The sequence below is a fragment of the Emydura macquarii genome, unplaced genomic scaffold, assembly GCF_026122565.2.
Source record: "Emydura macquarii macquarii isolate MOO-44397 ecotype Brisbane River unplaced genomic scaffold, CSIRO-AGI_Emac_v2 contig_2890, whole genome shotgun sequence".
Taxonomy (NCBI): Eukaryota; Metazoa; Chordata; order Testudines; family Chelidae; genus Emydura; species Emydura macquarii.
In genome coordinates this window covers 4,459,984-5,613,416 of record NW_027133027.1, presented here as the reverse complement: position 1 = coordinate 5,613,416, position 1,153,433 = coordinate 4,459,984, and the positions used below count along the sequence as shown (strand labels likewise).

The 1,153,433-nt window shown below is 41.2% G+C and overlaps 3 protein-coding genes and 1 long non-coding RNA gene across 7 annotated transcripts; 3 read left to right on the top strand and 1 right to left on the bottom strand.

Annotated features, from left to right (window-relative positions):
• Positions 1–391,136: 391,136 nt before the first annotated feature.
• Positions 391,137–691,550, top strand: JARID2 (jumonji and AT-rich interaction domain containing 2). Its single transcript, XM_067568345.1, is given in 18 exon segments — positions 391,137–392,270; positions 529,236–529,371; positions 574,893–575,034; positions 617,837–618,006; positions 637,013–637,189; positions 648,247–648,476; positions 654,924–655,941; positions 660,338–660,843; positions 666,070–666,162; positions 666,692–666,810; positions 667,003–667,073; positions 669,467–669,581; positions 676,487–676,592; positions 679,664–679,846; positions 683,630–683,760; positions 686,037–686,220; positions 688,226–688,333; positions 689,657–691,550. Coding segments are annotated over 18 exon segments (3,708 nt in total). The 5' UTR covers positions 391,137–392,225; the 3' UTR covers positions 689,831–691,550.
• On the bottom strand, positions 672,571–857,027 carry DTNBP1 (dystrobrevin binding protein 1). Of its 3 annotated transcripts, XM_067568344.1 has the most exons (11): positions 856,172–856,249; positions 854,203–854,253; positions 850,189–850,239; positions 847,367–847,427; positions 842,041–842,173; positions 820,418–820,550; positions 798,928–798,950; positions 696,595–696,750; positions 695,067–695,210; positions 692,777–692,983; positions 672,571–673,826 (listed from the first exon to the last, which is right to left on the bottom strand). In XM_067568344.1, exons 1-11 carry the CDS (start codon positions 856,228–856,230, stop codon positions 673,816–673,818), a joined length of 1,029 nt encoding a protein of 342 aa, XP_067424445.1. In that variant the 5' UTR covers positions 856,231–856,249; the 3' UTR covers positions 672,571–673,815. The 3 variants fall into 3 exon arrangements, with proteins under 3 accessions (XP_067424445.1, XP_067424444.1, XP_067424443.1); XM_067568343.1 differs by lacking the exons at positions 672,571–673,826; positions 856,172–856,249 and adding an exon at positions 856,821–857,027 and having other exon boundaries at positions 691,646–692,983; XM_067568342.1 differs by lacking the exon at positions 672,571–673,826 and having other exon boundaries at positions 691,646–692,983; positions 856,172–856,247.
• A 66-nt stretch (positions 857,028–857,093) lies between these two features.
• Positions 857,094–865,941, top strand: LOC137166572 (uncharacterized). Of its 2 annotated transcripts, none has more exons than XR_010923733.1 (5): positions 857,094–857,197; positions 857,608–857,747; positions 857,866–858,063; positions 858,358–858,420; positions 865,024–865,941. It is a non-coding gene; the product is annotated as an uncharacterized lncRNA (long non-coding RNA). The 2 variants fall into 2 exon arrangements; XR_010923732.1 differs by lacking the exon at positions 857,094–857,197 and adding an exon at positions 857,261–857,453.
• Positions 865,942–1,076,499: 210,558 nt separating this feature from the next.
• On the top strand, positions 1,076,500–1,096,494 carry MYLIP (myosin regulatory light chain interacting protein). Its single transcript, XM_067568379.1, has 7 exons — positions 1,076,500–1,076,780; positions 1,078,293–1,078,483; positions 1,091,198–1,091,383; positions 1,092,473–1,092,670; positions 1,093,175–1,093,339; positions 1,093,998–1,094,418; positions 1,095,012–1,096,494. Exons 1-7 carry the CDS (start codon positions 1,076,679–1,076,681, stop codon positions 1,095,099–1,095,101), a joined length of 1,353 nt encoding a protein of 450 aa, XP_067424480.1. The 5' UTR covers positions 1,076,500–1,076,678; the 3' UTR covers positions 1,095,102–1,096,494.
• Positions 1,096,495–1,153,433: the final 56,939 nt, after the last annotated feature.

Here is a 1,153,433-nt window from a genome sequence, read left to right as displayed (position 1 = left end):
GCTGCTACAGGGAGGACGGTGATCAATTGTTCTCTATGTCCACTGAAGGTAGGACAATAAATAATGGGCTTAATCTGCAGCAAAGGACATTTAGGTTAGATATTAGGAAAAACTCTCTAACTATAATGATAGTTAAAGACTAGAATAAGCTTCCAAGAGAGGTTGTAGAATCCCCATCAATGGAGGTTTTAAAGAACATGTTAGACAAACAATTGCCAGGGATGGCTTACGTTTATTTGAGTCCAGCTTTAGTGCAGAGGGATGGGCTAGATGCTCTCTTCAGGTCCCTTCCATATGTGCATTTCTATTATTCTATAATTTGGAAAGAAGTTTGAAGCTAGAAAACAATATAAAAATGCTAAATATTTTTATTAAAACTCTATGAAACAGAATGAACTATAGGGATAAAAAAAAGGAGCATGGAGACAAAATATTCCTTCTTCAGAACTTTTCCTGTTTAATTAACCAGTGTATCACATAGGTCAGTGGAATTAATGCATTCCTTATCTATTAGGCTGTTTGAGATTGCTATCTTTGAATGCATAAAGAGGAGAATCTTGAGTAGGAGAAGAGAGGTTATTTTACACCTCTATATTTGGCACTGCTATGACCAACTGCTGGAATATAGGGTCCAATTCTGGTGTTCACAATTCAAGAAAGATGTTGATAAATTGAAGAGAGAGGTCAGAGAACAGTCATGAGCATGCTGGTGCTAGCCCACTGGGGGTCGTAAGCAGGAATATCCCCCACCCATACTGAAAAAGGCAAGTTATAATAAAAAATGAATAGAGGACCCCCTTGATCTGCTCAGGTCCCTAGGCAATTGCTTAGTCTGCTTATACCTAGCACTAGCTCTGGCCATGAGAATGATTGAAAGATTGGAAAACGTGCCTTATAGCGATAGACTCAAAAAGTGCAATCTGTGTAACTTAATAAAAGATGGTTAAGGCGTGACTTGATCACAGTCTATAAATACCTACATAAGTCACATATTTGATAATAGAGGGCTCTTCAATCTAGTGAGTAAAGATCTAACAAGATCCAATGGCTGAAATGTGAAGCTAGACAAATTCAGACTGGAAATAAGGTGTGTATTTTTAACAGTGAAGATAATTAACTATTGGAACAATTTACCAAGGGTTGTGGCTGATTCTCCATCACTGTCAATTTTAAAAATCAAGATTGGATTTAAAAAAATTTTTTTTAAGATATGTGCTAGTGCAAGGTGAATTATTTTGGGGAGTTCTAGTGCCCTGTGTTATATAGGAGATCACAGGTTATCACAGTGGTCCCTTCTCGCCTTGGAATCATAGACTGTGGATAAATTTAGAAATGAGATAATCCCAATGCAAAGTTCATCCTACTGTGCATATTAACTGTCATACTACAGTGGTACATCCTATGTCTGACTTCTTCAAGACATCAGTCTTTACCCCTGAACCCAAGCACACAATATTCACTGCTTGCCATTGTCAATGCAACTAAACAGAGAGTAAATCATACACTGTGAGCAAGCCATGTGCTTAAGTACAAGTGAATCAAGAAGATTGGAAGACACATTTACACCAGAGTGGACCTAGTGTTTGTACTACATACACAACCGCATTAACTCATTAGAAATACTTGAAATCTATGCTTTTTAATCATAGACATATTGCCTCATCCTTTATTCAGCTAAATTCAATCAGATTCAACTACAAGCAAATTAGGGAGGCAAAATTGAGAAATCTTTCTGAAAAAGTGCAAAAAATTGTCATCTCTAACAACAATTACAGGCCTTTTAGAACAAAAAGCTACTCTGTGTTCCAAGAAAAAGAAACACAATGAAAAGTGGATGCCTTTATCTGTATAAAATACTCCATCTTACATTGGTCAGGAGAGCTTGCTAGAAAAGTAAGCCTCAATCAATAACTACTTATTAGTCAATGAAATGAATCTTACCAGTGAACCATGATACATGAAAATTGGTAGAGGGCTCCTTAAGCACTAATCTCTCATATTTATTACATACAATTTTATTAGACATTTCTTTATAACATTCCTGAAAAGAAAATCTGATTTCTGTGCATATATATGCAGACCTTATACATTTCCCCTATGGCCACATCATGAAAACAAGACACAAGACATTTTTAGTGTCTTGTGCAGTAACACTACATGTTTACAGAATATTTTAGAAATTTCCTGCACAATTTCCAAATCCTTGACGACCTTAAGCCCTCTGGCAAAGTTGGAGATTTGTGCTTTGAAAAGTGCCTCAAATACTGGCAACTATGTTTATGCTTAGACTAGAATAAAAGATTTTTTAAAACCCCAAACACGTTAGCTAACATTTTAAAACTCTATTGTAGACATGGTAAATTGTATTTTAACATTAGCTGATTGAAGGCAACCTTAGGAACTATGATGTACGTGTATGTACACACACACACACACACACACACACACACACACACACACACACACACACACACACACACACACACACACACACACACACACACACACACACACACACAGAGTTAAAAAAAAAACAGAACAAAAGTCTGTAACAATTTGCTGTATGACACTAAAAGCATCCTGTGTTCCATGCATTGCTCAAACTTTCCAGAACTCTAGCACTGTGGTTTGGCTCAGGAAAAAGCTGATACTCCCAAATCAATATGTCTTGATTGGTCATAACTACTATAATTATTCTCCTCTCCACCAACTCCCATCAGTGTTCCATACAGTCCCAAGACGGCCCTGTCTCTATTCCCCATTTTTTCCCCCAAAACCTTGATTTATTGTTACCTTTCTTTGCCTATTCACACACTGCCGTATTCTACTCCTGATTTGTCCACACAAGTCCCATTGATACCTATGAGTATTCCATTGACAATTGAGGACAGTGTATACACACAGTATGTTTCTTCCTAAAATTAATTCATTGGTCCAGTGACTGAAATAATAGTAAAGAGATCCATTCTTACATTACAAATTTCAGTTTCTTATTTCAAGCATAGATACATAGGAATTGCCATACCGGATCAAACCCCTGGTCCATCTAGTGCAGGATCCTATCTCTGACAATGGACAGTACCAGATACTTCAGAGAAACATTCAAGGACCCCCTCAATAGGATGAAAAGGCATAATTAGGTGGCACCTTAATCTCTCACAAAACCTGAGATTAAGGTTTTATACTCCTTCCAAAATTTTTGTTTGTATTAACTATAATTACTCTAGATATTTTTATTATCCAGACAAATGGCCAATCCCTCTTTGAATCTTGCTAAATTCTTGGCATTAGCAACCTCCTGTGACAATGAGTTCCACGGTCTAATTACACATGTTTTGACAAAAGTATTTCCTTTTGTCCATTTTTAATTTGCCACCTTTCAATTTCATTGAACATCCTCTTTTTCTTGTATTATGAGACAGGGAGAACAGAAGCTATAGTAGCTACCTTCTCTACACCATTCATTATTTTACATGCTTGTATCAAGTGCTCTCTTATTCATCTGCTTTCTAAGGTAAACAATCCCAGTCTTTTCAATTTCAAGCACAGATCGCTATGGTATACCATTTATGACTGGCATCCAGCTACACGAGAGACAAGTGGGTGAGGTAATATCTTTTTTTGGACCAACTTTTGTTGGTGAGAGAGACAAGCTTTCAAGCTTATACACAGTAAAGTCCTGGGACCGACACAGCTACAACAACACTGCATCCAGATACTTAGCAGACAGAAAATATGAAAAACAACCCTGAATTTGAGCTCACAGCCTGCATCATCTGCCATAAATTGTAAAAAGTCAATTGAAAAGTTCTTTAGCCAGTATCAGTAATGGGAGCATTTACTTGATTGCTAATGACCAGGATTACATGATGTCTCAAAGCATCAGTTGTAAGCACTGGCAGCAACTCAACATGAGGACTGTGATTATTACTATAAATTAAGTTTATGTTGATATAATTAGCAGTTATGAGCTAACATAATATTTATATTGATACTAGTAAAATCAATGCCATACCAATGAAAACATACTCCCAATGTGTATGCAATGTGACTCCAGATGCTTCACTGTCCCCAAACAGTTCTCCTCTTTACTGTAAAAACAAACAAACAAAACTTCAAAACACCCAATAGTTTAGACTAGACTAAGGGCTTTTAGAGGAATGAAATCTGTTCTCTTGTAATAAAGTACCTTTCTGTGTTTCTGATGAAGATTTTGGGAAGAAATGAAGAAGAGAAATCCCCACAAAGAATCCATCCTGGTTTTATACAACAAAAGTGTAAGTACTGGGGCATAATATTTGTGTATGTGCAGTTCTTTTCTGATGTGTGCTTTTAGTCCTAAGTCATTATCTCTGAGTCTATTGCACATGGATTAATTAGAATACCAGGAGCCTGTTGTGTTCCTACTGACTGGAAGTGCTTGGGAATAGGAAAAGTTGGTACACGGTTGCAGCTAGCTTGCACCTGTGCTTAATTAATTTGGTCAACAGACAGCTGTTTCTTGAAGCAGGATAGTTTGCTGTTTTTATTCTTGTAACTGCTGGAAAACATTTTCTTTAACAAAGCGTAAGCATTTTTAAGGAAATTCAAATGGGTGCTTTGTGATCTCTAAAACACAGTGATTCTTATTAAACATCCACTTACTTTGGAGGCATTTACTAATGTTGGTGGAGCTTTACGTTGTCTTGGTTTAATTGTTGAATGATTATTAAGATTTATATTGTGAAACTACCTCGAGGCCTCTGCCAAATCAGGGTCCCAGGCCCTGTACAACCATAGAGCAAATGACAATCCCTGTATCAAAGAGCTTACCATCTAATATGCTAGTTACTTGGGCTACAAAACTTTACGGACCTTCACTAGTGATCGTAATGGTCTCAAGTTAAATTTTTATCAGTCTCTGCCCACTCCAAGTCTGGTGCCTGATGAATAGCTGCTGTGCTCCCAGAACTTCCAACAGAGTGTAAAGATGGCTTCTTGCAAGAAGCAGCTATAGAGTTATGCTCTTGGCCCACATCCTCAAAGGTATTTAGGTGCCCAGCTCCCACTGAAATCCCTTTTGGTCCTCATATCGCTGATAGGCAGAGCGCAGCCATTGCTGCATTACACAATATGCCTGAACAGATCATTCAAATCACCTGAGCATCAGTACTAATTCCATCTTTTGGAGGAGAGAACAAACAATCATTCACAGCTGCCTAACCTACATGGAGGTTTTGCAGCAATATAAGTTTTGTTGTTTCCTTGCTATAAACAGCATGACACAATAAACCTTCCTCCCACCAATCCTCCACGCTCGCTATATTTTATATTAAAATATAATATATTAATACTTTAAAGCAATCACAAAGGGGGTGGAGGGGGAAAGGCCTGAGCAACACCCACAAACAGGGAGCTAAATTCTCTGCTCGTGTAACTCCATATGAGTCAATTGTTGTTCAAACAGAGAATTTGGCTCAGGATCTCCAAACAGCAATAATAAAACAATAATTTATTGCCTAAGTGAAAGAGCAGATGTTGCATTTACGCACACCAATATTCTAGCTCCAGATCCTTTTTTTAGGTGAGCCCAAGTGCTCACAAGAATTCATGGCAACACTAAAAATCTGTTTCTCATCACTGATTCCTTAAGCAGTGGTCAAATTAACAAGGCCAGCAGAGTATATGGCATGTAACTCACTAAACAAGTGCCTAATCCCAGCAATATACATATATATGTGTGTGTGTGTGTGTGAACACTGACATCAGAGGACCAATCAACCGTTCCATCTATCACTATTATGTGTCACTGTCTGGCATATGAGTGACTACTTATAACATTACTGATACCAATATTACAGAATTGCAATAAATAGCTTACAAAATATGCCCTGCATGGAAAAGTCATGATTTGCTAAGATCAATAAGCACGTTTATATATATGAATCAGTTTTGTATTATGAGTCTAAATATGCATGGTATATTGTATTTCAAACTCGTGCTGTGTTTCTGGGTGACACGCCCAGACAGGATGGCAGCAGCACTAAGCCTGCTTAATGGCCCATAAAGGGAACTCAAATGTACAATGAATCCAGTGAAAGATCCCAGGGGCTACACCTTATGAGTCACCAGGACATGTAAGAACATGTCTATGGATTCTGAAATTTTTCCATGCGATGTGCTGTGTTTGGGACAAGCCACAGGGCGAAGGGACATAAAATACAGCTATGCCATCCCCATCTTGTCTACATTCCTGTTTCCTACCTCTGGATCAACTCATCTACAACTGAAGCTGTGAAACAAAAGACTGAGACCCATCCAGGTACTGGATGTACTCCAGAGGAAATGTACAGGCCTGCAAACGTTACAATTCTGCTGAGAATCTGATATATATGGACTTTGAAGTCATTTGTATGTATCTGATTGCTTTGACCATTTAACATCTCTCTTCTTGTTTGTTTCTTTCCTTTTATAATAAACCTTTAGTTTTAGTTACTAAAGGACTGGCTGACAGTGTGGTATTTGGGATAATATCCAAATTTTTATTGATCTGGTAATGTGGCTGACCACTGGGGAATCAGGAGAACTTTTTGGTAAAGGGAATAGAGTTTTAAATAACTTATCTCTTTACTAGACCTCATTGCTGATTGGGAGCCAGAGACTGGAATGAAATAAAGGGGACTCTGTATTTCTTGTTGTAGCTTCTTGATAACCAATGTTGGAAATCAGAAGTACTGTTTGTGACTGGTTGGAGAATCTAACTTCAGTGTTAGCCACCAGTTTGGGAGAATTTGCTCTCCTTTTGTAGCCTGCCCTGACCTTGGCATTTTCAGGGGGCTACCCAAGGCACAGACAGGTCACAAAAGGCAATTATCTGGATTTAAGCAAATCCTCCACATTTAATTACATCCAAAATAATCATATTTTCCATTAGAATACAAGCTTTTTTAAAAAGTGTAATGAAAATAGCGTATAATGTACATGTTGTAAATTGCATTACACAATCTATATGATGAAGGATTTTTGCATGCATCTGCTCTTCCTCTTGGGTAATAAATCTCGTTTTACTGTCACATTGCTTTATGGAGAGTTCTGGTTTTGTTTTTGGTGTTTAGGGGGTCGGGTAGGGTTTCAGCATAGCCTAACTGTCTTATGGATTGGATTTATTGCTGTTAATGGATATGACCATTAAAAACATGCCTGGTCTGTTCAGCACCCTTTAGATCAGGCTTTCTCAACCTGTGGTTCAGGGCCCAAAAGTGGGTTGCCAGAATGTTTCAAAGAGTTGCATGGCAGCTCCTATGTCTCCTGTCCCACCAGGCTTGCTGGACTACCCGGCCTGCTCCAGGCACTCTAGCCTTGGAGGTCCCGGTGCTACTCAGGTTTGGCTCAGCCATCATGACGACGGGAGCCCGGGTAGGCCAAATGTGAGTGAGGGGCACTGCAACCCTGAGCCAGGTCACAACTCCACTCACACAAAGTTGGTCCAATTGGGCGGGGCGGGGCGGGGCGGGGCGGGGCGGGGGGGGGCAGGCAAACCAAGCCATGCTGCAAGCCCAGAGATTGCAACACCTGGCATGGAGAGCCATGCCCAGCCAGCCCCACAGCATAGGAGTTGCAGGAACCGTGATTGTGGGGTGTGTGCTGGGCAGGATCCAACTGAAACCACCCCAGAGCCTTCCCCCCCCCCCCCCCCGACCCCGACTATTTACTGAGTTGTGACAGGCCATACACATTTACAAATGGGTCCTGAGTCCAAAAAAGTTGAGAACCATGGCTTCAGATGGTATTTTGCTAATTTAAGATGATAGAAAGCAGTAATGTCTAGTAGTCAGAACATAGAACTGGGAGCCAGGTTCTATTCCCCATTGTACCAACAAGTAGCTATGTGACGTTAACAAAATTAACCTATCCTGGGGCAGACTGTGAGTGGGGGGGGGAGGGGAAATGGAGTATCCAAGAACCTTCTCCCGGCCTTGTGTGACTCATGCAAGGGCCTATCACAGTTCAGCCCCTGAGCCCAGGCAAGGGTAGGGATTGCTCTCTTAGGGATTGTCTACACTGCAATCAGAGGTATAACTGCAACTCAGGTAGGCATATCCACACTAACTTTAATCTAGCTAGCATGGCTAAAAATAGCAGTGAAGGCACAGCAGCCTGAGCCCCGGCAGAGGCTAGCAATGTGCGTATGTGTTGGGGTCCAGGCCACCACAGCCTCATTGCTATTTTAGCTGCACAAGCTAGATTAAAACCCAGACGGGGATGCCTGCCTGAGTTGCCATCACACCTCTGACTGCAGTGCAACATACACGGAGTGGCCGAGAATCTGGCTCTAGCCCCGCCCCCTCCACCACCTCATGGAGCAGGCCAGCGATCACACTGTGAAGTGAGTCCCAATAGGAAGCCAGTTGTATTTGTTCTCAGCGCCCAATCATATTCCCAGATTTTTCAAAACAACTAGTGTGCTGATACTTTGAGGAAATTCTGAGCTCAGCTGTTTCAAGATCCATAACAGTTTATTCTCTCTCTCAAAATGTAATTAGGGAGCAATTCAGAGCCTTGTTAATCAGAAAGGGCCCTTTAACGTGTCATACGGTCATTATGCAGTGTTGTGCCAGCGTCACGTGATCAGTATAAAACAGGGGTCTCCGAACTTTCAGCTGCCAGGGCCACATCACTCAGTCTTGCTCTTATGGTGGGCGGGAGCGGCTCCTCCTGGCCAGGGGCTGGTCCCATGTCACGTGGGAGAGGGGCTGGGGGAAGGGGCGGGCATGGGAGGGGGAATGGCCACTGCACAGAGCTGAGAACAGCTCCTGGCCAGGGCGCTGGGCCCACATCGCGTGGGAGGGGGCGGGGCCAGGGGAAGGGGCGGAGCAGGGAGGGGGGAAAGAAGACTTGGCACACCGCTTGTGAAAGGTTCCTGACCCCTGCGTTATGTTATGAAGGGTCACACATACTTATAATGCCAATGGACTCAGTGGGCCTGTCAAAATATGTCGGTGGGCCGGATGCAGGCCATGGGCCATAGTATGGGGACCCTTGATATAAATCTTTACAATGCCACAATCTAAATGCCAGATTCAGCCAACTAACACACTGAACAATATTTTTAAGTGCAGTTTTGATTTTATCCTCACTAGTGCACATGAGATAAATAACTCATGACAGCCAAAGCCCAGGGGTGTCATTTCAGACGAATTGGGAGGTGGGGAGGAGGAGGGAGAGGGAGAGGGCAAAGTTGTGTCAGCATATAGAACATTATATGTGATTATATTATACCCTGCAAAGTCAGGGATAAGTGGAGAGGGAGAAGACATAATGGAGCATATAGACCTATGAAAAGTCTGGTGGGGGAGGAAATTGACTCCATTGCCCCAGAGCAAATTACTCCCCTGCCAAATCCATGAAATAGGTGGGAAGATTGTACTGTCACATATGGGGATAAACAAGTTCGTTTCATTCCAATCCCAGGCCCCTCTAGTCAGGGGAGCTGATTCTCAGTTGCCTGGAACAAAACAAAACTGTTTAAATCCCCTTATGCAGCTGTATTGTAATAAGGCACATAATACTTAATGGAAGAGGCCCTCTCCCCAGTTCTGTTGGGCTGGTTCTCCATCTTGAATTGCGGGAGGGGAGCAGGGGGGTCTCCTGTATCTCTGGCACTATCTCTGCCTCAGGACCTATCTGAGGGTTTTGAGAGGTGCTGGTAATCTGCATCAATCTCCTCCTGCGTAAGGTCCTGGTTGGCGTCTGCTGGGGTGTTTTGTCCGGTGTCCACAACACGCCATGGTTCGGTGGTGCCCCACTCAGCAAAAATCTGGTCCGTCTCTTCAGAGTAGATGCAGATCTTGCAAATTTTGCTTGTTATTGTTCCTGGTGTTTTTTTAACTTTGCTGGAACTCCTTTCCTTTGCTGGGTCCCAGGAGTACCCCCCCTTTCATCTGGTTTGATATCCTCTTGTATATGTTGGCATTCTGGTGACTGCTGTTAAGATAAGACTGAAGCTGCTCTCTGCAGAAAGCAAGGAAACCTATGACCTCAGCATGGGGCTGTGGAGAAGCACAGGGCATGGCTGCTAGATAATTGGTATGTGATCCGGATGTTTGAACTCGCCATGAGCTGCAACTGCAAGGGGTTAACCAACATTTAAACAGAAGGGACATCCAGTCAAGATGGTCCTGGAGCAGGAGAAGGCACACAGGTGTGCAGCAATGCAGTGGGAGATAGCGGGAGGATTGTGAGAAGCATAACAGCTAATCTGAAATGGGAATATATCAACACCTACTTTATTGTGGAATATTTATTCCAAATTTGAGTGAATTTGCCTCCAAAGTCGATTAATTCATGCAGATTGAGATGCCAGATAGTACAAAGAAAAACAACCCCTTGTGTATGTGGATGGAAGGCACTTTATTCCCCAAAATGCAAGTTAATCCAAAAAAGTTTCAAGCACAGACAAGCCCTTAGAGACTTTCATGAAAGGTATTTGTATAGTGATGCACACTGCTGCTGATTCAGGGAATCAGCCACCAGGTGACTCAGTAGGTGATCAGTCTTTGCTCTGGGCTGTGGTCTGCAGCACTCCCTGTTCCCCACTTTTAAACAACACCTTAGACAGCTTTTTCCCCAACCCATATTTACAGCCATGTTTACTCCCATATTTGGAAGGAGAGGTGAGCCTGAACTGCAAAGTTTGGATCTAGAACAGAACTTTCTGAAAGCTGGGAGGGTGTGGATCAGTGATTTTAGTTTGGCTCAATACAGAGAAATGGGAACCAGCTGCAAAGATAAAAGTCCAATAATCTCCAAAGTCTGGGGATGATCATATATAGGGATCAGACCTCTAGAGGGGTCCCATTGCTATCCTATACATTTGATGTCCTCTCACTTTTATTGTTGAAAATGATATACATGAGACAGAGAGGCTCGTGAGACTGAGAAAGTACACACTGAAACAGCTATGATCCTGAATCATTTCAAGTTTCCTCCTTAAGTAATCTAACTGTCTCCCTCTCATTTTGGGTCTTTGTCACACACAGCACCCCACATTTGGCCCCTGGCAATATGGAGAGGATAAGGGGTACTGGAGTCATGCCCATCTCTATTTAAGGCCTTCCTCTTTAACTGTTTCTTAAGTAAAAACTCCTTTTTGTGTCTTGTCTCTTTGAAGGTGGTTTCTTTTCTGTTTCCTAATGTATTATTATAATGCTTTGATTGTTTATTTTTTGGGCATGAAATAATTGACCAAGCAAAGCAAGGGCGAACATTCAAAATGACGACCCATCTCTTATTCCCTGTAATTCAATACATTTGGAATGCTGCATCCAATCAATTCCTTATTTGGGGTGAGAGGGGAAGGGGGGGCGTATAGAGACCTTGACATTTGGGGAAACAATACAGGACTCTGGTACAGGAAAAATGGGAAGAAGGGGTACACAGACCCCCAGCCTGGAGAAGAATGGGGGGAAGGGGAACCACACACAGCCCCTACCCAGATGCGGGGATGAGATAGGAGGACAATGAAGGGGGGAGAGGGATATGGGAGACACACAAAGCCTCTGGCATGTAACAAAGGGATCATGGGGGACACAAAGTGCCCCTCGCATGAGAGAGGGGATGGGAGAAACTGCAGATGGTCCCTAAAATAGAGGGACATAGGGGGCAAGGTTGAGGCATATAAGGAGCTTGTGGGTGGGTGGCGATGGAAGGATGCAAGTCCCAAGTGGGTGCAATGTGCTTGGCCTACACCAGCTATGCAGTGTGCCTCCACTATGCATACAACACACACTCTGTGTGCCTAAATGGGTGAAAGTGCATTTTGTAAATAAAATTATTGTATGTGGCAATATTGTTAGGATCAGTCCTGGCAGGCAGATCAGACCTGGCTCAACAGCAATAGATAAACTGGGTGGCCAGCAGATAAAATAGATGAGCCAAATGGATAACAGACCCACCACGAGATAAGAAAGCAATAAACACCAACAGCAAACTCAAGGCTTTCCCACATTCTCAGTTTCAGAGCACTGGCTTTCAGCCTGGAGCCTTTCTTGACAGTTTTAAAGTGTTGGTCACAACTTTAACACAGACAAGAGGAACAATGAAGGAGGCAGTAGCTGCAACTTTGAAACTGAGAAAAAAAAGAAAAGAAAAGAAAAGAAAAGAAAAGAAGATGCCTGCCTCTGGAATGTTCTGATGAAATAAATGGAATATACATTGCTATTTTAAACCATTTATGTACTAGAGGCAAATGAACAATCCTATGAACCCTACTTCAAATGGGGCAAATGAGTAACTCTTAAATAACAGTGTGACTGTGTGTTATATACATATATCACACAGACTCAGTGGCCTTCTGAACTGCCATGAACATTTACCATCCTAGGCATGATTGCTAAGATTGAAAAATCTAATGGTTTTTGTAAATAATCCAAAAACAAATTGGTCACACTGGAAAACAAGAGAAAATATTCCATATGCAATACATGGCCAAGTTAGCACTGGAGAAGAAATCTTAACTTTTAGAATTTCTTAACTTTTGGGTGGTCAGTTTCATAATCTTAATGGATTTCTATTTCCCTAAGGTGTCTTTTTTGTTTGTTTGTTTTAAGGAAAACAGGGCGGAAAATGAAAAGCCCAAAGTATACTGTTTATATAACCTCTAGTTCCATCAGCTTCTAAACATCTTGAACTTTGGCTATTTGGTTTGGACAGTTTACAGACTCTGCAGACTACACACAGTTCACTTGAGATGAGAACAAATATGGTACTTTCCAGTCCAGCACTGTCTCCCACATGCATCTACTGACACTCATCAGCATTCAAGAATAGGTGGATGGTTACCTGGTGAACACATGGGGTAATGAACAAAGATGTGCCTTGCTGCATACCCTGAAGGATCAAACCCTTAATGAGGTACTCACATACATGTCTAACTTTAAGCCTTAAGAGGTGTAAGGGTGTTGCTCCCAACAACTTATAAAGCTGGGGCCCTGATCTCTCAATGAAATCTGTGCAGACAGACCACTATGTCTGTGTAAAGTAGAGCTGGTCAGAAAATGGCCTCCCTCTACCCCTGAAAATTTCTATGAAAATGGGAAAAGGTTTCAATTTCATCAGCATTTTCCATGGAAAGTTCAATTTTTAGGCAAAAAATTGAAAACTGAAAATATTGCATTTTGAAAATGCTGCCATTTTGCCTCATGGGAATTGTAGATCAGGTGCCTCATGCTGCCTTTCACATTTTATGGGTCAGGCTCTTTGTCCATAATGCATTACATTGGCCATAATCCACCAGTCTCTCTTCATGGTGAAGAGGAAGCAGTTGCATCATGGGAAATGTAGTCTGTCTGGCGTGCCTGGTTTATAAAGGAGAATGAGGACTCAAGGAAACCAAACTACAGCTCCCATGAGGCACTGCTGCAGGCTATCCACATCAAAATATTTCTGCCTTTGGGCCTGAATAATTTAGTTTTATTGAAAAAAAAAATTCTGAAGAAAGCAGACCCTTTTTGTGAAAAATTTAGTTTAGTTGAACATCCAATTTTGCATCAGAAACTAGTTTTGATGACAAATTTTTGATCAGGACACATGTAGGTCCCCTACTGAAGTCAATCAGATTCTTTGTAGACAGCGGGGTGCACTCAGAGATTTCATTGCAAGATCAGGGCTAAATCCATGCTCTAAAGACAAAAGGAAGGAGGAAACAAGTTTATTTTTTTTTATTATTTCCTCTCTCTCCAATTTTTCCTTGTTTTTTTATCAACTCCTGACTGATTGATTAAATGTGAGCATTAGTTGGCACTTTGTCATCACCCTTTTAAAAATAAATGTATTTTTAACCCATGATCTATCCATTGTATATTTCCCCACAGTCCTCCCACTTTCAGTCACTGTTTCCTCACTCAGAAACAGGGGAAAAGAAAAAAAAAAGTGAACCTAGGCCCTGTGCTTGTAGTTTGCCATTCTGCCCTTAGATTCAACTGGAACATCTATGGCATACCTAACTTGTGAGTTGCATAATTAATGGGGCACTCTCTAGATATCCAGAGTTACAGGGAAAAAATCCCATGGCAGTGTCTTTAAGGCAAGGCGGAGCCTGAGGCACCCACAATACAATGCACGTATTTCATGTAATACACATCTCTGACTATATATTGAGCACTACCAATAATAGGGTTGGGTGAACTTTTCCAGCTAGAAGCAGCTCACTCATCAGCCCTGTATAGGTGGGGATGAAGACAGGGGTGCTAGAACAATTTGGGGTGTTAAGAGCCAATTAACGAAACTGCAAACCCTGTATATAATGGAAACCACTTCAAGCCAGGGGGTGTGGTAGCATCCCCCGCAACTTTAGTTCTAGCACCTATGGATGAAGAGATAAGAGGGCCTGGCACAGTGAGAGAGAATATTGCAGTTAGTGTAAATGGTAGTGATAAGACCATACTGTGCACACACTTCAGGAGGGCTCCATGACTATGGATCATCTTTCGGAATATGGAACAGACCCATTCACTATTATATCATGTACAACTCTCCTCCTGTCTCTCAAATTTAATAGCTGTGCTATTTATGGGTAAATACAGAGACAAGTCTGTGAATTGTGCATCTTATTTTCCTGGATGAAGCAGCAAGTAATAAAATTAATATGATTTTCATGGCACGCCTCATATAAGTTGGTATAAATTAGTAAGAAAGGCTTTAATGAACACTGTTGCTCTTACATAACACCTGGAATACACTTTCAATAGATTTCCATCACATTTATGGAACAGTCCAAGCTCTCTCTTGTGGCTAATTCAATACTGAGCATTTCCATTACTGGTTTACCTTATCATCCAGTAGTCTAGAAGATCAGGAAAGTGACGGTAGTACAGCAGGCCTTGACACTACCTCTATTCTACAGGTATCATGTCGCACTATATTCAGTGGGCCAGTTTCTCAGCTGGAGTAAATCTGCATAGCTCCACTGAAGTCACTGGATTTACATCAGCTGAAAATCTGGCCCAGTATATTCAAATATATTATTAATATCTATTTATGTCATAAATTTTAGCCATTTAATTTTTTTTTTCCTAAATAAATCTAGAGGCATCTAACCCAGAACATTTAACACACAGAAAAAGCTAAATTAGGAGGGGAAAGACTAGTCAGCGGTTCACAGGTGTGATATACACAACAAGAGACAAGTCAGAACAATTAAAGTGTGAACAATTAAAAAGGCCAAATTAAATATGACACAATTAAAGCAACAGTTTCCCTATAATCTTCCCGGGAATTCCAAGAAATCTGAGGGGACCAAGTTAGCCCTAATTATATTTTGTTGAACTTGGCCAATTAAACAACAAACTCTTCTGTAAACAGGCTCTTTTAGCAGAGATCACACCCTGTATGCTGCTGACTGTTTTATTCACCTTTTGGAGCACATACAGCATATCTTTTCATTAGACCTAGCGAAATTTTTTAAAAATCCATTGGTTGATATTGATAACCCTCACATGAATAGTTTTTTATGCTTTCCCCATGCTTTCCCCCTGCAACAGCAGTAACTAGCACATGGAGTGGTGATACCCTCATGCATGGACTTTTTGAGGAGATGGCATTGACTGTTTTGGCAAGAGGAGAGAGTAACACCTCCTAAAAGGAGCCAGCATCTGCAACAGCAGCTAGAACTGGCTGGGGCAGAGGAGAGATATTGGAAAGGGATGGGAAGAGAGACAGAGCAGGTGCTACAGAGCTGAAAGGGCTAGCACCAGACGGGGAGAGGCTAGAGCTTCCCTGAATAAGGTGCCTCTGGGCGTGGGAGGGGGGGCAATAAGGAAAGTGATACAGCCTTTTAGCCTGACAGATCAACTGGAGAGTCCAAGGGAGGGGAATTGGGGAAAACCTTGGGTTGTTTGTTTTTTTAAATGATCAAAGTTAACTTGGAATTTTATATAAAAATCCCCCAGGCTAGCAAAACAAAGACAGAAGGGTTTTCAAGAATACAACGTTCCCCCTCAAGGGAAAAACAGGAATATTTTTTGTTCTGATTTGTTTGAAGAGGAGAGGAACTTTTCTCCTTGCTTATGGAGTGCTGTTCTCAGACTTCCACTTTGGATAATGTACTAAAATCTCAGAAACTAGTTTTTTCTTTGATGCTAAAACTTTACTACTGTTTCCCTCCTGCTAATCAACCTTGGATATTCTGCACGCATATATATAGGCTCAGATATTCAACTGTACCAGAAAGCTACTTGGCAAAGCTGGGCAGGAGGCAAAAGATGACATTAAGACACATTTGTGCTCCCTCGATCCTTAGAGCAGCTGGACGCACATTCAGCCCTGGGATCATTCGATTTCAAGGAGGCTAAAAGTCAGAGATGAAGAGCTGTTCATGTCAGATCTGTGCTAGCAAAGGATTCTTCCATGCCAGGGGAAATCCTTAGCTGCCTATTTAATAAAACAATAATACCTATCTCCTACAAGGGAGTTAAGTATCATTATCCCCATTTTACGGATGAGAAAACTGAGTCACACAAAGCCAGCTGACTTGCCTAAATCACCCAGAAGATTAGTGGCAGAGCCAGAAATAGAACCCAGCTCTTCTGAGTCCTAATCCATTGCCTTCTCCACTGGACAACACTTCCATTTCATGACCTGTTTCTGCCACCAAAGCAATAGTAACATATATACACAGTGCACATATAATGCAGTGCTGTCTGATTAAATGAGCACAGAAACGGGAATCAGGGAACCTCAAGTTCTAATCCCAGTTCTGCTACAGATTTAGTACAGGTCTACACTACAAACTTACAACGGTATAACTACATCACCCAGGGGTGAGAAAAGTCCACACCCTTGAGCGAAGCAGTTATTCCGACCTAACCCCTGGTGCAGACTGCACTTTGTCGATGAGAGGGCTTCCCCTGTCGACACAGCTACTGCCCTCACAGAGTGAATTAACTACACCAGCGGGAGAAGCTCTCCCATTGGCATAGTAGCATCTTCACTGAAATGCTACAGCTGTGCCAGGGCAGCTGTACTTCTGCTGCTTTTTAAGTGAATACCTGCCATTACTGACAAGCGACTTCACTTCTGTGTGTCAGCTCTCCATCAGTAAAATGGGGATAACAACATTTCCTTAACTCCTCGGGGAACATTAGGTGATGCATGTGTAGTACTTTGAACAAGTCAGGTGCTATGTAAGTTTTATGAGTTATTATTGGACAATAAAAGCAGACTAGACAGTTAGTTCTCATGCATCGATGAATGCCCTCAACCCAGTGCACAGCACTGGCAGGATCAGGCCCATAACAAAATATGAAGGATTAAGAAGCTCCTCTGTTAGTAATGGTTTGTTCTCCATTTCCTAAAAATCCAACAACAGTGGTTTGTGAGAATATTTAGAAAATGCTTTGATTGCTGTTTGTTAAAATCTTCCTGTGCACTAAAGTGCTAAAGAGTTAAAATACCAAACACCCCAAGATACATAAAGTAAATAGTTTAAGAAATCAAAAATGATAAGCAGTCTAACACAATGCAGGGTAGAAATAATAATTTGTACTTCTCTAGTTCCTGAATAAAGAGCTATATTTTCTAGGGGGACTCACCATTGTCGTTTTCAATCCCTCGATTTGAGGATGATCTCTACCACAGATTTACATGTAGGTCCTGAGATGGAGTCCAATCCTGGAACCACAGATCCGCCTGTAATAGGTACAGACATTTCCTAATGGGTCAGCTGTCTGCTGGAAGAAAGTTTTCTTTTTCCTTCCTTCTCTCTCTCTTTTCAGCTTCGAGGGGAAGATGCTTCTCCTCGAAACATACCATGGCCTGATAGAGGATATGGCACCATTGAGGTTAGTTGGTGGCTTTATGATGTCCACATCAGTTTTCTTAAGATATTTTTGTAGCGTTTCCTCTGACCACCACCAGATCTCTGAAGATAGACAAGCTGAGAGTAGAGAGCTTGCTTTGGGAGGCAAAAATCTAGCATCTGCAGACAACGTCCAACCCAGTGTAGTTGGTGGATAAGGATTATTGCTTCAATGCTGGTGACATTAGCTTCAGTGAGGATGCTGGCATTAGTGCGGCGATCTTCGCACTTGATGCGAAGGATCTTCTGGAGGCATCATTGGTGATACCTCTCCAACCTCTTAAGGTGCTGTCGGTAGATCACCCAGGTTTCACATCCATAAAGGAGTGTAGGGATGACAACTGTCTTATAGACCTGAATCTTGGCGTCCTTCCATAGGTCATGATTAATGAAAACACATTGAAGCAATTTCTCAAAGGAAGCATTTGTGCACTGGATCCTATGCTGAATCTCACTGTCAGTTTTTGCATTTGAGACAGGCAGCTACCGAGGTACCAGAAATGCTCAACTGTCCCCAAAGTCTGTCCCTCAATGGTAATTAGTGGTGGATCATGTGCAAGACCTGAGGCAGGCTGATAGAGCACTTTAGTTTTCTCAATATTAAGTGAAAGTCCTAGGCTTTGGTAGACTTGTGCAAAAAAAATCCAGTGTGGATTGAAGGTCATTCTCAGGATAGCACAATTCTCAAGGATTCTCATTCTCAAGGATAGCACAATCATCAGCATACTGAAGCTCAATAATGGATGTCCTGAGGATCTTAGACTTCGAGCAGAGACATCAAAGATTATAAAGCCATCCATCCATTCTATATTGTTTGTGCTGTTACACATAGTTTTTCAATGTTTTTCTTAGTGTGAAAGCACTGTTCACAGCAGCATTGTTAGTTTTGTGAAACAGTTGCTTTTTGGTGGAGCTGTTGCAAGCAGCTGGAGAGTTTGCACTCTGCCTTAATCTAACTAGAATCAATTCTTGTGGCTGAATTATTCCCTGGAAACCAGACATGGATGTTTTGGTAGAGGCTGTTTTGAATGAGGGAACTGTCTGTGTGCTGATTGACCATCTCTATACAAACTACATTAAATATGTACTCAGACTCCATGTCACTGATTTCTCCTGCAACAGGAAACTGATTTACAAGGCCCCAATATCTGCTATTTAGGGTTGCTAACTCCATTTGGATCTATCCTGTGAGGTTTCATCATATGAAGTAATGGCATTAATGACTGACCTACTCTAAAACTCATTCACTATCGAGCCATCATTTTGCCTTTGGTGGAAATGAGGAGCGTCATATGAATCATCATGTCACATTTTAAGCATATTGCATAAACAAACAATATTATAAAATCTCCAGATGTAATGTGAATCTTATTTTTAAATATTGAGATTGGGTTTAGGTTACTTTGCTGGTTAATGCATGTTTAAATGTTTGTGTGTATGTGTGCAATAGATAATTCCATTATTTAAAAATACAGAAAATAAAATAGCATATCATTAGAAAAGGACAGATACAGCAAAACTCACTGGTTAGACTTATTTAACGGAAAACACTTGACACAAAATGTATTCTGCTGTAAATTCATCGAAATTTGCGAAGCCAGTTTTTATAGTCGGGGGTCCTTACACCAGTCATCATTGTAACAATAGCACTTTTTCTTTTTTTACAGTACAGTACAGAACTGTTATGTTTTGAAGAGCCCTCACCATCATCCATTTCTGTTCCCTGTTTTTGAAACTGCAAAGCAGTTGCAGTGTAGCGTAGACAAAGAAACAATGTGAACATCTCTGTGTGTGCGCGTATATCAGTTATGGTGAACAGACTTTATGTCATGACAAAGTCGCAGCCACACAAGGTAAAGAAATGTATGCACGGTGCAACTGTTAGGCAGGAAAATGCACATTACCGTGGCATTTTAAACACCAGCTGGACTACTGTATAAACCGAATTCAGCATTCAATATTAAGTTTCAAAATGCCCTGTGATTTATCTCCCAGGTTGCTCAGCAGTCTTCTGGAGATTTAATTCCTGGAGACTCAAGGGCAATCCTGGAGGGTTGGCAGCCCTGCACAGGGATGACATATCTATTTATCTATCTGTAATAAAAATTGGATGAATTGAGGTACAGAGACTTTCCCAAAGTCACACAGTGAATCAATTGCAGAGCAAAGGCAGAGTAAGGAATAGAAACCAGGAGACTCTCTAAACAAACAATTATAACAGAAGAACCTTATTCATGTCTGAGCCGCTAACACATACATATTCTGATAAGAAATAATTCATTTTTGGGAAGAGAGAGAGATATCTAACTATGATTTATAATCATAGTTCCAATAAATATGAAAGAGCTGCCAAATCTGCCTATATAAATGGCAGTTATCTCATATTTTTAATCAGATGTTTTAGAAAAAAATTGGATAGAAATCTCTTTTTACCTTGTTAATATGGCATATTAGCAAAATGTTCTATTTTGAATTGTGCTGGAAGAGCTAGCATTTCAGAGTCATATGTCTGACAGAATATAATTAATATCAGCGAGGAATTAAAGGAGATTTAGAGAAATATATTGTACACATCTGGAGTTAAATAACAATTTGGCCTCATTAAAATGGGTTTCACTTACTGCTAATTTTATTCTTGGTTGCAAAGGCCAGCGTTTGTTTGAACAAAGATGAAAAAGTAGCTGTTAACATAGTGCAAATTGGAAGGGACAAGCATTTGAATGTTGCCCAACTGCAAGGGAAAAAAAATTCTCTTTGATATTATTGAAGACTTAATGATTATTTGGCAAGGAAATTAAGGCCCTGATTCTGCCAGCTGCCTTACGTGGGTGTAGCATTGTTTGCCTGATTGGGGCCTCCTTGAGACCACTTTGGGGGCAATACTAATTCCTTAATAGACAATTTATTATTCATTTACATCTCTGAAAACTTAAAATTATTTCCTCACAGGGGTTTGGCAAGAGATTGCCCTAACTGTGCACTTAAAACATTTTCTGAAAGCATGGCTTCTAAAGTCTTCATGCTGCCACATGCTCAGCTAAATGCAAGTTGTTGAATTTTTTTTTCCCTGTGATGTATTCACAGGTCAAGAGGTACACTATGCAGCTGACATAACGGGCCAAATTTCACGCTGATATATACTGCACACAATTTCATTGAAGCTGAAGGGACTGAGAGTTTGACCCAGAAAACTAACATTAAACCCATATCATATTGTTCCATATCCTGGACCTCCACAATTTGGATTGACAATCCATTTTAATGAAGGAAATTAGAAGAAATATTACTATAATTTTTTAAATATAACAAATACTTTAAAAATAGAATGTCACACCCCTTCTCCTCCCCCCCCCCCCAAAAATCTGGGCAGTTCTAAAATCAAAGTGATCTCTGAAAATCTTTTTCAAATCCCCGATATTCAGCCAAAGAAGCTTAAAGTACCCTACTTTCCAGTACGCAAATACTTCTCAAAAGAGAAGAGCAATGTTTTGTCTCCCTGACAGTGAGTTAAAGAGCAAAAGAACTTATTTCTTCTGGGACCTATCCTTTTGGAATGAAAAACACATAATTGGCACAAGCAGCATTAAGACGAGTATAAAGCGCTACACACAGAAAGCCATTGCCTGCACAGCAACAAACGTTATTGGTCCTATAAGAAGCAGGAACTATGCTACATGTTCTTGAGCACCATCTACTGGCACGTTCTCTATTAATTGTTTTCATATATACAGCTATAGAGCAATCTCAACAGGGAGCAGCTCAGTCATCAGTGGTTCAAGACAAAGAAAGTGGCTATCAATAACGAAAGTATGAAAGATCAATTTGCAGATAATGGATTAAATTCACAAAACTGGTGAAGAAAGAGGTGTATACAAATCTTAAAAATTGCCTATGCAGAGCCCTAGGCACCTCTACCACATAATAAAATTAAAGTTAACTAATACAAACAAAGAACCCTCACCCACCCCTCATCAGCCTCCATAAAACAAAGAAGGGGGAAATAAGGGCACAGGGAAAAACCAGTGGTGCAATTGGCCCAATTTACGTGAAACAAATGAGGGGGAATGGGAGTGTCCATCAGACAAAATAGAGACACACGTCTGAAATACCTGATTTGTCTGGGTGCAATGAGCGGTGGCCAAAATACTTATTCGATCAGAATGGGAAACTCAAATGATCTGGTACCCATGAAAGTTTGGTTTACCTACACACCTCAGATGCAGGCCTTAGCTAAACTTGGGCTTTTTACACTGCGAATCTAGCAAGGGTACAGCTTTGTGGGTAGTAGCAATGGTGGAAGCTGTAGCGTAAACAAAGGCCAAAATTTTCAAAGGTCCCTCAGCTTTGGGGTGTCTCAATTTGGGCACCCAAAAAATGAGGCATGCCCAAATCAGAGACCTTATGAAAATTTAGGTCACGATGTCTTGTAAGCCATTTAAGTCCATGTAGGGCAAGTCTACATTTTGAGCTGGAGGTTTAAATTCCAGGTTAGGACAAAATTCTCATGCTAGCTCTAATTGAAGTAGTGCGTTAAAATAGAGTGTAGCCATGATGGTGCGAGCAATGGCAGGGGCTAGCCATCCCTATCTGAGATGCGAGGTGTGTAATCAGTGTGGCTAGGTCTGGGAAGTAAATCATACTAAGTACGTTTCCCAGACCTGAAGAAGAGCTCTGTGTAAGTTCGAAAGCTTGTCTTTCTCACCAACAGAAGTTGGTCCAATAAAAGATATTACTTCACCCCTCTTTTCTCCCCCATCCAACTTTATCCATGCAACTCAGATCTTTCCTATTACATACAATTCAAGTATGCTAAAGAATGTGAGGGGATTTTATGAGGACGACAAATATTCACAAGAAACCAAGTTAAGACTTGTACTTCCTTTACATTTATGGGCTAAGACACATTGTTATGTTGAGGCAAAAAGCTTTTACATCTCACCCGTTCTGTCCTCCTTCTATCCCCCTTTTCCCTCCCCCTGTCACGGGTACCTCCTTTATGTTCACAGGTATAGTTTTTCAAACCATTTTATTCCCTCGCTAATATGAACTTAAACCCTTCAGTCAGTATAGTAGGATGGCTGGTTATGCTCTTTTATTGCATTTAATCTTTTTCATTCAAGTTGTGTCTTTTTTCTATATATTCTTTACCACTTCCATTTTTTTCTAGTTTCTTTTGCTGCTTTTTGTTGTTGTTTTGTTTTTTGTCACATGGGTTATATACCCTGAATTAGTCATATCTTCTTTGATTCCTTTCAGGTTATGTATTTCTATGTTAGAGGCAATAAGCAATTAAAGACCTATGCTCTTCATATGTCTCCATTCAAGTGCCTAATAAGACAAACAGAAGCCCAGATATAAAGAATTTAAAGAGATTAAGCCCTGCTGACTGCATTTCTTCCTATCAATTATTTTACTTTGATTGAAAATCTTGTACCCTGTGTCCATGTTTGACTCATCCTTCACAACTACTCTGCTTTTGTCATCAGAACTGAAAAGTGAGAGGGAAATGCTGGGTTTGTTTCCTGTTTTAAAACACAATGTTTTCACAGAACTTGATGTTCATTTGTTGCAGTACTCTGGAGAAGGGGAAAACTAAGACATTGGTTTCTCATTAGTTACGTCCATGTAGCATGAAGAGTACAGACTTTTCAAGTGATCTTCAAAGCAAAAAGCGTAGCCATATCACTGCACCATGTACCATGTATAAAGCAGGATGTGTAGGACTTTCAGTTGAGAAGCAAGTTGTTTTCACCACCTTTTAAAACACCCTTTTCTTCTCTCTTCGATATTATGATTTGTGCAGTGCAGAGAGGCCCCCGACAGGATCGAAAGCACACTCTGCTCAGTTTTGTACAAAGCTTTAGAAGACATGGGCCCTGCCCTGAAGAGCCTGCAGTCTAAAAACACCCAAGAAGGAGCAAAATGTCAGAAAGGAGTGGAATGGATATCAGAATGATACTAGGATTGCCAGTTTTGGTTGGATGTATTCCTGGAGGTTTCATCACCATGGCAATCTTTAATTCCTGGAGACTCCAGGACCATCCTGGAGGGTTGACAACTCTAGGCAAGCATCTTATTTGTTCCTTTTTTTGTAGCAAACAAACTGTCCCAGCTTCTGCTCAGCCAAGGTAGTTTTATTATATTTCCCCTCAACATTAACTGTTACCCCATCTTAATTTTTATGTATGTAAACTTGCAATGAGAAATTTGTGATATTTGTGTTGTCAGAGTTTGGGATACTGCCACTGAACTACGAAGTACCAAGGGGATTCCACAGAAGAGTGTAAATAAAATAAAATAAAATAAAAATAAATAAAAAAGTTTTCCAAAGGCCAATACAAATTTATTTCTGTGCTGAATATTCTCTCTCAAACAGCCCCACATGCACAGAGTTGGAACAGTGAGGACATGCATAATAGAAATCTAGGTTTAACTCCAGTTTTGCTTTGCAATTCATCTTTGACTGTCATTAGATATCAACATATGAAGCGTTGTTCTTAAAGCTGGATCAGTACGAACGTTTCGCAAGCAGAACATAAGCCCCACGTTAGGCTCATTGGGAAGTCAGTGGTGTCAGTTGTGCAATTTTAGAAAAGGGCAAGTCAGGCTACTTATGACGTTTACATGAAGTTGTCAAGGAAGTAAGCAAAAGACAAGAGGACTGATAACATTTTCTTTAGAAAGTGCTTTCTCAGCAAAACCTCAGGGCGATGCCCTGAACACACATTTATTTACTTATTTGACTTAAAATGGTTGTACATTTTCACAAATAATTTAGCAGCAGATGAGACCCTCTCCTTAACATGTGCACAAGTCAGACCGGTTTTAGCTTTATTACCAGATGACAGGATTGGTCTGGCCAGAGACCAAGGCAGAAGTAATGCAACGTTGTTATTGTTACTAAATTGTCCCAAGGAAAGTCGAGTAGGTTTATCTTTAAAGTATTCATTACTAATAACTTGGCAACAAATCTTATTTGTGTCCTTGACTGCCTGTTCCCCCTGCTTCCTTTTGCCCTCACTTGTTACAGGCTCCCTGTTGATTTACAACAGAACTTTGACATTTGATCTGTTACTTAATAAGGGTTTAGGACATTGCTCATGTAAGAAAAAGGGGAATAAAATTAAGTGGACTAAAATGACTTCGCTCTGTGAGAGTGGAGACAGCAGAAACAGATTTCAAAGTCCAAAGAGAAAAATGACACCTTCAGAAGGCTCTTTGTATTCCAGTGGCATAAATCTCCCTTCTGTGGTTCCTTACCCCAGTTCCAATTATTGGAAGCTCATATATCATATGAACTTCAAATCATTAGAACTAAAGCAAAGAAATACAGAAGAGGTAAGGAAGAAAAGGAAGGGTTTATCACAATAATAGAACAGAAGCACACACACTGCAAGTCATTCTGCTGATACTTTTGAAGCAGAGTGCCTGTATTTAGTGTATGTACTTTGTGTTGGTATATTTGCCCTACAAAAATCCTGTAGTTCATGGTACAGCAAATCCTTTAGCTTTATCATGTGTGTTACAATAGCAGCCATGTCCTTGAACAGTGAATCAAAAATGTGATGCTTAAAAATAAACCAAAAAACATTCAAGAAAGGGAATCCAAAATGAAATAAATAATTCTCCCCCTCAGACTTGTGATTACTCCTTGAGGCCCCAAGTGAGAAAATCCCGATTCAGGAAGTGTGCTTAACATTAAGCATGTGTTTAAGCAATGGTGTAGTAATAAAAAAAAGAAGAGGGTAAACTAACCTAAACTCCATTTTCCCCAAATGAGAAATGGGTAAATTCCATTTACCCATGTTTGCCCTCAACTACACTGCTGTGTTCAAGTATCTGTGAAGTCAATGGGGCTAAGCATGTGCTTAAGCATTTTCCTGAATTATGATGGTCTTAAATACATACTTCAGTGCATTTCTGAACTGGGGCCTCAGGAATGTAATGATCAAAAACACATGTAGCAAATTTCCTAAGGGGTCAAATTCTGCCCTGATGTACAGTTTGAGCAAAACCATTGACTTCAGTGGGATGACTGGTGTTTACAAGTATAGGCAGAATATGGCCCTTGGTTTTCATTTTGGGTTATATTCTATCCACCTAGGTTTCAACCTAAGTAATTTATATAGCAGGAATCAACATAACCACCAGGCTGTCATTCTTTCACTCCCTTTATTCTTTATTACTTTCATTCTTTCCCTGCATTCCTCCACAATATATTAATATGGAGTGCAGCTAAGCAGCTTGTGGAATTATGAACTACCCTGATAACCATGGTATGACAGGGACAAATCACAATGCCTTCTGTAGAGGAAAAGTGTGCCTCTCTAATCTAGCAGAGTTCTTTGACTGTGTCAAAAAAAAAAAAAAAAAAAAAAAGGCTAAAGAAGGATAGGCTGACAATTTATTTGGACTTTCAAAATTCTTTTGACAAAGTTCCTCCCAAAAGGCTGTTAAGGAAAATAACTCATCATGACTGCGGGGAAAGAACTGTCATAGATTAGAAAGTGACTGAGAAACTGAAAACATAGAGTAGGAATAAATGGCCAGTTTCCTACATGGCAAAAAGTTAACAAGGGGTTAACTAGGACCAGTTTTATCTAATAAACTAATTAATGATCTGGAAAAGGGGATGAACAGTGAGTTGGTGAAATCAGCAGATGACAAGAAGTTATTTAGGTCTAATCAAGACTAGAGAAGATAGTACAGAACTTGCGGGGGGCCTACCAAAGTGAGGTGAATGGGCAGCATGAATGGGCAGAGGAAATTCCATGTTGACAAATGCAAGGTGCATACTGGGAAGAATAGTTTAAACTATTCATACATTTGATAGGTTTTCCACGAGGTGTCACCACTCAGGAAAAAGACCTAAGTATCACTGTACATAGCTCCAGGTATGTCTACGCTTAAACCACTAGATGACACAGATGCAGCTATACCTCTGTAACACTTCTGCGTAGACACTACCTATGCTGACAGGATGGATTCTCCCATAGGCCTAGGTAATCCACTTCCCTGATCAATAGAAAATCAAGAGATCAGTAGAAGAATTATTCCACCAGCCTAGTTCTGTCTACACCGGAGATTATGTCAGGATAGCTATGTCTCTCAGCAGGTGTGGATTTTTCATACCCCTGAGAAAGGTAGCTATGCCAGTGTAATTTTCCCGTGTAGACCAACCCCCAGTGGAAACCTCTCCTTAATGGCCAGTAGCAGAAAGAAAGAAATATTCAGTTGTGTAAGGAATGGGATAGTGAAGCATATAGAAAAATACTATAACTCCATTATATGAATCAATGATACGTTCTCATCTAGAATGTTGTGTTCAGTTTTTCTCCTTATCCCAGACTCTGCACTTCCTCTTGGCCCTACCAGCACTTTGACCTCCCATTCCTAAGGTTCCCGGTCCCACTATTTTTCCTCAGCTTCTTTCCCACTTAGGCTTCTGTTTCCATCTTCAGCTTCTACCTCCACCCCACACTGAGCTTTCTTTTTCCCTTTCCACCCTAGCACCATGAAAAGACCTCTGAGTTAAAAATAATACTGTGTAATATTTCATAGGATAGACAACTCTGCATAGGCTCTTGTAGGAGACACTGTGGTACTACATCTCTGGATTAAAAATATCACATTTTATAAAAAGTTTCTAATGACTAATTTCAACAGCAAGCAATACTGTTTCTTCACTTCTACACTCATCATTAAATGGCTAATTTCCCCGCTTAAACTACCCTTGGTCCCAACAAAAGAAACAAAGGAAATCACAGCTCTTCAGCTACAAAAAAAGCTTGTTAAAGCAAAGCAAAGAGTTATGCAATTAACCCCACAAAACCTGGAATTTCACAGTTATGTCTAACACTCCTGGTTGACAAGGACAGGCTTTAAATCGCACTTCTGTTTATTGGCACAGCAGTCGCAGTTAAGATCAGAGTGTCACACCAGATTTAAGCCATAACTGTCTATTTCCTTGTTTTTGTGAGCTGAAGTCAGCTCCTTATTGTGATTTAAATTGGTCCATTGGGTACTCTGGGATGCGAGTTCCATTAAGCTGTGAAACAAAGAATATGATTGCTTTCAAGCACAAATGCCTGCATATTTCCCTATGTATTGTAAGTAATTCAGCAAGAGCTTTCGATAATGTTCTGCTGAATGTGCTATTGACACAAGCATTTTATAGCTTCATTTGGAGTTCTTTCATATGCCTGTGGCTCTTTTACGTTGCAAATGGTAGCTGCATGTTCGCTCAAGACTGTATTCTCACATGGTTCTCTTACTCTGCTTTTCTTGGATACACGTTTGCCTTGCATATGTACTAGAAATATTTGCCCGTTTTATGGAATTTTGCAATGTAATTCCAGCAAGTCCAGCAAACAAAACAAAATATTTCTTAAAGTGAATGTCGTGCTAGCCAGGGCCAGAGATAACTTGAATTATTTTTTTCCCCAGGGAGTGGAGGGAGCTCTTCTCCAAGTCCTTGATTCACCAAGGTTCTTTGGCATGTGCCTAAATTCAAGCACAAGTAGTCCCATTTAAGTAAATGTCACATAAAAGTGTAATTAAGAGGGGTCCAGAAAGAGGGCATCTTCAGGCCCTGATTGAGGAACATACCTATGCATGTGCCTACTCCCAGAGAAGTCAACATGGGTATGTGTTCACTGCAGAGTCAACTTGAGTTATTTAGGCCAGGTCTACACTATAAATGTACATCGGTATAACTACGTCACTCAGGAGTATGATAAATCCACAGTTATACTGACCCTGTGTAGACTTCTCCCATTGACATAGCTATTGCCTCTTGTTGGTGCAGGTAGTGTCTTCACTGAAGCACTACAGTGGCACAACTGTACCAGTGCAGTGTTGAAGTATAGACCTGCCCTTACACTCAAGTTACTCCTCTCAAGTTCGCCTAGCTCAATTGAGAGAGGCCAAACTGTCAGATAACTCTCAAGCAGCTGTTTACACTGGCATTGGCACTTGTGAGTGGCACCAAGACTCCGTGTACCACATCCGAGGGTTCTTTGTGCTGCGGTCAGCTGAGACACCCTAAGAATTCTTTCCCAGTAAGTTTTGGAAAACTTATCTGTCCTTTTTGGGCATGCAATAGGAACTGTGGGAAAGCATTGAAGGATTAGTGGCACTTAAGTGATACTAACCTATGTCTACACTACAACATGGCTGTGTTAGTAGCTGAAAAGTTGTATTCACTTGAGTTGTAGCCTATAGCCCGTGATGGGACAACCACTCAAGTTACAATACCACCGCACTCAAGTGAAGGATTTTGAGTGACAATGGGACTCAAGATAAGGGCAACACCCCAGTTATAACTCAAGTTAACTTTGCAATGAAGACAAACCCTGAGATTTCCTCTCTAGCTCCCTTCCTTTTCTGCTCTTGCCTGGCTGGCAGTGTCCCTGATGCTTTCTGTGGGCAGCCTACCGGTGGGGCTCTCCACACAGCAATGGGATCCCCTTCAGATAGCTGGGAAAGCCACTCATACAAGGAGGGATAGGGTGGCATGGAAATTTAATAGTAGGATTTGCTCCCCAGTGCATGTCTAAGTAATAAATTCCATGCATTAAGTGGGTTCTCTGAAGTAGCAGATGTTTCACAGGCAAAATGATATTTCGACAGCCCTAATTCTGGCATGGAATCTGACAAAACTGTAATGTAATTGCACTAAATGACACAGAACAAAATTTTTAAACTTGATCACCTATGTGAGGGTGCCCATTTATGTATCTTAGTGCTCAGATTGGCATTTAGGTGCTTAAAATGGGTATATTTGAGTGGCTAAATGCCTATATGAGCATTCAAATTTAGAACTGGGTGCCTTACTTTAGGCAATCAAGTTTGAAAACTGGACTGAGAAATGTCACATAGGTGTGAATAATTTAGAGTACAGGTTCATTAGGAATATTTCTGTTGCTGTACAAATTGCTTTACAATAGAAATCTAGGCAGCGACCAAGATTTTAAAGGTGGAAGAAAACTGCAATGATGAATAAAGATTTTCCTGATAAAATGAGCCACTAGGTGATAGTTTGCATAATAATATTTTGGATTGAACATTTGCATGCTGTGTTTTAATTTTCTGTCTTTGGACTGGCTAATATTTATCTGTAGCTTTGGGCTGATGCCAGTAAGCCCGTCATCCATAAAGCTAAGTAGGGGCTTCCTAAAGTGCCCATCAGCTCTGTGGAGGCAGGGGGCCTTTGGCTAGGTCTTATAAACATGAATAACAGAAGGAAGAGGGGAAAAAAGCAGAAAAGGTCAAAGAGAAAGGAAGGAGGGATACAGAATGGGAACTAGAAGAAGAGAAAGAAGCAGACTGGGATGGGGAAGGTAAGGCAGAGGTGAGGAGTAGTCAGAGAAAGTGATACTGCAAGTTAAAAGTGGACAGGTATAAAGAAGGGAAAGAAGCAACTGTGGGATCTGTAAGAGGGAAGGGGAAAGAAGACAGCAGAGAAAAGATGGAGAAGATAGAATAGAAGAGTAGAAAGAAAAGAAGAGGAACACCACTTGGGAAGAAAAAGGAGCTAATTATCCCCTCATAAATTCATAGCAATATAAAACATCAATATTTCAGTCAATAAGATTGTCCCAAGTGTTTTCACAAGTAACAGCTAATCAGAGATGAGAGAGAGGAGAAAACAGGAGAGGCAACAACGTGGCTATGTCTTTCAGGTCTAGTTCCCTGGTTTTTAAAAGTTGATTTTATTTATGTCTCTAGACTTAAATATAACATAAAACAATGCCTTTTCTGTGCACTAGGTACCCTTACCACTGATAAAAGGATTTACTTTAGACAGACGTAGATCGCTCTACATATGGCAAATGGCCAATTTAGATTCTTTACATTACATTTATCTACAGCTGCTTAAGAAAACAAATTTCACGTTTGCTGGAATTTTCTCTATAATTTCTAAGCATTTCTCTGTAAGACAGTTCGAAAGCCTACATTTCCCCCACATTTTCCTTACCTATACCCCATCTGGGAATCAACCAAGAATCAAAGATTTATCACATGCTGTGCTGTGCAACAGTTATTTGGATCAGTATGATTTTACTCATTCTCTGGATGACTAGCTGGTTTCTAACAGAAACATATAATTCCAGTTAATATTGGCCATTGAGAAATGTTTGCATGAAATTGCATGTCAGCCATGCCCAAGACCTCTGTAACGGATATCGACTGTCACAGGAAGTTTCTATCCATCTAGCAAGCTACCTAGCCAATTATTCTATCACCAAGGTGTTTAAATAGTGCCAATTGCTGTAGTATCCAAATACTGCAATGCAACAGGCTTCATTTAGCAAAACATGTGTAATGCACCTCATTTTAATGCACATTTATGGTATGTCAATATAGACTGCTTCATTACTTTTACATGGCAGCAAAGTGTGGATGTGTCCCACCAAAGAGGGAAATTGGAGTTTCTCTCAGTCATCCAAAATAGTGAAGTAGATATTTTAGACCAATACTCTCAAAAACCACGGGAACATCCTTCTGGTAGAGAAAAAGCAATAAGGAATCTCTGTGGCTTTCAAATCATGAAGGGACAGCCAGCCTATTTTCCATAAAATGGAGTTGTGGCAATGTGAAGGGAAGAAGTAGATGTGTGTTATGGCATTACGAACCGCTAACAACTGTAGAAACCGGGTAGCTACAGCGCTTTTGCTCCCAACTGTGTGGGATCTCAGTGTAGCCATGAGGGGGGGAAAGCTACTATTAGCATCATTCACTTCCTTCCACGCAAAATGGCTGTTCCCTGACTCTGCCACTCTTTTCCACTTTCTCCCAGCTTCATGGAGCTCCAAATCACGTGGTAGGTGTATGAAGATACTAATTGATTGTCAGGGACATGCCACACTGGCTTTGCTTTTCTCTTACTTCCAAATAGGCAGGAACCTTTCTGTCCTGGTTTGCTCTCTTTTGATGCCATCCATACGTCATGTATAGAGAGAGGCCTAACTTAATTATTAAATAGGAGACAATGGCCAGCGAGATACTGTAGGTATCCCATATTGATTACTTCTGGCCAATAACAGAAGCAGTGTTTTTTTCACGAATCTCATGATAATTATTGTTCTCCTTAAATCCCCAGCTCCTGGAGTCAAGTGAATATATGATGATTTCAGCCTTCATTCTTAAAGAAAAAGTAAGTTTCTACCCCTTGAGCCTGTGGAGAAAGCTTCAAAATGTGATCCCAGTATACCCTAAAGGCTCAAAAAGGAGACAGAAAATAAAAAGAACACCTAATCTATTATTTTTACATAATCTCATGATTTTAAAGATAATCTCATGATTTTTGGTGAGCCTGTCTCATGAATTTTGAGCATCTGAGGCTGGTAATATAGCAGAAGTGATCAGCCAAAGGGCAGGATGTGTACTTTAGTCTTTACCTGCCTGCTGAGCTGCTGCTGTCGCTCCTCTGAACATCCAATTCACTAGACTCTACTTCAGGGACACATAATGGTACCAGACACAACGAGCGCCTGCCGCACAATGTGAACGGCAGTACTTCCAGGAGTATTTATCTGAATATCACAGTATGGCAGCTATATAACATCTCAGTGGGGTCTCAGGCTAATGGATACCTACTGGTTGAAAGCATCTCTCTAATTTTAGCCTGTCCATGCCACCACAGTCAATATGGTGCCAGCATTTCCTTTGTAATGGTTCCTGTTTGCAGGAATGTGTAATTCGGTTCTGAAAATACTTGGCTGAAATCTGGAATACAGGAAAGTCACAGCAACAGAACTGAAACTGTTACAAAAATTGGTTTGGTTATTTTTTCAAAGATATACAGCAGAATCAGTTTATAGTATCCATATGTGCCCATAGAGCTCAAACCACATTTGCTTTAAACAGCTACATCTGACAATAATAGTCCATAATATAAAGGATTATAACATCATTTCGGTGCACCATGATGAAAATGTACTAAAAAATACAGCCAAGCATGCACACAGTTTTCAAGTGTAGGTGCTTAAAGTTAGGTGATATTGCTTTAGCAAGTAGACTTGTAAATGGGCCCCGATGCACCTGAATATCTATTTACACATCTAAACATGATTTTAGGAACTGGGATCCCAGCTTTGAAAACTGGGCTTTCCCGTTTAGTTGAGAACTAGAAAACAATGTGTTAATACATTCATCTTTCTACTCTGAAGATCTGTGTTGAATTCTGACCTAGGTCATACACAGAAAGAAAGGAGTCACCTTATCCTACTTTCTTGTGGCCAACAACCTCAGGCAAAAGCACCATTCATTTTAGAACAACTGGAAGCTTTCAGAAGAAAGAGATCTACAGCCATCAGAAGGGAATTGCAGGTCAGGAATGAGATGCATTGGCAGAGCCGTGCAGGGGAAGCATACATAAAGCCTGACACCAGCCAGTACTATTACTCTTTCACTTTCACCAGCTCTCAAATTTGCACAAAAATAATAGAAATTAGTGGCTAGTGGAAAGACAAATCAGGCACATCCAACTCATCTCCTATGTAAATCTCCACCAGAAAATCATGAAATATCTATGTAATTTTTTTCATTGAATCAAGACTAACACTTTTATCTTTATATTGATTGTCTGCTGCATCCTCGGGTCCTTCTATGAAGGACACTTTATAAATGTAAATTTGATTGATGGACTGATACATTTATATTCATGAGAACTTAGCAGGAGCTCAGCAGGTTAGAGTTAGTTTACACACCAATTTTGTCAATAACAATCAGTAAGAGGAGGGATTAATCAGAAACAGGCAAATGGCTGCAGCCTTATAATCTTATCATATCAATGCTGTCCACTAACCCAGACAATGAGAAAAATATATACTTTAAGATAGGCCCACATCTGTAATGTTTTTTCAAGTTCACAGTTAGCATTTTGGTGATGTTTCCTGTCCATTCTTCATCTAGATTTTGCTACACACATCTTGAAGTAAAACAGCATACATGGCAATTAAGGGGACAATGGAACTATAAATGTGCCCTGATCTTGGTCATTCGAACACAAAACCTGTGCTACAATTGCCCCTGATGTTGCACAACAGCAGAGCGTTTCTCATACCATGGATGACTTCCTTACAATAGATGCAAGTAAAATCAGAGAACTGTAATGAATCAGGGCTTGTCTACACTGTGCATGATGCAGCAGCACAGCTACAGCACTGCAGCTGTGCCGCTGTAGCACCATAGTGTAAACTCTTGTTACAGCAATAGAAGAGAGTTTTCCATCACTGTAGTTAATTCACCCCCACCTCCACCCCCGAGAGTGGTAGCTAAATCAATGGAAGAATTCTTCTGTCTCAGCTGGGGCCTAGGTCAGATTAACTACATTTCTCATGATGTAGTCCAACCTAAGTTTTAGGCATAGATCAGGCCTCAGTGTTTACACCAAGTTAGATTCTCTGAGTAAGGGTTGTACAGAAAGAACAGCAGATTGAACAGTTTCATTTATTTTGCATGCTAACCACAATGATCGGTGCTTTTGGAATGACAAGTATCACAGTGGCTGGATCTACCCTAAACTTTGCTGGGGAATCTTCCACAATGCATGGCAACTAACTAGTGTTGCTCCGCTGGCAATCCCAACCTTAGGAGTATAGCGTAGGCAGTGTACTGATGTTTTCACCACCTAGTTATCTAGCCTTACTTAGAACAAGGCTAAAGAACATGGTGACAATTATATGTGCAGTTGCCAGGATCATGCCTATACCTTATTGCTGAATATTTATATTGTGGTAGCATGTAGAAATACTAGTGCTCCCAAACTTGGCTACTACTGGTAGTAGTGCAACAGTGGGAGAGTTCTCAAGTAAGTCCAATCTAGGTAAAAGTTATTAGAGCATTGCAAATTACTATTCAGTTTTCAGTCAGTTCAGTCTCTCAGCACAGGTGTTTATCCATCCAATACATTTATTTTCAAAATTAATTTGGGGCCTAATTCTACCCCATGACTTCAGTTATTAAGTGGTGGTGGGATTGGTCCCTTTGTTTTAAAAATAGCTTTAGCACTGTTCTTGCTTGAGGTAAGATGCTGATCTCTGCATGGAAATTCAATCGAGTTCTTGCTGTCTGAAACCAGCAAATTGATTCCTAAGAGCCCCTCCAAAGACTGGACATTAACTTTCTGCTTTGGTTTAGCCAGTTTCTTTTACTTCCAAAGAAATATTACAACCACTGCAAAGAGAATTGTGGGTTCATTTTGTGATGCTTCCTGACTGAGTCGCTACACTCCCCAATTGCTGAGTCAGATGCTTCCTGACTGAGTCGCTACACTCCTTTTGCTTCTGAGCAAAAGGCAAAAATGGTAATGCCCTGTCTTCATTAGTGCTCCCACAGTTACTATCACCCATGGGGATGGACCAGAGGTAGTGAAATGGAGGGTAAATTAAAAATAGTTCTAAGAACAGGCACAGCCTAAATGACCTTAGCAAGCACTGTCTGTGACTAGAACATCCTTGTACAGTTGCAGCTGTTTTGACCTATTATATGCTGCTAAGACAGACATAATTTTCCAGCAATGCTCCTGCTAAATGAGTGGCTGCGTACTACATTAGCATTCCCAGATGCCCTGCCTTAGCTCAAGGAGCCTGGGGGTAAAAAGACAAGAAGCTCTGGGATGCTCTTAGGTTTCTGAGAAACACAGTGCAAATCACTCTAATTGTTTATTAGATGAGCAATGATCACTCTAGCCTTCTAATTAACATTGTTAAAATTTGTTAAAGGAAATTTAGCAATATCTTAATTAGGAAGGATTTCTAATTTGTGAGGTAGAGCATGTGAGATAAACAAGGCACAATTCTCCCTTTGTTTTTCAGCTCTGCAGCAGGAGAGATTACATGATATGACAACATATTCTGCATTTGCCATTTATCATTCTATATCCTTTACTCACTTGTGCTGTATAATTAGTGCCTTGGCTAATTTTACCTGTGTTATTGTTTGCCCTGTAATTTGGAGAGAATAGGCAGTGTTGATGCTACGTGATTTAGTCTGGGGCAATCAGTTGGCTCTTTGCCACAGGACTGCTGCTCACATGTGACTGCAATGAAGTAGGTACACTGCAAAATAAAGAGAACCATTCAGTGCGTTAATGTAGTTAATTATATGGTATGAAATTAGCAGCGTTCTTCAATTTTTTTTCTAAATACAATACATAGGCATCTAACCCTTTTAGAGCTCTGTTCTACTTCAAAGCCATTGTATATCATTGGGAAAAAAACCACCCTCCTATTATCTATTACTTAATTATTAAAAAGTGTCTACTCTGTTTTTATAAATTATCTATGCATCAGAGTTGTTGGCATATGAGCAAGAGAGAGAAAGACAGACTTGGGGAGGTTACAAAGCCAATTATTCCAGACTTGGGGGAAAAAATCAAGAATATAAAGGGACTTAAAATATATAGTCTATAAGACAGTCATTACAAAAAAAATTGTTATTGAGATTTTCATTATGAAAGGTCTTTAAAAGTAGTGCCGTGAAATCAGCACACTGTCATTGCTGGCATTCTGCCTGGCAGAAAACTCCAAGCAATTTACACAGCCCTTGAATAGAGCATATTTATGTCATATTGCAAAAGCATATTTACTAGACAGCAACATGGGATACTGACTGCAAGACTATAAGAAACTTTACTAACCTAATTGTTTCAGTGGAACTGACTTCTGTGCAATGATGGTTCCGCACCAGACCACATGCGCTGGTTGTAATGAAATATACCATATTCCAGTTTAGGCTCTGCTTATTTTATGTATATGAGTTTAAAGATCACCTGCTTTGGTCCAGTCAGCATAAAACTGGTCAAGAATCACATTCTAAGTCTTATATAGAGATTGCCCTAGTCTGGATGATGAATGACCTGCTCCTTTCCTCTGATTACAAGACCCTCTCAGACCTTTTCATCATACACCACCTTGGGGCAGCATTTAATGCTGATCATTTAGTCTTCTATAGAATCCCAAGGAAGAAGTCAGTGTCTTTTCAATAGTCTCCTCTGTTTGTCTGAACATTATTTCTAACTTTTCCTTTTTTATTTCTGGTGGAGGCTTCAAATCCTCTCTCTTTCCACCCTATAGGAACTAACTCAGTTTTGTCTCTGTTTTTCTCTCCATTTGTCTTCTTCTGCGATGCCCCATTGTTTGACTTCAGTCATGAATGCTGCTGCTAGGTAGATGTTACCAAGCGCTACATCTCTTTCAGCCTCGTATACATCATCTCCTTTCCTGGGCTATTGCAAGGGATTGGAGAATAAACCAATATTCAGATTTGCACGTTATTCATATTCAGGGTCATAAAGTCAGACCCCTTTCCCCCATATTGCATACAGCAACATTTTTGTCCATTCCTGTAATTCACCAGAGAAACCATCTTGAGTAGTGGTGGCGGGATGGGGTGGGGGGAAGAGACTACCACTCCATTACCCTGCATGGAGGCTCCCTCCTACATCCTGCTTCATGAGGGGCTTGGCAAGATGGGGGTTGACTCCTTCACAAAAGCCCAAGAAAGTTTTTCAGAGAAACAGATGGCCTGACATTTACTCCCCTCCCCCGCCACCATGCACACACTTGCAGCAGCATGACTAAATATGCCTGGCTGGGGACCCCTGTAGTCTTTAACTCAACCTTCTAACTCCTTAGAAAGCTATGCACTATGAGCTTTGTGTTCACGACGATTTCACCAGCAGTTAGTTAAAAATAGCAGGCTGTGGTTTAATGAATATAGCCATTATTTGTTGCTATTTGACAAGTTAGGCATTTCATTCATTGATTCCTTTGAATGTTTTTAGCTATACATAACTTCACAGTGCAGAACACTTCAAAGGCTTGACAAACTGACAAAAAAAGGTGTGTTAGGTATGCTGCTGTAAAATACTAGTGGAGACAAAGCATCTGTTATTTTTACCATGAAGTGAAGATCAACACTATATCCCCACCCACGGCTGACCTCACCTGTTTATCTCACAGTATGTCTGTCCTAGAATTTCACAGTGGGATAGTTAGTGCGTGTTAGTTTAGCCACTGTCAACCCTCACATCTTTTTTGCAGTGAAGACATAGCTAAAGACATGAAAGGTATATTACAAAGAATTATTTTAAAAGACCATTCAAAGAAATTTAGAAATAAGTGCTGAATGATTCAGAGAATCTGAGTCTGAGCAGCAAACTAATAACTTAAAATTTTCCATTATGTTTCCTTTTTCAGACCCTGTGAAGACCAGATTTTCTTGGGGGACAGTCAAAGACTGTGGAACAAATTCCAGCATGATCTAAGAAAACCGCAAACATCACGACCTTGTGTTTCAAGCGCAAAGCACATGTATTTGATCTTGTCTTAGCTAACAGACATAACATAGTACACATCTAATATATTTATTTTACAAAAATCCCACAGAGTTTCCCCAGGGAGGGGGAAGAGAGGTAGAAGGGAAAAAGAAAGAACTACATGTGATAGATGTTAGTCACGCCACTTAAACTTCCAGAAGCTGCTCAGATCCTGTGGAGATGGGGGTTGGAGAAAAACCTGAACAGAAAAATCTCACCTCTCAATGTGTTTTTGCATAGATTTTTTATATAAAATAATAATACTTTAAACACTTTACAAAATACCATCTTTGTTGGAAAATACAAGAATCCTTTAGAACTGTTCCATGAACTAGTAGGGTTCTGTAATGGGTGAAACAGTCCCAGCATAGTAGACACTGGAGAGCTACATGGAGTGTGATCTAGAGACCTCTCATTGGGTTAAAGATTTCACAGAACCTGAAGAAGAAAGTAAGATTTAAGTTTTTCATTTGGAGTCTGATTCAAAGCCCAGTGAAGTCAGTAGAAAGACTCCCACTGACATCAGTGAGTTTTGAATCAGTGAGTTTGTTAAATGCCACCCATACATGGACTGTATGCAGTGTAGTTGTAGCCAGTCGGTCCCAGGACCTATCAGTCCTCATCCTCAAAGGAAACCTGCACTACACTTTCAAAAGACAAACCTGGAAGCTTAAATTCATAACTCTGTTAGACACTAAAAATCATGGACTGATCAGACACACTGGATTTATGGCTTATTACAATAACCGGTAACCCACTAACCTCCTCTTTTTGTCCTGTGACTGCAGAGGTGTTAACAGGCCACTCTAACTTGAACGGTCCCTGAAAATACGTACTAACTACTTATGCTAAACAATCCGTCCCATCTTGCATTTTGCTGTGACACTGGGAGTACCTTTCCCAGACCTTAACAGTTCTGTGTCTCTTGAAGGCTTGTTTCTCACACCAATAGAAGTTGGTCCAATAAAAAATATTACCTCACCCACCTTGGCATTCATACTTGGGGCACATGGCACTTATTTCTAGCGCTATACTGGATTTTATTAAATTTCATTTCCTTTAACACAGACCGCAACTCCGTACCAGTTTCCTAGGCTAGAAACCTTCAGTCATCCTGGATCCTGAATGTTCTTTTTCCTCCCACCATTTCCATGCCTAGAAGGCTGCCTCTCTGACATGGGAGTTGCTAGACATTCTAAAAGTCACCAGCCTTCATTTAGTCCCATAGTCATGTTGATACCATTATACCTTCCTTTTCCGCTTCAAGTAGACTCCTCCCTCGCTCCTGCCTTCACAAACTGTTGTTGGAAACCTTTGTGAGGTTAGGCATTACATTACTTGTCCCTACTTAGATGCTCCACTGTTCACATTTATTGCAATCTTATCAAAAGTATCCCCTTGGTGCTGAGCTGAGCTGTTGAGCTTCTCAGTTGGAAGCTTTTCCAAAACCTTTCTTTTTATTTTGGATTGTTCTCAAAATGGTAGCCTTATATACTTGTGTCATTTAGCCTGGCCTCCATTATAACAGCTACCTTTGTATTTATCAATTTGTTCTTTATTCTCGTACAACCAAATAAAAATGTTTTTTGAAAGTCTGTCTTGTCTTTGACTCTACGTCTGATTAGCTCCTTTCAGAAATTAATCACTTTGTCTCTACTATTGCAATTCTCTCTTTTAGGGTCTCCTTTAAATCACTCTTCTATAAGCTTTGGGAATACTGTTTTTAAATTGCTCCTCTGCACAAAAAAGCAGGATTATATCACCTTTACCCCTTTCTCTGTCACCTTTACTATCCAATTCACCTTTGTATCTCATTCAAAATAGCTCATCTGGTTTTCAAAGTTCTCCTTTGATTCACTTTATCTTGCGTATTAGATCTCTTATACATCTCCTATTTTGGTCTTCTCCTTATGGCTCTCTTTCAATTCATCTACAGTTTCTGGTAAGGTGACCAGATACAAGTGTGAAAAATCGGGATGGGGGTGAGGGTTAATAGGGGCCTATATAAGCCAAAAGTCCTGTATATATCAGGACTGTCCCTATAAAACCAGGACATCTGGTCACCCTAGTTTTTGTGATCCCTCCTTCCAGTTTAATCAACTGAAACTGATTTCTAAATGATGGGAAGAAGTGAGCCTTGAAAAATGTCAGTAACTGTTGTTTGGGGGAATATTTACATCCTACACGAACCCTCAAGAGCACTTCCAAAAATGATCATTTTCTGATGATGCAGCAACGTTTTCATGGGGAATAACTTTTAGGTGTTGTTTCAGAAAAGACCACAACACCACAGACATGTAGAAGAAATATTACTTAGAAAAATAAAACGTATCCGACAGTTTATATGTTGAAAAGGTTTGACTGTAAATTCCATTTTTGACATTCATCCCAGAGCTACTTTAAAGGCAACACACAGACTCAACAGGGAGACAGTAAATGCTAAAATCATAATGACCTCGTAAAAAGGGAGCCTGTTTCTCCGACTGCCTGAGACCTGGGTTTGTTGCTCAAAAATATCATAAATCTATTAGGTCCCCTCTTGTTTTATTTACAGCCAATTAGTGCTTATATGTTAAAAAAAATTAAATCAAGAAAAAGCCCTTCCAAAGTTTGTCTTTAGTATAGTTATGAAACACTGATTTCAATACTCTCATTAAAGAGCTGTTCGTTAGAGGACAGAGTGTTCTGTGAAGCCAAAGTCTTACATTAACAGTGAACTATGGAAAATCTCTCCCATTTGGCAGCTTGCATTAACATTTCTTCAGCAACGGGATTTCTTTTGATGCTATCTAGTGCTCCACGCGTTACTGTACAGAAAAAGAAAATATTTTTCAACACCATCTCTACTTGGTTTTAATATCCCACAGGGTGACATCTGACACTGCGCTGAGAGGAATAACACCTCTCTGGGTAGTCTTTCCAACAGAGCCTGAAAATGAACAGTCTGTGCCATTAATATGGCCAGCGTAATTAGCAGGAACAATATGACTGACATTAAAAAAAAACAACCCCAACATTTCCTGAAGCTATTTCTGCAACTAAAGTTACTCTAACCATTGCAGTTTGCAAAAGCTATACTCACTAGCGAGTCTAAACGGGTCACAGATTTGAAACGCAGGTTGACAGCATCAAAGGCATAACAGAGAGACAAAGTGGGTGAGGTAATATCTTTTTCCGGACCAACTTTTGCGGGTGAAAGAGACAAGCTTTTGAGCTACACAGAACTCTTCTTTAGGTCTGGGTCCAACATGGATACAACACTGCAAACATCAAAGGTATAACAACATCTGTCTGCCTCAAACACTGTTTCTGATTAAAGATGACTATTCAATTATAATAGAGATTTTAAATATACTATTTATGTTAAATAGAGGCTTCCTAGAGATATCACAGTTAAGGTTGCATTGAATTTTAAAATTTCCCATAGTAGAGCAAGTTAAAATTATTTGTTACAAAATATTTTTCAAGGAAAAATGGCCTTTTTGGATCAAAACCAAAAAATAAAAAGTTTTTGCTTTAAAAAAAAAAAAAAAAAAAAAAAAAAAAAAAAAAAAAGAGCATATTCTAGGACAAAATGAAAACATTTTGTTATTTTCTACATTCATATAAAACATTTACCATTTTCTGAGCAGCTCCCCCCCCAAATATATAAAATCCCACATGTATATTTTATATATTTGTCCTACTTGAACATAGGTGACCATTGTCCCGTAAGTCAGTGACTTTAGTTGTGAATTTAAAATGTTAATTGGAAAGTCTGGGGGCACGTCACTTTGCATTGAAAACGTAGCCAATTTCTGCTGCTGAAATAGCTGAACTTTCCATTGTAAGGCATAAGTGGAAAGTTCACGAAAAAGGAATTTTGCCAAATTAATTGTCCTCTATTAGAACAATAGCCCCAGATGCACATAAACACCTACAGAAACAAAAAGGAGTGCCAGAAGTTAAGATGGAGGGCTCACATGGGAATGTGTGCAAAGTTTATGTGGACATATCTAGGCTATGACAGGATTTCTTGGCAACACCACAGTCAGGTCATTATCCAGTGCTGAAATTCTGATGCTGAGTGCCAGAACGCGATGAGGAATATGTGCATGCTGCCTAATCTAGCTTATCAGGAGCAAGGAGAAAAAGTTCACTCTGCTCTGAATCAAGCAGAGCTGGCATATGAACATGGGTCTTCCCTATCCCAGACCAGTGCCCTAACCACCTGAAGACACACCCAGGTTTTGATCCAAAAATGGACATTATGATACAATTCTGTTTTGGGGGGAAATATGGAAAGGTTTTGCCTTTTTTCCAGTGCAGGGAAAAAAACAAATTCTGAAACCTTGAAAGTTGCCACAAAACAGAATTGTTGTCCTCCAGTCTGCTCTAATGTTTACTTGTCTGTGGGTTTCAGTTGGGCATTTCATAGTATTGTCAAATAGTCCAAGCGTACTTTTTTCTAATGACAGCATAGAAAAACAAAAACGGAAAAAACCCTCCAACTGACATAGTACTGGGTCTGAGAGCTCTGTGTACTTGATACCAAGTGTATGGAAACACAATAGACATCCCACTGATGGAATGGAAGCTGTATCCCATAGCTAAATACACACAACACAACACTGGCATGCTCTTTCACTCACTCACATTTGGCACATTAATCCAGTAGCACAGGAAATTCAGGTTTTCTGGCAGGGTGCCCACTGATAGCTATGAACAGATTAAATCATTTGGCCCCAAGGAGTTAAAAATCAATAGGATGTTATAGTCTTAGTAATAGGGAGATGTTTGCATTCTATAAGGTTCTAGGTGGTGAGTTGTTAGCTGAACAGCAGAAAAGTTTGCTCTCTGCTTGGGTCTTTGATTAGAGTCATTTCTTGAGGCAGAGTGGCTCCCTGGGAACAGAGTACTGGACTGAGATTCCCTAAACAAGGGATTACGTAAAGAAGGGTGTGCTATTTATTGGAGTGTTGTGTTTCAGGAATGGTGCATATGTGTAAATATAGCCGATTACACTTGGAATATATCAGACCCCACATCACTGATTTCTCCATCAGAAACTACCCAGCAATGCCTAAGAATTCTGCTACCACTCGCCATCAGAGAAGGGGCAACATTACATACTTTCCTCGCAGTTATAAATCATCATTTAATGTTTGTAACATATTTTGAACATGAAAAGTTCAGCTACATACTCAAAGCACTAAGCAATAATATGTAAAATCCTCAAACTGAATAACGTTCATCTCTACGATTTCTGAAAAACAATATTAGTATATTAGCAAGCACTATTAATATATATTTTATATACGGAAAAAGAGCAATGCACAAATAATTATTCTGCGCTTGGCTGGAAAAATTCATCAAACAAATTATTTTCTCTGTTCTTCTCATTGATCTATGGAGATGGTTGAATAATGAAAAATGTGTTAGCAAATAATGCATTCAATAAAAATACCAAAATTCATAACAAATATTATTCACAGTTAATTTGACCTGCTCTACCCACTAAGATGTAATTGTCAGCAATCCAAGACTGAGTACATGCAGGCATCCAATACCTACTACAGAATGAAATGCATAAGGGAAAAAACTGCACAATATTAGCTAACGTGCATAGTGCAGTAGCTGTTTTCAAACTATGAAATACAGGTAGCTTAAGGCTGATTACTTAGATTGTAAACCCTTGGGGCAGGAACCATCTGGGTTTGTACAGCGTCTAGCACAGCAAGGTCCTGATCCATGATGAAGGCTCCCGGGCATAACTGCACTACAAATAAATTAATAACATAATTAATCAAGTCCTTACCCTGTTAGCAGAGGATTCTTGAAATCACCATTTTCATTCTTATCTGATTGTGAGTTTTGACAGTGAGAATCGGGGCTTGTAGGCCAGAAAACTGGTTCCAGTATTTCTCTGATGTTTCCATTGTTTTCTGGAGGATGTAAACCTTGAAGAGTTTCGCCTTCCAAATGTAACGTACCTGCCATGCTGCTTTCCTGTATCTTAATTAAAGCCTGAAACAACAGCTCTAACCATCTGAACTACCTTCAGTTGATTTCACTGTGGCATTAACTCTGAAGCCTAATTATAATTCAGTTGCCCAAATTGTTAATTATTTCACAGCTGATCATTTCAGCATAAACATCCAGCTAATGTGCTTATCCACTATGGCTGAATATCATAGGAACTAGAGCTGGAAAAGGAGCTACTAGTTCATTTTCCCATCCCATTCAGGATTGCTTTCCAACATCACATTTTCCAGAGTTTTGTCTAGTCCGGTTGTAAATCATTTCAGTGATTGAACTTTACACAGGAGACTATTCCAGAGTCTAACTGATTATTATGTATATTGTGTCAGTATTATGTATATTGTGTCAGTGTCTCAGTCAGGACTGTGGCATCACTGAGCTAGGCACTGCACAAATAGAGAAGCAGGTACACAGTCTCTGCCCCGCATAATGACATCACACTCTTCCAAGTTTTGTCCTGTTTTTAATAATCTACATTTTTCCATTTAAGACTGCTCCTGATGACCGTGTCAGAGGATCATGTTGTAGCATAGCAGTTCCCCAACCGTGCTATAACACAGGTTTGGTTTGTCTTTCTTTTATAGATGCAACCAAATCTGCTTTGGCCAAACACAGGTTGGTCTCATCCACCAAGGCCAGACCAGCTTGCGTTATAACAAGACAAAGGTGTTAGCATGTTATGACATGTTCCTCCAAAGTAATCAGCTTGCATGTAACTAGGCTCTTAACTTCATCCCACTGCGGCTAGTTATATACAAAAACTGCAAACAGATCCACCAGTGAATGGAAACAGGGAAGAATAGAAACAACCACCAAGGAAGAGTCCAGCACATCTTTCCCCTCAGAGAGGCTGACATCTTGAGATCTCAGACATCTTGCCAGTGACCAAGAAATGATTGTGGTCACATAATGCTGAAAATTGAGAGAAAGTGTATGTGGATTTTATTTTATTTTAGGGGACTATGGGCAGAGAGAGCAAGACTTTTAAGTAGTCGAGGACTGTCAAAACAGAACCAAAAGCTTTACACCATTTTTCATGTAATCCACAGCTGGACAGCATGCCTGTTATCAGATTTCAAAAATAATTGTGCACAGCATTTCCCCATCCCCAGTGAGCCTTTCTGGCTAGAAAGACAAGGGAACAGCTGGTACCAAGCCAAAGTAGTTTAGGATTTTTTTCTGAAGGAGGAAGGATAAAGGAAGATAGAATAATCATGAGCAAGGTTAGTGGGGACTCTCCATTGATGGCACTACTTGGCCACACTCTAGTGTGTCTTAAAATTTTGAGCGTCTTCCCCTCCAAACTATTTATCTTGAATCCTCCTCCACCCTTCCTCCCATCCAACAACAATTAACATTACAGCAACATCAAAGACTACAAGCTAGAGGTGTGGTTCACAGCTTGCATACACATACACTAGCTCTCATGGAGCTAGTGAGAGTATAAATAGTGCGTAGCTGTGGCAGCACAAGCGGCAGAGGCAGCTGTGTACAAACCCATCTGAAATCAGTGGGTACGTGCTCAGCACAGCTAAGATGTACTTCTGCTGCTACCTGTGCTACCGCAGCCACACTGCTATTTATACGCACACTAGCTCAATGAGAGCGAGCACAAGTATGCATGCACAAGCAAAGAAATTGCACTCCTAGCTCATACTGCAGGCATAGCCTAAGACAGTGTGATTCTTTTACAACATAGCACCGAGCTGCTATCCTGTAGGGACAGATATTGTACAACTACAGGAAAGTGGTAGTCAGGGGATAGTCTGACAAATACCAAGCGTCCTTTCAAATCAGGAGAAAGCCATTACCATAGTTTTGACAGATGTCTTAAACTCATCTCTGGAGCTCAAGGGGGGAGTGAGGGAGAGGGAGCAAGAGGCAGCTGAAGGCATGTCATACCTATTCAACAGAGGACCTCTTGCTCTAAAAAAAGAGTCAAGAAATTCAGGTGGGGAAAATATTTTAAACTAAAATAGCATTTATCAATGCATACCATCATGTCAACCACTGCTTTATTTCCCTCTCTGCCTCACACTATGTTTCCATTATTGTTGGTAGAATGAACAAGCATGCATGCCAATCAGGTCATTCACAAACATAGAACAAACGTCTGTCACTACAGATTTACCACTCTGACTACAGCATACCACTTCTGTCTGCAAAAATCCTGATCCATTAGCTGGGTGAGCTCTAAGAGCATGAGCCCTTTAACTCTCACTTACCTTAGCAGACTGGAGATTCAACCTTCTCCTAATGCGCAAATCTTTGTGTTTGTTTGAAAGTGCAGGATTTGTCAGTCAGTTCTACTATAAAACTCCATTGTCTTAGGTAAAAATCTGAAGCCAAATGAATACTTGGTGAACCTCTACTATAATTCTGTGTAAGTAGAATAACTGTACCCAGGAGCAGGCCTCACGTTCCTTCCCCTCCCCACACACTTTCCTTTGGAGATTCAAAAGGAATGTCTACTCAGCCACTAGAAGGCTGCAAAATAAATTGATACATAATATTTTGCACTTCTATGGCACCTTTTTGCTGAGAATAGTAAAGTGCTTATACAAACGTTAATGAATGAAGCCTTACAACACCGTTGTGATGCAAGTAAGTTTCACGTTCCCTGTTTTAAACATGGACAAGCCAACACATAGAGAAAATAAGTGCCTTGCCCAAGGTCACAAAATCTGTTGCAGGCCAAGGATAGAACCCCAGATCTCCTGACTCTCAATCTTGTGCGTTAGCCACTGGATCACCCCTCACCTCAAAGCTGTAAGACTCTCAGCTTATTATTTTAGATCCTTCTTTACTCTCACTGAACTTCAAAACGGTTTCATTTGTTTATATGCAATTTTGCAGGCTGTTGTTCCATAATGCAGAATTGTAAAACATCAGCATTATTGGATTCTTCAATTTAAAACATAACCTCAGTGCAATCATTGATTTTTATACAACATTAAGGTGACAATCAATCATGACTTGAATCCCAGTTAGAAAGAGAACACTGCCATTATTCTCTATACTGTGCAGGACCTGAACTTCACCGGCCAAGGACAGTGTTGCCCTGAGCACAGGGGCTTAATTCAGTGTGTGTGAAATTCAGCACTCCCCAGTGCCAGAGTAAACTGTACGTTTGGGTGGAACCAGCATACAGCTCACCTGCCCAGTGTACAGAAAACCTTTTGCATATCTGTCTACCTTAGATACTTATATGGTGCCCTGACTTCCCGCTTACCATACTATCTGAACACCTCACAATCTTTAAAAGGTATTTTAGCTTTACAACAGCCCTCTGATGTAAACGTTATCCATCCCCATTTACACACAGGGAACGGAAGCACAGAGAGATTAAGTGACTGGCCCCAGTTCACACAGGAAGTCTGTGGCAGACCAGATGGCCTCACCTAGTACCCTAACCACTAGACCATCGTCCTATTCTGCACGCACCTCCCCTTGCAGTGGTTCTATGGTGTGGAATGCCTGCTTCATGTTTTTGTGAACAACTGATTACTTTATTATCACATGCAAAATCATTATTTCAACAGGTGCCCTAATTAGTGAGAAATGTCTGGCTAAAGTGTAGGAGAAAAATCTTATCTTGTCAAAGGAAAAAGAACATACAAAAATAAAGTCTGATTTGCATAAAAATCTGCACTCATGCACTAGGGAACACACTTTGTTTGAGGTCCACATTTTAACTTGCAATTCCCAATAGGCTTGTTTGTAGCCATGGAGAGCAATGTGGGCTCTCGCCAGTGAATAAAACCAACACTATTAGATTGTCACAAATGCAGTTAACCGCAGTGTGTACAGCACAGTGGATAAAGCATCTGGGTTATATGTTTAAGGTACCAAGGTAAAACCCTTGTGGGGTTTTACTTATTTTAGTTCTTCAAGGTTTTTTCATTTACAAACTATAAAAAGCCCAGTTAAACTGTGGGTTAAGTGATGACACTAAGGGCTGATGATACACAAGATACAAACCCAGGACAAGCCCTGCCACAGATCATTCATAATCGAATAGGCAGTGGTTGAGAAGACACCATTCTGAGGAACCCAGAGGACTCTATAACTTAGGAAGATCTGGTTACTTTCTTGTAGAAATCCTAGAAGTAGACGACTCTTTAATAGGGCCTCAAAAGAGGGAAGGATAGTAGTTGGCAAAGTGAGAGGGGGAAAATAATCTATGTGGAGAGGGTGGTATGGAAATAGGCATGGAGACAGAGGACAGTCACTCTAATGACTTGATTGCAGCACCAGATATTGTGATGTATGACACAAACTGAAGAACAGACTTGAATTTCTGACTTCCCTCTAGTTCTTGGATGTTAGGAATTGCAGACTGGGTTGCTCTGTAGACAGTGGGGAGACATCTGGCCCCCAGGCAATAACATCTCCTGTCAGCAAATTTACAAAGCAGCAACAATTAGTTTCATGATGGCAAATCATTAGTAAGTATCACAGATGGAGGTGCAACCTGGTTATGGCCATCAGAAGGGTGGAGCTTTAGATGGGGTTCTCTTCTTCTTGTGTCCTTCCCACCATAATCATAGGTTTTTCCATTGTTGGGCACATAATATGGCCTAGTCTGTAGCCTTGACCAGTTCTTCTCTGGTGCATGGCTCTTCCAGGAGCTGGCAGACCAACAGATGCTCAATGGTTTGTGTTTCACTGCAGTCATACGTATCCGGGTTGTTGGAATAGCCCCACTTCAGCATATTGAATTTTGACCTGCCAACTCTTGTTCAGAGGCAATATAAATATCTCCAGGTTGACCATGACTTTTCTGCTCTGTAGCAGGAGCATTCATGTCATGGCCTCCGTCAGATTTTCTGAGTCTGTTAATCCGGCTGCACACCTACCACTACAATATAACAATTTAAATGGGATAAAATGCATGGTCTTCTGGGGGGAAGGGAGGGAATGGTGAGAGCACACCTCATTTGGATGTATTGGCCTCAAGGTGAACCAGCATCCTGATTGCCAGGGAAGGAGGAGGGAGTAAGAAACACCACCACAACAAAAAAGGCCTCAAGGAAATAAAACACTAAATAATTGTTTAAAAATAGCAAGGACATGCAATAAATCAACCAAATCTGAGGAATTCATAGGATGTTCTCAATGTTTCAAAAGAAAAAAAGAAAAAACCAAGATAAGGGTAGGAGTGAAGGACAGAGAATCAGCTGTATCTTTCAGTGCCGTAATGTTATTTGCGAATGTTTTGAAAATCATGTAACCATTTTAAGTTTGTTTCTTAACAGCATTCCTGCAGTGAAGTACACTAAACAACACACAGAAGATATTTTAATTAAATCAGCTCATTTTTACCTTTCTAGGACTGGTATCTTTAGGATACTGAATGGATGCGATAGGGCAGTGGATTGACTACAGGATCTGTTCCATCAAGAGAGAACTGGAAACTGTCATGAATTGATGGCACAGGGAGGTGTGCTGGCTCAGCTAGTTCTGGAGCAGTCAAGGTCCATCTCATGCTTATGTCACCCAATTTACTAGATAGCATCTGGAATCTTATGGAAGGAAGATCCTTACAAATATAGTCTGATTCAGCTGTATCCATTGGTCCCAAATCACCACAATATCTAACTTGTCTTTGGATTTACAGGGATTTCAGGGCTACATTTCCTTCTGATTCAAGATAAGTGGAAAATCCTTCCTAAGATCTATGCCTAAGAAATAAGAAAACAAAATGTGAAAGTCACTCAAAAGCCTTATTTTGAACAGCTGTTTTATTTAACGGCAGACAATTATGCCTATGTACAACCTTTCCAGTCTAGCTAAATCTTCCATCCTTTGTTGTATCCTTTAGGAACGTCATACTCCGGTTTTTTTTCATGTTTTAAACGTTATGAAAGTAAATTTGGTGCTAGCAAAAGGTGATGAAGTGAGATGGGGGCAGGCTTCTGAAAACACCAGGTCTCCATGTATCCACACTGTCCCACCAATGTGCCTTACTGCTGCATCCAGAGGGACCACGCCCAGGGTAGAGAAGGAAGTTTCTCTGCCTGTTAAGTGCTCCACTGGGGTGCCATTTAAAGTCACCTGAGATCATTTTTATGATATGGGAACACTTGCCCACAAGGAATTGGAATGAGAATCGCCAACTCATTTCAGATGCTAATGACTTTCAGCCAGCCTCAGCCACTATTAGCCTAGGTCAGAGATGAACCTCTGACCTTGAGGTAAAAGACTATTACCCATTTTCAGTCCCCTGAGCCTTTTAATCTCCTCTCATTTCTGAAACAGCTCCGATGGAGCATAAAAAGCAGTAGAATAGACAGAAGTTATCAAACGCTAATGGTTCTGCAGCCAGCTGGCCTCTCCACTCCTTAGCAGAGGTAAGGGTGTAACAACTGTGTTTTACAGGCACCCAACCTCTGCATCCTAAAAGGACATATGTTGGAGACAACAATGGGCTGCATGAATGTACTTCAGTGGATGTGCGAATATGCATGTGTACACGTGTCTATACAGTATATGGAAGTATGTGAGAAAAGGCTTGATGTTCTCAGGATTTCTGAGACACATTATACCTTTGTTTCAAGATGCTGCTAACTAATGGGTTGGTTTGAACTTGACTCTAGCAGGAATTAAACACAAGAAAAAGAAAATCGTGGTAAACGGCCGGATAAGGCTCCACTAGAGAATTCATGCCTGACAGATTTATGGAAACCTTGTTTCCATATGGATCGGTTCTGCTGTCTCCAGAGCACTCGTGGCAGCAATCAGTGAAAACAATGCTAGATCCAGCGGATGTCTGGATGTTTTTAAAAAATGTTTTTATAGAGAGACGAAATAAATATCAGAACAGAACTGTGGATTCTTTGCTCGCCTGAAAACTTTGCTGGCCTAAAAACCTACAAGCTTCTCACTCTAGAGTATAAAATACTCAGATGTACCGCCACATTGGTGGATGGTATCAAAAGAATTATCTGATTTACTGTGTTATGAAACAGTGACATACTCAGCATGAAAATAGAAGGAAATGCATCCTGGGGGGAAAAAAGATAACATCATTAAATCTACAATCCTTTAGTTTCATAGTAAACTGGAATTACATTGAGGGCTGGGGGAACTCGTGTCATCCCATTATATAACTATGTAACAGCCTGTAACCATATCCTACTCAAACACCTGGGAGTAATTGGAGTCATTAAAACACATTGCTGTCTCTGTTGCAGTCACTCATTTTGTGTGTGTGTATGTATAGTGACTGTTGATTATTGATCTTCAGCAAATGTTAACCATAATGGAGCTAAATTCAGCCATGGTATAAACTCTACCAAAGTCAATGGCATTACACTATGAATGAAGCCTATTAGAAAAGGAGTGCTGTTTTGTTCTTCTGTACTGTGCATGTGTGCGTGTGGACAAATCACAGACAAAAATAGACATGGCCACATCCCTCACTCTGTTAAACATTTGACCTCATCTGAATCCAGCCACTGCAAGCTTCAGAGAGGAAGGAAATTGCATTTCTATTTGCTAGGCCGCCAAGTAGGAAGGGAAATCTGGAACAGAAGCAGAATATTAAAAAAAGGACAGACGTGATCATTACCAAGTCATAGCTGAGTATAAGGAAATCAAGTTTTAGGAAAATGTACAACTTTTATTGGGAACAGATCTCAGCTGACAGAGAGGGAGGCACCCTTCCTCCTATATTTAGCTCTGTGTTCCCTTTCCCCACCCCTGGCATGTGCTCATGTCTGATTCTGTATAAACAGAAGTGCTGTGTCTTCCAAGAACACTTCCTCCTTCTGATTAATTTAGTAAATTACAAGAATGGGTGCACCACTTTCCTTTGAGAGTGTCTCACCTGGGAGCCGTTGAGCCAGACTCTTTTTGGTACAAATAGTGACCCTAAGCTTTTCCACAAAATTTGGAGATGGAACACTCATAGACTGAATTTGGCAAGCAGGCAAATCTCTAAATAAGCAAACCAAAAGGAACAATGTTCATAATATATTCTATTATTCCATACACATAATATATACACATACACACACCTTCATGTTATGTAGTGCTTTGAAGATGTAAAGAATTATAGACTGCAAATACTAACTAGTATTATTGCAGCTGGTCAGGAAATGATTTTTGCTTCTACAACCATTAAGATAAAAAAAAAAAAATTATTTTCCTTGAAATTTTTCAGGTTTTTGCTCAAAAAAACCTCCCAAACTGAAAAGTTTTTGGTTATCAAGTTTGAATTTTTCAAGGAACCCCTTCCACCCCACCAAAAAAATTAGTTAAAAATGGGCATTCCAAGAAAGAGATTGGTTGGTTTTTTGTTTGGTTTTTTTTTTTGAACAAATGAGCAAAAATTTCCAATCACATAATTATATTATCCTGATCTTCACACTCTGTGTTTTTACTCAAACGGGGGAAAAGTGGGAACCCATGACTGATTCCTGGTGCCATACCAATGTCATGTACTTCATATGTTAGCTGAGGTGAGCTGGGCATGCTAAAAGAATGATGGAAACTGGCAGCCTGCCCTGCAGCCTTATTCTCTCACTACAGGAGACAAATAACTTCCATTATCTACAATGGGAGTTACTTGTATCCTACAGAGGGAGGACATAGCCTAAAGATCATCCAGAGTATGATCCGCTGCAATGGAACTATACCATTTGACACAAGTATCTGGCCCCAATCTCCTTGGCTGTGAGAGTAAGGATAGTTCAGTGGTTTGGGGCACTGGCCTGGAGACACCTGGGTTCAGTTTTTTGGACCTGGGCAAGCCACTTTGTCTTAGTTCTCCATCTGCAAAATGGTGATTACACTACTTCCGTACCTCATACCATTGTAGTGAGGATAAATTCATTAAAGATTGTCAGGTGCTCAGATACTACAGTAATGGGGGCCAGATAGTACCAAAGATAGACAGACATCATGCATCCCAAGGTTATCTCTTTAGCTTGTATAAAATTGATCCCTGAAGGCTATGAACATGAATAACTTATGAACTCTCCACACGTTACATGGAAAGAAGATCATACAGTATGCTTTTCCCATTGTAATTTACCTGAACTCAGTATTTATGTGCAACACATGCTGCTCAGCCTGTAATGGGGCCAATGCCTTTTCCATTGTCATATACATACATGACAGCTAAGAGTGTGAGCAGGGGAAACAAGCTCCCAACTTTAGTTCAGATAGGAGAAAACCTTTGATTCGCTGTTCTGGGATCGATCTCTCACACTCACAGAGTGTATGTGTGCATATGCATGCCTGCAGGAGTGAAAGAACTAACCTACAGGATAATTTGTGTATTTGAACTATTGCACCCCCCAAAAAATGTTTATGTTTGCATGATGGCATTGCATCCAACTAAATCAAATACTTGAAAATGGGGTAGGGCCTTACGGCTCCAAAAGAACCCATGTGGAACAAAAAGGTGTGAACATGCAGGCACATGCTATGTAAGTAGCATATATTTTACTTAACTCAAAGATCAGCTGTTAATATGAACTAACCACTGCCCTTTTTATACATATATAAAAACATGACATGGTTTAAATCTAAATGAAACACATCCTTTCCATATGGGAAATCTCCCCAGAAGAGGAAAGGTTAGAAAGGGAACATAGAGGGAAACATTGCCACAGAATGGCTCGCTCTCACTTTCTCTTGAATTGACAGCAAATCAGTTATTGCCACGTGTGAAGGGTTGCAGTTGTTTTTGTTTATGTAAAGTTAACTACAGAGATATCCTATCTCCACTTGTGGTCCTGGCAGAAGCAAAAGACTAGGGCAAAACACAGGATTATTAATGTATAAATTATTATTATTACTATTTTTAACCAAGACAGGTGGACCTATAAATGGATATTAAATAAGGGGTAAAACATACAACATGACAGAAGCAGCATCTTTTCCTCACACATAAGGCTTAAACCTGCTTGTGTTACTGACACAAGTAGCCTCAGTGAAATCAATGGAACTACCTGCCTAACACCAGCAAACAGGATCTTTGTTAAAAGAAAGATTTGTTCTCTATTTTGGAGAATATCACCAAAGTGACCTAAGTCAGCCACATTACAGTAAGAGAATGGATGAGACCAAAATCTCAGCTCCAGACTTTGGGGAAGTTTGAAACCAGCTCCAAATCTTACAAATCAATGCCCACTCTAATCAGAATATTATTGGCTCTGTAAGAGAAATCAAATAGAGCTGGTTGGGGAAACGTCAATAGAATCAGATTCCATCAGAATATGCAGTTCCATTGAACCTGAAATACTTTGTGAAATTTGTTAATTTTACTGGAATTTCATTTCAGTGAAAAATGGTTCCACATTTTGCAGCTGGTTCCATATTTAGATTGACACATTCCATATTTTTGTTTTGAAATGACTTTTCATTTTGAAATTTTGTTATATAATGTAATACACAAAATTAAAAAGTCAAAATTGAAATCAAATTTTTTGACTGACAAAGGACATTTTTTTCAGAATATTTTGTCTCAGAGAATTTCAAAATTGTCAGGTTTTGTTCTGATTTGGAAGGAGGTCAATTTTTAAACTTCAACATTCTTTGTGAAATTAAACTTCTGTCCTCTACATAGCTCTAAAATCACAATAAAAAAGCCCTACAAAACAATATGTACACACATCTTGTCTGAGTGTGCATGTATGTATAAAATTCAAAACCATTTTTCAAAAGTTTCTGGAATTCGAACAAAGAAAAAGATAAGATCAGCTTACAATAAAATCTTGTTAGATTTCAATGAAGAATCTTTTTATTGTTCTGAAGTAAGAAATTTCATGTAGTTTTGAATGAAGATTGAATTACACGCAGAGTTGTACTCAAATATTATATCAAATGCTCATCGCTCAGTACAAATGTTTCATTTAAGACAGAGGTACTTGGACTTCTCAAAGCAATACTCAGAATACCAGAGTATTATGCTCAGGGCATTCCAGTTATTTTACAAATATCCCTTTACTATTTACTCTTCATAACCTGGTCTGATTAAAGGTAGTGTATCACAGCACTTCAGGATACTTTCAGCACCTGTCACAGAATTCTGCACATGCAGAATTTTGAATCTAACTGTGCTGGCCCCATTCAACATGCCTCCACATGAGAAATAGTAATTTCTGAATGAACAAAGAAACTCTAGGCCATATCCTCAGCTGATGTAAAACAGAGTCACTGTATTTGACTTTACTGAAGCTACACCAGGTTAAAAGACGTGGATATTTTAAGGCAGACCAATGGGATCAAAGTTTAGATCAGCAAATGTGAGTTGTAGCCCTTAGGACAATGAAGATAATCTCCAAAACACAAACCAAGCCTAACAGACCTTGCAACTGCTGCCTGGGTAACATGAGAGCAGCTGAGGCTGCAACATTGGCTGGCTTGTAAGGGGAGAGCCACTCAGAGCTCAGCCCCAGAGCACCTGATGAACTCTCTCTGGGTGTTTAGCTCTTGGATACCTCCCACACTCAGGTCCATGGGTAGGAGTAGTGAAGATCAGCATCTCCCCCTCTCCTAGAGGCCAGCTCTGTTCCATCCTCAGCCCCCTGCTGGCTGAGGTTATATTTAGAACACTACTGTTCCTGCAAACCTGAAGCCTCCTCCCATGGCCAGTCCCCACAGTCTCCTCTCCAGGATTATGGAGGAGGATCACAGCTCCTCAGGGGAGGGACCAAAGAGTCCAGCAGGTTTGAATGTCATAAGCCAGGAAGCAGGTAGAGCAGAATGACAGGAACTGGAGAAGCAGAGCTGCAGCTGGAGAAACCTGTAGGAAGACTGAGGCACCTTCCAGGAAGGGAACCACTGAGGCCTTACTGTGGGATAGGTACTGAGGTGGCCCACAGCTGCTGGGATGAGAACAGCTGTGGCTGGTGTAGCCTTGAAAACTTGCTTTTTTCCTCACACTAATAGATTTGATTGGGCATGGAAAAGAAACGATATATTTGGTGAGTGGGAGAGAATAAAGAGAATGGAGAAATTTGGGGCAGCACTGAGAGAATTGATGAGTTAGGGATGTGACCAGTGAGTACATGCAAGCGTGATGAGATAGAAGGCTGAATGGGGTGGGGACTAAGTAGCAAGTTGATGGTTGGGGTGGGGGTGAGGTAGGTGAGAAAGAGGGGAGGGTATGCAGGAAAAGAGCATGTGCCAAAGTGTCTGCCTGGGAGGAAATGGGGACCAGTGTGTGAGTATCTGTGGAGAGAAGTTGTGTGTGTTGGTGTTTACGGTAAAGGAGAGCTAATAACCTTCTTGACAATTTTGCAAGATTGCTTCAGCCATATTATGTGTGGTGGAATTTCCCAGATAGAAACAGTTCTGGAGACAAATACCTCACCATTATTCTAACATATTTCACACCCAAGTGCATCAATGGCACTAGCACTGCTGGAAAATGACAATAGCATGGATTTTCACTTTTAGATTCCTCTACTACATCGTTTACCTTCAGCTCACCTATCCATCTTCTTGTCGCCTGAGTGGTGATTATTTCAGAGTGGAAATCACCTAACATCAGTCTGACTGATAAATTGTTTATGAAGGACAAGGAGGAAAAATCCTGGTGCACTGTACCCACCCCTCTGAAATGGTCTGCACCCACTCTTCCATTAATCCTCTCTGTACATACATAAATCAAGGAAGCCATTCTTCAGGTGTCATGGATCAGTTCTGGGTGTGGCTACAGTGAATTACCTACAAGCTTTGGTGAAAATCATGGTGACAAACATTTCACCATAGCTATTAGTTTATATTCTCAAGGCTGTATGCACAAGGGAAAAGGCTGAAAATGTGTTTGTGTAAAATGAAAGCTAAGAAGAGCCTTGACATTTGAGGTGCTCAAAATAAGGAGGGGGACATGACTGTATGCTTCATGGACATTAAAGGCAAGTTGTGGCTGAGCAGAGAGTCCAGTGACATACTGAGGGGGTGGGTCAGGATGAGGCTGCCCTGCCAGTGCCGGGCTGTGGGACTGGAACAAGACAGGTGGGTGCCACACAGTGGATAAGTGCGGTGGGATGGAGCCCCTCCTGCTGGGCTCCACCGCTGCAATGAGCTGCAGAAAGTCCCCCAAGCAGGAGAAGGTAAGTGGCATTTGACTTCCTCCCCTTCCCCCCTGCAGGTACAACTCCCCCCTCCTCCCCCGAGACAGCTGTGGGGTGACATCATCTGGGACCCCTGCTACCCTACACTGGGGGCAGGGGGGCACAAATGCAGGTTTGGCCCCTGGGTGCCGGAGACCCACAGTATGCCACTGATAGAATCACAGGAGTGAGGAAGAGTAAAGAAGTTTTTAGTCCTTTTCTCTGCCAATACAGGAGTGAGCATTGTGGCTCTCTGTCTCCTTTCTTAACTCTGTATTTCATGATCAGGTGCTGGTGTGTGGACAAAAAAACCAGAGCAAAATATTTTTTGTTATCTTCACATTCCAGGACAAATCCCACAACAGCTGTGGAATCTGTGAGTATTCACATCCATCAATGATCTGCTACTCAGAATTTCACTCACCCGGTCATTGTGCAGAGTGACATTTGTCACTGCCTTGCAATGAGCCCACATTGAATTCTTGTTGACAGCAGTTATCTTCACTTGGTATGCAGCTTGGCTGAAGCTGTCCTTTTTATATTTAAAAAGTTTTTCCTCCATTTTGTTAATGCAGATCAGGAAAAAAATCATCTTAAATAGAGATTTTTCCAAGACAGTGCACAGAATAAGTGATACAAGTGATTATTGAACAATGTAACAGGTTTTATGTGTCAGAGATACTACTATGGAAAGAAATGGACTAACATTGCTGGTTTGTACATATTTTCCATGTACTTAATTAAGCATAGGCACATTTCAATGCATATAAATTTCCATTTATGAGTTAATGAATTTTTTCATAGACTGAAGGCCAAATTCTGATCTCATTTACACTTTTGTAAATCTGGACTAATTACACTGAAGTCTGTCAAGTTAATCTATCTATTCTCAAGTGTGCCAGTCACTATGGTATCTAGGCACCAATGGTTATACTCTGGACTTAACACCAGTGTAACTGAGTTAAAAGTCTTAGGTGCTCCTAGGAGTTATGCTAGTCTCCACTAAACAGTCAGAGTGACCTCTGACCACACCAGAGCAGAGTTCCTCAATAGTGTGATAGGCAGCCTCATCTAGTGAACTAAGCAGAAGAGTGAGAGCAAGGGACTCCTGTATTCTAATTCCAGCTCTGACACAGACTCCTCCTTTGGCCTTAGTTAAGTCACTCCTGTTGAAATTCAATGCACCTTGGGGTACCTAATTCACTTAGGCTCTTGTAAAATCTCACCTTTTACTATACCGTCTTAGTTTCCCTGTCTGTGAAATGAGGATAAACAGAACTCTTGTGAGGTAGACATTAATTATGGCAGTTAATTAGTTAATCTTTGTAAAGTGCGCTGCCAGCTAAAATTCACTAGAATGCACACACAGATCTGAATCATTTGTCCCGCTGTCCTCAGAAATAACTATAATGACATTAACTAATATCTAGTAATTAACAATAAACCATAAGATACAGTATGGATAAATAAGTAAGCAAGTATAAATACTGAATACTAGTGACATTTTGTGTTGCAATAATACGCTGTAGATCTCATCTATTCTGCAATACAATGGGTTTCCATTCTGCTACAAGGCTTTCTGGATTCTGCAAGGTTATAGGTTTCAAAGTTAACCCACTGAAAAAAATGGGGACAGATCACATCTCAGAGCTATTGTTCCAGGCTGCCTAAAGACTCAGACAGATATTTCTGCATACATATACACTCAGCCCAGGTTTGGGAAGTTCTAATTGAAAATTTTTTAAAAAGCTTTGATTCTGCAGCCGTTGGAGGTGGCAATGGGTGGATTTTGTGGCTCCGTCTGCAGCTACAGAATCATGGAATGCAGATGATCTCTGACTGAAAATGGATAGAGGGCAGACCTCTGTGCTCATCTTCCTGCACCTCTCTACATCCCTTGCTACTGCTGACCATTAGATACTGCTGTCTCATCTAAGAGAGGTGGTAGGAGTCCAGGAGAACATGTTAAAATGGTGTAAGTTCTTCTTAGAGGGATGTACCCAAAGAGTACTAATGGGAAACTGCACATCTGCCATTAGGCCCCTTACTTGTGGTGTCCCACAAGATTCAGTTCTCTCTCCAGTTCTATTCAGTTTCCACATGCAGCCACTAAGTGAACTGGTCAGACCACACAGATTTAAGTGCTAGCAATATGCAGATGATACCCTGTTCTATTTATCCTTCACCTCATACAACCACACCACTACCACCAAGATGGCCTGAGCGCTTGGATGAGATCAGTTCTTGGCTGAAGAACGGCTGGCTGACATTGCACCCAAGCAAGACAAAGGTTATGTTGGTGGGGAGAAGAAAGCACTTGCAGCCATAGTGCAGTCTCCTTTGATTGAAGACACACCTACAATTGGTCAATTCAGTTCATACTTCAGAAGTGCTCTTGGATTCTCCACTGATGCTAAGCTCTCACCTAGCAGCATCTTCAGGTCATGCTTTCTATCATCACCAGTTGGCTAGGTGATTCCGTCACATCCTGGTGAACAATGACCTGGCCATACTTTTGTCACCTCCCATCTGGTGGTGCAGATATCAAAGCAATGCATTAGCTCTTAGGAAACTTCAACTTCAACAAGCAAAGAATGTTACAGCATGTCTCCTAATCAGAACAGGATATTATGAGCACAACAGATCTGACCTCCTTTCTATACTGGCTTCCTATAAAATACCAAGTCAAGTTCAATATCACTCAATGGCTCACAAACAGCATAAGGCCCATCATCTGCAGTTCTTGGATGAAGACCATGGTCAACAACTCTGCTCCTCAGGGCACAATAGTTCTGTCTGCCACAAGGGTAAAGTTTGTCTGTAGGAGACAAAGCTATTTCAGGGGCCAGCCCAAGCCTGTGGAACACACTACCACAGATGGAAAGATCATCACAAACCTCACCACCCGCCCCTCTATGTGCTAAGTGTGTCTTTGACCTTACCTTCTCTGATATAAACACAGCAGCATGTACATTTAGCAAACAAAACAAAAACAAAGCCCTACCCATACCAAAACAAAACAAAAACCACCATCTACAATGCACATACAATTCTCTCCCTGGGGAGAGGATGAGAGCAATAACACATGGTAGCTGTTAGTCACATCACTGAGCGCATTACTGAAAGGTGCTCAGATGCTCCAGCGATGAGGGTAGTAGTATAAGAACTTATATGGAAAAGTCCTGAATATACTGAACAAGAGCAAGCAGGGCTTTGGGGGACATAACTGGAAAACGTTGGAAGCTTAAAATTAGAACAATTGTTCAAAACATTCTATTCCTCAGAACTAGTGAGATGAACCAAAAGGGGTCACTGAAAGAATAATCCCTTCACCCCCGGAGTGCTTGCCTTCTGATATTAAACCTTTCTTAGAGGGGAAACAACACACATACTTCAACATATTTTGTGTATACTGGGAGTCCATTTTGTACTGCCCCATGAACTCAAGAGGATGCTTTGTGTGTCTAATCATTTGAGAGAGATCTATTCCCAGTTTTGAAGTGCTTCAGTTCGGAATTTGCTTCTATGACATATGCTGGGTACATGACAGCATTTCAATGAAAACCCCCTTCCACGCCCTACTTGTGTAATTTCCAAAACAACTGTAAATGAATAATAAATAAAATTAAGTTCATCTCCCCCCACCTTTTGTATATTATTAGCCTTAGTGAAATGCTGAAATTAAAAATATATGATAATGATTTCCATCTGAACATCAGAATCATTTCTTTGAACAAACTGAAAACACTGAGTCTCTCAAAATATTCAAAGTAAGTCTAGCATATTTAAAATTTTGCAATAGGAGGAAATTCTCATTAATTTTTTAAAAAATTTAAAACCTCACATGGTTCTATTCTTTCTGCTGATAAGAAATTGGAGCCAGCTGTTTAAGCTTCAAATCCAAATCAAATAAATCATCAATTGTTTAAGACTTGAATTACCAAATAATTCTGTCCTTAGCAAAAATTTTACATAAGAACAAAAGAACGGTCATACTGGGTCAGACCAATGGTCATAGTATCCTGTTTTCCGACAGTGGCCAATGCTTCAGAGGGACTGAACAGAACAGGAAATCACCGAGTGGTCCATTCCCTCTCATCCACTCCCAGTTTCTGGCAGTCAGAGGCTAGGGACACCCACAACATGGGGTTACATCACTGACCATCTTGGCTAATAACCATTGATAGACCTATCATCCATGAACCAATCTAATTCTTTTTTGATCCCGTTATAGTTTTGGCCTTTACAACATCCCCTGGCAACGAGTCCCACATATTGACTGTGTGTTGTGTAAAGAAATACTTCCTTTCGTTTGTTTTCAGCTTACCAAAGCAAATCTAAAAACACTGTATTGGATGAGATGAGTCAAGTTGTTCATTTTGGAGGAAAATTCTGCTCTTTCATTGAAGAGTAGTAAAACAAAAACAAAAACAAAAATAGACCTAATCACAAAATCCCAAAGGTAGTCAACCCTGTTTGGGTTGGGAAATTTTCTAAGGTTGGGGGGTGAGGTCGAACACAGGGTTCGGTGGGAGTGGCGGATTAAATTAAATAAAATATTTGGATCCAACAGAGATAGGATAGAGATCTCTGAACTAGCTTCCCTCACCTTATTTGGTTGTTATTATGTGTGGGCCCTTCAAAAGCCGCCAATTAATGATGAGAAGATTGCTGTTAATTGTGGTTACAGAGTGCCAGTGGGAGGTATTGGTTATGGGAGCTTGGCCTACCTGATTTCTAATGTGATGTGTAGCAGGATGCTTGGCAGAAGAGCCCTCAGGCATACATAAGCACCCCTCTATCTATTGAGGTTTATATAAGGTAACCCATTGTATCTGAGTACATTCCACAAGACATAAATCCAAACATTTCACTCTCTTGCAGCCCCTGGCTGACAGGAAGAAACTTATTTGGGATATTCTTTTTTAAACTAAGTGTGAGGATGCTGATGTGATTTGGGAGGGTTGTTGCAGGAAAGCGAATGCAAAGAGGTGGGTTTTTCACTAAGCTCTGGCTGTGGCAAGGGTGAGGATCATTTTATGATGTCTGGCTTTGTGTTCTATAGTCTTGGTCTGGTTCCTGTGAAAGTTTTGTCCCCTGCAGATGCAAGTACTCTGTCAACTGCTTAATTTTTCCAGTGGAGTGAAGCTGTAATGTGAGGTCATCTTGCAGAAGGAGAGGCGATCTCTCAGATGGTTAGGGTCAACACCACGCAGGGTTAGACAGACAATTGTCTGTTTCTCTAATCTCATCTAGGATCTACTCTCAGGAGTGGAAAGCATTGAGTTAGCATAGACCTTGTCTTTCAGTTCATGTTGCTTACTGCAAGGTCAGTGAGGCTTAAAGTTTCTATCATCCATGTTTTAATAATAGATGAACCTCCCCAGCTTTGCATATAAGCAAGCCGTGGCTGAATGATGCAGCTGGTCCTTTGTTTGTTCAGCTTTCTCCAGATGGGTATTTGGTGCAGCATACGCCAAGAAAGGGCAGAAAACTTCACTGTTTGCATATGATTTTAAATGTAGGAAGCTCCCATCTCCAAGTTCAGATTTAAGGGTCCATTCATCTTGCGTTTGAGTTAATTGTGGGAATAGCTGGGGTGTACAAGTTGCATCCCTGAATACAAGTTGACTGAGGTGTTGTCTGTCCAGGCATTGAGGTTGCCAGTGTTTATTTTTCTGACTGTCTAATGTCCACGAGACAAGTTTCTTCTGGGGCAGCTTTGGAGCTCCAAAATTGTCTTGTTCCAAATAGGTATGGCCATACGAGATCTGGTTCTGAGTGGAATTGGTGATTGAGGCATGGGTATAAGTACCTTTATGATGGTCAAATCATTTCCTCCTCTGATTTGACAGCACTCTTGCTTTGGCATTGGACCTGCTCTAATGGTTCACCAACGGAGACTGATGGATCTAAGTGGGCTTCAGAATTCTCTCAGGGAAAATATGCTGCATCCCATCAGTGGCCCAATAGGACATTATCTTTTGCCCACACCTTTGATGCATTAACTGCTAAGAACTTGTCAAAGTGCACTGTCCTCACAGCTCTCCTTAGGATAGAGATAACCTCTGAAAAAAATTATTGCTCCTATTGACACTATAAAAGGCTACCGTGTTAAATGACCATATCAAAATACTATAATCCACTGACATGATTAACGCACAGTTTATTCTTTCTGCGCACATTGAACTAAACCATGTTTTAACCATAAATCCAAACCACTTGGACTTTGGCAAGTCTCTGCGATGGTCCAGGAACACATTTAAATCCTGGTTTGGTCTTGTTCTACTGGGCAACATCAAACTACACTTTAACTTTATAATGGAAGTACCATGTTTTAGCTTGGTCAGCAGATCTGATCATTTTTTGTATGGTTATTTATACAGTGTTGATGGAAACTCAGAACAGGATGTTGAGAATGGGCTATTACTCAATCAATCCCATAGTTGTATTATTTCATCCAAAAGACCAACATTTCAAATAATTCCTTAAGATCTGCCTCATTAATTACATGGTACCAACTACCATAATTAGGTCAGATGTCAGGGACATGCAGCACAATGAAGATTGGGGAAAAATGTAAAGTAATATACTGTTACATCACAAAGATATATTTAAAGAAGAAAAAAGGTGGCAGTCTCAAGTCAAATAATTTAAAACTAGAATGGGGAGAAAAACCTGGATACTACACCTCAGTAACAGAGGAATAGACAAGATGATTTTATACAATATGTTTCTTGCAACAATTTAAAGACAATTTAAATCTGTAAAGCACATGTGGACAGTTTTAGTTTTAGTTTTGAATGCACAGGCCATCTCAGAGGGGGAAACCAAATAAGAGGTAGTATCTATTACTACAGTATATCTAATCCCAATGTAGTTGCCATTCTGACATCCCATTGGGAAACATCAGATGCATGGTTTCATGTGATGCTATCATACATCTTGTTCTCAGATCAATGAGAAGACTTTAACATTTATTCTTGATTGATTTTTGATGGGCCTGAGCCACAAAGTTTAAATCTAGATTTCCCAAATTTGGAAGCCATATGTAATTTAAACAAAGCACTCTAATTCCCATTTGAATAGGTTTTGTTCCTAGCTAGCTAGGAATTTCTAATTCTTTGGACTGGAAAAAAAAATCAAGGACGTTTTCTGCTTACCACCTGACCCCAAAACATAAACAAACTAATTTGTTTGACTCAGAAAACAGGCCAAGAAAGAATTGTAGATGGGTCTGTTTTTAAAATATGATCTGCATGACAGAGGATTGATCAACAAACTATAGTTCCTAAAAGGCATTGCAGAATTCATGTCCAATTGTGATCTATTAAAAGGGGAAAAAAAGACCCTTATGCCGTCAATTTTTATAGTGCCTGTTTGTTTCCCTCACTGATGACTGCAAAATAGCTGTACTTATCTCCTCCAAACACCACTTTGGTTAAGCCTGCCCTGCCTCCTCTGTTGTAAGAGGAACTTGTGGACAAGCCAGCAACCCCCTTTGTCCCAGGTTCTAGCCCTGTAGGTTCTTACCAGTTGCTACACATAAGAGAAACTAAGGAAAGGCAGAATTTCTGCTTCTTTCAGGTAAAGAAAGACAGAAGGGAATGGCATGAAGCCAAAAGTAGAAGTCAGAATCCCATTTCATTTGCACTTAAGAAAGTGAACTTCTTCCACAGAATGTTGACCATCCCCCAAAGAGATTGTCATCCATAAGATCTAGACAAAAATCCTGTTTGAGAACCTCTTCTTCCTAATCCCCAGAGCTTCAGCAATGAAGCAAACGTGACAACGATTGGATAAATAGTAAAATGGCTATAGTACAAAGGGCAAACTCAGGTTGGCCACCCGCTGCTTCTGCTGGAAAATCTTAAGCTTCTGTTCAGAGGGAATTAACCACTTCTGTCCTCTGATATAAAAGGGATAGTTCTTTACATTCCTGGCATACGGCAATCCTTACAGTTCATTGCACTTGAAGGAGTCAGGTTCAGTCTGCATCTCTAGAAGCAAAATTAACCACACAATAGTGAAAGTATACTGAACCATGTTAATAAAAGGATGTTTACAATAATAAAATACAATAAAAATCCCCATTTGCACAGGAAACCACTAATTGTACACAGGAAAATAACCATCCAGTCTGGTTCTCAATGGAAATAAATGGCAGATACATTTAGAACAAATAAGAGGAAATAGTATTTTAGTACAGCGTGCGGTTAATCTGTGAAATTCACCAGCACAGGAGAAAAGTGCAGGCACTATTTCATTTATGGTGAGTTACTTGTAAATTTGAATGGGCTTTTGTTTGTTTGTTTTAAAGAGACAGGCCTGAGCTGTGAATTTTGGATCTGTATCTGGATTTAATCAAGCTCTTCACCCAACCAAAGTTTGGGGCTGTCTAGACCGAGGGTTTCAATTTGTCTCATTAAGAAATGAGGCCAGGTGTAAAATTCAGAACTGTCTCTAGATTCTGAATGGTCCTCAAGTTTTGGTGAGGGGATTCAGTTCAGGGGGCATAGCTGTTATTACTTATTACTTGTATAGCAGTAATGCCTAAGAGCCCTGCTCATGGACCAAGGTTCCATCGTGCTCGGTGCTGTACAGACTACAAAAAGAACACTCAGCTCTAGTTTTATTTTGTGACTGTTTTTCTTACAACTGAAAATGACCTATTGGAAAAAAGTTCATTTTGTATTTCTTTCTTTATGTGGTAGATTGATTAAATTCAAAGCAAAAGATGGGATTCTTTTTTAAAGGCCCTAATTTAGGAAAATACTAATTGATTTTCCTCAATGGCAGTTTTCCTGATTACATAGTGATGAATTACAGCTTTAATACACAAGTGTATATATTGCTTTTATTTATATTTTGTATTACATGAAAAGTCTTTCACTCTAGCATTGTAGAACTAAGTATTTACAAAAAGCAAACCATGAAAATATCATACTTGGAACTGAGTCTAAACAAGCTTCTATATGGGACAATGACTGTCAAAACTGAACAATTTTTAAACCTATCAACTTTGATGGGTTTCCTTTCAGACACCAAAATGTTCATTCATGGTTCAGTCCTGCAGGCCTTCCCAGCCTCTTCTGGTTAATCTGTGTGCTTAGCCAACAACAGGCATAATGAACCAAACTTCAGCTGAAGTAAATCAGCATGCTCAATTGACTTCAGTGGAATAATGCCAATTTACACCAGCTGTGAATCTGACCATGTAACACATTCTCTCTCTCAAACACACACACACACGCAGGGCTGATACAGGAACCTGGATTCTTTAGGTCCAAAATACAGGTGTCTTCTGCTTGAGTGAAAAGGGATCTTCTCCTGACTGGCAGTAGTAGTAGGTGCTCTATCTTCTCTGTAGGCCTGCACATAGAGGACAAGTTATGCCCACACACGGAGCCAGCACATTACAATGTAACTTCCACTGAAATCACTTGGAGTATTGAATATGCAATGATTGCAAGACTGGGTCCTTAAAAAGAACAAGAGAGTTAGAAAACAGCACAGCTAATTCACCGTTTGTTTTTTTTAAAGTCAGCTCTTTCCCACCTCTCCTTTTCTAAGAGCTGTGGAATTTCAACACTGGAGGAGAAGCTGATTACGGTGCTCACTGGCACCAAGCTGTCCAGGCTACACACAAAGGATCATGAAAAGGCAGGTGCACGCTTGTTCCAAATATAGTTCATATAGTACTCAGGCATTTAGAATAAAAGATCTGTTGCTAGCAACAGGACCTTCAAAAGTGTGTGATTTGGCATGCCTGGAGCTGTGAAGTAGACGCAATGCAGGCAAAAAAGGCTGCAGAAGTAATGGGGAAGGAATATGAAGGGTGCTAATTGCCATCTGCCAGTGCCTGGAAAAAGTCTTTGTGATAGACTTTCAGTATGGGAAAATATAATAACAGCAACAAAGTATTTGCAGGAGAACACATTTAACAAAGCAAGGAACATGGAGGTTTAAGAGACACCTGGCAGTGGAAAAAAATGTTTCTCTACTTAAATCCCACATCCAGGCTTCTGTTCTAATATACTGTTATTTTTTATTCTTGAGAATCTGGTAGTTCCCTTTCTGGAACAAGAGCTGGTGATATAATAAAAGGTTAGGTTTTATATAGCATATTTCCATTCTATCATACACATTTTATAACTGCATTTTCAGCAAGTAAACAGATCTGAATATAGTGACATACTCAACATGCACAATTCCAGCTCTGACACTGTACTGCAATGAACAGGCGAGCATGCATGTGTACCACTGACTTTATTGGATGGAATCAGAACTGCTTAGCTGTGTGTCATAAGCCCCTATGCTTCTGCTAAAAATGATTAGCCTTTAATCCAAGTGGTAGGGGTTTGTGCTTTCGGAGCAGAAAGTTCTGAGTGGTACCCTTGTGCTACAAACCTGCAGCTATATAGTTGCAGATATACTGGTGTGTTGTTGCGATTGGAACCATGAACCTTCAATGCCAAAAGTACAAGGGCCCTGCTTTGAGTAATAGATTCTTATAATTGCTGGGGCCAAATACTAGAGGAAGACATAACCAGAGGCACTAACCCAGTGTTTTACATATAATCATCTTGTTTTACAAGTACTTCTGAATATCTGAGGTCCACAGGAGTTCAAGCCCTTTCAGAATTGCCATTCGCTAAGAAAAATCTACGGCTATGCACATGTAAGACTCACACAGGATCAAACTCGTGACTCACAAACCCCTACCAATGGAGCTAAAGAAGTAAGCAGCATTCTCATCATCTTTTCAGGCCACTCACTAGAGGGAGACATGATCACACACATGCTGTCAATGTGAAGTTACAAGAGGCCACAGTACATAGCATCGTGGAAATCATAAAGTCCTAGCTGGCCACAAATTTGTTACTGGACATATCAGAAATTGCCATTGTAGCAGCCCCAACAGGAATATACAGTCTAGTCTACTACCATACACAGGGATAACTTGTGTTATGTAAGAACTTCTCCAAATGAACTGTGTGACACAAACAGATATCCTTTTTCCTGGACCCAGTCTTGAGAATATCTTTCAGCTGCAGGACAGGCTGATTACATTGGAATTATCTGGCAAAGCTGAATTTGTCTGTTTTATCTGATGTTCATTCCAGGTTTTTCTTGACTGAGGGAGAGGGACACAGAGGGCAAAAAAGGAAAGAAGTCTGTTGAGATGCTCAGATGTGCATAGTATAAGAGCTTAAATAGATCAGATTAGATAAAACGGGCTAGATCACAGAGCGACTGAGGAAGAGAGAGGAGCTGAATCAGGACTGGGAAATTAAATTCCTGTCTAGCTTAAAGGAAAACAGCAATGTAATGTATCTACACAAAAGAGTAAATCACTAAGAAGAAAAATTTTTCAAGTGTTTTAAATATATGAAAGAAGTAATATACAGTCAAACAGGAACACGCCTTCTTGACAGACAAAGACAAAGCCCAGGGAAATACAGCTCAGCATCTGAATGCATAAGACTTTAAAATCTGATGTTAATAGAAACAGGTCCAAACTAAAGTTTGGCATTCAAACATCCCCCCCATCCTCAACACTAACTTTGAGTGAATTCAAATATGGATCCAACTTTCATGGTTGGTATATGGGATCTACACTTATAACGGGATGCACTGGTGATTCTCCCCAGGATGATACAGGCAACTGCCTCTGTGATAACTGTGCCCCTGAAAGTTGGGAAAATTCATATCAGGATCCACACTCTGTGATTTTGGCCCATCCCTACTTGTAAGGTCAATTCTAGATTTTAAAATATCAGAGAGAGGCCAAGGATTAAATAGCTAAGAGACTGAACTGCCTTCTCTCCCTTCTTGTCAGAAACAACCCAATTGTGCTAGTCAATCTACTCCTCATGACAAAACAAAACACACACATAATTGCAGATTCTTTTAAATCTGTTAGTGGTCTTTGATACTATTGACCATAATGTTTTGGTGACACAGCTATAGCCCCTACAAGGTCCAAGTTGCTTTGGAGTAGCTTAGCTCATTTTTTTCTGACAAAGTTAGATTTTGAGGTGAGAGGAAACAGTTAGATCCTCTAGTCTGATGTCCTCAGGCCATAGAATTTCACCCAGTTACCCCTATATTGAGCTCAGTAACGTGTTTGACTAAAGCATATCTTCCAGAAAGTCATCCAGGCTTGATCTGAAGATCAGAGGGAATAATTAAGCAATTACTTATCTAACCCAAGGGCTCTCTGATATGGGGTGCTCAAGATTTTTGTCATCCTTCCTGTTTAGTACGAGGCTATTAAGTGGGATTAGTAAGAGGACTTTCACTCCCTCAGTCAAGAGGGACTTGGAACAAACATCAGATAAAGTAGTGATCAATTGTTCTCAATATCCACTGAAGGCAGGACACAAAGTAATCACCTTAGTTTGCAGCAAAGGAGATTTGGCTTGGATATTAGGGAAAATTTTCTACCTACAAGGGTAGTTAAGCAATGGGATAGGTTTCCAAGGGAAATTGGGGAGTCCCTGTCATTGGAGGTTTTAAGAACAGGTTGGACCTCTTGAGGTCTCTTGCAGCCCTACATTTCCATATTCTATTTCCTGAACTTACAAACTAACCTAGGAATGACAGACAAAAGAAAGGATGGACAGATGCACTATTATCCTAATTTTAGAGATGAGAAACTAAAGCAGAGAGAGAAAATAAATGACTTGCCCAGAGTCACACAGGAAGTTTTAAGCAAAGCTGGGACTTGAACCCACATTCCTCTAAGTCCTACTCCAGTGCCTTAATGACAAGACCAACCCTACTCTGTGCTGCTCAGGCTGTCCTTGTGTTGTAGATTGATGGAGTACTTCGCTCTTCTCATTGGCCACCTGACTGCTTTCACAAGCACAAGGCTGCTTTTTTATTTTTTATTTTGCTCTGGCACAAACATGTTTTGTAAAATTCCAGAGATTGGCACTGCTGTCATCACCACATAAATTTGCAAAGCACAAACTGGAGCTTTCCCTCCTCTGCCATTCTGAACATCCATTTGGAACCTTTTCCACAATCAATTTGAGGCTGAACTTATTGCTGCTTTGTTAACTTGAATAATGCAGAAACAAATTTCTTTTCCACTTGATCTGCTTTTTCTGTGCATTTGTTACACTTAAACCGTTAAGCATATTTGTTAACTTGAGTGGCATTTTTAAAATCACAATCCCATTAACACAATGAGTTATCCCATACATGAGTTACTCATCAATCATTTAATTGAGATGTCTTGGTCCCCGCCCAGATGTTCCCTTTTAGTTGATACTATAGTGTTTTAAAACTTTGGATAATTATAGTCCTGTAAATGCAAAGTGCAAGATTTGTTGGCTGCTGCCAGCTCCTCTCTCCTTCTGTAATGGCTTCATTGTCTAGTAATCATCTTATTCACAATGGGAAGGAATCCATGTCAAACAGGGACATCCATTCAGAGTCACCCTCCCCCCTCTGCTGGGTAAACAGTAATGGAAGCATTGCTGATAACAGGGCCAAGCAAGGTTACAGAACACTGCAGATAAATTTCACTTTGCTTTCCGTTCTTCCCCCCAAGCCCAAAAGGGCTACATGAAACAGGAAGAAAGATACCTTTGCTGTAACATTGTTCTCTAAATTGATTTATAGCATGGTTAAATCCTGTCTACACTGGACAGGAATACCTTGTCAGCAGCCTTTTAACAAAAACATCATAATCTAGGGCTCTTGCCTATGCTGACAAAAATAGAACCTATAATTTCACCTCTGTTACATTCCACATGTGGTAGCACTGGCGAAAAATGTAGTTTAGATGGAAATTGGACAATTTAACACCATAATGTCTAAGCCTGCTCAGATCAGCTGGCTTCTCCTCTCCACTGACCCATCATCACTAAATCCCTCCCTGCTGTGTCCACCTCTTCAGCACACCCTTTGCTCAGATGAACTAGAGCAGTTCTGTTGTGTTTAGGCCTTTCTATTCTTACCAGTTGGTCAGCAGGGATCCGCTCCTTGTCCTTAGAGCTGTGTTTCACTTGTAAGCCTACAGATTCTTCATCAGTTCATAAGTAGCATAACTGTACAACTCTGAAATATAAAAACCTAATGTTGTTAAATTGAAAAATTAATCTCTGTAGAATTTGATGGAGCCATTAGAAAAGTGTTGATACATCACGTGAACACTTAACGTCAGAGAGTTCATGCACACAAACTAAACTATTTCTATTTAGATTTTGTAGTGTCCTAAACTTAGAGTGCTTTAGAATTGTGGAAGTGTCCCGATCACATTAGCTTTAAAGTTCCTTTAATTGCTTAAGGACATCTCAGTTAAAGGGAACCTATAAAGAAAAAAATTGTCTTGCTCACTGCATTTTTTAAAAATACATATTTTTTTTTGAAAAATTATGACTTTTTAAAAAAATACCTGGGCTTGGTGTTTCTTTATTGCTTCTTTTATATTTCTTAAGAATTCTAAACAGATTTTTTATTTATTACATTAGAAATTCACAGGTTGTATCCTGATTTCCTGGAAGAGTCTATGGATCACTGGAGAACTGGTAGGATCATGACATCAGTTATACCATGCAGTTGAGTTGGGAGGTGATTTTTATTCAGACTCTTTGTTTTGTTAACTATTTAACTCAAACACTTAAACTCTTAGGAGAAAAGATATCCAGGTTTAAGATTTAACACCACTCTTTTGCTTTCAATTATGGGGTGAGAAAGATCACAATCAACCTTTAAGACCTCCAAGTAAGCATCAAGGAAAACCAGACTTGAGATTCCTGATATTTCTAGAGTTTAAAAGAAAAAAGAAAAAAAGGAGAAACAACCTTTAAGCCATCTCCGTTTTATTTTGCCTTTTGGAAAGTATAAAACTTATGTCATGTTCATATGTTATAAAGAATGTTAAAAAAGCACAGCTCCATTTTTTCCTTTGCTTCTTAAAAGAAGGATGCGTCAGTTAAGGGCTGGCTAACGTAGGTGCTTTGGCTAATCTAAAATGTTTTATATCACTGCTGAAGCACTTTCAGAAAAAATTAGCAGCACTTTCCTCTCTTTTTTCTTTAACAAAATTAAGTGCAAAATTAAGAAAACTAAGTGCAAAAATTACTGTTAAGGAAATTTTCAGTTTTAGAGATTAGGCACAAGTCATGAAATTCAAAAGTTAGGCCCCAGTTTCACAAAGATATAAGCATGTAAATTTACATATGTTAGTAGCCCCATTAAAGTCAATAGGACTACTTATGCATGTAAAGTTATGTAGGTGCTTAAGGTTTTGTAGAATCAAAGCTTTTAAACGGTCTTCAACCTAACCTGCATTTATATATGCACCAACATGCTTTGTTTAACTTGTGCTCACAACTTATGGCATTAGGTCATTCTGGCTATCCTGCCCTGGATCAATTAAAACACTGAGCAGAAACCTTAATTTCTGAATTTGTGGATTTTGAGTGCTCTGTTCTATTCAGGTTCATATATCACATTCATCAGCAAAGTAACTAAGCACCATCCAGTAGTGCATTAAGCAAGATGACTAACATCTGTCATGTTTGTTCTCTCATCCTCTCCCCAGGGGGAGAAGTGTGCGCAGTGGAGTGTTTTGTTTTGGATTATATATATGTATTTATATACACATATACACTGCTATATGTTTATTTTAGAGAAGGCAAAGTCAAAGAAATACGTCTCGACTCAGGGCAAAACATGGTGAGGTTTCCAATTTCTCAACTTTAATGACATGTTAATGCAAGTTTTTGCCTTTAGTATGCATATATAGTCTATCTGAATTTGTTTGATATATTTTGTATTATATTTTTATTCTGGATCTGTATCAATTATTTATACCTACAGTAGAAAGAGAGAAAATAAGAGCAAGAGATCTTCATTTATTGTTCCCAATTAAATCATTTGTTTGCATAATATGGAAGAACTGTAACAAAGTCACTTACAGGGAAAATCCAAGCTGCTCCAAACTGGAATAATTACCTTTCAACTTAATCTCAGGAATTGCATTTAATTTAGTTGATTTAAATGGATTTACTTTGCCAGGAGTAATGTAGTGGATCATGTTCATGGCACATTTAGATAAAAGCACAAATGGGTTCCCTGTGGAAGGAATAAAAAAAATTGTTTATATAAAAAACAGTGCTTTATTATTGTTGCTTGATTGGTTCAAACAGCAACATAAATGAATTAAACAGTGGTAACCTAACAACATTACACATCACTTGTTACTTATAAAAATGTCACCATTTGTATTAAAAGCGAACTAATAAAATCAAAAGCTCCATATTCTCTCAATAAGCACTAATATACATAGTGCATTCTCTTTTAATGACTGAATTGTTCTATAACTAATTTAAATGTTGTTATATTTTGAACATAGTAATGCTAGAATAATAATGTCAGTAATTAACAGCAGCAATCCAGGGCATTGGATGATGCTACAACATTATAAATACACGTTTTTAATACATCAGATTTTTTTTAAAATCAAAATACATCTTATGTTTTATTTAACTTAATTTTTGACTAGGTTATGTTTCTCATAGAAAGCGCAAAAAATTAATTGATGTCATATACCATCATTTTTAGGTTTTAAAGTACATTCACAGACTACCATTTCACACCCACTCACTAAAACATGTCGCTCATTTCTTGCAGGATGTAATGTTTCTTTTTGGTTAGAATTGTTTGTAAGTGATCTAGTTCTCACACTCTGCGTGTGATTGGGAAGCAAAGCAAAATGAAAAGATCCCAAGATACTAGTGCAGGAAATATCCCTGAAATAAAAGAGAAGATAATTTGCAGCCTCTAGCAAACATTAGTGATTTTCCAGAGCAAACAAACAAACTAGAATATCCTTAAGTAACTAATCAGTCTAGATAACTCCTCGCAGAAGGAGGGGGTGGTGGCGATTGCTGTTTCTTATCACCATTCCTAATGTGACAAGCTCACCATCAGAAAAATTAATCACTTCATTTGCAGAGGTGGGTCAGCATTGAAAACTGTCCTCTGAATGCCTCCAAGCTTGTGTGGGATTCAAATCTGAATTCTTAAATGCACCCTTATCCTGCAACCCAATCAGGCAGGGGCAAACATAATTTACCCTTAGTTTCAGAAATCCGTTTGCTTGTTTTAAAAAAAGAGTTTGAGTGAATTGTAGTTTCTTTAAGTTTTTTATTCAAAAGAACTCTTAATTTACAATCAGGGTAATCCCCAGGCCAGGGTGGTCACCGAGTTTACATCTACACTGCAACAACCAACCAACCTGGGCAGTAGAACCAGACACTCTAAGCAACTGTTTAGTCTAAATTATGCCTAGAGTCCTGAGCAGCTCAAGGGGGCCCTTATTCACTTTTGTTGTTGTTGTTGTTGGGGGGAAGGGTCACACAAAAATTATTCCTACTTAGGGCCCCCAATGGGCTAGCTTCGCCTCCACTCAGAACCAGGTCAACTGACTTAGGCTCATGCCATGAGGCTAAATAGAGCAGCGTAGATATTCCTGCTCAGGTTCTGAGACCCATCCCTCTCGCCTGAGCTCCAACCTGAGGGAGACATCTACAATGTTATTTTTAGCCTTGTAGCACCAGCGCCACAAGCCTGAGTGAGTTGCCCTGACTCAGTGCAGAGGGTTTTGTTTTGTGTTTTTGTAGTGTTGCTGTACTCTCTCACTCCAAGTGGGTATATATAGTCAGACAACTGTATAAGTGATGCACACCTGCGACCCGATGCTACCATCCTGATCTATAATACAGAGACAGGGCCTCCTGGTTGCATTGCTCAGGTGCTTCTTCACTATTGCTTCCATCTGCCCCAAGGCAGTTCATCCTCACAGAAGACATAATTTGGCCCTAATAATCGAATCCATAGAAAAGAGCAAACTTCAGAAAGTCTAGATTCCATTTAGATAAGTCCCCAAGAGTTCACAAACTGGCCCAGAAATACTTTGAAGAACAGATTTTCTTGGGTGGTTTCCTCCAATGCATCTTGAGTAGGGCTGGGTTGTAAACAATTCAAAAATAGCCCCCCCCCCGCACCAGTGCTGTGTTTCCCATCCACTCTGAAATGGAGTGTGTCACAAAAATGAAAACAACCAAAAGAATAACTAGACAGGCCTGTCTCTCTGCTCTCTCACACTTCATGCAGTCATTTACACCTGGGCAAAGTGGGTGTAAAACACTACCACATGAGAATTCTCCACTCATACTGATGGCAATGTGTTACGCCCATTGCACACGGGGTAAATGTTTACGCAAGATACAAAACACGAAGAATCAAGTCCAATATTTTTTGCAGTTCTGATTTTGAATTTAAGGTTCTTTTAGATTGATTCTTGTCTTATCCAAACTGGCCCATGTAGATCTGCACTTGGAATACCCACTTCTCCTACTGTTCAGTGGTATCTGGAGTGCTGAACCCTGGCACCTCTGGGCTTGCCACACCAGTTATGAAAGTAAAAAAATGTCTTGAGCCCTGGGTCCCTAATTGCTTGAGCCCCTGCATCTATTTCATTACAAATTAAGCACTGGGTAGCTGTGTGATGGTCCCTCAGCAGGCTACCCCTTCTGGGATCCTTTTCCAATACCTCAAGTGCACCTTTTTTGAGGGGCAGGCCTGTGCCACCACACCTCTTTGGGGTGGGATCCAACCTTTCTCCAAAACTTTCTCCAAAACTCCAGAAACTGCTGTTTCTCTATTGCTGTAAATCTAGTTTTAACATTGCTAAATCTAGCCCTCAAGAGGAAGTAACTAGGTTTACTGAAGAATTTTTCCATCAACCTTATAGTGTCTATACTGGGCTTAGGTTGGCTTTAGCAGTATGAATTTTTCACACCCCTGAGCAACGCAGTTGGGTCGACCTAAATTTTAGGTATAGACCAGGCCTGATTGGGTGTCTGGGTTACACTTCTCTGGTTGTCAACCATGTTCCCTATCAGGTCCAATAAGGTTTTGACCATACCACCATCCACCTTGGGAGCCTGCGGTCAGCAATAGCATGCAGTGACACAGAAGCAGCTTTTCCAAAACATAGTATGATGTATTTTCCCAAACAGCCCACAGAGTTTAGAAAAGTATATTTAAAATCACGAAGACCAGTACTCAGATTGTCTTATCTATACTTGGCATTCCCCTCAAGCCCTTAGGAAGACATGAGTTAGCCTTGGTGTCCACCATTCTCCCTGGACACCAAGTTACGGCCAGCTTGCTGTAGACCCTGATTTCAAGTCAATCTGTTCATCAGCATCGCTGCATGATGGCCCTGTGTCCCTGTCAACTTCCAGCTGAGCTGACCATGTCACCCTTCCCTTTCTACCAGGGTACCTCTTTCTCTCCTCAGAGTGTTTTGATCTCAGCCCTAGTCTTGGAAAGAGAAATACTTCATAATTTGAATGGTGTCAACCAGGTAGATTCTTCCCCCAGCGGGTGGCCCAGCTCAGTGTCTTAACTTCTTTGAAGCAGATAGGTACCTGAGAGGCTATTTGATCTATGGCATTGTTTAATCCTTCCTGGGTTCTTTAACAAGCCCTCTTTACAGATTGCTTTGGAAATGGAACAGGGAAACCAAGTCATACATAATATTCCTAAGAGACATTTTCCCAATTTGTCACAGTCTTGATCCAGGGTTTTAGTTCAGACTCATCTCTAATATTTACTAATTATGTTCTGCCTGAGACATCATGCTTCTTTCTTAGGGCAGGTCTATGCTTAAAACGCTGCATAGGCGCAGCTGCACCAATGCAGCTGTGTCACTGTAGCGCTAAAGTGAAGACGTTCCTGTACTGACAGAAAAGCTTCTCCTGACGGCTTAGTTGAGCCACTTCCAGGAGAGGCTGTAGCTATGTTGATGGCTATACCATCCAAATAGCGCTGTCTATACCAGGTGTTAGGTCGGTATAACTGTCTATCAGGGAGGTGGATTTTTCACACCCCGTAGCAACATAGTTATACTGATATAATGTAGTGTAGTGTAGACTTGGCTTTACACTCTTAAGGGTAGATTTCCAACTCTCTCATATCATCCCTATGAAGTATAAGGTCTTTATTTGCGATGTGTGAAATTAAAGCCTACCGGATATCAGATTTCATTACAACCCCCACATTCTAGAGTCATTGAGGGCTGTGAACCACAGTGTGATCTTGGGCCATGTTGCAAGCAAACGCCAGCATAATTTATGGTTTTGGGTGGAAATCATGTAAAACTCAGTGCATTTGGGAGAGTTGTGCTCTAAATTTCAAGTTCACTTGAACACAAAGCTCAGGGGGTGCAAACACACATGAACTGATAACAGAATGAACAATCATGATCCCATGTTAATGGAAACCAGTGCAGTTTTCATAGCCATAGCCACTATTCAAGTTGTGCAATAATAAATATAAAGGAATGGGGAAAACTCCCAAAAGACTGAGGTTTCAGGGAAACCTGGATCAGAACCTTGCCCTGATATAAATTGCCATAGCTCTAGTGACTTCAGTGTTGCTGTGCTGATTTATGCCAGCCAAAGATATGTACCCCTTTCCCATCTCTATTTTTGTTGTCTATTTTGCAAAATATCTAGAACTTTTAGGCCCTGTTTACACTGTGACCTGTTTATAACATAGACTCAAACATAGATTCCCAAAGCATGCTAAAATCTCCAGACCGAATTCAGGAATCCAGTTATCACAGTTTGGTTCTGACCACACGGCAAGAAAGAACTGTGTTTTAAGCATGTTGGGATTTCCCTATTATAATCACATCCCCCATCTTGCTAGTGTTGATCTTAGAAATGTTTTTATTCAATTAATTTACTATCTCCCTGTCCGAACTTAAAACCACAAACCTTGAAACGGTCTAATAAACTATATGTGCAATAACAAAATATTCTTAGTTATGGGGTTTGGTTTTTCTTATCTAGGAAGACTCTCTCTCTTTCTGATCTATTACACCCCTTCCACAGAGGAAATCAGTTAGCATCTACGCTTCATAGTTTTACGGTGCTATTCTCAAGCTCACATAAGAAGCAACCACAAACAAGTTTTCAGTTGGTATGTTCATTCTCAGCTCTCCTTGTACTATTGAATTGAAAGACTTGGGCTAAAGGCTGTTAGCTTTCTCTTTTGTTCGGTGAGTCATTTTATTTGTTTCCTCCATGTGACATTTGAGTGGTTTGCATGTTCACATGTGCATGTGCCTGTGCTGCTTTTGTCAGGAAACAGAGGTGATGCTCACACTTACAAGGTGTGAGTTCCTCTAGGGCTGCTTGCTCCCCACAAGGAGTGGCCTGACTACTTTCATCAGCAGACGCATCAGCAGAAACCTCCTTTGTAAGAGCAGTCAGAGATCCTAATCTCATTTCACAAGCAGTCTCTAAGGCTATTTCTCTGAAAGTGAGCACTCAGGTTTAGAGATGTCAAGAAGAACTGGTGGTGAAGTTATTTATAGTTGCAGTAGCTTTTGTTATAGTAAGTAAATAGTAGAAGGGCAACATGAAACCGAGCTAAGCAAAATTATTTTTCATTGACAAGTACACGGCAGCTCGTTTACATTATAGTGAGGGAAGGAGTTTGAAAAGGAGCTTGAGAAGTGGAAGGTTTTCAAACCAGAATGTCTCAGCCTGGGATGCCTAAATCTACTTTTGGCACTTAAATAAAAGTGGCCCAATTTCTAGAGATACTGAATATCTGTATTCCCACACTCCTGTGAGAATGTGGACATCCCAGAATTTTGACATGGTTGAGTCAAAATCCAGATCTAGATTCAAATATTGCAATTTGACCCTCTCGTTAAAATGTATAAAATTACAGCCCCAAACATGATCATCCCTGGATGATGGGGATTTCAAAATCCAGACCAGACCACAGAACTAAATTTTGTGACTTAGATCTCACTCTGATATTGCAGTGTTCAGGCTGGTGTGTACATATGCGATTGCCTTCCAATGGGTGCAATTAGAATTCTCAATGGCATATCATAGGTGCTGGAGTGCTAACGAGTAAGGGAGATTCTCCTTTATCTCATGCAGCAGTGGTCTGTTTTTTTGGAGCAGACTGACTGGCATTCTAACCCAGTTGCACCGCAGTATCATCAAAGAGCAACAAACAAACAATTGAAAATGCTCAGCTTTTTATCTATGGAGTTTGAGTTGTTTTACTTTCTGCCACATGCAAATGTCAGCTAATGACACCAAAACATGGAACATGTTGCTATATTTTGCAAAGATGACTGACAAATTCACAAAATAACCATATATTTGTTCAAACTGACTAAGTTAGTGGGGCTACAAACATAAGCTTGCAGGCCTTAGCACCAGCTAACACATTATTAAACATCATTGTCCTTGTCTACACTTGTTGTTTAATGTGTTGAAAAACCTGTTAATTTTAATGCATTAACTCATATGTTTTAAAGCAATACACATTTTCCCAGCCTAGACAAACCTTTGGAAAGTTTTCTTTGCAACTATAAGGGATAGAAATACACTTTTATTTCAAATGGAAGCTTCGATTCTGCACAATCTAAATACGCCATAGCCATGCAGACCACACATATACATCATGAAAACCAGATAAACTATGGTTAACACACTTGTTCTACAGGGTTTTTTAGTGTCATTCACTGAGAGAAAGATAAGAAAGAAATTAGCTTGGCATTTAGTTCTGAAAATGGTGAAGTACATAATCATTTTTCTCTCTCATGAGTTAGTTCCGTAGTCTAAAAAGCCAGGTCTACATTAAAAGAGGTTTACCAGGATAGTGCTTTTGCTGGGATAAGTTATACCAGTTCCCTGAACGAAATAAACTACACCTGCAAAAGGACAGGATAACTGCATCTACACCAGGACTTTTGCCAGTACAAAGCTGTATAAAAAACCACCACCACACCCTAACCAACATCATTGCACTGGCAAAAGTTTCTAGTGTAGAACCGTCCCAAGTCCAGAACCTGGAATAGTTCTGTCTCCCATACTTGTAAGGCTACCCCGGGTGTTCAACAGTCATTGAAGCAATACACCTCATGTCAGAGAGGGTGGGGAGGAAGTGCCTCAGGTAACAACAAGCAACCCTTCTTGATGACTAAGGAGTGGCATTGACTCTCCCATTCCCGCCCGAGAGATAGTGGGTATTATGTAATTATGGGAATTCCAAGATGAGAAAGCTTAGAAAAGTAGAGAACTCTACAGGAATCCGATATGGAACTCTGATTTGGGATGGGATGGGGTCAATGCTCTTAAATAATGGATACTCAATAACTCCCTTTTGCAGTGGGAGGAAGGGTGTTTGAGGCAGAGGGAGGTTTCAGAGTGGTAGTACAAAGTGGGGCAAGGTAATCCAGTCTAGTGCTCTCTTCACTGGGTTCTATTCCAGGCTCTGTCATTGGCCTCTTGTGTGACCTTGACCAATCAACTCTACATTTTTAGCCTCTAGCTCCTCATCCAAAAGATAGGGCTAGTGACATTTGGAAAGTTCTTTGACATCTATGATTGAGTTATACTTGAATTGGTTCACTGTGCCTTCATGTGAGGGATATAACATTTAGGACCAAATCACATTTTTTCCTCCCCCTATGTCAAGACCATTTTAGAGGAAACTAAATTCTTCACTCACACTATTCACTGAATTAAGTATAATCCACCCCAGCACTTGCCATCTTCTCAGCCTCACTCACACACTCCTTCAACCCTGAGAACATTCTTTCACACCTAATGGAAGGAAAAGGCGGCTGACAGCTTGCCCAATAAGAGGAAAAGTTAGGAGTAGAATTTAACAAGTCATCTGGGATGTTCAGTTAATATATTTTCTATCATGTCTGAGGAAAAAAATATACACTTTTTTTGCTGTTGACAATAACCCCAGGAACTTTGTCCATCTCCCTGGCAATTCTCATCAGTAGTGGTCATGATCATGTAAGAGCTTCTCACAAATGCATTAATTCCCCTTTCTGCTCTCTGTCCTCACCTTTCCCCTGGGTATATCTTCACTGCATAGTGAATTAGTCTGGGTGATTGGCAACCAGGTCTGAGCACCAGGATCAGCCTAGCCAGGTTATGAACAGCCACACTGTAAAGCGATATCCAAGTGACTGTGCTCTCACTGGTGCTGCACTCAGCTGTGCGTACTTCTGGGGGCATATCCCATGGTTCTTTGTGCTGCAGTAAGCTGAGCTGCTGTATGACTGATTCCCAGTGAATTGTGGGGAAACACATCTGTCTTTCTGGGCACACAAGGGAATCATGGGAAGGCACTGAAAGACTATCTGCACTCGAGTGGTTTAGACTGCATCACCACTGCAAAGTGGGTGAGTTACCAGCCTCAGTGAAAGTAGAACCAGGGCTCTAATCCACACCCTTCAGCCAAGCTGGCTAGCCCTGCCTAAAAGCATGGAACGTGAGTCGGGGCACCACTTGAGGGAGAGCCCAGGCTAACTCTGCAGTGGAGACAATCTCCAAAGGGGAGACAGCATTTTTTTTTTTTTAAATAAAGAGACATTTCTATGACACTCATCACATTACTCTGAGTGCCTTTCAAACAGTGATAGATTTAGCCTCACAATTCCCCATAAAGTAGGGAAGGATTTATTATGCCCAGTTTTCAGATAGGACATCAGGAAATGAAAAGATTTCAGTTCAGATTTTTGGAAGTGACCAGTGATTGTGGAAGTGTCTGGTTCTGGATGCTTTAAGTGGGACCTGATTTGCAAGAAGTGCTATCTTCACTAATCAGGCTTCTTTTAGGGGCCTCAAGTTGGGCAGCCAAAAATTGAAGCGCCCAGAATGACTTGGCATTTTTTATACTTTGTTTTGTAAAACAAGGTTTTAATCCATCCTTCCTCCATAAGGTCCCAACAAGATAACAAGGACATGGACCAGGCCTTGGACAGAACCAAACACGAGCAAATCCTCAGCTAATCAGCAATAATCATCTACAGCAATCCATCAGCTAAGTAGTAGGAGGGCATAGGGAATAACATTCAGAATAGTGAATGTGCTCCTTCACAAATACAGGCAGCTAAGTACAGGAGAATCTCTCTTAGTTGTAACTTCTTTTCAAGATTTTTATAAACTTTTCAAATCACCTGCCAGACGTTCATAAATGTTTAAGCAGTTTGATTTCATCTAGTGGAAGTCAGTGATGCAGAGCCAGTCACCAGTGCATTACAGTGTCCCGGATGCCATCACCCATTTTGAAGTTGAGAACTTTATCATGTGATCTATTGACATTCTAGGGCAAAGGTTTCCCAGATCCATGGACCTCTGGTAGTCTATGGCAAGCTGGCTGATCACATTATGCAGTCTTCTCCTCCCTACTTCCAGATGCTGAACTGCATTAAAAGATTACAATAGTTTTCTAAGATTTCTTTTCCTTGAAAGCAATTGTTGTAGTTGATATAGGGATATTATGTAACAGGATGAGAGGCAATACACAGTCCTGAACAGAAGGAGAGGTAGTTTGGGAAACAATCTCTATATTAAAAGGTGGTTTAAAAAGTATTTAAAAGTTTGAGAATCTCTTATCTACAGCATTTATTATCCATCACATGTCCTCTGACACTGATCAATTTCTTATTAATTCCGATGGGTGAAACAACCTTGGGTATAAAATGCATCTATTTCTTGGATGGATACCTACAAAACAACAACTTATCCTGCTGCAAAATTGTCCTCTCTTTTCGCAGTCTTAATAGCTTTCATTTCTGACATCACATTTGCCCTCCAAACAGCTGCATTTTCAGGGCAGGTAAGAAGTTTATTTGAATTACTGATTTACACATCTATAAAGCATCTAGAATAGTGAGTACAGTTAATGACCTCGTGAACTGATCTTTAGTCCTTGGTGGAGTATCCCCAGTTGGAAGCATGTTGGAGAACATTCTATGTCTTTGCTGCCTGATGAGTCGCAATGGATCACAGATAATGTAAAATAAGACCAAAGGGGGTTAAGCAGTATAGAAACTGTTGAATCTCTTGACTAGAAGAAATATTATACATCACAAATAAACCTACTGTTATGAAATTGCCAAATCCCTTAATACTTTTCTTGAGGCTATTGGCTGTCCCATGAATCTTGCAAGTTTGTGTTCTTCACAGGCACATGAGACCCGTGGGATCAGTTTACAAACCCCAGTTTCTTCTTTCTTGGGTTATCACAGATGAGGAGAACTGTAGTGGCAACTCCCTGACTTGGGCCTCTGCACTGGCCGCTTTGGCTGATGTATGAGTAGCTTAAATGACCTCTGAACAGGGCTGGGTGGAAAATGGTTTTCGTGTCTTATGAGACTTATTGAGATTTTGACTCGGGTTCCTGTCCTGAAGCAGGACAAAAAGTCAATCCTGAATATTATTTCAAACTGAAAATCCCCTCAAAAATTTCAGATCAGGTCAACGAAAAGTTTCCTTTAAATAATTTCAAAATGTTTTGTTTCAATTTTTTACTATAAACTTAAATTTCAAAATGAAAACTGGTTCCAAACCAACAAATGGAACTTTTTGGTTCTGAAAATGTTGAAACAGTGTTTCAACAATTCTGAAACTTTATTCAAAATTTTTTTTAATACAGGAAATTTGTTGAAACCAACTCTTTCCTGAAAGCAGTTTCCGTTTCAATGAACAGCATTTTCCGATAAACATTTAGTCAAAACATTTCCAACCAGCTCTATCTCTGAATGGAGCCATTGTAATGTAATGGCTGTAGATGCATGTGAAGTTGCCTTGTAATGGCTGGCCTACAGAGAGTCTATGGCAATCTATTACTATTAGCTAAAGTTCTGTTCGCTTCCTTGACAGAGCTCTATGTTTTTGGAAATGAAGGACCAGAGTTCCAATCTCAGTGTCCCAGCTGCAGGCATGTGTGATTTATACAGAAATTTACAGTCAGTTTGGCCACTTCCTACACATTTTAGTTAGTGAAGAATTCCTGTGGTCACTTGTATGAGTAAGGAAAGCAGGACTGGACCAATTATCTCTGTTGTCTGTCCATGAATTCATTACACTATATCCAGTTCACCTCTGTGTAGGATGGTTTCCACGATGTGGTGGGGGCATTATAAGAGGACAGCATAAAATGAGGAAAGGATATTTTGGCTATGGAATCCCTTATCCCCAGACAAAAGGTCTTTTTATTATTATTGGTATAATGGTAGCACACAAAGGCCGCAGCCTTTTGCTGTAGTCCTCTGCCCTAAAAATTGCTATAATCATGTGGGAAATGTTCTTTAGATTGTGCATATCAGTTTAAATCAATACAATTGATATTTTTATGGAACCCTCCCAAATCCTGCTAGCTTTCACATTAGAAGCAGCAGCAAATTTACAAGTACTAATCCCAAAGCCATGAATATTTTGCTTGTTAACACCATTGATGATTTACAAGGGATTAAACAAAAAGCAGCCCCCGTGAGCCCAAGCTGGGTGGCCTTGGATGCAGGAACACAAGATAAAACACGTCCATGTTTGCTCACCATGGGAGGGGGAAGCAGGGAGGGAAGAGAAAGACAAAACAGCATGACCATGTGAAACTTTAAATTTTACATGGATTTTCATGCAAACCCATAAATCAGCCCATGCTCACTCAAAAGGTTCATAGTCATTCTTAGCAAACCTTTCAGTGAACCATGATTGAATTCTGAGTTTGTAAAGAAATCTGAAACCAAGCAAGTTTCAAGTAATTTCATGTTTGCTGTGAACATTTTGCTTAGCTTCTAGTTAGTTTGCTCAGAAGTTTAGGCAAGTATTACCCTGGCTTAGGGGAGAAAAAAATCTTTTACAAATCAAATATACTGCACAAGAACATAATTACAAATAGACCTAACCTGAATCTGTGCTGTCCTCCTGCTTTGTGTTCATTACATTATATTATTTGCAGTAGCAAGAGCTATAGTTAAGGTTGTAATTCAATGTTCATTTCAATTATTTTTATCTACTCATGATTTTCTCACTCTCAGAACTTTCCATGCTTGCTCTCAGTCCAAAGATGAATTTGAAGTGAGCACAATGATTTCAGCCATTTTTGAGGCAGACAAGCTGAGGGAAAATATACATTTCCCCATTACAAAAAATAATTATTAAGAATTTCTTAGCATATGGAAAACTGGAACTGTGTCATTGTTTCTTTGTGCTTCCCAATCTGTCGGTCTGTCTGTACCCACCTATTCTTTTTTGGTTTATACATAGATTGTCATTTCCTTGAGGCAGGGATGGTATGTTTGTTCTGTGTTTGTACAGCACCTAGCACCTTAGCACTATGATAATACTTATATAACAAAACAAAGCAAAACAAAAAACAACGACCCACATTTGAACTTTCAACGTTTGGACACTGCCAAGTCAATTTAGGCTAAAATCTTAGGCCTGAATTTTCACAATTTTCACACAACCCCTATGTTAATGCAGCATTAAGATTAGAAATTTGAACAACAGAGTAAGGGGGATTCCAAATTTATGGTTTCAATAGCAATACTCCAAGCCCAGATTTCAATGACCACATTGTATATACTACATATAAATTCTAACAGCATATGAAAATATTTACGGTGTGAATTAGGTGGCTGAGTTAATGTAGCTGCTGAAATTTAAACTTTGCCATTTCCTGAATTTTTGTTTTATTTATGTATCAACCACGTTAATGTTGCATTAGTGTACAATATGTTTTTGCATATATTATTGGCAAGTGACCCCCTTCAATGCTTCTTTCTGGAATTTTAATGTGCTCTCATGAGCTACTGGGGTGACACCAACCACATCAAGCCTCAGTGTTTCTTGGAATGCCTGGGTGACACCAAACAGTTAGTGAAAACACTTCATAATTCCAGAAAGAGGAAGGCAGGGAAGACCTTACCAACACACTGTATCAATAAAGAAGTGTAACAGTGTGACACTTTGGGATTTAACTCAGACCAGTAAGGGGTTGTGTCACCACCTGCCCTACAACTCTGGGTGCCTTAAATGCTATGCTGCTGTGGCTCACACCAGCCCTGACACCAAGAGCCCTCATACAAACATGAAGTTCTCACCTTGGCTGCCACTGCCCAGTTACCTTTTACAGAGCGACCCCAATACCCTCCCAGTCCCAAATTTCCCCAAACCATCTGCCAGTGTGACAATCCCGAGGTTCCCAGAATTGTGAGTTACTGTTACCCCTCTCAGCCTCAGCGAGAATTTTACTCCTGCTAAGCTGTGTGACAGCTCCCTGACACACCATCTTGTTTGCCTTGCCAGCAAACTTTCAGGACTCTGCCAGTCCAAACCCTGCCTTGCAGGTAACCAACAGTGTAGTCTACCTCCTGAGTTCCCCAGAGACATCTCCCTGCAGTGTCCAGCCATCTCCAGGAACACTCACAGAAGTTATTGTTTGTTGCTTCATTAAAGAGACAATACACTAAAGCTCATTAATTTAACTGAGGTTTGACAAACTCACATTTCAGTCAGAGCACTGAATTGGTTTATAGTGAAAGTAAACAAGTTTATTAAACAAAAAGTCACAGGCTTAAGTGATACCAAGTATAAGGAATAAAGACAGAAATGGATTAAAAGCAAACAAAAATAAAAATACGCTTCTAAGACTAAAACTTAATTTCAGGAAGTTATGGTCTTTGCCTAAGCAGGTTTCCAGTTTCCAGAGACTTTAGCCCCTTTGGCTGAAGGACTCAATATTCTGTGATTTCAAGAGCTCCGGCCCCTTGAACACCCAAGTAATGGACAACTATGGGGTGTTCTCCCCTTTCTTTTTATATTCCAGTAAATCTTTGGAAGGTATTCTTTGAAAAGTAACCCCAAAGCTTCTGTCTCTTGGGGGTTGTAGATGCCAAGCTGCCTTCCCAAAGTTTATTGACCCTGCTTCAAAAGGCAGAGTTGTTCTCCCTGCCCGTTGACTTCCCATCCTCCTGCTGATTCATATGTAAATGGGATTTCCATTGTCTGATTGAAAAATGCTTAATTTACACTGGAGACAGGTAGATAGCTACCTTCTCTCCTGTCTGGAAGAAAACCTGTTTCTCCTTGTGTTTGGTAACAGATTTTAAAGCATAATATCAATAAGTATCCATAATTCCTCATATCGTGTAAATGCATACATTTACTAGTAATCACTGGGTTGCCAGATGTCCAGTTGTCAAGCAGAAAAAAAAGGGGACTTGGCAGTGGTCCGTCAGATGTACTGACTGAACACCAAAAGTCCAGCTACTGCAGGTGTGGGAGGAGGAGAGGCGCTGGGTCATCAACCCATGCCAGCCCCTGCTCAGCCAGGGCCGCTTTCTACCTGCATTGTGGACAGGCAGGTAGCGGGCTCCATGTCAGGCTGCAGCTCCCATCCCAGCCCCAAAGCAGAGGGAGCCCAGCGGAGAGGGGAGGGAAGGAGGTGGAGAGACTCAAGCAATGAAGAAGTGGGTGGGGGAGAGCAGGAATGCAGGGAGTTTGGGGGAAAGAGGCAGAGCCAAAGATGGGGCTTTGGGAGGAAGAGGTGGGCCGGCGGTGGGTGGGTCCGGTTTTCAGACATTAGAAAGTTGGCAACCTTATGTCACAGACTTTCATAAAAAACCTTACTTAATACACTTGTATAATACAGCAACATTATGCACAATCAGTTTATTCAATTAGTTATCATTTGAGCTTCAGATCTTGTCTTTAAAATTAAGAGGCTTTCTTTCCCACTTGCTAATTTGATGGCTTTGTTTACGTTGCATGTAAATGTACCTTCATTGCTTCTGCCTGATGACCAAACTGGTCAGACAAGAAAATACATATTCCTTTGTCTAGGGTAGCCTGGGCTTATGCATTGCTTGCCAAGCATGTTTGAAGACCATCATTTGAGGACATGTTTATAACTCTTGGTACACACCCTGTACATACACCACACGGTAATTTTCAGAACCAGAGTGTTAGCAGCCATGTGATACCTTACATGACATCTTTTAGATACAGATCGTGACAACAGTGTGTTAGGTGAAGTGAGTATGTCAGGCCTGACAAGAGTTGCTGATGCCAAGCAGTGAATCACCAAAGGGCCTCTGTGTCGCAAACACACTATAACTACTAGTCTTTTTTTGTTATACAGCTAAGAACCACCCTCCCCCCCATTTTTAGCAATCTTCTTACACCCTGACATCAGCAATTTGTGCAGCTAGATGGAAAATATCTGATGCTCTCTGTTTCTCCATGTGCCTCTTCTTAATGCTTTTTCTGCTGAGACCTATAGCAGGAGCCAGTGGATAGAATCAAGAGTAGATATAAACCAACTTGCTGTTAGGTGATACTATTGGGGGGGGCAGTATCTTGGGAACCTCTTGCTCAAACAACCTGAAATGTGGACCACTAAACCCTACCCTGCTCCTGGATGAGGCACAGCAATGGAGAAGACAATCTGAGTAAGCATGTGGATTGAAGAACACTTAGAAGAATTGTCTGTTAAACAGTGAGCAAGTCACAAGTTAGCAAAGCTGTTGGTCTACAAACAAAATCAGGCATCCTTAATGCATAAGAGGTTGTACAGTATTGGCTATACAAAATCAAGGATATGCTATATAGTCTTGAGTGCCACCTACTGGCACCGTATCTATTTAACTACACATATACAGACAGAGCACTTCTGTAATAAATACTGAGGCCCGGGTCTACACTGCCACCAGCGGTCGATGGGACATACATTATGTAGCTTGCATATCTCCCATCGACATACTTACGTTTACATATGGCAGCGTCTTCACGGTGCTGCATCCATGGGAGACGCCCTCCCGTTGATGAAGCCTTACTCCTTTCAGGGAGGTGGATTACCAGCATCAACCGAAAGGTCATCTGGGATCGATCGCCACAGAGCCTGCAACTCCTGTTATGTAACAGAGATATAAACTTTTATAACCCTGCCCCATTTCATGTGCCTGGGTCCAGAAAATAAAACAGGCTCTTACCAGCATTTCTGTGTGTGCCACCACATCTGTATTACACTACTAGAATTAGAATATGAAAATTCAACAGCAAATGGTAATTTATCTATTGCAATAAAATAAAATAAATAGTAGAGGGGGATTTTGAGGAGAGAAAGACATGTTTACATTATTTGTGTGCCCTCTGCTGCGATCCACGCATTAGGGTTCATGAATGCTTTTACTACAGTGAGGAGGAATTTTGTAATAAAATACTGTAATAACTGCAAAATGTTTCTCCTTTGGCAGAGCACAGACACCTTTTTTGAGGTAAATATCAAATTCCAGCACTTGGGGACCCTATGGAATGGAGACCTGGAAGACGTGTGCCAAGGAAGACGCTGTTTCATTTGTTAAAGTGAAATAATAGTAAGTATTATAGAAATGGGGGGAGACGCATGGAAAGAGTTCTTCTATTAGTCATTCACTGGTTAAAACCTACCAGCACTAATTAATTTTCTTTTCCTTTCCCTTCCTCTCCCCATAACAATCCTCCCACACACATCACCTCCCTTCAGATTAGAAACCACTCCCTAAATTCTGTTGCCAGAAAAGTAACAGCTACCAGTTCAGCCTCTTTGTCTGCTCGCCCATGATTCAAATGACACCACTTCACATTCCTCTGCTGATTTATTACCAGTCAGCAATAAACTTTTAGCAGGATTCTGCTCCTCTAGTGGCTGAGGTGGTAGTGATTGCACAATATCAAACTGTAGTAGCTTTAGATGACCTCATCTCTTGATATAATTAAGGTTCTTCAACATTTATTTTACAAAGAACAGAGAATTTCAGAGGATTTGAATAGGCTGCCACAGGTGCTACAACCGTAATGGAGGGGAGAAAAGGAGGAGAAATCTTCTGAAAAAAATCTTTTGACTACACTAAAAAGGATCCTCTGTCCATCCTCCCATCTCTTAATATCTCTGTTCAGATAACACTTTAAGATGATGGGTGGGTTTTCCCCCACATCTCTGCAAATGTTAATTTTGCAGAATTGCTTTTCAGAATTTAAAAGCAGAAGTTATCTGTGCATAAATCACCTTGTGCTTATTTGTGAAGTCTGCAAGGTGAGATAGAGGCAAGACAGTTTGACAAACTTGGGGAGAATGGAGAAGAGGAAAAGGGTGGGAGGGGAAAGGAAAGAAGCACACAGATGACCTTCTTTTGCTGTTACAGGTCATAAAAAAAGGTGCAAATAAGATCAAGAAACTGTTTCCAAATTTTTTAAGACTGGCTATTACTCCAGGCACCAACTGCAGAACAGAGTGTAATAAATATCACACTCACAACGAGCATTACATCACATGGAGAGAAAAGCCAGTGGATGAACTCAGACTATAAAATATTTACTTGATATCTAGCCAAGACCAAGTGGAAGACCTTGTTGTTAAAGAATTTAAAGCTCTCCACAATTTGCCATATTTTCTATCCTCTGTTCCCTACACTGTCACTTTTGCCTGCATAGATAGTGCAGCTATTCTACCATCATCCACACTCCTATAGCCCTGCCAACTGCCATTCTTGGTCCTGTCACCCAGTATATTAGGAAGTGCTGCAAAATAACAAGCCAAACACCTGGCAGATTTTGAAAGCCTGGGTCTCTCTCCCCCCCATCATTAAAAATAAACTTTCCACAAAGCAGCCTAGTTTGCTTTTCTAATTTTTTATTTTTGATCATTAAAGGCACTGAAGTGACAAGCCTGAAGACTGAAAACTTTAATTTATCCATACATTCTCATGTATACCAAGACCCATTTACACTACTAAAGGAGCATTGAAGTAGGTGAAAACTTAGTGCCCATTTATTGCTAGAGATGGGATGGAAATTCAGTCTCCATGCCCAGTCAATCCTTGGCCTCTCTGCTGAGACTCCAGATAAGGATACCAATTGGTATCAATGATGGTGGTAGTTTTTGTGATGTTGACAGCTGGTCCACTATGAACAGAAATGAGACCTCCAGATTATAACAACTAATTCTCTACCATCATGGGCTCTGATTTGAACACACAACCTAGACACCCAAAAGCCCCACTCACTAGCTAGCCAGCTAAGGTGGGAGGTTTGTTGCTGGCACATCTAATCACCTCTGTAAAATAGCAGGTATGGATTAACCCTGACATTTTACAATACTGTGTCAGCTTTCTCCAGGGATCTGCTGAAAGCAGATGAAATATTGGGTCTGGGATGAGGCAAACTGGCCCATCGGGGCTTTTTCTTTCTAATATCTTCATTCTATCAAAATTACACTTAATCATGTTTTGTTACCATTGTTGTTTCCAAATAACCTTACATCACTTCTCCCTTAGCAGCTCCATCTGGTAGGTCACATTCTTCAAACTGATTGCTTTTTGGATAAAAACATGCTCACTGGGGCCTGTTTTGAATTATTTTTCTTTTTATTTCCCCCATGCCCAACTCAGCTCCATAGCTTCCCCGACTTAGCACTGAATGAGGGAACATAGGTCAATCCACATTTGCCTTTTTAGCACCTCTGTCTGAGAACACTTCCCAAGGAGATGCACTAAAATAGCTCCCATTACATTTTTGACAATCTCCAATGGATAGTCACTTATAGAGAGTTAAACTGAAATTTTATACAACCAGTGTTTAATACTCTACCACACTGAACCAATGGTTTTGGATTACTCTTAACATCTCATGGACTCAAAGTTTAAGGTCATGAGATGTTAAGAGCAAGTCTTGTATAATTCTGTTGAACGTGTGTGCATATACTGCATTTGCAATGATGGAAAGAAATATTTTCTTGGTTAATCCCCAGGACATTCTTGGAAGATATAATATACATATCTCCTATCTATTGGGGATCTGAAATAACTTAAGACCCCATCACCTACCCTTCTACTAATTTCACTGAATTATCTAGAGATATTTGTTTATTTAGATTTTGAAACCTACATTTTAGGAGCACCCAACCCCAAACTCTCAACAGCCCTTCCAATAAAACAACTTGATTATTAAATTGCAGTGAACCATTAAAATCCACTAACAACCCCCCATATAATGATTGTTCCTTCCTACTCTAACTCGTATGACACAGTAAGTCATAAATGAACACATCTCCTCATTCCACCCCATCCTCAAATGGTTGCCAAAAAAAAAATAAAGGAGAGCCACGCAGTGTGCCCTGAAGGCTAAATCACCAGATCCCAAGAGGAGTGGGAGCATGTTTAGGATTGAGGGGCTCTCAGAAAAACTCTAGGCCCTTCCCTTCTATGTCAAAAGAGCTCCAGCTCGAGCACCTCTATTGGCCACAACTGTGGCAGTAAGGCTTCAGGAAAGAGACACACTCTCAGACAATATGGACCCAAACCATTTTATTAGATAAACCATCCAAAATTCTGGAGTGAACAAATACTAGCCCCAAATCACCTTCTGGGTTCTCCCATTAAAAAAAAAACAAAAACAGTGAAGTCACTTCAAAGTGGTTCCCCTATTCATTTCTGCTAGATACACAGGTGAGTTAATGGCACCTTCTGGTTAAATGCAGCTGAGGAATGTTCTCATCAATATCCAGGAACGACCATCAAGCAATGCTACCAGCACAGTTTTAGTCCCATACCAGATACTAATGTAAAGGTTGAGGCCAGTTAAAAGTACCTGCAGCTGTCTGAGGCACACAGATGTTGGCTCCACAGTGAGGAGTAAAGCAGTCTGCATGTTTAGGGTCTAAAATGAAAAACCTCCTATTCTGGGGAACTTGACAGAAGGTGTATTCATGCATTCCTCACCTCCCATGTTCTCTTTCCCTGTAATCTGTCCCCTTTTCTTTCCTTGGCCATCGCTAGTGGAAGTTCCTAGGTCCCCAAGCGGGGGAAGGTACCATTCCTGAGTGTCTCTAATCCCAAAGAGAGGGAAGTAGGATTGCCTCATAACTACAGATATTGACCTCCAGGGAAACGGCTACAACAATATTCAAATTCAAAATTTTTTTAAAAATCAGTTTTACTTAAAAAAAAAAATTCAACCCCTGTGCTCCCTCCCTTAAGCCACAAAAGTCGGGTAAATGTAGTTAAACAATATTTAAATATCCTGGGAAATTGCAGTTCTTAAACCACTTTTGCTTTGCCCAGCTTGTGTTTCTTTGCTTGTACATGTCAATATTTACAGACTCCACCATTTCTTGGGTTATTTCTTTTCCCTGGTCTATTTCACTGACTGATAATCTCTCTGGCATGGGAGCTGACAGTTTGTTGCTGATATCAGTCTTCACTAAGTTCACTGATGAAAATACAGAGGATGATGTTTGAATAGAGGGAGAAAATGCTCCCAGAATAGCCTGCTGTTTTCAGTGACACTTTCTTTATGGATTTTACTGACAGTCACTTTTCACAATTTTTTTTAAAAACACTAACAGTCAGTAAATTCACTGACAGTTGGCAACAGAGCATCATGTCCCTGACACCAGGGAGGCAGCCTTTTCCCCTTTCCTTCCTGTTCACTCTTCTGTTTAGGACAACGACAGGGAGGCCTTTGGCCTGATGGGTTCCCTCTTCTTGTCCCTGGCTGAGCTCCAAAACAGAGCTGTCTGCCAGGCATCAGCAACGTCTCTGGGCCTCTTTTAAAGGTGACCAGCAAAAGGAAAACACTGTATTTGGTTTTGTTTTTTTAAAGTATTCTTTATGATGAAGATAAAAGGCCTGAATGGACCTTTTCCTCCTACAGCAACAACAAAAAGAAGATGGAGAGGGTGGTCTTTTTACTTTGGAAATTCAGATCTTTACTGTTTTTTCTGACTCAACTTACAGCTGGAGCCAGGGGCAAATTGGTCCATCTTGCAGCTACTGCTTTATTTGGCTCTTTTAACCTTGCAGTCCAGAGTCTAACCTTTCATTTTAAATTAACAGAAGTCTCTAGGCCTTGTGGAGGTAAAGAGAGTTCACATTTTGAAGATTATCTGTAAACCAGTAGAGTGATATTTGTGGCCTTGTGGCCTTGCCCTAACTAGGATTTGAAGATGTGAAGTAAGACCATGTTGGCAAGCTCAGCCTAACCAACATGTTCTAAAATTCTAGTCAAGATGAGGTAAGTAACTTTAGCATGTGCTAAGGTCAAAGCTTAGACTCCCCAGTAGGCTTTAAACTCAACTAGCTTAGTACATGGCAAAATAAAACTTGCCTTGTCTTGACTAGAGTTTTTGGTCCTGTCTACACTGGGGAAAGAGACCACCAGATTTACAATGAGATAGCTCATCAACAAGAGAGCTAAACACACTGTAAAATCCTGATATAGACAGGTCAAGTTGTAGTTTTACCTCAAAGTAGCTGGTGGAGGTGAACCACAGGGTTGCAAAAGACACCTATTTTTCTTAGCCTTAGAGGACATGGCCTTGGAAGTAGTTAGTTAGATCAAGTTAGCTAACATGATCCATCATCATACCTTTAAATCCTAATCAATATTCAAACTATCTGAGCATACTGAAATCCTGAAACAGCAGCTCTCGCAGGTATGAATGGCTCCATTCATCTTAATGAGCAGTGGACATGAAAGCTACTGATAATTTATATTTTCAATATTGTTAACTTTTGTGTACACAAAAAAGAGGGATGATCATATTAGAAAGGGCTACACATGCTAGGTTAAACAAGGTGACATTTTGATGTCACGTGTGAGTGGATTTTGGGAGAGTCCCAACATTTCCTTTAAAATAAAATAAAATAAAAATCTGATCCCTGGACTGGTGAACTAGGTCACCAGGCATGTGAAACCTGATTAATCAACAGGGGAACTGATTGCTGTTCACTGTTTCAGGCAGTGATGTACTGCTAACATTTTAACAAAGGACATCCTCAAAACTTTGGCACCTCAGTCAGTGACTCATGCAACACAACCTGAGAAAAATACTCTTTCCCTGCGTAAGCTGGTGGCACGGTTCGGCTGGGGCATCGCGACCATTCCTCAGGCCTGGGCTCCGAGGAAGGCCACCATGCCTTCCTTTAGCGGAATAAATGGTGTCAGTTACAAGTCGTTAGCCCCGGCCCCCAGCGGGGCGGGCTTCCTTCCCAGTCTGTAGCCCTCTTGCCCTCCCATAGGGCAGGGCTGATACGGGGTCTGTAGTCCCGGCCTTTCAACAGGTGGGCTAGCAAGCAGTCTGGTACCCCTGGCCCTCAGGCAGGGCAGGCAAGCAAGCTACAGCCCCTAGCCTTCCCACAGGCGGGGCTAGTACAGCAGTCTGGGGCCCCAGCCCTCAGGCAGGGCGGAGCAGGCAAGCAGTTTACAGTCCCTGGCCCACAAGCTGGGCGGGGCTGATTGGGCAGTCAACAGCCCCTGGCCTTCCCACAGGTGGAGCTAGTAAAATAGTCTGGAGCACCCGGCCTTGCAGGCAGGCGGGGCAGGTAGAGCTTGGTATCCTCTGTCTCCCAAATGCAAAAGGTAGCACTGCCTTCCGGGGTGGTTAGGGAAGGAGGAAGGGGGACGCAGGCCCACCCGACTCCACTGCGTCCCAGCCCAGGGCCCTGTCAGTGGCAAAGCCATTTGCCACTAAGTCAGCAGGGATCCAACCGTAACACGCTGATGGGGCGGGGTTAGCCCCTGACTCAGCCACTTGCTAGTCGGCTGTCCCTGGGCCACTTCCCCCCACCTGTCCCCAGGTACCCGCAGGTAGCAATCTCCTTCTGGGTCGCTGGGGCAGAAGGCGAGTGGCAGTCCCACAAGTCCCTCACCGTCGACCGGCTGCAGGTCTGGGAACTCCTCTGGCTCGTCAGCAGAGGGCAGCTCCTCCAGGTCACAGGGTCCCAGGGGTTCCTCCGATCCATTCGGTTCAGTCAGATCTAGCGGGTCCCCGGCATCAGGCAGCTCCTCCAGGTCAGGGCCAGCCTCAGGGGGTATTTCCCATCCAGTAGTGCCGGGTGGCTCATCCCAGCTACTAGGGCTTGGCGGCCCTCTCCAATCACTCAGGCCCAGCAGTCTGGGCAGGCTTCGGAGGCCCCAGTCTGTGGGGCCATGGCGCAAAACAGCCACTGGGCTGGGGTCAGGCGTAGGCCGCCACCAGGAAGACACATCTGCCTCCAGCGACAGCTTCCTCCCTAGTGAGCTGCTAGGCCGGCCTCTTATCATTCCCTTCCCTGCCTTGGCTCCGCCCCTCTGTTTCCAGGCAGTTTGGCCTGTAGGGCCCTGTTCTGCCCAGCAGGGGCGTCGCGACCCTTCCTCAGGCTCTGAGGAAGGCCACAGCACCTTCCTACACCCTACTCCCCAAAAGTATTCATGAATTCTGTGTTCCTTTGCTCCCCCCAAACTCATCAGGCCTTCCACTTCTACACCTCGATACACACCATGCTTCATGCTCCTCAAGACTTTCATGAGGCTCTCCCAGCTGGCTCACAAACCACATCTCTGTGACCTCCAAGGAGAGTGCCAGCAAAATTAAAGAAGGTCAGAATTCTCATTCCTAATATTTCTAAGATAAGAAAGCAAGCTAAAACTTGCCTTTAAAAACACCATTCAGCCCTCATTTATATATCATTGAGAAGGAAAAAGGACATTTTCCCTTCTTCTCCCCACTCCCTTTTGCAGGTCAGGTCACCTTTAAGTTCTTTCTCTGTTGAACAATGTTTGATCCTGTGATCACAAACCCCCATTTGCCAGCTGCAACTCCAGTTATTGTATACATTAGAGAATATATTTTCATAGTCTGTCTACTGTTCACCTAAGTCTGTTTGTTTACAGGTTGCCATATATCTGGTTGGCAAAGTATTCTCTATCAGTTCATATGTTATTCCTTCTTAGCAGTATCAGCGTGTACTAGGAGAGACTGAAAGCAGATGGGCCTACCCTGTTGTCTTTTGTTAAGTCCTGTAGTCATAATGATTGTTTGTTTCCAGTTTGGCAGACTCACTCCAAAGTGGTTTCCAAATTTCCTCCCTAGTCACCTGTGACATCCTTAGATTAATTTTGTCTGGAGTAGAAGATTTGTTGCCTTTGAGTCACTCTAGGTCACTTATCTTCTCTGCTTATTGTACTCAAGTTCAGATGGCATTTAGCTAACACCCTACTTATCAATACATCCTGAGAGCATTCAGTGAGGTCTTTAATTTGTCCTGCTGACTTTCCATCATTATCCCTTATCTTTCTAACTTTCTCCTTGAGTAATCTTCTATTCTCACATTACTAGTACTACTTGGGAGGCTTTTGAAATTGTAGTTAGCTTCATTAGCTACAGTACATGTACAATATCATTAGTGATGTTTACAGTACTTCAGAAGCTTTCTATGTTCATTTCACATGTGCCAAAACTGAAACATCAAATCAGAAAACCTTCAAGTCTCACATCAATGGGTATGAATCTGCCCCTATAGTTTTCATTCTGGGTCAAAGCCAAAACCAACAAAGGCCTGTTTTCCAGTTCCAGTTTAATTGCAGCTGAACTCTCTTAAGAATGGTTCCTCTTGTGAAAAGATCAGATACATGGAAGCTGGATCAAGCCCAGATTGCAGAAGTCTTGAGGGATCAATTGATCTTGTGAGATTTTTACCACTTTGGGTTAAACATAGTGCACAAGTTGTGGAATCGTCAAAACAAATCCCAAGGCCCAGTTCTGATTTGACCTGGAATTGAAACCATATCCAAACCTAATTTGAATCCAAATACAAACTGCTCTGCACATCTCTAGTGAGCACTAAAGCCTCTTGCTTTATCCCTTCTGATTTTTCCTGCATCAGAATGCCTATTACAAACATTGTTTTATTCTGTAGAGAGTTTACTTACTTCCTTACCAATTTACTTATTTACTTGCCAATGAATGAATTGATTGTCACTTTTAGCCTCAGTGACAGTTCTTACCAATTGGCATTATTATTCAAGATTATCCTTAAACTGTTCTATGTGGCGTGAGACTGAGGGAAAGAGGGAGAGAATGGTAACGTTTTATGACTCTTCACACGTTGTTTGTTGGTGAAGCAATACAATTGCTGATTAATTTTAAGCTTTGTTTGAACTGAAAAGTGCAAACTGAATTTCAGCTCGGAGTCATTTTAGCAGCATGCAATACTGAAGAAAAGGGATAACTGATTCATTTGTATAGATTTGAGTAACTGTGTGTTTTGTGTACTTTGTGTGCATACATGGAGGTGAAAATATCATGCATGACTTTGTCTGGTGTGACAGTAGCTCACACTCATGTCATTCTGCAAGATAAAACCACGCATGAGTTTCCCAAAAGTGAAATGCTCAAAGTGGCTATGCACACTGCTGGTTATATTAATATATTTATTATGCTTTTAAGTTATATACTTATTTTTTTTAGAGAAGTTCATGAACTTTGCTTTATTTTCCACATTTTGTGACTCATTACATTTAGATGAAGTCACTCGCTAAACACGTCATCATTTATAAAATTTACTTTTGAGTTAAATTTCAAGAACAAATCATAACTTGTCATTTATCAGCTGAGCATCTTCTGAGGCCAAATTCTATCTAATTATTTATACTGGGTTTATCACCGTGTTATCGGGGTGCCCCCAAATCGAGTCGGTTGTACCAGTATAAGAGTTTCTTCAACTATCTCTATATCTTTTCTATCTTATATTTATCATTAGTTACTGGGGAAAGAAAAAAGAAAATTACAGCCAAATATTTAGATCAGAATTTTTTGAAAGAGAGAGAGAGAGAGGGAACCAATAGATTTTAAATACTTCCATGAGCACTGGGAGAAGAAATGCTTCATGTGGCAAGAGGATTTCTTGACAGTGTTGGAAGAGTTGACAAAACATGGAAAACAAATAAGAAAAAGAGACCACAACAACGAGGAAACCCTGACCTCTTTTCAACTTTTCTATTTCCTTTCCACAAAATCATCTGGAGTTACAGAGACAATAGGAAAAGAAAAAAGAAAAGAAAAAGAAAAGCAAGCACTTAATCCGAGATTTTACAAACCACTAAATCAAAAGAGACTGTGAAATTCCAGCTGGACAAGCTAACAGTGAGATTAAGTGGATTAGTCTACTGTACAGGAATCCAAGGAATGCAGTCCGCATGTGCTTTTGTTGTGGATTACTCAGCAGCAACATTATGGTTTAACATCTCCCAGAAACATATGGGCATCTGCACTTATGCAAACCAACAAGAAACAGCAGTTCCCTGGCATGTCTCTTCACTGCACTGGGCTTACTGATTTCAGCAGATACAGAATACTGTGTTTTCAGAGACAGCGCATACATATCTAAATGTTTTGCCACATCTGTTGAAAACAAAATGGCAAACAAGCTATTCATACATGTTTGCGTGTGTATTCCTCATATGTGTTTAATTCACAGAGAAATTTCCACATGATCATTAACTATCTAGCTTGGGTTGAGGACCCCAAACGAAATCTTTTGATTCAGACAGTCCAAAACTGTGGGAAAGTTTGGATCCTGGTCTGAATTTTCCAGATCAGACCCATAACTAACTAGTGTTTTTTTAAGTTGTGTGTGTGTCAACTTACAGACTACGCACAAAATAATCAATCTGTGGAGGAAAAATAACCAAAACCACCCAAGAAAAAGAAGCAGTAATTGGTAGATAAATGAAAAAACTATTACTAGCTAGCGTTAACAGTTTGTATTAGCAGTCAGTAATAAATAATTAATATAGCATAGGAGATATAAAGCCACGGACATGGCATGTCTCGTTTGGCTCTAAATGGAATTCTAGATAACCTACTTTGAACAGTAATGTGTTCACAGTATGTGGGAATTAACTGCTCAATATAATAAGTACTATTGAATTTCACATCTCTGTACAGATAAAGGGCAACTGCCACCAAAACAAGTAGTAATAATAGTAACTGAATGGTAAAAAAAAGCAAACAAACCTGCTTTTCATTACATCTTTAAAATATTACAGGTTAAAATAATCTTAAAGGGCTTAAAAACCAGCAATTAAGTCTTTCCATTTCTGTTTTCCAAGACTGCAGCTGAGAAAACGAAAGGGCCTAAGTGCCATACCGTGCTAGCCTTGCTAATAACTCTCTGTGAAAAATCTCATTAATTCAGTCTGGCTCTTCAGATCAGCCGCTAAGACCTTGTATTGTCAGTCATCCTCTGGCCTTTTCAGGATTTCCATAGCCTAACTAGCAGTGTCTCCATGGAAACCAAGCAGTCATGCTTTGCACATCCCCCGAACTTTTTGTTCCTGACAGAGCTTGAAAAATCACATGCAGCAAGGAGAGTTTAACATAGTGAACTAAATCCTGACCCACGTTTATAAACGATAAACCCCAGCATACCAGATTTATTATAAATTATTTCCTTACAAGATACTTAACCAAGCCGCAAAATGCTGAACCAGACAACATATCAAGAGCACAGTTCTAGAAAGGGAAAATAAATAAATCAAGTAAAGCACAGACCCAGAGTTTCAGACTAGCTCTGCATCCTTCAAAAGGACTAAACATAGGGGAACAAATACACGTGAGCAGGCATATGTTTTAAAGTCATATTTCCCTGAAAACATCACCCTTTGCACTTCTAAAGAGAGTTTAGTCATCTCTCTTGGACCATACATTATGCTGTCGCTAACTCAGTTGTCTGGAACATAGACTGCTAACAAGTTGCCAGGAATGGCAGGAGAGAAGATAAAATGAGCACAGGATTGGGAGCTAGGATCTCCAGAGTTACTGGAGGTCTTGTCTGGTTTTACAAAAGGTGTGATTTTAAGCTGGCTGCAAAAGGCTGCATGGACACTTATTTCAGTTTAAAAACAAAGTTTATTTCCATTTAGCTTACGTCTATTTAAGCTAAACCAAAATCAGCCATTCTTAAACCAAACTACGAGCAGCCACACAGACTGTTATACTGGTTTAACTACGCCAGTGCCAATCAGCGTGCTGACGCGCACGCTGGTGATTTGGACACATGCTGGCCCAACTCTCTGACTCAAAGTTTCTCCACCTTTAGAAGGCTGACAAGCAATACTTAACCCATCTCACACAGCTCTTTGGAGAAATAGTTGTTAGCAAATGGTTTTAAAAATGGGAAACACTGTTTGAGTCGGAGGCCTTGTCTACACTAGCGTTTAGGCTGCCAAAATGTTTGTCGCCCAGGGGTGTGAAAAAAACCACCCTCCTGAGCGTTATAAGTTTTGCTGGCATCAGCGCTCGTGGAGCCGCGTTATGTTGATGGGAGAGATCTCTCCTGTTGGATTATATAACCACCTAAATGATGGGGGTAGCTATGTTGGCAGGAGACGCACTGATGCTGGTAAAACGTCTGTCGTTCAGGGGTGTGTTTGTTTTACATCCCTGAGTGATAAAAATTTTGCCAGCATAAGTGCTAGTGTAGACAAGGCCTGAGACGAGGTGCTGAGCATGCACATCTTCTCCTTGAAGTCAATGGAAAGAGCTCATACAATTCAGGATCAGGGTCTATGATAGCAAAATATTATTCTAAATGTGGAACTCTACTCACTGGCTGTTAAACACATGTGGATGATAGGGTATTAGTCATGTGTAGTCTGTAGTGGAAGAAAAGAACCATGGAGTTCACCTACAGCTTGCAATGAGTTCTGAATGGAACCTGTCCCTCCTGGAGATTGTACTAGGTCTAGTATATTGATTGATGTTACCAAACTCTATAGCCAGTGCTACTGCTACAAGAAATCAAACCTCTGGATAAGTCACTAAGCACCATTGCCCAACTCAACCCTTGAAGGCTAGTGATCAGCTCTGAATAGATACATATTAAAGAGAGCGAACAGCCTTTATTGTTCTAGGTGGTTAACATGCACACTACAGACATATTGATTTGTGGATCTCTTTCAGATCTGTGGGAAACTAGAGAAATAGTTTTTGGAGGTGGGCCAAATGAATACCCTAGCACTGAACATCTTGACCTTTGGGAACTGCTCAGTTCTCCCCTGCCTGCTTACCCACAGCTTTCACTTTCATTGCGATGTCTGTGAATGAGCTCCAAACTGCTACACACATTCTGCAGCAAAATTGACATTACTGGAATACTACCCAGGACCTGGCAAACATCCAAATGGCAATTTCCACATGGAGGAGCAGGCTTGCACATTCTACACACAAGCTAAAGCACAGTAACTCAAGCACTCAGGGACATGATCAAGTCATTTAAAAACTGCTCTCCTGATTCTGAAAAATCTATTGATCTCTCCCTATGTCACGTAAGGACTGCTGCTTTGTTAAAACTCCATCTCCTTTGGCGGGTTAGCCTATAACCGTAACCCCGTGGTCTGAATGCCTCCCCGTTATGCGTCCCTCCTCACTAACATGCTGGGAGTTAAGAAAGAAGAGACCAGTGTGACCATCTATCAGTAGCATGAGCATGGGTCCAAGTTTGAGATTAGACTGATTATATACTCACAGGCCAGCAGCTCCTGGGAGTGCTATGAAGTCAGCATGTTCGGCCCATCATTGGAAGAGAGGGCCTCATAGCATTCATCTCTTACCCCTCTGGCTAACCAGGTGTTGCATTGACACTGCTTGGAGAGATCCACACCTAGCCTTCAGCCAGAAGGATGGTCATCACAAAGTGGATTGAGAGAATTGAGAAAAAAAATGAGGCGAGGGTGGGGAGGAATTCATTCCTCAGGGCTGGGATGGGGGAGAAATATAAAAAATGTGTTTTCATAGTACATCAGAGAGCAGGTTTCCTGTGTATTTCAACACTCAGCTGTTTCTAACAGTGGAACAGACATGCAGGTGCCTGCAAACCAAAACACAGCTGGAAGATCTAACTTTAGGAATCTCAGTCTTGGCAGTGTCCCTTTAACAAATAAAGGGTGTATGAGTTTCAACCATACATGCAAACAGTGATATTCTAGTTATCGTAGACAGTTGCTCCTGTAATTTGGGCATGGTGCCACCAGTGTGCCTGGCATCCTAAAATAGGGTACTCACACCAATACAATGGCACAGTGCTGAACTTAGGGTATGTCTACACTACAAAATTATGTCAACCTAAGTTACGTCGACATGCAGCCATCACAGTAATTAAATCGCTTCTGCACGTCCACATGACGCTCCTTCTGTCGGCACTGTGTGTCCCCACTAGGAGCACTTGCACTGATTGAACTGTCAGTGTGGGGCATTGTGGGATGGTTTCTGAAAGCCAGCAACAGTCGATGTCAGCAAAGCAGCGTCTTTACTACAGCGTCTACATCAACCTATCTATGTCAACCTAAGCTCTATGCCTCTCATGGAGATGGAGTTATTATGTTGGCATAGTGGGCGAGATACATCGGCGGGAGTGACATTTTAGTGTAGACACTTACAGAGTTAGATTGATGTATGCTGCCTTGCATCGACTTAACTCTGTGGTGTAGACCAGGCCTTAGTTGCGACAAAGTTCCCATGTTTCTAAAATCTCATGACAAATCTCGCAGACAGTAACTATTCCTCAGCAGCGCCTCAAGGAGGAAATATCAGTGTGCAGCTGCTGAGTTTGACAAGATTTTTATGGATTACTTACAGCAACATTATAACAACATATCTCAAGTTTTCCAGAATGATTTAAAATCTTTCCTCTAACTGGAGGAAAACTCTTCTCTCACCTGTGGAAAAATGCAAAGATTAGGGCTGATCAAGAGTTTGATTAAATGTTTTCTCATAAAAAAAATGCCAATTCATAAAAAAAGTATCAGTCTCAATGGAAGTTCAATGAGATTTCTTGGGTCCAGGATGGAATTTTTTTTTTTTTTTTGGGGGGAGAGGTGTTAGAGGGACAGTAGACGGCAAATAGAGCAACAGGGACACCCATCTTGAATAACCAATAGCCCAGTGGAAAGGTCTTGGTTTCGTTCTGCTGTGGAATGATAATAAATGTCGAAACCTCAACGTTTTTCACAAAATGGAATTCTTGTTTTCTGGCTAGCCGTAGCTAAGATTTAGGGAAACAAAGAATTGACTGTGTGCCTATACCTAGGGCTTGAATTCAGAAAGAAGAAGGAGTGCACCACCCTGTTAAAAAAATGTGTTTAAGATACATGAGAAGAGTTAGGCCTGGTCTACATTAGAGTTTTGTCGACAAAAGTCACCTTTTGTCGACAAAACAATCCTGTGTACACACTGCAATGTCCCTTTTGTCGACAAAACAGGGCAGTTTTGTTGACAAAATAAAACCACCCCAATGAGAGGCATAGAGCTTTTTGCTTGTCTCATGTGCCCAGAAGTGGTGGTTCACCGTGTGCAGATGCTCCGTGAATGACAGTGCTGTTTGTCTACATGTCACTCAGCAGGTCAGGTTCCTTGGATTCCTGTTCCGATTCGAAGCTCATGATGTACTGTATGACCAGCTGTGTGATGTGTTCAGAATGCTGAAAGCAACAGTGGAGAGTAGTACAGGATCCATCTTTTCAGATAGAGATGACAGGTGTGCAGTAAATGGTAGGGAGCCATTGAAAAAAATGACGCGACTTGCTGCCAGAAACGCAATGAATGATGGCACGAAAACACAAAGTACCATGGGACATTAAGCCAGCACCCATGCTGCTCCACACTCCTCTCCCCCATCCCAGAATTCGTAGCAGCAGATGCTGCTGAGTTGCATGGTGGGATAGTTGTGCACGATGCACTGCTCTCACTGTCGATACTATAGCACCAGGTGTGAATGCGTTTTTGCAACAAAATGAGTGCTGTGTGAACAGGTACGAGCACTGTAATTATAGTGCTTTTTTTAATCACCAAAAAAACTACCATCAACAAAACTTTCTAGTACAGACAAGACCTTAGAAGGGGAAGATGTTTTTCTTGCTACAATAAAAATTTACCATTCAAATTCCATTTGAACTACAGATGGGCAGAGGTGGTGAGGATTTGATTTTGGTTTTGCAAATCTAAAAGCAGGAATGGTTTGGATTTGGGTTTCATGTTAACTGAACCTGAAAAAATTGAGCAAGTCAGGGTGGGGCTCTGCTGAAGCTACTGCTTTGGTCTTATGTTTATAATGAGCAAACCGGGCTGGGTTCTCTTGTTCTGGATTTGCAAAATCTCCTGGTGACTAGAATCACCTTGTGGTGATTGGAATCAAAACTCTATTTCACATGACCCACCACAGTTCAGATGGTGGGGGAAGGGGATTTAGATAAAAGGCTCCAGTTTTTGCCACTCTCTAATTTGTACATTTAAGAAGTTTCCTGTCCTTGTCAATCTTTTCCTCTATTTTCCATTTGTGGTCCCAATTCTGAATTGTGGCTCCTGAGTGTTGAAGCTCTCTGAATTCCAGGTCCTTTCAGGGGCCCATCCAGCCCTTGGCATAATTTAGACCTGCTTTAAAAGCAGTTTTAGCCCAGAGATGATCACCGAACGACCCTGTAACTTACAGTAACCAGAATGCAGTGCATTCTAGCGAGAACCGCTCCTACTCTGAGTCACCACTTTATACTGGGGCTATGCAAGAAGATGGCATAGGGGCTGCTCTCTACCAACAGAGGAAATCCTCTATATCATGGGGAAGATCTGCTTCGGCTCCAGTCCCTTCATGACCCTAGAACAGAAACAGGGCCTAAATTTTCTATACTGCAATTTTTAGCCTTATATAAAGGCAGTGAGCCAGATTCTGCTCCTGCTGGTGTACGTCAGAGTCACTCCACTAAAGTTAATGGAATTAAATTGATGTTACATTGCTGAGAGATAAGAATCAGACCCAACAATACACCAACCAATAGTAATCAAGGACACTAAACATTATACAGTCCAGGTGGATAAAACACTGTTCCAGGATCATCTTTGCCCAACACATATTAGAGAGAAAGACTGCAAAGGATTTATTTTTATACTGAATGATACATCTGCATTTTGTGGAAATAGGAAAAATAGAAGGCTTGATGTATAACTCTGCTGGCTACATCACTAGGTCCAGCTTAGGCTTGTTATAAAATGCATATATCAGACACTTCTCTAGTCTGTTCTCAGTCTGCTAGGTAATAACTTGCATGACACTAAAGATATATTTGAGATTATCCTTCCTTCTCTTTTTATTTTCCAGAGCACCAGAGGCATCTATCCCATCATTTACATAAAGAAACCAACTGGATAATTTATGGAAACAAAAATAGTCCACAACATTGACATAAAAGACTTCAATATATGGCAATAAGAATGAAATAAATTCTATCATAACACAGACATTTTTTAGAATTTTACGAAGCTTGTGTGTACATTCAGAGCGAATGAAAACATGAGTTCCACAATATAAAAACTAACAATAAAAACACATACCCTCGTTTTTCCATGTATTCCTGAGAGGGTGCAAGATCAAGTAATGTCTTCATCCTGTGCAATGTAATGGTTTCCTAATTCAGTTCTAAAAAAACAGGAGCCTTTCATATACCAGAGTGTGTCAGCAGGTAAAACTATACTTAAAATAGTTTGCAGGGTGTGTTTTGATAAAAGTTGTCTTCCAGCTCTGTTTTTGGCAAACATTTTTTTTAAATTGAGGAATGATTTAATGCTGCTTTTTAGCAGCTGGGACCATCAATCTCACAAGTTTCCAGATACTTTTCAATATTTGCTGTATCTTGTCCTTTCCATCTCCCCTGAGAAGCAATCTTCCAAACTTGATCCAGCTTGCAAGTTAAGAAACAGGGGTTCAAAGGGAGTGGCAAGGTAGGCATGTGTGAGGATCTTTTCTATTAATGAGTTCAAATTGGATTTAAGACTCCATCCAAAAGTCTTACAAATATGTGATTGCTGAATCATTTTAAATTAAGAATTTAAATCAGTCCAGGCTAACGTGGCCTTTCTGAGCAGTGTTGACTAGTCATAATAGAATCACAAAACAGATTTTTAACAAACCCTCTGAAATAGGTAAATCTGAATCAGTTTAAAAAAGAGCCAGGCCACAAATTCAAATCCAGATTTTGATCGCCCAAAGTCTGGGTGTTTTGATGAAGCCTATTGTTAAAATAAGGATCACATGTGAAATTCAGATATGGAGCCACGTTTTGATTTTGGCCAAACCCCAATAAGGATACTGAGTATAATAATAAAAGTATGTCAGCTCTATCTAAAAGACATACATCCCAGACAGATATAGTCACTAAAGAGAACTGTCCCCACTCCAGAAATACTCCTTCAAAATGCCTGCCCTGGGCAAGAATGTTCATTTCAGCGCACAGGTAAAGTCTACCCTTATTCATGCCGCTGAGCACTTAAGTAAATTTTCTCATTGACTTCAATGGAACTATTCACCTGAGTAAATGTGTAGCAACATAAATAAGATTTAAAAACGGGCTCTGAATGAGTAACTTTCAGAACACTGTATTGATGCTAATATTTTAACATCACTGGCTAACAGACCAATATCTCTTGTAGCATGAGGACAGCCAGGACCTCATGCATTCCACGATTTTGACACAAAAAAAATCCATCCTTAACAGCAAAATCATGCTCCAGATTTCATTAAAACATTACAAGCTGTTATGCTTATAAAGTAAACCTTCCAAATATGAACCAAGTGTAAACCCGTGAAATGTCTGCCTGAATCTTCAAACAGCCTGAAACATTAGATGTGAAACATTAGATGTGTGACCTGCTCCATTCATGTCAATGGGTTTTCAACTTTGGAATCTGGTGACGATAAATTAAATTTCAACATTGTAAAATACTTCTTCTAGGTACTAGACATTTCAGGTGTAGCTTTTCCAGCTGCAAAAATCTCAGACTTCCCCATGGCCTTCCTACAAGACAGTTATCCATTTGCAATAAAAAAAATCTGCAGCACATTGAAAATTAAAAGCAGAAAATTAATAATATCAAATAAACCAACCAAGAAAACCTATATTGATTGTATTATTCACTTTAATGTTAATTCAATAAAACCTCCCTTTTAAGAGAGCCATAGAATTTACAGTCTGCTCAGCTAGAAATGTAACAGAATCCAGGAATCTTGTTGCAGAATGCAGGCTGCCGCAGAGTATGCAGTCTTTTAGCCTAAAGAGATAGGCGTGAATTTTAGTCATGTCAATAGGGATTTCTTTCCTGAATCAATATTATCTCTGTGTGTAATTCTCCCCATTCCTTTCCTGTAGAATGATTCTACCCTTATATTTTTATAATCCACAGGAAGGATACTTCAAAATATTTATTAGCTTATTAAATGAAACTACCTTTGCTCTTGCTGGACCAAGTTTTATAGAATGCCCATGAAACCATGGAACCTGCACTGTGGCAACAATTTGCAGCTGATGGCAATATAAACACTATACCATAATTTTTGTAAAGTGTCATAGCAAATATGTCAGCTTACTAATAAAAAAAATTGGATAGAATTACTGAGTATTGTTATGTTCAAATTTTGCAGTCTTATACCTATCACCCAAGAATGGAACATCAAGCAGGTTCAGGTAAACCAAGCCACAATGGATAAGCACATTTTATGTTCTTAGTACAATGATCACCAATGAAATGGTTAACAGTGTTGGCAAATAAACGTTCACAGTTAGATTTTAAAGTTAAAAGCCCATTACCACAAATGGAGGAAGTTCACAGTTCTCTTGGTGCTGTTTCTTGTACACCTATGGACTCAAAGGGGAAAAAGTGCTCTCTCAAATACAAGTTAGCTAATTTGATTTAGCTAACACAATTTGACACACTCCATAATACCTAGCACAACAGATTACAATTATGTTAACTGGTCGTATGCCCTGCTAACACAATAGTAAAATTGTTAAACTGTGTTTATACTAGGTGTTTAAGAGATGTTTCAGTCATGTGAGCTACCCCACTTTTAAAAAGCTCCTTTTTTCCAAGTCTTGATAAGGCCAGAAAGACAACACTGTTTTAGGTATAAAGTATAATCCTAAAAGAGAAAAGTTTATTTTCAGTATCAAAGTTTATATTCTGGAGAATATAGACAAATCTGCAGGAAGTCTGTGAGAAGACCTTAAATCCCCAGGATATTGGTCATACATATATATGAAATGAAAGGAATTCTGGGAGTCTAATATTGTAGATATCGTAGATACAGGCCATAAAGCAGCAGGAAGAAGGCAGCTCTCAGTGGAAACTCAGATGGGGATTTGAGGATTCATTTGGAGATGAGAGTAGACAAATGTATCAGAAGCCAAGAAAAGAAGGTTGAAAGTGGAGGCAAATCAGCTCCCTGGAATAGAATGGGATGTCAGATTGCTCTCCCTTTGTTATGGGAAGGACTTTAGGCTCGCTTGTTCAAAGAAAAGGGGACACCAGTGGGGTGGAAGTCTGGAGGGGTGTCTCTCGGGAAAGCAGAACGGAGAGAAGTTTGCCTAGAGTTCCTGAGGACAGAGGAAGACAGAGGACATGTATACCTCTTGTAACCGTTAATATAGCTATCAAAAAGACAAGCTTCAGGCTGTAAAAGCTACAGTGAACAAAACATCCAGAATACACAGTGGTGTTGGCATGAACTCCAAAGAACAGGAAGAATAATATATTTTAAAGCATTAAATGATTAGGGTTGATGATGTACAGCTTCCACATTTTTCATACACTTAAGTAGTTTACGTAACAGGCTATTCCTGAGAGACAACTGGTGTGTCTCTCTGACACACAGGGAGATTTCCTCCAATTCAAGGGGCTGAAGGCAGTGGATGAAACCAGAGCAGGAAGTGAAATTAGAGCAGATACTAGGCAGTCTACGGTTATAACTGTCTGCATTCCTATTGATCTGAAGGCTTAGTCTGCATTCTGGCTTTATCAGCAAGCAGTATCATAACTGCCATCTATTCTCTCTCATCCTCCTAACCTGGAAAGCACTTCTGAAGGTACTGAGAGACAGTTATCAAAAGATCCAGTGCCTAAAAAAAAGAACAACATGCCTCAGATGAAACAGTTGCCTGGCACCTTTGAGAAGTTTCCTGACACTTTTTCTATTTAATTAAAAAACTCCAAACCTCAGTATATACACATGATGTTTCCCCTTACAGAGCATTTCAGAACTGCTTCTGACTGTGGTGGATTATAATGAATCTCTAATCAAGATGTTGGCAGCTCAAGACAGACAACGTGTGTGAGTATATGTGCAGACTCCAGTCTTGTTATCATCAGAGACTGAAAGGGACGTAGGAGGATTTATTGCAGGGAATTATCCTCAAATACAAAACAAAACAGTCTGAATCCTTTGCATGGTGGCTTGTAAGCCGGTGGCACGGTCCGGCCAGGGTGTCGCGATCCTTCCTCGGGCCCAGGCTCCGAGGAAGGCCACAGTGCCTTCCTTTAGGGGAATAACCAGTGCCTGTTTACAAGTCTTTAGTCCCGGCCCCCAGTGGGTTGGGCTAGCAAGCGGTCTGGTGCCCCTGGCCCTCAGGCAGGGCGGGGCAGGCAAAGCAGTCTATTGCCCCCGGCCTTCCCACAGGTGGGGCTGGTAAAGCAGTTGGGTGCCCCCGGCCCTCAGGCAGGGCAGGGCAGACAAGCAGTCTGCAGTCTGCAGTCCCTGGCCCACAAGACGGGCAGGACTGGTTGGGCAGTCAGCAGCCCCCGGCCTTCCCACAGGCAGGGCTAGTAAAATAGTTTGGGACCCCCGGCCTTGCAGGCAGGCGGGGCCAGTAGAGCTCGGGATCCTCTGTCTCCCAAATGCAAAAGGTAGCACTGCCTCCCGGGGTGGTTAGGGAAGGAGGAAGTCGGACGCAAGCCCACCCAACTCCACTGCGTCCCAGCCCAGGGCCCTATCAGTGGCAAAGCCATTTGCCACTGAGTCAGCGGGGCTCCAGTCACAACACGCTGATGGGGTTTCGCCCCTGACTCAGCCACTTGCTAGTCGGCTGTCCCTGGACCACTTCCTCCCACCCTGTCCCCAGGTACCTGCAGGTAGCAATCTCCTTCCGGGTTGCTGGGGCAGAAGGCGAGTGGCAATCCCACAAGTCCCTCACCGTCAACCAGCGGCAGGTCTGGGAACTCCTCTGCGTCGTCAGCGGAGGGCAGCTCCTCCAGGTCACAGTGTCCCTCCGGTCCACAGGGTTCAGTCACCTCCAGGGGTCCCCAATTTTAGGCAGCTCCTCCAGGTCAGGGCCGGCCTCAGGAGTCTCAGGTGGCTTGTTCCAGCTCCTAGGGCCTGTCTAGTCACTAGGGCCTGGTGGCCCTATCCAGTCGCTTGGGCCTAGCAATCTGGGCAGGTTTTGGAGGCTCCGCTCGGTGGGGTGGTTGCTCCAAACAGCTGCTGGGTTTGGGTTTGGGTCAGGCCAAGGCCGCAGCTTATGGGAAGACACGTCTGCCTCCGGTGGCAGCTTCCTCCCTACTGAGCTGCTAGACTGGCCTTTTATAGTTCCTCTTTCTGCCTTGGCTCCGCCCCTCTGTTGCCATGCAGTTTGGTCTGTAGGGCCCTGCTCTGCCCAGCAGGGGCGTCGCAATCCTTCCTCGGGCCCAGGCTCCAAGGAGGCCACAGTGCCTTGCTAAATGGCTATTTCCAGACTGGTTTGTAAACCAGAAGTGTTTACCTAATGAGGCGGATGAAGGCAATAACACCAGCAAAGATCTCTTTAGCTTTTGCGCCTTTTTAATTAATTATTCCTCTTTTATCATCATGGCACAGCGACAACAACAAAAAGGCACCATGGAAAGTGCAACAGAATTAAAAACAAATGAGTATGCCAAAACAGTCCAAAGAAAGGCTTTCACTTTATGAATTGTTGTTTTAGTTTTAATTCAATACGGATCAATCATCATACAGGGGAAAGGCTTTTAAAATAATGATGTTATTTAAGAGCAAGATTGTAATTCACCCCATACATCTGCTGTCATAGGGCATTGCTATACCATAGTGCTCCTTTGATGGCCAAACATGGCACTATCAGCGCTCCCTGCCTCAGTTTCCTTCCTCAAGGTGGGTTTTCCTGGTGCTCCACACACTCTGGTCTATGCTGGAGATGTGGCTTAGCCCTCTGGCCAAGTCACAACAAGCATAACCCCTTCCAGGGTAGCAAAAATCCAAGCTATAAAGTCCCAACCACCAAAACACTCTTCTACCCTTCAGGGTCTCTCTCTTTAGCCCATCCTCTGGGACCTGTTCCTAGCCCCTGGCTTAAAAACCTTCCACAGAAGCCTGCCCATTCTCTGTGGTTCCTCTCCCCTCTGATATAGAGCACTGGGTCCCCAGGCTGATTCCCCTAGAGTAACCAGTCTCCTCAGACACTAGCTCAAGACCTTCCACAAGAACCTTCCTGATCCGTGTGGTTCCAACACCAGACTGAACTCTCTCCCTCAACCCTTTTATAAGGCCCAGTTGTCCTCATCTATCACCTGATTCTCCTTATTCCCACCACGTCAGGCTAGGAAGTAGCTAATTAATTATGGCTTCAGTGTGGCTGGCTCGATCTCTCCCCTAAACCAGCAAGTCATCCTGTGACACCTCTGCATGGGAGTAAAGGGTGAAAGGTGCCCCACCCCCCACTCTCTTGGGCTGGTCTAGCGACCTGTTTTGCAGGTAGCAGCATAGGAGAACAGCCTCCGCGGGGTTGCTACTACTCTCTTTTATATAAGTGACTGGGCAGTAGGTGAGCAAGGAGCACTGGCACAGATTACTGGGGTTAAGCAAAGAAACCAAGGACCAGATTGTGATTCGGAGGTGTGCTCCTGAGGCAGTGCAGCTGCTCACTGCTCCTTAACTGGGGCTGGTAGAGCAGCCATAGTTGAGCCCTAAATCACTAAGTAAAATTATTTATTTGCTCTTGAATATTAACCCTTAAATTCCAGGGCCATAGGGCTCAATTCTGATCCCACTGATGTCAATGGGAGGTGTGCCATTGGCATCTAATGGTGGAAAGAGCAGGTCTATAATTAACAGATTTTATTTTTTCTCTTATGCCCTGTATTTATTAGAAATAGGCAAATCCTGAATATTTAATCTGAACTTCAAACACACTGACTAAACTTGGTCTGTTCAGACAAATTGGAAAACAAAAAACAAAACAAAGACATAGATGAATGAGATTTGACCTAAACAAACCTAAGTCCCTTAACTCAAGTCTAATATGTATTGCAGGTTCTAATCCTGCAAACTGATGAGCTTATGCAGGCCCTTACCAACTTTGTGTAGGCAGCAAGGACCACACAAGTGAATCTGTTTGCAACACCAGAGGCAAAGAAAATCGAGGATGTGCCAAATCCTTTCTGCTGTTTCTCTGAATAAACAAATAGTGGAGAGGCAAGGAAGGTGAGATAATATCTTTTATTGGACCAACTTCTGTTGGTGACAGACAAGCTTTCACGCGTACACAAAGCTTCTTTAGAGGGCTTCTTTTCTGTGTAAGCTCGAAAGCTTGTCTCTCTCACCAACAGAAGTTGGTCCAATAAAAGATATTACCTCACCCACCTCGTCTCTCTAATATCCTGGGGCTGATACGGCTACAACAACATTGCATAAACAAATAGCGATCATTAATGTTGAACAGTGGTTATGAAATCAAATACATAGTCAAACCAACTGAACAGAAGCTTACAAAATTTATTTTAGCATTGCTTCCATGTCAATTTCATGTTCAAATGATGGGTGAAATCCTGTCTCCACTGCAGTTAGTAGACACTTTGCCATTGACTTCAATGGGACCAGGATTTCACCCTGTGATTCGCATCACATATCAATAGCAACTCTTGCTATCCATATATACATATATTTTAAAACAGGATAAATAACTATCAAAATAGGAAAAACACAGAAACTGAATTGAAAAAAACAAATTTGCATTAGATATATGAACTCTTTAAAAATGTATTACTCCAAGCAAAGTTTGAATCATTGCAGGAGATCTAGAAAGGTCATGGAAATGTTTAGGGGTTTTTCAAGCATTCATAAATACAGCCCAAATCACGCTCAGTTGAGTGACTCCTGTAAACTTGAATGGCATGACTTACTTGACTAAGTCAAGCAGGATTTGGTGCACAGTATATGAAAAATGCCTTTATTTGTGTACAAATACTGGAATATTTCACATCGCTAACACTCATTTAAGGTTCTTCTGTTCAGATGTATGTAGCATGAGAGCAACTCAGCATTTACACAGAGCTTTATATGTTCAAAATGCTTTATAAACATTATTGCATTCATTCTTACAACATGAGAAGTATCATTATCCCCATATTTCCTGCTGGGGAAACTGAAGCAGAGAAGTTGTTTCCCAAGGCCACAGAGGGAGCCAGAGCTGGGATTAGAACTCAGGAGTTACAGGCTTGGTCTACACTACCAATTTATGTCAGTATAACTATGTTGCTCAGAGTGTGAGTTTACACTTATACCGACCAAACCCCCACTGTACACACTGCTATGTCAACAGGAGGGCTTCTCCCATCAATATAGCTACCGCCTCTCTTGGAGATGGAATATCTACGCCAACAGGAAAAGCTCTACTGTTGGCATAGGTAGCATCTTCATTAAGTGCTATAGCGGCACAGCTCACCATTGCAGCACTGTAAGTGTAGACAAGCCCTCCGATTCTTATTCCTATGCCCATAAGAATTGCCCATTTCTCTCTCTCTCAAACAGAAATTTGGCCCATACTGTACATAGGTAACAGCATAATTCAATATATATTATTCAGATTTATGATAGACAAAAAAGGGACTTATCCTAAATCCCAAGGTGCCTTTGACAATTGTTTAAAAGCCCAACTAAGAAAAGAAACCCAGCAGCAATTGCCACCATATACAACAGCATCTAATTATGGGCTACAGAATCTGGTTCCAAAGTTTTACTAAAAGTAATGGCCTCCGCTTTGGAAACTGAGTAGTGATTTTGGGTACATCCAACCTGAGATACTTAAAGGGGACTGATTTGCAGAGGACAGGTGCTCACCCTTTTGATATTAATTCAAACCCCTTAAGTTCTCCAGATAGGAGCCCCAAACTACTGGTCACTTTTGACAAAGTTTCTCCATTATTATATAAATTTGCAAGTTATCATTAGAACTACCCTGTTAAAATTCAGAGAAAGATCATAAGTAATGAATAGGAAAGCTGAGACATTTATGGTAAAAACACTAATACTACTAATAATTTGCACTTCCAAAGTGCCTTCCATAGTCCTGCCAACCCTCATGATTTTGTCATGAGTCTTATGATATTTGGGGTGTTTAAGAAGGGTCCTTATGCATTTCTTATTTCTGCCTTCAGTCTCGTGAAGTTTTGCCCTTACCCCAAATGGCTGTCATCTCCCAATGCAGTCAATGGGACTGAAGCCACAAGCTTCCCTCAGGGAGATGGCCACCCATCAGGGAGATGTCCCAGTAATCATTGCAATGAAAATGAGGCTGCCCCAAGTAAATATGATATATTATTTGTATTGCATTAATGCCTTTAGGTCCCAATTATCGATCAGGGCTCCATTGTGCTAGGTGCTATACACACACATAAAAAGACGATGGTTCCTGTTTACAATCAATGTATATGATGAGAGACAACAGGTGGATACAACAAAGAGACAGTGGGAACAGAAGATAACAATGAGACAATACTAGTCAGTGAGATAAGCACCAGTCACTGCACACCAGCTGCCTAGCCATTGTCAAACAGTTATAGGCATCATGGGAGAAGAGTTTTAAGGAGTGATTTGATGGAGGACAATGAGGTGGTTTTACATGTTTATGGGCAGCTCTTCATATGCATGAGGGGTCAACATGGGAGAAAGCAAGAAGGTGCTTGTTTGATGGGCGGCACAGCACCGATGCTTGGACCGTGGCCCCACCCCCTGCCTTACTCCCTCCCCTGCTTCGACTCAGGCCCCACACCTGCTTGGTCCCCTACCCCAAAGTCGCCCCTGCCCACCTCTCACACCTCTTCGCCTCCTCCTGCCCGCCACACATGCCTCTGGGGGGAGCCTCAGGGGAGGGTGCCAAGTGGGAGGGGATGGATCGTGGGTGGAGCAATGGCAGGGTGGAGAGGTGGAGTGGAGAGGCAGAGTGGGAACTATTATACTCTCCGCCTATGCTTTTTTGAAAGTTAATAACTGGGTGATGAAGGCTGGCATCATGAGCCGAGCCAGATAAGTCTGAGACTGCAATGTGAAAAGGGGGATAAGAAGAGAGGAAAGGGAGGGTAGGGGACAAGTAGCAAACAAGAGACTGTGGAGGAGCATGCCGGGAGGATATGAACGGGGCAGCTTCCTATACTGTCTAGGTAGGGATGAGGAGAGAGAGGGACAGAATGGCAGCTCACCATACCCAGGAGACTCAGATTCACAGACTTTAAGGTCAGAAGAGACTATCAGGATCATCTAGTCTGACCTCCAGGCCACAAAACTTCACCCACTCACTCCTGTAATAGTCCCTTAACCTCTGGCTGAGTTATTGAAATCCTCAAATCATGATTTAAAGCCTTCAAGTTACAGAGAATCCACCATTTACACCAATTTAAACCTGCAAGTGACACGTGACCCATGCTTCAGAGGAAGGTGAAACCCCGCCAGGGTCTCTGCCAATCTGATCCAGGCGAAAATTCCTTCCTGATCCCAAATATGGTGATCAGTTAGACCCTGAGGGCAAGACCCTCCATCCAGACATCTGGGAAACAATTCTCTGTAGTAACTCAGAGCTCTCCCAGTCTAGTGTCCTCATCATCAGCCACTGGAGATATTTGCTGCTAGCAGTCACAGATCAGCTACATGCCATTGTAAGGCAGTCTCATCGTACCATCCCCTCCATAAACTTATTAAGCTCAGTCACGAAGCCAGCTAGGTTTTTTGCCCTCATTGCTCCCCTTGAAAGGCTGTTCCAGAACTTCACTCCTCAGATGGTTAGAAACCTTCAGCTAATTTCAAGCCTAAACTTGTTGATAGCCAGTTTATATCCATTTATTCTTGTGCCCACACTGACGCTTAGCTTAAATAACTCCTCTCCCTCCCTGGTATTTATCTTTTTGTTGTATTTATAGAGAGCAATCATATCTCCCCCCTCAGACTTCTTTTGGTTAGGCTAAACAAGCCATGCTTTTTTGAGTCTCCTCTCATAAGGTAGGTTTTCTATTCCTAGGATCAGCCTAGTAGCTCTTCTCTTCACCTGTTCCAGTTTGAATTCATTTTTCTTAAACACGAAAGACCAGAATTGCACACAGTATTCCAGATGAGGTTTCACCAATGCCTTGTATTATGGTACTAACACTTTCCTGTGGCTACTGGAAATACCTCGCCTGATGCATCCGGCTCATAGTCATCCTGTAATCAACCAATACACACAGATCTTTCTCCTGCTCTGTCACTTCCAACTGATACGTCCTCAGCTTATAGAAAAAATTCTTATTGTTAGTCCCTAAGTGCATGATCTTGCACTTTGCACTATTAAATTTCATCGCATTTCTATTATTCCAGTTTACAAGTTCGCCCAGATCCCCTTGTATGATATTTCGGTCCTCCTCCATATTGGCAATACCTTCCAGTTTTGTGTCTTCCACAAATTTTATTAGCACACACTCCCTTTTTGTGCTAAGGTGAGTAATAAAAATGTTAAGATAGGTCCCAAGACTAGTCCCTGAGGAATTCCACTAGTAACCTCCCTCCAGCTTGACAGTTCACTTTTCAGTATGACCTATTGTAGTCTCCCCTTTAACCAGTTCCTTAGCCACCTTACAATTCTCATATTAATCCCCATCTTCTCCAATTTAACTAATAATTTCCCCTGGGGAACTGTATCAAATGCCTTACTGAAATCCAGGTAGATTAGATCTACTGCATTTCCTTTGTCTAAAAAATCAGATATTTTCTCAAAGAAGGAAATCAGATATTTTCTCAAAAAAGGTTGGTCTGGCACGATCTACCTTTTATAAAACCATGTTCTATTTTATCCCAATTACTATTCACCTCTCTGTCCTTATCTATTTTCTCTTTCAAAGTTTGTTTCAAGTCCTTGCATACAACTGAGATCTAACTAACAGACCTATAATTTCCCAGATCACTTTTTTCCCTCTCTTAAAAATAGGAATTATATTAGCAATGTTCCAGTCATAGAGTACAACCCCTGAGTTTACAGATTCATTAAAAATCCTTGCTATTGGGCTTGCAATTTCATGTGCCAGTTCCTTTAATATTCTTGAATGAAGATTATCAGAGCCCCCTGATTTAGTCCCATTAAGATGTTTGAGTTTGACTGCCACCTCCATATCCTTGTTCCCATTAGGCACCCTGCCACTACCCCTAAGCTCTTCATTAGCCTTATTAAAAACTGAGGCAAAGTATTTGTTTAGATGTTGGGCCATGCTTAGATGATCTTTAATCTCCACCCCATCCTCAGTACTTAGCAGTCCCACTTCTTCTTTCCTTGTTTTCTTGATATGGTTATAGAACCTTTTACTATTGGTTTTAATTTCCTTTGCAAGGTCCAATTCTGCTTGGCTTTTGGCAGTTCTCACTTGTTGCATACACTTTCTGACCTCCAAGTGGTAGCTTTCCTTGCTGATCCACCCCATCTTCCCTTTCTCCGCTTTCTCTTAATCACCTGTTTGAGATGCTTGCTCATCCAGCTTGGGTCTGCAACCCTTCCCTATGATTTTTTATCCCTTGCTTGAGATGCAGGTTTCAGATAGTTTCTGCAACTTTGACTTAAAGTAATTCCAAGCCTCCTCTACATTCAGTTCTTTGGTCCAATCCACTTCCCTAATTAATTCCTTTAATTTTTTTAAGTTAGCCCTTTTGAAATCAAGGATCCTACTTGCTGACCTATTTTTGTTTATCCTTCCATTTACTTTAAACTGAATTAACTCACGTTCACTCTAACCAAGATTGTTCCTTACAAACAGTTCTGTGATGTCCTCGCTACTCACAATACCAAATCTAAAATGACATCACCGCTTGTTGCTTCAGCAATTTTTTGGTGAAGAAATCTGTCAGCTATCACATCCAGGAAAATCTGGGTCCTACTATTGTTCGTAGCACTTGTCCTCCAATCTATATCTGGGAAGTTAAAGTCTTGCATAATCACACAGTTCCCAGTAGTATTTATTTCATTAAAAACATTAAAGAGGTCTTTATCCATGTCCAAATCAGATTCTGGGAGTCTGTAACATACCCCGAACACTATATGAGGGTAATCTCTAGTAGTTTTCTAACCCACAGTGATTTTGGCCCAGGCAGACTCTGTCTTATCCATTCCATCACTTCTAATTTCTTTATAGTCCACTTCCTCATTAATATACAATGCTATTCCACCACCTTTGCCTTTATTTCTCTTTCCTGAACAGCACATACCCTTCAATACCTGTACTCCAGTCAGGACTATTATTTCACCATGTTTCTGTTATCTCTATAATATCTGGTTTTAGTTCCTGCACAGATAGTTGTTGCAGATTGGCTTTGCCCACATTCCTCGCCTGATTGGGCACAGTCATTCTTCTGCCAGTATTACCTACCTGACTGTTAGTGCCAATATCATTGAACCTATCTTCTTTCTTAATGTCTGTTCTCCTATCCACTGCTGTTCCTTTCTCCCTTGCTATGTCTTTTCTTACTTGATTTTCCTCCATTTCAATGTTAAAATCAGATGTGGAGGTACATGAGCATCTCCCACTTGCCTTCTCCAAGCAAGCACCTAGTTTAAAGCTCTTTAAATGGGTTATGCCAAATCTCCATCCCAGAAGCCTATTTCCCTCCCTACTCAGAGTAGAGGGTAAATGGGTCTCCTCTCATCAGTGAGCATGGAGTCTGCATTTTTGTGTGCATTGAATATGGATGCTGAGATAATTACATAAGTGGGTGGCTTCCCCTTCAGGTGGGGGAAAAATCACAAGGCAGGCCAAAAACAATGTGATTTAATTATTCATTTAAAATCTCATGATTTTTGGTGTCTGATTCATGATTTTTTAACATTTGAGGTTGGCGATATTGCTTCTATCCAAGGATCTCAAAATGCTTTACAAAGGTTAATGGAATTATAGCATCACAACATCTCCGTGAGGTAGAAAATATTACCTCCACATTACACTTGGGGAAATGGAGGCAGAGAGAACTTAAGCATCTTGCTCAAGATTACACTGGATTTATGTACAAAAGATCATTAATATTTGAACAATATCTCCCACAATAGAGATCTCTATTTTGAATCCGGATTCCTGCTCAGTGAGGGCCAGTCTGTTAGTGTCTGCCTTCTCTCTCCTCCCCAAACTTCCCCCCTTCTCCCCCATTCAGTTTTGGCTCTCAATTAAGCATAAGAGATACCTGGGCTTGAAAGAGTCCCTGAGAAACAAATCACTGACGGTCTTTTAACACTGTGGGGGAGAGGGCGTGAGTATTGTGGCAGATTCAAAGGAACAGCTTGAAAGCAGCTGGAGAGCTTTGCGGAAAAAAAACCCCAGAGCAGCTGCATCGAGAATGCTATGCACAGTATTAATTATACTCGTGTTATGAAGGAAAATATTAAACATTGCTAATGCAAAGAGTACAGTGTGGGGAGAGCCCAGGACACTATTTCACGCTCTCCAACGTACCTCCACTAGGATGGGATTTCATAGAAAATTCCAGGGCTGTCAAGCTGTGACAATTTGAATAAGTGAGATTTGAAATGTTTCTTTGAAACACAGATTGCAAAATCCTTCATCACAAACAGCGGAGACCTTAAAAGCAGCCTTAGAAAATGAATAATAAAACTAAGGGAGGGTCCCTAAAATGAATGAAACTTGGGAGGGCTCAGCTTCCCCGTGAAAATCATTTTTCCCACCTCTCCCCAGTGAGGCACCTCCAACATCTCCTCACTCTGTGCACTCCTAATGATCTTGGTGAGCAGATAACCCATCTCTGCTTGACTTACATGGCCCTTTCTAGTCTCTGAACTGTCTATACTTTTTTAAATACAGTTTCAGTTGATATTTCCGTAAAAAAAAAAGATTCATTTTACATATTAAATGAAAAAAGCAAAAATAAGATAGTAAAGCTAGCAAGGGTCTACTAATTTGCTACATGGTTCCACACATGCTCTGACCATTCTTACTTGCCAGATTTCTGAATTCTGTTTTTTAGATCTTAAAAAAAATGTGTAGATACCTAAGTAGAACATCTAATACCCATTTTTTTTGTAGGTTGTTTATAGTTTTTCCCCTAAACTACACCAGTTTGAATTAGAAGCAGTACATAGCATGTACCTTTTTGATGGGAGGTACCCATCGCTTAGCTTCAGGTTGTGTTGGTCAATATCTCCTATGTATTCTTGAGAAGGGGACTGAGTCCTGTTTGCGATCTGTCATTGTTCTCCTGTGTGACTTTTGGTCAGTTACTCAACATTTCTGTGCCTCGGTTTATTCGTCTATAAAACATATATTTATAAATAGAGATGAGATTAAGCTTCATTGAATATATCTAGGATTTCAAACATACCAAAGTGTTAGGAGGACTGGATCTGGGCATTTGATTCAGCTGATTATAGAAACAAGGTATTTCTATGAAAGTTCAAATCTGATGTGCGTTCAGATTTCAAACACAAATTTTTGTACGAATTCAAATCTGGTATTTTCATTTGAGCCCATCTCTATTTATAAGTAAATAATATATACATACCTTACAAGGACAGTCTGAAGATTTTTAATGAACTGTTTGTAATATACTTAGAGATCCTTAGATAACAAGTAAAAAGTCTTGTTTGTTTCAATGTATCCTGTTATAATTCAAGGCAACTCACATCAGACCGGGGAGGGATGGACTGAGAGCTGGATATTTTAAATGATTGATTTCACTGTACAAACATAAATAAAGCAAGTGTACAGAGCGCATGGGGCATTCACAGTTATAACTGAGTTCAGCTAGTACAAAATAAAAAGCATGAGTTCATATGCATGAAGACAAGCCATATATTTGTTATACAGACCAACACACTGCACCCGAAAAGTCATCACTGAAAAAAATTTAAAATCATAGTTTCCTGTTTGTCCACTGCCTTGCCCTACGTTTAGTCATTTACCCATCTGAAGTGGGTGCAGAATGCTGCCATTCTGATCTGGTAGCATTTTACATTCACTTTGCAAAAGTATAAGTGACTAGAGATGACATGAGATTTTAGAGAATAGAGCCTTAGATAAATATAAGCCTGTGCAATCAAAAAATGCACTCAGACGTGCCTGCCAGTCATCAGCACTTAGCAGGGACTCCAAGATTCACACGTCCTGCCCAATTTCCATGCAGACTTTCTAGCATACCTTTAATATCAATAGTGCATTAAATTCCATACACCAATTAGATACTGGACTCTAGGCAGCTCGATAAGATAAGTTTCTGCTCATAAAAGCACAGTACAGCTTTTAGCATGTGCATCAGTAAAGCTTTCACAACAGTACACTTGCAGCTAGCTTTTCTCCCTGTCACCATTTCTTTCTTTTTTTTAAGCCCATACAAATTGTTGTTGCCTTATGGTGATTATTTTTGCTGCCAGCAGAGCCCTTTACATATTAGGAGCCATTAATCCCATTGCATCAGCTGGCTTAATTGGGCTGGGCTGCTCTGATTCCCAACCTCTGTTTCTTTTTCCCTACTCCCCCTCTCCATGATGTCTAAAGGATGTACCAAATCTATAGTGTTTCTACATTTGAATGGAGCACATAAAAGCTACTTGGTCAGGTTTGGTTAATTGGGGGGACTCATGATTTAGAGGTAAGGAATAGGCCTAATCAGGGATACAGAAAGGAGCGGGGGAGAGACAGACCTTTTTTTTATGAAAATGTGGACCTCCCCACAGTAATTCCCCTTCAGCTGCTGCCTCACAGATGGACCTTTTAATTGAATTTTCTTACAGGCCTGAGGGAGGGAGTTCATTTCAGGTCAGGTGAGGCAATTGAAGTGAATCTAATGGATGTCATTTCTTTTCACTGCAAGCACAGAGAAGTGTGGTTTTGTTTTTTTCTCTTTCGGCTCCGCTAAAAAGTTTCAATTAAAAACTGAAACACACATGGTGATTTCCAAGGTTTTGTTGTCTTTATTTCACCAGCAGCAGCAGCGAGGTCAGCAGAGGGAGAGATTTGAATCAATTTGCATCCTGTCTTGTTGTTCCTGTAGTAAGAAGGATGTAGCGTGTGTATGTTCACAAACACCATGTGCGATTATAATGCTACTTTGTGTAAGTGGATGTAGGTAGAGCAGGAGCCTAGGAAACTCTTTCTTATAGGTCTACAGATCTGTTCATCTTGGATTACTGAGTTCTACATCCCTATAGTAATCTACTTACTATTTTTACAGCATTATAGGCATGCATGGCACTTCACAGGCATGGAAACAAGTCCTTCTCCTGAGAAGCTGACAGGCTAAGGTCTATATCTAGACTAGGAAAACAGGAAGGAACCTAGGGTTACTAATTACCATATACCATGATTTTAAATATGATTTTCCCTGTCTACACTAAATATGGTTTAAAATGTGTCTGTTAGACCACATCTATGCGCTATGAATAGTTGTTGGTATAGCGATGCCAGTACAGCTATACCAGTAAAAAGTCCTAGTATAGACACAGCTTATAGTGCTACAGTAACACAAATAATAAAGAATATTAGCCAAAAAAGTGCTTTTGCCTGCATAACGTACACCAGTTCCCTGAGCTACACTAGCAATAGCACTTCTGTGTGTCTATGCTAGGACATTTGCAGGCTTAAACATGTCAAAAAAAATACCAACCAAAGTTATTCTAGGTCTGCAAGAGTTTCTAGTGTATATGTGACTTTAAAAACATGTTTGCTAACATATTCTGCAACATAGTCTGTTTTCTCCATTTAGACATGGCCTCTGTTAGATGCAACATAACAAGAAGGGAGATAAGAGCAACGACAGTAAGAGATTGTGAGCTAAGCTTTAAAGGCTTGATCCTGTTCCCAGTGAAGTCAACAAGAGCTTTGCTGTTCACCTAATTGGAAGAAGGATGGTGTCATGACCCATGGGTTTCGAATGTGGGTCCACAGGGGTCATCATACTCCAACCATACACCCAATGGCTTAGTGGCATCAGTGAGAACTGGGACTGCTTGAAGCCCAGCTCAGATAGGAGGCTCCATGTCTGCACCCCAATTGGTAGAACACCCAAGTTCCTGATTGGCCTGCTTCCCCCACTTAAGCCAGAAGGAGGAACATGAAGTTGTTTGTACAACTGGGCTCGATCCTGCTTTGGACTGTTCACCCAGCACTACCCACCTGGTTTTGTCTCCTGATCCTGCCTGATTCCTGGCATCTGACTCTTGGTTTCTGATCTTCTGGTTCTGAACACAGCCAGAGTAGGAACCAGCCCCTGCCACGCGAACCATCAGGACCAGCACCCTGCATCTCAGCCCTGACAGATGGAGCTCCAGCCAGTTGTATGCTCCTGTTGGTAAGTTTGATTTTGTGTACATCGTTTGTAGATCTTGTCATTTTTCACACTTGGGCAGTCATAACTTTGTCCCTAACTGCCACTAAACATGCAGAACTGGAGATCAGCAATTGCAAGCTAGTCAAAAGAAGTGAGCTTGGAGGAGGTATTTGAAGGAGAGTGAGGTTTCATGATGCACAGCAGCAGAGAGGATGTTCCAGGCACAGTGTGAGAAAAGGAGACAATGGTTTTTGCAGCTAAGATGCCATATGACTGTTGCTCTGTTCTGTGCCTCACCTTTAAATCTAAGGTCTCACTGCCTGCAGAGACTAGCAGCCATTTTTTCCAGACAAAGAGGAGACACACACTGTGCTCTCATGGAGGTTTTGCTTGCTTTTGTCCTGTTTTGTAGCTCTCAGTCTAAAACAAGCCAATCAGACTGAAAGTTCCCATTTGCTCTTGTGCCTGAAAAAACAGACTAGGCAAGTGTCAAGACACACTGGGTCAGCAGATTATAAGGCGTATATGGGGGAACAGTTGTCTTGTGTCTTGGTGCCTCACACAATATCTGAAAAGTGTACAGTGTAAAGCTATTAAAAAACAACAGCTTACACAGTGCGGGAGGGAGGAGAGAAAAGAGACACAGGAGTTTATTTCTGAAAGTTCCTGCAAATTTGAATTGTGTTGTTGCTGAATTGTGTTGGTTTTCACGGCTGTTGCTCCTGGAATGAAGCACAATGGATGAGGGAAATCCTGCATGGATTTGAAAGCACAGATAGCAAACATCGATATCCCATGAGCAGGGGCTGAGATAACCACAGATTAAAGCTACATTGCTCAAAGTGGATACGCTCACTTCCATCCTTCTCCGCATACATTTATTAAGGACCATTTCAAGTTTTCTAGCTTCTTTTAAGGGAATGATCCTGGCATTTTGCTGTTTCACTGGTCCATCCAGCACCACTCCCTTCAAGTGCAATGTTATTTTTAAGCGCCATCCATACATCAGCACAGCAATAAAACATATTTTTGGCAAAATGGTTCTGTGTTAGAGTTTGGGGACAGCACCTGACGGAATCATACAACAGAAGCCTTATTTCTATTAACTTTATACAGCCCTATTTCAGGGTCCCAAATGGAAACAAAGAGAGTAAAGCCACTGGCAACCTGCTGTGAGCAAAGAGAAAAGGGTCGTGAGGGGTGGATGCAACCAGCCAGGTCACACCAGAGCATCAGGGGCAAAACAGCACAGATTTAGGACCAGATGCTCTCCCTTGGGAAGAAAAGGAGATAGAAGTGCATGTGCTGACAATTTCAGCTGAACTCTGTGTTATAAGCACAGCAGAATTTAGGCCAGATCCTAGCCTTTCAAAAGCACATAGCGGGGTGTGAGAGTCTGACTCTGGGTCTGTAGAGCCACAGTTTAGAAACAGGCAGGCAGAGTGCAACTTTAAAGCCCTCTCTCTGGGACTAGCTTTAAGTGTTTCTTTTGTTCGTATGCAATGCCTCATTCTGATTTCAAAACATACAATGAGTTCCCTGGTAATTTCGTTGTCTGCAGGTACGCTGATTGTGGCCCTAAGTGGGAGTGCTGTTGTATAAAACATATTTATTTGCAACCTGAAAGACACAGATTTGAAGGGATAACCAGAAAGATTCTCACCACAAAGTAGTTTATGCTGAAAAGCCTTCAGTAAATATATCACATACTGCAGTGCAGGTGCAGGATGTATATACAATAAGCACCTAGTACTGTTTATGCCACACAGCAGTATAGTATCCCTTCAAAGTTAATAGCAATATGTTTTTAGAATGCTTTAACACACCACATTTGATATGCCAGAGTATATGCAACTAGTATATTCATTTCTACAGTATTTATTTAAATGTTTTAAGGGCACAATTCATGAAAGATCATGGTACTTAGTCACAGTTTAAAGGATACAAACATAATTCAAATGCAACACCCTGGTCCTTAAACACATTTTTCCCCAGTGTCCACTCTGGGATTAAACATCTGTACATCATCATACATTTACCTGGTACTTTACTAGGCAGGGTTGATTTATTATAGATGACACATCCCTACTGCTAACATCCACAGCTTGATCCTAATACATAGGCCTTGTCTACAGTACAGAGTTTTGTCGATGCAGACGATCAGAAAGCATTAGAATTACATCATTTGTGCACGTTCACACAACGCTCCTTTTATCGGTGCAGCGCGTCCACAGTTGGTGCTCTGGCATCGACAGTGAGAGCAGTGCATTGTAAGTAGTTATCCCACTATGCAACTCGCCACCTTCTGCAGCTAGGAGTTGTGGGAAGGCAGACTGGATTGCAGTGCATCATGGTTGTGGGTTCAATGTCCCATGATGCACTTTTTTCCTTTGCATTATTCCATGGGTTTCCAAGGGCTTTTTGTGGCATTTTTCAATGGCCCCTGTTTACTGTGTGCCCGACATCTTCATCTGAAAGGATGGATCCTGCACTGCTCTGCACTGTTGTGATCAATGTTATGAATACATCGCAAATGATCGTGCAGTATATCATGAGCTCCCAATCTGAATAGCAACCAGGAGTGCCTGGCCTGCTGTGTTCCATGGAAAGAAATAACACCAGATTACTTTTGGCATTCACGGAGAAGCTCCACACAGTGGATCATCACTTCTGAGTTCAGGAAACAAGCACTGAGTGGCGGGATCGCATCATTATGTAGGTCTGGGATGACGAACCGTGCCTGCAGACTTTTCAGATGCAGAAAGCCACCTTCCTGGAACTATGTGCAGCGCTCACCCCAGCACTGCGGCGCAAGGACACCAGAATGAGAGCTGCCCTCTCGGTGGAGAAGTGTGTGGCGATCGTTGTGTGGAAGCTGGCAACTCCAGACTGCGACCGGTTGGTTGTAAATCAGTTTGGAGTCAAGAAGTCCACCGTTGGTGCTGTGTTATCACAATTGTGTAGGCCCATTAATCGCATTCTGCTACAAAGGATTGTGACTCTTGGAAATGTGTGTGAAATAGTGGATGGCTTTGTGGCAATTTGATTCCCTAGCTGTGGTGGGGAGATAGATGGCATGCATATTTCAATTTTGGCCCTGGACCATCTTGCAACAGAGTATAGATGCATCAATAGAAAGAGGTACTTCTCTGTGGTATTGCAGGCTCTTATGGCTCATTGTGGGCGTTTCACTGACATTAACATGGGGTGGTCAGGGAAGGTCCATGACGCGCCCATCTCCAGGAACACTCACCTGTACAGAAAGCTGCAAGCGGGGACTTTCTTTCCAAACCAGAAGATTCCAATGGTGGATGTTGAAATGCGCATAGTAATCCTGGGAGGCCCAGCCTACCCCTTACTCCGGTGGCTCATGAAGCCTTATATGGGAAATGTGGACAGCAGCAAGGAGAGCCTCAACAATAGGCTGAACAGGTGCAGAAGATGGTAAAATGTGCATTTGACAGATTAAAAGATCGCTGGTGCTGCCTTTATGGCAGGTTAGACCTAAATGAGGAAAATATTCCCATGGTCATAGCAACCTGCTGTCCACTCCATATTATTTGTGAGGCAAAGGGTGAAAAGTTTCCCCCCAGGGTGTAGCACAGACACTTTGTTGATATAACTTTACCACAAAAAAGTTCTACGCCTCTCATTAAGGTGGTTTTATTTTGTCGGCAAAGCAGGAGAGTTTTGTTGGCAGTCTGAGCATTGTAGTGTGCACATGTTCACTGTTTTGTCAACGAAAGCTGACTTCTGTAGATAAAACTATGTAGTCTAGGTGTTAGGCATGCAAATAACTTTGCTCAAGTGAACAGTCAGTGTGGCCACTCAAATACCTTTGTATTCAGTGGTACTGCTCACATGAGTAAAGTTAGATATGAAAGCATTTGAAGGATCTGGTCCTAGATACATAAATGAAAGCACATGATGGGATATATAAACTTCAGAGAATAATATACTCATTTTGTTCATTTCAGAAGTTTTAAAAGCTAATACCAAATTTACTGTCATAGTCTCTTTTCCTTATAGCAATTTTATTTATAGATAGAAGGAATTATAGGAAACATCTAATGGTGACAATCAGGCTCCAGACACCCGAAGACAGAGGGTCTGAACCCCAAAGAATAAGCAATTGAATCAACTGGTTGCATACAATGTTATGTATATAAATATGTCAAGTAAGGTCTTTTATGAAAGCTTGAAATGATCTGAACTTGATGGTCATTAGAAGATATGTATACAGGTTATGGTTATGAATGTATAGAAATTGTAACTGTACCTGCGCTGCAACTACAGCATCAACTCACAAGTGTGGTGAAACAATCAGGCAAGGAGGGGCATCTCCCAGGCTAGTTGTTCACACAAAACCAACTTCAAATGCATATCCATAGTCGAGCCAAGGAAAGACAATGGTGGATCATTAAAGTTATTGGGAAAACACAAACAATTTGAAACTGAAAAGAAAACCTAGCTTTGGAAAACTAAGAAAGGAGGAAATTCTCCCCACCCTGAATAAATGAGTCACCACAAGAGAAAAAACCTTTTTAAAACAGGCTTGGTCTGAGAGAGATTACCCAGAAACTGAGAGCTAATATCTAAGCTGGGTGCTATTTGTGAAACACTGGATCACCTTTCTGACAGAGGACATACTGGGAAACTGTTCAGAGGCAATAGGTAACTTGTATTAGAAGAAGAGACTTTAGTTTATATAGGAGTTTAAAGTCTGAGGTTGCATCTTTTATTTTCTGTGTAACTTGTATGTTTGCTGCTCCTTATTATTTCATCTTTGAATCTAATTTGTCTATTAAATACATTTAGTTTATTTTTACCCAAGCAGGTCTTGTTGTGCAAACTGTGTGGAGTGTGACCCAAAGTGAACTCCTTTGGGGTTATGAACCAAAAGTCTAAGTGTCTAGTAGTTAAGGATTCAGGGTAGGTAGATTTGAGGAGTAATAGGCTAGTGAAAGCCAAGGAGAGACCTTCATGCTTTTAGGCAGGTTACTGGTGTTAGGGCTATGAGCCATAGCAGCATAGCATTAAGGTACCCAAGGATGCTGAGGAGACAGTGACAGAACCCCTCACTGGCCTGAGTGATCCCAAAACCATTGCATTAACAAAATCACTTAAAATACAATTCAAAATTATTAATAAAGTAAAAAACAGGAATCTACAAGACAAATTTCAGAAGAAAGAATCACCTGATGAAAAAGATTCAGAGGTGCTGGGTTAAGAAAAATGGGTACCAGTTTCCCTTTACATGACAAGAACAATAATAGAGCAGGACTATGTGTCATCCAGGAAAAGTCTATTGTAATCCATTCACTGGTGTATGGATCTGAAGTCTTCCAGGCAATGTCACAAATCCACATAGTGTCACTGACTGCTGGATTTTGCATTTGGATCTCTGATGTAGCTGACAGAGGTATAAAATCACATGAAGCCAGATAACTGCCTAGACTACACATCTGTGGATGCTAAAGAGAGAAAGTTATTCCTCAGTTCAGGTGAGAAGAGTTACACCCAAATTTTGTCTTCCATAATCTCTACCAATTTCTGGTGGTATAAATACTGCTTAATAGTGTTCTGCTGACTACATGTGCTTTTAGGCAAAACATCTTATTTTGGAACCACTTCTAGTGCAAAAGGGATGAAATATATATCCAAAAGGCCACCCCGTTTAACGGATAGGAGCTGATGTTTATCTGGGAAGACCTGCAAAATTCACTCATGTCTCTCCGCTACTTGCTGGTAAAGCAATCACACAAAATTAAATAGTAATTTTAAATGGCATACAATGTTTATTTACAGCCTGATATTCACGTGCCTGTATCTACATGTACGTATGTACTTTGGGGGATTTCCTTGAAATCTCTTTATAGTTAATGCTCAGTTAGCTAATCATCTATCTTAGGTATTTATGTAGCCCCATTACTGTAGTATCTGAGCTCCCTGAAAACTTTAGCGTCTTTATCCTTAACAACCCTGTGAGGTAGAGAAGTGCAATTATCCCCATTTCTCAGATGGAGAACTGAGATATAGAGAGACTAAGTGACACAACAAGTCTGGCAGAGCAGGAGATTGAATTTGGCTCTTAAAAGTCCCAAACTAGCACCTTAACCACTGGACCATCCCTCTTCTTCGTCTTCAAGCACAGATGTGCATCACGGCTTACATAAACATGCAATGGCCAATTGTATGATGCCTTATGTTCTATTCATCATCAGTGACACCCTAGATAGCCAATGGGAGCTGGAAGCTCAACAGCACTAAGCACCAGTATTATATGTTAAGTGACAAGGCATGCTGTTGAGCACAAGATAGAAAGAAAGACACTGACCCTGTCCTGAAGATCTTACAATCTAAACAGGCAGACAGTACAAATTAGACACAAAGTGCATCTCAAGAGATGGACAGAAGAATGCACTACAGCATAGCACTTTTCTTCAACTGACACTGCTCCTGATAAAGGCCCTGCACCTGGGCCTGCCCTTTCAAAGGCAGTTCTTGCCAAAGTTAAGGTGGAGGAAATCCTATAAAGTCTGATTCCTCTGTCTAAAGACCACTTCTGGCTAGAAGTGTTCAGTTTAAGTGGGGGATTAAGGAAGGAAATAACTAGGTACATGGGAGGGCTGAGGGGGGGGAGGAGAATGTCCTCAAAGTTTAATAGAACAATATAAAGTTCCCAAGGAGGAATTGCCAATAAGATAAATAGCAATTACATTACGTAACTAGCCTCCTATAAAAGTATTTTCTGAGGCTGTGATGTAGAACCAGAAATTTTTGAGTAATGTAGCTTAGGAACTGTTTTTATCCAAATACATATTTGACTGCTATTGCCCTTGGATATAGTCAACATTGCATCCAGGTGCTGTAAAACCCAATGAGACTTCTATACGGCATCTCAACGACAATCCATGCTCCATTTTAGTTTGGAGTAATCAGCAACAAAAAGATGCTTTGTTGCTTCTGATACGTTGTGTGGAGTTTGGAGCTGGAAATCACACCTGGAGGGTGTTTGATTGTTCTGACTAATGGGGTTGAATTTGGATTTATGAAGTACAATATTCTCTTAAACAGGGTTTGCTGTTTATTGTTACAATCTGAGGAAGAATACATTAAAGAGAGAAGGAAGCAGGACAGCACGACTGACCTCACAATTAGGGAGATAACCTTCAGCCCTGATCACTGCATGTCAGAAGAAAAAGGTTATTTGATTTCAATGTAGCTTATTACATTTTCCCCTCATAGTGAAACCACATATTTCCTAGTAACAGTCAACTTTAGGGTGTGCAAAAGCCAGCAATATTATTATATAATCATTTAGTCTCTTAAAACCTAAAGAAAGCAGACGCCGAAGCGCAAATTTATCTGTGACTAGTCACTATCCGGATTATCCAAACAGATGTCACAAAGCTTAAGCCTGCCATCACATTTGCCTTCACCAATGAAGAGCTAGTCTACAAGTGGCATAGCCATGTGTACATTAGTAGTCTTCTTCCCTGTGAAATAGTCCTATCAGACCTACACCATCACATTTCCATAAAAGATGAAGGGTAGTGGGGTTAAGGCACCAGACAAAGTCAAGAGAGTTCAACTCCTGACCCTGCCACAGACTTCCTCTGTGGTCTCAGACAAGTCACAATCACACATTGGCTGAGTCCCCCATCTGCAAAATGGGGATAGCACTTCCTTCCTCTCCCACTGCTTTTCCTATCTAGTCTATTAGTTTGTAAGCAATCTGTGGCTGGGATTTCCTTTCTCTTTGTACCTAGTGCAATAGGGGCCCCCAGTTCTACTATAACTAACACCATTTTTTCCATCTGTAAAATGGGAATAATAATGCTGAGCTCTTTTGTAGAGGCGTTAAGATCTACTGATGGAAAGGAGCTGGTAATAATAAAAAATAATGTACAAGCGTTCATCATCATCAGTGTATACGGAACACACACATCTGACAGCTGTTTGCAGGAGCACAGCATTTTGTGACAAACACATTACATGAGGGCTTTGTAAAAAGGTTGCCCCAATAAATGATTGACTAGGGTAATAAAAACATCAAGGAAATTGTTCAGGAAATTGCCCGAGCCTCTAATCCTCAGTAGTTTACGGGAGTCTAAACCCCCCAGGTTCCTATACTTTCAAAATAATTTGTCATATATTATGTTATCTAAAAGATGCAATTGGAGCAAAGTTGTTGGCTACTGATCTCCTATGGACAATTGTGGTAAAGTAATGAAATACTCCATTCACTGTGTGTTCTGATACTTGATTAGTCAATATAAACACAGTACTGGGCAGTAACAAACACTATTAGCTGTAATTTATTATACTGCCAGTAGCCTGAGCCTCTCATGTTAAAAATTGTATTACCTTTATTGTGCTACAACTGAGTGGACTCAAATGAAAAAGAACAAGACAAAGCCATCCATGTATTTGTGTCAAAGTAAAACACCCTCTCTATTATGGTAAGGTGAAGCACCCAATATAATTATTGCTATTTCTACCACCCATTTATGTCCAGAACAGAAAGAGCAAGCCTCTGACTATGACTGACTCTGCAGCCAAACTAGGAACAAGTAGCTGAGTGGTTTGGTAGATAAAGCATTTGACGTTTACTTTGGGATTAGGATTCAAGTCTGCTATCTTATCCCAAAGGTCCAAAGTGTACTGGGGTTTCAGCTCAGTGTCCAGTGATTTACATCACAAAATCAGCATAGTTCCAGAACTGAGCGGAAGTGCAGAATCAGCTATCTGCCATAGACAGAGAGGGTGTTACCTCCACCTGACTTGATAAATCCTTTCATGGGTGGTTGTGTAGCAGCTGTACCCAACACCTGGGGATTGAAGCTAAAGGTCTTCAGCTTCCGTAATTGCCAGGAGCTTCTTAATGACATGTTACTCCACAGCATGTTAATAAGACTAGTGCTCTTTTCGGAGTAGTACCAATGCTTAATATTTAATGAAAGAGATGCCGGGGCTCAAACAATATTTTTTACTTTTATAACTGATGTAGCAAGTCATAGGTGCTGGGGCTATGAACTGCCAAGCCTAGAGATGCTGGGGCTCAACCCTGGCAAGCCCTGGCACAAATGAAGCACTGAGTAGAACTACTTTGTAAAATTGACTCTATTCTTAACTTGTGGGAAGAAAAGGAGGGGCAACAACAAGAGTCTGTTTGAATTTCCCAGCTTCGTTGTTTTATTTGTTCTCAAACCTATGTATTTTAAAGTGTATTTAGTGCTTGTAAGGATGGTGGACTGGCAACCCAGTCCACATCACAAAACAGGCCACCACAGTTGGTACTGTGTGTGTTGACAGTCTTCCCGGAGAGGCAGAGGACTGAGTGGGCATAAGAAACAAACGATCTAGTCATCCATGGAGATGGTCCTTCCAGGAAAGAATGAAGCATTGTAGGGAACTTTTGTGCTGATGCTAACAAAGCTACAGCTGCCACACAAATCAACAGAAGATTTCAGTCACCAAGGTGTCAGCCCAGCACCCTTCACAGTAACGAAACTCACTAATAAAAACAATGGGACAAATCCTGCCATCTGTCCTGGACTGGATTTAAACTGTCATTTTAGAGAAAGGCCTTATATCCTGTTATTGATGGCCTGTGCCATGCAGTGTCCTTTGTTAAAACCTCAGTGCCAGTTCAAAAAGTTTTTAAACATTTAACTTGGAAAAAAGTGAGAACACAGTTAAAAAATATGAAGTATATGCCTGAGAAACCAAAAAGGGCCCTTTTCAAATCCTTCCAGTATCTTGGGAAGGGATTTAGACTCAAATACAATAAATGCTTATTTATCATAGAATCATAGGACTGGAAGGGACCTCAGGAGGTCATCTAGTCCAGTCCCCTGCACTTATGGCAGGACTAAATATTATCTAAGCCATCCTTAACTGGTGTTTGTCTAACCCGCTTTTAAAAATCTCCAATGATGGAGATTCCACAACCTCCTTAGGCAATTTATTCAAGTGCTTAACTACCCTGACAGGTAGGAAGTTTTTCCTACTGTCCTCCCTAAACCACTCTGGCTGCAATTTAAGCCCATTGCTTCTTGTCCCTCTTCAGAGGCTAAGGAGAATATTTTTTCTCTCTCCTCCTTGTAACAACCTTTTATGTATTTGAAAATTGTTATATCCCCTCTCCGTCTTCTCTTCTCCAGAGTAAACAAATCCAGTTTTTTCAATCTTCCCTCATATGTCATGTTTTCTTTAATAATTTTTGTTGCTCTTCTCTGGACTTTCTCCAACTTCTCCACATCTTTCCTAAAACGTGGCATCCAGAACTGGACACGATATTCCAGTTGAGGCCTAATCAGCATGGAGTAGAGCGGAAGAATTACTTCTTGTGTCTTGCTTATAACACTCCTGCTGATACATCCCAGAATGAGGATTGGTTTTTTGCAAGCGTTATACAGTTGACTCATATTTAGCTTGTGATTTAGCTTATGACCCTCCCAGATCCCTTTCTGCAGTATTCTTTCCTAGCAAGTCATTTCCCATTTTGTATGAGTGCAACTGATTGTTCCTGCCTAAGTGGAGTACTTTGCATTTGTCCTTATTTAATTTCATCCTATTTACTTCAGACCATTTCTCCAGTTTGTCCAGATCATTTTGAATTTTAATCCTATCCTCCAAAACACTTGCACTTGCAACCCTTCCCAGCTATCTATGCCATTATCTAAATCATTGATGAAGATATTGAACAGAACCAAACCCAGAACTGATTCCTGTGGGACCCCACTCAATATGCCCTTCCAGATTGACTGTAAACCACTGATAACTACTCTTTGGGAATGGTTTTCCAAACATTTAAGTACCCGCTTTATAGTAGCTCCATCTAGGTTGTATTTCCCTAGATTGTTTATGAGAAGGTCACGTGAGACAGTATCAAAAGCCTTACTAAAGTCAAGATATACCACATCTACTGCTTCTCCCTTATCCCCAAGGCTTGTTACCCTCTCAAAGAAAGCTATCAGGTAGGTTTGACATGATTTGTTCTTGACAAATCAATGCTGCTGTTACTTATCACCTATTATCTTCTAGGTGTCTGCAAATTAATTGCTTAATTATTAGTTCCATTATCTTTCTGGTTCCTGAAGTTAAACTGACTAGTCTATAATTCCCCAGATTGACTTTATTTCTCCTTTTATAGATTGATACTATATTTTCCCTTTTCCAATCCTCTGGAATTTCTCCCGTCTTCCATGACTTTTCAAAGATAATCGCAAATGGTTCAGATATCTCCTCAGTTACCTCCTTGAGTATTCTACATTGTATTTCATCAGGCCCTGGTGACCTGAAGACATCTAACTTGTCTAAGTAATGTTTAACTTGTTCTTTCCCTAATTTAGCCTCTGATCCTACCTTATTTTTACTGGTATTTACTATGTTAGACATTCAATCACTACTAACCCTTTTGGTGAAAACTGAAACAAAAAAAAGGCATTTAGCATTTTTGCCATCTCCACATTTTCTATTATTGTTTTTCCCCCTTCATTGAGTAATGATCCTACTCTGTCCTTGGTCTTCCTCCGCTTCTAATGTATTTGTCGAATGTAAGAATGTAGAATTATGCCTTAATTGAGCCATACAGAACCATCGCAGTGGTCATATAAACCACTCATTTTGGAACAGAGATGTAAACTGCTCTGAGCACTTGAAGAGAAGAACTATATACTCATCCATACAGTGGCCCTTTCACAACAACCTGATCTGAACCCAACCCTCTTGCCACCCTCTGGTAACTACCTGACCTTTCCTGATCTCCTTTCCTCCTTGCTAATGAATCCACAAACTCCTTCCCCCTAACATCCTCAGACCTCTGACTCCTCCTCAACTCCAACACTTCACCCAAACCTCTAACATGCAACTGTCAAATCAGAACAAGTCCTGAACCCCCTTGCTGCTGAAAACACCACATCAAGAACCCATGATCCAGCTTCTCTCCTGTTATTCTCCTCTTGGTGGCCACTCACACCTGAACCGCAGTACAGCTTCCCTCCCAGTTAACACACACTCCTTCACCACTGACCACACATGCACATCATAAATGACTTTTTTTTAAACCTCTCTCAATTGGTAGCCCCCCAAAAGCACCCTCAACCATGAATTGTGGAACACTCTTTGCTCCTGACCTCAGTGATGAGTGTCTGGTGTCCCTCTTCCTCCCAGCACTCCCAGTGTCTACATGTGATCCACCTAGAAATTAGACAGCATTTTAAGGGATAAAGAGTGGACATTTCCACCCAAAAGGCTGTACTCAGCATACTGGTTCCTTTGAAGCTATTAGTCTATTGTATAAATCCCTCCTAGTTTTGGGGATTACAGATCAAATACATGGCAACGGCTCCATAGGAACCTGACCCATGGGGTCACTTTGACTGCTCTACCTTTTGCAATGTGTCGTAAGTGACAAAAATCCAAGCACATTAAATGCTTTTTGAAAATATGCTGTATGCATGTGAAAGGTCCAGAGTTTCAATCTCAGGATCTTAAATGTTGCACAGTTTATTTCTAGAATACCCCAAAGCACTAAAATCACATTTTAGGTTAAAAACTGAGCTGAGCTGAAGTTCAGTTAACGTATTTGGAACAAAAAAAGTTGGCAGTTTCAGATTTGGATAAGAACTCAGTTCAATCTGCAGAGCAAAGCCTCATTTAGCTGTATCACTTCCATTAAAGACATACCTTTTGGTTATATAATTTGTGTAGATGAAACTTAGTTAAGAGAAATGCATGTACTATCTTATTGGTATATAACTGCAAGCACACTAGTGATGTTGGCAGGGAACATACGCTGGACTATGAGCTGGCAGGATTCTTGTAATCAGACACCCTTTCAGGGCTGTCAGTATAACAATGGCGTGTACTTGAGGCAAGATTTAATAAGTATTTCTGTTTTGTTTGTGAAATGTTTAAGATAGATATTAAAATTACACAGTCTAGCCTCCCCAAAAACAAAATAAAGCACCACACCTGAGTTAGTTCCGACTGCTAAGGAACTTCCTGAAATTCTCCCTGAGCTCTGATTGGCTCTGTTTCTTATGTTTTTAAGCAGAGCTGTACAGATATATGAAGATTGCAGAATCTTTCTAATTAATTTCATCCACAACTCAACATGCTCCACCTTACTTGTACTGACTGTTGTATTAATTTAGATAGAATAAATGGGCTAAAGGTGTCAACATAACCCAGTCACTATCCAACATTGAACAGAGTTAAACAAGGTTCAGGGTTTGGTATACAGAGACAGCCTTTTATTACCATGGCGAACACACCATTAAAAATCCTTTTAACCTTTTATTAAAGAAGGAAAAACACTTGAAACATTTCAAATATAAAGTATTAAGTAAGGCTTTCATTTTAACAATATTCCTTGTTCCCTCCCCTGGAGCCGAAGAGAATTTTAAAAATAAAAATCCCCTAGTTTGGCACTCTCTTAGCCTGTATTATGGATGGTAATAACTATCCTTTTGGGGGGGGAAAAAACAAATTAGTTGAACGGGACTGGAGCTGTTGTTGCTGTTACAAGTCTGATCCTGTTTTGCTTCAGGTGATGTTTAGCGTAGTAGGGATGATGCTATTATCTCTGTCCCTCTTTGGCCTGGCCAGGCCATCTCTCAGGATTAGGATGACTAACAGTGTGACATGGTGCTAAACTGCAGCGTCTCCCCACCAGTCTGGCCTTCTATCTCTGTCCCTAACTCCCACGCTGTGGTGGTTGGGACCCAGTGGTGTAGTGGAGCCAGAATGCCATTTTGGCACAGATTGTCTCAGAAGGCATAGAGGCATGACAACATTTGTGTGGGAATCTGACAAAGAGACAGATGAGGCTGGCATGGAGGGTGGAGCAGAAACAAAGCAAAGATAGACAAGTATGGTGCGCTGAATTACTGAGTTATGCGGGACCTTGCAAGAATGAACAAAATGAGGAGCTTGAATTTGATGTGGTAGAGAAGGGATTCAAGGAAGAGGGTGACATGATCAGATTGACAGGCATAGAAGGTGATCTTTGCAGCAGTATTGTGCATGGGCTGGAGGAGGAACATTGGGAGTCCAGGAAGCCAAAGCACAGAAGGTAACTAACAACAGTAATCAAGATGGGAGTTTACAAGGGCCTGAATGAGAATTTTACTTGTAGGGAGAAAGAGAAACGGACAGATCTTGGAGGAAGAAACAACATAATTTGGATATGGCTTAGATGTGTGGGGAGTGGGAGGAATAAAATAAAATGACTCCTAGTTTGTTGGCCTGGATGACAGGAAAGATGGTGAACCCACTGTGTCAACTAAAAATGTGAAGGAGAATGTTTATGCTTTTTTTTTTTTTTAAATCAAATTCTAGCACCTTTCCTTCCAAAGGGAGTCTTGGAAATGTAGGGGAAAAGTAGAGAAGCTCCACTTCTGCAACAGGAGGCTTTGGATGCCTAGAAATCTCCACTCCATACACAAGTTGCATGGAAAATGAGCCAGGAAAATGAGTCAGTTAAGTCTGGTATCCCAAAGCACCATCTCTCATTGACCCTTCCCCCAAAATCTTTAGATTAGCCATGTGTATAGTGATGTGATAAAGGTGGACGGGACTAGGTCACATTTTGGGGAAGATACTGTAAAAAATAATTTATGGACTGCCCAAAAATGCTAAAGCTGGCTACGTATAGCCCTAGGCACGGCAGCACTACAAATAATTATCAATAGTAATATGATGGGAGTTGCAGGTGCTCAGTGTCATGTTCCAAGTGCCTTTCTCTTGAGAACTATTATTATTTCTTTCTATCATGGAAGCACCCAGAGACCTTGCTCTGATTCAGGAGTTCTCTTGTACAAACACAGGGGTAGACCCAGTTCCTGTCCTGGAGGAGCTTACAGTCTAAGAAGGACACACGTGAAAATGTACAAATATTTGATGCAATCTGGGTTGCATTTCTTGTGACTAAGAACTAAACTGACTACACTGCTCAACTTACTTCTTATATAGTCTGCTTGCGTACAGTAAACAAAAGCCCTAACAGTCCACACAAGGAAACAATATGGTTATCAGTAACACATTTATTAGCTAACAGGGAGGAAGGGGGGGAATAAATAGACTTCTTTTCAGGATTTCCCTTTCCACACACCCTCTTTATTGGCTGTGCTATTCTTATATAGCTATATGCCTTGCAAAGGTCTACTTTATTTAGAGCAGCCTTTCATAGGAAAATCCCACTTCCTCCAGCTAACTGCAGCTCCCATCACACTCCAGCCAAAGTAAGGCAGGAAATGCATGTTCAGAATAGGTCATAACAATACCCATGATGCCGAATTTACCTTCATTGGTTGAGGTCACCTCGTCACTCTTAACTGCCGGATCCAAGAGAAGACAAGAGGGTAGGGAATGTAGCCACCCACACCAAATGCAACTACATTCCATTTCCTCTGCATTGTTATTACATATTTGCCTCATAGAGTTCTTACGTTTCATTCATTCCTCTCACCAGCTGCCCCTTTTACGTTCTCCAGCCTCATCTTTCTTTGCCTCTCTCCAGCCCACTCTTCTAGACCTGGTTCTTTCTGCACCTATGCCTCTGTCTCTGCCTCCTCTGGCCCCAATTCTTTTTCCTGGTCCCCAATCTCTCCCCCTTCACCTCAGCAGTGGCCTCTTTCTGTTCTCTGACACAGTGCCACAGAGCAAGTTAGTTTGAACACTAAACTAGTTAAAGCTTTTAAACTAAAGCTGAATGACATGCGTGCATCAAGAACAGTCTGGCATTCTCTCTGTGTGTATGTCTGCTGCCTGCCTATCTCCAGATATCCTGGGTGACCTAAGGATTTTTCTGTTGTATATTTTTCCTTTTGCCACAGTGCATTCACAGCAAGTGGCACCTCAATGTCCAGCACAGCTGCCACTGCCAACACGTCAGTTTCATGATTTTCACATTTTTTGACTTGTGCATGTTTTAAAATCCAAGCAAAATCCCTAATCTCCTCAGCTCCCTGCCAAAGGCCACTAGTCTGGAACGAAGTAGCCTCCAAAATGTCAAACTTGATGAAAACAGTGGGGAGAAAAACTGCCAAAGAGACAACTGACCACGTTCACTGCTCTGGGTAACACCAAACATGACAAACTCTGCTGCTCTTAATATTTCCCTTCCTTTTGAAAGATTTTACCAGTCAGAGATCATCCCTAAAATCAGAACAGGAGATACCAGTAGAACCAGCACTCTCTTTCTAACTGGTAGAAGTGTTTAAGAGCACCACTGTAAAAGGGCCTGCTTCTATCACTGTTTGTGGGAGATTCCCCTGTGGCTCCAACCAGGTCTTTTGCTCCTTTCATTTTACACACTGTTTCTGTGCAATCACACCTGCTCATATAGATTCAGGTAGCATGTGTATGCTGATGACTCACAAATCCAGCTGTTCACCAGTGACCTGCCTGTGTCCACCCTCCCTCTCATTCTCAGCCTCATTCTCTGACATCTCCTCTTGGATGTCTTGTCTCCAGCTTAAAATGAAGGCTAGAAGGAAACACCTAATCCTAATTTTCATCACTTTCCATTCTGTATCACTGTCCCCACCACCACCACATCCATCGTCTTCACAGCTCACTATAACTCTGCCCCTCCTACTTATCTTCCCTTATTAAGTGACATATTCCCCTATCCTTGTTTCTCCACCAGTGTTGCTGTCCGTGACCACTCATTTGACAGCTTCTTGCACATGTGCTTCCATGCCTCCTCTTACCCAACCCTCTATGTATGGTACAACCTCCCTGAACTCCTTCACAAGTCCCCTATCCTGTCCACATTTAAGTCTCTCTTCATGACTCGCTTCTGTCCTGCTGCCCACAGTTGATCTAGTTGATTTGTGTAATACATCTCTATTTGTCATTCCTCTTCCCTAAATTTCTGTTTGTGGGTCTGCCCATAGATTGCTAGCTCCTTCAGGCAAGGACTGTCTTTTCTTTAATGTCCAGAAAGTATCCAGCACATAATGGCTGCTGCTATAAATAAATTAATACCACCCCTAATGGTACACATTAGCTGGCATATTGCCCATCAAAAGAAAGCCTCTAAAAAGCAAGTACCAGCTTTTCAAACTATTGTACGTATATGCTCAAACTAATCTAACTACTCATTCAAGTGAGTCCATGGAGCAGTGAATATTTTGGGCGTTTATGACACAGCCGATGGAGTTCCCATATAATCACTTGAAGAATTCCATGGCTTTGTGCTGTTTGTCAACCTGAGAAAAACAATCATACTACTGAATACCATCCATAGTGTCAGGGTGTGTGTCTACTGACGGCAGCAAAGTCACTGCCGTCAGATCGACTTATCTGGATCGATTGAGCAGTCAGTGAAGACCCGCTCAATCGATCCAGAAGTCGACGCTGGTAAACCACCCCCTCAAGTGGCATAGCGCTGCATCGATGGGAACGCAGTTCCCATAGGCACAGTGCAGTGAAGATGCCATGCAGAAGGGAAGTGCAGCAGTTGACGGGAGTTACGCAAGCTACTCTGCATAGCTTGCGTAACTCCCGTCGACTGCCACTATATCGCCACGTAATTGTAAACCAGAGTTCATTCTTTCTCTGCCGCCGAGCAAACTGCTACAAGGTGTAGAGGAGCTGTTATGATAAACAAGAGTAAAAGTGTTTGCAGTATGTGCTACACTTAATGGTTGCAACAGTTCCTAGAGACATTTCGGGGACATGCTGAGAATCTGCAGAATTGAGCCACAAATTGCTCGGTTTTTCTGTATGTTCAATTATTTGTCTCTGTTTCAGAGAAAAATGAAAAAGCAGAAGGATCCCACATCCCACTACTCAGGTGAGTAGTCATTAGAACTGGTCATGTAAGTAAGAGTTTGCAGGATCAGGCTACATGATTGCTAAAATAAACAGCTACCACAGAAACTGTTAGAGAAGAATAAGAGAATTAAGAGAAATTGAATGAGTCATTGCCTGTAACAAATAAACTAAAGTATTGGAGAAAAATTGGTTGATCTAGTTAAGAGTAAAATATTGGTATAACTTTTAGAGCAGTAAATAGACTTACCATGCATACTTCATCATTTCTGTGGCATTCCCTTATCTTTTGTATTTGACACCCACACATCTATTGCTTACGTGAGAAACTAACCTGTAATGTCAACGATTTAGTTGATCTTTAATAAAATCAGGAGGTAACATGCCTTTTGCAATTGTCAATGAAAAGAAACACTATAACTCACTCACTGACATTCTTTTATGCAAAACAGCAGAAGTCCACATTATTGACTAATCACTTCCAAAATGTGGCTTTAAAAATTAAAGCATTTCTGACCTAGTGGAAGGCAAAATAAATCAGCTTGAACTGCTCATTTCTGATGTTTTTATATGTGCTTAACTCAAAAATAAGGGGCCTTCAAATTTTATTAAAGAAAATAACTTGCTTCTAATTGGAGGTGGATTTTTTTTGTTTGTTTGTCTGCTTGTTTTGTTTTTTATAGCTAAGTTTCAACCTACCACAAATTTTATAGCCAATTCCAAACCCTTTGAAAACAGAGTGTTATTAGGGGTGGTATTGCACCATCAGGGGAGGCAGAAACAGTTTCCATAAGTGAATAGCTGCTGACCAAATTTTCCTTTCCCCTCCCCTATACCAGCAGCTTAGTTAAGAAACATACTTTTCTTCTCATGTCTCTCCTATTTTAATTTCCTCTCCTCTTCTTTTGCAGCAGCGGTGGACATTCTCTTTCCTTAAGCAGGCAAGCAATTCTGGTGCAATAGGATTTAGCTCAATTCCCTACCTGGTTGGTTTTGGTGGTAATTCCTCTATTTACTCAACTCCATGGCCCCGTTTTTTTCACGTACCTGACAGACAGCAGTATCCTATAATTCACTGGCATTTTGATGGTAACCATGGGTGCATGAACAAGTTGGTTATTTCAATACCCACCCAACCTCTGATAAGGAAGGCAATTAGATTAGTTTACTGGAGGCAAAATCAATAGCAAACATCTGTGGGGCAGATTAGCCATTGCTAATTAGAGCTTTTAGACATTAATCAAATAAAATGTATGAGGCTAATCAACCAATGTGGAAAAAAATCCATAATGTCCTAAATCTATCCTTGGTTTTCCAACCTGATTCACCTTGAGGTTGGAAATGGAATTATAAGACCTCCGAAGGAGAAGCAAAGTTTACTAGATTGGGGAATGTTGGGAATTCCTTTAGTAGCTCAAAGGGTTTTCAGTATTAGCCAGTGTTATTTTTATTATTATTAGAGCTGAGCAATACTAGGTCCTAAAATATGGAATCGGGCCTTGAAAGTACTTAGGAATGTATTTGAGTAAGGATGATAGAATCAGGCCCTTATAACAACTATATTTACAGACTAATGAATTATATTAACAGTTACAGGTACTAATTTTATATGTATATATACTGTTACATAAATTTTGTAAAATTTTCTTTTTAATTAACAACTGTATGTATATGAAAATATTACTCATATTAGTCATTTATTTATATCTGCTTAAATAGTTCTTTAAAAATGCTACAGTAATTGAAATAATATATTAGAATGTTTGCTTCTATAAATACATACAGTAGTTCACATATTAACTCTCAGACTGTATAGTTTGATCACTTTAACCTAATCCTTTCAGAATAGGCTTGAGCATATTATTAAATTATAATATTAGCAGCATTTTTTCTAAATTAATTCCCTTTCCTGGGTAGGTCCTGATTTTACCTAAAGTATGTGGGGGTTTTTTTGTTTTCTTTTCTTTTTCGCTTAGTAGGAATGTTCCAGTCATTCCTACGTTCCCATTATCCTAGGCAGAAGTATAAGAATGCTCATGCAGGCTGGCATTACTGGGAACCTATGTACAGTATCAATCTTAGATACTCATATGGCCACCATTACGATAGTGTCTAATGTGTTTACCCTCACAACACCCCTGTGAGATAGATGGGGAACTGAGACACAGAGGGTGGGATCTATGAAGGAACTTTGGTGTTGCAACTCTGAGCATCACAGCACCTAACTTTTAGGCACTTAGAAGATTGCAGGAACAACATTGCAATCCACAAAACCTGAGTTAGGCTCCTAGTTATATAATGAACGGGAGAGAGAGGTGCCTTGAGAATGCAACCCAGAAAAGCCAGCATGCTCAGCAAGGAGCCACCTAAGATAGCCAGTGGGAGATGACAACAACAGGGGAATGAGCTCAGCCCTAACCCTATCCACCCCTCTCAGCGATAGTGCTTAAATCTGGACTGCAGGGAGCTGCCTTTCTCTGTTTAGCAATCCACAAACAGGAACCTGTCACCTGGAGTGAGGCAGCTTAGGAGCCTAATGTGTTTCTTGTGGGAATGAGGTAGGCACCTGCCTTGCTCCACACAGGTGTGTATGGGGCAGGAGGGTTAAATGAGGAGGAGTTAGTGGTGCCCACCCTATAACTTTTAGCCCAGTAGTTAAAGCACTTTCCTGAGATGTGGGAAACCCAGATCCATTCTCCCCTGTCTGGCAGAGGGGGAGAAAGGATTTGACTGTTCCACTGTGGATAAATAATTACAAAGTCATTGGTCAGAGAGAGAGAGAATGACTCTGTAGCCTGGTGGTTAGTGCACCCCCTGCGTTGATGGGAGACCTAGGATCCAGTCCCTCTGCTCCATTCACTCTAATCATATATCCACAGTGGAAAAGCGAATGAGGGAAACCCACAGCAGAATATCCCATAGCCCAGTGGTTACAGCCCTCTCCTCAGAGATGGGAGCCCTGTTCAGATCCTCTCCCCTTCTGGCAGACAGGGGGAAATTGAACCTGAGTCTCCCACTTCCCAGGTGAGCACTCCACCCACTGGGCTAAAAGTTATAACGTAGGTGGTCACCACCTTCTCCAGCGGAATTCTGAATAGGACCCGATCTGGGAGGCGGCCTCTGAACATGTCTAAGGTATCAGGCCCCGCATACAACGTAGGCAGCCAAACGCCTGTCTTCCCCGTTCGTGAATCACTCTGGGGCTGAGGCAGGAGACAGGCATCCTGACACTTAGAGCAAGGGAGCTGTGTGCACGCTCAGAGGCAGAAACATAGGCGCTTAGGGAACTTTTACCCAGGCTGAAAACATCTGCACAGAGTGAGTTTAAGTGTCTATTGAATTCAGCAGGAAATTTGTGGATTGTAGTAGAGCCAGAACTGGAATTTAGGTTTCTAAACACAAGATTTAGGGACCTAAATAGTTTCTGTCCCAGATCCACAAAGGTAAGTGACTAAATAGGCCAAGGTCATACTGGACATCTGTGGTGCATCAGGAATTGAGCCCCAGATCCGCAAGTGCGAGGTTAGCACTGTAAGCACTGGACTATTGTTTATGTCTATATTTATGTATACACACTGCATATGTTTTTTCATTACAATTTCTTTCCCCACTCTTCATTCTTTTTTTTTTTCCAGTGACCCTGTCAGTGGCGTACTGTAGCTCTCTGGCACCCAGGGGCCAATGCTTGCAGTTGTGCGCCCCCCGCCCCCATCTCCATCCTTCTAGTAGCAATACTTAAAGTCACAGAAAATCACAATGATACAAAGACTAGAAAAAAAAAACTGAACTGACTGTATTGCTCGTAATTAAAAAACAACTTTTCGTGCTTTGATTTCAGCGGGGGCACAGGGGCCGGGACAATGCTTGTTCCCCCCGCATTGGGAGCCCTTGGCTGCGGCAAGCCTGAACTGGGGTTGTTGTGGCCACCAGAGATCTCAAAGCCCGGCGGCACCTGGCGCCTGTGACAGCGGGGGGCAGCTCCTCTGAGGATGCATGTCTGGCACACCAGGGCTTGGGGAAATCCACTTCCTTCCCTCCCGGCGCGGGGCAGGTGCAGGGGAGACGGTCCGGGGAGTGGCAGCACAGTGCTGTGTGATGCACCTGGCCCATTCACCCGTGAGCCTCCCCCACACTGAGGGCTCGCTGCCCCCTCAGTGGGGCAGGTGGTGTTAGTGCCCTCCATCCCCTGGGGCTGCTGCAGTGGCTCAGTGAGACACGCACCATCGCACATGACCATCCCATCACTTAAATCTCCCTCATTTAGACTCCTGCAGCATGGGAGTCCCTCATGTACCCATCAGCAGCCAGTGAACCCCTTTTAGGGGAGGCTAGCCCATTGCCCCATCCCTTCTGCCTGAGGCCACTCCCCTCCCCCCCCCAGCCAAGCCCCCTACCACAGCTGGTGGGGAGGAGGACCCCGTTCCAGCTGGCCCAAGCTGCCAGCTCCCAGCTCCACGCAACCCGGGCCCTGGGTGGGCATGGCCTCAGCTGCCCCGAGTCCCAGCGGGGTGGCTCCAGAACCGGATAGCATGGGCGGCCCCGAGTACCAGCCACACATGTTCCCAGCCACCCCTGAGTCCCAGCCAGGCCGCACACGGCCCCAGCGCTGGACGACCCTGGAGCACAAGCAGGGTGTGACCCCAGCTGCCCTGGAGCGCCAGCTGCCCTGAGTCCCCACTGGGTGGGCCCAGCGCCACATGGCCCCAGCTGCCCCAAGTCCTGGCAGGCAGTCCCAGCACTGGGCAGCCCTGGAGCACCAGCTGGCTGGGGCCCCAGCTGCCCCAGAGCACCGGCCGCCCTGACTTCCAGATAGTTGGCCCAGGCACTGGGTGGCCCCACCACGCTGAGTCCCATCTTCCCACCCACTTTGGGGGACGCTGAACAAGAAGGGTGGGAAGAGCTACTGCAGTGCTAAAACAGTGCCCACCTACCTGGTGGTCACAGCAGGAGAGGATGGGGCCCCAGGGTGGAGCATGGGTAGGGCCACGCCTGGCTGTTTGGGAAGGCTAAGCCTTCCCCTGCCTATTATACCAACTGCCCATGCATACACCACTGCTGATTTGCCACTTCACTTCTCCCATGTTGCACAATACAACTCTGAAGGGCCCAGTCGGCATGTGCCCCGCCCCTCCCCTCCCTTGCCAGCCTGCACCTGGGGGCCATGGCCCTTCCCCCCCGCCCAACGATCCATCACTGGACCCTGTTTGCTTTTCCCTCTTTGCCTTTTAAGTCGACTTCCTGATCGATTGAGCAGGTCTACACTGACCACTCAATTGATTCAGAAAGATTGATCCGACAGTGGTGACTTTGCTGCCGTCAGTATAGACATACCTGGAGAATCAGCAGCCCCCAAAACAAACTATTGAACATGAAAGAATATTTCAATTTTTCATCATCATTATATTTAATACTGAAATATTAGAAAAGTTATCTTGGCTTCTGTCTTATTTGCTATTTACATTTGTGGGTATATTTCTGGCTCCAAAAACAGAGGGATTGATAGCTCTCACTTTTTTCTAGACATACTATGGATAGGTGCTGTAAAAGTTTCCCCAAACTATGTCAGGGCACCTTCTGCTTCTGATTCTCAACCTCTCAGAAGCAGACATTGAATACATAAACTTGAAATTCCAGGTGGAACTTGGGAGCCATGAACTCCAGTGAACTGAATCTTCTTGCTTTGGATCACTGAAACTTTGTGAACCAAATTCAGCGGGTCTCACACAACATTAAAAAGCATGTCCACAGATAAACAAACTTGTCCTCTACTACTGGCAATACAGCAAGATGGCATTAGAAAGTAATTGCATAAAAATATCACCTTCTTATTCAACAGGTCATATGTATTCAGAGAACTTATTTGACAGTGATAAGAAAACACGATTATATAGTAGCTACAAGCACAGTTTTGAGTAATTCAAATAAATGATAATGTATGAATAACTAAATATATAAAATAGATATCACAAGTGCCCCCTGGTATGGCGGGGTGAGAAATGGTTTTGCCATCCTATGAAACTGAGATTTTGAAAATGTTTTTTTACCCAAATCAGGATAAAAAAAAAATCTAAAATCTGTGAACCAAAATCTAAGAATTACTTTGGATCAGGTCAATCAAAATGCTTCAGTCTAATTTCAAAACAATTCTTTTGCTTTTGTCCTTTCTTTTAGTTACATTTTTATTATAAATTAAATTTAAAAAGAAAAAGCAATATTGAACAAAAAACAAGTTCTCATTTCAAAAATGTCAAAATAGGACATTTTGACAATAGAGAATTTTTTCTCCAAATTTTTTTCTGAACAGGAAGTTTGTTGAAACCAACCATTACTTATGAACAGTTTGGGTTTTGATGAATCTTCCTTTTCTGAGGCAAAAATGTTTCACTGAAAAATTCCTAGGCAACTCTACCTATTGGCTCTCTAGGTAGGGTGACCAGATAGCAAGTGTGGGTCACTCTCTCTCTAGACAACCATTAGGTGTAGAGCTGAGTGAAAGTTTTCAGGTGAAAATCTTTTCAGAGAAATGCAGATTCTACAACATCAAAACATTTTGTGCACTTGTGTAAGTTTCACTGAATTGCTAGTGTCAAAACACCCCTATTCAAAAAAAAAAATAGAAATGTTTCATTCTGACATGTTCAGAATTAAATTTTTTGATTTTTCAGAGTTCACAGTGACTGTTTTGAAATTTCATTGAAATTTGTTTTAAAAGTACTTGATATCAAAATGAAAAAATTCATTTTGGGTCAAACTAAGCATTTTGTTTGACCCAGATTTTCTTTTTTTCCCAAATCTTCAATTTATCAAAAAGTTTTAAAAATGTTATTCTGATTCAACCCAAAATAATTTATTTTTAATTTATGGAATTGCCAGCAAACCAAAATTTCTGTTTTTCACACAGCTTTTATAAGCAGTCTTCTGTGAGTATTACAGTAAGTGTGGGAACACGGAAAATTAAACATAGGCATATCTGGGCCCACCTGCCCCTGTTAACTCCCTTAATTTTTCAGACAGAAGCATCCAAAGAAAATTTTGTGGTTAGAGACCCAATAATGTAAATTGTGTTTTACATACATTTGACTTTGTGGTGGGATTTTTTTATATTTTTATTTTGGGGCGGGTGGCGGGAGGTTTGAGACACTTGCATCAAAATGGCACTTATGCATTGACTCTGCTTTGGAAACACTAATCTCTAAGCATTCATTTGACTGGCAGATGCAAAGGGTTAATGCTCCATTAAAACTGCCAGATTTCTAGGTGAAAAGGATCTTTTGGTCCTCGTTTCTCTCATCCATTGATCGAGATGATGATGAGTCTCTACTGTAATTTAAACTACTACTACTATTATTATTAACTAATTATGAATGAAGCAACCACTGACCACCAGACCATTGTTAAGTAAGGCTAAAATATAGTACTTCCTGGGGTGACTTAGATCATGTAGTTCAATCAGTTCCTATCATCCTTTTGTCCCTCATATGTCTGACATGTGGATGAAACCCCCTCCATTGTGCCTTTCCTTTCTATGAGAACAAAGAGAAATTGACAATGAAGTGGCTGCCAGCCCATTGCCACAGTCCATATATTCACACAGCTGTCATTACGTAATCAAAGCAGCCTTACTCACAGAAAAGAATAAATGGCCTATCTGAGACACAAATGATTTAACTGGAAAAGTTATATTATATGTAGGGTACATGTTAAAAAGCCCCTATAGGTGCACTTTGTTACTAAAGAGTCCAGGTCTGAAGAGATTCCCTTATGTTTCTTTTCCAAGAACGGTTCTGAACAGACACTTAACCCCTCACCTGAAGGGAAAAAAAATGCAGCTCTTCCACTGAGTAGATTTATTGATTTATTAAATTAGAAAAGATTCTGCCTGCTGAGGGCCATCAAATCGCTGCAGTGGAATTCTTGTTCGCAGAAGTGGCAGGTTGTTAGAGATATTGAAAGTTCAAATTTAATGGAAAGGCAAATACGGTGATACAATGAAATCATAGGACAAAATCCAGTCACTGGAAATATGGAGTGAGACAGCCAGCTCCCTGCTGTGGGAATGCTGCATAGGGCTAAGTAACAACCTGAGCTCAAGACCAAAAAACACCACTAAGGCCCCTCTTAACCCAACCCTTCCCCTAATCGGGGCCAGTAAAGAGTGCCCAAGTTGTAGATTCATTGTTTCTGGTCTCCTGGGAGGTGACGAGCGATGGAAACACATGTGACAATAGTACAGGCTTTATATCAGTTACTGATAACCAGTACAGGAAGAAACCCCAGACTATGCTCGTGATGAAATTGGTCACATGACCTACCAGGGAGGTTATGGTGACTCAGCCAAAGAGATGTAGGTTGCATTGTTAAATTCTGTTGTGAGAGAGGAAGAAGTATTGTGGTATAAGCACTGGACAAGGACTCTGGAGATTTGGCATATACTGCCTGTGCGACCTTGGGCAAGTCACTTAATCTCTGTGCCTCAGTTTCTCATCTTTAAAATGTGGATAGTATTCCTTTGTCTGTCTTGTCTCTTCTAAGCTCTTTGTGGCAGGGACTGCCTCTTAGAATACATATGTACAGTCCCTAGCACCTTGGGGTCCTGTGGCAGAGTAGAGGGTGACAAGCCCCTTGGTGCCTCTGCAACCCCCAACCCAGCTGCCTAGGCTGGGGCAAAGTGGGCCAGTGGGACCCTAGACTGCAAAGGAGAAAGCAATAACTTTGCTCTAATGAGGCAAGAGAGAACAGCTGTCTCCCTAGCTGGAGGGTATATATAAACCAGTTAGCGAGGAACCAGACAGAGGCATGGCCAGGGAGAAAGATAGGAGCCCTGATACTCAATTTGCCTCCTGGCCAGAAAGGGTGAGCAGCTCAAAGCCTCAGGCCCAGAAGGTCCTGGTTCAAGAGTGGAGATGGTACACATATACTGTAAATAAACAAGAACAGATGGTTGCATCGGGTTACGCCTGCAAGTCCTTTTGTTCCGGAGGGGGAGAGACCATCCAGAGGACCCAGAAGGGCAGGGGGCCTGTGGCAACCTGCCACAGGTCCCAATCTCTGTTGGCCCTCCAGATACTATTAAAATACAAACAATCAACGATGATAAAAATAAGGGACTGGGTTATTTTATGACCATTAATGACATTTGTAGCTAGGTACAAAGGTAATAAAGTCTTTACAACATAAAATCAATTCACATGATGTTCAGGAAGGATTTTCTCCATGTAGAGGCTTATGCAAATAATTAGGTAGATTAAGAGCGAGGGTATGGGAGATGTTTTCTTTTGAAGCATCTGATATGTAGTGTTGATCACTGGCAGAAACATGGTAACAGATTAGATTTATAGAGTGTAAGGGCAGAAAGGATTATTAGATCATCTAGTCTGACCATCTTTTAGATCACAGGCCATTAAATTTCACCCAGTTATCCCTGTACTGAGCCCCATAACTTTTGTCTTGCATTTGGGGTCTCCTCCTAGATGGGCCAGTTTTTTGATCCATTTTGCGGGATAAAAAACATACTTTCAATTGCAATAGAGACCATATGAAGCAGCCATCTGGGTTAAAATAAATTAGGCTAGAATAAGAATCACCCTTACCTTTAACCCACCACTTGAATTTGCAGCTAAGCATGAACTTTGATTCAACATTTTCTTTTTGTTTTTATTTGCATCTCTCTGCACTCCCTACTTTCAGCTAGGACAGGAAGGACTAAACTACTGCAAATAGACGTTTAAATATACCCTGATACAGGTATTTCCAGCCTGATCCACGTGAAGGTGTACAGTACATTTCCTAAGCAAGACTTCTAGCAAACAAACAAAAATTAGAGTAACCTCTGCATGTTAGGATGCTTATTCTAACTTCACTGAACCTCCAGACCTCTTGAGGTACACCCATCACTACAATTAGGGAGTAAGGATGAGGAAGCTAGCATCCACTTTAATTAATTTAACATGACTCTTCTAAATGCAAACATCTAGTTAAACAGGCTGAGAAGCACTGCTCTCTGACTGGCAACCCACTTCCATAGCTATGCACACATCTCTGCTCCTTCCTACCAAACCACTCACTTTCTCTGTATCTAGCAGTGGCTTCACCTTTGTCCTGAGACCCATCTCTGGTGTTTCACAAGGTACAGGACTTGGCCCTCTGTTTTCCCTTCCATCCTCCTTTTTTGGCACCTTGGCAATCAACCGACACCAGCTGAGGATCTGGCCCCTTATCCCTATCTGCAACCTTTACTACCCCTTCTACCATGATATAGTGATAATTTAACAGCGTACGCCTTTTGACACCTCGAACGTCACTTCCATGTCTACCCTACGTTTGCCTCAAATACCCTCTCAACGTCATGATCACATCAACAATTACGCTAGCTCTGCATTCCAGGATTCAGTCCAAAACTGACCCTCACAACCTCTCTTTCTCCCTTTTAAAAACAAATGCTCCAGGGATTCACTCCTGCCTCTCTCCTAGGCTTTGTCTCTCCCTGATCCCTTTTGCATTTCCACCACCTCAACTTCTCTCCATCCCTTTTTCAGGCTTATCTGAAAACAACTCTTCCATTTTACCTATTATGCCTCTTAATTGCACTCTATTACAGTATATTTTCTTAACTTCTTCAGTGGTATAATTTACATTGGATCCCAAAATACTTTAGAGTTAATCTTGATGCAATATGCTATATAACAGCGTATTAGTCTTGTAACATGCAAGCTATCGCTTACACAATGGAAGGGGCCCTTTTGTTGGAAAGTCACTTGTTTCCAAGTTTTCAAAGGAGGTATAAAGTCACCCCCAAATGTGAGATTCAGCTTTGTTCTGAAGGGATTAGCATCCCAGATGAGTTTCAAGCCAATTTATCAAGTTAAGTCCATCTTTGGCTGTGAGCTTCATTTTCAAACTAAGCTTTTTTTTTCTCTCCCCCTCAACCCCTCACTTGCCCAGGGTGGTAGCCAATTTTATGACAGTGCCGTAGTCTCACTAAAGTATTTTGTGAGATGCCTGTTCGAGGGTGGGGGGAGAGAGGGAATCACTTAGCAGTATGGATTTTAATTAGGGTTATACACCTCTGTTCTAAAACTTTAAAAGCCACACTTCTAAATACATATTGACATTGTTGGTTGTGAGATTGCTTCCAAAGAACCTAGCAGGCCACCAGGTAAATAATGTGCTGATTGGAGCTGTGCCAATTTACACCAGCAGAGAATTTGAACCACATTTATGAAGTCTATTTATAAAATGGACAGAACTATTATGATTTACTGGATCAAATCATTTGTACGATGCTTTTACAGTACAATGCTCCAGCACAAGTGGGTGAGTTCAGAATGGTGCTTCCTTTGTAGCTTTACTCTGAATCCCTGGGCTTCTGTCAGTTCATTATATTACACCAGTGGGTATGTTTTCAGCAAAATGCATGACAGACGTGACTCTCAGCTTGCATTGCAAATAATAAATGTTGTTGCCCTTCCAGTGAAATTAGCATCATACAGCTTTTAAAGGACAAAGTCAGAAAAATAAAACATTTGGGGTTCTTTGATTTTCACATATCATCTACACCAAAAATATCTGGAAAATGCAGTACAATATACCAAAACATCTCTGAGTTATACCACTGTAGGATGGGAAAATCCAAAGATGTTCAAGCTTGCTTTTGCTTGCAGAGAGCTAGTTATCAGGAAATTTTATTATGTCTAAACAGTTTTTAACAATTGAGCTAGCTGTCATGGTTCATAGATCTGAAGGGACCATTATGATCACGTAGTCAGATCTCAAGTATTATCATTCCTGTTTTACACATGGGGAACTGAAGCACAGAGATTAAGTGACTTGCTGAAAGTCAGACAGAAAGTCTATAGTAGACCCAAGATTTGAACTCAAATCTCTTGAGTCCCATCCAGTGCCTTCAACATAAGATCATCCTTCTCATATGATGCTGACCATGAATTCGTGGTCAGGATATAGGAGGACAAGTCATGTTTATCATCACGCCTGCTCATCCTGCTTAAACTCCGCTAGGGGTGGTTTAAAACTGTGTTTTAATGAGGCAAAGTTTTCTAACATAGATAAGCTAAAAGTCTGTCCTTGCTCAGTGGATGTGCAAAATGAGTGTACTCTTATGAAGTTGGCATTCCATGTGTGCTTAGTTCAATGCCTATGGAAAGCAGGTACAGCTCTCACCGAAGTCAGCGCAGCCACTTGCCCCAGGATTCTGGAGATGTTTGCAGTGTAAATCAAAGTAGAGGGGGCCCAATTTATATTACACCCTCCTGTAATTTGCTTCCCTGCTACTACCCCAATGGAAAGTCCTACAGAGAATTTAGTGGAGAATGACTACCATTCTACAGAAATTTGAAAACAACCAATAGAAAATTTGATGCTTGCAACAGTACTCCATTCTCTATTAAACTCTGCAGAGTGGTTTAAAAATACTATAAGAAATTATCTTCTTCCCTGTTCTATAGGATTAATAGCAATGTCCATAGTACCCTGTTTAATTTCTCTACAACTTCTCATTAGTTTGATCCCTGTTACATCCTACAAGTACCGGAAAGCCCAGGCTGCTGCACAGGTGTGGCAGCTGAGCCAACTAATCCACCATCTGTGCAGTCAGTGAAATTCTTGCATTCAAATTAGCTGTAGAGTAAGAAAAAGCGAGGATAGTGCACTCACAGGGCAGGTTTCCTTTTTCTTGTGTGTGGTGGGTGCCAGATACCTCATGGGAAGCTCTCTGGAGTCTGATGTTCTCTATCCATAGAGCAATTGCTACATGGGTAGCAGCCATACAAGCTTCCCTATTCTGCCCCACCAAGATGTCTCAGTCCTGTCCTGAAGGGACCACTACTAAGGATGAAACAGTTCCATGGCCCTTTCAATCTTTGAACTGTCTGCTGAGCTGGCCAAGGATGCTAGGGAGTGCCAGCTGTTGTGATGTTTTTTGTGATATAGACATATCCGCTGGGAATGGAACTAAGGTAACTGCTTAGATCAAGTGGCAAGAGGCAACATTTTATCTTCTCCATGTGTGAGATAAGGGTCTGAAAATCAATTGACTCTGGAAGGCAAGAGGAAAAAGCTATTAAAGAGCTAAAAAATATGTATTTTATGTACTGTATTCTGTGCCATACTGGATAATATACTTGAATCTGATGCAATAAATATATATGTTATACACCTATGCATGTGTTCGTGCACCTGTATGTTACATTTCTTCATCTAATATACCTTGAAATTTTGTTTACTTCACCTTTCTCACATCTGTTTCACCACCAGAGACTTAATTTGGGGATCTCAGGCACTACTAGCAATCTCTTTTCAGAGGAACATCTTTCCTATTCTTTTTCCTCTGTTGGTCAGAGATCTATGCCAATTTGTGCATTGATCACTGGCACAGGGTAGTTTTTGTTGTTTGGTATTGTGAAACTAAGCACAGCCTGTGCCTCATAAAAAAGTACAAGAATTAGTAACAGAGAGGATGCTGTCTTTAACACAATATGCTTGGTTTTCTATCATCCAACCTTCCTCCTTTTTCACAATACCTTTCTATACTGTTCCTTCTTATAGCTGGCTAAATAATGCAAATGCATTTAATTGAATAGCTTACTTGATAAATCAGGGTAAATTTTGTCAAATATATTATATATGAGATAACATGAAACCAGCTCTGTTCTTCCTTTAGAAACAAACAAATGTCTCAAGCTCATTTATATTTTTTGCTTAAACTGCTTCCCCTAGTAAGTTATTAATATGACAGTAATACTTAGAGGCCCCATTGTGCTAGGTTCTGTACAAACAGAGGGAGGACACTACAGTTCTTCCCATAAAAAGAGCTTACACTCTAAGGCCTTGTCTACATTTAAAAAGATCTGTCGGTATAGAAATACTGATAGAGCTGTACTCGCAAACTCCCTAATGGAGATGTAACTTATAGCAGCAAAAGAGTAAATCAGCGTATTTTAAACCATTTCCCTGAATGGAATAAGCTAAACCAGCAAAAGTTCTTTTGCCAATATAACCATCTTCAGCGGTGCTTTGGCCAGCAGATTATGTTCTTTAGGGCAGTGGTTCTCAACCAGGGGTAACGTACCCCTGGGGGTACGCAGAGATCTTCCAGGGGGTACATCAACTCATCTAGATATTTGCCTAGTTTTACAACAGGCTACAAAAAAAGCACTAGTGAAGTCAGTACAAACTAAAATTTCAGACAGACAATGACTTGTTTATACTGCTTTATATACCATACACTGAAATGTTAGTACAATATTTATATTCCAATCGATTTCTTTTATAATTATATGGTACAAATGAGAAAGTAAGCAATTTTTCAGTAGCAGTGTGCTGTGACACTTTTGTATTTTTATGGCTAATTTTGTAAGCAAGTAGTTTCAAAGTGAGGTGAAACTGAAAGGGGTACAGTAGTCTGGGAAAGTTGAGAGCCATTGGTTTAGGGGTATGATTTTTTTCACACCGGGGACCAATGTAATTATGCAGGGAAAACTTTTAAGTGTAGACCAGCCCTAAGATAGGCAGGGGAAATGGAGTGACTGCCCAGTGTAACACAACTGATGGGAGGCAGTGCTGGGAACAGAAAACAGATCTTCTGGGTCCCAGTGCAGTGCCCTATCCACTGCCTCTACAATTATTCCATACCTTTATCATCTCTTCGGCTTTTTTCTATGCTGTGACCGAGGGGTGTGAGTCCCCTGCTCACGTACACGTACTCATGCTGTCAGCAAGTTTGCATGTGTATCAATAACACAGCCACAACAGTAGCACAGGCAGTGGCGATGGCAGCACAGCTGAGCCATGCCAAGTACGGACCCATCAGTTTCAGGGGAGTTTGTACTGTAATAGCAGTATGGCTAAGCTGTGCTTCCACTGCCACTGTCCATGCTGGCGTGGCTACAGCGATATTTATACTCATGCTCGCTCTACGAGGGCTAGCATGAGTACGGGTATATGAGCAGAGGTATCGCATCCCTACCTCATAGTGCAGACGCAGCCTTAGATTCAACTGTGCTGTCCCTACGTGGATACCCAACAAGGGAGAGGTCATAGGAAGCTTCATTTTCTGGGGCATAGCTGTGCTCATGTTGCACGTTTACACCTAGTTTCCTAATTTTTACGTTATGTCTGACTTATACAAGTACGGCATCTATCAGTCTTCATGAACCAGTTACGTACAATGGCAATAACTCATTCCACAGAGCTTATGCCTCACTCATCTGCTCCAGCCATCCTCCTCAACCCCAAGCACCAAAACATTCATAAACACCTAGGATGGGCCTGTTTACCTGACAACTGTGAAAACATGGCCCAAGCTTAGTGAGACTCTTCTGGTCCTTGCCAGACCATTGGAATTGAGGAAGTCCCCTTCCCCAGTACACACTTATCTGAGTTTCTCATATAAACAGCCAGAAAGTGACTTTACTCACTTCAGAGTCCCTGAAGGAATGCTCATAAATCCCTGTGCAATGCAATGAACGCTGTCTAAGAACACTACTTCCCACCCTTTTTGAGCGCCAAGTGATGCATATGCTGAGATGACAGAAAATATTCACTGCTAGAAATTCTCCTAGATGTTGCACTATAGGGATCTTAATTATATTATGTGTAGAGTCTGGTATAATGCTCTTAGATGCATCAAAATGAAAAAATGAATAGGAAGTAGACCTTGTCGCTAAAAGGCATGTGTCAAAAAAAATCATGAAGAGCATTAAATTATGGTGATAAAGGAGACCAGACTTAACTTTACAGATTAAGGCCTAATAAATGTCTGGTTTCATACATTACTGTGTTTTCAACAAAAATAACTGAAGAAAAGAGAATAAGAGCTTATACACTTGAATTAACCAGAGAAATGAAATGATACCACAATATAAATATTAAATAGTATTTTAGAAATATGGAAGAAAACTGCCATAAGTAGTCACAAAACTCTTAGGAGTCACAGTTCTTATGGAATAACTGTTACTTACAAAAATATATTTGAAATGTCAGTCAGCCAAAGTAAACTCTACCTTCCAAGCTGACTTACTATCTATTTTCTGGGAGGAGGGAGAGAAATAAAAAATGTATTGATTCTGCATGGTGCAGTGGCCAGGTCACTGGCCTGGGAGTCAGAAACCTGAGTTTCTACTCCTTGCTCTGCCACTGATTCACCATATGACCTTGGGAAAATCTCCATCTCTATCTGCACTTCAACTTCCCCATCTGTAAAACAGAGATATTGATAGTTACTCACCTGACATGCTTCAGGATCTGGGATCAAACACGCTGTCTGTCCTGTATCAAGTAGGTAATTATATAATAAATTTATCTGCTGCAAAAAAAACCCACAGTCTAAGGCTATGTCTATACTATGAGACAGATAGGGGATCCCCCGCTTGCGTACACATACTCATGCTAGCTCTCATTGAGCTAGCATGAATTTTAGTGGCAGGGTAGCCCAGCTAAGTTGTGCTGAGTACAAACCTGCCAGAAACCGGTGGGGAGGCACTCAGCACAGCTAAGCTGTGCCTTTGCTGCAGCTGCCGGTGCTACCCTGGTCACCTTCTTATTTATACTTGCGCTGACTTCTTGAGCACTATCCAAGGCTAGCATTACTAAAAATAGCAGGTAGATGTGAGTAGGCACCCACAATTCCAGGGGGACTTGTACAACCCAAGCTGAAGCCTGTGCCGCCACAACTACACTGCTATTTTTAACCATGGCAGCATGGGTTAAGCTAGCACAGGTACGGTGACCTGAGCTGCAATCACACCTTGTATTGCAACATAGACATGTCCTAAAACACACACTCGTCTACATAGAAGCAATTCAGGATTGGGAGAGGGAGACTGAAAGAATGATAAAATCAGCACAAGAAAGATTAATAGAAATTTTAAGGACAGATTTGAACGAGAGAGATTGACATGCAAAAGGTGGGTGGGTTTTCTTGACATAGGAGGCAGCAGGTAAAAAAGGTAAAAAAGAGTCAACAACAAAAAAATAGACAAAGACAAAGGGCCTGTTCCTGTTAAGCCAAAAAAGCATAACTGAGAGCTACATTTTCAAATATAGGTGTCTACGTTGCACCCATAAAATATGTACACGTATTTTGCAACATCTGTTCTCAAAATATATACGTCAACAAAAATGAGCTACTGCCCACATCAGTAGGTGCTCACAGATACAAGTACCCAATATGCACTATTTCATGTTTCACACATGCACATTTTGTTGCTGCATCCTTGATGCTGATGTTTGAAAATTTGGCACAAAGTATGTTATACCAGACATTCAGGGCAAGCATTCTTGCATAGCTTTTCATGTATTTGAATGTGCATTTATTTTTATGACATGTCAAACTCTAGCTTTAGTGAACCAGCAACAATAGTGTCACAGCAAAGTTTATTATGGTAATGTGACTAATAAAGCTATTTAAAAACAGTGAACCTTGGCTTTTATTGTAAATAATTTAGATTAGAGAGCTGTAAATAGCCATGTTAATATATATGATCAAAGATCAGAATACTGGACAGGGATGGTAGCACATGTTTTTAAGGTAGCCTGACATCTCCCATTTTCAGTTGCTTATAACTTTGCCAAACTTTAATCATTCTGATTCATTTATTCATTTACCATGCTGGGTGTTCTGCTTCAGGCTGGATTTTATCTGGAAAATCTCAGCCAAAATGGTTCAGTTATTTCAGAAAATGAGGTTAGGGGAAAATACATTGTTTTTCCCCCACACTAAATTCAGACAACCTTTCCTTCAAGAAGCTCCAGCGTGCCCCTGTGCTTTGGAGCAGGTTTTTGAAATTTGGCAAGAGTGTGGCCTTTGTGCCTTTTGCTCCTCCTGTGAAAATCCACCCATATTTGACCTAGTTATAAGTTTTTGAAAAATCCCCAATTGCACATGCTCAGTAGGTACTTGCTAGAGCTTCACAGCTTAATTCCCCCTTGAAGATTCAATTTGCACTGAGCATGGTCCAGCCTGGGGCTGAGAAAAAATTTCCCTGCAACTGCAATTCCTGACCACTCTGGCTTGTGCTGGCTCTAGATACCAAAACCGAGAGCAAGGAAACTCTCTCTCCTATGTGCTCAGTAACCCCCATCTGGGCCCAAGCAGGACAGAGAACGAAACTCCTGATTCAAATGCAGAGGGGACAAGAGCCAGACTGAAGAGGATGGGGAGGAAGACTGGAACTGGAGGCTGGCAATGGGGATGGGAGAGAGGGAAACTCGGAGTTGAGGTAACAGGGACACTGGGGCTCAAGGGGGCTTGGGGAAGGAGGTGCGGTGAGGGACGAGAGAACTGCAACTGGGGGTGGTAAAGAGAATGGGACAAGAAGTCAGGTGGAGGGGGGATAGACACTGAGTTTGGATGAGGAGCCTGGGGAGAGAGAGACTAGGATCAGGAGCCAATGATCACATCTTTTTTCCATGGGATACCTACTTCATTCAGTGCACAAAATGGACCTGCTCTGAGGGTGAATCAGGGCTGCGCAGCAAAGGAAGCTGTTGCCTTTAAGAAATCTGCTTCATTTATTGCAGAAACTGAAAGGTGTGTAGTGAATCAGGCAGGGGACTACAGAAAAGGAAAGGAGGGTCTCACAGTTAAGACATGTGAATGCAGCCCTGGAAAACTGGATTCTATCCCTGCCTCTGCCACTGAGTTCCTATGTGATGCTAAGTCACTTAACCCAACTTTTCACAGGTGGTCATTGATTGTGTTCCTCATTTCCCAACTTCTTATCTTAGGAGTCTGATTAGCAAAAGTGCTGAGCAATCTCAAATGCAACTGAAGTCATTGGGTTCAGTGCTTTGAAGATAGAAATGCAAGAATGGCCACACCGGGTCAGGCCAATGGTCCATCTCATCCAGTATCCTGTTTTCCGACAGTGGCCAGCGCCAGATGCTTCAAAAGGAAAGAACAGAATGGGGCAATTATCAAGTGATCAATCCCCTGTTGTCCAGTCCCAACTTCTGGCAGTCAGAGGCTTAGGGATAGCCAGAGCATAGGGTTGTGTCCCTAACCATCTTGGCTAATAGCCATTGATGGACCTATCCTCCATGAACTTATCTAATATAAAATATTATAGAATGCTAAGTTCTCTGAAAAATCAGGTCCTAGTTGTCTCAAACTAGGTACCCAAAATTAGTGTACACTTTTGACCTTAGTGTGTGTGTGCCTTAGTTACCCAACTGTAAAATGGGGATAATAAAAAACCCCTTCTTTCTCAGGGATGTTGGGAAAATAAATTCATTAATGTTCATGACGCTGTCAGATACTGTAGTGATGAATGCCATAGAAAGTCCCATGAGGAAATTATAATTCTGTCTGCAGAACAGGATTTGACCAGTGTGCAGTAAATAAGGCACTGGGACACACACTGAACAATGGAGAAAACAAAATATTGAATAGCTGCTCAGTAAGTGCACACCGCATGCACTGTCAGAAGCAGGAGTCCTGTGGGAAAAAATAGTATGGGATCAGGAAATAAAAGACTGTCTTTATGCATATGCACAAGGGGCTGAATTAAGGTTAAACAGGAATATTTAGTTATACACTTCATAAAACTACTTCTACTGTGTGTGTGGCTATGAGATAAGAATGAGACACTCAGGGTCAAATTCTCCTCCCAGATATACCAGTGCAAGTCCAGTGACTTAAAATGATCATTGAGGTAACCACAGTGTGTTTTCTAAAGGGCTTTCTTTTCTCCCCTAAAGTAAGGACACAAGATTACGGGCCATTTCAAAAGGCAGGAGACCATTTTTCACACATTCCTTAATCCAATCATTCAATACAGCTATTTCCCCCCACACACACACACACACACCCAGCCCCCAACACATACACCTGAAATAATTGAGCCATTCTTACCCCAAACCTGCAGGTGGTCAAGTGTATTACAACCAATAATCACTCATATAACATGAATGATGAAACCTTAGCTTCATTTACATCAATGGCAAAACTCCCACTGACTTCAGTGATCCAGGATTTCATCCTACAGGTTTATTTACACCTATTGAAAGAGATTTTCATTGCCCTGGCAAACTTCTGGTCTAAGTAAGACAAAACACACACAAGATAAGACACAGGGCAACAGAGTTCAGGAGGGGGCAGGTGAAGAAGTGAGACAGGATTGCTTAAAGAAGTGGGCTCTAAGGTGGGATTTCAAGGAGGAAAGAGGATACCTGGCAGGTGAAGATGGATGGAGAGGAGCACAGTGAGAAAAAGTACCGTAAGATGGAAGGACACAAGAGCTAGGCAGGGGGATAGAAGGAAATGAGATCCAAGCTATAGGTGGGGGCAAAACTGTGTAGGGCTTGCAGGATAGGAAAGGGATCATGAATTTGAAGCAGTCCATGTCAGACAGGACTCAAAGTGGGAGCATCCATGTCGGAGCACAATGTCAGGAAGATGAATATCGGTACCACTTTGGACATGCTGGAGAGGTGAGGGGCCGGGAGATCAGAGAGGAAAAGGTGATATTTAATGGGAAATAGATTCCATATAAAATTTAATAGGAGTGAAAGCTAGACATTCCTAAGAAAATGGCTTTAAAAGCCTACTGAGTTTGAGAGAGAATTATATCCCTGCTATTAAATGTCATAGGCTGGTTTTAAAATCTTATAGAAAGGTTATTAGTAAGGACTTCTTCATAAGGTACGGTAATCAAAGCGAGAGAGAACCAGTGCATGAACAAAGATTGTATTAGGCCAGATCCTTCCCTCAGATGCCATTCACAGCAGTCTCAGCTCCTCCCTGAGTTGTCCCAAAAGGCAGCAAGGTTTCTCCCAAGACTGAACCTCTTACATGATTGTGCAAAGCACTGTTATCCGACCCAGCTGGTGTGGGACACTGAATTAACATTAGAGGAGGAGGAAGTAAAACACTAGAAATTAGCACCAGTCAAACAAACCATCCCAAAGCAAACAAACCCCACGCCCTCACCCCACCACAACCTAAAAGAGATAGCTATTGCCATGGAAAGAGTTGGTTTTGTATCCTATTGTTAACATGTTAAAATTTTATATGTAGATGTCACTTTCAATAAATGCTTAGGCTTTCCAGGGCCTGCACTTTAATTGAAGTGATTGTTGCTATTTGTGAATGACGAGGGAATTAATTAATGTAAAACCAAGTTTATAAATGGTTAGCATTATGAGCAGCAGAGAGCGGTTCATGTTCAGATGAACCATATTCAGAGCCATATTCAGTGTTATATGTCAAGGAGGAATATTTATTATCACAGCTGGTCCCTTTCCTAAAGTTTGAAAGTTCTGTAATAGAATTGAGGGGCACCATTCACACCACAATAGATAAAGTCACTACCCTATTTTTTCCAGGGATTTATTCTAAATCCTAAATTAAGGAGAAAAATCCAAAACTGGCTGGAGTTTGTAGGATGAGATGCCAATACAGGAGCAAGTTTTCATCCAAAAAATAGGACTTACCCCCCCAAAAAAGTTTTTTTTAATGACATCAAATTTTTTGAATGTTTCTTCCGTGATCTCAAGCGCTTAATTTCCACATTACAGCTAATTAAAGCAAATGGGAGCTCCATGGGCCTATCAAACAAGATTATACCCTATGAATATTTTTGATTGTTTGCCTCCTCTGAAACCCAGTGAGACTATTAGCTTCTAATAAGCTAGTCACATCAGTGCCTAAATAATAAATAAATCCTAGTTTTGGCTCCACACAATCTACAAAACTCCTGCCAAAGCCAGTAGGCTCCTAAATTCACTTGGTGCTTAAGTTTTCAGGGTAAAAGTTCCCTAGGTGCTAATGTTTCTGCCTTTGAGAACCTGCATTGCTGCCTCCCTCTAGGTGTCTGAACAGCCATTTCCTGCCTTAGCCCCACAGCGACTCATGAACCAGAGGAAGATAGGCGTTCTGCAGCACAAGTCGCATGTGTTGCCTGATCTGGTGGGTGGCCTCAGAGCACGCCTACCAGATTGGGTCCCGTTCAAATCCAGCCGCAACTTCTAACTTTAAGCCCAGTGGTTACAGCACTCACGTGGGTATGGGAGACTCATGTTCCATTCCCAGAGGGAGAGAGAGGATTTACTCAAGGATCTCCCAGCTCTCAAGCAAGTGCTCTAAGCACTGAGCAGTGGGATATCCTGATGTGGGGCTCCCTCAGTCTCTCCTGTTGATGCTGTTCCACTGTGGATAAATAAAAAGAGTCATTGCAGCAGGGGGGCTGGAGTCTGGGTCTCCTAGTTCCCAGGTGGGTGGCCTAACCACTGGACTGAAGAGTTATTCACATTCTCTCTCTCACACAAAGAGTGTTCCACTGTGGATAAATACTTCAATAGTCATTGGGCCAGAGAGAGAGACTGTACTGCCAGGGTCCTGAGTCATGAACTGACTTCACCCAGCAACTCTTCCCCTGTCCCTTAGTTGTCCACCCTCAGTCCTGTCTAGCTCCGGTTCCAATGGGGAGACAATCACACAGCTGCATGTCTCTCCAGGTGGTAAGATGCATTTCATATTCATACCCTGTTACTGGCTGGGGCAGAGGGGAGAAGCATCATGGCACCACAGAGCTGCACAAATGGGTGAATGTCATGCATCCATCTTAGGTACTTCTATGGTCCCCATTACTATAGTATCTGGGCACCTCACAATCTTGAATGGATTTATCCTCACGACACCCATGTTAGCATTATCATCCCCATTTTCAGATGGAAACTGAGACCCAGAGAGAGAGTTAAGCGACTTGTATACAAGAAGTCTGTGGCAGAGCTAAGAATTGAACCGGTATCTCCTAAGTGCCAGGTCGGAGCCCTAGCCACCGGACAATCTTTTCTCATGGATATGCAAAGGAGGAAGGAAGAATGCAGTCACTGGTGGGTAGGGTTGTCAGATAAAGACCTGCACAGATTACTTTGAATAGGGCTCTACAAAACCATAGGGGCCAGCCCTCAAAATCAACAAACTCCTTTGGAGCAAAGGTTTCTCACATTACTCATAAGCAGAAGCCTTTGCTTCAGGCTGGTAAATGGGGACAAAGTCCAACCAGCGCTTTTAAAACAAATAAAAAAGATATTTAACTAGAGCATTAGCAGCGATTTGGGAGTATTAGCAGCCAGCTCAGCTGTGCCCTTGCTAACAGGTGTCCACAGCAGTGAAATACAATCAAGATGGAAGGGTTACTAGAACATGGGGACAGAGAGGTCAGCCAAAAAAAGCACATTAAAACTAGTGGCTCATTTATGGCTAGTAGCCTGAGGAAATTCTGATTTAAATAGGAACATTCAGGAGCTGGCCACGCTTGCTAAATGGCTAAATAACGGAATTAAGTTTCTCACGTTGTAGTGGCATTGATATTTTAGTGAAATCCTGCCTAGGAGCCAGTTAAACAAAAAATAAAACAAAAGAAAAAAGCTCCAAACCAATGTGTGACATTCTGGAAATCATTTTTCTCTTCCTTATTCTTAACTTTGTCACTATCTGAGTGTTCTGGTCTTCTCTCTCCTCCCCTTTCTTTTGATCTAGTTCTCAAGAAGATGATGATCCAATTCTACTAATCTCAAAAGAGCAACAGCAGTGGGAGGCCCATTAAACTTCATTTTCAGCTTGTCCTGAGAAACTGAGAGAAAGAAGCGGGCAAATGAGAATAGTCAGCATGACAGTTGCCATAAATAAAACTGAGGACAGATCAAAAAGTGAAGAGGTTATCAAAGAAGCAGTGGTCCAAAGAGAGAGATTATTAAAAGGGCAGGGGTGGAAGGGGAGGAGAGAGAGCACAATTGGTTTTCTGTGTGTAGCTAATGTTTGTGATGATGGAAGAATGAATTAAATGCCAAAAGCTACGCTCATGTAACATCAAGGTTGTAAATATGACTGCAAAGAGTCAGGAAATGCAAAATTAAGATCCCTATACAATAGTAATTCACTTTATTGCACATCCTCTATATTAAGATTGAAGTTGGACCAAAATGGCAATCTTGAATCCAAACCCCTCCAATTTTTCTGGTGACTCAGAGGTTCACTTCTGAACCCAGTCCTAGAACAGTTTTAGTTAGTTCTCCAAAACTGAAAACTCAAAGCTGCCTTTTCTCTGGTTTGGATTCAAATATGGCCAATCTGTCAGGAAGAATTTTTTTTTTTTTTTTTTTTTTTTTTTTTTTGCAAGATTTACCCCATAATGTTTTTTGAATGAGCAATAAAATAACTGCCAGTTTCATTGGTGCTGAATAACTGCATACATGTAAGATATTAAATAAATTAATCCCTATATAATAAAATACACCATGTTCCAGGTCTGTAACGTTATTACAGGTCAAAAAGAAAATGTCACTATAAACTCATTGAACTCCATATGGCAGTGAAAGGGAAAAATGTGAAAGTGTTTTGCAGATTAAAAAGACTATGCAGGTTACTTCTGGTCTTCAAGGCAAGTCTGGAGCACGAATGACCTACATATCTGTGGATGAACAATCCTAAGAGGGAATGTGACTCTTCACAGAAACATGGCGCAAGTCCTGAAAAGAAGCATGATTCCGACCAGATCAGCACTTCCTGTTCTCTCAAAACTTCAAAGGCAGGTGATAGAAAATTCTAGTAATTAAAGAATTAGTTGAAACAACATAATATTGTGGAACAACAATAGGTGGAACAACATAACATTGTCACTCTGGAACTTAGCAGGTTTATTGTCCGGTGGGTCCTTCTAGACTGATACTCGCACACTTTCTCTTTCATTTTCCCAGTATAAAATTCATTTTCTGCTACTGGAACTAAGAGTTTGAGATGGTAAAAATATCACCCAAATGTACTAATTTGTGAAAGAAAAAGCCCAGTTGGTAAATGTAAGAGATTAATCAAGTTCACGGGAACACATTAACTGAATAAGACAGACGTAAACAAGACATACAATTGGAAGATTAAAGTAACTAATAGAAAACACACAAATAAAATAACAATACTGAAATATTAGTAGGGAGAGGGTATACAAACCAGATATAACCTGCCTTGCTTCCAGTTAACTACCTCTGAAAAATAGATATTTCTAAGCCTCAGAATGTGGTCAATATTGGCTTTGATCAAAGGGGCAAGAGAGAGAAACATTTTTTCCACACATTTGTCTGTGCAACTTTTTTCTCTCACTGCTGCCTTTTAAAATTTGACCTTCAGATAAACAGCACTGAGACAGGTGCTTAAACTAACCAACTGTGTTTAATTAAAGTGATTGGCTGTTACTTATATGCCTATACGAACTTCAGTTCTGAAGTCACAAGTCTTTTACTTTGTCCTATCCAACAGAAAATTACTTCCACTCAATCCCCATTTCCTTTCTAGTTCACAGAAATGATATAAAAGGATTAGGATAAATAGAGGACTTCATTCTCCAGGGTCGAAAGATAGGGTGATCTTGAAGTTCTAACACTGGTCTCAGACTTAGGAGACTGGTGTTCAATTGCTAGCTCTGTCATCAACTTCCTGTGTTACCTTAAGCAAATCATTTAGTATCTCTGTGCCTCAATTCCCCACTGGTCAAATGGGGATGATATCTTTTTCATGCTTTATCTGTTTAGACTGTAAGTTCTTCAAGACAGGAGCTATGTGTTTCTACACCACCCAGCCCCAATCTCTTTTGGGACCTCTACGTACTATTCTGGAACAAATAAAATGATAAAAGTTGGTTTATTTTGTTGTAGAGGTCCAAGATGCATTGTGTATTTCACAGATGTATACTAGCCTGTTTGTATGTTTGTACTTTTAAGAGCAATGGTGCATGTCGCTTTTCCAGGGTGTGAACTTGAACACAAATGCTTGGTCTTATTCAGTTGTTATTCTGTGCTTCATAAGACTACAACTTCAGGTGGTGTGTCTTAGCAGCAGGGATAATATTAGCTTCCCATTGTGGGGTTAAATCAGTAAGCAAGGTGGAGTGGGCCCGGTGTCCAACCTACTGACAGTGGGAAGATACCCTTTCCTGCACAAGACGTCAATACACCTTCTCTCATTTATATTATTCCTATGCCAATAAAAGTTTAATAAGTCAAAGCAATCACGCTCTTGGAACAATGTTTGAAGGCTCTGAGGCTATTCAGACTCAAGCAGCACTGGAAGTAGGGGAGGCCAGCAATGGTACCATTAGCTACTGTTGCTTCCCCTCAAACCCCGGTCAATATTACCAGTACCTCATTGCCTTTAGGTTCTATCTTGTTAAAGTACATTTAATAAAGTTGTGGCCTCTTGGTCCCACAAATTGAAACCCTCTTCTCCCCTCTTGGTGTCTGATGTCTCTGCTCACTGTTTAGTTTAGAATGCGATTTATTGTTTAATTAATTGTGATCAGTCCTTGATTCATATTAATCTGGTTTATAATCACTTAAAATCTTGCTATAATCAATACACTTATTTGTTTGTTTTATCTAAAGCAGTGCATGTGAATTGAGTGTGCATAGAGACTTCGCTTAGAGTGACAGAGCTGCTGCCTATCAATTTCTTCGATAAATTGATGGACTAATGTAATGAGTTTGCCGGGTGCGGTGTACAGCACTGAACCCTGTAAAATGGCAGTTCCTGGGATTACATATGGGACTGGCGGTGTTTGCTGGGGGTCAATCCCATGAGTGGCTGGCCAGAAATGCTCCTTCACTGGGCCACGGACCAGTTACTCGCAGGAGGTTGGGTGAGGGCCAGCCCAGGAGTGAATGGTTCACACAGCAAAGCAGAGTAAGTCAGGGCCCAGGAGTGAGAGATTGGGGTGACACAGCTGCACACCAGTCCAGATTGCAGGGTGAAAGTCACAGGGCCAATTCTGTTTTAAGCCTCTATTGTTCAGATCCTGCTCATGCACCACACACACACACACGAATTCTGGTTATTGTAGTATACTGGAAGTACTTGCATTTAGCAGGCCAAGCACAGTTGAAAACACATCCACAAAAGAGCAGCATTGATTGGAAGCTCCATCCAACAAAGAAACTCTGGTAGCCAATTACAGTGTAGAGAACAAACAGACTTATTGGCTGTTGCGGCTCTTCAGTTTTCCCTCTCTTGTTTCTATTGGCCACTAGAGGAGCAGGACTACCCCAATGGCCCTAACAGGACATGCACCCTGACAGGACTGCTTTCAATGTCTTTTTGATGTGTCGGGTTTTTATCAAAACCACATAAATTATAGCTCCTTTAAAAACCCTATGATTGGTTACTAAAACTGCCCAATGTTAAGAACTTAACATGGCAAGGCCCAAAGAGTAATTGGCAGAAGAAAACTTAAAAATATCTACTTAAATATGGATCTTTAAGAGAGAAACCAGATGTTAAATGAGCATAAACTGTTGTCATAAATATTTGAGTAAGATACAGAGTGGAACAAAAGTCTCTTAGTCTGTTGGCTATAAAGATGTCTGTTAAACTTCCAAACCCTTCTCTTTCTCTACTAGTTCTTTGTTCCCTGTGGCTTTTTCCACAATCCCTTTACATACAGTCTATGATAGCTGGATGTAAACCTGCCTGCATTTTAAGCTCTTTCTAATTTGCAAGAAAAATAAATGTAAATCAAGCCTCATATTTTTAGTACCTGGAAAGAAAATTTTACATTTCAAGCTCACTTACATACAGCAGCAAAGTCAAAATGCCCCGTAAACTACTAGAGATCATGTTTTATGCCAATGATTTGTTGAGAATTGTTCAAAAAGAGAGGCTTGAATGAGAAATCATTTCCCCCAGATTTGCTCAAGATTGTTTTGCATCCACAACAAATTTAAAAAAAAAAAGTGCTCCATGGTGCAAAGTACATAGCATATGTGAGATATGTAAATATATTAGAACAATGGGCTAAGCAGATCAATTTATTTATCAACATTTTTATACAAGATGAAACTCAATTCAGTTGATGTCCGCTAGTTTCCAGTGAAGCCCTGTTTTCGGGAAAGGGCTGCTTTTGTGCCTTCTTAAATCAGCTTGACAAAAGTATGTAAATATACAGAAATATAAATATTATTACAACAATGAAAAACACCACAGACAAATGGAGCATGTACATGTTGAAAAGGTCTTATCTGTCCAAAGATACATCTGCATTTTGCTATTTCTGATACAGAAAGGAAGGAGAGTTTGAAAGTGTGAATTCGTTCAATTAAGTTGGAAACTAACTCCAAAAATTTTCACCGTTTTCCCCAAACCAAAACCAGAAACATTCAAAAACATACCTCAGCCTAACTGTTTTCTAATCCCACTAATTATGTTCATATCAGCTAACCTTCAACGCTAATCTTACGGCAGAGACCGCCAAATCAAAGAACCTCAAACACAGTGGTACAAACATCAGCAAAAGTAGATGTAAGGAAGAGTATCATTACCAGGATGGGGAGTGACTATGTTAATGCCTGTGTCAAGTCTCTGAGCATGCCCAATATGAATAGATGTTTCCAGAAGCCTAAGCAGATTCAGTCTCAGCTGAATGTTTGTACAACTAACAAAGGCACTGTGCCTTCTCTCCTAACCCAAGGAGCCAGATCCCAAACCACTTACAGCTTTATAGATTAACTCCAATACCCATCCAGAAGTTTACTGGAAGCTAGTGCAGATCTGGCACATTAATGTAACATGCTTTCAGTAGAAACCTGTTAATAGGTTAGCCACTGTATTCTGCACAGGCTTCAGAGTGGTCTCAAAAGCATAGCCCTATGTAGAGTATATCATGGTAATGTAATCTCAGAGTGACAAAGGCATGGGTAATTGCAGCAAGTTATGTATTGAAAAGAAAAGTAACCTTCCTCTCACCAGGGAGAGAGGAGTTTAAAAAAATGCTGTGGGCCACAGTCACTATCTGAGCATACTGGAACAGCCTAGGACCTAACACCACACTGAAACGGTCCACCTATGTTACAAACAGTGATGATGCTCTTTCAGTTAGTTGTGCCAATATGAATTCCCCAATATTTCCAGCTGCTTCCACCAGCATAATCTCTGTCTTGTCTAGATTCAATTACAGCCAGCTAGCCCTGAACCAAGTCCCAAACACATCTAAAAATCATACTACTTCCTTGGAGGAAAAGACTAAGATTTATAGGCCTTACTGAAGTGGAGGGATTTGGAGGAGGAAAGGATGAAGGTGTGATGAAAATGGGTCAGGAAAAAAGGGTTCCAGGCATGGTGGTGCTTGGAAAAGGAACTGAAAAGAGTGGGAGGATGGGAGGAAGGAAACCGCTAATCATGATCACATGATTGTGGGTATTGTCACATACTAGTTAGTAAACATATTATGATGTAGTAGATAGAATATAATTCCTGGCTATATTAGAAGGATGGGCAGTTGTTTTGAGGTGGGATCTTCTCTTGCCCACATCAGGACAGTGGTGGTGTCCTCCAGTCTGTAAGTGAAGTGTGGGTCTGTTTTTTCTGGACCCATATCAAAGTATGGATATCTCCAGCCTGTGCTAGAGTGGTGGACAGTAGTTTGGGGTTAAGAAGTGGAGAAGAATTAAATGTTGCAATATGAAGGGTCTTTGGCCCAAATGCAGAAAGTTGGCATGGATGATACGGAGGAACATTGTGCTCAAAAACTTAACTGAGACTTACCTGACTTTAGTATTTAAATTCTCAACCATAATGTTGTAATAAAGGGTCTTTTGTAAAGAACATTAATTCTCAACCTTAACTTTGAATCAATAATTGACTGTTAACCTGCTCTGTAATACGACACACTGGCTTTCAAAACTTTAACGGCTTTCTATTTTATCCCCTAAATAACAAACAACCTTAGCCCAAATTGAAACTTTAATGTTTTTCTTTGCAATTTTCCTCCCATTGTTGCTTCCTCATCTTGAGCAATGTGACTTCGTATAGGCCTTCAATATGTTGAACTAAGCCACTGTACTAAGTTTATGAAAAAAATAAAGCTTTCAGGGAGGATTTTCTTCTTTCCCCTCTTTGAGTTTGCTTTACTACATAACTGTGTTGGATAAGCACAGCGGTCACTATTGAAAAGATAATTTACCAACAGTTATCATACAAGGTTGTCTGAATTATCATAGCATTCTCCTATTGTAAGCTTAACTTAGAGCGCAGGGTAACTGGGTAAAATTCTATAGCTTGTGTTATGCAGAAGGTTAGACTGGATGATATAATGGTCCCTTTTGGCCTTAAAAACCATGAAAATAACCGGCCTCCCAGATAGCAGTGTGTGGCTTTTGCTGGTAATATTGACTTTTTACTGGGTATCACACTAAATTAAAAACTTACTGCACATCTTATTACAAAGGTGTTTAATTTAAAATATATGGGGATGGAGTGATATAATAAAATCAAAACAGATTTTTAAAAGGACTAGTACATTTTAAACTATTGTATAACTCAAAGATTACTTACTTGCTTTCATTTAAAAATCTGGCTTTGTCTGCAGAATGAACAACAAACTGGTAACTTGGTCTCTGTGATAATTAGTATTGTACATACATGACAGATATTCATTCATGGACTTTTAATCATTTAGTTTGCCTCATGGTGCAAATTATCATTACCAATTTAGTTCACTATGGTCAAGTTTTCTGTCTCAGATACTGTTAAAAGGTAAAGAAATGATCCATTGTATATGTACTGCATTAGGCTCTTCATTAACATCACGGCTAACCAATTTATGGAACTCATGAATCATTAAAGTTATTACTATAACGATTAATGGTGAATTAACATACAAGAGTGCACTGACCCCTTATTCATCTCCACTAGCTGTAACGTATGCATACCTATACATTTACCAAGGTGGAGGAGGACACTGGCCTCTAGCTATTCACTGCATTTCTAGTCAACTCAAATATAGTGACTAGTTCAATTGACTATAGAACATAAATTACCTTTGTAAGGAGAAACTACTGTACTGTCAACTCAAAGATTCCCCCTTCTGTGATAATACATCTAGTATGTGCACATAAAGTAATTAACCTGTTTAAAAATACAGATGAAAACAAGATGCAAAATTTGGATATGATTTCTGAGAACACAAAGGTGTTTTGCAGTCCAGGCGTGTAGATCCACGTGTATGGTTTGGTCCATTAGAAAGAAATGGGTCAATTGCCAAATTTTTATTCTGATCTGTTTGAGATTTCAAATGCCCTCAAAATTTGAAGGCGCTGGGATCCAAGGTTTTCATTTGGACCCAAGTTCGGTTCAATCAAGACAAGAACCCATAGAGTGAATGATGAAGTGTGGTATCATTAAAGCTCTAGTGATAGACTGTGCATAAATATTAGCCCACTGGTTCTGTGGACTAAATCCATGTGAATTATATACAAGTTTGAATATTTTTTATTTATTTAACAGTTCCTTATTGTGACCCTGCAACCATAAAACCAGAGGACTTGGGCTTAAAAATTCTAAAACAAAGATCATCATTCTCTATGTAATTCTCTAGGACTTTTCCACAAGGGCTCTTTACCATCTAATATGCGTCTCTCTTATCATTACTGTACTCCTGGCCTTAAAACCGTATGACAAGAGAAAGGAAGTGGAAAAATAGGTTACAATCCAAAAGAACATAAAACATTGCACTTCTGAAAATAAGTTAACTCTACTTCAAAGGTTAACTTCATGTGTTTTATTACAGGAAAATATCAAAACACTGTTCACTTAGCATAGTGATCTCCTGCCTGCTGCTTTTGTTTCTAGGTCATGTAAGTGTCACAAAGGATCAGCTCCACATTACTTACAAGACAGACTTGCTTAACAAAGTAATCTACAATCTCTCTAACATTTATATAGCTGTTAAGCATTGTTACACAGAATGTCCTTGAAATTAACAAAGTACACATAGGTTAGTTATAAGCACCAAGACAAAGGATCTCACTCTCTCACCATGCTGTATAGCAATTGAGAAAGTAACAATGGACTTTTATTACATATACAGGCCAATACTCAGCTGGTGGAAATAGGCGTGCCTCCATTCAAATCAATGGAGGAATGCTGATTTACACTAACTGGGGATCTGGCTCATAGTATCTTCTTGACTGCATTAGGATTTAATCAAAATCTGAGTTGCTTTGTACATTCATTATAGACTTTTTATCCTCAAAATATTAAAACATTCCCACTGATACAAATTAACTATCACAGACAGGAAGGATGGTCCAATGTTTAAGGACACTAGCCTAGGACTTGGGAACTTCCCTGCCCTGCCATAGACTTCCTGTGTGACCTTGGGCAAGTCACTTAGTCCATCTATGCCTCAGTTCCCCATCTGCAAAATAAGGATAACAGTACTGTCCTACCTCACAGGGGTTTGTGAGGATAAATACACTAGGGATTATGCGGCATTCAAATACTGTGTTAACGGGAACCACAGAAGTGCCTTATATAGTTTATTTTTAAGGCTTTCCTTGTTTACTAATGTGACATTACTAGAGAGTGATAGGTGCTATACAGAAAACTAAGACTGACAGAATACAGTATTCTACCTGTTTCTTTCCTTCTGGATCTCACTGCCTCAACTGTGAGAGAGATCGTGTCATAAACCCACTATACTACCACCTTTGCTCTCCAGCTCCCTCTAGTGGCAGGATGCTTCATCTCCTACACACAGATATTAACAGTAAGAAACCCAAAATCCTTAACCATCATCTTAAACAGAACCTACAAAACCATCAGCTGAAGTTTAGATGTAATATTTATATTTCTGGGATGAAAGCTCCTTTGGGGAATCCTTTTTCTTTTCTGAGCACTCCAGGCAATGATATTCCTAATGGTGAATTTATGGTATTTCATCTTGTTCTGTATACAGGTCACTAGATTCGAGATGACACTAAAAGAACAACTCAGTTAAAGCAAAGCTAGAGAAATGGATGGCCAAATATTTGTCCTGTCAAACGCCAACATTGCATCACCCTTGAGGGCATTGTTAAACATGCCAACCCTTTTGCTCTTCTTATGAGTAAGACATTTTCTGAGGAAGGAATGAGGGAAGAGGGCATTAAGATATTCTTGCTCTACAAAAAGTTATACATTTGTCCATTAGATGGTTTTTCATTCATTCTCTGTCCTCTCTGTTCTTGCTATTATTCTTCCCTGTTCTTCTCCTGTTGATGCCATCCCCTTGTTACCTTCCTAAATTAGTCAGGATGAAGTCCTTCAAGCTGTATCTGAACTCCTTGTTTTTTAGGCTCTCATTTCGATGGGATCCTCTCCCTCCTCCCCCAAACCTTTTTCTAATCTGTCTTTCATTTGCTTCCTTCCTCCTATTATGCAAAGATCAATGGCTGGGCTACTTTCAAAATAATTACATTACTACTGGGACTCACTAAGAATTAGCAGGTGTATATTTGATATTGCTAAGGGTCTGGAACATGAACTGTTTGAAATTTCCACACACAATAAAAGGATAAGTGGAGAGGAAAAGATGGCATGAAAAATCCCTGGAAAAGGCACTTGTAATTTCTGGCACGTGCAAATGAGTACAAGGGACATTCATAGCCATAAAACCACTGGCCTGCAGATCATGTGACTGTACTACAACAGCCTGTCTGATCCAACGATCACTTGAATAAATTGGTGTTTGGTTTTATATAGTGCCTTTCCTAATCCTGGTATTGCACAGTACTTTACAGAATAATAAATTAGCACACTGCAGTTATAATACACTTAACAGCAGCATACGCACAACCTTGGACAGCTAGATACAGTTTTATTGAGAGAATTGTTGGGCTGGGTACCAAGGTATCTCCCTGCCTCTGTTTTGAAGAGTGCCGTTAGATCTTTAGCTTACCTGTGGGCACCATTAGGGGACAGGTTGTGTCTTCACTGGAAAAAAAAAAAAAGCGGGTTTTAACATTGAGATAACTAACTTGAGATAACTCCCTCAGGCCATGTCTACACTATAATAGCTATGCCGGAGCTAGGAAGAAATAAACCTGTAGGACAGACACAGCCTACAGCAATGGAAGGGTTTTTCGTTGCTGTAGGAACACTACCTCCGTGAGCAACAGTAGCTAGGCTGACTAAAGCAGTCTTCTATAGACGTAGCTGCATCTACACTGGGGGTTAGGTCACCATAGCCACAGCACTCAGTGGTGTGGATTTTTCATGCTCCTGAGTGCAGTAGCTATGTTAACCTAAAATTTAAGTGTGGATGAGGCTTCTTTGTAAAATCTCAGTGGGGCTGACGAGTTACATTGAGCTAAAAGCTACCTGTGCCTTGCCCCTACAAAGATTTTAAACTGAGAACATTATCTCCAATTAGCTGTGTAAAAAGACACCTTTGTTACAGTGAAGATGTAGTCTCAAGGGACCTTGGCTTAACATTTTAGTCAAAGGATTGCACCTCCCACTATGAAGCCTCTGCCAAGTCACCATGGAGCATGAGCCCAAATCCTGAGCTAAGATTTGATCTTATAACCCTGTGCCAGAAATGAGAGTGCTACTAACTAAAAAAATCTGGTTAGCAAGGAGAGCTTGGATCTGATCGCACCTTGAGATCTTGGGTGTTTCACCTCCAGCAGCATCTTTCTGGTCAATGGCCTGTGCAGGATGTTGTTTTTGTGCACCAGAAAATAACTTGAAAATTGTTTAATTGAGATTAATTCACAACCCACTAATGCACTAGGGAGTCTACAGCCTCCACCAGTGCAAGGTAGGAGCAGAGTCTTTAAATTTTATTATATTTCCTCAAAGTCTTGTGGTTTTCTGATGGTTTGGTTTAGTTGGTTGGTTTGGTTTTTTTCCAGGAGTCCAGAGAGGCCCAACTAATGCAACGTTTATGAGTTTTCATTAGAATTGATTCCTCCTGCAATCTAAACGGAGAGACAGCATTTCATTCAGCTCCACTCTTAGATGGCTTTGAAACTCTCCTCGGTGTTATGGCAGACTAGTTACTCTGGTAAGAATGATTGTCAGCCATTTGCTTTCATACATGAAATTGGAAATGACCACAATTTTTAATAGCAGACATTACCATGAATTTAAAATGTGTACGGAAATGAGAGGGCAGCATGGTCCAGTAGACTGGGACATAGGAGATCTGGTTTTTAATCTTGGCCTGTTCGGTCACCTTGGGTAAGTCACTTCACTTCTCTGCCTCGGTTTCCCATCCTTCTCTCTGTTTCGTCCATTTAGATTGTAAGGTTTATGGGAAAGGTACTGTCTCATATTCTGAGTATATGCCTAGCACAGTGGGGCCCTGATCTTGCTTGGGGCCACTATAATACAAAATAGCATCTACAACAATGAACAATGTATAAATCAGGGCCCCTGTGTATAATGCAGTTACCAGGCCATGTTAATTTTTAAACTGCTCCATAATTGTACTCCTCAGTCTCAGCTTTCATTTAACAAAGTTAAGTTTCCAGTTCTTATGGTTACAAAGGAAACCTATAAAATGTGAATCTAGTGTAAACTGATGCAGTGACATCTACTAGGGTCTGCAGACAATCAGTAACAATAGCTTCAAGAGATGTGAATGTTAAAGTCATTCAGTATTTCACTCACTACTTCAACAGAAACATCAAGATAATTGCTCATTTGTTATTGCTGGATGTAGAAGCAGTTCTTGAGACAAATGCAGTATGGAAAGTAGCTGCTGTTATGGGTTGCTGGGGTGGCATCTTTTGGCCCAAAATTTCAAGTCACCTGCCCCAAAGGAAAGGAAAGAAGAAAGGCATCCTCTTCTCTCCATTATCTTCTAAAGCCTCAACAGACATGAGACTACCAAAACCACCTTCCTGGGTATCAAAAGCTTCCATAGTCCCTTGCTCATCTGCCAAAACCTCCAGCTTTCTGCTGACAATGACTAAAGTGCAGTTGCTTGTTTTAAATTCAGAAATCTGTAGAACAATGAAAATTTTAAAACTGGGGCAACTTATAATAGTAAAATAAGGTTACTTACCAGTAACTGATGTTCTTCGAGATGTTTTGATCATGTCCATTCCACTATAGGTGTGTGCATGCCTCTGTGCACTGTTATCTGGAACTTTTTTCCCTTTAGCAGATCCCATAGGGCTGGCTCCAGTGCCCCCTGGAGCCCCACACACATGCCGTGGTATATGAGGCGCTGCTGGCCCTGTGCCCCTTCACTCTCTTCTTTTGCCAACTCCAGCAGCGGCGATAGGGGGGTGGGTTGTGGAATGGACTTGAGCAACACATCTCAAAGAATAGCAGTTACTGGTAAGTAACCTTGTTTTCTTCTTCCAGTGATTGCTCATGTCCATTCCATTATAGGTGACTAACAAGCAATACCTTGGAGGTGGGTCGGAGTTACTGGTGAGCTGCCCTCAGCACCGCTCTGCTGAATCCTGCGTCCTCTCTAGCCTGCTGGACGATGGCGTAGTGGGACATGAAGGTGTGCACCAATGACCAGGTGGCAGCTTTTCAGATGTCTTACAGGGGCACTCTCTCCAGGAAGGCTGTAGATGAGGCTTGAGCTCTGGTTGAGTGCACTCATATGGTTCCCGGAAGTGGCACCTTCGCCTGCTCGTAGCAGAACTTGATGCATGATGTAATCCATGAGGAGATGCCCTGGGTGAAGACAGGTGAGCCTTTCATCCTGTCGGCCACTGCGACAAAGCTGCGTCGATTTCCGGAACGGCTTTGTGCGCTCGATGTAGAAGGCCAGGGCTCATCTCACATCCAGCTAGTGCCATCTCCTCTCCTCGTCTGAACCGTGCGGTTTAGGAAAAAACACTGGGAGAAAAATATCTTGGTTACAATGAAATTGGGAAACCACCTTGGGTAGGAAGGCCGGATGCAGCCTCAACTGTACCTTGTCCTTATAGAACACTGTATAGAGGGGCTCAGACGTCAAAACTCTAATCTCAGAGACCCTCCTGGCTGAGGTAATGGCCACCAGGAAGGCTACCTTCCATGAAAGGATGAGCAGAGGGCATGAAGCCAGGGGTTCAAAAAGGGGCCCCGTGAGTCTCAAGATCCCAGGGAGGCACCGGGTCATGGACCCGTGGATAAAGCCTCTCCACCCGCTTGAGGAACCTGACCAACATGGGATGGGAGCACAGCGATCTCCCTTCTAGCGGCTGATGGAAGGCTGAAATGGCCACCAGGTGAACCTTCAACGAGGCCAGCGCCAGACCCTGGAGCTTTAGCTGGAGCAGGTACTCCAGGATTGCCTGTATAGGTGAGAGGCTGGGCAGAATACCCCGGGACTCCGCCCAACAGGTAAACCGCCCCCACTTAGCCTGATACACGACCTGTGTGGAAGGCTTCCTGCTGCCAAGCAGGACTTGGTGAACCTGCACCGAGTAGGCTCTCTTCCCCTCCGTCAGTCACAGAGCCTCCAGGCCGTGAGGTGCAGGGAGTCCAGGTCTGGGTGCAACAGGCAACCGTGGTCCGGGGATAGGAGGGCATGGTGCCTCGGGAGCTTCAAGGGTGGGGCGATTGAAAGGTCCAGCAGCGTGCTGAACCAGTGCTGTCTCGGCCAGGCCGGAGCAATGAGTATAACGTTCGCCCTGTCCCTCTTTATTTTCAGCAGGGCCTTGGGCAGGAGCGGAATGGGCGGAAACACTTACATGAGGGTCCCCGTCCAGTCGATGACGAACGCATCGGAAATCGACACAGTCTCGCAACCCCGGAGCAAGCAGAACCTCAGACACTTCGTGTTCCAGGCTGATGCGAATAGGTCCAGTTGGGGAACTCCCCACTTCTGGAAGATCATAGCCACCACCTCTGGGTGCAATGACCCGTTGTGGGGGGTAGAAACGACCTGCCGAGGCAATCCGCCTCGTTCTTCCTCACTCCTGTGGGGTGAGAGGCAGTTAGGTGGAAGTCATGCCTCACGGCAAAGTCCCACAGGTGGGTGGCTTCCTCGCAGAGGACCGAGGAGCGCACTCCCCCCTGCGTGGTTATATAGAACATGGCTGCGGTGTTGTCCATCAGCACCTGCACCACTCTGCCTGTCAGGAATCAGAGGAACACTTTGCACGCTAGGCGAATGGCCCTCAGCTCCTTCACATTGATGTGCAAGTGCCTCTCCTCCCCTGACCAGAGCCCCTGAGTGCCTAGGCTGGTGCTGATGTGGGCTCCCCATCCTACGTCCAAGACACTGGAAATTAGGGTGACCGACGGGACCAGTTCCCTGAACAGAACGCCCTTCATCACCGCCCTGGGAGTCTGCCACCAATTTAGTGAGGCTAAGACGGGTGGGGCAACTGTGACCACCCAGTCCAGTGGGTGTCTGCTCGGAACATATACCAAGGCCAACCATGCCTGAAGCAGGCGAGATAATCTCACTACATATGTGCAGGCCACCATGTGGCCTAACAGCTGTAGCAGTGCCTGGCTGTTGTTGTGGGGCATCGGTGCAGCTGGGAGATGATAGAGACCATTGCCTCAAAACATGGCTGAGGCAGGAAGGTTCTGGCCTGGGAAGCGTCCAGGGTGGCCCCAATGAATTTTATTAATTGCACTGGTGTTAGTGTGGACTTCTCTTCATTTGTGAGTAGTCCCAGCCTGCTGCACGTGGAGCAAGTGAGGGTCACGCTTTCCTGCACTTGGGACCTGGACCTGACCCTAATCAGCCAATTGTCCAAGTAAGGAAAAATTTGCACACCCTTTCATCTCAGGTGGGCCAACCACTACCACCATGCACTTGGTAAACACCCCTGGAGCCAAAGATAGGCCAAAGGGAAGGGCTGTAAACTGGTAGTGGGAGCCAGCCACCGAGAAACGGAGAAAACGCCTGTGGCTGGGGAGGACAGACATATGGAAGTATGCATCCTTGAGATCGAGGGCAGCATACCAGTGTCCTGGATCCAAGGAAGGAATTATGGAGGCTAGGGAGACCATGCGAAACCTGAGTCATTTGACATATTTGTTTAGATGACGCAGGTGTAATATGGGTCTCAGACCACCCTTTGCCTTGGGGATGAGGAAGTACCTTGAATAAAACCCCTTTCCCCTTCTGCCTTGACGGGTCATTTCCACCGCTCCCAGGTTGAGGGGCGTGTCCGCCTCCTGCAAGAGGAGTTGCTCGTGAGAGGGGTCCCTGAAAAGGGACGGAGGGGGAGGGTGGTTGGGGGGTGCGTAGATGTAAACTGTAGGGCATAGCCCCTGAGACTATCCCAAGGACCCAATGGTCCAAAGAGATTTTTCCCCATTCGGGATAGAAGGGCCTTAACCTGTTTAGGAAGGGGCAGGGCGGATCCAGGAGAGCAGTCGGGGCTCCACCCTCGAGCGCACCATCAAAATTGCTTCCTCTGGTTGCCCAATCTCCTGGGGGGCCCCTGCTGGGGAGCTGAGGATGAGCTAGGGGGCTGATTCCCTCTTCTAAACCCCCTATTCCTATCCCCATTCCTATAGGGTTGGAAAGGCCTGGGCGGAGGCCGTGGCTGCTGCTGCGCCTGGGGCCGTGACTGACGCCTGGAAAACCAGGGCATGTAAAGGCCCAGGAGCAAAGCGTGGCTCTGGAGTCCTTCAGACCGTGCAGCTTCGCATCGGTCTGGTCAGAGAATAGGGCTGACCCATCAAAAGGGAGGTCCTGAAATGATTGCTGCACCTCCTGGGACGGGCCCGAGGATTGCAGCCACGAGCACCTTCTCACATAGATGGCGGAGGCTATGGCACTGCCCGCCGAGTCAGCAGCATTACAGGATGTGTGGAGCGCTGCCCTAGCTACCAGGGCTCTTTCCTCCATGATAGTGCTAAAGTCTGCAGCCAGGTCCTGAGGCAGGGCTTCAGCGAACTGCCTGAGGGAGTCTCCCAGGTTGAAATTATATCTGCCCAGGAGGGCCTGATGGTTGGCAATCCTGAACTGCAGGCTTACCGTGGAATAAACCTTTCTCCCAAACAAGTCCAGCTTCTTATTGTCCCTGTTCTTGAGAGTGGATCCTGGCTGACCTTGCCTGTCTCGCTGGTTAGCCGTGTCTACTACCAGAGTTACCAGGGTAGGGTAAGTGAACAAATACTCAAATCCCTCGGCTGGGACGTAATATTTTTTCTCGGCCACCTTTGACGTAGGGGCGACCAAGGAAGGGGTTTGCCACAGGGCCTTTACAATCTTAAGGACCCTTTCGTGGACTGGGAGGGCCACTCTCGCTGGGGCAGCCACTGCCAGCACATTAAAGAGGCTATCTTCGGCCTCTTTTAACTCCTTCACTTCCAACCCCAAGTTGGAGGCCACCCTCTTGAGCAGCTCCTGGTGTGCCCTGAAATCCTCCAGTGGTGAGGAGGAAGAAGACTGACGAGGTGTGTCTTGAGGGTGCACCCCCTCCTGGCGAAGGGTTACACCCACTGAGGGTCCCTCCATGCGGTCCGACTCCTCATCCAAGGAGTGGTGCCTATGGACCTTCTCCTGTGCCGGAGGCACGGACTGCACCCCCGATGACATAATGGATTGGGGACCCGGCCTCACCTGAATGCCCCATGGGGCCCAATAAGGCCATTGTTGTGGCCATTGTCCCTGGGGTCAACTTGGGGCTGACTGTGCCACAGGCTGTGACGCTTTGTGGGGGCGTCAGTTTTCCCGACGACTGTCCCCTCGGGAGACTCCAAGTCATCCTCATAGTCAGAGGCCCTGGACCGGCAGTGCTGTGTATGTCCTCGGTCCCAGGCACCCTTCCGTGCTGGGGACTGCCCTCTCAACGCCTCCGACCTGGAGGACGATGAGGACTGCCTCCATCACCGCGAGCGGTGCCGATGAGTGGGGGTGCACTCCGAAGAGTTAGAGGTACTGGAATGTCATCTTGGTACCGATGATTTCCGCTGTCGCTTGCCTTGTGGCCCTGCAGACATCTTTGGTGACCGAGGTCGGCACCGCTCCGAACTCCTCGGTGCCGAGCCGGACTCCGGCAACCTGGTTCCACATCATGAACTGTGTGGTGCCGGGTCTTCCTCCGGCTACCGGGTTCGGCACCGTCTCAGTGCAGGTGAACTCCTTGGTGCTGGGTGCGACCAGGTTCTGCGCCGTCTAGGTACGGTCGAACTTCTCATTGTCAGGGATCTGGAACGGGAGCTGTCCGAGCACTGCCTGGCAGACCTCGACCAGTGTCGCCTCCTGGCATGCACTGTCTCCGGTGCCGGGGATCGATGTTGGTGCTGAGAGGGAGACTCCACATCCCAGGTCGGAGCAGGTTGGCTCAACGACGCTGACCTGGAGCGACTACTGGGGGAGCGGCTCTGCTCTATCCTCCGAGACCATCCGGCGGGACATCTTCCTCCCCTTACCGGGGATCTCCACCGCCATTCAGGGGGACCCAACACTGGTTTCCCCCGTGACACCAGCCCCTTCTCCGTTGGCGGAGGGGTAGACAGAGGTGGCGTAGGCAAGACCAACAAGGCTCTTGCCACCTGAAAAGCCTCCGGTGTCGACGGCATCGGCAGGGGCACTCCACCACTCCCAGGAGTCAGGGGAGGCTCCCTGACCGGAGATGCAGGCACCGGAGAAGACTCGATGGGCTGGGTCCAGTGCATCTCCGTACTCGACCCTGCCCGTACCGACGGCACAGGGGAGTGTCCGCGCTCCGCACGCTGCTTCTTCCTCTTCGGTGCCGGCGATGTTGCATGGTGCCGAGTCAAGTCCGGTACCGGCAGTGCACTCTGTACTGAACTCATGCTCAGTGCCAAGGTGGAGCGGGCCAGCTCGGACACCGGGCGGAGCGCTGCCTCCATCAACAGGGCTTTCAACCGGATCTCTCGGTCTTTTTGAGTCCTCAGTTTGAAAGCCCTGCAGATCTTACACTTCTCTTTTCTGTGGGCTTCCCCCAAGCACTTAAGGCAGCAGTCGTGGGGGTCGCTGAGCAGGAAGGCCTTCCCGCAGGAGGCACACGGTTTGAATCCCGGTGACCGGGGCATAACCCGGCCGCTCAAAGTCCCCGCAGGGACTTGCTTTATCTCTAACTACTCTTAACAACACTTAACAGCTACTTAACTAACTAAAACTAACTTAGATATCAAACAAGTCCAAACAAGGGGAATAGTACTTACTGAGAGCAAGGCTAGTTCCAGCAATGGTCACAGGCGGAAAGAAGGAACTGAGGGGGCATAGGGCCAGCAGCACCTCATATACCGCAGCATGTGCACGGGGCTCCAGGGGAGGCCAGAGCCGGCCCTATGGAATCTGCTAAGGGGGAAAAAGTTCCGAATAACCATGCACAGAGGCATGCACACACCTATAGTGGAATGGACATGAGCAAGCACTCGAGGAAGAATAATACGTAGCTCTTACATAGCACTTTTCAGGCATATGTCTCAACACCCTTTACAAAGATCAGTGTAATTGTCACAGTTTTACAGATAGGGAAACCAAGAAACAGAGAGATCAAATGGCTTCCACAAGTTCACTCAGCAAAATATGGCAGATCCTGGAATAACAAAATAAATAGTTCCAGGAATACTCTACTGACTGGACTGAATGGGAGAGACAGGGTCATGCACAAATGGGGGCAAGCAGTGGCATCTCTCCCTGCCCCATCCCCAGTAATTGTCAGGGGCACAGAACTCCAACCCCAGGGGCCACAGCAGTGGGTGTTGGGGGGGGGGAGAAAACTCCTCCTGGTCCGGCCCTGGGGGAGAAGAGTGAAGTGGTAGTGGGCGAGAGGAGAGTGAGCTCCTCCCTGCCTAGGAGGGCACAGACTGTGCCCCTCCAAAAAGGGTTAAATATAAATTCATAGGCATACCCCTGGGGAAAGGGACAAAGAGGAGCCATAGCCACAAAAACCTTGACTCCCTGCCATACAAATCTGGTATCCCTGCTGCATAACCTGAGTCCTATGTGCAGTCAAGGACGCGGAGCCTTTCTTATAATAGAAGTTTGTGAGGAGGGAGAATACTGAGCTTGAAACTCAGTAGGGTACCCAGTACCTGTTTCTGAGGGAGGATGAAGCATGTAGCCTTGTGTCACATCCATGCAGAGGATGTCAATTGGTGTTCAAGAGTTCCTTCCCTCTCACACCCGCAATCATGGCTCATCATAGAAGTATCCAACAGAATGACATTGAACCCTACCTATAATCCACTGAGAAGTCATGGGGTGGGATGTTCATGAATTGTCTTTTCTATAGTACCTGAAGAGATCAGGTCAATTCCCAATTTCTGCCTAGCACCAATCCAGACAAAAGGAAAATAATGTTCTCAAATGAAAGCAAAATGGCATTCAAGAGGCAACTAAAGTTGCATTAAGTGGTTCTAATCTTGTTAGCTCGTCTCTTTGGTTTGGAAATTGGACTAGAAATCTCATGAGATGAGGCATTTAACCAGGCTCAAAGTACCATACACAGCCTCTTATGCAGTGTTCTGGTATCTGCTTTTAAACTATTATTTATTAGAACTAGTACCACAGCTGACAAAATACTGTAAGGAAAGCCATTCCAGGGCTTTCTCAATTGGCCAATCTCAAAAAATACTAGAAATCTTGTGAGAAAATTAATCTTATGAAATTTTCAGCCCCATTTTCAGACCAAAGAGCTCTTTATACGCCTCTGAACTTCTACAACCACAGTTTGTGTCTTGCCCCTGACTGGAACAAGGTACTATACGGGCAAATAAAAACTCATTGTTGAAAAGTTAGCCAAAGTTCTTCAAACTTCAAAAATGTCTGATTCAATCTGAGTTTGGAGTGAAGGGCCAAGTCAGGTCTTATTTTATTTAAACTGTTCATACATATCTAATTGTGGAGTTTTACACTTTCTGCTGATGCACTCAGAGAGAGCAGACAAATTGGCCCACTGATCTTTTCTGGTCTGGCCATTCCTATGCCCTTGTAGCAGAACCACAAGCTAGAGATTCAACCACATTCCCAAAGTCAAGCATTTGTTCTCTGAAATCTTCCTATATTTCTGTCTAAGCATCTATACTGTTTGATGGAAGGCTTCGGTACCCAGCAACAAAATATTTCAGAGCTTGTGTGTTAACGGTCAGAGAGAAATAGATCTAATGAAAAAAAGCAAGAAAGTATATTTGCATTTGACATATTGATAGGAGCAGACACAAAACCCAAGAAGACCCCATGGACTGGAATAGCCAGTTTCTCTAAGATTCTAAATACATTTTTTTTTGAAGTCTCAAATTAAATTGCACATCATTACTGGTAACACTACCCAACTAGTCATAACATGCCTTATAGAATAACAGCTGTTATTAACATTTTATTGTTTTTATAGGAGATACATGAACACACACTAGGAAAGAAAAAATGCAACAGAAAGCAATTCATCTGGGCGGTAGCTAAAAGAACCTATTCAAATGACTATATTGAAAGCTATTCATGTACAGTATTTACATCTAACCTTCTTGATAAACATTATCAACTGTAAAACTAATCTTCACCATCCATTTTTTTAACAACTGACTCCATAATCAAATGCTAATAAATGAAGCATTAAATAGGTTGAGCAGCAATATCCACCCATTTGATAAACCAGGAGTAATACATGAAAAGCTATACATTCTTGCTGCAGGACAAACAGGTGCTATTTAAGGCCATTTTCATCCCCCTCTTCTTCCACACTCTTTGATCTGTCAAGGTTATTAAAAACACAAGCAGAGCTGTATTTTTAAAATAAAATTTAGCAATAATTAGCTCTCTTTATCTCTTCTATTTTCAAAGCTGTCCCTTTTCCTGTTTAAATTTGCCTCCATCCCACTCAAACTAGTGCATTGTTATACATTATATCAGAAATTATAATTGTACTGGTATGTAAATATAGTTTAAAAAAGAACTATTGACTTTTAACATAGTAAAGGCTCAGTCCTGTGAGGTGCAGAGTCCTCATTGAAATGAATGGGAGTTTTGGTCTCTCAGCACATCTAGTTGACAGCTCTGAGCTGTAACTCCACACCTCATTGTAGTAATACCAAAAACTGTGCAATGGTTAAATGCGTCTGCTGCTTCATACTGACAGTAGATAGTAAATCTGAAGGGAGGCATCAGTTCTAGGAGAACAGATATTTGTGAAGTACTCCATACTGAGGTTAGTTTAATTAATAATAGTTACACTCTAAAGAATAATGTTTATTAGGATAGAAACTTCATTATGGGGGAGTATATTTAGACGGGAAATGAATGCTTGTTCGTTACTTCTCAGATAAAATAGGTTCTGAGAGTTCGAGCAAGGAATTTGGAGTCAGAATTCTATTTCAAGATTTCTTAGGGTTTTACCACCGTAGTATCTTAGCACCTTCCACACAAAATCAGTAGCAATAGTGAAGTTCCTAGCAGACTTCATGGAGTTTCTGGCATCCTCTGAGGTCTTGAACTGACTCCGCTTGATCTCAGACACATCCCTTAACCAATCTGTGCCTCATTTTCCCCCACCTGTAAAATGAGGCTAACACTTCCCTATGTCAAAACAACGGGTGAGAGTCAAAATTCCTCTCGGTACGAGGTTCTCAGACAAGAGGCACTGCATAAAAGTCAAAGTAATCATACAACGAAGAGGAGACCTACTCACATTAGGCTTTTTTCCTAAGAAATAAACCTCTGCAGCTGTACTGTGCTAGAGCTCGTGTAGACAGCACAAAAGGTGGCTACCAGCATTTTAAACCCTGCACTTAGACCAGCTCTGAGCAGGGTTAGACACCACTGTCTGTACCCAATCTGCACTAACATTTCCACCTCTGCTACGCCCTGTGAAACTGGAGGGTGCACAGAGCTCTTGACTGGTCCTGCAAGGTAGATCAGAGGAATTTATTCTTCAGAGAGTTTACTGACACCAAAAGAATAGAGTCCTCTTAGCCAAAGGTTCCAAGCAGTGATCTTGTTGGATCTCACGTATAATCAGGGCCAGGCTTTGTTTTGGATGAGCTACCTCTATGCTGAAGGAAGAGGGGCTGGTGATTGAGGAAGTGACGCTGTTGCCTAAGGTATGGCTACCTAAAATCAGACAAAACAAAACAAACCTTGCGGGAGCATGTCTCAGAGCCCAGGTCTACAGACTCGGACTCGCGCTACAGCGCTAACAATAGCAGCGTAGCTGTTCCTGCCTGGGCACCAGGATCTGAAATTCAGTGACGGGGAAGAGTCTCAGAGCCCAAGCTGTCTGAGCGGGAACCTCTACACTACTGTTTTTAGCCTCATAGCACGAGCCTGGGTCTGTAGACTCGAGCTCTGAGACATGCTCCCGTAAAGTTTGGTTAGTTTTGTCTGATTTTTGCAGCGTAGGCCAGGCCTTAGCCAATACTGAACCAGTGGCCCAGCATGGGGTTAGAGAATACTGCACTTCCATCTTTCAGCTGAGCGTTAAAAGTGTGGTCTTGGCCATTTCATATATATGATCCTAAGATACTTTTTGCAGGAATATAGGTGCAAACCCCAGTGTCCTCTTGGCTCAATTCCTTCTCGGGTAATTATGTTCTGCTGACTTAAATTCCCCAGTCAATTCTATTTCAAAACAGTGTTCCTCATTATTAGTACTGTGTGTTGGTTCAAGGCTCTCATCCACTACCCTAGCATTGGCTGCACTTCAGTGATCAATGAAGTAAACTCCCTTTTGTAAAGTCTGAGTTGCCCTTGGGAATCTTTGGATAAAATGTGATATACAGCTATCAATTGAGTCTTTTTTATATATTATTATTATTATTATTAATTATTGAATATCAAAGGTGAATGAACCAAGCCCTGGAAACAGAGAACTAGATATTAAAATGAAAAAGGAGTGGTATTTACGAAGCCCAACTGTGGCTGCGATGTACCTCTCCACCATTGTTTAGTCTGACCAGTAATTCCACTTCATAGAATTCCTCCCCATCCCACATGGGACTGACATTCCCTCACTTTTTTGTGGAAGTAAAGCATTCATCTAATCTCTACAAATTAAACTCTAAACCTAGAGCTTTAAAAAAACATAACCTTGAACATAAGAAGCGGTTACTGCTGTTTGATTTTTTTTGCAATACCTACCTTTTCCTCATTTTGGCATTTTTATTCTCTCAGTCTGAAGGTGAGTAAATCATATTTTTCCCTGGGTAATCTATTGAGAGATGTAAAGTGATTACAGAAATTGCTAAAATGGAAAAGGTGGCAGTCAAAGGCAATGACACGAAGGCACAAATCCCCTACAGATAGGACATAACTACCAGAGAAAGGAAAAGTGAGATTAAAATAGACTTTGAAATGGATACAAACAATGAAAGAGATATAGGCAGGTTTTCTTGTAAAATTGGAACTAGGATTTTAGAATTTATAGAGATACACACTTTTCCAAATCCATCTCAAAATTGTTCTACATTGCAGGCTGTCTACCAAGTATGTTTCTCTGAATTTGCTCTTTACTGCCAATATTTTACATAAACAGTCCAGAAAAATCAAGTAAAAGGGATGAATGCTGCTCAGTCCCTTAGGTTTTTGGTTTTAGGGATTTTTCTGTAGCTGATAGAAAAAAAAAAAAGACCAAAAATGTTTTCATTCAAGCAATCAACTAGCACTCACATCTGCTACGGTGGACTGCCAGCATTACCCTGTGGCAACAACAAAGTACTGAAATCATACATAAGCATAAGAACATATTGTCTTAGCATTTTCTCTTATCGTCTTATTTCCCACAGGCTCATATGCACTGACAAAGGTTACAGTACTCCTTTACATGCTAGCCCTACCAAGCTTTTATTGTTTCCTGTGCCCATGAAAACCTGAACTGAAATGCACTAGCATTCAACCACTTCCTTGCTATATAGCACAAACTTGCATGGAACTGATTATTCCTGCCTCTTTTATGCTCTTTCTCTGCAGACATGCTTTACAGGGCCATGCTGAGAGTTCTCATTTTTCTTTGCCCAACGGGTCATCAAAACAGCTTTTCAGCTTGTCAGCCGATGCTGTGCATGTTTCATAACCAATGGACTGTACCTGTCAGGCAGGGGGAAACACTGAAAAGATAAGATCAGTTTTCCTAGTAAAAAATGACCTTATCATAGAAAACTATCATATTGATTATCTTAGAGGCTTGGGCCAGCAAACTATATAACACAGATTCCCCCATCTTACTATTTGCAAATTCTCTTTGTTCTTCTATCAAAATATCTCAGTAATCATAATCAGGTACAATGGAAACCCCATTAAGGACCTACATTCAACATAAAGTGGCTACTTTTTGTAAAGGCAACCCATTTATTGACCTAATTTTTTTTACATCGCCCTCCCAATTTTAAGTTTTGTATGTAATTTGTTTCCATAAGCATAAGTTAAGTTTTTGGCAAATCTCGAGATAACTAGAAGGGCTACATGAGATAGGAAGCTTTGAACAATTAAGTATATTTCATTTTTTGAAGAATTACTCTTTTTGCAAAGCCACAGTGGCTTGGTTGAGAAATGTCAGGTTTGTTTTATTTAGGAGTCCTGGACAAGATCCAGTGGACAGCACTATCTCTGGTAATGCTGGATAATATTTAGGGAACATTTGAAAGGTCCGTCAGGAAGACAGTGGCCTTTATAAAGATTGCCAAAAACCTGACTGACTTTATAACCTCTATTGGTGGTCAACCTCACTAGCAGAATTTTTAAGCACTGCCGGTCAAACCGCTCACATTCAATGGGCTTCAGTCTTGTTGCAGCAGGTCTGAGATATTTCAGTACGGAGTGTTAGAATGATTAAGGATGTGCAAAGACTCCAAAGAATAATGTGTCCGTACTCACAGCAATGTTCTGAGTCCCCACCCCAGTTTGTTCCTGTACAGATATGCTCTTTTCCAAAACTAGCTTTGAGTATATCATGATGCTCTATTTTAATGAAAATGCACAAAGCATACAGATGATTCATAAGGACATTTTCCCAACAATAACAAATATCCAAGAGACTTCACTTGGGCCAGTTGTCAATCTCTAATACTTTTTTTTTTTTTTTTTTTTTTTTTTTGGGGGGGGGGGGGCGGGGGAAGAGGGAGAGGCAGAAGACATATTGGGATTATCAGGCAGGAATGCATGTAATCTCCAAAAGTTCTCTTAGAATTCACCCTTTCCTTCATTCTGCTCTGGGCCCACCAGCCCCACTGCTTTTTACAGCACTGTGACCCTTTTTTGACCTGAGCAGTTAGCCAATGTTTGGGGTCTAGGAGGTTGTTTCCACCTGGAGGAGAAATTGTTGGAATCGGGTATTTGTTTGATGCAATCCTGTTTATTTACAAACACTGTACATAAAGTCGTGTGTCCCTGAACACAGCAGAAATCAAACAGCAGAAAACAGTGTCTTTCCTCTCCATTCCAAGCCTCTTTCAGTCATCACTCTACCCAAAATCTCTCTCTCTCTCAGGGCCACACATCCAGTGTTTTTATACACCCCACAGTAAAACCCCTCTGTCCACATACCTTGGATTCCTGACTAGCATTTCATGTGGCCCGTATTTTGGGTGGTTGCTTCTATTGTTTCAGCTATCTCATTCCATAAAGAAGCTTAATTGCTTTTTACATTTAACCTGAACGAATAGCAGCTGTTACACCCATCTGCTTCAAGGAGATTTCACCCAATCCCCACCATAACAGTATTATTATTATTACAGACTATGTAGAGATCCTATATCTGTACCTATATTTTAAGATAAAATGCAAGTTTTAAAAGTATTTGAAAGACCTCTCCATGGGCATTATCATTTGGCTACTGATCAGTGTGTTTTCTACACGTATAACCCGAATAAGATATTTCCCAATGAAAAGTAGCTCAGTCAAAAAACCAGAAAAAATAACTCACACAAGAAACTGTTTTGACCAAGCCCCTTTCCCCTACACAGGCGTCTGGTATTAGATAGCCAAAGGCAGAATCAGACTTGCTGGAGGAAAAAAATAATGGTCCATGTACTTCTGGAACTTCTTGTTTCCTGCTTGAAGTCATGTAACTATCACAGGTATATTTTACAGATGTGCAAGTTATGTTTGGATCCAGGCTCCAGTGTCTCCCAGCTGTCAGTCATACACAGATCTCCAATGCCAGAGCAAAATAGTTCTTGTAATTTCCCACAGCATCAATGTCGTTCACCCTAGCTCTTGGGGTCAGATTTTCCCAATTCCCAAGTACCAAAGGGGCTCGGAAGTTGGTGCACAATATTCCATGTGATTAGGCGGCATATGGAAGAAGAATTTTCCAAAAATCCTGTAAATTTAGGGGATTGTCCAGCCTCTCCAAATACACCCCATGGTAGAGTTAAATTCCATTGTCTTTCCTTATAACTCCATATAAACAGCTTGCATTCTATGAGGCATTATCGTAACTTCATTCAGAATGCTGGCTTCTTTTCTGCTGCCACAGTTTATCCCCATTAACAAAGGATAAGGCATATATTTACCAGCATCTCCTACAATACATTTATGCACAAGAAACACCTTGAACCAACAACATAAAACAAGGGGAGGCTAAACAGAAATGGATCTAGTGTTTTAAAATCCAATTTTGTTAGGATCTACATAGGCAATGAGCAGGTTTATCAACAACTGGCAGATCTGGGGTTAGGAGCAATGGGATGGGAGGATTTAAAAAATCCCTCATTTCCAATGTCTCCCTTCTTTTTGGTGCCTTTTTTCACAAATCGGTTACAATGGCTGCTGCTGATTTCCTTCACGCAGTGAATCAAATCTCCAAAGAGCTCCCCAAAACCTTGGCCTCTCCCAGTGCTGCCTCCTATTACAGCATTGACCCTTTACACAGCCAGAGCTGCAAACCAAAAAATGCCTTTTTGAACCCAAAAGCAGGAGCACAAAGGCAGACTTTGGGTTTGAGAAGGGCAAAGCAGAAGGGTTATTCCTCCTTGACACAAGGTCCCCTCTCAGTCGTGCTGCAGCTGCACGGGAGGAAAAGAAGAGAATTTGGCCCCTGGAGTGAATGCAATTATTTGTTTCCCTATAAGAGAAGAGAAGGGGGGAAATGCATTCTATATAGCAGGTTTTCTGAAGCAGCCTTCACATATACAATACAATCTCCTTCAGGTGACATAAGACTGATTTTAGACACAAAGCTTTCAGAGATATGCCTTAAAATTAACATGGGGGATACCATTAACTCCAGTAATAGCTCTATAGTTGAATGAACTTTTTAAGTTTGCCTGCTATAGTTGTTTGAGAATGCAACTCCCTCCTTCAAGTCATCACAGACTTTGAAGGGTTGGTATATATCTCCATATACTCAATCTTTGCCACTAAGGATGGGCTTGAAAGGGCTGAAGTGGTGAATGAAGAGGAGCCACTGGAGACATGGTAGGTTATCTCAAAGGAATATTTCAAAAGGCTTATACTTAATATTCTTCTTCAAATGGTCTCATACACTGCCTGTGTCTAAAATACTGCATGTCCTCTTCTTACGATTGCAATGCAGAGCCAAAAGAACCTTTGTTTCCTATACTTTAAGGTTGCTAGGTTTTATTACCCTTGAATGAAAATCCTTATAATTTAGGACATACAAAGTTAAGGATATTATTTATGCACTTCCTCCAGTATCCCAGTATCAACTCTCTCTACTATTTCCTCCTATTCTCCAAGCAAGGAGAGTAAGCAGTGTTGCTAACTCCTGCAATTTTATCATGGGTCTCATGATATTTGGTGTTTTTCTTAAAGTCCTACTTCCTGGAGTCAAATTACAATAAATTCAGCTTTCATTTTAAAAATTACCAAAACACACATTTGTTATCCTCATGGATGTGGTGAAAAACTAGAAAACGTGACACAAAGTTTCTAACACTGAAGGCAAAGAAAACCCAACATTTATTATTTTTAAAGTCTCGTGATTTTTGAGCCAACCCATGGTTTTTGGAGGGCCTGATTCAAGATTTGTAAATGCTTAAGTTTGGCAGTACTATATAAGTTTAATCAACCCATTTTTCAAATGGTAATACTGAGGTGGGAATCATACAGAGAAGGGCTGAACACTTCAATAGTCTACTCATTAGGCCATCCACAGTCAATTGGTGTGTCCTTGATCAATCTCCCAAGAAACCCATCAAAAAGGATCATGGATCTCCCTCTATCAGTTGAAGAAGTCATGAAAGCCATCAAACAATTGAACTATGGCAAAGCATCCGGAAAGGATGGTATTCCAGCAGAACTGTACAAAGCAGGAGGCCCAAAGGCTACCGAGATGTTTCACAACATCCTAAGTAGCATTTGGAAGGAAGAAGACATGCCACAAGACTTCAAAAATGCTTTTATTGTAATACTAGCTCACGTTCTATTGAACTAATTCATTGCAAACATATCTGAGGAGAAGCTGCCAGAAATCCATTGTGGTTTCAAACCAGGTCATAGTTCTAAGAACATGTAGTTCCCCAGATCCTCCTTCCAGTTTTTAAAGATGGGCACCATATTTGCCTTTTTCCAATCGTCCAGGACCTCCCCTGATTGCCACAAGTTTTCAAAGATAATGGCCAATGGCTCCACAATCACATCAGCCAACTCCCTCAGCACCCTCGTATGCATTGCATACAGCCCCATGGACTTGTGCATGTCCAGCTTTTCTAAATCACCCTGAACCTGTTCTTTCACCACTGAGGGCAACTCACCTCCTTCCATACTGTGCAGGAGATGCAGGATTTTAGTCAGACAACCACAGCCATAGCTAACAGAGCTAGCAACCTGTGCAGTTCTATAAAAACTTTCCACATTATGTCCATTTACTAGCTTTACTTTTTTATTGTGTATAGAATTACTGTCATTTCAAGAAAGTGTTGCTTTTTCTGCAACATCACTAGATCTTACAGAAATAGGTCTCTGATGTGCAATAAAACATGGGGTGCTGCAATCCTGGAAGAGATGCAGTCTGAAATAGGTAGAAGAAGAAAGGTATTTTCAGTCTCCTTTTTCTTTTGAGTTTTGCTTCCAACATCAGCCAGCCTTTAACCTTTAATGCAATACGTGACATTCCCCCATTTAACCTTTAATACAATACGTGACATTCCCTTTCGGCACTTTTTATGAAGTAGATTGTCAGCTAAAATCTCACGAAGCAAGAAAATGGACTCAAAGTATTGATTTAAACTGGAAGAACCCCTGCTGATGGAATGGAGGCTGAACAAGAGCAGTACACTATAAAGATCAAGGCAATCAATGGTGTCCACACACAATTCAATCCAGCGAAGGTACTCATATCTGGTTACACCAGTTATCTTGAAAACCAGAGTAATTATGCTGTACTTCCACAATGAAGGGTGCACAGCCCATGCAAAGCACTACTTTAATGAAAGTATCAGTGTTTCTATAACTGATTCTGTATGCAAGCCCTAAATTTGGTTAGTGGTTCCCCTTTCTAGTCTGATCCACTTTAACCACTGCCTCAGCGGAGTCAAGATAAACCAGAATTTGCAGGAACCTTAAGAAATCTAAAAAGTGTGCAAATCAAATCAGCCAATAGTGTTAGCTAAAACTCATGTGCACTGAGACAACCTATCACATGGTTCTGATATTAAATTAGTTGAACTTAATTTATATTAAGCTGTATCTGTTTTCTGCCTTGGTCTCATTACAATTTAGAGAAAAGGAGAGAGAACACAAGAAGAAGCCATAGTGAAACTGACAAAAAGTGATCGTCAGTGATCAATGCGGTTGACTGGGATGAGATTGAGATAAAACTAAAGTGATAAAATCTCAGAGTTTGCTGCTGCATTCAGAAGTGCACCCTTCTATCAATTGCACTGTAAGAGGCCTCATCTCTGACCCTTTTCCTGATGAATATCCCACACTTAGCTCTCATCAAATGGGTTGTGTTAGGGGCTCCAGACTCAGTCACCATCTTTGCTATTTACATCTCATGACTCTTTCTGAGGACAAGATGACATGGCGTAAGTAAAAAATTGCTTTCTCATCTTATTTCCACAAAATTCATGAGCACTGTAATGAATGAAGACGTTCTGATGAAGCTGCTTTATAAAAGAACACTTTAGATTTAACTATTTTAATTACCACTAAAGAGGATAAGAGAAACATTATTAAAATGTCTTTAAAATAAAAAAATTTAAAAGTCACAATCCAATTGTTTACCACCCACAGCTTGCATACCTATAATACATATTCATAAGATTTGGACGGGAAAAATAAAGAATTTTGGTCTTTATTCCCTTCAATTTCTGAACTATGGCCCCAGCAAAGCATGAGTTTAAATCCATCTCTATTCAGCACAGCACTTAAGCATGTGTTTAGCTATAAGTGCATGCTTAAATTCCACTGATCTTAATGGAAATTAAGCAGGTGCTTAAAGTTAATAAGCACGTGATTAAGTACTTTGCTGAATAAAAATTGTCTGCTCAACCAGGGCCCATACTGGAAAATAAAAAAAGCAAGGAAGAGATAAACTGACAGGGCAGGGGAGATGCCTGGTATCTGATGAACAAGGGGTTAATTATAGCTCAGCTTCCCTCTCTCTCTTGCTCAGGTGATCAGCGGATGAGCCATTTAGGCTGTCTATTTAGGAGAGATGGGGGAGAAAGCCTTTGGTGAGGTGAGGATCCATGCTCAGTTATAGGACTCAGCTGAACCCCAAACTGGAGGCACGTTCAGTGTTTTCATTTTTACTTATGTAATTTATTTTGATTTCATATTTCAAACTGTCTTGTCCATTTGTTTGTTTTTAAGATAAAGACCTTGCTGATGGCATTTATTTTTTTGGTTCTGAATCACTCTACCAGTTTACATAAATGCCTGTGTGTCCTGAAGACTCCCTTGCCACAAAAAGTAAATAGGGGTAAGCTTCCTTAGATTAGCCATCTCTCCTGACCCTACTGATATTTCTGTCTGATACCAATATCATAGTCAACAAACCAGCAGTGGAATAAGATACAACCACTGCAAATGAAGAAATCTCTCGAGCAAACCATGCAGGTCCACAGGGAATGTGACATTGGTTTGCAGGAATACTATAGTCTGAGGGCTATCCACAAGGATAGAACAGTTAAATCAATTACGACCTCTGAGGGCAGCAGTTCCACTGAGACCTCCTGGGAAGTTCTTCATTTTAATTCTCCATGGCACTACAAATGTCCAGACAGAAGAAAATATTTGTACTTGTCCTGCATTAGGTACATAGGAATGGAAGGAGACTAGCAGAAATGTATGGAGACTGGTTTTACAGTAGCTTATAATTTAACACCAGGGATAAATTTTGCAGAGCTTTGCATGCAGTGGCTGCTTTGACATTTATTGTAAGTCAGGATCAGAGCGTGACAGAGACTGTTCTAAGTTCCAGTAGCATTCATTTACACATGCATAAAGCTGTTCCTAAAGCAAAGCACCCTGCCTGAACATTGCATTTGTGCATTCATGAGACAGCCCAATGGAATGCAGCAGGTGTACATATGTTTGATATGTCCAGAAACACTATAATACCCCTTACATTTTCCTGGACATTTTCCTAAGTAACATAATGTTTGTTTTCCTGGCTGAGCTCAGATCTCATAGACCTACTGAAGTCTGAAAGATGAAGAGGAACGGGACAGGAGTACTTTCAGCATCAGTGAAAAGAAATACTCAGAAGAAACAGGCAAATAATGTATTCTCAGGACCAAACAGTTCATATAAGAAAACAAAGCAATCACTAAATCTGACACACACGAAGATAGGTTTTTGTACTGTGTTCTGGCTTTTTTTACCTGCTCTTTTTACCTGTTCCTACAAACATACACATTGACCTGAGTCAACCATCTGATGAGGCAGCTGTCATTGCCTATGTTCCCAAAAGTGGAAGGGAGAATTCCAGCCTGTGATTTGCATCAGTCTAGCCAGAAGTAAGAGAAATGCCATTTTCATATTAATTGAAAAATCTGCATCATAAGCCAGTGGGAGGCAAGTGCAGCACAGATACTCATCATGTGACGTGGCATCAGCATACAGAAGTTTGAGGCAGGAACCTAAGCCTGGGAGCAGCTTGAGTCTGTAGAGAGGAAGGGTCCGGTCTTGCTCCTATTGAGGTCAAAGGGGTTTTGCAACTGCCTCTGTTGGGAGTAGAATTGGATCCAAGATATACAGCAGAGCTGATGGGCTCAGTGTCCAGCTCTGGGGAGATGTGCATAAAAGAGGGAACAAAGGTAGAGATCACAGAGGAAAGTGAGGGGCCACCTTCAACAGGTTCATATTTGGAGGGTCAGTTAAGCATCTGAAAGATGAGATCCTTATCCAAATGATTCACACTGTGAGAACTACACAAGTTTGAACAATTGGACTGGAACTCTCAGGAGAAAGCCCTTTCTCATGAAACCTCCAGCATTTCTGGTTCCAGTTTGGCAAGAAGTAATGTGAGAGCAGCCTTCCTCCTGGAATTTTGTTTCTGGTTCCAATCTCAGCCAGCAAAACAAAGTGGGAAATGGATTTGAGTAGCGACCCTTTGAATTATTTTCATTTTTCTGACAACGTGGCTTCCAGTATTTCTGACCCACAGAGGCAGTAGGTTTGATCAATGTGAGTAGACTCACATACTGTATGTTTTAAATCTAGCAGCTAAGCATTGAGATTCCACTGCAATATGTATTTTATAAGTCATGGGATAAATACATCAACTGGGCAAAAGGTTTTTGTTTTGTTTTTCAAGACAGGTTAGCCATTCCCTGGGTTAGCCAGGAACCCTGCTGCAGAAAACCCTTCCTGCTGGGTGGTTGATGGGGATATATTATTGGGAGATACAACTGACTTCTTTAGGAAATCCCTCACCCTTATACTACCACCAGCATAGCTCCACTAACAGTAGGAAGATCTCTAGTACAGACATGGAGGGAACAATGGTATTTTAAACATAAGAATGGGTCTAGACAACAGTGGTTTTAAAAAAAAAAAAAAAAAAAAACATGGGTGACTTGTCTATGGTAGCCCGCCCAACCATTTCTGCCACCAGTGGTGCTGCTATAGTGGGAGATTTCCAAAAAATGTCTAGTGTAGACACACCCCGAGAGGAGGTTAACACATTCCACCTGACTGGCTAGGAGGAAAAAAGCTATTATTGGGATCAGGAATGAGGGGGAGAGAATAAACAAAGTAAATCAGCACCTCCTGGAATGCAAGGTAGGGTTTTACTGGAGTCTTATTCCTGAAGAGATCTATAGTGGCAAAAATAGGATAATTTTATGATAGCTCATATTGTACTCACATTTTTTCCATGTTGCTAAAAGAAATTCGTTGCATCAGCAGTTGGCTATCGTGAAATTTCCTTCCTTCATGTCTATTTTCCTCTTGGGGAGTAGCAAATAAAGGGCACGCAGCTCATAACTTTTATTTTTTTTAAACCAATGACATTCTTATAAAAAGGAAATAAAACCTCTAATTTAATAGCCATTAACTGTTCCCAGCACAGCTATTGTGATCAAGAGACCTAAAATAAAATCCCTCCACAACCATAGGGCTGATTTTTCAGTATTAAATGCCTCTGGCATGATTCCAGATGCAGCAAGAATTTCTTTAGGTTGGTTCTTTCTTGTTTTTAACTAATCCTCTTGTGCTATAAAATCTGCCACTATGCGTCATGCCAGCAAAGGAACTCCAAATAGGATGCCCATCTACCCAAACCCAGAATCTGAACCCTCCTGTGCAAAGTGGCCTGGCTCCATACATGTAAATGACACAGAAGCGCACTAACTACCATGTCGCCTTCGCTAGGGACATTCCAAGAAAACAGATACTAAAAACGGTGGTTTGACTATCACCGCTGTGATTTTCTGCCACTCCTCATGGCCAAATGGCTTTTTCTGTGCTCCTACTGACAACATTCAGCATCTAGGTGGGACCTTATAGGTGATTACTTCAACCAGACATTCCAGGGTACGTTTCATTTCCTCCCCACTTCCTGTTCACAAGAGGTCCTCCCTTCAAGGACATACCACAGGGATCTTGCCTCAAAACAATTTAAGACCCAACAGTTTAATTAAAATCCATATTTGTTAAGAATAGAGTGAGAACATTGGATTAAAGCTAAATAAATGGACTGCATAACACATCTAGTGGGGGAATGTGCCAAAGGTTAGCTAGGGAAGTACAATTTGCATTAATACTGTAGAACACTCTCTTACATTTAAAGAATGCATCCTGCATGGTCAACAGGTCCTTGTCCCTCCCTCCCCCCGAGCATCCTGTCGGTGAGACACTCTCCCCCCTCTAGGTAGCCGTTATATTTCTTATTAGAATAATTATATTTTCCCCACTTACACCCCCTCAGAGATTCAATGGACTATATACTTTTCATTCTCTCTCAAACTGTTATGTAATATTATTGTTCAATAGCCACTTGCTGTATTAAGCAGCTACTGTGTTCCACTACACAAAGGTAGCTGCATTTCTCTGTTGGGTGAAGTGATTACAAACTATAGAGAGTATTCAGGACAGAACTTTAGGGTCTTTTAGGATTAGAGGGGTGATGAAAACTTAAAACATTTGTTACTTTAACTAGGTAAGATGCCTATTAACAGAAAGCATGAAGTTTAAAACTGTCCACCTAAGGACTCTGAAATAGGGTTCTACCAAATATCTGTTACAGGCTGCCTGTCTTTAGTCACATACCAGAGATATATGAGGAGACTAACTACAGCGGGGGAGTGTGTGTCTGTGTGTATGGAGGGGGGAGGGGGGGACCTTCAACCATAAGGTAGACATATTAAAGTGAAAAAGACAAAATGCCCTTTTCAAAACTAGCATAATGGTTTTATAAATCGTAATATTTTGATTTCTCAACATATTGCCTCATTCTGAAGCAGCCAAGATGTGAAATCTCTATGAAACTGGAGGTGAAGAGAGCAGTGTGTTTTTCCCACGAACAATCCAAACATGACCAGTGATATACCGAGACTGTTGTTTATTTATTTACCTTTTTGTCCAGGATGTCCTATCAAAAAAGTGCTATTTCTGGAAATGACACTGAACCACTGTGCCAAGAGAATGAAAGTCCTGACTTGTTCACAGTCCCTGAAATACCACCTGACCAAATTGACAAGGACTTCACTTGAGCAAGGTTCTAACTTTACTCGTAATCTGCAAAAATTCTCAAATAATTAAACAATAACTACTCAGAAGTGATAATTGCTATATTACATTACCATCTAAAAAACAGCATCATAAAGCAGCTACTTGCTACATCTATGACTGTTTTGTGGATAATATGCACAAATAAAAGACAACTATTTTCTGTGAGTACCAGCCATTTATTAACAAGTAATGAAGGCTGAAGAAGCCTAGATGGAAGATTGATCCATTCACCCGTCAACTCTTATGACCTATGTTCATATCTGCCAGATGCCCAAATGAAAGCTGTATGCCATGCTCCTTCTGACAATTAACTTTGGTTCAAATCACAAAATCAGTCCTCCACAATTTGACACAGTTGGGACCTATTCCCCAGAGGAGGCCCAGAGCTAGAATAGCATGAGATGTCGCAAATCAGCACTCAGCAGCTTCCGCAGAGCTGTGTATCAAAAGTGTGCACAGCTACTGGCTGCACTAGCCCTGGCTGTAGCTGGAGTTGTTAATCCCCTAACCACTTGGGAAAATAAAATTTAGACACCCAACCAATACGGCTCTAATGCAAATTTACAGAAACAGCAAATCTTGAGATTATTTGAAGGAGTCACTCAGCAGCAACTGAATCAATTTAATACTTCAGAGAGAAGGCAATCAGTTAATTTAGCACAAGTTTCTCCCTTCTCATCCTTTTTGTATATGTCTGATTTTCCTATCAGTTGTTTTTCTGACTCTTTGCAGAATGAAATATATAAGGTTTGCACATTATATAATCATGTGACCTATGTCTCTCTTTTTTAGGTAAACTGTTTTATCTCCGTGGTGATTTTTTTTATTGGATACGCTTTCTGATACTTTTCCAAACACCAAAAATGCACGTATAGACCTGGATGAAAGTGGATTTTCATTTTTTAATAAAAAATATTTCCCTTTTAATCATGAGGCCTTGAGCATCCACTTCAACTGCCTTTTCTCCATTTCACTCTCCCCTTTTCATCCAATTCCCTATAGACACACGCATACAGCCACTGCTGTATCCTCCTGCCTTTGCCCATATGCTTAGGCAGCCATTAATGTCACTTAGGGGACCAGCAAGTAAGGAAGTGCTCCAAAAACAGTGCAGGCAGACCCTCCCCTTTCTCCTGAGCCAAGTGTATCATTCTGCCAACACATCTGTTTCCCCACCAAGCCAGCAGAGTGTCAAGGTCATCCTTGAACCTGCATATATATTAAATGGCAGTGCACAATGCCAGGAGAGGGAACAGCAATGAGGACAAAGCTCCCCAAACCCCCATCCCATTTGATTGAAAAATGAGATCATGCTGCCCCAGAGACATTCCATGCCAGGAGGCAAAATTCCCCCAAAGATGGAGGCAAATTTCCTATCCTCCAAAGAGATCCCTGTTTTCAAAGATATATGAGGTCTTACTGCATATGAACTCTTGACCTGCTAAAATGCAGCATACATATACCATGCAGATTTATGAATAGAAAATGCTCTTTTTCCCCCACTGTCATTTGTAATCAGCCATCTTTGTTACTGTACTATGTCAACAGAACCTTTCCCTGGGAGATTTAATAAAGGGGTTACATGAACAACAGGATGGGGGAACTCTCAAAATCGGTTCTCAAAAAATGTTAGGTACACTCATATATGAGGTTCCATTGGTTCTTTTTGGGGGTAACCTCAATAATCTAAAGTCACTTTACGGGTGAAATTGGGCTCTTTAAAGTTCATAAGACATGTCCTGAGGTCCTTAATTTGTTTTTATTCTGTCTTTACTCAGGCAAAATCCCAATGAAAAAATAAGTAAGTGACATTTTAGAAACGAAAAGGAAATAGGCATTCAGGGGTCAGATTTATGGCAATATGACCAGTGTCAGCTAAAGATGGTTAGGGTGGGTTAACAGAGTATAATTACAATTTCCTATAATGGGGCGAGTTAAGTAGACAAGCTCCCCTACCCTGAGGAGACAGACACAGAGGTTAGTACTGAGGGCTTTGAACATAAATGGCTCTTCCCATCCCACCCCTTTTCACGTGTGGCACCATAACAGTAGCAGACAGATGCTACACAAAGACAGACAAACCTGATTAACCATGAATACCACAGCTGTCGTTTCCCCCCTGCCGCCACTGCTCTCACACTCTGGTCATTTCCATTTTGGTTTTCCTTTTCATTCTGCTTTCATGAGGAAAGCAAACATACCACTAAAATCCAAGTTAGTGGAGGGGTATCAGCATCCTAGGCCTTTGTTTCTTTCCTCTCAGACATGTATGTAATAGGTACCTTTTGATTTGTCCTTTCATCTGAGGAAGGGGAGGCCTGCTGCTGAGAGCTCAGTCAACGCATAACCTGAAGCATGAAAAAGGAGAGCAGTGGGTGAATGCGGGTGTTTAGTCAAGTGAGAAGGAAAAATAAAGTTCACAAAGAACAGCATATTTCTTGGGCACGGAGGAGCACCTGGATTTCATAACACTGTCTCTCCCCCCATTTACAGCCAGAAAAGCCCGTTTTAAAATCCCCACACTTTTCTTTTATTATTACTACTATAATTTATTTTCCCAGGGAAAGCTCAGTTCAGACGCAACATCTGATTTTCTGTGAGGTCCTGCTAGTTACTCAATTTTCCAGCTGGAACAAAAGAGCTCTCGAATTGTTCTGCCATGGTGGTGGTAGTGGGGGGTGGGGAATGCACTCCTCTAACAGGTGTTTGGCCTATATTATTGCAAGGAGAAAAGTTTCCCATCTGTATGAACAATGGGTGAGTAACGTGGTTATACTTAACTTTGGTTTGCACACTCTTTTAGTGAAATTCCTCCAATTCACCAGCGTATGTGAAAAAAACAGGACTACAAGTTGGTAGACCCCAAATGCTTAAACTAAGAACTGATGACTAACAATGGCCCCAATCATGCAACTGTACTTGACAAGGCTCCACATGAGGACGGCAGTCACCCACAAAGAGCTGATTGCAAGATCAGGGCCTAAACATGCAGGGTTCACTTTAGCACTGAAATGCAGCCCGCACTCTGGGGTGGAAGGCAGCTATCTTTAACAAACAGTGTATAACACTACACAACTTTTCCAAACAGGAGGTAAGGACTATCAAATCCAGTTAAAACTACAGAAGACTCTTTTACTTTATTTTTAAAGGGAGGCAGAATAGAATTAGTTTCCCAGCCTGAACTAAAATCTGAAATCTAGACACCCCCAACATTAGGAAAATTCATGGCTCAGGCCCATCTCTACAATTTAGCCTAACACACTGGGGAAAGTGACTGAGGAAGAGGGAGGGTAAAGAGTGCAATTCTATGCTTAAACATTGAAAACAGCATGATGCCTCATGGGAGTTGTAATTCAGGTGCCTCATTCTCCTCCCTAGACTTGGTTCTATAACCAGATTTTTATTCTGGATTTTGGAATTGGATTAAGATAATTCAGAATAAGGGACTCCTCTTTTGGAATAAGAGCATTCACACATGGAACTAATCAGGAATAGTTCATCTGTTTTAGATTCGCACCCTATTTTATTCTGGATTAATTTTCACGTTTAGACAATCTCTAAATTATCGTGAGGCTTTTGAATTGGATTAAGATCATTCAGAATAAGGCAGTTAATCAGTAACGACTATTCCAGAATAACTCCCCCTGTAGACAAGCTCTTACCAGTTAGCCTAGTAGGTGATTACTGAATTGTGCACCAACTAGTGTTCTACAACCTCAAAAGTAACCTCTGACCCCTGCCTATTTGTTGATCTCATCCACGTGTTGTTTTGTTTATTTGAATTGTAAATTGTTTGGGAAGAGATTATTATGCATCTGTACAGTGCCATGCCCAATAGGGCCCACACTGGTTGGGGCCTCTGGGAACTACCTCAGTATAAATATTTAACAACAATATTTGCCACTTCCATTTTCCACTAGCAAAAGCATATTTTTCGCATTAAAAATGATGACACTCTCATGCTGGAATGAATCCTGGATTTATTTTTACACTTCACACAAAATAGTTTTTCACTAGAGAAAATTTGCTATTAAAATATTTTTTTGAGAAAGAGCCAAATAAGAGACACTGAAATCATTTTGGCTTTCAGTGAAATCAGCAACACGTAACAGGAAAAATTACAACTGTCTGAAACGGGCTAAGTATGGGAAGCTCTCTCATTAGGGAGTAGACGAGCAGCACAATCCCCACATATGGAAAAAAATGAGTCAGGCAACTAGACAAGACTTGAGTCTCCTCCTGCATTGAGTTCTGCTGAATAACTACCACAAGGGAAGCCGGGTCACTCCACCTCAGATAATATGCAATACACTAGACCCTCTGGAAATTTAGGTTGGTTCAAGTTATTTAAAATGCCAGCTCATTTCAGTGGAAGATTCAACACCCAGAAAAATGTTTCCTTTGGTTACTGTTTTCCAGTCACAGATAGTTTTCTGAAGTACAAAGATGGGGATGAGGGAGGAAGAGAGAGACAGACATTTGGGTGAATAATGCTCTGTGACTAATAGCTGTGGTTTGACCTGTCTGAAATAGTTTCATGTATCCATGACCCTTTGAAGAGCCATGAGCTAGAAACTAACATAAATGTTAATGTGTAATGTGAATTCTCACACTCCATCTTATCAAATAGGCATTAGAATGAATAAAATGGTAAAATAAATAAATAGATAATTTGAGGCGCAATTCCACTAATATTCAGCAGTGGATTGGCTGTGTGTTTAAAGTACACTGACACAGATTTACAAAGTAACTATGCTGACTTCATTTTAAATGACAACTCCTCATTAATCACACACAAATACTACATGTTGTTCCACTGCTCACACAAATGGAAACAGCACTTAAGTCATTAACAAATTGCCAGGCCCTCCTGTATATCTTATTACATGATTTCACTGAGAGGAAGTGAAAGTTCTCACCCAGCCACTCCAAGCATCATGCCCCTTGTTATCAACCTACATAACTTCACACAGAACACTCCCGCAGCGTACTTTAAACATCTTTAAATATGTTCTGTTTTCTGGAAACTACACTGCAGTTAACTGCGTTTAAAAAAAAAAATTTACACCCCTTCTGTGAATAAATACAACCCCTGCCTACCCTCTCAGGCTGAGATCTCATCAGATCTGACAAGCATAGCAAAAGCAGATTATTAATAATAATATATAGCTCTCATATAGTGCTGTTCCATGTTAACAGAGGTCAGTATCATTAGCTCCACTTTACAGATGGGGAAACAGAGCAATGATGCGACTTCTCCAAATTCACCCAGCAGGCCAGTGGCAGAGCTGAGAATAGAACCCGATCTCCCAAGGTCCAGTCCAGTGCTCTAACCACTAGGATATGCTGCTTCCCAGATTTAATAAGTATTTAGATGAGAGGACCCCAACCCAAGGGAAAAACACAATAATGCAGGGGGATGTGATGGTGATTTGGTACAGATGTTAATCCTGATGTCTTGACCATTCTGCAACAAACTACCTGTTCATGGGTCCCTGAGTACTTGCTATCTATTTAAATTCCACCACAGTTTCAACTGGATACAGTATTCTCCTTCTTCTCTTAGGATCCACACCTGCAAGGAGGGTATTTAGCACCTTGCATGTCTGATATCAAATTGTTAGTAATTATGACATATTCCTTTAAATCCACACACCAAATTCCAAATCATTGAGGGATGCAAGATTTCTGTGTTTATAGTTTGTAAAGTACTTTGGGACAAAAGGCATTATGACAATTACATTATTGTTGTTATTGAAACTGGGTGAATAATTCACAGGACACAGTTTATTCAGTGAATCAATGCTCTTTCAACTCATGGAATAGCCACATGCAGTTCACTCTTTCCTACATTTGATTGTTATTTGATTAAGATCTTTTAAAATTTTTTTACTGTGAATGAATTGTGAACATTCTGCATTTGAACTTTGTCATTTTGTTGTAACTGGTCATATAGTCACATGGTATATTGTTTTTATTCCCTGACTAGACAAATGTACATGCATTTCTGGTGCAAATATTGAAATTCACTTAAACGTTTGTTGTCTCCAATTTGTTGATTCAGCAATCTGTGATTAGTTCTATGCATAAAACAAAACTCCCCCTGGCTAAGTTTTGGGTATGTGCAGCCTATATTTTAAAAAGTAAATTATTACATGGCTGTCAAAATACTCCAAGTTCCCACAAACTAGTTTGTAAAGGACACTTCAACTCAGTGGAAAGTGCTCAAATCACACTCCAAGTCACCTGGAACCTCTGAAAAATCAAGGCACTTTTATTTAGATGCCTAAATATTATTTAACTAGCACTCCAGTTACAAAATTTTGGTCTAGATTAAAAAAAAAGTTTGGTCTGAACTAGGGATGTAAAAATTAGTTTAATTAAGAATCAATTTAAACGTTTGAAAAATAAAAATAGAACGTTTAAATGGCTAAACACTGGGGAGGGGGAAGCCGTGCTGTGCTCAGCTCCTCCCTGCCAAGTGAGAGCTGCCTTCCCACAAGCAAGAGCTGCCCAGCTGCTCTCCCTTGCAGGGGGCGGAGCTTAGCTGCAGCTTGCCCCCTCATCCCTCATTGCCGGGCCCCGCATCTCCCTGCCATGGCTTGCCCCTCCTCTGTCCCTGCGCTGGGCTCTGTACCTCCCTGCCAACTGGTTATCATTTAAACGGTTAACCTTTTACATCCCTACTCTGAACTAAAACTCACTGTGTGACCACCACACAGAACTATGGAAAAGTCTGCATCTGAATAAAAAATTTGTGGCTAGCCTCTGTGTCTGTAAAGCGGAACTCTTAAACCTTGATACAAACAACCTGAATTTAGGGGAAATTCCAAGCTAGATTCAGACCATTTCTGCTAAACCCAAACTTTTTTACATTTGTGATCAAAACTCACATTCATACAATAGAATAGGGCAACACAATGGAAAGCTAGAGTATAACACCAATAGATGAATCATATGGCAATGAATGAGAACTTGTAGTTATGGCTTGAGGTCCAATACCAAAATCAACGTCCTAAGAAAGGTTTAATCACTTAAAATTTGAATAAAACATAAGATAATACAGTTATGGTACTATAAAGTGGAAATCCTTCTCCTCAGTGGAGACCTGCAAACTGGAGACTAGAAACTGTGGATGAGAACAGAAAAAGTGTAATGCAAAAAAAAAAAAAAAAAAAAGGCTTAAGGAAAGGCACTCAAATCCAAGGATGAGAGATGACAAGGAAGAAGGAGAGAAGGAGAGAAACTGAGTAAACAGAGGAGCAGTCCCAAATAAGAAAGCTGACAGCCAGAAACTTTGGATTTTAAATAAGCCCAGTGGACATAGAAGGGGAAAGATCATTGAACTGTTACCCATGAATGACAATGATGAGAGCGGAGCACTGTGAGAAAGAAAACATCCAGTGTATTTGGCAGCAGTAGCTTTAGAAAGGTCTTGAACAGGGACATAGTAGCAACTGATGCTGCATCGTCCATGACATATATCAAAGAAGAGGGAAAGGATAAATGGGAAAGGATCTGACCCAGGAAGAGAGATTGAGAAGCAAGAAGTGCCAGAAAAGTCAGCAAAGGCAGAAAAGAACTGCCGGGAAAGCCCTTGGGCCTGTGCGGAATTGCTAATGAAGTGTTTAATGATGAAGTGGTAAAGGAATCGCATCATGTAATTTCAACAGACTAGAGAGGCAGGGAAAAGCACCTCAGGACTGGAAAGTGACAGAAACAATCCCTGGGACAGTAAGACTGCATAAGGCACTTGTTGTACTGTTACAATGCTCTTAAGCAGAACATAGGAAAGCGTGGATGGAAAGCTATGGCAAACTCTGTGGGATCTGCAGAACCAACCCTTTTTGTGTGTGTCCCCCCCCTAAGTATAAGTTTGAGCTTGTAAATATTTCTCTTCATGGTGAGCGACAAGGAAAACTGGGAAGATAAAAGGAATCATAAGACAACCTACTCTATTGCTCAGAAACTCTGCTACTCCACTGAGGGATGAGGGAGGGATTTTTCAAACCTGGAGCACCAGCAAATGAAAGTCCATCTACACTTAGTGAGCAGAACTGTATTCAGTGTTCCAGGTTAGGATGTGCCGCAGAGCAGCACATGCTTGAGTAATACATGTTCTAATCCCTTGGATAGCACATTTTAATGGTTTTCACATCCTTTATTCATCTCCTCAAAGTAAAATAAAGAAAATCCCGGACACTAGGAGGTCTTGCATCCTATTCAGATTGTATTTCACGGCCTTGACTAGTGGGGCAAAGAGACTAACAATGGGGCCTCTCCTTTCACTGCAGGTGCCTTCTCACCCTTGGTAGAAGCAGAGCAAGGAGTAGTGTTCTGGCTGCCATAAAGGCTTTAGCTATGATCTGAGAGTTGGACTGAAAACCTTGCCAGATTTACTTAAGATAGACAAACACAATTACCCTCCAGTACCAGCAGCATTCCCTGTGCTTCCCTATATTTAATATAGACAATACCTTCCATTATACAGATATTATCTGTATATGATAACACCTAGGAGCCCCAGTCATGAAGCAGGACCACATTGTGCTAGGCATCATACTGGGATTAGTTTATTACAAATCTTATTTACCTAAGACAACAGACAAGGTTTGCAATACCACCAGTAAGTCTAGAGAGAGGGAGGAAGAATCATATTCTCAAGGTAAAGTACCTTTGTGGGGTCCTAGAAACCTATCTCTGGCAGAGGGTTTTTCACTGGTTTCTGCTCCTCACAAGCTGCTATTGAGGCATTTAAAGGCTAGGGATTTTCAACACCTCACTTAACAACTGAAAGGTTTGGCATGAGAGGCAAAGACCTTTGTTCAGAGGACTGCAGAACTTCGCTGCAAGAGGAGAACTGATCTGTTTTTCCCTCTAGTCGTTTTCAGCTTATTAGACATTTTACACTCCCTGTGAGGAAGCCGAGGAAAATTCTAAAAGCCATCACAACAGCCAAACATGTGTTGTTGACTGTATGAGGCAACACATGTTAAAAGGAACATGACAGCCTATGTAAGCTCTCAGAAACTCTAACGTCCCACTGTTTGCTCCCGTTTAAATGGGATGTAAGCAAATCCTTTCCCTCAAACTGTAGAGAAAATTCTTCAAACTTCTTTCTGAATTTTGAGTTGCTTTTCAATTCGGCCATATTCACACCCCTTTTTTGTTTTGTCTGTCTGCCTGAGTTACCCATTTACTGCTAACTCCCTGATTTTAAGATGATCGCTAATAGTTTTTGAGCTCATTATTCAGAACAAAAGCTACATTTTCATCAATGGTATCAGTCTCTTTCATTATTTTCACCAATGAACTACCTCTTAAGTCAGCTGAGAGTCTTCTTTTCCAAAGGGGGTGAAACCCAAGCTACTGAACCTTTCCTTTATAAATATATTGTATAATTTTAGATTCTTAAAGACTGGTATCTTTGATCTTCCTACTCCCATCTCATCGCAACCATCTCATGCCCCATGTCATAACCATCAACCCGCAAAGATAGATATTGAGGCCAAGTTAGTTATTGTCTATATTTAAGTGACTAAACATGCAACTAGAAGCCTAAATTTAGGCACCCAATTTTGAAAAATCTGGCCTAAACTACTATAGGAATGTCCAAGCAAACAGAATGACCTAACGTTTTTGTAATCATGGCATGCTAATTCCAGTTTCAAACCTCTGAACATGCCCTTTGAGCTAGCACTTTTCAGAAGCATGGGGAGATGCTGTCTGAGCAGAGTGCAGTTAATATGGGTGCCGAACAAACTTGACCTCTTACTTTTTACTACATTATACTTTCCTTCGGACAAGAGAATTGGACATCACTCTCCAGAGGCAGTCCAGAAGCTTTGCTATACACAATGTGCTTCCTTCCCCCTCCAAGGAGCTAAGCCACAGTCAGCATGGGAGTGAAGACACCTTTTTCCCTTTTAATAGAATCTCTTAGCTTTATACAGATTAAGCACCCTGTATGAAGAGCACTGGAAAAATGCAAGATGGTATTGTATTGTATTAATGTCACTTAATGGTAACTGTCAATGCTAGTGATGGAATAAATATGGAAAAGGAAATTATTGTAATTGATTGACAGTCTGGAAGCTTCCACATACAATCTAATGAGAGAGACCTGTAAGAGGCTGCTGCTATGAAGGCTATTAATGCAAATCGTATGCACCATCCCTGCTCCCTGAATTATGCAATGCCATGTGAATGTCTAATCTGTTTCACCAGGCTTGTCTTTATCCAGAAAAAATATTCCACTGACATGCTGATTAATATATTAAGAGAGTTTTAGAAGTTTGGTGCTAAAGTGGGTGCCATCGCAGTGTTATTAATTTAGTTCAGAACAAGACAAACAGCTCTGTGCAGCCATCAAAAATCACTACGTAGTCTACAAGATAACTTTGTCAAGGCTGATGGGAATTTACAGGAAAGCCTTGTGATATGTGGTAGGAATTAGCAAATAGATAAGGAGGATATCATTTTTCGAGGCAACAGTTGTTGAGGACTCAGTAACTGTATAGAAAGAAAGACCTGCTAAGACTCTTGGAATCTCTGTGTGATGATATTTTACATGGATTTTCAGAAAGAATATTGTGAGAACCTATAACAGAAACAGAAAGGAAGCTTGAGGGAGCAGTTGGGACATTTATATTGTAGTAATGCCTTAAACATGGTAGGCCCTGTATAAACACATAGGAAGACTGTGCCTGTCCCAAAGAGCTTACAGAGTTAACGCAACTGTCTTTCAACTCTAAAAACTTAGGGTCAAATCCTATTTAGGTTACTGATGACAGTAATTGTGATGGGTTAATCCTAGTCTCTGGTGGGCATTTGCCCTCATCACACTATTAGCATCACAGTATCAGCTAAATGGAAGCACAGAACTGGAATAAGCATGGGCTGTTGCGGCTCAGGATTAAACTCAGGTATGTGAATGAAGTTGGCATAAAACCTGCTTGTGCTGTGTCTGGCTCAAACCAAGCCATTGCTGTCACTCCCTCATTTTCACAAAGATAAAAGCCGCTCATAGTTTTAAAATAAAACAATAATAGGAGACAGTGGCATTTGCAGGCTTCCTGCCAGATTTCTAAAATAGCCCTTTAACATGCATGAAACCTGGTATCAAATACACAAACACCTAAAGGCTAAACAATTGTCATTTATCCAGTCTTGAATGAATGCCTAGAAACAGGGCAATCATTTTGTCAAGGTTTGAGTGGTTTGGGGTTTCCTTCTTTTTTTTTTAAGTCATAGTTTGGCCACGGCAAAAAGAGACATATAGCTCAAATATATAAAGTAGCAAAAATGAAAAATGTCTTGAATACTGCTTTATGACCAATATTTGTTTGCGCTGTTGTTGTAGCCATGTTGGTCAAAGGAGGTTAGAGAGATAAGGTGGGTGAGGTAATATATTTTATTGGACCAATTTCTCTTGGTGAAAGACAAACTTTTGATCTACACAGAGCCCTCCTTCAGGACCTGAAACATGTTAGTTCCACAATTTTGGGGCCAGGGGCTAGAAGGGGGTAAGCTAAATGGAAAGATAAGGCAGGGAAAGAAGGTAAAGGGAACAGAGCAGGAAGAAGTGAGCAAGAGGAACTGGTGTGGAGTGAAGTGGAGATGAAGAGACTGAGGGAGAGGAAAGGTTGGAGTAAACTGCCAATTAACTCAGGGCAGAGGAAGTCCAGTCAAAACCGTAGAAAGTTCTCTAAATGTTCAGAAGTCAAAGATCCCTGTTTTGGCTGCTTCTGCTCCTCTTGTCTGGAGTCTCTGCAGTTTTCTCCCAAGGCCACACCACATAGGGGATGGGAGGCACTACCTGGTTTCTAAGCACTCCCAAAGTATGGAGGGGGGAACTCCCTGATGGGCCCCATTTTACCCCACAGTGCACTATCTCTGCTTCTGTCCTTCTCAAAGTCAATGCCACTTTTAAAGGTGGGCCTGTGGTCAAGTAAAGCATCACACAGTATACAGCAAGGGTTAACTTTTGAAAAGCATATTGTACATTCCCACATTTAATGGACTAATCTCATCATCCCCCAAGACATCTTGACACCTTGAGAGTGAATAGCTTTGCAAAACATACAGGAATGGAGCATTCCAAGGACCCATATTTGATCAGTGTTGTCCATCATTTTGCTTGAAGATTCTTTTCTCACTTTGACATCAAAGTCTTAATTTTTTTTTTTTTTTTTTTGGGGGGGGGGGGGTATTTGTATAATGATAGTGCCAATCAGGGCCCCATTGTAGTAGATACTGTACACACATAACATACAGACATAGCAATTTCCCCCATGGGGCAGGGACTAAGTCAGAGTTTGCCATTTTAACACACCTTTAGCCTTTTTTACTGTACAGGTAATCATATCTTTCTGTGTCTTTATAATTGAGTTACCTGGAGATGGGACTAGCTGCATTATCTCAACAGCCCCTAACTAGGCTTCTGTGACTCCTATTATGATTAATGTAGACTCCTGCACTAACTGTCTAACCTGGGCCTTGTAAATACCTTCCTTGGTCGATAAGGTGTGAGGAGGTCTTGAATCTCACCTCAGTCATTTTAGAGAAGGGAGAAATGTAGGACTGTACGCCTTAGATACTGCAATTGTTAAACAAATTCCAAGGATACAGCTACACAGGGATCTGCAGATCCCAAAGGGTTAAATGGCAGGATACTAGTACAGTACATTCACTTGCTTACTCTCTCTCCTCCGCCTCCCCAAGGTTGGTCTGAGAAGTCAATGACTTTTGATGTTACAAGGAGACTCCTGTGGTTAATAGAGGAATGAACCTTCAGTGGTTTGGTTTTTAAATGTTTTGAATTCACACCACAGAAGTTTATTACATTTTCATGGGGGGGTTGGAGTTCATTTGGAGTGGATGTGAGAACAGTGCATTTGGGAGGGCTCTGGGGGGCTCATCACAAACTAAGAAGTATTCTTTGGCCTTGGAGGATTGGTTTCAAAATTATGTTTGTTTGTTTGCAGTATGGGGGGGGGAAGGGGTCAGCACTTGGAGATTTGAGAAGATTGATGTTTTCAACATTTAGAAACACTACTGGTCTCTAATCTAGAGAGAAATGTTTCTCATGTGTTCAGCTTCCAGGATTTAGATTCTTTCCCTGTAAAGCAGACTAATTCTACCCAGGTTTACTTAACAGGAAGTTTACTTTGTAACAGAACAAACCAGAAGCACAAAATTTGGATCCAGATTTCAAATGCTTCCAAAGTTCAGGCACATTCAGATCCAGATTGGGATTCAAACTCTTATATAGACACGTCTTCTCCAAAGATTCGCAGTGTTCAAACTTCAGTGTTTTTGCTCTTCATCTGTAACTGAATTCCAGGGACCTGGATGATATACGGTAACTGTACTTAGTATCCATGTGTAACTTTACAACACAGGGCCTTTTAATGAGGGTGCACTCTATTAACATTCCAATCAAAACAATCAGGAAGAGGAAAACGACTAGTATTTCTGGTGTCAACTCCATTTAGGGAGAAAAGAAGCCACAAATGAGAAATAAGAAGCATCTGTATGTGAAAGCATATTTTGCTTTGAAGCTGGTGTGGGAATATTGCCTTAGTCCTTATTTTCCCCACGTGTTATGTCATCTCATGTGTAATGTTGACACTTACAAGGATTACTTGTTAAATAATTCCTTTGCAAACAACAGGGAATAATTCTGGCCTTTGATATAGACAGATTATGATCTTGGAAAGCTACTATATTTTATATTCATATGAACAAGCTAAGCACATTATAAAACACAGAAGAAAAGATACTAATGCAAATTATAGAAAATGAGCCCAAAAACCCATGACATACCACAATTTTTCACCATGAAAACAGAAGATACCACAGAATAAATCATGCTGCATCAGTCTCAGATTTGGTGAAATCTGAATCTTATGCCACTCTAAACTTCAAATGCCTGATTTTTTTTTTAAAACCAATATCCTATTTGGGGCCTCCAAAATAAGCAAAGGGTGCAAATATGGCCTGCAGATATTTAATTACCTGACTATACACGTAAATCAGGTAGCTGCCCACTACACAGGCAAATTGCACGCATGATTGATTATGTCCACAAAACTGCAGGACAGATTTGAGGCCACTTTAAAAATCAAGTTCCTAGCCAACATGATCTACTAACATTTGCCCCACCCTTAAAAATAAAAGGAAAGAAAAACAAAATCCAAGTCCCTTGACATTCATGTTACATTAGCTGATGACCAACAGCGCATCACCACATAACGTTAAAGAGAATGCACTCATCTGTTTAAATCCAAGACCTGCTCTTCATGTATACGCAGGGTGTATAGGGCCCTGCTGTTTGGAGGGTCCTATTGCTCTGAATATGTGCCTAGGATCATCTGACCTGAAGACATCTGCACTCCAGGGAATGCCTAGCAAAAGATGGCCTAGCTGGATCCTCATTTGGTTGACAAGCTGCAGCTGGTGCCACAACCAATGCTCAGAAAGCTAGCATCACCAACTGCAAACTCCCTTAAAGGGTTGTCCAGGGAAGTCCTAGAGGAGTCCTTAGGCAGCAGATGGCCCACCAGTGGAGCTGCACCGTTGGAGAATTAAGTGATTGAAATTCCCAGTCCTGCTTGTACTTGCACCTTCCTTGAGGAAAACTAACACCCTGGGGACCAAGTGGCCAGCAATAACAAACCTAGAGCTGATCAGCTTTAGCCTCACCCTGAAGTCCTTGGGAGAAAGCATGCAGGCTACAAGCTACATTTTAGGAGCCTGCGGGTTCTTTTTGCCCCTGAGGTCATGCTTAGGATTCATTCCCAGTCCACTGATTATAACAATGAGCACTATAGGGCAGTAATGCAATAAAATGGGACACACCACTTCTTGAAAGTGCTTATATAGACATGAGCCTGAGCTGCAGAAGTCAGATCCAAACCTCTGTCTGGATTCGGTGTCCACTTCAGGATCTGAAGCCAAACTTACCCAGGGTTCGAGGAGTTCAGTCCCAGTGTTGTGGTTTTAGCCTCTCTCTGTGCTTTCATAGACAGCTTTGTGGTGAGACAAGGACATTAAGCGCTTGTAATATTTTGCAGCACATTTGGGGATTTTTCCTCCTGTGGTTCTGAGTGTGCAAACATACGGGGACAAATGCATCCCTGGTGTATATTCTCTTGACGATAGTGAAGTTACACCAGGAATTAATTTGGCACCAGCATTTTACTTTACTGTCCCTTTCACTGAGACATGTTTTCAATCTGTCTCAATCTGAGCATCTGGTATAAATGGATTCAGGGTGAATGACTTCTTTAAAAAAAATTGCACAAAAAAGGAAACAGCGTTAATTTAATTTGTTTTCAAAAACTGCAAATCCTGTATATGCTTAGAGCAAATGAGGCATTAAAGCTGTGGAAATGCACATTGAGGCCCTTCTACAGTACTTCCTTAAGTAGAAGGAGAATGGAAAAGGCCCCTTTCATACTGTCACATTGTCTTTTAAACCTGTTCGGTTTCTGGCCCTGGAGTTCTAACTCTTGGCACAGTATGGGGTTACCGAGGGCACTCAGCGACAAACAATTTAAAACTTTTACATAAATCTGAAAAACAAAGAGGCTTTTTATCTGGTTGCTGAAAAGAGTAAACTGGCAGCGCCTCTCTTCTCCCCACTCCCAAAGCCTGCTGCATGGCTATGAGCGAGGTAATCAAGCTGATGGTCTGATGACAGCACTGAATCGGACAGACACAGGCAGGAAGAAAAAGATTTCCCTTCCTATCTTGCCATATGCAAATGGTGGCACTGCTCCCTTCACAATAACACCATGCTTTTTATCCACCCCATCCCCCCCACACACACGTGCGTGGCTGCTGTTACACCAGAGTCACTCGACAACGCCAGATTTACACTGCTGTAACTATAAGCAGTATTTGGCCCATTGTTAGCTCACTGACTGAGCTCTGAACCTCACTCTATGCATTTAAAATAAAGCAAGCTGATCAAAAATATTCAGAAAGAATCAACTGGAAAAGCAAAGAGAAGAAATTTTCCAAACTAGGGGAGAAAGACTTAAATAACTGGAAGTCTGTAGAACATTTTAAACAACAGTTATTTTTTCCCCCAACAATGCTACTCTGTCCCTGACATGAATAAAAAATGTCACAAGGCAGTTCGATGTAGCTGTATGTGAATGCTGGGGATTGAGCTGCAGCAGCTGCAGGCAGACTTTGTGGTTAACCCTGTGAGACTTTCACTGCTACAGCTGGCTGAGATTCTGTCACTGCATCCGTGCAGCCTCTCATTCTGACTGCTTGCTGCTGCTAAATTTAATCATGGCCTTATCTATAGTGTCTTCACTTCCTCCCACCCAAGCACTGGAGGACTGGTTAAAAGGTGAACCAGAATGGATTTTAAATAAAGAAATACAAGAAACAAATCTGTCCAAGGTCCTAACTATTAACTGCTGCAGAAGCATATTTACATTGTATATATTTAAAAGCTTATTGTCCAAGTGAACTGAGTTCAGGTTTTTGCCTCTCTCCAGCAAGAGTCAATTCACATCACAGACTTAAATGCTGTATGAAACATAGCTCCCTGCTCCACTTTCAGGACTTCTCTCCACCAAAAATTTGAAAGATATTGCCATCATTGCCCTTTCACCTCAAACATTAAAATAGACCAACCAGTGCCATTTTTACCATTGTGTTGTCTAGTTCTGCACTGGCACCATAGCAGTAGCAGGCAGTTTCCCTACAACGGTCAGTGTAAATGAAGCCACAGACTGTGCAATACCCTCAACAGAGCTGGGCAAAACCCAGACGGTATGTCGAACAAAAAGCATTCTAAACTATTTTTGTTTTTTTCAAAATTTTTCATTCCAAGTTTTGACCTAACCCCTGAATATTTGCAGTTTTTAAGAGCTTTTTCACCTTCTCTCTTCCTTCTCCACCTCCCCTTTTTCAGTGGATAAAAAGAGGGGGGGGGGATTGGGGAAAGAGTCAGAGAAAGGGGAAAAAACCAGAACTTGGAAAAATTAAAACCAAACATTTGCCACAATTTTTTTTTTATTTTTGAAAAAAAGTCTTTTTATTGAAAAGAGTTTCGACCAACATTTTTAACCTGCCATATCCACCAGCTCTTTCATGAGAAACATGGAACTCTGAATGGAGGCCTTATCTATAATGGAAAACTTGCACCGGTGTCACTAAATTGATTCAAAATCAATATAGTGACACTGGAGTAAACTTCTAATATAGTTACACTTAACGCAGTTTAAATCAGGCTTGAAAAAATTTAACAATAGAGTTAGTTGCGTGACAGGACTTAAGGGGTTTGCACCAGTGTAACGATATCCATTTTTACTTATTTTAGTTACACTGGCCACTGGTACCAATCAATGCCAGAGCCTCAGAATAATGGATTAGATGGACATTGGGACTGACCTGACATGGCATTTCCTATGTATACTGGTACAAATTTTCTAACTTAAACCGTGTCTTGGCTTGTGGCAGGTAAATAAAAGCCTTTCAGTTGGTTTTTTAAAAGTATTTATTTGTATATACATATGGATTCTTATATTTGGCCAAATTCTACTCAGCTGCATCAGTATAAACCCAGAGTAACACTCCAGCAAAACAGAGTAGAATTTTTTCAATTTTCTATTTATGATTTAAGATCAAGCACTGTATTGTCCCTCATATAAGCTATTTCTAAGAAATTCTACAAAGGCCCCCTTGCTGTATTTCTCACAGTCTTATGTAGGGGACAAGTGTTTGCTTCCCGTGGAAGAAGTAGACTCAACCCCCAAAACTTTTTGCTGCTACAAACGTGTAAACACCCTTTTTAGGCCCCTTTAGCTTGTGCAGGAGCCATGATGACAGGGGATCCCCAAAAAGCTACAGATTTACATCAACATAAAACAAAGGGCACCTTGAATGGGCCCTCTCAGTCACTGAGGCACTTGGGATATGTGCTAGCAGCAACCATCCTTTTTGTTCTTAAAGTAGAACCTCAGAGTTACAAAGACCAGAATTACAAACTGACCGATCAGCTACACATCTCATTTGGAACCAGAAGCACGCAATCAGACAGCAGCAGAAACAACCCACCCTCCCCCCCCCCAAAAAAAAAAAGCAAATACAGCACAGTATGTGTTAAATGTAAACTACTAAAAAAATAAAATTAAAAAAAAAAGGTTTGACAAGGTAAGGAAACTGGTTTTGTGCTTGTTTCATTTAAGGGGTTTAAAAGCAGCATTTTTCTTCTGCATAGCAAAGTTTCAAAACTGTATTAAGTTACTGTTCACTTGTAAACTTTTGAAAGAAAACCCATAACGGTTTGTTCCAAGTTACGAACAACCTCCATTCCCCAGGTGTTTGTACCTCTGAGGTTCTGCTATATATTTAAAAGACAGAGGCATGAAGAATATACAGTCCACCTGCACTTAAATTGCTTGCAAGAAAGCTCTGTGTGAGTTGGCATGACAGGCAGGAATGCAATAAAGGGCAAGATATGATTTTCCTCCCCACCATCACCCCCAATCCACTGCTCCACCTGACAGTGTGTTAGCCTGGAGCATACCTAAGGGCTGCAGCACAAACTGCCCAAGAGGGAAAAAGCAACATGAAAGGCATTATTGCATCATTAGGCCACAATTTGTGCTAATCTCCCCAAACTTTGTGGGAGAATATGAGTGTCTAGAAAAGAGGCTGCCTTTGAAGAGGAAAAATCAGGGTTGGAGCAAGACCACCTGTCAACATCTTTCTCCCCTGACTCCTCCACCCCCCTCTCCTGACACACACACACTGGCAAAAATAAAGCTCCTTCCCTGATTCTAATGCCAGCCTCTGAAGGACAGCAGCAGGCATGTTTTAATGAGACCTGGCAAAAAGTGCCAATTTTTGTTCACATACAAAACCAAATAAAATAAAATAAAGAGAGGGAAAGAAGGAAAGAAAAAGGAACTCTGGCTTGTGTGTGAATGGGCTGAATGTGAAGGTGGAACGTGGTACCATTGTAAAGCGCGTGGATCTGTCCTGTCAAAACAAACACAAAGTGCCCGCCACGTGGGTCTTCATGCAGTCGGCCAGGAATCGGCAAACACCACTAGGCCCCAAGGGAGAGGGGGACGTCCCTTTGTGGGCAGAATGATGGGAAGAGAGTGACAAAAAAAGAGAACAACATGCTTTGCTGGAGGGATTTGAAGTCTAAAAGAAAGCTTACCAACCTGCTTCAGGGAAGGCTGGAGAGCCTGGCACTCTTAGTGGCACAGTCCTTCCCCTACGGTTCACAATGAAAAAGTAAGCCAGGATATCTGGCCGCATGCCATGCCAAACCCATATCTGCCAAGTGAGTGTTTGGAGCAGAATGCATAGGGAATACCAAGCAATGACACAGAAACCAATTTTGTTTTTTTTTTCCGTTCCTAATGACGGCCTGGCAAAAGCCACTTCACAGTTTATAAACAGTTCCAGGGACATGCTTTTGTACTGTAGGGAACTGGCAGCCTTCAGATAAGGGGTAAAGCCGAGGTTCTGGCCACTTGTGGTCTTAAAATATCCCACAGCATTTTCAAAAAGAGCACGGTTGTTACTCTGTTACCATGGCCGAATTCCAATCTGGGTAATTGCATTCTGCCACCTAAATCCCCCCTGCCATTTTCAATGAAATACATTATTCTACTTTGCTTTCTCTCCAGCTCTTCTGTATAGTGTTTCTGTGCACTGTAAAGCAGCTGCCACATCCCACTGCAAAGAGGTAAAGTAGGAAGGGAGGGAGGAAGTGAAGGGGAGGGAATCCTGTGGCAGAATTCCACACTTCAGTCACCCTGAGTGTGCAGAACACACACACTTATCCTCACAAGGATTATGGATTTTTATTAATATATTATTAATCATTGAGCACAGCAGGGATACTATGTTATCAGCAGAGCAATGAAAGAGCTTCCTGCTGAGAGTGAAAAAGTGAACATGACAATTAAGTGGTACTGTTTGGTCCAATTGTTAACATCTACTCTGTGTCTCAGCATAAGACTTTCTTGTCAGCTGCGAATGAAATAATTTTAAAATAATGCATGTTTAGAAATGTTGTTTTGTTTTATTTGTCAGCGAGACAAGCTCTTCAGACAGGAGAAAGATGCTTGCAGACATGAAAAGATCATCTGTTTTGATCAGCAATGTTTTATCATCACTATTCTTTATGCCTATTCTATGCTACAAAAGGTTTGCCATTATAGCAGTACTAGCGAACCCCCTAGCATAACGCTCTTTCCAGTAAAATTTACACTGGATGGGCAAGCAAAACAAGCTATACTGACAAAAGGACTTTTATGCAGGTATAACTACATCGACAGTAGGGCTTTTGCTGGTATAGAAATGTTGTTAAAAATTCACCTCCCTAATCAATATTACTATACCAGCAAAAGTTTCTAGTACAGATGTGACCTAACTTCCTCCCTAAGGCCCCAGTTCTGCTAACATTTACCCGTGTTTGACTTTTTTACCCAGAGGAGCCCCACTGAAATCAAAGGGACTACTCAAAGCAGTAAAGTTAAGCGTGCACTTAAATTTTTGCAGGATCAGGGCCTTCAGTTGTGCAGCATTATGTACAACAGCAAACACATCTGTAGAAACATGGTAAAAACAGGCAGCATTTCCCCCCCAAAATGTGGCTGTATATCAGTGATGGATGAAATGATCTCAATAGATATACACAAATTCTATAAAGAATCTTTGGGTCTTGTTCTTCTGGATGAACGTGCTATATATAAATATTATTCATATTATATGGATGCTATATTTTGTCCATATTCTGTAAATATTATGCCTTGCATGTTGACGAGTTCCAGAGAGGTAGCCGTGCTAGTCTGTTTTCAGCAAAACAATGAGAATTCTGTGGCACCTTAAAAACTAACACATTTATTTGGGCATAAGCTTTTGTGGGCAGAAACCCACTTCGGCAGATGCATGAAGATGAATGCATCTGACAAAGTGGGTTTCTGCCCACAAAAGCTTATGTCCAAATAAATGTGTTAGTCTTTAAGGTATCACAGAACTCTCATTGTTTTGCTGTAAATATTATGCACCTTTAACTATAAAGTTAACATGGTGTCTAACAGACTTACAAGGTATCCTTCGGTTTTAAAAACTTTTTCTAGTGCAGGGTAATATTTAAAACACAAAAACCCCCAAAACAACTCTTATCGTATAAAACTCATACACAAACTAACATGTACAGCTGCATGTTATCCATAACCATAACTTTGTTTCTCTGTAGAGCTACCAAAGAGTGGTGATGGGAGGGAGTTAGTAAGTAAAAGACCTGTGCAAAATATTTGAAAACGTCAACATTTCCGATTTTTATTTTTCACTTCATTTTTTACAAATCTGTCTGAATCAAAATTTATTTAATTTTCATTAGAACATATTAAACCCTATTTAAAAGTTCATTTCAACAAAGGTCCATTTTTGGCATCACACCATATAACATTTTGAAATCTCCTGTGTTTTGACACAGAAACTACCATTTCATGAAGACACATTCTGGTTTGTGAATATTTTTCATTATATCTCAGTTGAAAAAACAGGCTTTTCTCACCCAGCCCTAGTTCATAGCTCTGGGACTGACCCTGGGAGGTAATGAGATCAGGCACAACCCAGTGAAACAAATGAAATGGAAGCCACAGGTGTTTAGACACAAACCATCAAGGGTAGTGAAGGCACCTTACTCCCATTGAAATTAATAGGAGACAGGCACCTGATTACCTTGGAGGGTCGGGGCTTTAGTTCTACGGAGATCAGTTTCCAAACTACTTGTGCTGAGTGTGACCCTGATCCTGCAATCCAGCTCCACTGTCATCTGATTTTGTGCCTACTGTCATCTGATTTTGTAGAACAAACAACAAAACTTAAACTCATGTCTTGGCAAATAAAAAGTTTTTCACAGTTTGCCTTTAAGGGCAAGTATATTGTACATAACCAGGATACTGCTTGTGAGAGTGGACATAACTGTAAGCTCTCTAGAGCAGCTGTTCCCAGACATTTTCCCTGCATTACCCCATTTTCAGAGGTGTTGTTTTCTACTACCCCAGACAGCATGGAAGTTGCCATTTAAAAATGGGGTCCTCTCTGCACTCACTATACATCAGTGGTTCCCAACCTTTTTGGCTCCAGAGCCCAGATATAACTTTTACTACCTTGAAGGGCCACCAGTCTCCACCAGCAGTTCCCCTCCCCACAGCCGGATGGAAGGAGTTCAGCAAGGAGGCTCTCCCGTTCCCCTGGCTGCTGCAGGTAAACCGCACACATCCTGTAGCCCCGTACACTCCACCTGGGTCCCTAGATTGGTGCTCCCCTCCTTCTGGCTCCAGCAGGGACCCCAGCGCCTAGGGACCCAGGCTGAGCTCTTTGCCATGCTCCCTGCTACAGCCAGGGGGAGAGGAGCGCTGATCTCCCATCCCCTTGGCTGCAGCAAGGAGCCTGCACTGGTCTTTTAGCTCCGTGGCAACGCACTCCGCCTGGGTCCTTAGGTAGCGGCTCCCTTCTGCAGCCAGTGGGATGGGAGCAGCGGGTCACTTTGAAAGCTCCCACAGGCCAAAGGTTGGGAACCACTGCTGTACCTGCAAGGTCACACCACAAGGAGGATGCCATTTTGCTTTACAAAACGTCGTCCTCTGGACTGCATGACCTCACGCACATACGGTGCGTGCAAAGTCACGCAGCACAGACGGCACCATTTTGTAGAGCAAAATAGCTCTCAGGCATACGGTATGCGTGAGGTCACGCTGTGCAGAGGTGGCCATGTTGTAAAACAGCATCCTCTGAATGCTTGGGATTGCCATGACCCCCCATCTGCTGATGAAGCGACCCCACTTGAGGTTACGATCCAGAGTGTGGGAACTGCTGCTCTAGAACAAGGGCTATCTTTCTGGTCCTGATCTATGACTAGGGCTCCTAGACGCTGCCACCATACAAATAATAATAATAAGTCAAAACTGTAGCCCCATTGAAGTCAATGACAAAACTCCCATTGATTTCAAGGTCCGGATTTCACTCAAAGAATTTGTCAGAATTCTAATAAATTACTTCTTTTTAATTAAAAAGCTTGCTGAATTCTAGGGATAATACAACAGGCAACCTTTCCTTACACTGAAGGTGACCACCAAAGCATTTTTTAAAGATTGGGTTTGTCCCCTTTTTTGTTATGTATAAATAAAGCCTAAAAGATTTTTTCATAGGAAAAAACAATCAGGTTCTGCTCAGTTTTTACCTTAGGGGTGTCAAGTTTTGGCTTCCCCAGACTTTCTGGGAAACTGAAAGGGTCTCACAGATGAGCATTATAGACTTTCATACCTTAACTGAAGGGACAGGAGGATTGAATCTTCTGTTTCTCTGTCAAAAACTATGCTTGTTTGGAGAGATGAGATTCAAAATGGAGGATGAGGTTTTTATAGAGTATCATCCTCTCTCAGATAGGCTTAAACTAATAGGCCCCACTCCTGCAAACAGTTAAGCTTGGGTGTAATTTTAAACACAAGTCATTTTGTGATAATTGGCCTACAAATTTATCCTAATTGTGAGCTCACTTTTGAAAAGTGAGTGAAAGTTCATAAAGTGCCACTATAACTTATAGCAATAAGTGTTGATGGGAAAAGTGCAAAAGGAAGTCAGAAAGACTGAATTAGTACAAATGAAAAAGGTCTAGTAAAATAATTCAGACCATCTTAAGATAATGCCTGGTGAACAAGGAAAGGCTGGGACTGGAAATCAGTGAACCAGAACTAGTGATGGAAATTAGACCTAATTGGGGACAAAAAAAAAAAAAAAAAAAGGAGATGGGCTATTCCATCTATGACTCCTTTTTGGTATTCTTAAAAAAAAGAGATGTTTAGGGGGAAATTAGCAGAGATGAAGCACAGGGGGACAATTTCTGGATGAAAAAAGAGGGAAGGAATAAGTTTCACTATCATGGCTACCACCTCCACAGTTTCCTGGACTGTAATATTGTTGGGCCTTTGCTGTTTTGATCCTAAGAGATGTCCTGACTGGGCCAGAAAGAGAGAGACTCAGATGACATTGCCACCTCTACTGGCTCTGGCTAAATCCCAAATGCCATCTGGGATGTGAGACTTTGTCACACACACACACACACACACACTTGTGTGTCCTTTTCCTTTCCCACCTTATTTCTTATCTCTCATATCCCCCTCTCTCTTTCCTCCTATCTAATAAGAGCCTGGCTTAGCTAGCCAAGACTGTACGCTTTGCAATACTGCTGTAAGCCTGTGACTAGAGAGACAACTAAAAGCAATTCCCTATATAGCACAATGCTGGTCTGAGTTTGCCAGGTGTTGGAGCAGCTAATAAGATCATATACAGGTTTTTTCAGCAGTGAGGTTGCAAGTGAAAGTCAACATCAGAAGCTGCATTTTCTAGCTGTGCTATTCCTTTTCTTTCCCCTCTTCTGTATTTGTCTTGCTGTGTTTTCTAGACAGCAGACTGGGCTTTAATAAAAATAACAATTCCTGCCCACTTTCAAATACAGAGCTAGCAGAGGGACTCTTCCTCCACTGTCTCTCACTGCTAGCACAGTACGAGAAACAAGCATGACTGGAACAGGAATAAAGGGGATGTAGCAAAGAGGCCCTTGTGCTGCATCAGTCCTCATCTGCATTTTTGGCCCTATGGGGTTATTGCAGCTTAATATAAGCTAGAGCAGCCTGAGTCTGCACTAATCTAATACAGCTCAAAGAGCTTGGCCTGCACAGAGTAGCACCAGGACAGAGTTTTATGCCACTTTATTATTTTACCCACACACATCTTGAGCTCTGTGCGTTTCTGCCAAACACCAGAAGCTAGCTCTATATTTCAAAGCATCTTACAAACATTTAACAAGTGTAAAACTTCACAACACAGCAGCGAGATAGAGAACCATTATTATCCCCATTTTATAAATGGTGGCGTGGGGCTGAGACACACAGAATTACAATGATCTGCCCAAAGGTGGTCAGTGGTAGAGCTGGAAACAGGACCCAGATGTCGTGCCATCTCAGGCTAGATTAATCAAAGTACCATCTTCCCTTTCCCATATTGTATCATAGCCCCCAGAGGCCCCAGTCAGAATCAGAGCTCCATTGTGCTAGGCGCTGTGCTAGTGCATGCTAAGACGTTGCCTCTGCCTCAAATAGTTTACACTGTTGTATGTTCACACTAAAAAAACCAAAACCAAACAAACCTGGCTGTAGGATCTTCACTTCCAAAACTCCAGCACTGCTGGCTGAACTGTAGAGCATGCCAGCTGGTGGCGAGACCTGAACAAAAGTATCAACATTCTGAACGGTGTTCAGAACAGCAGAAAAAGTTACCTTATTCTCAGTATTATTGATGTATCAATCATGTCAGGGAAGTCACAGAATTCTGGGCTCTGGTAAGTAAAGGAGGAATTGACTTGCAAGCATTTTGATTTCATTGTACGTATTTGTAAATGTGGGGTTTATACATGCAATATTGCTTCTCAAAGGTTGCTATGTGCATTGATTCCAATGGGAGATGAGGGTGCTCAGCACCTGGCAGGACGGAGACCTTACTGGCTTGGAGTCTGTCAAGTTTTATTATTAATTACTTACATCATGGTAGCATCCAAAGGTCTCAGTCAGAACTGAGGCCCCATTTTACCAGCTCTCACGCAAACAGAGATGAAGAGAAGCATGGAACAACTTACGATCTAAATAGACACAGATGAACCCAGGATGGCATTAAGGGGGGAAATAGGTTAGCAAGGTGAGGCATGGCATATTCTTATTGTTAGTTTCAGCATTTTTGTGTGAGTCAGGTTCTGACAGAGGGAAGGGATGTCAGCATCCAGGAGGGGATGGGAGAGTCTCAGTTTCTGCCAGTGGATGGGATGGTGGATGGGCCATTGTCACCCTCCTCCTCTAGTCCAGACAGCTCCCCCCACTTCTCTCTTTCTATTTTTAAAGAATGTTGGTTCATTTTAAGACGTGTACTTCCTGCATCACTTCCATTTCCCTACCCAACAGCTCTGTGTTCTGTCTTCATCACCCCTTTCATTTTGCTGTGCTCTGATTTAGATGGCAGGGTGAATGATGCCTCCCGCTAGGTTTCAGCATGTTTCTTCCATGTGCTACATTCCCAGAACTTTTTCTGTTTCATTCACCACGCACAACAGTATTTATTGCAGGGTCTCAGCAGCAGCAGAAGCGCATCCCTCTGAACCACCATGACCAGCCCAGTCGCCACACGTTTTACAACTCATTGTCCTGCTGTCATTGTCCTGGCTTTATTTCTGCTGAATGGTCACAACAGCACTTTTCATCCTTTAAATGCTCCACACAAATGTGAGCACAAGTCAAACAAAAGCTACAACTGCTCTGTTTACTAGAAAGAAAGATCAATGGGCTTAAATGAAAGGACAGGAAGCCGATGTTTTCACTGTAATTTGCTAGTAAGATGGTGAATAGTTCAATCGAAACTGACAAAAGCTTTTTTTTTTTTTTTAAATGAACCTGATGTAGGGGGAAGAGTAAAGTTATCAACAGGCCAGGAAATGGGGGACCTCAGCAAGTTTTATTCACTTCCTTTGGTTTTTGACAGAGAGTTAAGCTGAAACCTATCTAATGTGTGAAAATTCATCCATGGAAACAGATAAACCACTAGGAAAAACAGGTGGGAGTGCAAGTCCAATAGATTCCCAGTGAGATTTATTCAGCATCCTTATCGTTATTTATTTTGGGTTAGAGTTTAGGCTTATGACATCTCAGTGGACCAGTGGATTGAAAAGGATGAGTTGTGCAGCTAACTTGCACCTTTTGTTCTGAGGAAGCAGCTGAGCAGCAGCGTGTAGCAGACCAGAGAGCCATCTGCAACTCAGAGCTCCCCACCCAGCTCCCCACCTGCGCTGTGGGGGATGGAAAGGAAGTTACTTCACCCCTTTTCCGGTATGTTGACGCTGCAGCTGGGAAGTGGGATTCCCAGAACAGGTAGACAGACTGGTGCTAGCTCAGCTCAAGCTAGTGCACTAAAAATAGCAGTGTGGACCTTGCTGCCTAGGCCACCCGAGCTTGAACCCAGAGGGTCAGGCAGGCTTGGACTCAGATGGCTAACCTCAGTGGCTGCCTATATAGCAACATCCCCACCACTAGCATGAGTTAGCAAGAGTCTGTCCACACCCACTGGGAATCACTCCATACACTTCTAGAGACACTGAGGCCTGACTTCCACCTAAAAATTAGATCCACTCAGCTACTTCACTCAGGGCTGTACAAAATGTTATGTCCTGTGCAACATAGTTAGGCCAACCTAAGCCCCACTGTAGAATTCTTCCATTGACCTAGCTATCTTCTCTGGAGGGAGTGGATTACTACAGCAAGGGACTAGGCCTTTCCATTACTGTAGCAAGTGTTTGCACTCTATAGTGCTTGTAGCGTAGACATAGACTTTCTGTGCTTGGAGGCCTAACAAATGAGTAGGGGGAGCGTAGCCAAGACTCTTCCCTTCCCTCCCCAGGCCCACAGGTTTAACAGCAGAGAGTATCAGGTGAGCAGCCCCTGCTCATCTTGACACAGATGCAGCTGCAATCTGAGCAGCCTTCAATTGGCTCATCAGGGAAATAAGTGGGGCATTACGCCCCTTTACATCCCTGCATGGCTGAGTAAGAGCTGTGACAATCTAGCTCTTAGGGCACCATTAGAAACACTACACCAGCCAGTAAGAGTTTGCAATGGTGAGGCCCTTACTCATAGATGCTTGGAGCATTTTCTGATACAATGTATATAAAGAAGCAATGTACAAATAATGTTTTACACCTTAGTATTTACACAGCACCATAAAATGTGCATGGGGCTTTGCAGAACACAGAATAAGACCCAGCCATTGCTCAAAAGATCTAGTGCTCTAACTAGGAACGTGCTTACTCGTCTGCTCTCCCTCTCCATATATATCCCGCTCTTACACACAGCTGTTGGGGGGAGTAATTAGCAGCAACATTTTTTGAACAATTTATCATTTTAAAGTACTATTAATACCATATCAATGGGAGTTTTGCCATTGACTTCAATAGGAATAAGCCATGTATTATGTAATATTTCCCAACTGCTTTGAGTTACATGAACCCAAAGCATATGCTATATTTGTATATTTGGCTTGAGCATTATGTACAGTACACCTGCATATATAAATATATTGCATACTGTATGTACATTATGTATTATATAGCTCTGCTGGCCTGGTAAAAATTAAAACACAGTCATACAAATAAAGCCTCGGGTTTTGCAAGAAGCTAAAAATCTTTTGGTCTCCCACACAATGTCCTATGCATAACATTTCAGATTTCACATCTCAAGTGATGTTTAACACAGAGGAAATTGTGATATTCCTAGGAGGCTCAAAGGAAAATTCAGGATTATACGATAGACATGAGGTGACTTATTAGTAAAACTGTTCTTCAAAGGAACATAGGAACTGGGAGGACTGATGTCATGGGAAAGCCCAGTAATTGGTAAAAATGTTTTTAAAAGTTATCCTTTTCTTTTTCTGCTGTTCAAGAGGAATAAAAGTGTTGTAATAAAGGCTTCCTTTCTGTCTGCTTTGTGATTTAAACATGGCTTCTAATTTTTAGCATTTGCAGTGATTCCGATTTTGCTCCTTATTGGTGGTTTTTCAGCCCCCTTTCCAATGCTGATATAAAAATATTGAAAATAACAGCATGCTCAGCTTCCTGAAGCCAATGCAAGACTTGATGGAATACGTTGCTATGCCAACTAACTGAATATTACATATGGTATACAGACTAAAATCTTTGTATCTCTTGCTACCCTCTATAAAGTTAACTTTCTTAATTTCCACGTCAGAGGGCTTGTTTGTTTGTTGATATTTTTTCCAGAGGAGAGCTATTGGCTAAAGTTTCTGGTATTAGCTTAAATTCTATGGGCAAAATGTGGGTACTATTCCCTTTGGCCGTAATATGAGCACACGTCAATGCTGGAAAGGCAGTTTTGCTATACGCTGGACTTGTGACTGGCTACTGCCTCATGCCCTGCATCTTTGCATGAATTATTCCTGCTAGCAGTAGAATACCAGGCACTGAGCTGTACTGTTATGGGCTGTAAACATACAAACATGAGGTCCTCATGCCCACACTCAGCATGTCCTTCTCTGGCTCCTGTTTCAGAGGCCTATCGAATGCCTTTTGCAAAGACGAGAGGTGAGCCAGAAATAAGGTATAAAAATCCTGCCACATGCTCCCACACTGACTTTGTGGCATCTGCCAATACCCATGATCAGCCAGAATTTGGGCCTATGCCTAGTCATCCTTTTAATAAGAACTGACAGGCCACTGCCTCATTCCAATAGAGTGACTTGTACCAGTAATAGAGTTTATGTAAATAACTCACACCAAATAAGACACACAGGATCCTTTTATGCGACTTGTAAAAAAAAGTGTTGCTTCTGCAAGTTATTAATTGCAAATTCCGTGGTTACTGGATGTCATACAACATTTGAGGTTTTCACTAAATACTTTCATAAACCAAAACAATTACTTTGAATTATTTCATTGGGGATATACTTTAGTCTAATTTTTATTAGGGCTGGTCTACACATGGAGTGATCCAGGAACAACTCTGTGTATAGACAGACACTCTTATTTAATTTCACACCCTACCTTAATCCAAATTAACTTTCAAGTGTAGACAAGACCTCAGTCCTCAATAAGAACCTGATCCTGATGCAAGTAAAGGTGAAGAACTTCATAAATGACATTCATGCTGGTGCAGAGGGGCTTTAGATGGTTTGTGTACCACTCAAGTCTCACTCAAGCCTTATTTTGAAGGCATAAGTGGTGAACAGGCCTTCTACACATTTCATCCTGTGGCCCTAATTAAAAAGAGCATCCCTGTTTAGGACAGCACTTAAGTACATGCTTACAATTACCCATGTGCTTAAATGCAGCTCTGAACCTGAGCCCATGCAAGTAAATGTGAAGTCAGTGAGTCTACTCACATAAGTAAGAATTATTCATGTGAGTGAGAGTTACAGAATCTGGCTCTAATAGGTTGTTGAATTGGTAACAAATGTGTCATTCCTGTAAGTAATCACTTTTCTTAAACCAAACTAATGGTGAGGTTGTTTAGTTTAGAGTGTATACCTAGATTAATTTGGAGCAAAGACTTAGAATGTCAATAGCAATCCAAGAACGACTGCAAATTTGCAACAGTATAGGAGAACTATCACTGACTTTAAAATAATGTGTATACAACCAAGTATGTTCAGAATCGAATGAACTCCAGCCAATGTTAGGACTAGTGTGTGAATTTACAATCCTTGAATAAGGAGCAGAGCAGACCAGGGAAATAACTGGCTCAAAAGAAACTAAAGAGCATATGTAAAATTTTCTAATCTCTTCCCAAATTATTTTTATGGCAGCCCTTTATAAATTATGACTCAGAAATGTCAACAGAGCTTAAGGGAATTAAGCACCCAACTGCCACTGAAATTCAGGCTCCTCTAAAAATCCAAGCCTACATGCTGACTGACAAGTCCACATGAGACCTTTTTTTGGATGGTTTTAGAATAACTTCTTGGTGAGAGTAAAGTTTGGTATTGACCATATAAAATCAAATCTTCTACATTCACAGGATAGTTTACTGGAAGCATTTCTTAGTCCTCCTCCTTCACAGGCAAAATTAATTCACATGGTGGATGTTTGGGTTGACGTCATGTATTATTTGTATGAGAATAGCTGGTGCTTCAGCATTCGAGGCAGAGGTCTGCACACTGGATTGTAACAGCTGACACTACCAAGCTGAATCATTTCCATGGTTAGCTTATCATTGAAAAAAATCATTAACAAGTTAATGATTTTAAAAGAGCTTCAGACCAAAAGAATTTTTGTCAATGTCAGCGATGTTTTATTAACAAATAATTAAAACTATTAATAATTCATTGAAAGCGAGTCTACTTCCTGAAGTGGTTTAAGCACTTCTCGGTTCCTTGCAGTACAAGAATGGTTTTAGATGCCTAAGGGTACGTCTACACTGCAATTAAAAACCCACAGGTGTCCCATGCCAGCCGACTCAGGCTGTGGGGCAGTTTAATGGCAATGTAGACTTCCGGGCTTGGGTTGGAGAGAATCCGAGCTCTAGGACCCTGTGAGGTGGGAAGTCCCAGAGCTCAGGTGGTTGCAACCAGAGCCCAGACATCTACACTGCAATTCAACAGCCCTGCGGCCCAAGCCGGCTGGCACTGGCCAGCCACGCATGTCTAATTGCAGTGTACACAGACCCTAAATCCCACTTAAAGCTAGTGGAACCTAAATCAATGGTGAAAATGTGACTTTAGGTGCATTTGAAAATTCTATCCAGGCACCATGGCCCCAGTAAGTGATATTGCTCACTGATCATGCCACACCACATCTCTTTGGGTTATTTTACTCAGTGGTTGAATTTACTCAGTGGGATTTTCCTTCTCACCCCCTTCTCATGCGGCTGTGACAGAGAGTAGTCACAACTGGCCAAGAGCTTCTTGTTCATTACAAGCAAATCCTGTCTCAGACCTGACAAACTTACTACCCCTAATAAACCACTGTCATGGTATTTATCCATATAATCTCTACTGAAAGCTTGTGACTTACCCATATTCATAATCAGTGCGAGATGTGTGTACTGGTAATATTTAAGGAATAATGTAGCCATAGTGAAAATTATGCTTTTATGGGTTTGGAGTGAAAATGAGCCACCAGAGAATACCTCAGTGATGGCCCATTCAAGTGGGAGGGAGTTGTCACACCCTCCTGGCTAGCTGATCATGTAATGTATTGCTCCATTGTCCCCTGTTGCAACTACACAGAAAAGTCAATAGAAAACCATCAAAGATAAACTACAAACATTGAAGCCAGTTGGAAGTGAAAAGGAACAACATGACGGCAAGGGATCGCCCCCATCTGTGAACAAAGACAGATGCAGTATGTCAGAGGGTGGAGAAAGACTCTCAGTCTATCTCCGTTCCTGAAGAGGCTGGCTCCTTGATGATGAGCGGAGGTGCTTCGTGAGGTGCTCCTGGCTCCTTGAGGCTAGCAAATGCCACAAAGACTGAACTTTGGGGTGAGAATCTACTTTATGAGATAGTAAAGATAACTATTAACAAGCTTAGGCCCTCGCTCGTGGCTTTTTATAGGTAACCATTTGTTTCCATTACTCTGACCTGTTTCTATTTGAATGTCCTCTTTCTTCAAATAGTGCTGTGTATGATACAGGACCAGTGGTCTAAGGTAAAACTGGTAAACTGGGGTGCCCTGCTCCTTTGGGACGAGAGGATTTGGAATTTCTGTGGGTATCCAATGATCAGGTTGGGATACCACAAAGAGACACTATGAAGGGACTCGGAAGCTGGAGTGCATCTGTTGTCAGCCAGCAGGGCTGGCATAGCCCAGAAGGGAGCTCTTGAGTGGCTGACCGGCTGGTTGTGCTAAGGAATTAACACACAGCTGGCACAGGCAAGACTCCCTCAAGCTGGAAGTAGGTGGCAACAAAGTGACCCACAGCCCTGGGTGCCCCAAGAAGTGTCATGAAGGACAAGGGTGGAATGGCCATGTTAGGAATCATCTGTGACACAGTGGGTGGGAGGGAAGGGGGAGAGGCACCATGCTTGACCCCAGAGGTTTGTAGTGTGGGGCCTACTGAGATGGGGCAGAGGAGGAGTTACTACATCTGTGATTACAATGATCTCCTGCCTCAAAACCCTCCCACACTGGGGACACAGACTGGAACAATGTCTGCAACTCTGCAGACTGCCCAGGGGCTACGACAATTAAATTCAATGCCCAGCAAAGTTACATGACTCAGGCTTTGGGTGGTTAAGGGTGAATATAAATATAGTGCAGATCTATCTTATCAGGGATCACACAAAATGGGGCCTTTCAAATTAATTTTCTATTGGTGTATAGTCCTTCCACTACTTCTCAACTTCCCCCCTCCTTTTCACTGCCCCTAGTACAACCCTGAGGTATTTATACCAAAGAACTGTAAAAAAAAGGGTTTTTCTTCCTTTTCTAATATGATTTTATTTTTAGGACTACAATAAGCCAGGGTTAATGTCAATAAAGTGGCATTGTGCACATTTCCCCTACCTATTCCAGTCCTGAGCCTCCTATGTGCACAGACGATTGTCAACTTGGGTATTGATTCTGGGAGGTAGACGGGCATCCATCTTGAAGCAGAGTGAAAAACTCATTTCTGTTGTGCCCTGAAAAGAATTTGAACCCACGTCCCCAAAAGTTCTCTTTCCTCTAATCTCCCATTAACTACTAATGTGTTAACTTCTTGGGACATTCATCAATATGAAGTTGGCACACACTCACCTAAAAAGGGATTTTTTTGTAAACTGCTGTGGAGTAACCAAGTCTAATTTCTGTGCACAGAAATTACTCTCTCCCTCATTTACAAAACATGATACTACAGTCTTTGTGCACAAACACCAATGGCTTCCTGTTCCCAGTGCCTGTCCCAAGCCCAGATAAAGTGGGAGGGTTGGATGATGGCCTGTCAAGCCATCCCTGTAAAACATCTCCAACTTTGACATCTGGAAGAAAAAGAAGTAACGTTTTCTGCAATTTCATCTGATTTGGCAGTTTCATCTGCTACTCACAATAGAAACAAGTTTCAGGATTCATCTAAATCTTCTACTACATTCAGGGGAGTCAGACCGTATGTTCTTCCATAAACCAGAGATGGGGGAAACATCTGATACAAGGACAGCACGTCCATTTCTGCACTGATGTCAGTCTCTGAGGATGAGCTCATGGAATGTTCGATCATTAAAAGCTGTTGGAAAAAACAACTCTCCTGACCGAAGCATTGGAAAGACTGAATGTTGATATATGCAGCACATAGGAGACATGGTGGAATTTGAACACCAAGAGTACAGCTCTGATTCACAGTGGTCTGACCTTTTACTGTTGCATGCCTGTGTACATCTGATGGGCACACTGGTGTTCCTCTGGTTTGTCCCTGAGAACACAAGCCACCCTACTGACTTGGTAGGCTTATTCTCCATGCTTGATAGCTGACATTTTCAATTTGAAGGTAGGACATGTGGTAATTAATAGTGCATGTGCTCCACGTGATGAAAGACCTAATGCTGAAAATGATGCATTTTCTTCATCAAATGATGGTCCTTATTGTATTCTATTGAGGGTTATGCGCATGTGCCCGGAGCCAGAGTTTTTGTAAGTAGTATTGTTCGGCAATCTGCACATGTGCCCTGTGTCACCTTATGGTCTGGTCTGAGGCAATAAAGGGCGTGGCGGGCCACCAGTGTCACCAGTTCCTTCTCTACCACACAGCTGTTGACTCCTGGCACGTGGTGCATGAACATAACCCTCAGTGGAATACAGCTAGGGACCACACATCTCAAAGAACCTTCAGTTACAGGTAAGTAACCTCATTTTGTGCCTCATTTGTAGAGGAACTTGAGTATGTGGATGATATTGTCTTGCTTGGAGAGAGGCTATTCTGGGAGAGCTGCAAAACACTGCACAATCTGTGCAACTTAATATCAACAGTCACAAAACCTAAGCTATGCACGCCTCCAATAAAACGTAAATGAATGACCAACGCTGCATGTAGATGGTAAGGACATTGAATGGGTGAATAGCTTTAGCTATCTAGGTAGTCAGTTGTCAGCAGGAGGTTCCATGACCAAAATCACACATGGGCTTCGTCCTATGTCAATAGCATTTCAGCATCTTCAAAGGCCTCTTTGGGCAGTGGGATGTCTGTGTGACAACTAAGAAAAGAGTGTTCAATACAGTAGTAATGAGAACTCTGCTATATGGAACAGAAACATGGCCATTAAAAATAGCTGAGGAGAAGAAACTAAATAGTTTTCAGTATCAAAAGTTATGGTGTATTCTTAACATGCATTGATTTGATTTTTGTCACAAACAAGGCGATAGTTAGATGATCCCAGCAAGTTGCAGTGTTGCACAAGTTGAATAAGACAACTGCAATGGCAGGGTCATGTCCAATGTGCAAAAGGAGATACGCTTTTACAGAAAGTTTATATAGCTGAGGTTGAAGGAAGTAAAGCACAAGGCCGACTACAAAAGAGGTTGGAAGATGCAATGTTGAGGGACTTAAGAAACCTAAATCCTCCCATGCTGAATTTTGCTGAAGGAAGAAGACTCAAAGGGAAGCATTCAAGATGGAAGTCTATTCTACACGCCACCACAGCTACATTATCAACATGTGAATCTGCTGCTGCACACAGAGCTGCATGAACATATAATGGTTTTATCTGGACAGCCTACTCTGGTGTCTGCTAATGTCCTGAAAGTTGCTAATTAATTCACCACAGCTGCTCTCTCCTTTCAGAGGCCTATCTTGTAAATATGTGGGCTGTAGGGGGTGGGGATCTCAGCGCAATGAAGCATAAGGCATGATACATTATTTTGTCAAATTTTCCTCTGCTGAACTCAACAAATAACTCTAAGAGGAGTCAATGCATAAAAATTGTTTTTCCATGTGTGCACAAGTTCCTTTGTACATAAGGCAGAGTATGTTTATGAGAAATGATGGTGTCAGCACCATTGAAGTGATTCAGTGGTTAGGAATACCTAAGGATTGTCTGCTGTGACATAGAACAGAAAGGTATCCCACACCAGGGATTCTCTTTATTGACCTGGGGAAGTGCTATGGGACAATCACGTGTTTTAGGATTCTTCTCTGCACCAGTGTCAGTCCCAGGACCAGGTACTGGAGCTGTAGTGGTTTTCTCTGCTAATATTTTAGCATAGTAAGTTCACCAATTAGGGTCACAGTGCTAGGAGGACCCAGGAGTTAGTGCAGAATCTCACTGACTTTAATGGCAGTCTGCACAGATGCAAAGGATCTGCCTGCATGGAGCTCCTTGCAGGACTGGGGCCTAGGAATATACACTGTAATATTTGCCTTAGGGCTGGATCTGTTGCCTTTTAAAGGATTGGGGCCATAAATGGTGCCTCTCAAAGGATATCCAAGCACAGGTAGGGAAGCTGGGACGCAAAAGGTTGAATGACTTACCCAAGGTCACACAGTGTGTCTGAGGCACAGGCAGCATGGTGATCAGATACCATGGTGATGAGCACGGTATAAATATCACAGAATAGACCCACATCTCCCGATTCACAGTCCCCTGTTCTACTTACTAAACAACACTGTCTCTCTTGTGGCCATAAAGGACTCTCCCGTAAGTCATGACCTCTCACCATCCTTGTAAGCAGGGACCCCAATTTCCAAAAACTCAGTATCGTCATCAAACAGGGCCCTGTCCTTTTTATCTCCTGGAACCCGGCAAAATCTTCTGAGCTGAAATGAAAAGCTCTGCTCACTCCACTGTAACAGAAGCTGTTGCAATTAATTCTGTCTGTCACTCTGCATGAACGGCAAACAACAGAGGAATTGCAATAAGCATAAGGAGAAACAAAGCAGGAATGGAGCAATATAGCAACTCTATATAAGACTGTTCTTGGAAGCCAAACTTTTTTCTTTTGCAAGTGTTCAAGGTGTGATGTTCAAAATCTGCTCAAATGTGGTTTGGAAGCAGCAAAAAGAGTGTGTACATCAAAGGAGGGGTTTGGACAGCCAAGCTAGTTGATTGCAATGGTTTTTTAAAAAGTAAACGGACTTAATGACATATCGGATAAAGTGTTTTTCATGGATCGCCCACCTTCCGGCCAACCGACCCCAAAGCATATTGCCTGCCAATGGCCGGTGTTCTAACACATGAGCACACATGCAGAAGGAGCATATGGCTCCCATACCTACTATGGTTCAATAGAATACAACGTTACAGATTCTGAGCTCCTGTCTGACATCTGTGCACGTTGCATGCACAAAGCAATGCTATACTCTTTTTGGCCAGAAGACAGAAATGGCTCCTTGCTATTTTACATTTATGTAACCCCCTAAACATAGCACACAGGGGCCTTTAATGCCGACAATACTGGTCGGTGATTCTGGGGAATACAGCTGTAGCTGACGTAGGGCTCATACCGTGCTATGAGTCTGAATTCCAGTGCAGGATGCTGAATTCTTTCAGGCTACTGAATGATGTGCACTGTGCTGATTCACTGGCAGCAGCCCAGGAAAACTATGCTGACATTACCCATTGGAGCCTTATGTAACTGCCAGCATCATCTGGCTGTGCGCTGAGCTGCAGTGCCTTGAAGGGACTGTGCAGAGACAAGATATAAACTTCACTAATGTATCAAAGAATGGAATTCATTAACTCTGGCTAAATTGCATCGGTGGGGTTAGTGGTGTGCAAACAGCACTCCCAGAATTGAATACCCACCGAGGAGGTTGCTCCAACGGCTCAGCACGTGATAGGATTCTCTCCCTATGACATGCTCAAAAGGAAAGGGATTAAGGGGTAGGGTAAATCCTTACAGACTGAACTGTGCTATCTATAGATCAACAGCTGGCTTGGATCATTTTACAGTACACGTGGATGGGGAATATTAGAATCAACACAAATTAGCCATCAAAAAGGATGTGCAGACTTATGATATCAAGATTTTATTGTGGCTTATAATAGCGGGCAGATCTCTGCCCTGACTTACACCCTGGACACTATAAATCAGGGCAGAATTGGTTCCCCTGCCTTTACAACAGCTGATGATATTCAGTAAATAACTCTAAATTATAAAAGCTGGGGCTGGCCTTTAAAGAATTCACAAGGAGACTCCAAAGCCTCCATTGCCCCCCGTGCAGGGACAAAGTGCAGTCTTTGTTTGCTCCTGAGCAAGGGGCTGCTCCCTGCTAGTAGTGTCTGGAGTGCAATGGGAAAGGGAAAAGGCAGGGGTATGGCCCCACTCTCCCTCAGTAGGATGGCTGCAGAAAGAGAACGGTGCCCTTCTAACAGATTGAGGCAGTGATCATGTTCTTCTTGCCCATTAGGGAGGCATCGGACCTACTGGAGTACAGAATTCCTTTACCCTACAGAGATCTCCAGCAGACAACCCTTAGGCAGGCACAATGCTTCCCAAAGATCCCCTGGAGTGAGGCAACTGCACCATCTCTAAAGTGAGACTGGGACATACTGGCACAATCTGGCCCAATGCCTTTTGTTCCAATCCCCATGTTAACTGACAAGCGCAGGCCTGTGTTCTAAAGAACAACACTCAGAGTCATACCGCGTTTCAGAGCTCTGGAGTCCTTTGGAGTCGTTTCTACTGAAATTTTATCTGAACGCTAAAGTCCGCAGCAGTTCTGCAAGGTGGATCCTCAGCTAACGTGCATTGGCCTTTTTCCAGCGCGAGTCACGGCCTTTCACAGCAGCTAAGGAGCTGGTGGTACGTTTTTATTAATAGCCGGAGTTCTTCAGATCATTTTTGGATAAGTAAATAAAAAGGGTGAGAAGGTGGCAGAAGTGGAGGGGAAAGAACTTACTGTATTCAAAGGCCTAGAAAAGAAGGTTGTCTGCAGTGTTCTTGTCGTTGTGCTGCTCCCGTGCCCCAGAGCTGAGGAAGAGCTTTATGTCAGCTCAAAAACTTGTCCCTCTCACCAACAGAAGTTGGTCCAGCAAAAGATATCGCCTCCCCCACTTTGTGTCTAGAAAAGAAGGCATATTCAGAGTGAATTAACTGTTTATCCTAATCGTATCTTTCTGTGTTGTTCCTTGCAAAATCAATGCGAACCCTTGGGGTACGGTGCTTCCCTTTTGGGCTGCAGTGGCACTGGATTCTGATCCTCAAGCTGGCTCTGGGGGAATTACCCAAGGGGAGGGGAGATCGTCCTGCAGCAAATAGACAAGTCACTGGCTCCCACACTGCCCTCCTCCTTGCTGCTGGTATGGATGCACAGCCAAGATGAAAGGTTGTGGGTGAAGGCATGGTCAATGCTTCCCCATATCTCACTGATTCCAGACTGCTGTATTGGGCCCTTGGGCCTCTGGCAACCAGGGTAGCTTAGCAGGTTGCCCCAAGTTACACCATGGAACTGGTCCAGAACCCAGTCAACCCACGATCAGGGGAAGTGCAAAGGCATCTTTTGCATACGCTCTACTGCACAGTCAGCCCCTTGACTATAGACAGGGATCTAGGTCTTCCATCTTATTTGTTTGGAGTTTCTATTTCTCCTGCAGATTATTGTGTTACTGTGCTATGAGCAAGTTTATCACTAATGAACCACAGCTCACACAATTTAAGTAGTTTTTGTGCTAATTGGTGCATGCTTTGCAAACAGAAAATAAAGACTTGAGACATTAAAGAGCCAAGCTGAGGGCCCAATCCTGAACTTTGAACTAAATCTGTGTGCAAAAGAAAAAAAAAAGAATGTGGCTGTGCAGTTTGTGTCTGATCCAAAGAATGATGAGTCACTTCAGTTCTAAATGAACGCGCCAGGACTCAAAGTTTAGCACCCAGCAGGACCAGGCACTTTTTGGGCCTGAAGGTTCAGATCATAGTCAGGATTATTTTATTAGGTGGACTCAGCTCAAATCTAAGGAACAAGCTTATCTCCATTACCACTCATGCTGGCAGTCTTAGCAGACAGCCAAGGACTGAAAGGCCCATGGAGAATGGACTTACTTCTCACCCCTAGAGACAAGTCGATCAAGTCAAGGTTGGAGACACATTAACAGGGCAGTATGGGAAGCTTTTCTGTGCAGTACCCATAAACTGTACGAAGCATAAATAGCAGATTTCAGTCTGGTGGGCTGTCAGTCTGGCACAATGTTCTTTTTTTAAAATATTTGGGTTTTTTAATGGCCTGTCCCACAGTTAAACAGGATTGTCTCATTAGTCAGCTGCAGCAACACAAAGACTGGAAACAGAGTGTTCCCACACTGATGATTGTCCATTACATCACAGAACTATTGATACAAAACCCGCCCTGCAGCTGCCACACTCCACTCCACCCTCCAAATGCACACACATCAAAAATAATTGTAACAGCAATGGAACCATGATATCACGTGCTCTGTCAAAACCATATTGCCGCAATCTAAGATTATTTCATACAGATGTATATCACCTACTGTAATAGTCAGGAAGCCCAGTAACAAGCTGGATGGCTCAGGGGAAAGGAACTGGTTTATGAAGCCTTTTGTCACGAGGTCATTGGCTTGAATCTGGCCCATGCCACAATCCCAAATGTTACCACCACATGATAGCTGTTTGATGGCCGTGAGTCTCAGTCCAGTTCCTTGTTAACAATTGTCCACATAAATAAAACCACTTTTGGTCATCTTAACAGCCAGGCTAAGGATTAAATATGCCAGGAGATTCAAGTATCCTTTTGCCGACATAGGTGGTTCGTGCAGAACAGGACTGCGGCATATTAATGGAAAAGCTTGTGCTGTTGTTGCCCCGTTCTGGATCTAGATGATTCCGTCTCCTGAGCCATCAGTCTGGCACTTGTCATTGAGCAGTCTCAGTAAAATAATCCTTGAATATGAAAAAAAAAAAGAATGAAGTGTAACATCTGCTGAATAGCCAGAGATAGGATGTCATTCGGTTTATCTGGCTATTCAGAAAATTACAGAGTTCAAAAAAAGATCAATCAGTACATGTGAAAAATACTTGACTAAAGGCTTTGGACTTCTATTTAGAGAGAGCAAAGCAGCAACGCTGCAAGTTTTCCTCAACACTGACAGGGAGAGAGCACCTTTAAGCATGTGTCCACACAGCCCACAGCAGCAAGCCCCCAGGCCAGGTCGACGGACTCAGGTTAGAGGGGCTCCCACCAGCGCTCTGAAAATAGGTGTGTAGACAGTGCTCTGAAGTTCTATCTCAGGCTCTAAAGCGTATGTGTATGAGGGTGGGGGGGAGGAGATGGACTTCAGAACCTAAGCTCTAGCCTGAGCCACAACCTTATAGCACTGTCTACGCACCTGTTTTTAGAGTGCTGGTGGGAGCCCTGCTACCCCAAGTATGTTGACCCAGGCTGGAACACTCACTGCCATGGGCTGTGTAAACATATCCTAAAGGAGTCCAATCTCACACCCACTGAAGTCAATGGGCATTCCTTCATTTACTTCAATGGGTATCGAATAAGGCCCAAGGTGAGACAGGCTTCAGTCTCCATGCCTACTCAATGCTTTGCCTTTCCTACAACAGAGGTGCCAGTTGTGGGGCTAGTTTTCTCTTCTGAAGAAAAACCAAGATGCATCATGTTCTGAGCAGAGCAAGCCATTTCTACGCTTTGGAATGCCATCCTCCATGGACCATCAGAAATCAACATGCTATTCACAAAATGCCACATCACCAGGGACTTATGGTAGAATCTGCAGCCAGACAGTTGCTCCTACAAGTTTACTTCAGCAAGTAAATATATAGATAATAAAAAGGATGGTAGGGTTATATCCTTCCTGATATACATATATATAAATATATATAAAGTTAATATACGTAATATATATATATAAGCCACGTATATTAACTTTATTTAGCTAATAAGAATGGGCCTAATCCTCAGCATCTGCTTCTCTCATAGGCTCAGCTGTCAGAACCAGGCCCTGTGTCTCACAAATGAAAATACTGTAGAATTGATTGATCTGACTTTTGCTTTGCTGCTTTAACCTGCACCAGACTGTCCATTTTTCTTCACCTCTCCAAGATTTAATAGCAGCAGTGCTGTAGCCATGTCCCATGCAGCTAAACCTTCATTATTTTTACAAGATATACCACACGACATTTATTACTTCAGTATTATCAGTCATAATTGTAACTCTATTTTGATAAGTAAATAAAACTAAGGAACAGAGTCCATTTAGTGATACATTATCCTCCTTTATTGTTTGCTCTCCAAGTCACAGATTGAGTAAAATGCAATGCGCCTCCAGCCATTAGTGTGAATCAACAAAGTTCTACTGTTTATATTAACTTCCATTCATGCCCATATTGTTCCATTGTCTCACCAAGAGCATTCAAAGATTAGAAGAAAGTTGACAGCATTCTTCTCACTGCACATAAGGTTTCACATATCAGCAGAGAATCTACAATAGTTGTATGTCATGGACAATAGATCATCCTGACTACATAAAACGCACTAGCGAAGTCAGTACAAACTAAAATTTCAAACAGACAATGGCTTGTTTATACTGCTCTATATAGCATACACTGAAATGTAAGTAAAATATTTATATTCCAATTGATTTATTTAATAATTATATGGTAAAAATGAGAAAGTACGCAATTTTTCAGTAGCAGTGGGCTGAGACACTTTTTGTATTTTTATGTCTGATTTTGTAAGCAAGTAGTTTTTAAGTGAGGTGAAACTTGGGGGGTACGCAGACAAATCAGACTCCTGAAAGGGGTACAGTAGTCTGGAAAGTTGAGAGCCACTGATATACAGAACCATCCAAAATACTGCACACAGAGCTGTGGTTTGGCTGTTGTGTATCTTTCCTGTGTGGCTACGTTTCTCTCACTATTAGTTAACACACACACATGCGTACTTGGGCTCAGCTAATCAGGCTTTAAAGAAAGGTATTATATTTTCCTTTGAGGAGCATTTTGTAGTAAGACTAAGTTTTGGTCTATGTTGATTTAAGAAGGTTGATTATTACCAAGTTTTCAGTTCAATTCAATGAAGCTCTCTTGGCATGGCAAGATGCACAAATGTTGGCAAAGTGCAAAATAAAGAGATGGACCCCCTTGGGTATCTATTGAAGCAGAAATAGGTAAGCCCTGTCCAGGAAAGGGCTACAGTCTTTGTTGAGGGGTTTATCCTGGGTGTCCATTTGTCATTACTGTCCATTCCTGATTTGGTGCCAGGATGCTACACTTAAATCCAGTCACAAATAATTGTGACTATATGAGACTTTCCTATCAGCAGTTTCTGGAACATTAAGGTCTGAATCCAACTCCCATGAAAATCAATAGCAAAAGCCCCATTGACTTAATTTGGGCCCTATGTTGCAGTCCACATACAATTCTTTCTAATTCAGCTCAGTCACTAGCCAATTGTAATATCTATGAGAATTTTTAAATGGAGCATATCAGCTTTCCTTCTTACACTGGCACTGCCTCAGACACTTGCCACCATTTTTATTTAATTAGCACCACAATTGTATTAACACCACATTTTTATATTTAATTATGCTTAGGCACTATCCCAGCTACAACATCTTGTTTTGTGTAATTAGCTCTCCACTTTAATACAAATTAATCTCACCAGAGAATGGCACCAGAAATAGAGAAAAAGAAGAGACCTAATTTAATGGAATATCATCAAATAATGACACATATCTATCCTTAAGATGTTGTTAGACAACAAAGTTAAGTAATAAGTGGGTAAAGTAATATCTTTCATGCATCAACTTCTGTTGGTGAAAGAGAGACGCTTTCGAGCTACACTGAGCTCTTCTTCAATAAAAGATATGACTTCACTCACCTTGTCTCTCTCACATCTTGGGACCAATGCAGCTACAACAACACCAGGAACACCATGTTTTTAAACATGCAATTTTGGGGTCTAGTTATCTCTAAAGGGACATCTTATTCAGCTAAGATGTCCCATCAATTTACTCACACAAGGAAGGCCTGCAGAGTTGGAATTTTTTAAACAACTTTATAATATTATTATTATTTCTTATTGATACAGTGCAAAGAGTTAACTTTGCCTCCTGCTGTATCAGTCAATTTAATCTGAGGAGAATGGGAAAAAGACTGGTTGCTGTATCTGGTAAACATTCTCTTTACCAGGGAGCTTCAGAGTACCTCTAATAGCCCTTTCTCACTTTAACTGCAGTCACAGGGAGTTTAAGGAGCATTTAGATTATTTGAAGTGACTGGGTATGCAATCTTTATGATGTTCATTTCAACCCCAAGGTTTGTTTAGTGTTTGTCTCTCCTCCAAATAAAAAGCAATGAACCTGAACCACTAACTTTTTTCTCCAATTTGATCATGGGAAATACAGCAAGACACAGCTAATTCCTGCAGGAAAAAAGTAAACTTTGCTTATCATCTTTGTTTGCACCATGTACTTAGAATTGAGCAAATAATACAAAAGAAGAAGTGGTTTTGAATGAATATTTGCTTCAGTTATGTTTGCACTCCCTCCATTTTGCATATATATTTGAATTAACGAGTTCTACCAGCAAAAACATTTGTGGATAGAGAATGTGAAAGTTAGACACAAGCGTATGTACATGAAGTGGTTGCACATTCACCCAATCATAGAACAGAGACAATGTGGAATGACTCATCTGACCATTCATTATTAAATAACACATCTTGATTTTTGAATATTGGGCAATCCAGAATGCAAACATTCTGACAAGGTATGTGTTGAATAAATTTGAAGATATTATGATCTGCCTGTCTATATCCCATAAGAGTTCTCGTCGACGCAGCGCTACGCCACTTGAAGGAGTGGTTTTACAGCGTTGACTTCTGGATCAGAGTGGGTCTTCACTGACTGCTCAATCGAACCAGAAAGGTCGATCTGACGGCGGCGACTTTGCCGCTGTCAGTGTAGATATACCCTCTTAGTAGTAGTCCACTAGCGTTACCCTCAACCGGCCAATCTCAGTTTTGATCCACTGACCTTTTCCTGGTTGCCCTCAGAATGCAGCATTTGAGGAACCACATACTGGGAGTATTAGGCATTTAGGAGAGGAGGAGGCAGTGACGAACCCTAGGTGTCCGGCGCCCAGGGGCCAATGCTTGCATTTGCGCCCACCCGCTCCAGCGGCGGCAGTGGTGACACAATGCCCTGCGGGTGGGGCGGAGTCTGTGGGCCTGTTTCCCGCTCTTCCCCACTTCTCCCCCCCTCTGCTGCAGGGGGCAGCAGGTGCAGCTGGGAGTGGGAGTGACAGGAGCAGATGGCCCTGGACTGCCCGGCAGAAGTGGGGGTGGGAGCATGATGGGCTCTGATCCCCGTGGCTCCTTCGTTGCACCCAGTATGGGGCAGAGGGGCCAGGAGTACGCTTGCTTCCCCCATAGCAGGAACCCTCAGCCACCGGCAGGCCTGAGCTGGGATCGGCACGGCCACCAGACCCTGGCCACCTGTGACAGCAGGGGGTGACTCCTCTGAGGAGTGCCCAGCCAGCACCTCCCCCAGGCCGGGCTCAAGGGCATGACTCCCTGCCCCCCTCCTCGGTACACCACTGGGAGGAGGTTTTTGGAGACATCTATCTTGTTCGAAGTTGTCCACCTACTGAAAGAGCTGGAAAATCACTGCTGTAAATAACTTGTGGGGGACAAACCTCAGAAGTTCAGCTCAGATATTAATCCAAACCTCTTCGTTCTGCCAAATCATACTAGAAATTTCATAACAACAAGATTTGTGGTGCTTCCTGACTGATCAGAAATACAGCAGGAACAGTTTCTCTCCCACTATTATTTTGTCATTTCTGTTTCTGGTTCCAGCCACAGCCTGGAACTCAGAGGAAAACAAAAATGGAAAATAAAGGGAAATAAATGGAACATATTAATCTACATTTTCAAACAAACATCAAAACAGTTCTATAGCAGTAAAGTTGGGCAAATATTGATTTTTGTTGGTTTGGTGGCCGAAACCAAAACAATTTCATTTCAGGTCCAATGAAAGGTAACTTTTTTGTTTTTGTTAAATCTAGCTAAATTTCTACACAAAACATCATTTTAGAAAAAAACATCAAAATAGTTCATTTAGAAAATATAATAAGAAAAAATTTCCACTTTTTGGGAAATTTTTCTCCCTTTTTTCCCCAACCAAAACTATTAATTCACAAATTCACATTTAATTTGGCAGTTTCTGTTGACCTGAAAATGCATGTTTTCAGCAAATAAACTATTCACCAAAAATCTTTCACTCGTCTTTATATAGCAGATAACAGTGCCCAGACTGATGACAAACAGGGATGGAGGAGATTACAAAAAATCAGCTGGACCAACAAAACAATATAGGTGAATAAATATTGGGCCATAATCTCACAACCTTTTGGAGAATTCTTCTGGGTAAAAAAAACCCCCAAGATTAATTTACTTATGCAAATTATAATGTTTACACTTTAGCTGGTAACGAAATTATCTTTAATCCTCTGTTCACAAGCCAATCAGATTGAATTTACTGGGCATTTAACAACATACTTACCTTGCACAGACATAAGTCAAAGGAAATGTCAAAGAACTAACAAAAGTAGCGTTTTCCCTGACATTTTTCAGGTTTTTGAGATAGCTGAACATAGAAAACAAGACTAGGGAGAAATCTGGTCATACCATGCAGGCACCATGATATCCCCTATATAGTCATCTTTTGGGTTTACCTGTTAAAGACAGCAGCTCTAGAGGAAAAATTGACAATCTGCAGTTTAATTAGTGATATGTGAGCCTCAAAAGTTTCGGAGAGTCAGTTCAGTTTGGAAAAGTACCCCATATGTTCCAAGCAGGGATTCTGCCACCCATTCTGCCGCCATATGCCTCTCTGAAGGCACATAAGATCTGTGAACAGCTGCAAAGGACCAATGGTGAATTCCCCAGCACAGGCACTTCACTGGGCCACCACAAGTGCCCATGTGCCAAGTCCTGGTGTGGGAAGCCAGAAAGGTGCAGGGTTGTCACACACTCCAAAATGTCCATTTAACTTGTGCCACAAGCCATTGGCAGTAGTAGGGAGGCTTCTGTAATTCAGTGCATCCCCAATGGGCTGCAGAAGTAATACTGTAGGCAGAAGGAGCGTTTCTTCCTCCAGAGTAGCCTACAATCAGGAAAGACTTAAACCCACCTTTGTCCTCCCCCACCTCCTGGGTCTGTGCCAGAATTTGACCTCAAGTGCATATCTGCAGGCCTGCCAATAGGGAGGGGCAAGGGGGGGGCAATTGTCCAGAGGCCTGGGCTGAGGGAAGGATAGATACGTATCGTCCTCTCCTCCAAACACCCCTGAGGCCCCTGATGCTTGCACTCTCCACCCCTCCCCTGAGCCAAGTTTATTTATTATGCGCCATGCAGGTTCCCAGGCAGGCTGAGGAGGTGGTATCTGTTACTCAGCTTCCCAGGTTCATCAGTAAGCTGCCTGGAGAATCCAAGGGACCCAGGAAGCTGAGTAGCAGACACTGCCTTCTCAGCAGCCCAGGAACCTGCATAGCACATAATAAATAAGTAAAATCCTCTGGCGGAAGCACACTCGGACCTCAGCTGTCCCTTTCTAGGGGGGCCATGGACTGTTCTGCCCTGCCCGGAATTGCTGTAGGTGGGCCTGCTTATCTGAACCTCTTAGGTCTGCACAACTTTCCCGGGAAATCTTACAGGAATAGCATTTTTCTGTCTCTTCTCTTCCAAATTGGAACCAGGGATTGCTGAAGTGCATGAAGATGGACACTATAGGGAGAGTAAAGGTTTTTTTGTGGTTTGGTTCAAGATACACTTGAGGGCCGAATTTTATTGGATCAGATTACCTCTAGTATGAAATGCACACTAACTGTATTTTGCACTGTAATTGTGCTATGTACCTAGACATTTATTTGCACTGTATGCGTTTACATGAGCATATCTGCTCAGGACAATATTGTTACACTGATGGACTAAATTACAAATATAGTTCAACAAAGAGCTAAAATGCCAAAGTTACACAATGTTTACAGTGGAGCTGGTGTCCCTACAGGCCAGATTGACCCAGCACCTGCACAGGTCCACATGACTGGAAGAGCACAAAGGGTTTCTCCCCACTTGTGCTGCCATTCTGGAGCCCGTGACAGTTTCAGTCCCAGTGGCCTGTGAGCATAAGACTGATCCAGGCTAGTGCTGCTACTATCCAAAAGGGGTGGGAGGAGATGAGGATCTAACTCTCCTTCTCCGCTACCTGGGCACAATGAGGAGCACATACTGCATCATATTTACGTGTAGAAGAGCTTTTCTGCACTGGTGATTTGCTCTCTTTACAACCATTGATGGTCTAGCCAAAGGGGTAGCTGCACCAATGTACACTCCTAGCACAGACAAGCAAAATCACTATAAAAACACCACAATTTGCATCTGTGTGGATAACCAGCATTGCAAGAAGGAGCACTGTGCAAAACATGACTGATAGCAGTTTACCCTATCTACACTAGGGGTTTGCTGCTGCACCTGTGGCTGGCCCACAGTAAAAGAAATCTCCAGGGTCGGGAAGGTGTCTGTATACTAAGCACCAGTTCTTCCCTGCTGTGCGTGTGCATTTCTAAGGATAAAACATTAAGAACCAACTTTTAGATCAGAAGCCTGCCAGCAAAGGGAGCATCTGCTAACTTCATATATTTGTCATCCCAAAATTGACACATATGTTTCCAAAGATGCCTCCATCTTAAAGATTTCTTTTTAACACATTAAAAGCTGTCCCAGTTAAAATCCCATGTTAGCACTCTCTGCAGAGAATGGTTGATCACTTCAGTAATAGCCTGAGTTACTCTCAAGATTAATGACACAGTCGTTCAGTATTGTCCACTCTATTTGTTAACGAGTTTGTTTTGGAACTAATAAATATGGGGAAGAAACCTATTCTCCAGAACAGTGTTTCTCAACCTTTTAAGTAGCAGGTACCCCCTAACTTCTGAAAATTTTAATAAGTACCCCAACACTCAATTTTCCACTCTGAGAAATACAATCTTTTTCCTCTTTACCAGTGGACGACTGTATTTCTCATAAAGCAGGAGAGTTCTGCAGTGCTGTGTGGCTGTGACAGATCACAAAACCCCGTGTTGTTTCTCCCTCCTTATAGGAGCAAAGGTCAATGCCAGCCTATCACTATGGTCTGATGGCAGGGTGAGGTGCTGTTCTCTTCACACAGGCGGGAACTCGTGAGGTCTGAGCAGGCACTAGCAGCCCACCAGAGTGGATAGCAGCGCTCCCTATGGCTGTCCCTAGGGGGGTGTGGGCCTGGGGCAAATCACACTGTGTGGGCCCCCCCCTAAGATTTTTATACTGGTAAAATCTGGGGCTGTCATAGTTGTCAATTTCACTGCTCAGCTAGAGCAGGTGTCTAGTGTACCCCCAGAGGTACGCGTACCATAGGTTGAGAAACTATGCTCCAGAACACCACTGTAGGAGATAGAATTAGAATGACATCAAGTGGCTTTCAGCAAGACTTTGTGCAGAATCTGTGTAAACATTCATACTGCAACACAAATTATGCAGTCCCGCTCTCCATGAAATCAATGGACGCTTTGTCACTGAGTTCAAAGGAAGCAGGATTGGGCCCTGTCTGAACTGAGCTATGCAAGAATTTCCATTATACAGGAAATGCTGCAATTCCAACATTTGCAAATCAGAATAAAAACATTTTAAATTTTCTCCAAAACAAAGTTAAAAAAACAACAACATCCTTTTCAGCCAGTCAAAATGTTGCATTCTATAAAACCAAAGTATTTTATTTCAATTGCAACTTTTTTATTTAATGTCATAATTTGGAATATAAAATAAATTTCAAAATGAAAATCAGTTTCAAAATGACCAAAATGTTCCATTCCAACAAAAGTTAAGACCTTATCAGAACTCTTCATTTTGATTTTTTTTTCCTAAACAAAATTATATCAAAATTCTCACAAATCATTTTGATTTTGACAAATCAGTATTTTCTGATGGAAAAATGTTGCACTGGAAAATTTTCAACCAGCTCTAATTATGACTTATTAGGTCACACTTTATATTAAAGGGTACATTTATAAATAAAGAGTTAATAAATGATCAATAGATGTTATAAGCATGTTACAGTATACATGAGTAGTATATTTTATAGATGGTTATACACATATAAGTAGAAGGTGTTATGAATATTATAGGCAGCCTCTTGATCGCTCAGACTCTACAGCAATTAACCATTTATTAAAACATCATTTATTAACTATTTAAACTTAGTTTATTTATAAATGAACCTAAATATAAAGTATGACCACTTATATTAGATTTCCACAGCACCACGTTTGCATAGCATGTAACAGAAAAATAAAAGCTATGGGGCCTAATGCTATTGTGTCACTCTAGTTTCACACTAGTGTAAAACCAATGTTGTCACACTAATCAGACCCCTAGTCCCTGCCTAGAAGCTTTTGCAATCTCACTTATATAAGACAGGACATGACACAGGACGAGATGACAAGCAGCAAGGGGGTGGTAACGGGAGGGAGATTAATGCACTAGAAGGTCAGGAGGTTGCTTGTTTTCACATTGTCCAACTTAATGTACTGTTTAACAGCCAAGGCAGCAAAAACAAATAACCTGTCAGGCTGACTTTTTAGTTGTCAAGACCTGGCTAAAGCGGTGTGACGTGGTCTGTCCCCAAGCGGTGACCGATATGGCAATTTCCTGTAATATCTTTGGGCAGGCTTACTGTATTAAGTGTATGGATCATTGTGGGCCAGGGACTGTAAGTAATTCCTTTGCAAAAAATGACCACAGCTCCTCCAGTAGGAAGTAAGAACAGAAGCGGGTGATTAGGCAAATTCACTGAGGCTGTAACACCTCCAGAGAAGTACCACCACCTGGAAAGGCTAGCATATACTAGTTCATACTGGATTCTCCAGAGACCAGCAGACAAAGAAAGGACTTTTGGATACACAGTCTGGGTTTAAATTGATTCAGGGGCTACTTTCTGATCCAGCAAACGGACAGGACCTTCAGTCTAAGGGGAGCCCCTATCTTTCCTGGGAAGGATTGGAAGGATTTTGGCCGACAGAGGCCCCATAAAACTGAAGGGTGATCTCTGGTAAGCTTTTAGCACCTATATAGTTTTTTATTGTTTTTAATATGTTTTCTCTGTAATGCTTTCATTGTAAGAATAAATGTGCTTGCTTATAAAGGGCTGTGCAGTAACTTGTGACTGCTGGCAATTATGCTGTTCATAAGCCTTTGAAGGAAAAGCACAGCACTGGCCTATTTAAGCATTCTGGCTTCCTGGGAATATAACAGTGTAGGCAGGGAGCTCTGCAGCCTGGAAAAACCCCGGTCAGAAGGGCGAGAGAGAGATGAGTCTCCGCCCCAGAGAGGAGATGGCTGAGAGCACAGCATGGGTGCCCTTGGTGGACCACAAGAGGAAAATAGAGGTGCAGTTGCTCTGCACTGTTGGGACACTTCTTAGGGGTACCCAGGTGTGATGGGTTATACAAACCACACAATGGGGAACAGAGGCTTAAGGAGAAAGTCTGGGCCCCGGAGGCTCCACCCAGCTGCATCTGTTAGGCGACCTGGAAATGGAGGTGATGCTTACAAGGGCACAGCACAACTCAGTCAAGGTGGTCGGTGCATGGAAGCTGACCTGCACTGGTAGCTTCTGTAGGGATACAGCGGGACTCCCATGCTGTCCAGAGCAGACCTTAATATGGAGCTGCAGGCTGCTGCTGGAAAGACAGCAGAGTGCCTGCCTGTGAGTGGAAGGTGAAGATGCTCTGGACCCCTTTCAGCTGAATACGCGTTTGCAAGTCAATAGCCAGGCCCCCAAAGGGCCACTGGAGAGGCCGGGGGTGTGGTAGGAAGTGGGTCAGGGAGCAGGGTTGGTGAGACCCTTGCCTCCTAGGTGAAAGATCCAGGGTGTCTGTTTGCACCCCGAGATATATCAGAACAATCCATTGTCCTTATTCATAAACAGGCTGCCCCCCACTGATGGTTTTTTCCCTGTATACTCCTTTCTTTTACATTTCACAATCTCTTAATAAGCATGAGGTGCAGTATGCAAATAAGCATACACTGTGAGGCACAAAATACACAGTGATCAGACAGGGAGATAAGTGTCTGTTACCCCCTTCCTGAGGGGAATCTCTCTGAGACATGTCACCTCCACGTTACCCACCTTAAGAACATAATTTTCAGTACAGATACAGAGGGGTAGCCGTGTTAGTCTGTATACAGCAAAAACAACGAGAGTCCTGTAGCACCTTAAAGACTAACAAATTTCTGCGGGCAGAAGCTTTTGTGGGCTGCATCTGATGAAGTGGGTTGCAGCCCATGAAAGCTTCTGCCCGCAGAAATTTGTTAGTATAGATACATAATTTCTTAAATATTATCTGTACACACATTTTGCAGTGATTATGATGACTAGTGGGAGAGACCTCACATGTATCCCTATAGTGAATTATTATGCATATCTCCAACACAGGGGATCCCTGTAAAACCCCTGTGCCTCTACTAGTTGGCACCAGGGGATCCCTAGATCACAACTGTGGCACAAGTAAATTTAAAAAAAAACATTTGTTTTTTAAAGATAGAGGAAAATTCCAGACTGTCTGTCCTGGAGTCTAAGTTCATCCACACAACAAGAAGAGTAAGTGCAGTGAGCATGCAAGCTTACACACATCACCTTGATTCAGATGGACCATCACTAAGAGAGAAAGGGCAATCCGGTCTCTGTGGTTATTTCAGTCTCTGGATGCTTCTTTGCTGCCAACCAGGGTGTCAATTAGTGCTTGTGATGATGACATTTTTTGTGATGTGGATACTGACAATTAGAACTGAGACTACCAAATTTCACGTAGGTCACTCAACAGCCAGGAGACAGCTATGATTTGAATTTCTACCAAAATCGGGCCGATCATGAAAACCCCACACATGTGGTTCTTGCTGACCCATTGATTTCTGTTGGACTGCTCATGTGAACTGCAGGATTGGGCTCAAGAATTAGATTTCAATCAAAGCCTTTACGGGTGAAATGCTCTGTTTCCCATTAACAGTCCCCTCAGCCATCCAGACTCCTTTTTGAACACCGTCTTTGTTAACAGATTTCAGAATGTGAAAGAATGCTGTGTCCAATGTATAACGTAACATCCAGCACTGCATATACTGCTTTAACTTCTTTTATTAGATTTAAAGCTCCAATAATATCCTCAAACATTTAGATATTTCTAATATGGAGAGCAAGCTCCTCTCAATCCCCCTTTCAAATTTTCGGTCACAAAAGTGAAAACAAAATATTACTCTCTGCATAGCAGACGCTGTGACTTGAGCCGTGAAGCCTTAGAGACTGCTGAAGTTCAGCTGTTAAGAACACCAATTTCCTACTCAGGAATACCATGCAGAAAGAGGCAAAGATAATCTACAGCACAATTTATTGCCCCAGCACAACCTTCTCAACTCCAGGCACAACCATAATTATTGGTGAGAAAGGCACTGTCTGTTTGCAGCATAATAATGATTTACGGTGCAGTCCCCTTCACGATACAAAGCCTCTTAGCAGTCATAAATACAGGGTGCATATGTTCTGAAGTAAAGCTTGTAAGAACACAAGCCAGTTAAAGGGATATTTTACATGAAGAAGTGGTTTTTCTTCCATTACATGTACACTGTCCAGTCACAGCACTCAGAGATCTCGACACACATCCAGTTAAAAAACAGCCATGATTATGAGACAGAAAAGATTACATCAAAGTAGAAGATTTATCGTTTAAGATATCCCAGTAGGTGTTTCTGGTTTGCAGAACAAGAGAGGACTTTTCTGTATTAGAAATGTTGGACTGATTTAACTAAATCAATTTAAAGTAGGTCTTGTTACTTAAAGTAGGGGCAAATCCCAAAAGTAGACACACTTAAGTTGATTCATACCTTGCTTAAAATGGTTTAGGTTAGTATTTGTAAGTTAACAAATGTAGCTAAACAAATGTAAGCAACGGTTATAGCAGTTTAAGCGCATCTACATTACAGGTTTGCTCCAATCTGAAATTGCTTTAGATAAACTGGTGTATTATTTCCAATATAATCAAGATCAGATGTTATAAAAGCGACTAATGTGAACACCATTTTCAAACTGCTGGAAGCCCGGAGACATTTGGAACTCAGAGTTCTATCTATTGCTAAAGATGGATAGATTGTAAAAGTCACTGTCACACTTTAAAACAAGAATACTGCTGTATTAAAAGTAGGTATAATAAATAGGGATACTGATGCATTTCATGAGATGCAAAGCTTAAAGTAAGAGGTATAATTAAATTGTGTAGGGGGAGGGATACTGTGATGTGATGGAGCATCTACAAGGATTTAAAAGACAGTGGGACAAATTCAGCCTTGCTCTGAGCGCAAGTCCATTAGTTTCAATAGAGTTGCATCCATTTATACCACGGCTGAATATGGCCCATCGTGGCTTTTGCAGGTGAGCAATGGAGTAAACTGCACCTTCCCTTCACGTAGGGAAGATTGAGCTTCTAGCGCCGCAAGTGAAATTGGATTCTATATTCCCATGTCTTGTCATGTCTACCGTAGCCCCCGTCCTACAACTTGATCCATATGGATGGACCCCTGCATCTGTACTGAGCCCCACTTACCTTAATGTGCCTTTGCACTGGTGCCAGGATCTGCCCACACTGATCCAGTTGCAGGATCAGGGCCATAGTTTGAAACATAGCTCTTAGGGGCAATGAAGACGTCTCTCTTTTTCTTTAAAGCACAGTGTACATTTAAAGCACCATAATCATCGTTTCAAATAGTGGTGTTCTGTATGGGGTCAGGGATAATTAGAGGAACGTTTAGGTAGGATTTTTGTAAGTAGAGCCAATAGATTAAAGAAGGGGACAGACGGAGGATACAAGTGGTCAAAACATATTTCTGTAAGCCAGCTGGGAAAATGCCTGTCAGGAATACTGCCCAGCTCTTCCCCAGAAGCCACCACAACCCTGAAACTCTTCTTTTGCAGAAGAGCCCAATCCAGGCTCATCCTCCAACCCAGAGTAATCTCAAAGGGCAAGACTGCCACAATCCCTTTCTGACCTCCCATTTTCTCCCTAGCTTGGCCAAGAAAGGGCTGCTCAGATTGCACTCCAGCCTTAGGAGAGATCAGAGGCAAAGTCGCTCTCTGTGAAAAAGTGGACAGGGGGGTGGTAAAGAGTGAAAGAAGTAGTTTTGAAAGCAAATCTCTCATCAAGACACACTATTATTTGTATTGTGATAGACCCAAAAGTCCCAGCATAGACTAGGACCCACAGTAGCGTACAAACACATCTAAAGCTCTCACAAACACAGCTTCCATTTCTACCAGATCTTTCTAAATGGTGTAGGAATAGGAGAGACCATCGCCCGTTTAGGAGTCTGATGAAACATAATAATCCTAAACTGTCTCATTTGCTACAACCATCATTCTGTTATGAATCTTTTATAGCTCCTAAGAAATGCAAAGTTCTTAATAAATACTAATACATTAGATTTCCAGCAAGGCAAGTATTATTATTCTCATTTTATGGGAGGGGAAACTGAGGCACAGAGAGAAAAAATGACTGACCCTAAGTTAAACAAGGAGTCCCTGGAAAAGCCAGCACTAGAACCCACACTTCCTGACTCCCAGTTCTCTGAGACTCACATTTAAAATTTTTTTATCCTGATAAATTACTAAAAGTTTGTAATTATTGGACTCTGTTATTATTAAAACATTTTATTCTCATGGGGAAACAGCAGTGGTGTTACCAGCAAGGCGCAGCAGGGACAATGGACAAAACTCTACTGAAATAAATTGAACATCTATTTACACAAGCAAAGTTGTTTGGTCCAATATCTCCCATTCAATTTGTTGCCTCTCTCTAGTTACCTTTTATAAATAAAGTGTCATGTCATTCACCCCAGGAACTATTATCCTTCTCACCCATAACTGCTCCAGATCTAAACTCTGATAACGAATCACAAACACACACTGCTTTTAAACTAGTAGTTAACTATGAGGTTTTTTTTTGCTTCCAGCAGATATCAGCTCATTTGATAATTTGCAGTTACTTTCAGAAACAGGTAATTGTCCAGTAAATAAAGCAGAGATGGTTTGATAAAAGATTGCTGAGGGGCAAAGGAATTCATTGCACAAATTAATGGTTTGCTAGATCTCAATAAATCATCAGCTATTTCTTCTTGACTGTTGTGGGAAAAACTTAAAAGATGCCTAAGGGGCCAAGTTCTCTCACTGGTGGCCAACACCACAAAGAAAACTAGTTAAGGTGTGTCAGCTGTGGGAGGCAGAGGAGGAAATTGTAAGGTCAGAGAAACTGCATATGGCCGACTGCATTGAAAGCATTAGAAAAACCAAGGGGGTGTTTGTGAGGTTGTATTTCAGATCGCCAAGGGTAGGAGGAAGCAACCTGTAAAGTTGCTGGAGCAAAGGGTTCAGAATCAGTGAGCCAAGTAACAAAAAAAATAAGCGTGCAGCCTAGAGGTTAATTGCAGCTGTCAGAGATGAGTGGTTATATGGAGGTGCTCATTTAAAATTAATGAGGTGTTTGTTAGATTTTATAGATCTTTACTGGTGGCAGGATCATAAGTACAAGGAGTGGGAATAGATGGAAACTCCTTGTCTCACTTGTGGTACCTGATGAAGCCAGTGAAAATGTGCATAGGTTTTGGATCCAGCAAGTAATCCTGGTGTGCACTTGAGTTCACTATGGGTGCAAGAGGACAAAAGAGGTCAACAAAGCACTCATCAACCAATGGAGAGTAGGGCTGCAGAGCACTGCCATGAATTGTCTTCATTTGGAGAACTGCTCAGCACCTCTCAGGATCAGAAGCTAGGTAGGAAAAACAAACAAGAGAACTGCAATCACAGCTGTTAAAATATATCATTTGATGATTTTTTGGGTGGATTGAAATGAATTGGTAATCTCATTCCATCTCCTAGTGCAGTAATGACAATTGTAAAAATGCCTTTGTCCATCTACTTTAGAGTTTATGTTAATGGCAGCACGGATGTAGTTGGACAGCAGCTGAAAAGTGAGTAGATGCATTTTTTGAGATGTGTACTCTGAAGTGGTACTGAAATCAGTTTAACCCAGTTCACATCATCTCTAAACATTTTCAAGTCAGGTTCAGGGGCTAACAACTGTTCAATTTCTTAGTGTAGGGCTTGAGAAACTCCCTAGAGCACACTCTTTTTATAATCCTTTTGGGATTAAGTAACTCCCGACATATTTCCCTTAAGGCTGGGTTCCCTTTCTGTCAGTTTGGCACTGAGGACAGGCAGCTGTGTTATTTTTCTACTAAGGGAAAGAATGTTAACTATCTACCTGGCACAAACTGCATGGGGTCCAGACATAATTTGACAACTCCGTTGTGGTCTACACTTAAAAATTAGATCAATTTAGCTATATTGCTGTGAAAAATGTCACACCCACTTGGTGGGGATACAGCTCAGTCAACAGAAGGATTATTCTATTAACCTAGCTACTGCTTCTCAGAAAGATTGGATTAGCTACATTGATGGGAAAAGCCCCTTCCTTCAGTGTAGGAAGGGTCTACACTAGATATACAGTGGAATAGCTTCAGCACTGTGCTTTTGCTGCTGTTTTGTAGACTTATCCTTAATCTGACAATGAACTTGAATTTCACTCCTCAGGCCAGCTAGAATAGGAATGGCAATGGGGGGTTCTGGTCATCTTCTTGATAAATGTGAGCCACACAACAGCTTTGGCACCTCCAAGCACATAAGGTATGGGACTGGCAATCTAATGGAAGACCAAGCATGCCTTTCCACCCACAGAGTGAATGATGCAACTGTAGATGTAGGATATAGCTTTACACTCTAGCTGGAAAGATGGCCCAGAATAGCCCGGATGGGTGAAAATCTTAGGTATGACTACAGTGTAGTCAGGGGTGGTGGATGTTTGCAGCACACGTAGGCATACTCGAGAAGGCTAGGTATGCCACCATTTTGCAATCATGGCTCTGACTGCAGTGTAGACACACTGAGTGTGGGTGAAACCTGTCATTACACACATCCCCAGGAGGTATATAAAGCCACATCATGGCTTTATAGAATTTTACTCCAAATTCTGACTGGTCCATTCAGTACACTGTGTCGAATGAAACAGATGAGAGCTGTTCTCATGGCATTCACAGCGTAAACAAAGAAGCAATAGGCTCACACCATAGGAATTAGATCGAGATTTGAATATGAGCTTCAAAATTCAGGGATCTTCAGTTTTATTCCTGGGCTAGGAATCTACTATTTGCCTTAATGAGGACACAATCTATTTAAAATAAAACTCTTCCCCTATTTATTTTTTAAGGTTTCCTATTGTTTTATCTGACTCCTACTTTGAAAAAGCTCTAGGCGATCTTTCATTCCTTGAGTCTGGCAAGTAGGTCTCACAGTAAAAAGCTAAGCTACAAAGTTCTGCCATCACAGCTATGTCAGCTAGGAACATGAAAAACTCCACCTCCCTCCCCCCAAGACATAGCTATGCCGGCAGAACTCCTAGCGTAGATGCAACTAAACTGACAGAAAAGTACTTCTGTCAGCATAGCTAATATCTTTCAAGGAGCTGGTGTAGCTATGCCAAGGAGTTTTTCTGCTCTGTCAGCATATGTAGTATCTAGACTAGGGGACTATATGGACAAATATGCTGACATAGCTTTCTTTGGCTGTGTCTACATTACAGAGCCTATCTTGCATCTGCGAAGCTAGCTTTAGTGTAGAAAAGCTTACATTAGTGGCACATCTTTTTGCAGTTATGTAAAGGGTACCCTGGTGTGATGTTCCCCTCTGCAATCTGGATTGGTATATTACTGTGTCACCCCCATCCTCCACTCCTGGACAGCTCATGCACAGCCACCAGCAAGCAAGTTGTTTTGGTGTCCCCATGGATACACCGTACCTCTATCCTGGCACTACCCATCTTGACTTCACCAGCCCTTGCCGGATCAGCAATCGGGTGGAGGCGGGGTCCACCAAACCCCACTGGGGTTTTCTCCTCACCCTGACAGGTATAGTGACCAACAGCTGCCCCCTCAGCCTTCCCTGGCTGCCAGCCCACCCACTAAAGTCCATTAATCAGCATCCCATACTGGGATAGTCCTGCTTCTTGTGACCAGGGCAGCCACACTGCCAACACGTCAGTTCTTGGCCCCAGCCACTCCCTGGCTCAGGTCCTTTCTTGAGCGTAGGCCACAGGGTCCTGCCCCCTGGTTCCAAGTCCTTGGTGGGTTTCGCCACCTTCTGAGGCTTCTCCGCCTCCACATACTCTTCCGTTAGCCTAATGACCTCTGCCACTCGGCCCAGCTGATGCCATCAGACCTAGACCTGGATAGTCTCTGGTAGGCTTTGTAGAGACTGCTCCAGAATTACAGTGACTAAAACTTCTTCCACCATCTAGGTGGCCGGTTGCAGCCACCAGGTAGCCCAGTCCGTCAGCCTGAGGGCAAACACCCGGGCCATAGGCTCCCAGTCCACTTAACCATTCAGAATTTTTGGCAGTACCATTCAGCCAAGAGTCCAACCCAGTCTAGTATGGTGGCTTTCACATCATCATAGTCCCTGACCTGGGCCTCTCCCAAAGCTATATAGGTAGCTTATGCCTCGCACCCTAAATACAGAGCAAGGCGCGAGGCCTAAGTCACCCTCTCCCAACTGGCTGCCATCGCCTCCCTCTCAAAAGTCCAATGGAATGTGTCAGGGTCATCACTCAGGCCCATTTTACAGAGTCCCCAGCCTGCTGTCCGGACATCTTCTCCGCTCAATGGACTCACCACTCGCTGGACCAGCTGCTGTTGGGTGGGGAGGCGACCTGCTCCTTTATTAAGTCCCGGAGGCTCCTCTGCTGGTCAGCCTGCCAGGACATCAACGCCTGCCATTCCACATGGGGGGACTGCTGCATCTCCTGCACTGTTTTCACCAGCCACTGAAGGGTCTCCTCCATCTTGGCCACCACTATTAGCAATGGCTATGGGTCCCAGACAAGCCCCCACTGTAGCGGGCCACAGGGCGGGCCCTCCTGGTCCTCAGGGTTCCCTCCTTGTATAAAGGACTCACAGCCATCTGCATTACAGTCACCCACCCCACATGCATTTATTTACAGTGCACACAGTCAGTTCCTGCCTCAGGTACTCTAGGAGCTTGGGGTTGCCCACCCCGGCTGGCTGTCCTCTCCACCCTGCTTGGCCCCACCTTTTCCTGGTCTCCTGAGCTGGCCTATATACCCTCCCTGGCAAGGTAGCCAGCTGTTCCCCCTTTGCTTCATTAGTCAGGGCTCTGGCTTAGCCTAATCAGTGCAGTCAGTTGTTGCCTGCTTCCTTTTTAGTTCTTGGCTCCATGGATGCTGCACTGCCTCAGGCCAGCCCACTGGGTTAGGGGCAACAGAGGCAGCTGAGGGGATTATCTCCCTCCGTTCTGTCACACATACTTTGCATTAAACACTACACAATTACGCTCTAAGGGTGAACATGACACACAAGCACACCATAAGAGTGTACATGGGGGTGCAGTGTGTCACACCTGGCAACAAGGCACCTTCAGGAACAACAAGAGAAACAAACATTGAGAAAACATCCCTGTGGTCTGGGAAACTGACATCACAAGCTTGGGCAGGGGGTGAGGGTAACAAATTGTATAGCTCTACTTTCCTTCAGTACTGGAAGTTCCAGTAGACTCCATTGCAATCCTCCAGTTGGCCTCTATTAGTTCCTACTAGTCTCTGCTGGTTTCATCTGGAGAACCACTAACTCTAGGAAACAGCAGACCAATAAACCTGTTTCTTGGTTCTGAGTTGAAACCCGCTGACCTTTTTCTAGTGGAATTTCTACCATAGAATAGGAGGACTTTTCTAACAGATATTTATCTACATTAACACCAGAGTTATTGCTGTTTGTCCTATAGAATATAGTGAATATTCTTACGATTCCCTTTGTGCTACCACTGAGGTCTTTATTATAGGACAGCTGAGATCTTAAGGCCTTTTATGTAAACCTCAATCCATAATCTTCTTCTTTCTTGGTACCACTCCTACGGATTTAGGTATGAGTTCTGGATATCAACGAATAGAGCTTTAAAGCCCCATTGAGTTATATCAGCAGCCAGCTTGCTCTCCTCCTCAACTCTTTGGTAACTAGCCATCATCCAAGCCAGGCTGCATGTTTTATGAGAAAAAGCAGGAAGAAGCAAATGCAGCATGTAAAGGAGATCTGAGAGAACCATTCTCTTATGGTCAGTGTCCAAAGCAAAAGCCTTGTATATGCTTTATAGCACTCACATGACAGCTTGTCTCTGGCATATTCTGGGGCAATTGTGAGAGACGCATCTGTAACCATTTGAGCAACAGGATCTCATCTGATCATAGCCATCATAATGAGCATCTGAAGGATGTGGCATTGAGATATTCCAGGAATAGTATATTCTGTTGCTAATAAAAAGCGAGGACTGGTGTTTTCAGCTGCTGTGTTTAGCTTCTGTAGGTTAAACCAGATTTGAGTATTTGCTATAATGAACAAACCTGGTAGCATTCTCAACATTCACTTTACTACAAGTGGTATGCAATGTATGTCTTTTTAAACTCATGATTAACAAATGTTGACTCAGTCTGTGAATTATTTTTGCATTATGAGTAAGAGGAGATATACCACATATATATACACACACACACACACACACACATATACATACATATGGAGCCTATAAGATTCCAGGATTGTCATTCTGTAGCCTAGAACGCCTGTTGAGTCAGTATGAAGTGTTGGAAACAGCTACAAACATGTCTGCTACGTTTTTGTTCTGAATATCACATGGTTCAATCATCAAAGGGACGTGCAGTCTGTGGCCATCCAGTTTTTAAATTCTCAGCCATTTTTGGCTTTTTTTTTCTTTTTTAAACACACGAGTTTATGAACTACACCCATGCAATAGCACAAGCATTCAGCTACTAGTTGTATACAAGTTCTTCTCTCTATCATCATTTTGGTATCTGAGCACTTTCCAGTAGTGCCTTAACTGACATGACTAACATTTGTCACATGAGGTTCATTCTTTCTCTCGTCTTCTCCCTCGGGAGAGAATTGTGTGCAATGTAATATTCTGGTATGTTTTTTTTTTTATATGTGCATGCTGCTCAATGTTTATTATACTTCACACAAGGTAATCAAGGATGAATCATACATATGAATATCAAATTCTTGTTGACTAGCATTAGGCTGGTGGGGATGCATATTTCTGTTGTGATAGATGTGGGATTGAAAATCTGGAAGCGAAAATGGTATCTTGTGTACTTCAACTTTATAGAAAAAATGGAATCATCCAATTTAGAAAAAGCACAACTCAACTCCCCTTTCCTTCATCTTTTATAAACGTGTGACATGATTGGTTCATTACAAGAAAATAAGTCTCCTTAGTGCCAGGTGAAAGAAAACCTTTCATCCAGCTACATTTATTATTTGTATTGCAGAAGCATTTAGGAGCCACAGTCGTGGACCTGTCCTTTATTGTGCTAGGTCCTGTACAAACTTCTAATGTTCTCACAGTTGCCCCCTCAATTTCTACCCACTCTTCCAAAACTGTGTGGGAATAGGAAAAAGTATTGTTAGGCATTTTAGAAGTGCAGTGGAAAGACAAATCTCTGTGTTGAGCCAGTAATTCCTTCTTCCAAAAGATGGCTCTAGGACCAGAGTTTGACAGGGTCTGATGCAGCAGATGAGGAATCAGGGGTCAAATACAACTTTTGTGTAGTGGATGCACCTTCATTAGCCCCCAGTAAATTGTGTCTGCTTATACCAGGGCTGAATTTAGCCAAAAGTCAGTGGCATACTGTGGGTCTCCAGTGCCCGGGGCCAAGTCTGCATTTGCGCACACCCCAGGTCTCACATGCCCCCCCACACACAGGGCAAGAGGGGTCCCTGGCTCCCACCAGACAGCGCCACCCCCCACCTACCCCGAGGACGGGGGGGCCTGTACCTGGGGGGAGGGGGACACGCAGCTTACGTACTCCTGCGTGGGGGCATTCCTGGCGCTCATTGCAGCGGCCTCCCCACTTACCCGCCGAGCAGCACCCACCTCTCCCACTCCAGTCACGCAGCCTGGCGCTGGCTCGGGCGGGGTAGCCTCACCCCCCAGCCAGGGAGTCGCAGAGAGGGGAGCTCCTCCTGGTCATCCACAGCTGCCCGCCCCTCTGCCTGCTCCAGGCTCCGTCCAGCCACCCCTCGGTGCTTCTTGTGCCTCCCACCCATTGTGAAGGGCTGGCCCTGTGCTCCCCCCACTCCTCCCTCAGTAGACCACTGCCAAAAGTCTATCTGGAGAGAAAGACAGGAAGCCCATTGTAGGGGAATGGGTCTGAGAGGGAGAAGAGTCTATTTGGGTAATGGTGTGGAAAAGGATAAAGAAGTCTGCATGGAGGGAATCCGGAAAGGCAGAGTCTGTTTGGGAAGCGGATGTTTTACAGGGAACCTGGAATTTGGTTGATCTAGGCCCATTTAGTCTTAATCGGCCCTTCGGCTTCTAGTTGGGACAAAATACACCACAAGGACAGGCTCTCCAGTAATACTTCATCTCTCCTCCCTCTTTCCCTCCCAGTTTCTTCTGTTTTCCTCAGATGTTTTCACTCTAAACATATTGAACTGGATCAGAGACTAAAATATATGCTACTGGTATGGGCTGAACCTCATTAGCTCAAAAAGTTGAGACACTCCATTCTACTTTCTGCAGAACAGTGCAGAACCAGAGTGGAGACCTCCTTAGATGCACACTCTTTTAGAAGCTTTTGGCCAGAGGCATACCAACAGGGGGAGAGTGGGAGGGGGCCAGGTCCCCCAGGTGCCAGCCTTGTGGGGGCGCCGGCTGGGCCCTTCATGATGTGCAGGGGGTGGGGGGTGCAAAAGGCTATGAGGGGCGGCTGGATGGAGCCCAAGGGCAGGTGGGAGCGGGAAGCTGTAGGTAACCAGGAGGAGGAACTCCCCTCCCCCCACTACCCACTGGTTGGAGGCGAGTGAGGTGAGGCCACCCCACCCTGTCGGGGAAGCCAGCACCGGACTGATTGTGCTGCGGGGCACCGCCACCATGAGCACCAAAAAGTCCCCAGGGCACAGGAGGAGGAAAGCAGCATGTTCCCCCTCACAGACACACACACAGCCCCTCCCCCCAGAGCAGCTGGGAGGCGGCGCCGTCTGGTAGGAGCCAGGGACCCTCCTGCCCTGCGCTGGGGGCGTGAGAGGCCTGAGGTGGGCACAAATGCAAACATTGGCCCCCAGGTACGGGAAACGCAAGGAACGCCACTGCTTTTGGCCCACTGCATTGTGCTTCTGAGGCACCCAGACTGGTAGGTATGCAGAAGGTGTGGATGGAGCACAGCATGCAAATCTCATATTGAGCTGTGTGAGAGTTGCCAAGGAAGATCTTACAGATTTCAGGCAAAGTGTCAAAGATTCCTCCTTTATTCTTTTCAAGCTGCTTCAGCCCTCTTACCCAACCTGCCATGCAGCCACTGGCTGAAAGCCACAAAAGAAGACTTTCTGCTGTTCAGGGCATCACTATCTTAATGTGCTTTTTGTATCTTAAGTTAGCGCCTTGAGAGAGGAGTGTGCCATATTAAACAGGTGTTCCACGGAGTCTCATCCACTGGCTTTGCCCGTCGCAGCCACCTAGATCTCAGCTGGAGAAGGGAAAGGATTACAAAACAGCAACAACTTACTGCATAGCTGCCTTTCCCCCTCAAGATGGCAGGACTTGGGACTTCTGGTCCAGTTCCTTTTCACACTGTGCAAAACAAGGAGGTGATCTTAACCATAGATATTTACCAAATCCCATATCAGAGACTGGTAATGGGATACAGAGCTTTTCATTTCTGTTCACCAGTTCAACTGCAGCCATTACTCTCTGATGGTTAAATGAGTCATATGACATCAATTGTTGGTCTCAATGCAGTTCCTAGTAAAAGAAGGTATCACCTCAATCACCTCAACAGCTCAAAACCCAGCACACTTCTCATATTCAAAAGAGAGCAAGAATTAAATGGCTGTAGAGACCAACGTGCTCTTTCATCCTTACAAATATTCCCTTCCTACCAGGGTCGAAGCACAGTAGAGGAAAAGTGTGGAGAAGCTTCCATTGGGTGCTTTACCAGTCTGCAGATGAATGTGAAGAAATTCTGCGGCAAAGTTAATGAATAATAGTTGGGAGGGGGTGTTTTTATTTTTTTTAAATCCCAATTCATCAGTAATAGACAGATGGAATCCTTGCATTTCAGGTCAATTTAACACTCCCAGCATTCAAAGGTCCAAGGCAGTGTTGCAGAATTTAATGAGCACCAGTAACAATGTCTCAGCATTATTGAACTAATTACTAGTTTCCCAAAAGAAAAGAAAAGAAAGAAAATTCTCTGAACAGATAAAACCTTAATTAAGAAGTTACTTATTATGGAACAAATGCCACTACAGAATGGAAAATAGCCTCTAGGTAGAGAATAGATCCAATGAAAGGAACAGTAGTCAATTTTAAATATTAACTTGCTTCACATATACAGCTTTAAGTCTTTAGAATAATCAGACTTCACAGCAACAGCCAACACTCTCTAATCCTCATGTTACAAAGTTTCTGTTTTTACAGCCTAGATGGTTGAGAAGGTTCATACCACTGCATTGTTCTGTAGCAGGTGGATATGGTAACACAGTAATACACATTTTCATTTCAGGCTTGTGCAGAGTGAGCACTTCTGACTGCACAACTACAGCTTTACAGTTAAAATGATTATAAATTTGGTTGGCTTCTTAGCTGCAAGAATCAGATGTTACCTGGTCTGGAAAAAAAAAATTAAAGGGACAGATTCTGTGCTGCGTTACAGGATGCAACTCTACTGAAACCAACAGAATTGTTTCATGTTTGAACCTGTGTAATTAATGACAGAATTCATCCCCAAACAAATGAACTAAATGTAAAACTCGTATCTGCAAATTAGGTCTCTCTCAATAAACTTCTCTCTCCCACAAACACACACACGCACATAAAGAGATATAGAAGAAGCTCTTAACCTTCAGAGTATTTTTCCTATAAGCTGAGAAGGAAGAGATTTATTGCTATTTCTATTTTTAAATGCTTGGAAACCTCTGAATTATGGAACAGTGATGCAGGCGGGCATGTAAATTCCTACATAAACTGGATTGGATAACAATGGGCTGTGAACATGCTTCCCCAGCCTGTATATGCCTTCATTAAATTTTTTAGCCCTGTCTACATTAAGGAAATTCATACTGGTGTAACTACACTGATTGCACTGGTCTGACTAAGTCCTAATGCTGCACCAGCACAAAGCAGCATTTACACCAGTGCTGTTTAATCTGGCAACCCACTGAAGTAAACTGCACTGGTATAAGACAACTGGGGCATTGTAACACATCCATATTAGGTGTTTGCACGGGTATATCCATATCAATGTAGGAATATTTGTGTGAATCTCCTTACTGTAGACAGGGCCATACCAGGCTAAACTCAGTGCTAATGTACACCCTGTTCAATCTCGCTGAAGTCAACGGGCCAAATTCTGCACTCACCTATTCACCACATGATGGACATAGGTGGGGTAAAGGTCAGCCGAATGCGATTTCTTGGGAGTGTAAGTCAGCTGTGAATCTGGCCTGTTATAGACATGTTTCTTGAAGGAAGGAACCCTTAAAAGTCATGAGTCATAGTCTTTGCCAATAAAATATCATTGGCATAAAGATGGGGGTTGGAGGAAGCTACAGCCTCCCCATTGAACAGCTTTCTATCTCAATGCACCCCTTTCTAATTACAGTAGTTTGTCCTGGGAACAAAATATAAAGCTTTGTGCTGCCAGTGCAGAAACACAGGGGCTTCATGAATCAGTGCTACCCAGAATGCTGCTAAGTATGAACTCCAAATAAGAAGCAGTAACTGGGAGCCTGTAGCAGCAAACTCTCCAAGGCATATTCACAGCCTGAGTTGAAAATTGTTTCTGGGGGATGAGGTTCATGCTGAAATAGCCACTGGACAATGAGGTGGTTGTTGCAGAGGGGAGCCAAAGGGTAACTGTAGATGTCATGTCCAAAAAAACAGGTGAGCTAGGCTAGGAAGGGGCATGGGATGGAATTCAGTGCATTTCCTCGCCTGCCTCTATCAATCAGTGAGAAGCCGGGTCAGAAACTACAGTTGCTATCATAATGGAAAACCTTGAGGATGGTGGCACCAACATTGCCTGCTCTTTTTTGGAGTGAATCACACATGTGGAGCAGGAAGACAAGCTGGTACAAGGAACAGCAATGCACACCTCTTTGCACTGGCTTTATTGTAGCTGCCTCTCCGTGTGCATCTGCCATTCAAAGGTAACCCATGCTACTTCCCAACTAAAAGCGCAGATTATGATTTCAGAAACTCCCGGAGGGCTGATTTAGCAATTTACCTGGTCAGAGTCTAGGTAATTACAGCCTAACATAAAAAGTTCAGTTAGCAGCCCCTTCCCCTTTCCTACGTCAATATATTTTAAAACCATTAAAACAATATAACAAGCTCGTATGGTTAGCACACAAAGGACTTCCATGCTTCCTTGGGACAGCCCTGGCCTCAGAGCATCCAGCTGATGCAATCTGAATACATTCCCCAGAAGAAATATCCTTCTCTTGATCAAAAAAAAAATCTTGGCATCATTCCACAAGCAGCCATTCAACAGCACCTTCAGCTAATGGGAAGCAGACAACAGGACAGGTAAAAGGAAAGAGACTATACTACACTGAGTTGCAACTTCCATTCTCATACCCTTTTCTCTTTTCATAATATACACATGAACACTTTTTATAGGCTATAGTGTGTCTGTATATTTTATATATACATATGTAGCACAAACAGCAAAATATCTGACTAGCCTTCTTGTAAATTAACATTTTATTCCCAGGATTAAAGCACAATAAAAAAAATAATTAATCAGAGGCAGATTCAAGATATAAAATGCTGATCCAAACTTCTGTAGCCCCAGATCTCAGTGGGGCTTGGTTTTGGAGTTTGGGTTTGAGCCATAGCAGCCATTTGCAAAATTTGGACCTGGATCCAGGCTCACCTTTCAAACATCTCCAAAGGTCAGGGATGTTAGGATCTGGGATTGTTTGGAACTATTTCTAGTATGTATTTCCTATGTATTTATTTCAATATACATCTGCCCTATTTCTCAGTATACAGAGAGAGGAAGAGGAGATAGAAAAGCCATCTGAAGTAGATCAGAGAGATTTCTGCACCTTGATTTACTTCAAATCCCTGAAATTGTTTTACTGAAGTTACAAGATCAGTAACAACAATAAAAACAGCTAACTGTGGTCAAGAACAAAAGCGTTAGAGGGCAGGCTTTTTAAACAGCCTATCACTCCTTGTGTGTTATTTGAGGTTCCCTTGTAAACTGGGACCTGGGGTCTGTTTTACCATCTGTCCTCTCCCCTCCTGCCTAGGAATCCTGAAAGGATATTGTATATGCAGGTTCAATGAGGCCCACTTCTGTAAACAAATACTGCATAAAATATGGTGGGGCCTGCTCTTTACAGAATGCCTGGATTTATCGTAAAAACCTATCAAAACAAATATGTAATCTGGGAATAAAGCTGGTAAATGAACAAAAAGTCCCATGGTGTAAAGCATAATGATTAGCAGAGCCATTCAGCGAAAACAAACATCTGCTATCCTCCAGTTTGCATCACTGCTGTTCTCCATAACAATCCTTCTTCAAGCAGACATCAGTAAAGTTGGGGGGGGGATATACAGCCCAAAAGGTGAGAGGATTCCTGCTGCACCATCACTAGTTTTTGAAACACCTCAAGCCCTACATCCTGCGGCCTGTCAAATATGAACTGTTATTTACAGCATATATTGGTGACAGATTATAGTCACTCAGTTAAAAATTTAAAAAATTGTCCAAAAAAAATCAACAAAGCAATTGAAGCCCAGCATGGCACACTGAAGCAAAGGTTAGAGTGAGGAACTTAATAAACCCAACACGTGTGCACACATGCACAGAGAAACATGTTTTGCTTTAAGCCAATTGTTCAAGGCATAGAAGTGGAATGTATATAAAAGTAATGAGATACACATCTGGTACAGAAACAATCATGATGTATAATTTACAGTATTTTTTAGTGTGCAATATAACCTCTAAAATGTAGGGATTACTATTCTATTTACCTGCTCTTATTAACCATATGGTCTCTTTCTAATCTAATATAAAACTATAACCAACTACACACATCTCTGAAGATCTGGAAAGTAATCTGATTTTTTTTTCACCTTCTCCCCCTATTAGTATTCCCCCCATATCTTCCACTGTGGGTTGCCCAACCTTCCCTGTGGAGCTGCTTATTAAAACTTCAGTCCCTACAGAAAGCGCAACTGATGCAACTTTGAAAAGTATTGTACCAAGCACTGATGTAACCCCCTTGAGAGACCCACAGTTACTCCCAGAGAGTATGTGGTATGAAGAGAGGCTATCTTCTTTCAATCTGACTCCTGACTTCTTTTAGTAAAAGGGCCTAAATCTTATCAGGTCTTGTCTTCGCAGCTAAAAAACCCTGAGGTTAAAAAAAAATTCACATAACTAATGTGCATGAGCAATCCCGAGATAAAAAACACAGTGAAGCCCAGGCACTTTAGGTTTACCAGAAAGGTAAACTTGCTGACGTCAACCCTACCCTTGCCTGGGACTAACCTGGCGGTAAAACTGAAGTGCCTGGTCTTTATTGTGCTTTTACCACAAAATAGTTCAACTGTGTTAGTTATCCCCAGGGCCTTAGTGTCCACTAGAGAACTGAAAAGATAGGCATCCCCCATTGCTCCACATCCCCAATCAAAGCATAAAATAATGCACAGTTCTGCACTATTTGTGCACTAATTGGCAAAACATGCACAGTAATTTGCTTGAACGTGTGCAGTGATACTGATATGTATCTTTTGCAAATTATTACCAGCAGAGACTTGCTGACTTGTATGTGTATGACACGTGCATAAAAGTTTAATGGATTCATATCGCTGTACTTACCGATGCTGCCTGATGACATTTTAGTATTTTTATTGCTTTTTCATAGTTGACATGACTCTGATGGTACATAATTAACTATTAGACAAAGAGAGGGTCTAATGCAACATCCTTTACTCACAGGGCTAATCCCATCAGATTCAATGGCACTACTCACATGAATGAAGGGGACAGGATTGGGCCTTGTATTTTCCACAAAAGTCATTTTTTCCAATTTTTCTATTTGGGATTTTGATGGATTTGCCATAAAAACGTGAAATAATCCTTCATGATTATTTTATGCACTCACATCCCCTCATCTAGTACAAAAATGCAAGTACATTGGTGTGGCGGTTATATTCTGGCCAGGAGCGGAAAGAAGTAGCAGTTTGTGTTTGTCAGGGACTGAAAGACATACAGCATTTTTGCCAGTCTATATCTTAGTGTGGTTTCCTGAAATGATTACGGGTTTGAAAGGGGGAAATTTTTCAAGAGTTTATGACTCACTTAAAATGTTGTTTCAGATACAGAAAATATTTCTCTTATGCAATTCCCCTAGTTACACGCAAAAAGGGGTCACTATCATATGCGGTCTTCAAGCTGTTATGTATGCAAGGTTCTAACACACTAAAGTAACCCTCCCCATACTAGTTTACATGTATTCCTATTTCCAGTGAATTGACACATTTACATTTTCACAGGGATCTTTTCTTCAACAGACAGTGGAGATGCAATTACAGATCTGGATCAGGAAGTGACATTCTCCAGTGGATGAGACTGTTTTGAGCTGAACCCATTATGAAGTTCAGATTCAGGTGCAGACCTGCATCTGCATTTCCCCAAAACATGTTGCAATCCTCACTTTTGATTTGGCCCATTACAGACAATCCAGAGTTGGAGTTACCCAAAGCACAGGGGGCTTTGGATGTGGGTGTGGAACCCATTGTAAATAAAAATGTATTCAATCCATTATGATTTCTTTCTCCAAAACAAAACTGAAAAAGCAGAGGGAAGGGTTGGGCCATTTTCAAGACTAGCCCCACTCCTCAAAACTCCAGTCATATCCCATGCATGGCACCTTCCTTTCCTTGGATTCCTCCATCTCTGCTCCCACTCCTTCACTTTCTAATGTAGCATTGCTCCCTACTCTCCCTAGCTAGGGATGGATTAACTCACTGAACTCAGCCAATGAGACTTTGTGCTCAGGCTACACACAGCCCCTTTTGCACTTTATTCCCTTCAAAGCCAGGGAAAATTCCATCCCCCATATTAGGACAACAGAGGACATAACTTGCTCATTGACCCCTGACACCACTCTCATGAGCCCAACTGCAATGTCTAGGGAGGTGAATTTGGGGCAACTAGAGCTTAGAAAAACAGCCTTTAAAATGGCAAGCCATTAGCAAACTATAAAAAACGAGATACTGCGAGAATGCACCTAACCCAAAATTGTGAAAAATTATATCCGTTCATGACATTCCACCACCGTAAAGGAAGTGATTTCCACCACCACCCACTTTCTACCTTTTGATTTTCAGGGAACTCTACTCAACTATTAACTTTAAGAGTCACTAAATCAACACAAACTATAACATGAGATGAAACCTTTCCAGCAGACAAAGTGCAGAACAATTTTGGTACCCCTGACAACGACACAAAGCCTTCTCCCTGTCCTGTTTACTCAGCAGGGGTCACAACAGGGTAATCCCATTACATTTCAGCAGCCTCATGTTTGCAGTGATTTACTGTTGCTCTGCAGTGGTTTTAAAACGAATTAAATTCAAATCTAAACTCCACTCGTGGCAGAATCGCAATTTGTGTGGCCCACATTGAAAGTAAAAGAAAAACAATTGCTGAAAAATGATCTGGTTAATTTGTGATCTAAGGCAAAGAGTCTTGATCTGTTAGCCTTACTGTAAAGAAGGGCAGGAATCTGCTTGTTATGTTGGACCTCTCTGGATGCTAATGCTTAAGCAGGCTCAGAAGTGCAACCTTGGAAATGGGATGTGCCTTTCAAGACACATCAGCACAGTGCAGCTATGTTCTCTTGTCCTGGCAGACAAAAAAGGGGGGAGGTTAGGATCCATTTAGAACAGATTTGTTACAGGGTAACAGTGAAACAAGGCAATACAAGTGTTGCCTCTTTGATCTTTTCCTTCAGTCAACTGAATTAATTAGTCTGAGAGGATGTGTTTAAAAAAAAAAAAAAAAAATCAACCCCCCATTTTCCTCTCCCCTCACCAAACTTTAGTCATTTTTTAGAATGGAACCTGATATTTATTTTTTAAAGGTTCTGGAAAGTTTGCATAATTTCTTTGTTTAGCACAGTGCTGTCAAGTTGTATTCAAGCCTGAGACCAGAAGTGCTAAAACATCAGAAGGAAGATAGCTCTCATGGTATATCAGGTAAGGATAACATATACACCAAGATCTCTTGAAAACAAACTCCATCCTGAAATTTCCAGCCTGAAGACTTAAGAGGTTTGAATAAAGTTCACCTAAGCATCCAAACTTGCAGGTGTTTATCTGTAACAAACCCAAACCCTGAACTTTTGAATTTTGCCCAGCACTGATTTTGAATCTGCATCATGACAGTATCAGAAGTTAGAATGCAGATTTAGATTTTTCACTTTATAACCAACCTGTAGGTATTCATTTAGTTACAGCTGTTATCCAGTGTCCCTATCTCATCCTTTATAATGTCTGCATTGCCGCACAATAGCACATCTATTATCATACACAAAGATCTAAAGCACATCTGCTTTTTTAATTCACGTGTGTTTAAATATTAACTGTACTGGTTTTTGTTTTGTTTTAAACAGAGAAGAACTTAACCTTAAAGACTTTTGTGTGTGTGGAAACAGATTAAGACTGCAACTTCACTGATCTTTTTTAGGTATATTCAAACCAGCCACTGAGACTCAGCCCAAAATAATTTTCCAAATCCAGAACACTACCCTGCCATGAAGGGTTTACAATCTAAATAAGACTGAGAAAGGAAGTATTATTATTATTATTCCTGTTTTACAGAGGAGGAACTGTCACAGAGAGATTAAGTGAGAAGGCCAATGTCCCAAAGAAGGCAATGTCTCAAGAGACATAGCAGAGAATTGAACTCAGATCTCCTGAATCCCCATCCAAGTGCACTAACCAACATACCAACTACTTCTAAAAACCAAAACCAAAACATCAGTTAGTGTTGCTAAGTGACAACAATGTACCTTCGTTTCATACTGTATTTACAAATCCAGGCACCTACAAGCAAGGAAATGAATAGATATGGATATCATAAATCTTACCACATACACATATTGAACATGAACAAAGGGATTCCGTCACATCTTGATGCTTGAGAAGTGGCAGAGAACTTAAAAAATAAATAAATAAATAAAAGTATTGCTACTGAGATTATTTTCCCATTTAAGGATTACAGATTCCACAAAAATTAAACTTTTATTTTTTGTATGGGTTTCTGTTCCTTTCTGTGGCAACTATAAAGCTTGACCCTATAAGATGCTGTACACCTTCAAATTCCACCCACTATAGCATCTCACAGGATCAAAGCTGTAGCTTTCAAAATGTAAACTGATGTATTTCTGTCCTGCCCCCTCACCTTGCAGGAGATCTCTCTAGTCACACAGCTGCAGTCGCAAAAGGTGAACATTGCTCCTACCTCCCTATTCACCTCAATGAGATGAGAAACTCAAAGCCTAGGTGGGACCATATAATTTCTAGTACTAGCTAGAATGTCAGAAATGGGTCTGAATCAAATCTTTTATGTGAATACATCAGAACTTTGGGGAAAGTGGGGGCAGTTCTAGATACATACACAGATCTTATAGTGAAGGCCCATGTCGGTGACCTCAATATCAATTCATCTAGGAACTTGTCTTCTCTTGGCTTTTTATCTCTGGATGTAGCTACACCAATGGAGATGCACCAGTACAAGCCACTAGTATAGAAATGCTACACCAGGTTAAGCCGCACCATTTGAGTCACTTTGTACACCAGTGTAGCATGTTTACATCCAGGGTTTGCCTCAGTGCACTTAGTAGTTACACCAGTGCAAATACCACAGTGAAGACAAGGCCTAAGACATGAACACCCAGTTGGAAATGATGCATTGATGAGGCTTGTGGTGGGGGCCAGGAGGGAATCAGAGACTGGAAGGCCAAGAGAGGGAGAGGAGCCTTTCTTCAACCAATTGCTGAGAGGAGGGATGGGCAAGAGAGAAAGATTGGAAGAAAGGGATGTGATGAGCCTCGCCATGGGACGGGCTACACTATAGGCTATGGTCCAAGAATTCAGTCTTGCTAATTGTGGCCTGTGTGCTCAAGGGGCCATAAGGTTCTTTCCCACTGCTTGCCTTCTCTCCCTCAGTTTTCAATGACTGCTCACTGGAAGGGGTTCAGTAAAAGACAGGAACAGTATCTGCTGCTTTTTTGTCATGCTAGGGAACAAGTTTTTAAACAGTTTTATAGAGAGGTGTTAGCCATTGTAGAGGTCCCAGCAGCGAGGACATGATGGAGTTAAAGTGATTTTAAAAATTCATTCAAGACTTGGTCCTCACCAAGTAAGTGACTATTTACTTGTCTTCAGACTTTTCTCTTCATAAAAATCAATCAATCCAAAAGCACCTACGAGATAATAGGATTATAAAGGAATAGCCCGCATTGATTTGTCAAGAACAAATCATGCCAAACCAACTTAATGTCCTTCTATGACAGGGATACTGGCCTACCAAATAGGGAAGAAATAGTTGATGTGATGTACTTTGATTTTAATAAAGCTTTTGACACTCTCCCATATGACATTCTCATAAGGAAATGTGGTCTAGATGAAATTACTATAAAGTGGGTGCACAACCAGTTGAAAGACTGTACACAAAGAGTAGTTACCAATGGTTTGCTATCAAACTGGGGAGGGCATATCCAGTGGGGTCCTGCAGGGGTCAGTCCTGGGTCCAGTATTATTCAATATTTTCATTAATGACTCAGATAATGGAGCGGAATGTATGCTTATAAAATTTGCAGATTACACCAAACTGGGAGGATTGCAAGCACTTTGGAGGACAGGATTATAATTCAAAAGGACCGTGATGCATTAAAGGGTTGGTCTGAAATCAATAAGATGAAATTCTATAGAGACAAGTGAGAAGTACTATACTTAGAAAGAAAAAAAATTCCAAATGCACAACTACAAAATGGGGAATAACTAGCTAGGTGGTAGTACTGCTGAAAAGGAGCTGGGAGTTAAAGAGGACCACAAATGGAATGTGACTTTGTGCGATGCAGCTGCAAAAAAGACTAATATTCTGGGGTGTATTACCTCCCATGTTTTACATATGGCACTCCTGTTAATTGCCCTGCTCAGCTGGAGTATTGTGTCCAATTCCGGATGTCACACTCTAGGAAAGATGTGGATAGATTGGACAGAGTCCCAAGGAGTGCAACAAAGTTATAAGAGGTTTAGAAAACCTGACCTCTGGAGGAAAAGTTTTTAATAATCGGGAATGTTTAGTCTTGTGAAAAGAAGACTGAGGGCAGGGGGACCTGAAAACAGTCTTTGTAATAGCTCTTAACATGTTTGAAAAGGACGGTAATCAATTGTTCTCCATGTCCATTGAAGGAAGGAAGAAGTAATGGGCTTAATCTGCATCAAGGGAGATTTATTTTAGATATGAAAAAAAGCTTTCTAACTATAAGAGTAGTTAACTTCTGGAACAGGTTCTCAAGGGAGGTTGTGGAATCCCCATTGTTGGAGTTTTTAAGAACAGGTTGGACAACCATCTGTCAGGGATGGCATATGTGATCCTGCCTCAGTTCACGGGGCTGGACATGATGGCTTCTTGAGGTCCCTCCCAACCCTACATTTCTGTTTCTCCCTGTTCTTGCCTTTCTTTTGTGCCATCTTCATTCTCCCCTGCCTCATTTGTTTCAGATCCCTCTATTTTTCTTCCAAATTAGGAAATGTTTAAACATGGTTTCAGTACTGTATTTATTGTATGATTCATATATTTTATAATTTTACATTTTAAAAGATTGTTTAAATTGTTAAATTAAAAAAAGGCACCACCAGTATCACTGAGCTCCCTTAGGCATGGTCAACTGTTTTCTTTTAGACCCAGCACAGAGCAGGGTATCAGGAAAACCTGGGTTTCACTTGCTTACTCTTGGATGTTAGGCAAGTGACTTGAACTTGCTGTGCCTCATAATGCTCTTCGTTAATTAACTGCTTTGTGAGCTGTGAGTTACTCATCATTAACTGTGGAGGCAGTGTGGTCTAGAGTGGACAAAGCACTGACTGGGACCTAGGAGACTTGATTCTAATCCCTGTTGCATGACCTTGGGCAATTCTCTTCTATGTCCCACCTATCTTGTCTATTTAGACTGTGAGCAGTTAGGGGAAGGAACCATTTCTCAGTGTGGTTGTACAGAGCCTAGCACAATGTGGCCTTTATCTTGGTTGGGGTCCCTAGGAGCTACTGTAATACAAATAAGTAATAATTAGTAGTAGTAGCAGCAGCAGCAGCAGCATTAACACAGTCTAGGCATTGATTCAGCAATGACTCAGGAAAATACCATCTTACGAAGGTCCCAGTTCTGCAAGCAACTCTGCTCAGGTGCAGTCGCTCATCTCACTTGCAGAATTGGGACCTAAATCACAACCCAGCTTGCTGTGGACTCTGTTTTCCAACCAAATACTGATTAGGTACAATGCTGCTAAGCTTGTGATATCTGACAAGATCACAACTGAAGGTGAAAACTTCCAGACAGGTGTTAAGGAACTTGTTAAATCCTTCCTCAGTGTTTTCACTCATGAATTAAGGAAACAGACACTATTTCCATTGAATTCAGTGGAATTAGGAGTTAGACCTAAACCACCAGGCTCCATAGGGATCCCAACTACAAGACTCAGAAAATCAAAATAAGATGTGTTCTGAGGATTCCCTTCTCCCTCTCCCCCCCCCTCCCCCCACCTACTTTTCATCAAAGTTTCATTTTCATGGACATTTTCTGACCAGCTCTACTGAAAAGAAGAAAAAGTTCAAGGAATGTAATTAAAAGGGAAACAAGTAGAAAACAAAGAGAAGAGAATAAATGGGCATGGATCCTGGGGTCAGGAAAGAGAGGAGCAGGTGGTGGAACTGATGAGGGATATTTAATGAACTGAGATGGACATGATATAACGAAAGAGGAGGTACCTAATCCTAATGCTGGATCAGTACACATATGGCCTTACAATAACAAATAGGTGCCAGCATGGTAATCAATCTGTCAGCACTATATTACAGATAACGTGGTAGGAAGGAAGGAAGGAAGGAAGGAACCAGGTTTTATTTTCCCCCAAGTCAAACTAAATCTATTTGCATGTATCCATTTCAGCATTGTTTGAGTTAGTGTCTGTCATCTTTCCCTTCTCAGTCTAACTGGTTGCCTTCTCATGCCTTACTGATACCATCATTAGAAAGTCTCTTTGGACACTAGCTCTGGAATTTAAGGTACTGATTATATCGATTCTATGGCATACCTTACACAGCATATCCCAAGCTCAGTAACTTCCAGGTTGTGATTTTAAGTATCAGCATTTAAAATGCATGTTGTTTTAATCAAAATGCACATCACAGATAGTTCAGTGCTTCTGCATAACAGAAACCAGAATGTTCAATCTGCAAAGCCGCCAAAAAGAGCATCACAATGGATACCCATTGTATCATTTTGTCCCTCACTTTCTCATCCTAGGAGCAAACTGCAATGTTATTCGAATGTTTAAACTGAGGCAAAAGTCAACTTAATTTTCTAAGTCTCTGCTAAGGAGGGATGATTTTATAATCGCTCATTAAATCTTCCTTGATATGCTTGCAATGCTAGGGCCCTGATTCTGCAAACAGACCCACATGGGTTGTACGCTTCTCGTGCAAATTCCCTCAAGAGTCTGCCCACAGAGCAATCTTTGCAGGGTCAGGGCAACATTTGGGAGAAATTTACTCCTAGTTGCAAACATGAGTTTCTATCCAGGGGAGCAATGTGCTTAGATTCTAATTTCTTTGGGGCAGGGAAAGCCAGCATTTACGTCTGGTATAAAATCAAGCACATTGGTAATAAAAATACTGTAACAATACATTTTAAATGATAGGCTTGTGGATAATACACAAGACTGTGAATCAGGAGATGTGGTTTCTCTTCCCAGTTCTGCCGCAGACTTCTTGTGTGATCTCAAACAAGATTCTTGAGGGATCTATGCCTCAGTTTCTCCCATCTGTAAAACAGCTTAATAAGTCTGGCTTACCTTACAGGGGTGTCCAGAGGGTAAATTCAAGCACTTTACAAAATGTGATGGTGATCCTTGCATGAAAGGTGGATATGCAAAAAAGATCCATATGCAAAATGTTATTACTATTTATTGGTATTGCAGTAACACATGACACAAAAACACATATTTGTAGCACCAGCATCATGTCTGTCCTCTTCCATGGAGCAGACTCACGGAAATCCACAACAACTACTGATAAGAAAATCAACTCATTCCAAAGTAAATGTCTGCAGAAGATTTTCAGAGTACATTAGGAAGAGTTCATTACGCCATTACACATGGTCAGAGGCCAACAATGGATACAGTTAGGACACGCTTTCAAGATGCCACTAACACAAGTTCTACATCAAGTGATAAAAGGGACAACAACTAAAAAGAGAAAAAATGGGTGACCTAGAGAAACATGACACAGAGCAATAGAGAAAGATGCTAAATCCACCCACATGATGGTTGGAAGCCTGAACAGACCAGCACAAGACCAAAATAAGTGGAAGAAACTGGTGGATGTCCTGTGCACCTGAGAGCGCAGGAGGATTAACCTCCCCTCCCCTCCCCATCACAAACACACACCCCTTGAGGCACCATCCTGGACCCCATTGGGCTAGGCATTGTACTGATACAGAACAAAGAACATTAGCTCTTTGAGGGAGGTACTAAGTACCTCAGCTCTGAAAAACAGCATTAGAACTGGCTGTTGAGTCTACTAGCTGGTGATAGCAGCTGTCCCTGATAAATCAAAACAGAACCTCTGGCCCACCCCAGAAAGAACCATGTTAAACCTGTCTCATTTGGAAATCACCACTGGCATGTCACACAGCCCATTTCAGAGCTGGGTTAATCCTGAATCAGTACAGAGGCGTCTGGCAGCAGCTACTCCAATGAAAGGGAACTGGCTACTGGAAGAAAAGTATTTCTGCCACAGCTACTATTTAAATAATGCATTTGCCAATTCAAACAAATCTCTTGTATCTTGAGGAAAGGGCAAAGCAAAAGCAGACAGAAAAGAACAGTGTGTAGGCTCTACCACATCAAATCAAACCAGGGAGAACAAAGGAAAAAATTAAAACCTGTAATTGCAGCAGAAGTTAAATTACTCTTGCTATTTATAGTTCTGCTAGAGGAGCACAAGAGGCATCCAGCACATATGTGAGTTTAAATGTACATTTTCCTGTTTGCTTTGGGTTTTGTGCACTTGCAGAATGATAGCTTGAATTTCAATGTGCAGTATCAGAATGTCTGGAGTACCCATCTGCACCAAGTTAGATGTCACCTGAACAGTTCTGTGCCTGCCCTGAACCCTTTGGAAAGTCCACCTTGCGCTCCCACAGTGACTCTTTCACCAGAGATTTGACTCCTCCTTCGGGACTGGGACCAGCAAAGGGAAAGTGAGCAATGGCCAGTCAGATTGATACTGCTGGCCCTAATAGGATCACATCCAAAAACTTAGGCTACAGTTCTTTTTAGAACATTGGCTCAATGAAAGCTAGCATGGGTACATCTATTTGAGCCGGAAATTACACCACCAGCTCCAGTCCCCTCAGAGAAATAGCATGGAAATAGCACCAGCGTGGGCTGCAGGAGAGCTGGGTTCTATTCTTGACCTACCCTTCACCTGCAGAATGACCTTAGGCAAGTCTCTTAACCAGTTTCCCTCCCATCTGTCTTGTCTATTTAAACTGTAAGATCTTTGGGTATGGGGCTGTCACTAGGTTTTTTTTTACCGTGCCACACACAATGCAGTAATCAATCTCACTGGGTGCTTCTAGATACTACTATCATTATCATGCAAAACCAGCAACAACCCACTGAGTCCCACAGGCAAGGAGGCAGAGAATTTGCACTGCTGCTGATCATGCATATTTGTTCTTTGGAAAAGAACAGGCTGGCACCTTTCATGAGCCCTAAATTTACACTGGGGAAAAAATGTTATATACAAATGGAATGAATTGCTGCCACAGTCCCACTCTTGCTCCACTTGTCTTTGGCTTTGCACCTTTAGGCCATTTCATCCTCTGTCATGTGTAGTCACTGTAGTGCCTGATTCAAAAGAAGTACAAAGAGATGATTGGGTTGGACCTTTCTTCTTCCCTTTGATGATTTGAAATGAGACATAGGGATGGCAGTGTAGTAAGCGCATAGTAAGAGGAAATACTGTGATGTTCCTGTGGCTACAGGTCCCGTCTATTGGACTTGTACAGATGCAACCAGCTGTATATTGTTGGTAGGGGTAGTTTATAATTTGCATACATATGCACACAAACTTAACAGGTTTATCATCATCATCCCGTTTCTTCTCCATTGTGTAGGATTTAGCCTTTAAATACATCTCTCTCTCACAATCCACAGACAGCCCTCCCCTGCACTCTCTCATGATCCCCCTAGCTTAAATGTCCTGTCATGATTCCCAAGGATCACAATTCCCTTGCCAGGACTTCCTCACCCCTCCACTAATCACCCCCAAAACCTCAAGGAGAGCAAACAACAAAAGGAACAGTCAACAAATTTTTACAATATTTAACAGAAGAAATAAGCATTTTTAAAGTTTGTTTTTATAAGGTTGATCTTACTATCTCTCATTCTTAGTTCTTTGTAATGGACCACACAACAGACTGTTCGATTGAACCTGGGTCCTCCAGCACCAGAAGGACAGGTTTCTACCATTCAAGCTAAAGGAATAGCTCCTTAGCTGCTAACATTAATGGGCTCTCTTCTTCTATGTGGACCAGCCGCTGTAAGTGGTCTTGAAATACTTAAGATGTGATGCTGCCCCACTTAAGTCAAGAGTTTTAAGGACTTCTACAGCAGCAGCACCTGTGCCTTAGCCAACATGTTACACTTTTCTATACTGCATACCTCTGTGGTATCTCAGCTGATGGATGCTTCTCCCCCAGCTCTTGAGTCACAGTGAAACGTCAGCGTGACTGCATTCAGTAGTTCCATAGGACCCAGAAAGACTGGTTGTAGTGTTTTCTACTCACTCTTTGGAGTTGGACTCACCATAAAGAGCAAGTCCACTAGAAGGGCACATCAAATTTCCCTGCCTCCCGCAGGGCTTGGTTTGTGTTATCTGCCTGGCCACTGGAGTAGATGGAGCCAGGCTCACAATTTCATAGGTTACGGTCCACTGTAACCACATGCTGTTACACTACCGTCAAAGGGGACAGTTCCCTCCAGCTCACTGAAACATGATCACACTGGTCTCCTGCGTCCCCACCACCAACCAGATTGGAATTTTACAGACAGACCGACCCGAGTGCTGTATTACCTACCTGCTCCTGCTGCTTGGGGAGGCAAAGAGCAGAGTTCATGGAAGGCCAATCAGGGTGTTTTATTGAATATGCATCAGTCTCTAACCACTCCAGAATCCTCCACTTCTTCCTGCTGGTAGACAGTATGTGTAAAATTAAACTTGCCAAGCAAATCTCTTTCATACTTACTTTTCAATAGAGTCCTGAGGTGGAGCATATCAACAGCAAACGGGGGTGGGGGGGAGGAGGGGGAGGGACGATGGGGACGACTACACTGCAAAAAGTGGCAGCAAGTCTCAGAGCCCAGCTCAACAGACTTGGCCATGCAGGGTTCACGCTGCAGGGCTAAAAATACCAATGTAGATGTTCCTACTTGGGTGGAAGCCCAGGCTCTGACACTTGGCGGGTATCTGAGCCAGGCTCCAGCGCAAGTGGGAACACTGACATTGCTATTTATTGCCCTGTAGCACAAGCCCAAGTCACTTGACTCAGGCTCTGAGACTGGCTGTCACAGGTTTTTTGTTTGTTTGTTTTTAAAACTGGAATAGATGTTCCCTGTGAAACCAGGATAAGACTCATGATCAGTTATTGGCATTAAATATTCAGGCCTTCCTCCTCTTCTTTTCACCTATAAAAATCCAGCTCCTGGACACAGTATTAGATATAGTAGTGGGGGGGAGAAAGGCTTAACTTTTATTTATTTTAGTGCGATCCTTAGGACTATGTCAGGGGGGAAAGTGTGGATGCATAATCTCTTCCCTGTGCTACACAACACTAGCTGCTTTTAATTTGGAATTAAATTGAAACACTCATTTGGAGCAGCTTTGAACAGCAGCCAAGACCCTTTTTGCATTGTGTAAGCAGCTGGGTAGTCTTTCCAGCCTTTTTTTCCCATCCGTGGTGCCTTTTTCAGACCACTGGTAGAGGTTGGTCACTGAACTGAATGCACTTGTCACACTTCCAGAACGTCAAGCCTCTCCTTGTCATCGAGCTGATGCACCAATGGACTCAGAACACAGGTGAACTGGAAGGCCGGCCTGCGGAAACATGTCAGCTAGTTGTACCATTGCCAAACCACACCCCAGCTAATAAAACTCCAAAATCACAAGCACTTCTGCTCTAATGGGAATACTGGCAGGAGAAGCACAAACTTTTACATTTTAAAAATAGAGCAGGAACATATTAAAAAGCATATGAAAGTACAGTTTTTTAAAACCTAGATAGCACCTTTGTTGACAGTGTAAGTTATTTTATATGGTTTGTTGCAAATGCTCAAACAAGTTCAGACACGGGAAATACAGTCTGGAGAGAAGTACAAACAGGCCAATCTAGGTTGGGTGGGGCAAAGCCTAATCCAGTGAAGTGAACTGATCCTGCTGCTTTGATCATGTTATAAACCTGTTTCATGGGGTGCTTACAAAACAGATGAAGATACCTTGGTCTCTCTCTCTTCATTTTACTCCATGTGATCACTGAATTTTGTAAGGCAAAAGAATCCACTGCAGCCTCATGTCTTTTTCTTAATTATTGGCATTCCCTAAAAGAAAGGGTGAGGGGGAATTGCGATCTTTTCAATTTGATTGTGAAGGGAGCTCCGTTTATCACAACAGGTGCAGAGGCCTCTCACAAAAACAGAAGCAGCACTGAAAAGCTAAGAAATTACTTGTTCTCTGTCAGCTGCTCACAGAAGCAGTGTTAAGACTACTTGGGAGGAGATAGTGTGGACTTGTAAAGGCAAAGGGTGGAATAAAAGGCTGGGGGTGGCACTAAAGGTGCTGGAACTAGGGGTATGGGGGATTCTGCTGAACCTCCTGGCTTTAAGTGGTTTCCATTATACACAGGGTTTACAATTTGCACCCCCACTATAAAAATTGTTCCAGAACCCAGGGGAGGGAGAGAAGGCACAACAGACGGAGGCTGCATGTTTCCAGAAAGATTTGGAAGCTATGTGCCAGAAAAATTAGACAAAAATACATCCCCTTGAAGCATAGCAGTGACCGATACCAATAGGTTAAGTAAACTTTAATGATCCAGCACTTAATTTGAATGGTCAACAACACAATAAATGATGAAAGCAAACCATTCCTGTTACAGTAACCTTGTAAAGAGGGGCCCTATTGAGGTCTTTCTGATGTCTCCCTCTAATTACACTTTTTTGTGTATGGCAGTTCACAACCCATTCCTAGGGTGTACTTGTTCCCTGTCAGACAACCAATCTGTACAACACACTTATGCAGTGAACAAAGCCTTTTGTTATGGTTCCTTCTCTCCCCTCCCCCACTCCTTTTTTTTTTTTTTTTTTTTTAAATAAAGAGAAGGCAGTGGTGAAGAGCCTGGGGCTTGCAAGATTGTGTGTTTAGTTTTGTTTGGGTTTTTCCCACTCTCTTCCCCTTTCAAGATAAAATATCAGAGTGATTGAAACTAGGATCTCACTTATAACACCGCTCTGCTAATCCCTAGATCTTTCTCAAGTGCTGCATACATTTCACTCTGTCTTCACCAAGCTTGAAATTGCTTTACATCTGGTGCATTTTATTTTCTGGAGAATGATGGTCTGTTTATTTTAACCAGGCACAGAACGATGTGCAAACCAGTTGTGCCTGTTAGACTCTGATTACTCCCAGAACCAGATGGTCAAACCCTCCTCTTTAAAGATGGCTGACTGCAAGCCATAAAAGAAAAACACCAGAAATGAAAACAATCAACAACGTCATCATCAACAACACACCCTATGGCGTGAACTAAAAAAAAAAGTTGTTCTGCTGGCACTGGCAGAAAGGAAAACCTTGGAATAAAGATTGCTCTTGATCTCCAAGCAGAAGAGGCCCACAATGTGGTAGAAGAATTCTCTCATGAGGGTTTTCACCAGTATCAAACTAACTGAAGGAATCGCCTCGCTTAAATAAGGCAGAAGTTTGTCAGCCTACAATTAAACTGTGTTTACTCTTGATATCTCTGTTATCCAGAATCAGTAATCTCCTCTGTGGTTCCTCCCAGGGCCCTAAGAAATGAATGTCAAGTAAGAGTACTAATAAAATATAGCTATGGGAGTTGTTGCCATCAGTTTTAGGCTTTCTATTACCTACCAGTCTCTCTTCTAATGATTTAGGTCCCCATCCAAAATGCTTAAAACTAACTTTAATCACATGAGTAATCACCTTGCGTAAAACTAAGCACATGCTTAAGTGCTTTGCTGAATTAGGACCTTTCTTAGTAGCAATCTTCCTTCTAAGGCCTTTTCTTCACACTGGTTTAAACAAATCACTTCAATCCCAATAGATTTAGGCATGATCTCCACATGTAGATGCACCAATATGACTAAAGGTGTGACTAACAGGTTGCATCTGTTGCGTGGAGGGGACTGCTAAACTGCTATAAGGCAGGTTTAAATCAAGAAAGGGTCCACCCTCATAGATGCACAGGTTTAACTCAACAGGTGCAACAACACATCTATAGTTAAATTACTCCAATATCTGGGTGGAGACAAGCCTGTTTTAGATTTAAGAGTCACTTATTAGGGTTGAGCTTAAACCTGTTCCTAGATAGCAATCTAAACCAAAATAAGAGTGGCCACAGAGCCTTTTACACCAGTTTAATGAAATTGGTTTAACAATCACACCTTAAATTAAACTGGTGCAATTCAAGTCTTAAGATAACACCAAGCCAATGCCCAACATTATGCTGTACTGCTGGATGTGGTCTTTCAAATAAAATGTACACCCAAGATTGTGACCACTTTAGAAGATTGCTGAGCAAGTTTAAGAGTGTTAGCCTCACTAGTCTGTATAAATTCCAAACTGGGAAAAGAGCATCTACCTACAATTCCTCCTGCAATTGCAGTAGCCACTTCCTGGTCTGTAGTATTGCTGTGGACTGTTAAACAGCTGTCATGTCCTTCCATTCTAGAAGGGACTGCATTTCAGTAGTTGGTGAAGTGATAAGTTTGCAAATCAATTTGTAAAATGCTTTGAGACCTTGGGACAGAAGTCACTATGTAAAATGTTATTTAGTAATATTACACAGCAAATTCCTTCATTCACCTCACAGTACAGAATCCCCCTCTCCAGCCCATGGCTTCTTTTCAGAATACTGGAGCAACTGAGTCATTTTCTCTCTCTCTCTCTCTCTCTCTCTCTCTGCTCCAGGTCAGCTTCCTTTCACCTTGGCTGGTCCCACAGTTAAACAGGACCTCCCTGATATGAAAGCATGCCCAAAGCTTCCTGTTCCCTGCTTTGTGAGTCCCTCACATTTCTGTCTCACCACAAACAGCTGGTTCCTTTGTTCTACTGCTGGGGATTTTCCACTCGCTAAACACCAAGCCCGTGCACAGAAGTTGGAGAGAACTCTTTTCCCTTAGGATGCAGTTACTCTTTTGTTTTTCCCGGATAAGTTCTATTCAGGTGCTGTAGATCGTCCTCCTTACTGATCAGCCTAGTCAGGGATAAATACATCTATGCTACCCATCACCTTAGTATAACGAGCACGGGGGCAGTAAACAGTAAAAGACAGTGACTCATAAATCGTAAGAATACAGATATAGTAGTTCATAAAATCAAACTGAAATTCATAAGTTGTACATAAATTCCTCAACCATCACAGGGAGTCTTTCCATCTACTTCAATAATTAGACTGTTAGGACCCCCTTCTACGCACAGTGAGGGCACTAGAAACAGTCAGGAACCACCTCAGCTCTGCACATAAACATATACGGATGACAATGAGAATAATTATGCATCCTGATTAGTTACTTCCATGTGTAATAGTCATTTAAAAATAATGAACATTAATATGTATAAAATACACAATCACAGCATGCAAACATGAGTTAAGCATGTCATGACGTTGAGTAATTTTTTATAAACGTGGAGCGAAAACAATGTATTTTACATGCTGTTTGGAGCAGGGAATTCGTTTACAATATGTTTGCACAATACCTAGGACAATGGGGCCCCGGCCTGGTTGAGGGGAGGCCTGTGCACAATATAGAGGTTAGAGAATAACTACATGCTCAGTACACACAGTACTTAAACTTCATTGTGTTGGATGCTGTTAAATATTTTCCCTTCTAATTAGCAAAAGCAGCAGTTACCCAATGTAGAAAAGCTCTTTTACAAACTTCATTAAAAACCACTTGGCCATGTTTGTGTCAGATGAACTCCAAAAAGCATTTGTCCCCTTAGCCTTTAGACAACAAAACTTGCTGGAGATTTAGAGTGGCTTCAGTAAAATAAAAAAATGTAAAACAAAGATGTGAAAGGGGCCCAGGACTCCATCCTGAGCAGAGACACTGCGTGCCAAACTTCACCCCTTCACCTTCACTTCTGAGCCATTCCCCTGAAAACAAGGGAGTTGTAACCAAAGCCTTGATTTAGCAGGTGCTTAAGCATGTGCCTAACTCGAAGCATGATTGAAGTTAGGCACACACTTAAATATGTCACTGAATATGGTCCTAAAGGATTAAAACATATTTAATGATTGTGCCACTGTAAAGCTGTAGCAAAATACATAGTAAGGTACAGGTCCTGAGAAGCATATTTTGAGAAACAAAAGAATGTTCACAATTACTAATACATACCACATTGTATTTGCATCTTTAACATTATGGCATTTTTCCTTTCTTCAGTCACCAATGATTGTTTCCAATGACTCTCTCCCATTCATTATGACGGGCAGAGTCTACTGCTCACGTCTACCTATCTGTTTTTATCAGGTTGCCCATCACATGGTATTTGAGCCCCTTTCATGAACAGCGACTGCCATAAGAATGTCATGGAACAAGGACACACCAATTGTCTCCCTCCCTGCTGCCAGAGTCTGGGTATGGAAGCCTGAAGTCTACTGTGGCACGCACCAGGATAGAAGAGGCTTGTTTTAACTCTGTTCACAGTGTTATTTGTATTTTGTAATCACATGTGTTTTGATGATAATATGTTGTTGTTGAATTGTTGCCTTTTCTCTTACTTTCCCAGCTAGGGACAAGAGTGGTCCAGGCCCCTCTATGACACACACCCAGCTCCCCCAATCTCTCTGTCCTTACCCAATATTGTTTATCCACTGATAGAAGTACAGCTCCTTAAGAGAAAAAGGGAGTGACCATCAGTTCTTGAAGAGCTATGAGGAGGTAAACAGAGCTAAGATTTGCATAGGGAGGTGAAGCGGCCTTGTTGTGCATCTGTTCACAGTTTCAGATCTCAGGAGTCCGGGAAATACAGCTGGAGCAGCTGCTTCCCTGCCAACCCTGGCTCCAGGAATGTATGTGCATTCAAATATTGCTTTAAAGTGTAACATTGGATCTTCACATGTGCACATAGCATATATGCTCATCAACATCTCATTCTCCTGTGTTCTTCAGGAGCTGGATATCTACTGGTCCATAAAGATGCTTTTTATGAATAGTTGTTGTCATTAAAACATTTTATTAGATTTTGTTGAAGATTTATATTTTTGTCCTCTACGAATGGTTTTGTACTCTGTGTTCCTCCTTGGGAGGTCAGGACAGAGAAGGAGGGCAAGATGCTGGGTTGAACAGAGAATAGCCCTGTCCCACCTTGACTTCACTTAGGTCTACCTAAGTGGGTCGTGTGGGGAAGGCTGAAAGGTGACAGAGCCAATGGGGCAGTCAACAGGAGCACTGTGGAGTTGTGGTGGGCAGGCCAATCAAACCACTGCCACACTAACAGGGAACATGTGTGAAATGGTAGGAGCACGCTTATGTGTGGATGCAAAGAGAGAGCACTCATATCTGGAGATAGATTTTCAAAGAAGCTCAATGTGTTTGGTGCTGATCACTTCTGAAAACTTGGCCTTTATTTCAGTGTCCATTTGGGGGCTGAGTTCTTTTGTAAATCTGACTCTATACCATCATAAGAAAAATAGGAAATAGCATACTTCTTTTTCTTTTCAGCACCATATGATCTTTAATGTAGGGTACATTTTTTGTCAGTATTTCTTTTGTATTTTGTTGTTTTACTCTTTCCTCTCTCCCTCTTTGATGCAACTTTCATTCAGAACAGTACCACAAACTTTTAGCACTTGCTGCATGAGATATTGGGCTCAGCCAGTGCATATGAGGTGCTTATGATTTTCTCATTTCTTTATAAGTTGGTAGCATGAGAACCAAGCGATATATACTGTTCTGGAAGATGTGAAAATGTGCTGAGTACCATGAAATGCAACTGGCTGAACATTCACTACGAGCTGAATTTTGCTGTCATTATACTGGTGTTACATCCACAGTATCTCTACTGAAGTCAGTGCAGTCAATGCTGATTTACACCCATGCAAATGAGTGCAGACTTTGGTTATTTATTAAGCCTTTCAGCATCAGACTTACCTCCCAGCCCACTGCGCCACATTGCATACAGTAGTGCAGTGCAGCCCTGTTACTCCCGTTGCACGAGCAACCATGAGTCCACCCATCCTAGGACTACACAAGCAATGCTTCACTAACAACATATGCCATCTTTCCTGGAACACAGACAAAGTTAAGGGGGAAAAACAAAAGACAAAGTCCTGGTGAGTTCCCAGAGCTCTGTACTTAAAGGTGAAGATAAAAATTTAACCCCCCAGAAGCCATTGAGAATTCTTTGATTTTTGTTGATTTTTCTAGGGTTTTTTTTAAATTTCTTTATGGAGGAAATATTAGAATCCCTGTCACTGAAACCTAATGCTTGCATGATACCAGATGTCTGATGAGACGAAGGAGATAAAATAAACCAGTTAGTCCACATAAAAAGGCCAAATTCTCTGCGGGTGTTAAAATGTGCAGCTTCATTGTGTTTAGTGGAATTATGCCAGCAGAGAATTTGACCTAATATCTATATCTAGACAGACAGACACATAAATAGTTTGGCAGCAGAAGCTGTTTTAATAATAAGACATTCCTCCTTTGCAAAGAGATTTTGTGAGGAAAGGCTAATGACTTCTCCTTTGAAAGATGGTGCTGCAGCTGCAGATGACATAAGATTTTCTGCCATACTGGGTTGTATCAACACACAAGCAGTGTCAAGGGAAGCCCAAGCACCCTTTGGAGCTATCATGAAAGGGATGAACAGAGATATTAAAATAAATGACATCATGAGAGATTTCCCCATCATATGGATGTATTTAAAAGTATGAGTATCTTCAGAGACTATTATAGGAGTGTAACAAGAGGACATGCCTTACAACAGATTGAAAGAACAAACAATCCAAGGGCCCATTTGTAACCTCAATTACATATATGTAACTCTCTTAACTTCAACTGAGGGTATAATCTGGGACTTCAGTTGTAAGTAACTGAGGGCCCTCTACCTTTATATTTTATCCTACAAAGCAAATGCAAGGAGAAATGGGTTAATTAAAAGAGAATCCACGTGTACTTTTTCATTTTCCATTGTATGTATACAAGACTATTTAGTCTTACCGAATGTTATAATTAATTATTATAGTAAGAATGACAAATAGCAATATATGAAAATTTGGCTGCCCTTTCTCTGTGAACACAGAAATCCTGTGCTAATTTAAATCAGCCTCCTGAGTTGCAACTTGAACAAGATGAATTGGTTTTCAACTCAGCATAACAATAAAAGATTACTAGAGTGCATTTTAAGCCAAAACACTAGAGAGAGCAGAAACTGAAAACACTGAAAAGTTATTTTTCCAGGCAGAGAGTTTATAAGAATACTTTTCAGTTAGCAATAATTCCCTTTTGATCTCATCCAATTAATTACCTGCAAGCCTGGTTTATTAATTCTCAAGGGGCTTGGGTGATGCAAACTCTACCTTGCTTGCAACATCTGCTAGCAAAACCCATACCTGTTGCAGAGTCAGCACAGCAGTAAGAATTTGGCTTCAGTCCTAATTAAATATTGTCACTCAAGGCAAAAGCTAGACCGATTAAGCAGCAACAATTCCTATGAAAGTCTCTGACTGGGCCAACAGTGAAATAAAGGGAGTGAAATTTGATCAAAAACCAGATGAAAGTGGTAAAGTAATATCTCTTGGGTCATTTTGGCAGTTAGGGGCTTATCCTTCTACTCTTCAGCTTCTACCACTTGGGCATGTACGTTTATATTCATTTTGTAAAGATATGCCCAAGGGGCGGAAGGTGGAGAATAGCAGGATAAGATACAACACCCCACCCCCCCTCATGCCTATTTATTTTAGGGTTTGTCTTCACTGCTTAAAAAGCTGTGTTTTTCCACCTCAGGGTAACAAACATGCAGGAGCAATTCTGAGGTAAAAACACAGTAAAGACCAGGCACTTTAGTTTTACCACCAAGGTCAGTCCAATATTCCTGCTCCTGTTGCTTTTCCTAATACCTGACCCCTCCCTTTCATGTTTTCTGGCACGGCCATCATTTGCTATGAGTCAAGAGAGGGCAGTTGCTCCCCCAGACTTTGATTTGCCTCCCCCCTCAATTTTTCATAGGTCTATAGGCTCATATGCTCCATTATGTCTTCCACTCCCTGCCACCCCCGCAAATTTTTCTGAAATGACACATCTACCTTCTGATAATGCAAACTATCTGCATTTTGCATAATCCCTGAATGCTGAATTGGTGCAAATGACACTACTTTACCAGTTATACCTGTTTTCTCACTTACACTAAACATTTATCTTACACCACCTCTACTTCACTACCAAACTTGGCCCTCATGGGGAGGGGGCGGGAGGAAATGCAGCTTTGCACCTGTTCCTACTCCAAAGGAAATCACCTATTTTGCCATTGACTTCAGTGGCAGCAGGATCAAGCCCTTATGCAGGAAATAAAGTCTGTTCGTTGTACTTTTGACATATGTATCTCCATTAAACAGATGTTGAAATTTACTGTTATTTTTCATTTTATATATATATTTTACAGCCAGGCCAGATCTGCCAGCCTGAATAATTGGAGAGATAAAATGGGTGAGGTAATATCGTTCAGTGGATCAACTTCTGATGGTGAAAGAGACAAGCTTTTAAGCTCACACAGGTCTGAAGAAGAGCTCTGTGTAGTTCGAAAGCTCGTCTCTCTCACCAAGAGAAGTTGGTCCAATAAAAGATATTACCTCACCCACCTTGTTTCTCTAATATCCTGGGACCAACATGGCTACAACAACACTGCATGAAACAATTGTCTGAAGAATGAGAACTTTAAAAAATCCTGATTTTTAAGTAAAGCACATCAATGATTCACTAAGCATAATGCTGACCCTCCTGAAAAACGTTATCGCCATTATGGAAGTATGCCATGGATTTGTGGACTTCCCCTCCCTCTATAAAACCACAAGAGTCCACCTTTTGGCCACCTAAAGATTCCTTAATGGATTTAATAATCCATTCTTTGGCATTCCTTCTTCTGACAGATCTAGTGGACTAAGCACAGACCAGGAACTTCTGAATTCTAAGCCCAGATTTGCCACCAATGACTAGGGCAAGTACCTCAAAGACATTGCCTCAGTTCTCCATTTGTAAAATAGGGAAAATACATCCCCCCTCACAAGTGTCAGAGAGGATTATGCAGTGTCATTGTAGCCATGATGGGACCAGGATATTAGACAGACAAAGTGGGTGAGGCAGTATCTTTTATTGGACAAATTTCTTATGAAGATTAGTTACCTAATGTTTATAAAGCATTTTGAAGGTGTGATATGCAAGGATCATTGGTATCATCATCTCAAAACAGTAGTTTCCAGCTGTCTTCAGCTTGTTTTTAATTTTTCTAATAAAAGAACAAACCACACCCACTACCAAAAAGAACGGTTACTTATCTGCAACTGTTGTTCTTCGAGATGTGTTGCTCATGTCCATTCCTAAATTAGGTGTATGTGTGCACGCCACATGCACCGGTGCCGGACAACATTTTCCCCTAGCGCCTCCTGCAGCGGCGCACACATGCACCCACACATAGGCACCATCGGCTCCCACTCCCTCTCAGTTCCTTCTTGCTGAAACTCCAACTGAGGCAAAGGAGTGTTGGTGTGGAATGGACATGAGCAACACATCTCGAAGAACAACAGTTACAGGTAAGTAACCGTTCTTTCTTCTTCGAGTACTTGCTCATGTCCATTCCCGAATTAGGTGACTCACCAGCACTGTCTCTGGTGGCGGGCAAGACTTCATGGACATAACATTTGAAGCACTGCTCTACAGAAGCCAGCATCGTCCCGAGCTTGCTGTGTTAAGGCATAGTGGGATGCAAAGGTATGTACCGTGGACCAAGTAGCTGCCCTGAAGATATCCTGTATGGGGACATGAGCTTGAAAGACTGCAGATGAGGCTTGTGCTCTTGTTGAATGGGCTGTCAAGGGCCCCGAAGGTGGAACTCCGGCCTACTCATAACAGGCTCGGATGCAGGCCGTAATCCACTTCAAGATACGCTGCGAGGAAACTGACAGCCCCTTCATCCAGTCCGCAATAGCCATGAAGAGTTGCATCAAATGACAAAAAGGTTTGGTCCTGTTAATGTAAAAGGCCAGGGCCCGTCTCAAATTGAGAGAGTGCACATGTCTCTCTTCACTGGAGCTGTGAGGTTTGGGACAAAAAACAGGTAGGAAGATGTCCTGGTTAAGGTGAAAATGAAAGACCACCTTAGGCAAAAAAGCCGGGTGTGGGCATAGCTGGACCTTGTCCTTATAAAACACTGTTAATGCCCTGATCTCCGAAACTCGTCTGGCGAATGTAATAGCCACCAGGAAGGTGACCTTCCAGGACAGGTATGTAAGGGAGCATGAGGCCATGGGCTTGAAGGGTGGTCCAGTGAGTCTGGAAAGGATCAAGTTCAAGTCCCACTGAGGAGAAGGCTCCCTTATTGGTGGGAAAAGCCTTTCTAATCCCTTAAGGAACGTGGCTGTCATCTCGTGTGAAAAGATTGTTCTACCTTCCACCAAAGAATGGAAAGTAGAGATGGCCACTACATGGACCTGGATGGATAAGAAGGCCGATCCCCCTTGTTTCAGATGGAGCAGATACTCCAAAATTGTTGGGATCGCTGCCTCTGTCAGGGACACGCCACGTTCGGTTGCCCAGCTGGTGAAGTGCTTCCACTTAGCCCTATAGGCCGATCTGGTCGATGGCTTCCTGCTTTCCAAGAGCACATGCTAAACTTAGGTGCAGCAGGCCTGACTCAGCCATGGAGCATCCATGCTGGGGCTCTGCTCCAGGTGGAGCAAGTGACCTTGATTTTGAGACAGGAGATCTGGTTGCAGTGGTAGGGTCCAATGCCTGGGTCCTGCCAGCTCTAAAACCATCCCAAACCAATGTTGTCGGGGCCACCCTGGTGCTACAAGGATGACCAGTGCCTTGTCCCTCGTTGTGGATTAGAGATATTGGTGGGAAGGGGTACAAGAGGCTCCCCAACAGGAGAGGAGAAAGACGAGTGATATAGCCCACACTGAGTCCTTGATGGGAGCAGAAGCAATGGCACTGCCTGTGATCCCTCGTGGCAAAGAGGTCCACTTCGGGCTTGCGCCACCTTTGGGAGATGCAGTTCGCTACCTCCAGATGGAGGGACCACTCGTGGAGTAAGCAGAAGGACCTGCTGAGACAGTCCACCAAAGAGATGTTGACTCCCAGGAGATGTACTGCTATTGGGTGAATGTTGTGAGTGATGCAAAAGTCCCAGAAACTGATGGCCTTCTTGCACAGGGCCGGGGATCAGGCTCCCCCCGTCTGTTGATATAGCACACAGAGGCCATATTTTTCATGAGTATCTGCACACTTTGTTGGTAAGATGTGGCAGGAAGACCGTACAGGCTAGATGAATTGCCCTGATCTCCTTGATATTGATGTGCAGCCACAGTTCCTCTGAGGTCCACAGGCCCACATCTGGAGGAATATGAGGTACAGTCTGGCATAGGGAACCACATAGGTGCAGGTTATAACCTCTATCGTTGCTAGGAACCTTTCCTCTGGAGAGAATGCTCTGGCTCTGGATGAGTCCAGCATCACCCCAATTAACTCTATCTTCTGCACAAGGACTAATGTTGATTTTTGCTCATTTATTAGGAGACCTAGTGTCTGGCAAACATCTCGGGTCATTGTGACCTTGACCTGCCCCTGATGAGCCAATTGTCCAGGTAAGGGAACACCTGCACCCCTCTCCTTTGGTGGTATGCTGCCACTACCAACATGCACTTGGTGAAGACCCTTGGTGCAGTTGAAAGGCCGAAGGAGAGCACCGCAAATTGGTAATGAAGTCTCCCTCCGTAAACCATAGGAATCTCCTGTGGCCAGGGAAGATTGAGATGTGAAAGTAAATGTCCTTTAAATCTAGAGCGGTGTACAAGTCGCCTGGATCCAGAGAGGAAATGATGGTGGCTAGGGAAACCATATGAAACTTTAGCCTCCTGAAGTACTTGTTGAGGTGCCTTAAGTCCAGGATAGGCCTCAGTCCTTCCTTTGCCTTTGGAATCAAAAAATAATAGGAGTAAAAACCTCAACCCTATAGGTCCTGGAGAACCTCTTCCACTGCCCACACCTGCAGGAGTGCTCGCACCTCCTGCTCGAGAAGTTGCTCATGAGAGGGGTCCCTGAAGAGGGACGGGGAGAGACAGTGGGAAGGTGGGAGTGTGGCAAATTGGAGGGTATAGTCAATGGCCACCATGCTGAGTACCCATCAGTCCAAGGTTATGGTGGCCCAGGCCAGGAGGAAGTGGGCTAGGCAAGAAGAAAATAAAAGGGTGGCTGGATCCACGGGCAGAACTGGGAGGTTGCTCCCAGGCACATCTTCAAAAGACCTGCTTTCCACCCCAATTATAGCGGCTAGAGCCTGGTTGTGGGCCGGCGAATGACAAGCAGCCCTGATGTCTTTTATATCCTTTGCCCTTCCTCTTATAGGAGTCCCTGCAGGAGTATTCCCCAGACCGCTGTTGATACAGAAGTGCCTCCTAGAGAAAGATAGGGTATAGAGGCCAAGTAATTTCAGTGTTGCCCTCAAGTCTTTCATGCCATGCAGTCTGGAGTCCATCTGCTCAGCAAAGAGGGCCATGCCGTCGAAAGGGATACCCTGAATTGACTGCTGGACCTCTGATGGGAGACCCAAGGATTGAAGCCATGATGCCCGTCTCATTGACACCATCGAGGCCATTGTTCTGGCTGCCGAGTCTGCCGCATCAGAAGCCGCCTGCAGAGATGCCCTGGCTACTGATCTCCCCTCTTCCATGATGGCCTCAAACTCCTGTTTGGAGGAGGGGGACAACGAGTCTGCAAACTTTTCTAGCGATGGCCAGATGTTGAAATGATATCTTCCCAGCAGTGCCTCTTGATTTGCCACTCATAGTTTTAAGATAGCCGTGGAATAAATTTTTTGACTGAACAAGTCCAGTCTTTTCGCCTCTTTATTCTTGGGGGTTGAGCTCACTTTCCCCTGTCTGTCCATCTCGTTGGTGGCAGTGACCACCAGGGTTCCTGGTGCAGGGTGGGTGTAGGGGTATGCAAACCCCTTCACCGATACATAGTATTTCCTCTCTGCCCTTTTCGACATGGGGGGCAGGCAGGCTTGGATTTGCCACAGAGCCTTAGCTAATTTAACTACCCCATCAGGAACCGGAAGGGCCACTCTACTGGGAGTCACCGAGGACAGTATCCCAAAGAGCTCATCCACTGGCTCATTCAGCTCCTCTATTTTAAGGCTCAGGTTGGAGGCAACCCTTTTCAGCAGGTCCTGGTGTGCTCTAAAATCATCTAGCAGTACCACTGATGAAGGACCTACGACTGCCTTGTCGGGTGACGATGAGAAGGAGGCCGGTAGCTGAGGTGGGGGAGGGGCCTCTGCTCTGGGAGGGGTGGATTCCTCCAGGCTTGAGGCCCATGAACCCTCATGGTCAGTCTCCGTGTCCAGGTGCAGCACTGAATTTCGAGGAACGGAGGACTGTGGAACCAATATTCCTCTCCCAGAACCGGACTGCAGAATCCCTGAGGGAAACCCCCATCAGTAAGGGCCACGATCTGGGCCATTGACCCTGTGGCCATGCTCCCATTGGCAGCGCTGTAAGGAAGCCAGGCATCGGTGCCGCGGTCTGCCTTGTATGAATAACTTCCTCACTGTCCAAGGAGGAGGTGTCGCTGTCCGATGGCCAAGGCACCAAGTCCAAATATTTCACGGTGTTGTGCAGAGCACGCTGATGCTCTGGCACTGGTGAGTGGTACGGAAAGCCCGAGAAATGGGCATGCTGGGACCTGTTCTTGTCCTTTGGCTTTTTATACGAACTAGGCGAGTGAGGCCACGGTGCCAGGGAGACGTGCTGTGAATCCAGCGACCTGCGCCGCTCTGTAGCTCTAAGGCAGTGTTCTGCTCGGTGCCGGTCCTCTGGAGACCAATGGCAGGAACCTGGTCTAACATTGTCTTGACCCAGAGCTTGGTCTTGACTCCGGGGACTGCCTGCTCACTGGTTAACAGTGCCTCGAAGATGGGGCCTGTCGGGCAGATCTGTCCCTCGATACATTGCCCATTGGTGCCAGTGCCAAATCTCGGTGCGGCGGACTGCTGTCCCTCAGCATCAGTGGGATGGGCAATGCCAGGAGGTCTTTCATTGCCTGGAAAGCCTCCGGGGTTGATGGCACCACCAGGCGGTGAGGGAATCTACCATTATCCAGAGTCGGTGGAGGGCCTGGTGCCAGGGTTGACGCTCACAGCAGCAAGGGACCCTTCTGAGGCAGGGAGGATTGGTGGCCCGACATGGGTCTCACCTGGTCCCCTTTAGTCTTCTCCACAGAGGAGCATCACCATTCCGTGTGAGTCTTCTTTGGCCTCTTCTTCAGTACCAGAGACAGTGAACAGTGCCGAGATGAGGAAGAGGGTGCCGGAGGAGCACAGCATGCCGAGCCCATTGTGCTAGGTGCCAAGTCCAATCTGCTGGGCTCCGACACCGGTCTAAGTGCCTACTCCATCAGGATGGCCTTGAGACAAATTTGGGAATGGACATGAGCAAGCACTCAAAGAAGAACTTTCTTTTCAGGGGTGAAATTCAGTCGTGTAGAAATGGCCCATGGAGCCATGAGCACAAGCACGTATGTGACACAGTTCGTGAACCCCTGACACCTGTTCTTTTTGCGGCAAGAGGGAGACCCTGGCATATACCTGGGTAGGGTGCATCAGGTTTCAGACCTTCTTTCAGCTTTTCCAGAATCTTACTGAGGTTCTGACTGCACTTCTTCCCACATCTCGTCATTTATACATACTCCATCCATGGTCCTACAAAGTCACCTTGTCAACTTCCTCCAGGCACTGGCCAAGATGGCCATCCTTGATACCAGGAAGAGAAAGCAGGATGGGAGGTGCTCTGAGACTGTGGGGCATATCTCTGATCCGTTGTTCAGGCACACCTCTGAGTGGAGTTCCTCTGGGCAGTGCCCACTGACTCTTTAGGCGCCTTTGAGGAGCAGTGGGCACTGTTGGGAGTTCTCTGCTGAGTGTCCCCTTCTGGTTCCCTGATTTTTAACATTTGATCTTCACTCCCATCCTTATATTTACTTGTGGCCTGTGTTCAGTGGCCCCTCCTCCTTGATTGAGGGGAAGGGTCTGTAGCCATGGGTGGACCTATGTCCACAGTCTCCTGGCAACCACAATAAGTACAGAGGGCCCACACAAGGCAATCTGCACTCCTTAAGCCCTTAAAGAGCACAAAGGGCCTTCAGCAGCCCTCATTTCTCCTTAAAGTGAAGACTCCCAGTCCCAACCCATGTGTCACACATACAGCTGCTCACATACATTACTCTTTGCTCATCTCCACCATCCACTGAGCCATTGAGCCAATTACATTTTAATGCCAGAGGACTTATTTTCTCCAGAGCGCTGACAGGATTCTTGTGAGAAGGAGAAGGAGCTGTAACACTCTTTCTGTGAAACCCAAGCTTTCAAATTTCATATCCAGTGCAATTATTTTAGCTCAAAACTTGTCCAGCCTCATTTTGTTTCTTTTTTTTTTTTTTGTATGTCACATTTTCCACACAGGAAAGCTGCAGTAAAAAATGTTTTTGTTTTCATACAGGTCCCGTGTCAGGGAAACATGCAGTCAAACCTTCCATATAGTATCATCTACCCATAAGATATGCAAGTAGCAGAAACTCAGCTAAACCTCTCTCAGTTTGAGTTGTTCATAATGCTCTCAGTGAACTACAGTAACAGCATTAATGACCAAGTCATACCCAACTTTACAACAGCTTTTCAAGTGCTGTCTTCATTCTTGTGAATAAAAAAGTATTACCCTTTTATCTGTAAAGAATCATCTTTCAAAACTGTGTATCACTTAACTATTCAGATTATCCTGCAAGACTCCTGAGAATGAAAATCCCCTTGACTTTAGTGACCCTGCATGGGAGACTTTCAGGGTAAAGTCTGATCTGAAAGGAATTTCTTCACCTACTTGTCCTTACAACAGGAAAAATTGAGTTGTAAAAATGTTATTTTGTTTATATTCAAAACCACAGTATTTTGTTTAAACCTGTTTTCAATAGCAATAAAATCAGAATAACTTTTGCTTAAAATAAAATCAGAGCCTTTTGCACTGTCTCATCTAAATGATAACATCTACCATGTAGTTTGGAGAGACATTATGTATGAAGAGTAGAGGAAAAGAAAGGAACTCAAGAACGACTTCTACATATCTTCCACTGCAGTCTGGATGCAGAGCAGACACTTCTCTGTGAATGGGCTGCATCCTATTTAATGTTTCATCTATGAACTACTTCAGAATCTCAGTTCCATATGTAAAGCCACATTAGAGTGTGTATTTCATAGTCAATATGATGGTGAATCAGGGACCTGTTCTGAGGTATATAACATTGACACCTACTTTCATTAAATTGACTTGAAAACCAAAATATGCTTGGATTTGATGGAATCCTTTCATTACTGAAATGATACTAGAACAATCTGATTTGGCTTCAGGGGAAATCTCTCAGTGTAAGCACCACTGACAGACATAGGGGCATAAGATCTCCTCCCTAATATAGTACAGAGTAGGCTAACCACAGAAATCGCACTCCAAATGGCCCCACAATTATTGGAAGAAGGAGAGCAGATCCAAAGCAACATCAACTCCCTTCTCTCTAAGATGAAAGCAACAAATACCTTGTGGCTGGGCCCAGCGCCGGCCCTAAACAAAATGGCATCCCAAATGAGGATCATCGTTGGCACTCCCTCCACTTGTTAAACTTTTGAATACCTTATTTTTTAATCGCATTTGTAGCCCATTTCATGATTTTGATGCATGATTTGCATGCATGATTTATCCCTGTCACATAAGATGATAAATTTGCACACTAGGATCTGTGAATCTGTATTTAGTCATGCCATATGTAAGCAAATAAAAAAAAATTAGTTTCCTCTACACTTATAGAAACGTTTTAATTTTAAAAATAATTGAAATGTACTAACATCAAGAAACTGAACATTGCACCAACATTGGATGGATCAGTATTAAATAGTGTTACAGTAGATGACAGCCTTATATCACAGTGACTGACTGGTAACGCCCCGCCCCTTATATACCCGTGAGGGCATGGCTGATGACATTCTAGGAGGTTCGAGGAAAATGTAGTTCTCAGAAAGCCTGGAAGGTTCCACGAGACTCTACGAAGGTCCGGAACATTCTAGGAGGTTAGCGAAAAATGAATCCACATATGGAATACCTGAAAAATTTTACTTCAAACATTCTATTTCCCTTTTTGTTGCTAACAACAAAAACAGCACGCTGAGACCTGCACCCTCCAAGCATGGCACCCCAGGCAGTCACCTGGGTCTCCTGCCCCTAAATCCAGCTCTGACTGGGCTCTAAAGGTCACTAGAGGTTGGGGCATAGCCAAATGAAGGGGATGTAGATGCTCTCTACATGACATTATCTCCCAGCAAACCCATGAGGAAACTCCTGCCGGGATTAGTCCTGACCCTGTCAACATTAACTTTTGCAGAATTCCACTCTGTACCTTTCACATCCTCTCAAGAAAAGGAAGCTAGTGCACAGGGCTCATCAGGGAAGCAACAGCAGCACAGCTCTGAGCTGCCAGAATCCCCATGGAGCAGTGCAGAAAAACCAGCCTTCCCTGAAGACGTTCCAAGATCCGCAGCATTTCCTTGTGGACATCAGGACATCCATACGGCCACATTCCTACCCTATCCACCAGCTGTCCTTCCATCCTGAAGGGGAATGACAGCTCATGAGTATGAAATCAAAGAGCTCCCCATGCTCCTTTTTTCTTACCCCACTTTTTTTCCATGAAAGGTAATGATCTGTAGTTAGTATACTTTATAGCAGGCAGTAAGGTTTTGAACTTGGCCTTGCACCTTCTGAGGTGAATGGGAGTTGTGCCACTGACTTTAATGGGAGCAGAATGAAGGCCACTGTTTGGTTTTTAAGTACTCTCTGCAGAATCATAGACCTAGCCTGCAATTAGTGCTGATTTACAGTTCAACACAGACCAGTATTGGATGGGCTGCCACAAATCATCCTTGAGATTTGCCATTAAAGGCAACAATTTCTTTGATCTTCTTAATAAAGAGAATGGGAGAGATATAATTAGCCTTTTTTTAATGGTTCTGATAAGTCTGAAAGAGGAATGATTGCACGGGGGCGTTGGGAAGAGAAGCTCTATGCTTTGAACAGAAGGGTCCTCAAAATATCAAAGTATTTAAACCCTCCTGGTTCTGCTCCTAAACATGTCAAACATACATCGAGATGGGCAGACCTTGACATAAGGCTGGACGAGTTCCTTCTTCAGAATGGATGGAGCAAAAGGATGAATTGTTTGACTGAGAAACAGCTTGTCTTTCCACAGGATGGTTACAAAGAGACAAGGTGGTTGAGGTAATATCTTTTATCAGACTGAAGGTGGTCCAATAAAAGACATCACCTCACTCACCCTGTGCCTCCAATATCTTGAGACCGACACGGCTACAATAACACAGTGTACGTAGGATGTTTGTTATTATTTATGCAGATGATAAAAAAAAGTTGCAAGCAAAGGGGAGCTCCTGGCTAAATCATGAAAGGCCGTGTCTACTCTGTTCCTGTCTGATCTATAATTCCTCCTGTGTCTACAACACAGTAGCTCCCCAACATGGTTAAAACAGAGTTTGGTCTTGTGGTGATTCAAAAATGGCCCGAATCATTGGCTACAACCCAAAAGCATACAAAGTAGCTAGGGATGGAGAGTGCAAAGGTGACCTTTGTGCTGTCTTGATCATGGGCCAGCTGTGTGCTGATCTGGTCCTGAAGTGTAACTCAGAATAGCACAAGAGCTGATTAAAAGTTGCTAGCTGCCATAGCCTCATGGGACTGATACGGCAGCCATGGATCAGCAGGGTGTAAAGAAGCTACAAAACATACTAGTTTCTTGGCTTCCAGCAGCAGGACTTGTATGCTGGTATCTCCAGATAGTGATTTTTCCATAGCTCACTAGACTATTGTTAAGCAGGAAGAAATTAATGTTTGCCATCAGGCCGGTCATTGATTTATAGACAATCACAGAACTGGTTAAAGCTGATGGGTGTGCTAAGCACTTGTCTTGCAGGTTCAGTGAAAGGAGCAATGAACTCCCATTATGGAGTGAGATAGCTGGTAAACAATAGAAGCCACCCTGCAACTCAGTAGGCCTCTGAGCAAGGAAACTTCCTGCTGTTGTTTGTTCGTGTGTTCAGGGAAACAGGATTTTGTGCATATTCTTGGTAAATACATGCCTGAACCAAAGAAATACCTGACTCATATCATCCATTTCTTCTCCTAGGGGAAACAATCCTGCAAAGCCCTGAATATTGGCGAACTGCTTGGACTAACAGGACAACACTAGCTTTCAGGCCAGTATCTCTTAGTTTTCCAATGCAAAATTGCTGCACTGCAGCTGAGTCCCCCAACTTGGCAGTAATTGCTTAAAACAAGGACTTACTGACCACTGTATCCATAAAATATGCAACATGAAACCAAACTACAAAGGTATTATTGATCAAGTTAAGAACCACATTATTTGCTCATCCAGTTTCCTGGTCTGTGTTTTTAGGCATTAATAATCAAAACCAAATGTTCCTTAAACTACAAAGTTCATCATTGATTGCATGTAATGGAGTGGCACCCACCTCTCACGAGTGCCCCTTTCTGGTCGGGTATGTCTGCATGTCTGTTTACCAGTTCAAATAGTTCCTTGACCCTGATATGAGGTTCCCTGGGGACTCTTCACCCACTCTGGTCTGTTCTGGCCCCAGCTGTTCTATCTTCAGTCCCAGCAGCCAGCCAGGAGCTCTCCCTTGCTTTCCTGGTCCCTGCCAGCAGCTGAACTGTCTGTGGTCCTGCTGCTCCTTCAGTCTGCCAGGAACATTGCCCATGGTCCTTCAGCTCTGGACAGCAACTGACTGACTCTGGCCTTGCAGCTCCTTTTATGTGAGTCTGCTGGGCCCCGACTGGCTGGTCCCTGTAGCCTCTCTCATTGCCTGATTCCCTGCAACCACTCTAGGCCACTTGGAGGACTTCTCTTCTGCTTTTTCCTGGGATGGGGTGTGGTAGGACCCGAAGCCTTCATCAGGGGGCCTCTAGGCCTAGTCAAGCCCATCACACTACAACTGACATTGAGGTAAACACAAAAGAACATTCCCTGGTCTATTTTACAGGTGAATAGGGCATGTTGGGAGAAGGACAGATCTTACTGGAAAAGAATTCCCTATGTATTTCAAGAACAAGATGTGGACCATTGTGGACAAAGGTCTGGTCAGTTAAATCAACTCAAAAAGAGAAAGGTGGAATATCCAGTTGCACTATCATTTAAATTTCCTCTATACCTTATAGTTTGTCTTGACATTCTCCTGAAGTTATATCCATGTCAGTAAGATGTTCAAATGTTCTCTCTCTCTCTCTCACCTGCTGACTGATCTCATTGAAAGCATTCAGGAATCTGAAGCACTAGGTGTGACCCTTCCATGCTTAGGGCAGCCACCTGAGAATGCCAAGGTCAGGGCAGGCTGTAAAAGGAGAGCAGATTCTCCCTGCACTGGTGGGTGGTACTGAAGCCAGACTTCCCAACCAGCCACAAACTGTGCTTTTGATTTCCCACACCGGTTATCAAGAAGCCAGTATACCAATACACACAGACCCCTTTACTGCATTCCAGTCTCCGGCTTCCCAGTCAGCCACTGGGTCCAGTAAAGAGACCAGTTATTTAAACTCTATGCTTTTTATTAAAAAGGTTCCCTCTGACTCCAAAGGGTCAGCCACAGTACCAGATCAATATAAGTTTGGATCTTACCCAAAATACCATGCTGCTAGCCAATCCTTTAGTAACTAAAACTAAAGGTTTATTGCAAAAAGAAAGAAATAAACCATAAGAGAAATGTTAAAGGGTCAAAGCAAATCAGATACATACAAATGATTGAAAGTCCATATACATCAAGTTTCTGGGGGAATTGTGGAGTTACAGGCTTGTACAGTTCCTCTAGCATACATCCAGTATCTGGATGGGTCTTAGTCCTTCGGTTCAGTTGCAAGTGAATTGATCCAGAGGTAGGTATGTGTCCGTAGCTGAACAGGAACAAAAGACAAAATGGTTTCCCGGGCCACCACCTTATATACCCCCTGGCCCTGGCCATGCTGTCTTGTGGAATTTTACAGGAACTAAGATGGAATCCAGAGTAACATGGGCAAGTAATCCAGTCACATGGGCAAGTCCTGGTGACTTATCAGGTATATCCCTGGCTTCTCCCCCTGGGCCCCTTGCACCTGGAAATGTCTTAATGGGCCATTAAGCAGGCTACTGTTTTGCAGCCATCCTGTCTGAGTCATTACCTAGATAGCACAATTTGAAATGCTGATATATCAAACATATCCATAATTTCCATCTCACATATAACATATGAACATAAACATCATCATCTTACTTAGCACATTATAGTCTTCCTAACAGTACCTGACATGGCATATCTCACATGAATTATTATGAATTTGACATACCAATGTCAAACAATATACTAAATGTCCCCCCCCACACACACACCACCACCACCACCAATCCAGCCAGCATGACACTAGGCACTACTCATTGCTCCTCAGGTATCCAGAGAGTAAAAGTAGATACACCATGCAATTTATCCACAAAAGGAAGAGCTTTTTAAAATATATATATATAATAATTATAAACTATTCACAAAGCATTTCTTTAATGAATGGTGTCTGAATGAAGCAATGCACAACATCTATATATATTTAGAAAGGGCTTTTGGAACACTTTGTGTATTCTGTGTCACATCAAGCATTCATTAGTTCCCACTTTGAACTTCAGATGCCGGTTAAATATCACAGCCCTTTCTAGACTACTACTTAGTGAACTGTGAGCACTAGCACAGTTCTAAAAAATATGTGCATACCTGAAAGAAATATACTTAAGCAAACTCCAAAGCAGTCCACCTCCAAAAACAGCCAACATAGTCAGTTTCAGAGGACACTGGCAGGAGACTTCACTGTACAGTTCAAGTGTCTTCAAGTCATTTATAAGCTAACACACAAGAATATAGGTGTGTCTGAGAATGACAATTTGTGAGCAATTTTAAGATTTGATTCTGGTACTTACAGTGCATAAGTGCCTTCCAGATCATGCCATCCAGCATAAAGAAAAAACACAGAGGAAGGCCAAAATTAAATAGAAAACTTAAAGCTTGACAAATGCTCACCACATCATCTGCTCTTTGGAATAGAGATTTGGCCTTCCAGTGTCACAGATATCCCTGGGGAAATGCTACTGATCTTGAGCCATCCATGCAGAAAGCCCCTCTTTTTTACTCTAGGAATGTATAGAGTACCAAGCATCAATTTATCTAGGCACCAAATACAGTGATACACTTAGCAAAAAAGTGCTACAACTGAAAGTTTCTGCCTGAAGGCCCCAAGTCAGTTAATCACGTAAGCAAATGCCTAATAACAAGCTGAAATCAACAGGACTTAAGTGCTTTGCTGAACTGGGCCTCAATTCTAAAGTTGCAACTTCTATTTTCAAATAGTTGTCTCCAGGTACAGAGGACTCAAGCAGTACAGGTAAACCTCAAATGCCTTTTTTGCTGCCTCTTGTGGCAGGGAGAGAATTTGCATACTCATTAACTATCTCAACTCCTCTTTAATTATTAACACACAGCAGAGAGTAGGACAAATTCACACAGCAGAGAGTAGGTTTACATTACAACATACAAAGCCTATTTAATCATGTTGAGAACTAAAAAGATACACAGAAAATGTAAACATAATGAACCTGTTCTCTTATTTTGCTCTAGTTATAATAATCCAGGCATAACATTTATATGAGAACATAAAATACAACACAGAGATATAAGTAAAACAATATGTGTGTTCTTGAATAATAGGGAAATAGCTTGCCAACAAGGATATATTTTGACCTAATGAAAGATGACCTGAAATTGACTTTGTAGTTACAACCCAATTACTTATAAAAATAGGAGGGACGGGGGAGCGAAAGAGAGAGTAAGCAATGATTGGGAAGAGCCTATATTATGTGGCATATTGATGTATTTACTTTGAAAAGTTTTCCTTTTGATGAATAATAAAAACAATGCAGTAACAATTACTTTCGTGCCAGGAAAGAAGATTGTCTAGAGATTTTGCATCTCATGTTCCTTTATTCCCCAAGCCTCTCAGTGTTAGAAAGCCACATTGTAAACTGGTGAAACTAAAACAAATACACTGAAAAAAGAATCGCTTTTAATTAGAAAGGCACCTCTGAAAAGAAGTTCAGTTATAACAGAACATTTGTCATGCAGAAGGCAGGTTTCTTCTGTGCTCAGATTCAGAACTACAGCACCTCTGAATAGACGCATCATTTTAAGCAGCTTCTTAGCCATTTTGTTCTTTTAATTTTTAAACTGGGTTCAATGTTTGTGAAGGTAGTGGACTGAGAGCCTTGTAAGCTGAAGTGATCTATTTGTTACTTTGAGCAAGTCAAAACCTCTGTGCCGCCGTTTCCCCTTCTGTGAAAACAGAGGGGACAACACCGACCTGCCTCACTCCATTGTGGTGAGAATTTGTTCTGAATGTTTGCCAAATACTTTGAGGTGCATTAAACGGGCAACAGGGAAGTGGCAGTGCATGTTTTTGCCACACTACCATGTCAACTTGTGCGAACCCCTCCCCTGGAGAGGTTAGCTCTAAGATTGAGGATCTATGGCTCACTGAGTTCTTGCCTCTCTGCTGAGACTGCCAATTGATGCTGAACATGATGGCGTTTTCTGTGTGAGTACATTCGTCTAGTCGGAAATAGACTGAGACCAACAACTCATTTCACATCAGCTTCAAATCCACTTCAAAGTTATCCTTCTGATTCACAAATCTCTCCTTGGATTCCGACTTCCTATTCCCCATCTAATCACCATCCTAATTTTGGCCTCTTCTTTGCTCTCGCCCCAAGAAATTTCCACATGTGTATGGAAGAAGAAAGATTACTCTTTCCATAGTTCTCTCATCCGCTGTAACTCTCCTATCCCTCCTTCCCACTAATTTCCCTCTTTTTAAATCTCCACTTAAAATATTTTTTCTTATTAGTGTATGACTGACTGACTATCTCTTTCTCTCAAGGATGCTGCATTTCTGCCTCATCCATATGCTAGGGCACTTCCTTGAAAAAATACCCCAGCCAAATACTTTCATAATTACGAGGCAGCCAGGCTCATGGGATGTCCTGATTTTCCAGCTAATCTTGAGACTTTCGTGAAAGCTCCCCATGATATACAATGAAATGTTTATTATATGAATTTGAGCAACCTTTCACGCCTTGAAAAAACAATGTTAATGTTTAAGCTGTGTTTTCTATCCAGTATTCTTCTGACATACAGTGTTTGTAATGGCATCCTGACAGCATAGACCCAGGTTCCTGCTTAGCTTTCTCAGCTGGACCAGTTCACAGGAAACATGAGGACCAAGATTTACAGAACTCAAAGCAGCGCTTTGTTGCTTTTCCTGACTAACTCAACAAGGTCAAGCAGTGAGAAGGAGAGAAAAGAGGAACACATACAAAGACAATACATGGAATCAAGCCTGATTATATTTTAGCTGGGAAATATTAAAGAGGACTCTTTTATAGCTATTACTTTTCTTGGAGAAAATTAGGTTTAAAAACTAAGATGAGGCTGCCAACACAAAGGTGGCTAAAATGTGGAATGCAACCATCCTTAACTTTAACAGAGAGGACAGTGTGCACAGAGAATACTGTTCTCTCAATGCAATGAGCCATGCAGAAGGCCAATCTTATCAAGATGGAGCATTGCATCACTGTTCTTTAGATTCATGTATTAGCCTCCCATATGACTGCCTAAATATAGTCCTCTCCTGTGTCCTCCCCTTCTCATGTCCCTCCCTGTTCTTCTTGTCTTCACCTAGACTAAACTTGTGGGGGCAAGGAATTCCTCTTCAATTTTATTATAAAGCACTATGCACACTATATGGAACTATGAATAATATGTGGTACACACAATGTGAGTAATAACTAGCAATAATAATCACATGCTGGGACCTCATTCTCCTATTAAAGATGAAGGCAGCTGCAATTTGTTCCATTCTGTAAACTTGGTATGGACCTCATGGTGGCCCTTCAATTGGGAAAAGAATTAATTCCTATCTCATGGCAATATGAGAAAGAAATACTGAAGACACACCTGTTGGCTCCATGACTGATAGGAGAACCATATCTTTGACAATGATTTTCACTGGTAGTGATATGATTTGTTTTTAAAAACCTATTTGTTTTAAAATCAGACCACATCTATTCACTCCATTTAATTGTATGCTATTTTTTTACTGTATTTTTTTCTTTTATAAGGGATGCTTGACTTCCTTATAATCTATTCCAGAAGACCAGTTCAGGCCTTCTAGGAGCGAAAGAGATCATGGAACTCAACTTTTCATGCAGCATTGCTTTCTTTGGGCTATGTGCAGTTGTAACAGAACAAACCACTTCAGATTAAAAACAAAATTTTCTTTGTTTTACTTCATGGTGCATCTCATTTAGGAAATCTGGTTTAGGGGAGAATGCCAAAGATTCCAGTGCTATGATCTAGTCAACGCTATGAGTTGACACGTTAGTATCTGAGTGGAAGCAGATGCTCTTGGTAAATTTCCTCCTGGATAGAAGATCTCTGAGCAGACTGAAAGCCCTATAATCTCAAGTGAAGAAAATTGATGGCTGGGCAACAATACATACTGGGTATCATTGGTGCTAGGCTTGTTATCTCTTTATAAGGGATGGCATATGGTTAATTAAAGCATTTCTGTCATGATGCAAAGTAATTAGCAAGGTGACCGACTAGAGGTTCCTTTCAACTCAAATGATTCTGCAATAAGGACTGTAGAAGTGATGGTCGCTGCAAGGGACATAGAGTGTTACGTAGAAGAGAAGAAGGTGAAAGATGGTGGCTCTGGAATGAAGAGATGAGTAATAGCCAACCCTTCGATGTGCTGGGAGGGGACTGACATAAAAAGAGGAATTGATCTTTTTATAGCAACTCTAATTTGATATAATTTTCTTCCTTCAAGTAGTCTCTCTTGCCTATTTTACAAATACACACCACCATGAATGTCCTTTCTTTCATAATTTCTGGCATTCCTGTTAAAACATTTTTTTCACTGTTATACCTTTTGCCTTCCAATGATGTCACAAAGCAACCACCCACTTTTCTCTGCTCTATTTAAGTCTATAAGGTTTTGGCCAACATTCTTCTTTTCCTTAGTCAGCATCTGTTTAAACTGGATGCTTTAAGCAGATTTGCTCTTTGGGTTGCAAATCTTTCTCTGTCCATTCCTCATGCCTGTCAACAACCTCAGGAACTGGGCACTAATGGGAGCTACACGTAATGTCAAAAGAGATCTGAGTTCATTAGAGCAACTTGTTCCCTATTCACTAAATTTCTTTAACCGTCTACAGATTTGGGAACACACGAGTTCTACAGAGATAGCAAAGGTAAGTGATCTTAAATACACCATGCAGCACATTGCTCACTCATTGTTTAGTAATATTTTTCCTTTTAAAAATACATCTGTCTTGTAGTACACACATCATTGCTTCATTGTGACAGATTTATACCCATAAGAAGGAACCATTTACAACTCCTGTTATGAAAAGACTCCAATCCATTTCTCATGAAGATCCTTGGGATAAAAGGAGGATTAATGTTCAAAAGTAAGTTAAATGAAAAACTGAGTCTGCCCAGAGGGAGATGTTAAAGACTGACTGGCACAAAAAAGTTCTTTCTGGCAAACCTTTGGAAATACTAAAAGAAAAGGGTCAAAAGTCATCCGCTTAAGTAATGGTCTCCAAGGTAAAGTATTGGCTGGCCAATCTTATTATTACAGTGGCCTATTATAAGTATGTTTCATAGGCTGAATGCATCAATTATACTGATCATATGGCTTCTTAAAAATGCTTAATTTGCTTTTTTCATGTATTCAACATGATAAGACATAAATTAACACAAAGGCATACATGAACATGTTTTATACCTTCCCACCACCCTTATCTGAAGCTTCAAGGTTTAATGATTTAATTAAGAATGATTTAGAGTGTAACCCATTCAGATCTGAGGGAGCCTCTCTCTCAGAGAAGTTCTATCCAAACACAGTTACATAAAACTGAAAAAAAGGGCGTTGTCAGTCAATAAAAAATAATAATTCATCTCATACCAGGAACTGAGAATCTTAATACAATGTTAGTTTTACTAGTAATTTTTTTTTAAATCATCAAAGTTTATTGCATGGTGTAAATCAGAAAGGTGAAAATGTATTAGATTCTAATACTATTATCATGCTATTGCCCAGGAATGCTTTGCTGATAAAATCATTAGAAGCAATGTTCTGTTATTGTGAATAACTTTTAATTGTAGTTCACGTGAATGTTCTGACAGGCCAAAGGATTCATCCCCAGTCTTATTATTTCCGGACAGCCAGACTGAGAGGAGGAGAATTGCTAGGACCTCATTTCAGGGTGACCTCGCCACAGAATCCCATGTCTTCACCTGTATTTACAACTGGATATAACATTATTGTTAATACTGTTTGAATAATAACCAAGAGTCCTCTTTCCATTTCCAAGTCTAAGATCTACATCCTTCCCTCAGATACATACTGTCCCATCGCTTTTACAAGATCAAGCTCTAACACATGCATACACAAGTGCAATAACGACGGAGCTTAACTGGAGGCTAGGGTTGAAGCCCTAATGTTTTTGAACACCACTGCTATACTAGTGGCACTGCTCTGCACTCACCACTTCTCACTCTTCTTAGGCTGCTTCTCTTCCTCGTCTCTTGCACAGCTACATGAAGGATGTGGGAGAAGAAGTTCCCTCTCCCCTGCACTGCACGTTGCATGCCCAACTGGAATGGAGCTAATAATAATTTAAGAACCTATTGTAGTGATGCTATAAGATTTAAAAAAGAATATCATTACATTGTTTTCTCAGCAATATTCAGGTTCCTTTCTGAGGGGACAAAGTACCCAGCTTCCCAATTTGTAGTTTGTCTATGTAGATTATTTGAGGCATGGGCGGGGTGGTGGTGGCCCTCCTCAGTGCCTCTCTCCGAGGGAGGCCACACCTCCCCGCTACTACGTTCTGCGGGGAGACTTTGGCAAAAGGTGAGATTAGCAGTTCTTGGACTCCTTGGTCAAGCAGGGCAGTCCCAAAATCATGAGCCCCCGACCCTCAGGCGGAGGGGTGGGGCTAAAAAGCAGTCTATAGCCCCCTGCCCCTCAAGCAGGCCAGGGCAAGCCAGAAGTCTAGTGCCTCTAGCACAGGGGATGAGCAGATAACCAGGTCTCCTGACCCAGTGGGAATATCTGCTGCTCCAGGAGTGTCGTGGCAGAGGGGCATGAGTAGGAGGACGCAGGCCCACCCAACTCCACTGCATTCCAGCCCAGGGCCCTAACGGTGGTGGAGTGCTTCCCCATTGGGTCAGCAGTGCTCCAGTGCGAGCACAGCCAGACGGTGGTCGGCTATCCCTGGGCTACTTCCTACCCCGTCCCAAGATCCACCAGAGATCCAGGGTCATCCTTCGCCTCGTCAGGGTACTAAGCTAGCAGTAAGCCCAGCAGTTCCTCAGCGTAGGGCATCTCTGGCGCCTCTGGTAACTCAGGATCGTTGCTAGACTGGCAGGTGTCTCTGGCAATCTCAGGGGCTGGCCACAGGCGGGAGGGGTCTGTCTCCCTCAGCATCTATTTCCCAACTGAGGTACCAGGCTCGCCTCTTATATTTCCGGTTCCGTCCCACCCCTCTGCCTCCGGTCTTGTGGGTGTGAACTTCTGGGTTCCACCCATCAGGGGATGGTTGGCCCACCCTCCCTCCTTCCCTCCCTCCCACACTTCCCTGCTACTACAGTCCACTCCAGAAGATGGTTTGTGTTTGGAAGCGACTGCAACACTACCATTAGGGGGAAATTGTTGCGGGTTTTTAACTCCAATATTTTGTCAAAATTAAGATAAGAATTTTTGACTATTGAAAGGAAGGGCAGACCTGTGATTAGGGTATTAGCCCAGGGCTCAGAAGATATGGATTCAATTTCCAGCTCTGCCCCAGACTTCCTAAGTGACCCTGGGCAAGACACCCAGGCTACTGTGGCGTGTACAGAACAGATACTGCAAATGCCTCTAGCACAGGTATAAACAGCAGTGTAGATGGTGAGACACTGCTTAGTCAAGGACACTAAAGACACACCAGAACCTTAGGTATACACCTAGATGGCTCTCTGTATGCTGAAGCAGTGCCTCCCATACCTACACTGCTATTTTTAGCAGTGTAGTGTCCCCCCTACCTCCCCGCTGCTGTAGCCTTTCCTTGACACAATGAAAGACTCCCACAGCAGGAGAAGGCTGAGGCATCAGAGAAAAGCTCCAGCAGCTCCCAACTGCTGGAGTCTTTCCCTGCCAAAGGTAGCTACACACCATTTGGGTACACACCGCAGTGTAGGCACAGCCTACTTTTCACTGCGGCGTGTGGCTACGCATACCCTCCACGGTACCACCAAGGCCTTAGGATATGTCTACACTGCTGCTGTGAGTGAGCCTCCCAGCCCAGGTAGACAGACTCATGCTAGCTTGAGCTAGTGGGCTGAAATTAGCAGTGTGGACATTGCGGCATAGTTGGCGGCTCAGGCCAGCTGCCCAAGTTTGGACCCATGGCCTCTGGCTGGCTTGGACTTGGGTAGCTAGCCTGAACGTCAACATACATATTGCAGGGAGGCTCATTTGCAGCCGTAACGTAGACATACTGTGACGGGCTCCTCGGGGTACAACCTGGAACTGTGGGATCGCTGTGCCCCCTTAACTCACCAGCCGGGGCTGTCTCTCAGAAGGCTTCGCTAGTGACAAGCAGGGGATTATCATTGGAGATGTTGAAATGTCAATAGTGATTCTGGGGGATCCATCCTATCCTTTGCTCTGCTGGTTCATGAAGCCGTACACTCGACTGACTCTTGCAGGTACAGAACAACTGTTGAATGTGCATCTTGTAGATTGAAGGGATGCTGGAGTTATTTACTGTCTAGACTGGATCTGCACGAGAAAAATATCCCAATGGTTATAGCTTCCTGTTTTGTCTTGCCTAACATCTGTGAGACAGAGAAAGAAAAGCTGCTGCATCTGTCTGCTGATTATGAACAGACAGACTCAAGGTCATTACAAGAGCTCAATATGAAGCTATGAGGTTGAGGGAGGCTTTGAACAATCACTTTAATAGACAGCCACCGTAGTGTTCTGTGTGGAGTGGTCCTGGAGCTAAGAATTGTGTAGTGCTTGCAGTACCTTTATAAATAGGACTGGGTGTTTTCCTGAAACTATGACTTATGTGGTGGTTGCTGTACATTTACAAGTACTGTTTGATTTGAGTACTGCTATTCATTCTGCAGTGTGTTGTGAACTAATAAAGCTAAAGAACATTATTGAGGGGGGAAATTAGTGCAGAAAAACAATGTGCAAAAAATACAGGCAATGTAATACAATTTTTTAACATACAATAATGGAGTGGAACTTTAAAATTGGAAAGGCAGCAATCATTTCTTTCCATGCCCATGCACAAATGTAGTCCATGGTGGCGACACGTACTCTGACCTGGGAGACTCTTGATTGGTGTATGTGAAGATATGATTTTCCTTGCTGCTCTCTGGCATGGAGTGGTAGGGGTAAGGATGTGGTCCATGATCCTATGGGCAATGTAGGAAGCAGTGGCCATCAAGTTCTCCAAGGATAGTAAAGGGTGCGGTGTTCAGGATTTTTTGGCCAGTAGGTCAACTAGGGTCTGCAGCATTGGGGTTTGCAGACTCAGAAGACCCATTATGTCCTGGTGAATTTCCCTCCCCTTGTCCTGCTGGGCCTTTCTCCTGTCTTCTCTTTTCTTCTCCCTGCCATCTGCTATGTTGGGCCTCCAGGCCCTTTGTTCACAGTCCAATGCAGCACTGACTAGCAGAATCTGGCTGAACATGTCCTCCCTAATCATTGTCTTTCTCCTTCACATCAAGATCAGGCATTCTGTTGGTGTGGAAGGGTTACCCCTCAAGGCTGCCACACCTGATAAAACTGACGGATATACCACTGGATTTAGTCACCAAGAAGAGGGAAAGAAAAGTTTCAAAACCCCCTTCCCTTATTACCATAAACACTTTTAATAAGAAATGCTTATTGATGTTTCAGGTTTTGAATGATTAGGCACATCATCTCTCTCCATCCCCAGCCATGGTGAGTAAAGCCCACCAGGGACAAGAAGGAGTAGGGAGGATTTTCTGTTACATGAAGCAATAAAATGTCAGTTCCTGTTCCATGGGTATGAGTATAGGGCGATAGCACTGAATATTGGCACTATTTCCCACAGGCAGGGGTGATTTTACCTGATATCTCACTCCTGAGCACACAGCTGCTACTGACGTCCTACGGCTGCCTGGGCCTGTAGGCCACTAGCCTGTTTACTGTAATGCTGCCAGCTGAATCATCAGAGAGGCATGGGAAAATGTCCTAGCAGAGAGGTAGAAATAAGTCAGCCCTCCCTATAAACCTTTGGGAGAAGATTGCTGACTATTTCCATATGAATATCAGGTCAGACTCAGAAAATAAGGCAGATGCCAAATTGTTGGTATATTCTATAATTATATTTCACCAAGCTAGTAACAAATGTACGCTCCTGGATTACTATACCAGAATTACCATGGAGTCACACCCACATGGAGTTATACCCTCCAGGCTATCCTGCCACCCAGACAAACTGAACTTAGTGATAAAAGATTATTAAAACCAAATATCACACCACTTCACGTTACTCCCAACCCCAAAGTGTCAGTCACTTACCCCAGGTCAATGGATACTCTTGATCTCACACCAAAGACAATGCTGGCTGCTAATTTATTTAATAAACTAGCAAAAGGTTTATAAGCTAAGAAAAAGAAATGGAAGTTATTGAGAGATTAAAGTAGATAAAATACATTAACAGGTGAATATAAATTTGTAAATCCAAAATGATAGCAGAGATGTAGTAATCTGCCAGTCTCCAAAAGTTTTTCAGGGTTACACAGGATAATTCTGGGGATCTCTGCCTTCTTGTTTAGTTATTCCACCCTGTTAGTATTCAAACAGTCCAGAGATGAAGGATCTTTCCTTGAATCCATCTTTTATATCTTCTTCACGCAAAAAACTAGCTGACAGTTTCTGTACCCTTTGTTAGCTGTGGTGAGGAATGCAGATGGAATCTGTGAATTCCCATTGTGAACTCAATGGCCCTTGCTTTGAATTTAGCACTCTTTTTTGATTTACCTACAGAGATATACATAATGCAAATGCCTGCCATTTCATAGAAATAGATAAGTGAGAACAATACAGGAAACATTCCATTAGTTTTCATGAAGTTCTAACACCTGAATACACTCTTCATTAACACACCTTTGATCTAGGGTTATTTAATTACAGGGCATACATAATGTAGAAGTAATTAATAGCAAACAATACAATCAACATCTCCTTTGATATTCATATACAAATGAATTGTCTTGAGAATCTAGCATTTGGTGGCACCAGCCTTGTCAGTGTCGTAGAGAGTTCTCAGGAGGATAAAAGAGACATAAACAAAGTGCTCCACATGCCAACCCTCCCCCATATAATACTACAGGAAAATGAAAAGCAGATATCAACTCTACCTCTGTTTGTTGTACCTCTACCTCATCTCATATGAGTAAAACAATTTATAGTCAATACCTGTTTCTTGTTAACATGAAGCTGGGCTGAGCGCCACCCTTGAATTTAAACATTGTAAGGCAAAACGTATGCACACACTTACCCGAGGTCCCTCCCATTCTTCAGGCTCATCTGTGCTTGCCTGGTGGGACTGGCCAGATTGTGGCAGAGTCTCAAACAGGTCCTGGCTCCTGGGATGGCAGGACACCTCCCCGCCACATCCTCAGTGCAATCTGTTTATAGAAGTCCACATTTCTACGACTGGGCCATAGATGTGCTTTCACAGCCTCTTCGCCCCACAAGCCCAGGAGACCCATTACGTCTTGTCTACTCCAGGCAGGACTACATCTAATGCATTAAGCCAGCATGGTTAGCTGGGCAGTTGTACACAAGAAAGGTGAGCTAATAGGTCTGCTCACCACGGTGGGCAATCAGGAGAAGGCACTTCAAAAATACATGAAGAGTTTTAAAGAGGGAGACACTTCCAGTTTCTGTGGCAATGGAGTTTATAGTTGCAACCAGAGCGGTCATGGTAGCAGGGCCTGGGGCACTGCGGGACCTTTGCTAGAGGACTGTTAGGGTTGACACGGGTCACACAAGATCTACCCTTGCAGTGCATTGACCTCAGTAAGTTAACCATGGCTGTTCAGGGAGATAATTTTACTGCTTTGCTGTAATGGGGAACTTAGATCATCCAGAGACAAATCTGAGTATAGAAACCTGCAGAAATAGGTCAGTGCAAGGTGACTTACATCGACCTAACTTTTTAGTGTGGAGCAGGCCCAAGTCACCACCCAGCTTCCAACTGTTAGGAAGAAGAGTTGGGAGGGGTGTCTGAGACTGTTTTCGGTAAGGATCTCAACATTCTGATAGCAAACCTAATTTTACTTTTAGCTACTCCTAGTTGTCACATTTACACTGCAAGGGAAGACACCACCCAAAAAAGGCACAGCTGATGTCTTTGAGGAGTAAGCTAGGTGTGACCCTAAGAGCACAAAGCCAGTTGGCACAGTGTTGTCATGATAGATACCCAAAAGCTGACATGTAATGTATCACTGGAAAAATATTAACTCACTGATCACATTCTTGCATGATGTATGTACCAGTCAGCCCACGAAGGACTTCATAACTATGTGCTGGAGATTCATTCTTCAAATGTATTTGGCAAGCAGTACTTAACCAACACCTGTTCCAGACAAAGGAATGTGGTCCCGCCTGCTTGAATGTGTTTCCAATGTAAATAAAGCAAGGTTTGACCAAAGACAAAGAAAAGCACATTTATATGCAAGGCAAACAAAGCCATCAAGAGAGCAAGTGGGGAAAGGTGATCACTTAATCTTGACAGGGCTGGAAATTGCACCAGGAAGCTCTCCTGCCTCTTGACACAGGATAACTGAATTTTGGGAAGACAGGATGGCATCTATACCCCAGCAAGAGAGGGAAGCTTTGTCTGGGCTTACTTCTCAAAAAATACATTTCAAAGGTTTACTGGACTATAAAGAGAAAGGGGAGAGAACCCCAAGCTTATCCATCTCTTGAGGGAACAAAGAAACCAGCACTTTGATTCTGTAAGGGTGGATCCTGGCTGGAACAGCCAACTACGTCACAGAAGTTGCTGAGACAAGGGAAACCATCTTGAACAAGAACTATAGCTGATTAAGTTAAATGTTAGTCTTAGAAGCATATTTTTTCCTTCATTCTTTGTACTTAATATCATTTAAATCTGTCCTTTTGTTAATACACTTGTTTTGCTTTTACCATAAGCCAACTCAGTGCTTTGACTGAAGTGGAGCGTCTGTCAACCCCCGTTAAGTTAATGAGCTGCAGTGTACTGTCTCTTTAAAGGAGCAGCGAACTTAACTTTTGCAAGCACTGGCCAAATGTGGAGATTTGCAGACAGCTTGCTCAGATGAAGATGGAGCATTGTAAAACTGCTTGAACTTCTGATAGAGGTTGCAAAAAGACAGCTACAGCCATGATGGTCATTTCTAAACAATGCCAGAATTAGAGTTAACTGGAAAATTTTTGTTTAAAGTTTTGTCTGAAAATGCCATTCTGACAAAATCAAAGTTTTTCACAATATCGTATTAATTTTGACAAAAATTCAGGTAGAAAAATAGTGGGGGAAGTTTTGAAAGTGTCAAAACATCCCGTTTCAACATTTTTGGAAGTACATTTCAGTTTTTCATTTCAAAATAACCTTGTTTTGAAATATACTTTATTTTATATACTAACAAATAAAAAGGTTGAAACTGAAATGAAATATTTTGATTGACCCGACATTAATTTTTTCCCCCATTTCTTCTTGTGAAAAATCTCCAAATTTTTGCTTTTCATCCTGATTTGGAATGAAAAATATTCTGAAATTTCAAAATTATTTGCAGTGCAGAAAATCTGTTTTCCATCCTATTTTAGCTGTGATGTCTTTCACGAATTCAGTCAAACATCCGTAGAAGAAAAGTGTCAATAGTTAGACTTCATGTTGAAGATAAACACATATGCAAATACCTTCAATTTCCATAAACTAGTAAATATCATCAAAAAATTTGTGTCTGTGTACACCCTTATTTGTTCCCTGGCCTTTAAGCTACTCTTTAATTGCACACCGCTTTAATGGCACCTAAGGAGTTAGCAAACTCCACTTCAGTAGTTCTACATATAGTGCTGTAAGAGAACAGCACAATTGTTACTCATTATTTGTATTATGGCTCCAGCCAGGGATGAGGTTCCCATTGTTCTGAGCACAGTACAAATGTATAACAAAAAGATGGTTCCTGCCCACAGAACCTGGCAGTCTAAGATGAAAGACAGCAGATGGGTGAAACAAACAGAAAGGAGCACAAAATAGCAGTGAGACAACTATGAATAGTGTAATATACTGCAGACAAAACATACCAGCTGCCTAACCATTGTTTTGAGCTGGATTTTTTTTTTTTTTTTTTTTTTGGGGTAGGCATAATGGCAGAGAAGAATTTTAAAAAGGGATATAAAGGAGCACACAATTTGGTGGTTTTGCCGATTTCTGAAAGGATCTCGTTTCAGACATGAGGGGCAGCATGTCAGAAATATAAAGATGCTTGTTAGAAAAGTTGACCAATGGGCAATCAAGACTGGCATCATTGCTGGAATAGAGGCAGGAGTCAATATCTCAATAGCATGAGAGAAATCATCAGTCGGGTGGGGTTAGACCATGAAGTGCCTTGAAAGTGGAAACAAGAAGTGTGGGTTTGATGTGATGGGAAAGGGGGAGCCAGCAGAGGGATGCAAAGAGAGCGCTGATGTGGTTGAAGTGGTAAGCCAGGAAAATGATCTTTGAAGCAACTTTCTGAATGGATATAAGTGGGGCAATATGGCATTTGTCAAACGGCAAGAGAGGTGGAAGCTGCAGTCATTAAAATATGAATGATGGACTAGAGATGTAGTTGTGTGAACAGAGAGGAAAAAGACAGATATTAGATGTTTTACAGGAAGAAGCAGAAAGATTTAGAAATTTAGACATGGTCTGGATTGTCTGCTTCTAGAGAAACACAAATCAAAAGATGAGGCCCAGTTAGGAACCTGAACGACAAGGATGATGGTTGTGTTATTTCACAGTGAAAAATGAGAGAGGAGGATAATCTTGGGGTTCAAGAGAGCAATCCATTGCATTTTACTTTTTGTAATCAAAGTTGCTTAAATATAAAAAAATTAAGATGGAAGGTCTGACACCTACCAATGTTTCTGGGTTGTTATTTTTTGTTTGTTTGTTTGTTAATGTATGCGTGTACTGTAATTGTGGAAATGTTTTACTTTTTCCTCAAATATTTAGACACAGTTCTCAATCAGCTTACTAAAATAGGCATTGCAGAGTCCACAGTGGTGAAAGACATATTGCCAATTCTGTGATAATTACAAGAAAACAAGAAAACCAGAACATATGTCCAAAATATGCTATGCAGTGATCAGAGTTGTATCACTCAACATGCTACTAATGATACCTCTTTTTTTATCTCCCTCTTCCTTGGCAGCTGTATTTAATATCTGCCCCTTTTTGTCTGGAAGAAAAATCAAGTGTAATAGTAGGATCCATTATTAACTGCTTCTTATTGTAATTAATATTAATACAGTATGTGACTTAAACAGGAGAATTTGATCTGGCTGTATTTTAGAACCAGAAAGTTTACTTCAAAATACCCTATCTTTCCTCTTAGCTCTTTATTAGTCTCTCCTAGTTCTTTATTAGGCTGATGGGATTCCATGGGGAATGACAAGTTTCAGCGGGCACAAGACGATAGACCAAATGCATATCTGCTCTGAGCAGATGCAGTCCCACTGAAATCCATGAAGTAACACTTACTAACAAGTAGGTCTTAATCTGGGGCCCGATCCTGTCAAGACTTATGCACATGCTTAACTTCCAGTCTGAGCAGCCCCACTGAGATCAGTGCACAGTCACGCCCTAGATCCTACAACCTGAGTTGTGTCACATTTCCACTATGAAACCTGAAACCACCACATGCAACTCACCTGATGAAACTCAGCCCAGGTTCTCTGGAAGTTTCCCTAAAGTTGACAAAACTCTTGAGAGAACCTGATTGCTTCATTGTTTCATGTCACAGCATAGGAAACTTGTACTGCTCCATGATTTTGACTCAAAACCAGGACTCAGTTTGGGGTTCATTTATACTGGAAAATGAAAATGCAGCTTAAGACATACCCACCCATCTGAGTAGAGACCCAATAAAAGCTTTACAAAGCCTCTGAAAACACCAAATTGCAAATAAAACTAAAAAATTTAAGATTTAAGTCTACAGTTTTGATGTGGATCCCTTAACACCCCTTAACTTTTGAGGGCAATGCCACTTTCAGAATGGGGGGAAATGGGGCTTACATCAAAAATAGGTCATCATCTGGTGTAAAGTGACTAAAATGCAAAACAGCTATGGACGTCTGGTGTCCTGAGCATGATTAGTATTGAGAAATCCTGGGTCCCATATATTGGCTCTGTCACTGACTCACCATGTGGGATATGGAAAAATTACTCAAATTCCATACCTTAGTTTATTTATCTGTACAACAGACAGATTATTTGTATAAAAGTGCCTTACATGCGTGTGGGAAGTATTAATGAACATTACTAAAGTTCTTTGAGATCCTGGGATGAAAAATCTCCAGTAAGGGAAATTTATACTTTTCATACAGTACAAAACATTCCCATTTGGCATGCATTACAACTGCTGTCTCAACAATTAAATATCCAAATACCAATGCTTCTTATTTCAAATCCAGAGACTTCCTCCTTTTTGTGTCACACAATGTAGAACCAATTGAGAATGTCACATTGTGAATCCATTCATAGGACACTGAGGGTCTGATTATACTGAAGTGTAAGCCCAGGGTTTGCAGAACCCCAGTTTGTTAACCTGGGTTTCAGCATCTACAATAATTTGTATCCCCTGGTTAGGAAGTGTTGAACCTGGGTCCCAAACTGGGGATCCAGCATCTATATTGCATTATGCCCATATCCCAGACTTCCTTGCACTCTCCCAAAATGTGGCCATTCTAGCCCTTTGTTTGTGGTGCCATGCGGAGAACCTGACTGTACAGAGAACACAGAAAGTCAACCGTGGAATTGTGGGATACTTTTTGGTGGACTCCCAGACCATAAGTCCAGTGCAGCTATGGGTATACTTCAAAGCAATCGCGATTTGAACACTGGGAACTAGCTTGACTCACACTTGAACCCTCCACCCCGTGGGGTCCTGGGACACTGAGTCTGAGCCCTGGCTTAGTTCGATCTTTGTGTAGACAGAAGGGGGGTGAAACTTGTGCCTGAGTTCAAATCCTGGGCTTACACAGCGGTGTAGATCTACCCTTATAACCACATGTCTACATTCGACTAAAACACCCGCAGCTGGCCCAGGTCAGCTGACTCTGGCTCATATGGTTCAGGCTGCAGGTCTTTAAAATTGCAGTATAGATGTTCAGGATTGGGCTGACACCCAGGCTCTGGGATCTGCCCCCTTTGCAGAGTCTCCCCCCCCAATTGAGGTCTCTAGGCACTACTATAATATATATGATTAATAATAATATCATCATCTTTATCAGCCCTGGAAAAAGCAAATAAATCAAATGCATCTTGTTCAGCGTGCATCTCACAAAATCCCAAACACAGCTGGGGCTAAGTGGAACCCTGCTTGGCGGTCTCAGCACAGAAATTAAAGATGGGTATTGAATTTTCTTCTTACCCCTACTGGTGGTTGCTTCAGATCAGACTTGAGGATTACTGTCAAAGTGACATGGAAAAGTTGGCACTACTACTGCCCAAGCTGTTCCTGTTCTGAGGACAGATAAATATATTCTTTAGAGCAGTAAAACATTCTTTAGCCCTGCACAGTCCAATATGATTGCACTTTGATCATGTGATGTAACACCTAAAAACTGACAGCTTAAAGCCTATGGCGAAGAACAGAAAGGGACTCCTGCCAGCCAAACCCAACAGGATGTGGGGCTGGGAGAGGAATGAGGACTGATTGTCAAAGGGACTTTCTTAAAGTGAAACAAACAACATTTTATTTAAAGTTCAGAGGCCTGATACTGCAGTCACACTGTACACTGAAAATTCACTGTCATTTTAAGGTCAGAGCAGCTGTAGAACTGCTTCTCCTACCCAAGTATCCATGTGCGGAAATCCTATTACGATCATGAGCGTTAGTGTGCATTGCTATGAAGGCTGAAGAGTGGATTAATTAATGCAATTGGATTTGGAAGGACAAAGAAAACTCACATGCCACTATGATCAATATTCATTGATCTGAGTCTAATTAGTAATTTTTAAAAACATCTCTCTTAAAACATTTAAGTACTTATTTTCTCTTGGCTATTCATTCTACCTCAGCACCAGTTGCCTGTACACATGAACATATTTGATGCAGGATCTGCAGCGCTGCCTTGACAAAATTAAACAGTGGAATTTTCTTTTGTAAAATTACACTAGCAATAATGTTGCATTGGTGATTTCTGAAAGGCATTCTGTGCCCCTAATGCACCTTTTCAAAGCAGGTATTCCTAGGAAAAAATAATTACATTTTTCTTGCTTTTTTGAACTTGTCTGCTCTGAATTGGATTCTGGCATAGAGTCCATGATAGATCTCTGATTATTTTGATTCCCATAAGTGATAAAATGAAAATATGAAGCTTAGTTAGTCATGAGACCACATCTCTGAGGTATATACAGGGTACACCTAACCTGTTTCCTGTGGTTTAGAATAGGATGAAAGAAGGTTGATGCAGCTCAAGAGCAAGATGGAGACGAGCCAAGGATAAATATGGATTATACAATTAAACTTTGTAATACTATGTGTTTTGTTAAGCTTAGAGTAGCATATGATGAACTTCAATATTTTTCGTACACTTAAAAGGCTACCTTTCTAAGGTGGCTTTAATTTTTTTTAAATTATCTTTTATTTATTCCCCCCTTTTCAAATAAATGTTTAAAATCTGGTAGTACTGAATTTTTCCCCTTAAAAGCTGAAGTGAGTGAATTACATTAATACTATGCTCAGTAGACGGGAAATGCAATGACTTTGCACTGTGATGTTACTGATGATCTGTAGCGAAATTTGCCAGTTGGCTGACACGGAATTTATGTCACTGACCTGAGATGAGTTTTGGAGATCTTAACTTGACAGTCCTGCCTCAAACTTTTGTGGAGTAGAGATTCATGGTTTTTTTAACTGTATTTAACGACTCCTGCTTTTACCATACAAAACTTGATCATTTCACCGCTACTTCATCCTTCACTCTCCCCACTCAAATCTGTTGGAAGAACATCTGTCATAATTCAGGACTGTAATAACCTCTCTGGGATGTATACTGACTTTGTCAATAAGGTCCAGACAGTACCTAAAACAATGGGGACCTGACTGTGGCCTCCTTGGCTTCATTGTAACATAAATTTTACCAATGTCTCCTTGGGCCAACATTAAAGATACCTTTAGTTACATGTTGCGGTATGACGTATACTGTGTCTGGTACATGCCAAGTGTATGGTACATGCCAAGTGTATGGTACATGCCAAGGAGAAGGAAATGCAAGGCTGTAGAAGGAAGAGCTACAGGAAAATGATTACAGTGCAAGATACAGCAAGTCCCTTATTTTTCAGACTTCTGTAGGTTGCTTTTCCTGCAATACCCATGCCATTCCCCCTCTCAGGTTGTGAGGCCCCTCTTGAACATCAGAGTATTTTTCAAGAGTTTCCTACCTATTTCCAGCCCCGCTCAGAGCAAATGTGGCTAACACTTGTGGTGATGAACTGGTATTAGCAACAGCAGAAAATTTTGTGACAGTATCCTTTGTGCAAACAAGGCTTGTGCTGCACTTACTTAGCCTTAATTGTGTTTTCCTAAACAGGGCCACTTAAAATTTCCACCAGGCTGTTTTAATACAATAAACATCCCAGCTCTTTATGGGTAACCTATTCTTTTTCTAATTTAGCTTTTTGCATGTCCAACACATTGTGTAGCCAATTAAAATATATACTAAAGACCAGTGTTGGTGCTCAGGCTTCAGATTTAGACTCATTGTTATAGTAGATTGTGCAATTTCCCATCAGAAAAGGACAGATTATACAAATGTCTGAGAGTTAAATCCTTTAATGGAAGGGGAATCAAGTCTTTTATGGTTATAAGACTCAAAACTATTCTAGAATGAGAGAACATCTGATAATGTAAATTACTCTAGGCAAAGTGCTAAATAAAATAGAACAGAAATTCCCTACTCCTTCCTCCCAAAAGAACTCCTAGTTTCACACTTCTAGTGGTGGGAGATTGGAATCAATAAACTATGAATTCTTCTGAGATATTGATCAGTCCAGAAAGCTGGGGGACAGCCTTAATTTTTAGGACATTACAAATATGACTCCCCAGTTGTTGCAAATCATAAACTGTAACTGGTGCAAATATACTTTTGAGGACTAGGCTTCATATCACAAATTTGTCTTACAGGAACTATTGCTAACATGTTGTTGGGTTGTGGTTAAACACAAGTTCTTCTAACCAGTGAGAGATTGTCACATCATGGTGTATGTGAATTTCTTCAGCCTCGCATAACTGAGAGATAGTAGACAAGACGATGGAGGGAGTATATTTTTTATTTTCTCTAAACTTCAGCCCCGTTTCTCTTCCCTGTATATAAATATTATTTCATGATAGTGTTTATAAGGGCTGTGATCTCACTGTAGGCTTCAACATCAGCGAATTCCTGCATCATCTAGGAGGAATTTACCAAATCAACAGTGTTTATAGGTGTAAGAGGACCCTCTGGCCTTTCTATGGCTGCTTCCCTTCAGGAGGTGGCAGCTCCATGCAGCTAAGTCCCTTTGCCCTGCTAATCAGGACTCACCAATGATAAAAGCCCCACTGAAAATGAAACATGTATGTCATACATAACAAGGAAAGGATCAACTGATGGAAATACAAAACAGCGTAAGTAAGAAAGAAAGAAATTACCGCGTAAGTGTGTGTGAGAGAGATGAGGCTTAGTTTCCCAGGAGATCATTTGAAAATGCATGAATATTTCCATTCACAAACTGCAGTCAACATAGGTGTGACATTGGGCCAGAAAAAACTAAGCGACTTTGCAAGTTGCATGGCCCAAATCTGACCTTTAAAGACATATTATAGGAAAATACAGTAGTAATGAGAGTCATTCCTTACAAGCAGACTAGAGCTTTGATATGCAAGTATAGGTTGGTAGTTATTTTATTATGTTTACATATATCTTGTTAGAGGTTAACTATGCACATAAACTGCTTTCCTGTCTACTACTGTTCTATTGATTAGGAATTCAAAAGGACCCTATTAACATTTAGAAATGTAACAATACTATTGTTTTTATTTCTCTTTGAAGTATAAGTAGTAAATACCTCTGAATGGTTGTAAATGGCCAATTACCTTGTGCTAATGTAACTAGTTACCTTGTGCACAGAACATAGGAGATGATACTTCAGAGCCACAAGTAATCACCTATTAATTGTTCAAGGAAGTATCTGCTATCAAGAAGATATCAGTAAGCCTGAATGGATCTATAAAAACACTAGTGGACTGCTCCTTTTTATCTCAGATCTGTCCAAGCTTGTCAGGGAAAGTTTGGATTGCAAGGTTGGGATCTCAGCACCAGCCTGGAATCACCCTGCTCTCTCATGGGAGAATTTGAATGAACTCTGCACATGGACCATTTAGTCTTCATTTCTCTGGACTGGATTTCTAACTAAGAAGCTCTAAACAGCGACTGATGACCCCCAAGCTGTTTGGGTAATTTCAGAGATTTTGCAATTTAAGAACTTTGCAACTCGGTTATCATCTCTTCTTTGAAACTGACCTAAGAGCTTTATTTTCATCTGTGTATGCATGCTGACCTTTTAACCATTAATCTTTCCTTTTTTTAAATAAATATTAGTTTAGCTAATAAGCATGGGTTTTAAGCGTGTATTTGGGCAAGATCTGAACTATTCATTGACCTGTTTGGTAATGTGTCTGATCCTTTGGGATTGGTAGAACTTTTTTACATATGATAGGTAAAGATTTTCAGTAATCCCCATCATATTTGACTTGGCTGTCTGGGTGCTAGCCAAAGGGCTGGATAGTTTTAAGGAAACTGTGTTTTTGTCTACTGAATGGCCAATGAGGTCATCAGAAGCTGTTTGTTGCTGGCTTGGTATATTTTATGGAAGACAAACCACCAGGATTTAAGGGTTTGCCTGCCCCACTCTTTGCCGTTTGCCCTGTTTAAGCTATCTCACAGTAGAGTTTTTTGAGGGGTGGGCAGGAAGACAGACAGGCAGGCAGGCAGGAAACTAGAGGGAATATAGAGCTATTACAAATGAAACGAATATTGCTGGCACTAAAAAAAAAGCTTCAGGGTATAGATGGGGCAGTAGATCAGCCCTGGCATAAGCAAATGCTGTTCTGGATGGAGTAAATGTGAGTTGTGCCTGCTTAAACCTTGGCTGACTCTCATTCCTAGTCTTTCCTTTCTGAATTCAACCTGCTTGAGTCACAAACAAAAATGAGTGGGGAGTGGTTTTTCATTTCAGAAGTCCCTCGTGTCCATCTCAAGATCATGGAACAATTTAGGGCAGTCGCACGAAGAAGAGAATGCCTGTGTCACGTCTGGCTGTTGTAGATGACCTCAGTTTCTCACTCTCAAGAGAACCTAATTTATTTTTAAAGAGCATTTTAGTATAGCATAACAATATTACCACACATCTTGCTCAAGCAAAGAATTTTTCCAATCTATATTCCGTGCCAGATAGAGTGACTGCAAAATGAGTTAGCTACTGTACCTTAACTCTCTGCCTTGGCTGTAGTGACAGGAAGTTAATTAGACGAAATCCAACAGTATCTTTCAGACCTCAATTCACATTACTTGAAAGCAAGAGAATTATCTGCTTCATAGGAGTTCATGCTTTTGGAACTTACTGGATGAAAAAAAACTAATGGGTAAAGTAGCAAAGACAATGGCCAGTTGGAGTTAAAGGTAAGGAACAGTGTTTAACTCTGTTCCAGCTACACCTATTTCCAACAGCCAGGAAAAATGCAGACAAATCATGTGTGGCAGGGTGGGCCTATTCTGCCCTGTGAGTCCTGTGCTTTTCTGGCCACGCCAGTGGTGTGGCTGGGAGGGAAGCAGGGGAGGTCCCGGTCCCACCTTCTACCCCAGACCCTGACCCAGGGACCCTGCGAGAAGTGGTCTCACACTGCTTAGTCCCTGAGACCGACTACCTTCCCTGAGTAACCTGTCCGTGGCCCCACTGCTTGTGGCCCACTCCTCAGTACCAGTGTGAAGGATTGTACTGCCTTCCCTGGCTGGAACCTCTCTGTCTCTGGTATAGTGGCAGCAACGGATGATAGTCCCAAGCTCTGCGGCTGCGGCAGGGCAGCTCCAGCTGGCAACTCCTTTTCAGCTGCCCCAGCCTGCCTGAAATGGAGGCTTTTAACTTCTGGGGCAGTTTCTTTGATAGGCCCCAGGTGGCCTAATTGGCCCAATTGCCTTGAAATAGCCCCAGCTGGATTACCCAGGGAATAGGGCTTTATGGAGTCTGGGGCTAATATACATGCCTTCCAGCACCCTTCCATAGACATCTGGTCTGGCCCTGTCACACATGTTAGAAATATGTTCAAAACACATGCTAGACTAGAACCATGTTTAAAACAGCATTTCTAACACAGTTTGAGTCATCCATAATATTCCTAAATTCCTCAAGCTAGAATCGTCATCTAGCCACCAGAACTGACGACACTTTTCAATAGCGCACACAGCTAGCACCCTATTCACATGTGTCAAACTTCGTTGAGAAGTAACAAATCGTATTGCAATCTGAACCCATGTACGTATCAGGTTTCACCACGACACAAAGCAAGATTCTGAAGCCTGGGCTTTCCATTTTTATGTATTAATATTTATTTTTGTTGCTCACAAACCTTATCACACACTACTAGTCAGTGACATTTATGTCTGTAGGAAAATGGATTTGAGAACTATGTTCCTTTTAAATGTTATCTGTCCCACCCAAGTAGTGTTAACATAGGTTAGACTCACTGAACAATACTCAGATGTATGAATCTAACATCTGGACTACATGTCACATAGCCCTCTACTCTTCAGTCCACAACTATATGTAACCCTTCTGCTAGGTGGAGTCTGCAGCAACAAGGGCTACGTTCAATATCTAAGGATTCCTCCTAACAATACAAAACAGAATCAGCCTCAGCCCCCACCCAGTAACCTGAGAAAACTAAATACCACCTGGAGTCCTTTCAGAGGCAATACTTTCCCACTTGCAAGCATTGAGTCTGTGTATAACAAAAGAAACTTTTATTAAAGGGAAAAAGGGAACCCAGCATTAATTTGGGAAAACACCACAATCACATTCAAAAGCATGTAACCATAAGCAAACACCCACTCTACAGTATGCTGGGCAATGTCCTTTGCTTCCCTTTCCCACCTTGCAATGTGAAAGTCTGACAAACGAATGTCCCTTTAACATGTCACTCCCCTTTCCTTCTGCTGCACCACACTCACAGCTGTCCTTAGTCAGCAAAGAGCTAGAATTCAGAGGTGCATCCATATAGGTCCATCTCCCACCCCTGGAAGATGGGGGCGTTGAGCAATGCCTCCAATGCCACTATTCGCAGCAGCCTGTACCATTGCTTGCGACTCACTGCCACTTCTACGATGTTCTGAGTTTCCCCCACTTTTAGTGATTTCATTGGGTAGCAGGGAAGCTCTGTGCTACTGTCTCTTTGTTGTCTTTCACTGACCCCATGCCAGGTCTCAAGTAAGGCCTAGCCCCTAGACCTGCTCATCAGTGATTTCAACTGTAGAAATCACTGCACAGAAACAAGGAGTCAGCTGACTGCCATCAGCTCTGTCTTTAAACACTGGAGAGGGGAGGGACAAATAGTGTCTGGGACTCTTAAGGTAGAAACAACTATTCCCATCATTTTCACTGAGATTCGCTATCCCTACTCCCTGCTTAGCAAGTAAGGTTCAGTTTATGGTGACATCCTCAGACAGAACAGGCTAAGTACAGTTCTGCTGCCTTTTACTCATTCAATAAGCATAACAACATTTCATAGCCTGTGTACGCAAGTGAATAGTAACCCAAAACCAACCAAAAATTATCACTTTGACAAAGCACGTCTGTCTGCCAAACACTTAGGCAGAGTAGGTGTGTCTATGCAAATACTGTCTGTCTCTGAAGTCTCTTCTCCCCAGTGCATCACTAGACGTCAGGGGAGAGCTCATTCAGACCCTGCTTATATCCATGATACTACCAGACCAAGAAGTTTTCGACATTGGCATGCAGCAAAAGTAAGAAGGGACAGGGTTGTTATACCAAGTTCAAACAGTGTCATGATGAGATAGCTCTGCTGTAATACATGATGAACAAATTTCAAAAGGTTAGGGTAAGTACCCAAAGTTTGGATGCATCCTTACACAGATCTTCTTTTTGTCCAGAGTAGGCTCAACTAAAGAAATTATGTTAACCTCAGGAAGTCAGGTACATAGACTCATGGCTCCAGAGGAAAAGATTACTTTGCGACTTCTGATACCTTTGCAAGGAGCCAAGTCAGTGTCTACCTGACACACAGAGACTGCGCATTCAGAGAAGAATTCGGCTGAGGGATATTATTAGTATTATGCTTTATGTATTATTTGTACTCTGGTAGTGTTTAGGGACTGCAAACGGGGATTAGAGTCCCATTATACTAAACACTGTAAAAACAAACCCCACAAAGACTGTCTCTGCCCTGAGAGCTAATCTTTGGCCTCCCACATGCAGTCTCTGGCTGCAGTAGGGAATGGGAAAGTATTAGCGAACAGTGCATATGCCTAGACTGAGTAACCACATAATCCTATTGCTGTAACCCTTGTCCTTCCTTACCCTATCATTCCACTTCTATTTGTAATCCTCACTCATCACATCATCTCTAAATTTAGACTGTAAACTCCTCAGACCATAGACCTTGCCTTTTTATTTGTTCTGTGACTTGCTCAGGATGGTTTGGGGCCATGCACGACTGTAATGATCATAATAAAATATTAAACAAGGTAAATATCTTTTAACAAAACAAACCCAAAAATCCATGGTGCTAAATTCTGAATCTCACAATAATCAGATTATCAAGATGACCCTAGCTGACACACACACAGGCTACTCCAGAACATATTGCTGATTGAATATGAAAGAAGTTGCAATATATCGTGCTGTGATTATCTGGATCTGCAGGTCACCAAAGAAAGAGAGACACACTAACCTAACAGGCTTCTTGTATCCATCTGACCCTGAATCTTGCATAAGCCCTTTCTACTCTAAAAGAAAAAAAATGTTATTTGTTTAAAACACTCTATTAAAGATTTATAAACAATACAGCACTTTAGTTTATACAGACTGAGTAGCAAGAATATATACAGCTTAATGGGACTATTCACTTCTGTTTCCCTTCTGGGCTAAATGGACCTGCCTGCCTGTCAGTTTCAAATGCTAAGCAACTCTTCCTTGTAGGCTTGTAAACTTCAAGCTTAAAACGAGGAAGCTGGAGAACATAATAAGGAAAGAATCCAAAGCCCTCTACACATGGCTCTGCTTCTCCTCTTCTTTAGAAAGAAAGCAGTTGCCGGGACAAAGTCTATCAAGGCATACTCCCAAAAATAAAAGTATGCAGCCGAACATTCAGTAGGCACTGAATACCACAGCCATACTGCACACTTCTGTGTCTATAAGTGAAGTTGGGGGAGGGAGCTTGTTCACAGTTCAGCAGTCAAGGCTCTGAGCTATTTGGATTTGATGAGGAATTTCAAGTGGAAACCATCTGAGTGCATGTGCATCTGTGTGAAGCTAAACTATATTTAAAGAGAACAAATGACTTATTATAGTGCTTCCACAAGGTCTTATTCAAAAGGGGCATAAGTAAGCCTCATTTTTCTCACCATTATAACCTTAAAAGGGATACAAGCTTTTTTTTTTTTTTTTAAATCCTCTTCTAAAAAGTGGTTTGTGCTAATCAGTGGCCAAACCCATGAAAGCAACAAAATGAATAAACTCGCAGGGTACGTTGTAAATAGCTTTGATGTTAAACAAAAAGCACATTATGTTGAAACTGTTCTCATATCTCAGTCCCCTTCTTCCTCACACCCTGCTGCCAAGCAGACTTTCTTAACATATTACAGGAAAGATTCAGATGGAGATCAACACAGTTAGCAGTTGTCAAGTCTCTTCTGACTGAAAACTTAGAGGTAGCCTCCACCTGCAGTGTGGGTCTCTCATTACATTCCACTCACCTTCCAACTCACTAAGACAACATGGTCACTTAAACCAAGAATTGGACAAATATTAATAGCAATTCCTGGGTTGAAATTTTCACAACAAGAGATTATTGGTCAGAACATAACGGTTGGCAAGACTCGTTACCTCACTGAATTTTGCTCAGGAAGAGAGGGCTAACACAAGGCCTTTTGCATCACCTAAACCCTGATTTGGAGCAGGGGTGGAGAGTCAGAATGCAGTGGCTGCTCAAGGGTGTCTCAGTGCTCACCATGCATTATGAAAGCTCCTCCATTGGCCTCACATAGGCTATTATGCAGAACAATTAGAAAAAGGCAGGGGAAGGACCATCCATGCTTATGCAAATACTGCACAAGTGCATGGGTTGGGGGAGAAGCTGTATAAAGGCAAGGGAGGGGACCCCGGGATATGAGTTGGAGGATGCATTTAATAGCTTATAACCTTCCTCCTCAGTATTTTACCCACAGAGACCAATTACTTGGTATGTATGGTGGTGGAGTAAAATGTGTAGCTTACAACAGAAAGGAATAGAATCTTGTGTCACTATGCCAAAAATAACTTTCTTTCCTATAGAACTGAAATCCAGATATTGTTCTATATCTATAATGTTCTTCCATGTAAATGTTTGCTTGGAAACACACTTGAGGTCTGTAAAAATATGCATGTGGTGTCCAGTCAAATACCAGTCCCCAAAACTTACCATCACCTAGGACATTAACATGCTGTATTTAAAATGCTCATCTTTGGCAAACCATGCTCTCTTTTGGGAATCCATTAGCCCCAACATGAGTCTGGTCTAAAAAGCTATTTGGAGTATGGGAAAATTCTATGGATTCCCAACTAGGCATTTCAGCCCCTAAAATGTTTGTGCTAAACTGCTTGTCTGAGTTCTGCTCTGCAAGATTGATGGTAGAAATTTACCCCTTAATATTGAATATAATCACTGATTATTTTATCTTTTTTTACAAAAGAAGCATTGTGGATCCATTTGTCAGGTACCTCAATATAGTGTTCCATTCAGTATTTGCCCATATAATGCAGGATGAAGTTGAAGAATATATCAATGGTTACCATCTGGTAGTACAGTCTCCCGGGTTCATCTTGGATGAGAAGAGAGTTCTTTTATGTTCTTGAGTTTGTTTTTCACATGTTCTTCTGTCTGTCCAGCTAATGGGGTCCAAACAACTCTCTTCATACAGGAATGGTTTTATGTTGGGTAACACACCTCCAAGAGGATCAACCCTTAAATATGAAGTTAGAGATAGTGTCAGTGAATTCAGTAGCAACTATGACGTAGCATACTATAGGAAACATGGAAAGGGAAAAATTACTAACAACTATCTATTAGTTTTGATCATTCTTTTGGCAAGTTTTGTACAGAGGAAGAATAAACAAACCACTATTCTTATAAGAGACAAGGTGGGTGAGGTAATATCTTTTATTGGACCAATTTCTATTGCTGAGAGACAAGCTTTCTTGCTTACACAGAGCTCTTCTTCTGAGAAGTGAAATTTCCATTTCCACTTCTGAGGAGAGCTCTATGTAAGCTCAAAAGCTTGTCTCTCTCATCAACAGAAGTTGTTCCAATAAAAGACATCACCTCACCCACCTTGTCTCTCTAATATCCTGGAACCAACATGGCTACAACAATACTGAAAACATTTTTAGAAGTCACAGTCCAACTGCTTTGTCAACCAGTATGAGACCAAGGAGCTATCCATTTGGCTCTGTCTTTTGGTCTCAGGTGTATTTATCTCTTTAAGTTCAGTTATCCTTTCCCTTCTCTAAAGAACTGAAAGGAAAGTTTGGTCCAATCATCCCAACTGGTTCATTTTATTTTTAAAATCTCACACTTTAGCATAGACTAGTCTAGATTAACCATTTTAACTGTCAAGTCATGTCCTCAAGCTATTTGCATTCTAGTTCCCACTTATCAAGTGTCAGTTCTTCTACCTTTCTTAGACAATCAAAGGATATGTATTTTAATACCCAACCCCAACCCTCCAAACAGCTTTTTCAATAGAAGCTAGATTTGAGCAATTAAGACCTGTAGACGCTCCCCTCACTTCCTTGTTCAAAGCCATTGTGGAGATGCAGCTGAAACCTATTAAATTCAATTGAGCCCAAATGACCCATAAGTCATATGAAAACTTGTGGGGAAGTTAACTAATGAGCCTTCCTTTAAATTCTGGAATCCAAGTAGATTCAATCTGTTTAGTTATCATACAAAAATTTAAAATGAAAGAAAATGTGGAGGGGAAAAATGCATTAAGTCATAGAGAGGAATATAAAAGAGCACAGCCTGTTACTTGCATTGTGAAGAATATCATTTATATTACATTCTTACATTAATGTATCAGATTCAGTCATGGCAACCTTTTCTTAAGTCTTGATAAGAAAACAAGATTTATCCAATATTATCATCATACAATATTATAACAAAGACAGAAACTGCTAGTGCCTCCCCATTGACAAAAATGCAGAATTGATTGTTGTTATCTGGATAACATACAGGTCTAAAGATATAAAATAACTAAGACTTGACTTATTGCTTTACTGTTCATTTGCTCTGATTTTTTTTTCAAGCTATTTGTAAATGTAATTTCATCAGAACGGCCATACTGGGTCAGACCAATGGTCCATCTAGCCCAGTATCCTGTCAATGCCAGCTACATCAGAAGGAATGAATAGAACAGGTAATCATCAAGTGATCCATCCTGTCAGCCATTTCCAACCTCTGGCAAACAGCAATCCCTGCCTATCCTGGCTAATAGATATTGATGGACCTATCCTCCATGAACTTATCTAGCGCTTCTTTTAACCCCATTATAGTCTTAGTCTTCACAACATCTTCTGGCACTGGTTGACGGTGCGTTGTGTGAAGAAATACTTCATTTTGTTCACTTTAAACCTGCTGCCTATTAATTTCATTTGGTGACACCTAGTTTCTTGTGGTTTGAGAAGGAGTAAATAACACTTCCTTATTTACATTCTCCACACCAGTCATGATTTGTAGACCTCTATCATATCTCCTTTTAGTTGTCTTTTTCCAAGATGAAAACCCAGTCTTATTAAACTCTCCTTATATGGGAGCATTTCCATATCCCTAATCATTTTAATTGCGCTTTTCTGTACCTTTTCCAATTCCAATATATCTTTTTTGAGATGGGGCAACCAGATCTGCACACAATATTCAAGAAGTGGGCGTACCATGGATTTATAAAGATGCAAAATGATATTTTCAGTCTTATTATCCACCCTTTTCCAAATGATTCCCAACATTCTGTTAGCTTTTTTGACTGCCACTGCACATTGAGTGGATGTTTTCAGAGAATTATCCACAATGACTCTAAGATCTCTTTCTTGAGTGGAAACAGCTAATTTAGATCCCATCATTTTGTATATATAGTTAGGATTATATTTTCCAGTGTGCATTACTTTGCATTTATCAACACCGAATTTCATCGGCCATTTTGTTGCTCAGTCACCCAGTTTTGTCAGATCCCTTTGTAACTCTTCACAGTCTGCTTTGGACTTAACAATATTTAGTCGTTTTTTATCACCTGCAAATTTTGCCACCTCACCATTTACACCTTTTTCCAGATTATTTATGAATATGTTGAACAGTACTGATTCCAGTACAGACCCCTGGGGAACATCGCTATTCACCTCTCTCCATTCTGAAAACTGACCATTTATTCCTGTCCTTTGTTTCCTATCTTTTAACCAGTTACTGATCCTGGAAAGGATCTTCCTTCTTATCCCATGACAGTTTACTTTGCTTAAGTGCCTTTGCTGAGGGACCTTGTCAAAGGCTTTCTGAAAATCTAAGTACACTATATCCACTGAATCACCCTTCTCCAAATGCCTGTTGACCCCCTCAAAGAATTCTAGTAGATTTGTGAGGCAAAATTTCCCTTTAAAAAACCCATGTTAACTCTTACCCAACATATTGTATTCATCTATATGTTGGATAATTCTGTACTTTATTACAGTTTCAGTCAATTTGCCTGGTACTGAAGTTAGCCTGTAATTGCTGGGATCACTTTTGGAGCCTTTTTTAAAAATTGGCATCACATTAGCTATCCTCCAGTCATCTGGTACAGAAGCTGATTTACATGATAGTTTATATATTACAGTTAGCAGTTCTTCTATTTCACATTTGAGTTCCTTCAGAACTCTGGGGTGAACACCATCTGGTCCTGGTGACTTATTACGGTTTAATTTATCAATTTGTTCCAAAACCTTCTCTAATGACACCTCAGTCTGGGACAGTCTCTCAGATTTGTCACCTAAAAAGAATGGCTCAGATTTGGGAATCTTCCTCACAGCCTCAGCTGTGAACACTGATACAAATAATTCATTTAGTTTCTCTGCAATAGCTTTATCTTCCTTGAGTGCTCCATTAGCATCTCAATTGTCCAGTGGCCCCACTAGTTATTTAGCAGGCTTCCTGCTTCTGATGTACTTTAAAAAATTTTTGCTGTTACTTTTTGAGTCTTTGGCTAGCTGTTTTTCAAATTCTGTTTTGGCCTTCCTAATTATATTTTTACACTTCACTTGTCAGAGTTTATGCTCCTTTCTATTTTCCTCAATAGTGGAAATAGAAATAGTGGAATAGCAGTGCTGAAGAAACAGGTCCAAGACTATTTAGAAGGATTAGACATACACAAGTACATGGGGCCAGATGCAATGCACCCGAGGGTGCTGAGGGAGTTGGCTGATGTGATTTCAGAGCCATTGGCTATTATCTTTGAAAGCTCGTGGCAACAGGGGAGGTCCCTGAGGACTGGAAAAAAGCAAATATAGTGCCCATCTTCAAAAAAGGGAGGAAAGAGGATCCAGGGAATTACAGACCGGTCAGCCTCACTTCAATCCCTGGAAAAATCATGGAGCAGGTCCTTAAGTAATCCATTTTAAGGCACTTGGAAGAGAGGAAGGTGATCAGGAACAGTCAACATGGATTCACCAAGGGAAAGTCATGCCTGACCAACCTGATTGCTTTCTATGATGAGGTAACGGGCTCTGTGGATGTAGGGAAGGCGGTGGATGTGATATACCTTGACTTTAGCAAAGCTTTTGATACTGTCTCTCACAGTATTCTTATCAGCAAGTTAAAGAAGTATGGGTTGGATGAATGGACTATAAAATGGATAGAGAACTGGCTAGAGCATAGGGCTCAACGAGTAGTGATCAATGGCTCCATGTCTAGCTGGCAACCGGTCACAAGCGGAGTTCCCCAGGGGTTGGTCCTGGGGCCGGTTTTATTCAACATCTTTATTAATGATCTGGAGGATGGGGTAGATTGCACCCTCAGCAAGTTTGCAGATGACACTAAGCTGGGGGGAGTGGTAGATACCCTGGAAGGTAGGAATAGGATACAGAGTGACCTAAATAAACTGGAGGATTGGGCCAAAAAAAATCTAATGAGGTTCAACAAAGAAAAGTGCAGAGTCCTCCACTTAGGAAGGAAGAATCCCATGCACAGCTATAGACTGGGGACCGACGAGCTAGGCAGCAGCTCTGCAGAAAAGGACTTGGGGGTAACAGTGGATAAAAAGCTGGATATGAGTCAGCAGTGTGCCCTGGTTGTCAAGAAGGCTAATAGCATATTGGGCTGCAGTAGGAGGGGCATTGCCAGCAGGTCACGGGAAGTGATTATTCCCCTCTATTTGGCATTGGTGAGGCCGCATTTAGAATATTGTGTCCAGTTTTGGGCCCCCCACTACAAAAAGGATGTGGACAAGTTGGAGAGAGTACAGTGGAAGGCAACAAAAATGATTAGGGGGCTGGAGCACAGGACTTATGAGGAGAGGCTGAGGGAACTGGGCTTGTTTAGTCTGCAAAAGAGAAGAATGAGGGGGGATTTGACAGCGGCCTTTAACTACCTGAAAGGGAGTTCCAGGGAGGATGGGGCTAGGCTGTTCTCGGTGGTGGCAGATGACAGAACAAGGAGCAACGGTCTCAAGTTGCAGGGCAGGAGGTCTAGGTTGGACATTAGGAAAAAGTTTTTTACTAGGAGGGTGGTGAAGCACTGGAATGGGCTACCTAGAGAGGTGGTGGAATCTCCATCTTTGGAGGTTTTTAAGCTGAGGCTTGACAAAGCCCTGGCTGGGATGATATAGCTGAAGTTAGTCTTGCTTGGAGCAGGGGGTTGGACTAGATGACCTCCTGAGGTCCCTTCCAACTCTAATATTCTATGATTTAACTTCCACTTTTTAAAGGAAGCCTTTTTGCCTCTAGCTGCTTCTTTTACTTTGTTATTTAGCCTCAGTGACACTTTTTTGGTCCTCTCACTATATTATAACTTTTAATTTATGCTGCATTTAGGATCACTGTTTTCACTGTATGATCACAAGTCGTAAGACTCAAAACACTGGAAAATAAGACTGGAATGGAATAATCATTAAGATAATCTATCCCATAATACATCTTTATGCAGGCTTTATACTCTTTACTGATTATATTCACCCCAATGAGCAAAATGTCAGCTCAAGCACTGTGCCACACTTAAGTTCCATCTACCCCTTATTATGAGGTTTTAAATGGGACTTATGTGCTGCACAGGCTATGTGCTGAGCCTCTGCACAGGAATGAATTTCACCCTACGGGCTTTGAGAATGACTGACGGCCAAGAACTTTGGGGCTGCAGGTTTATTTTTTTGACTTTATGATTTTGTATCCATTACTTTTTTCATTTCCTTTTTTAAATAAGAACTTTGATTAAAAATATCCTGCATGACCTTGCATCTTTGGCATCACAGTAAGGACCCCTGAGCATTATTTGAATCTCTTTTGACAATAAAATATACTTTGCAATTACCAGCTAATTCTTGATAAAAAGCCAACTGTGGAATAATTGCAAAAATTAAACATCAATTGCATTTTAAAAAGGTCTCTTCAGAGAACTCACACTTAACGTGATTCCACTCTGAAAAGTGACTCTGTAAAGATGGCATTCTGCACGGGGCTCCATATTTCTCTCTCAACCACATTCATTTCAAGTCTGCTCACTTCACACGGCAAAAGGTTTCTTTTTGTTCGTGTTATTTTCCCCCTAAATGTAAGCTCTGTAAATTCATCTTGGGATCTGTGAACCAAATTGGAATCAGCCCCAGGAATAAAGGTTCTGCAGGCCCAAATTCAACACTTGGGGACACTTGTGTTACCCTACTCCCAATGCTGCACTTCTTCCAGCCTCTGCTTCTTGAGTTGACGGAGGCTGGGAAAAGTGCAACAGTGATTTTTCCATTCTGGAGAGGTATAGGTTAAATGTGTGCAGGGAGGTACTGACTAATGGCTGCCCCAGGTCTGCACCAGCTGCCATTATAGGGAGAGACACTGCCCCCCCCCCCCGACCTCAAGTGAAGTGCCAGGTTCCTGCAGCAGGTACTCCTCCTAGTACACACACACCCCTCCAGCAACCCCCAAATACTCCCTTCCAGTACACACACACCCCAACTGCACCTTCCCCCATCTCCTCCTCCCTCTCTCCCAGCAGTGTCCTCTTTGGGAACCTGAAACATGTTAACCTTAATGCCAGGAGGATATTAAACTGAAAAAAGTAACAACTACCCATCCTCCTAAGACCACCTCATCTTCAAGAGAGTCCTTTTCCCATTTTTGTTGGTCAGACGGATAGAGCCCTCTCACACTGGATTTGTCAAGACTAGGAGCTTCTCTGCACTGCCTCGCAGTTTGGACCACAGTGAGCACCAAGAAGTTGATCTGTAATTCACCTGTGGGGATGCTGCGGGGCCGAATTTGAAACAGGATTATGTTACTGCAAACTTGGAACTTTTAAATTCACGCCCGCAGTGTCCATATGGGGAGTTACAGTGCAGCACTTTGGTGCACATCTCTGTTTACACCACCGTAGCCCAAACTGCAGGGCAGCATAGACATAGTCTAGGAAAATTGGTCAAGGCTAAAGTAAAGCGGTGTGAATCTGTATGTAGGCCAGTGTTTCTCAATTAAATTTGGCCACGGAACCCTTTTGAACTCCATAAATAATTGCGGAACCCCCCAAACTCTTAACACCAAACGTCAGCATTTCTCAATTAAATTTCACTTAAATTACACTTGCACTAGATACCCTCCACTGACAAATCCGGGACATCTTCTCTTTTTTGGCGGCGCGGAGAACAGCTGCTCGCGGAACCCTAACAGTGTTCTCGCGGAACCCCAGGGTTCCACGGAACACCAATTGAGAAACACTGATCTAGGCTAATGAGGAGGAAGTTAATTTGGGATTATATAAAATTTGTTAGCTAACCCCAGTCTAACTTTGACCATTTTTCCTAGTCTAGACATACCTACTGATATATAGGATCTCACTCCAGAGAAGGTTGAAACTGAAGTTTTAAAATCCTTAAGATTGTGCAGAACTGAAGATTTTAAATAGACAATAAGAGTCATAATTGTCAAGGGAGTTTGACAACACTTATCAAAATTGTTAACCATTATTTTAGAGAGTCTCCTTTAGTCTCCTGTTTCTAATTCAAAAGGAGAGAAATTTCTTGGACTATTTTAGTCATCTTGGGAGACGAACTAAAATTGACGAGGAAAGATGCTGAAACGTTTATCTGGCAAAGGCATGTATCTGTTTATAAAAATATCAGTATTGCATTAAAACAGGTACTAGAATATAATAGGCCTGTAAAAGTATATATCGGATACACTGCAACTCAAATAATGGGAGGGGGAGAAATCATTTTCTCTACTCTGATTCCCCACTACCAAGCAGCACAGAAAGTAAAATTGTCTGAGAAATCAAGCGTGCTGTAATCACCTTACTGGTAGATAAAAGTTATTTGAGGCCAGATTCATTCCTACAATTGTTACACTGACTCCCTCAGCTTCACAGCACTGAAAGTGGCAAGAATTAAACTCAAAATAACAGCAGACCATATTTTTGCTCTCTAAAAGAAAATGCTTCACCATTATTTAGTCATTGCCATTTAAATGGTAAGAAGTGCAACATATCATTAAAGCTGCAAGATATAGCTATTGTCCATGGAGCTGGCCAACATCAATCTCAAGTCTGCCTAGATCCGTTTTGTCATGGGAGGTGAGGTGTGTGACCACTGCAGCAATAATTTTGAGATGCTGGCCTCAGGCACTGGTTCTCTGCAAGTGCTGCCAGAATGCCCTCTGTCATCCATTGCAGCTGCTTCATTCAAAAGCACATGGTTGCTGAGCAAGAGCCATAGCCTCCATTTTCAGAAGAGGACTTGGAAATGGAGCTGATTTCAGGGATTCATAGGCGTTTCCTGAAAATTTAAATTCTTTTCCTACAATTCCCCTGAGATTCCAGAACATGCTACTGCTTCAGCATACTGTGCCAGGAACTGTGAAATAAGTACCCAGAATGCAATGCCACTACATTGGTGACGCACAGTGCCAGTATGGATGCAGAGCAAATCTGCATTCAAAATAGCATGGCTAATGCGGACAGACTGATACTTACCACTGATGCTGTCCAACTAGTTCAGTTACTAATTGTTCAATCCTCTTTGTGCAGACAATGTCACCTTAAGAAAGAATTAAACCTAATACTGCTAACTCAGAAGTAAGGAAATTATGCATAGGTAAGGAGGAAAATGGAACAAAGGGGAATATTCCCTTTGGAAGAGAATGTTAGGAAAGTTTTTAAGGTAAAATGTCTTGAGGGCACAAAGTTCTTGTTTTAAACTCAAACCAGTCTTGTATTAATTCTGGTTTAGTCTGTGAAGTTATCACTGCTGATTGGTTACCGAAAATGATATTTTCAAAAATAAAATGGGGTTTTCTCCATCAGAGAAGATGCTGTTATGGGGAGTAACCTCCAAATATTGTTTTAGTATTGGCCCTGAAGCAGTGGGGACAAGAGAAGGTAGCAGTCATCCTTGTGCAATTTGGAAGGTGCAACAGAAGCTACAGCTACTTTTTGCTTTCTAATCACTTTACTGTGTAATTCATCCTAACACAGCAATTAGTGATAATGCTCAAAATACTTATGCGTTATCCGGACAACATTTAATTATGACATTAAATACAGTACACTTCATGAGATATGCAGCTTAGTGAGTAACAAGATATTTGCACACAAGAGCTGTATAGTGTTAATGACAGTGCAATAAAAGTAAAGGAATACCATGAATTTCTCAGACTGCCATAAAAATGGTGCAACTGATGCATTTTTATGTGATTTTTTTTTTTTTATATCCAGATGCTGAAAGACTACAATACTGGCTCCTCCAATGCTGGAAAACTGAGAAGTCAAAAAATTAGGGCCTGAAGGTCTGTTATTACACATTGGTTTCCTGATTTTAAAATATTTAGATAAAGTTCAGTTCCTTGGCAGGTACTCATGTGCGTTTCACTCATAATTTAAGGATATTTCAATTCTGATTTCTTTGTGTGTAATTGTACTGTTTCCAATTCTAGATATTCTATCAGAATATGACAAAATAGGAAAATGACATTTTTGCCATGATTATCCATGAAATGTGTCTCCGCTCTCTCATTTACATGGACCCTATTCATAAGAAATTATTAATAGTCAACTAGCACTGCCAAAAACACATAAATCTGGACATCTATGCAAGTGACACACTGCTCTTCTCACTGACACATGCAGCTCCGTCTTATATGTCTTATCCCAAATGGGCATATGCTAGAGCTGATTATGCGATACAGCTGCTGACTAGGACAATCTGGAGGTTATGTTACTGATGGCACACAATTAGATGGTGCAGGAAGCAGTGTCCTTACCAACCTGTACAAGACAAGCATGATTAAGTGTTAAATACCTTCTAAATCAATGGTCCCCAAACTTTTGGGGTCACCCATTTCTAATCTAGTCCACGCCCCCCCCAGGAGATGCCAGGGCTGGGAGTGAGGCCAAAGCCATGATCAGGGGTCATGAGCAGGACGGTGAGCCAGGGCCCAAGCTGTGACTGGGACCAAGGTGGGGGCTGGAGCTGCAGCCGCGTGGCCTGGGGCTGGGAGCTGAAGCCCAGGGCCAGCCAGGTGCAGAGAACGGGATGTGGCCAGGAGAAAGGCGAGGGGCCCAGGGCCACAGCCAGGAGCCTAGACTGGGGCTGGAGCTGGGAGGGCAGGGCTGGAGTGGAGCGGGGCTGGGTGGTGCTACTCTCTGCCCCTATGGGGGCTGGTCCAGGCCCTGCTGTGCCCCACCAAAGGTTCCTCTATGCCCCTTCGGGGGGCCCACCCCACAGTTTGGGCACCTCTGTTCTAAATGAACACACCCCACCATAGATGAGTAACTCTAGTAACTTACCAGGATAGGAAACCAGCTTCACTACCTAGTTTACTGTATTTTCATTTACAACTACCCTCTCAAACAGAGCTGGGAAGCCTCTTAAAAGCAACAGCATAGACATGTTTATTCACTATGGCCTGATGCAGCAAAGAAGTTTAAGCACACACTTAAGTCAATGGGGTTTAACTTACTTGAAATGTATACATTGTGCCACATGGAAGCCTTCTCCACTTTCTTCATTTACAAGAGGCATGTGTTTTTACCTCAAACACAGAACATGGGTGCATGTGCCCATTACTCCACTTGGAATATTCAAATGGTATTGAATTAAATGGCCAAAAAAAAAAAAAAAAAAAGTTTGTTACAGCAGTTAAGATTGCCTGGTGACAGTTCATACCCTTCCAGAACATCAAGTTCAACAAAACTCAATTTTCTGAAAACCAAGACATAAAGAATTAGATACCCACACAACTTTAACTCTGCCCTCCTGGAGCTGGTAACAGCCTCAGGGATTTATCTGCATGCCCTCCAGGTTTATTCATTGTTAGGTGTAGCTGTATTGAATGGTGGAAGAATAAGCTGGAGCAATTTGGAAGAGCTGTGATTACTATATAAGGAGATCTGAGATGAGTGTGCCTATGTGTGCTAAAGGAAAGAAGTGTATATGTACCTAGAGGTTCCAATCTGTATCATTTCAATAGAGAATTGTGTAGATTTTGTCAATAGAAAGGCCTGTGGGTTTCTGTGTCAGTATGAGCTGGGTTCTGAGAGCAGTCTGTGGATTTAATTATAGACAGGGGAAAGTGTAAGTTTAGGTGGTATCCACCGCACAAGTGTGAAGGGAAAGACTTCTGAGTCCAGGGACTTTAGTTATGTAGGCTAATAATGTTTTGCAACATCCGAGTGTGTTGCCTGAGCAAACTCATGATGTCCTGGTGCTCTTCCTAATGCACCTCTCAGTCCTTTTGCCTCTCCTGCAGTAACTGCTCTCTCCATTCTTCATCCTTCCCCATACGATCACACGCCTCCTCTGATCCCTGTGTTCATGGTCAGCAGCTGTAGAGGACTGGAGGATCTCAGAGAACAAATGTTCCCTGGTTTTCTTCTTTCCCTTTCTGATCAGGGGTCAGACATTCAGAAGAGTGGAGAAGGCACTTCTCAGAACCATTCCTGCCAGACGCTGCTGATTAAAACAGACAGCTACACCATTCAATTTACAGTCTCAGTGGAAAGGGAAAGATAAGTCTCAAACTCTGTTACATTATTCCCATAAATACCTTTAATAAGAAATGCTTACTGACACTTTAACTTTAGAGTACTTCATTACAGCACTGCTCTGCAGCCCAAGCCATGGTGAGTACAGACTAGTGGGGCTGTGGGAAGTGGTCTGTTCCATAGAAAATTTAGTCACTGGGTATGGGTGTAGGGAAAGTGTAGTGAATATTGAACAGTTATGGTTTTGACTGATATCTTACTCCTGAGGATGACAAAGGCACAAAGAACCCAGAGGCTACTGACACCCCAAAGCCATCGGGGCCTGTATGCTACTAGCTTGTTTACTGCAATGGTGCCAGCAGAACTCATCACAGAGTGGCGTGGGAAAGTGTTGCAGGGGAAGAAATAAGGTTGCCATCCCTAAAAATGTTCAGGAGAGGATTGTAGAGTATCTCCAAGAGTTTCATCAACATTGTTCAAGAGGATAAAAGGGATATCTCTATCCAGAAAAACATAGTACTCTACATGGCCCACCTGACTAGACCAACAAGCCAAAGAATGGAAAAGCAGACACTGCTTCTACCTCCGTCTTCTACCTTTAACCGAGCACAGGACTCTGAGCGGATATGGACTGTGTATTCAGATGCCATACTCATTTTTTGAATCTATTATCTAACATTTTATTTGTTAACATTTTACAAGCAAGCAATCAAAAGTCAATGCTTTTGCTCTCTAAGCTTGTGGATGGGATGGCCGACATTTTTAAATGGGGAAGAAGGGAGATGAGGTTTCGGAAAATGAAAAAGTGAGAGATGATTATAAGGAATAATGCACATATAGCTTACCCAGATTTCTTTCCCTTTCCACCTTGGGTTCATCCGCATTCACTGGTGGGACTGGCCTGACTCCACCAGGGTTTCAAACAGCTCCTGGCTCACTGCTGGGTTTGAGTCCCCCTCTGTGTCACCTCTTTGCCCGTAGGCTCTTCGCTATGCATGACAGAGGTCACCACCTCGGGCTCATATGAAGTGTCCACAGTTTTCTGTGGGGGTACCGGTGGGGTCCCACCAAGTATGGCATGCAGTTCATTGTAGAAGCAGCAGGTCTGCGAGGTGGCCCCACATTTCCTGTTGCCCTCTTAATGGGGTGCACTCACCTCTTGTGAGCATCTCCTCGGTTGGGTGTGAACCTGCACTGTCTCTACTCCTGGCACCCCTGTCAGCTCTTAAACTTGTCAAGTGGATCTTCAGTGGCTCAGCCCTCCGGCCCAGTTGCACATAATCAATATGCATGAACAAACCCTTTCCAGGGTAAAAGGTCCAACGGGGCCTGTCCCTGTGCCCTTTTTATAGTCTTTAGCCCTGTCTCTGGGCTCAGTCCTCAGCCCCTTCTGGGCTAGCTTAAGTCCATGCCTGCCCGGGTATAGAGTAGTGCCCCCAGAGCTTTCTCCCTGGAGACTCTTTGTCATATTGGTTTACTGCCCCAACTCTCCAGCCAGGCCACTCCTTCAGTCCCCTCCTGGGACAACACAGTTAAACAAAGGGCTGGACCTCTGCAGGGTCTTCAGCCCCATCCTTGAGCCCTTTAAATTCCAGTCATGTGCTTGGGCTTCTAAACAAAGTGTGTCCCCTTCTCGGGGCTTTGGCCACTTCTCCAGCAGCTGGTTGAGGGGGACCCAGGCCTGCCCACTACTCCGGGTCCCAACCCAGGGACCCTACAAATAGCAGTCACATGCTGCTTCCTTTAGTAGTTACTGCTGCTATTCCTTGGGCTGCTTCCCACACAGCCCCTTTCTCTTCACCCTTACCTCACACTCAGGGCTGAAGCTCTCCACTCTTCTCCTTCCTCATCGAATGCCAATGCCACCAGAACCCACCTTCTGGTTCTCTTTTGAGCTTCAGCCACCAGCAAGGAGCATCCTTTCTTACTCCTCTGGTCCCTGCCAGAAACTGAACTGCACAGCAGCTCCTTTTATGTGAGTCTGCTGTGCTCTGATTGGCTGCTACCCTGCTGCCTTTCTAGGCAGGCCTGGAGGACCCACCTTCACTGCTCCTTTTCTGAGTTGGGGTGTAGTAGGACAGCAAGGTCTCCAGCACGGGGCTTCAAAGGGCCTGGTATATGCCATCACACCCTGGCTTGCCTTCTGGTATGGGGAATGTAGTTCCTTCACCTTCATGTGGCACTGCTGCTCATTCCCCTTTTTTGCCCCAGTTTCAGCATCCTATCTGCAATCTGCATATATGTCTATCTATTTCTTCAGCAGTTCCTTAGCTGTGCTTGCACAGTCTTACCTCCCCACAGGCCAAAGAGATCCAGGACTTCTTACTTGCAGGAGATATACTTCAAAACTTTGAAGGAGATGTTAAAAAACAATTGTGGTTGCCAACCCTTATTGTTGGGACCAGCTCCTACCTGTCCAGGAAGTTCCCCAAGCCTCTATGGAATTTTCTCCATTTGAGTTACTGTATGGAAAACTACCCCAAGGGATATTAGACCTCATCTACAAAACATAGGAAGAACAACATTCAAGAACCATGAACTTGATGCAGTTCATGCTGGTACTAAGGGACAAGCTAAAGATCCTGGGCAAAAAGAAAACTTGTTGAAGGAGCATCAAGATCAACAGCTGAACTATAATAGAGGGTCCCATATCCGAGAATTCCAGCAAGGGAACCACATCTTCCTATAGTACCTCCAAATCCAAGCAGTCAGCTCAGTGGCAAGGCCCCTTCGAAGTAGTAAGACAGGTCGGGACTGCAGCTGACGAAGTTTGCCAGCTGCGGAAGAGAAGGATACTCAAATATATCATGTGAACATCCTGAAATCATGGAAAGAAATGGAGGGACTCTTCACCACTCTCTTCTCTACAGAGCCTGAGCTCAGCCCCCACCCTATGACAGTTCCCTACCTGGAGACAGTGACAGTCAGAGAAGTATTACGACCTGAGCAGGACTGCAGACGCACAAACACATCACTTTTCTGTCCATATTTTTGGCAAACCCAGGTCAAACTCACTTGGTCTCCTCCCATATAGAAACCAAACCCAGACCAAAACATGCAGGAGAACGTGTGACCACTACCCAGGAAAATGAGGGAGTCAGTGCGGCAGGAGCCAAATAATATGTCGACACTGTGTGTCATTGAAGATTCACAAGGCATGTGGCAAAGTCTGATTGTACTTGTGCCCAAACTAGATGGTTCAACAAGGTTCTACATTGACTTTTAAAAAGAAAACATAATATCCAAGTTCAACACTTATCCCAAGCCTTGGGTCGACGAGTTGCTGTAGAGGTTGGGAGCAGCCAGCTATATATCCATCCTTCATCTGAGCAAGGAATTCTAGCAGAACCCCCCTCAACTCCTGAATCCCAGGAGAAGACGGCCTTCTATAATCCATGGTCTTATTCCAGTTTAAAGCTATGCCCTTTGGTCTGCATGGGGCCACCACTACATATCAGAGATTAATAGACAAAGAGTTATGACCACATGGGCAGTAAGTGGCTGCTTATATTGATGACATTGCATTAAAAACAATTGATCCAGGAACCCGTTTTGTTTTTAATTTGCAAGCAGATGCATCTGATATCGGCCTTGGAGCCATACTGTCACAAGAAGTGGGAGGAGAGGAACATCCTGTCCTTTATCTTAGCAGGAAGTTGTTCTCCCAGGAAGTTGCCTATTCAGTGATTGAGGAGGAGATCCTAGTGGTAAAGTGAGCTGTAGATACATTACACTACTACCTATGGGGTCAGTCATTCTGGCTGGTGACTGACCATGCACCCTTCGATGGCTACAGTACATGAAAAACCACAACTCCTGAATCATATGGTGGTACTTGTCTCTGCAACTGTACTGCTTCAAAGTATTACTTCAAACCAGCAGAGATCATAAAAATGCAGACTTCTTTTCACAAGACAGGGGGAGAGAAATGTCAACACAACTCTGCCCATGACTTTGGAGCTGAGAGGGAGGTGTATGTGATTGGGTTTACCAAACTCCGAACCAGGGCAAGGCACAGAGCAGTACTGGGCCAGAGAGACTCCAACCCTCAATAGCTGCAGGGCATGCTCCACGTCAAGGGACAGTTTAAAAAGGGCAGTTTAAAAAGCAGCTGAGTGAGAGGGGAAAAGGAGTTACAGGCTGCACCAGGAAGGGAGGTGGATGCCTGGAGCTGTGGGCAGTAAGGCCACTCCAAGAGCAGTCCCCTGCCTCCCATCCACTTTGAAGCTGAGAACTTACAAAAGGCCCTGAAGAATGGTATGTCGTCTCCTGGCAGACAAAGCAGATATGACTAAAACTGTGACCACGCCCCAAATGGAGGAGCCACAGCTCAACAGGAAGTGAACTGGGGGAAGTGAAAATTGGGGTGGATCAATGAGCTATTTGGACATTTCAATACCCCTTTAGGGACCTGAATCAGGACCTGGTGGAGTGGGTGGGCCTGTGTCCCCCTCCTGTAATTCCTCTTCCATCTGTTGTGACGGAATCCCATGGAGAGAAGAGGGGATGCCATATACAATCCAGCTGGGGTCCTTCCAGCACAAGCGGACTGAAAAAAACTGTGAAGCCACTGCCTGACCACCAGGCCAGCTAGCTATTGGACTAACCTGCTACAAAATGTTTGAGACCTGGTGCAATGATCTGAGCCCTCATTTGAGTTCTATCCGTGTGCAGAAAAAAAAATGTTGCCAGAACTTAAAGAAAAGCCTTCCCCCCCCCGGGGCTGGAACTCTGGAACACCTTGGTCAAACAGCTCCACATTTGGATCATTGACCATACCCCATGCCCCCATGAGGCACAACAAATTTCAAGGCAACCTGAGTAGCCATATGGATTTTAGAGCACTTAGAACAACTGAGCTTTAAACAAAGCTTGTCTTCACTATAGCAAAAGACATCTCAATGTGCTTTCCAAGAACCATATCTCTAAATACTTTGCATTCATTATCTTGTCCACCATGCAGCTTACTGAAAAGCTATTTCTAATTAGTTTATTTTTCAAAGTTGAAAGAGCAAGGTTCAACAATAGTGAATTCCATGAGCCTAACAAACACCTATTTCTACTATTACATAAAAACAAATTGATCTTTATAATGAACTTAATACTAATTAAGAAAGCTTGAAAAGTAAGTTATGTATGTTCTTCCACCAATGGAATCAAGGCACATTCCATTATTTATTTAGTATGAACAGTTTTATTATAAAGAAATGGACATAGCGCTGTTCTGTATATTTTTGAAATACCTGGGGGTTTATCTTTTAGTGTTTATGAGACTGACAGTACTCACAGCATCCTGCATGGATAGAAGCTGTTCTCATTTCCTCATGCAGCATTGCCAATTCACCTCTGTTCTGTCCAGCATTCCCTGATATGTAATCTTAAACTTCTCCTGATTAAAAATTGTGAATTGTGTAAAAATTGCTGAGTTTTTTTATGAAGACTAGGCTGACACCCAATTTGTGCTACTTGTGACCTAGAGTCATATTTAAATCCTGACTTCTAGCTTTGTCTAGTTTTTAAACCATTTTTCCACATAGGTTTTGATCTTAAAAAGTTTCTCTTCCAAAAAATAATACAAACCAAAACCCTGTTACAGAAATTTATTAGTTGTGTAAAGCCAATCTGCTATGCTCTGTTTGATACATACAATTAATACAACATGTAAGTAAACGTAATTCAAATCTGATAATTGGATAGGGCACCAGACTGGGAGGCAGGAGATCTAGGTTCTAATCCCAGCTTTGTCATCAACTTGCGGTGATGCCCTGGGCAAGTTACTTCATCTCGCTGTATGTCACTTTCCCAATCTACAAAATGTCAATAATAATCCTTACTCACCTTTGTAAAGTTCTTTGAGATCTATGGGTGAAAAGTACAATGTAAACGCTAATTATTATTGTTTTTAATAATATAAATACACTATCCTTTGGCATAAAACAGATATGGAGAAAACCTATTAGACAAATATTTCCATCAACTAATAATAACAACATGAATGGTGTTTATTTTAGAGCAGTAGAAAGTGTATTTTCTCTTCCTTTTTAAAATAACATGTATATAAAAATAGATTAGAGCAAGTCCCCCATTAAGCAATGCATTGAATTTATTACTATTTTACAAGATAGTGTGCGTCTCCTGGCAGGATATTGATTGAGCTGCCTAAAATGTCATTTACAGCAGGCTATTTATGTGATGTTTCTATCACACTGAAATTCCTATCTCTAGAGACCTTTTCCTTCTGCAAGGAGAAAAATTATTTTTCAGACAAGACAGGAAGTTCCCAGTGATTTACAGAAAGGGATTTGGCATTCCTTTTCTTTAGTGTAAAATTATTTCATTTTTGAACATTTGATTGCCTATGCTACCATTAGAGAGAGATTTAACTAATTCTACATAGTATATGACATGAAAAAAAGTTACACTGAAAACATTAAAGTTGCAAAGTCAAGCATTCAAAAATTAGGATTGCCTAAAGTTGCCCATGCAATCTTAATTCAGTCTCCTTGTGCATATGCATTATGATACAGTCTTTAATTACATGATCACACACTTTTTCCACAGGACCCCTGCCTCATTCAATACAGGATGGACGGTGCTAACCTAATGAGCAGCTCTTCAATATTTTATCTTCATTGTTCAATGTGCGACCCCATAATTTATTACTGCACACTATTCAAACTCTGCTCTGAGATATAATTATTAATTTCCTCATGGGCTTTTTTATGGTACTCATTACTATAGTATCCGAGAGCTTCACAAACATCGATTAATTAATCTTCACATCACCTGTGAGATTTGGGGGGTGATATCCCCACATTAAAGATGGAGAACAGAGGCACACAGAGATTAGGTTAAAAGTATCCATTAATGTCGAGAGCACAATTTTAGGTTTAGGTTTAGGACCTGATTTTTCAGAGTACTTAGCATTAAAGAGTCTTTGTTCAAGACACAGCTCCCAATGACTTCAAGGGCAGCTGTGAGGGCTCAGAACTTCTGCAAACACTAGGGTCTCAAATTGAGCACCTAAAAAAGGAGGAACACACAACTAGTGAAAAGTTTGGATTGGCACAGGAACTCTGTTGCAGAGGCAGGTATAGAATTCAGTTCTCCAGAGCAACATTAAACTGCCTTAACACAGAGACTGTCCCTTCTCTTCCTACAATCCTTTGCTTTGTTCACTACATGCCTGACAACTTCTGCAAAAATTTAAACAGGGGTCCTACAGGCAACCTTCACTACATAATCCTGATTCATTCTCAGCGTAAAGTCCATCTTTGGCACCAAAAGTGGCATGGGCCCTCTGGAAAAACACAGTATGTGATCATGCAATTAAAAACTGCATCATAATGCATATACTCATGGAGACTGAATTAAAATTGCACAGGTAGCCACTGGGAAGAGACATATACTTTGACAGTGGGTTTTAAAGATATTTGCTGACAGCAGAGGAATGGTGAAACTCAGACGTCTTGCTTCTCATTCCAGGCTCTGAAGGGGAGTGTGCTCTAATGGGCACGGACACTTCTGCCCCTGTCCCTCCAGCCTGTGCCCGGCCAGTCTCTCCACCAATCACCAGCCCCTCATTCCAGTCTATCCATCTGCCCCACCCTTACTCCTGGTCCCAGTCTCTGTCCCCCTCAGCTCCTCATTCCATTTCCAGTCTCCTCACCCAGCCAGTCCCAGTCTCTCTGCTCTCCTCTCCCTTGCTTCTCATCCAGTCGCCGTCATCCCCCCTAGACAGTGGCTCCTAGTTCTCTCCCTCTCAGGAGGCCCTCTCTCCTGGCCTAATGAGTCCCAGTCTCTTCCCCCGCCAATTCTGATCCCCCACAGGCTTCTTGTCCCAACCTACTCACTCTACTTCCCCCGCCCCACTTCAAGCTCTTGTTCCCTCTGCATTCGAGTCAAACAGTTTCCTCCTCCATGCTGCTGGGAGCTAGCATGGGGAGCACTGAGAATATAAGAGAGACAGACAATGTCCCTACTCTCAGTTCCAGTAGTCCTCAGCATCCAGAAGGAGCAATTGCTGTGCAAGACCTGCTCCGCCTCTGCATCCCTGGGATGGAGCATGCTCAGTACAGACAGAACCTTTGGACAATTTAGCTGCTAAATTCCAACAAGTCTCTACTGCACATGTGTGAACTGAGACTTTTCAAAGGCTCATAACTTACTCGTATGTGTAAACTAATGTGTACATGTGTAAATTTGGGTAATTTTTCACAGAAATGGCAAAGGCACATCCCTGACACCAGGGCAATCACCCTGCCAATTTCAAGTTTCAGTTCCAACGCACAAAGCTGATAAAGCTTCTCAGTGAAACAGCTGTAAAAAAATTCTTAAACGCAGCAAAAATGTATTTTTTCATAATCTTGTTCTCAAAAATGGCTGAACCATTTTAGCTGAAACTTTGCCAAAAAATTCAGCCTGAGGCAGACACCCAGCATGAAAACTTTTAATCCAAATAGTATACATTTGGCAAAGTTATAAGCAACTGAAAACAGAGTCCTATCATGAGAAATGTCGGTTGACCTTAACTATAGGTGGCACCACCAGCTTCGCCCATAATTAATACCTCCTGTGACAGGACTGTCTATTGCTCAGGATGAGGGCAGCCAGTGGAACAATTCTGTGGATACTTACCACAAAGTAGCCAGTCTGCGCAGCATTAAGAGGCCCCATTCAAGTCCAAGGCCTTTGATGACATGAAACAAACAGGTATCAAATTATTTAAACCATATAATCAGTGTTCAAAACCAAACAGCATGCCTAATGCAGCACAGAAACAAACATAAAACATCTAACAACTAAAGGAAATAAAACAGATTAATAACATCTTTCTTTCCACAATCCTACATATGAACAATCAAGCCAAAGTGAATGTGTATAGGGAAGACAAAAATGGGAACCTCGCTTGTAAATGATTCCTTCCTTTTATCTGGCTTGCTAGCCCAAATGAACCATGTGACCATAATCATAACTGTTGCCTTAGCAAATGGTTGCCAGATATATCCCTATATGATTGCCATCAGAAACTCCCAAACACTTCTTCCAGTGGCTGCCATTGGTTGGGTGGCCACACAACAATCTCTCCTTCACAAGAGGACCATGGAGTTGTCTATGGCAATGTAACACATAAAGAGCATGACTGCTATCTGCATATTCTTCTTACCCCAAACCACACCCCCATTTTACAGTGTTGACATTACTGACAGCTGACCTCCCTCAACATCAGCCATATATGCATTTGTCTTTGAACTAAATGTGTAAATTAATGTTCCACCCTAGTGCATTTATTCAATAAATCAGAATGTGATACAGTGTCACAAAGTTCTAAAAAATATAGAGGCTTTGAAAGACTGTAATACATTTTTGCACTTTGCAGGACCATAAAGAATACATTAGTTAATAATTACTTTATTTTCCCTGGTGGTAAATGGTGGAAGCACATAAACAGTTAAGTATTTTTATGGAAATTAAAACCAAAACACAACTTGTCAGGGTTTTTCCCTCCTCCTTTTTAAACCAGAAAAATATTTTTCAGCACTCATTTATGACAACATCCTGACATCTGTTCTTAAAAAAGCACAGTGAAAGGGATGCTTTTAATTACAAACAAATACTATTTTTTTGTACTAGGGAACTGCTAAGTAATAAGAATTTGCATGACTATGTTCTGTTATGCTGACACATGCAAAACTTAAGAACAATCATTCTTTCTAGTTTGACAACACTTAAAAGAGAAACACTGCCTCCACCTTCCTCTAGTCTAGGACACTTTAGGTCTCATACAAGATGAATACGACCACTCAACTGTATCAATTTTAAAACAGGTATTTAATGTTGGGTTCTCTTAAACATAGACATTTGGGTAGCAGCTTTAGTAAGTGAACAAAAGGTCACTGAGGCCTTGACTAAGGGTTTCAAACATATTTCACTTGAGATGCCTCTACCAGGAAGTTGTCATAAGATTTTGAATCTAATTTACAAGAGTCCTGAATCCCAGACGAATATATCTCATTGAAAATACCATCTAACTTGGGTGTCTAAGGTTAGGCTTGTAAACCATTAAGTAGTAGTGGCCTAATTTTCACAGATGCTGAACACCTGTAAGTAAAGTAAATGGTGGGTTCTCAGCCTCAACTTAGAATCAGGCCACATTTGTTTAAGTGCCTTAAGGGATTTAAGTATCTAATTTTAGGCACCCAAGTTTCAAAATGTCATTTCTCTTTATACTTTCCTTAAAACATAATAAAAGGAAATTTCCCTGTGCTCATTTCATATAATATATTCCATTTTTTACACAGCATTGTACCTTCAATCTGGATTTCCCAGTAAAATAGAAATAAAATATTACCAGTTTAGTGCTAAGAATAGAATGAGCTGTCAGGAGGTTTGAGTTCTAGAGTCAGCTCTTCCGTAAACTTTGTGAACGCCAGCAAGCCACTTACTGTCTCTATACCTCGTTTCCCCATCTGCAAAATGATTGTTACAAGGCTTAATTCATATTTGAAATGTTTATCAAGTGCTTTGAGATCCTTTCATTAAGGTTACATAAAGCTACAAAATATTATTAACAAAATTACTTTGATTGTAAGCTTTTTGGAGCAGAGATTGTCTTTCTGTTCTTTGTATAGCACCTAGCACAAGGAGCTGGGTCCACGACTGAGGTGCTTAGACACTATAATACAAATAAATAATAAACAAAGAAAGAAACAGATAAATAATAATAATTCAGAAATACTCCAAACATTTATTTCCAACATTCACTTAATAAAAAACGCTGTCTGACTAGCCCAGGTGGACTATATTTTTTAAAAGAATCTTGAATTAAATGAGTATAAAAGTTCTATATGAATAATCTTGTACCAGATATAATGCCAAACAGTGCAAATTTCTCACACGGGTTGGCTAATGAACTTTTCAGACCTGCCTTGCAACATCCTACCATATTAGGGCTAAATTTTGGCCTGGATGGAAGTGTAGAAGTTCTGAGCTACTCTTGAACAGAGATAGATACCTATACCAATATTTGGTGGTAATTTGAAAAAGTTCATAATTGTGTGGTAATTTCAAGAAGAGGAGATAAACTCGTTTTCACAATGTAACCCAATTCTGAAGTTGAACCTACGGCTCCATTTTTAAAAGCCAATGCACTAAAGCTCTGAGCAACTTCCCACCCAACCTTAGCCACTACAGCTGTTCTAGATTAGTTTACATAGTGCACTTCAACCTTCCTCAGCTGTTTATCTGCTCCTTCTTTACAGTGTAAATCTACTGTGGAAAGTGTCTATGTAAAAAGAGCACCTTGTAACTCAATAGGCCTGATTCCCTGCCTGTATTTGGAGTTTATACTGGCTTATTTTACTGCTGACTACTATGAGCACTGCACAACTAATTACAACTAACCAAACTAGATTCTCTTCTGCCTCAACCATTGTCAGCAGAATTGTTAGCTAAGTTATGATTGTAGAACCTTTATTGCTGATGATGTGTAAACAAGAAAAACACCAGTTTGATTTCAAGTTTCCAGGTGGAGTGTGCAGAGCTAGTGGTTAGGGAAAAAAAGCTTTTTACTTGTCATTTGAGTAGATTTGTTCTTGAAGTCATTAAGACACAGAGTCCAACAATGCCATTTACACAAAATCACTTTTTAGAATAGAACAACACATCTGAAAGTGTCTATCAGTCCTCTGTGTCCAACACCACATGGATACCCGCCCTGAAGTTATGAAGATGCTTTGGAGTTCCTTTGTGGAACGTGCAGTCTGGGGCATAAGAGCAGCTTGCCCTTGCATGGATACATTATCTGGAAGATTAAAGTGCAAGGCTGTGCACTGACAGCTGATAGTACTCCATACAACCGAAATTAAGGTAGATTTTATTTTATTTTGATTTCATTTTCTCTATGTTCTGAATGCAGCATTGCTTCAGGTCCCTCACTGCCAGAAGCACCACCAGTTTTTTAGTAAAATAGCATCAAATCACTATAATAAGAGATGAAAAAGACCTATAAAATTATCCTGGCTACTGTTTGCCAATGCAGATCATTCCTTATAGCGAAGGATAAGATTTTGTCACAGAAGTCACGGATTCCATGACTTTCAGAGACCTCCATAAAATTATCCTCTTAAGCTTCAATCTTGTGCCCTGCGGCTGTGGGCCCAAAACTGTGAGCTGCTGAGGGAGCCCTGGAGCTCTCCTCTGCCATGGGCAGCGGGGGCCCCGCAGTCCCCAGGCTCTAAAAGAGTTTGCACCCCGAATATGAACATGCTTGTAAGGTTATGAAGAGCATGCAGTTCATGCTTGACATATGTGATCTTGCACTGTGGGCAGAGCTACTCTGAAACATGCCAACACCTGTGGACACCAAACGCCATTTTTCATTTTATAAACATGAGCTTGGGGACAACAGACGGTGCAAAAAAAAAAAAAAAACCAACTACTCTGTCTATGTATAAGTTGTTATATCAAAATTGCAACAGTTTGCAAAAGGGATTTTATTAAAAAGAATCAGTTACTTTTGTTCTATAGTTTTTCATTATTTTTGTTTGAAAAATGATTGCATAATATGCCTAGATAATTTCAAAATAGTTTACTTTGTCAAGGAAGGGCAAACAATTGCATTAATTTTGTTTGTTTCATGTAAATGTTATACTGTAATATTTTCTTGTTAAATATTACACATTTTTTGTTGCCATGACCTTACCGTCATTTTGTGCATTTTTACCATAACTGTTCCATGAACGTTGCCTAATTTTACCATGAAAAAAATGTATCCATACTTATAGCACATTTCCTGTCTTTGTCCAGTCTAGTTTTAAATTACTCAAGTGATGGCACTTCCTCCACACCCGTTGGGTGATCGTTCCAGTTTAACAGCTCTCTCCTGATATTCTGTTTAAATTTTCTTAAGTTCATGTTTGTATTGCGTTGGCTGCTGATTTAAATGCTGCCATACACATATGGCTCACAAATTAACACTTCTAGCAATAAAAGGATTATATTGTCTCAGAGTGAAGAGATGTTGGAAAATACTGTGTCGTAATTCACAGATTTAGATTTGTTACCAAACAGTGCATCAACAGAGCAGCTTACTTTTCTGCTTTGTCTAGTTGGGTTGCACCATCATTGTCTCGGGCTGGTATGCAATGTTTTATGCTTCTCAGCTGTAGACAACAAACCCTGGGGAGGAGAGGTAAGAAAGGTAATAGATACCTTGCTATCCAGTGTTGTGTAAAACTGGATTGACAGAACTGTTTTAATGTCTGACTTTCAGAAAGAGTGGAAGAAGAAACTGACTGTAGCAAATTGATAGCTATGACATTAGCAATGAAAGTTTCCGGTTTTTAGGACTTAACAGTTTAGAGGTTTCCTCAAAGAGATAATGGGTATCTTTCATTTGAGAAATGAAAAAAAAAAAAAATTAACAGTCACAATGCTGTATTTCCCATTTTCTATTTCTACAGTATTTGGAGGCAGGTAGTTATTACACTGAGATGTCAAATGATTGTTACAATTCCTCAGACAAAAAGAGATATGGCCATGAATTTGGCCCCACATATCTCTTATCAATATAAAACTTGTATTATTATAGTATCCAGGCTCTACAATAAGAAATTAACAAACACATGTATCCTAAGAGTTAATAATAAAACAAATATTTCTCACTGATAATATTTATACTTAACTGCAAAAAGTTGGGCAACATGCTGTCAGCATGCAACTAGCATGCCAGCGTCTATCATCACTGTGTAATACCACAGATAAGGTGGACAATGGATGGTAATATATAAGGAGCATTTGCAGTTCTACGTAAAGCCTATCTCTGTAGCTTTGTAATAAAGGGAATTCATATTTATTCCTGGGGTAACTCTGCTGAAGTCAGCAGTACCCCAGAAATTAATATGGGCAAATAAGAGACAGTATTTAGCAGGTTACCCAGGTAACAAGCAATCATGACAACATCACCCAACTACATGAGAACGACTCAGAAAATTAATTCATCTCTTTATCTGTTAAAAAAAAATATAAGTGTATCATCTTTATTTTCCTACTATAACCATAAATATGCAAGTCAAACTCGATCTATTATTGAAGTTAATTAATGGGTTAATGCAAGCTGGTGTGGTTTTGTTGTTAATAAAGCATGTGGAGTGTCAGAAAACAAGGTTACTTACCAGTAACTGATGTTCTTTGAGATGTGTTGCTCGTGTCCGTTCCACTATAGGTGAGTGCACGCCACCGTGCACGGCTACCGGAACTTTTTTCCCCTTAGCAGATCCCGTAGGGCCGGCTCTGGTGCCCCCTGGAGTCCCACGCACGCCATGGTATATGAGGCACTGCCGGCCCTACGCCCCCTTTCTGTCAACTCTAGTAGAAAGGAGGGGGGAGGGGTGGGTTGTGGAATGGACATAAGCAACACATCTCAAAGAACATCAGTTACTGGTAAGTAACCTTGTTTTCTTCTTTGAGTGATTGCACATGTCCATTCCACTATAGGTGACTAACAAGCAATACCTTGGTGGTGGGCCGGAGTTATTGGTGAGCTGCCCTCAGCACCACTCTGCCAAATCCCGTGTCCTCTCTCACCTGCTGGACAACGGCGTAATGGGACATGAAGGTATGCACCGACGACCAGGTGGCAACTCTGCAGATATCGTGCAGGGGCACTCTCTCCAGGAAGGCTGTAGATGAGGCTTGAGCTCTGGTTGAGTACGCTGCAATGATTCCTGGAAGCAGCACCCTCGACTGCTCGTAGCAGAAACTGATGCATGATGTAATCCACAAGGAGATGCATTGGGTGGAGACAGGTGAGCCTTTCATCCGGTCAGCCACTGCGACAAAGAGCTGCGTAGATTTCCGGAACGGCTTTGTACTTTCAATGTAGAAGGCCATGGCTCGTCTCACATCCAGCGAATGCCACCTCTCCTCCTCCTCTGAACCATGAGGTTTGGGAAAAAACACGGGGAGAAAAATGTCTTGATTACAATTAAATTGGGAAACCACTTTGAGAAGGAAGTCCGGATGTGGCCTCAGCTGAACCTTGTCCTTATAGAACACTGTATAAGGGGGCTCCGACGTCAAGGCCCTAATCTCAGGGACCCTTCTAGCTGAGGTAATGGGCACCAGGAAGGCTACCTTCCATGAAAGCATGAGCAGAAGGCATGAAGCCATGGGTTCAAAGGGAGGCCCCGTGAGTCTTGAGAGGACCAGGTTGAGATCCCAGGGAGGCACCAGATCACGGACCTGCGGATAAAGCCTCTCCACCCCCTAGAGAAACCTGACCGACATGGAATGGGAGAACAGCAATCTCCCCTCTAGCGGCTGATGGAAGGCCGAAATGGCCGCCAAGTGAACCCTCAACAAGGCCAGCGCCAGACCCTGGAGCTTTAGCTGGAGCAGGTACTCCAGGATCGCCTGTATAGGGGAGAGGCTGGGCGGAATACCCCGGCACTCCGCCCAACAGGTAAACCGCCTCCACTTAGCCTGATACACGACCTGTGTAGAAGGCTTCCTGCTGCTTGCTTGTTAGATCTGCGCTGAGCAGGCTCTCTCTCCCTCCATCAGCCACAGAGCCTCCAGGCCATGAGGTGCAGGGAGCCCAGGTCCGGGTGCAACAGGCGACCATGGTCCTGGGAGAGAAGGTAGTGCCGTCTCGGGAGCTCCAGGGGCAGGGCGATCGAAAGGCCCAACAGCATGCTGAACCAGTGCTGTCTCGGCCAGGCTGGAGTGATGAGTATAACACCCGCCCTGTCCCTCTTTATTTTCAGCAAGACCTTGGGTAGGAGCGGAATGGGTGGAAATGCGTACCTGAGAGTCTCCGTCCAATCAATGAGGAATGCGTCAGAAATCGATGCAGTCTCGCGACACCAGAACGAGCAGAACCTCGGACACTTCGTGTTCCAGGCTGGCACGAATAGGTTCAGTTGGGGAACACCCCACTTCTGGAAGATCGTAGTACCACCTCTGGATACGACCAGTTGTGGCAGGGTAGAAACGACCTGCTGAGGCAATCCGCCTCATCGTTCCTCACTCCCGGGAGGTGAGAGGCAGTCAAGTGGATATTGTGCCTCATGGCAAAGTCCCACAGGTGGATGGCTTCCTCGCAGAGGGCCAAGGAGCGCGCTCCCCCCTGCCTGTTAATATAAAACATGGCTGCGGTGTTGTCCGTCAGCACCTGCACCACCCTGCCCGTCAGGAATCGGAGGAACACCTTGCACGCCTGTAAACACCCTTGGAACCGAAGATGGGCCAAAGGGCAGGGCTGTAAATTGGTAGTGAGAGCCAGCCACCATGAAATGGAGGAAACGCCTGTGGCTGGGGAGGATAGACACATGAAAGTATACGTCCTTGAGGTCAAGGGTTGCATACCAGTCTCCTAGATCCAGGGAAAGGATTATGGAGGCTACGGAAACCATGCAAAACCTGAGTCATTTGACATATTTGTTTAGACAACGCAGGTCTAATACGGGTCTCAGACCCCCCCTTCGCCTTGGCGATGAGGAAGTACCTTGAATAAAACCCCTTCCCCCTTCTGCCTTGAGGGACCATTTCCAATGCTCCCAGGTTGAGGAGGGTGTCCACCTCCTGCAAGACGAGTTGCTCATGAGAGGGGTCCCTGAAGAGGGATGGAGGGGGAGGGTTGTTGGGGGGTGGGGCGCGTAGATGTAAACTGTAGGGCATAGCCCCGGAGACTATCCCAAGGACCCAACGGTCCGACATGATCTTTGCCCATTCGTGATAGAAGGGCCTTAATCTGTTTAGGAAGGGGCGGGGCGGATCGAGGAGAGCAGTAGGGGTGCCACCCTCAGGCACACCATCAAAACTGCCTCCTCTGGTTGCCCAACCCCCTTGTGGGCCCCTGCTGGGGTGCTGAGGATGAGCTGGGGGGCTGATTTAATCTTCTAAACCCCCTATTTCTGTCCCTATTTCTGTAGGGTTGAAAGGACCTAGGCAGAGGCCTCGGTTGCTGCTGTGCCTGGGGCCATGGCTGACACCTGGAAGCCTGGGGCGTGTACAGGCCCAGGGAACGAAGCATGGCCCTGGAGTCCTTCAGACCGTGCAGCTTTGCATCGGTCTGATAGGAGAATAGGGCCAACCCATGAAAGGAGAGGTCCTGAATCGATAGCTGCACCTCCTGGGACAGGCCCAAGGATTGCAGCAATAAGCATCTTCTCATGGAAATGGCGGAGGCTATGGCCCTACCCACCGAGTCAGCAGCGTCACTGGACGTCTGGAGCGCTGCCCTAGCCACCATAATTCCCTCATCCAGGATGGTTGTAAAGTCTGCAGCCTGGTCCTGGGGCAGGGCCTCAGCAAACCGCCTGAGGGAGTCCCACAAGTTAAAATTATATCTACCCAGGAGGGCCTGATGGTTGGCAATCCTGAACTGCAGGGCTGCTGTGGAATAAATCTTTCTCCCAAACAAATCCATCTTTTTGTTTTCTCTGTTCTTGGGAGTGGAACCTGGCTGACCTTGCCTGTTCCGCTGGTTGGCTGCGTCTACCACCTGGGTTCCTGGGGCCAGGTGAGTGAACAAATACTAGAACCCTTTGGCCGAGACATAATACTTTTTCTCGGCCACCTTTGACATAGGGGCGACCGAGGAAGGGATTTGCCACAGAGCCTTTACAATATTGAGGACCCTATCGTGGACTGGTAAGGCCACTCTTGCTGGGGCAGCTATCGCTAGCACATTGAAGAGGGTATCATCGGCCTCCTCTAACTCCTTCACCTCCAGCCCCAAGTTAGAGGCCACCCTCTTGAGGAGCTCCTGGTGCGCCCTGAAATCCTCCAATGGCACCATGTGGTCCCGGGAGGCTGCCTTGTCTGGTGAGGAGGAAGAGGACTGCCAGGGCACGTACTGCAGGTGCTCCACCACCTGACTAAGGGATGCACCCTTAGAGGGTTCCTCCATGGGGTCCGACTCCTCATCCGAGGAGTGGTGTCTATGGGCCTTCTCCTGTGCCGGGGGCATGGACTGAATTCCTGATGACAGGGTGGATTGGGGTCTCGGCCCCATCTGGATGCCCCATGGGGACCAATAAAGCCATTGTTGCGGCCATTGTCCCTGGGGCCAATCTGGGGCTGACTGCGCCACCAGCTGTGATGCCTTGTGGGGGCGTTGGCTGTCCCGACGACTGTCTCCCCTGTGGGACCCCAAGCCACTGGACCGGCAGTGCTATGTACGTCCTTGGTCCTGGGTGCCATTCCATGCCGGGGACCGTCCTCTCGATGCCTCCGACCTGGAGGACGACGAGGACCGCCTCTGTCGCCGCGAGCAGTGCTGGCGAGCGGAGGTGTGCTCCAAAGAGCTCGAGGTATTGAAGCGTTGTCTCAGTACCAATGACTTGCAGTGCCACCTGCCCTTAGGTGACTGAGACCGGCGCTGCTCCAACCTCCGCGGTGCCGAGGCAGACTCCAGCGACTGGGTTCCGTGTCAGGGGCTGTGCAGTGCCGGGTCCTCCGACAGTGACCAGGTTCTGCGCCACCTAGGTGCGGGTGAACTCTTCGGTGCCAGAGATCTGGAATGGGAGCTGTCCGCGCGCCACCTGGCAGACCTCAACCGGTGTCGCCTCTTGGCCTGCGCTGCCTCCGGTGCTGGGGACTGACGTCGGCGCTGAGAGGGAGACTCCTCGTCCTGAGTCGAAGCAGGCAAGCTCAACGACTCCAACCTGGAGCGACTGTTGGGGGAGCATCCTCGCTCTACCCTCGGTGGCCATGTGGTGGGAGATCTTCCTACCCGTACTGGGGATGTCCACCGCCCTTTGGGGGGACCCAACGCGGGTTTGCCCTGGGACACCGACCCCATCTCCCCCAGCATGGGGGGGGGACGTAGGAAAGGCCAACAAGGCTCTTGCCGCCTGAAAAGCCTCTGGTGTCGATGGCATCGGCAGGGGCACTCTCCCACTCCCAGAAGTCAGGGGAGGCTCCCTACACGGAGATGCAGGGACTGGAGAAGACTTGACAGGCCGAGTTCGGTGCATCTCCGCACTCGACCCTGCCTGTACCAACAGTGCAGGGGAGTGTCTGCGCTCCGTGCGCTCTCTCTTCTTCTTCGGCACCGGGGATGTTGCTCGGTGCCAAGGTGGAGCAGGATGGCTCGGACGCCGGGCAGAGCACTGCCTCCATGAGCAGGGCTTTTAATCGGATCTCTCAGTCCTTCTGAGTTTGTGGTTTAAAAGCCCTGCAGATCTTGCACTTATCTTTTCTGTGCTCTTCCCCCAAGCACTTAAGGCATCGATCGTGGGGGTTGCTGAGTGGGAAGGCCTTCCCGCAGGAGGCACATGGCTTAAAACCCAGCAACTGGGGCATAGCCCGGCCGCTCTAAGTCCCCGGAGGGACTTACTTATCTAACTACACTTAACTACACTTAACAAACTACTTAAAGCTAACTAAACTACTTTGAAAAACAAACAGTTCAAAGAGGGGGAATAGAACTTGCAGAGCGCAAGGCTAGTTCCAGCAACCATTACGGGCGGAAAGAAGGAACTGGAGGGGACGTAGGGCCGGCAGTGCCTCATCTACTGCGGCATGTGCACGGGACTCCAGGAGCACCACAGCTGGCCCTATGGGACCTGCTAAGGGGAAAAGTTCCAGGAACCGTGCATGATGGTGTGCACTCACCTATAGTGGAATGAACATGAGCAATCACTTGAAGAAGAACCTGCTGTTGTTGAGATCAGACAGCAGAGAACTTGATGTCTCTCCTATTTAGAAAGGCCTGTGACATTGTAAACAGCAGGTATGCCAGATCTGCTACTCATATGTTATTACTCTTATCTGTTAAATTCATTATATTTGCTGGTATCAAGTTATGTGCTTATGGTCAGCCTGGATGCATGGCAGTCATGCATTACCACTTCATGTAGGAGTAGGAGACTTGACTTTGGGAACATCTTCAGGATGCCTGTTCTCACAATTTGAAATATAGGAGAGCTAACAACATTACTGCTCCTCGAGTTAAGTGAAATTCAGAAGGAAAAATCCAATATTTCAACATTTGTTTTTGTCCCAAATTGAGAGCTGGTTCAACATTAAACTACATTAATACAGTGCATTACCTCTTCAGAGTTGCATTTTGGGAGCCTGATGCCCTGTTCTCACCTGTGAGCAGAGCTCCCTGGCCCTACTATATCTCCCATGATGCACCTGTGGCCATGAGGCTCCCATGATGCACTGCGCAGGTTGATCAGAGGGGTGTCGGCACTGCATCTAAGATGCAGTTACCCAGAGAGCCCAATCTGTAGGAAAGAATGGAGGCCAGAATTATAATTCCCAAAAGGGAATGTGACATCATAGGGAAATACAGTTTAATGTTGAACAGTTCAACAAAATGAAATATTCTGAATATGAAATTCTTAATTTAGATTTTCCCAAAATCAAATTTTTTTGGCAAAATTTAAGATTTCCTAGGGATTTTGCAGAAATAGTTGGAAAGTCATTCTGACAAAAATTCTTGACTAGCTCTAGCTCCTACAAAAATACTTGCAGGAAAAATCCATGGAAGAAAATTGGTAATTGTGATCTTGATGAAGGCTCTAGGTTGTGTCTACACTAGCTCTTTTTGGGAAATCTCCACTGATTGCCATATCCCTGTCCCCTGGTGCAGCTCCAGCACTGGAGAAGGAGGGATTTTTAGATGACGTATTGGTAACTCCCCGCCCCCCCAAACATACACACTGTTCTATCTATATTAATATAGCCCCTTTTATTACCATTGGGGGAGTTTCACTGGTGATAGTATAATGAAGGGGAGTTTCCTGACAAAAGGGAGCATAAAAAAGGGCCAGACATAGAACAAATGGTTAGCAGAGGGCTAAAAGGTTAAAAGTGAAGGTAAAAAGTCACCAGAATGAGGTAAACTCATAGATGACGCCTCAAAAAAAATTACTATTGTATATGCCCATCCAGGATCAATTTTTAAGCTGCTCTTTTTTGTAGCTCATTGAATGTTACCCTGGGATCTGAGAAGAATTTTTCTTAAACCTTATCAACAACCAGAAAAAGTGATCATCCACTATTGAGATGGTTCCTTCCCTCAAGAAAGGCATAAATGGCAAGGCAATAAGTAATCCAGGTATCAGTGTAGTTTGTATTGGCCCTTAGTCCCGAGAAATTCAGACTCATGCCCAAGAGGAAATCAAATGCATAAGAACCTGCCTATGGCTTACTGGTTTGGTAACATTCTCTCTTACAAATTAACATCTTATGATCATTTATGAGTGTTGCAGTGTAGCATTCTTTTGATCCTCCTACTGGAATACTGGAAGGGTGATGGTGGTGAAGGTACTTTATGCTCAAGATGTCATTATCTTATTCATACTGGGGAGTCTAAACTCAAGTAGCTCCTTCCAAAGCTACATACTGTGGAGATGCCAGTATGAAGCTGTTTAGCATGTTTAAATTTGATGTGTATTCTCATACTCTTGCAACACTTGACATATAGCGAATGAACCCTGGCTTGTAAAGCACCGTGACTCATTGTTAATCATTTAAGAAATTGTCTTGCCAGTTCAGAAATTCAAGGTAGAACAGTATTTCTGGAAAAGTGCATGTATGCCCTATTTTTTTCTGCTTTATCATATTTCTATTGCAGAAGGGCTTGAGCCACAAAGTCTGGATTATGATTCTGTCTCCAAAAGTTTGGGGTGCACAGTCGGAATTAATCTTTAAGTTGTATATGCATTGTGTGTGTGTGAACTTGTGCGTACTATCAAAGTGTCAGCAGAGACTCCTTAGTTAGGCTGCATTGAGATTTTCACAAAAAAAACAAAAAACAAAACCCCACAAACCTGACATTCCTCTCTCTCTCATTTTAATGACGGAATTTAATCTCCAAATTTGGCACAATAACTTTTCAAGGTTCCAATAAGTTAAGGAATAGCATATGGGCCAGGTATAAATTGGATCCACTCCAACATCAGCTCTGGCAATCCTGAATAACATGCAGTATCCTTGACAAAGAATCCTTGCAAGATGATGACTGTAGTTCTTTTGACTCCATCCACACTGAATTTTCTGTTTAAACGCATTTCTTAAAGAAAGTACTAATAATTGAAAAATCTAGTGTAGATAGGAGCCTTAAATAATAGGTTATGACACAGCAGACCATGGAGACTATGCTTATAAGAGGTGCCATGTTTATAGTTAGACCAATTACTCCCACTGGAGTGCCTGATCATTCAGGAAATGTAACCGACAGGAAAAGATAGTATGTTGTGTAAGACTAATTGTATGGCTACGCTGCAATAAAACACCTGTGGCTGGCCTGTGTCAGCTGACTCGGGCTCCAGGGTCCTCAGGCTGCAGGGCTGTAAAACTGCTGTGTGGACATTCGAGGTGGAGTCTGGGCTCTGGGACCCTACCCCCTTGCAGGGTCCCTGAGCCCTAACGTCTACCCTGTCATTTTACAGCCCCTTAGCCCAAGTCAGCTGACACGGAGCCAGCTGCATGTGTTTCATAGCAGTGTAGACATACTCTCAGTGACACTTAGATAGGTTTGTTGAGAAGTGCTCTCTCAGAGGCAAACAGCAATAGGAATCTACAAACCACACATTCTACCTCTACTTCTAAATCTGTATGCTTTTGTGTCTCTGATGAAAGTTCAATTCTTCCTAAAAGGATTTTCTCCTGAGTTGAGTAAAGAAAAGACTATTGATAAATCTAATGCATCTTTTAGAATATTTTCAAACTAAGGCAATTCCACCGAAACGCTAAAGCTCCCCTTCACAAATCAGCACTTTCTAACCTTAGACACAACAGACTGTTTAGAGCACTATCTGGGTCTCTAGGCTAGGTTTGGTTTGGTTTTTGGATTTTTGACAGGGTTCCTAGTCATCCTAGGTATATGGTTTCTATTTTCTACTTGGCTCTAACCAGCACTTAGGCTAAGAGAGTTCTTCACCTCCCTGAGGATTTAAACAAGGTTAGACAGCACTGTGGTAAACATGTCCATGCCAGGACAAAACAAGCATTCCAGCTGTTGCTAGCACAAGTGGAGCTGCAGTGCACTGGTGTTACAGCAAAAGTGGGAGAATTCCTTAAAATCCTCAGGGGGAAGGCAACTCTGGAAGAATGGTATTTTTTACACTGAGGAAAAATGGCATCCCAGACCCTATTCAGACTCTTCTCTTATCTGATTTACTATGAAGCAAGATTGAAGTGAGTACTCCTTTTGACATGTTCCCCAACAGAAAGCAGTATACAAGGAAGAATCTTAATTAATAAAATGCCATTTAGTGGCTCTTTCACATAAAAATACAAAAGAACTCTTCACAGCTAATTACTTTATATGTGAAGTGCCCCCTAGATGGACAACTGATGTGGCAATCTCAATCCTATCTACATACCAGCTCTTTCTCCAGCTGCATAGGCTGAAATCCTGCCCCCCACGGGAGCAGGATTACACCCCTTGTGTTTATATGCAGACAAGAGCACTGAGGCCTCACTTACCACCAGCCCTATCTCTTCTGGGCCATACCACTGGTACAGCTCACCAATGCTCAGGGGCAATCCCCCAGTTCACTTATTCTCCACCCTCTGCCTTCAGTGCCCATTTCATTTATCCATTTTTAAGGAATTCTACTAATAATGTTACACATTATTCAAAAGGGACTTTTTTGTCTAATTTTTGAACTGTGTCATTTGCTCTGAGTGATAACAGGCTAATTCTGCTCCCACTGAAATCCATGTAAATTTTTCTCCTACCCTCAATGGGAGAACTAGTGAACACAATGCATTTGAAAGTGGGTCCTGACAGATGCCAGGTTTTCATAATTACTTTCTTGTATATGCCATACTTAGTACATTGCCTAGATTATGCTACGCAGCATACCTTTCATAGAAATAATTTTCATGGTCTGTTTGTCTGCTGTACATAGGTTAATACACAGCATTACTACATGCTCCATGTTTCTAGGCCTGTTGAAAAATTTTGCTGTAGAAAAATAGTACTTGATCATCTAATAGAACAGTATCATAATGCGTATATAGAAAGGTATTTAAATGTCACATAGAAACATCCCTCCATCAGACATAGAGCAGGAAAAAAAAATTAACTGCCCAAGCCAACGTGTCTTCACTACCATTTTTAGCAACTAGATTAAAGCTAGCGTGGTATGCTTACCTGAGCTGCAAATGTAGCATAGACATACCCATAGTGAATACCTCAGGCAAGGGGAATGGGGTTAAAGAAGGGATGAAGTTTACATAAAATAAGGTTGTGAGGTTACACATTTTTGAAGGGTAAATAACATGTTCAATTACTATCATGCATCCTAACCCTCACACTTTCCCTTTCTATGCCTTTTCCCCTGCCCCAGCTTACACCTCTTTTCTTCCACCTTCCTTTAGCTCTTTCTCTTTCCCTTTCCAGTTCCCCTTCCCTTCCAGTAGAAAGACTGAAGAAATATCTGGAGCCAGATTCACCTCTGCAAGCGCAGAAAGATGCAGTGTGTCTCTCTCTGCATACATACTGAATCTCCCTGCGCCAAAATCTGAAAAGAAAAATAACACCTTTCCTGCTCACCTGTTTCATCCATTCCTGTGGTTCTTATACCACCACATGCAAAGTTTCTGCTATGTCAGAATGAAACATGGAGGAAAAACTCCAGGATATAGCATTCTCTGTGTTCCAACAACAAAGTAAAACTTTGTCAAGTGGCTACAAAAGCTCATATAAACTGCCTTCCAACACAGTACTGATAGATTGAAAATACTGGGCCAAAAATCAGTGCTAGCATGAGCATATTCAACTCCACTGAAGTCAAAGGAATTGTATCCATTTAATGCCAGGTCTGAATTTGACTCTGTTTTTTTAAAGAAGATACTTTCAGTTAACTTATATCATGTGCACTCCTGAAAGCTCTCCCTGGGTCCTCCTTACATTTTAAAGTAATTTACTTCCAGTTTAGTTGTAAGTCCTGTCTACATTAAGGAAATACACACTAACGTATCCACACAGATGCAGTTTCAGCAACACAGACCTTTAATGAGATGCGCTGCACTAGTTTAAAGTGGAGTTTATATCAATGCAGTATATTTCAGTCAGATTAAGCTGCACCTATAGGAGACGTGCTTTGGGCCAATGCAGTACATCTACATTACAGGTTTGCATTCATGTTTGCTTTGCCTTCACATCCCAAAAAGTTGTTTTTACTGTGAAATAATTAACACATTAGTTATCCTGCTGTAAAGTCTTAGTGAAAACACATCACTGTAGTTTTTTCCTAACTACCCTATGGTAATTCAGCTACTGGCAGAGGGTATAGACCTCACCTAGCTAAAAACTCCAGGTACTTTGTCTTCATTAGGATTTTAAAGTGAGATTGCTAATATGCATTATTCCGCTGTAAAAAGAAACCAAATTTCTGCAACGAAGACAAAGCCACTGATGTAGCTACACTGGTGATAATTTCCTTAACATAGTTTCTTATCTGAACACCTGAGAAGGTGAACTTCTAGCTCTGGAGGGGGAAAAAAAGCATTGGGACTACATAATCCACCAAATGATCCTTATTTAGACAGCAATATTAGGTGCTAATAGCGCTAATAAAGGGGCTACTTAACCTGACTGCTAACACAAAGATGTCTGCCACAACTACTATTTGAACTATACATATGCCAATTACATTAATTAAAACTAATCCCTTGTAGACCAACGAAAACACAGTGCAAATCCATGTAGAAAGCCAAGTGTCTAGATTCCACCACCCAGAATCACATTAAAGAAGGGGGTAGGAGGAGTAAAATTATCCTAAACCAGTGACTTTGTGTCAGAAAGTAAACTCTCCTGAAAATTATGGAACTTCAAAATCTTGAATTTGTTGGTTGTATACATTTGGATCTAATTGATTCTGCCACTACATTCTAAATAGTATAATGTTATAATAAAACAGATGCAAACACAAAATACTAGGGCTACTGAGCCTTATAAAAGACACTGGATGTGACAATTATTCATTTAGATGACACTCAGACTACTGTCCAAGATTAGAGTGTTTTAACTGCAAGCAGAATAGTTGGTAAATCTCCTAGATAGATTAGAGGGATTTCGCTCTCTCTCTAAAAGAGTTTAAAGAAATCTCATCTACACATTTTTTTAGGCTGTAAAGGGGTAAATTTTTAATGAGCAGCATAAAGTTTTCAGCCCACAACTCCTACCTAGTTCAACTGGAGGAGACTGGTTAAAATCAGATACTCCAATTTGAAAGTATAACCTTTCAAGTTCTAGAATTAACTATAGAATTTTTAGCTATTGCCTTGCAAATGGTCCATAAAAATAAAATAAAATAAAATAAAAAAGCTACACAATTTGTATCTATTTTAAGTACAGAATGGAACACCCCTATGTATTAACAGATTCACTATTTCCAGATTAACTCCCCACTACACTCCTTCTGGATGTCACTTACCAGAAACATTACCAGGGTAATGAATTTAGGCCCTCCTGTACGCAGATCTGACAGCACAGATCTGTGCCAACCTCTATTGAGGTCAAACCTTACAGGCATGCCTACATGGCAGTCAGCTGATGTAAGCTCATAGGGCTTGATCTGCAGAGCTATAAAATTGCAGTGAAGCTGTCTGGACTCTGGGCTGGAGCCCAGGCTCTGAGACCTGCCCCACCTTGCAGCGTGTTTTTATTGCAGTGTAGACACACTCTATAGGCCTCAGTCCCTTGGTTTGTGGAATAGAAAGATATAGCAATGTTGAGATGTGACCATGTTCAGCCTGAGGGGAGGGAGCAACTTGTACAACCCCCAATTATTCTTCCATGGAGGGAAGGCCATTAAAACAAGAAGCTTCAAAGGTTGCTATGTTAAAGCCTGCTTGCCAGAGAGTTACAGTGTCTCTCTTAAGGAGGGGAAGAATCAAATGGAAGGTATTTCAGATGTTCATCTCCCTTGCTCCCCATAAACACACACGCACAAATACCTTGTAGGGATCCCACGAACTCACCAAAGGAAATACACGCAACACTTAAGGTTTAAACCTATGTTTAACTGCATGGAGCCCTTTCCCTCAAGCTAAATACCATAGCCTGGTTGTGTCTAGATATATAGTAAAAACTCTGTAGCTAAACTGGTGAAACTGATCTAAGTATAAATGATATTGGAGTTGGATCCACTTACACAAAGTCGGAATCTGACCCATAAATGTAGTTAGGAATGTGGGAAATCTTTCTTTGGTGGGTTTAATGCAGACCTTTAACATTCTCTTAATGTAGTTTTTGTTAGGGGAATTATTTATTAACCAGAGATACTCCCATTGATCAACACAGAAACTCCCACTGAAGTTTATGGGACTTTTGAGTGCAAATCAATAGCAGCATTTAAAGGCATATTCTTCCTTTGATGCGTGTATGTAACTCCCATTAAGGAGTTACACATAAGCAATATTCTAGAAAACAGATGGAATAATTTGGGGGGAGAAGGGAGAGGATTTAAAATAGGGTAGGAAATTGAAAACTGTTTTTTTCTTGTAGTTAAACCAGCTCCTTTGTGTTTGCATTGGATAACAAAAAGGAGACGCTTTGAATTTAAGCCTCTGCATCCTTTAACGAATCATGACATTTCATGAAGAAACTATTGGGGGGAAAAAACTGCTTCTTCGTAAGACTGATAAAAAATAATAGAATTTTCCTTACTAATTTCCTAACATTTCCCATCTGCTTGGTGTGTCACAACATTCAATTTATGCACTGGAAATTAATTAGATAGGGTTAGAAATAAAAGCATGGGTTCTTTCATAGGTACTTTTATAAATGAAAAAGAGACTAAGGCCTGGTCTACACTACTAAGTTAGGTCAACATAAACTGCCTTGCATTGATCCAGTTGTGCATGTGTCTACACTTAAGTATGTCTCCCACTGATGTAAATGCCTCATTACAGCAAAAAAGTAACACCTCAATGAATGGCGCAGAGTCATGGCCAATGTACAAAAGTAAACGCAGCGTGAGCATAGACGCTGAATTACCTATGTTAGCCCTAACAGTTCTCCAGCAGCTGTCCCACAATGCCTAACACTGAACAATGTGGTCACATTCGTGAGATCCACTGCCCAGGGGCTATGGAGACCAGAACTGCCCTCACCATTTAAAATCCTGCGAATTTTTAAAATGACTTTTCCTGATTGCAAGCTTGGCAAACACACCTAGCAGCTCTCCATTGTTGTGTGCAACTGTCCTGCTGACCATGCGAATTACATGCTCCAGATGCACTTCGGCTTGAAGTAGACCAGAGATATTAGATCTTCTTGGCCTGAGGGGAAAAGAGACTGTGCAGGTACAGCTACGGCCCAGCCACAGAAATGTGAATAGCTATGAGCAGATGGCATGAGGGTTGCAAGAGAGGGGGTATGACAGGGGACAGCAACAGTTAGGCATGAAAGCGACGGAACTGTGGCAGGAATACCAGACGGCCAGGAAGGTCAACAGCCAACCAGGTGCTGAGACACAGAAAGAGACCAAAGAGACACCACCACCACCATGGATATCTCTGAGGAGACGGAGACACAGACCCCTGCCATGAACAGTGAGGAGGAAGGAGGACATGCAACCGGGTGGTCAGGTTATGCCACAAGCCAGGACCTATTTGAGACTCCACTGCAGTCCAGGCAATTGTGGCAGAGGAGCACAATCAAGCCTGATGCAGAGGAAGAAACCTTGGGCAAACGTGTAAATACATTTCCCCTTACAATGATGCACACGGCTCTTGACTTTTCATTGTTTTACTCGTACTAGAAGAGGTAGTGGCACAAGAAAGAAGATACTTGTTGCCTGCTTTTCATTCCCCTGTAGATTTAGGGAAAGGGAAGTCACACAGAGCAGTTTGTTTGTGTACACAAGGATGTCCCTTGAATCTTCCTGAGAGATCCTGATGAGACTTTCATGGAGGTACTCTGCAATCCTCTCCTGAAGGTTTCTAGAAATAGCAGCCTTATTTCTTCCTCCACAATAGGACACTTTCCCACATCAGTCCGTGACAACTTCAGCAGGCACCATTGCAGTACACAGGCTAGAAGCATACGGGCATGGACGGCTTGAAAATGCCAGCAGTAGCTGTGCTCTCTTGTGCCTTTGTTACCTTCAGGAATGAGATATTAACTAAAATCACCACAGTATTCAGTGCCATTGCCCTATATTTGTAGTTTCACGCAACCAAGCAATTTCCTCCTCATTTGGGGACAGGGGCAGAGTGAGCAAAGCTCCTTGCTCGGCCCCTGTCCCTGGCAGCTGAGCCTGGACAGGGAGTGATGCCGCCTCCCTAGCCAGGCTCTCTCACAGGCAGCTGTGGCACTGTAGAACAGCAGCCAGGAGGGGCCGGCATTAGAAGCTGCTCCCTCCTGCTCCATGCCTCAGCCCAACTGCCAGGGAGAGCAGTCGAACATGCGGGGGGGGAGGGGTGTGAGAGGGCACAGCGGGTGAAGGACGGAGGGTCCCCCACACACAGGTAACGTGGGGCAGGGAGAAGGTGGTGGCCATGGGCTGGGCGCAGGGTGGGGGGTGTCCCTGTGCAGAGGAGACATGACCGGTCACGTGTCCTCCCCCCACCTCTTCCTGCCCCTGCCCCACCCACCGGCAAAAACAAGAGTCAGTGCTTATCCCTGCAAGCCAGTGCTGCATCAGATTGTGAGCACAGGGCCTGGAGAGTGAATACTTCAGACTATATGGGAAAGGAAACAGCGGACAGGAGAAAGGCCCAGGAGTCCCAGCAGGAAAAGGAGAGGGAAATGCACCCTCTTGTTGTTAAAGTGCTCTTTCAAAGCCTCTCTTGGCTGTACAGCTCTGCTTTGAGTACTTCTGCTAGTCCTTGAGTCTGTCTGTTCGAACTTAGCAGACAGCTGCTCCACTTCTGCCCTTCACCTGGGTGGCAACTTTTCCATATAGACATTATGCAGGACACAGCAAGCAACTATAACCATTACGATATTTTCCTCACAGAGATCCTGTCTTGTGAACAAACCAATGCCATTTTCCCTTCAGTCTACCAAAGCACATTAGAGAGTCATTCTGCACCTACTGAGCCAGTAGTTGAATCTTTCCTTGGTGCTGTTGCAGTGGCCAGGGTACAGCTTCATGAGCCAGGGGAACAAGGGTAGATTGGATCCCCTGGGATCACTATTGGCATTTCAACATCATGAGTGATAATTTGCTGGTTGGGAAAGGAAGTCCCTGCTTGTAGCTTTCTGAACAGTCCAGGTTTCTTAAAAGATATGAGCGTCATGCACTATCCCTGATCAGCCAACACTGATCTTGGTGAAGCATCCCCAAGAGCTGCCATGACTCACCCTTCCAACACAGACTGCAGTGAGTCAGCATCCGATCCCTGAGCAAAGCCCAGGTTAGATGACCACCATGTACAGGTATTTCACTGACCCCATCACAGCAGAACTGCACATTAGTCTGTGCAATAGCACGACTTTGGCCAGGAACTCTCCAGCTGCCTCATGGTGTCACAAACTCCCTAGGCTTCCAGCCTGCCCTTGATCTGGTTTCCTGTCCCAGCTTTTCCAGAACCTTGCTCCAGCCCACTCTGGCCTCGTCCATTTCCTGCCCTGCTCCAGTCCTGCATCCACCTCCTGACCCCCAGACTCTTGGACTGATTCCAGCGTGGCTTCAAACCTTGGCCTGCACCTGGACTCTGACTATGACAGTGATTTGGCTTGCCTACGGACTCTGATCTTGCTTCTTACCCACAGCTTGTCCCTGGACCCCAGTGTCAGTACTGCCCTCAGCCCAGTCCCAACCCCACGTCCAGCTTCGACCATTGTTCCAACCACCAGGCCTGACTGCCTGGAACCAGAGCCTGACAGCTGGTGCTAAAATAGGGATATGCGTGCCATCTATCACTCCACTGCTGTTTGGGAACCACATTGCTGCAAATCCATCCATCATGTCTTGCACATTGCCGAGAATCACAGTCCCGTGTAGCAGGAGACCATGAACTGCCCTGCACACTTGCATGACAATGGCCCCCACAGCAGATTTTCAACTCCAAACTGATTTCCTGCTGACTTTTAGCAATTTTTGCACCTGACAGTTCTGCAGCCATTGTTCCTTGTCCCTGACCTACATTACAATGTGATCCCACCAGTCAATGCTCATTTCTCAGGCCCAGATATGGTGCTCCACAGTCTGTAGTTGCCACTGACAACCTTGAATTGGTTTTCAACATGTCCCACAGCAATCTGTCCATGAAACTGTCATGTTCCCTGCTGATTCTGTCCTCCTTATAGCTCTGCAAATAGTGGAGGCTCGTGCTTCCTGTGCTTGCATTGCTCATGAGTACCATAAAGAGCTGTGCAGGTTCCATGCTTCTGTCAGAGAGGAAGATGGGCTGTGTGTGTTCGTGAGATTTTTAAACAAAGTGAAAAATTAGGGGTCAGGAATGACATTATGGGATGGAGCATGTGGGAACTTGACCCTTTGCTCCCACTCATTCCGAAATTTCCCAAAAGATAGTGCACTGAATGGTGGCAAGATGCACACTGGGATACTTGCCCATGGTGCACTGCACTGTGCATCAATACAAGCACTCCTGGTGAGTATGCACAATGGAGTTGGTTAAGAAGAATGTTTCAGCTTTTAATACTGAACTGTCTTGCTTTTGTAGGCTAACGTCTGACCCCTACAGTTATAGGACATGAAGGTAAAGACTGCATGATCTAAGCATTGGGTATGAAGTATCTAAACTCCTTGGAATCATAAGTTCAAACATGAAATGGCTAATTTAGCCACTTAAGATTTCTGAGATAAAATGTATTGCAGTTCATGCAGTTTGAGTCCTTGGGCCTTTTAGATCTTAACAACTGAGGTTTTACCTGCTCTGCTTGGATGCTAAAGACTTGATTTTCATAAAGTTGAAATCTTAAATATATGCACAATGGCAATATTTACATAAGAAAGTCATTCTCATAAAGCTCTTTTGATACTTTTTGTAAGGTTGACGCAGTGACCTGGGCCAAAAATTTCCCCTCGTCAACATGAGAAGTACCAAGAAGTAGCTGCATTTTAGTGGGGTTGAATGTATGTTATTTGTGAAATGTTTTGGAACCCTAACTGTGTTGTGTCACGCTTTGATTATTACATTTCTTCAGTGAAAGAGAGGGTTTTATAACTACTTGGCAAAGAAAAAGTAATCTAAAGCATTAAAGCAAAAATTATATATTTCCTGACATTGTATGGGTAAGATAATCATATAAGAAGAAACTTCTGATTTTGAATCTGAATTTTAATCTATTTGGTATCACTTCATGTGTTATTTCCAACTAAGAGTTGTGTTGCTGCTGATAGGAATATATATTTTAGGAATGTGCTGACAAAACTTTATTATAATTTATAACAAAATGTACTTTATTGTAAGAGCAACAAAAATTTTTAGAAGAAAAATATGGATACTTGAAATGTAAATTTAAATTTATTCATATTCAGGACTAACTTTATTTTAGCATTTTTCCTTCTTTCTGAGATATTGGATTTTCACAAGTGCTTTGCAAGATTTTTATTACTGTATAATTGTTTTCACACAAAGTGATATTTTTATGCTCACAGGTAGTATGTTTATGGAAAATTCATCCTAACTTGACAAGTACTGTAGTATATTTCTCTTGAAAATTGTCCACTGGGGGTTTTTTTGGTCAAGGATAATTTTGCTTTGACAAATTGTAATCACTTCCTGCTATACTATGGTATCTACCTTTGGTTTGTCAGATTGCTTGTATTTTACTACTGATTATGTTTTTAAATCTAAATATTTTTAAAAAAATCTTGTTTTTCAAAACAAAACCTCAGACCTCTGATACTGTGGTTAAACTATGTATGCAAAATTTTAGCCCTCAGTGAATTTTTATAGCTGTGTTTAATCCCTCTGAGAAAGTGGACACATTCATTACACAGGTGCTACCAGACCACACTACATAATGGACACAAATTGTGTGATGGATTTGCATCAAGGCAGTTCTCGGCTAACCTGACTCCTGCTTAGATGTTAGGCAGAGAAAACAAGGACACTGCAGAACAGAATTGAAAATCATGCAAATAATCCTAACAACCACCAGGGCAGTGGCAATTTATAACATCAGCCTGGTCTGGCAAGATGCCCATGATGCCATGACCCTATTGAGCCACCGCAATAGGAGTATTTTATGGCCTGCAGTTAAGGAGAGAACAAGGTGGAAGCAGAAGACTGGCTGGTTATTTTCTGAATATTCATTGTTTAAATCTGTGATTAAATTATTGTATTGTACAGTGCCACTACGTTTAAGTAAACTAAATTTTCAACTGTTCAGAGAGTTTCTCTATCATGTATTTAAGAAGGGTCTAGGAACCTCTTAGGAGATTAAAACTTCCCTCTTCTGCCATGCTGTGGTCATGGCACCATGAGACCTATGGAGACTATTGGGAACCTCTTGGTGTGACTAACAAGAGAGGCCACCCATAGGAGCATCTCTATGTCCAGCAGTTAGGGCAAATGGGGTAGTTTTCAGATAGAACACCAGAGCCCCAAAAGTTTCATGGCAGTTGGAGGGGTCTGGAAAGCTGTGCAATGAAGTGTTGAGGTCCAAACACTTAGTGGCTGTTGAGTTCAACAAGGAGAGGAAAAGGTGGGGGAGGCAATATCTTTTATTGGACCAACTTGCGTTGGTGAGAGACACAATCTTCTGACCTTCCACAGCTCAAGACCAGTCACTTGAAAATAGAGTAGGGAAGCATAGTCAACCACAGGACGGGATGCCACTCAGCGTCCCATCACAACCAAAGAGGTTTTTGCTGCCTGTCAATGTGTGCCACCTTCCACTGACTCTCACAAAGTTCAGACCCAAGAATCTAAAGAGAAAAGCTCAGGATACCCAAGTGTGCCACTATAAAGGAAGAATGGTCCAGTAGCTAGGGCACAAGTCTAGGACATAGGAGATGTGGATTCAATTCCCTGCTCTGCTACAGACTTCCTCTGTGAGGTTGGTCACACAGGTGCTTAGTGTCTCAGTTACCCAGCTGTAAACCCTTGCAGGGTGTTGTGAGGCTAAACACTGTGAAGAACATGAGGTGCTCAGATACATTATATAGCTTCCATTATTCTAGTATCTAAGCCAGACACTAACAGACCTGATCACAGCTGCCAGGAGTAGATGGGACAGACCAGATCCACCTGGAGAGGCATTTGAGTTTGTGGGGGAAAAAGGGAGACCCCTCTTTAAGAGATCAATTTTGAGCTGTTTTATAAAATAACGGTTGGGCAGGAAGGTAAGTTGAGTCTATACCCATATGGGCTGGCTACCTGTGTCATCTAGAGTGACAACAATATCCTTCTGAAAAGCCTGCAGGCTCTGATTAGGGGATTCTGCAAAACCTGATAGGGAACAGTGGTGATGAAGACATTTAAAATTCTGAAGCTGCACAAGGCAGGGGAATATTTAAGTGATCAGAAATTATAGCAAGAGATGCTACAAAAAACCCGAACAGACATATGATAGGGAGTATAAAGAAGACATGCATTTCTTGGTGGAGAATGGTGGAGGAGAGGTGTATATTAGGAAAAAATATATATTTTCCAATTCTGAAGCATGGGGTCATGAGAGGTTTTTGGAGTCACATTAAGGTATCAGTTGTAAGAGTATCAGGTCAAAAGGTTTATGATAGGTCTGGAGAATTACTGACTGCAATAAGAGCATTAGTGCTGCAATCTATTATGTTTTCCTTTTAAATAAAACTGTTTGGCTTATTGCCAAACAGCCAATTGTTTATTACCAATTATTTTATTTTATTGCCAGACATCCGTGTTTATATCTAAAGTGGCTGTAGGGTTAACACCAATCGTTCTGTGCAGGGGGTAATCAAGTGGCCAACACAAAGTCCCTTCATTTATAACGTGCAGAAAAATCATGTGATGCATTATAAAAGTGATGTTCTATGCTGTACATGCAGTTCTCCCAAGAGCATTATCTGACTGTTTTGAGGAAGCTAGAGCCCTTTCCCATACTACACTTCATTCATTTCTGCTTTTACACTGATTCTCAACAATTATAAAGACAGCCTCCCTTTGCAGTTTCAAAGGGGTTAAGTTTTCAGAAGTATTTTTTTTAAAAATTGAATCATGATTAATAATAGCCACAGGCTAGTCATACCCAAAAGGCAAGTTCTCACACTCTGTGATGATAAAGCATTTCATCAGTCTGGAAAAAAAAAAACACCTACTACCCACAGAGTTGCAACATCACATCATCTGTGCGTTGCTGAACATTCAAAATCCCACAGCATCCCCAGCAGTGATGTGTTACACAAAACAACATTAGAAGTCATTGAAGTGTCAGATAGTGATTTCATCGTGTGTCAGGCCTCCTACTTAAAAATGATTAATCTTTTCAGTACTGACACCTCAAAGAGTTAGTCAGGAAGAAAAGAAATTCATAAACTTTACATTGAGAAGTATTGTACTGATATTTTACTCCCAGATAAAGAAAGGTTTATGCAGTTACTGAATGCAGTGGATTCCTCATAGTATTAACCCTTCGTTCTTTTAAAGTGTAGTGCTAACTTTGAAAAGTGACTCTATAAAAGCAGTAACATGGAGTTTCATGTTTATTACATCTCAGTGGCCTCCAGATCAATTGTGCTCAATTTACAAGTAAAGACATGGTTTTTCTGACCACCAGCCTTGAAACTTAAATTGGAATTGGAGAGCCAGGCTGTATTTTCTGGTTTGTGCACCACCACCAGTAATAAAGATTATGTAGGTCAAAATAAACCAGCCCTTACAATCTGTTCATTGATTACAATCCAACCTCCCCCCCACCCTGAAGGCAATGGGAGCCTTGCCACTGATTTTAATGGAAACTGGTTTGGGAGAGAATTTGACCTCCTAATACAAATTACATAATCTTCCTTTGATGTTGCATGAGCCAAAACAGACTGCATCTCACTTCCATTTCCCATAAATAATACCCGCTCTGCAGGGTTAACAGGACTAAAATGTAAACTAAATTTATTTTTGTCACTAGAAAGTAGCCTGGATACACACAGAGGAAAGATGCATATAACCAGATTTTTTCTTACCATAACTGCACTTTATAGCTAACATTGATCACTCACGTATAAAATACTTTTAAAATTTAAATTAGGTCAAGCTATAATGTTATACTTTACCATCTTTGGGGCATAAGAGTGACACATATCAAGACAAGAATTTTATCCCAACTATTCCTTTTGCTGGAGGGAGAAAAATCAGGTTAGGATAGTGGATTTTCTCCAGCACTGGGTTGTGCTATCAGTAAAAATAATTGGGCTGGTCTGAAAACTTCTATAGCAAATGCAAGTCCCAAACCCACAGGGTCCAAAGCAGGTATATATCTTGCTTGTGTCATGCTCTGAATAAGAATTCCAAAGATAATACTGTGTTGAATTTAATGGTCGAAGTATAAAAGCAAATGATCTAAACTCATATCATAAAGCGATCTGTTCATTTTTCATTCGTCCACACACTTTCTATAGTATTAATTGGGGCATCTGGAGTATAAATGAGGTCCAGTCTCTCCATCATTTTTGATTTAGCATGACCTCTTCACTGACAGCAGAGGAATGGAAGCTGTAATATAAGCCAATAAGCATTTGTACTTAGGAATATCTGCATGGCTTTAGGGTAGAATGACAGGATGATCAAAAAGAAAATAAAATATCTAACGCTTAAAACACCTTACCATGAAATCATATTCTCTTTTCCCTATATTAAATCAGGTAGAAAGTATGATAACATTAAAGCCTGATCTAATTTAAATAAATTATTTTTCTTGTAAATGTTACAACAATCATTACATGCATCATTTGCCCCCTCCGCTGCCCAGTCTTAAATTATACTCCATTAGATCTAGGTAAGAAAAATATGCATAAAATGTTCATTAAATATGGAAATTTTTGTTTTTAAAACTACATTAAAAGGTAAAACGCTATTTTGCAACACTTGGTAAATATTTCTCTGAAATCATTATGGGAGTTTGCACACAAACACAATTCTCAGGAAGATACTTCTTTACAGGACTACCTACAATATTTTTATGTAAATCTAGGAGTTAGAATACCATAAATTTCTACAATGGTACAGACAGCAAAGAAATTGACACGTTCATAGTATGACATTGTTCTGGCAATTATTTACAAACATACAAACCAATTAGGTATCAGACCTCCTCTACATAGTACAACGATACTTTCATAATTAGTTCATGTCACTTTCATCTGAGCCAATTACAAAAAATATGGCTGATTTGTATCCACACAAACATGGATAACTATCACCGCCATATTTATTAATGTTTATTCATACAAATCTACCATGTAGCCAGAAACATGTTTGTATCAGTAAAATCTGAGTTAGCTAACCCACAGTGGCTCAGCAGGGAATAAAGGGGCTGGAAGACATGCACACACACCTGTATCATATGGGACTATGTACCCTGAAATGCCCCTCATGAAAAGATCTGAGAAGGAAAAGGAGAAGATAATGTGGGTACAGAGACATGAATAACGGGTTCCATCTACACTGCCAAAAACCTGCCCCCAAAGACCACAATGCACCAAATGAGTACCATGTACTAGCCTGCCTGGTGCTCTAGCAAGGATGAAACATAGACAGCTGCCAAAGTAACTAACTAAGTATTAATCACATTGTGTGTGGATAGAAGCTGCTTTTAGAATCAACCATGAAATTAACTGGTTACGAACCCAGTTAAATGTTTCTGTAGAAACAGGGCTCTAATGTTCAGTTCCTACTATATGTACATCCATTCCATTTACAAGATTTCAAAGTCACCACTCTTCTTTGCTACTCCATTTGTGGGACAACATCAGATAGCATGCACTTTCTCCTCCCCCACAATCAATGTTTCTTTCCAGAAAAGAATGACTTCTTGAAGCAGCGAAAGCTAATTCTGCTATGAAGGTTGACTGGTCTCCCGTCTCAGGATTTTAACAAATAAAGGAAAAGCAGTGATGGTACTTTAGGTTCTTTGCCAGACTGTGTTGAGGATTCCAACATTTAACATGTCTCCACATCCACACAATTCCCTACAAGAGTACTGGACTCTTTTGGAGGGGATAGTTCAAGTTTAAGATTAATATTTATTATTTGTATTGTAGTGGTGCAAAGAAAGCAGGGCTTCACTATGCTAGACGCTGTACAGAACAAAGAGATGGCCCCTGCCCTGAAAGCCTTATAATCTAAGTTAGCTGATCTCAATTTTAAAATCTGTTCTGCATGGTATGCAAGCTGAGTCATTTCATGGCACAGATAGGTAAATTGACATATTACTGTTGCAACTACATACATTACTGGACATATAACTAGGTTACAAGGACAGGGTATTTTTAAAATTTACAGGTCATACTGGAAAGTAGGGTTTTTTTCTTTTAATGTCAAGATTTCTTTTTTTTTTTTTTTTAAATTAAAAAGAACACAAATACTAGTTTTGTAAAATAACAGCTATGGAGCAAATGCTGAGGGCTGTGACTACAGCACAGAACTGATGCAGTTCTACTGAACTGGGGACGAGGCAGAATGCCAGGAGGCTGCCCATGGGGCCTGTGGAACTGTACATATAGTAACCCCAAATGAATAATCTGATCAGCATGCTACACCCATCTCTTCATACTATTGTGAACTGTTATTCCTCCATAGACTTTAACAAAACAAACAATTTTAAAAGGGACTGCGCTTCTGCTGCCCTCCCCATAAGACAAGAGTAGAGAACCATTGTCCCAGGCCTCACAGAAAGAGCCAGCAATCTAGTCTAGTGGCCAAAGTAAGGAGGAGGAATGGTGTTTGCTGGCGTATTGGGCTTTCATTGCTACTCACTGGTGCCCAATATCCTATTCTCCACCATTTGATACTGAATATTCATTTTTATTTTAAAGAGAATTCTCTCTGTGCCAGTCTGTATTTTACAATCAATCAATGAACAAGCTCAAGGAAGCAAGGCTACTAAAATATCCAGACTTTTATATTTTTACCATGTCAGTAACGCTTTTCAGAAAATAAATCCTACTGATTCTCATAAAACTTGCAACTGCTAACCTGAATAACTTGATAGCAGCAGACAATGTCCTCAGAAGCAGCTGTTCTCTCACCTGAGCCTCTAACACTGAGGCACTGCATCAGCATCAACTGGGTTTAAATACCTTACAGTGACAGAAGAAATAACATGAGCGGAACAAAAGTTATAGCGTGATTTCTAACAAAATAAATGTGAGTACATTATCAACAGACATCTTAGAAACCATACATACTGGTGGGTAGCATTCGCAAAGCCAGTACATTTAAGGGTTTGGTTAATGTAATGTAATGGAAGCTGCCATTGGTATGTTATGATCAGGTATCACATGCAAAAGTTAAACTTACACCCAAGTTCATGGACCACACAAGGTAAGTGTATATTAACAAGACCAACTGCTTTCCTTACATTATTTACATGTAGATCCCTGCCTACCAATTCTCAGCTTAATGTCTTGAGCCTGTTAGGTGTTGAACTCCGTCAATTCCCAATGAAATTAATGAGAGCTGACGGTCTCCAGCATCTGGCAGCATCCGGCCTTAAATTTGCAGCTGACACAGACAGTTATCTGGCAAACCTCACGATGACTAAAACAACCATTTGCTCATTTTGGTCTTTTCAACAGAAGCTCCCACAATCTGAGTGTACAGGCTTAGGTTTGTTTATAGAATTGATCGTTTATTAAAAAACTTCACACAGCCTTCTGTGCACTAAGTATTAATTACAGCCTATTGCGCATAAGATGTCCTTCAAATTTCTCAACTTTATCTTTAGATATAACATAAGGGCATTATGGAGGCTAACCTTAGGCTAGCATCTGGTGGGACACAGTGCTAGTAGAAGTACCAGCAGCAGTTCCAAGTAGACTTTATTTCAGCGAAGAAGTCTCCCTCATTTTAAAGTGAACAATTATTATTCTGTTGCATTTGACCTAATATCCCTAGATGAATTCTCTGATCATAAGGGAGAAAATTAAAGACGGAGGGCTTCATTGCATAGCATGCACTACCGTATCTCGGAAAACATGACTACTGCTATAAACCCCTTAGGCGTGAGGGAAGTAGTACTTCCTTGCATCAGTTCTAATAAGGAAGTCAGATATATGAATAGCCAGTTGCAGACAGTTTATCAGCTTTCCCCAGAACTTTTTTTGCTTTATAGTTTGTGAAATTTTTCTAGGTAGTACAATACAGATAACGATCATGTAACAAACTTTACATGTATACATATTACACACAGAAAACCATCTTAAAAGAATGGTAAGGTTGCAGAGTCAGGCACTCGCAAGTTAGGAAATGTCAGAATTTAGATTGCCTGTGCAACTTTAATTTGCTCCCGTTGTGCATATGCATTATGAGAAAGTCTTTAATAGCATGATCACATAGTAGACCTACTACTTTTTCCCCTCAGGACCCCTGCTCATTCATTGCACAAAAAAGCCCGGTTCCGGAGAGGAATCAGGGCTGTGCCGTGAAAGAGACTGTTGTCTCTAGGGCAACATTTAGCTGCTTTAACTAGGAGACCATCCCTTTCTTTTTGTAGTTCCCAGCCTCATTCGTGACACACCTTCCAGCTTCTGCAACAAGTGAGACAGGTTTTAGATTAGATGCTCCTATGCCTGGTGACCCATTACCCAAAAATCAATCAGTGTCAACACAGAGATTTAAATAATGAGAGGTGTAAACTAAAACCAATGTGGTTATTTTGGTGCAAGTTTGCATGCGGATAAAGCCCATATGGAGAATTTCACGTCCACAAAGATCCTTCATTCTCCCCTTTTGAAGTCTGAACAGTTAGTTGCCACTTTGAAAATACAGTTCTACCTTATCCCTTCTTGATTTCTCAACACAAAAAGACATCAGGGACAAAACATACAGTCAGGTTATGCCCATGGTCTAGACAACAAAAATCAAATAAGGTCTTAAAGTAACTGAAGACAATTTTGAAGTTATAGAAGCCTGCACACAAAGATGACTGCCTAAAGGGGTGTTACGTTATTGGTCTCCAAGAAGAAATTGTCTGTCTGCTGCATAGCAAAGTCCTGTCCTCCCAAACACAAAACAAAAATGTATTATTCATGGGTGGAGTGGTATAAAGGTTTTACCAGCGTGAGTTTGGAATATTAGTGTTACTCACAGGTGAGTTATGCTGGCCACCCCCACACCAATGCTATTAAAACACTTATCCCACACTATGCCATCACGTACTCTGTATGTCACATTACAGAAGAACCACTATAGGAATATTTTAGAGTTTAAAACAAGTTGGGGCTGTATTTCTTAATCCCTCTACCTGTAAACCCAGCTGCCTTAGTTATAATGAATCCAACTATACAGAATGGAGACGAAGCCATTAAAACCTCTAAAAATGACAGAATAGTTTTCCTATGCATAAAAAAGGTCTCAATTTTCATATCTGATGTTTTGAGACCTCCTAGGGTTAGAAGTGAAAGCCGTACCCCAGTGGGAATCGGGAAAGCCACCTTTTCCAACTGTATATCTAGCCTTACAGGAGCCTGAAATGTCAGACTTTAAAAAGTTGTATCTATTCTAGGTATAGAAAACCCATTCATTTTGGAGGAAATACGCTACACTTGGGGAGAGGTATCCAGAAGTCATTTGTATGAAGTGGTAATCGCCCATCTGTTCACAATCACAGATTGCCCTGGATACAAGGTTCCTTTTATGGCTAGGAAAATCTGGCATCAAGTCCTTTGTTTGCAGGCTGGTGAGTTATCACATAAATTCAGCCCATGTTCTTTCTGCCTCTCCTGTACTGGTTATACCAGTTTTATGTTGTAGGAGAAATCAGAAAATGACTGCTTGGGCTTGTAGCTCATCTCACTGTGTTGATATATCTAGCATGACCCTATCCGTTGGCTCACTGAAAATCTTGCTCCAAGAGAACCTTAAGGCCACCAGTATATATTTCACCTGTACATCTGCCTTCCAAGTTGAAAGACACATCAGAGTACATGACCCTGGGTGAAAAATGAAATGAAGCACATCCAAAGATGTCAGTTATGAATACTGCTCTTTTGTAAAGGAGGCACCAGTTCATGGATCTTTTTCTAGAGCCTCTGAAATAGATATGTCCACACCAGGGCTGCCTTCATACAGCAAGAAGCGCTACAGATGCCACTGAAGTTCCTGCTTAGTGAAGAATCCACTCACCCCTCAATAGGATCCTTGGATAAAAAAAAATTGTCCTATGTGGGAATGATCATATTTCACTAGGGAAGAAAGAGCTATGTCTGCGTTAAGGGTAACCAGACTAGATTTGTTTTGCTTTACTTTATAAAAATGTGTTGCCTACCTACTCAAGCACTTAGATTTTGTGGGAAATTCCCATTTAGATCTGGTTGCATTCTCTAGTACTGAGTAGAGAGGAGAAGCTGGATCCAGTTTTGACCCAGAGAGAAAATATTTTCTTGTTTTCCTCTCTCTCTGGGTACTTGTCAAGTAGAATGGCAAGATTGAAAGCATCATGTAAACATTGTCTCAAGACAGCCTAGAGCAAATAGTTCATCTTGCGCCTGTCTTCCTCGGGCCTCTGGCTCCAGTTCAGAAAGCTGTCCTTTCCACAAAGACTCACATTGCTTACTGTATTTGGCATGCTCTCTTTTTTTCTCTTGGAGTTACTGTGCCTGGATTGATTAGGTACAGAGGGATCCAAAGAGCAAAAGGGTCTTCTCCTTTTGGATCTTGTCTTTCCAAAGACTCGTGCCATTTAAAGGTCACATCCTTCAGAAAGTGGAGCTTATGCCCTGCCAGTGATTGACAAATGTGATTCTGCCACCGAGGTTGCAAGCAACAGTTGAAACCCAGTGTAGAACACACTGATCTTGCTGAAGAAATCCAACTTCACTTTCAGATCGACATGTATCTGCGTAACTGGAAGACAGAAAAATATCTTATGATAAAGTAAACATATTTGATCTAGAAATCAATGAGACACAAACACGGGACTCCATGATGCCATTTTTAGTCACTTTTCAAACACCTCCAAGGCAGAATAATCTGATTAAGCTCACTATCAAGTTAAGGCATCCATGGGAACTCCTGGTCATATTCAGTGGCAGCCACTGATGTCAATAGCAGCTGGTTTAACTGCATGATATTGACTACATAGTCACAGCATCAGTGTTTAATAAATCATTTATGTAAAACAATCTACCTTAAGTATTTACAGCAAGTCAGTTAACACAGCACCGAGGTGGCGAGACAGTGGGCTAAGAAGGGCAGGATTCCAGAACCACAGTGGGTGCCCTCTTACATAGCTTCCACCACAAATGATTGTGAGAACAGAACCAAGGATCTTCACCAACAACAGCCCAAATCTCTACCGAGCTAAAGGAGAAACAGCGATAGCATGCTCTTATCTACTATGTGGAACAGCCACAAGCAGGAAACATGACACCTTGAGCCAAAGTGAAACCCTTGCCTAAAAAGCAGGTGAGGTGACCTGCAAAAAGGGGGGTAAATGGGTTTAGGGCCTTTTTTGTTAATTTATGTTGTACAAAAAGGCCTGATCGGTTTGTTTTAAAAAAATGTTTTGCTTCTTGTTAAATTAGAAATATCAGGAATGTCTGGCCTGATTTTGTTGGAGGTCTCTTTGGAGGATGCAGAGATCTGGAATAGGCGCTTTTACAGTCCTTAACTGAAGAGGCAGAATACTGGATTTTTGACAAAAGTTTTTTCTTAAGTATTTCTTAGGCACTTGAGTTGAATAAAAACATTAATAAAAACAAAAATTAAAGTCTAGATAGAAATCACTTTATCAGTTAATCAGATTTCACTTGTTTGTCACTGGTAATGCAGTAATTCTACTATTTTTCCAGTCATCAACAAAGCCTTCCAAGACAAACAGTAGGTGAGACCTGCATTTGTGAAGTAAAGCACAAGCAGAAAACAAAAAAACCCCAAACAACTTGCAGGCCTGCTGGGTACATCATGAAGAACCAAAAGCAGCAGTTTTTAGCCCACCTCTAACATAAAAACAAATTCTATTCAAATGATGAGTAGCTAGCCAGCTGATGAATGTATTTCCAATTTAGGATGAAACGTGCTAAAATAAAGCTATCAATCCATTTGTGTATATGAATACTGTAAATAATTCTATGTGGTTTTCTACAGCTATTCACAGTGTGACTTTAAAATGTAATTTTATTATGATTACAGCCCTTACCAAAGTTTATGTTTCATAAAGAAATATACAGGTAGTCACTTGCAGTAATTTTATAAAGTTGAGATGCAAAATCTTTTTAAAAAAGTTTAAAACATGTCAGATTAGAGAAACCCTGAAATAAACAGTAACAAATATGGAAAAATATGAAGGGAACATTAGGATATTAAAAAGTAACTTTTTCATGTAATGGTTTAAGTGCAGTTTGTGTACTAATTCTACAGGATGTGAGCATAATGTTCTCTCTTTAAGGGAGGAAGGATGGTTTTGTGGTTAAGGCATACGACTAGAAGTCAGGAGCTCTGCATTCTATTCCTAGCTCTCCCACAGACCTTATGTGACATTGAAAAAAGTCACTTAACCTCTTTGTACTCAAGTTTCCACATCTGGAAGGTGAGAATAATATTACCTGACAGGTAAAACTAAATTACTGTTTGGGAAATGTGCTACGAGCCTCATTGGGAAGATGTTAGAAATGCAAAGTATTACCATAAAAGTGTATTATTGGGTTCCATGGAAAAAAAGAAATGGCCAATGGTTTGAATATAGAATTAGTATGTAACTAGAAACATCATCCAAAGTCTTCCTCAGACTTATTGTATGACATCAGGAAAATTCACTGAAATTTCTCTATCCCTCTGTTTGTCTCTCATCTGAAAAGAGAAATACTTCTCTACCTCACAGGATTGTTGTGTTATCTTTGAAAATGTAAGTTTTCTTACTACTGTTTTCCTCCCCCTTCCCTTTTATAAGGAAATTAAGCTATTCAAGCAACCCCCAACCAAACACACATTTAAAAATATGGTTTTAGTAATTTCCTAACTTTTATATATTACTGCATCCATTTATTTATATAATTTATATAATTTATATAAATAAATAATTTATATAATTAAAGCAGCTGATCATTTGATTCTTGTGTATAAAAAAGGGGGAAAACATTCGGGTAAAAGCTAAAGGGACAATAATTTAGTGCAGACTGAGAAGATTAAACATCCCATACAATAAACTACAGTAAATGGTGCATTTACAAGAGAATGTTTATTTTCATTCCTGGGAAATATTTTATCTCATTTTACAAATTCTCATGGTAAGCAAATCCTCCTCTTTGCAGCATGCCTTGGAACCAGCAAGTTCCAAAGGAGTTTTCAAAAATCTATCAAGCTATAGGATTATTGTGTGTGTTTTTCTACCAGTCCTGCTGTTGCTGTCTATGAGCTTCAACTCTTCAGATTAATCCACTGCAGCAGCAGGGATTTTGCAGCATTACAGGAGCGGGCAGGGAGGGAGGAGTGACCTTAGAATACCTTGGAGATATATTGAGTAAATTGTATATAAGCCAGGCATGCTGTCCTGAGGTGACACTCACTGAAAAGCAAAATGCAGGCTCCCCAATAACCTGCTGGAAAGCAAGAGGTCCCTTTAGGACACAGTATAATTTAGGTAAATGTCATTTCTTACAGCTGTTTCCAAACCCATTCCAGGCACATTAATCCTCAATCTCCCCACAAAATGCCTCCCATCCCCACCCCCATTTTTAGAGCCTCCCAGTAAAGTACCATTTTCCTCAGTAGCATATGGCTCCCCTGTCAGCCACAGGCTACCCAAGGCAAGGTAGGTGGTACCTGCCCCCCCAGCCTTCTTTCCCTCCGCCCATCTCCATTAACGATATCCCCCTCCCTCTAAATCAAACACATTCCCCATCCGTTTCCTTCTCCCTCCCAAGGTCTCCCAATTAAAGGGGACTATGGAGTCTGTCCTGCGCTCCATCCCAGCTTTCCAATGATAAGCGCCCGCCCACCCTGCCCTACCCTAGAAGAGCTTTATTGCAACCTTTCCTCAGCGGGTCCCTGCACCACCGCAATATCCCTGTAAAAGCTGCCCCGCACCGTCTCCCCACACAGCCTCCCATTAAGAAGGGTCCTGACTCCTGCTCCTTTGCTTCTCCCAACCTATTTCGCCCCTTCCCCTGCACGCAGGCGCCTCAGTCAGAAAACACACGCGCTCTGATTATCGCAGCGTCGTTCCCTCCCCATAAACAGAACAAGTCGGGACCCCGCCCTCTCGCCAGCCCCAGCCACTGAAGCCTCCCAGGCCGTGCATCCTTCCCTCCCCCGCCGGCAAGCCGCCTGCGAGCTGCCCCAGCTCCTCCTCTGCTGCGAGCTCCGCGCGCCTCCAGCTGAGGCTCCCGCGCCGGCCAACGTTCGACAGCCCGCACCCCGGCCTCGTCCAGCGTCTGCCGAACCTCTCCACCGTCCGCGGCGAGCAGCGCAGGCGCAGTTTGGGCAGGGTTTAGGGATAAGGGAGGAGGGAGGATCCTCACGGACAATCTCTTCCCTCCCACCCCCAAGGCAACCAATCAAACAGCCCCGGCGTCCAAGGGGCGGGGCGCCCGGTTCATAGAACGCGACGGCGGCGTCTCATTCGTGCCGCGCGAGGCAGGCTGGGAATTGTAGTTTCTCCTCTCCCAGCCGTAGCCATTTTGTGGTGAAGGGAACTACAACTTTCCTAGAGACCAAGGACCATTACGAGGGAGGCACGCGGAGTTCCCGCGGCGCGTTGGCCGGCGACGCTCGGTGCTGATAGCCCGGCGGGGCCCGGCGCGTGCAGCGTGGGGCATGTGACGAGACGAGCGGCTCGCGCGGGGCAAGAGGATAATTCAAGAGCTTTGCAGACAGGGCGGGGGGGAGGGGGCGAGCGAGCCAGCCAGCCGCGCGCTAGGGATCGTCGCCCAATTCCCCGCTCTTCGCTCTGCTCCGCTCCGTCGCAGGGGCTCGGCCGAGGCGGCGGCTCGCCAGAGGCCAGTCTTGAATGCGAAAAGGAGGCGCAGGTGTCTGACGTTACTTTGCGCTGCACGAGGCGCTCTGCTGGGCCGGCTTCGGCTGCTGAATGCAGCTCGGCGGGGGCTTGCGGCCGGGGGCCTGGGTGAGAATTGAGGCCAAGCCCTAACCGAGAGATTAAAAAAAAAAAAAAAAAAAAAACCCAGGTCCATTTAAAGTTGCTGCTGGATCGCGGCTCTCATTGGTTAGGGGAGCGCTAGAGGAGCAGGGACACACACAGTGCATGCAGCCTTCACTGCTGCTGCTGCGCTGCTGCTGCTGGAGTTGTCTACTGCTGCTTTCCCTTGCTGCAGCAGCACAAACGTGACTTCCAACCTTTTTATTTTATCTTCTCCCTTCAATCCCTTTTCTCTTGCAAGATGTAACTACAGCTCAGACACTAAGGACCTACGGATCGCTTAGGTGGCTTGGGAAAGAGAAAAGGGGAGATCAAGGGCGTCGTTTTTTTTCTGTTAGGGGGAAAAATTCCATTATGAATGTTTCTCTAAAGTGATTTTTTGTTTGTTTGCTTCGCATTCGTCTCTCTCTCTCTTTTTCCCCCCATTCCCCATATCTCGGATTTATCGCAAAGAAAATCACGCTGTGAGGAAAGAAAGTCGGATTACAAGATACTACTAAAAACAAAAACTGGATTTTTTGGGGGTATTTAAAAAAAAAATTGGTGCGTCTTAAATTCATGAAGGAATTGTTCCCTTTTGCAATCAGAATTTGGATACCAGAATGAGTAAAGAAAGACCCAAGAGGAATATAATTCAAAAGAAATACGTAAGTGATCATAACATATATCATTTGACTCCCAGTTTTAGGAAATGGCAGTGAATGTCAAGTTTATACCTAATCCTGCAGCTATAAAGGTTTGAAACAAATGTCTAGTAGTACTGATTTTTATTTTCCTTAGGTGTGGGGAAGTTTCATACACCCTTTTTAATTGCAAAACCGGTTTGGTTCTAAAGCCAGATTTGTGTACCGATACCTCAAGTGAATAAATGTATTGACCTCAAATGACACAATCATAATCTAGTTTTAGATGAAAGGCAGGGAGCTCAGGGGGGCTGCTACGATAATGTAACTAAACTGCATTTTCAAGTAGCTTTATTAATAATGCACTTTACATGCAAAAGAACATTTTATATATGTGTGTTTATAGTCCTATTTAGTAATGGTTGTTGAAAGCCCTTTAAATTGAAATCGAATGTCTGGTTATGGCGAGCTTGTTTCTTGCACTACCACATCAAATATAATATATATGATCGTTTGCTTATCTGCCTTGTAATAGAAACCAAACCAGTTGGGGATCATGTTACAGAGAATGCGTTTGTTAGTATTGACTTTAATAATGGGGAAATGGCTTGATTTAGTTTAAAAATGCATGATGGTGTCTCGAAATGCTAGAAGAATATGGTATAGTTCAGGCTGTACACCTATCTCTGTTCTTATAAAATCGCTTAACCAGACCCTTGTAATTGTCTAATCCTTTAAACATATAAATTTGTAGGGATAGTTGGATTTTGGTCCTGCTTCAGCTGCGTTTTGATTAGCATAGAGGAGTCTTTAAGTTTGGAAAAACCGAGGGGATTCGTCAGATATGCAGCAGAACTATAATGATTTTTATCTGCATATTAAAAATTAAATATTTCATTTTGGTCAGAAAATGCTTGCTTCAAGCTAGATTAGATGCAACACTTTTTTTAAAAAAAAGTTGTATATACTATATTATCATTTATGGCTTTTTTTCCCCCCCTGTGGGGACGTTTCTTTGGGGGAATGACCTTCGGGACTCTTTACCTTGTTTTTAAATAGATTTAATAAAAGCTACGATTTACTGAAGATGCGTATTTCTATCGTTGTTTGTCTCTTTAAAATATAATTTAGAGAAATGAGAGGTTAGACAAAAATTAAAAAACTTAAAGCTATTCTGCACTGAATTTACGAATTAAAAATACATCCGCATTGCAGAGGAATTGGGAGTCTGAACCGGACTAGTTTAAAGTATTGCATCGAAAGAGGAACATTGTCTAGAAAGTCTAATGAAACATATAAGACGTGCACGTTTCCCAGGCAGTGAAACAAAGCGGAATGGGGGAAGAATTTGTAGTGTTTAATTAAAATAAAATAACCTATTATTTTTAAAGCCACTCCACGTCTGTACGAGTGCACAATGGAACCTTCCTCTGGTTTTGCCTGTAGTGCTTCTTAAAAAATTAATAAAACTACTGTCACCCCTTCTAGCCCCAGAGGAAAGGTAGGAGAGACACGTGAGCATGGTAGGGAGACAATGTATCCTGTGTTCACAAGTTTAACTCTGTGGAATGGAGGGAAATCGCTTGGGTGGGGGGCAAGGGAGTGCAGGTTACTGTGTTCCTCAGTGTGTGGGGACGTGTGTGTGTGGGGGGGGGGGGGGACGTGTGGGTTGCTGCACTAGTGCAGTGAGTAGCAGGCACAGACAGCAAGCATGGCTGCTGCTGCTCTGGGCCGGCCTGGTGTGTTTCCCATGCATCCTCTAGAGCAGCGGCAACAGGTTAAGCGGAATGTCAGTACAAGCCCCTGGGTTCCCGGCCACTCAGCCCAGTCGGGGCCAGGTTCTTGTTGTTCTTGTGACGTCACAAAGGGACGGACCAGGGCTCGGTGGAATCTTCGTCTCATCAATGTTCTGATTTCCTCCTCCCCCTCCTCTGTGACGTCAAACGTGCGTGAGGCGGGCCGCTTAGGCTGGGGAAGAGGGGGAGTCGCTAGGGCACTGGCTGCTGCTACTGGGGAGGATGCGGCTCTGGCACCCAGCACTGTTCTGTCCTCTTACCAGGTGAGCAGGTGTAGCAAGCATTGCATACACAGCAACTTCTCTCAGCCTCTTCCTCCCTTCCCATTAGGTGGAGTCTGAGCCTATTTAATTTGGTCTAGTTCAGATCGGGGAGCTAATCTACTTCATCTTTGGGTAGGAGGCACACTTTCCTCATGCCCTTTAAAAAGAAAGGGTTAGTCATTCTGTTTTTCCTGCGTGGTATATCTTGACATGGTAAGGCAGAGGCACTCCTGTGTGTGTTGGTGGCACAGTTGTATTGGTGGTGAAGTTGTACCGTTAGAGCACGGCACCTTTCTTTTTCCTGCAGCTTTTTAAGTATTGCAGTGTCACAGTAGAGTATCCTGGGCAGCATCTTTCCTTTAACACACACAGATGTGCACCCACTCAAGTCTTTTGTCTGCATGTTTCAGTCCCAGGCAGGATCACTCACACCCCAGGTTTCAACCACAGCTCTCAAAGGGCCTCCATTTCCCAGCCTCTTGATTTAAGACTTGATTTAAAAATATGAAAAAGGTCGTTTGCCTTTGATTGTGTACACTAACTTTTTTCCCTGAGCTAATCTCTTTCACATAGCATGTCCACCTGAACTCCCTCCCTCAGAGGGATGCTGTTGGTTTTATTTCACACAAAATCTTTCAAGCACTTCACAAATTGTGAGTCTGATTCCCCACTCCAATTGCTTTCAGGGTTTTGCTAGAAACTGGAAAATTTTGCTAGAGAATTTGTTTTACAGCTCATAGTCACTCAAAAAAGCAATCACTAATGTATTTTACTGTACTAAGCATTCTCCTGATCTCTGTCTATAGAAGAACTGGCTTGTAAAGGATTATGTTGTGTTCCTGTACTGGAGCAGAACAATGGTCCTCCTAGTGTCATAGATTGCCAAATATTACTGGCTGCATATGATGCTTTACTGCAAGTATGGATTTGAAGTAAGATATGATGTTTCTATAGCTATCGGTGACACAAGAAGGCAAATGTCAACTAATTGTCCAGTCAACGAAAAAAGGTATTGACTACCTGGCTCTGATTTTCGAATAACTGCAAGGACTGTCATGATGCAACCAGAGCCTTTTGATGGGTGCTGAAAAGTAGTAGTCTAAAATGTACCCTAAAAACAGAAAGACCCTGAGAACAATAAAATATAGCACAGTGTGTTAAGTCTGTTGCCTTGAGGCGTAACTTGCTGTTATGCAAATAATCATCATAACCAAAAGTTTATTTTAACTTCTAATGTATTACACTGGTAGTTGCTAATCCCAGAAAAAGGAAATTGATGTGTCTTATGATTTTTAAAATGTTTTCACTTCATTTAAAAAAAACAAGATAGATAGATAGATTTGTATGAGTCACTCGTTTCTTTTCACCCTCCTCCCTTTCACACATCTTTAAATATCAAATATTACCTTTTGGCTCAAACCTTGGAAAACTGACAGCATTGTAAAGCATCAGCTGTGAAGCCAGGCTGTGTTCAGTATGCACTTAGAATTAATAGTTCTTAAATAAAAATATTTGAAGTCTTAAATATAATTTCATAGGTGCATTTTTCTCTCCCTTTCTGTGATGTCTAATAGCAAATCCAATGTTCATTCTGATTTAGTTTATGAAGTAACAAACCTTTTTTTTACTGTAACAAAGTACCTGTGTAGTACTGCCATGGTAACAGATGGTGAAATATAATTAAGTAGTAATGACACCACTGTCTCCATGTGTGATTTGTTTCTCTGTCCTTGCAGGGGTAAAAGTGCTGTAGCTTGCCTTAAGGTGACATCTCCACATAAGGACAGACTGGGTTTGTCAAATCAGGGGTTCAAGGCCTAAAGAAAATTAGTACATTATAGAGGTCTGAAAAGACATTCATGTTGCAGTTTATGAATAACGCTTTTTACTGTGTAATCATACAATAGCCCTGTGACATCAATAGGAAAAAAAATTGCTTCATGTATCATTGAAATGTAGCCTTCTCTGGGATGGAACATTGGCAATGGCATCATAATGCACAAACAACAGCATGCAGTAGTTTGGGAAGCATGCTATACCAGAGCCAAGTGACACTGCAGAGGTAATTTATTTAGGTAAATGTAACTGTGCTGGATATTGGCAAGGCAGTTGGTGTTACCATCTTTGCACTCAAGTGCTATGAGATTTCTAACTCACAATTGGGTAGGGCCTCTGTGTTGTGTCGTCTTGGATGAGATGCAGTACTTGGTTTGGCACTGATATGGAGGACAGTGCTACTTACTGATTTACTGGCACCCTATTCTTCCTATGAAAGGAGGGGTGGAGCTACTCTATCCTGGATCAGCTTGTAGTCTTGGGGGATAGTTTTCCCAAATAAGGGGAGTTCAGTCCTTCTGTTGCCTTAGCCCAATTTAAGGGTGTGGAATAGGCTTTTCCAACAGTCCATTTACAGATAGTGCTTTCTCATGTCTGGCTGGGATTCTGTTTTGTGTTTTTGTTTTGTTTTGTGGTTTTTTTTGGTTTTTTTTTTTTAATAGTTTTTACAAGAATATATCTAGCCCTGGAAAGGACTCTGTAATCAGCCCTGAGTAGGGCCCTTGGTTAACATTATGGAGAAACTGCTGTTAAGTACCCAGTACTACAGCTATTCCACTCTCACTGAATTAAGACTATAGCTAATGGTTCATAATTGTTTTTGTGTTCATTGGGCACTTTCATTGCCTATAGTGAGGCTTGACAGGCCTACTAAGCTAGTATTAAAGATATAACTCCTCTTTCTTGAAGGAATAGAATAATCCTTAGCACTGTGTATGTTAAAGTGCGTTACAAACATTAACTGATCCTTGCAATGAGAGAGGTAAGATTTTTCCCCATTTTATTATTGAGAGACATAGATCTAAATGACTCAACTAGACACAGCATGTCAAGAGAACAGACATAACTAATATCCAGTGTTCCTGGATTCTGGTACCATACTCAGTCATCTAGATTACAGTCCTTCACTATGGTACACAACATCAGCTGTAAAAGCATTACTTTACATGGTTCAGCATTGCAGCCCCATTGCACTGTATGCTAAAAGTGTTCCTCTAACATAATGTAAAGAAATACTGAGGTGAGCCATTGTAAGTTTGTATTTAAGCATTTACGCTGTTTTTCTGTGTTTTATTTTAATGGAAATCTGATGTCCTGCAGGTGATAGAGATAATTTCTTATTATGATGACTTGGTGGAGGGAGTATTTAATTAAGCAGATCCTTCTCATACGCTGAAGCAAAAGGGACTTCGCAGGTTTAAAGTTCAGGTTTTGAAGTTTTTGTTTGTACATATTATTAATAGCCCAATTAATATAAATCTGAAACTACTGAGGGAAATCTATTCAGCATTTAAAAAGTTGAATAGCTACTTTTTATTTCATTCGGCTTGGACACTGAAAAATACTAGTCCCTTTCAGCTCTTCTTGTGCAGAACAATATTGCAGTATTTGGTTTGCAAGAATGCAGAGGAGGCTCAAAGGTGGAACTGCAAAGGGGGAAAGAAACATATTTTGCTTCTTTATTATCAGGAAGTCAGTGTTTTGTGATTCTGCAGATGTGGAATTTTCAAGAGAATAAATGCATTGCAGTAGAATCTAATTTTGCATTTAAAACTAGTACTAATTTTTTTTTCTAGGCCTTGTGGTTGTGAAAAAAGAATCCAAATGTAAACTAACTTGAACTGATGCACTGTCTGCCTGAGGGCACAGACAGCCTGAAACAATAGCTCTGATGGATTTTATTACCTTTCTTAATCTAAATGGGATGTCAGCTTTCAAGTCTAATATTGTAAATTTCAGTGTTGTCAAACCTGAACTGCTTACATATATTCCTAGGCATTAAGAGCCCCAAATATTCCTAGCCAATTTTTTCAGCTTTTCTGAACATTTTTATGATTCACCTATTAATTTTCAATACACAATTCTGCAGCACATAAAAATTTAGAAAGAGTGTAAAATTGAATTTAATATCAGATGATGAAATAACAGGAAACACTGTATTTATCACTCACTTTCATATTTAATTTGATCAAAAATCACAATTTAAAGAGGGGAAAAAATGAAGCTGCCACAGAATCTTTGAAGTGTTCAAAATATTTTCTATAACATTTAGGTCCAGTTTGCTGTGGAGAACATGGTGTTTAATTTAAGTTGCATATAAAGAGGGTACATAAAATATCTGCAGTTCCCCTAGCTCTTTTCTGAGGTGTGTGCTGGTTTGTCACTTTTAGGGATATTGAGTATAGTGTTCACTGTTTTTGCTACAGGACTTCATAGAGAACTAGAGAATTTTATTGGGAGCTTTCTTGGCTCTCATTTGAGAAGGCAGATGTATTTCAATCTTTCATAAAAAATACTCTGTTCTGAAGCATTTGTAGATGCAAACAAAAGTTTTAAGCTAATTGATTGAAAAGCTCTTCTTTCAGTTGCTCAGGTTTCACTCTTTCCTCTCTTGTAATGACGTTCTGCTAGTTCATGTTCAGAGTTTTCCTGTAAAAATAGAGCAAATGACACCTGGTATTTCCTGGTGTAGGGGTGACAGTGGGGGAGGGGAATAGAATAAAACTCTTTGAGGAGTGAACATTCAGGCCATACTTAAGCATCCTGAAGATATTCAACTTTTCCCTCTTGTTCTTCACTTTAATATTCAGATAAAGAGTCTGATCCTGTATGAGTCCTGATGCTTGTGCTCACAGTTCCTTATGTATGTAGCCCTGTTGATGTAAATGGGGCTATTCACAAGTAAAATGAAGCATGCACATAAGTGTTGGCAGGATGGGAGCCAAACATGTTCTGAACCAATCACATTTTACATTGACTGCAGTGGGGATCTTGGGTGCTCAGAAGCTCTTTAATATCAGGCCTAATTATGTTTTTGAATAATTTTAAATAGCTCATGGAAAAAATTCTAACTGGTATTAGGAGCTTAGCTTTTCAAAAACTAAATGTAGTACCTAAATACACTGCTTGCATGCACATAGTTTACATCTGTGTTTCTTATTTAGCCAAGAACTTTTTAGCTAGAAAAGCTCTGCTATTCTCTCCGCTCTAAAAATAAGGAATTCGCTCCTGCAGTTTTGACTTCTCTCTGGCCATCCTTCCCTTTCCCCTTCTGGAATTGCATTGATTTACTTTCTTTCCTTTTCTCTCTTAATCCTATATTCAATCTTTCTTTCAAGTCTCCACTAGAGATCAGGCCGGTAGAATGAAACCAATATCTAGTCAGTTTCAGTTTAGTGCCTGCAGGATCACAAATCGGGTGTGCAGTCAAATTAAGTGAAGTGGTGGTATGGTGGTTTAGCTGTGTTGGTCTCAGAATACCAGACAGACAGGTTCGGTGAGATAATACCTTTTGTTGGACCAACTTCTGTTGGTGAGAGGACAAGCTTTCAAGCGTATACAGCTGTGTAAGCTCAAAAACTTGTCTCTGTCACCAAGAGAAGTTGGTCCAGTAAATGATATTACCTCACTCACATCTATTTCTCAGCCCCTTAATGGGTCACCTCTACTTTCTAATGGCTGGGGGCAACTCAGATAATATAAGTCTCTTTGGAAAGTTGTCATGTTGCAAAGCCCTAACAATGCTTGTCCTCCTTCACCATGCCCTTTATTTTTCTGCTTTTCAATCTTCAAATCTGCTTTGCTAGTCTGACATCTTTTGGATGATGTAATGGTTACAGAAGATAGAATACTTGAAGTTCAAATGAATCAATGGTAAACTTATTTTTGTATACAGCACTGTGTTGACTGTCTAAAGATTATAAAATGCAAGAATAAAACTATGGGAGTTCACCCTGCAATAATATACTAAACTTAGTTTTACACTTGGATGCTGTGATATTTTAGAATTTAGAATACCTATAGAATCAATTCATTTTTATCTTCTGTTGCAGATTAGTTTGTAAGCCTGTATTCTCAAATTAAGAGAGAATGATGGAATTGAAAAAATTATCAGCAGTTTTAACTGATCTCTAGAAAGATGTATCTATGCATAAGCATTGTTTTACTGTACAGTTTTGCAATGAAAATAATCTAACTTCATTCTTTTACACAAGTTGATGTATGTGTAAATAAATATGCACTTTCCAGTATTTCTGTTTACACCAGAACAGAGTGGTATGTATACTTTTGTTTATTTACTCTCCTGACCAAGAGCAGGTAGAGGACAGGGACACAGAGAGGTACAAGAATCCCCCAAATTGAGAACCCCAGAGCGAATCCAATACCCTGTAGATACTGAGATGGCATGATGTTCTGCCCCTGGATTTTGCTGAGGAGTCGATGGTTTTGTATTGGTATTTGACCTGGTTTTTCTCCCCTAAATTTGACTGAGAAGGGAAGGGCTGTCTTCTCTCCCTTTCCCTATTTTCCTGCTTGTATGTGTCTGGTTGGTTTTGTTTTTGTTTTTTCCCCTTCTTCCACCTCCCCACAGGATCATGCCTTGCTCTGGTATCAGTAAATACTGGATAAATTCTACTCCTGTGCTGGGTGAACTTGACAGTCAGCAGGAATCTTTCCAGTCCCACTGCCGTGTTAGGAGCTCTATTGGAAGGGTATGCTCGCTATTTGCAGGCATTAAATTACCCTCTTCCCCTTTTCACAGAATAAAGATATGTGACAACATAAAATCAGAGGTCCAAGGCCAATCTATGGCCATGTCTACACTACAAAATGTCAGCCTAATTTATGTCAACATGCAATCACCACAGTTATTAAATCACTTGTGCATGTGCACGCTTGGCTCCTTGTGTTGGCGGTGCATGTCCTCACCAGGAGCACTTACATCGATTGTATTGTCCGTGTGGGACATTGTGGGATGGCTCCTGAAGCCAGTAACAGTCAACGTAAGCAACGCAGCGTCAATGCTGCCACTGCGTTACTCTACTTACATCATCCATGATTCTACACCACTTGGGGAGGTGGTGTTATTAAATCGGTGCAGAGGCACTTATGGTTGGCTGGAGCCAAATTTATGTGAAAACACCTCCACAGCTAGGTCAATGCAAGGCAGTTTACGTGGACCTAGACCAGGCCTGAATAACTAAGGCTATGTCTACACTACCCCTTTTGTCGGTATAACTTACCTTGCTCAGGGGTGTGAAAAAAAACACACACCCCAAGCAACATAAGTTACACCAACAGAAGAGCTGGTGTGGACAGTGGTATGTCAACAGGAGAGCTCTCCCCTGTCTCCACAGACCGGCTATATGAGAGATCTTACAGCAGCTCAGCTGCATCAGTACAGCTGTGGCAGTGTAAATTCTGTAGTATAGACATGGCCTAAGAGTTTGTAGCTGGGTGTGGTGGCAGCCTATCTTTTAAGAACACAAAAGGGAAGCGGAGAGAGTTGAAGTGCAGCACTGCCATAAACCTCACACAGCATTCAATTATTTTTGACGACAACACTGCTAAAATTTAACAGATGTCTGTGAATCTTGGACATGAGTTTGCTCAGCATTTAACCCTATTAAATGTTTGCAGTCATTTTTCATAGTTTTCATACTTGCGGTCTTAACTCTTAATGTGTTTTTGTTTATAAACTAGTCACCTGCATGCCCAAGAAGCTCTTATTCTAGAAGTTGCATTTGGGTTTCAAAAATTGCTGTGGCTCAAACCAGTTCATATTTTAGGATCTTTTTATAAGAGGGGTGGGGGTGTGTGTGTGTGTGTGTGTGTGTGTGTGTGTGTGTGTGTGTGTGTGTGTGTGTGTGTGTGTGTGTGTGTGTGTGTGTGTGTCCCAGTCCCAACATCTCCCTCTTTCCCCCCCCTCTTGACACATCAAAGTTGTAAGCCAAATCTCTCAGCTGTGGAGAGCCAAGAATGCACAAAAAAATCATAATACAAGTTTCTAGGCTGGATTGTATGCCAGATCATTTAACTCTTCTTAGCACAACTAGAAGTGGAATAGAATTGCATATGCTTCTGTTTCAAAGATACAAAGCTTAGGCCAATCTTTGAGTTTGCAAAACTGCAAGCCAAATGAAAAAAAAGAGCATTTTCTTTTCTGGTTGCAAAGCTGTCCAGTGGCCTGGCACATACTTCTTAACTGCAGTTCCTTTTTGGTAGAGGAATTACACTAAACTAAGGGACTTGAAGTGAATTTTCACCAGATAAGGATGGTGTAGATGTGAGTTGAAGATGTGGGGGTAGGGTGAGCGAGAGATGTGTGGGAGTGGCGCTCTCCTCTCCTCCCCCAGGTATAATGATGGTGATGGAGCTCATGGCTCCCTACAGACATCTGGAATTCCTATTGGATGACTAAGGAACATCCATTTCATTTTAAAAATATGAAGCAGAAGTTAATGTGTTTGGTTAGTAGTGATTTTAAATGTCTGTCTACTACTGAGGCCACTATCTTAGATTTGAAAAGCTCTTATCACTGTATTGTTTGCTTATAGTTATTTAAAATAATAGGTATGTCATCTATTTATAAGAAATGATCCCTATAGGCAAGATGTCCCCTAATCTGATTGTAACACTTATTTCTTCCATGTAAAAAATCACATATTGATTGTTTATAGCTGACAAGTAATTCTGAACTTGGCTTTTCTCTCTTTCAAATATTTACCTATAATGCCATGTCCTAATTAAACCACAGCTACATAAATGAAAAGTTGGAGAGGGAGACTTTGTTTGAACATTTAAAAAGGAATTTTAAATAGGTGGAGAAAGACGATGTCAGAGTGTGTGGCTCTAGGAATTCTCCTGCTCAGGATGGGTTTCAGTATGTGAGACTCAGCCTATGACAGTGATTCCCAACTTGCTTGTGGGCCACAAATATCATTTTTACAACCAGTTTATCAACTCATAAAAAATGTATTGACATGTACACCATTAAGGACTACAAATCACGACATATTTAAAGTAAACATTTTGATGCTACTGTGCTCATTTTTCCAATCACTATTTTACACCTACAAATTATTCACAGTATGTCACACATACACGGACAAAGCACTAGTGTAGATGAGTGACTGTCACTACACACTGAAGCACATGGCCTGGCAGCTAAGTCACGGAAGACACTGATTTTTAGAATCCTGCCCCTCTCCTCAAGCATGGTGGATCCTGGCTGCTCTGCTCCAAATTGTAAGGTGGTAATATAATTTTCCCCACTGATTTTTATCCTTGAATGGTACCATGTAAAATTAGGCAAATAATGCTAAGTTTTTTTTGTTTGTTTGTTTTTTTGTCAATCCTTGTTCACTTTATTTAAAAACATGGACTTGCTGTGGCCACGCTCACCTTTTTCACGTTCATTGTATGAACATTCATGCAATCCAGTCTCTTTGATATGAATGTTCAGGGAAAGTGAATTTCATAGTCCCATAACTAAGGATTCACAAAAATCACATTTTAGAGACTCATGTCCAAGTATTAACTTACGCACTCATCTAGCCAGGAAACAAAAAACAAAAAAATCATGTGAATTACATGTCCGACTGCATGAATAGTTATAATTAATGGACATTGAATACTCAGTCAATCCGCAGAGGAGATTAAAATTCACAAAAAATTGAACACTTCTTTTTTTTTCTTCTTCTTTTAAGGACAAACTTAAGGAAACTGAAGTCTGCTCATGGATATTCCACAAGCAGAAGGAGGCTAAATTATTTGTGACAAATATAGCTCCAGAGCTGAATGAACACTTTTTTTTTAATGAGATATGTTAATATTTGATGCATGCATTCTATGTACTTTTTCCTTGTTGTATTTTGTCTGTGTATTCGTGTTCGAACCACCTATCTATTCAGGCAGAAGTCTCCATTTAGATGCTTTTTCTGTTGAAAGAAGTCTCTTGGCTAAAGGAGATATTCAGTCTTCTGGCAAACTGCCACAAACAGCTATTTGTAAGAGAAAAGGTACAGTTGTCAGAGGGTCTGTTAGTGGGTTTTTTGTTTATGCTTTAGACAAAAGAACATACTACAGCATATGTATTAAATTTAACCTTTCTTTCATTTTAATGAAATTTTAAACTGAAACTAGCAAATATATAATGTAACAAACTTAAGTCCAGTTTTATCCGTATTAAACCCATGATGGGGTCCTTGTGTTGTGTTTTATCAGTGTCAGATAGTTTCTATACAATTACTGTTTACTGATCTAATTGTGATACGCACGGAACAAACATATAGCATAAAGAGCTTACATTCTAAATAGAAAAAACAGAGGCTGGATGGAGAAACCTAGATACAGAAAGCTGATACCCAGTGTGACCCTGGACAAGGTCAATGTCTATGCTGCATTTAAAAGGCTGTGACAGCAAGTCTGAGACTGGGTCTTCGGACTTGGGCTTCCACAATGGCACTAAAAATAGCTGTGTAGATGTTCAATCTCGAGCTCTGAAACCCACCCGTCTCACTGGGGCTTCAAAGCCTGAACCCAAATGTGTACACAGCTATTTTGATTGCTGTAGCATGAACCCGAGTCTGTAGACCAGGGCTCTGAGGCCATGTCTATACTGACGGCGGCAAATTCGCTGCTGCCAGATCGATCTTTCTGGATCGATTGAGCGGGTCTACACTGACCGCTCAATCGATCAGGAAGTCGACACTGGTAAACCACCCCCTCAAGTAGCGTAGTGCTGCGTCGATGGGAACGCTGTTCCCGTCGGCACAGCGCAGTGTAAACAGCACACAGAACTGAAGCAGAGCAGTCGACGTGAGTTACGCAAACTACTCTGCGTTGTTTGTGTAACTCCCATCGACTGCTGCCGAATCTCCAGGTAAGTGTAGACCAGGCCTGAGACTTGCTCTTGTGGTTTTAAAATATCGTGTAGGTATACCCTTGGAAGATCCTTAGCAGAGATGTGAATAAAACCACAGCACCCAGTCCAATGTCCTATCGAGTAGATCGTGCTGGCTGTCAACTTGTTGATATTTTTCTTACAGATAATTTCCTTTTGTTTAATATATAACAAATAAAGGAAATATTACCCGTAGTCAGTGAACTGAATTGTTTCTGTTCATCACGTCCTTTAAGATTTTAGAGATAGTAGAGCTCATCCTCTCATGCCTAGCTTTTATTCATAGGTTGGAAGAAGAACAATCTTTCTTGCTTTTTTGACTCCCGATTGGCTTATTAACTTTGAATGAACTAGTCATTGAACTGAATTTGTTGAATGCATTGAGATATTTTCTTTGCACCTGCAGAAGAAGCTACTTCTGTCAAAAGATGGCTTAGCACTTCAACAAACTCTGGTTCCAGATTCTTAGTCAGTGACTTTCACCAGTGCAGTGGTTTGACTTCATTTAAAATATAGCAGCAAATAAGTACTACCGAATATTATTTTTGTTTTACTTTAAATGATTTTAATAGATTAACCCTTAATATAAATTGTCAATTTGAAATTAATTTTAAATTGGTATATATTTTAAATAAATCTGTTTATTTTAATTTAAATTAAAATAAAATCAGATTTTTTTCTTTTATTTAAAAAAAAAATTTTTTTTTTTTTAGTCGACCATGTTGTTGGGATCTGCTTGCCCATTTCATCTGAGCCTCCCAGCAGCTTTGTTGAATTCCTCTATTTTTGTGTCCTGCTCCCCTTTCTGGAATATTGTAGAATTGACTGTGTGGACCACAAGTTCCGTGCCTCTGCTGTAGGGATCAGAAGCTTGCTTTCTTTGGAGCTTTTTCCTCCTATGATAATGTTCCTTTCTCGTGTCTGTCCAGCTGCGTGTACTTGTGCAATATCGTCAGGGCATTTTAATGGATTAAAATATAGCTTGGGAATGAGGTCTGCGGAATGTGCCTCCTTTCCAGTGATTTCTTTCAGTGGTACTTCAAAGGGCAGGCATTTGACCACTCCTGTGCTGCAAGTGTGACTGCAGTTACAGTTGCTTTGCTGTCTTCCACTTGCTGCAGCTACTCATTCATACACCTTTAAACTTCAGGGAAGTAGTCGTGCTGCCCAGCTCCATCTTCCAGCATGATTCTGAAGTGAAGGTTAGTACAAATGGGGAGAAAATGCCTAGAGTGTAGTACAATGCTGGAGTATTGCTGATACATGGCTGGCTCTTTGCCATGTGTTCCAAATTAAGCTCCAGTACCACCACCCATCTCTTTCTTCTTCTCCCTGTCACTATTCTGTCCCCTTGCTATGTTCTTCCTTTCCACCCTCTGTCTCCCGGAGCTATGGGCCATGTTTCCAGAAGGTTACCTGATGTGCAGCTGGGTTAGTGGAGGTGGGGGAAATGTGTTACAGTTATGATGTTTTGGAAGCATAGAATATACGGAGATTAGTATACTGAGATGCTGTTGATATATGGGATATTCAAAGACTGTTGTATTAATGCTCTATGTATCTTTATGGGCTGGTTAATGATTGTATCGTGGTGAACTAAAGGGTCTCTAAAGTCCCTTTTGGGGTAATTAAAGCAGAACACCAGTGCTGGTAATAGGTCTGTGGAAGTTCCACCCCCTGGGGAAATAGCATATAGTGATTTAAGCTGGTTCAAGAGACCTGGCAAGTAAAGAACTTGAAAGCGTATCAAGTGACTGCCCTGAAATAGGGAGAGAAATCGATCACACTCAATCCAAGAACTGACATGAAACTGTGATCGAGAGGGGCCCTGTGTGAAGGTCCTGAAGTACTTTAATCCTATCAAGGTCTCTATATGGACCCTGTGTGACAGCTGGTAAGTTACACCTGCATGTAAGTTGCTTATTGCTTTGATGTTTTGTCTGTTTATGCTTTGGTCTGAATAAATAGTTCTTCCTTTATGAAAGTTGACTGATCACTAGTTAGCCCTGTCACTGTCCTTGAGAGATCAGGACTGCAGGTATTAAACTAAAGCCAGACTTGCTGAGATAATCATTGAATTGCAGGAGTCTGCAACCTTAGTTTCTGGTCTGGAGGGAGAGGATTATGGGATCCTGCCCTCAGAAAAGGTGACTGCTAAGAGGCCTGATACCTAAGTGGGGCGCCCTTGAGACGTCAACAGATGGGTCAGAGGTGTAGTTACCTCCAAAAATGAGGAAAGAACCTTCTTTCAATCTCTTAAAACAGAAGTTACCCTTATATATACATGTTAGAAGTCTAAATAGTAAGCTAGTTGACCTTGAGTACCTGGTATTAAATAAGGATGTTGATATAACAGGCATCACAGACACTTGGTGGAACGATGATAATCAATGGGGCATGGTAATACTAGGGTACAAAATATATAGGAATGACAGAGTAGGTTGCACTGGTAGGTGAGTGGCACTATACATGAAAGAGAGCATAGAGTCAAATATAGTAAAAATCTTAAATGAGTCAAACTGTACCACAGAATCTCTCGGGATAGAAATTCCATGCTTGACTACTGGTATATTCCTACTGTTATAATCTTATCAAACACCTGACCAGGAAAGTGGTGGTGATGGTGAAGTGTTCAAGAAAATTAGAGAGGCTACAAAAACAGAAAACCCAATAATAATGGGGGATTTCAACTATCCCCATATTGACTAGGTGTATGTCCTCTCAGGATGGGATGCAGAGATAAAAGGTCTACACTCCATTAATGACTGCTTCTTGGATCAGGTAGTCCTGGAACCCACAAGGGAGAAGCAATTCTTGATTTTTAGTCCTAAGTAGAGCACATGGTCTGGTCCAAGAGGTGAATATAGCCGAACCGCTCAGTAGTAGCAACTATAATGTAATTAAACTTAATATACCTGGGGGAGAAGGGGAAATACACACCATGGTAGCATTTAACTTCAAAAGTGGAACTACACAAATATAAGGAGGCTATTAAATGGAAATTAAAAGGAACAATCACAACAGAAATGCCTGCAAGCTTCATGGAAACTATTTAAAAACATCATTATAGAAGCTCAAACTATACGTGTAACCCCCACTTGCGCTCCAGTGGAGCAAGAGAGGCGATTAGAGGAAAAAAGACATCCATTGCAAATTGGAAGTCAAATCCTGTTGAGGAAAATAAAAAGGAGCATAAACTCTGGCAAGTTAGTAAAAAATATAATTAGGTAGTTCAAAAAAGAATTTGAACAGCAACTAGCAAAAGACACACAAACTAACAGCAACATTTTAAAAAGTACATCAGAAGCAGGAAGCCTGCCAAACAGTGGGGCCACTGAATGATCAAGGTGCTAAAGAAGCACTCAAGGAAGACACTGCTATTGTGGAGAGCAAAATGAATTATTTGCATCAGTCTACACTGCAGAGGATGTGAGGCAGATTCCCACAACTGACCTATTATTTTTAGGTGGCAGATCTGAGGAACTGTCCCAGATTGAGGTGGCAATAGAGAAGATTTTGGAACAAATTGATAAATGAAACAGGACCAGATGGTATCCACCCACAAGTTGTGAAGAAATTGAAATATGAAATTGCAGAACTACTAACTGTGGTATGCAACCTATCACTTAAATCAGCCTCTGTATCATATGACTGGTGGATAGCTAATGTGACACCAATTTTAAAAGAAGACTCCAGAGGTGATCCTGTCAATACAGGCCAGTAAGCCTAGCTTCAGTACCAGACAAGTTGGTTGAAACTATAGTAAAGAAGAGAATTAGCAGACAGGGAGATGGACATAATATGTGGGGGAACAGTCAACAGCTTTTGTAAAGGGAAATCATGCCTTACCAGTCTATTGGAATTCTCTGAGGGTGTCAGAAAGCCTTTGATTTGGCAAGGTCCTGCACAGAAATCTGTTAAGCAAAATAAGCAGACCTGGGGTAAGAGAGAAGGTCCTCTCTTGGATCAGTAACTGGTTAAAAGATAGGAAACAAAAATGGTAGGAATAAATGGTCAGTTTTCACAATGGAGAGAGGTAAATAGTAGGGTCCCCCAAGGATCTGTTCTGGGATCTGTGCTGTTCAACATATTCATAAGTCATGTAGAGAAGGAGGTACATAGTGAGGGGGCAAAATCTGCCCATCTTACCCAAGATAGTTAACTTCAGATCTGACTGTGAAGAATTACACAGGGATCTCAGTCAGCTGGGTGACTGGACAAAAAAATGGCAGATGTAATTCAGAGTGATGCACATTGGAAAATATAATCTCAACTATACCTACAAAATGGTGGGGGTCTAGATTAGATTTTACTAGTCGTCATGAAGGAGATCTTGGAGTCATTTTGGATAGTTTTCTGAAAACAGCATCTGCTCAATGTGCAGCAGCAATCAGAAAAGCTAACAGTGTTAAGAACCATTAGGAAAGGGACAGACAATAATATAATGCCACTATATAAATCCATGGTAGGCCTATATCTTGAACATTGTAGTACTGGTCGCCCCATCTCAAAAATATACATTAGAATGGAAAAGGTACAGAGAAGGGCAACAAAACTGATTAGTGGCAAGGAACAGCTTCCATAAGAGATGAGTTAAAAAGACTGGGACTGTTCATCTTAGAAAAGAGAGAACTAAAGGGAGATATTATAGTGGTCTATAAAAGCATATGTGGACAAAGTGAATAAGGAAGTGTTATTTACCCCTTCACATAACATAAGAACCAAGAGTCCCCCAATGAAACTAATAGGCCTCAGGTTTAAAACAAACTTAAGGAAGTAGTTCTTCTCGCAACAGAGTCAAATTATGGAACTCGTTGCCAGAGGATGTTGTGAAGGCCAAAAAAGAATTTAAAAAAAAAGCCATTGATGGACCTATCTTCCGTGAACCTATTAGCCAAGATAGTTAGGGATGCAACCCTATGCTCTGGGTGTCCCTAAACTTCTGACCGCCAGAAGCTCAGACTTGACGATTGGGGATAGATCACTTGATAATTGACCTGCTCTGTTCATTCTCTCTGAACATCTGGTGCTGGTCACTGTCAGAAGACAAGGTACTGAGCTAGATGGACCTTTTGGTCTGACTAATAGGGCCATTTTTACGTTGATCTCTGTAGCCTGTTTTCTTCAGAAGAAGGCTTTGACCCTCACCTATCGGGTATCATCGGTCTTGTATGTGCATGTGATCTCTCTCCATTCCCCTGGAGCTGTAAACTGCTGTTTTGTGGTCACCTTTGAGCAGAAAAGTTCATCACTTTCCTGTAAAGACCCCACCTCAGTCACACTTCAGCATCTCTTGTCCCTCTCCTCCCTTCCTCTCCCCCTCTCTCAACCCCAAAATGTAGATTTTTCTAGTCTCTTTTCTGATTAGAGACCGCTATTCCTTCAAGAACTGTATTCCGAAATGTAAAACTAAAAAACCCACAAAATATCTACAGTCCGTGGGATCAATTCATCTGGAAAACTAATCTCTGGAAGAATCCCATTCAAATTATTCCAATGGGTTTTTAAGTGATGACTACCTCACTGACCTCAATCACTTCCTCCTGTATAATGAGGAACCTTCAACTAGTTTGGCACCTATCCTGTGAACTTTTATACATATGCTTAACGTTGATGTGAATAGAAGTTAAGCATATACATAAGTGTTTGCAGGATTGAGGCCTTGGTCTCTAACCAAGCAGATCCAGTTAAAAGAAAAAAGAGCAAAATAATTATTCCATAAAACATCCCTAAGGATTTTGGGAGCAGGCAATAAATAATGTCTTCTGAATTTTTAAATTCAGCAGAGGGGAAACTCACCCATAGAGCTTCTGTGAAATTATTCTAGAATAAAAGTATAGGAAGACAAGTACTTTTCTGTTCCTAAGTCTAACTGGTTCTTTGGCCCATATCTGATTAGGAAAAACCTTGGCTTATTATCAAGGCTTCCAGAACTGTTCAAGATAAAATAATAAAGCTCCCTCAAATGTGGTTTTGAATCTCTCTCCATCTGAGTGCTGCTCTGATTTGCACAGTTATGGCTTTTGCTGCCTTTTGCTGAGCCTGCTGGCCCATTTGTTCATGCAAGGCAGTCTCTGAAGAGAGCTAGAGATTGTAAAGGTCATGCAATTATTGAAACAATCTTGAAAGTACAGATTTCAGCCCTCTTAAAATACAAAACCCCAAACTTGAGCTCTTTTTTAAACTTGAGCTCTTTTCTCCATTTATATGCTTTGGGTTCACTTCAAGCCATAGCACCCAAAAGTCCTTTGGTCACACAAGTGGAGCTGAACTTAATGCTACCACAAGGCCTCAGTAGGCCCCTCTTTCAGCTCTTAGCTAATGCCTCTTCTTGTTTTGTGTCTATTTAAATGTAAGCTTTCTCTTCTCAACTATCTTTCTGAGGAGATCAAATTGCTTAGATGTGGTTTCAGTACAAGATCTGCATTTACCATTTTTTCTGAATAAGGTAGTTCAAAGACCTACTCTACACCAAAAAAAGGTTTCACCCAAACCAGTCCATTTCCTTGACATTATTGTTTTCCTAATTCTAAATGTCCTCTGGAAACCCTAAATGCTCTGCATGTTATAACTTAATCATCTAACTGTGGCCATAGAAAAGACTGAATGTTTCTTTCCTTTTTTATGGGAGTCGCAAGAAAGAATATAAGGTTGCTTGCTCATTGGCTTGTGTCAGCCATCTTTGGGGGTTTATATGGCAGCCAAGATAAACCCTCTGAAGGGCATCCTAGCATCTCCTGCAAGAGGCGCCTCCACACCCAACATGGAATTATAGCTTCTTTAAAACAAGATTTGCAGAGCTGTACTGGATTGTTCCATTCCTTTCTTCACCAACTGTTAAAAAATTGACAACTTACCATTGGAGGCCTCTGCACTCAAAAGCTGCCAATTTGCTCTTACTTCATGGTAGCCAAGCAACGTATAGGGTCAGAGTGGGAGAGGGGAGAAGTCTCAAATCCATTTTTTGCTGTTTGTTTATTTCCCTTCAAATCCATCCAACTTCCATTCCCCAATTTTTGGTGCTTCTAGAAGCAATGACCTGTGAGCTGAAAATGTCATATTTGAAAAAAGTTAAAAAAAAAAAAAAAAAAAAAAATTAATCTGTAACTTTTTGGTTTCTCCTAATATGACATTCAGTTCTCTGGCCAGACACTGCATTGAGCAGAAATATACATTTTTTTAACATGAAAAAGGAAGCCTTTTTTCCTTCCCCTTTCTTTATTTCTGCTAGACATGTTTCTGTCTCCTGAATTAATTGCCTGTTTCTGAATTGTCCCTTGTGCTCTAGCAGAGCAGTGAAATTGACAAGTATGACAGCCCCTCCACCTCTCTAAAGGGATACAGTGTCTACACTGACACTGTGTCGCGGTAGCTCTGTTGACAAAAGCCCCACATCTCTTCTAGAGGTGGTTTTATTATGTCAGAAAAATGGCATTTTTGTTGGCAAGGAGGTGACTAGTGTGTACGCCAGCACTGTTTTGTTGACAAAAGCAGACTTTTGTTGACCAAACTCTCTAGTGTAGACCAGCCTCAGAGTGCCCCTGTAAGCTAGCTAACTGTCTTCATATTAGCGAGAGTTCTGTGGCACCTTAAAGACTAACAAATTTATTTGGGCATAAGCTTTCGTGGGCAGAAAACCACTTCATTGTATGCATATTATATGTCTTCATATTATAGATGGAGAAATGCATGCAGAGGTTAATTGGGTTGCACAAGGTCACAGTGCGTCCTTGGCAGAACCACAAGTAGAATGTGAAATTCCTGGCTCCCAGGCAGATGCTCTATCTGATAGAACACTGTGCAGACAGCTTTCTTTGGATCTCTCAAAGTTTGTTTTAAGAGTGATGTTAGGTAAGGAGTAGGAGAGAATCCTATTCTTCATGAGTTGCTGTAAACTTTCTAAAACAATAAATATTTCATGTGAGAACTTTATTCTTCCACATAATTCTCAACCCTTCTCTCACCACACACGTGCAGGATCTACTGGTTGACTGAAAAATCTGTCAGTCAATATCTTGCTGATTGTTACTATTTAATGCTGTAGGCCCTGTGGCTTAATGCCAAAGGAATCTTCTAACAATGCCTGTTAATCAGGGGCCTCACATACTTTTGATTACTTACAAGAGTCTCCATTCCAAACTGCCTCTGATCTCAAGGTCAGTAATTCTGAGGGTCCTGGCAGAGAATTATATTAAACTTTTTTTTGCATTGTGAACTTAGTTCATGAAAGTTTGTTTTTTCTTAATGTTTTAGCAGGGTTTATTTTTAAACTTTACCTTGTTTTTCATTTAAATGAGTATTGTGATTATCCATTACACTTTGTGTGTGTGTGTAAATGAAACGTACAAAACCTGCTGTCAATTAGCAATCAGTGTGGCATCTGTATTTTTAAATGTTATAAAATTGCTTATTAGAGCTAATTTTATAAGGCATTTCTATCTCAATTTTTAATGTGATGCAGAATATTTTACAATAATGCCTAGGTTAACAATGATAGTCTTGCTATATTGTGCAAAAAAAGCTTCTGTTCAGACCCAGCTGGGTTTCAGGCTTAATTCACTGCTCTATGGTGGGATCACCACAGCTGCTGTGGGGCCTTTACAAATGCAAAAAAGCTGTCAGTGTTTGTTTCATCAGATGCATAAGTGATGAGGCCAAGTTGAGGAATCCATTCCAGTGTGCATGTTTTAGACATTGTTTACAGAATTAGTGTTTTAGAACTTTAAAATATTTGGCATGTATTATACCTTAAAGCAAACAAAAATTTTAGGATTAGGACCAGTTTAAGGTTAGTCTAGCCCAGACTTCCAACGACACTTGAGTATATAAAAATGTGATGGTGTACCTGGCTTTTGCTCCTGAGCAACACAGTTTCCCCTTGCTCCCAAAAGAAAAATCTGTGTGTGTTTGTTTGGATTTTAGTTGTTGCAAGCAAGCACAAAATTAAAACCTCTAAAAAGCTTTAAATTAGATTTAATTTTTTTACCATAGACTGGACAAGAAGCTCTATAAGTCACATTGCCAGTTTCTCTCTAGGGTACCCAGAAGTCACTGCCACTTTTTTTTTCATTTGGCAGACAGAGACTGAAGAGAGCTCCTTATAGCCAATTAAGAAGTAATGTTGGTTAATTGGTTTCAGAGATTGCTGTTTAACACTGCAAGGCATCCACCCGAACCCCCCACCCAGAGGCTCATTGTACTGCCTCTGCACCACTTCTATTTCCATTTGGTTCAGTCAATGGGAGTATAGCGTAGGCTAGCCTGGCACATTTTTTAGTTCCTAAATTCTTTCTCATTAAGTGCTCATCTGATCTTTTACTGTTGCATACTGGTTGTGTGTATACCAAATTTTTTTCTTTCTATACAACTCCACCGGTGATAGCAGTGATGAGAGCCCTTGTGTAGACCATCTTCAGATATTTTAACCACCTGTATCAAGGTGACTTCACGAAGTGCCTTTCCATAGTGGAGTTGTTTTAATGCTGAATAGTATATTTGCCATATTCTACAAACTGAATGTAAGTACTGGACAGTGGAAATTAGGTTTTCAAATGATAGAAAAACATCTTTAGATTAGGAATCCAGTGCATTAAATGGTGTCATCTTAGTCCAAACAAGCTTCTTGCAGTTTCTTGGGTGGTGTCTACTATGTCACTGCAACATGTATCTGATTAAGAGTAAAGCACATTTCTAGAGCCATCCAAAAACCCACTTGTGGCTAGTCAATGTTTTGGTGGCATATACAGAAGTTAACAGACATTTAGCATGGTTTAAATGCAGTTGTATCCAAATCAGATTATGAAACTCATTGTGGTCAAGGCCATGTTATGTTCTGACTAGATTAAAACTGCATGCTGTAGTCCAGATGGGATTCTCAAACTTTTTTTGCTAGGACCCCCTTTGCAAATATTTCAGGCTGTGATGATACCTGCCCCCAAAAGTGATGACCACCGGCATGCATGAGGGCTGACAGCTCACAACCCCGTCCCCCTCCCCTCCCATAAAAAACTTGTGATCCCCTGAGGGATCACAACCCCAAGTTTGAGAACCCCTGGGCTAGAGCAAGGTGTGTTTAACCCAGTTACAGTGTTGGTCATGGTCACACACTCCAGCCAGCCAGGCTGTTTCACAACATAGTTGGAACACAGCTTTGTGTTACATGGTGTAAAACAGTGCTTCTCATCCAGTGGTTTGTGAAGGGGAGCCCAGTGGGTCGTGTCAGTTGTCTGAGGTGCAGTGGGAGGTGAGGATTTAGACCAGATCCCAGGATGTCTACAGCCCAGTGGGAATGGGGGAGGAAAGAATTTTCTCACTTTGTGCAGTTGCTACAGCTGCCCTCTTCCTGTTCATTCCTCCCCTTCCTTCAAACTCTATCCCAGAATGCTGTTGGGGTACTGCTATATGTAACAGGGTAATGACCTGGTCATGGTACAATACAGTTTGGTTTTGGCTGTGAGGACAGGATCAAACTCTTATAACAGTGTTGTAGTCTTGGCCTGTACAGGTCTGTGGCACAGCACGGTTAAAACATGGCTTGGTCCCATCTATATAGATAACATTAAACCATGGAACATGGTTGGGCTACTGCTGTGTTATAAGAGTGTTGGTAACTTAACACTTGTAGATGGGCTTTCAGACTAATTGCCAAAACTTGGAAATATATGCTTGCTGACTAGTATGGAAAAGTGGAGTCCGTTGGTCCAGGAAATGGCATCAACGTGAAAATGATGCAGTTAGAGACTTTGCCCCCCTATTACAATGATTCAGGGCTGCAGAGAGGACATGGATGCAAGCTGTTGAGCCAGACTTCAGATTGCTACCTTCCCTAACTCCTCCTCCTGCTTCTGTCAGTCATAGCATTCAGCAGTCACAGGAACATATAAAGCACGTATCCCCATCCTGGAAATAGTACAGTCCTTTCTTTAGAGAACTGTGGTAAATGCAAATGGGCAAATGCAAGTAGGGAGATAAGGAGATCCAGGGAGGGAAAAGGTGAGAAAAGATGCATACTAAGGCCTCATCTATGCTACAAAATTTGGTTGACATGAGCTGCCTTGTGTTGACCTAGCTCTGCGTGTGTCTACACCTAAATTTGTCTCCCACTGATGTAAGTGCCCCATTACAACGATGCAGTAATACCACTTCCCCAAGTGGCATTGAGCCATAGTCAAAGTATTGAGGTGGACACAGGATGAGCGAAGACACTGTGTAATTATGTTGACCCTAACAATTCTCCAGCAGCTGTCCTACAGTGCCTGCTGCTGACTGCTCTGATTACAGTTGTGAACTCCGTTGGTCTCCATGACCCCTAGGCAGAAGGTTCCCCTCACCTTTAAAGCCCCATGAATTTCTGAAATGCCTCTTCCTGATTGCCTGGCTTGGCCAGCACACCTAGCAGCTTTCCTTTGTTGTGTGTGCAACTGCCCAGCTGACCATGTCAGCTACATGCTCAAAATGCTCTCCGGCTTGAAGTAGAGATGAGATATTGGATCTCCTGGGCCTGTGGAGAGAAGAGGCTGTGTAAGCTCAACTGTGGACCAGCTGTAGAAATGCTGACATCTACAAGCAGATTGCACAGTGGATGTAAGGCAGGCTAGCAGCGGCGCCATGTGAAAGCGAAGGAACTGCAGGTGTTTCAGAAGGCCACAGAGGCCAACCGTTGATCTGCTGCCAATGTGCAGACCTGCCTGTTTTACGAAGAGCTGCATGTCATATGTGGGGGAGACACCACGCCGCAGACCACCATGGATACCTCGGAGGAGCCACAGGCCCCTGGCATGAACAGCAAGGGGGAAGAAAAGTCGGGTGGGAGGCCTGCGACTGGGAGGTTCAGCTGTGCCATGAGCCAGGGCCTGTTTGAGACTCCCCTGCAATCCAGTGAGTCCCAGCAGTCGTGCATGGGTGAACCTGACGCAGGCGAAGGAACCTGGGGTAAGTGTGTAATTTTACAGTGATGTACAAATGACGCCCCCAACTTAACAGGACAGAGCTATTGACTTTTCATTACTTTACATGTGCTAGAAGAAGCAGTGGTCTAATGAAGAGAAGAAGCATTGTGATTTTGCTTTTCATTCCCCTGTTGCGTTAGGCAAGGGGAGGGGCCATCTGGAACAGTTTGTTTATATACACAGGGATGTTCCCTGAATCCTCCTGAAAGACCTCGATGAAACTTTCGTGGAGGTTTACTCTGCACTCCTCTCCTGAGAGTTACTAGGAATGGCAGCCTTATTTTTTCCTCCACTTTAGGACACTTTCCTATGCTGGCCTGCAATAACTTTGGCTAGCACCATTGCCAGACACAGGCTAACAGCCTACAGGCCCAGGTGGCTTTGGAACAGCAGCAGCAGCTGTGCTCTCTGTGCCTTTGTTACCCTCAGGAGTGAAATATCGGCTAAAATCACCACTGCCTATAAAAAATGGTGCCAGCATGCAGTGCCAGTGCCCTGTGCTGGCAGTTTCGTGCAACTGAGCAATTCCCTCTTCATTTTCCTCGCTACTGGTGGGCCATACTCACCATGGCTGGAGCTGTGCATGGCACACTGCACAATCACTCACTCAGACGCAGAAGTGCCAATACGCCTGTCTTGTTTAAAACTTTAGGGGAGCAAGGGAAGAGTTCTGAATCTTGACTTTCACTTTACATTGTGACTAAATGGTACTTCCATGTGTTTGTCAGCAGCTGCTGCTATCGCAGCCTTGAGGGTCTCCCCCCTCGAACCCACTGAAAGCCTGAGCCAAATAATGAGGAGAAAGAAGAGGTCTTGGGATGACCTATTCAATGACATCCAGCAAGCCAGTGCGGCATCAGGCTGTGAGCACAGGGCCTGGAGGGTGAACATTGCAGACAACCTGGAGAAAGAAAGAGAGCAGACAGGAGAAAGGTCTAGGAGTCCCTGCAAGAAAAGGGGAGACATGCACCAGGATATAATGGGGCTCATCTGGCAGCAAACGTAGATGCTGGAGACTCTTGTGGACCTACAGGTTCAACAATCACGGGCTCACTTCCCTTTGCAGCCCAGGGGAAGATTTCATGACAGTACCTCCCTACAGGCCCCTCTTCCCCCCCCCCCCAACATTCCACGTGGCATCGGGGCTGTATCCCTGCCCCTATACCTATCACTGCACACCAGGGGACATACACTGACTTGTGAAAACATGGTCACTCTATGTATAGCTAAAATGGACATGAATGTTCTTTCCCCTTAAGTTCTGTTCCATTAATTTATTAAGTTTGTTATGTATGTACTTTTAAATAGTCCAAAAAACAAATCTGGGCAGATTTTGTTACTCACTAAAATTCTGTTCTTTGAAGAATAATTCATCTTTATTTGTTCACAGCATATGCTGCAGAGTGCCTAGCAGTTCTTGTTACTGTACAGTGTGACATAACTCATAGGAACAGTGACAGAGTGTAATAATAAATGTACACCAAGCACCACAAAATTAATGGCGGCATTGACGTTGGTATATTCACAGACATGCATCAAGCACCATGCAGTTCCTAACAGGCCCCAAACTGGAAGGGCCAGACAGAGCATGGTGCACCGTGCATTACTGTGGGTCACAATTAAAGTACTCTTTCAAAGTCTCCCTGAGTACCACATTGAGCTTTTCTAATAGCCCTTGTGTCTGGCTCTTCAAACTCATCAGACAGCTGCCCCACCTCCATCTTCCACCCATGCGGCACCTTTTACCGCCCCCTCCCACCTTGGTTTCACAGATATTATGCAGGACACAGCAGGTAGCTATAACCATTGGGATTTGTGGGTTTTTTTTTTTTTTAAACCAAGAGTCAGTCTTGTGACTAAACAAGATTAAACTTTTTCCATCTACCAAAAGCGCATTCAGCACCTGCTGAGCCAATAGCTGAATCTTTCTTTGGTGCTGTTGAGGTGACCAGTATAAGGGTTCATGAACAAGGGATAGACTGCATTTCCCAGGATCACTGTTGGCATTTCAACATTGCCCGTGGTAATTCACTGGCCAGGAAAGGAGAGTCCCTGCTTGTAACTTTCTGAACAGTCTTGTGTTCTTAATGATGCAAACATCATGAACTTTCCCTGACCAGCCAACATTGATGTTCGTGAAGCATCCCTGGTGATCCACCAACTCTTGCCTAACATTAGAAAAGTAGCCCTTTATGATGATGTACTCTGTGACAAGATGGTCTGGTGCCAAAATAGGGATATGCGTGCCGTCAATGTTGCTCCACTGCAATTTGGGAACCCTACTACTGCAAATCCATATACTATGTCCTGCATATTGCTGAGAGTCACAGTCCTGCATAGCAGGAGATGATTAATGGCCCTTCACAATGGCCACCACTGTGGATGTTCCAACTCCTACATGATTTCCCACGAACCAGTAGCAATCCGGTGTTGCAGGTTTCCACAGTGCGATCACCACTCACTTCTCCGCTGTCAATGCAGCTTTCCTTTTGGTGTCCCCGTGCTAGAGGGTTGGGGTGAGCTCGGCATACAGACAAGTTGGAGAGAGTCCAGCGGAGAGCAACAGAAATGATTAGGGGGCTGGAGCACAGGACTTATGAGGAGAGGCTGAGGGAACTGGGCTTGTTTAGTCTGCAAAAGAGAAGAATGAGGGGGGATTTGATAGCGGCCTTTAACTACCTGAAAGGGGGTTCCAGGGAGGACGGGGCTAGGCTGTTCTCGGTCGTGGCAGATGACAGAACAAGGAGCAATGGTCTCAAGTTGCAGGGGGGCAGGTCTAGGTTGGACATTAGGAAAAAGTTTTTCACTAGGAAGGTGGTGAAGCACTGGAATGGGTTACCTAAGGAGGTGGTGGAATCTCCATCTTTAGAGGTTTTTAAGCTGAGGCTTGACAAAGCCCTGGCTGGGATGATGTAGCTGAGGTTAGTCCTGCTTTGAGCAGGGGGTTGGACTAGATGACCTCCTGAGGTCCCTTCCAATTCTATGATCCTGGAATGTGGCCTTGCGTATCCAAAAGTTCTACAGTCACTGATTCTATATTATAAGGTGATTCCCACCAGTCAATGCTCGTTTCTTGGGCCTAGAAATGGTATTCCACCATCTGCAGCTGCTCTATGAATGCCACCAACAATCTTGAATTGTTTCTCCCTGTGTCCCACAGCAATCTCTCCTCTGTGATATCATGATGTTCTTTGATTCGGTTCTTCTTGTGGCTCTGTAAATACCAGAGGATTGTGAGTCTTGTGCTTGCAATGCTGCTGACAATAGTGCAGAGCTGTGCAGGTTCTGTGCCTCCATCTGAGACAGCGAAGAGTAAGATGGCCACTCGGGTTTGTCAGATTTTAAAAAAAAAGGCATCAAAATTATGGGATAGAGATGACATTTTGGGATGGAGACAGTTGCATGCTAGGAAGTTGCCCCCTTGCTCAACTTGTTTGTGTCCTACCATGCAGTGCCAAAACTTTCCAAGAGAGTGCACTCGATGGTGGCAGGTTACACACATGGCGCACTGCCCTGTGCATCGACACATGCACTCCTGGCGAGTACACAGAGCACTGACACAAGAAGCCAAGTATGCACTTGCATAAGCAATATACTAACTGCAGCAGCTTTATGGCGACCTAACTTGAGTCAAACAAAGTTTGTAGTGTAGACGTGGCCTGAGTGTGGGGTTTTCAAAAGAGCCTAAGGGAGTCATGCTTCAAAATCCCGTTGAAATTCAGTGGATATCAAACTGCCCTAGACTCCATCCAAAACCACAGCCAAAAAGAAGTAAGGCTGTTGCTTTTTATTATTATTTATCTTATTTTATTTTATTTTGAATGTTTCCTCTACGTTTCAGTTGATGTAATAGGACCTGTTCTGTTATGGATGGAATTCATAAAAACTTTTGATGAATAATGTTTGCTCAAAGGAGAAGTGTAACTGAGGTTGGCAATAATTGGAATTTTGTGCCTTCTCACTATCTTCAGGTAACAAGCTCTAAGACTTATGAGTAATTGGTATTCCCTACAATGCACATTAATTTAACTTCATTCTGTGGAATTATGGGGCAAGAGGCCATACTCATGTTGCTACCATTAATGCCATTGTTAGTGACATGGCTAAAACCATGCACATGAATAGACAGACTATTTTAAAAAAAGACAAACCAGGTTCCCATGATTTATTGTTTTCAATTGCTCTAATTGTGGAGTCTCTGTTTAAAAATAATCTAGTAAGAGTCTCTCACAAGACTGTGTGGGTATATGTAACAAAATAAATATTATATAGGTCTGAAACAGTGTGCATCTGTGTTTTGTATCAGGAAGCTTTAAAACAAAAGCCTCAGAATACATCACCAGGACTGTATTACAGCTGAATAGTTCTATTTACTAATTAAAATTTACCAAACCAAAAAAACCTCCAAAACCCTGCTTGGGGCAGTGTACAACATAATAGAAACAAGATAACAGCAAAACAATTAAATGACCCTTTCCAAATTTTAACAAATATAAGGAAACATGTTTCATATGAACAAGTTCCATTTTTTCATATGAGCAAAAAGAGACGGGGGCAGTGAGAGAGGAATGATAAGGAAAGGAATAAATATTTGTCTAAATCTTGCTTCTTGCAAAAAGCTTACTGTGATAGAATCTGAGATGACAGATGCACTAAGCTGTATGGCTAATAATACACAAGGGGGCAGAGACTAGAAATCAGGCTTGAAATTCTAGGTCTTTTGTATTGCACAGCATCACTGAAGGACCAAGGTTACTGTAAAAAAAATTAAAATAAAAAATATGTGCTAGCAGTCCACCATAGTACTTCTTCGCTGAGCATCAAAAGAGGACTTCCCTTGTGCATTGTCCTTTTGAGGCTGACTCAGATGAAGTTAATGTTTAATGCTGCTTCAAATGTGTTTTAAAATTAAAAATGATATATTTGGGAAATGTGTTAACTTTACTGAAATTAATTTATTTGAAATGCGGTCTTTATCTAAGGGATCTTTGCAGTGATGCTAGACTTGATCTGAAATCCCACTTGGATGCAGACAAGTACCCTGTAATATTTATAAGTGACATAAGTGGATCTTTCTAGGTATTTCATGCTCATCATTGTAATATGGTACCCGATGGCTGCTGTTGCTCACGTTATCTAAAAACCTGTGGTGAAATCCTGGCCCTTTTGAAGCAAATAGCAACCCCCAGCTGACTTCAGTAGAGCCTGGATTTCCGCCCCTGAAGCTTTGTAACAGATTTGCCACCTAGGACAGGATCCACAATCTATTGAAGCCAATGGACAGATTCCCTCTTGACTTCAGAGGGCTTTGGATCAGGCATTTAGAACTGTGGCATAATTTAATAAAGGCCTGCATATATTTTCCTTCTGCTGTCTTAATATATTACAAATATTGAAGCAGAAGAATATGTCTGTCAGAGCAACCTATGGCTGCATACAAACTCTTACAGTAAAATAGTTCAGAAAGCTAAAGATCACAAAACTGTGTAAATACTCATTGATTTCCGCTTTTTATATAGTGTTGACAGTTATGAAACTGAGGTTGACAATGGCTGTACCATTTAGAAAAATTGGAGGTGGGTATGATAGAGACACTGACCACACTGGTTTGACAGTGCGAATAGAATCAAGAGGCTTGGTTATTCCACCTGCCTTAGAAAAGTGCAATAAAATAAATAAATATTATAAATAAATAAATATATATTATAGCTAACTGATTCATTTTTCTTCAAACTGTCATCATTTTCAAAGTTCATTGGACTCTTTAATTCTTGACCTTTATAGGGCTCAAACATGATATAATAGGCCATTTACCAGCTGAGGCTCACTTAACCCTCTCTAGACTAGAGAATTACAAATCCAACTGGTGCTACCATAGTTTTAACTAATACAGTGTTAAAAATGCTGGAAGCTGCTGGAGCCTTGTCTACTGGAGGGTGCCAGCCAGTGGGAATATATACCTGGGGTGAAAACTCTCATTAACTTGAATGGGGGCAAGGTTTCACTTACACAATACTTTTTTGTTCCCTAATGTAAACATGGTCTTAATGTAAGTTTCACTACTAAACACAGTTGAATCTTCTCTACAGGCCACCTTCTTATAGATTTGTAGGAATCCAGTTATGACTGCTTATCTTTAGGTTATCTCTACATGTTTTAATTCCTTGTTACAATCAACCTTCAAAGACTGATCTTAAGCTGAAGGGAAAATTTAAAAACCTGATTTGTTTATATATGCTATCTGTTTACTGTTACCACATCAAAATTGAGCATATGGGCACAGGAAAATAGACTGGTGTCACTCACTTTTTTGTTCCAATGCACTTATACATAATGCTGCAATATTTGAGTTACATTTAACACACAGGAGTATTTTTAAATAAAACCAAATTATTTTCTGAAGAATTTTTTTTTTAAACTTCATGACTTTGTATAACCTTGTTTTTATAAAAACAAAAATTATTAGCTCAACTCAGTCTGACCGTTTCCTTATTAGCCTTAAACTGCCAGCACTTCACAGAACAATGCTGGTAAGAAAAACACTTACAGGTTGCATATAGCCTTTGTTATTAAACATTTCTTAATATACTTACACCAATGTTCCAGCAATAAGCAACTATTATTAACATTTTTTTAACAAAAATAAAGTGTTAAATTCTTAATGGAAATGAAGGCTGTCTCTCATTAAGAAGTCAACTTTAGATTTTTAAATACTTGCAGGACTTGTCTGCATGGGGGCATCCAGGAAAGTTAATCCAAATTCATTTTGGAAGTGAATTAAACTAAACCAAATTGAAACTTTTTAAATTGTAAATGAGGATGTTCACATGGGGTTTAATGCAGTTTAACTAATCTACTTCAAATTCATACCTTTAGTTAATTTGGATTAATTTTCCTGGTTATCCCTTTGTTAGATAAGCTCTCATTCTCAAATTTAACACTATCCGCATTAAACACTGACGTGTGTTAAGGAACACAGTATCATGACTACATTGGTATTTTAACCTGTATGAATTGTTGAGAGTGTCAAAAACTTCATAAACAAGATGGTCATTGCTTATCACAAGATTCAGAAAAGCCAATTTTAATTTAATTTGAAAATATAGCTCAGTTTCATCATAGAGAAGTGTGCTACTTACTGCTGGATGTCTAGCGGTGGTGGAACAAAATGGATGGAGTCTTCCTTTTAAGTATACTTCTTCAGTACTACTAGGATAAATGGGGGGCAGTAGTGGGGGAAAACAGCAATATGTTTTGTATATGGAATTGAGGAAAGTTTGTTCCAGAAAGGAGATGGTTAGTTATTCTATTGCAAAGTTGTACTGGAAGGATGGGTTCTGGTTTACAGATAGTATGGTAATGAGGTGCCAATATGAGAAACTAAATAAGGGGGTGGAGGGAATGGAGGCAACATATTGAGGTTAGAGGGTGAGCGCAGCATGAAGCCTGTGAAACATCTTGGCCTCTCTAGGGTGGTTTGCAGACCTTTCCTAGGCACACATCTCCCTTTCCTTTCTCCCACCCTCACCTGCTTCCTTAAGTCTCCATTAAGTAATTTTAACATAGGAGAGCTTCTTCCTGTGCTTTAGCTGGCAGAAAGTTAATTCACATGCAACTGCAAAATTTGTGGTTCCTTTTCACAACTTTTTTTCTCTTTAAATTCAATGAGAACCACCAAAAAAAAAAAAAAAAAAAAAAAAGGGTTCTGAACCTGGAGATTTTCAGAACTTGAAGCAAATTTAATTAAAAGCCAAGGAAGTTGGGATTAGAGCCTCTTTGTTTGCTGGGTCATCTTACTCAAATATGTAACTTAACCAGTTAGACTGCAAAGTGGAAAATGCAAGTGATTATGTATCTATATTAAGAAAATTTTAATTTGGTCTTTCTGTATTATTCTTGAGGTATATCCTCCAGGCTAGCTTAATGAACTCAATCTAGAGGTGTGCAGAGGCACATCTTGTCACTTGACAGCCAGCAAGATGGCATGCTATGACTGGCAGACATATCTTGAGCTTGTGTAATTGTCTGCTCTTGTCATATGATGACAAATGGAGTGATGATCATATTAAACAACAAAAAAGTTCAAAGTAGCAGGAAAGGTCTGAATAAATCCACAAAATCAAAGAGATTCTCATTTGACAGGGTGTCAGCATGGATTTTTTTAGTCTGAATTAATGCAATCGTAGGGGAAAAAACCGAAAGTACAACTGTGTAAAGTTATAGACAGACTGTCAATCAGAATTTTTAGTCTAACTCTGAATTTACTTACAGTTTTGGGAGCCAAGTCTCTTAAACAGTAGTTTTTTTTTTTTTTAAAAACCAAATCAAACTTAGTTCTTAACATCATCCAGGTCAGTATTTCCCAAAAGTTTGGTAACTAACTTTTTTGTCTGTTGACTGCCAAAGTCTGATTTGCCCAATGAGCTTATTTTCAAAAGAGATGCCATAAAGATGCGGGTATGCAGAAAAATGAAAACAGGGCTGAGCATAGCATTGATTTCCGGAAAGTATGTCTGAAAAGAATAGTGTATAAAATGGTCAGATAGATTAGATTAAATTCCATGAACATTTTACTCTTACCTTCTATTTCCTTTTTTTCAAATGGTAAATTTGGGAGGTTGAACAGGAGAAGTTTTGTAGAAGAAAGTGCGTTTCTCTTCTTGATCTAATAATGCAAAACAAGTAATAAACTATTGCCAAAGAGAACTCCTTTCTGAAAGTGTGAGGTAAAGGAAAAAAAACCTGTTTTTAAAATAACTTTTGGAGCTTAATGCAATACAGGGATATTTTGGAACTTTACTTCATTGCTGTTGCATCAAAACAGCTGCCAAGTATAAAGCTAATGAGCCAGAAGCTGAATTTTTTAGAAGAACTCAGGCCACTCATGAGTGTGGTTACCAGTTAACCATGGAAAAACAAATGTGAAATGAAATCTGAAATTTCTTAACACCTTTTGCTGCTTAAAGTACCACAGATCTGCACTCAGTCATTTTGGGACCCTTACTGTAAAGGAATTTCTGTGAAAAATACTGGTGACCGTGTTAATTAAAACTTCCATCCTTTGCAACCTTTATACCTTGTGATAGGAGAAAAGATTTTCAGCAGATAATCACCATCTGTGCTACAGCATGAAGACAATACAGAATCCCTTCCTTTGCACTTTTCATCCGGAGACTCTGGAGAATTTCCTCAATCCTGGGTTCTTCTATTGGATTTCTAGGCCCTACACTTTAAATGCTAATGGTGTATTCTGAACAAAAGAGAACAACATTTTTTTTTTTTAGGGCAGCTGCCCTGGAGCTCAGAAATGCTGGGTTTTCTTGCAATAAACAAACACAGTGGGACTTTTTAGAGTTTGCATTTCTAAAGTTAACTGTTTACAGTGTTAAGAATGATGCCTAACTGTGACTTTTCTTTTCCTAATGCCTAAGCACTGCTGTTACTGATTTTTTTTCTTTTTTCCTGGTGTGTGATATGAAATGGAAAAAGAGCTGCTTATGCCTCTGTTTTTTTAAAAATTATTTATTTTAAGTCAGTTGGATTTTTTTTAGTTTGAATTGTGACAGTGGTTTTGTCATTGGCTTAGCTGGTGGAAAAATTTCCTGGGTCCATTTCATGGGTACAGCTGGGATTCTGATTTTCAGTGAAAATGCTTTAACATGCAGTAATAGTCAGAAAAGTGACTGTAAGAATGACCCTGGTGTATTACCTAACGCCTCAACCTATATTTAATTATTTGCATCCTGTAACTGAAGTGACAAAAGTACATGTTTATTCCTCTTTATACTTTGAAGCCAGCACAAATAACGCCATGCCCACACTGGGAAAAAGTTAGAGAACTGTTAACTATCATGTTAAAACATAGCTTAATCCCTGTCCCCGCTAGGTGCTATGACCAGCCAACATGTTTTTGAATATGACTGTATTTGCACATATAAAGTGTGAAATTGTGTCTGACACTTTAAAATGCGCTGACATGTTTTAATGAACACAATAGTTTCCCAGAGTAGATGCGGTGTGAGGGAACTGGGTTCAGTTTTGGATAATACATCATCTTTGTTAGAATGATTAACAAATTTCAGTTGCAGAACTGACACTGCAGAAAAACCAGCATGACTTGCAGATTCTAGACTGAGTTAATAGTGATGGTAGCTACAAAAAAAATCCTCTTGTTACTTTTTAAAATTGAACATGCTTTCATCTGGAAGTCCTTGGAGAACCAATAAACATGGAGCTCCAAAGCATGTGTCACTTTTCAGAATATAAAAGTGCTTTAAGGAAGATAGATTGCATTCTCTCTCTTTCTTTTATATATATCCAAAGATTTAGAAATAGAAGTTAATATGATTATAAAAGGATTGAGGAAAGTTGTGTGCCAGAATGCAATTAGTGAGTGCTGGCAATCTCTCTGACATCAGTTATTGGTTTTTTGGTAATTATTTTGCATCTGGTTGCATCAGAAAACTTCATCTTAATAGAATTACATGGTGTTTGGTAACTACGCACAAAGGTGTAGGGGAACATTTTAAGATAGCTGTTGCCAGAAGTGGAGAAGCCTGATATAACACTACTTCATCTCTTTGTGGTGTTAGTCTGTTAGAATGGGATGACAGTAGTTTTGGCTTGATGGATGGTCCATCTATAAGAAGTGTGAAGAGAAGGCCTCTTATTTTACAAACAAAAGCTCAATATCTGTGCTAATGGCCCATCTATACTAGGGCTATCTAGTGCAAGAGTAGTTATCTGTCAGTGATGGCACCAGGCTTGTCTACATGAGAAAGCTACACTGGTAGAACTTAACATGTGAATTGAAAACAATGCAAAATGCCATGTGAACACTCTTATTTTGGTGTAAGCCCTCTGGTCTACACTTAAAATTTAGATCAACATCATTTTGGCACATGGGTGTGAAAAATTTACATTCCTGAGCACTGTAGCTATGTCAATCTAATCCCTGATGTAGATGTGGCTGGGTTGATGGAAGAAGGCTTCTGTCAACCTCGCTACCACCATGTATGGAAGGTGGAGTTCCTTCTGTTGCTGTAGGGGACATGATTGCTGCAGTACTACAGCATCGTAACTGCTGTTTTAGACCTGTAGTGTAGACATGGTCTAAGAGTGGTTTATTTCAGCCTAGTTAAACTTGTTGCTAATCAATTTAAGATAAACCAAAGCCACTCTTACACCAGAAATAAGAGCATCCACTCTGCCTATTGCACTGGTTTAACTAGATTGGTTTTAAAGTTCATACAAGTTACCAGCGCAGCTCTTCCATGTAAACAAGCCCCAAACATTCCCTTTTTAGACAAGCTTTAATTTATTGTGATAAGGTAAAATCCTCAGTTTTAAGTGGTTCAGTTGTTAAATGACAAATACCTATTCTAGATATTATAGGCCCTATATGTGCCTGGTAAATTTCTAAAATAGCATTGGATTAAAGATTATTGAAATAATCCATGTGCCTTGCTTTAAAATTGGTGTTCCCACATGCTCAATTTTCAAAATTTAAAACTAACTTGTCTAATCCAGAAACTTCAGCAAAAGGTAGACTTAAACGCCAAAGATCCAATCACCCCATTAATTGAATGTAAGCAGTTCCCACAGAAGTTGATGACTATGATTGCGATCCAGAGGCCTAGTTTAAATTACTCCTTTTTTTTTTTATTAATGTAGTGAGACTTGATGAAACAAAGATTAAACTGGACTGAATTTCTCACTTGTTTCCCTTCCAGGAAAAGAGTACACTGTTGGTTTAATCTTGTCATATTTAGAGCCCTGCAAATCCACAGACATCTGCAGATCATGTTTGCAGATCGCAGATGGATGTGGATCCCGATTTTATATCTAGAGCCCTGCAAATCTGTGGATATTTGCTTTATATCTGTGGACCATGTTTGTGGATTGGCTGCAGATACAAATTTTGTATCTGCGCAGGGCTCTCGTCATATTACTATTTGTAGTGTCTAGAAGCCCTAGTCATGGACCAGGATCCCATTGTGCTAGGTGCTGTACAAATAGAGAGCAATAAGATAGTCCCTGCCTCAAAAAGCTTAATATCTAAGTATAAAACAAGAGACAACAAATGGGTCTGAACAGGGGAGTACCAGGAATGTACAATGAGACAATGGAGAGATACAAAGAGAGAGTAACCGTGATCAAAGGGATGGGCTAGGAAAATGATCTTCCAATCCAGACTATGTCTAAATCTTGCGATTCTTTCTGCATGGCATCTTTGTAAATACGGCCTTTCCTATCCATGCACACAGCTAAAACTATTTTATACAAGCTCTCATCTTATCGAATCTCAATTATTGTAACATCCTTTTCTCTGGCCTTAACAAATGCAGTCTTTCCCCCACTCATACCCGTTCGGACTGTTTCTGCAAAGATAATTTTCCGAGCCTGTCATTCAGGACACATCATCCCTCCCTTTGCATCCCTTCTCTGGTTTAACTTTCTCTAGCACATCAACCATAAGCTACTTATCTTGGTTTTCAAGGCATTTCACAGCCTAACCCCAATCTACTATCACTTCTTGTTTACTGTTGAGAGGTCAACTCCTGCCTCCAATTGGCCCACGATGTCTCCATTGCCCACTGGTTAAATTTTCAAAGAAGCATCTTTGTTCTTTGCCCCACTGCCCCTCATACAGAGAAGCTCCCCATAAACCTCTTCAAAGCTGCCTCATTGTCCTTCTTTAAATCCTCCTTTTTGCCATGATGCCTACACAAAACTTGACGACTGTTAGTCTGCTGGTGTGCTAAGACAACAGCCTAGCATGCTGACCAAAATCTCATTGCTTCCTGGCACTCCTCTGTCAGTCAGTCTGTCTGTCTATCCATCTGTTGTCTTTTGTTTTATACTTGGATTGTAAACTCCTTGGGGCCAGGGCCAGCTTGCTTTTTTGTTTGCTTGTTCCTTTTCTAGAGTGCCCAGCACAATGGTGTCCTGGTCCATACTTAGCACTCCTAATCGCTATGGTAATAGAGATAATCACTAAGCACAAGGCTAGCCTGATGATTTAGGGGAAAGTTTGAGACGATTCTTTGGTATCCACTAAAGCATAATTGGCCCTTCACAAATCTGCCCTGTGTTCTTCTTCCCTGCTTGCCAGCTCTTGGCTATTAAGCAATGTCTTCATTAGAAAAAAATAATTTTTTTTCTTTTAACCAAATGTTAGCTAATGCATGCTAAAATCATAGTGTAGATAAAGCAATGTTTAGTTTTTTAACATGTCAGCCATTCAGCATAAAACCTGGGGTCCCTCCTAAGTCTTCAGAAGCTGTGAAAGAACAGTGAATAACCATTGACTTTTATAAAATGCCAGTGACAAGCTTTCAGCTCTAGTTGACTGGATTACAGAGTTTTGCACTTTGTCCAGAAAAAGGGCTAGAGCTTTTTAAAAATTTAATGCGTTTCTTCATTTCCCCCATCCTGCCCCCCAGTTGTGGGGAGAAAGGGCATCCTGCAGCTTTGAGTCTTGCAGGTCTTCAAAAACTGTCCCTGATAGTCATAGCTATTTATAGGGAGCATCATGGAAAACTGTCTGTAAGTTTTATTCTTTTATTATTGCTAGAAAGACTCATAAAATGTCTTCTTTCACTTTTAAGAGAGAATCCTCCTTTACCCAGTGAGGAAAACTAGTATGAATGCCTCATATTCTTAACAGCCAGCCCTAACATTTTACAAGAGTTGGTTGTGTCAGGTCCAGGTCTTGTGCTGAGCTTTAGGATTATATACATTGGGAATTATTCTGGACTAGCCACTTCTGATTACCTCTGTGTGGACATGTGTATTCGGGAACAAAATTATCCACAGGTGGAGTTAATGTCCTTTCAATTCACACTTTTCCTTATTCTGGATTAATTTTCATGAGTAGACAAGCTCTTAGTTCAAGTCTGTCTAAACTAATGCAGTGAAGACCCGGGGCTTTGTGTTTCCCATGATTCTGTGGCTTCAGAATGTGCTGTAGGAGTTCCAGAATCACAGCTTAAAAAAAACAGTTTCTAACCCGTATAGTTGGAAAAGTGAGCCTAGTGCATGAATGCCTGCCTGAATCCACAGATGTTTTGCTATGTGCACAGTAGCCTTCTACCAGGTGACAATGGAAGAGCAATAAACTGAAGTATGCAAATGTTAGAGAGAAGAGCAGCAGTAGCAGTCCTAGAATTACTCCTATACTCAGATCAAATCTCCTCTGTCTGAGCCATTGGGCCTCTCTGTGGCAGCAGTATGACTCTTGACAGGACATAATCTTTCAGAACTTGAGTTGGTAGAGAGGTGAACCATTTCTTTGGTAATTAGCTGTTATAGCTGATGCTGTAGTTTCAAACTGACCTATAAGTATTAACAAGGCTTCTCAATGCCTACTTCACTGTGTTACCGATGGTCCTGGAAAATTGGAGACCAAGTTTAAATGGGTTGCCCAAAGTCTCAAAGTAACTATATAACAGAGACAATATTAAACCTTGGGAGTTCTTGGCTCTGTGCTAAATCATATAGACAGTATTACTGTATTTGTGATTAAAGAAGTGTCTAGAGACCGCCAAACTCTTTTATAAGAAAGTGATTGCATGTGTGACTCTCTAAACTAATTTTCATCTCTGGTGTACTGATTCATGCTAGTTTCACAGCATGTTCCAAGAGTATGTATATACAGCTGGTGGGAGGTGCAGTTCACTGCTCAGGTAGGCATTCAAGCGCTACCTCAGCTTGAGTTAGTGCATTAAAAATAGCAGTGTAGCTGTGGCAGAATAGGCGGTGGCTTGGGCTAGCCACCTCAGTACACTCCTGCTTGACCCCTGGGGTGCATACTCAGGGAGCTGCCTTAAGCCACAGTCTGTGCTGCCCTGGGCACACTGCTATTTTTAGCCTGCTCTCCCGCTGAACCTGGGTCCACCTGCATGTGTCCAAAGTGGTGTAAAAATATAACTTTGTGCTCTTGGGAATAGTTCTCCATATTGGGGGTGCAAGCTGCGCTCTTTAATGAAAACATCACTTAATGGCTGATAAACAGAACCATTACTGGCGTTTTTTCTCTAGCTTGACCTCAAGATGCTGGATTGAGTGACTAGAGGAAATAAGATGGAATGTGTCTTGGCTGTGCTGCTCCCTCCAGTATGTATATACTACTTTCTCTAGTAGTGTGTGTAAAATTTTACATTGTAAGGAAGAATGAAGTGAACACAAACATACTGTTGCTCATGTTGCAGCACTTCAGTAATATTAAAGAGAACAGGACGGAAAAAAAAAAAACTTCAATGACTCTGCCTATAGTCTGCCAGAGAAAATGTTGGCTCAGTATCAGTTGTGGTAATAGTGTTTTTCTAATTTTGTTTGAGTTAAACTAAAGCAGGGCCAAGCTGAGAAATTAATTTCTCACTATTTCTATCTCCAGTTCCAAAACACTTCAGCTTCCCACAATTTCCCACCGCTTTCTTAATATTAAAAAATATTCAGGGCAACTGGGTTGGTGGAAACTGTCGAGGCTCCATCAAACACTCTTGTGGCAATAAAATTTCTATTGAGCTTGTCAGTGGTGTAGATAGTGGTGTTTAAGCAGAAGTATTTTGCAGTTGTATATGGGACCTGCTAATAATGTGGTAAGGTAACAGTTTAATATATTATTTGGTGTGAAGAATGTGTGCTGACATTGGTATCTGCCTTGCTGATATTTCACATCTGGATTTACTTCTGGATTTGCAGGCATGAATTCAGAATGTCTGGATTTATGGCTAGGAGGCTCCACTGCTTTTAAAAATGATATAAATAAAGACACTGTTAATAGGCAGTTTCTGACATACAGAGGGAAACTGAATTAATGAAGATGCTTACTCATAAATGTGTGAACATGCATGCATAAGTTTAAAAATCTAATTCTTTTATCAGTTTTGGAATAGGAGGGAGAAGAATCTCTTTACCAAATAAAAGAATTCCAAAATTTTAGAGAGAAATTCTTACTTCTGAAGGTGTTAACTATTTTATTTATTTATTTTATTTTAAATCTACCTTAAAATATCAGCTCTGTTCCTGCTCCCCTCTTCTTCAGCCAATTTAAAACAGTGATTAGAGTGAGTGGCTTGACACATTCTTTCTCCAATACCATTTTCACAGCTCATTGTGGCTAAGGTTGGTGGGGGAGGGATTTTGGTGTAGGGAAAAAGGAGGAAAGTGACCACAAAAAGTTTCAAACCTGGGTGGCAACAGAGGGGAGATGGAGAAGAGAAAATAGAAAAGTAATTGCTTGATCTTAGGATAAGAATTATAATCGGTTTTTAGTTAACAATCCAATGAACTATACTCATTTAATTAGATTGGAACCACAGATATAGTAAGAAACTTTTGAATTCCCTCTTTCACCCTGTGTGGCAGAAGTGAGGATGAAGAGACACATTTGATGCATGTACCAGAGTAGCGGGTGTGCCTTTGAAAATGAGAACACTAGTTCAGGTGCCTAAATATGGATTTAGGAGCTTAATTTTAGGTGTCCATATTTGAAAATACTGGCCTTGATCTTTTAAAGATACAATTTTTTTTGTAATAATAGGACTGTTTTAAAACCTGGTGTTCTTGCCATATTCCAGTTCTAGTAATTACAGTTACCTATCTAAGGGCATGTCTTCATTGATGGCAAATTCGTCGCCGTCAGATCGACTTATTTGGATTGATTGAGTGGAAGTGAAGACCTGCTCAGTCGATCCGGAAGTCAATTCAATAAAACCATCTCCAAAAAAAGCGCAGACCTGGGTTGACGGGTATGCATTTCCTGTTGGCACAGTGTAGAGATGGTGCACAGAAGAGGATTTAGGATGTCGACATAAGTTATGCAAGCTTCTCTACGTAGCTTGCATAACTTCCGTCGACCGCTGCCGAATTTCCTGGTAAGTATAGACCAGGCTTAAGTTTTCTCCAATTTCAGTTGGTTTTAGGGCCATATCTTTAGCTAGTGTAAATTGGCACTTGGACTCTAGCATTGACATGCCAAATTACATCCACTGAGGATCTGCCTCATGATCTTTTTCACTTTGTCCTTAACATATCAAGTAGTATCACTATGCAGTTAAAAAGCTGCTATATTTTAGGGATGGCTGAGTGATTTTGTGTGTGTAAAAAGTTTGCTAAGTACTTTTAGGATATTTTATGGTGAAGGATAATATATAAATTAGATTTACCATAACTTTTTAGCTCAGCATCAGTAAATGTTACTATTTAAAAATCAATTAAGTGTAGCAGAGAGGATTAGTAGTTGTGGTTTCTCTACTGCAGTGTTGGTTAATTTATGTGCTCCTTCCCAGTAAAACGTGCCCATTCTATGTTTGTTGTTTTGGTCTTCTGCCTCCCTAAGTGTTCTGGTTGGAGACATGATTAGTCTTGGGAATGTCTGTTTTCCACATGTCTATACGCCACTCATGAAAAAACAATCACTATAACTCATAAATATGTGCACTATACCTGTAAAGACATGTAAAATATATTTGAGCTATACGGTTATATAAACACCAGCCAATTCTGAGGACGACATACAAACCACAAGGGAGGAGGAGGTTGGCTTGATCTCTTCAGAACCTTGTAATGTTTGCATAGTGGTGTTGCTCAGTTCTCTCTTTTTTTTTTTTTTTTTAATACATCATCTCATCAAGGAATTAAACAAGAGAATCATTTATGTAATAAAATAACCTCCTGCCTTGTGGTCTCAGTGGGATGAGACCCTCTGTGCAGTTTCTTGGGTTAGGGTCTGATTCTCCACTGCCTTCCACCTTATGTGATCATTTACACCTGTGAAAAGTGGGTGTAAATTATGACCGTGTGCAAGGAACAGAGAATCAAGTCCTCAATCTGCTGCAAATCTCTTTCTGTGAATTTAACTCCTTGTTCCTAGAATTGGAGCTTGGTTCTGCTGGAACTAAAAATTTGGCTTGTTTTTTGCTACTTGTATTTGCTTTGGAAAACAAGGAGTTAAACTTTTTTATGTAAAAGGGACAGTCTCACCAAAAATAGCAGCCATTTTGCTCTGCAGTGTACATCATTCTTTGATGCGTACACCAATGAACTTGTGCACTGGAACTGGTTTTGAGAGAAGGAGGAATGTTGGACAGCATGTAGAATGAAAAGTGGACACTGTCAGGCTAAAACAAATCACTTTTTTTGTGTTACAAACAAGACCAAAGATTATTCACAGAGAAAAATAAAAAAAAGAATCTAACTCTACTTTTCATCCTTTTATGCTGTTTGTTTTCTGAGCTTGAACAACAAAAATGAACAAATTAATTTTGTTTGTTTTTCTAATCTTTTTCAGGTTTTTGTATACTAACACAAGTTTGTCTGGTGTGTGTGTGTGTGTGTGTGTGTGTGTGTGTGTGTGTGTGTGTGTGTGTGTGTGTCATGTGATTGCTGCTTGGCTGAAGTATATCCTGTGGTCTGTTTGTTTTTGGGAACTGTGTGCTGATCCTAGGGCCTGCTAGGCAAGGCTGAGAGCTTTTTAACGAGGCTTTGATCCCCAAGCCCTTTAGCACCCATCAACTCTTAACTAGGGGGTGGGGCTACTCAAGGAGAATCAGGATTTAAAAAGCCCACTCCTAAGCGACCAGAGGAGCTAGCAAACAAGGGCAGCTAACATGGGAGTTTTGCAAGGGAGTGCGAGAGTGGGTAAATGTGTTTTCATTAACATTTTGTAAATTGAAGACCATGACCTCCCACCCCTGATTTAAAAAAACAAACAATAAAAGAAAGCGCTGAAGGAGTAAAAAAAGAATGCAGGCAGAAATCCAGCAACAGAGTTGGGGCTATCCAGTTATTGCACTGAATGCAACATGTATGATTACCTGCCCTATGGGCGGGTGGGTTATGTGTACATTTGGTGCAATGAGCTCCTGGCCCTCAAAGACCATGTATGGGCTGAACTGGCAGAGCTAAGGAAGACAGAGAGGTACATAAATTAGACTTTCCGGGACACACCCAGTCCCAGCCCCAGTATGACAGCTTCTGTACTATTGAGGAGGATGAAAGTCTCAGGGAAGGAGAACATCAAACTGGAGCAAAGGGAAATGATCCCATAGTTTGGCCCCTCCTTCCAGATAATGTCATAGTATCCTCTCGCACTGAGGATACCTCTCCAGGGGAGGGAACTCCAGTTATTAGGATGAGACAGACAATAGTAATGAGGGACTCAATCATTGGAAACATGGATAGCTGGGTTTGCAATGACTGGGAGAACCGCATGATGACATGCCTCCTGGGCATGAAGGTTGCAGATCTCTTGAGACATCTAGACAGACTGATGTGTAGTGCTAGGGAGGAGCCAGTGATCATGGTAGGTACCAATGACACAGGGAAGGATAGGAGAGAGATCCTGCAGGCCAAATTTAGGCTGCTGGGTAAGAGACTGAAGTCCAGGATCTCTACCGTAATATTCTCTCAAATGCTTCCAATTCCATGTGCAAGGCCAGTTAAACAGGCAATTACATCACATAATGGCAGACAGATAAAAAGTGACAATTTTTTTAAAGTGCTTATATACAAATGCTAGAAGTCTAAATACTAAGATGGGTGAACTTGAATGCCTCATATTAAATATTGATATAATAGGCATCACAAAAACTTGGTGGAATAAGTATAATCAATGGGACACAGTAACAGGAGCGTACAGAATATATCAGAAGGACAGCATAGGTCGTACTGGTGAGGGAGTGGCACTATATGTCAAAGCATAGAGTCAAATGAAATAAAAATCTTAAATGAACCACACTGAGCCATAGAATCTCTATGGATAGTAATTCCATGCTTGAATAGTAAGAACATAGCAGTAGGGATATGTTACCGATCACCTGACCAGGATGGTGATCGTGACTGTGAAATGCTGAGGGAGTTTAGAGAGGCTATAAAAATAAAAAACTCAGTAATAATGGGGGATTTCAACTATCCCCATATTGTCTGGGATCCAGAGATGAGTTCTTTGACCCCTTAAATGACTGCTGCTTAGAACAGCTAGTCCTGGACCCCACAAGAGGAGAGTCAGTTCTTGACTTATTCCTAAGAGAGCACAGGATCTGGTCCAAGAGGTGAATATAACTGAACTACTTGATAACAGTGACCATAACATAATAAAATTTAACATCCCTGTGACGGGGAAACATTAAAGCAGCCCACAACAGTCGCATTTAATTTCTGAACGGGAAACTACATAAAAATGAGGAAGTTAGTTAAACAGAAATTAAAAGGTATAGTGCGAAAAGTGAAATACCTGCAAGTTGCATGGAAACTTTTTAAAGACAGCATAATAGAGGCTTAATTTAAATGTATACCGCAAATTAAAAAAACATAGTAAGAAGACCAAAAAAGTGCCACCATAGCTAAACAACAAAGTGAAAGAAGTAGTTAGAGGCAAAAAGGCATCATTTTAAAAAGTAGAAGTTAAATCCTATTGAGGAAAATAGAAAGGAGCATAAACTCTGGCAAGTGAAGTGTCAAAATATAATTAGGAAGGCCAAAAATAAATCTGAAGAACAGTTAGCCAAATACTCAAAAAGTAACAGCAAAATATTTTTAAATTATATCAGAAGCAGGACAACTAAACAATCAGTGGGGCCACTGGACAATCGAGATGCTAAAGGAGCATTCAAGGAAGATAAGGCTATTGTGGAGATACTAAATTAATTCTTTGCATTGGTCTTCATGGCTTAGGGAGATTCCCAAACCTGAGCCATTCTTTTTAGGTGACAAATCTGAGGAACTGTCCCAGATTGAGGTATCATTAGAGAAGGTTTTGGAACAAATTGATAAATTACAGTAATAAGTCACCAAGATCAGATGGTATCTACCCAAAAGTTCTGAAGGAACTCAAATGTGAAATTGCAGGGCTAACAACTCTGGTATGTAACCTATCATTTAAATCAGCTTCTATATCAGATGACTTGAGATAGCTAATGTGATGCCAATTTTTAAAAAAGGCTCCAGAAGCGATCCCAGCAATTACAGGCTGGTAAGATTAACTTCACTGCCAGGCAAATTGTGTGAAACTATAGTAAAGAGTAGAATTATCGGACCCACAGATTTTTTGGGGAAGAGTTAACATGGTTTTCCTTAAGGGAAATCGTGCCTCACCAATCTACTAGAATTCTTTGAGGGGGTCAACAAGCATATGGACAAGGGTGATCTAGTGAATATAGAATACTTAGATTTTCAGAAAGCCTTTGATAAAGTCCCTCACAAAGGCTCTTTAGCAAAGTAAGTTGTCATGGGATAAGAGGGAATGTCCTCTCCTGGATCAGTAACTGGTTAAAAGATAGGGAACAAAGGGTAGGAATAAGTGGTCCATTCTCAGAATGGAGAGAAGTAAATAATGGTGTCCCCAGGAGTCTGTACTGGGACCAATCCTGTTCAATCTATTCATAAATGATCTGTAAAGGGGGTAAACAGTGAGGTGGCAAAGTTTGCAGATGATACAAAACCACTCAAGATAGTTAAGTCCAAAGCAGACTGTGAAGAGTTACAAAGGGATCTCACTAAACTGGGTGACTGGGCAACAAAATGGCTGATGAAATTCAATGTTGATAAATGCAAAGTAATGCATTGGAAAACATAATCCCAACTGTACATATAAAATTATGGGTTCTGTGTTAGCTTTTGGCACTCAAGAAAGAGATCGTGCAATCATAGTGGATAGCTCTCTGAAAACATCCACTCAGTGTGCAGAGGCAGTCAAAAAAAACTATCCGTGTCGGGAATTATTAGGAAAGGGATGGGCAATAAGACAGAAAATATCATATTGCTTCTTTATAAATCCATGATACGCCCACATCTTGAATACTGCATGCAGATCTGGTTGCCCCATCTCAAAAAAGATATATTGGAATTTGAAAAGGTACAGAAAAGGGCAACTAAAATAATTAGGGATATGGAAAAGCTTCCATATAAGGAGAGAGTAAGAAAACTGGGACTTTTCTGCTTGGAAAAGAGACAATAAAGGGGCATATGATAGAGGTCTATAAAATCCTGACTGATGTGGATAAAGTAAAGAGTGAAGTGTTATTTACTCCTCATAACACAAAAACTAGGGGTCACCAAATGAAATTAATAGGCAGCAGGTTTAAAATGAACAAAGTGAAGTATTTCTTCACACAACACACAATCTGTGGAGCTCCTTGCAAGAGGATGTTGTGAAGGCTAAGACTATAATGGGGTTCAAAAAGAACTAGATAAGTTCATTGAGGATCGGTCCATCAGCGGCTATTGACCAGATGGACAGGGATTGCTGTTTGCCCGAAGCTGGGAATGGGGAACATGGGATGGATCACTTGATGATTACCTGTTATATTCATTCCTTCTGAAACACCTGGCATTGGCCGCCGTTGGGATACTGGGTTAGATGGACCCTTAGTTTGACCCAGTATAGCTGTTCTTATGTTCACAATGCTGTATTAGTTGCATTGCAGACAGCACAGGCGATTTTTTTTGTAAACTTCAACAGAAGCAGGGCAAGTCCTCTTCCATGATCCCCATTTTGCTCATCATGGGAACATCAGCATTGTTAACGCCAAATATTTTTTAAAAGACAGCCCCCAAATCATAAGATGAGTTTTCAAAATCCATAATTTTGGAGTTCATATTTACTTTCTGGCTCTTGATACACTCGGGGTCATGTTTTCAAGCTTTTCTCTGCAACCATGAGGGCTAGAAACATACGTATATATGTGTTTATGTGTATGCACATATCATATGTTTGAAACAAAAGCAGAAAGTCTCATGTAATTACATGTCTCCAAGAGCTGAGGCTTTAAAAAAACACCAAATATCATGACTCTCAAAAAAAATCACAAGAATTGGCAACACTTGGAACATGGCTATTCGTTAAGGGTTGTAAAAAAGCATATTTTCTCACAATGTGAATTTGGGGCAGTGTTTGGCCTGACTCTCCATCTTAAGCTCTTTTGTGCTGAAAAGTGTAACTGAATCTTTAATTTTCCCCTGACCACAACTACCAGAGACTGACAGAAGTTACTTAAACATCTCATCCAAAAAATTGCCCTTCTAGCCTAATTCTGCACTTTATCGGATTATGATGAGAGTGGTGTTTGTGGATTTTTATTTTTTAAAGTCAGATGCAGCTATGGATTTTATTTATTTTTTTAAAATGTTTTTTAAGTGAGGTTCCATTGTAGTGCATTTTAACTTAATTGACTTTAGCCTTCCTCCAGATCATTGCAAGAGTCTCGTTGGATGGTTCTCAACTGCTGTGTTTTATGTTTTGAGAAATATTAAGTCAGATCCAATCTCCTCTATTGTTTAGAATAGGATCTGCCCTTTGGAGATAGCTGCTTAGTTCATCACTTGACAAACATATCTTAAATGGTTGCAGATTTCTGTTTTAAAGGAGTCCTCACTTGTGTGTATACTCTGACCACAATGGTTGATCTTGTAGCTGATTTTAATTACTCTCTTCTGAACTTTATCATATATGTAACTTTTAGTTTTTGAACTTGGGGTTGGAGTGCATATACATAGGCCCACTGACAGCAATTCTGAGCCCTATGGTAGAATCATCAATGGCCCCCCTAGAAAGGGATGGCTGAGGTCTGAGTGGGCTTCTGCCAGCAGTTTTTGCTGATGTTGTTATGTGCCGTGCAGATTCCTGGGCGGCTGAGGAGGATGGTGTCTGCTACTCCGCTTCCCAGGCCCCTTGGACTGCCCAGGTTACTGATGAACACATGAAGCTGAGTAGCAGGTACTGCCGCCTCAGCTGCCCAAGAACCTACATGACACATAATAAATAAGCTGAGCTCTAGGGAGGGGCAGAAAACGCGAGTGGCAGGGACCTTTGGGGAAGAAAGGGGGGGGGAGGCGGATACGCATTTATCCTTCCATCCCCTTGGGCCCTTTTAAATTGCTGGGCCCCTGGGCAATTGCCCTTCTTGTCTGTTCTCCCCAGCAACAGGCCTGCATACTGGTAAATAGCAGTGGAAAATAAGCAAACTAGTAAACTTCAAGTCTCCTAGGATTTGTAAAGGGGAAGTCGAAGTCCGTTTGTTGTAACACTTTGTGGGATACTTCATGTTACTTTCAGGATCTTGAGGCTGTGGGATACACTTTTGAGTAAAATCTGACCCTCTTGTGTGCTTCCCTAATGTTCTGAGTGTACAGGCATTTCTTTTCCAGTAGCATGAGCAAAGCAGGATATTTCCTTCTGTGAATGTTATACCTTAATAAAACCTTTCCATTATTATCTGACTCTGGATCTGCTATGTGTCTGTTTCCTTGCTGATATAAGATCTGCTTTTAAAAAGACTTTCGAGCTTGCCAGAATCCATGAGCAGAAGTTGGGGAAACAGTTGTATTTGCAAAACTAGCTTTGGGCAAAAGAGGCTTGTTGTTACAGTGACTTCCTTCCCACCACCTTTCACTTAAAGCTTCGGTTAGTAATATTTTTATATCGTAATTTGCTAAAAGAAAAATGTGTTCCAAAATAGTAATCTGGGTTAAAAATTGTATGTATTGTTTATTCCCTTCCTATTTGTAACCATATTCTTTCTCCAATGAAGTGTAAACAAATCCTAGATATAAAATTCTGTGGGAGTAAATGTTGCTGAGGATCACTCTCCATAAATCCAGTCTACAGAGAAAAGTGGCTAAAGCAAACAGTGAATATAATAGCTTTAAGGAACTAAAAAGCCTATATTTTCTGATGGAAGTTTATCTTGTAATACAAAGGACAAATGACCACCCACCCACACAAATAGAAGCAAAACGTTTTTGGTTTTGGCGTTAAATGAAGATGAGCTGTGAATCTGCTGAAGGTGGCCAGCTGTACTGCTCTTTTCAGCTAATTCTATGCACTTACTTTTTCATTTTAATTAAAGACTAAAGATATATTTAGAGATCATTAAGGTTGCCCTCTAAAAAGTCTGTTCTATGCTTAAGTAATGGGGGTTTGTGATGGAAAAATTAGTGGTGTTCTTCCCCCTAACCAGAACAGATGAGAGTACCTGTGGTCTTCTGAGGGTCCAAGTTATATCTTGGAATATGTTTGGTGCCCAACATAGCAAAGCCACAAAAGTGTGGCTTTTGATTTTTCTGTTAGGTGGAGTTGGTTTTGGGGGGAACCAGGGGTGAGTAAAAATATGAGTGAATCTAATACTTATGAAGGGGAAGGACTTGTAGAAGCTGACCAAGTGGGCATATACTGATATCTTTTTGAGTGGAGAATGCTGATCATGTCCCATTTCTCCCCCATCTTTTCCGAAGTACTTGCAAATATCATTTGAAAGTCTACTCGGAAAACAGCATAATATGACTCCAGTCTGGACCTGCAGAGTAACTTTGGTCACTTAAAACTTTAAAGGTTATGTGCAATTTACAATAATGTATTTTTCTCTGAGCCTTTTCCTATGGCAAGGTAAATAACATTGGCTGGCAAGCAGGAAATAATGGTCTGGGGGATCACATGGCCAACTAGAATAATAGGTGGGAATAATCTGAATTTTTTTTTTTTTTCTTTTTAACTTGGGCAAAGAGACTGGTTGGCATAGTTTGTTTAACTTTAAAAAAAAAAAAAACACCACATGTGATTGTCATCACCAGAATAACTATGTATGCAGTATTGCTGTCTCCCACCTTTTCTCTGTCTTTATCTTCTTAGATTTTTCAGATCTTCAGGACAGATATTATATCTTCCTCTTTCTTTAGAAAGCATCTGATATATTTTGGGCACACTGGTATTCTAAATGGTTAATAGTAAGACTATCTCAAAGTACAACTAATTAAACACTTTTTTTAAATACTACTTATTCAAAGAATGTCCTTTTCCTGATTAAGTAAAGATACAACCAAACTCCATAAGCTGATTTGTCTGTTGGAGCAGATGAGGCTATTCATGGAACCCTAATCCTCCATAATTAAGTAATATACTTTCGATGATGTCCTCAAAAGGCTCCTGCTCTTCTCCATAAAATGGAATGTGTTTGACTCTCTTCCCACAATTTAATGTCAAGAAGTGAAACCTACACCCATAACACACCACCCCAGAAGAATACTAAAGCACTACATTAAAATGCATTAGGGAACCTTTAGTGTGCCCGAAAAGGGTCTATGTGGCCCAATTAATGTGTAATGTTCGTGCACTTTGGAAATCACCCCCCCCCCCCCGTAGTGCACATTACCCCAGTATGTATACATGTCCTCCATTAAGTTTCCTCCATGATACTTATCCCACAAGAACAACGAGAGTCCCGTAGCATTTTAAAAACTAACACATTTAATTTCTGCAGGCATAAGCTTTTGTGGGCTGCAACCCACTTCATCAGATGCAAGAAATAGAAATCAGATGGGGGTATATATATGCATCCAAGGATAAGGAATAACAATGGGGAGGGGAGGTGTTAGCAAAGTCCATTCAGTTAGAGTAGATGAGGCCTATTCACAATCATTGATTAGAAGGTGAAAGCGTGTGAACAGTGACAATTACTTCTTGTAATGAGAGAACCATTCCAAGTTTCTATTCAGACCCAGTTTGATTGTGTGAAGTTTGCATATGAGTTCCAGCTCTGCAATTTCTCGCTGAAATTTGTTTTTGAAGTTTTTTTGTAGAAGTATGGCACCTTTCAAGTCAGCTACAGTGTCCCCCGGGAGATTCAAGTGACTGGTTTATGGATGTTACCATTTTTTATGTCTGATTTGTGTCCATTTATTCTTTTGCGTAGTAACAGTCTGGTTTAGCCAATGTACATGGCAGAGGGGCATTGCTGGCACATGATGGTATATATAACATTAGTAGCTGTGCAGGTGAATGAGCTCCTTATGGTGTGGCTGATGTGGTTAGGACCTGTGATAGTGTCACTAGAGTAGATATGCGGGCAGAGCTGGCAATGGAGTTTGTTGCAGGGATAGGTTCCTGGGTTAGTGTTCTTGTTTTATGGTATATGGTTGCTGGTGAGTATTTGCTTCAGGTTGGGGGGCTGTCTGTAAGCTGTCTGTAGGTCTGCCTCCCATGGCTTGAGTGAGTATCTGCTAGGATAGGTTGTAGATCCTTAATGATGTGTTGGAGAGATTTTAGCTGGGAGTTGTAGGTGATGGCCAGTGGTGTTCTGTTGTTTTGTTTGACACAATCAAACTGGGTCTGAATAGAGACTTGGAATGGTTATCCCATTACAAGAAGTAATTGTCACTGTTCACACGCTTTCACCTTCTAATCCATGGTTTGTGAATAGGCCTCATCTACTCTAACTGAATGGACTTTGCTAACACCTCCCCATTGTTGTTCCTTACCCTTGGGGGGGGTGTGTGTGTGTGTACACCCCCCCAGCTGATTTCTATTTCTTGCATCTGACGAAGTGGGTTGCAGCCCATGAAAGCTTATGCCTGCAGAAATTAAATTTGTTAGCCTTTAAAGTGCTAAAGGCCTCTCATTGTTTTTTGCTGAATACAGACGAACACGGCTACCCCTCTGGAACTTTTCACTTATCCCACAGTTTCCAGCACAGGACCCAGACTAATTCTGGGAAATTTAAAAGATCATCTGTGCATGGTGGGACAACAGTGGAAGAATTATTTGAACCATTAATGCTATTACACAAGTTACCTCCATCCACACTGGTGACTAAATGGTGTTTAGTATGCACTTAATTTAGCTTGGAGCACTTTCATGTGTGGATAGGATGCATTTTACAAGCCTGTTAGGAGGCTCTTCTTAGAATGGTAAATTTCTCTAGGGTAGATGAGGCCGAAGTGTATTACCTTATTGAGTAAAAGATATTGTAAACAATTAAGGTGTCCTACATTGTGCACACTAGAGCTCAGTTTGCTTCACAGTTTGGCTTTCTCTAATGCTGGTTAGCAAAGTCACTTTTTTTCCCCTAAAAAAAACCAAAAAAACACCTTTCTGTTTGTTTGCTTGCTTGCTTGCTTGCTTGTTTTTTTTTGTTCTAGGAGGACAAAATAGTTAAGTATTTTCTTGAAACACCTGCTTGGTGGATCACAAATCTCTTTCCTGAAGTTGCTTATTAAGCCTAAAACTGGGAAGACTATAAACAACAAAACTACACTCAACATGAACTGTACAGATTCTGTGGGCAAGCACATATGAACTTGCTGTGGTATTTCTTTTTCTCCTCGAGGAAGTGCATGAATGAAATGGCTGGATGTGAATAGACTGGCTTTCTTCCTGAGACTCAACAGTTTGAACTGGGATTCTGCAGTTCAAGGTGAATCCAAAGCTTACCTGAAAGCTACTTTAAAATCTAAAGCCTTTAAAATCTGTGATGTCTCTATCTTCTAACCCAGAAAAGTAAACTAAAAAAACCAACAACCAAACTTGTCCCTGTTAATGGACTGTTAGGTGTGTGTGTGTGTGTGTATATACAGACTTTTGCTTTGTTGTCTTCAAAACTGGTTTTCCCCTGATCTGTGGTCTTTACAAGGAAGCTCTTGTGCTGCTGTTCTGTGGACTGTCCTACTTTTCCTCCTCCCCAAGTCCTCATTCCTCTGGAGCTAGGGATGTGTGTGTGGTGAAATCTGCTTGAATTCAATGTCTTTTGTCATTTTAATTTGTAAAACCTACTGCTTAGGTGGGGATTTTACTAATTTTAATTTGAAATAGTCTAAAACTCTTGAACAATAAATAATAGTTTGAATGTCCGGTATGACATTTAAAAATATCTATGAAGCCTTGCTCTGAAATGCAGTTTGCTTTTTTACACACTTGCCCTATGCCCACGTTGGAAGGAATTTGAACTGTATTCAGAAATGTTTGTTGCTTTTTACTAATACTTAAAGAAATGTAGGGAAAATCTAATCCTCTAGGAACATTTTATCCTTCTGCATCTGCCATTTGGTCAATTTAATTAAAAAAAAAAAAATATTGGTCTATATGTGAATATATTTGCATCATCTTCTCAACTTACCTTGCTTTCCTTTATTTCTTCCATCCCCTCCTCTATTTTCTTTCTTTCTAATAATGCAAGCCTCTGCTTTGTGTTCTACATAGTGATCTGAAAACAAGGCATGGCCTGGAATTCCTTTTAATGATACCGCTATAGTATAGTCAAATGCCTGTGAGATAACTGCTTCCAATCGGCTCAGCAAGAATTTGTGCAGGGAGTCTTTTATGGGAGGGGCACAGCTTACCATAGTGACTTAAATCTAGAGCTGTCTTCACCTTCTGTCAGCTTTGATTAATTGATGTTTGATCAAGGAATCCTGGGTTTGAAAATCCTATTTGGAGAGGTCCTAGTTGTACTTGGCTCCATGTGAGCCATAAACTATGCCACTAATTCAGTCACAACACAAGATTCTTTTTAACTGCTTGCAAGCAGGAGAGTAATGACAACATTTAAAAATACAGATAGTTCATTTCAACCCTTTCCATTTCAAGTTATGAATGAAATTTGACCAATTATGGGATGGCTGAGTGTTTGGAAGACTTAAGCAGCCACATGTTCTCATTTCAGTTTTGTTTTTGTGCTGTGGAATCAGTCAGTCCTCCCTGTCGCTCTTGTTAATAAAGGGTTACATGGGAGGCTGGCAGTGCTTCCTGTATCTAACATCACAGCATCCACATCCTCGGCTTCAGGCCTACAAACTCATTGCTAATGGTACGTTTGCAGTAATGGGACAAGAGACTTAAGGGTGTAACAAACAAAATATGGTAGAAATCTTTATAGTTAGCATTAATGTTTTGTACAAAACACCACATATACACTGTCAACTGACTTGTCTCCTGAGCTGTACATGTGATGTGAGTCTTCAAGATGGAAGTAGGGGAGGGTATGAGATTAGACTAGTTTTTAACACAGACTGAATTTTGAACTCTACCTTCACTGTCCCAAATCATAATTTTATCTTCACTTAAAAAAAGTGTGCGGTTTTTTTTGTTGTTGCAATAACAGAAATACTATGTAATGCTGGTAAATCCATTCAGTTGGAGTCTGACAAGATATTCAGTGAGAGGAACATCATAGTGGACATCTTGGGCTTCTGTGAGTTTACTTTTATAGTTAGAAACTTCTCAATTAAATCTTTATAATACTGATCATTATCAAGTGTTATGTTCAGCATAGTAGGAATCATGATCTTAAAAGATGAGTTGATTAAATCTTCTCTACTAGTGCCATTGAAACTTATTTCTGTGATACGTACAAATAGCCACTTTAAAATTACTGTTTTCATCTTGCTCTTGTCGCTTGTCCTTCATGACTGTATTTTTCCACACAGAGTTAGTGTGTTAATATGGATAGGAAAGGAAAATCCCTAAAACCCAACTAATGCAACACTGAAGTTCTGACTTTGAGTTGCTCAAGAATCAGGACATTCACCAGTAGTGCTCCCAGAGCAACCTTACCTTTTTTTTTTTTTTTTTAAATTGAGTGTATGTTGAATAGTATACCATGCTGCAGTTTTTTTAAGCTTGTAATGAAAAGCTCCACTGTAATGCATATGATGATTGTAGTGGGGCAGAGTTAAGCTGCTTTGGAAACACTTTATTTCCTGACTCTTGTGCAATATAAAACTTCTAATACAAAAGCCCATTTTACGTAACCTAATTCTTTATTAAATAAAAAATACCGGCAGGTTAAGAAATGCAATTCAACCAACTGGAAGAAGTTCTGTAGGAGACAAAATAGCAGCTGAAGTCAGGAGCACCAGATAAGGTTGACCTTGTGATTTTTATGAGATTTGAGGCAGGGGAATGGAACTGGATTGATCCATATGCTATGTGTTACTAGAGGTAGTTATCCCTCAGTTGCACCACACCCCCAGCATTCTGTAATTATCTCACGCAGGGAATCTCCAAAAGCACAGAGCCCAAAGCAGTCACTGTGGTGTTTGCGTCAAAGATGGTTAAACTTCACCAAGTGGAGATCGTCAGTCAGTTTGATCAGAACAGTTTCAGTGGAGTGAGGAGAATAAAATCCAGTTTGCAATGGGTTAAAGAAAAAATTAGAAGATAAGTAGTGAACAGCTTCATCCAGGAATTAAATCAAAGATGGAGGAGGAGGAGAAGCAGGATTTTGAAGGAGGGATTAAAGAACACTTTTTTGGATAGGTGCAAAAAGGGTGCATATGGAAATAGAGTGGACTGAGAGGCAGAGGATAAAGGACAAGAAAGGGAGGGACTGGGTCTGAAGAGACACACAGGAGGGGGGAGGGTAAGAGGAGTAGAGCTGGTCAAATAGTGGGAAAGCACTTTTATGAAAACATATAATGCCTCCCACCCCCAAATTCAAAACCTGGAAACTTAATTTCAAAATTTACTTACTTTCTTGTGTGCTCTCTTCTCTCTGTCATCTTCCCTAAACCATTGGATAGTGGTTTGAGAGGAAGGAAAGATGTTCCTGTCATATAGCAACCTATGTGGATTTCCGCATACCCTTTCTTAGAAAGATTAAAGGCAAAGGATTGGCATAGTATTAAACAGGGCTAGCAATAAGTGAGAGAATTGCAGATTGCTGGGGATATGTTGGGATTGAAGGATAGTTACTTCTAGTGAGAGAGAAGATTAAGAGATTGTGGGTGTGGGTACTTTTTTAAGAATGATCACACTGTGGCTTGGTCATCACTGCTAAAAAAGGTAGGTATGGTTTTTACCTTGAGGTAAGTAATGCATGTGACCTTTCATGAGCCAAAACACAGCTAACACCAGATGCTTTAGTTTTACCATGAGGTAAACTCACTGAGCTTAAACCTTGGAGGGGAATAGGGCTGTTTAGCTCCCAGTAAAATTAAAACTGATTGGTCTTCATTGTGTCTTTACTCAGGATAGCTCTTGGTGGTTAGTTACCATGAGGTAAACTACTCCTTTTTTTTAGTAGTAAATATAGGGCCCTAGATAGCAAACCTTTGCATAAATACACATTGCCAGCTCCCCATCAAGCCTTTCCTTATACTCTGACATATTTATAATGTTCTTGTAAGGAAACCTAGTATCAAGTTCTCCTGGGTGTTTAATTTGAGGCTTACTCAGAACTTTCTTCATTTATAAGGTCAGGTAATTCCTTGTTTTAAAATGAGGGCATTTTAAAAAAAACAAAACATAACAAAACGTGCAACCTAAATTCTGTAGCCTAAGGTATTCTAGTAGCAGATGGGTTGATGGATGACTAACTGGATTTCCCCTCTGTTCTTTACAGCGCTTTATAAATGCTGAATTTTTGCAAGGTAGAAATTGTTTTAACACTTTTGAATTTTTTCATGTATTTTTGAATTCTTAAAATTGTGTTTTATTCCTCCTAATCTAGACCACAGTACAGAAGCATGCATTGGTGTCAGATGCAATCTTTTCAACAGTGTGCACTTAATACTCAAAAAGGATATTAAAAGCTCATATGGGAAGCTGCAGAAAAAGTTTTAATGTAAATATTATTGCCCAGTTATTCTGTTGTTAGTCCTTTATGAATCTTGGTCAGTTCAATCTTTCATCCAAATGCCTGTTTGGCCTGCAGGTGCTTTCTAGTTTTCATTCAGCCTAACAAAGCCCCATCTCAGAACACAAAACATGTCTGCTGGTTCTGCTTAACAAATTTCAACTGAGTATCCATCAGCTGAGAGGAATAGACAGGGAAACAGCAAAATGGTCATTCCTTTCTCTCCTCACTTATGGGGACACTCTGCTGCTTGTGTGTCTGGATGTGTTCTTGTAGAACTCCTTTTCACAGAAAGCTGTTGTGTCTCTGGAATTAGTCTCCCCCACCCACCCAAATGTCTTTGAAAAAGTTAATCTAACCTAGTTGCAATATGAGTGGTTCTTTTCATTTCCATATTCGCTGTTTCTCTGGAGTTGGAATTACAGGTCCAGAAATCTCTTCCCTTGGAGAAAACACTTCTGGTGCATATTGGTTTCTCTAAGTACTTGTGACTCCACTGATAACTTTTGCTAATGTTATTCAGTGTTGTCCCCTTTTCCTTCTAAAAATATTATATTGTACGATTTTGGGTCTTTTGTATAAAATAATTGTGAATTTTAGACTTCTTTCAGAGCTTGTTGAAAATCTTCCTTTTTATGTTCTTTTCTTTACTTACTGTTCTGTCTTTTATCAATATGTTACTTTTGTTATCGTAATTTGACTCCCCTACCCCATTCTCCATTGCTAGTAATTTTATCTGTTTGTAGAAGAGTGTCTGATTCTCGTTGTTGTTAGTGTTGATGCTTTTTTGCAGAGTGCAGAAATGGGCACCAGTTTAGAAGTGCCTTCTCTTTCTTGCACTTCTCTTAAGGTAACTAAATTTCCCTTGGATCAGGGAAAGACTAGTTTCTCTTCACCAATGTAATTTGATGCCATTATGTGATACTGAGGCAATATTTCTGAGCGTCATTTGCTTCAGTTTGGATACTTCAAGGTTCTGTTCCAAAAATGTTATTACAGTTGTAAATTATATCTACTGTATGGTGGAGAAAATGCATGGAATCTTTAGCTTTTTCCTTTCGTGCTTGTGTGGAGAGGGTAATAGGCAGGGTTTGCTTCCTACGTTTTGCTAGTAGTTGATGCATAGCTTAAATGTATTTAGAGTTGGTTTCTTGTGGCCTGCATTTCCTCCAGTCTAGGTGGTCTTACAGGGTTTTTTCAAGAAAAAACTGCTGTACGTATTCATTTCTTACAACTACCCTTCTATAGGAAGGAAAGTAATAATAATTCACCTATGCATATGTCCACTGTCTTTGATGTCTTGATGAGGAAAGAAAACAGTTGTTCTGGAAGATTCTTTTCTAAAATTCATGGTTGTTTCCCCTGCCAGGTAGATTCTAAATACGTTAAATATGGTATTGGAGTTTATGCATGCTAAAAGAAGATTTTGCTCATTCTTAAAGCTTATGAGTTCCAAAATTTGTCTGTATGTTGGAATGGAAATAGTATGCACTACTGACAGAATATACTATTGTATTAAGTATTTGAAGAATAGGCTATTTTCCAGGACTTGTAATGTAGTCCAGGAAGTGCTTTAGTTGGTTTGTGGTGGGTCACTCCTCTTTAGTAGGCTGTTCCAAACTCCCAACCTTGCCTTGAGATGGAGATCCCTCCTATTACCTTTGGGGAGGCAGAAATTCATTTAGGAATTGCTCTAGTGCATAGATATATTCAAATATATTTATCAGTCTGGACAGAGCGATGAGGTTATAGTGTAATGAGAGTCTAGTGAAATGAATCCAAGATGCCTAGCAAAGGAGCTTTAACTCCATTAGTAAATGAACGGTCCCAGTCTACCCACAGCCTCAACCATGTAGCCCCAGATTAGGACATCTCCATTCCTTTTGGGCTCTAGCCAGCTCTTTCGTGCATGGTAAAGCTGCTTGTCATATGCTGAAACTACTGCCTGGGCCTACGTCCCAGTCCTTAGATCAGACTCTGGGACTACAATGTCCATGCAGTAGCAGCACATGTCCCTCTGCCTGAAGCTCCGCTGTGCAATTTCTTCTTGAGTGGCATTCCCACCTGCCAGTGTTAGGAGGACTGGCAGCGAGGAGTCAGGGCTGGGAATTCTGGCCAGCTCTCTAGCCAGTTAAGGCTTTTGAGGGGACCAAAAGGTCAACTTCTCTTCTCTGCTTGTCCCCTAAATAATCAGTGATCAGGGTGCAGGACTGGCCCTTTCACAGCACAGAACTTTGCTTACGTGTTAGGGGAGGAGGGTGGTTCCATAAGGAGACTAGTTTTTTCTAGTTGCTACAGCAGAAGGTGGGCAGATCAAAGATAAAGGGAACGAAAAGTAAACTTCTCTTTTCTGCCCACATGAAACAGTATTAAGGTGGTAATACTGATTCTTTTCATCAGCAGATCTCAAAGGAGCTCTGTATCATTAGCCCCACTTTACAGATGAGGAAACTGAGGCACGGAAAGGGGAAGTTCTTTGCCTAAGGTCACCCAGAAGACCAGTGGTAGAACCAGAAGTAAAATCCAGGTCTCTTGAGACTCAGTCCAGTGCGCTCTGTTAATTGGACCTATCGAGTATCTGTGTGATAGTTTTTAAATTTGGTTAAGCCAACAGATCTGTGAGAATAAAACAGTTTTTCCCCCTTCATTTAGTAATTGACAGAAGGAAGAAAGTAATTGTTGACTGAGAATAAACAGATTTTAAGCATTCCTAGGCTGGGAAACCTGCTTAGCTTTCTAAAATCTGTCTCCTTGGTGCTCTGCTAAAAGCTTAATTGGCTGACATTTTGCATGTGAGAGATTTACTCTACTGGCCCAAATTCAGTTATTTTGTGTGAATGTTCCGTGGGGTTTATAAAATACCTCTTGAGACCACGCATATGTGTTTAAGCTCTGGACCATTTCTTCTGAGAGTAATAAATAGTATTAGCTGTTGTGGTTTTGGCATAGAGGAAGATTTAATGAGGAATTCATTTTATACTTTTAGTTAACCTCATGAGGGATTTTGTTGGTTAAAAACGAAATATCTGCTTTTTCTGTAACCAGGGAGCTTTGTCTTCCTATGGTTCTGAAAGAGGACATATGCTTTAATATTATATGTTTGAGATCATGAAGGCAACTTTTCTTAAAAGCTAACAATTGCATACGAGTTCAGATTCTATGGTGATAGGTCTTGCATGAGTAGTCAGATTTAATTAAAAAGTATTATGTTTAATTTTGGTATCTGAGCATTAAACTGCTGCATTAGCACCAGATAAGTAATTACATGTGCTGCTTTTAGTTTTGAAAAAGAGTAATGTAACTACAACATTGTCCCAGCTTGGGTTCATCCTTGACACTGAATAACATTTTCTAAAGCGTCTAAATCCCATATTCAAAAGTCATTTTGGTGCCAAAGTCCATCAAATTTCAGTTAAACTAAAGGCCAGATTTTTCAACCTATTAGTGGGTTTTGGAAATCCATCTAGATGCCTGTGTGCCTAACACGCATTGAAACCACCTAAATACAGATCTGGTTGTTAGACTTTTAAATGCTTAAATCACTTTTGAAAATAGAACTTACTTTCAAAATATCCATGTAATTTAGGAGATTTTTAGCCAATGTCTATTCAGCATAATTATCTTGATTAATAAGTAGGAGCAAGTGGCAATTTGAAATGCAGCTATTTTAAAGTTCATGATTTTACTATACCTCTCTGCTTTAACCAAATGAAATATTTTGCAGATGGATATTGCAAGTAAGAAAAATACTGCTGATTCCAAGTGCCACTGATCTGTAGTTTTGGGCCAATAAACTGAGATGATGGAGTAGATTAGTTTTGGGGAGGAAGAACAATAATCTCAGCTAGTGTAACTTTTTTTTCTTGAGCTTTTTGGTCACTTGCAGAAACACATTCTTTGATTTGTCAATGTTTAATAGAAAAGAAGATCAGAACTGAAGTATCAATGGAACGCAGATCATTTCCTTTCTGTTGTGGTTCTCCAAAGTACACTTCCTTGTTCTGTTTTTAGCATATTGCAATTAGCATTTTCATTCAAGCTTTAGTATTCCTTGGACCTTTGCCTAAGAAAGGACTGTGCATTTTTAACCCAGCTGTTGCAGAAAGATCCACATCATACTAACCGTGAAATTTTCAGGTCAGCTTTGGAATTTCAAGATTCATGATCTGTAACTTGTAATGCGCTGGCCAGTTTGGATTTTTTCATTTGATGTCAGTTTCCTTTCCTCAAGCTCCTTCTGCAAATTGCCATATGCTATCAGATGAGAATCAGCTTTTTATACTAGGTTTTCCTTTTTATACCACCACATGACTTTATGTAACATGTGAACAGGTATCAATTTTTTTTTTAAGGTGGACTCTCTTGTTGCTAATAAGTAGGATATATTTCCATGAAAATTTGGGCCTCTCAGTGACTTCATATGCGATTTACGTTGTTAGGACTTGTAGATTCAAAATCCTTAATCAAAACTGATGTGTTTTTATTTTCTCTGAGTAATGTAGACTTAAACCCAAAACTCAAATTATTAAAAGAATGCTCAAACCAAACAGTGTTTTCCGGTATTCACTGTAGTACTCAATATGTTAGGCTCACCTTTTGTTGCTAGCAGATGGAGGAAGAACAAAATTATGAGATTCAAGGATGCATTCTAGTGTGTGGTAGTGGTTTTGTTCTTAAATTGCTTACTTCTGCAGCTTTTTCCCTGACTCTCAAGATGGGAATATATTTGGAAGTTATTTTAGTTCTATATGATCTGTTTTGGATGAATGAGTATCAAATTTTGTAATTACTACGTTTCCTATCTGCAGTAGTGCATGCATTTGTGGCTCTGAATTGAGCAGTGGAGTGACTTTTTTTTTTTTTTTTTAAAGGTTCCTAGAGTTTTTACTATTTTAACATTCAAATTGGATGAATTGGTAACTGGACGTGCCCTGGCATTATATCTATCACTTGTCACCAAACTTTTCTTTTATACCAGTTATATTCACAAACTTGCTGTATCTTTTTCTGTACTGCTTTGTCTTTTGCCCTGTTGCTGGAATCTTTATAATGTTTCAGAGATTTTAAAAAAATATCATTTTCTCCGATTTAGCTGCCTTGCAGAATATAGCTGCTTATTAAATGTTTTCCTTTACCAGTTTTAGTTTGTCATTTATTTTTGTTGTAATAAGGTTTATCTACATTGTTCCTCTTTGTAGCTTCTCTCTCTTAAAGGCAACTAAGGTTAAAGTGGTCTGTGACGTTTTGGGGCTGTTTCTTTATCTATTTGCATAAGCATTATAGAAACAAATATGCAAATGTTAATATCCCATTTATGATATCAGTGCAAAGTAAACTTACTAACCTGGTATGCGCTCCTTTTTAAAAACAAACAAATCAACAAACTTCAGAATCAAACAAGTGTTAGTTTAGAAATAATCCAATATTCCTTAACCCTAAATATTCAAATGTCTGATATGAATTTAGGTTTCTGTACAAATTTATGAACTTTCAAAAATCAGTTTTACAAAAATGTGGTTTTCTGTATAATCTCTGACATAAGGGTTTATCTGTGCTAAAAGTTCTTAGCAAGATGGATCAGGAACGCGAAATAGTATGTAGTTGGGCAAAGTGCCTTTCTCTTGTTTTACCAGGTTCAGAAGCCTGTTCCATCCATACAATGGCAACTTTCTTGGTAGAGAGAGGGGAAGTTGCAGAATTCTGCTACTCAGAGTAACGCTCTGGTTACCTTTATATGCTTTCTTTAAACACTATACTTCTGACACTTTCGTGTTTCACCAATGCTTCCTATGGTGGTAGTGCAATGCAAGTATTGTATAAAGCCTTGAACTGCTAGACAGCCATCAATCCTACATCCGTGAACTACTGGGAATGCAGAAATTATTTGTTTTTAACCTGTTTGATGTGGGGGGTTGCATCTTAGTACAATTTATGGTGGCCCATTCTTTGAACCTTGATTAAAGTTTATTCAGGGGTCTAAATCCGATTTAAAAATTAATGGTTTATGCAGCATACTAGTAGTATATGGTCAAAGATTCAAATTCTATTCCAAGTCTAGAAAAAACCCTGGGGGGGAGGGGAGGGAGTTTCGCCTTCCTCTGCAGGTACAGGTCACTTGCAGGTTTAAACAGGTGTAAATGGTGGATTCTCTGTAACTTGAAGTCTTGAAACCATGAGCTGAGGACTTCAGTAAGTCACCCATAGCTTAGGGGTCTATTACAGGTGTAGATGAGTGAGGTTCTATGGCTGCAATGTGCAAGAGGTCAGACTACATGATCATGACTGTCCCTTCTGACCTTAAAGTCTGAGTCTATGATGTTAATGTCTCCTGAATTAGTTTAATGCATTGGCTCTGCAGGAATGTTTGCTAAGGAAGAAATCAGCTGAGGAAAGTGAAGTCTATGTAAGTAGGAGAGAGGGCAAAAGAAGACTCTGTCCTTGTTCATGATAGACTTTGATGCCTGTCAGTTGTAGAGGCAAGAAGCAAATATGTTAGTCAAAAATAGATCAGCTGAAATGCAGCAAAACAATCGACAGATATGTCTGTCTGTCTTAGCAAGATGGCCAGCACAAGCACTAGGCATGAATGGCAATTATAATTAGTCATCCAGTTCTCACCAGGTGCTTGTCTGCTTGTGGCCTAGCACAGCATGCTACTCTGCCATACCTTCGGTGGCTTTTCAGCCTCAACACAGTCCAACTAGTATAGTCAGCCAATCTTTGCTAGTAGATGATGCAAATAGCGGCAACATGCAGAAAAAAGTAAGTCTGAATTTTGTATGTCAGAGTAGCCTAGAGCCTCGCCCCACCCCGCAAATGATCAAAATCTGACTCTGTGGGGCACCCTTTTTTCTCTTATACTTTTCATCTCAAAGGGTACTGAAGTTCTTAATAGGGTCCCTTAATGTGCCATTGGAATGGAACTGACAGATGTTTACATTAGAGTTCAGCACCACTGCACAACAGTTTAGCTCAGAAAATTCAGACTATCTGAGGCTGTATCTGTATTAAAGAATTGAACCATTGTCACTTGAAACTATGGAGATAAATTGAGGTAGGCAAAATGTAACTATCAACATTTTAAAAAATCCAGCCAGAAAATGGGATAATTCACCCCTACTTTTTAAAAATACCATTGGATTTTTAATCACAAGAGAACTTTAAAGACTGTGCTATCTTTCATACAAAATGTAAAAATGGCAGTGACCCCAAGAAGGCATGTTGAGATGTTGATTCAATTCTGACTTGCAGGGAAGAATGCCACCTATGGAAACCATTGCATGCTCCTGCAGCATCTGCAGTCTGGTTTTTTCCATTCCAGAACTGATCGGGCCTGACCCTGCTCATGAGCTGTGACAAGATCACAGCGCAAGAGGGTGGATATAGATGCAAGCAATATGTAACTGACCCATCAGAATTAGATCACATCTCTTAATATGGGTAGTATGGTCTATAGACATTACTGGAAGGAGCGTGTGCACGTGTGTGGGGTAATAGAATATGATCTCTTTTCCTTTTCTTAAAAATGATTCCCAATATTTTATATCAGGGATTGAATACTCTCTAGAATTCTGAAGGATACCTTTAAAGAAAACAACCAACTCTATAAACACACTATCCTATTCTTTCATATTCTGTGCGATTTTTCAATAAGGGTATCACCTGAAGATGGGAAAGAGACAGACAGACAGACAGACAGGCCATGTCACTGTGCTGTGCTGTAGTGAACATAAACTATAGTGAGCCATTTCTCATGGCCTCTCCTTGTCATGAATTGGCCAGACTGCACAAATTACTGAATGGAAAAATGTGAGACTTGTATAGCTACTCCCAAAAGTATTGGTGGTTTTGCAACTTGCATCAGGTTTCTTTTATATCCAGAAATAATATCCTGCATTAACACAGCTAAGGAAATGCTTCTCTTAGGGAAGAGAGTGGATTTGGATCTTGACCGCTTGGGTGAAGCCATTTTTCATACTCTCCTTCAGCACATTTGAGCTTTCTGTTGAAGGCTTAGTTTATTATTGTTCCTATTTTTGCTTGAGATTGCTGCTTCTGAGAACTATGTTGATTCACTAGATGACAGAGCATAACTTTACTTTATTTTAGTGTCCAAACATTTTTCCTGGCTCTAGCTTGAAAGCTCTTAAATTTTCATTTTGATGGTGAAATATACATTTAGAAGCCCAGCTGTAGGCTCCTATTTCTTTTGATAAATGTTGACCAAGGTGGTCTAGGTTTTCTATTCAGGAAAGTATTGCAGGGATTAATTTGTTTTCAGGACTCTTCTAAGGATGCTTCTAAATAAAGAAATCAAGATATGATGCAAAATGGGTTGACACATCTTCATGGTGACTCATTCCCACTCTTCTGACAGGCTAATGGTAAAGCCTGTGGATTATAACGTTTTGGAACCAAAACACATAAGGTAAAATTTTAGATTTCCTCCTCCTAACCCCTCCCCCCCACACTTTTCTGTTACCAGATTACGACAGGAAAAGATGATGATGGCAATAGATGTCTACACATTTATAAGGATCTGTGATACAGTGCATAGGGGCGTGTCCCCTGGGTGGTGAATGAGGGTAGTCCATCTTGGAGAAACCCAGAAGGGTTGCAGTGAATATTATGGAATAATATGCCATGAAACAAAAATATCTAGGAGAAGGAAAACTCTGATTTTAAATCAGAACACACAGAGCTCTCTTAGCCTCTTCAGTCAAGTCTCTCTAGCAGAAAACATTTATTTCAAATTTTGGTGGTCCAAGCTTGTTAGCATTAGAAGGCAAGTTGACTAGGGTAGACCTGCTGATTCCTGTTCTTAGCAGGCCAGCAGGCTATGTCATGGTGGGGTAGGGTGGATTGGCCTAACAAGGTATTACATCCAAAATTCACTTGTTACAGAAACAGTACATGAAACCAAACTGATTTTTACAGATTTCGACCCAGGCCTAACAAATGGTTTGGTCACAGATTTCGGTTCATGGCTAAACATATTACACAGTTTGCAGGCTGAAATGTTAAAAACTAGACTCAGCTGATAGTGGAGTAGTTGAGGAGGTTACAAGTTTCCCTTGCTGCCATGCTGAACATACACTCACTGGATACCGGAGAGTTGACATTGGGAATTACACTTCCCTTTACTCAGGACATTCATGTGGATAGGCAAAGCTGAGATATGGGGCTGTTATAGCAGCAGACAAGAGAACAGGTACTTCAGTGAACAACTGGAAACTGGTATCTGAACGGATTGTCATAGCAAGGTTCATTATTGCCTACAATTAACTATGCAAAGCTAAGATCTGCTGTTATGCATCAATAGAAACAACAAAAGGGAAGAGAAGGACTGATTTTTTTTATCAACAGTTGAATGGCCTTGTAGATGAGATTCCTGATCATGATATGTTTCTGATGATGGGAGATATAAATGCAAAGGTTTGGTAATGAACATTGTAAGCAAATGAACAGTGTTGGACCAAACAGTGAGGAAAGGTTGAGAACTTGCTGTGAGATAAACAATCTGATTATTGGTAGTACTTGGTTTCCTCACAAAGACATGCACAAGGTTAAATGGAACTCACCAGATGGTCAAACCAAAAACTAGACTGACCACATTATCATCAGTAAAAGATAGACCATTATTGTTGAATGTTAGTCTATAGAAGTGCTGAGTGTGGCTGTGATCATGAACTGCTAATGGGAAAGATTAAGTTAAAGTCTTAGTAAAAGATGGGTGAAACCAATCAAATGTGGTCTTGATTAGTTTAAGGGTAGCTCTCTGAGGGAGGCATACAAGGTGATACTTGGTGGGGCGGGGAGGGGAGAGCGGGTACATATTTTAGGTCATTAATTTGTGGCAATGAAGAAATCATATTACAGACCAAATGGGGAAATATTCAGGGAGGTAATACAAAATGCAGCAGAAGAAGTTATTGGAAGGCATAAGCAATCAAGGAAAAGCTGGACAAGCAACAAAAGAACATTACAAGAAAAGTGTAAACAAGGAGGAGGAGAAGCATTACACAAAGCTGTGAAGAAATCATCAATATTGAACTAGCAAACATTTTGGAGAAAAAAGGCTCAACTAGAGAAGATGGCAAGAAAACAAGATATGAACACAATATACAAAAAAGGTTATGTTCTGTAGAAACACATTTGGACCAACAGTGCAAGCAGTAAAAAAGGCTACCGCTGAACTGACGACAAATGCTGAAGAGGTGCTAGAAGTATGGAAGGGGCCTTTCGACAAAGTGCAGAACCCTGCTTTTTATCCAGATGCAAGTATTCTAGACATGCTAGATAAACAGGGCAGCTTCCACTCTAGAATAGGCATCAGCACTGAACCACCATAAGAAGAAGAAATAGAAAGAGCAGTGAATTGATTTAAAAAAATGGAAAAGCTGCAGGAATAGACAATATGAGAGCTGAGCTGCTAAAAGCTGGTGAGATAAGGGTTATCAAAGCATTAGCAAAAATATACCAGAAGGTATGGGCGCAAGAGGGAGGTACCATATGACTGGCTAAAGGCAATAGTGATACCAGTCTTGAAGAAAGGAAATCCTGCTGAACTGAATAATAATGGAGGTATAAGCTTATTGTAAATACCGAGAAAAAGTATGATGAAAGTAAGTGTCAACAGATTAAGGCCAGTTTTAGAGGAAGTAGTAGATGAGGGACAGTGCAATTTCAGACCAGGCCAAAATTGCATTGATCAGATACTCACGCTGCTACAGTGATGGCGGCAGGGGAGAAAGGGAAGATGAGAAGAATGAGAATTAAAGATATCTGCTATTTTCACTGACTTCACAAAGGCATTTGATTCGGTTTGGAGGAAAGCCATTTTGGAAAGTAGCAAAATAGTTGCAATTATAAATGCTAAGTACAAAGACTCCTGCAGTGCTGTAAGAAATGGTGGAACATTAAGCAACTGGTTCAAGTCAATGTTTGGTGTAAGACAAGGGGGCATGGAATCACAGTTCCTTTTCATCATATTCTTAAATTGGACATTAAGAATGTTAGCCTCGTTGGATGTTAGCATGACATTGTATGATCTAAAGTTAAGCTTATGCAGATGACATCGTACAACTGGCAAACACATTTGAATTGATGATACTCTTTGCTACTTTGGAAAATGGATGTAGTTGACTTAGATTTATAATAAATGCCAAGAGGATGAAGTGGTTGCATCTTGGAAAAGGGACAATAGATAGTGATGAAATGCAACAGCAGTGAAGTTGCAGAACAAGTAGAATCTTATGCATACTAAGGAAGCTTGATCATTGGCAATGATTTCATCCAATTTGAGGTCAAAAGAAGATGTGCCTTAGCTACAAGTGCTGCACAGAAATTGACAAAATAACAGACTGATAAAAACATTTACCTTTGGTACCAAAGAGAAAATGTATCAAACTAGAGCACTAACAGTATTACTTAGTGGTCTGGAAGTAGCTGTATTAAATGAAACTGACATAAAAAAGCTGGAGGCAGTAGAAATAGAGTTCTTTGAAAGATGGTGGGTGCAAAGTGGAATGATTTTAAAACAAATTAGGAAGTTAGAGTAGTATGTGAAATCAGGCTATAGGGTTGGCTACCGTTGAAAAGGTTATGATGTTGGGAACACTGCAGCAGACGGATGATAGGATGCCAAAGAAAATAATGCAAACATAATCAATGTCAGTCTAACCTAGAGACTGGCCACTGGGTAGACGGTGAGACACTATATGCAGGAACATGACTAGACAAGGTTTAATGGAGGAACAAGCCATAGACAGGGACAAACAGTGATTCTGCGATGCTTCTCATGTCTGCAAAGATGCTCCGTGATGAAAAGAAGGGTCACAACTGGAGAACCTTTTCTAAAGGCCCAATGGAGAATTTCAGCTGGAAATAGAGTGGGAGAGGAAGACAATCCTGATTTCCTTCTGCCCTTCTGTTTGCTGAGCATTAGACTAGAATGTATCTGTACTAAACATATACAAGCTTGTTTTGCCCCTAGCTTCTGTAGAACAGGGTTTACCCCAGTCTAGAAATGTGACGTTGAGGAAATTTCAGAAACTTAATTCCTCACTTCAGAATTTTCTAAGTTTTATTTGATGCTATCCTGAACACACATTTACGTAGCTTTTTTTTTTTTAATGCCAGCAAGAGATGCAAGGTCTAAATATTTCAAATTGATTGGAGCAATGACTAGCTGAAGACTATACTTTTTCACTAATTTTTAGCAAATGGTCTGAACCGTTTCTGCCTGCCCCTCGTGTGTATGTGCGCACGCGCGGACATGTAGTCATATAATACTACGAATTTCTGTAACACCTTTTATCAATGGATCTTGAAGTGTTTTGCAAACATGAGTGTTTTGCAAAAAATTCTTACAAAATTCTAGTCAGGCATGGAGTACTATGATCTTATTTTATAGATAATGAATCAGGCACAAAGTTTCTTGCCCCAAGTCATACAGCCTGTTGAAGAGCTGAGGAGTACACTTCAGGCCTCCTGATTCTCAGGTCCTGAGCTTTCACCACAAGGTCCTCTTTCCAGCAATACGTTTAGCCTTCTCAAACATATTCCTCATCCAGTAATGTCATTTTAGCCACACAGTCATGTTGTGGAAAGTTCTATGAGGGAGAAAAAAATCACTTGATCTTTTTCTTTGTGATATATGTAAAGTTAGGTGGGTAGTTATGTAAAACACAGAATGGCTTTTTGCATAATTGGCAGGTAACATTACAAATAACAAATCCGGCATTGAAGAAAAGAAAATTTGCTATCCTCACCCTTTTTTTGCGATACATATATATCAAGGGAATGAGGTGAAGAATGGTTTGGTTTTGCCTGAATAAATTAAAGCATTTTACAGTGTGCTAACTATTGACACTGGTACTCATTATGGTTAGCAAATGTGTTTTGTGTCTGTGTTCTTTTCTCTCTATCCGTGCCCTCGCCCACCTCCCCTCCAAAGATTCCTGAAATACACTGTGAATAATGTCTTGTCTTGCACTTTGGTGACTCAGCACTGAACAAAAAAGTATTATGAGCAGGCCTACCCACAGATGTCATGGGAAGCAATAAAAAATTGCACGGCTTCACTTTTTGTAATATTCCCACAGAACTTTAAAAAAAAAAAATTATTAAAAGTTCTAAAGAGAGTGACACCCTCTTTCTAAAATTTGATGTCAAAACAGAAACGAAACATACAATTCAAACAAAAACAAATTCTATTTATATAACAATGACCTGTCTAAATTGTGCATAGTGTGTGGTCCATGGAGTTGAAGAAGCTTCTGTTTAATTTATAATATGCACAAACTCAGCAGAGTGCACTACTTTTAAGGGGAAAAAAAAAAGAGGAAGCCCTGTTGAAGGATTAGAAGCAAACTGACAGTGTGTTTATTACACAGTGTATAACTTACCAAACTGCTTCATTTTTCTTAGCGGTCTAGACTTGTCACTGCCATTTGGCAGATCTGGATAGTGAAAAGTCTGAAAGCAGCTGCTATAGGGTCCCTCTGACCCCTGCTCAATTTTTAAATAAATTTGATATCAGATCTTTGTTACTGAGATAGCAAATAAATATTGTTTTAATTAGGGATTGGTCATATTTGTTTTTTCTCCAAAATGTGAACAGAGTACAGTACAGGATTTCCAGGAGAAAGAGAGTGTGCGTGCACATATGCGTATACAGAGAGAGAGAGAGAACATAACTTTGCCTCAGATGTTTAAAGCACTTTTCTTGTTCAATACCTCTTTTTATTCTACAGATAGGGCTGCAGCAACTAATGGGTAACCAGTTATGTTACATAGATGGAAATGATGGTTAGAAACTTTTCAATTAAGAATCTGAAAAAAGGAGTGTAATGGTGATGAGAATGAGCAAGAGAAATACAACATGTGCTAACTTCTGGGACTTCACTGATTAAGACCAGCACTCCAGGTAGTAGTAAAATTTCTGTTGTATTTTCATAGTTGGACATCACCTGTTAGGGACCCTTAGCAGCTGGTGTGTTTCTTCCCAATCTGGCTACGGAGGCTGCTTTGCTGAATCTTTTTTTTCATTCACAGGAAGCTCTGTTTTGATGCTGGATGGCCACTGCAGAGCACCACAGTCCCAGTCCACCGAAGGCTTATCTAGCAAGGTCTTGAAGGAGTACTCTAGAGGCCTTAGTGTGCTGGAGCAGGAAAGTTGCAAGCTACTGTCTATTTCACTGCTGTTTCACTCCTGAGAGCTCCTTGATTGCCTGCCCTCCTTCATTCAAGTTCTGGGAAACCGCGTCCTCTCCTTTCTGCTTACAGGCACTGTTATTTGGGGTTCACTTTGCCGCAGGCTGGGCACCCTGTCATTTAAAGCTTTTTTTCAGAGCTATGCACTGAGGGCACCAATAGAACGGCCTGAAGGAAACCTGCTGCTTACCTGCCTCAGCACATCAGCTCCCACATTGTCCAGAATGGCCTGTCACAACCGACTCTCCTAGCCAGAAGCGTTACAGTGTAGCTGGAACAGCCAGTCTTGCTTGACTCCTGCATTTCTCTTAGAAATATTGCACGGGGTGCACGTGTGGAAGAGAGTCCATCACAAATGCCCACTTTGGATCAGCGCATTATATCCTAATAGTAGGGTTCTTTTGCTTCATGTATCCATCTGCCCCAAAGAATCCCAGTGCCTTGGTGCCCTTTCCTGTCCGATTTCCCTTCACCCTTGCATAAGAATACTCCCTCCATCACCTTCCCTTCTATTACCAGGGTTGCAATCCCATGCTCTGGATGTCCCTAAACTTCGAACTGCCAGAAGCTGGGACTGGATGACAGGAGAGGATGGATCACTTGAAATTGCTCTGTTCTGAAGCATCTGGCACTGACCACTGTCGGAAGACAGGATATCGGGCTAGATGGACCACTGGGCTGACCCGGTATGGCCCTTCTTATGTTCTCTCTTAGGCATCTGAGACTTAAGGCTTCAGATATGGCAGTGGTTAAGTGTCAGCCATGTTGGCTCTGAAAGCCTCTACGTTATCTCTACGTTTTCTTTCTCCCCTTTCCCTTTAAATTGGTGGTTGAGCTTTACTATTTGATTTTAGAGGGTTCTGATTTACACTTCCATGCCTTCCCACTCTGGGCTTTGCTCTTATACTAAACTCCCTGTATCAGTGGGACTTTGATCAGGTGAATTGTGTAATCACTTAATTAAGAGTTCATATTTTCTGCTGCATATACTGTACCCTCTAGCCTGGAAGAGTGGTGACCTTTCTTTTCCTTGTGGGTAGACTTGAGGCTATATATTCTTTGCCTCCCTTCCTTTTACTAGCAAGGCAGTTAACATCAGAGCGTGCAATGAATCAGTGATTTACTATTCCTTTCTTTTAGCTATTGGTTCCCTGATTTTAATGGAGAGTCCATTTGCAACTTCCAGTACTTAAAGATCTCCTCTGCAAGGTCCTTAGTTCCCCTGGGAACTTCAGACACTTCATCTGGTGGCTTGGAACCTGAGATCATGAGCCTCTTCAGCTGGTAAACATACTGAAGTCTAGGAAAGCTTCTACTTTGAATGTAGTGAAAAACATTGAAAGGCTTGTTCTTTTGGTGTGTAGGCATAGACTTAAATTCATGCAGGTGACATTCAAAATTCTAGTATGTCTTGGCAGCCTTCTTTGAGGCCTGATTTATTCAAACATATTGGCACTATATGCTATTAACCTGTTACTTTTCTTTATCCATCTTGCTCCTTCATTCTCCTGTTTCTGGATTCTTTGAAGGTGAACATCGGCATACATTTAAAAAATTGGGTTTGTGCCCTGTTTACTTCATCATTTGTGAAGAGATTTGTATCTTTTTCTGCCCCCCATTTTTCCCAACACCTTTTTTCTTGGGTGTCATATTTGTTTTTTTTTGTTTTTTTAAATCATCAGAAATATCCGGAATGTCAGGTTGATTCTTCATCATCAGTTTTGCTGCAGGCATGCTTGGGAGGGGCCCAGTGATAGAGATTCAACCTTTCCAGACAGCTGTATCCTTGTCAGGAGTCTGATTAGTCTTGTATACCCCAAATTTCACCTCACTTAAAAACCACTTGTTTACAAAATCAGACATAAAAATACAAAAGTGTCCCAGCACACTATTACTGAAAAATTGCTTACTTCCTCATTTTTACCATACAATTATAAAATCAATTGGAATATAAATACTGTACTTAACATTTCAATATATAGTATATAGAGCAGTATAAAGTCATTGTCTGTATGAAATTTTGATTTGTACTGATTTCACTGGAGCTTTTTATGTAACCTGTTGTAAAACTAGACCGATATCTAAATGGGTTGATGGACTCCCTAGAATACCCCCTCTGCGTATCCCCAGGGGTATGTGCACCCCTTGTTGAGAACCATTGGTCTACACTACAGGTTATGTTGGTATAACATGTCGCTCAGTGCTGTGGATAAGCCAATCCGCCCCCCCCCCCTCCCCCTCCCCCCCCAAGCGATGCAAGTTACACCGACCTAAGCAAGCTCTCCTGATGACATAGCTACCGCCTCTTGGGGAGGTTGGTTTTATTATGCCATTGGCAGAGAGAGTTTTCAGTAGACACACTACACCACCACAGCTGCATTGCTTCTGGTGTAGACTAGCCCTAAAGGTGGTAATGCTCTTGAAGAAATCTGTACAGAAGTTTAGTATATATCTGTATCTATAGCTATATATATAGCTGATCAGTATCTGATCAGCTTCCATTCTGTGTTTCTGAATGTTACATTATGAACATAGTAATATTTAGATTTGGAAGTATGTGGCAGCTGACCAGCAGGGGAAGCTGGATCATTCCTGTTTAGAAGAAAATGACAGAGTTGCTTCTGTAGCCCATCTATATGGGACAGCACTACCCAGTAGTTACATGAAATCCAGTGTTGATTAACTGTATAGTCAAGCTTGACCACGCTTTTTGGTTTGTTATGAAATATACTCAAGAGACCAAATAACCATTGTCAACCAGGCTTATTAAAAGGGTACAGGAAAAAGATTCCATATGATCCCAGTCTCCAAAGAGCAGTCCCATGCAGCAATGTTACATTCATCTTCTACTGAAACTGTGCTCACCAATGTATACATTTCATCTTGTATTTATAGGATTCTATTTCTTTACAGGTCACTAAAATCCAACCAATCAGTTTGTTCCAGTTCCCTAACTTGTTGTTCTTGTTCCTTCTTCATCTTTGTTTTGGATACTAACATTTCAAGTACTGAGCCGTGAAGGCACCTTCCCTAGCTTGTACTAAGACACAGAACGAATATATCTTGATTTTGAACAGTTTCCTATCTGCTTATGCCAAATGCTTAGTTCAGCAAATGCAAGTTGTTGTGGGATATTCTGCGTAAGTGAACGGGATTATGGCATATGCCAGTTTAGGTTACAGTATTTGTGCTTAACGTTATTAGTGCTTAATGCATGCTTATATAATATTAATATACAATAATGTGTTTTCTGTTGGAGAAACCATAATGATAGGTAAGAAATCCTAAAGTTATTTTTTCAATGTGTGACTCATATGACTCAAGTAGCATGATAAGGAATCTTCTACAGAAGTTCTCAAATTCCAGCTCGCCCAGATTGTACTGTGGGCATATCAATTCTCTTAACGTTATAGACATACAAAAGCTGAAATGGTACAATAGTCTAATTTATGGCCAAATTCTACTGTTATACTGATGGAGTTACTTCACTTTTAAGCTGCTGTAACAACAGAAATTTGGTCATAGCATGTTCAGCACAATATGAAACTAGAATGCCTTGAAAGAAATGTGGTAAGACTTGCATTGTTAGCCATCTGATCAGGTATCTCTCTACTGTTGACGCTAGAGAAGTTGACTTTTATCATTCTGGGAAATGTAGGCCTTTTATGAAAGCTACTTTTCCAATCATGCATCATCAAAAACCCGGTTTTAGCACTTGCTGTGGCAATAATAAGCCCAGATCTTGTGACTCATGTCATAATAAGTATAAATTATAGATTCGCTTAGAAGTGATTGAATGCTTCGCTTTCTACCAAAAAAGGAGTATTTGTCTCATATAAAATGCCCAGACTCTTTGACTCCTCAGCCCAACTTCTATAATAGTATTTATGCTACAAATGGTATAGTAGTGTAGCCAATTAACTAGGTATTTTTTGATCAGTTTAATTTTCTAAAACCTCAAATGTGAATGAGACTAGGAAAATCTAGACCTATGAAGTAAGAGGGTGATATATCAGGGATGAACATGCTTGTGAGCTTCCTCAATTTTTGTGAAATGTTAATTCTTTATTGAAGGTAAATTACAAAATGTTTTGAATTAAGATTTTGCAAGAGGCAGGAGTGGGAAGAACATGTGTTGATAAAAATTACAGTAGCATCGTATTTGCCTTACATTGTGATAATCAGTCACTTCATCTGATTGTGAGAAGTCTGAGCTGGTTCCTTGGTGATAGTGTCACCTACAGCATCAGCAGGATCTGAAAGGTCGTTCAAACTAAACGTTTTTTCATTGCCTTGTGAGTTCATTCACAGAAGTAAAATATTTGAAAGAAGTTCTCATTCTTAACCTCCTCCCAAAATGGAATTTTGTTTTGTTTTGCTTTTAGAAAGATTTCAGCCACCTGGGTGGGGTTGGAGTTGGGAGCTTATTTCACATTTGACATGCAGGTCTTCAGTGACTAGTGTCCTAGACATGCTAGTCTTGAATAAATCAGAAGAAACATTTATTTTAAAAAAATTGAGAATGAAAATAGGAATATAAACTCTGCGTGGCCAGCATGTCATTTTTAAATTTTTAATGTGTGGATTACAATTTTATTGATGTTTGGCACTACAAGTGGTTAGTTAAAATTGGTCATTTTAAATATTTTTTCAAAAAAATTCCTTTTAAAAAAAAAATCGCAGAAATGTATAAATTCTCTTGAAATTTTTTGCAGAAAATAATGGCCGTTTTCTCACTTCTTTACCTTTACCTTCAGCACTTCTTCACATCTTCATCATGATTTCCAAACTTCCATTTTTTAATCCATCCTTGTGAGTATGAAAATAGTGTTACTCTTGTGCACTGTTGTTGAGATACAGAAGTGATTTGCCCAAGGCTGTTCCATAAATCAGTAGCAGAATCAAGATTAAAACTCTAGAGTTTCTGCCTTCCTGTCCTGTGTGCAGCCCCAGGCTGCCTTTTATGCAGTAGGAAACAACACTCTGGTCATGCACAGCACATAATCCTGGGTACAGTTGGTGGAAAAATGAGGGAGGGAAATACTTGTATCACCACGATCAATCATTTCTAATTTTGATTATTAATTTTCATTTTCAGTGATTTATAACAACTTGTTTAGTGTATCTGAAGGAATTTGTTGGACACTCTTCCTTCTTGAAGAGTAAATCAGTGGCAAGTTTAAAGACAAGACCAGTCATTTAAAAATTGTGACTTATCCAAATGCGAAAAGGGCTTCCTCCATTTTAAAAATAGGCATACAAAATGGTTTTCACATTCAGACAGTTGCTAACTTAAGCGCTGACAGAAACCTCAGCCTGAAAGGAAAGCTTTTTTTATAGTCACCATATGAGGGAATATAAATAGGGCTTTAGGTTGGAGACCTCTTTCATCCTGTGTCTGGAAATTTACTCTTGTCATAGAATTTGCTAAATTTGTGGCTCAGATTCCTTTGGATTTGAGAGAGCCAATTAACTGAAACATAGTAGTTTACGATGCAGTGATGCAGTTTACATTTTTATATAGATATATATTTTTCCTTTTTGGGGGATTTACCCAACAAGCCCCTAATTTTCAACAAAATTATTGCTATTCACCATTTTAAACTCTGCTCCGGAAAATATTTTACTCCTAGTATTATTTAAATTGGAAGAAGTCCCATCTCCGCGGCCCCCCCTCTACCCTCCCCCCCAGCACTCTACTTGGTTAAAAACTCTTTTCCTAATGTGAAGGATTTATCTCTCTAGTAAGGGATAAAATATAACATTTGTGATGAAAGTACAAGCTTTACAAGCCCTTGTAACCATATTTTGTTTTTAATTAAATTAAAATATCTTTGTGATTGTATTTGCTTTTACACATTAAAGCACAAAACTTACTCAGTAACATCTAAAGGCTTGGATTCATAAAATTACTGGCCTAGCTAGAAAGGAAAGCTAGAGGAAGAAATTACTGTAGCAAAAATGAAAATAATTTTTTTTTTTTTTTTTGGGCGGGGGTGGGTGGGGGGAAGATAGTGTCTAGGCATTACAATAGACTTATGGCATGAACAAGAGTTACTGTGCAGGTAGGATCCTGCAGAAGCCCCAGAATCTAGGGACCCGTGTTTACAAAAACCTGACATTGAATGTAGGCTATACTGCTACACAAGCCTGGTGCGCACTAGAAACATTAGTTAGAATAGAAATGGATATAACTGTGTCCATGTCAACACTGTGAGTGCTACAGCCTCATCATATGCCTCCATAACCCACTAGTGTGTAGACAGAGTGGAGCAATGGAAGGGGGTTTTTTGTTGCTGGAGGAAATTCACCTCCTTGAGCAACAGTAGGTAGGCCAATGGAAGGATTCTAGCTGCATCCACCGGGGGGAAGGTCAGCACAGCTGCACGCTCATGGTGTGGATCTTTCACACATCTGAATAGCTATGTTGACCTAAGTTTTAGGTGTAGACCAGACCTGTGTCAGTTACCAGTGGGTTCCCCCTCCCACACCCCCCCCCACACTTTTAAACTGACATAAACCCTACTGTGGGCGCAGTAATACTGGGATTAAGCTGCTTTATACTCATACATCTTATTCTGCTTTCCAAACCAGAATATGCTATACCAGTCAGTTTCAGTTTATGCTGGTCTAAATATTCACACATTGTGGTATAGTTAAAGCAGCAAAACTTTCTGGCATCTATAAGCCCTTAGATGCAGGTTTGAGATTTAAAATTTAGAAGAGAAAAAAATGAATTTCTGGATTATATATTTAAGAGACAGAAATCATGATGTGTAATAGCTTTTCTTTACCTTCTTTTTTTATCAATTTAAAAAAAAACAAAAACAACAACCTCCAGAATATATGACATAGCAATGAAGAATGGTAAGATCTGAACATTCTTGAAATTTGCAGAAGTTCAGAAAACAATGTGAACTTCAGGCGCTTCTATAAGCTTTGACCTGTAGATAAGAGCATTGGGTGACTACATAAAACCTATTCAGTAGTTTTCAGTGAAACAATGACACCTAATTTTCTAGTTATAGCCTATGTGATGTATTTTCTTCCATTGCAATTGAAGTAAAAGTTGTTGATGAATGACATAAATGAAAGCGGATACAAAGGTTTGTAAAATCTTTCATGTAGGAGATAGGGAGACAAAGTACATGCAGAACAGGTTCTTGGAACATCCTGTGTATTTAACAAGAGCTTTCATTAAAGTTCCTCCCCCTCACCCTCAAACCTCCCTTTAAATGCCAAAGTGACTTAAAATGAGAGTTGCTGCTTCAGTAGTTATACACCGTCAAAGTACAGATACTGTTGCTGGGAAATGAAGACAGACTGAGAAACCACACTATCATGAATCTTTTTGTATTTGTAATTTAAAAACACACAGCAAATTTTATGATTTTTTTTCTTTTTCATGCAATGCTTCACATGTCATAAGTTTAAGGGGGAGATGATTGACCTTATTTCTTTTTTAAAGCCTCTTCTGTGGCAGGCCTGACTCCTGAAGATTATAAACTCATAAACTGTAGCAGCTTCATTAAAATCAATCTGTTTTAAAAGGGAGCTGGGCAGGAGGTAGGAAGCAATGCCTAGTGAGATTCTTAAATTGCTCAGGATGTTGTAAACACAAGTGCCTTCTTTTGATCTTGTGAAGGGTCATTGAGATGCAGTAGTTTGACCCAAGGATGTTAGAGACAACTGGCAGAAATCACACAGTTTCCGTCCAGCTTCCCATTTCATCCACGTTTCCATTTATTTTGCCTGCGGCTGGCATTAAGAAGGTGTAAGGAAGCAGCCCAGACAAGCTTTCCTTTTGGCTCTTATCAGTAGTGAATTAAAAAATTGTTTGTACTCTTGGTCTGTTTCCCCAGATGACATGGTGTCGTCTTGTTGCTTGCTGGCTAACTAACTCTCTTTAAATACAACATGTCATTGCTGAGGAAGGAAGAAAACACATGACTAACAGGAGACGCTAAAAGAGGAGGTGATAGCATTATATTGCCGTTTTGTATGTATGTTAAGGAATGTATTCTAGCTATTTTATCAAGATAGCTAGGTAGGGAAATTTGACATCTCAGAGGTGTGTGTGTAACTAAAATAAAGATAAAACAAATGTATATTGAACAGTTCAGCATTTGAAGGGTTTAAATTATGCTGAAACAGGAAAGAGGGAATTGGCTTCAGCTGTGCTGCTGATTTCTGCTGAAGTTTTGTGAACCTGATAACTTATTCTATTCTTTCACACTGCCCAAAACCTAAACATATTCTTAGTCTCCACAGGCCCTCAGTAAAGAAACCATTCGTCTTAGTAGAGCGGTTCCCAAACTCTGCCACGTTGCGCACCACCAACATAAAATGCCACCACCTGAAGTACCACCACCAATTTTTTAAGACTAAGTATGAAAACCGTCTTTAAAACCTAAGTTTTATTAAAACAAATCGTATCAATAGCATAGCTATGTATATAAAAAGCTGTAGTCTTGCAAAATATTAATAAATGCAGTATAAACTTACCCCCTCCGAGATTTCTGGTATGCCTTTAATGAGAGAGATGTGCTTGTTTGACAGAGCAAACTTGGTGGTATCTTGGTTGGGAGATATCTGGTGAAATCTTGGGAAGTGGGGGCGGCCGCTGCGCTACTTGGGGCAGGGAGTGGCTCCTGGCTAGGACGCTGGGCCTACATGGGAGAGGGGTGGAGGGAAAGGGGCAGAGCTGGGAGGGGGGAGCGGCCACTGCGCTGCTTGGGGGTGGGGCTGGCGCTAGAGCAGCTCCTGGCCAGCAGTTGTGAGTGTGTTGGAGGCTGAGGGGAACAGAACAGCTGGGCCGCATGGGGCACCAGGGGCCGCTGCGCTCTGCCCCTGCATGGCTGAGTGCCACTGGAGGCTCCGTGGCTGGCCCTCCAGCAGCACAGAGAGATTGGTGGAGCCGGGCTCACGTTCTGCCTTCTTAATTAGTCGGTGGACACGTGCTATTGGGAGGTGGCCTGTGTACCACGGGTGGTACGTATACCACAGTTTGGGAACCGCTGTTTTTGTGTTTCCCAAAATCAACATAGTGGTAACTAACATAGGTGGGAGAGGAAAAACTGACTGATCTGAAGAGTTCTTACAGTTTGTTTTCAGGGAAGTGGGGTAGTCAAAGCGAGTAACATTTTGGGAATATGCCTTAATGCAATGTATTCTATGAGTGTAATGGATATTTTCTGTCATACCTTAAGAAATTCTCTCCACTCATTGAGACTACTGCTCTCTTTGCTTTGAAGAGATTTTATGATTTAATGCACAGTACATGGAAAGTGGTCCGATTGCAGGAAAGACTTCTGATATTGTGTCTAATATATATCTGCTAGGCAATATACATTTTCTCCAAGGATACTACCATTGGTCCTTTATTGTATCCTACTGAGTTTGAGGTTCTGGTAATGCAACCAACTCCTCTGATTCAGTAATTAGATCAGGAGTGTCAGAGCCATCCTATGGAGAGGCCCAGTTCCACTTCGAACTTTAACTGTGGTCCTGGGTATACATTTACAATGAACTGCCCCTTGCAGTCCTCAGCAGAGCATCCAGTGATGTCAGTGGGAGGCTTGCATAGAGATCTAGAGTGGGATATGGACTTTATGTAGTATACTTACTTGTTTAGTATCTTATTGTCACATTCAGTGAGAAAATATGCTCCCCTTTTGTAGGTCCATCTCTATTTCCGTTTTTATTTACTTTCCTTCTCCATCCTCTGTTCTGCTTGTTTCCTTCTTCCCCTCCTTTGTGAGTCTCATCTGTTGTTTTCTCTGCAATTCCTTCCCTACAGTGACTCTCATTTCCCTTCTGGAAGCTTCAGTTCCACTCTTTCCCATTTCATGTACAAAAGTAATCAGCAATGAAATTGTTAATGCTCACATTTAACATGTCGTCATTTTGGTTTCATTCCCAAATGAAATTAATGGGGGGAAGGTGTGGCAGAATGGTCCAGTCACTTCTCAGTCAGTTTCAGACTTTTTGGGAAGAGAATTCTGCATAATTTTGCACTCAAGTTTTCAAGGTTATCTTGGCAACTGCAAGGGCTAGAAACTTTTTCTCTTTGAATAATTAAAAAAGAAAATCACTTCAGAATCTCTGTGCCCTGAGGAGAATGTGGGACTAAACAGGATCCATAGTCAGATCAAATGGGCAAAATGTTAGATGGCTCTTTCACTGTGGTGATAGGTGATATTAAAAATGTCACTCCATGAGTCAGTTGGAGAACCTGGATTAAAACTTGGAACTTCCTGGGGTATGTCTACACTGACAGCGGCAAAGTCGCCGCCATCAGATCGACTTATCTGGATCGACCGAGTCGTCAGTGTAGACCTGCTCAATCGATCAGGAAGTCGATGTACTAAAACCAACTCTTCAAGTGACGTAGCGTTGCGTCCCATCAGCGCAGTGAAGACACTGTGCAGAACAGAAGCACAGCAATCGACGGGAGTTACGCAAGCTACTCTGTGTAGCTTGTGTAACTCCCGTTGACTGCTGCCGAATTGCTGGGAAAGTGTAGACCAAGCCCTGATTCCTACCCCATTCTCATTTCTCCAGTCATGCTGTCTCACCATGATAGATTATTTTTGGGTATACATATCAAGGATTGAAAACTCTTTCCTTGTGTTAACAGTATTGGATGGCCTCTCTACTAAGTGGGGCAAACTGCTATGTTTGAGTAGTTTGTTTTGCAAATATATACACCAATCACAGGCCATTCATATAGAATTATGCTATGCAAAAATCACATGTTCCTACTTACACATGTCTGTGTATTAATAACAAATGTGGAAAATACTGTTCACACATTCATGCCTGTTCATCATAGAAATATTTTCACATTTCCTTAGGTGTGTAAATTCTGAAAAATTGATATTCGCTTAATCTGGGTGCCTAGAAGGATGGGAGCAAAGGTTAAGATAATTAACTAAAAAAAATACATATACATGTGCCGTAAAGCCATGTTTTGAAGAAGAAAGTTTGGTTTTGAAAGCTACTAGAAATCTGTCTTGAGCTGCTGGTTTAGATCTTCATCAGAAAACAATGTAGGAAACAAGTATTCAGTGTTTCTCTCTGGCAATTAGCCTCATGAGGTCCATTATTTCTTTTAGTATGGTTCAAATTAGGTCAATGGAATGAGCTTCCTGCATAAAGTCTTAGAAGTCAAAGTTAACATCTCTGTTTATAGATCTCTAATTTGAAAATGAACGTGGAAGGTAATCTAGAACCTTGGTAGGAAGGTGAATATAAAAAGCAATAGAATAGTTGCTTTAAACTTGCATATTAAATAAAACAGTTGTCTGGATTGCTTTGAACTAAAATAATTCTTAGTGGCATTTTAAAGATTTGTGATTCTGATATAATATGAGACCTAGAGGCCTATAAGCTGATTTTCTCTTTTATCATTTTGAAATAAAGTGGCAGCAATCTCAAATTTTACCTAGTTTATATTGTGATGGTTTGAGGAGCAAAAAGAGAAATCAGTTCAGCCTTGATCAGAAGAAATGTGTAACCAGCAGTGTGTGTGAGATGCAATTTTCTCTATATTTATATGAATATATATTGTATTTTTGAAACCTAACAATGCCAAGCTATGTTGGGGAAAACCATATGATTCTGTACCTGTTTTGCATCTTTAAAAATAGCTACATTCCTAATCAGCTAAACATGATCATACAGCTAAGTTGCAAAATTGTAGTGGTACAGTGTCAGAATGATGGAATTAAGATATTTTATGGGTTTAATTAATTCTGAGTTCACATTCACTTCTGAGCAGGTGACCATGTTCCATGAAACCTGATGAACTTTAAACCACCATCCAAAAAATTGTCTGAGAAAACTCGATGTGTTTATTCATCACTGTAGTGTCCATACATTAAAGTTATGGAAGCGCTCAAGCTAGCTGAAGAGAAGGACGCACGGAAAGTGGGAGGGAGGAACCATCTGTATTCTCTAAGTAGTCCTCTTCTTGGCGAATAGAAGAACTGTCTCTGTGTGAAAGGAGGCTTGTATAATATGAGGCCTTTGTGTGTAGAGGTGAGAAGGACTGGAAAAAATAAGTATGACAGGGTTGCCAACTACCATGATATTAGATGGTTTTCTTATCACCCTAGCTTCTGGAGTTATGTTATGTTAGAACCTCCACTTTTGTTTTTTAAAAAGTGGGTTTCTAATATTTGTGGTTGTGAAGAAAATCTCAAAAAATGTGAATGATAAATGCTCAAAAATCAAAAGGCAAATCAAAACACCCCCTTGTTCCCTCCCCCCCATTTTTTCTTTTCTTTTCTGTTTATGCGTTTAAACAAATCTCATTGTTTGGTAGGTGGAGGGCCCAACTCATGTTTTTTTAATGCTTTGAGTTGGCAAAACTGGTGTTAACAGCATAAAATCCTAATAGGAAAGGGACGCAATAGAAAAGAGAAACACGCTATATACTATCACGATGTGGGAATAAAAATGGTTTCAGTCTCGCATTTCCTTGGCTAAAGATAACGTAGCACTTGCTACTGAGGATTGTGGTTTTCTGATGAGCTGATGTTTAAGAAATAAGGACCCGAAATACTGAGAGGATATTGTCTTCTGTCTTTGAATGGAGAGATACTATCACTTTCATATGCACTGCTTTAAATTTTAATTAAACTCAAGCGAAAAAGCACTGCTGACTAGACTAAAGCAAATCCATGCAGAGGCAAAAGCATGGAGTGGGAGGGACTGGTACATGTTGAAGATAAGGAAACAGTATTTAATACTATTGTTCATGTCTGTTGTTTAAATGTTTATATACTGAAATTCTTCAGTGAAACCCAGTTTGAATTGGGGTGTATTTCTTAATGATTTACAATGTTATGAAGTCAAAAGGCAGAAAGGAAATAAATTCAATATGGGGAGGAAAATATCCAGTAATGAAGGGAAGGAGAATTGTAACCACTCCTATATCATTCTGTATTTTCTCTCCACTAGTTCGGATGACTGTGTTAGGAGACATGTGCAAGCAAATAAATGCTCTTTAATTTTTGTTTTGGTAATTCCTTCTCCACACGCCTGGCTTTCTGTCATATGTGGCTCCAACCTCTGATTTATATGCATGGCTGCTTGCAATTACTGCTGCAGGGGGGCTAGGGAAGTCTCCGGGAGGCACATCAGCTGGCAATGACCATGCACAATGCAGCAAATGATGTAGTGTGGGAGCTGTCTGAGGCTTGGTGCGTCTGCAGATATGGTTTAGAGGGATAATTGACAGCATGCTTGATTCAATACAAAGAACAATGTTTAAGAATGATTGCAGTGATGTGCTGAAATAAACTCTGTTATGATTATGCTGCTACATTCTTGGCAGACTTACTGTAAACCACACTGTGTTTTGGTGTGTACGTGGCTTTTTTTTCTTTCGGGTAAGCAGATTAGTTAATGTCTGCCTTTCATGAGCAGAAGCTTTCATCCTTAATACTAGGGTAAAACTGCATTCAAGCTGTCTATATTCTGTGAAGGTCAAACTACCATTTTGATTTCCTCTTCTTGCATTAGGAGTTTGTACCAGAGTTCTGCCATAGCAGCATGGCTAAATCTCTTTTGCAGAGGGTGAATGTGTTTTCCCCTTACTCCGTTTCAGTCATAACTATTGTAATGTAATGTATGTGACGTTTCTGTTAGAGGGCTTGTCATTGCTGCGTTACCTCTCATTTAGAATTGTTAATGCTTATGTACATCTTATTAAATATGCAACTCTAAAAGCAGAAGTAGGATGTGTGCACCTCTCTTCTGTCCCCCATTAAAACACTGTGCCTCGATTTTAATGGGTAATGAAATCCTGCCTATCAGACCTTAACGGAATGGGATGTAGTTAAATTTAATCTCCAATAGCCTCTTACCTGAGGCCTGATGTTCTAAAGGAGAATTCTAATGATAATGTTCCAAGAATTAAATATACTGCGTGACAAATAGACAACCTTTTTCCTTTGTACCCCCTTTTAAATAGGGCTTCTCTCATGTTATTCACTAAATGAACCTTTCTCAGACTGCTTTAACATTCACCATATGGTTCCAAAGCCAAATTAGAACAGTGCATTGTTTTAATTATTTTCCACTTGTGTGGTCAGGAGGTTATTTGGTCTGGTGAGCTATATACTTCAGGCCCTTTCTCTCATTAATACCACCTTGTGCACATCCTGCACAAGTGCAGGAATGGATAGGTTATCCACTTGTGTGGCCAGCTCTTGATATGACATAGTGGTTAGCATTTACAGTTACAAGATGAAACTTATGTGATTTATCCTGTATTTTTTTCCAGTAATGGTAATTGCTTGCATAAATTTCAGCTCAACTCTTAAGAATAAATTTTTGCTAAAGATATATGTTGAAAGATTCAATTATTAAAAACTAAATTTTGATTTCTTGAATTTATAAATGGTATTTTTTAAAGAGCTTGTTTTCTCATTCCGAGGAATCCCAGGGGAACTCTTTTTGGTTCTGAAAACTGATAGGCTTACAAAAAAGTGCAAAACTTGATGCGGGTAAAATCTACATATGTGAAATAAGACATGCTTTGTTGTTGACATACTCTTCGTTGCAAGAAAAAAAAAAGTCAGCAGTCACCAGTGGGATTGGCCTCAGTGCAGTACAGAAACCTGGACAGGACATTATTTTGTTACAGATTTTTTTCCTTCCCCTGACCTTCAAAAGTACAGAAAACAAACCCTGAGGGAATATTACTAGAAGAAAACAGAATGGTAATTAAGGACACAGCCTTTGGAACGTTGGGATTTTGAAGCTGTGTCTGCTTCAAGACACTGCGGTAGAAGTAGCAGTCTCCTTAAAGGGCTTTTTTGTAGCTTTAGAGTTACAACATAACTGACTTGTTGACAGGGACGTTTTAAGACTATGAAAGGAATTCACACCAGGGCTTAGGGAGAGACCTTTGCACATGAGAGCAAGAATAGCAGTTCTTGGCATTATACAAATTTGATTTGCTTTCAAGTCACTACAGAACTTCACAAGCGTCACTGTATTTAGAGTGAATATACGGTGACAGTCATTTAAAAATTAACAATTCCTTCAAGTATTTTCTGTAGCACTTGCCATTATTTTATCTGGGTGCTGTTTGTAATATTAAAGCACAAAATTTTGTATGTCTGTAAACTAAAAAACTTAAATTTATTGGGACACGTTACTTTCTAGAGATGACTCTTAATTGCTGTATGCCTCTAAAAGTAGTATTATTTACTTATATCACCAAAATGCCTAGGAGCCTTAGACGTGGATCGGGACCTAGTTGTGCTAGGAGCTGTACAACCACAGAAAACACAGTCCCTGTCTCAAGGTGCTTACAATTTTAACTGCAGCTCCTAAGTGTGATCCATATTGGAAATATAGAAGAAAAAAGACAAATAATCCAAAAGCAGCACTGGGTAACATTGAGGGGGGGAATAGAGTAACTTTTGTGTCTTGGACAAGTGTTGGAGTCCTTTTAAAGTCCTAGATTATTGACATCTGTAATCATTAGCAGAATGAGAAAGGGGTTCAGGCATCTATATATTTAGTTCCTGGTCACGGTTGTGCAATTCGGTAATATAGCACTATTTTCTAATCAGATATGAAGGCTGATACACACTGATCTTCTTAGAAGGAAACTTTGAAATTTTTTTTGTAGATTTGAGGGTGTTTTAATAATTCAGTATACTCTTAAAAACATGGTTCGCTTCCCCAAATTATTTTGCAATTATTGTTGAAATGGACCAGTACCACAGCACAGTATGCTCCATTGTGGTCAGGCATGGTGCCACTGTTGAGGCCTGCCTTGATTTCTCTTCACCTGGTGTATAAACAAGTCCATGCAGGCTTCAAGTATTAAGGAGCACCCTCTTAGGTGGGTCTCATTTATTTGACAGACAGTCCACCACAGAGTATAAACAAAACCTTCGTCCCAGCTTCCTAGCTGAGAGACTGACTCGGTCCCAGTCCACTTGTACACACCTGAGTCCATTATTTTCTGTCCCTTTCCAGAGTCAGGGGTTTGTGGAGCTCTGTCAAGGGCAGCTCCTCCTTAGGACAGCTGTTTGGGGGCTTCCCCTGCTGATGCCAGGCCCTCTTGAATGTCTGCCAACTAGCTGAATGTCAGCTCTCCCTCTAGAATTCTCTTATCTCTAAGATCTGTACATGCATTTATTCCATGAATTCAATGATAAAATTCTTCTGGGAAGTTTTGACCACTGATAATTTTGTGTTCTTAGTGATGGCCTACCGCAAAGATGAGTTTTAGCATAGATTCTGTTTGGTATCTACAACAGCTTTCCCTGAACATATGGATGGAAATTGGTCGATGCAAACGACATTGTTCTGACTATACAGCCACAGAATCTACCTACCATAGAACAAATCCTAATCAAAGACCTTAAAACCATGGAAGAATATTTCTTATGTTGGCAGCTAAAACCAAACCCCACTGTTAGCGTGTATCTTTACCTCTTGGGCACCCCCTTGTGCCCAGACACTGCTTCCCAATTCCATGTCTGGGTTGTCTATGGCTCGGCCCTTCAACCAAGTCATGTAACAGTTCACTCCCCTTCTGGAGTAACTAAGGTCCAAAATAAAGTTCACAAACAAGGTCCAAAGTTATTGTTCTTCTGCCCCTCTGAGGCTCAGCTGAAATCCTCTGCTTCCTGACACTTGAAGAGAATCTCTTCAACTCCTTCTTCCCCAATAGAAGTCCCCCACTCAGGGGCATAGCTACTAGGTGGGCCTGAGTGGGCCATGGCCCAACCACTTTGAAAGTAGGCTCTCCTAAGCTCCACTTAAGCTACCTTCGTAACTGGAGCTTTCTTGGATGGGTGGCTTCCCGAACTTCCTGCTTCCGGTCATGTGACCAGAAGCCGGAAGTTCGGGAAGTGCTTGATTTTTCGGCCAGCCCACCTGTCAGCTGCAGGCCCTGCCAAAAAATCAAGTCTGGCTTTGCCATATTATAGATTTAACTACAAAATTTTGGCATTTTAAGAATCAAAATAGTTAAGGATTATAGACTTCAAATATTCTTTTTTAAAAAAAAAAAATTACAAAGATTTTTGGTCTTCATTTTCTTGTAGGTATAACCTGAGCAAAACAGCAGCTAAGTTTTGCTTCTGGCCTGAAATACTATGTAGCAAGTTCAACCTAAACATTGATCCTTCACCAGTGGAGATCATGAAAATGCTGCTACTTATAAGGAATGCTGGCACAATGCTAACTTTATTGCCACTACTGGTCACTCTGCTGTAATATATAAAATTCCTGGTTGCCCTGTTGCTTTGTTCACTTTGTAAATATAGTTTTGTTTAGGGTATGTCTTCACTGACGGGGCAAATTCGCTGCCATCAGATCAATTTATCCGGATCGACTGAGCGGAAGTGAAGACCTGCTCAATCAAATCCGGCAGTCAATTTAGTAAAACCACCTCCACAAAAAGCGTACCATTTCCCATTGGTGCAGCGTAGTGGAGACGGCACACAGAACGGACTTTAGGAAGTTGACGTAAGTTACACAAGCAACTGTATGTAGCGTGCATAAGTCCCATCGACTGCTGCCAAATTTGCTGCTAAGTATAGACTAGGCCTTAGTTTGCTTGAAGATTGACCCTTTGTGCCCTCTGCAATTGGGTTCTTAAGAGTAGAAACACGCACATATTTTGCTGTGGCTTTTTTTCTTGTATGCAAAAGAATAGGAACAGGTGCCTTTGTCCAAGATTTTAAATAAGAAATATTTTTTTTGTCCACACTTCCTAAATCTCTGGAGATTTTTGGATATGTGGTAAAATTTGTCTTATGAGCTTTTGTAGTCTTTGCAGTCAATAGAATTTTAAAAATATTCCTTGATAGATTACTTGGAAGATAAAATACCTTATGCATACACTTTTTTATTTTTTGTTTTAAAATTCATAAAACTTTCAAAGGGAGATTTTATTAAGTGGCACAGATACTCTTCTTTCTGTCATACAAAATTTATATTTTGGCATGTTGAGAAATGGATTGATTGTTGCAAACACAGCTGAAGGGATTTCTGTATTTTTCCTGACTGGATAGCTATTACAGCAAAACACCTTACAAATACATAAATTGACAAGCCAGATTCCGAGAGAGCGTCTTTTTTTTCCTAACAAGACATTTTCACTGTTGTGCAATTGTTGTGATGTCTTTTATAATGCTTTGTAAAACTCTATAATGCTCTGTAGCATAGTTTTAAAGTAAATTAAAATATTTTATTTTCCTTTTAAGCATGTCAGTGTGTGAAACACTCTGCCAACATGATGTTGACCACAGTGAGATTTCAAGATTTTTTGACTCGTTCCCTCCCCACTCAGATAAAAGTGTGTTCTGTTATAAAATCCATTCAGTCTGAGATGAAGCCTAGATCTTATCTTTTAAGTCTGTTACCCTTTCCCTTCAGGGCAAAGCCAATCATTCACCTTACAAATCCCCTCAATCTTCTGAGGTGTTTTCTTTGTCTGAGTTTCTTAGAGTTTGAATAATCTCAGTAAAAGATGTCTGATAACCCAGCGAACCTTGTTTTGTTTGTATTTTTGTTTGGTTAAACTATTTACCTCTTACTTGAGGGCTTAGCCTGGGTGGGTTCCGGAACCCATTGTCTTTGTCTTATTTGTTCACTTCTTTAAAGAAAAAAATTCACAATGTATATACTGGAATGTACAACTAATATAAGAGAAGCCTCCACAGGTATACCAAAGTATGGTGGCTGAGTGGTTAAGGTGCTTGACTATAATCCTAGAGTCTCCCTTGATCTCGCAGGGAAAGACAACCTCCAGTTCACCGAGCTGCAAAAAGGGTAATCCATTGTATTAGGTCAGTCAAAGGTGAAAGTGATGTGTCTGTTCGCTGAGTTATTGGATTGGGGGAACTTCAACTTCAAGTGAATAAAAAAATAGTTTGGCAGACCACTTAACAATATCTGTAAAGCTGCCTAGAAAATGTCAAATTATGTCTCATTGCTTTGAGAGGGGCAATCTATCTCTCAACCCCCCTTTTTTTTCTTTTTCTTTTACTCCACTCAAACCATTTACATAACTGGTCTATGGTTTTATAATTATTATTAAAGGGGGACTGGCTGCTCTTTGAGTGATTCTTGCATCGAGTCTCATACTAAAAGAAAGTTTAAACATCTGTTTAAACTTCCATTGTTAGGCTGATTTGCCACTCCACTCCAAGCCCCTCTCACTGCCTAGTTTCATACCTCTGCTTGTCTTTCTGCTTTCTCATTGGATGTCTTGATGTCAGCTTTGAAACTTATGGTCCAAACTGACCTCTTGCTTTTCTTCCTTTTTCTGTTACTGTTGACAGCAGTGTCCTAGTCCCAGTTGGTCATTTCAGTCTTGGTACCTGTGTCTTGTGCTAGCCCTGAACATTCAGGCTATTGCAGCTTCTTCTTCCACACCATCGCTGAGATCTGGTTTTGTTCTCTGTCCATGCCACTAAAACTGTAGTGTATGCCCTTGTTTCCTGTGACTGTTTCAGCCTTTGCAGACTTCCAGACACTCACCTTGCCCCTTTCAAGTCCATTCAGAAAAAATGCTGCTAAAATCTCCCTTTTCACTCCACCTGAAGCCAGTTCATTTTGACAATGTCACCTAACACCTCCTCCCCATTCAAGTCCCTCTTCAGTTTCCTACTCCTCCCATACATCGGATTCCTTGTTCTGACCTTTTTAAGGCTCTTCTTTTAGCCCTCCTGCTTGTCTGCACTTCTATTTTTATTGTGCCTGCCAGAACCAAATTATGACAATCTGAGTCCCTAGGCACACAACAGCTTGGACTCCCTGTGGCTCAGCTTTCCTCTGCCCCCCTCAGTTGGAATGGTATGACAGAAATGTCTCCCTTCCCTCAAAGAAAAGCAGGGGGAAGTGTTATTAGGACCCCTTTCTCCTCCCAGGAGCTGTAGTAGGCGCTTTTCCCTTTGGGATGAAGGAGCCCCCAGAGTAGTTGGTCTTTGAGTTAGCACCCCTTAGATGCATGAGGCGGTTCCCACTTCTCAGAGCTGTTCTCCCAGGGTGTCTGCAGACTCAGGCAGACTTCACTACAGATTATGCTGGCTTTACATTCTGAAGTTTTGTTCACAACCATGAAGATTTTATTCTTAAATGAAAACTGAGGCTCTGGTGTCGTCATGTGATGCCAGGAACTGTGGCTGTAGGTACAGGACTATAGTAACTATACCGTAATTGGCCCTGACCCCTACCCTCTGTTCTCCTCCAAAGGCACTATCTGTCAAACAACAGTACACCAAATCTTACTATGAAGCTTTTAGTATGTGTTAGCAGTATTCATACGGCCACTGAATGCGCAAGCTGGTACACTGTAAATTATTTGAATTACTCTCCCTGTTAAAAATGTAAGCCATATTTCCTATCTGACTTTGTCTTGCTGCAGCTTGTAGCCATTGGATCTTATTATATCTTTCTCTGAAACTGAAGAGCCCATTGTTAAATATTTGTTCACCATGTAGATACATATAGACTGTGATCAAGTCACCCCTTAACCTTCTCTTACTTAGACTCAAAAAGCTCAGTCTGTTTAGCTTATCGCTGTCAGGAATATTTTCATGGCTCTCCTTTGAACCCTCTCCGATTTATCAACATCCTTCTTCAACTGTGGGCACCAGAGCTGGACAAAATATTCGAGCCGTGGTCACATTAATGCCAAACATAGAGGTGAAATAATCTCTCTTCTGGTACTCAACATTCCCCTGTTTATGCATCCCAGGATCACATTAGCTATTTTGGCTGCAGTGTCACATTGGGAGTTCATGGTCAGCTGATTATCCACCACAACCCCCAAATTTTTTTGAGTCACTGCTTCCCAGAATAGAGTCCCCTATCCTGTAAGTATGGACTATATTCTTCATTCCTAACTTGGACTGTAAGCTCTTTGGGGCAAGGACTCTTCCTACGTGTTCATACATTACCCAGCATAATGGGCGTCCAGTCTTCATTTGGGTTCTGGGCACTATTGTAATGAAAACAATATATCTATAATGCTGTCCAGGGATAATACTGATCAGGTAGACATTTGTTAAGTGAAGATAATTGTTATTCTTCTAAGCAAGATCGTATTCATTTTTCCAACTGCATATTATCTCTTAAGCTACCAGGTATTTCTGAAATAGGAAGGTGTCTTAAATAGCTTGTCAAAGAAAAGGGGAGGCTCATTTTCTTAAGTGTGGGGTTAAAATGACACTTTCACCGCTCTGGTGTCCAGCGGTGCATTGACAGAGAGAGAGAGAGAGAGGAAAGAAGTGCTAGGCCTATCTGTAGCGAGAAACAACTGAAGTGACTAACTCTAGTGACGTTATAAGTTACAATTGCAGTAGTATTTACATTAAAACTCTTTTCAATGACACACAACTTCCCCCAAAACATACCTTTTTGAGGCTCAAGTTTTTCTTCAGAGTTTAGTCATTTTTAAGCTTGAAGTGTGAAAACAGTGATTCACATACTAAAAGAATTGTTCACACTTTCTCTGTTCAGAGCTCACTAAAGCTGTATTTAAAATCTTAAGCTTGGAAGGTGGTTAATATTCAATGAAGAATTTGTACTTTAGGCTTGGAAAAATTTGCTAAGAGATAAGTTATGAATGACTGAAAATTATACACAGCTACAGTATTTCCCTTTAATTTCAAGTGTTCATGGAGGGGCAGATCTAGATCTGTGTCTGTATGGATGTGTACTCAGAAATCTTCATCTTAAGGACTCTCCCAACATCCATTCAATCATGCCTATCCATAGCTTGTCTCTTCTACCCGACACACTATCTTAGAAGTTGTGGAGGAATTGGGTCCATTTTGAATAGCTTAGAATTTCTAGTTCCCTGTTGGTACCATTACCCCAACATAGAAGGAATGGACTATCATTCAGTCTGAACAGGTGACAGAGCTACCAGGTAAGCTTATCTTTGGTGTTTCATGGTCACATGAGGCAATCTTTCCAAAAACATTTAGGAAAGTAACTTGATTCAGAGCAACATGAAAACAGCAAACTCCACTTCCTTTCCCTTAAATATTGTACAGGTGTAAAATAAGACTTTTGCCAGGGTCTTCTCTCCCAGAACTCCTTTTTGTAGTCCTGAATTGTTAAGTATTAGAGCTAGTATAAGCTAGTAATACAAAACGTTTTAGTCAGAAGACTTCTGAGACAGCCTCAGAAGCATGACAAAGTGCACTGAGCTTGTCAGTGTTGCAACCTCTGAAGCAATGCAACTCATCCTCATGATGTATGGAATGAATATAGTCATGTATAATGGGACATCATGCTGTAATTATTCTTGTGATTCTCCCTTCTTTTGACTCTTTTTCCCTCGAGCCATGTTCTCCTAGCTGCTTGGGGAGAAGAGATTCTGGTGGCTCTTATCTTCCCTTTGGAGGGCAGAGGAGCTGATAGTAATGCCTCGTTGCTACTCTGGTTTGTTCATTGTGCTCCTGATGATTTTGTGTGGATAGAAGCAGGATAAGCCATGCTTCTTTTGCTGTTCCTGAGATGAATGAAGAGCAAGGATGAGTAATGGGATCAGTGGATCCCTGGTGAGTGAGTGAGTGAATGATTTGAGAGCGGTGAATTGAGCGCCCCTGGATAGCCTATCAAAAATGCCATCATGCCCTCTCTCCTTCCTGTGCCAGCCTCCCAAACTGAGATACATAGAATTCTTTCCACTATAAACTCAGTCAGTATGAGTAAGAATATCTTCCTGTGAGCAAAAATTCTGAAAACGTCTTATTTTAAATGTTGTTAGTACACCGTGATATCAGTGGGTATATATATGTCTATGAAATAGCACCTAGTATTAAGCAGAGATCCATTTGGTAGATCGTTTCAGTTTGGTAGGACATTTCTCTTCTTACTGGTTCGGTGGGGTAAACTCCGTTTTAAATGTTAATAGTGGATTATAGATGTAGTGAGGTAAAGTTCTATCAACATTTATGTATGAAATTGGTAACTTTAAATGTGCATCCTTCAGGAATTAGAATGGGTAGTTCTTTTGATAAACTTGAATAGATGTTGTGTATAGAGTACCAGCATTTTCCTTTTGCAGCTAGTTAATTATTTAATTCCAGTGAGTGCATAGTACCTGCTAGAATCTCTTTAAGTGGGTAAATAAGTTTAAAATGATATACAATAATCTAATTTTCATGATGTCAGAATATATTGCATAAAAAACTACCCATCACAAATAAAATCCTCCTTCCTCAACCCATCCTCAGAATGTTATGGATAAACAGATGGTCATTACAAAATGTTTGGAAAACCCATAATATCGGACTGAAATTTTCTTCCTTCAGTGGATGGGACAGAGTCAAGGGCTTCGTATGGAAAATGTTTTGCACCCAGAGCCAGATATGAAAGTGTAAGTGGGGATTTTCAGCCTGAGTAGTTGATGAAGATGTATATTCTCAGGAACCAAACCATGAAGAGCTTTTAAGATTAATACCATCATTGTGAATTGCACCTGGCATGAAATGGATGTCAGTCAATTTATGTAGCACATGGTTAGCATATTTCCTGTACAAATAGCTGTAAGTAAACTGGTAGTTAGTTGCTTTTTACACAAGCTAAGGGTTTCAGTGTTAAATTCTTCTCTTCAGCCTCCATTATATGAGCACTTGTAAACGTTGCAAACAATGAATAGCCTATCAAAAACAGATTCCTATCCAGAGCCCTGTTAACTTTACCCAAGAGTATTTGGGAATGTGTATGTTACCAGCTAAATATGCTAATTGGACTAATGTTAACATGACTAAAAGAACCAAGCTTTTATGTTAGAAAAGTATCTCCAAGATGGCTTGTTGGTATTCAAATTGTAGCCAACTGAATGTTTTATGTCAGTTCATGTTACCTAGAGGTCCAGGTGAGAGAGAGAGGGAGCTTATAGGCTTTGTGTATAGAACCTACTAGCTGGTGAGATCCCTTGTGATTGTGTTTGTTTAATGTGGTGTTGGGAGACAAAATGAGGTTGCATTTTTATATTAGTCTTGCAATAAGTGAGGTTCTCTTGTCATTTTAAATAATGATATTTTGGCGTTTAACTTTATGCCTTATCATTTAGTCCTGAAATATTTAGCAGATGTTTCTCTGAGTTAATGTCCCTCAGTTATCTTTGTCAGAAGCAGAGTCTGTTTAATATCAGAGGGTTTAGGCTAATGTACATTGATCGTGCCAGGAGGACATGGACTCCTTGAGCTTACTAGGAAACACAGGCCTGCAAATTGTTGCATTAACAAACCAATTAATTAATAAGTAGGAAATGGATGTAACCCTGAGGCAGTAATCAGGATACTGTATTTTTCTGTTTTAAAAATAGATGCTGCTTTTATACATAACATGAGGTACTCTGCATGTGGGCAAAGTATGAATCAAGAAACGATTTTCCCTTTTCTTTTGTGATAAATAATCAGAGCTTCTGAGCTAATTGTCACTGATGAAATTGGGGAGAGAGAGCTATTCTGGGCAAGCGCCCACAGTTTCTGTTTCATAATTATTTCAGGGTTTTCAAAGGCTGTAGTTGCACAGATACGGCAGTATGTATTGGCTCAGTAGAAACTGAATTGTTGCAATGTTTCTCTGCAACTTAACTGATTGCAAAGCTGCTGTCACTTTTAATTTGCTTTCCTGGGTTAAATCATGAGTTTAAAAATGCGACAGATAACTATTATACAAAAATGGATAGATATGGGGGGAAACGGCATAGGTGAAGGGCAGCATCTTATGACGTCTAGGGTGGTTCTTCTCCCTCTTCCTCCCTAAGTTTCTGGGGGAGATGGTTGTTGGATTCCAAACAGGGTACTGTCTCAGACCCTACTTGGTGGTTTAAATTTTTCATATCCTGCCTGTGGCTAATAGTGGCTGATAAACATAAAAGATCCACCTTTGCTCTCTTGCCTCCCCCAGCTGCTAGAGGGAGATCAAACTTTCTCTCTCACTGGGTATCTTCACTCCCAACCTCGGAGTCCTCTAATTTTGGAAGTAGGGAGTATTTGCGTGGGACAGGAGGCACAGTATCAGGCACTGATTCAATATCAGATTTGCTGCTTTGATGTTGTCTTTGCAACTCTTAACCATTTGGGATTGGTCTGATCATTCTTGGACCTTATTCCATGACCCAGAACCCCTAAATATCCCGTGTCCTTTTGAGTGTTATAAACATTATCTCCTTGCAAGCTAGAAAAATAGATGGAGACCCTTGGAATAGCTGATAGTTCTTAATTGGTTAAAGCGACTTGAGGAGATTTCAGCTGCAATGTTAAGGAACCTGTGGTTTCTTTTCTCAGAGGCAATTTCTTACTGATAGAGGTCTTAGAAGAATGGGAAATAAATCAGCTAAGCTTATTTTCTAGTTATCTTTCCTGCATCCCTGACACTAATTTTATTTGAAATACCTACATAAAGTTCAGGGCAGGTCTACACTACCCCTTAAGTCAATCTAACTTACGTTGCTCAGGAGCGTGAAAAAGACACCCCACCCTCCCGAGCGACGCAAGTTTCAGCGACCTAAGCACTGTCCACACCAGTGCTACTCCTGCCAACATAGCTTCCGCCTCTTGGGGAGGTGGAGTGATTATGCCAACAGGAGAGCAAGCGCTCTCCTGTCGGCATAGAGTGTCTGACTCGTCACCAAACGTGCTACGGTGGCGTAGCTGCATTGATGCAGCTGTGCCCATGTAGCACTTCTAGTACAGACCTGCCCTCAGTGGTCAACTTCTACTGCTTACCTTTTTATAAGAGAGACTCCCTTTAGATGATCGGTCTGGGTACATACTTAAATTTTTTTCTTTGTATAAACTGAATCAGAAGGATGGAAGTTTTGGAGAAGGAAGAGAAGAGCATAAAAGCGATGTTTGTTGCGACAGCAATTTCATGACTGCGAGTACAGGTGTGTTTGTTTTCAGAGTAGATTTCTCAGATGAAATTAAATTCAGGTGCCAGGGTGCCTGCGAGTTTGAGCTGTTGCTAGAACTTCGTGTGTTTAGAAAACACTGCAAAACCTTCTTTGAAAAGGCCTTTACTTTGTAAGAATGACAGCTGTGTAACAATGTGTCCCTCCTCCCCCCCCCCCGCTCTAATCAGTCAAATCACTACCAAAACACCCATAAAAATCAAAACCAAAAACCTTACCTGAAGCAGAGCTTTTACCACAAAAAGAGAGAAGTGCCAGAGATTCCAGGAAGCCCTCTAGAGACTTCATTATTAGTAGTGAATTTGTGGAAGGCACTCAGATACTATGGTGATGGGTGGCAGTATAAAACCCTTAGCTAGAACCATTTGCAAGACACTTCCATCTTGGTATGTAGGTTGCAACTATATTAGAAAGCTCTGGGAGATGGGGAGGAAAGATGTTGAGGGAAAAAATGTATGAGCCCTGTACGTGTATTGAGAAAGACATTAACAGAATACTAAATATTTTGTTGTGGGGGGGTGGGGCAATGGGAGCTGGAAAGGGGAAATGCCCTCTTTATTTTTTCCTTGTCCTCCATTCTTCCCCACACCACCTCCAACTATCCGTAATTGATGACTTAACCCTGGGCTAGGAGAGCTTTGTCTTAGACAGCTAGCGTCTGAGAAGGAATATATGAATTACAACAGAAACATTTAAAATATGAGTTGGCTTGTGGAAGTTAATTTAGAAATGGTCTGGATAAAGTTGGAGTAGGATTTCCTACTCTGTCTACACAAGGGAGCAATTTACAGTTAACACCACTAGTGATAAATGTTTTACTGTTTTGTATTAATGCTCTAATCTGATTTCGCCCCATTAATTTTTAAACTAGCAGTGGAGGTTGTCAGATTGCAAGTCTCCTTTTTTGTTCTAAATGCTTGCACCTCCATGTTCTTTTGACTTTCTAAGATTTTTGCTCTAATTAGGGTGGTGATGTGGTTCATGGCTTGTCAAGCAGATTAACGTGCATTTAAATTTTTTTTTCTTCTCCCCCCTTGGCCCCTTGCTTGTCTTCCTGGCTTTTTTGGTAGTTGCTGCACCTGTATACAAAGCAGTGTGAAAAGGTTTTAATTCCCACTGTGCCGGCTTGGGTGAAGTGTAAAGGGAGGGATACAAGAGGGAATCTTAACACAAATCTTTCTTCTTCACAGAATGTCACATAAATTCCAGTTTTCCTCTGAATTTGCATCAATTGAGTGACAGATGCATGCTTGTCGTACTGTGTTTTTAGCCATGTTGGATATGAAAGGTTTTTAAAACTGATGATTTAAAAAAAATCATCTCTGTATTTTTCTGATTAAATTAGAATTTGCTAATTCTTTTTGAAATGGTGCATAACTTTTGCAGAACCAGGGGCTGGATTGGCAATTTGCCAGGAACCTGAGGGCTGCGATTTGCATGTAAATTTACATAGGATTTTAATTGGAGATAAATGAACATTTTTTTTATTTATTTATGGAGCACTGCAAGTGTACATAGTGCTTTTTACACTCACTCACTCTGCTTTCGAGAAGAGCTTCATTTAGGGCATGTCTACATGTACAGCGGCGCAGCTGCACCAGTGCAGCACATCTGGGGAAGATGCTCAGTGGTGATGGGAGAGAGCTCTCCTGTCAGCATAATCAAACTACCTCCACAAGCGGCGTGGTTTATTCAAACTAGTTGTGCCCTCCTCCACTCCTTGGACCAAAACTTTGAGTCCATGATTCTACTGCTGGCTCAGGTACATAAATGTTGTTAATTTAATTCATCTCTGCTTGTGAAGGGAGGTAGTGAAAGGATGAGCTGGTGGAAGAATCTACTGGTTCCCAGGAACCAGTTTCACAACAAGGTGGCCCCACACATCAACTGTTCTTTCAACATTTTTAGCACCCACCCCAAGCTCTCCACGCCCCACTTCTACACAACTTTCATCATTACTGTGCTGCTTCAGTAGGATTTTGAAGCTAAGGACTGCATGTTATAGATTGGAGTCCAACTAAGTTTTCTCCTGACTGTCTTCCATGACATCCACAATGAGCTGGATGGGCAGCACATTGGAAGATAAAATTAATTGCTGAGTAATGTAAGGTAATGTGTATTGGAAGCAATAATCTGAACTAGACATACACACTGCTGGTTTATAAGAGCTAGACTATAACCACTCAGGAAACAGACCTGGGCATCACTGAGTGCAGCTCACTGGAAACCTCTGCTCAGTGTGCATCAGCAATCAAAAAACAAAATGTTAGATGATTGCCAAAGGGAATAGAGAAAATTTTGAAGATATTCTGATGTCATTTTATAAATCAATGCTATGCCCTCATTTGTAACACTTGGTTCAGTTTTGTTCACCTAATCTCAGAAATAAAGGAGGTCCAGAAATGAATGATGAAAATGAGTAGTACATGGCTGGAAAGCCTTCTATATGAAGAGGTTGGGGTGTGATTTTTAAAAGCACTAAGTGACATAGGTATATGTACCACTGATCATAATGTTGTTGTTAGACTCAGAGCTAGCATATCTATGTATACAAATCTTCAGGCAAAAATAATACAATTATTCCATTTACATGGAAAAAGAAAACCTGGTGTGGTTAAAAAGTGTCATGCTACCAACTGGAGATGCATATATGTCAAACAAGTTATAAAACAAACACCCTGTGGTTCACATTTTCTATTTCACCTGCACCCAGTGAATATATAATATCTGCTCTAAATTTCAGATGCCAAAGGCTGCAGCCTTCTTGCATCCCCTTAAAACTCTTCCAGCTTCTCGCCAGCATGTATCTAAGGCCTGGTCGGAGATCCTACAGAAGAAGCTCTATGAAATGGCCATATTCAACACAACTTCTCTACACAGTTGCTTGTTATGTCAGAGTTAATTTAATAGCCAACCTGAAAAACCAATAACATTCTGATGGAGTGTGCTGGTGTTACTATTTCAGAAGTGAATAAATACCCAAATACAGCGACTTATGTCATCAAAAAAGACAAACATATGCTGGAGGCTGCTGAGATCTAATGAGTGAATATCCTGCAAAGCCTCACTGTTGTGCCGAAAAATATTAAACGTTTTCCAGCAAGGGAAATCGCTTATCCTTTTATACTAACTTTTCCAAATCATCTTGGCAAGTTCACCCCAAATGTGTCACCAAACATCTCTCTGCTTTGCATGCTAATTTGTAGCCCCCCAAAATATTTTTTCTGAGGATTTTGGTGGGGAAGCAAAACTTCCCTTTATTACGGAAAGGCTTTTGGAACATGAAATACAGATGGTCTGTCCGAAATACCATAGATTGAAGTCGTCACTGACCATAGCAAAAATAACATGAGTGTGTGTGGAGCAGTTTTTGTCACTTATAATCCAACCTTGCTTCTATGAAGATATTGAGAAATGGTTCTTCGATTCAGCAGGTGTAGGATGGAAGCTGTAGAATGACTACTGCCTTCACTGGAAATCTACTTAAGAGCCAAATTATACTGATAATGCAGATTTGTTTCCTTCCTTTTTGGCCTTTTTAGGCAGAGTGAGAACAAACAGAAGTTTAGATATCTAACGTGGATGTGAGGACTGGAATATTTGAGTTTGGGATACATTAAATGGTCTCTTTCCATCTGTCAGCATACATTCTAATAAACTTGCTTTAACATTAAAGAAAATAACTTCAGTGTTTTTAATTTTAATTTGACTTCATTCTTTGATTTGATTTTGATTTCAGTCTTTGATGCAATATCTGACCTGATTCTCAACCATCGTTTTACTGAAAATGGCCTTTAATTCGTACTGTACTGAATAATGCTTAGCTTTTTTCGTTTCAAGGCAGGTGGATTAGCAAATAGCTACTCATCATCATGCAGCTTGTAAAACACTGTGTACCTTTTTGTTTTCACAGATCTTTCTTCTCCCCCCAGTGTAATACTTTTGTTTGCTAGTGCTTTGAGATGTCTGCATGCTGTCAGATTCCTTTTTGTTCTGTTTAGTGAAATATTGAAAGTTTTGTTTTTAGCTTTTATTATTATTATCATTCATAAAAATATGGTTGATTAAAGATTCGCCACATGTTGCTTGTGTGTGTGTTCTTTTTCTTTGTTATGTTGGTTTCATGCTGGGCTAGGCAGCAATACATATCTGAGAGGACTTCTAGTCTATGAGAGGAAGAGTGTGTTTTTTCCTTGACTCTCTTGAAAATGTTTCTTTAATGTAGTAATTTTATTGAACAGGTTTATATACAGTTCATATGTGCATATTATGTGTGTATACTTGTGGGGAAAAAAATGTAATTCATTCCAGAAAGGGAAAGAAATAGCTAGAAATACATTCAAGTTGAAATATTATTTTCCCTGGGGACTTTCATAGCCACTGATGTCATTCTTCCTTTATGTTTTGCCTCCATTATGTCTTTGTCTTTTTTTAAAAAAAAGCAGATTGTTTCTATTACGTTCTGCATTTTTAAAGACAGATTCCTGAAACATTTGTTTGAAGTTAAATGCCCCAAATCTTCTGAAATCTGATAGAGATAGTTGAAACAATCTCAGGGTTTTTTCTAGTCTTTTCTATCAAACTTCTGTATGTGTGTGTTGTGTTTTTTAAAATCTCTTGCTGTACTTTATCAAGTTAAGGTGTCTGGTAAATTCTCCATCAAGTTAAATCTGTACATTGATATTGGATGAATTTTCTAAAAGTTATGCTGTAGTTTAAACATGAGTTTATTTAGCATGGGGCAGAAATTACTGGGTGAAATTCTATGGCCTATGTTATGCCAGGAGGTCAGACTAGATGATCATAAGTCTTTTCTGGATTTAAAATCTATGAAAGTACAACATCTGTTGAACAAATTCTGGTACTTCAGCTTGAATCTTCTTTTGGCCAGAATAATATCAAATCTGGAAGATTCTTCATCCTTTTATTTAAAAATCTCTATTTTGTTTTTTAAAAATTCAGAGCTCTCATGTTGCAGCTCTGAAGAAAGTGCAGCTGGATAGAGATGAGAAGCAGCTGTAGTAGAAGAAGTGGGCTGGACAGTGTAGACTAGTTAATCATAGTATCTTCCATGTTTTAGTTCTAGGTTTACGGGACGTTTACCACCACTTTCAGATTAAATGTAAACATAATGTATGTTGTATGCATCTTTGGGGAATGGAAGCCAACACTCCGTAGCTCACAAATATGGGATGCAAATGTTATTTATTACTTTAAAAAGTTGTTTTTATCTATTTAGAAATTTGTGGGTTTTTAACATTTCTTGTCTGTTTCTAATAGCATAGAATATTAAAACTGAAATATAAAAATATCACTTTTTTTTTTTTTTTTGCTTTTTCATTTCCCTGCATTTGGGCTATGAAAATAGATTAATCAGTTCCGTTTCAATTCTCATTTAGGGCAAAATGCTGCAATATCTTATTTGAAAATACTACAGGAAAATGTTTCTAAGGTCATCTCACTAGAACATCCTATATTTCCTTGAACAAAAATATCATGAAAACGTTTTGGAGCAGTTTGCAAAACGGTTTGAGGGTAAACTACTTGGCTATGTTTCCTATGAGCCAGTGAAAGGAATCATAGGAGTATGTACTGTATGGAAGCATTTGTAAATTAATTCAGATTTGCTAATTACTAGGTCTTTTTTCTAGCAGAAAGAGAACATTTAATGGGATTTTCCCCAAGTCTTGCTGTAACCTGATATAGGAGACAATTACAGTTTTACTTTTCTGGTTTGACCTTGCAATTAGTGTTGCTTCAACATTACATTCCAAGAAACTACCTTCGTAGTAGGATTTGGGGCTTTCTGGTTTAGTGTCTGCTACAGGATTATTGGCCCAGTTGGTTTGTTGACAGGAGAGTTTTAAATGAGAGTCTGTCGTGACCGTTGTGGCATCACCTTTGCAGAAAAAGAAAGATAGAAGGTGAGGAAATATAAGGGTTGGCTTTTAGTGCTTTTTATAAACTGGCATCTGGAGGTGTACTAAACCAGAAAAAAGTGCTAAGTACAGCTCACTTTGAGAAGAATGTTAGCACTAAACTCCAGATGTTTTTACTTTTAACCCTTTCTTGTGCCCAGTCTCCTAAACCATACTTTTCTGCTTAATCCCTTGTAAAAGCAGAACAGTTGGGTCAGCTGGAAGAGGATTGGTGCAGGGGAACTTGGAGATGAATCATTTTATTCGCTGGAAAATATTCCTTTTTCTATTTCTAGCATGCTATTCAACCAAGTGGTAAAGCAAAATGTAAAAGCTCTCGTAGAGGCAAGGCTGGATTCTGGCATTGTGAACTTTGAAAGTGTAGTTTTGGCTAAAGTTAGTTTATATGTTTTGGCTTGCTGACACGAGAGTAGCTCCTGGAGAACAGCTGAATGAAAAGGATACCATAAAGGGAAATTAAACTTGTGAAGAAAATGCCAACATTTTATTCTCTAAACTGCAGCTCTGTATCAACTAACCAATGAAAAAATGCAAGTGGCTGAAAACGCAATTTTCAGCTTCCACCTCTGGTTTTAATCTTATGCATCCTTCTGTGCTTTTCTGCCAACAGCTAGAGGGTCTACAAAGCACTAAAGTGTGTGCAGGGTTTCCAGGGATTGTAATAATATTTTAACAGAGCTCTATTGATAGGATGATAATATTCACCAAGACAAAAAAGAGGGGTTCCTTGTACTGAACCCCTCTTTGCCTTCTTTACTTAATGTGACATCATGGCATGTAATGCTACTGAGTATCAGTGGGAGCAATTAAGAATACAATATGTTGTGAGGGGTGAATCTTTACAGATGCGTTCACATCACCAGTTCCTTGCCTCACCTTCCTGTGGGTAGTCATGCATCTGGGTATAGAACTTAAGTGTCATCTCCAAAATGTACTTAATTATTGTTTTCTTAGCACCGTAACTTCATACTTACCTCATTTTGAAAAAGAAAGCAGTAATACTGAACAGCAAACGTATTAGAATAAGAAAAATATTATCCTAAAACTACTCTACCCTTTTCTGTTTCCTTGTAGAGCTTTTACCTAGAATCTTTCCCAAGTCACACTAATTTGCTTCCTGCTAAAGTATTGGAGAAACAGTGCAGAGTATTGCAAACATCAGACATTCAAAAATCAGGTCAGGCCTCCCAAAATTGCAAAAATTAGCTTTAAAATTCTGGGGGAAAACCTGCCCCTATTGAAAACTATGCGAGCTTTGCCACTGACCTTAAATAGGGCAGGATTTCCTCCTGTGAGATTAAAATACTAAATAAATAATGACAAGATTCTTTTTATTTTCCATCTGATTTTGAGCCTTTTGGGATTCTAGTTTTAAACCTTTTTCTCTGCAACTGGGATGACATGAAACTTTTTTTATTCTTTTTTTAAATGAAAGGTGAGATTTGCTTGTGATTGCATGAATTCAGGATCTGAGTCTAAGAAGAACACCAAAAATCATAAATTTGGGATTAAAATTCATGAGAATTGGCAATACTGAATACATGTATTACCACAAATAATTGTGTAGTGATGCACGTAAACTTTCAGTAAAAGATGTACATGAATTTCTGTGCATGACTCCCTGGCTTTCAGTGATAATTTACAATTAAATGCCTACCTACTGCACTAAAACTGTGCTCCCAGAATACATGCAGTGGAAGTAGTGTCTGGCCCCATGGGTTCTAATTTCACCCCCCAATCATGCTGTTTCACAGCCCAATATTTGGGTTAGAAATCACTACACTAAGAGTTTAAAATCTACCTACTGGTACTGACAGTAACATCAATCAGATTTGCAGACATACTTTCTATAACTTTTCTCTCTGCTCACTCAGTTCTGATTCCTCTTGTACATTTTGGCCTACTCTCACTGCTTTTAATTGCTCTAAGGCAGCAGTTCTCAAAGTGTGGGATGGACCTCCAAAGGGAGGCACGGGAATGTGTCAAGGGAGGCTCGAGCTGTTTTGTTTGTTTGTTTGTTTTTTAAGTAAGAGTGCTGGCTGTCAGCCCCTGGTAGCTGAGTCTTGTGCAGAAAGGCAGTACACCCCGGGGAGGTGGGGATAAAATGACAGCTGGAGCAGCACTGCCCTGGGGCTGACAGCCAGAATCCCGCTGCTGCTCCGGCTCTCCTTCCTCCCTGCCCCCCATCCCTCACCTGTAGGCGGCAGCAGGGCTCCGGCTATCAGCCCCAAAGTCAGGGCCCCCACGTGGAGGGGGAAAAGGGTACACTTTACCAGGGCCCAGCCCAAACTGCAGCCCCCATTACCATGAGGAAAAAGCTTTTCATGGCTCATTAGATTGTATGTATGGGATGAGGGATTGTGGTATGTGTGTGGGAGGGGACCCGTGTTACAAGTTCGTACTGGCCCTGAAAAAATTATGCTTGGGCTCTGCACGGGGTGGCGGCAGCAGCACAGAAGTAAGGGTGGCAATGGGGTGCTAACTCTCTGCTGTGAAAAGTGACATTGACAAATATCACTTTTCACATTGCCACCATTGCTTCTGTGGTGCTGCTGGCACGGCGCTGCCTTCAGAACTGGGCTCCTGGCCAGTAGTCACTGCTCTGCTCTGTCTTCAGAGATGTGTGGCAGTATATGTACTTGGAGTGGGAGGAGGGCGTAAACAACTACAGACACACAGAAGGGGTGCCCAATCAAATAACTGTGAGAACCACTGCTCTAAGAATACTGGTTCTCACTGGAGTCTGAGACTATCTACATTATTTATACAGCCAAAGCAGGAGATTTGGGAGACAGCCATGTTGTAACCTACTCTGCACAACATGGTTCCAATCTGTAGTGTAGACATGACCTTAAATTTGTTTTCTAAATGTAAGGTTGGTTACCGGACATGTCTAAGATCCCATCTGCGCTATAGATCATACTGTGATAGAACTGCCTCTCCTGACTATGGCTAGAATTTTTTTTAGTGAAGCATAGCAAGGCACTGCCCCTTCATCTAATGCTGTGAGGAAGTTATGATTTCAGGGCTAGAAAAACTTCAAGTTTTCAGATTCTTGAGGCTGATGATTTGTGTTTAGACACTTGGGGGAGACTGTGCCCATTTTAGACCTGTTTGATCTTTTGCATATTCATAGAGGGCAATTGCCCCCGAGAGACTTTCTGTCCAAGCAGTAAAAAGTTTTCTTTGAACTAGCCTCCCTTTCCCAACCTTGTTATTTATTTGGGAGATGCATCTGACAGGGGTGTCAACATGTTATCCTCCTTTGGGAGAATGAGGAGAGATGAGATGGCATATTTTTTATGCTAGAAGGTGTTAATGGGTGCCATCAGCCAGTTCTTTGATCTACCTAATAGTTTCAGATATGCTTGAAACTGTGGCTAAGCTGATCATATGGCAGGGGCCCATGTGTCCTCCATCCCCCCTCTTTTTATTCCCCCCTCCCCCCACACACACACGTGCAATCAGTAGGGTTCTCGCCATTGATGTCTGGAACAGTCTCTCAGATTTTGGAATTGATCAGATGCAGTGTTCAAAAGTTATGTTATAGACAGTCAGAGAAATGGTGTTGGGTTGAGTGAAAGGCCAAGCTCAGTCAGTCAGCAATAGCAAGACTGCCTGAAAGATCTCCTGGGGCATGAAATGTTTTTTTGTCTAGAAGTGGTTCTGGTTTACTCAGGTCCTAGATAGTCAGTAAAAGGTGGCTTCTTCCCCAGCCTCTGGTCTAGCCCTACCTGTGAATTTGATTCTTTAATGTCATTATGCAAGTTGCTGAACAGCTTTCCTTTTTTCTGTCTTTGTGCTTACTCCATTGTGTCCATGTCTACATTTCAGGCAGAATGGGATGCAATGCGGCCTCTTGGATTGTCAGCTGTGACTTTTAAAAAAAATTATAAAATGGATTTACCTGCTATATTTAGGCAGATTTTTGCCTTTGCGTTAGTCAGTGGCAATAGATAGGAATCCCAAAAGGATTTGTGATGGAATCCCTTCAATCTGGACTGTGTTTTGAATGTATTTGGAGCAGTTACGTTGGTGGTGGCTCAATCTCTGAGTCTGGTGTCTGTCCTTCATCTATAGCAGTCTGCAAAGCCTTCCAAATCAGCCAGAGGGTTTGGATCAGGGCTCTGAGCATTTCACTTTCCTAACTAGCTGTTGAGATTGTTTGTTTGGCCATGTTTGGAAGCTGGACTCTCTCCTTAATGAGTTTTTCTTGGAGTCCTCCTTTCTGTCTTGTTTCTTAATTTTCCTTTTATTTCTCTTAAAGTGACAGCAAGATCTCCTAGATTAAGGTAAATAGGATAAACAGAGGACGTAGAGATCACCAAGAATACTTCAGATTACATAGGTGACAATGCCTGTCTGCATTAAATTTAAAGGGCAAAGATTGGGTAGGAGGGTAGAATATTCCTTTAGTCTGGATTGGTATGGATGAGGTACAGAGAACACCATCACTGCTCAGAACAAGATTTTTTCTGTTTGTTTTTATCACTTTAGAAACAGATTGTCCATATATTGCTGTGTAACTGTAGGGACATTTTCTTTCTTTTAGAGTGGCAAAATTGTTTTAGGTCATTGTATTTATTAATAAAGAAAGAAAGATGTCATGTTTCTTTTAGAAATGTACTCTAAACCAGTGGTCCCCAAACTGTGGAGTGTGGAAGGGCCTGGGCCAGCCCCCACGTGGGGTGGGGAGGTAGCACCACCTGCTCTGCCCCCAGCTCAACCCGTCCTGGCCAGGGCTGCAGCTCAGGACTCCGGCTCCTGGGGCAGTGTGGACTAGGTAAGGGGGAGCGTGGCCCAAAAGCTTAGGGGACCACTGCTCTAAGCTATTTCTCCCAGCTTGCACAGCTTCCTTGCAATAGGCAGTGGCCAACCAATTTTGGCAATTGTTAGCTGGATTTAAATCCTGGCCTTCCTTGCATGTCCCTTTTCTCTTCTTGCTTGTTCAGCTCTGCTTCTGCATATAGAACCCCAGTAGGAGCAGCAAAGTGAAACCAGCCAGTATCATTTTGGTTTCACTTTACAGCTGCTTGGGAAACATTATGGACAGGAGTGACAGATGGTGGGAAGAGGTTAATGGGAAGGAAGTAGCATGATCTTTAAATAGAAGGTGAAAAATGCAATTTTTTTTTTTAAGAATACAGATTGTCTCAGTTTTTCTTGGTTACTGATTTATAGTAAATAATTAATTGGTGTGGTAACCAGAAATTTAGATATCCCTTTACTAAATTTGAAATAGATGCAGAGTAAAAACCAAAGACACATTCATTAAAATCCTACAATAGTACACTTTCTATTCTACTTATACGGAGTAGAAAAGAAGGAAATTTTTTGTGGTCAAGACAATGGTGAATTGTTCTCCCTTTTTTCCTACTTTTATTTCAGTGTGACTTTCCATTAGAGTTGGTTGGAAAATGAACCATATTTTTTAATTTTGAAGTGTTTGAAATGGTCCAGGTTCTGTTTTTATAAAATTTATTGCAATATTAAAAAACTATTTCAGAAATGAATGTAAAAATTATTTTGATATTTTTGATAATGTTTTGAAAACAATTTTGGGGGCGGGAGGAATCAAAAGCACAGCATTTATTGGCACAAAAAAAAATCTGCTATGATACACTTTCATAAAAGTTTCATTTTCAAAACAGGCCACTGTTTTTATAACCGAAGAATTTTTGTTGAGAAATTGCAACCAATTCTGCTTTCAGTGCTGCAACTGGAGATATGAAATTCTGTAAGTCCGTACAGAGAAGGGAAGTTCCACTGTTTTGAATAGGTTCTAAGTTATTTGGAAAACAGCCATGTTTTGAGACTGGTTGTGTAAATGCAACCACCACTCCAAGGTATTCTTCCAGCTGTGTGGCTACAATCAATAGAGTTTAACCTGTGCTCTAAAGAACCACACTAGACACCTCTTCAAAGGAGTCTACAAGTTGTTTGCGGAAAGGCTATAAAAATGAGATCCACCACATTCTGTAAAGCCTTGAGATATTTTTTTAAATGGGTGATAGTCTCCTTTCAATGAAGAGCTGTATAGTAGACAGCCCTGTTTGTCCAACCATTCCTAAATCTTACAGCTACTTCCTGTATTATGTTCCTAAGCTCTGGCCCTTTCTTCTTTGTCTGTACTTATAAACCTGTGTTCTGGGCCTTCATGATGTCACATTGTGACTACAGCTGTCTCCTTTCTGGCCTTGACAAATGCCATCTTACTCTTTTTAAAGCAATTCAAAACACAGCTACAAAGAAAATGGCCATCCCTCCAGCTATGCGACCCCACCATATTACTCCACTTGCTAACCACTGTATCAAACATAAACTGTCTTCACTTATAAGCCTTCACTCTTATCCCCATTTTACCTATCACTTGTACATGCTATCAAGCTGTTGGCCCTGCCTCCCCTACTCTACTAATGATGGTAACTTTTATCAAATGCCGATCCATTTTTTTTTTTTCAAGAAAAATATTGTTTTCTCTCATACCAGTCCTTATGCCTGAGAGGAGCTCCTTGTGAAAATCTGCAAAACCACCATGTTATACTCCTTTTAAATTGCCTGTTAAAATTCACCTTTGTCATGATGCCCATCAAACCCTTGAAGTGCAGTGAACACTGCTTATTACATTAACCATCATGGTCTTAATGGGACATGGGGCTCCTTTATTCCTCCTATTAGTCTGTTGTATCCATCTGTTATCTCGCATCTATTTCAATGGTATGCTGTTTGGGGCATGAACTATTTTTTCACTGTTTGCCTAGTGGAGGTCTAAATTTTAAGCCCAACTTGGATTCAGCAGACCCACTGGGCCCCAAGCCCGAAAGGGTCGAGTTGTTTTCTGACTCGACCTTTTCCCCCAAACTGGAGTCGTCATGCTGTCCCCTCCTGCTCCTGCCTGCTCTCCTCTTCCTGCCCTTGGGGTGCAAGGGCAGCTGCATGCACTCTTGACAATCCCATCTGAAAATCCTAGTCCTGGACTTTATTTTATACAGTTATATTGTGTATTCTGGGTACACTTGAAGTCAGGAAACAATTTTTAAAGCTATGAAATGTTTATTTTAAGGTAACTAGCTTGTTGGCTTGTGTCTATGGTAAATGGTTTGAAATACAACATAAAATACTGCAAGCCTGTCATTAAAGTGTCAATCTGACTTTTTGAGAAGTCCTTCTCATTTCCTATGTCAATGAAACAGCATCTGTTTAGACATTGTAAATTGAGAGAAATGTTTTCTAAAGACGTGAAATCCTGGTTGTGTTATGAAAGCTTTCAAAGTTTTCCTAATGTGGTGAAGCGCCCTGTAAATAAATATAAATGACTTTCATTGTGGCTCACAGAGCAGGTCATGCGTTCTGACCGACAAATCCTGGTCCCACTTCCCATTTTTTTGTTCAGTACCTCGAAACTGAACAAGTGTCCCCACCCCATCCCTAGTGAAAACATAATTGAAAGAAAATTGGTTGATAGGGTTTCTTTCCAGTCTCTCTGACACCATAGCTATTTTGTGTGTGTTATTGTGCAATTTGTGGTTTTGTATTCACTGATCTACATAGGCAATCCACCATTAAAAAAAGAGTGCATAATAATAGCAACCTGGACAACAGCATTTTAGAGGAAACTTGTTGTGGTGGTAGTAGTGTTCTCCAAGATTCAAGCTAATCTTATTCCTATATACTGTTTATATGCACTATCACTCTGGTTTTGACACATTGATTTAATTTTCTATTTCTATCTAGACTTCAGAGCAACATGCAAAACCTATTTCTTTGCCCTTTAACCCTTCCTGCCCGCTTCATCCCTTCCTCCCCCCAGAACCTCGCATTTTAAAGTTTTGTTCCTTTGAAAAAAATAAAACCTGTAAAATGAATTTCAGCAGACTCTGCTGAAAACGAGGGGGAGAAAAGATAATTATATCTTTGTGTGTACTTTATAATTTTGGGATGTGTTCAGACACAGTGGCGATTGTGGCTTATAGGAAACCTAGATAAAGAACTTGTTTGACACAAGTTTAGTACAATAAACAAATACTTGCATCGTGGAAGGAGGGAAGAGAAAATTAAGATATGTAAAATACATGTTTCAAGAAACACAGTTTTTAAACTACTCAGGCGTTTGGATTCTATGGTGATGAACATGATACAAAACTTAGCTGTGCTCTCTGTATTCTTTGTGAGGGAGAAAACTCTGGACCATACCTGTGCTGAAAGACAACAGGGCTGATAGTGGGCAACAAGTTTGATGTGAGATTTTTAATAATGTTTGCAGCAAAAAGGGCTGTTGCAGTTTTGGGATTGCATACATGGAGGTATCAAATCACAAGAGTAGGTTTGCAGTTATTTATAACTGTTTCCTAAGTACCATATTAGAGAGGTAAAAATGCCAAGGTAGGAGAATTATTTAGAATGGTGTAAGCAGGTATCGCTAGATGAAATGGAAATGGAAAATTCAGAATGAATGGCAGAAAAACGTTGAGAATTCAGATTGATCAGGGTGTGGCATGGTTTCCCAAATGGAAAAAAGAGAGAGCCCCTTCATCTGGGGTATTTAAAACTATACTGGATAAAACAAGAACATGTACTGTAGAGAGCAATTCTTTGTTGGCAGGGGATGAATGAAATGACCTAATGTCCTTTCTCATCTCTAATTTCTGTGGTTCTACAAACAATTGTGTACTCTCCCCACACATTCCCCCTCTGCCTGACATCTGCAACATTTATGTAAGCATGCTCTCATGCATTTGTGTAGCAAGAACAATTATGAAAGCTGCCATTGGCAAGGATGTAGCTGCTTATATGGCCACCCTGAAGACTGTCCACTGTGGGGATTGAGATGCTTGCAGCTGCTCCAGAGCTTGATTTATGTGGCTTTTTTAACGGGACCCTTCGTCCTCTCTTGTGGAGGGAGAAAGTTGGTAAAGTGCCCTGAGATTTGGGGGCTAAGGTGAGAGGATTTAGCCTGTTCTCTTGGTCATCAGGGAGAGTAGGAATAAGGCAGTTATTGGGAGGCGGAGGGAAGGGGAATAATTGGCTGCTTCAGAATGCAATGTATAAGGTTAAAGCATCGCAACACATGATATTTAATATCTTTTTATTAGGTCACAATAGAGGAACACTGTATAAAATACATCTTTTATTAGTGATATAGCAACCCCAGAAACTGCTATCAATTCTTCATATATATATATATATATATTGAAAGCTGTATCTTTTAGTAAGTGGAAGGAAAATAATACATGTAATTTTCCAGGGGCATGCATGAGCCTGATTCTGGTAAACCAGTAAGTAAACAAATGACCTCCATTGAAATGGAAATGGAGCCACATTTAGTAAAAGAGGTATGGAAAGTCTATTGAAACAATCAAAGAAAATCCTTGTGATCTCTTTAATTTCTGGGCTCCTTCCCCATCTTGTTGTTAGACTCCAATTCAGGCTTTAATGTGGTCACTGTCATTTGTGCTTGACCTTGTTTGATGCTTGCCCAATAGTTTCTCTGCCAGAGACTCTTCCAGTTGCTTTACAGTTGCTTTCTTCTTTACTCTTTCCCTTCTTTCACCTCCCTTCCCTGCCTCCCCAACATAGTTGTATTCAGGGGCTAAAATAAAGAGGGTTCTGTCAGTGTCCCCAGAGCGGCACTTTTAACTAGAATCCATTTCTGACGCTTGGATTGAGTGGTTTGTGTGTGGAGAAAGGAAATGGGCAAATCTTTGTTCTTACAGGAAATCTTGCTGGGTTAAGATAGTTTTGCAAATTTTTCAGCTTAATTAAGAATATGCTTTGCTTTTGTCCGTGAAAGCAGGAAATTTATTTGGCTAAAATGAACTTTATTAATTTATTTAATTTCTAGTGTTGGGGGGGCAGGTGGGGAGTTCTACCAGTCTGGAATATGGGATTCTCTTTCTCAATCAGGTAGCTTTCCCTGCTTCCAGAATCCCTTGGCTCTTCCCCAGGGCAGGGCCAAAGCATAAGTTTTTCGGGCCCAGTACAAACTTGTAACACAGGCCTCCTCCCGTGTTACAAATCTCCAAGATTTGCAAATCTCAAAGATCTGGACAATAGATACAGGGAAATAAGTTTCTATAAATATGCTCAGGCATGATCTACAATTTAGCCTCAACTTTTTCGTGATGGTAATGGGGATTGCAGCCTGGGCTGGGCCCCCCAGGACCTCCCGGCCTCGGTAAAGTGTACCCTCTCCCCCCATGTGGGGGCCCTGCCCCAGGGTCCCCCCTCACCTAGTCTGGTGCCCCTTTACAGGACCCAGCCCCCAGGTTGGGAAACACTGAGATTGCTTTGCCTAGAATTCTAGAAGGATTTTGGCATCCATCTCTCTGTAGCTTGCTTTGAATTGCTAGATGTGACATTATTCAGGTGTACCCAGGGTTGTGAGGCATCTAATCCTTAGCAAGAGGAAGACTTGTCTGTGGCTATTGTGGATCAGCTCCCTGAAATCATCAGGCTCTGGCAATACCAGGTCTCCTTATGCCTCACTCTCTGTATAGGTTAGCAATAAGCACAAACCAATCTCTGAGTCCTCCAAGTGTCCCTCTGGAGTGTGCAGCTCCTGATCCACTGAACACTAACAGAATTCTTAGATCTGCTACTCCGAAAGGAATGGTACAACCCAACATGTAAGAGTCAACTGAGGATCACTACTTTGCTTAACACCACACGGCTTAAATATATCTGTAGTGTAAACAAGGGTAAGTTTATTATCAAAGAACAGAGATTCAAGTTATTGGATTATTAGAAACCTGGGCGGCTGTTCCTGAGGGGATAGGAGGGGGGCAAACAGGGAGAGGAGAAGCCCTGGGCGACTTCTCCGCTTGCTCCCCACAGGGACCCACGTCAGTCGTGTCAATTTCACGGCTCAAGACTGCCGGGCGCAGGCAGGAGGAGGAGTGGAGGGGTGAGAAGCCGGGGCAGTTGGACCCCACTCCCCAGGGGTGAGAAGCTCCAGGTGGCTTCCCACTGCGAACAAGGAGGGGAGGAGCACGGGGCTGGCTCCCGGGTGGGAAACAGGGAGTGAGGAGGAGGGGACAGCCCACCAGGAGCCTATTGGCTCTCAGCTCCCCCACACCGCCCCTCTTAGGTCAGTGGAAGTGCTCCTGGTGAGGACGCACTCCACCGACCCAAGGAAGGTAGTGTGGTGGTGTAATTACTGCGGTGACTGTTAAGTCGACCTATGTTAGGTTGACTTATTGTTTTAGCGTAGACAAGGCTTAAGTGGAGATGTTCTTATCTAAAGGCCATCCAGGGTTAATGCTAAGGGTTTTCTTTGTCCCTTGGGAATTAATGCTTATTCCACCAGAAGGCTCCTAAGATAATGAGTGGTTGCTGTTCTTTAAAAGATAGCTTAGTACAGGCCAACTAGTCACTACTCTTCCACATATGTCCATCTCATCACCCTTCCAGAAAATCAACACTTGCTGATAAAATGGTTCCTTTGTGGATTATATTAGGTCAAATATTGTGTAGATTTCTGTAAAGCTGCTTGTTGGCCTTTTATGTGGTTTTTGTTAAGCACTATAAATTATATGTTTTGGCATCTGTGAAAGCTTCATTTGGTGAGGAGATGTACCGCAGTCTCTAATGCTTGCATCCATTTCCCTACAGCTTCTCTAGCTTTTCTCTTTGCTTCTCTCTGCTGATCTTGTCCTCAATGTTTCTTGTTCCAGACCCATTCCGCACTCACTGTGTTTACACGTACAGTACTGTATACTGTGAGGGCAGTATCGATACATTAACATTCAAAGATAAAAATAGTTCCTAAGGTTGTAGTATTTTGCCTAAAGCAAAGGCTCACAGCAGACCTTCCTCTTCTTTGCTATTTTCCTCAGACACATGCAGTTTTTTTCTGATTTGGAGAAATGTTTATTCTTTCCTTACCTGTGTGAGGCAAGACATGCTCTTTTCACATTATTAGCAGTTTTCAGGGGTGAGAAGACGAACTCTAGGACACCCTTTATTGCCCGCAGCCTTTGTGGGAGTGGGTTCGGGGCTTTCTGTTGACCCATTTGCCCTTTTATTATTCCCTCTGCACATCCCCCAAGCAGAAGCAGCTTTCAGAATGACCAAGGTGAGGAGCCCTCTCTGTAACATGGATAGGAGCAGGCTCTGAGACCTCTTTCCTTCTCTGTGGGGTGGACACTGAGATGTTCCCCTCTGTGATCACTGTCCATAGCAGCAGACTATGGCGTGAAATAGCTCCAGGCTGCAGATATGAGGTAGAGGGAGTAAAGGGGACTGTAGCTGTTAGGCTTTGTGTTGCCCTCTTCCTGCTGTTCCTGTTGAAGACTCTGACATTTGATATACCCTGATGCTTCTATTTTGCACATGCTGTTGCCTGCTCATAATATCCATAGTGCACATTTAGTTGCGATCTTGGAGGCCAGCTTAACCAACAAGGTTTGTTTAGAAATTGTGGGTGTGTGTGTGAGAGAGAGAGAGAGAGAGAGAGACCCTGACAGCTGGTTTAAAAAATAGGAGGTGCCATTCACCACTACTTGTATTTTGTTTTGTTTTTTCAGTTTTCCAGACTCTAGAAATTAGTCTTGGTCTCTTTACATCTTGGTGTTTTATCACCTGGGCCAGCTCAATGGTGGTTTAAAAAGGTGGACTGGTGTTCTTCAACATGTGAATTAAATACTGTTTTCCAGTCTTTCATCATCTGATGCATGTTGCAGTTTTGTGCTTAGATATTTTTGAGCTCCCAAAAGTGGGTAAAAATGCTAAGAAACCTGAGAGGAAAAAGAGATTACAGCACATCTTCAGTGAGCTTTCTTGGGAGGTTGGCAGTTCTTCTGGGTATAAAGAGAAAACGTCCAGGGAAGGAAGTAACCAATACACTATTAAAAAATTAATTCCTGGGAAATAACATTTACTAATGGGAAATATGGATTACATCTTGTGGTGGCAAAGTGCTTGCTGTCATTCAAGGCTTTTATCGTCTATAAATCTAAATTATTAATGCATTGGTAAACTTAAACTTTTGGTAGGTGGGAGGGAAGAGTGAGACATAGTGCTGTCTTGACAGAATGCTGTTCTGAGGCCTGATCCTGTAAGTTGTTCCACGTGAGCAGATCTCTGTGGCTTTTCAGAGCCCCATTGATTTTTCAGTGAGATGATATGGGTGTAAGAGACTGCAAGCTCCATTATATGAAGTGAAAGATGGATGAAAGTGTGTGCAGAAATGCTCTGTGTTGACCAGTCTCAGTATCTTTGAAAGTTTCAGTTGACTTGTCAAAGACTGACTAGAAATTTTGCTTTTCTTTTTGGATTGGGGGTGATGGGGCATATGTTGCCTTGGAACAGAAATGTCAGATATTCTTGGTGAGCAAGTTCCCCACCCCCCCAGTAACAAATACAGAATATTAAAGGTGCTCTTGGTACAATGCTATTCAGATTTATAATCAGAGGGATCTTCTGGCTAACTTCTATTTGTACTTTGTTTTCCATCTTCCCAAACATTTAAAAAACCAGTCAAGCCATACATTGGTCAGGTGAGGTTAAAAGCTTGTTACCAAATGAAAAGGTTGGCTGTAAAAGGAAAAATGTTTAATCTGCTTCCATCCTTACCATTTTTTAAACCTGAAGTAAACATGAAAAAGTTGACTGAATTTCTATTAAGCAGCTTACTTTGCTTTCTTATCGCGTACTGGGCAGACAATTGATGGCATATTTCCAGCTGGCAGGGCTGTTGAAAGGTAGCATGCAACTTCAACTCTATTTTTTCTTTTCAAACATATGATTGTGCGAATCTAACTAAACTCATTGGAAAGTAAATATTCATTCAGTACGCAAAATGAAGAGTAAATCTGCAAATTGGATTCAGAGAGTAAATAGTATCACACTACATTTAAAAAAATTTTTTTTACACAGCAGCTGCACTAGACATACAGATTTTCAAAGTTGATGTGATATTCACCTGGGTATAGACTAGCTATTAGTTAAAGTTCCTTATCCCCTTTTTCATTTTAGTTCAGTAGGTGCTGCTGATCCATTTTCTGACACCCAGGTAGAAAAATATTTAACTTCAATTTGATTGTGTTCATTTTTATAAGCAGAGAAAAACCAATATTTACTGCATATTAATGGTTTCTTTTAAGTTTCCACTTAAAAATATTTTAAGGTATTTGGGTTTAATGATAATACTTTGCACTTACACAGCACTTTACATCTTGATACTGCTTGTCCAAACATTAGCGACTTTTCCTCTGAGATAGGTAAAGAAATATTGAGTGATTAATCTAACTCCAGTGAAATCACTGGCAAAACTCCAATTGACTCCAGTAGAGACAGGGTTTCATGTCCCTTAAATCAGGGCTGAATTCTGTCCACAATTATATCTTTCCCCAATTAATATATAATAAAAGCAACTTCATTTTGCTCAGTGGTATTGAACAGTTGTAACTGGGAACAGAATTTAGACCATTGTGAATGGGTGGCACAATCATTAATTAAATTGCTCAAGTCCATACTACAAGTCACTGATGAAGCTAGGTTTATAAATTGAAAGTTCCTGGCTTCACCATACTATGATGTACCTTTGGGAACATTCTAAATTACCTGAAGTCCTTTGTGACATATTGGGAATGCTCAGGAGGGGTAAAACAAAGGTAAAATAACAGTATAGGTAACACAATAGAGTCAATCATGTCATTTGAGCCTAAATTATGGCATTACTAATTATAGGCTCAGGCACTTGTCCTGTAACTGACTCCACATGGGCGGTTATGTTTCCATGGGGAGCCCCATTTAAGTTAATAGAGCTCAATGCAGAATAAATTGCAAGATCAGGACCTAAGTACCTACCTTTTAAAGATGTAAGATTGCATATATTGCTCATTTGGCTGATAATCTGCGCTATTATTCATGTGCAAGTGTACTAGTAAATTACTACAAAATATGCCACTGCATACACCTGTATATCAGAAAGGAACACTTAAAGGAACAGGGTCAATTTTAAAAGTGCTCTTCATCAGACAATTTTGTATATGCTGTATTATTGCCACAAGTATCATCTAGGATAACAGAGAAAATAGAAAAATAATTTTCTCTGTTTTTCAGTTGTTTCTGTTTTGCATGTAACATCCCTTTGTGTTGAGTCACTTTGATTTCCTTGCATATTCAGTCACTCTTCCCTGTTGTTGGACACACATGTGAGAGTATCTCTTTTACACAGCGACGGAAAAGAGAAACATGAAAAATAATAAGAAATTTGTAAAACCACACCATTTGTCAGGAGGCTCAGGACAAAGGTACTGTACCAGAAAATGTCTCAGGCTATAGTGTGTAGACATAGCCTATGTTGGCGAAATTCACATCGCTCTGGGGTGTGAGTATTCCACCCCCCTGAGCTACATAAGTTACATTGACATACACACTTATGTGCACCGCTCCCGCCAACAGCTTCTGCTGCTCATGGAGGTGATTTTATTAATGTTGACTGGTGAGCTCTCTCCCGTCAGGACAGAGTGTCTTCATCAGACATGCTGCAGCGGCGCAGTTGTATTGGTATAGCTGCGCCACTGCAGCACTGTATGTATAGATATACCCTAAATCTCATTAGAAACGAGGGAAAAAAGAAAAAAGAATCCATTTCAAGATGACTGTTCCTTTAACACTAAATGCATATAAATAAATATTCTTTTCTGAAAAGAAAATTAACTTTTGGCTAAGTGAGTGCAATGACTAGCCATAGATGAATAAATAGAGAGGTTGTTTCTCTCCAAATTCAGGTAATCAACTTTTCTTATGTATCTGTGTACAATAGACACGTTTTCCCCAATTTAGGGGCTGCATTCCCAGAGTCCAGAAGTCTGAATGTTACATCCAGTTCCTATAAAATAGAGCAGATTGTATTGAAGACCACGCTTGGCCTTCTAGATGTACTTTGGCCACTGTGTGTGTGTGTGTGTGTGTGTGTGTGTGTGTGTGTGTGTGTGTGTGTGTGTGTGTGTGTGTGTGTGTGTGTGTGTGTGTGTGTGTGTGTGTGTGTGTGTGTGTGTGTGTGTAATTTCTGTACAAATGTGAACAAACACCCTTAATGTTTTTCTGCCATGGGCTGAAAGTCAGTTGTATTACCTAGAGCAGTGGTTCTCCGCCAGGGGTACTCAGATGTCTTCCAGGGGATACATCAACTCATCTAGTTATTTGGCTAGATTTAGAATAGGTTACATAAAAAGTACTAGCAAAGTCAGTACAAACTAAAATTTCATACAGACAATGACTTGCTTATACGACTCTATATACTATACACTGAAATGTAAATACAATATTTATATTTCAATTGATTTATTTTATAATTATATGGTAAAAATGAGAAAGTAAGCAATTTTTCAGTAACTGTGAGACACTTGTATTTTTATGTCTGATTTTGTAAGCAAGTAGTTTTTAAGTGAGGTAAAATTTGGGGGTACACAAGACAAATCAGGCTTTTCAAAGGGGTACAGTAGTCTGGAAAGGTTCAGAGCCACTTACCTAGAGTATTATGTGCTGTTGTCTCTTTTTGAGGCAGAAACAGAAGTTAAGTCTGAGGGCTATCTTTGCACCCCAAAAATAAATTAGAGACTTAATATCAGACCCTCTGCATTCCAAATACTAAGCCAAATGGTTATATCTTACAACTGTCAGAGCAAAGGACATAAAATTCATTGGTTGCAGGGCATGTATGGGCCAAACTACATTCCTCCCATACTTTTTCCCATGGACATTGGGACCTTATTACACCACATAATACAAAATTAGAACAACATTTTGATTATCTGCCTACAGTTTGCTGAGGGGAATAAGAATAAGATCACGGAACTGGTCTTGTCCAAAAAAAAAAAAAAAGTACAGAACTAACAAACTGTTGACACGAATACTGGGCGTACACTTTGTTGAATCTCAAAAGCAATGTGATATGGAAATCAAACTTTTTTTTCAGACTAGATGGATTTAAAATTCACAGTCAGTGAGAAAGTGTTAACAGTATAATATAAATACCTGAATTTCCATAGTATTTTCCAAGTCTGCAATGAGTGCCTAAATAATTGAATATGATGCAGTTTGTGAAACTATTATCTGGTTGAGCTGTACTGATGCTAATACAGTATATCTTTATGCTGGAAAACGTGAGCTTAGGGATGTGATGGTAATAGGAAAGAATAGGCCAACTAGGTGTTTTAGGACATCAAAAACTTCATAATGCTGCATTTTGATGGGATCAAGATTTCCCTTCAAATGTGCACTTGGCTAGCATGAGCTCCCTCTCCTGCTAGAGCTACCACTTTTAGAAGGCTTGCATTTTGGCATTTTCGCCAAATGTCGTCATGTTACAACGCATCATGAAACTGATAATACTGTTGACATAATGATGTTGCACCTGCCTGAAATTTTTTGGGTATCTCAGTAGCCTTGCAAGCCCTCAGGGACGCAGTAAAATGTTACTGGAATAGTAATGACCTTGAAAAATTCAGGAGGGGTGGAGACCCAACTTTAATTTTGTTCAAGTTCAGCCTTTAAAATCCATTGAGAGGATCAGAGAGTGTAATCAATATTATTCGGTTCCTCTAACCCGGTATCTTTCATGGAGATTTGATGAGGAGATGGGTTGGACCATAATGGGGATGGTAAATTGTTTGATTATGTTTAATGACCCAGTAGTGGTTCTAAGCTTGATCACTTTGCTTGCTATACTGGGAATGCGGATAGGAGGGGAGGAAGGTACTTGTTCCCTTAGTAATGACTGCCTTATCCAGTGAATCACTGCACTCAACTTCTGGATCCTGATATTTCCCCTGCATGGGCTTGCAAAACACATACAATAAAATCAATAGGCTTCAAATTACAATAAACAGCAACACCGCTCTAAACTTGCCTAGAGGATTCCATGTCACCTTCTCCTTCAGTGAGTGGCCGTGATCATAGGTCCACAGAGTATGGGGCTACAAACACTTAGATTCTTATTGCCTTTATCTCTTCTTGCCTTTCTTTAATCTTGCCTCAATGTGGGGGGATGGACTAGATGACCTGTGGAGGTCCTCCCAGCCCTACACGTCTCTGATTCTTCTTTGTTGTGTACTTGGGGAAATCAAGACTAAGTCCAAAACCCTGGAAGGCTTAGGGTACACTTTGAGCATGAGAATCAGTTTGACCTTGTTGTAGGAAGGGCAGATGTCTTCCTGCCCTGAAAGTCCTAGACCAGTGGTTCTTAACCTTTCCAAACGACTGTACCCCTGAAGCCTGAGTCCCACCCCCACGGGGCTGAGGCATGTAACTTAGTTTCATGGCGCCCCTGTGGCTCCAGGCAATTGCCTTTCTTGCCACCCCCAATACCAGCTCTGCACTTGCGACCGCTCTAAACCCCCAGGTTGAGAAACACTGTCCTAGACCATACAACAGTATACCTTCAAACCCTTAATTTCATCCTGGCATTGCTTGATACTGTATTCTGTGCCAATTGCAGCCAGTCTCTGGGACCCATTGGCATAAACCAGTGCCATCTACATTGTGGAATTTAAATTACGGTCTCCCTAGATGGCAATGAGAATTTTTCTAGATCATTATGAATGTACACATCTGTCTGTCTGCTTGACCACAGACAGTGTAGGAGGCCGGTTTCTCAGAAGGCATTGGTGTAAAGTAAAATGTTTAATAATTTGCACAGAAATGGTGTTGGGGATGAATTGAATTTTATAATCATGCTTACTCAGAGTGTTTGCTGAAAGGTGCGTAAAAGTACCGTGGGACTGAGCAGGGAAGATCCATCTCAGAGGCATGGCTGTGCATACGATTCACAGTGGTGATGCAGCTGTGTTAACTTGACTAATGGAAGAGGAAGAGATGTTGAGAGTTGCTCAGATGTGATGCAGTTGTAACGGTACTTGTGATACTTTGTGCAAGGTTAGAAGCAAACAATCTTGAAATGAGTTAGCAGTTTTATGATTATGTACTGGGTTTTTATGACTATAATCTGATATTGAACTCATGCTTTAGGAGTTGAAAGGTTTTGAGGAATACAGTAGCATGGGCATACCAGTAAATCTCCTTTGAGTTAAAGTAGTGTGCTAGTTAATTTGAATTATATACATCTTGGACGCTTCAGTGAAATTGTTGGATTCACTTGTATGGGAAGCAATCTATTTTCAGTTCACATTGTTTGTTACAGAGCAGAACTAATATTTAATCTTCGTTATAGTATTTGAAGCATAGAGGGGAAACATTCAATACAACTGCAGCAGAAAAGGTGATTTGTGTGTTCTAATGGTGTGAGTGGTGGATGCGTGAACTATAGACAGGTAACATACAGTATATAGCATGGTATCATCACCTGGATCCTAAAAATCAGTCTCTGTATTTCCACTGTAAATCCAAGCTACAAAACCTGGTTTTGTTAGGTTTTGCTACTCCATAATTTAATCAAACAACTTTCGGAGACAGGGTGTACCAGTCATTTGCTGCCCTCCCCCCTTTGTTTTAGACCTCCAGCAACTACCTACAGAGGCCACCCAGGATCAGTGTCTAGTGAAACCAATGAGAATTTGTCCTCCAGCTGGAAGCAGACCAAAGCCAATCAGGCCATATAAAAAGGGGCTAGTTCTGGGAGAAGCTGGGACAGGAGGAAGGATCTCTCTTATCTTAACCTAAGAGGCCTGGTCTGGTCTGGTCAAGGACCTAACTCTGAACTGCACCTTTTTGGTTGAGCCAGCAAAGGATTGTTGTTTTATGTAATGGAATTTAAAGCTTTGGTGGCCAACCTGAGTTAAATATCAGTTTACTGCTACACAATTTAAGCAAGCTGGCTTTGTGAAATGCTCCATTGGCTCAAGTGAACTCGTGACATCTTCATCATCCCAAAAACTAGAACCCAAATGCTCAAATAATGGCCTGTTTCCTGTGGCTCTTCACTGATTCTCTCTTCCTCCCCTCCGCCTCCCGGTTTCGAGATGCAATCAAGATTGGGATAGGTATTTCTTAGTTGATGGTTCTTGGCTGCAGAAATTCCTCTGACAGAAAGCCCATCAAAATCCCTTAGTGGCTGCCTTTAGCATATGATGAGTCTCATTTTATTTCAGCTGGTCTTTATTTCTTATGGTGGGCTGCAACCCACTTCGTCAGATGCACTTTGTCAGTGGGTTGCAGCCCACGAAAATTTATGCCTGCAGAAATTTGTTAGTCTTTAAGGTGCTACAGGACTCTTGTTTTTGCTGTATACAAACTAACACGGCTATCCCTCTGGAACTTTATTTCTTATAATGCTCATCACTATAGTGTCTTAGAGCTTACTAGATGGGGCTGCATCCCTGTGTATGAGAGGGACTTTTCAGGGCTCCTGTGTTTGCCATGTTTAATGCTTTTCATTGCTGTCTGGCTGTGTACTGTATTTGCCTGCTGATTCTTGGATTTGTAAATATTTTATATTTGTAAACAAACCTGTCCAAACAGCATCTTTTGCACTGAGATTCTGTGCGGGGTGAGAGTCATTATAAAACCCTAAAATAGATCTAAAAATTAATTAAATAGTTATAACCCAGATTTTTATTTTATTTTTCTCACTGCAGTAAATACCAGGATTGAATATGGATTGTTCTAACAGACAAAGAATACAAGTGTGTAAATATCTAATTGTAATGGAGTAAATGGATCCAGTCCTTCAGTCATTATTCACTTGAGGAGCTCCTCTGAATTTGGAGGGACTAATCAGGTGATTATGGCTGGGATCGGGCTTTCAGGTTGTAGATTATGTACTACTCGTCAATATCCAAACAGTGGATTTTTATGTACTCTAATATAATGGAGCACATTGAGGTTATTGTGACAACAGTAACTTGGATCCTATGGCAGTACAAGAAAACCTAAAATAGATTAACTCAGTTTTCCTTGTGTTTTATTCTGGTTTTAAAAGCCAACCAACAAAAAAAAACAAAACAAAAAACAAAACAAAAAAAAACCAAAAAAACAAAAAAATAACCCCAAACCTGTGAGGTCGTTAACATTTTTTTCCATGTTCCACTAATATATTATGAACCACCTGGTGCATTTTTAAATACTTGAAAATAGCAATGCTTAGACTGCACTTTGACTTTTGCCACAGCAGCTGCATGATTCATTAAATCTTGGAAGCTTGAGAGTTATAGCTGTGATGCCATTTACAACTTTTATGGAAAAGCTCTTAAGTTTATGAATGTGTTTCAATTTTTGAAGTGCATTATGTTTGTAGTTTGAAATAATTTGAAACGCTCTCTATGAAAACATTACTTTGAAAATCACTCTCCCTTTAAAATGCGGGGGAGTTGCAGCAGGAGTTGAAGCAAGTCTCTTCTTAAATGGAGCAGTAAAGCACAAAGATGGATGTAAAAGGTATTTGTAAGTGCTAAAATATCAGTTAGTGCTCTTAAAAGCTTAATGGTTATCTTTGATGTGCCTGTGATAAGTTTGGTAAAGTTTGAATGTTTCCATTGATCAGATAGGGATGGAGAAAGGAGAGTAAAAGAATGGTAAACAAACCAGTTCTTGTAAGGCTGAGCAATTTGTTTTGCATGTTGTTGTCTTTATAAACACTCAATGCACTATGAAAGCAGGGTAGAAAACAATTTTTTTTTTAGACATTCTATGTTAGATGAAGATTTTCTTTTACTCTTCAATATTCCCAAATGACAGAATGGGTTGAAAAATGCAGCAAAAATTTCATGCTTTTTTAAAAAAATGTTTTTTTTCATTGACATTTTAAATTCTCAAAAAAAGCATGCCTACTCCATAAGCTGGTTGAAAAGCAGTGAAAAATCTTCATGGAAATGTCCAAAAAAAAAAAAAAAATTTTTTTAACAAAAAGTGGCCATCTATGCACTAAAATGTTTTTCCGTTCAGATAGACGAACCTGTTCCCTACAGAAAGCTCCATGCTTTTTCTAGGTTTTTTTGTTTTGTTTTGTTTTGTTTTGAAATGTTTTCGTCACTGATTTCATCACTTCAGCTGCCTCTGTAATATCTGTGGCCCTCAGCTGCTCCGGCCTCCATTGTTTTAAAATATAATGATCACTGTGGATCACATATGGCAGGGCTTAGTGTTGAGGAACTACATATACATTTGGCAGCTTTTTAAACATCCAGTGACATGACTATGTACCTTTATATTTTGAAGTGCTTAGCTCCAGCATACCTAGTAAGCTGCCGTGAGTGCAGTACTTAGATCTGTGCCTTTATAACCTCTTTTAGTCTGAAGTAATTGGGATAGATGCTCTGCAGTACTTCTTGGAAGTTACTGGACAGGTTCACCAAACAGTTGCTAGATGACAAACTATGGAGCAGATGCCTTTTTATTTAGTTATTTATTTTCCTGGAACACTAGGAGATAATGTCTTGCATATTGGGTAGTTATTGGAAGTCAAAATGTAATCTGAAACTAAAAACAGTACCTCTTTGCTATTTGTGCGTGCAAGCCCCGTATCTCCTGAAAGACAGTAAGTGTATGTCTACACAGTGCAAAAAAAGTGATGAATCTCAGAAAGTGGATCAACTTGGGCTTGAGCTTCAGGGCTGTAAATAGCAGTGTAGACATTCAGGTTCAGTCTGGAGCCTGGTTTCTGAGCCCTCCTCCTCACTGGGTTTCAAAGACCAGGATCAGCCCAAATGACTACAAACTGTTGTGTTTAGTCCTGCAGCTGAAGCCTAGCAAAGCCCGAGTCAATTGACTCAGGCTCTGCCTTTTTTTTTTTTTTTTTTCCTGCTGTGTAGACATCTCCTTAGCCTCCTCCAGCTGGTCGTGTCCCGTCCCCCCCCCCCCACTCTCTCTCTCTCTCTCTCTCTCTCTCTCTGTGCCCTAAACTAAATAGTTTAGTTAAATGTGTACAGCCCCCTTATGTGGACACACTTAAATTGGTTTGAGTGATTCATGTTGATTTAGCTTAATTGGGTTTGTTACCAGCCCTGTGTTTTAAGTCATTTACACCTGCTTTAGAGAGTGTTCAGCTACTTGGGAATATGGACAAGGAACTAAGTTGCCTATAAGAACTCTGTTTGTTACTAAATTAAGATAAATCAATATTGACCACTCTTAAATCCTGAGGTCCCTTCCAACTCTAATATTCTATGGTTCTATGATTCTATGAAATCAATGTAAGAATGTTCATACAAGATGGTTGCATCAGTTTAACTAAATCAATTTAGAACAGTGGCTCTCAACCTTTCCAGACTACTATACCCCTTTCAGGAGTCTGATTTGTCTTGAGTACCCCAAGTTTCACCTCACTTAAAAACTACTCGCTTACAAAATCAGACATAAAAATACAAAAGTGTCACACAGTTACTGAAAAATTGCTTAGTTTCACATTTTTACCATGTAATTATAAAATAAATCAATTGGAATATAAATATTGTACTTACATTTCAGTGTGTAATATATAGAGTAGTATAAACAAGTCATTGTCTGTATAAAATTTTAGTTTGTACTGACTTTTCTAGTGCTTTTTATGTAGCCTGTTGTAAAACTAGGCAAATATCAAGATGAGCTGATGTATCCCTGAAAGACCTCTTCATACCCCCCAGAGGTACACATACACTTGGTTGAGAACCACTGATTTAGAAAAGAGTTTTAGTTACCTTGGTGAAAATTTGAAGTGTAGACAGGCCTAAAAGCCTTAAGAAGGGAGATAAATCGGAAGTAGTCTCAGAATGGTTTAGTTCATCCCTGTAATTACCTATAGTACAAGCAAAAGTTAACAGAAGGCTTTTATTTGGACAATCTTGGTGACTTCCTGAGAGAGATCACACAGACTAATTGAAGGAGAAAGAAGCCTAGTTAAATATTTGTCAGTTAAGGGAAGGGATTGCTTGTGGCCAATTTAGGCCTGGTCTACAAAAGCTTTGTTGGCATAGCTGTGTTGGTTAGGAGTGAGGGAAAAAAATCATGCCCCTAGCCAACATAGCTGTGCTGGCAAAAGCCCTAGTATAGATATAGTTATGCTGGCAAAAAAGTCCTTTTGTCCATTTACTTTATTTCATTTGGACATCTGGTATAACCTGTACCAGCTTTTCTGGTGTAAACAAAGCCTTCGTTTTCTTGTTCATGTTCCCAAATAGTTGAATGCCCTTAACTGTAGGGCTGGTCTACTCTAAAAATGTTGTAGTCCTGTGAATAGATTTAGTTGCACTGGTGCAACTTCTCAAATGTTGACCAGCCCTTGAAGATGTCTAATAGCCCTGATCTGACCTGCAGTGACCTTCCAGGTGCTTTGAAGTGCCTAATGCACTGTTAGGCCTTTTAAAATAATGAATAGCAATAACAGTATACATTTAAATGGACTTTCAAGCCATTTTAATTTCTGTTCTCTCTTAATGTTGTATTTATGGTGCTACTTTTGGTACACGACAATGGTTACAACTTCATGAGTGAAGGGTTAGGTATTTTATTCTGTGGATAATTCAGAAGGTAATTAGTCAGATGCAGCAAGACTGGGTTGACTTCAGGAAAGCTCACATCTATAGTTTACATCAAACCTCTGAAGTGTAAAGCTTACTCATTTTACTGTACTTGCTAGGATAGTTGCATACTGTGGCTTAAACACTATAAGAAATAAGAGCGGAATCAAAATTAAATTAATTAGGAGCAAGTGTTTGAGTTTAATTATCTGGAGCTACTGTAACCCTTTCCTCTGCATTCTAGGTACTGCATTCTGAGATGCGCTCAGTGAAGAGCTTTAATCAGCACTCAGAGCCAGAGAGAATATTTGGAATGTGAAATCTCCAAATTTCATGCAGCAATTTTTAACCGGAGCCTGGATCTAGCAACAATTTGACACCCCCCCCCTCCCCCGCCCCCTTTTTAAAAACAAAAAACAAGCCCATTTTAAAATTCAAATTAAGGCCAGATTTGTAAAATGAAAAATCCTGCTGTAGTTCTTGGTCTTTTGCTGTGTAATAAAAATCGTTGGATCAACAGCTGTAGAAGGTTTTACCTCTGCACTTAATGGCTTGCACTGCTCTGTTCTTTGGCTGTACTATTTAACCATAAATATGTAGTGCTGTGGATGTTACGGCACATGTGGCTTCCTTGACTACTGTCTCAGATGTCTGACATGCCCCAACTCCAAAGAGCTGAATTGGCAACTGCCCAGCAGATTTTTATAAAGACTCAGTTGGTGGCCAGAAATTCAGGCTGTTAGAGTTGTTACTCAATAAATTGCTTTTTCAAAAGAAGATCATAATCCGATTTCAGCTGCAGTATTTTAATAGGCTGTAATCAAAGATAAGTACATATTATTTTATGGTGTTTTGTAGAAGTCAAATCTGCTGCATATGAGTGTGCGCAGTCCATTTTATTTTAAGTTGAATACTGTTTCTCTATTGGAGCCATTGCTCTTCAATTAATTATTTTGCTTCAGTACCGGAGGGGGGGTGGGTGGGTGTGTGTGTGTGTGCACGCGCGCGTGCCTGTTTGCTGCAGCTAAAGTGACCATCTGTCCTGTATTTTAAGGGACATTCCTTTTTTAAAGACAAATGTCCAATAACCCAGATCCAATAAGGAACTATTACAAAGCTTTTGATCAGATATAAATTGGTTTCAAGCCATATTCCTGTAAAAGACCATATATTGTGATTGTGTGATTTATTTTTTTTTACATGGATAGTATTGTGGGTGGTATCTCTTTTTAAAAATTAAAAAAAGCTCTCATCTATATTTATCATACAGTTTGTCCCTTTTATTTCCTGACATGTAGGTCATTTTAGGTTTTGATGGGTGCTGACCCTTGAATATTGTGATGGAATTAAGAATTTAAAAAGGAGTATTTTGTAATCTGAATACAATGATGTATACTGGTTTAAAGGCAAGTTGAATGAAAACAGCCATGCTATTTTGAAGATTTTTTTTTTTAAGTGTTCGATATCAGAGTGATTTTTTAATCTCTTGAATTCCTTCTGTACTACTTCCCTGCCATTAAGCTTACTACAATGTTGAGTTATCCTCTCTTGTTTTTCTGTCTCTCCCTCCCACCTACTAGCTACCCAAAAACCCCCAACCCTCTTTTGAGGTTTGTTTTGTGTGTGTTGCTAGGTTTGAGTTGAACTCTGAACTTCTTCCATCTGGATGCAAAATAATTAAATTGTAAATACATTTTAAGGAAGTCATGGCATCTGAGTAACTACAAATTAATGAAAGACAAAGGTTCTGTTCTAATTGATAAAGGAATAAACTTCAAAACTGATGTTAGAGTGAATTTGTTTGGGATTAGCGTTTCTTCAAGTATTTACCTGGTAGACTAACAACAGAAACAATTGTATTTTTGTATACTTTCATATGTTCATATACTTTCCTAGATTTGCAAAACCATTGCTTAGGTCTTTGAACTTATAGAAGAGAATTAATTACCCATGGAGCCAATCCTAAATGGATTTTTAACATTTTAAAGCCAAGATTTTAAAAAATGTCTAATGATTTTGGGTACCTCCGTTTTTAGGTGCCTATTTTGAGACAGTGTTTTTTAAGAGATGTCTGAGATAAAAAATGCAACTGCAGCCACTCTCTAAAAACTGGGCTTCTTCAGGGTGTTTCAGGGTGGGCATCCAAATATTCGATGCACCCAAAATCACTCGTCACTTAGAAAAAGATTTTCAAATTATATTATTCCCCTCCACTGATTGTATGGTTATGTGCACAAGTTGAAGTAAATCAGACTCAAACCTTTTAAAATCATTTTGTTACACAAAACCATGTGGAGAGTTTAACTGCCATGCAGCTCTTATGTGAGAATGCTTTGTGTGTCTGAGAGAGAGACGTGCTTTGAAGCACCTATATGTCACAAAACCAAATTTTCTGGGGTCATGTCTACATGACAGTGTCACTGCTATGGAGCCACAACTGAGCCACTGTAGCGTAGATGCTTCCTACATTGGTGGAAGGAAGTTTTCGACCAATCTAGTTAATCCACCTTTTCAAGAGGCGATAGCTAGTTTGACAGAAGAATCCTTTCTGTCGACCTAGCTGGGTCTACACCAGAGGCTAGGTCAATCTAAGTACAGTGTTCAAGCCACAAATTTTTTCACAACCCTGAGCGACCAAGTTAAATCGATCTAATTTTTAAGTGTGGAGCGAGTCTAAGGGTGCAGGTTGCCAGGAATGGGACTGCTAGTACCATGTTGTGGGCAGACAGAAGGGAAGATTTTTATTTTCCCTTTTCCCCCTCTCCTCCTATCAAGAAAAGAGGATTCTCCTTCAAATTAACCCCATACTTGCTAACCAAGAGCTGTCTCGTAATAGAAGATCTTCAAGGAAAAATTGACTATTTTTCCCTAGAAAATTTTCTATCTAAATACCTAAAGCACTAAATGCTAATCGTACCACTAACAAAGAAAATCCCCCCCATGTTAGCCAACACATATTTAAGCATGACTTTGTACCTAATGTAAACATGATTTAAAATCTTTTAAACAATGTCAGTCATGAATGACTCTAGCTGCTTATCATAGAATACGTAAGCCATTTTTAATGTTAGGTGCAAAGTCATATTTGACAATGTACTAGGTCATGTTAAAAATGTGCTAGCTATTTTCCTACGTTAGACAGGATGTTCGGTTTCTAAAGCTGGCAGAAATCTGTCTCCATAAAGCCTTATCAAACCTCCTCAATTTAACTCCTTCACAAAATTTTACTTTTTGCACTGTTTTTATATAAAAAGTTTGTTTTAAATGAGCAACTGTTGCATCCTCTGGATAGTTAAAACTTGCTAAAAAAAGTTAAATGTTAAATAAGTTTGAACTGTATTCAGAGAGAGAGAGTTTGGTAGAAACTAGTAAACTATAAAAATTAGGGATAATACCTTGCAAACTGAATATAGCTCTACTTAAGCATAATAGAGAAAGTCTAGGCTGAAAGATAGCTATTAGAATCTATGGAAAGTTTTACTTTAAATAGCTGTGTTATCGAGTAATGGAAAGTTCTAAAAAGTCTGGCTTCAGACATCTGTACTGTAGGTATAACTGAGCACAGTGGTTTATTAGGCAAGAGGACGGAACTAAATTTTCACTCCTAGGAGTGGTTACACCAGAAGAACGTTGAAGGATGTTAGTGGGACAGTAAGGGGAAGTTTTATGCTGTACATGGAGGATTTATCTCCAGGGTTGTCATCTTGTAATGTATGCCAAACTCTGAACTTACGATAAAAAATGAAAAAGTAAAACTATATCCTTTATAAATATAACTGAAAACAGTGGAAGGCCTCTAACTTGAATTAAGCAGAAAAATAGGGCATATATAACTGTCCTATGCACTTTCCTATAAGAATCTCTGTGCTTTACAAACATTAACAAATGAACACACAGCACACCTGTACAAAAGTATTAAAATCCTATTACACAGATGGAAAATCTGAATCACAGTGAAATCATATAACTTGCACAGAAAATTTGTGGCAGAATTGGGAATAGAATTGAAGTTTAATCATTAGACCATCTCCCCTTTTGTCTTTCAGCTGTGTAATTGCTGCCATAACTGAGTCTTGGTTAAAATCTATCACAGGGTTCCATTTATTTAGTAAACAAAATACTTCATTTTTAGTCCCCTAATGGGGGTGGGAGGAGTGTTGGTATCCAGTTGTTCTCCCAAAAAATTTGCTCTTCTGTTCATGCTGAGGGAAGATTCTTTCATATTTTAGCCAGCAGGAAAACTATCTTTTAAATAGTTCTCACTTAAAAGTATCTTTGAGGAAAGGACAGAAGCTTGTGGCTTATTTTTCCAGTTGCTGCAGACTGACCTTACCTCTGTGGGGAGGAGCTGCCAAATTATGAAAGCATATTCATTTAATGCAGTGGGTGCCATGCTGGGGGCTACAGGGCTGAGCTTTTTTTGTTTGATTGGATTTTTGTTTGTTGTTGTTTTGCGGATTTGCAAGCTGTCATGAGACATGGGATCAAGAAGTGCTGGTTGAGGAAAGACCTAAGATAACTGGAAATATGCCAGAAACATACTGGGTCATAACATACATGCCTATAGCTATCATTGTACCTTACAAAGACCTGACTCTTCAAATAAAATCATCCTTGCTCTTCAACTATTTACATAAAGTAAAACAAATAGCCTTGTGAGCTGCATGCGTTTGCCCTTCCTTCAGCTGCTTTTTACCCTATGAACTATTTGCTAAAGGCTGAGCCTAAGAATGTGGTGTCAGTTGACGAATGAATGGAGAAGCAAATATAATGGATGTCCATGTAGCTTTTGGTGCTTCTTGTTGTAAATCAGTAGCATTCAAAAGCGTGAAATTCAACCCTGTACAGAGGGCCTACGTACCACTTAAATCCTCAAAATGGAGCTTAAGTGGGACTTAAGTGATGTATAGTCATTGTGCTGGCCCTCTGCGCAAGGCTCAATTTCGCCCACAGTGAACAAATTGTAAACTGTGATTGCATTGTGAGGTGTCTATTGGCACAGGTGAAGAACTTGAAATACAACCACTTTAAAATGAATTGTGTATGACAGTAGTTTGTCACTTAGTTCTAAAACAGTGTGTATGAAATGTTACAAACAAAGAAAACTTTACAAACCAATTACCTTGGAATAGGGTTGTGCTTGCTACATTTAGCGGAGATCAGGGTTCTACAGAAGCTTAATACTTATCTCTGGCTAGTAGAGGGTTGTGCACCAAACTATAAGGAATGATGTATTTTCTTCTTCTGTACTGTATCCGCCAGTCTGCCACTAGCAGGCACTTTGGAACTTGATGTTTAGATACTAAGTGTGTGATGCAAAGTTCCCCAAAACTCTTTAGCAGATGAGGAGAATAAATAAATACATTCTTTTTGTAATAATGTAAAAAAAATTTTGCAGTTGGCATTTTCGCTCTGTGATCTGTTGGAACGTCTCCAGCTTTTAAGTCTATTTCTTCAATTATAAATAAAATTAACTCATAGATTCTAAGGAACCACTGTGATCATCTAGTCTGACCTCCTGTATAGCACATGCCATAGAACCTGTAGCACTGATTTAATTTTTGTTTTAAATAAAAAAAAAATTTTTTTTAAAGAAGAACATCCAGACTTGATTTCAAAATTTCCAGTAATGGAGTATCCACCATAATCCTTGGTAAATTGTTCCAGTGGTTGGTTACCCTCACTGTTGAAAATGTACACCTTATTTTTAGTCTACATTTGTCTGGGTTCAGCTTCCAGCCATTGGATCTTGTACATTTTTGGTCTGCTAGATAGAAGAGTTCTCTCTTATCACACATCTGGTTTCCATATTGGTACTTTTAAACTATGTCAAGTCACCCTTTAGCCATTTTTTGGATAAGCTAACTTGATTGAGCTCTGTGAGTCTTTCACTCTAAGCCATTCCAAAATAGTTTTTATTGCACATGTACATTATTTTATCAGGTGAGTTAACTATCCCAATTGTCTGATAGCATATAAAGTGAGGCATCCTGTAAGCCTTCATTCACTGATGTTATGAGGCAAAAATGTTCTGACCGATGCAATTATAATTAAATGCGTCAAGAGTTGGAACTTGTTAGCTGAAAGAATGCAGTTGGGCTCATGGTCAGCTGCTTTCTGCCTTTTGGCTGCTTTTACGTTGGATGCTAGAGGGGAAATGCAGCTTATGATGATGAAACTTGTTGTTGCTTTTAGCTATAGAGATGTGCAGCCATGGTTACTGGCAATGGCTTGGTCCCTTTGCTGTTCTTGGAGATTTAGTGTATTGAAGCAATTGAAATCTTTACTGAAGTGGTATGGCTGCTTTGTTGTGGCCTTCTGCAGTGTGGGTCGGACTCTGACTGGGTTGGTGGAAGTTCTGGTTGTGAAGACACCCTCCTTGGGCGTATAAATTGCAAGTGCCACTATTGTGGTGTGACGATTAAGCCAGCATGATTTGCCTTGGTTCTACAGTTACACAAAGGAAAAAGATTGCTCTGTAATATTGTGAAATGTAATCTTTATAGCTTCAGTGGTTGCCGAGAGCTATCTTTGTTGCTAATTTTTGGAGCCTTGTTCACTGATGCAACTACTGCTCATCAGGTCTTTCAGTAGGTGTGAGGCTTACCAAAGAATGTTCTGTGGAGATTCTGTGGCTTCCAATTTTAAAACAAAAACAGTAACAAAAAATATCTCTCTGCAATGACATTGTGTCGTGGTAAAAGTTCTACCAGGGCCTCTTCTGGGTCTATCATACTTTGTGGGAGGAGAAGGATAAAACCACTGATCTACATTTTTTATTAATTTTTTAAAAAGTGAATTGTCTAAACTCAAGTAAAGTAGATTAGACATGCCTCTCGCTTATGGTTTTCCTTTACTACTTCCTCAAATTGGATTGGTAACTGTGATATTCCACAGAATATATTGTACCTTTCATAGGTCACTAATTCAGTTGCAATCTGCTCACTGATCACTGTGTGCCAGGAATATTTTAAAGATCATTGTCAGCAGATTTCACTCTCATGGCATTGTAAATAATATGCTGCCATGTTCTTTCAGATGGAAGTCAGCTTCCATAACATGGTTAAGTGGATTTCAGTAGGATTTCTTTAATTTAAAAAGCTGCAATTTTAGTAGCTGGGATCAATACAGGCCTTTGTTGGAGTTTTCAGATGAATTTCAGGTCTTTGGGGCATGAAGTGTCTGTTCCAATTGCTGTGAGAAGTGAGAGCCAAGCTCTTTTTGCCAGTGGTTTATCTATTGGGGTCAATGGATCTAAGAAAAAGGTGTCATGGAGTTTCTTGTCTTAACTATTAATTCTGATTTGTTTCATATCTGTAGCTAAATAAAATATGTAACAGTGTAGGATGATAAAGTTTTGTTGTCTCTTGTTTGGATGATCCATATAACTCAACAACCATGGCTTTGCAAATTGTGAGTAATGTGCTCAGGCCATATTTGAGGTATCATTTAAAGCATACCACACAGTTTTCCCTTGCTTCTGTATATGTTCCTATACAAATGGCAAATACCAATGTAATATTTTAAGAAAAAGTTAAGACTCTTCATGTTATAAACAATAATTCATAAACTCAGACAAATACATTAGATGTTACTTACTTTTTTTTTCTAACTGAGCAAAAATTCCTTTACCACTTAAGGGAAAACTCTTAATTAAATTGACATGCATTTCTTAAGTAACTGACTGAGAGGTCAAGATACTGTGAGCAGTGATGACACACAAGGCCAAGTTTATTGTCAACGGTGTTCTATGTTAGAAGTGATCCCTACTGTAGTTTACTTTCAATATGTGTTAGTGTGTGGGGAAAAATACAACCGACAATCCTGCTAATCTTTATTAAAATTATGGATAGTGTGGAAACCTGTAACTTGATGTCTGTCCTAACTCTGCCACTTCTGGTCATGCCTAGTAGTGGAGAGGAGAAACGTGTGGACTGAAGTTGTATTGACAGCAAAACGGCAAACTGAAATTTTAATTTGTATAAACATCTGTTGTCAGGACAGTTGAATTCACCATTCTCTTTAAAGTACTTGCCTAGAGAATTTTTCTATACGTTTTTCAGTTCAGTCACAAAGTCTGCTTTCTTGGCTTGAAGTTCCATATATTCCCAAGCTATCTGGACATAGTTCTATGTTGTTTGTAGTGTAGCATGTCCCTAGTGTGAGACAAACATCCTGCTGCCAGGAGACTAACTTTTTTCATTGTAGTCACTGTTTGGCCTTCATCTTTGGTTTTTTTGGTTTTTTTTTGGTTAAGTAATCAGCCAGGCAACTGGGGGAAATGATTTGTGCTTAGTGTTCAACAGCCTTCTACCAGCCTCAAATATCTCACGGGTATACCTAAGAGAAGGTGTCGATAATCGTTCTAAAATAAGTTTATTTTTAAAAAGTTGATTTTATTGGTCACTTCTCTCACACAATGTAAACCCTATTGCCCTCTGGAGTGGATCACTGATATTGGTGTTTTGTTTTCTCAGTGAAGTGTGACAATGCACTGCTTGCCTAAATAAGGGCCGTCCAGAAAACTAATCTTCCCACTTGGCAATGATGCAGCCCTTGAAGAATTCTAGGACTAGAAACCATAAATAAGGATTGTAGGAATCCTGAGACCACCATGAGGAAGTTACAGCATAAGAAAATGAGATGCAAAAAGACTTGCCTTACTCCCACATATATCCTTAGAACAGTTTTCTAACTATATTTTATGTGAATGCAAAAAGCTTAAAGGGAAGTAATTTTGCAGGGAGCTAATCTTTTAATTAAAGGAACTACCAGATAATATACACTCTAGTATTGCTTTTTGCAATACAGTATTTGTCTCCTACAAGTAAAATAGAAAACAATAATGCTCCACAGGCCAAATTCCACGTTGCTCTACTCTGATACTAATCCACAGTCACTTCATTGTAGTCAAATGTATTGTACTACTATAATCCAGATGCACTGCTATATCAGAGAGCAGATGATATTGCATCAGTATATAAAAATATTGAGACATAAGACAGTATCAAGACACATAAATGACAACATGTTAAGTTGGTACACTGTATTTACTTAAAAATTTTCTGCAGCTCAGTTCAGTGTTGCTTCTACTCTTACTGGTTACGGAGAGTGGGGGAATACTTCCAGCTGTGATGAACCCTGCTGCATAGAGAAATTTATTATATGGATTTAAAAATAAATTTTACTTCCTTTATAGTCCCTAGGAGCAGAATAATGGATTAGATGGACTAATGGTCTGATTTCCATGTTCTTGTCATGTCTTAATGTCTCTGATGTTCAAATTATATATGGTTTGCTAGCTACACAGCTTTTATTCTTTAGCATTTCTTTGTCTAGGTAGAAGATATTTTTTTAACTCTAAAATTGTTTTGATCCTTCCATTAAGTTATTTCCTTTCCATTATCATTTTCTCTAGGATGACAGTGATGGGATTCCATGGTCAGAGGAGAGGGTGGTACGAAAAGTCCTTTACTTATCTCTAAAGGAATTCAAAAATGCACAGAAGAGGCAGCATGGTGATGGCATTAATGGGAGTCTCAAGACTGTGAATGGTAAGTCTATTCTCTGGTACAACTGAAAGTGTTCTGTCATTGTAAGCATCTTTAAGCAGCAAGAAGACAATATACAGGATGGCAAATGCACTGTCCTTTTGATCTGCACAATTCAGCAGAACTTGGTTTTTGAGAGCTTAAGGGGTTCGCTTTACCTGTACTGGCTCATTTGTCCCCAGCAAACAGTGTAGACATGGGGCATAATAAAAACGGGATACTGAGGCCATGTCTACGCTACAAAGTTTGGTCAAAACAAGTTATGTCAGTATACAACTGCTGAAATGGGTGTATTGCTTGTGCATATGCATGCTTGGTTGCTTGCGTCAGTGCTGAATGTACTCATCACGAATGCATGTGTCAATGCAAAGTGTGGTGCGCCACGGGTAGGTAACCTGGTGTGCCATGCGCAACCATCTGGCACAGTGCCTTTTGGGAAATGTTCACAATTTGTTGTTGGGTAGAAATGAGTCACACAGGGATCTCTGGGAGCTAGGGGTCAAGTTCCCATCATGCAAATTTTTCCATCTCCTAATGCATATTAGAGACTGGAGGCAAGTGGTTGGAAGGGAGGAAAATGTGAAAACAGCAGTGTACTGATGGGGGGATGCCGGCTGGGCCCTATACCCACTGAGCGGGAGAGGCGGGCACCACATGGCGGGGAAGTTGGCAGTATGGAAGGGGCAGCAGAGCCAGGCTCCACTGCTGCCATGATCACCAGAAAGACTCCGGGGAGCAGGAGGAGGAATGTGGCATGTCTCCCTCCACCACCACCCACCACTCCCCGCAGGTACAGATCACCCCCTACCCGGGGTAGCTGGGGTCGGCACCAGCTGGTGGGAGCCGGGGACCCCTTATGCCCTGCACGGGGGGGGGGAGAGGCACATAAGGCCTGGGGGCCACAAATGTAAGCATTGGCCCTCGAGCGCTGGAGACCCATGATATGCCACTGGGTGAAAACAGAAAAGTGTTGCTGAGATTGGAGTTTATATTTCATCTTCATCATTAAGCCCTTTGGCCAATGAAGGAATGGTTTCACAGTCTCTGTACACTTGCTCTCCTTGGGTAAGAAAGATGTGATACCTTCAGAGGAGAGTATAAAATGTGGCTCTTCTGGGCTCATTCAGTGATGTATGACTCTTTCTTAAATAGTCTTTAATATGCTAGGTTGAAACTAGAAAATGAGTGACAGTGTTCAGGTTTTTGAGCAAGTCTGTATTTCTTCTTCTTCTTCGAGTGCTAGCTCATGTCCATTCCACTATGTGTGTGCGCACACCTCCGTGCATAGTTACCCGGAACTTTTTTCCCCTTAGCAGATCCCGTAGGGCTGGCTCCGGAGCCCCACGCACATGCTGCGGTATATGAGACGCTGCCGGCCCTACACCCCCTCAGTTCCTTCTTTCTGCACGTGACGGTTGCTGGAACTAGCCTTGCTCTCAGCAAGTACTATTCCCCTTGTTTGGACTTGTTTGATATCTAAGTTAGTTTTAGTTAATTAAGTAGTTGTTAAGTGTTGTTAAGAATAGTTAAAGATAAGGCAAGTCCCTACAGGGACTTCGAGCGGCCCAGGTCATGCTCCAGTTGCCAGGCTTCAAGCCATGTGCCTCCAGCAGGAAGGCTTTCCTGCTCAGCAACCCCCACAATTGCTGCCTTAAGTGCTTGGGGGAAGCCCACAGAAAAGAGAAGTGCAAAATCTGCAGGGCTTTCAAACCGAGGACTCAGAAGGACCAAGAAATCCGGTTGAAAGCCCTGTTGATGGAGGCCCGGTGTCCGAGCCGACCCCCTCCACCTCAGTACTGAGCGTGACTTTGGTACAGAGCTCACCATTGGTGCCGCCCTCGGCACCGTGCAACATCATAGAATCATAGAATATTAGAGTTGGAGGGGACCTCAGGAGGTCATCTAGTCCAACCCCCTGCTCAAAGCAGGACTAACCTCAGCTATATCATCCCAGCCAGGGCTTTGTCAAGCCTCAGCTTAAAAACCTCTAAAGATGGAGATTCCACCACCTCCCTAGGTAACCCATTCCAGTGCTTCACCATCGGCACCAAAGAGAAAGAAGCAGCGTGCAGAGCGCGGACACTCCCCTGAGCCATCGGTATAGGCAGGGTCGAGTACGAAGATGCACTTGACCTGGTCCATCGAGACTTCTCTGGTGCCTGCATCTCCAGTCAGGGAACCTTCCCCGACTCCTGGGAGTGGGAGAGTGCCCCTGCCGATGCCGTTGACACCAGAGGCTTTTCAGGCAGCAAGAGTTTTGTTGACCTTGCCTACACCACCTCCCGGCCCCCACTCTGCAGAGGGAGAAGGGACTGGTGTCACGGCGGAAACCTGCGTTGGGTTCCCCTGAATGGCGGTTGACATCCCCAGTATGGGGAAGAAGATCTCTCACCGGACAGTCTCCAGGGGTAGAGCAGAGCCACTCCGCTAGTAGCCTCTCCAGGTCGGTGTCATTGAGTTGACCTGCTCCGGCACGGGACGTGAAGTCTCCTTCTCGGCGCTGACATCGATCCTCAGCACCAGAGGCAGCTTATGCGAGGAGGTGGCACCGGTTGAGATCTGCCAGGTAGCACTCGGACAACTCCCGTTCCAGATCCCCGGCACTGAGGAAATCACCTGTATCTAAATGGCATAGAAACCGGTCGCTGTCGGAGGACCCGGCACCAATGAGTTTGTGGCATGGAACCCTGTCACTGGAGTCCGGCTCAATACCGAGGAGTTTGGGATGGCACCAACCTCGGTCACCGAAGGTGTCTGCAGGGCCTCAAGGCAAGCAGCATCAGAAATCATCGGTACCAAGATGATGCTCCGGTACCTCTAGCTCTTCAGAGCGCACCCCCGCTCATCAGCATCGCTCGCGGCGACGGAGGCAGTCCTTATCGTCATCCAGGTTGGAGGCATCGAGAGGGCGATCCCCGGCACAGAAGGGTGCCCGGGACTGAGGATGAACACGGCACCGCCGGTCCAGGGCCTCTGACTATGACGATGACTTGGGGTCTCCCGGAGGGACAGTCGTTGGGCGAGCCGACACCCCCACAAAGCGTCAGTCTGTGGCGCAATCAGCCCTGGGTTGGCCCCAGGGAGAATGGCTGTAACAATGGCCTTACTGGGCCCCATGGAGTATCCAGGTGGGGCCGGGGTCCCAATCCATTAAGTTGTTGGGGGAGCAGTCCGTGCCTCTGGCACAGAAGACCCATAGGCACCACTCCTCAGATAAGGAATCTGACCCCCTGGAGGGAACCTCAGTGGGTACAACCCTTCGCCAGGAGGGGGCGCACACGCAGGCTGCACCTCTGCAGTGATGAAAGGCGTTCTGTTCAGGAGCTGGTCCCATCGGTCATCCTAATTTCTGACGCTTTGGATGTAGGATGGGGAGTCCACATCAGCACCAGCCTAGGCACTCGGGCTCTGGTCGGGGGAAGAGAGGTGCCTGCACATCAATGTGAAGGAACTGAGGGCCATTCACCGAGCATGCAAGGTGTTCCTCCGATTCCTGACAGGCAGAGTGGTGCAGGTGCTGATGGACAACACCGCAGTCATGTTTTACATAAACAGGCAGGGGGGAGTGCGCTCCTCGGCCCTTTGTGAGAAAACTATCCTTCTGTGGGACTTTGCCGCGAGGCACGATTTTCACTTGACTGCCTCTCTCCTCCCGGGAGTGAGGAACGATGAGGCGGATCGCCTCAGCAGGTCGTTTCTACCTCGCCATGACTGCTCATTGCACCCAGGAGTGGTGGCTATGATCTTCCAGAAGTGGGGAGTTCCCCAACTGGACCTATTCGCATCAGCCTGGAACGCGAAGTGTCTGAGGTTCTGCTCGCTCCAGGGTCACAAGACTGGGTCGATTTCTGATGCGTTTGTCATCGACTGGATGGGGACCCTCATGTACGTGTTTCCCCCCATTCCACTCCTGCCCAAGGTCCTGCTGAAAATAAAGAGGGACAGGGTGAACGTTATACTCATAGCTCCAGCCTGGCCGAGACAGCACTGGTTCAGCATACTGCTGGACCTTTCAATCGCCTCACCCCTGGAGCTCCTGAGGTGGCACGACCTCTTACCCAGTACCACAGTCACCTGTTGCACCCGGACCTGGACTCCCTGCACCTCACAGCCTGGAGGCTCTGTGGCTGATGGAGGGAGAGAGAGCCTGGTCGGTGCAGGTCCAGCAAGTCCTTCTTGGCAGCAGGAAGCCTTCCACACAGGTCGTGTATCTGACTAAGTGGAGGTGGTTTACCTGTTGGGCAGAGTCCTGGGGTATTCCACCCAGCCTTTCGCCTATACAGGCGATCCTGGAGTACCTGGTCCAGCTAAAGCTCCAGGGTCTGGCGCTGGCCTTGTTGAAGGTTCACCTGGCGGCCATTTCGACCTTCCGTCAGCCGCTAGAGGGGAGATCGCTGTTCTCCCATCCCATGTCGGTCAGGTTCCTCCAGGGGGTGGAGAGGCTTTATCCACAGATCTGTGACCCGTTGCCTTCCTGGGATCTCAACCTGGTCCTCTCAAGACTCTCGGGGCCCCCTTTGAATCCATTGCTTCATGCCTTGTGCTCATGCTTTCATGAAAGGTAGCCTTTCTGGTGGCCATTACCTCAGCCAGGAGGGTCTCCGAGATTAGGGCTTTGACGTCGGAGCCCCTTTATACAGTGTTCTATAAGGACAAGGTTCAGCTGAGGCCGCATCCAGCCTTCCTGCCTAAGGTGGTTTCCCAATTTCATTGTAATCAAGATATTTTTCTCCCCGTGTTTTTTCCCAAATCTCACGGTTCAGAGGAGGAGAGGAGTTGGCATTCTCTGGACGTGAGATGAGCCCTGGCTTTCTACATCAAGAGTACAAAGCCGTTCTGGAAATCTACACAGCTCTTCGTCACAGTGGCCGACCAGATTGAAGGCTCTCCTGTCTCCACCCAGCGCATCTCTCGTGGATTACATCATGCATCAAGTTCTGCTACGAGCAGGTGAAGGTGCCGCTTCCAGGAACCATCGCAGTGCACTCAACCAGAGCTCAAGCCTCATCTACAGTCTTCCTGGAGAGAGGGCCCCTGCAGGACATCTACAAAGCCGCCACCTGGTCATCGGTGCATACCTTCACGTCCCACTACGTCATTGTCCAGCAGGCGAGAGAGGACACAGGATTCGGCAGAGTGGTGCTGAGGGCAGCTCACCAGTAACTCCTACCCAGCACCAAGGTATTGCTTATTAGTCACCTATAGTGGAATGAACATGAGCAAGCACTCAAAGAAGAAAACAAGGTTACTTACCAGTAACTACTGTTCTTCGAGATGTGTTGCTCATATCCATTCCACAACCCAACCCCTGTCCCCACTGCCGGAGTTGGCAAAAAGAAGGGACTGAGGGGGCGTAGGGCCGGCAGTGCCTCATATACCGCGGCATGTGCGCAGGGCTCCAGGGGGCGCCGGAGCTGGCCCTACGGGATATGCTAAGGGGAAAAATGTTCCAGGTAATCGTGCATGGAGGTGTGCACACATCTATAGTGTAATGGACATAAGCAACACATCTCGAAGAACATCAGTTACTGGTAAGTAACCTTGTTTTTCTTCACTGACAAAAGCTCATAGGTTTCTTTGTACAGGCTTAATGCAGTTGCTTGTCAGAATATGCATAACTGTACGTGTGCTAATACATTTATAGCAGCAACTAGGTGCTTATTTGGTGGATTATTCATATTCGTATGCAGCTTGCATTTTTGACATGGCGAGTCAAATTTCACCGCAGTGTGTCTGAGAGGTTGACTTGTTCCTGGGGAGGCAGAAACTAGTGGAATGCCTGGATGGATGATAGATACAGACTGTGTATGTCTTCAGTTATTGCATCAGATAAGCAACTATAGCCTCTACAATGCAATTAAGAAATATCCTCTGAGGTCAGTAATAATATCAAATACTAATCTGAAGGGAAGGGTCAGTCTAGCTTTAGCCGCAAATCACTAATAAGCTTGAAGGTATATATGCAAAACAGCTTTGGCTTTCTTTTTTTCTCCAGCACCTCTGCTACATTGATCTTCTGTGTAGCATGATTTTTTTTTTTTTTGTTTCTTTCCGTTGTGGGGGTTTTCTTTAGTGAAAGCAAAAAAAAAAAAAAAAAAATCTATAGGCGTGAAGCACTGTAATTGTGTGTTTAAAAAGCTTTGATGGTGTGCCAGGTTACAGGATTGACTGGGGTTTTTATGGTGTCTAGTTTCTCCAAAGCTAGCCTAGATGAAAACTGAGTTTGCTGAGAATGCTCTGTCAATGCAGGTACCAGACATGGAGTGCGCCATAGTTTTCTCTGTCTGTCGTGGCTTATGTCTTCAAAGCATGCCTCATTAATTTGGTATTTTATAATATAATTTCTCCCCTCCTTCCACCCACATGGGTGACTAAGGGTCTGTCTACGTTGGAGCTGGAGTTGTAATTTCCAGCTCAGGTAGACGTATGCACCTTAGCTTTGATTTGAGCTAGCATGCTAAAAAAAGCAGTGCAGCTACAGTGGCGCAGGCATGGGCTAGCAACTCAAGTATGTACCTAAAGTCTTATACTCGGGTGGCCGGGCTGTGCTGCCACCCACATCATTGTGGCTACGCTGCTATTTTTATGTGCTAGCTTGATCAGAGTGGATGTACGTCTGTTGGAGCTGGAAATTTAAAACTTTTAAAAAATTTAAAAGCCACTGTTTCTAAAACTTTTTTTTATGGATTACAATCATTAGTTACAAACATGTTACTGAAAAGACTTTTCCAATTAGCTTTAAAAAAGTATTTACTGAACTTTGTGTATGTGTAAACCAGGAAAAAAAAACCAAACAAACTAAAAAACAAAACAAAAAAAACAAAAACCCTAAACAAAACAAGAACAACAACAAAACCAAAACCCCAAATAAAATCCCTCAAAAGAATTAAAACCAGTGCCAGCTGTACTATAGGTAATGTTTTGGCAGCTGGAAGCTTTTACATCACCATATGTAGCTGACTGTGTTAAAAGCAGATCCAATAGAAATGGCCCCATCTGTGTGAGCCCATATCTGCTCTAAGACTTCTACTGGTTCTAAGTAGAGGAGACTGACAGACAATTGACTGGGCTATGTAAGTATAACAGAAGACTCTTAAAATTAAAACCATGACTTGAAATTTTTTGTTTAAAATAGTCTTTAAAATACTGAAAGTTAAATTGCATTAATTCTACACTGTCCCTGTATCACTGGTAAAGACATCATAGTGGGTAGTTATTTCTAAAACAAATCTGGCTTGCAGAATCCCTAGTGTCTCTGTCTTGTCATGGTTAGTTTTCAGTAGTTTTCTTGAGGCCTGCCTTCCCTTTCTCTTCATACCTTTTTCTTGAGCTCATTTCTTGTTCCTGTTAGTAATTAATTTCAAAAAATTATTTTGTACACTTAATGTTTGCCTTCCTTTCCTTCTTTCAGTCCCTCTTTGCCAGAGGGCTTGTTAGAGGGAAAGGCATAGGAAGCTGATGAAATATAGTTACTATATCAATGGATATGTTGCAAGTATGTTTAATGACTCTCTAGATATTCAGAGTATAGAATGACCCACTATCTTTTTGCTATGATATGTGTTTGTTCACTGGATTCCCTTTCAACATGTGGGAACAAAAAATCAGAATGGAATGTTTCCGGAAATTGTCAAGAAATCCTTTGTAGAAGTAAATGGGATACTTTATATCAGATTATGGTAACAAGTTTGCACACTAGAAAACCCAAAGAGAACCTGTTCTGTGATTTTGATTATTATTGCCTGTCATTTGGGTTAAGATTTTAATAATAAAGACTTGTGTTTGGAATTTATATACCAATTTTCAGAGGTCCTATAGTAAGAGGAAAACTAATTCTCATTGAAATAGTTTTCTTACATAGCTTTAAATGTGAAATACGGTTGTAAAAGGATGCAAGCAATAATTACCTTTTTTTGTATTTACAAGAATGAATGGAGTAGCGTTCACCCTTTATAAGAGTGAAGTTGCTTTATAAGTACTCAAGAGTAGCTTATAAAGCAAGCTTTTATGACCTTTTACAATTCCATTTTTAGATTTTTTTGTTTGTTTGTGGTAGCATTACCTTCACAAACTATAAAAGTACAAAGAATTTTTTTTTTTTTGTTAAGATGATTGGTAATAGTATACTATAAAGATGACAAGGTAGTCATTTTGTAGACAACAAATATTCCGATGTTCATAAAGTAACCTTAGGTTTTTTTTTCAACACAGCTGATGAATGAAATCACCTCGAATTATGCTCGCCCATTATTAGCCCAAACTTTTTAATAAAAGTGGCCTAGTTGATGAATTTGGAAGCATGAGGATGAGTTCTGGTTGTTGTTGGACTGGGAGATACATGAATGTTTTGAATTTTTCTTTTTAAATCTTCAGTCTGTTTCTTGATTTACTGAATGTAGTATACCTGCTGTTCTGTTGGAATAGTCATTTTTTCTCCCATTAAATTTAGGGTTGTTAAAGTAAGCTCTTGGGGCAGAGCTTGTCTTTGTGCACATGGGCATGTATCTGTTTGTACAGCACCTAACACAATGAGGTCCTGGTCCAGACTTGGGCTCCTAGGCGCTACAGTAATACAAATAATAACAATAAATATTTAAATAAAAATACAACATAATTAATGCCCAAAGTTCACTGAAGTGCATTGGTATAACTCGGTATCGGCCAACCAGACAATGAAGTAGGTCAGTCTAGAATATTACGTTTTTTCTGCCTCCATATTTGTCCAGCTGCCAGGGCCAATTACCAGGCTACACAAATAGTTTAGAGTTACAGATTATTTGGGATTCACTTATTTCTGACCAATACCTTTTATATGAAATCTTTGTGTACAACTTGTGCGTTTTTTGTATAAATATTAAATATTAAAAGCAAGAAGACCAGATTTGTAATGTCGATTTGAATTTAAAAGGAGGTCTAGTCAGGCCCATCTGTGTGACAGAAATGAGGGTGTCCATAGATCAGTAGTCTATGTCAGGTCCTGTCTGTCCAGGGAAGAGAAGACCATAATATGACTTTCCAGTACAGTGTGTTTGGTTTTTTCCAGTTTAGGAATTTAAGTAAGTCTGTTCCTGTCTGCTGCCACTGAGCTGTCTAGTTATACTCAGGGAGCAAGGCTAAGGCTCCACCCATTCCCAGCCCACATGTACAGAAGGAAATGGCCACAGGGAGATTGCTCTTCCCTCTGTGCCACTACTTATGGGGGTGACATGGAGGCTTACTCCATACTCCCCTGTGGAAGCATGCAGGCTTGGCAACAGTCTAGGCTTTAATAAAAAATAACCCTCTAACATAGCACTGAGGCTCAACTATTCTGTTACTTTTGAAGGCTACAGATGAAATATTGGAAATAATTTTATATGCTCATTCAGGGCGTGTTTAGTTCCTGAAGTGATGTGCATTTGAGGTGTTGGCAATATGTTGTCCTTTTCATAAGATTTGATGTAAGTGTGCCCAGAAGCTTGGGCAATACAAATGTGTTTTTGTAAGTTTACAGAAGAAAGACGGTGTAGAGGTGCTTGTAGAGTCATCACGTATTCCCTTCCAACCCCTCCCCTCAATATAACCTAAAGGGATGCTTTTTAAAAGTTTGAACAAACTCTTTTTACCACCCTCTTTTTAAATTGAGACCAAACTTTAGTGGAAAAGGAGAATTCAGAAAACATTCATCTGAAACAGAATTATAATGGAAATCTCAATTTAACTTGGTGCTTACTATCAACAGCATTCAAGATTAACCAATTACGGAAGTTGCTTACTATTGAAAATTCCCAACTCTTTTCCTTTTTGTTTTTTACAGTAGATTTCATTTTATAGCATACCATGAATTCTTCTTGCAAGACCACTCAACTGACTGACAAACATCATTTATGATATAATAAAGATGAAGCAGAATCATATTCTGTATATAGGAGGACTCCTTGGGGCAGTCTCTTAAGACAGAATACTACCTAATAGGGGTGGCCGTTTTTACAGGTTTCTAAATTAACTATGCATGTTCTAAGAGATAATATTTACTGTTAGGAAATTAATTACAGTAATAGTATATTTCAAAATCCTAATTTAATGAATAATAGTTATAGTGCAGTCCTATTCTGAACAGGCTTTATTTTTATTTTTTAACAAATCATGTTGGTTCCCATTTTTGTCGCACTGATTTAATATCACATCTCTTCAGTGTAAAGATGCAGTTATTTTTCTGACTGCCAGCTCTGTACACTTTAGATTGGGCTCTGAGAATCAAGATGGGCTCTTTCTGCTTTATCCATCGTAATCAATTATAAAGATCCTATAAGGCCAAATTATGCCCTCGATGACACCTGCACAATGTCACTGTGTTCAAATGATGCCCTCTTTGCAACTTAATTTTTGTCTGGTTGCAGTGCAAGGAAATGAGAGGAAACTTTTCTTTAAAGACCATCTCTCTCCTACCCTCCCCCCAGGTTCATTCCCCCCCCCAATACCTAAAAGACAGAGAAAACACTGAAAGTTCTATGACTCATTAGCTTGTTGTATTTCTTTCTAACCTTGAAACATTGTACAGATCTTTGAAAATAGCTGCTATTGTACCTAAGTGTGTTTATTGTCAGTGACTCTAAAAATATAACTTCACTACAATTATCCACTGCCAACTGTACGTGATAGAGAGTGAGGAAGCTGATATGTAACTTGTAAAGGTCCAGTCACAATGTATGGAGGCCTAAATTAATAAATAATACATTTAAAAAAAAGTTTGGGGAAGGGAAGCAGGAAAGAGACCAAAATATAAGGTATAAAAATACACAACTTTTCTGTTTTGGAGTGGTACCACTTTGAAGAGAGAGACAAAAACAAAGAGCCACTAAACTGATAAAAGGAAAGTGGTCTAATGGCTGATGGGTTTTGGAGATTCAGCCCCCAATTGTTGTCCAGAGCAGCAGGAAGTCGTGTCCGTCGTCGTCGTGTCGTCCCGTCCGTCCGTCCGTCCCCCCCCCTTCCCCCCGCCCCGCGCCTCCATCGCCGCCGCGAAACCGCCCTGCCGCCGGAAGTCGTCGTCCTCCCCCCCGCTATTCCTCCCCCCTCCGAGTGGTACTTGGGGGGAAAAAAGGTTGAGAACCACTGGTCTAGAGGGATGGTGGCTGCATTACAATGTCACTGGGGTGGGTGAGGAAATAAAAAGGGGGAAAAGAAGGGGACCTTACAAGACAATTAAGGGGTGAGGGACTTTTATTTAAAAGGTTTGAGAGGATTAAATAGAAATCTATCTGCAGAAGAAAGAGAAATGTGTGAAAACAAAGAGCAGGAAAATTGCAAAAATGATAATAATAATTAATACCTACCTCCAATGAGAGCGTGGAAGAGAGAAGCACAAAAGCCAAAGGGCATAGAAGAGAGAGAGAGAGAGAGACCCGGATCAGAAACATAAAAAGGGATGCTTTGGTTAATTTTAGACTTCAGAATTTTAAAGTTTTCCTGTGGCTCTCAGTCTAACAGTACTAGTTAATTGGATTGATTGTCAAATGTCCCAGAAATGAAACCTTCCCTGCCCACAAACAGGGTGGAGAAAAATCCACAATTTAAATTAAATAGTCATATTTTTTTTAAAATAGGCCTATTTAAAATTCAATTTTGAAATTGACAATCAATTAAGATCGACTAAACTTACTATAATTTATTTAAATTAATTAAGAAAAAAAATTAAACGGCATATCTGTTCGCCAAGTTTTAAAGAAAGTCAGACCACTGAACTGGTAGAAGTCAGCTGGAACCAGAGTTGCTTGAAGTGCTAAACCAGCTTTTGATAGCAATAGCCTCTTCTGCAAGTGCAGAGAGAATATTTTCTTCATTTCAGTTTATTCAACTAGTTCATTTCAATGATTAGTTGATTCAGTGTTAAGAAATCAGTTGGGAATTAAAAAAAGCAGGAAAGCTTGTTTTCGTCTTGTGATCTATGAATAAAAACTAGGTATGAGAGGGTGAGATCTAATAGTTCTAAGATCCTGAAGTAAAGGGTAAGCAGAAACAATCGGTTCAGTTCACTGTCTACAAATAATACTTCTTTTGTTTATTAAATCAATTCATTTTAAATGCAAAGTATATTTTGATAAACACGTTGATACACTTTTTTCTTGTGTATAGAGCACATTTAAGGTAATTTTATTTAACTAATAAAACACCATTTTTAAATGTTGGGTTTTGTGCATTGTTAATTTAATTTTAATTTCCATTCAAATAGAGCTTGACAAATCTCAAGAACAAAATTAATCAGCATTTAGTAAAATAAGAAACGCATCATTAACCATTTTCTAACATAGTAAAAAAAAAAAAATTAAGAAGCTATTAAATGTAAATTAAGCTACATAATTGCTAAAAATAAATGTGTGTAGCTATAATGTACCCTCCTGGTTAGTAAAAAGAAGCACCAAATTTAGTGTAAAGGCTATCTTTAGGTGAAAATCAACATGTTTTAATGATTACCAAGCAACGAGATCCAACCTTTTTTTAGGAATATAACTGGAAAGTACAAATGCAAAACAAGATTTAAATGGCCAATTTAAATCAAGGTTTATTGCTTATTGATTTAAATCAGGATTAAAACCAATTTATTTAAATTGCTTTGATTTGAATCAGTCCACCCCTCCCACAACAGAAAACAAAAGTATATTCCTGATTTAAGGTTAAATGTGTTTCAGTTTACTGCCTAAAACATTTTTGTTGGATCATGTCAGCCGTACAGGCTACTATAGTCTAGGGAAGACCAAATTATATTCTGTTCTGCCTCCTGTAGCAATAAAATTGCCAGCTAAATTCAGACTGTGGAATCCTTTTATAGCTGATGTGTGCAGCAGAAATAACACTGTTTACATTTTCAGCTACCTGGTAGAGCTTGCAGTGCTGTCAGAAATCTTATTTTCTATCAATTTCTGTGTTTTGCTTGTTTTAGAAATCAAAACAAGATATCACTTATTCTGTAGAGTCACTTTTCTAAGTACTATCACGCTGTCCGTTCAGTTCTGTATCTAGATATGCATAGGTTTAGCATACCCTCAATTAATCATACAAAGATTTTTGACAACATATATATAATAGCTAGATAATCTCCCTGTTCTAAAACCTAACATCTTGGTCTGAAGAGCACCCATTCCTTTGGCAGATTGTAGGTGACTGGATTTCACCACAATATTGAAAATCAGAAAGATCTGCTTAGAGGATCAATTTTCAAACTTTGACAGCTTGGGATCTGTGGAATGCTTGCTGGTGAAGTGTAGAGAACTGGCTGGTCCTATACTGCTGGCTGGTTTTCCTTGTTCCAATTGCTAAATTGTATTAAAAGAAGCCCAAATTATATTAAATGTTTTTTAATAAGGTAAACAATTGCTACAGGAGTGTTATGGGTTTGTAAATGGGAGAGGAAGTGGACCACAACACAATCTATCTAGTAAGCTGCAGTTCACCCTGTGAAAATGTTTGAAAACCCCCTATCTTAGAGTTTGGAAATAATGTGGGGAATGGGGGCAGCAATATAGGTGGAGTATGTTATGTTCAATAAATATGTGGAAAATCCTTTTAATTTAAATGAAGAAAGGGAATGAGAGGGATTTTAATCCCTGTCCCCCTCCAGATAAATGGACCTTACAAATGACTGATTAGTGCCAGCTGAATACTCATTTTTGGTAATTTTTATTAAAATTTTCAAATAACGGACGAAAAGTTTTAGAGCTGGAGTACTGCAATTATATACCAAATTTGATGATAACTATGTTTCTTTGACAGGAATCCTGTTGATGCCCTATTGGCCATCCAATAAGTGCCCTCGCTTACTTTTTTAGTAGGGAATCTGTGTACTAAATAACCAGTGATCCCAGGGCTTGTCTACACTTACCTCCGAGATTCAGCGGCAGTCGACCGGAGTTACGCAAGCTACACAAAAAACTTGCATAACTCCCATCGACTTCTCTGCTTCTCTTCTGTGCGCCATCTTCACTGTACTGTGCCGATGGGAACCTCGTTCCCGTCAATGCAGCGCTATGCCACTTGAGAAGGTGGTCTTAATATGTCGATTTCTGGATCGACTGAGCGGGTCTTCACTGACTGCTCAGTCGATCCAGAGAAATCGATCTGATGGCAACGACTTTGCCGCCATCAGTGTAGCCGTCGCCTAACCTGTAGGACACAAAACAAAGGATATAACAGTTAAGACAATAGGATGAAAGATGGGTGGGAAAAGAGAGTATATTCTTTCACTAGGGGTAACAGCTACAAAACACATTATAAAATAGATTTAGCAAGTAAATACAAAGATTTTTTAATCTGATTATCTCTAAACTTGTTTGATACAGTTTAGACAGTACTTTAGAGAATCTAAAGGAAAATATATTTTGTGAAACTGCATGTACTAAAATGTAAACATGTTACACATACACACGCACTCCTTATGTACATACTTTCTTATGATGGAACTTTTTTATTGTGAGATTAGTTTTCCCGCCCCTCCCCCCCCCACTCCTGTTCCCTCTCTCCCTAGGGCTTTTTGCACAATGCTACACTTTATACAGCATTTCCAAGGTATGGAGAAAGAAAGACATTTTCAACTTAAGTTCTTCAATTACAGGCTTCTTCCCCTCCTTCCTTTTTTTTTTTTCTTTTAAAGGGAGCGTTTTAGAAACGGATGACATATAAATGCATTAAAATAGTTTGTTGATTGAACAAAATATTGTTAAAGCCATTAGTCTGTGTTGAATCAGTGCAGATGTCATGTGTGGTATAATCTATGCAAGTCCAACATGTGCAGTAAGATTTTTTTTTTTTTTTTAAAGTACAATTTAGTGACCAATGGTTATAGCTCTACAGATGGGCACAATAAGGATTATTGCAAGTTTCCTGACACAACTGCTAACACACCTTATTCCTGACCTTGAAGTACCCTCTGCTATCTGTGCTTCCTATTTTTGAGCTTCTCCCAAACAGACCTGGCTACAGTATATTAATACTGCTAAACTCACTTCAGCTATGACTAATCCACACTGGAAGCTGGGATTTCAGTTGTGACAGGCTGAAGAATTAATAACACTCTGAATGGCCGGCAACCTGTTGTGAAAGGAATAGTAATTTTAATTTTACTGTTCTGCTAAATTATTAATCCACATTCTGAACTAATTACTCCATTTTGTAAAAACGAATCAAAGCAATCATTTTAGACAAACTAATTTTGGCCCTTTTTGGTGATAAGAGTTTATGCTCCCAGTGCCTGGGAATGAATATTTTACAGCCAAGCTCTAAATGCTAGAAAATAAACATGGCATAGGACATAGAAAATGTTTAATCTTGGTGGTATGAACTACACCGGTATAATACATATGTATGCAGTTTTGTCTTTATTGTATGGTTAGTTCAGATCCAGCACTGAAGACCAATGGGGTGTCCATTTCAAGGATTTATTCATCAGCTATCATTTTTAGCATTTTTAGTGACCTGCATTTTAATATTTTTCGTTTTAAGTGAAGTTGGTACTTGTGAAAGACCTCCAGTATATAGGAGTGTACACTAAAGTCTTTCATTTATGCACACAACAGGAGACAGTATTGGCAGGGCAGTGCAAGATCCACCACACTGTCTTGTCCATGTGTCCCAAATAATTCTGGAGTGACTAACTCCTAGGCCTTGAGAGTAGTTGAATTTCCATTGTTATCAATTCTTTTGCCTCCATGCCAAGGTTGCCACAAATGGTCTAAATGCAGTTTGGGCTGTGTGATGTTGAGAACTCTCTACTAAGAAGATAATTAATTCCACATAAGTCAGTGAATGGACAACATGAATTTCTTACTTGGCTCAAAATTTCCCATGCTTTGTTCGGTATCAGTTTGTGAAAGACTCCACATCTTAAGTAGGTTTTGTGTTGTGTTCTCTAGTCAGGCTATGTGCTAAAATGGAAACAGGAGAGAGCTGGAAGGAGCTCTGTGGGAACATTCCTCTTAGAATCCCACATAGCAAAGAGCTGGCAAAGATGGACCCTGTGCATCTGACCTCTGTTACGATTTGGGAAGCCAGGAGCTAAAAGCCAATCATTCGTATACTGGTTTTCTCCCAAAGGATTTGGTCCTATCATCCATTCTAACTTAGGCCTTTTCTGATGCCAGGACCATACCACCTCTTCTGTTAGTCACTCCCACACTTTTCTTCCATTACCGAGTTTTAGTCACAGCTGGACTTTTGAATCCTCTAAGTCTTTTATCTTCATGCGAGCAAAAGGCAGAGAGGTAAATCCAAGCATGACTTGCTCCAACTCATCCAATTCCTTTCAAAAGTAGACCTTTTCATAGAATGCCTCAGAGACAGACGATGTCTTCCAGATGTTTTAAATGGAAAGACATCCACAATTTTCTTTCCTGAGTCTCAGTCCACTACTCTGTTCCCTAGGCCTCACTGCCTAATAATAAGCCTTCTATTCAAGTCTTTTGTCTAGGAGTTAGCTGCTCCTAATTCATGATTGTTTAGCCCACCTTCTATGTCCTCTCTTCTCCAAATGTAAGATCCCTCTCTGTAGCTTGCTTTCTCTCTTTGTGTTTTCATTCTAGCCCTTCAGATAGGATATTGCTGGCAGGTATTACAGAGTGGGCACTTCCTTCCTGGTGTAGGGTGTGCTTTGTGTACCACATCATATCTGACTTAGATTCAAAACAAAACAAAAACTCTCTGTGTGTACCTATTACACATACAGAAAGCTATATTAAAATAAAATTAAGGTTGCAAAGTCAAGCATTCAGAAGTTGGGAACTAGACAACCTTAATTCTGGTATCTGTTCAAACTTAATTTGGCACCTTTGTGTGCATGCTAACGAAACAGTCTTTAATTACATGCTCATATACTATTTTTTTCATGGGACCCTTGCCTCATTTAGTACACAGATTGCATGGTGCTTACTTAATGAGTAGCTATTTATTTTTGGTTTTCTCCTTGTTCAGTGCAAGGCCCTGGACCTCATTTACTCCACACTGTTCAAGCCCTTCTCTGAAGACAGAATTACTTCCTCATGTGCTTTTCTGTGATGCTCACCACTATAGTATCTGCATTCAGAAATAAGTGAATTTATTTTCAGAACACTCCATTTTACAAATGGGGAACTGAGGCATAAAGAAATTATAGTCAAAGTAACCATTAATTTGGGTGTCCGGTTTGAGATACGTAGGACCTGATTTTTTTCAGAGTAGTTACCATTATGGAGCACTTTATATGTTCAAAGCACAGCTCCCATTTCATTTGTTGCATCTGGAGTGCTCGGCACTTCTACAGCTCTCCAGGGTCTCAAATCAGGCAATGAGGAATACACAATTAGTGACCATTTGAAAAGTTTGGTTTAAGTGACCTGCCCAGCATCACAGAGAAACTTTTTTTATACATTTTGTTGAGAAAATTATAGTCAGCAAGCTGTCCTAAATGCAAGAACAAAGGAAGGAAGCTGGAGATTTGTTAAGATGAGGAACGAAACATTCATTTAAGGTTAAAAGTGGGCAGAGTGGTTTATTTCACAGCAAGAGAAAAAAGGGGTGGTGGATGGCGATTGGTGATACCGGAGAACGTTCAGCAACACTTGCTCTTCCAGCCTGTCACCCCACCTCCACTGCTGATATATCTACATTTTCACTGTTGGGCTCTTTTACAGGGGTCTTTCAAAGCTTGCTGACTATAATTTTCTCAACAAAATGTCTGAGAGTTCATTTTTAATGTATCTGCTCAGCTCACCACTACATTTTGGTTGTCTTATAGTCCCGATCCTGCCATTAAAACTTAGAGCAATCATTTCGACTCTATTCTGCAAATTGTAGAAGAATAAAAGTTAGAATTATAACAATTAGGGGAAAAAATGAGAGAAACTCTGTGGTAGAGGAAAGGATAGAATCCCATTCTCCAGGGCAGCATTCATCTGTCTTATCTATGACACCATCTTTTCTCTTCCAATAATCCCATGCCTCATTCACTATGCACTATTCCAGCTTCTGCAACAAATGAGGTAGGTGTCCTACAGACTTGTCTCCTACACAACTCTGATTCATCTCCAGAAGAGGTCCATTCTGTGCTCTGAATGAGGCAGGGGATCTGTGGAAAAAATAGTATATGATCATGTAATTGGATTAGATTATAATGCATATTCACAAGAGAGTGGAGTTAAGTTTGCACAGCCAGTCCCAGTCTCTGCTCCCAATTCCCTGTTTCCTTGCCAGGCCAATGCCGATCTCTTCCCCATTCCCCAAGTGTTTACAAATGTGCTAGTAGTGGAAATAGCAGCTCTCAGAAAGGAAAGGGCCTACCTCCTTATCCAATTCTCTTCATAGCTAGCACTACTAATAAAGATGCTGCAGAACCACGGTATTGTGACAGTCAGTTAATTCTGTCTTAGAGGATCCATCATTTCTGAGTGGAGACAGACACTGTCCCCTGCAGAGTTTCTTATTGCAGGAAAAACAGGAGAAGCTGAGGAGTGTTATCAAAGCAGTCTGCCTCTCAGTGGAAGTACTCATTCATACGCTGGGTCCAATGGGCTGCTGTTTGGATATTCTTTGTTGGCCTGTGCTAACATGAAGCTGCAACAGCGCTTCCTCTTATCCACCCCTACGTGAGGGTCTGACTCCCCAGGAGGAGTCTCAGGTCATTCTGATGGTGAATGAATCTGAGCAGATTCAAGTTGAGCTTTCTAATAACAGCCCTGACTGGTCTGCTATCACCACAGATGGAAGGATGGGGCTCTCACATGGGGTCAAGGACAGTCCAAGAAATTTGTTCCAAATAAGAGAGCAAGCACAGTATATACTGGCAAGAGCTCAGAGCAATCTGGTATGTGTCCAGGCTCCCCTCCTCTATATGGACTCCCCTCTTGCTGGTCATGATGGACACACCATGTCAGTGAAGTCATATGCCAGCAGACAAGGAAGAACAACATTTACAGTCCTTCAAAGAGAAGCTGACCTTCTGATGACTTGGACAGAGGAGAATCTAAACTCAATTCACTCCCTTCACATCCAAAGAAAAAATAATGTTATGGTCGACTAGTTCAGCAGACAAAAGTTAGATCATCCAGAAAGGGAGATACACCCAGACACATTTGGTCTCTGAGCAATGGATTGTTTGCATCCCACCTGAACCACAAGGCTTTATTGTTCTTCTCTTGCCAGTGGGCTCACAAAGCCAAGGAAACAGATGCCTTGTTGCAAAGAAGGCCAAAGGAATGCATTTCTTCCCTAAACTCTCTTCACTAGACAGCTACAGAAGATCAAGAGAGAAGCAGCGCTGGTAATTCTGGTAGACCCCAGTGTGGCCAAGGAGGCCTTGATTCTTCCATCAACTTTCCATCCAGAAAGGTTGTGCTATTATAGGGGCCATTCACATGTCAGAATCCAGATAGTTTGAGTCTAGCTGCCTGGCTCTTAAACAGAGCCTCTTACACCAGAGAGGAGATTCAGTAGAGGTAGTATCCACATTTTTTTTTTCCTGGAAGAAATCATCTAACTCAATAGATTCAAGGGCCTGGTTGAGGTTTACCCATTAGTGTCAGGACAAGGGTCTCACCCCTGCATCTGCATCCATACCACAGAGTCGCAAATTTCTTCAAGATGAACTCAGGCTAGGTCTGGCAGTCCAGACACTCAAAGGTCAAGTTGTTGTTTTGTCTCGCATCCTGTAGTGGATTTCATTTACCCAGATGTCCAGGTTTTTGTCTGAGAGCATCATCTCTTTTGCAACTTTGTGTACAAACCTCACACTGGAAACGAAGGAGTTGAAGAGCTACCCTGGGCTCAGGTGGCCCACCCCAGCAGCACCTGCACAGGCTGGAGGATGAACTTTAAAAAGGGAAGCAGAGTTGCTCAGTGTCAGGCAGACTGGAGGTGAGCTAACCTATATTCTGTGCTCCTGAGAAGGTGTTCCGCAGAAGCTCTCGCTGTCTGAAGCCTGGATGTTCTGTCCTAACCAAGCCTGCAAGCAAGAGACCTACGACTCTCTGAAGGTGAGAGACTTTATCTTTGTGTTTAGTTCTTAATCCTGTGGGAAGAGAGGGCACTGGTAGCAAGTGATGCAGGGAAGTAGCCGCATAAAACGTAGGAGTGCAGGACTTAGCTACCTGCTGTTGGGCCCTGGATTGGAGACTGGTGGAGAGGGTGGGCCTGAACTCCCCTACAAACCCCTAAAGAGGGATCACTATGGAAGTCTTATCTTCATACCAAAGATTAACTTCAGCCTCCATAAAGAACAGTAAATTGTCTTTCCATCCTTCTGCACAACTCATCACACACAAAGAGAAGTTGTGGCATGCTTTGGATGTACACAGAGCTGTTGAAGTATATAGTCACCACACAGCTCAGTTTGGAAAGACAAATGTTTTGTTTGTGCTGTATCATCCAGCATCGAAGAGAGAGAAGACTTCAAAATCTTCCATTTCCAGATGGCTAAACTGTTGCATCTCAGAAGCGTACAAGTACAAAAATATAAATCCAGCCTCCAAAATCAGAGCTCACTCCCTCTGAACTGTGGCAGCTTCCTGAGCGAAAGATCATATGCCTCATATGAGGAAACTTGTAAAACAGCCACTTGCTCTTCCATTCATACCTATTCTAAATTCCACAAACTGGACATTGCCATAGTCTGATGGTGCCTTCATTAGATGGGTGTTCCTTGCTGTAGGATCCCAGTAACTGTTCAGAAAGAGTTATCCCCTTTCACATCTGAACGAAATTGCCTATAGTTCCCCTCCCAAGTGGACATAGCTATGAAAATTCCAATGTCATGGAGCTATAGACTTAAATTTCCCTGTTCTCTCTCACAATTATCTGTGCGTTACCTGAAAATTTCCTTTCTAGGCGTAACGAGTCCACAGATCCAGTTCACCCTGAATGAGCAGTTAATGGGGGAAAGATGTGGGATTATGAATTGGCACTCAGTTTGTTATTCGTTGAATTCCTTCCTCTGCAGGAATATTGTTCTACTTAGTCTTAATTTTCCTGATCAGTTTAGAGTGGTTAGATATTTCCTGAGCTATGGAAGGGTCTCAACTGGCAGTTTCTCAGAGATGGAGCCACGCCTCCCACCATTGATAGGCAGGTTTGGTCTGCCTCTAAGGCTGCACAGAGATCCAATGTCATGGATCTGTGGAAACTTGTAGATAAGGCACGGTTAAAGTTTCCTATTCTACACAACCTAGGCTCAGCAGGATGGTCATTGAGAGCTTTGAACAGTGTCTCTCTGTTCACAGTTCACGTGACCAGACCTGGATCCAGAACAATCTGCAGAAGCCCAGCAGTGGTAAGGAAAGTCTTTCACAGCATTGCTAAAATCTAAGTCTCCACTAAGAGCTTTTGCAGACTATGCAAATTTTTTTCCAAAGGCCAAATGATTTCCAATCAACTGATCTCAGTATTCTAAGGAGTCAAGGTAATTATTACAGTAAGTTTAGAGTACTTCCTGCAAATGCTGCAAATTCTGAGGTAACAGTATCTGTTTATCTTACATAAAACTGACAGTTTTTTTAGTTCCTCCGTGTCCGTGTCCCCATTTCCAGGCATTGGTATCACAATTTGTTCTATTCCTGACTCTGAAGTGACTAAAAATAGAATTATACCCTATGCTTGACTGAGAAAATAAGAGCTGGTACATTCCTCCCTTCCCCCCGCACTGCAACTGGTCTGAAAATTCTCCATCCTCTCATTTTAATTTCAACTCCTTTTTCTGCCATGGAAATGCAGTTAAAAACAGGATCATGGTTTACTGAAGTAAAATATACTCACTCTTAAGGTTGCCTTCCTCCTTGCCGTCCAACTCTGCTCCTTCCCCTCAACCCCCTTCTGCCACTCAACTTTTTTTTTTTTTTTTTAATTCTGTTTCATCATTTTCAGTCCCTCACTCTATTCAAGGTACCTAAATTCCTGAAACCTGAGGTTGTAAAATTTGGAACAGTCCCCTCAGCTCTCTCTCCTGCTGAAGAAGACAAAGTTTCATGCAGTTAATCAGTTGGGGGTCTTCTGATGGAGACCTTTTTCACAGCCCTGGTAGAACTCCCCTGATGTATTTGGGCACTGCGCACTTGACCTGTGTTCTCTTAAGTTGCTTTGGTCTGAGCAGGCCGCATATGTGTCTTTTTTTTTTTTTTTTTTTTTTTTTGGCTTCTTTGGCACACTTCCTGAGCAGAGAGACTGTCTGTTACCCCTTTGTAGAGGTGGGACCTTGTGGTCCAGCTATCGTAGGCCCCCAACACCAATGCTGACTTCCTAAAGGCATTCCAGTTTTGAGATGCTTCCCCAGAGCACCAACCTTGTTGGCAATGTGGTTTACCACTTACCTCTGCATAGACTTATGGTAGTTGAAACACCTAACACACAGGCTTTGCAAAGGTTTCTAACAAAAGTAATCTTTATTTTAGTTAGCACAAGCAATATACAGACCCAGACAAAACAGTAAAAAGACCCATATCCATTTCTCTGCCATAGTTTCCTCAAGAGGAGGTGAGTGTTCTTTAGGATCAGGTCAGAGTCTTTTAAGGAATCCAGGATCCTTCCTGTTTCCCTGCACTCCTGCACATGGCTTCCTTTCCAGTACACTGAGTCTCCTCTCATTCCTGCAACCACAAACCAGCCTTCTACTTTTCTTCTCTCTAAATTGGCTGGTGAGAGACCCTTTCCTTCAGAACCTCCAGTCCCCATTGTCAGGTGACTCCTGATAAGCCTCATCAGGTGAATGAGGTGATTAAAGTGAGCCGCAGATTGGTTTTCTTGATATGATCACCTTCTTTGTCTGAGGGGCTTCCCTTTAAATAGAAGATGATCAGGATTTAATAATCGTACATTGCTAGGCTTGTGTCCCCACCCTGTGGAATGTCAGTCCAACATGGAGGTAAAAGATAACAGAGGAGCAAACAAGCCCTTCATTCAAAATGGAGTTTGTAGTCTGCCACAGATAGAGTCCCCACTATCAAACAGAAATCATGAGCTGAACAGAGACAGATACCGCAAATCATCACACCCTAAGCTGTTTGTGCATCAACGTTTCTGTCCACAGTACATCCATGTATATACTGAAGAATTTTAAGAAAAACCTCTCTGGCTTAACTTGCACAGTGGTCAACATACTGGAAGCTGCTGAAGCTTTGTTTACTGTAGGTCTCCCGCTGCTGCTAACACCAGGTTAGCTGAACTCATTGGTGAACCACCAGACACCCTCTCCCCTCCACCCCCCCCCCCCCAATTCCCTAATGAAGTCAAGGACTGTGTTTGAGACTGTGAGCTATGACTATATTGAAGCACTAGGACTACCCCCACTGCTGATGTGCAACAGATGTTGCTGAATCAGTTCTGAGTACATTCAGAGCTGTTTCAAAAACTGGCTAAAACCTGTTTGAGTTTCAGAAACATCAGAGCATGGTTTGGTTTTGACTTGAAGATAAACAGTTTTCAGCATCAATTTAGCTGCACCCATTGCTGATGTCCATTGCTGGCAACATTTATATTTCTTGATGCCGTTTTCCTGTCAAATATACTAACAGATTTCTTCTTAAAATTGTTAATAAGACTGATGTGTAAAATAGTTCTCAGAAAAATTCACTTTCCATGCTTTAAAATTATGATTAATTCCCTCTTCTCTTTTTCCTATGGATTTTACCCCTTCTCGTTTTCTTTTCACCAGAAGTGGGTGGATTCGTTCTCACTTCTATTTCATGTTGTCTTTTCCCATTCTTGGTATTCCTGTTCATTCTAAGTTTTGGTTTGTCTTCTCTCTACGTTTTTTGTCTGTGCTCCTGTTTCCCCTTAAACATAAGGTCTGCTTACTGAATTTTACCAGCCTTTGTGGAAAGCTCCATGCTACCTGGGACACACTGTTACAGCCTTGCAGATCATAGGCTTTCTGCAAATTCCTGAATCATTCTGCCTAGTGTGAGAAGAGGATGGTCTTAGAATTTGCAGAGAGGTTCTATATAATAAGCACTGGTAACAGAAAGGCGAAGAATCTACATGGTTTACCAGCTCATTTGGAGCAATGACTGTACATTAATTCTCTAATTTACAATATTAGTTCCTTTCAGACATTGACATTTATTATCAATACTAATTTTATTTGAAATCTCAAAGAAACATAAGGCAGTTAAAGCTTAGTTTTACTATCCTTTCACCTTTCAGAAGCAATCCCTATCTCACCATCCTGATCTACTTTCTCTTTTTACCCTTTCCAAAAGACAATGAGTGGATTTAAAGTCCCAGAGGGGAGGTAAATTTTTTTGCATGTGTTAACATGAAGCTCGGGGAAAAGGTAGTGAAACCTTCATGTCTTCAATGATTATGCACTTTATTTCTTTATAATGTTTCTCTGTTGCCTGCATGGAAGAGCTAATACCAGGAAAAAATGAAATTGAAAAAAGTGGTGTGCATCCTCATTCCCCTGCAAACTTCTGCTTTCATGTATCCAGCTGGTGCCAAATTCTGCTGCTGGTCCTGCATTTCAGAAAAAGAAAAACATAATAGTCCCTCCTGAATTCCCTTCCCGCTTACATCCTGCTCTCTAGTTGGGATCCGGCAATTCTTCCCTCCTCCCCCCCCCTTTAATGGCAGCACTTGGCACTCTGAGTGTTTGCCTTTTGTGGGGTTTTTTTGTTTTTTTTTAAGTTGATGTTCACATTCATTATTGCACTTTTTATAGTTATATTTTCATAAGCTCCTTTACACAGACATACGATGTTAAGTCTTGCCCTTTGCTTCATGCTTCACCCATTGCACTACCCATTTCCTGTCCCCAGCCCTTGCCACTAGAGCTCTCAAATCTACTGGATTTTGAGGGACTGGAAATACTTTAGCTGACTCAAGCTTCCTGTTCCGCTAAACCCCCAAGTCAGCTAGTGTTCCACAGGCGGTTGGGGACATGGGGGGTGGAGGGGAGGGGAGGAGAGGGAGAGAGAGAATATGAATGAATCCCCATGCAGACACCCTGTAGCCTAGGGGAAGGCTTACTAATTTATTTGAGGGGTAGAAAAACCTGCTGGGGATCTGAAACGTCAATCCTGCTCGTCACCCACTTAGGGAATGCTTATGACTGCAGACAATGGATTCCCCCCTCTCCGCCCCCCAGTTTTGCAAAAATAAAACAGGTTTATTTTATTCACATGGGAAGAAAACCTACATTAAAAACAGGTTTGATAATTAAAAACCATTGTAATCAATCACTTTTATGGCACAACGTATCACAAAACAACAGCGTTCCACAGTTGTCATTTGATTGCTTGTGTTATACATTGCCTGGTTTAAAAGTTGAGAGGTTTGCCTTAAATTCTAACCTAACTCAAGGATTTATTTACCATGCTGACTGGCACCACAACAGCATTTACAGGTCATGACCTAGTTTCCAACCACCTTGCGTCTACACTGAAGTATTTAGCATATGCTGGCTGTGGAAATATGTTATTGTTTTTCCAAAACATATTGTGTCCCAGGCATGGTGTGTTTTCCAGCCTGATCCATCCTCCGCTGTGCCCGAAGGATGGCTCTGGTAACTACTGCGAGTCTGGCATCACTCTTTCCTCCTAATCTTGCCACATGTGGGTCCAACTGATAAGAACAGGGTTTTCTCCGAGGTGGGTGATATTCATGTTACTAAGTGACTTTAACTATACATTTATGTACACAGAACTTTAACTATTTCCTCTGCTTTAGGATGGACTGGCTCAGTATGTCTGTATAACATTTTGAACATGTGAAGTAGTATACATGGTAACTGTTGAATATTAACAAAATGTTAGCAGTCTTTGTAATTCCATTTTGGTCCGTGAGGTAGTTAGTGCTTTGAGGCTACACAGGGATTGCATTGCGATAGATGAAAATGGGACTGTGTGGCATCAAAGGCAGTTTACCTTGACTGATTCCCTCTCCCACCCCCCATTTTCTTAGCTATACTTATAAGTTATAATGTCATAAAAGGTACAGAGGGCCTCCAGTTTCTATTTCTCGATTTTTACTTTAGTGCCTTGTAATTTCCTAGAACAACTGGGTTTTATAGGTTCATTTGAATTTCAACTGCATAAATTTGAGCCTAATTCCATTGTTTTAAAAGCAATAATAAAAAGGCAAAAATTCACACACAGAGAAGCTTTGAATGTATTTTAAAAGTTTCATTTATTGTTTGCATCCTGCATTCCCACACCATGTAACCATGTGCGCAAAAACCCCACTTATCATGCCACTGCTATACACAAACAAAAAGAGAACCAAGTGGTACAGCAGTCTGTAATTTACAGTGGATTGCATGAATGGGAGGTGAATTCTACTGAAAGGTCCTTTTATGAAAACCTCGCTATTTTCACGGTTTTTTGGTTTTAAGAAAATAAGCATCAATTATTAAATTACACCTGATAGTGTTATCTATCTTGCTTGTTTAATCAGAACCCCAGAATCCTTAAATATACATTACTGGCTCTATTGACAGGTTATGGTGTTTATTAAGTAAGTAAGCATTTTAATGTAGTGTATTTTACCTCCCAATCGCTCCTAAAAACAAACACAAGAAAGCTTTTTAATGTCAGTTGAATATTGTAGGGCAGTGGGATTTCTTTAAATCCACAGGAGGGGAAAAAAACTCCTCAGGACTACTTTCTCTAGTGTCAGATTTTCAGATTGCTGGCTCCTACCCCTAATCCTAATCTGTTCCCCCTGTTGTTCATCTGTGGAGATCTTGCTAAACGAGAGGTGAGAGAAAGGTTAAGCAGTTGGCCTCAACTCCTATAAATAGAGAGGAAAATTGCTTGGCAAATGAGGAACAGTTCCTTTAAAAGCTGTAACATCAGTGGCAGTGCATATGCTTCTACTTCAGAAGATTTTATTTACCTATATAAGAATAAGTTGGATCCACGAAGTAAAATCAGAACACTCTATATACCCATTCTCTCTTCAGATCTTTGGCAGTGTATTGCAGTTTATATTTGTTATCTAAAGTTTTTGCCTTAAAGCTTGTCACTCTTGATTCGACCTGTGCCTGGTTCCCATGACAAGATTCTCAAAGATTAACTGACCACTGAGCATGGGTTTCTCTTGCTTTGTTTCCTCATCTGCTCTCAAGTCACTGATCACATTATTATCAAATGACACTGCATTGCTGAAGCCAATCTAAGAGAACACTGGCCCTCCCAGCTATAAATTTCTTTCCTGGTGTGTTCTTTAAATTGCACGTGCCCAGCAAGTAGACAACCGCTGTGCATTAAAAAGACATCAGACAAGCCCTTCCCACTACTGTCAAAATCAAGTATGAGATATACCAGGATTCTCATCTTAGGCAAAGGCTTAATTCTAAAATAGAGGTAATATGTCTCAACTCTTGTGTATGTGTGTGGTAGCACAATTTGTCGTCTTGTGTCAGGCTTTCATATTGTAGTTGTGATTTCAGTACATGCTGGCTGGCTGTAAACACTTCAGTCTCAAAGTCATGTGTCATCATATATTGATTTTCCCCCCACTAGGGATAATTCTCCAAATAAATTACAGGGGAAGAGGGGCTGTGGAAAAACTAGCATAAGAATTTACCTTCATACACCTGAAATCTACTTATCATGGTTAAGTCAGTCAAGAAAATTAAAGATAGTTGAGTAAAATTTTTAAAATACCCAACCACAAACAGCTGTTCACCCCAGGAAACAGAGTAAATAAAATTTAGCAATAAAAAGGCTACATTGTCAGAATGATTGATCATTTTCAGGATGCTCCTAAAAATGTCCTCTCCTACCACAAAAAAAATCCACTAAAACCTATGTTGCCTGATTATATAATGATGTAAGAACAAATGATGTGCAAAAAACTCATTGTCAACTTAGCAAAGATGTATGTGAAATCAGTGACGGGGAAAGAAAACCCCAAGAGTTTGGATGAACATCCTGAATTTTTGATGGTTATGTGGTTTCCAACTACCCCTTGTTTGACTGGCCCTAGTTGCCTTCCACCTGTTGTCACTTTGTGGAGAGGCTTGGTGGTTGGATGAAGACAACATGTTACATAAATAGCATGGAGGAAAACAAGACAGAAAGGCTGTCTGGATTTTGAGGAAGGAAGAGAGGGGTGCCTGGTGGAAAAGAATTGAGAAACTTCTACATAGAATGCAGTATAAAGAGAGCTTGAAACTGATATCAGTAAAAGAAGGCTGTCCAAGAGGAGATGATGGAAATGCAAGACTGGACAGAGTGAGCGTTTTGGGAATCATTCTCATAGATGGCGGCTGAAATTATGGAGTTGATTGTATGCCTAAATATAACTAAAAGGTAGTGGAGGGTAAGAAGGGATGATGAAAAGTCACTGGATTGAGAGGTTAAGAGGAGAAGATGTAAGTGGAGCTAGTTAGGCGGAGAACCAGGAGGGCCTACAATAGATTGGAAGTGGAGGATAGTGATTAAATATATCAAAGAGAGTGAATAACTTAAGGGAAAAACAACCACTTCAACTTACATAGGATATTTTTAGCAACTTTATGTGGTTTTGATTGAGTGGAAAGGGGAGAGAGAAGCAGGGCTGTAGAAATTCTAGAATAGAGCTGGAAAATGGTAAGTATAGACAAGAGGAGACAAGCTAGGATGCTCAGCATTTAGCTGTGCACTTACTGAGTTTTATATATCTTCATCACCATAGTAAATACACTTATCAGTTTACTTTTTGTAATTCTTGAGATAAATGTATGCTTGAATGGTTCTATTACTTTTACTGATGCCTTTTTTCATTAAGGATAGTCTTTATTTTGGAAGATGCAAAGCTGCAATTGATGCAGTTGCAGGTAACTCTAATAAGTCTACTGTTTGCCCTCCAGCACTGGCTCTGTCTAAAATGGAGTTTTTCTGTAGCTGAGGAGCAATTGCTTCATGTGAAGGAGGGAAATTAATGCCTCTGCAGTGCACTTGGATAGTTGTTTCTGCTAAGTGGAAATGTTCAGTCCCTGTGAAGGAGTGGCTGTTACAGTTGGCCTGCAAAAAGTTGCCTTTACACTGAAGGAAGGCAGAATAAATGCAACATTATAGACAAAAGGCTGGCTTAATATTTCAGGAAATCAGTGACTTAAAAAATGTATTGAGGAAACACACACAGCATCCTTCCTTTCTTCATTCTTGTTTGTTAGGAGTGTTTAGCATGCTGTCCTACTCATCTAGTGGCAGCATTGCACTGGCATTCAGAACTGATATCTAAGCTCCTACTGTGGCAGAGAATTAAAAACTTTGCAGTGTGCAAAACATTCTCATCCCTGGGTGTATGTGTCTGGCAATGAGCCTTTCTTCCTCCCAGCCAATGCAAGCAGTTATGTTTATTGTTGAGTTCCAGAGGGAGCCAAGTCCAGCCTTCCTTAGACAGAAGGGTGGAGTCATTATAGTGCAGGCCTGTCGAGGATTTTGGAAAGGAGCTTAATAAGGTTCAGAGGCCCTTTCCAAGTGGGGGAGAGAAGGGAATTCTAGTCTCTAGAAAACAGTATTTGTCTGTGCATTTCCTATTTCTCTCCCTCTTTTTCACCCTTTATTTTGAAAGTAATTATTGAGAAGTAAATATAGCTTGATTTGTCAAGTTACTGAGAAATCGAGTGGAAAAAATATTAATAGTTCTAAAGTCAAAGAGCATTCAATCTCATGGATTCATAATTCAAACGTGGTAGAAAGGGGGACATCAAGAAAAATCACACACTGTGTTTCCACTTAGTGCTACAATTAACCGAAAAGGTTTGATGGGTAGACTTTTACCTTGTCAACAGATTACCTCAAGACTATGTAGGGACAGTTCACTTAAAAATTTTTAAAACTTGGAGTGAAATTAATTATAACTGTTCCCCTCAAATCTCAATCACATTGGCAGCAACTTGAATGTTCTTGTGTGGAACATTTAACCCACCAGTTTCTAGGACAGAGTAGAATATCTATTTTTTTTCTTCAACTGAAAACCAATATAATAAAATATCTGCAATTAACAGAGACTTGAATCAATATTCATACATTCATTGTGTGGGAGGGTCAGCATTATATTACTAGGTCATGTGTTACTACAGTAAGGGGGGATCTTCAAAGCATGTGCCATATTGGAAAAACATTTCTTCAGTCTGTCTGGACAGCTGCCCATGCTCTTGGCAAAAAACATGAAAGACAAATCCTCAGTGAAACACATTACAATATCAAATGAGGCTATACAATTGGAAATATGTCATTCAGCATTTGCCTTTCATGGATTCTTATTTGGTCACACATGGATGGAATTACAGACAATTAAATGGAGAATAACCTCCCCAAAAGGTCTTTCTGACACCTTTGCCCTCTTTTTGAAAGTGTATTCTGTTGTTAGGATTCTTTCTTTCCGATCCTGAGCTGATCTTTTGCTAGCTTTCTTCCTTCTCTCCAAATATATATCTATATCTGTATTTATATATCCTCTTACATTCTGTCCTCTGTCATTAATTTAACCTGGCATAACTCTTGAAATATATAATTTTGGATACCTTCTCTTGCTACAGATGATTCCCTTCCTCATCATACTCACTTGTATTGCTGAACTGGTCTGCTGCTGTCTTCCTGCTGTGCTAAATCTGCACTTCTGGGTGCGAATTCTGCACAGCCAGAGCAGAGAATTTCAAATAGTTTTACAGACTTCACTCCTGCAGAGATACAGCTCTGAGGAGGCCTTTCAAATGAATGCTGGTAGCCTTCTTTGAAATGCCAAGGACACATTTTTGTAGTCTGTGAAGATGGCTCTTGTTGGAAAAATTGGACTTTGTGATTTTTGTCTGTTGAGATTGTATTTTACAGCCCTATTTGTATAACCCATCATCACTTATCTATAAGAAATGTTTATCAGGCTCCTGCTTTGTCGTAGCTCCCCGTTTTGGTGCAGATATACTGTTTGGAAATGATACGACCTGTAAAAGGTCCTTAGAAATCTGCCACTCATAAGAAATGCTCTCCAGTACTGCTATACATCTGGGTTTCATCTGCAGAGTAAGAGTTTTGATGTGTTCAGGCATTTCCTTCTCAAGGCTATAAAATATTTATCCCTAGTACTGAGACATTGTGTACCTTTCTACCTCTCATATCTTTTTTTCCTGCTCATTCATCTGCTTGCTTCCTCCAGTCAGACTCTTACTTTGTAGTGTGTCTTCCTCAATCCCCTTTCACTTCAATGTATGGAGAAGCAATTAGTTACTTTGTCCCTTTTACCCCATGGGCTAGTTGTTGTCCAGAGATTAATTTTATTTATACGCTTAACTATTCCACATGGTGCCTAAAAGCATTCACCATGTTTTAGGTTTTGCTGATGTCTTTTAGTCCCTCCATCAGTAGATGGATATTTCTGAGGATTAGATGTGTTCTGTTTTTGCCTACCGGTCCTTAATAGTAACTTATTCTGTTACAACAGTGGTTTTCAACCTTTTTTCGTTTGCGGACCCCTAAAAATTTTGAATGGATGTTCGGCCCCGATCAGAATCTTAGCTATAGAAAGTGGACCCCCAGAGGTCTGTGGTCCACCATAGTACAATGTTAAGCTAGTTCAGTGAGGCTAAAAACATGTTTCTCGGAATCAGTGTGTAAAATAATTGACTAAAGGCTGAGACTGCTAGTAAATGATAACCAGTTGGCAAGTATGAATTATAGATTAAATGGAACTGTAAAAATAACCTGCAAAGGGAAAAATGTGTCCTAATTTTTGCTTCTTCGTGATGTATAAAGAAGGTCTGAAATACTTCTTTACTTTAGATATATTAGAATATCAGGTCCTTCCTGCCAGCTCATGTCTGCTTCCTGTAATGGACCTAAGGTGTAAATTGGAATCTCTCTGTCCTTGGCTTTAAGGATTTGGGGTGCTGAATCAAATAACACATCTTTCCCCCCAAATGTTGGTCAGGAGTTGGAGTTAAAATGTTGAAGAAACAAAAGATTTTTAAACATTGTGAGTAAAAATGCCTTCCCCTCTCAGTTGTTTAGGTCTGACTCTCCTGTTACTTGTGATATCATCCTAGTAGTTATCCAGTCATCCACAAAATTGTCCAGCAACATCAGGATAAAGAGACGCTGGTGTTTCTAATGTAAAAAAACAAGCAGAATTTAAAAAAAAAAAAAAAAGAGAGAGAGAGAGAGAAAGAAAGAGAAAAAACATCATCCAGGCCTTTAAGCATTTTTGTTTCTTTATCACATTGTTAAAACCAGTTATTGTACTTTAACTGCCAAGATTAAACCCCCTGTCTAAGTGTGACTTTGCTTTTTGTGTATCTGCGTGTGCATGTGAATAGTTTAAAATGAAATATGCATTTAATTCAGTTGCCAGCGTGTTTGTTATAAATAGGAGAAGTAGCAAGAGCTCTCTTCACTGGAGGACGATGCCTTAGGTCATAACTACAAATCAAAAACATTTGTTCACTCTAGGCAGCATAATACCATTCTGTCCAGCCAAAAAACCAAGGTGACATACAAACCAGTTAGGTATTTTCAGATTTGGAGATTGAGTTCTTCTCCCCTCCTCCTGCCACCAAAGTGGGAGTAGTTCTCTGTAATGAGTAGCTGCTACCTTTCCTGTAGTGGCCTCTCTGTCCTCTGAAGCTTTCTGTTTGGTGTAGATCTATGAACAAAAGAGAGATGGGGTCTTGGCCATTCCAGGATGGATTGTGGGTGAAGGGTAATCACAATAATTAAGATTTATTTCAACATTGGCTGTAAGAAGATAGTATGGGGCACATTTCCCCACCAGTATAAAAAAAATCAGTGTTTTAATAGCTTGCAGGTCTGTAAAAATGCGCTGTGGTTCCACTTGGCCTGTGAGCCTATTAAATGTATTTTACCTATGAAGTCTTTAAGGGTATGTCTACACTTCGGTCAGACACCCCTGGCTGGCCCGTGCCAGCTGACTCAGGCTTGAGGGGCTCAGACTGCATAGCTGTTTCTTTGCAGTATAGAATTCTGGACTCAAGTTGGAGCCCAGGCTGTAGGACCCTGTGAGGTGGGAGGGTTCCAGAGCCTGGACTTCAGCCTGAACCCAGAAGTCTACACTGCAATGAAACAGCCCCACAAGCCCTAATCAGCTGGCGTGGGCCAGCTGCGGGCATATAATTGCAGTGTAGGCATACCGTAAATGGCCTGGTACCTGCTTATCACAAAAGCTGCTCCCATCCTCATTCTATGTGGCCACAGTTGCAGTCAGTGAAGGCACTGCAGCTGGAGCCTCACTCCTCTAAAAGAGAGGGAGCAGCTGTCAGGATGTTCTCTGTGAGTTCCCTTTAGCTTTGGGTCTTGCACCTCTCTATCCCACTAGAGTACTAATTTACTCTAGACCTTCCAGACTTGCTGCAGGAACCCTTTGTTTGCTCCCTACCTGTGAGAAAATGGGAAGTCTCTGTTTTGAGATCCTTAAGATCTTGATTATGTTTTTTGTTGTTGGCTTATTGCCAGCTGTTGTGGGTTTGTTGATTAATGGTTGGAAGAAGTTACAGGACTGGTCTAGTTTATGATTATGTGCTTAAGAATTGTTGAGGCGTGCCTACACTAAAGGATAGGTGCCCCTTTTAATGGATTGTTGTATAAATCTAATTTAAATAAAACCGTAGATTTAGGGAAGAGAGCTTCTGGATGCTGAACAACAGCCATGGGGATGGTATAATGTGTCGTGTTCCTCTCTCTCTCTCCCCCCCCCCCCCCAAAATGTTGTTCTGTTCTCTTCCCCCGGCACCTGTCCGTCCCGTCCCCCCCCAAGACTCAGCGCTAACATACATACTGGGGTCTGGAATATTTTTCCTTGACGTTGGTTGAAAAGTCCATGAATGACCAATACTAATACTTTTCAGATGCCAATCAATTTAACACCAAAAAATCCCCTAAACTATTTAGTCTTGATGTTAAAACAAAGAAATTATTTAATTTCACTTAATCAGACACCTCTATTGGCACCATCTGTGCATCCTATAGCAATCTTGGCTAGGGGTAAACAGCTTCCCTGAACCTGTGTTGTTAACCTAATTCTCTTTGGTGAGCTCTTCTTTTGACAGCTGACAAAAACATCTTATGCTGTAATGTCATTCATGCTTGGCTTCCATAGTAATGATTTATATCTACATATAAAAGCACTGTTCTTTTCATTTATGAAGATTGTAAAAGCTATTTGCTAACAATTTTTGGCATAACAATACTACTGCATACGTACGCTCTGCTATGTACCACAATCAACTTAATGTCCAGTGGCTTGTCATCTGAAAAGTCTGGGCACCATTAGGTACTCTTATGGTGGCAACACGGAGCCTGGGGTGGCATAGATGTGACTTTAAATAAAAACCTCCAGAATGAGGCATAATTGCAGGATACCATTGTAGCTTTAGATTATCGCTGGAGGCTAGGAGAGTATTTTGCTCACTGTGAAGTCAATGGTAAATACACTAGACACAAGGACAGGACTTTATCCCAGAGAAAAATGTGTTTTTAAAATTGTTGTGGTACTTCTCTGAAAGCATAGTTTTTCAGTCTCTAAGACTACCATCAGCCTTATTTTTTAAGCTTGTTGTCTGTTTTAATATGTGATGTGCTACCTTGTCATGCTGTCACAAGGTGACTGATGGCATTCACACTACAAAACTAAATTGTAATTTCTGTATAGGTCTACACCAACTATATACAGTAGTGTAAGTACAACACACTTAGTGAATGAAATCTGTTACAAGTATTTTAGAGAGATTGGAATGTTTTAACTTGGCATTAAAGGGTTCATGCTTCTTTTAACATGCCTACCAGGTTTATGGTAATAAATGGTCATGTGCACATAAGGGCTATTTTTTGTTTTTAGTAGCTGTGTGTCTTTAGAGTAAGGGAGAATGGGATCCATATTCTGATCACTTTTCAATTACATCTGTTTGTTTTATAGTAATTAAAAAGGGAAGATAACTTGCAGCAAGTAAACTTGTGGATGAAACTAGCTCCTAATAAGCTGATAAGTGAAGTGATTCTCCAGCTGAAAAAACAAAGCCAAATAATTAAGACTCCACACATTTTTGACTGGTCTTATATTTGTTTTTGAGGGAAACGTCACCTTGATTGTAAATATAGCATATATTATATAAAATATAATTTTTAATCTTAACTTTATATTGGTAAACTGCTGAAGTTAAAGTTTCATAATAACATCGTTTCTCCACATTGTATATCTGAGACTCATTTTTAGCTTCATACACTGAAATTCTTCCCATATATGTCAGTAGCAGTTGTGTATGTACCTACAGTAATCTGAGGTCCGAAATAGGCCCTTTGGGGTACAATTAAAAGTTTAATTTGTGAGTACATTTATGTTCAGATGGATAACAGTAATTTGTGTATTTATTGACTTGAATGTTCACATTTGTAGTATTAAAGTCACACTAAGCTTTTTATACGCCGTTTTCCTGTAAGTGATAATGAAAAGAGAATGAAGTAAATGATTCTTCTTTCCAAGTGACTTTTCTGTATGCTTCCAAAACCACACAGCTAAAATCCTGGACAGCTATTCTGTTCCACAAATAAATAGGAGCCCTGAACTATGCCTACATAATCAAAAATCCGTTATGTATTTGCATTATTCCACAGTCATATAATAGTATTGTAATTCTTATATGGTGAGAATGTTGTATTGTAGTTAAACCCTTTTTTGCAAATACTTGTAAATCTGTAAATACTTGTAAAAAAATTTTTTTTAATTAAATATGCTAGAGATTAGACCTCACTACCAACCTAGGTTGTTTTCAGTTTGTAGTGTTCAGTTATGAATGCACAAAAAGGGCTTAAAATGTCCTTATGAGAGAGAGTATGTGTGCTTGTGTGAGCAAGAAATACGAGGGTACTATTTATAATACTTCATATTCTAGTGCAGTGCTAGATAGCAGGACTGTAATCTCTTCTTTCCAGCGTGTCAACTACTCACCTCATATTGAAGATTATGAATATAATTGTGGCAAAATTTCCCTGTGTCACAATTGTTTAGGTCAATTTATGCTCTTAATATATTTGGCTTGTGTTATACGTTGTTGACTGTTGTTAATGCTATATCAGAATTGCTCTTGTCAGCTGCTTGTAACTGCAGGCACTGGGCTGGAAAGACAAATGCATCTATTCAACCTTCCAAGCTTTCTCAATGCAATCAAGTGAAATGTGCAGAAATCTTTACTATGTCACTGTCCTGTCGCGAGAAAGAATGGGAACCTTTAATTACAGATGTCTTATGTATTAGGATGAGAAATGCATGTAGAGAATTCTGGAAACATTTATAAAGATCCCTTCTCAAAACCACTTTTTTTTGCTAGCATTCTTCCACTACGATCTACTTGGATGCTTTCTGGCTGGTGACACATAGATAGCCTTTCCAGACCCTATTATCACCCAGCCCAACACAGGTGGTGCCAGACACCCAAGTTAATTCAATGAATGCTTTCCAGCCACTCACAAACCAACAATGAAGAAACTCCATTTGGCTCCCCAGGACTATACCGTCTTCACTTGGTCAAAAAGCCTGACCAGTGAAGATTAATATCCAGTCTGCCAATCCCTCAAAGTGAAAAGAATGTGCACCAGCTTTTGTTACTGAGCAGTGTTTGTCTAAACTCTTAACCAGTGTGATTTTGAATGAAGATAAAACATTAAACAAGTTTATTATCTACAGAAAAATAGATTTTAAGTGATTAAAAGTGGCAAATGTAAAGAGATTAAAAGTAGTTACCAAAAGAAATAAATATAAAATCACAGTCTAAATTCTACACACTAACAAGTTCTTGAATTAGCAATGTCTCACCCTTGTTAGTTGGTACAAGCACTTTTTTAAACACAGGCTGGGCAACCTTCCCTGCTGGGACTCTTCTTCCCCCTTTCAAAGTTCTTTTGTCTTCCAGATGACCCTTCAGGTGTTCAGTTGTATGGTAGCAGAGCCCAGTGATGTCACGCTCCCTCTTCTATAGTCTGTTGCAGCTTGCTAGAACAATCAGGACTTGTGACCTGTGGGGGTGGAGAGGGTTGTTCTCATTGGTCAGTCAAGCCCCATTGCGAACATGCTTCTTACAGTGAAGCTCTGACCGTCCGTGCCCAGGGTAGCCCACCTGAAAATGCCAAGGGCAGGGGAGGCTGCAAAAAGGAGAGCAGATTCTCCTGAGCTGGTGGCTAACACTGCAGTTAGATTCACCAACCAGTCTCAAACAGTGCTTCTGATTCCCCATACTGGTTATCAAGAAGCTAAAACAAGAAGTTACATAGCTCTCTTTGTTGCGTTTCAGTCTCTGGCTGCCAATCAACAACTAGGTCCAGTAAAGAGATAACTTATTTAAAACTCTATTCCCTATATCAAAATTTTCTCCTGATCCCCAAAGTGTCAGCCACATTATCAGATCGGTATTGATTTGGATCTTACCCAAAATACCATGGTGCCAGCCAATCCTTTAGTAACTAAACTAGAGGTTTTTTATAAAAGGAAAGAAACAAGATGAGAGATGTCAAATGATCAAAGAAATCCAATACATATAAATGACTTCAGAGTGCATCTATATCAGATTCTTAGCAATATTGTGGAGATTTCAGGCTTGAACAGTTCCTCTGGAGTCCATCCAGTACTAGGATGGGTCTCAGTCCTTTGTTTCACAGCTTCAGATGTAGAATAGTTGATCCAGAGGTCAGAAGCAGGAATTAAGACAAAATGGACATGGTAAAGATGCATTTTATAGTTTCTTCCATGTGGCTTGTACATTATGTGTTTCAAACATAAACTCATAGCAGATGGGCAAGGAAAAGTTCTTAGGGTTCTTATCCACAGGCATGTCCCTACATGTCCTGATGAGTCATAGGCGTATTCCCTGGCTTCTCTTCCTGGGCTCAGTGTATAGCTAATGGCCCTTGATTGGCCCTCAATCAGGCTGGACAGTGCTGAGGATGGTTTGTTGGGAGTGTAACCCAATAGTACAGCATAAGTTTTTGGATACGGATGTATCATGCATATCCATAACTTACAGTACAAAGATGATACATACACATAAACATTATTATCATACTTAGCAAATTATAACCTTTCCAATGGTACCTGACATGGCATACCTCGTACAAATTATAGCAATTTTCAATATTGATATCAATAATATTATGGTTACTCATATATCAGACAGCATCACAGAAGCCTTCACAGTAAACAATTCCTGTTAGTGGAATCTATTCCTGAATGGGTGCGAGAGAGCTATTAATGCTCTGTGGACACTACGTTGTTTTACCTGACAGGCTGTTTGTGGGAGTTTCCCACCTTGCAACATATTCTAGTAGCATGTTCAGCAATGATTCATAATTTCACATACAATGGTAGCACATACAATCCGACAAGATATTAATGTTCAGCAGATGAAGACTTTTAAAATAATACCAAACAAGACATTCTTTGTACAGAACATATAATTATATGACATTGGTGAACATGGAGTTTCTGGGGTGTTCTCAGACACAGTGTGTCACAGCAACTGATTGCTTAAACTTCCATGCAGGCTGTTTTGGTTGCATCTGACACTGCTGCACGCATCAGGACCATATTGGTGGTGATGCGAAGCTCCTCCTCGCTCCAATCACTGGGGATACCCAAAGATGTTCAAACATTTATGGAGGATCTTCCCTTCAAGCTCTGACCTCTTCAACTCCAAGATCATGGAGGCCCTCCATTTGTTGAAAGACTCTGTGCGTATCCTGTGCTTTTTGGACTTGTAATCCTTAGCCCCAAGGAAAAAGCAAGCCAGGCCTCAAAACCCAGTGTCTCTCTGCCCATAGTACTGTAACCCACAGAGGTAACTGGAATCATTGAGGAAGAAACAGATTCCAGCTGGAAACCCCCACTGCTACTTCCTCAGCTGCGTGCACTTTGCATCTTCCTCTTAACAGCAGGTTTAACACCATTGTTGAGAGCCTGGCAGAACCTACAGAGGATCTATACTCATTCTCCCTCACCCCTTTCTTGGCAACTCTTGTCTTTTTTTCCAGGAGGCCTGGGCTAGAATCAACAAGAACCAATGTGTCTTAGTTTGTCAGCAAAGGGTATTGCATATAGTTCCAGGCTCTTTCTACCCCACCTGTCCCTTTCCCATACCTCCTCAGGAACTCTTCTCACGTGACACTATTGAAATAGGAGGTGGACCTCCTTCTACAACTCAGAGCAGTGGAAAAAGTGCCCTCAGAGTTCAGGGGCAAGGGATTCTACTCCCATAATTTTCTAATCTCAAAGGAGGATATTGGTGCCTTCAATGTCTCAACAAGTTCATCTGTCATTCCAAGTTCAGGATGGGGAGTCTGGTCTCTGTAATCTACTCAACTCTGGTTTGTGGCTCTCAACCTTCAAAAGGCCTATTTCCACTTGTTCATATGCTGGGCATACATGAAATACTTCAGATTTTTGATAGGAGAGACTCACTAACAATACAGGGTCCTGTCCTTGAGTCTTTAAGTGCTTGGCTGTTGTGGTAGCATTAATGTGGGATGTCAAGGTATCCAGATCTACCCATATGTCAACAGTTGGCTCATCTGAGGGAAATAATCACAGCAAGTGACCAACTCCACATAATTCACTTTGCTTCTCTGGACCTCAAAATAAACAGAAAAATCCACCTTTGCTCCCACTCACAGCATAAAGTTAATAGAAAATGGATTAGATTTGAGATCAATGAAAACTTATCTCCCACAAAAACGATTCCAGACTATAGTGGACCATGTCAATCAATGACCTGCCAACTCATCCAAAAATATTAAGAGGATGCCACATGCTTCTGGTTCATGTAGCTTCTGATGCCTCTGTGATGCAGTTTGCCAGACGTCACCTATGCTTCATATAAGTGTAATCCCTTTGGGGTCTAGAGAACATGACCTGTTTAAATCTTTGCCCTGAGCGAGGAAGTGTTGATTGTTCTAGGAAGAGGAAGTGCGTGCGTGCGTGCGTGCGTGCGTGCGTGTGTGTGTGCCAGCCAATGGCTGTGTCCAGAGAAAAGGGCTACAGTGAGCAGGCCCTCACAGAGTGAAGCAGCTAGGATCCTGCCCAAAGCCTGGGAAGGACAGATGGAGGATGCCCTAGGTCAGGAGCCAGGAAGGACAAACCGGAGCTGGCCCCATATCACTGCTACCCAGAGCTGTAAAGAGCCATGAATATTGAGGCTTGTGACTTTGCATTGGGAATAAGGGGGGAGGTCATTGCTCTGTGTTGGTTTGCAGAGAGCGGCAGAAGAGGGCACCGGAGGGGTTTGTTGGGAAAAGGTTACTGGTGCCAAAGATGACCAGGAGCATCCAAGACTCGCCACTAGACTGGAACTTTGCCACTGGACTGGAACTCATGAACTCTGAGTGCAGTCGCATTACTCGGTGTCCACCGTTTCAGTCTGTGGTACCATTGGGCCCATGGGGCTTTGTGTTGAATGTAGCCCTGTTTTACTGCTTCCCCTGTCTTTCCCACTGTTGTTTTTCTCCATTCATCCCTCTGTAAATGAATATTCATTGTACTTTGTGTGTGTGTTCATGTTTGTGTTCATGTTCACCTCCCAGAGTTCTTCCCTTTGTTTCATTCAGTTAACAGAAAACTAAATTGCACACCCTTGACCTGATGAGGCTAACTATCATACTACCTTGACACATCTTCCAGAAACTCATCTAGATTATTTGTGACCTCTGCAGAGAGGGCTTGGGGTCAGGCCATATCTTCTCAAAGACTGTCTAAATGGGCTAACTTTGTAAGATCCTTTTACAAATTAGCCAGTTTAGATCCACCTATGTACATTACAGCCCACCCCACCAGGGCTCAGGCAGTAACTACTGCATTCTTATGAATCCAGTTACACAAATTTGCATGGTGGCTACATGGCGATTAGTCCAAACATTCACCCAGCACTATTCCTGTATTGAGGTTTACAGATTGGTCCATTGTAGTAGAACTGTCCTGCAATCCTTGTTTAAATCTGACTCCTTTAACCCACTTCCAAGCCAGGAGGTAAGTGCCTGCTAATTGCCTGAAATGGGATCCAGGTGGATAGTTACTTAAAGAGAGAATGGTGACTTACCTATAATACCTGTGATTCTTTGAGATATATTGTCCATGTGGGTCTGACAATCTGTCCTCCTTCCCTACTATTGTGAAATCCTGTAGCTCAGGGATTCTATATTTGCAAAGGAACAGATGGACAGTTGGGACTCTTCTTTTTATGTCCTCTGGTAGAGGAGGGCATCCAAAGTGGCCCCAACAGACACTGCTAGACAAAAGAATCCAATTGTGGGATCCATGCTCATAGAATCTATGTGGACAACACTTCTCGATTTACTGTAAGATAAGTGGCTGTTCTTTCTTGCGCTTCAACCCTCCTCTTCAGTTATAAGTATGTCTGCAAGAGAAGAATGAGAGAATTTGGGATGCAGCGTCGCCAGCATATTATTGACATTGTGTTCTAAACCTGTTTCATTTTCACTGTGTCTAGCAGAGAATGTGGCATGAGTCAGTGCTAGCTGGCTGGTGCTCACACCAGATAAGAGCTGGGTAATGCTGGTAGACTTGTGAAAACAGCTAGAGGAAAAGGAAGAGATAATACCAGTTTTTTTGGTCGTATTTGCCCACTTTTCACTAGTCACATTTATGTCTTGGGTGTATTGTTGGATCCTTTATTGCCTCTTGGATACTCAGAAAGCAGCAGTGGCTAATGGAAAGTTCAGCTCTGCAAAATGACTATGCCAAAGGACATCACTTCACTCAGCTGCTCTGGTCTCTGAATGTATTAGTCATATTTTCTAACTTTAATGGTGAAAAATAAGTTGGCTGCTTTTTACTCCTGTTAGCTATTCAGATCCCAGTACGTCTGAGGGTGGAACTGCACTCTGTTCCTTCTGCCTCAACGTAATTGTTAACTAAGGGCTTGTCTACACTTAATAGGCTGCAGTGGCGCAGTTGCACCAATGCAGCTGTGCTGCTGCAGCACTTCAGTGAAGACGTTGCCTACGCCAATGGGCCTACGCCAATTCTGCTCCCCAAGAAATGTGTCAAGATAACCAAGATAGCTGTGTCAACATGAGAAGCCCTGCCATCGACATAACGCTGTCTAGACTGGGAGTTAGGTTGTTATAGCTTTTCCATACCCCTGAGCAACGTTGTTTGTACCGACATAAGTTGCTAGTGTAGACCAACCTTAAATTCCAGTCAGTTACTCTTGTGCAAACTCAGACCCTGCCTACACTTACCTCCGAGATTCAGTGGCAGTCAACGGGAGTTACACAAGCTATGCAAAAAACATGCGTTACTCCCGTTGACTTCTCTGCTCCTCTTCTCTGCGCCGTCTTCATTGCACTACACTGACGGGATCCGCGTTCCCGTCGACGCAGCGCTAGGCCACTTGTGAAGGTGGTCTTAGTTCGTCGATTTCTGGATCAACTTAGCAGGTCTTCACTGACCGCTCAGTCGATCCAGAGAAATCGATCTGATGGTGGCGACTTTGCTGCCGTCAGTGTAGCTGTAGCCTCACTAAAGGCAAAGGGCTTAGGCAGGTGTTACTGGGGCCTGATCTGGCCTGCACCACTTTTTATTACTGTTGATTATGTAAGTGATGGAAGAATAATGAAGGTTCAGTTCTGAGGGACCAGGCTGAGATTGCAGAGCTGGCAGTTGGAAGAGGAGGGAAAATGTGCATTCTTTTGCATGTAAGTGGATACGGATATCACTAAGAGGCAATAAATGCCACAATACCACTGTTAGAGCAATTTTTCAAACAGAACCATATTTAAGAGTGTTGTTTTTCCCCTCTGCAAGGGGTATATGATCTTTTCCTGACCATTGTGAACCTTGCTCCAGTCATTTATGCCTTTTGTCACTTTCGGATGGATTTTACATTGCAGTATATACTTAAGGAGCGCCAGAATGTGACGGCCAGTTTACTGAGCAGTTTTATACTTGAGTTATAGAAACTTCTCTGGCTTTGACTCATTTCAGATTTTAATTCAAGGTGTTTTGTTTAAGCTAGCTAACATTGGTTATCTGATTTATTGCAGCTTTTTTATGATAAAGAACATTGTATAAATGGGATTTGTTGGAATAATAGGAGAACCAATATTTTTTCCTAAGAGGGAAACACATCATGCTCACCTTCCAAATGCAATAATGGTTTGGCAGTGTGGGAGGATGAATGGAAATCATCTTCCAAATGCAAGTGAGTTGACAGCCCAGGAGGTGATTTTCTTGATTCAGACACTTCACATTGCTGGTATTGACATATGGCATCTCTCCAGAACAAATATTACTTTTGGAAAAACTAGTTGAATTCTTTCATAATGGTTAACTTACTGAAAATCGGGCCTCAAATGATATGTTTAATTTAGACTTCTCTGGAGTTTACAGACTGTAAATTTTATCATCAGCATTTTAAAGTTAAAATGCAAAGCAAAAATGTAAACTGAGTTAAAGCCACATTTCTGTGCTGAATGTCTCCACTGAGAGGACATTCTGCGCACGTAAAATCTAATTAAGATTTTAAAAATATTTTTCCCCCTCTGTGAAATCCTGTTGATCCTTTCTGAAGGGAGCACAGAATGCATCATTCTGTGATGTTACAAATGCTATTGGTTTGATGAGTTGCAATGATATTTCTGGCATTTGTTGATGTCACAGTTTGAGACCTTAAGTGACCCAGGAAATATTAAGGGGATTTAAGAAAAGGGAAATGAGAATTTAAACAGTCATATAACTTATTTCTGTGTTGTATCTGCCTTGCAGACTAGTTAGTGAGGATGTTAAACACATAAATCTGTGCTTAACTCAGTTTTAATTTTTACTTTGCAGTTTCTCTCTTTAAAAAAAAAAAGAAAAAAGTATCCTTTATTTTTCCCCACAGTGAAATCCAGGCTTCTGTTTTTATAAGGGATGTTAAAAAGTAGTTTTAAAAATAACATACGCACAACTGCAGCTCTTCAACTGTTGCCACCATGTATTTGCTTTTGGCTCCAAGTCAAGAGAAATGTAGTGCAACCTAAAATTAATGACTAAGTACAGACTTCGAAGAAAAGGCAGGTGGTGGTATGAGGGAGCCCTTGAATTAGGTTGGTTTGAAAGGGCCAGCTAGAGCTGCTAGAGTGGAGTCAAAAGTCCTAAAATGTTTGAGTCTAATAAGAGATGTGTCATACTAGCTCACAATGTCAATGTGAGCACTGAATAAATGGGGAAGAGAGAGTAAGAAGGCCTTTGTCCTTTATCTATTCTTAATGCCAGTTCATATACAGCAGGTTGTATGGGGATGGAAATTCCTTTCTGAGTCTATTTATTCTCAGGATCTGCTTTGAAGATGTGCACAGTTGAGCACTAAGTAGTGTGATCATTGTATTGATAGTGCTGCACAGTGCTTTCCTGGCAATGGCAGTTCCAAATGGACTATGATCATACAATGTTTGTGATTAGTTTTGAACTGTTGTTAGTAGGTAACGATTAGTGCTGCTACATGGTATGCAGATTGCTGCTGCTACTGCTGCTTGGCATATAATGGAGAGAGACCAAAGGAGGAGGCTACAATGAAAGCGGGGAATATTTTGTTGGTTTGAAAAGAGGGGTGGTATTCTCACAGTCTAAACTGGAATTTCTGCAGTGATCAGTTCTTAAAACCTTAACTGAATATTGACCTGGTAACATAGAAAAATCATTTTTGCTTACTAAATTTTGAAAAATATCTGTCACTATTTTAATAACTCTTAAGTGTGAATGGTTTTAGTGTGCTACTGTTCCACTGCTGCTTCTCAGCATCAAGTCTTGGGTCAAATCATGCTGTCCTTATCTGAGCAAGATAAGCAAAATTTGGTGGTTGATCTACATATGTAGGGATAAATGCTCTTCTCCACATATGTAGCTCTGCTGCCTAGGGTGGTGCTCAAGTGGAGATAAGAAGTCACAGAGGGGAAAAGGTGGTTGTGGCATATTCACCCCTACCATGTGTAGTTTTCTCTCATCATCTGCAGCTACTATGTCTGAGTGGGATTTGGCTAGACAAATAGGAGGAGAATCAAGGGAAATGGATGTTATGTTACCCACACCTTTAGGACTTACAGTGCTTAACACATCATAAAATGCAAGGGTTGGAAGCAATAAAATGAAGAGGAGAAATAGAAATCATCCACAACTTATTTCTGTATTGATACAAAGATTTATGCAAATGACCCCTATTAATGCCAGCTACAGTTATTTGTACAAATTCTGTAATAAAGAGATAAGATTTTGCCACTAAAATTATGCCATTTTTTAAAGGGATGGGAAAAGATTTTCAGTTTGGAAACACCCCCCCCCCCCCCCCCCCCCGGACCCTTCACCCTTTGTACACTGATTTGGAATGCGTGATTTGCAGTTCTCCACTCCGCTAAAGATCTGCAGTTTCATCAGTTTCTCACTGGAGTACCTCTATGAAAAATTATGACCAGATAATCATCGGCAGGGACGTTCATTTTTGCAAGGAAGTAGTTCTGGAGCCTTGTGTTTGCTGTTGGTTTCCAATGTGATATTTCTCCTGGCCCATTAAGTGTTAGTAATACATATTTTGACTATTTTCTACTGTTTTTGATTCACTCTTGCAGGACTTCTCACTAATGGCCCATCAAAGGGATTAGGACCAGGATCTGAACAGTCAGAGAACGAGAAGGACGATGCATCACAAGTGTCCTCAACTAGCAATGATGTTAGTTCTTCGGATTTTGAAGAAGGGCCATCAAGGAAAAGGTTAGTGGTGTTTTAGAACCCAAATAATCTTTTAAGGTTAGTATTGCAGCTTAACGTAAGGTTATAATTAAGTTAATTAATAATGCTCGAGTTGCCAAATTCTCCCTTACCATAAGCAGATTTTTAGGTGTAGTGTTTCAAGCAACTTTAAGGATATGTTTGCATTGGCTCATCCTCCTGCATCCTTTACAAAGTGGGTGTTCTGTAATTTAGCAGCAGAAAACATGGAAATGTCTCTGTCCTTTTGCTGTGGTTGTGTGATTGTTAAATGAAGTTTTTACTCTGTATTTTTGGGGGTCTGACAATGTAAATGTCAGTGTTGAGTGGGTACAAATAATGTAATTTCAACAAACAGCATATGTTAGTGTAATTATATTAGAATTATTTTTAGATTTACTTTGAATGTTAAAATGGTTATATATTAAAATGGTTTAAAATACATCGATCCTCTGAGAGTACTAGCAGTATAGTGAGCCTCACTATAAAGATGCGGGTTATTGTCTGTAAAGACTACTCTGAGAGAATGCTGTGGCAATCTGGCTCCTATTCCTTAGAAGTCAGTTATGAAATCCCCGTTGAACTCTCATTATGCTACAATCTTGGCCAATTCCGAAATGTGCAAAATGTAGGTTAAAATTGCAGGGTTTAAGCCAATTTTTTGTAGAAAATATGCTGAAAGTGCATGCAGAGGTCTGGGGTTTTTTTTCTCTTGTATAAAGTAAGAACTAAAGTTGGCTATCTGAAAAATGTCTTATAAATAGGCTTTTGGTAGAATTTGATTTTTATTTTGTAATTTCAATGGATAATATCAATTTTTATTTTAAAGCAATTTTATTATTGGTTCTATTTTTCTTGGTAAGGTAAAATTGTGGGTTTTAAGCATTTTATTTTTCATTTTTATGTATTTGAATTTTCACAGTTTTGGGGAATTAGAGGGAATGTGGTCAGGGCAGCAATGACAGCGGGCTCCCAGCACCAGCAAGGGGTCTGAGTCACCCAGGCACAAGGTGCGGAGTTGGCTGCGGTTCTGGCCTAGCAAAGCAGAGGCGCCCAGCCAGGGCCACGAGGAGGAGGATGAGCCCCTGGATTCAAGGGAGGTCACCTGCTGCTGAATGGCATCACAAGTACTGAGGAAGTAAAACTGGACAATTGAGAGGGAAAGGGGTTTTTAGAAATACCATTAAAAACCTTATTTTTGCTAAATACAGTATCTATTTAATTCAAACAACTGACATAACTGGGAAGAGGCCTTTGTTAATGGTTCATCACCACCACTGTTTCAGTTAAGGGATGTGAAAACTCCCACTCCAATTTTGTGGGCATTCAAGGAATAAAAATAAGCTATTGAGACTCTTGATACTTTTGAGATTTAAAAAAAAAAAAAAGAAAAATCCCTATTTTTTTGACTCTTGTGGAACTGGGAGAAACATTTCAGTTTTACTTCACATCTCCTAGAGATGCAGAAACTCCTGCTTCACCCCAATATCTTCCCCACAAAAAAACCCCAATTATTTTTGCCTGTGGAATTCACCTTGAAATAGAACCTTCCTGTTTTCTGTCTTTCACACATTTTTTTGTCTACTTTCCTCCTCCCCCTCTGTGTATATCTCTCTACCTTCTGATTTCCCCCTTCTACTCTTTTTGCTGCTTCTCTCTGTATTCTCCTTTCCCCCAGCTACCACATTCTTTGACCTCTCTTGTCTATTTCTCTACCCCCTTTTCTTCATTCTGTATTATATCTGGTACCATTTTGTTCCTCTGCTTCTGAGCTGATGACATTTTAGGAAATAATACCCTCCAGTGGCCAAACTTCTCAGTGTTCCTTCTCAGCATTGAACAAGACTGATGGCATGTTGCCAGCTGAAATATGCCTTTAAACGATGAACAGGCCAGACCCAGGCTATCCACAATTTTCTCACTCCCATAATTAGAATGTTCATTGTTCTTGCTCTTCTAGAAATGCCACACATTATGACTAGCAGCATACACACTGAAACAAATGTAAAGGTTTACACAGATAGTGCAGCATACACCTTTGGGACTTGTGATATTTAATAAAGTAGGCTTAGTGTCTGATAGCACTGTCTATTTGAGCTATGTGCATAAGTAAGTCATTATTTATCGCGTGTGTGTGTGTTACAGGGGAAGGAGGTTTTGTAAAATTTGAACCCATCTTCTATACTGTGAGAGGACAGATGCCGTAAGACTTCCTGGTTACGTAGTTTATTAATCTAAGTCTTTCTAATTGAATTTAAATTCAAATTTGACTGTAAAAGGATTCTTCTTTTCCCACCACACATCCCTCCCCCCCTTCCTCCCCGAATACTTTTACAAATCTTTTATTGTTTGTTTTACGTTTCTTACTGAAGTTGAAATAGGCTTTGTTACCTGAACTTTATTGGGCTTGTTGGTAGTTCCGGCTATATTTGGCAATGCTTTGTATTCTGGGCGGTGTTTACAGTTAAGGTATTAGCAGGAGATTATCTGTTTAGAAAATGGAGTACTGCTTCACTTGCTTTTAGCCTGAGACATGGGCTTTTGGGGGAATTTTTTTGAGGACTTCAAAAATGTCAGGCTCTGAGCTATGCTGAAGTGGCAGCTATGGCAGTATGGCATGAAATGGAATAGAAGAGTTCAGTGGGTCCTGTTTGGTGAAGCTACCAAGAAGACAGTTGTGGAGATGCACTTACCCTCTGGATTTGATTGATGTTCACAGGGTCATAGAAATGAAGGTCTGTAAGTGACTTTGGGATGTCATCTAGTCCATCCCCCCCAGCTGATGCAGGACCAGCTATACTTAGTTCATCTCTGACAGGTGTTTGTCTAATCTGTTCTTAAAAATCTTCAATGATAAGAACTCCACAACCTCCCTTAGAAGCCTACACCCATACTTAACAATCCTGATACTTAGAAGGTTTTTCCTAATACCTAAACTAAATCTTCCTTGCTGAAGACAAGAATGATCCAATCTTCAGTGGATGTGGAGAACAATTGATCACTGTCCTTTTTATAACAGCCCTTAACATATTTGAAGACTATTATCAGGTCCCTCCTTAGTCGTCTTTTCTCAAGACTAATCAGGTCCAGTTTTTTAACCTTGCCTCAGAGGTCAGGTTTTCTAAAACCATTTATCATATTTTGTTGCTCTTCTCTGGACTCTCTCCTGTCTGTCCATATTTTTCCTTAAATGTGGCACAAAGAACGGGACACAGTACTCTGGGTGAGGCCTCATCAGTGCTCAGTAGAGTGCAACAATTACCTCCCATGTCTTGTATACAACACTCCTGTTAATACATCCCTCAGACTGATATTAGCCTTTTCACAACTGCATCGCTCAGGGTGCCCAAGACTGTCAGTTACCTTGTTGTGAGGGACTCTTTCTTTTGGTAGCTGGGTGTCGGTGCCTCTGTACAGCACAAGCCTTTCAACCACTTAAATACTCTCCTTGATGCTCTGCTGGTCCTACTATGAGTTGCAGGTTAATATTAGGTGCATTCCAATCCCTGACCCCCTTGAAGATTGTTCCTCTGTAGTATCCAGTCCGTGTCACTGCGCTCTCACAGAAATTATCAGGTAATTATCACTGTCCCAAAGAGACAGTGTACAGGCAGCTGGAAGTTTACAACTCAGGTTTCACGCTTTGCTTAATGCTTAGCGTTGAGATGATTTCATAATAAAACAAGAATATCAATTCATTAACAAAGGTGGAGATTTAAGAAAGAATGAGTAAGGATAATGGAAACAGAAATGGTTCCAAATAAACAAAAGTGTAATATGTTTTCTAGAGACGCAAACTTAACAGGCTACAATCCTTGTCTAAAGCAGTCTTATCTCACCTAGACCTTTTCTTGCAGTGTTTCAACAGAGGTTGGTTGGAAACCCGTTTTCATTGGCAAAACTGCACTGCCTGGTTACCCCCTCAAGTACAGGAGACGAGGGATTTTGGGGCCTTGTTCTTGTACCCCGAAGTGCACGGTTTTTGTCCCCAGAGTCAAGATGCTCCCTGGGGTTCTGACTTTGGTGTGCTCTCCCCTGTTGAGGTCATATCTCCCTGTCAACCTGTTTTTCCTGTGGACATTGCAGACAAATGAGGCTTGCTTTGTGTTGGTTTTACAATGATTAATTTTTACGGGAGACAGGTTGGCTCAATGATTGCACATCCCTTTGTCTGGCAAAACCTGCTTGTCTAACCTGCCTGAGACACCGATTCTAAATGTATTTTCAATACATACCTACAACTTAATATCACCCATACAGACATCACTCAGTGTTTAGAAGCATCAGCATGAGGCAAGCTTTCACTAGACACCTCATACAACCCTTTTTGGGTCAATTATTTGAAAGTAGTGTATCAAGTGTAGTGAGTTTGTCAGGCCTGATAGGAGTTGGTGTAACAGATCAGTGAACCCTTTGGCACTAAGGGGCTCTAAGGATCACAATCACATTGCTGAGTGATATTCAGTTTGTGACCCACTATAACCCCCAGCTCTTTTTCAGCAGTATTACCATCATTCTAACCAGTTATTCCCCGATTTGTAGCTGTGCATTTGATTTTTTTCCTTCCTAAGTATAGTACTTTGCACTTGTCTTTATTTAATTTCATCTGGTTGTTTTCAGACCAGTTCTCCAATTTGTCAAAGTTGTTTTGAATTCTGATCTTGTCCTCTAAAATGCTTGCAACCCCTCTCAGCTTGGTGTCATTCACAAATTTAAAAGCATACTCTCCATTCTGTTATCCAAGTCGTTAATGAAAATACTGAATAGTACTGGATTCAGGACCGACCCCCAGAAGATACACCCTCCCTTTTTCAGAGCAAATCATTGGTAATTACTTTTTGAGTAAATTTTTTTCCAATCAGTTATGCAGCCATTTTTTATAGTAATTTAATCTAGGCCACATCTTTCTAGTTTGTTTGAGAATGTCATGTGGAACTGTATCAAAAGGCTTACTAAAATGAAGATAAATCACTTCTACAGCTTCTTCCCTATCCCCTAGGCCGGTAACACTGTCAAAGAAGGAAATTAGGTTGATTTGACATGATTTGTTCTTGACAAAATCATGCTGGCTATTTTTTTTATCACCCTGTTGTCCTCCAGGTGCTTACAAACTGATTGGTTAATAATTTGTTCCAGTATCTTTCGAGGTAGGCTTGGGGTCCTCTTTGTTCCCTTTTTTAAAGAGGTACAATGTTTGCTCTTTTCCATTCCTCTGAGACCTCAACCCATGAGTTCTTGAAGATAATTGTTAATAGTTATAAGGTTGGTTCACCTAGCTCCTTAAATATCCTAGGGTGAATTTAATCAAGCCCTGCCTTCTTGAATACATCTAACTTATCTAAATAGCCTTTAACCTGTTCTTTTCCTATTTTGGTTTGTGTTCCTTCTCCCTTGTTGTTAATATTGTGTTAAGCATCTGGTCACCATTAAGCCTTTTAGTGACAACTGATGCAAAATAGGCATTAAGTATCTAAGCCTTCTTGATGTCATCCTTTTATTAGCTCGCCTACCCAGCTAAGTAATGGATATAAATTTTTCATCATCTTTCTCTTGTTCCTAATGTTTTTCTAAAACCTCTTTATTGTCTTTTGTGTCTCTTGCTAGGTGCAACTCATTTTGTGCCTTAGCTTTTGTAATTTTGCCTGTTGTGACATAATTATTGTCTTTTGAGAAATGGCTAGCTCTCATTAATTCTTTTTTGCAGATTTTCTTCCCATGGGACTGTGATCACTCCATGCCTAGGGTAGCCACCTGAAAATGCCAAGGTCAAGGCAGACTGCAAAAGGAGAGCAGATTCTCCCAGCACGGCTGGGTGACACTGAAGCCAGACTTCCCAACCAGCCACAAACAATGCTTCTGATTCCCCACACTGGTTATCAAGAAGCTAAAACAAAATATACACGGCCCCCTTTACTGCATTTCAGTCTCTGGCTCCCAAAAAGGTTCTCCGGACTCCAAAGGGTCAGTCACAGTACCAGATCAATATGAGTTAGGATCTTGCCCAAAATACCATACTGCCAGTCAATCCTTTAGTAACTAAATCTAAAGTTTTAGTATAGAAGGAAAGAAACAAACTATAAGAGAAATATTAAATTATTAAAGCAATCAGATACATATAAATGTTTTGAAAGTCCATATATATCAGGTTTTCAGTAGAATTGTGGAGTCTGCAGGCTTGTAAAGTTCCTTTGGTGTACATCCAGTACCTGGATGGGTCTCAGTCCTTTGTTTCACAGCTTCAGTTGTAGATGAGTTGATCCAGAGGTAGGTGAAGACTGAAAACTAAAGACTAAAAAAGACCAAATGGATATGGTGCAACTGCCATTTATGTCCCTTGGCCTTTGCCACACTGCTTGTGGAAATTTACAGAAATAATAAGATGGAGTCCAGGGTCACATGAATAAGTCCTGGTGCCTCATAAGGTGTAGCCCCTGGGTTGTTTCCCTGGGCTTATTGTACCGTTGTGTTCCCTTAATGGGCCATCAAGCAGCTAGTGCTGCAGCCATCCAGTCTGGGCTGTTGCCCAGACACAGCACAAATTGAAATACAGATACATCAAATATATCCATAATGTCTAGTACAAATATGACACATGCACATAAACTGTATCATCATACTTAGAAAATTATAATCTTTCTAATGGTACTTGACATGGCCTATCTCATATGAATTATTGTAATTTTGAAATATTGATGTTAAATAATATCATAAATGGTCCCCCTAATTCAGCCAGCGTCACAGGGACCAAACCTACTAATTCTGAGTTTATTAGTCTTTTTTTGAAGTCCGTTGGTCCTTATTCTTCTGCTCTAACTCCTTCCTTCCTTCAGAATCATGAAACCTATCATTTCACGATGGCTTTCATTTAAAAATATATACACACCATATTTTTCAGATTACAGAAGGAAATGCTGCAGTGGGTGTCCAAGGTCCACTTTACAATTTCCAGTTGTAAGTGGGAGTGAGCATTTCCCAGCAGTGGTTGTTACACTATATTCATGTAGTGGAAATTGTTTCAGCTAAAAAAATTTTTGGGAAAGATTGGGAAATAGATTTTTCCTATGAGGATGAATAGGCACAGAAGGCCAATCATCTTCCTGCTGTGGCTGTGTGACAAAAATCTTGCTTTAAAGAGCTAGTGAGTCGAGCTTACCCTGGAGCAAAAATGAAAGGGAAATTATAAAGGCTATCATCTAAAACAGTAAAATGACTCCAGATGAGCATTTCTTAGGCCTTGTCTACATAGTACAGTTTCACAAGTTATACTAGTCTCTGTGCCCCTCCCCTCCCCCCAATGGACCCTCTAATTCTGGTATAAGGGAAGCTCTCCTCTCCTCTCCTCTCCCCTCCCCCACGCTTATTTTATACCCTTTCCCAAGCAACATACACTACACTGAAAATAAAGCCACATGGGGAGTGGGGTGGGGGTGGAAGTTTACCGATATAGCTATCTCTGTTTAAACTTTATTGACGTTCCTCAACAATATTAGCCCAACTAGAATTTGAAGTTACTGCCTTAGTAAGGTAGCTAACACCTTTGCTGTAGATTGGCTGGAGAGTTTTTCTGCAAAGCCAAGTTAACAGGGAAGCAGAGATAATTGTCTTTACAATAAATGAGCCCCAACCTCACACGTGTGTTTGTGTGTTCTGTAGAAAATAGCAGAAATTGTGGAAAAGCACTAAAAATGCACAACTTCCAATTTTCTTATGCTACAATTTTCCATTGTCCCATCTTGATGGTGGTAGGAAGGGAAGGAAATATATATGTAAAGCTCAGGGTTCATAATCAGTATTTTAAAACAAGGGATTTATTCTTTAAATCAGCTTTTTGTTTCAATTGACGTTTTAATTTAATTTTAAATAGATTTTTAAAAAAATCATATGTGATATAAATTTAAAATGTTAAGACCTAAAATTATTATAATAGCATAAAATAATTTAAATTGTTTAATTTAAATTACAAAAATAATTAAAAATACAAAAAATAATATTAAACAGTGTATGTTTGCTGCCAACTTCAAACCACTGAATTGGTGGAAGTCACTGGCGAAGGTCCTGAAATCAGAGTTTATTAGAGTGATAAACCAGTTTTTGACTGTAGTAGCCTTTTCTGTAGGTGCAGGAGACTATTTTCTTCATTTCAGTTTATTCAGAGTTCACTACAATGATTAGTTCACTCAAAGTTAATAAACCAGTTGTGAGCTGGAAAGCTTGGTTTCCTCTTCCAGTCTCTGAATAAAAACTAGGTATGAGAGGATAGATCTCTTAGTTCTAAAATCATGACAAACATGGTAGCCAGAAACAACCAGTTCAGTAGACTAACTACAAATAATACCTTCTTTGTTTAATAAATCAATTAGTTATAATGTAAAATTCCCCCCTTCCCCATGTATCCAGCACATTTAAGGTAGTTTTTTTCAATAAAAAATTTAAAATGCTGTTTTTGTGTATTTTAATTCAATTTCAGTTCCACTTTGAATAGATTTTAACACATATCACGAGTACAAAATGAATCATCTAATAAATAAGAAATGCATAATTCATCATTTTCTAATAAAAATGTACAAAATAAAAATTGGAATAAATGTAAGTTAAACTTAAATAAATGTGTATTGATGTAGTGTATCCTCCTGATTAGCAAAAAGAAGCATCAGGTTTGGTGCATAGGCTATCTTTAGTTGCAAAGCAACATGTTTTAATAGTTACCAGCTGATGAGAATCAACCTTTCTTTAGGAAAATAACTAAAAAGTACAAATGCAAAACACAGTTAAAATGGATTATTTAAATCAAGCTTTCTTTCTTTCTGATTTAATTCATTATTAAAACCAGTGATTTAAATTACCTCAATTTTAAATCAATCCACCCTGGTAAAGCTTTACTCATAAGGTTTCTAACCACTGGAAATCTAATTTATAGAAGAATAAGAACATGAGGCCATGCTTTCAAAATATGGTCACTTATGCATGGGATGATCACTCCAGTTTACTTGAGAGTGCTTGTGTGTTTGTATATTAAATTTGCTAAATTTACACATGCAAATCTCAGCACTTTTGCGCAGTGTCTCAAAATGCATACAAGCAACTGAATTGTGCGTGCCACTAGAGGCTGGGTTGAGGCTGTTTTGAAAAACTTGGGCCATATTGTATCACTTTTAAAATAATCTCTAGATACCTAGAAGTCTTTCTTATCTTCATTATTGTGACATCTGGTTAACTTATAAAGATTTTGTTGGTCTTGCCAACAAATGTATGGTTGGTTTCTTGTGTATGTTATTAAAAGGACCACTTGCATGAGGATTTTTTGGTTTACTTTTAGTAATAGCAGTGTCACTTTCCAAATATATATGAATAAATAAGTGCCAAAATTATTCTAATATTTTGGCAGAAAAATGTGGCAATTAAAAATATTGCTTTTGTTCTTGTATTTGTTAGGTTTTCTTAAACATTTTAAAATATTTTGTTAAAAACACCAAATCTGTTGTTGACCGAGTTGCATTCCAGTTCCTATGTGAGCAGAAGCAATCTTAGTCTGTTCAATCCTGTTTGTGGAGATGGTTTGAAACCCTGTCAAATGGTTGTAGTGCAGGACACTAAAATACTGAGACCAATCCTCACAGATTGATGACCTAGAAGTTCTAAAAAAGCCACTCAATGAAAGATAATGCCTGCTTTTTCTAATCACCAAGGGAGAAGAAAAAAGCCTACATTAGGTTTTAAATGCTTTTACATGGATGAGTCTCTAATTTCAGGTAATGCTGCGATCCTCCGTTGAGGAGGTTAACAGAGTATTGTTCATAGTAGTGTGAGACATCATGCTGGATTTCTTCAGAATGTTTAAAGGTAGCTTTAGGAATTTGTCTGCTGTCACTGAATAGCAGTGCAAAATGATGACTGTACACTTTCTAGTAACAGAATTGCTACTTCATTCAGAAAGGACTCATGCAGAACAAGTTTAGTCTAAACAGCACATAATCCTCTAGTTTTTGGAGTTAGCATCTCGCTTGTTTGATGTTAGTAATCAGGTGGGTATGTGTTTACTTGGCCCAAATAAAACATATTTGTAGAAAATTGTCAAATGTATAAATGCATTTATCTTTTATTGTGCAGCATTATTAATAAAAGGCTGTATTTTTTAATTAGCAAATTCTAGTTGTAACAAAATTAATCCACACGTTTAGTAGGCATTCTTAAGATTTTAATTTTTCTCTCAAATACTTACACAATTGAGATTTTCTTTCTTGTTCATTTTGAACAAGTCAATACTTGTTTGTGGGAAGGGGGAAGAAATGAAAGTATGATTGGGGGAACTTCAACTAGAAGTTGCAGGGGAGGGATAGCTAAAAGTGTTCAGCAGTCACTAAATTTCATGCCCATTGCATTTCCAGTAGGGAATGCTTATTTGTATATTAAGCTCTGGAAGTTCCACTCTCCAGTCAGTGCTTGTAATTTCAGTTGGTTGACATAGCAGAGATGATTGTCTCATAAACCAGCATATATGATCTGATTAGCCACCCATATTAAATGTTAAAATGAATCACAGGAAAAGTAAAGCAGCTAGTGCGCTCTACTCTGTGTTTGTGTGTGTTCTTAGTTTCCTGTGTACAGATGTGATCTCATTATACTGGCTTACTTGTAATTAATGGTCTGTGTGCACACTCTAAAGCAGACGTCACCTGAGAAGTGAAGTGAAATTGTGGTTTGAGGGATCCGGAGGGAAGGGGTTTGTGTGTGTAATGCAAGCGTACAAGGAATCAACCTGGTTTTCTTCATTTCTGTGTGGCTTACAAAGCTTTTTATTTATATAGCACCTTTCCTCAGACAATCTCACACCACTTCACCGTCAACTGAGCCTCACAGTTGAGCCTGTGAGGATTGTTAGTATGTATGGATTGTTTTCCTAATTTAGGAGGTTTTGTTTTCACTTAACAGCTGATGGGTTTGTATTTAAATCCTTAGCTTATTGTAAGAAAAAATTCAATTTGCCAGAGTAATATGGTTGAGCCTTTGGGATAAACTGTGTTTGTAGTTAAGGATGAACAGCTTCTTTAATGCTTGACTATTAACACTTTGCACACAAACCATCAATGAGGTTTTTGTGTGTGCGTGTGTGTGTGCGTGGCGTGTGAGAGACAGATTGATGTGGAATGTAGAGAATAATAAATAATGGGCAGTGATGTAATGGGGCTCAGTTACAGAAGAGGGAATAGTTTAATACCTCAAGTTTTCCCCCTTTTCTGTATAATGAATAATTATACAGAAAAACTAGTGGAAACAAAGTACAATATGTTTTTGTTCACTGCCATGTACTGTAATCCTGTTTATAGACTAGGTACTTCAGTTACCTACTTCTAATTTTGAGAGGGTTATGCAAATTTACATTAGTTGTTTGTGTAGTGAAGGAACAATTGCATTTAACCATGGGGGGGGGGGGGGGGAGAGGGAGGAGGAATGGAGGCTAGAGTATTTAGAAACAAATGATTTTTTTTCTAGAAAACCTGAAATGGATAGAATTTTTCATGTAGTACATGTATGTTAAAATACCAAATGTTATAAATAAAACAATAATTGGCTATTGGGCTGGATTTCTAGTGATTAAAGGAGTGGATAATGTGCCTTATGTTTAGGTTTCACAAAGAGAAAGTTAAGTGGTGACTTGATCTCAATCCAAAAGTGCCTTTATGGGGGACAAATATTTGATAGTGGGCTCTTCAATCTAATAGACAAAGACATCATAAGATCTAATAGTTGGAAGTTGAAACCAGATAAATTCAGACTAGAAATAAGACTCAATTTTTGTTTAACAGTGAGAATAATTTACCACTGGAACAATTTAAGGTTTGTGGTGAATTTTCACTCTGGCATGGGTGGACGTTGGTGCGTGGTGCGCACCAGGAAGGTGCATGCATTGCAGAGCCTGCTGCTTCTGTTCTGCCACTCCCAGCCAGCCCAGCCAGCCCCACTCCCTCCGGGATGGCTCACGTGAAGGGCCTGGCCACCCCCAACTTCCCCGCCCCTCCAGGCCGATGCCCAGGGGCTATGGCCCCCTCCTGTTCCTCTCCCCCCCCCTCCCCGAGTCGGTCCACCACTGTTCGTAAGATATTAGAAAAGTGCTATCCATTTGAACTTGCTTACCCCTCCCTAGTCCATTTTCTTCTCAAAAGCCTGAGAGAACAGATAAGTTTTGCAGCATGCCTGGAATGTTACCATCTTGAGCTCAGTCAGAACAAACTTAGGCTGGTTGGTGGGAAAAGGAGCCAAAGATGTTTCTTTAAGTATGTGTTGTGCAGGTCCCACTGCAGAAGTGTGCGTGCCTCATGCACTTGAGATCAGAATCTTTAGAATAGCTAGGTCTGTTGCCCTTTGCCAGAGCATAAAGAGCAGACCCTCCTTGAGTTCCCTCTTACCTACCGCTTGTGGCAGCTAGATGCAGCCTAGTGTATGTCTGACTTTCTACTTTCTTGAATGCTTCAACACCTGTTTTTCACAAAAATTAGTGAAGAACTTTATCGTCTCCACCATTTTGAATTGGATGTTTAAAAAAAAAAAGAGAGAGAGAGAGAGAAGAATAACTATAACTCTTTGGCATTCTCTTCCTTCCCCTCCCCCATATTTACTGTACAATGGGGTGAGGCAATTTGCAGAAACCACTGTGATTCTTGGTGGACTCTTAAACTGTCATGGGTCAAACCCTGCCTGTCCTGTGATTGCCTCATACCCCATACAGATAGATGTGGCTGAAGCCTTTTCTGATTGGGAGAAAGCCACATCCAAGACAGGTGACCTGTGCATTGATTTTTCTCCTCGAAGACTTGTGGGTCCTGGGAAACGTGGCACAAATTACATCTGCTAGAGCAGTCCATGCGATCACTTCACACTGAGGATATGCCAACAACCAGATTAGAGCCAAAGAAATTGTCATTGGCCAACGTTTCTTTGGGCAGACACCATACTCTGGAGTTCAGAGAGAAGAAGGAGCCAACAACATTAGCGCCAGCAACCTCAATGCCATGGGGCTCCCGTTCTGACGACCTTGGCACTAGTTAGCTCGATAATGACCCCAACAAGTCCAGCACTGCACCCCCAACACCAAAAGATGACTCTCCAAGAGATGAAGCTGGATGAAACACAAACATGGTTCTGAGAACCATATAAGCACCCCACATGGGGTACTCCAAATGGCATTCCTCCAGGGTCTGTTACATACTTTCCCACCAGTCTGGCAATATGCTCCCACCGGGAACCTCAACATCATCCTTTTGAGACTCACGAGGCCTCTGTTTGAGCCCTCAGAGAATGGTCATTTCACTCTGGAGACTGTCTTCCTACTTGCTATCACTTCGGCCAGGGGAGTCAGCAAAGGAGCTGGGGGAGAGTTGCGGCTGCTCCATACTTTAGGCCCTTTGTATAAAAGCACGAAGAGGCATAGGATGCATGGATGGCCTTGATGGACACCGTTTAAAAGACTTAAAGTTTAAAAGATGGCGTTTAAAAGACTCTGATCTTGCTTTCATGAGGCGCATGTACACCTGCAGTGTAGCCCAAGCCTGAACATCTACACTAGAATTTCATAGCCCTGCAGCCCAAATCAGCTGACCCGGGCCAACCATGGTTCCACTACGGGTCTCTTTTATAGCGGTGTAGACGTATCCTAACGGTTCATCCACATAGCAGTTAAACACTGGTGGCTGGCCCAGGTCAGTTGGCTTGGGCTTGTGGGGCTCTGGCTGTGGGGTTGTAAAAGGTAGATGATCGGGCTAGGGCTGGAGCCCAGGCTCTGGGACCCCTCCCCCCAGCCAGTGCCAGCCCGAATGTCTACAAAGCAATTTTGAGCCCCACACGGCGATCCCTGCGAGCCTGATTCAGCTGTCCTGGACCAGCAGTGGCTGTGCCACTGGTCTTTTATTCCAGTGTAGACGTACCCTAAGGGTCTTCACTGAAAGCATTTTGTCTGCAGCCCCCCTCACAATTAAACTATTAGCCCAGGTTCTTCCACTGATCTCAACTCCTGCAGAATCATGAAAGACAGAAGTGGTCTTTCAGTTAGGTGGATTTAGATTTTAGGACTATAGCAAAGTGCTAGTAATAAATTGCTAAAAGCAGAAGTTTTAAAGCTAATATTTAGAGAAAAGAGAACCGCTCTTTAACTTTATTTTAAGATAATACATGAACCTGGAGGTGGAGTACACTGCCAACATTGCATGATTAGAGATAGATATTGTTTATAGCAGCTGCCCTACCACAGGAATATAGGAAATGCAGCACTCGTGAAAGAAGAATAAAATTAAATATAAATAATTGACACAGTCTTCACCCATTCACTCTTCCCTCTCCAGCCCCCAAAAATAAAATGAGTTGTCAGAGAGAAGAAAACAAAATGCCCATGGAAACTGTATCATGCAGAAGATCACAACTTTAACATGCATGTTTCCAATAAATTAAAGGATGGAGATTAAATACTGACTTGCAGAAATTAAACACAACCCCGGAAAAGAATTTTTCATTAACATGTCTTCTACGTACTTTAGGGGAGGCAGAGGGCAAATAAGAAAGCTTTGTATGCCATAAAGCATAGATCCAGCTTTCATAATTCATCCAAATTCATTCAACTTTCTTCATCTGGTGTTTATAAAACATGAGCTAAAAGGATAAAATGGATCAATAAAAATAATTATGGCAGGAATGAAATGTTGAAATAAGAGAAGTAAAAAAAATTCCAGAAAATTAAAATCTTACTAAAACAAAACAAACAAAAGAGCCCTAAAAAGCTAAAACAGTTGACCAGGGAATTTGCTCAAACTACATTTACTTAGCCCTGGTCTACACTCACCTGGCGATTCGGCAGCAGTCAACAGGAGTTACGCAGAGTAGCTTGCAAAACTCCCATCGTCTGCTGTGCTTCCCTTCTGCGTGCCGTCTTCACTGCACTGCGCTACTTGAGGAGGTAGTTTTACTCAGTCAACTTCCTGATGGATTGAACGGGTGTACACTGACCGCTCAATCGATCCAGAAAGATTGATCTGGCGGCGGCGACTTTGCTGCCGTCTGTACAGACATACCCTTAGTCTTATGAGGTAAAATAAAGCCAGTCATTAACAATATTCTAAAGCATTAGGAAATGAGGGGAGGGGGATATGCTGTAGGAGCTTCAGATGTATATTTTCTTCCCTATAGCAGTAGTGGGGGAAGGATGATTAGGGCACTGGCCTTGGACTTTGGGGACCAGGTTCAATCCTCTGCTGTACCATAGACTTCCCATGTGACTCTGGGCAATCACTTAACCTCTTTGTGCCTCCATTCCCTATATGTAAAATGGGGGTCCTGGAAAGGAGACAGTTATTGCTGGGATAAAACCACCCATTGAAACATCATGAAATATGATGCTCCTACAACTGAGTCAGTCACAGGATATACATATGCACATATATGGTAATATTGGGCTCCTAATCTTTAACTATGTCAAGCAATAAGGAGGCAAAGTCAATATGCCAAGCAAAACAACATTTTGGTAGGCTGCATGTAATTTCACTGGGTATATTTGTGGCAAGCAAACCACCTCAGTCTATGATCTCTGAAGATCTTATAAGCTAGCTAGGTCAAGACTATCGATACCTAAAAAGAAAAATAAGCCATGACAAGATTCAGTTCAGTAGATACTACTTTGTTTCTGAATTAGTAATAAGCCAGTGTTGCAATATGGTATTAACTTCCAGGAGTCACAGGTACAAGTGCAGATAGATAAGTGGGTTAAACATAAATTGTGAAGGGCTGTGTAGATGAAGACCGGAAACTTGAACTTGATGTAATGAAGCGGGAGAAGGTGAAGGAAGGGAGACACAGGAATGGTTGGAGCAGCTGGTAGGATCAAGGGTTGGTGGTTTTTAGGATGGTGGATACCAGGGCATGTTTGTATTTTGAGGCAAGTAGGCTAGAAAAAGAGGGTAGGGCTGAGGAAGAGGATGAGGGCAGAGGTATGTTTGTCTGAGGAGAGAGGGAGGTTAGTAGCCAGGCTGGGGAGGACTCTGAAATAAAAAATGTTTGTCTGATTAGATTTAAATTCTGTGACTGAATGCAGGGTGTGATAAAGGGCTGTGCGACTAGAGGCAATATCCCTGCTCCCACAGGGCTTATCTAGATTAGTACAGGAAAAAATGTTGAAGTAATGTTTGGGTTAACACGTTAGCTAATCCTGACCTTTCCCTAGTGTTGACACAGGTTAACATCTTTTACCTCAATTTAGGTGGTCTACCTCCTTTTCCTAATGTAGACAAATCCTGTGAGAAGCAGAACAGCTTCTTCACCTGACTATAGGGCAATAGGCCACAAACTGGCAGATCATAAAGGAACTTGCATCAGACCAGTCTTTTCTTCCATTGTCCCCAAGCCCTGATCCAAGAAATCCCAGAATAATAGAAAGGGCAGATGCAGTAGTCTCTAGTCTTGATTCTTTGGGGCAGTAGTTCTAGTCCCAAAGAAAATGAATGTGCATTTTCTTCATAGTTCCAAAAAGACCAGGAACGGAGCAAGAACGTGATCCCCCTATACTTGATCTCAACTGGCTGAGTCAGCTTTTTATAAAAACTCCCTTTTAGATGGAGTCAGCAATGTCTTCAGTCCTGTTCATCAGTCCCAACCGCTTCATCTATAGACCTCCACAGTGTTAAAGTAAACCGAGATCATAGGCAATACCTCGCCTTTGTTGTATGGTCCAATCACCCCCAGTGCTGTAAAGCTTTGGCAACAGTCCCCAGAGCATTTGACTGTAATCATAGCAATGTAATCCCATATATAGGTGATTCATTAGTCCATGTATTGTCTAAACAAGTGACGGACAGCATTTGCTACTGAAACTGTTACAGAGACTAAGTATTTTGGTAATTGAGAGAGAGAGTTTTCAATCTAGCTCAAGAAAAGAGATGTAGAACCCTTGAGTACGTGCTTCCAGCTCCTAACCAAGCAAGGGAAGTAAAGTGAAGAGCTAGTAGACAAGATCTTTAACTAAAAATCAAGGAAAATAGTACTGGAAACCTTATTATATTTTAAATGGTTTGTTTAGGGTAGAGTTGCTACTGAAGGTTGCACATAATGTAATTTTCACTGGAATTTCACTAGGGATCCCAGTCATGGACACAGGAGCTGATTGTGCTAAGCACAATACACCCACTCAAAGAAAAAATGATCCCACGCCAATGATCTTACAATCCTAAATAAATATTAAGGTAGCAAGATTGAATTTTAGTTTTAAAAATGATTTGAAGATCAGCTTTTTATAGTTTATATTAGTGGAAGACTATTGATCTTTTTAAATTTTTTTGTGGCTGATTTGGAAGCTACTCAGTGTTTGTGTCACCAATATGTGGTTGGCATGTACTTTCAGTTTGAAAGTGGGGATGTGAACTTTTGCTGAGTCTGGAAAAATCACTTCAGTTAGTTAGCCTTTTTGTATCCAAGAACAATTAAGCAGGAACATTGTAAAAGCTTTTAATGAAAGGAGGTTGAAACTGGGGGGAGGTGGGAGTGTTTGCTCTCAAGTGACTGGACTGGATAATGGAGTTGAGAGGGGGACAGGGTCCTGGTCAGATTAGAGACTTTGAATCTATCCTCGCCAACACTTTCATAGTTTAGAGGGAAAGATTTTTTTATTTTTTTATTTTTTTTAAGTATTTTTTTACAAATCTGATTCAGAACTAGAATGATGATGCAAATGTCTTTCATGGAATCTCATCAGGTTTTAAATCCCAAGGGTCTGATATTAATATAAAAATCATTTTGTAGCTGAAAACAAATAGGCCAACCCCAGCTGGTGTAATGCTCCAGTTTACAGTTCTGCTGAGAGAGTCTGGCTAATGGTTTATGCCTACGAACTCTATTTTCTAATGGAAACTTAGTGAAGTTTTTGTCATTTTACTGTGAACGCCTGTTTTTTCCCTACGTTAGGGTATGTTTATTGAAAAATCATCATTATGCCATCAGTGGTCGTGCTTTGCATTGTTTTTATTGAGTGTTTTACTTCATTACCTTCTTCTCTCCATTTATTCTTTATTTTGATTTAAATAAGCTGAGACTTTGGGGAATTATCACCTGTGTGGCCTCTAGTTTACTACCCTCTGCTGGTATTTTATGTTACAGATCAGCATCTGCTGATAGCATCCTTACTTCCATCTCCCATGCAAGTTCTGCCTTGTATCCTTAACTGTTACCATGGAGACTGCTAGCCGCAATTCTCGCTCCTTCTTCTCTTTCCCCTGCAACCGGAGCTCCTGCAGCAGTTATCGGCCTTTTTATTAATGTCACTATTTTTGTACAGATCTTGTTTTCCAGTGTCCCTACAATTGGAAAATGTTGTTACGTGGCCATACTTTACTGCGTTTATATTTTTGAAATGGTATAGATATAAATTTTTATAGCGCACAGAATTTTTTTTAAAATTTGGTTATGAGGCGGCAGTCCTTAGGTGGGAGGGGTACTTTCTTAACTATTAGCTGGCTTGGATCTTTTGTGTTAATGGCTGAGTTACTTACTGGAGTTATATTTTTTGAAACACGAATTGATTGGTATCTTTACCAAAGGAAAATAAAGCCAGTGTGCTAGAATCCAAGATAGCCTATAGAATTGAGATTTGTCTTAAAACAACTACTTTTGGAATTTGGTTTAAATATGCCCTTGTGCAGATTAAATGTTTCATATGAAGAGATGGGGGGGAGGGAAGCTAACTCTGCCTTATCCCTTAAGTCTGAAAAGGCTTCTTTCACAAGCATCACAATTTATATAGCTCTTTGTACACAGCTTTGAATTGTCATACTTTGTGGTATGTGGACACTATCTTGGTTGCCTGTTTTCCTGACCCGAATAGGGTAGTTTAACTTGTGTGGGTGCACAGGTGGTATGTGTCCATTTTATTTACATACTCCCTGTTCTTGGGCAATGGTGCCGCTCTTGTTCTACTGATTTTCTGAGGAAAAACCTTGGAAGCTCACTCACACTAGCCATCTCTCACTAAAATGGTCTACTATTGCTACCACTACAGTAAATGCAGAGGATATGGTAGCTATAAAGTTGGTAGATGCTGACACCTTGTTTCACTAGCAGCTTCATACTGATGCAGCTGCACTGTTACTGTAATATAAGTACTAGTTTTTCTAGTGTAGATACACCTTGAGAGTTTTCCCTCTGCCTTCACTGGGGGAACAGGATTTTGCCCTAGATGACTAACTGATTGGAATTTCCAAGTCTACTTGACTCAGAGCAATAAATACTCGTGATTTTTCCAGAATCAAGAGTTTGTTGTGAACCAGCTAAGGAGCCCCTCTGTTTATCCCAGAATTAGATATCTCATCTAGGGCTATTTGTTGCAGTTCATTAGAAAACTGTTTCATCAGTGGTATTATACAGATATTTCAAAATATTTCCCCTGCTCCTTTTTATCCTAATGTAAAATGAATGGGTATTCACAGTTAAGCCAAAACAAAAATCTTCTCAAACAGTGTTATACAAATATTTACTTTATCTGCAAAAGCTGCCTTCAGGTCCATTTTAAAACAATATTAGTTAAATCCTGACTCCACTAATGTCAATGTCAAAACTCCTGGTTGATTTCAGTGCATCCAGTATTTCACTCTAGGTGTCCGCAGTATAATTAAGGTCCTAAAGGAGTGCCTCCCACGTTAGAGCAATGCTGCCTCATCTGGGAGTAACGATTCTGATTCCTCTCTCCCTCTCTCTCTTCCCCCAGATTCTCCAGCAAATATAAGTCAGAGGAGAACCCATCATTAAGTGTCTTATTTCTTTTGTCCATGCCTGTTGCAATGAGAATATGGGTTCCCCATTGTGAGCTGGAACATTTGCTCATTAAAAGCCATAATGAAGTAACTGCTCAATGATGTGGTACCCGAGTCCTCTGCCACACGTTTCCATAAAAGTGTATATGTGTCTCGTGTGCTTTTTATCTTCATTCATGCTGGCTGATAATATTGGGAGAAGGCAGGTATGGCTACCAGTAAGGATCTCAAGATTCTTGGCAGCTGTTGCATTATCATTGCAGTTGAGATCTCTTCCTCAGATGCACAATTGCTTGTCTAAAACAGCTTGTATTAAGTGTGTGTCAATCTTTTCCAAACTTAGATTGTGTTCCAGATTGTTATCCTGACTAAAGCTGTACCTTACTTTGCATATAGGCCCACTGATGTCAGAGGGAGTACAAGTGGAATACGGTACTGCTCAGCCGGAGTCAGGGTAGCAGAATCTGTCTTTTACTCAGTGCTAGAGTGTGATTCTATCCGTTTAGCTTTCTGAAGAGTATTAGATCTTAGGAGTGATTGCAGCAAATATGTTGGTTTCCTGAACTACATCAGGTTTCTGTTTCCATCATTAGAACTGTACAGTGTGGAACTTTTTCTTCATCTCTTGATTCATTTCTTTTGCTTTCTGCCCTTTACTTGTGTCTCCCTGGGCTCAGTATGTTTTTTCCTTTACTGCTGGTCTTAAGAAATTTAACTGCTCTCATGTTATTTCTAGCTTGTCTCTCTCACTACCTGCTGTTGTGCATGATCTTCAGACTTCAAACCTTCAGACTGATTGCTACCACAGTTTACCTGCTTGGGTTGTTACATACTGCTTCAAGGCAAAAGGAGTTCAGCCCACTCTGCTCACTTGAGTATGCAGCTGCATACTAATCACCCAACCTCCACAAAACATTCCCAGGTCACTAGCCCGAAGGTTTATCTTACTTGCCAGGAGGGAGGGAGTGTGCTGTGCTGTGCTTGGGGCCGGGAAGCAGGGATAGTGGTTGGCCTTTTCCTGTGGTTCTTCGGAGCTCTGTTCACCCGCATCCTCCTTTCCCAATGCTGAGCTGTGGTGTTTGAAAACATTGCTCTGTCACAACACTCACTCCCTCTGGTTTTTAACTTGAAAAATTTCAGTTTGCAAGTGGATTTGTCATGGATTGCTCATTTTCCACCTGCTAGAAGAAAGTATTGATATGATTTAGTCTGTCTTCATAAACCATGTGTTTATATGCTGACCTTTAAATGCACTTTCAGGTTTTAGATGAGGCCTTGCACTAGGGCAGGCAGCTATACTTCAGGATCTGGGCAAGTTTCCAGAACTTGGTGCCGACTTGGTGTTCTGATCTCCTCTGCCCTAAGGGAGTGCTTTCATATAAGACCCTTGTGGTTTCTGCTCCTTTGCTCAGTGACATGTCTTCTAGCTTTGTTAGATGGAGTCCTGGAGCAACAAAATGAATGAAGTGGTGGCTGGAGGAGGCATGATTTCCACGATGATCTCTTTCCAGGAAGTGGAATGTTTGATTGACTGAGGCAACTTTTTGTGTGGGAGCTCGGGGGAAGTGTTTCTGTCAATATAATTGCCAGAGGATAAATCCATTCCTCCACCCAACAGGTTTTGGAATTATTTTGTGCTGCAGGAAGGTAGCCATCTCAAATAGATTTATTACAGAACGTAAGATAAGTTTTCCCACAGTCACAAACAAAAAAAAAAAAAAAAAAATTGTGGTGGCAAGAAAACATCCTCTTATATGGGTCATGGATTTTTCTCAGTAACAGCTGAGACAGGGAGAAAACCCTTTTGTCTCCTTCCCCCTGCTTTTTTCCCGCCTTCTCTGAGTAAGCACCCTGTAGATTCAGATTTCCATTCTTAGTATAGCAGGAATGATAGTAGAAAAATACCCCTATGATTACATCTCCTGATGGCTCACTGTCTTGGGGCTGGGTCTGTAATTTGGCTTTTTTTTTCTTATCATATTGTGGCTTTGGACCATCCAATTCTTCATACTTAAGAGTTTTTTATCTGGGTTCCACTGAGGCAGAATCTTTTTGCCCTAATTCATCCAATAAAAACTGGAACTTGTAGCATTTCCTGGACATGAGATCAGCTCTTTAGTTTGGTTAGAAAGAACTTGTGGGGGGATAGAAGATGGTCCACTTGTCTGATGCTATTGCCAGTGAAGGATTCTAAAACCAATTTTAGCTTGGTGAATTCGATGCCCTGCGTTTTTGAGACATATGGGAGTTCTTTATCCTTTGAAGGTTATAGTTTATTCCATCAGTTTAAAAAATACACAGATTTCCTTATTTCTCACACTAATAAATAACTACTAAACCCATACATGATGTACTAATTTAGAAGGTGCTGCATAATGAGTTGCAAATAACTGAGTCATGTATACCATATAACACTTGAAAGGATTGGGAAACCCCCACACACAAATTCATGCTAATTTAAGTCCCCTAACTGTTTTAATGATTTTAAAAATAAAAAGCTCCAAATGCTGCTGGGAAAAACACCATGCCACCATGGGTTACTCTTCAGATTGAAAAAAATAAGGATTTATGTGAATATTTCAAACAAATTAGCAAGGTTGATGAGACATAGAGTTAAGGGTTCCAAGAACTGGTGATATTATTGGAAAATAACAAATCTCACCAGCTGCAACAGCTGAAATGCTCTTGGGAATTCTTCATTGGGGAGAGATGGCTTTTTATTGGCAATTGCTAATACCACTAGTCTTTCCAGGATATCTAAATCAGCTGCACTTTCCATATGCAGTGAAAACTTTGTAATTACAATTTTCAGCTGAACTCCACCAACTTGATAAGCTGATGTTTGAGTTGCATATCGTGGGTCAGCAAAAATGCTTATGTAGGGAATGGATTATGCATTGATGCTCATGTGGATTTTGTGCAGGTATTGAGGTGCCAGGAAGTGCCAGCCTTTCCAAATGTACATAGTATTCTGACCATCATTGAGTCTTTAATATAATATACCCACAAATTAGTTGGCCCTGTTGTACAGCCACCATGGAAGCTGCTGCTGACAGTGACAGCTTGCATCCTATCATTGCATTACATAAATGTAATCTACTCATTGTTCTGGAAAATGTCATTATGCAGTACTGCATGGCACTTCACATTCTCTGTGCAGGTAGCATCACTCTGTTTGAAAGAGTATACAGCACCAAGGTGGGTATTTTAGAGTAAACTCTGCATTACTTAATGATACTTCCATCACTTCAACTATTTAGCTTTTCTGGCCTCATGCAATGAACTTCTCCAGGGATGAGCTTCATTCTTCAAAATCCATTATTGTATACAGCTATAAGCATACACAATATTAAGAAGGAAAGGATACTTGCGCTTGAGAAATGCCATCCAGTAAAAATTAGGACTTCTGTATATTGCAAGAAATAATGAGCGTAGGAAAATTGGTGATGCTCTTGTTAGTTCATTGTATTAAATAAAATGTCCTACTAATATCTGTGCCTGTGGTAAACCAATCCTCAACTAGTGGCATGGTAGCTCCTCATACTTCATAGGGCAGGCAGCATTTTTGGGTTCTCAGATTTCTTTTTATTAAAATTCTGACCACTCTTCTTCAGGCTCTCTTATAGACTATTACAGTTTAGGTGGAGAGAATTTCCTCAAGTTAAAGGGAATCAAGGAACTGACAGGCTCTTTTTAGTGAATGGGTGATACAGTAAAAGTGTCCAGTGCTTTGTATGAGTGAAGAGTTCTGTTCTCAGCATTGAAGGCCTGATTGTCCATTACATTCCAGCTCTTTGCATTGCTTTGGAGCCCCATGTGCTGTAGAGGGTCTATGCCACCTATCTACACTTTTTTCTCCAAGTATAGAGATTATGGCTGAGGAAAAGTTGACATAGGCAGTGTTCTGCTGCAGCTCTTCCTTTCTTGGATGCTGAAATGGCCCCTTTGTGGGGCTCTATAAAGAGACAAGTTAAAGTTAGAGCAGCCCTAAAGTTATAGCAACCCCCATTCATTTTCCAATGGGAGCTTCGATGGAACATAGAATAGAGCACGAAGTCTATGGTGTTATAGTCTTTCATGTAGTAATTGAGACTACTTTGACACAAAATGCTAATGCAAATGCATAAACAGGACATACTGGGGCATAGTGCAATTTATATATGCTTTTGATATTATAAAATTCTACATTCTGAACATCTTCAGTGAAGCAAATCTACCACTAAGCGGAGACCACTTGGGACATTTAATCTTGCTGTATTGTAGGACTACTCCCTACAACAGTTAAACTATTGTGTGGTGTAAGCTATTCTTGTATACATGTAAAGTATTATAATGTCCCAAGCCATATGCTTTGGTATAATGGTTTATTCCATTGTTCTCTGTGTTTTCTGGGCTGTGACAATTGAAATGGTAAAAAAATCACCCCTCAGCCCAACATATCTTGCAGTCAGAGAAAGGAATAATGGGATGTTTTGGGCACTGGGGTTACGTGTTGATGTGGGAAGGTGTGATGGTGGATTTAGGACAAGTGGGGGAGTGCTAACTGGAAGCTGGTGCTGGGTTGAAAGACTAGGTAATAGGGCAGAGGATTGTCTCTGATGGTGATTGGGAATGGGGCTGTGTTTGGTGCTAGTGGTGAGGGCTGCCTGGTGGGGTTGCTTCTTTTCCCCACTGAATGCTGTGCAAGCAGAGGGAGATGAGGAGAGTGAGAGGTCCACTGTGTGTCTGGGTTGGGACAGGAGAGGGCAAAGAATGAGCCAGGGCCAGATTGCAGCACTGTGGGACCCTGTGTTCCATGGAAATGTGCTCCCCTCCCAGTCAAATTTGGCTCAGCTGCCCTCCATCATGACGGCAGCACCCCCCATCCAAATCAAATGGTTGAGGGCCTCCCTGAGAAGGAGGCGCTGTGCAGGTGCACCGAGTGCTGATTGGTTAATCCGGGCCTGAGCAGGAGTGGGGAAGGAATGAGTTGGTTCTTCCTTTCTCTCCCCAAACTCTTGCTAAAGACACAGGATTATGCAGGATTTTTTTTTTTTTTTTTTTGGCGGGGGGTCTGTTGGAGGTGATGCGACCCACTGAGAGCACCTTGCAACCAACCTGAGTATCTCATTCCATGAGCTGAGAAACACTGGGCCTATTCCTTTGACCAGCTGTTCTTAGTATTATGAATCTTTACCTTATGTCTAGCCTACATTTTCTTTATTTAGCTTGTGTCTTTGTTCAGCTGTGTTCAGAGACTGAATAATTCTCTGTCTCCATTTGTATTGTTACCTTGAAGGTAATTATAGACTGATAATATCTCTCCCCGAGTCTTCTTTTTAGAGTCTGTAAATTTAGTTCCCTTAATTTCTCTTCAAATGTCTTATCTAGGAATGTGACAAATCCGGGGTGGGGGGAGGGAAGGTGATACTGTTTGTCTAAATATCACATTATCCTCCCTGTTTTTGCTGAGTGGAAGATATTAAATAGGAATCATTTTAATACAGATGGATCCCAGTTTTTATATATACAAGGCAGCTAGCTTCCTAGATCAATCTAATGTGCAGACTGACTGACAGACAGATGTTCTGGCTAGTGCTGATCCAAAGAATGCATGTTCAGCCTGATTCATTTATATCTGACAGGGTGGGAGAGCCCTGCTGCTGCTGTACCTTGCTAAAAGACCTAGACCCCTGCTTTTAGCCATGGAGGAGAGATTTGAGTATTGAAAACCAGTCCAGACTGCCTGACCACAGTGTCTTGAAAAATTTGAGTTCCAATAGAAAAAGGATGAATTCCAGTACCTAGAGGTAGGTACAGAAACAAGGATAGGGCCCCCACTGGTGAGGTCCAGGGAATATGACTTAGTGAGATGCCCATGTTGTGTTTCCTCACCTCCCTACATCCATGGTTGCTGGTAAGAAGAGTGCTTGAGTTTCTGCCAAGATGCTGTCCCTGGACCCTGTTTCTGTTTCTCTGTAGGAGGAACCTCAGGTTCCTATTAGCCAGAGGGCCAATGTGTTTGTCTTTATAAATGTGAAGGTCCACAGGAAAAAAAGCTTTGTCTATTGTTAGAGCCATGGATCACCGTAAAGTGGGGATACTGACCATTCTCTTTCTAATTCACTTTTCTGCTGCTTGGCAAAGCCATGAGCAACAAGAGACTTGTTGTTGTCTATTTGCAGAACTAGGAAAATGACATTGCATCAGTTTACATTGGCTCATATCTGGGCAGTTTCTTAACAACAGAGAGCTAGAAATTTAATTTAAGAAAAGAAAGCTCACGTTCTGCAGATGTGATGGTGTCTGAGCCTCTTGCTGTATTAACCCTGGATGGATAAGTGGTTGTGTTTTATTTTTTAAACTTGCTGGCCGGCGGGGTGTGTGTATATGAGAGAGAGAGAATGTATTGGGGAGATAAGACTGTAGTATTATGTTCCTTAATACTGAAATGAATACTTCAGAGTTTCTCATATTCCTGTTCAAATCAGCTATTTAGTATATCTCTTTTTGCACTCTAACTACTGTTCTTTATGTAGTGTCAAGTTTTTCTCTATCCTTCTGAAACTCTGGGGACCAGAACTGTACACCCTGTTCTAACTGTGATTGCACTACGGCTATAAAGAGCATCACTGTTACTGCCCTAGTTTCTTTCCAGTGCATCTTGTCTGGACTTGCAGATTTATGTAAGAAGGCCATTTAGGTGTTGCAGAACGTAACTGCCTGCCTCATAAGTTGGGAGGGTGATAATGAGTACAATTATAGATGGGTGTCGTTTTCAAAATTCAGATCTAGATATTGAACCCTTCACAAAGTTGGTACAAGTTTTTAATATGAACCTTTATAGAAATAGGGGCCAAAGGGTATATTCATATCTAAGTTTGAACTTTTGAATCACCACCTTCTCCAGAGTACAGGAGTGTTTATATGTGGCGTTTTGGTTCGGGTCAATATCTAACATAAAACCTGTGTTCAAGTCTCTGCACTGAGAGAGCAGTCATCAGAGACCACTGTTAAACATTACAATAGGGTATAGAGGAACTCAGGGATGCAGGATGCTTTTGCAGTTAATTCTGGACTTAATGATCCAGTCTTTTAGGTGGCTGGGATTTCTCAGGGCTTGTCTACACACAGTTGCACCAGTTTAATTTAAGATGTGATTTTTAAAGAAACTTAGTTAAACCATTGCTAAAGCCTGTGTGGACATTTTATTTTGGTTTAGTTTAAGTTGACTAGGAACATGGGTTTAAGCTAAACCAAAATGTATCACTCTTAAACCAAAATGAGTGTGTCCACACAGGCGTTGCCACTGATTTAACTAATTTATTTAAATAAATTGCTGGAAGTTTTGTGTGTAGACAAGGCCTTCTTTGCCTTTTGCTGCTTCTTTCCCTTGGCAATGGCAGGATGAAAGATGATTTTTTTTTTTTTAATTTGTTGGCTTTGTTTACTGTGTTCATCCCCTTTGGTTATTAACATCTCAGTGCAAACTAACAGCTGTCACTTACATTACCCATGTTGCCTTTGTAGTTTGATCATTTTTGTACAGCATTCCTAATAGTTAAGCCTATATATACATCATGTACAGTACAGACAGTACTCGGTGTTTTTTTTATGAGATACTCACCATCTTTCCTTACCCTTTGCTCAGGGTCTCCCCAGTGGTTGGCTAATTTCCCTATGTCCTTAACAGGACTTTCATATTGTCTCACTTTTACCTTATTGGAAAATTGTGTAAAATTGTCAGCCATTTTGGAATCCTCACTTAATTTGCTTGCCTTTCTGGTTCTTACAGTGCTTCTATTTTTTCTTGAGCCTCTTCTCTTTTTCTGATTATATTTATAGAACTTTTCACTTTCCTTGATTTCCCTAGAGAGCATTACTTCATTTTACCTTTTTGCCCCAGTCCTTGGCAGCTGTCTTCTAGCTGTTCATTCCAATCTCCTCTGTTTTTCATTTTCTGGCCAGTTTTGTTGCAGACAGTTTTCACAAACTTTTGTCTTCTAGCTGTATGGGATTTTAAGCCTGGCTAAACTAAGATTAATTTAAAGTACCAACCCTCTGGTTTTGGATGTAAAAGAAAACACTTGAATTTTTGCAATTAGTTTAAAGAGACTATTATGTTGATAGCAGGACCTTACTAATGTGGGCTACTTACGTAACATGAAGTGGTCTGCACTGTTACAAGCAATGGCTGTCACATTTGTGCTGGATCAAGCTGAACATAAAAGATATACTATAACTGCTTGTGTTATGTTCAGAACACTGTACAGACATTAACTAATTAACCCACAAAACGTCACTCTCAGAGAGATTGGTAGGTTTTATCATTTTACAAATGGGGATACCGGGACAAAAAGATGAAGGAACTTGCTCAGAGAGAGACCCTCAAGTCTGTGCAGATTAAAACTGAGGCCTTGCTGGTTCTCAACCTTGGCTCATTGCTTTAGATCTCACACTAAAAAAGTTCTATGTATTGGGAAGAAGCGAAGAGTGTGAATTCAACAATAGATCCCAAAGGGTCATTGGATCCCTTGGGAAACCGTGCTTTTCCACTGAGACCTTCTTCCCCGTTAGCAGCATGAAGCTGCTGTGTAAATTTTGCTGACTGCTTATCACAGGTGCAGGTTGTTAACTCCACCAGGATTTGAGAGATGGACATGACCATCTGGTCAGAAAGAACTATGGGCTGGGCAGAAACAGTGAATTCCTGCAAAGAAACTTGATAAATATACAAGCTCCTAGAGAAAGCTTAAGCTGGGCTTCATAGTCTATTAAGTGAGTTACCCCTGGTAACTCTGTTTTATTGATAGGTTTGGACTTACTTATACAGTGCATAGACTGTTTGTTTGGATGAAGGTGGGGAATGCCACCTGCTCAGAGGGCTATAATGTAGTCCTTTGGTGGACTATCCTCCTATGGGAGCATAATAGATGTCTGGAGGAGGATGAGCAGCAGTGTATATATAGATCTGGAAGTATTCACGTGCCAGATTGATTTACAAGTGGCTATGGGGTAAGAAAACAGTGACCTTTTGCTGATCTGATCCAGTGCTGGGAGTATGTTGTTTCTTAGCATGTTGAAGATGGATCTCTTTAAACTAAATTAAACAATTAGAGTATGTTTAGACTATTGGAGTATAAGTGACCCTAACATAGCCGTATGTCCCTGAAAATAAGAAATGCCCCTTTTGTCATTGCTCAGTTGAGCTGGTGAAATTGATAGCAGGCTAGCTGAGCACAACTGTACCTTATGGACTACTCCAAATAGGCCTATCACATGTTGATATCTTCTCTTCCACCCACTGAGTACCTTCAGCTGGGCATAGAACCCATTCTGAATTCTGCCAGGGTGGTGAGTGGCAAGCTTACAGGCAGCTAAGTTGCACGCTTCACTAGCTGAAGGAAGTACCTGGACCAGTGGCCATTCTTTTCCTCAGTCTTCTTGCATGAGAGGTAAGAATTTATTTGACAGGGCACAGAAAGATGGGATGTATATAAGTGAACATGTTTCTGGGGAAGGCGAGCAAAAACCGACTAAGCCTTCACTGCCAAAAAAGGTGTGTTGTTTGCCTGGGGATTGCTAAAGTGCATTAACTATTGTGCTGTAAAATCCTAGTGTAGGTGAGGCATATTAGTTTTCCCGCTGTTAAAAATCCACTTTTTGCAGTGACAGCATAGGTTAAGAGTAACTATTGGGGAGGTGGAGCAGTGACTCTCTACCCCAGCTGACATAACCTTCCTGTGTACAGATCTCCACAAAAGCACAAACTCTCTTCAACTCCCTGACAAACATACTCATTTTTACTTTGAAAAATCTGGTCACCATAAGTGTTTCTCTCCCTCAAAAAATGCTTTATACACACATTTCAATATTTTGCCAGTATTTCTGCATAAGACGCAGAATAGAGACTTGCTTCAGGAGAAAAAAAGCATCCAATTCTTACTGTTGCAGGTAAGGAATGAAAATCTGCACAAAGACTGTGGATGGTGATGGCATAGGATAGGTTGCCATAGTTTCCATACATACCATTAGTTTCTGACTACTTTATCCACCATTCAGGGAGAACAGGAGGAGAGCCTGCTCAGTCAGCCTAACCATTGTCCTGATAGAGCTTAATGTGTCTCAAAGGAGAGGTGTGGGGGGGAAATGGCCTCTTTTCTTTCCGGAATAGCTTGACTGGTGGTGGGATGCTACATAGCTTGAAAAGAGGCGTGAAGAGAGTTAATTTGACAATTGACTGCATCTGCCTGATTGACTTACAAGAATGGGCTGTTCTACTCTGAGGGAGGAAATGGGGAAAAGGCAGCAGTCCCAAGAAAAAAATTAATAAAAATGATTACTCTGGTGTAAGAAAAGAAGGGTGACCAACCATAGTAGGTGACAACTGCTAAAATTTGGCTTTCGGTGTCAGATTTGTACTAGGATAATGTGGGTTTATTTGTCGATGCTGATTTCATAGCCCATCTGTGTTTTTGTTGTTGTTTGTAATCTTCTTTGGCAAGACTGTGAATGGGATTGGTGGGTCTTTTATGCAAAATAGACCACTTTGCCACTTATCAGAATAAAAAATATCTAGCAGATACAATGTGTTTTGTGTCTCTCTTCAGCTTTCTTTTACTGTGGCATTAGCCAATTTAGTTTCATAGTGGAATGTCTAGAAAATATTGGTAGCCAGATGGTAGTGAAGCTTTCAAAAGACACAATGTGTGATGCAGGTTTCTGGTTTCTAGTATGCTTAGACTGCAAGCAGCCACCTTCACGAGAAGTTAAACTGCCCAGAACAGACTGACCTTATGACTTTTATCGCTTCCTGCCAGCAAACAGGGAAAATTTACTCAAACAGTTGGGATTAGTTAATGAAGATCTTAATTAAACAGGAAGTATTTCAACCCTTCTGAGGGTGGCTGAAATGAACTGTCCATGCTGCACCATTGTTACTGTTTATCTCTGGCAGGTTGGCTTATGTTTGTTGATTCTGGGGGAGGTGGTAAAAGAGGTGTTTGGGATTTGTGTGTGTTTACTGAAGAAGAAAGCAAGTAGTCGTCTGGATGGAGGGATAGTCTGTTCAGGGAAGAGAAATTGGTTTTCTAGTCCAAATGTTCTGATCATGCACCCTGTGCTTTGTTAGCAACAGGGCAGGCCAAATTGTTAAGGGCGTGATAGGTATTGCACTACTCCCGGGTGCTTCTGATATCTTTTGAATTACCTTGCGTTTCATTCACTGTGAAGTTTGAATCTCTAGTACAACCATTCTGGCGAGGAAACATGATCTCAAGGTGGCTCTGAATCTGTACTGGGAATTTACATCTTAGGGAAAATGCATAAAGCATCTGAGAATTTAATGAGAGCAACTGACAGCCCAAACCATTTTAGTTTTGTTTAATTTCTTCTGGTTAAGAGGAAACCGCTTTCAGCATGCAGGCTTTCCAGATACCCCTCACACATGTGAAAGTGCTGAAAACGACAACAGAGGAGTTGCTCAGTTAAAAGCATGTATTTGTGTTAAGATTAGTGTGTTGGCCTTGGAGTAATAACATGAAAAAAATCAGTGAAGTAATTTTTCATAAAGGTTGATGGCAGTGCTTTGCTTGACTGAAGCATCCTTTATTGAATGGTCAATTATATAGGGATTTCTTAACTCCTCCTCCTCCTATACCAGTGCATACAGCAGGACATTGCCAACATCTTGCCAATAGATGGAGACTAGGCAAGTGAGCTTTTGAATTAAAACTTCCCTCTTGTATAGAAGGGACTTGCCAGTTCAGAATCCTCCATTGTTTGTCTCCAGGAACTGGAATGATGCTATTGTCTGAAAATAAATATACACCTGTAACTTTTCTACAGAAGAAAGGTGACCAGAATTTTAAAATCATTGAGGTACCTGTGAGTGATTATTTAAAAAACAAAACAAAACAAAAAACAAAGCAAAAGCATGCAGCTTTTCCCCCCTGACAGGTATTTTCCAAAGTCATACAGAACTGGGTGAAGCTTCAGCAGTTCTAGAGCTTTCATTCCCCCGTGTGGTATGAGATTGTTCCAGTAGATGCCCCCAGCATGGCAGACACCACAGGCCAAATATCACTTCCAGCAGATGTGCCCACTGCACAACCCCTAGGCCAGACTAGTAGGCTAGGTTGGTTTACCTAATCTGAGAAGGGAACACTGATCCTGATTTGGGCGGGGGGAAGAGTAGCTCTGTTTAGGGAGTGCACAGAAATGGACTAGTGCAATAATTCCAACTGTAGCCGTGTCTCCGCTTTCCTGGATTGTACAGTCAGTTCTGTGCCTTCCTTGATTTCACAAGCTATTTCTAAGGCCTCCTGTGGTAGACACATGATACACTTCCTGTTACCCACATGAAGAGGACTGTGACAGCAGATGTTTACCATGCAGTTAAGAGTCCTCTCCAGCACAGCCCTGCCACATAAATACATCATCTCTATGCAATTAAAAACAAAAACAACTACCTCTTGTCCCCCTCTCTGGGTTACAACCCATAACTAAGTTCAGTCAGGGTTAATTGCACTAAATTTCTTAGACTCAAAATGAGGCTACTCCAAAGTGAGAGAATTCCAGGAATTGTGACAGGACAAGGAAGGCTTTGCCTCCACCTGCCTATGAACATTCAGAAGGATCTCTTCTGCCATCTGTTGTCATTTACAGGTCAGCACAGGTGGCAGGAGAGGGAATTGCCGTCTGATTCCAGTTCCCAGCAAGTTGGAGAATTTATATTTAAAAAATGATTGTTACATTACAGCTCTTGAAAAAAGGTGTTTCTGATCTTTCTGCTACTTGTATCAAGCATGCTTTAAACGTACCCTTTTTTGTGTATTGCTGAATCTTAGTCTTGCAATCTCCAGAGAGATCTGATACTGGATAAATTGGTGTAGTTTGGATGTTGTAGTATCCACCTTTTTGTGGTCAGCAAATTTGCTCAGAAGTCTGTAATTTAATTCCAGGAGTTATGGGAGTTGCATTCAGTGTTTAGTACATATGTACAAGCTGTCCGTTGTGGTTTTAACTAGAGCCATTTATCAGATGGGGTAGGATCAGTTACTCTTAATTTGATCTAATTTTCCAAACACTTTTTTCCATAATTTTATTCCTGAAGAGATTTTTACAGACTTTTGATAGTAATTATTTCCTTTTAATAAAGTAAAACCAAAACATAATCCTTTTGTGTTTGAAGGCTTAGAGCAAAAAATAGAATTCAGTAAGCCTTTTTTTGTTGATATTCAGGCACTAAAGGGATGTAGTCAGAATACTTCACTTTGAAGCATTAATTTAAAAATGAAGGATGTTTAAATTGTGCAACCAATATGGATTAGTTTAAAAGAAAAGGTTTAGGGTGAAGCAAGGGAAGGATACTGAGAAAACAAAAGGCAACTGGGATACTGGAAAAACAAAAGGTGAGTAAGAATTTCTAAACTGGATGCCTGTTAAAATTTACTTTAAGGTTTTAGATACTTTAAATCATTGTAAACTTATGCAACAAATGCAACAAAAATTCTTCTGGTTAGTTAATAAAATATAAGTTGAAAACACCACATCTTCTTTTACCTTAGATGTTACGGGACTTGATTGTGACTTAGGTTACATGCTTTTGCAAGACAATAACAAGGAATAATAGCCCATGTAGGGAAAATATGGGGTTATCTGTCTTGGCTGTGCAGGTGAATAGGAGTGAGTGGGGTTCTTGCCCTTTTACTCCGTCTCCTGAGCTAGTTGGTGAGGAGGGACAGGAAATGGTTGGAGCTTTGTTTTTTATCACCAACTACTTGCTGGCCAGAACTGCGGAGCCAAGAAGTGATGGTGGAAAAAGGTGTAGTAATTCACTGCTCGTATAGGCCAGTAATTAATTGCTACCCCTGGGAGTAAGAAGGAAGCAGGAGAGGAAATGTGACTCAGAGGAACGCCTCAGGGTTTGTGTTCACTGCTAAAAAGCTCTATTTTTTACCACAGGGTGACCAATATGCACGAGTTATCCCAAGGTTTTTTTTTTTTAAAAAGTGAAGACCAAGCATTTGAGTTTTTGCATGAGATAAACTTGCTGAGGTTGGGCCTTTATCCCTGCCCAGGGATGACCTCTGTGAGTTTATCTCACAGTAAAACTGAAGTGCCTTGTCTTGCCTCATGCATATTAGTTATCCTGAAGTAAAAAACCAGCTTTTTTTAGCAGTGAAGAAAAGCTCTCAAGTAATCCTGCTTGCCACAGCTATTCTTGGGGAGGTGTACACAGGTCTTTGACTAAAGTTACAATCTAACCACAGTGATTGGAGTTGTATAATAAACTAAAATACATGTAGCTAGAACAGTGTTTAGGAAGTGTTATTAAGGTAAGAAAAATAATACAAATATGTTTTCACAAGGAGAGCAGACCCAGGCTGTCTTGTATGCTTATTAAATAGCATTTTTCAATAGGCTTAAAACATAAGATTTATCCTCATGGATGAATTAGAGGGAAAGTAATTTTATGAATTCTGTTCATGTATCTTATATTATCGTTGGCACTAATGCAGTTTAGGTTTTGGGGGGGTTTTTTGTGGCAGAAGGTTCACTGCCATTCTAAATCCCTATTTTCATATGCTGACAAAGTTCTGGAAAAATTGACCCTCTGGGCTGAGAGTCTCATGGTTGTTCTCTGATGGGGTGAATCTTTTTGGAAAATGTGATAAAATTCTATTTGGCCACTTTTGTGTGTGGAAGGCTGTAAGAAATTTTATAGTTGTCTTATAAAGAATGAGACCTCCTCCAGCACATTTATTGCACTCGCCCTGGATTCTGCCCACCATGAGCACAAGTACATTTAAAATGCTGAATTTAATTTGATAGAAAGTAAGTACTTCAAAATCATATGCTATGGGGAAGATGGCTTTGAAACTATTTTAAACATGTACCGAGGTTCTAGGCTCTAGATACTTTATAATGAAGCCAGAATGTTTCTGAAGAATTTCACTTGCAGGTGCATTTACTTTAATAAGTGACCTTATGTACATAAGAGTATCTTTGCATAAATGCATGTTCTGTACTAGTTTTGATTCACATTGTATGCTGAAATAAACTTGAGGGTGTCATTTGTGTCACACTTGATGGGTATGAAGGACAGTTCAATTCCTTACCTGAACTGGAGCAGCAGCAGATAAAGATCACAGAAGAATCTTCTGCTAAATCAGCAAAGTGTCAGATTAAGGAATGAAGTGGAAACTGGCACATGGACAAAAATAGAAATTATAAATATCTTTCTATAATATGATGAGCTCAAAAACAGGTGTATTAGAATGCATGGCTATGGAAGAGACCCTTGATATAATAAGCATTACTGAAACATGGTGGGGTAACAAAAATCAATGGGATATTTTAATGCCTGGCTAGACACTGTAGACTATAAATTTATATGGGAATGACAGATTAGGAAGAAGAGGTGGAGAGGCAGTGCTAGATTTAAAACATTCCATAGAATCTAATGAGATGACACAGTTGGATCTGTATGGCTGCAAATCCCAAGATGTAATAATATAAGTATGCTGCTAGTTCTAAACTACTACCTTCCAGATCAAGAAAAGAATATTGAGTGCATAATACTGAGAGAGATCAAAGAGGCAGCAAAGTCTAACAAAGCAGTAATGACAGGGGACCTCAACTATCTACACATAAACTTGTCAAGTATCACAATGGAACAAAGTATGGGGAAGCAATTTCTTGACACCTTAAATGATTGCTTCTTGTAAAAGCTAGACTAAGAGCACACAAGAAGAGAGGCTATTCTTTATTTAATCCTAAATAACAGCACAGGAGTTTGTTCAAGAAGTAACAGCAGCTGACTCACTAAGCAATAGTGACTATAATGTAGTAAAATTGGATATTCTGAAATTCAGTACTCAAAATAATACAGTTCCCAAGAGGAAGGAAAAGTAACAAAAACTAACATAGTGACACTATGCTTCAGAAAGCAAGAGAAGTAAAATTCTTAGATTTGGCACGGTTGCTACTTACACACAATCTTTGAAGGGAAGTATGCCCCTGAACAAAAGGGGAAGTAGGAAAACAAGAATTAAACCAGTCTGGTTAAATGGGATAGTTCAAGAGGTTATTTGAGCCAAACAAAGAAGCTTCAAAATTTGGAAATCGAACCCTAGCGAAGCCAATAAAAAGGAGTATAAACTACAGCAGACAATAGGCAAGAAGGAAATTAGGAGGGCTAACATGCAATTAAAAAAGCAAGTAGCTAAGGTATAAAACAGCAAGAGAATATTTAAGTATGTATATCAGAGACTTCTTGCTTCTGAAAGAACAGGTGAGTTTTGGATCACCAGAGGTTAAAGAGAGCAATTAAGGGAAGAAAAGGATATTGCTGGAATTGAAAGAATTTCTTTGCATCACTCTTCGCTGTAGAGGATGTTGGGGATATATCTACCCCTGCCCAGACCTACTTATTTTCTGGTATTAAAAAATTAAGTAAGATTGAACATTTCATGGATAACAATAATATCTAAAGTTACAATAGTAAATACTTTCAGTAAATACTTTAGTCTGTCTATAAAACCTATACTTCAAGGCTTAAACCCTGACTATAGTTGTTAAGGATTGTGAGAAGCCTCTCCTGGGGAGCAGAATTTTATATATCTGCCTACTTTAGGCTTTCTTATGCCTTCTTCTGGAACAGCAAACCACTGTTTGCACCAAGCTGCTGGACTAACAGTCCAGTCTGATCGAATAAGGCAATTTCTGACTCACAGTCTGATCCAATACAGCAATTTCTGTCTTCCTGTGAACTATCTTACAAGTTTTGCTATGTTGAAGCATAGCAGTGCTAGTTATACTCCAGTGTCTGATTCCTTTAAAATTACTGTGTGGGCTTCTATCCACCAAACCCCTTCCCTATTGAGATGTCCGTGTGTGAGAGTAACATTCCTTAGTCTCTAAATGTTCTGCCAGTTTGAATATATCCAATATATTAATGGCAATAACATTCTGCACCCTAAACATTAGGCAGCACCTACCACTTTGCTTTCTAGTAGAAGTTACAGAGTGGTAAACTGAATGCTATATAAGACTGTGAGAGAAATTTAGAACTAAGAGTAATCTACTGATAATTTAAATAACTTGCTGATAAAAGTGCTGTGCATTGTAATCCACTATTGAGATCTTACTGTTTGGTGTATTAAATTTTGGTTTTATTTTCTTATATTTGTGTAGTGTCTTTTAAGGTATCTTTAAAAACTTGTTTTCTAGGTAACTCAGAGTGCACAATTATCTAGAATACTAATCTTTACTAAAATTAACACAGAGTTGCATTAATAGCTTTGCCTTTTCTTGCAGAGAAAAGGCTGCTTTTGTTTAGTGAGTGTTTTCTTACTCAATGTGACTGTGCCTACACTACCAAAAAAAAATGATGCTAGGAGACCCTATTGGAATTTTCTTTTAAAAAGTACCTGTACTTGGAACTGCAGTGTGCATGGGATATAATTTGCTTAAAATGCTTTTGTATATAATAATTTTAGACTAGAACAGTTTTCAGAAAGTGTTTGCTACCATAAATGAGGCCTACACTTGGTAGGAATATCATGTCAGCTCATTTAATTTAAAAAAATATTTTCCTAACCTGGCGTTCTTTTGTAGCATAGATGCAGCCTTACAATATTTTTATTATGTAGACCTCTCCTGTTTTAACACACTAATATCTTGCATCTGAACACTTGGTAACTGTAACTAACTTTTGTAGAAATGTTGATTAGAAAATTAGCAAAGACTCTTCTCTATTCAGAGCTTTCTGGGTCTTAGTTGCTTCGCTTAGTGAATGTTTAAAGTCTATATAGCCATGTTGCGGGGTAAAAAGTAGATTATTTCATGGTTGTATTTTTTTTTTTTTTTAAAAGCAAAACTTAATCTGCGTATTTGTAACTGCTAGTTTATGTTTTCTATTTGCAGAAATTTTACACAGTGCTTGTTGTTATTTTGAGGATTTCCCCTTCCTTCACCCACCAAAGTCTTTTTTTGTATGAGTATTTTCCAGTTCAATAGTGTGTCTATTTTGGGCTAGAGTGAAGAGGGTAATTGTTTAGGAGATAGAAACAGAGCATTTTTTTAATTTTCTTTTTAAATTGGCCTTTCAGTAAATTGGCAAACCAACAAGAGCTTGATCCCCTAACCATTCAAAGAGGGCAACCATGTTGGTCATTTTGTATTTGCCAGACACAAAATGTCTTGTTTTGGAGTGAACAGACCTCTCCTCCCACTGATTCTGTCTTTGTTTAGAATCGGTATGTAATCTAAATAATTGGATTTACCAGTTTAAGGCTTTTCATATTGGAAAGTTAAATTAATAAGATTAATTAAGTTAATAAAAATTGAGTCAATAAGGGAACAACTTCATATTATCAGTGCTTTGGATTGTGTAGGACATTTTGGGGATTTCCTCACCATGTTCTGAATCTTTGTCCTTTGGTAAACTGTGAACCTGAGGCAGGTATCTGATTTTAAAAATCGAATAAAAAAATTTAACCAAGAAACTGCAATTCCACAGTATTAAAACAGTGACTAATATCTATACATTCAGTCTATCATGTTATCTGCCACACGTTGGATAATCATATACTCCCACACATTACAACTGAAGCCTGTGGACCTAGTGCTAATCCATATACTAAAGGCAGCTAATTCAGAAGCTCCACAGGATACCATACTCAAAAAGGTGTGGGTTTTGTTTTTGTTTTTTAAATTCACTTAATTCAATTGAATTGCTATGGCTTTTTAGTTAATAAATCTTGATATTTCAGATTCCGAGGTACTGGTTCTCTGGCCAAGAGGTAGTGCACTGCAGGAGTGAGAACCAAATAAGAGAGAACAGGGAACACATTGGAAGTGGTGCTAAATGCTCTATATCAGGAAGGGAAAGAATGAAGGAAGAGCAGTTGTTGAGACTTTGTCGCTGTATGATTAAGTGTGACATCTCACCTCTTGTAATAGCAAAGCCATGGTATATCTTGAACGTGGACGTGGATCTGCCCTAAATTTCATAACTAGATTGGAAGGCCTCTGCTGAGCTTGGGCTGTTGTGGGGTGGAGACAACGGTGCTACATGGTGGTTGCGTGGGGTTGGAGAAATAAAGCCCTGAAGGGGCGGTCAGAATATGGGGAAAGTGTGTGTACTGGTGTGGAACAGGGGAGAAAGAAATGGTGCAAAACGTAAATGTCAAGACATTTTGAAATGTTGCGTACTTTTAATTTGCTAAATCAATAGACATTAGCATTTAGGATAAATGTATGGTTGTTCTCCACTCCCCTTTCAGCACCCCATCGACTGAAAATATTACTGTGCTCCTGGGATATGATGGACTGAATAGGGACAGTCTCTGACTCAAACCCTCTTTTCCGCATATGATGATGCAGTGCGCTGCAAATACCCAGATGGACAATCCTTAATATAAGGGGTTAACATTAAACCTTATGGCAGGCTTCAAATGTGCATTTCTTGGATTTCTGTTTGATCACCCTTAGTATTACTTCTTATCTAAATCTTTGGTTGGGGTGGATGTATACAGGAAAATTCAAGATGCATTTGGCCAATTTGGTGTATAGATTCCCTCCCTCCCTCCTGCCCCCCCCCCCCCCCTCTCTCTCTCTCCCCGGACAGCATGGTTGGGAGATTATCAAATACATCTTTGGGGGAAAATCATTCTATGCTACAGCAGCAAGCACTTTCCCCACTTAACGGTCTGCTTTTTGGCTAGAGAGCATACATTTTGTGCAGAACAGAATCCATAGCACAGCATTATTTAAGGCCGCACGTGTGCTTTTGGTGATAGAAATGTAACCAGTTTAAATTAAAATCCCATTTATTCTGTGCAAGAGCTCTCTAGTCTGCATGAATCCAGAGGGGATAGCACTCTGCATTACAAACTGAATGAATTTTTGGGACAGGTGGATTGGTGTATAGAAACGCTTTCATTCTGAAGGATCATTGTTCCTAGATAAAATGAATATGTATGTTCAATAAACCTATTTCAGTTTGAGAATCATAGCACCATTGTATAGTAAGTGATATGTAAAGCCTTGAAGAGATGGAAATAAGGAAGTAATATATGTCTATCAGGAATTTAGCAGATTCTTTTGATCATGATGAAATATAATTTTCTTTATGGGCAATTGTGAGAGACTATATGGACAACAAATTTAGAGGAATTGTTAAATGCTTTTCTGTCATTATTACAGGGTATATATAATATTGCTATTTTTTCAGTGTTCTAGCTAGGCAACTGACCCTTGTCTTGAGAGAACACATTTTGTGCATAGTATCTACCACATAGCTTTTGAAGAGAAAACCATGAAGTATGTGGATGATACTTCTATTCTCTTGATGTCAGTATGCATGTATCTTTGGAGAGCAGTTTAAGCCTGCCAAGGTATTTTAACTCTGAAATGTCCTGACTTTGTGGATTTAAGGTAGATCTTAAAAATTCTTGGGCTAAATAAATAAATAAATAAATAAAATTCCTCCTTCCCAGCACTTTGGTGTATGGCTTTTCTATGCAGTCAGATTTCAGTGTCTCCCTCGACTGTACATACGTCCCTAATAGTTCTCCTAAGGTATTACTTACTAGATAGTTTTAGGATCACTTGCTGCTCTTTGGCACTTAGTTCTGTGTTAAGGTTTCTAAATGCTGCCTCTTTCCTTAGCAAAAACTTGTTAGAGGTTTGAATGGCTGGATGGCAGAGTTTAATAGTTGTGAAAATGAAGGAGGTTGCAGATTACTGGTTTTCCCTCACTAACTGATTATCTTTCACATCTACGTTTTCGATCAGGTAATCACAATGATAAAGTTTGCAATACAATGACAAACCTGGATTATTCTCTGACAATATTTGTTACATATCTCAAGTTCGTTAGATTAAATACGGTATTAGTAGAACCAATCATCAATGTAAAGTTGACTTCCCTCTCCTCTAAAAATTGACATTTAAGCTTTTTCCAACTATACCACTAACAGTCGTCTTTGAGTTAGCTGCCTTTTTTTCTTTTTTAATTGACCTGAAGACGGGAATTTTGAACTAGCTTTTATAAAGTTATGAATTATAAAGATTGTGAATTATTAACGACTAACTATCTGAGTAGCATTTGGATTTCTCACTGCTATGAAGCCCTTTTATTCTGTAATGGGTTCTCTCTGTCAAGATCTTGGAATGCTTGGAAATCTGGATTGACTAGGCCCCAGTTCAGCAAAGAACTTAATTCCCATTGACTTCCATAAGATTTGAGTGCTATGCAGAATCAGGGTCAAAGTGAGGAACAAAGTTGTTCCCCTCCAGTTAGCTGCCATACACAGGAGTATTTTTCCTAGAACAAATTTCTACTCTAAATTATTTTTTCTTATTGCAGCTGAGTACTCATGAGACCCTTTGAATAGGCGAGTGTTCTCATTTCTGATATGAATCCCAAATTCACTTCACTTATCATCCGTCATCTCAGCCATATTAGATGACACAAACCCAAGATTAATCCAGGAAGTTCAGCTAGCTATAGAGGGCAAGCAAGAAGATAACTTCACTCTGCCTTTCCCTGTTCTTCATTCTTGCTAATGCAGCCTTGCAGAATTGTACTGAATGTCTACAGCCCAAGTACAAAATCTGTTTGCCTGCTCTCTCTCTACCCAGGATGTTGACAATGGGAAATAAAACCTGATATTTTACTTGCCGGTCAAAAATAAAATGCCTTACTTGAGGTTTTTGCAAAACTGCACTTATGGATGTGCAGCAGTATATCTGAAATATGGGCTGCTGCTCCTGGATTAAATGTGATTTCTGTCACACTCGGTTTTGTGTAGTGTAGCTGTAGCCCTGTTTATCCCAGAATATAGAGTGACAGGATGGGTGAGGTAATATCTTTTATTGGACCAGCTGCTGGCTATGTCTACACTAGCACTTTTGTCGGCAAACTTTTGTTAGTCAGGGGTGTGAAAAAACACAATCCTGACCCACACAAGTTTCACCAACAGAAGCGCCAGTGTGGACAGCGCTATGTTGCCAGAAGACACTCTTCTACTGACATAGCTACCGTCGCTCGTTGGGGCTGGTTTAATTATGCTGAGGGGACTAGTGGCTACACAGGAGACTATACAGCGGCACAGCTGCAGTGGTATAGCTATTCTGCTGTAAGCTCTCTAGTGCAGATGTAGCCTTTGGGGGTAAGAGAAACAAGCTTTTGAGTGCCACACAGAGAGCTCTTCCTCAGGTCTGGGATAGGTACTCCCAGTGTCACAGAAAAATGCAAGGTGGAACAGACTGCAATGCACTACCCCTCTTTTTGTCCTATGACTGCAGAGGTGTTAACAGGCCACTCTACCTTGAATGGTCCCTTACAGTATGTGCTAACTACTTATGCCAAACAATCTGTTCCATCTTGCATTTTGCTGTGAGGCTTGGGAATACCTTTTCCAGATCTGAAGAAGAGCATGGAGTGTACCTCTCTCTCACCAGCAGAAGTTGGTCCAATAAAAGATATTATCTCCCCACTTTGGCTCTAACAGTCAGTTTTAGTCAGTTTGATTAAAGTTTTGGCATAAGTTAGAAATTTCCATTTAAAAATGCTCAGTTGTAAATTTAAGTAGAATGTTAACTATGGAAGAACCAAAGTAACAAATGTATATGCACCTTTTTGAGAAAGAAGTTTTAATGAAGGAAAAATAGCAGATATTAGTTGATGTGATTTAATTTTATGGAGTGTGTGAAAATGTTTGTAACATATAGTATGCTAGTCACACTTATGGATGAAAAGTTCCCTATTTACTATATTGAATTAGTGCAAAGTTAAAAGTCACCCAGAAATGCTTAAGATTGCAATGGATACTATGAAATAACTGGGGTAAAAAAAACTTCCTCTCAAACTTAATAAATCATAATTGTTACACTTAAAAATGTATTGTGGACTAAACACAACTAAGGTGATTGGTGATTGATTGATTTTTATCCCTCTCGTCACAGCCAATTGTTAAATTTAAGTCTGTATTCTCTGTTCTGCCTAATATGCTTGTGATATTCTCTTGTTTTCACAGACCCAGGCTGCAAGCACAAAGGAAGTTTGCTCAGTCACAGCCAAACAGTCCCAGCACAACTCCAATAAAGATAGTGGAACCGTTGTTACCCCCTCCAGCTACTCAGATTTCTGACCTCTCCAAAAGGAAGCCCAAGACAGAAGATTTCCTTACATTTCTCTGCCTTCGAGGTAGGAATCTTGCAGCTGCCTAGAGGAACAATCTGTAATTCAGAGAACAAACTACAGTACCACACAATAAAGTCTAGTTGAATGCAGTGGTGTTACACTTGAACATACTACACACATTTCTGCTCAGTAGTCTGACTATAAATACAGGAATAGTGTTTTACTTCATCAATATATAGATGATAAAATTAGGTCAATAACAGAGCAGATGGAAATTTTTTTTACTCTTAGCACTCTGTCATCCAGAACAGGTTTTTATCTTTTCTTCTTGTCCTTCCCATTCCCTCTCTCACTTTTGTCTGATTATATGAACTAAGACCCTGCTTAACCCTCACAAGTACTTCTTTTCCACCAGAAGTGGAAATCTAGCTGGTTATTATTCCCCTCCTCTACATATGGAGTGTTCATTAACGGATCATCACCATACCAGCTAAATCCCAGAGCAACAAACCTTTATCTGACTAGAAGAAAAGGTTGATTTTGGTTTTGACTTTGCTGCAGAAAAGATACGTTTCTTTAGTTGGATAACTGACTCCCGTTAGCTATCTCATTGTAAAACCCTAGTGGAAACAAGGCATGTTTCCATGAGGTAGCTGCTAGATATGGTGAACCTCCTGGCTAACCTGTCAGTTTAGCCCACTGAAAAAAACACAACACTTTTTGACAGTGAGAACAAAGCCTTTGAATGACATATTGATAATTCTTTCTTGATTACACCAGAGACTCTCTTTGAGTGCTGTACCTCCCGGCTAGGTCATGCTTAGGCTTTTCCCCCCCCCAGGCTGGGATTTTTCATGCCCCCAAGCGTAGGCCTGGGGGTATTTTCTTCCTGTTTAATCTCTTGATTGTGGCATTAGACCTGCATTGTAGCCATTATTCTTTCATCTAAGTGTGCCTGGACTACCACCAGTACAGCCGTGTAAATCTGCGGATATCTGTGGACCATGTTTGCGGATCATGGATCAGATGCTGATACAAATTTTGTGTCCGTTCAGGGCTCTAACCATCAGGCTCTTTGTAGCTAGACAGTGTTCATGTTTAATGTGCTAGAGTGGTTGCAGTTGTCAATGCCCTTTCTTTCCTATAGCCTGGACGAAGGAGTGTGCCTTCATTACAGATAGTGCATGCTCTGCTTGCAGAATCCTAACACGGTGGGCTTAATCCCCTGAGGTTTGCTACTTTTGCTTCTTGTCTCAGTTAATACTACCACTTTGCAGATCCCAGTTGCTTCTCCTTACAGCGCAGTTCTCCCACTTGGAAGACAACTGATCAGCACCAATCATAGCTGCCTGCCTGCCTTGGTTTTCTCCTCTTAGTGCAGCACAGATGATTTTTTCTTCTCTTATGTATTCTGCTGCTAATGGGTGCCACACTGTCTATCTTGATCCTCATCCAGTATGTAAAGTTCTCTCGTAATGGGGGATAGGGATGGGATGTTCTTTAATTCTTTTATATGGATTGTGAAAAGTAGCATCTAGTGGAGACTAAAATGTAGAGCCAGTCCCTTGATATCTACATTTCTGTGGATTAGATATAATTTGCTGTGTGGTAATTTGCTCTCTCTCTGTTGACAGCATGCTACTGGAGTGCTCAGGGCCAATTGACACGGTGTATGGAAAAATTCAGCTAACGAATGTGTGCATATGAGTGCATTCATACAGATATATATATATATATATATACACACCACCCCTTCTTTTTAAATATGTATTGTTAAGTCTGTCAATGCTCCCACATCTAAGGAGAGGTGACTTGGAAAGGGGGGAGACTTTACCCCCAGCAATCTGACTTGAATAATGCAATATGAGATACAGGTATCTTCTTCTAATCCAATGCCTCATGCAGCAATATTTTATTTTAATAGTGAACATTTGGATCTTGTATCTGTAATTTTCTTCTAATAGATGAGCTGCTATAAAGTAATAGAAATTTATAAAGTTGTTGAAGATCTGCAATCGATTCCGAATTTCTTCAAGATCCAGAAATATGTGTGGTTTTCAAACAATATGTGCAAGTAAATGAGAGGTTATATACAAATTCCCCATCCCCCCAGTATTAGGATAAAAATACACTAGGAATACCAAACCTGAGCATTTTATTGAATACAACTTAAAAATATTGATAGTAGAATGAGAGAAGCTTACTGTCCTCATTACAACCCCTATAACTGCTCCATTGCCACTGACTGGGGAGTATGCCATAGTTTAGAGGAGCCAGGCTCCTCTGAGTTATACTGGGACCATTTCAGTAGGATACAGATTCTGTGTGGTGCTTCCAGAAGGCAAAGGGACTCCTGGAGGCACAGCACCAAATCTGGCTCTTAATGCACTTTTTACAACTTCATTTTCCCTCGTTTTTTTTTTTTTTTTTTTTTTAATGTATACGGATTTTTTAATTTTTCACATACCTGAGAGAAGAGATTGGACAATGTTTGTGCAAAGGAACTTCACCCAATATGTGCAAATAGAGGAGGGTGAGGAAACTTTAAAGTTTCACCCCAAAATAAGCCTTTGTTTCCCAAGGAAAACACTCAGTTGACTTCCAGTGAGAAGATGGAAGACTGAGACTTGCTGGTGATTGTACTTCTTACAGGTTTTTTTACTAATAAAATCTTTCCTAAAGTGACACTGATGGGTTAAAATTCTGACATTTATAATCTTACCTTTTTTACTAATAACGCAAGGATTATTGAATCTAAAATAATTTTAAAAATTATATCAGTTCCTCACCTTTCTCATTTTATGCAGTCTTACTTATTACATTTTGCTCAACATGGACAATAATGACAGAATGGAAATAAAATTAAAATCCACCTGTCAATTTGTGATTATTTTACATTTGTTGGCTCTCTCAATGCCAGCCTGCAGTATTATGCAAATGAATACGTGCTGTAAGAAGCTGTATTTGTTTAAATATAACTTCCTTTATTGTTTTAAAAAAAAACATTTCGATAACCGGCCTTATTTAAAAAACCATGTTGTAGTAAACCTCATTCTTAAGCCTAAATGGGTAAGGAAGTGTCCCTTTAACATCTGGTAACCACAAAAAAAAAAAAAAAAAAAAACTGACATTTTCCTCACATCTTGCCCCATAATCCACAATTTTTTCCAAATTAAATAGTTGAGGCTGCGGTTGACACACATTTGTAACATTATTTTCCTCCAAAGTCTTTTGTTCTAAATAAAATTATGAATCTAATATCCCTTTTCAATTAAAGATTCAGAAATGTTAAGGTTGCCCCTCTGCTGTGTCCAAGAATTTGCAAATATTTTTGTGAAGGAAAAAACATCCATCTTGCTGCTGCTATTTGTGTGGTTAAACAAAGTGATTTTGAAAGTGGAGTGGGAATTTAATTCTGATGTGACTACCACAGAACATTTCCCCCCGTATCTCCGTCCATCCCCAGTATGCTTTAACACAGTTCCTTCCCTCTCCCCTGCCCCTTTCAGTACACACAACATTTTAAGATGGATTTAATACTGGTGATTGTTAAGTAGAAAGAACATTTGAAGTTCTGATTTTAAACTGCTGGCTAGAACATGGGACACAGAAGAATAGAAAGCCTGTCTTGTCTGTGATAGAAGAACTTTCTCTCTCCAAATGTTACCATGAATAAGGAGTAAAATTTATATCTAATTATTAGAATTGAAAGGTGGGAAAAAACTATAGCTGGTGAACACAATGCCCTTTATAAATGAGGAAAAACTCCAGTCAAATCTTCAAATTAGTAGTTTGATTGCAAATGTTTTAAAATTTGCATGTGGGGTTTCAGCTCTGCAGTTTCAGTTGCTAATAAGAACTGTGCCACTAAATCCCAGCTCAATTCTTTTACAGTTTACCCTTGTATTGAAAACACTGAAATTCATGGCCGTTAATAGGTTTTAGCAATAATGTGATTGTTGGTTACATAGTATCACGAGGCATGTATTGAACATTTGTTCAGGTCTTTGAAAACTGTGCAGTGGATTAGTTAACAATTCGTCCTTCAGGGCGATTCACTTGTGTGGATCCTTGTGCATGTGCATCCTGATGATTTCAGTAGTACTCTGTCATTTTGCAGGACTGGGAACTAGTCTGGTTGATAAGTCAGTAGTATAAGCTTTGATGTCTCAGTGATGATATCTGCTCAGTGAGTGCTTGAAAACGACATTGTCATACTACACTGAGATTAAATTCTTTTCTAAATATTCTTGTTGAAAACGGAGTATAAATGTATGGCACTGTATAAATGTTTGATATCTGTTACGACAATCTCATTCTGAGAAAGGTGTACCACTTAGGCTAATTAGGCCAATTTCACAGTGATGGAGTTTTACACGTGTTCTGGTGGGCCTCAAAGTGTTGCTGTTCTGTTGGCTGGAGAGTGTATTTGGAATAAATTGCACACTATGTCTCGTGTATTTCATAAGGCAGTGGGGAAATGATGGGACCTTATTGGGCTTCCTGCTCAAATTCCTTTTACAAGATGGTATTACAAAATATCAAACCTTGATGTTAAAGTCCAGGAGGACCTAGAGATTTGTGTCCCTTCATAAAACTATTAAAGCCCTTTGAAGTATTGAACAAATGATGCTCATAAAAAGTGAATCTCCCTTGCCAATAGAAACTAATGAACTAACTTTGCTTCTTTGTGAAGGAGATCTTTCTCTCTGTAAGTCACTTAAGGAGGATACACTGAGCTTTGTAAACTACCATCCAAACTTTGTGAAATTAACATTTATACCACAGTTTCCCGTTTAACTACATTAATTTAAAAATTCCAATAACACCAAGAAATTCACTCTTCCCTTGAGGATGGAAGATTTTTCTTTATGGCTTTTAACATCCAAAACGTAGCTGGAAAGTCTAATTGAATTCCAGGAACGTGGAACATTATGCACAGGCCGTTGTGTTTAAAGACAGTGGGACTCCACAGAGAGAAGGGGCCCATGTTTAGAGATACTTTTTGTAGGACTGGGGTCTGTATCACTTTGGGTTCTATTTTATTTCTCTAAAAGTTTATGATCCTAATTATTCTTTTAAAACATGCTCTAATTTAGGTGGGGAGAGAATTTACCAATTCCTGCTTGCTTTCATTATCAGAAATAGTGAGGGCTGTGGACATTTTTAAAATTAATATTCATTGATTTTTCACAGTCTTCACTTGAAAATGTAAAATAGCAATTAATGAGTATTTTTAATTTTGTTCTGTTTTAAAAAAGCCATCTGGCTAAGATGAAAAAACTTTAACAAGTAATAGATGTATTTAGAAATACAACATTGCCCAGGCTTGGCAGGACTCCCGTTCCTTTATTATTTTTAGTTTTTAAGTCATGTCCCAGAATTTCCAACATGAGAAGGAATGGAATAGTGCAGATATATCTGAAAGTGTTTGCCTATAGTGTTGTTATCTTTAAATAGCTTCTTTGAAGGAGCCCATATGCCCTTTGCCAGAGGCATAATTAGTATCTTTCAGTAGTGTGCATGTGGAGAGGAACATCATCTTTATGCTGTAGTACAATGGGCTGTTCTTTTACTGTATTCTCTGTGACTGAGGTCACATTATCCCTAATAGCTTCTGTTTTAAGTTGTCTTTACTCCCCACAACTGTTTACAGGTAAAAAATGTTACAAGTGGAGCAATAAAAGTTAGGGAGTTGATTCTCTTTCCACTCCATCTCCCCCTTTAGGGTAGGATGAGTTCTTCAGGGAAGGTAATAGCAGCAAAGGGTACGATTATTAGCCAACATTAGAAAGCTTTCCCAGGGTCAGTTTTCAAAATAAGCTGCATTTCTGGGAACTATATTCTATTGATTTTTTTTTTAAAGGGATTCCTAAATAGAGGCATCTCAGTAATCAAGGCCTCAAAATATAGCTTTGAGACTATGCCAACAGATCTTCTGCCCTCTCATAATCCAAAACAAAGAATTCTTCATTCTTATGCCTCACGAAAGCGTATGCCTGCTGAAATTAAATTTGTTAGTCTTTAAAGTGCCATATAACTCTTGTTGTTCATTCTTTCAAGTAATTTAACAATTTCATCAATTTTACAATGATGCAATGTTGCAAAAACATGCAAACAACAAACTCCATTGTCACTGCAGCAAAAACGTGTATATTTTGCCAAACTTCGGCAGCTTTCACCATTCTGGTCACCTTGTCCTTGCACAACCGTCCCACCCTTAAACATGCCAGGGGGCAGGTGTCAGGTTTTGGGGTGCAGTTCAGACCAGTGAGTGGTTGTGCCACTGCTTGTGCTACAACCCTGAGTGCCTTAAAATACACTGCGGCTGTACCCCCCTGTCTGGATGCTCCCAGCCAGCATACCCGCATGCCCTGAGTGTCTGTGTGTTGAGCAGCCTTGATTCAACAACTCTGACTTCAGCAGCCTGCTTGTTACACCACAGCCACACTCTGGTTTCCACCACCCTTGGTTGTTAGTAGCCAAGTGACCCCAACACATCCCAAGTCCCGAATTTCCCCCAAATCATCCGCTCTGAAATGTCCAGTTCAGTAATAAGGTCTGTTGCTCCTTTAAAGAGACAAAAGCACAGTAGCTTGTTGCTTTAACTGATGTTTTTAATAATCACTGCAATTCAAATACAGTATTGGGTTGAGTTAGAATAAAAGTACAACAAGTTTATTTAATCAAAATGAGAGGTTTTAAGTAAATTCAGGTAGAATGGTTAAAGTCAGAAACGATTGCAAATAGAAGTGAAAACATGCATCTAAAAGTCTAAAACTTAATCTAGCAAAATACAGTCTTTGTTCAAGATGATTTCTCACTCTCCCGTAGTCTTCTTTCCAGCTTTTTTATTGGCCAGGATCCATCACAGAGATCAGCTTGCTTGGTTTCTTTGTCTCCTTAAGGTGAAGGATAACTTGGGGTTCTTTGCACCTCCCTTTGATAGTCCAGTAAGGCTTTGAAATGTATTCTTCTGAAGGGTACCCCCAGATAAAGTTCATTAGTTCATGCTGTGTAAATGATCCTCGAGGTCTGGAAGATAAGGCTTTATGATTGTTCCTCCTCTGCTGGTGGTTTTTACTATGTACATTATCTCTTCCTGCTGCAAACTCCGATACAAATTAATAGCCCTTTGAGTCTGGGCCACACCTGGTTTGAGGTATCGGCCTCTTTCCATTGTCTGGAGAAAACGTGTTATCAACTCCGTCTGACATGCCTGGCTTAAACATCTTCTAGTCACAGACTTTAAAGCATAATATTAGTAAGTATCTATAATTTCATGTACAGCATTGTTACATATATTTTACAATCCACTCTGGAGTTAGTTTTCAAATGATATCTCCTCAGGCATATTTTGTATAAAAATCATCACAGTAGTGTGAATAAAGGGGTGCCTACGGTCACAGCAGGGTGGATTGATTTAAATTAAGGTGAATTAAATCAGCAATTTGGATAGTCTCAATTTAAATAATTGATTTTCATCAACTTTTCCATTTGTACTTTGGTTATTTCCTAAAGAAAGGTGCATTCTTGTTAGTTGACATAACCATGAAACACGTTGATTTATACTGACAGTGTCTAGCACAATGGTACTCCAATCTTAGTTGGTCCTTAGGCACTACCATAGTAAACAAGTTCAATAATAATAATAATAATAATAAATACTGGCCTGGTAGTTTAGTGGCAGTAGGTATCATTACTGCTATGATAGTTGGTGATGGGCAGATTGCCAGATCCAAGTTTGGCAGAAATAGGAGCAGAGGGGAGCTGCTCATGGCATCACTGCAGTTAATAAACATATTTAATAGTGGCATTGGGCTAAAACCTGTGATCTTTGTGGTCATGTATGAGGGAGATGCAGGGGAGATAATTAATATGCTAAAGAAGTTAAATGGGTTTTGTACTCCATAAATTGTTATATTATGTTCTAGTATGTCCATTAATTTATTGGAACATACATAACTCTCCTCCCTCTCCGTAAGACTTAACTGCTTCTCAGAATGGACTATAATAACCATGTTACTAACATTTCATAGACCTTAAGGTTAAAATGGTCATGATCATGTAGTCTGACCTCCTGCACATTGCAGGCCACAGAACTTCACCCACCCACTCCTGCAATAGACCCCTAATCTCTGGCTGAGTTACTTAATTCCTCAAATCATGATTTAAAGACTTAAAGTTACAGATAATCCACCATTTATAGTAGTTTAAACCTGAAAGTGACCCATGTCCCCTGCTTCAGAGGAAGGCAACCCTGCCCCTCCTCCCAGGGCCTCTGCCAATCTGACCTGGGGAAAAATTCCTTCCCAACCCCAAATATGATGTTCAGTTAGACCTTGAGCATGTGGGCAAGTTTGATCAGCCAGACCCTGGGGAAGAATTCTCCGTAGTAACTCAGAGCATTCCCCATCCTGTGTCCCATCACTGGCCATTGGAGAGATTTGCTGCTAGCACTCACAGATCAGCTACATGCCATTGTAGGCAGTCTTATCCTACCATCCCCTCCATAAACTTATCAAGTTCAGTCTTGAAGCCAGATAGGTCGCACCAGTGCCCTGCATAGTGATTAAGGTTAAGATTTCATCATGGTTATTTTTAGTAAAAGTCAGGGAGAGGTCACAGGTAATAAACAGAAATTCACAGAAGCTGTGGCCTCTCGCTGACTTTACTAAAAATAACCAACTATGACAAAATGGGGCTGAAACGGGGACATGGGGTTTGGGTGGGATGAGAGCAGTGGGGCAGGGAGAGGCAGAGGCTGGGAGCTCTGGGTCCGTGGGTCCCTCACCGCCCAGCTGGGAGCTCCAGAGTGCCCCCACTACCTGTGGTGCCTGGGAGCTGCAGCCGCTGCCAGCAGTAGCTTAGGAGCCTTGGCTGCCTGTGGCGGCTGGGAGCTCTGGGGACCCCCATGTCCGCCCACGGCGCCTGGGAGTTGCAGGGGCCATGGACAGCAGCAAGGAGCTCCAGTGGTCCCCCACTGCAGATTGGAACTCTGGGTCCACTTTTCTCCCCGCCCATAGGGGCAGGGAGCTGCTGGGCTCCCTGCTGGCTGACAGCGTCTCCCTCCCCTCCCCCAGCTGAAGCAGAAAATGTCACGGAGGTCATAGGAAGTGATGGATTCCGTGACATAATCTTATCCTTAGTGATGCTAACACTTTCCTGTCTCTACTGGAAATACCTTGCCTGATGCATTCTAGGACTGCATTAGCCTTTTTCACAGCCACATCACGTTGGTGGCTCATAGTCATCCTGTGATCAACCGATACACCCGGGTCTTTCTCCTCCTCTGTCACTTTCAACTTCAGCCTCTTAGGGACTACATAAGAACAGTACAGACATGTTAATGAAAGCCAAATAAGATCATTCCAATCAAATGGCAGGTTTATCAATATAGTTGAAAGGGAGGTTTTAAAATGCTGACACTTTGGGAAGAGAAGAAGCTTTTTAATTGCTTAATAACCTTGATTAGTTTAATTTCAAAATATAAGGAATTGCAACATGAAGACTTGAGTTAATTTTAAAAAAAAACTGGAAGGCAATTCTCATAAATGGTTTGCAGTACTAAATGATTTAGGCATTTGAAGTTGAGGTTTTTAGCATGACAAGAAATAATAAGAATTAATCCTGTGGGTTGGAGCAAAATTGTTCTAATTGCTTTGAGCTCCTCAGATAAAATTTTTTGCATAAGTCCCCTGGTTTATTTTTTTACCGTCCAGTATCCTATTGCCTACCCTGTGTCTGTGTGTGTGTCTCATCCACCAGAAAGATGAAAATTATTTTTGTTCTGAAAATTCCCATTGATCTCTAGCTTTCCCCTCCCCCCTCTCCCCCCCCAAGGATAAACAATTGTCCCATGCTTCACTGCTTTCACAAACTGCTTTAGAAGGAAAAAAGGAGAAATTGGGCTTTATGTCATTGCTATAACAGCAGGCAGTTCATGGTCCAGGGATGATGGAGGGTGCATGATTTGAAGGGCAGTTTGTATATGTGCTTCTTGCCTCGCTTGCACACTTTGGAGGGACGCTTCTCCAAGTTATTCAGGCACCAAAGAACTCTCTACCCCCATATGATTATTCCTGCATGTGGCATTAAATACGTGAAATATAGTTGCTCTCCCTCTTAGAAGTTACAGATCTGATTCTCAATAAAGCTCCATTATACCACCCTCACAGTGTAAAAGGGCCATAAAATGTGAGTATAAATTAAGTTTACTCCCCCTTTAAGGACCATTTACACTGCCTGCCAGAGCAGTATACAGGGGCCTTATTGTAAATGAGAATTGGGCCCTGTATTTTTAGCACAGAGGTGCAGGCATGTCAGCCCTGTTCAGAAGGCAAGATTTTCCACCTGTATGCAGTCCCAAAATGGGGCCTTTTGTCAGAGGCAGGGAAAAACCAAACCTTCACAAAAGGCTCGTAGTGTAGTATTTGGCATGCCACATATTTATTGGGTCAGGCTTAAGGCCCACATACCTTGACCTGCCTCATTCTTAAATCACTGTGGTGGCTTAAATTATTTTAGTGTTTCTCAAAAGCACAGCTGGCTATGTTTAATTGTTCGAAGAAATAAGAGAAGAGGGTCTAGGGGACTCTGTATAAATAATTCAGGAAGAAGAATCAAATTTTCTAGAAACCACAGCCCAAATAAGAGAGAAGGCTGTTGGATTGAAATGATTTCTGTTGTGGTTGTAACATACCACAATTTGATTTCTGGCCAGATGAAAACATTTGGTTTGCACTTCAGTAAATATTGCAGAAACACTGCCAGCTAATTCTGAAGAGTAACAAAATACCGCTTTTGGCAAAGCCATAGACTCTTTCCATACGCCTGAGTCCATAGTTCTGATCCAAATTCAAGTTTTTTTCAGATTTGTTAATGTTCTTATATAATTTGAGACACAAATGCCTGTAATTTCATAGGAAATAGTATATTTTATTTTGTGGGGAGGAGATTACACATTTGTCAAAATTACAAAAATGTAATACTCAAATTTGTTTTCTAAACTTGCCAAAAAGAGAACATCATTTGTTCTGTTGCATAAGCCTCTTGCTTCTGAGCTTGCAATGTAGGTGTGTGCAAGTAGTGTAGATAGCTGCCTGAGTTCAAACCCCCTATTTGCATATTATTCAATGTGCATATGTAAGTCTAAGTTTTGCACATGAAGAAATGTGCATATTTTGAACATTTTGTTCTGAGGATTATTAAAGGAAATCCATCAATTTAAAAATCCCACTTCAGTCTGACTTTTTTTATTCCTACTGTTAGACAAATGACACTTAAAATGACTGACTATAACTGAAAGAGATTAAATAACATTTAGCTTCTTTATTTGTGTATTAAGCAACACTGTGTATAGTCAGTTTAATTGTTTCCCCTGTATAGTCAGTTTTCTTTGTGTAGATCTTTCACATAATATCAGAGAAGAGGAAAACACTTGAGAGAGAGAAATGTAATTGTGAAACCACCTTGAATACTAAAGATGATCAAGGGTCTAGATTGACTTCCATCTAAGAAAGTCTAAAAAGATTGGGACCGTTCAGCTTAGAAAAGAGATCACTACAGAGAGATGTGATAGAGGTCTATAAAATCATGAACAGTGTGGAAAAAGTGAATAGAGAAGTGTTGTTTACCCTTCCCACAATACAAACCTGATGAAGTTAATAGGCAGTAGGTTTAATTACAAAGAAGAGGAAGTACTTTTTCACACAATGCATAATCAACGTGGCGAGCTTGTTGCCATGGGATGTTGTAATGGCCAAAAGCAAATGGGTTAAAAAAAGAACTAGATAAGTTCATGGAGGATAGGTCCATCAGCAGCTATTAGGCCAAGGTGGTCAGGGACGCAACCCCATGCTTGGGATGACCCTAAGCCTCTGACTGCCAGAAGCAGACGGGATCACTCCCTCTGAAGCTCTGGTACTGCCAATGGTCAAAGACAGGATACTGGGCTAGATGGACCATTTGGCTGATCCAGTATGGCAGTTCTTATGTTTTTAAGACTGTTATTTGCAGTTGTTTTGCAATAAAAGGCGAAATATCCAGGTGATTGCTAGATAGAGCTCACTATTAACATGATGATCAATTAAAACTCACATTGAGTAGTTCCTGTAAAATATCTCTTGTGGGCTATCTGACAGGATGGAGACTGCTTCTTTCTTTGAAAGAAGCATCTTAGTCATTTAAGCTTCCAGTCATTTTAAGCATCAGCTTGCAAAGTCACTTTTCAAGTATTTGGTAGCCTTTTTTGGATTGTACCATACACAGTCACTTGAGCACTGGTTACACTAGATTCTAAAGGAAAACACTTTGAGACTGGCATTCATCTGGTATTATATACTGGCCAATCCTTGTGATCTTGGCTTCCCTGAAATGATTCAGAGGAATAGGACAGGAGAGGAGAGGAGAGGGAAACTCTATCCAAGTCACTGCTTGGCCCAATCATACATTTTTAATTCTTTCCTTATTCTGACTACACATGGACAATATGAGAGCAGGCAGGCAGTAAGCCTTAGATTGGGTAATTGTGATAGATACCTTGGCCAGATGTTTGTTAACATCGAAGAATACAACAGTGTCCTTCCCATTTTGCTCTAAATTGTTACTGTTTAGCACTGGTATTTTTTTTGCCACCTTCCCTTTCCATTTTTCTGCTATCTTAACCCATCTGGCATCCTTGCCTCTCCTCCATTGCCTCTTTCATCTAGGTTTGTCATATTTGTTCCTTTTCCAATCTATCATTACTTACCCTTCCTTTATTCAGTGGCTTCTCCTTGCTGTGCATAATACTGTGATTGCCTCACCTCCTCCAATGCCTCTGTTCTACTGTGTGCTTTGGACAATTTAAATGGAGCCACACACAACCAGCCCACCTCCCCCCAAAAATGAAAAAACAACAAACCAACAACAAACAAAACCCAAGTGCAGCACTGGGACTAAACACTTTAAAAAAACCACCAAGAGGAAGTGTAAAAATTAAGGTTGCAGCACCAACATTAATGTGGTGGCTGCATTGCACACACCATGTGTGTGTGTTATGGTTTAGGTTTTACACATGCAGTGATATATTAAGCTATACCTTTAACAAGAACAGTGTGTAGAGAAAATTCTCCACATGTGCAAGTGGTGAATTGTTACTATTTAATTCCTTCTTTTTTGTTGTTTTTAAGAGTTACTTTGAAATAAATTCTAATGCCACTATTTAAATTACCCCAACTAAGCGCTGAGTTTCATATCTCATTAGGGTGGAGGAGGAGTGAACTGCCAACTTTGCTGCTCCTTCTGTTCGGCTGGAAATAGTGTTTATAAGGCTGGACTAACATAAGCTGTAGCATAACTGTTTACACTGACAACAGTATCTTGGCAAAGGAAAAAGATAAAGATGTAATTACTTTAAAGTGAAAGCTTAGAATGTGCAGAATATTGTTCAATGCAGCAAAAATTCCTACAATTGTGTGATGCTTGCTTGCTCTTTTTTTTTTTTTTGCACTTGTAATTTTCCCTCCTACATTGGTGCTTGGGCATTTTTGGAGGACTTTGTCAAGTGTTTAATTCCGTGAGAGACAAGGTGACTGAGGTAATATCTTTTATTGGACCAACTTCCAGAGCTCTTCTTCAAGTGCAAGCTTGAAAGCTTGTGTCTCTCACCAACAGAAGTTGGTTCAGTAAAAGAGATTACCTTTCCCACCTTGTCTCTCAAATATCCTGGGACCAACATGGCTACAACAACACTTTAATTTAGTGAGACATTTACAATCTCCGTCATGAACATTGTCATGTACAGACCCATGTCTGGTCTTCACTAGGAAAAGAAGTGTATTTTTTAACTCAAGTTCGTTAATTCGAGGTGAAATCCCGGTGAATACAAGACAATTGATACTTTTTCATACAAATTAGCAGATTGAATTAAAGGTGAGGCTCCCCCACAAAGGAAGATTATGTCTGCAGGACCTCATATTTGGCCTGGCAGAGAGATTGTTCAGTGGTGTTTAGTACCAGGGTAAAGTGAAAAGGATTTCCACTGGCCATAGCTTCCGTCTTCTTTAGCCCCTTAAAAAACATGCAGAGCTATTAATGCACCAACTCGATACTTGCTGTGTAGAAAGAGCTAATAATATAGAATCTTGCAAATTCTCCTTAACAGCTCAAAGACCCATTGCGAATGAGCCGTTTCTGAAAACAAGTAAACTAATAGAATAAAAACAACCAAGAATACTACATTGGCAAGTGTTTTCTCCTGATGCTATAGAATATCTTTCTATCATAGCAGTAGTTGTGTGCTAGTATAGTTTGTAAATTGTAATGCACTCTTAGTAATAGGAGCGCTCACTGTGGCAGTCTATTAAAAGAAACCTGCAGATATTTCTTGAAAACAGGTTGTCTTTTTATTTTGCATTTTCAATAGGCAAAAAAGGCCTGAATTATGGTTTATAAAGATATTCTTTTCTGCTGAGAAATACCAGGAATATCAAGTCTGGCTTTCTTGGTTTTGCTGGAGGACATAGAGTTTTGCAGAGCGCACTTTTTTTTTTTTTTTTTTTTTGGCACCAGAATTGAAGAGGTGATCTTTAACAGGGACCCTTTATCCAGAATGTTAATTTGTTATGAAGTTAAATGGGTGCTAACAAAAGACAAAGTGTCCTAAACAACATAACTAAAAACATCTCTTCCTCTCAATTACTCAGCTTTCTCTCTCCAGACTTGTGTGATGTCATCATTTCATGAGTTCTTCAGTCATCACAGATCTTTGGTTTGGCTACACTAGATTTTTAAATTTTGTTTTGCCTAGAGTAAACCACTAATGTTTATGGGGTTCAGAACAGGATATAGAAATGTGTTAGCTAACTTGAGTTAGTTGGCAATCAGTTAACTCAAGTTAAAGAATTCTAGTGTAGACATCCCTCTTACCTGTGGACAAATTTGTGCCAGTATAGATAAACTGTTTTCCTTAACTTAGTGCAGACCCCTCTGTGGGCACTGTTATTTTGGTTTGAGTGGTTTACTTCAGTTCAGTTTAAACTGATTCCTAATATATTCAACAGAAGTCAACCTGATTTAAATCATAATGAGAGGGGTCACACAGCCTTTTGTACCTATTTAACTAAACCGATTTAATGTCACACCTTAAGTTAAACTAGCCCAACCTTAGGTGCAGAAAAGTCCATGTTTTCTAGGCTAGACAGGATCTGAATGTTTAATGTAAAAAGGAAACATGGGAAAACCCCCCAACTCTTCTTAAATTAAAAATAATCCTCAGCCGTCTCTCTACATAATAATAATTTTAAAAAATCTAAAAGTGCATAAATTAATTTTTTTCCTCTTTTGCAGGTCACCTTAATAAATCTCTGGTGAAAGGTGTGGGGAAACACTAGGTTTCCTGTGATGCATTATACTGCAGACTCGCTAGATTAGTGAAGTGAGAATTAGTGTGATTCTACTGTATTATTAGAAGTTGCTAGTCTAGTTTCCCTGGGCTAGATATTATTTACTTACCAACCAGTCCCAGCTGTCAGAGGAATGTGGTTTAACCCTTGGTGTTCACAGTTTACAACTGAAAATAATTGTAAAAGTATTCCAGCTAGAGATGGCATGTTTGTGAATGAATAAGGTCAAGAGAGATGACTATGGCTGTGCACTCCATTGGGATAACCCTTCCCTCCTTTTTAGAGTAGATTCATACCCTACTATAATGTACTTTGAACTAAAATGGGGTTATTATTGCAATCACAGCAGTATCCATGATGTGCTGTCCTCACATATAAGTTCCTGCACTGAAGAACAGTTTGACTGTTCTGTGGTTAGAGATATAAAACACAGGAAATATGGGACTGATCCATAACATTTGGATCCAAATCCAAACTTGCCAAAAGCTTGAGGTGCACGTGCATGTGGAGCTAGGTGTTTGAGTTCAGCCACCTCTATTTTGTTCTTAAAACATGCATTATTTATTTATTTTGCTGCTATCTACGTTTTTTTTTTTTTTAATTTGAAAGCGGTCTTTCCTAATTGACTTCCTTTAAATATTCTCCTTCCTTTTCTGTAGTTTTACAGGCCTCATAGCTTTGTATGCTTTGAGCATTAAATTGAATTAATGAAGGCAGCAGCTATTAAATGTTTGAAAACTGGCATCTCAGAGTACAGTAACTTTGCCTGCCTGCCGGTGTTTGTGCAGCATTAACATCGTGGTGGTGTCAAGCTAACAGTCCTTGAAACTGATTTCATAGAGTAAATTGACACAACATGTAGAGCCAGTAATTCTTGGATCCACATTACAGACTGGTGTGGAGGGAAGAAAAAGGGAAATGTCATTGAGAACTTTCCTGGGGTTATTGCTTCCTTGAGAGAGTTACTGCAGAAGAGTTGGGCCAGTCCAAGAGGAATAGTTTATCTCCTTCCCAGAAGCACCTCTTTTCTTCTTCAGATGATTGTTTCTGCTGTGGCAGAAAGTTCCTGTCTTGCAAAAAACTGCCTATTCATGTTTTGTAAGTTGCTTCAGTTTTCATGTCTTCAAGCACATCTGGAGTCCTGTTTTTACTGATCCTTTGTAGAAGTATGATGGTCAGGGTGTGCAATAGACTAGTACAGGGGTGTGTGTGTATGTAACATTATAATCTATTTGCAGAGAAAAGCACCATCCTGTGCTGGGTGTTGGTGGTCCTACCGACCCCAGGGTGATGGCCCAGTAAGCAGTACTAGGGACAGCACTGGCTGCCACCAGGCAGGGCTTTGGCTCTTGTTTCTATTGCAGTCTCAGCCTAAGGTCATCTGGAGGGAGAAGGAGGAGGTGGCAACACCTGTGCTGTCTCCAGTCTAGCAGATCTCTGAGAATCACCGTGCCCGCCAGGATGGGTGGGGAGCTGCATATGTACAGTGACGAAGTGGAGAGGAGATGTTTGGGTGGGAGTTGAGGAGACAGGTGTATAGGGTGAGTCAGGGCAACTGGAAGTCCGCAGCTGAACCCACTTAACTGCTTCTGCCTGTATGGTCCTGTGTAGCAGGCTTTGACTTGAAGCTCTTCCCCTGGCTACAGGTCTTAATCTACTGCCCAGAGGGTTCCCTAGCCGTGTCTCACTCTCTCATCCTCCTTTTTTTGGGTTGGGGTGAAGGTGCTGGGGAGAGAGAGATGGGGCTGCTTGGTGACCTGTCCCAGCAGATCAATGGGTTGCTAAAGAAGTTGAAGACGGAGACTGCTATGTGTGGTCAAAGCCTGCATGTCGAGTGCTGCCAGCACTGGCATCTTGACAGTCAACACCCACCTTCTCAATCTTTCCCCCACATCAGCAGCTACTCCCTGCGCCGCAGCTGCTCCTTTGTTTTGGGAAGAGAGATGAATCTCCTTTGGCTTCTGTCAGCAATGTTTGTGTGTGTGTGGGGGGGGGGGGATACAGGTGGCAGGCCCCTACAGCTCTTCTTAGGGCTACTGGAAGCAGGTGTGTGTCTGCTTGTTCCCAATCCTGGGATGACATAGTACAGCAGAACCTCAGAGGTACGAACATCAGAGTTATGAACTGACCAGTCAACCACACACCTCAGAGCAGCCAAACTTTGAAAAGTATTTTTACTTCCGAGGAGACCCAGGTTGTAGTGTTAATCGCTGTGATCCTCAAAATGAGGTTGATGTTTCCAGCCATTCTTTCAGAGGCATCACAGATGCTTTGTATAGGTTCACAATCCCCTCCCATCGTAATTTGTGTAGTGCGAAACACTTTCTTTATGTCCAGTTGAACCAGGAGACATTAAACTCAAGGTTTAACTTGAATAAACTGTGGGTCGTTACAGCAACACATCACTTACCTAGTGCAGAAACTGTACATGGCAACTTGCAGCAAGTCACAACAAGGCAGTAAAATATTAAATAGCAACCATAGTAATGCTCCAAAGAGTTTACAATCAAAAGGATTGGCTGATGGGCTCTCAGGCCAAATGGTGAACTACTTTTTGCAGTTCTGCAGCCCTTCCCTCTCTTAATTAGCAATAGGATAATAGAGCATTTCCCCAAAGCCCCATATCCTGGAGTTTTTTGGGTTTTTTTAAAAAACACTAATAAATCTTTGTGTCTGTAACTTCATGGAATGGTCCTTGAGCATCTGTCCCTGCTGGGATCAAACTGAAGACTCTCATATCTCAAAGTCACGCCTCTAACGTGAGATGGGGGAGTTGTCCTTCAGGTGTCATTTGTGCATTCTATACTAGCTACTAGACCAGCAGTTTGCAAACTTTATGAGCTGAGCTTCTGCTTTGAGGTATAATTTTTGGTTGCGTGTCTTCTCTCTCTCTCTTTGTGCTAGTGTATTCTTTTAAAAATCTAATTTTGGCTTCTTATTCACTGCACTTTTGATTTCTCATATGCCTCAAGTTGAATGATGCATTTAAAAATATTTGTCCTTCAGTGCAAGTCAAATTAGATTGCATCTCTAATGACATAACAGAGATATGGGAGGGAGCATGTCCAGAGGACTGGGCAATGGATGGGGGAGTCAGGACATCTTGTTTCTATTCCACCCTCTACCATTCACCTGCTGGATGAACTTATGAAAGTTACTTCAACCTCTTTGTGCTTTGTTTTTTTCCATCTGTAGAATGGAAACAATAACCCATCTGTGTAAAGTGCTTTGAGATCTACGGATGGAAAGCCCTATAAATACTAAGTAGTATTACTTTAAAATGTTCCTGGGCTACAGGTTAGCTTATGCGTACTTTCTGGCCCCAGTTCAGCAAAGCATTTAAGCACATGTCTAAGATCCTCACTGTTGAGCAAAGCACTTGGACAAATGCTCAGCTTTAGGAATGTGCTTAAGTGTTTCATTGAATAGGTGGGACTGCTAATCAGGGCTTTTAGGAAGGGTTTTGGGTTTTTTTTTTAAATTTGTTTAAATTAATAATAGAGTCTGGAAGTGTGGCCTTTGTATACCTCCCTTTTGTAATACCATTACCAAAACGGAAGGCACGCATTAGTTTGACCTCCTCTCATTCAGCTACGTTTAACACTACGTTAGGTTGTGATTAATGCTGGTAGGTCAGAGGAATAATGGAATGACATTAATGAGCCTTTCTTCATAATGACCAGGTTCTCCAGCCCTGCCCAGCAACATGGTGTATTTTGGAAGCTCTCAGGACGAGGAGGAGGATGAAGAAGAGGATGAGGAGACAGAGGATACAAAGGCAGCCACAAACAATGCTTCATCTTCATGCCAGTCAACCCCCAGGAAAGGAAAAACACACAAGCATGTTCCAAATGGGCATGGTAGGTCCTAAATCATACTGTCTGTCTTCCTGCAGTGTACAGTTGAGAAGAAAGGCTGGGGGGGTTATGGAGGATGCTGCCTAGTAAAGAAATCTAAGAACTGAATTATATAATCAGCCCTGCAGTGATTTCACATCTGGGAGAAAACTGATACTGTCCATACCATGAAAATGGTTAGCATCTTCCCTTTTATCCAGTTTCTGTCTACAGGCTGCAGTTCTGTCTGTCTGTAGGAAAAATACAAATGAACGGCCAGGGAGCTGGTTAGAGCTACATGGTGAAAACAGTGATGCTAATCCCTGACACTATTATTTGGCATTTCCTAGCTGCCTTCATTTAGATATTTAATCTAGAATGATTTAATGTTGTTGAAATTCACTATAAAACCAAAATGATCAGTGAATGTTAGCAACATGTATAGAAGAGGGAGTGTTTTCATTTCTGATGTGAGATGTTGCTAGCACATCTGCAGCTGAGTTTCTAAGCTGCAGTGTTAGCCTTGTCAGTAACATAGGCTTTCACCTCTACAGATCACATACATTATTTTCTTGCATATCAGCAGAGCTGCGTTAGTCACAACCTATTTTCTTCACATGGCCTTCATGTCATATCCAGATAAACTGATCAGTGTGTGTCACCACAACTTGAAAAATTTACTAACTTACTTAGTACTTACTAACCACAGGACTAAGCCTACTAGCTAGGGTGAAAAGTACCTGGGCTGCCATGCCCTAGGACCACCAAAGCCCACATAGTCCAATTGGCATCAGCATCACCCTATGTTAAATTAGCACTGTTCACCACAATAAACAAATTCTGTGTTCCCCACTCCCTTTCCCAATATCTCTTTGCTATGAAGAGCTGGCCCTACAGTGTCTGCCATATCCTTTCCTGTTCTCTCTGCAGAAGGGCACAGACTCCTTATCTTAGCTGACTTTCCAGGAAAGATGGAAGTGGCCACTGCTGTCTGCACCTGGGTCCTTTGCTCTTTCCTCCTTGTGAAGAAAACACTAGGAGATCAAGACTTCTCTGCTTCCTGGCATCCCATTCCCATTTTGCACAAGAATTGTCGTTGAGGAACTGCTTGTAGGATCAAATATATTATTGCCAACTAGCTAGTCAAAGGTCAGGACTCTGTGGATGTTCTAGTTGGAAGTAGAAATTGATGGAGTCTGGTACTTTGATGCAATCTGGTTTATTTATAAGGAATGTACAAAGTTCTGCTTCTCCAAATGCAGGAGGAACCAAGAGCAAAAGGAGCAATTTCTTAGCTTATACCCCGAACTTCCTTAGCCAACACCAGACCCAAAAATGTTCTTTCTAGCTGTTTTCCAGGGGCACAGTATGCTTACAGGCTGTTGCTTGGTTTTCTTACATTTTGCCTATATCTCTCTTGCTGTTGTGTGTGTTTTCAGTTTCTGCATGTTCTGCCTTCCCTCACACATGCATCCACCCACCTGGTCACAATACTCAGTGGAATCCCCCCTCCTACAAGGCACTAGTTTCTGGGCAGACTCTATTAGGCCTTTTTTTTAGGTATGACACCTTAAGTGTTTCTTATAACCATCTTAAGTGAAGGGTACGTTTATTTCTTTTTTGGGGCCAGTTGCACAGAAATAGAAAGGAAGAGGATAAGTGGCAAGACTACGGCTCACAAGTTTTTAGCAACAATTTTACTGCTGTAAAAGGCCTGAATATGAACATGTTTTATTGCAGAATCGAAAAGTCCAGAATTAACAAGTGCAGAATTCTGCATAGTGCAAGTGAGACGCTCAGCTCTGTAAGATGCAGGGCTTTAAATGCATGCTGGATATGTTGTGCTGAAAGGTATATACCATATGTTAGCACATTTTCTTTGAGAATGCCATGAAGTGCAGCCACTTTGAAATTAGCTTGAAACCACACACACCTGAACCCTCAATTGTGGGTCAAGTGCTAATTCTTTTCACCCTTAATGACTTGATACTCTTCGTTACTAATCACAGTCAGTATAAGTGAGGCTTATGCATTAATAGTTATGCTGAAGACCTTTATACAGTATGTGAGGAACTATATGAAATGTTTTGTCAAAGGTGATAGAGCAGAATCTCCCCCACATAGTGCTGTGTGTATTAAAAACTACCTTGTCTGAGAGTACCTTCATGTTTCAGTATCTGTTATATTTGTTGACAGCCAGTGATGTTTTTGTTTCCTGTTGAATGAAGCAGATTCTGGTTTGTGTATGTCTGTTTTAAATGAGACCACACACAAAAGCAAACAGGACGGCTGCCCAAATTGAGCTTGATCTAACATGAGAGTCAATTTTTAATGGATTAAAGTCTTCTGTTTTTACAGTACGATGTATAGACAAGCGCTATGAGCTTGAAAATGTTCAACATTTGCTATGACATAAAGCAGCAAAGGTTCAAAGCTTGATTAGTGTCATTAGATATTGTCAAATAATTGCTTCCTAATAAACAGAGGAGGCACATTAAATTTCCAGAATGACCCGATCATTTGCCACTATGATCCTACTGACCTGTGGCAGTAATATGATACGTTGTTAGAGTACGCAGTTCTTACAAACTATTTGTACATGTTTTTGTAACCTGTTGAATCTTTTGTTCAGTGGTTGCCTAAGTAGACAATACATACACTTTAGAAACTTTTATACATGTCAATTAGCTTTACTCGTATTAGAGAAATGAGTAAATTGGCTTCTCATCTCCTAGCCTGCTGTATTCACAAAGGTATTTACAGCATTGCACTATTACATGTACCGTTATAGTCCCACTTTCTTGGTATTTCTAGCATGCTGTGAATATCTAGCTACATAGAGTAGGAGAATGTGTAGGGGAGATAAGTGTGTGTGCTCCCCACCCAATCTTCATGCTAGAGTGGAGAGAGAAATATGCAGTAGTGTGGTAGGCCTTGTCCCTGACGAAATATCAAAGGGCAGGCAGCAATAATTTTGTGGTTAAACTGTTTTCGGAGAGGTTGCTGCAGTTGCCACGAGGAAAATGGTGGAGCTGCGCTTTTAAAAATTGGTCCCAGGTCATTGCCTGATTAGGGGAGAATCTCGTAGATGTTAAAATAAGTTTGCAGCAGTCCCTGTTAAAGGCTTGGATGATGATAGTGGAGTCTTTTCCAGGCTTTTAGTCTTGGTCAGATATTAATATTTGGTTGAAAGGATTTGATATCTTATGTCCTTTGTACCATTTCAGGTGTATCTTGTGGAATAACTTGTCACCATACACACCAGATTTAGTTTGTCTTAGTATTGTTTATGGGAACTTCAAATAATTTTGCTTTTTACATGATTTTTGAATGTAGCAAGCACGATGAGCCAGCATTTCCTCTAAAGGAGAGAATTTGTAGTGTTTGTGAACAGTACCATAGAATAAAAGTGATCATTCTTGTAACCAGCATGGTAATGATCTAAAGCACAACAAGTGCTACGTGTAGTTTGTAAAATTTCTACCAAATTGAACAACAAAAATACCAATAACTCCCCCACCTCCATTGTGTGGATCTTTCTGGGTGGAAGATGTTTTGAGTAAGCCCTTAAAGCTAAATGTGGCATTGAGCTCCCAGTCAGAATGATTTTAATTGCTTTAGAATTCATATCAAGGTTAATGGTGAAAGCTAGAAACTAATCAGTTGAATCACTTCGTTTCCACTCTGCAGCTGACTTCAAAGACTATCATACCAGTGGAGAGACCATATGAATCTTTAGTGAGAATAAAAAAATCACTCTTGCTGTTATAGTATTTTAAAATTGTTAAAATAGATTTATAGACTGTGCATCAAGGTTCTCTCTATTCTTTTAAAAGCATGTGATTGCCTTTTAACTTCAAGCTTCCTGATACATATTATAGAAGTTTGTGGTGAATTTCAGCATTAATTTATGGAAAACAGGAGTCTGCATGTTGCAGTGGTTAGAACAGAAGTTCTGGAGACTGGATTTCAATCACAGCTAAACCATTCACTCATTTTGACCTTGAGCCCAAGCTACCATAATTGCCAGTGCCTAGATGTGCAATGTGTTTAGTGTGTCTGCAAACTCCTCCAATTGGGAGAACCACAATTATCTTGTGGCAGAATAAAAAGCTTAAAATGATGATTGGCTAATTTCTTCTAACATGACGATTTCAGGATTCCATATTTCTGACATCAATTAAAAAAAAAAAATTTCCAAAACTGAGAGAACTGTGAATATGGAGCTACCTTACCTGAGAAGGTCACTTTTGCCCTCAATATGCTTCAGTCATCTCAGTTAGTTTGCTCCATTCCTTGGATAGTGCAAACTGGGTCTAACAGTGTCAGAAACTGCTATAAACCATGTTCTGAAATGTGTCTACAACATGGTTTGTAAAACCTTTACTATTAAGGCTTTTGTTGGGCAGGGGGAAAAAACTAATCTTAGAAAGGCCACATTTAAAAACAGTTCTGGCACATACATTTGCAATCTAATGTAGTTTGGGCCTTCAGATAAAGCAAGGAGACATCACTGCAAATACAATGTGAGATTTTAATGCAGCCTGCTCCTTAACGGAAAAAAAGAAAAAAGAAAAGACAGAAAGAAAACAAAGCAAAGCACCGAAGAACAATTCACTTCTCAATTTGCAACGGGTAATTTAGCAAAACGATTCTCAGTACATATATAGACTCGTAATAACAAATTCCCTGTAAGAGATCAGGGGGTGCTTATTATTCTTCATTTCAATGTATATTGTTCATATGTGCTATGCCATAAGTAGCATCACTTATGAATGTCAGTGTTTCTGAATGTTTGCATGGGAATCCTGAATATGTGATTGAATGCAAATTATGCTGCTCAGTTGTGTTTTTGTACTGAATTTGATATTTCAGGGTATATGCATGAAGTTCAACTTCTATCACATCCAACCTGATTTGTCTTGGCAAGGAAAAAAACATAGAAGCATATCTGTTCTTTCCAGCTACAGTGTAGAACAAGAATATTTTAGAAGCATGGTGCTAGCCTAGAAAGTGAGTTGCCAATTATTTGTGTGATTTGCAGCCTTTTGTTGAAATATCATAGAACCAGTAATTGTCTCAATAAACATATTTTTGCACATGTAATTTTTCTGCAAAAATATTTGTAACACGAAAATTACCAGTTCTGCAGTAATTTGCATATCTAAATATGCATGACCTGTAGAAAGGAGTAGGGGAGCCTGAAACTGAAAAAGAAAGGAATTGAAATCTGAGTGAAAGACTTGTTACCCCACTGGCCTAGTGTTATGGCTCACTACCAGTACTGGATTTACCATGGTGCCAGGGCCACACTCGGAAGGGATCCATTACGGACCTGTCTAACCCATCCACACAGCTGGGCCTGGCCCCTTGCCCGGGTGAGTCCAGCACCCAGGCCTTGGTATGTGAGCAGCTCCCAGCCAGTAGGTCCGGCTTGCCTGTAGAGGGCTTATTGCCCAGAGCCAGGATCTTCCATGCTCAGCCCAACAGACACCATCACCTATCAGGGTGAGTGGAGCTGGTGAGTGTGACCAGGGGTCAGGGCATGGGGGAATGAGTCTCTGGGAGGACTGTTGGGGGGTGGGGTGCTGGGCAGTTGTGGTGGTGGAGCTGTGGGGGCGCGCTGAGCACAGAGGTCTGTGGATGGGAAACTCTGGGCAGGGGGTGGTGGTGTGCAGGGTGCTGTGCAGTTGTGGTGGGAAGTCTTTGGGCAGAGTCTGTGGGCAGGGGGAGGTTGTGTGCGTCTGGTGTCTGGCAGCTGCCGGTATGTAAACAGTACATTTGTGCTGGGCTGGGCGGAGTGGGGCTGGCCCCACTGCACCTTGCCCCATTGCCCATTGTTGGCCCCTTGCTCCGGGGATTGCCCCTCCATGCCATGTCCTGTTGCCTCCATGAGGGTTCAGAAATACGTTTGGCACTGGGCCCACAAGAGCTTAATATGGCCCTGCTTTTGATATCTGTTAGTCATGATAGATAGGTGTACAGTGAAAGAGATACTAGAATATGTCAAAACATTTTAGCTTTGAAGGTTTGTAAAACAAAAATATTTTACGCCCGTAACATTCCTCCCTTTCCCCCACCACATCCTTTTTTACATATATTTTTAAACTACATAATTGGTTGAAAGAAATTTATAGCATAAATTACATTACCACTTTCTTTTGTGCATCCTTCTAGCCTGTAGAATGCAGCAAGAAATCTTACCAGGGAGTTGTGCTCCTACAATTTAGATAAAGTTAGCTAGGGTTGGAGAGGTACACACATAACAATACCATCCTATTTTATTCAGTTTTGCATCTGACGAAGTAGTATCCTCAACTGCAGATAGAAGCATTTGTGGGGTCTGAAAGTGGTTTAGTTTGTGAGAAATGCTCAATACAACTCTAACTTATATGGCACTTAAAGAAAATTGGTGTTTTAAATATTCAGTTTTGGGTGAATATCCCACATCTCTAGTTCACACAGGAAGGAAAAGCCTTTTAAAATTGTATGGCTCCTTTAAGACAGTTTGGAAGCCAAATGAATGTTTTCAAATACAATGACTTAAAACGGAATTGGTGCAAGAGAGAGATGTCTTGTTTAATAATCATGGGCGGCGTTTGGGGGGCATGCGAGGCATTGCCCTCCCAAATTTATGAAGGGGGCATTGCCCCCCCAACTTTGCACCAAGACCCGCTGGGAGTGGGGACTGGCCGGGACCAGGCAGCAGGGGGCTGCTGCTGCCAGGGTCCCGGCTTTGTGTTGGGACCGGCCAGGAGATGGGCAGCTGCAGCCTGCCTGCCCGTCTCCCAGCTGCGCACCGGGCGGGAGGCACCTGCCCCCCCAAATTAGGCCATCAAACTTCGTCTATTATAATAATGCAGAAAACAGTTGATTGATATTTATTGGTATCATTTTTGGGAAAAGAAGTATGTAACGATCAGAGGTTTTGCATATGAACATCTAACTCATATTCAGGAAATTGCTGAGATTCCCTTTTCCTCTCCAAAACAAAATTTCTCCTTTTCACCTCTCTTCCCATCCTGATTTTATATATATATAAGACAATTTCATTAATGCATAGATTCATTTTATTAATGCAATAGAGGCTCTGCTGCACCTTACATTACCCTCAAAATACCAGTGCATAGGAAAATCTGCCACACATAGGATTCCCACCAATCATCCCAATACATTCATATAGTATCTCAAGTATAGAAATACAATAGGATAAGCCAAAGGAGTGTTTGTGAGGGAAAGCTCTATGCACCGAGCCAGCTGTAGTATGAACCTGACTAGTTAGTGTTCTAAATATATAATACTGTTAGCTATCATCATATGCAGTACAAATCAGCGCTTGAACTGGAGGCTGGGTATGGCTTAGTAAACATTGGGTACGTATTAATTTTTAAGGACTTTTCTTACAAAAAGCATTGTGGAAAGTGCAGAAAAAATGTAAAACTCAGTAAAGTGGCAATTTCTTTGTGAAATGTAATTTATCTGTAGTACTGAGCAAGAACTGAGGCCTTTCCTGCAATGTGTTTTTTAGCCACCATTACAGTAGCACCAGTCAAATCGCAAGTGTAGACACAATTAACACCAGTGCAGTGCAATTTGTTGTGGGGTAGGTTATTCGGGTTTCAAACACAACAGCCAAAAGTCATCGTATCTGAACCTTTCTGTGAATACCTGTGCTCAGAAAACAGACACAAGAGAACTGAACCAGGGGAAGCTGTGCCAGTATAAATCATGCTGCACCAGTGAAAATCATGTCCATCCTAAGGGTCTCCACTGGTGCAGCTATGCCATTGGCTTAAAAACCCCATCGTAGACAAGACTTGAGTAAAGGGTTCTGTTTTCTTCCCACATTTGGTCATCGCCACTGACTTAGAACAGGGAGCTGCACTCCGTGTTTCTCAAACCACTTTAGGGAAACAGTATTCTGACGTAGTGTATTCACGAACACATCTGAGCCATGTTGTTTGAAATTATATGCGTTAATAATTTGCCTATAGAGTTTTTTTATTATTGCTTTGGGGTAGTTCTCTCTCTCACTTGCCTTTTAACGGAAGTCTTTTTTAAGAGTATAGATCTGCTTGCTTATAGTAGCATTATAATTTAATCCGACGAAGTGGGTTTCTGCCCACAAAAGCTTATGCCCAAATAAATTGGTTAGTCTTTAAGGTGCCACAGGACTCTTGCTGTTTTATTATAATTTAAGACTCCAAAAGGCTTTTCCTTTAATTGTGTTTCTAGAAAATAACTTCAAGACTGAAACCTTTTTCTTCCAACCTTTCAGTTGGGAGTACACTTAGCAAACTGCTACAAGAAAAGCAGAAATGTGGCTACCATGCAGGTGAGAGTGTTTCTGGGAAGGCAGACTCTGTCATGTAATGAATAAATACATATATTCAGGTTTTGTTTAGATAAGCTGTAAAGGTGTGACCTTCCTACTTTCTCAGAACAGACAGCCATAACTTAAGTATTGAAGTGCTAGTAGGCGTGAAGGGGAGTGGAACTTTCTGCATATGAACAGACCACAGGAATTAGTAGCTGATTTGTTTTAAATCAGATTTGGTCTCAGTAGTATTTCATGAAGTGTTCTTTTTCTTAAGCAAGTGTACATTGCTTTTTTATAGTCTTTGGCAATATGATTTTTCCCTTTCTTAATTTTTTTCTCATCTGGATGATACTTTTATCATTTCATAGAAATGACCTTTTTCTCAGCACTTCAGGCCTGAGTCTTGTTTCACTTGCGCTATTTTATACTGGTGTAACTGCATTAACTTGAATGGATTTACTTCTCATTTTCACTTGGGTGAGACCAGAATCAGGATTTTTATGCTTACAATAATGTTTGATTTTCTGTAGGGTTAAAACCTAATTTAATTTTGAGATGTTTGTATACAAATACTGGTACTCATTATTACAGCAGTGTTTTATGTAAGGATACAATACCAGTTCTAAGTGCTGTTCAAAGAAGTGAATAGCGATCTTTAAAGTAGCTGATACCAATGATTGTTTTAATTAGGAATGGGATGGCTAGGACTGCTTTGCATCCAGTTTTCTCTTTTTTCTCTCATGTTTTCAGGATTTAAGCTTTTCCTGTGAGAATGAATATATTTATCCTCTCTCCAACTTCTCCCTCTCCTGCTTTCAAGAATCACAAATTAAGACAAAAGATAATTACTCAGAAGGGTGAAATTGGCAAGGTTCCCACAACACTTAAAATTAATGAGCTGTTGAGTACAAAATATACCTTGTCTCATGTTCACTCTTTATATACATATATATAAGTGCACAGTTTGACTTTTTGGCTATTCTGTCTGTTTCGTAATTTGCAGCTATAAAATGGCAATTGGATACAGAAAACTTATCCTCTGACTTATGATTTTTGAGTGCAGATCCATTTATGCAGTGAACCCCGTTTGCTCCCACTGAACAAAAATACTTTTACATGCCGTGGTGAAATACATTTTAACAAAGCTGTCATTCATCACTTGTGTGTAGTGCATCTTAACCTCCCCTGTATTTTTGCAAAATCATCTTCAGTTAATAATATGTATCATTTTTATAGTGCCTTCCATCTGATCTTAGAGCTCATTACAAGTAAGATTTACATTTATCTTCCTGCTACCTCCTAAGAGAAAGGGAAGTTTTATCACCCCCAGTTAACAAATTGGGAAACTGAGGCTCAGAGGCTAGGGGACTTGCCCAGAGTCACACAGGAAGTTTGTGGCAGAGCTGGGAATAGAAACCAGGGGTGAAATCTTGGCCCCATTGAAGTCAGTGGCAAAACTTGCATTGACTTCAGTGGGGGCAGGATTTCATCTCAATCTGATGCTGTTAACCCTGAGATCATCCTTTGAGTATTTTCTGGCATAACTTTAACTTGTTTTATGCACCAGGAAATGGGAGATGCGGGGGTGAAAGAGTGAAGTTACCCAGCTGACCTCAAATTTTTACGTTCAACATCTTATACATTACCACCACAATCCAACCTCATAAATAATCCAAATAGTCACTCCCTTTGTGGCATTTTGAACATGCTTGGGGGGCAGAGGTGAAGCAGTCAGCATTGAGGTGGTTTAGAAGCATATCATTCTGTCCACTGAGGGTGTTTCTTTGTTTGTTGGCTTTTTAAAGTAATAGAGAACATAGGATCATAGAATTGTAGGACTGGAAGGACCTCAGAGGTCAGCTAGTCCAATCCCCTGCTCGTATGTGCAGGTGGATCTGAAATCCCCATCCTCGATCTAACGGAAAGCATGGCAAGCGCGCACTGTGTTTTCTGAGAACAAAATGCTGTAGTGCAGCTTTCACTTTAGGAGAAGCATTTCATTTAATTCACATAGGCAAGTTTTTCAAACAGATAACTCTAGTGGATAGGAGGCTGTGCCCAGTGACTCTTATAAAGTATGTTCAAAATAGTATCTTTGTGTTAAAGTGATTTAATTTTCTCTTGTCATAAGTACTTTTTCATCCTTAATCAAGGTATCTTTTTCTATTTGCAGCATGTTTGCTCTAACAAAACACTTTAAAGGGAAATTGTTGTGTCAGTTTGAGTCAACAGACTTTTTTGTTGTTTACGAAGAATATTCTCCAAAGAAACATTTCCATATTTTTTAAAAATTCCAGTGGAAACAGTTATTTTTAAAGCAACACCATTTTCCTGTAGTGTTTGTAATCCCAACAGTGTATCTCCAGAAAACTGATTAGAAACGGACTATAAACAAATATGAAATTGACTAGTCTGTGTTTGGTCAGACAATGAAAAAAATAATGTACCTGGTGAATGTTAATTTAAATGTTAAATTCTGACTGTTTTGATAATCTAAGGTCCTAGCTGTTTTCAGGAAATCTGCTTTTATAGATACACAAAGTGTAACCTGGCAGTCCCTCTGGCATTTCTGTTTGTTTTTATTTTGATGTATATATAATGAGGCAGGTACTAAACATCTAATGCTGACAGCAGCATAAGTTTTTGTTTGTTTGTTTGTTTTGTTTTATGTTTTAAAATCTTTTTAAATGAAGAAGTTGATTTCAAATATATTTTGAAACTAACGCCTATCTCTCCATTACTTTCCCTTCTCCCTTTCCAGTCTTCAGTGGGTCCAGCAAATCATCAAAGGAGAAAGAACCTCCCCAGAAACACAAAAGCAAAGAGGCCACACCGGGGAAGGAGAGGAACAGTGAACACAGGGCCGAGAGCCGAAAAGACCAGGCTGCTGCTAGTCACCATCCTACTACAAATACTGGTTCCTCAGCGAAAGGACTCACCGCTAACAACCACCACACTCTTCATAGATCGGCTCAGGACTTAAGGAAACAGGTAATGTATTGTACTCATAAGGTACGAACTCCATTACACCACCCCCATGCGCAGGTAACACTGGAATCTGTAATGCATGGTATGAAGAAAGCGGGGAGTTGACTTTGAGTGAAAGATATGTGTGTGAGAGAGAGAGAGAAACGTTACATAAATGGACAGATTCCTATTACAAGGTAGTATGCATTCATATCACAAAAGGGTATGTATACAAAATACAGAAATCCACATTTGTTTTTTATGAAAACTATCTGGTGTTGGCCTGGCTGGCTGAATGCAGAGAATGACCGTTTAACTACAGGCAGTCATTTCAGGTTATGTTTGAGAGTCATTGGCATTGTAGGGAAGCTCATATTATCACTGTGTTTGTTCTACTGTACTTGGCCAATAGAAACTGAAGAGTCTGGGAGACTACTTGGAGGTCTTGAAAAATCATCTGCATGAAAAATTCCTGCATCCTAATATGACATGCCAGACTGTCACCATTCTCAGTGGCAGTACCACCACGGTCTTCATACGGCAGCAGGTTTACCTACCTTTCACTCTGCTGGAGAAGTTTTTGAAGGACGGCCTGATGGCTGTGGCTTGTTACTGACTGGCATTCAAAGAGGAAGTGTCTCCGTCCATTTTTGGCAGTTGGGGCAGGAGCCCCTAAAACAGCAACTGTCAAGTAACGTTTCTTAAATTATTTAAAAACCCAGTTCGGTGTCCTTTTAAATCCTTCCACTTGTGGCTGTACATAAATTAATCTCATCTAAAGCTTGTTGAATGTGGTGCATGGGATGAGAGAAGTGTAGCACAGGAAATTTGCTGCCTTTGTGACCTAGGTTCTCTTTTCTTAATGGATGGCTCTGCAAAATGCCATTTCAGAGATGATATTTGTTAGAGTATACACTGCAGGTTTTCCCCCTGAATAGGCTGGCTTCCTGTAAAGCTACAATCTGGATCTTGTATGGTGCTCTATCCCCTGGATGGGCATCTAATAGATTGGGCATTAGATACTGAAACCAGTGGGAGGCAAAACACTGTATCCAGTGTCAAGAAAATACCTGCTTAGTGTAATGCTATGACCGTGTTCCAGCCCCTCTTAAAATGCCTCCCCTGGCTCCCTATTGCCTCCTGAATCAAATTCAAGCTCTTCATTCTTGCTTTCAAGGTACTCCATGATCTATGTCTCTCCGACCTCTACTCCTGCTCCTCTCTTCCTTCCCATCACGTTTTTTGCTCATCACAAGCGTCTCAACTGAATGATGTCTTCTCTTCTTTGCCCTCTTTCATGTGGTTATCTATGGTCTCTCTCTACCCTCTCCACCTACGTCCCTTTTCAAAGCTCACTGCTTCGAGGCTTAAGCGATAGTGTTTGATATCTACTAAAACCAAACACATGCCTTTGTAACCCTCCGGGTGATCGTGTTCGGCTGCAAAGCAACTACATGATCATTTTGGCTTCACCCTCTACTTCCTGCTCTGCCACTCACCCCCACTCCGCACATACATAAACCTCACCTGTGAACATCAGAACAGCCATGCTGGGTCAGACCAATGGTCCATCTAGCCCAGTATCCCGTCTTCCGACTGTGGCCAATGCCAGGTGCTTCAGAGGGAATGAATAGAACAAGTAATCAGCAAGTGATCCATCTCCTCTTATTTTTCTTTGGGGCAGGCTTAGTTTTTATCTTTTTGCATAGCGCCATGCACATCTAATGCTACATACAAGTAATATAAGAAAAGCTAAGGGATGATCCTATGTGCTACATGATCTAAATGTGCTACATAAGATACATATTTCAATTTTGAATATATTTTTAAGCTTTCACCTTTCTTGCTCTGAATGAACACTTGAATATCTACACTTATTATCAAAACTGGATAATAGCAATCTGAACCAGATACATACTGCCCTATTATTTAATATTTGTACAATACAAATATCTAGTTTGTGGTTATAGTAAAACTTTTGTAATATTTGAATAGCATTTGTTTTTGAACCACGATAAGCATAGCTAAAATCAGATTTTGATAGTACAGAAGTTGAGCACAATAGGATTCTAACCAGGACATTTTTTCTTTCTTTCACTTCAGTAGGGATTTTGGCATATTGAACTGTGAAATGCTTTAGAGCTGCATTATAAAACTAAAGTCAGCTATTCCTAGAGTACACTTCTGTTGTTGGGAAAAGTACCTGATTCTAAGATTGCCAAACATCAGATTATGTGCATGAATAGATAGTAAAAAGTGAAATACAAACGTGTCCTATGCTATTTAGGGGATATATGTGAAATAACTTCCTCCAGGATTCAAGTTTTTTTAAATTTAAATTGGGCAGTAGTGTGCATTCAGAATATTATACACTTTGGGTCATGCTACACTAAGGAAGACAAATGGTAAAAATTACACTTTCTGTACAAACTCTACTGTTCATGGTGCTATGCAAACGTAAAGTAATCTACCTCAAATATAGTGATCATCTTAAAATTCAAGAAAATAAGAGGCTCAAAGTTGAGCCAGTTTTTGTGAGGTTAAAATTCAATTAATAAAAAAAACCCTTCGTTTTCATTCCACAACCCAGTACTAGAAGAAACCTGACTCGCTATTATGAATCTGTTGATAACTTGACTGTCCCTAATTGAGCTGTTGTAAAATGGCTGGTTACTCAGGATAACATATAAAGTGATTTAGCCTACTGCAAAATATTAACCTTGCAGTTAGCTGAACAGCATTACATTTCTGCTGCTGATCAATCTTTGTTGAATTCTTTAGTATTTAGCAAAAAGAGGTGAGTTTCATTAGGGTGCCAGTCCACAGTGCCATTCTATTTTCAGCATGTTTTTGCTGCTGGTGGTGGTGGGGGATGGAGAGTTAGTTGTCCTATAGGAAACAAAGGTAGAGAGCATCATAGTCCTACAGATGTGCTTCCCCCCCCCCCCCCCTGGTGTGTAGTTGCTCTTGTCATGTGTGCTCTCTCTCCCTTGCTTTCTTCCTCTACCCCCCAACTGTCAAAGGAATTGTGGGGAGAGGAAACTTAGTTCAACAGGGCCCTCTGTTGGTCTAGTAGGATAATTTAGCTCTGCAAAACTCCAAATCCGTACCAGTGCAAATGAATGAATAAACCAATGAGAGAGCATGACGTCTTTGGGGACTCAAACAATTACAATTATTCTTTTTTTCTAATAAGCTATGTTTTGTGTTGTGTGTGTGTGTGTGTGTGTGAGAGAGAGAGAGAGAGAGAGGGAGGGTGGGGGGGGAGGGTTGGTCCCACGTGCTGTGTAGAGGTATGTGTAAACCAATGCAAATCTAACAAACAGTCTTGAAGGAATACTTTATTTAAACTCTTTAAAAAAAAAAAAAAAAAAATGAGCAGACACACTACAGAATCCTGGCTCCTCTCTTAAAACCAAACAATATTGCTGCAAGACTGTGCGCTGGCCCTGCAACTTCTAACGTTAAAAGAGCTAATGGAATTTTTGTGTGATAGAAGAATACTTTGATCAGCACCGTGAACAAGAGTGGTGTGAAGACAAATATATATAAACTAAAACTGAGAGGGTAACAAGTGTCTTTGTATCCCTGGTTTCACTGTTAGCACAAAACTTTAATGAGTGATGAAGACTAATATCAATCACTTTATTACTACTTGAATTAAATTGACTTCTTTCTTATGTGCTCAGTGTAAGCACTGCCTCGGGATGGAGCTGTGCCACTAGACCTCATATGGTGAACCTGAGCAGCTGGCAGTGCGGTCAATTTATTAGGCTGACTCTGAGTGTATGTATTTTTGGTTTGGCGGTTAATGGGGGGAGACATCAACAGTAGAAAGGTAAGAAAATGCCTACGGGAATTATTTTGTTTTCTTTGGTACCAATCATTTGTTGGATCCTGAGAGACAAATACAGGCAAAGGGAGCTTTAGGTGATGCTAGCCAGACAGAATTTCACATTTGTCAATGTGAAATCCTAAATCCACCAAACACTCTGTTGATGGGTATGACCACGTTATTTGTTCCATTTGTTTCCAGCTTGACTAAGCTCGTTGCAGCCTAACACAATTTGAAGCGTGGTCTATTCTGGTCCATAAGTATTTCTATATGTGCATGCTCTCTCTACAGATGGGAGATAGCTGTGGGCTTCTTGGGAGGGAAGACAGAAGAGTAAATGAAGCATTTCAAAACCATAAAGTTGTAGCTAATCTAGAAAGATGACAGTTCAGAGGAAGTTCTCTTTAGCCTGATTAGTGATGGGGAATCTAAAAGAGAAATTTGGGGATTCATTACTCTATCCTCAAACGTAGAAGACACTGGTCTTATAGTATCTATAATACTAAAAACAGACCTAAAACTCTTTGGAATAATTTTGTAGGGTGATCCAAGATTTAAAGTGTCGTGTTCCTTATGTAGGGTTGAAGGTTAGATATCATTAGCCACATGAACCCCTTCAGCTTCATAATTGGCTCTGAGACATCTCTGTTCTTGCTATGTGGAGGCATTATGATGGCACTAACTAGTTACAGTAAGTTGCAGTTTTCATGGTAAACACAATTTTCCAGGGCTTTATATCTTGGCAGTTTTAATTCTGGCCTAAAACTGGTAAAGGAGTTCAAGGCTTTTCTGCCTTTGGGAAGGGGGATGTTTTAGGTGTCTTATCAAAGTTGAGAGGATCCTTCCATTCTCTTTTTGTGCTCCCATCTATTTTTTTCCTGAGGCCATGTGTCACAGCTACTGTCCTTAATAATTGCCTAGGATTTCCTTTGGAGCCACTACTACCTATAAAGCCAGAGGAGGATGCTTAAGGTACATCCTGACTGGCCAGGGCTGCCTCCACAGCTCTCCCTACCACAGCTGGGAGAATGAGCTCAGGGAATGAGAAACCAAAAAAGAATCAAACCCAGGCCTCCCTTTCAGCACTTCCCAGGTCATTGTGTAGTGTCGCAAATGCATTTTTAATAGTAAATGGTTAATTTTTATGTACAGTGTAACCCTCATTTATCTAGAATGCTCAAAGGGAAACCTGAAACCATGAGATAACTGGGTTTTCCTTAGAAGAGGCTGCGCTTTGGTTATCTCACTGCTGGAGTCCTGTGAAGAGGATAATACTGGCTGGCTTTAAAAGGGCACTATTCCAGCTCCATACTCTGGAGCACAGCGGGGAGGTGGTGTGGAGCGTGTGTGTTTATATATAGTACAACCCAGGGGACATAATTAAGAGGGAGAGTGTGTTTTTCTAGAGGCTAGAGCAGCGGAATGGGAATCAGAACTCCTGGGTTCTCTTTACCGTTCTGCCGATTTAACTATGTGACCATAGCAAGTCATTTAACCTTTCTGTCTCTCAGTATATCTGGTAGTAAAGTGGGGATAATAACACTTGCCTTTATTACAGAGGGATTGTGAGGTGGTTTAATTGTTTGAAAATTGGTTTGACATCCTTGGAAGAAAGTCATTATATAGGTGCATGGTATTAACTGTGTTCTGGGTAAATGTGGTTATACTGTATGAATATCCATTGTCATTGCATTTACAAAAGGGCTGGACTTGTGATATATTTTTTTTTGCACTCTCATAACATCAACTGGGCTTCAGCAGTTTAAGAATTGAAGGCTGCAGTATTTAAGCTTAATTTCCTAAACTTCATTATTTAACTAGAAGTGACATGGTTTTCAGAAGTTCCCTTAGAAGCCAATGGTTGCTGTTCATGCTTAGCATTTGATTATTAGGCTATTACTTCTAGTTTCCTAACTGGGTTTAGGTGGCTAACTTAAAGCACTTGAGTTGTATAAGTATACAAGTAAAACTGCCCAGATATAAAACTTATCAGAACTACTGTACAAACTTTTATTCTATATTAACAACTTTAATAGAGTGCCTCCGAAAACTCAATATACATCATAGACTGGATCCAGAACATGTTTCAGATCTATAGACAGACCAATGTTTGTGTTTTGAATATAAATTTCAGATTTGTAGATGTATACATTTCAGATCAGTGAAGGGAGGGGAGTGGGCGGGCATGCACAAAATATCCATGTCAGTCTCACTAGTCATAGTAGATACAATAGAGTGGTTAGTTCTTACTAGTTGTAGACTGGAGCATCAATTCTCATGATGCTGTAAGGGACTTCACAGTAGTTAAGGAATGGAGTAGCGTCCTTCACTAGAGCAGCATGAATCAGGTGATCCTCTTCCTGGAGGCACCTGCTTCATACTCTCTGAGAGCAGGCTTGACTTTATTTTCAATTCTGGATTTATTTTAAAAAGTGTCCAGATCCTGCTCTTCTCTGGGTGAAACCTGTGATATGGAGATTAGCCCAAGGGCCATATTCTGCAGCCTCACTTAGATCAGGACTGCATGATATGGTTCCCTGTGGGTGTTTCCATGCAAATACTCTTTTATTAATCTACTTTTTTCTGTTTTCTCTTTTCTTCCTTCTACTTCCTCTACAATACGTCTGGCTTCCCAGGTTTCTAAGGTCAACGGAATCACTCGAATGTCATCTCCAGGTGCAAATGCAGCCAGTGCCAAAAAGATGAGAGAAGTCAGACCTTCACCATCCAAAACTGTGAAGTACACTGCAACAGTGACAAAGGGAACCGTCACATACACCAAAGCCAAGAAAGAACTGGTCAAGGAAACCAAACTAAATCACCACAAACCCAGTTCACCTGTTAACCATACAATCTCAGGGAAAACAGAAAGTAGCAATGCAAAAACCCGCAAACAGGTGCTATCCCTTGGAGCGTCAAAGTCTAACAATATCGCTGTTAATGGTGTCAAGGTCAATGGCAAGTTGAACCAAAAGGCATGCACTAAGGAGGTGGGGAGACAGTTGAGGGAGGGGCTGCGGAATTCTAAGAGGAGGCTGGAAGAGACGAATCATATAGACAAAATACAGTCACCCACCAAGAAAATGAAAGGGGCAGTCAGCTTGACAGAACCTGCAGGCAAAAAGACAGCTGTGGAAAAGCCTTTGCTGAATGGACATGTAAAAAAGGAAGTGCCAGAGAAGATTCTGGAAAGAAATAGGCCGAAAAGAGCCACTGCTGGAAAGAATACGCCAGGGAAACAAGCACACGGCAAAATTGAAAATGCCTCCTGTTAAAATCGTTCTACCTCTCAAACTGAGTCCTTGCACAAGCCACACGACTCTACAGGAAAGCACGAAAAGGGTAGTAGCAAGTCTGGGTGGGCAATGATGGATGAGATTCCCATCCTTCGGCCCTCCGCAAAGGAGTTCCATGACCCCTTGATATACATTGAGTCAGTCCGAGCTCAGGTAGAGAAGTATGGGATGTGTAGGGTGATTCCTCCTCCAGATTGGAGACCTGAGTGCAAGCTGAATGATGAAATGCGGTTTGTGACACAGATTCAGCACATACACAAGCTCAGCAGGCGCTGGGGACCCAATGTGCAGCAGCTGGCCTGCATCAAGAAGCACCTCAAATCTCAGGGCATTACCATGGATGAGCTTCCTCTCATCGGTAAGGGTTGTGGCTCTGTTGGCCTTTTGCTTCGGTTTATAAGCGTTGTGCACTAATTTTTGTGCTTCATTTGATTTTGTGATTAATTGAATCCCTGTGAAACTGCAAGATGCTGGATTTCTCTGTTTATTCATAGACCAGGTGCAGTGCAGGTGGGTGCAGAGCAGGCTTCTCCATGCTGATTCACTTAAACACATTTAATTCTGCCTGGTTCTTCATTGATTTTTACCTCGAGCGAAAGGCTCAAATTTCAAGACTATCCTTTCCCTCCCACTTAGTTGTAAAAATAATAAGTATAAATATTAAGATTCTTGGTCTAAAATTACACTGGAAGTTTTTAGGGGTTTTCCATAGAGGTTTTCTGTTACAATTTACGTAGTACTGCTGAACTAGAAAATGAATCTTACTTTTTCTGTCCCCAGAATTCCTTCCTGTAAAAGCATTTTTAAAAAAAATGAACACAAACAAATAAACAAACAAACAAAAGCAATCAACCAGCCAAACAAAAAAAGGTCTATGAACTGACTTCTGTTTGGATATCCAGACACTTAAGATCACAAATTTCCAGTGACCTGCAGACATTTAACAACCACCAAGTGTCAAGAATAGGCAGTAAAATGTGGTTCATTGCAAAATGGCAGTTTCATTATTTCTCTCAGCAGGTAGCTGCCATGCTAATGCCTGAGTGAGAATTGCTTATTTAAAAGAATTCTTGGTTTATGGTCTGCTGTCAGATATGACACACGTGATAGAAATGTGACAATGGCTTGTAAAAAACATACATGCTAGTTAAGGAAAACACTTCAATCTTTAGGAGAATTATCTTTAAATCTGCTTTTTCTAAGCAGCCTAGAAAATATAATAAATTTATCTTCTTTGTGTCAAATTTCTATATAACACGTTTTTTGGTAACTCCTAACCAAGTTATAACTCAGAGATCTGTCAGATTACAACTTGGGGCACTGCTTTTGCGATTGCGGCATTATTCCCTGTGAGGCAGCTATGCATATTACTTTGTTTAAAAAAGGCTTCTTTCTTTCTAGCTAAAGTGTACACATTTTTTTCTATTTTTAAAACTTTATTTCAGTTTTCACAATGTAAATACATGAAAATGCAACAAAAACAAAAGAATACACAGAGATTGCAAGATATATAATTAACCAAGAACTTTTCTGTAGTGGGTACAATTTATCAACAAGATTTGAGAAAAAGAAGTAAGGATTAGTATTCCACAGTGCAATCCCTGCAGAAAAGTAGTGTTGTTGTAATATTTAGGTTGTGAGATCAAATACTCAAAAGTTCAGGGAAATCCCAAAATTAAGATCACTCTAGCAGCATTAAATTGACCCTTTGGCATTTCTGATATCTCTGATGGTTGTACGTTAATAACGGAGTGATAAATTCATGTTGACATTGGTAAGAGAAAGAGGAAAATACTACATATGTGCAGTATGGCAGAGTTAACACCAAGTGATGCAACATTACCTTTTTGATGAAGGTTCCTGATTTGCGTCCCTGGTCTCTCAGCATTAAGATTATGTTACTGTTAGTCTTTACAGATTTAATTTCCTATGTATTTTAAGTTTAAAATTAAAAACAAAATGTTGAGGAGGAGGGGAAGAGAAATCTGAAGGCAATTAGAGTGTACAGATTAGAAATCGACTGGCTTCAGCAGTAGAGATTTTAAATTGAGATAACAAGTGTGCACGCATGCATACTCCTGCTCTAAGGACCATATCTCTTTAAAAGACTTCAATGGAGCCAGGATTTGGCCTTAAATGCACACCTGAAGATTTAATACTTTTTTTTTTTAACTGAGTTAGCTCAGTGTGCAATTTTCAAATAATCCCAACATTGTCAAATCAAAACAATTTTTTTAAACAGTTAGACATTAGTACTTAGTAAACCTTGGCAAGTCTCAAATTTCATCCATTTGCGATGAGCCTTTTAAAAAGAAAAAGGGGGGGTAAAACTTCTTCATCAAACTTGAAATATATATATTAACCAGCAGGCAGAGATCAGCCTTTGAAAGTTTCACCCTAAAAATGAAAGTTATGACCAAGTTATGACCAAGTGAAATGAACTTGTAATTGAAACTATGTAACAATCTTTAACTAGGGCAGGTGTTATGAAGCACCTACAATAGTAGAGCATACTTATTCAGTGAGAGAGCTCAAGCTCTGACATTCTAAAGTAGCTTCTATCATGTTGTGCTTGAGAAATTACATCTTTTAAGTATGTGATGAAGTATTTTGAAATTGGTGTTTTAAACTGACCATGCAGATATTTATGTTGCACTAAAAACCATTTAATATGAAACTTGAGCCATGGATACAGTCTTTCAGAATTGGAAGGATATTACACAGCTTCACACAGACTATATACCTTCCATTTGTTCGTGAACTGTGTGTATGAGCAAAAAAGCTGTCAGTTGTTTCAAAGCTATTTTATGTGAAGATTAAAGGCAACAAAACAAAGACCTCTGATTTGTTTCCTTTTTCCTGTGGTGTTACCCTTACTGCCCCTCTTCTTTGGGTTGAATGTTGCACTACTTTAATGGTTGCTAGATAGGACAAACTTTTACTGCCCTGTGACCTACCCCAGGGTTTTGTCAAACACTTGGAAAATTGTTATCTGTGTTTTCAGAGGCAGTACAAACTCTCCTGCAGTCTGGGCACAGGCATTTTTGTCATGTAACCAGTGATGTGCTATCAACATTTAAATAAGGGACTCTCCTAAAAATGTTCTTCTTCAGTTGCAGCACTGTTGAAAAACTGCACAAAAATTTCCCATGTGTCTCCAGGCTCATCACTGAGGGAACCTAGAGGGAAGGTGCTGAAGGGTGGAGAAAAAGTATCAAGGAAGAGAATGAAAAAGATCAGAAATCTGAGAACAGCTATGAAATACTGCAAGACAATATAGCTAATTTGCAGGAGACCAACACAGAGCCCTATGCTCAGATGCTATGGTAAAGGGCAGAGTAGAAGAATCTGTACAGGACAGAGTGTTGATTGGGCTTGAAAGGAGGTAGCTATCATCTTAGCAGGGGAGGAGTCATTTACAACGATGATGCCTCTGTGTTTTATAGTACTGTTTCCAAGACATATTACACTCAAATACACTTTAAAAAGATTGCTTATCCTTAATGTTACCATGACTTTCTCAGGATAGAAAGAGGAGATAAGGATGACTTTGGGGCAGTGTTGATGACACTGGTGTTGTGTTTTTATTTTTTCCTTTAGCAATGTCCTCTTTATTTATGGGCAATTTTTGGTCAGTTTGTGAACCTTTTTTCCGTTGGTGATTAATTCTGTCCTTTGACTAAATGCGATACTGATGTTGTCTTTAAACTTTTTATTTTTGGATGAAAAAGTTTATCATTAATTTGACTGTCTTTATGCTAGAATTTAAAAACTTTTATATAGTCTTCATTTTTTTCTTTGACTGTGGTTTCCCAGAAAGTAATGTATAATTCTCCTGATGGTCTTACAGTTTCTAAAACTAATACACAGTGTAAAATGCAAATGACCGTCTTTGCCAAATTACTAGAGTATGCCACTCCTTGAACCCATCTGGAGCTTTTTACTTTAGATCAGTCACATTTCATCTGTTTGAGTTGACAGAAACATGTTTGTGATAATTATGGCCTCAGAAGTTTTTCCTCCTGGTTTTCCCCTTGTTTTTGTTTTCTAAATGTAGAAAAATGGTTAATGCTAATAGTAATACTTAGCTCTTATATAATGTTTCATATTTTCAAAATGTTGTATAGCTATTTAAAAAATCTGCGCTACACCTCTGTAAAGTTGGTTGGAAATTTTTTTATACAGCTCGTTTTTTTGTGTGGAAAAATATGGATTCATCAAAACCAAATCTTTTTGTGGAATTTCAGTTTTGACTAAAAGTTCACTGGGAAACTTTCTCAGGTCCAGGATGGAATTTCAGGAGCGGGGGGGGCATCCCTCAGAATAGCTGGGTATCATTCAGGATCTCACCCGGGGTATGGGAGACCTAGGTTCAAGTCCAGGCTCTTAATCAGGTACAGCTGGGACCTGACCTTGTGTCAGGTGGGCAACTCAACCCAAAATGGAGGCCAAAAGTAGTGTGGGGAAGGTTAGCGTGAACACCAATATATGATCCATTTTATTTATTTAATCTTAGCAGCCCAGTAATATCTTAGTCAAAACCTCGGCACTTTTAAAATGGAAACACTGAATATTTGCCCTTAGGGACTGTTATGTTCTGTTGGTATCCACATTACTGGGGATTTTGAGAAAATGTCCCATCTGATGTTGAATAAATAGTGCAGAAATGTTGAATGCAGTCTTCCAACAATTTTCCTAACTGTTTCCTGTATTTCCCTCTTCCCTTCCCACCATCCCACAAACATGGACTTCAGGAGGCTGTGAGCTAGATTTGGCCTGCTTTTTCCAGCTGATCAATGAAATGGGCGGCATGCAGCAAGTGACTGACCTCAAGAAATGGAACAAGCTGGCAGATATGCTACGCATCCCCAAAACTGCACAGGACAGGCTAGCAAAGCTGCAGGAAGCCTACTGCCAGTACTTGCTCTCCTATGACTCCCTCTCCCCTGAGGAGCACAAGAAACTAGAGAAGGAAGTCCTGCTGGAAAAGGAGATCTTAGAGAAGAGGAAAGGTCCTTTGGAGGGACATTCAGAAAACGCCTACAAGTTCCATTCCTTGCCCCGGTTCGAGCCCAAAAATGGACTCATCAATGGTGTGGTTCACAAAAACGGCTTCCGTAACAAGTTGAAAGAATTTGATATCCCATTGAAAACAGGCAGGCGGCGACTCTTTGCTCAGGAAAAGGAGATCGAGAAGGAGGAGGAGGAGGAGGAGGAGGAGAAGGGAGTTCTTAGCGACTTACACAAGTGTATATACAAGGTAGTAAAAGCCACTTCTGCTGCTTTTCTTCTGTGAAAGCATTGGACCCTATGTTCTCTGTGCTGCATTGTGGTAAGACCCAGCTGGAGCCAGCCAATGGGCCTGTATGTTCCAGCATCAATGGTTGGAATATATTGCTGCAGGTAGTTTGATGACGGGGTATTAACTCCGTCCTGATCTTATTGGGGTTCTTGCAGAAGTCTTGGCAAACTGGAAAATGTTATTTTTGTGGATGTGCTACACAGGGTATTAGTCCTACCTCCGTCTATGGAGCTGGCTCTTTGTAAGAAATACACTAAGTAGCTTTGTCCAATTATCCTAGCAGACACGACATTTATTTAAATTTTTAGTGACATTTAAAGTAACATTCCATTCTCTCACTCGTTTCTTGCCAGTCACTCAATATTGCTCCGATAGAGCCATCAAAACTAATGTCGCTAAAAATACACAAGGTTTAGAAAGTGCAAATTGAAATGCAAACAATATTTTCAACCATGATGCCAAATTTTGCTCAGGACAAGTGGTCATAACGCTTGTTCTTCCAGATTTTAAACACACCCATTTACATAGGAAAGTTGTCTCTTTCATTGTATTTTATTGGCAGCCTCCCACTATTAAGAAAGAATTGGCACCACAACCTGCAGTGTAATTTTTAGTTAGGCTGAATTGTTTAACAGTGCTGAGAGAGAGAAATTTAGTGCTTAGTCTGTGCCCAATAAACAGCTATAGCACTCTTCTCTTCCCAGTCTCACTCCCATCACTATGAAATGAAAACAGATAGTGTTTTGTGTGTTAGACTGTCCAAAGTAGTTTTTGTTAAGGTATTTAGAGACTGACAAAGCTCATAAATTGCATTTGAGAAAGTTAATTCACATTTCTTCAGCACAGCAGTGAATTAGGTTTTGTCAGCTGAAGAGCTTTCTGTTCTGGGGCTCTCTTCTCATTCTTGTGTAAAAACAAACTATTAATGATGTTTCTATCACTTAAAAAGATACAAGCCTTTTCTAATGGCAGCTACATTAATGATGCTCTCTGTTCATAGTTAAAAGGACTTTTTTGTATTTATTATATTGAGTTTAATAATAGATGAAACATGAATAGAATATATAGATCCGCACATACAACCTTAACAAAAGGGAGAAATCACCACTCCATTGCTTACCAGTATAAAGTCCCCATGTTGGATTTTAGAGGGAAATGAGAGATCATACACAAAAAGAGTCTGTCTGTGCAGAGAAATATCCTAATCGGCCATTAGAATTAAAGAAGAAGTCCAGGAACAAACACTCTAATAATGAGCCTGAGCCTGCTAAGTTCCGAGTACCTCCTGCGAAGTGCTAAATGCTCTTAAACTCTCATTGATGTGCTTTCAGCACCTTGTGGAAGGCTCTCAGCAATATCAGACCCAGTATAGAATCCTAGAAATGTGAGGCTGGAAGGGATCTTGAGAAGGCATTAAGTCCAGACCCCAGCACTGTGATAGGATCCAAGTATAGGTCTGATGAAGTTTAATAAATGTACTTTAAAATGTACACATGCTTTAGCATGTAAACTATTAAATATTAGTGAACTTCAGGACTTACATGATTCATGATACCCCCCTTTACCAAAGGCAGCCAAGATAAAAGAACCAAACCAGACCGTGAAGCCTTGAATTACAGGGCGGTACTATAGGTAACATTGCAACTTGTTTTTTGCTTAAAACTAAACTTGCAATCTTCTTTAAAACCACACATATAGTCAAATCTGCTTGAAAATTGGTATGGAAGGCTAGGGGCCAGGGTAGAATATGTGGTACAAATTTGAGATTGTTTGCTTGAGGGGTTCCAGAGTCACACCTCTCCCAAAATATGACCTTCTGGCCTTAAGCTTTACTAAAATCACAACATTCTTATAACTTTCTGTACTGAGGTAGGGAAAATACCTGCAGGGGGATCCACTTGTGAGAACTGGTCTAGCATCAAGACAGAACAAGCTCTAAAACATAACTTTTTTGGCGGGGGGTATTAGATTTTGTTCTTGACTCTGCAGAATGAACAGCTGCCGTGCTGTGAGTCAAGTGTGGCTCCCAGCCACAGTGCACATACTCCTTAGCTGAGCTAGTAGCTGTACTATTTGTGGGTTAGAGCTAAGGTGGTGGTGTTTGCAATGTGTATGAAACAGCATTTTAACGGCAGATCCCCTAGCTTTTATAAGTATCTTTGGGGGGGAAAGAGTGGTGTTTCTTGTCACACTAACATTCTTTTGGAGATATGTGAGAAGACCTCAGGTGAATTTTTCCTAATATTTGAGTTTTGAAGTCCTATGTTCCAGAAAGGTAGAGAGATAAGAAGGACTGTTGTGCGACAGCAACCTCAGCGCTACTTAAGAAAGGTTTTTGTAAGTGAATAGATTAACAGATTTAGGGCTGGAAAGAACCATTGTGCTCATTTGTCCTGACTTACATTACACAGGTTATAGAATTTCACCCAGTAATTCCTGCATCAAGTCTAATAACTTGTGGTTGTACTGGGGCATTTTGTTTTAGGAAGAGACCACCAGTTTTCCACTACAGTTCTGACCAATGCCATATACAGAAGTAATAAAATATTTTGATAAAATACTTGAATAGTTTTTGGGCCAAAGCGAGAGAAAGTGTGACTGTCTGGCCTGGTGGCTAGAGCATTCACCTGAGAGATAGGAGAACCCAGGGTTCCAGTCCCTGCTCTAATGACTAATTATTTATAAAAAATGAAACTGCTTCAGCAGGAAATATTGATACTCCCATCCCAGAGTAGCCTGGTGGTTAGGGCACTCACCTGGGAGGGGGAAGCTGGGTTCAAGTCCCTGCTCTAGAGCTGAGATGCAAACCTGGGTCTCCCACATGACCATTACCTCTTCCTTCTCATGCCTAAATTCCCTTGTGTGTCTAGCATGAAAAAACTGGGTTTGGTGTTTTGTTTGGATGATGACAAAACAATCAGTTTAAACCAAAGCAATTTACCAAAAATGGCACACATTCATTAAGTATTTGGTTGACCTGACTTTGCTTTTTTTCAGCGAAATAGCTTTATCTGAAAAATTTCGTCCCGCCATAGCCTTGGTACTCCTGATCTGAGTTCGTTTTCAGGTTTTCAGGACTCTTAGATTGCTATTAATGAGAAAAAGGGAAAGGTAGATAGAAGTGAAGTATCACAATAGAATTTTGCCATTCAGATATTCTTCGGTTAAGGTTCCTCTCAGCTTCAAAGACTGCTTAATACTTCTAAGTTCCTAGAGGATCCTCCATATAACTGTTCAAATCATTTCAGGGGGCCTCAAAAGTGTTTTGCACTTCAATAAAAATTTTGTATTGTGAGTGTTTTCAGCCAGCTCCATTTTAGAGTACAGAGCCTTTAAAATATTATCTTTAATGATCCTCAAGAAAATCATATCAAATTTTTCATGTAGAAAGCTCTTCAGCCCTATCCTACATGTTTTGTGACTTTCAGGCAGAGGCTGAAAGATGTGAAATTTTTTATTGAGAAAATCAAGAACTTCAGACTTTTTAATGGTTCTGTCCACTGTTGTATGCAGGTTTCTTCCCTGTGGTAGGGCAGACATCCATCTCAGAATTTGGAGGACATTGTTAATTTTGGAGGATCTGTCTAGAATCCTATTCTCTTTTGTATGACAAAGTGGCAGGCAACCATCTTAAACCCAGAAAGCTGTTACAGAGCATTTGTTAGCAGCTTGTCATCAGGGAAGTATAGGTACAAGTTTGAAGGCTGTTGGTAGGAGCACAGCAATTTGAGGATTTGTTTTAAAAGCCTGCCTCAATAACTGATTCACAAGGGCAGTAAAAGATGAAGGAAATTGCTCATTGTATCACAGAGCATCCAACTCTGAGGTTTGAGAGTCTGAAGCCCTGGGCACTTTACAAGCTTCTTGTAGCAGCTAATTGCCCTGCATTCAGTGTAAAACAAAGACAAATGTTATGACCCTAGATATTTTACCAAGAGACCAGTCTTTGATGGGGGGAGGGAGGGAACCTGCTGTGTAATTGTTCCTAGTTTACTCTTGGGTGGAGTTCTTGCTCAAATTAAACAGAAGTACAGTCTTAGCAATTTAGCAGATCATGTTTCACCATTTTAAAATATATATACAAATAATCCAGCTAATTAAGTGTTCATTTACCAGAAGTTTAGGTCCTGGGGTGCTGGGTCTTAGGTTTTTCTTATTTTTGGGGAGGGAGAGGGTTGGGAAATGAGAGGGAAGATAGTTTGATCTCAGAGGAAAGAGAGATAGATATGGGGACAAGGGATAAACTTCATATAAGCCCTTAACTTGACTTCAGATAATTCTAACATAAAAACACTTTTAAGGCTGATTTTACACATTTCCAAATTTCCGACTTTGGATCATACACTGAGAATTTGACCAACACATTTTACTAAGATCCTTGACAACCTGGTTGCAGGTATATGAAGGGCCTGAACTATGTCTTTCTATGGCTCTTTAGTAGATTGAAAATGCATGTGTGAGCATCTACTAATATAACAATAATATACCTATAAGAGAATATTCAGAAGTTTGCTAGGTCCTGTAAAGAAACAAAATAAAACAGTTCCTTATCCAACCCAGATTATAATCTGAAGGACATCATGCAGATGAAGTAGTGGAGGAAGGAAGCAAGACACATTTTACTGATTTTACTCTGGAACCCCTCCCAATACCAATCTCTGGCCTTAATATTGTTGTTATTGAACCATGTTTACCTGCCTTTTTGTTGTTTTTTGTTACATACACAATTACTGAATATATAGTATAACATAGTACAAGCTCCTCCTTTTTGTGTCCTCCTGTTCTCTATGTGTAGTGCATGTTATATCGTGAACAGCATCTGTTTTTCCTAAAATCATTTAACGTTTTTCTGTGCAAAGTGTTTTAACAAGTGAGACCTTAAAAATGGAAACGGACTTGGTGCAAGTTTTAAAATGTCATCTGAATAGGCTCATTTGCTGTATCAACTGCTGCATGCCATGATAAAATCTGGAATCCTCTACTGCCTTTAATGGCATTTGAGATACTTGCTCCAGGAAGAAATGGGCATTAGATCAATGGACTCTGTTGTACCTATTCTGTCCTTTCCCCTTCTCCCAGTCTTGGGCCGAGTAAGGTAAGGTTTGCACAGTAAATAAGATGGGATGTGAGAGATGGAGGTATCATTTTAATTTTCACTTTTAATTGTGCTCTCTTGATTCACAGGGTAGGTCTGTTTCTTTAACAACCTTTTACCGGACGGCAAGAAACATCATGAACATGTGCTTCAGCAAGGAGCCTTCAGTAGCTGAAATAGAGGTGAGGGGCAAGGAAGCACCATTTGGAGCATTTAGGGATGGCTCTGCAAAGTTAAATTGCAAAGAGGCACAATTGACTGTTTTATAGTGTCTGGTGCATGAAGAGAATGAAGATGTTGTCTCTGCTCTTCCTTCTATCATTACTTAATATCTTCAATAAAGGCACCTACTAGTTAAAAGACAGGAAGGAGGGGGTAGTTGGAACACGAGCATGGGAGTTAAGGGATCTGAGTTCTGTTCTAGTCTCTACCAAAGTCTTCCTGTGTGAGTTTGCACAAGTCATTTCACCACTCTGTGCCTCAGTTTCCCCATTTGTAAATGGAAATAAAGAGTCTTCAAAAGAATGTTAAGTTTCAATTCATTGTTATTTTTAAAGTTCTGTATACCCATTTCCAAGAGGAGGTATTTTGTTGGGGCCACACTGAGCATATCAGCCTACTGGATCCTTCTATTGATTTGTGAACGTTTAAAGGAATTTTCTCAGTCTGTCCATTGGACTAAAAATGTACTACTGCCTTCTTCTGCTATAGCAAGAGTACTGGAGGTTAGTGGAACAGAAGGATTGCCATGTAGCAGTGCACTGTGGGAAAGTGGATACCAACACACATGGGAGTGGCTTTCCTGTGGGAAAATCTGAACCATTCTCAAGGTAAAGTTACATAATTAATCTGTTTTTGGTTTTTTTTATAGCATTTTGCCTGCTATTCTATTCAGTATAGAATCCATAGAAGGACTACAGGTCAAAACAATGACTACTAATGTTTGAGATGTAGAGCAACTGTAAGACCAGTTTGCTTTTAATGTTGTCACATAATTATGTCTGTATCTCTTCATTCAACAGGCATGGGTGGAACCTTACAGTCCTTCCTAATAATACAGGATCCATCCTGCGACATCTTGGTGCTGTGCCTGGTAAACAGATTTCTTTTCTCAGTGTTCTGTTTGGTATTAGGTGACTGTATCTGGAGAGGCCGGAGTCAATTTTTTTAAGTGCAGTTTTTACTGGACAAAGGCATGTGTTACCCACTGTTTAAATTACAGAGGTGCTAATGGCACTGTACATTTCAATGACTGGGATTATCAGGGTTACAGGATGAACTGTGCCTTAGACCCCCCATTCTGTCCCTCTTGAGTGCCTCCCTTATGTGATAAACCTGGCTTCCTGCACCTCACTCTGGGGGAACCATGCAGCCCAGCCACTCTTAGATTGACTGGCTCTCGAGGCAGCAGCCCCCCTGGTTTCCAACCATGTTGACACAGGCCCAATTTGGTTTTGACACCTATATGAGTCTGACACTTTGGGTGCTGGTGACGGCATACGCTTGCAGTGACACAGAAATGTCTTCAAAACAAAGTATTGTTTATTCATTCCTCAAAGGTACAAAGCATGTAGATCAAAGGGTAAAATGATAAAAGGCCTATGCACATATGATTTACTTATGCCGTAAACATTCCTTGCCTGCTTGGATAAGTACCCCTCAGCCTGGCTAACTCCCTCTGTGGCAGGGAGAAAAGCACACTGCCCTGCTGCAGCATGTTCCCTGTCTCAGAGCCTCAGTCAGTCTGTCAGCTTTCCCTGACACACCCTGAGCAACCTCTTGGCTCAACCATCCTCCACCCCTGCCCCTTTCTAGGGTCTCTCCAACTTCGTTAATCCCCACAGCTCTCAGGAAGCTCATATAGGACTCCATTCATCCATCAACGCACATACCTCTCCAACCAGATGTAATATCATAGAGGCACGGCCAAGTCCTTCATCCCAGTCCATATTCCTACACTTCACAGCATAAATGCTGGCTGACTGACTTCAGTAGAAAGAACCTGCTCATCTGAAGCACAAAGTGTCCCAATCCACAGCAGAAAAGACTCTACCAGACATACTTATGCTGCTAAATGGGAGAGATTCATGATCTGGTCACAACAGCATTAGTTATCACCATCTCAAGCAAAGATTCTGGATTATCTCCTGACTTTAAAGAACTCTGGACTGTCTGTGAGCTTAAGGGGTCATCTAGCAACCATCTCAGCTCTCCACTGCAAGGAACTTCTACATTCTCACCCCCACTCCCCACTAGCCAGATTCTTATGAGAGTTAGAGAACCTTCCCCTCCTTGGGATCTAAATATTGTTCTCACGGAGTTAATAGACCCACCTCCTGGATCTTTAGCCATGTGTTCTCTCTTGTCTTTCCATAAAAACAGTGATAGTGTTAGTGATAATATCAGCCAGAAGAGAGGGGAGAAACAAGCATTGATGTCAGAGACCAGTATACGATTTTTCATAAGGATGGGATGTTATTGAGACTTCACCCTAAATTTTTACTGAAAGTTGTCTTAAATTTAAATCACATTATCCTCCTGCCTCTATTTTTTGTCAAAACACATTAAAATAAAGGTGAGGCAAAGCTCCATATTCTAGATGTTCTTCGAGAGTTTTCATTCTGTGTAGACAGAACTAAGCCATTTAGGGTATTCCCCCCGATCTATCATAGTCTGTGGAGACAGGATTAAAGGACAAGCCATTTCAAACAAAGACTTTGATACAAACTTCTATAGATTGGTAAAAATGTACTGCTCATTCAATTAGAGCACAAGCAATCTTGCTTGCTTCTTTGAGTAACGTTTCCATGCTAGATGTTTGTAGCATGCAGCTGTAGCATGCAGCTATTTGGGAGTTCAGTGTATACATTTACCCAGCATTACTCCATCACAGAAGTGAGAAGATCTGACACTAATTTGGGCAGGGCTTATCCTACACTCATTTTTCAGGTAGTTTCCTAGCATCCACCATCTCCTGGAACCTAGGCCACTGCTTGTGAGTTATCAACAGTGGAAAATATATGGAAAAGCACTTGGCTTACTTATAGTAACTGGTTCTTTCAGATGTGTTCTCCATATATAATTCCACGACCTGCCCGCGTTTCCCGTTACTACAATCTGATAGTATCTGGATTCTGTATTGAAGAAGAAATTGAGGGGTGGGTGGGGGCTGCGCTGCCCATTATGCCCGTGGTGGGAGGCACAAAGACATGCAGGGTGTAGGTATGGCCCCAACAAACACATTTGGCCAGAAGAATTCAGACGTAAGTGCACTGGGCATATGTATGAAGAGTGGACTGTATATGGACAACATGCCTCAAAGAACCAGAGTTACTGTAAGGTTAGTGACCATTTCATTTGAAACTCCTGGGTCAGCTCAATGGAGAAGCAGGCTTTTTAGCTGAAATTTGCTTTTAAAATGTCATTTATTTATTTTTAATTGACATTCTGATCCATTAATGTTTGTTTTTAATTCCTGTGTTTTAGGAGTGACGATTCCTTGGCTAAATATTGGCATGGTCTTTTCTACCTCATGCTGGTCTCGAGACCAAAATCACCTTCCATACATTGACTACTTACACACTGGTGCTGATTGCATTTGGTGAGTATCACTGCAGTTTGTCCCATTACTCTGAGCCCCAATGGCTCAAGGTAGAAAGGTGTAGCTATTGCACACCTGAATGAATCACATTAGAAAATTGAATTTCTGTGATTATGAATTTAAAGGGAAAGTCCATTAAATTTCATGATAAGTGATATGGTATAAACTAAGTGAAAACCAGTTCTAAAGGAAAAGGTTAAATCTTTTTTTCCATTTTCTGTTCTAGGATATTTAGCAGCAAACCATTTCTGCCTTGTATAGATTTCACTCTGCAGAATGTTTTTGAACACCTGGAATCCAAATGACAGTTAGTCAAGGCTCGATTTCCTTAGGCTGATGTGTAGAGAGATTTGTTCAAGCCAGCTCTATATTCTCATTTCTAAGAGTGATTGATCATATACTTCTGCTAAACTGTCCCCACTCTTCTACTTCACAAAATGTCTTGAGATGCTGTAGATACCAGACCACACATATATTTTTAATTTCTACCCAATGGTACCTGCCTTTGAAGCCACATCATTCTAACATCGTGATGTGGATGGCTGTAACTTGTAGCCGTGTTTTGTGGGCACTGGATGCAAACAGGTTTACCACGTGCTCATACAATCGCTTGGAGGTGGCTGCTGCTTACCGTAGTCATTACACATGATTTCTCAGATTTGTAATGGAAGTACAACAGCTGATAGTGGAATCACTGGAAGCAGATGCTGCCAGCATTTAATATACTTCTCTGTGTTATTCCTTTAGTACTGTGTTATCCTGAAAGGATCTACTCTACAATAAGAACAGTAATAAATAAGCAGCTAAAACTGTAGTCCTTGATTAAACAAAATGTAATAAACTAATTAAGAAACCCCTGATTATAAAACTTTGATGCATGGAGGCTGAATTACAATGGTGAATGATACTTAATACATACCATACATAGTACTTTAAAATGGCTTGCAAGTGTCATGTTAATTCCATTAATTCTTTTTCAAATATATTTGGGGTGGAGGGGAATGGTTGTTTTTCACATTTTATTATAGGCAGAGCTGGTGGCACACTCTACAGTTAAGGGTGCCTCAGACACTGTTTTTGGTTGTGTATAACTTTATCAGACTATAACTGTTCAGCCTGATATTTTCCATGCTGGCTGTCTGCCCCAAGCTAAGTGTCTTTGGAAAGTTTCAGTAAAAGCACTGAAGATGCTCCTGGGAATGAGGTTAGAGAAAAGTACATGTTTTGCAAGTATTAAAAAATTTGTACGTTCTCCTATTTTGTTGAGACACTCTGGCACCTCCGTGCTTTCAGCAGGAGGTGGCCTTAATGTCGGGGATGTGCATTTTGCTGTTCCCATGAAAATCCATCCAGCTTGGCTGAGTTGTAAGCCTCTGAAAATTGCCGTTTGTACATGCTCAGAAGAGGCTAGCATATTAGTCCATCTACACTGAACATTCTCAGGGCTTTTTACCTGCAATTGCTGCTGCTAGCCACCAAGGGCTGTTGTGGCAACAGATATGAAGACTGAGAGCAATGGGTGTCTTTCTCCTGTGCTCTAAATTCACCTCCTACTGGCACCCAAGTAGCATTGAGGAGAAGGAAGCACCCTAACTCAGATTCTGAGTGGTGAGGAACAGAGTGGGGTGGTGAAGACAGGTTGTGGGAGTGGATAGAAGCCAGGGCCAGCCCCTAGGTGTTGTGCCATCAGGGAAAAAAATATTTTCAGTCCGTCGTTCCGTCTCCCCCTCCTGTCCCCCCAAGTGGCTGAGATTGGGGGGAGGAGGGAAGCCATGTAAATCATTGGAGCAAAAAAGCTGTGGGCATTCGGAGCAGATGTGGGACAGAGACAGAAAATGACAGACTTATTTTGGAAGTGGGGGGGGAGATGTAGGGAACAAGAGGAAAAGGGGTTGTGGAAGGCAGGGACAGACGATTCAGTTGCCCCTAAAGCATACTTCCTGCTACAGTCTGGAATGAAAGCCAAGATTCCTGAGTCTCACCATTCCTCTGCTGTCAGCAAATATCTATGAAATCCACTGGCAGTGTCCCGACCCCTCTAGTGCTGGTCCACGTAGAGGATAATGGTCTATGTTTCTCTGTTAGGTCACGGGGAAAAGATCTGTGCATTGGATCTGATGTTTCCAACCCTGTTGGTGAATCATGTGAGGGTCAGTAATATTCCATGTGAGGGAATTAGTTTTTTCAGGTTTTCTTTTTTAAAGTAGGCAATTACAGTCTGTCTCTTCCTGAGGTCAATGGGAGGTGAATTAAGGTTGCTCTTAATTCTGGCATTTCCTAACTTTTGAAACCTTAACGTTCTTTTAATTTAGTATTTTTAATGTAATCTTACACACCCATAAACATACATGTATTCTAGGATATTGCTGGGTGAGGACAGAAAGCACGAAGGGATTAGCAAAAAGAAAAAAAAAAAGGTGAGGGGAAGGCGGTGTGCAGGATAGGTGGGAAGGATGGAGAGGAGCATGAAGGGCAGTTGCAGTGAGGCTGAACTGAAGACTGTGATGGAGGAGGTGAAAAGAGGTTGGAAACAGCAGCCCATCGTTGGCAGGGAAATCTGTTTAGAGTAAACTCTATAGAAAGCAGCCTGACATCATCAGTGTCCAGAGTTTACTACTGAAACTGCTTCTGCAGCAGTTCTTTCTGGCTTGTCTCTGGGCTGCCTACGCCCTGGAGTTTGGTTTTTTTTGTCTTTCTTGAGCCCACATGGTTGAGAGAAAGGGTTGCATGTGGCCTACTATCCCATGTCGGGTTCTGGGTCTAGAAACAGTGAAGGGCAAAGATATAGTCTCAGATTGGTCTTATCTTTCTCTCTCCTTTCCAACATGGTGCTGCACTTGAAATATGGCCCCTAGCTAACTACAATGTGTGTCTAAACACAGTCAAGGTAAGATTGGGCCAGTTCAAAAATGTGGAACCCAAGCTTGATTCCTTTTGCACCTAACCAGCTCTCTAAAGATCCTTCTGGCTGTCTCAACTAATGTCACTGAACAGCTATAATGAAAGCTGTGACTAGAGGAATGGTTGCAAAAGATACAGTACCTCTGACAGTTAAAAGAAGTAAGGAACGGGGCAGTGTTTGAGTCAGAGAGAACAAGAACGTGTTCTCCTTTAGACTGACTTGGAAGATGTGGGCAGAAGTAAACTTCAAATACAAAATGAGAGATGCACACAAGATCCAAAATCAGGAACAGATGATACATGTATACTCCAGTTACAAGCACACTATAAAACACACTATTTGGGAATCTCTTCTTCCTCCTTTATTTTGGGTGAGACATGAGTTCAGGATTTCTTTTCAACCATAAAACTGTTGCCCATGTCACAAACACCTAATGTCACAAGGGAAATGAGAAATGTCAGTAGAAAATTACTCCTTTAAAAATAAAAATCTAGCTGAAGAGAAGACACGAGCTGAATTATTTTAAAAACAGCCCTCCTTTCCCCTCATGTATCCAAAGGAAAAGTGCACCGTAGCCCACTCCAGTTTGCTCTAAACAGCAGTACCTGGATTTAGGCACATTTTATTTGCAGCAGGTTAACACTCCTCGTGTTTTCTTTGAAAAAGTTGCAGCCATATGGAAAACACTCTGATACTCTAGGTCTCCCACTTTGGAGAATGAATCAGGAGCCATTGCAGATATATATTTATATTCACACACACAAATGAATTCCTACTGGGCCTTTTATAAAGCAGCTCTGAGCAGGTGGATCACGGGGATGAGACTGTTTTCTGTCTTGCACACCTTCCCTCAGCCAGAATTGCATCAATGATAAAATGTTGGCAAATTTCACTACAGACTGAACATTTTCAAATAAAACCTAATGTCATCTGTTAGTGACCCTAAATTCTGTATTGCTCAGCATTCCTCAGATGCTGAGAACAGAATTATCAGATAGATGAACACAATACATTGGAAGAGTCAACACGGCTTTTGTAAAGGAAAATCATGCTTTACCAATCTGTTAGAATTCTTTTAGGGCGTCAACAAATGTGGAGAACAAGGGTGATCCAGTGGATATAGTGTAGTTGGAGATTCAGAAAGTCTTTGACAAGGTCCTTCACTAAAGGCTCTTATGCAAAGTAAGCAGTCATGGGATAAAAGGGAATGTCCTTGCATTTAAAAGGCAGGAAACAAATGGAAGGAATAAATGGTCAGTCTCCAGAATGGAGAGAGATAAATAGTGGTGCCTCCTCTGGAATCTGTACTGGGACCGGTGCTGTTCAACATATTCATAAATGATCTGGAAAAAAAGGGAAACAGTGAGGTGACAAATTTTGCAGACGATACAAAATTACTCAAAATAGTTAAATCCAAAGCAGACTGAAGTTACAAAGGGATCTCACAAAACTGGGTGACTGGGCAACAAAATGGCCGATGAAATTCAGTGTTGATAAATGCAAAGTAATGCTTATTGGAAAACATAATCCCAACTGTACGTACAAAATGTTGGGGTCTAAATAAGATGTTACCACTCAAGAAAGAGATCCTGGAGTCATTGTGAATAGTTCTCTGAAAACATCCGTTTATGTGCAGCAGCAATAAAAAAAGCTAACAATGTTAGGAATCATTAGGGAAGGGATGGATAGTAAGACAGTAAATATCATAATCCTATTATATAAATCCATGGTACGCCCACACCTTGAATACTCCATGCAGTTCTGGTTGCCCCATCTCAAAAAAGATATATTAGAAATGGAAAAGGTACAGAGAAGGGCAAGAAAAAAGATTAGGGGATGGAATAGCTTCCGTATGAGGTTAGATTAAAAAGACTGGGACTGTTCATTTTGGAAAAGAGATGAATAATGGGGGATAAGATAGAGGTCTATAAAATCATGAATGGTGTGGAGAAGGTGAATAAGGAAGTGTTGTTTATTCTTTCACATAACAAAAGAACCAGGGGTCACCCAATGAAATTAATAGGCAACAGGTTTAAAACAAACAAAAAGTAGTACACTTCTTCACACAGCACACAGTCAACTTGTGGAACTCATTGCTAGTTGATGTTGTGGAGACCAAAAGTATAATAGGATTAAAAAAAGAGATCGGTAAATTCATGGAGGATAGGTCCATTAATGGCTATTAAAGGTGGTCAGGGATGCATTCCCATGCTTTGGGTGTCCCTAAACCTCTGACTGCCAGATGCTGTCGTGAGGCGATGGGATGGATCACTTGATGATTGCCCTGTTCTGTTCATTACTTTGAAACATCTGGCATTGGCTACTGTCGGAAGACAGGATACTGGGCTAGATGGACTATTAGTCTGATCCCATATGGCCATTCTTATAAGAAACATACCCTCCACCAAGGGCTGTTTAACATAGAGGAAATTGGAGAACATGTAGCTGAAATCTCACAGCTGAACGGCAAATCCCCCCAGATTCTCTTTTTTTCCTTGAGGTATTGCAATGAAGGAAACATTAGATCTTTTAAAAATCATCCATTATTGAGCTTGTCATCTCTTTCACCACAGGTGTTTCAACTTCCCTGCATTTAAGAAAGTATTTCATTGATCACATTTCCTGCCTCTCTCTCACGGCTTTAATTTCAATGTTGTCTGTGAGTTTTTGGGAGTGGGAGATTGAATATTCCTAATACTCTTTCAAATGGCAGAAAACCCACACTACTTTGGAGGAGGAGACAAGGAGGGGTTGGGGAATGTATGGTTTGGAAAATTTCTGTATTGGTGTGCTGAGGCTGCTGTTTGTTATACCAAACATAATTTTCACTATTACTTTGTCCATCCCTCCATTTGTTTTACTTGCCTGTTGTTTCTTTGTGTTATGCTAAGGTTGTAAGCTCTTTTGGGTAGGAGCTGGCCTTTTATTACATCTATATAGTGCATAGCATAATGGGGCCTAGATTGTGGACCTGGGGCCCTACTGCAATATAATGAAATAATGATCACAATAATACTGATAAGCATTTCTCTTCTACATTTCTTTCCCCTTGCCCCATACTGTCTGTGTGTGTCTACTTCTGCTTCCCGTTCAGTCTTTATTCATCAGCCAGATCACACTTACACATCCTGCACAGTGGCAGTTCCCCAGCTGCATGAAAGTAAGATATCCCTAGACTGTTTCATGCTGCTTCTGCTGAAGAAAGTGCTAATGGTCGTGAGCACAGATGAGATTGTGCATAATTTTTCCTCTTTAGTGGCTAGCAAAATGTGGGAGGATGTGAGAGGACATGGGATGCCTGTAATTCAGCATCCAGTTTAAACCTCTCTTCCTGCACTACCTGCTGTGTTTTAGGCATCTGTGATGACTTCTGTAGCAGGGAAAAGGAGGAAAGCTGAACTTGAGACTTGTCAAGTAAGCAAAGGAGAAAATCTTGGATTATTTTGCTTTTATTAATCAAATATTTCTAATGTAAGTTTCAATATCTGTATTCTGTTACTGATTTGGCACCACAAACATCTGTTTTTATTAAAGAAAAAAATGTGCTTTACATTTTAAGTTGGTTTAAGCATATGTAACAAATATAGTCATTTAAAGTAAGGATTAGTGTGTTTATATGCAGTGTAGGTGCTGAGTAGATGGAAACTTCTGTTGATTGCTGATATCCTTGGTGCTGTAGATGTCAGGCTGTTACTGATTCTGTCCGCTCTAATTTGGTAGAGTAGTGAGTTGTTGCATGTTCTGTGTTTGTAATCATTTCAATCTTTTCTTTTCTTTAGACTATGGTAAATACTGTAGGTTTGAGTTCAAATAAATAACTTCCCATGAATCTGAAGCATCTTGCCAAAACAGCTGTGGCGGGATGGGGGCTGTTTTAATTTTTTTCCACTTGCTTTTAGCTTTGAAGTGGAATTGGTCAATCCTTCCCTTTGCTGCACAAGTTGGGGGAACGCAATTTACTCCATAGTAAATGCTCTTTCTCTTCTCTCTCTACAACAAAAAGGTATTGCATTCCTGCTGCGGAGGAAAACAAACTTGATGATGTGGTACATACCCTGCTGCAAGCCAATGGCACTCCAGGGCTGGAAATGCTTGAAAGCAATGTAATGGTAAGTTGAATTTTGCTTTGTATCTGTGAAAATCCAGTGCTCATCAGAAGGGTGCTTTTTTGGTTCTTCTTTTAATTCACAAATTTTATTGCTTTCAATTTAAAAAAGAAAAGCAGTGACCACCAATAAAGTCTGGACTCTTACTACTCCCAGCAGCTTTTACCACACAATATTTCTAGTATTTTCCAATACTACAGAATACCAAACTGCTGAAATAAAGGTAAACCCTGCAGTGCAGTAAATATCCATTTTTTTCATAAGCACCCACAGTCTATTTAAACATGTAAAATACACATTTTTTCTAATTTTTTCTAACATTTTTTCTAATGAAATCTCAGTCATGGCAGATGAGTCCCTGTTGTCTCTTACAATGGCAGTCATGGATATGAGTAGTTAGATGATTTTGGGGACTTAGATTTCAGTTCTTTTGTGTACTTTATAGTTGATACTTCTTGTTTTCTATATGCAGTGTTGTTGTAGCCATGTTGGTCCCAGGATATGAGAGAGACAAGGTGGGTGAGGTAATATCTTTTATTGGACCAACTTTTGTTGGTGAGAGAGATGAGCTTTTGAGCTTACAACTCTTACTGACAGAAGTTGGTCCGATAAAATACATTACCTCACTCACCTTGTGTCTCTAACTTCCTATTTTAAGCATTTTTTTAAAAAAATTAAAATTCAATAGGCTTTTTTTCACTGGGAGATTTGTCCTTTTTAAAAAAAAAAAAAAAAAAGGAAAAAAAAGAAACCCTACAGAATGCTAGGAACCTTTAGGAAATGTAAGACAGAAAATATCATAATGCCAGCATATACATCCATGGTACACCCCCATCTTGATTACTGTAGGCAGTTCTGGTCGCCCCATCTCAAAAAAGATAAATTTAAATTGGAAAAGGTACAGAGAAGGACAAAAAAAATGATTAAGGGTATGGAAGAGTTTCCATAGGAGGTGAGATTAAAAAGACTGGGGCTATTCAACTCAGAAAAGAGACGACTAAGGGGGGATATGATATAGATCAATAAAATCATGAATGGTGTGGAGAAAGTGAATAGAGAAGTGTTACTTATTCCTTCACCTAATATGTGAACCACGTGGTGACCCAATGAAATTGACAGGCAGAGCAGGTTTAAAGCAAACAAAAGGAAATATTTCTTCACACAATGCACAGTCAGCCTGTGGAACTTGTTGCCAGATGATGTTGTGAAGGCAAAAAGTATAATGGGGTTCAAAAAGAATTAGATAAGTTCATGGAGGATAGGTCCATCAATGACTATTTGCCATGATGGATGGTCAGGGACACAACCCCTGCTCTAGGTGTCTCTAGCCTCCGACTGCCAGAACCTGGGAGTGGATGACAGGATGGATCACTTGTTGATTACCTGTTGTGTTAATTCTCTCTGAAGCTCCTAGCATTGGTCACTATTGGAAGATAGGATATTGGGCTAGCTGGACCTAGTGTGGCAGTTCTTATGTTGTACCAGAAAGCTACATTTTGCAGAGTGTAAATTATGCTGACCTGGAGTTCTGTGCCAATTTTAAATTTTTGGCCATTAATTAATAGGGAATTTTGATGTTGGAAAACTAGGAGAGGACTGGTGAGGAGTAGAAGGTTAATTTTGGGGTTTTTTCAGGTGTTGATATTTTCTAGGGCTTATTGATTTACACAGAATTCCTGGTTTAAAATACATTCCTTAAGCTCTTCTTAGCTTCCAGTGTTTAACATGTCTTACTTAGCACACATGTAATATCAAATGCTTTTAGATGCTAAATATCTGTTTTTATATATAAAATAGATCTACCTAGACCTTGAAAAGCAGATTTGTTATCTGACAGTCTTTTAGAATGGCTTGGGCCTTGTCTAAACTAAAAAAAAAAAAAAAAAGTTGACATAACATCCGTGGACTGCGGTGGCTGCTGTCCACACTACTATCCTTGGGTCAGTGGAGTGCATCCTCATCAGGAGCACTTCCACCAACCTAAGAGGGGCAGTGTGGAGAGCTGAGAGCCCGGTCTCTCAACTCCCTCCTGGGAGCCCCGTAGGCTGGCTCCTGGCAGGCTGCCCCCCATTCCCGTTCTCTGCCAGGAACCAGCCCTGAGTGTTTCCTATTCCCCCCTTTCCTTTTCCAGGGGGAAGCAGCTCGAGTCTTCTTGCCTCTGGGAAGTGGGGTCTAGTTGCCCCACCTTTCCCTTTTCTCCTCCCCCCACCACCCCTGCCTGCTCTGTGCCTTGAGCCCACAGCCTTGTCAAATACACAGCTCAGCCATGAAATTGACAGGGGTATCTGGCTCCCTGGGGGAGCAGGAGGAAAAGCCATCCAGGACTTCTCCCCTCCCCTCTGGGAATCTGGGTCTAGCTGCCAGCTCCCTGCTGGAGCTGGCAGCCATGTCAATTTCATGGATGAGCCCACTGGGAGCTTCTCTGGTCCCGGCTTGCAGCTAGGAGCTGGGGTCCAGCCCTCCAGGCTTGCAGCAGCTTGGGCTTCTCATCCCACTCCCAGGTGGAACCAGCTGCCCCAACTTGCAGTAGCTAGGACTTGGGCTTTCGTGTCAATTTCAGTGAAAGATAAAAATGACAGCCCCAACAGGGATGTAAGGGGATGCAGTGTCTACATTGACACTGCATCACCCTAGCTATGCCGACAAAAGCCCTACGCCTCTCATCCAGGTGGTTTTATTTTGTCGAAAACAACAGGGCAGTTTTGTCAGGGTGTGTGTGGGGGGAATGATATTAGTGTGTACACCAGCACTGCTCTGTCGTCAAAAGCTGACCTTTGTCAACAAAACTCAGATCAGACTCTAGTTACTTCAACAAAGGCAACTGTATTCTATAAAGAAAAACTGGTGGCCTGAAGTGTCAAAGTGCTGCTAGTTATTTGTTTTCAATCACAGCATGTTTTCTGTACACACTGGAAATTCAGTGTTTCATATTGGGCATGGAGGAGGAGGTAAAGTTAATTAGGTGTCAGTATTACATGTGATCATCCTTCCCTAGCAAGTGATGCATGGCGGGGAGGTGCGTGGATCTAACTGTAAGAAGGATTCAAGCTTTTCTTCATATTTTTATTCTCTAGATCTCCCCAGAGGTCTTGTGCAAGGAGGGGATCAAGGTGCATCGTACTGTACAACAAAGTGGGCAGTTTGTTGTCTGTTTTCCAGGATCCTTTGTGTCTAAAGTGTGTTGTGGCTACAGTGTTTCTGAAACAGTGCACTTTGCTACCACCCAGTGGACAAGTATGGGTTTTAAAACTGCCAAGGTAAGGAGAGAAAGGGAGTTTAAAATGGATTCACTATCTTATCAATATCTTAAAAAGTCAGCAAAGCAAGTATTCCAGCCTGTGTAGTACACAGAGATAGAACCCCAGAGGATTTTAAAACTACCTATTTTTTTCAAATGTGTGGGACACTAAAATTGTATCTTCACTCTAGAAAAGAACCCTAAATTCATACCCAGTAACCAGACTGTGTAGGTCTGAAAATGGCGTAAGTTTAGTTTAGAGTTAGGGCTGTAATCATTCACAAAGACACTTGGGAAAATTCCTAATGAGCTGTCAATGATGTATGGTATTATGCTTACTAGATTTGTTTAAGGCAACTTGTCCAAGAACAATTTGAATTTCAAATATAAAAATATGATAAAATATGGCTAATTTGGGGGGTTGTGAGGGATAAGCAAAATCAATTAGTTTTTACAGTTACATTATGATGTTTATATGTGTCTCTGTCTCTTCATCAGCAACAAGCTGCTGATCTTATTTGATTTGAACTTAAAATTCCAAGGCACACTGACCAACACATTTGACCTTAGGCTGAAAGTAAAACTAGTTTTCTGCGTCCTTTTAATACCTCTCAGTGATATGCCATTGAACTGCAGAAACAAATGGCTGATGTGCACATCCAGCATGCTGCTTAGCTACATTTCTTCTTGGCCTCCATGTAGTCAGTTTTTGGGGGCAAGAATGGTTTTTTTACTAATTACCTCTCTCCCTGAAATGCAATATGGACTGCCTGTGTACTTTGGTGGCATTTACAGAGCAGATCTTCATTTTCAGCCTCAAGTCAAATGGTCAGTACACCCAGCATTTTTAAGGTGAGAACAGTAACATGATTATCAGGCAGTAAGTTTCATTTGTCTAGACCAGGTTTTGGTTCTTTTGTGTTCCAGGTAAGTAGCAGATTTTTAAAGTAACCTTTTAAAGTAAGGCAGTGGTAAGATGAAAGCCATGTTGCATTTTTTTATCCTGATTTAACTCTTTAATGACCAGACAGTTATAAAGTCTATATATAAATGATCCTGCTAAGCATTTGTTTGACTATCAGTTGTGAAAAAGCCAATGGCCTAAGGGATAGGGATTGTTACTTAGGGATGATTGAAAATCTCTGCTTGGTTTCCCAAAAATCTGAAGAACAGTTTCTTTTGATTAACAAGCTTGACACTCGATAAATATAACTTGATTGAAAATTCAACAGATTCTAACTGTGATAACCTACTTTGGAATCTGATGTTATACCTTTCACAATCTTTCAAAGAATCTATATATATAGTTACATCAAAATAAGCTTGGAAACATCTATTACTCTTTTTTTCTTCAAATCATGCCACCTTCTCAACTCCCTTTTAAAACCCTGGAAATTCCTCCTTGGTTCCTTCACTTTGACGAGAGATACTTTGCCACTTTCAAAGACCGACTTTGTGCTTTTCAGAGATCCATTATGTAGGCAGCAAGATTCCTCCTTCAAACTGTTAATGAACTGACTGACAGACATATGCATATCTAGTCTTATTACAACATTGATAGTTTGTCATCTGCTTTGATTACATGTTGTCTTTGCTCTTATTATTAGCTGTTATGATTTTATTTTACATACATTGCATTGTATAGTGTTGGTAGCTTGTTCCATGCTATATTTTGGCATGACTCCTCAGAGACTTCTTTTCTAAGGGAAATTGAAATTTCAGATCAGGAATTGGATTGTCATGTTTGACTAATCTGACTGTTGTTGTGAATTTGAGATAACAAAAGTCAGTGTCCTTCTCTGAACTAGCAGATGCATTTAAGGAAATTTGGCACAGACAGAGCATAGTCTATTTGAAATTTTTGTCAGATGGGCTGATGATGAATTTAAAATGCAGTCCTTCATCTTGTAACGTTCCCCTATGTCACAAACCACGCTTTTTAGCACTGGTATTTCAGCAATGCGCTGTGGAACTGTCATTACAGCAGACACAAATTAGCCACAACTTATCATGACTCTATCTTATCATTTCTTTCAAATTTAAATTGTGGCGTCCAAGATTGAGGCTATTGCAACTTTAGACTTGAACCTGCCATTCTATCACTTACTTAATCAAGCACTGCACCTTCCAATCAAATATGTTTCACAGGGTGAACAAATGCTAATAGTAGCTAAAAACCAAAACATTTAATATTTTCGCCTCCAACTTCCAGCAGAGAAAAATCTGCCTCAGCTACTCTATCACCACAGAGAGGAACTCAATTAGCTCACTAAGGGTATGTCTAAACTACAAGCGCTACAGTGGCACAGCTGCAGCATTACAGCTATGTCATTGTAGCACAGAAACAGCGACGGAAGGGGTTCTTCAATCACTTTAGTGAATCCACCTGCTTGAGAGGCGGTATCTGGCTTGATGGAAGAATTCTTGGGTCAACCTAGCTGCTCGCAGAGGGTGCAAAATATTTCACAGCCATGAGCAATGTAGCTAGGGTCAGCCTAAGTTTTAAGTGTAGACCAAGCCTAAGAAAATCCAAGATGCATTTGAATGACCTATATGTCCTATTGTTCTGTCACTCTCTGGATATGAAAGAGATTCTCTTAAAACAGTGGAAAAAACCCAAACATTCCCTTGTTGCAAAATGGAAAAAGGAATTTGCCTGCACTGAGATATGGAAAAGATTTAGCCATTAAATAGCAACTTCCAATTAGCCTCCTAATCACATCCAATGCCCTCAAAATGTGTATCAGTTTTGTGATTTAACTTAGCACTCCTCTTCATTCATCATTCTCTCTCCCCATTCAGTTACCTACCTGACTTCCTAGTCGTCATTTTTATGTATTAGTTCTTAAATGCCAATAATGTGTTTGATGCTATAAAGATTCAAAACTAAGCCAGACACTGACCATAAAGACAGACATGGAGAATACTGAATATACTAGGGAGCTCAGAGGAAAAATTTATTTAAATGATTGGTTTGGTTCACTTCTAGCATCACAGAACAAGAGAATCTTTAGGAGGGAATACAGAAAGGGTGTTTGGTTTGGTGAACTAAGATGGGTTATGCATTATTCTGTGCATAGGGATCCTGATCCAGATCATAGGGAGGTCAATAAAAAGACTCCCATTGACGTCAGGAGGTGGTATTCTGATCTCTGATTCTCTGCCTTTCTTTTCCTCTGTTTCTTGACATCTATACCTACTGTTCTTCCTGCTAATTGAATGTGATTTTTTGTCACTAATAAGATTTGTGCTTGAAATGTGGGGAAAGCCAGTTGGTACTGGAGTATCTGCCAAATACTTATTAAATATTTTATTTCACTGAATAAATTTGTCCTGGATGGATTTTGTCCAACTTAATTGTTTCTGTATTAGATTTCACAATAAAGTACACAAAAATTTTAGGAAAAAAAACAATAACAAAAAACTAAGATGACTGACGTCTTAGCTATAAAGAGCATTATGTTTTATAGCAACTTTTCTTGTATTGGTGAGCATTAGTTTGAAGGTATATAAAATTTCACCCACTAGGATCTCTCTGTAGGGAACATCACTTCATGGCAGCGTGGATAGCATGTGTTTGTCTGCCTTAGCCTGGTTTAGACTTCAGTGTTTTGTTGTGTATCATTGCTTAACCTAGAGCATGTGCAGGAAGTCTTCATTCACAGTCCTTCAACAGGAAACATATAGCTTTAAAAACCAGCCAACCAAAGAAAAATCTAACTTTGTGCCGTGTTAAATTTATCCAAATTATTTTTTTCATTTAATGTTGCTCAAGAACTAACTTGGAAATCTGTTAACTCAGGAAATGAAGCGGCGACGTATAGCCAAGCCATTTTCAATGGAAAAGTTGCTTTATCAGATTGCAACGGCAGAAGCAAAAAAGGAAAATGGACCGACTCTCAGTACAATATCGGCACTTCTTGGAGAGCTCAGGTAACAGAATAGGAGCCTGTTTTCATGTATTCTGGTTTTCACAGAGAAACTCTAAAGGTGACAGATTTGGCTCAGATTGTTACTTAACTAGCAGTCACTGACCCAGCAAACCTGCTTAGGCACAGCGACATATAGAAAGAAAAAACTTCCTTGGCTGTATTTGATGTCAGAGTGTCAGTGGTTAGGGTATCTTGTTGTAAAATAACTTCCTACTTTTGGCACCATCAAGGATTTAAAAACCAGAATTTAGTGTTTTTTTTTCTCTTGTTGCTGGGAATTGGGATTTCCTGATGTGCTAATTAATATAAGATGCATAGTGCCAAGGAGATAAACCTCTCTCTTAAAGTGCTTTTAACCTCTTGGCCCCAGTAGCCACTGTCAATCCATACCAGTAATGGGTTTTGCAACAGGAAATCCCTTTTGTGGCATCAAGAGATTTAAATAGTACAGCTGTAGAATATTTTTACTTGGAGCAAGCTTTTATTTTTAACATCTTTTTAAATCAGGAGCTTCTGTACTGGTGGTAATGTATCGTGCACTAGTAGTTGGATATGTATTAGGAATAACTTCACACTATTTTTTTCTCCCTCCAGTGATTAAGGAACCATATTTAGGTTTTTCTTGAGGTAGGAAGGCTTAAGAAGGGGGAAAAGGAAACATGATACCATGTAATGATTTCTCTTTTGTTCCCTACCATGTAGCGTCGCTACCTATCTTTCAAGTTTGTGACAACTGGGTAGTGCTGGTCGTAGTACATCGAATAATCAAGATATCCATAGAAAGCTTTGATGTCTGGAATCTACAAATTGTATTTAACAAACTAGCATGTTAATATGTCACTTAAAATTTTCCAAATTAAGGAGGAAAAACCCCATACACTATTATTTGTATTAGTGTTCAGAGTGAATTGCAAGAGGGAAATCTATTTTCCAGTGTGCTAACATGCCAGCTGAGGCCAGTTCCCCTGTAGCATCCACATGCATTTTTTTTTCCTCGAAGGGAAGAAAGTCTGCAAATGTGTTATGAGGAAAGCAATACTAGTGCTTGCTGTTGAAATGCCACATTAATCTTTATCAGAGTGGTTCTCAAACTTGTTCATATTCTGGATAACTTCTTAAGGTCAGGATCCTCTGGAGGATCTTCGTCATTCTTGCGCCTGCTTATGTGAAAAACCAAACCAAACCTTAGTGGCTATGTTTACATGGTAGCTAGGAGCGAGCCTCTCAGCATGTGTAGACAGACTAGCCCTTGTTCTGCTTGAGCTAGCTTGCTAAAAATAGCAGTGTGAATGTTGTGGCTCTGGCAGCAGCTTGGGCTCTGAAGCCCACTTGAGCCCCTGGGTCTGAGTTTGGGTTGCTAGCCTGAATCTCTGCTGGAGCCACAACATCCACAGTGCTCTTCTTAGCATGCTAACTCAAGTGAAACTAGCAGGTATCTGTCTAACCAGGCTGGGAGGCATGTTCCCAGCTCCAGTGTAGAAATACTGGGGTCTTCTGTTTGTCCTGGTTCTCTCGCTGCCTCCCCCTTGCTCAATCTTCCTATCCAATTTGTTTCACTTGGCCCCGGCCCACCTACTAGCTTAGCTGTCTCTGTACCTGTGCTCAGCTCACTCCACACCACCTCTCCTCACTCAAACATAGCTAAGACCCACTCCCTGCTTTCTCCTAATGCTGCACAGCTCAGCACAGGAGGTGTTGCACACCTCCTTTTAAACGTAGACGTCATTACAAATACTGTCTCCCTTCTCTTACCTCTGGGTGTACAGCAATATCTTTCCTTCAGCACAATCGCTCCTCCTGCTCCCCCCTTCCTGAAGGGCAGCAGCTGCCTGGGTTATCTCCATGTCCTGGTGAAGGTGGCTATGCTGCTCCTCCTGGCAGTAGCAGCTCTTCCTCATGGTGACTCTTGGCAAATTCAAGAAGGGCAGGCATATTAGCCCCAGCTCCGGGCTCCTCATGAGCCAGCAGCACCCTCCCAGACTTTCAGGCAGTGCTCTGCTGTTCCGAGTGTGTGTGTGTCTATTTGAGAACCACTGGTTTGATGCAATGGTTGCTGTTTAAAATCTCTAGAGCTGCTTTTGCAGTTAGCCTTACTGTAGTGTTGGGTACATTTCCTGTACCAGGTATAGGGAATGGCACCAGCACTCAGATGATGCAAATGGTTTGTCTATGTGTGATTGAGGTTTCAATGGCAATCATTGTATGAGGACTCCTGAACGTAGCTTTGCGGCATTGGGTGGGAGATGCCAGCTTGTTAACTTCATAAAATGTTTACAGGGACACAGAACTGAGGCAGCGGCGGCAGCTTTATGAGGCAGGCCTCCATTCTTCAGCCCGCTATGGAAGCCATGACAGCAGTAGCACGGGGGTGGATGGAAAGAAAAAGCCTCGAAAGTGGTTGCAGTTAGAGACGTCGGAGAGGAGGTGTCAGATTTGCCAGCATCTGTGTTACCTTTCTATGGTGAGGAAAACCCTTAGAATGCCTATAGCACTACTGCCTCAGTAAACATTGCTTCATCTTTAGCCTGTTTCTGTTAGACTGTAAACACTAGATAAACAGATATAATGGGCTTCTCTTCATGGTGCATTAGTTTGCATTAGATGGGTGTAAATTTTAGTGTATACTAGCATGTTGCATGCTACCTAACCCACGTGAGCCCTGCTAGTATGCACTAAAAGTTCCCTAAAAGTTCGTGTCACTAAAGTCACTAAAAGGTCATGTGGACTAACGTCATGTAGACCAGCCCACTAGCTGCACAATCACATACTGCAATACAAAGAGCCACACTCAAAAAAGGTCTAGATTTAATTTTCCTAGAAAGTACTTGAAATGGGGGTAGCTAACTAATCAGTGGTGAACAAAGGGTTAACTCCTTGCAGAGGGAAGGGCTATAACTTGACCAATTCGGCAAGAGAAGGTGACTATCTATATTAGGATAAAACTCAGTATTGCCAATGCAGGTGTTCAAAAATCATGTGATTTTAAAAAACCCTTAGTTTTAGGGGTCTTGAGCTTTTAGGGTGCACTAAAAGCTTTTCTTTGCAACTCCAAGAGTGATAATTTTAGGGTGGCAGAACCCTATGGTGCTGTTTTTAGTTATTTTTTGAGCAGAACCACACTTTTATACTGTGCGTAAAAGCAGTTCCCAATTATATGCCCATTCAAGACAGGGTTTGAATTAATGGTACAACCACTTGTTCAAAAGAGTTGCCTTGGATTAAATGAAAGATGCTGATAGAGCTGTGTACTTATGTTATAGCTTTTTTTTCTGTTCATTATTATGGCTGTTTTATTATTATTTAGACTGCTATAGTACCCAAAATGCAATGGGCATTTTTTTTTCAGTATAGTTAGCTTATCCCATCCTTTATATTATTTCTTGCTTACCCCTCTGCCACTGTCATGCAGTAATGAAAGGCTGATGCTGTCCTCAAAGCCTTGTCAAGACAGCTCAGCTCTTAACAGTATCTTAGAATTCTGTAGCACCTTTCATCCAGAGAGATCCCACAGCACCTTGCAACAATATCCTGTATTCAGAAATACTTCTGTCCTCTCTGGGCAGAATACATCAATAGTTTAACACCAGGAAGCATTATTATCCTAAGGTTTAGGATAGGAAAGGAACATTGCTGGACTTTTTAAGGAATTTCATGGCAGGCTGCTCTGGGGAGACGGGCTCAAGTGTAACTAAATCCCTCACATGGCCAGGTCTTCTGTTACGCTTCATCACAAAGACTGGCATCTGCCACAACACAGTATCCATTAATACTGAAATGGGGCACTGGGGGCATGGGACATTTGAAGTGGAGGAGTTTTATTCACATGCTGACCGGACCTTGGTTTATTATGAGATCTCATGGTGGTTTGGCAGCAGGTGCACCTGTGAGCATTTTTCCTCGGTGGGTGCAGCAAATCACTTGGACTTGTACGCTTTCCTTGGAGCCAAGAAGATTTCATTAAACTCATTACAAGTTCTTACAGACCTGGTATTTGTCCATAATGGCTAAATACTCAAATAAATATCTGATGAGAAGGGGAAGAGAAGAAAGTCAGCACAAGCTTTATCCTTGTATTAATTTGGATATCCCACCTACTCCAGGCACTTAGCACAAGTTCTTCTAGTCTTCTTCTTTCCATTTGGTCCTAATTAAGGAACTGGGTCAAGAAGAATGTACCTTCATAATACTTAATTTTCTCGTGTTCATCTAAAATAGGGTTTTTTCAGTGTTGAGTTTTTGTGGGATGGGAAGAGGACATTGTTTCTTCTTTGCTTCTTCCCTCTTCACCAATTGCCTTCTATCTCCTTGAGTCAAGGTCAGTCAGTAGCAGAAGAAATGTGTTTGTAGGGGGATCGTTGTCTTGAACCTTCTCCAAACTGACATTATGCATCATAATGGAGTATTCATCTGTGTTAGATATGACTGATTTGGATCATATTAATGTTTTCTATCTGTATTTTTGTTAGGTCGTACAGGAGAATGAAAATGTTGTCTTCTGCCTGGAATGTGCCCTGCGGCATGTGGAAAAACAGAAGTCTTGTCGGGGACTGAAAATGATGTATCGTTATGATGAGGTCTGTACAATATAGTTTGCGTTCTTGAGGTTGGTGATGCCAGATGGCTTCCAGAGTTGGATATTTGAGCCTAGACTTACTTCCTGGCTCCTACCTAGTCTGACAGAGGCTCCAGGTACTCAGGAGAGCTTGCATGCAATTTCTGGTAGAGCAGAAATGTGCTTATTGCTGGCATGTTGGCCATCAAAACACTATGAAAAAAAAAGAGGAAATATGAGATCACATTGGTTAGAAGAGTGCTGCAACTCACCATCTGTAAAGGTGGAGAGCATTCGGCGAGAGGTATTTATTCGTTTGGGACCCTCGTAAATCATGCTGTACTTTTATTGGTCAATTTACAGTAACTTCAGTACAAGCTCTCACTAACCAAAAGCCAATTTTGATTTACCATGTGTTCAGCCTGAAACTTTACAGGGATAATCTTGTTGTGTTGGTGGATGGAGTCACAGCAGTGATTTGAGGCAAGTTAGAAACCGAATCAGTACAATGCAATTGAGTAGTTTACGGAGCGGTCCTGGATTTCTTGCTGATGCTAAACTCTTGCGCAGCTGTATCCACAAGTGGTGCTTTCTGCCATCCTGGAGAGCAGAAGATTAACAGTGGCAGCAGCAGAGTAGAGAGGGCACTGAGCTGTTCTTGCGGTGACACATCAGGAAGAAGCAGTTCATTGTTAGCTGAACCTGTGGGTGGATGGGTGGAGGGAGCAGCTCTGTGTGATCAGTCTTTCGGTGTTCCAAGCATTTTGAGACTCTGATCTTTCAGCCATTTCTAATGCATTGCTAGGGTTGCAGGTTTATAACAGTGATGAAAAATATCATGGATTCCATGACTCTTCAAAGTTGAGTGAGTAATCCCAGCCCAGTGAGGGCTGGAGAGCAAGCCAGCAGTGGTGGCTTCTGTTCTGTGGGGCTGGGCCCAGCTCCCCACTCCAGGCATTGCACCTTGCTGATAAGGGGCACAGTACCACTAAGGTGTGGCCAAACTCAGGCCAAAAAAAAATACATTCTGACACTACTGAGGTACTCTCTCAGCTGGTGTCTCTTTATTCTGTTGCCAGATTCTTTACAAACTGTAAGTATTTATAGCTTAGAATTTTTGTGTACTCTCTCCTTTTTTATGTTCAAACTATTGTCTTTAAGTTGGGGCTAGGAGGCCTGAGCAGCCAATAGGATTGTTTTGAGAACCTTCTGAGCCCTCAGATACTGAACATAATGTCTCTGCCAGGATTCTGTTTTTAATAGGATTGGCTTTAAAACCTGTATCTTAGGCAGCGGGAAAAAGAAACAAAATATTAACTTTGTTATTTTTTCCCTCCCTGAATAGGATCAAATAATCAGTCTAGTCAATCTCTGTGGGAAAGTCTCTGGTAAAAATGGCAGCATCGAGAACTGTATCAGCAAGCCTACACCAAAAAGAGGACCTCGTAAGAGAGCAACAGTTGACGTGCCATCATCTAGGCTTTCATCCTCCAGTTCATCCAAAAGTGCTTCAAGTTAATCCTGAAGATGCCAACACTCATTTTGTCGATTTATATATATTTTTTGTAATTATTATACCATAGTTTGGAGTACTTGCTGTAGAATACAAGCTGTCTTTGCACTAGCTCTAAAGAAGATTTTCTTCTGGTTTTAGAGAACTAATTTTGTTTTAGCATTAAACTGTTGAATTTTTTTTGTACTTAGGATAGTTCTATACAGCAGTGAAATTTTTTTAAACTGCCGTATGTTCACTGTTTTAAAACCGGCAAGGGGCTGATAAAATATTAATTTGTATTGGCCCTATGGCTGAAAAAAGCCTTTTTTGGTAACTGTGAAAAAAAAAAAAAAAAAGGCTTTTAACCCATTTTTGAATAGGTTAAAGTTTGATGTGTTTTATAATTTGTTCTCCAGTCATGTGAGCAGATTTTCTAGAGAGAAAAGGGATGGGAGACAAAACTTGAAAGAAATTGCTTTACTTTGGCTGTCTTTTATTCTGTCACAGGCAAGATGAGTTTTGTAATTTTTTAAATTAGAGAATACACACTTTCTTTGGAAGGTTATGGCAGCTGAAGATGGACTTTGTTTCCTAATCATAAGCAAAATGAGGAGATTTGGAGTAAATGTGTTCTCTTTTACCAGCACATCACTATGCATCTGTATGGGGGGGAAGGGAGGGGAGGGAGGGAAAGGAGAGAAGGAAAAAAAGACTGCCTGCCTTGAGGGAGTCAAGTGAGGGAAAACTGTGCCTGATTCCATTAGGAAATCCATTCTGTTATTTTTTGGTGCTGTTGGCTACTTTATCAAAAACCCTTCAATAGCATCCTTTAAAAAAATAAAGTGATTGAAGCCATAAGTGCTTCTTTGTCATAGACGTGCAATCTTTCTAACATTCCATTTTCATTCCACTGCTGTTTTTCACATCTTTACACAGTCAGCATTAATTTTTGTTTTGAATTTTTCATTATAATTACATTTAGAGCCACTAGCAAGTCTGCATATTTCTTTTGAATGTGAAAATACATTTGCTCTCATCTTGTCTATTTTTTCTCTTCATATTGTAACAAAAAAAAAAAATCACACCTTTTGTACATATGCCTGTAAATTGTTTTAAATACTTGAGCCTTTTCCTGGGGTGGGGGGGGTGGGGTGATATAGAGACAAGATGAAGAAAAGCCTTACGTTTCACTTTCTTCATCGGTTGGATTGGATGCTTACAGGGTTTTTCTTGTAACATTTATAAGTGCTGCTTACATCACTGAACAACAACAAAAAAATAATAATGGAGTAGCTGTTGCCCTTTTCTGGTTGTGTGTACAGTATGTGTGGAATAAAAAAGGGAAAATGTTTTCACAAACTCTTTTGTTTCATAATTGAATTCAACAATACCGTAGCTACCCATATTGCACTGAGCTTGCCAGTGGTGACTGTCAGGAAAGTCCTATAATACAATTTGTTGGTTGTTGTTGCAGAAGACTGAACTGTTTTGGAATATTTAACAATAACATAAACAAGTCAAGTGTTTTTTAAATGTGGTTGTCTGGTTTTTATGGCCTTGCTGTGTACTTTTTCCCTCTTGAAAGTAAACTTCTGACAATGGCTTACAGTTTGACATTTAATTTATTAGCGCTGCTCTGCTCTCTTTCCTTGTAAGGAAAGACTTCATGTTGTTTATTGCCAGTTTTTGTTTACTTTTCAGGTTTGTACTACAAGGTTTAATAAAAAACAACTTTTTTTTTGGACATTTTGTCTGTCTTCTGGAAGGTGAGTGAGTGAAATGAGCTATTTCTTTAGAAAGGATTAGACCTTTAATCTCAAACTCATTAAATTGAAATAATTTATATGTGGAAGATTGTTTTCAAATTTAATTTCACAGTGATAAATCAGGAAACACTTTACCAAAAAGAAAGAGCGAAAGCTGAATCCTTAGGAAACTGGCCAGTTCCCAGCTGGCTGGATGTGAGGATTATCTCTTTTTCCAAACCACTAACTAACTGCCAGAAAGGAGGGTCTTTTGGAAAGTAGCTTCTGGCTGGCTGTCACCAGTCACCTTTTCAGGTTACATTTCCACTCTCTCTCAGTGCAGCAGTAGCTCACATTGGTAAGCAGAGTGAGGCTCTCAGGGCTTTTGTTAGGAGGGCAAATACACCCAGATGTTTAGTGAGGACCTTGTACAAAGTTTGAGTTAAGTCATGGTGCAGTCATTTTTCCCCCTCAATTTTTGTTGTCAAGATAAACTGCAGTTATTGTACAGCACATTAAGCAAAAGCTGCATTACTAGGTTTCCTACTGACTAAATGATTCTCCCAAAATACCCATTATAAAATTAATCTGCAGAAAATATTTTGGTGTAAGTAGGAAGACAAGGTTGAGGTAAAATACTTTACTTTATTAAAAGAAAGGAGCATGCTTTATACAGTGCTAAGATGGCTGCTCCAGCAGAAGGTTAAGATTTCACTATGCAACTCCCCTCCCTTGGTAAGTATCTATTTCATTTTCCTAATGTAGCTAAAGTTATCTGGAATAAATTCAAAACAGTGAGGGAGTAGATACTCCTGTTGCATCGTCTTAAGCAGCATGTAAAGTTTTGTTTCTTTATTTTGATCTTCAGCTACATAGCTCAAACATGCAGATAGGGAACATTGACATCAGTGTTAAGGAATTTAAAGATTAGTCGTCAAAGTAACCAATCTCCCTGTTAGGTCTAAACACAGTATATACAAAACTTAATTGCTCCAAAAACTCCAAGACTTTTATTATTAAAGTGTATGGTTTAGGCAATTAAAAAATTGCATGACTGTCAACCTTGTAAAAATGTTATGGACTAATAAAATGATCTGGCTTTCATGATTAGTTAGCTAATTCCTACAACATGGGCAAGCTCTTCATTCATTCAAAAGTCAAACATTCTTAGAGGACATGGTGCTAGGATTTAGTCAGTCACTTTCATCACTGACATCTGAAGTACCTTTTCTTTCAGTATTTACAGCAAGGGCAGTGTCCACTTGAACTTCCTCCTCATCAGACTGGATAACAGGGGACTCTCCTCCTTCACTTGCATCCTGGCTGGCAGAGTCAGTCCAAGTTGATGATAATGAAGACAATTTTTGCCTTAACTCAGACTGGCTTGGAACCTGAAGGCTTATTTCATTCTGACAGGTTTTGGATTCAGGTCCTTCAAATAGTAAGAAAAGAAAAAACATTAATCCACCCACTGAGCCATAATCTGTATGGTATTGACTGAGGCTATTTATGTTAATGTTAAAACCAATCACAATTCAGCAGGGTGGTTAACATGTCAGACTGGATGTACTAGCACAGTGCCATTAATACAATGACTAACAAGCCCACTGCTTAGTTGTTCCACAGTTGAGACATTTTACACATCAACTCTGTGGACTGCACTCCACCATTTGTTTCCAGGTGTGATTTCAGATGGAGAGTTTGGTCAGTAAAGTCCAAAGCGGTTTGAGTCCAACCACTATTAGAGATTGTTTCTCCCCCTCTAACTCATGCAGATAATTTAGATCACTTAGTGAGACTAAGCAAAAGTCAGATGAATTTTGCTTTTCCTGCTGGCTGTGATCTTTCACTGGTGAGTGATTCTGCTTAGGTATTTGCTTTGGTATTTATGTGACCAAAGCCAATTCAGATTTCTGTATCTACTGCAAAACAATTTACTCACTATTTGTATTATATTAGTGGGAAGAGGCCCCAACTAAGGGTTTACCTACGCTGGAACACTTATTTCAAAGCTATTAAAGTGGCCTTAATTTGGTTTGAATGTCAACATAAAGGTTTAATGCAGTTTAAATAATTCATTTTAAATTGACAGCTTTATTTCATTCAGATTAACTTTCCTGAATGTTCCTTTGTAGACCAACCCTAGGGATAAGAGCCTCATTACCCTAGAGACATTCTCTACCCCAAAAATCTCATAAGGCAGATGAAGGATTGAAGAAAGATGGTATTCGCACATAGGGAACGGAGATGAAGGAATTAAGATTTGCCCATGATGTCAGAGGAAGTCTATGGCAAAACTGGTAATCAAACCTACATCTAAGTCTCATTTTGCTGCTTTAACAGCATGGTTATCTTTCCTCCCCACCACCTCCTGCAAAGAGGGGTTTTCTGAGCTGACAATTTCTAATGTGATTTTTAAAATCTGCAGCAGAAGTAGAATTTGACCATTTAATACTTCAAGCTACTCAAGGTAAGCCTTAGCCTTCTACTGGAGACTTACTGATGGACTACAGCTAAGTACAACTCAAATAAAATAAGGAACGAGGGATAGACCAAGAAAGGTTTACGGATTGTTATTCTGGAAAAGCCCTCTTTTCCCATCCTACAGCTCTCCACAAATATAAAATAATGTAAGTGCTTTAGAATACCAAGTTAGTACCTGAAAGCAAAGAGAAACTGAGTGAGTTTTGATTTAAAGGGAGGAATGGCAGAAATCCTCTGTAGCTTTTAGAGAAAAAAGTTTACAGCACTACTTGTAACATGGCTCAGATCAACATGGATCAAAGCAATGTATTTTTATAAGCTACTGACTCACTGAATAAATAAAACCAGGGTATAAACTGAAGTAAATACCAGGTCATGTAAAGCAATTCTGAATGTCTCAGTCCTACTATAAATTGTTCTCTTCAATTATTAAAGTAACATACCTTAACACACCAATCTAGAGAAACTTCAGAAAGGCAATAATTTAATACTGAGTTCCAGCCCAAACATCTGCCTGTGGGTCTTGACAAAGACTACATCATGAAGCAGCTTTTGTGATGCAAGTGGTCATGGCTTGCTTAAAAATGCCAAATTCAAGACAAATTATAGGAAAAGTATTCTACCTAACAATAACTACCACAAAGAAATTAAAGTAGTTACTGAACTTCAACAGTTTGTGTGTAGATGTATGTAAAATTTTATACATAAAGCACCAACTTTAATATATTTATAAAGCCAAAAATCCTGTAAAGGAGGTTCTTTTCCCACCCCAAAAAAACAAAAATGTACAAGCCACAGAGGAATGGCTAGAGCAGGAGGAGAAAAGAGGTCTCCTGGAAAGTCAAGCACCTTTGCAATAAACTCTTATGCAGCATGACTGAGGTTCTGAAGGAAATACTAGCCTTTAGAGAACACACTACTAAAAATAATTATAAATCTATACTCAGTGTGAAACACTTTAGAGTAATCCTAGTGATTTATTAGTACAACTATATAATTTACAAGGCATGCCTTTGCTGTTCATTTCATACCCAACACAGGAGACAGCATACTGTTGTCCTCGCCTCCTGAGTTCAAAAAGACATCTAGTGCTTCTTGGTCAGAAATGTCCATCAGGTCCATCTGTTCCAGCATGTCCACATTCACCTCCATGGAAGACATACTTCCTATTGGCTCTGCAATAACAAACAATATGAGTGAATTAACAATGCAGTGCGTGTTCTAGGTAAAGACTATCAGCTTTGTAATGTTATTAACGACTTCCACAATAATCAAGGATGCAATACAGTAAAAGTTCTCAAAATGTAAATATTCCATACATTGGTAAACAAGAAATGTGATTATTGACTGGAAACAGCTTTCATACTAGAGACAAAACAAGGTATCATCTTGATAATATCACAGCTTTTTTAGATTAATTTTACCAACTGTGACATACATAGGAAGAGGTATACAATATCAAATAGCTTCTCAGGAAGTGGTCTCAGAAGCTACAAAAGCAGGACAGACTTCTCTGTTTCTTGCTCTCATTGTTTTAGAACAGGCTGCCTTCATTATCTTTGCAAAAAGATATTTTATTAGTAGTAATATTTGTATTGCAATAGCACCCAGAAGCCACAATGGATCAGGGCCCTGTCATGAGGGTGCTGTACAAATGCTTATGAAGAGACAGACCCTGCCCTAAAGTGCTTACTATCCAAACTTTTTAACAAAAAAATCTCAAGAAAGAAAAAGTATATGATTGGACAGTGTATAAGTATCAATTCACGGGAGTTGTGAAAATGCAAGGCAGAGTTGTAATTCACAGAAGGCAGGTGTTCCTTCTTCCCATTCAACCCACTAATCTGCTCAGTGATATCAGACGTAGTGTAGAGCCTAGACAAATGTCCAGTGTTTTGTCCAGCATGGAGATTTCAAATCATTAAGGACAAGTGCAAACTTCTGATAACTACCTGTATTATGCGAACAGTTAATAATGGCCTCAAATGCTTGAAGAAACATCTTCAAAATGTACAAGTACTTTCAGCTGCCCCCAAAAGGAGTTTGTTTTTTCTTTGTCACAATTACAGTATATCAAAGATTAGTAATGACTAAAATTACTATTTAATAGCTTTCATCTGAACTCTTTTTTACATTATATTTTGCAGTAAAACTCAGATTATAGAACAGATAAGCTGAATAAACATCTTAAGTAGGCATATTATTGTCTTGAATGATGATGTTAGTGTGCGAATGGAGATGTAACCCTATTCTTTCCTCTGATTACTTTATTTTCCAAGTACAGCATATATCCTTGTCTCTCTCACCTGCAGTACTCAGCAATAATTACAGTTGTTCCTTGACTAGCGCTGGTACTGCATTATAAAACAAAGATGAAACATAAAAAGATATGCCCATATATCTTTTGTAACACACTGCATTGCAGTGTTTACTTACTGTGCACTTTACTAATACAAGTGTCAAAATAAAACGAAGTGCAAAAGGAAACCAAAACGAACCTCTCTCACTAGCCTTCTAGTTGTGTGTCTGTGGAGTAAGTGGGGGTATTTCAAAACTTGCCTCGTCTCTCCGCTATCTGCAGGTATCCCGTAGAAAGATATTGCTCCATGTCCTGCTGGAAGGCTTCTTCAAAGAACTTCTGACGCTCCTTTAGCTTCATCTGCTGGCTATGCTCCATATCCAAAACTTTCTGGGCATGCTCAGCATCTAGCTCAGCTGAGAAACAACAACAACAACAAAAAGGAATATACACCATTAAAATGCAGAAACTTCTGTAAATTTGCTTTTAACATGACTTATCAGAATCACACCACATACACACTGATATTTAATGCAGTGTGAATATATGAAAAAGACCTCCACGCCATAAAACTTTCTGCCTCACTTTCTAGGCTGTTTGTAAAGAAAAGTACATTCAATCCAACAGTTCAAATTATATATACCTCATCTGATACACAACTGATCACTCATCACAGTTACTGAATTCTAAGACCCAAGGATAAACTAAGATTGGATTACACAGGTCTGACTCTCTGCGTACAGTAATGTAGAAGGGCAATAATGACAAGATGTTATAGCATCATTTCTGCACTTTCTGAGTACGGAGAGTCAGTTTTCAAAGTCATAGCTCATCACTCACATAAAGCAAGATGGTATGGTCTGAGGTACTATAACCAAATGTCCCGATATTAAACTGATATAACTGTTTTCTGAGGCACATTTCTTGAAGTAAATAAACTGCAACACTTACTGAGTTCAAATAATGAATGTCAGAATACTGCTGAGAAAAATTAGCATTGATGATGATATGCGTATTTAATAAACTAAGTTAGAGTCACGATGTTATAGTCTTCATTTTTGTGTCTGTAGAGTGGGAACAGCTGTGCCCACTTTTGAAACTATGATGATGCCATATCAAAAAAATAAAGTGTCAGCTACTCCACATTCTAACAGGATGAGAAAGTACATTTATTAAATAATTCTTTAAACAAAAATTTAGTTCAAATAGTCAAGGTTGAGATGATATATCAAAATGTTAGTGGAGTAATATAATTAAAGAGAAAAATTAAAGGTTTAAAGGATAGACACCCAAAAAAAATCAGATTCCCACACCAACCTTGGAGAAATCATACTGTAGGTCCAGAAAATTAATCCTACTTGCCACCAGTGTTCTAAATGTGCTCAAGATTTGGAGCAAATGGAAGATGGGTGCTTGAAAGCTTCCAAATTTTCATATACATAGCTGCTTTGAATAATTCTAACATACACATGACACATCTTGAACAAAAGCAGTAACATGCCTTTTAGAAGACAAACTATCCCTTCCTGTGCAACCATGGAGAACCTTCAGGTAGCAAAACCTCTGTGGTTCTATTGCGCACACAGTGGGTAAGAAACTGGACCGATGAAGATGTACAGATCCTGTGTACTATGGAGCCAAACTACATGAAAGCTCCATGTGTGCCAAAGTGCACTGGGTATCTGGAGGAGAGGGCAACAGATAGAATTGCAAAGAACCATTCCCCTTCACATGCTGTGAGTGCAAGTGGCGCACAGGTCAACATATGGCAGAAGTAGCAACTACAGAATGGAACTGCTGCCACTGAACAGTCAACTGGGAATGTGGAAAAAGTTTGTTTATTTTGGCTGTGTACAGTAGCCAAGATTTATGTACTAGAGAATTCATACATCAGTTGTTTCAGGCTGCATGTCTGCAGGGCAGCGTCAGGAAAAAACAGACAGTGTCATGTTTAGGAGGTTATTCACAACTCTAAAAGCTGTAAATTTGTTTTGTTTTTTAAATAAAAATATAGATTCTTCAGAAACTATTGGATGAGTTCCCTACTGCCAGGAATTTTTTCTGTTTATTAGTGCATAAATTTGTCAAATCAGAGCTATCATGATAGGGAAACCATGGTGTAGTGTGGTGTCTAGCACCTGTTAGGAAGGTGCTTAGAGTACAGTGGGATGGTTGTCTTGCAGTATAATGATGAATGGGGAAAAGGTGCTGTGCTGCTGGACTGTGTACAGAACCAAAACCAGAAATTTGTAATTTTCCTAACATGAGAAAGAAGGATCTAGAGAAGGATCAAATATCAGTCCCAGATGCATTAGTTTTGATTTGGTTTTGTACCAATAGTTTGTAAACTAGATTGTAAAGTTTTAGCAGGAGCAGTTAGTGTCTGATCTGCTTAAAAGCAAAAGTTCCAGAGGGGTAGCTGTGTTAGTCTGTATACAGCAAAAACAACGAGAGTCCTGTAGCACTTTAAAGACTAACAAATTTCAGCAGGCATAAGCTTTCGTGGGCTGCAACCCACTTTGTCAGATGCAAGAAATAGAAATCAGATAGGGGGTATATATATACATCCAAGGGTAAGGAACAACAGTGGGGAAGGGAGGTGTTAGCAAAGTCCATTCAGTTAGAGTAGATGAGGCCTATTCACAACCATTGATTAGAAGGTGAGAATGTGTGAACAGTGACAATTATTTCTTGTAATGAGAGAACCATTCCAAGTCTCTATTCAGACCCAGTTTGATTGTGTCAAGTTTGCATACAAGTTCCAGCTCTGCAGTTTCTCGCTGAAGTCTGTTTTTGAAGTTTTTTTTGTAGAAGTATGGCAACTTTCAAGTCAGCTATAGATTGACAGAGCCAGACAGGTACCCAGAAGTCACCTACTACAGGACAGACCCAACAAAGAAAACAACAGAACACCACTGGCGGCCAGCACCTACAGCCCCTAGCTAAAATCTCTCCAACACATCATTAAGGATCTACAGCCTATCCTAGCAGATTATCCCTCACTCGCTCAAGCCGTGGGAGGCAGACCTATCCTTGCTTACCTGAAGCAACCTGAAGCAAATACTCACCAGCAACCGTATACCATACAACAAGAACACTAACACAGGAACCTATCCCTGCAACAAACCCCGTTGCCAGCTCTGCCCGCACATTGACTCTAGTGACAGCATCACTGGTCCTAACCACATCAGCCACACGATAAGGAGCTCATTCACCTGCACAGCTACTAATGTAATATATGCCATCATGTGGCAGCAATGCCCCTCTGCCATGTACATTGGCCAAACTGGATTGTCACTATGCAAAAGTATAAATGGACACAAATCAGACAAAAAAACCGGTAACGTCCATAAACCAGTCGGCGAGGACTTCAATCTCCCAGGACACTCTGTAGTTGAAAGTTGCCATACTTCTACAAAAAAACCTTCAAAAACAGACTTCAGCGAGAAACTGCAGAGCTGGAACTTGAATGCAAACTTGACAATCAAACTGGGTCTGAATAGAGACTTGGAATGGTTCTCTCATTACAAGAAATAATTGTCACTGTTCACACCTTCTCACCTTCTAATCAATGGTTGTGAATAGGCCTCATCTATTCTAACTGAATGGACTTTGCTAACACCTACCTTCCCCACTGTTGTTCCTTACTCTTGGATGTATATGTATACCCCCATCTGATTTCTATTTCTTGCATCTGAAGAAGTGGGTTGCAGCCCATGAAAGCTTATGCCTGCAGAAATTAAATGTGTTAGTCTTTAAAGTGCTACAAGGCTCTCGTGATGAGGTGGTTTGGTTTTTTGTTTTTTTTTCCTGAAGCAAAAGAGGATGAGGTGGTTAAGTAAATATTTAAAATTACAGGTAAAGATGTGTGGAGAGACAAAGGTAGAGTTAAGGTAAATGCAGGAAAACTACAAGGTAGCTTTAATTTAAAAAAAAAAAAAATAACATTCCACTGTCTTTTTTTAATGACAAATATAACTATCTCAAATATCACAGGTGTTTGTCTTGAAATTCCTCTCTCCATAAATGTGGAAAGGGCTGTGCCAGTTGTGCCAGCAAAGCATGTCAATACAGTGAGTTAAACATTTGATAGCACTGTAATGCTGGTAAACCAGGTGCCAGCTCTTGCCCAGTCTGTAGGCATCAGCAGAGCACTGACAAACTCATAGCTGGACACCAAACCAGATCTCCTGGATGTTAGTTTTGTTCAAAATAGGTATTACTCTTATAAGAATAGAGTTTATTAAATGCTTTTAAATTGCGGCATGCATTAATCTCACTTGTCAGCTTGTATTCCATGCTATAAAGAAATATGTAAGTTTTGCTTTATAACTTTGAAAATGTTTGTTCTGAACTTGTGAACCCATGCACAGGAATTGTCTGTCCCCTCACCCCTTCAGGAGGCCTATCAAGATTAAACAGCCCATTTAGGAACATCAAGATACAAAGGATTGGTGAATGGTCCTATCACACCTTGGAAATGCTACAGGCAACGAAGCTTGTCTCATGGACTGGAAGGCTAAATGAGAAAGATAAAACAGGGTCAAAAGAAAATTTTTCATCTCTATGCTATTTGAACTCATAGGGTCAGAGACACTAGACTAAGGCAGAGTTCCCCAGTGGTTACGCCTGAAAGACGTTTTGAATCAACAGATTACTACAGCTCAGTCATCTTAAATGATAATTCATTTGTGTGCGTATGCCTGCTTGTTTTAACCTGTAAATAATTCTCTCTCCCATTTCTTTTTCCTAGTTAATAAACTTTTAGTTAGTTTATTACAGGATTAGCTAAAGGCATTGTCTTTGGTGTGATATCCAAGATACAAATTGATCTGGGGCAAGTGACTCATATCTTGGGACTGGGAGCATCCTGAATATTTTGTGATTTTGGGTGTAAATGACCATTTCTCACTAAGTCCAGCTTGTCTGGGTGGCAAGACAGACTGGAGAGCCTAAGGGGATTGTCAGTGACTCCATGATAAGACTGTCATAGTGATCCAGGAGTTCACATTTGTTACTGGATTGATTAAATCTAATTATAGAACATACCACCATTTTGGGGTGTCTGCCCTGTTTTTGACGGTCTGCCCTGAGGTAGGCACTCACAGTCATGAGCCACTCCAGCCAGCATGACAAACACATTGAAAGAACTACATTTTTCTGTTCATTAAGATTATTTATCTATGCCCCCTGGCTTTAATGAGGACTTCAGCTATGCTAGGCAGAGCTTTTAACTTCTTTGAAGGTGCTCTAGCCATTTTAAGGGTAATAGAGACCAGTACAAAATACATACTGCGTAATCCTATGTCATACCCCTTCATACCAACATTCACTGTTCTATGTAGTGTCAGTAATACATTTTGTAACTGAAAATGCCAACATCTGGATCTAGGTGATTAATTGATACTATTGACTGTGAGAAGCATGGCAACAAAATTCAGAGATCATACACATCTTATTGATGAAAATGTAAGGAGACAAATGAGGACTTTTCCAGTATATAATTAGTTGACTGTTTCAGGTAGAAACGGTTCAACTTTCTTAGATCTAAAATGGGACGTCTACCAGATTTCTTTCAAACCGGGAAGTAAACCTTTCCCCTGTTTTTCCTATTTTCTGTATTACAGCATCTGAAGAAGAGAGATGAAATCTCTCGAAAGTTTATGTCTACAAATATTAAATTTGTTAGTCTTTAAAGTGCCACAGAACTCTCGTCTTTCCCCTCTGTGTTGATAAGGAACCTCCTCTATTACTCCCAATTCCAGGAGAGAATATACTTTTTGAAGCAATACTGTCTTGTGAGATGTGTCCCTGGAAAGGGACAAGGAAGGTGGACTGGGAAAAGGAAGGGAAGTGAATTGGCTAACATATCCCTCCTTTGTTGTGCTGAACACCCACTTGTCTGATGTGATTTTTTTCCAAGCACAGAGAAAGAGTGATAGGTTTCTTCCAAAGAAAGGCAGGAGATATGGTCAGTGTGCTATCCTTGACTGAGCAGTCAAAAATGACTGGTTGGAAGTTGAAGTAGTTGGTGAGAGAGGCCTGTTGTAGATGAAGCCAGCTGGTGACGTCGAGGTCTAGATCTTCTCTTCAAGAAGTCCTGTGACCTCTGTTGGAAATAGAATCTACAGTAAACAGAGTGAGATCTAAACTCACTGTTTCCCTGGATTTTTCTCACTGGAGTATAAACTCATAATGAACAAAGTGTCACCCACGGTGTGCAACACATCATCTATTTTTGAAGAAAATAGTTTAGACCTTTCAAAGGGAAATTTTTTATAGCATTCTGCAGCTCCTTCACAATGCCAGAAGCCTACAGCCAGGGAGAGTGCCTCCTGGAGATAGTGGGGGCAGCTGAAGGCAAAGCTGTAGCAGCGATATCAATAGCTGCCTGAACAGATGTCCGGGGGCTGTGAGGTATCCTTCTAAGACCAGAGCCAGGAACAGGTTCCCTATATTCTTCTGGTAGTTTGTCAGAGCCAGGAACAGGTTCCCTATATTCTTCTGGTAGTTTGTCAGCATATTTAGAAATTAAAATAAAACTAATAAAATTAGACGAGTGCTTGATAGTTGACCACTCAGTTGAGGAATAGCAATGGAATATGCCTTTTAGTCATATAAATCCAGTCTCTTGAACCAGGGATGCCATTTCAGATTTTGGTAGGATGGGGCAACTTTAACCATGATTCTAGGAACTACTTAGGCACCTGAAAACTCTAGGTTTTTTTGCAAGTAATAAGTTAGAAATTTAGCTGACAGGAGCACTGTACCTAATTCCTATATAAAGAAAAAAAATAAACCCCAATTAAGCCATATTTTAAGTTTATTTGTAAGGAGATAATACAGCAAAAAATTCCCAATCCCAAATCTGAATAGGCAGATAATAATGACAACACTGATTTAGGCCACTACAAATAAAAGAATTTTTAAAAGTTTAATGAAGTTGGTAACTACTTATGTGCTTTACTTTCTGCATTTCTCTAAGTGTAGGCAATTTGGGGGGCGGGAAGGGGTGATCAGTTCTTCTACTTGTAATTCATTTCACTTTCAGTGTCCTAGCAAGTGCTCCATTGTTGGGTTGCAAGCACTGCACAGGAATCTTGGTCTAAGAACTATTTTCAGTCAGATACATAGCCTTTTTAAAAAGGTTTTGGAATCTATTTTGTAGTCTATGGTTTTATAACTGTTTTTTTTAAAATAAGTAATAGGTGCTGGAACTAAGGGTGCTGGGGGTGCAGAATCCCATGGCTTGAAGGGATACAAGACAAGAGGAGCTAAGATTACTTACCAGGAAAAGTAGTACATACAGCACATCACACACAGCTACAATACAATGGCTGCTTGTGGACAGCAGTAGCTTGTATGTGCTCATACAAAGGACCAGCAACTCCTCAGAAGGTATTCTGGGAAAAAGGTCCTAGAAAAGTGCAACCCTGGGGAGATTTAGTAAGATCAAGGCATTCACAGCATCTGTATGTAACAGCCTATGTGGACCTACCTGGTAACCTGACCCAATCAAAGCCCATTGTAGGAAAAGGAAAGATTCTCACAATGGGAATAAATGGCCTCATTCGGATATTGCTATTCACTAAAAAATTAGAGCACTGGAAAAAATGGGAACGTTTTAAGTGTAATTTAAACAATATTTGTGGTGTGACAGCATTTACTTATTTTGTCACATCAGTGAAAGATTCCAGGTGGTCATTCTTCAGTGCTGCTCTTGCAGCCTGAAACTTCCAAAGCTGGGCTGTCCGTGTGGATAATTATCACCTGAATGTGCCTAGGCTGCTGCTATCATGCTGTGTCTATTGGTGTCACAAGATCAAGGAGCTTGCTCCTGCCTTTTTAACATGTCAATGTAAAGCTGGGGGCAGATCATGGTGAAATCTGCAACATCTTCAGACTAAGCATATATACTGCTGAGATATTGCTTTGCTTCCACCAGCTGAGCCTTTGTTTTTTCAAGATTGAGAAGTGCTGCGAGGCTCCCAGCCCTGCTATTGGCTCTGCCACACATTGCATTCCGATTGGCTGAGCAAAGACTAGGCCAGTGAGGGGAGATGGAAAGAGGAGCAAGCAAAGTAATTCCATTGCTCCGAGTCCTGGCTGGTGAGGGAAGTGGAGGGGAGAAGTTGCTCCCAGCTGTTATGAAAAATCAGAATAGGGCAAATGCCATACCCTGCCATTCCTAAATGGTGCCCTGTCTTGAACTTCTTGTTTTTGGGAGTAACTTTAGGATGGGATTGTCAAGATCCCTCATTAGTGGCAGTGGTGAATAAAGAAGCAGGAACTGGATGGATAAAAATATAATCTAAGGGTATGTCTACACTGCAGACTGAAGTTGATTTACTTTAAATCGACTTTCACCCGCCGAATTTAAAAGTTGCAGGAGTGTGATCACACCACACTCCTTGTGCCAGGCTCTTTCATCCCCACTCGCCACACTTGGGTCAACATTCAAAGCAGTGCACCTTGGGGGTAGCTATCCCACAGTGCAACTAGCTGCAGAGGCTTTTGGGAAGCTTGTCATCCTCCCATGATAAAATGTGCTCCCTCCCCCTCCCTTCTTATCCCAAACAAACTGCAAACGCTTTTTCGCGCCGTTTTTCTATGATGTGCGCATGCCGTTGCCGGAGAGACATGGAGCCTGCTCAGCTCTGCACGGTCATTGTGAGCGTCACAAATACCTCATGGCTTATCTTGCAGTATTTTCAAAGGAAAGAAAGGAGCCGCAGCACGGAAAATACTGATGTTACCGAGGCTGCCCTGCTACAAGCCATAGAGCGGAAAAATTCCCGTTTGCTGCAGGCTGTCACGCATCATCTTCAATCCATGGAGCGCCAGTTCTGGTCCTGGGAAACAAGCACAGATTGGTGGGATCGCATTGTTATGAAGGTGTGGGACAATGAGCAGTGGCTGCAGAATCTTCATATGCGAAAGACCACTTTATTTGAACTTTGTGTGGAGCTGTCCCCAGTCCTGAAGCATGTGAATACTCGGTTGAGACTAGCTCTGACAGTGGAGAAGTGAGTGGCCATTGCTCTGTGGAAGCTGGCAACCCCAGACTGCTACCAGTCAGTTGGGAATCAGTTCGGAGTCGGTAAATCCACTGTTGGAGTTGCTGTGATGCAAGCCTTCCTAGGGCAGGGATCTGTAACATGTCAAGGAAGCTTTGTGGGTTTTCTTGTACAAGCTCAACCTACAGGAAATGACCACTCTCATCAGGTCCTGAAAAACCTTGAATTCCTATAGGGTGGGAGAGGAGGGAAGATGTTGACTCTGGGGTGATGACTTCATCTGGAGATGATGAAATATGGGAAGGAACATCTACAGGCTCCTCTGTAGGGTCCTATCTAGTGGATGGATGGATGGTGGCAGTATCCTGTACTGGAGAGGCGTTTCCTGTACTGGAACAGGAGACCTCCTCTTAGACTGTGATTGAGATAGAGGCCTAGAATCTCTCAGAGGAGTCCAAAACCAATAAGGACCTGAGGGATTCTACAATCTGTGAGATGCCTATGGTAAGGCCAACATACTGGGGCCTCTTTATAAGAAAACCAGTCTTGATCTTTAGGACCTGTAATCCTGGAATGAGGCCTATAAGGTGATCTAAAATCTTGAAGGTGACACAGGTTCCTCCCTTTCAGAGTCCAAAGAAGAAATGTGGGTTTCTTCAGAAAAGTGAAGAACGGGCCCCATGAGGATCCAAGGTGGTCTGGGGATGGGAGGTACCCAGGGATTCAAAGACAGCAATGGTCAAGGCAGTTAGATTGATTTAAATGAAAATCCAAAGTAATTTTCAGTAAAAGTTTCAGTTGCAGCGTAAGAGTAACTGTCTTTATGGAATACAATGTATACAGACCCTGCCATTAAAGCCTGTATGTCACTCACTGTGCAAGCTGAAGTTATAGCCACTAAAAATACTGCTTTTATAGAGAAATTATGCAATGAACATGACAACACAGGTTCAAAAGGAGGATCCATTCAGGACATAATCACACTGAAATCCCAAGTAGGAAAGAGCTTTAATGGGTGAAATAAATGAGTCAACCCTTTTAATAATCTGAATTCAGTGAGAGAGGTGAAAAATGAATGACCCTCAACTAGCAGATGGTAGGCAGAGACAGCAGTCAAATGTACCCTAGTAAAACTGACTGAAAGTCCTGAATATTTTAGAGACACATTGTATAGAAAAGCAAATAGAAGGCTCTGAGGGTTGAATGTGCCTCTAAGTATACTACAACAAAAAATGTTTCCATTTAGTCTTATGTGTCTGTCTTGAGAAGGCCTTTCTTTTCTGAATCAAAACCTCTTTGACTGTCACCATATAGCTTCTATCAACAGAACATAACCAGCTGCCATCAGATATAGAGATGCTGGGTCTGACTGTAATACTACACCTTGGCTCTGTGAAATGATGTTTGGAAGACATGGAAGTGGAAGAGGTGGGCAGATTGAAAGGTGCATTAGGTTAGAGAAACAAAAGTGATGTGCCCAGGCTGGTAGAGTCTTTGTACCTCCAAGTCTTTAAACCATTATTTGAGGACTTCAATAACTTGGTCATAGGTTAGGGGTTTATTACAGGAGTGGTAGGTGAGGTTCTGTTGCCTGTGTTGTGCAGGAGGTCAAAATAGTTTATCATAATGGTTTCTTCTGACCTTAAAGTCTATGGGCTATCATTACCTGAGCCTTGTGCTGACATATCTTCTCAAGGACTCTGAGAATTAGCAGAATGAAGGGAAATAGCATATAAGCAGCACCGTTTCCCATTAAAACATAGAAAAGCAACTGCCAGAGAGCCCAGACTCTTTCATCCTTGGGAACAAAACACAGGGAACTTCTTGTTCAGATCACTGGCAAACAAATATCTTGGAGGGTAACCACCAATTCCAGAAAACTTGATCTAAAACAGAGTCCTTCAGTTCTCACTGGGTGATGGAACCCTTCCTTAGGTGATCTGCCAAATTGTTCTGGACTATTAGGTTGATCTGATGAAGAATGCACCACTTCCACAAATTACTTCTTGACATACTTCTTACACCTACATCTGTTTTATATAGTGCATTGCCATTGCATTGTATGTTAAGTTCTGGGAAGTGGTGTCCCAAAGCATAGACTGAAATGCCCTGCAGGCTTGACAAACAGCTCTTAGTTTTAACATATCTATGTATAACCAAGACTCCATCCAAGACCACAGGTCCTGAATCTGGACGTTTTCTAAATGAGCACCTGAGCCTAGCTTGGATTTGTCTGTTACAAGAGTCTTTCTAGGTGGTAGTGGATGAAAGAACACTGACAGACCTGAAGGGGGTTTGTTCACCAGAGATGGGAGTAGCCTTAGATGATCTTCTATGGGCAAGTCCATGCTTTGTCTGACTGGATAACAACAAACCAAACAACCATCCCTGAAGAGGATAGAGGTGCTGTCGTGCATGCAAAGTTATGCAAATCCAAGTGGTCATATGATCCAGAAAGCTTAGACAGATTTTCATTAAAGTTTTTCATTGGCAGCAGAGGTTAGAAATGATGAGTCATTAAGAAAAACCTCTCCAGACGAAGGTATGCTTTGGCTGATACAGGGTCCAACCTTGCTCCTATAAATTATCTGTAGAGTATGGGGTGAGTGGACTTTTTTTTGATTGATCTTGAGACCCAGATGGGACAAAAATTGAATGTGTATGTGAACATCTGACAACTTGGGGAGAAGTGTGTTCCCAGATCAAGTAACCATTGAGACACGAATTTACATGAAGGCCTTGTCTCCTCAGGTGAGAAACCACCACAGAAAGGCATTTGGTAAACACACTCATGGCTGTTGAGATTGAAAGGTAGGACTCTAAATTGGTAATGATGTTCACTGATCATGAAATGTAAAAACTTCCTGTGAACTGGATGGATTGCAACATGGAAGTAAGGGTCCTGCAAGTCAAGAGTTGCAAACCATTTCATGGAATCTAAAGAAGGAACTGGTGAAAGGGTTACCATCCAAAATCTGAAATAACTGAGGAATTTGTTGATTATGTCTGAGGGCCAATACAGGATGCTGACTGCCTTTATTTTTTGGAATGAGGAATATTGGCAATAAAACCCCTTGCCACAGAACTCTGGAGGCACCCTCTGAAGAAGAAAATCTGTCTCCACCTGCAGCACACTGTTGTGAGAAGGGTCCCCGAGGGAGCTCTTCAAGCAGTGAGATTTTGTTCAACAGGTGAAATTGTACTTATCCAGAGAAGCCTTATTATTGACTATCTGAATTCACAGGTTAGCCAAAGAATATACTACTCTCCTTCAGTGCCTTTTTGGCGGTCTTTATCCCTGGGGGTCTATTTAGGAGGACTAGGCTGCTTAGATTTTTCATGGGCAGCTGCTACTACTAAGGACCAAGGAATAGGGTTGAAAAGAAATATTTTAACTCTTTAGGGTGAACTTAGTAATTACAGACTGCTTTTTTAGTTGTGGCTGCAATAGATACGGAGGTTTGCCACAAATATTTAGCTTCATTGAGGATAACCTCAATGATTGATATGGCCAAATGGCTTGGGAGACTGGATCCAGAATGTCAAATAGTTTAAGAGACCTTTTCTGAATGGTTTTCAGGGATACCTCTGAGGTCTCCACCATACTTTTAAGCAGGTACTGAAAGCCCTTAAAATCAATTGTGGAAGGAGCAGATGGTTTTACAGCTTCGCATGGAGATAGTGAACAAACAGCCAAGGGAATGCATTGATCCTCATATTCCTTCATCTGGATCAGCCCCTGGTTAGATGATTGCATTGTTTGAGATGGATCCTTAGGAGGATAAGATTTATTCATAGACATAGATCTAGTAGAATAAGGAGCAGGAAAATGATGAGTACTTCAATGACCAATAAAGCCAAGATTTCGGGAAAACCAAATGAAGCCATAGGGTGAAACCAAGGGGCCTGAAACTTCTCAGAAGTATGGGACCTATGATAAGAAAGTCTCCTTCTTAGGAGCTAGACTAGGAGGAATGAGGAGAAAATCTAGGAGAATGGCTTCTACTGTCATGAGCCAATGAATATTTAGACAACTAGAACTCCTGCAATGATGGTACAGATATCTGAGGGTGGCAACAGATTGAGGAGAACCAGAGTCTAGTCTCTGAAAAACAGATATCGGTATCACAGATGATGCACACAGAGAAATTTTCTTAACAGAAAAGATTCGGAACCTGTAGATATTTGAGAAATACTCAAGAGAGCAGACTCTGGTTTGAGAGTGAACATCACATCTTAGATGCACTCCTGCGCTGAGAGAAAAATTATTACTGAAGCGGATGGTACCAAAATTGACCATACGGATGTGGTCATCTCAGAAGGATGAGTCTTCTTACAACTACACTGTACCAAAGAATATATGGCAGACAGTACTCATGTCATTGGTACTGAAGAAGTGGTCCAGTCATCAAGGATCATCTATGGTGTACTGCAGCAGAATACGCTTCCACAGGTTCTGAAGACACTGTGATGACAAATTTGGTTGAAAAAAAATGGCTTGGAGACAGACTGAGGAGTCTTACATCTTTTTCTAGCCAGTACCTGAGATGGTGACCTGTGCCAAGTGCATTTAGAAGATCTCTGCTCCTGCCTACCTCAAGCAGCAGGAATAACTGACTCACCTGAGGGTGACTGAAAGAAGGGTCAGCATATTTTTGAGAAGCATGAGGTCTTTCAGTCAGAAGACTTACTAGCTTCTGGAATAGCATCTGTGCTAGCCAAAGCAACAGTAAAAACTCACTTTAAGATAGAAGACCGGTTTTGAGGAGGGGCTTGAAAATTGGAATCATTCTCAGCCTTGGTCTACACTTACTGGGTGATTCAGCAGCAGTCGACGGGAGTTATGCAAGCTACACAGCGTAGCCTGCGTAACTCCCATCGACTGCTGTGCTTCCCTTCTGTGTGGTGTCTTCACTGCACCGCACCGACGGGAACCGTGTCCCTGGCGACATAGCGCTACGCCACTTGAGGGGGTGGTTTAACTGCGTCAACTTCTGGATCGACTAAGCAGGTCTTCACTGACTGCTCAGTGGATCCAGATAGGTCGATATGATGGCGGCAACTTTGCCGTCGTCTATGTAGACATACCCTCAGTCTTTTCCATCAGAAATATTTTTAAATGAGCATCATGAGCTCTCTGCATATGCTTTGAGAAGGATTTGCAAATTGAACATTTATATTTGTACATAATATGTGGCTCTCCTAAACAAAAGGACATCTAGTATGTCTGTCAACTGCAGGCATAGTTATTTCAGAATGAGGGCAAATGTTAAAGCCTGCAGACTGCAACTCAGCCAGGCAGACTCAGATTCAGGGGTTAAATTTTTGTTGTTGCTACTGTCAATGGACACTAAATAAAACTTATAACACTAAATATCCTACCACTGTATAAGAAACTATGTGGAAGCAGATGGACACTGTGTCTGTTGCACTGCCTTGGGCAGAAAGAAAAAACTGATTGGTGATTGGGCCTGCTCCGCCCCCATACTCAGGAGGGAGCATGCATAGCCCCAACGGACACTGCTGGTTAAAAAACTCTGGGCTTGCACACATCTACAGTGGAATCTGTTTGATACATGCTCAAAGAATAGAAACTTCTATAGGGTGCCAACCTCAGTGTTAGTCCTTAATGAAAACTACTACATCAGAGTTTAAGAATCAGAGTTTAAGGCCACATGGGACCACCAGATATCTAGTCTGATATCCTGATACATAAAGAATCAATTGAAAGTAATACATTTTTTTAAAAAAAAGTAGTTCCCCTTTACATAAGGCTACTAACCAAACAAAACAGATGTTTTGTTTAGACAGGTCGAGCTATCAGAGAGAAGTGCCTGCTAAGCAGCCTGTGTCAAGCTGATGGCATGTATACTGAAACAACCAATTTATGACAGTAACCAACAATTATAAAAATAGATTGATTTGTGACATATCCACAAAAATGTCAGTCAATAAGCTGAAACCATTTTCTTAAAGTAAGATTCAAGAGTAAAATATTAAAGTTTTCCTTTAAGTCACTATCTCTTAATTGCCAGATACACAGTAGTGCACTTTAACCAGATACTACACTGTTCCACTCAGTGCAACCTTCTTCCTCTTATCCTGAGTTATAAGCAGCTATTAATTCTGTTGTGTATGATGCAGAAATGTCACTGAATTGTAATAATAAAGGCCTGCAGCTATTACTGACTGTAGAAATCTCTTGGACTTCCCATAATATTTTCTGACAATTTTTGCACTCTGTAATGGTAGGGTGGGATTTCTTTTTATTCCCAAAATAGACACAGTATCCAAGCAATAAATGACATTTATATAACCTCTAAGGATTTCACCTTTCCAGATTTTCCTTTTTCCCTAAACTGTATTTCAACTGTTTAAATCATCACTGATCAAAGCTAACCAATAACAGTCACATGTAACACAGACTCATTCTAATAATTTTTTCTCCCAAGAGGGACGAATCAACTCAGAACATTTTAGTTGAAGAGTCATAATAAGCCTGTTCTCTAAACCCAATTACTGAGAGTTAACATGAAAAACCTTCTTACATGATTTCACGCTTCTGCCAGTTACAATAAAAATCACCTAGGCTAAGCAAAAGGAAACTGCTGCACCAAAGATTTCTGTTTGTTTTCAAACACTAATGACGCATGAAAACATTCAGCAAATTCAAAGTAACAGAAAACCGGTGCACTGTTCTCTTTCCAAAGCCATTTTGAGTTATATTTCGCATTTTCTGAGTACATATTATATAAAGGCAATTTATAATAAAATTAAGTAGCGCTGACATCCACCTTCCAGGCTTATAAAGAGAAAAATATGGGCCGTATATTGCCATAGAGCCAGGCATGAACTCCCACTGATGTTTGGCACATGCTTCTTATGTTTTTTTTCCTCCACCATAAAAGAAAACAGTGCTTTAGAATTAGAAACTATGTCTACTTCTCAGAGAAATTTCTCTGTGAAATAGACATAGTTATTAATTTTGTGTGTACCCTCTTTTTTCTCTGTATATCTTTATGTACAGAGAAACAAGAGAGGAGAAGGTAAACACAAAATGCTAGTTCATAATTAGATCCAGGCCTGTAGGATTCCTAAGTTTAGCACAGAGGCAAACGATTAACAGTGCAGTTTTATTACCTAGTATGAAACACTTGTTTATGGAGGTTTTTTTATTTGCATTTCTAATATGCTGGAGCATTCAGAACATATACCACCAAATGACTTCCACAACTTTTTTCTGTTTCATACTATTAAAATCTTTCCTTACACCATTAAGTGTGAGGCTGTGGTCAGGATGTCCTCTTTGATACAAAAATGCCAGAACCTCATCACTTCCTGGTAAGCTATCGGGAGTGCGTTCTGCCCGTCATGTTCACATAATACATTGAAGTGATATTGTTGGTAAGAATATGAATCCATGTTCTCCATATCTAGTCCTGAAAGAGGCATTTTCAATGCCTGTTGAGCCTAAGTTCCAGAAGGTTGATATAAAAGGACCCTTTATATTCCCTACCACAAGCCTTGAACCTTTAACGTCCCTAGATATGCTCCCCAACCTATTGAGGAGGCATCAGAGACTACACTTCTGGTTGGAGTCACCCCACTTTCAGAAAGAGACAGGGAGCAGGGGTGGCAGCAGCTACAGCAGCAGCATGGGGAGCAGTGGCAGGGGAGATAGGAGCAGGGGCAGCAGTGCAGGGAGCGTACCTGGCAGTGGTGGGAGGGCTGCTGCTGCTGCTGTGGGAGACGGGCAGCCACAGTGGCTGCCAGTAACAGCGGTTGTCAGCAGCAGCAGTGTGTCATGCATGCCCATCCGTTCAGATGGAGCAGACTGTCCCTCCCCCACAGGAAGGAGTGGGACAGGACCAGGTTGTTCTGCTCCCCAGCAGGCAGCAAAAGCAAGCACACCAGAAGGACAAGCAGGGATTCTGTGTATGCCCCTTGTGCAGAAGTGCAAGAAGCTTGGTGTGCCCGGTAGCAGTGGGGGGCAGCTGCCGGGAGCAGCGGCAGCAGCATGAAGGGAGCATGCCCAGCACCAGCATGAGGAACGGGAAGCGTACCCGGCAGTGGCGGGGGGCTGAGCAAAGTGTCCCCTGCTCCACCAGCAGCCTCCCCCCGCCTCTGCTCACCTCCAAAGGGTCCCCCACCCTGAACACCTGCCCAGGGCTGCCTGCATGAGGCAATGGGGTCTTCACCGTGGCCCAGCCCCCATGGCGCCTCCCTGATCCATCTCGCACCCCTTCCTCCAGGGGGGCACGCCCCTCACTTTGAGAATCTTTGCTCTAGTGGCAGTCAAACAAGCAATTCCGGTGATAAACCAACTTCAACCATGACTAAAGAGGACAAAGACAATCGCATATACTGGACCACATATGCATGCAGCCATATGCCCTAGCGACTTTAGGCCTATCTGGACCGTGGCCAAAGATTGAGGCCAAAGATCCAGACATTCATGTGGAAAAGAAGCTCTAGTAGAGCCACACTGAACTTAATTTTTTGCACAGGAATCAGAGTTGACTCTCTCTTAGATGATCAAAGAGGTCCAATGTGAACACAAAATAACTTATTTTTTTGGATATGCTCTCACTAGACAGTCACCTAGGTACAGGAAAATGTAAATTCCCTTCATCCTGAGATAAGCTGCTACCATCATCATGCATTTGGGGTGTGGGGTGATGACATGTTGAAGGGGACAAGTGTAAATGGTAACACTGATTGCCGACTGACAGTCTCAGAAACATCCTGTAGCCTAGGAGAATCGCTTCATGGAAGCAGGCATCTTCGCGATCAAAGGCAGCAAACCAGTAACTGTGATTTAACATAGGAAGAATCATAACTATGATGACCATTCGGAATCTCATGTATATGATGCATGTGAGGAGGCTGTGAAGACTGAGAAGACTCATCCCACCCTTGGACTTGGGGACCAGAAAGTACTGAGAGTAGAATCCCTCTCCCCAGCACTGTAGGGTAACCTCTTCTACAGTTCCCCAAGTAAGCAGAGTCTGGTCCTACTAAAGGACTAGTGACTCAGGGGTCCCTAAAAGGGATGGGAAAGGGAGAATGGATAAAGATTGTCTGGCCTAACCTAATCCCACAGTATTTAGGAACCACTTGTCTAAGGATATCAAATCCCAAACACTGTGGAAGTGGGATACAGCCTGTCCCCAAACAGAGAGGAAATGGTCTGAATACTTATGATAGGTGCACTTCCCTCAAAGGGAGAGGGAAACTGACTGGTTTACAGCAGCTGATGAAGGATGAGCTGGCTGATTAAAGCTAGAATCCAAGGACCTTCTCTTAGAAGGCTTATGCCTTCTCTTGGAGAAGTATTGTTGATTTGTAGAGTAAGGAGGTTGTCTGAAGTAATGTTGATAGTACTGATGGGACTGCTGCTGATGTGGCCTCCCACAGTGGAATGCTGTAACTACTGGGTATAAAGCCCTAAGGACTGTAAGGTGACCCTAAAGTCCTCAAATGAATGTAAAGTCTCATCTGCCTTTTCAGAGAACACAGAGCATCCACCAAACAGTAAGTCCTCTATAGCTGCTGTATGTCTGGAGCAATACCAGAATTCTGCAGCCAAGTCACCCTCCTCATCATTATTGCCGAGGCCATGAGCCTTGACAAGGTGTCCACAGCATCAAGTGCTGACTGGAGTCACATCTTAGCCACTACATGGCGCTCTGCCAGGAAAGCCTTAAACACTGCCCTAGCATCCTTAAGTCTTATCAGTAAATCTGGACAACACATTCCAAATTAAGAAAGTCATATTAGCACAGAACCACTTGCTGATTAGCAATATGCATCTGCAAAGATGATGTAAAATACATCTATCTTTCCATTAAATCCAATCTCTTTGTCTCTTTTTCTTTAGGTATTGACTTATATCTGCCCTGTCACATTCTCTCATTAGCAGTCATGGCCACCAGAGAATTAGGAGCTAGATGAGAGGAGAAATACTCAAATCCTTGTATGTGGACATAGTAACACTTGTTAGTATGCTCTGGAGTAGGAGGCAAGGACAATGGCATCTGCCACAGGGCATTTGCCAGCTCCAAGAGCCATTTATAGGATGGCATCTCTTCCAGGGCTGAAGGTTGCAAAATGTCCAATTTATAAGCACTCTCTTGGACAAACTCATCTTAGATACTCATGGCTGCAGTCATCATCCTTAGAAGGTCCTGATAGGCCTTTAAGTCTTTTGGAATCAGGGAGAATGAGTCCAGGTCCATGGAATCATCTGGAGAAGAGGATGACAGAAGTGGAGGAACAAGTGTCTCTTCCCGAGGCAATGGCTGTTCCTCATGCTGTATTGGAATTTCAGCAGGTGCAGTATCTGCTTGTGCCTCTTGTCCAGGTGAGGAAGAAGATGAAGCCACTGGATGATTAGAATGTGTCATTGACTGGGATCTTGAACACAGAATACCACATAGATACCAAGAAAGCCAATGTGCAAATGAGCATGGTACCCAAAGCCAATAGGCACCAGGACAAGCATCTCTATCCCCTAAACTATCCCAGTACCAATGATGGTCCTTCCTAGGTGATCTGGAGGGCTTGCAAGACTGGGTCCTGAAAGGAGGCAGAGAAGGAGAAGCTGATCTTGAGCTTGAGTCTGAAGGGCCCCCCAAAATAGCCTGCCAGTAACAGTGGGGCCACATCTACTGGAGCTACCCAACACTGCAATCTACAGTACAACTTCAGAGTGAGAAACATCTTGAGAGAGGAAATTGTTTGTAACTCTGAAACAATGCTACGGTTCTTTCAAAAACGTACAATTGAACATTGATTTAATATAGCTTTGAAACTTTACTATGCAGCAGAAAAATGCTGCTTTTAACCATCTTAATTTAAATGAAACAAGCACTGAAACAGTTTCCTTACCATGTCAAATCTTATTTTTTAAATTTTCCCTTCATTATATTTTTAGTAGTTTACATTGATCACAGTACTGTACTTTATTTGCTTTTTTTTGTAGTCTCTGCTGCTTCCTGATTGTGTACTTCCTGTTCCAAATGAGGTGTGTGGCTGACAGGTCAGTTCGTAACTCTGAAAATATGTCTTTACTGCCGCAGCAGCAGGCATCGATGCAGCGGCATTGACTGAACAGGTCTGTGTAGACCCGCCCAGTCAATCGGAGAGTGCTCTCTGGTTGACTGAATTAATCCACCTCCCTGAAAGGACGGGGAGGTCACTTACTGTAACTGATGGTTCTTCGAGATGTGTGGTGCCTATCTAGATTCCATTGTGGGTATGCATGCACACCATGCGCCGAAGCTGAAACTGTGGAAAGTTGACTCGCGTGCATGCCTCACATTGCCCACATGGTGTGGCCGAGGTTTTATATGTCTTTGCAGGTTGACACCACCTCAATTTCTTCTTACACCCAGGCATCGAACCCTAAGCAAAGAAGATAGGGGGGGCAGGATTGGAACCAATTAGGGACCACACATCTCGAAGAACCATCAGTTACAGTAAGTAACCTCCCCTTCTTCGAGTTATGGTCCCTACGTGGATTCCATCGTGAGAGTGTAGCTAGCAGTAACCAGTATGAAGGTGAGGCTAGGGCTCCGTAGATGCCAGAGTCTGTAGGACTGCAAAGCCCACTGGTGCGTCAGTGGATGTGGCGTTAGTCAAAGCATAGTGAGCTGTGAACGTGTACACAGAAGTTCAAGTTGCTGCTTTGCAAAATATTCTACCATGGGATGAAAGCAAGGAAGGCCGTCATGGTTGCTTGTGCCCTTGTGGAGTGTGCTTTGACACGAGGTGGAAGTTTAACTTGATAGAAGGAGTAGCATTCTTTGATGTAGTGAACGATCCAGTGAGAGATACGTTGGGAAGAAAATGCATGCCCCTTGCAGTGATCTGCTATTGTCACAAAGAGTTTTGGCGAGGTTCTGAAAGGGCGAGTGCAATATAGGTAGAAGGCAAGCACCCGCCTGACATCAAGGGAGTGTAGGGTCCTTTCTCTGGTAGGGGAGTGTGGCTTAGGGTAAAAAATAGGGAGGTGAATAACTTGGCTGAGATGAAACTGGGAAGTTACCTTAGGGAGAAACTTGGGGTGAAGCCTCAGGGAGACTCTGTCCCTGTGAAAGATGGTAAAAGGAGGGTCTGCCATCTTTGTCGCAAGTTCACTAACTCGTTGAGCTGAGGTAATAGCCACGAGAAAGATTGTTTTCACAGATAGGTATGGGAGGGCACAGGAGGACAAGGGTTCAAAGAGTGGCTTTGTAAGCGTGGATAGTACCAGTTTGAGGTCCCAAGCTGGAGTGGAGTCTTTGACGGTTAGGAACAAGTTTAAGTAGGCCTTTCATAAACCTAGCAACAGTTTAGTGACTGAAAATAGAGGACCCATCCACAGCTGGGAGGAAGGCACTTATGGCCACCAGGTGAACTTTTACAGAGGAATGCGTGAGCCTGAGTCATCATAGGGAAAGGATGTAGTCTAGGATGACTGGAATATTCATGGTTGATAATGAGCGGTGATTGTCTGAAGCCCATTGAGTAAACCATCGCCATTTGGCTGATAACAAGCCCTGGTCATGGAATGGCGGCTGAGAGTGAGCACTGGGGAGGAGCAGGCGTTGTCTACTTGCAAGCCCCATTCAAACACCAAGCTGTGAAGGTGAGTGGTGCTGGGTTGGGGTGCTGGATGTGGCCGCGCTGTTGGGTAAATAGGTTCAGTATGAGGGGGAGAGGTATTGGAGGGTGGCTCAACAGGTGCAGTAGGTCCGAGTACCAATGCTGCCTGGGCCAGGATGGGGCTATGAGTATGGTCTGTGCAGGGTCTTGTTTCAGTTTGTTGAGTACCCAAGGAATGAACGGAAGGGGAAGAAGGGCGTACCGGAGGCTCAGTATCCATGGAATGAGGAAGGCGTCTCCCTGCGACACCCGTCTCAAGAAGCCTCTGGAGCAGAAGAGGGGAAATTTGCTGTTTGTTGCCAAGGCAAAGAGGTCCCATGTGGGGGTTCCCTACTGTTGGAAAACGTCCTGGAGAGTGGGTTGTGGAGTTCCCATTCGTGGGAATAATAGAAGAAATAGCTGAGCTTGCCCGTAAGGACACTGTCTGTTCCAGGTAAGTGCACCGCCTGTATTGTTATATTGTGCTGCAGGCACCAGTTCCATAGGCGGATCACTTCCTGGCATAGGGATAGGGATCTGGCCTCTCCTTATTTGTTTACGCAGAATACCGTCGACACGTTGTCTGTCAAGAGTTGGACGTATTTGCTCTGGAGTAGGGGAAGGAGGGTGTGAATGTACGTCAAACCACTTTAATTTCTAGGATATTGATATGCATCCTCGCCTCTCTGGGAGACCACAGCTCTTGAGCTGTGTGGTCCTGTACGTGGGTCTCCCAACCCACAAGAGATGCACTCAGTCATAAAGATCGTGTTTGGTTTGGATTGGTGAAAGGGTATGCCCACCAAAATTTTGGCCCGCCACCATGTCAGGGAGGCTAGCATTCTTGGTGGGAGGGAGACCCATTTGTCCAGATGGTACTTGTTCGGGTTGTAAACCAAGCATAACCAATGTTGTAGGCAGCACATCTGGAGTCGGGGATATGGTGTGACCAATGTAGAGGCTGCCATGTATCCCAGAAGGGAGATATATAGTCGAGCACGTGTGCGTGGATGATGTTGCAATTGTGCAATAATGTTCATGAGAATGGTGTAGCAGTCTTTGGGAAGAAACACCCGCGCTACCCAGAGTCCAGCATGGTTCCAATAAACGTGAGGTTCCTGGTAGGAATAAGTGTGGATTTCTCCTTGTTGATACAAACGCCGAAGCTGGCGAACAGATCCTGTAGGGTCTGGCTAGTTACTAGCAGGCGTTCATGAGATGATGCCACCAGTAACCAGTCATCCAGGTAAGGAAACAGAGAATGGCCTCTCAAAGCCTTAGGGGAGGAGCAGGGGGCGACACCACAGTCTGAGCCCTGGTGCCCCCCTCCCCAAAGGCAGGAGTCATGTGCTGCCCATACCTGGGACTGAATTCAACCTCATGATGTTTTTCATGATGTGCTGTTTTAAATGCAAGTCCCAGCAACCTGAGTCCTCTTCCTGAAAGAAATGCAAATAGAGCACTTTTCTTTAATGTGCCTCTCTCCTATACACAACCAACACAGCATGTGGGGATCATTATTGGGAACAGCCACCCTATGAGGAACAGTGCTTAAATTCTGCTGAGGGCATAGTTCTGTTTATTATGTTTCATGGTGCCAACTACTAACTATAAGGGTACTAACTATTTATTCAAAGAACATGAGGTAAGATTTGCAGGGGGGAACTCAAACTCTACCATGGGCTGTGAGAAAGAACTAAGAGGGGTTGAGTGACACCATCTTTATATAGCCATGGGAGGGGCTATGAGGACCAGAGAGCATGAGTGATGCCCAAACAGATATTACTAAGTGAAGTTCGCTGGCTTCAGTACCCTGTGCGCACACACCTTTTAGTGGAATACACATCTAGAAGGACTCGAAGAATGGATAGGTCTTCAAATATAACTGTCAATGGGCAATTATCATTGAGAAGGTGTGTTCCCAGCCGGGTCCTGCAGAGATCAGTTCTTTGCCCTACACTGTTTAACACTTATCAATGACCTGTAAGAAAAAAAAATCATCACTGATAAAAGTTTGCAGATGACACAAAAATTGAGGAAAGTGATAAATAACGAAGAGGATAGGTCACTGATTCAGAGTGATTTGATTGCTTGCACCCAGTTTATCAAGCAAACAAGTTTTTAATACCTCTAGGAACAAAGTAGGCCATGCTTCGAGGTTGGGGGGACCCTCTCCTGTGAATCAGGGACTATGAAACAAATCTGGGGGTTGTGGTGAATAATCAGCTGAATGTAAGTTTCCAGTATGATGCTGTCGCCAGAAGAGCCAGTGCAATCCTGGGATGTAAAAACAGGGGAATCCTGAATAGCAGTAGAGAGGTTATTTCACTTCTGTATTTGTCAGTGGTGCTATTGCTGCTGGAATACTGTGTCCAGTTCTGGGGTCCACAATTCAAGAGGGCTGTTGATTAATTGGAAAGGGTTCAGAGAAAAGCCAGGAGATTGTTTAAAGGATTGGAAGCCATGCCTTACAGTGACAGACTCAAGGAGCTCAATCTATTTAGCTTAGCAAAGAGAAGGTTAAGGGAGACTTTATTATAATCTAAGGGTATGCCTACACAGCAAAGAAAAATCTGCAGCTGGCCTGTGCCACCAACTCAGGCTCATGAGGCTCAGGCTGTGGGGCAATTTCATTACTGTGTAGACTTCTGGGATTGGGGTTTTTTTTTTGGTTTTTTTTTTTTTTGCTGTGTAGACATACCCTAAGTATCAACATGGGGAACAAGTACTTAATTATAGGCCCTTCAGTCTAGCAGAAAAACATATATGATCCAATGGCTGGAAGTTGAAGCAAAAGAAATTCAGACTGGAAATAAGGAGTACATTTTTAACAGGGAGGATAATTAACCATTGGAACAGCTTACCAAGTGTCATGGTGGATTCTCCTTCATTGAGAGTTTTAAAATCTGGATGCTTTAAAAGACTGGATGCTTTTCTAAAAGAGCTGCTCTAGGAATTATTTTGGGGGAAGTTCTATGGCCTGTGTTATACAGGAGGTCAGACTAGATGATCACAACGGTCCCTTCTGGCCTTGGAATCTATGAAAGGAATCTGTGATGCGGAAGATATGCAAACAGCAGCCTCCAGCTGAGACAAGCTAGGCTTACCTGCTAGAGCCTGCTACCTACTGGACCATGGGATCTTGAGTCAAGTCTCATATGTGACACAAACACTGAGTCCAAGCAGACAGAATTAGCTAACAAATTCAGTATGTTCTTATTTTTTTTTCAGTATGTTCTTATGTTCTTATTTTGGTCATCCTGGTAATTGACATGATGATGGAAGACCAATGTACGAGATCCCTGTTCAACAAATTAACAGCTGAGCAAATATTTTAAATTAATAATGTATTCAAGAAATGATACCTGATCTTCTGTTCACAGACTGTGAATTTTTCATATTATTTTGTTCAATATTATTTGCTTATTTCTTCAGTGAATAATTCTTGTTATGCGGATCTTTCAAACTGTAAACATTACGGTACAAGTCACAACATGCTAATGGCAAATATTCAAGCTAAGCTCTCACTCTTTGCAAGAATTTGTGCTGGTAAAGCCTGAACACACAAACATTAGTGGAAAGTGAAAATAGTTAATTGAAATTTTAAAAAATTACAGAAAAATATGATCAGCTCTATCCAAGAGGAGATCAGAATACTGAAGATGCAACTACCCCGATGAGGGTGAGGCCAATAATGTTTTATTTATTTGTTTAGACAAATAACGATAAAATGAAATTAGTCAATTGGATTACAAAATTTCAGTTAAAAATTGAAAACACTAAAATGATTTTTAATTTTTACACTTTAGTGTCTTTTGGAAAATGTCACAGAAACACTAGTTGGAGGAAGGTAGAACATGAACAAGCACGAGAATATCATGAGAGAGCCAGTAAACTTCTCTGGTAGGTCCTTCAAATTACATTGAAAACTCCTAGTGAAGGATCAGAAGTCATCACAGGCGACTTCTTAAAGATAAGTATTGTTCCGTATCAGTGTGCTAAGCAGTAAATTAATCAAAATATGGGCCAAAATAGCTAATCCAATCCTATTATCCTTGATGTTTCAGAATGACATGAAGAAGTGAGGCTTGTGAGAATTCTTTTATTGATATGGCCCAACATAATTTTAAGGAAAAATCCCTCAAAAATAAACCAGAACATAGATCAAGATATAAATCTTATTATAGTAGACCATGCAGTACTTACAATCCAAGGCCCTGGACAGCCTCAGGACAGCACTTTAAGCACATACTTAATTTTAACCATTGACTTTGCTGGAAATTCTAGCCTGGAAAGGGTTGCTTTCCTACATCAGATATTATAATGGATAGCAAAACTTACTATAGAAATTGTCAGTATTAGTAACAATAGGTAGGAAAATCCCAAATTGCTTTCCAATACAGGAGTTATTAAGCTAACTCACTCCCTCAAAAATTTAGAAGACAGGATCAACATTTGAAAAGAGAATACCGTTGCTGAGGTCTAGGAAGAGATTTTTATATGACAAATTCATTCTCTTTACATTTACACTCTTCAGAAATTGAAAGACAACAGAAAACAAATACATAGAAATCACTGTTCACATATGCCACTTTTCCTCTCTGATAATATGGATAAAATATTTCTTGCACTCATCAAGCTAGTTAGATCCTCTTTCCTTGGAGCAATCTGTTTAAAAACACAGCCTGATTTTTCTTCCATGACACTGGTTCCTACCACTGCAAAACACTGAACATGAAAATTCACAGATGGATTCAGTAATCCAACTGTGAAACATCAGCATACACAGCAATGGTTCATATACTGAGAAATAACATCAGACACAAATACTGCTAATCCTCTTTCAATATATGTATAGACCTGTAACTGATTCAATTTATAGCATATTCCCTTTGTAGCACTGCCGTTTTCAAGTATTTTTTTTCACCCACAATTCCAAGCTAAAAGTAATTGCTCCAACACTTCAGCACAGCTAAACAAAAATCAAATAAAGTATTCAAGAAACCAACTGTTTCATTAAAACATCTTGTTACTATGTCATTTCATTTCAGAGTATTCATTTAAAACAGTAGAATTTTTTCCTATTCACAACATTTTTCAAGCAGACTTTGGAGTGCGGCTTTCTCCCAGTCCCAGTTCTCTTATATTCTGCAGTACAATGGCCATAATATAGTATATGAAAAGAACTTGCAATATGTTTTAAGTTGTTCATCTTCCAGTTAGAACAAACACATGTGGCTTTTTCCACCCAAAAGTGGAACACACAAAAATAAAGGGAGAAAGGTGATAAGTCACAGAAAATCTATAAAATGTTGCAGAGGAATCAGTGTGATCTGAATAACAACTGGCACCAAGTAGTCAAGTGGTGTTTAATAAGGTTGTAAACCAGTGTGAAATTTTAAACTTTTATCTTTTAATACAGAAGCTACCAAATAAGTATTTGATTCTGTATGCCAAAAAGAGACGCATTAAAAGGGAAGCATGGGCCAAGAAGAGGGTTGGTCCTGATCAAGCCTAACCACCATCTGTATTGTACAGCTTTTACCATAGAGATCCACACAAGTGGATCATGAACTGCCATAGCTTTGTGTTGGGGGAATTTACTTCTGACACACACACGGAGAATCCTCCTCCTGATTTACTAAGAAATTTACCACAGTATCTGGTCATACTCCTATCCCTCTTCCATGTGAGCATCCTTCCCACCACTTTTTCTATTTCCAGCTGGAACCAGCCTCAACAGGGTGTGGCTTGACAAAGGAAACACAGGAAAGGCTACATACAGCAAGGCTAGAAGTTTTAGTGGCAACCTTACCGAAGACTGGCCAGTGCAGAGCTTCCATGCTAATAATATGTATCAAAGGGTCATTGATTTTCTTACCCCCTTTAAAAAAAAGCAACAGAGACCCTCAAATTAAAGGGATTTCCTGACAAAAGTCACTGAATTGAAGTTAAGAACATAAAGATATCTTTAAAGATATATAATTTGAAAACACTACTACATTTTAGATTTAAAAAACACAACTATCTGGAACACAGGTAATTCACAGTTATGGTTATACTAAAAAATTCAGCAGTATGGAAATACAAAGTTAGTGTACCCCATTCAGTCATTTCATAAACAAATCTCAATTATTGATTGCCTGGCGCATTTCTTTAAAAACAGTTGAAAATGTAACTTTCCAAGTAAAGTACATGTAAAACTAGAATTTCTATATTGACTTCTAGTCTTCAGAAATGCTTATTAGTGCAGAATTAGGCCAGTTAATTTTCAAGACTGAAAAAAGCATAATAGTCTCCTTCCCATTCTTCCCAGTTAGTATTCAAAGCAATAATTCTTAATAAATGTCTTCTTACTATACCAACTTTGTGAAATTATTATCTTGCAACTGTGCTGTTAACATGTGTAAAACAAAAGTGAAAACAGATCAAAAGAGGAAAATGATAGTGCAGTAAAGGTACTGATTAGCTACACAGAAATGCTCTCTAAATTACCTGGCAAGCAACATAAAGAAATTCACTTACCTTGAGAACTTTACCTAAAGAAATAGACAGTTCATTGGAAGTCTTTGCCAGCCATCAAAATGAATCTAAGCAAGTCCCAGAACATACACCTCAAAACAACTGCCTTTGTTCCAAGATTTCAAATTTTAACAGCAGCTGGAGGAAAGTAGCTTCCTAAGGCACCACAGGAAATACTACTTTAGAGTCACACGGAAGTCTTTTTTCTGATTTTTCAGTTGACTGCCAGGAAGTTATTAGAATTTAGAGCTGATCTGCAGAACAGCAAACATCTGAACCCGGTTTTAAAAGATTGAAATAGCAAGTCTAATACACAAACTGACGAGCTTTAAAAAAACTGCATTCCCTTGCATAGTTTTAAAGAATTAACAGCTTACAGCCAATTGTATTACTTTTGTAGGCCAATTAATTAAAGAACTCTGCTGTATTAATAGTTACTTTCATTGAAGAACTTTTCTTGATTTTTCCTTCCTTGTGTTTACAGAGTCAGAATTTAAAAAAAAGTATATGACCTTGCTGACCTGCCTGCTATTGTACATGATAGGAAAGCACCTGGCCTGTGGGTGGATGTTTAGCAGCTGCTGTGTGCCCCCAGAACCATATGGACACTTTTGATGGTTAATATAAAAGCTATACAGAAATTACATACACAGGATCTGTCACAAGCCTACAGTACCCAGTCTTGAGATTTCCTTCCTCTGCATTAAAGACTATTTCTTGCCTTGTCCAAATGCAGTCTGTTGTTTATTGCAACAAATCAGATACAAAAATATTACAGAAAAATACCACTGATGTGGCACATATTCTTTACAGTGTTTTCAGTCTACTTTATTTTCTGCAAGTTCAAAAATATACCAGACTGGAGGTTCATCTCTAGAAGCATGGCTTTAGAAATACCACATTTCAGAAAGTAATAAGAATGCTTTTGGCTATTTTAGGCATCACTAAAGCAGTATGAACTTTGAATACATTTGTCCTCTCCTTGAATTAAGAGAATTAATCTAGAAGAACAATTTTTCATTTGTCTGCAAACATGCTCCTAATGTAAAACCTTGCTTAAGAATGGCTATTAGCATACTATAGTCAAATTAGCTACTGTACCATACCATAAATACAGATATCTCAAGATGTAGCAATGCACCTGCTTCACTGCTTTTGTACCTCAGGATATATAGTATACTATATGTCCTTCACAAGACACATTAACATCACAGAAGCTGCAGTAGGAGCATCCCCTCTCCCACACTAAACTTACTGCAAGGTACCAAGCCCCAACTAAAACATCCACCTTCCCAAAGGGACTTCATCTCTGGGGCCAGGAATCTACTATCTTGGTAGCCTTTCGCTAACTAAGAGGGAAAATCTGGAATACTAGTAATGACTTCAGATGGAACTGGGGAGCACCAGGCACACTCCAGACTCCCTGCCTATCCCCCACTAGATGAACAAGCATATTCAAGGTAACTAGGCCTCTGCTGACTGATTACCTTCAGATCCTTCTGTATTTATTACTAGCATCTTAACTGAACATTGCACAGTACATCACCACTTGTTCTAATTCCAGCCATACCCCACTGCAGCATTTGCCATGCATTTCTTTATGTGAGCTGATCTTCCTCTCCTCGCCTATTGCTTTACCACAGCAATACCATCTCTCCCTTCCCTCCTGCTTTAAACTCATCTTCAATCACCTCATCTTGTCCCACTCTCCACAAAAATATATTGCTCCCTACCACTGTGGGTGATCAGAGCTAGCTATTATTATTATTTATACAGAACCAGTCAACACACTGTAAAACAAGAAAGATGAGGGGGAAATGAAAGCGTTACGTAATTTAATTCCCTGAGCAGGAATACTTATTTTTTCAGCACTTGGCACACTTTGGGCAATGGATAAATTAATTGATAGTACTACATGCATGGCTTTTTGGATGTACTTTGTACACTTTGCTACTCTTTCCAAAATGAAAAGGAGAGGTTCAATATCAGAGAGGGGAAAATGCCAATACGGTATGAGATTACCGTCATTTAGAATGATTTAAGAAGACAGTATGAAACAGGGGAATGAGAAAGCTGTTGAGAAACAGGAACATTCTAATTCCAGATCTGCTATTGGCTCATTGTGAGACCCTGGGGAAGTCACTTCTCTCTGCTTTGATTTCCCAGCTCTAAAATGGAAATAATACTTACCTACTTACATCAAAAGTTGCTTTGAGTATTAAGGTTAATGCAGCATTTTGCTTATTCAAAATGTTAAGTACTATCACTTTTGAATTCACTAACAAATATCCTTTTGAATTCACTAATGGCTATCCTCAGATTACTATTAAAAACAGACAACTAGAGAACATAAGGAATTCTGCAGGAGAACATACTTAATGTGTTCACTGAAAACTAGGAGTCTGTTTCCCAGAATGGCAGATGCTGGAGACATCACAACAGAGAAATATTTACCTTAATCTCTCTCTTGAGATTAGATTACAGTATTTATTTTTGTGCACCTAAAATCAGAGCTGCTCCAGGTGTGCTGCTTGACACTATGCAAGAGGCTGTGATTTTGACTGGGGGGAGGGGGGAGAGGGAGAGGGGAGCTAAAGTTCATAAAAACTTATAATTTACACTTCCCCTTGCCACTTTTGTCCTTTTCCAGTTGCTGGAAAACTGAAAAGGGGTGGCAAGGGAAAGCCCAATAATGACTGGATCTCTCCAGTAAAAGCAAATAACTTGAAAACAGAAAGTCAAGCAGCTGAAACATCAGGTTTAATTATTGGCTCAAAAATGCATTAATCTAAACACTATGATATAGGAATGTTAATTCTGTCAGAAAACTGAAAATTGTTTATTTTTCAATATAAACAAGTCTGGCCATTTTAAGAGTCAATTTCATACACAATCCATATGAGAAGACAATCTAGCTGTAAAATCTGTCCATGAAGACATATACAGTAATCTCATATTATAAATTAATATAAAATAACGGTCAGCTTTCTCCATCCTTATCAGTTGGATTTTTGCTCAATAACTCATTTTTTTGCTTTGGAATTCGAATATACTGAAATAGAGATAGTCAACTGGCTATTATAGTAACAGAGGTGATGCAAATCTTAATGCTTGTAAAGCTCAGAGATCTTCAGTTAAAAAAGCATTATTTACATTAGAAATCATTAAAAATTCAATATTTGTTGACCACTTCCTTTCTGTTACCACAGATGATAGATTCTATTCAAAAATTATGTTTAAAACAAGGTAATTGTCAGGATCACCAATTAATGAACTATTGGCAACTGCAAACTTTTACTTGTTACCACTGTATGTCCAAGAAAAAAAAACAACTGCCTTCCTTGCCTTATTCTGTTTTTTCTCCCAAATCATGTCTGCAAGTCCTGTTGCAATTACTGTCCTCAAACAGAATGAGCAGCAGAACCAGGCCTCTCAACCTTTGACTAAGTGTTGTCACTTCTGAAGGACAATACTCCCAAAAGCTGTGTCAATACTAGTGAAGTATGTTAGATTTAAAAAAAAATCATTTATCTATTATGATTCTATACACACATAGCAAGGTATTTAAGGAGAACTATCAAAAAGAAATGTGATTTGAATTAACAAATGGCCAGAAAATTTGCAGGTGAAACAGATTTATATATTCTTTGTCTATTAACTACTAAAGCAAGTTTACTCCCTCCACATTCGTCCCATATTACCTGTGTCTTCAATTCCAAAAATGGAATATGAATCACAACAAGCGTCCCAAGGAGGAATAATTTCCTGAATTAAAAATATATGTTTATTTCATTATATGTAGCATAAACTTTATGGTCCATGAGGTAGGCTCAGATCTGGTTAGAAGTGCATTAGTGCATTTGAGAACTAATTTGTTCAAGTGTTTAACTCTCCTGAAATTGAACTTAAAGTAACATGGGGAAAACACCATTGTAATTTTTTTCTACTATTTGGTGTTATCTCAAAGCATGCAGTGCAACAATTACCCAAACATTAATTATTTTATTTTGCAATCACATTTGCCAATTTTCTGTTATTTTTAAATTATGTAAATATCAACTTTTTTTTTTTTTTTTTTAAACAAAAAAGTTTTGTTAGCAGAATAATCCAAAATGATAACCGAAGCATAGAGATTCCTGGTGAGTCTGTCTGCCCCTTGGTCCCAGTCACCGCACTCCAATGCAGCATGCTGAGAAAGAACTCTTTGGGGTCTGTTACACTGCCTTATGTATGGAGAGATGTTAAACAGTCTCTTACCCAACTTTGGCTTCAAGCACACAATGCTTATGTGACTAATTATAAACTGTGGTCAAAGCATACAATGTGATGAAGGGTTCTAAAAACAGGACAATAAGACATACTGAATACATACACAAATATTTTGACCAACAAAGAAAGCAGCTAAGGTCTTCCCAGGTCCTCTCTCCTCCAGTACTAACTCAAACTCAGTCAATCAGGGCTACAGCTGTATATAGACAAGCACCTACTACCCCATCACTTACTTAGCCTAAGCTTTTCTGTCCAAGAGACTTCTTCCAGATTCTCAATGCTGCAAAATTTGTACTGAAAAGGCTATAATTGAGCATTTATTTATATTTTAAAAGTTGCAACTGGAATTTAAAAAATAAAACCAACAATGGAAACATTTCAATTGATCTTAAGTTTTGAAGAATAGTTGCCAAACTCAAATCAACGTTAAGCTCTTCAGGGCAGGACTCATGATTTCATATATGTTTGGACAGTGTCTAGAACAATAAAACCCTGATCCTAATAGGGCACTATCACAATATAGACAATTAGTTATTTTTAAAAAATGGAAAGCAAGGAGAGAGGGTGGAAAAAAAACCTGAGTTCTCTAGGACAGAGATAATTCAGACAACCATCCTTGAGGCACAGGATAAAAAACCTGTGTCAAAAAAAACAAGGTTACTTACCAGTAACTGTTGTTCTTCAAGATGTGTTGCTCATATCCATTCCAATATAGGTGAGTGCGCGCCCCGTGCACGAGCCTCCGGAAGCTTTTCTGCCCCTAGCAACCCCGTGGGTCGGCTCCTGCGCCCCCTGGAGTGCCGCGCTCACGTCGCGGTATATAGGGAACCTGCCGACCCCGTGGCCCCCAGTCCCTTCTTTCTGCCGACTCCGACAGCGGGGACAGAGGGTGGGTTTGGAATGGATATGAGCAACACATCTCGAAGAACAACAGTTACTGGTAAGTAACCTTGTTTTCTCTCTTCGAGTGATTGCTCATATGCATTCCAATATAGGTGATTACGTAGCTATACCATGGAGGCGGGTAGGAGTCACTGTCGAGTAGCCCTTCTTAGGACGGCTCTGCCTACAACTGCGTCCTCTCTTGCCTGTTGTACGATGGCGTAATGAGATGAGAAGGTATGGACAGATGACCAGGTCGCTGCCCTGCAAATGTCCATCAGGGGCACCCACTCCAGGAAGGCCGCTGACGAGGCCTGGGCTCTGGTCGAGTGTGCCGTCACTGTTCCGGGAAGCGGCACCTTTGCCTGATCGTAACAGGTACGTATACAGGCAGTAATCCATGCAGAGATGCGTTGAGAAGAGACAGGTAAGCCTTTCATTCTCTCAGCAACCGCGACGAACAGTTGGGTTGACCTTCTGAATGGCCTTGTACGATCGATGTAAAAGGCCAGGGCCCTCCTGACGTCTAGGGAGTGCCATCTCTGCTCTGCCTCCGATCCGTGTGGTTTGGGAAAGAACACGGGGAGGAAAATGTCTTGGTTACAGTGAAACTGAGACACCACCTTAGGTAAGAATGCTGGGTGGGGTCTCAGCCTCACTTTGTCTTTATAGAAGACAGTATAAGGGGGCTCCGAGGTCAAAGCTCTCAACTCGGAGACCCGTCTGGCCGAAGTAATGGCTACTAGGAAGGCCACCTTCCAGGACAGGACTAGCAAAGGGCATGTAGCCATGGGCTCAAATGGGCGTCCCGTTAACATGGAGAGAACCAAGTTCAGGTCCCAGAGAGGTACCGGGTCATGAACCTGCGGATATAATCTCTCTATCCCCTTCAGGAACCTACAGGACATAGGATGAGAGAAGATAGACCTCCCTTCCATCGGCCGGTGGAAGGCCGAGATGGCCGCCAGGTGTACCCTCAGGGAGGCTAGTGCGAGGCCCTGCATCTTTAAGTGTAGGAGGTACTCTAGGATTGCCTGTATGGGCGATGAGCTAGGTAAGATCCCCCGGGACTCCGCCCAAAAGGTAAAGCGCTTCCATTTAGCCTTATACAGCACCTGAGTGGAAGGCTTCCTGCTCCCTAGTAGAACCTGCTGTACTTGTGTTGAGCAGGCTCTCTCTCCCTCTGTTAACCACATAGCCTCCATGCAGTCAGGTGGAGGGAGTCCAGGTCCGGGTGTAGAAGACAGCCCCGGTCCTGGGAGAGGAGGTCGTAACGCCTCGGAAGCGGTATTGGCTCGGCAATGGACATGTCCAGTAGCATACTGAACCAGTGTTGCCGGGGCCAGGCTGGTGCAATGAGAATAACATTCGCTTTGTCTCTCTTGACTTTCAAGAGCACTCTGGGGAGTAATGGGACGGGGGAAACGCATACATTAGGGGCCCCGTCCAGTCTATTAGAAAGGCGTCCGAGAGGGAGCCCTGCTCGCGTCCCCGGAGTGAGCAGAACCTCGGGCACTTCTTGTTCCACGCAGAGGCGAACAGGTCTAGTTGGGGAGTCCCCCACTTGTGGAAGAGAAAAGACGCCACCTCCTTGTGGAGCGACCAATCGTGGAGGGGTAAGAACGACCTGCTGAGGCGGTCTGCCTCGTCGTTCCTGACCCCTGGGAGGTGAGAGGCAGAGAGGTGAAAATCTTGCCTCACCGCAAGGTCCCATAGCTGCATGGCTTCCTGGCACAGAGTGGAGGAGCATGCCCCCCCCGCCTGTTGATATAAAACATGGCTTTATTGTCCGTGAGAACATGCACTACTCTGCCCGTTAGGAACCTGAGGAAGACCTTGCAGGCGAGACGGACTGCTCGTAGCTCTCTGACATTGATGTGAAGGTGTAGCTCGTGAGGCGACCATAGACCCTGTGTGCTGAGGTCTCGGCTCATGTGGGCTCCCCAGCCCACGTCGGAAGCGTCCGTTATCAGTGTCACAGATGGGGTTAATTCTGCAAAGGGAACCCCCCGAAGTACCTCCCTCGGGTCTGTCCACCAGTTGAGGGACGTTAGGACCCGGGCTGGGATGGTGACCACCTTGGAGAGTGAATGTCTGGATGGGGTGTACACCGAAGTCAGCCAACCTTGGAGAGGCCTGAGTTTGAGGCGAGCTAATCTCACCACATATGTACATGCCGCCATGTGTCCCAACAGCTGAAGGCAGCGCCTGGCTGTCGTTGTGGGGAACCTGAATAACTCCCGAATGATGGCGGTCATGGTCTGGAATCGGGCCAGAGGGAGGAAGGACCTGGCTTGGACTGCATCTAGGGTGGCCCCGATAAAGTCTATGCGCTGCACCGGGATGAGTGTGGACTTCTGCTCGTTGATGAGCAGGCCCAGTCTGGTGCAAGTTGCGCAGGCTAGGGCTAGACTGTTCTGTACATGAACCCTGGACCTTCCCCGTATTAACCAATCGTTGAGGTAGGGGAAGATCTGGACGCCTTTGCGCCGGAGGTGGGCAGCTACCACCGCCATGCATTTTGTGAAAACCCTGGGTGCTGAGGAGAGGCCAAAAGGTAGGGCCGAAAACTGGTAGTGGGCACCCACTACCATAAAACGAAGAAAACGTCTGTGCCCAGGGAGGATAGAAATATGGAAGTAGGCGTCCTTTAAATCGAGGGCAGCATACCAATCCCCTGGATCCAGAGCGGGAATAATAGAGGCTAGGGAGAGCATACGGAATTTGAGGCGTCTGATAAACCTGTTCAGGCGGCGAAGGTCTAGAATAGGCCACAGGCCTCCCTTTGCCTTGGGGATAAGGAAATACCGGGAATAGAACCCCCTGCCCCTCTCCGAAGGAGGAACTTCCTCTACCGCCCCTAGGCGGAGAAGAGAGTGAACCTCTTGGACGAGGAGTAGCTCGTGAGATGGGTCCCTGAAGAGGGACGGGGTAGGGGGAGAGTCCGGTGGGAACGCCGAGAGTTGAAGAGCATAGCCTCGTTTCACTACGCTGAGCACCCAGCGGTCCGAGGTTATCCCCTGCCACTCTCGGAGGAAGGGATGCAGTCTGTCCGTAAAGGGTAGGGTGGAATCCAGTGGGATGGAGAATGTCAGAGAGCTGCCCTCGAGCGTCCCGTCAAAAGGATCGCTTATTGTTCTTCTGCTGGCCTTGCTGGGAGCCCCCTGCAGGGCCTTGGCGGTCTCGGCGGTTCGACTGCCTAAAACGGTCTTGACCTCGCCTAGGTGGAGGGGGTCGAGGAGGCAGTCTAGAGGCAGGCTGTTGTTGCTGCTGCCGTTGGGGTCGCTGTCTGCCCTGGCGCCTTGTGGCCTGTGGCACATAGAGGCCTAACGATTTAAGGGTAGCCCTAGAATCCTTGAGGGCGTGTAACTTAGTGTCTGTTCTGTCCGAAAACAGGCCGACGCCATCAAAGGGCAGATCTTGGATGGCCTGCTGCACTTCCAACGACAGGCCGGAGGATTGCAGCCACGCCGACCAGCGCATCACGATTCCCGGTGCCATGGCTCTCCCCGCCGCGTCGGTGGCATCGCTCGCAGATTGGAGAGCCGCTCCAGCGACCGTCACTCCCTCCTGCAAGATGGTATTATAGTCCTCCGCCATGTCTGATGGTAGTGCGCGGAGGAACCTCTGGAGGGAAGTCCACAGGTTTAAATTGTACCTGCCAAGGAGCGCTTGGTGGTTTGCGATCCGTAGTTGTAACGCTGCAGTCGAATAAATCTTCCTCCCAAACAAATCAAATTTTTTGTTTTCTTTATTTTTGGGAGTACTCGACTGGGCCCCTTGTCTGTCCCGTTGATTAACGGCATCTACAACCAGCGACCCCGGGGGGGGGTGGTTGTACAGGTATTCAAAACCTTGGGAGGGAACGTAATACTTGCACTCAGCTGTTTTAGAAGTGGCAGACACTGATGCCGGAGTCCCCCACAGGGGCTTGACCACCTTCAACACCCTGTCATGGACTGGCAGCGCGACCCGGGAGGGGCCCGCTGAGCCTGAGACCCCGAAAAGAGGATCCTCCTCCTCTGAAAGCTCTTTTAGATAGAGCTGTAGGTTATCAGCTAACCTCTTCAGTAGTTCCTGATGGGTCTTAAAATCAGGAAGGGGGGTTCTTTGGTCCCTAGATGTAGTGTCCGGAGGGGAAGAGGAGGAGGACTGGTGAAGGGGACCCGTGGAAGGACCCTCCAGAGGGTCAGACTCCTCGTCAGAGGTGTCCGGTCTGTCCTGACTGGGAGGTGGGGGCGGGGGTTGGACAGCCACTGAGGGAGCCGACGCTGTGCCCTGGGTGGGTTGTTGAGGCCATGGCCCCCAATAGGGCCATTGCCAGGGCCCCTGCACCCACGTCGGTACCGGTCCCGGTGCCGTAGCTGTTGCAGGCCCGCAAGGTGCCGGGCTGCGCGATTTAGGGCGCTTCCCTTTATCCTTGTCACGATCAGGCAATGATCTGCTCCGGGAGGACCGGGAGCGGCTGCGGCGGTGTCTACGATGATGGCCGGGGGGGGGGGGGGAAGAGAGAGAGAACGGCGGGGGCTGGACGAGTTCCCCCGGGACCTCCTGGCTCTGCGGCGGTCAGCGGCCGGTGACCTGGAGCGGTCCCGCCCGCGGCTATGTCTTCTCCGATGCCCCGGAGAATCCCTCGGTGCCGAAACCTGCGGTGCCGAGGGCCGCACCGGGCTGTGTTTGGAGGTCCTCGCTGACGGTGAGCGGTGATGGTAAGGCTCTGAATCAGCTGGACCCCGACGGCTACCCGCGGATCGGGAACGATGTCTGTCCCGGGAATCTGCACGGGCCCGGACCGGGGATCTAGACCGGTGGCGGGGCTTTGACTGGGATCGGCGCCGTGAGCCTGAATGGCGCCGCGAGCCTGAACGGCGCCGAGAACGGGATCGGTGTCGGCCATCCCTAGGCGACGGTGTTCGGTGCCGGGAGCTGCGCACCGAAGATCGAGAGCGGCGCTCGCGTGCGTGCTCCAAGTGTCTCGGCTCTGCAGGCGAGCCAGATCGGTGCCAAGAAGGAGAGTGGTGCCGGGAGTCCTTTGAGGGAGACCGGTGCCGAGAGCTGCGCACCGAAGTGCAAGGATAGTCAGCCTCCCTCGGTTGCCCGATGTAGAGCGGCTACTCTTGGAACCTCTAGACCGCTCCTCGACCGTCTGGGGGGAGACGATGGTTCGTGTCTCCGCTGCCCACCGGGGTAACCCAGCGCGGATCTACCCCGAGACGCCAACCCTGACTCCCTCGGCCGAGGGGGGGATGGAGGCGTGGGCATGGCCATGAGAGCCCGTGCCGCTACAAACGCCTCCGGCGTCGACGGCCCTTGCAGGAGAGGTCCCCCACCCCCCGGGGTCGGGGGAGGCTCCCTGCGTGGAGATGCCGGTGTCAGCTCTTGCTGTACCCCCTGCTGTACCGGTCGCAGGGGGGAGTCCATAGCAGCTCTTGCAGCTTCCTTTTCTTCGGTACCTTGTGCACCGGTGCCGGTGCCGGGGGAGCGCTGTGCGCCGATGAAATACTCGGTGCCGACGGTGACCCTGAGGGCTCGGAGACTGGGTGAAGCGCCGACTCCATTAAGATGGTCCTGAGGCGGGCATCGCGCTCCTTTTGAGTCCTGGGTTTGAAGGACTTGCAAATGCGGCATTTGTCCTTCCTATGAAGTTCACCCAGGCAGCGGAGACAGCGATCATGCGGGTCGCTGACCAGGAAAGCCTTCGAGCACTCGGCGCAGGCTTTGAATCCCGAGGTGCCCGGCATGGCGCCCGGAGCCCGTAAGGGCTAACTAACAACGCTAAACTACAACAACTTTTTTTTTTTTTAAACTATTAACGTTTAACAACAAAACTAACTAACCACTAACTATAAGAAGGAAAACAGGTAAGGTAAAGGAGATTGCTACTTGCGAAGAGCAAGGGGCAGCGTTCCAAAAGACCGTCATGGGCGGAAAGAAGGAACTGGGGGCCACGGGGTCGGCAGGGTCCCTATATACCGCGACATGAGCGCGGCACTCCAGGGGGCGCAGGAGCCGACCTGCAGGGGGTTGCTAGGGGCAGAAAAGCTTCCGGAGGCTCGTGCACGGGGCGCGCACTCACCTATATTGGAATGCATATGAGCAATCACTTGAAGAGAGAACTGTGTGTCAATTTTACATTTAATATAGTGAAGCAAAAAATCAGGAAATATTTTATATTCTAATTGATTCTATACTGGAAACTACATAAACTTTGATAACTTAAAACCAACAGATTTCAGTGATTTTTTAAGACAGACTACCTTCTAAAACTTGTTTCTTCTAAACAAAATTATTAATATCATTAAGAAATGATGTTATTAAGTTATGATGCACTGTGGTACTTAGGAGTTGAACCACTGAGATTGTGTTTTTGTAGCTTAAGATGAACACCTGGTTTCAGAAAGGGACTGAAGGTTTTTTAAATGAACCAGTCTGCACATTCTAATACAAATCAAAACACAACACCACTGAAGCTGTGTCAGCAACAAGAATTCCTGAATCCTCATTTATCAAGAAAATTATACAATAGTTGAAAGACAAGACATAAATGCACAATGAAATTTTTGCTTATTCTCTTCATGTGATATGAAATAGAACATGTATAATGTAGTCTCCATTTAATAATGGCCCTGAATTTGGAAATCTGCAGAAGAAAACAACATACAATAATGAATGAAAATTCTAGATCTGTCAGCACCCTGCAAATGTATGTTTCAAAAAGCAAGAGAAACTATTAGGAAAGTCCATGTTACACAATCAGTATTTGACAACAGTGGTTGTTTCCAATCATCTGTTCTGCTTCATTTGAATGCCAGTGCTAAAATAATTATGAAGCCATTTCACAAACTTTTTTTTTTAAGCATGGAAAGCATGGAACCTTTAATAGCTGTTGCAATCAACAGCAAACTTCCTTATAAAAACTGTCACATGCAGTATTTTGTAATCAGAACAAGTGATGCAGAATATCTCTAAAACAGATAAGCTTTTTTTCCCAGCAGAGCATGGTCAGCTTCCTCTCACTCTTGTTAAGGCATCAGATTTTGCCAAATATAGATGATAATTTTAAGTTTAATTGAAATAAGATCCTAAGGTATAACTATGGTTGCTAATTTTATTGATATTTTTAGGAAGCTACTGAAGAGACAAAGGTCTTCCACCTTTAGGTCACCAATTCAAATCCAGCCAATGTCAACACTGTTCAGTTACTGCTAGCAGCCAAAAGCTTACCTGAGTTAGTTTCTCAGGGTCCTGTGGTGGCATGAGGCACAGCCAAACAATCGTGTGTGCAATGATTAGCAAGAAACAACTCAAGTGACAGTTAGTCTTGTTCTGACACTCCTGTGTCCTAGTGTATATAGCCTGCAAAAGGAGTAAGCTATTCACCTCTCTAGGGCACTAACACAGACAGCCATGAATCTTTTACCAGTCCAGACGTATTAAATACTGTGCACACAGCCCCATCCTCATCATACACAACATATCCATTACGATAAACCAAGTTATGAAAAAAATCCATATTTATTACCAAATAGAGCATAAGGAGTACATGGAAATGCCTCCATTCTTTTCAGCAATACAATGTAAACAGTTCCCATTTCTAGTATAATTAACTACCTCGTGACATCACTCTCAGTAAGGGGTCCTCAAGTGTCTAACTGACTTGTTCTGCCACAGTACAGATTAAATGATCTTCAGGGTATGTGCTGCAAGACATCTGTTTTCCTAGGTTTTTCACAGGGTTGGGAGAGCTGACCATGTTTTAGAGATGGATACAAAGAGTTGTGTAGGCTACAGATCCTTTATCATCTTTGATCTTCTGGGTCATTTTAACTTTTGTAGAATGGAGTATTGATGGGCATTTTTTCAATGTGATAAAATTTACAAAAACACACACCATTGTCTAATGTTCAAGGTACAATGACATCACTGAATATAATAATGAAATAAAAAAATCTTCAGAATATCTGAAGTAAAAGATTAATCATTTTACTCACAGAGCATTTCTCATTTTCCACTGTGAAATGATATTCTAGCACACAGAGTAACAAAAATTAGAGGAAAAAAGGCAGTGTTCAGGTAGGGTGGAAATACGCAGTATTCGTGGTTTCTTCACTGCACAGCTTTAAGGGCTATATGGCCCATTACATAGTTTTCAAAACACAATTAGAGTTTGTGAAGAACAAAAGTAGTAATGAAAAGTGTGAGACATAAAAGTTATTTATAACCACATGGGAAACTTATGTTATGTAGATCAGTATCATTTATAAAGAGAGGACGAGTTAAACTAATGGTTTACAATTTGAATTTTGTCTACCACTTCATAAAAAAGATTCTCTTATGGGCCAGCTCTTTTATTAGCACCCCAACACAACTCTCCTTGGTTCCCTGTTTTATCAGTGAGAAGAGATCAGTGAACTATGGTTTGAGAACAACTGGCCTAAATAATTTAAAATTAACAAGACTGGAAACTTACATAATGCTATATATATATCTTTAGTTAATTTTAACTTCTCCAGAAGTACTTTGGATGAACACGAAGAACCTATTTGGGGAGAAATATTTGTGAAAGTTCTTTTAAAGAAGAGTACTTTGAAAGAGACGCAATCTTGCCATTGTGAAACAGTGATCTCTGGAGCTCTGAACTACTATATGGTAAAAGCAGGCTTAGAATTGTAAATATTAGAGATGGAAGAAACATTCATGATTAGGTCATCAAATCCATCCTACTGCCCATTCAAAACTGTTCCCAACTGTGTAATTTTCCATTGCATTGTCTAGTCTAGTATTAAGTAACAGGGTCAGACTTAGAAAAACAACCCGCAAAAAGGAAAAAACTGAACATGTTCCATTTACGTCATTTGGTGTATAAATTAAACCAGAAAAGGGTTTCTTTTGCTTTCTAAACAAACATTTTTCCTGATATTTTTCATATGAGATGTAACAAGACTTTGACTTTTTTTCATGCAGGACCCAGAGGTCTCAGATATACCCTGTAAACTTTCTTAGTCACTGATCAAAGAGGTAAGGGTGTTGAGTCTAGCAAACAGATCTTTTCTCTCAAGTGTTTCTCAGGTATTCAGATTAGCCATAAAAAAATATGAATGAAAAGGTCTTAAAATACGAATAAAAATAACTTTTCCTTACCTCCAAATCAGATTTCACTCGCATGTACGGAACCTCTAATGCTACAACTCTATCAGTGTTCTAATTGTCTATGTCATCTTCAAGGAAAAAGAAGATAGATAAAACTGAATTTCTAATAGGAAAAAGAACCAAAGACAAACACCCATCACTTTTCAGGACCGCTTTATGTAAAAACATTTCAAATCTTTACTCAGAAAAGTTGCACCAGTTTAACTAAATCTCTGTTGAAATAGATTGGCTAAACCAATGCAAAGCATCATGTGGATGCACTTAAAATCAGTTTAACGCTGGCTTAAATTGGTATAGTTTGTGTCAGTACTGAATTAAGATTAAACCAATTTAGACAGTCAAATCTCACAGTGAAACAACTAAATTTATTATTAGGTCATTTGAAAATCCCTTTATTTCATATATCTACACCTAATTGAGGAGAACCTTACATCGTTTAACATGAACAACCTTGTCTGTGCTCCTGCAAAGTAACATGTTCCCCTATGACATTAAAAGCAGTGTGAAATTCACTAGTAGTTATCACAGTCCTAGAGAATTTCACACTGCAGGCAGAACAATTACTACTGTGAAGAAACAGGGGGAGGGGAATTGTACAGACAACATATTTTCCCCTTAAATTACAGGTGCAACACTAGAACAAGAAATGAACAGGAAGATATAATGGGAGAAGAAATGGAGAAACAGAGAGGGGGCTGGAAACAGAGAGGAGAAAAGAACTACTGACAGATCAAATGTTGAAAGAACTTGTAAATAAAATATGCTCCTATTATTCTGGATTTCTCCGGTATGAGAAAGATTAAGGCTCTGAGCAAGATATGTTTAGCCTAGAGAAAGACAGACAATGTACAGATCATGATGGGATCTGAAGTTATAATAAAAGACATATCTGGAACACTCAAAAACACTTTAACATCTTAAAGTTAAACTCCGAAAAAGCAATTATCAAAATCACTAGAAAAACAGAAAGTTTTGTTAATTTAAATGATAAAGTTGACAGTTGAAAAAATATATGCCATGGAAAATATTAAACTGCACTAGAAAAAGGACTGTGGGAGCAATTATAAAGCTATCCTGTGAGAAAAGATGCACTGAGTGTGAAAGCATATTGAGTGACTGGTAATGAGTGCACTCAGGACCTGACAACTAATGGCTATGATGCACTATCGTTTTTCTCACTTTTCTTCCGAGGAGCTTGTATGCTTCAAAAAAGAGAGAGTGAGTGGGGGATAGAAATTCAGGAAGCTGAGAATTCTTTAGTATTGCATATACTGGAGGTCAGGTAATTAGGAATGTGGATCTGTAAAGACAGCTTATCATTAGCTCATTTTTTCAACTGACAATTTAAACCTATTTTTTAAATTTTGTCTTTATAACACTAGATTGGAAGACCTGTCTTCAGGCTATATTTAAGTGCTGTCTCTGGAGAATCATCCTGAAGGGTATTTGTGTTCTGATAGTACCTACCTTTTAAGAATCCCACTTTCACATCAACATAAAGTGGTCTGCAGCCAATCATGTTTCTCTGTGGTGCATTCTGGAATGTAGAATTCACTCCTTCTCCCCAGACATCTGTGTAAGTCAATTTCTACCCATTTTTAAACCATTCAAACAAAATTTCTCAGAATCAAATCACACAACCACAACAGAAAATAATACCTCTACTCAATCAGTACCTTGGGAAGGTAACTTTTGACTAAGATTTTTGACTAAGTCTCTCAAAATAGGGCCTCACTTGATTGCCAAATGATTATCAACTCCAGTGTTGCTCACACAACAGAGAGAAAAAACAAAGCTAAAGCATAAAACAATCTGGTTATTTACTTACATGCCAATTCACCAAGGTCTCCTTCCCAATGGATCTATAATAGCCAACCTTTTTAACCTATTTCCCCACAAATTACATTAGCCCCAGAATCAGACCAACACTTCTATCTAACAAACTCCTATGACAGACTATAGATTTAGCGCAGTTCAAGAGGCTTGTACACTTGGTCTGTTTTATGCATAGCTGTACCAACACAACCGCGCTGCTGCAGCATGTCTGATGAAGACATTCTCTGCCAATGGGAGAAGCTCTCCTGATGACATAGCACTGTGTACACAACCGCTTAGGTCGGTGTAACTTATGTCGCTCGGGCTATGTGTGAAATATTCACACCCCCGAGTGACAACTTTTGTCTACATAAACTATAATGTAGACATACGGTTGTTAACTAAGGCTAACATGTTCAAAGCTACTTAAAGCAATCTTCACTGGAAACTGTTACAAAACAAGAACACAGGCACAGGCTGTAATTTTATAATTATAGTACATACACAAGCAGGTACATTTCCTTTCTAATTAGGTACACCCAGTTTCAGAAAGTGGTCAGGTGAATGATGTAGGTCATCACTCAAGAAAAAGTCTGTTACTTATATCACCAGATCTTTGCCCAGCCATCAGCTTCCAGCTCACTTATTATTCACAGGAAGAGTTGACACTGCAAACCCAGGTGAAATGAAGGATGGACAAGACTATAATCTTTTCCACAAGCAGGCAGCTCAAATTGCTAGAAAAAAGGCACCTTTAACAGTTTCTATCCAAGATAGGTACTTCATGTCACCAGGAGGATTCCCAAAGTGGCCAGTCCAGGACCTCAGTCTTCTCCCTTCTGGGTGTCTCTGGCTTTCAGAAAGCAATGTGCTGAAGGAAACAGGCCATTTGATCCCATTTCTACCAACTGGTACAACCTGGTTCCTCTTCTGGGAGGTGCGGGCATGGATCAAACAGATGATGACCTTGGCTTCTGCTGAAGATTCAAAATGTCCAGTCAAAATGAGAGTTCTCTCTCACCATCCAACCAGGGAAGAAGGCATAACCTTTTGAATTCTTGCAACTGAGACTGGAATTTTCCAGTCTTCTTATGCAACACATCTTCTTACATCACCATGTGTAAGACAAGTTAGGCCATAACTGTTCGTACAACCATCTTGGGACATACCTTGAACACTGCGTGGTTTGCTCTAGTCAGCAAATTTGACACTAAAAGTTGCTTTTGGTGGGCCCCTTTGCAATGCATCGCTTGGCCATTTTTGCAATTATGCTTGCTCAAATTAGTTTCTTCATCTCTCTGCTAGCATTCTGCTAGCTCCTGAAATGTCCAGTTTAAAGGTCATGTAATTTATACAGAGTCCCTCCATATTCTTTGATGCTCTTTAAACTTGTTTTAACAGTTTATTATACAATGCAAAGTCATGTCAAGCACTGTTGTTCTCCAGCAGACCAGAATAGCTTGTAAATCTTTCATTTCTGGTCTCCTTTTAATAACAAGGGCACCACCTTGGTATGTATGGCTGAGCTGAGTTTGTGCATTATTAATCAAAGTTACATTTTTGATTATTCCATTCTGTGATCAATTGCCCTTATAAGCCCACTATTTGATTTCAGTTCCATTTAGTTACTGCCAATTTCAACACAGGAGTATTTCACTAACCTGATAGCATGAGCATGTTTGATTGCAGATATTAGCCTTACTTCTTCATTTTATCATTTAAAATAAAAGAAATCAATATGAACGAAACCCCTTTCTTTCCCTAACAGGATTGCCTATGCTGTAAACTGTCATTGAAGTTTACAATATTTTGCCAAAAGCTTTATCACACTTATACAGTAGAACCTCAGAGTTACAAACAGCTCGGGAATGGATATTGTTCGTAACTGAACAAAACATTATGGTTATTCTTTCAAAAGTTTATAAGTGAACATTGATTTAATACAGCTTTGAAACTTCACTATGTAGCAGAAAAATGCTGTTGTCTCTTTATATTTTAGTAGTTTACATTTAACACAGTACTGTACTGTATTTGTCTTTTTTTTTTTTTTTTTGTCTCTGCTAATGCCTGATTGCTTACTTCCAGTTCCACATGAGGTGTGTGGTTGACCAGTCAATTCATAACTCTGATGTTCATAACACTGAGGTTCTACTGTAGTTAACTTTCCTTTTATACATATAGTTTCACTTAATCACAATATTAGATTCCATCAAGTGCCATTTTTTCACTACTGTATCTGGCACTTTTTAAAAATTAGTTCCTTCACAAGTGGGAAAAAAAGGATTTTTTTTTCAACTGCTCCAACAGCACATACTTGTGAAAGGCTGCAGAGACTAGGCTTCCTTAGATAATCTAACAGAAGAACAGCCATACTGGGTAAGACCAATGGTCTATCTAGCCCAGTATCCCGTTTTCCAGCAGTGGCCAATGCCAGGTGCTTCAAAGGGAATGAACAGAACAGGTGGTCATAAAGTGATCCATCCTCTGTTGCTCATTCCCAGCTTCCAGCAAACAGAGGCTAGGGACACTTCAGTGCATGGTTTTGCATCCCTGCCCATGCTGGCTAATAACCACTGGTGGATTTATTCACCATGAACTTATCTAGTTCTTTTCTGAACCGTTATAGTTTTTGGCCTTCATGACATCTTCTGACAGGGAATTCCCACAGGTTGACTGTGTGTTATGTGAAGAAATACTTCCTTTTGTTTGTTTTAAACCTGCTGATTATGAATTTTATTTGGTGACCCCTAGTTCTTGTGATATGAGTAAATAACAATACTCCTCATTCATTTTCTCCATGCCAGTCACGATTTTATAGACCTCTATCATATCCCTCCTCTTAGCCATCTCTTTTCCAAACTGAAAAGTCTCAGTCTTATTAATCTCTATTCATATGGAATCTGTTCCATACCCATAATCAATTTTGTAACTCTTTTCTGTACCATTTCCAATGCTAATATAACTTTTTTTGAGATGGGATAACCAGATCTGCACGTAGTATTCAAGATGCGGGATACCATGGATTTATATAGCAGCAATATGATATTTTCTGTCTTATGTATCCTTTTCCTAATGATTCCCAACATTCTCTTAGCTTTTTTGACTGTCGCTGTACATTGAGTGGATGTCTTCAGAAAACAAGCCACAAGGACTCCAAGATATCTTTCTTGAGTGGTAACAGCTAATTTAAATCCCGTCATTTTATATGTATGATGGGGATTATGTTTTCCAATGTGCATTACTTTGCATTTAATCAATATTGAATTTCATCTGTCATTTTGTTAACAAGTCACCCAGTTTTGTGAGATCCCTTTGTAATTCTTCGCAGTCTGCTTTGGACTTAACTATCTTGAGTAGTTTTGTATCATCTGCAAATTTTGCCACCTCACTGTTTACCCCCTTTTCCAGATAATTTATGAATATGTTGAACAGTACTGGTCTCAGTACAGACCCCTGTAGGACACCACTATTTACCTCTCTTCAGTCTGAAAACGGAACATTTATTCCTAACTTTTGTTTCCTATCTTTTATAAGCACTACCTGATCCAGAAGAGAACCTTCCCTCTTATTCCATGACAACTTACTTTGCTTAAGAGCCTTTGGTGAGGGACCTTGTCAAAGGCTTTCTGAAAATCTAAGTACACTATATCCACTGAATCACCCTTGTCCATATGCTTATTGACCCCCTCATAGAACTCTAGTAGATTGGTGAGGCGTAATTTCCCTTTACATAAACCATGTTGACTCTTCCCCAACAAATCATATTCATCTGTGTGTCTGATAATTCTGTTCTTTACTATAGTTTCAACCAATTTGCCTGGTACTGAAGTTAGGCTTACTGGGCTATAATTGCCGGGATCGCCTCTAGAGCCTTTTTAAAAAACTAGCATTACATTAGCTATCCTCCAGTCATCTGGTATAGACGCTGATTTAAATGACAGGTCACATACCACATACATAGTAGTTTTGCAATTTCACATCTGAGTTCCTTCAGAACTCTTGGGTGGATACCATCTGATCCTGGTGACTTATTACTATTTAATTTATCAATATATTCCAAAACCTTCTTTAATGATACCTCAATCTGGAACAGTCCCTCAGATTTGTCACCTAAAAAGAATGTCTCAGATTTAGGAATCTCCCTCACATCCTCAGCCATGAAGACCGATGCAGAGAATTCATTTAGTTTCTTCACAGGGACCATATTTTCCTTGAGTGTTCCTTTAGCGTCTCGATCATCCAGTGGCCCACTGGTTGTTTAGCCGGCTTCCTGCTTCGGATGTACTTAATTTTTTTTTTTGGGGGGGGGGGGGGGGGGGAGGAGGAGTCTTTAGCTATGTATTCTTCAAATTCTTTTTCGGCCGTCCTAATTTATTTTGACACTTCACTTGCTAGAGTTTATGCTCCTTTCTATTTTCCTCAATATGATTTAACTTCCATTTTTAAAGGATACCTTTTTGCTTCCAATTGCTTCTTTTACTTTGTTGTTAAGTCACGGTGCCACTTTTTTGATCGTCTTACTGTGTTTTTTAATTTGGAGTATACATCTAAATTGAGCCTCTATTATGGTATCTTTAAAAAGTTTCCATGCAGTTTGCAGGGATTTCACTTTTGGCATTATACTTCTCAATTTCTGTTTAACTAACTTCCTCATTTTTATGTAATTTCCCTTTCTGAAATTAAATGCTCCTGTGGTGTGATGCTTCGGTGATCCCTCCCCCACACTACAGGATGTTAAATTTCATTATGTTATAGTCACTATTACCAAGTGGTTCAGCTATAGTCATCTCTTGGACCAAATCTTGTGCTCCACTTAGGACTAAATCAAGAATTGCCTCTCCTCTTGTGGGTTCCAGGACTAGCTGCTCCAAGAAGCAATCATTTAAGGTGTCAAGAAACTTTCTCTCTGCATCCCATCCTGAGATGACATGTACCCAGTCAATGTGGGGATAGTTGAAATCCCCCATGATTATTATTGAGTTTTTTATTTTTACAGCCTCTCCAATCTCCCTGAGCATTTCACAGTCCTAACACCATCCTGGTCAGGTTGTCGACAGCACATCCCTACTGCTATATTCTTATTATTCAAGTATGGAATTAGTATTCATGGAGATTCTATGGTACAGTTTGGTTCATTTAAGATTTTTACTTCATTTGACTCCACGCTTTCTTTCACACATAATGCCACTCCCCCACCAGTATGACCCATTCTGTTCTCCTGATATATTTTGTACCCTGGTATTAGTGTGTCCCATTGATTATACTAATTCCACCAAGTTTCTGTGATGTCTATTATATCAATATCCTCATTAAATACAAGGCACTCAAGTTCATCCCTCTTAGTATTTAGACTTCTAGCATTTGTAAATAAGCATTGTCATTTTTTAGTTGTCTGCCATTATGTGATGTATTGAATGGGACTCTTTCATTTGACTGTTCTCATCAGATCCTACCCATATTTTATCATCTTCCATCTTCTCCTCCTCATTAGGATACAGAGAATCTCCATGAACAGATCTTCCCCTAAAGGATGTCTCTGTCCGAACCACGTGCTCCTTCGCATCTGTCGGCTTTCCCCCAGCCCTTAGTTTAAAAACTGCTCTACGACCTTTTTAATTTTAGTCTGAAGAAATCTTGCTGTTAGACCCTGAGGTTTTTTTTCCCCTCTCATCCTCTGTCTTTATCTTTTCTAAACAGCCTTGATGCCTGGGCAATTCTTAAATAGCAATAACTAAGATTAAGATTTTGTCACAATTATCTTTAGTAAAAGTCACAGACCAGGTCTCGGGCAATAAACAAAAAGTCACGGAAGGCCATGACCTGTCTGTGACTTTTACTAAAAATAACTGTGTGTTCGTCCGTCCATCTGTCTGTCCGTCCATCATCCCCTCCCACCCATTCTGGGGCCCCCGCTACCCTCGGGCATGGAGCTAAAACCGAAAATGTCACCGAGATCTCTGAAAGTCACAGGATCTGTGACCTCTGTTACTTTGGGGCCTTAGTTACTACACTGTACAAGACAGATATGCAATCTAATTCTTAAAAGAGACATTTTTTACCAATTTTCTGAATGGTGCACCATCATCCCTCCAGTGGTTGTGGGCCTTTTTGTCTCTTCATAGCAATGCAGTCCAGAACTGATTTGGGGGAAAAATCCTACCCACTTTTAGAACCAGTCAGAACGGACATTTCCAAATCAGTGTATGAACTGTTAGCAATTTCAAAACAGTATGAATTAGTTATTTTAAAACTATGACATTAGATATTTTCACCACCAGATTAGAGTAACAAATATCTGGAATCAGTTTAGACTAGGGGTGTCAAATTCATTCTGTGGAGAGGACTGAATTCCATTTTTAATTATGGACTGTAGTATAAATTTAGACCTACAGAATTGCTCTCTCAATCAACAGCAGAACACTCAGTGATGTCAATGGCAGGTTTGCTCAAAGTGTAGAATATGGCCTCTAAACAGTAATTAAACTATTTGTTATTTATTCATACCTTACCATTGCATTCAGAGGGAAAGTGTTTCCTTTCAGAAACAATTATTCTACCCTCTTAATCTCCCTTTTCACCATCTTTCTCCTCTTTGTTCTTCCCTCCAATCCCCAAATCCCACTTTCAGCAGACTTCATTCCCACCCCCTTCTACATCCCATCTGCTAAAATGATTAACAATGAAACAATATATATGATAGTGATGTTAGCGTTACCATTAGGATTTAGATTAGTAGGGATGGAAGAGATCACAACTCTTTGCAATTGTGGCAGGTTGTCTGTGGATACAGGCAGATGACTATGTATTTGTTTACACTGGGTTCACATATGTAAGGGTTACTTCACTGAGTATGGAAAAAAATTTAAACACTTAAGTGAAATCTTAAATTCTACAGAATCTGATTATGGCCTCATCTCTTCATTTGACCTGAAGCCATGATTCAACTCTCTCACTCAGCAAAAAAGCCATTCACTCAATTTGGTCTTCACCAAGCGTTGCTCTCTCTGATGTTAAATTCCTCTTTCTCTGACCATCACCTGGCTTCCTTCAGCACTGCCTATCAATGTGACCCCCTCAATCTTCCTCATCCTGCTACTGCTTTTCTGAGACTTCCACTCCATCAATGTTGATGACTTCTTGCCTACGCTTAGCCTTGCCCTCCCTTCCTTCCATTGATATGGTTGTTAATCCTCTCTATTCTTCACACTCCTCCACCCCCCTCACTCCCATCTCAAAGTTCACCCCACAATCTGTTTCCTCTACTCCTGCTGCAGAGATCCTCTGGTGGAAATCCCATGACCAAGCTTCTTCCGTTACAAATTTGTTCTCTTCTTAGTTCTGCCATCTTTCTAGCTAAACAACTACCTTTCCAACTTAACTTTTTCTTTTTGCATGGTGACAGCTGAACAATGAAAGCAAAGGTGACCATCTTCTACGAACATCCTGATCTTCTGCAAGGATGGCTGTGGCACAAGGCCAGATGTGGTTTCTTGATTTTAGTCAGTGGAAAGGAGGGTGTTCCAGGTCGTGGTGGAGCAGTAGTTTGGTATTTTTACTATGATATTTATGCACTACCTAACTGTCACAGCATCTCGTTGGATATTTGCTGGTGCAATGTTAGTCAGCACTGATAGCCATGGAAGTGGGATTGATGTGATGATGCCACTAATTATGAAAAGAGCAGCATTAATTTCCGTGTTCTCTAAAATGGTGTGTGGGCTTCTGCTCCAAACTGGGGCAAAATATTCCACGGTGGAATAAACCAGGGTTAGTGACAATATTCAGAGTGTGCAGGCACTGCTTCCCCAAGATGTTTCTGCAAACTATTGTATGATATTAACCTTGACCTTCATTTCCCTTTTGGTTTGTTCAAGGTGGTGACGGAAGCTGAGTGTGTGGTACAAAGTTATCCCCAAGTAACACGGATTATGATCATGCATCAACAGTGACGCACAGAAATTCATGTTTAATGTCATCTTGGCTGGGTATTATTCAAATGGGAAGCTGAGACCACTGTGAGGCATTTGGCTTTAACCACCATACCTTGAAATAGGTTTCTAGTGGTTTTAGGTTCTGTTCTAGAACCTTTTTTGAGGTTTCAAATGAGGAATCCTGAGTAGCCAGCACAGTGTCATCTACGTATGTGAATCTGTGGGAAGATGTTGGTGGAATATCACTGGTACATAGGCTGAAAACAGACCCTTGCAGGAGTCCATTGGCCAATGTTTGCGGGCGGCTGACAGCATCACTGAGATACACCATGAAGAGAAAGTTACTCAGCTTGTGCAGTAACTATGGTTCTTCAAGATGTGTCCCCCTAAGGGTGCTCCACTGTAGGTGTGTGTCTCTTCCCGCACCGCTGATAAGATATCTTTGGTAGCAGTTTCATTAGGCCTGCACATGCTCTCTCTGACCCCCCCACCCCTATGCTTTGCCTTGAGGCTAATTAGCGCTGCACAGGCAAACCACCCATCAGTTCTTTCTCCACAGCAGAGTCCCTATCAAGAACTCTGAAGTAGAGGAGAGGAAGGCAGGTTGTGGAGCACACATAGGGACACACTTCTTGAAGAACCATCATTACTACACAAGGTGAGTTAACTTTCGTTTCTTCTTTGAGTAGAGTCCCTATGGGTGCTCCATTATAGGTGACTTCTGAGCAGGATCCCCAATGGTAGGTCGGGTTTTCAGAGTTGAGTCTGTTATGGATGACAGTACTATGGAGCTGAAGATGGTGTTGGAAGCAGAGTCCCCAGTAATCAAATAGTGCTCTGTGACTGTATGAGGAGACGCCCAAGTCTCTGCCTGCAGATTTCTGAGATAGGGACATTCTTGAGGAAGGCAACAGAGGAGAAAACCAACTTCATGACGTGCATGTGGATTTCAGATGGAGGTACACATTGCAAACATGATAGCAGTGCTTAATGGTGCTTAATATAGTTTGAGACCCATTTGGAGAGTCTCTGGGCCAATATCGCTGCACCTTTAGACATTTCTGCAATGGAAAGGAAAAATTTAGGAGATTTCCTAAAGGCCTTCATCCTGTCCAGGTAAAAGGCCAGGGATCTCCTAACATCTAGCATGTGCAGTATAGCCTCCCTGTTATCACAGTGAGGCTTAGGATAAAAGATCGGATGAAAAGATAAGGTCACCTTGGGTATGAACTTTGGGTGTGGCCTCAGAGTAACCTTGTCTTTAAACAGTATTGTAAAAGCTGAGGGGTGCACTACTAGTGCTGCTATTTCCCCCATTCTGCCTGCTACCAGAAATAGCTTACCAGAATTCTGTCTTCATTCACAGGTATGTGAGCGAGTGGCCATAGGTTCAAAGGACGGTCTATTGAGGCTCTTTAAAACTAGATTTAGGTCCCACATTGGAAAGGGATATTTGGGCTGGGGAAAGAGATTCACTATGCTCCTAAGGAATCTTTTGTAGTTGGATGGGAGAAAACCAAGCATCCCTCTACTTCTTGATGGAAAGTCACTGTGCCTGCCAGGTGTATTTTGAGCAAACTGAGGGATAAGCCTGACCACTTGAGATCAAGTGTGTAGCCCAACATGATGGGAGGGTAGAAGATGCTAGAGTGATTTGTCTAGAATTGCACCAAGCCTGGAATTACACCTAGTTCACTTTTGCAGGTAAGTGTAATGGGAATCATATATACTATTGCGTAGTAGCACTTCCTGTACCTCCACAGAGCAGGAGGTCTCTGTGTGTTGGAACCATGAAGGAGCCAAGTCTTGAGCTGGAGTATCCACATGGGATGGAGAATGTGTCCTTCATTCTGCGAGAAGAAGTGAGGCATAGTGTGAAGAGGGATCAGTGGACACGTCACAAGTTGTGACAGATACGGACGGGTACCACATCTGTCTTGAGCAGATGGAAGCAAACAGTATGACATTTGCTTTTTCCCTTTTCATTTTTAACAAGGCTTTCATTCAACAGCACAGGGAATAGGAGAAAGGCGTATAGAAGGCCCTTGTCCCATGGAAGAAGAAGAGCGTCCCTTAATGCATGCTGTCTGAGGTCGGCCCTGGAGCAACAGTGTGGGTATTTCTTGTTCAGGTAAGTAGAGAACAAGTCTATCGTTAGTGTCCCCCATTAACAGAATCTGCTGTGGAGTACTGCTCGGTTCATTTTCCACTCATGGTGTGTGAAAACTTGTGACTCAGTGCCCACTGTTGTCTTCTGCACTCCCAGTAGGTAGGCTGCTGATATTAGAACTTTGTGGCAAATGCACTAGTTTCATAGCTTTAGCATTTCTGCACACCGGAGGATAACTTGGTGCCACTCTGACAATTTATGTAATACATGCATGCGATGATGTCTGTCATGACCTTCGTGTGTGTACCTCTGATCAGTGGAAAAAAGTGAGCGCAAGCATTCCTGATCGCTCTGAGTTTGGGGACACTGATGTGGAGAGTCGCCTCCATGGGTGACCACTTGCTCTGAGTCATGAGGCTGTTGATATGTGCATCCCAACTTCTGAGGGATCTGCCCACAGTGAGAAGTAATGTTGGGGGAGGAGAGGAAGGGTTGTGTGAACAGGACCCCCGTGCAAATGTTTGCTGTGCCTTTCCACCAATTATGTTTGATTCTGCAGGGCATTGAGAGAGGTTTTTCTAAATTGTCTGTTTGGCCTGTAAACTGAACTGAACCATGTCTGCAAATACCTCATATAGTCTGGCTGATATATTACAAATGTGCCAGCTGCCATGTGTCCTAGAAGCTAGAGGCAATATCTGGCTGACGTTTGTGGGCTGGTTTGAACTGTCTCTATCAGAGTGGACAGACTGTCTCAATGAGCATAGACTCCAAGCACTGTATTGGAGTTAAGATTGATTTTTGGATATTTATTTATAGCCCTAGCTTTGTGAATAATTCCAGTCCTGTGGATGGTCTGTATGGTGTCATCGAAAGAGCGGGCCCTGAGAAGACAGTCGTCCAAGTATGGGTAGATCATGATCCCCACTGGTGAGCCACTACTAAGGAGAGGACCTGGGGGGAATACTCTGGGAGCCAATGAGAGGTCGAAGAGGAGGACTCTGTACTGGTAAAGGTCCTGACCTAGAGTAAACCAGAAGAATTGTCGAGGGCCGAGACTTAACTCCCCGTTCCAGAGATGGAATAATTGCTGTAGTGTGACCATCTTGAATTTTTGAGCCTTCACATATTTGTTCAGTGCTCTGAGGTCCAATATGGGTCTCCAACCTCCCTTTTTCTTGGGCATCAGGAAAGAACAGGAATAAAACCCTTTGCCTCGAAAATGTGTGGGAACAGGTTCTATGACTCTTAAGGATATGAGGTGATTTATTTCCCGTCTTAACAGTCTTTCGTGAGAAGGGTCCCTGAAGGAGGACAGGGATGGAGGAAGATGAAGTGGATAAAATAATGGCGGGAGATTAATGTTTCGAGGTGGAAGCTATGACATGAAGTATTAAGAGCCTAATGGTTTGTGCCTCTGAAATTTGGATTTTTTTCATTATGACTCGTAGCCCTGTGATGGATACTGGGGCAGATGAGAGTTCTAGGAGGACAGAGGACTAAATTTCCTTTTTTGTCTGGATGTATAGATCCCTAGCGACCATAGTGTGGCTCTGGAATCTTTCAAAGTGTGGAGTGCAGCATTGGTCTTGTCTGCAAAGAAGTTTGGGCCTTCGAAAGGGAGGTCCTCGACTGTCATCTGAACCTCCTTCAGCAGTCTTGAAAGATGCAGCCACAATGCCTGTTGCATCACGACTGCTGTCGAAATTGAATGACTGCAGTATCCATGGCATCTAGATCAGTTTGGAATGCTGTTTTTGCCACTAACTGCCCCTCCTGCATGATGGCCTGAAATCTGTCTGACACCCAGCAAGTGGTCAATAAAGGTGTTAAGCTTGGCATAACTTGTATAGTCATATTTGGCCGCGAGGGGTTGGCAGTTTGCAATTAGAAACTGCAGTCAGGAAGAGTAGGCCTTCCCCCCAAATAAGTCAAGTCTCTTTCCAATCCCTATTGTACAGGGTGGATTTTTAGTGCTGGCGCCATGGGAGTTCACCAGATACACCAAAATGGAATTAGATGGGGGGGGAGGGGGAGGGGAGAGTAGGGGGGGTAGAAGAAATGGAACTCTGAGTCCTTGGGGGGAACATAATACTTCTTGTCAGCCCATTTGCACATTGGTGTGGTCCATGCTGGTATTTGCCATGTGAGTTTGGTTGGATCCAAAAGCATCTCATTAATGGGGTGGATGATCCTCGAGAAGGAGGATGCATGTAAAATGTCCAGCAGCTTATGGTGGGTGTCCTTCACCTCGAGAGGGATTGTAGTGTATCCGCCACCCTCTTTGTAAGATCCTGAAAGGACCTGAAATAGTCTGCCATGGATGAGAGGAGGGAGCATCACAGCCTCATCTGGAGAGGAGGAAGAGAAATTAGTTGGTGGTGTGATCTCTTCTTCTAGCCTGATCTCCTGTTTGAAAATTTCCTCAGGAGACATTAAAGCTCTAGATGCCTGACAGATTCCCACAGATGACACTGGATGCCAGGGAGGCATGGTGTCTACAAGCCACCCATGGACCTCAGTAAGGCCACTGGGACAGTGGAAAGGGCATGGGTGGCAGAGTTCATGGCTGGTCATACCATGGGGATTGAGATCCAGCATGAAAATGTGTCTGGGAAGGTCCGGATTGATGAAGGGAGGGAGCATAATGTGAGTGAGAGAGAACCTCCTCCTGGTCGCTATCAGAGCCTCAAAAGGATGTTGGAGGTGCAAATAAGGAGACTGGGAGCAAAGGGCTTGGTACCCGTGGTGACTCTAGGGTTCGAGATGTGATCTGTAACTGGGGCCCTAGTACTGAATAAAGGGGACTCTAGGATTTCAGATACCACCAGGTCCCTAGAAAATATGAACTCCTGCAGTGCTGTGGTCATCAGTACCATCAGGGCTTGCTGGTGCTGATTCGTTAGTACCGAGGCAATCGGCAATCTTGACTGAGATGAGTGGTCCGACGAAGTTTGTTTAGATGTCATCAAACCGTGGGCTTCTGTATCAGCATTCATAGAGGTGGTACACTCCATTCTTCTGTCTCTGATTGGTGGGAACACTGCCTCAGCGCCTGTGCCCAGAGGATCCTTAGGCTTACTCCCAGTATCCGCACTGGCTGACCTACATGACTTATGGGTACCATGTTTAGGACCCTCCTTCAAAATCCCTCCTCCTGATTCACTGTCCTCCTTCAAATCCCTCATTAAAACTCTTTTGCTATGATGCCAAGAACAACCTTGACAGCGGTTAAGCTGAGACCACTGCATATCATGCTGAGCAATAACATCTCACTGTTTCCTTGTACTTCTTTATCTGTTATTTCTTGTCTTAGACTTCAAGCTCTTTGGGGCAGGTCTTTTTGCTCGATCTTTATACAGCACCTAGCACAATGCGGTCCTCGTTCTTGACTAGGGCTCCTAGGAGCGATGATAATGATGATACAAATGATGATACAAACAAATACTAACACTATTAATAAAGGTGCACCACAAATACATTAAGCTGTCTGAGTGTTTAAAATCTGTGGGTTAGATCATCTGGGGAAGAAGGGGGGAGAGGCTTGGCAGAGGGGTATGGGAGAAAAGCAGTGCCTGGTGGAGGGTTGGGAGGGAAAAGGTAATATTTAGCACCACCCTGCTGATCACTAGCTGAATATTGGTCTTTTAGACTAGAACCAGCTTCATAAATGTAAGAATAATAGGTTCTTTGGAGTGCATGACGGAAGAGCTGGGGTTTGTTATAGCTCTTGCACCACAATTCAAATTCCATTCATCTGGGAGGGAGGAGGATCTCCTTGTGATGAGAAGATAGTTAAAAAAATTAGAACAAGTACTCTGAAGAGAATTTGCTCTTTGGTTAATAGCTGTAATTTAAAACAACTAGTAAAATTGAGAAGAAAGAGGTTATATGGGGAAGAGATGAATGCCAACTGTTCTGCTACAGGCAACACTTTCTTGAGGATTCTGGATATAGGCAAGCTTCTCCCCAAAAGGTGCCCAGACTGAGAGCTCCGGACTATCTCCAGTTGTCATGCACCATAAGAACTACATGTAGCAGACTGGCAGGGATATTTTGAAAAACAATGGTCCTTACATACTTTTTTTGTACGTGTTCTAGTGATACAAGTATTTCTGTCTAGATTTTCACTAATGGCATACCAAGGAGACATTCAAGAAGCTTTGAATAACCATGACCTATAGTCATCAAGAGATCTAGCTCATAACATTATCTGGTTTACAAACAGGGAACATTCAAAGCAAACCGTTTCCTTCAACATGTTTTTCAGTTTTCACAGGAGAAACTAAACAACTCCACTGTAATGTACTCTACAATTTTAGATAGCTTTAATAGGAAGCCTCAGATTTTGAAACATATTACTCTGCCAATGCTATTCCAGTTTATTATGACTGGGCTTACAGACTAGAACACTAGTAAAAAATACTCATCAAGAATGCAATTAATGTAATCTCAGCTTCATAAAGTGGATTGTAAGCAACATAACACTAAAATTATGCAAAACAATATAATCCAGGAAGGAAAAATCTTAGAATAATTCTAATTCAATTTGTATGATAAAGTTACATTATTAAAATAAAGCTGGTTAAGGTTAGAACAATATCCAAACGGAAGGAAGTTCTTTAAAAGCCACAGTAACTCAATGCTAGGGTGTATTTATATTTAAATCAACAAATCAATTGTTCCCTCTCCTTGGATGCTGTATCCTAGAAGCATCTCTATTTAAAAGAACATGCTACTGAGAGTCCTTGTAATATGCCAATTTGTCTACAGACATTCATATCAGAATAGTGATTGTAACAAAATTATGCCTTTTGGAATAAAACGGAATAAATAAAATATCTCAGAATTAAGGTAGAACAAATATTTAAGGTAATTCTAGTAAGATAAACATATACATTTACACATCTATACAATAAGCATAAACACTCTTGTAACAAATTGTAAGCAGTGTAATTAGTTCTGCATGTAAAAACTGTAAAGTGTTCTTTCAAGGGATAGAAAGACTGATGTTTGTTTGGTTGAGCTATTTTGCAAAGCAACATCTTTCACTTGTTATTTGAAATAGGTCATTCTTTATATTACACACGTCTAAAAAAATGGGAAGTGTGATTGTTTTTCCAAGGAATTGAAATTAGAGGGGGTGTTTGAATTTACAGAGGAGGTTAGAAAACAACTAAATTGGCAACACTGCGGAACTAGTTGACTATGGCGGGGGGAGAATAGGGGAGTTTATGGGGGTGTAGGGAAAAATTATACTGGCATTTGTATGACAGCCTGTTTTTCTAGACACTAATGCAGAATACAGAGTAAATAATGATCACATGATGCTATTTCAACCAATCAGAATTTAGAAAAAATATGAAAATTGTGAATGTTTACATTTGTACTCTCACATCTATACTACTGTATTCAGAAATTTATTTCAGCACACAAATGCTGAGTCCAACATTATTGGTAAAATGAATAATTGTGTCTCCCAGTCAATGTATCTTCCATGTTAGTTATCCTCTACTTGTAAGTAAAGTCCTTCTCTCTAAAGACTCATTAGATTAAAAGAGAAAGAATGGTTACTTACCTTGTAACTGTTGATCTTCGAGATGTGTTGCTCATATGCATTCCCAATTTAAGTGAGTGTCATGCCACATGCACCGGTACCAGAAAACTTTTTCCCCTAGGAATACCCATACAAGCCGGCTCTAGTGCCCTCTACAGCAGCACGCGCACATGCGCCCGCATTATAGGTGCTGTCAGCTCCCCACCTCTCTCAGTTCCTTCTTGCTGGATCTCCAACTGAGGAGAAGGAAGGCGGGTGTGGAATGGACATAAGCAACACATCTCGAAGAACAACAGTTACAAGGTAAGTAACTGTTTTTCTTCTTTGAGTGCTTGCTCATGTCCATTCCCAATTTAGGTCCAGCAGTGTCTCTGGAAGCGGGCAGGAGGTCATAGACGTGACACTTGAAGCACCGCTTTACCGAAGCCAGCATCATCCTGAGCTTGCTGCCTCAAGGCATAGTGGGATGCGAAAATATGTACCGATGACCAGGAAGCTGCCCTACAGATGTCCAGTATGGGGATGCAGATAACGCTGTGCTCTCGTTGAATGGGGTGTCAAGGACTCCAGAGGTGCAACTCTAGCCTGCTCATAACAGGCTTGGAAGCAGGCAGGGATCCACTTTGAAATACGCTGCGAGGAAACCAGTAGACCTTTCATCTGGTCCGCAACCGCCACAAAGAGCTGTGTAGAATGACGGAAGGGTTTAGTTCTGTCGATGTAAAACACCAGGGCCCTTCTCACAATGAGAGAGTGCAGATGCCTCTCTTCACATTAGCTGTGCAATTTCAGGAAAAAGACAGGTAGGAAAATCTCCTGATTCAGGTGAAAATGGGAGACCACCTTAGGCAAAAAGGCTGGGTGCGGGTGTAGTTGGACCTTGTCCTTATAAAACACTGTGTAGGGTGGTAGTGATGTTAATGCCCTGATCTCCAACACACGCCTGGCGGACGTGATAGTGACCAGGAAGGCGACCTTCCAGGACAGGTACGTGAGGGAGCACAAGGCCATGGGTTCGAAAGGTGGTCCGGTGAGCCTGGATAGGACCAAATTCAAATCCCACTGAGGAGAAGGTCTCATATTGGCAGGAAAAGCCTTTCCAGTCCCTTAAGAAACCTAGTCATCATTTCATGTAACAAAACTGTTCTACCTTCCACCGAAGAGTGGAAGCAGATATGGCCACCACATGGACCTTGATTGACAAGAAGGCCAACCCCTCTTGTTTCAGATACAGCAGATACTCCAAGATTGCCAGGATCGATGCCTCCGTCGGGGACACGCTATGTTCGGTCGCCCACCAGGTGAAGTGTTTCCACTTAGCCCTATAGGCCAATCTGGTCGATGGCTTCCTGCTTTCCAGGAGTATGTGCTGAACTTGGGTTGAGCAGACTTGCAACTCCTGGCTCACCATACAGCATCCATGCTGTCAGATGGAGGGAGGCCAGTTTCGTGTGGAGCAGGTGACTTTGAGCTTGGGACAGGAGATCTGGGTGCAGTGGCAGGGTTCAATGCCTGAGTCCCACCAGCTGTACAAGCATTGTGAACTAGTGTTGTCGGGGCCACGCTGGTGCTACAAAGATGATCCGTGCCTTGTCTCTCTTCACTTTCAGGAGGACTTTGTGGCTCAAAAGGTATCAGCGGGAAGGTGTACAGGAGACTTCCCGATCAGGAGAGGAGAAAGGCATCAGTGATGGAGCCTGCACTGAGGCCCTGATGGGAACAGAAGCGACGGCACTTCCTGTTGGCCTTAGTGGCAAAGAGGTCCACTTGGGGATTGCCCCACCTAAGGAAGATGCGAGCTGCTACCTCTGGATGGAGGGACCACTTGTGGCAAGAGCAGAAGGACCTGTTGAGACGGTCCGCTAAAGAGATGTTGACCCCTAGGAGATGAACTGCTATTGAGTGAATACCATGACCAATACAATAGTCCCAGAAGCGCATGGTCTCTTCGCATAGGGCAGGGGATCAGGCCCCCCCTTGCCTGTTGATATAATACACAGATGCTGTATTGTCCGTGAGAATCTGTACCACCTTGTTGGCAAGATGTGATAGAAAAACTGTACAGGCTAAATGAATTGCCCTGAGTTCTTTGATATTGATGTGTAACCGCAGTTCCTCTGAGGTGCCTGGGTCTTTAGGGAGCCAATGTAAGCAGCCCATCCAAGGTCCGAGGCATCGGAAATCAGTGTTACTGGTGGCTGGGGTGCTTCGTAGGGCATTCCTGAGAGGACATGTTTCGGACTCGACCACCATACCAGGAGGTAAGTATTTTTGGAAGGACCCTGAGTATCCTGTCCAGGTGGTGTCTGACTGGAGAACACACTAAAGGCCAACTGTATCTGGAGGGGTCTGAGGTGCAGTCTGGCATGGGGAACCACGTAAGTGCAGGCTGCCATGTGGCCCAGGAGGCTGAGGCACATCCTCACTGTTGTGAGGGGGTGTCGAAATGTGGGTTATAATATCTGTCATTGCCAGGAAACTTTCCTCTGGGAGGAATACTCTGACCCTGGACGAGTAAATACAGAAGTAAATAGCTTCTTCACGTAAGCGTCTCAATAGTTCTGACATCAAATGTATGAGCAATGAGAGAGAATACATCTCTATTGCCATATTGCCGCCACAAACATTTTTATGAAAATCAGACTGGCAGATCTCGCTCAGAAAAAAGAAATTACATGGTAAGACAAACATTTTCTCCAAGTTAGGCAGGTTCACTTATGATATATATATATATATATATATATATGGGAAGCAAAACAGCAGCAGCAAAAAAAAAGTAAAGAAAGGCACCTGAGAGAATCAGAAGTTTAAAGATTACATAGATTATAAAGGACAAATAAGAAACTCCCACTGAGCTGGAGACTTTTCTGTCAAAGGTTGCATTAGCAAACGCATGGAAGGTGAACTCAGAATTTTCTAAAATTACAAGTGCTGAACAAGATAAGACAGCTTGCATATCTCATCTACCAAGACACTGGTCTTTGCCTATGATCTAGATGAGTTACATGAAATTTTAGCAGGAATTGCATGTGCCCTGTATGCTTCCCAGGGAGAATAAATATGGTTATGTGGCTAATAGCACTGGACTGGGATCTGGAAGATGCGGATTCTAACCCAACTCTGACACATTCTCCTGTGTGACCTTCAAGGAATCTCTGTAACCTATCTATAAATGAAGAAACTATTTTCCTACCCAGGGGTGTTGCAAAGATAAATCATGGAATGTTGACAGCCATTCTTTAGTGAAAGTTTGCAAATAAACCTTTTTTATGAAGAGGCCATGTGTTCATAAGGACTGTCTCATGACCATATCAGCTTCCATTCATGAGCTTATACCACCACTGTGGTAATCAGAACTACTGCTTATATGGAAGAATATAAAAATAAGAGTATTTACTTACATTATTGGCTTTAGGTGTAAAAACTTTCTGTTTTTGAAAAGAGTTATTCACACCATCCACTGTTGCTCTGAATTAATTTTTCCCTCATCTGTTTTCTCTCAGCTGGAACCATCACTATCAACAACCAGAAGAGTAGTCAGCTCTATGCAGACCACTGGGAAGTGATCCAAGAATTACATGTGGGTACTTTTGTTAGATCACTGGGCTACGTAGCTGGGTTGAGACTCCCAATTGGCTAGACTACTCTAGTGTCTGCACTACAGGTCTTCTGGATTATCGCCTCCTACACAATTCCAGTTATTTGAATAGTTCATTGATACTGGAAGGTTGACACACACACACACACACGTGCACGCACGCGCACGCACACAAGAAAACTCTGCTGTATTGCTGTGGAAAGCCAGTGTTAAATGTAGTTAAAGGCAAGTCTGACTAGACAACACTAAGAAATCTGGAAAGCATGCAGATTTGGTGTGCCAGATTCTTAGGCTCCCCTAAAAAGGAGGTCATCTGGTTCCAATGATTGAAAATCTAATTTATTTGATGTTCCCAACAGTTTGTAAAAGAAAAATCACTACAAAGCTTTCTGTTTTGAAGAACAGCAAACCTAATACTACCCTCTAGCAGAGGCAGTGAATGGGAGTCAGAGTATGGTGGTATAAACAGGGCAGCAAGGAGAGTCTGATCTAATAACCCTACAGCCTCAGCTGTTTCCATTGCTGTGAGATGAGCAACAGATGACCTGACCAGTAGAATTAAAAATTAGTAAAGTAAATAATGGCCCGTGTTAAATGAGCTGGTGCCAGTGGATAGATGCACACATTAAAAAACTCACCACTACAGCTGGCATGTTGGCTGCCAATATCAGTAGAGAAGACAAGAAATGAGTGAGCATGGAGACTGAACTATGCTCTCAGAGTTGGTATCTCCAGGTCAGAACTGGGGCTTATTGATGAGGCAGTACACACGTTTCATTTGCACTATCACTGTCCATGTTGTGACTATTCTGTAAATAAATACAGGGCTCAGTCCCCAGACTGTTAACCTGCACAAAATTCTTAAGGGACCAAAAAAATGAAGAAGGCCATTCCTTAACTATTGTATAGATCAGTGGTTCTCAACCCGTGGCCGGGGGCCAAAAGCGGCCTGCAGGGGCTTTCAAAGTGGCCCGCGGCTCCGCTCCTGCTGGATGTAGAATGGACCCACGCAGAGCACATTTCTGCAGGGCTAAAAGACAGGTGCAGGCTCCTTGCTGCAGCTAAGGGAATGAGAGATCAGTGCTCCCCTCTCCCAGCTCCAGCAGAGAGCAAAGTGCTCTGCCTGGGTCCATAGGTGTTGGGGTCCCTGCTGAAGCCAGAGGGAGGGGAGCACTGATCTTCAGTCTCTCTGGCTGCAGAAAGGAGCCACTGCCTAGTGACCCAGATGGAGCACACAAGGCTACAGGACCTGCACGTTTTCCCTTCTGCAGACAGGGAGATAGGAAATCAGTGAGGAGGCAGCTGAACTCCTTCCTGGTGGGGGAGGCCTGTTGGCAGAGACTGGTGGCCCTTCAGGGTTGTAAAAATTATATCTGTGGCCCTCAAGCCAAAAAGGTTGGGAACCACTGGTATAGATCATATATACATCTGAAAAGATGTAGGTTTTTTGTTTTTTGATAAGGACTGATGAGTACTTGAAGTCCAAATGACCTAGTGTAAAAACTGTTACATGGAAAATATTCAAGTTATAACATGCTTTTTTTATTTATAAAATTCAACATTGTGAATGAGAAACTGAGGCTTCCCCACATCACAATCAGCACTATTAGGAAAAACATACTTGCCAATGTGTAATCAAAATATGGCTTCCAGCCAGCCAGAATCCAAAGCAGAGCTTCTGAGTTTTTAAATTACAGACTTGCAAAGTGTATTACATTGTCATACAAAATCTGTCTCCATTCCTTTGGAGATGTTAGATCAGTTACCTGCATGTTATTCCATCTCTCTGATGGAGGAGAGGGCAGAGACAGATGACAGTACCACTGCTTGTGGGCTTTAATGCAATGTTCTGGCATTCCTCCAAGACTGTGGGATGAGTGGGAGACAGCACTAAAGATAGTGACAACAGAGATCACAAGGATGTCCATTGACCTTTCTTAGAAGTGCTTACAGACATTGATGACTTATGCTTGCAGTTAAAAAAGCATTTCCACAAAAAAAGACTAAATTTTACATAATCTTTATACTTGCCTCAGTTGTCCATGCACTCTTTCCAGAACCAGTGAATATTGTTAAAAAAAATCTACCTTTTACTTATTTAATATCAACAGTGACCAGAGACCATAAAGAAAATCAGGGCCGCCTGGTGCTAAACACCAAGATTTCTATGAATGTTTTAAAATAAAAAAGAAAATTTTCGAGAATAATTATTAAATATGTCAAAATATTGTGCATATAGTTTAGTATTAGTGTAAAGAACAGAGAATGAGAAATAAAACCACTGAGGAGCAGAAAGAGAAAAATGCACAACCACTGGACTGGCCATGTCACATACTGCTGCACTTCCCAATGCATAATTTAAGTATAATGAGCTGGATAGGATACAGGGCATGGTCACAACCCATAAAGTACATATTGGAAAACAGTTAAGGAGACCAGAGGAACTTTAACTGAATTTTCTGGTTTTAAAAAAAAACCTCAGCATATCATTGCATAAATGCATTTTTGCATTAAATATACATCATACAGAAACACAAGATATTACATATTACAAGTAAAAAGAGCAATAAAGAAGATATACGTAACAGAAATGTCTGCTTTTCATATCTAATGGGAACAGGGATTTAGATTCAATGAACTATGAATTCTGTGACAAGGTGGAGTTAAAATTCTGTAGAAAGACCCATCTCTCTGTGGCATACCAGTAGTGCATCCACATACTCTACCAGAGAATTTTAAAAAATGAAATTTTAACTGAATTAAATATGAAAACGAACAGTCAGTGCAATAGTCCTTTTATAATAAATTTTTTAAATTAAATTCAATTTTATACTGCTCCCAAATCTTTATTTTAAAAAAATATATGCTGCAGAATTTAATATTTAAAATGCATAACTGCATTATAGAAGTTGTTGGTAGGGAAGCCAGAACTTTTGGCAGCTGGGAAAGAGGCATTTGTTATATAAGATGATATGTAGAATGGTTTGGGTTTTTGGCACTCAGGAGGTTGCTTACTCTTCTCAGTAAGAAGATCACAAATCTTCATTTGTCTTGCCCCTTCTAAGCAAGGTTAGCAGTGACCTGTAATGTTTGGAACCTTATATTCTGAATTCTTTGAGCTACCATTGACAGCAGCCACCTGCCATGTTTCCCTCCACACCAATGTCAGCCACTTCATCCAATAATTATGGGAAAAAGCACATTAACTGAATATTTCTGATAAAATGATCAAGTAGTGAAAAGTTAGTAAAGCTAAAAGATATATAAATATCTTTAGGTTTAAGAGCACATCATTTGAGATGAATGGAGGACACTTTACACTTCACCTCTGAGCTATGATTTCAGGCTGTCTGTGGATAAAACAGTGATTTCAGAAGGTTTTCACAAGAATAAAGGCTAGAAATGGAATTTTTCCCTGCCTGTAAAAACAGGGTGTTTTTGCAAAAGTTGCTCAACCACCCCTGCTCCCCTTCCCCCCACAGAGGCAGATGATGAGAGATGATGAATCAGAAAAAACTACAGTATTCCACCATAAGAGGTCACTGAAACAAATGCACGCAGGAACCAGGAAAGACTCTTCACTAAATTAACACTAAAACAACTGGTCAATATAAAACAATACAGAATAACTAATCAGGTCAATATATTGGTCAATATAGCTACTTTAACAAACCCAATATATGGGTAGAGAACAATTCCCTTTTCTACAGCAAGTAGCTCAAAGAGCAGTATCAAAAAGCCAAATTAGGAAGGACAGAAACAACCTCATGGATTTGGCACAATGTTTTTATTCTAGAAGAAAAACCCTTGGAATGAAATAGATGAAAGCTGCTTCAGCAAATGAATCAACCTTATTATAGTTAGCAAATTAGTTAGTGAAATTCCTCTAAAGATGTTAAACCACCATTTCCACTTTCTAAATAGAAGATAACCTAACTCTTGGTCTGATAAGCTTTAAAAACAGGGAACAACAGATCTCTGAGGTAGACTTCAGAACTTAGGTAGCTTCACTGTACTGCACAAACAAATCAGATCAGTTGACCAGTTTTGCATCTTGCAGGTAAAAATGTATGGGTGATTTGCCTCTGAGGGTATGTCTGCAGTATCCAAAAAAGGTGTGTTCTTAACTCAGGTTAGCTAACCCAAATTAGCTAACTTGGGTTAAAATAGAAATGAATACCTAGTAACGTGGCTTTTGGCATGTGTTAGCAGCTCAAATTCAAGTTTACATGGCAGTCTGGATTTTAACTCAAGCTGCTAACCTGAGTTAAAAGCTTCAATTTTTTCACTACTATTTTAATCCGAGTTAACTACTGCAAATTAGCTAACCCAAATTAAGAACTCTTTTGTGTGCGCGCAGTGTAGACATACCCCAAGGTTGCATAAAGACGACAGGGGCGGCTATCATTAAAAGGGTTAAGTCCAAGTCAGCTTCTTCACAACTACACTGGGGCTGTAAGAATCAGCTTCAGATGGTTCCTCTATACTTCTCAGCACCTTCAGAATGAGGTTATGACTGCAAACAAGTAGGATATGGGTCTGTGGCTCCCAGTATCTGCACTAGAATAGAGACACTCTGAAGCAGGGACAAGCAATTACTGCAGTTCCCTGCATCCTTCAAATCTTGTGAAATATTTGTTGGCTCCAGTCCTCAGGATGTTTGCTGGATCAGCTGAACCAACCTGCTGTGATGTTGAGTTTCCAAGATAAGGATACTGCTTTGAGAGCTAAGAGCCATTCTACAAACTTATGAACTCTTCAAGAAGTGAGTTTATAATGGGGTTATATATCAAAGTGTTTCAGATACGACAATATATTTATATTGGATCATTTTTCCAAGTAGGTGAACGGTAATTTATCAAATTTGCCAAGCTGCGTACTTATACCTTCTCATAAAATATTCAAATACTTAAACATAGGAAAAACAGACTACTTCAGAAAAGTCAATTTCATGCAAAATGGATTAATTTAAATAAAATATTTACATAACCAATTTTAATCATAATTTAAATCAGAAAGCAATAAACTTTGGTTTAAATAATCAATTTTATTCTTGTTTTTAATGTGTACTTCATTTTTCTTTAGAAAAATAATTCTCACTAGTTGGTGACAATTAAAACATTTTGATTTGCAACTAAATATAGCCTTTACACTAAATATGGTGCTTCCTGAGAACCAGGAGGATAAACTATACCAATTATTTAACCAATTATTTAGCTTAATTTAACATTTATTCAGATTTTTAATTTTGGATTAATTTTGTACTTGTGATGTGTGTCAAGCTCTATCCGGATGGACATTTAAATTCCATTAAAATGCACAAATAGCTTTTTAAAATTAAATAAAATTACCTTTAATGTGCTCAATAGATACGGGAAAAGGTTTATCAAAAGTTTTCCAAAACATGTTTTGCACTTAAAATAAATTATTAAGCAAAGTATTATCTACAGTTAGTGAACTGAACTGATTGTTTCTGGTCACCATGTCCTTTAAGATTTTAGATCTAGTAGATCTCATCCTTTCACACCTCGTTTTCATTCATTGAGTAGAAGAGGAAAACCCAGTTTTCCTGAATTTTCAACTCCCTATTCGTTTCTGAACTTTGAATGAACCAGCTATTAAACTGAACGAATTCAACTGAAATGAAAAAAAAATATTTCTGTGTCTGTAGAAGAAGCTACTGTTGTCAAAAGCTGGTTTAGCACTTTAACAAACTCTGGTTCCAGGTGCTTAGCCAGTGACTTCCACCAGTTCAGCGGTCTGATGTTCTTTAAAATATGACAGCAAATATGTAATGCTTAATATAATTTTTAATATAATTTAAAGGATTTTAATTTATTATAACTGTACATCTTAACATAGGCTGTAAATTTCAAATTTAATTTTAAAATGGATTTTTTTAAAATAAACCTGTATTTAAATAAAAATCCAATTTTAATATAAACATCAATTTTTAAAAGATTGATGTTTTTATCAATCCTGATTTCCTGCAAAAAGAAAAGAAAAATACACCTAAAACTGTTTGATAAAATCCTGCAGCCTGGCAACCCTTTCATCTCTTTCCAGATAGTGAGAATTTGTATATCATAAGGAAGTCACTGATATGGAATAGAACTTTCTATGATTTGCAGTATGTATTTTAATAGAAGCTTTAATAGAAGATTCAATTTTTATATAGTTTCAGCACCTTACATACAAATGGTATCCTGAAAACTTTCAGAATTAATTTTCTTTTCTGTATTATTTAAGTAGTAACAGCAAGGGACTGAAGCTATGCTTTCCTATTAGATCTGAAAGGGGATGAGAATGAGGTGGTTCACACAACAGAACTTTTATACAAATAAAGAATTGAGTAGCAGTCTGTCATGCTTACTATGCAGTTTTGCATTTTCTACTATATGTAAGGGGTCTATTAGCCCCTTACTGAAACTTAGTGGGTCTTTTTGGTTGGCCATCTCTCGGGGAAACAAGACCCTGAAACAGACACAGCCCTGGGTCAGTGGAGAGAGGCCAACTCAGGTCAGCCTGATTGACAGTGCAGACAGGCCAATGAGAGAGCCAGGAGGGAGGGGGGAACCCAGACCTCTGTGTGAGCTGGAGCTGCGTGCCTAGGCAGAGCTGACTGGAGCCAAGGAAAAAGGAGCCAGCAGCTGGAAGCCTAGAAGAGGAACACAGAAAACTGGGCTGAGCTGACCCGACCCACAGCAGCAGAACCAGAGGGGCATCCCAGGGAGCCAAGCCGAACGCAGCTGCACTGAGCAGAGTGAAGCAGGAGCTGGGGGCTGGAGCTGTCTGAAGCTCGGTGCGGTGAGCAGCTGGGGAGAACCAGGGGGACCCTGGGACTGTGTGGCTACTGCCAGAGAAAGTGTCTGATTCTCTGCAGCGTAGCCAGGGCCTGGACAGTGGGCTTGCGACATGTGACACAGACTGTGAACCTTCCCTACACCCCGGAAACACTGTTTCTGGTGCCCCCATGCCAGGGGGCAGTGTTGGGTGTTTTCCTTTAACCTTTCTCCCCTTTTCTTATTTGACTGATTGCTGCTTGTTTAATAAATTGTATTGCTTTGCATTGTATGCAATGACCAGTGGGTCAGGGAAGTGCCCAGTGCAGAGCTAGTACCCCAGAGTGGGGACACTCTAGCCCCTGCCCTAAGGGACCACGGCAAGATTGGGGGTTGAGCCCCAGAAATCCTGGGCCCAGCCTTGTCAGGGTTACAGGGACCCTACCACACAGGAGAGTGGGAGGGGAGCCCTTGAGGTCAGGTGGGCCTCTGGGTAAAGGGAGTACAAGCAGGGACTCAGATCCTTTTGCTAGCCAACTCTACAGGGATAGTGTATAAGCAAGGAAAGTTCCCCATGATAGCGGGCCCATTCCCCCGCTTACATATATATTAAACATATTTAGTCAACATTAAATTCTGAAATTAAATGCATTTATATATTAAAGATATTTACTTGTAAAAGATCAAGCTGGAGTAATCACTGAAGAGTTAGAACTGACAACCTTTTTAATATTCTAAAAACGTACGCTATAGCTGCTGTTCTTACCACTTCACATTCTGGCTAGCCACAGTTAACTTGCAAACTTTACATAGTCTTACATGGTTTTGTTTCATTTTATTTATGTAAAAAGTTCTACATTTTAAGTTAATGGCCTGATACAACAGAAAACATCTGTGGCCTTCAGCATCACCCAAGCTCTGAAGACCCCACAGATGCTAACTCTGGAAAGGTCAATATAATCAAAAGAACGAACATCTTGCTGTGTGAGGGCAACCACCCCATCCTATCCCAACTTTTTTCCTATCCTTGCAGCTCCCAATGCTGGACATAAAACAAGGTTACTTACCAGTAACTGTTGTTCTTCGAGTGATTGCTCATATCCATTCCAATTTAGGTGTGTGCGTGCCCCGTGCACAGATTCCCAGAACCTTTTTCCCTAGCAAGCTGCGCAGGGCCAGCTCAGGCGCCCCCTGGAGTGCCGCGCTCATGTCGCGATATAAAGGGCGCTGCTGGCCCCGCGGGCCCCCAGTCCCTTCTTTTTGCCGACTCCGACAGCGGGGATGGGGTAGGTTTGGAATGGATATGAGCAACACATCTCGAAGAACAACAGTTACTGGTAAGTAACCTTGTTTTCGCTCTTCGAGTGATTGCTCATATGCATTCCAATTTAGGTGATTAAGTAGCCATACCCTTGGAGGCGGGTAGGAGTCACTGATGAGCGGCTCTGCTCAGCACGGCCCTGCCAACCGCTGCGTCTTCTCTCGCCTGTTGAACAATGGCGTAGTGGGTCGTGAACGTATGAACTGACGACCAGGTGGCTGCCCTACAGATATCCTGCAATGGCACGTTCTCTAGGAAGGCAGCCGAAGAGGCCTGTGCCCTGGTTGAATGTGCCGTTACCACTCCAGGTAGTGGCACTTTCGCTTGCTCGTAACAGAGCTTAATACATGATGTGATCCAAGAGGAGATTCGCTGGGTGGAGACGGGGGAGCCTTTCATCTGGTCAGCCACTGCTACAAACAGCTGTGTTGATTTACAGAAGGGTCTGGTTCTCTCCACGTAGTGTGCCAGGGCCCGCCTGACATCCAACGAATGCCATCTCCGTTCCTCGACCGAACCATGTGGTTTCGGGAAAAACACAGGGAGGAAAATATCCTGGTTACAGTGGAATTGGGACACCACCTTGGGAAGGAAGGCTGGGTGGGGCCTCATCCTGACCTTATCCTTATAAAAAACAGTATAGGGGGGCTCTGAAGTTAGTGCTCTTAACTCAGAGACCCTCCTGGCTGAAGTGATGGCCACCAGGAATGCTACCTTCCAGGAGAGAAGGAGCAGGGAGCATGTAGCCATGGGCTCAAAGGGGGGTCCTGTCAACATGGTGAGGACCAGGTTTAAATCCCAGGGGGGGACGGGGTCTCGAACCTGTGGAAACACTCTCTCCACCCCTTTCAGGAATCTAACTGACATGGGGTGGGAAAACAACAACCGTCCCTCCATCGGCTGGTGAAAAGCCAAAATAGCCGCCAGGTGTACCTTCAAAGAGGCCAAGGCCAGGCCTTGGAGTTTAAGGCTTAGAAGGTATTCTAGAATCACCTGTATGGGAGAGCAGGTAGGAATAATACCCCTGGTCTCCGCCCAAGTTGTAAAGCGCCTCCACTTCGCCCGGTATGTAACCTGCGTGGAGGGTTTTCTACTACCAAGTAGAATCTGTTGGACCTGCAAGGAACAGGCCCTTTCACCCTCCGTCAGCCAGAGAGTCTCCAAGCTGTCAGATGGAGGGAGTCCAGGTCCAGGTGCAGAAGGCGCCCCTGGTCCTGGGAGAGCAAGTTGTACCAGGTGGGGAGTGTGATCGGCATAGCAATGGATAGGTCGAACAGTGTACTGTACCAGAACTGCCTCGGCCACGCTTGGGCGATCAAGATGACCTCCGCCTTGTCCCTTTTGATCTTGAGGAGGACTTGAGGGAGGAGAGGGATGGGGGGAAAGGCGTACATCAGGGACCCCAACCATTCTCTTAAGAACGCGTCGGACAGGGAGCCTGGCTCGCGACCTCTGAGTGAGCAGTATCTCGGGCACTTCTTGTTGCGCGAGGACGTGAAGAGGTCCAGAAGGGGAGTGCCCCACACATGGAAGATTGAAGTCCCTACCTCGTGGTGAAGCGACCACTCGTGCCGGGGAGAAAACGACCTGCTTAAGTGGTCTGCCTCGTCATTCCTGATCCCCGGGAGGTGAGAGGCAAAGATATGAAAATCGTGTCTCACTGCAAAATCCCACAGACTCATAGCCTCCTGGCACAGGGCTGAGGAGCGTGCTCACCCCTGCCTGTTCATGTAGAACATGGCTGCTGTGTTGTCCGTGAGGATCCGGACCCCCTCGCCCCTCAGGAATCTGAGGAAGGTTTTGCAGGCCAACCGGACTGCTCTGAGCTCTCGGACATTGATATGTAGAGCTCTCTCCTCCGGTGACCATAACCCTTGGGTACTCAGGCCTCCGCTGATGTGGGCTCCCCATCCCATATCCGAGGTGTCTGTGATAAGGGTCACGGATAGAGTCAGGTCTCTGAACGGAACTCCCTTGAGCACCTCTCTTGGGTCCCTCCACCAACTGAGGAAGGACAGCACCTGTGGGGGAACCGTGACCACCTTAGTCAGTGAGTGTCTAGAGGGTGCATAGATAGACGCCTGCCATGCTTGTAAGGGCCGTAGCTTAAGGCGGGCCAGCCTCACCACATACATGGAGGCTGCCATATGCCCCAACAGCTGTAAACAGTGTCTGGCCGTCGTCATGGGAGACGTTTGTAAGTCTGTGATCAGGGATCCCATTGCCTCAAAACGCGGCTGAGGTAGGAACGCTCTGGCCTGTATGGTATCCAGGGAGGCCCCTATAAAGTCTATATGCTGCACCGAGGCGAGCGTGGATTTCTGCTCATTAATGAGCAGGCCCAGTCTGGTGCATGTGGCACAAACCAGCTCCAGGCTGTGCTGCACCTGCTCACACGATCTACCCTTGATGAGCCAGTCATCCAAGTAAGGGAAGATTTGAACCCCCTTACGGCGTAAGTGGGCCGCCACTACCGCCATACACTTAGTGAAGACTCTTGGGGCTGAGGACAGGCCAAAGGGTAGCGCCGTGAATTGGTAGTGGCCTCCCTGTACCCTGAATCTCAAGAACCTTCTCTGTCCCGGCAAAATGGAGATATGGAAATAAGCATCCTTTAAATCGAGGGCAGCGTACCAGTCCCCTGGGTCTAGGGCCGGAATTATGGAGGCAAGGGATACCATGCGGAACCTTGTCCGTCTGATATACTTATTCAGACGACGGAGGTCCAAGATCGGTCTCAGACCCCCCTTGCCCTTTGGGATCAGGAAGTATCTAGAGTAAAACCCTTTTCCCCTTTCCGTCTGCGGAACCTCCTCTACCACACCAAGCTCCAGGATAGAGTGGACCTCCTGTAGTAGGAGCTGTTTGTGTGTGGGGTCCCCCATATTCGACGGGGTAGGAGGAGACTCCGGAGGAGAAGCCGTAAACTGCAGGGCGTATCCCCTGAGGACGACTCCCAGGACCCAACGGTTCGTCGTGATTGCCTCCCAAGCATGATAGAATGGCTGAAGCCTATTTGTGAAGGGTTGGTTATGACCCAGGGGGAAGGAAAAAGCGCCACCCTCATAATTACCATTCGCGCCACCAGTTTTTCCGCCCTGCTGCACCCGCGCTGAAGGAGCCTTGCCGATCCCGGCGGTTAGGCCCTCGAAAGCGGTCTCACCTCCTCCTCTGCTGAGTGGGTCTAGGGGCTGGCCTGGGCAGGGGAGGTGGCTGGCGCTGAGGCTGTGGGCGAGATTGGCGTCTTGCTGGCCCTAGGGTCCTCAAGGTGGACCTAGAATCTTTGAGGGCGTGCAACTTCTCATCCGTCCTCTCCGAAAAGAGGGCAGATCCCTCAAAGGGGAGGTCCTGAATGGCCTGCTGGACCTCCACTGACAACCCTGATGCCTGTAGCCAAGAACAGCGGCGCATAACTATGGCCGAAGCCATTGCCCTGCTGGCAGTGTCGGCCGCATCACTGGCCGCCTGCAAAGCCGCCTGGGCTATGGCCTCTCCCTCCTGTGCCACCGTGGCCAGGTCCGCTGCCTGGTCCGGGGGAAGGGCAGCAACCAACCGCTGTAGTGAGGCCCATAAATTCTGGTTATATTTGCCCAAGAGGGCCTGGTGGTTAGCCACCCTCAATTGTAGTGCCCCCGTGGAATACACCTCGCGGCCAAACAAATCCAATTTCCTCCCCTCCTTATCTTTAGGGGTACTCCCCTGGCCGCCCTGGCGATCCCTTTGATTCACCGCATCGACTACCAGGCTCCCAGGAGCCAGGTGGCTATAGAGAAATTCGAAATTCTCTTTAGGTACATAATATTTTCTCTCTGTTCCCTTGGATGTTGCGGGAACAGAGGAAGGAGTTTGTCATAGGGCCTTGGCAATACTCATGACCCTGTCATGAACGGGGAGGGCCACCCGTGAAGGGCCTGAGGACCCTGAAGGGCCAAACAATGGGTCGTCCTCCTCAGACATCTCCTTAAGCGGTAGCCCTAGGTTATTAGCCATCTGCTTAAGGAGTTCTTGGTGCACCCTAAAATCAAAGAGGGGCGTCTTATGGTCCCTGGAGGTGCCTTCATCAGGGGATGAAGAGGAGGACAGGGGGAGAGGCCCTGTAGATGGGCCTTCCTCCGGGTCTGATTCCCCATTAGAGGGAATGGGCGGTGGCAACTGTGAAGGTGGAGGGGGAGGCTGCACCACCCCGGAGTGGAGCGAGTCAGCACCCTGAGCCTGCTGAGCTGCCCACGGACCCCAGTACGGCCAGTGCCAAGGTCCCTGCTGCCACCCTGGTACAGGCAACTGCACGGCATCCGCCTTGTGATCCTGGCGCCCCGAGTCCCAAGACCGTCTCTTATGACGCCTTTGCGGGGAGCGGCTCCGTGAAGAGGAGGAAGAGTAGCGCCGGTGCCTACGATGCCTCCTGGATGAAGACCGACTAGACGAACTAGTGGATTTTCATTGTCTGCGGCCGGACTGCTTATGTCTGTGTTTCCCGCCACGGGAGCAGGAGTGGTGGCTTCTACGGCTATGCATCGAGGATCTCGACCGTGGACGGTGAGCATTTTCCAGCGCGAAGCTCGGTGCCGAGGCCATCGGGACAAGTGCGTGCCTCGGTGCCGTCAGGTTTGGTGCTGCGTGCAACGGTGCCGACGTGCCCGGAGCTGCAAATGGCGGTGCCGACGTGTTTGGAGCCGCATAGAGCGGTGCCGGTGTCACCAATGCCGTCTGAGGCGGTGCCGTTGGTGCCGGAAACCCTGGAGTCAGAGGCATGGACTGCGTCGACCACATCAGGGAACTCTGCTGCCCCGGTGGATCTGGCAGCATTGACAGCCCCAGTGCCGGTGCCCCCAGGGTAGAGGACGGTACTGATGTGGTCGGTGCCGTCTTGGAGGGGGTCTCCCGAACCTTGCTACGGCGCCGCGCCTCTCCGCTCTCGAGAGGACTCGAGTCCGACTCCTGGGTGGTGCTAGAGTCAACTCTGACAGCCGAGCGCCCGCTTTTTGTGCCTCTAGACTGCCCCCGGTGCCGCAGTGCCGAGGCGCTCGACGACCTAGAGTCGGAGCTCGGAGGGGACGCGCTCTCTGCCCTCCGTGACCGTCTGGGTGAGGGTTGAGAACGTTGGTTCCTCCACCCACCGGGGCCACCCAGCGCGGGTTTGCCCCGAGACGCCGGTCCCGTGCCCCTCGGCTGAGGGGGGGACGGAGGCGTGGGCAAGGCCATGAGGGCCCTTGCCGCATTGAATGCCTCCGGTGTCGACGGTCCTTATAGAGGCACTTCCCCACCTTTTAGAGTCAGGGGAGGCTCCCTACGAGGAGACACCAGTGCTGGAGAAACCTCCACGGCACGTGGCTGGGGTGTCTCCTTCTCCTCTCCTTGTTTCTGTGGATGGGAGGAGTCTCTGGAGGCGGTGCTGGCAGTCTTGATCTTCTTTGGCACCGAAGCCTTCGGTGCCGCAGTCGGTGCCAGCGGTGCACTCTGCACCGAGCGTAGACTCGGTGCTGGTGACCTGGACGGCTTGGACGCCAGTCGGAGCGCAGCCTCCATGAGAAGTGACTTCAGCCTCGCATCCCGTTCCTTTTGGGTGCGGGGCTTAAAGGACTTGCAGATCCTGCATTTCTCTCTTCGATGCTGCTCTCCGAGGCAACGGAGGCAGCGATCGTGGGGGTCACTGACAGAAAACTGCTTCGCACAGAGGGAACAGCTCTTGAAGCTCGTGGAGCCAGGCATGGCTCCAGTCAAAAACCCCTAAGGGCCCTTGAACACAAGTCAGTGGCTTCAACTAACTGTCCTTGTTTTTTGAATAACAATAGTCTTCTAAACAACTGATCTCTAATCTTCTAATCGATGCAATTAGCTAGGGACTGCTGCTTGCAACGGCAAGTGGCAGAAGTTCCAGCAACCGTCAGAGGCAGAAAGAATGAACTGGGGGCCCGCGACATGAGTGCGGCACTCCAGGGGGCACCTGAGCTGGCCCTGCGGGGCTTGCTAGGGAAAAAGGTTCCGGGAATCTGTGCACGGGGCGCGCACACACCTAAACTGGAATGCATATGAGCAATCACTCGAAGAGAGAAACAAACTAGCCACCTTCCATGTTTTGCAATTCCCTTTACTAGAGCTGCTCCTCTTCCCTACCTTGAAGTCACATCCTGCAATACTAAAACTAAAGTAATTCTCCTGTGTGATCTCTCTGAAGACAGAGGACAAGAAGTCATGAGTGAGAAGGCGTTCTTCTATCACTTTTATGTGCCTTTTGTTTTTAAGCACATAGACTCTCTTCCCCTTATTTTGTTTTTTAAACTGGATTTACAATGCAGATGGACCAAGGGTCCTTTCTTCATCTACATGGCCAAAAACGCCATTTTGGATCTCAGCCAGTGAAAGGTTGCTTTGGGGCTTCATGTTCCTTTTAACATCTTCCCAAACTGAAGTGACCAGTCATCCAGAGAATTATTCTGAAGGCTAAAAAGAGAATTATAACTCATTTGGTCAATACATACGTAACTGATGCTCTTTCATCGCCTCCTCCCCCAATATTCCTGTAAAGTGATATTGTTCAATACAACTGCATCAACCATAACACTATGACTACTGAAATTTATATGTATAATAAAGAATTAAATGACAAATTGCTCTACTTTCACCAAATCACAAATCAACTGTTTTACTTATGTACCTATCAACTTATAAACTGGGGGCTGATAACTATAGCTTGGCTGACAGTATTTGCCATAAAAACCCATCCATTTTTGCTTGCTCATGCATCTTACAGCAGTTTGGTAGTTTATGTGACATGACCTCAATCCACTCTTTGCAGATAAATTACCATTATAGCTAGCATGCTTGCTGGCAAGTCCAGGAGAAAGGACAGGAGACTGGAATACCCCCTTTTTTCTACTACAGGTGTACATTCCAAAATATAATTGGAGCACACCAGGACATTTGCACAGTATGCTATTCAGTGCTATTAGTATAAATCATTAAGGCGAATGAAGCACCAAAATGCATTTAAGTGTGTAGTAAAGTTAAGATAAAGAATAATACAATAGAGAGGCTGTAAAGAGTTAAGGCTGTAAAAACAATTACTAACCTTCCATAACTATTGTTCTTCGAGATGTCCATGTCCATTCCATGTCCATTCCAAGTAGGTGTGTGTGTGCCGCATGCACATCACTGGAAGCTTTTTACCCTAATGGTATCTGTAGGGTCTGCTCTGGAGCCCCCTGGAGACTTCATGGTGCTGTATATAGGGCCTTGCCTACCCCCTGCCTCTTCAGTTCCTTCTTGCCGTCTGGTTCCGACAGTAGGGTAGGCGGGTGGGTCTTGGAATGGACATGAGCAACGTCTCGAACAACGGTTATGGAAGGTTAGTGACTGTTTTTTCTTCGAGTGCTTGCTCATGCTGATTCCAAGTAGGTGACTCCCAAGCAGATCCAGAGGAGGAGGAGGAGGAGCATCAATGACCTGCCGATTGTAGTACCACTCTACCAAATGCAGCATCGTCTCAGGCTTGCTGACTAATAGCATATGTGCAAAGGTGTGAAGAGACGACCATGTTGCAGCTCTACAAATATCTTGGATCAAGATCTGAGTGAGGAATGCTGCCGAGGACACCTGTGCCCTTGTGGAGTGAGTTGTCAGTGCTGGGTCCAGTATTTTTGTCAAGTTATAACACGTCCTGATACATGACGTGATCCATAAAGAGATTCTTTGTGATGATACCAGAAGGCCTTTCATCTTGTCTGTTATTGCTATGAAGAGCTGAGTTATTTTTCTGAAGGGTTTAGTCCTCTCAATATAAAAAGTCAGGGCCTGTCAAATGTCCACAGAATGCAGCCAATGCTCTCGGCTGTTAGTGTGTGACTTTGGGTAGAAAACTGGAAGGAATATGGTCCTGGTTTGAGTGGAATTGAGACACCACCTTAGGAAGGAAAGTCTGGTGAGGGCGCAGCTGAATCCTGTCTTTGAAGAAAACCAAATAAGGAGGCTCAGACATGAGGGCCTTGAATTCTTAGACTCTCCTGGCCAAAGTTATGGCCACTAGAAAGGCTACCTTTCAGGACAGATAGAGAAGCAAGCATGTTGCTAGAGATTTGAATGGAGGACTTATCAGTCCAGACAGCACAAGGTTGAGATCCCACTGGGGAATCATTTGACATGTTTGAGGGTATAACCTGTCTAGACCCTTAAGAAAACACCCCACCATGGGGGCTGGCGAAGACCATATGGCCTGTAACCCAGGGATGAAACTCCGAGATTACCGCCAGATGCATTTTGACAGACGACATTGACAGCCTGTTGTTTGAGATGTAACAGATAGTCCAAGATGAGAGATGAGACAATGCAGGCGAAGTACCCTTATGAGTTGATCAGATGGAGAACCTCTTCCACTTAACTAGGTAAGTGGCCCTGGTGGAAGGTTTTCTACTGCTGAGGAGGACCTCTGACTGGTTCTGAGCATTCTGGTTGCAGAGGGTTCAGCCATGGAACTTCCACCCCATGAAGTGGAGAGACTCTAGATAGGGATGATGAAGGTGGCCATGGCCCTGAATGATCAAGTTCAGAACCAGCGGCAGACTGATAGGTGTTTCCACTGAGAAGTTGAGGAACGTGGGTACCAGTGTTGGTGCAGCTATGCTGGGGCTACCAGAATTACGGAGGACCCTTCCTTCCTGATCTTCAGCAGAACTTTGTGAACGAGCAGGATTAGCAGAAATGCATAGAACAGACAGCCTGTCTAAGGGATGAGGAATGCGTCCGCGACTGATCCCGGGCTGTGATTCTGGAAGGAGCAGAACTGCATGAACTTCCTGTTGCGTCTCATCGCAAAACAAATGTATGTGGGGAATTCCCCACCATTGGATGATGTTTTTCACCATATCCGGGCGGAGAGACCACTCTTAGTTGGAGAATGACCTGCTGATGTGGTCTGCCAACTTGCGATATGGGCTGGTAGGACGCCTTGAGATAAATTGAGTGGGCTATGCAGAAGTCCCACAATTAGAGGACTACCTAGCACAGGAGAGAGACGCATGCTTCACCACATCTATTTATATAGAACATCGCTGTTGTATTGTCCGTCGTGACTAACACACATTTGTCTTCCAGATGGGCTTGGAAAGTCTGACAGGCCAAATGTACCGCTTTCAGTTCTCTCACATTGATGTGGAACAAGAGGCACTGGGTCCTGAGACCTCCTAGATGAGGTACCCAGCCCATCACTGAGGCATCGGTGACCAGAGGCAGTGAGGGATAAGGTGTGGAGAAGGGGACTCCTGCACAGACTGACTGTGGGGTTGAGGAAGAAAAGCCCTAGAGACAAAAAAGTGCAAAAACACTGGACCTGATTCTCCAATCCATCAAAGTTTACTTTGCACTATAAAACTTAAAGCATCCAGAGAATTGACTTGAAGAATCCACACTACATAGGAGGAATCTCTGCCATGTCTTGTGCCAGAACTCTACTGCCTGGTGACTTGGGGACAGAGGAGGGAAGAGTGAGGAGAATGCCAGTCAGGATAGGAGCAGACAGTCTCATCAATTTCCCATTGGTGTCACAGTCCCTCAGAGGCATGAGAACCAGCGAGCCATGATCAGCTCTCTGTCAGTTCCCACTCTCCACTATTCCTGACCTATGTTTGGGCATTGTGGAAAATCATTCCCCCGTATGTGTAGAGGCACATGTAGCACCTAAACATGTACTATCTGTAATAAAAAAAAATAAAAAAAATGCAGCAAGCACTGAAGATATGGAGAAGATATGGGCTCTGGAAAGGAAGAAACGGAGGCATTTGATACTCCACAGCCCTTTTATAACCTCACTCATGCAGCCCCAGTGGGCATTGTTTTTCACGAGCTAAGCTCCAGGAGACTGGAGCACACCAAAAATGGAGCTATGCAGTGACCAACTCCAAAATCTGCTGATTTTGAAAGTTACAGCTGTATACTGTATATTTACATTACTAAAAGAGAAGGTTTATGTTACATTAGATGTGTGATCAAGTTTTAGCCAGTGGTTTGCAAACTACAATTCACAGGCCACCAGTGATCCATAATGAGTTTGTCACATTTTGCAGACTCTTCTTTTCCATCTACTTAACTGAAAAGACATCTAAAAATACATCAAGTAGCTTTTCTAATATAACCTTTCCATATTATTGCTGTAGCTTCCACATGGATGTTATTTGATTGACACTGAGAGGGGATATATCTATAAAGCTCTCTGTTAAGATGTGGACCATACTATGAAAACGTTACCTAAGTATGTATGATGATTTTAGCACAGGTTGTCAACTGCTCTAATCATCGTCCAAACATCATCTAAACATTTATTTAAATTGAGATTCAGACAGCTAGCTCTTGATCAACTCCTAATCTCATTTACATATTGAAAAAGTCAAAACAGCAGTATAGATTCCCTGTAAAAACAACGTATAGAGCAGAGTATCATTTTGTCTTAATGTAGTGTAGATGACAATCTACTGAACTGCTTAAGTTTCTTAAGCAAAGAACAAAGAGAATGCAAGGAAGAACTCCAACGAGTCAAAATTATATCATCTGTCATTCTTAACTTTATTCAACATTATATCTCCCACTATAATATTTACATATAATACAGTAAAAATCATGTATTTTAGGCATGTCTACAACGCTGCAGTCATGCACACTATGGGATGAGATTTCTAAAGCGTACTAACCTGTTGCACATTAATTGGTCCATGTAGACTAGACCCAGCTGGAACACACTAAAATTCCCTACTGTGCACTAACATAGTATTGTTTTAAAAAGCACTTAGTTAAAGCACACTAGGAAATGTAAGTGTGCATCAGAAGGGTTTACGTAGCCCAGTTAGTGTGCAACGAAATAGTGCACTTAAGAAATCACACCCCAAGCATGCACTGCTATGCCATGTAGGCATGCCTTTAGAAAGATTAAAGTGCATGTGTGTGTTATAATATAGAATCTATTTGTGACTGTCTTTTAAAAAACATGTCAATAGTTTTTCATTAAGTATTTCATTTATAAAGACATCCACATGGACTCCTCTGGAAACTAAACTTTTGCTGTGTTAATTTGTGTAACTATTCAGTACAGATTAATAAACAGTAAAATATAGTATGCTAACCAAGATTATATGGGTAGGAACTGTATTTGTACATATATTTGGAGCTTAAATAAGTAGTATCTGGACATTTAAGACTGTTTACGTGATAAGACATGTAACTGAAAAATTTTTCACCAGAAATATTTAGTGTTTTGTTCTATTTAGTGAACATTACAATATATGTAAGTAAATTAAAATAAAATCAGAATTCCTACATGTCCCCACACGCACCTAAAGGATCCATACTTTAATCTACATAACCAGACATATAAAAACAAGTAGTTAACTAACAGACAGGAAGCATGGATCAGGACCTATTCTGAGGTCATGCTATATGAAGGAATAATTCATGTCTAAGAACTACTATTACAGCATTTTACAAATACACGGTACTTCTATCTCAATATGATGTAAGCATTAGAACTATACTGTATTTTACAGTGCCACTATAAATATCCAAGCACCATCCTTAGGCTGATATAGATAAATATATATTTTAATTGTTAGGAACACTGTTGCTCTGGAGCTCCATATCACACTGAAAAAACATGCACTCAAACGTTTAAGTTTCTAAAATCAAGTAAGCAAGCAAGCCAAGAAGAAGAATATTGCATTAGTTAATTGTTAAAAATGAATTTCAATATTCATTTTACCATGATGGGTTCACATAGTCATTTATAAGACTCTACAATTTCATGTATTTCAGCCCTGCAAAATGTTACATGCAATCTTGCCTTAGGCAAATAGTTTTACAGATAGATAAAAGTTTTCCCTCACCCCTAGTACCTTATATATCATCATAAAAGGTGGGCTAGTAGTTTTTCATGAAAATTTAACAGCCCAATCAGAGTTTTAAAAGAGTCATGTATTGTACTCTCTCTCTTACCACCAACAGGTTATGCAATACAATGTGAGAAAAACAAACGAACAAACAAATTGCCCTTAGATACCACAGCTATGCTTAAATTTCATTTCCAAAATAAATACAATATTGCCATAAACGGATTTCTTTCTACTTCCTTTTCCAAGGCAGTTGTGGAGGAATTTGATAATGCTTGGGATTGCATGCTAGTAATGCCTTGAAATTTCATATTCTAGTCCTTTGAGAATCTTTCATTTAATTTAATTTCAAATTGTTTAGCCCACATGGGTACAAATAAGACAGCAATCCTAATCTTATGGAAAGTATTATTTAGGAAGGAAGGAGTTTCAGGAAGACTGAAATTGGGATTTGGAAAAAAAACCCAAAAAACCAACATATGATACATTTCAATTCAATCCAACAAAATAAAATCAGAGGTTAATGGGAAAAGAAAGCTGTTGTAAACTGGATTATACCTATAGTACATATGGTTTTGTTAACCTGGCACAATTTTGACCAAAGCTGCTATGATAAATAGCTCATGTAATGACATACACTCATACAGGGTAAATTCTGCCATCTTGAAATGAGTAAACAATCAATTATCTTTAAGTTTAGAGGAAAGTAATCCATCTCAAATAGCAAAATATTTGCTGTCAACCTGAATTTGAAGAAATTTCTCACTCCACATTGACTGTTTAAGGTCAAATAATTTTCTACAGTAAAGCTAAATAGTAAGTTTAGCATTCATGTGGCATATGTATCAAACCAATTCTACTAGTTATATTTACTACCCATGCAGGTAGGAGTTTGATAAAAGCTTGGCCTTTTATTGAACAGGTGTTACTTTAAAAATGGCAGTTTGATGCCTGGGGCTGAAAGACATTGGGCAAACTACTGAAAAAAATGCAAAAATTCCAACTGAACAAAATAAACCCATTCAACAGTAGATTAAAAGACTCAATAACGTAAAAATAACCAATTCAGATATCTGGTTTGTTTTGATTTTCAAATTGCTAATTTACAAATCTCATCTCACTGAAAACTATTCAGTGACAAAAAACAACTTTTCATGATTTACAGTGCTGTTTCATATGGCACACAAACAGCTCACATTAAACTGCTTCATGTTAAAATCTAATTGAACTAAAGGAGGCTAAGAGTTAGCATTACAGAGCTGCATGTATGGAAATTGATTTATTACTACTACACTTGGCACTATCTTCTGATAATACATCTTTCTCTCTCCTTTAATATTAATGCATTCCTAGAGAAAGGTCTCTGTGATAAATTTAATCCACTGAGTGGCAATACAGCATAAGACTAAAAGCCCTTAACATATCCAAGCATTTGTGCTCTTTAGTTAATCTTGATTCATGCATGCTGCCTCATGAATATTACTTTCTTAATAATACAAAGGAACAGACAACACTCCTGCTGAAATAGACATCCTTTATCACCCATTTCATTCTGTTTTGCCAAATCAAGTTGATATCTCATCCTCAGCAATCCCTTGATTCCAGGATGATCTCTACCACGGATATCTTGCTCCTCATTCACAGTAAAAACATTACAAGACAAGCTATGGTACTGCAACACAATTTATTAACTGATCTAACTTTAATTTTGTTTTATATTTTAATTAGCTTTGCACATGAGCTTGACTGATGATAAAAATAAAATAAAGTTGCACCTACAGGAACTCCTTTGATCATTCTCGGTGGCTCCTGGAGATGACATGGCAGTGAAAAATTAGCAAGTAAACAGAAGCACAGTGCTGGTCAAGTGAGACATCCAGTTATGAAGCAGCTCCACTGATGTGCATCTTCAACGATGCAGAACAAAGAGCGATGTTAGAAGCCTGTTTTTTCAAAAGGAATGATACAGGGTCTGACAATTTTCAGTTTGGTCACTCATACCCAGCTACACATACACTGACACTTCAACTCATTGCCTTTCCAAAAGCTTAATGCAAGCTGTCAGGAGCCGTGGCATACCAGGATGCGAGCATGTATTTGGGAACATACCACATGTTGTTAAAGAAAAGGGTGGTAAGAACAGTGTGACACTACAGAATTTTTCAATCCAATAACAATATTTATACTATGCATTTCTTTGATAAAGATAAATCACATTTTGAAGCAAGACAGAGCTCAAAAGGATTTCTGATATGTTTTGTACCAAACATTTACATAGCTCTCCACTCCAAATTTTTGCTTAATATGGATCAGCTCAAAAATCTTACACACCAGATTCCACACTCTCCTCTTACTTCTGATCTAAAATATTAAAAAAATACTTTAATATGGTTTTTGAACAAATGAGAATGAGACTTCTGCACTGAACAATTTATGCATTACAAATCCAAGTTACATTAGATTGCATATATATTAAAAATAAATCTAATATTTCTCCTTATTCTTAACTAGACAAACAACAAATTTACAATAAAATTAACCTCCCTCCCAAAAAACATGTATCTGTGCAGCCTATACTTTTTTAATTTGATTTTTTTAAAAATCCAGAAAGATTAGTTTTTAAAAAGGTTTGTACTGTAAACAAACATTTCTTTTAAGGTAATTTCATTCTTTTATTTTGAATTCAGGCATACAATTTGTCAGTTTAAGAGTCCCAGAGTATTAAATGATGTCATGAACCAAGAGAGCAATAACCACTTCCTTTTAAAAAGTCCCTAAATATACTGGGGGTTTAGATAAAGAATTCTGATGTTTCCTAAAAACCTGTTAAAGTTAAGTCAAGTCACAATTTAAAAAAATATATATATAGTTTTAAAATACTGTATATTTTTAAAAAAGTCTCGATGAATGTTTGTGTAACTCCCTTTTTGCATATGAGCCTATACGTTTATTTTTTTTCAAAACCATTATTAAATGAAAATCAAGCCAAAAATAAGAAGCCTATGAAAACGCTATTTTTCTCTCACTGAGATGCTGAAGATAATACATACAATTATTTCTTAGACTCAAAAATACTGAGTGATCTTACAGGATATTCAGTTTAGACTTCAATATGTAAACAAGAGCAGTTATGGAATTTCATTTAAATCTGGAACACTTATCTTTTTTTCCTGCATTTTAGTCACCCAAGTTTAACATATTTTAAAAATATTACATTTTTGAAATGTCATATTTTCTATATGAATTCAATAAGATTAGAGTAACATCACCAGGACAATTTTTAAGCCTGGATGGTTTCCAAACACTATTGATATTTACCCACCCATCCAAACAAAATGAATCCAGATGAGATTAGAACACTGTAAAGGCTGATTTACACTTAGGGCCAAATTCTGCCCAAAGTTACTCCCGTGCAATCCTTTGAAGTCAATGGGAGTTGCAAATGCATATCCAAAGACAATCTGGCCTTTAGAAATGACATTAGAAGTAGTGAATTTGCTGCAGTGTGTGTGTACGTGTGAACTTTGACAGAACAAGACTGGACTTCATGTAGAATGAGTTGTAAATATAGCAAGAAAACCCACTGAATGCCTTTAACAGAAACAACAAAAATCCAATTGCTGGGAGAATATATTAGTCCCAAAACCCATATTGCAATACATAACATAGCATGAAAACACAGAACAAAAAAATGTATTGCAAGAAACAAGGTTCTCTAGCAAAATTTAAATGAAGCAAAGCTTAAAACATGAATAACAGACCTGTTCTGAGTCAGCGATAGCTAAAGAAACATCTTCAAGATAAGGCCTCCAATGTTTGAGCTTTCCAACAACAATCTCCAAACTACATAAGCTGATTACATGCACACAAATTTCATGTGGCAGCCACCACATAACACTGCTGAAAATAAAGCCGTATATTCAGATAACATGTACACAAGCAGAAGCATCATAAATCAAATATAAAATTATACTGACGCCAACATGCACTATACCATAGCATTTAAGTATTTAAACTTTAACATGATAGAACAGGACTGCCAAAAAATACCTTTTTGTATTTTAAACTGAAATTTGCACAAGTACTAATTCAAAGAAAATCTCACAATTCAATGTCTCCATGACTTCTATGAAACCTCCATTTCCTTCTCTAAAAGTTCATTTTTCCCACTCTAGAAACAAACTCACAAATGCTTAAGTCTAGACTCACTTTCACCGTGTAGAAGATCTTTAAAAACAGTAAGAACTGTAAATGCTTTTAAGACAAAGTAACTGCAAATTAAAAGTATTTCTAAAGACAGGAAATCTTCATTTAGCAAAATAGAAATATAGTGCAAGAAAACATGCACAGCATATCCAAACTTCCTCCAAGACTGCCAAATGTAAAGATTATCATGTAAATGCTAGACATATAATTTGGAAATTTTAGCCATGCACCAATTAAATAACATATCTATATCTAGTTGCCCTGACGGTCTTAAAAATAAAAAGTACCCTCATGTGACTGATTATATAGTTACTGTTGTAATCTTCAACATAATTAGAATATTTCATCTACCATATTCTCATCTGATATTGCCTCAAGCCTTATCAAACTTGTTCCTGGCATACAAAAATCTTTTATACAAAACACGTTTTCATGCATCTTAGCAACATATAAACAACATCAGTTTCCCAACTCTACTCTGTGAGATGCCAGACTAAGAGCTGCCTTCTTAGATCAGTACTACAAGATTCAAAAGAATTAATTATTTGCTAGATCTCACTTGCGTTAAGCATTTAAGTAAAAATTGTTCAGAAAACTCAAGAAGCATTAATGGCTGAATAAACTACAACTGCAGACCAAAAACCAGTAAAGAATTAGGAAAATACAGATTAAATTTGAAGCTCATTACATAATCTATGAGAGAGACAGTATAACGCCTGGACACATTTACAGTATCACACAAAAACTTAGATTTAATATTAGTAGTGTGACTTATACCATAAGGTGAACTGCAAATGTATTGAACTTTAGAGTTCGGTACCGAATTCCAGAACACTTGGTAAGCTGCATTTCAGCACTAATTTTAAAATATTTTTAGTTTTTCAAGTCTCCAAATGTACAAAAGTGATCACTGGCTACTCTGTGTTACAGCACTTACAGTAGGAGGAGGTCATCCCCATACATAGTCAGCAACTGACGTTGCAACCACTACTGAACATTACTACAGTTTGGAGACTAATTTATTTGAGATAAAGAAAATATGGTCCACAATAGATTTTTTAAAAAAGAACCTAGGAAGTTAAATACAAGAATTTAAGAACATTAAAGTTGCAAAGTAAAGCACTCAAATATCAGGAAAAGCCAGAATTAAGGTTGACCTTAATTTTACCCACTTGTATGCATGAACTATGATGCAGTCTTTAATCACAGAACTACATATTATTTGTTCCACAGAAAAAAACAATTACTTTACTCTACAGTAACTGTGGTTCTCCAAGATGTGGTCCACAGGTTTTCCATTCTGGAGACACATGCACTCCATGAGCACAAGGCTAGAATTGTTTTAAGTATCAGCATCTGTTGGGGCCATGCCTGTGCACCTTCCAGTGCCCCAAAGCCAAGGGTAGGGCAGCTGCAACCATTCTTCAGTTCCTTCACTAAAAACAAAATTCAAATATGCAAGGATTCCGAAATAGTGGCTAAGGAGGATGGGTTGTGGAATACATGTGGACAACAAGAACCACAGTTACAATAGGGTAACTATTCTCTCTTCTTCTAGAGCAGTGGTTCTCAATCTATTTACTATTGTGAGCCACACTCAGTACTACCTGTATGGCTCTGAGGATGATAAATGGGCCGCAGCTGTGTGCTGACTGGGCAGCAGGTTGAGAACAACTGTTCTAGAGATAGCCCACATATATTCCACTCCTGGTGACTCTCAAGCAGTAACTCATGTACTGGATGGTGGATGCTATGATCTACTGGAATAATAACTGCAGGACAGCTCTACCGCAGCAGGCATTGGATTTGCAACCATCTACCAAGGTATACTGCTTAGCAAAGGTGTGAACTAAATTCCACGGAGCAGCTTTACAAATCTCTGAAATTGGGACCCCTCAGAGAAACGTAGCAGAGGCTGTCTGGGCTCTCATTGAATGAGCCCTAACTTTCCCTGGCAAGTCTAAGGGGGCCAGCTCATAGCATGCCTTAATATGGTCAGAGATTAATTTTGACAGTTTCTGAATGGAAATAAGTTGTCCCTTCATTCTGCTGGCAAACTCTAGGAACAGCCTAGGAGAATGTCTGAACAGCTTCATTCTGTTCAGATAACACAAGAGGCACCTGACAACATCCAGGGCATGAAACCTAGCTTCCTTCTAAACAGTATGAGGCTTGGAGATGGAGAAAGGTAGGTGAAACATTTGGTTAAGATAAAGTCAGAAATCACTTTAGGCAGGAACCTTGAGGGAGTTCAGTCATTTTGACGCAGTTATTCCATACAATGGAGGGAATAGAGGTATATAAACTATTAGCCAAAAAATACAGTTTCAGTCAACCTGAAACCATTAGTGAATTTCTGTCAAGTTCCCCAGCAGTTTTGACTGAACTGAAAAATAAAAACGTTTAGCAAATGCTGAATCTGAATAGTTTGATTCAATATATCCAAAACATTTCAGTTTTAGTGCTACATTCACAAAACTGCTAGGGGAGGAAGTGGTATATCTTAGGAAGTTATATCTTAACTCACGGGTTAAGGCACTCTTCTGGAATATGGGAGACCTTAGTTCTATACCCCACTACCAAATGTAGAGAAGGGATGTGAACTAAGATCTCCCACATTGCAGGAGTGTGCCCTAGACACTGGGCTATAGGATAATCTGGCATAGGTCTTAAAAGCTCCTGCTGAAGCTGTTCCACTTTTTATAAATAGATTGTCACTGGAGTCAGGGACTTGATTTTTGAGTCTCCCAAATCCTAGCTGAGTGCTCTACCCACCAGGCCAGAAAGTCATCCTCACTCTTCCTGGCCCAATGATTATACATTGTTATTCAAAGGGGAAATTCATAATCACTAGAAGCAGCAAATGTTCAGCACCTCTGAAATTCATGCCTTTAATGGCTGAAGAAAACATTTTATAAAAAGGATATGAAATTTCCAGGTGGTCCATCTGACCAAATATTTTGCAATATCTGGTCTTAATGAACCAGCACTGTTAAGAACTAGCCCATCTAAAACAACTAGACTTTTGCCTCTTATTTTCCTTCTTTTCTCAAGTGTTATCTTCTTCACTCTGTGATGTGCACTCTTCCCTGTGACCATTTTGTTTTTTACTATCAAGCAGCAGGGTCACATTATGATGTAAACAATTTGTGTACTATTAAACATAGTATGCTACTATCTGAGAAACTGAGGCCTTTGCTCCATTAGATATACCATTAATGGGATCCTGGATTATATTGTAGTTAAGTTATCCTGGGTGCCTTACACCTACTCACACCCTCAGTGGCAGAGACACAGCAGGTTGAGAGACCTGAGGTTATGTATTAATGCATAAAGGCACATGGGTGCTTTGTTAAAGGCTTTTAGAAGCAAACAAATACCATCTATTAATTATTTCCTATTGCCAGAGTAGACTCAATGAATACCAGGTTTCAGTGCTGCTGAATGAGGCAAAAAGCCATTGGCAATGACTATAATGGATGTGTGCTTTCTAGAGCAATGGTTATTTTCCGCACATCCCCTAATGTCAATATCAGTAACAATGCTTCTGTCTCTCAGCAGTGGCTGCAAACATGTTCTAGTCAAAATAGAAAAATACATAGCTATTTGAATGAATTGAATAGCTAACTTGAATTTAAAAGATTTATTAAGCTTAATGCTTGGAATCTTTCTGAGCCCCTTTAGTCACTAGCAGGGCTGCTGTGACACAGGGTTTGGGAGGGTGGAAAGAGGAAGGCTATAATGTGTTTTAGGGACAGTAGTCTTACAGGAATATCTAGAAATAAAGGGGAAAAGTCTCTCTTCAAGCCAAACGAATATACAATGTTTAATACCAGTAAGAATAAAGATACAGAAAAAGTCAGTGCTTCAGTTGGTTCAGACTTTAAAAGACCAATTATGCAAGGCGATAGGCTCCAGCCAATTCACAAGCCAGGAACTGGTGTGGTGACTCTCATGGCAGGTACGAAAGCCCCACAGGGGGAACAGCAACTCATTCTGCTCAACATCATTCCAGGACTTGGAACTCTCTCCTGCCTGACAGTGGCAACTGACTCCCCAAGCCTTAACCAGCTCCAGCCTTGTTCTTGCTCCCCTCCTGGTTCCTAGTTCTGCTCCAGTTCTGCTCTTGGCTCCTGATTCTAGCTCTGACCTCTGGGCCTGACCATCCCAAACACAGTTTCTAACAAACTATCTGGTATTACTGTACACCTGCTTCATTTATTTTAAAGTAATACCTTCCAGTAAGTTAGAAATGCTAGTGGATTCAATTGACTTTTCAATATTGCAACAAAAAAAACATGATCAAAGCGTTGTTCAATTCCCTTCCTTATGACATCTGCTAAACTATGGAAAATCTATATCATAGATAATTAATTGTTGCTCAATATTTGATTTAAAAAAAATAAGAATTTATTGTTCTGATTCAGCTCTTATCTTGGCTATAAGAATGTTTACTGATTAGTACTTTCATAATGTTTATATTCTTCTTTACTTAATGTCCTTAACAAAAGGGCATTTAGAAATGGGTTACTGAGCATAAGCATTTGGAAATTCACTGCTTTCAAGTGCTCACTTCTAGACAACCACTGCATTTCCATACAGTTCTGGAAGGGTGCAGTTTGAAAAACAGATTTGAGACAGAAGTGAGGCTTGCGCCATCGGTTGCTTCATGAACTTGATCCCTGTTCTCTTATTCTTGACAAAACGTAACCAGGTGTTTTTTCCCTCTTAAACATGCAATCACATCAGTCTGCATCTTGAATTCATATTTCCTGTGCTTGAATGCTTTGACCTGCTGAATACAGCCTACCTGAACTTCTGAAGGCATGAGTCAGCTTCTTGTAAAAATCTATCCATTCTGCACAATTCATAGAGGGACCAATATAAAGCTTCAAGAACTGCACTGTTTCTTCTAGAAAATGTGCACCAGGTACGGTTGTATTCCTTTCCTCTAATAATATATATAAAAACCACAGATTTCCATGAATATCTTGACTTTTTCCAGACTGTCTGAATTTATATTTACAATATTAATATTGCACTAACTAGTTTTACACAAGAAGTGGAACATCCTCTATCTGTGGGCCAGTACCCTTTCTAAATGAACAATGAACGATAATGAAGATAAGGATATGAACAATTATGAAGGATATAGTTATACAAAGATAAGGATCAGTTCAAACTTAAGCATCTGTTTTCCATTCCATGACAACTCTTCAATTAATGTAATCAGAAATTATGCACGGGCATTGAAAAAATTAATTGATGTTTAAATGCACGCAGGAGCAATGAAAAGCCACCCTGTTAGAAAATTCAACATGCCAAATAACCTGGAATTAATTTACATAACTGACAAACTAGACTCCTGCCAGTTCTGATCCAACCCATAAGGTTTTGTTTTGTTTTGTTTTTTGGGGAGTAGTGGGGGGGAGGGGAGGGGATGACACATTACATTGCATGACATCACACTTCATGATTTCTCTCTTCACATGCCATCATTATGCAAGGAAGCAATAAATGTTATGTAACTATGTCAGAATATGTTTAAATAATTATTTTGAACAGACTATTTAAAATGATACACTGATTACCTGGCATGAACTTTTGGTGGCAAGTTAGTTTTAATATCTGTAGAAAAATTAGGCCTCAATTTTAGTGCAAGCTTTAGAGAAGCTATCAACATTTACCCTGAATTGTGTGAAATATTTTCATTACCTCTTTTACCAGTTTGTTTTCTAGGGAAATTTAAATCTTGTTTTTAAATATAAATGTTATTCATTTATAGGTATCAGAAGCACATACAAAAACAAGAGCAACATGTTACTAGAAAACATAAATACAGAGCTTAAAAACCTTTTAAGATACTGTGTTCTTTTTCAACAATTATCTCCTCACTCTTGGAAGCTGCATGCGCTTGTAATCTTCAGCAATAATGTCAACTTGGGTAGGATATGCACCCCCCAACCAAACACAATGTGCTCTAGACAGCGGTATGGCTCCCAACTGCTCCCTGACCGCTAAGGCAGCATCCTCAGACTTACCGGTGATGCCCTTTAGCAACTTATCAGTTTTTGCTGTTTCTTTAGCTAGCTTAAAATTATCATTTGACACCCTGCCACCCCATAAAAAAACAAAAACAAAAACAAAAAACCCTCTTGTACCTCACATAGTTACAATTGAGTTTTGACAATTGACACCCAGTTGGGATGTCCCTCTCTTCCCTAATAACCCACTACTGAAGATACATTTGGTCTTCTCCTGGATTACTTTGGTCTGAAAATAGAAAACAATGTCAAAAAGCTTTTAAACCCCTGTAAATTGTGGCCACACTGTCCATTAAAAAAAACCAAATACTCTGCTCTCCTTTTAAAAGAATCACATCCATCCAAGATGATTTGATTCTTATAAGTGGTTGATTCCTACAAGCGAAGCATAGGTTACTATAGGAATGATTTTGCCCCAGTGATTTTGATCACTATATGTGGTTGATTCTTATATAAGTAATTACAAATGGAGTGCACTGTACACAGTGTCTATATGAAAGGCACAGTCTGGAGAGATGGTCTATATCGCTTTCCTTCATTACCATGATTCAGAGAAAAACCTTAAAGAACTGCCTCAAATTCATGTACATTGAAGAGGACTATTAGTGTCCAGTCAACCAATTCCATTGTGAAGCATCTGGTGCCATCAATATAAAAGGGTACAATGACGTTGAAAGTCAACAGTGGCAAGCACCCAAAGCAGTACATCAAAAGTTTATCAGAGGCTTCAGTGCAAAAGCAATGTATAAAGCTTGGTCCTGGGGCCTGATAAGAATGCACAAGGCACATTTAGCTGTAGGCCTGGGACTTCACTCACCTCCATACAGTGTAGACCTGGGACTTAACTCGCCTCCATATTAAACCAGCCTTGGGCAAAACTTGGGGATTTCCCCACTAAAATCAAGAAAAATGCTCCACCGCTGGTAAAGTGCCCCCCACCTCAAGTATGCCCTAACGAGTTGTAACACCAAGGGTGGTAAAATAGAGAGACCCAGGTGCTAGAAAGTTTAGGGAGTATACAAAAAGATCAAGCAAATGGTAAAATAGATAAGATAAGCTCTGACCAGTGAATTTATGCTGACTATCTGCACAAACAAAAAAATCATAAATAAGTTACAATTTGGGCTTAAAAGATAAAATGGAAAAAAGACTTAAGCAAGGAGAAGAAAACATAAGTGCCAATACATGACTGGTTAAATTTTGTTACCTAGGGGTATTGGATAATGTGATAAGTTTAAAGGAGGTAGCTAGTTTTATCTATATAATATAATTGAAAAACAATGCTCTTTGGGAACCATTGCTGGATTGCAGTTCAACATCAAGCTACTAGAACTCTTACCCTCTGCAGAACCGTGATGTGCAGAGGCATCACTAGCAACCCCAGTTGAGTGGATCCTGACTGGCCATTGGGTGAAGTTTGTCTGTATACTGGGAGTGGTGAGCACAACAGATTTGCTTGGCATAGATATTCTGTGTGTATTGCTAATAAATAGATATTCAGAGCACAGTTGTGTAAGGCTCTTTCACTGGGAAAGATCCTGCAAGACCCACAAAGCCCCAAGGCTCGTGGATAAGAGCAGGTGCCTTACACCCTGAGCCTTCGGTAGGGAAAGGGTGGGAGTGCCTAAATTAACCGGGTCTCACCTTGAGTCCTCAATAGGGTATAAGCAGGGTAACCTAGATTTTTGTGGGTAACACAGCATTGTCGTCTCAGCGTCAAGATGGTCTCCAAAGGAGACCTGTTAATATAATAAAGCAGAGTCCTAGATACATCTAGTGTGTGTATAATTCATTTCCTTCCAATGCCGAATGTGGTTTTGGGAAGAAGACAAAGTAAGTTGATGGCTTGAATCAGATGAAGTACTGAAACCATTTTGGGGATGAATTTTGGGTAAGGTCTTGGCACTACCTTCGTCCTGTAGAATGCTGTATAGAGAGATTTGGCCATTAGAGCCTGAAGCTCCCTCATTCACTCTTCTGGCTGAAGCGATGGTGACTAGTAGCTTATCAACACAGTTAGCGCATGACAAGCCAGGGTGTGAATCTATAACACATTCGCTTGCCATACACTAACTGGCTGTGTGGACCCTACTACAATGTACTAAAAGTTCCACAGTATGTTTTGACATTCTCTCACTACAGAACTTTTAATGCACAGCAGCATATCCACATGGCCAGTTTGTGCATAGCAGTCTAGTGTACTATAGATTCACACTTTGGCTTGCCATTAGGGTGACCAGACATGCCAATTTTATAGGGTCAGTTCCAATATTTGGGGCTTTTTCTTATATAGGTGCACATCACCCTTCACCCCTGTCCTGATTTTTCACACTTGCTATCTGGTCACCAGACTTGCCATGCACTAATTGTGTGTGTAGAAAAGCTTTAGGAAGATGGTCTCCAGAGTGAAGTGGTGCAGGGAGCATTCTGAATGAGGCTCAAAAGGAGGGCTTGATGAATCTCAGAAGGATTCTATTGAGGGAAAGTATGTAAGAGCCCTGTAAGAAACAGCTATACCATGCAGTGAGAAAAGATTGAGCAGGACTGCAAAGGCAGATGACTAATGAAATTGCTAGAGATGTGAACTTTGATATAGAGCTAAGTGAAAAACTGGCCTGTTTGAAGTGCTGTTACTTGTCCAGAATCTTGGATATCGAAGCTTGGACTGGATTCAGACCTTATTGGGCTGCCCATATTGAGAACCATTTGCGCTCTGAATGGTGCATTCTTCTGGTAGATATTTTGTATCAGGATTTTCTAGAGCTACAGGGAGCAGTTCTTCTCCATTGCACTCAGCCACCCAACAGTGACGGTGGAGTGACTTTGGATCTGAATAGCGTATCTGGCAGTGATGGTGAGATCACATCCAAGGATTCTGAGAACTGGACAGAGGGCTGAATAGACATCTATAGTACATCTGTCGCCACTACAAAGCCACCAGAATGATCATGGCTTTGTCTGTCTTGATTTTGGAAATCACCCTGGGAATTGGTGGAAAGGTGTACAAGGAAACTTTTGTTCCACATAGGAAAAAAGCATTTGACAGCAACTGTATACTCAGACCTCTTCTGGAACAAAAGTTATGATATTTTGGACTGTCCTCAGTGCCAAACAAGTCTACTGAGAGGGATTCACACTGATGGAACGTGACTTTCATGATGGATCTGTGCAAGGACCATTCGTGGTTGGTCATTGACTGCCTGCTCAGGAAGTCTGCTAAAACTGTTGCTCACTCCAGGGAGATGAAGGGCCATTGGTGTCATCCCATTCTGAAGGCACCAAATTCCAGAATGGCTCTCAGGCAGAAGGGCAAGGAACAGACACCTTACCCCTTTCTTATGTAGTGCATGACTGTCATGTAGTCCAGGAAGAGCTGCATTATCAAGTTTTGGAGGACAGGTAGGAACAACATACTGGCAACTCTGACTACGAGCTCTAGGACATTCATGTGTAGCTTCACGTAGCTTGAAGAGTAGGTTCCTTGGATCTGTAGATGGTCCAAGTGACCTCCCCAACCTGTCTCTGACACATCTATGATTAGTGCCTTTGTTGGGAGAGGGAGTGAAAAAAGGGAATTCCTTTCTGTATGTGTGTGGGTTCTGACCACCAAATCAGTTCAGCAGTGATGTGACATGTTACTATGACCTTCTGGTTACTAGATGTTTACTGGAGAATAGATTCTGAGCCAGAGTTGAAGAGGCCACAGATAAAGTCTAGCAAGTGTCATCACGTATGTACATGTCGACATGACCTAACTCTGCAAGGTACAATATGTTCATATTGTTATAGGTGGTTCTGTTGTCAATTGGAATAAGAGTCCTTGTAGGTCCTGGAACCTGTCCTCAGGAAGATATGCTCTCTCTGATCTAGTGTCAGTCCGGATTATTATGAACTTTACCATCTGAAATGGGGTGAGTACATTTTTGTAGTTCACTAAGAGGCGTCGTCAGGTGAATAAGAATAAAGTGCTGCCCTAGCTCAATGACATCTCCATTGTGACCTGTGTTTGATAAGCCAGTCATCTGAGTAGAGATAGATGTGACTGCTGTGTCTTCTGAGGTGCACTAGTACTCCTGGGTGGAATTTCATGGAGACCCTCAGTGCCATGGAGAATCTGAACAGCAATATCTTGTACTGAAAGTGATCAGATCCCACCACTAACTGTAGATATTTCCCATGGGCTATGTGGACTACTATATGAAAATGTGCATCTTGCAAAGAGAGAGCTATAAACCAGTCTTGAGCCTGAACAGATGGGGGCAAGTGCTGTCATCCTGAATCTGAAGTGGCATATATATCTGTTCAGTCTCCTCTGGTCCAGGATAGGAAGAAGAACCCCTTTCTTCCATAGGATAAGGAAGTACCAGGAGCAGAAGTCTCTTCCCCTGCACTCCTGTGGAACCTCCTTTATGGCTCTTAGATGAAACAATGAGGACACTTCTTTTTGAAACAGGCTCTTATATGAGAAGAGTCCCTGAACAGGCACAGTGAAAGGATAATGATAGGTGACTATATCCAACACCCATTTGTTCAAGGTGATATCAGACCACATCTAATAGAACAGGGCAAAGTGGCTCCCAATGTTAGCTGCTGGATCCTAATTGGCTCTGATGTGGCTCCTGCCTTTCCTGTCAAACCTGCTGTCTGGCTGATGGGGCAGCATTTGTGACAGAGGAAGTAGATGAAGAAAGTCTCCTCTGATACTTTAACTGTTTTCATTGTTGGTAATCCAGTTGTTTGCCCTAGGATTAATGTTGTACCCATTACTTTTGTTGGGGCTGATATCTATGGGACTTCCTGTACAAGGATAGTGTGTAGACCCCCAGAGATCTCAGGGTGGCCCACAAGTCCTTTAGGGAATGGAGTGCTTCATCAGCCCTTGAGCTGAATAACTCCAACCTCTTGAATGGGAGGTATCTTGTACCTCTCTTAATTTCCTCAAGATAGCCCTCAATTTTGATGGGTTTTTCTTCCCAGCCTTCCTCTCACTGGACTCCCTTAGCAAGTGTTCCTTCATGCGGACACCACTGAAGACCCTTGGGATTCCTTGGAGGTTGATGTCTCCTCCAAGTCTGAAGTGATATACATTGATTGCTCGAGCAGGTATAGTTTGATCTACATGTTCCTTGCCTCAATGAGAAGAATTTACAGATCTCACACTTATGGAAAAACAACTTAAGTTCTGTAGCACTTTAAAGACTAACAATTTTAATTTCAGTAGGCATAAGCTCAGCTCACTTCCTCAGATGCAGTTGATAGAAATGACACTTATGGAAATGACTTATAAATCAAGTGCCCTTATTGCCAAGCAGATCGAGGTAAGTGATTATTGCCCTCTATTCGGCACTGGTGAGGCCTCATTTGGAGTACTGTGTCCAGTTTTGGGCCCCCCACTACAGAAAGGATGTGGACAAATTGGAAAGAGTAAAGAGGAGGGCAACAAAAATGATTAGGGGGCTGGAGCACATGATTTATGAGGAGAGGCTAAGGGAACTAGGCTTGTTTAGTTTGCAGCAGAGAAGAATTAGGGGGGAATTGATAGCAGCCTTTAACTACCTGAAACGGGGTTTCAGGTACTAGGCTAGTCTCACTGGCAGTAGATGACAGAACTAGGAGCAATGGTCTCAAGTTGCAATCTAGGTTGGATAATAGGAAAAACTTTTTCACTAGGAGGGTGGTGAAGCACTGGAATGGGTTACTTAAGGAGGTGGTGGAATCTCCACCCTTAGAGGTTTTTAAGGTATGGCTTGACAAAGCCCTGGCTGGGATAGTTTAGTTGGGGTTGGTCCTGCTTTGAGCAGGGGGTTGGACTAGATGACCTCCTGAGGTCCCTTCCAACCCTAAACTACTATGATTCTATGACTTTCCCTAGACAGAAAAGGCATCAGCTACACCCCTTGACCAGGGGGATGAGTATGTTGCAGGTTGGGCAGGCCTTAAACCTGGGAGCTATGGGGGGAAGAAGATGAGAAGGAGTCTTAACTGTTGTCTCTTTCCCCTGCCCATCTCACTTCAGTAACAGGAAAAGGAGGGAAGGCTGCGGCCACTCCATCTTTTATGCCCTCGCATAAGAGGGTACAAGAAAGTACAGAGCACATGTGTAGTCCAATGGATACTTACCAAAAACAAATCCAATTCTGCATATGAGGCACACATTACTTATAGTGGGATCCACACTGACACATAATTGAAGAAAAATATTTCATCTCCCAGTTATATTTGAGTTAGTTCAGGACTTATTTTACTGCTGAAAAATATCACATAATTTGTAACATTTATATAACACTTTCAAAATATAAAGTTCGTTTTACAAACTGATTGTTAAAATAACTCCATTTTACAGATGGAAATGGGAAGAGAGGTGATGTGTTCAGGGCTGCACAGCAAGTCACTGGAAGAGAGCTTAGAGTCTTAGAACGTTCTGAAATTCAGTATTCATTCCTCCACGGTATTCTGTTTTACATGGGCATGCTAGAATTGGTTTGAAAATAAGTTCTTACACCCTGCGTAGAACAAGCCAGATACTGCTAAAAAATCCACACAAATGATACAAAATACAGTATCACTGGTACTGCTTATATGCCTCAAAAACAAATGAGGGAATAACACATATACTGATATAGACAGCAAGATTACATAAAGTTTGCCCAAAGGCATTTACATCTGTTGAAGACATAACAGAAGCTGATCATTCCTGTTTTCCATAGCATGAATAAGGGCTCATAGAAATAAGGATAGAAATACTTTTTGCTATTTCAGTTACCAAATCAAAACTATTTTACCTGTACTAGCTATTCAAGTCAAAATATGTTTTTCATTATGTATGGTAAATATTTACTAAGAAAAATAATTAAGACTCATGCCTCTTTATATCAAAATGAAATATTATTCAAGGTTATTAATTTGTTGTGTCTACATCTGCCTTTCACTAGAGTCATATGCCAAACTAGTCTGAAGCGTAATGTAATAGATGCAATTGTAAATTGAATGTCTAACAATTTAGTCAGTTAAATCATTTGTACTATATGCACCTGAAAGCACCAGAGAACTCCAAAGACCACATGGCCAAGCTTAGCAAGCAGCGACATGAGATTCTTGACTTTCGCAAACTGACTCCAGAAATCAGTTAAGTATCAATACAAATAAGGGGGATTGTGGTTTTCAGTCTATATATAAAAATTTAGTATCATGTAACTAATGGCACTGCCTCGCAACAGAATCAACTTTGCATTGTCTGGCTATCTATTAAGTCAGTCTGTCTTTAAAGCTGTCAAACCAATGAAAAGAGTTGTGGTACAGTGTTGGAGACAAAAGTGACACTTTACATAATCTGTGTCACTTGTTGTCTGGTAAAGTTAACTTGATTGTTTTTCTTTTTTAGCATTATATAATAATAAAATAAGCTAATGAACCAAAAAGGCAAAAACAGTGCACTCTGTAGGAATTTTCAGCCATATTTTAAAATGCAGTAGAGACAGCTTCACTAATCTTTGTAGTATACGTGAAACTAAAGTAATCAGATCACACTTGTTTTATCTAGATCAAACAGGTACAGCTAACTTTCAAACTGACCACACATTTAACATTAAGTAGCAAGTTATACATTTAAATAAGGTTTATTAAAAGCATGAATACCAAAATCCTCGCCAACTCACTACAGTGGCAAAGCACTGTCATACTATGTAAAGTTCCCAATCCTTTTGTATTACGTTGGATTGACATACAGTACATTCTTGCTTCAAAACAAATCCAACTAGGAGTAAGGAGAAAAAAATAAGCTGTCCCCCCCCCAAAAAAATCACATTCTTCTCACTGAAATAGTACAATACAATGAAAAGTATCAGACATCTGCATAGCTGTTTCTAGATAAAGTGTCCATAGCACGTGTCAAAAACCAAAAATCCAATACAAAGTTCAAAAAGAAACTAACTACCCTATGACATGAAGTCTTTCACTTCTACATAATCCACCAGGAGAAAGAGAGAGTTAGACTAGATATGGGATTTTTGGAATATAGCATTTCCCTCAACACCCACAGAAGAAAGTTCCATCTGTGTTTCTATTGCATTTACAACTTTCTTAAAAGATGTCAGTAGCAGAAATAGGTAAAGTGACATACATAAGAATGGCCATATTGTGTCAGACCAATGGTCCATCTAGCCCAGTATCCTGTCTTCCAACAATGGCCAATGCCAGGTGCTTTAGAGGGGATGAACAGGTAATCATCAAGTGATTCATCCTGTTGCCCATTCCCAGCTTCTGGCAAACAGCAATCCCTGCCTATCCTGACTAATAGCCACTGATGGACCTATCCTCCATGAATTTATCTAGTTCTTTTTTGGAACCCGTTATAGCCTTGGCCCATCCTCTGGCAAGGAGTTTCAAAGGTTGACTGTACATTTGTGAAGAAATACTTCCTTTTGTTAGTTTTAAATTGCTGCCTATTAATTTTTTTTGGTGACTTCTAGTTCTTGTGTTATGAGAAAGCATAAACAACACTTCCATATTTACTTTCTCCACACCAGTCATGATTTTATAGACCTCTATCATATCCCCCCTTAGTCATATCTTTTCCAAGCTGAAAAATCCCAGTCTTATTAATCTCTCCTCATATGGAAGCTTTTCCATAACTAACCATTTTTGTTGTCTTTTTCTGTACCTTTTCCAATTCTAATACATTGTTTTTGAGATGGGGTGACCAGATCTGCACATAGTATTCAAGATGTGGGCCGTACCATGGATTTATAAAGAGGCAGAATAACAGAACACTGTGTTGGTGACATAAAATGAACAACATTATCCAATACAAAATAAAAGTCCTTTACAATTTTCACTTAATACAATAAATACTGAGAAAACCACAGCAACTTTAAGTGTAGAGTTAAAAAGAGAAGTTACCTTTGAAGGTTTCAAGTTCTTTCCTGTAGAAGAGAAAAAGCAGAACAGAAAGTCTCAGATTAAAACCAGATATGTTGCATAAATTCAAAGTGCAACTGGGATTCTCTATGATGTTTTGCCGTGGTTTAAGATGCATGAAAAGGTGAACTGCAAAGGATTTGAGTATTGTAACATTTTTAGAAACTTGGTTCATGGAAACTTCTCGCTGCATATATAGGGCTTGAAAACTTGCTTTCCTGGAGCAACTGATACTGTATCAACTTCTTTAGAGCTGAGCTATCACATATTATAAGTATGTAATATATATTTGTATTTATTTTCACCATTTCTAGATCCATTGGTCTCAAAGATGACCTTCTGAATATGAACGGAGTATAATCAATTAACAAATAAAGGCTTCTTAAATCCACTGACAGACAGCAAGACATCCTTGCTGCCTCTCAGAGCTTTGCCAAGCTGCAGCAAAGTGAAAATTGACTACTGTCTTGTCAGTTTTCATAACTGACATTCAAAATCCTATGGTTAGCAGTGAAACAGAGAAAAATCTGGTAAATTTCACTATGTTGCTTAAGAAGGCTCCAAAGGCAGCAAAGCTAGATTTTGAAGGTATTCATGGGAGGAGGATGAACTAAAAATATGGAGAGAATAGTGACACTGCAAAACTCTGCAGCCTGAAGACAGAGCAGCAGACACACCTACTCATCCCGTCAAACACATACACTTTCCTTTGTGCCTGGAGGCGCTGCAGTGAGAGTGGAGTTTTTTCTTCCATCTAGTAATTGGGGGGAAATAAAAAGCGGGTGCGTCTTGGAATTATTATTTATGCAGGGTATTACAACACTAATTTAACCATAAATTCCTTTATTAAATTCAAAGGCCAAATGGTATTTATATAATTGCTCTAAACATGCCTAAAAGTCCTAAATATTAAGCAATTTTACTACATCCAAACAGTATCAAAAGTTTTTAAAGCTTTTAATCAAGATATTTACAAATAGGCTAAACCCCAAGGGTTCTTAGGCAAATAAGCGATGCCATTACCAATTAGACTTCAGCTAAAAATGAATTTGAAACAGTTCACCCTTATTTCTAGTCTCAATCCAAAGAAGATTTACAAGCTCTTTTCTCCAAGGCCTTTTCTCCTTATCTCTTCCCTTCCTTCTTGCTCACCAAGTTTCCCCTTTGCACCTGGGTTCACATAGGCCCTAATTTTTGAGAGACCATTGGTATGTGGGGTGGGAAAAGCCATGTTGGCTCATTTTAAGACAGATTCTCTTTATCATACTTAAAACCATGTGCAGTTATCCCTATTGGTCACAGGCCTTCTTTTTAGAAACTTCCTTTTATTTCATTAGTTATTCTTTGAACCAGATAGTCTTCCTAATTCATTCTTTCAAGGCTTTTCTTTTATTTGCTAGTTAGGGCCTTTCTTTACAATACATTTCCTTAACCAAATTTAAGATAACTTTAATTTACTAATTTTATATTTACTCTACAGAGTGAGTACTCAATTTTTCCATCTCCAGCTCCATGTACTACGTGGGTGATAAGTTTGTAGAACCAAACAAAGTCACAGTAGTAAGTTTAGGTGCGGTAAGAGGAGGCTGGCTTCTTCCTAGGGCAATGCTCTTCTATAGTGCCCATTCACTGTCTTTAATATCAATCATTAGCTAGTAGGTTTAAACTCTCTAGATGTTAGGTATCTAGTAGCTTTCCAAACCTTGGATGCAAGGTGGGCAAGAGAAAGTGGTGTGTGTGTGTGTGTGGTGTGGGTGGGGGGGGGGGAGGAGGAATGATTGGAAATAGTGAGAAGAAAAAGGACAAAAATTTTGAGTAGGTAGATAAAATAGGGAAAAAGAAAAAAGCAAACAGACAATTCTGGAAAAGAAGCTACTATAGGAAAGAAAAAAGTTAAATGAAATCAGTAAGGGAAAGGTGGCATAAGAGATGAAGTAGGGCCTGCAAAACATCATTGGGACAGTATTATAGACTAATTTCACCCATATTCAGAGGATAATTTGAGAAATATTTATTTATATGCTCTGTAGCTGGTCAAATACTATATGACAAATATATTATTCAACAAATATCGATATATAATGAACATATTCAAATATTTTCCTATTTGGCCAGCTGAAATAGTAAGTTACCATTTTAAGACTTTAATAGATTTCTGAGGCAAGAATATTGCACATTTTGGATGCTACAGCAATATAAAAAATTATCTAACTATGTCACAATTAGATACAACCTATAAGTATTATTCCTTTAAACTGCCAGACTGTGACAGCATACATATTTTTTATTTTGTCTAATAAGCTTATTTGAGGCTAGTATGTGATGGGTAAGTTTTAACTCTGCATTTTGGCTTTTACTAATAAAATCATCTTGATACTATTTTTTAAAACAATTAAGAGGGCTATTTGAAAACCAGAGTATACTTCTGATAAGGCTCTGTGATATCACTGATGTTTGGATAACCAGCGGGAGAAGCTTCCTTTTCTACATTACCATACTTTCCCTCTTACTCTCCAGCACAAGTGATGGGGAGGAGAAAGGGAGATGTGGGGAAAACACACCAGTAGGAACTCAGATTTATTCATGTAGTGATATTATATTACTAAATTAGGTTTCCTCAGTTACACAGTAAGAGAGGGCAAGTCAGAAATTTTAAGTTCTAAATGATCAATAAAATACAGAGTAAAGGGTCACTTGGTTGGTTTTTTTAAAATAGGACAATTAACATTTGATAATTAAGGAATGCTTCTTGAATTTCTCCTTTAAAATATCTCAAACATAAGTGAAAATAATTTCCAGTTGATATACCTTTATTCATAGAGTAATTGGAATCATCATATTAATTGTCATGGGTAAATTACTTCTTTTGCAGGAACTACTGCCATCAATTACAAACAGTAAATTATATAAACATTATCTATCAAATGCCACCAAATGACAGAACTAGATTTCCAAGTATTCTAAATGAATTTAGAAAATTGCTAAAACATTCCCTCACACTACCACAGGCAGTGAATCCTATAATACTATTTGATCTTTTAAAAAATCAGGAAAGAAAATTAATGCTTTCCTTAGACAAAAATAAACTTATACTGAGGAAACATCTAGTAAAGATTTTTTCCTTATTTGTCACACTCGCTACTCCTAAAGTTAGGAGTGCTGATGCTGATCCTGTCCAAAAAGAAAAGTAGCTAACAGGTGCCAATGGCTGTACTAGGGTTAATCAGCAAGCAATGCAGGCTACCTTTTCTTAGAGACAACACTCACTTTTGTCTAACACCTGAAAGTCTTACTCACTTGATCCAGCAACTCTTCTAGTTGGTCCATCAAAATATGTGCCTTATTTCCAATCTGAAGTACTCCAGCTTCAACTTCATAGAATCATAGAAGATTAGGGATGAAGGGACCTCAGGAGATCATCAAGTCCAATCCACTGCTCAAAGCAGGACCAACCCCATCTACATCATAAAACTTCCAGCCATTGGTTCTTACTATATCTTTCTCAGAGACTGAAGAGCACATCAAATTACTGTTCCCCACATAGGTATTTATTGACTGAAAGTCATTCTTAACCCTCTATTTGATAAGCTAAATACACTGAGCTCCTTAAGTCTTTCCCATGAGAAATGTTTCCCAATCTTTTAGTCACTCTCCTGGTTCTTCTCAGAACCCTCTCCATTTTATCAACATCTTTCTTGAAGTGAATACATACAGTATTCCAACAGCAGTTGTACCAGTGCCAAACAGAGATAACATAACCTTTCTATTATTATTCAATATTCCCATACCTATATGTCCAAGGATCACATTACTCATCATTTAGCCACAGCATCGCATTCAGGAGCTCATGTTCAGCTGATTATCCACCAGGACCCCCAACTGTTTTTCAGTGGCGGTGCTTCACAGGATAAAGTCTCCCCTCTGTCAGTACGGTCTATGTTCTCTGTTTCTAAATGTCTGACCCTTATATATGGCCGTATCAACATACATTGTATCATTTGGTAAGATGGGCACCAGCAAGCAATCTTTGTGTCATCTGCAAAATATATCAGTTTTTTCCGAGTCACTGATAAAATCATTAAATAGCAAAAGCAAAAAGCCAATCCCTGCAGGACCTAACTAGAAACACAGCCACTAGATGACTCCCCATTTGCAATTATGTCTTAAGACCTATCATTTAACCAGTTTTTAATCCATTTAATGTGTTCCATGTTGATGTTGAATTGTTCTAGTTTATTAATCAAGACTTCATGCAGTATCAAGTCAAATGCCTTAGAGAAGTCTAAGTGATGGGGACAGCAATCATGGTAGGGGCTGACGTAGTCAGGATGTCAGAGAGCATATGTGATGCTTCCTGAATGATCACAGTTTCTATATCTATGGTTATCGCAACGTTAGGAGATCGGGAGAGGCCAAGATATCAACAGCCAAGCCAGGAGTGGGTTGGACTGCTTTGTCCAGTGACAATGATTCATTTGGTAGAGACTTTAAAAAGTGTTTAAATTAGAATGGGTATAGGCAGACTTGTAAGATATGAATGAGCAGCTACTAACTGAGAAGATTTCAGTCAGCAACTATGCAGAAACCCCTTTTTTATTGTAGGATAAAATACAACAGATAAGCATCGTTCCTAATAGAGAAGATGCTATGGGGGAAGAGCCCACCCAGCTTATGGGCATGCACATACATTTTCTCTGACTGAGCCTGTTGGTACATAAACTTCTAGTTCTGATGAATAATGGCTAAAAAATGCAGACAGACAATATCATTGACCTCTCTCAAAGACTGAGTGGTTCAACTACCAAGGAAAAATTTCAGCCAGATTCATTGTAAACTCCTCACAACTTTTTTAAATAGGAAGAGAAACCCCTACCCTATGAGAAACATCACACCTAAAGACACCTACTTTGAGAACTAATGATTTATGCCTCCTTTTCAGACTACTTAAGAATGCACTTCTATGGGTACAGCTACACTGCAGTTGAGAGCGTGCTTCCCAGTTCAGGTAGACAGACAAGGACTAATTCTGCTTGAGCTAGTCCACTAAAAATAGCAGCGTAGCATGGGTAGCTCAGGCAAGCCACCTGAGGACAAACCTGCCTACATTCCCTGAATACATACTCGGATTACTCGCCTGAGCTACCCATGCTACGCTGCTATTTTTAGCATGCTAGTTCAATGCAACGTAGAGTGTAACAACCTACGGTGTCAAACCCAGACACTATCCTATTGTATTCTCATTACTTCATTTGTAAAGATACAGATACTCTTATGTGATCTCCACTCAGAAAATTTATTTCATTAGATTCTGTATAATCTAATTATTTCTAGTACCATTTCCCTGTATTTATGATTTAAACTGTTCTTTCCATATTGTTAGTTACAGCATCTTGCTTATTTGATATTCCATCTTTCAGTAATATTTGTCATATCAAAGTCATTCCCTTTTGCTAGTCACTTATTGTTCACCTCTTTTTGCTGTTTAAACATCTCCAGTTTCTGTCAAGAGATGTAGATTTTTATTTTTTCTTTTAATATGGGGCCATGCATTTATTCTTATTTAACTCTATAGTTTGACACTTTTCTAGAATTTAGTCATGAACTTAATTTCAACTCTAGTTCACCTATAACTTTCTATCATATCCTTCATAGGCTACAAAAAAGAGAATATATGATTCTGTATCCACCCCTCACGATAACTAACTAACTCATATCTATCTGCAAGATGCCATACATTGAGAGCTATAGGTTTGCTTTAGCTTCAAGATTTCTTTTTCCTTGGATGGATTCCTGAAATGGGCTCATCTTGCCTGTCTAGGGAAACCTGGAGGATGGCACTAATGTAAGCTTGACATACTTTCGATGAGCACTTGGGTAGGCTTCATGTTTTTGAAATTTAAAATATAGTAAAAAACATTCATGGGCTAAATGCACACTTAAAATAGTATATTTGAGACGTGTAATTTTTTGGCAATGCAACTTAAATATCCTTTTTAAAGTTTATGCAGTAGCTTTTCACTTATACATTCCAAAGTAATGAAAATAATCACTTTCTTACATTTGATGTGAGAGCTCAGTATGAAAGGGAATGTAGCTATAAGCACATCCTAAGATTAAAGAATTGCAAGCAAGCATAAATTTTGCTATTCAAGAACTACATTGCTAGGAGGCAAGACTGTATTGGTAGGACCTATCAAACTGATATTCTTGTGCTAAATTCTCAAAGATTTCCTGTGCAGACTAGCTCATTATATAAACCAGGAAAGAGAACAGCTGACATCTTTAATAGGATATATTGGGCATCAGGGGAATAATATTAAATGGAAGAAATAGCGCTAAATCCCTGCTCATCGTGCAGAAAAAAATCTGGAAAAACATCACAAAGATGGCAGAAACATTAAAGTTATGGAAAAGCACTGGAGAACCTTTGGGTTTGTTTTTATTTCAGACTGAGCTGACTTCTCCAAACTGAAAAATTCCGCTTACTTTTTTCAAAAAGTGTCCCCCCCTCTTCCCCACCCCACACACTAGAAAAACATTGTGGAAAAATTCCAATAAGTTTTATGAGGAAGTGCAATGCATTATGTGATTCACTTCATATTTATTGCGTCAAAGGCACACAAATATTGTCCAAAATGAAAAGCTTGCAGTTTCTTAAGTAAAACAGAACATCAATAGAGTCCCAAATCTACTAACCTGCTAGGCCTTACCACTCTTTTGTATAAGCCTTTCATAAACATATTACTAATCTGTTTGCTTTCATAGGACCTACGCTACTGTGAAATTTCAACCAAACCAATTTGGTTGTGCTAAAATACTGCTCATGATGAGTTGACTGAACTGAAGTGCAGATCTCTTAAAAATTGACAATATTTTGAATTCATCTGTCCTGCTTTCCACAATTTTTCTGTCAATTTGATTCAGTGAGATGTGATTCAATCTCCATAATTTTATCTGTATTCTTGAATGACAGCGATTGCAATGTGGATAACAGCATTCTGCAGTTTTATTTTCAGATGCAGAAGGAATAACATTGAATAGGAATACATTTTTTCCTATATCTGTACTTGTAACCATTCTTAGGTAAAAGTCAATCAATCATGGAAAATCTTGCATTCGTATCAGTATGGTTTGTTTTAGTTCTTGTTTTCATTTCCCCCTTCTCCTGTAGCTGCAACATCTGGTCTAAATCTGAAACTATATATGGAGGGCAAAATGCTTCAATCATTGTCTTTAAATTGCTAAGTTGAGGGTAGTATTATAATAGTATCAGTTTTCATTTGTTTTTAATAGCTTGATTACCAGTAGATCTTTGCCATTTTTGTGTGTAGAAAAACAAAAATTGCTCCTGAATTAACTGATGTGACAAGCTGCTGAAAAGACTGGTTTAGGGACTTTAGAATTATTTTATAACTACATTTTGCATACAGCCATTGAAAATATCTCCATTGCAGAATCATTAAACTCCTATTTTCTACTTCACTAGACAAAAAGTTTTACATTTGATCTTGAAGAATCAAAACAGAACTATTTTTGGCACCCTTTGGGAGAAGAGATTAACATAAAACTTTTCCTGTTTTTATTTATTTATATAGATATAGATGATATTTAAAGTTTACTTTGGAGAGTTGTTTTAATTACTTCCATCCATTCCATCTTTTGTTTGTTCATGTAAGTACTTCAAAGTGATATCTGAATGAAAAAGAAAATTAGACCCCTTGAAAAAAACACGAGCCCTTTGTGTTCTTTGGGGGTGGAGGGTAAACAAAATGGATTTTTTAAATCCTGTCAAATATTCTTCATAAATACATGATATATAATTTAGTGACTCCGTCCCATTGAGGCATCACAAAAACTATCTGACATGCTGTATATCTGACAACATCAGAGATGGAGCCCTCTCTGTTGCAGTTGATGACATCACTAGCACCTGAATGGGGGGAAAATGCAGCTCCTTGCACCACATTAGCTGTTAACTTTCACAACTATAGCAGGGATGATGCAGTACCTTCAGGATTTTATCTTGGATCTTGATAAGCAAATGATGGAAAATATGTTTAAAAATAAAATTGCTGAGAAGCAATTTATAACTTGCCTAAACACACATTGTGTGTTATGAATTTAGGGTTGCAAATATTATGTATATTCTTGTTTGTAAAAGCATTTCAGCTTAGCTTTCAACTTAATAGCAATATGTTAGACTGCTGTATTGTGACTGACTTTTTGTTCATCACAGAAACATTTGTTCATTGGTTCCCACTTACTAGTTACATAGTAAGAATGAATTAACTGCGTGTGTTTTAATTCTAAAAATTCATATGTGATGTAATTTCTCTCCCTCCCTCCTCTCCCCCCCCCTTTTTTTTTAAATAATTACTCTTTCATTGCTACCTACTCTTTCCTTGAAGACAAAGTAGTGAAACGTCAGTTGTTCCTGCTGGGACTGTGGTGTAGAACTTGATGTTCTTCTTTAAGTAGGTGTCCCACTGCAGGTATGCATGAATCTCATGCGTGAGAGATCAAGCTATTCTGAATAGCAGTATCTGTCAGGGCCACAAATGCCCCGTGTGCCTTCTTGTGTTTCCACGTCAGCATATAAAGGACAGAGGGGCCACAACCCTCCCCCTCAGCTGCCTGTTACTACCTGTGACAGTGAGATAAAGCTCAGTGAGTGTTTGACTCAGTAGTCTTCTTTGAGCTTTCCACTCATTCCAAATGATGCATGCACATATGGGCGCATGGAAATTCTTCACTTCCCTCATTTGTTAATTCTTTTAATCTGAACATTCCAAAAAAAAGGAAAAAGATGAGGAGACCCTGTGTGCAGTGTGGCAAGGCACTTCATGCGCCCTGAACATCCTTGTGCCCTGCACTAAATGCAAAAAAGAGTAGAATGGACCACCTGCTACTCAGTTTCCTCTCCATCGCAGAATCCTGGTTGTGAAAGGACTTCTAAATAGAGGGTATGGAGGACGGATCATGAAATCTACATATAGAAAATATTTCAAAGAACTCCAGTTACTGAAGAGGTAAGTAAATTTCCTTTCTCCTTTGAGTAATTGTCCATATGCCCATTCCACTTATGGTGACTCCCCAAGCAGTGAACCAGTGCAATGGAGGTGGAAGTTCAAGAAAACAGGGAATGCAAAACAGCCATCCAAATACAGTATCTGATCCAGAGGCTTCAATGATAGCACAAAGCTTTATAAATGTGTGAACAGAACCCCATTTGGCTGCTTTACATATGTCCATAAGCGTTTTTCAACAATGCTGCTGAGGCTGCCTGAGCTCTGATGGAGTAAGCTCAGAGAAATAGGAGGCTCCACCTTAGCCAACTCAAAACAGGTTGTCACAAGCCTGGTCTATGCGGGCAACTTAGGTCGACTTTAAGTCGACTTACTTACACCCGCATCTACACTGGCACCACTGTTAATTTGAATTACGGTGTCTCTACAATCGACTTAATAAGACCACCTCTGCAAGTGGCGTAGTGCCTAATTTGAATTTGTTAAATCGACTTAGTGTAGTGTAGACACAACGTTACTTGAATCAAATTAATTGACCTTCAGAATGTATCCCACAATGTCCTGTTATGACCGCTTTGGACAGTCGCACAGTGCTGCTCAATAGTCACGCTAGCAGGAAAAGTCCCCTCCCCTCAAGCACCGGGAAGATTTGAATTTTCATTTCCTGTGCTGCCAGCGTGGAGAGAGCTTTGTCACTGTTCTCCGCATGGCTACTGCAAAGCCCAAACACGCTCCAGCATGGAGTCGACCAGAGGTCTTAGATTTCATCTGGCTGTGGGGCAAGGAGTCCGTTCTGGCTCAGCTCAGAGCCAGCAAAAGGAATCTGGACACTTATGGGAAAATATCCCTGGGCATGCTGGAGAAAGGACACAAGAGGGACGCTCAGCAGTGCCATGTGAAGATCAAGGAGCTGCAACAGTCATATCAGAAAGCCAGGGAAGCTAACACCTGTTCTGGCTCCTCGTCCAAAAAAATGCCGGTTCTACGATGAGGTGCATGCAATTCTTGGTGGCAATCCCACCATGGTGCCTCCCCGCAGCTTCGACACCTCCGCTAGGTCACAGTTCATGATCAATGATGAGGACTCCGTGGACGAGGAGGAGGAGGAGGCTGAGGAGAGCAGGGTGCAGAAGAGCAGGGAGTCCGTTTTCCCAGAAAGTCAGGACTTATTCCTAACCCTCGAGTAGTCCAGCAGCACACAGGACAGCACAAATGATCCCGTGGAAGGCACATCTGGTGAGTTTTTTTTTCTTCTTAGCATTTCTGTCCCTTTACATTGGGTGGGGAGCATGAAGGGGATCTCAGGCGTTTCAGTGACTGTACTGGGGGATTACCCAGGGATCAGTTTTTTTATGCGATGACAAATACTACGTTTATCAGTTGATATCTCAAAGAAGCTTTCATGTATGTAATCTGTTATCCTTCGCAAAACTTTTCAGGCGAAGGCTGCCTTGTTCCTCCCTCCACGGTAGGATACTTCGCTGCAATGAAGGTAGCCTGCATCATGGAGGAACATGGCTGGTACCCTGCTGCGTCCAGCAAATCTGTTTTAAACGGTCTCCCCCCCACGCTATCCACAGTTCCTCACTGTAAGGGTTTAAAATACAAGCAGAGCTTCCCCCCCCCCCCTCCCCCTCCCGTTCTCCTCAGATCCTCTCTGAAATGTCACAGCAAGCAGACCATTCTGGGACTTCAGGAACGGAATAAGTCTCTGTTTGCACCCTGTGCACTGCATGGAGATTATTGTCTACATTGTATCACGGGAATCATTTGATACATTTTTTCAGGGGATCAGTGTCTACATTGTATCATGGGAATCATTATCTAAATTGTTACATTTGTATCATTTTCTTCACCATGCTAACTGTGGCTACCTTGTTATTTTTCTTTCATTCTGTAGACACCTCCGCACTGGACCGACCCTTAAGAAATGCTGCAGATAGACTGTCTCAGATTAGAAAGAGGGGGGTGGGGGGAAAGCAGAGATGACATGTTTGGTGAGTTCATGAACGCCTCAGCTGCCACAGATACAGAGCAAAGAGCGTGGAGGCTGACCTTATCCCAGAATATGGACCGGGGCAGGGAGAGTCACCGAGAAATGATGGAGCATGATCGCAGTACCACGCAGGAAATGCTGTGAATCATGCGGGACCAGGAAGACATGCTCCAGTGGCTTGTAGAGCTTGAGGAGGAGCAGAGGCAGGACAGAGTCCCGCTGCAGCCCCTCCATAATGCTCCTCAACCGAGGGCTTTGACGACCTCCCCCTTCCCCTGGCCATAGGAGAATGGCCAGGCTGCAACACATGCTCGCTTCCACCTGGTGAAGGCGAGCAGAAAGCAGCAGGGGACACGCTGATAGCTGGCCAGCAAGCTATCAACCTACCCCTTGAGACCGTGAATGAACACTCACCCCCCATCCCCTATTACTTGAATGTTAAGAAATAAAGTTTTGCATCATTTCAATACATTTCTTTATTAAATCATATCTTCTTCAGGAGGGATTTGGAGGGCACAGATATTGATGGGGGGTGGGAGGGTGTTCAGCAAAGGCAAACAACATACAGGAACAGAAATCGGTCCTGCATCTCATTGCAGAACCTGGTTTTCAAAAAGTTTCCCTAATGCAAAGAGCTCTGCGGTTAGCGCTCAGCGTAGTGCTGGCATCTGGCTGCTCATAATTGGCGGCCAGTCTTTCTGCCTCCATAGCCCAACCCTGGGGGAACCTCTCACCCTTCGTTTCACACACATTGCTTGCTGTGTTCTTCATAGATATCACAGAAGGGAGGTACTTCTCACTCATGTCCAGCCTAGTGAGGAGACTCCTCCATCTACCCTTTAAACGCCCAAAGGCACATTCTACAACCATTTTGCAACTGCTTAACCTCTTATTAAAACACTCCTTGTCTCTGTCAATGTGACCGGTGTACCGCTTCGTTAGCCAAGAGAGCAAGGGGTAAGTAGGATCCCCCAGGATCACTATGGGCATTTCCACACCCCCGATGTGAATTTTTTGGTCAGGGAAGAAAGTGCCCGCCTGCATCTTAGAGAACAGCCCCAACTTACGAACTACACAAGCGTCATGCACCTTCCCAGACCATCCCACACAGATGTCAGTGAAGCGACCCCTGTGATCCACAAGCCCTTGCAGGACCACAGAAAAGTACCCCTTGTACTCAGGCGCTAGGTGGGCGGGTGCTAAGATAGGGATGTGCGTCCCATCAATGGCCCCCCCCACAGTTTGGGAACCCCATCGTGGCAAATCCCTCCACTATGTCCTGCCCATTTCCCAAAGTCACTAGCCTTCATAGCAGAAGTCTATTTATGGCACTGCACCCCTGATTCACGGCTATGCCCACTGTAGATTTACTGACTCCGAATTGATTCCCAACCAAGCGGTAACAGTCGGGGGTTGCCAGCTTCCAGAGAGCGATGGCGACTCTCTTCTCCATCTTCACAGCTTGTCTCAAGCAAGTATTCACGTGCTTCAGGGACGGGGCCAGCTCCGAGCACAGTTTGAGGAAAGTTGACTTTTGCATACGAAAGTTTTGCAGCCACTGATCATCATCCCACAGCTGCATAACGATGCGGTCCCACCAGCCTGTGCTTGTTTCCCTGCACCAGAAGCAGCACTCCACAGACTGCAGATGACTTGTTACAACCTGCAGCAATTGGGAATTGTTCTGCTCGATGTCTTGTAGCAGGGCAGCCTCGGTGGCATCAGTGTTGTCTCTATTTCTAAAATAATCGATAAGCCGTGATGTATTTGTCACGCTCATGCAGAGTTGAGCTGGCTCTATGTCTCTGCAGCGATGGCGATCACGGGGAGTAAAAAAACGGCGCGAAAATACTTCTCCTGTTTGTTGGGGGAAGAAGTGTTGCATCCTGGGACGATGATACTCATTCCAACAGACACCGCGGTTAGTTGCACTCTGGGATAGCTACCCACATTGCACTGCTTTCTAATTCGAATTAAGACTGGTCAGTGTAAACGCAAGAGACCAGCGCAAACAGTGTAGTGTGTACATGCTGCTGTGATTTCTAAAAATTGGCTGCTGAAAGTCGAATTAAAGAAAGTCGACTTCCCGTGGCAGTGTAGACATAGCCTCAGATATCCATCTCAACAGTCTCTGAGGTGAGCTGGGTTTGCCTTTCATCCTCTCCAGGATGGAAAAGTCTGAGCAAAGATCAAAAATATATTCTTTTCAGATAAAATGTGAGATTAGAAAGGCTGTGGCCAAAGGCCAAGTGGCAACCACAGTATTCTCTCTTGATAAAAATCAAGTCATTGTGCTGTGACAGTGAGAAACTAAAAGAAACACAGAATATGCAGTTATGGAAAGACAGAATGCATAGTAATATGTCCAAGAATATAAAGTGCAATCAAACTATAGAGAATTTAAGGAAACGTAAGAGCACTAGGACTCCTGCAGACTTGCCTCCCTCTGTATCTTTTGGAAGAGGATAATAGCTAGCTTGATTTGTATTCTCCACCCCACCCACTTAAACTCTTTTGCGAAAATGTGGCCACAGATACTGTTAATGATTACAGACCTCTCAAACTGTTTGTTAAAAAGGTTTGCATTAAGTCATGGAAGGATGACTATGGTGCTGGATGCCACTCAACACTCAGATCTAAGAAAATGTTAGTTAAACTTCAGGATATCATTAAAAACAACTCCTTCAATATTTAAGGGTATTATCTGTCTTCAAGCTTGGTAACTCTGATCCCTAAAGAGTAAATCTTCCCTGGTAGCTGAGACCTCCCAAGGGAAGCCAGATCCCTGCAGCCACGACATCTTCTCACCATGACCACTGTAGCTGTTGACCATGAAGTAGCATCCACCACATCAAGTACAGCTTGTAAATTGGTCTTGGAGACCAGCTGACCTTCATTCACTGAAAGAAGAGAACTCTTCTTACATATCTGGAAGCAGTTTATCCATGAATACTGCAAAATTTTCATTTATTTAAATAACCACAATTTGCCACAAAAGCATGGTAGTTTACAATTCTAAATTTGACAAGTAGCCAATGAATAAGATTAATGGCCAAGTAAATCCAGTCATTTTTACTCATGTTCTTTTGGTGTATCATATTTTACTGATGGCCTTTTAATTAGCAACTGTCACTACTAATGATGATGCCTCCAGGTACATATAAAAACTAAGTCCCCCTTGACGAAACCTTGTATTTCTTATCTGCCTTGCAGGAGGTAGGGACTTCTGTGGCCAGAGTCTGTCAAATTATTTTTGCTAGATCCTTAGTAATCTCATTCACAGGGAGGGCTACTGGGCCAGATGAGGTAGACTGTAGACTATGAACCACCTTATGGGTCAGTTTCTGAACTTCCTTCATAGGAATTTTTGGGAGTCAGACACTCTTAAGGAGGTTCTTAAATCCCTTGAAGTCAGCCAGCTGGAATGTACTGGAAGAGACCACAGCCTTGTCAAGGGATGACTATGACTTAATAGTGGAATTCAATAAATCAGTTGAACGAGACAGGATATCCCCTAGTTAATCCTCAGGTTGGACGGAAGTTAAGCTGGCTGTTGCTCAGGAGCAGCCTATGTATCTGAGTGTGACATTACCCAGGGTATACGCTGGAATGATGGACAGCTGTGTCCCCTCAATTCTCCAGCGTGGACTGCCTTTTACCCTGCTTCACTGTGAGAGCAGCCACTCCTGATCTGCTCTCTCTCAGCCTCCAACATGTAAAATCGCACCCAGCTAAAGTGCTATAGTCAGCCACTCATGAATTACATCACAAGGCAACACCAGCAACCTCCCAGTCACAAACTTTCCCCCCAGAAATGTGCACCTTGTACTGCCTAGCACCCTCCTGGACAGGACTAGCTCATATAAAGGCCATCATTTATTAATAGAAAATGATATGCACAAATCTTGTTACCCTAATGGAGTTTCCCCCCAAGCACTTAAATCCAAAAACACACTGGTTTATATAAAACAAAACACAAAACAAGACAAATTTATTAACTACAAAAGGACTGATTTTAAGTGACTACAAGTAATGAGGCACATAAATCAGAATCGATTACAAATTAAAAAAAGGTAAAACGCAACTAACACCTAGCTTAACAAGCTAAGTGAATACAAAGCAAAGGTCTTTCTCACCACATGTTCCAGCAGTCTTACTGGCTGAACCTTTTTCAGTTAGGAACCCTCCCCCCAGTCCAATGCTGCTTCCTTTCTTCTTTGGTTGTTGATGATGCCATGGGTAGAGAGCAAGGAAGAGATGATTTACCCTCTTATAGCTCTTTGTCGTCTTGCGCAATAATCATCACCAGCTAATGTTCGGGAATTCTGTGTGGCCAGGAACCTTAAACTGCTTCTTTGTCAAAATGCAGATTTTTTTTTGGTTTTCTTTTGCCTACACCCTCTCTCTTGCCCAAAAGGGGCACTTAATCAGGTGGTGGTCCATTTGAAATCGTTGACACCTGACTGAGGTATTGACTAGTCTTTTGTCTCTGGGGAACTTGTTTGTGACTGCTCTCCAGAACATGCAGGAACATGTCCTGGAAATATCATACGGTGGAATCTTATACCTTTACATAAAATGTTGCCACACATTTTACCAGGACAATAATGATCAGCGAATCTTAAGTTTTCAAATGATACCTTACACAGTATGCTTTGTACAAAATGTAATATTGTCTTCTAAAAGGGGTGAACACAGGGGTACAGACTGTCACAGTGAGTTATAGATGGAGGAGTTTTAGGAGACAGAGGTCTGTTCAGGTAATCCTCCCTTCCATCAGAGATTTATGGCCCCCAATAAGACCACATAGATGTTGAGGGGTAAGTGCTTGTTGGCTATGGACAGGAACCAGGGTCTGTGCCCAGCTCCATGAACACCATAGTATCTGTTGTGAGAACAGTCCCTAGATCTACTACTTGAGACAGAAGAAAGTGGAGAAGACGTGGATGCTGATTACATGTGGGAGTGCCCATCTTCTCACTATCATTTGATGCCATCTGAAGAAGACAAAGAAAAGAAGCACTCCAATTCGACTGGTGGGGAAGAAGATATAAGCATGAATGATAGAGCCATCAAGATACTCAGTACTTCAATGAGAGCGATCTGGTGCCATAAGAGACACCATGTGTTGTCAACAACAATGGCAATGCTTCTTCCTGCAAGACTCAGATATCTCAGTGCTGTGAACATCACTGCTACAGAGTTCACCCGCTGGGTCAGTGCTAAAGAATCCTTTGCTAACAGTGCCAATTTGGCTGGTCCTGGAGACACTAGTCTTCAGTGGAGGCAGTACCAACATAGCAAAGCAAGAACACGAAGGTACTGCACTTCAAGATTTCTCAGCATATTGTTTTGGTGCCAAAGACTCAGTACTGTGGAGGCATTGAGCTTCAGCAGTAACAACCCAAGCCACAAAGTCTCAGAGGCAGAATGGTGCAGGGAAGCCACTCTTCTTTTTGAGGACATCTTAGTCGAGGGATCTACCTCTAGGACTACCCAATCCCTATATCTTCCTGGTCAACAAAGTTATGACTGAAGTAGGGAGCCTGAAGTATGGGAATTATGTCTGGGGATGTGATAGTGGTGGTTGGAGTGGGACTATCATATGCCCCAGAGTCTGAAGCAGGCCATACTGACTTAACTGCTGAGCGTCTCTACCTTTGCAGGTCCTTGCAGTGAAGACTTCTAAATGGCACATTTCCAAGGAATGTGCGATTCCTCCAAGCAAAATAAGCATGTTAAATATCCATTATTAATGGGCATAGCACAGTCATGAGGTGAAAATAAAACAATCCTAATAAAAAGTATCAAAATGACAACAGGCAACAACTAACAATATAGTTAACTACTCTATTTGCAACTTGAGAAAAAATGCCAGCACTGCATTAACAGCAAGCCACTCTGCCTTGAAGCCAGGAAGTGGTGAGAGAAACAGAAGTTGGAAGGCCTGCTCCACCCTTTTTTACCCTCAATGTGGGGCACAAAGATATTCAGGATGCATGCGCGCAGTCCCAAAGGACACTGCTGGTCAAAAAAGACTCCAAATTTGGGTGCATAAGGCACGCGTAAACCATAAGCTGAATGGGAATATGGACAATCACTTGACAACATAACCTTAAAGATAACAGCCTTCCATCACCCCCTTTACCAAACTACACACTCCTAACACAAAACACTTCAGTAAAAGGATGTGTGAAGAAGGACAGATTGAAGGGGACAGAGCTGAGTTTGCTTTACCACAACTACCATGGAGGATGAGATGATAAATTTTTCATTTCCTTGCTTTTGTGGGTTTATGTCAGGTATGGTATCCAACTTTAACTGCTTCACAGCTAAGTTTTTATATACAATTATAATGGTAACACTATGCTACCAAACTTCTGATCAGAAGAGATATAATGTGTGCATCATGTTGAGAGAGCTTAGAAAAACAATGAAGCCTAATAAAAATAGCAAAACTCTAAAGTCAAGAGTGACCAAATTTTAAAACAAAACAAAAACAAACAAAAAACCCCCCAGACTCTGCAGAGTGGTTATTTAAGCATATGGGGGACACAGAAGAGATGCCTATCCATAGAACAAAGAAGAAAACAGGAAAACAAGAAAAAACGGAATGGTTAATTAGCAAGGTAAAAACTTATTCAAGCCAAAAGAGAGCCTTCAGAAAATGAAAATCCAACTCCCATGCAGCCAACAGAAGTATAATCTACAGCAGCGGTGGTACGCATACCACCGGTGGTACTTATGAGAAGGCTGGGTGGTAAGCGAGCTGTACCGCGCCGCCGAATCCGCCGCCGGAAATGCCCTCCCGCCCGGCCTTGCGAAACTTTGCCGCCGAAAATGGAGAAACGGCGGAAGGGTTTTGGCAGCGGGTATTGTTTCCCCCATGTAAGCTGCCGCAAGTCTTTCCCCGCTGCCGCGAAACCTCGCCACAAATCCCTCCCGCCGCCGCCGCAAAACCCTGCCGCAGGTCCCCTCCCTTTTTTTCCCCCGAGTGGTACTCGGGTCGGGTACAGTCAGGTCAAGTGATACCACTTGACCTGACTGTACCTGGCCTGAGTGGTACTCGGGGAAAAAAAAGGTTGAGAACCGCTGATCTACAGCATGAAGAGGCTAGACACATACAAACAAGAGAAGTATCATCTACAGCATAAAATGGCTATTAAGAGGTAGAGGGAATTTGATACACAAATAGCCAAAGTCAAAAAACAAACAAGAAATTATTTAAGTATATCGGAAACAAGAAGCCTGTGAAAGAATTACAAATCTGACCTGAAAACAAATTTCACTTTTCAGGTTTATTACGTTTAAAAACGATTTTCCCCTCAGTTAAATGTCTCTTTACAATGTCCCCAGATAGACAAAAAGTTAGTCCTACCAAGGATTACAATAATGTTAAATGATCATCTCCCAAAAGAGATTACCCTACTAACAATAAACCTAGAATTTTAGATTTGTTCTAAGTAAGAATAGCCTCCTCCCTTCATCTTTCTGCTGGCTCTGTTCTTAAAGCTTGCATTGACATTAGAGAACAAGAAACCTACCTGTTTTTCAAAGAACTTCAAGAGCAACAGTCCTATCAATTTCAAACCCCCAAGTAATAAATATTTGAAACCAGATAATGAACAGCACATCATGCACACATGTTCCCAATCACAGAGACTGTGCCCCAAATTTTGTTGTTGACAGGTCACTCAGCCCAGCAGCTGTGTGATGGTATTTAATTGTCTATGTTATACCAGTCTCCCCTAATTTTGGAAAAAAAGTTAGTGAACTATCAAAAATTATTTTTAAAGAGAAATGTGCAAATCAATGAAGTGTGTGGTTGTTTACTAACATCTGGAACCAGTAGTAGAAGATTAATTTGAGCAAAACCTTTGAAGTTTTCTTATTCCTGCCAAATGCTACTGCCTTGTCATCTGAAATTTACCTGCTGATTTCATCAGCGGTCAGATTTTAGGTTTTTCTACATGGTTATTTCTGATTGTTTTACTGCACTATTATTCATTTTGCATCAGGGTCCAATTGTACAGAGGGCTGTACAAAGAGAGACAGTCACTACCCTCTCTTGGGCCTTAAACCTGCAACTTGTTGCATGCAGGTATATTCATGTGCCCACATGAAGTCAATTGCAGGATCAGGGCCTAAACAGACAAACATGCATACAGTTACAAGTCAGAATCAAAACTTCAGACAGCAATGCTCTGATTAGTTTATCAGGCTCTGAAATGCATTACAATCAAATAATTAAGTATCTTGCAGTAGTAAACTTTGAAACAGTGACAACACACAATGGCAAAAAATAAAAGTCATCTGTTTGATATGGAATAGATTTGCTCTATTAAATAAGGAGGTCTATTTTTGAGAAGTAGTTCCCGTAACTACTGTGAAATGGATTTTAATGATTTAATGTTGACCTAAACCATTACTTCTTTCCATTCTAAATTTTATAAAACAGTGGGATCTCCCAAAACACTACCCTATGCATAAGGCAACTAATTAAAAAATGGTTTACAGCATTCATCCATTATTCTGTGTTTGTTTGTTTGTTTTGGTCACACCTGACCAAATAACTAATATCATTCAATCAATTCACTGTTGGCATGCCAAGCCAGTGAAGCTATTTATAGAACAAATTGATGGCTGCTTAGCAAATTTAGATTATTTTTCAACACCTATCAAAATAAATTATTTCCACCAAGAGAATTCTTTGGAAAAAAAAAATACATGCATGCAACACACACACTAAATAAAATCCTCTCAGAAAGCATCAGGATTAATACAATTAACTGGATGTAATAATCTGCTTCTTTACATACAAGATTTTAAATATTTGTGTAACAAGTTAACTAGTATCTGGGAAATGGTAGAGACTGCCACTGTTCAGCACTATACCGGCCAAGAAGGGTGGTGATAAAAAAACCTGATTGGATAATATTGCCTCAACATAAGAAAAATGATGCTTTTGTACTTAAGAGACTGGTATAAAAATCAGGAGATCTGGGCTCAGTTCCTGACTCTGCCACAGATTTCCTGTGTGACCTTGGACAAGTCATTTAACCAATTTGTGACTCAGTTCCCCATCTACTTAATTTAAATAAAGCTTTTTTCCTCTCATACTTGCCGTTTTTATTTAGGCCTCAATCCTGCAAACACCTACATGTATGCTTAACTTTACTGTCACAAGTAATCTCATTGAAATCAATGTGGCACCTTACAATAATAAAGTTAAGCACATGTGTAAGCATTTGGAGGATCAGGGTTTTAGGAGAGTATGTTTTTTGCAGCAGGGACCATCTCTCACTATGTGTCTGTAGAGTGTCTAGCTCAACGGGATGCTAATATCAGTTGAAGACTCTTAGCACTACCAAATACAGGAATAAAACAATTATGTTTAAAAAAAAAGAAATCTAATAGAAACATGATTTTTTTCATGTTTAAATAGAAGACTTTTTAAGACACTCTCCTGACAAGAGTCAAGAACCAGAAAGTGATTAGTTATTTCTAATGTCTTTTTTTTGTTTTTTTTAAAACTCCTACTTATTGCTACAAGTAGAACCCTCTTTAGGACAGTCAGTGTAAAACAATGATAACTGCACAGTGCTGGCAGCAATGGCCAATTTGGGGAGGACATTTATTAGAGGTAAAAGGTGGGTAAGAGAAAAAAGGTTCTACTTTGTGGATTAGAAAGTATGAAAAATACAAATGTGGGATAAAAACAACTTTTTTAAATGACAGTTAATTGAATGTTTTCTTTGTGCAGTTTTTATTCCTATTGCTTACTACAAGCAACAACTGAAATTCAGAGGAATCATTCTACCCACATCTGAACACTAATTATACACTTTGTTTTTCCAAATCCATACGCTAACACAGGGGTGGGCAAAATATGGCCCACAGGCCAGATCCGGCCTGTCTAACTTTTTCTGTCTGGTCCACCGGCCAGCCATGCAGCAGCGCTATATGCTGGAGCAGCAGGCAGCTTTCAGCCAGTCGATGACCTGAAGCAGGAAGTTCGGGAAGTGACCAACAAGAATCACTAAACTGCCCGACGCTCCAGTTGCCAAGGTAACTGGTGTGTTGGGCAGCTTAATTTCTCAGCCAGTTGCTACCCGAAATTCCTGCTTCCAGTCATCGATTGGCCGAAAGCTGCCTGATGCGCTAGTGTCATGTGGCCCATGAGACTTACCAGAATTCATGGAGTGGCCCCTCTGCAAAAATTATTGCCTACCCCTGCTCTAAACAGAGAAGCAACAAATATGTTAAATGAACCTACTGTAGATCACATCAACTGTCCCAGATAACTCTTGACATTTATAAATTATTTAACAAAATGGATCACATTCTAGAAGGAAAAGCACCAGGATCATTTTACATGGAGAATTAAAGGTTTATAAATGCTATAGCTATTTTATTATGTTAATATTCATAGCATTTGTAGTTTAGTTACCTTTTTGTCTTCTTGTAGTTTTCCAGCTGTAATGCCTGCATATGTTTATATTTTTCCAATTCACACTGTCCACATAGGTGTTCAAGATGCAACAGATGGTTCTCCATTTCCTTAAAGTTTACCTCTAGCTGGGCTGTAAGAAAAACAAAAATATGAAGCTGGGCTAATATTTATGAAAGGTATACAACATCTTTTTTCCCCAGAAACAATGAGTCACAGAGACAAGTATTAAAATTGCTTAATATGGTAAAATTACGCACACAGGCAAGAGAGGCACAGTAGACTTCCATGTTACAGCCATGGTTAAGTTGCCCCTTGTGGTCAGGTACCAGGCTGCTTTATTGGACTCAACCTTTGGATCCCATGTGCTTTTAAGCCTACTAAATCGGAGAAGAATCCACACATTGCCTTAATCCAGTCTCTCAGGCACATTCCTATGGTCCAGATTCTTGGGATGTGGTATCACAGCCCACATGACCTTGCCCCAAGACCCATGCTGACCCCTCTTACCCCCAGGACTCCCTAGTAGCTTAACCATGCTACTACAGCTCCATCTGCATTGGTGCTCATATTTACAGTTTAAATTATTGTGGACCTTATGGCAGCTAAACCAAACAGAATACATAAGACTTTGTGAAGAAATTTCTAAACCACAGTTTATTTAAGGACAGAGCACAAAAGTTACAAATCTAGGCTAAAAAACATCTGCACATAAAACTCATCCCCCTCCACTGTCCTCATCACTCAGAGTCTTTTGGGTTTTGGTTAGTGTCCTTCTAGGGTTTCAGGACCTTCCTCAATCCCAGTCCACGTATTCAGTCTTCTCTTTCTGTTCAATGGATGGCAACAGCCAGAGATTCAAGATCTGGTTCTTAAAGTTCTAGCCCCTTTTGTCAGGTGACCTCCTAAGCAACTTCAATATCTGCCAGTTCAGCCCTAGGTTCCAAAGTGAGAAGACTAATACATCTGGACTCCAGCCAGAGTAATGTACTAGGGAAGACCCATTAAAACGAAGGACGATCAAGGCTGAGGACTCTTGCTGGGTTTCCCCATCGTTAGAAGAAATCCCTTAACCTCAGAGAGGGGCTAAGACTTCAAGGGTGTCCTAGCCCAGGATGAAGACTACACTGCAGAAGTGAACATACAGTATAGGTTACAATCAAAATGAAGTTCACAGAACAGAATGGAGTTTGTATATAGTATCTGTATCATTTTGCCACAATGGGTAAACAGGCTGCTGACCAGTCCCTCCCAATCCTGGAGGGACAAAGAATCCTAAATGTGGTAGGAAATGAGGGCAGAGAGAACTCAAGCAGCATTTAACTCTAGCAACCTAATGCAGATCCTAACCATTTTCCCCCTTTGCTCTGGGGTCGTTGAGGGCTGCAGTAGCCCTCATGCAACAACAATAAGTGGGGAAGAAAGTCCAGTGAAGTGGTTTAAAGATGAAATCTCCTTGCGTTTGGATGCTCAGGAGAAAGGACCATCAGGCTCAAAGCATCCCTTTCATCTTGTCTGGCTGATAGCTTCATTTTCACTGTATTAAGTTGGGGACTCTCTTGGGCTATACAAGCTTTTCAATTTTCTTGGCTATCACTCAGTCAAAAATTGCTAACTCAATTGCTCACTAGGAGAGCAGGGAGCTACCATTTCTCAAACAACTCACCAGCATGCCATATACGGCAGTCAGATTGTGTGGTGTTCAGCATGGTTTCTGCCCCTGACTACGGAGCATAGGAAGCTAGCCACAGGCGTCTACGCAGCAGTCTCAAGGAGGGAATTTCAGGATTCATCTAAGCATATTTCAAGCCCAGAAGCATTGCAGAGCTATTGAAGTTTTCTGCACTGCTGATGTTACTAGGACCAGGAGCTGATAATTTGTAAAAGAAAGCAGTTTTCTTTATGTTGCTTCTTTGTACGTACGTTATTTCTTGAATCTTGCTTCATTAGGAAGACAATTGTTACAACAGTTAAAGACTTTGAACACATTTTTTCTGGAAAAATATTTTCACTCTGTTAGTCCTAAAAGATTAATATGTATTTGTCCATCACACTCTATGCTTCACAAATCCTGGTGTATGCTTTTAAATTACATAGCTTGAAACTGTATGTATATAGATCCGTAGGCTCCATCAATGAGTTTCAACAGTAACACCTCAGAAGGAAAAAAAAATTGAAATAAAAAATACTTATGTAAGGGCAGTGTTTTGTGAAGTGTGCAGTCTGCCACCCTGCAGCATCACCCCTAGAAACAGGAGGGAACTGTATATACGCCTCAGTTGTTCTCTGGAGTCTCAGCTTTCATTTAATAAAAAAAGTCAGTCTCTAGTTATGGTTGCAGAAACCATAAAAACATTACCCAACTGTCACTAATGCAAGGATGCCTGTCTCAGTTTGTAAAGAGTCTAAACAATAGCTCTGTAGTGTCAACTGCCCCATTCATTTCCATGGCTTCTAACTCAAATGTCAATGACAGGGCTTTAAATGTCACTATTGTTAACTCTTTTACTGCTCAAAGTATGGAAGAAAGCAGAAGAGTATTAAGAGAATCTACACAATCTTCTCTTAGGCCACGTTTCCACTACAAAATTATGTCAACCTAACTTACATTAGTGATGAGATTCAGCCCAGACTGAAAACCTTTCCCATTTTGCTGTACAAGTAGTTCAGAGGGAGTCCTTTCTGCTGTTAAGATTTCTCGGCCATTTTGGTAGAGGGCAGACTTTTGTCCCCACATTGCTCACTCAGAGATCATCCAAACCAGGAGGTGAAGAAATTGTGAATTGGGGTGCTCTGGTTCTAAAACAAGAGATCATCAACCAAAAAGTAGAGCTGTGGCTGGTCAAATTGAGAGTTGATGTAGATACGTGTACCAGTACTGCTTTGGCTAGGGAGAGGCTATGAGGCTTAAGATTGCCTGGTCTCTTTTTAGCCTCCTGATTACCCTCACAATTAAGAGAATTGGAGGGAATACATACAGCAGATTATGCTCACTCAACCAGGGAAGCAAAGCATCTGTTATGGAGCAAGGGCTGTGACAAAACTTTGGGCATATGTTGTTCAGAATAGTTGCAAAGAAGTCTACTACCGGGTATTCTCACAAACAGAAAAATCCCTTGCAGAATCTCCTTTACTGACTGCTCGTCATGGTCTATGAAGTATCTGCTGAGGGAGTCCTCTATACTATTTATCACTCCTAGGAGGTGAAATGCGTTTAGCAATATGATGTTGTTTATGCAAAAATTCAACGTATTTTTGTTGTGACGTGATCCACTTGTGGATCTAGCACCTCCCTGCTTGTTCAAATAAAACACAGCAGCTTGTTGTTGGTATGAACTCGAATCACCTGATTCCTGACTGTTGTAATGAGATCTCACAGGCGCAGTGAATGGCTCAAAGCTCCAATGAATTTATATGGAGGGAAGACTCTTGTAACATCCATGATGCATGAGACCTAAAAAGTTGCCCCAGATGGGCAGTCCAGCCCATGATGGATGCATCTGTTACAAGAGACATTGTTGGCTCTGGTAGTAAGAGCCCATTTGCAGATATTCCGAGGATCTATTCACCAATTAACGGCCTGAAGCACTTGCACAAGAAAACAAATCAGCATGTCCAGACAGCATGTGCTTGGATGGTATACTGAGTGAAACCAGGCCTGCAGACACCTAAGGTGAAGTTTGGCATGCTGACCACGTACATTCACAAGATTATATGACCCAAAAAGCTGAAGGCAATAATGCATTACTGTCCTCTGGTCAGATTTGGGTTTTTCACATAGGAAGACTGTGGACTGAAATCTGTTTGTTGCAAGGAAAGCCATCATGGGTATGGTGGCGAGTTCTGATACTATAAGATATATTTGTTGTGTTGATAGTAATGTCAATTTCTCTACATTCAGCTTCAGCCCTAGATGAGAACAGATCTTTGATAAGAATGCTGTTTTGAACATTTCCCCTTGACATTCCTTGTACTAATCAATCATTGAGGCAGAAAAATATGTGCACTCCAGAATGGTGCATATGGGCCACTACTACTGTCATATATTTGGTGAACACCCTCAGAGCTGAGGAGAAACTGAAGGGAAGCACTGTGTACTAGCAGTGCATGTTTGCAAAAACAAATCAAAGACATTTCCTATGGCTTGGATGGGCTGTCACATGAAGGTGTGTGTCCTGAAAATTGGAAGCAGCATACCAATCTCCAGGAATAGATAACACACACAAGGATAACCATCCTGAATTTTATTTTGTTGATGAACCTATTCAGCTTTCTTACATCTATAATGGGCCACAGATTAATTCTCTCTCTGTGAAATCAGGAAGAAGCAGGAATAAAAACCTCTCTCTCTTTGTAGGTAAGGAACTTTCTCTATTGCTCTGAATTCCAAAAGAGACTGCACTTCCTGAAGTAAAATCATCCTTATGAGAAGTCACTGAAAAGGGATGGGGAAGGAGAAGAAAATGAACTAGGTGAGGTAACCCTTCTTTACTGCGCTGAGCACCCATTTGTCTGACACTAATTTCTGTAAAAGAGAAATGCTGTGACAATTTGGGGTTCACCCAGACCAGTAAGGGATCGTATGTATCTGCCTGTCCTGTAACCCTGGGTGCTTCTGCGGAGTGCAACTTTGGCTCAGAGCCCTAACATTAGCAGCATGTTCACAGCACAATGGCCTCACCCTGACTTCACCAACTTGGTTACTTCTTGCAGGGTGACACCAATAGCCATTCCAATCCCAAATTCCCGAAAACCACGCCCCTTGTAGTCTCCAATCCCTCTCACTGGATCCTCACATAAGTTATCAAGTTCACTGCCTCCAAAGAGAGAATGCACACCAGCCTGATAGATTACCTCATGATTTTACTCTTTAGTTCAATATACAGCAATGAGGTGGTTTTGTAAAAGTAAAACAAGTTTATGAACAACAGAACCTAGATTTCAATTATACCAAGTAGAAACAATAGGGATAGGAATGGTTACAAATAAACAAAAAGTAAAAACATGATTCTAAGACTAAAATCCAACTTAAACTAGAGTCTTTTGTTCAAAGTAATTTTCTAACCAGTCATTCTTCTAGCATGGCTGGCCAATCTTTAGAATCATAGAACCATAGAGTTAGAAGGGACCACAAGAGTCATCTAGCCTAACGCCTGCCAAAACGCAGGATTTTTTTTTAAGCCAGGTTCCATCACAGAGCCCAAAGCTCTTGGTTTCTGTGTCTCCTCAGGTGACGGAAACCCCAAAGTCTGCCAGTAGTTCCTTCCATCGAAAAGGATATCTTTGGCTAGATCTACACTATAAACTTACATCAAATGAAGTTACATCAGCATACAACCGCCGCAGTTAGAACATTGCTTGTGCATATGCATATTTGGCTCTTTGAGCTGCCAGTGCCCTTACTCACCAGGAGTGCTTGTATCGATGCAGAGCACAATGCTCTATGGGTAGATATCCCACTGTGCAACTCACCACCATCCAGCACACTGTCTTTTCGGGGAGTTCTGAAAACGCACAATGGGGCCAAAACGAGTCATGTAGAGATGACTGGGAGTATGTGGTCAACTTCCCTGTGTGCATCTGTATCCCATAATTTCTGCACTTTTTCAAAATCCCACAAACCCATGCAGCCCTCCTCATTGTCCACCATCTCTGACAGAAGCATGGAGCCTGCACAGCTTTTCACTATTGTCATGAGCATTGAGAGCACAGGGCATATGATCATGGAGCATTTGCAAAGCTGCAAGAACCACCAAATGAGTGGAGAACGTGATGATTCCTTGGAAGACAGACTGCTGTGGGACATAACGAGAATCAATTCTAGGTTGGTGGTGGTGTTCCTGGAGCAGCTGAAGATGGAGGAGTACTGCTTCTGAGCCCAAGAAACAAGCACTGGCTGGTGGGATTGCATCATAATGCAGGTTTGTGGTGACAAGCAGCGGCTGCAGAATTTTCAGATGTGCAAGGCAATATTCTTGAATTTGTGTGATGAGCTCACCGGAGCCCTCCAACACAGGTACACCAAAATGAAAGTTGCACTGACAGTGGAGGAGCAAGCAGTAAATGCACTGTGGAAACTCGCAATGCCAGATTCCTACAAGTTAGTCAGGAATTAATTTGGAGTCGGGAGATTCAACACAGAGGCTGTTGTATCACAAGTGTGCAAGGCTTTCAATCATCTCCTGCTATGCAGAGCTGTGACTCTCACCAACGTGCAGAATATGGCAGATGGATTTGTAGCAATAGTGTTTCCAAACTGCAGTGAAGGGACTGATGGCATGTATATCCTTATTTTGATACAAGACTACCTTGCCACTGAGGACATCAATAGAAAGGGCTACTTTTTCTATGGTTATGCAAGCACCAGTGGATCACCGGGGATGCTTTATTAACAGTGTGGGCTGGCCGGGGAAGGTGCATGACTTTCTTTCCTGACCGGCAGATTACCATTGGGAATGCTGAAATGCCAATGGTGATCATGGGCCAGTCAATTACCAGCTCAGTAGGTGCAGAATGATGGGTGAATGTGCTTTTGGTCACTTGAAGGAATGCTGGCATTGTTTACTCACAACATTAGACCTCAGTGAGAAAAATAACCCAATAGTTATAGCTGCCTGCTGTGTCCTGCATAAAGAGGTATTATAATTTCTGTGAAACAAAGGGGAGATGGAGCACTGTCATAGTACTTTTTATGCATACATCTAAAAATGCTTCACAAAAAGAGGTATTATTTCTATTTCAGAGACGGGAAAACAGAGCCAAAAAGTCTTGTCCAACGAGTTGCCCAAGGTCATCCAGCAGGCCAGTAGTAAAGGTGGATGTTTGGTTATATTAAAAATACATTTATGTTATTGTAACCTCATCCTCCCTTTCTCTTCCACACCCCATCCACTATTTGTTTCAACCCACCTGTTATGTCTTAGCTTTTAAAAAATAGCTTTGGGGCAGGGACTATCTTCTACTTGATGTCTGAACAAGAGCTAGCAAAACCGACCCCAACCTGGCTGTGTAACACTCAGGAACTTCTCCAGTAAAAGTTTCCCAAGAGGCATGGTGTTACAAACCTGTACCTGTGAATGTAGAATTATTCACAGCAGTTTGAGGAGTTCCTACAGATGCTTGAAACTGAAATATAATGTGGGAGTATTAGCCAGGATTTAGTGTGGTAATGAAAATGGGTTGGTAACAATAAGTGCTCAAGTGCAAATATGGAATCTTTAAAGCTTCTTTGGAGTAAACATGCATTAAGACAAAAATTAGGTATTAGAGAGGTTTAGAAGATTGTACTGAGACAAGTAAAATCAAGAGAGTCTGAGTACATTGTTTTCCATACTCCAAGTATTTTTGGTCATTTTTAAAATCCAAGGAGACTGTTCAGGTACATCCTGAGGGCTGGTACAGCTGGCACATGGGGAAGCAGCACACACAGCTCAATCTTTTATGACTGTTGTGCCAGAAGACAAACCATGTTGTGTCTTGCTATGTACAGAAACATATCACAATGATGGGATTATCTGAAAGGCCATCCCATTTCAACACAAGACAGGAAAAGAATTAGAGCAACTGTTTTGGTTTTTTTAATGTAAAGATTATTTCAATCTTCTATGACTGAAGTTATTAATACCAAATTATGTTTTGTCTTGTAAATACCACAGCAATTATGCTTGAGATTTAAGTTCTTAATTATATCTCACTGAATTCTTCAGTGAAATTGAACTCATTAGGTCTTATTGTTAGAATCCAATTACTTTTAATTCTATATAAAAATGTAGGACCACACAGAAGCTTTATGTTCAAGAAGCACTCAGAATCCTAGATAATACTTTTTAAAAAGTATTCATTATTAAACCAAGCAATTGTATAATTATTTTGGAGTCTAGATTTCTCACACATCCCCCCCCCTTTTTTTTTTTGGAACAAAAATCATTTTAGTTTTACAACTTGTTAATGGTTACTAAGTCATATATATCTATATTTTAATACTTCCAAAAAGTTACTTCACAGAATAAAGCATCACAGAGAACCAAGCAAGATGTCCAATTCTAAAACCAATATAAAAATTGTTGAAAAAGCTTTCAGTATTTAAACTTTTTATGGTAACAGATACTGGTTTCAGTTTTGCAGGAAACCACTTATCATTTTAGGAAACTGCAATATATAGATTTGATGTCTGACCTTTAGTGGTATCAAAGGTCAGTCATACTAGTTTTGTACTGTATTCATCAGTAGGCTGAAAACAGTTTTAAAAAGTGACAATATGACAAATTAACTTAATCACTCAGTCAGTAAGAAAATTAAAGTTCTTTAATTAAATAAAACAACAAGTACTTGTAAGCTAAATATGGCATAAAACCACATACCTTTCACCTTGAGGATACAGAATTAAAAACATCAATATGTAAAGGTCCAATTTAAAAAAAATTAAGTAGAAAGTGTGTAAGCATTTTTTCAAGCAAATATGAAAAAAGTTCTCTTTTGACAATCTGGCCATTTGCAGGTATAAAAAAATTCAATACACATTGCTCTCAAGACGGAGACAGACACTAACCTCAGAGTACATGTATACTATATAGTAGAACCTCAGAGTTATGAACTAACTGGTCAACCACAAACACCTCATTCGGAATCAGAAGTACGCAATCAGGCAGCCAAGACAAATATTGTAGAATACAGCACTGTGTTAAACAAAAAATACTAAAAAATGGAAAGTTTTCAAAAAAGATTTGACAAGGCAAGGAAACTGTTTCTGTGCTTGTTTCATTTAAATTAAGATGGTTAAAAGCAGCATTTTTCTTCTGCATAATAAAGGTTCAAAGCTGTATTAAGTCAATGTTCAGTTGTAAACTTTTGAAATATTTTGTTCAGAGTTATGAACGTTTCCCAAGGTGTTCATAACCGAGGTTCTACTGTATATCAGACAAACGCCTGCATAAACACAATATCCCCTTTAGTGGAATACTTTTAAAAATCTCATGCTTGTAGCACTTCCAATGACTACTAATTTCAGTTTATGGTAGAAAAATATAAACTTTTAAAAATGCAGTTCGCTAGTAGTAGCAGATTTGATACTAAATATAGCTTAAAGTTTTGTCTGAGTACTTTCCAAAAATTGCGGGAAAAGCCATTTTTGTGTAGATGTTAAGATCACCAGAAATGATGGACATCAAGTGCGCTAGCTTGGGTGTTTTATTCAGGTCACATATAAATATACAATTTCAACTTCACATACTGACATAAAATAGTATAACAAGTGAACCTCATTGATACACACGTTTTATAACATTGTAATAAGTGACCTACCCCATCACCTAGCAAAGATTTCACAAAGACATGATTAAAGTATTCTTCTATTTCTGGTAAGTCTAATATTTTGTGAAAACAAACATTTACAGTACTAACTCATGAAGTATAATAAACCACAATTTTAAAAATAAATCAAAGTAAACTGATGCATTAACTTTTGCTTAAATAACCACTCACTAATTTGCAAAATTCACCAATACACAACAGGTCTCCCACAGAGTTATTTAGAGTGAGGTACTTTTTACTAATATTCTTCCTGTATTAAAAGTAGAGGAGATCAGATAATAAAACCATGCAATGAGAATGAGAGAGAGAGAGAGACACACACACACACACACACCAGCAACAATCAGGAATTTCTAAGTAGCAGTATTTGAGCAGCCTCTTGTGGGAGCTCAAGAAAACACACAATGCATTTACTAGCGCAAAGAGCAGGGATATATATTTTAATCTTAGAGCTCTCTAGAGAACAACAATTCAGTTTTACAGCAGCTTTCAAGATTTTGAAACTTGTGTACATTCCACTGTGATGAAGGAGATTTTCTTAATGGGTTTTCTACTTTAATAGTTTGCGTGAGTATTGTGCGTGTCTCAGTTTCCCCATGTGTGGCATGTTTAACAAGGTGGGGGAAGAGGGTGTTTGTTGTTGTAGAGGACCAGGTGTGTACTCGCCTAGCACCCAGGACCCCAGACAATGGCCTAGAGATTAGGTATTCTAGCAACTGGTGAGGCCCACCCCATCTTGGAAATCAACTGGTTCTGGCCAGTGGGAGGACAAAGGGCTGAGGAGACAGGACCATGTCAACCTGACCAGCCAGGGTCCTCTAATAGGGAAACAAAGGATGGAAGAGAGAGGGCCCAAGTTACCTTTTGCCTGGGACTGAAGACAAAAGGACAAAGGAGGGGCTGTTGGGGAAGGTGGTATAGGAGAACTGACTGGAAGGAGGGGTCTTCTGGACTGGGGACTGAGAGAAGCCTGAGGGCCTCCTTGGGGGTGGGGGGACAGAACCAGATGGACAGTGCTTAGTGGGTCTTCCACATCCCAAACCAGGGCCCTAACCACCAGGGCAGGGCACCAGAATTTCTAGGTATGTCTACACTGCAGCAGCTGAAGCAACAACCAAAAACCACCACCATGACAACACTGCAAAAGTAAGTCTCAGGACTGGGTTAACTGACTCAGATTCACGCTATGGGGCTAGAAATGGTAAGTGTAGATGTTCCCACTCAGGCTAGAGACTGAGTCTGAGACCCATCCCACCCATTGGGTTTCAGACCCTGGGCTCCAGCTTGAGCAGAAACATCTACACTCCCCATTTTTAGCCCTGCGAGCATGAGTCACTTAACCTGGGCTCTGAGATCTTCAGCTGTTTTGGGGGTTTTTTTTTGGCAGCATAAATGTATCCCTTCCCTTTCAAGAGCAAGCAAGAACACATGGACCCTGACCCAAAAATCTTCCCCACTAGCATAATTTGTCAAAATTTTATTTTTCTGAAAATTTTGCAAACAGCCCTAATCCTTAGCCATAGTAAATACTAGTAAATTGAAAAGTAACTGTTGAAAAGTAACTCCCTTTTTTACCCTTACCTTCAGCAAACCCTACTGTAGGCAACTAGGTGCAGCATCCCAGAGAAGGTAAACAAGGAGGCTTTCTGAAAAAGGTACTGAAACAATACCTATGATGCAGCGTCAAGAGAATACTGAATCATGAAAATGCAAGCCAAAACTTCATATAGAAGCCCTACAGACCGCACAAAAAGGTCACTGTGTAAGTACATGCCATTAAGGTTGCCATTCCCACAGTTCAGCTGGTTCATAACTGAAGTGGGTTAGCCTGTAGATTTTTGACCAACAGCCATAAATAAATCTCACATTTGAAACCGGTGTGGTTTTAGCTGTTAGTACCCTGAGAGCCTGGCCAGCTAGGCTTATTTCACTATAGTTCTAGGGCTTTGGAGAAAAAGGCAGGCAGTGGTATTAACAGATGGAAGTTTGATCAAACTTTTGTCAGGAATTTGAGGGTGAGATTTAAATACCATCTTGTCTTTGTGAAAGTGAATGGGCCACCAGGTTGTACAGCTCAAACCCTCCCAGCCTAGGTAATGCCACCAAAAGTGGGACCTTCAATGGGGGCATGTAACCCGAAGAAAGCAACAGAAGAATCTTTCATTGTTTTAACATATTATAGTCCCAAAAATCAGTATGCTACTAGACAGAAGTATACAAATTTATAAGGCCATTTGAAATTTGTTTTATCAGGGGATGGTAAAACACTAGTGATCTAACTTATCCCTTTATAAGGAACAATACTGCAGCTAAATGAGCATTTGCAGTGAACAGAAAAAGTTGCCTTGAACAAACCATTTAAACCAGTTCCATTTGGCCATGTAGAGCTTCCTAGTAGAAGGCATTTAGATTCCAATAGAACTTCTTTTATCCCATCAGCCAAGCACAAGTTGGCATTTATTACCTTCTTAGAATAAGCATCTGTAGTTCCTTCCTCCCAGCTTCCCAGCCGACAGGTTAGGCAGTGCTAGATATTGGTTCAGGATAGATTCCTGAGGCACTTTGGTGTGTGTTGGGAATTTGAAAGAAGGTTCTTGTTACATTTAAATCAGTCTAAGAACCAAGACTTCCCAGTTAATGAGGAGATGACGACCACCATGGCTTGATCCTTCACAATCTTATTTACCATCTTTACTCTCAGGTGGGAAAGGAATAAAGGGGGTATTTAAGCCAATGTCTCAGACAAGAGGAACATATCCTATGCTTTCAAGCATCTCTTCATGTAGTACCTGTTTTGGTTTTCCAACTGGAGTTGGATGCAAATGTGTTCATCAACAGACTTTCAATATGACCTCTGATGCAGGAAAAGGCTAGAGGAACAAAACTACATTTGCAGTTACAATCATGTCTTACTGAGTCACCAGATTGTGAATTTTCTTTTTGGTGCAGAGCCTTGAGGAATAAAGTGAAAGCTTCTACCCAAGAAATGAATAAGGCTACTTCTCTAAGCAGTGCAGATGGTTTTCTGCCTTCTTAGCAGCTACATACATACCACATTTCTGAAAAGTAACGTTAGAAGTGTGGAAGTGAGCTTGATGGTACGCAGCATGAGACAGGTTATAATCCATGTCTCCTCCATGAGCCCCATCACTCTGTACTGACTGGCAAGCTTCTGTAAAATCAACATCAGGTAGCTGTTAAAAAACATTCAGAACAAATTCACAAGATGCTACTATTAGATCCTAACTAAGACCTTTATATGCTGATTTGCCGCAATTGCTGGCTGGAAGCAAAGCAAGAATTGTGCCATGTATCCACACAAGATCCACACTGGTCCAGGAGTGGAATCAGATTTTATCTTAGCAGAGGTGTGCTAATATTTGGCAAATCAGGCACTCTCTCTCTTCTGAAATAAAGAATATTTTGGATGGCAATTTAAATACAGACTTTTGAGAGAGCTGTAATTGGCTCATTCACTTGTTTGCTCAAAGCCTTATTTTGTACAACTGTTAGTGACGGGTGCTAGGTACTGTGTAACATGATGAGAAGGTTGTCAGACAAGGGAAGAACGCATGCCGTTCACTTGCAGGGAGGAATGATACAGCATTTGTGAATACCCATGTAGAAGTACAGTCCAAATGAGGACTCTTGGGGGGGAAAAAAAAAAGTTACAGAAAAATGTAGGGCTGGAAGGGACCTTAAGAAGTCGCCTTTCCAGCTTCACTGGGCAGTAAATACATTATTTTGAAGAGGCTCTTGGAGGAAAGATCATATGGAATGTGAGTGATCAGCTGTTGTGACCTGCACAGGATGCGCCATGTTTGTCTTTCTTCCAGAGGATAGAAGCAACTTCATCTGTATGAAGTGCAAGCTAGTCTCCATATTGGAAGAAAAGGTTAAAGGGCTAGAGATCCAACTATCAAACCTGCGTTGCATCAAAGAAAACAGACTTTCTGGATAGAAGTCACAATTTGTTACAGCAGACAGCATGTGGAAGAATCAGAGGGCAGAACCCCGGGGGAACTGAAGAACAGGGAAGAAAATTGGCAGCATGTGAACTCCAGAAGAAGAAAGGAGAACCAATATACACCTAGTGCAAACAGAGGCAAGCCATCTTTTTCAGGCTCTCCACACATGTACTATGGAGGAGAACAGTTTGGAAGATTCATCTAAGGAAAGGGATCAGAATGCGGCCCCATTGATCAGAAGGTATGGGATGCATTGTCCTAGAGATGGGGGTTCCATGACCACCACTCCCAAGAGGAAGAGATGGGTGGTGGTAGTTGGGGACTCCCTCCTAAGGGGGACAGAGTCATCTGCTGGCCATCCAGATTGGGAAACTTGAGAAGGGTGCTGCTTGCCTGGAGCTAGAATTCAAGATGTGACAGAGTCTGCTGAGACTTATCAAGCCCTCAGACCGCTACCCCTTCCTACTTCTCCACGTGGGCACCAATGATACTGCCAAGAATGACCTTGAGTGGATCACTGCAGACTACGTGGCTCTGGGAAGAAGGATAAAGGAGTTTGAGGTGCAAGTGGTGTTCTCGTCCATCCTCCCTGTTGAAGGAAAAGGCCCAGGTAGGGACCATCTAATTGGTGAAGTAAATGTGTGGTTATGCAGGTGGTGTTGGAGAGAGGTGTTGGCTTTGGATTCTTCGACCATGGGATGTTGTCCCAGGAAGAAAGTTCGCTAGGAAGAGATGGGATCCATCTACCAAAAAGAGGGAAGAGCATCTTCGCAGGCAGGCTGGCTAACCTAGCAAGGAGGGCTTTAAATTAGGTTCGCCAGGGGACGGGGACCTAAGCCCAGGAGGAAGTGGGACACCAGAAGGAAGTGCAAGGAGGAGGGTGCAACAGGGAAGGCCTTCTGATTCGTATTGAGAAAGTAGGGCAATCGACTAGTTATCTTAGGTACCTGTACACCAATGCAAGAAGCCTGGGAAACAAACAGAAGGAATTGGAAGTCTTGGCACAGTCAAAAAACTGTAATATGATTGAAATCACTGAGACTTGGTGGGATAACTCTCACAACTGGAGCCCTGTTATGGATGGGTATAAACTGTTCAGGAAGGACAAGCAGGGAGAAAAGGTATGTAAGAGAGCTCTATGATTGCTCAGAGCTCCAGTATGAAACTACAGAAAAGCCTGTTGAGAGTCTTTGAGTTAAATTTAGAGGCAAGAGCAACAAGCGTGATGTCGTCGTGGGCATCCGTTATAGACCACCAGACCAGGAGGATGAGGTAGTCAAGGCTTTTTTCAGACAAATAGTGAAGGTTTCCAGATCACGGGACCTGGTTCTCATGGGGGACTTCAATCATCCTGACATCTGCTGGAAGAGCAATACAGCTGAGCAAGACAATCCAGGAAATTTTTGAAGAATGTTGCGGACAACTTCCTGGTGCAAGTGCTAGAGGAACCTACTGGGGCTGTGCTCCTCTTGACCTGCTGCTCACAAAACAGGGAAGAATTGGTAGGAGAAGTAGAAGTGGATGGTAATCTGGGCAGCAGTGACCATGAGATGGTCGAGTTCAGGATCCTGACAAAAGGAAGAAAGGAGAACAGCAAGATACAGACACTGGACTTCAGAAAAGCAGACTGACTCCCTCAGGGAGCTGATAGGCAGGATCCCCTGGGAGGCGAATATGAGGGGGAAAGGAGTCCAAGAGAACTGGCTGTATTTTAAAGAAACCTTATTAATGGTGCAGGAACAAATCATCCCAATGGGCAGAAAGAATAGCAAATATGGCAGGCGACCAGCTTGGCTTAACAAAGAAGTCTTCAGTGAACTTAAATACAAAAAGGAAGCTTACAATAAGTGGAAGCTTGGTCAAATGACTAGGGAGGAGTATAAAAATACTGTTTGAGCATGCAGGAATGAAATCAGGAAGACCAAATCACAATTGGAGTTGCAGCTAGCAAGGGACGTGAAGGTAACAAGAAGGGTTTCTACACATATATTAGCAACAAGAAGGTGGTTGGGGAAAGTGTGGGCCCCTATTAGTGACAGATGATGTGGAAAAAGCTGAAGTACTCAATGCTTTTTTTGCCTGTCTTCACAGACATGGTGAGCTCCCAGACTACTGCACTGGGCAGCACAGTAGGAGGAGGAGGTGAGCAGACCTCAGTGGTGAAAGAACAGGTTCAGAACTATTTAGAAAGGCTGGACATGAACAATTCCATGGGACCAGATGCAATGTATTCAAAGGTACTGAAGGAGTTAGCTGATGTGATTGCAGAGCCATTGGCCATTATCTTTGAAAACTCATGGTGAATGGGGGAGGTCCCAGATGATTGGAAAAAGGCAAATATAGTGCCCATCTTCAAAAAAGGGAAGGAGGAGGATCCAGGGAATTACAGACCGGTCAGCCTCACCTCAGTCCCCAGAAAAATCATGGAGCAAGTTCTCAAGGAATCCATTTTGAGACACTTGGAAGAAAGGAAAGTGATCAGGAACAGTGAGCATGGAAACACCAAGGGCAAGTCATGCCTGACCAATCTGATTGTCTTCTATGATGAGGTGACTTACTGTGGATGTGGGGAAAGCCGTGGACGTGATATACCTTGACTTTAGCAAAGCTTTTGATAGTCTCCCACAGTATTCTTATCAGCAAGTTAAAGAAGTATGGGTTGGATGAATGGACTATAAGACAGATAGAAAGCTGGCTAGATCATTGGGCTCAACGGATAGTGATCAATGGTTTGATGTCTAGTTGGCAGTCGGTAATAAGTGGAGTGCCCCAGGGATTGGTGCTGGGGCCAGTTTTGTTCAACATCTTCATTAATGATCTGGATGATGGGGTGGATTGCACCCTCAGTAAGCTGGCAGATGACACTAAGCTCAGGGGAGTGGTAGATACAGTGGAGGGTAGGGACAGGAGACAGAGTGGCCTGGACAAATTAGAGGATTGGGCCAAAATAAATCTGAGGAGGTTCAACAAGGACAAGTGAAGAGTCCTGCACTTAGGACTGAAGAATCCCATGCACTGGGGACTGACTGGCTAGGCAGCAGTTCGGCAGAAAAGGACAGTGGACAAGAAGCTAGATATGAGTCAACAGTCCTTATTGCCAAGCAGGCTAACAACATACTGGGCTGCATTAGTAGGAGCATTTCCAGCAGATCAAGGGAAATGATTATTCCCCTCTATTTGGCACTGGTGAGGCCTCATTTGGAGTACTGTGTCCAGTTTAGGGCCCCCCACTGCAGAAAGGATGTGGACAAATTGGAAAGAGTCCAGCGGAGGGCAACAAAAATTATTAGGAGGCTGGAGCACATGACTTATGAGGAGAGGCTGAGAGAACTAGGCTTGTTTAGTCTGCAGAAGAGAAGAACGAGGGGGGATTTGATAGCAGCCCTTAACTACCTGAAAGGGGGTTCCAGGGAGGATAGAACTAGGCTATTTTCAATGGCAGTAGATGGCAGAACTAGGAGCAATGGTCTCAAGTTGCAGTGGGTACGGGATGTCTAGGTTGGATATAAGGAAAAACTTTTTCCCTAGGAGGGTGGTGAAGCACTGGAATGGGTTACCTAGGGAGGTGATGGAATCTCCATCCTCAGAGGTTTTTAAGGTACAGCATGACAAAGTCCTGGCTAGGATGATTTAGTTAGGGTGATCCTGCTTTGTGCAGGGGGTTGGATTAGATGACCTCCTGATGTTCCTTCCAACCCTAATCTTCTATGAATCTACAAAAAGTTTTTGTTGATTCATAGGATTGTTTTCCAAAGAATTCCAGGTCTTCCACTTCTCAAAACAGAATGGCCTCCCCCTAATTTGTAATCTCAATTCTGGAACCTGGATGAGCAGCCTCTTCAAAGTGAAGAACTGCTGAGATACCATCGTTTGAGGAGTTTCCGTCCCTGGATGGAGGGAGGGACTTATTCTCTTGTCTAAAGATTCAATGACTGCTTTGCCTATATGCTCTCCAAAGACCTACCAACAAAATACATGAATGGGTCTCAGATGTTAGCTTAAAATATTCCAACTTCTTCAAACAGAGCTATAGTTGCCTCTCACACATTTTTGGAAGTTATGTATGTACAGCAAATCAGTCAGATGCAGCATCAGTCCTGAAAAAGCTGCTAGGAAACTCTAGTTTAAAGCAGATTTTATTTATTTTTTATTTTTGTGCACTCGCAGAATTGTCTCCTAGATGAGGACAGACCTGCACAATAAGAGATTGCAGCCGATACTCAGCATTGAGGCTGCTGTATCCAAGTTTAGGCCAAGTGATGATTTTACTCTTGTCAGTGTGTTTGGCAGGAATACTCTCTCAGCTGGTATGACTATGTCCTTTACTAAGAAGGCTGCAGGCTTAAGTAATGAAGACCTTTAAATCCTTAGATACCAATAAATCTTCATAGGTATTTCCCACTCCCCCTTAAATACACCCTCAAACCAGGTAAGGAAGAACTACACAGCATTCCTTCAACTTTTCAGGTGTTTAATATTTTCTAAACACACAGGAACATGTGAAGTTAGACATACATTGTGCTTAATCCTGTTAAGTTTAATGAAGAGTCTCAGGTATCTCACTCAAAACCTCAGCTCTAGAGTTTCATCCTTCTCTTTAGAGGATCTAGGAGGGGAGACTCACATGAGTTTTTAAGACATTGTGCTACCCCTTTAAGAGCAAACTGTGAGCAACTGCCTTCACCAGTCCTTGGGACAAATGCTTGGGAGGAGGGGGAGAGCACATTACCAGGAAGATCAAAAAGGTTCATCTGCAGCCACATATCCTGCATGTCTCCCTAAGGAAAACAGTAGCTACAATAGACTAGATCCACAAAGGGACTTAAGGAGACAAGATGGGTGAGGTAATATCAGGGAAACCTAAGGGACTTAAGGTCAGCATTGCTATGTCTAACTTTAGATGCCCTGCCACTCAGTGAAATCCTCAGTCCCACATTAGGTGCCCAGGCTTCCTATACAATGCATAGGAAGGCACCTAAAAACAAGGGATTCACAAAAGCCTGCACACTGAGCCTGTGACAGCCAGTAGGAAGTGCCAAGGAAAGGTGTGCAAACTAAGTCCTGCCCCTGAAACTCAGTTAGGTGCCTATCCCCACTTGGGATTCACAGCTATGAGCCCTCCCCTGAAATTAGGCACCTACACCGGGTCAGTCTTTTTGCAAAAAAATGGAGGAGACGGTGGTGCCCCCTCACTTCTTATACCCAACAGTCCAGCTGTTAAAGCACTCACTCAGGTGGGGGCAGAACATCCTCACCCCGTCTGATTTGAAGCAGAGATTTGAACCATGTCTCCCTGGTGACTGCCCTAACCACTGGACTGTAAAGCTATTCTGGGATGGGTGTTTCAGTCTCTCCTTTTGAAGTTATTCTACTCTGCATGAAATACTTAAATACTCCTTGGAGCAGGGACTGGAACCTAGGTATCCCAAGAAAGTGTGCTAACCGCTAGGCTACAGATACAGAATACTCTCTCACCCAATGAATATTTAAATATTTTATACAAAGAGGAGGTAGATCCATCTCCCAGGAAAAGGGATCTGAATCACTTCACCTCATGCTATAGGCTGCTGGGTCCAGGCTAGTGGGGTCTGACAACACCAAAGGAGGAGTTAGCAGGTGCCATTGGAAACAAATGACTCACTAGTATTAGAAAAGTTGCAGGAGCTAGCACCTTTCATGACCTTGTAAGAAAGACACCTTGTGGGTGGGGGGATATTTTGTAGCTTTCTCAACCATCTCAGCACCAGAACTTGCCTACGTGCTGGTTGGGAGCAGGAATTTCTCTCTCAGTGCATGTGTCTGTTGAGGAGTTTTGAGGAGAAAAATCTTGAAGACAATGAAGAAACAAAGTTATCTTTGAAATCTTTTGAAAATCCTATAAAGGCTCTGCTACAAAGGGAGACCTATCATCCGTCATGTGTCCCATTTGGAGGCAGAGAATTCTGAAGAGTTCTTCCTGAGGAATAGTCCTATGTTCAGAGCACAAATCTGGTCAGCCTGCCCATGGAAATGGGGAATGCCCACTGAAGACTGACTTGGAGGCAACTGAAAATGACTCAGTTCTAATTACCCATAAATTCTGAAATACAAGAAAATGTTAAGTGATATTTGCTCAGATTTACAAGATGAAAAATATACAGTAAAAACCTCTAGGAGGCAGAAGAGTTAAATTTATGAACTGCATTACATATGTTTTCATAGTTTTAAAGCTTTCTGCTACATATTCTAAAGTAAAATATACAAGAAAACTGTGGTAGAATTAAATTTAGTACATTTTTAAAGAGAAAGAAAATAATACAAAACAGATAGTATTCTTTTCTAAGACTCCTGTAATTCTCCATCTACTGAAAGCAGAGTATCAGATGTTCTTATACAGCATTGATTTGAAAGTTGAAACAAATTTTTCAAAAATGTCTGTTTACAACAGTGATTCTGCTTTTCAAAAACACTGAAGATCATAATTCTCTGAGATACAAATACAAACAGCATATACTCTAGTACACAGTTAAGATATCTGAGTGTACTCTAGTGGGCACAGACTTCTGTCCATTCCCACACCCTCCCACATTGTCCTGTGCCCTCCAACCTCTCCCTGTCCCACTCCTGTCTATTCCTGACTCCTGGATTCTGATCCCAATCCCATTTTCTTTATTTAACCAAACCCAGTCTCCAACTCTCCAGGCTTCCCATCCCAGTCCCAATCTCTTTGCCCACCAGTCCTAATTTAACTCATCCAGACTACATGACCTAGTTTCCCCATTCCAATCCCATTGTCCAAACAATTCCTGTTGCCCTTCCCCATCTCTTTACACAATCTGTCTCTCTCCCACCACCACCCCTTGCTCCCCATCTCCCACAGTTTCAATCCCAGTTGCCCCCCCACAGCTCCTTGTCCCAGTCTCTTTGCCCTGCCAGTCTCAGTTCTCCACCCCACACCCCAACTTCTCATCAGATGTGTTTCCCCTCTCCTCCACTGGTCTTCAGTGCCCATCTCAGTCCCCACATTCAGTTCCTCAGCCTATATCTCAATCTCCACCCCTGCTGAAACACACCCACCCACATCCCATTGGGTTCTAGTCTCCACCTCCAACCAATTTCCCTCCCTGGCTCCCAGTCCCATTCTTTCCCCAGCCACTCTCAGCCTCCCCCCACCACCACAACTAATAATCCCAGCTTCTGTCTTCTGCTCCTTTCCCCACCTCCCACCCTCACAGAAAGCTCCTGGTCACAATCTAGTCCCTCCACCCCTGCAGGTCTCTCTCTTGCCCCATCTGCATTTGAATCAGGCAGTTTCTTCCTCCATGCTGCCTAGCCATCAGCATAAGTGTCACTGAGATTACAGAAGAGTCTTCCTTCTCTCAGTTCTGTTGCCCAGACAGAGACCTGGTGCACAGCAGCCCAGAGCTGCAATTGCAGGGAAAGTCCTGCTCAGTTTCAAGCTGTAGCATGCCCAGTGCAGACAGAATCTTTGGGGGAATTTAGCTGCTAAAATTTATGAAGTCTCTACTTAGCATGCACAAACTGAGCTTTTACTAAAGGCTTATAACTTGGTCAAACTTGAGCAGATTTTCATAAGGACAGCAAAAAGGCACATCATTGAAACAAAGGCTAGCCACCTGGTAAACTTCGAGTCACTGTTTCAAAAGCTTTTCAAAGAAAAGGTTACCAGAATTTTTTAGCATGGTCAAAATATTTTTTCCTAGCCTCGTTCTTGGAAACGGGTGAACCGTTTTGACTGAAATTTTCCATAATATTCAGCATGAGGTAGACACCAAAAGGTTACTGTTTAGAAAAAAGTTATAAGCAACTGAAAAAACTTGACATTGAGACTTGTTGGGCAACCTTAGTAATAGGCAGGGCTGCTAACGCCACTTATTATAAGACCAAACACCTCTCAAAAAGAGCCTAAACCTGCTCTCCCCAAGTAAGTGTCTTAGCTATTGAAACTATATCCACAAATTTTGTAACTATAGCAAACAACAATATACAAGTAAAATTAAAAATACTCTTGCTTTTATCTTCCTACCAGCTTACATGTCCCAGACTAGGGGAGTCTCTCTCAGAATTTACTGATCACACAATTTCTCTAAGAGTGTGCAGATTCAATAGTTGAATACATTCAAATTATGTACGTAAACTAGCTAATCTTCAGGCAACTTTTGCAAATGTGTAAGGATTTAAGCAATAGAGATTCTATAAAATAGAAAAATCTATTAGAGAGTAAAAATAGCTTTATCATTACAATGCTCAGAACAGCTGAATGCTCAGTCCTCTCTGGTTTTGTTATTTGACTAATTTATTACCGTGCTTTTTACACCTGTTAAAAGACCACCACACACAGCTTACCCAGATTTGCTGTCATGGATTCCAGATCTGCTAAAAACCCTGGAACTTGTTGAAGCTGTTCCTGCAGCTCTATTAGACTACTCCTCTTCTTCTCCCAGTGTGCAGAAAGCATCACAACTTCGCTATCCACTAGCTGTAATATTTACAACAAATGATAAAACTTAATAAATCACTATTTTGCAAGTAAATAAAAACTAATTAATGAACTTCAGCTTTATGAGCATCTTGAATTATTTTTATAATCCATGCATCCACAAAGCCTATGAATAGTGCAATGACATTTAAGTACTGAGAGAGATGTTCACATTATGCTTTATTTCAGGTTGCGGGGTTTTTAAAAAATGTTTAAGTTCAATATGCACTAACAGGAAGTCTCCATAAAATGATCGTATATGGTGAAGGCTACAAGTATTTATTTCTACTCATTTCGGGAGTAAAAATTTACAAAACAGTTTCTCTGTGAAGATTCAGGCCCTCCTCTCCCCCAAGTTTAAACTCTTTTAAGTATATTAATACCCTGCACTTCAGGATGGATTGATTTAAATAAAAGATTTACAAATCAAAATTTTTAATCATTATTTAAACCAGCAAGCAGGAAACCACAGGACTTATGAGGAGAGGCTGAGGGAACTGGGCTTGTGTAGCCTTCAGAAGAGAAGAATGAGGAGGGATTTGATAGCGGCCTTTAACTACCTGAAAGGGGGTTCCAGGGAGGACGGGGCTAGGCTGTTCTCGGGGGTGGCAGATGACAGAACAAGGAGCAACGGTCTCAAGTTGCAGGGCGGGAGGTCTAGGTTGGACATTAGGAAAAAGTTTTTCACTAGGAGGGTAGTGAAGCACTGGAATGGGTTACCTGGAGAGGTGGTGGAATCTCCATCTTTAGAGGTTTTTAAGCTGAGGCTTGACAAAGCCCTGGCTGGGATGATATAGCTGAAGTTAGTCCTGCTTTGAGCAGTCCTCCTGAGGTCCCTTCCAACTCTAATATTCTATGATTCTATGATTCAAATCATCTATTTTCATCTTGGTTTATATTTGTACTTTTTAGTTATTTTTTATTCTCATTGATTGGTAACCATAAAAAACATGTTGATTTGCAACTAAATATAGCCTTTACACTAAATTGTGCTTTGTTTTTCTTACCCAGGAAAATGTACTTTATTTATACGGATTGCTTAAACCAATTCATAGTTTAACATACATTTATTCAGTCTTAATTACTCATATTTTTATTATGTTATGAAAAGGTGAATGATGCATTTCTTATTTACTAGATTATGTTTAATTTTCATTTAGGTCAAGATCTACTTCGATGGAAATTCAAATTCAATTAAAATGGACAAAAACAGCATTTAAAAACTTTTTATTCATTAGTTAAATAAAGCTACCTTAAATATGCTTGATACATAAGAAAAGATTAACCAAAAATGTTCTACTTTTAAAACTAGCTGATTTATTAAGCAAAGGAAGAATTATCTGAATTGAACAGAATGTTTCTGGTCACCATTGTCATGCTGGCTGGATCAGGAGGGGCCTTGAGGTGTATTCAGGAGCTCTAATTACTCCCTTCTACACCAGTCTTGCGTTGGGGGTGTCACGCTGGCTGGATGAGGGGGGGCACTTATTATATAATGTGACATCAGTATGTCGAAATCATAATAATTCATGTAAGGTATGCCATGTCTGATACTGTTAAACAGGTTATAATATGCTAAGTAAGATGATAATACTTTTGTTCATGTGTTATATGTGTAATGGAAGTTATGGATATATTTGATATAGCTATATTTCAAATTGTGCTGTATGAGACACACCCTAGACAGGGTGTAAGCAGAACAATAGCCTGCTTAATGGCCCATTCAGACATCCACAGATGCAAGGTGTCCAGGGGGAAAAACCAGAGATATACCTGATGAGTCACCAGGACTTTCTCATGTGACTCTGAACTCCATTTTGTTCCTGTAAAATTCCACAAACAGCATGGGAAGGGCCAGAGGGTATATAAGGCAAAAGCCTGGGAATCCATTTTGTCCTTCAGTCGGGATTCAGTTTCAGCTACCCACCTACCTCTGGATCAGCTCATCTACAACTGAACTGAAGCTGTGAAACAAAGGACTGAGACCATCCAGGTACTGGATGTATACCAGAGGAACTATACAAACCTGCAAACTCCACAGTTCTTCTAGAAACCTGATGTATATGGACTTTCAAATCATTTGTATGTTTCTGATTACTTTAATCCTTTAACATTTCTCTTATGGTTTGTTTCTTTCTTTTATATTGATCTGGTACTGTGACTGACCCTTTGGGGTCAGAGGGAACCTTTTTAGTAAAGAGCATAGAGTTTAAATAACTGGTCCCTTTACTGGACTTAGTGGCGGATTGGGAGCCGGAGACTGAAATGCAGTAAAGGGGAGTGTGTGTATTTGTATACTGGCTTCTTGATAACCAGTGTGGGAAATCAAAAGCACAGTTTGTGGCTGGTTGGGAAGTCTGGCTTCAGTGCCACCCAACAGTGCTGGGAGAATCTGCTCTCCTTTTACAGCCTGCCCTGACCTTGGCATTCTCAGGTGGCTGCCCTAGGCATGGAAGGGTCACAACCATATCCTTCAAAATTTTAGAACTAGTTGATCTCATCCTTCCCACACCTAGTTTTTATACATAGATTGGAAAAATAAAATAAGCTTCCCTGCTTTTTCAACCCCAACTAGTTTCTTAACACAGAATGAACTAGCTGAATAAATTAAAATGAGGAAAATATCCTTCTGCAGGTGCTGAGAGAGACTACTGCTATCTGAAGGTGGTTTAGCACTTAAACTCTGGTACTACGTGCCTAACCAGTGATTTCTACCAGTGCAGTGCCAGATTTTAAAAGGAAGTCTATAACAAATATGTGCTGCTTTGTGTTATTTTTATTTAATTTACATTATTTTAATAGATTATAAATGTAGGCTTTAACAGAACTGTCATAATTCCACATTTAATTTTACATGTTTATTTTTAAAAAAGAAACCTGTATTTAATTTAAATTTTAAAAATCTGGTGTTTTTAAAAAAACATTAGTTTTTATCTGCCCTTACAATTAAGAGCTGAGAGCTGCCAATCCACATCTCTGGGTCCTCCAAAGAAGTCCTCAAGAAAAGACAAAACTTGAGAGTCCGGACATTTCTAAGGTTAAAAAATACGCAGCTCTAAAAAGGGAGAGTTTTTTGTTGTTTTGTTTTTTTGTGTTTGTTTGTTTTTAAGTCCTTCAGACCTCTTTGTACATTGTAAAGGAAAAGAGGGCACAAAATTACCTTTGACTGCCTTTATATTACCCTTGAAATATAAACAATACAATGCTCTGTGTGGCCACAGCTGTTAGAATTATTAATATTTAAAATTAATATCAACATGGGAAACCAAACACTACTTTAACCATAAATTCCTTTATTAAATCCAAACATCAAATGGTACTTATGAATCTTTAGAGCAATTTTATAAAAATCCTAAATAATAAGCAATTTACTACATCCAAACAGTAGCAAAACTAAGTATTTGATCAAGATGCTTACAAATGGGCTAAACCCAGGGGGGCTTAGACCCATATTGGTCAGCTGCAAAGGGGCCAGGCAGGTATTAACATGAATCCTTTAAGAGTTTACTTTTTATACGCTTTAACCAACAAGTGATGTCTTTGTCAATTACTGACTTCAGCTAAAAAACAATTTGAGAAATTTCACCCTTATTTCCAGTCTTAATCCAGTTAAGATTCACAACCTCCTTTCTTCCCAAGGCCTTTCCTCCTCTCCTTGCTGTCCAACAGTTTTCACATTGCACCTGGGTTCATACAGGCTTTAACACTGATGTATGGGTTGCGGAAGGGCCGTGTTGGCTCATTTTAAGAGAGAGTCTCTGTTTGATTTAAAACCATCTGCAGTTACCCCGGTTGATAAGAGGCCTTTTTTTTTTTTTTTTTTTTTAAATAAACTTCCCCTTTTTTCATTTCTTATTCTTTGAGCCAGACATCCTCCCTACTTTATTCCTTCTGACCTCATAATTCATTTTCAAGGTCTTCCTTCTATCTGCTGGTCAGGGCCTCTCTTTACAAAACATATATTTCCTTAAGTTTATAAAATTAAAGAATTAAAGTTCTTATCCTAGAAGAGGATTCTTAGTACTGTCATTTAAATATGAAGTTGTAAGCTGGTAGTGTAAACTAAATTAATATAACACTTTTCCAGCAATCTATGCTTAATGAAAATAAATACAACAAGACAAAAAGTTTTCTTCACATATTATTGTCATTGGGAAAATGTGAAAAGCTTCAAAGCATGCCAGCTCAAAAATAGTCAAAGCAATTTCACAGGGGGGGGGGGTTAAACCTGTGACAGCAGGTGACTAGACTCTAAGACCAAAGAGGTCCCTTCCAATCTTATGTTCTAAATATCAAGATTTATAATCATATTTACCATTTTTGTATCAATTTAATCTTATAATGTTATAAATATCCTTAAAATTCAGCGAAGACTAAAGTAGGTTTGTAATTTTTACATACATGATGCTTGGAGAATAACAGCTCATATTTAGGTTTGTAGTTGCTTCTTTTATGACATTAAGTATTCAGCTAATTAAAGAAATTCTTAGAAAACCTCTGCTTCTCCCTCCCCCCAAAGAGTGAAAAGGAGAAAAGCTTCCCCCCTTTATTAAGATATATGAAGATATTCTTCTTCTAGGATTTCAAAGAGAAATGATGAACAACAACTAGTTTATTATGGCCATATACCTTTATCTACACCTACAGCAGAATGTAGAATACAGGGACTATAAAAGAGTAGCTGCACACCATGAATGGCTCTGGCAGCAAGATGACAACAGGGTGCTACACTACCAAAGATATTAGTGTAGACGTGTGAGGCACTGCTTGGAAACAGAGAGAACCCATGTAGGATATATACCCTGGGGAATCAGGCATGTAGGACACTCTACTCTGCTCATCTAAGCCACGCCTCACCATGTATAGGGCTATTTATACCCCAGCTAGCTGGATGTGCAGGGTCTGTACATTACATGCTGCCACAAGTGAAGATGTACCTTAAGTCACCGTCTGGTATAGTGATGAGTTTCTATCTCAAGCAACAGACATTGAAGCAGAATTTCCAAAATTCCTACAAAAAACTACTACCTGCTAAATACTGGATTAAATCAAGTTAAAACAGTCTAGTCCAATTCAACAATTTCCCAGCTGTAATGTAATTTGAGTCATTTCTCAAAATACTGATATTTATTAGAATTTTTAAGTTTTGCTGATCTTCAGTTGTTTTAACAGATGTAATTTTAATTTTTTTACCTCTCCAGCTTTTGCACATTCCTTGGTTCCTTTGTGAAGGGCTGCCCAAGTGTCTTCATACCTGAACAGAACAAAAATTAAACTTTTTGTGGTTATGCTTACAATAAATTCAGCTCCCAATTAAAAAAAAAAAAAAAATCAATGTTATGATTGTTGGTGTTTCATGTAATCACTGTACTTATAAATGCAAGTTTCATATTAGTAGCGTACATGTCCCACAAGCTATTAGACTTACATGACTGAAATGGAATTAGATGTTACCTAACAAATTTCCACAGGAACATGTTTTGCGGTTGACAGAAATAACAGATTTTCAATTTTGGAAGTAAAATCACAAATGACTTAATTAGCACAGCTTGAAAAAATCTCTACTTCATATAGCCAAGGGCCCAATCATGCATTCCTTGTGCAACTTACCTTCCATTTCCATGACAGCTGCATTAGGTAATAGTATATCTGTTTAACTATCTGCTTCATAATTCAACTTACTAAACCTGGGATACACACATACTGCTACATCTAAAAATAGATTATGTATTTCATACGTTCCTTCTGCACTCAGTTCTTTGGACTAAATCAGTTTTCTCTCTAAGACAGACAGGTATGTATGTAAGGACCTTTTTAAAAAAAATACTGCTTCTCTGATGCAAGGAATGTCCTTTCATATAAGTCAGTTTTATATCTCATCTCTTTCATTATCTCAAGAAGGAAACCAGTGCTAAATCAGCACCAACATAATGGTTAAATAACAGATAATGTATTAAATATTTGTAATTGGGGGTCAAACCAGCAGCAGGCAAAGCAAAATATGACTCCAGCGAGATCCAAAGGAATGAATACCCATACAAACTAAAAAAAGACTCAGAGCAAACCTACCTAAAATAGCTATAGAAAAAGAAGCTTAACAGGAAGACAACAGAGTCTGGAAAATAATGTGGACAATGGGAGCGTGTTAGAGATTTCATCTGAAGTCAAAGCACAGTTTGGAGGCATCCATACCAGAATGATCCAGCTTTAAAAGCAATATATGACAGCCTAGACTTGTGAATGCGCTTGTTTTACAAGGCAAAAGCCCTCCACAGACACACAAAAGGTAGAGACTCCATGCAGGCATCATTAGAGAACATGAACTGCTAAACAATAAAATAGAGATTCTGTGGAACCAAATGAAAGTTAATGTTAGATTAACTGAGTTCCTCACAATGCCTGGAGCAACTATGGTCTTAGAGAGAGTCTGGTCCTGAATTGGAGGCAGCAAACAATCCTAGTATAGATAATTTGAGAATTGCAAGTCCAAATTCTATAAAAAATTCTAACTAAATATATATTGAAGTTCATTAATATTCTTATACACTTTAAGTCCAGAAAAGGAGAGGAAAGTTTAACAGTCAAGGAGTCAGTCCTTGTAAGACAGCCTAAGGCAACTTCAAATCTACATAACAAAAAGCATAAGGCGCTCCAGCAGGCTGTTTTACAAATCAAGAGAACATTTGACAGGAGCTACAACTGCCACAGATTTTAATGGACACAGTGACTGAGGTAATATCTTTCATTGGACCAACTTCTGTTAGTGAGAGCAACAAGCTTTTGAGTTTACACAGAGCTTTTCTTCAGGTTATTTTTGCTAACCTGAAGAAGAACTGAGTAAGCTTGAATGCTTGTCGCTCTCACCAACAGAAGTTGATCCAATGAAAGATATTACCTCAGTTACTGTGTCCATTAAAATCTGTGGAATGAAAGATAGTACTTCACTGACCTTGCCTCTTTAATATCCTGGGACTGACACCGCCACACCACTGTATAGATCTGAATGACATTTCAACTGAATCAACTAGGAACACATCAAGAAATAACCAGGAAAAATCTATAATTGAAGGCATTTTGTCAGATGTATGCTTTAGATCTCCAGTAATGTGGTGTATCAAAAGAGCAGAACACATGATATTTTAGAAAATGAATTTGAGTGCATCAGAAAAACACAAACTAGATAGCAGAATAATTCAATGTAATGTTGACTGTTTTTCTTGTTGAAGTGGAAGCATGAGGATTTGGAGACAACAAGACAGTGTTCTTATTGCACTTAATCAAATAAAAAATTTTACATTGATCCATTCTTTCCTCCAACCCCAGAAGCAAACAAAAAAGTAATTGTTTTCTTTAACATTTAAGTTTAAAAAACTTCAAAATTAGGAAGGAGTACCAAAGGTAGGAGGGGAGTTCAGTATACTATAAAGCTTGACGGCCCTAATCTATTTTAAAATGCAAGCTGGATAGCTTTTTGTATTAGTCATGTATAGCGTGCTCCAGCAGAGAGACCAGTTGGGCTTCAGTGGCATGAAAAACTGGATAACTGTATAATTATCACAGTCTAATTCATTGAACCTAAGTAGGTAGCATATGCAAAGAGATATTAGAAGAACTGCAGGATTCAAGATGTAGTAGAATTAAGGTTGCAAAGCCAAGTACTCGATAATTAGGAAAATGCTGAAATTAAGGTTGCCCTCCATTCCTTGATGATATGCATTATTATAGTCTAATTACATAATCACATACTATTCACCCACCCCCACAGTATTCCTGCCTCATTCAGTGCACAAGATGGACTGTACTTGGGTTTGAGGCAGCTGTTCAATATATCTATTCTCATAATTTAATTAGTAGCCCTTGCCTTATTTACTGCACACCATTCAAAACCTGCAGTCAATACGGAGTTTTCATTTTTTTTTATGATCTTATTTACTACTTGTTCACCTATACTATTTTGATGGGGGGAGAGAAACCATGTACAAAACACATTAGTATAAAAAAATGGAAGGGCATACCTGCTGAGCAATTCCAATCCAGCAGAAAACTTTGGTAAACATTGAACAGCCCTGTGAACAGAATGATAAACCACAAAAGTTAAAAATGGAAGAGAACAATGTCATCCAATGCATTTTCTTGTCAGTGCAGGATTATTTACTACCATACACATTTGCTACCATTTTGTCAGTTTTAGTTCAAAATGTACCAAGCAATCTATTTTAGAAGAATATAAAACCACTAGATTTCACTGTTAGAGAAAATGTAGGTGGATATCAGGTTTTTTTTTTTTTTTTTTTTTTTGTTTTTTTTTGTTTTTTTTTAAACTTACTACTGCATAATACCCCTTAACATCACTCTATTCTTGATGTTCATTAGAAATAGATCATGTACAAGGCAATTTTTTGCTGGTGGACTGGCAAAACAGATATTACATCTAATAGTAACTTTAAGAGTGGATTATGAAATCATTATAATAATGTTTAACTACTTCTGAATTAATATGTTCGTAACTATCATTAAATCTCAAAGGTTTAACATTTAATGCACTCTACATTAAAACTGTGGTTGCTACAAAACTGAAAGAATCTTTGCCACCCTATAACCCAACATGTCCTATGTCAGCTGGATCATACAGTTTATATACATACAAGCCAATAGGTATTATAGGCACGGCATTAACTTTCATGTTTGGGGGAGGCGGGGAGGAAACATGCCGTACTATGCTTATTTTTGCTCACCTATTCTAAGACATATATCACACAGTGCCACGGAACAAATATAGCTCAGCACATGGCTCAAGCAAATACAAAAACAGTCAAACACTAGATGGATGAGTGTTATGAAACAAAGGTACAATGTACAAAGAAATAATGTAAGATGTATGAAAATACTCCTTAATGCAAAGCATTCATACCCTTTAAAGTTTGGAATTTAATATTCAAAACAAAAAATGGGAAAGTACAAGGATGCACCAGTGACAAATCTGGCACAAGCTGGTTAGTTAAACTTTAAGTGACATGAACAATGCTGTATAATTCATAAACAGCCATCCTATAAAAAGATGGCTAGCTTAAGGGGCCATTTGAGAAGCACATCAACTAAGTAAGGTGTACTGAACACACGGCAAGACTGCACTTCCTGGGCAAGATACTCTTTCTTTCCTGTACTGCACTGCTTTGTCTTTAGACAATAAATCTGGCTGAGCTTTGTTTTTTTGGATTCTTGAAGATTTTTAATATTGAAAAGTGTAGTCAATTAGTTGGCTATATCTTTTAGTCAATAACATAAGTATAATTTATCAGCAAGAATAAACTGAAATACAAAAACAAAGTTAATTACAATGCTTCTACAACATACTAAAAATTAGCAAGACCACACTTTATAATTGTATTGTACTACATCAAGACTTTCCTCACTTCAGTCTCCTGAAAGACCTTCAGAATGGATTGAAACTGCAGTTATAACTAACTGTTTGCACGTCAGTGTATGTGATGTAAATAATATGACTCAACAGTTGTTTATTAGTTAGACTCAAAGATCAAGCTAAGTTATGCTTGCTTCATTACCTAGTCAGTGGAGGGGAAGCAAATGTGGTTTAAAGACACCTTTGTGTTCACCAAGCCTGAAGCCAGTTTAGCCTTGAGGTTGCTTTAACCCAGTGCTTCCCAAAAAGTGGGTCCTGACCTCATGTCACGGGAAGGATTAGCAGTGAGCAGAACAATCTAGGCAGCAGTGCGGAGAAAGTGGCCAGAGCCAACAAATGGTCAGTCAGCAGCCTGGTAGCTATATGGGCTCAGCAACAGAAAGAGAGGGGCCTGCTGGCTCTGCAGGAGGGTCAGGTTAGGGATAGCCAGAATAATGGAGCACTAGGGCTAAAAAGAGGAAAGCTGGGGAGCAAAAGGGGAGCACAGGGCAATGAGAAGGTGAAGGGGCATGGTGGGTCCCCCAAAAAAAAGACAAAAAGCAGTTGGCGGGTCAGCTTCATAAAAAGTTTGGGAACCACTGCCCTACCCTATTGGTGGTCACAACAGCCCCCTATTGTATTCTGTCAGCCAAGAATCACCACAGCAAAAGGAGCTCTGGTCACATATCCTCAGTCCCAATAATTAGAGCTCTGTATTTTTCACAAAGGCAAAACAACATGAAATAAAACAAAAATCAAAGGAAAAAATGAAATAAAATGGAAAAAAGCACTGCTCAAATTTGGCCCGCCCACCCCATATCATGACAGGAGCTGCCACCTCTCCCTTCGACACCCTCCACTCAAGGGCCTGCCTCCTGCTACCCCATACCAAGGGCCACTTGGTTCCCACTCTCTGCCAAAGGCCTTCCGCTTCCTGCCACGACTCCAAGAGCCTCCCACCCACCCTCAGGGGGGACTATATAAGCAGAGGTAGGGGAAGGGTTCCTGGTACTAATGGGGAGGCTGGGGTTCAATGGGGGAGATGAGGTAGGAGAGGGGTTTCTGGGAGTAAAGAGGACTTGGGGGGTTGACATTCAATGAGAGAGGGAGAATATATAAGGGACAATGGGGCACCCAGGGAGGGGACTGGAGAAAGAAGCAGCAGGGGTTGGGAAAATCTGTAGCATCCCATGGGGTTTGTGACAATGAGTGGAGATGGAGAAGGCGAGGTTATCAGGGAGCTGCAGTAAAGGGTACATTTGGGTAAAATGATGTAGTATAGATAAACTGGGATTTATGTACACTGTTTTTATTTATACATAGTTTTTGGCGGTATATTATTAATGTAAATGCAGTAAAGAAAACATTTTAATGGATAAACAAAATAAGAAATTCCTGAAGAATAAAATGAAAAATTATTAAAAAGAAATTCACAGAGCTCTACCAATAATTCCATCTCAACCCAACATGTACTCAACAAAAGCAGGACTAGAAAGGGATAAGACAGAAGTGACCTATGCAATATAGCTATGCAAGGGGGCTTATCAGCTCCCCTTTGAAAGCAGCTCTCTGTCCCCATTGGCATACAGGAGCAGCACAAACAGGATGGAGGATTCAGCCCCTAGTCTTCTTGAACTTCCATTATACAGAGTTCATGTTAACACAATAATGACATCCTACAGAATCAATGTCACCTGCATTAAATATTATTTATTTGTATTACCATAGCACCTATGAGCGATACACATGCACAGCAGGCAGTTTCCTAAGACCATCTTCTCCCAACAAAATACTTTAGCCATGGCCTACATTATGGACAACTAAGTAGCAAGTTTTCAGTTATAAAAGACTAACTTTACAAAAGTTAACTTCTGAATTGCAAGAATGCAGTAATCAGTTTAACTTATTTTATGTTGCTTTGGTTTTTGTTTGGGGTGTGGTTTTTTAAAAAAGGAAATACATGTCAGGATGAAAGCATATATACGTTTCTCACCAAAGCACATTTCAGTATTGTTTATAACTATAGCAAAATTGAATTCTTTTGCAGTTGACTGTTGTCTGAATATGTCATTTATTCGTGTTGAAAACAGAATGCCATTTTAAAATGCTGACTTCAGAAACATTATAACTGATGCTATTTTCAACTGTGCTGTAGGATGATTTAAAATTTCTCTTCTCAAGTTACCTTCCCTTTGTTATCAATTTTTTCAAGCAATGAAAGGCTCTGATGTATATTCTTATGCTTAAAAAAAACACCTCATAATATAGGATGAATTATTGGAGTACTTAAGATTCACACAGAAAGATAACAATAAATTGCACATAAATGTTTACTGTGTAATTAAGTATATCGTCCTTTATAATATAGTAAAAATTACAGCGAACATCAATCTTTAAACTGACAGCGGAGCATCAAAAATGGTTAATTTTAAAAAGTGTGAACTACAGAGTTCTATTAAACCACGTGTGTCAGGTACTCATCCGTAGAACAGCATATTCTTCACTAAATTTCAGTGTTATGTAAAATATCATGTAAATAGTTTTGCCAGAGTATGTATTAACTATGTTTAAACAATGTTTTCATACATAGCCATAAAACAAAGCTGTAGATATAAGTATACAGAAATACCTCGGCTTGCTTATTTTTGCTTCTCTTGATTTGTCACCCAAAGTCTTCAACCTATAATTCAAAACAGAAGAATTAGGCCTTTGCTAACTACCACAACTTTATCAGAAAAATAGCTTGACAGTAGGTGCCTGTGGTACATCTTAAAGTGTATAAAGGTCAATTTTGCTTCTGTTTATTTTGGAAGCGAGAACTGTCTCCCCATTTATTGTATTTTTCAAGACGATTACATGAAATGATTTTTTCGTGAACTGTATTCCTATGTTCCTTCTCTCTCTCAGTACTGTAGAAACAGCTGCATGTAGGATTGTCAAATGCACCTAATATGATTTAGGAGTACAAGTCCCACTTTTGCATCTACATAGGGACTTACGCTCCTGAGTCACTTGTGTCTTGTCTACACAGGAAAGTTTTACCAGTTATACAGGTATAAAACCCAATGTGGAAACTCTTATATGGGAATAAGTGTGACTATTTTTTGGTTTAACTTAAACCCCTCCAAAGCAACATACATAAAACCATTCTGGTATAAAAAAAGTTTCCACAGGAGGTTTTATACCAGGATAAAAATTTCTGCACCAGGCAGGGAGTTTATACCTACTTAACTATATCAATTTAAATTCATACTTTAAGAGTTTTATCATAAAAACTTTCCTATGCTGCCTAGGCCTTAGGCACTTTTGAAAATTCCCCCTGCCAACTAAACGTCTTTGGGAAAACTCCCACCACTACATTATCACTAGTATACCTCCATCATTGTTTTTGGTAGTAATATACCTCAGAGGTTTCAACTGCATGTAAGGCAATACCCTTTATGAAAGGAGAAAGCATACAGACCAAAAAGACAGGAGGTTCTCACACTTAACCATACTTCCAACAACAGTGCAAATTTATAATCCTCTAAATTCAGGTGTCAGTATAAGAACAAAAGGATACGTTTTTCAAAAACAACTAAATCCATTTTTAAAAGAGACTGAGGGTCAGACTATATCCTGGTCTAGGTTACACAGTTAAATCAACCCAAGGCAGCTTATGTGGACCTAGCTGTAGAAGTCTCTTTGCTTAGATTTGGGTCTAGCCAACGTAAGTGCTTCTCTACGCTGATTTACTAACATCAGCTCCCCAAGCCGCATAGAGTCACAGTCAATGTAATTAGGTCAATGTAATGTAGACACAGTGTTGCTTATGTCAACTGTTATTGGCTTTCAAGAGCCATCCCACAACACCCCACACTGACAATACAATTGATACAAGTGCTCCTGATAAGGACGCACACTGCCAACACAAGCACCCATGTCGGTGCGCACACAAGCAATTTAATAACTGCTGTGGCTGTATGCCAACAAATTAGGTTGTCATAATTTTACAGCATAGACATGGCCTACACTATGAAGACTATACCAACATAGCCATGCCAACATGGCCCAATGGCAGAACGTTTTTTTTCTAGCAGTGTAGAAACACCACCTCAGCAAATGACACCAGCTACATTGACAGAAGCCCTCTTCTATTCACATAATACCCCATATAGATGCAGCTGTTGGCCTAGCTATACCAACAGGGGTATATTTTTTCAAGTGTGAACCAAACCTTAGGCTCCTACATCCCACCGACTTTCAATGAGATACACTTATCAAACCACTAGCTGGCAGGACAAGACCACAAGCAGCAGCCAAAAATCAAACATGAACCACTACAACACATAATAAAGTTCTGGGGGGAGGGGGTAACGTCATTATTTATTGGTAAGGCGGTTCTTTCTCCCTCTAAATGCAAGGTTGTGGGGCAGATTAAGCTCAAGATCAGATTTCTACTTTTGGCTTTCCTTTCCCATTCCCTCAGTATGGGTGGAGCCATTCCTGCCCCACCTCCCATGACAATCACCTCTTCTACATTTCCGCTAACAAGCAGCTTTTCTTTTAGCCACTCCAGCTGCGTGTAAGCTCCAGGACAGGAGTCCAGGGCCACCTACCAAGTCACCGCTTTGGTGCGGGAAGTTCCGCTGGTCAGTTGATTCTTTCCAAAGCCCATTTACCACCTGCCAGCACGGCTCCAGGCCCCTTTCCCGGACACACCCGCGGGTTACCCCCGGCCCGCTCCACGGCCGCGCCTCCCACCACTTCTCACCGCCGAGCGGGTCAGCGCATTGGCGGCGCTCAGGGAGAGCAGCGCTTCGCAGCTGAGCCCGGACCAGGTGTCAGAGGCTGCAGCCGGCACCGCCCCCGCCCAGCTCACGAGCCCCGGAGCCCGCAGGGGCGACTCGGCGACCGCCCTGAGCGGCGCGGTGTGTCACAGCCTGGGCGTGCGGCGCTTGTTCCCTCGAGGCCTGTGCGGGCCCCCTCGGAGCAGCGGGGCAGAGACCGGGACACGGGGGTGGGCGCTGAAACGCGTTTCTGAGGCACTGTCCGGATCTCAGCCGGTACCAGCCCGGGGAGAGCTGCGACCCTGCCGGGCTGGGTGTCGTGCCCCGACTCCCCCGCCCGAGCGCCGTCCTTGTCCCCTTGGCAGGGAGGGACTTGGAAGAACTTTCTCCCTCCTCCGCCAGGGGTAAGGGCGCGGAGGGGTGAGGAGAGGAGGTGTGGGGCCGGGCCGGCGGGCCGGGCCGGCGCTACCGTACCCACCCCGAGGTGAGGTCCTGCTGCACGCTCTGCAGCCGCTCGCGCAGGGTCTCAAACATCTTCCCCGCTGGGCGCTCTGCTCTCCCCGGCCGGCCGGCCGTTTAGTCGGCGCGCGCTCGCTCGCTCGCTCTCTCGCGCGCGCTACTAGTCCCAGCTGGCTAGCGGCCGCTCCCTGCGGGGCTGCACGAGCGCGGGGCGGGGCGGGGCGGGGCTGTCCCACCTCCACGAGCAGAAAAGGGGGGGTGGGCGAAGGCGCACGGCAGTTGGGGTGACGGTTGCGTCTACCTCCAGCTTTCACTCTTGTCAACGGAAACCCCGCCCCGCCCCGCCCCGAGGCCATTCCCTTCCGCCTCTGTCGCCGCCCGCTGTGATGTCATAACGTAGGTAAACGAGAGGGGCGGGCGAGGCTCCGCCTGCTGCTGCCGCCTAACCCGTCTGCTTTAGTTTTCTTTGCCGTGTGCAGTGCAGTGCAGTGCGCTGCTCGCTCGCCTTCTCGCGGGGGGCCACCAGCCTCCCGCTTCTGGAGGCGCTCGCGAGATGGAGGTTGGAGCCGTGGGGGCGCTGCGGGGTCACCGCCCCCATTGTCCCGCCCCCGCGACCGCCGCGCGTGAAGTGAGGGGAGCCCGTAGCTTGTAGGTTTGTGTCGCAGAGTCACGTTGCGTCCTTCAACTGCAGCAAGTCCTGATGGCCAGCCTTAATCAGGCCGTGCCCAGGCAGGGAGGCCGCTGTCCCTCCGTCTCTATGCTTTCCCCCCCCCCCGCCCATCCCCATTTTCTCCCGTCTTTTCTAGGTCTCTTCATTGCTGCAGGGTGCGATTCCTTGCACGGAAGGAATACAAACAGCCTGTCCCCTGAGGCCTGTATAACCTCATTTAAAAAAAATTCATTGTGAAGACACCACCTGGCCCCTGAACAGTGGCATTAACGTGGGGTGAGTCTCAATGACACAGAGAGGAGGAAGGGTACAGGGAGGAGAACAAAGTCTTCCTATGAACCCAGCTTTGGGGCAGTAAAATGCACGAATAAAAACTACTTTCTTACATACGCAGAAAAACAATGATGAACAAGAGGCAGAAGTGTCAAAATATGCTCCTTAAGTCCTTTCAACTACCAGGCTGAGGGGCCTGATGCCCAAGAACAGTGCCAGTGGCATGCATGGGGAGGTGACAGCACTCAACATGATCCAGCACTTGATATGATATCTTCCCAGAAAAAGATCTTTATTTTTGGAGGTGGAAGCTGCAAAGGTATGACCAGTGTGATGTAGTTTATCCCCATTTAAAGAGTGCCGCCTAGTTCTGGCATGTGGAGTTTTGGGGCAGAGGATGGATGGGGCGAAAAAAGGGATATTTCCTTATTGAGGAAGAGTGATAAAAGTGTGGACAGAGTGAGAGGTGCAGGAGACTGGCACTAAAAGGGAAGCTGCCTTAGGGACACTGGAGGGCAAGAAGAAGGAGAATACAAAGGAGAAGCAGATAGGGTCCACGACTGCCTCTTGTTTTTTCAATCTAACCAATTAGGTTTGTTGTTTTTTATATTAGCACATAAAGATCTCCCCCATACAGAACATGCAGTGAGAATCATTAAAGTGGGCATCTGGTACAGTAAGTATGTGTTTTTTATGGAGTATAATAGACTAGAACCTATAATTATGAAGCTCAGATAGAAAATTCCACCCTAAAATGCTCAATGATGGCACCAAAAATACAATAAAACAGTTACTAATTATTCATTGTTTTTTCAAGTTACCCATGCAATCTGCGTCAGCAACTCCCACTGAAAAGTTATAATTACAATATCTTTAAGTGCAGTTTTAATTTAAAAGTGTCTGTGTGAAAATGGGAACTTGTTACTCATAAGAACTTCTCCCTGTGTGTACTATCTTATTTTCTCACATTATTGTGTTGGCCTGTCTGCTTAGGATGCAGACAAATAGATTTTTGTCATTGTGCCATATTCAATTTAGTGGTCATGGATGATGACAGAACAATGTCTGAGCTTGATCGCAGCAATCATTAGCAACCCTGAGGCAAGCAAGGCGTTACCTTGCTCAGTTTTAAACACAAGCTCTAATTTTACAATAAAGGCTTAAGATTAAAACTAAGATCACAATGTTTTAATTTAGGGAAATAATGTTAGAAATCTAAATATATATTTGTTCACATAAATAAATGTGACTTCATTTTCAGCGATACAGAGCACCCACAATACCCACTGATTTCAGAAATTATTTGGGGAAAGCAGTCCGTGTGTGTTTACACTCAGCCTTGGTGAGATGCTCACTTCCCATATTACACTAACGAGTCTCCAGCAAGATTCTGACATCAATCTTTGAAGCTGTTATGAAATTTTTGGTATCTGGGTGACCCTGGGCAAGTCACTTCACCTCCATCTCAGTTTCCCCATCTATAAAACGGAGATGTTGATATTGACCTCCCTTGTAAAGTGTTTGAGATCTACAAAAGAAAAATGCTAGGGTTGTTAAGAGACTTCTGCTATATGTTTAATAAATATTGTATATGACTTCTGCATGAACTTTTCTTTATAAAATCTATGGCTCCATCAATGCTAGAGAATTATGGCTGGGATTTTGAAAAGAGCCTAAGGGATTTGGGTGTTTACCTTCCTTAGGCTTTTTTCAAAATTGTAGTCTAAATCATGGGTAATTGGACAGATAGAATAATAACGGTTTAAGGAGCAACAGTACATCTCCACACGACCTACGCTCATTCAATTTAAGATTAGCTTCTTGTTTTAGAAGGACTGATTCCATATAACATTGCGGCCTCACAGTCACACCAGTTCAAGGCTGGACTTCCAAAGTCAGTGCTGTTGTCATGATAATATATATTGTGCTGCAGGGGTTTGTGATCCGGACAGCCAGTGTGTCATAGATTGAGCGATCTGGGATTTCCATATTATGCAGGAGTGATTGATGGAACCCAGGACTCCTAACAAAGACTAGGTGTACATTGTGCCAAGTTCCTAGACATTTACATAGGCTGGCCAGGTAAAATGCATGATGCAGAAAGCGGATTAGATAGGTGACCTAAGCAGTGACTGGGACATTGTGGAAAGATAATGAAAGGATTATTTGCACTAGTAGGGCTATTATGCCAGCAGTCACCATTCACACCGGAATTGCACTGGTCAAAACTGACATGGTGAAGGATCTCACAGTGGTTAGCCTTTCTCAAAGCAAGCCTAATGCATATGGTGGTTGTAGCTGCTGTGCGCCATTGAGAGTACTTCTGTGTATGGATGCATTACAGGTATGCTGGAGGAACTGTATGGAGTTTAGCACCCCTAATTTCTTTAGTGTAGACAAGGCATGTGAGCCTGATTGTCCAATGCCTTGCACCTTGTGTAGTCACACACATTCTGACTTGGTAGCATTTCACCCCCACTTTGCAGAGGTGATGGTTGTTATAGGATACTGTATATGGAAGGAGACATTTTAACTCCGTTACCAGGTTATCTACTAAAGTAACAACTGTTTTAAATTATAAGTGATCTAGCTAATCTTTAGACAGTTTAAATTAAATAGATATAATCAGTCCTTTTCAGAACAGTAGACCACTCTCTCTGGATGACTATGATCAGGGAGGCAATTTTATAAAGTAAATGTTATCTTTTTACCCATGTGTTCTCAATTAATATTTAGCAGTATTATTTTGTGCTTGATTCTGCAACTGCTATGTGCATTCAACTTTCCTTGTATTCAGTTGGAGCTATCTACGAGCTGCTGTAGAATTTGGAACTTAGAGTTGTTAAATAACCTTTCTAATCCTATTCTAGCACAAGTATATTGTTTCTGTTCACATTTTGTAAATAGGTATGTCATTCCGGTATGATATGATCATAAGATTTTCTTTTGTGGAATTATTCTACTATAAGTAAAGCACCATAATCCAAATGCAATAAAATTGATTATTCAAGATATCTGGTGGCAAGGAGAAAGCAGAGGAATCACCATCTTACTGAACCAGTGTTTCTCAGCCTTTTGAGGTTCATCACCCTTTATTCAAAGTCAAACATTTTTGCAAACCCCTTATATTGACTTTAAAAGTAAATAATGTGTCAGCGATACAATGAAAATCCTAAATACTTTATTTATGTGTGTGTTTCAAGATGTTGACAGAGAATACTTGACCTTGAAAGGTAAGGGGAGTTGAGTGCAAGAGAGAGATTTCGTTTCAGTTTGTAGTAAAATTTCAACACCTTGCAAACCTATGTGGCAGTCCACCAGTTGAGAAATACTGCACTAAATTCAGAAATAAAGGTCTAGATTCTGGGTGCTGGTCTGTTGGTGTGAAAGCAGCTGTATTAAAGCCAATAAATCTAGCCCTTTAGGTTTGGTTGGCTGATATAGAGACATGTTCATGTGACTCCTGTGCCATCCTCATTCCAGGCCCTCAAGTGCAAGGGATGTGGCAAGAAGAAAGGCAGATTTCCAGCTGCTGAAGTATCCTGCTAGGGCATGAGCAGCCAGATGTAAATTAGAGCAGCCTGAAGAGGACTAGATAGATTCCTGCCCAGCTCTAGGATGGGGGTAGTGTAAAAGGTGGTTTAAAGATATCACTGCCCCCACCCTCCAAACAGTCTGGTGCCAAATGTGGTTTCCCAGATCAGATGATCTGGCCCAAGGTGTATCACCCCCTTTACATTCATATGATCTGAGTCCAGTTTGTACATTTTGTCTTCCCAAATAAGAGACCGTTTCTGTCCTATTTGGAAAAACAGTTTAAAAAAAAAAAATCAGAGGCAAGTTTAAAAAAAGCAAACTGAGTTTAAAAGGACACTATCAGGTTAAAAATAATTTTGAAAATGTAATTAATTGCATTATTTGTAACTATATAGATTATTAAAACTGAAAGAATAATTAATGTATATTTCACCTGTTATGTTGTTTACTTTTTTGTTTATTTTTGCTCTTCTCGCAAGGCAAAAATCTGCCCTGTGCTTCTGGAAGCAGAGGGGAACTGAAACAACTGGGCTCCAGTTGTGTGAACATACAAGAGTGGGGATTCATCTTCACAAACCCTCCCCCAGAAGCTCCTCCACTGGATTTCTGTGGATTTTCTTCTCTCTAGGGTTTGGGAGGAAGCAGAGCAGCCAGTCTGCATGGCTTGCTCCCTGTGGATTTCTGCTCAGAAATCCAGATGAGTGATAATGCTCCTTGGGGGCACATGATTGCTCCGACATCTGTCTATAGCTGCTGCTGTGGTATAACTGCAGGAGTGAGCCAATGACAGCACAGCTCGTGAACGAGTCCTGTGGCAAAGCCAGCTGGATGCCTGTTTGAAGGCACAAAGCCTCCATGGACCACCTTGAGATTTGCTATTTTAGGGGATTTATTTTGCTGTCTGTTCTGTTGCAGAAGTAATGGAAACTCTGCTTCCCAAATGGAATGGTGATCAGTGAATTCAGAATATCTTGTCCCCTACATGGGAAAAACCTTCAGTGTTGCAAATTTATTGTGAGTGATGCACTGTTGGCCCCTGCTGCAGACAGTCTTACAATATGTGAAAAATTCCAGCGTGCATATGATTTTGCGGATGCAAAATCAGAAAGCAGCCCATCCCATCCATGCACATGCCCCCACAGAGAGTCCTGCAGCATAAGAGAAGGTGTGCTAAACTGCAAGATGAGACCTTGTGTTTTACTCCCAGTTTTTCCATGATTGCTGTTAGTATTTTTTGTGCACTACATAATTCTTAGCATGGGATTAGCTTTATAGTGGGGAATGTAACTGTCATTCATCCATTTCACAAATAAGACAACTGAGAGTTCAGGAACAAAGAATGTAGGCCATACTTACAGGGTGGGGAACTCCATCCTGGGAACCAGTGACTCTGGGGAAAAAAACCTTGGGGGTAGTGGTGGATAATCAGCTTAACATGAGCTCCAAGTGCAATGCTATGGCCAAAAGGACTCATGTGATCCTTCCATGCTTAAGCAGGGGAATCTCGAGTTGGAGTAGAGAAGTTATTTTACTTCTGTATTTGGCACTTATGTGACTGCTGCTGGAATATTATGCCCAGTTCTTGTGTTCACAGTTCAAGAAGGATGTTAATAAATTGGAGAGGGTAAATAAATTCAGAAAAGAGCCTCAAGAATGATTAAAGGACTAGAAAACATGCCTTATAGCGATAAACTCGAGCTCAATCTATTTAGCTTAACAAAGAGAAGGGTAAAGGGTGACTTGATCACAGTCTGCAAGTACCTGAATGGGGAACAGACATTTGATAATGTGCCTTTTAATCTAGCAGACAGATATAAAATGATCTACTGACTAGAAATTGAAGCTAGACAAATTCAGATTAGAAATAAAGCATAGATTTTTAACAGTGAGTGAATTATGCATTTGAACAGTTTACTAAGAGTTGTGGCAGATTCTCCATCACTGGCAATTTTTAAATGAAGGCTGGATGTTTCTGTAAGAGACATGCTCTAGGAATTGTTTTGGGGAAGTTCTATGGTCTGTGTAATATAAGATGTCAGACTAGATGATCACAATGGTCCCTGCTTGCCTTGGAATCTATACACGATGTCAATTCAGATTCAGCTGGGAGTAGAACCCAGGCCTTTAACATAATAGCTAAGACTGATGCACTTCGTCACACTTGCTTTCAGAAGGAGCATGCCAAATTTAGGTGCTTTTGTGATGGACTCTAACATAATGTAACCTTGTCAACCCCCAGCAGTACACCACATATAGAGTTTTATGACTTTCCTAGTTCTCTGCTAGGAGGTTTGGTTCTTTATTTGATATGATAGAGGCTTTTGTGCCCAGAGACTGAACCAGGTTCAGTCCCCACAGGTTATCCGGACAGGGTTGGTGCTGTATTTAATTATATTACTGTAACTTCTAGACTGCAATTTGGTTTCAGAGCCAGCAGTAGAAACCAAAAATTGTAATGCCCAGCTTTCCACGACTCTCTCACAAAGGGCTGCATTTGGCAAAGTGCTCGTTGTATCTCCCTGTATGTGCTGATCAACATAGAGAATAATAGCATGCTTTCCCTCTCCACCCCAATAAATCTTCTTGTTCTAATGGAAGAGGTCTATGATATGGATCTGAAAGTTGTAGGTTCAAACCCTTCAGATGACCCAGTTAGCGGTGAAATAAATAAATAAATATCAGCATAAAGACAGTGGAGTAATTGTTAGAATGATGTTAATTACAAACATTGTATACAGAAATTATTTTGATTGTTGTGCTAATAATTGTTTTTTTGTTGCATTTTTAATGTTTATATTTTGTTTAATAGGAGCTGTCCCTTTAAAAACAAGGTGTGGAAGACGCAAGTTTATTTGAGACTGAGAGCTCGTCTACACAATAAATTAGTGGCAAGCTGGGGTATAACTCAACAACGCTCTAGCCTGCTGCACACTAAGAGGCTGCATGGACCCTGCTATGACACACTACAAGTTCTGTAGTGTACTGTGATATATTGCTGTTTCAAACGCTATGGAACGTTTATGGCATGTTACCTAGGTCCACACTGCAGCTTAGTATGTGGCAGGTTAGAGCACTGCAGATTTATATGCTGGCTTGCCTTGTGCTAGGTGTCCATGTGGACAAGCCCTGAGAACAATGTGGGAAATTTTGCCCATATGTCTGGAGTGGAAGACTCTGTTGATATAAATTCCAAAAAGGTCAGACCTTGATTTTAATAAATGTACCTTTCCAGACAGCAAGCCAAATTCTCAAAGGTATAACAATAGCACTTGTGAGGGACTGAGATGCCTCAGGGCATTTCCACTGATAAACAGAACCTTTCACTTCTAGGTCAAATTTGAATCTTGCCCTAGCTCAGCAGCAACTGAAAGCTGTTCCCAACTAATAGGCCCTATGGGCCATGAGTGTAGTGAGCTACAGATCCTCTTCACAAACTCATCAACAGACTTTGCACTAGGTTTTAAACTCTTCAGGGCAGGGACTGTATCTTACTATGTGTTTTTAGTGGTTAACACAATGGGTTTCTGGTATCAGTTGGATCCTCTAACAGCTCTTGCAGAGGGGGCCAAGATCACATTACTTGCTATGAATTTGTGGGAGTTGGCAATAGTGTAATTGGCACACACATTGGGGGTAAGCAGGTGAATATAACAAAAATCAGAAGATGGACAAAAAGCACAATTGAATTTTTTAAAATGCGTTTTTGGCCCAATCTCATGATTTTTTTATTTTTTTTTTTTAGGTTGACAACATTGAACCTGGGTGTGGGACAACATGGCTCTCAGTGCAGTCGATGAAAACTGACCAGTCAATTATGTTTTCTTCCTACTCTGTTTCACTAGCTAGTTCTCCTTCACAGCACAAAGCTGAAATTATGTGCAAACGGTGTGGGAAAATGTTTAAACCCATACAATGAAAATCTTCCTTTAAAAATACTAATTAAAAATAAATTTAGTATATAACATAAGCTATCATCTAGTGTCCCTTTAATAAGAAGGGGCTGCACATAGGGAAAGGAAACTTCTGTGCCTATCACAGAATGCCACATGTAAAACTCTCAAGTAGGATCATATGACTGGACAGTGAACCTGTGAAACACCAAATTAAAACATTACATCATCAGAGCAGTTTCTCATTGGTTGACTTACCCTACGGGAATGACACTATTTACAGAAGCTTATAAAAGATGCTTTTTTCCCACATTAACCCTTATACAACTTCCTATTAAAATTAGTTTTAAAATCTCTGCTTTTCTAATCGGTTCTGGTTCACTGGGCTTTAACATGGTAATATGAATATATCTCCAGGAGACATAGGATTTTTCTTATTTGAATATAGAAAATATATATATATTTTTTAGTACAAATAAAAGGTCAGTTTTTGGAACCTATGATGAGATATGGCCACAATCATTGTTAAAATAATGGGAGTTATGTATATAGTTCCCCATACATCAGTCTGAAAATATACCTCAAAATAAAGGATAGTCAGATTGTGATGCTTTTCTGTTAGCAGCTGTAGGTCATCATTTCTCAATCAAGTTCACCTCTCTCATTTTCAGAAAGGAGTGGGGAACTCCTAGTGTTCCTCCACTATATCTTCAATGTTTTGTTGCAGGGATGGTGTTGTGGGAAAATGAATTAAGCATCACACTCTATTTTTACCAAATGAGATATCAGTGACAGTTATATTTTTCCATACAGAAAGAGAAACTACATTCTTTCAGTCAGAACTATCACTATTAATTTGTGCTGCTTTCCCTTTATCTACCAGGGGCACACCCACATTCAAGGGAACCTCTGAAAGCACAGCTTGTGAGACTGAATAGCAAAATAGAAACAAGGGATACTGTACCTACATAGAGGACATTGATCTATGATTCCTGAGAGAGAAATGATGGTCCAGCGGTTAGGATGCTAGCTTCTGACTCGAGATTTGTCTTCAAGTCCTTGCTGTCCCAGACTTCTTGTGTGACCTTGGATAAGTCACTTAATTTATCTGTGCCTCAGTTCCCTGCCAACTCTGTAAAATGGGGATAATAGTACTTCCTATTTGTCAAGGGGATGTGAGGATAGTACTTCAAAAGCCTTTGAGTTGCTGTGAAATTTTGGGGATCACCCAGACCAGTAAGGGAGTCCGTCACTCTCTGCTTTGTAATCTTGGGTGTCTTAATGCTATGCTGCTAATGCTCAGAGCCATGACACCAGTAGCCAGCCCAAAAGCATAATGGTCTCACCCCAGCTGACAATAGCCTAGTTACTCCTTGCAGGTGACACTAACAGCCTTTCCAATCCTGAGTCTCTCCAAATCTTCCTATCCTGAGTTCTTAAATACTAGACACTCGGACTTTTCCTCCCTGGTTCATCATTCCCAAAGGAATGAAACCTGCTCCCCAACTTATTAGTTCATTGTGGGACACACACTACACAGCGACTTGCTTGGGATAAAGATAAAAAGTGTATTGAATTTTTAAAAATCATAGATTCAAAGAAAGTAGGGAAAAAGAAACACAAGTTACACAGAAAATAAAGATGCAACCTCATGCTCTATATTGCACTCTAAATTCCCTTTTCTGATGCAAGTTACTTATTGCCTATGAACACTTTCCCAGCATGCCCTCTCTTATAGAAGGGATCCACTGTTTCATGTATGGCACCCAACTTAGATGCTGGCCTTCTGTTTCTGGATAAAAAACCTGTTTTACTTCCTTGGTCTGTTTACAAACTCCAAAATATTATCAGAAAGTATAATTTCACATACAGCATCAGTACATGCATTTCATAGTGATTGACCAGCATGTTACTTTTCAAATGATATATTACAAGACACCTTTTAAATAAATATCACAGTGTGTGAGGAGTATTGAGCTGGTCAGACCAGCTGAGTTTTATTGTTACATACCAGGGAGCTAGTTCCTTGCCACCTGGCACTGGGGTACTCTTAGCGTCACAGCTGCTCAGATTACACTAATGGGGGCCATATAAGCACCTATGATAGACAAAGTTATACAGATGTTCAAGGTTCCCCAAGTTAAAGGAGATGCTTTTGCAATGGTAGGGCAAACATCTCACATGCTTCCAGTGAAAGGATGCAATTTGAAATTCATAGAACTTTCTCCGTTCTGATCAGGAGCTCTTGCAATAGTTTATAGTACTGTTAGGAACAGTATTTTGACAATATTTAATGGCTTTTTATTTTGTATTTCTGAGTTTTCAACTCCAAGGACTACATTCAGAGTTCAAAAACTCAAACTGTGGTAGCCTGATTACATTTTTAATAGCAAACCAAACCTCTCCTTGTGCTGACAACTCTTGCAATTTAATCACGTCACAATTTATTGGTGTTTTTCTTAAACCCTTAGCTCCTGGAGTCAAGAAATTGCATCAGCATCTTGGCTTTAATATTTTTAAAATGTAAATATCTAGCCTTCATTGTTACAGAGGAAAACTTGAAAGTTTAAACTCTAATTATCCCAAAACGAGAAAGCAAATGAAAATAACTCAACATTTTAAAATATCTCATTTGTCAGCCTCATGATTTTTTGGGGCCTCACTCTCTTTTCAATGTTTAGGGTTAACAATGGCACACTCCCCAAAGAGTTTTTACTTTTAGAGAGACGCATACTATACATTTTAACTTGTCTTCAGAATTACAATTTCTTCAGCATTTTTAAGTGGTATAATTTCCATGGACAATAGCTTTATAGGTGTGTAAGTAAATCTATTTGAAGTTTTATATTGCATCTGAGATTTCAGGCCATAGCACTGCTTTTGGAATAGAATAAATGTTATATATTAGCACAATTATCAGGTACTGTTATGATGTTGAGCACTTTCTCAAATCTGTCATTAAAACTAGTGTGTTTTTCTTAAACAATGCTTTTTTTGTAAATTGTTCCAATAATTCTTTTCTTTTATAGATTATAAAATAACATTAATTTTATTTCTATTTGGCTTTTTATTATCTCTAATATTTCCTCCCAGTTTCATTTTCTCTTCCCCTGGAAATAATTCTTCTGGTGAAAATATCTTAGACATAATGTAGATATGAGAAGTGAGCTTCGTCTATATGCTTATCTTTTTAATCCTATTCCACACTCCTAGGGTCAAATTTTCAGAGGTCTTGAGCATTTGCATGTCCCACTGATATTGCCTTATTGATTGAATTAATGATTTTTCTTTCAGCTAAACAGCCTAAATTAAATGTTTAATATGGTTAAGTGAGAAAGACAAAAAATAAAGTGTAATAGCTAAGGCCACTAGAGGGCACAGCAGTGTGTGGAAAAACAAAAGAAGTATACTTACCAGAAAAAAACAACACAGTACATCTGGAAGCAGCTAAAGGTTACTTGCAATAATATATCAAGTGCTACTCTTGCAGTATTGCACCACAAAACAACATTGAAAAACTCTCTTTGATTTCAGTCACAATGGCATTGAGTGCCCAGTATATAAAATAAAGCATGTAATAGACAACCATCCTTAAACTGAGTTGTGGGCCAGAGCAACCCCCATCTCTACATTCATGCAGTGTTCCCTCCATAAGCAGATCTCCGTTGCTTGTGTAAAATGAGGAAACTTCTGTTCAACCATTCCCCACCCCACTCCTGGGACACCAAGGATGGCTTTCCAGAGGTGCTGTAGAAAAAAGGCTCCATGAGTTTTGAGTGAGAGGGTGGAAAAGGGAGATGCTGAGCTTCATGTCACCATCTCCTGCTGAGCCCATATTTTAGCAGAAGAATGATAATTTATTGTTGCCTCAAGCACCAACTCCCTTTTTCTTCATGATTTCTAGCGAGCAGCCACAGGAGGACTCAGCCAGTGGCAGTGTGACTTTCAACTGGTGCCATGCTGCCACGAATACGGAGGACAAAAATCACAGTGCTGCAGGGAGCAGATGTCTATGCAGGACAGCTTCTGCCTCCGTTGCTCTCAAGGTGTCTTCAATTTGGATCCCCAGTGCACCTGTAGGTGATCTGTTCTCACCAGAGGCCTGCACAGATCCAAAAGAGGACAAAGGGGGTGGGGCAATGCAGTCACAGTGTGTATTCATAAGAAAAATCAGGGAGATTTATGAAATGAGTGGGTACTGAACAGTAATAACTAAATTGGTAGTAATTCATGAATTTGGGTCTGCATCTGCTAATTCTGTTGTTCATTTTATAAAGCATAATTACTTAAGTGAATGTTACATCATTTGGCTTTTTTGGCATATTAGACTACAAACTTCTTCCAAAAATGCCCTGTGAATGTTGCCAGAGTACGAGAGATGGCATGAAGTACAGTGTGTTCAATGTAGAGTAAAATACATTTTCACAAGCACTTCATGATTTATCTTAAACTGTTCTAATTTACTTTAATGCTCCCCCCCCTCAACTTTCCTTCCTCTTCCCCCCCTCCCCACTAATGGCCCCAGTCCTTCTCCCGTGGAAGGCAGAAACATGGTTCACTGGGAGCAGGAGCAGGCCCGAAGCTTTTGAAGGATAGGTGAAGTATGAGTCCATTTTACTGATCAGAGACAGTTATTGCAATTAGTTTTAGTTTTATGTATAGTGATACTCATTATTCATTATCCAAGTGAATTCTAAAGGGGATTATGACAGAAGAAAGTGACCTCCCGCTTCACTGTTAACGTAGCGTTTTTCTAGGTTTGTGTTTGGTATTAAGCTGCTAATTGGCTGACTTCATCTTACATTAGCCCAGGGTCTTGGTTTGAAAAACAAGATCTCAGTCATCTGTCACTGTCTTTTTTGTGACAAATGTACCCTCATGAGTAAATTTTAATTGCCTTTTTTGCCATGAAACAGTCCCCTTCGTTGCTATTTTCTTACATAAGGGAATTTCTCTTGAGCCATTGTGGCGGACTGGCTAGCATTTGGTTATTATCTTTGGTTGTGGAGTTGTCAGCTTCACACTGTATTGCTTTTTAAAATGGAATTCTGTGTCCTCACTTTGTACAGGTCTGCTGCTTACTAGTCCATTATGCAGAGAATCTAATCCACTTATGCTGTAAGAAGCTTTGAGACTTTATTTCATTTCATTTCAAATGAATTATGCTCAATAAATAAAACATAACATGGTGATAAAAAATAGTCAGCAACTCATACAGTAGCAGGACTTTCTTATCACAGTGTATTTGTCAGTTTAATTTATTTTATCTTTCTTGCAACAATTCAGAATTACATTACAATACTAGCTGTTATGAAAATAAACTTGTCCTCTTTAAAAGCACTCAGTATTTCAAGTTACGTTACAGAGTCAACTTCAAGAGGAACATGGGGAGTTACACATACAACTGCTTTAAAGGATCTCTGCTCAATTCTTTTAAAAGAAAATTTTATTTATATATCACCTCTCATAAGATAGGTAAGCATTGTACAGATGAAAAAAATGAGATACAAATAGGGTCAGGCTAAAATGTTCAAATTTGGGTGCCTATATTTAAGGCACCTAAATAAATGGCCTGATTTTAAGCTTATGGGAGCTCTGAGAGTCCAGCATCCTTGAAAATTGGGCCATTTTATTTATATGCCTAGCTTTGGATTTAAGTGCCTATCTTTAGGCACCCAAGTTTGAACATTTTGGCCTAAGTATCCAAAGTCACACATTGAAAATGTGAATTAGGAATGGACCAGTCCTTTGATGAAATACTGCAGTGAGCTATAGTATTATCAGTTCTGGTTGTGTACATTTCTCTTATGGTTTCCACTTTCCACATAGGAAGAACGGGTTAGTGGCGTTCAGACAAAAACTCCACCAAGAAATGCATGGCCTAAGGGTGGCTTCAACAAAAGATCTATAAATCTAAAAAAAGATGAGATTTCATCTTTAAAGAACAGTTTCAAATTCATTCCTGAACTCAGTAGCAGAGAAATAGCAGCTGATGGTACATTCATGGCAAGGGAGGGGAACAGATGGTAGCTTACTTTGAGAGCGAAAAAACAAACAAACAAAAAAATCACTTACAAATGTCCTCCAGATCTTACTCACAATTAATAGGTAGACTTTCCTAATACAGTCAACTGCCTTTAAACAGTTTCAGAGAGTGTCATACATCCTTTTTAATGGGAAAGTGATAAAAATAATCCAGGGTTGCCTATATTCCCAAAAAATGAGGAGCTTTTGATTCTTTAGAAAACATTGTCCAAGTTCCCCTGGTGTCACTCACTCACTGACAATAAGGTTCAGACAGTTACACAAATGCATTTATCTCCATCTTGTTTATTTTTCATCGTAACTTATTATATATATAGCAGTACTGTTATATCAGTAATATTTATGTGTGCTGGTCACTTAATCCATCTGTTCGTACTGCAGCCACTTGTAACCTTTCAAGCACTTTGTCAAGAATTGCACTGAATATTCTGTATATGCTTCACTTAAGAACTTATTCAGACAGAAAGCCAATAAACAGATATACAGCCGTTTATAATAGCACTGGCTGGTGACCTCAGTAATATTGAGCACATTACTTAATATCTGTCATTGATCATGCAAAAACTCAGTGTATTTAAAGAATTTGTTGAACCAGAAGGAAATACATTTTATGAATATCTTTCTAAATGGTTATATAATTTTTCCTAGTTGCTTGGAATACCATGTTACGTACTGAAGTATCCTTTTATGATCTCAGTCATGCAGTTTGGAGTGGCTCACAACCATGAGTGCCAACCTCAGGGCAGACTGTCATGAAGCAGGGCAGAGATCCCAAACTGGTTAAATGTTCTATAATTAGATTTCACTGACCCAGTAACAAATGTGAACTACTGAAGTACTATAATAGTCTTACACTGGAGTCACAGACAGTCCCCTTGGGCACTCCAATCTATCTTGCCACCCAGGTATCTATGGCTGCTATACACCAAAGATCACAAAATATTCAGGTTGCTTCCAGTTCCAAGAGACCAGCCACTCACCCTAAAGTCAATTTGTACCTTAGAACTTTCAGCAAAGACAACAATTATAGCCAATCCTGTAATTAACTAACGATTTATTAACTAGGAAAAAGAAGTGAATTAGTTATTACAAGATTAAAGCAGGCAAGCATATATACACAATGAGTTACAGTCTGATTTTAAAAGGTGACAGAGTTGTAGTAATCTGTAAACTCTGAATGTCTTTTTGGGTTAACTCAGGTTAATCTTGGGGATCTCGGCTTCTATTGCATAACTCTAGCCCAGTGAGAGTCCAAACAGCAAAAGAGATTAAAAGGTTTCTTGTCAGTTATTTTTATTTCCTTCTTCCACAATTCAAGTAATGGGACGAGCCCTTTTACTCCTAGCCTCTTCATGGGTGTGAAGGGGCAATTAAAGCCTTTGTTTTGTGATGTCCCACAATGGTCCATTAGTTTTGATAGGCCTTCTTGATTGTTAGAACACAATTCCTCCTGACTGGGTTCACAGTTTGAGCAATTTTTTAAATATATATATATATAGACAAAGTTAAAACTTAAGAATTACTTATAGTATGATAAAGATATTATAAATGAGATGAATACATGCAGAAACTTATAAGCATTTCATAAAGTCTAAATGCTAAACACATTATTATAAGTTCAATATCCATTTTAACCATACTAACACACAGGTTTAACAGACTGGTTTCCAGCAGTGAATTTGTCACTGCTCAGATGAGGCCTAAAGCCTTGGCAAGAGCTGGCACCTGGTCTGCCAGTGTCACAATCTCATTTCTGCTTAAGGCCAGGTTTTCAGAAGCTGACTTCCCTTATATTGCCCACAAATTGTAGGTATAAATAACTGAAGATGCTAAATTGCCTGTGTAATTCTTTATTTTTACTGTGGATGGCTAGGCTGAAAATTAGGTCCTTAGTTTTTTTAGACATACTTGTTATAGAATTGTTTGTATCAGGCTGTATGGTTCTCTTGCTTCCTAAAAACTTACAATCTCTGGTAGTAATTTAAATTGATCTTATTCAGTATCAGTCTTGAGATTCTGAAACATTTTCTAAATATTAGTGAATGAAGATTAAATACATATGAGCATGAAGAGTTTTAGTTAAACTTGAGTTGATCAACTTTTATTGCATAATCAGAGATCTTGACAAAGTCCCCAACCTTGAACATTCATATTGGTCCAAATGACTACCACCTATTCAGAGGTCAGTGCTTTATAAAAGATGTAAGCACTTTTTACATAAATATTTTTATCGGACAGACTGTGAAATCTAGCCCTATTTTTAAACAGTTTGACTTTTCATTTCTCTCTGGGAGATCCGCAGTTTAGTTTCTCTGACTAGCAACTGATATAATTACATTATTCTTTCTTTCTGATATTTTAACATCTATACTGAAGAGAAGGAAAAATTCTAGTTAGCTAATTTATACTGGAAACTCTAATTGAACTTATCACAAAATATACTTACTGTTGTTGCTTGATCTAGTGGTTGTATATTAATTATTTTGACTGCTTAAGAATTTCCAGTTAACACTCTGAGGTTTGGTAGGTTCTAGTCCAAAGATCAGGCCCAGTGTTAGAATTACTGTTGAGTGGAGAACCCTGATGGGCATGATTGCAATGCTCATGCTTCGGAAGAACCTTCTGAATTTGCACTAGTTTTATTAATACAGTTAGCAAAGTTACAAACACTTCAAGCACAGCAAGGAAGGTAGACATAATATAAAATGAGTATTTGAGCATCCATATACTCACATCATCCCTTGCAGAAAAACCTTAAGTGTTAGTCATCATCCTCATCACCAAGAGGCCATCATCTTGGCATCTTCCAAGGCATAGAGGCCAGGATACAGCTTTTATGTTGTGTTACACTGATGCAAGTATGCTTAATGCATATTCAGTAGGGGTTTCAGCCCCTTTTCCTTATTTGAACTTCCACAACCAACTAATGTTCTCCCACAGGTTACTAGGCCTTTTACCTCAAGCTAATTAGCATATACATCAATTTGTTACCATGGCATTCTTGTGGTTGGACATCTGTTGATATTCCTAACTTAATATCTTATACTGATATAAACTATCATCTTGTAGTTACCTGTCAGCAGTTTCATCATTACAGCATTCAGTCTTGTGCTATCTTATGATCTAGGGTTACACTTGGTGTGCTGAGTATACTACAGCTTTTTAGTCTTAATTAGTTTAGCTAAGCTATTGTCTGACAGGCCTTGAGGGTTGTAGGCTTTTTGCATCACTGCCTTTACTTATACCTAAGACTTATCTAGCAAATACTTATATCTGTAGGCTACACTTTTCAGCTATTGTAAGGCTGGTAGCTACATCTTTCTCTCTTCCAGCTAGTAAGTACCTTTTATGTTTTCCCTTTCTTTTTATGGCTATGATGACACATTCACCTTATATAGTATGACACTGAACCTGGAGTCCTTTCTCAGGCAAAACTCCCACTGCCACTGATCTCAATGGGAGCTGTGATAGTGTAAGGTCAGTAGGACAGGAACGTGTCTTTCTAGAATCTAGAAGTTTTCAGGAAAGCCAAAATTGGAACTGATAACAGAGCACAAACTATATGAAAACACTAACACAAACCAGTTTTGAGGTGTTCTCTGCTATAGTGGTTTGACTACCACAGCTGAAACGGAGATATGAAACATACCAGCTTTAACTTCATACATAAGTAGAAACAGATTAAAGTAGTGTGGTTGATGGAAAAGTAATGTTGAAAGTTGTGTCCTGCTGTCAGTTTCTATATTCAGAGGAAAGCATTTTGAAGACAAACTGTTTGAAGGAACAAAAATATCTAATGGGCTGACTCAAGACATTAGGCCAGATCCTGAGCAAGTGTTTACTTTCATAGCTCCATTGAAGTCAATGGAGTTACAGTAATGCACCCCAGCTGACAATCTGGCCTATTATTTCCATTTATCTGTAGTTAATACTACATTTTTCTCAGAAATGGTCTCTGCTGCTGACATATGATTAAATCATGCAATTTAATTATATTAAGAATAAGAGAGCTGCTAATGATTGGGTTAAATAAAGTCACATTCTCACTAGCATCCAAAACTAAGCACATCTTGTCTCCCAACCACGTAATTTGTAATGCTTATTTTATGTGGTTTTTAATCAAACTCATCTCCCTTAATAAGATCTATGATTATTAAGCAGGAAGGCATAACGAGATTGGCTGATTAGAACGCAAGGAGCATAGTCAAGTACTTTTAATTCCCCAAGGGGTGAAGCTCTCTGATGATGGCCAGAGTCTTCTTAGAGCTGCTATATTGCTATTTTTAAACATCTTTATTTTGAAAAAATTGTGTTTATGGAAGATTAAATTTTTAGTTTAGGATACTTAGCAGCTTTTTGTTGTCATAGCTTTTGCATTCTTTTGGCATTAATGTTAATGGCATTAATCTGCCTCCAGATTTAAAAGAATGAAAATCTTCTGGTAAATATCCCATGTTAAATGGATCAACTTCTCTGATGTTTCTATGACTGCAGTTTATGGGCCCAATCCTGCAAATTTTTACTGAAGTGATTATTCTCACTGGTTTCAGTGGGCTGTTTACATGAATAAGGGTTTGGAATATCAGACCCCCTAATTCCTTTCATCCCCTTCTCAATTTATGCATAAAAGTGTGCTTTTGATTTTGCAAACCTAGGTGGTATTGAGTGATCTTTATTACTACTGATTTCAGGAATGTAATGTGAAGTTTAGATCCCAGGATGAGTTTGCAGCAGTGTCCGTTAAAACTGCCATTTGTGTAAACTAATCAATTTGCCACAATAGGAATAGAACCTCACAACTGTGATTGTGACAGAGGGTCTGGTATCTGTCAATAATCGCTATTTAACACAGAATAAAATTAATGTGAAAATTACATTATGGATATCCATCATCTTCATTTCAAAATACAAAGAGATATTCAATGGACCTAAGCTAGCAAGCCAGGCAGGGTCTGTCTGCTCAGTCAAGAAATTAAACATTTGAAAGCATCCTCTCAATAGACAATTCCCTTGAGGATGAAGGATGTAAAATATTTAAAAGCATCTATTATGTTTATCAACGAAGGGTTAACAGACAACTAGGCATTGCATTCCACCTTGGATGGATTAGGAAATACCACTTTATGGGGAAAGGTAAGGCTGTCTGATAGAATAATGAACCAGAACAAGTGGATAAACATATTTAGGCCATGTCTACACTACAGAGTTGACTCAAGTTACATTGATGACCATAAACCACTTTAATTACATCTGTTGTGCACATCCACACAATGGATGTACATCCACAGTCATTGCTTTTGCATTGACAGTGACAGTGTTGCATCATGGGTTGCTATCCCATTGTGCAACTCAACACCTCTGCCACCTCCTGGTGCTGGGAGCTCTGGGAATGGATTGTGGTGCATCATGGGGTGTGCTCACTTTCCCATGATGCAGTTCTTTCCATTCTATCATTCCACAGGCTTCTGACTTAGTTTCATGCTGTTTTTCAACAGCCCTTGTAAACTGTGCTCCCACCATCTCTGCATGAAAATGTGCACCTGAACTGCTGACCCATCTGATGATGAGCATTATGAACACAACACAGCTGGTCCTGCATTATTTTATGAGCTATGAAACAGTGTGAATCAGTGGTGCCTGCCCTGCTGTGTGTCATAGAAAGAAATAATTCAAGATTGCTGCTGGCTTTCACAGAGCAGCTGCACATAGTGGACCATCGCTACCAGGCTCAGGAAACAAGCAATGAGTGATGGGATCACATCATGATGCATGTCTAGATGACAAGCGCTGGTTGCAGAACATTCGAATGCACAAATCCACCTTCCTGGAACTGTATGCAGAGCTTGCCCCAGCACTGCAGCGCCAGGACAGCAGAATGAGAGCTGCCCTGTGCTCTGTGTGCACTGTGGAAAAGCGAATGGCAATTGCTGTGTGGAAGCTGGCAACTCCAGACTGCCATTGTGAATCAATTGGAGTTGGAAAGTCCACCAGGGGGTTGCAGTGATGCAAGTGTACAGGATCTATAATTGCTTCCTGCTACAAAGGACTGTTACTCTCAGTAATGTGCAGAAAATAATTGATGGCTTTGAGGCACTGGAATTCCCTAACTGTGGTGGGGTGATAGAAGGAAAGCATATTCCCAATTTTGGCCCCAGACCATCTTCTGACAAAAAACCTCAACCGAAAGACCTACTGCTCCATGGTCTTGCAGGTGCTGGTGGATTACTGGGGCTGTTTCACTGAGATCAATGCAAGGTGATCAGGGCAGGTGTATGATGCACACATCTTTAGGAACACTGGAACGTATAGAAAGCTACACACTAGGACTTTCTTACCAGATCAGTGGGGGATGTGGAAATGCCCACAATAATCCTGGGAGACTCTTCTACACCTTACTCCAATGGCTCATGAAGCCTTACGTCAGGAAACTAGACAGCAAAAAGGAGAGCTTCATCAACAGGCTCAGCTGGTGCCGAATAATCATTGCATGTGCCTTTAGCAGATTAAAAGGTCACTTCTACTGCCTTTTTGGCAGGTTAGACCTTAATGAGGAAAATATTCTGATGGTCACTGCAGCCTGCTGTACTCTATAATATTTGCAAAGCAAAGGGGAAAAGTTTACCCAGCAGTGGAATGCTAAGGTTGATTGGCTGGCTGCTGATTTGGAGCAGCCAGATTCGAAGGGCCCTTACAGGGGCACAGTGGGTGGCTATTCAAATCAGGGAGGATTTGAGGAGCATTTTGACAATGATTCCCAGTAATGTGTCTTTATGTGATGCATTCAGCCACTCAGTGTTTACTTGTCGCCTTGAATGACCCTTGTAGTGCTTGCTGCCTGAGCATTAATTGTTCTGAGCAAACATTCCTGCCTCTAGCCATTGTGTTTGAATGTTAGTATTAAGTAACTTGTATATGACACAGATAAAGATGCATTTTATTGCAGAGACTGAAGTTTAATAATAGGACAAAACCACACATTTTTGGTCAAATAGGGGACATGGGAATGAGGAATAGTCTCTCAGTTACAGCTCTCACAGCTGTGTGAAACTCCAGCTTTCATTGTGAAACCAGTCCCTAGGCGTGGAGTGCACAGGGTACTGTGGGGGACCAGCAACACATGAGGAATGTGGTGGGGGAGTTTGGGGAGGGCATGGAACAGAGTTCTGTATTGGCTGCAGGGGGAGTCATGCACAGATGTTCTTAGAGTACAGTGCAATGAGGGACTTGAGCATCTTCATCTGGCCCTCCAGTAGCTTTATCAGCTGCTCCTGCCCCAGTCTCCCTTCCAAGCTGTCCATCCTGAGTTTTTCTTTAAATTGTCTCCCTCCATGCTCTTGTTTCACTGTCTGCTGTAGCTGTTGACTGCAGCACTTCACAAAATATTCTCCTTACTTCTGATTCGCCACCTTATCTGATGGCGATCCTCCGCTGGTGTGGAGGAATGGGTTCTCAAGGGCACCTCTGCAGAAACCAAAGGAACAATGCACAGAGACAGTATTGTGAGTGTGCTCACAGCCGTGAATCACAAAAGTTAGACACACCTCTTTCTCACTGTCCCTTGGTTAGCACACAGCTCGGTGCAAATCTCACATCTAGTGAGTTCACTGGGGTGGGGGTTGGAAGAGAGAATTGGCAAGAAGAGACAAAGTGTTTGGGTGGTTTGCGAAGGGGGTTACTACAAGCGCCTAGGTAGACTATTCTGAATATTGGTACTCTTTTCCACAGGCTAGAGTAATTGAACCCAATATCTCACTTCTAAGGGTAACCTAGGATGCAAGGATGCATTTCCTGCATGCGTATGGTTTCAGACCAGCTCTGTATGCTGCTTGCCTATGTGCCGCACTGGTCCTTGCAGAAATAATTGCCAGGTGGCACAGCAAAGTTTCCTACAGCAGGGGGATAAACAGTTCTGCCAAGGAACCTGTTCAAACTGCTGATCAGAGGGGTCAGGATGGGCATTATGGGACAATTCCTGGTGGCCAATTAGGGCGACATAACCAAGTGCAGCGTCTATACTGACACTGCATCGCTTTAACTATGTTGCAAAAAATCCTACGTCTCGCCTCAAGGTGGTTTTATTATGTCGGCATAGCAGGGGAGCTCCAGCAGCAGGAGGAATATTTCAGTGTACACCTCCACTGTTTCTTCGACAAAAGCAGACTTTTGTCGACAAAACTGTATAGTGTAGACCAGGCCTTAGTGAAAGATGCCAGGTACAATAAACTGCATGAACCTCCTTGGTCACCACTTCTCATTTACCACTGGTTTGAAAAACATGTCAAAGTACTGATGTGAGTGATATGGGACAGAGGATATGTCTACACTGCAATCAGAAGTGTGATTTGCAGCTTATGTAGGTGTACGTGCACTAACGTTAATCGAGCTAGCTCACTAAAATAACAGTAAAGATGCAGCATGTGGGCTTAGAAATGAGAGTATGTACCTAGAATTCCAGGCAGGCTTGTACAGCCTGTGCTGAAGCCATGCCACAACTTCTTCACTGCTACTTTTAGATTAGATTAAAGTTAGTGTGGGTATCCCTACCCATGCTGAAATCACATCTCCCCACTGCAGTATTGACATATCCTAGGACACGGGGAAGGGTGCATCTGAAACTGTCTATTCAAAAGAAAAAGTGAGGAACAATTGATTTCTGGGAATATAATGCAATTTCTCTTTTACTTTAACTGTAACTCAACCTATTTTAAGGAGACTGCTTGCTTAACTAACTTCTTGCATGTAGGTCAAAAAAGAGCAAAACCTCTCTAAGGAGAGCTAATGATGAGAACCTCACCCTACTCAGGCATTCAGACTGGAAGGCACAAACTAAAAGAGTTCTCTCCTTTCCCAGAAAATGTGTTGTGAGCAGAGATGTGGTTCTGCTGGGCACAGTGTGGAGATGCCAAAGGATGATACTGTAGTACCATTGTGCTGGGCACTGTACAAATGCAGAGTACTAGACAGTCCCTGCCCTGAAGAATTAATAGTCTAAAGACAAGATGGATACAGGTTAGCAGAATGATGGTTACAATGGGAATGTTAGTGCCATGATTTCTGTCTTCCCCTTCCCTCCGGAAATAGGGATTTGTTTGTTTATATAAATTCAGGTGGATTTATATTAGGAGGGGATTAGCTAAATGGAAAGACAAAGGAAGGGAGAGGAAAGATGGAGGCAGAGGGTTAAAGAAGAGGGAGGACGGGTAGAATAAAGCTGAAGTGAAGAGAGAGCAAGGGAGGGGGCAAGAAGGGGGTTGGAGTGAACAGTCAGTCAGCACAGGGGAGAGACTGTTGAGATTAAAAAAAAACTAGAAAGATGGCTGATGGAGGAGATCATCAAGCTGGCAGGAGCTAACTGAGCAGGAGCTAACTGAGTTTAAGCGGATGAAGGGGCAGTGTCTGGTAAGTCTATATTAAGAACTTAAACAAAAAAGTCATTAATTCCCCCGCCCCCACCCCTGAGGAAAACGAGAAAATTTGTTTATTTTTTTATTAGAAAAAGACTAAGGCTTTGTCTACACTACAGAGTTAGGTCAACGTAAGGCAGCTTACATCAACCTAACTATGGAGGTGTTACAAGAAAAAAATCACAGGGTGACACCAAACCCCTCTCTGTAATTAAATATTACTGGTGTGCTTAAATCAGTGGTCCCCTTCCGTATCTATTACCGGGTGATATTTATGAGCAAACACTCTGATTCAATCACATAATAAACTAAACTGACAATGTATTTAGTGATAACACAATAATAAGGATAACCCTTGGCCCAAGTCCAATGCTTTAATACTTTGCAGTTTTTCTTCTCTCTCCCTAGAGTGCTGATCTCAATTGCACCACCCTGGACTGGACCGGGATACTGGAACTCCAACAGAAACACAACAGGTAAGTACCAAATCTCTCTTTTGGGGCGGGGGGGCTGTCCCCTTCTCTCCCCATGAGGCGATGGTCTTCATTAATCTTCTCTGGAGCACTACGCTACTCAGCTGCCTCTGGGACGGACAACCTCGATCTGACTGGCATGCAGTCTTTTACACACTCCTGTTGCCAGACAGATTTCTCTAACTTCTTCCAGCCAAAAACCCAATAAGGCGGGAAAACTTCATGAGGACGGCCGTCCAATATGGAGTTTAAGTTGTTGTTTGCCCTCCAGTATGGCAACCTGCCCTCTCCTTATCCTAACCCAAATATATGTAAAACCATTCAATTTTACAACAAGGGAGGGAAATTCCATCTGGTTCCTATTATATCCCCTACTTGATACTCTGGAAGGCACAATGCACTCACCTTCCATATGTATCACAATATGAGCATAAACATAACATTCCTCCTTAGCCAACTGCTTAAACTTCCGTTTCAACCATACAAATGTAACTATCCATATGATTATCACACCTAATTGAGCAATCATAATTATGAAGAAAAAGCACCTATTGATACATCCTGTCAGGTGCAGAAAACAAGTTTTCCCATAAATGGGCGAATAGGGAGTGTTTCTTAACTCAGCCCATAATGGCACTGATTTCACGCAGAGCATGATGCACTGAAACCATTGTGCTTTTCCCAGTCTCCTTTAATTGTTCCAGGTGTTGACCGATATCTGGGTGCTCTATTAGTTGACTTAATGCAGACACGTCAGGTCCCAAGCAGACTGGCTCAATTTCTCAGTACATCTCAAAAGTGAGCTCTAGTTCTTTTACCTTAGACATGTCGGATACAAAATATATGTCACAACCGATAATGCTGTACACGTTACATATTCAGAGATTCACAGACCTTATAGAACTCATTCACCATGAACTTGGCACATTGGCTTCTAAGACATATCCGATTACGATTATTTGCTGCAAGAGTTGAGTGGTTATGGGCAACAGATTTTAGGTGATAATGACATTTGCCGGCATCAAGGTTTAGACAAATATGTCCTTGATATATATTATTATTGCAGACATACCCTTTGTTATATTTCCACTGGCATTCCCCCAAGTCTATTATTATTCCATCTGCTTGTACTGCCCTGGGAATATTTGAGGACACCAATATCACCTTTCCTACCTGCAGTCCTAATGGAATCAGTGGATATACCCACTCCACAGTAGCATTCTGATAGTCAAAATAAAAGCCACTACCATCTTAGTTTTCTCTATGTAGGTAAAATTTAGTAACTCCCACCAGAGCTCGTTCTGAACTTTGAAGGCTTCCAATTTCATTCTTAACATCCTTCTTAACTCCACCAGAATATTCCCTTCCCATCCTTACCTTAGGAAGGCACTATTGACAGACGATAACCACGCCTTTGCCTGCACATATACCAAAGCCCATGCAGTATCCTCTTGCAATTTCTGAAGCCTGTCTAACAGGATCCTATCATTGCCCTGCTGGGCTCTAAACCATTCAAGCATCATCTGGGTGATGTCATATTCTAAGGTAGCAATTTTTCCCAAAGAGGAGGATAGGGGCTGTTCTAAAGTGGTCACATCGTGGCCTACAATCCTAATCTTGGTGGCCGAGCTTTCTGCATCCATGACATTCCTGATGCCTAGGACCGTTCCTATGCCACCCAAGATTTTAGCTGCTAAATCCTGCTTTCTTTTTGCCTTGGCTTTTAATGCTGAATCACTTGTTCATGCATGCCATCCCCTCAGTGTGATAGACACAAACGATCTACATCTTTCTTGTACTGTGGTGATGGACACAAGGATTGGGATAAGAATCTTCCTTAAAATATATTCCGGGTTTACCATGGCCTGCCTTTTCCCACTTTCCTTAATAACCACTGCTTCCACCCAGTAGGTGTAAGGCTGAGGGGGCACTATTGCTTCTACTGCATGCTGTGTCCCATAGATCCCAGAGGCTCTCCAGGTTCTGGAGTCATTATACCACTCCTGTACTTCCATTTCACCCACACAATGCAGGGTGAAACCTCGAGCCATGGCATTCACACAAGATACCCCTGCACTCTTGGTATAGGAACAATACCCTGGAATGTTGGACACCTTGCATTTTGCCCTTATGGTCCAGTTTTGACTGAGAGAATGTATATTCACTCTTACTTCTGGAAGATACCCTTGTAAACTGGATAACACCCTAATCACATTCCACCCCTCCTTCATATGTTCATTGACTTGCAGATATACACATGAGCACCTTCCAGTGCCTTGGGCCTTCAAGGGGAGGTGGGAACACTCTCCTAATACCAAATCCTTCACCTACCAGGCACAATGAGGTTCATGGAGGGTCTCAAGGGAGGTTCTGGAATGATCCTCTATAGTCAGTATCCCCGCATTCTCCCCCTTTCCTTGTTTTCATAGCAGGTAAATTCTGCCACCTGGCAAGAACATGGATAGAGAAATGGGACCTAGACCTTGGGATGGTAGATTCATTAACACCTTAATCTTTCTCACTTCTATCCCCACCCAAGGTACCCTAGTCTCACACGTGTAATGCTCTCCTTCATATATCATTAAAGAAGTTACTATTGCCCAACCACACACACTACACACTATGAGCCAATTGAGGTCCATGGTGAGATATGTAGGGAAAACATAATAAGGATGGTAAGATTCAGGACTTTCCACTGCTTTAACTGGGAGCTATGGAACCACTTCCTATTCCATCTCCCCTTTGAATCTTCTCTTAATTCTTTTTCCAGCCCTCTTGCATGCCTTTCACAGACAGAGTGGTCTGTCCCACTCTTGCGGGACTCCTTCAATTCCCGCAATAGGCTCCTCACTGCTGCCCGACACTATTCCTGGCCCTCGGTGAGCTTATTGGCCTCCTTTTCTTTCTGTGCCAGTGCTTCAGATAGCCAAGCTGGAAAAACAGGTGCAGGAGCTATCTAATTAGGCTGGCTAAGGGTTTGGGCAGTGAGCCATTCCCTTTTCGCTTGTAGCTCAGTAATTTGAGTTCCTCTTAGAGTGACTTCACTCTTGAGCTGGGTCACTTGCCCTTCCAGCTCTCTCACAGATTCCTGCAGCTCCCTTGCTGCTCTGTCCAGTCCATACCATAAGGCCCGTTTGAGCTGCTTTTTGGATGTAGGTTTCCCAACCATGAATGCTTCCCATCTAGAGCACAGATCCTGATATGCCGATTTCCCTTTAAACAACCCCTCAACCTACCGATCTTTCCCTTGCCCCAGACCCATGAGACACGAGGCCAAACTATTTTTATTCATCAGCTGCTCCCAACTGGAGGATCCAAACTTTGGCTGGCACTCATCTTCTTTGGTAACCCTCACCGGTTTCTACTGAGCAGAAAACATCACACTCTTTTCCCCTACCCCTCCTGGCTTGCGAGCCTAGTGAGGGCACTGAGCGCAATGCTCTTTACCTTGACAGGACCTACTCCCTGTCACCCAGCTGAACTGCAGTGGCAGCTGAACACAGATGCACTTCAGGAACTGGATAGGCTGCTATACTATCCACACACTAGGTGGCCAGTGCCTATTCCCACTTAACACACAAGGCCTGCACTCTGACACTCTTAGATCAGAGACCCCTCCTGGATTCTGCAAGACAAATAGGCCTTCAGCACGCAAGGCTGACACATTTTCAGTCCCTCCTGGACTCAAGCCAGGCAATCTGGGGTTTCTCAGCAGACAGGTTGATCAGTAGGCATGCTAGGCCTCTCTGTTGCCAGAGCTGCTTCAGTACGCTTCCTCACAGCAATCCAGGCAGAATGATATCAGTTTTGGTTTAGCTTTGCGTGTGTCTGTCACTGTTATGTCAAGCCGCTGCCCGGCATCCCAGCTCACATTCCGTGGTCGCAATCCACATCTCGGCAGATGTACCACAGAATCACATAGAGGATCAGGAGGATGGCAAAGATGAACAAAACCGCCAGAATAGCCTTGGTCACAGGAGAAATGAGGGACTGCATGTCACCCAGGAACCGCAGCCAGAGGAGAGGAGAGTAGTTAGTATAATTGCGACGATCCCAACGGTCTCTGGCAGTAGCAGACGCACCCCCCCTTCCCGCCCCTGCTTCCAATCAGGTAAGCATACCCGATTTCACAACCCACATCCCTCCAGCTGCACACAAGACAGCTATGGCACCCGGTCTTTCTGGCTGGGAGCACACAAGGCTGCGCCATGTAACAGCAAAAAAGGCTACTCGGAGACAGCTTACCCGGAGCGATCTCTCCACTACCGATGGGTCATGTCAGCTCCAAAAGCGACAGGGGTCCCAGTCTCTCAGCCAGTGGGCTGAACTGAACCTACTGAGTGAAAGGAAACTTGCTCTTAAAATCACTAAGGGGTCCTGCTGCGGTCACCAATTGTTACAAGAGAAAATCACTGGGTGACACCAAACCCCTCTCTGTAATTAAATGTTACTGGTGTGCTTTAATCAGTGGTCCCCTTCCGTATCTATCACCAGGTGATATTTATGAGCAAACACTCTGATTCAATCATAAGATAAATAAATTGTGAATTTAGTTTAGGGATAACACAAGAACAAGGATCACTCGAGGATTAAGTAACAGTATAGTGGAGATTAACTCCAGGACCCCTTACCACAAACTAACCTTTGGCCCAAAGTCCAATACTTTAGGGGGAGAGAAGAAAAACTGTAGAGTGCTGATCTCGATTGCATCACCCTGGACTGGACTGGGATACTGGAACTCCAACAGGAACACAAGAGGTAAGTACCAAATCTCTTTTGATGTGGGGGGCTGCCCCCTTCTCTCCCTATGAGGCGATTAATGAAGACAATCTTCTCTGGAGCGCGATGCTACTCAGCTGCCTCTGGGACGGACAGCCCCGATCTGACTGGCATGCAGTCTTTTATACACTCCTGTTGCCAGGCAGATTTCTCCAACTTCTTCCTGCCAAAACCCCCAAAAGGCGGGAAAACTTCATGAGTAAGGCCCTCCAGTATGGCGACCTGCCCTCTCCTTATCCTAACCCAAATATGTGTTGTAAAATTGAATGGTTTTACAATGGGAGGGAAATTCCATCTGGTTCTGGTAAATCTGCATTAAGAACCTAAGCCAAAGAGCCATTAACGCCCCCAACTCCTCACCCCAGAGGAAAACCAAGAGAAAATTTGTTTATTTTCTGATTAGAAAAAAAGACTAAGGTTTTGTCTACACTACGGAGTTAGGTCAATGTAAGGCAGCTTACATCAACCTAACTATGGAGGTGTTTACACTACAATGTTCCTCCCACTGCTTTAACTCACTTGCTACACTTAATAAATCCCTCGATGACCTAAGTGGCCTCCAAAAGGTGTCCTACAGTGGTCACAGTTTTGAACTCTGCTGCCTGGTGGCCAGGTATGCACCACTCCCCTTTTAAAGTCCTCTTTGTGTTTGCTTGGTGTGGAGGGCTAACATAGCAATTGTCCAACTGACCATGCTGGCTCCATGCAGCAAATGCGCTCCTGTCTGGAGTACAGAGGTGGTGGATATCCTGAGGCTGGGGGGAGGAGGTGGCTGTACAGGTACAGTTCCAGTCCAGCCCTAGGAACTTCAACATCTAAGGCCAGATTGGTCAGGGCATGGCGGAGGTGGTGTATGACAGGGACATGCAGCAGTGCCATGGGAAAAATCAAAGAGCTCCAGTGGGCATACCAGAAGACAAGGGAGGCAAATAGTTGCACTGGTGTGGAGCTGTATACATGCTGCTTCTACAAGGCTCTGCATGCCATTCTTGGCGGTGACCCCTCTCCCACCCCAAGTGCCCTTTGGATATGTGGGGGAGTTGGAGTCACATGCCACCACAGTGAATTATGAGAATGAGGTATTGGATGAGAAGGAGGAGGAGTAGGTGGGATAGGTGACCAGGGGATCCAGTGGCATGGTGAGCTAGGACCTGTTTGACTCCTGAGCAGTCAAGCCACTCCCAGCAGTCCAGCACTGGTGAGCCTGCTGCAGGGGAAGGAACCTGTGGCAAGTACTCAGTTTGCTTCAGTATTGCAGGGACATCTGCATATTTTTTAAAATCAGGCTAGAAGAGGTAGTGAAACAACAACAAGACGTGCAGTTGCTATCTGCTTCTCATTTCCCTGTACAGCTAGGCAGAGGGGGCCCTGAAGAACAGTTTGTTTATGGAGAATTCTTGGGACGTCCTGATGCACATGCACACCTCTAGGAAACTTTCCTGGAGGTGGTCTGCAATCCTCTGCCAAAGGTTTCTTGGGAGGGCTCCCTTGTTTCTTCCCCTGTGGTAGGACACTTTCCCACACCACTCAGCAATTAATTCAGCAGGCACCATTGTAGCACACACGTTAGCAGCATATGGACCCAGTCTACAGCCAAATGCATGCAGGAGCTGCTCCCTTGCAGCCTCCGTTAGCCTCAGGAGTGATATATCAACTACAATCACCACTGCCTGTGGAAGACTGTGCCAGTATTCAGTGCAATAGCCCTAGCCGCTTCTATTGATGCCCCAGTGCTCTCACCCTTTCTCCCCGAGCCGTACCCACCATGGTTGGGGCTGCCGCTGTGCTCTAAGTGTCCCAAGGGGAAGTGAAATGTTGTGCTTGTAACGTGCGGGTCAACGGGAGTGAATGCACTGACAATAGTATCTCTATCCATTGTTTCTTTAGCAGCTGCAAATATGGCCTTGAGGGTCTCTTCATCCACACCAGTGAAGCAGCTCAGCTAGACAAGGAGGAAAAAGAAGAAGAGGAGAAGAGAAGACCTGTTCCAGGATGTCCCGCAAGCCTCTGGTGCTTCGGATTGCAAGCAGAGGACTTGGAGGGTGGCAGTCAATGACAATGCAGAGTGATAGTGAGGACAGGAGAAACAGGCAGCAAGAGATGGTAACGCTGCTCAGGGAGCAAACAGCCATGCTGCAGTCTGACTGAACTTCAGGCTCACCACATCCATGCTCACCTTCTCCTGCAGCCTATAGAGAACTACATTCCAGGACTTCTGTACACTCTCCTCTCGCCCATGTTCCATGTGTCTTTCGGGGCTGCAGCAGTACCCCAGGCCTTCCACCCCGCAGGAGATTACACACAATGACAGCCGCACATACACCCAACTATAAAAACCTCATTGGTGTATGTGCTTGTGAATTCCCTGTTCCTTCCTCTTTAAAGATAAACTTCATACCGGAGAAAAATACTTCACCATTACATAGGTATGTCTGAATAAGTGTGGAATAACAGTCTACTTGTGGAAACTGAATTTCTCTTTATTAGTCTCCAAAATATGGTGGCTGCTGCTAACATTCCCAGAGAACACCTGCACATTACTGTGGCTTATAGTTAAAATGCTCCTTCAAAGCCCCCCTGACCTGAATAGCTCCCTATTGAGCTGTTCTTGTAGTCCTGGTATCTGGCTGCTCAAAATAAACAGACAGCCAATTCACCTCCATGCTCCACCTGCAAAAACTTCTCCCCTTTTGCTTCACAGATGAAATGAAGTACACAGCAGGTAGCTATGACTATGGGGATATTGTCCTCCCTGTGGTCTAACTTCCTGAGTAGACAGGGCCAGCGGCCCTTCAAACAGCCAAAGACACATTCAACTGTCATTCTGCACCTGCTGAGTCTGTTGAAGTGCTTCTTGATGCTGTCAAGGTGGCTGGTGTACTGCTTCATGAGGCACAGGAGTAAGGGGGTAGGTTGGGTCTTCCAGGATCACTATTGGCATTTTCACATCCCCAATAGTAATCCTTTGGTCTGGAAAGAAAGACCCTGCTTGCAGCTTTCTGTACAGGCCTGTGTTCCTAAAGATGCATGTGTCATGCACCTTCCCTGACCAGCTTGCATCGATGTTGGTGAAATGACCCTGGTGATTCACCAGCTCTTGCAATAGCATAGAATCTTTCTGTTGCTGTACTCTCTCGCAAGGTTGTCTGGGGACAAAATAGGGATGTGTGTGCCACCTATCACCTCACCGCAGTTTGGGAACCCCATTGCTGTAAAACCATCCATTATTTCCCACGTATTGCCCAGAGTCACAGTCCATAGGAGGGTGTGATTAATGGTCCTGCACACTTGCCTCACAGCAACCCACATGCTGGATTTCCTGACTGATCAGTAGCAATCTGGTATTGGCAGCTTCCACACAACCATCACTACTCGTTTCTTCACAGTTCTCACTTTGGTGTCGCTGCTCTGGAGGGCTGGGGCTAGCACCTCACACTATTCCAGGAAGGCGGCCTTGCACATCCAAAAGTTCTGCAGCCACTGTTTGTCATCCCATGCCTGCATAACAATGCAATCCCAATACTCATTGCTTGTTTCTCATGCCCAGAACAGACGGTCCCACCATATGTAGCTGCTCTGTGAATGCCAATGCTCTGTGAATTGTTTCTTTCCATGACATACAGCAGGGTAGACATCCTGGCATTATCAGATTTGCAGCAAAGGAAATATTGCAGGACCAGGCACATTGTATTTGTAATGCTCAGCACAACACTGAAGAACAGTGCAGGATCCATGCTTTCTGACAGCGATGGTGGGCATACAGATTACTGGGGCTTTTGAAAAGCAGTGTGAAACGTACTAGTGTGCCCATGGAATGATGGAATGGAGAAAACTGCATCATGGGATGCTGAACTTGCCCCCATGAGACATTGCAAACCCTTCCCAAAATACCCTGTGCTAAATGGTGGCAAGTTGCAAAGAGGGATAGCTACCCACAGTGCACTGCTCTCTGTGTCGATGCAAGAGCTGCTACTGTGGACGTGCTTCGCTGACGGAGCATTGTGTGGACATGCAACAGCAGTTTAATTACAACTGCAGCTGTACATTGATGTGACTTAAGTTGACTTAATTTTGTCGTGTAGACAAGCCCTAAGAAAGAGACAAAATGAACTGAGATGTTATAGAAGCACCAGCTTATAGCGCTGTGCAGAAAGAGGAATCTCAACTCTAAATATCTTAATAAAGAACAGCTGAAGGAAATACTATATATATGGCACCAAAAGCAGAATGGACCCCCAGTAAAGACTCAGGATCAGTGGAGAATGAAGAAAACTCAGAAAAGCTTAACCAGGTACAGCAGGTGGATTAAAGGATTTACTAGAAGCTGGGCCCAGGAAGGTGTGCCAGATACCTAGGCAATCTGAGGAGGACAACAACATCCCAAAGGGGTGCGCACGGAAGTACAAGGGATGAGGATCAGAGCATTTACAACAGCTGGAGGAAGTGCAGACAGAGTGACCAAGGCAAACAGAATCTGGAGTGGAAGAAAGACCAGGCGGAGGGGAAAAAAACCAAAAAAAACCAAACACAGACACACACAAAAACCCACACTCACCAAGCATGACAAGGAACGCCAGCATGAGAAGAGCAGCATGCGAGACAGCACTAACGTGAGCAGATGGAGCACTAATGCGATCAAGCAATAGAACAATTGTATAGCCAACCACCAAATGGCTCAATAAGTGGAAATAGAAAACATTTCATAATGCATATGGTACACATAATTGGATGCATGATTTCTAAGTATCGAGATGGGGATAGTTTAGATGTTTTTCTAGAAGCTTTTGAAAGGCTGTGTGAACTTAACCAGACAGAAGTCACATTTTATCCACACCATCTATTTTCCTTATTGCAAAGCAAACCCCTGGATACATATGCACAAGTGTCAGATAAGGATTAAGGATGATGCTAAAGTTAAAGCTGCTTTGCCAAAGAAATATAAGCTGCTCCCTGTAGTTTACAGAAAGAAAATGTGTTGATGTAAGAAACAGAGCAATTTGCAGATCGGTTAGAAGAATATTTCAAGAAATGGATGTTTAGGAGTGGGGTTTTCACATTAGAGGAAGCTCTGGAAGTGATCATGATTGAACAGTTCTTTGAACAGTGTATTCCCAAATTGAAAGCTTGGCTAGTAGGTTGTAGCCCAAAAATGGTAATAGAGGCTGGTTAACTAGCTGATCAGTGCATGCGCATCTGGTCAGGGCAGATGAAAAGCCAAAACAGAATTGGCATGAAACAGGTTCAAGACCTAGGGGCCAGAGAGAATCTACTAACAATGCCATAGGAAATAATCTGCATGTCAAACCTTCAAAATGGGGGAGAGGAGAAGCGGTGTTACCAGTGCCAGAAACCAGGGCAGATCTCTTAAAAGTGCTCCTTTAGGTTCCAATATGTCTGCTGATGGAAGCCCATGAATTCAATCTACCTCCTGTAGTTTACAGCTATTTGCCAGCAGCCACATTATTTGCACCAGATCAACCTTTGTGAAAATGCATATGGTTAAGGATAAAATCCCATACTTAAAGGATGTAATAATTCACGGGCAACTGTGATTAATTATGATTGTTACTTCAGAAAATATCTGTTTCTTTTACAGTAAAAAAGTAAAAATCCTTCTATATTTTAAGTTATGTTTTGCAATATCATCCAGAAGATTTGCTTATAAGTTAACATACTGTGCATTTTCTCCTACATAACCCAATTCTATTTAGCAGTCTTTGACTCTGCTCAGGATTTTTGTAATATTGGCAGATTATTTTTTTATCAAAGAGCTTTAAAAAATTCAGAGGCTAGGATGCTTTGTAATCTCTTCATACACAGAAACTGTATTTGTTAAAAATCAAATGGAGCTACTTTCTTAAACAAAATCTTTTTAGCCCGGATAAACATTTGTACCATCTGTTACTTTAGGAGAATCGTATGAAAATGTATCAGTGATAACAAATGGTCTTATCTACAGAAGATACTTATGGTGCCCTTTCTGCATTTTTCTTTTTGCAGCAGATAAACTAATTTCTAGACCTATTGGGAGAAATATGACACTACAGTGAACATTCAAAATAACTTTTACAGTAGATTTTTTTATAGTTAGAACAGCTTTAGTCTTGAAAATAGAATGTAACTATTTAGCAATGGATGTTTTAAAATTATTTCCTCTGTGAAAGGCTTATTTACTAATTATATATTAACATTATCAGATGATCAAGTTTTATATAGACTTCCAGCTTCCTGTACATATATTTGATTGACATAATTGGTATGTCAATTATGCAGCGGAATGATAAATCAATGGGGGAACAGTGATTCCTAGCTACAAGCTATAGAGGAAGGTTAAGCTGCAGATGAATATCTAAGAATAGTTTATTATACACAAAGGAAACCCTAGATGCTACCCAAAGATCATTAAAGTGGAAATGACCACAGAAGTGATGATTGAAGAGTTAGGTTTGATCTCCTAAATGATGGTCCTCTAGCAGTAACATTGTTTTAAAACAAGAAGACTGTTGAACAACAGTCGACAAAAGGGTAACTACAAAAATCTAAACATCAGCATTAGAGTACCAGTTTCTGATCTCAGATACTTCAGCATAAATCCAGAGTAACTCCTTTTAAGGTATTTAAAGTTACTTCAGATTTACATAGATATATCTGGCGCTTAGTCTTCAGGCTAGTTAATGAACTGTGTTAGAGTTGTAGAAGGTTTGTGTTATTTTTAGCAAAAGCAAGCCAAAAAAGTAAGAGGAGATGAACATGCACTTTGCATAGGCTAAAATAACTACAGAAAGTGCTAGGTGATGAGAAGAAAAAACCAAAAAAATCCACAGACCTACAAAGTGCAAACATGGAATGTTGAAATGTGCACACTGTAGAAGTGTCTTTATGTAATTCATAGCCTATTCCCCTTTCCCACTGAAACTCTTTAAGGCCAGGTCTATACTAAAACTGTTGCCAGCAAAGGAAAATCATTTCTATACGAGCAAAAGCCCTACTGTAGATCAGTTATACCAGCACGCAAGTGCTTCTGCAAGTATAACTCGTTTTTTTCAGGAAACAGGAATAGGCTATACAAGAAACAGCACTCTTGCTGGGATAAGCTACACTAGGAGGGTTCACAGTACAGCTCTGTCAATATAGGTATACTGGCAAAGTTACTGCAAGTGCCCTATCTATGCTGAAGCAAGTTCTTTTAAGGGCCTCATTATATCTTTGTTGTCCATCCTTAAAACTGCCATATGGTGTCAATAAATAAAACTTCACAGAATGCCTACTCTCCCCTACAACATAAACAACCCAGCATTAACTAAGAATAACTAAGCCAATCACAAGCATATTGGAAACACATGTTTACCAATTAGAAAATGTGCTGCTAGCCAAGTCTCTGGCAGTTGCCTGATTGCTGACAAGACCTGGAATATTTCATACATGCATTTTGCTAATAATTCTAGCATCACAAAGCTGCATAGTCTTATTGTAAAAAATGCTTCGTGGGTGTATTTGCTTGAAACTGTATTTTGAGAAATGTTTATCCTTATAACTGAATATAGCAAGACAGTATCACTTTTCATTACAGGGAAGAGAATAGTATAACGTAAAGTGGCCTGTATTATTGAGCTGTTATAATGCAATATTGGTGGTAATATTTGTTTCTGTAAGGATTCCATAGAGGAGAAAAGGCAAGAGAAGAGGTAGTTACAGACTCTGTGTATAAAAAATCTACATCTCTCATTCTCTCAGACCTCATTTGTCCTATTAATTTGGTCTGTTACCTGTTTGTTCTCTGATGGTGGCAGTATAGGAATAATGATGCAAAAACACTTCCCGCTCAGCTAAGGAAATTATATTAAAATCCCTTCTTCACATTCTAGAAGAAATTTAGAGATGTTGATGAACGGTCATAAACTGGTCTCAGGTGGTATAAATTACACATTGAGGGACCAGAAGAATTAACTCATCTTAGACTCTCCTCTGAATTTGCCCTAACACTGGTATGTGGAGGCTTGGGAAGTTCTAGGACTGTCTAAAAGTACATAGCATATGGTATTCAAGAACTGCAAAAGGTGTCTGGGACCCCAATACTGGGCTCATCTCTATGAGAGCCTTTACTACCTACTGGAAAGTCTCCCTACCTATGAAAGGGGCATAGAAAGGGAAAAAATTGCTCTTGTCTAGAGAATACACCAGAGATCTACCATGGTTCTTCTTTCCAGATGGAAGTACTAGATATGTTATTTACCCCTCACCACGTTTATGCAATTAGCCCTTAACCTAGCACCCTATTGCACTTGCTTTATTGCTTTTGTCCATTAGTATGAAGTTAGTGGAATTTTAGAAAGTAGCAGCTAATATGGCACATTGAGCACCATAATGGATGTGTTCTGCTTGGGTGTATCTAGAACATTCACCAGAAGTCAGACAATTAAGATCATATGTTTACTTTATTTCTTCTCATCCTGAACACAAAATAATCTTGGGTACCAGAGCTGTGTGAAAAAAAACCATTACTGGCAAGACCAATGAAAGTTCATATTCATGCTTGCAACAGAACATTTGGCATTTCACATCAGCTATTCAGTATGGAGGAAGGGAGTTTGTTTTTCACTAGGGAATTGACCATTCCACCCAGCTAGAATGCTATCCAATGCCCCGAATTTGCAGCTCCCATAGTCAGAAGCTTGAAAGACTTCACTTGGGAGCCTCACACCTGGATCCTTTTGTACTTTTTAAATACTGTTAAAGCTGAATTCTTCAAAAATCTGACTACCAGGAACACCATCACTAGAAACCTGCCCAAAATAGATAGCCTGCTGTGCTAATGAACAGAGGATTTCTGCAACAGCATGGCAGCTTCCCTCCAGGCAACACCTGGAAGGGAAGACAAGAAAGGAATCCAAACAGAGCTGATCAAATAGGTAAGTGCACATGGGCAAAGGTGCATTCCTTCAGATGAGAACCTGGCTGGGGAGTGTAAGGAATTAAGAAAGGTTGTCTCTGAATAAAATGGACATAAAAATCTCTCCAGATCTAGACAGAAGAAAGCCTAGCAAGAGATAAAACATTCTTTTCCGCTCTCCAAAGAAATCAGAATAGCAGCAAAAATGAGATGACTTGGCAACCAAATCACACTAGCACATATGCATCTATGGAATTCTGGAAAACTACATGCCAGGCTCAGATATTATGCTAATGCAGGCATTATAAGAACCTGTATATAGACTAGACTACAACTGACTTCATAACATCCTGAATAAAAATCCTGGACACACAGGCAAACAGTCCACTAAACGTAGAAGGAGCACACAATGCACTCACACCAAAGTTCCTTAAACATTTGCAAACATTCTCAAAAAGGAATTGGGTGTAGACACTTACCCATCCACAAAATAACCTGCTTTATGTAGATCAGCACTTGAAGATTTTAGGTTTGAAACTCGTAAACAAAGCCAGCAATGACAACTCTTACAGAGCAAATTGTCTATAGTTGTCTCCCACTTTGACATTACCTTCACATCAGAACAGACTGAGGAGACACATAGCAACTCATGAAAACTGGGTAGATTTAAAGGATGAAACACACTTCTCTATGCAGCTGTTAATAGTGCCACAATAGGCAAGCCACAGCATTTTGGGGTGGCGGTGTGGGGAGGAAAATGTAAGAGTACCATAGAAGAGTACCACCACTTCCTTTCTATCAGAGCCAAATTCATGTCTAGTGTAGGCAGTTCTGCTTTCCTTCCCTCCTTGCTGCCCAACAGTTTTCCCATTACACCTGGGTTCACACAGGTTTTAACCGATGTCCGTGTGAGGAAGGGCCATGTTGACTCATTTTAAGACAGATTGTTTTAATAAAAACCATCTAGTGACTAGATGGTTTTTATTAAAACAATCTGTCTTAAAATCCTAGTCCCCCTGTCAGTCAGAGACCTTCTTTTTAGAAACTTTCCCTTACCTCATTAGTTATTCTTTGAGCCAGACATCCACCCTACTTCATTCCTTCTGGCCTTATAACTTATTTTCAAGGCCTTCCTTCCACTGGACTTGCTAGTCAGGCCCTTTCTTTACAACACATATTTTTGTTAACCAAACTTAAGATAACTCTTATTCTTTAATTTCATATGTATCCTGTAGCATACTTTTAAAATTAACCTCACATAACTTAAGTTTGATTGATTCTTTATATAACTTGTAACTCTTTGGTCCTGTAAAGGATCAGGGCCTATCTTATAGCACTCTTCTCCTACCAGACCAGATTTTGCTGTTGCTGAGCCAGCTCACTCCGTGGGGCAATTCTGTCTGAGCTCACTCAAGGAATCAAGTGCAGCAGCTTCCAGCAGGGCTAATTTTTTTATTTTAAGCCTTATAACAAATAAATAAATAAATAAATAAAAATTCAAAGCCTCACAGACTCTTCCTTCAAAAGTCTGTGCAGCCCAGTCCCTTACCCTGGTCTGTCCCTCACACCAGTAACTTCAGCAATGCTAAATTTCTTGGCTCATGCCTCAGCAAAAAAGGACTTCACACAGTCTCCCTTCTGTCCATTTGGTTTCTGGAGCAATTCCTTGCTACCATAGCAGCCATTAGACACACAGCCCCTGATTTCTCAGCTTGCTAGAGGTGTTGCAGCCTTCCTCCCTCTAGTTCCTGTTGCCTTCTTTTACAAGGGTTAGCTAACTAAGTTCTAGCTCTTTCTCAGGTACAGCAGGTAGGACTAACCAGCCAGCTAGCTAGCTAGATGCCTCTGACCCCAGAGGAATGGTGTCCTTCACAGGTCCCTTTCTGCTACTTCAGATCAATTTTTCCTCACTCTAAGACAGTGGTTTTCAATCTTTCCAGACTAATGTACCTCTTTCAGGAGTCTAATTTGTCTTGTGTGCTCCCAAGTTTCACCTCACTTAAAAACTATTTGCTTAGAAAATCAGACATAAAAATACAAATGTGTCACAGCCCACTGTTAGTGAAAAAATGCTTACTTTCTCATTTTTACCATATAATTATAATATAAATCAATTGGAATATAAATATTGCACTTACATTTCAGTGTATGGTATATAAAGCAGTATAAACAAGTCATTGTCTGTATGAAATTTTAGTTTGTACTGACTTCGCTAGTGCTTTTTATGTAGGCTGTTATAAAACTAGGCAAATATCTAGATGAGTTGACGTACCTTCTGGAAGACCTCTGCATACTCCCAGGGGTACACGTACTTCTGGTTGAGAACCATTGCTCTAAGACATGAACCTCTAGTGCTGATAAGAAAACACTGGAACTGCCTTAACCATTTCACAGCTAGAGATTATGAATCAATATAGAGATATCTGGCACCAATTGTAGTTATGAACTGGTACATTCAAAGGACTATTTACCATGAACTGCTTCATGGCGCTATTAAAATACAAATGTATTTCTTCCAAATCTACAGTCTCTGAATAATATGGGACAAACTTTCAGAATTGTGCACTTGCTAAACTGTGCAGGTACCAATTTGTATGTGCAGGGTTGCCAAGTATCACAAATATCCTATAACATGACATACATTTGGCAGCCCTGTTGCACCTCCTTCCAAATCTCCTGGGCTTCCAGTTCAGTCTCTTCCAGTGGCAATAAACAAACATAAAACAAAGTATTACTTTAGAATGGGCATATTGTTTCTGATCCCATGACTATAGACCTCATCATCTTTTGCTGCAAGTGGAAATAGAAAAGGAAGACAATAGTAGTACCAACCTCTTCTGGCAAGTAGTACAGAGAACCTTTCATTGCTGTGCGTGGACCTGGTTTGGTGGAGAAGCAGGCTTAGGGTGCAACTTTATTGCATGCAATTAACTTAAAAATAAATGACTGAACAGTACATATATAACCTTTGCTTAAGCTAGATGTTGTCGAGTCTTGAGTGGGAAAGTATCCAAAGAACTGGCTTGTGGTGCTATGATTGAAATAGGGTCACAGTTTCCTTATACAGGCCCTAAAGCTATATAGTCTGACATAGTTGCCAACTCTCATGATTTTACTGAAACCCTCATTACATTCGATGTTTTCCTTAAAGCTACAGCTCCTGGAGTAAAATCACTATGGGAGAATCTCAGCTTTCATTTAAAAAAAGACAATTTCTGGTCCTCATGGTTAGATAGAAACGTTTAAAAACATGACCCAACTGCACCCTAAAGGCTCAGAAGGCAAAGGAAAAGAGCCCAAATTTATTTAAAGAAACACATGATTTTTAAAAGACAATCTCATGATTTTTGAGCCTTTATTCATAACTTTTGAGAGCTTAGCTTAGCAATATGCCTCTGTATTCTACTAAACTCTTTATCATGCCTCATATTTGAGCCATCCTGCAGGAAAATCTAGATCTGTGCTTGGTCATATTTATCCTTTGCTCTTCAAGAGTTATTTGCTCTCACTGTCTCCCTATTGTCCTTTGTATCTTTGAAGGTTTAAATTTCCCACTCCCAGGAACCCTGTTGGACAATCCTGATAAAACCAGCAAGAGTTACCCAACAGTAAAGAACACATACAAACTCCAAAGTTACAATAGTTGCATAATTGAGGAATGTAGATAATTGTGTGATACAGGAAAGGAAAGGGATTTTTTTTAAATGCACAACACTAATCATAATCCACTGAACCAGCCTATAATTAGCAAAGTGGAAAAAATAATTTCTGGGCTATAGTTTAAGAGAGGAAAAAGATTCTTCCTATACTTTTGGGTCCTGTAAAACTTCCCACATCCCAGGCTAATTACAGGGAATTAACCCTATCTGTGAAACAAACCAACTGCAAATTCCTTTGATGAGCACTCTCTCCTGCTAGTCCATGGCCAATCCTATCTCCTAATGACTGCAGCAAATGCATTCCTGCCAGAGAGCTAGAAAATGTTCTCTCCTCTCCAGTGGCAGAACCAAATAACTTTTATTGATGTCTGTAACTGATCCACCAGCGCTGCTCTCACCAGCAATCCACAATTCACTTATGAGAGGAATCCTAGGTAACACCCATGACAGTGGATCAGATTGTGTTATTGGTGTCATTAGTTCAATAGGACTTGTGCTCCTAAGTCATGTAAGTGCTTTTGAAATCACCACCACGTATATGCAAATTCACTATTGGTTATACTACTTATAGCATTGTGTATAGTTGCCATTTTGGGATGTCATTGAGAGCAATGCTGGTTCTAGTGGGACATAGTGATTCATTGGAGATGTGTGTGTTGAATATGGACTATTTACAGTATCTAAATTAGGTATTTAAAAGGCACTTATCACCAAGGTATCTAATAAAGCTGGTATGTAAATGTCATCATAGCCAAGATGGATATTTGAGCATGCAGCATCGTGGTTGTTGGCTCTTTATGAGAAAGATGTTTAGAGGATGTGAAATCAACTTGTAGAAACAGTTGACTATAGACTGTAAGTTATTTGAGAGAATTGTAACATTAGCAATCTTCTTTACCACACTGCCCCTTTCTCTGGCTGCTCTGAGTGGGTGTTGGATGGGGTGAGGTTGGGACAGTTTTTTCCACCCTCACACCACAGCTCTCTAGACCCCATTGATCATTCTCAAATAGGTCTCTGCAGGTGGTTTTTTTTTTTTTAATGGTGATGGTCATGTAGTAGCTCTCAGCAGTGATGAGACAGAATATCAGACATACCTGTGTATATATGATTATTACCAGCTGGCTTTCTTATAGACTAATTCATACAAGTTTTATTTGTCTGTTTTTGTTTTTTCATTATGCTCTCAGCAGGCGATTTATATAAACCATGTGCATTTAATCTGTATAGTAGTTCTTCCTCCTGTCATTAGGATTGGGGTTAAAAGCGATTCAGCTTTTGCTGTCAGTTATTGTTTTCTTTGGTAACATCTGAACACTTCTTCAGATGTCCAGAGCAGACATGGAGTCTTTTCAAAAAAGTTCCAGCTTGTCTGTTTACAATGTAAATCCATCCTCTTGTCTCATTAAGAATAGTCCTTTCTGAATTTCATTTTTACTCTCTTTTAATTTATCTGCTCCTGAGAAGGGAGACCTGAAAGGCAAGGTAAGCAAACCATACCAAGGTCCCTATTCAGTCAATGTGTGACATGAAGGGCCACGGTTGCTGTGATGCTGGCAGACCAGGTGCCAGCTCATGCCAAGGCCCCTAGGTTTCACTGAATGCTGAAAAATGCAAAACTGGAAATGAATCTGGCTTACCTGTACATTAGCATTGTTAAAATAGATCTTAAGTTTATAAGAATGAGTTTACAGTTTAGACTTTATGAAATGCTTGTAAGATGCTACATGAGACACACTGTCTGGAGTGGCTCTCGACTGTGAGGGCCTACCTCAGGGCAGACACCCCAAACTGATGATGTGTTCTATAATTACATTTAACCAACCCAGTAACAAATGGGAATTCCTAGATCACGATCACAATCTTACCCTGGAATCACAAACAGTCCTCTTAGACTTTCCAGTCTATCTTGCCAGAGAAACTGGACTTAGTGATAAATGGTCACTTACATCAAAAATCACACCACGTTCACGTTGCTTCCAGTTCCAAGAGACCAGATCAACTGGCACCCTAAATCTTACACCAAAGACAACGCCTGTAGCCAATCCTGCAATAAAACTATATAAAGATTTATTAACTAGGAAAAGAAATAAAAGTTATTTACAGGTTAAAGCAAGCAAACATATAAACACAAATGAGTTACCATCTAAATCCTGAGTGTCAGTGTTGTCTATCAATTCAAAGTGTCTTTCAGGGCAGACTCAGGAGGCAGACCCTGGGGATCTCAAGCTTCAGTTTAAAGTCTCTGGCTCTTCAGAGTTCAAACAGCCAAAAAGATGGAAAATTTTCCTATGGCTTTGTTTTATTTCCTTCATTCAGCTTCCAAGCCTACAGGACAAACTTCCTTGCATGTAGCATTTCCCAGGTGGGATAGGACCTTTAACCAATCCTTTGCATTGTGATGTTCCTTGATAGCCCATCTGATTTTGATAGTCCATCCGGATGGGTGAGAGGGAGAAGGGGAGGATGATTCCTATGCCTGGGTTCACAAGTTCAGAGAAAACATTTTTAAAGTTTTATAAAGCAAAACTTACATATTTTCTCATAGCATGGAATACGAACATTACAAGTGGGATGAATCCATGCAGCAATTTATGAGCATTTCATACAGTCTAAATGCTAAATAAATATATTCTTATAAGACTAATACCTATTTTGAGCAAAACTAACATACAGATGATCTGGTCCAGTCTCCAGCTATGAGTTTATCAGTTCTTAGCAAATGCCTATAGTCTGGGTAAGAGGTGGCATCTGATCTGACACCTGTCACACTAGGTACCCGAACTGAGAGCAGAGAGCCTGTCTTTCTTGTGCTCTTAGTGACCCACCCCGCCATCTTGCTGGGCCTGGATGAAGAAATGCTTGATTTAAATGCAGAGAGTAGGGGGCAGAGGTGAGTAGATTGGGAGAAAGAGCCTAACAGTGGAAGCTGGCAGGAGGTGAAATAAACTGACATTTGGAGCTGAGGTGAGGGCGGAGACTGGGACTGGGTGGGCAAGGAGATTTACAATCAGAGAGGAGACTGGGACTGAACCAGCAGGATGGGTGGAAGGAGTGAGGGGGAATGGGAGATGGATCTGATGAAGAGCTGGGGTTCAGGAGGAGAACTGGGACTGGGTGGGGAAAGAGATTGAAAGAAGATTGGAGATGCAAGGGCATTGAGATTGGATGAGGAGCCTGGGGAGTTAGATTGGTACAGGAAGCCAGATGGGGAAAGAAACAGATCAGATGAGGAGATGGGAGGGGGACAACTGGGACTGGTAAGCAAGGAGACTGGCCTCAGAGCCAGTACATTTTACCAGATTCCCCCTTCACCTGTGCTTATTCCCCAATACAGTTTAGTCCCACAGGGACCACAGAGCAGTTAAAGCGAGGAACCACAGCCTTTGCAAAGGAACTTCTTAAACACACACACTTTACTCTTAGACAGCATGGGAGAGTCACAAATTTGTGTAAAATAATAAACACCTGACTTCAATCCCACTTCAGTCTCCAACACTCCTGAGAATGGTTGGATTTTGATCAGTGACCCAGTGTTCCTGGCATAGGACTGACTCTCTCATCTTAGAGAGCACATCACTGCAAAAAGCAGTTTGTGATACCTTTTCTTTGGGGCCTGGGATAGTTGGACTGTGAAGTCCCACATCTCCAGGAAGGAAGCCAGACAAAACATCTGCACCCCAGACAGGACCTTAGGAGACCCATAGCTTGAAGCAGTGACTGGACTCTGCCCAGATGCACATGGCTTTTATGCATGTTGGATCCAGAGTTTAGGTCCAATTAATGCAGTCTGGTGACTGTCCACCATGTGGACTCAGTCAGTGACAATATCCACGTGTATGCAGTGTAGGTGTAGCTGTGTCGGTCCCAGGATATTAGAAATACAAGGTGGAAGATTGTTTAGCATAAAGTTGTTAGCACATATATGCTAAGAAATCTGTTCCACCTTGCATTTTGCTGGGAGTATATTTCCTAGACCTGAAGAAAAGCATTGTGTAGCTTGAAAGCTTGTCTCTCTCACCAGCTGAAGTTGGTTCAATAAAAGATATTACCTCATCTACCATGTCTCTTTAATAAAGCCAACAAGGTAACAGAAAATCCTTCTTCTCTGGGGACATGGAGGCAGAGTTAAAAGAAATGGAGAAAAAGGAAAAGCTTCTAATTGGATTGTGCCTGAACTTAGAACAGAGAGGCAAGGATTACAAAGGACCAGGGCCAGGTCTGGCAATCAGAACACCTGCATTGTTCTATTCCTGGCTTTTCCATTGAATCATTGTGTGACCATGAACAAGTCACTTCACTTCTCTGTCCCTCAGTTTCCCCCCAACTACAAAATAGAGACCATCAAGATGAGGTTTCTTATACCAGTTTAGAAGGTGGGAAATTTAGACACAGAGAACTGGGGCCTGTTGATACTCTAGCTGTGAAGTAATTTTGTAAGCAGGTGACCCCCACATGAGGTTCATAATCCCATAGCTGATACTGCTGCTAAGCATGTTTTTTGACACCATATGAGAATTGGACTGGATGACCTTTTCCTGTTCTGCAGGGTGGAGCAGGTGTGCCATGCCTGCGGGCTGAACAAGCTCTCAGCCACTAACTGTTTTCAGTATTTTCACCAATGATTGGGAAGTAAATATCAAATCACAGCTGGTAAAATCTGCAGTTGGCACAAAGACTGATTTTGTGGTAAATAATGATGAGGACAGGGCAGCCCATTCAAACAAAACATATTTGAATAGAACAAATGCACAGTCCTAATTTAGACACAAAGAATGTAGGCAAGACCTACAGAATAGAGGATTCTATCCTGGAAAGCAGTGACTCTGAAAATGATCTGGAGTCATAGGGGACAAGGAACTCAACATGAGCTCCCAGTGTGATGCTGTGTCAGAAAGGGATAGTTCAATCCCTGGATGTATAAACGGATGTAGTGAGGAGGAAAAGGGACATAATATCAGAATATAGCACTGATGAGACTGATACTGGAATACTCTGTACAGTTCTGGTGTCCATAATTTAAAAAGGATGTTGAAAAATCGAAGGAGGTTCATAAAAAAGCCATAAGAATTATTTGTGAGCTGGAGAAAGTGGCTTACAGTGAGATATTTAAAGAACTCAATCATATTCAGCTATAGAAGAAGATTGAGAGGTGACTTGATTATGATATATAAGTACCTTCATGGAGAGAAAATAACGAGTACCAAAGTGCTCTTCAATCTAGCCAAGAAAGGCATAACAAGAACCAACGGCTGTCAGCGGAAGCCACAGAAATTAAAATTAGAAATAAGGCACAATTTTTTAACAGTGAGGGTGATTAACCACTGGAACAAATTACCAAGGGAAGTGGTGGTTTCTCCCTCTCCTGATGTCTTCACATCACGACTGGTTGTCTTTCTGGAAGGTGTGTTTTAGTGAAACACAAGCTATTGGGCTAAATATGGGGGTAAGTATGTGAAATTTCATGATCTGTGAAATACAGGTTGGATTAGCAGATCTAATGGTTTGTCCCTTCTGGGCTAAATATCTATCAATCTATGAAAAACTCAGTGTGGGATGAGGAACAGACTCTGCTGTTTTATTGGGTAGCCTGCTTGCTCTCCAGAATCAATAGTGAGCAAGTGGGGTGATTCAAGGGGAGCAGATCAAACATCCAAAGGGTCTGATCAGAGGCAGACATCAGCCTGGCAAGGGAGAGGTGGGTGTGGTAATGACTTCACAGGGATCTTTGGCAGGATTTCAGCCTATTGGGCAAAGGTGATAAGGAGGCTGTGATCTGATAGAGATCCCTTGACATCAACCATGCAGTATAGGGATGCAGGGCAGGGAGAACCTCGGAGACCCCTGTAGCCTTGCTGCAGCAAGCCTCCTTCTTGTGGCCTCTCCTTGAGGACTAAGAGAGGATTTGTGATCACGCACCTGAGTGCTTAGGAGGAGTTTCTTTGGGAAATTACTCTCTTGGAAAAAAAAATTATTTTTATTTTGGAGAAAGCAGACATCCCCTCTGTAGAAGGTAAGATTCTCAGTGAGGTTTGGAACCTGTTGAGTCTGATCTATATGTTGCTAGCTGAGCTCTAGGCTTGGAAAACATCAGGTAAATTGGCAGAAAAATGTCCCACATAGAGCTCTGGCCCATAGTAACTGGCTAAATAATAGGTCTCAAAATGTAATTGTAAATGAGGAATTATTATTGAGCGGGTGTCTTTCTAGTAGGGTACTGCAGGGATCAGTTGTTGGCCTTATGCTATTAAACATTTTGATCAATGACTTGGAAGCAAATATACAAACATAACTGATAAAATCTGCAGATGGCAGAAAGATTGAAGGAATGGTAAATAACAAAGAGGTCAGGTCACTGATACAGAGCCACCAGAATTGCTTGGTAAGCTGAACACAAAGCAAACAACATGCATTTTAATATGGCCAAATATAAATTATACCTCTAGGAAAAAATATAGGCTATACATACAAGGGGGACTCTATCCTGGGAAGCAGTGATTCTAAAAATGACTTGGGGGTCATGGTGGCAAATCAGTTGACCATGAGCTTCCAGTGTGACACTGTGGCCAAAGGGGCAAATGCGATCCTTAATGCATACATAGTGGAATCTCAGGTAGAAGTAGAGAGGTTATATTACCTCTGTATTTGGCACTAATATGACCATTACTGGAATACTGTGTCCAGTTCTGGTGTCCACGGTTTGAGACAGATGGTGATAAATTGGAGAGGGTTCAGAGAAGAGCCACAAGAATGATTAGAGGTTTAGAAAACATGCCTAATAGTGATAAATTCAAGGGGCTCAATATAATTTAGCTTAACTAAGAGAAGGTTAAGGAAAGAAATATTTGATAATGGGCTCTTCACTTTAGCAGACAAAAGTATAACAAGATCTAATTGCTGCAAATTGAAGTTAGACAAATTCAGGCTGGAAATAAGGCATACATTTTTAACAGTCAGAGTTGCAACAATTTACCAAGGGTTGTGATGGATCCTCCGTAACTGGCTTTTTTAAGATTGGCTGTTTTTCTAAAAGATCTGATCTAATTCAAACAGGAATTATGTTGAAAGAAATTCTATGGACCATGTTTTACAGAAAACCAGACTAGATGATCAGCATGGATCCCTCTGGTCTTGGAATCTATGACTCACTGGAGCATTTGGAATTTGTCCTTTTTTTACTTCCCTTTTCCTCCCTCCCTCTTAACTGTTTGTCTCTTTTTTCTTGTTTCTTTTCCCTCTGTGCTCTTCTTCATGAGCAGGGTGGGGCTGTTCTACAGCTGTCAGTGTAGGAGACCCTCACAAAGAGGGGGGAGAGGGGCTAGAATAGTGCACTGGTGATGATCTCTACCAGAGTGATCTCCTGTGGTGACTAGTGCTGTCTTTTGGCCATCTGTTGAGAATGCTCAGCTTCCAGTCCTTGAGAGTCTCCACACTGATTGGCTGATCTTGGTCTTATTACTGAGTTAACAGGGAGGAGACTCTCTGACAGCTGGCTGAGTGAAGTGAGACCTAATACTTAATTCAATGGTATTTCTTTGTCCATCTATAATGCGATAATTTTTGAAGACTTTGTCCAATTGATTCCAAAATTTCAGGGAACGTTCTTGGCATCAGTGGGAAGAAACTTGTTGATTTTGGTGACAATTGGAAAACACCACCACCAGAAAAGCCTGATTTCCACACTGTGTCCATTAAATTGGTGCTTCAGGCAGAAAGGCATTGTGATGTCAGCATTAACTCAGCCAGTTAACTCTCTCCAGGTGATTTGCATAATTCAGCCCCAATGTTAAAATGAGTCAGCAAACGAACCTGTAGGTTTTAATGGGAGAGATGAGCAAGGCAGGCAGCAGGTTTACTTTTAGGATTTAAGATTATGGTTATTGGAGTGAGTGATGGCTGGCTGAGTTAACTCTGATGTCACAATGCTACTGCTCAGGCTCCTCTGCCTACAGCACCACATGGGCACTGACTGTCAAGGGGAAGTTTTTGTTGATCTGAAACTTAAAAACCAAGAAGAGAGGATGAAGAATGACTTAGACAATTTGGCATTGAAATGTAGGTTTTGTGGCATTATCCTGTGCAATTGCTACTGGTTCAGGGATGGAAACTGCTTTCCAACCCCTCTCACTATCTGCTAGCTGGGCCTATGTAAACAAACAAGCATCCGACCCTCTAGTTAGTCTCTTTTAAGAATGAGTAAATAGTTCATAACAAATTATTGATATGATATATTTTGCAGTCTTCTCTCCTTTAATTGAATATGAGCAGTTTATGATTCTCTTGAATATAGTTAGTAGTAGTTCTAAAATCAGGGTGAATACAAATCAATGATTTTTTTCAAAACCAAAAGAGGATTTAAAAAAAAAAAGTATATTGGATTATTTTTATTTAAATTAAAAACAGGCTTATTTTTTAAAAAATAAATGTATTGAGGATTAAATTTGAAATGAAGATCACCTATGTTAATGCTGAAACTTGCTGTAGCTTATTAAAATAATTTAAATTAAATAAAAAATCTATTAAGAAGTCCATGTTTGCTGCCAAGTTTTAATGGAAGTCAGACCAGTGAACTCATGGAAGTCATTGGCTAAGCACCTGGGACCAGAGTTTGTAGAAAGACTAAACCAGCTTTTGACAGGAGTAGCCTCTTCTGTAGGTGCAGAAAGAATATTTTCTTCATTTCAGTTTATTCAGCTAGTTCAGTTCAATGACACGTTCATTCAGATTTCATAAACTGATTGGGAGTTGAAAAAGCAGGAAAGCTTGTATTATTTTTCTGATCTATGAATAAACACTAGACATGAGTGGATAAGATGTATTAGTTCTAAATTCTTAGAGACATGATGACCAGAAACAATCAGTTCATTTCACTAACTTAAATCTTACTTCCTTAAATCAGTTTTAAATGAAAAATGTGCCTTGGTAAACTTTTTTGTTCTTATGTATCTAGCATATTGTAGGTAGTTTTATTTCATTAATAAACAGATTGAAAATGCTGTTTTTGTGCATTTTAAGTGCATTTGAATTTCCATCCAAACAGAACTTGGACAAATCATAAGTAAAAAATTCATCATCTAGGAAATAAATGCATCATTTGCCATTTTCCAACATAATAAAAATGTAAAAGTTGGACTGACTAAATGTAAATAAAGCCATATAACTGCTTACATAAATGTACATAGATATAGTTTACCATCATGGTTAGCAAAAGAAAAAGCACAAATTTAGTGTAAAGACTATATTTAGTTGCAAATCTATATTTTTAATAGTTTGAGTCTCATTAGTTGGTAACTATCATTAGGAAAATAACTCAAACATACATATGGAAATCGGATTAAAATCAATGATTTAAATCACTGTGATTAAAATCAATCCACTCTGTTCTCTACTATCTGGAATTCTGGAGACTCTCATTGACTAGGAACAGCCAGGAACCCATTAACAACTTCCAGTCCTGTTAACATCCAAGCATCTACATCCAAGGAATAATTGAAGGCAGCAGGAGACTGGGTGGACCTTGAGAATTTCCAATCCTTGATTCCAAACCCAAAGATGTGATATTGACTTTGGATGGGGGAGAAGCAGGAAATCAAGAATGAAGGGATTCTTGCCCTAAACAACAATCACCTATTGTCCTTTTGAACTCAACACTCATGTCTAATTCTCATGCGCTACTCAAATCTCAGTACTGCTAGGAGTCAGAGAAGTATCTCTATCCAAAAATAGAGGTGGTGAAACTGATATCAAGAGAAGGGACATGACCTATCCATGGTTACACAGCGAGGCAGTGGCAGAGCCAGAAAGAGAAGCATAAGAAAAAAATGTTTTGCATTTAAAATCAAGTGATTTCTTAAACAAAGGAAATAGTATCTGTATTTAGTGAACTGAATTGATACATTCTGGTCACCATGTCCTTCAAGATTTATGAACTGGTAGATTTCATCCCCTAACACCTAGTGTTTATTCATCGATTGAAAGAGGAAAACAAACTTGTTTGATTTGTCAGCTCCCAATCGGTTTCTTAAATTTCAATGAACTAGTCATTGAACTGAACTAGCTGAATAAATTGAAAAGAAAATATTCTCTGCACCTTCAAAGGAAGCTACTGTTGTCCAAAACTGTTTTAGCATTTCAGCTAACTTGGTTCCAGATGCTTAGCCATCACTTCAGCTTTAAAATTTGGCAGTAAATATGTACTACTTAATAGTGGGATTTTCCCCCCATTCTTTTAAAATCATTTTAAGAGATTATAATAAATTTAGGCCTTAACATAGGTTGTCAATTTCAAATTTAATTTTAAGCAGGTTTATGTTAAACAAACAAACCTGTGGTTAATTGAATTAAAAAATCCAGTTCATATTTTAGAAATCATCTAATTTTATTCACTTGGCTAGGGTTAGAAAAGCCTTGTATCTCATCCCCCAAACCAGAAAAGCTGATGCTCTCAATCCAGACTCTAGGGCTGGGCTCTGTAATGATTTTGAGGGTTCATCAAAGAACAAACTATTGAAAGAGTAAGGACTAGAACTTTAATAACACAGATGGGAGTGACTCCAAGGAGTGCAACTGGGAGCATCCATGTTAGATCTGATGTAGGGCACAGGGTCCTCTCTCTGTACTAGGCTGAGCTGAAACCCCAGATTCAAACACTCCGCTTTCTCTAGGAATTGGGATCTGACTTTTAATGGTTCAGTGCTGCATAGCACTTCTAGAGCAGCTTGTTCTGGGTAAATCTCCCCATGTTTTACAGTAGTGGGTAAGTATTAGATCCCCATTTTACTTCTGGGGACTGAAACATAGAGTGGAGGGAATGACTTGTCCAAGGTCCCGTAAGTCAGTAAGAAAACCGCCAATGAAAGCCAAGAGTCCTGACTTCCAATCCCTGCCTCAGTCACTACTGCAGGTCACACTCCTTTTCAAAGCCAGGGAGACTGGGAATAAGGTCCTGCTTGCAACTGCCAGCTCTGAAAGGTAGTGTTCCTCTAGTGGTTAGTTTAGGGGCCTTGACTCCATCCCTGGCTCTGTCGCTGACTCCTAGTGCGACCCTGATGTAAGCGGGGGAATGGTCCCACTGTTGTGGGGAACTTTCCTGGCTCATACACTACCCCAGTGGAATTGGTTAGCAAAAGGATCTGAGTCCTTGCTCCCATTCCCTTTACCCAGAGGCCTGCCTGACCGCAAGGATCCCCCTTCCACTCTCCTGTGTTGCAGAGTCCCTGTAACTCCAAGAAGCTGGGCCCAGGACTCCTGGGGGCTCGACCACTCCGGGGTAATCTCTCTGCACTAGCTGCTTCAATGACCCACTAAGCGATGCATATAGTTCAAAGCAATTCAATTTATTAAACAGTAATCAATTTAAAAAAATAAAGAAAAGATGAGAAAGGTTAAAGAAAAACACCTAATGCCACTCCTTGAGCACGGAGATACCACACACAGCATCTCTGGGATGTAAGGGACATTCACAGTCTGTTTCTCATGTCGCAGGCTTCCTTCCCAGGCCCTGGTTGTGCTGCAGGGATGCAGAATCAGATACTTGCTCTGGTAGTGGCCACGCGCCCCCATGCTCTAGGTGGCAAGACCCTTCTCCCCAGCATTGGTCCTCATTGGGGTCACAATCCCCCCCGCAAGTCTGGCCTGCGAGGCCTCTTGGCTGGTGGCGTCTCCCTGCGCTGGGCCTCTGCCCAAGGTCCCCCTTGCTCTTCCCAGCTGCTCACCACACCCAGCTCCAGATGGCTCCAGCTCCACTGTGGCTCTGCTCAGCTCTGCTCTCTGGACTACTCCTCCTGTTCTTTCTCTGGCCCGGGAGGGAGTGACGCCTGCAGGGAAGGAGGGAGCTGCTCATCCAAACTACCTGAAAACCCCGCTGCTCTAAAAGGATGAGACTCCCCTGGTGTCACAGTGCTTCAGTGGCGAGGGGCAGCTTTGGGAGCAGCCTGTCCTCTGAGCTCTTGCCAGTGTGTGTAGATTGCAGTCCCTGCGCCGCTGGGTGGATGAGGGGAAGTTGCTCCAGTGGAGAGAAGGAGGGGGGAGCAGGCAGGCCCATTAGCGAGAGGCTGCCTTGAACCCAGGCTCATGACTGCAGGTGGCTCAAGAGCCAGGGGGAGCTTCCCCGAAAGCAGCCCCTGTCCTTGCTGGTGGGGAAGCAGCTTGTGGCCAGGCCAAGAGATGGAAGTGCCTGGCATTCTGGAGGAGGAAGACACCAGCTCCCAGGGCAGACTCTGAGGGAGCTTCTGAGCCAAAATGGAAGTGACCCAGAGTGCAGCTGTGCAAGAGGACCCAGCACAGGGTGGGAGCCAGACAAGGCAGCTCTGGGGCTTCCTCTCCAGGAAGCACAGGAGCCGGGAGCCCAGCCCCACGACCCAGCAGGAGCCATCATCCTGCCTGGCCACTGAAAAGCTCCCACTGAAAAGCCTGCCCTGGGCAGGAGATGGGCAACCCCTGATCTAGCACCAGCAGCTCTGCCTACTCCCCAGGGGTCAGCAGCACTTTGCTGGAGTGTGAGAGCACTGAGGCTGAAGGTTCCCCCATTGCAGGTGAGGGGAGACCTAAGGAAAAAGGAGGAGGACTGGGCAGGCCAGTAACACCCGGGGTCTGTTGGCTCTATAAATATTAGGGGGAGAAACCCAACCAAGGCGTCAGACCTGAGCCACAGGAGTCCTGTTGTTGTCAGTAGGTGTGGCACAGCCACACTCCATGGCAGAGCATTCTAGGCAGAGTTGGGGGAGCTTCAGCCTCCTGGGCTCCTGATGATGTTGGGGGGGGGGGGGGGGTGGCCTGTCTGCCACGGGTCCCTGAGGATGATGGGGCTGAGGGCATCTGTGCAAGGGGCATGGTGGGGCCCTCTCTTCCATGGGGTTCCTTACAGAGTAGGGGGCAACCTTAAGTCTTCCCTCTCCACTGCACCCCATCCTTCCCCTCAGCAGCAGGAGTCATTGTCTCTCCTCCTCTCCCTGGTGCAGGGACCCCCAGTGTCCAACTGCAGGAGGAAAAGGAAGGCATGCCCCCAAAGGAAGCTGCCATCAGGGTCATCCAGGAGCATCTCCAGGGTGGAGAAGAGGTACAAAAATTCCCCAGCTGAGTTGGTGCCAAGTCTGTCCTGCCTCTTGTGCCATCCCAATCCCTTGCAGGGGTGTCTTGTCCCAAAGAAGCCAAAACCTCTCCCATGTTATCTGGGACGTCCAAAAGGGGGTGTTTGTTCCACAGAGTCTGGGGTCTCCTCCCCCAACCCCCCCCCCCCCAGACACTGTCCCAGTTATAAACTCTGCCAGTGCAGGAGGACACTGTGGTTTCGGGAAGAGGGGGCTTTTCCTGTCATCCCCCATGGAGGGCCTGAGCCCTAGAACCAGTTTGGGTGGTGCGGGGAGACCCCTAGCTACCAGGCTCCCTCTCTTCTCCAACTCCACTCCTGGAGGGTGCAGGAGAGGGTGAAGCAGATTCACTTTTTGCATGCTATCCTTACTCTGTGCTTCTCCACACAAAAGCGGGATAGGACATCCTGGAAACACACTGCTCCAAAGCTGCCTTAATGGAGAGCATTGTGGTGAGGGAGTCCTGGTGCCTGGCCCCTGAGGGGAGAGAGCCAGATATGGGACAGAGAGGGGCCTCCCCTGGGCCAGTGGGGCCAGATAGTGGGGCTGGTGGGGGCAGCAGAAGACAGGGATTCCTGGGGCTGAGGTTTGGGAAGCAGGGAAGAGGAAATTCTGGCACTGACTGGGAGCTGTCAATGCCGGGTCACTGAGCTTCTTGGCACCTCAGTTTCCATTTTTGCTGGCCTGTGCCCATTTCCCGGAAGTTTCTTGTCCATGGTAGTACCAGCGCCACTTCTGCATTGTAAAGTCTAATACAGGCTCCTTTCAGCAAACTGAAGCTGCTGCTGGAGCTGGAATGACGCCTCCTGTGGACTGTCCTGAACAGCATTTTTACCATGGGCACAGCTAAGGACACCTCTCACGTCCAGTTGGATCATCATCCTACTTCTCTTTCCCAGGTCCCTGCTCCCTTGGTTTGCTGGAGCTGCTGAGAATAGGGGAGGGGTGAGCAGAGCTGGAAACTGGCCCAATGGGTAATAAAATGGCAGGGATGCCCCTTCCCTCCAGAGGTGATTGAGTTAGCCCTCTGCGGTAGATCCTTCCTGTAGCCAGGACATGTGGCTTCCCACGGAGAGCCAAACCCTCCCCACCCCCCTTGGAACCTGAGAGTACAGCACTTGACCGGAAGCAGGTTGGCAGGGCTAGGCCTATAAAAGCCAGGCCTGTCTGCTCAGTCAGACCACAGCAGCTAAGGGAGAAGAATGCCTCTCCCTTGGTGCCTGAGCCTATGGCTGCCCCTACCACCCGGAGGAGAGGCTGCTGGAGCTACCCACGTCATGGGGCTCTGAGGAGCTGCCTGAACTGGATGAGACCCCTGGATCCTATGACCCGGAGGAGAAGCTGACGGAGCTTCCTACTGCCTGGGGCCCTGAGGACCTGGAGGAGCTACCTGAGCTGCCAATCCCTGGTGAGCCAGAAGGGACACAGAAGGGTCCTCTGGGACCTAGAGGAACTGCCCTCCGCAGAGGACCCCGAATAGTTCCCAGACCTGCTGTCAAGTGAGGAGGAACCGGGGTATGGCTCAGGAAACCAGGTACTCTGGGGAGAGGGTGGGAGGAAGTAACCCCGGGAAGCTGACTACAGTCCGGCTAAGCTTGCTCTCTCACTGGGTCAGCGTGTTTCGGCCAGAGCCCCGCTGACAGGGCCCTGGGCTGGGACGCAGTGGAGATGAGTGGGCCTGCGTCCCCCTTTCTACCTCAACCTAGGGGTGAATGCCCATTGAGGGCCAGAGTCTGTCCCTTGCTGCCTGCCATGCCCTGCAGAAGGGCTGAGTGTGGTCTAGCTACTCACCCTGCTGAGGGCTAGAGACTGCTTCCCTTCTGTCTGCCCCGCCCTGCCTAAGGGCTGGGCTTGGGACCATTTCCTCGCTCTCTGGGGCTAGAGACTGCATTTCTGCCTTGCCAGCCTGCCCTGCTAGAGGGCTAGATCTCAGACTATTGCCTTGCCCTGCTGAGGGTTGAAGGCTGTTTCTCGCTGCCGGCCCGTCCCTGCTGAGGGCTGGGCCGTAGACTATTTGCTTGCCCTATTAAAGGGCTAGAGACTCTTACCCCTAAGGAGCAACCCAAACCCCAGGCTTGCCCTGCTAAGGGCTGGAGGCGGTCCATTTAATTTGGACTCCCCGAAGGGGGTAGGCACTGGGAGGGGTGGCCTCCCTCAGAGATTGACAACCAGGGAGAGGCACATCGGTGCCCACTACAGGGGGTCCTCTACACTTCCCTTCATCCCTCCTCATTCTGTGCTTTGCTTTCTGCACTCTACCTGGGAGCCTAGCTCCCATCCATAGCAGTTTGGCTATTCCGTGCGCTGCTGCGCACCAGGCCCACTTCAGAGAGCTGCTAAGGGCAAGGATTGAAGAGCCAGCTGTCATCCTGCCATGAACTCTTGCTAACTGTCCGTGGAATGATATGAACAGGCGAGGCCAAAATGTATCTTTGGGGTCTTGCCAGGGCTCCCCATAGAACTCTCCTAATCATCCCCTAACCGGTGCAGCCCCAGATCCCATGGCACTGACTGATGGCACTTCCTCCCCTTGCAGGCTCTGCACAAGGTCTATGCAGACGATCTGGACATTATGCTGAAGAGCCTGTTGACAGAAAACTCCACCATGGAGAAACTGCAGCACCTCTTGGAGGTGAGCAAAATGGGAGGGTCTGGGGGGGGGATTTTACCTTCACCCCATGGGAGGGCTGCACAGGAGAGACTGGAAGAGCCACTTTAGATAGGTTCTGGATTGTTCGCTGTGGCACAAGTACTAATAATAAACTGTTACTATCTGCTTTGTGTTCAGCTATACTATGTCTGGGAACTGGGTCTTCCCTTCCTCCTTCAAGCCCATAATAGTCCCTATCAGCACTGAAGATTCCAACCTTTTCTCACATAAACAGATAGCAACAAGTATATTTACTTTTAAAAATGACACTACCACAACACGTGACCAGATGTGTGGTCATGTTGCTTAATGCACTCTTGGAAGGCGCTCAGATACTGTGGTGAGATGTGCAGTATGAAAACCTACATAGAATAGAAGCTATCAAGGAAGAAAGCAGAAGTTTCTCCTGAGCCATACATGACCCTATATATGTTTATGCTCTGTTTAACAGAGTCAGCTACCTCCCTAGCATCCTTTTGTGGACTGAGGCCATTCTGCAGTCCTCCTGCCTCAGTTTCCCTTCTTCCTGGCCCCTTAGGATCTGGGTGTTGTTAAATAAAAGTTTAGAAAAAAACTGAGTCCCCAAAATAAACTCCATGACATCCAATTCAGTTTCTTGCTTATAGCAGGCCATTCCCAGCCCTACCTGGCTGGAGTCTTGTTCCTCTGGTGTATCGTACTGACTTAGGGGAGCCCTCTAACTCTACCACCACTTCCTCAAGTGCTGTCTCTTAAGCCCAATTGGGCAGTAAGTACAGTCACAAGTGCACTGGACCCTGCTTCCTTTTAAAGGGACCAATCACACTGTACTCGTAGCATATAGCTGAATATTGTGCAGTTGCCAGATATAGGGTATGTTAGTCCTTGTGCAGCCTTTTTAATACCAGTAATAGTTGCACATGATAAATAAGACCCCATCACCCCCATTAAAGAGTAATGTGTGATTTATTGATATAATGGAAGCTAGTCAAAAGATATTTCATCCAGATGCCTATTCCTGAGTTGATGTGCCTCTGACATGCACTCAGGAGCACCAAGAGAAAGAAAAGAAATATTTTTAAATGTTTAAGAACAGTTTCCAGGTGGGAGCATTACAGCAATAAGGAACTGAAAGTGCCATCTGGCCTTCAACCATCAATTTCCCTCCTCCCTTCTATATATAAACTCATATTTAGTTCCTTTTGAAGGGTGTTTCTAGCCTTTAGGTTGTAGTTCCTGTGCTTCTGTGTTCTTCCTCTTTTTTATTTTTTAATTTTTAGAGAAAAATTTCTCTCCTATTTTTGTTGGCTGTTTGGGCAGGTTGGTGAGAGAAGAAGCCCTCCCTGTCCTTCAAGACACAGGCTCCAGCCTCTAGTACCTCTGTTTTCTCTCCGCCTTTCCTTCAATGCCCCTCCTAGAGCTACATTACATTTGGCACTGTCCTGTCGAACGGATGGGTGGGAGAGAATGAGAAAATGTCTCCCATCAATTTTGGGATCTCCTTGGCCGTGGGTTTTGCAGGTCCTGAAAGCTGGCAGTATCAATAGGTCAGAGCTAGTTGTCTTCAGGAACATCAATAATTTTTTAAAAAAGACTCCAGAAACAAAGGCATAGAAAACAGGATCCTTCTTGAAATATTGCAGCAGTATCCATAAACATTAATTTAATCCTAATAAAGAAACTACCCTGAAATGCCTGCCAGCCTATATAACAGCCTATTCTGTAACACAGAACATTACAACATGATAAAGCTGCAATCAGAAGGAAAAAACACATGATGATGGTGGCATTTAAATAGTGAGGAGCAACTGAGGCACCTTCTTTTTCAACTTTAGTCTTTCATTGGCAGATAACCAGCAATCTGGTTCTCATCAGAATCATCGGGTTCTTCTTCCCTTAGCAGAGGAGAGAAGATTGTATTCATTGCAGAAAGGCCTACAAGGGGAGCTATAAGGGCTCTTTTGTATTCAAAGCACTTTGCAAGCAAATGGATTCAGTGGCTTGGCAGGATGGTTCTTTTCTCTGAAGGTACCCATCTTCTACTCCAGACTGTGCTTTCACTAACCTAGTCTCTAGTGCTTACAGGTCTGACAATCCTCTTCAAAATCTGAACCAAGTGTAACTGATACAGTGATGTTTGCCTCAATCTGCAGGGAGCCTGAAACAATAGCTCTATGAGGAATTGGATACTTTTACTCATCTCATTGGGGTGCTAATAACTGATAACATTTAAATGTTAACAAATGTGATGGTCGTATGAAGATCTGCACAATCTGCATTGAGTGGAATCTTGTTTTTTCATCTGTCTCTCAGTAACGAATAAACTTCATCTATCAACTCATTTCTCTAGACCTGGCAACTCTAGCTTCTCCGATGGGCTAAGCCAGTGCATTCAGGGATTTATGCCCTGTCTGGCTCAGTCAGGAATGGAGCACATATGCCCTCTCACACTTTCTTAGAGGAGAGAAACAGAGCTAAAATGATTATTGACTGAAAACCTGTAGCCCCTTCCCCTGCTTACTGTAGTTAGTGAAAATGAATTCACATGACTTTTAAAAAAACACAGATAAAACAAAACTAGAAACACCACGTAGGGTGATGCGCTTTGGGAGCATCAATAAAATGGCTTTATCTGGAAGGCTGTCATACTGAAACTCAGGAATGGGTCATTCTAATAGGTCTCATTAGCTGAGTATGCATTACTTGTTTTTTTGGTAAGAAAGTCAAAAATGAAAATGTCACAGTTATGAGATGAAGGTTTTGTGTGTTAAGTCACTGGACTGGGGGACTCAAGAGATCTGGGTTCAGTTGGCAGCTCTGCCAAAGATTTCCTGTGTGATCTTGGGCAAGTTACTTAATCTCTCTGTATGTCAGGTCCCATCTGCAGAATGGGGATAAGGGCACTTCCTCTTTATCGCCCTTTGCATACCTTGTCTATTTTAGTTGTAAATTCTTGAGGGAAGGGAGTGTCTTTTACGAGGTGTTTGTACAGTGCCTAGAACAACTGAGCCCTGTTGTTAACTGGCACTACCAGAATACAATTAATAAACAATTAAATAACTCTGAACATTGCAAGCATCATCTCATGGCCAAGTTGTTTTCCTCCACCACACGGGGGATGTCTAGTCTCTCTTCCAGCCATCTGAAGATATTTTGCATCTGACTTTGTACTTCTGTCACTTGCCTTACCATACAGTAGGACACCTAGCTGCTTCCAGCTGTACAGGAAATTGAACAAGATAGCCAAGTCCATCAGTTCAAGTAGATAGCTGCCTAGGGGTTCAAAAGTCAATGAAGCAGGAATTACTGACGTTGAGAAACAGTTGCTTAATCATTTCCTTATGTCTCTCAATCATTTGCTGAATTCTTCAACCTCAGTGTCCAAGATGACACTCACTCCACCTATGGTTACCATATTTCAAGTTCCCAAATAGAGGACACTGCCAGGGAGAAGGGGAGCACGCTGATACAATTTCTACTGTACAGTTTCTTTCCACTTTGAATATATAACACTTATAAACAAGTATAATGGCTTCAAATGTAAATCAAATTTAAATGGACCTTTTTATATGCAGTCAGTCCTTTCCTACTGTGCTTCTTGTTGTGCCCAGGCATGTTTCTCTGTAGAGCGTATCTTTCACACCAGTGGTTGTTTGCTCATCAAGTAGCCATATAAGCCTTTGCAAGATGTGTGCCTGGAGTTGTACTGCACAAGCAGGATCCTTCTCAGCAACTCAAAGTCAATACCATGTCACCCTTACTTCTGCACTGCTGTGGGTGGCAGCACTGCCTTCACAGCTGGGTGACTGGCTAGCAGCCGCCACGCTCTGGCCACCCAGCTCCGAAGGCAGCACCGCTGCGAGCAGAAGTAAGGGTGGCAAACCAGTACACACAGACCCTGCCATTAGGGCACATTGGGAATTGCAGTTCTACCAGAATTAATGTTGGGAAAAGGACAAGCAAGGAAAAATCCTGGACATTTGTTCATATTTCAAAAATCCACCCAGACTGAGATTGGAGAACCAAAAAAAAAAAGGGTTAGGTTTGGGAAAACCAGGACATACAGCAACCCTAACTCCACCACCACCAAAGATAGTAAGACTAACAACAGACTTATTGGTAGCCAAAGCTGCAATTTTATAGCATTCATAAACTCAAGGACACTTAATCTCTCTCTGTCCGCTCACAATATCAGGTTCAGGCAGTGACCCTCTTCGCTTAGTGAAATCGTTGGAACAAAGTCTGCTATCAGATTAATGTTCCCATCTAATGATCCTAGTAATGAACTGCTAGCATCTAAAATGCAATAGCCAAGTAAATCAGACATGTGGAAGCCATGCTGGGGCTAGTAACTTTTGAAAGAACTATGAGGAGGGTTCCATGTTTTGTTGCTTATATAGGCCAAGCTGTACACCCAGTCAGACAGAGAGGCATATTAAAATGCTGCTGGTGATATGTGAAGGCTTGCAACATTAAATGGACACTCTGGTTTTCCTCTCACTTACACCAGTGGAAATCAGACTTTGGCCTTTTTCCAGTTTTCACCAAAATCAATAGGGTTCTGTCCACTGATGCCTAGAATATTCCCAGAAATTTTGGAATTCTTTGGATGTGGTGTTGAAAAGTTATCACACTACAGACAGGCAATATTGATATATCTGTATGTCATGAGGTGCATCCCTCACCACCAGACTGGTGCCACCTCTTGGTTGCTCTGAGGATGAGGTTGAGGCCAACACCTCCGTCCATGATCTGCATACCATCACTCTGTCTCTGCTTCCACCTACAACCCCTCTCTCAACTTCCAGAACTGCAGCATCCCCCTCGACTCAGCCCTCTGGCCATGTCACCATCTGTATTTCCCCTTTCCAGGGGGTGGGAAGGGTGAATTACAGTCCTATTGTCCAGTCACTTCCTCAGTGGCAAGTATGGGGGGGACCCAGGCCCACCCACTATTCTGGGTCCAACCCAGGGATCCTGTAAATAGATGCTGTGTCTTTTTAACATCCATCTATGCTGCTATATTTCCCTGGGCCACTTCCCCACGGCCTCAGCTCCTTCTTTGCCCCACCTGCTCAGCCCCACAGCCAGCCAGGAGTTCTGTCTTGCTCTCTCAGTCCTTGCTAGCAGTTGCTCGCTCCAAGGTGCTAACAGTTCTCTCAGCCCCATTCCTTACTTCCTGAGCTCCTAGCAGCAACTGACTTACTCTGGCTCCACAGCTCCTTTTATGTAAACCCACTGGACTCTGATTGGCTGTTCCTTGTATCCTCTTCCTGATTGGTTGTGCCTTACACAGCCTCTTTGGGCCATTTGGAGGACTCACCTCCCCTGCTCCTTCTGGGACATGGCATGGTTAACCCTTTCTACGTCTGTATGGGGTAGGTACCCCATCATACTGAATTTAACATGGTTTGGTGGATGCCATATGGCCCTTCTCTGTAGCACATGCCCATTACTGATCGTAATTGAGGGGCAATCTGTATGAGAGTTGTTCGAACAGTGGCCGAAATTATGAGTCCTTGGTTCTATTCATGGTTCTTATACAGACTCCCTGGACAAGCCAATAAAGATTAATTAATTAAAAAAAGGGAGATAATATAATTTAGGCCAATCAACATGGGCTTATGGAAAATAGATCCTAATTTGATATCTTTTTTAGGTGAGATCATAATATCGATTAAATAAACTTCGGTAAGGTGTTTGACTTGGTGCTGCATGACATTTTGATTAAAAAACCAAGAACAATACAAAACTAACATGGCACATATGAAGTTGATTAAAAACTGGATAATTTCCAGGTCTCAAAATGTAATTATAAACAAGGAATCTTCATTGAGTGGATGTGTTTCCATTGGGGTCCCACAAAGATCAGTTCTTGGTCCTATTCTATTTAAGATGGGGAAAAAACATTAAAACATTACTGATAAAGTTTGCAGATGACACAAAGATTGGGGAGGTGGTAAATAAAGAAGAGGACAGATCACTGATACAGAGCAATCTGGATCACTTGGTAAGCTGGACATGAGCAAGCAAAACACATTTTAAGATGGCCACATGTACATATATACATCTAGGATCAAAAAATGCAGACCCTACTTACAGGATGGGAAACTATCCTAGGAAACAGTGACTCTGAAAAAAACTTTGGGGTCGTGTTGAGTAACCAGCTGAACATGAACTCCTAATGTGACACTGTGGCCAAAAGAGTTAATGCAATCCTTGGGTGCATAAGCAGGGGAATCTCGAGTAGGAGTAAGGTGACTATATTACCTCTGTATTTGGCATTAAGTATGACTGCTCTTGAGAATACTGTGTCCAGTTCTGGTGTCAGTAATTCAAGAAGGATGTTAATAAATTAGAGAGGGTTCAGGGAAGAGCCATGAGAATTATTAAAGGATTGGAAAACAAGCCTCCAGGGAGCTCAATGTATTTAGCTTAACAAAGAGCAGTTAAGGGATGACTTGATCACAGTCTATGAGGACCTATATGGGGAACAAATATTTGATAGTGGGCTCTTCAGTCTAGCAGACAAATGTTTAACATGATCCAATATCTGGAAGCTGAAGCTAGACAAATTCAGATTGAAAATAGGAGAAATTTTAAAGGAAGGGTAATTAGTCATTTGGTACAATTTGCAAAGGTTTGTGGTAGAATCTCCATCATTGGCAATTTTTAAATAAAAAATTCACTGTTTTTCTAAATGATTTGCTCTAGTTCAAACAGGAATTCAGGGAAGTTCTATGGCCCCTATTACACAGCATGTCAAACTAGATGATCACAGTGGTCCCTTCTGGCCTTTTAATCTATGCACTCATGGCACCAAAATGAACTGTCACTAAGAATCCATTGTATAGATCTTCACAATATGATCCTCTCCCTCCTTCCTCATGTGCTTTAGTGAGGAGGAAATAGTCAATAACATAGACAGGTTTAAATCATCATCACTGGGCATCAGCATTAAAACGCCATTGAGATTAATGGAACACTTCACCTTTCCAGAGCTATTGTTCCAGGCTCTCTGCCAAGTTAGGAGGATAGCAGTGCATCAGTTGCGCTCTGTTCACATTTTGAAGGTATGTTTTTTTGTTTGCTTGCTTATTTTTTTTTGTTCTGTTTATAACCATAAAGGCTAGAGACTTTTAAATGAAATCTGAGATTCTGGAGAATGAGATGACAGCTCAGAGAAGGTGAGAACATGTTGTAATCCTGCATTCTTTCTTCCCCGAGCTCAATCCCTGGTTTGTTCTGGAAAAGCTGGCCTTGAGAGTGGCTCATCCCAAATTCCTGACATGAATCTTCTTTCCATGACAAATAAATAAAACTCAGCTATCAAACAACAAGGCTAGTTGGGACAGGCCCCTCTCAGTTGCCAAATGGATTCTGCTTACACTCCAGGGCCTTTTTCTGTCAGCCCACATCTGTCAGTTGTACTGCTATGTACAGGGCTGTGTGTACTCTGACCTGTGCACTTTGCTGTATTTTATTAATGTGAAAAATTGCTGAGGGCACAGGATGTTGATGGACAATAACATATGTCAGAATGTTGGTCCAGTCGCATGGTATTTGTGTGACAGAAAATGTAACAATGTACATGATTCTTTGGCCTGCGAAAATTCTAAGCAAGATGTTTGATTTGTGTCACCCTGGTGACTCAGTGCAGAGGCAGCATAAAATGACCCGTGATCAAAAGACAAAATATTCTCCCAGAATGTTTAATGTCTCTATCTAATAGACCGCATCTAATTCAGCTCTAATTGATTTTATCTAATTGATATTACATAAGGTTATGTAATTACATAATTATGTAAATTAATTATATTTATATAATAATACAATCATTATAATGTGTATATAATTAGATAATTGTAATTATATGTATATAATTTATAATATATTAGAATATTAATTATATGTAATTAATTTATATTGACATATAAATCAATTATATGTAATTATATTACATAATGTTGTGTAATATTTGGCTCTGTTTCAATAGTACCTTTTGTTTCAATAGTTAATACACTATTATAAATGGTAGGGCACATGGTTTTAATGGTTGCACAAAACAGCTCAACTGGTCTGGGGACCAGATCTGCCTGTCTTGTTCAAGTGGTACAAAACTCTTTTTGTTTTACAGGCAAAGACAGCTTTTTTTCTGACAATGAGGAAGTAAACAAAACAAGATGGTATGCACTGGGCATGGAGTACTCTTACATTTTCAAGGTATGGGCCACATCTTACTATAGGGATTGCCTTCAGTTCATACTCATGCAACATCCATGTGACAACTACAGTAGCGGCTTATATGGAAAAGTAATATTATGATGGATGCATGCAGGTGTTTTTATCTGTTAACATGATATGGTTTTTTTCTTCTTTGAAAGGTACCAATCAGTGCTTCTTTTGATTTTCATTTAATCTCCTTCTCCCATCCATCCTTTCTCCTTTTCTCCTCTGCACATACTTCAATGTCCAGTCCTCCTCTCCCCCTGAGCATGTCCTTGGTCACAATGTCTGTTGCTACACTGATTCCAAAGATCATTTGAAACTTTCATTACACAAACTAATTCAATGTACCCGGAGGAAGTTAATTTATCAAGAGTTTACTCTAAGTCCATGAGATACAATCTTTATTTTCAAGCCATGTCTTTATTATAAATATGTTGTTATATGCTGATTTATAGGAAGACCAAAACAATAGAATTCAGCTATATTTTATACTGAATCTGTCATGCAGGATGATCCCAAAATGCCTCTTAAAGTTAAATAATGCAATATAGTATTGGATATACATTACAGAACGCAGTGATGTAAAGACATTCTGTGGTGAATGAATTAAAGTATTCAGGCATAAGACCAATAACAGATGGAAGATGGAAATTAAGAGTTATAGGCCGGGGAGAAAATATATATATATTTTCAACTGAGATTTGAAAAGATATGGAGAATTGATGAGGTGGAGAGACAGAGACAGTGTGTTCCACATGGCAGGAGCTTAAGATGAGAAGGTGTTTGCACTATTAGTGGCAAGACTGTGTTAAGAAATAACGAGGAGACTGTTGCTAGGCCAAGGAGGTAGCAGAAAGAGGAGGGGAGGGAAATAAGACCCATATGGTATGCTAGAGAAAGTCCATGGAGAATGGTTTGGAAAGCCAGGAGGACAAGACGACAACTCTGAGTTGGATCCTGAATTGCATGGCAAGCTAATGGAGCGTTCTGAAGATAGAAAGTCTGCAACACATTGCATGGAGTCTGAAGAGCTATAGCTTAGGGTTGAAGATATGGATGAAGATTTCAGCAGAGGTGGAGTCAAAGAAATGGCATGCACATGTGATGTTGCATATACAGAATTTTGAACTTGTGATTAGATTCTGTTCTCTGTTTTACTGCTGCACAGCAGGAGAAGAGGAGCATAGAGAGCCTTGTCCCCCACTCCCTTGCAAGCAGCAGGACAGGATCCCTCCATATTGCTAGGAGAACACTAGGTGGGGAAACTAGCTACCATACTGACCTGTTCAGTGTGGTCCTAGGGTGGAATCATCTGCTGGCTAGGGAACTATATCTAGGCCTCCAGCTACCTAGCACCTAGGTTGCAGACAGCAACATTTGCTTGACAATGGCATATAATCCTCCTTTTCAGATAGGAAAGTTCTCCCCACCATGTGTCCCTCTAGAGCCACACCCTGGAATCCTGTTCTGCTCAGTACAATTGTTTAGGAGGGGATGCAAGTGCCAGCATCTTTGCTACCCCTTGCAACACTAGCCGGAATAGGATTTGGTCTAAGAGAAGTGTCAGTTCAGGGTAAAGGATGATGCTAAGTTTCTAGACAATGAAGGCAAATGGGTGGGCTGAGTTTCACAGAGAGGTCGAGGATATAGTATAGCTTGAAGATGCTTCTCTTCAAATTATATATACTGATGTAGTCTGTAAGAAACTTCAGGGTAATGGACAAATATCTGGAGTGAGCTAAGCAGAGTAATTTCCCTTTTAAAACAATGCCAAAGGAAATACACACAATGGTTTTTTATATTTCTGATCAAGGTTAAAAAAATTGTTTTTATACAGTCACAAAAATTCACTAACAGAGCCATGTAGAATGCAGGCAACTTCAACAGGAGTACATTGTCTGTGAATGGAGGTACAGTATCTTTGAATAGGATATTGGAATATAATGTATAGGATTGTGATGGGGTGTCTGCGCCACACAGGTCTAGAAAGGGAGCTTGTAAACAACTCAAATTGTAGTTTGGTGGGGGCTTAGGGGTCTCCTGCCCCCACAACCATGTTGAAGCCAGTGGTGGTTTAATTGCTTCCAGAAAAAGATTAGGACAGTGAAAGCTTACAGCGCCTGTGTTGTTGGCCTGGCCTACACTTAAAACATGGGTCCACATAGCTACGGTGCTCAGAGGTGTGAAAAAGCGCAGCATAGATGCATCAAGGTCAATGGAACAATGCTTCCATCAATATAGCTACCATCACTCAGGGAGATGGAGTTCCTACAGTGATGGAAAAACTGCTTTCATGGCTGTAATGTATCTCTACACAATGAGGTTACAGCAGCATAGCTACGGGGCTGTAGAGCCCATAATGTAGACATGGTCAGTGACCTTTATACTAGGTATGAGCAGCCAAGAGGGAGTGAGATGGAGAAGTTACCATTTGCAGGATCTTGCTTGTAACTTCACAACTCCAAGCAGCAATCAGAAATGCAAATCAAATGTATTCCATAGATCCTTTCACACCCAGGTGCCTCTGTTTACCTTGAAAGAGCACCCAATTCACCCAACTGCAATCACTTTTCTGCAAGGCAGCAGCATTCTTTTGTCTAGGATTGAGTAGTAAATTTTAATGTATTCATGCTTTTAGTAGCTAGCTCTTGTATCTGCAGGCCATGGTTAGCTAGGCAATTAGCCTTTTTTCATTTGCTTCCTTTTTCTTAGAAGAAATGGCTTGCAAATTGGCAGGTGAGTAATTGTGGCCTCTATCAACCTGGCATATTGTTAAACTAGTGGCTAACAAATAGAACTGTAAAGCTATCATCCTGCCCATTGTGAACCTCTCAGTGAAAGTGGTTAGCATTACAGTTTATACTCCTCTGTGATTATCCTATTCATGGGAAGATATTCAGACAATATCTATCATCTTCAAAGGGAACAATTTGCTTTAAAAATGTGGCAGTGCCTTAGGGGAAAAAAAAAACTTTTCTCCATTTGATTTTAGCAAATGGCTTTGCTATGTTCTCAGAATGATTTTTTTGCCAAAAGGCAAATAGATTGAATAGTCTGTGTATGTAACTTTTTTAAATGGCTTTTAATTGTCACATCTTCCTTTTGTTGAACTTGGTGGTAATTACTTTTGGGTAAAAATGCTTGAACTTAAAAGAGAGAGGATTTCTCAAGTTAGTCTGCAATTTTCTGGGTCACACAGATGCTTTAAGTCCATAAACACAAGCATTATTTAGATCCAGTATTTCAACACAGAAGGATGTCTTGTAGTCTTTTTTTGTCTGGATTAATTGTATATTTTTTACTCAGAATATATTAATCCATGGAATGCTAGAAGACCCTATTCAATCCTAAAATCAATCCATCTGCTAGGGAAGGATTGTTCATTACAGTATGTTCTCATACTTCTTTATGTTCATAAAGTACGTACATACATACATACATACATACAACATACAATATGTTCTCATACCTTCTTTATCCAGTCGCTTTTAAAATGTCCCAAAATATTAGGTTTCCCCCACTATACCCTTCAGAGACCATTCCAAAACTGAAGCCTTGATCCTGAAAACACTTATCAGATGCTTAACCTTATACACACCTTATATACCCATTGAAATAACAGAACTTAACTAATCACATGCGTAAAGCTAAGTATGTGCATAACGGCTTGTAGGATTGTGGCCTAGCAGATCTCACTGCTAGGAAGTCTTCCTGATACTCAACCCATTAATCCTAAATTCCTTTCCCTTTTTGATGTTTTCACTCATCAACTTATGAGAGACACTTCAAAACAAATGACTCTTTTCCAGTACTGTTGTATAAATCTATTGGAAGACTATGGAATAAGTGTACTGAGGGGTTCAGTTTAGATTTAACCTTCGCTGTTTTTAGATTGTAAGTAACTGGATGCAGGACCCATATCTCCTCTACATTCTGTTGCTATACAAACACTAAATTATAACATCAACAGTGTGCCAGGCCCTTCAGAGACAAGAAAGAAGGCAATGAGCCAGATCCTGATTTCATTTATACCAATATAAATCTAGAGTAACTCCATAAAAGTCAGTGGAGCTCTTCTGGATTTACATCATTGTATCTGAGATCAGGCTCTGGCCCGGCATCTCCCTTACCTTAAAGAGCTTAGAGTCAAAAGGCCCAATTCTGCAAGATGTTGAGCATATCCTGAGAGGTACTCAGGACCCTCAGGAATTTGCTGGGAGCTGAGGATATGGACAGACAGAGTTTGGGAGATGGGATGCGACCAAAAGTAGTGTGAATAAACAGTGTAGGGTTAGGTACATCATAGTAGTTGCATGATCATCTTTTATTATGTTGGGGGGTGTTTTAGTCATTAAAGGTTTGATCAAACATTCACTGAAGTCCATGATTGTAGGATTGAATTCTAATGAATTAACACTCTTAAAGGAGGAAGATTGGTGTTTGTATACAATTTGGAAGATGTGTGCTTTTAGGGAAGGATTGAAATGGGAGAGGGCTGGAGACCAGTGCACTGGATCAGAGAGGAGGATCCAGGAATAGCATTTACATATAGGAAGACCCATAGGGCCTAGGGATTCATATGTGAAGAGTGAGAGAGACACACACAAAAAGGACTGCTAGTCATGTGATTTGAGCAGAGCCCAGGGGTGGAAGGTGGGAATGTTACACAGCAGTGAGCACTCTGTGGGTTCTCATCAAATAATAAGACATTGTTCGGATGAGATCTGCTGTATATATTTGAATATTTGTAACTGTTCACTAGTTTTATCCTGTGCTTAAAACTGTCATTAGAATGGGGGGGGGGGGAATCTGCTGTGTGAATAAGAAATGTGATTGTTGTTTCATATAGGCTGCCTCTCTGCAGCAGAAAAAAGAAAAAACAAACTTGAATTTTGATAACTATTTGAAGGTTTTCTTTAAATGGACAGAATCCCCTGCTAAGCAAATCACGTTGTGATTGCATTTCCAGAAACCTGAAATTATCGGAAATCTGCCATGATCAGTTAAGGAGACTTGCCTTGAGAAGCACAGAAAGTTGCAGGAGGGAAACATCAGAATTGTAAAATGTGCAGGTTTTGAGGAGCAAATACGAAGTATGCACGCTGTAGCATAGCTACTCGCCAATATAGGGCCAAGTTATGTTTGATTCTGAACAGATGCACAGGGGATCCCAAGAAACCTTCCCCCCATCTCATGCCCCTCTGCACGGTAGCCAAGCACAGTATGACTGCGGAATGCAGGTACCATGCTGTGTTAGTGCTGCCAGAGACATCTCCCTGCCTGAAGGAGGTGGAGAGAGCTGAGTTGTGGGGGTCGCTGGTCCCTGTTCCTGAATCTATCAGCTGGTTGGGGGCAAAGTGATGGTGGGGGGGGCTCATTTATTTAATGAGTATTTATTTAACGTAGTGTAGCTTGCGTATCTCCCGTCAACTTACTAACTTTGACTTACCACAGTGTCTCCACTGCGCTGCACTGGTGGGAGACGCTCTCTGGTTGACGCAGCCTTACGCTTTTCACGGGGGGCGGTTTTACGGCATGGACCAGAGAGCACTTCTGGGATCAATTGAGTGGGGCTCCACAGCCCACTCAGTTGATCCTGCGGCATCGATCCGACAGAGCCGCCTTCAGTCTAGACATACCCAAGGTGTCATTGAGAGACATCATTGAGAGTCACTGCCAGGAGAGTCCATGCAGTTTCTGCAGGGAAGAAGATGGGGGCGGAGATGGGCCTCTGCTACACTTACAAAGTCATAATGATGATAGAGATAGTAATGAAAACATTCTGGGTCAATGCTAAGTGTGCATATATGTTTCAGAGGCATGCTGGGGATCTTATTAGAGCTTTAAACCCTGTAAAAGACTACCTCAGCAAGTTCCATGCTCATTTAAATCCCTGGTCTGTCATTATAAAGTGTATTAATTTTCCCATGTTTAATGCTTATTTCTGTCCTGAGAGAGTGACAAATACATCACAAATGGGTTCCCTGGGAAATGAGAATAAGTGGCAGCAGGGCACAATATACATGTGCAGCTGATTGTTTTAAAAAAGCTGTTCTGAAATTCAAAAGGTTAAAGACCAGACTTGGTAATCTTCTGCCTTTTATCATAGGGTTTCTTTTTCTTTATTCTGAACAAAATGGATTTACTGATACCTTTAGACCATCATTAGGCTGTTTCACTCTCTAGAGTCAAACAGGAAAGTAAAGAGCAGCAATACTTACTCAGAGTCATATTTGTTTACTAACTCCTTGGAACAGCTTCAAGAATGCTAGCCCAGTACAGATATCCAATGAATGCCGCCTACTGTATAGGTGATGCACTCATCTGTGAGACTGAATCACATTGCTGTAACAAAACGCTTCTTCCTCCTTTTTTAAAGAAATGGGTTAGTGGCAGTAGTTAGTGTCATGCAAGAGACCAGCAGATGCTGTGCACTGTTCTTTCCCCACAGATACTTTTTCCATAAAACACATGGTATTCCAGATTTGGGAATCTCCTGATTATATGCTGCTAACCACATTCTATTTTGGAATAATAAATATTGATTTTTTTTCTGATGTGGACAAATGCCTGAGGACTGGAATGAATGTTAATTTCTGTGATCAAATCCAGATTTGAATCCAAGGGAAAGGCAGTGTATTAATTTACAGTGTTACAGTACCTAGCCTTTTTCACTAAATTATTCTCAGATAAACTCTTTCAATTAACTTTGGCCTTATTCAATTTTTAACTATTTATATTTGGGTGCCTAGAGTACAGGACCCCTATAACAGTGGTTTGGTTTTGCAGAAATGTTGAGCAGTTCATCTCCCTTTGGCCTAATGAGCCCATCTTCTATGACAATAACACAGCACAACTTCTCTATAAATCTATCCTTAGCATCTATGGAATTTTCTTGTTATAGAAATGTGTTGTGGTAGGGGGTAGCGGAAAGGCTTTAATGAAATTTAGTATATCTAGGATTCTGAACCAGGGTGGTGTGTATTGTACTAAAATTGCCTTGCAGGAGGTACAGCATTTCTGCATAGAGAAATGGAGTAATTTCTGAGTTAAAAATTTTATTTTGCAGCACTTTCTCCATTTGAAATTAGATCTCTCTCTCAAAAAAAGCAGCCATGCTGTAAAGTTAACACTTATGACTGATGCATGATTGATGAACCCCTGAAGGCACTGAGAGAAAATTACATCCTTCCCTCATTTAAAGACATTATTAGTAGACTCAGTGAGTTCAAAGCTCATGAAAGAATGTTAAGAGACTGAATCATGCTTTAAAAATATCAAGATAAATTATTTGCTCAGCATTTCAAGGGCAAGATTCCTTTAATGCACTGGCAGAAGAAAACTTTTCAACACACTGTTACACACTATTCATTTACTCTGTCTTATCAATTATGATTTACTTGCCTGTGTGACATTCTCACTGTGTATCAAATGGACTGTAATTTTGAATCGATAGCAACTAAATCTTTGGATTTTTAGTGTTATCTTGGGACCTTAAATGTGCAAAAAAAAACCCATGTCCTGCTGAGATTTGCAAAGATAACAAGACATGCTGGAAAAGAATTGTGTTAGGTAAGCATTATTTACAATATCAACATCTTCCCTCTCCCCAGCATTTCACAGAATAATAGAATCCATATCAGATAGTGACTTAAATGTTTACAGCAGGAGGGAGAAAAGGAAAGTAACTTTAAATGGGGCTAATTATACATCCTTTCTCCCACCCTTTGTCCTACCTTTGTAGCACTTCACAGTGGCATTGCCACAAGCCCCCTATATGGCACAAGGTGGTGCTTCATTGCTTCAGAACAGTGGTTCTCAACCTATTTACCATTGGTGGCCACATATGCAGCTCTCTGTGTTATGTGGGCCACATCCACAAAATATATATACTACGTGTATGGCCCTGAGGATGTCACATGGGCCGCAGCTGCATGCTGATTGGGCTGCAAGCAGGCTGCGGGTTGAGAACCACTGCTCCAGAAGCAGATCAGGAAACCAGGGAGTCATAATCTGCCTCTGCATTCCTCCGCTCTGTGGGGTACGTTACCTATGCCAACGCTATCCCTAGCACAGCATACATCTCCTGATGAGTTGGAAAGAGTGGGTTCAAAGGTCAGTTCAGTCCCCTTCCTGCCCACACATGTGCAGTAGATGTAGCAGCCCCATCTCCCTGTCCACAAAACTATCCACGGTATGGGGGTAGCTGGTTTTGTTTTTCATTTTCAGTGTGTTGTCAGCCTGGCTTGAATTTTGCAAAACCAACTGGTTCAGAACAGTGTCATGTTTTATCAGAACCTTTAAAGTTTGGGGCATTAAAATAAATGGTCCCATCTATACTCCATCTCTGCCTCCGACCAAAAGCTCAGCACCTTTAGAATTAAATAGTGTAAAGATCCAGGAGATCTATTCTCATCTCAGTGTGCAGTAATTTACATCTTTAACTTCCCTCAGCAATAACAGGAGCTGTGCACATGAAATTCCACCTGCTGAGATGACAAACAATATAACTTTTATCTGCAGTGGACCACAATGAGTTTCCAGCATGGTTTTGCCACACCATAGTGACTTGACTTTTGTAAAGATAAATCTGTGAGATACTTTGAAGAGATAGAATAACACATTTGCACTCACTGCTGAGATTTTTCCATTTAATTATGGTTTTTTAAAAAAAATTCCTACCAGCAAAATAGCATTAGTAATTTATGTTCCATTAAATCCCTTCAAAACAACTCTTAGGCTCTGTCTTCACTGCTAACAAAAAAGTGTTTTTACCATGCAATAACTAACAAACATTAGCTATTCTGTTGTTAAACCTCAAAGTAAATTAGGTGAGGTCAACCATGGGCAGGAGGTATAGTGCTAACCTTGCCCAGCTACCACATGGTAAAAACTGCTAGCGTTATTTAAAATTGTACAGCAAGGTAACTAACATGTGAAGGTTCTCGCTGTAAAAATACATCCCCGCTTTTGTAACAGTGAAGACAAAGTCTTAATGATTCATTAACGCTCTCAGGTTACATTTAATGCCATTAGAAGAAAGCGGTTTCATACTTCACAAGAAACACTGTCACATGATAACTTGTGATCCACCTCACAAGGTACAGTGTAAAGTATGATGGTATGAATCAGGCATCTGAGGCTGACACTGAACTAAGATCAGAAAAACTGATTAGAAATTAACTGGCAGGGAGGGGGGGAAATGTATGGTTCAGGGGATTGACGATGCAGTAGTCAGATAGAGAACCATACACCTTTCACTTTTCAGTCTCTGGCTAAAACAGCTCCATAGCTGCTGCAGAGAGATGCGTTCCATTTGAGGACTTGTCTACACTAAAGGTTTATCTACATTTACAAATTTACCAAAATAGCTATTCTGGAATAATTATTCAGTTTACTCCACTTTGGAGTCACACAAATATTTATTTGTGGCTGTGTGTTTTGAGAAGCTGACCGAGAATACTTGACCTTGAAGGAAAAGGGCGAGTGGAGGACCGAGACTTTCTTTGCTTCAGATTGTAATAATATTTCAGCACCTCGCAACCCCCTGATTACCTTTTGTGAGTCCTCTGGAAGTCGCCACCCATCAGTCAAACACTGAGATAAATTGCCCCTATTTTAAAAATAACTGGGGCTTTCAGAAATGGCTTTTAACTGGGATTTTGAGCCCTAATGCACACTGATAGTTCCCTCTACAAATGTCCATAAGATGTCATATAAGGATACCTTTTCCAATGAGTTTTTGAAATGTGCGACACAGTTTGTGAGGACCTCCGTTTTGTGTATGGAATCGTAGGTTTTGGTACCTTGGAACTATTCATGTTTTCCATACACCATCAGTCTGATTTATTTTAGATTTAGGGAAACAGCAAATCAAGAGAGAATAAAAATAAAGTGCATGAGAGAGCATGGTAGATGTCTCCTATGTAACCATGCTGCAACAACTCTCCTTCACAAAATAGTAGCTATCTTAATGCTACCTCTGCAGTAGGCAGGAAGACTTCGCTCCATTTAAAAATGTAGCACAAAGCAGAATGACCGTTTCTACATTCAGTCACATAGCTGCATGCATCATGCAGAAAGGATGCACTTTTATATGGAGAGGCCCACTGATAACTTAGCTCAAAGTGTTTAATGTTTATCACTAGAGTGATTGCCTCCTCATCATCACTAAAAACTAATCAGATCCCACCTTTGCTTCATTACAAATAGGACCTCTTGTTTGTATAAAAAGTAATAATTAGTTTATTTAAATGTTGTCAATGATGGACTTCATGAGGCTTATTTTTTTAGTGTTGTGCACATACTCCATGCAGTGTCTGTGAAAGGGCAAATATCTCCCTCTCCTCTGCGGGTATTAAGGCTCTCCAAGCTGAGAATAGCTATAACTTTGGCCATGACCCTGGATGCATTCCCTAAAGTGAAAAGTGTGAGGGTAGGCTGGCATAGGGCCATTCTATGCCACCTGTTTAGCCCCCTTATGGCAGGAGTATTCACTGGAGGCCATTACCACTCCCTTTGTGCTACAATGGTGTAAAAAGGCTGGGGCAGAATGGAGAATCAGTACCAGAGATTGTGTTTGTGGCGGGAGGGAGTCAGGTGCACATCAAAGATGAGATTGTGCTCTTTTTCCAAAAGGAGACAATATGAATAATACATTTAGTTCAGCATTACCCACCTTCTTCCCTAGTATATCTGTGGTCTGATGTCAACACAATTCTCTGGGTTAAATTATAGGAAAGATGCAGGGTGTATGACTGGCATGAGAAAAAGGCCCTGACAGCATCAAACTCCCAACACCCAATGTTATCAGGGTATCAGCATTAGCTGTGTGTAATGGGGAATGCTTGTCACAAAAACTTAGTTAATTAGCCTTTTACCCCAGAGACCTATACTCAAGACCCGAGTTGCTCATAAGTGGGAAGAGTGTGATGGCTTCATCCTATTTGCCTCTTGACATTTGTCCACCTTACAAAATTGCTACACAATGTGACCTGCCTGACTGGTAAAGAGGGACAGAGGACTCAAATAGTAGGGGCCATTGCAGATCCTGATTCAGGGACATTGGCAAGGCAGCATGGATGGCACCTATGCATGGTATGCCTGGCTCTAGTTAGTACTCTTATTCCCTCAATTTCTTGAGTGCTAAATTTAGATCCTTAGCTGGCATGCATCAGTGCAGCTCTGTTGAAGTTAATGGTGCCAGTTTGCACCAGCTGAGGATTTGGCCCTACAATTTTAAGATATAATAGCATGAATACCATAAACACCATAATCTATTAACTAGGTGTTTAATTGTGCAGTGAAGTACAATATTCCTCCAAGGACTAACCAGTTCAAAAGCCTGTGCTCAGAGACAGAAAGGCGCCTGTTTGCTTGGCTCTTCCTATCTGCTAGGAAGAAAGTAAGTTAGTGTGTAAATTTGCATTCCTTATTAGAGCTGCTATTTTTCATAATTATGCTCTAGATATTCTGTTATATAAAGAACAAATTACATTAGGCTGGCAGAGCACTATATTGCATTGACTCATTCAGGGCTTTACAAAGCCTGCACACACTTAATTATGTGTGTTGTAGATGGTACTTAAATATTAACAGTCTACAAAATCCATCTGGAAGAATTCTAAAGATGAGGCTTTGATTTGTTCTTTTTCAAGCTTTTGGGAGCAGAAGTAAGCCAAAATGTGGAGGCGTGCAGGAGGGACTATAGACACAAATAGGGCCCAATTCCTCCAAGCACTGAGTATAGGAAAGTCTATCGACATTCAATTCAAGGAGCTCCTGCAGGAGCAGGCCTTCAGAGCTAGATTTACATTTTTAAAATCACAAACATGAGCATTTTAATTTGTAGGATAGCAGTGAGTATTCAGACATTCCTGAGCCAGGGATGTGCAGTATCTCTGCTTTCTGTTTATAACCTGATTGTCAATGATGTTTATGCATATGTAGGATTGTTACAGGGGAAAGGAAGGTTGTGGGCTGATTTTTCTGCTAATTTTAATATTTGCATGATTGTCAGAGCTGCATGGATCCTAGATCTCCTCTAAAGCAGAACTAGAAGCATGATTTTCTTACAATAATAACTCCCTTGTTTTTTTTGTTTTGCTTTGCGTTAGCTTCTGGGGTTCTGATTCACTGACTCCACACAGAAAATATTATTTGAATAACTCTGCTGTTTTCCTAGCCCTAGCCATAGATATTCATTATACACCCGCATGCCTATAGATTTGTGTTGGAAGGAAAGAGGGAGAAGCACATACTATCTCTTGCGTGTAGTGCATAATCATAAACTAACTGAGGGAAAATACTTCCAAGGTCTAAAATTAACATACTTCAGTGTCTAGGATTAAGACAACTAGCCTGAGAAGAAATTAAAATGATTAACTTGAAATGAGAAATACCACTACCTAAAGCTAAAAGAGATGGTGTCTCGTTTGCCTCTCGTGTACCAGTGTAAATCATGAATAACTTTTTTGGGAATTACAGGTATAAATTGTAATGGAGTGGAGGATCCGGCCCATAGTATTCAATACTGGCTTGATTCAAGTCAATGGGAATTTTATCAAACACATCTATGGGAGCTGGATTGGGCCCACACTCTGGGTTAAATTTTCAAAGGTTGTGTGCCATTACATTGGGGTCCTACACCCCAGACCATGGAGGAGCTGCAAAGCTTCTCTATGTAGCCTACACCAGAGCCCAGTGGCTGAAGTTACCTCTGCAGGCTATTACTCACCTCCTGCACCATGAGGGAGAATATGTATAACTGTGGATCCTCCAGCTCACCCCAGTATCCTTTTCAGCCTGTCTTTGCCAGGCATCCCTTCCATCCTCTCCCATTGCTGTGCAGGGAGCTTGTCTGCAGCAGGGCTCTGTGCCATACAGATAGTATGTGTTCCCTATGTGCGCCTCCCCACTCATCGTCCCTCCTTTGCACGGTCCTGTTACCCCTCTAGACCTGCTGAGAGGAAGGAGGTGAATTTGTCCCTTTAGAATTAGACCAAAGCTTTGGTCTGCACAGTGATGTACCAAGCATGCCAGTCTAGTTTGGGACACACTTCATCTGTGAGGAAGTCAGTCTTTTTCAGTATCCTCTGTTCATTCTAAAATGCCCAAACATCTGTGATAGATGAAACAACCTCCCTTGAAACATCTTCCTCTGAATCATGGCATTTGGCTACTTCACACTTTAATTATTCTAGACTGACAAACACAACAGGAGGATCCCGGAGGCTACTCAGTGGGATAAACAATGAGCTCTATGAATTCATAAAAGAAACCAACCAGGCTGATAAGAGCTGGGGTATTAGTCAGTTTAAATGGCATTCAGCACATGATCCTTTAACTGAGATGATGCATTGTGGCACAACGTATTCCATTCCTGGCTTTTCATTAACTTTCATATGACCTATTTTTGTGTCTCCTGACAGGTTCATCTTTTGAGAACCTCACAGGATAAAATAATATTTTCTTTCTCTCTGCAAAACTGAGATTTGAATCAGATGACTCACATTCAATGTTAAAAGCAATATGCTAAAGGTGTTAATACTGCTTCATTTCCCCTCCCCCCCCTTCTCTTAAATTTTCTTCTATTTTTCTGTCTTCCTTTCTTAACCCTTCTTCTTTTGAAGCCTTGTCTCTCTCACAAGGAAGGAAAGTTTTTCAGTTGTCATTCTTCAGTGCTTCCCTTTTTGGCTGATTAGAATAGGAGAGTTAACTTGCACTTGCTTGCATTTGGAGAAACAATAGAAAGCAAGCAACACAGAATACAATAGGTCTTAAAGGATATAGTAAATTTAAAAAAATGGTTAGTACACTCCAGTCATTATAACCACTAGCTTCCAGGACCATGAAAATAAAAATATCTTTCCCTACAAAGTTTGGCCTTGTCCACTTGATTGCTATTTTAAATCCAGTGGGATTTAAATTGGTAAGTAAATATTATTAAATCTTTTATTTCTATATTTAATAAATCTATTAAATCAAAGTACATCTTTGGTAAGTAAATATTATTTTTAGATGAATTTCACAATGCTCTTGCTGGTCTTGTCATCCTTAAGTGAATAGGAATTCTGCCTTAGAAACCCTACTGGAAGCTCCTATTAAAAATCTCACCTGGTCTTTTATAGTTTCCAATTGATGAGTGACCACCATGTGCCTTCAGTTTTAAAGCAGAACTCCCAGAGTGCTGCTTAAAAACTAATGTAATATAGCCATAGGATTTCGAGCAGAGTAATAGATTTGTCTGCTGTTCCTGAGGCTGTTGGTATCGATCTGAAATCGGCAGGAACCAATAGAAACCAATATAGACAAGCTTGAATGAACCTAGTGGAGGATGTATATTTCCACCAGGAAAGGCCTGAACAACTTTACCTAGCCTCTTAATTTATATACAGAGTTGATAGATATCAGCTCTTCAAGGAAAGGAGCTGGCTGTTTTATTTGTTTAACACAACATATACATCTATGGCATTATTAAGCTAACAATAATTTAGTAAATTGGTATATTCTTTGGTATTTCTTAAAGAAAAGAAGCCAATATGGCTCTTTTATTTGTCACATGGATTATACATTGTTGCCATCGGTGATGGCAATGACTCTGAGATTAGAGTTTGTAGCTGTCTTTTTGATTCATTTATTGACTCTGCAGTAGAATCCCAAAGCTAACATTATAGTTCCTACATAAAAACTGTCTTTTTAAAAAAAGATATTGAAAAAGTGAGGGGTTAGTTTTTTTTCCTTCAGAATAATATTTAAAGTGACAGGACATTCCAAACAGTTTATATCAGTTTTAAGGTAGGCCATGTTCAAATGTGAAAGCGTCTCTATGAAATGAAGCAAACATTGGTTTAGTCAGGTTGACTTTTAGATTTTATTATTTTTTTAGATTTTTAGTTTAAGGTTACAGAAAAAAATCATGTTATACTTCCAAAATGAAAATCAAGATGTACACAGTAGTGGTATAGTATCTGTTATACTATTGAGATCTGTGCTTGAGCAGATAAATGTAGAGGAGGTGCCATAGAAAATCATGTATAAGTGACAGGAACAAGGAAAGGTTATTTGATTGGGCAGAACTCATTTTATTTATTTCATAACTCACAGGGTTTTCTTTCCTTTCACTAAATTATACTTAAATCCTCTGTATTGCCTCCATCCTGGGAATACAACTTATTATACCTTAAACGGCACACCTTTCGTACAAACTTAGTCATTGTAAATTGTTATCTAATGTCTGTTTATCCTTGGTTGTGATGGTTTCCACACAAGCTAATGAGCTAATGGAAAGATTAAATTGCTGTGTCAAATATTGTACTGTGTATTCCAACTCTCTCATTGTCTTCCAGAAGAAGGATTAATTGTATCCACTGTAACCTTTTCATTTGCTGCACAGGAAGCAATCAATTTAAATTTCCAAATTTAAGTAAAACAAAGAATAGTGGTGTGTGGTTGTTAGCAGATTTTCTTTATCTTAGTCTTCATTTTCTAGTGTCCCCCCCAACTCCCAATAATCTCACCACACTAAAATTGAAAGCACATCCTTCATTTCTTCCCTCCATCATCTTTGCTTTATTTTACTGTAGCCCAGACTCCAACATAGCTATATTCCAGTCTTGTGAGATACTAAGTGTTGCCATTTTAATTTAAGTACACCCAAGCTGAGGAGGCTGTATGGGTTAATTTCTGCCCTCTTCTATATTGATGCACAAGGTGTAGGGAAGCTCTTCGCCCATGTACAAACAGCAGAGCAGCATCTCTCCTTCGTGGTTAAAAGTGCTAGGAGAGCAATCCAGCTGCTGCACTCTCAAAGGGAGATGGTTTGTCCATAAAGGGTGTGCCACACCAATATGAATTTGGGTGTCAGGGCACTAGCTGGGGGTGGATGGCTGGTGAGACAGGTATGGTAATTTCCTGCAATATCCTTGATCTTATTGAATTAAGTGTAAGTATCTTGGGAGTTCATTGCATAAAAAATGCAAATGTATCTTATGGGATTTAATGTAAGGTTTCTAGGGAGGAGACCTGACTAATGTAAACCCTCAGAAATTTTATGAACTTCAAAGGACTATTTGAAACAATGTGAAACTTTTAAAATTAATTGGGTTTCCCAGGAATTCCCAGGAGCAATATGCAAATGTGACTCTCCGGTTATGCAAGAACTCAGCCTTTTGAAGCTCTTCCCTGGGGAGGGGAAATTTTGTCTGGCTGTATTCCTATTCAGGGTCACTTGAAAGTCCCAAACTGGATAAAGGAGTGACTCCCTGTGTCATGAGTGTGTGTGTGTGTGTGTTCTGAGTGAAAGCTGTTATGAACTTGTGATGACAGAAAGACTTCTGGCTGGGATTTGAGGGACCGTTTATTGGCCAGAGCCCATGGTGAAGAGAGGATGATCTCTGCTAAACTGATTAGCATGCATGGAGGTTCGTTATTGTTTTAGTATGTTTTCTCTGTAACGTTTTTTTCCTTAAAAATTAAATGCGCTCATTTGGAAAGAGCTGTGCAGTAACTTAACTGTGGGAATTACACCATTTACTGTGTCAGAAGAGAAAAGCAAAGCAGCAGGCCTGCTTAGGCAGTCTGACTTTGCTGGTGGAGTCACAGTGCAGATAGGGAGCTGTGCAGCCTGGAAATACTCTGGTCAGCAGGAAGAGAGAAACGGGTTTCTACCCAAGAGAGGTGACTATTTGACCTGGAGTGGGTGGCCTGGCTGGACCCTAGAGGGTGATTATCAGTGCAGTTGTCCTGAACTGTGACAGGTGGGATTAAGGACATATGTGAAGAAACAAGCACTCTGTGGAGATGCTATAGGCTTCATATCTTTTTGGCCAAAACTCCCTGTGGATCCTCAAGCTTGGGAGATTCCTGTGGATCTTCTTGCTCCCCACAAGGGAACAAAATCCTTCCTTCTGGGAGAAATGTCAGAACTCTGAGATGAAACTGAACAAGTATTTCTACTCTCCACCCCCTTCCAGATATTTGGTTTGAAAGGGGATAGTTTAGGTAAGGTAATGCTATCCATATTATTCCATAATAATATGGATATTGTTCCATAATAATATGATTGTTCCATAATAATATGGATACATTGACACATCCAGAACATGTGTATCATTTTACTGCTTTAGGCCTCACATATCCCATTAACTAATCATTCTTACCATTCTTCCATGAGTCCAATAGAATTAAACAATTTTGATAGATTATTCTCAAAATCCAAGGTGTGAGATGAACTATGAGCACATACAGCATCTGATTTCCCATTGTGATATTCATTTTAATTTCAGTTCTCCATTTTCTCAGTCCCCCATGGATCCTGAACGAAGGAAATTATATATTAAAGCCACAGTACATTTCACAAGACCCAGGATCACTATATATTTCAAAATTAGTGGCTCTTCTGGTATTATCTGCTGATTTAGACCCATTAGTTAAAAAAATGCAATCCTTACGCCACTGTGAATAGCTCAACGTGTATTTCTACTGAAGCACAGCAACAGTGACAAGTATTCTGCTAGGACTCCACAATTGCTTATGTTCCACAGAGCTCCTTCATATCCAGTCCTTCCAGCAAATGACTATCATCTATTTTTAGAACAGGATCGTTCCCTCTGGAAATCAGGGAATTGGTAAACACTCCATTTTCAATGCTTTGCTTAACAGACCTCAATCTCTCTTGCAAGTTTAAATGTACTTAATTGAGGTTAAGTGAAAAAGATATTTCTTTTCAAGTGTGCCAGAAAGAGGGGAGATACAAAGTGGCAGGTGAATAAAGGGGCAGATCACAAGAGCAAATTTTGCTTGTTAGTAATTTGCACACTTTTTTAAAGTGTAGCTGTATATTTGATATATCATATTTACATAGGAAGGTACAGGGTGAGTATTTGGTACAGCAGAAGTATAGTATATAACTGCCTATTGCACATTCCTGCACCTCAATCTGTAATTTTGGAGAATAAATTATACATTTAAGGGAAAGAAGGAAATGTTTTTGCAGCAGGATTGATTAAAAAAGTTATAGAAGCTGTTTAGAAGTTTGGAACATTAGACACAGAGAGAAAGGGCAGGAGGGTGCTTTGCAGTTGTGGAACTTTGAGGAGGCAATTTCCTTTGTGTGATACAATCTACTTTCATTTCTTTTACTTGTGGTTTAACAAATTGACAGTGTCCCATTTAAGGTGTGAATTTCCATTATATACAATACATATAAACTCAGCTAAATCATTTAGTCTACCATGAAAAATATAAATAGGTACTTTAAAAATTAAGTCTCACTCTTCTCACTGAGAGCTCTCTGGTTAGTATGGAGAAATTGCTTGCCTGCCCCAGAGGTTCTCTTATATGGGTTTCTATAGGGTCCTGTTCTTTCACATCTCTTGTTAATATGTATATGGGGGGCCATTGTTCTCATTAACCTCTGAGGATAGGACAAGAAGCAATGGGCTTAAATTGCAGCAAGGCTGGTTTAGGTTGGACATTAGGAAAAATGTCCTAACTGTCAGGGTAGTTAAGCACTGGAACAAATTGCCTAGGAGTGTTGTGGAATCTCCATCATTGGAAATCTTTAAAAACCAGTTAGACAAACACCTGTCAGGAATGATCTAGTTATTATCTAGTCCTGCTTTGTATGCAGGGGAGTGGACTAGATGACTTTTCGAGTTTCCTTCTGGTCCTACACTTCCATGATTCTATGATTAAGAAGGGGAGTAAGGAAATATAGGCTGTGATATGTACAGTATGTAGATGACACCCATCTCTTCTGCCCCAATGCAGTTGAATGACTTGTCCAGTGTAGCAGGGTGCAACTCCCCGCCTTGGCACCTCCTGCTAGTTATCTGGGGAATCAGCCCTCAGCCAGGCAGACAACTCTTTCTGTGGTGTCTTGTGCCTGTCTCTGCTCGACCCTCACTCTCGTGACTCGGCCCTCCGCTCAAGTCACAATCTACGCTCCCCTTTTCAGGGAGATTCTGCCATCCGTTCTAGGCCCCTTCCCACAGTGGCCACTGCAGTCCTGCCATCAATGCTATGGCAATCAGGGACTGGGGGAGGGATCCGAGCCCACCCACTACTCCAGGTCCTGGCCCAGGGACCCTCGGTGCGACAGCCTTTCACTGCCTCTCCCCCAGCTCCTCTGTAGCTTTCCCTGGGCCGGTTCTTCGCAGCCCCAGTACCTTCTCCATCCTTGCTTCATGGCCTTTGGCTCTGCTGATTCTCAGCAGCCAGCTACTGCTCTGTTCAGGGTACTGCCAGTCCTTCCCCTTCAAGCTCCTGGGAGGCAGGCACTGTCTTTGCTCTGCCTCTGTCGCTCCTTATATATTGGCCTCCAGGGTCCTGATTGGCTGCCATGCAGTTCCTTCCTATTCGCTGCCTTTCCAAGGGCCCTCTTAACCCTTTCCCTGCAGTGAGAGGCAGGCACCCCATCACACCTAGTTTCTGACAGAGATTGGGATGTGGATGAGAGCTAGTGGGCTGAGACCCATGCCAAACAAAGGTGAGATGATCCTGCCACATTGGAGATAGCAGTGCCCTGAATGCAGGATTATACCCACTCTTCTTTACTTAGGTTTGCCACCCTTGAGGTCTTGTTTGATCCCCAGCTCCTGCTGGATGTACAGGCAACAATGGCTGTCAAGAGGGCTTTTCATCCATTGTAGCTAGAAAGAAGATGGCAGCCTTTCCTTTCAGATTCAGAGCTGGTAACAGCCATTCATGTCTTTGGTATCATAAAGCTAATTTATTGAGTGTGCTCTTCAGTTTGAAAACACCTTATTAATTGCAATCACAGAAAAACTGATCAAGTCATTGAGACAAGCAAGGAACCCAGAATGCTATTTTTACAGTCACTTTTGAGAATAGTCTATTCAGTGTTGTACTAATAACAGACCTTTAATATGACTTGTTTCCTTGTTGGCTGATACGTTATGTTGTTTAGAATGTAATGTCTCAGCTGGTGTGAACTCACCTTATTAAGGATGCTTGCTCTTTTAAGCTTTACTTATACTGGTATTAACATCTGTTTAAATTGTGACATAAAATGGAAGAAGTGAAAAGGACTACTGAGCTCTGCATCTGAAGACAGGAGAACTACTGCAGATGTAGGACTGGTCTGCACTTAAAATTCAGGTTAACTCCCAGTGTAGATGCATCCAGGTTTATGGAAGAATGCTTCTACGGACCTACGTTTGGGGAAGTGGTGTTCCTACAGTGATGGGAAAAACCTCTTCCATTGGGTAGGCTGAGTTTATGCTCCCAGTTTATGTAAGCACAGCTACGGCGCATTAGCTAAGCCTGCATAGTTCCTATAGTATAGACAAAATCATAATCTCACCATAAACCTACTATACACTTTCAGAACAGTGCAATAAAGTTCTAGACCAATGGCTAGATAACTACAAAATCACCACCCTCTACCATCTGCCTCCCCATATATTATCAACAGAAGCTGGAGCTACCACCATCTTTGATAGACTGTCTTTAAACCTGTCTTTAAACCACCTTTGGAAAATCAGTTTTTCATCTTCAGAGCAGTCCTGCAAATTCCTGTACTTCGTTACTATATCTTATGCATTTCCTGCCTCTCTAGCCATTCACCGATATCTCTCCTCCTCATCAGCTTGCTCATTTTGCCAGGTGCAAAGAGCATTGCTATTCATGTTCTTTATCTTCTTAATTGCATCTTGTACTTTCAGCTTTTCTGCCTCATACCTTAAGTATTAATCACTTCATAGTCACTTGTGCTAATCTGAACTTCTCTATCTTCTTGTCTCTCTGTCATCAACACAGCAACATGCAATGATTAAATATCTGAATGCAGGCAGGTATGCTCCTTTTTTTACTTTGTCCGAATTTTTCTCCTAAGTGCACTACCCCAGTCACAATCTTCTGTTCATTTGTACTATACAGCTGACCTTCATTGTACTAAGTTGCCCCAAATTGACATATTCATCAACATTTTTCAAGGAATTACAAATTACTTTAGAGGTTGTTGGTATCAACCCTTTCTAAGTTCTTCTCATATTTGTTAATCTTATTTTCATGTTCCTGTCTCTTCTGAAACAGCTAGCATTCCCTGCCCTATTCACTTAAATATTGTTAGCAAAAAATTCAGTTTGTGGTTTTTCTTTCTGATACATGGTTTCTAAGCGAATCTTATGCCAAAAAGTGCAACTTGAGCTATTACCAGCAGCAACGGGTGGAGTAGCAGCTTGCTGGATGTATCTGCTCTAACTTTTACTTAGTTATTCAAGAGGTTAGAATTGTCAGATCAGAAGTGTGACTGAGACTGGAATGAGCATAGCATAGTGCTGTAGTAGTCTTTGGAGAAACAGACTTGCAAACAGCATTAAAAAGATCAGAAAGACCCCTGGAGGATAGCAAGATCTTGACTGTACAGACTAATAAACTGGCTGGTCTGCATGTATACCATTGCCATATATATACTGGATAGAATGAAAACTGTTTAACTGTGTCTTAGACCCTTTGCTCCCAGCAGATACTAGATTCTCTTTTAGCTCAAGAGGCAGGAGGCTGTGTTTTTTGGAGCAGGAAGATCTGAGCTGTATCTCCACTGTCACCATGAAGTTCTAAATGCTCATGGTGTGCAGACCATTAATAACTGTGAACTCTTAGGTAACCACGGTCTTGTTATAATATTAACATTAATACATGCAGGCATAGATTTACATGCCTTCAGATGATTGGCTACAGGTCTTCACATTGTAAAGGAATTTTGCCCTTCTGCCAACTTTTACTAAGCTACTCTGTTCTTTTTAACACAATTCATGTGGAATCAACTTCACAGATGTCTTCTACCCGACACCTTATGTGCTCTGAGTTCCTATTGGTATGTTCCAGGTCAACTGCAGCATTGTTTTGACAGAGCCTATTTTATGGAATTTAGGCTGAAACATCAAAAAATGTTCTTGAAATTTATGACAAAGCTAATTCCTGCAGCTGATATAAGGGTGTGTATCTCCATTGTGCACTTTTTTTTATGAAATGCTAGTGGTCAACCAGTTATAAAAAGTCTAAATGTCATGTCTAAATACTGGGTGACCAAACAGGTTAAGGTTAGAGATGGAATCTGGAGCTTTTCCTCTCTCAGTCAAACAGACTCAATGACAGTAGGTCAGCAGTGACTGAAAGCAATCTCCTAACTGTTCAGTCACTTCTGTCTGACATTAGTTGGTGATTTCAGTTCCTTTCCTAATTAACAGGAACTTCACAACAACACCAAACAACTTCACAAACAACACCATCACAGCTGGCATTAACTGAGGTTCTTGTAGAGAGTCTTACCGGAGAGATTAAGGATTGAATGAGCTTCAAGACTGGAAAGCGCTCTCACATCTACAAACATCAGTACAGGGCTGAAGCATATTGGTTGGGCAGTGTGAGGAAGCTTACACTACCCATGCTGTAGCTAATTTGTGGATAAATAAGGGCTTCATTGTCAATGACTCTCATGCTAGTACCTTTCAAGAGCCCTATAATATATGAAAAAACCTCACTTGGAAATGTAATAGTGCAGTATAATGCAAAAGTCACTCTTGTAAACACACACAAATTATTATGCATCCTGCTCTTAAAAGATCAGAGAACCCTGCCTTATGACTTTCATACTCCGCTCCTACATTAATAGAGTGGCTTGCTACACTGCACAGCGTGTAATAAATGACATTGTCTGGCTACACTTGAAAAGCAAAATATGATGTGCATGTTAATATGCCACACGCACCATATGTTCATATGCATATATAAACATACACATAAAAAGAGACATTCCTAAATACATAGGCCCAGATTTTTATAATCATTCTAGGTTAGATTATGACTTGAGTGTAAACTGCTCTGCTGCAGCAGTAACCTTGGGGAAGGCGCTGTGTCTCAAAGATACACCTCTGAATCACATTGCCTCTCTTGTTTCTTCCTTGTTCCTGAGGAGTAGAGATTTACTGCTTGCCTATACCTAACATTAGTGTAGGCCAGTAGTAAATTAGGCCAGATCTGCACTATAAACTTATATCTGTATAACTACATTGCTCAGGGGTGTGAAAAATCCACACCCCCAAACGATGCAGTTGTACGAGTCTCATCCCCAGTGTAGACAGTGCTATATCGACGGGAGAAGTGCTCCCATGGACGTAGCTACCGCCTCTTGCAGAGGTGGATTAACTATGCTGGTGGGAGAGGCTTTCCTTCCTGTCGCATAGTGTAGACAAGGCCTTAGTGAAGGTGCTGCTAACACTTATGCCAACAAAACTCGTCACTCAGAGGTGTGAAAAAACACCCCCCGAGCGACATAAGCTTTGCCAGCATAAGCGCTTGTGTGGACAGTGCTATGTCGGTGGGAGATGCTCTCCCGCCGACATAGCTACTGCCGTTCATTTAGATGGTTTTATTGTCGCCAGGAGAGCTCTCTCCCATCAACATAACGTGGCTCTTACAGCTATACTGATACAGCTGTGCCACTGTACGTTTTAAGTGTAGACTAGCCCTAAATCATGACAGCGGCACAGCTGCAGCGCTGAATGTGTAGCCAAGCCCTCATTACCCACTCCATGCTGGCTCAGCCACTCTAGCTGGTAAGAGGTTTGGAGCCAAGGCTCACTCAGCTATCCATGTAGTATATTATTATTGTTTGGTGTTTTATATTACAATAGCATCTTGAGATCTCATTCAGAATTGTGGCCCTATTGTGAAAGCTGCTGTACAAATGTAAAAACAGCCCCTGTCCTGAAGAGCTGGCCAAGAGACCATTCAAACCACTATCATGAATTATTTGTAGTGCAGTAGCACTCAGAAGTCCCACTTAGGGATTTGGCCTCATTGTGCTAGGTGCTGTACACACAAAAAATTCAGTCAAACTCACTTGTTACATAGGAAAAGAGACCCTGCCTTTGTGACAGCAGATGACAAAGTTGTTCAAGACTCAACCCAGGCAGACTTTGCTAATGATATGGTGTTGTGGTGTTGAAAACTGCTGATCCTATTTCAGTTATTTTCTTCCAATAAGATTATTAATGTTATGTTGCTGCAATAACATATTGTACCTCTGGCCAGCCCTATTCAAAGGATAGATCTAATTGCATTACTAATGTTGTGCGAGTATGCATCTTCAGTCTGTTCTGGCTCAAAGTGGAAAGATGCAAAACTTTAAACTGTGGTGAACCACACATTAGTTCATTAACAATAGCACTGATCCTGATCTGGTGGTGTTGATGTTTATTTTCATACTGAGTTTTCGGTATTCATCCAAAGTATGACTCTCATTTAGATTTCCTAAATAGCAGAAGGACTAAAGGGAGTTAATGGTATCGACTTAATATCCAAGTATAATGCTTCTGTTTTTCTTAATTAAGGAGATAATGTTACTAAACTGATGAGTGGATGAGGCTATTAAGTGTATTTGCTAAATTACTGAGCAAAGAAAATTCCAGGTTAGTAGTAACCCATTGTTCAAAGGTGGGTTTTTAATGAATTAATTAAATAAATAAATTGTACTTTCAGTTTACATAGAGCCTCTGATCTGAGGATCTCAAACTGCTGAACAAAAATAAACTACAGTAGCCCTGTGAGGTAGGTAAGTATTACAGAATGCCACATATCACAAATGTGTGAACAAAGTCACAGAGAGGTTAAGGACAATTTATTTCAGCAGTTATATTTCTGTATAAGTCAATATACATCTATATTTAGGCATCTAAATAAAAGAAGTGGCCTGCTTATTAGAAGCTTGCAGTGATGTCAGTTGGGAGCTGCGAGTATTGGCACCTCACCAGGCCATTTTCATTTAGGGACCTAACTGAAAACTGAAGTACATAATTTTAGGCACCCATGTATGGAGATTTTGGCCTCGGTGTCCTGCACAGAGTGAACCAGAAGCTGATGATAGAATTTGAATCAAACTCAGTAGTCATCACACTTGTTCTAACAAGTAGGCAACAGAGCCACTCTTGAGCAAAATTTTCACACTATCTCTACTCCTTTTGCATGCTGGAGTCCTTATGGTCCCAAATTAGCTCTCATGTATATGGCTGCCACTCCTACTGAAGTCTGAGAATAGACTTGATCCATGTTTATGAAGTAGAGCAGTTCTTATCAAAGAGGATTTATGAATAACCCTGAGTCAGTAAATATGTGCAAGAAGAACTACGTACGCTAACACCATAATAATTCAACAGTTTTTACTGGTTTGAGAGAGATTATCAGTCCTACTAGCTCTCCCCATTGTATGTATAAGGAACATCTCTTAAACAAGTATAATCTTCCAAAATGGAGGGAACTTGGTAAATGTGAGTACTGTACAGTGTGTGTTCTATTAACAGAAGAGCAATAATAAAAGTAGCTGGTTCCGTAAAGTTCTGTATTAGAAAAGAGAATAAAATTCCTCTCACAAATTATTTCTACTGCAAATTATGTTATCTCAAGAAATACTCCTGCTTAACCAATATATACGCCTGGAAGAGACAAAATGCCTCATACTCCCCTGTGATGAATGTTTTAGACTATGCATGTGAGATGTGAATATATTTAAATTTTTGCAAATCCTGAAATATATGGGTCATATTTACAGAACATATGCACCATCCAAAAAGTTGTGTGAAAAAATAGCAGGGTGTCTTCCTCATTTATTTCTAAAAGGAAACACATTGCAATTATAAATCTCTCCTTGTATAACCGATGTTCAAACTCTCATGTCACAGCCAGTGCTGAAACAGAGGTACACATCATCTGCTTCCTAATATCAACTTCTTTCTGTTTATCGGGAGTCAGAGGTTTTGCTCTTAGTAGAAATCTACAGATGTACATAGTGGGTCTGATCTGCAGTTTTTGGATAGACAAAACACCCTATTGAAATGAGTGGTGTTGTACCTGAGTGGGGTTATTAGCACCTGGTCCCATATTTCAAGATAAGATGGCCAAAATTTTCAAACTTGAATTTCTAAATTTAGGTATATTTAACCACCAGTATAAATGGCTTGATTTTTTTTTCAAAAGAACTGAGCACCTACAGCTCCCATTGTTGTTAATGGGATATGTAGAGGCTTTAGATAAAGAGGAAGACAGGAATTGTCATGCTGGATCAGACCTCTGGTCCATCTAATCCAGAATCCTGTCTTTACTAGTTGTCAGTGTCAGATGCTTCAGAGGAAGATACACGAACCTTGCATTAGGCAAATATGCCTCCCTATGTGCTAGGTCTTCTCCTAATCTCTGTTAGTTAGACATTGTCTTAAACCCTGGAGCATGAGGTTTAATCTCTCTCTAGAATGACTGCTACAACTCTGGATATTCTTGTTATCCATATACATGTTCAATCACATTTTGACTCTCACTGTGAATTTTTGGCCTCACTAGTATCCTGTGGCCAGGAGTTCCACAGTTTAATTACCTTGTTGCATGAAAAAGCGAATCCCTCTAAATTTGCAATATCCTTTTTTGAGTTGGGGTGAGCAATAGAGCTGCTTGGATTTTCTTTTTTTTTTTTTTTTTGACAAAACTTCTTTTTTGTCAAAAAATAAAATTTTGTCAAAACCTAAATGATTTGTGGAAACATTTGTTTAAGTAAAAATTTTTCTAAGATACATGGTGTGAGAGTGAGAGATCCCAGATACCCAATAGAAACAGAACTCCCAGAATAGCCAATGGGCCGATGGCTAGGGTATTCTTACGGGATATGGGAGACCCAGGATCTAATTTCTGCTCTGAATCTCCCACATCCCAGGTGAATGCCCTAATCACCAGACTATTGGTTATTTTGGGGTCTCTCTCGTTCTCAAATTTCAAAAGGTCTGATTTTCATTCCACATTGGAACAAAAACAAATTTCAAAACCTCAAGGTTTCAACAAATGTAATACTTGTTTTCTGGCCACTTCTAGTCAGGAGTACTGTACACATCATTCCAGATGATGCCACCCCATTGAGTAATATGATGGTATTATAATAAGGTAATTAATCTCCATCCCTTTCCTTATGCATCCTGACATTTTGTTTTTTTGATCACAGCTGTACATTGAGCCACACTCCTCCTTGAACTGTCTGCAGTGACACCCATGTCCCTTCCCTGAGTTGACACAGTTAATTTAGAACCTTGTAAAGTTTATCTTTTTCACTCCAATGCACATTACTTTGCCATTTTGTTGCCCATCATGATGCCTAGGCTTGAAGAATTTGAGCTTAGTTTTCCTCATACATGGATACAAGAACACAGGGCTCCAGTCACCAATGAAGAATAGTACAGAAACCAGATATTGCATAGAGATTGCAGCTCTCCATCCCTCTTCTCAGAACATGTGCATAAACAGATTTTAACATACACTGTTACATACCACTAGTTTGCTCTTTTGAAATACTAGAAGGGGCAGAATTCTGTGATATTGGATAATATTTGATGTGTATATCTGGAAAATATAAGGCTAGATTTTTCAAGTGCTCATCATCCACCACCAGGGCTAGCACCCAACATGTGCCCAATGTGGTAGAGCCCTTCAGATAGTCTGGCCACTTATAAATGCGTTTGTTTGAAAATCTGACCTCAGTTGTGGGGGCTGAGTCCTTCTGAAAATTCCAGCCATGCATCTGTGAAAACAATCTTGTTCTCTTACATTCCACATCTTTAGGTAAAGACATTATGGGATACCACACCCAGTAAACCAATTTATAGAAGCTTAGTTCTGCTTTCAAAAAACACTAGTTTCAACCTCAAAACTCTCTTGTGCCTGCCTACATTCATACACTAGTATCAGATACCATGGGAAAATCAATTTGCACAACAAAAATATTTCTCCACAGCAGAACAAATTGGGCTGGTCCAAACATATGACAGATGCTACAGCAACCCTCCTAAATCCCATATTATTGGCTCTCCTTTGCAGGAATTATGTGGTTCAGGCCACCATCCCCTCTAACCCAAGAGTTCAAAAGCATCCTTTATCGTTTTGTAAAACATTAACATAAGCTTATTAAAATGCGAAAACGTTATATTAACACAGGGTAAATCACTTTGTGTAGTGCCTTTAAGGCCAGTGGTGAACTATTAAAGACTATGGCTGCAGTGGTGGTGTAGCTGTGTTGGTCCCAGAATATTAGACAAAGTGGAAGTAATATCTTTTATTGGACCAACTTCTATTTGTGAAAGAGATGTTTTTGATCTACACAGAGCTCTTCTTCAGAACAGAAGTTGGTTCAGTAAAAGATGTTACCTCACCCACACTGTGTAATCAATGCTATGATATAGCCAATACAGCAAAAGAAGCCTCGGATTAGCACCTGGATATATTTTGGGAGGGCATCAAGTGAACACATGGCTTTAAATGCACCTTTTCTACCTTTTAAAGGTAGAAAAATCAGAGATCACAATCCTAGAACTCATAATAGAGCATAGTCAATACCAGGTCCGGATGGCATGGCCTAGAGGCAAAAGCATGTGCCATGCAGTCCTGCTTACAGCAAAAATTAGCAGAACAGAATTTCTAGTAAGAGATTCCAGCACAAGGCTTTATACCTGAGTGTCAGACATTATTTGTCAGTGACTGGATTAATAAACAAACATGTCTTCAGAGGAGCTCCTAGAAATGAAGTGACAAACACCATCTCAGCAATATCTAGTAATCATTAACACATACCCAGAAGCCTCTGAGTGACTTCATAAAAACCATCTTGGGAGTTTGTGCATAAACTGCCATCAGGTAACACTGCTCCATCTGGCAATTAGAAATGACACCTCCTGGGCCTGCTGTGCAGATCAGCTCATTTGGAAAGGAGGCACATTAGTATTAATTTTGCTTACATACCAACTAGATTGATTGTCCTAGCATGGAAACCAATGTTGCACACTCAACAGTGCTGAATGAGTGATTTCCCAGTACAAATCAGGTCTAGACACTTGTTGCAGTGGACACAGAAATTATAATCCTTTCCTGCTGTTGGAGATTCTGTGGGAGCAGACAAATGAGCATCATGTCTAAAGTGCTCCTTAGCATACCTATCTATGCCCATCTGCACCATAAACAGAGACAAAGGGAGGGCCTTCTGCCCATCAAATGCTTCTGTAATGTGTTCATCACCATGGTGTCTGAATACCTTACAAAATGTAAATACACTATGTGAATAGTCTACACAAAGAACTGATTTTTCCCCTTTCCAGGCCCCTGTCCAGAAGCAGATAGGATTTTTTAGAGCTTCTTTCTTCCTTGCTCTTCTTTACTCTGTTCTGGTAGAAATTGTGCCATTTGAGTTTAGCCCACACTGGGAAAAGTTCAGTCGCACCATCCCAGGGTGCCTTGAGGAGGGATTGTGCTTTAAGGATAATCTCAGCCTGTTTATAGATTCCAAGTCCAAAAGGGACCACTGTGATCTAGTCTGATTTCCCATATAACACAGGCCACAGAATTTCCCCGAAATAATTCCTAGAGAATATATTTTAGAAAAAACATCCACTCTTCATTTCAAAATTGCCAGTGATGCAGAATCCACCACAACTCTTGGTAAATTGTTCCAATGGTTAATTACCCTCACTGTTAAAAATTGTACACCTTATTTCCAGTCTTAATTTGTCTAGTTTCAACTTTCAGTCTTGGATCACGTTATTCCTTTCTTTGCTAGACTGAAGAGCCCATAATTAAATATTTGTTCCCCGTGTAGGTACTTATAGACTGTAATCAATCACACTTTCCCTTCTCTTTGTGAAACAGATTGATCTCCCTGGAGTATATTGCTATAAGGCATGTCTTCCAATCTTTTAATCATTCTCGTGGCTCTTTTCTGAATCCTCTCCAATTTATCAACATACTTCTTGAAATGTGGATACCAGAACTGGACACAGTATTCCAGCAGTGGTTACACCAGAGCCATATAAAGAAGTAAAATAATATCTCTACTTCTACTCAAGATTCCCTTTCCTATATATCCAAGGATTGTATTAGCCCCTTTGGACCCACTGTTGCACTAGGAGCTCATGTTCAGCTGATTACCCACTACGATCCCTAAATCTTTTTTGGAGTTATTGTTTTCTAAGATAGAGTCCACCGTCCTGTAAATATGGCCTACATTTTTTGTTCCTAGACATATATGTTTACATTTAGAGGTATTAAAACACATAGTTTGCTTGTGCCAGCTTACCAAAAGATTGTTCTGTATTAGCTACATGCCCTTTTCATTATTTACCACTCCAATTTTTGCATCAACTGTAAACTTTATCAATGATGATTTTTTTTCTTCTGGGTCACTGATAAAAATGTTAAATAGCTTAAGGTCAGAACAGATACCTGCTGGACCCCACTAGAAACATACCCATTTGGTGCTGGATCCCCGTTTACAATTACATTTTGAGACCTGTCAGTTAGCCAGTTTTTAATCCATTTAATGTGTGCCATGTTAATTTTATATCATTCTAGTTTTTTAATCAAAATGTCATGAGGTACCAAATTAAACACCTTACAGATGTCTAAGTACATTACATCAACACTGTTACCTTTATCAACCAATCATAAAAAGATCAAGTTAGTTTGACAAGATCTATTTGCCACAAACCCATGTTTATTTATTAACATCCTTTAATTCTTTATTAATCGAGTCCCATATCAGCTCAGCTGCTCCAGTATCTTGCCTGGAATCAATGGAATCACTGACAAGACAATAATTACCTACGTCATCCCATTTACCATTTTTAAACAAAAACTCTTTAATGAAAGTTAGCTGGACCAGCTGATTTAAAAATGTCTAGCTTTAGCAGCTGCTATTTAGCATCCTCCTGAGATACTAGTGAAATGGAAATAGTGTTATCATATGATACGGCTACATCACCTTTTTCTCCCCAAATACAGAACAAAAATATTTATTGAACACTTCTGCCTTTTCTGCATTATTTTTGATAATTTTGCTATTTCCACCTAATAATGGGGCTATATCATTAGGATTCTTTTTGTTCCTAATACACTTTTAAGGACAATAAGGCATTTTTACTCTGCTGGCCATAGATTTCTCGTTGTGTCCCTTTGCTTCTGTTATAAATTTTCTAAAATTCTAACTTCTGATTTATATTCATTACTATCAATGTCCCCTTTCTTCTATTTTTTATATATTTATTGTTTATAGCTGCCTTCACTTTCCTTCTAAACCAGGTCAGTTTTTAACCAATATGGTCTCCTGCCATGATTGTGGTTTTTGAGTGTCTAGCAAAGTGTTCTTAAACAATTCCCAATTATCATTCACATTTTTCTGAATAAATTCTTCTTCCCAGCTGATTTGGCTCATCATTGTTTTCAGCATTTTGAAATAAGCCCTTTTTAGCCCTGGTGAAATTTAAAGCATTAAGTATATATATTTATTACTGGTCTGGACTTTATTCTGTTTGCATATTATAAATGGGATCAACTTATGATCACCTGTACTTAAGTTATCGTTAATTTTTAGTTCTGTGATCAGTTCCTGTTTATCTGTCAAGACGTGGTATAGTCTAGAGTTCCTCTGTGTTAGCCGCAACACTTTTTGACTTAGGAAATTGTTCTCTGTAATACTTAGAAATTCCAAGAATGTTTTAGTACTTGCAACATGAGACCTTCAACATATGTCACTGAGATTGAAGCCCCCATGATCACACAGCTTGTTGTCCTGCACATTATAGACAGGTGCATAAGCAGCCAGTCATCCTGTTCCCTAGTGGGATTGGGTGGTCTGTAGCCCAGCAAATACCCCATCTTGTGCTTTATCTGTTAACACATTGATCCATAAGCATTCAAGATCGTTTTCTTCCCAGTTATCAGTGATTTCGAAATGTGTAATATTTTTGACAGAGTGCCACTTCTTGTCCCCTTTTGCCCACTTGATACTTCTTAAATAGTTCATAATCATTGATTTTTCCCATTCCAGTCATGAAAATCATCCCACCAGGTTTCAGTAATACCAACTAGATCAAATTTATGCTAACAAATGAGCAATCCCAGTTCCTCTGTTTTTTGTTACCCAGGCTCCTAGCATTAGTATACAGGCAATTAAAGAATTTCTTCTCTTCATGTCCTTTGCTTCCATGATTAATTCTGTTCTCAACTTCCCCACTTTGTGCTAAATTAGTGTTCATTTGTTCCCTCTTTTCAGCCTCTTTCTTTGCTGTTATTTTAATGTCCTCCTGGCTACTCTAGCCAGCCTGTCCCCAAGAAGACTGGCTCCACTTCTACTGAGTTGGAAGCCATCCAAACTATATAGCCCCCTCTCCCTATGGAAGGTGGACCAACGTTCCACAAAATCGAAACCCTCCATCCTACACCACTAACCTAGCCAGAGGTTCATTTGCAGAATCTTCTGCCGTTTGTCTTCCTTCGAATATGGGACAGGAAGTATCTCCAAGAAGGTTGCTTGGACAGTCTTCTTCATCAAGCGTCTGAATTCCCTGAAATATCTATTATGCATGAGAAATCCTGCAATGCAGTGTCATTAGTGAGAATATGAACCATCACCAGTGGATCCTTGCCTGTCACCTTCAGAAGCCTATCCAATTTTAGAGTAATGTCTCGTGTCTTGGCTCTGGGAAGATAACACACCATCCTGTTGTCTACTTGTCCCTTGCAGAAAATTCTTTCAATTCTTCTGTGTATTAAAACTCCAGCAAGGTCTTCCTTAGATGATTGCAGAACATTTTGTGGGCAAAATTGATTTTCACATAGTTTGGGCTGAGCTGCCATCCACAGCTGTGTCTCATACATCTCTCCATTTCTTTGGACCAGCTGGATCTTGAGAGATATCTTACACAGTTTCCATGTTGAGGACCTAATGGGAATTAGAAACTTCTAGCTGAGTGGAATTCCTCCTGGACATTTTCTCTCTGGTGGCCACAGGCTGCCCTTCCTTGTCCATCTCCAGCTGTGAAACATGCTGCTATGATCTCTTGCCTGTGGTGGTTATCAACTTCCTGGCCACTTCAGTGACTTCCCTCTCTCCTACTCCTTTGTTGCCATCTCCTTTCTTCCTTGAACCTCTGGTACTGATGTTTCCCAAACCTGGTTGTCTAGGAACTCCTCAGCTTCCTGATTCTCAGTAACATCTCTACTTGCCCTTCCAATCCAAAAATCTTTTCCTTCAACACAGCCACCAACTTGCATTTCATGCACAGGAAGTCCCTTCTTGCACAGGGGAATATTTCTTGCTTTAGAATGTCATCCACCCTTCTTGTGGCATCTTGCTTGCTCTGCATGTCAGTGTATGTAGAGGAGGCCATGCTACTACTTCCTTCCTGTCTCCTCCTCTCCCACCTCAATCACCTTGCAGGTGAAGAGAAGGAATAAATTCTAGTTTCAATCATTAAATTCTCAATGGGCCATGGGCGACATGTATAAGAGGCTTGGGGAGGCTAAGCCTCCCCAAAATAAAAAAGGCTGACTATGCAGGGGGCAAATGCCGGATATGGCACAGATCATCTCCCTTTGGTGCTTCCCTGGCTTTGTTGGAACCCAGCACCACTCATCAGTGGGAACTAGATGAGTTGCATTGTCCTCCCAACTGCAAGGGGAAGCGGCAGCAGCCATGGATCTCCTGCCTCCCAAGGGCCAGCTCTGACTTAAGCTCAGCTCCCCAGGCAACTGCACCTCCGAGCCGTCCTGTCTCCCCCAGCTGCAGAATGGGCCTCTCCCCTTTCCCTCCCAGGACCTCATGGGGTGTGAGTGGGAGGGAAAGAATGGGACTGAGGCCTGGGGGATGTGCTGGGGCAGTAATGAGCCGGGGGAAGAGGGCTGGGGCTGTAAGGAGACCCTCAGGAGGCGGAACGGGACAGAAAGGATCCCCACGGGGCAGTGAGGAGCCCTTCGGCAGAGCGTAAGGCTGGACTGCAGTGTGAGGGCGCGGCCTTGGGGGAAGAAGTGAAGTAGAGGCGAGAGAAGAAGCCTAGTGGGTCCTTGCAAGGGGCAGGCCAAGGTTCAGGTGCTGGTAGAGCCCCCTCTCACACACACACTTCTAGGGAGCTTCCGGTGCTCTGTAGCTTCCCCAAAGGAAAGACTCTCACTCTGCCTATGCAAAGAGCAGTATAGTGTATAGGAAATGGCTAATATCCCTTTAAATAGTTTAGGAGCCATCTACTAGGCCTCCCTGTCCTCTATTACAGAAGCCACCAGAACCTGTTAAAAACATAGTTATTTGCTAATGTGGTTTCTCCGTATTCTTAATGTTGTGTAAAGAGCTAGATCACAACAGGCTGGGCCTGAGCTATATGTTGAAGGCCACTGTTTACTCTGTGACCCAAACTTCCTGAGAAAGCTTCAATACTGAGGGACAATGAAATGTGCAGTGAACAGGGGAAGCCTAATGCAAGCAGGAGACAGAGCCTTCTCACTGGCTGGCCCCCAGCTGTGGAACTTCTAGCCAGAAGAGCTGAGAAATGACAGTGAACCTGTTTATCGATAGAACAAATTCCAAAACTTACCATTTTGATATAACCTTCCCATAAGGGGCTAATTCACCTACTTGATCACAATGTTTTTCATGCCCCCATTCCACCTGCTCTCAGGGGGCTACATTGAGATAGATGTTTTTCAAAAAAGTTCAGCACCCAATGTGCCGTGCTCCTTTGACACACATGCCATAAGTGTCACCATGGGAACTGAGCACTTTGTTGCTCAAGTTGTGCCTTCCTCTGAAAATGCGTAGCTGGCACAAAGACCACTTGCACCTGTTATTGCAGTGAGAAGTGCCTGATATTGTGGACACAAAACCTTTGAAAATGTGATCCTCTGAAGGCCAGACCATAAAGTACACAGATAGTTTCTAATTGTGCTCCTGAGGCAATGGGACAACACCATGGGCTTTTTATGGAATACATTACGGAAGCGATAAAAAAAAAAAAGGTGAGTTTTTTAAAACACAGTGAATCACTGATGACATCTAAGTCTAATTAAACCAGGCTATTCAGCTTAAGGATTTTTTTGTATAAGATCTAGCTGTTTTGGAATTGAAAACTGTAGCGGTTTGCGCCTGGCCCCCTTGCTGTTCAGGCCCTCGGTCCCCACAAACTATGTCCAGACGACTACTTCGTGCTCCACCAGTGCGCTTTATTTACAACGGGTTGCCCACCACCTTCTATATACACAGTTCTACCAGTCACAGTGGTCTTACAGCCTCTACTTTTAGTCAGCAGGGTGCTCAGCCTTCCCTTGCTGCAGCTTCTCCTGTTCTGGCTACTTGCCCCTCCCTTCCTACTAGCATCCTCTTCCTGGGAGCTTTTATAGGCCTCCCAAGTTCTACAGCTATTCCTCATTCCTTCCTTCTTGGCCAGCTTGCTCAGCTGGCTCCCATTTACCCTTAATTAGGGCTCAGTAGCAGGGGGGCTAGCCCAGCCTGGCCAGTAGCACCCTGCTACAAAAATGTGTGACACAGATCTTTTGGAAGAGGATATTGTATTTAGGGGTGCTGTTTCCAGGGCCGACAATAGCAAACACTTTTTCATTTAAAAGACTATGCTATCATAAATCATTCTGAAATCCATCCAGCTGTTTAATATTGCTATCCTGAAAGATTCTGATGGAGTAATGATAAACGGGTCTTTGTAATGGCAAGGAGAGTCTGTTCCTAGTTTGGAATAAATATGCAATTCAGATAGCAATCATCCTGACCAATGAGAATATGCAACACTCATAAGAGTTCCATGCTTAAAAATAAATAAATAAATAAATAATCAGAAACCTCTCTTTTAGCCATTCTGAGAATGCTTGAAGCTCAGGATGACGGAAGTGCCCTAAGGTTACTGCATTAGGATGACAACTTTTACATACTATTTTTATTGATGTAGTCCATGCATTTTTAAATATAAAATATAGCAGCTGGTACCTTCCACTGAAGTCTGGCTCTTTGCTTTTGGATTTAGAGCTGATTTTTCTCACCTTTCTCATGGGTGTAGTGTTCCTCTTTGCATGCAGCTGCAAGATGATTGTGGAAATGGAGAGAAAAACTCTCAGATAGGTTCGGTTTGGGATATGGGGGGTCGGCGAGACAGTGATGATTCTCGAGTTTCACTTAAACAATAAACTTTTTATTCTATAATAAGCAATTCTACTCCTATAGCAAACAGTTCTACTTCTATAATAAACAGTTCCACAGCAAGCAATTGCACAGCAAACAGTGATAGCAAAGGGCAGGGGAACTCCGTGCACGAAAGGACAAAGTACGCCACCCAAGACTTCTGCGTTCGTGATCTCTCCGGATCAACGCATGGCTGCCAGCGTGTGACACTAGGGTGCCTGGTTTTGGAGTTCCCCGAAGGAGTTACAAGACAAACACAACAAAGAATAGTTAATCCATACTGACAAACACCATGTACAAATATATCATGTTGGCCAAATTCAGTTGCCGTTTGCTTTAAATCCTGCAGACGGGAAAGAGCCGCTCCGAGTGATCAGTTCGCAGCGAAGCGGGCCGGGGAAGATGCGTCAGCCCGCTGAACCGACACGACCAGGAGATACGCGGGGTGCCGGGTAGATCCAATTCCTCTCTGCTCTTTGCTACCTGAGTTTGAACTTTTATAGTTTCCCGTGGTTAGCAGAGGCTAAGCCCCATTGGTTGCTATTTGCTGCATGACCTTTTAAGGTCATGGCTTGGATTTTAGCCAACCAGGTGCTCATGCTTTTCCCGGGCAGGTACTGACCAGCCAACCAGGTGCTTACAATTTTCCCAGGCAGTTGCTGACCACGCACCAACAGGTGAGGTCGCTTCATCCCCTTATAAGGTGACAGGTACATGTGGGTCGTGCAGTTCGTGCCGCTGAGTCAACCCTCCCTAGGCTGCTTCTTTATCCGCATATGGAGGGGTGCGGTGCATATGGCGCTGCGGACGCCACTATGCAATTTTGTCTCCACAATGATGAGCCATATCTGAGGTTTATTTGATTTACTTTCTCTGACCAGAGCCTAGTAGTCCAAGGGATATTTTGTTTTGTCAGTTAAACATGGCTCCTCTGACTTAACTTACACCACACAAACAACCTCCCCTCAGCACTGCAGTGATTGGTTGCTTGCTACTCAGACACTTATGTGTAGATAATATCTTACTACCCAAATTTTCATCAGAATCTACTCCAAGTCTGTAGTCAGTGGTGGCAAGAGAAAAACCTTGACATTCACAATGGGTCAAATTCAATATTAGCATAAAAGGGTGCAGCTTCATTGACTGAATTTAATTCAGTATCATTTCAATCAGCCAAAACCATTTAGGATGGGCACACATGAATATGTTTAATAGAAACTTGGGGTGGGAAATGATAGAAACCATATTAGAAATGTTTACTTTCATTAACTGGATATACATGGTGCTGGGTGTCAGCACTTGAAAGTAGCCTGGGGAAAGGGAGAGTTCTGGAGCCCCTTCCACTAATTCTGACTGATAGGACAAAGTAAGAGGAGCCACAGATCTCCTTGATTGGAATGTCTCACATGCAACAGCGATTTATTTGTGCATGGTGCCTGCCAACAGGGGGCACAACTTTGCATCTGCAAGGCTCATGGAGGATTCTTTGTGGAGTCCCTTCCCAGAAAGGTGTTGGCAGAAGGAGCCCAGTGAATTTTAAAAGTCAGATTTTCAGAATTGCAGATGTACAACTACATGGACAAATGCATTCATATTTGTGCTCTTAACTGGCATTTTCAGTTTTGTTGTTTTTATTTTGGTTTCATAGTATATATTTTCAGATTAAACTACAAACGTGCATGCATTTTTACATACATAAATGTCTGAGCACAGTTCTGGAAATCTGACCCTTAAAGGTGAAAGATTTAAATATGTGAAGCAGACATATGAATGCAACATACTGGACCCTGCTTAGACATTAAAACCACCTTTTAAAAAATAAATACACTAAATTAATAACTGCCTTTGCTTTGTCCAAGTACTGTTTACTACATTTGCCATATATCTGTATATCCATCACTTAATTAGTTTCCAGTGCATCAGCAGAAAGATGGCATCTATCATATTCTTTGCTTCATTATAAGATTGTACTGGATGTGCCAGACCGCAGACAGAATCTTAAAAAACACAAGTAGACTTTGTGGAATCCTATATACAACAATAACATAATCAAGATTCCATGAACAGCAAGCAAGTACCTTATCTGGCAAAACCCTTTCCTAAACCAGCAGGGCATCGCTAAGTGGACCATGCACAAGGGAACAAATATTTAATTGCAGTGCATGATATTTACATGTTCTATTACCTATAAATATCACACACAGAGAGACACTCATAGGAAAAGGGCATAATCATATTTCAAAAGTTTGGCCAGTCTTCAGAGAGAGATGTAACCCTAAGCACAGCATAAAGAAATAGTCAAATTTGTTAACAGAGAGGGTCACACTGGCGGCTTGCCACGAGTGCAATGACTGCACCTGCTTTGCATATATATTTGTATAATTTTTAAAATCTAAAAATGTTCTTGTATTAGTGTCTTGTTTGCTAGATGAATAGAAATTGCATGTTCAACAGTATCAGAAAGCTGCAGTTGGTCAGTTTTGCCCTCATCCTGCAGCTACCATGCAAGGGTAGCCCTGGGCTGTATTTTGGGAAGTTTATATTTCCTCTGCCCCCTGAAGCATAATGGTCACAGTATTAACTGGCTCCATTGCGATCAATCATAACTGAAACATTTTTCCAGGTCAGGATAGAGCATGTGGCAAAGATTTTTCAGACACACAGTAAGTGTGTGCAGGGTTCTTTTAGTCATTTTGATGCCCGTTGTACTCCAGTGTTCTCATTGCTTGAAAACACAATGAAAACAAGAAAGTCTTGTCAAATCTTTGAGATATTCAGTGACACAGAGGATGGAATGGCTCTGTTATTTGTTTTCACAGACCGCATGCACTGGAAACCTGTACACACTCATTGTACTTATGAGTGACACCTTAGGGATAAGTCTTATGGAGTTTGAAGTGCTTAAGTCAGAGGTTCTATTCCCCCCTCTCAAATGATTTTTCTGTATTATAGACTACTGAGGCTTGTATCCAGGGACACAACTTTAATTAATAATGGGCACAGCCCTTCTAACTTTGAATTTGTTGCAGGACCGGTGCAAGAATATTTTTGTCTGGATGCCAGACCTAGAGCAGCACCATCTCCCATGAACGTTACAACTTTTGCTACTGCTTACAATCTGCATTGTGAAGAGAATGAAGCTAATCAAACTTAGAAATGGTGCAATCCATTTCCTCTTTGAGACACAATCTTTGCGCAAAGAGGGCAGTAGAGAGTCCTCCTTTAAGGCCTGAGGAAATATCTTTTTCGAAAATGCTGACAGAATCTCTTAAAAACAAATAACCCCTTTTTGGAAACCTATTGGTCCAGCTATCTCCGAAGTATTTTCTATGTGGTTGCACCATTGCCTACAGATTGTGACATCCCCCCATTCCCTCTGTAAATACAGAAAAGAGAGAAGTTATTGTAGAGATGTTTCTTTCTGCCCTGGGAAACTGGTATGATAGACTCCATTGTCTTACATACCAAATCTTGAGGAGTATGTTAAGGTCCATATCCTTAAAGGTATTTAGGTAATTAACTTCCACTGATTTCAATGAGAGTTAGTCCTCGAAATACCTCTGAAGATCTGGGCCGATATGATTTTTTTATTCAGTATGCTGAGGAAATTTCAAAACTCATCTATCATCTTCTTTTCATCTACATATTTATATCATTTTGGGCTCACACTTCTAGCAATTGCTTTGAACCACACTGAATATGACTTTTTATCTTTCTCTGATGTCATCCCTATGTGCTTGACTTCAGCTCATACATATTCATGTTGCCTTTAAATGCTTCTCAATAGCCGTTAGGTAGAAGGTACAGAGAGAAAAGAATCTTCCATGATCATGGAATGCGTGATCAGGTATTGCATAGTTAATTGTAGTTTGTTAAGGTCTCTCCAGTAAGGAAAAGCAGTGAATTGTACATTCCTGAGTAGAGAAAGAACAGCTGCAAAAGCTTGAAGAGAGGCTGGTTCCCTTGCTGTCTGTCTGCTTTTACTACTGCATTTTTTAAGTAGCATTAATTTCGTGTTCAAGAACTGATGTCTTTTTTGAGTATAAAGTAGGTACAAACTCAGGAGGTGTGAAGTGTGCTTTACCTCCGGAGGTCCCAGATCATTCTTGCTAGTATGGGTCTGCCTGCTGAAGAAAAGGGTGAAATGAGGGAGCATAGATGCAGACTTCCATATTTTAGATAAGAAGGGATTGCTATTTACCCAGATCAAGCAAAGCATTTTAAGTACACGTTTAACTTTAAGCTTGTGAGTAGTCCTATTGACATGGTTCTTGTAAGTCCTTGAATTAAGTTTAAACTAAATTCTATCATAGCACTGCAGCTTATATTTTAAAATATGTATGTTTCTTTTGTGAAAAGTGAACTGGTCAAGTGACAGTGGGGTCTTTCCATTAATGTTTACTAGTTATTGAATATGCTGCACATGCTGCTCTGGAACATCAGTTTAAACTTATAATCAGATCTCACCATACTACACAAACATATCATTGCATTCTAGTATGGTATAGCAGCTCTCTGACAGAAGTTGTGGGTCGAGTCCCACATCTGCATTTAGGCTCATAACAATGCTGACAAGAAACCTCAGCACTTGAAGTGCTATACTTTGGGAGATGATAAACCAATCTCTCTGGAAGTTGCAGATACAATTCAAGGACCAAATTCTGCTCTGACTTGTCCTGGGCTTGTGCAACACCATTGAAATCATACTCGGACCCTCATGCTCTCCTGCCATTCTTGTGATGTCCACCGTCTTGAACCCAGGCCTGGGAGTCCCCAGCCAGCTGCCACATCCTGATTTCCAGCCAATAGCTACTGAACTCAGGTGGGCTAAGAAGCTACTAGGGCTACAGTCCCAGTCAAGGCACCACCCACGGCGGCTTTGATTGGATGATTGCCCAGCTCCACTGATTGGTCCAGCTACCCTATTTAAGCCAGGAGGCAGAACAGGAAGTTTGTCTGAGCAACAAGGTGGTTTCATGTTGTGGCTGTGTTGGATCCTGCTTGTACCTGCATCCAACCCTGTTCCTGCTCTGCTCTGACCTTACCCCTGCCTTTGCTCCTGTTCCCCTTGTGCTCTTGCTCCATGCTTGATCCTTGCCTCTCCTCCAGCCCATATGCCTTGCCGCCAATCCTCAGTGATCAGTCCTGGCTCTGACTTCAGTCTCTCACGTCTGACCCTGACTCTTGCTTGACCCCTTGCTCTAGTAACTGGCAGTTGACTCTGGTGCTGACCCTGGACTTGGTCCTCAGCATATATGCCTTCTCTGTCCACTTGACCAGAGTGCCTGCAGTCCAGTCCACAACAATTCCCTTGCTTATGCTATCATCCTGTATGATGTCTTTGACGTTGTTTACCTTTTCAGGACGTGGAACACATTTCACTCTGAGTCTGATCTTGCTGCAGATGAAGTCAATGAAACAACTCCTGGTGACTACAGTGGGAGCAAGATTGGGCCCTGTATTTGTAAACAGACCAATATAGATGACTAGTAATAAACAACAATATAACTTACAATAGTGGTACTTTTCAAAATGAAAAGGAAATCATTTGGGTGCTTTAGCTAGGATAACTGTGCTCCATAAAAACAATTCTAATATCTTGGGCAGTATGTGAGAGAGCTACTGCGAATATATAATGGTAGCTGAGTTTTCCTATGCAGTCATTGCATTACTGTGACCAGATTCTGGAACTAGAACTCAAGAATTCCTTGCCGCTAGTCTGTTACACTGCAGTAAATGCAGAGTAACCCAGCTACCAAAAGTGGAGTTACTCTGGATTTGCACGGCTGTATATATGGTCAGAATGTGGCCTCCAGTATTTATCCCTTGGAGATCTCTCCATTTATCATGGGGTTTCTATGGAACCCATGACCTTAGTAACCAAGTGTACAGGTGAATCTGGCCCTGAGTGTGCTACAACTGAGAGCTTTATAATGAGCATCGCATTTATTTAATTATGGTTGATTAAAAAAAAATACAGCCTGCATAAAAGTTGAGGGCACTGGCAGGGCCCATCTACTGGCTTTACAAAATTGTTCATTGTAGGCTATACATAAATTAGCATATAAACTGGAGACAAGAAAAAAATGTGATTTTTTTTTCCCTTTGAGCTACCATAATTGCTGGATCTCACATTAATAGTCTCCAGCCAAAGCGGCTTCAGTTATGTGCTGTACCTCTAGGAGGCATTTTACATTGTAAAACAATGCATGAACTTGTCTCTTGATTGTGCCTAATGCTGTGCTTAGCCATTCAAAGTAAGTGCTGCCTCTTGTCACAAGCTGCAAAGTGGAAAGGAATGGTCTAATCACACTGCCATGCCTCTCAGCAAGGATGCCATAATGAAACAATGTTTTTTATCCCTCTGTAGCAGGGCGTCCCCTTGCTAACCCTCTCTTCGGTGTCCCTCTGGACCACAAAGGACTTGGAGACCCTCAAGCTCGCAGTCCCCAGTGGTTTATTTACAACACGCACAAGAATCTTCCACCACCACACTGGGCCTTGCCTGGGCCAGCCGTCGCTGAGGCCGCTCAGGAGACAGGCAGCACCTCTACACTTCCCTCCCCCCCAACTTCTTTCCCATCTGGTCTCTCAAACCCACTGAGGCCTGTCTTATAAACCCTGTTGGGCCAGCAGGGCAGCTGCGGCTTATGACCTAATCAAACACACACCCACACACTCCCCCCTGCTCAGCCTGTGTCTACGCACAGCTGCCTCCCCTCAGACAATCAAGCTCCAGCCCAGCTACTGGCTCTGCTGCCCCTGAGCTATCTAAGCTAACCTGGCAGGCACTGGCTAGGGGTTCATCCCCCAGCATCCTGTTGTATACCTCCCCCACCCTCATAAAACCATTAGGTTTCTTCTTCCCTTTCCCTCCCCCTCCTTCCTCTATGGGGGAGGGGGTCCTGATAGGGGGATTCTTCCCCTTCCTTTGGGTGGCCCTCAGGCTCCAGCATTTTGAGGTTCACTCCCCCCACCACAAAATCCACAGTGGGTCAGGGGCGGTGCCCCCATAGGTCTGCCGCCATCCACAAATCCCTGTATCACTCACAGCCCTGTGGCTGCCCCTTGTCCTGGCCGAGCAAACTCTCTAGCTGGGGCCCCTGGGCCACCCTCTCCTTTTGGAAGTTGCCCGAGACTCGGGGGGTGTCCAGCCCAACAGGCGGGGCGGGGGGACTCCCGCCTGGTGTTGTGTCGGGAAGGATTCTATCGCTTGCCCCTCCTTGCCTTGGCGGCATGCCTTACACTGCCCCCATATCCTTCTCTATACTTTCCCTCCCCCTGGCCTCTGGCTGTCGGGCTTGCCTTACTCCTTCCTCACTCTGTTCTTGTTGTCTGGGGGTTTCTTTTGTGTTTGGGCCTCCTGCCCCAGGGGTTCCTGACCCCTCCCTAGGGAAACATTTCCCCCAGTGGGGGCTCTACTCCCACCCCTCTTTCTTGTTTTGAGGGCTCCCAGTCCATGCCCACCACCACTGGGTAGGGCACTCCCTCCACTACCACTACTCGTTTCCATTGAAAACGGCTCTGGATTGCCAGGGGCACCTGGGCTAATATGTACCATCTTGTGTCCCTGTGGAAGCATTCCACATTCAACCCCACCCCAGGGATCCTCCATTGCAGCTTCACCAGCCCCTCTCCAGACAATGTGCAGGTGGAAGCCGTGTCCACTAAGCCCCTCCGGGACTGTCTCCCCACCCTCACATGTATGGTGGACACATTTCTTGCCACCCTCCTCCTAATCACCTGAGTCCAACCACAAAACTCGCCCATCCCACAATCCATCTGTGGGCATTCCTACCGCTTATGTCCGGATTGGCCGCACTACCAGCAGACAGCTGCCCAGGCCCCTGCAGGGGCTCCCCCACTGTTCCCCCCTCTCTTCTCCAGAACCCTTCTGGGTAGGGGTTCTCTGGGTCTGGTCCCAGCCTCAGGACCCCTATCAGGCTTGCCTACCCTTCTGGGGGTATCTGTCTCCGTATATTCCTCCATCAGCCATACGGCCATCTCTACCGTGTCAGGCTAATGTCGCCTTACCCAGACCCGTACGTTGTCCGGCCAGGAGTCCCTGTAAAAACTGCTCCAAAACCACCGTGTCCATAATCTCATCCACTCTCCGGGTGGAGGACCACAGGCACCAGATGGCCCAATCTCCCAGTCTTTGGGAAAACGCCAGGGGCCTCTGATTCCCCGTCCACCTCGCTGCCCAAAGTTTCTGGCAGTACCGCTCTGTGGACAACCCAACCTGGTCCAGGATGGACGCCTTCACTGCCTCATAGTTGTAGACCTGACCCTTGCTCAGGGCCATGTAGACTGTCTGAATCCTGCCAAATAGGGCACCAGTCGCAGGGTCCAAGTCACCTTGTCCCATCTGGCCTTCATGGCTACCCATTCAAAGGTGCCAAGGAATGTGTCTGGATCGTCCCCTGGGCCCATTTTACAAAGTCCTAGTCCTGGCACTCAGGCACCATCCACCACCACAGGACTCACTGGTCTCTGTAGGAGCTTTTGCTGGAGCCCGGCTTGTTCCTTTATAAAGTCTTGCAGGGCTTTTTGCTGGTCCGCCTGACAGGTTAGCAAGGTCTGTCTTTCTACCTGGTGCAATTCCTGGAGACTTTGGGAGACTTTCCCATCGCCTCCTGCTGCTTCACCACCCACTGCAAGATCTCCTCCATCTCTGGACTCTCACCTCTCAATCAGGCTGGAACTAAGATCCCAGACAAGCACCCACATGTAACATGGCATCCCCTCGCCATCCCTCTCTTCAGTGTCCCTCTGGACCACAAAGGACTCAGAGACCCTCAAGCTTGCAGTCACCAGTTGTTTATTTACAACATGCATAAGAATCTCCCACCATACAGGGACTTGCCTGAGCCAGCCATCGCTGGAGCTGCTCAGGGTTCAGGGAGACAGGTAATACCGCTGCACTTCCCCGTCCCTCCCATGACCCCTTTCCCCTCTATCCTCTCAAGCCCTGTGAGGCCTGGTTTAGAAACCCTGCTGGGGCAGCTACAGCTCATGGCTTAATCAAAAACCCTGGGAGCCTGCTCAGCCTGTGCCTATGCACAGCTGCCTCCCCTCGGGCTGGGGCTTGGTTGCCTAGCTACCCGCTCTGCTGCCCCTGAGCTAGCTAAGATAGCGTGGCAGGGGGTTGGCTAGGGGTTCATCCCCCAGCATCCTGTCAGATCCTCTTTCGGTTTCAATAAAATTCATCAGACTGCAGTGCTTAATTTTTTTCTGAATCGCTTCCAAATAACATTCTCCTTCTCCTCTTCACCCAAAAGCATGAGATTCCTTGTGACTGGGCAGCCCCTCTACTTCACACAGGAACTGACAGAAAAGCAACTGCTCCCTCTCTGGTCTCTCACTGACAAGATTCCCTTTTTATGATCACTTTTTCTTCTGTCTTTCTGCAAAGCGTGCTGTCCCTTGCTTCTGACCCCATCCATCCACTCACACCTTCCATGGCCTTCGAACTATCAACATCTCTTGCTTTTCTGCAGATCTGAGCTCCCTCATTCCCACTTGTTCCTCGTTGGCTGCCATAGATTGCAGGGTTGATTCTCTCAGCCCCACTTTCTCCTCCACCCTTATTCACCACACTGTCCATCTCACTAACCTCCAGCCTTATCTCACTCCTTGCTCCTGCTTCCTCTACTCTTGCTTCCATGCCCCTGAATGCTTGCAGAAAAGGGAACTGGGGGACCAGGCAGACTTTCTACATTACATAGTCATCTTGTCTTCTCAAATCTTCCTCATGCAACAGTTCTACTGTTCCCACCAGGCCAACTACCCACAGTGACTGTTTGTGACATTCAGTTCCCTCCTCAAACTTTTCCACTCTCTTTCCTAATCTGTCATGGGGTTTTCTGACTTCAAGTGGAAGATTGAAATGAACTAGTTTCTTCTGACAATTTACCTTCTCCCTTCCATGGCTTTTTCCCTTCCCCTTCCCAATAGCCTTTGCTCCCAGCCTCTGATTCCACTTGGCCCTCAACCACCATCTCCTCTCTGCTACTAAGTGACCGTGCAGTTACCCTCCCCAGAGAGGCCAGCATGATTAAACCATTCTCTTCCGCTCCCTCTTCTCTCTCTCCTGCCTCCTTCCATTCAGCTCACCAGCATGCTCTGGCGATCCCCATCCTTAAATAAATAAAATAACAACAACCAAAAAACCTCAAGCCCAATGACTCCCCTGCTACTGTCCTATCTTCCTTTCATCGCTCAGTTCCTTTAATAGGCCACAGCTGCTGTATCCTCCTCTCCTCTGGCCTCCTAGATGCCCACTTTATTCCCCACAAGTCCATCAAAAAAGCTGCTGCCAAAATTTTCTTTCTTGCCTGCCAATGAGATCATGTCACTCCTCTCATTAAATCCACACTGTATGAAGATTAAACGTCTCAGCCTAACATCTCATTCAGCCTATGTCACTGATTTTGTTTCCTCTTGTGTCCTGGTGGCAATGGCACACACACACTGTATTCACTTCCTTCTCCCACTCCCATTGCTGGACCTTCTTACATGCTACCTCATGACTTCCCAACCCCAGGGCACCTCCCTCTCCTAATGCTAATTCCTTTTCAGCACTCACTACCTCAAGCACTAGACCATATCAGTCCTCTGCTCTCCCGACCCCATTATTATCTACAGAGAATTGAAAGATGGGAGAGTAAATGGATGTTTAAAGGAAAATGGATAATACATTTTAACTTGCCACCAGTCTTTCGGTTTGTATGCTCTTTAGAGTAGGGTGTGTGTTTACATATCTTGTGCAACACCAAATACATTGTTAGTGGTAATAAAAATAAAAGGCTCTGTTCCCTCCACTCGGTCAATGGGAATTGTTCATATACAGCGTCTGTATAATCAGTTTCCCATCTCAGTGATCTGTTGTCAGATCATCTCTCCCTTGTGAGCAGTAGTGAATGGCTATGCATTAACAATGAGCTACGAGTTGCTTGAGATTTTCATCTCCTAATTAATTAGAAAAAGCCAAAGGAAATGAATGTAAGTGGTTTTTGTCTGAAGTGTGGATAAGATGGCAGTGTGGCACAATTTTAATTTTAATGTACTCTCCATTCTTTTTGCTTAACCTTGTGCTGTATAGGATGCTGTCCTGGCATACATGATTATTGGGGTGGGAAGGAAATGAAGGGGCAGGTGATATGGCAGACTTAGGCCATGTCTGTATTTACAATCTTATAGCAGCACAGGTGTACCGATACAGCTCATGTAATAGTGCTCATGTAACCACATTATGCCTCTCCCATCAACATAATAAAGCCAGCTCAGCAAGTGGCGGTAGCTATGTTGGTGGGAGAGCGTTTCCTGCCAACATAGTGCTGTTCACACAATCGCTTATGCTGGCAAAACATACCTTGCTCAGGGAGATGTGTTTTTCACACCCGAGTGACAAAATTTTGCCAACATAAGTGGAAGTGTAGACATGGCCTTAGTGCCAATTCCTAGGAGCTGCTGGTAATGTCAGTGAGAGCTTGGTGCTCAGTAGGTGCCTGAATCTGCACCTTTGAAGTTTAGTGGGAGTTTTGCCATTGGCTTCAAGGGAAGCAAGTTCTGTGCTCTGCACAACTCAGGATTTAGCCCTGAGATCCTAAGCCTGTGAGGCACTTGGCTCCCTCAGCAATCATTGAAGTTCATGGGAATGGGGAAGTACCTTGCAGGACTGAGCCTCCAATTCTGAACAATTCTGTTTTAAATAGTTTTGGTAAGATGGTTTGCAAAAGGCTCTGTCCAAGTGAAATGAGCATATTGCTTCTCAGAAACAAATAATTCCAATTAGAGGTAGACCAGAACTTTAAATCCTTATCCCTTTAGATTTCATGGCAAATTGGGGGGGGGAAGGAGGAGTGAGGTTTGGCTCAAAGTCAGATCCAAAGGCAGAAGGTGCTTATTTTCCTCCACTTTTGGATTTTAATACAAGATTACAAGGCAAGGTAGCAGAAGTATGTTATTATATATAATAGCTGATCACATGAGATTTCCATCATTCTTCCTCATGAGATCACCCTGCAAAATTAAGACACTATCAAACCCAAACCTTAATGTGAACATCTCCAGTATAATGATCTCTAGCGGGCTTTCATAAATCACAGCTCACCTCACCCTGTCATCCCTTTGGGCAATAGCTAATTTTCCCTGAATTTTTAAAGGACACTGGGAGATATTCATAATACAGGAAGGGAGAACAACCAGTCTGAAATGGCCTACAGAGATTGGCCTGATTCTTCCTGTCCTGCACCTTGTATAGGCATTTACACCAGTTTAAAGTGAGTGCAAAGCACTGACATTCTGTTCTTCTAGCTCTTAAGATTCAGTTTAATGCCATCTGCAGTGCTCACCATGTTGCCTGAGCTCACAACACCAGAGAGGGTTTGATACCTGAAGGTGATTTCCATTAGCTTTGATCATATACCATGGTATCTCATCCTAATGAGAGGGGCAATAACAAATTAGGAAATAATGTCTAATGGTAAAACCTATTACACTATCAAAGGGAGAGCATGAGCCTTTTTCTGCTGTGGCTTTTTTCAGAAATCAAAAGATGATATGTTATTTCTTAGGCTGGTGAGTGAGTTTTCTACAGTCTTTCACTTATGAACCCTCTGAGATGCTGAACATGTGCTTTTGCTGATAGATATTAGCATGCTTTGCTTCCCACTCTCAGGGCCTAATGGGGATAGTTGCATAACACTGCAGGCAAGCTAGAGAGAGTGAGAGAGAGCATTGCTTGGGTAGCTCAGTTTATTTACAACCCTACAACAGGCAGAACTAAACCAAATTAAATTAGTTATTGGAAAAGAGTTTCAAGCTGGTGAGGGTGCTGGAATGGAAGGGATAATAAAAGTTGTCTGTCTGTACCCTGTGAGCTGATTAGCTCAGCCAGAGTATACTGTGTTACAATTAGCATCTGAAGCTTATTCATCTGTAAACTGGCAATGACAATGGTCTCTGTGTGAGGCTTAACTGGAAGAATTATTCCTTCTTCTGTCCTTCTTATAGCTTAGTTGATATTAAAGGGTCCAGTGCTGTGAGAGAGCTGAGCCTTTCCTGCAAAGTGCTGAAGCCACTGAAAGTTGAGGGTACTCAGCACCTGACTGGACTGTGAGCTACTGTTATATTGTTCTCTACTGAGTATGGCATTCTGTGTTGCTGGGAAATCATTTACTAATAACTAGGGTTGGTCAGGAATTTTTTGTCAAAATGTTTTTTTGGGTTTTTTTTAAACAGAAGGGGCCAGTTCACTGAAACTTTTCACAGAAATGTATCTGTTTTGATGAGAAGGTTTCTTTCTCAGGTCCAGGATGGAATTGGGGGTGGAAGGGTCTACCCATTCCAGCATATCCATTAGCCTGGAGGTTAGTGTACTCACCTGGTATGTGGACGTTCCAAGTTCAAGTGCTAGTTCTGCCTGATGAAAACCAGGGACTTGAACCTGGATCTCCCATATCCAAGTGAGTTCCCAAACCCCCATTGTAAAGAGTCATTCTCATTTGCTCTCTCACTGGCCTAGTAAATGGGATGTGGGTGACACTGATTAAAGTCCCTGTTCTAAATCAGGCAGAGCAATGACTTGAACCTTTGTCCTTGGGTCACCCATATCTCAGGTGAATGGTCTAACTACCAGGCTATTGGCATGGGAGGAACACCTTTCTCTAGCTATTATGGAAAATGTGTGTTGCTTTTTCATGAAAAATTTCAAAATGTTGCTGTTTTGTTCCAATGGAGAGCAAAAACAAATTTCCAAGCCTTTCCATTTTTTGTAAAATAGAATTCTTGCTTCCTGGCCAGCGCTATTGATAACTAACTAAAATCATGTTATTGGGCAGGAATCAATAACTGAAGCAATAAGATGTGTATTTAAATGCAGACTGTTAATGCAATGCTAAGATTATCAGTTTAAACACATACAAGTCAGGAAATGAAAATATTACAGTGTCTACAGTAATAGTAATGCGCCATATAGCATATATAGTGTTGACCACATTTAGATGTATGTCTAACTAGTAAACTAAAATAGAATGCATGATTGTGAATTACTCAAACCTTAACTATTTAATTTCCTCACATGTATGCATTTAGATTTATAACCTGAATATTGCTCTGACATAATGTTTTTGCATTTGATTTCCTTTTCTAGAAAATGAAAGTCTGAATGTAACTCTGGCTCTACTGTAGCTCTTACTTCCAGGGAATGCATTCATAAATCTAAGGGATACCCAAATTTTCCCCAATTGAAGACTTCACTAACAACTTGCCAGGAGAAAAAACAAAAACCAACCCCTCCCCCCACAACTAGTATGCAGAAAAATGAGCAGGTGCAACCACCTTCAGTTATCAGTCTATGGGATGGCTTAGGGGACTGCAAGTCCCAACAAGCAGTGTTCCATTTTGAATGTTTAGTGTGGGCATTCTAGGATCTGTAGAATTCAAGGATAGCATCTCCTTATTAGAGCTGAGGATAGCCATAGGCAACATTGTAGAACTCAGTGAGCTTTTCCTCAACAAAGTGAACAAGTAAGGGCTAGATGCTTTCATGTCAAAGGGGATGACTGAGGACAAGATTCTGTACTGACTTCTTACTCTTCAGATATATACCCTGAAGTTTAACCTATTTTTTTCTTCCTTAGTTTGCTTCCTTGTTCCAGCATTTACTGAGACTAACTAATTTCCTTCATGCATTTATATGTATACCCTTAAGGTATTTATATACAGCTGTTATGGCCCCATGAGTTTTCTCTTCTCTAGACTATATAAATACAGTTCGCATAGTCATCTCTCATATTGTATAGCTTATTCTCCAGTATGTGAATGCTCTTTGTTAGCCATTATTTTGTCTCAGATTTTTCTGTAACCTTCCTACTTACTATCCCATGGGCAATGGTGTCAGGGCTTATGTCATAGTTACTTCCTTTAATTGTATATGCAACCATCCCAATATATATGATACACTGGATAATAGCACTTTTGAAAACATGTTTTGGCAATGGCATCGCACTGAATGCTTGCATTAAGTTATCTAGCTTTAGCCCTGAATAAGATACATTAAAAAATAAATAGACAGCCACTTTCTAATCTTTTGGAAGCTCTCTGGTGAATTTGTTAAAAAATCTTCAGTTTCCCATCTATAAGGTGGGGGAAATAATACTTCACTTCTTCCTCCGTATCTGTTTTGTTATTTAGAGTAGACAGTAAGCCCTGTCGCTTACTATGTGTTTATACAGCAACTAACACAATGGGATCCTAGTCATTGTTGGGGTCTGTCAGAGGGTGTACAGACCCCACAGTATCCCGGTCACTAAAGGGTTAACAGAGAGACGACCCAGCACCTCACTGCAACAGCTGAGGAGGAGATAAAAAGGCTGCCAAGAAGACTGAGGAACACCTGAGAGCAGTGACCTTCAGCCATGTGCTGGCAGGAAGCCCCTTTAGAACAAAGGGTCTGAGTCCCGAGAGACTGTTGACTTTTCACTAAGGTTACTGGCCTCGGGGCTCATCCCCACCCCCAGCGGGGAGAGGCTATCGATGATCCCGCTAAGGGCTGGAGTCTTAGTAGGGAACTATTGGACACAGGGCTAAAATATGGTGATTTGCTGAACAAAGGGGAAACTGAAGCAGACTCTCCCTGATACCCCATGAAACTGTGAGGTGGCATCAGAGACTGAACGCAGCCCTAGACAGGGGCTATAGGTGCTTCTTTCATACAAATAAATAATAATAAGTGAAGATAGTGATGGCTGAAAATCGAGGCTCTGTGAAAAACATCAGAATGCTAGAGAGATAGTTGAAAAGCCAAAATCTCATCCATTTTGATTTGTGGGTAACTCATTTTTCACAGCTTTATATTCCTAACCTGCTGTTGCTATAACAGAGTGAGAACTGAAGGTGCTAATGATCTGAACTGGTGCAAATTTCCCTGAACCATATGTGAGAGCAGCAATGCAGGTTCATAAATCAGCTGCAGTTGCTGTGAAAGCTCCTTTTAATTATTTAATCCACTCACCCAATGAGATCTCAAAATTATTCAGCTTTTGCCCAGATATCATCTTAGAATATTTTTTCCAGACCAAGTTTTCCCTTGTTTGCAATTGGCATATTCTCTCTCACACACGCGTTCCCTAATCACTCCATCCACTAGTACATTTCCCTTTCTTCCTCTTTCTTCTAGAACCTCTTGCAAATCACAAGTCCCCCACAAATATCAAGTGTGCATTAATCTCATCTTTAAGGCTACACACAGATGCCTCTCAATACCTTAACTGATATCTACCCTGGCCTTCAATGCTCCTGGATTTGTAGGGATGTCTCTGAATTTTCCAAAGTTATCCATGTTGTGATACAAAGTAAGTTTAAGGAACAGAATGTGATGACACATTTGAGCTATCTGTTCATTTTTTATTTTATCTTATTTTCATACTTTTAGAGAAAGCTGAGAGATGGAGAAATCCTTCAGTGGTGGAAGTGCATATATACTTCCAGAGTAAATTTTTCAAAAGAAAATTTAGACACGTACTATGTTTATTCAACTCTAAATTGTTCAATAAAGACTGAAGGAGGTGCATGCTAATTAAGGTTTAACCCTTAGCTATTGAAGTCCTTTGTACCAAACGCCAAAATATACTCACAGATACATGTTTGTCACACATGAACAGGACAAAGTGAAAAGACATACACTGACATATAAAGAGGCTGTTATTTCTTTAAGGGGCACAATAAAATAATTGGCGCACTCCAAGGCACATGAGCTCTGTGACTTCCATGTGGCACAAGGGAACATATGGCACTGGTTACTACCTACAGTGTCGGGTCTGTGTCAGATAAAGTGGGAAAGTAACTGGACCTCTCTCTGTGATCTCCTCCTCCTGGACATGGGGTTGGCACAGGGGCAGCTGCATGCCCTGCTCCTGCCAGCTGCCACTACCTTGAGACACTACATGTGCTGAGGTCTGCAGTGAGTGTGCCAAGGCGTCGCAGCACCTCTCACTCTACAGTGCACATGCAGCACAGCAGGGGACGGCAGTCAGCAGGAGTGGGGCACACACCCACCAGCACCTCAACCCCATGCAGCAGGAGGAGAGCCGACCCCTGGGACGAGAGGTGGAGGTGACGGCTCAGTTTTGGGAGGAAGGCTCAGGGTCGGGTTAGAAAACAACTTGAACTGCTCAGGCTAAGGTAGGGTAGGCTTGGGTCTGGATTAGGCCTAAAAATTAGGCCCGAGCAGACCTCTTGGGGGGAGGGGAGTAGGGCTTGCTGCAGCAGGGGCCCCACTGCTCCTTCCCAGAGTGAGTGTTGCATAGAGGGAGGGGAGGAGCAGAGGAGCTGTCCTGTTGCTCACTTAGAGGAGAGGGAGCAGAGCTGCCATGAGTTTCTGGACTCTTCCTGTTACCCTTCCCCTCCTGTGAGAATGGTGCCTGCACCTAAAGAGAGAGTGGGGACCTCTGCCTGCCTTGTGCAGCAGACCTGATAGTCTGCTGTTCCCCAGGAAGAAGGGCAAGTGGGGGAAGCACCCAAGCAGAAGGGCTTTCCTCAGGTGGTATTAAAAATACGCACCCCTCAGTGACCTGACTCACTGCTTAGATATGTTATTTTCCAGGTCTGCATCCACTTGCGATCTGGTGCACTTCAAGCACTGGGTTAGTTGCACTTGAAATACCATATGGCCACCATTACTTTCTTCAGACAAAGAGGCAAACCTCCTGTGTATTTGTTGCTGAGGAGAAAGTGAAGTCTCAAATGTGAAATAAAGTGTGCCACTGCTCAGGACTTCTCAGAACTAGTGACTGCAAAAGCTGCATGTTGCAGAGATTGGAAAACTATTCTGAAGAGAGAGCCAAATTCCCCTTGCTTGTGCGGTGACAACCTTCTTCAGGTTCTCTCTAGGGAAGGTTGCTTCTCAGGTGCTTTACTTCTGGCACCTAAACTCCTTCTGGGTTCAGTGAAATAGAGGCATGGACTCCCATTTCTGGAAAGTGTGTTAAAACACACAATTCAGCTATCCATATGCTCAAGGTAACTCTAGGATTTTACGGTTTACTTAGCATTACAGTGATGCTGTGGCTACTTTCTTGAAAACAGTCCTCACTAAAGCCATCTATATAGCTGAACCAGTGCTCCCACTAATAAACTGTTTCATTTTTAGTTGTCTATTCTATATCCCATGTACAGAGGCTGTGTCATATTATTGAGCAGTTGGAGGCAACAGAAGATGACAGTTTGGGATTTTTCTGCTGAAATCTGGTAGGTTTGTTTTGCTTGTTTACAAACAAAGGGACTTGGCAAGACTGATTGACATATCAAAAAATAAATATCACAACTTGGATAATATTTAAGTCCTTATCCACTTCCCATCCATTGTTCCAGTTACTGTGAATACATTACTGTAATGATCATGAAACAAATCTGTCACATAGAGCTATCATTAGAAATTATGGGGTGAAATTGAGTAAAAGAAAACCTAGGGTCAATATTGAGGTAACACAATAAGGTATTCACCCCGACCAGTGGTGTGAGCACGTAAGGTTACTTAAAGTTCTTTTGACTGGAGTGTGATGGAGCAGAAATAAACTTGGTAAACTACTTAGATTCTTAACCACTTAATAGTTTTTATTTATCAACTCACTAATACAACTATTTGAATTAAATTTTTCTTTCACTGATTCACTTTTATATAATTACAGACAACAACAATTGATTACAATTATTGCAATTTAAGGCACAAAACTTACGCCCAAGTCTTTCGAGAGTTACAAGAACTCCCGCGGCAATTTGCCCTTTTGGGACAAATCGAAGGGTGCCCGCAATTGAGACTAACACCCGAGTCTTTTGAAGGTTTTAGCCTTCGCGGCGAGTCTTCAGACTCGGGGGGTGCCCGCTAGATGTTACCGCAAATTGTCTTCTCTAATTCGTTTACAAATTCTCAACACACAAATAAACTTGAGATAACTAATAATTACGAAGCAAGTGAAAAGAGTAGTTATTCCAACAGTTACAGCCACAATCACTCCTGGAATACAAGTACAATTATTACTAGTTTCATGACCTGGTCTTTCTTATTTAGTGCTGATTTTCGTCCAGGTGGAATCTCTATCGTATTCACATCCAGGTTATCATCTGTGGGACGAGTCCCAACGGGTTATCAGCTCAGTTACCTGACTATTCTAATGCAATGTTGAGGTGATGAGCTGGAGAGAGGCGCGATGGCTGATCAGACCCTCTTGCAAGCACAACTGTGGTGTACCCCTTGGGAGGCTCGGTGGTCCTCATGACAAGGTTCTCTGACTTCTGCTTTGTCTGACAACTCTTTTATCTCCACTCCAGCCTGTACGTCCGCCAAATCAATTATGGGCATTTTCTACGTCACTTTGTCAGTCCCCCCTTGGGGAGTCTCCAGACCAGAAGTTTATCATTGACCGGGTGTAACTTGCCAAGTAAAAGTTGCAGCGACTGCAAACTTCCAAATTTGGGCCAGGAACTGCTGTGCTTGCAAGCTCCCCTTATTCCAAGTTTAACCGGTCACTTTTCGGTCAGGGTCTTTCGCTGCCTCTGAGTTTCTCCCCCCATGTGGCTTACAACTTCTACCTCCTTATCTATTACACAAGATTAACAACTTCCCCTTATCTATTACAAAAATAACTAGGAACAATTACAAGGACGGATAACTACAAAACAACTTGACGCACAATTAACAATCTTCAATGGATTTTTTCCATTCATCACATAACAAAATTTTCCATTGCTAAACAAGTCTAACAGATACTTCTTTGCCTATAAATCAATTACTTGTCTCTTTCTCAACATGGACTCTGGGCACACACACAATACAATGGTTTATCCCGTTACAACAAATATCAGGACAAATTCCGTGCAGTGAGACCTATTAAACTGTGTAGAATAGTAGTGGCGGCCTAATTACCTGTATTATTTGTAATTACTGGAGAACGCACATGAGACCTGTTGTAGGGAGTACTCTTTCGCTGACAGCTGGGAAAGTCTATATAGTCTAACTTCTATGTCCTAAATCCTCCAACTCTTCCTCCTTCAGCAAGCTTGGGTAGTCAGGCTTGAGGCAAGTGGGCTTTGTGAGAAATGGAAGAGGACCCAAGTCACTGAATGGCAGTGGAAATGCTTCATGGCTGCTAGAAGCTACAGAAGCTCCCACCATTTGTCCTGTGCAAGGGACAAGCCCCGTGAATCCATTGGCTGCATTTCTGCTCTACCCCCATCAACTTATGCCCTCCTTTTCCCCAAACCATACTGCACAGAGACAAAGGGGCTATGCGGGCCCCAGAAATCCTGTCCTGGTACTTGCAGTGGTGTTTCATCAGTTGTGTGGTTCTGCTGAGTGTGAATTGTCCACAGCTGCAGAAGAAAGGGCAGGATTTGTTCCCGTGATTCTGTAATTCATTGTTTTGCCCAGTTTCATTTTAAATGACTAGAGCAATGAGGCTTCCACTGCTTCCCTTAGGAGATTATTTTGTAGTATAACAGACAGCTAGGACATTTTGCCTGATATTATCTGGCTTAAATTTTCTTTTGCTCAATTTCATCCCATTAATCCTAGTTATAACAATTCCTCTGTCTCTTTGGATTTTACATTCTCTAAATACTTTTAGATGGTTCTTGTATTCTCCACTTAGTTGTAATGTGGCAATATTTAGTTTTTTCTTCTTACAAACTGTATGTTAGTATTATGGTGGTAGTAATTGTACGTTTGCACTTTGTTTGAAAATAAAATCATATTTAATTGAGAATTGATTGAAAAATATAATAACACTCCTAAAGATTGAACAAGAACCCCATGCTTGCCATAAACTACAGGCTTAGTTCTCCTTACATTTATCCTACTGTAACTTCAGTGACTGTGGGGTTAATTCAGATTTACAATGGTGTAAGCGAAAGGAGTGTAAAGCCCTGATCCTTCAAATGTTGAGTGGTTCCACTGCATTTTCTTTGGGTGCATGTTCTTTCAAATGTGAATGTATGGCATGGTACTTCACATTGATGAGCTTGACTACTTCATGGCTCCTACGCAGATTGTAAATTATAACTGTTATTAGACAGTAGTGGTAACTGTGTTGATTGATTGATTTTTTTTTTCTGTGTCAGGGCTACCCCCAGAATTTTCCCAACCAAGGACCTCCAGTGGTGTCCTGTCTGTAACACTAGGCTTCTGAGTTCAAAAGAGGGTGTTGATATTTGGGATTTGTAGTCTACAGAGGAGGCAATTCTGATTTAAAACTGAAAGAGGCTGCAGGCTGCACTGTAGAACTCAGTGAGTTGCCTTTGGCCATGACCACCCTGACCAATCCTGCTATGTGCCATGGATTTAAGGCCATACTGTGGACACTTGCGATAAATAGTATACTATCTCTTTGTAGCACATATATTGAAAGGTCTTTGGCTCTTATTCATGTTGACTGTCTTAGATGTTTTTGCAGTGACATTTTATTATGATTATTATTTAATACTAATATTGCAGTAGCTTCTAGAGGCCAACACTAGAAGGATTGCTTATATTCTTCCATTTAGTCCTTTGCAAATAGCGTTGGTCAACATTTATTTATTTATTCATTTCAAAGATGATTTTGTTCGATTGCTTTTCAAACTAAATTTATTTTTTCAAAATTTTTTGTGATTTTTTTTTCATTTCTGAAACATGAATTTTTTACATTTTGAAATATTCTTAAAAAATGAAAAATTAAATTTTGAAAATTCCCACCTTGTGTCTAGGCTTCCAAATCAAAATGGGCAGTGGGGGGTCAGTGAGGGAGGTGAAATACCCAAAGCAAAAACAATACATGAAAACCAAAAACAATAATAAAAAAATGTGTCAAAAAATGTTTAGAAAACTGATTTTTTAATTTTGTTTTTTTGAAAAGCATCTACATTTCATTTTCCCCCCACAAATGAACAATTGAAATTAATGGGCTTTAAACATATACATAAAGTTAAACATGTGGAAGTGCTGACCTGAGTCAGGGCCTCTATTTGCAATGAATGACTCTGAAACTGTCCAGCTCTGTACCAGTACACAAATTAATCTTGTCTCTGTGCTTTTAGTTTGCCAGAGGCATATAATAAGAACAATGAACAAGAACTGGCAAGAGCCAGCAGTATCTGTGGTCAGGGCTACACATCAACCAAAGATTAGGGGATTCCCAAACTCCTCTTATGAAGATTTCTTTCCACCCCAATGGTTGGATGTCTTCCTCCTTGTTCTCATCTTGCTTCCTCTCCTGAAGCCTTGTATTATCTGCAAGTTGAAGGTATGAATGGTATCACTGTATCCTGTGTGTCATTGCTGCTCTCAGGCCCTCTCAAGCCATTGAGCATGGATCCCAAAAATCCTACCTTCAGCCACCTGTGGCTACATATATCCTTTTTGTTACATTTTATTTACTCAAATGTTTTGGACAAAGAATGATTTTCTTTGCTCACTATTTATTACTATTTCACTATCCTTGAAATGGGAACTTACTAGAAGCACTTAGATCAGAGAAATTTTACTGGAGTTGGCCCGGCAAGACTGTGCAGTGAACCTGAGAGCAGAATTTGGCCCAGGGTCTGTAAATAGCTCTGTATTATTGATTGAAATGCTAGTTTGTAACATGGCACAACAAATACTCCGCAGTGAACCATGGCTGAGAGTCTATTCCCTACAACACGAGCAGTATACTGCAAGGACTACTGTTCCTTCTGTGCTTTGTGCTGGAAGCATGGGAGTGTCACAAGATTTTGCTGTGTCGGGGCATCAGCCCTCTCTGCTCTGAAAGGATCTAAAAATAGGTGCATTTCAAGAGCACCAGCTCTTCCGATCAAAATAGGCAGAAATTAATTTGATATTTTTTCTATTCTGCTGAGACTTTCCAAAGCCATTAACCTTCTTGGTTTTTTATGTAATTGTTGCTTGGTTCTATATTTACAGCATTGCTTCTGGTATTATATTACAATTTCTTAGTTTCTGTATCCTGTGTCTGAATTTATATGAAATGTCTCTCTTTCCTTCCCAGTTTCCTGGTTGAGGGTCTAATCTTGCCCTCCTTGAAGTCAAAGGAAATATTCCCATTTATTTCAATGGGGCATGAATAAGCCTTTACTTTGGATGATGCTACAAACACCCTTTCATCCATTCTTGAGGCTTGAAATATGAAATATCACTTTAATCTCAGAAGAGCTTTGACAGCACTAATACTAATAACATTTGCCACCTTTTAACATAGGGCATGTGTGTTTATAAACACTGTCATTCTGAGATGCTAACACACACAAACTGTAGGACTGGGCATAATAGGTATCCACCTGCATGACTGTCAGACTGTTCCTAAGAAAGCATACAGATACTGACTTTCTTCATATGTGTCCTCCAAAACATAGGGTTAATGTGTTCCAGGTTCCTGGGTCAATGTTGATGACGCTACAGGAGCCATTCGATTGACTCCTGTCCTTTGAAATGTTGAATCTGGGAACCTTTCAATCTCAGTCAAAGGTTTGCTAATATTTGCAATACATGCTCATGCACATGCACACACATGTAACTCTTAACTTCAGTTCATTTTAATAATACTTTATTGGCAAAAGTGGCCAAAGTGTAAACAGAAACACAACATTTGGGTCTTTGGCAGAGGTAGATATAATATATGAAGCATCTACCCAGGACAGAGCTTCTGAATTTGGGGGATATAACACGCACACATGACTTTTTTACAATGATCAAGCTATGAAGTAAATATTAACACAAAAGGCACAAATCCCTGGTAATTGCATGAGATGCTCTCAGTTCACCCTTATTCATTCTCTCTGTCCTTAGATATAATTTTAAGAAAGGTCCTTATCGGAGATGTGCACGAGGCAACTTTCCCCAGGATCTCCTTAGCAAACCTCAAAGAACACTTCCCCCAGATTTCACTGCAATGGGGCCTCTCTCCTTTCCTGTTTCCCAAAAAGGGCTTTAAGAGTGGCTAGTGATTTTGGGTGCCCAACTTAAGACACATTAAAAGGGTTAGGGTGGCTGCTCAGCTCTTTCTGAAAATCAGACTTCTTCAAGGAATCTCAAGTTGGGCATCCTGAATTGCCAGTCACTTTTGGAAGTCTTGACCGAAAATCTGTTGATTATTAAATATTATAAGATTATATCTGATGTACCCTGTTCTTTCATGCCTGCATCATTAGACACACCTGTGGAATTCCTCCAAGACTGAGCAGTGCGTACTGGTGGAATACATTATGATTGGCCTCCATATTCAAAGACAAAATTAAGCAGCAGAACTGAGAAGTGCACTTCTTGCAGCTGTTCTAACTCAAAATGTAAAAGGAAAGACTCCAACGGTAGCAGTCTGAGATGACTGTAGTTCATTTCTCTGAGGCTTTTCTCTGACTTCAGATGAAAAGGTCATATGTAATTACAGTATGAACACATGGGAAAGCCACTTGATTGGAGCATTACAAGGCTGGTTTATAAACTATTCCACAAGCAGCAAAAGTGACTCATAGCTTTTTGTTACAGCGACAAAGCTGAGGTGGTTTGGCTCAGTCACTATTCTTCCTGGAGAGTGAAGTCCAAAAGTCATTTCACAGAGAAAGGCAACTAGAGCATTAAAGCTCAAGAGGACAGTTTTACAGACATTTGGCTTCTGATCTCAGATAACAGCCAGCTGGCTTTCTGCAACAACCTTGGTACCATAAGCACGGACAGTATGGGGAGCTAAAAGAGTAGGTCAACATATCATGTACATGAATGTAATTTCTCCCACAAACCTCTCCATTTCATCATAAAAAATGCCCTTAGGCCTGGAACACACTTCCTGAACTTCTTGAGGCTACTGTCTTTTTCATATCTCACCTCAAGACAAATGGACAGAAATTGAATGAAATTCAGTAGTACAAAGTGCAAGCTCATGCACTTAGGTAACAATAAGAAGCTGCTACAAGTTGTGGGGGAGGGGTCATCAGTTGGAAGAAACAGAGCAGGAGAGAGACCTGGGTATGTGGGTTGATCACAGGATGACTACAAGCCACCGATGTGATACGGCTGTAAAAAAGGCAAATGCAATTCTAGGATGTAGTAGGAGATGTATTTCCCATAGAGATAAAGAAGTACTAATGACATTGTACAAGGCACTGGTGAGACCTCATGTGGAATATTGTGTGCGGTTCTGGTCACCCATGTTCAAGTAAGATGAATTTAAATTGGAACAGGTGCAGAGAAGAGCAATTAGGATGATCAGAGGAATGGTGGTCCTATCTTATGAGAAGAGACTGGAAGAATTTGTCTTGTTTAGTCTTGCAAAAGAGAAGTCTGAGAGAGGATATGATTGTTCTCAAAAATGCATTAGGAGGGTAACTACCAGGAAGGGTGAGGAGCTCTTTAAGATAAAGGACAATGTTAGCACAAGAATAAATGGATATAAACAGTCCATGAACAAATTCAAGCTGGAAATTAGAAAAAGATTTCTAACCATGGAAGGGGTGAGGTTCTGGGACACCCTCCCAACAGAAGTTGTGGGGACAAACAACTTAATTAGTTTTAAAAGCAAGCTGAACAAATGTATGAACGCAATTGCATGATGCAGTGTGCTGGCGGGGGCAGGACTCAAAAGCACTGGTTTATAGCTTATGTTCTAGTTTATAGCTTACGTTCCTAAAGTTCATATTTCAGAGTTTCAGCTAGCCACTGTCAGGGGTCAGGAAGGGATTTTTTCCTGCCAGTGTATGCTGGGAGGTTTTTTTTAATCTCCTTCCTCTGAAGCATCAGGGATGACCACAAGTTCAGATGGGATACAAGGTAGGGTGGGCCAGGGTTCTAAGGTGGCACTGAGCATTCTCTCTCTCAGGTGCTTGGCTGGCTGTTCTTGCTCACGTGCTCAGAGTCTAACTGATCACCACCCCTGGGGTTGGGAAAGAATTTCCCCCCAAGTCAAGTTGGCAGTGACCTTGCGGGCTTTTCATCTTCCTCTGCAGCATGTGGATGCAGGTCATTTGCTAAGATTATCTTGGTAGATCTCATTTAATCATTTCTCCTGCCATTGCTGGGGCTTTAAGCACCAGTGCACCTTGGTTTCTCCCATTCGCTGCCCGTGGCACATAATATTCTAGTCTTCTGTGGGTCTCATTTCAGTTGTTAGGTTTAGTGTGAGGGTACTGGGTGGTGTTGATGGCCTGTGATATATAGAAGGTCAGACTAGATAATCTAGTGGTCTCTTCTGGCCTTAAACTTTAGGACCCTGTAACACCTATAAGAAATTAACCAATTAATCATGGTGAGGTTCATAGGCTGGTTGTTAATAACCACTTGTCTTCTTAGGTTCCAGTCCTGCCAAGACTTTATACATATGTTTAACTTTACACACTGTGGGTAGACCCATTGGCTTCAATGAGAAATAACAATTAAAACTATAAAATTCCAGGTTGGGAGAAGGCTGCAAGTTCAACCCAGCTTCTCCTCTTTAGGGAAATGGTCCAGTCTCAACTGATTGAGAATCTGCTTGCCTAGGTAATGGATGGGACTTTCGTAACCCTTTTCCTCATATGAACATCTTATGCTCCCAGTCGCTGGGACTAGTGGCTACAGTGCTGGGCATGTGAACAGCACGTTCTAAGGATACTTTTCCTCCCATGTAAGACATCATTCTCACTGTAGAGCAGCAAAGGTGGACAAAGGAGAAATGCCTGCCCCTTCGAGTGAAGTCCTGACTTTTGAAAGAGGAGTCTGATAAATCAAAACACCATCCTGTGTAAATGCACTGATGAGTGTGCATTACAAGTTCCCCTCTGTGTCCGATCTGCAGAGGATGTGAGGCCTAGATCCTCAGAGGTACTTAGGCGCCTAACTTCCAATGATTTCAATGGGAGTTAGTTACCTAAATACCTTTGAGGATCTGAGCTTCAGTTTATTGCAGCCCCAGCATGACAGCTTTGGCTCTTCAACTCTAGCTGGAGGAAATAATATTTTTAGCTCTGAAGGTCCATGATTCAATCTCCAATGTGTTGGCCAAGATGGCAGCCATCACACCTGCACCATCCGTCATTTTCAATATTTGTAAATCATGAAGAAAGCATAGGATGATGGAACTCCTTACTCTCAGAAATTGAGAGAAAACTGAGAGAAATATAAAGTGTAAGATGAGCCCATTAGTCTTTTCTCCTACAGAAAGCAGGCTTCGTTCTGAAACATTCTTAGCAGAATAATGCATCTGATCAGCTGCTTATTGCAAGGTATTCCTTAAAACATCTTTTGCTGATACACAGAATGTTAAGAAAGTGTCTATAAGGGACAAAGAGAAAACCATCTGTCTTTATTGGGGGTGGGGCACAGTTAGAGAAGCCCTGCTTCATCTACTCCCTACACTGTATTGTACTTTGATCTTTGGTTACAAGCACCTTAGGTGATTTCTTTTGTTGTTAGATACAAGCTCATAAAAACACTTTGAACAAGTCCTGAAGATTGTGCACAGGAGATCATTCTGAAATTTAGTTTCCTTTGAAGATGAACAGAAGAGGTAAGGGCCAGGTTTGTATGTGGCAACAGGGAAACCTTTTGGCGTACACTTCATGGATGGACAGTACAAACTTGCAGAACAAAATGCATACAGCTTGGGCAGAAGTGTTGAGATTGCAACACTGAATCCACTCCATCTAGACTGAGTTTACTGATTAATTAAACAAGCTTTACTCTAAATTGGCTGCAGCTGGAGGACATAAGGTGCTCTGAGAAAAGCAAAGCATTAAGCACAGAAGCAGGGCTTGAAATAAACCAGGTTGGAAAGGTAGGCTGACTTGCTCTCTGCTGTATGGTTTGCAGGGCACATAGAAAATTTTTGGTATGCTATTTTGGAAGTTCATCAGCAGGACACAGTGTGACAATCTGCTAGGATTCCCAAAATTTTGAGTTACTGTATTACCCCTCTCAGCCTCAGCAAGTGAGTTTTTCTATTGCTAAGCTGTGTGACAACTCCCTGACACACCAGCTTGTCTGCCTTCCCAGGAACTCTTTGGGATGTTGCCAGTCCACACCTTGTCTTGCAGGTAACAAACAGTGAACTCCAATTCCCCTAGAGATATCTCCCTGCAGTGTCCAGCCCCCTTGCAAGACATTCAGAGAGGTTAAGTTTGTTGCTCCTTTAAAGAGACAATATACTGCAGCCTGTTTGCTTAACTGGGGTTAATACACCCTTCCCCTCAATTATTGCACTGAATTGGTTTATAATAAAATCAGTTTATTTAACAAAAGGACATAAGATTAAGCAATACCAAGTATAAGGAATAAAGATAGAAAGGGTTGCAAGCAAACAAAAGTAAAAATACCCTTCTAAGGCTAAAATCTGATTTAACAAATTAGACTTTCTTGTTCAAGGAAACATTTCTCACCAATTGTCTATTCCACCATGGCTGACCAGACTTTCTGGCCAGGCTACTTCACAGATCTTAAAGTGCTCAGTTCCTTTGTCTCTTTAGGTCAAAGATAACTTATGAGTTCACATTCCTTCTCTTTATAGAACAGTGAACCTTTGACATGTATGCTCAGATAAATTTCCTTTTCTTCTGCTGGGAAAAGACACCACATAAGACTTTATGCTGGTTTCTCTGCTGCTGGTGATAGCTGAGTGGTTACTTCTTCTCCTTGAGGGCTTTGTCTTTATGAAAATCCATTTTGAATATCTCTTGGTTTATCATGGAGACAGTCAAGCAGGCGGAACCGCATTCCTTTGTGTAGGGTGGGGTACTTTATGTCTGGCACACATTTTAAGAACATAATTTCAGCACATATTGATAAAGTCCTTTGTGAGTCTACTGTATATACATCATGCAACAATATTAATGATCAGTGAGTTGTTTCTTTTTCCAGTGATAGATTACATGCCACCTTTTGAGGACAGATCATGATAATAGTATGCCAGCTGGCACTGGGGTGCTGTTAGGGTCACAAGCAGTATATTTATTTCACAATTCGAGTTAGTTAGCTGGAATGCTGTCTTGCATACACGAGACAAAAGTAAACATCAGCACTGACAATCACACATGGTAAAACTTCACTGAAGTTCACCTCAGGCTATATGGCTGCCACTTGGAAATTTTGGCAGTGTCCCACAAAGAATACTTTAAACAAAGAGGGGGGGGGGGGGAAACCCTGTAACTTAGCAACCTTAAAAACTTAGCAGGATGTGAGAGGCTCACTTAGAAGAGTTTCTTTGGGAGTTCCTCACCTTTCCTTTATCTCAGCCATATTTTTTTGTTTGTTCATTTCAAACTTGGAAAACATTTCTGGTTTCCTTGCTCTCCTAACACCCATTATATAACCTATAGAAAAAACACACCACCACTTCACTCAAATGAACTGAGCAAAAACCTAGAGGAAACCAAAGTAACACTATTCTGCTGGAATTATCTTTTCTGTACATTCATAACCACAGCCACACTCTTCTGAGCAGGATTAATCTGGATGGAGTGAATCTTACCCTGTTCAATTAACTTGTCCTGTTTCCCTCCTCCCCTCCCCTCCCCATGCTATTTGCTTTACAAGCCTTTTACTTAAGACCCCCCAGGTCCTAAGAGACAGGAGTTAGGTAGCAAGCCATTGCTGGAGACTTGGGGTTTATCCCAGGGAGTGCAAATCAGAGAGTCTATAGAGGGCCTGGACTTGTGTGGAATCAAAAGGCCAAACTCCAAGCCTTGGTCTGGGGAGATGTGTTGGTAAGATAGTTCATCTCATAACGGCTAGGAAGAGCGCTAGGGAGAGAGAGAGATGTATTTGACTGACAACTATATCAGCTAGGATTAGGAGAAAGGAGTCAGTAGGAGCAGCTAGTGACACAATATATTTCCCTTCCTTCTGCCCCTTTCACTGAGAACAATGTCTTCTAAAGCCCAGATTCTTTTTTTCATCATTTCCTTTTCTGATCTTCTTCTCTTTCCTCTCTCTTAACCTGGAGAACCAGCTATGGATACTTCATATGGGAAACTAACATCTAAAACCTTCCTCTTCACAAGAGAATCCAATTCCACCTGAATAATTTTGAATTGGCAGTAGCAATTTGTAAAATCTCATCCCACTAGTGAATCATAAGTCATTTGGGGGATCTATTGTATGGTCTACAAATCTTATCTTGCTGGGAACAGACAAGAACTCTGGGACACAGGGATAGGTAATGTATACCCTTTTCCTCAGCATTCTCATTTGTCAAAGAAAATATTGCTGTTTCTGAAAAGGAAGTATGGACATACTCAAATATACACATACATTCTCACTGCAACCTATGCTTATGATGAAAGCCCTTCCAATCTGGGTTGATCAGAGGCTTGGTGAGTGGAAGGCCTTTAGAGGGAATCTCTTCCTTCCAGGGCCTTTAGAGCTCACCACTTACAAGTTCAACTCCAACCTGGTTGACAATCACCATCTGAAGTTTATTTGGTGGTTTATATAAAATTAATTTGGAGGTCCAATCCATTTCTCAATGGACAGCTGTTCACAAAATCACAATCGCTATTGGCACTATCTGGCACAGAAGAGTCTCAACAGAGATTCTAAGGACTGGATAAGCATAGAAGATCACCCCCTTCATGTAGCCCCTCCAGGTCTCTTTGAAGTATATTGACTGTTGCCTGTATGGTACCTATTCTATGGATAAATGTAAGGCTTTTGTTTCCAGTGTTATCATTCCTAGTACCTGTCATCAAGACTAAATTCACTTATGTTTTCAGTTATGTTTTGAAACGGTATACATCTTTCACTGCACTTGTGATCATATTAGAAGAGGTATTAATTCTTTGGGTAGAATGTTTGAATCTTTCATTCATTCATTTGTATGTTTTCCATTTGATCTGGCATGGTGATATAGCATCCTTCTAATGTAGTAACGAGCAGGTGAAATAAGTTTCTCCCTTTGGAGACTACTGTTATATACATGGTTCATCCTAAGCATTTATTTGTCTGGCTCTGAATAAAGACTGGAGAAAATCTGGCATTGTACATTGTAAGGAATTAAGAATATTTAAATCAAGCAGGTGGCTGTACTGTTGTTTTACAATGTACTTTCACAAAAAGTTCAGAATGTCTTTTAGTCTCGGATTACTGCATGAATGACCAGCATTATTTGAACAGTTTTGGATTCTAAAAATCAGGATAAAACCATCCTTCCACCAACATAATCCTATTTACAGCATTAAGAACCAACTGCATTGCAGGAGAACAAATTTCAGCTGACAAAATCTTCAAACATAAGGAAGTGGCTTTAATCTTTTGTGCATTAGGAAAGAAAGAAAAAAGATTATGGCAGCCAGATTATGACACGTGCATTCTGAATCATTTAAACAGTTTTAGACATGTGGCTGTATTTTTCAGGATTTTATTTGTTGGGGTTTTTTTGTACACACTGGACTAAAACTTTAAAGCAGTTACTGTAATTGGAACTATTTTATTTTATCAGGATGGTTCTGTTAAAGAAGGTTGGTTAACAGCTCATGTTAAAGGCCTAAATTGCCATATAGTGACCAGTGATTCTGGGACACCCAACTTGAGACACCTCAATGGGGTATGATTTTTAGAGTTGATCAGCTCAAGTTGCACACCAAAATAACTAATTACATTCAATAATGTAGGTCATCATGAATAATAACCAAGAACATGCAGTGCATCAATTGTATGCTTCATTCTCTTATTGGTAAATTAAACAACAACAACAAAATCAGAAGATTTAGAAATGTTTTTAAAATTAATGACTAAGTCTAGGATAATTTCACTATTTTTGAATTTGCAGTTACTATTAGAGTACTAAACATGAGCTTGAAAATGTTACTGAATATTGAATATTGTTTACCAGAACTTTTGTGTAACTAAAGAGTTCAGCAGCTAAAAACTTGCCTCTTCCTTACTATCCATTTCCCTCTTCAACTCTCTGTGATACTAATATGCCTCCAGCACCATAGCATCCACATGACTCACAATATTTATCCTTGCAGCACCCTGTGAGGTAAAATGACAGGTTAAGGTACAGCTAAGCAGGACCCAAGTTTTAACTATATAAACTGAGGCCCAAACGAAGTTATTTGGAACCTAACTCCAGGACACAGCCCAGGATCAGTCCTCAACACCCTGCCAACTGTATTTACAGAAGCTGGAGTCCCCAGATGATCTAATCCTGATTGGTCACCAGGAGACGTTTGTCTGGCTTATTGGGAATGGTGAGCATTGTATGCTTAGCATGTGTATTCTGCTTTGGTAATTGTTAATAAATAGAAAATAAGGATATTGCTGTGTAGGGTTCCTTCACTGGTAAAAGATCCTTCAAACCCACATAGAATTACTCCCGGAGCCTTACAAATTGGGAAGGGGAGGGGACTTCAGTTAACCACGTTACGCCTGGAGCCCTATGGCCTGGGAATGGTGACCCTGAGCCCAAGAGTATGAATTGGGTAAGGGTGGTAGGTGCCTTTTCCCCGGAGCCCTAAGGATTTGGAAAGAGTGGGGGGCCTTAACCAGATTATACCTTGAGCCCTATGGGTTGGGGTAAAGGTGGGGTGCCCTAGTTGCAGGTAACAAATGGGTAAAAGAGTCTGAATAGAATGGAAAAATACGGGGTGAGGAAAAAGTGTTCTTTAAGTTTCTCATATGCTAGTGTTAAAAGTGAAATCATTTAAGCATGAGAAATACTCTCACGTCCCTTTCTCTAGCCTTTTCCTTTCCTCTGAGATTAATAAATAAAACAAAGGCTACAGAGGAACATTTGTATTTTCCAGGTTGATTATTATTTTGTTTTATCCAGGGAGGCAGATGCACATAGTCTGACAGGAGGCATTAAGCTCAATGAACGTTTTTCACTTCACAGACTTTTCCTCCTTGAAGTAAAAGACTTTAAAAGGGGGAAGGGGCGAGGGAGTGAGTCTTTTATGGCAATTCTAGTAAACAATTGTGGTGCTCATGGCACTTCCCAGTCTTCACATCAAAGGAAAGAGTCACTCTTCATTAAAGGTAAGAGAGAGATTATTACAGGATCTAATTTATCTTTTGATTTCGGCAGATAACATATTTATATTACAGCTGCTGTGCAGCTCCAGGGAAAGAAAGAGCGACCACAGGATGGTTAATAGAAATGCAGTAATCCCAGTCAGCTGGAAAATCTGCCAAGCAAGCACCCAAAAATTCAGAAGTTCTTCGGACTGCAAGTTTCACAAGAACAGGCTCCCTTGGGGGAGATATTTGGAACTTCCCAGTTTCCATCTGAGGCAAAAGCAGGAAGCTCAGGAAAAACATAAACTAGAAAGAAGGTCCAGGCTCAGCCATTTGGTTTGAGATGAATGTTAATTATTCCAAATCAGTTCTCTCATTTGTAATGATAACGCAAGAGTTTTGATGGGAGCAGAAAGGGAGCATTTACTCCTGTGAAAGAACTCACATTTAGGTCCTAATCCTGCCCATTGAAGTCAATTAGGAAGATTGGGTCTGTAACAGGTATCCAGGGAATACAATGGACTGTTTCCAAGCTTCAAGCACCTTCTTGAAGAGGTATCTCCTGATTAAAAAGGAAGATTACCTCTGGGGAAGTTGATCTGTTACTTACTCCAGATTCAGATGGTAATATTCTGTCCTGTCAGATGTATTGAACCCCAGGGCCTTCACTGATGAGGCGTATGGTGTGTAACTATGTGTAGCATGGAAGGTAGGATTGTCTTATACTTGAGACATTGGATTGGGACTCAGGAGATCTGGGTTCATTTCCCAGGTTTGACACAGTCTTCCCGTGTGACCTTGGGCAAGTAACCTAATTCCTCTGTGTCTCAGTTCCCTGTCTTTAAAATGGGGATAATGCTACTTCCTTATCTTACAGGGGTGATGTAGGATAAGTTCAGTGTTTGTGTAATGCTCAGATATTGTGGAGATGGATCTGTAGAAAAGCCTATAAAATGAATATCACAACCAAGTCACAGTAAGGCTAGATAAATGGCAGAGTTCCTTCAAGTCTTGCATGTCTTATATACAGAATGGAAGGCTGAGGAGTATATTGTTCATTTAAATTTGAATTATCTCAACCAAAATTGCATTGGAGAGTGTCTTTGTCACAGATCGAATTAAAGTTCCTATGGGAACCAAGCTTTAATTTCTGTTACAGGGCATAGTGCTGATTCTAGAGTGAAAATGTTTGCTTTTGAAGTCTGCTTGAAAATGAGGCAAGAAAACACATTTAATTTATGACCGGGGAGGGGCACTCAAAATTCTGCAAAAGTGTGGGGCCTGCAAAAATATTTTGTGTACAGTTTGCATTTTTGCAGCGGAAAAACCTAGGGTCTCTCTCCAAATAAGTCCACATACCTTGTCCTGACTTTTTATTCTGGTTTCAGAACAGGCGGAGTTACATTTAGAGATTTATTTGGAAACTAAAGCCTTTTAAAAAAATCATCTCAAGTCTAGTGAATTGACCTTACTGCTCTACTGAGGTATTTTTCCCCCCACTTTAATGTTTTTTTTTTTCATGTTTAACAGGCTCTCCACATTTTAGTTCATGCACCATTAATGTAATCAAATCATTACACTGATTATAAAAATCCATTCCAAGGCACCAATAAGCTGCAACAACTACTAACTGAAGTTTCAAGGTGGTTGTAAATTTATAGAATCATAGACATGTAGGTCTAGAAGGGACCTCAAGAGGTCATCAAATCCAGCTGCCTGGACTGAGGCAGAACCAAGTATACTTAGACCATCCCTGACAGGTGTTTGAAGGTTTTTAAGAACAGGTTAGACAATGACAGGGATTCCCAACCTTCCTTGGAAGCTTATTCTAGTGCTTAACTATCCTTATATTTAGAAAGTTGTTCCTAATATCTAACCTAAATCTCCCTTGCTGCAAATTAAGCCCATTATTTCTCCCTGTCTACTGAAGGTAGGACAAGAACAACGGATCATTGATCATCTTTTCCCCTTGATCATCTTTTCTCAAGTCTAAACACGCCCAGTTTTTTTTAACCTTTCCTTATAAGCTCAGATTTTCCTAACCCTTTTTGTCATTTTTGTTGCTCTCCTCTAGACTCTTCAATTTGTCCACATATTTTTTTAAGTGTGGTGCCTAGAACTGGACACAGTACTCCAGCTGAGGCCTCACCAGTGCCAGTAGAGTGGGACAATTACCTCCTGTGTCCTACATATGACACTCCTGTTAGTACATCCCAGAATGACATTAGCTTTTTTTCACAACTGTATCACATTTTTGACTAATTCAGTTTGTGATCCACTATAACCCACAGACCCTTTTCAGCAATACTACTCCCTAGCCAGTTATTCCCCATTTTGTAGTTGTGCATTTGATTCCCCCTCCCCCCCATTTAAGAACTTTGTAATTGTTTTTATTGAATTTCATATTGTTGATTTCAGATCATTTCTCCAATTTTTCTAGGTTATTTTGAATTCTAATTCTGTCCTCCAGAGTGCTTACAACCCCTTGGAGCTTGATGTCATCTCCAAATTTAGTAAGCATATTCTCCATTCTGTTATCCAAGTCATTTATGAAAATATTGAATAGTACTGGACCCAGGACTGACCCTCGTGGGGCCCCACTAGATATTTCCTCCCAGTTTGAAAGCAAACTGTTGATAACTATTCTTGGAGTACAGTCTTTCAACCAGTTTCACACCCACCGTATAGTAAATTCATCTAGATCACATTTCACTTGTTTGCTTATGAAAATGTCATGTTAGACTGTGTCAAAAGCTTGCTAAAATCAAGATACATCACCTCTATAGCTTCTCCCCATCCATTAGGCCAGTAATCCTATCAAAGAAGGAAATTAGGTTGGTTTGACATGATTTGTTCTTGACAAATCCATATTGGCTATTCCTTATACCCTATCATCCTGTAGATGCTTACAAATTGGTTGTTTAATAATTTGTTCCAGTATCTTTTCAGGTATCGAAGCTAGGCTGACTGGTCTATAATTCCCTGGGTTGTCTTTGTTTCCCTTTTTAAAGATAAATACTATGTTTGTTCTTCTGCAGTCCGCTAGGACCTCATCTATCCTCCATGAGTTCTCAAAGATAATCGCTAATGGTTCCAACATCGCTCCAGCTTGTTCCTTAAGTACGCTAGGGAATTTGATCAGGCCCTTCCAACTGGAATATATCTAACTTTTATCTAAATATTCTTTAACCTCTTCTTTTCCTAGTTTGGCTTATGTTCCTTCCCTTTTGTTAATATTAATTGTGTACCTTCGAAGGGAGAGTATCTGGTCACGATTTACCTCTTTAGTGAAGACTGAAGCAAAATAGGCGTTAAACATCTCAGCCTTCTTGATGTAGTCTTTTATTAGCTCTCCTTCCTTGCCAAGTAAAGGATCTACACTTCCTTCATTTTTTCTGTTGCTCCTAATGTATTTAAAGAACCTCTTCTTATTGCCTTTTATGTCCCTTGCTAGGTGTAACTCATTTTGTGCCTTAGCCTTCCTGATTTTGTTCCTAGATGCTTGTGGTATTCTTTTGTGCTCATCCTTAGCAATTTGTCCATGTTTCCAATTTTTGTCTTTCTTTTTGATTTTCAAAAAGTGATTTGTGATTTCTTTTTGATTTTCAGGTCATTAAAGACCTCCTGATGGAGTCCTATTGGTCTCTTACTCTTCTTCCTATCTTTCCTTCACATTGGGATAGTTTCCTGTTTGGTGTATACTGTGAGAAACTGCCAGCTCTTCTGTTTCCTTTTCCCCTTTGATTTTCTTCCCATGGGACCTTACCTACCAGTTTTCACAGTCTGCTAAAGTCTGCTTTTTTGAAGCCCATTGTCCTAATTCTGCTGCTCTCACTTTTCCTTTCTTTAGAATCATGAAATCATCATTTCATGATCACTTTCACCAAAATTGCCTTCCACTTTCCTATTTGCAACCAATTGCTGCCTGTTAGTCAGAATTAAGTCTAAAAGTACCTCTGATTACTTCCTCTATCTTCTGATACAAAACATTGTTTTCAGTATGTTCTAAGAATTGATTGGATGTTTTGTGTTTTGCCATATTACTTTACCAACAGATGTCTTGGTACTTAAAGTCCCCTGTTGCTACCAGGTCTTGTGTTTTGGATATTTCATTATATTGCCAGGGTTCAATGGGTCCTGCTGTTCATCCTGTGACCTTGCCTTCATTGAAGAACCTTCAGATGCCAGACATCTCTGCTATCCAGTTGGAATTCTCTTCTTTCTCCTATTGTTGCCCCTATTTTGACCTGATTCTGTGTCCCTGTTCATCTTCCCATCCCAGAGGACCTCTGGCACCTCTGTCCTCCAGGTTGAAGAGTGATGTTCCACAAATTCCCTTGTGCCAAAGCCACTGCTGCCATAGCATGTTTGAAGTACTGTGTCAATAATTGTTTCATTGCCAGAGGTTCTGGAAGTATGACAGTTTTTGGATTGGAAGGTAGTCTAAACCTAAGACAAGAATACCAACTATAGCTAGGATTCAGGATAGGTACAGGAGCTGAACTGGCAGGATGAAATATACTTCACCTGTGGTGGAACAGATGAAAGATATCAGCTCAGCAAAGAGGGAAGGATTACTGATTTAAATGAAGTCTGGGACACCAGGAAATCCCAATAAACTTGGCAGTCTGGTCTCCAGAAGTGGCTAAAATATCTTCTGTAAAGGAGTTGGTGTTAAGTAATCTAATAAAGGCAATTCAAGGTGGAAAAAAATTCCATAAATAGCCCTTCAAATACCGTTTTGTGATCTTGACATTCCATCTGAGCCTTCTTTAATGAGGCCAAGTTAGGAACTGTTTTGATTCAATGTCTGAGCTGGAATGCCTTGAATAAAATTGTTTCTTTCTCTCTGCAACCTCATACAAGCCTGATTATTCCACTAGAGATGTTGTGAGACCAGTCCCGGAAACATCTTTTGAGCTTATTAAAAGGCTTTCTTAAAACTGGCACATACAAGCAATGATCAAGGAGCACCGGGCATCAGTACACTGAACCACATTGTGCCGGGCATAATATTGATGTTCACAGAATACTTACAGCATTAAGCAATGGTTCATTTAATTTAAAAAAAAAGGTGCCTTGGAAAGTACTTCAAAGTGGAGGTGACAAGTAAAATATTGTACAACAAATGCCATCTAAGCTTTGATGTAACATAAATGTGTCATTTCAAAAGGACTAGAGCCAGTGATGAAAAATGGTTAGTTAGGTACAGGACTTGCGTGAAAAGTTCTGCACAGAATTGGCAAAAAAACCCTAAAAAACAATGGATTTTGCTGATGTAATCGTGTATTTTTCCTCCTTAAGAAAGGAAATTTTCAGTAGACCATGTCATTCAGAATTATATCAAATAGCTGCATGAAAAGCTGACCTCTGTGGCCCTACTGTGCTTCATGAAGGATCAAGTTTGGAGTCTTGAGGGCAGCTCAATGTGTCATAAAGAAGTGCTCCCCATTTCAGCATGAAGAGGGTGGCAGGACAGATATAAGCTACCGAACTAGCAACTCCTGATATTTGGATGTGGGTTGGTGTGCTGCCTGCAGGGAGCCTGTCTGCCAACAATAACAGCAACAGTCAGTTGTAGATTGAGTTGAAAAAAGTTGTGAATATTTTTAATAAAAATTTTGATTTTCCTTTTTTTCTAAAATTGCCCACTCTATAAGTTGATAATAAAACACCAAAGCAATGTTTGTAAGGTTTTTTGTTTTGTTTTGTTTTTTAATTTTGGGGGAAAGAAATCATTTGAAGTTCAAACACTTCAAAGTTCTTTGACCAGCTCTCATAATTTGTTTTTTTTTATAATGCCTTTCATGTAAAGCATATAAAAGCACTGTACAAATATGAAATAACTAACCCTGCGGTAGGTTCCCATTTTATTGATGGAGAAACTGAGGCACAGATAAAGTGGCTGGATGGCCTTGGGCAAGTCACTTAATCACAGGCAGTCAGCAATGGAACCCAGGACTCATGACTTTTAGTACCTTTCTATAAACACTAGACCACATGCACGTTCTGTTAAAGAGCAGACACCCCTTTTCAACAATTGGTGTTGGGGAAGACTATGCGTGCTTGTTTCTTTTAAAATTGTGTAAAATTAAAAGTGGTGACCACAGTTTAAAAACAAATAAACAAAGGACAATGTTGACCAAAATCACAGGACTAGGAATCCGGACAGGAGAGTACAGTTCCTGAGTATGCCTCAGACTTCGTGTGTAACTTGGGAAAGCCATTCATTGTAACTTTCCTGTGCTTCACTTTCCCCAAATACCAATTTGGATTAGTAATACTTCACTATCTCCCAGGATGTTATGAGGTTTACTTCATTATGTTTATAAAGTGCTTTTGGAATATTCAATTGGAAGTTGCTACAGTGCATGATATCTTAATATTGCTAATGCTGTGCTCAGTTTTTAGTGGGTTAGGGCAGATAGAACGGAAAACAGTGCTCACAAAGCAGCTAGGTCCACACCTTTTGGAACCTGGATCAAATGCACTCTGATCTGGCCTTGACAGACAGGAAGGATCTGTGAGTACGGTATAATGTCTTCAGACAGTGCTGGGTGGGATGAAGATGGGTTAAACATCTACAATTTAAAATAAGCCTGAAAAGTACAAATGTATTGCACCTTTCATCATCATTAAAATTTAGTTTTTTGATCATAACTGCACTTACCACTGGTATTGTAAAGGAATACTTCTAATTGAAGGTATCTGACATTGGCCCTGGCATACTAAAGTGGTGGGTGTATTAGGAACATGTAGATAAACAGATACTTTTTGCATTTTTTCCATGAATTTAGATAAATAGTAGCAATAGTACAATATTCTTTCACTGCAGGAGGTGTCCATTTTACTAACATTTCTGCTAACAATTCTTAGCTTTTGCTATATGTTTTCTGATGTGTTCTTTTCTAATCCTATTTAAATACCTGTTGATGAAATCAGTGATTCAGCATCTGAGACACTTGTTTAAGATGTGGAAAGGTTATATATCAGCCATACACATCTGTGCTCTGCAGTTTAAAATCACCCTTTGTTGTGAGATACAGACAGAGAAAGAACTGGCTGGAGTACACTTTCAGATGCTAGTGAGCTGCTTTGTAACCTTCCTATGGCATTTAGTTGCAGCCATTTAAAAAGCTGCGTTTACTGATTTGCACTATTTGGCTGTATTGTGGTATTGTCTTTTCTAAGTGTAGTTGTCAAACTCTGTATGGTGGTAAGACATACATTTTAAAATGACCACTATATACAATGACACAATTTTGCCATCCATTTGTATCTCCTATGATAGCATTGGCAAAATGTGTGATGGCAAAGTTTCTGACAGCAAACAATTCCCCATGGTTTTTTTTTTTTGAGGGGTGGGGGGTCTTATCTATTTTAGGAGCAAACAGTTTGATTTTTTTTTCATCTTCTGTTATGTGTTGTTTGAGTTTGGTTCTCGTGAAAGTGAAATATTGATGGTGCTGATCAAAGTCAAGCACAAGATAGGCAGCCATTGTGGTGGTGACAAATCACATAGTAGACGACCTCTACAACAGACAAGTTGTAAATCCGTATTGCACAACTGGTGCAGCATGACTTGGAAGTGGATTGTTAAGGGGCACATCCCAGCAGCCCTGGGACCGCCACAAGAGTGCAAACCCCCTCAGCCTATCAGCTCCCCAGCCCTCCTCTTTTTTTATCTGCAACCCACAAAATGGCCCGAAACTTATCCTGTAATCCAAATTTTGCAATACGTTACACCTGCAAAGGATTATGGGACATGAGTGCCACAAGATAATTTTTCAGCCATTCTGAGAGTTGCAGACCAAATAGAGTTGAGAATCACTGTAGAAAGCTAAACAAAGAATTGAAACAACCTTAGCCCAGTCCCTGTTGACTAGTCAGGAGGAAGATTTCTTTTTTGCTCAACAAACAGAGCTGACTATAGATAATAAGGGTTCCATCCAGTTTGATTCCTATTTGTGATGATGTGTAGGACTCGCCTATAGTTTGTCCAGTTACCAGATTGAAATGAGTCTGCTGAATGGGTAGATTTGGCTACTATCTGTCCATAAGTTAGCGAGTACAATTTATTATATTTGACCATAAGCAGTACTGGCACCAAGCTTTCAAAGGAAAAAGGCTAGAACAATAAACTCGTGCTACCCAGCCACTACTCAGTTACATATTACTGACTGTCTTTAATTAACACATTAAATAGGCTAACATTTTTATTTTATTAACGAGGTCATAATACCTGTTTTGCTGTGGAGAAAGGAGTCATCTCCTTAGCTAGATTGTGTAACTGAGTTGGCTGGTCTTCCTTTCTCTTTGTTCTGTGTATGGTAGGACATCCCAAAGCATGCTGGCACATGTGTTACTCGTGCTGCTGGGTGTGCATGTCTTCCAGGTACTCTGCTCTGTGATTAGACAATGGCTGCCAAGATTTTCCCAGAATTCACTGATTAAAAACATGATTAGACAGCATGATAGGTGTGGGTACACATCCATGTTTGTCACATGGTTGTGTTATGAAATAAGCTCCATCACATTTGTTTTAATTGAATCAGATGATATCACAGCCTGTTTATTAATACGGTTATGACTTGGGTGCAAAATTACAGCTACACTTATAGTTCCTAATTCATCACTCTCACATGCGTACACCAGCTTTATACCAATCCCTAATGACTTCAACAGAATTACTTCTGAATTAAATCAGCATAGGGCCATAAAAATTGCACGTTTAACTAAATAATTTTCTAAATCAATTCCAGTTAAATTAGTGCAACTCCTCCCTTTTGTTAAATTGGTTTAAGAGTGTCCAATATTGATGTAGCTTGATTCAGTAAAACAATTTAACAGTGTACACAGTGAAGGAGTTGCATCAATTTAACTAAATCAATTTAGAAAATGATTTCGTTAAAATGGTGTAATTCCCAATCGTAGACCAGCCTTCAGTGAGTGGCGAATTGGGCCCATGTTGTTAATGAGGCCTAAATCAATGACCATGTAGCCTGAGTAAGGACTGTGGTATCCAAACCTAGGAGATTTTTTGGTATATCCTTTTTTTATTGTAATGCATATCAAAGATACGAGTAGGAGGAATGAAATAACAGTAGTAATAGTAATTTTAATTGATTAAAATAAATATTGGGCAGAGCTGAGTGAAAATTGGCATTTCCATCCTAGGGGAAATTCTGATATTTTTTTCCCCAACATTTGTTTTCATCCCAAATTGGGACAAAAAATCAAAATATAAAGTTTTTTTAACAAACTAAAATTTTGATTTGAAAACCTTGAAGTGAAACATTTCATTCTGCTTTGTTGAACTGAGTTGAAACATTTAGTTTTGAGTTAGTTTGATATTAAATGCCATCTGCCTCTGGTGCTTCATGGGAATTGTAGTTTGGGTGCTTCCTGCTCCTTCTCCCTTATGGACCAAGCTCCATGATGTACCATGCAACGTGGTCAGTGGTGTGACCACAGTATATCACTGGAGATGGTGGTCTCATGAAGAAGCCCAAATCCGGAGGAAAGTGAGGATGAAGTTATGGAGGAGAGAAAGAGCACAGCTTGATAACCTTACACTGAGCCCTACTTGCAGATGATCAGATCCGTAACATTTAAAACCTGTCCAGAACCCATTGCTCACAAGAAGCCCAGCCAAGGAGCTGCAAAATGCAAGTCAGTCAATGACACAAACAGCAGCCCAATATCTGTTCCCACTCCCCGAAAACTGAAGTGGAAGCAAAGTGGCTCAACAGCCCTATAGGAAACCTCAGAGGTAAACAGTCAAACAGCCAACATATCCCAGCCCAGCCCCAGCCCCACCAAAACATAGCTGCAGTTCACCCTCTGTGACATAATCATAGTTAATTAGCATTATTTGTATGTGTTTAGTGGAACAAATCACACAGTCTTCCAGTATTTCTGGTTACATTCATCCAGCTATGGAACACCACGTGGCAGCATGTGACCTTGCTCAGTCCCCACTCACAAAGTACAGAGTGACAAGTGGGGAAGAAGTGGAAGAGAGAGAGGCTTTTTTTGATGAATACAATTCATGCATTTACATTTGTAATACAATGATGGTAACAGGATGGCTGCTCTATTTTTCTCAGTAATGATCCAATCCCTGCACTGAGATAAACTAGAGGCTTTGGGCCTCATAGTTAGTCCCCTTGGAAACCAGATTATTGCCTTGAAAAATAGAGAACTCCAATTATCCGCTAAATAGTTTCAATTATTGTGCTTAACCACTTAGCAACAAAGGATGTATTATCCACTATGTCATATATGATTTAGCTTGATCATTTAAAGGGGACCTGCAATTTTTTTTTAAATTCAGTCAATAGCCTACACTCCAGAAATACATTTGGCCTTGCTTACTCTACAGCATAACCTGCATTTCAGAACATTTTTTAAAGTACTCGCTGTCCTAAGTGATCACCCCATAGTATCCACAAGCAGTATCAAATTTCCTGTATTAAAGACCTGATTCAAAGCTCACTGAAGTCAATGAAATGGCACATTGATTTCAGTGGGCTTTAGATCAGGCCATCTCTCCACCATGGTCAGAGACCACTGAGAATTGACCAGATACAGCATCGCTCTATACCAGAAGACCAGTTTGGATTTCAATGCCCATAAAGTGCACACATTGTATACACACAGCTAGTGTACAGGTAACTTTGTGCTCTACCTCTGTCTGGGAATTTATTTTCAGGTTTTATAGTAAAACACCAGACAGCAGTTAATAAAATAAACTTCCTATTTTTGTCTCACCTCCCTCCAGGGTAACTGATGGGGACAGCAATTCTTTCCAGCACAATTGACCTTTTATTTATTTAGAAAAAAGTAAGTATGTGTATTTCAAGCATTTTATAAAATTAAAAGCATTTTGGCTATTATTACTAGTGTTATTTATCATTTGTATCGCTGTGGCCACCATGATTGGGGGCCTCTTGTTTTAGGCATTGTACAAACACAGAGGCAAACATAATCCTTGTCCCCAAAGAGTTTCCAGTCTATTTTTAAGTGTTTTTAAAACCATAGCATAAATTTTATCACATAAGTACAATTCAGTCTTTTGTGGAAGATCCTTCAGACTTACAAGTAAAATTCAGCTTTGTTATGGCTGTCTCCCTTAAGAGCTGTTAGTCTGCCGAGTTTCACTTTAGTTAAAAACCAAAGAAGAAAAGCCAAGCATGTTTAAAAGCTTATAATACACTGCATTCACTTCTTAGTCTGCCTTTTAAAGGGATTGAATTCACATTGCTACAGATGAGGGAATACTGTATAAAAAGCCATCGTTTCTGTGTTAAATGGTAGCAGTACATTATATCTGTGCCAACTTGCAAAATCTACAGTGTGATTCAGCATTTCTGTTACTTCCCTTTCCATTTCCAGCTGCACTTGTAAAATGCTGACAATTACTTCATGTGAGGTGTGGCTGGTCTCCCCTCACTGTCCTATCTCACCTTCATCTTTGGAGTTGTGGTGTGAATGAGCTAGGTTTGGGATGGGGAAGAGGAAGGTTGATGTATGCTTTGGTTACCAGCATCTGTCTTCAGAGCAACTTTCACCCAGAACTGATAGACCTACAGATGGAAAGAAGACATTATGGCTGTAGCTTTCAACATACTATCTCCAGGGTGATAAGAGTCCTCTTCAATTTACTCATCTCTCATAAGATCTAATTACACAGAACTGACTACTGTCAACAATAAATCACCCAATGCCAACCCAGAAAAGCTTTGAACTGTTGGCCTTCCATGATTAATGTAGTTCACTTGGATGCTCTGAGAAGCTTGGGTTTGGTTTGTACAGGATACGTTAACTCCCCCATTAAATCATCTTCTCTTTAATGGATAGACTAATAATCCTACCCTTCCCTACCCATCCAGATGGGATGCTAGATTATGACAGCTAAACTGGGCCAAAAGAGCTCAGTTGGAGAAATGCTGACCTGAATGGCTTAGATGGTTCATTCTAGTGCAAGAATCAGTGTGTGTATATAAAATATTATAATATCTGGGGTATCCAAAGGCCTGATACTAAACCAGATTGTTTAAAACACTAACACACTTTTTAGTGTATCCAGGGCCTTGACAGCACAGTGCCTGTCTCCCAGAACTGGTAACAGGCAGCACCACCCATACATTCATTTTAATTCAATTCCCCCAGCCTCTCTCTAATTTTACAGCTACCAGTAACCCAGCTAATGTGAGAAGGGGTAGCTCATTGCAATATGATGGAGTATCTCAGACAGACACCTGGGTTCACTTTAACTGAATAATGGCACCCCTCTTTGTCTTTCTCCTAGCACAACTATTGCTGAAAGAGCAATTGTATTGTCTTTGAAACATTAAGCAATTACATTCTCCTTTGGCTTTATTATTTTACCACTGTTTTGCTATATTGTTCCGATAGTAACTAAAGATGCTAAAGGCATTCCCCAAGATAATCCTGACATGCCGAGGAGTAAAGACTATTGGGTTACTTCCCTGTTTATTATCCCTGAAAATCCTTGGCTATGTTTCTGAAATGGATGTTCTCAACACATGTGGTGACATAAATTTTTGCCATTAAGATGCAGATAGTGCATGTAGCCTTCCACAGCTGAGTTCTTTGGAGCAAGTATAGGTTTTGGTGAATAAAAAAATGATTTAATCCGTAAAGGTATCTTTTTAATGATGGGGAGGACAGAATAATATTACTAAGTAGAATGTTATATGGAGAAGAATTAATCTGGTATAATATGCACCTAACAATCCTGATCTTAAATTATTCTGGTTTTGTGGTAAAAAATTTAACCAGAATACTTTCCCTTCTAAGCCCTCACATTGGGAAACACCGTTTTAAGTGAGAATTTTAATTGTATCTTAGATGCTCATTAGGATCAATTTGCCCATCTTTGCACCAAAGAAGGATATTTGAGAAGTTTGGTAATAGCCCTTTCTCTGGTTGATGGCTGGGATATTATTAGAACCTAAGAAACCAAATTTAGCTTACTTTTCCATATCATAATTCATATTCCACAGCAGGTTTTTTCTCTTATCTATATCATTAGTAGAACATGTGCTATCCACTCATATCATTTGGGCCCCATTAATCCATTTCCATCCTTAATCATGGTTCTAGCTACACATTTGAATCCTCTTTGCCCACTTAGAGAAAACTGATAAATTGGATTTGTCTTGGGTAGTTTTGGACACAGGGAAGGTCTTTCATAGTGTGGAGTGGAGCTATCCTTTTTTTAAACTAGTCTGTCACCTTAGGGCACAAATGTCTAAATGACTCTACATCTTGTATGTATCCCCAAAGTTGCAGCACAAACTAATGTCATGCATTGAATTTTTACACTGGGAAGAGGAGCAAGGTGGGGGATACTCTTTTTCCTCCCTCCTATTTGCCTTGATTGTAAATTCCATTGTTGAAGTCATAAAAAGGTCAAATTCTATCTTCAGCTCTGAAGTGGTAGGATGTGTGCATTGTAGGTGGATGATAAGTTAGTTTAGTTTTGTCAGACCCAAAGAGACTACTGACTCTAGTCTGATTGATCTTATTGAATGTTTTGGTTCTCTCTCTTGGCTCAGGATTAATTTTGAGAAGTCTGCAGTTCTTCCTCTGGGGCTGTTTAAATTCACCCAGTGGGAATAAGGGAGACAGCAGAGTTCAGTGAATAGGACATTATGAGCAGCTGGTCTGTATTCCTGGTTTTGACACTGAAATGCTTTGTGCATTTGGGTAAGTGACTTTGACCCACATCCATACTTAAGGCACCTAAACCTTAGGCTGTGGCTGCACTAGAGAGTTTACTGTCAGCCTTCTATTGTAGCTGCTCTAAGCCTATAGAGGAGAGCTCTCCCATCAGTTGTAGGCTAAACTGTGATCCACAATCATTCCCCCTGCCCCCCTTTGGCTGCTGCCCAACCCTGTTACCTAAACTCTCTTGGCACTTAAGTTTTCAGGGTAAAAGTTCCCTGGATGCCTATGTTTCTGCCTCTGGGCATGCATACTGCTGACTCTCGTTCTGCGTCTGGCCACCTATCTCCCAGCCAAGCTCCGGAGTGATTCATAAACCATGGAAGGATAGATGTTCGACCACCTTAAAGAGTCATTGGGCCAGAGAGACAATGATTCTGTAGCCTGCTGATTAGGGCACCCGCATGGGAAGTGGAATACCCAGGGTCCAGTGATACTTTTTAATTATTTATACACAGCAGAACAGCTTCAAAAGGAGAGACCAAGGAAGAGGAGCACGAGGAGACTCAAAGAGCTTGGCTTGTTTAGCCTAACCAAAAGAAGACTGAAGGGAGATATGATTGCTCTCTATAAATTCATCAGATGGATAAATACCAGGGAGGGAGAGGAATTATTTAAGTTCAGTGCCAATGTGGACACAAGAACTAATGGATATAAACTGGCCATCAGGAAGTTTAAACGTGAAATTAGACAACGGTTTCTAACCATCAGGGGAGTAAAGTTCTGGAACAGCCTTCCAAGGAGAGCAGTGGGGGCAAGAAACCTAGCTGGCTTCAAGACTGAGCTTGATAAGTTTATGGAAGGGATGGTATGATGGAACAGCCTAATTTGACAATTGACTGATCTTTGACTACTAGCAGTAAATACACCCAATGGCCTGTGAAGTGAAGTTAGGTGGGTTCTGAGTTACTACAGAGAATTCTTTCTGGGTGTCTGGCTGGTGAGTCTCGCCCACATGCTCAGGGTTTAAGTGATCACAATATTTGGGGTCGGGAGGGAATTTTCCCCCAGGCAGATTGTCAGAGGTCCTGGGGGTTTTTTTGCCTTCCTCTGTAGAATGGAGCATGGGTCACTTGCTGGTGGATTCTTTGTACCTTGAAGTCTTTAAATCATTATTTGAGGACTTCAGTAACTCAGTCATAGATTAGGGCTCTATTACAGGAGTGGGTGGGTGAAGTTCTGTGGCCTGTGTTGTGCAGGAGGTCAGACTAGCTGGTCATAATGGTCCCTTCTGACCTTGTAGTCTATGAGTCTAAGCCCCACCTCATAATATCCCATAGTCAGTGGTTACACCGCTCTTCTGAGAGCTGAGACCCCCCTGTTCAAATCCTTTCAAATTCCCCGCTTAGGCAGAAGAGGGAAGTGAACCTGGATCTCACACATGACAGGTGAGTGCTGTAACCCCTGGGCTAACACTTATAAGAGTGGTGGTAGTAGCACCACCACTTCCTCCTGTTCTAGCTGTATTATGTGGAGTGAGGCAGGTGCCTTGCTCATTCTCACAAGAAATTACTTAGAAACTTAAGCTGCCTGACTCCAGCAGAGGAGTTCCCAGTTGTGGATCACTAAGCAGAGATAAGCACCTAAATCTAGGCTGCAGAGAAGCACCTAACTCCCTGAGAGGGTTGGGGCTTAGGATATTCTCCGGTTGGCATTTCCCATTCAATAGGTTAGGCAGCTCGTTTGCCTAGCATGTTAACTTTTGTGGATCACATTCTAAGTTGCCTCTCTTTCCCCACTCATTGTATAGGGAGCCTAGGTGCCTAACTCAGGCTGTGAGGGTTGCAGTGTTGTTTCAGTGACTTTTGCAGCATCTAAAAGTTAGGTGTTTCTACGCCTAAGTCCCTTTATGTATCTGGGCCTTCACCTCTATGTGCCTCCATTTTCCCATCTATAAAATGGGGATAATGATACAAATTCTTCTGTGAGGTGCTTTGACATTTATGGATAGAAAGTGCTATAACTTATAAGCTAATGTATAAGAATATTAGGTACCTTGGTGTCTGGACACCTAACAGAATCTCTGGTCTGTATTAGAGGAATATTCTTTATTCACTTAAAAAAGTTGGGGATCACTGGTCAAGATAGTTGCAGCTCTCTTAAACTGATGTCTCACTAACAGTTGTATCCCATGTACTATATATTTTGTAAATGTTTCCAATCATGCTGTTCAAAAGAAATTAAACATGATATTCAGATTTCATTTAGAAGGCCAAAACATCAAGGTTGTCCACCCAATGCAACAGGGATCTGGGAATCCCTACTCTGATACAGCATAATTTAGCCCTGGTCTACACTTACCTGGAAATTTGGCAGCAGTCGACAGGAGCTACGCAAACTACGCAGAGTAGCTTGCGTAACTCCCATCGACTGTTGTGCTTTCCTTCTGAGCACCATCTTCACTGCACTGTGCCGACGGGAACTGTGTTCCCATCGATGCAGCGCTACGCTACTTGAGGGGGTGGTTTTACTCATTTGACTTCCTGATCAATTGAACAGGTCTACACTGACCACTCAGTCGATCCAGAAAGAGCGATCAGGCGACGGCGACTTTGCCACCATCTGTATAGACATACCCTTAGTTTGTCAGGTGCAAATCATTTGGGATTATCTGATTTAGAAGAGAATTATACTCCTGGCAAGATCAAATAGTGTTTGTTTTTCTATTTTAATATGACAGCTACTCTTCTTGGACTCTTGTATCCTTAAAATCAAACAAACATAATGTCTTATTCTGTTCCCCAATAGTTACTTTGAAGGCAGCATGCAAAGAATCAAGTCAGCTTCCAACAGTATCCCTATTCCCAGTACAACCAATCCTAATTAATTATATTTTCCATCCTAGCCTGGCTAATTCAATATTCAAGGCACAGAAGGCTATTAAATGTCTGGCTGATATGCTTGGTTCCATAGGTGTGAACTCCTTTTGCAGAACTAAAAAAATAAAACAAAAAATCACCGGTCCAGATCCAATATTTTGGTCTACCTTCATCTGAGACACTTCGAATTATCACATATGTGAGATTTGTCTCTCTCAGCCCTGAACACCCTATGCTCTCTTTACAAACTGATGTCTGCCATATAGAAATTAAATTAAACAGAAATATTTGTTTATAACTAAGGTTAGAGTAACGTGGGAACACATCACAGGACAAGAGAATGATGAATGAGGTAATACAGGCTAGTCCCAAAATCTCTACTGCATTTGATGCAAGGAAAAAACAGTACAACTGTGTACATTAAGTGTAGATTACTCCACTGCTCAGAAGCAAACTTAGTTCCAAGGGTTTACCCAAGCATCTGATATATGAGACACAAGAACAGTTGCTGGCGGTTGTCCTCAAAGATGGTTTCATATTGGGAGGCTTTTTGTGCAGTTGTTTTAGTGTATAAATCCCCTTTGGAGCTTCTGAGTTCAACTTTATAATTTACAAAGTTTTTCCCTGAGATTGTCATTTTCTGCAACACAGAAAACAACCCTGACAAAGATTTCTCCAAACATTGTTCTGAAAATCAATGTTTTGGACATCCTCTTCATGGAGATGTAATTTTTCATTCTTGCTTGTTTTTCATCAACTCTTTCCGAGCTCTGAAGACCATTTCTGAACTTACTGCCTGGAAGAACTCAAAAGATGGTGGATTCAGGCATGAATGAATTAACTTTGGAATTATCCCACAGCACATAATCCATAGCAAGTTTCCAGGAGCATAGAGAGAGGTTTTTTTACTCCTTAAAGAGACAGGATGGAAATGAAATCTTTTAAAAATTGCTTTTGGGTGATAGGAATTAGAAACACTGAAACTGTATTGCATGAGTTATGTTTACAGTGATAGAAAAAAAGTGCTTTGTTTGACAGATTGCTGTGCTGTTGTACACATATGTCCTTGATCCTTTTGTTACTCAAGGTGCATCTTTAATATATATGTTACATGTACTAATTTATATTAATGAAATAGTATTTCAGAAATCCCCATCTGTGGATGCAAATCAGCATGGGCAAACGTAGTCTTTAACTGGAAATAGACTTTAGCTGGAAATAGACCTGATCAACGTTTGAATCCAAAGTTCTTCAGCATTTGGGAATCTTGAATCTGAAGTAATGGTTCAGATCCATCTCTCTCTCCTTTTATTATTTTTTTTTTTAAACACACACCGACTGATGTACTTACATCATTTGCTGGGACAATTAGAGAGGCTTGCGGAGAATTTGGTCTGGTATGTTCCCCACCCTTTACTGAACTATGAAATGAAATAAAGAGTTCTTGCAATTAAACACCTCCTGAAGCCAATTTGGATTCCACTCATAGAAAAGCATGACCGAACATTTCTAGTGATCAGTCAGGATTCTGAATACTAATAACGCAGAGGATATGCCCTCTTACATTTTTCACAAATTAGCAGAAAACTGGCAGAGACTTTGGTCTCATAATTCCAGAAGGGCACACACACAGAGAATGTCTCTTGGAGTGAGCAGAATAAATTAACTCTATGGAAGTTCAAGGTCTAACTGGTTCACCTCTAGACTTTTAACATTTTGCAGGAAATAAGTGTATTGCTTCACTTCCTGATTTTAAGAGGGTGCTTTCTCCTAATGCCTGAGATTCTTTGTTTGGTCTATGTTTCTATATTGGCTTCTTTCCATAGACTTGCAGTTGTAAGTAGCTCTCAGAGTTGAAGGAAATCAGGATTAACTACTTCACTGCTGCCCAGAATGCCAGGTAGTGCTTCCTAACAGATGGAATAGCTGTAGAAAATAGCTGCACCCAATATGTTGTGGAATACCAGATATCAGTAGCTAAAAGTCATGGAAACCAGACACCAGTTTCACATGGCTGACAGAGTTCTTCTGATTCTGTGTAAGATCCTACTGTGCTCTCTTGTATCCTTCCAAAGCAAATAACCTGTGACTTATTATATACCAGCTCAATTCCTGGGGTACAGCATGGTTGCCTTTCATCAAATTGCTAATGAATACTGCCCTTAAAGTTATTGGAGATCATTCTAGTGTAGGAGGATTCTCTGCTGTTATAAATCGGGCATAATGCCTCTATATCACTACCACTCTGTTTCTTCTGCAGGGAGCCTGGTCAGAACTTCCCTAGGCCGTGCAGATATTAGATATTATATCAGTCCCTAGAGGTGTTGGCAGATTGTGTAACCCACAGCAGCCTTCAGACTGCTCTATATTTGGCTGTGGAACTAGCCCTGCAGGCAACTCAACCAGGGTTGGGAGAGCTCAAAAGCAACCAATGTGCCTGCCCTCCTAAACTGTGCTGTTTGACCCTTGTCCATAGTCCACAGCCAAGAATCCAGGCTACTAGGTCAATTCACATTGAAGAACATTTTCCAGTGACTCATTGCCACTGCAAATGAAAAATGGACAGGTTAGACAGACTGAACATTTATTATAAAATATATTGCTTTTAGTTTGTTTATATAGATTCAACAGGTCAATACTCCTCTATGACAACCCTGATGTATCACTCAGCTCCTAGTCTGACACCTACAGAAGTTGATACTTGCATTGATGTCAACTTTACTAAGCACAATAAATTCATGGGAGACGTCTATTTCTGCCCTCCTGTTCAGGTGCTCAATTCTTGCTGATTTCAGAGGCTGTTGAATGCCTGAGTCTGAGGGCATAATTTTGCCCTAAAATGTGGTGAAACCTTACAAGATTCTGGCTTGCAAAGCCCAGGACAACAAGAGGAAGCCAGTGTGTTCATGCAATCACCCACACTGGAGCAACTGCACTGCTGTGAGCCTGCTTGTGGATGCATTGAGCACTTCTTGCTTATCTGTTAATTGCTTTGACCTTTTTGTTTACTTTATACTCAGGAATTTCTGAATTTGCTACACTAAATTGACTTTAGGATTGAAGCATTGAACAAACATTGACTTAACCTTTTCTGCTACTCTGTCAATATTTCCAATCTATACATATGCATGGCCTATTACACTGGCTAAACCTGGACTGTGCTTGAAACTGATGCCCTTTATTTAGTTCGATGGTTGTGTAGTGCAGATTCAGAAAGCAGCCACTTGAATGTCTTTATAAAATGCCCAACTCCTATTTAAAAAGGAGTGTTTCCAAAGGATGGCAGACCAAAAGTCTGTCCAATTTTAGAAGGACCTTGCCTTCTCTGTCAACAATCTCCTCACTTCAGCTTTCTCTCTCATTCTTAAAAATCTATTAGTATGCAGGTACAAACTGTAACAGCAGTTGCAACAATGGACACCACCGTTTGATCCCAGCTACTGGTAGGCACAAAAGAAGAGTCACTAGGTGTTCTATTTAACCCATGGTTAACCTTCTAGTTGCAGAATTAAAATAGTGCTTGAAGTACATATCTAAAAGGTATAGTTGGACATCATGAAGACAGTTAGATGATAGAATGGGGCATGCTGTAGAAATCCCATAAGATTCCTAGATTGTTACAGAATGCAACTATATGAGACATGAACAATTAGGTGATCAATGGGTACAAGGAAGGAAGAAAATAATTTAGAAACCCTAGAATAAATATCTTTGGAAGACCTCATTTTAAAATTGAAATGACAGAACAATTATTTTATAGCTGGTGTTCAGGGTTTCTATTTATCCTGCCATGGTCTGCATTTCTACCTTATTCCCTGTGGATACTGTTATACCAATTACTACTTATAAGGGTTATTTGTAAAATGTTGTGGAGTCCCTTGAGTGTGAGAAGTGCCCTGTGTAAAACAAAAATGTGATTCTATTTGTTTGATCTGGAAATCAATCAAGCAAGATAACAGATGAAGAGCTGTTAACATACCGACTCCACTTACTGTCATTTTTTAATATGCTTCAGGTTCAGCATACTTCCAGATTACTCTGTGTCTAATTTTTCCCTGGGAAACAATTGAAAAACTTTCCCATTTATAATTTACATAATTACCCCCTGGAGTAAAGAGAACATTTTCAAAGGTATTTGGATCAAAATTTGACTTACTACTCCCATCTTGTAAACTCAATGCAATTCTTAAAATGTTTTGTTTTTCCCCAAAAAATAAATGTTTCTTTTTTTTTTAAATGTTTGCAGCCTGGCATTTGAACATCCCTGCAATAACAAACGTGTGTGTCTACGTGTGTAAACACTTATGCATGTGTGATGGAAGGGGAAAAAGATCACCAAAGAAAAATATTTCAATTTCAGATTTCCAAGTTTATAAGGAATGAATGGGGGGAAACAAAGGCTAGATGGAGATGAGAAGAGAACAATTTTAATTTCACAATGTTATTATGATCCTCTTTTCCCCACCCCTCCTTTCAAGAGCCGTGCGGGAGGCGGCATGGAGTTTCTGGGCTTAAAATAGTTTGGCTAGAAAGTTTGCTTCCCTTCCTATTTCTCTAATTGAAACACCATGCTCATCTGGGCAGAGGCTGTATCTTCTTTTGTGACTGGAGCTCGTTGTAAGTGCTACTGCAATACAGATAATATCCAAACATTGTGACATGGTCCATGCCTTTCTGTGGGAGTTTAAATGAAATAGGACACAATGATTTAGATTAGTAGTTGTTAACTAACCTGACTTGTTAACATTGGAATTTTTCTAACTTCACTTGCCAGCAAATATTCTTTTCTTTTTTTATTTTCTCCCAGGCTCCCAGGGAGAAGGACTGTTGTCTCCTGTAAATTCCTGTTATGGTATGTACTAAAAATGTTTAATTCTGTACACCAGTTCTGTAAGTTGAAACAAAATGGGGGAATTTGGGCTGAAAGTGAAACTCTGTGGGCTGGTTACAACAGGGTATCTATGCACATGAGCTGTCTTGATGTGAAGACCTGGCACATTAGTTTTACCATGAGGTAAACTTGCCAAGGTCAACTGTTGGAAGACATATAGGGCTTATGGTAAAATTAAAATGCCTCATCTTCACTGTGTTTTCACCTCAGGATAGTTCATGCATGTTAGTTTCCATTAGGTAAAAAACACAGCTCTTTTAGCAGTGAAGACAAGTCCCAAGCTCAGTTTGTTAGGTAATGGGGGTGGGGAACACTGTCGAGAGAACAAGTCCCTCATATCATTCTGCAGCCTCATAGCTGAGGAGGAAGCAGCTTTCATGGGCTCTAAACAAATCCCCATCCAGCTGTCTTCAGCCAAGAAAGAGCTTGGGCCCTTGAGAGAGGAAAACTCCTCTAATGAGGATGTGGGACTGGGGAAGGGAACTCTCAATAAGGAGAAATGTGCACAAAAATGATGTCCATGCTAAGCTGTGTAGTAGAGAAAGTTTAAGTGCTGCCACTTTGTTTGGAAAAAAAAGCAGCCATGAATCAACCCTTTTAACTTAAATCTTCTAGCTTTCTCTCAAAAAAAATTATGTCCCGTTCACTGAAGCTCAAAACATTCCCATCTGACTCAGTTTGATGCATTTGATCTCTATAGAAACAGCAGCAGATCCCACAGGTAACTGGAAAAGGTCACTTCACTTTCATACAAAAGCTAACATCTTCTCTTCCTTCTGTTCCTAAAAAATAGTAAGAGGAAACAAATGGCAACATGATGCACTCACTCAATGATCAAAAATTCTTTTCCAGCTGTGAACATTAGTGAACAACCAAGCCATTCAGCACTCAAGCTTGTTGACCACCCTGGGTTAGAAGGAATCATAAGCTTTGAAATGCAAACCAAATTCCACCATTGAACTAGCAGGAAATTCAAATTGCTCTGAACTGTCTGGGGGCCAATAAGGCTAATGAATGGCATCATTTCTAAATGGGACCTCAGGATCATCATCTGAGGCTTGTTTACATGCAATATTACACCAGTTTAACTAAAAGTGAGATTTTAAAATAGATTTAGGTAAAGAAGAGCAAAAAGCTGTGTGGAAACTCTTCAATAGATATCAACAAGTCTTATATCAATTTAATATAGGAACAGGTTTAAGTTAAGCCAAAATAAGTCACTGCTGTCTACTTCCCAGAGTTGTGGACTGCTTTAACTAAAATGGTTTTAAAAAAGAAGTTTAAAAAACAATTTAAGTTTAAACCAGTGCCATTGCTGTGCTTTAAATGAGGCCTCAGACATAATAGCATGTGTATTAATGTGAATGAGGCAAGTCCAGGGCCAAGCTGATGAGCGTGGGAGAGAGAGAGGAAGAGAGTGTGGATTGATGCAGTATTTAATGTAGCAACAAATTTCGCACCTGTAAATAAATGAAGCTCACTGACAAGGAACTGGGATATAGTGAAGTTGAGTGAGTGTCCTGGATTATTTCACTGCATTTTTCCAATATGCAAATTGCATTTCCAATTCATCAGTCTCTATATCTAGTAAAGTTATTCTTTGAGGAAAAAATGACTGTGTAGGTGAGATTTACTTCACCCACACAAAGCCTGAGTAAGTGGGTCTTATAGGTAAAGGGCTACTGGGTTGGGGAAGTGAATCCAAACTCCTCCACCCATGGTCAGACAATGGGGGGTAGTTTAACCAGCTTGCAGCTGCTACTTCAACCTTTTGTGGTGCGTGGATCACAGGCTTCATGTAAATACAGATCCTGTGGCTTTTCCCTCACATCTACTTTCCTCCCCTATCCCCTCTTTCCACACTGCTCTCTGAATTGTCGTATGCAGGGCAAGAGCAGAGGTTTCCCCCTAGTACATGGTGTGCAGCTTCCCTCTAGCCCCAAATCTGACCTGAAACAGTACCAAGGACCTGGCACTAGCTTTCTGCACTGGGGCGATTTCACCTATAAGATTTTACCTCTTTATATTTTGAATTTTCACCTGAGTAATTTTAACCCCTTAGATTGTTTTTAATTGACTTTCAATGAGCTTTGAAACCAAGCTGAGCTTGAAGAGCCACTTTAAAAAGCAATAAAAATCCAGACCAAATCAAAATGCAATCAGGCATCCCCAGAAAGTATGGTTTTCCTTCCAGCCCTTCGTTAAATTTGTCTTGTAATGTAATGGTGCCCTTGTCTGATGCAACTCCAACCCCCTGGGCATCCCTCCCCCCGGATAAGCCATTCTCTCCTTTCTATGGGTCGTGTGTATCGTATGCATTCAGACTCAAGTATAAAAGATTAATGACAAAATTAGTTCTGACTGTATGAGGGTTTTATAATGAATCAGGCCTTTCATGTATAAACTGTGCAAATTGTATACCAACGGTGAGCCACCGAGCTCCGTTAGATGCCAAGATGAATGAACAGTAGTAAGAAGACAGCCCCACACTGGGGGCCAGGTCTCACGGCAGGTGGTTCTAACTGATGCAGTTCTTCAGCTTCCATTAAATTACCTGCCATCTATATAGATGGTGTCATGCTAAGCCTGGCTCATGGTTTTCTACCCAATCTATTTGCAGAGGGATGACAACAGTTGCGGAAGTCTGTTTGCAATTTACCTCTTTTTACAAGCTGTTTCCTAAACAAGCCTGTGGCAGCTGTGTGCATTCATATAAAACTTTGCTAAACTCTGTGTTTGCTAAATGTTTAAAAATATTTATACTAGTGCGGAGACCATCATGGTCCTGCCAAACTTCTAACAGGAGAGATCATGTTTTTTCACAGCAAAGGCAAACCTGAGAGGGCAGTAGGGACCAGTGGCTAGCGCACTGCCCTAGGCCTTAGAAGACCTAGGTTCTATTCCTAGTTCTGTCACTGATTTGCTGTCTGACCTTGGACAAGTCATTTCACCTTTCTGTGCCTTTATTTCCCTTTCCATCCTTTGTACCCGTAGATAGTCTATTTAAATTGCAAAGTCTTCAGGATAGAAACACACTCTTACTACGTGTTTGTACCACACCTAGCACAGTGGGGCCCAATCTCAGTTGAGACCTATAGGCACTAATACAATACACATAATAACAGCAACCTGTTTCTCAAAGCAATGCAGAACAACTTCAAACAAGACTTGACAACTAGACTTGACAAAGCACTAGAAAGCATACTGGGCCCAATTGTATGTTTGCTGTTCCTAATTACTTTACTGGGAGCTGAGTGTGCCCCTCCAGTGGCAGAATTTGGCTCACTGTATGGAACAAGTCTTCATTCTGCAGTCATAGTTAATCCTCTGCAAGTGACTCATAGTGTAAAATAGCATCTCTTGAAAAGCCCTTATTGTATCCATTTGAATCTAGTATTTCCCAGTAGTGTCTAGGGGTATGCCATACATTTTGAGGAAGCATCAGGCTAATCCGAAGCTGTGCCAATCCCCCTTTCTCATTCAGTACTATTCTTGCATTTTTAGAGGAACCACAAGAATTGCCCTGGAAGGCAGAGTGCCGTGCCCTATTCAGTCCTCACCATTCCAATATAGTCCCATTGTTCCTAGGCCCACCAATTGGTTCCCAGTACTCATTTCCTCGTCATGAGACTACAACCGCTTTAACCCTTTCCATCTTTTTCCTATTTAAAAAAGAAAAACATACTTTATTGCTATTGCTCCTGCTCCCAGGTCTACAGCCATTGAATAGATGCACAGGCAAAGGGATGTGATGTACAACCCCACAATCTACAGCTCCATATCACCAGCTCTGTTCTCGCTTGTCTCCAGAGGACATCATTTCCTTCTAGAGGTGCGTGTTTCGAAAAATAACTTATTATTAAATGGAATAGAGTTTCAATCTTTGATTGGACAACGATTCTTCTAGCACTAAAACGTGCTGAGCAGCAGTCCCAAATTGATCCTAGAAAGGGTTGTACATTAAACCTGCCACTGAAAATCTGTTCCAGTTTAGTAACATTTTATGTCTTTCCATCTGAGGAGATCTCTGCTTTCCAAGTTGGGAAATAAATAATGTTTTCCTCTGCTGAAGGATTCAGCAGCAAAATCAGGTCAATGAAAGTTCATTAATACCCAGTTCTGCTCACCATGCCCACAAGATATTGACCAAAGTGTTCAGAGCCTGTAATAAGTTTTTAACCTTTTCAAAAATTCTATTGGGATAATTGAGCCCTCAAATATGTCAACACCTGTCATACCAACACTCCAATAGATGAACCCAAGTAAGTGAGGAATTTATAGCAAACCATCCATATAGAAATCTCAGTTAGGATGCCCTTTTATTAGATTATGAAGCAGGGGACATGACTACCTTTTAATGCAGTGCAGAATTTAATGCTGGGGGAATTCATGATCTAAACTAGAGACAAAATTGCTAATTAATTCTATTTTTAACTGGGATTAGTTCTGGTGGGAGGTAGTATTTTAGTGATGACTGAAGCAGACTTTAGCAAAACATGTTGAACTAACAACAAGAAATAACTTCTAAACATGGCACAGATACTGCTATAATATAGCCTGGTTGTATATTCAGTCTTGGTCTTTGCAACTGGTTCTTGTCTCTGTGTGGCAGAGAATCTGTGGGAATAAACAGGAAGTGTGGCATAGTGACCTTCAGGATATTGAGGTGACTTTTAAACAGCCTAAGAAAACTTATGCTTTTATAGCACAATAGGAAGGATCCTATTTGGCTCTAGTGGAGAGAGGTGTCACAGAAGGAGCTGGCTTGACAGCCCTGGAGACTGAAATGCTCTGTAGTGACTGAAGAGCTATGGCACATTTAATACCAGTGCAAGCCTCCTCACATTGTACCATGCCAGCGTGTCTTTGTTCAGAGAATGCCTCCAGAGATGAGGATAATTCCAACCCTATTGAGCCATTCACCTCTGTGCTGATGCTACTAACAATGATGTCAATTAGTGCCACACATGACGGTGGCTTGGTGATGTAGACAGCTGTTCATTAACAACTGGACTGGGGGTCATCAACTCATTTTATATGGGACATCAGAAATAAAGGCCTACAGGAAACCCCTTTCCTATAAATGATGCTATCAGGAAAAATTTAGGAAGAAGCTTGGCTAAAAACAAAGCCTAGGAAATATAGTGCCAAACAGGAAATATAGCTAAGACTAAACCCAAATCTAGAATGGTTTGAGAAATCTGTGTAATAATTATAATCTGAACACAGAGCATTTTGGTGGATGTTTGATATCCAAACCCAGAGCAGGATCTGAATTTTGCAAAAGGCCTCAAAGGCCTAGACTCAGCACATTTTGGCAAGTGGTAAAGCTTCCTCTGAGTCATAACTTTACAACTCAAGCTCAGCAAGACACCAGTATGTTTTCCTTGTGTTTTTAAACAGTTTTGAAGGAATACGCACTTTTAAACTCTTCAAGATGATCAGTTACTTTTGACTTTCAGTAGAAATATTACAGCAGCTTTACAAATGCAGAATTCTTTTGGTTGGCTTATTTCTTACTAGTGCATATAGTGGATATTTTATCATTCTCTTAACATGCACAAAGCAATGTCTGTATTGATATCATTCTTGTGACCTAAGTATACCCATAAAACCAAGAAATTAAGGCTCAAACTCCCTGTTTAAGGTCCTGATCCAACAAAGAATGTAAGCAGATGTTTAACTTTAAGCACATAAATAATCCTGTCTTATTCAATTGAACTGATCTTCTGCTTAAAAATAAGCACATGCTTAAGTGTTTTTTCTGAGTCTGGGTCTAACTCACTCCACTGTGCATAGTTATTATAAAACACATAGGGAATGATTGTGTTTGGCCCTGTATGAGTGTGCAAGAGAAGGAGAGGAACCTTCCCCCCAAATCCATTTCACCTCTGCACAAGGACCAGGAACTATCAGTCTTTGCACTTTCCTAAGTGCAAAGACTGTTCCACACCAGCGCTGCCAGGGTCTGTAACCAAAAGGCGTGAAAGGGGAACAGCATCCCAATGCAAGAGAGCAAGGGGCTCACTTGGTATCTGGTAGTGAGTTTCAACTGACCTGATCAATTCAGCATACCCCAACTCACTAATGTCATAACCTGTCTCTAAAAGGTGTCATGTAAGTTGTCAATAGAAAGCTAATAACATACTGATAATTAATATTCTTGTTTGGATTACATATGTAGGACAAATTCAGAATTAAAAACCTACTGGGAATTATGTCCTTAAAGTGTTTCTGGCAGGCAGGGCTGAAGTTACACCGCCCTAGACAAAGGAATGTGGTCCTGCTACCTTAAAAGAACTTCCAATGTATATTAAGAGACAATTGGTATGTATTTACAGAAGAGGTAAACAAAACCATCAAGCTAACAGAGGGGGGAGGCGATAATCCACTGAGCACCACAGCAGGTTGGAGGAAATTGCAGTAACAGAACAATTGGCATTTTAGCAAACACCAGCATGGAACTTCCTTTACCATGAGAGATGCTCTATCTCCTTCCTCACAGTTGGAATGTGCTTTACTTTGGGGGGTAGCCTTCAGAAGAATCCATTTCAAAAGTTCACTGGACTATAAAAGAGAGGGGCAAAGAATCAGGAGAGATCTTTCACCTAAGAAGACAAAGGAACTAAGCGTGCCGGACTTTGTGAGATCCTGACTAGAGGGGTGGTCAGCCATCTTGCTGGAAGGTACTATGGTAAAAATCTTACCTTGAAAACCTTACTGGTTTTGTTAAGTCTTAGCCTCTAGAAAGCATTTATTTGCCTGTAACCATTTCTAACTCTAGCCTTCATACCTGAACTCATTTCAAATACTATCTCCTTGTGTTAATAAACTTGCTTTGCTTCTAATCTAAGCCCTCTCAGGCTGTGTTTGAATTAAAGTGTTAGTTAAGTCCAGTTAAAGTGATTAAATTGTGCAGTTTGTCTCTTTAAAGGAGCAAATTAAACTTATTAGCCCTCTGAATGGACCAGGAGAGGGCAGAGCACAGAGTTTTGGGAAAATTCAGACTGGGGGGCATTGGGGTCATCTTGCCAGGTAACCAAGGCTGTTGGAGGCCAATGTATGGCTGTGGTGTAGCAAGCAGGCTGCTGGAATCAAAGATGCTGATCCAGGCATCTTGTCACACAGACACTCAGTGCAAGCATGTATGCTGGCTGGGAGCATCCAGACAAGGAAGCTACAGCAGCAGAGTATCTTAAGGCACTCAGGATTACAGGACAAGAGATGACATCACCCCTCACTGGTCTAGATTGCACCCCAGAACTTGACGCTTGGGGTCTGTTGCACTGTCAAATAGTGATGTAGCAGGCTCCCATCATGCGCCATAAAGAATTGTGCCTATGTATTTGTTTCTCTGGAAGCTTTCATTAGGGTAGTGTACCTATGCAATTGAGGTATACGTGTTACAGGCATAACTGAGCCTGAAATAGGTGACGTCCTGCAGTCCTTCTGAGTGTGTAATTTCCCTTGGAGTTGCTGGTGGAATTCTGTGTGCACATTCGCAAAAGAAGACGCAAGGTATATAATGTACAGATAAGCAACATTCTTTCCTTAATTTGACCCACTGTATTACATTGCAGGAGAGTTGTACAATTAGTTTTACTGCCTAGAGACCCCGCTATACCTACAATAGGGCTAATGGTCCAATACAGCTGTAATAGACTACAGTGGGTCAAATTAATTTCAGAACATAATTTCAGACAAAAGTTTGAATTTAATATACCCGGACTCTGATGTTTAAAATTTTTTCCACAAGTACATCAAAATACAAATACTCCATTGATATTCCCTAAGGAACCTACGATTCTGATATCATGTCAACCACCTCATTTGCATTTTGTTGAATCCTGTGAATTAGTTTTATTAAGCATTCATTTCTGGTTCCTATGGAGTCAATGTTTACTATGAATGCTTATTACTAATAGCATTGCAATAAGTATTCTGGATTTATAATACGGAAAGAATTAACTGGGTTTGTGTGCTTATATCTTTCAGTATAAAATTGCTGAAGGAGATGTTAGAATGAATTATGTCAATATGCATACACAATAGCTTGCAGTTAGCAAAATGATTAGTAAAATTCTTTGTGGAAAATACACACTGCAAATATTTTGTTAAAACTTTTTGAGCTCTAATAAACTAGCCACAGTCTAGAGATCTTTGGAGTCTTTCTAGTAAAGTCCTTTTAAGTAATACACTTTCTCCAGCCTCTTGTTTGTCATGTGTTAGACCCTAATCTTGCAAAAGCTTAAGCACGTGCTTAGCTTTAAACATCTGACTAGTCCCAGAAAGGTCAATGGGACTGCTCACATGCTTAGAGATAAGTACATGCCTACGCATCTGCACAATCGAGGCTTGGCCCCTGATCCTGCAAAAATTAAATCATAAACACCTAAAATAAGAAAGAAGAAAGGATTATAATAGAAATATTGAGTCTTTATTCTGGCAATGCTATAATAAAACCTTCTGTGCCAGATTTGGTCTTCAGATAATTGTTGCAGGTCCTTCAGAAAGGAATGGCAACAATACCTGTGCATCAGAGGGTCGAGTCTTTCTGTTGTTCATTCCTATTGTACTACTTGGAGTCTGATATATTTTGGTCAATAAATCTTGTGAACATGAGTCCTGGATGCAGAAATAATTATCTAGTTAAGATTAAATTTAAATCTGATCTTTCTGCTTTCCACATTGTAAAATTATCTGGATGTTTCTTGTTTTTGTCCTTGTGTAATCGGATTATTATTTGAAGTTCATTCCGTCACAATTGATTTGCCCTATAATGTATTAAATTAGTGTGATTTACAATCTTCTAATGTCTTATGATGCTTTTTCCCCAGTGCTACCCTCGATCATTAAGTTGGTGTCTTGATGTGAAAATGTTATACAAAGTCATACTTGGATTTGTTGCTAGTTGTATGCAAATAAAAAGAGTGTCCTATGGTATAAATGGATAAATCAGACACAGTTTTAGTCAGTGTTAGAAATGATGCTATAGCATATTTAATTTCTCATTGTATCTGCAGTTTTGAATTACTCTTTTTAAAAAAAAACCTTGTCCAACACTTGATCTTTCAGCAACACTAGCAGATGTTGTCAACCCAGGAATGATTTCAATAATATTCCAAAGCAAAATAAAAATCAATGCTTAAAATAAATCCTGGATTGATAGCGTCACGTGGGGAATCTCATTCTAATGATGCTAACGGGAGATCAGGTGCTGGACCTGAAATTTTCTATTTAAATAGTAATTCAGTATCAAGCCCTGATGATGGTTGCATTGGCCAAAACATCAGCTACAACGATTAATGAAACAGTGTGAAGCAGTAAATGTATGAAAATCTTCTTCTAACTATGCTTTGAATTTGCAAGGTTTGTTCTAGTTATATTGGGACGGAGTGCTGGCGTTGCAGACTGCAGAACAGTTTATGATTTGTATAACTGGTTTGTCTATAGAGCCACAGGCCATCTTTCATTGCACCCTATTATAGATTTTTAAATGGCTATATTCAAAATGTTTGGAACGGGATGACTCGGGGAACTGATAATGACATAATGCTTTTTATCTCTAGGTCAATGATTGCAAGCCATTTAAGGGCATGCTCTTGCTTCTCATGGGAATCTTGTCATTGATTCCAGTGGGAGCAGGATTGGGTTCTAGGTCTGTAATGGCCAAATGTCATTTTCATTTATGGCCTATGTGAAATGAGCTAAAGGAGTCAGTTTAATTCCCAGGTTTAGCTTTGCTGGCATCACACAGGAGGGGCAGGGCACTGGCACTCCTCTCATCCAACCGTTTGGGTTGGCTGGTGCAGCCGATGCTAGCTGGAGCTGTTCTTGTTCCCAAAGGATTGTGTGAGTGGCACAAGTTGGGGAAGGCTCCTTGCGTACTTAGACTGGAATGGTGTAGTTGATAACAGGGCAGCAAAGGTGGGAAATGCAAACTGATGATAGAAAATACAATTGGTAATTGGACTGTGGAGCTCATTGCCACAGGATGTTGTTGAGGCCAAGGATTTAGCAAGATTAAAAATGGGATTGGACATGGATAATGAGAATATCCAGAGTTGTTATAATTAATGAACAAAAAAGTAGTTTGGGAAGGATTTATACCTTGGGCTTCTGAGCTTGAATCAATCTCCGGTTATTAGATCAAGATAAGACCTAATGTGGGGAGTAGATTACCACATCACTGCCTATTGCAGAGTTTTTACACTTTCCTTGAAGCATCTGGTCGTGGCCACTGTCAGAGACAGGATATTGGACTGCATGGACCTTGGGTCTGATCCAATATGGCAATTCCTATGTTTCCATGTAACATGGATTTCCCAGTCACTTTTTGATATTCATACTCTTTTTTGCACCCATTTCACAATGTATTATTTTCAGAAGAGACTCTACATACACTTTGGTGTATTATTAACTGTAATCGTTTTTTTATGCCTAGAGCACACAAAAAGTGTAGTAAACTCCAGTGGCATGCTCTGAAATGAGGCTAATGGTTTAGCTTAGGATCTCCTTGGACTCTGTGCTGACGCTTAAAAAACTGCTACAACATATTACAATAATGGTGCAAAAACCTGGAGTAAAACTAGTCTAAGGAGTATTGTTTTCCCCATTATTGAAGATTTCAGTATATATTTTTATTATTATTGGGAAACGGCATTTTTTGTGAGAAATTTAGAAAGGAACAAGTGAAAAAAAAAATGCTGAAGTTTTCCAATGAAAAAAGAATGGTTACTTACCTTACAGTAACTGAGATGTGTTGTCCACCTGGATTCCACACTTGGTGTGTATGCACTCTATGAGCACAAGATTGAAATCTTTTGTCCAGCAGTGACAACTGGGGCCACATCTGCACTCTGGATACCTTGCGCCTCCCACAATGGGCATAGAGGACAAAGCAGGTCCAGCCTTCCCTCATTTCGTTCACCAATACAGAATCCAGGTGGTATAGGACTCCATAGTAGTTGGGAACCTTGGAATACAGTTTGTGGGTTATAATCATATGTAGAGGGCTTTTGTCTAGAGTGGCTTTGTGATTAGCCTAATTTCTCTTAAGGGCTGGCCTGCAGATTCCTAAAGAACAGTGTCTCCTGAACCTTTCAGAGAATTCAGGACTTTATTGGTTCTTACATTAAATAGGTCACAGTCTTAGAATGGGAGATCCTCACTTGTTGTCTGGACCTCCTCCTATATTCCTTATGACTGTAGCCATGGAGCCCTGTGCATAGTGAATGAGGTGACCACTAGGCATGCAGCAGTATCTGACACATCAAACGCAGCCTCCAGAGCAAAGAAGGTGCAAGGAGCCTTCTTTCATTGGCCCATGTGCAGGAACCTGCCATAGAGTAACTGGAGTGCACAGGAAGGGTGCATGACAATGGCCTCCAGCATTGTTAGCCTCTCCAGAAGAGAGAGAGCTACTTGGGGTGTGACCATGGCTCTGCCCCATCTGAACCTGGCCAACCACAGAGGAGAGCACTTGGTACTCCCCAGGAATCCTCAGAAGGAATTCTGTCTGAGATCGCCAGAATTCTTCCACAAAGCTCCCTCAGCACTAGGGTAGCCTTCTGCACCTGCCTCCAGGGCAGCCTGTGGAAACTTTGGACTTTGGCAAAATTTCAGTTAGAGTCCAGCTCCATACTATTAAATTAGTTGAAGCAGCTTGAAAGTATGAGGCCAAGATAGCTGAACTTATCTCTGTATTCATTTTGTGATTTTCTCCAGCTTCCTTATATCACAAGCTGAGACAGAAGAAAAAAAAAATACAAATCACTACTATCCTTTATTTCACTCCACTGCTCTTTGTGGATTTCTTCAAATCTCTCTTGCAAATGGTCTTTGAAAGAGTTTATTATATCTCTTATAATCAGCAATGTACTGAAGTCTTCCTGGAACTAAAAAGTAGAGGTGCTTGAATTGAAAAATATTCAGGCAGTGTAATAATGGTTTTCCTTGCTTTGTGTAGTGGAGGACGTGAGCTCCCTGTTATTTACCCCGGGCTGAAGTTTCCCCTATTGATTTGCTTTCCAAGTGGCAAGGATGCATGCACTAAATCAGCAAAATCTTATGCCTGCTAAATATGAATTATTTTTGTTTTCAAATGCCTCCAGTTTTCTTTGTGTTCAAAGCAGCAGACAGTTCAAATTAATGTATTTCTTGCTGAATAGAAAAATGAACTTTATTCTACAAAAAGTATGTATTTACATGACTGGTTTGAAGATTTTATTTGTAATTGGGAGTTTATTTCTATGGATAAACCAATTTCTTCCCTAAAGGATAAATAGTGGGATTATTGGCTATTCTTCCAATACACTGAGAAGTGTCAATCATTAGTAAGAAAATTCAAATGTCACTGTCTCTCTCACACACATCTTCAGTAGATGCTTTGATATTTTTAAACAGTCTATATGAATTGCACAGCCTCATCCATAGGCACTTAGATCATTCTCCTCTGTCTGGTCTCCCCAGTAAGTTTTGAAATACAATGAGCTTCACCATGCCCTGAGACCATATTTCAAACACTCTACTCTGTACTCAACTAACTGGGTTAGACATATCTGTCTGTAAGGTATGGATTCTTTAAAGGGTATAGTGTCTCCACGAGACACCCTTCAAGGGCGCCCCTTAAATATGATACAGACCAAAGGTTCTTTATTGATAACTTTTATTATACAGCTAGTTTGTATAAGGCAAGATCAGGCAACAGAGAACATTAAAAGAAAACCAAAATATATAGAGTAGGCAATCTCCTTGGTTCATTTGATGAATAGCGTGGATGGAATTACAAGCAGCAAATAACTCTTAAAAGAATCCTGTTACCATCACGGTCTCTCTGAGTATCATCTTTGCTAGGAACTGCTGTGACCATATTTCCCTTTGTTTTCTCTGATCAGTTGGGGCCCTTTCTATTGTTGTCTATGAGGACTTAGATGAAAGGAAGAGGGACTATGGCCTAATAGTGAAAGATATCAGGGTTCAATTAGTCAAGCACTTGAAAAGGTTACCTCAGGAGATCATGGAATCCCCATCACTGGAAATTTTAAGAACAGGTTAGACAAACACCTGTCAGGGATGGTCTAGGTATACTTAAACCTGTCTCAGTGGTGATGATGATCTAGATGACCTCTTGAGGTTCCTCCCAGCCCTACATTGCTATGATTCAGTTATTCCTATCTCTGACCCTGACTTGCATGTCGCCATGAGCAAAGTCATTGAAGGCTTAAGGCTGCAAAGGTATTTTTGCCCTGATCCAGCAAAGCATTAAACTATATGCTTAACTTTGAGCACACGAGTAGGCCTTTAGAAGTCACAATGAGACTAATCATGTGCTAAAGTATTTTTCTGGACTGGGGCCTGAGTGGTCAATTCCTTGCAGGGCCAAGCACTTAACCTCTCTCTGCCTCAGTTTCTCCATCTGCAAAATATTTCACAGGGGTGTTGTGATGCTAAAGCCATGGACATGTGTGAAGTGCTTTGAGATGGTAGCATTTTAGATCTGCAGTGTATGCTTATTATTTATTATTAAGGATCAAATTCCTGCCTGCAGCCGCTGCATTGGCTCACTTCAAGATCAGGTGAGAAGGCCCAACTAACAAGGTTGTGTCCATAGTAGTGGTCCCATCAAGAGCACACTTTCTTCACCCTTCTCAGCTACTTGGGTACTGTTAAAGGTTCTCTTAGTCAATTTTCAGTAGAGATTCTGAGCAATTATAACCCGGCTACAGGCTTTCCTCGCTGTTCAGTTTGTTGTAAAATGCTATTAAAATGAAAACCCTTTGAACCAGCAATTCAAGTAAGTCATGCAGAAACCTCCATGCAACTAAATTTCCCCTAGTTTACAGAAGCAAATAGGTTTAAAATTTAGTTTCTCATCTCCAAATCTTTATTCTAAAGTATCATCTGAAGAAGAGGAAACCCAATAATAATATTGTCTGAATCTGATTCTCAGCCTATTGCCCATTTCTAATGTAGTTATCCAAAATAGTTTTCAGTCAGTGTGGAAGTGCATTGAATGTCGGGTCTTACAGGCATTAATGCAATAAAATGTTAATGTTTTTATCTTTATTTTTGATTGTTTTATGTAATCCAGAAGTTCAGAAAGGGGTGACAAACATATGTGATTATGGGAATTTATTATAATTTCTGCTTTTGTTATATGGTTCTGAATCAGCAGTCATTTATATGTCTGATCTATGCAATAGAAATACAGGGCCTAATCCTGCATGCATTGAAGTCCATGGGTGTTTTTTGCCATTGACTTTGGGAGCAGCAAAATTGGACCCCAAATCATTTGGGTTTTTTTTAAAAGAAGTTGCTAACCTATATTTAAAAACCTGATCTTTATTCAAACTTGTAAATCACTTTGCTTTAACTTCTGCATAAAATAGATTAGAGTTAATGAAGTCTGATCCCCTTATGGATTAGCATGAGTGACATAATTACACATTTACAGAACAGTATGCATTGTACTGATGTTGCTGACTATCATTAAGGACAAGTAGTACAGGAAGGTTCAGGAAATAGAAGCAGTTTTTATAAATGCATTAAAAAACTTACACTTTTGAGCTTCATTTTCACAAGATTTTTTTGGAAAGGCCTCTAAATGCAAATAGCCAATACTGTATTAAAATGAGTGTGCCAGGCTTAGCTTGTACAGTTATAAATATTCAGAAAAAAAGAAGCTTAAGTAAAATGACCTGACTAAAGTGAATGTAGATCTAGTCTAAGACCATGTCTACTCTACAGAGTTAAGTCAATTTAAGTTATGTTGACAATAATAAATGGCTGTAATTACATCACTTGTGCACGTTCACACAACACTCCTTGTATTGGCAGAGCATGTCCACAGTTGGTGCTCTAGCACTGACAGAGAGAGCAGTGCATCACTGCTATCCCACTGTGCAACACGCCACCTTCTGCCGCTAGTTGTGGGAATGGGGAATGGATCTCAGTGCATCATGGGGGCAGGTTCATAGTCCCATGATGCATTTTTCTCTGTCCCCTCATTCTACAGGCTTCCGATTATGTTTTGTGCCATTTTTCAACAGCTGCTGTAAACTGTGCACCTGCCATCTCTGTCCGGAAGCATGGATCTGCACTGCTCTGCAGTCTTGTCATGAGCATTAAGAACACAACGTGGCTGATCCTGCAATATTTCATGAGCTGCGAATCTGAAAATATATCCATGATGCCTGCCCTGCTGTGTGCCATTGGAAAAAATAATTCAAGATCGCTTTTGGCATTCACGGACCAGCTGCACACAGTGGACTGTCACTTTTGGGTTCAGAAAACAAGCATTGAGTGGTGGGATTGCATCGTTATGCAGGTCTGGGATGACAAACAGTGGCTGCAGAACTTTCAGTTGCGCAAAGCCACCTTCTGGGAACCGTGTGTGGAGGTCGCCTCTGCCTTGCAGCACATGGCCACCAGAATGAGATCTGCCTTCACAGTGGAAAAGCGAGTTGCAATCACTTTGCGGAAGCTGGCAATTCAGATTGGTACTGGTCAGTTGCGAATCAGTTTGGAGTTGGGAAGTCCACCGGGGGTGTTGTGGTGATATAAGTATGCAGGGCCATAAATTGCCTTCTGCTATGAAGGACTGTGATTCTGGGCAATGTGTGGGAAATAGTGGATGGCTTTGTGGCCATGGGATTCCCCAACTGATAGATGGCACGCATATCCCAATTTTGGCCCCGGACCATCTTGCAACAGAGTACATCAAAAGAAAGGGCTACTTCTCTATGGTACTGCAGGTGGCGGTGGATCACCAGGATCGTTTCACTGACATAAATGTGGTTTGGTCAGGGAAGATGCATGACACGCTCATCTTCAGGAATACTGGCCTGTATAGAAAGCTGCAAGCAGGGACTTTCTTTCCAGACCAGAAGATTCCAATAGGGGATGTGAAAGTGCCCATAGTGATTCTTAGAGACCCAGCCTACTCCTTACTCCCTTGGCTCATGAAGTCTTACACCGGAAACCTTGACAGCACCAAGGAGCACTTCAACAACAGGCTCAGCAAATGTAGAATGACTGTGGAATGTGTGTTTAGGTCACTGGTGCTGCATTTTGGCAGGTTAGACCTCAATGAGGAAAATATTTCCATGGTCAAAGCAGCCTGCTGTGCTCTGCATAACATTTGTGAAGCTAAGTGGTAAAAGTTTCCCCAGGGTGGAGCATTGAGGTGGATCGGCTGTCCACTGATTTTGGGCAGCCGGATATCAGGATTATTAGAGGGGCTCCACAGGGGGCTATTCAAATCAGGAAGGCTTTGAAGCAGCATTTTGACAATGAGCCCCAGTAATGTGTATTTCTGTAATGCATTCAGCCAGGCTTTGTTTGCTTGCCACTTTGAATGACCCTTGTAATGACTGCTGCCTGAGCATTAATTGTTATCTTCAAATGTGCCGATTTTGCCACTGTGTATGAATTTCAACAGCAGCCATTGTGTGTAGGATGCAGATAAAGATTAATTTCATTTCAAAGACTACATTTTTATTAAACAGCGATGTGTGGAAGAACCCAGACTCGGGGGTCCTTACTGATATGTCCGTTGCCTTGGTGGGGGTTCAGAATTAGCCAACAACAGATTAGCAAAATCAAAGTTTATTCTTTACGTAAAGAAGGTGATCCCTTCAAATATAAGGAATGACCTCTGCTTCCAAAAAACAGACCGTATTTATAGAATGGTATAAACAAGTTTTAACATGTCACAGTTTCCATGGTCATACATACTAAAAAGTATTAACTAGGAATTTTCTAACTGAATACTAGCAACTTTCCTTATCTAAGTTACAAGGTCTTTCTCTGCATTCCTTCTCTACTAATGTCTAGACCTCTTAACTATATTATTACAACAAAACATTCTAAAATTAAACAACTGCTAACAAAACATTTTCTATCTCAGACTTTTTACAGTGAATTCTAAAATCAGTTCTCAGCAAAAACAAAGACCCCATCTTGTTTTCCCTTCACGGTTCCCCCCTTTGATTCTAATAGATCAACTACTAGAATCACAATTATAATATATTCATTCATTTTCGTTGCCAATATACCAATACCGTATTGACCTTTGCACCATCTGTTTCTTAGGGGGCTTAAACCTTTTGTGCTGAAAAAATGAACAACAACACTGTTTACAACAAAACATTAACAATAATATTATCATAAATACTATTATAGTTACCACAATAAGTCTGGTAACCAAAAAGTCAAAGCATTCCAGATGGATGACCATGAAATATCAATGCCAGACGGTGGCATTGGAGGATTAGCAAATTCATGGAAAAATCTACTGACATTCCAAATTTTGTGTACATCCATCTCAATTTGACCTGATTCATTTTTATAAAAACAACAGGTTTGATTCAACATTACACAAACTCCTCCTTGCTGAGCTAACAATTGGTCTAGAGCTAATCTATTTTGAATACTCATTTGTGCCAACGATTCAATTTCAGCCTGTAATTTTAAAATAGCATCTCCAGTGACATTGGCAAATATCTCAAATTCTGCTGAAAAATTTCTTAGTGCATACTCCAAATCACCCACTCCTTGCCAGGGCAAAAACATTCTCCATCCTCTCCAGAATGCTGAAGAGTGTTCAGTTAATGGGTTATAATGGTGAGCATCCAGGGTGGGCCTAAAACTTCTTTTTGGTCAGTGATTATACACAACGTCATGTAAAGGAACTGGATGCACACCTCCAGGCCAGAGATATACTAAGGTACATCTTCCTTTCCACCTTGGTGGTAAAGTTTTTCCTGCCCAATTTCCACATGCCCACCATACACCTTCTTCGATTGGAGTAACTCCTCTGCAACTATTGGAATGGGCTTGGTATAGCACATGTAACATGATGTTAGCCCATTCAAACCAGGTATCATTTACATATTGATTAATGGTAGTAGCCTTGTGAATCTTCCAAACCTCTTCTCTACACTGGTTATTTTTATATAAATTCATATTCTCTAACTTCTTCCACCATTTGTGGGTATTGTTACACTTAATTCCTCGGATAGCATCTAACGTACAATTATAAACTCTCTTCTGGTTCAAATTAGTGGCATTGGATCCTCGTTTCTGTATCAAAGTTTTACTGATTTTTTTTCCTTCCTTTGTAGGTAGATAGACAATGTATTTGCATTTTGAATATTTCCCTACATTCTTTACCTCACAAGTAACATTTAACCAGGGTTTATCTGAATCTGTTACCGGTACAGATTGTGTCCGTTGCACACATAGTGGTGCAGCTGGCTTCCTTCCAGAGAGAATTAAGTCTCTAGGATCAACTCTCATTCCCAACCGATGTTCTTTCCCTATTACTTTTCCCTTCACAGATGCACAGATTTCTGTTTCTGACAAGGGCCACAACACTGTGAAGCACTCCCTCAAATGAGGCTCTCACAGCTGTGTATAAGTCCAGCTGTCATTATGAAACATGTCTGCATGGGTGGAGTGCAAGGGATGCTGCAATGGGCTGCAAACATGCGAGGAATGTGTGTGAGGCGTATGGGGAGGGCATGGAATGCAGTTCTGTATGGGCTGCAGGGGGAGTTGAGCATGGGTGTGTTATGCCTGCAGCACAATCAGGGACCTCAGCATCTCTATTCGGTCCTCCCTCAGCTTTGTCATCCACGCCTGCCCCTGTCTTCTCTCCTGGCTATCCATTCTGAGTTTTTTGTCTGTTGTCTCCTTCCACGCTCTGTGATCACTATCTGCAGCATCAGATGATCGCAGCATTTCTCTAAACATGTCCTCCTTACACCTCCTAGTTCACCTCCTTATCTGACAGAGGCACTCTGCCGGTGTGTGGGAGATAGCCCTCAAGGGCACATCTGCAGAAGCAAAAGAAACAATAAACAGAGGAAGTATTGTGAGTGCACTCAGCCTTGAATCATAAAAGTCACATACACCTCTTTCTCACTTTCCTGAGGCAAGCACACAGCATGATGAGAGCCCTAAATATGGTGAGTTTGGCCCGGGAGTGGGGAAGAAGAGGATGGGACAAAGGGTTTGGGTGGTTTCCGACGGACACCATTCTGAATACTGGCACCATTTTCCACAGGTGTGGGTGATTGAAGCTGATATCTCACTCTTGAGAGTAATCAAGGATGCCAGGGCGTATCTCCTGCATGCATGTGACTTCAGACCAGCTCTGTATGCTGCTCGCCTGTGTGCTGCTTTGGTTCCTGCAGAAGTAATTGCCAATTGGCAGGGCAAAGTTTCCTACAGCCACTGCAAAGCAGCTCTGAAAAGGAACCTTCGGCAGAGGATTGCAGAGTATCTCCAGGAAAGTTTCCTAGAGATCTCTATGGAGGATTCCTAGGACTTCCCGGTGTGCATTAACAAACTTTTCCACAGGGTCCCCACTGTGTAGCTGCACAGGGGAACGAGAGGCAGATGCTAACAGTGCTAGTGTTTTTCATTTCTAGCCTTATCCCACTATTACCATGTTTAAAAAAAAAAAAAAAAAGCAGAGCTCTACCTCATGGCACCGTGCAGTATTAAAGAAAAATAAGTACTTACCAAAGCTCATGCCTGATGCAGAGGGCTGGGACTGGCTAGACTCCTTCGGAGTCAAAAATTGGTCCTGACTCACCATGCTACTGGACAACCCTGTCGCCTGTCCCACATCCTCCTCCAACTCCACTTCCTTGTCCACCATATCGTCATAGGGGTTGACTCAGCTGGCCACTGACTCTAGTCCCCCCAAAGTATCCATGGGGCTCTTGGTGGTGGTGGTGGTGTCACCGCCAAGGCTGGTGTGCAGCTCCTTGTAGAATCGGCATGTCATTGACACTGCATTGACACTGATGATTGGCCTCCCTTGCCTTCTAGTACGTTTGCTTCTGCTCTTTGATCTTTGCATGGCACTGCTGGGTGTCTCTTTCATGCCCCTTCTCCTCCACGCCACAAGCAATCTGCTCGTAGGTATCAAAGTTCCTATGGTTGGAGCGTAGCTGCGACTGCACAGCCTCCTCTCCCCACTGACCCAGCAGATCCAACAACTCTAGTGTACTCCATGTGGGAGTGCATGTGCTGCGGAAAGCCAGCATGGTCAGCTGGGAAGATGCTCTGTGAGCTCTTCACACCAAGCAAAACAGGAAGAGGAATTTTAAAAATTCCTAGGCTTTTAAAGGGGGAGGGGCACATGCCCCTGTATCTGAGTGCAGAGCAGTGGCGTTCAAACTGCTGAGCAGAGCAGTCATGATGGGCATTGTGGGACACCTCGTGGAGACCAGCTAGGGTGACATAAGCAAGTGCAGTGTTGGCACTGGCGCTGCATTGCTCTAACTTTGTCACAAAAAGCACTGTGTTGCTCATTGAGATGGTTTTATTATGTCAGTATAGCAGAAGAGTTAAATCTGTAGGAGGAGCATTGCAGTGTGTACACCCCCACTATTTTGTTGATGAAACTGTGTAGTATAGACAAGGCCTAAATGATGAGTTGTTATAGAAAAACAGCAGACACAGCTGTGATCTGAATAGTACTGTCTAGAAATGCTCTTTAACTGTGTTGGGTCTCTGACCTGGTTCAAAAGGGGAATAGAAGAACCTCTTGCTTACATCTTCCCAAATATTTTCATAATTTTTCAGAAGCTTATGCTATCTACCAGACCGTCCAGCTGTTCCAATTGCAGTCCATAACAAAAATCCTATTGCCTTCAACTGAAGAAGGATCAGATACTAAAAAGGGATGATGTATTATAATGTAAACTGCAAATACCACTGGACAAAATTAACTGAGCTGAAAGTATATAAAAGAAAATCCAGTAGCAAAATTCAAGCGTCACAGATCTGATGATTTTGGCTAACCGTCCTTTTTTAGCTGCTAGGATAAAACCCAAATACACTGAGGTTTACATGAACCATTCACTCATCGAAGAACAGAATTCACACCAACTTCTAATGCTAATGGATTTTTCTCTGCAGCTATTTCCCACAGCTGCAACTAGTTCTGGCTCCTACCAACTCGTATTTGAACTGGCTGGCCTTCACGTAAGATAGAAATCCCTTGAAATTTCACATGCTTTTCACAGTTCCATTCTGCTTGACTCCTCAGGCTTTAATTAGAAAGATTCCCTACTGTTGTAGTGCTCTGTTTTTCTTTTCAAAATGATTAGCAGCAAGAAAAGTGGCTGGCTTACACAAGGCATTTGATGGCCTACGCCTCGCTCACCTCGGAACCATCCATGGAAGGATCACATTCCAAACAGAAACTTGGGAACCTGGGGAAAGAGACAGAGACTCATATTATTTTATGGTGTAAAACAATGTATGTATAGCTCAATATTTACACAGTTTCTCTGTTCTGCAACATTCCATGCCTCCTCCTAAATATTCTGGTCCAAATTCTGATCTCATTTACAAAGTGTAGATTTACACTATCTTCATAATCTTCAGTGAAATTTACTCCAGATTTATATTGGTGCAACTGATATCAGAATCTGGCCAATCGGTTTGTCCATCAAATATGCTCAGTCTACAGATGAAATTGGGTTTTTTTTCTAGTTGCCAGCTCTGCAAATTCAAACTGGATTGTGAGGGCAAAGCTGGGTCCTTTACTTCCCAGGCAGTATCAGTTGCAGTAAAGATTTGGCAGGCTAGTATTTTACATCAATGACACCTGTGCAACTCCAGTAGGTTGGAACAAAACGTACTATAATAACCAGTTCTTATTAAGGGACCTGGGCATCACTCAATGAGAAGCTCAGTGAAAGACTACTGCTCAATGTGCAGCTATGGTCACAAAGGAAACAAGATATTAGGCTCCATAAGGAATAGGATGGAAAATAATATGAAAAAAAGCACTTTACAATCATTAGAGAGAGATATTCATGTGATACCCAGGGATCTTCCAGCACTGAAGTGCAGATACTTCTCAGGTGAAGCTCAGTCACTATATAACAGAGCTCAGCAATACTGGATAGCCATTTAGGTTAAAGATCCATGTGAAACTTGAGGATGAATATAGCAAAATGTAATTATCCAAGCTGGAATTTGACCAGAACGCTGAATTTAACCGACTTATCCTTGCAAAAAGTGCAGTGGGATCTTAAATGACCACAAGTGGTCAGGCTCTCGAATTTACAACTCATTCAAAATGTGGTGCTTACCATGGCCCCCTAACACCATGCTGTGGCATTGGGTCAATACCTATTCAGACGGAAGAGTACTTACCTGTGGAATTACTAACACCATATTCAGCAGCAACTACTGTATGTTCGGAATTTGTTGGCGGTCTCCCATGTAAGTATTGAACCTGGCCAAACTGTGCTCAGGTTGTGAGAGTAGACAGAATGCCAACCAAAGGTAGCATTGTTGTAGGCGGGCCATTTCCGATTTGAAAAGATCTTCTTCCAACAGGCCCTGATTTATTCCCCAGACTGTTGGCTCACCCTAGAAATTCCACTAAACAACGTGCCTTGGGCAGAGATAACAGTGAGGAGCTAGTTGTTTCTTTGTGATCCTCACTTTGCCTAGCAGTGACTTCTTGCACTTTCAGTCCCTGCAAACAGCCTCTCATTGCCTGTTTGGGAGTGTGATTTAAAGAAAGTCTCTTTTTAGGAAAGTGTCATATAATTTTACCACTTGACTGCTGATAGATGAATGCCCTGGGTATACATGGCAGCACATCATTTGTGCTGTTGAACTTAGCAAGTATGGCCATGAATGTCATTGATTTTGTATCAATAATACAGTCTAGAAGTTACAAGATAGGACCTGCTGTGAAGGGCCTAACGATATGAGATGATGTTTTATACATGCATCCATTGCTTCAGAGAACTTGGATAACTTAGGTTAGGAATTCCTGCTTTCTCTCTCTCTCTCTCTCTGTCCCATACTCAGATGTGCAGTGATCTTATTGATCAGCATTAATTCAGACAGTCCGCATAATGGAGTTGTTTTCCACATCCAGGATTGGTCATGTGAGGATGTGAGTTAGGGGCAAAAATGGCATCAATTCCCTTCTCTCAACAGCCATAATTAACAAGGGGAATTAAAGAAACAGGGACCAGCAATTAATCAATCATGTCTCTAAACTGAAAGGTAATCAATCATCTAAAAGCCTTTGAAAAATGAAACACCTACCACGTCACTTGGTTGACAGCTGAAAGTCCCTCTCCATCTAATTTGTGTCTAGCCAAAGGTATAGGACTTGCAGCCTGGTTCTCCCCTGGAAAATTGTCTCTTACCCCCAGTTAAGCACTCTTGGGCATTCAGGCCCTGTGGCATGCAGTCAATAGAAGTCTGAAAAAATGCCAGAAGTGACTGTTTTATATCTTTCAGCTCTAACCAGAGATAATTGTGACATCTCGTGTGCTGTATCTTTTAAAGTTCCTTCTCAGTGGTACAAGAAGCTGCCTTATCATTTTGATAATCGGAGCATTGTGGTGTATTGAGGACGATGTTGGAATGGCAAGCTATCACTTTAGGAGCCGAGGGGGTGCTGTCCCCAGCTCCTGCTCCTAGGCTATAGGGCTCTAGTAGCAAAGCACCAGAGCAGAGGCAGTTCGAAAAAAGCCACCTAAAAGCAAGGTGGGGGGTGGATTGTGCCTCTCCGTTTTAGGGAGCAGCCTGTCTTGGGGTTCTGCTGTGTTTCTGAATGGTCAGAAATAAAGCAGTGGTACACTGCAACATTCTAGCAGGAGTATTTTATGTTTTTATCTCATTTCTCTGTTTGCATCCTGGGAAACATATCAAGCATTAATGGACATTGTTTCAGGGCAGAGCATAAAGCTTGTGTGATGCCTGCTACCTTGGCTTACACACCAAAGATTGAACCGTGGATCTCATAGTGTAAGCATCTCCAATTGAAGCTAAAGAGGTGGGCTCTACAACAGCCTCCCGTCCTCTGTCAGTTGGGCACAGAGTGGCACATGTAACACAGCGTCCAGTACCTTACACCTTCAAGTCCCCTATTCCCGTTTGGAGAGCATTACATCTATCTCTTGTCTTCCTGCGCCATGTTGAAAATTTCCCTATTTCTATTTTCTCCTGTTCTGAAATGATTCAAAATACTAACCAATTACAAAGAGTCTGCTTGGGCAAAGCAGAAATGGTCTAACATGTGAAACACGTTGAAAGCATTTTATTTTAATTTTCCTGCAGCAGACTAATGTCAAAACATGACCTGCTTAATAATGAGCGGGGAAATTGGGTGACTGATGTTCTGCGTGGTTTGCATGTTACATTTGTTTATGTGATGAAAGCAAGAGCTGATTTACATCGTCAGGGTCAGCGGTGTAAATATAAGAGTTCAGTGTTTGAGGAAGCCAAGATACAAGCTGTGGAAAAGCAAGAGCTAGAATCAGATGTGTTCTGTGTGCTACAGGGTGAGTGAGAGCAGGGCAATGAAACAGAAAACATTGTGCTGCTAAAATACCCTAATCATACTTTTGTGGAATATCTCTTTTTTACATGAGACTGAAATTGAATCTTTTTTATTAAAGATGGTCATATTGTTCCTGGAAAAAAACAGCTGGAACTGGCAGCCCAATTCTGTCCTTATTTACCCTCTGTGCAAACCTAGCCAATCACATCTTCTGTGGGGAATATTTACAGGAGGGCCAGGAAACTGTAAGTGTTGGCTCATGGCATTTGTCCATCTGACAGATGGGGTTTGCTCCCTCCACCGATGGAGTGGGAATAGAATATGAATGATCTAGGCATGCTATAGCTGAGATAGTAGAAGCCTGAACCAGCAGTTCCAGGCACTCTACTGAGGTAGGGAAGCTAACCTATCTGCTGGGCTCAGCAAGGTCAGGACAGGACAGCACTGCTCAAACCTCTGAAATGAGGCTGGTGCCAGTCTTTCTCCAAAAGATTAATGATGGCATTGGCACAAACCCTTGCATTTATAAGTAAGTTTGAGATTTTCTTCAGCAGCCAGCTCTTGAGTGCAATGTGGTGCCTCCAAACATTTTAGAGAGAGCTTAGGGGTGCTAGAGAGAGCCTAGTTGTGCTGAGACCAGACTCAGGCAATAGGTGTGTCACAGGTAGTGGGCCAACTGCACTTCTCCTGGTCTCAGTGAGTGCACCCCCTCCCAGGTCTCAGGCCTTGAGCTGTTATCTGAATCAGTGTAGAATCATGCAATTTCCCTGTCTGGTGGCAATCTCCTCCTTCCAGCCAAGTACTATTTATTGGAACAAGAGCATTTCAAAGAAACATATCTTAAAAACAAAGAAACTGCCTGTATGTAATGCCTGCTTTTCCCAAAGGCTTACCATTCGCTGGATCTGGGGAGGCAGAACTCCTTCAGACTCCTCCACGGAGCATGTCTGTCAGCTTGTCCGGCCAAAACTCATTGCCAATTGACCCCCTCCCCCATCTTCTCTTGAGAAGCTCTTTTTAACTATTTACTGTCCTTTTGCTTTCTAGCTCCCAGCCTGGCAAAACTGCTAGGTCACTTCAGCCTGAAGCCTAGCAGTGTATCATTGTCTTGTAATTACCTGAGTGTTTTATTGGAGGTTGCTTATCTGGGAAGCAATTGTATTGCCTTCCTGTTTGTTCTTCCCACAGACCCCCTATTATAGACTCAAAGACTTTAAGGCCAGAAGTGACCATGATCACATCTGACCTTCTGCACAAGCAGGCCACAGACCCTCACCCATCCATTCTTGTAATAGACTACTAACCTCTGGCTGCGTTACTGAAGTTCTCAATTTATGATTTAAAGACTTCAGGTTACAGAGACTCCACCATTAAGGCAGACCAATACACTCATACAGGAAAGTTTTATAAACCAATATATAATAACTTCCCCTCACTGACTGGATCATGTACCGGGTTCATAAAATGGTTACATCTCAGTATTCTTAGATTGTCGCATAGTATCTCTTACAGTATTCATAGCATTATTACATATCATCTCTACCTATGACACAAGGTTACTGTCACCTCATTACTTAAACTACAGACTAGCTTGACATCGAGTGTCATGTAACCCATTCACAATGTTCAGTTACGGATCATGAACCCATTTCTCCCTCTTTTTCACTTTCTATTATTGAAGCTAGAATTTTTCACTGATGTGGTTCTGGAGCAAAATTTGACGAGGTACTTGCAGAAGTTGGGTAAAAAGAAGTCTGGGTAAAAAAGTTTTTTGCTCATCATCAGTAGCATGTGTACAATCTGTTTTTCCTGGTATGACATTTGTGTCTATAAAAGTATGACTGGGGAGTTTCACTGCTCATTCAAATGACCCATAGGGACCTGCCATATCTGCCATTCTGGTGTTTCTTATTTAAGTATCTGTTGCCAGTGGGGCACTCATCTGTAACCAGTGTAAAGAGTATAGGATCCTTTACTGAAAGATTCAATTTCCCTTCCAAGAGTTGGAGTTAGAAGCGGGTCTTTTGTGGTGCTAAATCTCTTTGCATCCCTTTCCAGCAAAAAAGGCTCCTCGGAAGAAATTCTTGGTGCCAAAGGAGAAAGGAAGGTTTGCATGGAATGTTTGTTAGTTTGCGTATACAATGCATTAAAGTGGTTGCTATTTCATTTGTTGTTTCTAAATGAAATGTATGTAAACAGTTTCTCTTTGTTTAATCTATCCTGTGCTTAGGGAGAATTTGTTATTACTTAAACTAGTCATAGCTTATAAAGTGCAGCAAGAAGAGTGAAACTTTCAAACGTTAATCAGCTGGCAGGACTGAGCAGATCTCTGATCTCCTCTCACTACCTCCTTCAAAGTAAGGTTGCACTGGAGTCATAGAGAGCTACATCAGCTACTGTGCACCCTTCTTCTCCTCTCCCAGAGATATCTAGCAATCAGCCCCTATCCATTACCTTGTACTTAATATCATGACCCAAATAAACAGAGTTATTCTAGACTCTCTCCATTCAAACTCTCTCCTTGTCTACGAATCAGAACCAGACAATAGTTACTAGCCAGAAAATTAACAAAGTGAACTATCTTACTATGTTTCTTCATTAGTTAGGACAGTATTTACCTGTGACACCCCTCACTAGCTGTCTGAACAGAAATGGGACAGGACATTTCCATGTTTACTTTAGAAAAAATGTATCTGTGATGCAATCCATAGTATGCCTTTAAACTCAGCTCTTAGGGCCTGATCCTGATCCCAGTTTCTTGAGATTGGCTTCAATAGGAGAAGAAACAGGAGGAGGAGTGGGCCCTTAGGCCAAGATTTTCAAAAATAGCTTAATAATTTGAGGTGCCTCAGTTTTTGGGTGCCTGAGCTGAGACATCTTAAAAGTTGAGGCATCTTTTCAGAGGTTGGGTGCTCAGCACTTTCTGCAAATAAGGTGTCTCAAGTGAGGCACACACATAGCAAGAGCATCCAAAATCATGAGTCACTTTTCAAAATCTTAGCCACACTCTTTGTTTCGGACCATATTTACTTGCAGTTGCTGATTATGCTTTACGTTTCACATCAGATTATGCAAAGACTCTTTATATGGCAACTGTACCTACATGGGATGGAAACTAATATACATGACAAGTGTAGCTTCACAGAGATTTGATTTAATAAATACCATATAGATAAAAAATGACACATACAATGTTTGTGCAGTGTTCCCTTTGCTAGTTGAAGTTCCATACTAATCAGCTGCTCTTTCAGGTAGTTCTAAACCAGGGGTACACGTAGCTCTGGGGATACACAGAGGTCTTCCAGGGAGTACATCAACTCATCTAAATATTTGCCTAGTTTTACAACAGGCTACATAAAAAGCACTAGTGAAGTCAGTACAAATTAAATTTAATCAGACAAGGACTTGTTTATACTGCTTTATATACTATACACTGAAATGTAAGTACAATATTTATATTCCAATTGATTTATTGTATAATTATATGGTTAAAAATGGGAAAGTAAGCAATTTTTCAGTAATAATGTGCTGTGACACTTTTTTTTTGTATTTTTATGTCTGATTTTTGTAAGCAAGTAGTTTTTAAGTGAGGTGAAACTTGGGGGCATGCAAGACAAATCATACTCGTGAAAGGGGTACAGTAGTTTGGAAAGATTGATAGCAATTACTGGGAAGCCCAGCGTAAGTTCTACTGTAGAAAACATACAAAATAAAACTTTTAGAAATGTTTTGCTTAGTGTACAGCATAAAACGTATGTGCCCTGCCACAGCAGAGGTCTATCATGTACTTAAATAGACAACAATTACCAGGTCAGTTAGGAGTTCTTACAATATTTGTGACCTGTAGAATGATAATACTTTGAACTTCTACAAAGCTTTTTATCTAAGGAGCTCAATGCAGGAGTTTTATATACATGAATTAAGTTATCCTTACAACACCCCAGAGTAAAGTATTATTTCCTCCATTTTATAGATGCAGAAACTGAGGTGCAGAGAGAATAAGTATCTTACTAACCTCAGGCAGCTAGTAAATGGCAGATCCAAAAATACAACCTAGAATTCCTCACTTCTTGCCCCTTCTGTAATAACTGGACACATTATCTTATTGTTAGTCTCCAAGAAAAGGTTGAAATGTTTTTCTTTGTCTCCTGTGTCTTTTACCTGTTTGCTGATCAGTATCACTGAGCTGGAAAAAACGTGAATGTGACTGGACAGCATGAATGAACTAACTTGTCCCTGGTGTCATGAGCACATTTCCTAGTTGGATAGGATTTTGCAAAGTTTTCATGAGCTTCCAGTGCCATTTCTCTCAACTGCAACCTGCTTGAACACTTGATTGAATGCAGCTTTTATTTCAACCATTTCTGTTTGGAGGGGTACAAAAATTCTTGCTGTTTTCAGCACAATCTCTGCCAGAGACTACAGGGGATTTGCAAATACATGCCTCTAGAGTCTAAATAACAATGCATCAAAATAATAGGGATGGTATTAGAGTTTCAAGAGTGCTGTCCACAAGCAGAGTCTTTGACAGTATACACTGTTAATGTGTCTTGATTTGCTGGGAAGAAACCAGTGTTGAAACTGTTAGTATAAACTGCAAAGAAAATACTCAAAGGAAAGCGAAGACGCAATCAAAGTTGGCATGATGGGACTTCCACTTCTTCATCTGACCACCTTTTACTTAGCTCCTTTTTTTGACAAAAAAACTGAGTCCTTTTCAGCCCTAGCATTTCAAAATAACTCAGCTTTGTGCAAAGTAATCAACACCAGAAAAAGATAATGTGAATTTTGCTCTGTTTTCAGACAGAACCAGAAGTACAAATACACTCCTCACTCTCTAGCTACATTTTGTGTGGACATGAAACAGAGATGGCCAGATTCCCTTCAGGTGCCTGTCTGGATCGATAACCATTATTGGTGCAGAAAGCTCTTCTTTCACTTCTCAGGCCATACTCTGAGATGATGTGCTGAAGAAGAGAAGCTAACAGTTTGACGGGGACAGCTTTATTTATAGAATGCTGCCAGGCTAAAATCAGTTGAACTACTAAATGATGTGCACTTTGTTCAGACAAAGAGATGAAAAGTTATAACAGGCTGTGCTGATTGTTATTTTATGGACTTTTCTATGCTACTCAACATCATAATAACTGGCCGCCTTCTATATATTAATGAATTTCTCCTTGCTACACTTCTGTGCAGTAGGGAAATATAATTAATCCCTACTTTACAAATGGAAAGCTAGGCACAGAGCAAGTATATGACTTTTGTGAGGCCACACAGGACATTTGGGGCAGAACCAGATTTTATAAATCCAATCATTAACCACAAGACCATCCCTGCCTTCTAAATTGATTATTAGAACATATGTTCTCTGCATACTGACTTCAGTGAGAACAAGATCTGATCCTAAATAGGCTTTTATTTTGCCCCACCTACTCCAGCTACTCAGGGCTCAGTTCGCTTTGCTGTCCTGATTGTTATTTTCTTGTTGTTCCGAAGTACAGAGCACCAGTCATTTGGATATTGTGAAAGCCATTTGTCCTGACTTTTTTGCAGTGTGTTTTGTTGTTGTTAATGAATTTTCCAGAATGTGGATCTGGATCCGAACTTTCCCAAAGTTAAGGCTATTCAGAGCCAGAGTTTTGGCATAGGTTTTTATAGGAAGAGCATTCAATGATGTTATTTTGATTAATCTGAGATATGGATTCAAATTTCCTCATAGTTTAGGAGTGTTCTCATCTGGGCTCTTGGTTTAGTCTTATGTCTACCCACAATTTACCATATTGTCATTATGCTCACACTGCATTGAGATTTTCCCTTACCGCATCCAGCTTTTCCTTCTGCCTTTTCCTGCAATAAAATTGCAGCCCTCTATCATTTCACACTTTAATTTAATGGAAATTAGTGGGGTGTTTTAAAACCACCAGTATGAGTTCTCTGTATGGAGGAGGCTGAGATCTGCGTAAAAGGTGGGGGAATGAAGTCTTGTTTAAACAAAAATATTTTTGATCATTTTTCTAACTACTTTTGGTAATTAATACAATTATGCAAAAGTAAACAGATGGAACTTTTATCCCTTTTGAAAATAATTCCCTGGAGGGACACTCTGGGGCACTGCGGGAGTGAAGAAGAGAGGTCTGTGGATATTGGCCAATGGGTCTAAGGAAGGAATGCCCTGCTGAGAACCCTTTTTCCTCTCTTGATGTGCATGCTAATGTTCACAACTTTGTTGTTGGTATCTGCTGTTTCCAGGGGCAGGTGGTTAACAGTGGCAGCAGAGACCAGGAGTGAGAAGTTTGTGGCACAAAACCCAGAGCAGCCCTATGCATGCCAGCTCTGGGTAGGTAAAGGTGGGCAGATGAGGAAGGTAAGGTTGTCTGATTGCCCAACGAGAGAGCTAGGGACAGTAGTTCCTTTGGAGGACAGAGAGGGAACATGGAGGTACTGAAGATGAGCATACTTGTATCTGCTATCTTGATACAGCATGCAGAGGAGTGAGATAATTGAACCATTTGCTCAGTATGGAAACAAGTTCAGTGGCATGTTTCCAGGGGTTCAAGTAAACTGATGTGGTAAAAGATTATTAAATAATGTGGCAGCTCATCATCGCAGGAACTCCAATAAACAGTATTTTTAAAGTGCTTTAAATCATATTGTTGTGGCCTGGTCATATGTATGAACCAGAAGAGACTCCTGCTAGTACTGCGTGGCTGTTAAATGCGTGAAAGAATGGCCTGTTTCTGTCCAGTTGAGAAATGTTGCTGCACTGGAAACGATAAAGCACTAACTGGAACACAAATGGCAGATTCTCTTGCTTTCTAATTCCCATCTGAAATTTTACAGAGAAGCAGCAATAAAATATTTAAGGGAATATCTTGACAACTTGCTTTCATTCACAAGTTTGCCCTTTCCTTAGCCATATATCTCCAGTGTATCTTTCCCCACCCCTTCAGGCAAAGTATCAAACACTTTCTTATGCTTTTGATTCACTCCCATGTTCCATCAGCCTCTGGCAACAGAAATCCAAAGCTGCTGGCCCCTGGTGGCTTGCATTACACACATACCCCAGTGGAAGTCCACAGTGGAACAACCCTGCTTCATTAAGGGGTCCAGAGAAGGAGAGCACTGCTCCATAACTGGATGGTACTCACTGGGGAGGGGCATGGCCAGGGCAACCAAGGAAGATTCTCATTCAGGGCATCTGCCAGGCTGTGCTCCTAGGAATCCCAAACCACTTTCACACTGCCCTTCCTTGGCAGAAGCCCAGAATGTATGTATCACCTCCCTCTTTTGGACACAGCTGAGTCTTCTGGCACTTGGATGCAGTTTGTTTTTCCTTCGTCATCAGGCTTGACTCAGCCCCAGCATCCTATTCAATAAATTATCTTCAGCATGTTCTGGAAGTGTTACCATCAATTTTAGCTTAAAAGACTAACATTGAGCTTCTCCCAAATTCTCGTTACTTCCAGATTTTCTCCATTACTGGCTCCAAGGCTTACAACCGCAGTATCATTTTTAATTTCTCCCTGCATACACACAAGCTTCCAAAATATGCATGAGCATGCACAAAACTGGAACTGTGTGTGCATGCAGCTGTCTGTGCTTGCAGTACCTTTGTGCCCACGTTTGTGCATATTTTGTAGGTGCAACTAGGGTGCTTATGTAAGAGAATTTGGCCCACCGTGGTCTGCCCATTGGACTCACTGATGGTACCAATGAAATAATAACAGAAACCTTGCTTTTTCTCAAGTCAATTTTCATCTAGTTCATGAGCGAAGAAACAAAAACTCTGAAGGTCCACTCTTTCTCCCAATGAGGAAAAAAGATTATTGCCAAGAAAAACACATGTACAAATCAGACTATATGTTATTATTATGTTACAAGCAACATAGAGTTGAATCTCTTGAAATCAATGGAAGTTGCAGGTGTTCAGTTCATTCAAGATCGGCCATTGAATGAAAATTTAGGAGCTATACTAATTTAACATTTGAAGTCATGGCCCAACCACATCAATGTAAAAAAAGTTGACACATTTTCTGTCCACCGTCCTTACAGCTCTGTCTTTCTGAAGCCAAATAGAAGTAATTGTTTCCCTCTTTGAGATGGCATATCAATTTAAAATAAATACCAAAGTGCAAATTTTAAATTTCTCTGTTTTAGTTATTTATTAAGAATATGGTGTCAAGACAGCGAGACCTTATTAAAGCTAGAAATGTGTTTCTTATTATAGATTTGTAAACATAGATCGATATACACACACACAAATGAATTTGTTCATGTGGCCTCTGAGTGCATGTGTATGTATATAGATACATACACAAATATATACATAGCTGTAGCTCTAGATAGATGTAGAAAAGCACTACATTAAAAGAACATGAAAGTTGCAAAGTCAAGCACTCACAAGTCAGAAAACGATAGCACTACAGTTGCTTGTGCAATCTTAATTCGGCTCCCTTGTGTATATGCATTATGCTATAGACTTTAAATACATGATCACAATCATTTTTTCCACAGGACCTCTGCCTCATTCGGTGTACAGGGTAAACCTAGACTGGAGATGAATCAGTCTTGTGTACTGAAGCTGGCTGTTGTCTGTAGGACCCTTGCCTCATTTGTTGCAGAAGTTGGAAGGTGTATAGCAAATGAGTCAGAGGACCGCAGGAAGAGAAAAGACAGTCTCAGAATTAAGGCAGTTGAAGAACTGGATTCTATCCCTGCCTCTGCCACCGAGTTCCTATGTGATGCTGGGCCAGTCACTTAAAACAAACTTTTCACAAGGGGTCATTAATCGTGTTCCTCATTTTCTGGGTTCCTGATGGAGGCCCTCGGGTCTGATTTACTGAAATTGTGAGCACTCGCAGAGGTAGCTGAAATCAATGGGAGCTGTGCTTTGATCATATAAAGTGCTATCTAATGCAACGTATGCTAAAAAAATTAGGCCTTGGGCAACTCAAATTGGACACCCAAAATTAGTAGATGCTTTCGGTCTTTGATTTATAAAATAGGGATACTAGTAGTCCTTACCTTTCTTGCTCCGTAGCCTGATTTTCAAGTGGGCCATTTTAGGGTACTTGTTGAAAGTCAGTGGGCCCACTTTTGAAAATCCTACCCGAGGTGCCTACATATGGAGCTAGCTGCTTAACTTTAGGTGCCACATCTGAAAATATTGGCTTTTGGCTTTATCCTCTCTTTGTGTCTGCTTTCCTAGCTATACAATGGAGATAATACTTAATGACTTCACAGGTTATTCTGTGATGTAATTGTTCGTTATGTATTTTGACATCCTTGTGGTGTTTTGAACTTTATGCTACTAATATTAGTAAGCTAGACTCCCAAAAAAGGGATAACTATTGAGAACACTCCCAGACTGTGAAGCTTTTTTTAACTGGGGAAGAAGTGGAAAACCTGAGGCAGCAGCAGGGCCCGGGGCCAGATAGGGTAAACCCAGCTTTAAGCCACTCATAGAATGCAGATATCCTGAATGCCAGCCCTTTGCTTTAACCACTAGCCCTTGCATCCTCCATGTCCAGATTTATTTATGTCTATTGCACACCAACAGTTCAGAATTTTACTTTTCCCTTAACAATTGCACTTAGCAATGTCCGATTTCTCCAAGAATTCGGAAAGAACTGAAAAATGAGCCGCCAACAAAATGAGGACAAAAGTAGTTCTGAGCAATACAATCCTATAAGATTTTCATAGTAGTTCAGATTTTTTTAAACTTAGCTTCTCTTTTTGCACCCCCACTTTATGAGTGCAAATAATTGGAGGTGCAATGATGTGCCTGGTGTGCTTGATGTATCTGTAGATGTAATTGGTATCATTGGGATATATAAAACCGTGGTTTGTGTCTAACTACGATCTTGTAGTTAGAAGTAACCAGGCCAAATTCTACTTGCTTACTCATGATCTGGGGTAATTTTTTTAATGGATGAGTCATTATATTTTTAGATCATCATCATACTAAAGGGAAGGCAAATAGACTTTGTAGGTGGTCTGGTACATTTTCATGACAATTTCGAGGACATAACCAGGGATAACTGCAGTGGTTACTCTACTAAGTAACAAATCCTTCACCCATTACTTTCCAAACCAGTCCATAATCATTGATAGCCCACTCACTTATTGCTTTAGTATTCTTTGTTTTAGCCAATACTAGTTTGCTGTCATAATTATGTCTGATCATTCCAAACCAAATTTTCAATGCATAGCATCCATTGGTATGTGAGCAGCTTTTGTGTAGTCTCCCTTCTGTGCACAAAAGATGGAACTGACACATGCAAGCCCCAGTTGTGCCCACAAACAAAGCACAACTCAAGCGCTTTTGTGCAGACACAAATAATAGGGGCCAAAACAGCATATTCAAATGATTGTGTGCACCTACCTGCGCATGTCTGAAAAGATTGTGTTGGTCCTAAATCGGATGGTCAAGACCCCTTTGAAAATATGTGTCTCCATACTGCTGCCGCCACAAAGTTTATTGACACAAAGGGCTGGATTGTGGCATTAATGCCACAAACCTGTATCAAGACCAATGCAGAGCTATGCTACCCCAGAACAAGTACAAGGGAGATCATGCCACAGGCATGACATGGTCTCTCCAAAGACTTCTTAGTGTGCACAGGGAGATCTGTTCCATCCATAGACTGTTTCCCTTCTGCACCAGTCCCGCTCTGTTGCCTGGTGCAGTGGGGAGCGGGGCCATGATCCTCTCCTTTCCATCCTATTTTCAGCTTCTTGCCCCCTAGTGTGATCGTAGGAGGGAGCCATCCTTGTGCAGTCTGGAGTGCGGGGACTGCTATTGTGGGTGGTTCTTGCACAGTTGTGCAAAGGACGGGGAGAGGCTCCTTGCTTGCTCTTGTGCACCCACAGAAGGGTAGCTGGCAGCTGGGGCCCTATTAAAGATGCCTCTCTTCTCCTGCATTTCTGTGAAAAAGAGACGTAAAAGATGAACAGAGGTAACTGTGAAACCTGAGCTTGAATTCTTGTTCCCTTTTGCATTTCGAAGGGTTTCAACCAGCTCTGTGCATTCTTTCTTTGCTAATAAATGACTCCTACAGCCCTGCTGTTCTGCTGCAATCCATCACTCCATGGAGTGTAGTTCAAAAGCATCCATTTGTTCTTGTCATAAATCTGCTGTGCCGTTTGGCCTTCTTTGTGTGATGCTTTCTGGGATACCTGCAAGTTCATTACTAAATCACAATCTACAAGCATAAAATAGCTTCGAGGGCTTGCTCGAACCATACTGCCCTTTAATTGCATGATTGTGGATCAGTGGTTTTCCAGCATATGCAACTCTACCTGAGCTCCTTTCCCACTAGCAGCTGTAATTAATGATCAGTGCACCTGTAAGGTAATGAATGTTTGCTAGAAGAGATGCCAAATACGTTTTATAACGTGAGATTCAGGTTGGTTAGTGCTGTTTAAATCGCTACTGTCTACAATATATACACACTTTAAAGCAGGACTGTGTTTGGCATTTATCACTTCTTCTCAGTGGATCATCTCTTGGAGTCAGGTTAGAACAGGGTATCAGGACAGTATTTTGGGCTCTGCTACGGACTTGCTGTTTGAGCTTGTATATGTCTTGGGTTTGCCATCCTTAAAATGGGTATAATAACTAAGTGCAAAGATAGAAGTTTAGATCTGGTTTATTGGCACTTTTGCTTGGTATTCTATACTCTAGTGGAGTAGCAGCTTCCCCACTTGGACCAAGAAAGAAAAGCAAGATGAATCTTTGCTTTTGGCAAAACATGCTAATCTTTTCCTTTTGTGTCCTTGAGTTTTCTGTGGAAGACAAGCATGGTGCTTTCTAATGAGCTGACCATTTTGCATTGCATGAGCATTTTGCAGTAAAGTTGCCTCCAGAGGAATCAAAAATCGACTCATGAACAAGCCTTGTCTGACAGAGAAACTTTAAACCTCAGAATCTCCAGCAAATATTGTGGGAAAGCTGCCCAGGAATTCAGCATTTGTTCCCTCTTCTCATGGGAACTGATGGTGAATGACACAACTACAGCACGTGGTCTCAGTAAAGTTCAGTTATAAAAGGGAAAATTACTTACCTTGTGCCTCTGCTTGTATGAAGCTATCATTTTGTGGGATACTCACTCCAGGTATACAAAAGTACAAAATCCTTAGTACAAAAGTGGCAGAAGTCCCTAGTTCTTAAGGGTTGTTTTTTTTTTTAAACCATGAGGCCAGTGGTATTAGGGTGAAATGCAAACAGACATTTAGCTACGTTCTTCTTAATAACAGTATTGCCCTGAGAACTGGTGTGAAAAGAAAAAAATCTCTGGTGGGATTTTCTAAGGGCCCCAGTCTGCTGTAGTATCCTAAAGTCTCTTTGACATTGAGTATATGGAGAAGGGTCTCATAGGAAGGACAAGTGGGCCTGAGAAGAATTTTGGCAGGACAGTAAGTTTATTAAAGTAGAACGCTGATATTGTCATCTCAAGTGTGCATGAGGGCAGTATGACTGATGGAAATGAGTGTCTAGAAATGGAAATTACCATATCTGAGATGGAAGAAAAATGTAAAGAGCTTAATGTTATCAAATCAGTGGGACTGGCTAATTTCCATCCCAGAGTACTGAAAGAACTGGCATATGAGATTGCTAATCCGATAGCAAGGATTTTTAATGCATCTATCTATTTGTGGATAATACCATATCACTGAAGCATAACTAACATTGTACCTACATTTAAGAAAGGGAAAAAAAAGTAATCCAGGCAATTACAGACCTGTTAGCCTCGGTAGTGTGGAAGGCTTTAGAACAAATTGTGAAGGAAAGAATAATTAAATTTATGAAGGTAAGTAGTAAAAGGAATGAAATACAATATGGATTTACCAAAGGTAGATCACGCCAAACTAACTTGATTTCCTTCTTTGTGAAAATAACTGATTTTTTAGATAAGGGAAGTACAGTAGATCTACCATACTTGAAATTCAGTAAAGCATTTGACACGGTAGCACATGTGAATTTATTAGTTAAATTAGGGAAGATGGGGATCAGTACAAGAATTGTAAGGTGGATAAGTAACTGGCTGAAAGGCAGAAGGTAACAAGTTTGCTGAAAGGTGAATAATTGGACTGGAGGGAGGTTACTAGTGGAATTCCTCTAGGATCGGTCTTCAGATTCTTATTGACGATGTTGGCCCAAAAAGTAGGAGTGTGCCAATAAAATGTGTTGATGGTACGAAGTTGGGAGGTATCCTCTCTACAGAGGAGGATCAAAATATTATACAGGAAGATCTGGATGACCTTGAAGCCTGGAGTGACAGAAATGGGATAAAATTCAATACGTCAAAGTGCAAAGTCATGCATTTAGGGTCTAATAATAAGAATTTCTGCTGAGGTTTCAGCAGTTGGAAATGACAGAAGAGGAGAGAGACTTTGGTGTGTGGATCAATCACAGGATGACTATGAACCACCAATGTGATGTGGCTGTGAAAAAGGCAAATATGATCTTCAAAGGACTAAAATGAATGACATCCCTACAAATAAAGTACTTCTGAGACGTATGCCGTGAAGTGAAGATGCTATCACCAGAAAAATCCAGAAAAATCCATTTCTCTGTCAGAAACCTAATCTTATAGGGATTGAGTGGTTCAGATGGAGCTTTTGTTAGCTTTATTAAGACCTCCATTCATAGGTTTCTTAGCTGTGCATGAACCTGACAACAATAGGCTGCAGAATTTACTGGTCTACTTTCAACTAATTCATGCTAGATTGAGAGAGCTGTTAAATATACCTGGATAGCATTAATCTTTACATTTTACTCATATGAAAAAGAATAGTCATTGTGGACCCCTTTGGTACGGACAATGCTTTTCAGTGCCAAGAGAGGCCTATCTGTAGTCATTCCATTTTTCTAATCCGGTGACATCCTAGCTAGTCCTTTGGTTGGAATAGAGTTTCACTCCAAAGAGCCCTCATCTGGGAGCGTAGCCCATAAGGCAGCCTTCAATGAGGCAGAAGTTTTTAACAGTGAGGGTAATTAACGTTTGGAACAATTTACCATGGGTTGTGGTGGATTCTTCATCATCAGCAATCTTTAAAGTCCAGATTGGATGTTATTTATAAAAGAGATGCTCTAGTTCAACCACAACTAATGGACTTGAAAGCAGGAATTAATTCAGGGAAGTCCTACAGTGTGTGTTATACAGCAAGTCAGACTAGATGATCACAGTGCTGCCTTCTGGCCTTGGAATCTACATCTATGACATTTACAAAGGGAAGCTTGAAGTAAGCCTGTGCTTTCCTTTGGGCCCAAGACATGAAGCACATGTGAATGGAGCACTGAGCCAGGGAATGGCCATTTCCTAGACAGATGAAGCAGCAAGTATAGTCATCTGACTTCAGCCTCTAGGGAAGCAGGATGTGCACTGATTAAAGGTGGATTTCTTATTTGGATCAACCATTATGCTTTCACTGTCATGGTCCAACACCCAACTTTGGACAAAGAATCCTCCTTGCAAATTACTAAGGCATACTACATTCTATTAAAATTTGTTGGCACTCAAAGTTTGTCCAAATTTATGAACTTCAAATCAACAATATATTTTTCTTAACTAGGTTACAATAATCTGCAGAGACAGTTGCAAAGAGTGAAAAAGAAAATACATCCCTTCTGTGTTTTTTTCAAAAAGTGTACATCAGAACAGGAATCTCACATTCTTTCAGTACCCTTCAGTCTTTTATTGTTTGCTTTTTCAGTACAAACAAAAGAGTTTGTTTTATGGTGAAGCAAGGAATTGAACCTGCTTCTACAGAGTCACAGGCTAGTGGCCTAACCAATGAAAGTCATTTAATCTTTCTGTGTCTCAGTTCTCCATTTATACAATGGGGATCATAGTGTCACATAGTCTGGAGTGGTTCATGACTGTAAGTGCCAGTGCAGACTGTCAAAAAGCAGGTCAGACACCCCAAAACTGGTGGATGGTCTATAATTAGATTGCACCAAACCAGAAACAAAAGTGAACTCCTGAAGCACTATACCAGTCTTACCATGGAGTCACAGACAGTCACCTTGGTCACTCTAATCTGTCTTGCCACCCAGGCAAGCTGGACTTAGTGATGAATGGCCACTTACACCAAAAATCACAAAATATTCAGGTTGCTCCCAGTTCCAAGAGACCAGTCACTTACACCAGATCAATTTGTACCTTCAATCTCATACCAAAAACAATGCTGGTAGCCAATCCTCTAGTAAACTAACTGAAGATTTATTAACTAGGACAAAAAAATGAAAGAGTTACTTTCAGGTGAAAGCAACATATAAGCACAAATGAGTTACAGTCAATGGTTCCAAAAGGTGACAGAGATGTAGTAATCTCTCCACTGACTGTCTTTTAGGGCTAACCTAGGTTGACCCTGGGGCTCTCTGCTTTAGTTTCTTAGCTCTAACCCTTGTGAGAGTCCAAACAGCAAAGATATAACTATTTCTTCTTGTGAGCATCTTTATATGCCCTTCCCCCAGAATTCAAACCGATGGGACAAGCCTATCTCAAACAATACTAACATATAGACTTGGCAACAGCTGGCACCTTGTCTGCCAGCATCACACATAGTATTTCTTTCCTCACAGGAATGTTTTGAGGAGAAATACATTACAGACTGTAAGACATTCAGATACTATGGTAATAGGGACCATATAAGAATGTTAGATAGACAGATGGTTGTTATATATGAGAACTGAAGATATAAAAGGTTTTCATGCATTGTTTTGAGTTCACACACACCCTTTTTATACATATATATAAAGGGTGTGTATGAACTCCAAAGCAATGCATGAAAACCTTTTGTATCTTCAGTTTCCATATATAACAATCATCTGTCTATCTAAAGTTCTTATATATATATATATATATATGTATATATATACACATATATATATATTCACATATAAATGCCCAACAGTACTTCTAGTTCTGTTTACCAGTGATCTTACATCAATTGTGAATTACAAAGGTACTTCCATAAAGATTTAAAGAAAGAAATCTAAGAGCTAATATGGACCCCATCTTATAATTAGTTTACAGTATATGTAAACCCGGCCTCTGATGCTAACCAGAGTGTTAGGATCCCACAGATTCAAAAATAAACACATGTAAAAAAACAAATCTTGACAGGCTGTCCAAAGTCTGTGTGCCACAGGAATACTTTATGGTACAGTAGGCGGGAGAAAGGGTGTTGTGGTTTGTCTTTCATTTTGATGGACTGCCTGGCAACGCAGCAGTCAACAATCCAGTGCTCAAAGTTTCAAAAAGTTCTTTGTGAGCCAACTGCTTCCATTGTGATTCTCATCCTTTGGTGACTCTAAGGAAGAGGGGTGAGGGGAAAGGAAATCAAGAACTGAATAGCACTCTCTGACTATTCATTATTTTCAATCCCACATATGGCCTGGAGTGTGGGGGATGGGATTGGTCTTGCTAGATTCCTTTCTCATCTCTAATATCTTCTTTGATAGGCGAGACAATGCAAGCAACATTATGTGAGGCACAATTTTGGAAAAGGGCTTGATGAATTTTTAGTTACAATAATCTTTAAGCAAAGTGCCAATTCTAACTGAATTTCTAACTGCTTCATGGTGTGTTCTCTCTCTTTCTGTCTCTGTAGTTACATTGTACGGGAAACCTTTAAACTGATAGGCTTAGTAAAACATGTTCTAAAGCTAAGACTTCTTGACGTGTTATTCTTTTGTAGCTAGGTGCAGTTTTCTGTCTATTCCTCTATGACCTCTTGTTTGTGGGCATTGGTGCAAAGTTTGTTGTCATGATCAGGGTGGGCAACCTGTTGTAAGCTCACACCTGGCCTTTGGGCAACTGCTTAACAGATTTTTATATTGCTCTTTCCTCCCCTGCATGACAATTACAGCAGCCCTTGAAGTGATTTCTTTCACATGACTGCTAGCAAACCAAGTCAATTACAAGTTTTCCTCCTTTCCAGAAACATTCAAAAATACATGAATTGTAATGCCAAGTGGTCCATGCTGAACAAAGAAACAGATTTCCCAATAGAGCTGGGTGAATAATGGAACTTTTTTGGTTCATTGGCAATTGAAAAAGTTTTTTAAAAAATTGTTTTGGACTGAAAACAAAAATTTTCCACACATTGAAAACTAAAACAAAAATTGGTTTGGGTCATACTAAAGATTTTGTTTTGACAAAATTGAAACCTTTTATTTCAATTTTGACAATTCTTACACTTTTTTAAAAAATGAATGAGTGAATTGAATTGAATGAAATGAATTCACTTTCATACAGTATATGAACTATCCTTTCTATCCCTATCTCTCAGCAGGATGTTTATATGGTTATATCTCTTTCCATGTCATACTGTGCTGTCTTTTTCCCCCCATCATAATCCATAACTATTTTTCTCTCTTGGGTATTTCCCTTCTTTCTTTTCCCCCATACTGTTTGATTATAGCTATGTCCCACTGTAGCACCCAAATTATTTTTCTTCTGAATATTACATTCCTTCCAGTTTGCTGCATAGTCTGAAGACTGGATTTGATCCCAAACCTTACTTTTATCAAGTAGCATTTTACTTGTCCCAACACAGTTGTTATCATTCAGCTCTTTGGCCTTCATAACCGTGTAACTAACTCCCCTGTCTCCATATACATGACTTGCACTGTATTATGGACTCAAGTTCAAGCCAGCACTAATGACTCATCTTTTAATTTGATTTAAATGGATATTTTGAGAGGAGAGTTTAAGGAGTTTTCTTCACCAATAAACCCCAGTGCCAGGATTAAATATAATCACAGTCCTGATGACTGCATGCAAAGACTTAGTGCTAGATTCACAAAGGTGACCCTCCCCAACCTATCATAGCTAATAGCCCAGTGGTTAGTGTATTCTACTGAGATGTGGAAACCTGCTTTCAAATCCCTGATTATGAGCAAAGACTTGAGCCTAAGTGCCTCACATTCCAGGTTAGTGAACTACTAGGCTATTGGGTATTCTAGGGCTTTCTCCATCTCTCCTGTTTAATCTGCTCATCTTGTACATTTACCTATTAATTGGGCCAGAGAAAAAGCATGAGTGAGAATGAGTCTTTAACCTGGTGTTTAGAGCACTCACACATAGAGTGACTTTATGTCCCATTTTTAACGATACAGTCCCGTATTTAAGCCCTCTCACAGGGGTCCTGACTTCTTCTTTAAAATTGGCAAATTGTCCCATATTTTCTGCCTCCTGATCAGTACAAGGTGAACAATGGTGTCAAAGCACAGGGCCCACACTCAGAAGGGACCCATAAGGGGATGGCAGCGGCACTGTGGTGGGTCCTGCTGGTCGGATCCCTGCTCACCAGCCGCCCACCCACCAGTGATGAGTGGGGGGGTGGATCCAGTGACCAATGGGAGCTGGCATGCAAAGCTGGTGGCAAGGGGAGGCCACAGTGCGCGAGGCCAGTCTGCATCCACTGCCGGTCTGTCAGCACAGCTCCCACCCACCCGCCACGTGGGGCCAATCCCGACTCGGCCAGCAGGGTCCCACCCACAGGCCTGTGAATGAGGGCAGGTGGCTGCCTCAGGCCAGGTGGGGAGACCAGGAAGATGTGGTACCAGGAGAGGCAGCCCCCATCCCCAGGGCCAGCCAGGCATGGAGGGTGGAGCGCTCCAGATAGGGAGGGTTGGTTGGTTGATCACACCTCCCGTGTGGGGCAGTAGGGGTGTGTGTCACCCCCCCCCCATGTGTGGCAGGGTGGGGGGGCATGTCACCCTCGTGTGTGTATCCCCCAGCCAGCTCTGTATGCCCCTGCACACACACAGCCCCTGGCCAGCTCTGCATGCACCCCCACCTCCCCACACACATACAAGTAATTTTACCAGGTGTCCCATATTCAGCATAGGGAAATATGGTCACCCTACTCACACAGAATGGGAGACCATCAGGTTCAAGTCCCTGCTCCAACTGAGATTGTTGCCCTTTTTTTGACCTGAGCAACTGGTCAAAGTTTGGGGCCCTGGGGATGTTCCAGCTGGAAGTAGAAGTTGATGGAATCTGGTGTTTTCTGTGATGCCAGCTTGTTTATTTACAAGTAATGTACAAAGTCCTGCTTCTCCAAACTCAGGAAGAACCAAGAACAAAAGACGCAGTTTCTTATCTTATGCCCCAAGCTTCTTTAGCCAACAGTCCTCAAAGCTACTACTTGGCTTTCTTGCTTTTTTTTTGCCTCTGCTTTTCTCTGTCCTTGGGTTCTGGGTGCTCTTTTACACATGCACAGACAGACACACTACTCAGCAAAAGTCCTCCATCCACACAGTCCAGACTCCTGGTTGGGTTCTCAAACCCCTTTCATTTTAGGTGGGGGGCATGTGGTGGGGGGCTTAGGCGGGGGATTAACTCATCCTGAAAATTATGTCAGGTGAGGGTGTGTCACACCCAATATCAAAGAGGTTTGTGATTCATGCACTCACCAGTATCTCTCAGCATAACAATATGTAATTATTTATACAAAATGGAATAGCTCCAATGTAGAGAGTGAGAGCAATAGCCCAGAATGCTCAATAGCCTGCTGGTTAGAGAATTAACCTAGAATGTAGAGAACCTGGCTTCAAGTTCCTGCTTCAAATCAGGCAGAGTGGGGATTCGAACATGCCAGGAGAGCAGAGGACCCAGCAGCCTTTCACACCATGCATACCATGGGCAGGGGTCTGAAGTTATCAGTATTGGGCCCTCCCACTGGCAGTGGCAAGGAGCATCACTAGCCACCCCACTGCCCATTGGTTTGCCCCTCACCCCCAGCTCACCCATAGTGACAGGGGAGAGTGTGGGACTGAAATTGAAGGAATGTTGTTATGACCTGCTGGTTATAAGGAGTCATAAGGAGCCCTGGGTGTACCATGGGAAAATTGCTGGGGGGGGGGGCACCTGCAGGAGAATGCCCTAACCACTGGGCTATTAGATGTTCTGGGGCATGCACACCAGCCAGATTCTGGGTGCAGAGTAGGTATGCTCAGAGCCCACTACCAGGGGAACACCTACTCTGAGAATCCCAGAGGAGCATAAGTGTGAGTGAGGGCTCCAAGCAACTCGTTAGCTGTAGGGGCGGCATCGGGACTTAGGTGGTTTTTGCAGGCCTACTTGCAGAAACTTAGGTGCATATGGAGATTTAGGCACCTACTTGGTTAGGTGGCAGCTGAGTGGTGGTTTTGTGAATGTCAGTGGCACCTAAATGTTGGACGTAGGCACCTAATGAAGCAGTTAGGTGCCTAACTCCCTTTGTTAATCTAGCCCTTACTGCTAACAGCCCCTAGGTATCCCAAAGCAACTGGGCATAAGGTGATGCCATAGTGCCACCCTCCTCACTACATTGGCAGGCAGAGTATTCCATATATTGCATCCTCTTTCGGGGCAACTAGTCTTCCTGCATGCTGAGGCCTCCAGGGGCTCAAGGGTGGGGGTGATTTCATTCTGTCTCCAACATAGCACAGTGCCTATAAAGCACAATCTTGCTGATTATTTTAATTTAAAACTGACTGCATAGTTTTACTTCTTGAAGTCTAGAATCATTTTGGCCTATGGATAGCATTATACACATGACATAGAAAGTGCTTATTTATCATCCATGTGTTCTGCTCTTTAGTTATGAACACCGTATCCCTCCATGCTCAGATCTATCACCCTCTGCCTTTTCCAGTACAGACATCGTTAGGGCCATGATAGCATGAGATGTTGCTGAATCCAGTATCTAACCAAATTTGATAGGCTATATCTTCCAGCATTATACCAGCGACAGAAATATCTGCACTATCTAGGGACAGAAATGGGTAGCAATGACATCTCTTTCCAGAATGTTAAACAAAAGATTCTGAAGTTGGTTAAGCCCCATATTCTGGTATATGGATTTTGTATATTTTAGTAGGAAATCTGTATGACTCCTTCTAAGAGTTTTTATTTTAAATCGATTGGTGTGACAGCTTAACAATATACATTTCAAATACTTTGTGCTCTGAGCCTGAAATATATCCATTTTGATGTGGCATAAAAACTGCCTTTTTTACAAGCAAGGTGAGAAAAATCAACTTTACCACCAGTAAAAAATTTAATATAAAAAAAAATAGTGGCAACATCTGTATTTGTTGAATGTTGGGAGGCCCGGTCCATGACTAGAGTTCCTAGATGTTATGTTAAAATAAATAATAAATATTTTTAAAAGGCTGGAAGTTTAGTATCAAGCATTTTATAATTTGTAGATTGCTCTGCTTGGCAGATTCCTAACAAATGCTCCAAATCTGAAAACATCATAAAATATTTATTAAAAAGGCCATTTAAGCTAGTTTTTTCAAACAAAAATCTTTATTTGTCTGATAAAGTCTGATATCTGCAGTAAGTAAATTCAAAGTCCCACAGCAATCTTGCTATCATTAAAGTGGTAAGTTCATACCACGATTATGAATGATGAATGGTCCAAATCTTTGAAAGTTTAATTGCACATGCCATGCTGCAGTAAGTAACTAGTATTTCACACATTTTATCATATTTTGTACGGCACAAAGAGTGTTCCTGTGGAACTGGACAAATTCTGCATAATTTTCAAAGAGAAATAACATCCATTCCAGAGTCACTACTTCTATTTTGTCTTTTGACATTGGAGCACTTTTGTCCTAGTCTGTAAACTGATCTTCAGTGAGGATTGTATCCAGCAGTCTAGAGTGCCCAAGGTATCAGCCTTGCAGATCATATTGTCTAATGCTCTGTTTCTATTTGTCCAGGAAGTACATAATGTTCTGGTTGAATGTGTAGTAATTCCATGAGGGACTGGCATATTTTATTTGAAAATGCTACTTCAATTGCCATTTTGATCCAAGAAGAAAGGCAACCCTTGATGTTTTAGATTATTTTAAATTTGCTACAGGGAATGAAGAGAGAGTGAGATTAATAAAATGACTGTTTTGAAGGGGGAGTTCTTAATGGCCTTTGTTAGGTCCAGGGATCTTAGCTGAACTCTCTTGATATTCTTTGGTTTATGTAGCAGGGCACAGGTCTTGGAGCACTTGTGCATAAATCAGCATTCTGTTTCAAGGGTCTGGCTGACCAGTTGAGTCAGTTGATCAAGGGTCATATGACAGTTCAAAGGTAGTGCTTTCTATAAGAGCCAGCCTGCTCAATCAGAGAGAGAGGTGCAGAGTCTCAAGAGGGCTATCTACACTAGAGGGAGTGTCTGGTAGAAGACACCTGCAAGGAGCATGGGTAGAAGTGTTAATAACATGAGACTTTAGGAAAGCCCATGCAGTGGGTCCTGGGTTTCGGGAAGGAACAACAGTCTGTGAAAGATGTGTTTTGAGATGACATTGAACAGTTTTGCTAATAAACAAATAAACAAACATGAAGAAAGGGACTGAAAATCTGCTACTTTGGGGAGCCTTATTCAATATACTGACTGGTGAGTTAGCCCACTGGCTTACAGTTTCAGGCAAGGAGAAGGAAGGAAATGTCATCTTCACTGAAATGGAAGAAAATATGGATTATAAGTATGATTGAAGGAGGAGGTTAAAAATCTGCCTTCGGTGAAAATAAATTAAGGAATGTTTTTAAGATAAATGATGTGATAAGTTTGCTCACCTGATGAAACAAAGTAATGGCCATATGGAAAGCTGCTTTATTAACCATAATAAAATAATAATAATGCATGGCCCTGATTAAGCAAATCACATACTTTAAGCTTTTCCCCAAATTACTTGGATTTTTAATGGCATTTATGCATATGCTTAAGTGTTTTGCTGCATAGGGATGGACTTAAGCACATGCTTAAAGTTAAGCATGTGAGTAGTCACACTGAAAGTCCAGAAGGTTTCTGAAAAGTTGATGTCACATACAGACACGTCACTATGCTCTTGTTCTTCCTTGTTTTGTTGTTTCCCTTTATCTAAAATAAAAATCAGTCAAATTATATGGCGCTTTTTGTAAATGGCAATGTCTAACAAAGTTGAGGAGAGCTCAGGTCTGAATCTCTTTAGGTAAGCAGAAAGTTTTCTATTGGACTTGTTGCAGAGACAGTGAAATGGCTGTTTTTGCTGCTGTAAGTTAGAGTTATGCATGGACTAACTTGTAGGCGTACCTATTATTTTTCTTCAGACTCTTTTGGTAGCTGTCAGTCACAAATCTATTAGTCTTATCGAGAGACTCTCCAAAGAGATGCTATTCATCTACAGGATCCTGGATGCAGTGTGTTTGGATATCACATTAGCTTTCCCAGCTCTGGAGCAAATTATTTTCCCAGCTAAAGTAGAATTAGAATAAAACTAGAAGAATAAGAGACATCACAAGACAGAATTACCCACAAAAGAAAAAGGACTGAAGTTTTCTAAGATTAGTTTTAACACATTTAAGCTTGGCCTTAGCTCTAATCATGTGTTTAACCTACAACAGACAGGCCTCGTACTTTTGCTTCTTAAATTTTTTTTGGAAAACTATCGTTTTTTGATTTTCAAGATAAAGACATTCTACATCAATCATAGTTACCAGAGATTTACATAAAGGAATAACATGATTCCAATTAGACTTTGTCATTTTGAGTCTTTGAAGATTTTTACCTTTTCTTCTTAATATTTAAGGGCTAGGTTCAGCCCCCCTTATTTACTTTGGGGGCAGTATCTTCTTCCATGAGTCATCCCATTAATTTAAAAAATCTGACTTTAAAGAATTAATTATCGGAATAATTATGATGCCAACTTTTCATCCTCAAACACCCTTCCAGCACCAAAATCTCATTCACATTAAGATTGAAAGGAGGAGTAGGGAGCAGAAAGTTCTCTGTCCTTCATGGAAGAATTGGATTTATTTAGAAGAGAAGTCTTAAAAAAAAAAAAAAACACCTCTTGAGTATATAAGGTGTATCATACAGATTAGATATTACAGTCCTTATTCATTTTGGATAGTATTTATGCACATGAGCAATCTTATTGAATTTTGATTACTTGTGTGAATAAATACTACTCATTTTAAGAAGTTGCAGAATTAGAGCCAATAGGAAATACAATGAAAGGAATCCTCTCTCATACCACTGTATCTAGCCAAGGTTTCTAAACTTTAAAAAAATGTCTTATTTCTCAGCCTATAAACTAATCAGTCTATAAACTGGTGGTTTTTACTGTGAAATTTCTGAAGTCCATCCATGTTTTGTCAATACCTTTTCTGGTTTCGACTACCATGTGATGTGTAATATTGCCTAAGGAAAAAAAGAACATGAAGCAATTTCTGTTTGTGAAAAGTAAATCATCTTCGGGAGGGACAATTAAGAGAACTGTCCTTGGATCTAGTACATAACTTCACCCTGTTCGATCAGCTCATTCACTAGTTTTTGTATGTTTTTGCAGAGTTTTTGTAGTTTTACACATTTCCATAGTATGTATAAAGTCAGTATGTACCGAATCACATCATATGTCATATAACACTGATATGTGTGCATGAAGGTATAAGGGATACCATTCCTCTGGGATCAGAGGCCTACAGATGGCTGGTTAGCCCTGCCCACTGCACTTGAGAAAGAGCTGGAAATCAATTAGCTGAGCAACAGGAAATGGTGAGGGGACCACAACACCCTCTAGAAGTCTGAGTGGTATGGGGCTGTACTCACAATAGATTGCTACTGGAGCTAACGCAGAGAGGTATCGTTCCAGAAACGAAAAGGACAGAAGAAAGACTGTGTGAAGTCCTTTCTGAGGCAAGAGAAATTTTGGGTTGCTGAAGTTACTGGTGAGAGGAGCAGACTTGGGGAAGGGATTACATGCCCTGCTACAGACTTTTGAGGGAAGAATCTGTGAGGTTTTGATTTGTTTTGTTAAGAAAGCCTAAAATAAAACTACTGCCCCTGCTAAACTGCTCCCCGGGATTCCTTGAGAGAGCTCAGACAGAATTGCTGCAGGGAATGAGCTGGCTCAGCAACAGTAAAACCTGGTCTGGTAGAAGAAGGGTGTTATAAGATAGGCCCCAACCCTTTACAGTGTGGTTTTTAGAAGTTCAATAATAATCATGAATTCAGAAATAATACTGTGGTTTAATTCTTTATTGCTATAGTTTGTGTTAACACACAGAAGTTCTCCAGTGAAAGAGTCTCTAGGTATGTTTTTTATATTTTTTTTCATGGTTCCCATTTTCTATCCATTACATCAATAAAATAATTTATTTGAAGGTTGTTTTTTTTCCAAAAGACTTTTAGTGGGTGTCTTAAACTTAGCTGTTCCAGTAAGTTTACTGAGTAAGTTTGGTTGAGTTTGTAAGTAAGTTGGTTTGTTTCTGTTTTAGATTTCCTTGCAAGGGAAGGAAATAAATAATAGAAGAATCTGTGAAGAAAGGCCACATTTCCCTCTCCCAGGATCCTTCCTGCCACTTACCACAAAAAAAAAAAATCAGCTTCCTTATCTTTGCTTTCAAGGTCACATGTAATCTTGTCCTCACCTACATCTCAGCTCTCATTTTCTCCTATTCCTTCTAATCCACAAAGGGTAAAATTCACCTGTCGTACTAAGGGCTAGTGCCAGGCCCTTTGCACCACTCAAGCCAGAACTGTGAACAAAGAAGCCATACAGAGGTGCCTCAGTGACCCCCGTGAACTGTTGAAACTATTTTTGCCCAAGTCCCTTGGAGGGCAGCAATGGGTCTGAGCTAAGGGATCTGCCGGCACCACCACACAATGCAAGTGGCATGGAGGGGTTGGAGCTGCAACTCCAGCCTATAGGCTGAAGCAGTGGCCATATGGCCCTGCCATGCACACGTGTTCCTAAATGGCTTCTGTGTGGTAACACAAACTATAGCAATAAAGAATTAAACCACAATATTATTTCTGAATTTGTGATTATTATTGAACTTCTAGAAACCACACTGTAAAGAGTTGGGGCCTATCTTACAACGCCCTTCTCCTACCAGACCAGGTTTTGCTGTTGCTTTTTTGATTATGTCATCAGGATTAGACATCCAGTGACATGTCAAGTTATTTCTCTCAGTTCATTAACTGGTTAACAGACATGAACAATAAATATAGCACAGTTCAACTAACCATTGGGTTTTTTTAATAGATATATTATTTTCCCTAAAACCATTAGCAAATATTTGCAATAAACACACTGTCTCACCTCAGAATGGTCTTCACTGATTTCATGAAATGTTACTCCTTTTTTATTGAGTCATGAATCCAATAGGAGTGCCGGTGTTGTGAGTCAGAGACGTGTGAAGATAAATTCACAAATCTCCTAAAACACTGTTGCTCTCATGAGCCTTATATGTGTATAACAAATTTGAGAATCTAAAAACTGGCTATTTCATTGACTTGTGGAAATTTGAGACAAATGTTTCAGAAAATCAATAGCACTTTACTGGATTCACTAAACCAGCAATCTTTTCATTGATTTCATGCAATGATTAATTTGATCCATCTAGTGTACCAATTACGTTGTGAGACAATTAACCCTTTACTTTCAGATAATGATATTGTGCAAAACATATATTTTAAAATAACTTTTTTCTTTATCTAAGTGATCAAATAAATATTGTAGTTAAACTTTTTTTTTTTGGCTAAATATGCTGCCTGTACAGTAACCCAGTTTGAGCAGCCATACTCCTGGAAACATAGGGCTGGAATGGACCTTGAGAAGCCATCAAGTCCAGCCCCCTACATTGTGGCAGGACCAAGTAAACCTAGAAAGAGTTACACAACCCTGAAACTGGTGTGAGGAAGAGAAAAATCAGGCCCTATATTTTTTTTGTAAAAATCTATTCACAGAAAGGATGAATGAAAGTAAGTCACGCTGGTACTACATGGAGCCACCTTTGTTACACTTCTTTTTGTTTTTTGCAGTCTTGTTAGCCAAGGCTGGGACTAATCCACTCCAATTGCTTGACTGCAGATACACTATTACCATGCTATTGAAGTTATCAGAATGCTTGTGTGCAAAGTACTCTGATAACAAAGGCAGGCAGATAAGTGTTTTCTGTTTATGTGAATTTGTTTGTCTTTCATTTGCTGAACAGTGGGATACTAATTCCTAAAGTGACTAACAGTCTTTCAGGGCTGTTGTGACCCAGGGAACTCCTTCAGTGCCAACTGGCAGAGGGCACACCGTATTATAACTCAGATCAGACCTGACATGCTCATTGCCCCAATTCACTGTTGTCATAATCTGTATCTGTAAGGTGTCATATGCAAACTGATCATACACTAGTCACTAATGTTATTGCATGATATATGTACAGGTGGTCTATAAAGAATTCTAGATGTATGCTGGAAATATGTTCTTAAAATATGTTTGGCAAACAATGCATAAGACCAGCCTGTCCGAGGCAAAGGAATGTTGTTTCACCTGCTTGACTTGTGTCTCCAATGTAAACTGAGCAAGGTGAGGCCAGAAACAATGGAAATACATTTACACAAAAGGTAAACAAAGTCATCAAACTAGCAAATGGGGGAGATGTCCACTTACTGGTCATGACAGGGGATGAAGGCTGTCCCCCCAGGAAGCCTTCCTGGCTCTTGAAACAGAGATAATGGACTTTGGGAAATATAAGCAGAAACTAAGTCATTTTGGCATCCATCATCTGAGGGACACAAGAGACCAGAGCTCTTCAAATCTGAGGAAGATGGCTCCTTCAACCAAGAGGGTTGTGGGAACAGACTATAAGTGAGAAACCTGCTTAGCCAAAGATTGTAATTGGCTGAAGTTAAACTTTAGTCACTAGAAAGCGTGTTTTGTTTGTAACTTTTGATATCTTTCACTCTAACTTGAAATCACTTAAACCTATATTCTTTGTTAATAAAGCAAAAATTAGTTTATTACAAAACCATCTCAGTGCTGTTATGTCGAAGTGAAGTGTGGGTCTTCAACTAATCTAACAGGCTGATGAGTGCTCTGTCTCTTTGAAGGCAGTGAACTGAATTTCTCTGAGTGTCCAGTGAGGAACAGACACAGCAGAAAGATGTCTCTGGAGAACTCGGGAATTGAGGTTCACTGATTGATACTTGCAAGGCAAAGTTTGGACTGGCAGAGTCCTGAAGAGTTTGCTAGCAAGGCAAACAAACTGGTGTGTCAAGGAACTGTCACATAGCAGCAGCAAAGTTCACTCTTGTTGAGGCAGAGCAGTAACACAATGGCTCACAATTCTGGGTGACCTGAGCAGGATGTTACAGCTGTGTCTTCTCAAACATTATTTAAGTGGATTTGAGATGCAGCAAACAATAGTGCTCTGTGCACATTTGAAAGATACAGAGATGCAATAAGCCATGTAGTTTTCCTTATTTTCTTTTTTGAATCATGCTGGTACATCAGATGATGTACTCAGCACTGACTGAGAATAGTATAAATTAAATTTAAATACTACTTTTTACTGGGTTTTACATTAATATGATCAAAGACATATTATGGATTATGACATCAGATATAATACAAATAAATGTCTTTTGCTCTACATGGCTTACTTGAAGAAACCACTCTTGATAAAATGTCTCATGTGTTTAACAAGATGTCCATGTGTTTCACTGTACACAGGAAATGACAGGCAAAGTAAAAAAAGAGAAAAATGGTATAACATGGATATTCATAGTTTTGTATCACAACTAACATTCAAAAGATAAGTCCAGGGGTTTCCTGCTATTGAATTCAATGGCAGGAAACAACCATTTCTTTTCATGGCTTTTTATCAGTAGCTCACTCTGTGTGACATAAAATATCATTTGATATGAAGAGTCTTGACCTAAAAGTGTATTTCTGAAAGCTTGTAAGGCGCTCTTAGAGCTCTCATGTCAATAGAATAGAATGTTGTTGCAGGATAAGGGAATTATTATAATAGAAATGGATCCTTTCATCCAATCAAAATTCAAAGTAAAAGTCATTTTACTGTATGATAACATGATTCCTATTTTTGTTCAGATAACGCCATGCCAATTATTTAACTGTGGGTACAATCTGAGTGGTCTCAAAAGCTTGCAAGTTCCAAACACAAATGGAAAACTCAACTTCTTGTTTCAACAATAATCCAATTGTCTTGTAAATCAAGGAGGGGACAATACTTATTACCTAAAGTCTGATTATACCCTGAAAAGGAATTTAGAAAAGGCACATATTGGTTCCATGTTTGTGTCTCCCCAGCTGGTGTGCCACAGAGTTCCTATGTGTAATGCTAGTCAAGTCACTTAAACCAAACTTTTCACAGGTGGTCACTAACTGTGTTTCATTTTCTGGATGCCTGACTTGAGGCCTTGGGGTCTGATTTGCAGAAGCTCTGAGCACTTACAGCAGCAACTGAAAGCACTGAGTGCTGTGTTTAGAACATATAAAACGCTATATAATGCTTAGTACTCTGAAAAATCAGGTTCTAGGCATCTTAAATTGGGCACTCAAAATCATATAGTTTTTATCTTAATATCTCAATGCCTCCATTCCCCATTGATAAAATGGGAAAAAATAATATCCTTTCCTCTTACAATAAAGTTGTGAAAATAAGTTCATTAATGTCTGTGAATCTTTTAGACACCATAGTCAGCACCACAGAAAAGCCTGTGAGGAAATTAATAATTCTATCTTCAGATCGAGGTTTGAACAGTAAGCAGTAAGCAAGGCCTGGAGCTACACATTGAACAATGAAGAGAAAACAATATATTGAATAGCTGCTCATTCATTGAGCTCATCCATTCTGTACACTGAATGAGGCAGGGTCCTATACTGTGGAAAATATAATGTGCAGTTAAACGGTATCATAAAGGGGCCAAATTAAAGTTGCACAGGCAACCTTAATTCTGGCATTTCCTAACTTTTGAGTGCTTGACTTTGCAGCATTAATTAAGTTTTTATCCTAGTTTTTGTGTGTGTAATTTGAACTTTGCATCATACCTATAAAACCAACAGCAAAGAGCAATAAAACTGTAGTTTAGCCATAAAACAAAACTACTAGCAGTACAATTCTGGCTAATTATAATCTGGATGTAATAATATTACATAGAATGAGGCTGAAAGCCACATGACTTTAATGACCTGGATAGTGAAGTTACCACCTTAAAATTCATTCCTTGGTTTGTCTTGTTGCTATTATATGGAACTATATAAAAAGGAAAATAGCTGGAGCCATGATTTATAGAAATATATATTACATTAGCAGAAGTATTTATTAGCAGAAAATTAAGAGGCTCCAATACCTGTCATGATATGCTATCTTTAAAATGTAGTTTAATAAGCTGATATCTGGGCTTTGTGAAGTAGGTAATAAATCAAATAACAATTTTAACAGTGCACAAACAACCAGCATTGAAATATCAAGTCAATATATATCAACGTTATAATAGAAACTAGGTCATTGAACTGGGACATCCAGCTCTGCATTACTGGAAAGTTTAGGTACACAATGTCACACTGTAAGTGGATCCAAGACTATTTTTAACAAATATAGGTTTCTTTCATTTTCTGTTAAGTGATATCATGAAGGCACAACCTGCAGCCTAAAGTCTTCTACCTTACCACTAGAAAAAGACACATAATCAAAAACAACGTTACAAAAAAAAAAGAGAGAGAGAGAACATAAGAATGGCCATGCTGGGTAAGATGAATGGTCCATCTAGACCAATATCTAGACAGTGTCCAGATGTTTCAGAGGAAATGAGCAGAGCAGGGCAATTATCAAGTGATACAGTCCCAGCTTCTGGCAGTCTGAGATTATGGGACATCCTCCATAAACTTGTCTAATTCTTTTTTGATCCCAGTTATACTTTTGGCCTTCATCACATCCTTTGGCAATGAGTTCCACAGGTTGACAGTGCATTGTGTGAAGAAGTACTTCCTTATGTTTGTTTTAAACCTGCTGCCTGTTAATTTCATTGAGTGTCCCCTGGTTCTTATTATGTGAAGGAGTAAATAACACTTCCCTGTTCACTTTCTCCACAACATTCATGATTTTATAGACCTCTCTCAAATCTCCCCTTAGTCATCTCTTTTCTAAGCTGAACAATCTGTCTTTTTAATTGACATGTTACTGAAAACATAGCCCCTCTGTTACCACACCAATCTGCTATGAAACCTGCTGTGCCACCAGATTTTTGCACTTTTAACTTTTATCAGTGAGTGTAGTTTTTATTCAAACAAAAGGGGAAGATGACTAATTAATGGACTTCACAAGGTAACCAGTGAAAATTATTATAGACGAAGCGGGGTAAAATGTACAAAGTAATACTTATATTCTCTAATCCATTTCTTAGGTGTTATTTGTAATAGCAGTGCATTAGAGATTATGCTGATTGTGTCCCTTTAAAAATGTAAGATATACAGTAGAAGTCATTATAAAATCATTTGGTAGCTGACCACACAGTTACCACAAGTATTTTCTATTCTAAATATGGGGGAAAACTGATCATCTCAGATGTATCTCATTTACTGTGTAGTAAATGTTGACTGTCGACTAGAATTCAAAGTCAACTTAACTTGAGTTGTTCTGACAAAAATATATATATAGAGGAGGATGTAAAACAACTTTGAAGAGCTTAATAGCTTTATTCTGGTTGTCTTCAAAGATTCTTATATTTTAAAAGAATTTTTATTTCCTTGTTTTTAATTTTACATTTAAAAAAAAAATCATTGGCTTTCCAGGATGTGGTGAATGACACTGGTAACGCCCCAGTTCTCTAGTGGAATTCAATAGTGGCAACTTTACAGTGAGTAAATTGTTTATCACAAAGGTATGATCTTTTTGAGACACAGAGCCAGATTTTGTTCTCATATCTGTTTCACACTGGAGTGGTACTACTTCACCAACATCGGTGGAATCACTCTTGAATTACACTGGTGTCATCAGAATCAGGTCTATTGTTCATTACATATTGGTCAGTTGTGTCACAGAAAGCTTTTAATAGCTATTTGCTTTTTTTGTGTGTCCTACTTTTATTGTTTTGGCAACTTAATGCCATCGGTTCCTAATTTTTCCAAATGGTATTTGTTAGTTGCCCAGGAAGATGATGATAAATGCTGTGTTATGCCTAAAAATAGAATTTAGTTTGTTTTAAGTGTCAACATGTTCCCAAAATCCCAGCAGTCATGGTTTGAGAATTAGAGATTTGACTTATCAAATGATGTTAGACCTACAATAGTGAGGACTAATATTTGTGTCATCTGGGTAATAATGGCTACTGATGTGAAATTCAAAAGCTTTGGCTCAGCTTTGCTAGAGCATGAAAGAACATTTTAAAGATACGAAAATAATCAATGATGACTCTATTTTGAGAACACTAAAGAAATATGAAATACTCAGAAATTAAATTGATGACCTGGAAAACAAACTCAGATTAAAAGGTGCCATGCTGTTAGGAATTCCTGAAGGTGCAGAAACAGGAAGAGAATATATTTTTCTGCAAGGAATTTTAAAAAGGGTTGAGAATGACATAAGAGTAGCAGATCCTACATGTAGTAGCAGATTGTATGCCACAACATCTGCACATAATTTTGCAATGATCAATTCTGGGCTCAAATTGAAAAGGGTGTTGAGGAAGGAATTCTATTCTACTTCATAAACTAATTAATATAATAAATATAGCGAGAAGACAGAAACTATAGGAGTCCCAATAATGCATTTTAATAATTGGCATGTAAATCTGAGCATAAGGATGGCATAAAAAATTATTGAATGTTTGGTCATGAAAAACATTTGGCTTTTATAGATGAGAACAAATACAAAAAATATCGGTCAATTTCTAATCGCAGTATTTAGAGAAGTGGACTGGGTGTGAGAACTTCCATGTGGTATTCCTGGCTCTGTCACTGACTGTTTTATAGCTTTCTGCATGTCACTTAATATATCTAAGCCAAATTGAAGGATGATATATATGATAAAAGATACGTTAGTATAAATATGTATAAATCATTATAAATTGGTGCATTTTATATGCTGGGGTCAGAAGGATGGGGTTTCAGCAGGAAAAGTAGAAGGGAGGTATAAGAACATATATATAATAAAGAATCTCCTGGGACCTTCTTACATCCACCTGCTGCAACCTCCTCTTCCCACTCTCTCATGTAAATTACTCCATCTTGTACACACACAGACCAAGTTATTGTAATTTAGCTTATACCACCATGTACATCACTCCTGAATTTGACTCTCATTTCTGGATCCGCATTTTCAGATTCATGCAGAGGGCTCAATTTTCAGAGGCTGGGTGCTCAGAATTTACTGAAAATTAGGCCTTTTTAAGGTATCTCAAGTTGGGCATCCTAAAATTGAGCTACCCCAAATCACTAGTCACAACTGATAATCTTGGTAAACATATCTATCTGACAGTGCTTAGTAGAAAAGAAAGACGACAACCAAATAACCGCATAGAACATCTCATCATAAGATGCTATGTTTTCTGTTTTCATTACAGAGCAATGATTATATTGGTTGTGGCAAATCTGCACTGGTAGAAGCAGCAATGTCTTTCAGTCATTGATGTGCACTTCCCTAGAGAACCTAATTCACAACAGGGCAATGCATGGCCAAGGGGTATTTTTTTTTTTAGTTAAGAAAGCAAGCTGAGAAATGTGAGAATATTAGAAGGACCTTTCATGTGCAAAAGAGAGTACTTGTGTATTTATGGATGAATAAGTGTGTCCCTTAAAGCATCAATTCAGTATTTTCATTAAAGACTTGGATAATAGAGTGGAGAGTATGCTTATACAATCTGTAAATGATAGCAAGCTGGGAGGAATTGCAAGCACTTTGGAGGACAGGATTACAATTCAAAACATCCTTGACAAAATGGAGAACTGGTCTAAATTCAACAAGATGAAATTCGATAAAGAGAAATGCAAAGTATTTCACTTAGGAAGGAAAAAAGAAATGCACAACTATACACTGGGGAAAAACTGGTTAGGGGGTAATACTGCTGAAAAGGATCTGAGGGTTATAGAGTATCACAAATTGAATGAGTCAACAATGTGATGCAGTTGTGAAAAAGGCTAATGTCAGTCTGGGGTGTGTTAACAGGAGTGTTTTAGGTAAGACATGGGAGGTAATTGTTCTGCTCTACTCAGCACTGGTGAAGCCTCAGCTGGAGTACAAGGTGCCATACTTTAAGAAAGATGAGGACAAATTGGAGAGAGTCCAGAGAAAAGCAACAAAATGATGTCAGGTTTTCTAAACCTTTTTATGAGGAAAGCTTAAAATAACTGTGCATGTATAGTCTTGAGAAAAGAAGGCTGAGGGGAGACCTGATAAGTCTTCAGATATGTTAAGGGCTCTTATAAAGTGGACTGTGATCAATTTTTCTCCATGTCTACTGAAGGTACAAGAAGTAATGGACTTAATCTATGGCAAGGGAGATTTAGATTAGACATTAGGAAAAACATTTTACCTATCAAGGTAGTTAAGCTCTGGAATAGGCTTCTGAGGGAATCCCTGTCATTGGAGGTTTTTAAGAACAGATTGGACAAACATCTGTCAGGATTGGTCTAGATTTACTTGGTCCTGCTTCAGCACAGGAGGCTGAACTTGATGACTTCTCAAAGACCCTTCAAGCCCTACATTTCTATGATTCTGTTTTGGACTAGCTCCTACTTCTAAGACTCCCTTCATGTTTCTCACTCCATGCACCACCTCCCACCTGGGTGACATGCATCAGTAACATGACCAGCAGCCAAGACAATGCCAAGAAACAGCCGTGCACTATGACTGTTCTCACACACAAAGGAATTTTACCCAAGGAGGAGCTGCCAAAAAGAACTGAGTAGAATCATGTGATCCCAGTCAGTTTTATTCCAAGTCACCTCTGATGGTAAAGTGTATTTCTGCAGTGTTAATCCGTGGCTGCTGCTGGTAGTTTGACCCATAATAAGAAGAGACTGACACAGGAAATAAAGAGGAGCAAAAGAAAGGAGAGTTAAAGTAATAATGATGGTTCAGTGTACTTCTGTAGCGCCTTTCTTCTAAGGATCTCAATGCACTTTAGAAGCATTGCCAAATTGAGAAAGTGAGTGAGCAAGGAGTAAGAACAGGAAAGACAAACAGAGAGACAGAGGGAAATATACGATACGAAGAGAGAGGGAAGAACCATACAGAGCCCTCGATTAGTCTGATCAGTGCACAAATTTGAGTGACAATTTTTTTTAAAAAACCCACATAAAACTATGGAAAAAACATTGTATGCCATATGCATGTGACCATCCACCCCAGATGGATCATAACTGCATTATGTACAACCAGTGTTGGCAGGAGCCAGTTGGTGCTCAATCTGCCTGTCAAAAGGTGTGTTAGCATGGCAAGGTGTCTCTGATTACTGGAGCCTGCTTGACAGCCTGTGTACAGCACCATCCACCACCAATAGCAAGGATAGCACAACAGCTCAGGAATTGTTCTGCTCGTATCTCTTGTGTGACTGCCACCAAATCAGGAATGGACAATACAGACAAATACTAGCGAGCACCAGGAATTTAGTCTTCTCCACTCTGAAACCCCATGCTGGGCGGATCTTTTAGCTGACAGAGACTTCAGGACTTTTATCTTTCCACCTTTGGCAACACTTGTATAGTTGTCATAGCAATAAATAAAGGTATCTTGAATTTGACTGATACAGGCAGCAAGCAGTTCCAGAAGGGATGTTGGAGAAGAGCTGGCATGGATCTGGGTTTCAGCCTGGTACACGCTCAGTGGCAGATAATGAAGCATTTTACTAGTACCTGGCCTATGAAGCAGGAGGTATGGGATGGGGGATGTGCCAATGGCACATCTTAGTTCTTACATGGTGGCTACAGTGTGGGATGTATGGTGGTTCAGGGGTCAGGTAAGAAAACTCCAATCATCACTGTGTGTAAAGAATCTTAATTACACCTGATAGTAGACTGAAAAGACAGCAAAGGCTGACTTCTGCCACCATCCCAGACCCATCACTGTACTTCAGGCCTGTTACAGTGCTTAGGTAATACTATTCATGCTAGTGAACAACCTGCCCTTGCCATAGACAAGGAGTCTAGGCTCATCCTGCTAGATTAGTCAACTGTGACTGACACCATAAATCACGGAGTGCTGCTGATTCACCTAAGAAAGCTGGCAGGAGAGTGCAGAGTCCCCATGAACAGGATCTAGTTATTCCTTTCAGAAAGATCCCAGGCAGTTTTAACAGGCAGCTGAATCTCTGTCATGAGAGCTCTCTCCTAAGGGGGTGTAGCTCAATTCTACATTCCATCTTGCTCAGGATATGTGTAAAACTCCTAAAAAGATTGTGAAATGAAATTTATTTCAATGCCAGTAGTTTACAGTTGACACCCATATAAAGAAATCCTTGGGTTTTTTACACAGTGCTTAATTAACCTATGCATCTTATTGCTATAAGATATTGCTGAGGCCAAGAGTTTACCACGATTAAGAAAAGAATTAGAAAGGATTAGATATTAATGTATGTATGTTATGTACATAAATAGGGTAAAAAGAAGAGGGGGATTTGTAAGGGATATAAACATTTATAGAGATTGTAAGTTCTATTGGGCAAGGATCTTTTTGTGTTTTGTTCTGTATGTGTATAGTACCTACCACAATGTTCCCCCAATACCAGACTGGGGCACCTATGTGTAAGCATAACATTATAGTACAAATAATAAAGGCTTATGCTTCAGGTGTAAGCAAACCATTAACTACCTAGTGTTAGGAATAAAGTTCTGTTGATAGCAGGTTCTCATACTTTTCAGGTAGGGATTTCTTGCACCTTCATCTGAAGAATTGTCAGAGAGAGGATATCTGATTAAATGGATTGCTGGTCTGATTCACGCTGGTAGCTCTTATGTTCCTGGGTAAGCTTTACCTCAATAACAATTCCAAGAATACTTTGGTTAGATACAGAAGTTATTGAAATTACACTGATGGTGCAGTATTTGTACCTGAAAAAATGGGGGGGGCAGGGGGGAAGGGGAAGAGGAGAGGAAATCTTAGGTCAAGCATCCACTCAACAGTCTATGAAGAAAGGACGGAGAATACAAACAAACCCCTCCTAAAGAATTTTTTAAAAATTAATCATGGAACTAACATGCAGTTTGCAAGCCTGTTCGCTCCACTTGTATTTTGTATTGCTTTCCCTCACCCTGCATGTGTCTTATCTATTTAAACTTTCAAGGCAGGGATTGTGTATTACTCTGTTTGATCAGTGCCTAACACAATGGGGGCCTGTTCTAGGATGGCACCCAGAAGTTACTGTAATACAAATAAATAATAATGCTCAGACCCTCTGCTGATGGATCCAGTACAAATACCCAGGTAGGCAGACAAACAGAAACAGACAAGCCATGCAGAGTAAACTGCAGCAAAAACATCAATGTCCATCCATGTGGTGACATTCCATTACTCTTTCCTTTTACCGTCAAGAATTTTTCCAAAGCCCCATTTTTCCCCTCTCAACTTTTATCCTTGTCAGACTGCCTATTCCTATTCACTGTGTGCTGCCTATTATACACCTGGACTGCTACCTCTTTCTGGGACCTCCCCTGTCTGCTGATGTGTTCCTTACTTTCACAGTGGTTTATACTGCTCCCTACATCAGTTAAAGCAACCAGAGGCTATTTTACTTCACACGTTTTGTGCCTTTGTCAAACACATACTTTTAGGGAATTATCCACTGCAGGCATTTTTCCTCTGACCAGCTCCCACTGTCTATTACAATAGTTTACGTCTACTGGATTCTGTATGCAAGCAGATCAGACCATCATCCTTTGTGCCCTGATGCATCATCACAGTACATGGAGGTTGGTGAACTTCACAGGCTGTGGCCACTTCTGCACACAGTTTGCCCCATCTTCTGTGCCTTGTGCACTGTGCAAGAAATGGGATGATCAGGAACAAAGGTGGACATATCAGAGGCAACACTGTTAATATTGGTATCTCAAATTATTTTCCCCTCACAGAATCGGCTGAGTCAGCTTAGTCTAGAAATAAGATACCAAAATACATTTTTATAATTACATATTGCAGAACCATCCTTATGGTATGGCAAATCAGGGTGACCACCCCTGGCCCCGTGCTTTGAGGGGCCCCACACTTTGACATCACAGTGTCGTGTTACATCTTTGTGCGTGCACCCATCAGCGACCCGCCCCCCAGCCCACCCTGTGGGAGAGGGAGAGTCTGCTGCAGTGCACCTGCGCTACGCCCCCACACACATCACCGATGGTTCAACAAGCGGCCGCTACGTGCTTACCCTGCTCACCCAGACCCAGCGGCAGGAGCAGCCCAGCTTGGCCATGATTTGCAGCCCGCGCGGATGGGGATCTGGGGTGTGTATGGCTGCCAGTCAGTCATCCCCAGCAGGGGTGGGGGAATGTGATTTGCCCTGGGCTCTGCATCCCCCTAGGGACGGCCCTGGTATATTATAGGCTGAAATGAATAATTCTGAGACTGCCTTTGTCATCCACATTTGCCTCAGCTTCCTCTATCACTACCACACAGTGTTGATGGAGAGGGAAGGAGGAACAATTGTACCAGGGCCCTAAACTCAAAGGAGCCCCCCAAATATTGTAGCACCTGTGTAAATAAAGTGAAATGAGACGGGATGGGGCCCTAGTAAACATGATGTACTACGGCCCACATTCTCTCAATGGGCCTGCCACCCCATCCAGCCTGGTCACTTTGCATAGCATGACTGTGGCCAGACCCCCGCCGCCATTGCAGCCACATCCTCGAACCCAGCGGCAGACACACCAAACTGAACTCTTAAAACGGATTGGGCTAATGCACTCTTATTCTGGAATAAAAGTGTCCACACAGGCCGTTATTCACAAATAGCTATTCCAGAACACCTCCCCCGGAAATGAAGCCTTTAGGCTCTGGTTACGCTAGAGACCCTATGCCAGCACAGCTATGTCAGCACAGCCTATGCTGCCAGAAGGGGTTTTTCCATCAAGCCAGCTGAATCCAACCGAGGGAGCTGGTGGCATAGCTGTGCTGGCGCTGGCAGGGGTGTGGAAAAACTTTTGATACAAGGTGAGATACTGTTTAAGTGTAGACAAAACCTCAGCATGCCTGGCTCCCTGCTAGAAGAGAAGAGGCTTAGGACGTGTCTGCAAATCCCCTGATCCCTGCCAGAGCTGCGCTCAGCTCTGTGCATACAGAGGAGCCCTTCAGTAAGCGCCTGCCAGTGAAAGGGACGAGCCAGGCGGCCCCTCCCCCCGCCTGGGGAGAGACTAGAACCCTGCGGGGCGCAACAGGCCCCGCCCCCCGTGGTTCTCCACCGGGCCCAGCAGGGGGAGTCAGGGAGCAGCAATAACAAACCGCCTCCCTGCCGTCGCGGTCGCAAGAGAACCTCGCTCTGATTGGCGGGAACGGCTGTCTGTCGCGATGAGCGGCGCGTTGTGATTGGCCGTCCGTTGCCGGTGGGAGGCGGAGAGAAGATATATGAGGGTGGAAGCGGCCGGCGAGCCGGCAGCAGGGACGCAGCGGGCAGTAGAGAATCGAGAGCGTAGAGGGAGCAAGAGGCGCCGCCGCGGCAAGAGCGGGGGGAAGGGACGGCGCGGCCGCGCACTGGGCAGCGTGCGGTGTGTGGCTCGGAGTCGGCCGGCGGCGGCGGCGGCGGTTCCGGTGTCCGAGGCGGCGGCCGCGGTGGCGGTAGATGTCTGCCCCAGCCATGCTTTGCTATGTGACCAGGCCGGACGCGGTGGTGATGGAGGTGGAGGTGGAGGCCAAAGCCAACGGCGAGGACTGCCTCAACCAGGTGAGGCGCCGCCGGCGGGGCTCCCCAACGGCGGTTCGAACCGCAGCCCTGGCGGAGAACCGCGACCGTTGCCCCCGCCCCCCTCCACGAGACCCGGGACAGAGCCCCGCGCCCCTGGCCCCTCCGCGCGGCGGGGGAGCTGCCCCTCTCGCGGCTCGCGCGCCCTCCGCTAACTAACGGTCTCCCCCTGGCGCGCGCGCGCGCGCACCCGACCCCCGCAGGGCGGTTACTGCGCGCGGAGGAGCCGCCGGTGCTTTCGCTGCTTTCCTCGGGCGAGTCTCCCCACGCCTCCATGTCGGCCGCAGAGGCCGCCGAGTCCCCGGGTGCTCCCTCTCCGGGAAGGGACCCCGCGGGGCGGGGAGAGGCCGCTGCGCAGCCCCCTGCACACGGAGCCCGCGCTAGGCAGGACCCCGGCATGTGGTCGGGGGAATTCTCTTCTCTCCCCCCCGGCTGCCCATGAAACAGCAAAAACTCACCTGAATCTTGGACATGTGACGGACGGTGGGGGGGGGGGGGAACGAGGACGAGCCGGTGCCTCTGATCCGCCCGTCCTCCCCACCCCGGCGGAAGGGGGCTGCCGACGCAATTGGCTCCACGTTGGCCAAAATGGTCAGTCCTGGGTCACTCGCTCTGCCCGTGTTGGGCACCTGAACAAGTGGCCTGGTTTTCAGAAGTGACCTTGGCTGGCGTGGGTGTGGCTGATGCTCAGAAGAAGGGCCATGCTGCCTCAGGCCAGTGGTCCCTCTAGCCCTGTATCCTGGCCTCTGACGGGGCAGTGTCAGGTGCTTGAGAGGGAGTGAAGAGAACAGGGCGATTATCCAGTGATCTGTTCCCTGTCGTCCATGGGGTTGCATCCCCGACTATTTTGGCTAATAGACATTGATTCTCCATGAACTTGTCTGATCCTTTTTCAGACCCTGTTGACCTTCACAACATCCCTTGGCACTGAGTTTCACAGGTTGATTGTGCTTTGTGTGAAGAAATACTTCCTTTTGTTTGTTTTTGTAGCTGCTGCCTGTTCATTTCATTGGGTGACCTCTGATTCTTTGAAGGAGTAAATAACACTTTCTTATTCACTTCCCCACACCATTCATGATTTTATAGATCTTTCATCATATCCCCCCTTAGTTGTCTTTTTTCCAAACTCTGCATTATGGAGAATCAGGACAGTCTTGTTTAGATGCCCATTGGGGGGTGGGGGTGAAGAGAGAAATGGTAGCTCTTGTGACGTGTGTTTGGACCAACAGACATGCCTCCAGTTTTTTATTTGCATTTCATACACATATCTGTAGGTAACTATCTATCCAGACATCTTATTTAATTGCTTGGTTTTGATGCCTTCTTATTGCAAAGTGATTCAGTAAGCTGAATCTATTATTTGAGTGTTGAGATTTCTGTAAACAAGTGTGTGAGAGCAGTTTTTAAAAAAGCTACACTTCTAGATTTGTGTGATAGGTTGGGGACTAGCTATACTGTAGATCCTCTTGTACAATATCTCCATTTTTGTTACAGGTTTGCAGAAGGTTGGGAATTATAGAAGTTGATTACTTTGGGCTGCAGTTCATGGGCAGCAAAGGAGAGAGTTTATGGCTGAATTTGAGAAATAGGATCTCCCAGCAGATGGATGGACTAGCTCCTTACCGGTTGAAACTGCGTGTCAAGTTTTTTGTAGAACCACATCTTATCTTGCAAGAACAGACGAGGTAAGGTTAAGCCAATCTTCAGTGAAATTCATTTTACATTTGCATGTTCTGTAATTTAATACTGTAAAGTGTACATTGTATCAATTGTTTTGTACCTCTTATATTCAGCTTATTTGCTTTTGAGCTGTATATGTAGCTTACTATGAAAACGTAATATGACTTCAAATGTATTATTCTGTCTTTTTTGGAGATTGAAGAGGAATGGTGCCACTGTATCTTCTTCATAACATGTAGCTAAATCTAAGAGCTAAGGACAGCATAGTTAATTCCATGCACATTTAATGCTACAAGTGAAAGAAAAATACAAGAAGTAGCAGGCGATATTTATGTTGAGTTTGCATGCCCGTTAGTAACCTCTCTTCCAGCATGTTACTGCAGGTCATTCTAAACTGCTTGTGCAGGAAATGGTTTCTACCACAATGTTTAAACTTGCTAAACTCCTCTTAGTCTAGTGTCACATTACAATTTTCAAACTGCTATGGGTCCTCTCTTAAGCTACAAAAGGAACAGCTGTTTTGTTTCTCCTGTAGAAGACATATTAACCAAACCCAGTAATTAAATTGATGATACGCTAAATTTCAGAAAAATGCATAGTTATCAATCTTTTGAGTTCCAAACTCTTGCAAAAACAATAATGAAGCCTTATTGATTTTAATTTACGCTAGAAAATGTCACACACACACATCTTCACTCGACTGGTCAATATCTTTCTTTTGAACTAGCAACATATAGTGCATTGGTGCACTTAATTTTTGACAACTGTCAGGCTCTAATGTTAGATGGGGCCATAAACTAATGAATTCTACTGTCTGAAAACAAATAGCACAAAATTATGATTTTCCACTATTTATCTAAATGTGATATTCAAGTTTATTATGATCACACACATCTCAAGATTGTCAAGTATTTCACTGTTCATTTTACCGGAAGTGTTCAGCTAATGCATTTATGCAGTGTGGTTGACAGTCTGATTTGCATGCATATTACACAGGAGTAAGGTTTCAAATTGGAGTAAGTAACCTGTACCTACTTCCTTCGTAAAAACTCTTTAAGGTTCGAGTAAAAGTTCCGTCAGCTAATGGAGTACAGCAAGAAATGTAACAAATGTAAAATATATTAAAATTCTCCTCCCCAACTTTAAAGTTGACCTACAAAAGGAAAAATGGCACGTCTATGGTATATGAAGGCCTGATTTTTAATTTTTTTAAGTGTTATTTTAGAAAATTGGAGATTCTTGGTCATCTAGAGAGATTTAGTGAAACTGCCTTGACAACTTATTGAGCAGTTGAGAGGGGAAAGAGGCTTAGCCTAGTAACTTTTTATTTCACATATTGAATTCCAATGAGCATTTGAGAGAGACTTTTATAAAGATAGAATACTCCTGGGTCTTCAGTTAAGGGGTGAGAGCTCACTGTCTACACCCTGAGAACCCAAAAAGTAATCTATAACTAGGGACTTGACATTCTTGATATTTCTATGATTGAAAAAGGCAGAAAAAATGTATAGATTTCCTTTATAATAAAAAAGCACAAACTCAGTTTTAACTGAGGGCTTGTCTACACTCCAAACGTTACAGTGGCACAGCTATGGCGCTGCAGCTGTGCGCCTGTAGTGCAGTAATGTAGACGCTTGCGGAAGGGATGTTTCCGTTAAACCACCCCTTTGAGATGGTACCTAGGTTTTAACAGAATAGTTCTTCCACTGACCCCACGGTGTCTGTACGAGGGCTTAGGTTGGCTTGACTACGTCTCTTGGAGTGACTAGGTCAGCCTAAATTTTAGATTTAGACCAGGCTTGAGATCTCCTATCTTTGTTTTACACAAAGATATGCAAAGGTTTGTGTAATTTACACAAACATAAAATCTTCTGCACTCACATGTTGGTGTAAGTAGGTCTGAGAGGCTGCATCTGCACTAGAGTATTAAACTATTAACTGAACTGGTGGGGTTACAGTGGTGCAAGCTGCAAAGGTGTGTAGGCCACACTAGCAATTCTGTTTTGAATACACATAGCACAGCAGATCCCCACACAGCACCTTGGAACTGCATAATCTGTTTTTCCTGTAGTCACATTTTTGGTTTAATTCAGTTAATTCAAATATTTCTGTCCTGTAGAGAGTACTACATGTGGGCCATGAAGGCCAGGAGCTACAGCTTGGTACACGTTTATGCTCTCACTGCAGATGCTTTGGTGGTTCTCAGGCCTGTATGGAATAAGGGGAGGACATTGAATAGGGAGAGCAAACCAAAAGCTTGTCTGAGCTGTCACTGAATAGTGAGCAAGTGCACTGGAATGTTATTTGGAGACATTGGATGACATGATAATCAGCCTCATTCAAAGCAGTTGTGTGAATGCCTGGCCATTGTTGATGACAACTGTATGTGTGAAAATGTTGCTGTCAGGTGTTCCAAACAGTGGTTGTCATAATTTCTCCAGTGTAGAGAAGGCCAGGGGGCCTAGCTTGTACCACATTACATATTGCCTTTGAAGTTAGCCCATGTTCTTCACATGTTGACACTATGATATGCAGATCACAGCACTGGATTTTTCTTAAATTAGCTAAATATCACATTTTAGTTTTTAAATTACAAAAGCACATTAACTGTGAATTACTAGAGACACTAATACTGAAGAAACTGAATGACAGTTATTTTCAAACACTTGTTTTCACCCTTTTTTGCATGGTTTTAAAGTCAGAACACAAATAGACAATTTTACCACTTCTTTAGAAAGATCTGTTTGTATCCTAACACTTATGATTCAACTCAGAGGCCTGGTCTACACTCAGAAGTTGCTTTGGCCTTGCTACATTGCTCAGGGCTGTGAAAAATTTGGTGCCCTGAGCACCATGGTTAGGTCACCCTAACCCCTGGTGTAGATGTGGCGAGGTTGACAGAAGAAGAATTCTTCCATTGATCTTGCTTCCACCTCTCCGAGGTGGATTAACAGCATCGAGAAAATGGCCTGAGTGTTTAGATCAGTGTTATCTATAACTCTGTAATCAGTTAAGTATTCAAAACAACTTCTATAAAATAGATGCCAGAAAGCAGCTTTGACTGCTAAGTACTAACCTCTGTTTCTTGCCTATATGGAAAATAGTGTGACTTTTACATATTTTCTACAGTCTTTATTGTTTGCATTACTGGGCTTTCCAGAGCCTAGCAGATTGTATTAATTTGTCTGACTGTTATGGCCATGAAACAGATTCCAATAGACAGGAAGTAAGTAAATGGATGCCTACTAAATTTTTCTTCCTTTTTAAGAGTGGGGAAACAGTTGCTTTTATTATTGGTGTTCTAGTGTGGGTTTCAGTTTATTGGCTGGCTGCTGATTTTTTTAATCTAAATCCTTCATTATGGCTGCAAAGTTTTCTAGTTTAGACTGGTTTCCAGTTAAATAAAAGGTAAAATGATCTGTGCAGGCATAGATCTATTGAAATTAATGTATCCTGCATCTCAGATTTACCAAGCAGGTCTTCTAAGACATGTAGATGGAGCAAGCCTATTTCAAGGATATATGTTGTATACATTTCCAGTCTTTGAGGCTTCTATAATATTCTTTGAGTAGGAAATAAATTCCTTTGAGGAAGAGAAAATACTTTTTCATTTTATCTGGAACATTAGCAATGTATGTTCTAACACAGTTTAAAAGACATTTCCATCTTTCATGGTTTTCAAAATCTTTTTTGCATTTGTAAATAGACTTTGCAACAGATGGTCCAGACTTGGTTAAAGCAATTTGTTCATTAGAATAACCTATGCTGTCAAGTGATCACTTTAACAGGGTTCTTGCTCCATTGAATTCAAAGAAATCATGGTTTTAAGAAGTGGTGTTTGCTGTATCAAAGAATTTGCTATAAAACAGTTCTCTGTATCAGAAAGCAAATGGGATTTTAGAGTAGGGAGAAAAACAGGTTTGAAGTTGTGATCCAAGATTATTGGCAGACTTCAGAAGCAGTTTTAGCTTTATGCTTTTAGTTGGGTTTGTTAAACTTTAAAACCTCAAAAGTGATTAGGTGTGGCTCTTTTTTGCTAGTTTTAGCATTAAGAGGCTCCAAAGGAGGATGTATGTCTGCTTCTGGTAAAGGGATGGTAATGTAACTTTAGGTCATTGACTGAGAGTAACCCCTGACTAATAGCTACTAGGCATGTCTAACAAATAAGTGACTGCAGAATTGGAACACAGCCCAGTATTTGAAGACATTCAATTCCTGATTGGCTTAGAACAGTTGTCTCGAGGCAGAAAGTTCTGCTTTTATGGTTAATAGGTTTCTTTGTGAAACAAGTACAAGTTGCAAAGAAGACTAGAAACTTGTGACACCTTTGGAACAATAAGCAATGTTTGCCAAACTGGATGAGGGAACAAAATACAAGAAATGGTAATAGAAAATAATAAAGCAGTACATTTCAAAAGCAAAAGTGTTAAGATAAACTTAAAACTTGAGCTCATATGTACAAAATCTGCATTATTTATGAACTATAGTATTAAAATTAATTTTAAAGTAAAGATTATTCTGAGTAACAAAACAAGCTTCATTTTTATTTTTTTAGCTCTTTATTTAGGAAGTTTAAACTAGTTTAGGAATCCTTGCCTGGTAAATATCAGAAACCAAACTATCATTACAACAGTCAGCTTTCTATAGAGAGACATTATACAGGAATATAATCATCAGATCTTTCTATTAAACAGGGTGTTACCATATAACAGCGTAAGCATTATCACAACACCTGTATTATTTCTAGTGATTTTATTAAATTGAGTGAAATCTTTATATACACATTTAAAACTAGCCATGTTTATCAAATGTTAATATTTAAAAAAATTGGACAGGCATACTTGTCTGAGTATTGAATAAAAGGTAAAACCAAATATCTAAGTATTGGTCTGTTCTCTGTTCATTGCATTAATTGGTGTGTTAATTTTTCCATAATCACCCCCCCCCCCCCCCCCGTATTTCTGAACCATTCCTCTATGGTTGTCTATTTTTTTTCCCAGTGAGAGGTTGTCAGTAGTGGAACAGCTATTAGCAAATGAGAGATCAATTCTGCTTTTCTTTTTGTGTGACCATTAGGAAGCCCAGAGGGGATTACCAAAGGAGCATTTGGCAATAAATATCCAACAGTTTGTGATATTTGGTTATGGATTGCATTCCAGTACTCTGACTGGACATATTCACCAGATAAGCATAAAATCTCCCCTTTCATCATCATTTCTGCAGCATTTATCCCCTTTTTATATTTAATCTGACTGATGTGAGGTACCATTAAAACAGTATCTTAAAGAAATTTTCTTTTACTGTGCTACAGACAGAGGTTGCTGTTCCTCTTTTCCAGATCAAACCCCATTCCTCTGGGATAATTTGTCTGTCCCGATCTTTTTCCCAGTATGTCATATATGGACACTTTCTTTGGTTAGAAAAGCTGTCTGCAAAGATTGATATAAATTAGTTATATATATATATATTTTTGAATTGGCCAGAGGCCATCGCTTCTATTAAAGTTAGCTTTCTGTTTAAAACAGGTTTTCTAGAAAGCTGAGAAACATAATGCTTGACTAAAACAGGTTATTTCAGTAACCTTGACACTGAGACATAGTAGGTTATATAATTTACTTGTGTGATTGGGTTGAAAATCAGATATTCACATGCAGCTCTTGACAACTTTGTCAAATTTCTGACATATTACACTAAACAGCTAATGAGCTAGCATTTAAAATAGCGTTATTTTATCTGCTTTGAAAACAGTTTTGTTAAAAAATATGGCATTGCCATATTCTGTTGAGGAATGTTCTATGTACTTGTGTATTTTTGAAATTTATATATGGTGATTCAGGAAGGAAAATGCGAAATAAGCACTCTGGTTTAAAGACCTACACAGTGAGCGGCTTCATTACCAGTTATCTGGTTACATGGATGAGCTAATTTTAGTAAAAATGGCTGATTTGTTAATGGAAAAATATAGCTGTTTTAGGCATTTGATTATATGGGAATGGAGTGAGGGAATGGCCAGTTTCTTGCAGCTTTTACATAGTTGCACTGGCTGTTTGATGCAAGAGGGATTGGATTAGATATGGTGCCATTGAAACCAGTGTGTGTTGAATGCATCTGATTGTTTATCTGAAACTGAGCTGAATAGCTGTTGGTAACCTTTCACCTACTTTACTGAGAGCAAACCAGGAGAGAGATAGGGGGAAATATAATAGGAGTACACCAGGTGCAGAGTTTTATTTTGGTTTCTTATATCAGGTAACTCATACTGGGTCATCATGTTGGGATAGATGGGCCTTATTTTTCAGCTTTTCAAATGGTGATTTTCAACAGTATAACTTTGTTTTGATAGAATTATTACTCATAGTCCAAATTCCACGTCATGCAAGGAGCTGCAAATTATATTTCAGTATCAGTGAGCAGGCCTCCAAGTACTGCAAGGGGTTTAACGCCCAAAGGACAGCCAGTGTTTCTAGTAGAAGCACTGCAACTGCAGGCTGCCAAAAGGATGCATATTTCTGGTTGCACTACCTAGTTTTTGAGAAGCACTGGTGGTCATCTATTGCCTCTCCCACCTCAGGCAGAGTGGAGATAGCTGCTCTTTTTTTGCTACCTCAGCCTCATTCCTTTATAGGTACCATTCAGCTGGAGTGTAGTATAAGGAAGGAATAAAGACAGTCCTGTTGGATTGATCCCCAATTTACCTTACTAGACTTAGAAGATTTTTAAGTACCTTTATGGATGCAAAAGAAATATTTTTAGGTCAGAACTTGCATTTTAAGTGTGAACTTTTTTCTTGACTGGAAAGTAGAATTTGACTTAAATGTGACTTAAAATGTGGAATTATGTACAGTTATACTTTCTGTGGGTTGTTGATTTTTGCCCCCTGTCTGAATTCATTATGGTTTCTAAGTACCTGATTCTGTTTGCAACAGCTGTCACTGCAGGGACTCTGCATCACCTATGAAGGGAGGAACAGTACGCACAACATCTAGATTTGTGCTAGCGATTAGGGTTGGTAGTTTTCAGTACCCCTAAAGTTGTTAGTTTTCATACTTTGGACCATTTATACAAAAAAATCTTCCTGTTGACCACATTTTCTTCATCACTTTGATGCTTAGTCACATTGAAAAAAATTAAGTACTATCAAAAAGAAAATAAATCTACAGCCGGTATGCATTTGATTCTGAACATTTTTATTACAGGTTTACATATGCTGCTAAAACATCAGTAAAAATTATATGAGAAAGATTAGGGCAGTATTAAGGAGACAAGATTAAAATAAATTCATTTTAATGCAGCAGGTGCTTGGCCAGAAGCTACTTGGTCCTGTTATTCCATCTGCCTTAAATGCTTTATTGTTTAGTCAAAAAAGCCTCTGGGAATCCTGAGTCCTGTTCTGGACTACAGTTAGCTAGAAGTGTCATTGATTGAAGACTAAAGGCTTGTCTATGTGGGAGTTGGCATATTAAATAAAGGTGTGATGTTAATGCACGTAAATTAGCGCATTAAGTCCCTGTGTGGACACTTGCATTGAGAAGTGAAGTGGCCTTAATTCCAAGGATTGAGATACAGCAAACTAAGGCCATTTTACTTATGAATGAGAGCATCCAATCAGGGTTTGATGGACTTTAATGTGTGTGCATTAACTTCACCTTTAGTTAATTCTCTTAACTTTCATGACCTACCCTGTGTGGACAAACCTTTAGATACTTTGCCATTCTGACAGTAATTCTGTAGATTATATTTTCATATGGTCTGCTTTATATCGAGAATTATCCTGGGACAACTGGCTTCATTCTCAAACAAAAATATACCCAAAACAGATGGCAAGCTTTAGTATCTTAATGCAATACATTCTTGGGTACATTACATTGAAGGCAAGAAATTTTGAATGATTCTCATGCAGGAATACTATCGTTACATTTAAGAGGAGGATTTGCCCTGAACTGCAAGGTGGTAAAAGGTTAAAAAATCTTGTCTTCCATTTTTTCCTATTAGTGTTACAGTTTTATGTGAATCCAAGATTGCAGGTCTTTGAGGAAGGTATTGCTGCACTGGAAAGCAGTTTTTCTGTATACAAATGATTTGAGAGCTGCTGCTTTTCACAGGCTTAGTAATGTCAGAAGTGTGCCAAAGTCTGGGAGATATTAAGATCATCACAAACCATGGTAAAGCTTCACTTAAGAGTGAAATTTTGCATTATAAAGATTTGCTGTGGTTTTTATAAAAGTTTTAAGGTTGAAGTAAAACTACCACTTTTCTGGGAAAAATATATTAAAGAACCACTTGTTTGGATCAGTCACATGATATGAGAAAAGCAGGAATCTTAGGACTTAAGTACTAACATTTTTGCAGTAATTCTAATGAGAATAAAGTGGTGTTATTCCAGTATGTTGCTAAATGTTAAAAATGTAAGTAAAATGATGAAATATAATGTAGCCATGAAACTTTGTCAGTGACTGTTTAATTCAGTTTTGATAAACTAGTTGAACTGAAACTGCTTTCTGCCAATAGGTGCAGTTAGTTTAAAAAAATTCAATAGACGCCAACTTAAAGAAGACTTAAGTTTTTGAATTTGTGAACTATTACGGGAATACCCCCTGGATTGCCACTTAATTTTTATCTTGAGTTTCCAGTCAGTGTCTTGAATGTACCAAATCTTTGCCCTGTTGAACAGCATGTCTTAGAAATACATGTATTACTTTGAAGAATGGAGCACCTTTTACCATGAAGGGCCACTTGAGAATTTCTATCCAGGGAATTATGTGATTATTGAAAAGGTTTTTGGAGAGCCAATGAAAACTTTGTATTCAAATGCCCAAACTAGTGTGCAGAAATTTCGATAAATGCCACCAGGTAGTTAATCTTGATAATATGACTTGAGATGCCACAAGCAGTCCATTTAGCTCTGCAGATGAACTTTGCAGAATTAGGAATCTAGCTGTTAAATCAGGTTCCCAAAAAGGGGACATTCTAGTTTTGCCTTGAATAGGTCCAGGAAAAACTGGTCTTCTAGTTCAGAACTCTTCATATTAAGTATTGGTACTTTTGGTATTATACTAATATTGGTATATTAAGTACACACCACCATTTTAATTTGGTGATCTGGCACAGGTAGAATCAGCTGACATCTTCGGATTATGTGGTTCTGGTTGTCACATATGTATCATGCAGCTGGAACCTAAATATTGATTAAAATTGACTAATTAAAATAGCTTTTGGGACTGTGAACTGAAACAGGTTGTATGAAGAGGGAACACTGGTCAAAATAATTATATTTTAAATCTTGAGTGCTCTGGAACTACTGATTAATCAAAAGCCTTTTGAAATTTTTCCTTTCAATCCTGCTGCAGCTTTGCTCCATTTAGGGACACTTGTATAAAAATGAAGATGAAAAACCTGCAGTGAGCGTCTTGAGTACTTATCTGGCTCCATTACTATGGTATCTGAGCACTTCAGAACACCTAGGGACGTACTAGAGAGGTAGTCATATTAGTCTGTATACAGCAAAAACAACGAAGGTCCTGTAGCACTTTAAAGACTAACAAATTTCTGCAGGCATAAGCTTTCGTGGGCTGCAACCCACTTCCTCAGATGCATGAAATAGAAATCAGATAGGAGGTATATATATACATCCAAGGGTAAGGAACAACAATGGGGAGGGGAGGTGTTAGCAAAGTCATTCAGTTAGAGTAGATGAGGCCTATTCACAATCATTGATTAGAAGATGAGAATGTGTGAACAGTGACAATTACTTCTTGTAATGAGATAACCATTCCAAGTCCCTATTCAGACCCATTTTGATTGTGTCAAGATTGCATATGAGTTCCAGCTCTGCAGTTTCTTACTGAAGTCTGTTTTTGAAGTTTTTTTGTAGAAGTATGGCAACTTTCAAGTCAGCTACAGCGTGTCCTGAGAGATTGAAGTGCTCTCCGACCAGTTTATGGATGTTACCATTTTTTATGTCTGATTTGTGTCCATTTATTCTTTTGCATAGCTTATGCCTGCAGAAATTTGTTAGTCTTTAAAGTGCTACAGGACTCTCGTTGTTTTAGGGAAGTGCTGTTATCCCCATTTTATAGCTAATGAACTGTGGCACAGAGAGGCTAAGTGACTTGCCCAAGGTCACACAGGAAGTCTGTATCTTGCCCTGCCTTGAACCTTCACTTCATAGGCTTAATAGATCTTTAGCACGAGAAATGGAGGTGTCTAGAACAGATGCCTCTCTTATAGTTGCTTCTCTAATGCATCTCTATCTTCTGGTGCAATTTTTTCACTTTTTCAGCTTCCCTGTTGTCTCTAGGGCCTTCTCAGTAACAGTAGAGAAACAGTCTTGCTGTTTCTCCTGTATAATCAAAGTGCTGTCAACTGCACAAAGCATACTGAAAATAAGTACTTTTTTTTCCCTTTTTTCAGTTGTAATCTTATATGTCACTTGTTATAGTAGGAACAAATTTTTCAGGCAGATAATATTTTCAAGTTCATGATGTCCCTGTAAATGTCACTGATACATAGATCATAAAAAGTAAGTAGTTACTAAGAGCAGTAGTATGCAGAAAGGTATGAACAGGCTTCTCGTTTTTCTAATCTGGGGAACAAAGTTAAACAAATGATTACTGTTATATAATTGTCTTGGCCAGAGCAAGTCTGAGTAGTTTAATTTAGATAAACTGCATTAATTGCTCTTAAAAAGTTAAATATAGTGTCAATTAGATATGTATCTACACATTTAACATAATAGTTTAATATACATTTATTCAGACTCTTAATTTTTTACATTTTTACTGTTAGAAAATGATGAGTGAAGCATTTTCATATTGACTAGATTAAACAAAAAGTCTTATCTGTAGTTAGTGAATTGAACTGGTTGTTTCTGGTCACCATGCCCTTTAAGATTTTAGAACTAGTTGATCTCATCCTCACTTTTATTTATAATTTGGAATATTAAAATAGGCTTTCCTGCTCTTTTCAGCTCCCCTTTGGTTTCTTAACTTTGAATAAACTAGTCATTGAACTGAACTAGTTGAAGAAACTGACAAGAAAATATTCTCTGCATCTGCAGAAGAGGCTAATTCTATCAAAAACTGGTTTACTGTTTCAGACTGATTCCTGGTGCTTAGTAAGTGATTGTCACCAGTTCAGTGCTTTGACTTTTCTTAAAACAGCAACAAATACATAATGCTTGAATATTTTTTATGCAATGTAAATTATTTTAATAGATAACAGTAAGCTTAGGCCTAAATGTAGGTTGTCATAATTTTAAATTTTTATTTTAAAAAGAAAACTATAATTTAAATAAGAAACTGATTTAAATAAGTCTGATTTTTCTTAAAAATTGATTTTTATCTATCTTGTTTTTCAACTGTTTAGCCAATATGACAGATCCAAATGTAAAGGTCAGAGGTTAAGCCCAGAACAGCAGTAAGTGGCTGAATATATAAATATGCTTGCAAAGTAAACATAGAATATGTTTTCACAGCACTTTTGTGGGTTATTCAAGTATGTTTTACTGGATTCTTTCAGATTGGGGAAAATCACATCTCTTATGTAGGAATACTACAAGAGAATTTCAGAGGGGTAGCCGTGTTAGTCTGTATACAGCAAAAACAACAAGAGTCCTGTAGCACTTTAAAGACTAACAAATTTAATTTCTTCAGGCATAAGCTTTCATGGGTTCAACCCACTTTGTCAGATGCAAGAAATAGAAATCAAATAGGGGGTATATATATACATCCAGGGGTAAGGAACAACAATGGGGAGGGGAGAGGAGGGGAGCGGTGTTAGCAAAGTCCATTCAGTTAGAGTAGATGAGGCCTGTTGGCAACTATTAATTAGAAGGTGAGAGTGTGTGATCAGTGACAATTACTTCTTGTAATGAGATAACCATTCCTAGTCTCTATTCAGACCCAGTTTGATTGTGTCAAGTTTGCATATGAGTTCCAGCTCTGCAGTTTCTCACTGAAGTCTGTTTTTGAAGTTTTTTTTGTAGAAGTATGGCAACTTTCAAGTCAGCTACAGAGTGTCCTGGGAGATTGAAGTGATCTCTGACTGGTTTATGGATGTTGCCATTTTGTATATCTGATTCGTGTCCATTTATTCTTTTGCGTATCTGATTTCTATTTCTTGCATCTGACAAAGTGGGTTGCAGCTCACGAAAGCTTATGCCTGCAGAAATTAAATTTGTTAGTCTTTAAAGTGCTACAGGACTCTTGTTGTTTTTACAAGAGAGTTGTTTGTTTTGAGTAAACGGAATCTCCCACAGATTTCTCAATTAATTTCACAAAACTGCATGTGCTGATTTATGCTTAATATTTTACAGTATTCTCTTCATTTAATGAATGATTGTAGTGCAGACTGAAGTAATGCATATTTATGTAGAAATGACTGCAGCAACATAACTACATGGTAATCTTTTACATGCAATACGTGAGTGCTTTGTTTCTTTAATCTGTAATTCTCACTTGATGAATTTAACATTTCAAATATTTACTGATAGAGAGAATTTTTTTTAATGGCCTTAAGATGTTAAAGTATTTGCTCTTTTTGGATTTGCTGGATAGTTCAGTATTTAAGTGAACCTGCTGAAAGAAACTCATCTTTTAATATAGTCAAGCTTTTGAAAAGATAGCATCATGAACGTTGCCTTTGCATTTGTGGAATGCTTAAGTTATTGACTTCTGTGCAAGTCATAACTTTTTTAAAAATAAAAACCAATTCTCTTGCAGGCATATGTTTTTCTTGCATATAAGGGAGGATCTTTTGGCTGGTAATCTTCAGTGTTCTTCAGAGCATGCCATTGAACTTAGTGCACTGTTGGCCCACATGAAGTTTGGGGATTATAACCAGAATACTGCCAAGTACAGCTATGAAGAATTATGTGCAAAGGAGCTCACCACTGCCACCTTAGACAGGTAAATAACTGCTGTAATTACTCTCACAATCAGTGACAAAAGCTGTTTAAGAACTTAAATTAGTAAATAATAATGTCTGGCTATTTGATGCTAAAATTTTAGTATAAGTGGGGTTGCAAAAAAAACAAAGCTAAAGTTCAGCATATTTAAATCTACCCAGTTACATCGCACAGGGATGTGACCAATCTACAGTTAAGCCAACCTTGTCCCTGTGTAGACAGTACTAGATGAGTGGAAGAATTCTTTGAACAGAAACCACGTTCTAACTAGAGTGTTTTTAATGAAAGTGGTCCTATAAAGCTACACTTGTAGACCAAGTGTACATTTCCTTTTTTGGAAATAGAAAGAGGTAACATTAAATTTTCCTTGATTAGGAAGTAAAGACAGCCTAAATTGTTTGTTCAGGGTAATTCCAGTTATCTTGCCCACCTCCACACAGTGTAAGAACACTGCTCAAGGGAGAGCCACAACTATTGCTTTTTGATGGATATGCAAGTAGAATCAACACCCCAAAGAAAGATACAACTTGCATAATGTTGGCTGATTGTTTACTTGTGTTCAAGAATTTCATATAGAAGACTACATTTGTCTGAAGGCACAATGATAGGAATTTAGATACCTAGACTCTTCATAATTTCAGTACCTTCTGATTGTGTTGTAAACAAGATCAAGTCTACTCCCTGCGCGCATGCGCACATTTTTGTAGTGTAACACCTGAATGTCAAGGAGAAAAATTCTAAATGTACTTGCATGCATATTAATTATTTACTGCTAGGAACTTTCTGGTCTGAAAGTCTTGCTACACGAGAGACAGCTTCTAAAATAGCATGCAGCTTTTTCTTCATATAGAATTGTTAGCTAAGTAAATACAATATATGTCCAATAATGTTCAATTAGTTCTCTGTTCTTAAAACGTTAATGATCAGAAATGTGTAGCCAGCTATAACTAAACAGATGAAGTAATTTAGTACTTTTATATAAGCACCACCCGCCTTGATCATTTGGAACCTTGTTTAAAATGAGATGTTGCTGTAGATTGCTGCATATGGCTGAATGGTTCACCTACCCTCAGTCTTTTTTTATCCACAGTATTACTGCAAAGCACAAGGAACTAGAAGGGCTGAGCCAGGCTTCAGCAGAGTACCAGGTTCTGCAGATTGTGTCAGCACTGGAAAACTATGGGGTGGAGTGGCACTCAGTGAGAGACAGTGAAGGGCAGAAACTTCATATTGGTGTTGGGCCTGAGGGCATCTCCATCTGTAAAGATGACTTCAGCCCCATTAACAGGTAAGTTCCTGGGGGAAAGGATCTAATCTTCTGACTCTTCTGTGAGATACTCTTTGATTCTGTATAATCAAAACTGTGTTCTTCTAAAGGCAAAATATGTTAAAATCTTTTGATGTATCTTTGTGTTTTGGTTTGGACCATGCAACAGCTGCCAAAGCACACAGAGACTGGGGATTTAGCCGCTTCTTCTGATAGCCTTTTCATCAGGAGACTACTGGTGTTGTAAAACAGTGTTTTGGGCTATACAAATAATATATGTGCTCCCGTGCAGTTATATTCGTGATATAGTTGTCCTGTACTAGTTCAGAGCAGCATTTTCAGTCTAGTATTATAGAAGATCAGGAAGGCCACTTTGTATGCAAATATGGATGTGTTAATATCTTCTGGATAATCTTAAAGGCTGTTTCTTGTAGTACAATATTTGAGTGACTGTAGAAATTCTCTTAATTTTTAGAGGAAGAATAATCCTCACATACACATTACTCATTTTATATTCACATTTAGGATTGCTTACCCTGTTGTTCAAATGGCAACCCAGTCTGGGAAGAATGTATATCTGACTGTCACCAAGGAGTCTGGTAATAGCATAGTTCTCTTGTTTAAGATGATCAGCACAAGAGCAGCAAGTGGATTGTACAGAGCAATAACAGAGACGCATGCATTTTACAGGTTTGTATTGCTAGTGGAGTAAATCACTTCCTAACTTTTGAATAGCAGTTGAGTCAAGGATTTAAATTTGGCACAGGATTGTAGGTATTTAGCATTTTCTCACACTACATGGCAATTTAGAAATTTCCCTGCAAAATTACATCATATCTTTGCTGCTACTCCTGCACACATAACACCAGGAACGGGAGCAGTGGTATGAAACAAAATCAGACATAGTTCTACTCTGCTTCTGCTACATCGAAGAGGTGAATAGATTTTTATTGCTGTGGTGGGGATATACAATTTGAGATAAGCAAGCAAGATGTTTCTCTGCACTACCACAATATAAATAGTACTTCCTCAGAATGAGAATTAAATCGGTTTTTAATACAGATACCTCAGTAAGCAGTAGACACTTATGTGCTAGAAATGAAAACAAGTTTATAATTTGTTGAAAATATCAAAGTAATCTATACCTTCATTCCTCTAATTCTGTTCTTAAAACATTCGTGGAAATAGAGCTGTTAAATTTAGAAACAAGATAATCCAAGGCATGTTTAGCCTACATAATTTTCTTCCATCCTTCACGGGTGTCTGAGCTCTGGGAACAAATAGGATACATCGAGTTTTCAGTATTAACTAATCAAGTTTGCATTTGTCTCATGGGTTTGTCTTGTAGGTGTGATACAGTTACTAATGCTGTCATGATGCAGTACAGTCGAGATTTGAAGGGCCACCTAGCATCCTTGTTCTTGAATGAAAACATTAATCTTGGCAAAAAGTACGTCTTTGACATTAAACGAACATCAAAGGAGGTTTATGACCACGCAAGGAGGGCTCTTTACAATGCTGGTATTGTGGATCTTGTTTCAAGAAGTGATCAGACACCACCAAATTCTCCCCTTAAGTCTTCAGAAAGTAGTATGAACTGTGACAACTGTGAGGGTCTCAACTGCCAGCAAACAAAAGTTCTTCAAGAGAAGTTGCGGAAGCTGAAAGAGTCTATGCTATGTATGGTGTGTTGTGAGGAGGAAATAAATTCAACCTTTTGTCCTTGTGGCCACACAGTATGCTGTGAGACTTGTGCTGCCCAGTTGCAGGTAATTGCAATGTCACTTGGGATGTTCCACACTAATGTGTTAAACAGCTGATTTCACTGAGGATTTAACTTTACAGTTCAGTTTTTTAAATTTTCTAACTTGTATAATTAAAACTGAGCTTGACCAATATGCTCAGCAACCTTCTCAGAGATAGTTTAGCAAAGTTTGATTTGTATTTAAGTTCAATTTGCAAGGATGTTATATATGTATGTTCAGATGATAAACTAAGTAAGCGAGGGTATAGTATGAAGAGAGAGTAAGTAGGTAAAATACCTTTTATTGGACCAACTTCTGTTGGTGAAAGAGACATGCTTTTGAGCCTATACAGAGCTGCTCTTCAGGTCTGGGATAGTAGGTAGACATTCCTTTTGATGTAAATTTAATGTATATTTGCAGACAAGTTAAGGTAGGAATTAGTGGCATGAAAGTTTCTTGTGTCATGTTGGAAAGATGGAGAAAACAGACCTGAATACTTCAATCTCATCAATAATTCTTATTCTTTAAGGTGATGACTTTGTGCTCATGACATGTATAGAGTCCCAGAAAATTGTGGTGAAAAAGTGTTCCCTAATACCCTCTTTTGTTTTCTCCAGTTGTGCCCAATTTGCAGGTCTCCGGTAGAGCACGTCCAGCATGTGTATTTGCCAACCCAAACCAGTCTGATCAATCTGACAGTGATATGATCTACATGTATGCTTCTAAACCATTATGTACTTTTACAAACTGCACTAAGATGAACTACAGCCATTGATGGTGAAGAAAGCAATCACTCCAGCTCCTGCCTGCAATGAAAAGAAAAAGCCCCATTACATCTCTGGGAGGGGTGTCAATATTCTCTCTTCAGCATGCCCAAGATGCTCTTGGGACAGCAGAAACATTGTGAAAACAGAACTATAAATTCATGTCATCTAAAGAAGGAAAAGTTCTTGATGCATGAGCTTGCAACATGGCAATATTGCCAAAAACTAGGTAGTCCTGGGGAAATGTGGCGTAAAGTATATTTGATATACCCAGCAGGGATAATTTAATATGTAGTTTTACACACTTTATAATTGGTTTTAAGAGTTTTCTTTTTATTTGTTCCTTTAGTGTGATCACTCCATTATTTTTAATAGCAAAACTAGTTTTTATAAATTTGTACATCAGTTTTAGTGTGATGTTCATAGTTTCTGCATTTAGTAAATTGTTTTAAAATGGGGGAAAAACTATTTTAAAAATCAGTATTTTTAAAAACCTGAGGTTGCAAGGCTTTAAGCAAGCAGTTGCATTTAAATCAGCAATCTAATCAAAGCTTAATTCAAATGACAATAGTGATCATTTTGGAAGTGTTTTGCAGCAAATTTTAATTTCTGGGTGTTGGTGGGGCTCATCAGGAAAGTCTCTGACTTAGTAATGATGCTCCAATGAGGAAATGTTCTGGGACTTTATTAGCAAATCAAAAGGGAAAACCATTTCCATTTGGGAAGGGACATAAGTTACCCAACCTTAGAGATGTCCAGGTTGCCACAAATTGAACTCATCCTGTAAATCTGCCTTACCCGAGGAGGCTGATTTTGCTTGAACTATCAGAAATCCATTTTGACCTAAAATAGTGTAAACTTTGTATAATTTAAGTGCTTTTATAAGTTTAACTTTTGAGTGGCTTGATTATATCTTTCTTGCTAAATCTTTTTATCCTTCCACCCCCATTTGGGCATTTTGGACTTTGGTCAACTAGTGTGTTCTCCATGATTTAGAGGAAACTAGAGGACCATATTTGGGTGCAATACTAGCTAAACGTACAGCTAGAAAACTACACTGTCACTTTACTGAGATTTTCTGAGTATACTTTTCATATTGCCTTAATGTAGCAGTAATGTGTGTTTATGCATTTGTTTCTTTGCACAGACATTTTGTCAAAATATTAAAACTCTACTTTTTTATGGCACATATTAGCATATAAACCTTACTGTAAGAGGTATTTATTTTTTCACTTTGTAAAGAAATTTTGTTTCCACATGAAGCAAGAACTCTGTCCTATATCATAGACAACTTCTGTCTTTTTATATACAAGTTAATAAAGGACTTTAAATCAGATGTCTTTCTACATGATTGGTAGTATCTGGAAGTCTGCTTATTAGCTTTGTTCTGAGAAATCCTGCCATGTCAGACATAATTTAACCCATTCCTTTTGCAATTCAGCATATTGTCCATTTTTTCTAAACCTGAATATTTTGGGACTGATCTAAGAGTTACCAAGCTTTTGTTAACGGTTGTTCAGGATAATGGTGCTCAAAATCTTTCTGGATCAGACCCTTCTCTTTTGTGTTCCTCTCTTGAGCTAACTATGGAAGAGGAAGTTTTTTTCACTTTTTGCTTTCAGGCAATATGGCCTAAAACACCTCACTGTTGGAGTGTCCTTAATTTTTCTTATAAAAACATTCAGAGAAAATACAAGGTTTTTGTGAATATAAACTGAAAAATAAGGTAATATTTGACCTAAACAAGCTGCTTACAATGTTTAGAACTTAACATTAATTGAAACTTGAATTTCATCAGTCCAATTGAGGTGTTTAACAAATCTCTTTTTATACTAGTGGGTAGACATTTAGAAATTTTTTAAAGTTGTTGAGCCACTAATCTTCAGTTATATCACTCAAGTTTTGAAGGGTTCTTTAGCGCTACTTATCCTACTGAAGCTAAAATCTTTCCACATTTGACCTCTATCTGAACACATCTTAAATTGATAATCCCAGAAACCTTATTACTTAAACTATTAATCAGTCACTTTAGAGCAAATGAAACAATGGTATTCCAGCTCCACATAGTGTAGTAAGTGCAAGTAATTTCATGGAATTTTAATATGTACAGCAAATCATAGTGGCCATTTCTAAGTATTTTGGAGTGGCTGGGCCTGAACGAAGCACTCTACTTAACGACTGCTTGTTTTTATTTTAAGCAGTTATATGTCCAAAAGGCCACCAAGGTTAGGGTAGATAGAACTACAGTTCCTCTTCAAAGTTGAGGCAGCAAGAAGATACTGAACAAATCATTGCTTGGCAGAGACTGACTAGCTGTCAGGGGCAGACTAATAAATCATCTGTTGCCAGATGCACTATTATCAGGGGTGTCTTTGCAGTGTTGTCAGTCTCATATGTAAGGTGAGAGGAGTGACTCATCACTAGTTTGTGAACCTAATTATCATGTAAATGCTTAGAGCTAAATCAGTGGGACTGACTTAGTAATGCACAGATCACTCCAAAGCCAGGTTCACATCTCTTTTCAAGGAAAATTCATTCTGAGGAATTAAAAAAGGCTTCAATCACTGGCAAATATATTCCAGACCTTGGTATCTGACTTGTTTCCTTTTAATACTGGGAGTTTTGAGGTCCAAGAAGTGCAGAGTAGCTCTCCTATCCTTAAGGGTCTGGAGTGCTTTATCTGTGTTCAAAGTTAGGAGCTCGCATTACTTGGCTGGTAAGTCTGTAATGGTTGTCTGACCCTGAGGACTGTAATGAGGTTCTGCACATTGTAATGGCTGTGGCCACCAAATAAGCTACCATGTCAGGCATGTAAAATTGCCTGCAAGGATCTTTGCCATGTGTTGCACTTCTTATATGACCTCTCTGAGCTCTGCTCTGGCATCTTGTGGGAGTTTAACCAGAAAGGGTGTTATTCTGTTTTATGTTAAATTGTATTTTGCCAAACAAACTTGATGCATGTTTGGAGAGTTTCAGAAGAGTAAGTTTTTTTTGCTTAGCAGGTCTCCTTATCATGATCTGTTTCTTTAAGTGTAGCATTTGGGGGTCCTGATAGATTTTTCCTGCATTGGAGAGATGAGTTACTAGAGTTTTTTGTGTGGAGTGGGACTAGAAGTACTTGAGGCTCTTGTATGGAACTTGGTTTCTTTTAGCTGCCCTCTTGCAGATTTTGTTTCTTACGAAACTTCCTGGAGAAAATGCCACTAGTGATGAATGGCTGGATTGAGGGTGGGTAATTCACCCTTTTAGTTTTACGGGAACTAGCAACTGCAGCTTATCTGCTTCTTAATGATTCAGTAACTATACACAATGTTTACAAGTTTCAAAAGGCTAAAACAATTGGCATTAGAGAAAGATATATGCTCTTGTTAACACTGTTCAAGAAGCTAGAGCTGGGTCAGTAACTGACTTTTCAGTTAACTGGCAGTTCCCATAAAGTTGGCTTGACTCAAAATAAATCACTTTGTTTAGGAATTTTTGGTGAATTGTTTGACTTCAGATAAAACTTGTCAGCTTTTCCAGTGTTTCATCTCCAGGCATTAACCTTTTTTAATAAAAGCAAAGGAAATGAAGGACTTGATGTACAAAACCGGAGTTGGAAATTCCACCATTTTGCTCAGTAGTCCAGTAGTTAGGACAATCACCAGGAGCAGGGACTTCAAAATGTCTCCCAGGTGAGTGACCTAACCCCACCAGGTTATTGGCTATTTTGGGGTAGGCCTCCCCTACTGAAGGTGTTCCAGTATATATAAACAGTGGCACAAGGACTGAGGGCCAGCCTCTAAGCACTAGGTTAAAAGATTCTGAGCCAGTGATTATTGAAGTATTTGATACAAATACTTCTCAGCTTCTGAGCGGATACCTTTTACTAATAGACAGACAAAAGTATCTGAGCCAAAGATCAGGCTTTATTCAGCATAAGCATTTACCCCTATTAAGAGCTTGGTGCATAGGTATTTGAAGTCAAAATATTAAATTGTCATAATTGAACAAGAAAATGGTCTTCCCTACTCTTAAAATTGAAACATCTGCATTTATAAAACATCACTACCTCAGCTTCAGTGTATTCACATAAACAAATATAAAACACAAGTTATCACTCCATATCTTTATTGCCTTTATTCTTTCACCTCAAATATTTGTATGTAACTAGTGTACCACACCAGTCTCAAGTCCAAAGCAAAACTTGCTACTGAAGCAAGTTTCCCCAAGTATGTACTTGGTTCTGTACACAACACTGTCTCTCATTGATAGACGCTAAATCCCTGTATCACAAGAATGATGGTTAAAATGGATAACCAAATTGTAAATTAACATCAGGGTGGATTGATTTAAATCCAGGTTTAAATAATTGATCATCTTTTCCATTTATATTTATAAGGTGTATTTTCATTAAAAATTTAAAACATTGATTTACAACTAAAACTTTTACACTAGATTTGGTACATCTTGCTAGCAAGGAAGGTACACTAACTATATTTAAGCAATTCTATATCTTAATATTTTCAGATTAATTGTGCATTTTTAGTATGTTAGAAAATAGTGAATGATAGATATTGCTTAGCTACTAGATAATTTTTTTTCCTCATGATTTGTGTCTGACTGCATTAGGATGATAACTGGACTTTAATTAAACACATAACAGCATAAAAATTTATTAAACAAAACCACCTTAAATGTTTTGGATACAAACTTCTTTTCAAAACAGATTTTGCACTTACACCTATGTGAATTATTATAGTTAAGCCTGCTGTTCCTTTAATCAGGGAATTTAACTGATTATTTTAGATCAGCCTGCAAAAGTTTTCAAATATAGTGGAACCCCCATTATCTGATCTAATTGGGACTAAGGTCAACAATAAACTAAAAATCTGGATAAACTGGAGAATGGGGGATGGAGCTTCCCACTTAGCAGCCTGAACCCAGCCTCTGGCAGCCCGTCAGTTAATACGAAGAACCAGATAATGGAAGCTCTGTTAAAGGGAGTTCTACTGTATGCCTAAGTAAAAGTCACCAGAGCTTAAGTTCTTACTCACTTAAGTCTCTTGAAAATGACAGTCCCCACCTCATTTTTATTCATAGACTGGTTGAGAGAGACAAGTGTTCCTGTGTTTTTCAATGCTCAATCAACTTTTCAACTTTGAATGAATGAATTAGTCCAAATGAAGAAAATATTCTCTCTGCATGCAGAAGAGGCTACTGATAGCAAAGGCTGGTTTAGCACTTCAACAAACTCTGGTTCCAGCTGTATAGCTAGTGACTTACAGCAGCCCAGTGGTGTGACTGTCTTTAAAACATCTGTAAATATGGTTCACCTTCAACCCTGAAATTTATGAATGGTTGGCATGACTGATGGATGATTATTAGATGCCATGACATAGCAGCAACATCTTCAGCAGTTAGGTATCTATCCTGGTACTTTGGGTTGAGAATGAAGTAGAGTAAGTGCTTGAACCAGCTGCCTCTCTACTGCCTGCAATTTAACTTTGAAGAAGAAAAATACCCAACATCATCTTGAAGTTCTTTCCAAAATTCAACAATATCAGTAATACAGAAGCAATCTTTCTGCAGTTTGTTGAATAGTATGAAAATAGGTCTCAGTATATTCTCTTTAGTCTAATATTGGCTACTTTGGCTGTGATAGTTCCATCTATTTTGTCATGATTTTCTTAAATTGTCATCAGAATAGGCCAATTAATAAATAGCTCAAAATAGTTAACTGCTGAATTTTGTCATGGGGGAGAATCAGTTTAGCTCCTCCTGCTCTACAATGAAGCTGAAGCAAAGTGGTTATTACAGAAGTATTTTGCATTTTCAGCCACATTTTCCTTTATTTCTGGAGTTACATGTAAGTTTTTAGCTTAAAGATACAATATATGAGTAGTGCTAATTTGATGTAAGTTTCTTCTCCTTCCTCATCTTCTAGATTTCTTCATATTTGCTACATTTACAGTATTTTCTGTGACAACACTACACATTTGACACCTGAACTTCATGCAGTCTATTATAGCTTTACCGTTATTTTTAAATATTCTGGTGATGGACAAACATAACCCCTTGTGTCTAAGTTGGACCTTGAAACAGAATGATAAAAAGTCACTCCTCTTGAATATTCCTTAGTGCACTATTTAAAAAAAATTGTAAATGAAAGATTTCTTCCTACTGCAGCTGTTTGTACCACTGTTTAAATGGTATTTATTCTAAATTCAGTTTTATAAGGAAGATAAATCATAATGATTACCTAAATATATTTAAATTCTTCTCTCTAGCAACAAACCTGGCAACTTGGAGGAGAAAAATTAAAATGTTAAAATTAATAAATGCCTAAAAACTTTCACATTTAAAAGTAATCTTCACCTAGGATGTTTGATTATCTTGAGCAATAAAAATATCAATTTCAGAAGTCCACAAGTAACAGTAAAAATTTAATTGATAAATACTCCAACAACAATACCAATTATATTTTTGAACTCAAACTATTTCAGTTAATAAGTAAGCAATCCATTCAAATCTCAAATTTATGAAAATTAAGTTATTAGCATAATAAGACATGATGGGCAGCCAAGGGAATGGTGCAAAAATACATTTACTAACCAGTTGATCCTGATTTTTTCAGCCATGTCCATGTCGTTTTCACACTCATTGCCTTCTGAGGAGCTTTGTTCATGTTTCATTCTGACAACCAGTCCATTGCTTTGCTGCACTGTTTAGATTTGGCATGTGTTTCTTTTTTACTCAAAGGTACAAGAATTTATTCAAAATATTCACACACGGTCTTTTTTACAACCTGCACTTATGGCAGTTTTTGTCCAGCAGTTCCCAACACTAGAGGCTGCACTCTGAAAAATGTTGTCCCTTTTTTGCACTGTGTGTCCTGCAGTGTTGCTCCTTCCTTATTACATAACTCTTCCCACCCCATCCCAACCCCACCTTCAGAAAAACAAAAGAACCACCAATAATCTGAAACTTTGCTCATGTAAGCCACTGTGCCTTTACACTGCAGTACTTAATTTATTTAGAGACTGAGACAATAGATAGATAAATGGATTTCTGTTTGTAATTTTTCTGCATACACATGCAATGAGAGAGTGCACGACCATTTACTTGAAGTGCCCAGAACCATTCAGAAGCAAGGGCTGATAGTTACTGGGCAGATCAGTGTTTTTCCATGAGCTGGAGAATAAATTTCCATGGTAGGTGGAGTCAAATATTCATACAAGCAGAGTTTAGGTAGGGAGAAACTATAAAACAGATGTATGAGATCACCCAGTGGGCTCAGTGGATGATCCTGATAAGATACATGATGGTGTCTCCTGGAGTCAGAGGCTGGGTCCCAACACCTGTGATGACTTTGCCAGTCTCTTGCACCTAGGTAGCACAACTCCTGGCTCTCCCTCCAGGATCAAGCCCTTAATACAGTCCATGAACTGTTATGCCATATATGTAAAAAATTGACCTCAACAATTAGATGTTTTCCCCTTGCTACTTTGTTTATATTGAAAAGAAGCCGTTAACTCCAAGTTTTTGGCTAGGTGGTCATAGATTCAGCATATTTATTTAAATATTTTTAAAAGATAAGTTTAGGTTTTTTGTATTAAATTCAGATTTCTTTTTAAACAGGTTTATTTTTTTAAATAGATTTTTCATTCACCCTGAAGAGCATGGATATGATTACATTGACAAAGGGGTAAGATCTTTTATTGAACCAACTTTGGTGGTGAGAGAGACAAGCTTCTGAGCTTTCGCAGCTGTTAGGCCAAAATATGTACCCATGCTTTGAAAACGTTGGCTTTCTACAAAAGCAGATTTTAATATAGGTAAACAAGACTTACACAGCACCTGTACTGAATTGACTAGGCAATTTATTTGATCTCATGATAATGTAGATGGATTATAACTGTTTAAGGGCTTAATGGCTAAGTAAGAATTGGGTTTTGGTTGATTTTGATTGTAACAGGCTTAAAGTTTACATGGGAATGCCATCATTCACTGCAGTTCTGTGGCTGCATTCCCCTAGGATCTGCCTACATAGTACAGCAGAAAATACATGAGACTCACTCTGTAGAACAGGAGTCCTATTCCCAAAATGGCTGTCACTCATCAGAATATGCTACAATTTAAGTAAAGGACATGTAGACACCATGTTGAGAATGTGCAGTAATTAGAAAGCAGAACATAAATTGCTTGAGGGTGTTGTTTCTATTGTTCCATATATATATAGGCAAAAGACTTTCCTTTCTTGGCATGGCATGCACTGCAAAAGTCCAAACCTTACTTGCTCTGTCCTGACTGCCTATTCTTACTCAGCATAAAACTCTGGCATGCTGTCTCTTAATGATATTGTGCAATTGAAACCAGCTGGATGTATAGAAAACCTTTTTAATGGTTTAAAATACTTATTTTTATATTTGGCTGTAAGGGATAAGATTTTTTAAATTGTTTTAGGAAATTATGCCACATTGTAAAATAAAACCTCCTCTGAGAACTTAATTTACTATCTCCAGTGTTTCTGGACATCATATTGCCAGAAAGGTGCCTAAGCACTAAACAGAAGCTGATGATTGCAGTGAGAGGGAAGGAGATCAGCATTTCATACAATAGTAGTGCATTTAAAATTAGCAAAATGCTGATGTGTCCATTCCTTTACCCATTCGAGAGGCTTTTAACACCTTTTTGTTTTTATTTCAAACACTGTAGGTTACCTCCTAAAGTTCTGACAAGATTTCAAAGTAAAATCAAGCTATAAGATGCTCCATGAGCTACCTCAGAAAGGCTGAAAGTGTAAGAGCATGAAAATATTGATAATTTTTGCCCTCTGTCCTTCCAAAAGATATCTTCACAGTTTAAATATTAGCATGTGGGGGAGTGGTGCTAAATAAACACTACTGTGAATATTTGATTGAAATTAGTGAAGTTTATACTATTTACACCTTTTTTTGCAGGTGCAGGGGGATTACCCACCATTTACATTCTTTGGTAATCATTTTTCTTCTTGCATGGAGACAATTTTTAGTTTTATACAACAATGATCCTGTATCCCTTGTATACCTAGAACTTCCACCAAAGTCAAGAAAGCATGCTCTGCTTAGCTTCATACCCATGCAAGAAAGTAAATTTGGGCTAAATTATAGAAATAATAATACGTATGTAGCAATTTTCATCAGGAAATCTCAAAGCACATTACAAAGGGTACCAACGTCATCGTCCGCACTGTAGAAATGGGGAAACTGAGGCATAGAATGGTGAAGTGACTTATGCAAGGTTACTCAGCAAGTCAGTGACAGACCCGTCTACAACCTCGGTCTCCTGGATTCTAGTCCTCTATTCATTAGGCCAAATTTTTCTACACCTATACCCCCACACCCCACACAGAAAAATAAACATTGCTTCTGTGAAATATTCAATGGGCCTAGTGACATGCAACATGTTATTTTAAAGTCTAGAGCCTCAAGGCTTGCTGCAAGTACAAATAAGTGACTGCAAATGAAAAGCACCGGCAATGGAGCTGGCATGCTTGCTGATTTGAGGGTGCGAAACACAGAAACCAGATTGCTCTGTAGCACCTCCTACATCACAATTAATAGTACAGCATTAATACGGACCACATGTTCTGCTCATCTAGTCCTCAGGAAAATATAACAGTGATCAGGAGGCAAAGTGACAGGCCCAAGCTGAAAAAGTGGGATTTGCCCTTTCTAAAATACCTTGGCATTTAAATGCCACTAAAAAAGAAGTGTATTTAGCTATATGTACCTACGTGCCACTAACCCATCTTGTCTCAGGTTTATAAAGATGGATTTTCTCACTCTTTTTTGGGATGGGATAGGAAGAGTTATGCTGATTGGCCCCAGCCTGGTGGAGGCAGCTGTCCCTGGCTTCAGCTCCCCACATTTTCTGCAGGCAAAAGGAGATCTGCCCATGGCACACCCACTTTGCACAGGGCAGTCAGGCCTAAGGGTTTTTTCCTTTTTTGAATACTTCCACAGTTATGAGTATCTTAAATATAGAGGTTAGCACAAAGACTTCAGTATTACTAAAGGTTATGTCTACATTAGTAATGCGACAGTGGCAGGGCGGCTGTGCTGCAGCAGCACCATTGTAGCGCTATAGTGTAGACATGGCAGCGAAGGAAGGGGTTCTTCCGTCACTGTAGTAAATCCATCTCTGCAAGAAGTGGTAGCTAAGTCAATGGAAGAATTCTTCCATCAACGTAGAGGGGGTCTATACCGGAGTTTACGCTGCTTAATTGCATCGCACAGAGCATGACATTTTTCACAGCCTTACGTGATGTAGTTAAGCCGACCTATAAGCTTACTTTTCCCTTGATTTCTTTCCTATGTTCTGTGAAACCACATTCAAAACAACTGGCCACATGAAAGTAGTGCTCACAGGTTTTGAGATTTGTTTTTCTGTGATAAGAAAGACTGTTGCTATGTTCTCAACAAAACATCCTTAGGGACAAGTCTCATGTTAGCCTGTGTTTCCTTCCGGCTGTACCATTTCTCTCAATTAACAGCCAAGTAATATGTGGGCACACTGATCAGAAACAGAAGGTTCCTATCTCTGCAAAAGAAATATTTACAAATAAGATTTCTTAAATATAGTTTTAAACCACAAACAAACTCTATATTTCATTTATGTATACTTTTGGAACGATGAATTGGCAGAGTTTAGTTCAAGTAATATCCAATCAAATACTGTTCTTGAACTTCACTCAGTTATCGTTGGTAACACACAATAGCTAAAATACTGACATGTTTAGTTGAGACAGATTTTTATTCTAATGGTTTTCAGTCATTGCTTGTGGGGTGCTTGCAGGCAGGTGGGGGTGGACGTTTGCTGGTTCACCTAAGGAAAGAGACTAGTGAAGTTCCTGTTTTAGGGAATCAGAGGAGGAAAATGAAACTCTAGAAGTGGAGAGTCACTGGGTCTAGGCTGTGAGTCTACACTGAGAGAGCAAATTCATGGGATCAGATAGCAAAATTGAGGGAGAGGATTTAGTTGGGTTGGGAGGAGGGTGGAAAATAGATAGGAAAAGGACAGAAGTGACTCCAGAGATTTGGCTAAGCATCCAAAATTTGAGGGGGATGGGGGGTGAGAGCTATCCTAACCTTCAAATCCCTAGGGAATCCATTCATCAATTTGCTCCCCAGAATAAGTCGTCTTCTGTTGGAAAAGAAGGGCTCTTTTTTGATCACAGAAGTCAGCTGTCATTGTCTTGTTTTAAATTGTGCAATAGAAAAAGAGAAACGTTACAAATAGTGCTATTAAAAACAAGGAAATGACTCACCTTCACATGAACACTGAGACAATTAGTATTTATTCATCTGGGAACACTACAGTGAAATTAATTTGTTCATGTGGATATTTACTAGCATGTAAAAACTGGTGACCAAGCTGTTTTTAAACACAGTTGTGTTATAAATGCTTAGATTTAAGGTGTCTGGATCTCTGCAATGATTCTTTGTGTTCATGCCATTAAAGTGTGTATTTTGTACACATTGTTTAAAAAAAACAAACTGCAAGGCAATTCCTATTTTCAGTCTGAGATCCTTACCACCACCTAGAGGTTGCTGGAATCTATTGCATAAATAGCTACAAGAGGAAAGTATTGGCTGAATTCACCTTACTAGAATTAAAGAATAAAAAAGATAATTACAAGAATAACTTAGGTGCATCTTGGGAATATATCTATATGCACATATTATATATGTACTTTACTTAGATACACATATATGCATGCACAGGATTAGATACTTAATTTATTCAACTAGATTCTTGCCTACAGGTGTAGGATTGAATTAATCATCAAATATGGAGAACTGGGAAGGAGTTTCTTCTCCTCCCCCCCCCGCCCACTTTCCTGTGGAACATGGAGCAGGGATCATCCCCTAGGACAGGGATACATTGGAAAATGGCTATTGGGAAGTCAGAAGAATCTATTGCCTCTGATTGCAAGAGACTGGCATTGGTGGACCCGAGGCCTTCCTTTCATTGTCTATGATAAGTGTGCCAACTTTGGGAACAAGAAAGTAGTTTGTACTTCTGACTCTGAAACCAAGGATGAAGCTTCCAGCCTGCAAGGACCTCATTCCAAACATCTCAAAAAGTGTCTCAGAATGAGTTGCCTGTGACTGGTTTTTATTAAATTTTTGCACCGATACTGAATGATAAATGTTTTCACTGTCAGTCTGTTTTTCTATTGAGAAGGCTTGTGTGAGTACTAACAAGATCCAATGGCTGGAGGTTGAAGTTAGATGATTCAAAATAGAAATAAGGTGCAAATTTTTAACAGTGAGGATAATTAATCATTGGAACAACTTATCAAGGATTGTGGTGGATTCTCCATCACTGGAAATTTTAAAATCAAGATTAGATTTTTTTTAAAGAAATTGTTGTTCAAACAGGTCTTAATTCAGGGACATCTTATGGCATGTGTTATGCGGGAGGTCAGATTAGATCTTTTCTGGCTTTATAATTATGATCTATCCTATAAAGTGATGTCAGAGGCAGGGTTGACTCAAGACATTTCTGAATCTCTGCTTCTCAGTTAAAGCAAACACACTGTATTAGAGAGAACATTTGGCTTTTTAGAGGGGAGAACTTGGGGTATTGGATGGCTTCGGAGATTGTAATGGGATACAGTCTTAACTGAATCCATTCCAGGTTGATGGGGACCAAACATTGTTTCTATTGGATGGCTCTTGGCTAGTTTGTCTGGTTTCCAATAGACAAGTGGCCATATGAGCACTGGGACCCTTGTGGTCAATCTGAGCCGAAAGGCTCATGGCTTAAAGCTCAAAGACAATATGCTCTATGACCCACATTTCCATGAAAATGGCATTCCTGGTTGCCATCATCTCAGCCATTGGGGTCAGAGAGCTCGTTGCCATGATCCCGGACCTTCTCTGCATGGTGTTCCATAAGGACAAGGTCTTATTAAGGCTACACCCCAAATTTCTTCCCAAAGTGATGTCCAACTTCCATCTCAACCAATCCATTCACTTGCCTGTGTTCCATCCAAAGCCACATGCCTCCCCCACTGACAGAACCCTGCACGCCCTCTACGTCAGACACAGAACTAGACCCTTTTGGAAGTTACGAAGACTCTTCGGCACCATTGTGGAGAGTTCAAAGGGCCAAGCTGTATCCTCCCCAAAAGATCTCTTAGTGGGTCTCAAGTTGCATGCTGGAATGCTATAAATCAGTGTTTCTCAATTGGTGTTCGTGGAACCCTGGGGTTCCTTGGGAACACTATTAGGGTTCCGTGGGAAAGTGACATCATGCCGCCGAGAGCAGCTGTTCTCTGCGCCGCCGAAAAAGGGAAGATGTCCTGGATTTTTCGGTGGAGGGTATCGAGTATGAGTGTAATTTCACCGCGGAGCCAAAAGGGTTCCGCGGGGAAATTTAATTGAGAAACGCTGAGCTAGTTGTTTGTATATAATTTGCTTATTTCGACATTTTTTTTGGCCCCACATGTAAAAATACTGTTAAGAGTTTGGGGGGTTCCGCAATTATTTATTGAGTTCAAAAGGGTTCCGTGGCCAAATTTAATTGAGAAACACTGCTATAAATGCTTCAACCTCTCCCCTCCCAGGGGCATGACACCTCATTCTACATGAGCACAGGCTGCCTCCTCGGCCTCATTAGTGTACATACCACAGCACAACATCTGCAAAGACACAACATGGTGCTCCATTCACACATTCACAGCGAACTACACCCTAACACATGCGGCAGCTGCAGACGTGGCCATGGGTCATGCTGTGTTACAGATGGCTCTGCCTTTAGCCTCCTGACACCACCTCTGGACTGATTACTGCTCATAAGTTACCCACATGTGAAATACAATAGGGACCATCACTCAAAGAAGAAGAGGCGGTTACTTACCTGTAACTGGAGGTTCTTCAAGATGTGTGGTCCCTATATGTATTCCCCCACCTGCCTTCCTTCCCCTCTGCTTCAGACTCTGTTGCACAGTGGGAAGAGGGGAAAGTGGAGTGGCATCGACCCACATGGTCATAAGCACAAGGAGTTGTACTACACACATGCAGGTCAACAGACACTGCTTGGAAACACTTCCAGACTCTGGTGCATGGCATGTGGAATACAGATAGAGACCCACACATTTCGAAGCACCTCCGGTTACGGGTAAGTAATCTCATTTAGGCACACACAACTCCCACAAAATTGTTGTTTTCTAAGGTTGTCTCCTTGATCTTCCTCTAGCGAAGTGAGTCATTTTCAATCTTACTCATGCACATTTTCACAAAAGCAGAGTCACAGCAGCAGCCCCTATTTTTGCCCAGCATATTGGACAGGACAGGCAAGAGGGGATGCATAGACTATAAGGCCAGAAGAAACGACTGCAATCATCTAGTTTGACGTTATCCATAAATAGGACGTCCATGAATTAATTTTTATTTTAACTACAGCAGATCTTTTAGAAAAACATCCACTCTTGATTTAAAACTTGCCAGTGAGGGAGAATCCACCACAACGTTTTATAAACTGTTCCAATGGTTAATTACCCTCATTATTAAAAATGGGCACCTTATTTCTACGCTGAATGTGTCTAGCTTCAACTTCCAGCCAGTGAATCTTCTTATATCTTCATCTGCTAACACGGGCGGCGAGTGACGACTGCCTTTGGGGAGGTTGGATGGGGTGGCACCGTCCCCTCTCCTGTGGCCCACCCACACTCCACCCCTGGACTCCACATATCACGGCAGGAGGAGTGGGCCTGGCCCGCCCTGGAAGCCAATTCTGCATGAGGCAAGCCTATCCCAGGACAAGCTCTGCAGTGTAGCTACCGCCCTCTAGCAGGGAATGCAGCATGAGGCCTGGTGTGGGTGGGGCACGGCCTGCCCCCCCAGAATTGGAAAGCAAAGGGCACCCACCCTCCCTGCTTGGTGGTGTGGAGCCCAGCCCGGCAGAAAGGGTCCAGGCAGGCACCACTCCCATTCGGGACCGCTCTTCTACCCGCCACTCATGCCTCTCGGGGGAGAGGCACAAGCAGCAGTGGTGGAACCTCAGGGGAGATGTGGACCGAGTGGGAGTGGGGCCCACCTGGACCCCCTGCACCAGCTGGGCTCCACACCACCAGGCAGGAAGGGCAGGCGCTCTTTGCTTTGCCGGGCCCCAAGCGATGCTCCCTGGCACTGAAGGGTAGTAGCTGCGGTGCTGGTCCTGTCCCGGGTTGGGTCTGCTGTGCGCAGAAGCAATTGCTGGGGGTGGGCCAGGACAACTCCTCCTGCAGCCACATGTGGAGGCTGTAGGCAGAGCGTGGGTGGGGTGGGGCAGAGAGGCGGAGGAGCTTCCACCAGCAGCTGGTTGGGGAGGCTTAGCCTCCCCCACCCTATTATACCTGCCACCTCTGTCTGCTAGACTGAAGAACCTATTATCAAAGTTTTGTTCTCTTTGTAGACCCTTATAGACTGGTCAAGTCGCCCCTTAACCTTCTCTTGGTTAAGCTGAATAGATTGAGCTCCTTGAGTCTAAGGCATGTTTTCTAATCCTTTAATCATCCTTGCAGCTCTTCTCTGGCCCTTCTCCAATTTATCAATATCCTGCTTGAATTATGGACATCAGAACCGGACACAATATTCCAGCAGCAGTCAGACCAGTGCCAAAAACGTAGGTAATATAACCTCTCTATTTCCTAGTCAAGACTCCTGTTTGTGCACCCAAGGATCACCTTCACCCTTTTAGCCAAAATATCATGCTGGTGGCTCATGACCCCAAGTCTTTTCTGGAGTCACTGCTTCCCAGGATGGAGTCTCACATCCTGTGAGTATGGCCTGCATTCTTTGGTCCTTTGTTTGCATTTGGTTGCATTAAAATGCTTAGTGTTTGTTTGCACCCCATTTACCAAATGATCCAGATTGCACTGCATTTGTGATCTGTCCTCTTCATTATTTACCACTTCTCCAATCTTTGTTTCATCTGCTATCTTTATCAGTGATTATTTTATGTATTCTTCCAGGTTATTGATAAAAGTATTAAATAGCATAGGGCCAAGAACAGATCCCTGCAGGACTAGCGACACACTTGCTTGATGACACTTCCCTGTTTACAGTATGCCTAGTGATGTCACAGGGAACTTTATTAGATTTCACTAACATCATAGCAGATGCCTACTTAGAAGTATTTTTATGCTCAAAGTAATATTTCAATTGCTTACATATTTTTAATTTTAATCCACCCCCACACACCTAGTAAAGACGCCCAAGTTTTTGCAGTAAAAGTTCCCTAGACATCTAAATTTCTGCCTCTAGGCATGTGCTAGCAGAGATAGTACCTCCCTGCAGTCCGGATTGAGCACCTATCTCTCTGAGAGTGGCAGGGCTTAGGACACACCCCTATCATCCAGATCTCAACGTTTTGGCTTGGGTCCATCAGTAATTTTCCATTTAATATGGAAAAAAGTGCTGTTTCATGTACTCCCTCCTTTGTGAGTACTCTTCCCCGGCTGTGTGTGCACTGAAGAAGAATGAGGTAGTGTGGGGTTTTTTTTCCTTTTCCCCAGGGTTTCCTTGTGTATCCCCTGAAAAATGTAGTGGTCTCCCAAGAGAAGTCTGATCTTTCACCTTTGAAAAGAGCACTCAGGGTGGGTGAACTGGCTTTGTTTGTTTGCTTGTGTTTATTTATTTCTCTGCAAGAAAAACATTTCCTTCAAGAATCTTGCTTGAGGCTAGAATAGAGGATTCTTAAACCTTTACATGGATGTTAGTTAGGCTGGGGACAATCAGTTCAGTTGCTTTTGAGCTACATGTTCTACTGTAGAGGTAGGGGAAAATGTGGTCCATGGTGGCTCCAATATTTAATACTAACAGCCTTGACTTTTATTTACACTAAATTTCCTTTACACTGCTCTGGCCATGTAAAAGGGCCTTAAAGTGGCTGTTCTATTTACATCCACTTGGAGGCCCTGTTATACTGTCAGAGTGGCCTTTGTGCAAATATATGAGAATCAGGCCCAGACACATCTGTGTATATGTTAGTACAGACCTAGTACAATTGGCCCCAAGGGCACAATTCCTGTGTAAATATTTAACAACCAACAACAGTAGCCAAATAACAATAATAATTAAGTATCTGTGGGCTGTATTATTGTAAAGTCCCAGCATGCAATGCTCCATCTTGATTTGAGCAGCCAGGCTCCACAGGCAGCACACAGATATTAAAATTGAGTATAGGTGTAAATTCCTCCATTTCATGGAAATGAGGTGCTGTAGTCCTGGAGCTCTGAGCCAGTTGCCACTGTGGCCCTCAGCTGGGTAAAATTTGAGTGAGAGCCTTGTCTACTGGAATTCACAGTGCTCGAGCTCTTTTCCTTTTGACAGATTTTTGTTAGAAATAGACGTACGGAATGAACTGCAATCAGAGAACCAAATGCTCCTAACCTGAGCGGAGGCAAGTACAAAGCAGCAAGTGTGGGGCACACCCAGGGGAGCGCCACCTCTGTGGCATACTCCCCGCTGGTCCCATGGAAACACTTTTGTGGGCATACCAGAGGGCCCAGGCTCTAAAGCTGGGACAGAAGGGGAAACAAGAGGACAGAGGCTTTTTGTGGCATTGTCCCACACTTGAATTTGCTTGACATCCTGGCTGGAGTTAATGCAGCTCTTGGGCAAGCTACTGCCTACAGATCCTGGTTTTTTGGAGTTCTGGACCCCTGCAGCCGCATGTGAAGTCCCTGTGGGTGCTGTGTGTTCTCAGCATCTTTGAAAATCTGCACCATAGAAACTGCTATTGCCAGCATCCATAATAATGCTAGTTTTGCAAAATAGGACAAAATCTGTTCTGACGTTAATATTCTAGTGATTATTCATGTCCCTTTCCTTTTAAAAGGAAACTGCTTACAATCAGTAAATAGACATTTCATATATTCAATCTAAGTTTTTTTCCTTATGCCGGTTTCCATCCCAAGTCACATATTCTACAGTATAAGGAAGTTTAGATTATATATAAAGCATTTTAACAACTGCACCAAATAAATGCAAAATCATGCATTACTTACAGAAGAGGCCTACACAGAAAATGGAATAGGTCCCAATGGTCTATTTGGGAATGTTTATCTTTGAGAAAATTGGAGCCTGGACTAAGGGGAAATGTAAACCACATTTTAACTACTTGCATATGTTTGGCTTTTGGAGCAGTTTCCAGTCAGATATAATGTGGGATATTACATACTGACCTCTTATTTTTGTTTGTACATGTTTTTTGTTTGCCTGTAATCCAATGCGACAGCAAAATGGATATTACTTTACCAAGTGCCAGAGAATAAAATAAAAGGACTTCTTACAGAAAGGAAGACTTGGGAAGATTTTAGATATTAAAGGAATGTAGTTTTGCACTTTTCTTATAGGCAGGGTTGGGGGCACAGCCTATTAAGGTTGCTTGACACTTCCTATTATAAGAGTCTGTTTTCATTTGCTTATAACTTTGCCAGACTTGACTCATTTGGGCTGAAATTTACCATGTTGGGTGTTCTGGGAAATTTCAGCCAAAATGGTTCAACCATTTCTAAGAAGAAAGTTACGGACAAAACCATTGTTTTGCCCATGTTAAAAAATTATTGAGATCTTTTCTTTGAAATGCTCTAGTGCCCCTATGCTTTGGAGCAGGGACTCGAAATTTTGCAAGGAGGTGGTTTTGGGGTTAAGGGTGTGTCATTTGCCATCCCTGTGAAAATCTGCCCAAATGTGGCCAAGATCTGAAAAAGTGCAGATCACATATGCTCAGCAGAGACTTGCTAGATCTTCACAACTAAAAATCTCTGATGAGTCCATCCTCAATGAGTATGCTCCATCCCTGCATGGATTCAACATATATGACTGCTTTGTGCATTCACCATCCCCACGGAGTGACAGGCTGGGCAGAGAGCCTGGCACAAGGAGCAGCCAGAGAGAATACTGAAATTGGATGAGAAGCCCAAGGAGGGAAATTGGGACTGGGATCCAGTGGCATGGGAGAGAGGCAGGTCGGACAAGGAATCAGGAGGGTGAAAATTTGCACTGGCTGGACAAGAAGACTGGGATTAGGGGTGCGGAGGAGAAACTGGGAATTGTGGGAGAGACTAGGACTTATCCAGCAAGTCTGGAGAAAGGAGAGTAGCACTGGATAGGCAAGGAGAATGGGACTGGGATAAGATGCTCAAAAAGTGGAGACTGCGACTGAGTAGGCAAGGAGAAAGAGACTGGATGAGGAGCAGAGTGGGGAGGAGACAGTAGTAGGGGAAAGACACATTAGAGCGAATGGGGGGAATAGGAGTCAAACTAGGAGAAACCCAGCAGAGGAGCATCTTCCCACTAGATCACACTCCCATACGGTGCTTGGAATGGAATCCAAGATTCCTAACACTTCCCATTTCTCTGCTGTCAGAAAATATCTGTGAAGGCCACTGGCAAAGTTTCCCATTCCTCCCTAGTGCTGGTCCATAGAGACATGACTACCTATTACTTCAATCAGTTACTCCCTCAGCTCAAGTGGCAGAGGTCCAGGAGGTGGATCTGAAGGTTCCTACCCTGCTGAATCAACCATGTGGGTGTTACTATGATGTCACATGATGGAATTTGTTTTTTCAGATTGCTTTTTTTTAAACTATGAAATCTCACACACACACCCTTATTAAGGTTGCGAAATTAAGCACTTAAAAGTTAGAAAACACAAGAATCAAGTTTGCCTAAGCAACCTTAATTCAGCCCCCTTGTGAATATGCATTATTATGGTTTTAATTACATAGTCACATAGTATTTTTTCCCTCAGGACCCCTGCCTCTTTCAGTGCACAGGATAGACCTGCTTTGGGGATTAAATCAGAAAAAGAGGCTGTTTGTAAATCCCTGCTTCATTTGTTGCAGAAGTTGGAAGGTGCACAATGAATGAGGCAGAGGATTGTAAGAAGAGAAAAAATGATCTCATGATTAAGGCAGTTTAATGCTGCCTTAGGGAACTGGTTTCTATTCCTACTTCTGCCATAGATATCCTATTTGATGCTAGTCAAATCACTTAAACCAACCTTTTCACAGGTGATCACTAGTTGTGCCTTCCTCATTTTCTATGTGCCCAACTTGGGCCCTAGGCTGAGCCTGATTTGCAGAAGTGCTGAACCTCTACAGCTGCAAATGAAATCACTGGGAGCGGTGCTTTGAACATATAAAGTGCTGTACACTGCTGAGTACTCTTTAAAAAAAAAAAAAAAAAAGGTCTCAGAAGGTGAAATTAGTGAATACTTTTGATCTTAATCTTTCTGTGCCTCAGCTCCCCAACTGTAAAGCAGGAGTAAAATCATCTCCTCACTTCAGTGGTTTAGTAAAGATAAATTAAAGTTTGTGAAGCACTCATGTACTATAGTCATGAGCACCAAAATAAAACTCTTCATAGCAGGTTTTGACTAGTGTGCAGTAAATAAGGCCTGGGGATACACATTGAACAATGAGGATAAAACTAAATAATGAATAGGTGCTCACTAATTAAATGAAGTCCACTTTGTGCACTGAGTGAGCCAGGGGTCCTATGGAATATAACGTATGTGATCATGTAATTAAAAAGAGCATGTGTGGTGAATGCGGGAGATATCTGTATTATTTTTCATTCATATTACATGTACCCCAGTTTACTTGTTCGATATTATTCTTTCTAACCAACTGGAGTTGAATCAAAAGGGGCTGTTAGGAAGAGCAAGCAGAAAATGAAAATCACCAGAGATAAGATACCTCTGGCTAAGGAACTTTAAGGTTGGTCAGAGACCCATAGCTAGGCCATTAATCAAGAAGATATTATTTCCAGGCACTAGCCGAAGATGACAAGGCTGAGGGCCTGAGATCAAAAGGGCACTTAATAGCTAAAAACCTCTTGCTTTAGAGAAGGAAGGGGAGTTCAGCCATTGGGGGCTGTTTGCAGAGAAAACAGAGAGACTGTGATGGGTTTGAGGTAGCTAAGCTAGCTAGGGAAATAAGCGTTAGGTAAGATCCAGGCCTGTAGGCCTTTTGTTGTTTTAACCCTTTTCTCTGATTGCTATTTACCTTTGGGTAAATAAATTTATTCAGAAGATGTTTTGAGTCACATTAATCAGCAGATGGTCACAGGCTCCCAGAAGGAAGTTTCTTGCAGCTTGCAAATAAATTAGACCTGTCGAGTTAACGTAGTTGGGAAACAAAGGGACTGCAGTCCAGAGAACCAGTCTAAAGTGACTGAAATGCAGGGTTCTACCCTGAGAGAGTTGAAGGAAGCAAAGCCTACCACTTAAGAGGTGCATTCATGAGAGCCTCCAAAAGGGTCTAAGGTTCAACTCACCCTGTAACAGTTACAATATCATAATGCATATGCACAAGGGAGTTGAATTCAGATTGCACAGGCAATCTTAATACTGGCATTTCCCAACTTTTGAGTACGTACCTTTGCAACCTTAATAATGTTCATTTAAAGTAGTTTGTGTGTGTAATATCTACTACTTTTCATCTGAGGACTGTAAAAAGCTTTATAAACATTGGTTAATAAAGGTTCACAACAACTCTCAGGAGTGGGTTAGAATTATTGCACAGAAAGGTTAAACAACTTGACCAAGGACACCCAGTATATTAGTGGAAGAGCTGAAATAGAGGTCCTGATTCACCAAGGCCCTGTTACCACTTTTGACCTGAGTCGTTATCCAAAATTCAGAGCCCTGCAGATTGTTTTGGTTAGGAAGGGAAACTGGTGATGGAGTCAGATATATTTGATGCAATCTTAGTTATTTACAAAGAATGTACAAAGTCCTGTTTCCTTGGACACAGCAGGAATCAGTGTCTTTGCTCACAGCTCCAAGCCTCTTTCAGCCAGCACTTGGTCTAAAAAGTTCCCTTTCTACTCTTTTCTCAGGGCTACACTCCCAGTGTTTGTTCAGGTTGTGTGTGGTGCTTCTTTTTCTCTCAGCTTCTCTGGTATTTCTGCCTCTCTTTCACAGATACACAAACTTTCACAAAACAATAGTATTGGTACATTGAAATTGGTTTCTACCACCACATCTGGTGATACCAAGATCTCTGTCCTCTCCTCCCAAGCAATTTATAAAGAAGCCAGCTCCTGAATCTGGAATACATTAGAGTTTGCTCTGGCTGGATAGAAGCAGGCTGAGGCTGCTACTACCTGCTGACACGGCATTAGTCACTCGGATTGATTGTGTGTCCATAGAAAGGCTGGGAAATCTCTTCCACATACTCCAGTGACAAATGGGTGGGTGGGGTTGGGATTAAAGAAAAATACATGTGTAAAGTTTACTTCAAAGCATTACATTTGGGGAAAATTTAAATAAATTTTTTGAGGAGGGAAAGACTGGGTGAAAAAGGAAAGAAAACAGAGAAAGAGTTTCTATAGAAGAAAAAAATTAACCAGAATACAAACATAAAAATCTCAGTATAATTATTTTAAGAGGATGACAAGAGGAGGCAGTAATGTCTAGTAGTTTGAACAGGGCACCCGACTCCATCACTGATTTGCTCTGTGACTCTGGGCAACCTCTGTGCCTTAGTTTACCCATCTGTAAAATGAGAATAGTATTTTCCTGTCTCAAAGTGTTGTGAAGCATAATTAATTGCTTTGAAGCTATTCAGATGACTGATGCTGTACATGACAGTTACAAAGTACAGAAGATTTAAGGGGACACCTTCAATTTAAATAACAGTAGCAGTAGCATAACCACTCTACCTAGAAGCCATAGTCATGTCCCAGAACCTCACTGTGATAGGTGCTGTACAAACAGAACACAAAGATGGTCACTTCTGCCTGAACATTTTTGTCACTTTGTAACACCCTCTATAATTGAAAGATTATGAAAACTAATATTTTAACGACTTTGTTGTTTACTTTTTTTTGCACAACAGCCCTTGGTGGATGGTCGATATCATGGGTTCACCTGAATAATCAACTGTGAGTGAGTCCTTCCCTTCTGTTTATGTGGGTTTAAAACACAGCAAAACAGGCAGAAAAGACAGGCATTTAGGCTGATTTCTTCCATCCTTACCTTGCACTGGGCTCTAATGATCATTTCTCCAAGTGCAAGCATGGACTAAGAGATAAAGGGGTTTTAAGTAACTTTAAGTAACCTGAAACCTAATCAATATTTATTTGAAGTTTAAAGTAGTTTCAGGTGCTAGACTTGTCACCAAGTCTGCCTGCCAATTTTTTTTTTTTAAATAGGACATCATTGTAAAGGGCTTGATTCTGCCATCCTGAAGCTGAATAGCATTTTATGATGCAAATGGTCTGTAATCTCACTGCCGTTTCCTTTACATGAAAATGTCTTTTCAGAGTTTCACTGGACTAAGCCCTGCAAGACCTCCATGATGAAAAAGACTCCCTTCTCCCGGTCACAGAAAGATACATTCCCTATGATACTGACCACCTTTGTAAACCACTCAGCTCTCCTGATGAAAAGCTCTAGGTAAAAGGGCTAGGTGTTGTTATCCTTCCTTTGATCACTCATACAGGAACTGTTCAACTTTGTCACTTCCTTAACAGCTGCTCTCCTACCCAGTGCGTCTAAGGGATGTGTTTCAGACAGGACAAGAGGGTGTGTATGAATCTCCTCAAGCTTAGAACAGTGGGGTACTACCTTTACAGCATTTCAAGGACATTGTCTCCTAGGTTGAGGAGACCATGCTGCAATCTGACAATGCCATAGTGGTCTCATATCAATCACTACCAGGGCACCAGGCAAAGAACTTTATAGCCAGGAGGACAAATGCTCTCAGAATGGATGGAGAAGAATTTCAGAACCTTAAAAGCATTGCAGCTTGCAGGAGCTCTCAGCCTGCAGTCAGACTGGCTGAGTTATCAAGCCATCAACCTTGGCAAGTGGTCCCTCAACAAGGTAGTCTCTCTCTTGTTCTCCCTCTCAATTTGCTTGAACTGGGGGAGACCCAAAATGGATCTCTTTGTCTTGCCACAGAACCTCAAAGTACCAAAGCTATGCAGCAAGCTCAGAGATTTTCAGGCCTGGGCAACAGATTCATTCTCAATCAGCCAGTCAGGGTTCCTCTTTATGCTGTTATCCCCTTCCCATTTATTCCAACGGGCCTGAAAAAAGCCAAATCTGAGCGAGGCTATCCAATGGAGCTGGAACAAGAAGCTTCTCTTCCAAGAAGCAAAAATTTACTCTTTTTCTCTCCCTGGTTTTTTTCCTTCTCAAACTCCTTCTTATGCTTTGCACTAGACATTTCTACTGTACGTACTCTGTCTAGTTCATTGGTTTCATAGAGCATCGCATACTGGTATATTGAAATTGTGCTCCAAGGCATGGTGACACCCACTGTGTACATGCCCTCACAAGAATTGGAGGCAATGTACAAAATCACTGTTCATTTGATTACATTAGATCCTGCCACAACAACACTGGCAGCAGCTACAGCTCTTTCCTAACAAGGAAATGGTATGACAAGTTAATAAAGGTCAGTAACAGAATTCCTTCAGACAAATGTCCAAGAAATCTGTGGCTTCCTTTTGTTCACTAGAGTCTCACCTGTGATACATTGCAATATCAAGTTACTGATTCATCTCTCAGCGTCAGAGACACTAATGGACAAAATCCTACTCTTGGTTACTTCTATGAGGTTGCAGCAGTATAATTCAGTGTAAAAATCTGGCTCCATGCATCACCTGCTGTCACCACTAAAATACATTTTCTAATGTTAGTTGAATCCCAAAAGGTGCTACTGAAGAAAAATAACTGTGTGATATTAGGTGATAGATGTGCTATCTTGCTGGAAGGAGAGAAGCCATCACAGTTCAAATATGACTTGAATTTTCATAGTAAAGTATTCTATTATAAAGAAAGGAAAATATATCTAAGAGGATATATTTCCATGTTTTCTAAACAGCTCCCCATCCCCAAACACATCCCTTCGCCACTAACAAGTTGACAAAGTCTTGTACACCTAAGAACATTTAGCACTATTCAGCCATAGATTACACAGCACTTTACAGAACAGGGTCAGTATCATTAGCTCTATTTTACAGATAATCATTCTGCTGTGCAGTTCCCTAAGTGACTTGATTAAGGTCACACAAATCAATACAGATCAGTCTTGCGTACATCCATGGAAGCATGTCTCCCTCATTCAGGTTTGCCATCAGAAAGCCAGATACAATTTCTACTGGAAGAATTCACCCCTGTTGTGTTCTTTTGAACTTTTGTTTGCTGACACCATAAAGAACAGGGCACATCATTTTCCAATGCCTTAGTCAAATCCTAGGACTGACATTTTAATTTTCATTATAATTATATTATCTTATTTGTTGAGTGAGCACCCATAACCTATGCTGATGATTTGGAATTTGAAATTAGCATAGTATTTATATTTCACAGGCCACTGACTGATTGAAAATTGTATTTCACTTGTAAATTTGCATGCTTTGAAATAGGTCAGTGAAGCAGATGGCTTTGGAAAAAAAATGTTGGGGACTGGTCTCTTGTTTGTTTATTTAATTAAGCTTTTTCTGATAGTGCAAATGTTCAACTCAAGTTATGTGATTCAGTGTAGCTGACTGAATAGTCAAGAGTGTCTTTGGAACTTTCCTGGGGAATATCTTCTGTTTCTCGTGCTATACACAGTATGTCAAGAAGTCCCAGTTTACTACTCACATTGGCAGCATACTCCATTAATGAGATTTAAAAGAAAAGCAGATGAGCATGACTATCAGAGTCCAAGGGGCATGAGGAGGAGCAGTTTTTCCAATCACACTGACTCTGAAACTGTAACTAAATATAGCTGATGCCTGCTGTAGGAAGAGCATTTTGATTGAATGAACACTTCTCCCCAGGGAAGTGATCTCAGCTTGCAGTATTTTCTATGGACACTTCAAAAATTGTGAACAGCCACATTTAGGTTTTGTCACCACTTCAATCACAACAATCAATTGTTTCAGGAACAGCAGACAGAAGCCACTCAAGGAGCATGAAAGTGAGCCAGCCAAGATTCTTTATAATGTTTCAGTATTTGAAAGAACACACATTACAACGTGGTCTATTTTTCTCTCTAATAACATGCTGTGCTGGGAGAGTAGGAAAAACACTCTTCATGGCCATATAGAGCATACCTCTGCAAGGGAAGTGTTTTATCACAGGCTATTGTATATGTTTGACTCTGTATGTCCTTCATTCTTTTCTGTCACACTTACTCACCTTTTTGCATAGACCTATTATTTCTGCTACTCGGCTAATCTCTGTCTCTCCCTCCCATGGCCCCCAAAAAACCTCACACAAGGTAGATTTTTACAAAATGACTTTTTATGAATGACCATTTACCCCTTGCAGAAGATAGCGTTATGTATGTGAAATCTCTTCATCAGGGAGGTGGTCTAGGTTACATTTCCATTTTTAAGATCTATATTCACAACAACTGTACAGACACATAGGAAGTCGCAGATGTAACAATGCTGCACACCAGGAATGTTTCGACAAGATGAGAGCATGGTAGAACTCAGAGCAATCCTTCTACAGATGCACAAGTTCCACATGCGCTAAAGGAGGATCTGTTATTAGCCTTCGACCTTTGAAAACAGGCCACTTGCATTTAGCTGGATAAGGATTTAGGCATCTAGCTTCAGGCACCCAGATCTGAAAATTTTCTTCTGAGTATTTTAGTCTTTCTAGCTGTTTGTGTAGTATGAGCACCTCCCCAGTATATCAAAAACAAATCATACTTTCTTTCTTCCAAGGAGAAAGACTATAGGCTTTTTATTTGCTTGTTTATGCTTAAGAATGTGCATGGGTGAGTGAACTGATGTGTCGTGAAGAATGTATCGAGGGGAAGCCAAGTGGCAGAAGTGAGTTTTGCATCTCATTCTGAAAGTAGTTAGTTCCATGATCATTCTTATCTCTTGGGGAACTGAGTCCCATAATCCAGGCCCAGCTCCTGTGAAAGGTCTGAATTGAGCACTGCAGCCTCTTCCTATCAGCATCACCTCAGTCTTGCTTGGATTCAGTCTGGGAAGAGAGCCATTTCAGGGCATTTCTGTTCACTCCAGTAGAGTCTTTGTGATGCCCAAGACTAGCTGGTGATCATAGTATTGAAAGCTATAGAAGGGTCCAGCAAAGAATATGGATGCATTTCCATTATCTGTGGATAGAAATAAGTCATCCACAAGAGCAACAGGTGCAGTCTCTGTACTATTCCCTGCCCTGAAACCGATGGAGAGGGATTCAGGGTACTGGCCGCTAACAGAGGGCATCAAACTCTTTTCTGCAAGCTGTCCAACTAGCTTGCTTAGGAAAGGACGGTAACACACTGGCAATAGTTTCTTAGGTCTCTAGCACCAAGCAATTGTTTATTTAGTACTTTCAGACGATTGTATACTCTAGATGGCGGGTGGAATATTCCTTTAATAAAAGGTGTTGACAATCTTGTAGCAATCTAGACATGCCTTAGTCAGCCTTTGCCTGATATAGAGTTTTTGTTTTGTTACCTTAATTGACTTCTGTTTGATTCATACACACACACAAAATAGATAATCTGCCACTCTACAAGAACATATCCTCTATTTTCAAATGATTACATGATGAGTTGGCTATAAACTGCAAAACAAAAAAGAGTGCCTAGAGTAATTCAACTTATCACCAGCCGTGAAAAATGGGAACAAGTATCTTACAAAATCCACAGGAAAAGTAATCCATAAGAAAGGCACAAGGGATGAACGCTGTCAGCAAAGAACACATGGAAAAAGCTGCAACAGGAGCAAAATAAGAAAATGAATAAATAAAAGGAAAATATTTACTGCCATATCTGGGGTTCCACTGTCTCTATATACACAACAATCAGGTCCATTGTATGCTGACTAGATTTACATTTGACTTTTGATGCAAAAATGCTTCCATATGATTAACAGAGAAATAAAACAGTAATAAAGAACTGACTATACAAACTGACCTGTCTGTAAAACATAGACAGAAGAATTATGACCAAACATTTTTTTCCATCAGCATTCACAAATTTGCTGAAATCCAAACATTCCATGGACGTGGTTCGATTTTAATGAAGTTCCGATGGGACTCAGACAGATAGTGAAACTTGCCTAGTTTCCTGCCATCTCGCCTGCCTGGCTCCTAGGCATGTCAGGCTCCTAGAGCTTTCAGGGTCCCTGGCTTCAGGGTTTTCATTCCAAATCCAAAGTAAACCAAATTTTGAAAAAAATCAAAATTTCTGCAAAACAAAATTACCTTTCTTTGTCCTGCTCCAGTTGTAGGTTTCTCACTAAGAACTGGCCCACTGGAGCTGTCCATAATACCTAGAGCTCTTTTGATCATTTGGTATATCTGAGACGTCCAGGTACCTTTCAAAGAGGCCTCTCATATCTTTGACATATCCCTTCATTACTATACATCATCCTGAGAACATAATAAATATGGCCTTAGTGATGTGTGAAGGCCACTTCTTCTCATTCTATTCTTCTCATGTAGTGGTCACTCATGAAAGTACTTCTGGGTTTTTTTGGTTTTTTTACATAAAGATAGTTTCTATTTTTGATTTGGGGTTATGGTGTTAATGGCAAGTTAGATGTTGCTCATTATAGCAAAGTGGCAACTCAAGACTCTGTTTAAAAAGTAACTATTCTAAGGGCTCTATAATCCACATGGTGACTTGGATTGTCTTGAAATATGCTGTGCTACATTGTGGGAGGAGGGGTGGGAAAGGGGAGGTTTAGTGGGGTCTTTTGAACAAAGGGTTCCTGACATACAGACTCCTGGGAATCATGTTTACAAAATCACCTGGTTCTTCTAACAACCTGGGGTCCAAGACACTGATCTCACCTGCTCTGGATTTATCACAGCTAGTGCATGCTACCCACTGCCTCTCTGGGGAAGCAATATTTCCAAAGTTATTCTGGGTAAAGTTAAGCAATTAAGATTTACAAGTTTTTCAGTTTTTGGTCAAAATATTGTGGTTTTGTTTTTTTGACAACCCGCTCATCACCAAAAATTTTTGGCAAAATTAGACAGTTCCTTCTGAAGTTTACATTTTGATAAAAAAGTCATATTTAATTTGAACAAACAAACCAAAACGAAACCAAAAAAAGACCCAAAACTAAACAAGAGACATCTTTTGAATGAAAAATTTCTGCCAGGTCTACTTCTCACAGAGGTTCCTATGGACTCACATCTTTATTTGCATTCCATTCCAGAGGGCATGTTGTGGGGAAGATCTTTTTCTTACTTTACTTTTTCAGCAGCACTTTATTTTCCCTAGTTCTCACAGAAGGTGCTCACATTAGACATTTGTCTTACACTTACCCTCTAGTGGAGGTAATAAGTCTCTGCAATGGACCGCTGAGATGAGAAAGCTGAAGGAGAAAAGCTGTTCTCACTGTAACCACATATGAATCCCTAAAGGACAAGATAAGGAGAAACCAACTGCAGAAAAGATTTCTTCCTCTGGCTTTTATATTACAAAAGGACATTCTTATCTCAGAGGGGTATTTTTTAAAATTCCAGGTTTTCTCTGGATCCAAGAGAAGCCAGCTTATACTTGCTGATGGACACCATTTTGGATCATATAATGCTTAGTTTTTCAACCTGTGGTATGTGTACCCCTGGGGGTACGCAAGACACAAGCAGGGGGTACCTGGGGAAAAAAAGAGTGAAGGGGAGGCAGGCAACAGCTGCCAACTTCTGGGGAAGGCAGGCGGCAGCCCCCTGCTTCTGGGAGCTGTGACCGGGCATGAAGCCGCTACAGTCCTGGGAAGCTGGGCGGCGGGCGGCATCCCCCTGCTTCTGGGAGCTGTGACCGGGCGTGAAGCCGCTACAGTCCTAGGAAGCCGGGCGGCAGCCAGCCGCTACAGACCCAAGAAGTCTAACTGAGCAGTGAAACTGACAATTATGACAGCCCCAGATTTTACCAGTTACCCTTCTTCCCTGTCTCTCTCTCACCCCTTCTTCCTCTCAAATCTATGGCAAAAAATTTGGCATGACGCTTTATGTTCCCCAGCATTGGCATGCTGCTCAAAACCTCCTAGCTTTGACCAACATCACCTCTAGCCAGGGTACATACTTAAGTTGTGCACCTGTGGTGTAAAGGTGGTAACTCTACCCACGCTAGATCTGACATCTGTCATATCACGGCCTTATATACTCAGCCCTTCTTCCAACATATGGCTCACATTAGTCTGTAAATATAAAATCCCATGGAAAATTGAGTGTTGAAGTACTTATTAAAATTTTCAGAAGTTAGGGGGTACTTGCTTCTTAAAATATTGAGAAACTGACATAAAGGAACTTGTGAGTTCTGCTCTTTATACCCTTACACAGCACCCTCTGTGCTAAGAATGCAGTACTACAGCTTCTCATTGAAATGAATGGGGAACAGCCAAATACCAGTTAGAGAAGGTGGGTGACATAAAAGATATTATTGCACCAACTTCTGTGATAAAATAAAAGATATTGCCCCACCCACTTTGTCTCTCTAATATCCTGGGATCAGTAACACTGCAAAATACTAGTTAGCTGTTTTTGTTTGTTTTGGTCTATCACTACAGGTAACTATATCAGTCTTCTGTTGTTTTGTGTGCTCATGAGTGGTTGGTGTTGATGGCTAAGGAAGGCTAATGTGTCAAATTTGTTTTAATGGGCATAGGCCCAGATCCTCAAAGATATTCAGGCACCTAGCTCCAATGGAGATCGATGGGTGTAAGGAGCTTGGATACCATTGACGGTCTGGTTCCTAGTGTCTTTGCTGGGATCTGTAGAGAGATCTTAATTTTGTTATCTGACTTTATCTAAGACATTAATTTGCTTTTTGTGGGATTTAAAAAAAAAACCACCCTCTTTAAAAAGACTACGGACTTTCTGCACTTCCTTTCCTCAGTGGGCCTGATATGTCACTGCTTTTGCCTCTTACATGGTCATTTAAACCCATGCAAAGTGAGTGTAAAATGCTGATTCAGATTTGATAGCATTTCACAACTGGACAGGTGTATGGACATCATGGTCTAGTGGAAAGTAGGGATATAAAACCCTAAACATTTAAACAGTAATCTGCTCCCCTGGGGAGGAGGGGAGCAAAAGCGGGGCTTGGCACTCCGCAAGCAAGAGCAGCTGGGCAGCTCTTGCTCATGGGGAGGCATAGAGCCCAGTGGCGGGAGGAGAGAGACATGGCTGCGTTCGGCTCTGCTCCCTGAGAGTGAGAACTGCCAAGCTACGGCTCTGCACAGGTGTGGGGGGTGAGCAGTGAGGAGCTGAGCCCAGCATCGCTCCCTCCCCCCAGAACGCATTTAACCGTTCTATTTTTAGAACATTTAAACAGGTTCTTAATTAAACAAATTTTGACATCCCTAGTGGAAAGGGCACCCGACTGGGATTCAGGAGATGTGATTATATTCCTGGCTTTGCCACGAACCTACTGTGTGACCTTGGGCAAGTTACTTCATCGCTCTGTGTCTGTTTCTCCTCCTACCCTTTGTTTGTCTTATCTTTTTAGTCTTTAAGTTTTTCAAGGCAAGGACCATCTCTTATGTGCTTTTCTAGCATCTAGCTCACTGCGGCCCTGATCTTAGTTAGGACCCGTTGGAAATAATTTTCCTAAACTTTAACAGGACTCAGCTATCACACAAGTATTCCTTTATTATTCCAAAGGCCACTTGGTGCTGATTACATCCAAAATACAAATATAAGCATATATGCCCTTATATTCCATACCTTAGCAACAATACAGTTACATGCATTAGCAAAATACTTACAACAGGATCAGGCGCAAGAGATACTTTCTTATCATGGCATGACTTCATATGAAAAGCTCTAACAAAGAAAAACCTAAAGAACTTTGCTTCTTACACACTATACTAAAAAAATGATGTCATTGGTGGTTATCAGACTTTAGCTAAGGCCAGATGAAGCAGTTTAGGGCTGAGCACTATCCTCTGATGCAGTCAAGACAAGATTAATGACTGGGCCTCTTTCTTCAAAGTTTTCTCCTTATCTCATTTTGCCATATTTCTTCCTAACTACTGGGTTTAGCATTTCTTTCTAATCAGTTAATCAAACCAATTATGTAGTGCACCTGTTCTCCTATTAACCATGTTTCTCTTTATTTCTGTTACCTCGGCCCAAACCTTAAATAAGATAATACTCGTATTTCAAAGGTCACTACAAATTTAACACAAACAATCCTTCTTTCTCATGAGTTCATACGTTTTAGTCACACGTTTTGGGCCTATCACTCATGCTAACATTCAAATACAAATCCAGGTGTGATGTGGGCCTATATTCCTCCCGGGCCTCTAAGAGCTATTGCAACACAAGTAATGAATAATAATAAAACAAAAATAATTAATACTAAATAATAAGGGCTAAGTCAGTGGGGAACCAGGCCCATAGATTTTAAATGCACCTGCAACCCATAGTTCCATGCTGTAGTTATTGTACCAGTCTGCACGGGAACAGCTTTTATGTATAGTTACTGGCACAATTATTTTTAATCTAGACACAACTGCCACCAGCTCCCTTCCAATCGGAGTACACATTTTGTGGCTCTCAATGAGACCTCTAGAGTACCATGTGACACAGACTGGCTTGAATCTTGCAAAATCACTGCTCCTTAATCCTCAGAATTTGCCTCGGTGAACAGATTTATTGGCACTGCTTCACTGCTGTGCTGGACGGTGGAAACATTTGAAACCCAGTTTTTTGGCTCATTGAAAGCATTCTGTTCCTCTTGTTCTCAATACCATTCAACCTTATTTTCCCAGTGGAATGCGTCACAGAGGTTGGGAATGGATTATGCTCAGTACTGGATCCTATCCATAAGCCTCATCCACAAGCTGCTTTATTTTCTGGCTCTGGCATCTTGTGAATGGCTCCTACCTTTCCAGGATTTAGTTAGTAGATGCCCAGTGAAGCCTACTTCATTCAGCCAGGTTTTGTACTTTCTCATAGCTCAGTTTCAAGGTTTTTGCTTCTGGCTGCAATGCGAGCCTGTGAGCATGTTTCTGCTATGTATTTCTAAACACAAATCCAAATGTCACCTCTAGAATTTCCAGACTCTCAGACATTGCTGGAATATCTACCCTGCAGATAGTGCTTAATTGTAATGGAAGAGGTGCTAGGGCTCAAGCAATTTTTTTACATTCATAACTGATGCAGCGGGGCCAGAGGTGCCAAAGCTATGAATTGCCAAGCCTAAAGATGCCGGGACTCAACCCTGGCAAGCCCTGACACAAATTAAGCCCTGGCTATTAAAGAGGGATCACGTGAATGAGTATTATGCCTGACAAAATTTAAAGTATAGTACCCAGCTTCCAGCATTCCCCATTTAGCTATATTTGCCAAAAGCATTGGGAGTCCAAAAAACAATACAGAATTGTCACTACAGTGTAACATTTTCTGCCCTACACAACAGGTAAAGCTTCCTTTTCATCACATGTTTGAAATCTCCCAGGACTAGGAATATTCTGATATTGTTTAGCTTCACGGATGTTACCATGCTAGTCACCCAATCTGCAGCCTCTCAAGGTACCTGGTAATCACATTTATTCCTTTCATTGTCTCCAATTCAATGTTTATTTTAGCTCTTAACACTGTAGATATTTTTCTAGGTGATTGCATAGCTGGATTAAAATAACACAGTACCCATTTTTTTCAATCCAGCAGCCAGAAAGGCATGGGCACTATTCAGCATAAGTCAACTGGGACTTTTCTTTGAAAATTAAGTCCTCAGTCCTGCAACTGCATCCATGTCGGTGGGTCTAAGAGGAGACCTATCAAAGTCAGTGGATAAAGGGATCTGCCTTTATGGAGCTGATAGCATGATCTTTCTTCTTTCTCACCACTTCCCTATTCGGGATCAATGACTTTTAGTGCCTTCTTCCAACGCTCATGATTATATGCCAGGCTGTCATGCAAACAGGTCTCTTTAAGGTCCACTGATATCCAGCCCATGTACCGAATCTTTGGCCTCCCTGCTTGGTCAACTTCCATCCACAATCATTACAAAGGCCTTCCTACCAATATATGTCTCAGGTCTCCACCGGACATACCGATGCCAACATAGCCTAGCCTTGCTCAACTTGTCTTCAGAAGGGGCAACCAGTAATAGGCCTCTCACAACCTCATTTTGTTTCCTATCACAGAGTGTCCAACCATTTGACCAGCTCAACATCTTCATTTCCATGGTGGTGAGTATACTGATTTAATTTTCTTGTGACTGGCCACATCTCTGTTCCATACATTAGGATCAGTTAACTTACAGTTTTATACACTCTACCTTTTAACTTTATATGAGCCCAAACAGGTCTGTAACATCAGCCAGGTATTCATGATAGTTGCAGGGACAGATCCTCAATTGCACCAGATTCTACAACAGCTGAGTATCTGGCCCATACTATCTTCAGAGTTAATGCTAAAGAAATGGCCAACATTCCTAGATGTAACCATGTTATGCAATCCAGTCTGTCATGAAAGTCTTGCTCAACTATATAAGAGCTATTATTATTATTTATTCACAGTGCTTGGGAATGGATGAAAGTTACACTTCTGGCTATTTTATGTCCACGTGAATCTCTCTAATCACATGGGCTTATTTAAATTAACGTAAATAACTGTAGGTTGCTATCTTGCTTATTCAGTTGCTGTTAAATCTGAGCAGTTGTCACAATATTATCTCCTCACATGTCAAATTTAAATGGATCTTGCTTATTATAGGCAGCACAGGTAGTGATGCCTATAGTTAAGGTTGCCTGACACTTTTTATTATAAAATTCTATTTTCAGATGTTTATAATTTTGCCATACTGTAACCATTTGGGCTGAAATTTTTCAAGCCAAGTGTCCAATTTAGCCTGAATTTTTCTGGCAAATTTCTGCAAAAATGGATCTGCCATTTCTTAAAATCAGGTTAGCAGAAAATACATGGTTTTGCCCATGTAAAAAACTTACAACCATTTTAATGAGAACCTCTAGAGAATCTATGCTTTGGAGCAGGACTTGAAATTTGGCAAAGGGGTCATCCTTGGTGTCAGATGTGTGTCTTTTGCCCAATGAAAATCCACCCAAATTTGGCCAAGTTATACATTTCTGAAAAATCTCAGTTTGCAGACACTCAGTAAAGAGTCTGGCCGCAGAGCAGGTTGGAAAATGGTCTTTCTGCAAAAAAAGGTTGCTTTTTGGAAAAAAATTGTCATCATGAATTGAGTTGAAAAGACAAATACACAAAATTTTTCATGGGAAGGGATTTCCAGAAAAATTCTCTTTAGAAAGAACTGAAATGGAATTTTCCAGTTCTCCAGTTGCCTGCCTCCCAGGCTCTTGTCAATTCTCCCTGCAGCAGAAAGTAAAATTGACAAGACCCTCCCAGGCAGACTGCTGAAGGCTAAGCACTCAGGTTCTTTCCCTTCTGGCTCTCTGCCTCCCCCCCGAGTTGAGCTGTTGGACAGCTGGGGTGCTCAGACTCCCCACCTCACCCCAAGGGAGCGGGTTGGGGCTGGGATTATGATGAAGTGATTTTGGGACTGGAGCCCATTGGGTGGGGAAGGTTAGACTGGGACAAGGAGCTGAGAGGAATGGGGATGGGGAGACTGGGATTGAGACAAGAAGCTAACAGGTGGAGTGGGTGAAATTAGGATTGGGACTAGGACAAGGACAGGCCGGAGGAGCCAGAGACAGAAGGGTCTGTAACCACTAGAGTATTCCTGTCAGAACCTGGAATTGAACTAAAGATTCCTGCGTCTCAGCATTCCTATGCTGCCAGCAAGTAGCTGTGAAACCCACTCTGAAAATGAGTAGCTTGTCTCCCTCTACTGGCTGGCCCACATAGAGGATGACAACCTATTACTGCTGTCCTTTACTCTGTCAGCTCAAACAGAAGAGATCTGTGCTGTGGATCTAAAGGTTCTACCCCTGCTGACGACCAATGTGGGTGTCAGTATGATGCTACATGATGGAATTACTCTTTCCATTTTGCTTTTTGAAAAACCTAGGAAATTACACACCAAAAACCATGCTGCGAGTAGTAAAGTCACTGCAAATTCTGAGGGATGAGCTCCTTTGAAGGGCACCTGATTAAGCTTCTGCTGCAGTGGTTCCCAACCTGCGGCCTGTGGGCCAAAAGTGGCCTGCCACTCCCCTCCCACTGGCTGCAGAAGGGAGCTGCTCTCGCGTTGCCATGGGGCTACAAGACTAGTGCAGGCTCCTTGCTGCAGCCAAGGCGACAGGAGATCAGTGCTCCCCTCCTCCTGGCAGTAGCAGGGAGCACGGCAAAGCGCTCTGCCTGGGTCCCTAGGCGCTGCGGTCCCTGACTGCAGAAGGGAGCCACTACCTAGAGACCCAGGTGGAGCGCACAGGGCTACATGACATGTGAGAGTTCCCTGCTGCAGCCAGGGGGACGGGAGATCAGTGAGGAGACAGCATCCTTCCTGAACTTCTTCTGTCTGGCTGCAGTGGGGTGGGTGGGCTGCTGGTGGAGACTGGTGGCCCTTCAGGGTTTTAAAAATGATATCTGTGGCCCTCGAGCCAAAAAGATTGAGAACCACTGTTCTATTGTATATCATTTCTTCACTTTTTCCTTTCTTTTTCCTTTTGGAAACTGCTTCTGGTTGTGCTAGGGAGAGCTAGACTTCAATTCAGTTTCACATCTACAGATTCAGGGCCAGATCCTGGATTAAGCCCAAATTGTGCTCAGCACAGTCCAGGCATAGGGAGAGCAAAGGTAGCATTAAGTCGCCTTGAGTTCCATTCTAGTGCTGGGGCCATTTTGGTGCTTGTTTAGTTCCTGGCATAATGCAGAGCAGGCTGAGGGCGTCTTTACTTTATCTGGTTGGCAATGGTGCCCTAAGGTCATTTCAAAAGCCAGGCATCACCGAGAAGCCGGGACTTCTTGGCCACACTTGCTTTTCCTTAAATTGGGGGCCAATATGGAGGATGTCATATAATTACCTGCACCCCAAAGGAAGCCCCTATTCACAGGAAATCCTTCTTTGTCAAGTACACCTGGTTTATGGCTATTTTTTTTTTTTTCTGGCTGGACCCATGCAAAGCAGGCCCAACACAGTCTGGAACATGGACTTCATTTCATGCTTTCCTTGGGCTTTAATTGACAGCTAACGGTCATTTGCAGTCACAGTTTATTTATTTTGAGATGCATACTTTGGGTGCTGTTGAAATAATACAGAATTTATTCATGACAAATTAGATCGTAAGGGCTCTGAGTTTGGGCATGTGCCTTTGTATGTGTTTGTACAGTGTTTAGCATAATGGAGCACAGTCTGGATTTAAATCATTGGGTGAGGTCACATTATAATATACATAATAAATCAATATAATACTAATCAAATGCATGGGAACTAACTAGCTATTTGGTTTTTTTTATTTTAATTATGTGAAAAGTTCTTCTTCTGATCTCTAGGTGCCTGAACATTGTTTATAGAGGAAAATACATCAATATAGAGCTTTTAGCATGTAAGCACTTTACAAATATTAGTTAGCTAATCCCGTGAGGTAGGTAATAAAGTGTTATTTTCTCCATTTCACAGATGGGGAAATGAAACAGATAAGTTAAGTGACTTGCACAAGAAACAAGGGCATATATTGTACAGAGGGCATTGGTCTCAGATCTGGGGTTAGATAACAGAAATACCTGAGTCTAACCAGATTCAAATCAACAGAGTACACCTGACTTGGAATTTAGAACTTTTGGGAGTATCAATTCTGTTTCTCTATTAGAAATATACTTTTGGCTTGATAATCCTGAACACCACGAAGAATAAGGCCTTGAATCAGTGACTCAGTTAGAAGACTGAATTCATAGGTGCTCAGGACTTCTAAAAATCGGACTACTTATTTACATGCCTAAATATAGAGTTAGGAGCCTATATTTAGACTCCTGTATTTAAAATTTTGGCTACAACCATTAAAATCAATTCCATGATTAATAAATCTCACCCTCTTGAGACTTTAAAATGGCAGTAATGTCCTTCTTAGAGAAAAACTGTTATTTCTAAGTCCAAAACAAACTCTTTGTTCCACTTCAGCCCACTTAAATCTGGCAGCCTATCCTCCCTCTCTCTGTCTCAATACCAACTTTACCCAGCCTCCAACAAGTCTTCTCCTCTGAGGGTTGGATTGGTAGGTGGTAGTGGTTTGTGTTGTATCTTCCTAGTGACTCCAAAAATTGTACAATCACTTCCTTAAATTTATCATAACTGTTTGTATAGGACATACACACATGTGCGCGCACACACAGATCATTATGCATTATGTAAGAAATCTATAATAAATGGAAAATAATTAATTTAAAACTTTATGGGCCACTCATGTGTATTGTAACATTCTGGCATTAAACTTTATTACATTAAATGACTATATTTAATATTATCTCCCTAACTTCTATAATTCCTTCTTTCCCTTTTCTATTCCTTCATTCTTTTTTAAATTCCTCCATCTGTCTGTGGTATCTATTTTTTCTTCATCTTTCCAAAGTTTCTTTTTTGGGCTAATTCATCTTTCTCTACCCAGTTCATTACCCTTCCTCCATATTCTTTCATACGTTACTCTCTCTTTGCTTCCAATAGCATTTCCTGTCTTTCCATCAGCTTTCCCATCTCCATCAATGGCTGACAGACTCTTCCCCCCCCAGATTCCCTCACGTTTTCTTTTAACCCCCTTTCAGGCTCTCCCTCTTTGTCTCCATTACTCTCAGTCTTTCCTCTTCAAACTGCTTCTGTGCCCTCAGTCATCCTGGTCCTCTGGCATCCACCCACCCATTGCTCACTCACTCTATCTTTCTCATGACTACTCCTCACTCACTGCGTCCCCCGCACTTACTGTTCCCCCCCCCCCACCGTATACCTAATACCTTACATTCCTCCTCATGCCCTTCATTCATGAGCCTCTCTTCCACTCACTGCTGTCCCACCAGCACTAACATTTCACTCAGTTGGCCTTGCCATGCTTGCTATTTGATCTTGAGTTATTATTTATCAATACAATGCAGTAGGTTTGCATGATGCTTTGCTGTAGGTGTGCCTGGGGCTTTACCCTGCGCCTATCCCAGAATTAACAGAAAAACAGAAATGGTTTATCTCTGCCCTGAGGAGTTTAGAACAGAATTAGAGTTAATACAGCAAGACATGATAATGCAGGCAGAGGGAGATTTGAAAAGTGAAAGATCATGAAATAAGATGATTGCTAGTCATGGATCTTCATAGATTCATAGACTTTAAAGCCAAAATGGACTGTTCTGATAATCTAATTGGACCATAGAACTTCACCCAGTAATTCCAGCACTGACTCGAATTCCAGTTGCACTGCAAGTTCTAATGGCTAATAAGATTGAGACTGGAAAATGTTATGGTAATTGTCAAGATATCTGAGCCTACAGAGCAAGTAAACTCCATAGTAGTAGTGGAAAAATCACACACAGAGTGCTGTGACCGTCCTCTAGATCCACCAGACTTGAAGAAGGCAGTCAAACAAGAGCATTATTGGATGCCTACATCTGACGATGAAACAAGTAAAGCGGCTAATGCCCAGCTTTTCAGGATCCAGAATGTGAGATCTGGGTATTGGCAAATCAAGTGGATAGATTAAACTAACACTGATAACTGCATTTATTACTTAGTACAAAAGATACAGATTCATCATTTGGTATTTACCCTTTGGTTTTCATTCAGCCCAAGAAGTGCATAAAGTACTAACAATTACAGATAGTCTGACCTGTAATGATGAAAGATTTGTGGTTCCATGATCACTGAGATTGGAAATGCCAAACATAAACTTGGGACACATGACAGTAGAAAACTACAGATGTAAGAGCACAGATTTGCACTGATTTTGGCCTAGCACTACCAAAGACAAAATGATTCACCCTGAGGTCCTAAAGTAGAGAAAAACAACAGGAAAGTGTCTATACATTCGGTCAAGATGAAGGAAGTTAATTTTAATCCATTTTATTCTGATTAGAAGTTTTATTTTCAGACCACATGACAGTTTTGTTCAACAGGAGAACTTTTCAGCACTAATCTTTGTTGCCATACTCTACAGAGAAACCGACAGACACAGACAATCTTTATGTTGCCTGTGCTGAAAGACTGAAATTCCAAAGTTATGAAGTTACTATTGCTACATTAACTCTGATACCTGCAGGTGCTCAGCACTTCTGAATATCCAGCCATTTATTTATTTGCTTAAATAAAGATGGCTTTAGCTGTCTAACTGCAGGCACACAGTTTTGAAAATTTTGCCCTAAATATTTTATCAACTAGGTTATCCCTTAACTAACTCCCCTGTGCTGTGGGGCTTAAATAGCTAATATTTTTAAAGTATATTGAGAATATCAGATGAATTGCATTATAGAAATGAAATGTATCATCAATGATTGTATATTATTATTTCTAGTTGGTGCGAAACATTTAACTGATGGTTACTTTCTAATCTCTATTACCCCCATGTTTTCTTTCTCATCACTATCTTCCTGCTGCTTGTGATCATGTAGGTGAATCCCTTCAGCCATTTTGAACTGACTGACCCCAGTCTTATTCAGTTCTAGTTCTAATAGATCAGCTGAATTCCTCTGTCATAAGGATGTTTTTATATGCTCCTTAGAGGAAGGAAGTCGCCATATAAATGCCATTTTGTATTAATTATTATTCTCTCAGACTGGCAAGAAAGCAGAGTTGCTGACTCAGTAGTTCCCAACCTTTTCTCTGCTGTGGCACACCTTGATACCTTTAATTATTTTGAGGCACACCACCATATAGTCTCCAAATGAACTCATGAATATTCATGAGCCAATCCAGAACTCTTCAAGTAGTTTTTCAAAAAATTCCGTGGCACACCTGCTCAGGTCTGATGGCACACCAGTGCGGCACACTGGTTCGGAAACACTGGACTTTAACTGTACACACGGAAAGGCAGGGCCTTAATAGCAAATGCAAAAGTGCCCTCTGGTGGCTTCCCTATCTCAATACCTATGTGCTTGCAACCGGTGCCTCATGCAGAACCTAGCACACAGGAGATTCACTAAGTATTCAACTATAATCTCATAACACATCACAACTTGGCAACTGACCTAAGGGAAGCGGGTAGGTGGCAGCTGGCAGCTGGAGACTTCCCGAGATGCAAGAAGGTTTGAAACACCCTACTTCCTCTTTTCTCTCTGAATTAATGAGGGCTCTGCACTATTATGTGCATGGCACTTGTAACTGTTGGTAGCTGCACATTTCAGGACCCCAAATGATATTGTCCACTAGCATAGCCTGTGGGGTTCATGGCGATTACCAGCTCTGCCAGCACGGTGCACAGGGGACTTGGCATTTTTTGAGCACAGACGTAATTCTCCATCTATGTGACCGGCAGAGCTGAAGGCTCAAGACCAGTAATATAAACAAGTTTACTCTGATTTGTGAATCTAACTGCAGAATTTTGCACGAGCTGAAGAAAAACAGGAAGGGAAGAGATACTGATCAGCAGTCAAAGTACAACAGTCAACCCTGGATGACAGCACGGTATGGACTAATATCCCCTTATCCTGATAAGACGAAACCTGGAAGTGTTCCAAAGATGCAATAAGAATTCTTAAACAGAGGTTATAAGCTTATCAAGGGCATTTCATAGTCAAAAATAATCCCAAGATTTCTAATAATTATATCTGCCACTGGGATCAAGTTTGACCTTGATCAAAACTCAAACAACCTATTTGCAACAACAATTTTGAAGTTGTTTTCATTTCAAAATATTTGAACTGGACCCCTTTTTTGTTTTTAATTTTTCCCCACAATTTTCCATTAAAAAAAAAAGATTATCAAAATGGTGATAATTTTGTTCCATTTACCAAAAATTTAGTTCTATCTTCGAGTGATTGCTCATATGCATTCCAATGTAGGTGTGTGCGCGCCCCGTGCACAGATTCCCGGAACTTTTTCCCTAGCAGGCCCTGCATGGCCAGCTCAGGCGCCCCCTGGAGTGCCGCGCTCATATCGCGGTATAAAGGGCGCTGCTGGCACCGCGGGTCCCCAGTTCCTTCTTTCCGCCTGTGACGGTTGCTGGAACTATCGCCTCTTGCTGCGTGCAAGTAGCTCATTCCCTAGTTTTTTCTTACTGTTTCAGAGTTGTTGTTCAATTAGTTGTTATATAGTTAGTTATAGTGATAAGGTTAGAACCCCGGACGGGGTTCCTTCTACGAGGAAGTCATGCCGGGTTCCACAGGCTTTAAGAACTGTGACTTGTGTGGTAAAGCCTTCCCGATCAGTGACCCGCATGACCGCTGTCTCCGGTGCCTTGGAGAAGAACACCGTCGAGACAAGTGCAAAATATGTAAGTCCTTTAAGCCTCGGACCCAGAAAGAAAGGGACGCGAGGCTAAAGGCAATTCTGATGGAGTCGGCGCTCCGTCCTGCCTCCGAGCCGTCCCGGTCTCCGTCGGCACCGAGTGTGTCGTCGGTGCGGAGCGCTCCCCCCACCGGCACCGCTTTCGGCACCGCTGCGGGCCTCGAAAGTGGCCAAGAAGACACGGCCTTTGGCCGCACCCAAGATCTCCCCCCGGCCCGCGCAGGGCGGAGGGAGTACGGAGACGCCCCAGTCAAGAGCCGTAGAGATTACTCCGGCACCGGGGTCTCCGCGCGGGCTGCCTCCCCCGACTCCTGGGGGTGGGGGAGTGCACCTGCAAGGGCCGTCGACGCCGGAGGCGTTTACTGCGGCACGAGCCCTCATGGCCTTGCCTACGCCTCCGTCCCCCCCTCGGCCGAGGGACAAGGGACCTGCGTCTCGGGGCAAACCCGCGCTGGGTGGTCCCGGTGGTTGGAGACGCTCCCAATCCAAGTCTCCTTCCAGACGGTCATGGAGGGTGGAGAGCGTCGGCTCCCCTCCAAGCTCCGACTCTAGGTCGTTGAGCGACTCGGCACTGCGGCACCGTGGGCGGTCCCGAGTCCATCGCCGGAGCCGCAGATCCAGCTCCGATGTGAGCGGGGACCGGAATTCGGGCTCACAATCTTCGGTGCGGAGCCCATCCCGGCACCGATCGAGGTCACTGTCGGTCGTTTCGAGAGGCAGCGACTCACATCTGGCGGCACCGCTGACTCCGGCACCGATGCCGACTCCGGCACCGGTGCCTGCTCCGGCACCGATAGGCCCGGCACCGATGGGCCCGGCACCGACATCGGGGCGACTGGACTCCCCTCAGCGTCGCCAGCGTCGGCACCGCTCTCGGTCTCGAGAGGGTAAGCGGCACCGCAAATCCTCTCGCCGCAGGGGCAGGTCTGGTGCATCGTCGTCGTCGTCCCCGACCTCCTCGTATCGCCGGCACCGCAGACGTCGGCACCGGTCCACGTCGTCCTCGTCGGACCGCTCCACGCGCCGGCGACATAAGCGGCGCACGGGGGGCTCCAGTGACAAGAAGGCGGTGCGGCTGCATCAGCCTTCCCTGCAGGCCGCCGGGTGGTCCCAGGGCCCTTGGCAGTGGCCGTATTGGGGACCCTGGAATGCCCCTATGCCCCAGGGCTCGGTGTCACTACAATCGGTGGTGGCCCCCCCAGTACCCCCGGCCCCTAAGGCTCAAGAGCAGGGTTCAGAGGATTCGGACCCAGGGGAGGGACCCTCTTCTGCACCCTTACCCTTCTCTTCCTCATCCTCGCCTGATGAGGCAGCAGCAAGGGACCGTAAGGGGCCCCTGTTTGATTTCAGGGCCCATCAAGACCTTCTGAAGAGGGCTGCTGAGAACTTGGGCATGGAGTTTAAACTCATGTCCGAGGAGGAGGACTCCCTCTTTGGGCCCTCGAGCGCTCTGGGACCTTCCCGGGCGACCTTGCCGGTACATGACAATGTCATGAAGATAGCAAGGAAACTTTGGCAGATCCCCTCCTCCCTGCCTTCCACTTCCAAGGGAGTGGAACGAAAATATTACGTCCCCAAGGAACCATTTGAGTTCCTTTACAACCACCCTGCGCCCAGCTCCCTAGTGGTCGATGCGGCCAACCAGAGGGACCGTCAGGGGAATCAGGGTAGCACCCCTAAGGACAAGGAGGGCCGTAAGCTGGACTTATTCGGGAGGAAAGTCTACTCTACTGCGGCGCTGCAGTTTAGAGTAGCGAACCACCAGGCCCTGTTTGGGAAATACAATAAAAACCTGTGGGCCTCGATGCAGAGGTTTGCCTCCCAGCTGCCCCCTGACCAGGAGGCAGATTTCTCCACTGTCCTACAGGAGGGGGCTGCGGTGGCTACCACTGCGCTGCAAGCGGCTAGCGACGCGGCGGACACAGCCAGTAGGGCTATGGCCTCAGCGGTCGTGATGCGCCGCTGTTCGTGGCTTCAGGCCTCTGGCCTCACCCAGGAGGTTCAGCAGGCCATTCAGGACTTGCCGTTCGATGGCCTGGGTCTGTTCTCGGAGAAGACAGATGACAAGCTCCACGCACTCAAGGACTCTCGGGCCACCCTGAAGTCACTTGGGTTGTATACGCCTCAGGCCTCCAGGCAGCAGTCCAGACCGCAGGCCCAGAGGCAACCACCACCCCCGCCCAGGCCGGCTCCTCGACCCGCCCAGCAGAGGAGGGGTCGTGAGCGCTACCGCGGTCCCAGCAGAGGAGGCCGCCAGGGGTCCTCTGCGGGGGGCCAGCAGGGGCCTGCAAAAGGGGGTAATCAATCTAATAAACGTTTTTGACCCAGAGCAGGAGGGTAGTGCTCTTCCTTCTCTCTGGGATCTTGGCCGGCCGTTTGCGGACAGGCTTCGCCCTTTCCTTAGAGAATGGGAAGCCATTACTATGGACCGGTGGGTCCTGGAAGTGATTGCCAAGGGGTACACCCTCCAGCTTACAACCTCCCCTCCCAACACCCCTCCAAGGCCGTCCCCCATTGGGGATCTGGCCTCGGTCCGCCTCCTAGTGCAGGAGATCGAGTCACTCCTCGGGCTGGGGGCGGTGGAGGAAGTCCCAGTGCCCGAGCAGGGCCGGGGATTTTATTCTAAATATTTCTTAATCCCCAAGGCGAAGGGAGGCCTTAGGCCCATTTTGGACCTACGTCGCCTAAACAGGTATATTAGGCGGGTTAAGTTTCGTATGGTCTCCCTCGCCACAATTATTCCGGTCCTTGACCCAGGGGATTGGTATGCCGCCCTTGACTTGAAGGATGCATACTGCCACATCTCTATATTACCGGCCCATAGGCGGTTTTTGAGATTTGAGGTAGCGGGACGCCATTATCAGTTTCGGTCCCTACCCTTTGGACTCTCCTCAGCACCCAGGGTGTTTACTAAATGTATGGCCGTGGTGGTGGCCCACCTGCGCCGTAGAGGTGTTCAAATCTTCCCCTATTTGGATGACTGGTTGATCAGGGGGAGGTCGAGTTCACATGTGCGGCATAGCCTGCTTCTCACATGCGAATTGTGTGCTAGACTGGGGTTGCTTATTAATGAGCAGAAGTCCACACTTACTCCGGTGCAATGTATAGAATTTATTGGAGCCAGGCTGGATGCGGTACAAGCCAGAGCCTTCCTCCCGCAGGCGAGGTTTGAGGCGATGGCAGCCATCATATCTGATCTCCACCTGTCCCCCATGACGACAGCCAGGCACTGCCTGCAGCTGTTGGGACATATGGCAGCTTCTACATATGTTGTAAGACTGGCACGATTGAGGCTTAGATCTCTCCAGAGCTGGTTGGCTTCGGTGTACGTACCGCACAGGCATTCTCTAACTAGAATGGTCCTGGTTCCCCCACAGGTTCTGTCGTCCCTCGATTGGTGGAGGGACCCGAGGGAAGTGATGACGGGCGTTCCCTTCAGAGAGTTTACCCCATCTGTGACGCTCATCACAGACGCATCCGATCGGGGATGGGGAGCCCACATTTCTCACAACCAGGGCACCCAAGGGCTTTGGTCACCGGAGGAGAGAGCTCTGCACATCAACGTACGCGAGCTCAGAGCGGTCCGATTAGCCTGCAAGGCTTTCCTCCAATTCCTGAGGGGCAGGGTAGTCCAAGTCCTCACAGACAATACGGCAGCCATGTTCTATGTGAACAGGCAGGGAGGGGCACGCTCCTCGGCACTCTGCCAGGAAGCTATTCACCTCTGGGACTTCGCGGTGAGACACGGGTTTCATTTATCTGCCTCTCACCTCCCGGGGGTGCGAAACAACAAGGCGGACCGCCTCAGCAGATCCTTTTCTCCCCGCCACGAATGGTCCTTACACCAGGACGTGGTGGCTTTCATCTTCCAACGGTGGGGTACTCCCCGTCTGGACCTGTTCGCTACAGCGGAAAACAGGAAGTGCCCCAGGTTCTGCTCGCTCAGGGGTCGCGAGCCAGGCTCTCTGTCCGATGCCTTTTTGGTTCCCTGGACAGGGGACTTAATGTATGCATTCCCCCCCATCCCGCTCCTGCCCCAAGTTCTCCTCAAGATCAAGAGGGACAGGGCGAACATCATCCTGATCGCCCCAGCGTGGCCGAGACAGCACTGGTACAGCATGCTGCTCGACCTCTCCATCACCGAACCGATTCCGCTACCCAGACGGTGCGACCTGATCTCCCAGGACCATGGGAGATTGTTGCACCCCGACCTGGACTCCCTCCACCTCACTGCCTGGAGACTTTGTGGCTGACGGAGGGAGAGAGAGCCTGTTCCATGCAGGTTCAACAGGTCCTCCTGGGCAGCAGGAAGCCGTCCACGCAACTCACATATAAAGCTAAGTGGCGGAGGTTCTCGGGGTGGGCGGAAGAGAGAGGGCTGCACCCAAGCCTATCCCCTATACAGGCTATCTTGGAGTACTTGCTGCAGCTTAAACTGCAGGGCCTGGCTTTGGCCTCCCTCAAGGTACACCTAGCGGCCATCTCAGCCTTCCACCAACCCATGGAGGGCCACTCCCTATTCTCTCACCCCATGTCAGTAAGGTTCCTTAAGGGGGTGGAGAGGACTTTCCCTCAGGTGCGGGACCCGGTGCCACCCTGGGACCTTAACTTGGTCCTCAACGGGCTGATGGGCCACCCCTTCGAGCCCTTAGCTACATGCTCCCTTCTCCTTTTATCATGGAAGGTAGCCTTCCTGGTGGCTATCACCTCGGCTAGAAGGGTCTCCGAACTGAGGGCGTTAACATCGGAGCCCCCTTACACGGTTTTTTATAAGGATAAGGTCCGGCTGAGGCCTCACCCGGCTTTTATGCCTAAGGTGGTGTCTCAGTTCCACTGTAACCAGGACATTTTCCTTCCTGTGTTCTTTCCAAAACCCCATGGGTCGGAGGAGGAAAGGAGAGGACATTCGCTGGATGTCAGGCGAGCCTTGGCCTTCTATCTGGAGAGGACCAAGCCTTTCCGGAAGTCGACACAGCTCTTCGTAGCAGTGGCGGACAGGATGAAGGGCTCACCTGTCTCCACCCAGCGTATCTCCAAGTGGATTACTGCCTGCATTAAGGCATGCTATGGGCAGGCAGGAGTACCCCTCCCAGGTGCGGTAAGAGCACACTCCACTAGGGCCCAGGCCTCTTCCACAGCCTTTTTGGAGCGGGTTCCCCTGCAGGACATCTGCAGGGCAGCGACCTGGTTGTCAGTCCATACGTTCACGTCGCATTACGCCATCGTGGAACAAGCAAGGGAGGACGCAGGGTTCGGCAGAGCCGTGCTGTCAAGAGCAGGTCACCGATAACTCCTACCCTCCTCCAAGGTACGGCTACGCAATCACCTACATTGGAATGCATATGAGCAATCACTCGAAGATAGAAAACAAGGTTACTTACCAGTAACTGTTGTTCTTCGAGATGTGTTGCTCATATCCATTCCAAACCCACCCCCCGTCCCCACTGTCGGAGTTGGCAGAAAGAAGGGACTGGGGACCCGCGGTGCCAGCAGCGCCCTTTATACCGCGATATGAGCGCGGCACTCCAGGGGGCGCCTGAGCTGGCCATGCGGGGCTTGCTAGGGAAAAAGTTCCGGGAATCTGTGCACGGGGCGCGCACACACCTACATTGGAATGGATATGAGCAACACATCTCGAAGAACAACAGTTACTGGTAAGTAACCTTGTTTTGTGAGTAATCAGAAATTTAGATAACCATTCTGATGATGTTTTCAATAATATTTTTGGTAATGTCATGAAAAAAAAAATGGAAAAGAAGGAAAACATTTTTCATGAAAAAGGTTGAATTTTTCTTAAAAATAAATATTTTTGAAAAAAGACTATTTTGACCAAAAAAAACCCCAACCCTTTTCTTTTAAATATTTTGTCCAGCTCTAATTGAACTTTTGAAGGAGGAGAGAGGCGCACAGAAAAAAATGGGTCTGATTCTGATCTGACCTACATCAGTTTTACACAGGGGTAATGCCACTGTCTTCTGTAGCGTTACTCCTAACATATATTTATGTAAGTTAGGGGAGAAAGAGGCAAATAGCTGTTAACATACTGGACATTAGCTAGTTACAAGAGTAGGAGAATAATCTACTTAGGACTGGGTCTTTTTGCTGAATAGTGTAGTATTTATGATTCAAGCACAGATCAATTTGTGACCAGTGAACTAGCCAAATTTTTAAACCTCCCACTTATTCACCCCACCACCAGATGTCAGTGAAGGTGCATACATCATTGAAAGATCACAATGCACTTTTCCTAAGGAAATGGATGTTTTGCATAAATGCCTAAAAAGCTGTTGTTCTGCTAGCCAATGTATTGCCACCTTACAGTAACTTGTGTGGGCAGAAAGGAGAAAGGTAGCTAAGGCTTGACTAGAAGAGGCCGTAGGAGGAACTGAATTATTTTGAAAATAATCAGGTCGGTGTATTTAGGACAGAAAGAATATAAATAGTGGGTGGAAGTGGAGAGGTGGTGTCCTTGTCCAGTGTTAACTATTTCAGCCTTAGGAGTGACTAGCACATGCCAGGATGTGTGGCCTTCTTAGCATGAAGTGTCTCTTGGATTGGATGGATGCCAGCATTGGCCCATGACAATCCCTTGTAAAAGACTAGGAGGCGGTTCCGTGGATATGGTTTGGAACAGATCCTCTTTTCAGCTGTATTTACTACTGCAATGGCTGCAGCTATAATAAAGTGGAGTCAACGGAGGGGACTGGAGGGAAGAAAAAGAGGTGTTGGCTTGGCAGCTAAATGAAGCTAATTATTCGGTTTCCCACAGAGCTGTACAGAACAGCTCAGGGAAGTGATTTTATTTGGCCCCTTTCTGCTTGTGAAGAGAAAGAGCTGCCTCTTGGGTAGCAAGAAGATTATTTGGTTTCCCACAGTGCTTTGCCTACACAGGAGAAGCCTTTCCTCTTCTAATTCAGAGGAGGGAAGGAAGATAAAGGACTCAGAAGCCTGATGAAGTATCTGCACCCTGGTCCTTGTTATTTCAGGACCAGCACCGTCTTCATGTTGTGCTGAAGGAGAGCTGACATGGCAAAGGGGGAAATGAAACCTGAGCAGTATCCAAGAGCTAAGGCAGCACACAGGAAATACAAGGGATATGGATGAGAAAGCAAGTAGGAGAATCAATTGTGCACTTTGAGATTCACCATTTCTTTATTAGGATTGAGCTAACAGAACTGCAATTATTAGTGTGCCTGGAGCAAAAGTTCATGCTACTTTACTGAGACTCTTGACAAGTTAATTTGGAGAACGTGCGATGAAAGCAAAGAATATTAGCGCTGTGTGCACTGGAAAAAGCGAATGAATAATATCTTACATTTATATAACTCCTTTCATCCCAAAGGATCCCAGTGCACTTCACAAACCATACACAGAAATTACTTCAGCCTTCACTGAAATACAGCCACCTGTGGGGTGAAACACAGGAACTGTTTAACATCACAGAATAACACTATTATATAGCAACAGAGGCCAGGAGCGGGCTAGATGAAATGCAATCAATACATAAAATAACAGACACCTTGCGGGGAAACAGAGGAAAAAGAGCCCTGCAGTAAGCTGAATTTTCTATTGTCCATTACTGATAAGATTTGATGAAGCAAATCATTAAAAACACATGGCCCAGTGTTTCCAACCAGCTATTTGAATTCATTTAACTTATTTTTACCAGAGTGCATTTATCCATCTACTATTTATATGTATTTTATTTCATTTAATATTATCCAATTATGGCATTTTCATAAGTGTGACGTTGAGGGAGAGAACAGCTAAAGAGGATTTCTTTCACTGGGAAAAGCAACACAATGGTTCTGAGCCACCAGAAATGCACTTGACCTTCTAAGCATCACATGGTCTCTGTAACTGTTTGATGACAGGAATATTTAAATACCCTGACAAGGGTGCTGGTAGAGGCTAGTATCTATAGCTGTCCACTTGTAAAAGGCTTATGTGCTAATAAGATGTGGTGTTAAACAACATTGCAAAAATTGTGAATATTTACAAGCCCAGGCACAATCTACTCTTTCCCTTTTAACATGATGATTGATGAAAATGAAAATAACTAATGAGATTGTACCCACTCTGGGAAGAGGTGGGCAGCATTTTGTTTTAAGGTTGTTTTAAGAATAGTTTTACCCTTGCAGTTAGGAAATTATGAGTAAAGAACGAGAGAATAGTAATGGGAACTGAGTTAGTGGTAATCACAAGCTATGCATAGACCTGGTAATAAGACAGTATGTGGTGTTGTTGTGGTATGTGTTATGTGATTATAAAAAGCCGTGATTTTTGTCTGCACTCCCTAGAATTTTAAAATGGAACAAGAATACAAGCCAGCATTTTTAGTTTTCTCAAGACAAAAATGCAACCTATGTTCTGTAAAAGCAAAACCACGTCTGCTTGATCCACTGCTAGTCATCATAATACATGTGCAAAAGTTGGGGGAAGTTTAAAATTTAGGTGGGAAATGTAATTATAAATTGTTTTGGCTTCTGTGGGTATAAAATCTCATACTTACCTATTGATTAACATGGGTGGTGATGGTACTTTTGTTTCTTAACTGTAATATTTATAAACTGGCATTTGGTACAATTCTAATATTTTGTAGTAATAACCATCCATTTTAAGAATGTGGTATCTGTTGCCAGTAGGTGGTGCTACTGGGCACCCAAATTAACCTTTTTTTTATAATGCAGGGTAAAACTTGGATGAAAAACTATGCATTAACAAAGATTTATTGCCCAGGCTCTTCTGATGAAATCTTCTTTTTAGTTTAAAATTTGTATTAAGATTTTCACACAATGCATAAATAGAAAGGAAAATGCAGAAGATGCAGAAAATGTGCCACTTAGTTCCAGAACGCTTTTATTATTAATGAATTACTATTAATTTATTTTACTTAGCACTCACAATATGCTCATTTTCACAGAGACTGGGCACAAAACCATACAAGAAAATAATCTGAGTTAAAAGAGTCTGTGTCCTGAACCTTATACATACACAACCAAACCAAATAGGGATTTTGGGTTGGATGGAAACAAGCTTTCAGTATTTTAAGCTCTTTTCCCTCAGTGGATTGACCCAGAGCCCCCACATGGGGGAGAAAAAGGGTACACTTTACTGGGGCCCAGGCTGCAACCCCCATTACCATGAGGAAAAAAATGTTCATGGCTCATGAGATTGTATGTATGGGATGAGGGATTGTGGTATGTGTGTGGGAGGAGGCCCGTGTTACAAGTTTGTCCTGGGCCCGAAAAAATTATGCTTGGGCCCTGGATTGACCATCATGGAAAGCAGATCTCCTTCTGAATGCACCATGAAATCTTGTAACTGCCTTGCTCAGGGAAAACAAAGATTGGAGGTTGAATCTACAACTCAATAAAAGACATGAAAGAAAAATAATTCCATAGGAAATGAGTTAATACACAAGCAGAAAACAATCTCATATAAATAATATATAATATAAAAGCAGACAGCATGTTGTTATAAATTAAAAATATTAAACCAATATTAAAAGGCAGACAGCAACACTGCAGAAACAAAGAAATTCAGACATAAGGCTGTTATAGTATCATTAATTAATTTCATATTATAGCATGTACTGTAAAATCACCCACAATCAGAGGCAAAATTCCCTCCAGCCCTACAGTGCACTTTGACTCCAATATTATCCTCTCCCAACATGCATATCCCACCAATATCAGTTCTCAGGAGTTTTCTAGGGGTTGAGGGTAGGGGCTGGATTTAGATGCAAATATGCATTCAAGTCTGCTGAGTCAAACTCAAACATTTCTGGGTTTGATCTGGCAGGTGTTTCATCTTGTGAAGTTACGATGCAGAATCACCACATTGGGATGTGTTGACACAAAGTCATGCACCTGGAGAGCAGTGGCAGGAGTTCAGGTTTGCAAAGCTCCGTGTTCAAAACGTCAGCCCAAGCCCCTCCACGTTTAAGACCACCACTAGTTTGTCTCTGGGACTGAACTTTATTCCAACAATCAATCTTTTATTTTATTCTTATTTACTTGAGAATCCAAATTATTACTTAGTGAGAAAGTTCTATTACATAGATTATGCTGCACCTTATGAAAATTAATTACTGCAAATGCTTATCCACTCAGAGGGGACAAGGAGCCAGGACTCTTGACTGCTATTCCCAGCTCTTCCACTGACTTGCTGTGCGACCATGGCCATGTAACTTAATTTCTCTAGGCCAAATTCCACTCCGGTTTCATGGCTACTATTCCTATTGATGTAAATAGGAATCTGTGCCTGCTGTATTTGTTGCCCACAGCATGCCAACTTGGTGTAAATAACACTAATTTTGCACATCTACTGAATTCCAAATCAGTGCAAATTACACTGCTTTGCAATTGCATCTGATGAATTTACATATTGGGCTTGATTCTCTACCCACAGGTGTAAATCAGGAGTAACCCACTGAAGTCAATAGAGTTCTACTGATGTAAAACCAGTGTGAGATCATAATCAGGGTACCAGTGTGTAACATAGATGGTGATTTACTTCATCCTTGCATTTGGTCCTCTGTACTTTTCTCATCTGTAAAATGGGTATAAAACTTCACAGGGGTGCTATGCAGCTTAATTAATTAGAAATGTTTGTCAGGCCCTTTGAGATCCTCAGATGGAAGAAGCTATGTATAGTAACTACAAAGTTAATAAATAAAAAAAATATAAAATATAATTAATCAACTAAAGGACTTACTCCACACCATGTTGTCTTATAAACATGTAGGGCCAGGTCCTGGCTCTATGACCCCTTTGGACAACTTCACCAGCGCAAAGGGGTTGTAAAGCCGGCTTACCCAGCCATCTGAGGCTGGGGGAATCCCCAGGAGCATTCTTTGCGAGATTGTACCCTTAGTAGGGGGTATGGCCAGGGAAAGGATTGGCCAGAGCACTCCTGTGCTCCAGTAATGCCCCTTGGGGGCCATTACTAGCCCTTGCAAGTTGGTTTTGGCTGGCCCCAGGACTGGGTATGCATAATGGTGGTATAAAGATGATCATGTTCTGTGTTGCTAGAATAAGTTAGAAGTATCTCAGTACATCTTTTATGACAATCAAGGCATGGTTTTCTGTTGATAAATCATGACATCCTCATTAGTCATTCAGTGCTGAGGAGTCTCCAATGCTTTGACACACTTATACTTTGCTAGGATTGTCATCCCATGCATTTTTCAATACTGGGGAATTGCAACTGGCTGGTCAAGAAGTTAGTTTTCTCACTAAAATTAAAAGCAAACTGAAACTGGATACAAAGAAGCATTTTTTATGCAGTATATAATTAACTTGCAAAGATACCTGTCAAAATATATAACTGATGAAAACAGCATAAAATTAAAAAATAAACTGATATAAATGAAAGTGGCACCTGAACCAGCCTCCTAGACCTACACACACCCAGTTTTAGCGTAGTTCAGATCAGAATGTTGCAACTGACCCTGTCTGTATAATGGGCCAGATAAAAACCCCAGATCTGCATCACCCTGAACTTTGGGGGACTTCAGATCAGGATCTGAAATTTGTGGTTTAGGCTCATCTCTATTATGAAAAAAAAGAGCACATGCAATTACACCAACGAAGCTAAAATTCACAAAGGCCACCACTCTTCCAGCTCCAATTAATCACCAGCTGGAGTCAGGAAGATGTTTTTCTCTGAGACGTAGTGGTGCATATTATTATGATTCATTTTTTTCTCCTTTCTCTGAAGCATAAAGCATAGAGAAATGTCAGAAGACAGCATACCAGATGAGATTGACCACAATCTTTTTTGATAAAGCAGTTCAGAAGTTTTCCTCCATCATGGCAAGGATTCTTTTAACTAAATATATAACAAAGCAATATAGAAAAGACTAACTCTGAAGGAAAGTAATCAGGATTATTGACAATAAATCAATCCCTACCATCAGGGATTTCTTGAGCATTATCTCCTTTGTGGAATGAATGCTGGAACCGCCCGGCTTTGATTAGTGGTTCTACAGGCCATGACATTCCCAAGACAAAGGGCTAACATGATCATTGGCTGTATAAACAGGGGAATACCAAGTAGGAGTAGAGAGATGATATTATTTTTGTTGATAGCAGTGATGACAGCTAATTGAACACCATGTCCTATCTGATGTACACACTTTAAAATTGGAGAGATTTCAGAGGACAGCTACAAAAATAATTAGAGTTTTGGAAATCAGTTCTTAAAGTGAGATACTGAAGGAACTCAGTCTATTTAGCTTGTTGAAGGGATGAGCTGATCACAGTCTAGTACCTATGCAGAGTGAAAATATTCAATATTAAAGGGTTCTGTAATCTACAGAAAAAAGCATTCAAACCAGAAATAAAGCACCATTTTTAACAGTGATATTTACCCTTTGGAAGAGCAAACAAAGGGATATGTGGTAGATTCTCCATCACTTGAAGTCTTTAAATTGAGATGAGATGCCTCTCTAAAAGATATGTATCGCAGGCTATGCCTATGCTGTCCCCCAGTTCAGAATAAGAGGTGTGTGAATATCAGTGCGCACCAACATGCTGCGCTAACTCCCCTGAGTGGACACTGTGGGAGCAAAATAAAAGGTTCATACTTCACATTAATGTAATCCTGTTTGAAGAGGAACAAGGAACCTTTAAATTTGGGCCTGTAGCATCCACACAGGGGAGTTACAGCACAGCACTTTGATGCACACTGCTATTCACACCCCTGTAGTCTGAACTGTGGGGCAGTGTAGACAAGCCCACAGTTTCAGTGTACCTGCACCCGTATTTCCTTTTCTCTGGTTGGACATACAAAAATGGAGATGCCCAAAATTAGTGGCTACTTTTGAACATTTTGTCTACCATGCTCAGCAATAGTGATTTATCTGGGAGACATTAGCAACCACTGTCATAAGAGCCATGCTGAGGGCAGGGAACTTGCTGGCCTGTGTGCAACTTGGAGATAAAGAAGGCTTGGCAATGCATCTGCTTTCTGCTTGGAAAGAGAAGCCAGTGGCAGTGAATATCATGCTCCATCCTCCAGCTATGGGCAACATGAGCCTTATATTGCTCCCTCCAAAGTCTCTGGCAAAACTCCCATTTACTCAATAGATTAATAAATCTTTAAGGCCAGAAGGGACCGCTCTGATGAACTAATCTGACCTTCTGTATTGCAGGCCATAGAATTTCACTCAGTTAACTCTGTACTGAGCCCAACTTAATGGAAGTAGAATGGGTCCAAAGTACAATATCTTTGCTATGGAGCTTTTATAATTTAAACTTGTCTTACAGCTCCTAATATTTTAAATAAATAGATAATAAATAAGCCAAGTTTCAGCCTTATTGATATGTGAGAGGACCAAAAATACCCTCTCTTATTTTCCCATACCCACTAAAAGTGGGGTTTATGTACAAAGGATACTCCACATGACTGATGGTGTTACTGACATGCCGTAATCCACCAGCTGCAGGTGTCATCGACATTTCTACTCTATGACTGCAGGGATGTAACACAACAAACACACATCAGGTTCCTACGCTTCACTCATCATCACTTTTCCTGTCAGGGAGGAGTTACACAACTCAGCCTAGTAAATAGAGATGGGCTGGAGCTGCAGAGCTTGAGTCTTCTCTGTATTTCACCACAGCTCAAGGAGGCTCAAGTCATAGAATCATAGAAGATTAGGGTTGGAAGGGACCTCAGGAGGTCATCTAATCCAACCCCCTGTTCAAAACAGGACCAACCCCAAGTCCAGGGGTTTGGGTCAGCCCTTTATAGAGAGAGTGGGGTTAATGGCACAAGTCAGGTCCAGATTTGAGCTTCCCAGCATTGTGTGGGTGTTGCCAACTGTTCGTAAATTTACGGACAGTCAGTAAAAAAACATACAATTTTAACACTGTCTGTAAACCTGTAAATAAATGAAAATGTCCATGGAATTGGGTAGAAATAAAATATATTGTATTTTGACATTGATTGTGGTCGTTCAGAATCACTTCTTGTATGGTAAAACGACACTGACCGGGACTTGATCAATTTCCTGTTTTCTGTTATTGCACAGGCCCAAAGAATCAGCTTGATCAATTAACTGCAGCTAAAGCAATTGTCTAATTGCAAATTCCTGTGTAAGAATATCGTGAGTGAGTACTCGCTTTTGTGATATTCTTGTATTGTTTATGGTATTGTTAGTGATGTCAGTAAAAAGTTTACCATGTCAGTTAAAAAAAAAAAAAAATCAACTGCAGATCTTCATGTCAGTAAAAACTAAAATGCAAGGTCCCAGATTCAGGAGGATATCTGGCTTGCCTCCACTGCTTGTGCAGCACTGGTAGGCAGGACAGGTCACTCTCCTCTCTTTGAGGCATAGAGCACTGGCTTGATCAGTGGTTCCCAACCTGTGGCCTGGGGGCCAAAAGTGGCCTATGGGATCTTTCAAAGTGGCCTGCCGCTCCCCTCCCACTTGTTGCAGAAGGGAGTTGCTGCCTAAGAAACCAGGCAGAGCACATTGCTTGCTGCGGGGCTACAAGACTAGTGGTGCAGGTGCCTTGCTGCAGCCAGGGGGATGGGAGTTCAGTGCTCCCCTCCCCCTGGCTGTAGCAGGGAGTGCAGCAAAGCACTCTGATTGGGTCTCAAGGCTCTGGGGTCCCTGCTGGAACCAGAGGGAGGGGAGCACTGATCTCCCATCCCTCTGGCTGCAGAAGGGAGCCATTGCCTACAGACCCATGTGGAGCACGCAGGGCTACAGGACCCCTGATTTTTCCCTGCTGCAGCCAGTGAGTGGGAGATCATCGAGGAGGCAGTGTCTTCACTGAACTCCTTCCATCTGATTGCACTGTGGGGGGGAGAGAGAAGCTGCTGGTGAAGCAGCCAGGACCCACCATGCTTCAGGCAGGACTCTAAAAATCAGTGCCTTCCAGTTTGTCACCCGTCATGACTTAACTGCCAGGCCGTGTGCTTCGGTGTGTAGTGCCAGTCACGCGTCTACACTAGTGCTTTGTCCGGGTGTGTGTGACATACTGAGTGATTTGTAGGTGTAAAATAGTGAATGTAACAATGAGCACAGTAGCATCAAAATGTTTACTTTAAATATGTCACGATTTGCAGTCCTTACACATCAATGCATTTGTGCACAATGCATCAATGCACATCAATGTACACATCAAGGCATTTGTTATGGGTTGACAGACTGGTGGCCCTTCAGGGCTGTAACAATGATATTTGGGGCCCTCGAGCCAAATAGGTTGGGAAGCACTGGGCCAGAGTGAGCGTAGCCAGCAGCAGCTGGAGTTCTCACAGCCTCGCTTCTCTTCACAGGGCCACGCATGACAGCCGCCGAGCTGCGGTGCTCCGCTGGCTGAACACCACAGCCCCGGGGGTGGGGGCAGGGAATGAAAGGTCAAAACTCAGCAGCCAGAAAGAAGGACGAGGGACCAGCCAGCCCGAGACGCCAGAGCCGAACGCCTGCTTCAGAAGAGAGGACGCTGGGTCAGGCCCTACCGCCCAGCGCTGGAGGCAGGGCCGCGGGTTGGCCGCAATCGTAAACAAAAGGGAGGGGCTGCAAGCCTCCCGCCCCCCAAAGACTGAGGCAGAAACGCAAAACGAGAGACGCAGCGGGATAACCGGCTCCCTTTCTAACAAGCCCCGGGCAGGCGGGCCCTTGTGCGCTGCTACCTGTGGCCCCTTGTGCGCTGCTACCTGTGGCCCCAGGCTTCCTCCGCTGTGGGAGGGACGCAGTTTAAAAGAAAGGGGAGGGAGACAGGTCGGAGGAGCCCCTTGTGACCCACATGACGCGGCCTTCATTGCAGCGCGATAGAGGGCCGGCTGCAGCGTAGCCGAGCCGAGCCAGACCGTGCGTGCGCCCCCCGGAGGGAGCGAATAACTAGCGGACGCTCGGTCACATGGGACGCGGAGCTCCCCATTTTCCCCTTGCTTCGCCCTTAGCGCTGCACGGCCGCCGCTGCGCCGCCTCATGCCTGCCCACGCAGCCGCTGCAGGGAAGCGGGAGCGCC

What these genes read in the sequence shown, in the direction of transcription:
- DTNBP1 (XM_067568342.1), bottom strand. Translation starts at nt 856,230, where the DNA reads ATGGGCTTTGGAAAGAATCAACTGACCAGCGGAACTTCCCGCACCAAA. An exon ending in AATGTGCAAAAGCTGGAGAG is followed by an intron (nt 842,174 to 847,366) that starts GTAAAAAAATTA and finishes TAAATATTACAG; the next exon opens with CTAGTGGATAGCGAAGTTGT. An exon ending in TATGCTGTCTCCTGTGTTGG is followed by an intron (nt 692,984 to 695,066) that starts GTATGAAATGAA and finishes TACTATTTGAAG; the next exon opens with GACCTGAATCCAAAACCTGT.
- MYLIP (XM_067568379.1), top strand. Translation starts at nt 1,076,679, where the DNA reads ATGTCTGCCCCAGCCATGCTTTGCTATGTGACCAGGCCGGACGCGGTG. An exon ending in ACCACTGCCACCTTAGACAG is followed by an intron (nt 1,091,384 to 1,092,472) that starts GTAAATAACTGC and finishes TTTTATCCACAG; the next exon opens with TATTACTGCAAAGCACAAGG. An exon ending in GAGACGCATGCATTTTACAG is followed by an intron (nt 1,093,340 to 1,093,997) that starts GTTTGTATTGCT and finishes TTTGTCTTGTAG; the next exon opens with GTGTGATACAGTTACTAATG.